Raw genomic sequence first — 1,070,000 nt, forward strand, 5'->3', positions numbered from 1 at the left:
AGGAAATGCGTGTGACGACGTTAGGGAAACAATGCAGCCAGCCAGGTCCAAAAGGGAATGCCCAGGCTTCTCTTATTCTAAAAAGTTTTTTAACTGGGACCATTTGTCTGAGACTAGAAATTTTTCCCTGTTTGAGAACTAATGTAGCAAACATTTTTTTTTCAGATATGGGTTTTATAAACCTGACTGTTTTCTGGCTTTTAATGCTGCTTAAACCCTAGTGAGAACAAACAGGCTCTGTGTGCCTTCTCTGTACTCTCCTTGCCCTAGGCTGGCAAGCTGCTTGGCAGCCAATTCTGTGGCAATCTGCAAGTCTTAGCACTGGAGGACAGAATATGGCTCAGCCTCACAACCCTCCAGTAACCAGAGACTGAGCAGACGTTTGTCATTAATTAGCTGTGTCTGAAGTTAATTCTGAACTATTCCTTTAGTTTTGTCTCTCTCTGTGACAAGTGTCCGGGCTTGAATCTCAAATCAGCTCTAGCAGCACAAGCTTCAAAACCTGCTGTACATTAATTGTTTCACCTTATGGTGAGGAAACAAAACTATCCAGGAACTTGCAAGGCAAACCACATGGAAGCAATGCCTAGAAGTCAGCCCTCTGTTTGAAGCAGTAGTTGCTGAATGCCAGCACAAGTTTGCACCCCAGAAGTCATTTAGAGTTGTCACCACTCCTGGATGCTAGTGAAACCAGTAGGTAGAACCCAACATTTCCCTGTGCTGTTGAATATCCTGCTATGCCAACAAGGTCCCCCACCCCATCCGCCATGATAGCAAAAACTATGGTCCAAAGCATCCGTAGGGCTTTGGCTGGAAGGCCTTGCTCAGAGGATGCTCAGTCTGGGTCACATCTGCTTCCCTTCTTGAATGAAAACTGAGACAAAGGAAGGAGAATTCATGCAGGTAGACCTTCAGTCTGCAATCATGAAGTTTGTTTCTGTATTTGGGGGTTTTGTTTGTGTTTGCTTGTTTTGTTTTAAGCTGCAGTTTGTCAGACCCTGGTTGGAATGACAGAAGAATCAAAAGTAGGAGGGCACCAAATTCTAATGCCAATGGGGTCTAGAGAGCAATATAAGTAAAGCATTTCAGGGGGCAAAAAATGGGGGTGCGGATACTGGACAAAGACATCAGAAATCTTCTATTTGTTATAGAAGAAAATAGCGCGGGCAGTGGTGGTGCATGCTTTTAATCCCAGCACTCGGGAGCAGAGCCAGGCGGATCTCTGTGAGTTCGAGGCCAGACTGGGCTACAGAGTGAGTTCCAGGACAGGCTCCAAAGCTACACAGAGAAACCCTGTCTTGAAAAACCAAAAAAAGAAAAAAAGAAAATAGCAGCACACCCACAACCAAAAGTAGCATGTTGACCCAGTTCAGTCTTCCCGGTCAAGGAAGCCCAAGGTCATTAGCACATGTGCGCATGTCCCCTCCAGGCAGAACCACTGGCCTCTCCACTTGACCATCAACACAGGACTGGGGTTAAATTAGCACACATGCACACATCCCCTCCAGGCAGAACCACCTGCCTCTCCACTTGACCATCAACTGGGGCTATGGAAAACCCAAACAAAGATATTCCTCATTTTTCTTTTATTGGAGAAATAGCTATTTCTCACATCTTTTGTTGATCTTGTTGCTCTGAGAAATTGAGAAACAGAAGCCAGGGCCAGATCTGGAAAATTATAAATTGATTGCTTATTTATTTATTTATTTATTTATTTATTTATTTATTTATTTTGGCACAGCTTGCTAGCAAAGAATTTTAAATTTTTTTTACAGTTTTTTAAAAGCTGTAAACACAAAGATGGTGCTACAATAAAATGCTATGTGGCCCATGAAGCCTAAAATATTATTTGCTACTTACAAAAAAAGTTTTTTTTTAACTCTCATCCAGTGACTGATGGAAGCAGATGCAGAGATCCACAGCCAAGCCCAAGGCGGAGCTCCAGGAGTCCAATGATTGAGAGAGAGAGGAGGGATTATATGAGCAAGAGATACTGAGACCATGATTGGAAAAAGCACAGGGACAACTAGCCAAACTAGTTGAAACACATGAATGTGAACCAATAGCTAAGGAGCCCCATGGAACTGGACCAGGCCTTCTGGATAAGTGAGATAGTTGATTAGCTTGAACTGTTTAGGAGGCCCCTAGGCAATGGAACCGGGACCTGTCCTAGGTGCATGGCTGGCTTTTTGGAACCTAGGGCCTATGCTGAGACACTTTGCTCAGTCTTGGTGTAGGGAGGAGGAGACTGGACCTGCCTCAAGTGAATCTACCAGGTGGGCTGACTCCCCAGGGTAGACTTGCCTTGGAGGAGGTAGGAATGGGGGATGGGGGGTGGGGGGAAGGCTGGGGGTGGGAGGAGGGAGGACAGGGGAATCCGTGCTGATACGGAAATTAAATTAATTATAAAATAAAAATTTTTTTAAAAAAAGTTTGCCAACTTCCGATAGTGTGAAAGTGAAGTTTCTTTATAGTCTAAGTGATTTAGAACAAAACAGCAAAGTTTTGGAATCTGTGAGTCATGAAATGAATTTACAGGAAGCTTATTATAGGATTAAAGTGTTAGTACTTTTCTACACAGCACAGTTTTTTTTTATTATTATTCTTTGTGGATTTCACATTATGCACCTCAATCCCACTCATCTCTTTGTCCCTTTGTATCTGCCTTCTGCCCTTGCAACCTCCTCCTGAAAAGTAAAATAAAAATTTATTAAAAAAGACAACAAAAATTTCATCGTGGACGCTGTAGTGTTACACTGAGCCTCCATACATCTTTACTTGCAAATGTTCATTAAGTTGAGTCATTAGTCCGGTAAGCGGCCTCTGGCTTCTGCTACACTATTGGTCTGGATCCTCACTGGGACTCCTCTTGAATATCCTGCTGTTGCTCTGTGTGTGGAGATCCTGCAGCTTTGGTCTGCAGGACCGGCCCCTTCACATGCTCCAGCAGTTCATTGATGGGGTGGATGTTGGGGTGGGCCAACTCATAGTTGTGGATCTGGGCCTGGGTGACAGCTGAGTTGGTCAGCCCACCAGCTCACCTGCATCCTCATCACCAGGGCAAGCTCTCCAGCACTTCCCTGGCTAGCTTAACTCTTGCCACAGGCAATAAAGGGCAGCGCCAGCTCTCCCACTCTCACACCTTTGGGCCAGCTCATCCACACTGATACCACCAGGGCCAGCTCTACTGCACTGCCCAGTCAAGGTACAGGCCCTCTCTCCCCAATGCTGCAGCTAGTGAGGGACAGGGACAGCTCTCCTAGTGCCACAGGTGACAAGGGCAGGGATGGGCATCTTTTCCTCCACCACACCACTGCATGGCAGATGAGACACAGCACAGTTTCTTCATAATTTCTTCATGAACTCAGCGCAGTTTCTATGTTTTCTGCTGAGGTGGGAGAGGTCAGAGAAGAAAGAAATGTGTAGAAATCAATGACCAAAGGATAAGATCAAGAGGAGAGAAACTGACGATTGGCTTCTGAATCCAAAGCCTTGGTTTTCAGGGTCTTGGCTTGCCAACTAGTTGCCTAGTCACAGCCTAAAGGTGAAACTAGGTCAAAGTCTGCCAAAAAGTTCCAGGTTCTGAGATGACCCATTCAATGATGTCACAGAAAAGCTACCTTTATATTCTACCCAGAATGCCACAGATGATAGGACAGCTACAGTGGTCCACCTGAACCAACAGGAGAGGATTATCAGCGAGTCCCAGATGTTAATCATGGTGCAGATGATTAATGACATGTAAGTATTTCATTGGCTTCATGAGATAGTTCAAGATCCTTCAAAAGCAATATTCAATGAGACTTGTTAAACACTTGGAATTATTTCCTCAATCCAGGATCCCGCCATCACGCTCTGTCAAGGGAGATCTTTCCACTCTTTTGTTTGTTTTATGTCTTTTGTCTTGGGGTCTCACTGAAAGAAGAGCCCATGTAACTCTGGCTGACTTGGAGCTCACTATGTAACCTGAAAAGCGTAGGAGAAGCCAGGTTGGTGGTGATGTAGGCTGGTACTTCCAGCTAGTCGGGAGACAGTGGTGGGAGAATTGCAAGTTAGAGGCTAGCCTAGGTTATATAGCGAATACAAGGTCCAGCCTAGGCAAGACAGTAAAATTCTATCTCAAAATAAAAAGTAACAAGAAGGCTAAAGGCAGACTTCGCCTAGCTCATGCTGTGCCCTGGGTTTAATCGCTAATACCACAGGAAACAGAGATGAAACTGGAAAATGGATGCCTGTCTGGGCTGCCTGAGAACCCAGTCACCCATCCTGCAGAAATACAGGCCCGGGAAGTGGGAGCACCTTCTTTGAATCATCAGTCTCACCTGATGGGAACTTAATTATCAAGTTCTCCTTGCTGAAGGGCAAGCATGCCATCTCTAGGGAATTAACTCCACCCCTAATGGGGATAGCTCTGCTCTGCTTAATCCAATTATGAACTAACCTGATTAACACCTAGTCCAGGGGTGCTTAAGGTGATGCTGTTCACCACAGTGAAAAGAGTGCAGTTCGTCACTGGGAGAAACCAGTATTGGTTGAAGAAATACGCTCTGTAATCAGGCTGCCAACGTGAACAATCCCAGCCGCACCACCACCCGCTGGCTGGCCACAGGGAAGTTGGGGAACGTCTGTGCCCTTGGGTGTGAAATGGATAGGATGAGAATATACACTGAACACGGTGGGCGTAAAGACTACAGTACAGAACATCAGAGTGGATGAGTTAGTCTCAATTCCAGGGAAAAATGAGAAAACAACTGTGAAGAGCACCTACTTCCTGTAGCTATCCTTCTTCCATCCAGTGGATGTTCCATAAGGGCTTACCTTCCACAAGTGAGAGGCTGGGGAAGAATAGGGGTGAACCAGAGTAACTCCAGTAGGAAAAACCAGGCCCCAAAGAGCTAGTTTAGGACATTCAGAAGCAAATAGAAATACAGTGACCTGAGGTCCCAAGATGGAAGACTTTAATAAGTGATAACAATAAGTATTGGAAATTTAACTTAGGGAGTTTAGGGAAAAAAAGTCAAATCATTAAATGAATGGTATTAATACTTTAAGAGTGATCACTCCCATGAAGCAAGACATGCCACCACTGATGCATTTCATCTGTCTTTAAAATTATTAAATACAGAGATCCAGCTTGCACAGTACCTCCCTTCTCACCTTAATACTTTCTTCATTTCTCCCTGGCTGACCCCCTTCCACCCAAAGGCAGCTGCTGCCGCTGTACCATTTGGTAAGCAGACTTCTAACTTGTCTGCCAATATATCACCACTCACGTGTCCTCACCAAACAAAAAGCTATGTCTAGTCTCAGGCTCACTAAGAAAAGGTTGGACCAGCTGGAGGACAGAAAGGTAGGGTGCCTGGATTTGAAGACTTCCCCAATTCTTATACCTTTCGCAAGATTTTCATGTTATTTTTTGCAAGACTTTGTGAGAGTCTGGGACCATGTACATTTATTTCCCCATGTGTTCTGGTTTCAGGATGAATTGAAAGAGTTGTTAAGGGTTGCTGGGAGCAAGCTGGTGGTGGTGGAGTTCTCAGCAGCGTGGTGTGGCCCCTGTAAAAGGGTTGGCCCTATTTTCCAGGTAAGTATTTCCAGCATCTATCTCATAGTTGCCAAAGGAATTTTGGTCCCCCAAAGTTTTTCTACTTCTGAACTATTCCTAGGGTGTAGTTCTGTTGTTTTGTTTGTTTGTTTAATTTTAAGCATCCCAGTGAACCGGAAGCTAATATCCTGGAATCTCATTAGGAGATACCCAAAGACTGGGATTATTTGTCTGTGGGTAGTTCACCAAGGAACACCAGGATATGCTGAAGAATTACAATGTACAAATGAATGGGAATTCATATCATTACATCCTACCCAAGTCGGAGCTCAGAACTTACAACTATTGAAAGAGACCACTGATAGACAACACTATTTATGTTTAGCCGTATTCTATGTCTGTGTACCACTTGCATGCCTGGTGTCCATGAAGGCCACAAAAGGGCATCAGTTCCCCTGGAACTCGAGTCACAGACAGTTGTGAGCTGACATGGGTTTGCCCAGGACTGGACCCCGCTCCTCTGGAAGAAGAACCAGTGCTCTTAACCAGCCCCCACATCAGGGATTTTAGTTTCCTTTCTCCTAGTTGTACAAATGTCTCCCGGCTATTTTGGGTCACCTTTGTGACATATATTCCTTCCTTCAAACATGATGAAGTTTTAATTCCATGATGACTGTCTTAGTTAGGGTTTCTATTGTTGTGAGGAGACACCATGATCACAGCAACTCTTATAAAGAAAGAATTTAATTGGGGTGGCTCACTTACAGTTCCAGAGGAACAGTCCATTATCGTCATGACAGGGAGCATGGCAGTGTGCAGACAGACATGATACTGGTTACATCTTGACCAGAAGACAGCAGGATGTCAACTGAGACACAGTGGTATCCTGAGCATAGGAATTCTCAAAGCCCGCCCCAACAGTGACACACTTCCTCCAATAAGGCCATACCCACTCCCAGAAAGCCACACCTCCTAATAGTGCCACTCCCTACAAGATTATGGGGGCCAATTACATTCAAACGACCACTATGAGACAACTAAAAACCTTCTAGTCTGTTTTCAGTGAGGTTTTTAAACATCTTGGATTTCCTCACTTGGCCTCTTGAATCTGCCAAAACTAATTCTAACAACAGTCACAACCATCAATATTTAGGTGTGAATGAACTTGTAGCAGATAAAGAAAAGAACTACATGACATTTCTTTTTTTTTTTTTTAGCATTTGTATATGTGTAGTGTACAGGCATGTATGCATGTTCACATGTGCAGGTCCAAAGTTGATATAAGATGTTTTCTTCAATGGCTCTCCATATCACATATTGAAGCAGAGTTTCTTGTAGAACTCAGAGCTCATCGATCAAGCTAATCTGGCTAGCCAGATTGCTCTGGAGATCCACTGTCTCTACCTCCTGCATTCTAAGCATATAGGCAGACACCATACCCAAAGGCTTTTATATGGGTTCTAGATATCTCAGGCTTTACACTTTCATGGCAAAGGCTTTACCCATTGGATGCCCCACCTCCCCACATCTTCTATATGACTGACACTTCAGCATACCTATTATGCCTGAAATTCTTGAACTATCCAGAAGGAACATTTTAGTGTTTGACAGACCACTCTGTCACTCAAAACTAAGAGAGAAGACTCCCTAACTATTCCACAGAAATAGCCAGTGCTCAGATACAAAAGTGTGAATCCACTCAGGTGACATACAGTTAAAGCTGTTGCCAGTGCCAATAAAAGGTACATAATAAGCCACCTAAGTATGTGTGTGGTGTGGTGGTGTGTGTGTGTGTGTGTGTGTGTGTGTGTGTGTGGTGCATATGTGCAGGCGGAGGCCTAAAGACAACCTCAGCGACCGTCATTCTCAAACACCATCTACCCTCTATGTTGATATTTTGGTTTGGTTTGGATTTTTGAGGCACGGTCTCCAACTGGGCTGAAATTCACTCAAAGGATAACCTGGCTCGTGGCTAATGAGCCAGAGATTCATCTGTCTCTAGCTCCCCAGAGCTGGGATTACAAGTGAAGCACCACCACACCTAACTATTTTTCACATGGGTTCTGTGGATCAGGTCTTCATGACTGAACATCAAATACTTTACTAACGAACATTTCTCCAGCCCTAAAATCCAAGTCTTTTTTTTTAAACTGGTGATTGATGGATTGATGTGGAGAAACTGTATGTTACATTTTTGTTGGTAGAAAGGTAAAACTAGCCGGGCGGTGATGGTGCACGCCTTTAATCCCAGCACTCAGGAGGCAGAGGCAGGTGGATCTCTGTGAGTTCGTGGCCAGTCTGGGCTACAGAGTGATTTCTAGGACAAGCTCCAAGCTACACAGAGAAACCCTGTCTCAAAAAAAAAAAAAAAAAAAACAACCAAACAAACAAAAAAAGGCAAAACTATATAGTTACTCTGAAAATAATTTAGTAATTACTTATAAGGTATAACATACATACATACATATATATATTAGAATGTTAGAAGAAAAATAAAGGTCTATAAATAACTTACTATGGCATGTTAAGTCATTAATTAACCTGTGACCTAAAAATTAACATTCAGTTCATCTATGGCCTAACAGTTGTGCTCTTGATCAAATAAAATGAACCTACTCATGAATATTCATAGTATATATCTTCAATATTTAAAAGCTAAAAGAAAAGCTCATGTCTTTCAATAGACAATTATTATACAAGAAAGAAAAGGAATTATGTAGCCCTCATTTATTATATATGCAGATAAAACAGAGCAGAAGGACATCTGTCAAAGACCTGGCCTAGAACTCCATATATTACCCAGCAGGCCTCAGTTTTGTGAGTCTCCTACCTCAGCCTTCCAAGTGCTGGGATTAGAGTAGCACCATCATACCCAGCTCAGAATCATCGTTTTAATCTGAGAAATAGTCTCAAGCCTCAAAGGTCTTTGTGTATATTATACAGGAATTTTCTCCCATATCACCATTTTGAGGGACCACAGGAGAAAGAACCCCCACATAAATCACAATCCACACACAAAACTGCAGGGAGGATTGCCAGCGGCAGGGTTTCTCCCACATCCACCAGAGCCCTCCCACGCCTTGCAGCTTCCAGCTTCTCCCTCCCCGGGGAGAGCTCCAGCTGGTATTGACTCCACTTGGCCAAGCTTTGGACACCTTGTATGTCACCTTCCAGGAGTAGTCCCATTCGAGAGGGGTGACTGCAAATGCTTCTGACATGATTTTTAAACAAATCAAGAGACTATCAAGTGCCTATGGAGTGTGCACACAGCTGTCTGAACGTAAATCTGGGCTGACGTGAGACACCACCGTCCCTCATCCTCACCCCAGAGCCAGGACCTTGCTGTCACCACTTCCATCGAAGGCATTTCCAGAACAGAGTGGAAGCAGGAGCTAACCCCTTCCTCCTTCCTACCACCTTTAGTGGCTTCTCATTGGCTAGCTGGAAGTCAGCGGAGTCTGGAAAATCCAGTTTCCATACATGGTAGATTGCAGGGAGTGGGGGTGGCTGGGAGAACACTAGGCTGGTGATGGTCATCAAGAACCTTCTCCTGCCTCCAGCATCACACCTCCCAAACCCCATCAAGATGAGAAGGTCAAAGCACCAAGTACACATCAGGTTCAGAGAATTGCATCTTCTGCCCAGATGCCAGGACCACGGCCCAGTTGCTAACGCTGATCTAAGCCCACCCCCATCACCCCAGATAGATTTTTGAAAAGCATTACATGTAGTCCCTTGACACCTTCAGGAAAATCCTGCTTTGCCTCCCCACTGCTGACAGGGTAGGTCTGGCCCCCTGTACACAGCTCAATTGCTCTGCTTTTGGTCCTCAAATCTTGAAAGTCCAGTCTTCAGTTTTGTTCTTTGACTCTGCAATGGATCCTCGCTTGACCTTGAGGGGCTTCAAGTTCTAGGCTGTAATGAACCTTCAGAAGGATGCTTAGGTCTCTTTAACAACCAGGTCATACATTTCTTCTTTCCAAAGTGACATTTCTGGTGCAAACGTTAATATTTATGTTATTTTATTCTTTTGTCTTAAAGGCGATGTCTTTAAAATACCAAAACGTCATGTTTGCTAATGTGGACGTGGACTCCTCTAAGGTAGGACTCTGGAATCGTCTGTGTGGACCATCAAAACCCAAATGCAATGCCACTGAGTCAGTCACTCTGTGAAATTGATGACACTACCTGGTTAAAAACAAGTGGAATTCCACATCTTCGTTTTCATGATGAATGTAGCAAACTGTTTTACATAATTTTCTTTAAATATTAGCAACTATATGGTACTCCCTCCTGCTGTGCAGACATCACCAGTCAATTCCAACAGTCTTCATCACTTGCTCCCCAGCCTGCCAGTGTAGGCCAGGGGTTCTCAACCTGTGGGTCACGCCCCCTTTGGAATCATATACCAGATATTTACATTATGGTTCATAACAGTAGCAAAATTATAGTTTTGAAGTAGCAACTAAATAATTTTATGGTTGAGGGGTCACCACAACATGAGGCACTGTATTAAAGGGTCTCAGCATTAGGAAGGCTGAGAACTGCTAAGCTAGGCAGACATTACAATGAAGCCAAGGTGAAAATCTATTTTTAGGTTGTGGTAAGTTAATAATTTTCTAAAACCTAACTCAATAATTACAGACATTTTGACATATCTCATTTTGGTAACCCGTGTTTGTTTGTTTGTTTGTTTGTTTGTTTGTTTTGGGGGGGATACTTATATAGCATAAAAAATTTCTAGGAAATCCTTCCCTCCTGTCCCTAAGATCCATCCTCCCCTTCTGTCCCTCCCCCAAAATAATCAGCCTCCTAATCTCAAGCCAAATATGTCTTACTAATATTTATCTCCTAGGGATTATTCTCCCTAGGATTTGTTAGTTTATAATAAGGAAATGTAAGTGTATTAATTAGCTTTCTGACACTATAGAAAAATGCCTAAAAGAAAGAGAAAGGTTTATTTTGCCTCGCCATTTTGGAAATTTGAGTCCTTGGTCAAAGCCTAGTTGCTTTTGGACCTGTGGAAGCAGCAATCTGACTGTGGAAGGCACATCTGGACCTGTGGAAGGCAGCACTTTTGGACCTGTGGAAGGCAGCACATTTGGACCTGTGGAAGGCAGCACATTTGGACCTGTGGAAGGCAGCACATTTGGACAGGAGTGCATGGCAGAACCAAATGATCCCACCATCAGCAGGAAGAAAAAGAGAAGAAGAAGGGGCCGATGTCCCACAGTCCCCTTTAAGGACATGGTCCAAAAGGAATAACCGCCTCCCAGGAGGTCCCACCTCTTAAAGGTTCTGCTACCTCCCAATAGCTCCATGCTGGAGACCGGACTAACCCAGGAGAGGTATTCTGCATTCAAACTAAAGCAGAAAAGACAGCAAGTGACCTACCCAAGCATCGGATTGAAGCTGAGCTTTAAAACCATCAGAAAACCAAAAATTCATTATCTTCTGTGTCATAATTAGTCATAATTTTGTCAATGACACAAACTTGGCATACTTGGGAAGATTTGAGCTATTGTGATAGTATTTGTATAAATTTTACTCACTGCTACAGTAGAGAGTTCTGAGACCCCACATTCTTGCCAACACAAGTTACTCTCAGCTTTCCGATTGTAGCTTTCTGTCTTTTAAGGCGAAGCAAAAGACACACTTCTCTAGTAATAACTTTTGGATTAGCTGTTGCTGTGGCAATTATAATTAAAAATACAACTTAGTGTGTGTGCAATGCTTCTTTGTGTTTGTGTGCATTGTGGGTGGAAAAGAGTTAAAGTCAATCAAATGGTATATCAATGAGAGAGTTCAGTTCCGTTGTCAGCAAACTGTACTCAACTTCTAAACAAGGGGAATAAGAAATGCCATTTGGAAGCCATTTGGTCTGGATTAAAATTATGGCATTCTGTCCATTTCTCTTGTCCTTGGGCTCCAAATGTTTCAGAAGTAAAGATGAGTAGTGAGGGAGAAAGGATAACAGGGCTTAAAGGGAAAATTGTGCTAACCTTGAGTGTGTCCTGCCTGTCTTCAGTGTGACTGATGAAGACATGCCTGATCCTTCCTCTTTTTGCAATATGCTATTTCCATAGAGGCTTCCTGGGGCTCCTCTGCCATCACTCAGCGTTTTTAAATACCCTCATTTAGTCACTCCTCATCCATTCCATTTGACCTTCATCTCATCCCTCACCTAGAGCTCTGGGTAAGAAACCCAAGAGTGCCAGAATGGTCCTCTTTACACAGGGTTGTCCTGGAGGCTTTGAGGGTATGTTAGGAAAATCCCATGAAGTGTCAGGTGCCCTTGGGATTTAAGACATTGCTTCTTAGAAGTCATCAAGTAGAATACTTGGTACAGAGAAAGTCACCAAAACTGTGATTTCACAAAGACAGTGCTTCTTAGAAGTCATCAAGTAGCACACTTGGTACAGAGAAAAGTCATCAAAACTGTCTTTTCTTTCCCAGGAATTGACTCAACTCTGTCACATCAAAGCAGTACCCACATTTCAGATGTTCAAGCACACCCAAAAGGTATGTTTCCATGGAAACCAGCAGGAATGGATTAGATGATACAACCATCAGAGCTAAAATAAAAACCCCGGTGTTCCTTGGTTAGATGAAAATACTTGGGTTTTTTAAATATAATTCTTCATTTCAAACACAATACACAATAGTGAAAGAAAAGAAAATACATGACTTACAGTAAATCGCTCACCATGTGAGGCATTCAAATCATAAAAATCCCACGATTGCCTCTACTCTGGGGCAGAATTATCAAGAACCTGCCAGAGAAGGGCATGATGAAATTCTAATAACTAGAGTATATAGTCATTAACAGGATTGTGGAAACATCTACCAAAACTTATCATAAAGCAATACAGCCTCATGATTGAGTGTGCCTAGCCTGGGGTCAATCCCCATGGTCCAAACACCAATTCTCCCATTCTTGGCTATGGAGCCCTCAGTGGCCTACGTAGTCTTTTCATGTCTTTATTTCCCTATTCATAAAATAGAGATCACTGTAAAATTTCCCTCATTTATTGTGAACATTAAATATGTTATCATGATTGAAGTGTAAGATCCCTCCTGACATTAGTGGTTTAATGTGTTCTATTAATTGTTCTCTTGTAGATATGAATGGGATAAAATGGCTAAAATATCAGCACATGATAAAGCTAGTATTTTCAGATACGACTGGAGGCATTAATAGTCACTCACACATGCATCATGAACTATTATTTTGTAGCAAACTCAGGAGGCACAAAATATACATTGTCTTTCATACTAATATCTTGTTCCTGGGAATATACACTGTAGAAACACCTCAAGGGAAAAAAAACATTAACTGAATATAATTGTAACATGATTTTTAACGTTGACAATAGAAGCGATTACAATGCCTTTTTCAGCAGAATGTCTAAATGACTTATGAGCCATCTATTCTATGGAATAGTTTGCAACTAAAATGTTATGAAGAATTTTGTGACATTCAAAAGTCATGCTTAGGTTTTATAGATTATGTCTAAATTAAGGGAAATGAAAGCATTTATTTGATCTACCAGCTGTACAATTTTATTTTTTGTCTCTATTTGTTGGTAAGTATTTGCTGTAATATAATTGGTGCAATAGATTTAAGATATTTTTTAAACACTACATATTTCTTCCTGTGGCTTTTAGTTGAAAATAAAACTATTTAACATGTGTTTCCTCAACTTGCCCCACCTACATGTCTATTGCCTGTGTCTGTCATCCTTGCTACCATCTCAAACATGAGAACATGTTCTTGTAAAATCAGTCGCATCTGTACCCCTTGCTCGTATCCCCTCCATCTGTTACCTTCTTCTGGCTTGGTGTTTTCCCACCCAGCATCCACACTCCCTTGTCTATCAGGAGCCCTATTTCCTTCCATCTTTAGTCTCAAGGCTCCTTCTCTAGGTTCCAAACTATCAATTAACTCTATCCCCATCAGGTATGGACTCCTTCGCTTAATCAAGCCAATTCATATCACACCAAAACTAATGCCAGAATTTGGTTGAAGGGGCTATGTCAAAGTATTTTCTTTTGCTGCTGCTGGATTTACATTCGAGAAGTGCAGGACAGAAGCTACAGCATAGTTCATCTCCACATGGGGCCTGATAAAGAAGCCACCACGCAGAGGAAAGCAGATTCCAGCCAAGATATTAGTGCTTTAAACTCAGTTTGTTGGAGGTGTGAGGAGGGCTCAGCGGTTATGAGCACTCGCTGCTCCTGCACAGGGCCTAGGATTAGTTCCCACTGCCCACATGGTGGCTTACACCTATCTCCAACTCTCGTTCTAGAGAGTCTCTTCTGGCCTTCTCAGGGACCAAGCATGCACAAGGTGCCCAAACACACATGCAGGTAAACACTCATGTGCACGCACACACACAAATAAATAAATAAATAAATAAATAAATAAATAAATAATAAACTCTGAATTTATCCACAACTTAAGCCTAAATCATTCCCATAGAGTGTTTATAAACTGGATTATTTTAGCATCAACTACAAAAAATATCTAATTTAAGAAGAGGAAGAGAAAGAGGTTGGGATCCTATAATTAATTCCCCTCTAGAGTTTGCCTTCAATGCATACTACTGCTAGTCCCCACCTCCTCACGAACAGTGTCCTGGGGAGCAAGAGTTACCATGTGGACTTCTTGTGGACACTTGACATCTGAAAATAGCACTAAAAGACTCAGATTTAAATTTGCTGATAGGCAACTATCAGAAAATAAAATTAACTGAATTGATATTACCAGCAGCTACTGTAACTCCCTAACTTCTCTTCCGGGACCACCCAATAAGCCTCTGATTATAATGTACATAGACATGTTCCAAAAATTTCCTCTAAGAATTGACGTTTTCATTGAATACTATTAGCATAGCATCCTGATTATGGAGTTTAAAACCTAACCAGTTGGGCTGGAGAGATGGCTCAGTGCTTAAGAGTCCAGTTCCTAGCACTCATGTCCTGTGGCTCACAGCCACCTGCAACTCCATCTCCAAGGGATCCCATGCCCTCTTCTGGCCTCTGTGGACACCAGCATGTACATGCAAATATCCATAGACACACTGAGAGACACATAAAAGTCTCTTTTTTAAAACTAAACAATTTGAAACGATTTCTACAATGTATGAATACATCTATTTCTAACCACATATGAAACCTTGCTCAAAAAATAGCAACAAAGCAACTTTCTACACCAAGGCAAGAGCCAAGAAAAAGATGTGGAAATCTCAAGGGGGATAATACTCTAAATCTTTTACTTCTTTCGACTCAAACCTCAAAATAGGGTCTGAGCAGGTCTTTAGGGTTCCATGGGGCCCTGCTTTTCTCACTGTGTCAAGAGTTAGAGTTAAACCATGGCATGTGTGGATCCTTCTCCCCCAGTTTCTGTCTCACAGTGGTCTGCAAAGAGTCACTGCAAAGGAGGGGCATAGGATGGCCAAGCCAAAAGATGCGTTTGATTGAATGTCTTTCTGTTAGGAGAACAGAGCAAGAAAGCTTTCATTGGCACCAACTGTCTTCTAGAGAGTAGAGAAAAATGGAATTCATATCTTTGAAACTACTTCCAGAAATGGGCTCCACCCCTTCATCTGGGTCATGCAACTGGAAACAGACTTACTGAAGCAATTAAGTACCGTTGATCCATTTTTAAAAGCTAGAGTCCAGTTTCTATTGAGGGTAGTTTCAAGAAATGTCTTTATGATTCCAGTAAGACATCTGGCAAACAGCCACTGTGCACTGTGCCTATTAAAGGTTCACAGTTAAAAAAAAAAAAAGTCATAAATCACCCTAGAACACAGGAGACTCTCTTCCTCCTTTGGGAACACAATGTGTGTCCTTGTGTCAGATAGGAAGAGCTAGGGTTCCCCTTTTGTTCTGTAGATGCCAAGAATCTCAGGCTTGCTTTGCTCCGATCCCACGACCCCCACCTGCTGTGTCTCCAGCCTTTCCAAGTAGACATTTCCCACACTACGCCTTCCTTGGGCTTTCAGTCTTGTCTTTGGCCGTCATTCTTGCCCATGTCCTTTGTAGTGTATATACATCATGAGTAAAGTAGAACGTAAAAAAAACTGAAAACACACAAAGCCATGTATCATGACTGGGGCTGTGGTACTTAGTGGTCCTTCCCTGGCCGCTGGAAGTTTTCACGGAAGAAGTTGTTTGGTGGGGATGCAATATAAGAAATGACCGTGGTGGGTAAGGAGATGGCTCAGTCAGTACACTTGCCACAGAAACACATAGACCTGATTTTGAAGCCCAAAACTCATATATGAAAAGCCAAGTGTGGTAGTGTGCATTTTAAATCCCAGTGCTGGAAAGACAGAGGCAGGAGGATGACTAATGACTGCCGTCAACCAGGACAGTCAAATTGGTGGGTTCCATACCATGTGAGAGATGCTGTCTCAAAAAACAAGGTGGATAGTGTATGAGGAGTGATATCTGAGGTTGACCTCTCACCTCTACATACACCTGTACAAACATACATGCACACACACACACACACACACACACACACAGAGAGAGAGAGAGAGAGAGAGAGAGAGAGAGAGAGAGAGAGAGAGAGAGAGAGAGAGCAAATTCCACATTCCAGTAATAAATCAGGTTGCTGTTCCTTTCTGTTATATTCCTTAGTGTTTTCATCTAAGGCATTATATCATGTTCCAGGAAGATTCACTGTGGTAAATACTGACTGTAGTGTTCTACTGTACATGCACTAGTCTCCCTTTATCAAAAAAGAATTCATTCCAAGACCACCAGTGGATGCTCGAAACCACAGAATCTACTGAATGATCCTATCTATAACATGGAGAGCTTGCCCTATTCCTCTTTACTGTAGATCTTAGAAATGTATATAATTCTTTTAATTCCTTAGTAAGTAAAGAATGTTTTACATTTCCATGTAAAATAAGTATTTTATAGCTTCTCTTCGGCCACCAATCATTGCTCTTAACGGTTTGGGGTTATTACTAAGAAAAGCCAGGATAACTTGAACATAAGCGCATAGGTCTGATGATGAGATGACTGAATTCCTAATGGGCAGGTAGAAGGAACCATTCACTCCTCAAGCTTGAAAGTTCATCATGTTTCTCAAAGTGGCATCTAATTTTAGGCTTTTTGTTTACTTCAGGAATTTTCTATGTAATAATTCAGATCATGGTTACCTAGGTAAGAAAATCATAGAAAGTAAAACTACATACAAGGTGGATCATATATTTTTATTTTATATATATAGATGATAAATTTTATGGGCCATTCTAAAAATCCACTAAAGGCTACAAACTCTCTTCAGAAAAAAGATGAACAGACATACACGTAATGATATTTGCAGATGATACTAAGGGATTCTGTGCCTCTGAGACTGAACAATGGCTCCACTATACCAATAACTTTGGTGTCATGCTCAGCAGATGTCTGCAGAGCATAGGAAAGGAAGCAAAACAAAGAATTAGCAAGTCTTGGCCAACTGCTTATTGCTGAGCCAACTATCAAAAGTTAATTTGCAACTTTTATCTCTTGCGTTAGAGTAAAACTGTTTCCCAAAGTGCTTAGATTGGCCCACTAGTAAGAGCAATGGAAAATGGGCATGTATATGCTAATAAACAAATTGTTCACAAGTGAATAACTTATAACACAAGAAATCATTTGCTGGACCCTCACATTAAGTAGGAGGAAGCTCTTACCCAGATGTCTGCAAACTCTAGGGCTCCTGTTTCACAGAAGTCATTTCCAACAAGCATCTGCTGTAAAATAAAGCAGGTGTAGAGGCAAAAAGCATCCTACATCATTTGCTAGAAAGAGAACGGGACTGAAACAGAGCTCACACGCAGTGGCCTAAAGGCCAGGAAAAGATAACAGATGAAGCAATGAGGAAGGAGTCTGTCTGAAAAATCCTTCCCAAATGCTTGTGTTCAACTACTTCAAAAACACATTATGCTTGGCCTTCTTCCCAGACAGTACTTGCAACTGGATCTCACTATCCCAGGAATTGGACCACTGTTGTTTGGGTCCTCTCTCTTCCTATTACTGAGCGACTTAGGAATGTAATAAGCCATCCTAAGGTTCATTTCCCTTCTTTGTGAGATGAATACTACATCACTCATCTTAGAAAATTTGTCTTGAAATTCTTCAAAAAACTGCATAGAAAATGCCAAGCACTGGACTTGATGCATACCTTACAATATGATCCTTATAGTTGATTTGAAGGTTATGGGTAACAATATGGCTGATATCAGAACCTCAGGATCCAGCTATGTCCAGCTCCCTACAGTTTCATAAAAAAATAGAAATTTAGAAATAAAGTTTGAGAGACCATTTCAACTTTTCAAATATGTACAACGTCTGCTTACATCGAGTCAGCATCACTGGCTTACTCAGTAAAATCCATCCTGCTACAGACAATAGCAGACAAAGTTCTTTTTAGGGGACTAAAAAAAAAAATTTCACCTGGTCCTCAGGTTCTGGTTAGCTGTCAGTCAGTCTCAAGAGCAGCTGATACTCCAGACAGAGAACTGCGGAGTTCAAAGACTAAGCAGGATGGAAGGAAAGTTAACGAAGTGAGGTAGCTTTCAGCTCAGTTTAGTAATCCTTAGTACCACTGCAAAGGATACTGCTGTTGCCTTAGCAACTGAGAGGCTCCTATGTGTGTCTTCTCTGGGATTAGCCAACACAAATCACCCTCCACTGTTGTGAACCATGCTTTTTTTAATGCTCTACATTCTGTCCATTGAGGAGTTTTGTATTAATTTTTTAATAGTTAAATTTCTATCAAAATGTCATTTATCTTGATTACTGAGGGTTTCCCACCCTTTACATTTTTTACCCAGCCCTGTTGTTCATCTCGTCTGAATTTTCAATTGGTGAGATATAGCAATGTTCCATTTGGTGATTTGTGAGAAATAAGAAGACTCAGGAACAAGTTATACTCAGAGTTAAGATTTATTGCATCAAAGAATATAGAATAAAAGCAACAGGAGAAGTACTCATTAGTGGGATCCAGAAAGATCTTTTGATGCCCTCTCTCATCAGTGGACACAGATTGCCCCAGAGCCATGCAAGGCATAAGCAACCAGACGTTACCTCTTTTCTCATAATGAGTCATGCAGATAACCAAAATATGACCTTTATCATGAGTACTTGTAGTGCTAGCCGGTGCTCATAAAAGTTCATGGCTGGGACCCACGTGCACAGTGGTTCTCTTGAAGTCTAGACCTTGAGATGGCCCGCCTGTGAAAGGATCTAGGGTTGCACAGATGAAACTTACTTGCCCAGATGAAGAAGGCCCTGCTGCTTTGAGTGACTCTTAAGCCCTAAAAGGGAGCAAAGAGTGGTTGGTGGCTTCTCACCTGTCTGAAGATGACAAACCTGGGCCCACGTTCCCCAGAATGTCTATAAAGACTGAGGGGAAAGCATGTCTGTGCCCTTAATCAGAGCACCCCAAAAAGAGAGAAGCTAGACATGAGCTTATTCATTCTGGGAATGGAGATAAGCCAAGGGTTGTTGAAACTCAACACTGAAATTCTGAGCAGATTTTCCCAGTGGAAACATGAGGATGGATATGTGCTGTTGAAGAGAATGACTCTGAAAGCTGTGTTTACCCCAAAGAACAAAATCCCATTCCACACCCCCAGTGACAGGCAGGAGATCATCTCCGGTAGCCACAGTCCAAAATGGCCTTTCCTATTCTCAAAGTGGCTGGAGATGAGCTTCGACATCACACCACATCCCCTTCAGTGGTAAGTCACACTGTATTGAGGACATAGCCCTGCAGCAGCGTCTCATGTCTGGTCAACAGAACCAGCCGGTGGCACAGGATAAGAATTCACATACTCCAGCCAAAGCTGACCCTCCACCTGTTCATAAACGCGCACACAGAAGCACAGCCATGCCACTTTGTTTCCTTAATGCTGTCTGCTTTTGCATTTCCACAGCACATTTGAATAACACCTACCAGGCCCCAAATGAGTATTCTATGAACAAAAAAGTTGGTTACTACCACAGAAAAAGAAACGTATTTCAGTCATCATTTGTGTGGCTGATGCTCAAAGAGCAGGGCATGCAAGCAGCTTCAAGCAAAGAAAGTCAATTAGGGTTTTGCTGTTGTCTCGCAGTCAGAGCAAGTTCAAAAGGTGCCGTCCGGGAGAGATAAGTGGTGGGAACGGGAGCCTGACTCCAGCTATTTGCCCTTATCTTGAATTTGAGTGCACCTCTTCCAGGTACCTCCTGGGTATATTTTAGCTCAACTCCAAAGGCTTTAATTGAACTACTTACCTTATCAAGGTCCACTTGAGGCATAGGGAAGGCAACGAGGCTCAAATACCTGCTCATGATGTAAGTGGTCCTGGAGAGATAAGTGGAAGGAATCAAGAGAGCATCCACAGCAGTCGCCGCTGTCCCCTCCTCTTCCGCGAGGCCGCTTTAAAAGCTTCTATCATTAAACTTATTTTTTCCATCTTGTCCATACCGTCTAATCCCTCAGCAAATCCATCTATTCGAAGGAGAATGTATTCTCCTTTTCTTTGTGTTATAATAAATTATAAGCTGTATTACAAACATCTCTACAGTCATCCCCCAAGGAGGGCTTGTGTCGCTTGGTTGGTGAGACTGCGCTGTTGTTTATTGTCCTATTGTTGCTGGTGCATTGGGGGTTGCGATTGTTCGTGTTGTTGTTAACTAACTCCAAATGTCTGGAAATTGATGAGCTCAATCTGGACCATGCAGCTGGTCCAAATATAACTTCAATATTCACTCAACCAAAATGGTACAACAGCTGGCCCATGCATTTTATTATAATTATCCTATGTATGCATCATTAGTCTAATTTTGTCTCTCAGATATCTATTTGTTAGGAAGGGACCACTGTCTCCAAGCCCTTTGCGTTTTCCTGATAACAGCAATAGACTGCCTGTAAAAGCTAGAATGTCTTTGGCATTTGAGAAATATTGCCTCTGGTTAGACCTAAGTGACAGGTAAATCAGGAAAGAGTCACTTTATTACTCTATTTTGTTCATTTGTTTGTTCGCTCCTTTCTGTTCTCACTTTTTGAGACAAGGTTTCTCTGTGTAGCCCTGGCTGTCCTGGAACTATCTGTAAACCAGGCTGATCTCGCAATGAACCGCTGGTCTCCGTCTGCCTCCTGATATCACCACAAAAGAAGCATTACTCTATTTTTGTGTGTGTGTTTGGAAATGTCCATAATGAAAGCTGTTTTAAAACATGTTGGGGTTTGGTATTTCTGTAGTACTGAATAGCCTCCCTCCTCCCAGTGGCCTTAGAAAAACAGGATCTTATTTTTGTCGCAATTATTTCCAGCATGCAGCAGCATCCAATGCAGAATGGCCCAGCTAGGTGTGGTGGCACACCTATAATTCTATCTCTTGGTTGACTGAGGCAGGAGAATTGCAAGTTCAAGACCAGCCTGGGATGCATAATGAGACCCTATCTCAAAGTGGGGTGGAGGGGGTGCATAGTGAGACTGTATCTCAAAGCGGGAAGAGGGGCAGGCAGAAATATTTTAAAATAAAGGAGATGTTAAGAGACCTGTAAACTCACTTCCTGATGGTTCTGGTCAAAGCCTTTGAGAGCCACAAGACAGTACCAGATTGAAAGGGAGAAACACTTTGGTCAGAATTCACAAGCCATTTATAGTCAAATTCACATATCCATGGATTCTACATTCTTGCATTCAATCCATAGATCAAATATATTTGAAAAAAATTTATACTGAAAATGTACAAGCTTCTCTTTCTTGTTATTTCTAAAACAATAGAGGGTAACAACTATTTACACAACATTTATACTGTTATAAATAATCTAGAGAGGATTTAACAATTATGAGAAAACAGGCCTGGGTTCTAGGCATGCACTCTGGAGCATCTGTGGACTTTGGTGTTCCCCTAATCCCCGGTGATATCCTGGGACAATTGCAGAACCGGTTATCAAGGTCATTGGTGGAATAAGCTCTGCTCAGCAGCTTTTCCAGGTTTATTCAGTCTGCTTATTAAGGTGCCAGATACAAAGCCCAGCTCTAGACAGGGAGATGCAATGTAACATTTGTCTCTGGTCAACTGGAAAAGAAAGAAAACAGTGCTGAGGCTGTAGCTTGGTGACAGAGCTCCTGGCTAGCATGTGGGAAGGCCCTGGGTTCAGTTCTCCAGCATAACAAAGGAAAGTAGAAGGAAGGAAGGAGGAAAAAGGAAGGCTGGCAAGAAAGCAGGAAGGAAGAAAGGCAGGAAGGAAGGAAGGAAAAAGAAAGGCTGGCAAGAAAGCAGAAAGGAAGGTGTCTTAGTTACTGTCGTGACACTGTGATAAAAATACTGAGAAAATCAACTTAAGAGAAAAAGGATTCCTGTGCCCTTACAATTCAAGGTACAGCCCATCATGGCAGGGGAGCCAAGGCGGGAAGAGCTTCAGCAGCTGGCCACACTACAACTGTGGTCAGAAAAAGAGTACACTGAGTGGATGCATGCCGCTCATGTGCCTTACTTATAGTCCAGGATCCCAGCAAATGGTGCTATCTACAGCAAATGGGTCTTCCTACCTCAATTAATGAAATCAAAGTAATCCTCATGGGCATGCCCATCTCCAGGTGATTCTAAACTGTCAAGTTGACAGTTAACACTAATCATGGGTGCAGGAGGGGGACAGACACAACACTTAATTCCTGAAATGTAATACAACCCAGAGTCTTGAACTCACTGTAGCAGAACTCATTCTAATAGAAGCTAATTTGTGTGAGAGTTCCAAACTGGACACTGAAAATATGCTGGAAAAAAAACCTGTAGTCTCCCTCCTTGAGCTAATGTGCAGACCGATGACAAAATCAATTATGTCACAGTGGAAAGTGCAGAGTGCTATGGGACAGCGAAGAAAATGATTCAGAAGGCTTCATCAGGGAAGGATGGGACTGGATAGGGAGAAGCAGAGAGGGGTGGAGTAGCATGGGTGAGTATCTGGAATAATTTCCATGCTTATAAAACAACAGCATGGAATTATTAGCATATGAACTCCTAAGAGGTTTTATCTGTTTTGTTCACAATGCCCTAGCTCACTATAGGTACTCATTAAGTGCAGGTTCTAAAAGAAAACCATGTGACCATAACCAAAACATCCAAAGTCAAAAATGTTCCAAAATCTGATACTTCATACCAGCATGATGCTGAAAGACTGATGTTTCAAAGTTCACAATAGACTTAGTTTTGTGAATAAAAATTAGAAAAAGCATTGTACAAGCTTACTGCCTTGGTAAGCCTTCATCGTCAGCTTGGCACAGGCTGGAGTCATCTTAGAAAAGCAGCAGCAACTGAGGAACTGCCCAAGTCAGGTTGGCCTGTGAGCATGCCTGTGAGGGACTCTCTTGATTATTGGCTGATGTAGGAGTACCCAGCCCACCATGGGTGGCACCATTCCTCAGTCAGTGGTCCTGGGCTGGCTAAAGCTAGCTAAGCATGAACCAGGAAGTGATTGAGCCAACAAGCATCATTCCTCCATGGTTCCTGATTCCAGGTTCCTGCCTGCCTTCTCAGTGACAGACTGTGACCTGGGAGTTGTGAGATAAAATAAACCCTACCCTCCTCCAAGTTCCTTTTGGTAGGAGTGTTTCATCATAGCGACATAAAGGAAACCAGAGCAGACTCCAGGTTGTGAGACATGTGAAACATAAGCAAATTTCAAGTTAGACTTGAGTCTCATTCCAAGATATCTCATTATTTATTTTCAAACATTCCAAGATCTGAAATGCTTGCAGCCAAGCACATCAGACGAGAGGTCCTCAATCTGTATTTTATAAATAAGTAAGCGAATCCTCTGTAAAGTGTTGCTAGAGTTCAGGGTTCATGTGAGGAATGGTGTTGAGGTGGAGGAGACAAAATTAAGACATCATTAGAAGACTGGATTTTATGGAAGAAAACACAGAAAAGGCTTGGATGTCACAAGCACATCTGTGGTTTTGAGATTCATGGGAGGGGGGACATAAAAGGCACAAACTGAATACAGAGAAAGTTATGTGGTTATCGCTAGTGTCCATCTTAAAGGTGGCTAGTTAGGAATCAAAGGTAATGTCACTTAAAGCCACCAAAAACTGGTGATTCCAAATGTTATCAAGGATGTGGAACAACTAGAACCATCATCCTTTGCTGGGACAGTTAGTTCCTGGGACTGTGCTTGTAATTCAGTTGGTAGGATGCTTGCCTAGTTTGCCTTGGATTAGTTTCCAGAACAGCATAAACTGAGTGTGGTTGTGCATACAGCAATTCATGGTTATCCTTGGGTATGTTGTATGGTGAAGAGCAGTCTGCTTACATGAAATATTTTCTGAGAGAGGAGGGGTTAGAAGAGAGAGTGAAACAGAGAGAGAGAGAGAGAGAGAGAGAGAGAGAGAGAGAGAGAGAGAGAGAGAGAGAACTTCTATTCAAGTTTAATCCCATAATTCCATTCTTTAGGTATACAGCAGAAATGAATTCTTTTTGTTGTTGTTTTGTTTTTGTTTGTTTGTTTGTTTGTTTTTCAAGACAGGGTTTCTCTGTGTAGCTTTGCACCTTTCCTGGAACTCGCTTTGGAGACCAGGATGGCCTCAAACTCAGAGAGATCCGCCTGCCCCTGCCTCCCGAGTGCTGGGATTAAAGGCGTGTGCCACCACCGCCCGGCTCAGAAATGAATTCTTACATGCCCCCCAAAAGTACATAGACAAGAATGTTCACAGAAGCATTGTTCCCCAAAGCCCAAGTGGATAAATTATGTTATACTCATGCTAAGAAATACTGAAACACTTACAGACTGCTGCTAAACAGATAAATACCATGAGCTTGATACTGAGTAAAAAGAGTTGGACATGGAATGCAGTCTGTAGGGCTGGAGAGATGCCTCAGTGGTTAAGAGCACTGGCTGCTCTTCTAGAGGACTCAGGCTCATTTCCCAACACCCACGTGGCAGCTCATAACTGCCTGGAACTCCTGTTCCAGGAGATCCAACATCCTCATACAGACATACATGCAGGCAAAACACCAATGTACATAAAATACAAAAAATTAGGTTTTTTTTTAAAGAATACAGTCTGTAGAATTCTACTTGTAAATTTCAAAAATATGCAAAAGCACCTCATTGTGAAGTACTCCAAAGTAAGGTTGCTTTTGAGTGTAATGGTGTGAGAGGGTGAGCATGGTGTCTGAGTATGGTTATACAATATGATTGCCTCATAATAATCCTCTAAGATTTTACGTAGAAGTTATGGAATGTCGTGCAATTCTGGCTCATGTAATTGGGTGGATGACAGTCCCCAGTGGTCGATCCGATGTATCTCTGGAGAGACATCAGACTCTACAGCAGCCACGGTTCTTATTGCTCCTGGCTGCTCTGGGTGGCTGTAGAGTAGGACTCTCACGACCCCATAGTCATGGAAACCACCCTTCCCCAGAGCTGTGACCTTTGCACTCCATAGCTTGTGCCATGCCACTGTGAGACACAGCTTTTGCCAGTTAGAGAAGTCTCTCTAGAGGGGCCCCTAACCTCTTTTTTTTTTTTTTTTTTTTTTTTTTTTTTTTTTTTTTTTTTTGTTCACACTGTCCTTTGAAGTAGGAAGTAGGCTGAAATTAAGCAGACAAAATATGATCTACTGAGTGCATCTCTAAAGAGATGAGGGCAATATCTTCTAATGGAGCCTTGGGAGTCCGGAGAGCCATCTAGAATTACACAGTGGCGGTCGAGGGAACAGATCTTTTCTCTGTGGATGCTGATTCCCTCAGATGGTCTCACTTGTCCCTCCAATTGCATCGGACTCCCCAGTAGCAGAAGAAAAAGATAAAGATTTAGGAGGATCCTTGGACATAAAGTTCAAAAGATTATTAGGTGGGACCACTGCTCTTGGATAGCGATTCCCACCCTTCCAGCTCCCGTGGGAAAAACAGACTGAAGTGGAATCCCAAACCTCCCACACCCTGCATCCCACTGCAGCTCTGGCTTGAGACAAGGGACAGTCCCTTTAAGACCCGACAGTGAAACTCCCTTTGTGGCCCAGAGCTACTCTCCAGTTCCATAACATTAGGAAGAATCACCCCCCTCTCCCCTAAAACAAGGTCTAATGTAGCCTAGGCTGACCCCAAACTCACTATGAAGCTCCAGATGACCTTGAACTTTGGATTCTCCTGCCTTTACCTCCTGAATGCTGAGGTTACAGGTGTATACCTGTATACAGTTACCACAGTCAGCTTATGAGGTGCTGGGGACCAAAGCCAGGACTTCGTGTGTGCTAGGCAAACGTTTTGCAGACTGAGCTCTCCCCAGCCCTGAAAAGGAGACCCACTGGCAAATCCCTTCTGATACCTTCTTCCCCTGGCCAAAAGCCAGGAGAACTATTTATAGGGAGATGACTACAGACAGGCACCTCAGATAAACCATGAAATTCTGCACCCACACATAGGTCACTCTATTCTCAAGACTCAAAAGAACATTGTGCTGTCTCAGAAGTGGAATGGAGGATGGGAAGGTAAGTGAAATGAAGCCAAGATGGAAAGAACCCACACCTGGGGTTGGCATTCAAGGCGTGAATAAAACGGCAGCCCCGGAGAGGATGCTGCTGAGTGGGGGATAGAGACGAGAGGTGCGGGGCCAGTTACTTTTGTGCAGCACACTGAGCACAGTTTGTTCTGGAGTTTTCCAGCCCCTACTCCAAAGTCCTCACACATCCCTGGCTTCAAAACCTTCTTATCAGAGGCCTCAAGTCTTCACCCGATCCTCATCTCAGTTTACTTACGTTCTTCCCTACATCCAAATAACCAACCCACCTAGTATTGACGTGGCAGTGGGCCTAAAGGGCAGGTTGACGTCCTGGTTTCATGGAATGTAATGTCTTTATTTTGTGTGTTCATGTGAGTGTATGTGAATGCCTCTGGAAGCCAGAGGACAAGCTCAGCAAGGTTCCTCAGGAGCCATCTATCTTGGTGGTTTGGGGTCTCTCACGGGAGATCACCAATTATCAAAGCCCAGAGATCCATCTGTCTCTACCTCCCCAGCTCTGGGGTTATCATCACACACACTCCACCACACCTCACTTTTCAGTTGAGTTCCAGGGAGCCAAACTCAATACCTCATGCTTGTGTATGAACCACTTCCCCAACTGAGCTGTCTGCCCAAACCAAACGTGAGAGAGCTATTTAAAAGATGTCCCAGCAGGACATATTCACTATATGCATGTAATCCTAGTACTTCATGAGTGGAGGCAGGAGGATCAGGACTGGACTTCACGGCCAGTCTTGGCTACCTAAGACCTGTCTCAAAAAGAGAAAATGAGAGAGTTTATTATTTTTATTATTTTATATGCTACTAAAAAAAAATGTTGCGATTCAAATTTTACTAAAAAGTGGACCCTGAGTTAGGGTCGGGGGACAAGTGCAAAACATGCACTTGTTAAGAGTCAATTATACAACCATGAGCTGGGCTGGAGTCACAGAAGGACTTTTAGTTTTGGAAAAGTGTGACTCTAAATGAACAAGCCCTTGATGCCAATATATAAAAAGCTCTAATTCCAAGGATTGGGCTTCTTCATCTCCAGCATGGTCATACATTTTAGGTCACATGTTAAGAATTATAGAGACCTGGAGAAATATTCGTATCACCCATTTTGAAAGAGTAGCACATTGTCTATGGCCATATCACTTGAATGCACCCAATCTCGTGACAAATAATAAGAGGTCATGAATTTAATCTATGTAATGCGTATTTGTACTTGAAGTGCCTTAAAGATTATGGAAATGAGCAGCAACCTTACAGTCAAACACACAACTCCTTGACATGTTGATGGCTTTGCAGCGCTTGAATCAATAAACGTTTTTGTGCCTTTGTGTATTTGAAACAGATTTTTGAACTTCATGGAGCGGATGTTAAAAAACTGGAAGAGAAGATTCAAGAGCTGATGTGAGCCGCCACCCAAAACCAAATATACCTGGGACATTTTCTAAAGTGTCAGCAAGTGTTGGGTGTCCTGATTTCCAGCATGCCCTGTCTCTTACTTTCTATCCGTCTCTCTCCTGATGTTTTGAGGGAAGAACTTGGCATTACAGTCCTCCCAAGACCTTGATTGAAATCATTACTGTAGCAGAATTGTGTTACTTCCCGGGGCATGTTCCTTGGGTGATGTTTTTGTGACCTTCGCAGCAAAGCCCATATGAAGCTAAGTAATAGCAGGTCACCAGGATTTCCCAGAGATAGCCAAAGGGCAGTTGTTCCCATGATCAAAGAACTTTTAGGTATGCCATTGTTGGGGTGAGAGGGGTGCTTCGTTTTGTCCTGTTTTGTTTTGTGTGAGGACCAAGAATCAAGTTCAAGGCCTCACCATGCTAAACAAGACCTCTTACCATAGAACTGCACCCACAGCCTGGGGGATACTACTTGTCCCAGATTGCCTTCTATTCTGTGGTAAAACATCAAAACAACTTTGGAGTGCACAGTCCTAAATGGGATGTCCTCACCAAGCCCCTCCCCTCAAGGCTCAGGGATGTATGTAGAAGATGGATGGCTCTAAGCAAACAGTGTCTTTCAGACACAACAGGACTGACGGACGCACATAGAGACTCCCAGACACGGTAGCCACACACACAAGACCTGCACATGGTCAAGCCAGACAAGGTTCCAGCATTAAGGGGGAAGTGGGCACAGGCTCCCACCCCTAACTGAGAAGGTATCTGCAATTGACAGCCACCAGCAAGGGGAAAGCCAGTTTTCACCCAGGGAGTCTCACAGGAATATCAACCACACTTCAGGGCAGGCCCCATGGCCAGGAGTAGTTGCCCAACAAGAAATTAGCTCAGTGGCATTTGTGTAGACTTTTTGTATTATTTTGATTTGTTTGGGCTTGTTTTGCCTTATTGGTCTTTTGATTGTTATTTTGATTTCCCTTTTTGTATGTTTTGGGGGGAGTAGGGAGAAGGTGTTGTATGTGTTTCTTGTGAGGTTTTGGGGTTTTGTTGTTGTTTGTTTGTTTTAAAGAGAGAAAGAAACTGTTGAGAACAAAAAGGAAGATGGGATGATCTGGGAGGAATTGGGGGAGGGAAGAACATGATCAAGATATATTGTATGAAAAACACTTTTTTTTAAAACATTAAAAAACATTGAAGATAAAAAATAAAACACCATGACCAAAAGCAACTTAGGAAGCAAAGGGTTTATTTGGCCGAATGAACCACAGTCCATCACTGAGGAAAGTCCAGACAGGACCTCAAGGCCAAGCAGGAAGCTGAAGGCAAGAAAAGAGCAGCCACCACGGAGGAATCTGCTTACCAGCCTGCATCCCATGGCTTGCTCACCACAACAAATGAAGAGGGGATGGAGAGGTGGGAAAGATGGAGGGTGAAGTGGGCTTTTTGTTGTTGTTTTTGTTTTTTTTTTAATTAATATTTTTAGTTTCTTTTGGTGGGGGGATGGTGCAAGGCAAAAGGGCAGATATGGAGGGATGGAAATGAGTGGAAATGGGGTGCATGATGTGAAATTCTCAAAGAATCAATTGAAAAATATGCTAAAAAATGATAAGAGAAAAAAATCAGCATAAGCACATTAATACCTGTTATCCCTAAAGCATGAGAATAGAATTTATAGAAAACTGAATGGGTCCCTCCTCACATTGTACAACAAAAGCCAATTTCTGAAATCTCCACATTCTATACTGATGCAAATAAATCAGGGAAAGCAGAATACAAATCAGGAGACTTAAATAAAGTGGTTCAAAGTCCATACAACTCTGTACAAAAAGCAGAACTATATGCTATTCTTATGGTACTGATGGACTTCACAGAACCCCTCAATACAGTCACTGACTCTCAATAAGCAGAGAGAGTTGTTTTACATATTGAAACTGCTGAATTTATTCCTGATAATAAAAAATTAATTTCACTATTCATACAATTACAGGAAATCATCAGAAATAGGGAACATCATGTGTGTGTGTGTGTGTGTGTGTGTGTGTGTGTGTGTGTGTGTGTATAATCACATTTCAGATCCCATAAGGGTCTGCCAGGACCTCTAGCACAAGGTAATGATGAGACTGATCAGTTACTAATAGGTAACATGCTAGAAGCTTCAGAATTTCATAAGAAACACCATGTAAATAGCAAAAGTTTGAAGAAGGATTTCTCCATCACTTGGCAACAAGCCAAGGAAATTGTAAGAAAATGTCCTACCTGTTCCTTTTATAACCAAACTTCATTACCTGCAGGGAGCAATCCAAAAAGTATACAAAGAAATGAAATTTGGCAGAGGATGTTTCACTTAGCAGAATTTGAAAGATTAAAATATGTGCACCATACCATTGACACTTATTCAGGATTTCAATGGACAACTCCTATGAGTTCTGAAAAGGCTGATTCTGTGATTACATACCTATCAGACGTTATGGCCATCATGGGAATACCTGTACAAATTAAGACAGACAATGCCCCAGCATATGTCTCAAATAAAATGAGACAGTTTTTTGCTTATTACAATATAAAGCATGTTACAAGTATACCACACAATCCCACAGGCCAAGCAGTCATAGAAAGATCCAATCAAACTTTAAAGGATATGCTAAATAAACAGCAACAGGTAACAATGACTCTTAGAAAAAGATTTAAGAAAGAAATAACAGCTGTGGAGAGATATTGGACAACAGAAAAAAACTGAGCTAAACCAACTGGTTTATTTCAAAGATGTGTTGATCTCAGAATGGAAACCAGGATACATCCTACATTGGGGAAAGGGTTTTGCTTTTGTTTCTGCAGGAGAAGAAAAGCTATGGATACCAACAAAATTAATAAAAATTTGATTTGAACAAGAGAAGCCCCTTGATGAGGAGAAGTAAAAGCTCATCCACCAATATGATGTCTCTACAAGTTGTAAGAAAAACTTAACAAACAGGGGTTGGGGCAGGGTTCTGTTTTCTGTCTTTACAGGATAATAGAAACACACATCTTCCAGAAATCATAAGGCCTTGGATATCCAGACATATACAACAGAAGGAAAGAATCTATTGGTACCAATCTCTACTGGGTGATACCTCATTGCCTAACGCCAATATCTCTTTAACTCTAGAATAGTTGTAGTCCCAATTATAAATCAAGCTGGCTTTGGAGTTGGAATTTAGCTCTCTCCTTCTCTAAACCCAAGCATATTAAAAATTAGGAGATTCTGTCTCATATCTGAAGAGCCAACTGGTGTGAGACAGAAGAAAACCAATAATTTAGGGACCATTGTCATCTAGACTCTGTCTTTCTATGCTTTTCCTTGCCTTTGAAGAATTCAGTCTCTATCCAGTATAAATCCAAAACTTTCCATCTTGATATTGAAAATGTCCACATTTTCCACAGTAAAAAAAAAAATAAGTCTTTTCCAATAGCAATCTCTGAAGTCTCCAGAAGGAAGATGGGGCCCCATAACAATGACTCTACCCAGTCCAGAATGATGCCATGATATTCATGAACATTACTCAATGATCAACCTTGGACTGAAAACTCTCCAAGATAGTTCCATGATAAGATGGTCCATCATACTATACTTCTAGCCAGAATCTCAGACAACCTTACCCATTACTCTGAGACTGGCTGCAGAATCTACAGTTAGTCCAACTGAGACCTATTATCTGAGCTTTCTTATAGGACCCCACAGAGATACCATTGCCCCCTAAACAGCAGGAAGCAATTCTAAGAAAACTACGCCCTTTTTCTCAAAGGTTTCATGTTTCTCAGGGTTATGGATAATGGTTATAGGGTTGGAGATGGAAGAAAATATTGGATTTGGTGTTCTCCTTAAGAAAAGAAAAAGGGGAATAGATAAGTATAGGATATTAAGGTGGATTATTGCATATACTAGTAAACTAATTTAGCAAATATCAGCCTTAGATAAATTGCACTGTTATGGATTCTTGTATATTGATACAAATGTAAACTATTTTTATATTTCTATTTGATAATTTGTATATTGATACAAATACAGAACTATATTTATTGTAATGTACATATATTTCTACTCTTATTTGAAATGTTTGTATATTGGTACAAATGTAAAATTATATTTGTCATACTGTGTGTATGTTCTACCTCTTTTTAGGATATTTTGTTTATTGATACATATCTAGGATTATTGTCATATTGCATATTGCACTATACATTCCTACTTCTGCTTAAGCTATTTTGTGTATTGTCACAATTTTGAGGTCATTGTCCTTCTACTGTACATTTGCTTACAGACTGTTTACCTTGTTTATGTGAAGCCTTAGTCTTTAGGTTATTTAGGTAGATAAGACTTACTGATTTATAGTCACCTATGCTTGTCATCTCTATAGTTATGTTAGTCAGGTTATCCAGATTTACAGATACATAGGTCGGATGGACAGATAATTTTCAAATACTTCATAGAACTAGAGAATATAACATTTAAATAACTTAGAATTCTGTTGATGTGAGACATGATTGCTCCTGGCAGCAACAATTTGATCTGGAGAGAATGTTGGGCTTCTAAGACATTTCCCTTTGGAAGTTTTCTTCTTCTTGGCAACAAAAACTGGACAAAGAACTGCCCTGGCCTTGACTGCTGAGAGTACAAATGCTGTCCCTTCTGGATGAGTAGGACACAAGGAAAAGTGACTACTGAGCTCAGCTAAGACAGGGTAAGATGGTCTTTCAAAATTCCTGCTTCTGAAATGGTCTATCAGATACTCTAGGACTACAGCCAATTTGAATGCACCAAGGATGCTGAGCAAATTTACATGACTGTCCAAGCTGCCAGTTGTCTCTATCTACTCTCGCAAGACTCCCAAAAGTTGCTTGCATCCATCTCCCATTTCTCAGGTATTATTATATTCCTTCTCAGGTCTTTGATGGGATTGAAGACTAACAGTTACAGTTACAATCTTCTTGTATCCTAGCTAGAACATATTAAATATTAGATTCAAGTTCTTCAGGATAGGACACCTTTTGGAATGATCTCAGTAATGTGCCATTTACCTATGCTCCAGACTTCTCTGGATTTTAGTATGTGTCTTGTTTGATGTTGCTCTTGTTGGTTGTAGTTCCATTTGTTTACATCATTACCCTTTATTTCTTCTTGATAATTATTCCTATTGCATATAGTTTTATGTTAGGTTAGAACTTTCTTCCTTAGACAAAAGGGGGTTCCCCCTCCTGGATCCTGCAACCAACTCCCTTATGCTTGTTCTGGGTTAACCCAAAATAAATCCCTTTGATTATTAGACAGACTATGTGGAATTACCACATTAACCTGCAGTTTGAGTTATGCAAGGTCCAGTAGATTAAGTATATTGAGTAAAGTGAAGTAATTTGGAATAAAATTTTGTCTTAAAAAAATTTCAGATTTTGTCTGCTGTGCTCATCTTCATGAGTCAAATATAGAGTTGGAGGTGTGGTTTGGGGGTAGAACACTTGCTTAGGATGATGAAGGCCTTGGATTCAGTCCTTAACTCTTCACCAAAAATGAAGCAACAGAGAAGGAAGAAGGCAAGGGGAGGAGAGGAGAAAGGAGGAGGATTGAGTATGGATGCAAACTGCAGCTGTCAAATCAGACAGATTAAAAGTGGATATTAGTTCCCAAAGCGCTTTTTGCCCCTTTCTGTTTTTAAATACAAATCATATTTTTCTTGTTTTGCACTTTTTAGTCTATATCCTTGACCCTGGAGTGCAGACAGCAGCCTTTGTAGAGTAAAGAGACTGAACATGGCTTCTGAGACTACAACTACTTGTCTCAAGCCGGGAACTCCCTTCCCACAGTTTGGCCTTATCATAGGACAGCCAGGGCTACATAGTGAGATCCTACCTCCAATAATGACATTAATCCATTAATCACCTCCTAAACATCCCACATCTAACACTGGTGCATTGGGGGTTATGTTTCCAGCATATTAACTCCTGGGGAACATAAACTATTAGCCAGCACTGTTTGCAAGGCAGGCAGACCCAAGTCAAGACTAGTGTTTCAAAGTCAAATCTCAAAAGCCACTGGTCCCCTGGAAAGAACAACCTTGAAAATGTCTTTGAAGAGACAGAGCAAGGTGGAGAATGAACCCTGCCTGCATGTGACATATGAATTCTCCTGGTCCCTTAGGCATCTCATACATACAGGAGCAGGCAGGTGCCTAATTAAACAGTACTCACCTCAGAACCCAAGAGACAGTATTGCTGTCCACAAAGGGCTGCCCCATCTCACCCTGAGCAGCTAAGATTTAAGTGTGACTTTGCTTGCTTAAAAGCAGGAGGTAGTGTGCCTTCCTATTGCAACAGAAAAAAAAAAAAATAAAAGAAATGTAACTTGGCTTTTGCCTTACTATCCAATGCCAAGTTGTGGGTTTACTCATTTTTAAATTAATTTTTACTTACCAACACTATCATCTTCCAATAATATAAGTCAATCTACCTGTGGGCCAGCCTTTTCTTACAAAGAAAAGAATTAAGGCATGTATACTGTTGTGCTGGTAGGTATTTCAGGAAGCTTGCTTAGTCACCTGTAATAGGCTCATACCATCAAATCTTTCTTATTGTGAAGTCACATCTGAAAGCCAGTGGGAGGGAGCCTCATCTGGGTAAGGCATGATGGCCAGGTAATCTCAAAGAGAAGTTATGGAACCACAAGCCTCAGCATGGCTTGCAAGCTTCTTGGAAAGGCACACTCAGCCCCTTCCAGGTGCCTCAAGTTAGAAGGAGACTTAGGGGAAATCTGGTGGTTCTGTTGTAAACACTGTACAGCTGAACATTGGGGGGGGGGGCTGGAAACGGCTCAGCAGTTAGGAGTGAGTACCTACTGCCCTTTGCTTGTAATGCCCTGAGTTCCATTACCAGAACCCACGTCAGCTTACAACAATTCCAGTTCCAGGGAATCTGGTGTCCTCTGACCTCCTCAAGGAGCTACATGCAAATGGTGCACATAAATACACACACACACACACACACACACACACACACACACACACACACACACATCTTAAGAAAAGAAAAAGCCAACATGGGAACGAGAGGTCAAAGAGCAACAGACAGGGACCAAAATTGAAGCTGTGCTTTTCCACTTGTGTGTGCCCGATACCCAAGACTTGGTCATATACTCAGTAGAGCCTTGTAAATGCTGGTCATGTCAAAGGCTCCATACATGATTTCCCATAGGACATCGTGGATGATCAAGCGTCCATGTCTACTTCTACCTAGGAGGCAGCCAGAAATGGAGAGGGAAAAAATAATGTGCTCAAATTTAATGTATTCCATACTCTATACCTGGCCCCGTGGGAAGGCTCAATATTGTCTGCACTATTCTCTAGTTCAGTGGCCCTCAACCTTCCTAACTCTGCGACCCTTTAATATGGTTCCTCATGTTGTGGTGACCCCCAAACATAAGACTATTTTCATTGCTACTTCATAATTGTAATTGTGCTACTCTTATGAATCACAATGTAAATATCTGATATGCAGGATATCTGATATGTAGCCCCTGTGAAAGGGTAGTTCAACCCCCTGAAGGGGTCACGACCCATAGGCTGAGAACCACTGATCTAGTTCCTCTGTGACAATGTAGTAGCAAATCACACACTGCATGGTTTCTAGACACTTTCCATGCTTCCACACAGACCACATTATGAGCATGAGAATTATACAGCACTCACAGTCAAGCACAATAAACAGCAGCAGCACTCCTGATGGAGTCTACTCCCTGCTGTGACAGATTCTGTCTCTATTAATTTAGCTGCCAATTAGTCACTGTGTTCAGCTTTGAATCTTCACCATGAGGGCAATGAGCAACCACGGAAGGACCATGTGCTCTGACATTGGGTAGACCTCAGCAAGCAGCCATGACTCCACCACTGCCGAGCTGGGGGCCACCATGGAGATCAGTCTTCTCATCTGTAAGCTGGGCTCCAATGGATACCTCCAAAAAGTCATTGAGAGTATTAAATGGAGAGAGTATTAAATGGATACATGAATAGTTTGGGGTGGCACTCACCCAAAACAGGTGTTCATGAGCCATGTGAGAAGAGGGTGATGAAGACAGGCATATTTTCATCTCTTTCTAGTCTTTGAGCATATTAATTTTCTTTTTCTTAATTTTTCTCCCTCCCTCCTTCCTCCCCATTCCTTTCCTCCCTCCCTCCCTTCTTCCACCCCTCCATTCTTTTGTATTCTTCAACAGCCTCTACTGTAAAGCGCAATGAAGAATATTCATCCTGTAGACACCCAGGGAAGTTGAAGCTTAAAAAAATACCCAGTAGTTCAGTTAGTGCTTTTCATAAAATTTACAATGTTTAACCACAGAAGGGTAAGATATGAGAAAAAAAAAAAAACAGCGTTTGTAAATGACTGTGTATTGTCCCTTATGGGTCATTAACAGATAAAGTTTGGGCAGATAAGAAATTCTAGAGAAATGCCAGCTACACCACTCCCAATAAACACCTGAAGGACTCAGGTCAGGACACCACCAAGAGAACTCCATAGTTGTGGTGTTTCTCTCTCTCTCTCTCTCTCTCTCTCTCTCTCTCTCCTCTCCCTCCCTCCCCTCCCTCCCTCCCTCCCTCCCCTCCCTCCCTCCCTCTCTTCCCTCCCTCCCTCCTCTCTCCCTCTGCCTCATGGTCACTGTCTTACCACACAAGCTTTCAGCTGCTGCTCCAGCACCACGCCTGCATATCTGCTGCCATGCTGCCTGCCCTCGGGGTCACAGACTCTAACCCTCTAAAATGGTAAGTTCCAAATAAACTTATAAGTTGCCTTGGTCACAGTGGTAGAAAAGTAACTAAGACAACCTACCATGAAATGAATGGAGAAAGAGAATATGGTATGTGTGCACAGTGACATTTTATTCAGTCATAAAAAAAAAAATGATGTCATTTGCAGGGAAATGGATGCAACTGGAGATTATCCTATTAAATGGAATGACTCAGACTCAGAAAGGCAAACATCACATGTTTTTCCTTATTTGTGGACCCTGGATTTCATGGAGATACATGATTCATAAATGGGTGGATACGGGACAAAAAGGTGGAAGAGAGGCTTTCTGAGGGAATAAATGAGAATGATGGGGATAGGAATGGGAAGGTAAATATAGTAAATACAGTCAGCTATATGACATATATAAAAATGTCTATGAAACCCATCACTATGTACTGTGATTATACACCAGTATGAATTGCCTACTGTTGGGAATCTCCAGTTGGGGAGGGCATTCCAAACCCCACCCAGATGTTCCCTTGGGAACTTGGTCCAACTCCTCCCATCCAGACCCCGCCCCAGAAAACCCACCAAGCAGTGCCCCTCCTCCAGAGCTCCAGACCACACCCACAGGGTATTTAAGGTTTGGACCACAGACCCTCTGTGTAATTTCTCTCCTGCTTCCTCCATCCCCCCACCTCCACCCTCAAGAGTCACCCGAGAGCAGCCCTGCCTGATCTGACTTATTGCATCGGTGGACTTACCCACTACCAGGGGATTTTCAAAATACTTATCTATTAAGAGAGAAATTCTGGAGAAATTAAGTAGTCACTCAGATAGTGAAGAATAGTTTGGGTGTAAAAACAGCTCTTGACGCATTGCTCAGGAGATAGTCTGTTGAGTATGAGCCCTCATCACAGGCACTGACCTGAGCAGCTCTAGAGAGCTGCCCGGGAGAAGAGTTCCACGAGACCATCCCGCGTGAGAATGGGCTCACTCTCAGCTGATGCACACTCACCATGACAAAGACCTGTTTGTCCCTGGTCTAACTCGGCCGCAGATGTCGTCCAACTTTTCTTCCCATAGAAAATCACTTGAATCGAAACTCTCCAAGTCCTCACTGGTGCTCACTTTTCTGACCCCACTGCCTCTACCCCAAAGCCTTGCCTTGTGACTCTGTAGCTCTGGACAATTACCTGTGGCAGACTTACACTGAGCCAAGGTCTCCTTAACACTGAGTGTCACTCTGTGAAGGTGTAATTTGGTCAACTTGTATCTTTAACCATGTTAGCATTTATTCTTGGTCAATTCAAATATGAAGTCAAGCTCATCTAGGTAAGAAGAATACAAAGATTGAGATTTCTCTTGTTAACCAGGAAGGCTGCTCCATCTCCTGCTTACAAGGCTTAGAGACTAAACGGGGCAGGACAGGCTTTGGGGGTTGTTGGTTGTATCCACTGTTATTAGTGCAATGGGGAAAATAAATACACTACAATTACTGTGTCCTGGTCTACATCATTGGCAGAGCCTGATAGGGCTGGTGAGATGGCTCGGCAGGTAAAGGCGCTCGCCACCACGCCTGCCCACCTGAGTCCAACCCAAACTCATTTGGTAGGAGAGAACAGACTCTTACATGTCATCCTGTGACACCACACACACACACACACACACACACACACACACACACACACACCACAAACAAATGAATGTGAATTAAGTTCTAAAATCAGGACGGGGAGGATAAAGAATTACACTAGAGTCTGGCACAGGCCAGCAGTGGGAGCAAGGTTAAACCTCCCCAACACGGTTCTGTTGTTTCCTTATTTGACCACTGGTTCACACAGTTTTTATGAGAAGCTTATCCACATGACACGATTTGAACAAATGTTTTCAAATGCCCCAAGAGCATGAGCATCCATTTCCTTATGGTCAGCACTGCTCTCCCAGCGATCTGTCAAAAGCCAACCTGTGTGCCATAGCAAATCTCTGATTTCTCTTTAAAGTTAAGTTCCTTTGGGGGGTGGGGGGTGGGGGGAGTTACTTGAAATCAGATAAAGGAAGGGTGGATTCCAGAAATGCCAGGCAGGAGATAAAGGTTATGCCTCTGAGCTGTGTCTGAGGTTGAATCTAGAATTGTGGATTCTTCTAGAAGCCAGATCTGCCACATTGCTATCCGAATCGCTCCTTACCCTGGGTAGATGAGGCTTCTCACAGGTTCTGGTTGCCCTGCGCCAGTGGCGGCCTGTGAACACTCGGCTGGAAAATCAGACCCCATCAGGATACATCCATTCCTTTGAGCGCCACCAGGAGCAATGATGCTGTTTCTTCCAAGCAGCTGTATTTTGTGGACACTGTGACCATGAAGCAGAGCAGCCCATCCCCCCAAAAACTGGTTTCTATCTTACTGTGGGAGCTCTCCTTCCTACACGTGATCTTGCCATTGTGAGGCTATTCACCATGAAGCCTTCACCAGAACCCGGCAGAAGCTGCTCAACTGTGAGCTAAGTAAATGTCCTTCTTAATACGGCACTTAGCCTGGGGTATCTCATTATTGTCATAGACATGAACGAATATAACCCCCGCAATGTATCTTAGGCTCTGCTTCTAGGAATTTGACTCTTGTTTACTCCATCACTGTATCTAAAACACTACCAGCTCTACAGCTGTCGTTACATATCAACAAGAAAGGAAGATGTTGCCGAGGGAAGGCTGCCAGGCCTTTCTACAGGGAAATCCTCATTTTAGGAGAGGAAGATGTGGGAAAATGAGCATCCTCGAACTAATTAAATATGATATGTAAATACAGAGACGGCCTTGCTACTCTGCAGGCATCCTAAAAGATTCTGACTAGCCTCGCTGCATAGCATGCTGACATATAGGCAAGTAATCCTGCCTTTATGCACAGTGATTTACAAACCTGAGACTCAGGTCTAAATAGAGTTTTAAAGGTATTTTACCTGTGGGTAAGTTTTGTCATATTTCAAGACCTAAAAGGTAGCCGTATGGGGAAGGAACTGTACCTTATAAATAGACAGATTTCTGTCAGAGTCTTTCAGCAAAATGATTGCTGCCATAAAGTGAGATTTAGCCTTTGGGGATAGTTTCCGACAGGGGCAATAGTAAGGACAATTAATCTTCAGGGAAGCAACGTTCTTTCAGGGTGAAGACAACAGTTTTTAGCATGACCACAGGGCTATACATGATTGTACTCCCAGCTGCCTCTCCTCTCCTCTCTCTCTCTCCCTCTCTCTCTCTCTCTCTCATGCCACTGGCACTCCATTTTGCAAAATGATCTTAGCAGCAGACATCAACAGACACGAACCAGGAAAACATCATAATCAATAAACAAACCAGTAAATGCAGTATCAACACTGTTGAGAATTCAACTGAAATGTGAGCAGGGGCTGGAAGGTAACTCAGAGGTACAGCACTTGCTTTAACATATGTGAGGGCCTTGGGTTCCTCCAGCACTGGGAGCAATGGAGGGGTATACACAAACAGCTGTGATTTAGTGCAACATCATCGGGCAGCCACGCTATCACAAACACTTCCTGGCTGACAACAATTATAAGAGAACACTGTTTACAAGACACATCACAACTTCAGAGAAGTTAGGATCAGATAATTAGGTCATCATTAACTTGCTGAAATATAATGTACCATACTTTGCTGTGAGGATAAGTACTTGAGCGTATATGGAGTGAATAGGTTGTTCCTATGAATCTGGGACACATAACAGCTCTTCATTATGGTCTCCAAGAAGGTATTGTCACCTTGGGCAGGCAATTTTTGGTCACAGTGTCCTGTCTTTGGGGACTGACTATGGACACCAGGCCAACTAACATCTCCCCCGGAGAGTCAGCACAGTTCACAAATGCATTCTCTGCAGTGATGGAAGCAATCGGGAGCCTAGAGAGATGCAGACTTTTTCAACTGTGCAGAGGTGACATAAGATGTGATGACCTCCTTCAGCCAGCCACATCTACAGAGAGAGAGTACAATGACTGGGTGCACAGAGTCTGGAACCGTGCAAGTCAGGAGTGAGGCTTGGCTATTTCCGGCTGTGGGATTTGGAGCAAGTTATTTCATATTGTTGTGCCTCAGTTTCCTTATCTATAAAATGGAGGTGCCATATCTGTATTTCATAGAATTGATGATGTTCTTGATTATAACAAATATCATATACTATAAAATAATAGCCACCCGATCAAACTAAAGCATGAGTGCCCCAGAAAAATATCAGCACCGTGAAGGCAAAGGGTCTTATCTGCCTGTACACTGGCACGTCCCCTGAGCCCAGAACACCGCTTGACACTTGGTAGGAGCTCAGCACCTGGAGTTGAACGACACAGTGCCTGATTCCACATGTGTTTAATAGAGTCGATAATAATGGGCTGAGAGAATTCCACTGTGGAGCAGAGCAACTATAAATAAAACTATAATTGCCTACTTGCTCCTTTTCCCGCTCAGCCTTTTAAACACCCCCAACACGATGAGGCAGTTTTAATGGAAATAAATGCTAGAAGCTGAAATTATACAATTAACTATGCTCAGCACAGACTTCAATAATTTATTGTTCCAAGGATGCTCATAGATCACCTAGCAACAGCAAAAGGAAAACACAGGTGTTTGGGCTCAGTTCACACTTGTTAACTAAGAAGATGAGCATTTTCCCCTTGGAAATTCTAAGTTTTCAATGTACTCAAAAATGGAGAGCTGGAGCCCAGGGGCTTTCGGCAACGCCTGTTCAGTCCCTTGCTCCTGGCCTTCAGCTCCTTTTGCACCTACATCATTTTATTCAGAGAGTAACAGTCTGAACCAAGGCTCCGTAATTTACCAGCTTTGTAACTGAGAACTGGAGAGATGGCTCAGTGGTTAGGAGCACGGGCTCTTGCAGAGAACCACATGGCAGCTTACAACCAACCATAACCCCAGTCTCAAAGAATCTGCCTCCTCTTCTGACCTCCACAGGCACCAGACACACAGGAGGCGCGCACACACATGCAGGCAAAACATACACATAAAATAAAAATAAATAAGCCTAAAACAAAAGCAAAGGAAGGACACACCGGTGGACACAGGAGGGACACACAGTGGACAAAGGAGGGACACACAGTGGACAAAGGAGGGACACACAGTGGACAAAGGAGGGACACACGTGGACAAAGGAGGGACACACGTGGACAAAGGAGGGACACACAGTGGACAAAGGAGGGACACACCGGTGAATGACAAGGGGGACACACCGGTGAATGACAAGGGGGAGTAAACAAAGAAGCAGTGCCCTGTAAGCAGTATATGCTCTGTATGTGTTAGACATATTAGCAAAATCCGCTTTCATTCCCAATAAACTTTTTCTAATTGACTATATGATAGCTTAGGGCTATCACCACATTTATATCAGGCGTATCGTCACACATGCCTCCTCCCAACACTACACACAGAACCAAGCTTCCACCCCCACCCCCACCCAGCTCACCTAAACCATAATCGCCAAAACACAGCACTGCCCTAAGTGAAGCCACTGGGGAGCCCCTAGATCCAGGCTTCTGAAAGGCAATCTCTGGGTCCCTCACGTGACCCATGGAGGGCCCTTTAGGACTGACTCCAAGGAGCGTTTCCCTCTCGCGTCATTCCCCTAGAGATCTGAGTTCTCGGGAGGGTGGGAGTGGCCTGAAGACACAGTCCCACCTCTGGGGGTTAGTGTCTGCGATGGGATCAGGTGTGGCTGGTTCCCACGAGATGACAGGGCACAAGCAGAGGAGAGGGACACACAGAAGTGGGGCGCTAGCTCCCCGCTCATCCATGCCCCCCAGAAAAACCAAGATGGCTTCCAGGCCGGCCAGAGCAGCAGCTGTCCACCGCACGAAGAAAGAAGGCGGTATTTTTAAAAATATTGTTTATGTTCACGCTGTGAGCCTGCCCAGAAATCTAAATATCCGTCTCTCCTCAGAAAATACTTCCTTCCTCAGTGGCTGTTTCACGCCCCTGGCATCCACGCCAAAGTGACAAACATCTGGCAGTAATTAGAAACTGCCTCTCCCCCGGGCCGAATGAAACAGCTCTCCAGTCGTTTGTGTCGCATTAATTTCAATAGTCATCTCTGCCTCGCAATTTCATAACAGCAATGACTGCTAATTCCACTGAGACGCTTTATGCTAAACTTTCTGATTTCACTAAATGATGAGTTATATAAAGGTGCCTCACAGATTCAGGAGGCCTTTGCTCAGTTGGGTTGTGTTTGGCTGTATCAGAACACCCAACTTGAAACCGTAGGAGCCAAACAAAAGCCCAGAGTCCAGGCATAGGAATAAGGCAGGCTTCTGAGAACTTCATCGTGATCCAGCTCCATCCTCAGTGATGTCCAAGATGCCTTCTGCCCTTTTTACACATCTTTCATCTGAGGCTAGAAGCAAAATGTCTGAAGGATTTCTTGGATTCACCAGTACATACAAAGTTACCTGGAAGATGATTAAAATGAGATTATTTATTTCTCCTTTCCAGGTGTTTGTGTTTCCCTGTGTGTGTCTGTGTGTGTGTGTGTGTGTGTGTGTGTGTGTGTGTGTGTGTGTGTGTGTGTATGTGTGAGTATCTGCTAGGTATCAAACCCAGAGTCTTAAGAATGCTAAGAAAGTCCTCTACCTCCATGCTACACTCCAACTCCAAGGTCATTTCTTTTTTTTTTTTTTTTTTTTTTCTCCAGAGCTGAGGACCGAACCCAGGGCCTTGTGCTTGCCTAGCAAGTGCTCTACCACTGAGCTAAATCCCCAAACCCCAAGGTCATTTCTTAAAAAATATTAATTTATTTTAAATTTGTTTTTATTTATGTGTGTGTGCGTGCCATATGTATGAAGGTACCTGTGAAGGCCTGAAGAGGGTGTTGGATCCCCTGGAGCTAGAGTTACAGGCAGTTGTGAGCCAAGTAATGTGGGTGCTTGGACCCCAACTTAGGTCTTCTGGAAGAACAGGAAGTGCTTGCTCTTAGCTGCTAAGTCACCTTTCCAGGCCCTATTATTCATTTCGGGTGTGTGTGTGTGTGTGTGTGTGTGTGTGTGTGCACAGTCATATCAGAGTGTAAGTGCGGAGGCCACAGGACAGCTTGCAGGAATTGGTTCTCTCTTTCCACCATGTGGTTTCCCAGAGATCCAACTCAGTAATCGGGATTGATAGCTCTGTGCCCTTACCTGCTGGGCCATCTCACTGCCCCCCAAGGTCATTGCTTTATGTCGGTCTCATGAATAAAGAAAATTCTTCCAAGATCCTTCAAGCAAACTTTACTTTTATCTCATTGACCCAGATGGAGTCACATGCTTAATCCTGAAATAACCTCGCTTGAATCTGGGTTTGTATAGTCACCTGCAAAGAGATTAAGTAAACCACACCCAGCTTATCAGCCTCCACACACTAGCAAACACGAGGAGCACAGGATGAAGCGACGACAGCGAAAGAGGCCTTGGTTCTCTGCTGCCACGGGTATCTGAACCTCATGATTACTCCGAGCAATGAGTAACTGCTTCTCAAACTCCATGTTTGAGAAACTTAAGACTTAGCAGAAGACAGAAGCCATTGTCCTCTACCTATGCTGAAGACACCACCGGGAACTTCTTGCCTCCACCATGGCTAGGGCAAGAAGGGCTTTGGACAGAGGCCTCTCTCGCCACGTGGACCTGTGTTAGTTGTCGATATTTCAGAATCTGTGATCTAGAGAACCAGGAACCATTGGGAAAACCACTGGAGTGGCAAGTCTGGCTAGTCTCCAGGAGGGGCAGTACCAGCAGCAACAGGATACCCAGGTGTAAAGTTCACAGGTATAACACAAAGGTACAGGAAGCTCGGGTTATTTTGGATTTCAGATAAATAATAAATGACTTCAATATACTTTTGCCCCCAAACTACGACAGTTTCCAAGCCTACTTCTAAACCACTGCCGGGAATCCTGTGAGAACACAGCATGCAATATAAGCTGCTATCACTCACACTTACGACCTTTGGTCGTACCCATCTCAGCACCCACTACAAAGAGGTGAGCACATCCTCCAGCAATTGTCATAAAATATGAGCAAGCCCAGAAGAGTGGGTGGGACCACCGTCTAAAGTCTAGGTCTGAGAAGAATGGGGCTTCTGAAAGTGTCTGTCTGGTCCCCAGTGGAAGGAAAATCATGCAATCTTTCCGGCCTCATCTGAACTACATTTAAAATGAAGACAGAATGCTGTGAGACTTCAGTACTAGGATTACAGGGCTGACAAGACAGCTCAGAAGGAAGACGGCACAGCCCTAGGACCTGAGTCGGGAGCACAAACCAATGGCGGAAGGACAAAGCCATCTCCCCAAAGTTGTCCTTGGGCCTCTATGTGCATGCTTACATTCACACACATACACATACGTGTGTGCAGGCAGACACACACAATAATAGTAACAAATAAAATTATAACATTAAATATTACACAATTCTGGCATAGACAAGGCATAGACAAAAAAAATTGTAGGATTTTTCCTGTCCTTTGGTTTATTCTGACGAATAAAACTAAATTCTTCTCATATGAAATAACTTCACTATTGTTACACCGATACATTGAAAAGCCATATTAACATTATTAATATTGTCCACCTCTAAATTACACTGTATTGTTATTAACTGTCTTATTTCCCAAGAATAATGTATCTTCCTGTTGAATTCTTGATGAATGGAAGGCCAGCACTAATTCACCAGTTGCCATGGTAATGTGATTGGAAATACTCTCCTCTGTTCTCCCTAGATAACGAAGGAGGCAGATAGCATCACAAAATTCCTGCCTTAGTACAGATGCCAGAGACTGGTGGGGACTGGTACTGTCACTTTTTTTCAGCTTTTTGGGCTGGGAGTTCTCGCCAGTATGACTTTGCACTCAACATCCTCCTGCCTCTGCCTCAAAATGTTAGAAGCACAGGCATCTAACTATGCCTAGCACCTAGAGGCTTCTCAGCTGATGTTATAGGTAGTTTGGACTTGAATGTGGTGCTGATAAAGGAGGCGGGCCTCTACAGATCTTCCAGCTCTCTCTTCACAGCCAGGGCTTCTCCCGTTGCTCTGGGATATAGTATCAAGCAGGGACTCCTCTAGCAACTAAAAACTCCAAACACAAGAACGCAGGAGGTTGCTGAACTGGTGAAGTGCTTGCTGCACAAACGCGAGGATCTGAACTGGATCCTCAGGACCCAAGTGGAAAAGCCTGGCATGGTGCTGTGTGCTTGTGATCTCAGGACTAGGGAGGCCGGGACAGGCAGATCCCTGAGGCTTGCCAGCCAGGGAGTGTAACCAGCAGCAAGGTCAAGGCCAGTGAGAGACCCTGTCTCAACAAACATGGACACCACCTGAGGAACATGTGAGGTTGCCCTCTGGCCTCCACATAAGTGTGCACAGAGGCACACACACACCAAAAAAAAAAAAAAATAAAAAAAAAAAAAAAAAAAAAAATTAAAACAAACAAAAAAGAAAAAACGCTCTTAATATGATGCTAATTGCTAATTCTTTTAAATTTAAAAAAAAATCAGGACTAAACCTGGAAAGTTGTTGCTAGTATTTTTTTACATTACTTTAAATACTTTATCTTTAGAGTGTTTGTGCCTGTTATCTATAGTTTGACTATAGCCAGTTTTTTATTAAACGTTTTTGTTTTTTTGAGATTATAATATAATTACATCATTTTTCTTCTTCCCTTTTCTCCCAAGTACCCCCTTGCACTCTTAAATTGATGCCCTCCTTTTCTTTAGTTGCTATTTGTGTGTGTGTGTGTGTGTGTGTGTGTGTGTGTGTGTATTTCTAAACACATAAATACAACCTGCTCAGTCTGTATAATGTTACTTGTATGTTTCAGAGCTCCCCTTTGGTATTGGATAGCCAACTGTGACACCAGGTGTGAAGAAGTTAGGGGAGGCGGCCATGCCCCTCCCCTTTCTGCTTCCGGTGCACTTTGCAGTGAGCAGCTTTGCTCTTTCACGTGCTCCCTACCATGTCTTTATCACATGCCGAAAATCAAGAGGCAGCCCTGGGCTCAAGCTTCTAAACGCCAGGAGCCAAATAAAGCTTCCTTTTTTTTTTTTCTATTGTCTATTTCTGTTATTTGTCACAGGACAAGAGCTAACTAACACATCTTGGGTCTCTGTGACCCTGGATTTGGGGTAAGCATAACAGAGCATTTACTTAGATTGTATACATTTAACATCGTTATCTTCCTGAAAGCTACAGTCATAGCTATTCAAAGTTTATCTGCTCTAAAATGTGTTCTTCCAATTAGCCATGTTGGACTCTTGTGTGTCCCAAATTAACAGCACTGCCTACATGTTTAAATTGATCTCATCTTTGTTGTGTGTCAGTGTATTTTCCTGGCCTTAAAGATGGTTCCTGTGCCTTAAAAAGGATTAATCAAAGACGATATTTTTCACATTCTTCTTAATTACTGGGGGGTATAAGTTGTACTTGTAATAAAATGTGTCCACTTTAATGCATCTTTTAATCCATAAGCTGTAGAAAGTACATAGACCTGTATCCCCAGCAGCTTCCCTATCCCTCTCCACAGTTCCCAGCCCCAGCAGAGACTTGCTTTGTCACTACAGACTGACCTATTTTACAACTTCCTATGAATAGGAGGCTCTTAAAATCTTCAATGTCTGGCTTCTTCCACTCAACATACATGAATACTCATCTCTGTACATGACTGTATACATAATAAGCAGCTTACTCCTTCTTGTTACATAGTCTACCCTGTGGATATATCACCTTTATTACTATTTCATCTACTGATGGACATTTGGGTTGTTTGGGACTCTGGTGAACAATCTCTTAGGAATACTCACAGGCAGCTCTTTGTGAGATTGCATTCCGAGTTCTTTTAGGTAAAACCTAGACATAGGATTACAAGGCTATATGGCAAATGTGTATTTCACTTCATTTGAAAACAAAAACAAATGTACTTACAAAACTGCTTTCCAAAGTGACTACACCATTTCACATTCCTATCAGTAATGTCTGATTTCCAGTTGATGCACAATTGGTGGGTTTTTCTCTCTCTCTCTTTTAAATTTAACCTAGTCTACAGGATGCATGTGGAATCTCAACTGATTTTAATTTGAAATAGCCTGATAACTAATGATGTTGAACAGCTCTCTGATCTTATGCACATTAGCCATGCACATACCCATGAGTGTGTGTGTGCGCGCACACACACACACATACATGAAATGTGTTTCAAGTTTTTACTGGATGCTTGTCTTATTGAGTTATAAGAGGTCTTTATATATTTTGGATTAAAGTCTTGTTAGATGTATGTATTGAGCAGTTCTTTTCTACTCTGTAACTTGCCTTTTCACTTGTTTTTAGACATTCCTTTACAAAGTGTTAGAATTCCTACCACTCCCGCAGCTACACGACTGCGCATGTCATCCCAGGGCCTTATGTCCTAAGTAATCCGTGCACTGAGTGATTACGTAATTTGCGAGCAGCGTGATCATGTAATTTGTGAGCAGCGTGATCACGTAATCTATGTGCATGTGTGGTGTGGCTATGTAAGCCCATATGCACATGTGTGGGGGAGACTCTATAAAAGAGGGTTCCACCTATCCCTCCACCCTTTTTCCTACATGATCATTCCATAGGCCTAAGCACATCCCTTCTGTTCCCTTCCCCTCATAAACTCTCATAGTGGGTTTTGTTATACCTCGTGGCTTTTCTCGAATGGCAAGCAGCACCGCTTAATGAATTACACAAAGATCAATGGTTTTTAGTTTAAATATTAGTTTTATTTTCTGGCTATGACAAATTTCCACTGGAATACATATCCTTCCACAGACTTTTCACAGCTCTGTTAGAGTAATAGCTCCGTGTGTGTGTGTGTGTGTGTGTGTGTGTGTGTGTGTGTGTGTGTGTATCTGTGTATAGGTGTATATACATGTTTTTTTTTAACCTTAAAATAATTAGCATTGCTGGGCATAGTGGCACACACCTTTAATCCCAGCACTCAGAAGGCAGAGGTAGGCAGATGTCTATAAATGTGAGGCTAGCCTGGTCTACATAGCTAAGTCCAGGCCAGCCAGGGCTGCATAGTAAGACCCTATCTCCAAAAGAAAAGAAAGAAAAAGAGGAAAAAGAAAATGCTTAGCCCTGAAAGTATGCTATCTTATGTATAAATTGGTTTTTAATATCTAAATAGTTAACATTCAAAGTACCGTAAATGGAGTTTATAAACTAGCATATTACGTATTTTTTCATTGGTGAACTGAGGAGTACTAAAGACTTATGAATGACCTTGACTACGGTGCTGGCCTCCTGCTCTTCCCGAACAGAGCCTGAGAATCACCTCCCTGAACCTTCACCCCCCCACCCCCGTCCCTACCCTGTTAAGCAGGAAGAATAGTATCTGCCGCCTCTGGGTCACTAAAACTAACAGCAGGACACACCCAGCTCCTCCTGGCAGCGGCGACAGGTCTCAACACAGTTGTCTGTTCCTTTTCCTTCTACCCGGTTCCGTATCACTTTCTGACTCTGTGTATGTCACTACACACACACACCGTCATCTCAACTAGCCTGCTGGACACTTTTTAAAATTTAACTAATGCTGCCCTCTCTTCCTAAAGACCTTAAGGTCAAGGCTGATGATCCAGCTGTATGGACCTGATGAGCTATCCTGTCAAATGCAGATTCCAAGGCTCTGTCTTAAAAGGCCATGCTTCTCCAAGTCTGCCTCAGAGTGGCCAATGACTCTACAGTGCCACAGAGCTCCCTTGCTACACTGTTAAACCCGAGAATCACATGAGAAAGGACCAGTTCCGCAGTTTTTTGAGCCACATTTGAAGCAAACTTTAAATACGAGCCAGGATGATGGACTCTGGCCAGGACCATTCAGGGGTTCCCAGAATATGGCAATGAGTCATATTTTGCAGAGGCTTATTGGGGGGGGGGACAAAACCATTTGACCACACAGTTGCCATGACAGACTTAGACGCCCAGACACAGCTTCTGTGATGGGCTTACTGGCAGGCAACACCCAGACCCAGGAAAAGCCATAAGCTGACCCCACCGAGGGAGGGCCTACACCCAAAGGAAAGTACCTGATATCTCAAACAGTCTAATCATTAGATAAGGTTAGACAAGATGGCCAGATGTTCCTGAGTCTAGCACACACACACACCTATTTCTGTTTTACAGATACCCCTAGACAAATGTCAGCCAATCAGGGTCCTGAACCCTGGAAACCCTCTCACCCCAACCTCTGCTATGGTTAAAAAAAAAAAAAAAGAAAGAAAGAAAGAAAGAAAGAAAGAAAGAAAGAAAGAAAGAAAGAAAGAAAGAAAGAAAGAAAGAAAGAAAGAAAGAAAGAAAGAAAGAAAGAAAAGAAGACAAACAAAAAAAAAAAAAACCCTCTACCTTGCCTGAGCTCAGGGCTCCCTGCTCTCACCCGCTGAATCAGACAGACAGACCAAGCTCAGGGCTTGAAAATAAAGGCTCTTTGCTTTTACATATGGGAGTCGGTCTCCATGGTGGTCTTTGATCTGGGCATAACACTTATAAAGGCAAATCCAACCCATAAGGCCACAGTATTTCCAAACAGGTCCAATCAGGGGCAAGTATATATCCTGACATACTTCCTTCCTGCATATCTCCCACCTACATACAATCAGTGACAAAACATACATCTTGATGTATTTCCTACCCACATACCTCCCACCTACATGTGACCAAGCACGTCCAGTGCAGATAGGTCAAGCAAACTTGTTTATGGGAGTGAGAACATGTGGTTTGTTATCTCCCATAAACAACAGCCTCCAGCACCTCAGGAACTGTCTGTCCTTGGGCAAGGGGCTTACAGGTTAGAGGCATTTTTTGTTTCATGGGTATCTTAGGCACAGTAATTAACTTAAAACATAACTTTGGCTAATGCCTCATGAGATGATCAGAGAAATAAATCTGTAGTCTGAGAAAAACCTGCTCCAGAAGTGCTGCAGCTCCATTTTCTTTAAAGCAGAGTCAAGATCCAGACAAAGCCGACCGAGCTCTCCATCCCCACATGGTTCCCAGGCTGAGTGCCACAGAAACCCGAGGCAAGCTTGTCATCCATGTCCCGCTTCTGTTCTTCCTGATCCCATGAAAGATCCTTTTGATTCATCTAGCTGTCATGTCCCCTGCCTCTGGTACCCCCTGGATTCCCTCTACTGGTGACCTGATGATTCAAGCAAAGCTAACCCCTCCTCTCCCAGTCAAGCAAGGCCAGCTCCTTGGACATTTGCAGGAACCAGGGAGAGTCGGGGTTCTCTTCCTGCAGAGACACTGGGTTAGAGGAATCCAAGCATGGGCTACCTTTAGTGGACAGACATCCCACCAGAGAAGGACAAACACTGAGATGCTGCCCCTGAGACCGGCAGCTTTAGGACCCTGGCAATGAGCTCCTACTCCTCTGGGGTTTAAGTCAGTTTGAGCTGGAGTTACTTGCAAATGGGAGTACTGGTCAGTACTCAGAGTCAGTTCCTCAAATGAAGATCTTTATATCCTCTCTCCTCTTGCCCCATACTGCTCTACACAAATGGACCTTCCATTTCTGGGCTCCCATGACATTCCTCTGCACACCACTCTCCACATAGAATATCACTTCCTTACAACTGAAATTCGAAGGACCGTTTCCCACGCACCTGTACACAGAGATCTTACTTAAGGCCAGGTCCAGCTCACTTTTCTTGCACCCTTTGGGAGGAAAGCAGCCCTTTGCTTCTGAGATTCATGTTACAGCATCAGTGGTTTTTCATTTGTTTTGTTTGTTTTGACGAACTTCCTGATTACTTAAGACTAACACCTGTTTTCTAGTCTCCCTATCCACCCCAGCTCTGCCCTCATCTCAGACAGACGTCTTTCAGTCTAACAAGCCTGCAGTCAGTTCATGTGGTGCTAAGCAGTAAGCACAAATCTCAGTACTTTACACATACAGTATTGTAGCTCAAACCTTCAGCATGAGGTGGTATTATCTCCATTTCACGGGGGGAACTGGGGCATGGGAAAGCTAAGTAAACTGGCCTAGAGTAACCCAGCTGCTAAGTGGGGATGCAGACAGGAGAGATGGCAGAGGTGGGACTCTTAACATATTGTCTAACCTCCCAGTTCCTCATTCTCTGTATTTGCAACATCCTCCACATTTACCCCATGTGGGTTGGTACTGTACAGGTGCCAGGGAGTCGGGACTTCCTGAAACAGAGGCAGTGGGCTTCTGAGGGTCTGTGGAGAGGTGTCAGTTAAGGGAGGGACCCTTCCAGGTCCTACAGGTCAGTGATTTCGTGTCCTTGCTAGACAGATTCACCAACTACTAAATAGCCAGGAAGCTGGAATGTAGCTGGACTGAAAAGACCAGGTGAAAAGCATGTTATAGATTCTGCTCATCCAGTCAGGGTTCTTCTCTGCCTCAATTGTCCTCACAGGGAAGGCTACTGCCTTCAGGGCGGCATCCACCCTCAGTCCAGTGCCATGCTCAGAATGCTTCTTGTCCACACCTTCACTCATTACTTGCATTCCTCAGCCCTCTAAAAACTTCGCACAATTCGGGTTAAAAAATTCTGGTTTTCTTCTAGTTTTAAACAAGGGGGCGGGGGAGTTCATCACCTCCAGTGCTTCACATCTGGATGCAGATTTATCTAGATCTGCTCAGCTCTGAAAATGCAGGCTTTGCTACTTCCTCCCAGCATGCTAGCTAGCTCTCTGTCCAGTCTCCACCTCAGCTTCGAAACCTACACATACAGACGCACTCGAGCCTTCCGGCTGCACAAAGCCACCTTAACAATGTCTTAGCTACCGTCGCACCCCGTCCTCCTGCACATCGCCCCAGTTATCATTGACACTCTTCTGGCGTCTCCCAAGGCAGAAATATCTCCGAAATGCATGTATACTGTCATTGTAAATACAAGGCAGCCAAACTCAGCAAGGCCCGCATGGCACCACGCAAGCTTAATTAGTGCTCACGATGGCTATAATTAGAATCGTTTATTGAGTGCTTCCTAGGTGCCAAGCGCTGTCTTCGTCAGTTTTCAAGCCCTTAAATCCTTCAAGACAACGCTGTGAGCTGGACAACCCGATCTCCATTATGCCTGCGTGCGCATGGGGCACAAAACAAGGGCACTAAACGACTCTGTCCCTCTCCAACAGCAGGTTCACTTTCGAACGTTAAAGAATAAGGAAGGAGGGAAGAGAGAAGTGTCAGGGAAATCTTCAGAAAGGAGGGGAGGGCGCGCACTCAGACACTTCCTAGTCATCGTTACTCAGCACTTTGAGGTGAACCGCAGCATGGCCGTCCTGATCGAAGGATACACCTCTGCCTGGGCAGTCCTAAAGTTGTCCCCAGCCCCAGTCTGGAAGTATCTGACTTACATCTGTTTGGGGCATGGCCAATGTGATCCTAGAGGGGCTCTAGAGTGTGAGAGGGGACTGCGACCAACCCCACCCAGCCGTGCACAGTGCACAGCGAAGGACGTACAGTTCCTTCCCACCGCGTAAGTTCAGGGCGGTGTCTAGGATCCCGGAGATCCCCGAGGCTGCTCCGGGCGCCTGCGCTAGCTCCTCCCCTTGGACGCCAAGGTCCCCGTTGGACCGCGCGGAACGCAGGACCAGCACTATGGCAGTCCCGGAGCTACTCAAGTAGCCGGCTACGGCTCCGCCCTCTGGAAGCCTGGCTTCCGCTCCACCTCTTGGAGGCGTGGCTTGGGCGTGGCCTGCCGAGGCGCCTTGGCGGGAGCGGGAGGCTAGGGAGCGCGTCTCCGCCGCGCGCCCCCGTCCGCCCCGCCCCGCCGTGCTCCTCCCTGTCGCTATAAAGAGAAGGCGGGCGCCGCGCTCAGCTGCAAGCTCCGTCCGGCGCCTCGGATCCGTTTCCATCGGCTTCTACAGAAACTCGTGTGGTTCCTCCCCGCGACAGCCAAAATGGTGAAGGTGATCGACAGCAAGGTACGCGTGCCCGGGCGCCGCGCGTACCCCGCGGTGCTGTGGAGGCCGCCCTCTGTACCCCCGCCGGCTGAGCGGCCCGAGGCCCGGGCGCGCCCGGGGGGGGGGGGCTGTAGAGCACGCCCTGGGGGAGGGGACCGGGAGACCCTGGAACGCCGGGTACAGGAGGTGCACGCACTGGCAGCACCTGGGTTCCCCGAGCTGCAGTCTCCCGCACTCTCCTTACCGCCAGCTCGAATCTGGCGGAGGTGAAACCATGGGACGGGGGTGTGGGAGTCCTCCGGTGAACCCGGGTCTGAATCCGGATTCGGAATCTCAGGGAGGAAATGGAGACCCGCCACTCCTCGCGTGTAAGGTGCCATACGCAGCGCGGGGTGTGCTGTGCCGCAGGGCTAGGCCGGAGTTTGCCTCCATCAGTGGCCCGCCACCTAGAGGACCACTGGTGCCCGGTCGGTGCACGGGGGCGGGTCCCTGTTGGGGACCCTGGGATGGGTGCCCCTCCAGGTGACTGCTAAGGAGAAAGGTCCAGGCCGAGCCCGCGGGACTCCTCCTCCTCCTGCGGCTCAGGGCGTGTTTCCGGCAGCGCTAGCTTTGGAATGACTCAGTCCCCAGTGTCTGGGCCCAGGGGCCTCGCTACCCTAAGGTTTCATTGACTGACCCACAGTAGGTGGGCTTTGCTGCAATCAGGGAGTAGTCCACTACAAAGTCCTGGTTTTGCCCTTTGGGAAAAGAGAAAAATACCCTGGGGAAAAACTGTTGCCATATTCGAAGGTTACTGGGAACCAAAATATCCTCCAGATTGGGAAGCCCAGTGCCTGTTACACTGTAACTACTCGGGGAATATTTGTAAAGTGGAACGTGAAAGGGGCGGTGGTGGGAATTGATGTATGGAAGACTGTCTTACAGGGTAACCTAGTTAACTTGTTAACCCAGCTAACTAAGTGAGCCTCCAGTTTTGAGCAACTGTTTGGGCCTGGTTGCGTCTCAGTACAAATGAGTTTGCTCAGAATCTACCCATCTAACCAGTGGTTTAGACTCGGCGCCCATTTGGGTCCTTACCAGTCTAAACTGCCTTCCTTACGGGACCTTTGCCATTCCAGTAGGAAAGGAGTACATGGGTGACAGGAAACCAGTTATTCATAAAAGGCTTGGGCCCCAAAGGTTAATCTAATGAGCTTAAGTTGGCTGGTTGAACCATGCGGAACAGCTGTTTCTGAGGACTGTATGGAGTGGAGTGATGGGCTGTGGTGTCCTGAAGAAACCAACAGTTGGTTTGCTTTGTTTATTTTTAAGACCAAAACTGCTGTTTATTGAACTTCACACAAGGCACTTTGCTCAGTGCTTTACAGACCGCTGTGTTAGACCAGGGTGTTGGCTCATGCCTCTAATCACTAGCACTCAGGAGGCTGAGGCAGGAGGATCACCACCGTCCTGGGCTACAGGTGAGAACCTGTCTTAAGAAGCAAAGAACACTTTGTATTATTTCCTCTGGGCTGGGTATGGGTTTGTGTTTGGGGCTTTCTGTTTTGTTTTAAAGTTATGTGTAGGGGTGGGGCATTCACTTGTGGGGATCTCCGGGCTCCTAGACACCGCCCTGAACTTACACGGTGGGAAGGAACCGTACGTCCTTCACTGTGCACTGTGCACTTGTGGTTCACGCCTACCTTGTGGGTCCTGGGTATTGAACTCGGTTCCTCAGTCTTGGTGGCAAGCACCTTAATCTGCTGAGTCACCTTGGCAGCCTCGGTGTGTGTGTGTGTGTGTGTGTGTGTGTGTGTGTGTGTGTGTGTGTGTGTGCGCGCACGCGCGCGCACGATCGAGAAGATGAATGGTAGTGACTGCTCCTAACTACTGCATCTGTGCAGTTTTGTCTCCAGATCATTGTGTCAGTGATGCAACCACTTACTAATTGTGATTATTAGTTTCTGGAGCTCAGGTTTGGGATTTGCTTCTTAGTAGATAATTCTGAATACTCTTCAAGCCTCTTTTTCAGAGTCCTCGGTAGTTTGACCTAGATTTGATTCAGAGCTGCTTGGGGGAAACCTTGAGAGTGTTTGAAAATGCAGTTCATCCTGCTTTTCATGCAGTCTCGTCAAATTTTTATTGGGAGTCAGCCATGTTCCAGACGTGGGTGTCGTCAGACCAGCCTGCCATACCGTCTTGACCTTTGTCTTATGGTAAAGAATGGGTGGTGTGGCCTGTCGGAAAATCACACAAGGGGAGGTTTTATATGAGATTTATCTGGATCAACCAGTGGTGGTTTGGAAGAGTGGTTTCCATTACTCTGCACTGCTTTTCTGCCTCCTGACCCTAACACTTAGCTCTCTCTTCATACCCAGAACATGGGGTTGATGGACCTGGATAACTGGGCTCATCTCTGGAAGTTGTCATGGCTGTTCTGTACTATTCTCAGAAATGACACATGATTATTTTTCTTGAAAAAAATATTAGCTAGAAGTTAAAAACCTAAAAAAGTAATTCATTTTAGTTGGGGCTGAAGAGATGGCTCAGAGGATAAGAGCACTGGCTGTTTTTCCGAGGATGGCTGTTCAGTTCCCAGCACTCACGTGGTGGTTTGTAATCATCTGTAACTCCAGTTCCAGTGCATCTTCTGGCCTCTGAAGGCACCCGGCACCAAGTGATGTACATAAATACATGGAGACAGAAACATGGGTACACATAAAATTAAAATAAATAAAATAACTATACTCCGTGAAAACTCATTAGGTTTTTTTGTTTTGGGTGTGTACATATGTTTTAACTTTATAGTGGTGTATATATTTATTTTCCTTTATGGCCAGATCTAATATGATTCTTAATTTGTCTTTGTTGTTTTGTTTGTTTTTCCAGACAGGGTTTCTCTATAAACTAGGCTGGCCTTGAACTCATGGAGAGCCACTTGCCTCTGCCTCCAGAGTGCTGGAATTAAAGGCGTGTGCCACCACGCTGGCCTGCCTTGGTTTTGACCCACATTTTTCCCCTGAAGGCAGTGTTGACTGCAGATATAGCTGTTTGTGTTTTGGGACTCATTTTGTTGGCCCAGTCTGAGGTTTGGTCAGCACCAAGTGACAGATGCGGTTTAAACGAGTCCCTGGTAACTAGAATGTTAGGTTCCCAGGGTTACAGTATCAAGGCTTTGGGTAAATAATTCAGGGAGGCTGGTGGTGAGGGTTTGTTTTTTAATCATTTTTTTGCTGGGACTTTCATGTGATAGGTGTTACTTAAGCAAAACAGCCGAAGAAGAATTTCTTCTTGAGGAACTAAAACTTGGATTCATCTAAAAAAAAAAAACTGAGTTTTGGTCACAGGGCAAAAGCCAAAGGTTGAGAAGCATTGTGATCCCAACTCTAGAGGCCCTGTGTGAAGCACACCGAAGGGGCTGGAGAGCTGGCAGAGCCGTTCAGAGTGCTCCGAGTGCTCCCTACTCTTCCAGAGGACCCTCCTTCAGTACCCACTACCCATGGCTCCCGCTCAAGGGGATCTCATGCCCTCTTCGGGCCTCTGTGCACCAGCAGACACACACACACACACACACACACATACACACACACACACACACACACACACACACACACACAATCTTAAAACAAAGCACACAAAATCTGTTTGTGCTAATGGTGACCTGAGTAGAAGGTCTGTCTCCTGGACTCTGCCATGGGGGCTGGGATCTTTCCCATGTTTCACCCTAGACAAGTTCTTTTATTTCCCCATTGGTTAAGTAACTTGTGACTTTTCCATTGCTTAACCGTGTCTTGGGGCTTCTTCATTCAGTCTTGGAGGCTCCTTTTGTCAGCCCCTAAGAATCCAGTGTCTTACCATAGGAAGTAGTCAGGTGCTGGAGATGGACCGCAAGGGCAGAGCACTTGCCTAGCATGTGCAGGGCCCTGGGTCCACAGCGCCATCACTATGCTCAGATTAGTCAGTTCACAATAGTTTATAAGGTGTTCCTGGAGACGTGAAGACTTTCTCATTTCATCTTGTCAAGTATAACACTACCAACTGTGTGCAAGATTCCTTTCAAGCCACTTTATTTGGTTGCTTTGGATAAAAGGTAGGCCCTGAGAGCAGAAACTCCTAGGTTGTACTTAATATCTCTTTACTGTTTGTTTGTGTGTTTGCTTAGGTCTTTTCCTTTTGGCGGGGAGAAGGGTGGTCTCACTGCCTGGCCCGGAACTGGTCAGTGTAGAACAGGTTGGCCACCACCCGGAGATGATCGCCTACCTCTGCCTCCTGAGAGGGCACTGGGTTTGAAGGCATGTGTCACACCTGGCCGTGTCTTCTGGAAAGTGAAAGTATGTAACACAGGTGTTTTTCTCTCTCCTCAGGAAGCTTTTCTAGAGGCCCTGGCGTCTGCGGGAGACAAGCTTGTAGTTGTGGACTTCTCTGCCGCGTGGTGCGGACCTTGCAAAATGATCAAGCCCTTCTTTCATGTGAGTCTAGGAGCTCTGGGCTTCAAGGCTGACTAGTGGTCACAAGCTGGGGTGAAAGGATCGGTAATGAGTGGGTGGGTGTAAGGGCTGTGCTTGGTTTTCCTGTGTCATTGGCCCAAACGGAGTAGCATTAACAACTTACATAATAAAGTTTGCTGGGGACAACTTTCGGGAGTTAGCTTTGTTTAAGTAATTTTTTTTCTCTCTCTCTCTGGCTCACTCCTATTTGAAACCTGGGCCTAGTGTGAAATTCGGGCCTCAGTTACAGTGCCAAATTAGTTTACACTTGAGAAACTTTGGCTCAGAGACAGCTCTGTCCCTGATGCTTACCTAGTCTCTAAGCTGGACTTTTAGACCTGACTGGTGAGATTGCTCAGCAGAAAAGGGCCCTTATGGCTTGCTGGCCTGGTTTGGGTCCTAGAAACCCACACTGAAGAGAACCAGCTCCCAAAAGTTGCCCTATGACTTCCACGTGCGTGTTATGGCATGTGTACATACATACAGTAATACTAATACAGTAATAAATAAAAACTTAAAAAATTTTAGTATATGGAACTGGAGAGGTACCTCTGGTTAAGAGCTGCTCTTCCAGGGGACCTAGGTTTGGTTCCCAGCACCCAAATGGAGGGTCACAACCTTCTATGACTCTAGTTCCGGGACAGTCAGCACGCTTTTCTGGCCTCTGCAGGCACCAGGCACACATGGTATACAGACGTGCATGCAGGCAAAACACTCATATGCATAAAATAAAAGTAAATAAGTCCTTAATCTCTACATTTCTCTTGAAGCTTAACTATGTTGACTGCCATTATCTAGTTCTAACACTTTTTGGTTAATTTTTAATTTTCCAGTCCCTCTCTGAAAAGTATTCCAATGTGGTGTTCCTTGAAGTAGATGTGGATGACTGCCAGGTACGTAGTAAGAAATTGGATGCTGCCAAGCATCTCAGAGTGGCTTGTCCTCTTAAGACTACCCTGTTCTTTAAAGTAAAGGTGTGAAGTAATACCCAAAGTAGGGGGCTGGAGAGATGGCTCAGAAGTTAAGAGCACTGGCTGCTCTTCCAGAGTTTCTGAGTTCAATTCCAAGAAACCACATGGTGGCTCACAATCATCGATAATGAGATCTGGTGCCCTCTTCTGGCGTGCAGGCATATATGCAGGCAGAACACTGTATACATAATAAATAAATCTTATTATTATTATTATTATTTTTTTTTAAAAAAAAAGTCCCCAAAGTAGGACTCTGAAAAGCTCTCTTTTGGAAGAGCAGGACATCTTCCAGTTATGGTTTTAACCCTAGATACTAGGAGCTGTGTGTGGTGCGTCCTAAGAGGCCTGTGTTCTTCCACCATTCTGAGATGATCTGGAGATGCAGTGAACTTTAGCTCTGGTAGATAGTGGATTGGGTGGCATCCTGAAATTGTGAGATCACTTTTGAGATACTCTGAACTTCCTATGGCATGGGAGCTGTGGTCACAGGCTTATTCTAATGGTGCTTGCTTTGAATCAGTGAGAAAGCCCAAATGTTCCAATTAGAACCCTGGTGCCTTGGCGAGCCGGGAGAACGTAAGGGGAAAGTCCAGGCCTGGCTTTATTTAGCAAGTTCTTGTTACACACTCAGTTTTGTTCTGTGCATTTTCCACATACCGATATCTATACCACCACCAACCCCCAGTACTGGTATCGGCCGCGTTTTAGCGATGGGAAAGCTGAGACGGAGAAGTTGTGTTTGGAGTTGCATGGAGCCGGTGTTTATTAAGTGAGGCAGCAGGGCTCCTCTGCCCTTGCTCCTACCCTCTCCCTCCCTCCCTGCTCCACACACACACCCTTTAGGGGTGCAGATCGGGTTCTTAGCACATGGCCTTTCCTCTCACAGGCCTCTGGGCTGGAAAGGCCCACTTGGGATGGAGCACCGGGGTTCCTGAGGGATGCATGAGCACTTGACTTGCCCCGTGGGGCAGGAAGAGGTAGAGAAAAACGCATTGGCCTGGACTCCGGTACTGACTCGCTGGCTCCTGGTTTCTGCTAATCTCCCATCTTCACCTCTTGTTCTCTGTCGACAGTCAGCTCTCCACCCCCAGCCATCAGCCTGGCAAAGGTTCTAGAGGGTCACATAAGGCGCACAGCTGTCTTCTTGAAACACCCAGCCTCCGCCATGCCCAGCGTGTTTTTTTCTCGGCACGCTTTGGGACCTGTCTTCACTTGTGCTGTCCCTTTCCCTGACTGTCCTTTCCTGTCTGATGGAGCCCCGGTCAGGAGCCTTGCTCCTTTTCCATGTCCCCATCTCGGTTCACCTCTTCCGTGGCACACTCTGGGTTTCTTTTCCTGCCTTGGGATCATCTTCACTTGTCCCCCTTCCCAGCTTACGGTGGTAAGAAGCGGTGGGTCCTGTCCCGTGCCGCGCTGCCTGTCGGTATTAACAATGGGGGCTTGCTCGAGTTACTTGCCTGTGCCTCCTCTCATCCTCTAAACGTTCCCGCATCACACATCAGGCCCTTATACAGATTGAACAAGACTGTAATTACGAAGCCTTTGGAGTGCCTGGCTCCTAAGTACTGGGTGAAACCTGCCTGCTTTTATAGGTAGGGGACATCCAACGTGCTCTGTTTTAATGCTGGCATCATCCAGGGGAAGTTTTCAGATTTCATTTTTTTTTAATGGACCAAAACAGTAAAGTCTGTGTAAATATTGCAAGATCTAAAAACCCTGGAACCTACCTGGTCCCAAGCATTTTGACTAAGGGATTCTCAAGTGTAACAACATCTCTTTGTCATTCATTAGTCTTTGTAAAATGACTAAGGGGCATTATTCTTCTTATTAGAAGTATCCAGAGTTAGGGAGGGAGATGAGAATATAACTTGCTTGTGGAAGCAAGAACATTCTCGTTTCTTGTTTTCGCAAACCATTTTGCCCCCGCCCCCACCCCCTTCCTGTATGGTTACTGACCCAGGAAACATTTAGCTCAGTTGACCCATCAGATAATTACACAATTTCTTCTAAGTAATGGTGTAGAGTCTAGTGGCCTCTGCATGTGTTATCTTGAACTGCCCACAGTAACTGAGAGAGGGTATTGACACTTGCCCCGGGTGGGGTGTGGAAGCAGGCTGCAACACAGCCGTGATGGAGCCATAGGAAGGCCCTGCAGAACTGAGGGCAGGCACTCCTTCTGCCTCGGTCTCCACCCTCTGTAAAGATATGTAAAGCCGCTGGGGACATGGAATGACAGCTCCTTTGTGTCTGTTTGGAACTCTACAGCCAGCACCCTAAATGCCTCTCAGAACTTGAAGTGACCCTGTGACAAACAAGAGCCTTTAACTTTGCTTCTCCATACTCCAAGGACGGTATCAGAGAAAAACTAATAGAAAGTCCCCTAAACCATGAGAGTAGGAAGAAGTCCTGCAACCAATTCGAATGGACAATTTCACCTGCACCTGCAATGTATAAGAAAATGATTTTATGGTCACAGAAAAATATACATATAGGCCCTTTTAAGAATGATACTGCAGTGGTGGCCAAGGGGGTGTGATGCATATTTTCTAAATTAAACCAAAAAAACAAGATAGTCTGTAAGCTTTCAAACACCATGTATTTCAGCTTTGCTCAGAAAGCTAGACATGGATTAATAGGAGTGAAGTGACTAAGGATGGTTAACGTTACTGTGATTCTGTAGAAGACTATCCTAGCACCAAGGTTCAGTGTAGCTCCGTTATACACTCAAAAAGTCTGAGATTGGGCATTAAGGAGGGAAAACAGGTCAGCAGCTACCAGGAATGGGGTGTGGGTAGTGATTTATTTTAACAAGGGCATCTTGGAAAGTGAGGGGCTGGTCTACACCCTGCTGCTGGTCACATGACCCTGCCTTGGTCACAACTCAGAACTTGTGAACTCTGGCAAAATGTGAGTTTTCCTGCATATATATATATAAGTTTTTAGTTGTTTTTAAAAAGCAGGAAGTAGGGATGTGACCCCAGGTTAAAGGGAGGGATGATGAAAAGCACTCAGGATCAAGAATGGTGTGTGTGAGAATGTGGTGGCTCACGCCTGAAATCCCTAATCTGAACAGACTGCAGCGTGAGATTCTAAAAGCAAAAGACCAGTCTGCGGGTCCCTCGGTCACTCAGAGAGTAGTCTCAGGGCCCATGGAGCATTGACTGGGAGAGTGAAGAAAGACCTAGAATGACGACAGAGCTTTACGACAGGCTTCACTGAAGTCCATAAAAGCTTTATAGATGGCAGCGCTGCTGTGTTTGTGGATATCGACTTGGCATCATTACAGTGTGTGTCAAGACTCCAGAATTTCAGTTTAACCCCGTCTGGAGCTGGTGTATTTGGCGAATTTATTTATGGTAATGCTCTGAAATAATACAGACAGGAAAATCATGAACAGTGTTTTTATTTAAAAAGAATGGAGAAAAAAAGGTAGGGGGGGCATTAGTAAAGCTGTATGCAAATGTATATTAAAACATTGTTTTAAACCCACACTACTTAACCATTGTTAATAATTAACCATTTAGAGTTAAGCTGTTGCTGGTCTATCTTGATCTCTACTGCTATGTAAATCTAGAAAGTAAAACATGTAGGAAGTACTGGACATACAGGAATGATAGGCACTGTAAAACACCTTTCTCTTTTGCTGCTAAACAGAGACTGCAAGAGCTGAGGCCTTAGTAGAGGGGTGTATGAAGTCTGCCCTGGGTGGGCAGGGCTGGTGGGTTTGCTGGCATAGAAGTCATGAGACAGAAGTACAGTCAGGAGTTCTGCCTCGGGTTGATGAGTGGGAGGAGCGGATCACACAAGTATACAGGAACACATATGAGGATCGAAAGCGCATTAGGCAAAAACATCATTTCCCTGTCAAATTGAATTGCTGCAGAGATGACTGCGGGTAAGAGCACTTACACAGAGGACCCACCCACGTTGTGTTCCCAGCACCCACAGCAGGTAGCTCACTGTAACTCCAGTTCTAGGAGTCTGAGTCCCGCTGTAGGTATTTATACATTGCCTTAATTTGGGTGTCTTTATCCATGATGAAACACCATGACCAAAAGCAACTTGAAGAGGAAGGGTTTGTTTTGCTGATGCTTCACACAGTCCATCACAGGCAAATCAGGGCTGAAGGCTGGAGCCGATACAGAGGCCATGGAGGAGAGCTGCTTCCTGGCTTACACAGCCTGCTTTCTTATAGCATAGATCTTTAACAGAAGTATTGTTATTCATACAGTGGCCACTGTGGGGTGGTAAAAAGTGGGGTGCATTAGTGTATTTAATATGGGAATGTCTGTATCTGTGCATGTACATGTGCCTCTGTGTGTGTGAGAGAGACGGCCTACGGCGTGCATTTTGAAAAGAAGGGTGTGCGTTTAGGTGCATTCGTGATAAGATTAGTAAGTAATGGATAGCTTCCAGTTTTTCTTCATGAGTCAAACTAGAATTTTCTGGAACCCAGCAGTTCCATTTTATATTTTAAAACTAAGGCTATATGTATTTATTCACATATATATATATATATATATATGTTGGAAATGATCTAAAAGTTCATTAAGAGGAGTTAAAATGTGAGATAAAATACTGTATCATCTTTAAAAAATCACTTTGACACACAGCAAAATGAGAAAGTTCTTGGTTTTATTCCTGTTTCTTTTTTAGATCTTTTGTATAAGCATTTTGCTTAAATGCGTGCATGAACACTCACGCATGTGCTTGGTGCCTGGGGGGGGCAGAAGGGGGCATTGGGTCCCTGGAACTGGAGTTAACAGATGGTTTGAACCACCTGGTGGGTGCTGAGCTCAAACCCGGGCCTCCGCAAGAGCAGCCAGCCCTCTTAGCTGCTGGGCCGCATCTGCAGACCCCCTGAGAAAATTCTTAATGCTTTAACTAAAAATGTGTATGAAGATACAGTTGCACACACAGACACTTAAGAATATCTCATTAAGACCCCCTTTTTCAGGGTTTGTGATTTATTTGTTTGGGGGTTGGTTTGTACACAAGGTCTTTTAGTCTCATCTGACCTTGAAGTGGCTGTGTGGCTGAAGATAGCCTTCTCATGCCCCTGCCTCCACTTCCCAAGTGCTGAGATTTCAGGTGTGTACCGTCACGCTTGGTTAAGGGTAACTTGGGTTGTAATTGAATATCTGGCCCTTAGCCCAGCAGCATGTGTGCACGCCTGTTATCCCAGCACTCGGGAAGCTGAGGCAGGAGGATCTTGAATTCAGGCCAACTTTGGCAATGGGGCAAGATCCTACCCAGAGGGTTAGGATTATTTGCCTAGATGTGTGCAGAGCCTTAGCTTCCAACCCCAGAAAAACAAATAATAGTTACCCAGCCATCGTCTGTATGTACCCCACTCCCTTAGTAAAATTGGAAAAACTTAGCAAAAACCCGGAGCTGCTAACTCAGGAGCAGAAGAATATGTCATTTCCTCTCGATACTGAAATGTTGAGAACTTCATTGATTAAACTGAATAGTGAGTGGCTGTGGCACTAGCTGATCCCAGGAGCCTCCTTGTCGTTAGTGCCTGTGCTTGGACGTAGATGTTAGGAAGAGTTTCTCATTGAGAATGCAGCCCGTTGGCCTTTCAAAGTGTTGCCACTGTTTTGGTTGTATTGATGCTCATATGTTCAGAAGGTTCTGAGGCTGAGGTTTGGGGTACATAATGGAAAAGAGATCTGGGTTTTTGGAATTTTCCATCTAAGTCTAACGTTCACATTCTTGTTTTCATCCTCTCTCCCTGACCACTTTCCCTGACACCCCAGGATATTGCTGCGGACTGTGAAGTCAAATGCATGCCGACCTTCCAGTTTTATAAAAAGGGTCAAAAGGTATGTCTCTCTGACTTTAAGAACACGGGCTGGGTATAGTGGTACACACCTTTAATCTCAGCACTCGGGAGGCAGAGGCAGACACGGATGGATCTTTGAGGACAACCAGGTCTACACAGAGAAACTGTCCTCAAACACACACACACACACACACACACACACACACACACACACACACACACGAGAGAGAGAGAGAGAGAGAGAGAGAGAGAGAGAGAGAGAGAGAGAGAGAGAGAGAGAGAGAGAGAGAGAGAGAACGGCTGGGGCTGGGTGTTGTGGCACACTTGTAATCCCAGCACTGAGAGTGACCTGGAAGATGGCTGGAAGTTCAGGTCAGCGTCGCCATGGAGTACGACCCTGTTTCCAAAAACAGGAAGGAAAAAATGTCCAAGTGGGCAAAAGAATGTGTGTGTCAACACAAGTGACTGGAGTGACTCACCTGGGAGATGTGTGTGTCACCATTGTATATTTCGTGACTGTAGGGCCTTGGCCTGATGTTGCACGATTTATTCCAGCACCTAGGAGGCCAAGGCAGGAGGATTGCTGCAAGTTTGAGGTTAGCCTCGGATACATAGTGAGTTGCAGGCTAACCTGGGTTACAAAGGGAGACCACATCTCAACCAAAACTATGTGCAGAAAGCGCTGAAGTGACTTAAACATGAGAAGTGTGTCACCACTTTCAACACTCAAGATGCCATGGCTGGGTGTGGTGCTGTGATCTCAGCACTTGGGAGCCTGAAGCACAAGAAACACCTTGGGTCCAAGGCCAGCCTGGGGATCAGAAAAGACCTTGTCTCTTTTAAGAAAAAGAAAAAAAAAAAAGGCATTGTCTTGCTTCCTGGACCTTTATGCATAATGCAGTGCCTAATTGAAAATTCTTCTGTTAAAGACCAGTCACTACTCCATAGCTGGTTCATTATTCATGTCAGAACGCAGACTTTCCTAGACCGTGGCAGGTCACTCATCCTTATTAAGAGCTGTTTCTTGGGGGGGAAATTGCACTGGAGCCCTTTGGTTTTTCTCCAAAGTGGTTTATTTTGGCTGTTAGTTTTGTCTTTCGTTTTGGTTTGTGTTTTTTGAAAACTGTTATTCAAGAGTCTAAGTAAACTCCCACACTTTTGTCCTTTTGTGACTGCATCTCTGCAGAACAATGGCTCTGCTCACCAATGTCCTTTCGTCTCTTACCAGGTGGGTGAATTCTCTGGCGCTAACAAGGAAAAGCTTGAAACTTCTATTGCTGAATTTATCTGATCACCCTGAAAAACAGAACCAGCCACCAGCTGTTTAAACCTGTAACTTTTTTAATTTTCAAACAAATATGAAGTGTGAGGAGAGTCTATGCCCAACTGCCATCTGATTATAAATGACAATAAAATATTAATTCTACCCTTTTTAAAACTGTCTGTTGTCTTTTACTATAAATGAGAAATGGCCTGATCTAATCCCCTTATTTTTAGTAACATTTAGCTTTGGTTTTTGTTGTTGTTGTTGATTGTTCGTTTGTTTTATGATTTAAAAGATAGGAGTCTGGAGAGGTGGCTCCATAGTTAAGAAGAGCATTGGCTGTTCTTGCAGCAGACCTGGGTGGGTTTGCTTCCCAGTACCCATATGACAGCTAACCACCTGTTACTTCAGTTCCAAGGAATCCGATGTCCTACTGGCCTCCCTGGGCACCAGGCATGCATGCAGTACATGTGTATACATACATGCAAGTAAAACATTAAAAAACTTTTAAATCTTAAAAAAAAAATTAGAAGAAATACTAGCTTAATATAGTTTTAGAAAAATCTCATTATGCAGTTACGTTAAAGTCTTTAGGGATTTTTGTTTTACTTTAATAAACAGAAAATTAGCAGATAAACAGACCCACTGTGTGGTCCTGATGATGAGCATGACTGAAGGTTCACTTGTGATGAAACATTACCATGGTCACTGATTTTTAAAAAGCCTGGTTTTAGTGGTGATACAGGCCTGTGGGCCTCATGAAACTGTGTGTGTATACATACATGGAGATTCCAAACTGAGTAGGAAAGTGGAAATGATTCAGAAAACCTTGTAAACAGCAAGGGGATGGGGACTGCCTGATGGAAGTTTTCAGGTTGATAATGAAAGCCATAGAATGCTCAGTCTTAGGCTAGACATCCCATGAATCTTTACAATAGTCATTGTTGGTATAGACGCTATAGTTCCCAGTCACCAACGAAGACAGGCATACCAGGATTAAGTAGTGTTCCCAACATCCCAGCTAGTCAGTGGATCAGCTGGCATTTGAACTTAGACAGTTGTGACCCCAGAATACATCACTCTTAGTAGCAATCCAAGGAGGGTGTGTGGTAGTGATTGGGTCTAGGTTTCTTGCCCCTAATAAAATTAGGGTAATAAACTTGGAATCAGTGACTGACTGGAGGAATGTCATATGTGCAACCCTGTGGGCTTGGCATTTAGCTATAAATAAGACTGAGGATACAGCTTACACAGAAGAGAAGAAGGGGCAGTGTGGGATGCATTTCATGAGGCACCAGGAGACTGGCCACAGTAACGGAGGAACAGTGAAACCTGCTCCGGATCAGGTGGTTGGGCAGGGTGCTATGAGACGTCGGGGCTGAAACGTGAGAGACGAAAATGACTCCGACTGCCAAATGCCAGGGACTCGGATGAGTTTCCGGATGAGAACACCAGGCACAAAGGGTCCAAGGTGAAGAGGGTGGTACAGGAACCATCAAAGCATGGAAGAAAGATGGAGCAGCAGAGCCCAGTCATCCCAGGCTTCACTTGTGTAGGCGATGGGAGGAAGCCGCCGGAGGACAGATAACTGGCTGTGACGGTAGAGACCATTTCAGCGTGAGGCATGGAGATTAAAGATGAAGCCAGATGGACCTCTGTAGGTACCTAGGGCAGGTAAAATGACAGTAGTGAGAGATGTGGAGAGGTTGGTGGGATGGAGCGAGCAGTCTGAGGACTTGGGAGAGTTGGACCCAAGGAGGTATCCTCACTTTCTGAACTAAACACCTATGGGGAGGAGGGTCTGAGCAAGCAGGTGAAGGTAATGAAGTCTCTAGGAATTTCAGGTGCTTTCAGGTTGCTCATTCAAATGAGAAGCCTGTGGAGGGCAGTTGGGTACTTATTTTATATTTACTCTGCAGCGCAGCACTGGGCACAGAGCTCAATCCCAGCCCCAACACGATGCTAGCATAAAGCTCCACAAGGCTAGACAGGAACAGGAGTTGGAAGACATTATCATGCAGATGCTCTTTAGGAACATTTGGGGAAATCAAGGAAGAGAATCCAGAGTGAAGATGGAGCCTAAAGAACTAACATTTGGAGATGGGGGTACAGACTAGGAACAGGGAAGACTTCAGGTGGTCAGAGCAGAAGCAGAGACCAAGTGGTCCTGAGATTTGGGAAGATGGGGAGGAGGAGTAATCTTAATGGGCGTGGGCTGGGGTGGGAGGAGCAGGGAGGAAAGACAGACTCTTCAGTGCCGCTCATACAAAAGGCAAATTGAATCTCGCTCTCATCCTGTACAAAAATCAACTCAACATGAATCAACGACTTCACTGTCAGACCAGAAACGCCATCCTTGGTGGTGACACCTGTTAGCCCAGAACTGGGAAGGTGGAGGCAGGAGTCAAGTAGCCTGGACAACCTAAGATCCTGCCTCAAAAATAAGTAAATAGGGATCACTTACAACAACTTAAGTAAAACATAGCTCTCTGAACAGATGAGAATAGCTCCCTTCTGTATCGCAGAATCTAATCAATATTTATATGTATAATTCATCTATCATTTGGCTTAAAAGGGCTTATTGGGAAATGTTATCATTTATACTATTTTGTACAGAGAAAATATTTTACTGTTTAAAATAACCCTGAACTTTTAAATTATAACCTGTTTTAATGTTCAGACTATCTGAGTATTATTTCTCCTGCAGTTGTACATAAAATGTTTTTACATTCAAAAAGAGGACAAATACTATAGAATTGTATTACATGAAATATATAGAATATAAAAATTCATAGAGACAGAAAGATTAAACGTTATCTCAAGACAGAAAAGAAAGGAATATAGAGCAATAATTTCCTAAGTACAGAATCTCTGTTTCGTGTGATGGGAAAACCCCACAAATGGACAGTAGTATCAGGACATAATATCATAAATGTAATAAATCAATACAATTAATGCAATTAATGAATATCATAAATATAATTATTGAATGAATACTGTGAATGTAATCAGTGAATACCACGAATGTAATTAATATGAGTGTAATGAATATCATGAGTGTAATTAAAAAAATTTTAAAAGAAACTAAAAAAAAAGTAAAATAAATAAATAAATGGATGGATAACCAAAAAAAGTGGAAGCTGGTGATGCAGTAGAAACTCCCATAGTGTGATGGGGATGGAAGCCAGATTCGTGAGAACAGAAATCATTTCTTGTCATAATCCTATAGGAAGTCTCCCCTCTTTATAAAGAAACATGTCTCAGGGTAATTTTTGCATCTTTATTCAGAGCAGCACACATGGTAAACATGAACAAAGGCATGCATTCACTAGTCCATTGGGCTGTGCTCTTGACCGGATGTGATGTGACCAGTTCCTCCAAGCTGTCACCTTGACTGCCAGCAGTGATGGGTTGTGACCTGGAATTGTGAGCTGAACAAACCCATTCTCCCCTAAGTTGCTTTTGTCAGGGTGTATAAAGTAAATGCTGTTCATACTAAGATAGGAAAAAAGTCTATGAGACAAATTGCAGAATGATACTAAAAACCAAAACAGTATGGTCGTGTGTGTGTGTGTGTGTGTGTGTGTGTGTGTGTGTGTGTGTGTGTGTGTGTAGAACACAAGGCGTGCTAGCTATCCCTACAAGCAAGCCTGCATGTAGATGAACAGGAAAAGCTCTTTGAGGACACATTCCAGCTATGGACAGAGGTGACCAGGGAAGGAGTAGTATAAGGATAAAGCCTAGTTTTATCTGTAAGTATTTGGGTGTTTTATAACATTAACAAACAATTCCAGGTCACAGTTTGTCACTGCCAGAGGTCAAAGTGACAGGAGCTTGAAGCAAATGGTCACATCACATCCACAGTCAAGAGCAGAGCACAGTGGATTATGAATGCATACCTTTTCCCAGCTCACTTGTTTTCTCCACCCTTACACATTTCAGGATTCCCTGTTTAAGGAATGGTGCCACCCCCAGTGGGTAGGTCTTTCCCACCTCAATTGATGTAATCAAGATCATCCCCCACAGATGTGCCCACAGGCCAGTTTGATCTTGCTGGGACTCCCTTCCGAGATGATTCTAGATTGTGTTAAACTGACAAATAAGACTCACCATCCTGTGCAATCATTCTTTGTCTAACTACCTAAAGAACAATGGAAAGTGGCATAAATGATTTTGAAACTTGGTGCTAAAGGGACCAAACAGGTCAAACAGTAAGATAAGTGACTATTATCCAGGATGAAGAACTTCTAGTTTTATGGGTGGTTAGGTAAATATATATATGCATATACGCACCCATGTGCTACTGACATCTTTTCTGATGTTCCTTTGAAGTCTTTGGTTATTTCTGGATTGTTGTCTTTTTCTTATTGATTTGTAGGAGTTCTTTATATATGCTAGTGTGAAACCACTGACTAATATTTTTATATAAATGGTGTACCTTGCCTTTTCAGTCCAGTGGTATTTTTTATAAAATACAAGGATTTCAGGCCTGGAGAGATGGCTCAGCAGTTAAGAGCACTGGCTGGTCTTCCAGAGGACCCAGGTTCTATCCTCAGCACCCACATGGTAACAGCTCACAACTGTCTGTTGATTCTAGTGCCAGGGAATCTGATAGCCTCTTCTGGCCTCCAAGGGCACCAGGCATGCAGGTGATGCACAGACATACATATAGACAAAATATCCACATATATAAAATAAATAAATAAAAACAGAAGAACACAAGGATTTCAAGTCAGGCATAATGGCACATGCCTATAATCCTGACACTTGAGAAGTGAAGGCAGGGGATCAGGAGTTCAAAGCTAGCTAGGGCTACATGAGGTCCTGTCTCAAAAAAAAAAAACAAAAAGTGGGAGAGGGAGTGAAATATAAAGATGTCTTAGTTTTAATGTAAACTACTTTATCCGTCATACTCTTCATCATTAGTAGCTTTTATGACTCACGGAAGCAATCTGCCTCATTTGATAAAACCAAATAGTCTATGGTTCTTCTTGAAGTTGTACTCTAGTTTTACATATGGATCTACAGTTCATCCTGAACTGCAGTTTGTGTATGGCTGGAGATAAAGTCAAGATTTATTATTCAGTAGGAATATTCATTGGACTTAACAGTGTCTACTGGGAAAATCATCTCCTCCCTGGTGCTCCATAGTACAATATTGTCAAACACATTATGCTGTTTATTTCAAAGGAGTTTCCCACTCACAAATGCACCTGCAGTATGGACTTCAAGAAGCATGTCCTTTATGGAAATAAAATGTGGCAGTTCCTCAAGAGCTGGGAATTATCTACCCCAAGATCCAGCTATCCGGTTCTTGGGCATATACCAAAGGACTCTACATCCTACGACAGAGATAGTTGCTCATTCGTGTTCATTACTGCTGTATTCATAATAGCCAGAAATTGGAAACAGTCTAGATATCCATCAACAGATGAATGGATAGTAAAAATCTGATGCATATATAAAATGGATATTTAACCATTGAGAAAAAATGAAATTATAAAATATGCAGGTGAATGTGGTTGGGTTTTTTTTCTCTTTGCTTTTTGGGGGGCTCACTATAAAGCTCCCAAATAATCACATGGATTATTCTTATGAATGCCCAGCCTTAGTTTGGCTTATTTTTAGCCAGCTTTCCTTTCCTTAAATTAAATTATTTGCCTCTGGGCTTTTACCTTTCTATATTTCTGTTCATCTTTTCTTTCCTTCTTATTCCATATCTGGCTGGGTGGCTGGGTGGCTGGCCTCCAGCATCCTCCTTTCCTTGCTCCTTCCTCTTCTCTTTTTCTCCTTCTGTTTATTCTCTCTGCCTGCCAGACTCACCCATTCCCTCCTGCCTTGCTATTGGCCATTCAGCTCTTTATTAGACCAATCAGGCAAAGTAACACAGCTTCACAGAGTTAAATAAATGCAACATAAAAGAATGCAACACATCTTTGCATCATTAAACAAATGTTCCACAGCATAAACAAATATAACACATCTCCAACTAATATTCCACAACAGGTAAATGGATGGAGCTAGAGAAAAATTATCCTGAGTAAGGTAACCCAAACCCAAAAAGGCAACTATTGTTATGTTTTCTCTTATATGTGAGTGTTAGCTTTTAAGCTTTTGGTATATATGCTATAATCAGAAAAAACTACAGAGGTTAGGTACCTAGTAAGGAACAGAGGAAGGGAGGGATCTTCCAAGGAAATGAAAATTGAATGTAGTATTATGGAGAAAAGAAGAAGAAACTAGAATAGGAGGATTAAATGGAGGGAGGGAGGTGGAAGAGAAGGGTAAAGGAGGGACTATGGGAAGAGACAACTAGCCCCAAATGCCATTGTAAAACCATATGGAAACCTACTACTGTAGAAGCTTCCTAAAATATATACATATATGAAAAGAATCTAAACAGAGTCACCAAATAATAGGGGAGACAATTCCCCAATTAGACATTTTATGCCACCAAGCAAAACCTCCAGTGCCAGAAATGGGTTACACCTCATTGGGTCATTGGCCAAAGGGTTCCCATGGAAACTCCCAAACATCAGAGGCTATTGCCAAGGCTATTGGTTATTCTCCACAACCTGACGGTAAGGTCCTGTTGCTGAAGACCACACCTACTTATTGCTGGTGGCCATGTCAAAGGTGCAGCAGGTGGCAATTGAAGTTCAAGATATCAGCCCACCATGAGGAAACTCTCTGATGGGTGAATCTCATTTAGGTAAGGCCATGGGACTACAGACCCTGGAATGTCTTTTGCTTCTGCTGTGCCTTTACATATTTGCTGCAGCTATCTTTCTCTGGTATGTGGCATAGTATAAATGTGTGTGGGGAGATCCCCACTGCCTATAATATAGTGTATTTATCTTATGAAAACATCCCAATCTACTGGGCATTTTTATCTGTAGGTTGTCAAGATGATTCCTCCCTAAGCTGCACTGTCTAATTGATAATAATGTTACCCTATACAGAGTTTGCATGAATAAATATAAATACAAGGAAATGTTTCATAGCTGAGGCCTATGAGTTCCACATAGGAGTTGCTTTAGATCACAGCTCAGGTTGGCAATTAAGGAAAATAATTGAATTCCCCAGGAGCCAGGCTGGCTCGAATTCTCTTAATACTGAAAATATGTAGTCACAGGTTTCAGTGTGCACCATTAGCTGAAACAAAGCTTCAAAATAACTTCAGATTAGACCAGATGCCTTGCTAAAATTTTTTTAAGATAAATAACCTCAGGAAAACAATCTAAAGTTCACAAGGACACATATCTGAGTTGTCTGATTGATTAAGCTAGGGTCATAAATACAAAAGAGCCCAATTATTAATTTCTTGCACCCATTCCTGGCCTCAATTTTCTGAAATGGGTATGCACCCTGAAGATTTAAAGTTCAGCTGGCTGACTGTTTTTTTATGTATGAAAGTTTAGGTCTGTGACTCCTTTAACATTCCTCATAAGATTACTCCTCAAGATAGATAATAAAGTGATTGATTCTTTGTAACCACAATTTGCAGCCTGTCAACAAAAAGGTTGGCTGAGAAAATATACTCCTTGCTTGCTCATGACCTATTAATCCGTGGCAAGTTACCTAGATATATTGTATGTGAGTTGTCAGGATAACTCTGTTTTTAATCATATAAGGGAGATTTTAAAAAAAACATATTTTTACCTATAATCATTCACTTAAAAATGGAATGTAACCTCTTTGTGACTCCTGTATTGCCTGAAAGAGTTTGTTGGGATATATAAGCTGTAGAAAGACATGAACAAATGGAGAATAAAGAAGGAAACCATCAAGGGAGTGTGTGTCTTTGTCTCCAGTCTCCTCAGATAAAAAAGTCTAGTTCACACTGATGCTGTGGCTTCCCTGTGCTACCCTGTGCTGCCGCCCCCCCTCCAGGCAGTGATGACTTATGTCATTGAACGTGAAGAAGTCAAGTTGGTACCCAACCAGATGTTTCACCCCTACTAGCTACTGTTCAGAGTGCTGCAAGGTACTCTGAATGCTACCGGGGGGAAGAAGGTCAAATTCAGAGATCCACCTGCCTCTGCCTCCTGAGTGCTGGGGTTAAAGGCATGCGCCACCACCCCCTAGCCTTTAGGGTTAGGGATTTTCAGTACATTCTCCTGGAGTTTAGTGCACACATGTAGTTCTGTGCACAAGTTCATATGCCTACAGTGCAAGTGTACAACAGAGCAGAGGCCTGGGACTTGGAATGCTGATGCTCTCAGCCTGAACAACAAGACAGAGCACACTGGCAGGCAGGTCAGAGGGAGTGAATAAAGCTCAAGTCTGTGTAGTTGGGTGTGCTTTGCTTCCCCGAATCTGTATGAGACCTTCAGAGTTCAGGAATCTGTGTACAGAATGCAGGTCCTATGTGAAGATGGAGCCGAGGACTCTTGGCAGAGAACTGAGGAAGACGCAGACCCGAAGCGACCCCTTCCCTCTCTGCTGCCCCTTCATGGAAATGACTGCACCAAACAGCCAGGAACGCAAACAGACAAAGCGTCATCGCTCTGAAAGAAGGAAGCAGCGTGACAAGGAGCCAGTTGGATACTGCAGCGGCTTTTGATTTGGGCTGCACACTAGCAAGTTTCAAAAGTACTCATGACAGGACCACACCACCCTCCCCTGTGATCTGAAATGAAATGAAGTGATGCCACCTGAACCCAGCACACATAATTTTTAAAGTCACTCAGATGGTTGTTTTAAGTGGGTTTTTGTTTTGTTTTTGAGATGGGTCTGTTGTAGTTTGGATGTGAAATGTTCCCCATGGGTTCACATGTTTGAGCATATGATCCCCAGCTGCTGGGCTGTTCAAGAAGGTTGTGAAACCTTTAGAACATGGAGCCTTGCTGGAGGAAGTACATCAGTGAGGACCGGCTTCCTGTAACCCCTTTTTACTACTGCAGGGTGACAGATTGGCCTCACGTTCCTGTCATCCTGCCCTCTCAACCAGGACAGACTCGTCCCCTTCAGAACTATCAATCAAAACAAAGCATTTCTCTCTGATGTGGCTTTTGTTAGGTTATTTTCTCATCACAACAGAAATGTAACTAAGGCAGGTCTCTCCGGCCTACAGCTTAATATGTTACTCAGGTTGGCTTCAAACTCACAGCAATTCTCCTGACTCAGCCTCCTCAGGGCTGGGATCCTGGGCATGAGCCACCTTCATAACTCTTCTTTCTTTGTTTGTTTTGGCTTTGGAGTAAACAGAAATTTATTCCTCACTTTGCTCATGGCTCTGGGTATTCTGTATGGCATCTTCTCAAGGAATTCCTTGTTTATTTGTTGTTGGTGGTTTGTTTGTACTTTATACAATGTACAAAGTCTCATACATTGCAGGCTTGCTTCAAATTCACTTTGTAGCTGAGGTTGATTCTGAACTCCTGATCTTCCCATTTCTACCTCTCAAGTGCAGGGGTTACAGGTGTGAGCCAGCAGACCTACCTCAAGTGGCTCTTCACATTCAGTCCAGATCGAGAATCCTGCATCTATGGAAGACCCTTAAACTAAAGCCATAGTTGTCCACCTATAATTAAGACAGAGACTAGACCTCAAGAATGTGGGCCTGAACTTGTGGAAACGACTCTTTAATCAATGATCAGATTCAGAATGGGTTGACTGGAAGAAGAAGACAAGGGATTATAAAGCAAGGACTCAAGCTGTGCCCATCTGTTAACTGATTTTTTATTTTATTTAAGATTTACTTATATCATTTCATGTGTAGGGGTATTTTGCCAGCATATATGTCTGTGTACCACATGTATGCAATGTCCCTGGAGGCCAGAAGAGGGCATCGGATTGCCTGATACTGAGGTTACAGATGGTTGTGAGCTACCATGTAGGTTCTGGGATGTAAACCTGGGTCCTTTGGAAGAGCAGCCTAACCAGTGCTCTTAACCACTGAGCCACCTCTCCAGCCCCGTGCTAACTGATTTTTAAAGCTTCACAAAACATTACATGATGATAGCCTGACTAAATTAATTGTTTAACCTATTATTTCTGCTTATTTTTTTCACTGTGTGTGTGTGTGTGTGTGTGTGTGTGTGTGTGTGTGTGTGTAAGAATGTCACTGAGGGGTTATGTAGGTCAACGGACAACTTTTAGGAGTCAGGTCAGTTCTCTCTTCTGATGGGGGTTGAACACAGGTCGTCAGGCTTGGCAGCGAGTGCGTTTACCGGCTGAGCCGTCCTGCCAGCCCTAGCCCATCAATTCTTTAAAGAGGGTTTTACCCTAGCAAAAGTGGAATGAGCACCTAATCTCGTAACTCGTAGGCATTGGTTCAGATACTGTGTTGTGTGGCTTATGGGTTTAGTGGAGAGAGCAGGAGCATCAGTGTAGTCAGTCATTAGTGACGAGATCTTGGGTGGGTCTCACTTAGCTTCTGGGAGACTTGAGTACCTCCTCTGTAGGACAATATCTGTCTCTCTGGGGACCTGAAAAGATGAAATGAGATTGCATACTCAAAGCACTTTTATTGGTTAGATTTTATGTTGGAAACTACCTGGGTTAATTCTGAATTTAAAACACTTAGGAAAGGTGAGGGGCAGACAGCAGTCATGAGCCGCACCAGCACTTCTGTGGTGGATTGAATAAGAATGACCCCTATAGGCTCATATGTTTGAGTGCTTAGTCCCCAGGGGATAGACCTGTTTGGGAAGGATTAGGGGGTGTGGCCTTGTTGGAGGAGGTGTGCCACTGGAGGTGGGCTTTGAGGTTTCAAAAGCTCCCACGATTCCTAGTTAGCTCCCTCATGGTGGTGGATCAACGTGGGAGCTCTCAGCTGCTGCTCCAGTGCCTCCTGCCTTCCTGCCCTCCGTGATGGTCATGAACTCACCTTCTGAACTGGTAAGCTCTAAAGAAGCTCTTCTACAAGTTCTGTTGCTCATGTTGCCTAATCACAGGCATAGAGACGTAGCTAAGACAACTTTCCTGGGCTGCCTGCCAGCCGCCTCACTAGGACAGAAGACTGCCCCGGCCACCTCCAACATCTGATATTTTCAAATCCCTCATGGTTCAAATTCTTCTTACGCTTGTTCCTTGGCTATGGATGAAGAGGCTTTTTCTTGCTCCACTTTGGAAATCTTATTTAGCTGGGGCCCCCACCTTCCTGTGTGAGGGCCCTCACCTGGTAGACCTTCCAGGCCAGACCATTTGGCAGGCAGGCTGGTGACTATACATCCACGGCGGCCCAGGAAGAGTAAAGCCACATGATGCTTGCACCCAGATCAAGAAGGGGCGCCTGCAGCAGGCAGGTGTCTCCATGCCTCTGAGGTACCACCGTGGGACTCCCAACCATGAGGAACCATAGCTGTTCAAAGAGCATTAATCCTCTCAGCTCTTTGTGTGGCCATGACTGAAAGTGTCCACTAGAGGGCAGGAGACTAACATTTAAGTTGCACTTTTCCTTTCACAGGCCAAAGAAGACATGGATACAATCACCAGAATAATAAATAGTAATTATGACAGCTCACAGCCATCTGTAATTCCAGTTCCAGGGGACCCAGCACCCTCTTCTGGCCTCTGTGGGCACCAAACACACAAGTAATGCACAGACATACATGCAGGCAGAATGCCCACACATATAAAATATTTAGTTTATAAAATGAACTATACAGAGAGAGAGAGAGAGAGAGAGAGAGAGAGAGAGAGAGAGAGAGAGAGAGAGAACATGTACCTATTGGATGATATGAACCCCTTGGCACAGCTTGATCATCACAGTGCTTAAGAGGTTAAGGCAGAAAGATCACAGCTGTTCTGAGTCCAGCCTGGGCTACAGAGAGAATCCTTTCTCAAAAAAAGAAAGTGTGGTATCTGTACCATGAAATGCTGCTCAACAGGAGGAAGCAGTGAAATGGAGGAACATGCAGTGACCCACGTGGTCCTCACCACCACTGCGCTAAGTGAGAGAACGACACAAAAGGCCACAGATTACTTGGCGGTGTTTATGTGCTACATCCAGAATAGACAAACCCACAAAGACTGAAACCAGATTGGTGATTGCCAGAGATGAGGAGCGGAGAAAGGAGGGACAAGGACTTCCTAACGGGCTCTGTGTGGGTGATAAAGAGGTTTTGGAAGGCAGAAGCCATAGTCGAACAACATCAGGAATGAACTAGATGCTCACAACCTTGAAAACTATACATAGTTGTGTCTCTACATAAATGATTGATATAAAATAAATTTAAAATAAAATTCACCTGCTGTGGGATGGTCTTTCTGTATGCTGTGAATATGTGTTGCTACCGCTGGTTAATAAAGAAGCTGCTATGGCCTATGGCAAGACAGAATAGAGCCAGGTGGGGAATCCAAGCAAAGAGACAGGCAGAAGGAAAGCGGAGTCACGGGTGATGCTGAGCACTGTCACGGGGAGCAAGATGTAATGAAACACAGGTAATGCCTATGAAGTCACGTGGCAAAGCATAGATTAGTAGAAACAGGTTGAATTAAGTTGTAAGACCTAGTTAATGATAAGCCTGAGCCATAGGCCAAACAGTTCGTAATTAATATAAACCTCTGTGTGTTTACTTGGGACTGGGTGGCTGTAGGACACAAGAAAACTTCTGCCTACATTTACCTTCATTTTAAGACTTGAAATTGTCCTATTTTCATAAATAATGAGTCCAACTTAGAAAGACTTCTTTCATCACTTTGATTATGAAATAACTAGTCATCAAAGTATTATTATTTGCTCTTTCTATTTGCTGAAAAGATCATGAGGATCAAAACCATGAACAGATATGGATATTCATCTAAGCACTGACAAGATCTCTTTGAACATTATAATAATTTCCTGTGATAAAATGTGTCCCTAAAGACCTATAATGCTATGAAGGCAAAAAACATTTTGGGTGCAGAAGCTGAATTATGTACCACAGTTTTTTGTTTGTTTTGTTTGGGTTCTGGTTTTTTTTTTTTTTTTTTTTTTTTTTTTTTTTTTTTTTTTCAAGGCAGGGATTCTTTGTGTAGCCTTGGCTGTCCTAGAACCCACTCTGCAGACCAGGCTGGCCTCGATCTCATCCAACTGCTTCTGCCTCCCAAGTGCTGGGATTAAAAGCATATACCATCACTACACCAGCTTCTGTGAAACTTTTGAAAAACACATTTCCCAGACTTCCTTGCAACTAAGGACACCTACTTTGACCAATAAAACACACGTTGATAAAATTTTGTGGGCCCAGAGACAGGATGCAGGGACCTGCTTTATGGGTGTGGCTCATGGCAGAGGTTACATATGGTTAATGGGCCAGGAGTTGCCCTGGAAGTTTCTTAATTTAACAATGGTTTCTCTGTTTAGTGCTCTGCTCAGCAATAACAGTATCTTTATTGGAATCTTCTAGGTGTCCTAGAACCTCAATGCTCAATGAAATCTACCCTGCTTACTTGCTCAACTCCAGCTGCTCCCTGTCTTTGGGGACTGCTTTTCCTCAGGCACAGAGCAGTGAGGCAGCCCCCTCCCCCCCCCTGAGGCACATTACTGAAGCAGGGCAGGTGAACTACAAGCCCACCTCAAATGGTTAAGCCGCAGTCTTAACCCTGACATTCTATCTCATCTAGAAGCTGAGAAGTGAAGCTAGCAAGGAGGGAGGTGTGTGTGCTGCAGAGTCCGTGGTAAGGAATGTTCTGGAATACAGAGAATGGCACATACCAAAGTTCTCAGGAGAAGAAGAGACACCAGGGCCATTCAGATCATCATTCACAATACCCAAATGATGATAACAAGCCAGTGTCCACCACTTCATGAATGGATAAATGAAATGCAGTGTGCCCACACAATAGACTATTATTTCATTTTTTAAAGGTATGATGCTGTGAATATGCTTAACACTTTTGAAATATACATGTCCTAGCTAGGTTTATGTCAACTTGACACAAGCTAAAGTCATCTGAGGGGAGGGAATCTTAATTAGGGAAATGCCTCCATATGATCCAATTGTAGGGCATTTTCTTAATTAGTGATTGATGGCGGAGGGTCCAGCCCTTTGTGGGTGGTGCCATCCCTGGGCTGGTGGTCCTGGTTCTGCAAGAAAGCAGACTGAGCAAGCCATGGAGAAGAAAACACTGAGTAGCATTTTCCACGGCCTCTGCATCAGCTCCTGCCTCCAGATTCCAGCCCTGCTTTATAGTTCCTGTCCCGGCTTCCTTCAGTGTTAGACTATGATGTCAAAGTGAAAGCTAAATAACCCCTTTTCTCCCCAACTTGCTTTTGTTCACAGTGTTTCATCGCAGTGATGGGAATTCTAAGACAACATACTATAAAACAATTAATATTATTCGTACATCGCAGGTGCAATAGAGTTTAAACACACAGTACATACACATGTTCTATAGAGTTTAAACACACAGGAAAAGAAGATGAAAGAACGGACCATGCAATCCTGATGACCTGAGTTCCATCCCCACAACCCATGTTAAAAAGCCAGAGTCAGCAGCGTGCATCTGTAATCCTAGCATGCCTGTGTTGAGATGTGCAAGTGTTACATCTCTGGAGGGAAAGGTATCCTGACTTGTCAGGAAGTCAGGCTATACCTACAGCTGTGAGGAGAAAGGTATCCTGACTTGTCAGGAAGCCAGGCTATACCTACAGCTGTGAGGAGAAAGGTATCCTGACTTGACAGGAAGCCAGGCTATACCTGTGGCTGGGGTCCAGTGGAGGATGGTCTCCCCACAGGATGTGGCAATGCTGCTCCTCTCCAAGAGAGAGCCGTTATAGCTGAGTTCTGCTCAGTTCCCGAGGGAGTTGCCCAGCAGAGAGTCTGCTCCATGCTGGTGAAAGAAGATCTTCACTCAAAACTCTTTTAAGAGATGTGTTTGAGAAGGATGAATCCAGGAGAGTGGCTGCCTCTGCCATGGTGGAGGAGGGCAGCTGCCAACTGGACAGGTACAGGGGCTTATACAGGGCTTCTTAGGGGTGGAGTTGTTCCAGGGAGAAGATTTTCAAGGAGAGAATTGGGCAGATTTCGATACCTTAAAGCCAAGACAAGCTCAGAATGGCTGGATTTCGTGCTCAGGGATGGGTTGGTTCTCTTCTCAGGGATTGGTTGTTTTCATGTTCAGTTGGTCAGGGGCAGATTTGGCTCTGGTTTTAGGGCCAAAGTATATTTCTTTCACTGGCCCTTTTCAGCCTTTTGGCTCTAGTTTCAGAGCTCTAGTTTCTTTCACAGGCTCTAGTTTCAGAGCCAGGGTGGGTTTCTTTGGCTGCCCCTTTTACCCTACAAGATGGGAATCAGAGACAGGAGAACTACCTGGCTGGGAGCTTGGCCAGCTAGCCTAGAGTACAGCAAGATGGCAGAAACAGCCAGAGCGGCCCTCAGGAAAACACAAGGCAGAAGAGAACCAATTCTGGAGAACCTGTCATCTGGCCTCCACATGTGTACTCTGTCATACACACACACACACACACACACACACACACACACACACACACACACTTAAATCTTTTGATGAAAATAGTAAAACTTTTGCACATTTCCCCACACCTGTTTGCTTGTGAACGCAGAGTGACTGACGCATACCTGATCCACTAGTCTGAGCTCAGGTACGCAGCCCTTGTCTTCACACAGCTGCTCAGCCCTCTCCTCACGGCAGAGGCAGGTGTCTTATTCTGGGAGGCTGAGAACTAGTCGTTTATGAGGTTGTCGGCTGTGACACACTTCTTGACACCCGAGTCTTTCCATATCACCGCGGCACTCCTGAGGACACTGCCTCTTACCACAGAGACGCACAAATCACAGCCCATCAGAGGAGAGGCCACCTCCTCACTGGAACCGGGAGCCAGGGAGACCTCCCTTCCCTCGTGATCCAGCCCCTTGTGATTCTCTATGGCTACCGCACTGTACTGTAGGGATGGGATCATACCAGATAAAAATTGCTGTAGGGAGAGGAAAAGCTATGACCAGAGTACTGAGTTTCCCTGAAGTCTCTATCGGAAGGAGAACATCGGAGCTGAAGTCCTTCTGTGGGGCAAGGTCCATCCCCCACGCCCACAGAACACCTGGATGTCCATCACATCAGCTGCCCTAAGGGCTTCCTCTTCATGTCTTCAGACCTCCACCCACTAAGGCTGACCTTTCTGTGACAGACAGCCATGACAATCAATCTCTCCAGAGCAGGACCCCAGCAGTAAGTGACATCAGTGCCAGGGACACCTCAGTGAACAGCTGTAGCTGAATTCCTTTCCGCCGTGTGGTCCTGAGTCCTGGGAGTAGGGGGGGACTGTGCCTAATTCCCTTCACTATAGACACCAATGAGGGCTATGGAAGTGGGGAGGGGTGGCCCTCTCAGAAGCAGCCTGGCTAACCTGACTTCACAGTCATCTTGGACAAGCAGTCCATCACAGGTGCGGTGGTGTTAAACACACAGAGGAAACGATGTTTACTCAAATAGCCTATCACCTCATTCCTCCGCCCGGCCTGACACCCCAGCTGGGACCGTGATTTCCTGATCTGTTGGGGGGGCTGCTGGGACAAGGATGGGCCCCCTGCTGCGACAGCAGTCCTGCCATTTCTCTGCCTCATCCCAGCCTGTCATTTATTTCTAAAGACTCCCTGAGATGGCATATGGTTGCCCTTTGTTTCATACACACAACAGGGAAAAGGAAGTTTATTCAGTGAGGGGTAGTGTGACAATTACAAAATTATCTACGGGGAAGAATAGCTACATTCTTGCCTTATATCTAATGCTTTAATACTACAATAAATTGCAGGTAAGGTAAAGATGTGGATGGTAAGAGAAAGACAGGGCGAAGCTGGGACCAGTGGCCAACGACTGCTACCCCAGCACTAGGAAGGTGGAGGCCAGAGGACCAGGGCTTCAAGCCAGCCTTGGCTGCCTACCAAGTTTGAGGCTAGCCTGGGCTACGAGAAATCATACTATGAAAAAACGAAAACAGAATAAATGAAGCTCTCTCTCCTACCACGTGTCCTCTAACGAGAGGCTCGGGCAGCCGGAACACAGGGCAGCTGCCTCTCCAGGGCAGCAGGTGGGATGGGGAGAGACAGTGCAGGGGCTCCTCCATCCTGTCTTCTTGCTATGGCCATTTCAGGTTTGACCAGACTCTTATCTCCCATAAGCAGAATCCCGGGGAGAATTACCTCACTCTCTTCTAGGAACCAAAGGTCGGGATGTCCTAGCTCATTTTCTTAGTTTCTGTCACAAGTGCTTGCTCCAAACTGCTTACTTCTACGGGGCTCCCCTACAGCTGCTGCCTGAGCGAGATGCCACGATGTGGTTTCTGCTTAAAAAAAAGACCCATGTTCTGGACACTGGAGGCTACACCCAGACACTTGAATGTGGTCCCAGCAGCTGGAATAAAGACTTTTAATCGGCTATGGTAGACATCTCTGTTGAGCACCCTGTAACACTGTAGAAGTGTAGACGTGTACAAGTGTCCTGCTGCTCCTCTAGACTGATGGACTCAGAATGCTCAAGGGAAGCACTCAGCAGTGGGGCTTTAACTGTGTCACCAGGAAGATAACCATTATCCACGAGGGAGGCTCGGACATTCTGTCCTCCCCATCTTACGTCACTTGTTACAGACTGAATGCTTTAATGCATGGCCTCCAGCTTAGGACCCTGTCTTAAGGGGTTATGAAGTCTTCGGGCGTTGGCCATTAGTAGGGTTGGAGATGGTTATTGGAGACTATACCTATTGTCTTAATTAGGGTTTCTATTGCCGTGAAGAGGTACCAAAACTTTATAAGGAAAAAATTAATGGGGTGGCTTACATTTTCAGAGGTTCAATCCATTATTATCGTGGTGGGACACATGGCAGGCATGGTGCTGGAGAGGGAGCTGAGAGTTCTCCATCTTGCACAGGCAACAGGAAATGGTCTGAGACATTGGGCATGGCTTGAGCCTATGTGAGACTGCAAAGCCCGCCTCCACAGTGACAAACTTCCTCCAACAAGACCACACCTACTCCAACAAGGCCACACCTCTTAATACTGCCACTCCCTTTCAGGGGCATTTTCTTTCACCCACCTTTGGTTCCCATCACTCTCTGCTTCCTAATGGGCCTTAATATGAACAATGTTTACCACGAGCTTCCCACCACAGAAGAGAAAGAAGACCCAGGATAGGAGAGGAGGAGGAGGAAGAAAATAGGACTTCTCCATGTGCCAAATCTGAACACGGACATGCTAATGGGAAACCAACAAGAAAACGAGCCAAGCGTGGCCATGTGCCTATAACCCTAGCACTCAGGGTGAAGATGGGGTCTGAAGCAGGGGGATGGCCATGAATTCAGGGCCAGTCTGGGCTACAAAGTGAAACTGTCTCAAAAATTGAAAAACAAGACAAAAAAGGAAGGAAAGGAAGAGATGAAGGGAAAGAGGAAGGGAGGAAAGGAAGAAGGGAGAGGGAGGGAGGGAGAGAGGGAGGGAGGAGGGAGGGAGGGAGGGAGAGAGGGGAAGAGGCAAGCTGAGGAGATGGCTCAGGCGGTTCAGTGCTTGATTATTCAGCATGAGGACTTGAACACAGATCCCCAGCCTCACATAAAGGGAAGGCTGGGAGACATGAGTCTGTGAGCCCACTGCTGTGAGCACAGAAACCTGCAGATCCCGGGAGCTCAGTGGCCAGCCAGCCTAGAAAAATGGATGCACTCCAAGGTCATCAGGAATCTCTGTCTCAAAAACAGTGTGGAGAGTGATAGAGGGCAGCTGCCATCAACCTCGGACTCCCATGCACACATGCACACACATGTGCATCCATACACATGTGCACATGTAACTCATGAACGGAAGAAAGGGAGGGAGGGAGAAGTCACTTCAGGGTCAGTTCTTGATTCTGTATATTCCTAACAATGGAGCTTTTCCAGGAATAAACTATCGTTTTCACAAACAATGGCATTTTCAGGTGAGATTTCCCCAACAAGCATCTGATTCCCTCCTGCTGCCAGAAAGGGTCAGAGACACCCCAACTATAACACCTAATACAAATCCCCCAGCCCCCACCCTCACTGTCATCTCCTCTCTCCTTTCTGAATGGAACTGTCACAGTCTATCTGGCATGTGCTAAATCGTATCCCCTCAACTCCAGTTCACTTGCTGAAATCCTAAATCCGGAGCCTACAATGTGCCCTACTTGGAAGCACGTTTATTGCCAATTTAATTTAGTTGACTTAAGATAAGGTTATTAGGCTAAGCACTACTCCAATGACAGGCGTCCTTTTAGAAGTGGGAAATGTCAACAGAGACATACATGAGAACATCACAAGGAGACAAAGGTGAAGCGATTCCTTCATAAAATATAGATCACCGAGTAGCGAGAGCAAGCCACAGATGCTAGGCAAGGTGTGTAGAGCAGACGGTCCGACACAGTCCCCAGAAGTACCGTCTCGGCTCACACTTGATCTTGGACTCCTGGTCGCTGTGAAACAACCAGAACAATGTCTGTTGTGTAAGCCAGCCAGTTTGCGGGCTTTCGTAAGAGCAGCCCCAGCGAACTAATTACACTACCCAGTGAAGGAAGGTTTATGCCCCCTCCCCCCCGCCCCCCGCCCCGTCTCCTCACCCATTGCTCTGCCAGAGTGCTGGGCAGGTGGCCAGTAGTAAGTGTTGTGTTAGAAGAAAGAAAAGGACTTACTTGAGCAAGCAGAGCCAGGGCAGGGCAAGGCTAGCCTTAGAAGAGGCAGTGTCTGCCATCCAAAGACATGGCAGGGCCGGCCAACAGGGGGTGAGGGTACCCATGGCTGGAGGCAAGATAAACACCCACTTATTGTTTAGTTGGAAAAGGCCGAGACCACAGAGGCCGCTCAAATGTCAAAGAGGTGGGGCTGGCGGGAAGCCATCGATCGCCTGGACTCTGTCCCCATGGCAGACTTGGTGGCTGAGTTTTTTACCCGGGAGGTGTGTCGGGGGAGGGGGCGGGCTGCATGGAGGCCTCGGGGTGATTCTGGACACGCCGGGAGTCCCAGCTTTTAAGGCTGCTGAAGGTGTTTCTCTTTGTGAAGGTTGCTCATTAAACCAGCGGGGTTCTGATGACCTGCTAAGTCAAGTTCAAAACATGTGTGCTGAGCGGGCGCCTGGCACTCCTCAGCCCAGCTCGGCTCTGCCAGGAAACTGGAATCTCGCTGTAGCTCTTGGAACTGCATTCTAAACTTGACCATCACCAGGCGAAGCAGCCGGAGTAAAAGCTGCTTGGGCTGCCGGAAAGATCCCAGGAGCTCTGCTAGCCTTTCCCTTCAGCGCCCGCTCCTACCCTCTACTCCTTCCTCACCTCCTCCTACCCTCTACTCCTTCCTCACCTCCTCCCACCCTCTACTCCTTCCTCACCTCCTCCCACCCTCTACTCCTTCCTCACCTCCTCCTACCCTCTACTCCTTCCTCACCTCCTCCTACCCACCCCACTTCCTCACTCCCTACCCTCACCTCTCTTTCCTCTTAGCTCCTGTTACTTCACTCTCTTCCTTCTCCCTCTGCTCCCCCTTTCTTGGCCCCTCCCCACATCTCCCTCTTTAGTTAAGAACTAACCTTTGCTGCTTCTCATTCCTCCTATTCCCACCTCCCCGTTCCGGTCCCTTCAATTTCTCCCTCCCGCTCCCCTCATCTTTCCAGCTTCTCTCCTCCCCCCCCTGCCCCCCACCCTCTCCCCTTCTTCCCCCTCCCCTCCCTCTGCCTCAGCCCTCAGTGTTTGCTTTTCTCCCGGATGCGGATGAAAGGGCTGGCCTGCCCGTGCCCTGCCCTACCCAACTTCTTGGAGCTGGGGGCCTGCTTAATGGCTGAGGGTTCCGGGACTCAGGCGTCAGGTCAAGGGCCTCCTATCAACATCCAGTTCCTTCGCGCCCAGTATGAAGGTCTGAGGAGACAGCAGAGGACCCAGGCCCACCTGATGGTGTTTCCTAAAGGTAGGGCTGGGCAGGTTCTGGAGAGAGGGCCCTTCTGTGGGTGGAACAGATGACCGAAAGTCCAAGGAGAGCAGGGCCATGGCTGGGCCAGTCTCCCAAAGAGGAAGAGAAGGGCTGCTGTTGACCCAGTCAGAACTGAGCCGTGGAGGCTAGATCAGGGTGCCTCTGCCCAGTCTGTCCCTTGGCCAAGAAATAGAGGCCTCTGCCAGGTATTTGGCCAGTGGCCACTGTTCCTGGTCTCTGTGCCTATTTCTCCTTGGTCTGATCTGGCCAGACCGGTTAGGTGAGTGGGCTTGGCCCCCTGCTAGGCTATGTGGGGGGTGGATTCACATGCAAAACTGAGAGAATGGCCTTGGAGAAGATGCTACTTCCATTATCTGGAAACTGACAGGGCCTGAACTCGGGGCTCAGGGAGACAGAGTTCTACATACTGCAGTGATAGGTACCACATCATAGAATGGAGTGATTACATACATAGCCTTGGAACAAAGCCTGGGTTTACGGTCCCCATCCCCCTAGAGACCCAATCAAATCAAAACAGATGTAAAGCTGAAACGCGGGGAAGGAGAGAAGGCTCAGTGGTTAAGAGCACGTGTTGCTCTTGCAGAAGACTGGGATCCATTACAGCACCCACACGGTGGCTCAAGACCATCTGTCACTCCAGTTCCAGGGGATGTAACCTCCTTTTCTGATCTCCACAGGCACCGGGCATGCGTGTGGTTCAGCATAGGTACATGCAGGCAAAACACTTATACACATAAAATAAAATTAATCTGTAAAAGCTTTTTTAAAAGAAAGGAAAAACATAGTATGAAACTTCTGTGTTCTTGAATATTCTCTTTTGCATATTGAAGATCAAAGGCAGACCCTAGTCTAAACTATTTGTGGGGAGGGGCTGCAGCAGAAGATGTCATTATATGGTTTGGGGCCACGGGCATCTCCCCTCTCCCTCCCTCTGGACCCTTTTCTTCCTTTGTGTGTATGTGCTCGTGTGTGTGTGTGTGTGTGTGTGTGTGTGTGTGTGTGTGTGTGTGTGTGTGTGTTATGAGTATGTGTGTGTAATGTGTGTGTGTATGGTGTGTCTATCTGTGTGTGTGTCTCTTTCTCTTTGTCCTGTACGGACCACACACTGGAACTGAAAGTTAAGAGGTCCTGCTATGAAGACCTGACTGTCTGTCTCTGTGGCCACCCCCCACCTCCAGGACCCCCTCTTGGTAGATGAGAGAGGATTCTGGTTTCCTGTGTTTCCCAGTCCCTCCCCATCTTTCCTCATCCTCTAGTTCCTGCAGAGCATCTGAGTACCATGAAGGCTGGTGTGCCTGCCATGCTGAAAGCTAGTACAGTTCTAAGTGTGAGCAGCTCACCCTCGTCTCTGGGGTCACGTGTGAGACTGCACCTGTGTGCGGAATGACTGCATCTGCTCTTCTAGTTCTTCTGGTAGTTTTGGATTTATCAAACTGGGGCTCAGAGGGGCTTCCCAATGACATCATTCCCCCAGGACCATCCACCCACTGTGCATTGTTAGCAATGGGGCCTGTTCGGAGAAGAAACAGGCGCTTCCAGGTGCTTCTCAGAAGTGTCCGTGGACTCTCTCCTGCTTTGGTTGACAAAACCATTTCTAGAAGTGTAGGACACAGACCCCATAAGCTAAGAAAAGTATTCTTCTGTGAGGTGTGTGTACGAATTCAAATGGGAGTATGTTAATCAGCTGTCCGTCGTGTGACAGAACATCAGACGGAATAAACTAGCAGGTCTGTTTTGGCTCGTGGTTCCAGAGGTTCCATCCCAGGGCCACTTGGTCATATCGTTTTAGATCTTTGTCACATCGCAGTAGAACCATGTGGCGGTGGACAGTGCTCTCCTCATGGTAGCCAGGAGGCAGAAAGGAGGGAAGATACTCGTGTCTGGTACCCCTGGAAGGCATGTCCCTGTGAGCCAGCCTCCACTGAGCAGGCACCTGGCAAAGCTTCCACAATCTCTGGATGACGTCGAAGCTGGGACCAAGCCTACAAAGTGGACTCTTGGGATACTTAAGATCTAAATCACAGCAGAGTGTGTGTGTGTGTGTGTGTGTGTGTGTGTGTGTGTGTGTGTGTGTTATGTGTATATGTGGTATTTTATCCTTGTCATTTTTAAATACTAATTCTCACTTCTTCCTGGAGTTCACACACTCGCATTGAAATTTTTACTTCATTTATGCTTGAGTTTTTCCATAAAATTGGTTAGCAAATGAATTATTTTCATTGAAAAAAATATTTTCGTACTGTATGTTCTGATCATGCTTTTCTTCTCCCTCAGCTCCTCCCGGGTGCTCCCCACCTCTCTCCCCACCTAACTTCAAGCCTCCACCTCTCTCTTTCTTTCTCTCTCTCTTTAAACAACAAACAAGAAAACACACATACAAAAAATAAATCAACAAAAACACAAAACTGGAAACCAAAATCCATAAACAAAAGACCAGTAAGACATAAAAAAAAAATGCCCAAACAAAGTAATATGAGACAAAAAGTCTACGTGATTACCATGGAGTTTGTTTACTCCTGGGCCTGCCCTAAAGTGTGGTTAATATACCCAGTAAGACTCGACTGGAGAAGACTAATTTTGCTATGTAGGTGGGGTACCACTTGTAGAGAGCTTCTTGGTTGGGCGTGGGAGCCTGTATCCACTTTCCTCCCTCAGTGCTGGGACCCTGTCTGGCTTGAACCTGTGCAGACCTGTGCATGCCACCACAGTCTCTGTGAGTGCGTATGTGCATCAGTCCTATTGATCTGGAGGATGCTGTGTCCTTGGAGTTAGCCATCTCCTCTGGCTCTTACAGCTCCCTGAGCCTTGAAAGGGCCCTGATGAAGACATCCCATTTAAGAACAGGTGCCAGCATCTGTCACTCTGCACATTTTCCAGGGAGCACCTGGACTTTTAACACACGTCTTTGCTTGTTGCCTTTCCTCGATATTAGAACCCATCTATAAGGTTGTGAGTATTCTCACTGCTATATTTGTGGAACCTCAAATAAAAAAAGGTCGTGGCTATAGCAAGTGCTTGATAAATATTTGTTGAGTTATGAATAATTATAATTATATGTTGGGGAAGAGTACATGTATGTGAAAAAGAGTACACACATGCCAGGTCATGTGTGTTTGCATGTGTGGGTACACATGTGCAATGTTCTGGTATCTGGCCCCTTTGGCATTCAGGATCCCCCTTCCTTTAATCTGAAACCTATGGGTTTCCCTCAAAGGGAGCTACCCAGAGACCTCCCAATGATGACCCTGCTGTGCCTTCTCTTCTCAGAAGGGGCCCTGCTTACTCCAGCTGAATCGATGACCAGTGCCGTTTGGATTAACAAGGAGAGAAAGAGCTCACTGTCCCCGGATGAGACTGACTCTGAGGTTGAGGGGACGTTGGAGGAAGTGGACAGAAGCTGCCATCAGGCTCCTGAGACTCCCTGGCACACATACCTAGAGATGCACCGCTTGGCTCAAACTCTCCCTCTGGAAGCCAGCCACCAAGGGAACCGCAAGGGCTCCCTTGCAGAGTCAGAACCGAGGCGCTCTCCAGAAGGAGATCCTGACGTGTTGGAAAACAATCACAAGACTCAGCAAGAAACCAAAATCCCAGAGGTGGCCCAGTGTCAAGGTCAGGAGGGCAGTATCCCACTACAGGCAGCAGGCTCCAGTTTACAAGCCAGCGTCCAGCATCTTCCTTCTACAAAGAACCGGCACAGGTCTGGAAAACCAGCTCACTATCCATTTCCCCAGAGGAAACATCCCAGGATCTCCCAAGCTGCCCGGAACCTGGGCTTATATGGCCCACCCTGAAGCTTTCTGCCCAGCCAGATGTCTCATCCTTGTGACCATCCATCAACTCAATCAAGGAAGGACACAGAGCTGCAACCAGACAGAGCCTTGAACAATGAGCAACAGTTGGACCACCCCGACTGCAGGAATCACGGGAAATAAACTTCTTAATGGGAAATAGTCTTTTCCTTCACAATCCAGGAGAACACCCATCAGACTGCTGACCGTTAAGATGAACGTGCTCTCTTTTCCACGCAGCCCGATTTTAGTCGTGTAGGGGAACGCTGCCAACAGTCCTAGATGCTTTTCCGTAGCTGGGACCAGTAGAACATTTGGTGGTCCCAGAAGTAAAGCAGGAACCTTGGCCAGAGGGATATTTTTTACAATGTCTGGAACGTTGTGCTTATAGGAGCTTTTTTTTTTTTCTTTCAATATTTTCTGATTCTTTCTATATTCTGGGAAGGTCTCTAAGAATTTAGAACATTTTTTTTCTAGTTGCTCTGTCTGGGGATTTAGATGATTCAGTTATTAGTAGTGATCACATCATTTCATCTTAAGCCTCCCAGACCGTGGTCATCCCTGGTGAAGAGGGTCAGATCCATTGCCCCTACCATCTCGTGTGTTCAAGGAGTCCTTGGGAAAGAATGCTTTCTCTCAGCTGTCACAGAGATGGTACATCCATGCTTCACTACAAATCTGTTTCCTGTCAGCCTTCCCTTCTATCATCTTTTTCCCATTCCTCCTACGCTTGTGTTCCCTTCCGTCAATTAACTTCATATTAAAATCCATCAACCACCAGCCAGGTGTGGTGGCAAATGCGTGCAATCCCAGCAACCGGGAGGAGGAGGCAAGACCGTCAAGAGTTCAAGCCTGTGTTATATGAGATCCTCCAACCAAACAAACAACAAACAAACAAAATAGCTGCCATGGTTGAAAAACATAGGCATCAGAGCTGAAGGGAGGGGGAGGGACCCCCCTGCTTGGAAAACAGGCATCTCCACAAACTACCTCCTTTGCAGCCTCACTCAGGTCCCTCCGGAAAGGTCTAGCATGCTTTGGAGTAAGAAGTCTATTAGAAGAGCTATTAGCGTGAACACCATGGACAGACAGACAGACAGGCAGTAACCGGTGGGGCTCTGAAGGGAGTGCAGGGCTGATATCTTGCAGGTCTCAGAGGAAGGGGCAGGTTTTACACAGGTCAGTCTTTCTCTGAGATTTGTGTGTTGCAGGGTGGGGGCAGGTATTCTGGAGTAGGAATGTGGGACTCTGAGGCTTTGGCGGGTTGGGAGGGAAGGACACATCTAGTTGAGATGTCCCCGTTATACAGATGTGGGATGTGTCACCATGGGTAGCCGTCTGGTATTCCAGTCTGGTGGGAGGATGTGCCACTACAGGTAGTCCTCTGGGGCCCCAGAAACTGACAGCCCAGTCAGTTGTTGAAGTGAGAACGGCACCTGTCATCCTCCTGAAATTTAGGCACCTGGGGAGTTTGACTACGGACTCATGGGCTCTGGGAGGGGCGTCGGTCTCCCTGCAGCAACAGGAATCCCAGAACCAACTGTGGAGACAAAGGGGGCTGTAGATGAGCATGCACAGCCAGGGCAGTGTTTGGTCCAAGAATCCGTGTTTCTTTCCTGGAGTCTCTACAGATTCACGATCCAGCTCAGTTTGAAAGGGGCTTCTCGGGGCCTGTGAGACTAGAGAAAGGAGAGGCTGCTGTGAGCAAGTGAGGCCGGATTAGCCCCAACCCAGAGTCCTGCTCCCTGGTATCCAATATGTGTTTTTTAAACAAAGCGAATCCTGCGTCCTGGAGTGTGTGTGAGGGTGGGATCACTCTTTCCTGGTCAATGTTTAGTGTTGGCACCTACGGCAGTTCCTCCCATACCAGATTCTCTCTCCATCCACATGCTTCCAGGCCCCCTGAAATCCACTGCATTTTAGGGAGTCACTGTTCTTCCTTTGGTGAACAATAAATAAGATATGGTTGCGTTTTTAATACTCTAATAAAAATCAAGGACACTTTCTGGAAAAAAAACAACATTCTTTTGCTTTTTAGTTTTTGTTTTGTTTTGTTTTGTTGCTTCCCAATTCACACGTAATTGTTCTCTGATGCTGATATTGTGTGTGTTCATGTACAAGTGTATGCACATGTGTGTGGAAACCCGAGGTCAACTTCAGATATTATTTGTCAAGAGTGGTCCCCTTTGGGGTTTTGGTAGCTTTTGTTGTTGTTTTGTGTGTACTTAAGTGTGTGTTGGTGTCAGCACGGCAGGTGTGCACCTGTGCACGTGCACTGTGACGAGAGGTGTGCCAGGTACCCTCACCTGTGTGAGGCACCCGCTGAGGAGGGTGCCAGGTGTCCTTTTCTAGCACTCTGCCTTACCCCCAGGGGACAGTGTCTCTTCCTGAACCTGGAGCTAGGCTGGCACCAGCAAGCACCAGCAATCTTTGTCTCCATCTCCCACAGTGCTGGAGTTACAGGTGTGAATGGCCATGACCAGCTTTTGACATGGGTGCCGAGGATTCAAACTTAGGCCCTCGTGTTTATACAGCAAGCTCTCTTAACCACTCAGCCATATCCCTAGCCCCTACCTTGTTTTTTGAGACAAGGTCTCTCCCTGAGGCCAATTTGATTAGATTGGCTGAAATCCCAGAGATCCTCCTCTCCCTGCCTCCCCATCACTGGGATTATAAGCAAGTGCTACGCTGCTCAGCTTCTTGTGTGAGTGCTAGAGATCTGAACTCCGGTCCTCATTGCTTGCACAGTGTTGGGAGCCAGGCTAATCCGAGGCTTTCTCAGAGGCCCAGATGGAAAGGACCAAGGGAATGCTAGTTCTGTATCCTTGCCCAGAGACTGTCTTGGCAAGGTCTGGTCTGGGGCTGGGACTGGGGCCTGAGCCTTGAAGGAGTGAAAGTTTCTGTTCCTGGGGAAGCTTGCTTTCTCCTCTGAAGGGCTGTGGTTATCAGTGCCAAGGCAGCTGTGTCTAAGGGGTCCTGTGTTCTCTTTGCTACACTGTCTCTGTTGATGTTGGCCCATTCTCCTCCTACAAATAGTGTATAAGATTCTGTGTGTGTGTGTGTGTGTGTGTGTGTGTGTGTGTGTGTGTGTGTGTGTGTGTTTCAAGACAAGATTTTTCTGCACAGCCCTGGCTGTTCCAGAACTCACTCAGTAGACCACACTGGCCTCAAACTCAGAGATCCACCTGTCTCTGCCTCCTGAGTGCTTGAATTAAAGGTGGACTTCTTTGTTTTTCGAGACAGGGTTTCTCTGTGTAGCTTTGCGCCTTTCCTGGAACTCGCTTTGTAGACCAGGCTGGCCTTGAACTCACAGAGATTCACCTGCCTCTGCCTCCTGAGTGCTGGGATTAAAGGCGTGCGCCACCACCGCTGGGCAAAGGCGAACTTAATAAACTTGCTTGGCATCAATCATCAGCTTATGCAAGACCTCCCAGTCCCAGTTATTGCTTTTTTTCTTCTCATCCCTGGTCCTCCCACTCAACACCTCACCATCCAGACCCCTATTCCCATGGGTCCAGCTCAGCACAGTAAGACTTTTGCCGACTGAGCTGTCTCCCCAGGCATTTTGTTTTTGTTTTAAATAAGTAACTACCCTCTGTATAGCTTTTAAATCTCCCTCATATTCCAAAGCACATCTAGCAACCAGTGCCCTGCTTACGAGGCAACGAAGAGCGTGCAGTATGTAGAGTTAGCAGTCTGGGTTTTAATCCAGCTGTTCTTGATGTAAGATTTGGGACCAGTCACTTCATCCTTCTTTTTGGCTTTCATCATCTGTGAAGTGAGGGAGACAATCCTGCCTTTGGAAGAACTGGGAATAGTGTATAGCGTTCCTAACATTCTCAATAAGAGAGATGGTTTCTATGTTTTACAGCTCCTTACATCTCTCCCCTATATCTCCCTCTCAGCATCCTCCTCCAATAAGCTTACCTCTGCTCTGATGATTGACGGTCTCTAGCCACACCTCCTAACCAGATTCAATCCGTTCTTCTAAATGTTGCTGTTCTTTTCCCCTGCAGCATTCATGGTGATGTCCTTGACCTCTTGTGCTTCCTTCCTCCTCCTCCTCCTCCTGTAGTTTGGGGGTCTCCCCATGGTCTACAAGCTCCTTCATATCTGAATCATCCTACTGTTCAAGCCCATAGAATATCTGTAGAGAGTACTCAGTAAAGGTCTTGTGACCTGTGAGCCTGGTGAATGAGTGAGAAAATGTGTGCCACACTCCCTTAATCCCTCCCACTTAGCCACCCCACCCTCCAATTCAAAGACTCTTCCAGACTTTGACTGTCTACTTTTTCTTATGTGTCCCCTGCCAGGGCAGCAGTAAGGTCCCAGTGGACATAAGGGCAACAGATGGTGACGTGTTTAGGAGCTGAAAAAATGGTGTGATCCAAACCAAAGGAGGGGCAGGCTCGAAGGCCACGCACCAGGGTTTGCTGAGGTAGCAAGCAACCCCAGATCTCAAAACAAAGGCTAGCTTTCACCACTGTGCACTGGGACTCTCCTCCATGGACAGTGTTATCCCCAGTCACAGGCCACCACCAACTCACTACTGGCTTCCCCAACCTGTGTAGCAGAAGGTGGTGAATTCAGTGATGTACGGGTTCATTAATCACTTTTGCTCACATTTCATTGTCCAAAGTCAGCCACACAGTTACCCCTACGTGCAGTAAGATAGTCATCCCACGTTTGGAGGGCATGAAGAATTGGAAATGTGACAGGAGATGTCAGGGCCAAAGTCTGGGCCCTACAAACAAACTCTGCCATGGGTCTTCAATAGGCCAATCAGGGGGAACAGTGGTGGCAGAAAGCGGGAAAAGGGGGGGGGGAGATTTATTGAATGTGGCCACATTAGGAGGAAGAACAGTGACTCCTCAGGTCCATCTTCAGGGGTCATAACACGTGGTTTACATTTAGAGGCAGGAGTTATGCATAGCTAAGCGGTTTCCATCTTTAACAAAGTATGGTCTGCCCATCGCTTTCTGGGCTCATGTGCCACCAAGACCTGCACAAGTTTGTTTTTGCCTGTAGCTGCCCAGACTGAGTCATCCCTGTGTATAAGTGAGCTGAGAATTGAGTGTTGGGAGACCGGTGGGGCTAGGCTGATCTTGGTGTTAGTCCCCTTCTTTCCCACAATGCTGCTTCAGCTAAGAACATTAGACCAGAAACGCATCATTCACACACTTGGGCTGTCAAACCTGCTCCAGGCAAAAGGCTCAGATTACCGCCTAGGCACTCTCTCTCTGTGTCTGTCTCTGTCTGTCTGTCTGTCTGTCTCTGTCTCTCTGTCTGTCTGTCTCTCTCTGTGTGTATGTCTCTGTCTCTGTCTCTCTGTCTCTGTCTCTCTGTCTCTCTGTCTCTCTCTCTCTCTCTCTCTTTCACACACACACACACACACACACACACACACACACACACACACACCACCCCCTTCGCTCATTCTGAGTTCTGAGTTTCTTTCCTGAGCAGGTCACGCTGGTCCCATAGTCTCCACTCAGCAGAAAGCTTTCCCGAGGTAGGAAACCACCAACTCTCATTGTAGACACTGCGTGAGGTGGGCAGTCTGCACTCAGGGGGATCCTTGCCTGCATGTCGTACTAACCACAGGCTTCCACCTTCTTGGGGTGCAGAGCAACGAGTTGGAGTTCCAATTCCCTGCTGCTGGAACCCCAATGACCCACGCTGATTCACACTTGCAAGCTGTAATTGGAGGTGATAATACTTCTGGGACGGCTGGAGAGTTTTCCCTAAGCTAGGAACAAACATCTATAACAAAAAAGGTCTTTAAGAGTTGCCTGTAGCCGGGCGGTGGTGGCGCACGCCTTTAATCCCAGCACTCGGGAGGCAGAGCCAGGCGGATCTCTGTGAGTTCGAGGCCAGCCTGGGCTACCAAGTGAGTTCCAGGAAAGCGCAAAGCTACACAGAGAAACCTGTCTCAAAAAAAAAAAAAAAAAAAAAAAAAAAAAAAAAAAAAAAAAAAAAAAAGAGTTGCCTGTACAGCGGGATCCAACTTCTCCACTAGGGGGCGGGCTCTCTGCGCTGTCTGCCAGATTGCCCAACTTCAGGCTTTCTGATAGTAAAGCTGTGCAGTCTAACTTGTTTTTGTTTTGAGACGGGGTCTCTTTACAAAGCCCTGGCTGTCCTGGAACTCACTATGTAGACCATGCTGGCATCGAACCCACAAAGATCACCCTGTCTTTGCCTCGGATTAAAGACAATCACCATCATACCCAGCATCCGACTCTTAAAGACTTGAATTTAAAACTTCATTTCAAAGCAGCTGATTTGGCACATGCCTGTACTTTCAGGTGATGCCCTCAGTAAACTCCAGCATTTGGCATGCCCAGGAACCACCTGAAACGCTTCTTAACAGATCGCATGTCTTTGCCATCAGAGCTGCCAAAATGCAATCCGGGGATGGGGGTGGGGTGATTTACATTGGTAGCAAGCCCCCAGGGGACCTTGATGGTGTTGACCTGGGAACCACTCTGAGTGCTACTGTTCTTGGGAATGTGGCCAAAACTGGCGGTTTTTAGAATGCAGGGGTTTTTTTTTTTGTTTTTTTTTGTTTTTGTTTTTTATTTTTTAGACTTTTGTTTGTAGTAGCGAATTATAGGGATTGTTTTGAGGAAAAAGAGGTAAACACCAATAACCCCATTGGCACCAGAACTATCCGGTTACAGTTGCTTTTCATTGGTGTAAGCCACCCGATCCAGCCTCACTCAGGCTGAGAGATGGAGAGAGAGCTGTGTGCAGGAATGGAAGGCTGTGACAGTATCCTGGCTGTGCCTCCTATGGCTCGGTGAGAGGCTCAGCCCCGACTCTTTAGTAGGAATTCAGTTCTGCCGTGGACTCCCAGGTGAAAGGGAGAATTTCCTCCTAGAAGCTGAATGAGCTGTTGATTGATGCAAGAAAATAACAAAAATCCAGTCAGGCCGGGTAGAGCGTAACTATAAGCCCAGAATTCCAGAGGTGGAAGAAAATCAGTAGTTCAAGCCTAGCCCAGGCTACCTTGTGAATTTGAGGCCAACCTAGTCTACAGGAGACCCTGTCTCAAAAAACAAACAGGGCTGGAGATATGTCTCAGTAAAGAGCTTGCTGGGCAAGCCTGAGGACCAGAGCTCAGTCTCTCAGAACTCGTAAGGGAAAAGCAACAAGAAACGGCATGACAGCATGTAGCTATGTAGCCGAGACTGATCCAGAACTAACTGTATAGACCAGGCTGGCTTCAAGCTTAGAACAATGCTCCTGCCTCGGCCTCTCCAGTGCTGGGATCGCAAGATACCTGGCTAAACTCTGCGTTGTTGCTAAACTATTTCTTTCTGATTCTTTCCATCTACTTAGTCCTATATCGTCATTGCTGGAAAATCTCATAATTTATTTATTTATTTTGAGAAAGAGTCTCACTGTGTAACCCTGGCTAGCCTCAAACTCACAGAGATTTTCCCGACTCTGTCCTGCTAGGATTAAAGGCATGCACCACCACAAGTGACACTTTCGTATATTTTTTAACTACAACAGACAATAGTGAAATTCATGCTGCTAACTAGAGGCCAAAGAAAACCACAGAGTGTTTTGCAAATGCCCTTTCCTTCAGTCCAGCCTTCGAAACATTGGTTCACCCTCTCTGACCTCCCCAAATATCCCTTTACCCATCTCACTTACTTTCAGTGTTCTATTTCTCCCCATAAGTTCCTGGAAATTTCTCAACAGCTATGAAGGTGTTTTCCCACAGCTAACGAGCAGAATTCCTTGATAACATTCAAGGAACTGAACCAGTCATTTTAGTACTTGGTATTAGGGTATAATCATCACATGGAGTTTCCTCTAGAACTTCCGTCCAGGAAGATGATTCGTCCACTGGGTACTTATTCATCCTTTCATCTCTCCTTTATCTGTGTCCTGATGACTCTGTCACCTGGCTATGTTTGAATTCACCCCCTGAATTCCCTAAACCCAGGTTCATAATCAAGGCCTGGTAGCTTGCCAAGTCCCTCAGCCCCAGCTGAGAAATTAGAGGAGAAAAATGCCAGTCATGGGAAAAGCTGTGGCTTCTGCCACCCCAACCTCTAGATTAGATAACATTTCTAATCCTTTTTCTTTTTGTTTAAAGACCCCTGCCTACCTGGATATGCTTGACTTGATCATGGTTGTATTTTGTGTTGTTCTTGTTTTTTGAAAAAAGATCTCATGTAACCTGGGCTGACCTTGAACTTGCTATAAAGCTAAGGATGACCTTGAACTCCTGATCTTCCTGTCTCTACCTTCTGGGTGCTGGGATGACAGGCATGTGACACCACACTTGGTTTATTCAGTGCTGGAGATGGAACCAGGGATCCAAGGTTGATGACATCTCAATGAGACCAAGCATAGCCCTTGTCAGGGCCTTCAGGGACCCTCTGCTTTGGGTCTCACTGTCATTCTACTTGACTTTCTGGGGCGTGGTCCTTTACTGAAGACAACCTCAGTCTTCTTTCATCACACCAGCTCTGTAGTTAGATGATCAGGAAGTGGTCCACGTGAGACTCACAGCTGTTACAGAATGTTTGTGCACTGTGAAGATGTGTCTTTACCAAGATGCCTCCTGTTTGGTTTAATAAAGAGCTGAATGACCAGTAGCTAGGCAGGAGGTATAGGTGGGATTTCCAGGCAGAGAAAGGAAAAAAGGAAGAATCTAAGCATGCAGGAAGTGAGGAAACACAGAGGGGAAACAAGAGGTACAAGATGAAAGAGAGGTAATGCCAATGATAGAACATAGATTAATATAAATGGGTTAATTTAAGTTATAAGAGCTAGTTAGGAACAAGCCTAAGCTAAGGTTGAGCTTTTATAATTAATAAGAAGTCTCTATGTTGTTATTTGGGAGCTGGCTGGTGGGACAGAGAAAGACTAGTTACACATGGCACCCAATGTGGGGATTGAACATCCAAACATAGGGCCTGATAAAGCTAAGAAAAATTCTGGACAAGAATCCACTAGGGGGCTGGAGAGATGGCTCAGAGGTTAAGAGCACTGGCTACTCTTCCAGAGGTCCTGAGTTCAATTCCCAGAAACCACATGGTGGCTCACAACCATCTAAAATGAGATCTGGTGCCCTCTTCTGGCCTGCAGCACACATGAAGACAGAACATTGTATAATCAATCAATCAATCAATCAATCAATCAATCAATCTTAAAAAAGAAGAAGAAGAATCCACTAGGATGTGGATTCCTAGTCCTGCAGTCTCTCAGACAGTCTGATTCTCAGTATCACACAAAGATGCATCTCCTGGCTGCTGCCTGCAGGCTGGAGCCAGCTGCCAGAGCCATGCACTAGTGCCATGTGCTAAGCTGAGCCATGCAGTGGCTGACATGCAGTTTAAGATTTGTCTCACATGGTCAGAGAACAATACAGGCACTTAGTAAAGCCAGATCCAGACACAGAAAACTTCTAAAAGAGCTACAGTATGTTTAAAAATGTGTTTAGATGTCTGTGAAGAGACACCATGACCACATCCACTTTTATAACAGGAAAACATTTACTTGGGGTGACTCACGTTTTCAGAGGTTTAGTCCATTATCTTCATGGTGGGAAGCAAGGCAGCGTGCAGGCAGACATGGTGCTAGAGGAGGAGATGAGAGTTCTTATATTTTGACTCACAGGCAACAGGAAGCAGTCTGAGTATCTTAAGCATATATGAGACTTCAAAGCCTGCCTCCACAGGAACACACTTCCTCCAATAAGAACACACCTACTCCAACAAGGCCACACCTCCTAAGAGTGCTACTCCCTTCGGGGGACCATTTTCTTTCAAACTACCACACAGAGTCTAGTACAGAGAGTACATGCCTGCCTGTTCTAGGTCCCAACCTTCTCCAGCATGCCCAACTGCCTGAGATAAAGGGAACAGACTCAGAGGAAGTCATACACCATGTTCACGAGTAGGTTAAGTTTTTTTTTTTTTTTTATTTCTTTTTTTTATTTTATTTTATTTTTTTTTTTTTTTTGGTTTCTCGAGACAGGGTTTCTCTGTATAGCTTTGCGCCTTTCCTGGGACTCACTTGGTAGCCCAGGCTGGCCTCGAACTCACAGAGATCCGCCTGGCTCTGCCTCCCGAGTGCTGGGATTAAAGGTGTGCGCCACCACGGCCCGGCTAGGTTAAGTTTTAAACGTATCAGAAGCTGAGCATGGTGCTTTGGGCCTGTAATCCCAGCATTTGGGAAGCTGCGGCAAGAGGACGGATGCAAGTTCAAGTCTTTTGTGGGCTCCCTAATGAATTCCAGGCTATCCAGCTACAGAGTTGGCCCTTGGAGATGATACTGTCTGCATGCCACACATATCCCTGTGCCTCAAGGTATACAGCCTGCCTTCTTTTTTCAGTAGCAGTCCACCTGTTTGCGACTGTCTCATGCTGAAGACAGGTTTCTCTGCTCTCAGAGAAAGCAGAGCCTACCTGACAAGAGCTTAGCTAGCTATTGAACTGAGATGAGGAGAAAATTGTGGGAGGAAGGGCTTTGGTGCAGACTGCCTAGCTTGGAATCCTCTCAGTCGCTGTCCGCTGAGCATGTTATTCAGATTCTGAACACATGTCTCTTCACTTGTAATGTGGAGACCATGCTAAAAGTGGTATAAAAAGTGGCTGAAGTGGTCCATGTGATGCCCTCACCACAGAGTCTCCTACAGAGCCAGCAGGTAAGGACTGTGGGCTGTTGCTACTGGGAGAGGCATGCGGGTGTTTCCTGTCATCTGCCCACAATGGTCGCTGCCACATTTGACCCAAAGGTAGAATTTAAAAGTACTAGTTATACTTCTTTATTATAAATAATTTGCTTTTTTTTCTTTTTATTGTTGTTACTGCTTTTTTGAGACAGCTTCTCACTATGTAGCCTTGGCTGGCCTAGAGCTGGCAATGGAGACTAGCTGGGCCTCAAACTGATACCCCCTCTGTTCCAGAGCGCTAGGATCAAAGGGGTAACATGAATTGCTAAAAGGTCTTATTAATAGAAAAAAAAAACCCGGAGCCAGATATTGGGGTAAAAGCTGAAAGCTCAGAGAAACAGAACAAGCAGCCATGTTCTTCTTACCTCTATGAAATCCTCAGCCTCAAGACAGTGAGTTCCTGTTTCCTCACACCTTATATACCTTTCTCTGCCCTGCCATCTTACTTCCTGGGATTAAAGGCATGTGTGCTTCCCAAGCAAAGGCATGAGCTCTCAAGTGCTGGGATTAAAGGTGTGTGCCACCATGCCTGACTCTGTTCCCAGTGTGGCCTTGAACTCACAGAGCTCTAGATGGATCTCTGTCTCCTGAGTGACAGGGTTAAGGGTGTGTGCCATCACTGCCTGACCTCTATGTCTAATCTAGTGGCTGGCTCTGTCCTCTGATCCCCAGATAAGTTTTATTAAGATGCACAATATATCACCACACAAAGATGTACACCAGCAACCCAGCTTTGTTTCATTTTGAAGATTTATTTTTATTTTGTGTGTGTATGCCACAGATGTGTGTGTGTCTTTCTCTGTGCATGCCACAGATGTGTTTGTCTCTCTGTGTGTATATGCACAGATGTGTGTCTCTATGTTTGTGCCACAGAAGTGTGTCTATCTCTGTGTGTGTGCCACAGATGTATGTGTCTTTCTGTATGTATGCCACAGATGTCTGTCTCCTTGTGTGTATGCACAGATGTGTGTCTATCTCTGTGTGTGTGTGCCACAGATGTGTGTCTGTCTCTTTGTGTGCACAGATGTGTGTCTGTCTCTCTGTGTGCACAGATGTGTGTCTGTCTCTGTGTGTATGCACAGATGTCTGTGTGTGTGTACAGATGTCTGTGTGTGTGCACAGATGTGTGTCTGTCTCTGTGTGTATGCACAGATGTCTGTGTGTGTGCACGGATGTTTGACTTTGTGTGTATGTATGCCACAGATGTGTCTGTCTCTCTCTCTGTGTGTGTGTGTGTGCACAGATATCTGCTTCTCTGTGTGTGCACACAGATGTGTGTGTTTGTCTCTGTGTGTGCACAGATGTATGTCTGTCTCTCTCTGTGTGTATGCCACAGATGTGTCTGTCTCTGTGTGGGGGGGTGTGCACAGATATCTGCCTCTCTGTGTGTGCATACTGATGTATGTGTCTGTCTCTATGTGTGCACAGATGTGGTGGATCCACAGAAGCTAGATGTCAGGTTCCCCAGAGCTGGAGTTCCAGGCAGCTGTGAACTACCTGACATGCGTGCTGAGAACCGAAATCAGACTCCTTGTAAGAACAATAAGAGCTTTCAACTGCTGAGCCATCTCTCCAGCTCCTTGTTTTGTTTTTGAGACAATATCTATGTAGCCCAGGCTGGCCTAAAACTCACTGTGTAGACCAGGCTGGCCTGAAACTCACTATGTAGACCAGGCTGGTTTTGAACTTATAGCCATCTTCCCGTTTCTGCCACTCAAGTAAGTCCTGGGATTGCTGGTGTGAGTCACCACACCTGGTCGCACAGTGGTCTCTCATTGAAGTGTTTGTTAAATTCCTATCTATTCTGAAGGGTGGGAGCCCCCAAGGAAGGCACTTGGCTAGGGACTGCTTTTCCTTTAGGAACCACTGCCATCGTGTGGCCACTAGCGGCAAAGATGAGCATCAGCTGACTGGAAACAGCAGAGCTCCGCCCTTCCCATTGTCAGCCGAGGCAGCCGACCTCAGCCTTCCCAATCTGTGACCCTTTAATACAGCTCCTCATGTTGTGGAGACCCCCAACCATACAATTACTTTCATTGCTACTTCATAACTGTAATTTTGCTAGTGTTATGAATTGTAATGCAAATATTTGTGCTTTCTGATGGTCTTAAGTGACACAGAGAAACACCACCAATTCTGTTTACTTTGTGAGACAGGGTCTCACGAAGTTGCCTAGGCTAGCCTTGTATCTGTGATCCTCCTGTCTCAGCCTCCCAAGTAGCTGGAGACACAGGTCTGCACACTAGGTCAGGCTGGCCCATTTGGTTTGAATAGCCCAAGATGCTTTTCAGTCTTGTGACTCTCAAGTACGAATATCATTATTTGCCTGAGCTGTTATTGTCGGTGATCTATTTGCCCGACTATTTATTGCTCAATAGCTGGGCTCTCTTCCTAAGATGCCAAACTCACAGTAATGCCAAACAATAAAATAGTCTTCATCTGGTGACAAGACCTTAAAGAAGTCAGGCTGGAGTTTGGTCTAAATGCTCAGCATCAAAACCAAAGGTCTTGGTAGAAAAAAACAAACATATGTCTGACTTTTTAAAAGAAACTTTTAAGTTTGAAAATTACATGTACGTGTGTGTATCTGCATACAGGTATGTGCACATGTGTGCAGGTACTCACACAGGCAGAAGAGGACATCCCCTGTAGCTGAAGTTACTGGCAGTTGTGAGCTGACTGACCTTGGTTTGGGGAACCAAACTTGGGTCCTCTGTAAGAGCAGTCCACATTCCTAACCACTGAGCCAGCTCTTCAGCCCACTGTTGAATTTTTACATTAAGCCAGCTCAACATTGCTACTACACACAATAAAAATTTCTTCTGATTTGAACAAATTCCTTTATCTTGCCCTGAAATTAAAATCTGAGCATATATGGATACAGTTATCTTCCTCTTTTTTCCTCCTGGAAACAGAGTTTCTCTGTATAATAGCTCTGGCTGTCCTGGAACTCAACTTACAGCCCAGACTGGCCTCAAACTCAGAGATATGCTTGTCTTTGCCTCCTGAGCACTGGGATTAAAGGCATGCTCCACCAATGACTTTTTTTTTTCTTTCTTAATTTGCTGTCTTCGGTTAGAGGTACTTCATTTGAGAATCTAGGAGGCATCTCAAAGCTGCTTCACCAAGACCCACAGATGGTGAACTGCCGTGCTGGGGGGATGCACAAAAGCTCCCCAGAGCCACTGTATCTGCAGCGCACACACCACAAGTCAGCACCCCAGGGGGTCTGTTCTAAAAACTGTATTCTGCATGTATTGTTTTGAGATACAATCTCATGTAGCTCAGTCTGATCTCAGTTACTGTGTAGGCAGGGCTAGCCTTGGACTCCTGATCCTCCTGTCTCCATGTAAGTATGTGTTATCACCCCTGGCTTGTAGGGGTTTTGTTATTTTGGTGCACTTTTTGGAAATAAGTCGAATATAACCCTGTCTGGCTTGGAACTTGTTGACCAGGCTGCCTTGAACTTGTAGCAATCCGCCTACCTGTGTCTCCTGGGTGCTGGGATTATGGATGTGTGACACCAGGCCCAGCCTCAGGAGGCTTGTTTTTTTGTTTTTGTTTTTTCGGTGCTGAGGACTGAACCAGGGACTTTACATGTGTGAAGCAAGGACTGTACCACTCAGCCACATTGCCGGCCAAAGTCAGAACTCTCAACAAATAAAGTTGAGAAGATGCTGTCCATGACAGGGTGCCACAGGAGACCCCTCCCAGATGTTCCGAGGAAGAGGATCTGGCTGGAAATCCTGGGTACAAAAAGACTGAAGAGTCCCAAGTGGGGACAGAAGGCAGAGGCTGCTGGAAAGCATAAGAAAGAGGCAGGGCTGGGAGACACAGGAAACTGGGGGACAGGTTTCAGGAAGTGCAGCGGCTGGGTGAGGGGATGGAGTACCTGGAGACTGATGGGAAGGGAGGAGGGACAGGCAGATGTGGAAGAGAAAGGGAGTTTCCTGAGGAACTCCTGCTCTTCTGTGCTTCTTCAAGCCTGTAATTCAACAGTCCTTCATAAAGGAGAGCCAAATACAGGTGCATGCTGGGAATGTGATAAGGATTAGCACTAAGGGCAGAGGAATCTGCTTGGTTGGTAAAGTGCTTGTTGGGCAAATACAGGACTTGGGTTCGATTCCGAGAACCCATAGGAAAAAGCCTGACCACGGTGGCACACACATGATCCCAGTGATAGCGAGGTGGAAACAGGTAGATCCCCAGGGCCAGCCTGGACTACTTAACCAGTTTCAGCCCCGGAGAGACCCTGCCTCATAAAACAGCTCTTGAGGTTCAACAGCTAAAGTTGACCTCTGACCTTCACATACACAGTGTGCACCCACACGAATGAGCTGCAAGCCTATACCTGAGGCACAGCTTGCAGGTTCGTTTTGTTGCGTGGACTCTGAAGTCCAACTGCTTCATCAAGGGACACCTGCGTCATTTCTGGGGTCCTGACACGGGCTGTGTCACAGGGATGTTTTATTAGCTGGCATTGCTTCTTTGGTCCCATACATGGGAAGCTAAGGCAGAGACCCAGGACATTGGCAGGCCCCTCAAAGCTTGGCCACCCAATCTCCCAACCTCCTTCCACAGTCAAACAAATAGCCATCCAAAAAAAAAAAAAAAAAGAAAAGAAAAGAAAAAACACCACACACATGTTGAGTTTTAATGAGAAAATAATTGTATAGTTGCATCGAATGCCTCACAGTCACTATAAAACCGAAGCAGAATAAAAACATTTAAGTGGTTAACATAACACAGGAAAGCCAGGTACAGAGTATAATTTTTCAAACACAGTATTGCTGCTTGCCCCACCCATCCCGCCCCACCCTTCCTCCAATTTTAAAAAAAAAAAAAGGAAAAGTCATTTGGATAAAGAGCAACACAGAATAAAAATTGGCAGCTCACTGAATGCTTAAAATCCAGGATTGGTTTTATAACTGAAACTGGGTACATTCACCATCTCTAACACTTAAGCTATTGTTTTTCAATACATAGTTTAAGTCCATTCTTCAGGTGAAAAAAATATTTTTGAAGACAACAATCAACACTGTTTTGGTGTTCCTTATTGTAGTGTGTGTATGTGTGTGTGTGGTGTGTGTGGTGTGTGTGTGTGTGTGTGTGTGTGTGTGTGTGGACACTGATCTATATACTGTTTCTACGCCATTGCCTAGGGTGGCAGCATGCATGGATAAGAGGAAAGGACATGCACTGTGCCCTGCTTCCGTCATTCCTAGATAAGAAAGCCAAGGCCGTCAGTCATTGGCTCTGGAGGAAAGTGAGTGTATCCACACTGCGGTGTGGAGTTCTCTCAGGAAGGTTTTTAACATCTACAGAAGCTAAACATTTCTACGGCTCAGACTAACAAGCGTGTGTGTTGATGCAGGGGAGAGCCAAGTGGCTGAGGCAAAACCAGGGAGGAGCCTCTCACCTCAGGCTTCTGGGGCAGGACAGATTTCCCTCCAGGGACCTGCTGGTTTGTGTTGGAAAGGTGACAGGGGCCCACGTGGGATCCTAGAGCCTAGCACAGAGATGTGTCCAAAGCAATGGCTCAAATGTGTCTTGAATAAGGAAAACAATTCAACAACACCCTCCCGCCCCCAAACAAAAACATCTCCCAAGAACACTGAGAGAAGCTGGCTCTCCCATGGAGCTGCGATTTCCATTTTAATAGCATACACCTGTCAGCAAGGAGAGCGAGGAAACAGACGGCAGTCATTAGAATTCAGGGAAATGGGTAACACTGGGAAATGGAGGGGCCAGTGAAAAAAAGCTGTGTGACCAGGAAAGAGTCGCAGAAATTGGGTGTCTCCTTATCTACAAAAGGCGGATGGCACAGGGAGCCCAGCTGTATAATCCCCGATCCTAGAATTTCTTGCTCAATCTACTGCAGTCAAAAGAGCACTTCATCTCCCACTGAAGTAACTCCATGGATTGTGTGGCCCCCGGCTGGCTGCCAATTCTCTCCTCAATGTGACCTCTGTGTGGGTCCAAGTTTCCCTTCCAAACAGGACAGGAAATTTAAGGAAATCATGAGGCCTGTTTCCTCTTTGAGAACTGAGGAAGTTGCTTTTTACACTGCCTCCAGTCTCCAGCAGATCCAGAAACCATGAAGCAGGTCTTTCCTCGTATGACCCAGCACTATCCTACTCTCCAGGCGTTCTAACTACCACTGTGTGGGGCTATGGGACTCTGCAGCTACCCTTTCCCCATGTGTCCTTGTCCCTGTATTTCCCAAGGGAAGGAACACCCACATCACTGTGTACTCAAGCCTGGCATTTGGGGCCTCCAGCTGGAAATCCTTAGACAAAGATGTGCCCACCAGTGTGGCCATCCACCTAGCAGGACTTCTAACCTGACATGGATGTCATTTTCCAGGACATTAGCTTCTGGACGAGCCTCCCTTATTAGAAAGCAAATTCCCTGCAGCAGCTTCTCATTTGTCTTCTGTCCCCAATGTCTAGCATTTTAAAAACATCGTGTCTAAAAGAATGAACTATCTAAAGACAGTGTGCGCTTCCCTCGTACAATTTGGCTACCATCTGCAGAATTTGGCTTCGAGTTACAGGGTCCCTTGGCAGTTTTTAAAGATCCTGATAAGTCACTCGACAATTCCTTTTTACCTTGTGCCCACTACTTATCCATGAATAAGCTTTTCCCTAAAGTCAACACTAGTCTAATAAAAAAGAGCAAAGATAACATGTGGAAAGGTACATATAAATATGGTGGAGTCGCTACTTATTAGAATAACATATTAAATCTTATGACATAATAACATAAAAACAAAAATGAATTTTAGCAAGGTCTGATTTAATTATTGCTTTTAAGAAATAGTTTTTAAGATAAAGGAAAAATAATGAAGACCGGTTAGTTCTTTTTTTTTCTCCTTCCCCTCCCCCTTCCCCACCCCCTCCCTGCCAGGAATGAAACATTTCCTCATCCAGAAATTCAGGGCACCTGATGAGTGAACCCCTTATTCATATTGCTTTAAATGAGAGAAAGAGTAAAGCTGAGTCCTCTACAGCTCATGAGGCATGAATACAAAGCATGAGAATAAATAGGCTGTGTTCTAAATGTCAAATCATCAATACAAAACTGCGCAAAACCTCACAATCATGACTCATGCAAATACCATGTTAGGTCAGTTCAATATTAGAAATACTGCGTCAGCCCTGTGCCTTTATATCCCTTTTCATAAAAAAAAAAAAGAAAATTGTCACTCACACCTGATGCTGGCAGACAGCTATGGAGGAAACACTGTCCACCCAAGTGTCACAGTCAACACACACACACACACACACACACACACACACACACACACACACGCCATACCTTACTCATGAACATACACCCTTTATACAGGCACACAAAGGCATACACACCATCTTTAGGATTTGTAGCTGATTCCACGTCTGTACTTAAATTTCTATTCTATAGTTTTCTCTTTGTCATCCTGAAAAACACTGGTTGTTCAGCAAAAATAATTTCTCTTCTTTCCTTTCCCGCTCTTTCTCCCTCCCACCCCATTTCTCTCTCTACCTCCAAGACTTTAATGTTGCCTTTCTCAGATCCAGAACAGACCATCCTATGCCCCAACCACCTCTAAGGCCCATTTTAAAATACAAAAGAGTTATAAACACCGTGTTCCTGATCATCTACCCTTCTAAGGCAGAGTCTGCCCCCTTTTGTTTCCAATTATTGCCATTCTAAAAATACCCCTACCATCTTGAACCAAGCTGTTCAACGTGTACAGATTTTATCCATGTTCCTATTCCCCCATCCCATCATAAAAATAATCATTGCCCACTAAATATAGTTTTCATATGAAGAAACGTAACTGTGAAAGTGTGTGTCCCTAAACAGATCAGTCACCAGGATAAGCAGAGAAGGTCCTAAAGCTAATAACCCATTTGGTTTGGCTCTCCCCCCCCCACCGTTCTCATCCTCCTACTGTAGAATAGATTGCATCTGCAACATGGAAAGATATTGTCTTTAAAATGCAGATTTTATATATTGTGACCATTAAGTGTTCCCAATTAAAAATGATTGATTACACATGACAGCGATTGAATCCTCATCGCCCTTTTTGGGCAACCGTGGAAAGAAACACCATTTGTTTTACAGCTGCTGGAGAAAAATGGAGTCAACCCAACACGTCTGATGCCTCAAGAGAGAAAGCGGCGGGAAGCTGGTGTGGAGGAACAACCCGGTCCCTGTTTGTTGCCTTGGAATGACTGTGTACCCGTTGGCTCCTCCTCCTCCAGCCCAGGCTGGCTTCAGTTCTGCCTGCAGCAACGACATTGACGATTTTGTCATGCCTGTGTCCCTTTGGACTGGTTGTGGAATGGTCCAAAGCCAGGGCTTCTTTGAACCACAAAGAAATCCTTCCTCTTCTGACTCTCGGGTCTCAGAGTTTGATGGGTGGACTTCCTCTTCACTTTGCTTTTTGTTTTGTTTTTTGTTTGTTTGTTTGTTTGTTGTTTTTTAAATCATTGTGTATTGCAGCTTCTGGTCTACATGAGGATTGTTGAGTTTGTATGCACTTTAATAAATAGTCAGTTAAAATGCTTCTGAATTGATAATCTCTTGGTTTCTTTGCAGAAACTCCTTCAGCAAAGGAGTTTCCTGGGCTGAAGGAAGTTTATTCGTCACCCCCCTCCTCCTGGTTGGCATAAATCCCTGCCTCCCAGCGCAAGGCCAGAGCGCTCTTTCTTCGATTAACCCGTGTGGCCTCCAGGACCTGAAAAGAGAGGGAGAGAAATTAACAGAGTTCACAAAAACCAACTTCCTCTTTTTCTTCCCTCCATCCTGTTTCCTCACTCAATGGCATGTTCACGAGACGAAGGTGATGCAGAATCTGGAACCGCTGAGCAGAGACTGAACAAAGGGAGCTGGGGTGGGAGGAGCTGGGTAAGACTTCATTTCAAAGCGAAATCCACTAAGTATCTGACACATGGCTTCCACCGTCTTTTTTTAAATTTATTTATTTATTTTTTTGGTCACATATTTACTAGTTTCTTTAAACTAGACTCGACTCTGCCTCAGGTTTTTTTTTGGGGGGGGGGCTGTTTTTGTGGTGCTGGAGACTGAACCTGGAGCATTGACCACACTGGGCAAACACTCTTAAGGCTGAGCCCCACCTGTCTCCTAGAGCTGAACAATCTAAAGCAGCTCTCTACAAGTTGTCCAGTCCTGGTGTGCACAGACCTTTATGACATACTGAAACTGTTCATCTGTGCCATCCAAAGTGGCAGTCACTATCCACATGTGGCCACTAAGCCCTTGAAATACAGACAGCTGAGAAATGAAATGTTTTGGTGAATTGTAATTTAAATTTAAATAAGCCCCAGGGGCTAGCAATCACCATTTTGAACAGCACAACTACAAACCCTCTTAATCGACTCATAAAAGTCATCAGCATTCTGGTGTGTGTGCCATCCAAGTCATATGCACTAATAATAAAAGAAATTAAAAGTGACAACATCAAGGCCTAGTAGGCTCGCCCCCATGGAGGTGGGACCTCCTCCCTCCTGTTCATTAGAATCATTTGTGGTCTCCCGAGAGAAGACATCAGGCCACCTGCTCCAGTGTTTAGTTTGGATAGGACGGAATCCACACGAAAGGCATGTGAGGGCCAAAACAGGTCAGGCCACAGTAACAAAAGCAGGCTCATAGACACCGCAGTGTTCACGTAGGCTGCAGAGTATCTGACTTCAAAAGTCCTGCTTGGTGTTCCGAGTTGTGACAAACACTGCTTCTTCTACAAACGATCGTTCAGGCAAGGGACAGTGACGTTGGCAACTCCAGAGAGGTAAGAAAATGCCACGTGGAAGCAAATGCTGGGTAGGCTAAAAAACCGAGGTCCACCCCAGCACGCTACTTTGCACCTGTGTCAAATGCAAGGGCTACCCAGAGCTTCTGGATGCTTCCATCTGGGAGGTCTTCCCCATGTCTCCCAACATGGGGCAGCTGGACTTGGCAGGTGGGATGCAGCAGTCACGACCTTGGCTGTGTGAAAGCCGCACCGTTAAGAACCACAGCCGTGTCATGACCAGTCCTGTGCCTATGCACACACCGGAAGAAAGCACGCGGCCCAGCCTGGTAGCTACACAGGACTTTTCTGGCCACTGTGTGATAGCATGGGAATGAGTGATAACACCAGATGAATTGTAATTCCCGAGCCCCACACTTCAGATTTGTCTCTTGTTCACCTTGCATTTCAAGTTTCTTCGTCGGCTCATTAGAGACTGCCCTTGCCCTAACAGCACGGCTTTCTCAGAAGGCAGTATGGCCTCTGAATCTCGATGAGGTCCAGGTTTTCAATTGTAGCGACAGTGTGACCTTGCGTGAAGTCACAAACTCCAGTGCCTCAGTATCCCCATGTCAAATGAGTATAATAAAAGCCACAGTGTGGAGTCTGCCTGAGGGACAACAGTTTCAGGAGCACAGGGCAGTCCTCAAATAATTCTTCCCACATCTGAAAGGGCTACAGACCCCGGAGTGGAATATGAGCACAGATTTTATAAGGAAGGCTGTGCTGTGTAAATTGCTCATGTTTACCTTCCAGACGTAAACTGAGACATTCCCAGGAATAGGAAAATAAAGCCAAGGTTCTGAAAAAAAGCTTTCCTTAAAAAATAAAAATAACAAAAAGGGTTTTTGCCTTGCGAGTTAAACCCATTTCCACCTCCACCCCAAGATATATTTATTTTTATGTGTATGAGTGTTTCACCTACATGGATGTATGTGTACCACTTGTGTGCTTGGGGCCTACAGAGGCCAGAAGAGGGCATCAGATGCCCCAGGAACTGGAGTTGCAGACAGATGTGAGCCCCCATGTGGGTGCTGGGACTGAAGCCAGATCCTCTGGAAGAGCAGCCAGTGCCCTTAACCATTGAGTCGTCTCTCCAGTGACCTCTTTTCTTTTTCTTTTGAGACAAGTTCCTATCATGTAGCCCAGGCTATCCAAGAGCTCACGATCTATGTATCTCAGCCCCCAGAGTACTAAGATTAATGGCATATGGGTACCACACCTGGCTGTAAGTCTCGTTTTAATGGTTAGTAAATCTCAGTCAAATTTCCCTACTTCAGAAACCCATGTTAACATTCATCTATCCCATCATTTCACCAGTATTGACTGGGTTCCCAACATGTCACAGGAACAGTGTAGCATGTGGGGGTGTGAGAGTTCCTGTCCTCACAGAATTCAGCCACAAAAGGTGCAGCAGGCAGGAAAATTCTATTTATAACTGTAGAAACATTTAGCAAAGCTTGAATTTGAACATCTATTGGTCAAGAACTCAAATAGCTCATGTACACAATAATGAGCACTTAATTCATCCCCGCTAATTTAGATGCCCTTTTCATGCGATCCCCAATTTCTGATAAGATCTAAATCTCCCAGTAAGGACACAGAAAAAGGCTGAGAACCTCAGTGTAAAGCTGCCCTTGGGCTCTGGAAGCTTAGAACTGGGGGCTATCTTGGAGTAGAGTCCCGCAATAGGCCTTGGGAAGATCCAAAAGCCAAGCTCTTGTTCTACAGGTCATTCAGATGTGGGGGAGGGCGTGTGTCTAAATTGCTAGTAAACTCTGAACTCTCAATACTTCTATTACTGCACCTTAACTTTCCTTCCTAAAGCCTTTTCTGGGCCCAAAGTGAACGTCTCTGGGGCTCTAGTCATAGCACACTTTCAATCCCAAGTACTCGGGGCCAGTTACTACGGTAATGCTCAGGACTGTCCTGGAAGCTTCACGCCATTACCGCTCACGTTTACTTCCTAGGAGGCTGACACCTGGGGAGGGTAAGGAACTTGGCCCTGCATTTCTCAGTCAGCGGAAGGAAAGGCCAGGATTTAAACTCAGCTCTTCAGGTGTGGCGTCAGTCCTCGAGGCCATCAGGCCATCAAGCTCCTCAACAGCTATGAGACTCGGAGAGCAGCAAGCACCAGCAAGCACCCTTTACAAGCCAACTTAAGGCTTTCTTACCGTTTTCACCAATTAATTCCATCTCGGGTCTGGTGGAAGAAAAACGACCACTTCTTGTTGAACAGCCTCTAAAAGACTGTTCTTTCTAATGCTTGGGCATTTCAAGACAGTTGTGCAACTTTTAGGTGGCAGTCTAGTGAGGCTTTGCTATGAAGCAAAGGACTCCATCAATATTCCAGCTAACGTGGGATCCTCCTACTTCAGCTGAAGACCGACTGGCCCCAAATCTATCTTCCTCACACATCCTTGGCCAGAGTCTCTGTTCTAAACCATACTGACTCAATGAGGATGGGAGAGCAGGGCCTGGTTCTCCAAGGGCTGCAAAATATAGTGACTTTGCTAATAATGAGCCATAATCAAAATACATGTACTGCTGGAGGCTGATACAACCAACTTGAAGAACATCTGCAAGAGCTGGTAAATGAAAGTATGTCTGGTTGAAGGTAGAGACATTGTTCCATATGTGTGGTAATGTTCATCGGTGCTTGCAAGAGGAGCTGGCTTCAATCCCCAGCACAATATAACAAAGAAACAAACAAAAGTCCCAAAAGTTCACCAGAAAGAACTTAATCTACAGTTCCATCAACATGGAATTGATAGGGAAGGATGTACTCATTCAACAGAACGCTGTTCAGCAGTTCTAACGAATACACCAGAACCACCAGTTAAACAGGGACATATCAAAGAACAGTGGACCAGGAGCTGCAGACATGGTTCAGTGGTTCAGAGAACTGGCTGCTTTTGTGGAGGACCCAGGTTCGAGTCCCAGAACCCACATGGCAGCTCATAACCATCTGTAACTCCAGTTCCAGGGGATCCAATGCCGCCTTCTGGTCTTCAAGGGCACTGCATGCACATGGTGCACAGACATACATGCAGCCCAAACATCACACACATGAGATAAAAGATAAAACTAAATTTGAAGATAAACACATAAAATAAAGGCAGTTGAATAAGTAAGTAGAGGATACCATCATGTGACTTAGCATTTATAGAAAGTGTGTAAAGCATGCAAAAAAAAAAAAAAAAAAACCAAAAAACCCTAAGGTGTTCCTTCTGTGCGCACACACAGGTGTAGTTAAAACCATGCACAAGAACGATCCCCACCCACGAATGGTGATCCCTCAGAGGAGAGAACAGGTGACAGAAACAGGAAAACGGGAACTGGGAGAAGCAACGAGAGGGCTTGAACTGGATTTGCCACAGCGAATCCTCTGGAAAACATCTAGCCAATGCTCCAGAATTACAGGAACGGGACAGGGACAGAGGTAGATGGCTCCATGATGTCAGGAGCAGCTGCCTGCTGCTGCCTTCTTGGGCTCTGCTATAGTGTCCAACTCATAGTCAACCCTCCATAAATTGTGCACTGGGTGGATGAATGATTCTCTCTACAGTTCTGAACATTTGAAACAATTCTTCTGAAATAAAAATGCAATACTATAGAAGTGAAAAATTACAGGAAAAATGTAATGTGGGGGGAAAAAGAAAAACCTTTTTTAAAAAGAAAATAAAAGGACTAGAACTATAACTTAAAGTAGAGAGTGCTTGTCTGACATGTGTCAAGCCCTGGATTCAATCCCAAGCATGCATGCGTATGTATGTGTGTGTGTGTGTGTGTGTGTGTGTGTGTGTGTGTGTGTGTATGTATGTATGTGTATATGTACATACAACATTTAAAAAATTTTAATTTGGGGGGCCAGGGGGGAGACAGAGTTCCTCTGTGCAGTCTTTGCTGCCCTAAAACTCTCTATGTAGACCAGGCTGGCCTCAAACTCACAGAGATGCTCCTGCCTCTGTGTCCCAAGTGCTGGGATTGAAGTCATGTGCCACTATGCTGGGCTTTAAATTTTTTTAATTTTTTTAATGTGTATGTGTCCTGGATTCAATCCCTATCGTGTGTGTGTGTGTGTGTGTGTGTGTGTGTGTGTGTGTGTGTGTGTGTAATGCTGCATTTTAAAATTGTTTAAAATTTTAAGCTCATGTGTGCATGTATGTGAGCATATATGTGTGTATGTGTATGTATGTATGTACACATTCATCAGGTGCCTGAGGAGGCCAGAAGAGGGCTCCGATCCTCTGGAGCTGGAGTCATGGGAGATTGTGACCCACCAGATGTGGATGCTAGACGACAGACTCCCTCTGATCCTCGCAGGAACAGCCAGCCTTCTTAACTACTGAGCCACCTCTCCAGCCCCAATAGCACTGCGCATTCTTACAGCACACGTAGTTGTGAAATCTGTGTAAAAGGAAGTTGTCTGGGGAAGGAGATGGCTTGGACCACGGCTCGGCTGAGCTTCCAAAACAAAAATACAGGTCCCAAGATTGGGGAGAGGAGGGGGAGCCCGGGATGGTTTGCCTTTGAAATAAGTCACCTACATTCATAGAGCCGGGCTCTCTGGGAATCGTGTTACGGTTAATAGAGGACTAGTCAGAATAACGGGCTCAGCCTGCAGCGGTGGCACTGTGTGCTAACCAGACCAGAATATATTTGCTACGTGTGCCTGAAGAAAAAAAAGGAGTCTACACAGCCTGCCAACAGTTGCCCTCTAGTTCAACATCTTCCAGATCCGTGGGTGACAAAGGTTTTCTCCAACCCCTGCTCCTTCCCAGCACAGCACAGCACAGCAGTGTTCACTGTTGTGTGGACTCCAAGCATTTGAGTCAGAAAGGCCAGGCAGAAAACACACGTGGAGAGAAGGCATTTTTCTTGCCATTCTTATTGAACATGACAGGAGACAGCAGACCATGACAGTGTGCACCAGGATCAAGCATGCATCAGAACCCAGACAGACAAGTTGAAAAGTACCTCGGAAGTCACCTTGCAAGACAGTAACTTAGAGGTGTACTGGCAGAGAGGGAAAAAAACCAGGGTTAGTACACGGCAGAGACACATTCACAGACTCCCCTCCCTGGCGGCTGGGCACTGGCATCACGCCAGAAGTGAGGAGGAGGAGGGATGAGGCTTGCGGGTAGGTGCCATTACATAACCTCTGCAAGAGTTGCTTCATCTGATATTTGTTTATTTAAAAGAAGCCTGTATCTCTTGAGGCAAGTAGATACTCTATTACTCATTAATAAAAATATCAGATAAGCCAGGCTTTGTTAATTCAAGATGTTGTTGTTTTCATTTTCTGCACACTGAATTAACAAGATTTCGTCTCCCCCATTGTCCAACCAGCTGCCCACCAGCAAGGACCTAGGCGGCCATTCTGGATTTGATGGATTCTGTAACCCAATAGCCCTTGCTTTTCCTGTGGGCTTCTCTGAACCTGTAACAGTCTTGTACCCCACTGTGTCATTACAGTAAGACCCCATTAATCGAATGAAGAGAGAAGGACATGGAGGGAAAAGGGAAGAAATGGGGGGGGGCAGGTTTGTGGAGGCAGGTTCTCTAAACCTGCCCTGAGGACAGTACTATCTCACTAAGGAGACCACAGCTCCCTCATCAGAACCTCGTGGGTCTGGTTAAGAGCCCAAGCTTGGGATGGTCCTTGGAGATTCATTTGAGATGATTATATTTAGGATTGGTGTGGAAATGGAATAGTCTCTTAGTTCCTGGAGATAACACAGAACAAGGTCGCCAGTCCAGGTGGGTGAAGACTGCTAGGAGTCGTCCGCCCGAGTTCTGAGTGGGAGAAACCTTTGAACAGTGAGTTGTCATGTTCTCTACTGAGCTTTTTTCCCCTTAAACAAAGGAGGTCATCCACAGATACTAACTTCCTGTCACTGACTTGGAGCCTCCCAGACATTCCCAAAAGGCTCAGTGTTTCAGTATCTACCTGTCATCAACTGAGCCCTCAAACAACCCCCTTGTTCCTATCAGGAGAGGATAGTTCAGAAACATGACAAACGCCACCAAAGGCAGTGTGGCTCCCACATCCCTCTCTGGCCAAGGATTCTACCATTCAGGACCCAGTCAACTTATCTTGTATACGATTTTTTTTAATTTATTTATATTTTGAGTTAGGGTCTCTAGCCCGGGTTGTTCTCAAACTCCCCATGTAGCAGAAGACGACCTTGAACTTTTGATCTTCTTGCCTCTGCCTCTTGAGAGCTAGGATTACAGGTTAAGTGCTACCACGCTCAGCTTATGAGGTGCTGGGGATGAAACACAGGGTTCCATCATGCTAGGCAGGCACACTATGAAATAAGGTAAAGTTCTTAGCCTTGATTTTTTATCAAGTGCGGAGACCGAGGAAGCAGGTCCTTGAACCATGGCTAGGGTTCTAGAGACCACCACTGCTCTGACATGGCTTCTAGTCTTCAAAGGAGCATACAGAAAGGCTATCAAGGGTGATGCCACAACTGAAAACACCAGCACGAGTTATGGGAGGCTCATGGAGGGTAGAAAATCCAAGAAGCCACGGGTCACCCTGTGAACGATGTGTGTGAATGGGGCCAGGGGCTGCATGGCTTTGACCAGAATCACCATTAGCTTCCTAGAGACGGGAGAGCCAGCTATATAACGGTTGCCAAGCAACCCATTTCCTCCTTATTATCATCCCAGTACCTGAGACAAGGAGAAATGGAGATGGGGTTAGGGACCAACTGTGGGGAGGGGGTGACACTTGTTCTTTTCTACACAGGACAGTGCAAAGGTGCCCTGCATTAGAAGGGTTAGTGGGTGCTTTGGAAATCAATTTTGGATGATGCCTGTATAATTTCTCAAGAAGCAATTTGAGCATGGGTTTTTGAGATTTGGGTCTCTTTTAAAAGGGGCGAGGAGGGGTACAAGGATAGGATAGATTTTTTTTTTTTGTCCTATCTCTAAATATTTTCCAACAATTGACAGATTTTGCTCTATTGTAATACCAGGAAAAGCTCAAGACACCCCACCTTTAAATAATAATAAAAATAAACTGATTCACTAGTAGGTTTCTTCCTTAGCTGACATGTTGGATTGCTTTCTTAAGTGGAATAGAGACAGGAGGTCATTAGTACTTTAGAATGCTGACTCCAGGCAGCCTCATTCATTCAAAGAGGAAACTCTGGCTGGCATTCCCTAGGTGGGTGCCTGAATGTCAGCGTGCCTGAAGGAAGGGTCTAGATTTCTGCCTATGACACAAGTATCACCTTCCACTGTCCCAGGCAGACCTTGATTGTGTTATTTCCCTACGTCAGCTTCCCAGTGTCCTGTGCCACTAGGCACGGTCATGTGCTGCCCTCACGTAACATCTGCACCCCAGTGCAAAAAGCACACACAAGAAACATAGACTGCGCTTAGGAAGCATTTGTGTGGGTCACTACTGAATGGTCCATGTCTCTTGGGCTAGCTTCCAGCAAAGCCGCCGATGTACACTTTTGAATCACGGGGAGAGAAGGAACCGTGTGCTGCTAAGACTGCACTTCAGACTGTGACCAACAACACCGAAAGAGGGACTGCCCAAATAGGGCTGCTCCCATGACTTAGTAAACGCAAGCTGCTGCTGGCAGCTGCCCGGTGAAACCCAGTACAACCGGCTGCAGCAGCTACCCAGGGCAGGCCTCCATCCAAAGAGGGCCCTTGGCCTCTCAGGGCAGCTAAGCAAGAGCTCCTTCATGATTAGGCAGAGGGATGCGTGTGCTTTCATCTTCTCTTTATCTCTCGGATTGGAAAGAAGCCTTCAGCATTTGGCATTCATTCCAGAAACCCTTGAACTTGGGATTATCCAGCCAGGACATGAAAGGCATTGAGTTGGCAGGGACTTCCTATTGTGAATCACAGAGCATTCGAGTTGAGGGTGATTGCACAGCTTATCCAAACTGGGACGCTCTGAAGAGTGAGAGGGGATGCTGTACATATAAACACACCGGGACAACAGGCAGAAACTAGGCAGTTATCAATCCAAGCTATTTGTGACCTCAATGTAATGGCGTGTGTGTGTGTGTGTGTGTGTGTGTGTGTGTGTGTGTGTGTATACTTTGATGAGATAAATACTGATGCCAGAGACTCTCAAGTGTTTGTATGAACCCCAGGGCTGCCCCCAGACTTGTGGGGGATATTTCAGCATCCCTCATAAGTCTTTTACTGGACAAGGACACCACAGAGCAGAGCAGATGACTTCCTTCATAGAGCACATGACCAGCACGTGCACAGTTCTGGGGGTTGAAGGTAGATGGGGAGTTGTGTGGTTTTTAGCTGTCATTTAAAATGGCTCTTTCCTCTATGACTGTGCTCACAAAGAGCCCCGAACACGGTTAGTATCTTGAGCAGTGTGCAACACATAAGGATTGATCACAGCACAGATTCTGAAACCTGGGGGTGCTTCCAGAGAGTGTGCACTTTTCTTTACTGCAGGGCACAGACACACTATCTCCCTCCACACCCACCATCTCAGGTACCAGACTTGCCCACGACCGCAAGCTTGACTTAGCCACCAAAAGACCAGCTCTTGATGATAGACATTTTTGAGATACGAAACAAGACCCTCCCCCCAAGGTACGTTAAACCACTCGTTTAAAAATAAGTTTCAGATCCACGATGCAAGACAACCAGACACATGCACACACATCCAGGTCTGAACTAGGACGCAAGCATAGCACGCTGACAGCCACCCTCAGAAAAGCGAAAGGAAAGGAGGAAAAACTTACACTACTATCATCCATTCGCTCGCGCCTTTTAGATTTGTGTGTCTCATAGTCTTCCATGAGGGTCTGCATCAGGTTCTTGGGCCGCTGGGTTCCGGCGGCCTCTTCAGGGGCTAAGTCAGGCTGCAAGCTGGGACCTTCAGTTGTGGGGGATGGAGGAGGTTTGACTTTCTCTATTTTCCCTGAAACAACATGAAGAGAACAAACACCCTTTCTAAGCTTGTCTGCTCAGCACTGCTTTTAGAAAGAAAGAAACTGGTTCACACACACACTTGCAAAATCAAGAGCAGAACAGAGTCATGGTTAAGCGGAAGGGTTTCATTACAAGATCAAACATTCAACACACATCTCAGAGCCACCAGATCTAAAGAGTCAGTTAACTCAAATAGGCCCAGCAGGCATTTTGCAACATGTCAGACAGATGGACAGACGGACAGATAGGACATTAGCTCCAAGGCTGTGACGACATGAATTCTCTGAGATCATATCATAAGAGGTGGCAGCGCCATAGAGATCAGCTTTTTACAGGTGAGGAAGCTGAGATTCTATGAAGGCCACCCAAGGCCACTCATGATCCTGACATCCTCTGCCCTCTTCATCAGAGGTAACCAATTATCAGCTGACCTGTCCTGCGACAACAAAGTCTTTGACTGAGAAGGAGTCTCCAGATTCCCAGGAGACACCAGTCTTAATTGGGCAGCTTTTTGCATTTATCTTACCTGCTAAAGGCCCAAAGACGCCCCTAGACTTTTTGGAATGGATGACAACAGAGTCGGAAAGGTCAGAAAGGGCTTTTGGGATTGCCCCTTGGGAGTTGTCAGACGGGGAGATTAGAGTAGTGGTTAATTAAACAGTAGCATGGGGCCTCTAGGCACATTCTCTAAAACTGTCAGCATCCTTCGAAAACATATGTCAGACAGACAGACAGACGAGGGCTCCAAATGTCCAAGGGACATGCATTCTGTCACAGACCACGACAGCGGGATGTGAGAAGGGTTGGCATTTTGGAAACGAACTTTGTTTAAGACAGTATCTCATGTTGTCAAGGATGGCCTTGAACTCATAATAGCCCAGACTGGCTTCAAAACTCACTTCTCCTGCCTCTACCTTCCGGGGGCTAGGAGTCCACGCTTAGCCACAATGCCTGGTTTCTGCAATGCTGGAGACTGAACCCAAGCAAACACTCTACCATCTGAGTACCTCGGCCCCCAGAGAAGCACTTCTTGCAGGTGGGAAAGACCTGGCCTTTGCTTCTGGATCAAAGACATGCATGGGTTTTAGTGCCACAAGACGCGTCTCGGAGAGGGGGCAATAGGGGGCTGTTCTCTTATGACGGCCTCTGTGGATGACATGGTTGGGGTCTGTGACAAGAAATATACAGCAAACACACTGAATAAAGGGGTCCACTCATATCCAAAAGTTGGGGTGAAGTCCCAATTCCTTCACCTTTTCTTCACTTCGCATCCCAGATGTCTAATGTGACACCCGTCATGTAGAAAGGCTTGCCGGGAGGCTGAGAGCGAGGTTCTGGGAGGTGGGAGGCAGGCAGGGGGCTGCAGCTTTTAACCCCCACACTCTCCTTTTGAGGGGAGCTGGGATGTATGGAGCCAGAAAGCCCAAGGTTTGTTTGTTTGTTTGTTTGTTTGTTGTTTGTTTTGCTTTCAAGACAGGGTTTCTCTGTGTAGCCCTGGTTGTCCTGGAACTCGCTCTGTAGACCAGGCTGGCCTCGAACTGGGAGATCAGCCTGCCTCTGCCTCCCGAGTGCACCACCATTGGTAAAAGCCTGGGTTTTTAACTCTTACTCTTCCTTGAACCCTCCAGGCGTTTGGAAACAGGCCTCCTTTAAAAGCTCCACTTCAACCCTGAGCTAATCATTCAAATTCTCTCTGCTTTCATTTCCATGTTTGTGAAAATGAGCATTTTGGAAGGAGTGGTTTCTGTGTCCTCTTCTAACTCATTGTATTGATTTTAAGGAGTGAGGGCAGACATGGGACCGGGAATCACACTGAGGATTAGGTGAAAAGTAGCTATTAGCATAGAGAAGAGAGCTCTCTCCTCTACACAGCCACAATTAAATAATAAGTTATTGAAACTCATTACTTTTATCTGCATAAGTGAGATAAAGAGTCTTTATATGCTAACAGTAAAATAATATTTCAAAGTCTTCAAATTCATTAGCTATATCTTTTGCTCTTTAATTATGGAAATAAGGTAAGATGGTAAAGACCACATGCATGTCACAAACATCATCTAGACAAACATATACCAAGATTTTACCACCATCTCTCCATCTGAAGACTTGATGAATTTTAAAAATTAATTCTAGACTTAAGGTCATTTCAGCCCTGAGTACTGAGGATATAGCTCTAAAATTTACTACTGAGTTTTTAGGTAAAAAACGATTTTTGAAGCTGGGTGGTGGCAGCACACTTTAAAATATATATATTATGTATCAGTGTTCTGCCTGCATATATGCCTGCTGGCCAGAAGAGGACACCAGATCCCATTGTAGATGATTGTGAGCCACCATGTGGGTGCTAGAACTTGAACTCAGGACCTCTGGAAGAGCAGCCAGTGCTCTTAACCTCTGAGCCATCTCTCCAGTCATTGGTGGCACACATTTGTAATCCCAGCACTTGGGAGGCAGAAGCAGACAGATCTCTGTGAGTTTGAGGCCAGCCAGGGCTACAGAGGGAGTTTCAGGACAGCCAGGGCTACACAGAGAAACCCTGTCGGGAGGAGGCGCAAGTGGGGCTTGGGGGAGATGGGACACCGACACCACACACAGGGATTGAAACAGCATCTCCTGTAGCCTAGGCTGACCTTGAACGCTGTATGTAGCTAAGGATAATCTTGAACTTATACTCCTCCCGAGTGCTGGAATTATAGGGATAGACCACCACATCTAGCTTTAGATAGCACTAGAGATCCAACTCTGAGCTTCATATATGCCAGACAAGTACTCTACCACCTGGACCACAGTCCCAGACTCATGACTGTCTTTTTAACTGAAGCCTTGATAAACAGTACAGAGGAGAGGTAAATATGCATGCTCTAGATTCTAGACTTTAGAGTCAGTATGCTGGAGTCTGGACCCACTACTTACCAGCCAAATAGCTCTGGGCCAGTTACTTACTCTTAGTAAAGCATTTAGTGGCTGCAGCTGCTATTTGGCCAGAATCTGAAGGAATAATGCAACTGTGAGGTGAGAAGGTGTAATTCCTTGGGTGTTCTACATACCATTTGTGCAAATCCATAAAACCAGAACTAGGTACCACATTGCCAGGTTGGTGACTATTGTTTTTCAGCTGACTTCTCAAGTGTCCAGATCATCTCCCATTAGCCCCTCTTCCAGCAGTAAATGTCTAGGAAGCAGAGGAAACAGTCTACATCTAGCTTCTGTTTCTCACACTGACATCTTCGCCAGACAAGATTTTATTTACAGGTCTGTGAAAGCCATTTTCTTACAGTGCCCTGTATCATCTCCAGCTGCTGAAGTGCCTGCCATCTCGAATAAGCTGTAAAATCACAGGAAGACACAGATCATTGCAATCGTCTATGAATCCTTTTGATTTACCCTGGAGCTTCTTCTGTCCTGACCGCTGGATCCCAGGAGAATAAGGCCCAAGGTAAGATTCAATGTGTACTTAATAAGCCCATAATTCTATTGTAAAATGTGCATAATCACCTTAGAAAACAGTTGTATGCTAGGATCAAGCCCCCCTCCCCATCCCAAGAAAATCCCAGGAAAAAGGTCAAATGCCTTCTCCAAAGCACGTAAAATTAAACAGTCTAGGATGTGAGTGTGGTGGCTCATACCTGTAATCTCAGTACTTGGGAGCCAGAGTCAGGAGAATCTTTATGAGTTCGAAGCAGCCATGCTACACCGTTAAGTTCCAGGACAGCCTGGTCATTCCATAGTCTAGCGGAACAAAACCCATTCCTGGAGCAGGAAGTAATACCAGCAACAGTCACTAGAGGGCGTGTGAGAAGCAAGGCTGGCTTAGCAGCATGGGAGGAACAATTACCCCAAAGAGGGGTAATTGACAGAAGAGGCTTCAAATATTCAAGCCCGAGGAAGGACTGTCACAGGCCCCAGAGACAAAGGAGAAACTGTGTCTCGTCCTCAGGCTTCTGGTCATCAGCCTTGGCATTTTTCACAAGACAATCCCTTGGTCAGCCTTCTCTGCTGGATCTTAAGACTGCCAAGCATCCTCCCTACAGAACGGTTCAAGCCATGCCTTAGAATCCAACCTTAGGAGTCACACAGGCCACTGAAAAGCTGGAGAGGGACTGCCCCACAGCTGACTTGTTCCTCAGTTCAGTGTCAAAGACTTCTCACAAAGGATGATGGGAAATTTCTGGTACTTCTCCTTCCGGCACCACACGGTTCATGGGGTCATTACAAGCCTGTAATGCATATGGTCTGTGCACATGTCTGGGCAGTCAGTCACATTAATCTATGGCCTCTCTCAGAAGGGTCCTCCCAGTTCTGTGACCTAGGAGATACACCCCAATAGAATCCCCAAACTGTTGACTATCCTTGGTGTTGTGGTATACATCTCACTGCTCCAGTATCCCCCACTTTCATCCCAGGTTGGCCCATCAAACCTGGGATGAGCTCTTGAATTTGTCTATTCACTTGGTGAATGATCAAGTACCTGATGACACCCGATCATGGCCTCCCTAGTCTATGATTAGCATTCTGCCATCCAGACTGTCTCTGGAATGGGCCTTCTCACAAAATGGCCCTCTTGAAGGATCAGTCTGGATCCCTGGGAAACAAGAGCAGACCATGCCAGGCAGAACTCAGGGTGGGCCTGTGTTGGTTTAGGCTGAAGGCTGGGACTGACATTTACAAAGCATGGAACAGGTTCAGTGTGACCTCTGCAGCTGTCACAAAGAAACCAACAGGACAAAATCAGCCTGGGGTCCTGAGTGGAGGAAAGGAAACATTTCCAACTTATTTCATAAACATAACCTTGCCTAAAATAATGGAGTAAATTTGTACCTCACACTTTGAAGGTAATTGAGGGCAGGTAGCTTCCCATGGCTGGATTGATTCCTACTATCTTGGCTAGATGAAATAATCCTCAGTGTTACAAACAAATCGACAGCATTGCACAAGCAAACTTGTCAAACACTGGGTTAAAAAAGGAGTCAGCAAGACGACTCAGCAGGTGAAGGCATTTGCTGTCAAGCCTAAGGACCTGAGTTCAACGTCTGGGATCCATATAGTATGAGGAGATAACTGACTCCTGCATCCTGTTCCCTGACCCCACCTGTGCATCATGGCATGCTCACACCCACATGAATGTAACTGGCCCCCATAAGCTCATAGGCAGTGGCACTATTAGGAGGTGTGGACTCACTGAAGTAGGTGTGGCCTTGTTGGTTGGAAGTGTGTCACTGTAGAGGCAGGCTTTGAGGTCTCCTATGTTCAAGTTATACCTAGTTCAGCTAACTTCCTGTTGCCTGCAGGATCAAGATGTAACTCCTTCTCCATTCTCAGCTCCTTCTCCAGCACCATGTCTGCCTGCATGTTGCCATGTCCCACCACGATGATAATGGACTAAACTTCTGAAACTGTAAGCCACCCAGTTAAATGTTTTCCTTTATACGTGTTGCTGTGGCCATGGTGTCTCTTCACAGCAATAAAAACCTTAACTAAGACATCCACCCATACCAACACACAATAAATATGTGTCTATGTGGTGGTCTGAGTAAGAATTGTTCCCATAGGCTCAGATATTTGCTCACTCAACAGGGAGGGGCACTATTTGAAAGAATTAGAAAGATTAAGAGGTGTGGCCTTGTTGGAGGTGAACTTTGAGGTTTCAAAAGCCCACTGCCAAGCCCATGGTCTTTCTCTAGGCCTGTTAATCAGGTTGTGGCTCTCAGCTACTGCTCCAGCGTCTGCCTGCCTGCAGCCATGCTTCCTGCCATGATAATGGATTAAACATCTGAAAGTGTAAGCAAGCCACCAATTAAATTTTTTCATAAGAGTTGCCTTAGTCCTGGTGTCTCTTCACAGCAATAGAATCCCTAACTAAGACAGTATATAGACATATATGCAAATAAATAAATGCAATAAATAAATGAAATAAATAATTTAAAAGGTGTGTTGGTGTGTGGGAGAGCCTTTATGGGAAGACTTCTAGTTTCTGTGTTGATATGGCTGTGAACCTCTAATCCATGAGTGGGAGTACAGATCACTCAAATTCATTTCACAGGAGAACCCTGCTTCACGGAATTCCTATTAATATCAGAAGGAAAACCTTATAATATCTCATGAAATACAATTCTCTAATGTATACTAGCTGACCAACTCCAAGACAAGACTTGGCACAGGTCCAGCTAATATCTAAGCAAAGGCATAAAGCTGTATACCAGAATTTCCTCTTTTGTTTTTTACTTTTTTATGTTTAAACCAATTTATTTACCTGTGGAAGAACAATTATACTGGTCTCATGGAGTCATGGAGTATTATTTAGTCACTACCAATCATGTTTTTGCCATGAATTTAGAGGAACAGCTAAGGGGAAATAAGAAAAAGCAGCCCACAAAATCGGACTTACTGAGAGTAAACTGGTGTGGTGGTAAATTCTTGTAATCCTATCCTTAGGGAAGGAGAGGCAGGAAGCTCTCAAGTTCAAGGACAGCCCGGACTAATATAGTGAGAATTTATCCCCCCCCAAAAAAGAGGGAGGGGCTGGGTATATAGCTTCAGTGGTAGAGTGCTTGCTTAGCATGTGAGAGACCCTGGGCTCCATCCCCAGACTGCCTAGACTCAAGTACTACTTCCCCAGTCATGAGCTGTGGCAAACATGAAAGACGTGGGGCTCAAAATCAGTCAGCACCAGATGGACAGCACTGCCTGGGTCAGCAGCAGAATAGCCTCCCTAGGGAGGGCCAAGCCCTGACCTCTGAAACCTGTGATTATATTGACATTGTTAGGTCAAGAAACCTGGGACAAGTCTCACTCGGTACCTGTGGCTCCACCCAGCACTTCTCACCCCGCCCCCTTCCCTAAACCTCCCCTCCAAGGGGCGGGGCTTTCGCTTCTGGTCCCTCAGCTTCTGATCCCTATATAACTCAACCATTTTGGACGAAGGCTTGCTTGCTCCCTTGGTTCTTGGCTGGCTCTGCTCTGGATCTCTCTTGCTCTTGTCTCTCTCTGTCTTTCTGTCTGTCTCTCTCTTTCCCCATGGCCCACTCCAGTCAAATGACCATGTTCAATCTAGACTCTTCCAGATGCCTCTCCCTCATATCTACAATTAAAAATCCTCTCCTCAGCCATACCTTGAAGTAGCCATGTCCTCATTTTTCAGCCATATATGGTGATCCTCCTGCCTCAGCCTCCCCAAATGCATCTGCCTCAGCACAGATGAATTTAAAATGTAAAATAAACCAGATTTCTTTCTTTCTTTCTTTTGAAAGTTTCATACAACCTAAAATTCCTGATTCTCTTGTTTCTACCTTTCAAGTGCTGGAATTACAAAGATGTTCCATCCCACTCAGCTTGGAAATACTTGTTTTAAATATAATTAGTTCATGCAGCAATAGATGGATCAACCTGCACACTTTAACCTTCACACAAGCAACGAGCTTACAAAAGTCAGAACTCACAGCTGCAGTATAGAGAGGCAGGCTGAGAAGGGAAGGGCGCTAGAATTTCCCTTTGAACTAGCCAATGCTGTCTCTCAAGACAGAGAGAGGCAAAGACAACCAGGAAGTCTGAATGTGTTTCCTATCTAAGTACCAGAAATAGTTAAAGCATTTTCTGGTCCAGAGAAGATCTCTGTGCTTGGTTGTGCTTTGGGGTTTCCCTTGGGTAGGCTGCACTGACCGGGGGCAGAGAAAAGAATCTGTAATTCCTCCCACTCACATGCAGAATGCAGGGAAGGCTGTGTCTACTGGGACACAGCATGTCATCCTTGACCAACTCAAGTCTTCCTAGGACCATCCCTCACTTCTAGAAAGCCTGGGAGGCAGACTCCAGGAGTTTAGATAGTGCTGTCTGAATATGTAAACCAAGTTTGAATCTGGGTGATTATCCCACCCTATCTGGGGAGTCTGTGGTCATAACTCAAAGATCCTTTGTTTCTAACATTTCCCAAGAGAAAAAGCTATCACCCACTCAAAATTTAAAAAACCAAACCAAACTGAACAAAAACACCCACCAGATGACGTGCCTTGGCCTGCGCCTGTCAATGGCGTCTTTTCTTCACACAGCTTGGGGGTGAGTCGGCAAGCTTCTAAGGCCACTCACGAGTCCCCCAGAGAACCCAGAGCTGCAGTTTCCACTTCCTTTCTTCTCAGTGAATGAGTGACCTGCTCATCAGCAGCCCCCCAAATACATGGGCTTGTGTGGCTCCCGCTGTGACCCCTCACACCATGAGCATCTCTTCCTTCTTTCATCTCTTCCTTTGAAGGTCCCCGTGGAGAATGGGTTGACAGGAACTTTAGATCATAAGCAGAGTCAGAAATAAGAAACACCCTGGAAGGTGGAATAAGTCTGAAGAACTGTCAACTATGGTTGCTTCAAAGTAAGTTGGGGTGGGGGGCGGGTAAGGAACTGCTGACTCTGTGAGCTACTCTGAGCCTTGCTGGAAGGGAGGTGGAACCCTAGGAGGGAGGAGCTCTGTCCCTCTGAAGAAGATGATTGGTTTAAGATGCCATTAGGAAACAGAAAGGTAGCTGGGGTGGTGGCGGTACACGCTTTTACTCCTAGCATAGGCTTTCTCTGTGTAGCCTTGGCTGCCCTTGGTAGACTTGCCTTGGTCGCCCGGGCAAGCCTCTGAGACCTGCCTCAAGAGTGCTGGGATTAAAGGTATTGTGCGTTCTGAGAGTCTCTCTTAAAGAGGTAGGGAATGCTTTTATGCTATCATGGGTAGATTTACTGTCACCGAGGACATTTTAGCATGGACTGCCATCCTTTGGTTTTTGACATAGTTATGGAAAACTCCTTCCTTTAATTCTAAGGAAGTTCTCAACTAGAAAAGGAAGTGATTTCATAAAGCACGTTCAAGTATTTAACTCAAGGTCATGGCCACTGCAAAAGAACAGCTCACCGGTGACTCTGTTGGCGTCTCTAGGCCTTTTCTTAAAGCCTGGCAGCAATCATAAATCAACAGTAATAAGCCTTAAAAAAATAATTCTAAAGATTTATTTATCTTATGTGTATGAGAGCTGTGGCTGCATATATTTATGCACAGCACGTACATGCCTGGTACCTGCAGAGATCAGAAATGGGTTTTTGATCCCCTTGAACTGGAGCTGAGTGGCTGTGATCCAACATGTGAGTGAGTGCTGGGAGCCAAACCAGGGTCATGCAAAAGAGCAACAAGTGTTCTCCACCACCAAGCCACCTCTCCAGTCCAGTCATCCCCATTCTTGGGAACCTTTTATGTAGAAGACACTGTCTTACGTTTTTGGTAAGGCTGGTACTATCTTGTTACCATTTTTATTGATGAGGAAACAGGTTGTGGAGGTGAAATAAAGTATTCACACGGCTAATGAGGAATTGAACTTCAGATGTGACTCCAGAGAAGGAGCTAACTCCTTAAAGCACCTGTCTTCCTTGACTGGTTCTTGTGTATAATATATAACTTTATGTTTAATAATGGGAAACAAGAAAGAGACTGGTGCTGTCCAGGAGACCTGATGCCAGAGGCATGCAAATTCTGGGAAATGTCCACCTTTACCTTCAAGGTCAAAAGAAGCCAAAGAGCATTACGTAGAGTGCAGATGGGTTCTTTGGGTTTCTCTGGCACTTTTTCCTCCTGCCTCCCTCCCTCCCCCAGTCTCCTTGGTAGAGGCTTATTCACAAAGATCAAATGCGTCTAAAATGCCAATCTCCTTGGGAAGCACACAAGACTAGTAAGAGTCGCAGTCATATCCTGTCCAGGCTCCAGCAGTCACGGGTCGGGACATCCTGCTCCCAAGCTGGCTTTGATTAGCTCACATTTCTCAACAGGGATCTTGCAAGAAATAGGCCTTTTGATTCACTTCCTCTTTGTAAGATACAGACTGTAGACTTTTCCTTGTTATGTGGCTGAGTCCGATCCCTGGGAAAAAGTTGCCTTAATTCCCAGAGCACTGAGTAGCCATGCACATGTTAGTAATGAGGACTCCATGTGGTGCCTCCCACCAGATAGATACCCAGGATCAGTCAGCAAAAGAGCTAAGACAACTTGAAAATGGAAGAACTGGCTTCCACAAGAAGGAATTAAACTGAGGTGGAGGGTTTGCTTTCTCCAAAATGGTGTTATCTGAAAGCCATGACGACGCACAGGCTTGCCACAGAGGATAGCCTGGAATCTAATCCTTCTCAGAATTGAGAATGACAGGTTTGAGCATGATAGTTACCCTTTTCAAAACCTTTGAGAGTGATGTCCAAAAATAACACTGCACTCATGTGGGCCTTGCTTATCGATTTCTTTTGAAATGGTGGGTACTTTACAAAAAGGAAGACATTTGCTGGCTTCAGATCAGTGAAATACAGGGCAGTTCAAAGGGACAGAGAACAGAGAAGGCAGACGTGATGCTCCAGGACTATCAGTGACCAAATGTCACTTACTCCAATTTCATGACACCAAATATGTTCAGTCAAAAGAATGAAGATGAATCCCAGCTCATATTCAGATTAATCCAGTTCTTTTGTAGATTAGGGGTATGCACCCAACTCTGGCTAAGCGTCTTCCTTATGAAGGAAGTGGCAGAGAAAACTTACAAGGCAACCAGTCTAGACAGCTAACATGCCCCCATCTGCCCAAATCTCTGGATAGTGCCAGCAATTTAGCCTATTTGTAACTAAGGCATTGACATTCAGTTCTGAAAACACCGACGAGCCATCCAAGTCACCAGGGTAGCTTTGCTTCACCTCTGCCGGCAAACCACACACACATAGGCCATTGATAGCCTAGAACTACATAGATAGATGAATGGATGAATGTATTTAGACAGAGATAGATAGATAGATAGATAGATAGATAGATAGATAGATAGATAGATAGATAGATAGATAGACAGATAGAGTTCCAGGGCAGCCTGAACTAAGAGTAAGACTTTGTCTCAAAAAAAAAATATGTTTATGTGTATGTGTGTGTGCACACATCCATATTACACATCTGTGCACAGAGCCTCATGTTTTCATATCATTGGTATCATAAAGGACTGCTGGGAGGAGTAAGTGACACGAGAAAATATGAATGAAGTAACTAATATTGCATACTGCTTTAAGATCTTGTTAAGTTGCAGCTAGCATGATTAGATTTACTCGGCAAAGAATGTTCAGGAAACAGAGCAATGGACGCCAAGCACCTGTTGACCATTCCACATCAAGCTTCTGCTGCTTCTCACAGCCAGCTGGACGTCTCTGAGCCGTCTAAACTGGGCTTGCCCTATTTCCTGGATGAGAGCCGCCTTCCACTTACGGTCTAGAAGAATCCCCCCAGCAGCTGCCAGTGGGGCAATGAAGCTTGCTTGGCCTCCTCTGGCTCCACTGCATAGACGAATTCTAACATTCATCAGTACTTTTTTTCTGTCCACAGTTTTCCTTTATATTTGAAGATAATAAAGAGGAAGGGGTAACAACCCAGTTAATACTTTCTATATTAAGGTAATGATCAATTCATGCAGAACTATAATCCAAACTGACAACAATGTTCCCTCTAAATTTTTCTTTGGGTAGGGGTACACGCTGAGACAAGTTCTTATTATGTTGTTCAGCCTGACCCGGTAATATTCCCATCTCAGCCTCCTGAGCATTAGAATTTCAGACATATGTCACTAAGCCTGTCTACATCTCATTTTATGCAAGGTGTATAATGATCCTGTCATCCTACTATTAAGAGTAATCCAAGCAGTAGGGCTCAAGGGTCACATCTACTTTTTTTTTTTTAACCACTTCCCATAATGTATCACTTCACCTTGAAAACCATCCAGCTTGCTGTATCAAGTCAATATCTGGTGTGAAAACTGAACTATAAGAAAACAAAGTTGCTCATCACCTCCCTGAATTTCCCCTGCATTCTTAGAACCTAGAAGTGAAACCCAGACACCTAATAATAGATACAGGCGCTGAGAACTGTCTGTTGGCATCCACAATATGCAAAGACTTTGAGGGGCCCTTAATTATCACTTGAGTTTTTAAAGATGTTTGGGTACGCACACCCCATTCTCTCCTCAAGGGTATTCTACCCTAACGGATGGGTTTCCCCTTTAAATGTGGCTCATACACCTTTCAAGGGGCTTCTTTTTTCTTCTCCTTTCTTTCTCTCCTTTTTGAGGTATGGGGATTGAACCTATGGCCGCGTGCATGCTAGGCAAGTGCTCTACCACTGAACTCCCCCAGTCCTTTCCTTATTTATTTTGAGAAAAGATCTTGTCAAGCTGCCTAAACCAGCCTCCAGCTCACTCTAGCACAGACAGACTTTGAACATGATGATATCCCCTGCCTCAGCCTCCCAGGCAGATGGAATTATAGGCCTTGACCACTCTGTTATGAAGGAGAGTAGGACTGGAAAACACCTTCCAAACATCTTTTCAATACTTAGCAGATGGAGGGTTTTTTTTTTTTTTTTTTTTTTTTTTTTTTTTTTTTTTTTTTTTTTTTTTTTTTAGCTAACAGTGGGAAGAACTTGTACATCTTTTCCTCTAGCACACCCGTTCTCAGTGCGGTCTTAGGATTCAGCATGTGGCCAGCATGATTTCTACCAGATAAGGAGTAAGTCATTATTTTTTCATCACCTAATATCATTAATCTGATCTGAATCACACAGAAAACCAACTGAGTCACTTCTGGCAGGAAACATGAAGCGGTGCAGAAGAACCTAGCAATCTTTCATTCATAAAAGCCATGTTAGAGCCAGAAGTTCTAACCCACAAATTGCCAGAGTAATGTGTCAGCTTCCTTCTGGTCAAGCAATACTCCAGAGGTTTCCAGGCACGGAAAGAAAGAAAAGTGAATTTTTATTCACTTACATTTTGGTTCCTCTCTCCATGCTGTAATTCTAGGAAGCAGAAGTGTCTTTCCTGCATATTCTGGCTATAAATATGAAGGAACGGGGTCTCTGCACATCATACAATAACAAGACCAGGGTAGAACACACACTCAGATAAACCACTGTATTTTTTGTTTGTTTGTTTGTTTGTTTTTTTGAGACGAGGTTTCTTTGTGTAACAGCCCTGGCTGTAGACCAGGCTGGCCTTGAACTCACAGAGATCTGCCTGCCTCTGCCTCCTGAATACTGGGATTAAAGGCATGTGCCACCACTGCCTGGCACTTTTTTGTTTGTTTGTTTTTTGAGATGGGGTCTTTCTACATAGCATAGCTCTGACTATCCCAGAACTCACTCTGTAGATCAGGCTGATCTCGAACTCATAGAGATCCTCCTGCTACTGCCTCCTGAGTATCGAGATTAAAGGTGGGTATCATACCTCACAATTACTGTCTTCTTAAAGGGACTAAAATGAATACTGTGTGGATAAGACATGGAGAAGGAGATCAGCATCCACACAGAAGAAGGTTCTAGAGAAACTGGGACCAGGTTGCTGTGGGTCAAGGGGCAAACATACTGGGACCTTGGCTTCTTGTAGGGAAGCCCAATCTTAGCAGGGAAGCCTGACAAGCACATCAGGTAGGGGATCCAGACAAATAGCAGCGTGTTGTGTCCTCACGTAGAACAACTGTTCATGCAGCAGAAGGAAAGTTGAGGTCAATATGGTGGGAGATTCCAATACCCCCTGCCATGGTCTGCTATGTGGGAACCCCATGCCTCCATTGAAATGTAGGTACCAATGTTTGCTTTTAGGAGGGAGCCTTGGGGAGGTGATGGACTGAGTCAACATGTATAGGATTAATGTCCTTATGAAAGAGGCCACAGGGACCTAGCTGTCTTCCTCTTTCCCACCACATGAGGTCATCAAGAGGGGGTTCCATCTATAAACCAGGATATGGGTCCTTGCTAGCACTTTAATCTTGGACATCCCAGTCTATAAAGTTGTAAGAAACAAATTTCTATTGTTTATAAGTTACTCAGCCCGAGGTGTTTTGTCATAGTGGACCGAATAGTCCAAATTGTCCATCGACCATATGGACTTTAGAAAAGGTTTTATAATGAAATAATGCAATAGGGAGGTGTGTGTGTTAGGCAGAGTAGGTTGTAACTGGTGGTTGTGAGGGAGCCATGGTCTCTGCCTTCCATGTAAGCAGAAGGAACCAAGACGCTCACAGATTGTCCCTCCGTCAGCGAGGCTGCCAACTCCTGAGTATCACCATCACTTGCTTGTGCCATAGCTCCCAAGCTGGGGCTGAAGTCAAGTGGTACAAAGGCTTTTCTCCAGGACAGGATGCTCAGTTGCCATCCATGTCAAGCCTGCTCCCAGGCCAAAACAATTTCAAGTGAACTTGACAACTGAGAATTGTCAGGAAAAGCCACGTTCTTGTGGCTAACCACCGACAAAAACTTTCCCTGACAGTTTTCTTGCCTTAAGCACTCAGCTGGCCCTGGCCTGGGACCAGAAGGAATTAAAAACCCATCAAGGAAATCTCTGTCCTCTTCCTCCCCCACCTCCCTTCCCTTTCCTTCCTGAACAACTCAGTCCAAGAGTCATAAGGTAGTGCTAAAAAAAATATATGATGCCTGCAGAAGCTGGGAGGAGCCACCGTGAGTCAGACCAAGGTGGACAAGAGACAGCAGTAACACAGATAGGGTCTCTTTACCAAGAAAGGTAAACAGAGTTGGGGGGGGGCGGACAATGGTGATCCCTAGAAATTAATACTAGTACATAATTTAATGAAGAAAACAGGAGTGTGGTTCCACAGTGTAGCTAGAGAGCTCACACAAATAACATCGATGACAACAAGAAGTTGAAAATATGGAAGCTGTAACTCTGGAAAGGGAAGAAGTTTTGTAGAACGTGGTCCTCTAAACAAAACACCCGCCACCTGCATCAGACAAGCTGGACCTGCTTGCAGAAGACCATCACCAGTGGGTATGTTGACTGTTTGCTCAGAGAAAGAGGGGGTGGGGAGGGGCACTGAACCCTCACCTGAGCTTCTCCCTACTCCCTCTTGCCCCCCCAGGCATTTGTATGCAGTTCTGCACACAGCCTCCAGGCCTCAGGAGTCTCTAGAATATATAGGCTGGGAAAGGTTAACCAAAGGAGGCGCTCCATTTACGCAGCTATGGGGAAGCTATCATCCAAGCAAGGCAAGGACTTCATTCAGTGTGGCAGCTTTGGGGTCAATATGCTCCTGTAAGCGACCCCGCACCCATACTCTGTAAATAAGCTCAACAAACTCATGGGTGACCTTGGGAGCTTATAAAGAGGGAGTGGAAATTGTTTGTCTCCCCAGGGAAGAAATCCTTATGACAAATGTGAATAACTCTGTTAAATCAGAATTAAAAGATCCCTGGGTGAGTAACTTTACTTATCATGCACCCCTGACAATCCGAGTTTGGATCCCAAGAACCTGAGTGAAAAGCTAGATGCAGTATTGCACACTTGTATTCCCATGTCCCTACAGTGAGAGTCTGAAGGCAGAGATGGGAGGGTCACAGGGAAGACTGCAGACTGGCTAGCCTGGGGTACACAGCCCAGGTGCAGGAACAAGGGAGGGCCTGCTCAACAAGCTGGAAGATGAGAATTGATTTCTGAAAGTATCTACTAATCTCCAAATGCACACCATGACATAAGCACACTCAGTCTCTCTCTCTCTCCTCTCTCTCTCTCTCTCTCTCTCTCTCTCTCTCTCTCTCTCTCTCTTCAGACACACACACACACTCTCTCTCTCTCTCACCAATTTTTTAAAAAAGATCTCTACATTAACCCATGGTTTCCTAGATAGACAGACAGACAGATGATAGATAGATAGATAGATAGATAGATAGATAGATAGATAGATAGATGATAGATAGATAGGTAAATAGATGATAGATAGATAGATGATAGATAGATAGATAATAAATGACAGATGAATAAATAAGATAGACATACAGATAGATGTTTAATCTCCAATTCTGTCCATTGAGGCTGCCCGTGAGCACTAATAATCCAACATTAATGCGCATGCCGATCTTGAAGTGTACATCCTGGTCCTCAGTAAGAGAAGAAACCTTCTTTGCTCTAAGACTGATTTCAAGTCTGGGCAAGTACAGGACAAAGTGGAGCATTGTGCGATCACTAAAAGAAAGGCGGTGCTCGAAGAACAACCGCTTCTCAAAAAGACGAGAAAGTGACCTGGAGGGGATTCCCACAGCCATAACTAAACAAAATGAGGATAAAAATAACAAGATGAATGATACCAAATTATTGAATGTAATGGGATTCCATGACACCATACTGATGTACATAAATCCTAGACTTCAAGTCTGATAAGAAGTAGGATAAAAAATCCAGAGTCAAATGTGTCTAAACAAAATACGTATTAATTACAAAAGGAAAGCCTAATTTCTCTGTGAGAAGCCTTACAAACGCTCCTTAATCAAGTGATCAAAAGTAGTATTGAATGGTCAAAGCTAAGATCTGCCCATCCTGGAACGAGTTAATACCATGTGCAACTTGCTTAGACACTGTGAGGCTGCAGCATCAGTCTGGTGGTCCTTCCCCTACTAAAGGTGAAATGCAATCATATGGAAGCATCGAAGAAACCCAATGTGAGGGGTGTGCTACAAAACTCAGGCATTAGGGCATTGTGGTGCCAAGTGACTCTCAGACAGCCCAGAATACTTTTCTTGAGAACTCTCCTTTAGGTTTGAGGTTACCTCAGAATTTAAAAGTTAGTGATAAAGAGTGATCCTGTGCCACTGTAGATGGGATGGAGGTCAAGTGTCAATAAGAGGGAACTAAGATCTCAATGATCCAAGTTAAACAGTAATTATACTTTAAGGTTGTGCTTCTTAAACTGTCTTTGATGGGGGATCAGTTTCCCCATAAGTCCACTGTACAATACGCAATCCCACACTTGGGTTTCAGGATGCTTTCTTCTAAGGTCTGCACTTATCTCAGCATGAACCATAACAATGCATGGACTAGCTTTGACCACACCCAGAGAAGCACATCTCTAAGGTAAGATGAGCAGACCCCCAACTGCTATCATATCCACATGGGAAACAAAAGCTTCTGGTCACATTGTTAGCCACAGTGGCATCCACAGCATTGCCCTAATTGATACCAGCCATCTATACCAACAATTCAAGAAAGGGGCTGCCCAGACAAGGAGATTGAATGTGGCCCTTTTGCTTGTGGTAACTTCACCTTTCTAAACGGACAAGAATGGGTGGAAACACCCTAATTTCAGAGTATGCACGTGTATAGTCCAGCTTGGGAGTCTGGGGAACCATTCTGAGAAAATGTCCGAGGAAGACACTGTTAGATCATCTCACCATGTGAGCATCACAGAGAAAACTTAGAAACCAAGATGGTTATACTGTCACACTGGGTGGTATCTTATGGGATCACTACTTTATATGCGGTCTATCATTGCACGGTTGTAACTGGCTGTGATCACATAAAGAAAGCCAAACCCAACTGCAAGAAGATGGACAGAATATCTGCAGTCTGCAACCCCGAGTCATGACCATCACTGCCGGGAGAAAGCCAGCATCCCAAAAGGGGTTGGTGGAATACATCCCCTAAATTAGCTTTTGAAGGTCCTATTACTGACTTGAAGACACAGACGGCCCATGGGCCCATTCTACCACACTTGGCCAAGAAGAGGTGGGGGGAAATAAAAGAATCTATACAATAAATCAACACAAGGCAGACTGAGAGGCAAGGAGCCCCTGGTATCCACTGAGAAACAGCAACCACCACCTCAGCTTGGCATCCTTGCAGGGGACTCCCTAACACCTCGGTTGCTGAAATCCCCCGCCACAGGCCCAGTGGAGGCTCCCCACAGAACTGTGCAAGCAGCAGGTGCTCTGTGTGACACCTGGGCACAGGATGTGGTTGTCACTCACCTGGAGCAGTCTTGTAGCAGGCGGTTCTGGAAGGCAGAGATGGGGCGTTCTTGGCCCTGGGGCTCGGGATGCTCTGCGCCACTTGCCTCTGCCGCTTCAGCTCCTCTTCCCTTTCCTGGGCGGCTCGGATCTCTTCCTCGATCATGGACAAAGTCCGCTGCTTCCTCGACCTCAGTTTGAAGGGCCCGACCATGACATCAGACTCTTGAGTAGCCAGGAGGGAGGCTGTGCTTCTCAGCTCGGCTGCCTCGGAGTACTTGCTGAAATAGCCTCCTTCGGGCCTGCTCTCCTCCATGTTGACTGGCCCACTGGGCGGCACAGCTGTCGACAGCTGGGAGGAGGGCCCCTTTTCCCTGAGTGCCCTGTCCTCCACGGGGAGGATCTTTGGTAATACATCCCTTTTCTCTTGAACGGGAGAGGACACCTGAGGTGGTGCAAACATGCTCTGGGGTTTCTCGGAGGCGGAAGCCTGGCTCTCGGCTGCGGGTCCCTGCTGTTCCGAGCCCTCCTTACTGGAGTGTGGCTCAGCCTTATCCACCTGCTCAGCTATGGCTTGTTGAATGGCATTCTGCACCAGGAGCCCAGCCTGATATTCCAAGGGGTCATCAACTGATGGGGAGTCTCCCAGGGTGGAGGAGGGAGAATAGAAACCATGGTCGCTGAATGACTTGGAGACCCCTTCGCGACCCTCTGCGGGGTTGTCTGTTTGGGGAGTCTGAGGCAGAGAGAAATCAGCCAGCGAGTTTTCCTGGAGGGCATTGGGTGTCTCGTTGGAAGCTCCGCTGTCGCTGATGTTGTCCATGCTGAAGTCATTGGACAGAGTCTCCAGGACAGTGGTGTCCTGAGACCTCACGGACAACTCATCCAAACCTGAGTCTAGCTCCTCTTGGGTCAAAGATACATTGACGGATCTGGAAAACTGGTCCAAAATCCCGTGATCTTCATCCTTGACTACAGTAAGAACGGCCCGGGCACTCGTGAACTCTCCATCCTCTGCCCATAGTTTAGACAAGGGCCCACGTTTGGAAGGCTCACTGTATGGCCCTTCCTTTCCCTGAGTGGCAGTGCTCCCCGGGCCTGCTCCTGCAGACTGGCTCTCAGATACACAGGACACCTTCTGCCCCTTGACTGCCTGTGTGCTGCTGTCTTCCGAAGGTCCCCCGACGATGGTAGGTGGCCGCAGGATAGTTGGTGGCTTGTCTGAGTTGATGGACCCAAGGGGTTTGTAGAAAGGCTTGATGGAGAACAGCCTTGGTGTGCTCTGGCCCTTGGCCAGCGTTTGCCTGGTATTCTCCATCAGCTGGAACTGCTTGCGTGCAGCAGAGAAGTCAATCTGCTCAGTGACGACATCCTCCTTGGTGTGTTCAATGCCATCTAGATGTTCGTGAGAAGCTGGCGCTGTGCAGAGCTGGGGCAGGGGCAGTTGCTGCTGCTGCTGCAGCTGCTGTTGCTGCTGCTGCTGCAGCTGCTGCTGCTGCTGCAACTGCAGCTGTTCCTGCTGTGCCCTTCTCTCTTTACGCTCCTTGTACTTCCTGTGGGACTCCAGGTGTTCCTCATCCAGCTGTTCCTCAAGAGTTTTCTCCTGGGGGGGATTCCACCACTTGGCAGCGATGCCGGGATTCTTCTTCACAGCCTGGCTCCGAATGAGCTCCCTCCGCTCCTTCTCCAGCTCCAGCATCTCTTCGGAGGGCCTCACTTTCCGCACGCAGAACTGCTCCTTCTCGCGCTCGTCCTCCTCAAAGAGTTTGGAGGGTTTCTTGTCCTCGTGGAAGGCACGCAGCTCAAACTTGGCCTCCTTCTTCAGCGTGGTGAGCGTGAACTCCCCATCTCGGGAGGAGCAGTGGGAGCCTGTGGAGGAGCTGGGGCTGGCAGGTGCCTGCAGGCCATCCCCCAGCATGCCTTGGGGCTGGTCAGTGGCGTGTCCATTGGCTCTTTCTCCTTCAGCCATGGTGTCAGAAGGGCTTCTACTGAGCTCGATGTGAGGAGGCACCTGCCTGCCAGATGCTTCCTCCGTGGGTTCTGCCTCGGTAGCTGAGTGGGCGGGTGTATAGGCAGGTGAGCCCAGGCTGCTCACCAGTATGGCTGCACCAGGCTCTGGGGAGGAGATTCCGTTGTAAGTTCCATCCACAGAGGAATCACAGCAGTTGGCCTCCAGCACCTCGTCTAGATATTGGATCTCTCGGGCGACATCATTATCTAAGGACTGATGGTGATCAGTGAGGAGGCCATTGTGTGAGGGCGAATAAAAAGGGGAGGAGTGGTCCTTGGAATGGGGGGTAGAGGTGATTCCAGGTACACTTTTACATTCTGTCACAGCCACCTCAATTTCCATGTTTTTGTGATCTGGGGAGAGAGAGGTGGCAGCAGGCTCCAGGCGGATGTCACCACAGCTGTCTCGCTTGCTTCTCAGCTGGTTGGCATCCTCAGAAAGCTGGGGAGGCTTCTAGAATAAGAAAACACAAGTAAGGGTTAAACACACATTTTTGGTGCAAAGAATGCAAAGAAACTCACTCATAAATAACACAAAGGAAACGGGAAAGAAAAGCAGCACCCACTTTTTTCTTTTGAATAGAGATCTCTCTTCTAATAATCCTCTGAATAGAGATCTCTCTTCTAATAATCCTCTAAATATCCATTCTGTGTGTTGACACGTGCCTAACTCTCCTGGTTAGCTTTAACTGTCAACTTGATATAGCCTAGAATCTTCTGAGTGGAGAGCCACAATAAAAGAGTTGGCCTGTGGGCATGCCTATGGGGGATTGTCCTGCTGGTTAATTGATGTAGGAGGCGCATCCCACTGTGGACGGTGCTATCCCTATGCAGACGGGCTGAACTATATACGAAAGCTAACTGACTATAGCCAGGCTCTGAACCAGCCAATGAGCAGTGTCCTCCACGGCTTCTGCTGTCGTTCTTGACAGTGAAGTGAGTTCCTTGGCCACAGGAAATGTCGTGTGGACTAGCAAGCAGGCCCAGGTTTGAGTTCCTGCCTTGACTTCCCTCAGGGATGGACTAGCATCTAGTATTGAAAGCCCAGCAGACCCTTTCCTCCCCTGAGTTGATTTTGGTCAGGGTGTTTTGCCACAGCAATGCAAAAGAAACCTGACCACTAGACTCTCTCACATTTACAGATTCCATTTTGTGCACTCGGGGCTTAATCCATACAAGCTTCATTTGGAAGCTTTATCTTCCAAAGGAGAAGAGGGGGTCAGCAGGATAGTTTATCGGGTAAAGCACCTGCCATCCAGCCTGAGGACCTGAATTGTCCATGGGATCCACAAGGTGGAAGGAGAGAACCAACTCTCACTAGTTGTCCTCAGACCTCCACATGTACACTGAGGTGTGCATGTATGTGCATTCACGTGCGCGCGCGCGTGCGCGCGTGCGCACATACACACACACACACACACACACAAATAAATAGAAATGTACAATGAAATAAAAACTAAAGTAGAAGACATTGCATGGTTAATGTACAGCCATCACAGTCTATCCCAGGCTTCTGACGAGACTATTCCCAGGCAACCCCAAGTATGTAAAGATGGTCTTTCTGTGGAACTACTTTTCTTCTCAAAGATATGTGATTCTTGGTCAGATATAATGCAGCTATTCTGAAGATAAGAAACTTTAGGGACTCTTTCCATAATATACACTAGAAAGCAGTAGATTGCTGGCTTCTCACAAGCTACAGTTCCCCATTGCCATGGCTACAATCGACTGTATACATTACAAACACTATAGCCAAGGCCACTGACTGCACAGTTCTGTTCTCCAGAACTGCATAACACAACCCTCCTCCGCTACCTGGGGCTTTAAAGAGCTAGTGGTCAGTGGCCGTTTCTAAAATGTTTTCTATAAGATATCATAATCTGTGATTAATAAGAAAATGGGCCAGGCGATGGTGGCACATGCCTTTAATCCCAGCACTCAGGAGGCAGGGACAGGTGATCGCTGTCAGTTCCAGGCGAGCCTGGTCTACAGAGTGTGTTCCATGACAGCCAGAGCTGTTACACAGAGAAGCCTTGTCTCAAAAACAAACAAACAACAAAAGAAAGGAAGGAAGGAAGGAAGGAAGGGAGGGGGGAGGGAGGGAGGGAGGAAGGAAGGAAGGAAGGAAGGAAGGAAGGAAGGAAGGAAGGAAGGAAGGAAGGAAAGAAAATTGGATTTTATGCTTCTTAATGCATCCCATTTTCTTCCCAGTTGTGTGTCTGTGTAGTCTTGTTATCTGGCTGCTGGCCTGTTACTTTGAGGTTTTTTTTTTAATTATCTATTATATATACCCCCACCCAGTCGTAGTGGTACACACCTTTATTCACAGTGCTTGAGAGGCACAGACAGGCTGATCTCTGTGGGTTTGAGTCCAGCCTGGTCTATAGAGAGAGGTTCCATAGCACCCATGGGACCCTCTAGGCTCACTCTCCAGCACTGGGCGGCGGGAGTTTAAAAAAAAAAAATTACAGAATTTTTCAATGCAGAAACTTCCTGGCCGACATGCAACTCCAGCCCACGTGGGCTAAAGCTGACTCACTTCGTGGAAAGTGATTACAGAGTAAGCAGACCAAGCCGGGAAGGGGATGGAGGGGGCAGTCACACCAGCTTCGGCTAGCCAGTGATTAACTACAGGAACAGCAGAATGTCCCTTCTCTCTTTCACTTTAGGAAGGAAAAGTGGGAAATGAGAAGAAGCTAGGGGGAACACAATAAAGTTTAAAAATAAAAAAAAGTCACGGCTTTCTGAAACCCCTCAGAACAACTGAGAAAGAAGACACTGTGATACAAAGGAAGAGAAACCGAAAGGTATTTATTCACTGATGCGCTCATCAAACAGGCAGGAAGTGTATTTTAAGAGTCTGGTGTCCAGCTCTGTCCTGAAGGAAAATTGGATTTCCCATGCTGCCCGTGGAGCACAAGTTTAGTCCAGAGTTTACGTAGAGTGAGGCCAAATGAAGCCCTTGACTGTACTGGGGCCCCGTTAGTCCCTAAAACAGGAGCGAGGGCCCGGCGGCCTGTCTTCCACAGCACTTCACAGCTCAAGGGTGCCACGCTCCTCCATTGACAGCTCTTTCCCGAATTCAGACATTCTATCTAGATCACAAAGGAATACTTCATGAACTGGAAGCAGCTGGATATGATATGTTGAAAATCTGAAAAGAGCATGTGGCAGTATATTTTGGTTGTGTCAAAAAAAAAATATGGGCTTTGAGTTAGAAATGACAACACAAATACTATGTCTTCTGTCAGCTGTTAAACTGAGATTAAAAAAAAAAAAATGGGTTTGAAATGGCTCAGTCAGTATGGAGCATGCCTAAGGACCTGAGTTTGAGCCCCAGAACCCGTGTGAACAAGTCGGCTGTGGTAGGTAGCACATGATAATCCCTGTGCTGGGGATGCAAAGACAGGATTCCTGGGCTTGCTAGCCAGCCAGCCTGGCCTAATTTGAGAACCCTAAATCCCAGTGAGCAACTCAAAAATCAAAGGACACAGGAATTTGACCTCAGGCCTTCACAAACATTCTCACCCATACACATACCAACATATACCCAAATGATAACCGGGCACAGTGGCTCACCCGGAGAATCCCAGAACTCGAGGCTGAAGCAGGAAGACCGCCAAGAGCTTAAGGACAGTCTATGTTACAGAGCAAGACCTCACCTCAGAGCAACACAAGTGACTTAAAAAGCATGGTAGAATGGGCAGGCAAGATAAAAATACCTCAATCCCTGGGACCTGCTTGGTGGAAGGAGAATGCCAACTCTGGCAAACTGTTCTCTCCTCTCTACACAACACAAACGATGGCAGATGGCATGAATGTGCACCCCCACCTCACAAAGTGATAAAACATAACTTTAAAAAATTGATTAAAAATCAAAATTTAGAGGCCAGGTGTGGTGACGCACGCCTTTAATCCCAGCACTCAGGAAGCAGAGGCAGGTGGATCTCTGTGAGCATGAGGCTGACCTTATCTACATAGTGAGTTCCAGGACAGCCAGGGCTACACAGAGAGATCCTGCCTAGAAAAACAACAAGTAATCTAAGTTTGGGCCCATGGTATAGCTTGACGAGATTGCTCTCCAATACTTTTTTTATTTTTAAAGCTTCACACTAGAAATCATAAACAGGAAAGAAAGAAAGAAAGCATAAACTGTAAGCTACAGACAGCTCAGTCTTTTTCTTTCCTCATTCATGCTCCATTCTATCCCCTTCAGGGAACAGCTGCTTCCCGGGCTATGGGGGGTAGGGGGAGGAAGCTCAGAGAGGCACTGCATTAACTATTCACACCTAGCTCCAGAAGTTAGGCAACAACAATGACAAAGGAACAAATGCCCCAGGCCTGATACAATCAAAGCCACCAACAACCTCACCAGGTGAAGGGGAACCGGCTAGCTACAGAATCCGGACGGCAGCAGTCGGACGGCAGCAGTCGGGGCTTGACATCACTAATGATGTCTTGTTTCAACCAGCCAACGCTTACTGCTCCCTTTGAAGATAAGGGAAGAACCAGAGTTTTCTCCAGGCCCAGTTTCAGATAAAACGCACAACCCTGACATTGACTAGAAAATCCTTTCAGAGGTGATCTCCTCTAATGTAATAAAGAGACGTGAAAAACCACCAAGTGGGGTTTTCTGAGGACAAAGGAAAAGTAGGGTGCTAAGGGCTGGTGGGTGATCTTTTGCCTGCCCCAGACAACCCTCCAGGTAGAGTCTTAATACCATGGTACATAATACCTGCCCTCCAACTGGCTTCCCGGACTAGCCAGCAGCTGGTGAGGATGTCTGCAATTTACTCTGGAATTCTTGGGCAAAGGCAATATAATATAATGCAGCTGTGTGCTTCTGAAATGCATTTAAATTGCATTCCAGGGGCAGACAGCCATCCTGGCTGAGGACAGAAACTTAAGGAGTGGTCTTCCGGATCATTCAGGAATCCCACACTACAAAGGTGGTGGCTTCCTCCAGCACTTCCGGCTTCCTTTAACCCTGCAGACTCCAGAGGATTTGCTAATTGGCATAATTAAAATGAGAAATGGGTTACCATTAGAGAAATCAGTGGTTTGTCTATTAGTATAATCAATGCTAGAAATGGGTGAAGTGGGGGACCTCTGTCTGGGGATGAAGCCACCGTCTGTGGACTGGAGACTTCCCTGATCCTTGTATGAAGAACGTAAGCCCCAGGTTGGTCCTGGCTTGCAGAGCCTCAGGGTTGCTGGTTTTTGAGGTCTGAGGACTAAAAGTCTGGTTTCCAACCTTGGTTTCAGAGGACATGGGGTGTTTAATGTGGTAACAAAATCCATCCTGTGCAAAACTACGACATCCCCCTTAAGAGAACTGGAGTGTGAGCTTCTTGGGGCCTAGAAAGCTGAGGCTTCTGTGAGAGTCCCAGATTAGGATTTTATAGCTATTTTATATTGTTTGCTTAATAAATGTCAGTGTGAGTGCTAGAATTTGGCTCCAAACCTGCTTTTAATATAACCATGTAATCCCTTTGCATCTAAAGCTGCCATTGTTTATCAAAAAAGAAAAAAAAAGTTCAACAGTCAAGCAAATCAATTTAATAGATTTACAACTCCAAGGTTTAGGCCCTGGAGTCAGTCTTGGGTCTTCCAATAAGGATTCTGTCAGGCATTTTATGCAAGCCAATTTTGAGCTCTCCTGCAGATGCAACTCCTTGGTAAGCTCTCGAATATTTTGAGAAGTTAAACTTAGAAAAAAGGTATCTAAACTGCATTATCAAAATGGTACAATGGTTAATGTAAATGTTAAAAAAATGTTTACTTTTAAGCAATTTTACATCAAAGTGCAAATGACCAATATTAACTTCTTTCTTGGAGGAGACTGACTTTCTTGAGAAGAGAATTGCATTGGATTATGATTTTCAGAACAAAAAGTGGTAACATGAAGAAATTAAAGGAATCAATACAGAATGTCAGACCCAAAGTACTTCTATTCTCCCAAGCCCTCCCCACATCGGACCCTTAAATGTTTATTTTACTTCAAAGCTAAACACATTTGGGAAATGCTACTTGTTGCTAAAGCCAGCAGAAATTTTTCATGAAATGTCCTTAACAGTCAAATCTTGGGAGCTGGAGAGATGGCTCAGCAGTTAGGGGCAGTTACCATTCTTGCAGAGGATCCTAATTCAGTTCCCAGCACGCAGGTGAGATGTTCACAATGCTCTAGCTCCAGGGGACCTGATACCCTCTTCTGGCCTATGTGGGCACCTACACGCCCATACACATATCCACACACAAACATACTTAAATAATCAATTAAAAACAAAATTAATACCCAGCCATTGGGAGGCAGAGGCAGTCTACATTTCGAATTCTAGGACAGCCAGAGCTACACAGTGAGAGAGACTAACGTAATTATTATATTTTTTTTTAAAGCAGAATCAAATCCTGAGGATGCACTGGATGCGCTGGGGGTGACAGAATGTGGTACAGAGAAAGCCCTGGGTTGGATCCCTCTCAGGTATGTAGAAAACACCAGTACAAGGATCACTTGTATGAAATGGAACCTGTCCACCCTCAGTGCTTAAGTAGCCATGGAAATGTTGCCACAAGTAAGGTCGCACAGTAAGCCTGTCCTGTGGGCACACTGAGTGCCATATAATTAACATCAGTCTTAGGTCTTAGCAAGCCACAGTATACACCCATATGTGTTATTAGCTGATACACAGAAGACCAGGCCTCTCTGTTTTAAGTTGGAATTAAGTGGTTTAGAGAAATAGAGAAGACATTTCCCTTAGATTACATCTGGCCAGTAAATGTCACAGCTCTTCTTAATTTTACCCCAATGTGTCAAAAGGTTTTCTTCCAATATGACAGGAGGCTTCCAGAATGACGGGGGAAAGGTCATGAAGAATGGTTGCGGGGGAAGAGGGTCTGTTTGCTTTTGTCTTCGATCCTTGCTACCTTGACTCTCCTTAGGTGAAGTTAAACTCAGACTTCGGGCTTAAAAGTCACCCCTTCGGGGCTGGAGAGATGGCTCAGAGGTTAAGAACACTGGCTGCTCTCCCAGAAGACCCAGGTTCAATTCCCAGCACCCACATGGCAGCTCACAACTCTCTGTAACTCCAGTTTCCAGGGGATCTGACACCTTCACACCAATGCACATAAAATAAAGTTAAATAAATTTTTTTAAAAGTCACTACTTCTTTCTTTATCCAGATGAAGGCAGACTCCCTGGAGATGTAACTTCTGCTTTTCTCCTGGAGTTCTATGTGGGAGATGGGGGGGCGGGGGAGAGACTCCAGATAGAGATGTAACATGGCAGTCGATCCCCTGGAAACAAGTTACATACAGTTGTGAGCTGCCCTGTGGGTGCTGGGAATTGAACCTGGGTCCTCTGGGAGAGCAGCCTGCCTTGGCCCTTTGGGCTAGTTCTGCTTCTGCTGACAACTTCTCAGGGGTGAGATGAACATGACTCCTACCCCATACCACAGTCAATGGCACATGTGAGAACCTAGAAGCCTATCCAGTTTGCACAGAAAACACAACACTGGTGGCTGACCCCAGCCCAGCCGGGCAATGGACAGCAGCATGCTTTTTCTACCTGGACCTGCAGCTGAGCACACCATTCTCAGGAAGAACTAGGAGGAAGCACTTACGTTAAAAAGACAAAAAGCCAGGTAGGCATCCACATTCCTCCCCCCCACCTCTCTCTCTCTCTCTCTCTCTCTCTCTCTCTCTCTCTCTCTCTCTCTCTCTCTCTGTGTGTGTGTGTGTGTGTGTGTGTGTGTGTGTGTTCTGCTTCTAGGAAGAGGAAGATTTATTTATTTTATGTGTATGAGTCTTTGCCTCCAGTATATATGTGCACCGTATGCATGAAGTTCCTGAAAAGTTCAGAAAAGAGCCTTGGATCCCTGAGACCCAGAGTCAGGGGTAGCTGTTAGTTACCGTATAGGTGCTGGGAACCAAACCCTGGTCCTCTGCAAGAGCAACAAGTGCCCTTAACTGTTGTGCCATCCCTCCAGCCCTTTACTCTGCTTAATATGCCCAGAAGTGATTGGGCAGCCTCAGACTCCAGATGTTGTAAACCACAAGTCCATCCTGCCATCATGTCAAAGCATGAACCAAAGCAAACCTCTCCAAAGGAGCAGGAGGAGTTGGAAAGATGGCTCATTCATAAGAGTATATACTGCTCTTTCACTGCATCTACACCCAGAGGCTCAGAATAACCTGTAAATCCAGCTCCAAAGAAACCAATGCCATCTTCTGGACTCCTCTGGCATCTGCACTCACATGCACATACCCTTCCCCACATACACATGATTAAACTATAAATATTAAAAAAGGGGGTTAGAGAAATGGCTTAGCAGTTAAGAACATTTGTTGCTCTTGCAGAGGACCTAGTTGGGTTTCCAGCTCCCAATGGTGGCTCACAACCATCTGAAACTCTAGTTCCAGGGGATCCAGCGCCCTCTTCTGGCCTCAAGGGCTACTACACACATGATAACTTACATATACATGAGATGAAAAGAGTAAGTCATCCTATTTTTTTTAAGGAGTAGTTGTTGAAGTTCCAACACTTCAAACGTCTGCTCTGTTCACAGTGACTCCATTTCCTCACTAACCACAGGGTATGTCTCCTCTTGATGGCGTCTGGCCTACCACCACTTCCCAGGCTCCTAGCCTAAATCACAGTGTGACCCAAATTGCTCCAACACCAGGTGCCTGATGCATGGCCAGGTTTCTCAGTTCTGAATAACCCAGATTACTTCCTGCTACAGCCACTATAGTTAAATTAGAAATGCTTTTCCCCAGGTAATAGGTGACCTGATCCTTTAATCCAGTTATTTTTAAGTTCCATCAAAAATATGCACTCATTGCTGGCCTAGGAACAGAGGCATGGTTATAGAATAAAACTTCCTCATAGCTGGGAAATCAAAGGACATCTCTGTCCCCCTTCTTACCCTCCCTGGCTTGCATAAGTCACATGTTTGGTAAGCAGGGCACAGTTGCTACATAGCAAAGGACTGGGTCTTCGGGCCACGCGTGCCTGCCTCGAGAATGGCTGTTTCCAGACTCTTAACTTTCTGGACTCAGATGCCTCCTTCACAAGTACCAATTTGAGGTGATACAACCTGGCTGCTGCCTAGGACCCCTTCCCAGCTGAATGTCATCCTCCCTGGAGGCAGCAGAGAGAGCTCCAAGTAGGGGAGTCTATACAGAGGAAAGCAATGGGGTCTGAAGGAGGAGATACAGGCTGAAGAAGGGTAAGCACTGTCCGCTAAGACTCCTGTCATTCTAGAGGCCCAGCCTGAGATTCCCTCATGGTGACATATTTGCTTGAAGCTAAGGAGTGTCCCCAGAGCTATGAAGGGATGGCCCACTCCCAAGAAAGGATCTGGTAGCCTCAGGGAGATGGAGTCCCCATTCATATAAAAAGAACAAGAGGCCCAACATGATGGTATTGAGAGGCTCAGCCACCATGGGAAGCTTTGGACCTTCTTGCATGGATGCAATTGATGCTGGCTGCCAAGAGTTTACAAAGAGAGCTGAGCCCAGGGAAGGTCTTGAGCGGGTGGCTCACAGCTCCTGTGATCCTGTATGCTGCAGACGGTGGAACACAGCTCAGGCTGGGACTGAGCAGCCAGTCCGCACCCCCTGGAAAGGCACAGAACAGGAGGACTAGCCTCTGTTAATTCTACTTCAGGGAAGTCCAGCAGAGGGGCCACATTCCACGCCTCAAAGCCCTGTCCTTTTCCACCTCCCAGCAAAGACGGCTTCCGGCCCGTGGAGTTACCGGTTTGTGTTGACGGTGGGAAACAAGACTGCAAACCACTCCTGACAGAGATCAGCTCCCCCAGCTCCCAGCTGAAGGCAGGCAGGCAGGCAGACTGCAGACCCCAAACCTTCCCGAGGCAGCTGCAGGCTAAATTTAGACCAGGAAAGCTCAGGTCATTGCTATGACCCCTGAAAGGGGCTATTACTAACAATGCCTGGGCCTCTTTCCCTCCCTAAGACATCTTGCCAGAAAACCATCACAGTTTATTGTGACCAAGGTGGGGGGGGCGCAGTTCTTGTAATGAAACACCAATCCTTGGTGGTTCGAAGTTCCAATCCCATTGAATAAATAGACCCAGCCTCCCCCCGCCCCCCCAGAGCGTTTCAGTGGGCTTGGTCTGAACAGCAATCACCAGGCGGCCCTTTTCCCTGTCGTTCTCAGGTGGAGCTCCAAGTGGATAAAAACACTTCTAGAAACCATGCACAGGGAGCAAAGTCACCTGTGTCTTGGCTCACGTTCCCACGGAGAACTTTTACGGTAAGGGAGTTTCTGGACCACAGCCTGCCCCGTGAATAACGACCCTCCCACTTCCAGCCAGGCTGGAAAACCAGACTCGTCAGGCTACATACACACATCTAACATCTGGAGAATGTTAAGATGCTGTTTGATTAGCACATTTACAGCTTGGGCTTTCTGTGAGAGAAACTGGAGACGTGTGTGGTGGGCTGAGGAGTGGGCGGGGACGAAAAAGGAAGGAAGTTGTTGCGTTTGCCGAGGCCACTACTAAAGGAGCTGTTACTTCTTTTTCCTTTCCTTTGAGACAGGGTCTCACTTTGTAGCCCGGGCTAGCCTCAAACCTGCTATCTGTCCTCTGGTCTAGCCTTCAAGAGTTAGGATGACGGGCGTGCACCACCTTGCTGGCCCTAAGGGTGCCTTCTTTCTCTCCCTTGGAGACTCCTTACAGGAGCCATTGAGACCGGCTCCCAGCTCCAGGTTCCCATGAATGAAAAGAGCGATAAGGTTCTCTCAAGACTTCTCACTAGGGCTACTGTGAAGGAAGTCCCCACCCCTGGAATAAAGCAAGGCTACATAAGGAACTCTTGGCCCTTGCAGCCTGAACTTTTTAAGTAACAAATTCAGCAGGCACAAACACACCTAGTTTAGTTCTTCCTAACTTAGCTACAGGTCTCTTGCCTTTTTCTTTTCTTTTCTTTTTTCTTTCTTCTCTGTGTAGCGCTCCCTGTCCTGGACCTCACTCTGTAGACCAAGCTGGCCTTGAACTCACAGAGATCCACCTGCCTTCGACTCCCAAGTGCTGAGACTAAAGGCATGTGCCACCACCCAGGGCTCTCTTGCTTTTAGGTAGTTCTGAGTCTTGGGTTCCTGCCTAGCCAACTGGCGGATGACAGGAAGGAAAGCTGAGTACCACAATGGACCCAGTAGAACCCACTCTGATGAGGCGAGTGCAGAGAAAAGGAAACTGTGCTGGGGTGGGGGAGTCTAGCCGCCTGTGCACACAGAGATGAGTCCGAGTATAGGAGCAGGGCCTGGGGAGGGTATCCTGGAGTGTCATAGAACCTCCAGGAACAAAGTCCCAAGTCCCCCTTTGAATATGGTTAGCCCCATACCATGGAAACGGAAGTGCAGCTGTAGAATTCAGCATTGGGTTCCCCGAACAGATACAAGACAACTAGAGAACTAGTTACTAGAGTCATGGGGTCCCGAGGCGGAGGCAGCTTTCTCTTGTGGAAAGGAAAAGCACACAAATTCTCATAGACTCGCTCGCTCACACGGGGTCGTTAAAGCATTTTCTGTCACACATGCAGCTTTGGTCTACATATGCAGCATTTTCTCTGCCTCTTAGCACCCAGGCTGGGAGCACGACAAGATTCGCAGGAAGAAAAAGAGACGCAGTAAGTGCTCAGCTGCCCACCAGGCATCGGGCGAGGCCTCCACCACACAGCAATACAATCCAGACCCTGACTCCCTCCTCCGAGAAGACTCTGGCCTCAAGAGAACTTTCTCCTTCCAGATCAGAAAGCAGAGGACCATGAGATCGGTCAGCAGATGTATCTTACCCAGCCCAGAGAAGCAGTCCGGGGCGCGCGCCTCCAAGCCCGCAGTCAGAACCGCCTCTTTCTCCAGACGGATTCCAGCGCTCACACTGGCTCAGCCGGGACAAATTCCTTTGGAGTCTCCGGACTGGAGACTGTGATGTCACCGCGGGCCCTCCCTCTGTTCCCTAAAAGGCCATTCACACCAAGAAGGACTTTAGTCCCCTTCAGAGAAGCCTGGCCCCTCCCTAGTCGGCCCGGCGGGGAGGGCAGCGGCTTTCCTTCCAGAGGCAATGAATGCTAGCGGCCTCTGTCCGGCTCCAAGGCTGCGTGAGCAGAAGAGCTCTTGCCTGGAGGTGCTGATGGGATCTGTTATTGCTGCTTCTTTGAAACTCAGAGATAGACCAGCGCTACGGAATGCAAAAATTTGAAGGATTCCGGACGAAACTACAGCCTTTTTCATTCTTTTCTACAGGGTCTCACTGTGCAATCCTGGCTGGCCTGAAGCTCATTATGTAGACAGAGCTGGCCTCCAGCTCTTCCTGCCTCTCCTCCCTCAAAGCTGAGGTTAAAGGTCTGTGCCACCACCGCACCAGGCCAAACACTACAAACACTTCGGGACCACTTGTGTGTACAGCGACAGTCAAAGAAAAATGAGTACCAGAAGTGAGTGTTTAATACAACTGAGACCAGGCAGTACATGCAACGAATGGGTCTTGGTTAGGGTTTCTGTTGCTGTGATGAAACACCATGACCAGAAACAACCTGGGGAGGAAAAACTTTATTACAACTTAAAAGTCTCAGGTCACACTCCGCTGAGAAAGTCGGGGCAGGAACCCCAGGCGGGAACCTTAGTGTTAACAAGGAGGGTGCTGCTTACTGGCCTCCTCTCCGTGGCTTGCTCAGTCTGACTTCTTACATGCCCTAGGACCATCTGCCCAGGGATGGCGCTGCCTCGAGTGAGCTGGGCCCTCCAGCATCAATCATTAAACAAGAAAACGCTCCACTGACTTGCTCCACGGACAGGCCAGTGTGACGGCATTTTCTCAGTTAAAATCCCCTCTTCCCAGACACCTCTAGGTTTGTGTCAAGTTGACGAAAAAAAACAACCAGCATACAATGTGATAGTCAATTTCTTACTTTCCACATTATCGGACAAGCACTTTCTAGGTTATTTAATGGCATCTATTCAATTACTTAGGAATTCATTCGCTGTTGTGGGTGCTAAGAACACAACCCAGGGCCTTGCTTGCGTATAGTTGGCCAGTGGTCTACCAGTGAGTTACACCCTCAACCCTTCTGTTGTTCCTGTTGTTTTTAAATTCGAGACAGGGCCTCACTGAATTACCCAGGCTGACTCTGAGCTCGCTTTACAGCCTAAGCCAGACCTTGAACTCGTGATTCTCCTCAGCCTCCCAAGCAGCAGGTATGAGTACAATGCAATTTTAAATGACTGGATGATTAGTTCATAGAATGCTGGCTGCCGTGGCTTCATCACTGAATGGAAAAAAAAAAAGAAAGAGGAGGACGTGACCATTGCTAAGGGCTGAGGATGTTATAGGCAGAGAGAGAGAGAGAGATACCTCTGGGAGAGTCCAGACTGGACCTTGCCTGCAGGCTGAGCCAGCAGGCCATGAGAGGAGAGGAGAAAGAGGGGAGCAGAGCGCAGGAAGGCCAAGAAGCTAGGAGACCAGAAGAAGAGCCAGGGACCAAGAGTTACGTAGCGAAAATAGCTGAGCTGTATAGGGGCCAGAAGAGCTGGGAGAAGGGCTGCCCAGCCTCTGGGCTGAAGAGTTCTGGGTAGGGGGCGGGGTATGCCAACCAGGAGGACTGACTACCTAACCCTTAGGGTCTGAGGGATGCTGGAAGAACTGGACAGCCAGCATCAGCTTTGGTATGTTAATAGGCACCTCCATGAGCCATTTGTCCCCAAGTTTGAGCCCTAACAACCGCCTCATAGCTAACCAAGAAAAGAGCAGTGTTTGCTTTGGGGAGAGGTGCCTGAGCCAAAGGCAGCTGGTTCCCTGGCTTGTTCTACTAGAATCAGACTTCACAGTGTCCTGGAGCAGTGTCTGAGGAGACCCACCGGCTCCAAACCCTGCCTCCAGGTCCTACCCATCTCCTTCCCTGGAACTGCAGATGGACCTGGAAAACTTCAGGGCCTAGCTGAGTCTCTGGCTGCTTGGAAAGTGAGTCAGAATCCCAAGTCAATTCAACACCGTGATGAACTCATTTTCTTTAATGAGAAAGACAAATGCCAGGTTTACAGTAAACCGGGCGGGAAAAGAACATCAAGGCTTCACGGTTGTGAGAGGCCAGCTGGTCTGGGGTCAGTCTGAGAGCAATTTGTTCTGATGATGGAGTAAACAGCCCCCAGATTGCAGGCAGGATCCCCTGTGGCCTGCACATCAGCCAGCAACACAGACCTCTAGGGCCCCTCCTGTGCACTAAGGTCAAGGAAGACACAGCCGGAGGGGATGGAGCTGGTGCGTAGAAGCTTCCTCTGACAGGAAAGTCAAAGTCTTCCCTACAAATATTTATAACATCTAAATCACATTTTTTTAAATGTGCTTAACATTTGGATATACCGGGAAATTTCCTGAAGCCTGATACTAGAGTTCTTGGGGACTCTTGGGCCCTTTGGAATAATTGGAATGTTCTGCTGTGTAGCTGAAGGCATTTCAAGACACCACTTAGCAATCTTATGTAAGATGAGGTGGGAAAATCACACACTGAGGAACGCCACTGGTCTACTTAGGCACGAGGGGTCAGTACTGGTTACCATGTTCCAGATACTCCGAGGCTGAAGCAGGGAGATCCCTTGAGCCCAGTGGCCTGGGCAGTCTGTATAAGAACAACACCCCCAAAAGAAAACAAAGACTGAGGAACCAGAGGAGCACTTCCAGCTCACCATGAAGCAAGGGTGACATCTGGCACCCACTAGATAATCACACCCATCCTACTGTACCAGTGGGAGATTTGTGAGAAAAACGATTGTATATCTTCTCTATGCACACAAGAGAAAACAGCCCTATCTTTAAAATTCTCCAAGTAGTAAAATGCTTATGACGTGAAGTCCATTGGATGCAACAGCCCACTGAATGCACACTTGTTCACGCACGAGCATTACCAATGTGCACACTTACGGGCTTCCGTTGTGTCCTTCCCACGGACGCATAGGCCTATGCCAAAGCCCTAGTACCCAGAAGCCTGGCTTATGATTTGAGCCATTACAAATAACAATAGTAATAGTAACAATAGCAGTAGGAGGCTTTGCAGTTCAAGTGAGGTCATAAGGGCGGGGCCCAATCCAGGGAGACCAGAGGAAATTCAGACACAGAGAGGTGAGTCAGATACAGAGAAATAACCATTCATCAACCAGGAGGATAGGCCTGAAAAAGAGGCTCCCCTGAACCCTCAGAATGAGCCGACTAGGAGGACACCCACACCCTGACTGTGCTTCTGACTTCTACAACTATGAATGTTTGCTGCTTAGCTATTGAGGGTGGTACCTCAGCAGTGTAGTTCCATCAAAGCAATACACACACACACACACACACACACACACACACACAAAAAACATTATTACACACACACACACACACACACACACACACACACACACACACACCAGTCTATGCAGTTGTTCATACCATGCACACACACTGCCCAGTCACAAAAAGAGGGCAGAGCTTAGAAAAACAAAACAAACCCCAGTTGAAAAGTCACTGTTAGGAAATGGTTTAGCCTCAGAGGTGAGGTGAGAAGTGAAAAGAGCTAGCCAGGTGTGGGTTTGAGAAGGATGAACTGAGACAACCCACGGATGACCGTTGAGTCCCCACACAGAAATGTTCGCAAGTCCACCAGGGACCCACGCACCACTGCTTGTCCTCTGGTCAGCCTCAGCACAGGCTGGGGATGGATATCTGAATTTATTTTTTAAAATGTATACTGCCACTTTAAGCGTTAAAAACCCAATCTTGGGAGGGCCCGCACTGGGAAAATGGAAGCCATTTTAAATCTTGGTCCCGTTTGACTGGTGTATTTGCTACTTTCTTTGAAAAGAAGCTAAAGGAATGGAGGGTTTATTCTGCCTACAGTCGTAGGGTACAGCCCTTCACAGCGGAAAAGTCAGGGTTGCACGAGCAGAAGGCAGCTGGCCACTCTGTGTCCACAGCGAAAGCAGAGGGCTGGTGTTCAGTCTGCTTTCTCCTTGTCATCCAGTCTAGGGCCCCAGCCTTGGGAGGGTGCCACCCACACTGAGGGTAAGTTTTCTCACCTCACAGATGTCCGGAGAGGTTTGTCTCCAGGGTGATTGTAGGCCAAGGTGACAGACAATGTCAACCACTAGAGTTGAGAAGCCACGTGCAAATGACCCAGCAGGTAAGGTTGAAGACACTTGACCCAGCAACCATCTATTTGCATAACAGTGGGTGCCAGGTGGGTGCTCTATTTCCTTACTCACCTTCCAGCCCATCTTTCATTAGATCCCTCTAAAAAAGGAACCCCCCAGCTCAGGGTGGCCACCACATACTCTGGTGTATGTCCTCAGAGACAAACAGCTAGGCAAGAACAGAGCTTTGGCTAGAGCCTACAACCCAACCCATCAGGCAGAGCACTACCTCTGCAGGCTACAGGTGGAGAGGGAGGTGGACTCAGGAAGTGTGCTACCACAGAAGAGGCAAGAGGACCATCTTCAAAGCATGAGCAACACCAGCAACAAGCTGCCTTGGAACCCTAGGGATTGTGGTTGCCCTTCCTCTCTGGGATTCAACGTTTTCTGGCCTGTAAAATAAGGGAAGTGAGGTAAACCCACAAAATTCACTCTACAATTCTCCAATATCAGCACGAGCAGAGAGCAAAGGTGAGGTCATTTGGTGTAGGCTGTAAGGATGTGTGTGTGACAGAGACAGAGACAGAGAGAGACACAGGAAGAGACAGACAGAGAGAGAGAGAGGCAGAGGGAAGGCGGGAGGGAGAGACAGAGACAGACAGTCAACAGAGTCAGAGGCAAAATGGGTTAGGGATACTTTTACCGAGAGAGAAGTTGAGTCCCTGGAAGAAAGATGAGCTTCATTTAGACACACCCCTTGGTGGAACTTCATCACTTTGGTGGAAGGATTTTATTTTGCTCCCTGAAAAACGCTCTATTTACAATGGCTACAAGTCACCAGTGCCTTACTATATAAATTTTTATTTTTATATATGCATATACGCAGGCATGTATATGCATACACAATTACTGGTAACAATAATTTTCTTTGGAATAGAGACCCAAGTGACCCTCTTTTCTCTGTCCCTCACTGGACCTTCTGATCTTCACATGTGCATATATTTATTACTTTCTGAAAGAAGGATTAAGTACCTAAAAACATAGACAGAGCCAGATGCTGTGGCACACATCTGTAACACTGACACTTGGGAGGTGGAGGGGTGAAGGTCGGAAGGAGCTCACAGTGAGTTTGAATTCATGATTCTCATGCCTCCACCTCTCAAGTGCTGGTAATACAGGCACACACTACACACCTGGCTTTAATTACCAGTGTGTGTGTGTGTGTGTGTGTGTGTGTGTGTGTGTGTGTGCAGGTACAAGCTTCTGTGGAGTGTATCTGATATATGTGTGCCAAAAAGTGGAGGGGATGCCAAAGCATGTGTAGAGAGAGGCCAGGAGGGACTTGTGTGTCCTGCTTTATCCCATTCCACCATGCCGTATTTTCACGAAACAGGGTCTCTAAATGTCCAGCAAACCTGGAGATTGTCTGGTCTCTGACCCCCACCCAGCACTGGGGTTACAGGTCTGAGTAACCACACTAGCTTCTCCCTGGATGCTATGGATTTGAACTCAGGTCCTCATGCTTGCACAACAGATTTCTTGCTTAACGAGCCATTTCTCTCTCCCCTTGATCTCTGTTTTATGATTCACTCATCCAACAGTGAGACCTTGACTCAGGATTAACCGATGTTATCCAGCTTGGCCTTCTATCCAGTAAATTCTTGAGTATGTCCCACGTAGGAGCAGACTCTGCCCTCTCCACAGCTGCATGACAATACAATCCCCCTTCTTATGGAGGACAAGCAGCTGGGGCTGTCCATAGACATTTCCCTTTCATGAGCTGCCCTTTCCCAGAAAAAGTTGTGCAATGCTCTGAGTAACTAAATTCTTCCCCGGAGTCAAATGTCACAGAATTTAATTTCATGAACTATGTCACCGACTGTCTCAGGAAACCCCCATTGATAAGTTTCCCAAGATCCAAACAGCCAAATAAAGATTTGGAGGCAGAATTGATTATTCTAAATAACAACCTCTAGCTGGTACAACGGCACACACATGTGATCCCAGCACCTGGAGGCTGAAGCAAGAGGATCATGAATTCAAGGCCAGCCTAGGCTCCATAGTGAGATTATTTCTCAAAATAAAATGGCTTTTCCCCTTCTCTATTTAAAAGCACTAGTAAATCAATCTAGTAACTTTCTTGCTCACCTAAAACACACACACACACACACACACACACACACACACACACACACAAAACCCCATCCAAGTTCATTGATTTGAAGTCAACTCTCTGTTTTTCATAAAATATGTCAAAGTTTTGAGTGAACTTTCAAAAAGAATATTTTGGACTTCCTAAATCTAGTCTTCCTGTAAGCAAAGGCTACATCCTTCTATTAGTGTAATGAGTGTTTAAAGTGAAGCCAGGAACTGAGACAGACTGACACTGTACTTAGGCAATCCCAAACCCAGCACCAAGTGAGTGCCAGTCCATGCCTATGTCGTTCAGTTCCTCCCTCAGTAGGGCCCGAGGGTCCCAGATCCGTTGGAGAACTCAGCGAGGAGGAAAGATGGGAAACAGACCAGGCAGTAGGTATTGAATGGGTTTAACCTTCTCCTCCTTTAGTTAGGTAGTGCTCACAATTCCAGAGAAGAGAATCAAATATAGCAGTGCCTTTGAAATGACGGAACTGATACATTCGAAAAACACTCAACAGAAAAGACCTACTGCTTTCCAATAGGAAAGGTAGCCTCTGAGGGAGCAACTGTTTACTGAATACAAGGAAATCGGTAGAAGGCTCTAGAAGGTTTAGATTTCCATGCACTGTTCTGCCACTGGGGACATGAACATTTGCCGGAACTGCTGCCCGCTCAGAATCCCTAAGTTCCTTCCAAGCACAAAGTATGGGGAGTGAAGCCGGACTGCAGCCAGCGATCTCAGGTCAAAGTCATCTACAGGGAAAAAAATCTCCAGGAAAGTCCAGCTGTGCCTCTGAGCTTCTCTGCCAGGAGGAAGTCAGGGGAGGTGGTAACTCAGGATCAGGGTAGTGCTGGGAACACCCGCCCAAATAAGGACACAGTATGGCAGTGGCCAAAAAGCTATAAAGACTCAAGGCAGGGACTGGGAGACTGGTTCATGTCTGTAATTCTCACAGTGGAGGCTGAGGCAGGAGGATTGCCCTGAGTTTGAGGCCAGCCTGAACTACATAGTGAGTTTAGGTCCGAACCAGACCCCCTCAAGTTTTCTGACACCCATTTTCATGATGTAAACCAATGTTATCGTCTACACAGATCTCTAAGCCTGGTTACCAGGGTACATTTATAGTTTAAGATAAGTGATCTTGACCTTGAGAGCGTGACTCTGGTTATGGTTCCAATTCCAAGTTAGAGGGAACACTTGGACTCCTGCCTCTTATCCACAGCTCTGCCCTTCTCCAGAGTACTCATGGAGCAGCTCTGACCGACCACACTCTGTGAAGTTCAGGCAGCCAACTCTGGGGGCAGCTAAGGGAGAGCCACCTTCTTCCACCTGTGCCCTCATGGCTCCCAATGCCAGGAAGGGAACCTCTGCAGCAGGAAGGCAGGGCCTGCATAATAACCAGAGACAGAGAGGCGGGCTCAACAAGGAGTCATGGAGACGGTCATGTAAAGAATGGTGGTCCTTCCCATTTGCTTTCTTGACCCAGCAGAACCTAAGCCTGTCTGCTCTGTTTCTGTTGTTTGTTTGTTTGGTTGGTTGGTTGTTTTGTTTTAGGATTTATTTTTATTTTGATATGCATTGGTGTTCTGTCTGCATGAATGGCTGTGTGAGGGGGTCAGATCCCCTGGAACTGTATGGAGTTACAGACACTTGTGAGCTGCCACATGGGTGCTGGGGGGAAGCCGGGTCCCCTGGAAAAGCAGCCAGTGCTCTTAACCGCTGAGCCAGCTCTCCAGCCTCCCTGCTCGGCTTGACAGGCCATCTCACTGCCATGCCTGGCCATGGGATCATCCGAGCACAGCACTGTGGTTAAGAAGTCAAATGGTGTGTCGGGCGGTAGTGGCGCACGCCTTTAATCCCAGCACTCGGGAGGCAGAGGCAGGTGGATCTCTGTGAGTTCAAGGCCAGCCTGGTCTCCAAAGCGAGTTCCAGGAAAGGCGCAAAGCTACACAGAGAAACCCTGTCTCGAAAAACCAAAAAAAAAAAAAAAAAAAAAGAAGTCAAATGGTGAAACTGACCATGGAAACAGGGTAATACCTGAAACCCAGAAGCAAGGCAAGGGTCACTGTGCTGGCCAATTCAGCATCTGCTTCACCTTGTTCACCCACTCAAGTCCCTTTGACCTGGGGCCACTTGCTGCTGACCCCCGTGCTATGGTCTGGTATGTACTCAGGGTGAGATGATGCAGTGGGAAGTCTGGAGGAGAGAAGGACATTGTTTGAACCTCTGGTACCCGCTGATGGTTTGAAACCTGTGCAAAGGACATGCTCCTTGGCATCTGGATTTCCTTCTCTGCTAAGTGGGCTTAAGACTGCGTTGTGTGGGGGCACTGAGGTGGCTTGTCTCGCTAGCCTAACAATCTGAGCCTGATCCCCAGAACCGAGGGCAAAAGAAGAGAACCAGCTCCTGACCTCTGAGTACTCACCATGCAATGGGCTCTCTCGCTCTCATAAATGAATACACTGTTTTAAAGTTTCAGAAGAATTACAGTTGAAAGTTGAATCATGTTTCCCCAAATTCATATCCAACTAGAATTTCAGATCATCACCTTAGATGGAAACAGGGTCTCTGCAGATGTAATACGCTACTGTGAGGTCATACTGGGTGAAGGTGGCTCTCATCACAAAGAGTCACCTTTGTAAGAAGAGATGTCATAGAGATACAGAGGAAGGAGCTGTGAAAATGGAGGTCAACTCCCAAGTCACGCATCTACAAACCAACGGTATTCAGCCACAGGAGTCAACAGTTGAGGCACAGGGTACAGATTCTTTCTCAGAGCCCGCAGGAGCTCCTGTCATGCTTCATTTCCTCCTGGGCCAGCAGCACATCCCCTGGCATTGCTGTACGTCACCACGATGTGGTGGTTTGTTAGAGAAGGGATGGGAGGCGAACGTGCTGACCTCACCAGGCCATCACGAAGGATGACTCGGAAATGCCAGGCCCTCAACATGAGGTCCTCCAGCATGAGTTGCCGACTGGTCTTCACGCAGGGTTTTAAAGCCAGAAAGAACAAGGGAATACGTGAGAAATAGGACTTCCTCGGGGAGTGGCCACTGCAGACTTCCCAACTACCCAGCTAGAGCAGAAGCCTGCATGATACAGCTGAATGAAGAGGCCAGTGTACAAGACAGCTGGTCTGGAACTGGTGATGGGGGTGTCCCTGTCAAACTGGAGAGGCCCTGTAAGAGCCCAGAGTCCCCAGAGGTGTTGGCCAAGGCTGCTGAGTGGGTGAGCAGAACCTTTATTATCTGTGATACACCAGGTATCAAACGTGATTTTCACACACAATCACATTGGTTCCTTAAAATAAACCCGAGAAAACAGTATATTTTTTAATGTACTTTTTGTTTTGTTTTGTTTTGTTTATGGAGACAGGTTTCTCCGTGCAGCTCTGGCTGTCCTGGAACTCACTCTGTAGACCAGCCTGGTCTTGAACTCGGAAATCCACATGTCTCTGCCTCCTGAGTGCTGGGATTAAAGGCATGGACCACCACTACCCAGTTTAAAATGTATTATTTTATTTAAGACAGGATCACATTGTGGAGCCCAAGCTGGCCTGGAATCCTCTATGTCAGTGGTTCTTAACCTTCCTAACACTGGGACCCTTTAATATAGTTCCTCATGTTGTGCTGACCCCCAACCATTATTTTGTTATTGCTTCACAACTGTAATCTGCTACTGCTATGAATCGTAATGTGAATATCTGATATGCCATATTTTGATATGCAATGCTCCCCCCTCCCCAGGTCTGGACCCACAGGTTGAGAACCATTGCTCTATGCAGACCTGCTTGGCCTTGAACTCACAGGCAATGGCCTGCCTCTGCCTTCCAAATCCCAAGATTAAAGATGTATGCCACCATTCCAGGCTGATATTTTTGCAACTATTTTATGGCTTAAGAAAGTGAAGTTCAGAGAATTGTTGTATTTGTATTTCTATCTATCTATCTGTCTGTCTGTCTGTCTGTCTATCTATCTTTCTTTCTTTTTCCTCAATCATCTCTCTATCATTTGGTAGTACTAGGAACTGAATCTAAGGCCTCATGAACAGTAGACATGTATTCTACTATTGAACCATACACTCAAGCTCACTTTACTTTTTTATTTTGAGACAAGGTCTCACTAAGTTAAGTTGCCAGGCTGGCCTGGAATCTATGAGCCTCCTTCAGCCACTTGAGTAGCCGGGATTACAGGCTTGTGCCACCCAGCCCAGTTAGGTTCAGAGAATTCCCTTGTCTAAGGGCCTCAGCTGAATGAATGGCGAAGCTGGAGGCAAGGCATCCTGGCTCAGGGCTTTCAGCCACTAACTCTTTTACATGTAAAAGTAGAAACTGGGGCAGCCTGAACTTGAACCTCATCTAACAAGCAGGACTGGCGACTGGATCATTTTTCTCCCTCACCAGCTGCAGTCAGCCCTACACAGTTCTAGGTTCCTGGTGGATGGATTCTACCAAGCATGACTGGAAAAATACCAGAACGTTGTGTTGCTACCAAACAGGTACAGACTCTTCCCACATGTTATTCCTTAAAACAACACATCAGACCAACTCGTTACACAGCATTTACATCATCTTGGGTATTAGAAGTATTCTAGAAGAGATTTAATATGGTAGGCAAATCCTATGTGGTAGTTCAGAAATCAGTGCTCCATGGACACAGAACTGTACACCAAATGGTTTCTAGAATTAATAACACCACACACTATGCGCGTGTGTGTGTGTGTGTGTGTGTGTGTGTGTGTGTGTGTGTGCGCGCGCGTGTGCATGTGTGTTGGCATTACAGAAAAAAAAATGGCACAGATAAGAATAATGGAGCAATTATTAGCCTAAACCCTGCACTGTGTGGGCATTCTGCTAGCCTTTGACATGCGCTGTCTTCTATTCTTCCAGCAGCTCGGTAAGGAATGCTACTCTCCAGTTCACAGATAAAGACACTGGCGCTCAGAACTCAAGTAATTTGCCCAAAGACACAAAGCAAGTTCAGGCAGAACACAGAGAGCTAAGCCCTGCTCTGTCTGGTCTCCAAAGTCTGCTGGGGAGAAATGCATCTTGGCACCGCTCTGTCTGCTGCCCTACAACACATGGTATACCGTGGCTTGATAAGGAATGAACTGGAGGGGGCAGCAGAAATCGGTTAAGAGGGGTCAAGAGCACTTGTTGCTCTTGCAGAGGACCAGGGTTCAGTTCCCAGCACTCACATGGGGGCTCACAACTGTAAAGATACTGCGGCACGCCGGGACCTTTGGGCCAAGGTGCCCCACAGCGGGTGGGAGACAGAGAAGCCATGCAGGCAGCGCTCAGTGAAGAAGGTGGGAAGAGGAGAGGGGGAGAGGGAAAGAGAGAGATAGGGAGGGGGAAGAGAGGAGGGTGCACATCTCGTGGGAATAGAAAGGGGGAGAGGAGTTTTCTCTTAAAGCAGGCTTTATGTCAGGACGCAGGGCGGGTCCCCAAGGGGCGGGTCAGAACGCCAACAACAACTATTTGAAACTCCAGTTGCTGGGGACCCAATACTGTGGACACAGGGCCTCTACATGGTGCACATTCATACACAGAGGCAAAATACTCATAAAAATAAACCTAAAAAAAGAGGCTTTCATTTCAGCACTAGGGAGGCAGAGACAGGCAGATCTCTGTGAGTTCCAGGCCAGCCTAGTCTCCACAGTGAGTTCCAGGCCAGCCAAGGCTACATCGTGAAATGCTGTCTCAAAAAACAAAAACAAAAACAAAGAGTAAAGAACAAAATAGAAGGCCAACAAAATGGCTCAGCAGATAAAGGTTCTTGGAGCCAAACATGACGACCGCAGGTCCATCCTAGGAACCCCATGGTAGAAGGAGAAAACTGATCTCTCAGGCTGTGAGATCACATACACACCCACACAAACAAACATACAGGAGACCCTTTACTGCACCTCAGCTAGGAGAAAACGCCAGGCTTGGCCACCCAACCCTCGGGATGCCTGGCATTCTCAGTCTCCCTAACACTCAAGTGAGTTTTCTTCAGCTGAGTGGTTGGAATTCTCCAGATAGTGTAGGAGCCCCTCCCAAGAATGTCTGTTTGTCTTGTACACAGGTTCCAGCACAATAGCTAAGGATCTTGGAACAGCCAGGCCATTCCGGATATGGACCTCTCCCCAAACAGGCAGGACAGAGAAGGTGGGGGGTTGGGGGGATCTAAGAGCAGGAAATTGCCGTGCAGCGGTAGTGGGGGCCTGGTGTCTCAGGAACACAACCTACAAACAGCTCAAGCTGTGAGATGCTGCGTGGTTGTAGGGACCGGAGGGTGACTGCTGCCAATGTGTTGCTTTGATGTATAGACTTCCTGCCTCACACTGGCTCAGCTTGGGATGTTTTTACTCCTGTGCGTGCGTGCGTGCGTGCGTGCGTGCGTGTGCGTGTGCGTGTGCGTGTGTGTGTGTGTGTGTGTGTCCATGTAGACCAAACCTAGAGTTTCTGAGCTACATCCACAGCCTTTTTGTTGTTTTTGAGAGAGGGTTTCTCTGTACATCCCTGACTGTCCTGGAACTCACTCTGTAGACCAGACTGGCCTTGAACTCACAGAAAACCACCTGCCTCTGCCTGCCAAGTGCTGGCATTAAAAGCATGTGCCACCACCACCCCACCTATAGCCCATTTTAAATTTTTTATCTGAAGACAGAGTCTTGCTAAATGACCCAGACTACATAGCCCACGTATGTCTTGAATTCACCATCTCCTGCTCAGCCTCCCTCCCAAACAGCTGACATGACAGGTCTGCAGCGCCAGGCCTGGCTGAACCTTTTACTTTTCAGGGGTATAGAAGTGACCGGCATTCAGCAGAAAGCCCACGTCACATTCTGAACTCCCCACCCTGGACCCCTCGGGACTCTGCAGTAACTGCCGCTTTCCTCTGCTTCGTTCAGTGTTTTTAATACTCACCCGTGAGTGAGAGCGCGCAATACCTGACACCACATTCCTCTAGTCACCGGCAAATGGACACTTAGGGGGACTCTGGTTTGCTATCGTGGATAATGTTGCTGTCAACATTGACTACAGACATCTCTTCAGCAGATGCCTTTCATACTTTAGCCGTATATCCAGAAATGGAATTTCTAGATCATAGAGTATTTTTCCCCTCTTTGAACCTAGACTTAAACCAAGCCAAAATAAAACACCACCACCTGCCCCTCCTAACAGGAAATTATGGCTCGGCCACCCTTTTCAAACCTTACCTCCTTTCCAGAGCCATTCTCCCTCTGGCCCTTCCCCTTGCTGTGGGAGTCTCTCCCTTCTACAAAGTCATTAGGTTTTGCACAGGGAGATCAGTCAAACCTGCTCCCCTAAGACATACAGCATCTGCTTCATCACAGCCTGCAGGTCTTTCTAGAGAGCCTGCCAGGTTCGGGCAGATGGTCTCTGAGAACAGAGTTATCTTTTGTAAATGTTTTTATCAGTAATAGTCAGGAGCTGTCACGGTCACCCACTGTCTTCCAGGGCTAAGGAGGCCTCTTCCAGACTTTGGTTTCCTAGAAGGCTTGAAATCCCCCAGCCTGACCATAACCTTTAACCTCTAGAGGTTTCTGAAGTCTTAGTAACATTCTGCAATCTTTCAAATTACAGGTCAAAATTACTACAATTACTAATTAGTACTTAAAGCATTTTTTAAGCCCCCATGAAAAATGCACTCTATGTTAGACTTTTCTCCTAGTACCACACACTTAAGTCTGCCAGTAATTGTTGAGGGAAAAAAATGGGGTGGGAGTATAATTTTCATATACTTTAAAAAACAAAAACTGAGGTGCAGGGCTGGAGAGATGGCTCAGTGGTTAAGCACACTGGCTGTTCTTCCAGGGGACCCGAGTTCAATTCCCAGCAACCACATGGCTACTCACAGCTGTTGGTAACTCCAGCTCCAGGGAATCTGGCAACCCTCACACTGAGAGCAGGCAACAACACCAATGCCCAGAAGATAAAAAATAAATCATTCTAAAAATAAAAAACTGAGGTGCAATCATATAGGGCATACTAGTTGCTATTGTAAGCATGTAAAATATACAACCCGATGGTGTCAGATGTATTCACAACACTGTGTGGTAACTGGCACTGTCTCCAAAACACATGCTCACCACACAAAGCTAGAACTCTGCGTTCATGAAGCAAGATGGATCACGGCTTCAATGAGGTTAATTGGGACATAGAACCTAGGCGGTCAGATTTATGTCGTCACAAACATATGGGGAAAGACTGACAGTAAATGATTAGAATGCATTATTGTGGTGGAGTCCGGGCTCAACAAGCCACTTCCTGGACACCAGCATTTAATACCTGCCATTGTTTTAAGGCATCTAAAAAACAAAAAACAAACCCAAACAAAAGCCATTCACTTATTTAACTTGTAGATCTTAAGCACACACACGTGCCTCATTTGCACTGTGTTTAGGAATTAGTATTATTTCAAAACACCATCACAAAATAGACAGCTCTCTTCTTTAAAAAAAAAAAATCTTTTAAACCTAACAATTTAATAGAACTATAATAATTTTAAGGGAAATTAAATGGCTGTTAATTTTGAAAGGAAACTACGGTCTTTGCCCCAGCCTCCAAGGATCAAGATCCTTTCTAAACCCACTTTTAAGCCAAGTAACTAGAATGCTTTCACATCTTTGTTACCATCCGGCTTCAGTGGAGATTAAGTCCCCACAGAAGAATATGTCCCCAGATAATGTCAATCAGCGCTCACAATTTAGAGATAATCCCTTCCTTGAGAAGTCTATTTTCAGTTTGCCCTAGCCTTGGGTTAATTGATGATTTACCTTCCATTAGGAAACCCCATGCACTTCAAAACACTAGGACAGACACTAGGGAAGGAGGTTCCTTCACCCTGAGGGCTAATTGCTGGAGCTAAATGTTTCCTTTTGGAGACAGCAGGTCTCCTTTTAACAAACAAGCCATTTCTTTACTTCAGAACTGGAGTGGAGACCCGACTCCTGGGGAGTGGGTGGATGCATGTGCACACACTCGGCCTCTGCGTGCTTGCACACACTGGGAGCAACACGAGTCTTTGTCCTCCAGACCTCCCAGATCTTCACTGTAGGCACTCTCTACCCACTTTGCCTAGGTCTACATTGCTGTTCCTGGGACAGGCATGGGTTCTCTCAACATGTGTGAAATGTAGGACTTACCCTGGATCAGAACCAACACTAAGCATCCATTTTCACTCTCTTCCCAATGGCACCCTGCTCTGTATACAGTTAACAGGGGACTCTTCCCTTTGTCTCATTCTTTGCAGCCTTCCACATGCCCTAACAATAGTGATGTCAGCCCTAAAGTGGTTAGAGGTTCAGTCCTTCCCACTTAGACCAGCACCTTTCCCCCACCCCAAAAGCTACTTTTCCCAGGATAAAAGCTCTCTCTCTCTCTCTCTCTCCACTTCTGGCCTCAGGCTCTGATCTCCCAGACTTACAGTCTTATACGTGGGGCTGAGGATACAACTTTAAAGACACCGGATCATCCCAACAAGGTCTCCATTGCAGAAGCAGCCAGGGTGCTAGACCCGTTTTCCTCTTCCAAACCAGACTACATTATGTTTGCCAGAAAAGCTAACACTCGTCAATGCTGAAGTATGCAGAGGCAACCAACCACTTGACAGTTGCTCAAACAATTAAGGTTGTTGGGTCATGTCATGGTTTCTATAATCATAGAGTGCAGAACAAGGTTGGGGTAGGGGTTTGGAATTATGTGCCTGGATTGCGTGCTTCATCAACAGATGCTTCTTCCTATAGCATATTTCATTCTAAAAAGATTCTGAAAGGGTGGGATATAGCTCAGTTGTTAGAATGCTTGCCTAGTGTATACCAAGGCCTGGATTCCAGCTAGCCCCAGCACAGATAAACCAAGTATAGTGGCTCATATCTGGAGGTAGAGGCAGGACCTAGCTCAGAAGTTTAAAGCCATCTTCAGCTACATGGTGAGTTTGATTGAGCCTGGGATACATTAGACGCTGTCTCAAAATCATTCATTCATTCATTCAGTCAATCAGTCAATCAATAGGACAGCAAATATAAGATGACTCTAAAACGGTGATGAGGCCAAGTGTGGCGGCTCTTGCCTTTAGTCCCAGCACTCAGGAGGCAGAGGCAGGAGGATCTCTGTGAGTTCCAGGCCAGCCTGGTCTACATAACAAGTTCCAGGCCAGCCAGAGTTACATAATAATTAAAAAATAATAATAAAACAGTGATGGAAATAAAGAAGGGGGAGAAAGAGGAGAGAAGAGAGAGAGACATCTCCTTCAGTAAGGCTCAGTGAGACACAGCCATACTTAGATGTCTCATTAGCTCTGTGGGTTAGCAGAATGAATGAGCAGCAGGACATGATAAAGAGGCCTAAGTATTCCGGGTCTCAGACTTACTAACTTGTAGCCTCCGCCCCCAAGTAAATGGACTTTGTTGAAAATTAACTGTTAACTCTTCTTTCCTTCTTCCTTCCTTCTCCTCCTCTTCCTCCTCACTTCTCCTCCAACAGGGGTCTCTTGTAGCCCAGATTGACCTCTAGCTCTCCATACAGCTGACAATGACCTTGAACTCCAGGTCTTCCTGCTTCCGCTCCCACCTCCCAAGTGTGTGCCACCACACTCAGCTAATGATTTCCTTAAAGACATACACACAGTATGTGGGCACATGTAGATACGTGACCGGAGTTCCTGAAATCGGCCACCATCTGGTGTTTTGCTTCATTTGTTTTGATTTTAAAAACAGGTCTCAATGCCCAGTGCGTGGGACACATCTGTAATTCCAGCACTCACTCTGGAAACAGAGGCAAGCAGGATATCTGTGAATTGCAGGGCAGCTTGGTCTACATAATGAGTTCTAGGACAGCCAGGGCTACAAAATGAGACCCTGTTTCAACAACAACAAAAAGACAAGGTCTCATTATGTTGCCTTAGCCTTGGCTGGTCTCAACTCACAGAGCTCCTCCTGCAGCTGCCTCCCCAGTTTTGGAATTAAGATGTGTACCATCATGCCCAGCTCTCACATGATGTTAATATTAAAACCTGACCGGTACTTAAAAAAAAAAAAAAAAAAAAAAAAAAGGCCTAATGGCCTGAGTTCAGTTCCTGGAACCCATCTAGAGGAAGGGCAGAACCAACTCCCAATACACACATCTCACACGGGTATACAAACAAAGATAATAAAATTTTTGAAAAGTTAAAAAAATAGGTAGCTTCCACTAAGTACGCTGAAGTTAATTCACATTTCAAGCGGGGTCAACAAAGCAACCCAATTAGAGTGCTGTGGGGAGCAGAGGTTGGAGGGCCAGGGCTGGCCTCCAGCTTCCGCCTCCACCTGCAAGTGCTGGAATTACAGACATGCATTACCCAGCCTGAAAGCAACCCCATTTTAAGTGGTAATACAGCAAGCATTCTGCAGCTCTAATTGGATGCTATGCTGTATTGCAGAGAGGCCCAGGGCATAACTCTGCCACAAATCTGTTCTATGTGCTCTTTCCTGGTATCATTAACCCAATGACTTTCTCCCAAGAGGATCTGAAAGAAGACACAAGCTGCTTAGGTATTTAAGCCTCTAATTTATTAGTCCCCAAGACAAATTCTTCTAAAAACCAACCGACTGCCAGGTATCCAGAGCCGGCCTGAATATATAGTCTGGAAGTTATCAAAACCTGGCTCCTTCTACCAGCTTCTCTTATAAAACAGGCTGTGCTCGGCTGGGTGACATAGTATATAAACTAAGGGCAATGATATCAGGAGCATGGAAGAATTTCCCCAGACTATGAAAGACAGCCTCAATATATAGTCTCAGGCACACAAGACAAACTTAAATTTCTCTGGTACTTTGAAGACTGCAAAGTCTATTGCCCTTACAGTCCAAAGAGATACACAAAGAAGCAAAATTTAAGGACAACACACATTTGCCAGGTACACCTGTCTCCAGTGAGTCAGGCTGGAAGCGCATTCCAGCCAAGCAGAAGAGCTGGGTTTTGAAATTCGTTCCATTCCACATCTGTGAGCTTTGCCAGTTTCCTATCTTGACTCTGCCTTCTTGGAATTCCTAAGCTGTCTCTGCTCATCCCAAATATTTGGGTCTAAGGGGTTTCCAGGCCATTGGAGCTGATAAACCAAGGGCTTACACCAGCCATTGAAACCATCCTTCAGGACTTGATAAGGTGAGGCCCCCATGGGGCTAAATAAAGATCATTGTTGAGTCGCCTGAATTGTTTTCACCAGGAATGTTTACCCGGAACGCAGCTACAAGAGCTGAGCCGTAGAGACTCGACAATTTGTGTGCTCTGGGAGAAATCTGAACATACCAAACCTGGAACAGTTTCAACTCAGATCTCAGAATGTTTGGCAGTAAATACCAAAATCCCCGACAACAACAAAAACCAGACAGATTGTAATTCGAGATTGGACTGAACTCAAAATATAATGATTTGCCAAAAAAAAAAAAAAGTCAGAGCTGTTAAAAGTTTCCTGGGCTGCATTTAGATTTTAGACAAGGAAGAGTTGAAACGTGTGGCCAGGTGACAAACTATAGTTTGGGAAGGATTCTGGGAGGGATTCAGTAGGCTCCACTGCTTTGGGGTCACAACTGGGTGCTCTGGCTGGAGTTCAATCCCCACTATAGTGACAGTGGAGCTGATGAAGCCCTTAGGTGGTGATTAGGTCCCAAGAGTTCCATTCTGGGTTATCACGGAGGGGAGGGAGACTCAGAATCAAAAAGCCCACTTCCGCTTACACACTTGCTCTGCCTCACTACGGGATGGTACCACCCTTCATCCAGAAGCAGGAGGGCCTCAATAGATGCTCATGATCTTGCATTTCCTAGACTCAAGAACCCACCAGGAACAGGAATCTAGGGCCCTGCTTTGATTGTCCTGGACGGTGGAAGAAGCCAGTGTTGCCTCGGGCCTTTAAGAGATAGTGGTCCAAGGCTTTAAGACTGCAATTCCACAACCCCATTCAACTACTGGAGGGCTGAGGGCTGCTGCACAGGTCTCTGCCACTGTCCAAAGAGGACAGTAGCAAGATGAGTCCATCTTTTGATTGGTCTACTGACACCCATCCTGCCCTTTCAAACCTTAGTGAGAGCTGAGGTCCAAGTTCTAGCCACCGGGTGATGGATCAGTCAGTTAATGCCTTGTGAGTACAAAAACCTGTGTTAAATCTGCAGAATTCACACACACACACACACACACAAGCTGGGCTTGATGGTGTATGAGGGGGCTGAGGCACGTAGATCACGGGGATTTGCTGGCCAGCCAGCCTCTTACTTGTCGATCTTCAGGCAATGAGAGACTGTCCAAACATAAAAAAAATGACAGTGATGAGATTGTCCTCTGTGCCCTCAGGTCTCCACACAGACACACACACACACACACACACACACACACACACACACACACACATGGACAAACAGAAGGCCCGAGGTTGTTTGCTAAATAAAATCTATTACTCAGTTCTTAGTATCTTTAAAAAAAATTTTTTTTATTATAGCTGGAAGGTAGTGGTGCATGCCTTTAATCCCTGTACTCCGGAAGCAGAGGAAGGCAGATCTCTGAGTTCAAGGCCAGCCTGGTCTACATAGTGAGTTCTAGGACAGCCAGGGCTACACAGAGAAACTCTGTCTCTTAAAATGAAAAAAATTATTTTATATGTATGGGTGTTTTTGCCTACAAAAATTAAATCTGAGCATCAAATGCATGCCTGCTGCCAATGGGAACCGGAAGAGGACATTGGATCCCCTAGGACTGGAGGTGTACATGGATGTGAGCCACCATGTAGATGCTGAGACTCGAACCCAGGTACTCTAGAAGAGTACCCATTGCTCTAAACTGCCAGGCCGTCTCCTCACCCCCCTTTCAGTATCTTTCCAAATGAAGTACATAAGACTAATATATATATATGTGTGTGTGTGTGTGTGTGTGTGTGTGTGTGTAGATGATGATAGATAGTAGATAGATAGATAGATAGATAGATAGATAGATAGATAGATAGATAGATGTAGATAGATAGATATGGCTGGGCATCACACAGTGCTAAAGTGCTTGCCTAGCTTGCACAGGCCCTGAGTCTGACCACCAACACCAGTGTATAAACACACACATGTTCTACATGTCCTCTGTATGTATATACACATATATACAAGTGGGATTTAAATTATCCTCTCAGCCCTCACTCCTCCTTCCCTCCCTCAGCAACCCTCCACGCTTCTGCTTTCAGAACTCAATTGCACAGCTCAGCAGTAGGAAGAGACGGGAAAGGAGGAAATCAAAAGCTATTCACAACTGACTTTGCTCCTATTCACAAGAAATGGGCATGAGTTAAAAGTCCTCTCCGTCACCACAGTGCAAAACTGCTATGGTTCCTATCAGTCCGGTCAGAGCAGCTTGACAGCACACCGGCTTTATTTAGACAGGATATCCTGAGTTCTGGTCCTATTTGACCATCTCTCATTTTTCAGACCTTATTTTCGGGAGACTTCTGAACCCACTGATGCATGGCAAATGAGAGTCCGTTATACCTTGTGCTCCCACACCAGCCCCCAGGGACAGAACTGTTCATTAAACATCGATGATGTAATGCCAGCCGATGAGGTAATGCCAGCCAGCTGCTAGAAGAAGCCCTGGTGTCCTGTCTGGGCACCTGGAAGGAGGAAGACCTGCTCAGGTTCATCTTAGGGAAAGAAGGATGATAGTGCCTATCACCTTACTGTTCTGTCCCGGGAGCCCAGGATGCTCAGAAGAACATCTCATTCACAGCCGCCCTCGAAACCTGAGTACTTTTTCCTGACAGCAATTTCACTGGTCCAGGGGAAGTAGCTTTTCCCTTCTGGGTACCAGATGTCAGTGAAAGGAAACCCTGGAGGAAAGCCAACAGCAGAGGCTCGTGGAAGCAGAGGCTAAGGCTAACTGTGCCTCCAATATGGTAGAAGTAAATGGAAAACATCAGTCTTGTGCTCCTACAGCATTAACTGATGCGTTCATGATTTTCAGACTTAGCCAGACATTCAAGCTGGGACAGGATTCTCCTTTACCATCGGAACAAAACTGGGCACTAATCTTTGGTGGTGGTAACGGGTGGGTGACTTTTTTTAACTCGATCTCTAGGTTGCAATAGGAAGCTGTGATTTTTTTTTTTTTTTTTTTGGTTTTTCGAGACAGGTTTCTCTTGTAGCTTTGTGCTTTCTGAACTCGCTTTGGAGACAGGCTGGCCTCGAACTCACAGAGATTCGCCTGCCTCTGCTTCCCGAGTGCTGGGATTAAAGGTGTGCACCACCACCGCCCAGCTGGAAGCTATGATTTTTAACCATCGAAAATTAAGAAAATGGGCTAAAGCAAAGACTCAGTGGTTAAGAACACCAGCTGTTCCTTCTGAGGACCTGCACTCAATGCCATTACGCCCATGGCAGCTCACAACTGTCTCTAAGGGATCTGATATCCCACTCTAGAACTCAGAAATGACCCCTGTAAGCTGTCTTTTGACCTCCACGTGTGTGATGTGGCACTTGCCACACTCCTGCTGAATGAATAAATAAGTGTGTGTGTGTGGGGGGGGCTTTTAAAATATTATTTTTAAAAGAAAGTTAAAAAATAATTTGTATATAGTAATACAGTTTGCATATAAAATAACACCATAGTAGAAGGATTTGGTGTAGTTTTTAAAAGAGAAGGAGGAATTATTTTAGGTTAGGACTTAAGATTTTTTTGTAACAAAAAAAAATCAGTACATTAAAAAAAAACTATAGCTGAGCATGGTGGCACAAGCCATTAATTCCAGTACTCAGAAGGCAGGCAGGTAGATCTCTATGAGTTCGAGGCCAGTCTGGTCTACAGAATGAGTTCCAGAATAGCCAAGACTATACAGAGAGATCCTGTCTCAAACAAACAAACAAAAACAAAACAAATAAACCAACAACAAATAAGGGGGCAGGAGAGGTGGCTCAGTGGTTAAGAGCACTGACTGCTCTTCCATAGGACCTGGGTTCAATTTCCAGCACCCACATTGCAGCTCACAACTGTCTGTAACTCCAGTTCCAGGGGATCCAAACCCTCACACAGACATACATGCAGGCAAAACACCAATGCACATAAAACATAAATAAGTTGTTTTTTTTTTTCTAAAAAAAAAACCCAAATAGAATAAAATAATAAATAAGAAATTTATTATTATGTGTGTGCACAGGCGTGCATGCTCTAGAGTGGATGTAGAGGTCAGAGGACAACTTTGTAGAGTCGGTTCTTTCCTTCCACTTTGACGTGGGTTCCAGGGATTGAACTCAGGTCTAAAGGCTTACGTGGAGGTCTAAAAGCTTTACCTGCTGGCCATTGTGTCTGCTCAGTTAATGCACTTTTTCTAACAGCATCAGGAGATATAATCCACATGCCATAAAATTTACCCTCTTAAAGGGTGAACACATGGGTTTTTAGTAGATCCATAGATTTGTGCAGCTATTACCACTGCTAAGTTTTTATTCAGCAAATGAATAATTAAAAAGTTTAAAAAGTGGCCCAGCTTTGTGAGTCAGACTGCAGTCAGACACTTCTTTGTTTTGTTTTGTTTCGTTTTGAGACAGGGTTTCTCTATGTAGCTCTGGCTGTTCTGGATTTCACTCTGTAGACCAGGCTGGCCTCGAACTCAGAGATCTGCCTGCCTCTGCCTCCTGAGTGCTGGGATTAAAGGTGTGTACCACCACCACCTGGCTGTCAGAACTCTTTTCAAAGAAACTAATGCATACCTCCAAACCACAACCACCATCCATCCATGACATCAGTAATCTTATCCTACTTTTCAGAAGAACCAACCAAGGTCTGGGTTGGTGTAGAGCCAGCATCCTTAACCAGTCTGAAAATTCTCAAGTTCTATTAAAAGACGCTGACACAGTGAAGTTCCTTCTTCATTACATCATTCCTGCTATGAATAAGAAGAAAATATCAATCGCCTTCCTGTTCATGTTTATGATGAAACTGCTGTCCTGATCCAAAAAGTCTTTTTCTCCAGTGAGTGGGAAGGTCTACCCTTAAGGGTGGGAATGCATCTGACTAACTTTGGGTCCCCAGCAGCTGACATATAGAATCTCAACAAATAACTGAAGTTACAAAACAAACAAAACCACTGCTGCCATGCATTAGCCATGGGCCGGCAAGTATTTGTCTCCATCAAGGTCACTGCTAAATAGAAAAGAGATCAGCTGATGGAACAGAATGGAGCTAAGTCCTACCAGCAAAATCAGAGGCATCCCTGCGGGAAGGGAGACTTGGAAGCTGCTTCCCCACAGGCCTTCACTCCTCGGATGACAGATGGCTGAAAACAGTGAGTTGGGCATGCCTGCCTTCATACTGCATCTGCCCTCTTCTGTGCAGATTCCTGTTTAACTCTGCACACAGACACCTTAACCATTTAAGGGGTGTCTGTGGAAAAGCTGGCAATGCAATCCACCTCTTCTCTCTTGTCCTGCTTCAAAGCTAAGGACACTAAGAGCAAGATAGGTATTCCAAGGACAGGGAGCCTTTACAGCAACCAAGGCTGCTCTCCAAATGGAAGCAATTAACCCATGGTGGGAATCAGGATTGGTATGATTCTATCCTGACAGGAACTGGAGTGCCCCCCCCTCAGGTAATAGTGATTTTCCCAGAGTACAGATTCTGTTTTCATTTATTTGTTTTTCGAGACAGGGTCATGGTAACACATCCCTATAATCCAGCACTTGGTAAGTGGAAGAGAATCATCAAGGTCACCCTTGATTAGGTAGCAGGCTCAAGGTCAGCCTGGCCTACATAAGAATCAACATCATTAAAAAAAAAAAAGAGCAAACTATAACGACATATATGTACACTAATGAAAAAAAACTACTTAAAAGTTTAATTGGTCAAGATAAACTAAAAGCGAACACACGCCTTGTACACACAGAATCGTGCAGCTCATTGCTCGATGACCGGAAGCCACGTGCCTCACCATGCACGTGCTGAGGGCGGCAGAGGCTCCCTGCTTCAGAGGCCTGACTGAAGACTGAGGAAGGTGAAGACTGGGAGATGGGCCCCCTTCAACAGTGTGCTGTGCCCACTCTGCTACGGTTTCTATGTGAACTTCCCTCCTAAAGGCTTTTGTCCTGTTATAGGCTTGGTCCTGTGATGGCCCACCATGTCAACCTGACTACATTTGGAGTCTCTTAGGAGACACAGCTCTGGGCCATATGTCGTAAGGAAGGGAAGAGCCACAGTGAATGTAGGTGGTATCACCCCATGAACTAGGATCCCAGACTGAATAAAACAAGGAACAAAAGATAATGAGCAGAGCAGCAGCGTTCATGTCCCCCTCCCTCCTGACCACAGATGTGACGTCACTACCCAGCAATCCCCCTGTTCCTTCATGAACTGTATTCCTTCTCAAATGCTGACTAGCAATAAAGCCATCTTCCCTTAAATTGCTTCTCTTGGGTATTTTGTCACAGCAAAGAGAAAAAAGTAAGCAATGCAGTCCCTGAGAAAAGCAGCCTCCCGAGGTGGGGCTTTGGAGAAGGGCTTGGACAATGAGGGCTCTGCCTTCATCCATGGTTCCAAGTCTGAACGGACTACTGAGTGAAAGGTAGGCTCTAACTGGAGGAAGGTTCTAGAGCGTGCTCTAGCAGTCGTGAAGTTTGCTCTACCACACACCCCTGCTGTCATGATACTCAGGCTCACCACAGGCCCACGGCAATGGAACAAACAAGTTGACCACAGACGAAAACCATCAGCCGAACATATCTTTGGTCTCTTTGAGTTGGGTATTTGTCACGGCAATGAATATGGCGAACATAGAGCCCTCACACCTCAACACGGGATAAGAAGTGGCCTCATAACTGGATGTCAATATGTAAAAGGTTACAAATAGATCCATATCTGTCACCATGCACAAAACTCAAGTCCAAGTGGATCAAAGACCTGAACATAAATCCAGTTACACTAAACTTAATAGAAAATAAAGTAGGAAGCACTCTTGAACGCATTGGCACCGGAGACCATTTCCTAAATAAAACACCAACAGCACAGACCCTGAGTACAACAATTAATAAATGGAACCTCTCAAAATTGAGAAGCTTTTGCAGGGCAAAAGACACAGTCAATAAGACAAAAAGACAGCCAACAGAATGGGAAAAGATCTTCACCAACCCCACATCTGACAGAGGATTGATCTCCACAGTATATAAAGAACTCAAGAAACTAGACATCAAAATACTGAACAGTCCAATTAAAAAATGGGCTAAAGAGCTAAACAGAGAATTCACAAAACAAGAACTACAAATGGCTGAAAGACATTTAAAGAAATGCTCAACAACCTTAATCATCAGAGAAATGCAAATCAAAACGACTCTGAGATACCACCTTACACCTGTCAGAATGGCTACGATCAAAAACACCAATGACAGTCAATGTTGGAGAGGATGTGGAGCAAAGGGAACACTCCTCCACTGTTGGTGGGAATGTAAACTTGTACAACCACTGTGGAAATCAGTATAGCGGTTCCTCAGAAAATTAGGAATCGAACTACCTCAAGACCCAGCCATCCCACTCTTGGGCATATACCCAAGGAATGCTGATTCATACCAAAAAGATACATGCTCAGCTATGTTTATAGCAGCACTATTTGTAATAGCCAGAACCTGGAAACAATGTAGATGTCCATCAACGGAAGAATGGATGAAAAAAATGTGGTACATATACACAATGGAGTACTACTCAGCAGAGAAAAACAATGAAAGCATGAAATTTGCAGGCAAATGGATGGAACTAGAAAAAATCATCCTGAGTGAGGTAACCCAAACCCAGAAAGACAGTCATGGTACGTACTCACTCATAAGTGGATTCTAGATATAAAATAAAGAACAATCAGACCACAACCCATAGAACCATGGAGGCTATATATATAGCATGGAGGTCCCTAGGATGACTGTGACTTATAATAAATTTCGGTTTTACTCAATTATTGAAAAAAAAAATAACCAAATGAATGGAAACACATGAACTATGAACCAAAGGCTGAGGGCCCCAGCTGGATCAGGCCCTCTGAATAGGTGAGACAGTTGATTGGCTTGATCAGTTTGGGAGGCAACTAGGCAGTGGGACCAAGTTCTGTGCTCATTGCATGAGTTGGCTGTTTGAAACCTGGAGCTTATGCAGGGACACTTGGCTCAGTCTTGGAGGAGGGACTGGACCTGCCTGGACTGAGTCTACCAGGTTGATCTCGGTCCTTGGGGAGGCTTGTCCTGGAGGAGGCGGGAATGGGGGTGGGCTGGGGGAAGGGGAGGGGTGGGAGGGGGGAGAATAGGGGAACCCGTGGCTGATATGTAGAACTGAATGGTATTGTAAAATAAAAAAAAAAAGAAGTGGCCTCTGCAAGGGAACTGTACTCAAGTGCTTCAATACTCCTTCTTCCAAGGCTTCGTGAGAGCTGGAGATGGAACACAGACCCTATGAATGCCAGCCAATTGCTCTACAACTGAGCTACACTCCTGGTCTCTTCTAAGCCTCTTAATAGTCATTACTTTTTCCACTGCAAAGGCTGAACATTGTACATTGACCTAGAAAAAAAAATGTCTGATGCCCCAAAATAGTACAAGATGTGGTGGGGGCAGGGAAAGAATTATAGCCATTCGTTTTCAGGCTTAGAAAAAAAGGCCACCTTCCCCACCTTCCCCACCTTCCCACTTCCTTTGTGGACTGAGGACAAAAGGACAATTTTCATGCTTGACAGCAGGCCAGATGGGGTCTCCTTTCAGAGCTTTGGGTGTGTAGGAAATCTCTCAGGATTACAAGGAAACCCAGATACTTGGGTGGCTGAAGGGAGGGCCGGCCCGTCTCTGTTTCAAGGCCCATCACTAGTGACTGTCCAGCATGGAGCTCACAGCTAGCAAGAGTCTGCAAAGTCAGTCAGTCAGTGTCTTCTTGGGCTGAAATCCTGAAATGAATGGAGTCCCATCCTGGGTCATGGTATTAAGAATGGTCTCCTCACAGTGTCCCCCGGTGACATGGTTTTCAGAGAGAGGTCTCCATGGGGATTTTCTTAGCTCTGGGGGCATCCTTCTGCTCTTAGGCCAAAGTCCCTGGCAAAGGGGAGCCATGGTCTTGCACTGATGTTTCGCATATGATGGAAACAGGAAACAGAGCAGTGGCCAAATGACTGGAGATCGTGATTTCAAATTTGTTACTCTCTGATTTTGTCTGCTCCATCTTTTTTTTCTTTTTCTCATCTGACCAACCAGACAAACGCCCACACACCGGGAGGGGAAACAGGATGATCAGTGGTGAGAATAAATATTCACAGCAAGTAGCAGAAGAGCGTCTAAGGGATGGGGCATGCATCACCCTACAAAATGTAAATGGCATCGTAGCTTAGGTGTGGACCAGTGGAGACTGAAAGCAAGAACTACACAAATGCTTTGCTGCCTGTGTTCCCGGGAACACTATTCACAACAGCCAAAAAACTAAAACAAAACCATGTCTGTTGACTGGTTGGCGGCTGGAAAACTAAATGTGCTCTTTATAAGCGATGGAGTAGTATTTGATTATAAAATGGAACAAAACCCCGACACACACTACAACTCAGATGAGTCTTGAATCAGTATGATGCATGAAAAGAATGAATATTTCCTGATTTGCTTTATCTCTTTTTTGCCTGACCCTCTCTCCTCTCTCCCTCTCTGTGTGCAACAGATATGAAGGGCAGAAGCTTATGTAGGACGTCTTCCTTGATCATTCTCCATCTTCTTTCAAGGTCCTCATCAAACCTGAAGCTCAGCAATTTGTCTAGACCAACTGGCCAGCAAGCTCCAAGGATAAATTCCCCTTCTCTACCCCCACCCCGGTACTAGGACAACTGGTATACGCTACTTTGTGGGTACTGGGGATTCAAACTCAGGTCTTCCTGCCTTCGTTGCAAGTATTTTACCAACTAAGTCATCTCTTCTCAGATGCCGGGTCCTCTTGTCATAGACAAGCACAGAACTGGCTTTTCTTATGTCCCATCAGCCTAATGCAGGGAGTCCACGGTCACTTGATTTCTATTCTTCTCTAAGATATCGACATATCTGGTGCTTGTCCTTTGTGGTCATGCCTCTGGCACCCACCAGGCCTCTACTCCCCTAAGAGAACTATTCTTTGAGAACTACCTTCTGCCCTGTGCCTGAGGAAGCTCACGTCCCTTTCATCTCTAGGAGGGACCGTGTGACTCAACCCTGGTCAATGAAAACACTCATCTCCACCCCATGTCCCATCCACCCTGGGCAAAGAGGTGCACCAGAACCGATCAGAGCCAGTGCCGGTCTCTGAGACGTGTTGGAACTGTAAGCAGTTGAGAAAACAGGCAAAGGGCTGGTGCTGAAGTGGGTCATCTTGATGCCACCAGCAGAGGAGAGTTCAAGAGAGCAACAAAGGCCGAATACAGAAAAAGGACAGCAGTGACGTCCTGGGAAGCCCTGGACCTTGCAGTTCCTGAAGTCAGTTGCTGTGCCTTCCAATAGAGCCATTAAGACCCAGCCCCATGCTCTACCTTTAAAACAGGGTCTTACGTAGCCCACTGCCCTGAGACTCTCTATGCAGCTGAAGCTAGCCTTGATTCTCCTGCCTCTGAGTGCTGGGGGTACCAGCCTGTACCACCACACCTGGATAAACTCCCCTTCTTAAACCAGTTTGCGCTCCAAAGCCTTGCTTCTAAGGGTATTTCAGAGCTTTTACCACCACACAGATCTTACATTGGAAGTTCACATTTAAGCTTTGAGGAAAAGCTATTAAACATTTCTTCAGATTTAAAAAAAAAAATATTGCATGATCTTTATCACTTTACATCCATGAATTAAAGCAGAAAGAAACAATCATACCATTTCCCCATCTATAACTCACTGAGGAGGGGTCCAGCAAATCAGATCTTGCTTCTGACATCTCAAACAACGTATGAGCCACCGGGCAGTGACTAATCTTTGTGACTGGAAAAAGCTCATGTGAACAGATGCATACTCCCTTCCCTTCTTTACAAGACTACCTCTACACAGGCAGGTTAGAGTTCTGACTCTGACCCACCCAGGCTGAGACACACAGATGTGAAAAATGACCCCCAAACCTCCACATGGTAGAGTACCTGGCCAGAAGGGGTCTGCAAGGGATGCAAGAAATGGTTTTCAAGCAATAAAGGCAAGCTCTCCCTCGCCTTTCCTCATGCCTGCCCTCACTGCCAGCACAGTCAGGGTCAGGCTACACAACTGGAGCAGATTTTACAGCCCAACATGCACGCCATGAGCCTGGCTTCCCAGCAATGCACCTGAGATCTTTACACGCTGGTTTAGAAATCATTATGCACTAAATCATCTGCTTAAGAAACCCCAGAGAACAGCCTCCCCGAAAAGAAAGTGCTGTGTAGGTAAAGGAGGAAGGGGCAGGGGCAATGAGCAGGGAGGACAAAAACATTGGCAGTCCTACAGCTTCTCACTTTAGCTTTCTTAAAGAAACAGTGTCCACAGCAGCACAACACTGGCTTACAGCGGGAAGGGCCAGGGATGTGCTTTCTCTTCCTGGGTGACTCCAGGCCTTGAGTTCCTAAATGACACGTCCTTAAAGAAGAGGGGGATGCTGGGGATAGTAGTACACAGCTGGAATCCCAGGCCTCGGCTAGGAGCTCACGTTCAAGGCTACCCTTGGACACATAGTGAGTTAGAGACCAGCCTAGGTGACTTGAGACCCCATCTCAAAGAGAGAGAGAGTGGGGAGTGGGGGGAATATAAAGGAAACAACTAACTGAAACAAACAACTAAATAAAGAACAGAGAGAGGAGGGCTGGGAATGTAATTCAGTTGGTGGAGTGCTTGCCCAGCTGCACAAAGCCCTGCATTTAAACCCCAGCCCTGCATACATAAGCCAGGCTCATTAGAGCATGTCTTCAGTCTTAACACTTGTGAGGTGGAGGCTACAGGATCAGTAAATTCAAGGTCATCCTGGGCTACACAGTGAGTTCAAAGTCAGCCTGGGCTACATGAAACACTGTCACTAACTAACTAACTAACTAACTTAACTAACTAGAATAAAGGAGAAATGTGGGTCTGAAGACAGCTCAGTTCAGTGGGTAAAAGCACTTGCTGCCACAGCTGGTGGCCTGAGTTGGATCCCAGGGCCTCCATGGTAGAGGTAAAGAATTAGCTCCCTACAAGCTGTCCCCTAAACCCCACACCCGCGTCCTGGCATTTGAGGACACTCCAACACATACACACAAAAATAAATAAACAAACGTAATTAAAAGTAGAAATCAGCCTCCCAGTTTGAGGCACGCCAGACATACAGTCTCAGTGGCAACTCCGTGCCCCAGGCGACCTACCGTGAAGAGGGAGAACAGCATCCAGGTAGCAATCATGACCTGCCGCCCCTCTGTGACACCTAACCTTGAGAACCAGCTGCTCAGAAAGCTTCACCGGGGTTTCTCTTCCTCCGCTCACTCATCAGATGTGAGGACACAGCCACCACCAGGTCACAGTGCTCAGGTGAACGGGACGGGCTTGTAGCTCACACCTGCGAGCTCGCATTGGATGGACACTGCCCAAGAAACACGGAGTGCAACGTGAACCCGCCCAGCTTCTCCGATTCGAAGGTACAGCTTGGAACCATGCTGGAACTTTCAAGGGCGAGTGAAATGGGAGTCGATCGTATTTGCTCTTACACACCTACTCACGATCGTCTTACACTTATCGGCCTGACTATGATTCAACACGTGTGGGCTATCCGTTGAATTTAAAAAGATTGTAAAGTCCTGGATGAGCAGGGCTTCTCTTTGCGGTTTTCATGAAGTGACCCACGGCTTGTGGCTTGTTTTATGATGTCAATGGCAGAAAGTGACCTTTAAGACTGCTTTTGCTTCTCGTAAAAGCTGCTGGCTCTCCACAATAAGGAAGGGACACTGGACACTGTGTTTACAGTAAAGAGAAGTAACTCAGTTGGTTCCAACAAAGGCACCTTTACAAAGACTGGGAGAAAACCTGTTCTGCTGAGGTGAGGCCGGGGCACAGAAAAGGCAGGGCGACTGGCGGAAATTGATAGCAAACGAAGGGCAGACGCTCTGGTCAAGGAGAGGAGACGGGCTCTAGCCTCCTGGGCGGGGCTAGGTCCCAGTTCTGCTGAGAACTGGATTTGAAGGGATTTTTAGTTTACATTGCCCTCTTTCTTTCATTTTTAAAAGAGAACTAGTGGTTAAAAGTGTGTGTGTGTGTGTGTGTGTGTGTGTGTGTGTGTGTGTGTGTGTGTGTGTGTGTTTTCTTAGCTTCAGTTAAGTGGCTGCTTCCCTCCTCCTAAGGCTAAGAAGGGTCACTCCCTGACCTCATCTACTGGCCCCTTGAGTCTAGGATTTTCCTTCTGTTACAATGCCATAGCTTGAAGCCTTTCCCCGACCCCCCCCTTTTTTTTGAGACAAGATCTCACTCTACAGTCAGGTTGGCCTTCTACAATCCTGCCTGGGCCTACTGAGTGGAGGGATTACAGGCATGCACCACCATGTCCTTAGCTTGGAACTGAAGGTCCCCCAAAGCACACTTGTTGCAAGCTTGGCTCTCAGCCCACAGTGCTGTGGGAATTGGGACCTTAGGAAAGCCCCTGTTATGGTAGAAGACATTACGAGAGACATGCACTTGAAAGGGGATTGGGACCCTGACCCCAGCTGTCTCATTTTGTTTTCTGCTGCTGTGAGACGAACTGGCCTCATCCGCCACATGCTCCTACCATGATGTGCTTCACCTCCACCATCCCAAGGAAACAGGGCCAGAAGTCTAGAACTTCTGAAACTGATGTGAGGAAGCCTTTCAGTCTTTTAATTTGATGAGCTTGGGTACTTTGTCACAGTAATGAGAGCTGACTAACATCAGTCTTGTGGCTGATTATATTCATGCCATCTGCTTGAAGCAGTCATCTTCCTTCAGCTGGTTTTACTTACGTGTGTTGTATCATCTCTAAAAATCATTCCCACTCCACTTTTAAAAATCCTGCCAGGAAGCCGGGCCGGTGATGGCATATGCCTTTAATCCCAGCACTCGGGAGGCACAGACAGGCAGATCTCCATGAGTTCAAGGCCAGCCTGGTCTACAGAGTGAGTCCCAGGATAGGCTCCAAAGCTACACAGAGAAAACCTGTCTCAAAACAAAACAAAATCCTGCCAGGAATTTTCTTTGTATGTGTAAGTTAGTATGTAACTATTTCCCAAAAGCTGAAGACAAATATTCCAGCCCAGAGACCATCTGGTTTCTGTGTATTAAGAACAACTGAGTTGATTTGTTCTGTGTACAAATTCTTAGCTGTAAATAAACCTGGGGACCAAGGGTGATTGAATAGGAAGGTGTGGGGGTTATAATAAATGGTTGTGTCCATAGGAATGAGTAACAAAGTCGGAGAAAGATGAATAAAGGTATGGTTACATAAATGAAAAAAAAAAATCCTGCCAGGCACATCTCATCTTGGCCCTGGCATCAATTTCAACAGGTGAAATAGAAGACAGTAGTTATTTGACGTATACCCACATGGTCCTCAACAAGTAATCTATTTTTCCTTTATTCTTTTCTTTTTCTTGGCATAGGGGGTAGATGGATGAGTTTCAAGACAGAGTTTTGAGCTAAGTATGATGATGTTCACCTTTAATCCCAGCACTCTGGAGGCAGGGCCAGACAGATCTGTGAATTCAAGACCAGCCTGGTCTACACAGTGAGTTCCAAGACAGCCAGGGCTACATAGAAACCTTGTCTCAAAAAAAAAAAAAAAAAAAAAGAAAAGAAAAAGAAAAAAAAAAAAAAAAAGAAAAAAAAAAGAAAAAAAAAAGAAAAAGAAGAAAGAAGGAAAAAGGAAAAGAAAAAAAAGACAGGGTTCAGGGTTTAGAGACACAGCCCAACTGTCCTTGAACTTCCCCACCCCAACCCTGTGTGGTGCTGGGAATCGAACCCAGGACCTCATACACGCTAGGCACCTGGGAGCAATGACCTCTGCACTCTTTATATACGAAACTGGAGAACATGAGCAGTCCTCTCTTGTACTGTTCTGAAGGAAATAGCATGTGAAGATTGCACATCTCTTCTGAATCCACGATCTGTGACACACCAGTGACCAGACATTAGCTATCGTAAGAGCATTTACACCATAGAGATTGATGGCAACATGGTCCTCCAACTCTTGGGAAGTCACTAGTTCCAGGGAGAGGCAGACTCCGAAACATCAGGCTGGGGCTTTGGTTCTGAGACTCTCTAACAGGGGGCTTGTGCAGTCGCCCTGAGAGCCCCAAAGCTGAGGGTGGCCAAGGAAGGCTTCCTTCAGGGAAGCTGAATAAACTGTCCTATGAGGGAAGGGCAGAGTTAGCTATGCTAGAAAGGATGACTGGAGTGGCAGCCGTGAGGGACCTGGGTGGAGAGTGACAAGATTTCCATGTAGGAAGAGTCACAAGAGCAAGCACATTGGGGTCGAAATTGCCCATTTACAGACAGCTGTTGGTGCTTTGGCTACACTCGAGTGATATCTGGGATGCCAGAAATAAGGCCAGAGCAATGAGTGGTATGTGTGTGTGTGCTCGAGTGTGTGCACACGTAAAATCCTAGCATCCTAGCTCCCGCACGCCTTGAATGCCAAGGATTTGGTGTTTTGTTCTTAGGGCCTAACACCTGAGACCACTAAATACACTATGTAGGACAGGGGTGGAAAATGCCGCCTGTGTCCAGATGCCAAATGGTGTCACAAGGAGGTTCAAACTGATGTGGCTGCCCAAGGCAGGCTGATACAGCTGTATCATTTAAAACAACTTTATAGGCTAATGATTGTATACACGCACATGTACAGGCAGGCACATGCTGTGGGGTCAAGAGCATGTGCTCATAGGCATAAAAGTCATCATCAGTAGAACCAGAACAAGGAATGCCATGTTGGAAAATTAGATGGTCCCGGAGTCATTCTCTACGTCTTTGCAAGAAACTGTCTACGTGCACTGGGTCAAACACACCTTAGATTCTCAGCAAGAAAGCATTTAGCAATTGTTCTGTGCCAGACTCTCTCACAGACTTATCTCTTCCGAGAATAATAAAAAGGCTTTTTAAAAAGGTTTAAGGCTTAAACTCTGGGACACTTATCACATACCCTCTCACTTCCTGGTCTCACACAACTTTAACTCTTTGTAATTTTCTCTTAAGGCATTACTACTTTTTTTTTAATTGATTTTATTTCTCTATTTTATTATTATTCTTTTCCTTTGTATTGAAAAAAGGGAGAGTTTCTCTATGTAGTCCTAGCTGTCCTGGAACTCACTATATAGACCAGATTGGCCTCCTGCCTCTGCTTCCTGAGTGCTGGGATTAAAGGTGTGCTCCTGGGGTTGGAGATTTAGCTCAGTGGTAGAGCGCTTGCCTAGCAAGCGCAAAGCCCTGGGTTCGGTCCTCAGCTCCGGAAAAGGTGTGCTCCTCCTTGTCCAGCTTATTTTTAATATTTTTATATATTTTTAATATTTCATCTTGCGTGCGTGCGTGCGTGCGTGCGTGCGTGCGTGCGTGTGTGTGTGTGTGTGTGTGTGTGTGTGTGTGTGCACATGAGTGCAGGTGCCTGCAGAAACCATAAGAGAGCATCAGACCTCTGGAGCCGCAGTAGAGGCAGCTACCGGGCATGGGTGCTGAGAACCAAACCCAGGTCCTCTGGAAGGGTGGTGAGTGCTCTTAAAAGCTGATCCATGTCTCCAGCCCCTTCTCTTTTCTAAATATGATGTTTGGGTTCTATTACTTTTTCTTTTATGAGTTTAGACACTATCCATTGACTTCCCCCTTGCCCTCTCAATATTTATATTTGCTTAAGAACTTTTGATTCATTATTCTTACATGTATCTATGGTCACAATTGTGCAAATTTTGTACTGCTTGCCTTAGCAGCACAGTATAATTCATTTTTCTGTTTGTTTTGTCTCTCAAATTAACACTTATCTCGAAGTCCTCAAACACTGAGTTTTCTAGGTTCTTATTAACTGTCCCAGAACTCCAGATCTGTGCAACTTCCCAGAGAGATGTTTTTGTTGTCTGGTTGGTTGGTTGGTTGGTTGGTTATTTGGTTGGCTTCTTCAAGACAGGATTTCTCTGTGTATCCCTGCCTATCATGGAACTCACTCAGTAGACCAGGCTAACCTTGAACTCAGAGATCCACCTGCCTCTGCCTCCCTAGTGCTGGGATTAAAGGCGTGCGCCACCAGACTTTTTGGATCGTTAGTGCATCAGAAAATGTGTCTTCTCTGCTTTGTCCCAAAGATGCGGGCCATGTCGTTTCACTCTCTCCCGAGAAGGAACCCTGGTTTTCTACATGCCTGCTGTCTTCTGCTTCCTTCACTCACACACTCATGGCGCTACAGCACATCCTCCAGCACCTCTCTCTTGACCTTTCTCACGTTCTATTAATTTTATATAAAGTTATATAGGCGCAGACTTAATAATTCTATGGATTTATCAAAAGCAGCCAATTCTTCAAGTCCAGCCCTTCAGCCTGCTTCTCTGAAATTCTTCCCAGCACCAATGTCTTTCAGATTGTTTTTGGTAACAATTGTATATATTTTGTGATTACTCAGTTGTTGACATCGTTTACTGACTTTATTGAGGACTTAGTCATGTTTTTCCTATGTGTGCCTTTACGGAATGAGAATAACCTTCCCAATATAACTTCATAGAAACTTAGAACAGACGCCGCAGTGAGGTGTCATTACCTCCAGCTGAGTCACGTGGTAAATTCTGAATCTCTTTTCCCTTTCCTGATCCTCCTATTTTCACCGGAGTGAGTCACAGTGTTTCCTCGGCTTTTGTTTTGTTTCGTGTTCTCTGCTGTGGAGATCTCACCCAGGCCTCACCCATGCTGTTCCAAGTGCTCCACCACTGAGCTGTATGTTCGCCCAGGCTTTGAGCAGTATTTTGTATAGCTTGCACTAGCTATTCTAACTTCTACTGCTGTGATAAACACCCTGACAGAAAATAACGTAAGAGAGGAAAGAGTTTTCTTGGCTCACAATCCAGGTGGTAGGCCATCCTTGCAGGGAAATTGGGCAGGAACTCAAGCAGCCAGTCACATGACACCCACAGTGAGGAAGAGAGACACGAATGGACCCTTCCTTGTCTGCTACTCAAAGGGCTTTCTCTACTCTTAGACAGTCCAGGGCTCTAGTGTAGTGGGTAGCCATTCCAGCTTGGATCTGGAAGTTCCAACCCCCATTGAGACTCTGGCAACTGTCACGCCTACGAGGCGGGGCGAGGGAGGCGGGGGACCGAGAGCTGGATGGGCCAGCGCTCGCTCTGGCGCTCGCTCGGTGCCGGGACGCTGACCAGTGCAGATTGACTGTGTAGAGCTCCGGAGAACACCGCTGGACTGCATTACACCTTCCCCAGACCCTGCGACCTACCCATTACTTAATTTGTGAGTTTCGACATTAAATAAATATCCTTTTAACTACGTGGAGTGGCCAAAATAATTTCTCCAATACTCTAGCCATAAAATATGCCACCCACATTCAGGGTCTTCGCACGTCAATTAACAGTCAAGACAAACTCTCACGGTCAGTCCCACAGGCCAACCTAGTCTAGAAAAGTCTTCATAAAACTCTCCAAGCCAGGCATGGGTGCCCACCTTTAATCCCAGCACGAGGCGGAAGTAGGTGTGAATTCAAGGCCAGCTTGGTCTACACAGTGAGGCCCAGGCCAGCCAGGGCTACACACTGAGACCCTGTCTCCAAAACAGAAGACCCTTCACAGGTGATTCTAGGCATTGACAGTGACAATCAACCATGACACTAACTTACCTTCGACTTTTTGTCATTCCTCCAAATCTCTTCTCATGGCACTGAACTGTCGGGGGTATTCTGTCAATCCATTGAATGAACAAAACGGCCTCGCAAACCCGTGACACATTTAGGAAGCCCAACAGTCACACTGGGATTCCCCACCAGCAGCACCTGGACGTTTCCGGTCTCTTTCAGGCTGCGTCTGCCGCTTCCTGTACCCCTTGCTAGTGTGCTTCCTCACCAGCAGTAGCTGCTTCCTGAAAACTCACACCATTCTACCCTCGCCTTTGATCAAGAGTTTGGGTAAAAAATTGTAGCTTTAAAATAAAATTCAGGGGGCAAAAGGCGGACAGAGAGGTTAAAAAAACCAAATATGAAAACCTTGGGGTTGGGGAGATGGCTCAGGGGTTAAGAGCACTGGCTGCTTTTCCAGAGGACCCGGGTTCAATTCCCAGCACCCACAGGGCAGCTCACAATGGTCTGTAACTCCAGTTCCAGGGTATCTGACGTCTTCACATAAAGGCACATAAAATGAAGTTAAATAAATTATTTGAAAAAAAGAAAAAGAAAATCTTCACAGTGCCCGTCCAAAGCCATCAGTTGGGAAGGCAGGGAGCCATCCAGTGTATCACAAACAGTGTAAACCCCTCAGGAAGGGTTTGGCTTTCTCTATCCTGACTGATTCTCCACATACCTCTTCAGCCTCTTGCCTCACATTTTGGACATCCCCTCCCTTCCTGTTCTGCCTATAGTTGTAAATTTAGCTCCCTTCCCCTCCCCCCAGAAAGGTGTAGAGAGCTCACTGTAAAGACCAGAGGATCAGCGGGTGTGGCAATAACTAAAGAAAAGCCCGGGTGCTAAACTGGACGGGAACTAACTAAGTGACGGGAAACAGCGAGCCTTCCTGTCTCTTGGGCTGGGTTACCACCATCCAAAGGCCTTGTCTGTGCACAGGAAGAGCAGCGCTTGGAAAGAGGCTGTTGGCACTAGGGACTGCCAGCCCTTTGGCCTGGGTCTTCTCCGGAAGGGTCACATTCATAGAATATTGCCTCAAGTAGCCATCGGAACCCTGGCCTGCCACCGCAGACACTGGAGGCCGCGAGCTCTATTTTAGGAATGTCGTCGTCTACTAAGGAAAACATACTCCAAAAACAGAAATACATGATTATAGGTGACAGGCAAGCCAACCTAGCCTTTCCAAAAGTTCTCCTGACACTGTGAGTTCCAAAACATAAACGCTCTGCCCTGAGGTGTGAATTTTTCCTTTGTAAGAAAACTACCTTCGGATTCACCACTTTCACAGTGGAAGACCTTGGATTAATATGATTGTAGTGAATTAATATAATTCTAGAAAATGAAAGCACGGAAGCATCCGAAGAACCACTTCCTCCTATTTATTACAAAGCACAGTATCCTTTCTGTAACTCCTCCAAAGCCATACCCACGCACGGGCAGGTGGTAACAGCAGCTGTGCCCACTCACGGCTTTTAGTCCAAGGAGTCCAACTTCAGCTTACCCAGAAATTAAGACTGGGCAGGACTTTCAGAGGAAGAATCAGAACCTGCCCAGAACAGCTGCGATGGTGACTCCCCAGTCAACTGGATGAGATTTAGCATCACCGTGGAAACAAACGGACAGGCACATCTGTACGGAAGCTTTTGGAGAGCGTTAACTGAGGAGGGAACCCCACTGTAAATGCGGGCAGCACCAAGCATGAACTCTGGTCCTGAACTCAACACAAAGAGAGAAGCGGGGCCGAACACCAGCATTCACCTGTCTACTTCCTGATCTAGGAGGGGAGAGAAAGTGCCTGCAGTATTTGATGCTGCAATCCCCACTGGAGGTCCCCATTGGGTCACTCCCCTGTCGTTCTGATTATCCCCAATAGTGAGAAGTGCATCGGCGTTTTCTGCAGAATCTGTCCCACAAGGAAAACAGATGAACATTTATGGGATGGATAGATTTTTGTCTCCTCTGTCCTTATTTCCCACACCCTTAGGACAGACAGAACACACTGACGTCCTGAAAGCAACTTTTTTTTTTTTTGCCTGTTCACATCATTCACATTAATCTCCTTATGAGGTGTGGCCTTCAAATAGCAAGTGGGTTAAGAGTGGTGATGGCTGACGCATGGGTCCCCAGAGTAGCCTCATTCAAAACCCAGCGTGTATGATTGCTGGATAGGATGATCATAAAACTGAATGATGGTAAGCTGAGAACAAAGTCAGTTATGTGCTAGGGAACCCCAACACACACACACACACACACACACACACACACACACACACACACACACACACACACCTACTTCTCAGCAACAGGGACAGACAGAGGCAGATGCACAGTGTAATAACACTCTCAGAAAATGACAGTGATAGCTGGGTATGTGTTCCAAGGGTAGAGAGCCTGCTTAAACATGCTTGAAGCCTATAATTCCAGAACTCAGGAGGTACTACATGCAGGAGGATCAGAGTTCAAAGGGAGTTTGAGGCTAGCCTGGGCTAGAAGAAAAACCCAGAAGTTAAGATTATCTAATACCGGGGCTGGAGAGATGGCTCAGAGGTTAAGAGCACTGACTGCTCTTCCAGAGGTCCTGAGTTCAATTCCCAGCACCTACATGGTGGCTCACAGTCATCTATAATGAGATCTGGTGCCCTCTTCTGGCATGCAAGGATACATGGAGGCAGAATGTTATATACATAATAAATAAATAAATCTTTTTTTAAAAAAGATTATCTAATACCTTACGTTTTTTTTCTTTTAGGTTTTCAGTTTGCACCTCTGTGTGTGTGTGTGTGTGTGTGTGTGTGTGTGTGTGTGTGTGTGTGCCACTGGATTTCACGTCTACTAGGCAAGCATTCCAGTCCTGGGCCACCTCCTCATTCCCCAACATTCTAGTCTGAAGATTCGACATCAGAAAGTGGCATTTGCTCCCTTCCAGCTGATTGTTGAGCACATTACTGAGACTTTGAAGGCACTTTATCAGGATTTGCAAATGAGAACTATTTCTTGGCAGGCTACTGCAGAATAGTTATTGAAGGTGACAGAGTACTGGTTTTGAAAACAGGTGTCTTTATCAGCTGGGGTCAAACTGTCTATGGCAATATTTCAAAATAACTACTCAAGTTTTCGAAAACCAGTGGTCATGTGCACTCGTTATTGTTGGACAGTTTGGTAGAAAAAATACAGCTAATTGTATTTTGGCCCTGGGGTTAGGAGGCCACCACTGCCCAGAGGAATGTTCTTGAAGTAAACACTCCATGAACACTCACATGTTGATTCTTGTCTACATTGCACAGGGCAGCAGCTGACCTTTGAAAGTATAAATGTGTCTCTAGCCATTATTTTTAATGATCCGAGTCAACATTGGTACAAGGGTGAAAGTGAGATGCATTTGAGATGTCTTCCTAATTAAAACAAAAACCGTCCAAATCTGCCAGAAAGAGTTTAATTGAAAATTACCCTCTGCATGAGAACCAAAATAAAATAACAAATGGATAGATAAAACAAACGCTTAGAATACATGAAAATAATTTTTCATCTACATTTGAGGATAAGAAACTCTTTCCCAATCTGTTTTCAATGCATAATAACATGAAAGAATTTTTTTTTAATTTAAATTCCTGACTGGGTGTGGTGGTGCACGCCTTTAATCCCAGCAACCTCCCGTGCTCCAAAATTTAAATTCCTAAGAACTGACTAGCACAGTGTTGGATGCCTGTAATCCCAGCACTTGGGAGGCAGAGGCAGATGGATTTCTGTGAGTTTGAGGGCAGCCTGGTCTACAGATGAGTTCCAGAACAGTCAAGGCTACACAGAGAGACCCTCCCCATTCAAAAAAAAATAATAAATAATAAACAAACAAGAACTAGAAAGATGGTTCAGCAGAAAGTGCTTCCAGCTCTTGCAAATGACATGGATTCAGTTCCCAGCACCCACATCGGGTTGCTCACAACCACCTGTAACTCCAGTTCCAGTGAACCCAACACCCTTTGACCTCCATGGGCACCTGCATGCACACACATGTAATACATAAACGAAGGTAGGCACATACACATGCATACAAATAAAAATAATAAATAATTTTTTAAAAATTAATTACTGGGGCTGGAGAAATGGCTAAGCGTTAAGGGCACTGGCTGCTCTTCCGGAGGACCTGGGTTCAATTCCCAGCACCCATATGGCAGCTCCCAACAGTCTGTAACTCCAGTTCCAGGGGATCCAACACCTTCACACAGACACACATGCAGGCAAAACACCAACACACATAAACTAAATATATCTTAAAAGAATTCCTTTTCATTAAATACAACATAATCATTTTTTAAATGGAAGCATATATAACTTTAGGATGATTATTCTTAGGAAAAAAGAGACATTTAGAAGCTCTCATGTATTAAGTGCACAGTACCCAAGTGTCGGCCACATACCTGGCCCAAGCTGTTCCCTGCTCTGTGTACCAGGGTTGGTAACCACAGCCCAGTGCATGGGCCCAGCCACTCACTGCTGGCTCCAGTAAATACAGTTCTACCAAGATACAGCTAAGCCTGCTCATTTACGCTGTCTGAGGGTAAGGCTGCGTTCAACAGCAAAGCTTAGTTATTGCCAGAGACCACATTGCCAGCAGAACCCAATAAACGCACAGCCTGGCCCTCTGCAGAAGACCAGCCCGAAGGCTGTCTGAATCCAGCCTTAACTGGAAAACAGGGCAGGGCTGGCTCAACACTTGCCCAAGAAGCTCTGGACTCCCGGTACCAGGAGTTATGAAACAGGAAGCCAGTCTCGCAAAAGGAAGAGCCCCACCCCAAGGGTCAGAGACCCGAGGCTCCTGCCCAGCCTCTCCAGTCACGTGACATACAGTGCAGGTTGGCAGGCAGTTTGCTGCCTCTCTGGGGATTCCTACCTGTCAATGGAGAGTATTGACCCGTGTGACACGCCTTCCTCAGCAGAGAGGAAAGCACCGTGAGAAAACACAGCCTGCCGGAGAATGCAGACCGCTCAGATGCTGTCACAGAGTGTACAGTCTCCAAGTGCCAAGTGCTGGGTGCTTTTGTGTGTCCCTTCATGGCGTCTGCACACCTACTCTGTTAGAGAGGTGCCACGGTGACCCTCTTTCACAGATAAAGGAAGGAAGGTTCAGAGAGGGTAAGGGCTTTACCTACTGTCACACAGTAGTGATAGCTTAAGCTGAGCGAGCCTCAAACCGGAGACTGTCAGACTCTTCTGCCATTAAGCAGCAAGAGTCCAGAGTCTCCGAGTTCTCAGTCACTGTATGGTAGCTACCAGCTCGGCCCATTTCTCTGAAAATGACGACTGGAATTATCCTGAGACAAATGCTAGGCCTGAGCTTGGGACAGAGGTGTTAGTTAGCCTGTGGGACAACATCCTCACTCATCTACTGCAGGTTATGAATGACCCATAAAATACAACGAAAGTCTATGCAGAAAGGTGGCCGAGCCCTGAATCAACAACACAGCCCTTGCACCTTGAGAGATTCTAGGATCAATTTCACACGAATAAATAAACCACCAAGTGTGGCTTGAAGCAGGCATGGTGGCACACACTTCCAATCCCAACAGTTAAGAGGCTGAGTAGGAGGATTGCTGTGAGTTCGAGGCTAGTTTGAGATAGATAACAAAACTCTTTCTCGATAAAATAAATCGTTGGGTCTGGAGAGATGGCTCAGTGGCTAAGAGTACCTTCTGCACTCCAGCTGCAGGGTCTTAACTCCTCTCCGGCTCCTCCAGGACCGTGAACTCATCGCACATACCAACAGACAGGATATACACTCATATTACTATTAAGAACAAAACTAAGAGGCTGGAGAGATGCACAGCAGTTAAGAGTACTGGCTGCTCTTCCAGAGGACCAGAGTTCAATTCCCAGCACCCACATGGCAGCTCACAACTGTCTATGGTTGTTTCAGGGGATCCAATGTCCTCTTCTGGCCTCCTTGAGCACTGGACATGCAGGTGCATATATTCAGGCAAAACACCATACACATAAAATGAAATAAAAATTCAACACTTTAATAAAATTATTTAATTAAATTTTATTTTGAGAGCTGGGCGGTGGTGGTGCACGCCTTTAATCTCAGCTCTCGGGAGGCAGAGGCAGGCAGATCTCTGTGAGTTCGAGGCCAGTCTGGTCTACAGAATGCAATCCAGGAAAGGCACCAAAACTACAGAGAAACCTTGTCTCAAAAAAAAAAAAAAAAAAAAAAAAAAAAGTTTTATTTTGAAAAGTGGTTTCTGATATGTATGCAGAATTCAGGACCATTCATGGCTACTTAGCAGAGTATACCTAACAAAGATGTTATTAGATCTAGGTTTTTAGTTTATACTCCAGGTTTCAAAGTGGAGTGTTGTTGGACAATTTGTGAGGTTACTGTTAGCTTTACCCTTCTGAGAAGTGATTTGGGCAGGCATGTCTTAGGAGTGTATAGCACCTGTGCTAATTTTTATTTAACCAAGGATGCTCATAAAAAAAAAAAAAAAAAACTAAGTATGAGCACCCACCTTCTAAGTTCACTAGGACTCTGCCACCCCTGGAGGGCCTTGTTTTTTTCTTTCTTAATGAATTGTTTCTGTTTCTAAATAACAACAACAACAATGATAAATATCACAGTGATATTTATAGAGGCAAATGCTAGAAGCCCCTAGATGAGAGAGCTGCAGACACAGCTCGGAGGGGAGAGCGCTTTCCTCGAAAGCGTGGGATCTGAGTTTGAACCTCCAAACCCACAGAAAAGTGGAGAGAACTGATTCCCAAACATTGTCCTCTGACCTCCACCCATGTAGGGCTGCTGCACGGGTGTGCATCTACTACAGTAATTAAATAAATAAAAACTTAAAAGAAAAAAAACAAGCAAGCTCCTAGATTACCCCTAACATGAACTCTAACTAAAACCCAATGGAATATTACATAACCATTAAAGAACACACACACACACACACACACACACACACACACACACACACACTAAATAACTAAACAAACAGTTTTCATTTTTAAAAAGAGCACATACCCAGCATGGCAAACAGGAACTCAGGAATGAGAGCCATCTTTAGAAGTCTAAGTCTGCAGTCTCAACAACAGGCTGAGACTGAATTTTCTTTTCATTATTTTTGCACTGTTTTTGTTGCTGTTTCTTTTATTTGGTTTTTGATCCAGAGTTTTTGCTATGCAGCCTAGGCTGACTTCAGACTTAGGATCCTCCTGCCTCAGCTCCTCGAGTGCTGGACTGCAGGTCTATGATACCATGCCTAGCATTTTTACAGTTTCTTTTTTTTTTTTTTCTTAATCTACCTTTGATAATGGGCAAGTGGTGTTTTCCTAGCTGGGAAGGAATGAATCACATAAACATCTGAGTCAGGCTTCAGATACTTCTAGGTTCCAGCCTGACGCTTCCCATCCATGGAATGTGCAGAGAAGACGCCTAACCTAAGCACGCTGAATTCTGTTTGCGGCAGCAATACTGTATTAGTTAGTTTCACAGCACTTTGGAATGGCCAGTCCCCTCAGAAGAGCAGGGCTGGATTAGCATGTGACAGGGCTGACCCCCTAAGCTTATGCCAGTGTCTTCCCAGGATGATCAGCCAACAGCATAGCTTTGCTGGTACTCAGGAGAATGCTGCATTTCTTTTTTCTTTACTTATTTACAATTCTAAAAATCAGAACATTACCAGGGAGTAGCTCCATTGAAGGAGTCTTTGCCTAGCTTGAAGCCCTGGGTTCGATGCCCAGCTAAACCAAGACAGGTTGATCATACACACCTGTCATTCCAGAACTGAGGAAGTGGAGGCAGGAGGATCATAAATTCAAGGTCACCCTTAGTTACATAGTAAGTTAGAGGTCAGCTTGGGATATATGAGACCCTCAATAGATTAATTTTAAAATTAGAATCAATATAGACCAAGCATATAATATTTTTCTGAGTCCATTGTAGACTCCATTGTTTTGACTCAGTGACTATTTCCTTAAAAAAAAAAAAAAAAAGTCAGCCTCCACCTTTATCAGTTCTAGTTCTTGAATTCCAGACGACCCACACAAAATGGCCAATTCAGAGTCCAAGTTCCATTTAGGTCTCATATATCATTAATCTCTTCCTATGTGGAACACTTTATTGATACACTCTTACTGTTCATGACTTTTGAACATCAAGAAAAGCTATTTCATTGAATGCCCCCTAGTTTAAGATAATATAAAAGGCAGAAAACTTTCCAAGTAGGGTTAGAAAGATGACTCAGTGAATAAGAAAACTTATTGATCTTCCAGAGGACCCAAGTTTATTTCCTGGCACCTACATTGGAAAGTTCATAACTGCCTATAACTGCAGTTCTAGAAGATTCAATGCCTTCTTCTGGCTTTTGAGTGCAATGTATTCATGTGTATGCATGCACACACATACTCACACTTAAAAATAAAAAAAATAAGGTTGGAGAGATGGCTCAGTGGTTATAAGTGCTCTTCCAGAGGACTGGAGGACCCAGATTCAATTCCCATCACTCACATGGCAGTTCACAATGGTCTATAACTCTAGTCCCAGGAGATTGCCACCCTCAGACACGCAGGCAAAACACCCATACAAATAAAAATAAATAAAAAATTAAAACATTATAAAATAAAATATAAAACATCCTTTTTTAAAAATTTATAAGTAGTAATCAACAGGGCCAAACCAGCAGATCCTCAGAATGTATTTACTCATGCCCTTTCAAGAAGCACATCACCACCTGGGTGGTGGGGGTGTCTTTAATCCGAGCATCAGGAGACAGAGGTAGTCAGATCTCTGAGTTTGAAGGCCAGCCTGGTTTACAGAGAGTTCCAGGACAGTGAGGATTACACAGAGAAACCCTGTCTCTAAAAAAAGCAAAAGCAAAAACAAAAAACAAAACAAAAAAAAAAAAAAAAAAGAAGGAGGAGGAGAAGAAGAGGTAGAAGAGGAAGAAGAAGAGTACCCTTCAAACAGGTTTTCAGAACTTATACATGGAAAACTTAGGGAGAGAGTCCTATAATGAAGACATAAAAGATAACTCTTTTATCTGCATATGTTACAGACGAGGTGACATTCAGATGTCTATCCTTTTGTCCCTGAGGAACTGTGAAAACACATATGATTTGTCCTCTAGTGCTATCCTTGGAGCAGGCAGCTAAAATCTATTCTTGAATGTTCTTTGTTCATTTAATCAAACATTTTTAATTGAGATAAAACAATTTAGGCTCTGGGCAGGCGTGTCCATGTCGGGTAAGGTGATCTGCTGACGTCCCATGCAACCCAAGTCAGAAGCTCATTTTTTAATAAAAGGGGTACTTGCAGGGCCCTGGCCCCCGTTTTGGGTAACTGTTGCCTTGCTTGTGGACCTTGACCTTGATATCCTACCAAAGCTAATTCCCTGCCGGAGTCCACCCTCCTGAATGCTTAAGGGAAGTTCCTTGTCTGTGTATCCTGAATAATGAGCGTTAACAGCTTAGATGCAAGATTGTAAAACATCAGTAGCAAACTTCTGCCCTCTGGGGGTCCTCCCATTGTGCTGTAAGCCTGTATTTAAGACCTCCTACCCCCCTTCAAGAAATGACATTTGACATTTAAAATTAAATATATATAAAATTGAATGAATACTGTGAACTTAATCTATGAATACCACAAATGTGATTAATATCATGAGTGTAATTTAAAAAATAAATAAATTTTTAAAAAAATTAGGCTCACCCCACGCAACAATTGGATATCTACAGTATCTATAGAGTGATCTAAAAAGTGTTACAGGCCCACATGGGACTTCCATGTCAAAGTCATATCAGCCCCAACAGTGCTCAGTTCAGGCCAGGAGCCACACAGCACAGGTCTCAGTTCAGAGGCCTTCCCCATGGGAGAAGAGCCTGCTGTCTTTTTATCTAATCATCGTCTTTCCTGAAGGCTGCACTTCATGGGAGACAAAGCCAGCGATGACGCACCCTTGCTCAGAGCATTGTTGGTTAAGATGGACTCACAGATAGAGGCCTCGGGCCTGAGTCCTGAAGTCTCCCTGTGCTTTGGAATGTATGATGAGGTCATTATGAGAGAGAGACAGAGCCCATTGTAATTTTCCTTTCTTGTACCAGGCAAGCCCAAGAGTAGACACCTCTCCTTAGGCAACACTCTACAGTGGGGGCTGGATGCTGGGCGAAATGTCTAGAAATAAGTAGCGTTTCTCTCCTTTCAGTCCTTGCCTCAGATTTCTATTTTCTCATAAAATGATTCACCTCAGAGAATCAAAATGGAGTTAGCATTGCAGAGTTAAACAAGGATCGTGGGAAATGTCATCTGAGATGCCACATTAGGGAAGACCTAGGGTAGAACTTAGGAGGGGAGCCAGCCTGGGGGTTGATAGCTGGGAGGTAAGCAGAGGTCACAAGGAAGTGGAATTAACTAACCCAAGGGCAGTTGGAGAATGGGGCTCTCTGGAGTCACTTGAAGGTTGGCAGCATTGGAAGGCCTTAACTCGCAGGGACAGATTATGCCTCCAAGTAGCTCACACACACTGATAGAGCATTTTTGCCCCTGAACAGGACACTCTCATTCTAGGATCAGCTCCAAATCCCACTCAAACCAATGTCTCCTCCAGCACCAGCTCTGTCCTCTCACAAAGCCTTAGCTCAAGTCTTCAAGACGCCAGAAGAAAAGACAAGCTGTTCCTCTTAGTTCCATCTTCAATTTCTTTTCCTATTATCCACTGGATTCGAGAAAGATCTAAATTTAATAGCAGTCCTCTACTGGAGACCTCTGAGATCAGTGACTTGGCCCTTGAGTTTTGCTTACTTCTTGCATGGTTTGGAGCAAGCTCATCAGAGTGAACAGACCTACTTCCCAGCCAGGGGTCGTGTGACCCTCTTCCACACACGGGGGAGGGGTAGGCTGCAATGAGCCCCTCTTTGATGCTGTCAACCCTCAGAGACCATCCCATTGTTCCTCTTTGGTGCTACCCTGGTTGTGAGTTGCTGTTTACGAGAAGCCAGAGTTGACTTGGTAAATTCCCAGAGCATAATGTAAATGCCAGATCTTAAAAGGCTGCTCTGGAGTCCTGCCCTGGCAGTGCAGAAAGAAAAAAAAAAAAAAAAAAAAAAAAAGGAAATGGGAAGGGAGCCAGGAGGGGGTCAAACACAAGGTTAGAGGAAAGGGAATCATTTTATTTGTTGGCCTTGCTGGACTCCGTCACTGCAAGTGACTCCGAATCCATCCTCTAGTTCTCTGAGAAACTAAAGGAGACTGGTCAGAAACCCTGCGATCTGTCTACGTTAGGTTGCGTTTCTTAATATGGCATCTGTGCTGGTTAGTTTTTTGTTAACTTGGTACAAGCTAGAGTCAGCTGGGAAGAGGGAACAGATGAGGAACTGCCTCTATCAGATTGGCCCAGAGGCACGTTTGTTGGGGACTTTTCTTGATGAGTGATTGCTGTGACAGGGCCCAGCTCTGTTTGAGGTGCCATCCCTGGGCTGGTGGTCCTGGGTTCTATAAGAAAGCAGTCTGAGCAAGCCATGAGGGACAAGCCAGTAAGCTGCTCTCCCCCATGGCCTCTGCATCAGCTCCTGCCTCCAGGTCCGTCCTTGACTTCCCGCACTGATGGACTGTGACTGGGTCATGGTCTTCATCACAGCAACAGAAAGTTAACAAGGACAGCATCTGGATGCCCTGCCTTACCCTGCCCTTTCCAGGTTACGACATTACTAAGAGTTACCACGGCCTTACCGTACAGAGGTAGAGGAATTTATTCTCTCAGTTTTTCCATTTCTTCAATTTCCTGCCTTTGTCTCGATTTCAATACCAATAAGATGCCTAGTGCTAAAACTATGCAGGCAAGTAAAACAGATAACACACACACCTTTAGCTTTCCTGATCCAAGACTAATCTTGAAAATGTAGATGGAGAGATGGGTATTATGACTTACTATATGAAGCTGAGTGAGTCAGGTTTTACTTAAATGTTTGTTTCCCTTGTCTCCTTTCAAAACACAACAAAAGGCTTAGCCAGGGTCGGGCTGGCAGCACAGAGTTAAAGTTCCAGTACCAGGAGGGTGGAACCCGAAGGACCAGAAATTCAAGGTCACAGCAAGTTCAAGGCCAGTTTAGGACTCAAAGAGACACTATTTAAAAAAAAAAAAAAAAAAAGGAAGGAAGGAAAGAGCCAGTGATATGGTTCTTAGGTAAAGGTACTCGCATTTGCTGCTAAGCCTGATGACCTAGTACAACCCCTGGGACCCACATGGTGGAAAGAGAATGGATGCTTGTAAATTGTCCTCTGACTTCTACACATACTCTGTGTTGTTACATACACACACACACACACACACACACACACACACACAGAGAGAGAGAGAGGGGGGGTGATGAAAATATTTTAAAGAAAGAATGAGAGATGAAAACTGCAATAAAGGCATGCCCAGGATTCAAGGACACAGCGTAGGCATATCGAGAAGTGTCACATTATGACCAGGCTCTCCCACTCTCTCTAAGATCAGGAATTATTGAGTCGAGACCAGGGCGAAAATCAACCCATTTACTTTATTAAGCTTTGAAACAGATTGGCCACCACCGGGCTAATCGCAATGACCCAGTTGTGTGTGTCCTGGTCTTCTCATCTGTGAAAAACTAACGGATTTGACCAAAGAATTGATTAGAACTGCTTTTCATTTTCTAAAATTTAAATGACGATTACTCTAACATCGGTCCTTGTTCCTTGAGGACTGTCCAAACTGCCGCTGCCTACTGGATAGTGAGGTCTAGGATGGAGAGACTCCCCTGACTTTGTCGGTCTGGATCCTTCTGGAATTTTAACAGAGTGTATGTGGCCTTGAACACTCACTTACATCTTTTGTTTCTTCATTTGTTTTTTGCTTTTTTTTTTTTTTGAGACAGCCCTTCAGGCTGGCCTTGAACTCCCTATGTAGCCAAGGCTAGCCTTAAACTCCTTAGCCTCCCATCTCTGCATCTTAAGAGCTGGGATGACAGGAGTGAGTGACTATACTCAGCTGTTTCTTTGTGTGTGGTGTGGCATGGGCAAGTCACCATCAGTCCAGCCCCTTTCAGGAAGATGAACACACTAAGGTGAAATGGAAGTGTTCCCACAATGGCTCCATGCTGGGCTGTCCCATCACTCTGCTGAGCCACAGTCACATGCTTCTCTCTGTGCAGTGTGCCAGGATGCCCGTCGGGCGGGAACGCTGCCAACCTCTTCCTCTCAAGGCACACAGTTACTTAGCAAGCAGCCACTCACAATGACTCAGGGCAATAAAGGGACGACAACCCTGATCTAATCAAATGACAATTAAAAAAAGAGAGAGAAATAACCACTTGATTATGACTTATCCAAAGTAAAATGCTCATAAAACCTCTAAATCATGCTTGTTTCCTCCTGATAAATCAGACCACATGGAAACTGAAGCGTGTGAGCGAGCCACTACCAGGACTCAGTTGGTGGCAGCTTTATCTCTGGCACGTTATTTGTGTCTGCAAGGTTCTGCAACCAGGTGGACCCTGGGAGAGCATCCTTTTCTCCACACCTCATCCACATCTCAGCATTAGCGTGAGAAAGCCAAAATGAAAACACTTGTGTCATTTAATCACAGGGTGAACAGGAGTTTGTAGGATCAACGAGAGCTTACACTTCAGAAGCCCATCTGATGGTGAAGACAGCTAAAGGTTCTGCTCCATCGAAAACAAAGAGGGAGACATGGACAAGATGGCTGTCAGTAATGGCACTGGCCACCAAGCCTGATGACCCCTGGAACCCACATGAGGGAGGAAACAACTCCCCGAAAGTTGTCCTCTGGCCTTCACATGCCAAGGCGTTCATGCCTGCATACACACAAACAGACACAGATACATACTCATGCACTAAATAAATAGATGTAAAATATGGAAGGGTCGAACCATGTTAATAAGCTACAAGAATGACTTGCAGTGGACGCCACATACTAAAACACATTTGTCTGGAGAACAAACTGCATCCCTCTGCTGTCACTGGAATAAACGTATGTTTTAAAATAAATGTTAGCCAGGCATATTGGCTCATACCTGTAATCCCAGCATCTGAGAAGCTGGAGCAGGAGGGGCTGCTGAGAGCAGGAAGTCAGCCTAAGCTACAGAGTGAGACCCTGCCTCAGAAAGAAACAAAAACAACAATAACAACAACAAAAATACAAGTCAATGCGTTTGATACTGAATTTGGAGAAAGGTACTTGACTTGTTAGCATTTCTGTTGCTGTGATGAAACACCATGACCAAAGCAACCCAGGGAGGAAAGGGTTTACTCAGCTTACACTTCAATATGACAGTTCATTACCAAAGGAAGTCAGGACAGGAACTCAAACAGGGCAGGAACCTGGAGGCAGGAGCTGATGCAGAGGCCGTGGAGGGGTGCTGCTTACATGACTTGTTCAGCCTGCTTTCTTGTAGAACCCAGGACCAACAGCCCAGGATTGCACCACCAAAATGACCTGGGCCCTCCCACATCAATCACTAATTAAGAAATGCCTTACAGCCAGATCTTATGGAGGCATTTCCTCAATTGAGGTTCCCTCCTTTCAGATAACTGTAGCTTGTGTCAAGTTGACATAAAACTATCCAGCACAGTAATTTATGTTTATTGAAAACTAAGTATGTGCCAGCCACTTGGTATGTTATTATGCTTTATTATATATTATTATTATTATTACTACTACTACTACTACTGCTGCTGCTACTTGAAATAGTGTCTTGCCATGTTGCCCATACTGAACTAAACTCAAACTCAAGATCCTCCTGGTGCTAGGATTATAAACAAGCATTACCTCTCCTGGAATTGGAGTTATAGATAAATGTGGGTGCAGGGAACAGGACCCGGGACCTCTAAAATAGCAACAAGTGCTCTTAACCACTGAGCCATCTCTCTATTCCCTTGAATTATGTTTTGTTTTGGTTTATTTTTAAGGAATTGATTTTGTGTTGTAGTGTGTGTGTGTGTGTGTGTGTGTGTGTGTGTGTGTGTGTGTGCACATAGAGGCTGAAGAATGATGTTAGGTTGTCTTCCTCTATGAATCAATCCCCACTTTATTTTTTGAGACAGGGTCTCTCCCCGAACCCATTGTTCACTGATTGGCTAAACTGGCTGGCCAGTGATCTCTGGGGATCTACTTGTCCCCAGCCTCTCAGTACTAGGGTTACAGATGTGTGTCATGCACTGCCACACGGGGATTTTTGCGGCAGTGCTGAGGACCCGAACTCTGTTTCTTATGCAGGCTGGCACTCTACTGACTAGAGCCATCTCCCCAGCCTCAAGGAAGCCCCAGTTGTGACCAGTCATAGTGGCTCATGCCATTATCCTAGTAGTGAGGAGGCAAAGACAAGCTGATCTCTGTGAGTTCAAGGCCAGCCTGGTCTACATAGTGAGTTCCAGGACAACCAAAGCTACATAGTGAGAGACCCTGTTTCTAAACAAAGCAAAATCCCCCAAAACAAAAGAAAGCTCCAATCTTAAGAACACCTCAGCTCCACCTCCAGAGTAGCAGGAACAGGGGAGCCCATATGACCTCATAACTAGTGTGAAGTGTTACCAATCCCACTGACATTCCATTTAGCAACCACATCACTATTAGGGGATATTTTGGTCACATTCTGATACTCCTGAGACTGTCAATAAAGTTTACTCTGAATCAGGGGGTGGAGCTAGCTACTAGCTGGCCAAAATTATCCGTAGAGGTTTGGAGGACCCAGAATATTTAGAGAGACACAGGAAGTAGTGGGAGGGGCTTAGAAAGATGCTCGGCCCTTTTGGATTGAGGAAGGAGAGAGAGAGAGGACAGTGGTCACTTCTCCACCAATTCTCTGATCAATCAGATTCTTACCCCGATGTCTGACTCGAGTTTTTATTGATAAAGAATAATTAAATAACGCTTCATCCAAGGCACCAAATGTACCGAGCTTTCTTGTTGGACTATCTTTGGATCACCAGCCCCCAAATAATGACATGGAGACTTTTTATTAATTATGAATGTTTGGCCTACAGCTTAGGTTTGTCCCTTCCTAACTAGGTCTTATAAGTTAAATTAACACATTCTACGTTCTATTACTTGTTGTTACCTCTCTTCCATCTTGCACCTCCTGTTTCCTCTCCATATCTCCTGAAGTCTCCTGTGCATCTAGATTCCTCCTCCTCTTCCTTTCTCCCTGGAAATCCTGCTAGCCTCTCCCACCTACCTATTGGCCATTCAGCTTTTTATTACACCAATCACAGCAATACATCTTCACACAGTGTACAAATATCCCACAACACACCACCACCCACACTCCAGTGATGCTCAGCCACCCTTTAAATGCATAATGAGGAAAAACCATAAAAAGAATAAAACACAAAACCGGTCCAGTGAAATCTGCTGGAGACCTCATCCTTTTTAACTAATTCATTGTGGAAGTTTATTTGAACAAAGTATAAAACCCCAGAAAATTATGGAACCCTAATGCAAGTCAGACCCAATCTGGGAAATGCTCATTTGCTAAATTCAGGCTTAACCATGGCAGCCACATCATTGTCAAGAGATTTTGGCAAAAAGAAATGCTTCAAGGTTTAGATAAACAATCTATAAGCTTCATTTTCACTTTAAAAAAGACTCATTCTTTTTATTTTAATTATGGGGCAGAGGGAGGGGCGTCATGGGTATGTGCCCATGAGTGCACGTGCTCACAGAAGGCAGGAACCTCCTGTGTCCCCCTAGAGCTGGAGAGACAGGACTCGGTGAGCCACGGGGCTTGGGGATCCAAACTCCAGTCCTCTGCAAGAACAATCAATAAACACCCCTTGAGACCACTAAGCCATCTCCCCAACATCTTCATTTTCACTTTTAATAACAACTAGAAAAAGTACATTTTATGTTAGTACAAAACAACATACCTTATCAACATTTGGAGGGAAGTCTTCATTAATCCTAGTAACCAAAACCTCGAAGTGATACCCTCAGGGAAAGAGGAGCCCAGCATATTTCTCCTCTCTCACAGTATTAGCTTACAGCTTTGCAACAGTGGGGGTGGAGGAGGAAATTCCTGGTTCACATCCACCCCCCTCAGGTGCCTTTTTAAAGAGGACTGTGTACAAAGCATTTTAAAAGTCTATTGTTGGGGCTGGGGACACTCAGATGCTCTGTTGTTTCTTCTCACAACTGATAACGGATTCAATCGCCTTGAAGTGGGAAACACCCACCCAACAGACAAACAGGAAAAGAGTAAGGAATGTTCTAGAGCAGCAGTTCCCAATCTGTGGGTCACAACCTCTTTGTCAAATTCTATCTCCAGAAAAACAAAAACAAAAACAAAAAAAATGACATTACAATTTGTAACAGTAGAAAGATTACAGTTATGAAGTAGCAATGAAAATAATTTTATGGTTGGGAGTCAGCACAACAAAAGGAACTGTATTAAAGGGTTGAAGCATTAGGAAGGCTGAGAAACACTGTTCTAGAGGATGCTGCGCCCCAAATGTACATTCTAGAACACCTTGGGGAGCTCCTTATTCGAAAAATGTTTTACCCATCAGTTCTACTCATTTCACTTTGTTTGTAGTTTTTAAAGCCTTCCTTGTGACCCAGGGTGTAGCTGTTTGTAGCTGTTAAGGGTGTTTAGTTCAGGGGTGGAGCACGTGTGTTGCCAGTTTTAATCCCCAGCACACATTAAAATGACTATCAGTGTTATTATTACTAAAACAACAAGAGCATTTTGTTATCTTGGATTAAAATAACCCACACGTGAAGTCCTTAACTGCCCCGAATCACTGACACTCCAAAAAGACTGAGCCCGCATCCAGTCTCCCTGCTCTGCCTGGAGCTGACTCTTCCGGTCCAGGCGCTGGACTAACAACAGACTGAGAGATGGTCGTTTTCCTTCCTCCTTCTGTATCTCCCCAATGATAAGAGAGTCCGGGCTCTGCGTGCCTTCATCATCAATTATCTGATAAATGAAAGCTACTATCTTGTCTCTGGACATGATAACGAGGCTCACAAACAGGATGCTGAGCAGAAACTACTGACACAGAGGGATAGAAACCAACACTTAAAAAATGGCAGCAAAAGCAAGCGTGGCAGAACACACTTTTAATCCCAGCACTGAGGAGGCAGAGGTAGATGGATCTCTGTGAGTCTGAGGCCAGCCTGGTCTACAGCATGAATTCCAGGACAGCCAAGACCCAGTCTCAAAGAAACAAAAAAAGAAAAAGGAAAAAAAGAATGAAAAATTGCAGAGACTACAGATGCTCACATTTCCGGTCATGTTAACTAAGAACAAATTTTACAGACAGCCAGATGGACTGATGTGTAGACAGTATTTTGCTTCCTGATTCTCAGTACTACATGCCAGGTTGTCTATTAAACTCCACGCCTGTGTTTCCCAGCTTAATCCTCCTAACCGTGAGCTAAGTACCATTCTCCGAGCTGTACAGGTGAGGACACCGAGCCTACCAAGGCTCAGTGGGCTTGAGCGGACAAAGAGAACGACAAAGCCAGGATTTGAAACTGGCTCTGGAGTCTCTGTTTAAATCTATCCTCTCATGGAACAGCCCTTCATCTGCCCCGTGAACCACAAGGCAGCCTGCCACCTTGTCAATCCACATCTCTCCTTCTTCTATGGCGCCTTGAGTGGATGGCTCACATCATACACATTTTCACTCTGGGTCTTTCCTGAAGGTTAAACTCCTTCAGGGTAAGGACAGAGAATTCTTCTGATCTCCTGGGGGCCTTAGGAATACAACATGCCTCTCCGAAGCAAGAACAACAAGATGGACCCACATGACCACGGAAGGATGGAGTGGACTTTAAAAGCATACCATGAACTATTACTTCATTATTTTTCTAGTGCTGGGATTACAACCCACACTTTCAAAACCCACAGTTTTGAAAGGAATAAAGGAGCTTGGGTGTGATGGCACACAACTGAAATCCCAGAACTTGGGATGCTGAGGAAGAGGGAGCACCTCGAGTTCAAGGCCAGCCTGGACTGTATAGCAAGTTTCAAGTCAACCCAGACTACATACCAAGACTCTGTTTCAAAAAAGGGGTTGGGTGGGGCAGTGAGATGACTCAGTTGGTAAAGGATAGCACTAAGACTAGCCACTAAGACTAGCCACTAAGCCTGCCAATCTGAACGAGTTCAATCCCCAGCAACCATGTTAGAGAGAACTGATTCCAGAAAGTTGTCTTCTAACCTTCACACGCAAACTGTAGCATGCTCACGTGCACGCACACACACACACACACACACACACACACACACACACACACACTAAATGTGATTTTCTTTTCTTTTTTTTTTTTTTTTTTTTTTTTTTTTTCGGAGCTGAGGACTGAACCCAGGGCCTTGTGCTTGCTAGGCAAGCGCTCTACACTGAGCTAAATCCCCAACCTCGTGATTTTCTTAATGAAAGACAGCTGAGTGTAGAGGCACATGACTGTAGTCTCAGATATGCCAGAGACTGGGGAAGGGAGGAGCTATGACGTAAATTCAAGAATTTGAGACCAGCCTAAGCAACAGAGCGTAGGGCTCAGCCTCATAGCCCCCCCACCCCCCAAACCTTAGGTGACTGTGCCGGAGGACAAATACCAGGCCTGCTGGGGCTATGGTATGAGATTGTCTCAACAACCATCTTCCTCTCACAACCAAAGAGGAATGGCTTGACTGTAATCCCAGCACTTGGGAGGCTGAGCAGGACCCCTGAAGTCCAAGGCCAGCATGGGCGACACAGGCACTCTCGAAGCAATCAGTTAATTCAGGACATAAAATCCTGCCACTTGCCACAATCTGGATAAACCCTGAGTGAAATAAGCCAGTCTCAAAAATCAAATACTCTGTGATTTGACTCATTTGAGGTGTCTAGAATAAACAAGTTCAGAGAGACTCAAAGTAGAGTTAGGTGTGATGGTGTGCACCTATCGTTCTAGCACTTGAGAAGTGGAAGCAGGAGGATCAAGGGCTGTATAAGCAGATAATAAATAAATAAATAAATAAATAAATAAATAAATAAATAAATAAATAGAGAAAGAATGCTTTTCCGTACCATGCATTCACAGGCTTTCAGGCAGAAGCCACACTGCTGTCATGGATATCTGAAAGCTGGCTCTCTGACAGAAAGTCATTTCCTGATGTGACACCAAAAGCATTCTAACAGGGACAAGCCTTTCAAGGCTGCTTGCTAGTGCTGTGTGCCACGTGCAGAAACTCACAAGTCCGAACACTCCCTTACCAACTGAGAAAACAAAGTCCAAGAAAGTATGTCTTCAAGATTCTGACGGGCTCCCCTTCCAGCTTCAGAAAGTGTGGAAGTGAGGGTGCTGTCCCAATCCCTGCACAGCAATTCAACTCATATCCTCATGTCAGTCCAGAAGCTGAACACACAGCTCTGATGACCCCGTCTGTGGAGGCCAGAGGTTGGATCCCTCTGGAGCTGGAGTTACAGGCAACTGTGAGCTGCTCAAGATGAGCACTGGGAATGGAACTCAGTCCTCTGCAAGAGCAGTAAAACCTCTCGGCTACCAAGTCATCTCTCCCACTGGGTATTTCTTAACTGAATGGAGCGTTTGGACCTGCAAGCACTCTGAGAATTTCCGGCTCACTGCGGTGTCCTCCCTCTGGGGAGGACAGGCATGTCACCATCCTGGGGGGGGGGGGCAGTTGGTTTTTCTCCTCTAGCTTTCATAAATCACTTTTTCATGAGCCCTTGTTCAACAACATCAACACCTTCCCATCTTCCTTCATTTTCTCTTCCTGACTCCTTCTGTGGTCAGCTGTGGTTCTCAATGCTTGCTTCTGGATTGGGTGTTTGATACTAAAGCTCTTCCTGGCTTTTGTTAAAGTAAGGATCAAAGCCATTAACACGAAGATATTGGGTGTTCTAGAACGAGCCCTTGCTGCCTTCACCCGAGTGTTTTGAACAGTTCCTTAAAAGCTGAACAGACTTCAGGGACTCTCTCTGCTCCAGGTCCCACAGAGACGAGGTGTAGGCAGCCATAGTAAACTGGAAGGACGGGCACCTGAAACTACAGACAAATCCAAGGAGAACACCGGGTGTGGTGGCGCACGTCTTTGGTCCCAGCCCTCAGGAGGCAGAGGCAGGTGGATCTCTGTGGCTTCAAGGCCAGCCCAGTCTGCAGAGCGAGTTCCAGACCAGCCAAGCTACCTAGGAGACACAGGTCTTAAAATAAAAAGTAAATGGTAATAATAAAGTGTTGGGCAGAGTGTGCTGATGCTTGCCTTTAATCCTAGCACTTGGGAGGCAGAATTAGAAGGATTTCTGTGAGGTCGAGGCCAGGGTGAGTTCCAGGACAGCCAGAACTACATGAGTTTTTTTCCCTGTCTCAAAGGGAAAAAAAATGTACATAGTCTATAGCAACCATTAAATTACTGATTACAGTAGCAAAACACACAGGCTGCGCATGTTCTGACACTATAGTCCCAACTACTTGAGAGGCTGAGGCAGGAGGATCACTGGAGCCCAGAAGCTCAGGGCTATCCTGGGGAACACAGGGAAAGCATCTCAGGGAAAAACAAACATGTGCACAGGGGCACTCTGACCTTTGGTTCTCTCCTCTTGTTCATGTACCTTTTAGACTGGTGTATGTTTAAATGGGGGCTAGGGTGTAAAAGCTCTGTGGTAGTGTACACACTGAGCACAGACAAGACACCCAGCAGCCCAGGGATGACTTTATTGAGCTCTGGGGGCTGAGGATGTAGATTAGTTCATTAACAGTGTTTGCCTGGCATCCACGAAGCCCTGGGTTCAGTCTCCAGCACTACATAAAACAGGTGTGGTGGTGCATACCCTATATGCACGTGGGGACAGATGGGAAAATCAGAAATTCAAGACCATCTTTGGTTTCATAGTGAGTTCAAGGCCAGCCTATGAACAAACAACTACGCTCCAAATTATTTTCTCAAGACAGTTGCTAAGAATCAGTTGGAGGTGCAAGCCTTCCCTTTGATGACCTAGCTGGCAGTCCTGCATAGCATCCTCTCATGGTCCACTCACTCTCCTTTTACTACTGCAGTGGCTTCTGGTTTTCTTCACTGGGACCCTTCGGAGCAGATCAACTGGAAAAACCCAGGCTTTGCTGCCGTGAGAAGCCACATTGCACTCTGATCTGAGGCCCAGAGCTCTGGCTCCCGAGTCCAAAGGCTGGAGCTGAACGTTCCGCAGCCAGCTGGGTGCTGCCCGTGGCCTCTTCTCCAGCCAATGGCCCCGCCTCTCATTTGCAAGGGGGATGAGCATTATGAAAAAGAAACCGCACAGAATTCACAAAGGGCTTTCTTTTCCTTGGGATGACCCCATGATAAATCTGGTTTGCTTTCAAAACCCAATTAAAAAGTAACAGAAAGTGATTCTTTTACTAGGAAAGGCAGGAAGACATGAGACGGGAGGGGGTGGGGAATGGAGTAAAACAAGAAAGGAGGTGAAGGCCGCTGTAGCAGACCTCCAGAGGACTCCCAGCTGGGGATAACTAAGGAAGATGTAAAGCAGAGGGAGAGCGCTTGTCTAGCACGTTGGAGGCCCTGTAGATTAACAACGGTTCTTTAATGGATATAATACTACTTCAAAACACTGGAGGGAAGGCCTCAAGACTGTGTGGGTTCCATCCAGGTCTTGACTCAGGTTCAAAAGAAGGAAGGACGGAAGCGAAGGGGACAGAGGGACCTGGGCACAGTGGGAGTACAGGCAGTGGTACCCAGGAGATCAAAAGCGCTGGAGAAAAGCAGCAGCAGCAGGGGTCCTGGGGCGGCAAGTCCACTTCTGCCCCCACTCCCCAGCCTGGCATTTCTCCGCCCAGCCTCCAGGTGGCACGGGTGGCCTGGCACAACCTGCTTGGGTACTACTGAAAGCTACGGCAGCCCTGGGCAAGTCTCAGGAGTGAAATAAAGAAATATAGCTCAAGTATTGACGGGGTGGTGGCAGACAGGACTGGGTCCCCTGTTTAGACACCCATTCCGTATCTCCTGTGTACTAAGGCCAGTGACATCTTGAGGTGCTAGGAGCATCACAGGTGTTTCTGATCCGTGGCTTTCTCGCTCAAGTCCCAAGAAGAGTTTCCCAGCTGCGTTCGGCACAGCAGTCTGCAGCATCTAAGACATGCTGGCTAGGGATAAGGTGATCAGCAAGCAGACTAGGGTTCCTTTCTTGTTTTCTTCTTCTTTTTTTTTTTAATGATTTATTTATTTTTATTTTCACGTGCATTTGTGTTTTGCCTGCATGCATGTTTGTGTGAGGGTGTTGGGTCCCCTGGAGCAGGAGTTGCAGACCGTGGTGAGCTGTCATGTGGGTGCTGGGGATTGAACCTGGCTAGATCCTCTGGAAGAGCAGCCAGTGCTCTAACCACTGAGCCATCTCTCCAATCCCCTTTCTTCTTTTTTTAAAGAAAATGATGATTTGCTTTTTTTCAAATTTTATTTATTTAGTTGTTTGTGTTTGTTTGTTTTGAGGCAGGCTTTCTCTATAAATCTCCAGCTGCCTTGGAACTAGAGATCCACTGGCCTGTGTCTCCGGCATACTGGTTATTTTATTCTTAAATAGTCTTAGGTAGCCCAAGCTGGCTCATATTTCACTATGCTGCCAAGGATGACCTTAAACTTCTGATCTTCCTGCTTCCACTTCCAGAGTTCTGGGATTACAGACCTATACAACCAAATTCTCTGTAAGGAATCAAACCAAGGTTTCATGAATGCTAGGCAAGTACTCTACTGACTGAGTCACATCTCAGTTCCAAGACCCTTTTGGTGATTTTTCTTTCTTTCTTTCTTTCTTTTTTTTTTTTTCTTTCTTTTTTTTTTTTTTTTTTTTTTTTTTTTGAGATAGGGTCATAATATATGACCCTAGATGGTCTGAAATTTGCTGTGTAGACCAAGCTGGTTTGAATTCACAGAAATCCACTGTTGCATGAATCTTAATTGGTCTTAATAAAAACCCCGGAGCCAGATATCAGGGTGAAAGCTGAAAGATCAGAAGCAGAGTTAGCCACTTCTCACCTCGCCAACTCCTCAGCCTGCAAGAGCCTGAAAGACCCGAGTTCCTGTCTCCTCCCGCCTTATATTCCTTTCTCTGCCCAGCCATATCACTTCCTGCCTCAACCTTCCTAGTGCTGGGATTAAGGGTGTGTGATCCCAAGTGCTGGAGTTAAAGGTGTGTGCCACGACTGCCTGGCTGTTTTTCTTTTAGACTGGGTTAATTTGTGTAGACTAGCATGGCTTGAACTCACAGAAATCCAGACAGATCTCTGCCTCTGCCTCCTGAGTGCTAGGAATGAAGGCATATGCCACCACTACCTGACCTTTATGGCTCACTCTGTGGCTAGCTCTGTCCTCTGATCTTCAGGAAAGCTTTTATTTCTTAGATTGCAAGCAATAATCCACCTGTCTCTATCTCTATTTTTAATATTATATTTATTTTAATTATGTATATATTTGTGTGCCTGTGTATGGGTATGTACATGTGAATGAAGTACCCTCAGAGGCCAGAAAAGGGCCTTGAACCCCTGGAGCTGGAGTTCCAGACAGTTGTGAGCTGCCTACCATGGGCGCTAAGAATCGATCTGGGTCCTCTGCAACAGCAATATGTGTTCTCAATCAGCCCCAAGGTCAAAGTTTCTTAACATAGTCATTATTGACAGGTAGAGCAGGGTAGTTCTCTGTTGGGGTGAGGAGGCTGTCTGGTACACTGCAGGATGTTTAGATGCACCATGGTGTGTATCCACTTTCTCAGCCTCACTAAGGTAGACTCCTCTTTCAGGTCCAGTCTGCTAACTCGGGTCCTAAGGTTTAGACAGTTTTTATGCCCAGTCTACTTCCAAATCAGAAGGAGCAGAACTTCCCTGCATATAAATCCTTGGGAATTTTGTCAAAATGCAGACTGTGACTCAATAGATCTGGGATGGGGCTCTGTCCTCCCTCCCCTCCTTGGTTCCTCCCACCACCAAGTGCTGGGTCTCTACACTAGGCTCACACCCTATGGCAGAAGGGTCTCAAGCTTCTTGGCCTTACCAGGAGAGGCAGTTTGAAAGACAGTACCCAGGCTCCTAACTGTGTGGTTCCCAAAGACCATACGTGGATGGAGGGACTCCTACACCCATGAGACCAATGTGGAAAGATTCCTGCAAGTTCATAGCCAGCCTGAGCTCCAATGTGAAAATTCCATCTCAAAAATAAATAAATAAATAAATAAATAAATAAATAAATAAATAAATAAATAAATAAAATGGAAAAGAAAAAGAAAAGAATCAAACAAAAACCAGTGTGTGACCCTAATCCTAACATCTCTGCTAGGGCTCTGGGTTCCCAGAATCTCTCACATCTGTCATTCTGGGAATGACAGAGCTATATGCCCAAGTCAATAAGGTACATTCCTAGGAAAATCTAGTTAGTGCAGAGCTAGGATCATCCATAAGGAATCCCAAGGAAGGATGCTAGATCATCACTGGACCTGAACTGGACAGTCTCCCTCGATGGACATCTGGGGGGAGGGGTTCCCTGCAGCAGTCATTAACTGAAAGGAAGACTTTCTAGAAACTGTCAGGAATAGCATGTTCTGCTTCTGATCATGTTGTGTGTGAATCCCTGGTTACTATTTCAAAGCAGCACACTTCGTGGAATGTTTGGTCCATCTTAGCCTAGGAGAGCTGGCTACTCTCATTTGGTAGAGAGATTTGGCCTAAGAGTAGAGAACATTTCTTACCTGTCTGCTTTTCAAAATGGGCTGACAGGATGGCTCATTGAGTAGAGAGCTTGCCACAAAAACCTGACAGCTGGGGTCCCATCCCCAGAATCGACCCCACAAAGTTGTCCTCTGACCTCTGTCCATATGTGCATACATGCCCCTACACACATCATACATATGAACAGTAATAAATAAAACTTTAGGGTCAGTAGACAATAAGTAAAGCACATGCTACCAAGCCTGAGGACCTGAGTTTGATCCCCAGAACCCACACGGTGGAAGGAGAAAACCTACTTCCGTAGGCTGTCCTCTGCAGTGGCACGCAACAAGTGTCCATAAACACACAGACACAGACATAGACACACACACACACACACACACACACACACACACACTTAAAAATATATTCTATGTTGGACAGTGGTGGTGCGTGCCTTAATCCCACTACTCGGGAGGCAGAGGCAGGCAGATCTCTGTGAGTTCGAGGCTAGCCTGATCTACAGAGCTTGTTCCAGGACAGTCAGAGCTGTTACACAGAGAAACCCCATCTCAAAAAATAATAATAATAATAATAATAATTAATAATAACATATTCTAAAAACCTGTTTTATACTGTGTAAGAATTAACTCAGAGTTAATGCTTCCACTACATTCACCTCATTAAGGTGCCGCAAAACAATCCATAAAGACATCAGTTAACTGACAGAGTGGACTGCATTATCCGGGCTTCTCAGGTTTTTTTCTAAAACATTTCTTATTCCAACTTTCATTGAATGTTATCACTTCTCTGCCTTAGCCATCCATCCATATTAGTTCCTTAAGTCTCCTGTAGCTCTTTGGGAAGGAGATTCCCAGCAGCACCCATCACACTGTGGGTCAATGAGTGAACTTAAAGCCAAGATTTGGGTTCTGAAAAAAGGTCCATCCTTCTCATGTTTGGCCTATGACTTCTCAAGTGAAAGTGAAGGAAGGCCAGTGGAGCCGGGCAGTGGTGGCGCACGCCTTTAATCCCAGCACTCAGGAGGCAGAGGCAAGTGGATCTCTGTGAGTTCAAGTCCAGCCTGGTCTATAGAGCAAGTTCTAGGATAGCCAGGGCTACACAGAGAAAAGTCTTGAAGAAAAAAAAAAAAGTCCAATGTGGAACCAAAAACAGTACAAGGACTTGTAGAAGAAGTGGGAGAGAATGCCAGGCAAAGCAAATGAAAAGGGGAAGATTTGAGGCAGGCATCAGGCTCAGAAAATCTCCACAGTTCAAACTCCTACATCAGTGTAAAGGATGAATGATGGGCCTCCTACAGTTACTGGCATTTAAAAAAATAGCTTTAAAAAACCCATTTACCGCCAGATGTGGTGGCATACACCTGTAATTCCAGGACTCCAATGACCCAGGCAGGAAGAAGAATTCCAGGCCAGTCTGGGCTACATAATGAGACTCTGCCTCAAAATTATAAACCACACAATGTCAGTCTTAAAGTATAAACGACAGTTCAGTTGTTAATCTTTAACCCGGTGGTTGGTTTTCATTCATCCATTCATTTTTATAAAATATAATCAGATCGAACAAAAAGTATCACAATGAAGTTTGACACGATAAACCAACAGAAGGAAAAGAGCCCAAGAGAAGACTCAGAAATCAGAGATCCACTTGTTCACACACTCAGGAATCCCGTGAAAACACTAAACTGTGAGCCATCACATAAAACATAGAGGACCTGGTGCAGATCTGTGCAGGCCCTGTGCATGCTGCCTCAGTCTTTGTGAGTTCAGATGAGCTTTGCTCATGTTAATTTAGGGAGCCCTGCTTTCTTGGTGACCTTTATTCCCCCCTGGCTTTTACACTATTTCTGCCTCCTCTTCTACAGGGTTCCCTGAGATCTGAGAGAAAGAATTTGATGGAGACATCCCATTTAGGGCTCAGTGTTCCAAAGTCTTTCACTCTTTTTGAGTACTGCCTGCCTGTGGTCTCTATATTTGTTCCCGTCTGCTGCAGGAGGGAGCTTCTCTGATGATGGCTGAGCAAGGCACTAATCTATGAGTATAGCAGAATGTCATTAGGTATCATTACATATTTTTTTTCTTTTTAGTCCAGTATTATTTGGTTTTACCATAGGTTCCTGGGCTATCTAGTTTCAGGTTTTTGGTCACCCAAGCAGTATCTGGGTATGTGTTCTACATCTAGGACCTAGGACCTTTTTTTTTTTTTTTTTTTTTTTTTTTTTTTTTTTTTTTTTTTTTTTTTTTTTTTGGTTTTTCGAGACAGGATTTCTCTGTGTAGTTTTGCGCCTTTTCCTGGAACTCACTTGGTAGCCCAGGCTGGACCTCAAATCACAGAGATCCACCTGGCTCTGCCTCCCGAGTACTAGGATTAAAGCATGCATCACCACCACCACCACACCACCACCACCCCACCACACCACCAGCACCACCACCACCACCACACCCAGCCTACACCTAGGGCCTTAAGTCAAATCAGCTATTGGTTGCCTATTCCCACAAGTTTTATGCTACCATTGCCCTAGCATATCTCGCAGGCAGTATACCACTGTGGATAAAGAATCTGTGATTGGGTTGATGTTTATGTTTTTCTTTTGGTAGCAGGCAGAGTACCTTCCTGTACCAAAGACATTGGACCGCAGGGTTGAAGGCTCTCTGTAGGCACCAGCTCAACATCTCCATGCTCAATGAGCTGTGTAGGTGGGGCCTTGCTGTCCATTTGTGGATATCAGTCTTCTGTGTTCTTGGAGAAAATTGTCTTATAACAAGGAAATTCCTCTTGCTCCTGCCTCTTTGTCTTTTTAGTTTTTGTTTTTCCAGTGCAAGGATGGAACTCGGGGCCTCGGGCATGCATGCTAGGTGAGCACTCTACCGAAGAGCTACATCCTCTGGCCTTGAGAGAGGAATACATAAGGAAGGGGTTATCTCATCCTCCACTATGGGGATTTTGAACTATGCTTTCAACACCCACAGTGCTGGTGGCTGGAGGACACCTGATGTTTAAGGAGTTCAGTGGTCTTCTTTTTTTCCTTTTCTATTTCTTTCTTTTTCTCTCTCTTACTGCTTTTAGCTTCATAGAAAATCTGCCTCTGGGTGTTGGGTTTGTAAGTATAAACAAAACATACCATTTCCTATCAAAACCTACTGAAATTGTTGAACTTCATGCATATATTAAGCAGTCTTTTCTAACTGCCAGTGGCTGGCACAGACTCTACCCAGTTATCTCAGCACACTGGTGACTCCTGTTCTTCAGCCACTCGAGGAACTGACTGGAGTCACAGCATCATTTCTACGGTGTTGGAATAGGTGTCCGTTAAAGCATGGAACCTTCGGTCTGGAGGAGTTAATTTTCAGCAGTGCTCCTGTTTTGACTTAAAAATCTCTTAGCCTGACCTCCATCCAAACTCAGTTTCATCTTTATCTAAACTTCTCATTACCCTAGTAAGCAGAGTCACTAATAACAACTGTGATAGAAATCTGGGCCACGGGTATTTTAAGAGCCCACTAATTTTTTCATTTAAAAATGAGTGAGTTAGTTACTTTTTTTTTTTTTTTTTTTTTGAGACAGGGTCTCACTGTGTCACCCTGGCTGACCTGGTGGTCAGGCTGGCAGCCTCGGACTCATAGAAATCTACCTACATCTGAGAGCTGACATTAAAGGCATGCCCCCTCCCTTTAAGACAGAGTCCATTCTGTAGGTCAGGCTGACCTGGATCTCAAAGTCCTCTGGCAATCCTCCTCCTCCTCCTCCTCCTTCTGCTATACTAAGAGTATATATAGGCCTGAGCCGTGTGCCCTCAAGGAGGCCCCCGGAACTACGAGGACAACATCAACAGTAACTAGAAAGCCCACAGTGCTAGTGGGTTAGCCCCATATTGAATGTTTGAGAACTAGAGCACGCAGCGCGGTCATGTTCCCCTCATTTGATCAGAAAGTTAAGACAGCCTGCTTCACCTTACTCGCCGAGAGCCTCTGGCTACCGGGTCAGAACAAGCCACTTATGGAAGTTAAATGAATTCTGACAACACTACGCCACACTCTGCAGGCTGAAAGCAACACCAACTGTCATGCCAGAGCTATGAGATAATGGGGATTTCAAGATGTTTGTCCTCACTCAAAGTCCAGCCAAGCCTTTCACGACTGCATCCCAGAAAGAAACCGAACAGAACTCCACGGTGTGTTCTGATGGGCCGGGGATGGAGAACTGGGCAGGGTTACTTTTGATGCTCATGGCTCAGAGCTAATTTTGTTGCCTCAGTAAAACTAACGGGGGGGTGGGGCACATGACTTTTGAGGTTCCTCTGTCCAAGGGAGAGTATTCTGAAAGAAAGAAGGAAAGAAAGAAAGAAAGGAAGGAAGGAAGGAAGAAAGAAAGAAAGGAAGGAAGGAAGGAAGGAAGGAAGGAAGGAAGGAAGGAAGGAAGGAAGAAAGAAAGAAAGAAAGAGAGAGAGAGAAAGGAGACAAAAACTAAAGAGGAGAGAGCAAGCAGTAGCCAGTTGATCAGAACACGCACATCTACGTCATAAAATGATAAAACAAATTCCTTCCCATAATATTACAAAATCTAGTTGGTCAAAATTGGGAGTGACGCCAGACTGGAAGAGAGGATGTTTGGTTAAAATGGAAACTCTGCCAGAGAAGCAAATGTGATGCTTAAGTGAACTCATCAGAACAAAGACAAGCCGGTCCCCAGGGATGGAGAGCGCAGGTGCGGCGTACCTCCTCACCCTCCAGGCGCCTGTGAACATGTGCTGAGACAAAAAGCGCTCCCAGGGAGAAGCCAAACTTGTTCACAGATTCAAAGACATAATATGCCAGCCGTGTAGACGTGTAGGCAGATAAGATCATTTTTCAAAGACAAATGCCAGTAGTAAATTTGCCGGGTGGTTGCCACTGGGCTTGGAACCGACACAGGGAAAGGCGCTAATTTGTCAAAGTCCTCAGTATGCAGTCTTTGGGGACAAATCACTGCCGGGCCTGGGAAGAGTGAGTACACAGTGTCATCTCTTTCACAGACACCCCCTTTATATGGCTTGGGATGATGGATCCCTAGGGCTGGTGCGTGTCCTGCATCTGTGCTGCGGAGCTCGGCGACCCGGCAGCTGGCCCAGCCCTTTTGGCTCATCACTGGCTGCTCGGACACTTGCCACCGGCTCTCATCCGGTCACCTGCACCACTGCTCTCAAGTGCGGGTTCCAGTTCTCACGGGCTTCCTTTCAGTCCCTTCTAATCCACTGGCTTTCTCTAGAATCTCCCGGGCCGCCAGAGTCTCCCTGCTCTTATCCCCGCCTGTGTGCCGCCTCCACAGACTTTACCCGTGGCGCTTTCCTCGGCGATCTGCTCCTAGCATTTCCCTCCAAGTGTTTCCAGAGACTCGCACTGGGGCTTCATCCCGGATGAAACACCAGATCTGAACTCCTGAAGGCCGAGCCCAGGACAGACGAACCTGCTCAGCTCGAACCCCAACTGCCCCGTGGCCCAGAACTATTGCTTCCTCCGTCAGCTAAATTCAGTACCCTGGATTCCAGACCAAAATTACTCCAGCTGACCAGGAACCAGACTACCCTAGGCCTAAGTTTCTCCGCAAAGCTCTGGACTTCCAAAGATGCCGCCCGCGCCTCCACCCGAGCTGGCATGACCTGCGCCCTTTTGGCTAGCTGACTTCGGCGGCTCCATCCTTCCCGGCTCTGGTGCACAGCCACATTTAATCTCACCGTTTTCCCTGCATATCTCGGTGGAAGGCGGGCTGTTTTTTTTTAAGTATATGTAAATATCGAATAAGGCAGTCCGAAGCCCGGCTCTGCCCCAAACCTAAGAAATTCAAAGACGCATGGACTCTTCCAGCCCGACCAGATACGATCCACTAGGCAGAGACTTTGCATACTCTGAGCCCCTCACTAGCCACCCTTCCCCCATGCCGGAGTGCATGCAAACCCCAGAATTCTGAACCGCCGAGCCCCAACTTAAGCACCCACCTTCGAGGACGCAGTCCTCCGCTCCGCTCCAGCGTGGCGCGGTCGCTGTCTGCTGCTCCCGGCGTCCCGGGAAAGACGCGCCACAGCCCCAAGCAGGGGCGAGCGCATCTGCCGAGAGCAGGAGCTCCTGGGCTGGCCTGGGACCCGGGAGCCCCGCCCACCCGTCCGGGCCCGCCCCATTCCAGGCCGGTGGTCGCCCCTCCTTCTTCACTGCTCCTCCCCATTCATCCACACCTCCTCTTGGCAGATAGGGCAGAACCTAAGTCCCCCCAAAAAATGAATGAATGCATGCATCCATGCCTGCATGAGTGAATAGAGAAACCGAAGGGATGGAGAAAAGTGTCGAGAGAACGTGTTTCCGAACTGGGGAGGGCGCTGTGTGTCTGGAGTGTGTTAGTGCATGGGTGGGTGTGCCTGTGAGGGCGTTGCTGTATGTATATGTGTGTATGAGTGTGTGTGGAAGTGTGTGAATGCCTGTGAGCTCTCACAGAGCCTGGATGGCGAGCTCCTACCTCAGCGGGGAGAAAGCCATGGCCCCTGGGTAAGAGCCACCGCACAGGGGTTGGTTGGAAATTGTATCTGGGTTGTAATAAGGATTTAATGTGGTCCAGAGGCTGAGATGCAGGCTGAGAGCCTGGGACATCATTGGTTCACCCACCCTTCAGGCTGCGGTGCCTGCGCAGCAATCCGTAGCTTTGTGGTGTCAAAGCGCGCCTGTTAGTGCCCGCGGTGGGAAGGAAGCAGCCGACACAGAGCATTGGGCTCCATCAGGCAGGTGGCCAGCCACCCCTCATCTCAGAGAGGTCTGAAATTTCAGTCTGCCGTCCCCTCCCCCTACATGAATATTTAAATAATGTTAATGACCCTTTGAGAACCGACCTGTCCTTAGAGAGGACACCAACATTCCCATAAATGTCCAACACAGAAAACAGCATTTTCAAAAAAGCAGGCTATGGTGTGTCTTACTCGGCTTTAGGGAATGTTCTCTGCAGAGGATAAAAATCACAGAGTGCAGTCATTTTCAACTTTTCCCCAGTGATCCTCTACATTCCCTGGGGCTTTCCCAATTCTCCCCAGCCACCCCACCCCCACTCACAATCTCAGGCCCCCGGGGCTCAGCTTCTGAAAGTCAGTTTGAATGACAAATACAGCCCGGGAAAGTCACTGTCCCGGCCTGATTTCACTTCCCTAACCTCCCGAGGTCCCAGATTTCCAATACAAAGAAGAGCTGCGGTGGGGAGTTTCCCTGAAAGCGGCCTTCTCTTGAGGACCTGGGAACCAGGCCTTCTCCAAGAAGGGCTTTCTCTTGCCTGAACCTAACCTCAACAAGGACCCAGGAAACCCAGTCGGCAGGCTTCTTTTCCCTAGCAGTTAGAGGACTGCCTAGTAGCCGGTTTTGATTTGGTTTGTTTGTTTGGGGGTCTTTGGTCTTGATTCTCCATAGCTCTAGCTGGTCTGAAGAGGCCACCATACCTACCTTTCACCATTGGTTTTTCGTAGTTTTTAGACACGACTGATTTTCAGTATATTTATTGACTAGCATCAACTTAACCTTCCTCCCTCCTTCCCGCCTCCTTTTCCTCTTTCTTCCTCCCCCTTCTTTCTCCTTCCCCCCTCCCTGGCCTGTAATCTCAGCACTTGAGAGACTAAGGAAAAGGACTGCTATCACTTTGACGCCAACCTGGGTAGTTCCGGGCTAGCCTGGGCTACAATCTGGTGAATTCTGAGCTACAGTGTGAGATCTTGTCGCACAAAGAAAAAGAAAGAAAGAAAGAAAGAAAAATATTCGGGTGCCCTACATTCTGAACTATATTGAACACATCAGTATCACAGGAGAATGCTCCCTGCAATAAATGTGCTTGGGTATCACAAGTACCTGTCTTTACGGACCACAGACTGGACAAGAAAGGCCTCGGAGGTCACAGCAAAGGTGAGGCTTTATACAAACCCTCCCCGATTTTCTCATATATGCCTAAATTAGAGTGAGAATAAAAGCTATTAACGTAATTTGCTTCATCATTAGAATGAGTAAATGTTGGACTATTTCATTTCCAAAGCAATGTCAATGTTCTATTTAAAGTTAACTCTAGCTGGGTGGGGGTGGCACACACTCTTAATCCCAGCAGAGTGGCAGCACAAAACAAACAAACAAACAAACAAACAAAAACCTGCCTCAAAAACAAAAACAAAGAAAGTTACTTGAAAATTTATATTATGAAGGGAATACAGACTCCATCTTAGGATGGGGCCACCATCTTAGACCACCTGCTGGACTCAGTTCCAGGAAGGACCTTAGGAATGTGCCATGACAACTCCAACAGATACAGGGCAGTATCCTCCTGCAGACATTCTGTCTGCAGTTTATGGCCCTTGAAGATATCTAGATAATCCAGCTGAGCAGCCCAGATAATCCTGCTCAGCAAGTTGTGATTCCCCGCCAAAAAGTCCAATCCAATAGTTTCAAATGTGGTTTCATGCCAAAAGTCTAGACCAATAATTTCAAAAAAAATCACCTTGCCCCTATCCCTTCTACCCAATCCCAAGTTGCTAAAGTATGTAATTCCCAGCTTGCGGTTTTTCCCTATAAAAACTCAACCCCTGGGCCACCACTGCCGAATTTCCCTCTGAATTTCCCTCCTGGAGTGGCTCAGGTTTGAACCTGACAATAAAAGGACCCTTATGTACATGCATCAGAAACCAGCTCTTTGGTGGTCTCTGGGGGTTTCACGAAATGGATACAATATCATTGTATAGAAAAACACTCGTGGGAAAAAAAGCTCATTCAACACATGTTCATTTTATATTGGAAAACTTTTCTGTTACTTTTCAAAATATTGAAGAAGTAGTCACGTTTAAACTTCTTTTTGGTGTTTTTTTCTGTGTGTGTGTGTGTGTGTGTGTGTGTGTGTGTGTGTGTGTATGTATGTATGTATACCAGGTCATCAGGCTTGGCAGCAAGGGCTTTTACCCACAAAGCTATCCTGCATACTTCCTTTAAAAAATAAAAATGAAAGCAGGGTCTCCTGTATCCAGAGCTGGTATTTTTTTTTTTTTTTTTTTTTTTTTTTTTGGTTAGTTTAGGCTCTCAGGTGTGTTAAGTTTTTTGTTTTGGTTTTTTTTTTTTTTTAAGATTTATTTATTTATTTATTTTATGTGCACTACTGTTTTGCCTGCATGTGTGTCTATGTAAGGGTATCAGATCCCCTGAAACTGGAGTTACAAACAGTTATGGGTGCTGGGAAATGAACCTGGGTCCTCTGGGAGAGCAGCCAGGGCTCTTAACTGCTGAGCCATCTCTCCAGTCCCTGTGTGTGTGAGTTTTTTAAGACAAGGTCTTTCTATGTATCTGTCACTGCCCTGAAACTCACTACGTAGACCAGGCTGGTTTCAGACTTACAGAATTCCACCTACATTTGCCTCCTGAGTCCTTCAGTTAAAGGTTTGTGCCACCATGACCAGCTCAGGCTGGTCTTAAATTCTCTATGTAATGGAAAAACCTTTAACCTTTTTAAATTGTGTTTTATTTTTACTGTGTGTGTGTATGTGTGTGTGTGTGTGTGTGTGTGTGTGTGTGTGTGTGTGTGTGTATACATGTTTGGGTGCCTGTAGAAGCCAAATGAGATTGTCAGATTCCCTAGAGCAGGAGTTATCAACTGCTGTTGACTGTAGCCCACACCTTGAACTGAATGCTGGGATTCCAAGCCTGCACCATCATACTTGGTTTGTGTATGCTGAAGACTGACATCAGGTCTTTGTACATTCTAGGCAATCACATTACCAACCTGAGCTATGTCCCCAGCTTAAACATATACCAGAAGCTCAGAAATGTTTCATTTGTTCAGTAAAATCAGTGTAAGTCTATGGATAGCTGCATATGAAAGTTAAAAAAGAAACAGGAGCGCCTTCTACCTTCTAAATCGATTTTCTTCAGCCAGGTGGTGGTGGCAGCGGCAGCGGCCCGCACGCCTTTAATTCCAGTACTCCAGAGGCAGAGGCGGGTGGATCTCTGAGTTTGAGGCCAGCCTAGTCTACAGAGTGAGTTCCAGGACACACAGAGAAACCTTATCTCAAAAAAAAAAAAAAAAAAAACTTTGCTTTTCCTCTAGCAGTTAGTTTCTCCTGAGCACATAGTTGGTTCTCTGCATTGTGACTGTTCCCTTAGAGATGTTTGTTCACCTAACAACAAGGAATTATTGAACTCCAAATGTCCATAGTACCAAGGCTGCCATCTGACCCCAGACTAAGACAGTAATTGTCCTAGCCAGTTGTAAGAAGCACAGACATCAGATATACTTCTGCACTGGTTAAAGACATGGACGCTGGGTCTTACCTTCAGCTGCTAAATCAGAAAACCTGTGACCAGGAAACTGGTCCAGCTCCTGCATGATGCTGGACAACATGAGAGCTTGAAAAGCAGGAGAGGTGGGAAGGATGGTTGTATCTCCAGCATGAGCTTGTGGGGTGATGATGCCATTTTTCTTACACAATAATTAGTGTGTGTGTGTGTGTGTGTGTGTGTGTGTGTGTGTGTGTGTTCCATGTGTGTCCAGCAGCTAGAGGTCAGTCTTGAGCGTCATTCCCCAGTTGTTATCCATCCACATTGTTACTTTGAGACAGGTTCTGTCATTATCCTGGAGCTCACCAAGTAGGCTATCCTGGCTGGCCAGAGGGTCCCCAGGGACCTTCCTGTCCATTGCTCCCCAATATTGAGATTATAAGTATGTGCCTCCATGCCTAGCTTTTGTCCGTGGGTTATGGGAATCGAACCTAGGTCCTCATGTTTGCATGGCAAGTACTTTACTGGCAGAGCTATCTCCCCAGCTCCAGAATAACAGTTAGTAAAGCTGAGAGTACTTTACAAACAAGCACGTCTACTCTCCTTTCCTGTATGTGCGTTAAAAGAAAATAAATGGCTACTACTTCTGTGGAAGAAACATGACCTGAGGAAGTAAATGTTACCTGTGAAAACCTGTACTATCCAGGACCGACAGCTCTCCACAGCGAGATCCTTCCATGGAGATGAGGATTTCTTTCACTACCAACTAGGTGAACATTTTTCTCTTGTGATGCCTCTCCTCGGCTGTTGGTCCACTTTAAACAATGCCTTGGGCGGGAGGCGGCCATTCGGGGACTCAAGAAGTAAGACAGAGGACGAAAGCGACACAGAGCAATCAGAGGAGACACAGACCGATAGAACCCGCTCTCCTCTCCCCTCCAAACTGAGCAGAATGAACAAAGTCCATAATGGCCTAGCAGAGGACACGTGCCCCAAGCTCAGAGAAGAGAAGCTTAAAGAGACAGGAGATTGTCCCCAAGAGCTGATCTGAAAACCCAGAGGCCAAGACTGTCCGCCGTGAAAGGGAATTTACCACCTCATCCTTCTAACAAGGAACAAAACAAAAAGCATGAGCTGGGGGTTTCGTGCCTCAGTGCTGAGTGTGTTCCCAGTAAATCGGAGGCCAGCCTGGGTGCTATATAGTGAAACCCTATCTCGTTTCTCCCTCCTGGGTCCATGAGTTTCCCCCACTTGAAGCCTCACCCTTAGTTGATGTACCCTTCCCTGACAGAGAGGGACCGTTCTTCACTCAAGAGTGTTGAAGCAGCTGTCGGCCCCACCACCTCCTCACCCTGTTAGAACCTCCAAAAGAACACACAAACAACTACAAAATAAAGAATAAGATCACCATTCTAAAGCCAGGCCTGGTGACAGGACCCAGCAATTTTTAACACAGGAGGATCGCAAGTTCAAGGTCAGCCCAGGCTAAGTGCCAGGACCTTCTCTCAAAACGAGCAAACAAGTAAACAAGAAAATATTTGGGTGTGGTTTCTCGGGACTAGAATCCTAGAATTTGGGAAGTTGAGGCTAGAGGATTGTCATGAATCTGAGACCAACCAGGGCAACGTTAATAAACTCTGTGAGCGACAGAGTGAGACCATGTCAGAAAACAAACAGACAAAACCTCACCTTTCTAAAGAACAAAAACCTTGCCCTTCTAGAAAGAGAAAAACAACTAACTCTTCTAAAAGGTTAGGACATAACAATAAGTGGGGACCCATGAATAAGATGCCATAAATCAATAGTTCCTGTGTATGTATGTGTGCATGTGTATGACTGTGTTTGAGTATGTTTGTATGTGTGTAAGAATGTGTGTGTGAGTGCAGGTATGTGAGTGTGTGAGAATGCACCTGTGTGAGTGTGCGTGTGTGACTGTGTGTGTGTGAGAGTGTGTTATGTGTGAGTGTGTATACATGTATGAGAGTGTGTTATATGTGAGTGTGTATTTGTCTTGAGCTCTTTCCCATGTGTGCTCTGGATCCAGAAATCTGTATTTGTCTGTTTGCGTTTGTTTCTGCCCCACAGGCTGGTTTGGGGAGCACACAGTCGCCCCAGGTGAGGAAGGAGGGTGTAAGCAAAGGGGACAGGGATAGTGTCCTCTGAGAACACTTGGCTCGGGGACTGTGTTTACTTCAGCTTCTGGCTCCTGCTGAAGGCTGCCAGCTGCCAAGCCTGCCTTTCCTTTGCTTCCTCTCTGGGGTCTCCCACTTCCTATGCCCAGAGAATTTTCTTTCCTGCCTATTCCATGTTTATTTCCTTTTCCCACATCCTCACCCTTGGCCTCTCCTCTGCCAAACTCTCCGACATAAGGAAGTGGTGACCTGATTCCATTCCCCCAGCTGTTTCAGCCTTTAAAAACAGCTCTTTTAAAAATGTGCCCATGCTGGCCAGTGGTGGCACTCACTTTAAATCCCAGCACTAGGGAGGCAGAGAGGAGGATCTCGGTGAGTTCTAGGCCAGCCTGGTCTACAAAGTGAGTTCCAGGACAGCCAGGACTACACTGAGAAACTCTGTCTCACAAACAAACATTGCCCAGGAAAGCCACATGAGGTGGCCTATGCTTGTAATCACAACACTCTTGGACTGAGGATGGCTCACTCACACAAGTTCAAGGACAACCTGGCCAGTTCCAGGTCAGGCAGAGCATGGTGTGAACTATCTTAAAAAAAAAAAAAAAAAAAAAAAAGACTCAGGCTATCATCCCCATGGTAAGGAAAGAAAAATTAAACTAGTAATAATAGCATATGTATATAATCCTATCCTTTAGGAAGCTGAGGCAGGAGGTTCTCAAATTTGAAGCCCACATGGGCTGCATAGTGAATTCCAGGCCAATCTAGGTTACCGAAGGAGACTTTATCTCAAAAACTAAAAATCCACTGGGCATGGTAGTGTACCCCTAAAATCCTAGCACTCAGGAAGTCAGAAGTTCAAGCTCATCCTTGAATTCACATAGTAAGTAAGGTAAAGGCCAGACTGGACTACATGAGACTATCCAAAACAGGACTGTGGAGGAGAGGGGAGCCTAACAGGGTTATACTTGATGCTGGTGGGCCTTGAATATCTTGGCTGCAGAGGCCTGTGCACTCATCTGCTGTTAATAAGAGTACCCTCATGGGAGCTGGAGGGATGACGCAGTGGTTAAAAGCACTGGCTGCTCTTCAAGAGGACCTAGGTTCAATTCCTAGCACCCACATGGCAGCTCACAACTGTCTGTAACTTCAGTTCCAGGGAATCTGATACCCTTACACAGATATGCCTGCAAGCAAAATGCTGATACACGTGAAATAAATAAATAAATAAATAAATAAATAAATAAATAAATTTAAAAAGCAAAAGAATACACTCATGTATTAGTTTGGTCATTAACAATGAAATCTTAGGAGGTCCAAGCTCTTTGTGTTCTGGCTGAGAATTTTATCATTGTTTAACTAATGAAGCATTTATAAACTCTAGTAAACACTCCAGAGGTGATGCCCCCACTGGAGAAACAACACAGAACAAAGTGTTCTTTAAGCATGGTGCTACAAACCCAGAAGATGTTTAATATACTTGGAATGCATGCCGCCTGCTCATACTCTGGGCTAAGCCAGAGCCAACAGCAAGGAACTCTAAATTTTCATCCAGACTTCTCACCAGTGACCTGGGGTCCATGCAAATCTATCTTTTGATTCCAACGATGCTTAACTCTTCTCAATGTTAAGTAAAATGGAGAATTTTGCTAGCTTGTGTCTGGTTTTGGATTTGATGCTGGGAATCAAACCTAGGACCTCACGAAGCAAACACTGTACCACTGAGCTACAGACCAAGTCTAGAACGCTATGTTTAAGTTTATTAGTGTCTTGTGTCTTGGGTTTGGCGTTTTGTTTGTTCTTTTGTGACCCAAGGTAGTTTTGAACTCCTGGGGATCCTGCCTCAGCTGCCCCCCCCTCAAACTCTGGGATTACATGTGCCATCATGTCTGGGGTTTTTGTTGTTGTTATTTTGTTTTGTTTTTGCTTTTGTTTGTTTGTTGTTTTGGCTTTTTGAGACAGTGTTTCTCTGTGTAGCCCTGGCCAGCCTGAAACTTGTTCTGTAAATCAGGCTGGCCTCAAACTCAAGAGACCCACCTGCTTCTGCCTCCCAAGTGCTGGGATTAAAGGTGTGCACCACCCCGCCACCGGCTCAGCTTTGTTTTGTAAAGGCAACAGGTTAGGAGTTTGACTAGTATAAACAAAGACTTCAGTTTGATGGCCAGAAAAATAAAACGAAATAAGAGACTATAGAGTTTTCTTAGTAATTTCCAAGCTTTTTCCTCCCTCTGAACTTTTAAATACAGACTGTTAATTATAGAAAGAACTGCGAAGATTTTTAGTTATATCAGGGGACTAAAACAAAGGCAAAACCAAAAAGACTAGATTGGCATTTAAATTTGTAATAATCCTGGTTATTGAAGAGGTGGCATTTGCAGCGATCTTTGATTTACTCATCAAAGGTTTAAAAAACATTTTTTTAAAAATGTTGCTGACTTAGTTGCTAAGAGCACCTGTTGCTCTTGTAGGGGACCTGGGATTAGTTCCCCGAATCCACATCAGGCCACAACCACCTGTAAGTCCAGGCCCAGAGGACCTAATGCCCTCTTTTGGCCTCAGAAGACATGTGCACAGACATGCAAGCAGACAAAACACACCCACCCCAACACAGACTACTAAGAGTGTTGTGTTAAGCCCTGGCAGATTGGGACCATGGCCAAGACAAAAGTCACTTTAGAGACCATAGTAGCTGGGCTGGCACTAAGTCACCAAACACGATTACTAGTATTTGATCCTAGGGACCCACAAAATGGAAGGAGAAAACTGACTCCCACAAGTTATCATCATCCTCTGACCTCCACATGTATATTCATAGCATGTTCACACACACACACACACACACACACACACACACACACACACAAATAAATACAGCTAACTTTTAAAAATTAAAAAGAAAAAGAAACTCCAGTTGACACCTGTGGACTTGCGGGTTTATAACCCCAGCAACCAGAAGATTGAAGCAGGAGCTGAAGACAAAGGCGATCAGAACACTCAAGCAGAGCTTCCTTATAAGAGAAAGAAACCACAACAACTTATAATAAAATAAACTTAGGACATACACAACATGGGTTTTTATCTTAACACATCTTCCTAGAGGCCCGTCCACTGCTCCGGCACTGGCTCCTGGCTACTAAGTAATTCATAGGCAGGCTGAGATAAAACTGCGCACAGAGGAGGGGGAGCAGGGTCCTCACATGCTAGGAGGTGGGCGCTGCTGCTCCCGTGCTCCTATGCCAACTTTGGCTTTTTGGTTTTTGTTTTTTTTCCTCCCTTATATGGCCGAGGACAAATCAGAACGTTAGTGATATGACAGCTAGAGCTGAGATAAAAGTCCTAGCACATTAAAGTCATTCATCTTATTTTTCAATACGGCAGAATGTCAATTAAAAAAATAAATAAATAAACAGAGCCAGGAGCACAGAGCTGTGTTAAAGTCTTGCTCCATCACTGTGTGAGTTTGGGAAAACTGCTCAGCCTTTCTGTCCCTCCAAATCCTTCCCTGTCTTTTCTAAGACTGATGCCAGGCAATTATTACACCCCCTCTCCCCCTACAATAGAACTAGTCTGGCTGCCTGGGTGTGGTAGTGCAAGCTTTGAACTGTTTCTTGTCCCCAGTATTCTGTCAGATAGCTGAAGCAGGAGGATGGAGAGAGAGAGAGAGAGAGAGAGAGAGAGAGAGAGAAAGAGAGAGAGAGAGAGAGAGAGAAGCTGTTAGTGCTTGGCAGCAGTGAACCGGTCATCTTGTCTGAGTATATGCGTTCTCTTTTCTTTGTTCTTTTGGTATTTTGAGACAGAGGCTTACTGTGTAGCCCTGGCTAGCATAGACCGACCAGTCTAGCCTTGAATTCACAGAGGTCCTCTTGCCTCTACCTCCAGAGTACTAGAATTAAAGGCACCACTCCTGGCTTTTTCCCTTTATTTTTAATTACAAAGTATGTATTTATTTTATGTGTGTTAGTGTTTGGTCTGCATGTATTTTTGTGTGAGGGTGTTTGAGCCCCTGGAACTGGAGTTTTAAATAGTCATGAACTGCCATATGGGTCCTGGGAACTGAACCTCGATCCTCTAGAAGAGCAGCCAGTGCTCTAAATTTCTGAACCTTCTCTCCAGCCCCTGTTTTTAGTTTTTGAAAGATCTCTCTCTCTCTCTCTTTTTTTTTTCTCAAGACAGGGTTTCTCTGTGTAGCTTTGCGCCTTTCCTGGGACTCACTTGGTAGCCCAGGCTGGCCTCGAACTCACAGAGATCCACCTGGCTCTGCCTCCCGAGTGCTGGGATTAAAGGCGTGCACCACCACTGCCCGGCTTAAAAGATCTTTTTATGTGTGATTGTTTTGCCACCATACGGCCATTAGGAACAGAACCCAGTTCCTCTGCAAGATCCACAGATGCTTCTAACTGTTGTGCCTCTACGTACTGCAGCTGGATATGATGGCATACACATGCGATCCCAGCACTTGGGAGGGAGGTAGAAGCAGTAAGATCATGAGTTCAAGTCCAGCCCCGGTTACATAGTTAGCCTGGGGCCAGCTTGGGCTACAAGAAACACTGAAAAAACAAAACAAAACACAAATAATTTACACAAATGTCTTAATTGTCATTGCAAATTTTGTTTTCTTTTGTTCCAGGTCAGTCCTCGTGTGCCAGGCAAGTGTTCTACTACTGAGCTACATTCTTGGCCCCATAGTGTGCATGCTTAACCATAGGTTTTTACTACAACAGACATTAGCATTGGAGAAAGCACTGGAGAATGGGGAGAAGAGATGGGGAAGGCAAGGTAGAAGCACTAGTTGCTCGTTTAAACAACCTTCAGTGTCTATGAAGCAAGGTGGTTCCTCCTGTGAATCCAGCAGTTGTTTCTGGGGCCTGGGCTGGAGAGTGAGGCCTTTGTGTCCTCTAACTATTTCAGCAACATGGAGTCTAGGGTGAATGACCTCATGAATACTACTCAGACTTTTGGAATCTTTTCTGATCATTTGGAGCGATAACTGAGGCCCACAGGTGCTGGATAGACAACCCAGATCCCTACCTAAGTGGGATCCGGGTTGGCCACCTTTCCATAGCGCTTCAGGCCGGTGGTTTCCGTGGTTGCTGTCTGTGGGTTCTGAGTGTGGCTTGACTTGGTTCTTTCTGTTTGAAACCACAAGCTATGGCTCTTCCACGTGAACCTTGTTTCCAAACCAGCTGGAGCAAATCACTGTTAAGATAACGTAGGTGTCTCCCCCAGGCTGACACAGAAGATGCAGATAACACCAAGTGAGGGCTTCTAGAGCCTTCTTGTCACCAGACACTCCCATTGCAGGAATGCTCACAATGTACTTAGAGGAAATACACGGATGTACTTAGGAAATATCTGTGAATGTTTCGGAACTTTTACGAGAAATATCCCTGCCAGCACCATCTATTTTAGGAGGTAATCACTCACTAAGAAGTTTTCTTTCTTTTGTTTTGTTTTATTTTATTTTTAAAATTTAGCATCTTGCTATATAACTGAGGTTGGCTTTGAACTCAAAGATTCTCTTGCCTCCTGAGTACTTACTGGGGATGCCCAGTATGCTTCACCGTGGCTGGCTTTTGAGAAAGAGGGCATCTTAGCAAGGAACAAAGTTTGTAAAAGTGCAGGAATATTTCGCCAGGGGCTGGCGTGATGGCTTGGCAGGTAAAGGTACTTGCCACCAAGCCTGATGACCTGAGTTTGATCCCTGGAACCCGCACAGCAGGAGAGAATTGAGTGTGGAAAGTTGTCCTCTGACCTCCACACCCACAGGCTCATGCACACCCACGGACACCTACCTACACCCACTCAATAAGTAAATCAATGGAATAAAAAAGAATATTTGTCAACATTTTAAAAGCTGGAATGATGGCTTGACCTGCAGTTCCAGCTACGGAGAAGGCTGAAGCAAGAGGATGAAAAATTCAGGCTCTCAAAGTGAACTCAAGTCTGGATTAGGGAACAGAGTGAGCCTGTCTCAAAATTTAAAAAGGGCTGAAAGTATTCTTAGTGGGAAAGCACTTTCCTAGCCAGCACAAGATCCTAGGTTCAATCCCTGTCACCACCTAAAACAAACAACACACACACACACACACACACACACACACACACACACACACACGGCTGGCATGGTGGCATGGTGACGTACACACAAGGGTGGTGTGATGGCACATATATGTAGGGCTGGCGTAGGCACACACTTATAATTCTAGTACTTGGGAGGTAGCAGGATGATCAGGAGTTCCAGGTCATATTCAGCTACATGACAGGTTCAAGTCCAGCCTGGGCTACATGAGACTGTGTCTCAAAGGGGTTGGAAGCTAATGGGTTCTGGGCAGAGTTTTCTATGATTTTACTTTGTAGAGAAATTGGGTCCAGTTGAGGATCTTAATTCCTAAGGAAATGTGCATAGAGAGACATTTACTAATAGGTCGCCAGGGCTTCTCTATGTGGCTTAGACTGACTTCAAACTTCAGGGCAGGCATTACAGGTACGGGCCGCCATCACACTTAATAGTTACCGGTATATTGTGCACACTGAAACTACACCTCTGTCTGGTTTAAAGTTTCATAAAATATATGTCTTAAATAATTACGACTGGAGTCCATAGTTTGGGAGTAGGCTTTCTCACCAGGCCTCAACAGACCAAATATGCTGGATAGTTTCAAGTCAACTTGACACAAGCTACAGTTAACTGAAAGGAGGGAACTTCAATAGAGAAAATGCCTCCATAAGATCTGACTGTACCGTTATCATCATGTCGGAAAGCATGGCGGCATGCAGGCAGACCTGATGCTGGAGAGGTAACTGAGATTTCTACATCTGGATCCACAGGCAGTAGGAAGAGAAAGTGAGCCACGAGGCCTGACTTGAGCTTCTGAAACCTCAAAGCCCACCCAGTAGTGACACACTTTCTCCAACAAAGCCCCATCTACTCCAACAAGGCTACACCTCTTAATAGTGCCATTCCTTAAGGACCAAGCATTCGAACACATGAGTCTATGGGGGCCATTGCTACTCAAGCTTCCACGGTCAGGTATGCATCCTTGCTGGACCCAGGGACCCTGAGGGAGAGACAGAGCCTCGAAGGTATAGAAATCATTTGCTACATAGAATTTGCAGGAGTTGTGGAGTTTGCTGTACAGATACGCTCTTCTTGCGGTACGACCCAACTCATCGTGTTCAAACACCAGTGTCACAGCTACTTAGCTGCCCAACCATGGCCACACTGTGGCTCAGTTTCCTCATCTGTGACAGGAAGAAGCAGAAGCATCCACCCCTTCAGTTTCTCTGTGACTACTAAATAAGTATTAGTGCCACACAAAATGGCTGGTACCTAGTAAGCACTCAATAAATAATAACTGAGATTGAGAAGTGGCTGTAAATCTCAACAGATAAGTGCAAATGCTATGTAAATGCTAGATAGTAAAACACCAAGTTAACAAGAATAAAGCTTCAGGTGGATCTTTAAAAAAAAAAAAAGATCTGGCTGTAAGGCATTTTCTTGATCAGTAATTGCTATGAGGCCCAGCCCATTGTGGGTGGTGCATCGCTCAGCTGGTGGTCCTGGGTTTTATAAGAAAGCAGGATGAAGCAAGCCAGTAAGCAGCATCCCTCCATGGCCTCTGCATCAGCCCCTGCCTCCAGGTTCCTGCCCTGTTTGAGTTCTTGCCCTAACTTCCCTCAATTAGGGACACTGATGTGGAAGTATAAGCCAAATAAACCCTTTCCTCCCCAGCTTGCTTTCGGTTGTGGTATTTTATCATAGCACTAGAAACCCTAACTGGAACTCCAGAGCAAAATCAAAATGGAGCCATGCACATGGAAGTTATTTGTCATCAGACTGAAAGCAAGTAAGACGTTATACAAGCCTTTAAGAAATCAGGCCAGTGAGAGACAGCCAAGTTTTCCAAGCAGAGCATTACAAAGGGCTTCTGCTTCAGTGCTTATGCCCTTTCATCCTTTGGCTCACAAAGGAACCTGAAGTGGATCTGCAGCTAACCCATCACTTCTATTGTTCTGTCTTCCAGACCCCTCCTCTACAAAGGAAGCAGCCCCGAGACAACCAATACACTTTTGCCGCTTGTTTTTGTCCTTTTTATCTCCTTTCAGACTGCAAAACCATCTGTCCAGCCAACGGTAGCGTTTCTCATATCTTACAGAAGTACTGCCTGATTCTAGAATCAAAAACAAGGCCACGTAAGATCATCAAACCAAAGCCAGGCATGGTGGCTCACGGCTGTGATCCCAGCACTTGAGAGATTCAGATAGAAGCGTTGCCACAAGTTTGAGGCTAGCCTGGGCTACATAGCAAGACCTTGTCTCCAAAAGCCCAATAAAATTTCAAGAAACAGATGTTTGAGCTAAACTGTAGGTTTTTTTTTTTCCACGGTTGTCAGTTTTGAAATTAAAAAAGAAAAAAATTCAAACCCATAACTAAATAAATAAATATCAAAGCACAGCAATCACCATGATTGCAGCACTCTCCTGCCTCAGACTTCTAGACTCAACAAATAAAAACACAGACTATCCCGTGAAATTGAACTTTAAGTCAACAACAAGCGAATTCACACTGTAACCCAGGCTGGCCTGGAATTCACTATGTAGCCAAGGCTGACCTCAAACTCCTGACAATCCTCTTGCCTTAGCCTTCTCAGTCTTAGGATGAATCATGAGTCATCTCTCTTGGCTACTAAGTATCTTTCTGTCTGGTTCAAAACTCAGCTTCTGGAGCTTTGGTATGTGAGCTAATATCACCTACCGCAGTCTCGACCACATCTGTGAAAAGGATTAGGAATAGTTTTCCTTTGTAGCGTTGTTTTGAGGATTATATGGGACAGACAGAAGAGAATAAGAACAAAAATAAAGGAGATGGTGTGTGTAAGGGTTTGGCACAGTTCCTAGCTCAGAACAAACAATCCATTCTGACTGTTACTATTAGGGAGAGAATACAGTGAGAAAACGAAACGGCTCAGAAGGTACCTGGGGCCTTTGATTTGTCACCCATGACCCTCACTCAACTACACGTACCTGAGGAAGTGTGGCTTCATTTAGTGGACACTCATTTGAGTTGACACTAAGAAGCAGCACCCAGGAATGAAAGCTACAGTGTCGATGGAATATAGTCGCTTATGACAAGTCCTTTCATATGTATTTCACCTAAAAAATTTTTTTTTGGTTTTCTTTTTTAAAGATTTATCCATTTTTATTTTATGGGAAGGGGTGTTTGCATGTATGTGCACCACATGCCCGCAGTGCTGACAGAGGCAATTGAATCCCCTGGAACTGGAATTATAAGTAACTGTGAGCTGCCACATGGGCACTGGGGAACCAAATCTGGGTCTTCTGGAAGAGCAGCCTGTGCTTTTAACCACTGAGCCATCTCTCCAGCACCTTAGCCTTGAACTCTTTATCCTCCTGTCTCTACTTTCCAAGTGTTAGAATCACAGACATTTCCATTCCGGGCTAGATTTTGTCCGTTTGTTTTGTTTTGGGTTTTGTGTGATTTTAAATGTAATATCTTTAATTTATTCTTTGAAATTTTCATATATGTATCTTGATCATATCTACCCCTTGCTTTCCCCCTTTCGCTCCCCCCAACACCCCGTCCTCCCAGCTCCATAACTTATTTTTTTAAGAATAATTTCCTGACTCACATTAGCACTGCCCGTATCACACGGATGTGAGCCATACCCTGGAGTCTAGGCAGCCTGCTGGAGACCATATCCCTTTAGAAAAATAGCTCCCGTCTCCAGCAGCCAATAGCTCAGTTTATAAAGTCACTATGTAGATCGGGCTGGCCTCAAACTCATAGGAATCTGCCTGCCTCTGCGCCCAGATGCTAGGACTAAGGGGGTGCACCACAATATCCACATTTTTTTTTTTTTATAAAAAAAGCTTTTCAACTTTTATTTTCATTTTGTGTATGAGGTGTTCTGCTTACATGAATATCTGTACACCATATGCCTGCAGCGCACCCAGAGACCAGAAGAGGGCACTAAATGCCATGGAACTGGAGTTACAGATGGTTGTAGGCTGTCATGTAGATGCTGGGAATCTGTTTTGGGTCCTCTGGAAGAGTAGCCAGCGCTCTTAACTACTGAAGGAAGTGTCACTCCAGGCCCGGTACTGGACTTTCAACTGGGTTGTGTGGGTAACCACAACAACCATATCACATTGAGAACACAGTATTTCTTGTATTCTTCCTATACCCTGTATATTCTTCCTGCCCTCTTCCTCTTCAGTGAGGTTTCCTGAGCCTTTCAGAGGTAGAGTGGGGTCTGACTTCTTTGAGATGGGCTTTTCTTGTGTGGCCTAGCCTGGCTTCACACTCAACATTCGGAGATTATACGATACGCTGGGGTTATAGGCATACACCATCCCATACAGCTACAAATGTGTGTATTATGTAAAAAATGAAGGACAGAGTCTTTCACACAGCTCATGATAGACTTGAACTCACAGTAATTCTCCTGTCTCAGCCTCCTAAGTGCTGGGATTGCACTTAGGCATTCACACTCAGATAAAAATATGTTTGGACTTGGGTTTTTCTTTCTTTCTTTCTTTCTTTCTTTCTTTCTTTCTTTCTTTCTTTCTTTCTTTTTCTTTTTTTTTCTTTTTGAGACAGAATCTTGACATGCAGCCCTGGTTGACCTGGAACTTGCTAAGTAGACCAGGCTGCCCTTGAATTCACAGAGATCCTCCTGCCTGTCTTTCAAATGTCAGGAATAAAGGCGTACACTACGATACCCCCTTGAAAAGATGTATTTTGAAGAAAACTTAAGACCGTTACTCTCAAAGAGGAAGTACTGTGAAAATTGTGCCATCTGAGCCCGGGCTGCCTCCTCCCCACCAAAGCCAACCCCCACAGCCAATCCACTACCTTAAATAGACTGACTCAGAGACCTAAAAAAAGGAAGGCATGGTGAAAATGTCCTTTAGCCAGGGAACAAATTTAGAGCAACCTCTCTGTGAGTGCACAGCGTAGACCGACTTCTGGTCCCAGATGTGTCTTTTTGTCCTGGGCCCCCAACACAAAACAACGCCCCACAAGGTTGCCATCATCAAGAACAAAGGGCGAGTGAGTCTCCACCACGAGCAACAAAAGGCTCTCCAGAGTGTCTTTTTATACCCAAAGCCAAAGAAAGCTATAACCTGTGACCTCTATTCACCACAGGAAGAGTCAAAAAACGCTTTCCCTGCTTTTGTAACAGAGAACATCTGCCTGTCTCAGGGGACAGTGTCTTTCCCAGTGACACGTTTCACACGGAGAGAAGCATTCTCTTTGCATGCGGCTGTCTACCCAGAACCTTCCTTGACTTGGAAATGTGTCCTCAGCTGTTCTGCCCACAACCTCTAACTTGCCTACTGGGTACCAGTCTTGTTTATGGCTTAAGCAAGGAAAAGAAATACTGCAGATATAATGAGAATACAAGGCTTTTTTTTCTAAACGAGTTTTTACTCTCTCTCTCTCTCTCTCTCTCTCTCTCTCTCTCTCTCTCTTCCTTTTTTAAAGATCAGTTTTCATTATGCAGCCCAGGCTGGTCTCAGACTCACAGAAATCTGCCTGCACCACCACACCAGGCTAGTTTTTAGTCTTAATATGCATAGAACAAGAGAACATAGTAGAACCCACCCCGTTAGCATTGAAGAAGCCATGTGTTGTTATTGATAGAAAATGGAGTATTTGATGATCAGGTTTCTAGGAGAGAAGTGGCTTTGAGGGTACAATACAAGCTACTAACAGCAGAAAGGCGGAGCCGGAAGCAGCTTTGAAGTGGGTCTTCCCAAACCTGCCCTGCCCTGGCCTCTCCCAGCCACACCGAGTTCTTCCCTGGGCAGGGTTTTTAAAGGACAGTTTCAAGCAGGAGGGCTGGAAGTGCCGTCTGTTCCCTCTCACCTGACCCAAGTGGGCTTGTAATAACAGATTACATCCCAGGGTTGAGGAGGTCAGCGAAGGTATTTTCTTTTCATTATAAGTAATTAGACGACAGGAAAAGAGCTTAGTCAGTAAAGTGCTCGCAAGCTTGAAGATTGGAGTTTGACCCACAGAAGCCAAGTTAACAAGCCAGGCATGGTGGCGCATGTGTTCATACTCCCAATGCTGGGGAGGTGGGAAGGGTCCCTGGGACTCCCAGGGCAGCCAGCTTAGCCTGCTTGGTGAGCTCCAGGGTCGGTGAGCAATCCTGTCTCAAAACCAAAGGTAAATGGTATCTGAGGAGCCATGCCAAATGTACACACACACACACACACACACACACACCTGGATTACTCCAGAATTACTAGAGAAGTAACATTATATCATGGACCAGATGAGAGCAACTCCACAAAACAAACACGTTTCAATAAAAACAATCCAAGACCTTCTAGCTTGTTCGCTGTCCAGATTGAACCCGTTTTCCATACAACAGGTCATACTGCTACTCACATCTTTTAAGATTGAATTGTTTCCAGGAACACCTAACCTCTTCCTTGGAGGAGTTCCGGCATCTTCAAAGGACATATCATCACAGAGCACCCATACATGGATGGCCCAACTGTCTCCAGATGGAAGTGCCTGGTAGCCTGGTTACTCTGCCCACAGGCCTTCCAGAGTTAGCTTGTTGAAGACTGTGATCTATTGTCCATGTGGGTTCAGAGTATGAGAGCCCATTTAGTGTCTATAAACTCTGTTGTGACTTTTCCTGGTAAAGAGAAGAGCTCTTTAGTACAGTTGTTGCTGGCAGAGGTGAACTTCTGAGACCTCTTCTTACCCTCTTGCATTCTTCTTTTTCTAATATTTTTTAAAAAATTTTATTTATTTATTTATTTATTTATTTATTTATTTATTTATTTATTTAAAATCCAGGTTTTCACACCCAGCCTGGCTGACTAGACTAAATGCTGCTCATTCCAACAGGTTGAAATTCCCAAAGAGCAACTGTGTAGCCATACCTCTGGAACACATTTTCCGAGGGGTTAAGCACGGCCTCCTCTCTTCCGCTTCCTCCCTGGAAACTTGTGTGTATCGTAGTGTTACTGACAGCAAGCAGGAACAACCCCTAAGTCCATCAACTTGTGAAAGTACAAAACCAAAACGAAACAGGGCTGGGGAAGTAGCTCACAGCAGAACACTTGCTTAGCATGTGCCAGGCCCTGGGTTCCTGCCCCCGTACCCCAAAACAAAACCCCAAACAGTGACATACTGGCACACTCGTAAACCAAATGGTATTCAGCTATAATAGGGATGGGAATAATAGGAATGAAAAGGGTGCTGCCTGTGTTTTTTAAAAAGCTAAAGGGAACTAAGTGGGTGTGGTAGCAGAGGCCGAGGCTGAAATAGGAAAGTTAGAATTCAAAGTTGCCCTTAGCTACATAGAAAGTTTTAGGTCAGAGTGAGCTACATAAGACCTTTTTTTGTTGTTGTTGTTAGTTTGTTTTCCAAGACAGAGTTTCTTTGTGTAGTTCTGGCTGTCCTGCAACTCGCTCTGTAGACCAGGCTGGCCTAGAACTCAGAGAGATCTGCCTGTCTCTGCCTCCCCAGTGCTGGGATTAAAGGTGTGCACCATCACTGCCTGGCTTTTTGTTTTGTTTTGTTGTTTTGTTTTGTTTTTTGAGGCAGGTTTCTCTGTGTAGCTTTGCGTCTTTCCTGGAACTCACTCTGTAGACCAGGCTGGCCTCGCACTCACAGAGATCCACCTGCCTCTGCCTCCTGAGTGCTGGGATTAAAGGAGTGCGCCACCACCGCCCGGCTGCCTGGGCTTATTTTAAGGGAAGAAAAAAAGAAAGAAAAGAAGGAAGGAAAGAAGGAGGGAAGGGAGGAGATTGATTTTTTTTTTAAAGGAACTGAAGTTTCAGAGCCTCTAGAAGGTGAAAAAAGTAACTGTGTGCTACAAGAGAATCACGCTGTGTAGCCCTGGCTGGCCTAGAACTCACTTTGGAGAAGCAGCCTGACCTGGAACTCACAGAGATCCACCTGCCGCAGAATTCTTCCTGCTTCTCCCTCTTGAGTGTGAGTACTGGAATGAAAGGCATGCACCACCACATCTGGTGAGATTTTCTTCTCTTTCTTTCTTTCTTTCTCTCTTTCTTTCTTTCTTTCTTTCTTTCTTTCTTTCTTTCTTTCTTTCTTTCTTTCTCTCTTTCTTTCTTTTTTGTATTTTTCAATTTTCTTGTATTTTTGAGACAGGAACCTGTTAAGTAGCTTAGACTTGCCTCAAACTGCCATGTAGCCAAGCTGTTCATAAACTCTCAGCGATCCTCCTGCCTCTGCCTCAATCCTCCTGACTTCCTGCACCACCACAAAGGGACTGAACCTAGGACCACACGTGCTAGGCAAGGTTTCTACTCCTTCCTCCTCCCTTCCTTCCTTCCTTCCTTCCTTCCTTCCTTCCTTCCTTCCTTCCTTCCTTCCTTCCTCCCTTTCTTTCTTTCTTTCTTTCTTTCTTTCTTTCTTTCTTTCTTTCATTTTTTAAATTTATTGCATCTAGTTATGATGGAGATGTACTAGGTCTTGTGAGAACATCCAGCAAGAATACTGGACCGAAAATGCCATGGGAGGAGGGGACATCTGAGCGCTCAACGTGAAGAATGAACCAGGCTGGGAAGGGGCGGAGGGGAGGAGCTAGCTAGCCAGGAAACTGTGAGTAAAAGCCAAATTGGTTTGTTTTTTGTTTTTAAGTAGGAACACTTCCCCAATTTGTGTGTCATCCTTCAGCAGGGGACATGCTAATCTTTGCCTCATTCCAATTTTAGTACATGTAATGCCAAAGAAAGCAGAGCCATGGGGCTTTAAAAAACGAGGCACCTGCCCTTGAGTTTGGTCTGTTCTAAGGAGTGAGGAGGCCAGAAGGGCCTCAGACAGAGGGACTCATGGGATTGAAAGGTGACTGGCTAAAGACTGGATGGAGAGGGCAGGGACGGATGCAGAGATGTAGTGGAAGATATGGCGAGAAGTGCCCTGGAGTCAGAGTGAAGAAGTCTGAGCCTCATTCCCTGTGCAGAGGGAGCTGATCAGCCATGTCGGCATTGCAGGCCTCTAATCACAGTTACTTAAGAGACAGAGGCAGGAGGATGGCAAATTCAAGGCCTGCTTGAACAATCATAGTGTGACCTTGTTTCAAAAGGATATAGCTCAGTGGTAGATTGTCTAGAATATTCTAACATGTTCAAAGTCTTGGGTTCAATGCCCAGGACTACAAAAACAAAAAGAAATAGCCAAGAAATGACGAGACAGACAAGTCCCTGACCTCTGTCTTGATGACTTAGGCCCAGTGGTGCAGAACCTACTTGGAAGGTTGGCCAAACAGAGCAGCAAGGTCGAGCCCAGTCTGTCTCTTTCTCTGCTTTTGTTTGTTTGTTTGTAAGGAGCTGTGATTATAGCTCAGCAATAAAGTATTTGCCTAGCATGTGTTCAATCCCAAGTACTTTACAATGGGGGGGGGAGCACTCATTTTTAATTTCAGATCTTCTGACATCTGAACTTTAAAAGCAGCAGCCTGGAAAGTTCCTGTTTCTGCCGCAAAGGGGATTCCCATAGCCAGGCAAGTTTTAGCAAACAATAATCCATGCCATGGACACACTCATTCATTCAGTGTCCGAAGAAACATTAACACAGAAAAAGACAACTCGAAGCACTCCTGAAGTCTGATTGCCCTTTTCTTGTGGTAAACAGTGATGACACAAGCTGAAATAAAGTCAACATTTCTCCCCAAAGGACGAACACAGCAAAGTGAGCTGCTGGGATGGATCTGTACAGTACTGGTTTTTAGGCTCTGTAGTGTTGGTAGTGAGCACTGTTCTCAGTAGAAACACAGGATCTCACTGTATAGCTCTGGCTGGCCTGGAGCTCACTATGTAGACTAGGCTGCCTTGAACTCACAGAGATCTGCCTGATTCTACCACCATACCAGACCATATGGTAGAACCTTTAGTGTATTAGTCTCCTGGGGTGGCTGTAACAAATTGCCGCAGACAGAGTACTTTCAAAACCACAGCAATTCATTTTCTCACATCTCTGGAACGCCACCATCTGAAATCTTCATCGTTATTGCTGCATTCCTCACCAGGCTCTGAGGAAGCTCCTTCTAGCACCTTCCAGCTTTTGGAGCTTCGTCAGTTTGGAGTTTAGTCTTTTCGGTGTGCTAGGGCTTACACAGAGCCCTCACACATGGGCTGCCCCCGAGCTACCCTTTGCCTCCCCATTCGGTTTTAGCTCGAGGCTGCAGAACTCCTATTCCGGCCGGCCTCTGTCTCTTCATATGGCCTCCATGCATGCCTGCTTCTTTCTTCTATCTCTTAGAAAGACACATGTCATTCACTTTAGCACCATCTGGTAAAAGTGGAGTGATCTCATCTCAAGATTCTTAATTATATCTACAAAGATACTTTCTCTAAGTTAAAATCACGTTCACAGATGCCTGAAGTTAGGACAGATGTTTCTTAGGGGGGGGGAGGAGGGCAATGGTCTTTATTTTAATTAGCTAACAAAGTAGTAGGTTTCTCTAAGGAATCTTTATATTTAGTTTTGGCTCATTACCCCCCCTCCCCAATCTTTTCATATCACATGTGTTTTATTACCCGCTCTCCCCGAAAGTCTTTTTTTTTTTTTTTTTTTTTTTTTTTTGCCTCCTCATGGTTCCCTTTCTAGTTCCTGACCTCTATACCCATCTCTTCCCATTCATCAACTTTTTTCCTCGGCTTCCCAAGTGCTGGGCTTACAGGAAGGATCACCAGGAATGATCCCCTCTCTATGTAGCCCTGGGTGGCCTGGAATTCACAGAGATCTTTCTGACTGTCTCCAGAGTGCTGGGATTAAAGGTGTGTACCTCCATACCTAGCTGATTTTTAAAATAATGTTCTTAATCATGTATGTTGTTTAGATCTGTGCATGGGAGTATACATGTATGTATGGGTATGCACATGTATGTACAGATGCCCAAGGAGGTCAGAGGTATCAGTTCTTCCTGGATCTGTATTGTGCATCACCTCACCTGAATGCTTAGAATTGAACTCTAGTCTTCTGGAAGAACAGTGCATGCTCCTAACTGAAGAACCATCTCTCCATCCCCCTGAAGTTTTTTAGTAGTATACATTAATTGTTCAAAATGACAGGCTTCATTCTGGCATACCTGGATCATATTAATCCCTTTATTACCCTCTCTTGTCTCCCTTTTCTTCTCAAATAATCCTTTAGCTATACAGTGTTTTGTTTTGTTTTGATTTTGTTTTTGAGACAGGGTTTCTCTGTGTATCCCTGGCTGTCCTAGAACTGTAGATCAGGCTGGTCTCAAACTCACAAAGATCTGCCTGCCTCTGCCTCCCAAGTGCTGGGATTAAGGGTGTGTGCCACCACTGTCCAGTAAGATGCAATGTTTTATGATTCACAATTCAACCCACTACACTGAGCAATTTTGAACTATCAAACAGGTTCATATGATGCTCCTGTCTACATTGATATATTTAGAAAGTATTTTCAATATAAAAGTTGGGGTCTGGGGCTTAGTTGATAGAGTGCTTGCCTGGCAAAAACAAGGCCTTGGGTTCAACCCCCAGTATGACAAATAAATAAATACATAACAAAATGGAAATAAGCTCTTCATTCAATGCACATCATGTGGGTTGATCAAATCTTCTCCCACTCCCTTCCCCTCCTTCTAATTCCTCCTTTGTCCCTCCTACCACCTTTCCATGTCTCAAAACAACAACACAAAACAAAAGGAAGGCTTTTGTGGTTTTATGTTTCCAGAAGAAAACATTCAGAAATGGCACGTACTGAAAATTCAAGTCATCCAAGGCGAGACAGGAGGAAGTCCTCCGCATCCAGGCTTTGTTAACTAGAACACAACAGAAGAGAGGAGGTAGCTTCCTGCGTACCCAACCCAGTACGGCGGGGCCGCTGGTCCTGTTCATTAAAGCGCCCTTAATCCATGTGATGATTTTCATGCATTTCATTTGCACGGTGCTTATTTCATTAACTTCAGATGACTCATTTTGTAAACCTCTGGCCATCACTATTCCTGCCTGAGTGGGCCATGTGCTGCCTTCCTGCTGACATCACTGGAAATCTTGAGTCTGAACCAAAGCTGCCCTGTGCCTCCATGACCTTTCTGCACAATGCACAGTGGGGCCGGACTTCTCAAAGCTCGGAATAGTCATGGCTGCTGCTCTGACCCCACGGAGGCTACCGTTTGAACTTAGCCTATTCTTAGACGTTCATGAATACCCTACAGCAGGCCCACTGGAGATCAAGACATCGATTTTTGGCTTTCAAAAACTTTCTGAGGGCCAGTGAGATGGCTCAGCAGGTAAAGGTGCTTGCAGCCAAACTTGACATTTTAATTCACTCCTCAGAACGCAGACGGTAGAAGGAGAGAACTGACTCCTCCAAGTTGTCCTCTGACCTCCACACTTGTGTCCTGACACCTTACAGGACCACTCACGCACACCCACAGTTACACAAAATAAATAAAAATGCAACAAGATTTTAAAAAGCTTTCCTTGTCTGCTCCCAGATTTCAGGAAACCCTGTGTCTGTTTGCCTCAGTAGAGAGCAGGTCAGCGGGGCAAAGGAAACAAGCCACTGCCTCACTCTGACGTACAGATGACCTTGGAGAAGTCACCCGAGAAAGGTCTTACCTCAATGGCCATGTCTGCGTCGGTTCCTATGGGATCTACAGTTGCCTCATTCCCCTGTAGCAGCGCACCGGACCACCCAGATGCTGGAAAAAAAAAAAGGGGGGGGCATTTGAGCAAATGGATTTGTCCCAACTGATGGAAAGCTGCAACAGCTGTTATTTTGCAGATTAAACCCCACATGACTTGTAAGGGTTTACAATGAGTGGGAACTAGCATGTGGCTCCAGATCTACCTGTTGGCTGCTGGTTACCAACAAAGTTTCCTTTCCAAGGTACAGTCAGTTGGCACATCCTTTGTTTTTACCTAATTTCCAACTTCGGAGTCCTGTTCAAGCCCTGTATCTTTTTGTTACTCCTTGAAATATGGTCTTTGGTAGCTCAGGCTTGCCTGGAACTTGCTGCGTAGCAGAGGCTGGCCTCGAGTCCCCTCTTTCCACCCCCCTCCCCAGGGTTGGTATTACAAGCTTGTACCACCAAGCCTCAACTGTATTGTAATCCTAGAATCTGGAAGGGACTAGAATGATTTCCATAGGCATACAAGCCTCACACTGAGGCCCCACTTGGGGCTTAGAGTGAACCCCAAGCACAGAAATACACACACCTACTTCAGTACCCAACAGATGTGACTCCAGTGCCGGGCATGGTGGGCCACACCTGTAATCCCGGCACTCAGCAGGGAATTACGAGTCTCATAACAGCCTGGAATAACAGCAAGGTCAAAGCTAGCCTAGATAATTTACTGAGATTCTGTCTCCAAATATTAAAAAAAAAAAAAAAAAATCCACAAAGCAACAACTAAATGACTCTACATTAGTTCCTATTTTCAGTTCCACATACACACCAGAAATAACCAGTCATTTACTGTCATGTTTTTTGTTTTTTTAATTTTATTATTATTATTATTATTATTATTTCTATCATCAGCTTGATACAGTGCAAATTCTTATCCTAATAGAGAAATGTTTCACTGATGCTTGCCCAATGATTGAGTAAAATCAAAACTTAATTATAAGCCACAGTCATCCTAGGGTCCCCCCTGCTATATAGCCTCCCTGGTTCCGTGGGTTGCAGCCTGATTATCCTTTGCTTTATATCTAGTATCCACTTATGAGTGAGTACATACCATGTTTTTATTTATTTATTTTAGCTTCATTGTTTGGAGACAGAGTCTTGCTATGTCACCCAGACTAGCCTGGAATTCTTGACGTAGCCCAGTTGGCCTCGAACTCCCAGCTCTCCTCCTGTTGGTGCTGGGGTTAGAGATGTGCACCCCCATGATGGGCTTGGCTCCTTTCTTATGTTGTCAGGCTATCAGCAAATGCAGATATTTGGCAAGAGATGGTTTTATTACTGAGGTAGATATGGCAAAGCATGTCCCTAATACTAGCACTCCATAGGCAGCAGTGAAAAGATTGTCCAAACTTCAAAGCCTACTTCAAAGGTTTACATAGCATTTCTACAAAGTGAGTTCCAGGCCAGTCAGGGCCACAGAGTGACCCTGTCTCATGCGTCTCCCCTAAAAAGAGCGAGAGAAAATGGATGTGGCATTCTAGTTTTTAAAATGTTCATAGTGATATGAGGATAGAAATACTGATGCTCACAGACCACAGAGATCAGAAGAGGGCATTGGCCTCCGCTGGGAGTAAAACTGCAGATGGTTGTGAACCACCATGTGGGTGCTGGGAACCGAACCCAGGTCTTCTGCAAGAGCAACAAGCACTCTTAATCACTGAGTCATCTCTCCAGCCCTAGGAATACTGTTTTAAAAGCTGGATGTGAAATTCTTTCTTGTAGAAAACTGTGTTTGGGGGCGGTGGTGGCACACGCCTTTAATCCCAGCACTCGGGAGATAGAGGCAGGTGGATCTTTGTGAGTTTGAGGCCAGCCTGGTCTCCAAAGTGAGTTCCAGGAAAGACGCAAAGCTACACAGAGAAACCCTGTCTCGAAAAAAACAAAACAAATCCTCCCCCCCAAAAAAAACAAACAAAAAACAAAAAAAAAAACTGTGTTTGGAAAACAAAGCAACTTTATGGATCTTCTAGTTATAAAAAACGTGAGTCCACACTGGTGCAGTAGTGGCATGACCCTTAGGGGTAACCAACCACTTCCTGGTTAGATTTGAGGCCTTGCTGCACAGGAAGGAATTCACATCTGATATTGTAAATCTTGTCAAAAGCTCCTGGCTAGGAAGGTCCTGAGCTCTAGCTGGGAAGCTATTGCTGTTGTTGGACATGTTACGTCGGCCATGTTGCCCCTTCTGTATATTCGTATCTGTGCCCATAGATCAGCTTTGGTCAGAAAAGCTTCTTACGTGCAGTGGGTCACAGCTGCTGCAGAGCTTCATGACTGGTCAAAAGACTGAGAACAAGTAATTGCTGAATGTTCATCCCTAAATGGGACATCTCTATCACTCCTTCCAAGGCTCAGGAAATATCAGGGACGAGGAGGAGGAAAGAATGTACAAATTGAAGGAAGGGCCCTAGGATGTTGTGGAATGCTGACTCCCGCGAAGGAGATGGCCATGGCACTCACAGCAGCTGTGATTGTTTCAGGAGACCTGTACAAGACTGGGATGGCCAACATTTCACCATGGAAGAGGCTGGATCTCATGAGGCTCCCCTCCTTCCTGAGGAGCCACAGGCAGCTGATGGTTGCAGAGACATTTTCTTCAGTGATGCAGCCACTGGTAAAGTGCCTGTGATGCTGTAAATAACCCCTTACTCATGCTTCTGTGAGTATCATCAGTTAAACTCACTGCTTCACATACAGGTGCATGCATGTGTGTACGTACACGCACATACAAAGTAAAGAAAATGTGGGTCCCATACAACAGGAGGAAAGAAAGGAAGAAATACGGCTAGAAGAGGGAATGAGCTTGAAAGAAGGTGGAACAAGAAGCGGAGAAGATCCCTGGGGATACTAAAAAGGACTTCTGAGAAAACCAATGTCCACAAACCAATGTTAAGTTCTCCTGAGGTGTCATGATGTATTTGTCTCTTCCTCTCAAAACTGCAGTGGTGACCTGCTCTACCTGCTCTCTTGTGTGGTGTCATCTGGTGTAAAATGAATGAAGTCCCACGTGTCGAGTCAGAACGGAGAGAAGAGCGCTGTGCAGACATAGGAATGCCCCAAGTATATGTGGACTCCTAGCAAGACCTTGTAACAACGTCAGAGAAGGTACTTAGCCGCACCTTGCATACAATAGGGTTACAGGCCAACTTTATTTGGACAGTAGAGGGAAGGGGACCCCGTCATGATGAGGACTCAAAGATGCAAGACGACAGACAGTTTTTAATGAGACGATGTGATGCTTATCCATCTCAACATGCCATTTCCATTTTCAAAATGGTGATTGCCACCCTGTCAGCGTGTAAACGTATCATGACACCACCAGGAGAAGGAGAACTTATCTGTGAACTCTTCAGCTCCAGCACGCTGCCAGTGACTTGCAACATCTGCTTGCATGTCAAGTTCCAGAGAAGACTTTCCATCCCACCAAGATCCATGACTTATTACTATTGAACAAATGCTCAAAAAGCTCAGATGTGGAATGTTAAAAGACATTACACACACACACACACACACACACACACACACACACACACACTGCAATTATTAGTTACAAAGTACAATCTCCTTTTATATGAAGAAGATATTGGAATAATTTGACCTAAGTCTTGAATTCTATTATACATGCATGCATACACAAACACTGTATTTTGATATAAAGTGACCTTCACTTTAGCTTTTTGAGATAGGGCCTCATTATAACTTATGTTCTTCTAAAATTCACTCTGTAGATTAAACTGGTCTCAACTGAGGTCAAAGCAATGCTCCTGCCTCAGTCTTCAAGTATTAGCATGAGCCAATAGGCCCATCTCCATAAACTACTTTTTGTTTTGTTTTGTTTTAAAAATTATTTTATTGATTTACAAGTGTGTGTATGGCAGGGATGGGGTGTCCAAAGAGGCCAGAAGAGGGCATTGGATCCCCTGGAGCTAGAGGTTCAGATGGTTTGGAGATACCTGACAGGGGTACTAAGATTTGAACTCTTGTCTTTTGTCAGAGCAGCGAATACTCTTAATTACTGAACTCTCTCTTCAGCCCTTGTTTGTTGGGTTTTTAAGATGGGCTCTCATGTAACTCACATTGGCCTTGAACTCATACATAGGTAGGGTGGTCTTGGATGTCTGATCCTCTGATATCACCTGAATGCTGGGATTACCACCACCTCTGGCATCCATGAGGGGCTTTTAAACAATCACTTTCCTCTCATGCTGCCTTTTTACAGTTCAGCCCACCCCACCCTCACCCCCCAGTGCTGGAGGGTGAACCCAGGCCAGGGCCCTATGCTAGCCAAACTCGCTTAACATGTCATTGCTCCAATTTTTATTTATAACTTCTCTGAGAAGAGAAACAATATTTGATATTATTCCTACAATCTAAAAATACCTTTGTATTTTTTTATTCCATGTTTGAAAGAACAGATCAAACCTTCAGGGGGGGAAAAAACCCATCTCCCTCCCAGCAACAGTAAGTTTTCATTTCCTTGTTGTTAGAGATACAGAGAGCCGTCATCCTGTGGCTCACTGTACTTATACATACTCCATCGGGGACCGTTTTAGAAAGGTGTCTCAGGCACAAAGGAATCCATGGCTGTGACCGATTCCTTATGGCTTTGTCGCATCTTCTCACCTGGCTGGAGTCGGATGAATGAGAGCTCCTTCCCGGCCACTGACCTTGCCCCATCTGCAGGCACTGACCGGGCTCTGCTCTCTCACATGGCTCTTCCGCTGCTGCTGACTACACTGTTGAACGTGTGTGTGAGAGAGCTGACAGGGCAGAGCAACTGAAATGAAATGACCAAGTCTGGGAGAAGCCAGGGACTCGGGATGATCTATTGGGAGAGGGACCTGGGCCGGGAGCAGGCAGCAGGCAGAGGACTGGAGTCCAGCAGCCTGTAGACAACACAGCTTTGTGTGTTTGAACACGTGGAGACATTGTAACACTGACCGATGATGATAACATGGCAGCAGTGAAGAGGTCTTGGGGGTGCAGCCACTTAGGGCACTCTGAGGATAAGTATGGGGTAACTTCATTTGGGTCATTGTTAGTACAAACAGGGGAAGAGGGGGGTGGGAGATGGCTCAGACATATAGGAGCTGAGATCGACTGCGGAAACAACAAAGTGATGTCTCCGTTGTTACCCTCAGTGGGAATGTCATTCAAGGTGTTTGAGGATGCAGGCGATAGGTTAGTAAGTGGAGGATTTAAAAATAGAAGACAGAGCTATTAAAGACATGCTTTTAATCCTAGCTCTCAGAGGGAGGAGGCAAGTGGATCTCCGTGAGTCTGAGGTCAACGTGGTCTACATAGTGAGTTTTAGATCAGCCAGGGATACATAGTAAGACCCTGTCTCAAAACAAAACACCCACAAACAAACAAAAAAAACCAGAAGACACATTGGTTGGTGTAACATAAAGTCTCAAGCTAGGATGGCATTAGAGGTGGCCGAATCACTAGCCCTATCACACTAGTCAAGCTCTGTAATTCTTTTGACCTTCCTCTGTTCCTGAGAGGGTCACAGAAGCACCACGAGTCATGAAAATGTCCAGAACTCAGAAAGGGGAAGAATTTCCCTCCTTACTTAAATTCATGTTTTTGTTGTTGTTGTTGTTCCTCTGGGTAGCCCAGGTAGGCCTTGAACTTCTGATCCTCCTGCCTCAGCGTCCTGCGTGTTGGAATTACAGTCCTGCACCACCATGCCCAACTTCCCTTCACCATTGAGAGAAGCCTTCTCTTAAAGCAATCCGCACCCCAGCTGATTCTCAAAGTTTCACTGGCCAAAATGCAATGTGAACCTAGTCCTAAACCAGTCACGGGAAAGAGATTAAGCATATCAAAACTTCCCAGATCCACCTCCGGGGGTGGGGAGGGTCTCAGCACATGGCCATCAAGAAGAGGAACAAATGTGCAAAATGGGTTCTTGGCCAGCGAGAAAGAAAGGTGATGACCAGGAGATGAGTAGCCAGTGTAGTCAGTCCGTCAGGAGATGACAAGCGCGTAGATCGCTAGTGAGAAATGCAGATTTGAACGCAGGAATAACTCAGGCCCTTTTGGGACTCAGCCCTCCAGGCCCAAGCCTTCTATGGCAGTATCTAACCTCAGCCCTACAATGGTGTCTCTATCCTCACTGGGGGTTGGGGACCGAGGTCCTGACACTTTCGCTGACGATTCTGCAGACTAATAATGTCTGATCAGAGCTGATTGTAGTAAGTCAGAGTGTTGCAAATCCAAGAACCAAAATTATCATAGTCTATCTTTAATCTTAATAGCCATTTATCACCCACCTCTGTGCCTGACTTAATATTCTTTGACTATGAGGTAAAACTTTTGGATGTAGTAACTAAAAACAAAAACAACAACCACAAAAACCCCATCAGTTTCCCATACCCCTAACGCTGAGCACTCAACAGATAACACCTCAGATCTACAGCAGAGATTTGCTACTGTGACCTGCCTACTCCTTGTCCTCACCAGTGTGGTGTTAAATGCACTGGTTTGTGCCTGTCCCTTACCTTATGGCCCTAGAAGTTCATATAGCTGCTTCCATGGTGAGTCATGTCATTCAGGGCAAGCCGAATCTGTGTTCTCAGTCCACGGCCACTCATTTGGCTCAGAATACACTATCTTTTATTCTTTTTGGAGCAAGACTTGTATTTTGCATTGGCAGAGCTCACAGTTCTGACCTTCAGCCTCATTTCTGGGGACACGAGTCGGGAGAGCCCTGTGTGTGTCTCCATTCTTTGCTGTCAAGGCTGCCTCACTGGCCCCATAGCCATTAGCTTATAAGCACCCGTGGCAGGTCCTGGGCCTGATATAGACTTGGTTTTTATTCCAATGAGAAGGGTTAACTTAGGATGGTCAGTTTGGGGAGCGGGAGCTTGGCAGTACTCAAAAGAGACAAGAGGGATGAAGCTAACGGGAGAGGGCAAAGTCCCATGTCTTAGCCGATGCATTCAAGGCCAAAGTAATGACAGCCCATGGTTGGCCTCATGCTCCAGGGCTGGGAAAAGACCTTCAGGTAGGGACCACATGGGGATGCTATCTATCAACAGATAGATATAAATCACCAGGGGTGTGTGTGTGCGTGACCTAGAGTGCTTTGAGGATAGAGTCTGCCACTCACCAGCCCCATCCCTGAGTGGGCCCAGTGAGTCCAGTACCCCATGGAAGCTCATTAGCCCACACTGAATGAGAGCGGAAGAGGCTTCAAGGCTGCAGACTTTGTTGTTGTTTCTCTGCAAGGAACCCGATGAGTTCTCCGCTCCTGCAGCCCCTTCCCATGGTCACAGTCCCACCACTGCACAAGGTCAAGCTCATAGGACAGCTGCTGTGAACTGAGGGCCAGCTGAGCCACAAACAGGATGGAGAATTAAGGCTCCCAGTGATGACTTACATAATTAGGGGTATGGTAAGCGTAGAGGAAGGAGACTGTAGAAGGCCCTCGAGCACTACAGCGACTCTCTTGTTCACTGAGACTTTCTGGATCCCTTCTCCACGGCTTTAGATGATCCATCACAGTTATTGATTCAGATCTTAATTCATTGCAGTTTTTCTCCTCTTCATCAACCCAATGACCTTGGCAGCCAAAGAGCCATGGGAAGTGTAGAGTCAGACCTTTGAACTCTGTGCTTCTGAGGAGGAAAGAGCCTGTCCAGGTCCCACAAGCAGTGCTTTGAGGCTGTCCCTTGACAGAGAAGAGTTGTCGCTCTCCCATCCCAGGCTTCTTCCTGGGGCACAAAGTCTACCAACCCAAGGAGAAGATGAGCTCACTGGGAAATGGGAAATCACTGTGCTCTGTCAGAGAAGACTGGTCTTAGGGGCCATGTTCCACCATCTTCATTCTCACCCTCATCTGAGCCTCTGTGTGGACAGCCTCAGAATTCATCTTCCTCTTAATTGCCTTTGGCTCCTAGGATTTTAAAAACATCTCATTCTGTTCTTGGAGGAGTTCTCAGCTGGGTGGTTACAAAAAAAAAATTAGCGGAACTTCAGAACAATGATTTGCCTTTAAACACTGGCTCTCGGAAGCCTCACCCGAGGATAAGCTGATGGGGCCTGCTTCCTCTGGGTGGGAAGCCCTGCCCAGGGTTTGGGGGAGTAGAGCAGGATGTCACCCACCCAGCCTGACCTATTCCAGGTAGTGTCTCATCCTTCCTGAGGCCCAGCTTTCTCCTGCTTGGGGCGGATGGTGATGCCAGGCCCCGAGAGAGCCTGTAGAAGCAATGTGGAAGGAGCCTCCTCCTCCAGGACGCCTCTTAACCTGGAGGCTTCACTGGGGTGGAGAAGGAAGCTTCACCTCTTAAATGACAAAGGGTTTTCCTCCAAATGGCCTAGCGGTTGTTGGACCTCACTTTCTACCTCTACCTTTCTACCCTACCTGAGAGGGGAAGCCTCCCTAGGTGCCTCTGAGGAGGCTGTGGTGGCTCACATCTGTAATGCCAGCATGAGGGGTCTGAACTAGGAAGGAAGGTTGTGAGTTCTAGGCCATCCTGAGCTACAGAGTGTTTAAAAACAACTTCAAAAACACTTCCTCCACAAACCAAAAACCTAAAACAAGCAAAATAAACCACCAAAGAAAAGTCTATAGCTTGCCAGCTTGTTGTTAGGTCTCAAACCTGGGGCAGACAACTGAGGTGCCTATTTAACATGTCAGAGAGGACCTGGCAGCCAGGTTTTCCCAGCATCCCTCAGTCCCTACCTGTTAGAGGGTGTGACTGACAATCTGTGCCCTCTACCCTGAACTTCTCTGGCCAGGGGCTGGTCTGCCCTTCCCTACATAATACAGCATTTGGTTACCCAGCCCTTTCGTCCACCCTTTACCCTCCTGACTCTCCCCTTTCCTCACATGCCTGGCTCAGGGGCGTGGTCACTCTGGACTCTTCCAGATGTCTCTGGCTGTGCTCCCCTCATCGACAGAAGAGACGCAGGAGCAGTCATGTCCTTCCTTTTTATCTTTTCTCATTCCGTTGCCCTGTGCCTTTTTGAGACCATAGATTTTATTCACCAACATGGCAGCCAAACTCTACCCAAGAGATACATGGGACAAGGATTTGCCTATGTGTGTGTTTCACTTACGTCTCCTATAACCCCATTAGCCAGATACAACATTATCCCCACTTTGCAGATGAGAAAACTGAGTCTGAAAATTATTGAGCTAGCAAGTGGTAAAAGTATCCATGTGTTTAAAGATGTATTTAGTTTTTTTGTTTGTTTGTTTGTTTTTGTTTTTGTTTTTGTTTTTGTTTTTTTGAGACACAGCCTCTCTACATAGCCCTGGCTGTTTTGGAACTCACTATGCTGACCAGGCTGTCCTTGAACTCATGGAAATCTGCCTGTCTCTGCTTCCCTTGTGCTGGGATTAAAGGCGCGTGCCATTATACTCGGCAAGATTTATTTTTATTTGGCGTGGCTGAGTGTTTTGCCTTCATACGTGTATGTGTACCACTCATGTATGTGTACTAGTGCCCATGGAGGGCAGAGAAAGCATCAGAGCTTCTGGAACGGAATTACAGATGGTTGTAGAGCACCATGTGTGTGTGGATGCTGGCAACCAAACTCAGGGCCTCTGCAAGAGCAGTAAGTGCCCTTAACTCCTGAGCCATTGCTCCAGCCCTGTTTTTGTTGTGAGACAAGGTCTCACTCTACAGCCCAGGGCTGGTCCCCAAATAAACGGAGATCCTCCTGCCTAGCTTCTAACGGAATCAATGTTTCTGAGCACATAGGCTGTTTGTCTATGCTGTAAACTTTGCTAAAACCCCAGGATGAGTGTTTTGCTTGTCTTTAGAGATGGGAACAGGATTCTTGAGGACACGGTGGAAAAGAAGATCCAAAGAGAGGGGATTCCCTGGGGCTTCATGTCAGGCTGGTGTCTGAGTTCTCAAAGCTCAACTGGAAGGAAATTTGTTATCACTGCTTTAATTACATCCTCATTTACTAAGTAACTGTTCCTTGCAGACAGTTTAGTAACCCATCCAGCAAACACAAAAGGCCCCCTGCTGTGGCTTCCAGTCTAGCAGGGAAACAGAAGAATCAATATGCAATCAGTTTCTTAGTTGTTAAAGCACACCGACCCCTCAGCAGGGCCTCACTCCAGGGTTAACTGTAACACAGAAGACTGCTAATCAAGTCTAGTTTGGAGACCAAAATGTAGGAAATAAATATACAGAGTTCCCAGTTGAGATTGCTACTATGAATAGAAAAGATTTCAGCCGTGGGGTCCCTGGAGCACACACAGCCAGGCGGGCCCCAGGGTCAGGCCCATGTGACTCAACAAATGTTCACATAGGACTTAGGGGATGCTCTGTGGCAACCAGGATTCAAACAGTGAGAGAGAGAGAGAGAGAGAGAGAGAGAGAGAGAGAGAGAGGGAGGGAGGGAGGGAGGGAGGGAGGGAGGGAGGGAGGGAGGGAGGGAGGGAGGGAGAGAACTTGCTTCAGAACACATTAGGCATGGTGGTGGCATGCCTATAGTCCTAGCTTACAGTGACAGGCAGATCCCTGGGCTGGCTATTGAGCCAGTCTAGTCTAGTCTACTAGAGAGTTGGAGGCCAATGAGATATGGTTTCAAAATACAAGATGGAGGGTGCCTGAGAAATGATATGTGAAGTTGTTCTTTGACCTACACACACACACACACAACACACACACACACACATACACACACACACACTCACTCACTAATGTGTCACTGTATACATACTCACATGCACACACACAAATATGCATACACTCACATACATATACACACATATGCACACATTAAAACACACACATGAACATAGACATGCACACATATGCATGCATATACTTACATACACCCATACTAAAATGCACACATATGCACACATACATGCAAACACTGACATACACACATGCATACACACACTAAAATACACACACATACACCAACACACACACAGAGCTCCAGGACACAGTGCTCCAGGAATCTAGGACAATCTAGTTTGCAGAGAAAAGCAGAAGAGCAGAGCTCTAGGAAGACAGAAAGGATGAAGCATATGAAAGCATCCTGGGCCTCTGAGCTTCAGCTTGGCATTAGAAACCCAACAGAGAGCCCAGGGCACGCTCTCCACATGGTACCTGGGATGAGAAGGCAGTTTGCCGTTTCTGCCTGACCCTCTTCCTCTAAGCATGAGGTGAGGAGGAATGACGCTGTCCATAAAAATAGCTATTGCTTCATCAGTGTCTGTCATGTGTCTTCATTGTTCTGTACTTCATACATACCATTTCATTAATAATATTTTTTAAAAAGTAAGTTCCAGGAAAGGTGCAAAGCTACATAGAGAAACCCTGTCTCGAAAAACCAAAAAAAAACCACAAAAAAACCCCAAACAACATAGGAGCTGTTGGGCTGGGGATGCAGTACTTGCCTTGTATCCACAGAGCTCGGGTTCCATTACCGGCACCACATAAACCCAGCATTTGGTAGGCAGAGATAGGAGAATCAGGAGTTCAGTCGCATCCTAGGCTACACTGAGACCTTGAAGAGAGCCCGGGATGCACAAGACTCTGTCTCAAAGAAAGGCAGGGGCCTGGGGATGGCTCAGTAGTTGAGAACTCTTGCTGCTGTTGGCAAGGACCCGAGACTTGAGTTCAGTTCTCAGTGCCCACTCAGGCTCAAGGTGATAGGATGCCCCCATCTGGCCTCCTCAGACACACACATATGTGGCATACATACGCCATACATATAAATAAAATTATTAGTAAGTAAATCTTAAAACAACAACAGAACCCAAGTTAAAGAAAAAAGTAGGCACCATTACTGTTTAATTTTTATGAAATAAGCAGACAGCAAAAATGAGACTTCAAGCAGGTATGGTGGCTTGTGCCTATAATCCCAGAATGAGACCTTGTCTCAAAAACAAGAAAAGGAAAGGCAGAGGGGAATGCAGTAGTTTGTCTAAGAACATATGCACATAGGCACCTTTGAACTTGTGCATATAGACTACACACTCACAGCCCATGTACATATTCATACATGTGTGCACATGCATACGTGTATGTGTGCACAAGCCTGCGTATATGTGGACACGAAGCTAGCTCCCTCTGCCCAGAGGACTTATGCCTCTTCTGAAGGGGAAAAGCTGTCTTCCCTACAGCATCAAAAGACTGGATCAGAACACTGGGTGTTTCATCTCCTGCTCTATTTTCAAAGGTCTTCTCAGCATCCTTCTGTTTAGGAGGGGGAGACAGACTCCAGCCACAGGAAGGCAAAAGCAGAAAAGCTGCCTGGTGCAATTTTAAATGAGTTTTAGAAGACCCTTGTGGTCTAAACTCATTCTGAAACCAGTTGTTTCTGAGGCCTGTGCCTGTGCTTAGAAATCAAGACCCTTCCAGGCAACTGTGTGACCCACAGGCGTCTCAAGGACTGTTCCCCCAAAGAGTTCCCATTGGGGCAAGAGACTAACAGCTTGGTTTACTCTTTTATTCTTTTGTAAGGTTTTCTACTTCAGTAGGGTTTCTCCGCAGGTCCAATAAAAAATTCTGCTACTCTCTCCACGCACCTGAGCAGACAGACAGGTTGGACGGCCTCGTTTGCTTAGGTGGAAAGATAATTGATATTTACACACACACACACACACACACACACACACACACACACACACACACACACTATGAAATCAAATCCAAATCCAAACCCAAGCCACCGTCTTGGATCCAGTCTCCATTCAGAGAAAATGCCTTAGCTAATAAATAAAACTCCAGGACTGGAGAAATGGTTCAGCAGGTGAGAGCATTTGTCGCTTTTACAGAGGATGAGTGTTCAGTTCCTAGCGCCCAAACAGCAATTCACAACTGACTCTAAATCCAGTTCCATGGGATCTCATGCCCTCTTTTGGACTCCTTAAATCTCCGTACATATGCAGCAAACATTCACACACATAAACATTTTTTTTAATGTTAAATAAACCTCTAGGGCAGTCGATGATGGGTGTCACATTTGGCCTTTGGTTTTTGGGAAAGTCAGCCAGGTGAGTTGTGTGCCTTCATTTTCCCACAACCGTGGCAGACAGAATCCTGGGGGATGCTTCCTTCTCACCTCCCAGAGCCACCCTCTCCACCCCTACTCCAGAGCACAAACCTCTCAAGTTCCTGTCTCAGGTCTGTGTCCTCTCTCATGTCCATCAAAAACTTTCCAAAATGTAGCCCTGGTCATGTTGTCCCCTACTTGTATTTCTGTTGTGTGCCAGACTGGGGCTAGGACACTCTGATGTAAAGATCCAGCCCTGTTCTCGGGGATCGGCAGGCAATATGGGAGGTGGGTTTCTCCTAGGCAAACGGATTTCCATCACTGCCCCATCTTCTGGCCTTTCTTATCACACAAATCTTCCCTAGATAAGTGGGCATGTCCACTCAAAGCTCTAGATATCTTTCCAGACTTCCTTTTCTGCTCTGGCTTTGGAGGGACATAGTATAGTGAGCTCATTCAGGCATTCAGAAAACCCACTTGGAACAGATAGAAAAGAATTAAAAATGCCTCTGTGGCCAGGCGGCAGTAGTGCACGTCTTTAATCCCAGCACTCGGGAGGCAGAGCCAGGTGGATCTCTGTGATTTCGAGGCCAACCTGGCCTACAGAGAGAGATCCAGGACAGGCACCAAAACTACATAGAGAAATCCTGTCTTGAAAAAAAAAAAAAAAAGCCTCTGTGTAAAGTTCATGAAAGGTCTGAAGGTAATCCTTAGACCCCTTGACCAAATGGTGACCCTTCTAGCTTGTGGCCATGTTATGGTAGGTTGTCATGGCAACTTTAGCACGTGAATACATATGGGTACCACTAGGCAAAGGCATGAAAGGAGAAAGCCCTGACCCACACTGGTGTGAGCAGAGGCAGTTCACAGAACCAGGTCAGTGGTAAGGTTGTATGTCAGAGCTTCCTATCAGGGTCAGGCCCAAGGAAGGGATACCACGGGGAGGGGATAGATGTCTTGGGCAGGAGCTTAAAAAGGCTGTGTGTAGGAGCAGCAGCAGGAGCCAGACTGCAGAGAAAATAAGAATGAGAAATGGAGGCTGGGAAGGCAGGAGGTGGTCAGAATGAATTCCAAGACTTGGCTGGGTTGCTGAATGCTATCAGCAGTCAGTCTGTGATATGTGTGGGGCGGAGGAGGGGTGGTTTGTTAAAAGAATTTGAGTCTGAGCAGCTCTGGGCTGGATATCCTGAAGACAGTAGATTAGTTTATGATACAGTTTTTTTCTTTTCTTTTCTTTTTTTTTAAATTCTAGCATGCTTGTATGATTGGAAACAGACAAGGCCAATAGTTATCAAAGTTAAAACCTCCACTGGGAGTCTGGTTTGATCTACTGCAGAAGTCAGGAGCTGGACCCCAGACACTGCCAAAGTTGATTTGGGATGTATCCACAAGGCAACACAAGAGCATTTGTGACCCGAAGACGTCTTTCCTCAGCTTGTGAACACAGACGCGAATTCTTGGAGCACACACGACTCACAAGGACCCAGGCTCCCTCGGTGATGTGCTAGACAGCGGGGAGAAAAGTCTGAATGTCACTTCTTCCCCTCCTTCCCTCCAGCGGTTAAAAAGAATTCCACTTTGGCTAGCTCCATGTCTGTCCCTTCCTTGCCTTTTAAAGAGAGTTCAGCACTTGCCAGCCCAGTAGCCAGGCCTTTATAATAGAAATTGGGGACACTGATTAGGAAGAAGCAATCTTAGCAGCAGGAGGAAGGCTGAATGGGGGAGACAGATGCAAAGCTGCCTGGTTTGAGACACGGAAGCAGAGGAAGAACCGGGGAGAGAGATGGAGAGGAAGGGAGGGCGAGCGGATGGACGGAGAGAAGGGAGCGCAGTAGATGGTGTCGGCCTTGGACTCCTGCCTGTTAGCAACACTCCCAACCCCCCTTTCCCAGTTACAGCTTCATGCACAAGAGGCAAGTGCTCCACCACTGAGCTAAGTCCCCAGCCCCCTCCCTTTATTTCCATTTTTATTCATGTGTGTGTCTCCAAGTGTGTGTGCCATGGCACATGTGTAGAGATCAGGAGTAGGTTCTCTCCATCATGGGTTCTGGGAACGCGAACTCGGGTCGTTAAACTTGTGCTTTTACCCACTGAGTCATCTCACTGGCCCTCACATGAAATAAATTCTTTTGAGTACTCTGCCTCCCCCACCTCCCCTTGGTCAGGGATGCAGGGCCGCTCCTCTTAGAGCAGCATCCTGGGCGGGCGCTTCTGTCAGAATCAGAGGGGAGGAGTAGATGTCCCTAGGAAGCCCTGAACCTTCACAGAGATCGCCCCTACTGGCCTGAGAGTAAGTCCTACACTAGGTGAAAACAAATTGCCCAGTGCTGTGGGGGAAATGTGGAAGATGCCGAGAAAGCGTGCGGATGTCATCCTTTTCTTCTCCCGTGAGTAAATCCGTTACCAAAGAACTACAGGGTTCTGAGCTGGTTGGTGTTCATCCCACAGTGGGCCAAAGACAAAGAGTTTCGACAAATGCATCAATCCCTGCCCATGTCACCGTCCCGTCCGCACCTCTCCACTCAAGCGACGTGCAGCAGCGGGCAGATTCTGCCTGAGGGGAGACAGAGCTGGCTGTGTTCTGTGTAGTCAGTACTATGGACCTTTGCTTAATAGACAGCCGAGTTTGAGAGCCATTTTACTTGTTTGTTTGTTTGTTTGAGACAGGGTCTTGTTATGTAGCCCTGGCTGGCCTGGAGCTCACTATCTAGTCCAGGTTGGAGTTGAATTTGCAGCCATTCTCCTGCCTCTGCCTTCCAAGTGCCGCGATTGCAGACATGTACCATCACCACATCCACTTGGAGCCATTTTCTTACAACAGTAGCTCCTATAGCAACAACCAAGAATCCGAATAGTTGGCTCTAGAACATCTCCAGGTCTGTGTTTAGACCGGGCTAACATGGGGTACCCTTATGTAACCTCACATACGGGCAGTGTTTATGTGGCTCCCACTCAAGGGGGCCCTTATCTGCATAAGGCCTTCTAGCAAATCTGTAAAGGAATCCCACATTAAAGAGTGGTGAAAGTCAGGAGTTTTCTTCCCCCAAATTCTTTCTATCCTGGAATAGTACAGAACTCTGGAAGGAGACCGCCATATTTCTCCCCTTTGGTAGATGTTGAAAGCGGCAATTAGCAATGGAGAGGAAGATCTAGTGCTTCATCGTCCATTCGTCTGGATTCAAAGCCTCAGGAGAGAACATCTCTCTCTGCCCATGTCTGTGAGGGATCCCAGAGGGGTGTAACTGAGGGATCCCAGAGGGGTGTAACTGGAGAGGGGAAGCCCCACCCTAGATGTGGGCAGCACTGTCCAGGGATCTGGGCTCTCAGCCTGAATAAAAAGGGGAAGCCAACAAAAGGCGCCGAGCACAGACGTCTCCTGGGTTCAGACTGTGGACTCAACGTGGCCAACCAACCGGTATTCCATACCTTTGCTTTCCCTGCCATGCTGGACTAGACCCTCTCAGCCCCAAACAAGTCCTCCCTTCTGTAAGTAAGCTGCTTTTGTCGGGTGGTTTGCTGCAGCATGGAGAACAGTGAGTGAGTGATACAGGATCTTTGGAGACACTGAGATAGAGTCTATGTGCCCACACGGCCAGTGTCGAAGGGGCAGCTGCCCACATCAGTTTGCCATGTCATTAAGAGGCTGGACCGAATGGAGCTGACAGCAGATTTGCAGGGTTCCTCTGGTGCACAGGCACACGGTCAGCTGAGGTTGGAAAAGACAAACCTCTCTACATCTTCGTGTTGTTCCTGAGATCAGCCAAAGGCCCTGTGAAGGGTCTCTTACCTGAACAATGTCCTGAAGGTGACCCATTGGAGTGAAAAACACTAGACAACAAAGCTTATTATTGTTAAGATAAGTTCCATTCCCCTGACAAATGTGAGGACTCAAGGTGCATGGAATTTGGAGGCGTGATTATAAGGGGTGACAGAGTGAAAGGAGAAAGCAGAGGAGAATGGGGGCCCTGTCCACAGCATCCTCTGAAGTTGGAGAATATTAGTCATGAGCTCTGAGCATGTGATCCACAAACACTTGCCTCCTTTGGTTACCATGAGAACAGATGGCAGAAGGGAACAGCCTATTTTTTTCTTTCTCCTTCCTTCCTTCCTTCCTTCCTTCCTTCCTTCCTTCCTTCCTTCCTTCCTTCCTTCCTTCTTTCCTCCCTCCCTCCCTCCCTCCCTCCTTCCTCCCTTCCTTCCCTCTCTCTCTCTTTCTTTCCAAAACAGGGTTTCTCTGTATAACACCTCTGGCTGGCCTGGAACTCCCTTTGTAGACCAGATTGACCATGAACTCAGAGATCTACCTGCCTCTGCTTCCCCGGTGCTGGGATTAGAGGCGTGCGCCACCACGGCCTGGCCAGTATAGCCCATTTTCAAAAAAGGTGGGGAGTAGGAGATCTGCTGAGAGAAGTACTGGCCAGTAACTAAAGAAGTATCCTTTCCCTGAATACTCAGCTGGCCGGGGTATGGTGCTTCATTCTTGGAGTCCTGGTATTTAGGAGGCAGGGGAAAGATATTCAGGAGTTTAAGATCATTTTTGGTACATAGTGAGTTTAAGATCAGCCTGGGCTGCAGGAGACCCTGTAGCAGGCTTTCTTGTCAGACTATCTTTGGATCACCATCCCCCAAATAACGACATGGAGACTTACTCTTAATTATGGAACCTTGGCCTTTAGCTTAGGCTTGCCCCCAGCTATCTCTTATAACTCAAATTAACCTGCTTCTGTTTATCTACATTCTGCCACATGGCTTTTATCTTTCCTCAGGTAGGGCACGTCCAACTTTCTCCAAGTCTGCTGGTGAAATCCACAAGTCTAGATTCCTCCTCCTCTTCCTCTCCCTCCCCAGAAATGCTGTCTATCCTCTCCTTCCTTGCTATTGGCCATTCGGCTCTTTATTAAGCCAGTCAGAAGGTGCCTTGGCAAAGACACAACTTTACAGTGTAACCAAATATTCTTCAACAAGACCCTGCCTCAAACAAAGACGGACGAAATAGTACAACCACATCAAAAGATCCATTCTCTCCTTGGGTTCCAAAGCATCTAGAGTTCTTTACCTATCAAACATCTTTCCCTTCTTTGATTTTTCTTTCTTTCCTTCCTTCACTTCTTCCCACCCTCCAGGCCTTTCTTTCTATCCCTTCCCTCTCTTCCTCCCTCTTCTCCTTCCTTCCACCCTCCCCTCTTCCTCCACGCTCCCCTCTTCCTCCGTCCCTCTTTTCTTTTACCCCTACCTTAAAATTTTAACACTTATAAGGAAGTTTATTTTTGTTGTTGTTGTTGTTTGTTTTTGTTTTTCAAGACAGGGTTTCTCCTCATAGCCCTGGCTGTCCTGGAACTCACTCTGTAGACCACGCTGGCCTTGAACTCATAGAGATCTGCCTGCCTCCACCACTGCTGGGAATAAAGAGATCTGCCTGCTACCACCACCACCATCTTGGAAGATTTTTGTTTTTGTAATTTGGGCTTACATAATAGATGGAAAAATGTTAGATATGGTCTGTCATTCAAAAATCCTGTAGATTGATGGGGGATGGCAAACGAGAATAGCATATAATTTCAGGAACAATGAGTTGCAGCAAATGCCTCATGTGATTGCTATATAAAATCAGTCAAAATGGTTTTTTCAAAGTCAAAGCAGCGATTAATTGCACAAATCAACGTATCTGGAATTAATAAGTTCCTATTCAAACTGAGGTGTTTATTGTTTCTGAGAGAGGCTGGGAGTGTGACGCGGTGGTACATCATTGTCTCACCCATATCGGGCCTTGGGTTCAACCTCTGGCACCCCCAAAAGAAGTTTCCATGAAAAGAGACAGCACTTGGGGCTGTGGTAAACTGCTTAGATCCCCAGGACTTAGGCAAAAAGCCAAGCATGGTGATGTGCATCTGGAACCCCAGACTGGGTACCAGGGAGAAAGGTGGATCCCGGGGACTGCTGGTCAACCAGTCTTGTCGAAACCGGCAAGTTCTAGATTCGGTGAGAGATCCTGTCTCAAAAAGTCCGGTGGAGAATGTGGTGGAGAGACACCAGATGTCAAGCTCTGTGTTTCCCCTGACAATAACCAAAATATCAGAGAGAGCTTCCCAAATGATGCCAAGCCCATGGAGTACAAAGAAGAGGAAGAGGAGAGCAGGAAAGTGAGAAGAGGAGATGAAGGTCCTGCCTCAGAGAGTGTCAACATTTTGAAACGTATTTTCAAAATTATGTCATAGGCCCAGCCCAAGGCTTGCTTTAATTGGCACAGACAAGGGGATTAGAGAATCTAAGTCAGGGAGGTTGTTGCCCTGAGAAGCTGTGCCTGGATGTCCCAGAGGATGCTGGGAAAGAATCCTGGGGAATTCCTGTCAGGAAGTCGGCAGGACCCCTCTGTGGGAGGCACTTAGAGCCTTTTATTTTCAGAATTCCTCTGTTAAAGGCCACCAGCAAAACCGAGTTCTGTTCACAGTCTTGACTGGGAAAGTAAGACAGATCAGAATGTCAAGGCCAAGAAAATGACGGAGAAATTGGGAGGTTCACTATGAACTGTAGCAGAATAATTCAGGAAAACACATCTAATAACATCTAATCAAACCCACTTCTCCCCCTAAGCTTTTCCACGGCTTTTATGCCCTTCAATTTCTCCAGCACTGATTCAAAGAACACATTATTCCAAGGCTTTATTAGACATCAGCTCTCTTTGTATTTTGAAGCACAGCCCCAGGTTAAGTGTTTTCAGATCTGGGTCTTGGTGGCGGTGGTGTTCATATTTCTTTTGAATTTGATGAAGAATTACCAGTTGGAGCCCGTTTAATGAGGTGAGAGAGATGTCAGTTTAACTGGGAGGTCTGTGGCAGGATAAAAGACAACTCAGTAGAGTTTTATAAGGCAATTAAAAATATTCCACATGGGGGTAAAAAGCCTAAATGCATGTTACCTCATTGCAGGTAGCAAATGCATCATTTAGGGCTATAATGCAGATACGCCCTGTTTTCTGAAGTCTGAACATACAACCTTCCTAGAGTCATGAAGCATAAATTCCTTAACGTAAGAAGGCGCTGCCTTGTATTATTTGTGATTTGGGGGGTGTTAGATGTTGGACCTGGGGTCTCATGCAAGCTAAGCAGGGAGATCTATCTACCTTTGAGCTACACTCCCAGCCTTTCAGGGGTAAGTTGTTGGGTGCATGCTACCTCTAATCAATGAATCAGCTAATTGGCTATTTCTCTTTTCTTTCTTCCTTTTAATGTTTCAGCTTTTATTTCCTCTATGTGTGTATCTGTGTGCATATATGCACATGTGTGTGGGTGTCCCAAAGAGGGCAGAAGGTGGTGTCAAATCCTCTGGAACTAGAGTTACAGGCAGTTGTGAGTCCCCTGAAGTGGGTGTTAGGAACCGAACTTGGGTCCTCTGGAAGAGCTGCATGGACACCTAACTCCTGAGCCATCTCTCTAACCACAAATTAGTTTACTTACTTTTAAATGCTGGGATGGATCCAGAGCCTGGGTGCATGCTAGGCAAGTGCTCTATTACTTGGTCACACCCTGAGCCCTGTATCACTTTTAATACATCGATCTCACCTGACTCACAAAGATTCCACATACAAGGAGATGTTCAGGATTGTAATTTTTACTTAGAGATCCATCCAAGAGACTAGCACTATGCATCCCAACACTAATTGATTTTTACCTACCCCAATAGTATCATTACAGCCAGATGGAATCAAGGCTTTCAAAGGCAATGGAGGAGTTATCTTAAAAAAAAAAAAAAAAAAGGCCAAGAACAAAAGGTGAAGCCATACACACCCTAGGAGGATTTCAGTATCCAGGCTTCTAGGCTTTAGAATAATTTTTTACCTCTTGATGCTGAGAAAAGAAAAGGTGGTGATTTATTCAATAAATTCACATCTCAATCATTGTGGGTTTGTAGAAATTATTTCCTTGGTGCTAATGGGCACCTTTATTCATGATTTTATGTAAAATGTCTTAGGAGGAATATTCACACCCAGAGAGATCCTGGGGCCCAGCCTCAGACCAAATTTTGAGTCATCTCGCCACAAGGAGAGCCTTCTGATTTAAGCACTGACCTCTTTATTCTAGTTGGCCCTTAGGGAGATGAGTGCCCACAATGTGCTATTAGTGATTAGGGCAGAAATAGAAGTATACCCACATCCACATGATGGAATGTTATGCCACCACGCAATAATGCCAACAGCATACTCCACTAGGTGGATACACACACATACACACACACACACACACACACACACACACACACACACACACATTAGTATAGGAACCTTTCTAGACTGTGTCAATAATTAAAGAAAAGTACATGGTGGTCTACATAATATCACTTTTGTTAATATATCCAGAATAAGTTTTAATCCTCCTGCCTCCACTTCTCAAGTGTTGAGATTGCCGGTGTGTGCCATCATGCCCTGTTCATGTGGCATGATTCACTATCCTTTCTGTAGACCGGTCTTTCCTTCTTACAGCTCTAGGGGACAGGATGCCAAGCAGGACATCCTGGTTCTGCAGAAAAGGAAACAGAGGCACAGATCATGGAACTAGCCAGCACCTGCTTGGGAATCATCTCCAGGCACTGTATACAGCACCAGGAAGTGAACCCCTAACCACAGTGAGATTCTTCCTCTCAAATGGGGTAATGTTTGGGAAAGCACCTTGTGCACTGAGATGACAGAGCTGGAAATAACCAGCTAGAACAGGTTGCTCTGTACAGGCAGCACCAGTGCCCTGTAATCAGCCAGCCAGAGCTCCCGCCTGGTGAGTGGCACTTTCCTTTTTTAAATGATGCTGGGGATTATAGTCAGGTGCCCAGCAAGTGCTCCAGCCCAGGGCTTTAGCCCCACACCTGAGAGTCTACGTTTTGACAAGTGGCCCAGGCAGTCAGTCATAGGATCCATGTTTGGAAGCCCTGTGTTAGTGAGAAAGAGGGGCTTTTGAAGGCCAAGTCCATGCAGGTCTGAACTCACCACGTGCAATGTAAAGTTGGTGGAGTGCGAGCATCAGCTGAGCTCTTCAGCCCTCCTGAGCCTTGGGTGCAAAAGAAATGTGAAGATCGTGTTTGCTTTCCTTCCTTCCTTCCTTCCTCCCTCCCTCCCTCCTTCCCTCCCTCCCTCCTCCCTCCTTCCTTCCTTCCTTTCTTCCTTCTTGGCAGAGTCTCAATATGTAGCTCAGGTTAGCCTCAAATTCAGGATCCTCCTGCCTCAGCCTTCAACTGGCTAGGATTTGGGGTATGTTCCACCTCTACCATGTCAGATTAATATGGAGACTTTTCAGCATATTTAGACCTTCCAGTTACCTTGAGAAAGAGGAACTCTGCACAAAACAACCTGGACAGCTTAGTAAGCTTTTGTTTTGTTTTCAAAGATTTATTTTCTCCCTGTGTGTGTGTGTATGGGGGGCGGGGGGTGCGTGCGCGTGCACTCATTTGTGGGTAAATACATGTGTGTTTGGATGTCTGTGGAGGCCAGAAGAGGGTGTCAGGACCAGAAGTTGTGAGTCTCCATGTGGGTACTAGGAAACAAATTCCAGTCCTCTGCAAGAGCAGCAAGTGCTCTAACCACTGAACCATCTTTCCAGTCCGTAAATTGGTCTTCCTTTCTTCATCTTTACCTCTCTTTCTTATTTATTTATTTATTTATTTATTTATTTATTTATTTATTTATTTTGTTTTGTTTTGTTTTTCTTGAGACAAGGTCCCACAGTGTAGCCCTGGCTGCCCTAGAGCTCACTCTGTAGAGCAGGTTGGCCTTGACCTTACAAAGATCATCCTGCTTCTGCCTCTTGAGCTCTGGGATAAAAGACTGTGTGCCATCCTGAGTTCTTATATATATATATGTACATGTCACTTCATCAAGATGTTTGATTCATTGAAAAATAAAATAAAATAAAACACTAGAAGTCATACCTTAAAATGGACAAGGAATCCCAAGGAGAATTCCATGAGAAACAAAGATGACTTAAAGATATGAGAAATGCATCTTTACTCAAAGATTCAGGATGACGAAATAGAAGGCCACAGGGGAGACCAAAAACCTCAAGATTCTTCTTTAAGGATGGTGGAATGCCTCAGACTCTGAAAGGCTGAGCTGAGGAGGAAAAGAGCCTCGGGTAGCAGCATCAGTAACATGGGGGTGGTAGCTAGCCGAGACATAGACACTACTTTCCAAAGAGCATCTATGTCCATATCTTTGGAAGCAGCTGGTGAACTGGGGACAAGGTTTGCCATAACACAAGGGCTGTCCATTCCAATAAGTTTACTGAGTCTGGGCAGGACACTGAGCAAGGCGCTGGTGGTGTGTGGAAGTTGGTTGAATAGATGAGCCTGGCCTTTCAAGATATTTGATATCCCGGTCATTTCTTCTGAGCACAACTGACCTCTACAGCCTGTCTCATCCTGATACATAGACTGTGGGCACTGGGAAGGACGGGGCTTTCCTTCTTCTCCCTCTGTCTACTCCATCCATTACTGAAAGGCAAACATCCATTTATTCACTCACCCACTCACCTCTAGGGTTTTCTGGTAAACGCTCCTTCACTCTTTCCAGTGTTACGGTTTGGGGAAAAGTCACCATCCACCACCCTCCCTATCACATTCCAGGCCCGGCTATCTGAAGTGTCTCTGGGCCCTGGTCCAGAACAGACTGGGCCATTACTCAGGATGACCACTCAAGAGCTCCTCTCCTAAACCCAGCAACTGTGCCTCTTTGCCTTACTGTGAACTGAAAATGAAGAAGTGAAAGACAGCCACGTCTCCAGCGGCGGAGAGAGGCTGCTTGAATGCATGCTGACCAAAGAGAGAGGCAGGGGTCAGCAACACAGCTCGGGTGGAATCTGGAATCCCTGGTTAGTCACACTCAAGCCCTGGTTAGTCACAGTGCCCAGCTGGCTCACTGCCCTTCCTGTCATCAGACTGTGTGAGTTAATAAACACCCATTTTTTTTTCCAGACCAGTTCAGATTTGGCTTTGTGTCCTGCAACCCAAAGACTCCTGACTAACATATGCTTGGGCCGCCCTGGAGCCAGAGCATCACGAGGAAGCACGTGATCACTCTGTACCTCCCTTGTACCCATGTTTGAAGTCTGAGCGATCTGGAAGGCGCATGTAGCCTACAAGAGAGGTGGTGGAACAAGGGCACAGGGCTGCCCGATTCTGCAGGAGCACAGCATGGGGCCGACTGTTCAAGTCCACAGGAATGGAAAGCAGAAGAGTCCCGATCAGCCTAGCTCCAATACCAGTTGGAGTCGACACTAGATCAACTTCATTCCAATAAATAAATCTTGAAGTGGAGTGGTTCCCATAAAAACTGTGTGTGTGTGTGTGTGTGTGTGTGTGTGTGTGTGTTATGTGTGAGTGTGTGTATGTGGTATGTGTGTATGTGTGTGCATGTGTGGTATGTGTGCACATGTTTTTATGTATGCATGTGTGTGTGCCCATGTTTATTTAATTTGCCCATGTTGGGTGTTCTGTTCTCTCACTCTCTATTTTACTTCCCTGAAGTAGAGTCTTCCACTGAACCTGAAGCTGACCATTTGTATTAGTTCCTTTTTTCTATTGCTGTGCTAAAACACCATGACCAAGGCAACTTAAAAAAGAAAGCACTTGATTCAGCTTAAAGTTTCAGAGGTTAGAGTCCATAATGTTAGAGCAAAGGCATGGTGGCAGGAACAATGTGGAGCTCACATCTCAAAACTACGAGCAGGATTCAGAGAGTGGGCACTGGAAATGGCAAGAGTCAAAGCCTGTCCCCAGTGACACACCTCCTCCAACCAGGCTACACCTCCTAATCCTTCCCAAACAGTTCCACCAACTGGGGACCAAGCATGCAAACATATGAGCCAGTGAAGCCATTCTCCTTCAGCCCATCATACCATTTCAGTCAGGCTGACTGACCAGTGAATCCCTGGGATCTGCTTGTCTCCACTTCCCAACACTGGGGTTATAGGCACAGGCAGCCATTTCCCTCAGAATCTGTTGGTAGTTGTCCTAGTTTACTTTCATGTAGCTCAGGCTGGTCTCAAACTCATGTAGTTAAAGGTGACCTCAGACCTCAGTCCTCCTGAGTGTTGGGATTGTAGGCATGTGCCACCATGCTCTGTTGATTCAGTGTTAGAGACTACATCCATGGTATTATGCATGCTAGGCAAACACTCTTACCAACTAAGCTATATTCACCTTTCCTCCAAAACAGCTGTAAAAAATATTAATTTATGTGCATGTGTGCAGGTGCATGCATGTGTGGTACCTGTGGAGGTCAGAGGAGAGCATCAGATCTCCTTGAGCTGGGGTTACAGGTGGTTGTGAGCTCCCTGACCTGGGTTCTGGAACTGAATTTGGCTCCTCTGCAAGAGCAGCAAACCCTCCTGGCTGCTTGCTAAAAAAAAGTCAAAATGTGGTTTGTTTTGTTTTGTTTTTGTTTTTCTGGTTTTCTCTGGGTAGCCCTGGCTGTCCTGGAACTCAGTCTGTAGCCCAGGCTGGCCTCGAATTCACAGAGATCCACCTGCCTCTACCTCCCAAGTGCTGGGGTTAAAGGCGTGCACCAACACTGTATTTTTGTTGTTGTTGTTGTTTTTGTTTTTAATTTTTTTCTTTTATGTGAGCTGTTGCTCTGCCTGAATGTCTGTCTGTGTGAGGGTATCAGATCCCCTGGAACTGAAGTTACAGACAGTTGTGAGTTGTCATGTGGGTGCTGGGGATTGAACCCGGGTCCTCTGGAGGAGCAGTCAATGTTCCCACTGAGCCATCTCTCCAGCTACCCCCTTCCCCAAATGTGTTTTTAAAAAATTATTATGGTTCACTCTTCAAACCATGCTGGTGGATCTCCACCCCTCCCCCCATTTTAAATCATTCTAACATTAAAATTAAAAGGATTCAGGGAAATGAGAGTGGCATGCTCCAGCCATCTAAACAGTATGTGTCACCATGCTGACTCATCTCTCCAGCTCCAACAGAACTTTCAAGAGTGTAAATTTAAAGCACATTGGTGTCTCTAGTTTTCAGAGCCAATCTCAGGTATTTGTACCCATGAACAGCATTTGTACACATACATACTTTGTGTATACATGCATGTTATGGCTAACTCTATATGTTAAGTTGACTGGGATAAGAGAAACCCAGATAGGTGGGAAACAAACAAACAAAAACAAACAAACAAACATTGTTTCTGGACATATCTGAGAGGCTGGTTCCCAAAGAGTTAGTGTATACTGGAGGATTGGGTAAAGATCTGCCCTCACTGATGTGGTGGGCGGGCATCATCCCATCTACTGCGTGCTGGATGAAGCAAACAGGTGGAGGAAGGACCAGTTTGCTGTCTGATTCGGCTGAGACACCCAGCTCTGGTCGTTCCTGCTTCTTAGACCACTGGACTTAGGCTGGGACTTCTACCTTAGGCTCCCCTGGCTTCTGGATTTAATATGCCGCTGACTTTCCTGGGCCTCTATCTTGAAGACAGTTGGTCTTGGGGTATCTTCGCCTACCTAATCAAGTGTGAGACAGCCCCTCATTATCCATTTCTTCACATGCACCTACATTTATCATATTTTTTTTTACCCTTAGGGGATGAGTCTGTACAACGACAAACATGCATGCTACATAGATGTTTGGGTGCATGAATATACACTAAGTATATACGGCTTTGCAAAATTATCTAAAATGTCAGTAGATCACAACTAAGCTGAGAGTCACCTCTTAGAAAAACATTTCTCTGCAGATGTGGGATTTGGCCAGAGACAGCTGTGGGACACATGTCTCACTTTCTAAGTGGCTTGTTTCCCAGCCCAAAGCTATCTCTTTTGATGAGCAATGACTTACTATGTCATCGGCTTTGCTTGTAGAGTCAGGCTAATGCTCAGGCCCATGCTTTGGTACTGAAGTTTTATGACCAAAAATATATTTATTATTATTATTATTATTATTATTATTATTATTATTATCACTTTGAAAACCACCTAGGGGGTTTTCTTCCCTTCTCCTTTTTATCACTCTGCCATTAAAAAGGACAGGGATCAAGGAAGCCAGAGTAGCTTACTCTGGCAGTCTAAACAATCTGTGTCACCATACTGATTCAACAGAAGACTAAATCTGGCTTCCCTTTCTCTCTTAGACTGACACTGGGGCCTCTGGGTCTTTGTTTTGGTGGCGTGCATGGTTCTGACTGCATATAAGGCAGAGGTAAAGCCATGAGGGATGTCTATGGGCACATGCCCATAGAAACCGACTTCCTGAGAGTGCCCTTTAGAACTCTGAACTGGGTACTGTTCTCAACCCTGGCTCTTCCTCCAGGCAGGGCTTTGACAAGAGCCTCATGCTACAGTCTTTTGGCTTTTGGTCTCTATGTTGTCAGCAGAGTCAGGTCCAAATCTTGGGCCAGTGCATGATGGGCTCTTGCTCTGCCCTGGACCCCATTTGTGCTTCACATCTTTGGTTTGATTTTGGGCTCTGGGCGTTAGGAAGAGTCTCTCTTTGCACATCACCATGTTTCCAATGTCAGGCACAGTGCCTAGCACACAGTAATTGCTTTATAAATGTTTGTTCAATGACAGCATCTATATACAATGAGAATCTGTGGCCCAGCCCAAAGTGGTTAAATGCCACTAAATCCAGCTTCAAGCCAGACACTTGTGCCAATTACTGGCTACATCTTGGGCACATTAGTTAGTCATGCCAAGCCTAAATTTTCTATATCATAAAGCGGGGGTAATGATGCCTGTGTCACAGGGTTATTAGGAGATTCATGTTAGACAGTACTCATGACAGCATGTGGGCACCGTGTTATCCTTTCCATTATTTTCTGTCTCCCTTGTGAGAAGATTATATATGCTCATTCAGTGCCAAGAAGCTTGGAGAGCTACTTCTTAAGAAGGGTGTATTGCTCTATCCCTCCCATGCCCGGCCCAGGGGAACATAAACTACAGGTACCGTAGCTAAGTGTGAGCTGTCTGAGTCAAGGGGAGTTCTGCAGGCGCTGTTCACTCCTCTGTCAGAGACCATGGGTCGCCACACAGGGGGATGCCGCCATCATCCTGAGGCCTAGAATAAAGCCATCTAGAACAGAGCTATAACTCCACCCATGAAATATAAAATATGAGCAAGCTAGGTGTGGTGAACCACGCCTATAATCTCAGCACTTGGGAGGTGGAGGCTCCCTTTGGCTGCACAGCAAGTTCAAGGTTAGCCTCAGCTGCATAAAAATCAAAACCAGCACCCAAACAGAAATAATGAAAGAATTATGAGCAATCACACCCCACAGCCGGAGCTACACAGCGACACGGCCTAGAGAGAAAGCAGACTTACACAAAGTGCGTGCCACAAAACAGGGATTAGGTAAACCCTTCAGGACGGATGGGCAAGTCCTGGAGCGTCTCTCACACCCCCTGTTCCCACACTTTTGCGTTGGCAGTGTGACATTCAGTCAATTTAATCACTGCAGTAAACTCAGGTTGCTTTTTATGGCATAAAAGGGAAACAGAATTATTATTTCAAATATTTTTATTGATTTACTCGTGTGTGTGTGTGTGTGTGTGTGTGTGTGTGTGTGTGTGTGTGTGTGTGCTATGTGCTGTCAGTGTGTGTAGACTAGAGGGCAACTTTCAGGAGTCGGTTCTCTCCTTCCACCACTTGGGACCCAGGAATCAAACTCAGGTCCTCAGGTTTGGCGGCAAGTGCCTTTACCCACTAGCCATCTCGCTACCCCCAGAATTATTTTTACTGGAGGTGAAGCCGAATCATCACTCTACCAGGGTTGACCAGTAGTAGCACTTAGAACTCCACTCAGCATTCCTTTCCTGGCTTATTCACTCCCACTGCTGAGCCCGTATTTACTGGGTCCTTTTGTCTCTGTTTACAGAGCTATCACCAGAGAGCAGTGTGCGATGCGTCCTGTCCTTACCACTGTGCAGTGACGGAAGAACACACCGGACCCAGGACAACGGCACGTTAGTCACCCTGCCGTCCTGTGCCAGAACGGGTGAGGACCGTCACCTTGGTGTCCCTCCCTGTAGATGGCGGTGGGTCATGTGCTGTGGCTTCCCATTCCCCACGCAGACGCCTGGTCGAAGGGGCAGGGAAGGGGCCAGCATTGCTCTTCTTAAACAGGGAAAGCAGCAGGGAGGGGTTTTGAGAAGCGAAAAGGCTCCCCATGGGCCACCGCTCATCCAGCTCCCAGTGACACCTGGACTGGAAGCAGAGGCCCCAGCCTCCGGGACAGTGACCTCTCCTCCATGTTAGGGTGTCCCCATGCTCAGGCGTAGCCACAGTCCCTTCTGCTTATCCTAGGCTGAGTCATGTTCAGCCTATGCTGGGCGCAACCCCTCAGACTGGGGTCTCTGTTTCTCTTACATCAGCAGGCTGCCCAAGGACTGCCCTAGGCTAAGGAGTGAGAAGAGGCAGGAGGCACTGGGAGAAGCCGGCATGGGCTTATTTTTCTTCACCAACTTCTCCCCAGTGAGCATTTTATATGTGTGCATGTGAGGCCCTGCAGTAAGCACAGATGGGTATTCGTCAACATTCACAGGGTAGCCCCCTTGTCCTAAAGCAATTCAACCTTAGCCAGAGGACAGACCTGTAAACAGTGTGAGCTGCATGCATGGAAGGCTTTTCTTAGGGGACTAGAAAAGAGAGAGTTAGTAGATATGAACTCTGGTGAGTGTGAGAGCAGGCAGCAGTAAGCCTGGCCTAGAGCGATGAGTAATTTTTCTGTAGGCAGGCATGGCAGAGAACATTTTAGAGGAACAGGACGTTCAGGACAGGGAGATGGTCCATGATGGAGCAGGGGTTACGCAGTGAGTCAGATGCCTGGAAGCCTGGGTTGAAATCCAAATTTACAGCATGTAAATCCCAGCCTAAGATGGTCTTTTTTACCCTTATAAGGTCTCAATCTCTTTCTTTCTCTCTCTCTCTCTCTCTCTCTCTCTCTCTCTCTCTCTCTCTCTCTCTCTCTCTCTCTCTTACACACACACACACACACACACACACACACACTCAGACACACACACACTCAGGGTTGATTAGTTTGTTTTTATACAGGGTATCATATAGCCCAGGCTAGACTCAACTTACTATGTAGCGAAAAATAACCTCAACCCCCTAATGTTTCTACCTGTACAGTGCTGGGATTACAGGTGTGTGCCTACAGACTGGCTTCTATAATCTTTTTTTAAAAAAAGATTTATTTATTTATTATGTATACAGAAGAGGGTGCCAGATCTCATTACAGGTGGCTGTGAGCCACCATGTGGTTGCTGGGAATTGAACTCAGGACCTCTTGAAGAGCAGTCAGTTCTCTTAACCTCTGAGCCATCTCTCTAGCCCTTAATCTTAATCCAGCACTTGGGAGGCTGAGTTCTGCACCAGCCCGTGCACTGAGAGACCCTTTCTGACAGCAGTAACAGCAGCAACCACAAACTCTTCAGTTCACTCTTAGTCCAGAAAAGCTGAGATCTGGGAGACAGTTCAGCTCTTTCTTGGATGTGTGAAGGCGAGAGACAAAAACTCCAAGTAGCCTGAGGATTGGAAAATAGCTTCCAGGGATGAGCAGGCCATTAGTCCAGACAACAGGGAGATTTCCTCTTTTTTGTAAAGAAGGGTTAAGAATAAACACAAACCAAGCATAGAAGAGGAGACAAAGCTGAATTTTGAAATTCAAGTGCAAATAAAGAAACAGAGACGTTCACTGGTTAAGCTGTTTAAGAACCATCCTCTGTGGTCCACATGGTTCTGGGCATTTAAGCAAGATCATTGAATGAAAACCCCTGCCCTTCTCAAGTTTTATGTGTTTGCTTCTTTGTTTTGAGCTACATGTAGTCCAGGCTAGCCTGAAACTTTTTAGATAGCCCAGGCTGGCCTGGAGCTTACTGCAACCCTCCTGATTGAGCCCTCCAGAAAGCTGGAATTACAAGCCTGTGCCTCCATGTCTGACTATTGAAACTTCCCTTTGAAGGGAACTCACAGCATCAGATCGTGTTTTCTATCTGCCTAGGGCATGATTCTATGTGAGTAAACACTTGCTGACTCAGAGTCTCTGCACACACCCAGACTTCAGTCTTGAAGGGTCTGTGAAGGCCATGACCATGGCATTGCAGAGGACCAGCGGAGGTAGGCCTTCAAGATAAGCATGACATCTTCCTATGCAGATCCTGAATTGGAGGAAACCTCAAGAATGACTAAGACTAAACTGTTTGCAAGACCAGAAAACTTGGTGTTTCTTGCCCATGGATGTGTGGACGAAGATGGGTACCTGTTACCCACTGTGGCTGATATTTTGGAGTTAAGTGCCTGAGAAAGGCACAGGAAGGTGAGACAGAGGAAGAAGGTGTTCAGGAGGCTTGCAGTCCCACAGGCAAGACACCAGACATACACGGACCCCTTAGCCTGGACTACCAGATGTGGAGCTGTAGAGCCTTTGCCCTGGCCGCTCCTTTAGTCTGAAATATTCTTGGCCTGGTAGCCTTCCTCCTCTCTGGATGTCAGCTGGAATGTCTCATCTTCAGTAAGGCCTTCTCAGGAGGCATGAGCATGCCTTTTTTTGTCAGTACACATGCGCATAGATGTGTTAGGTCTCACAGGCTGTCTAGAAACGAGCTCAACCTGGACTGTAGAAGGATTTCTGGTGGGTAGATAAACTCCAGCACTCCTCAGGAACTCATGAAGCCAGTTCCTCTCTGCCAAGAAAGGAGACATTTCCCTCACCCTTGGAAAAAGGGAGATCTATCAGCATATCAAAGTCCATGCTGGCCTCCAGGCTCTCTCAGTATCACAAGTCCCTATGATACATTTCCAAGTCCATGCTAGTTCTTCCCTCCCCGCAGTCCCTCCTTCTTTCAATCCACATGATTTATCCACCAGCTCCTCTTTTGCTATCCTCTCCTGCTCAGTACTCTCTTGCTCTCATCTTCTGCTCAGTACTCTCCTGCTCTTGGCTTCTGCTCAGTACTCTCCTGCTCTCATCTTCTGCTCGGTACTCTCCTGCTCTCACCTTCTGCTCAGTACTCTCCTGCTCTTGTCTTCTGCTCGGCATTCTCCTGCTTTGTCTACTTCTCAGTATTCTCTTACTATCCTGCTATCTCCACTGCTCTTTCCTGCTCTTCCCCTTTCCTATCCCTGGCCACATCCAGTCTGTTTCTCTTTCTCTCCGATCTGCCTCTCCCAGATGCCTCTGGATATTTTCTCTCTCTTATTCACAATAAAAACTTGGCCCTAATAATGGAGTGTTGATTTCAGCAGTTTCTCTACTGTACTGCCTCTCATATGATACACACGTGTGCATATCTGTCTGTGCACAGGTATATTGTGTTTGTGCATGCTCGCAGTGCCCAAGAGTGTGCAGGGAAGAACCACCAGGCCAGAGTCCTTGCATTTGACAATCCTTCAGAGGCTTTCTGGCACTGTCTCCTCTGAGCTTATGTCTCATTGCTGATACCAAGCTCCTTAGTATTGGAGCCAAGACACGAGCTAGGACACTCCATGAAAAGTGGGGGATGGTGTGATGCTGCTGAAAGAGACCCTGAGATAGACAATCTGATGGCTAGCTAGCCTATGCTATGCCTGACAAGACAGCCTTTCTGGTTACCAACAGACTATCGGGTACTGAAAAGCCAGGGAAGGCTTTGATCAGCTCTGACCATCACATGAGACTCCTGAGGGCTCCCTCCCTAATTTCTTTGTGCTGACTGTGGGGCTGGGAGCCAGTTCTAAGTGGTAGATGCTGAGTGGGTGCAGTGTAGAAATTCTCACACCCCATGGAAGGTGCAATCAGACCTCCCAATTAGCCAGAAAAGTGGGACTTTTGCCTTGGGAAAGTCCTGCCTCCTTCCTGCTGCTGCTATAGTTTGAAGTCCCCAGGGAAAACCCCTGACAGCAGTGGTTGCTTCAGTGTAGGCTGTAAACAGGAAATGGAGGGATCTGCATCAAATGGCACATCGTTATAATACACAGGTCACTGTCCATTTTCATTTTCTCTTCAACCCCTGGTTTCAGTTTCTATTTACTGCAGGTCGAGAGGTTTCCCCTGCCTATCGGTCCTCCTATAGCCACTGATCCTGCAAGGGACTGAGGCTGCAGGACAGGACAGGTCCCTACTGCTCTGGTGACCTCCAAACGAGCCTGAAGCCAATGCCTTGCAGATTCTAAGGGCTGCCAATGCCTTGATTTAACTGCTATTTCTTATTATCCTTTTTTTTTTTTTTTTTTCCCTGGGAGAAATGCCAAGGAGGCTAGTTCTGGGCAGGTTTACAGAATTCCAAGTTTCTTTTGCAGACCCCAGACTCTCAGTCCTAAAACCATTATCATCCATCAGTCCATCCATACATATATACAACCATCAGTTCATCCACCCCCCCATCCATCCATCCACCCACCAACCCACCCATCCATCCACCCATCAATCCATCTATCCATCCATCCACCCACCCATCCATCTATCCATCCACCTCCACCCACCCATCCATCCATCCATCCATCCATCCATCCATCTACCCATCCATCTAACAAATATTTATTGGGTCCCTTTTGTGTTCCAAGCACTGTTAGACACAGGACCTCCTGAAGAGAAAGAGGTTACATTCTGTAGTCACAAAGTCTATCATCTAGTAGAGACCGTCAATACTCAGATATTCATAGGCCTACCCAGCCTGTTGAAGCAGAGACCCACTTGGCTTCCATGACATCTCGAGCCACACATTTAAATATAACTCCAGTAGAAGAGTCCACAGCTTTCTGTTCCTGTTACAGCTTTCTTAAACAAGCCCTTCCTAGTGGCTCGAAGACTCAACCAGTTGTTGTTTTTTAATACTTCTACCTTCAGTAAAGCGCCCAGTTGGGTTACCCTTGCCCGTGGGTGGCCTTAGTGACTTTCTGATAGCATTCAGAAGAGACAAAAGTGGTGTAATGAGACTGTGGAAGCTAGGTGAAGTGATAGTGCTTCAAGCTTGGCTTTCTCCCTACACAGCTACTCTTGGAACCCAGCTGCTGAACTACAAATGGCTCCTTACCATGTGAGGATGCTGTGGGTAGAGTAGGTAGGTGCTATAACTGACAGCCCCAGATGAGATTCTACGGGACAGCTGGCATCATGCATTAGACCTGAGAACAATAAAGCCCTTGAGGTGTCTACAGTCCCAGCTACTGTCTGTCCATATTGGGAGAGACCCTGAGCAAGAACTGCATACAGAACTCTGAGTGATGTCGATGACAACAATTATAAATATAATCAGTCCTCAGAACCCACAGAGGATTGATCCTAGGACCTTCAGAGGGTATCAAATCCACTGAAGCTCAAATCCTTCATGTATACAGCATGGCATTTGCATATAATGCACACATCTTCCTGTGTACCTTATACAGTACAAGCATCACACCATGCTCTGTGCACAGCTATGCTTTAGGGAGTGATGAGGAAAGAACATTATCACACATTCAGCAGAGATGCATTTCCTTCCCCAAATTTCAGTCCAACTTGGGTGGTTGCATTCCTGGCTGTAGAACTTGGATATGGAGGGCAGATTGCAACTATTTGGGCTTTAAATCACTATGTACTGGCAATCTGCTCTTTAGCCTAATGTAACAGAACAGCACTCAGTCCCAATGACTCTGCTGCTGGAGGATGGGCTAGTGGCCTAACAGTGTTAGACCTCCTGGAAGTCTGGGAGAGATGCAGACCTTGGATCTACCTGAGCCTAGCCCTGCCAGACCCTGCATTTGAACAAGCGTCCCAAGTACTTTCCATGCTGATCGAAGCTTGAAAAGTACTAACTGCTTAGTGATATATACATTTTTTTTCAGGTACCTTTATTTTCATGTTGTTAAAAAAAAAAAAGGCCCAGCGGTTGAGAGCACCGTCTGCTTCGCCATTCCCAACACCCACCTGGTAGCTCAATTCTGTCCTGGAAGATTGAACTCCCTCTCCTGGCCTCTGAAGGCACGCACAGGGAGCACCAACACACATGCAGACAAAGCACATCCACACACATAAAATGAAAAAGTAAATCACAGATGGGCAGCGGTGACACACGCCTCTAATCCCGGCACTCAGGAGGCAGAGGCAGGCAGATCTCTGTGAGTTCGAGGCCAGCCTGGTCTACAGAGCGAGATCCAGGACAGGCACCAAAGCTACACAGAGAAACTCTGTCTCAAAAAACAAACAAGCAAACAAACAAAACAAAACAAAAAAGTAAATAAATAAAAATTTAAAGATAAAAATAATCCAAACATACAAAATAAGGCAATGCATATCAACATACGAACCTTACTCCCCACCTCCCAGGTTTGACAGATTAAAAACAGCAAGCATAAACTCTGTGTTCCTTTCCATGGCTGAATAATATTTCACGGCATGGACATATCATATTTTGTTATAGCTATCTGTTAATGGATAATGAGGGGTTTCCCCATCTTTTGACTATTTGGAAGAATATTGCAATGAACAATATACAAGTAATCTATTCAAATTCTTGTTTTCAATTATTTTTATTATTGTTGTTGTTTTGAGAGAAGGAGTCCTGTAGCCTAGCTAGCAATCAAGAAATTCCTGCCTCCTAGACATGTGGGTCCCATCTGGTTAGATCTGACTTTTCAAGAGAAGATAAAAATATGGGAATGGTTGGTTCCTGCACAAAGGAAAGCCAAAACAAACCAAGACCCTTGTGTGAGCCAACTCAGTATGTCCGTGGCCTGTAGTATGTCCGTGGTCTGTCCTTGAACTTGCAGGTTATTACTTATTCCTAGAGGAACAATCTGATCATCCACAGCCTGGCCTCCAGCCACTTCTTCAGTCCCTTCAGAGTCCTGGGTCCTACCCTATCAGACTACCCTCCTGTCTGGAAGGTTCTTCCATGAATGTAGTACCACCACACCCCACTTAAAATATACTACATATTTTAGTATATGTATACTACATATACATATAAAAAATACTAAGCTCTGCAATGTAGATGTTGTTTTCATTTTTCAGATGAGAAACAGGCTTGAAATTGACTATCTGAGGGTGCCCCACTAGCTAACGCCGTGCTTTGGATTTTACTTCATTCCCAAATCCCAAGCCCACACTTTTGTGCAAGAGCTAAGAGGGTCCGAACTGGACTGTTTCTGCCTACCCCAGGCACTTCTGGGTGTTGTGCCCAGGACCAGATATACAGCAGACTTACCTTAATAAGCTTAATAAATTATCATAACAGTAAGTAGTATAATACATAGTAAACGCCTCAGGTTGGCCCACACACCAATTAAATTGGGAACTATGGGAGGGGGCCCTCATCATTATTGTTTTTTAAAACTTTCCCCAATTCTATTACATCAAAAGCAAGAAAACAAAAATAGAACTCCAGGGCATGGTGCTTCCTGAGAATTGTCCAACTCTCTAAAGTATTCACCATACCCTGCAGATGATGCTGTGCTCTGAGTGTGGCTTGTCTCCTCTAAGATGCTCACCTAGAGCGGAGGCCACTGTAGTGGATTTGGAGGCGGGGTCGTTAGGATGTGATTGGTTAGGCAGTAAAGAGGAATCAAGTCTTTTCTCAAAGCAGTGAGTTCTTGCTCTCCAGGGACTGTGTTAGTTACAGAGACAGTGGGTTGTTATCCAGGGAGAGGGCGCTCATCCAATTTGTCCCTCTGAAGTCACCTGCTTGTCTTTTCACCTTCCCCCATCTTATGACACAGCTAGTCCTGGCAGCTATGGACTCTCCAGCTTCCAGACTGGAAGCTAAGTAAATTTCTGTACTTCGCAAACTATCTAGTCTTGGGTGTTTTGTTATAGCCACAGAAAATGTACTAAGATAGGAGAGACTAGGTCTCAGGCAGAAGCCGGGCTCATCTGATAGGAAAGAGAGAGGTGAAGGGGAGGGAAGGAAAAGGAGGGGAGTAAGAAGTAAGAAGCACCATGGGTACTGCCTTTTCCCTCAGCTCCCCTTATCCTCTGGTGATCAGCCGGGTCATAGTTCACACTATGTCCTGGCTCTTCAAGAATTCTCTGAGCCAGCATCAGGGAGAAGACATCTTGAGGCTGAAAGTGAGCATGCTTTACCATGGAACCATGAGTTCACCAGAGACCCCACAGGCTTGCGTTCTGCCGCCCCCCCCCCCCCCCCCCCCCCCCCCCCCCCCCCCCCCCCGGCTCTCTGCAAACTCACATCTGCCATCCATTTTATGCAAGTAACACAGCAGGAGCCAATCAGATCAGACTCTGGGGGCAGAAACGCGGCTTGTGCCCAAGCCAGCTCTGGTAGAGCAGATGTTACTGCTGTGTGGTGAAGCAGCCCGGATCTTGCCGCAGAGCCTGAGTGTGCTGCTGACGTGCGTGACTTGCTTGTTCAGTCGGGACCAGTGTGACTGACAGGCACCTGGCTCAGCAGAGAGAACATGAAGTCACTCTAAGCTGTGCTGGAATTTCAGCTGTCCCTGTTCTTCCTGTCGCTTTGAGCAAGTCATTTCAGATTTCTCACTCTGATCTTGGAAAGGAGAAACTGGGATCTTTTTTAAAAATCCAAACAGGGGTGTTTCCTTGGCTTTTAGGGTGGTTGACAGTATGGGACACTGAGGCCCATGTCAAGAGAATGATTATCATTCTGATTCTCTTTCCTTTTGTCTGATCATGGTAGACACAGAGTAATAATCATGACCGTATTATCTACCGTAGTTTTCCTTTTTCTGAACACACGAGAGCTGTTCTCAGGTGACTTCATTGACTAGTAGTCATCTGGGAATCAACAATGTTCATTTATTTTGAGGTACTTTCACGGCATGTGATAACTATTTAAGGCAGTGCACTAAAGTTAACTCTTGAGTAAGTTTATGTGGGCCAAAATATTAAACAATACCACACACTCTGGTATGTGCACAAGGTAAAAGTAACTGCCATGATCCTCTAAAGTCCTGAGTTGTGGGGCACTGAGTATGGGTGTGTCAGCTCCCTGAGATGGTAGGACTTAGCATTTCAGGAAATGCTATGTTAATGTGACATTAACATAGTCAGTTCATGTAGACTGCAGAATTGTCCTCACCTTGAGGTTGTCCTCAGCCTGACTGAAGGACCCTGGTCTGAAAAGAATAGGTCAGTGGGGCTGACGAAATGGTTCAGTAGGTAAAAGGTGCCTGCCGCCAAGTCTAAGGACCAGAGTTCAATCCCCAAGACCCAAGTGGGAGGAGAGAACTGACTCCGCAAGTCGTCCTCTGACCTCCACCCCCAAGTAAACAAATAAAATAAAAACGTCCAAAAAGAGGCAGGCGTCTGTGGCTCACGTTTTTAGTACTCTGTGAGACCATCATGAAAAAGAGAGCTGGAAATATTATTATTACTTTTACATTTGATTAGCCTTTTGTTAAAAATGAAACAAACCCTGGGTCATCTCGCTTCCTGACACCAAGCCTTGGAGGGAAAGGTCCCAGTCCTCCAAGCTGCCCGTCTTTGATGCTCATTCTTATTGTCGGTAAGACAAGAAAGTGAGCACAAATACCAGACCTAAGAAACACAGTAAAGGAGTACTAATCAAAGCAGAGGAATGGTTACATTTAAACTTTAATGCAGATGAACTTTGAACCGGCCTTCTTTTTGTTTGTTTGTTTGTTTTTGTTTGTTTGTTTTCGAGCTAGGATTTCTCTGTGTAGCTTTGGAGCCTGTCCTGGATCTCACTCTGTGGACCAGGCTGGCCTCGAACTCACAGAGATCCTCCTGGCTCTGCCTCCCAAGTGCTGGGATTAAAGGCGAGCACCACCGGACTTCTAATGAATAGATGTTGACATCACCTTGTTTCTCTTCAGGAAGTGTTGCAGAGACACCCCCAGCCTACAGAGGGCGCTGTTATCCCCTGACTATCTCCTCAAGTGTTTAAAGGTTCAAATAACTGGTGCCATTTTATCTTTTCTTGAAAAAATGACCCCTGCTTTCCCAATCTTTCTACATCCAATTTCATGGTCATTCTTACACCACTTTCATGACAGAGAGCCTTCTGTTGTGGTGTGAGTTGGAAGGCTGAATGCAGAACTTGTCACCTGGAACTCCCGATAAATGTTTTGCTCTGCTATGTGCGTAGAGTAATTACTATGCCCTTAATATCGATGATGTCAGCCTCACAGGGTTGGTGGATTAAAGAACGTCATACTCCCTCAAGGGGAATGCCCCACCCCCAACATACACATCAACCTTGAGGGTGCTGAACTTAATTCCTTACCAAAGTTCTGGTATTTTCCTCCATGGGAATGCCCTAGAGTCATGGGTTATGTATTGTAATGTACTGTCATGGCTGTGGCCTAAGCCTACACGTTCCACATTATAATTTTGTTTGTTTGTTTTGAGACAAGTTTTCTCTGTGTAGATATGGCTGCCCTGAAATACACTTTGTAAACCAGGTTGGCCTTGAACTCACAGAAATCTGCCTGCCTCTGCCTCCCAAATGATGGGATTAAAACTGTGTGCCACCACTGCCCAACTGACATTATAAATTCTCTTCATCAAAGAAATAATGTAAAGAAAGCCTTGCCATGGACTGGAGTGATGGCTCAGCAGTTGTAAGCACTGGTTATTCTTCCAGAGGACCCAGGTTCAATTCCCAGCACCCACATGACAGCTCACCACTGTCTGTAACTACAGTTCCAGGGGATCTGACACCCTCACACAGACATACTTCCAGGCAAAACACCAATGCACATAAAATAAGATTAAATAAATAAATAAAAAGAAAGCTCTGCCACCCACAGCACAGGATGGATCAGAGGAAACACGGGCCTACAAACACTTGGGCTGAATGCTTAGATGCATAGGAGCCATGTAGTTGCGGCATCCCTAGCACTTATGATTTGCATTTCTTCCACTTTGTATTGGTTCAAATTCTTATCTGCTCCAATCCAGCAATTGGATAGTCTACAAGGCACCATTTATGTTTCTGTCTTTCCTTAAATTCCAAACATAAAGACATCCCCCCAAGTCTACCTTGAAATCCAATTGGAAAGGCACCCTCAACTCATTTAATCTACTGTATGTCCTCCAAGGACACAATTTTCTGTGACACTTCCATAAGTGGTATCACATGCATTTTTTTTTTTAAATTCTTTCATGCCACAATTTTTTTTTTTTTTTTTTTTTGAGTACCCACTGTGTGACAGGTCCTATCCTACCTAGGCCAAAAGATGACAATTTATAGTCAACAGGCCAGATGGGGCCTAAAACCTGCTTTGTGAATCAGATCATTAAAACCCACTCCCAGTCTCTCATTTGTATGTTGTGTAGAGCTGAGGTAAGTAATTATGACAAGGACCACTTGGCTCACAAAACTAAAAAGATAGTTCCTATCTGCTATTGTATAGAGCAAGTTCATCAGTCCTGGTCTAGGTCAAGTAGATACGGTGATGAACAAGAGAGACAAGCAGCTGTGTTTCTTTGGGAGTGTCTGGAGAGTGAGCGTACTGAACAAAGACTACTAACTTAACCCTAAGGGGAATCCCAAGTTTACCCAGGAGATAACACTCTGAGCCACTGCTGGGACTTGCAAGAAAAATAAAAAAAACAAAACCCCACAAGACAGGTATGGAAAGAGATACACAAAAGAGCCAGAGAGAGTCATGCTGAGAGCTTGGATCAGTTAGTGTGGAAACCAGCTGGGACAGGCAGGCTACCAGGAGCACCCGAACGTGTGGGCCAGACAGCACCTGGATCAGAATCGCCTAAAACATTCCTCTGGGAATCTAGGTTCCATAGGTAGGACTGAGCTTTCCTCTCATCCCCAGGCACACCCAGGTGATTCTGGAACAATCCACAGTATGGGAGCTATTGGATTCCTCTTAGGTTGTAGGGGGTGACAGGAGGCGCCGCCAACGTGGTCAAGCCCGAAGTCCATTTAGAGCAAGTGAGAAGCGGAAAGAATTAGGGCCCAGACACACAGAGGTGGATGCAGTGAAAAGGCAGTTTATTGTCTATTAATACTGTACAGAGGAACAGAGAGAAGCCACGCGGACAGCATCAGATGGCGCTGGCAGTGATTTTTTTTTTTTTTTCTGAAGTTGGTTTTTGTTTTGTTTTGTTTTCATCTGAAGGAAACAGAACAGTCAAAGTACACTTCAGGTTACAAAGGACAGCAGCTAAGCCCAGCAAGTCTAATTCCGAGTAAGCCCAACAGGCTCCCAGCCCCCCACCCCACTGACCAACCACACAATGGATGTATATACAGCGGGGCCACTCACCCCGACTGAGCAGCTAAAGCTGAAAATCCCATCAACAACCTACATTCAACTGAAAAGCTGCATCAGACACAACATTTTCTGGAACCCTAGTTAAGATTTTTGTTTCTCCTAAGCCAGGAGTTTGAATGGAAGAAAGAATGTTCCAGAACCCTGAAAAGACAGAACTCTTCTTCCCACTTGTCAGAACAGGATATCATGGAATTCAGTGGAGCTACATGCAGAACAGTTGAGATCAGACAGTGCCTGGTGACCTCTGACCTCTTTAGATAGAGACTTGGCACTGCAAACCTTAGTGATATTGCCCTGCCCACCCAATCTGGAAGCCAGGAGGTTTCCTTGGTAACCTGGCTTTCCCTCAGCACCAGACAGCACCTTCAGGCAATTGCATAGTTCTTTTTGCTTTTTGCAGCTGTCTCCATGGCAGTGAGGTTCACACATGGGCTTGAGCTGGGCTTGTTTTGGGGGATGGAGGTGGGGTGGGGATTCTGGTGATGAAGATTTGAAAATTATTTGCCCGGAACCACAGGGGTTATTTTTATTGAAATAGAAAGAAATGTTTATGGCCTTGCCTTACTAAGAAAGGATCTTGGTCTCTTGGGGCAGGGAGGGATGCTGTTTGGGAAGCGAGTCAAACAGGTATGGCGGGAAGGCTCTGAGGTTTGACCCGCTCTGTCAACTGGATACAGGAACAGGCCTGGGTGAAGAGTTGCAGCAAAAAGAGAGTGTGGCCAATGGGGACTCATAAATTTGTCATAAGATTGGGCAACAGACTCAAGAACTGTACAAATTCACAATCCCATCTATGGGCAAGAGAGATAAAATTCTTTCCGGCTTTTACGGATCTCAGCAAGCACAATGCAACCTCAGCAATGGATACGAGGCCAATGAGGTGAGTTTGATGCTGTCTCTATTTCTGTATAGACTATAGATCAGGCATAGTCAACTTGCAGCTCATACACATGTAAGCATCCCTGATAGTGAATACCCAAAATGTTTTATGTGACATCATCATGTGACAGTGTCAAAAGGTTGGACACCTCTGCCAGTGTAGATGGTTATATACTTCCAATCATCATCTCATATATCTTATTCCATATATGTATAAATGTACCATAGGGAATGCTCCCTTAATCATACATGTGAAAGAACTGGACTTGGATCACTGCTAGGTTTCTCTTGCATAGAAAAAATGCATCTCCTTCCCAAAGGCAGTTATATATTGTTAAAGGTGTGGTCCAAAGGGCCACCAAGCTAACACAATCTAATGGGCCATGCACAGAAAGCTCAGTCTTACAGCATCCATCTGTTGGAAACCTTGGATTTCATGCAAAGGCAGTATAAGGCTGAGTCACAAGATCTGGGTTAGTGCTGTAGAACTCACCAGAAAGAAACCATAAGGGAATGGAGAAATAACTCAATCAAGGGTGTTTTCAAACACAAGCTCCATAATGCATATAGATTTCACTATAAAAATATTATTCTTTAAAAAAATACATAAATGTAAATCGTCCATTTCTATAGTGGCTCCTTACCCCACCCAGATCATGCTACTCATTTTAGACCGCAGTAAATACATGCCCTGAAGGGTGGCCCCGTAGAAGTCTAGGTCTGCTGCTTTTCCGAGCTAGTCCTTACAGCTTACAGCTGTGCTCCTGGACCGGGGTAGGGGGCCTAACAAGGTCTCTCACAGCAGGTGGTGCAGTGAGGAAGTCTCTGTAAGAAGGCATATACTCCCCATGACCTGCCTCTGGAATGTCAGAGCGGTTCTGCAGGCTCGGATGGAACTGAACACTCAGTTGGCGGAAGGGGAGAAATAAGGCCCAGGCTCTGTCTACGTTAACCCCTCCGGGTCACACCTTCAGGTTCTGCCTGAAGCTCCTGTGATTCGATCACAGTTCTGGGTTGGAGTGGGGAAGAGAATGTTGTGTTAACACAGCTTTGGAGTACAACCTTTGACCTGTTTGTTTGTTTGTTTGTTTGTTTGTTTTTCAACAGGACAGAAAAGGAGAACATAAACAGCACTGCTAAGGCAAAATATCCACTGGCACATCAGAATTTTTTTTTTTGTCATTCATTGTGTTGACATCACAAGGCAAATACATTCTGTAAACATATATGCTATACAGTACATTAACCATCTAAGGAAAGGAAAAGAAAGTCACCCTGTATGTCTTTTTTTTTTCTTTTTTTTTGGGGTGGGGGGGGATTCTGTTCTTTCAAGTCAGAAGGAGTTGCCGGGAATCTAAGGGAGAATTTTATGGATGGTAAGAGAAATGCTTTTCTTTAGATTTTTCTTTATGAAAAAAAAAAAAAAATGCAGTGACTTGAAAAAAAACCCAAGCGCCCCAGGTGACCATTCAGAGGCAGTAGGGGAAGAAATGACCATTCACACCTCAGCCTGTAGAAACTTAGAAATAGTCACAGAATATAAAAAAGTCATTGACATCAGGAAATATTTTGTTTTCCTGCTTAGTAAGAGAAACAGTGAAAAATTATTGTCATCATCATCATCATCATCATTATTACAAAAGTTAAGGCTGTCCAGATCTTGGATGCAGAAAGTCTGTGGTCCCTTGATTATGTATTTTCACATTGACAGCTAGGTTTTTGTGCGGCAGTTCTGACCCTCTGGTGTTAGACTGGCATGGGGAAGGGACTCCGAGGCCTCTTAAACTGTGTTCGAATGAAGTTGGGGGAGTTGGCCCGAGGACCACCAGTGCAAATTTCTTTCAAACATTTCAGGGTGTAATCTTTATACCGCGCTGCATCCAAACAGGCAGCAGTTGGGGTTTCGTGATGTGGGATTTGAGAAGTTTGCTGAAGCCATAAAAATCCACACTTTTCTAAGGAGGGGCTTTAGTTTTCCCTACAAGGTGCAGGTAGGTTTTCCTGGTAAGTCCTAAGGAAGGATAGGCTATGAAGGTGAGCTGCCAGCAGGAACCTAAGATCCGATTTTTCTCGTTATTTTGAGCTGTTTTCTGCGCACCAATAGCGCCAAAGCCCCTGCAGTGTTTACTAGCCCAGGAGAACAAAGGATGCGTTCGCAGTCTGTCCTAATCAATACACCTTGATTAAGAGACCATGGAGTTTTCAAATAATTAATTGCATATTTATAAAGTTTTTGAAACCTATCTCTTTAAAATGCTGGGAATTTATGGATTCCGTTATAAATGTAGGTGTTACAAAAATACAATAGGAAACTATTCACCTTGGAATGGTTTGAACTGTAAACGGACTCCACGGAGATGAGGTGCCTCTTCCAGGGAAGGGCGCACTAGTGAGTTAAACTCTCCAGGCAGACAGCCGCAAAGAGAGAGAACCCAGGGTCTAGGTTTTAAGTAAGAACACCACTAACAAAATATGTCCTCAGTGTGCATTCTGTCTACTTCCTTCTATGCTTTAAACGGACAGGGTCGGGGTTTATTAAGAAGGAAGGGCCAGAACAAGTACTTTGGCAGTTTGCCTTGATCACCTCACTTTGCCCTCTGCTTTTCTGATACCCATATTTTTTCCCCCTGGCATTAAGTAATTTACAGTTTTCATGAATGTTCTGTGGTTCCTGCAAAGAAACTTCTTAATGAAGTGAAGGAGTTTGGCTTCAGAGTTTTGTCCCAAAGATGACACTGTATCCCTTGGAAGCTCTCTCTCTCTTTATGCATTTCCCTTTTTATAAACTTTCAATATAGCAGGGAATTTTTTGGACCTTTCCTGGACACCGCCAATGATAAGTGGAATCACTGGATACTAGCCAACCATCTGAGAAGCAATTTGGGTTTTGTTGTTTGTTACATAAGGAAAATAATATAATTATGGGTAAAAGATTAAAAAAGAATTCCCTAAGGAAAAAAAATGACAAGAATATTCAAGCCATAAAGATTCTTTAGCTATGTAGGGCTAGACTTGGCCATTGTTACTGTCAAACAATCTAATTAAATACTATTGAAATAAAAATAAATATCTCTTTCCTCCTTTTTTGACTCTTATTTAAAAGGGAACTGATTGTATAGTATAAATATGTATATGTATATATTAGACACACATATATATGTGTATATCTGTACATTTTTGTCTTGCTTTTTTGTTGCTTCATTTCTTGTTTTTGAGGCAGAGTCTCGCTATGTAATTTACTATATAGATGAGGCTGGCCTCAGACGCACAGGGATCTGCCTGCCTCTGCCTCTCTGATGCTGGGATGAAAGATGTGTTCCATGATGTTGGGTGGAACGCATTCTATTTTAAAGAACAGCCTAACTAACATTAGCTCAAAACAAGATTGTGGCTTTTGCAACTTCATCACAAGGGTTCTTTACTCTGGTTACGCAACCACACAACCACATACCTTACTATAGAAGGGGTAATATCACAGACAATAATGAGAGAGAGAGAGACAGACAGAGAAACACACAGAGAGAGACAGAGACAAAGGGACAGAGACACAGAGAGAGAGACTGTCAGTAGTCATGGGAAAGGCAGAGTCACAATTACAAGTCTGCTTAAATTTTCATCATCAAGGCCATGACTTGATGCTGTAGGTGGGGCTGATTGAGGATTTGCTGAGCCTGAATCCCCCGCAGAGACTGAAATAGTATGCAAACATCAGCTATATTCAAATATACTTTCTTTTACTGTAGCCACAAATAATTTTAATAAGGGCAATATGTCTTACTTCGATTAAATGATATTCTTTAATAGCAAAACTTTAGAGCAAATCCTAACTTGGAGTTTGCCAGTCACTTGCTCATAATAATAATGACCCACAGATGCCGGCAGGTTATCCTTGGTCCTTGAGATCTTATGAAGAGTAGGAGGTACAGACTGTGGTCTTCATAGATAAGCAGTTCTCTTAAGAAGAGCAGGGGGGATGTGCCCTAGAAGCTCCAAACGTCAAGCCCAGGGGGTCTGAGCCATCCTCTCCCTCACTGTGCTTTTGAAACCTCACATTGAGCAGTCAGAATCCCCAAGAGAGCAAAGGAGGCAGGTGAAGTAAACTTTTAGATTGTGTATTTCCCAAAGGAATTCTTAAAACGATAGATTGTCTAAAGCCTTGGGGACTAGTTTCTCCTTTTGTGGAAATGCGTTTATCCACAAGGCGTTTTACTCAAGGCTCGTGTGCTATCTAACCACCCGTGGGGAAAAGTGAAGCTGAGGGCAGCGAGGGCTGTTGGCACTGACCCAGGGTTCCAGATAACAGAGTCCCTGCACTCTGACCCAGGGTTCCAGATAACAGAGTCCCTGCACTCTGACCCAAGGTTCCAGATAACAGAGTCCCTGCACTCTGACCCAGGGTTCCAGATAACAGAGTCCCTGCACTCTGACCCAGGGTTCCAGATAACAGAGTCACTGCACTCTGCTGCAGCAGCTTTCCCGGAAGCTCAGACCTAGGGTAATGCTCCAGTTCTCTCAGGAAAACCATTGGAGGGGACATCTGAGAAATTAGTTCACTTCCTTTCTTTAATTTTTCTTGTTTACATATTAAAGATTAAAAATGACTCATGTGCTCAATAAAAATGAAACTACTTGAGAAAAAAAAGTCATTTTCCTCTCATCGTAATAAATATAATTTTAAGCCAAGAAATGAGCAAAACAACAGATTTATCCTCCAACAAGCTAAATGGGACAAATTCAGTTGCCTCTGCAATTCTTCAAGCTCCCTCACTATTATTTTTTTTTTTTCTGAGCTACTTTTTAGATATGTTGAGACTTGATGTGGGAGGTCGAGTATACGGTTCTTGAAGCTATATTCTGTGGGAACATACATGATTCTATTATTGATTTATACATAATTTATGCATATTATGAATGTCTGGGTAAATAAAGTCACCTCTCATTAAACAGTTAACAACATCACCACCTCATCTTATTCCTGTATTAGAGTTTTCTTTTCTTTTCTAAATTCCTTCCCTTTGGTTTCACTAAATGCATGGCTGTCCAGATTGGGGCAATGCTAACAATGTATTTCAAGGTCTGTTCATCATGTTTTAGGTTAAAAAAAAAATTCCTCAATATTCTAGAATTTCCAGAAATTGAAACGAAGCTTTAAGAAGCCCAGGAATGTGCCACTCAGTCAGACCATGTGGAAGAATTTAAGATCTTTCTTCATCTTTCAACATTTCTCACAATGAAAAACCTTTGTTTGTTTTTTTGTTGAGATAGAGTTTCTCTGCGTAGCCTTGGCTGTCCTGGAACTCACTCTGTAGACCAGGCTGGCCTCGAACTCACAGAGAACCATCTCATGTGCCACTACTCGTAGCCAGGATTTTTTTTTTTTAAGAGTGGAGAAACCTACACCTTGAGGTTACCTGAAACACTCTCTTACCCATGGGGACATTAAAAAACAAAAGAAAGCACAGATGTGAGACTTATCAACCGGGCACAGGAGATGGACAGCTAATGCGTACAGCACCATCCTGGATACAGTGGGGGGTGTAAGAGAGCCCCCATAGGTCAGAGAGACTGCTTTAAGAAATATGGTCACTGCAGAGAGACTTCTCAAAATGATCCCCTCTTTGAAAATAGATGAGTTCAATCAGAAAATATCCATGAAAAAGGAAACAATATAAAACTTTACATTTCGGGGGAGCATGGAGACAAGGCTTATGGGTTGGTGAGCACTACACACACTGAAAACGGTGGTGGCCTGAGGTCCTTAGAAAATCCCGTGTAAAGGGTTCATTGGGTAAGCCAGAGGAAGAGAGAGCTGCGGACTGGCGGGTGATAATCCGTCCCCACACTTCAGCTGGGACAGGCGCTGGGTTCTTTGCTTTCCAGTCAACTTCATCTCGGTTTTAACAGAAGGAAAACACAATACTGTAATCTGGAAGCTTATGTAAGGCAGCAAAGAAAACGTGTCATCCTAGAACAGCCAGATTAGGCAGGGTAGGTCCGCTTTTGGCTACGCTAGCAACCGGCTAGAGCCCACAGCATTTTGCTACACAAGATATAAAAAAAAATAAACAAAACAAAGATCCACACAGCAAAAGAGGCAGGTGAGAAGCCAGGGGCATGGCAGTGTGTGTGTGTGTGTGTGTGTGTGTGTGTGTGTGTGTGTGTGTGTGTCTATGTGAGAGGAACACACGCCAAAATGAAAACCCCCCGGTGCCAACGGGTTTGAGTCCAGTCAAGTCAATTAAGGCTACTAGATAACCAGTTGCTATGAAGAGTCCTCTCCCATCGAGCAGTAGGGCACTGATTCACTCTTGAAGACACAAGGAAAGGTTTAGAGGAAAAAGTAAGTTCTCGGGGAGAAAAAAAATGGAGCACACACATGCACGTTGTTTCCCAAGTGAGAAGGAAAGATGTGAGTGAGAGATCAAAGCAAATCCAACTGCGAGGCAAGGCAGGCGTCTGCTTCCAGTTCACAGTATCGCAGTTAGTGGTACAGTGAGGTCTACTTAAGAGGTGGAGAGTGGAGAGGCTGCCCGGAAGAAAGGGGAGGAGAAAGAAGAGGTCACATGACAACACAGCATTGACACCGCTTTTTCTTTTGGGTACCTGGGGCCGGCTCTGTGGCCAGGCTCTCTTCCTTGCCTTCTGGGGATGAGGGTTCTGTGGTATCTGACACGGGCCTCCCGGACACCAGCTCAGCTGCGTTCCCGTCGATCGTGGACACATCCGTCACCGTCTTCTCTCTTAGAGACTTCTCATCGTCTTCATCGATCAGGACTAATTCGGCCTTGATGGTTTCGTCGTAGCCTAGCACCTTTTTAGTCTCCTCTTCATCTTCGATGTTTTGGTAGCCCATAAAAATCATGGTGACGGGTTGATCCAGGTTCGCCTCTGGCCCTTCCGTGCCGGAGGGCTGGGCTTGCTGCGCGGGGTTTCCCGAAGCGTGATCTTTCCTGGATTTTTGCACCATCTCTAACTTGGCTTCTTTGCAGAGCATGTGTTCCTTGGGATGGCCCAGGCTCCCATCTGCAACAACAGTCCTTTCCGACATGTGCCCCCTGAAGCTCGATTGTCCAGCCTTCTGAATTAGTTCTTCCACATCCCTTGCGCTTAGTTTGTGGACTCCGTTTTCTACCACGGTGCCTCCTGAGTGCACCTCATACACTACTTTGGTACCATCATCATAGACTTTGACTCCTCTCTGATGGACCCCCTCTGGGCCAATGGTGGATGCAGAGAGAATCTTGGTCTCTCCTGTTTGTTTGTCTTTCTCCACATTAATTTCCATGGCGTATACAGCTTGAATGAAAACAAGAGAAAGGAAGTGCATGTTACAACAAAAAAAGCCAGTGAATGGTTAATTGCCAAACAGACAGAAAAAAAAAAAAAAGTGGTTTGTGCCCTTCCTATCGTAACCACTGAGCATCCTGAGTGTTAGCAGGAGGTGTGCAGTGTAGACAGAGATGGTGTGTGTATTCTTCACACAGCAGCTTCATGCACTGGGAAGACAGATGCAGACAGTGACCACATCTCAATGAACTCGGACTTTTTAGGAGACCAGCTAAAATAAGAACCTTCAGATCTAACAGGACAGAATCTAACAGGGAAGGCCAGCGGCATGCAAGCGATTCTGACTGAGATCTGCTTAGGTTTATAGACAATTCCAAGATGTGCCTACATTCCAGAACCTTACAGTTGTTTTTCCAGCTCTTTCACCAAATATGCGCCTATTTTTTCCTCCACATTTCGTTGGACCTGTTAATGGAGAAGATGCCAAGTGTTCTGCAGGTGGGACATGATTGTCCTCCCCTACGCTACAACCAGCTACTCTGTAGACACTGAAAGGATAGGAAAGCATGGTACTGTGTGCCCTGAGAATCATCCAGTCATTAGCTGACCTCCAGCTGAAGTGGGAACTTACCATATACAACCCTAGGATGAATTCTTTGTATGACAGAAAGCACCCTTCAAATGGCTCTGTGACCACAGCACCGTATGGAAGTCATAGAGTCATTTTAAAGGGTTATTTTCAAACCACGTGTGATGGAGCACATCTGTGTCACTTAGCAAAACTTCTAAAAAAGAACCAGTGAACAGACAGATTGTCACGGCACCTATAACATAGGAACTGAGGGTGATGCCCAGAAGGTCCTCTGTCCTCTCTCTCTCTCCCTCTCTTCTCTCTCTCTCTCTCTCTCTCTTTCTTCCCTCTCTCCCACCCCAAACTCCCAAATCGCTCTCTTTCAGCTTTTTGAGACAGGGTTTCTCTGTGTAACAGCTCTGGCTGTCCTGGAACTCACTCTGTAGACCAGGCTGGCCTTGAACTCACAGAGATCTGTCTGCCTCTGCCTCCCCAGTGCTGGGATTAAAGGCGTGCGACACCACTGCCCAGCACTCTGTCCTCTCTTTTCTGCACAGTGCTAAGGCTCATGACTCTGTCCCATTATATTTTCCCTTCTGTTATCTTTTCTTCTGTTCCACTCCATATTGTTCCTGATGCTCCCCACCATGAGACTCTCCGCTCCTTTTGTCTAGGCTGAGGAAGAGTGTCATCCAAGGGACCTGATGCTGGTTTGGTACTCCTAAGTATCAGCTCTCCCCTGTCCTATAGCCTCTTGGGACACCCAACATTTGTGTCCATTCCCTCAGAGGCTCCTGTGAGACACATGTTGTGGATGGAACGGTGGCCCACGGAGCCACCTGGCTGCAGGCACCCTCACCTGGATGCCACTCGGACCCACTGGGCTCAGCAGCTCCAAAACCCTTACATCTTTTTCTCTTAACTCCTCCCTCATTTGGTGTGGGGTGACACTAGTCCCACAGTTTAGGTGCTTAGTTGTTAAGCCAGAAGCCTTGAATCACGTCTGTCCCTTCTTTCTCATCTCTCACGTGCAGTCACCGAGAGGATCTGCTTCTGGGATTGCCATCCACTTCCTCAGGACTAGCTCTTTCCCCCAGACCAGCCCCACTCTGCTGAGCATCACGGCCAGATTCCACATTTCAGTGACTCTTCTGTTTCCACACTCAAGGACTACACCTACGGACAGAGGGCCCAAGGCCGACTGGGGCCTGCTTTTGTATGGCCGGGAGGAAGAATGGTTTTCTATACTTTTTAAAAGGTTGTATAAAAAGAAGGAAGTCATTTGGGAAGTGGAGACAGGAGGATTAGAAATTCAGGGTCACTCTCCACTGCATAGTGAGTTTAAGGCCCGCATGGGCTACCTGAGACTCTGTCTCAAAAAGAGAAAGGAAAGAAGGAAGGAAAGAGACAGAAGGAAGGGCAAAGATAAGAGGAAGGGAGAGAAGACTCAGGAGGAAAGAGGGATAGAAGGGGAAGAGGAAGGAAATGGAGAGAGGAGGAGGGAAAAGGGAGAGAACGGAGGGAGAGAAGGAGGGGAAGTGGAGAGGGAGGGAGGGAGGGAGGGTAGGAGAGAGAGAAGAAAGATGGCGGTGAGGTTGCCAACAGAGACTGTGGTTCACAGAGTCTGAAATCGTTCCGAGTGGCCATTTACTGGGGAAGCCTGTGAGCCTGTAGCCTATCTGACTCACCCTTCTCAGAAACCTGCTCTTGTCTGTGCGGGTGAAGCACCAACTCCCTGGCTCAGCACACAGTTCCTGTCAGAATCTGTCCCCATCCCTCCTTCCTACTCACCTCATAGTCTGCCTTGCTTTCCATACACACTGACCGCCATAAACCTCAGGTTATGTTCAGGACACTGCCCAGACTATCCTGGGCCTGTGGTCCTTCTGCCTAACCTGCTTTTCACAGTTCTGTGGTAGTATTCTAATTGTACTGAAATGTGATCTTAGCTTCCCGAAAGAGAGCTATTTCCCTGTGTGTAAGTCGTTTCATAGTCATCCTGCCTTCTCATTGGTTGTAAACCCAAACACGTGACTGCCTCATCACTGCCTGTATGTACAGCCCCCCAGGTCTTAAAGGCATATGTCTCCAATGCCGGCTGTATCCCTGAACACTCAGAGATCTATGGGGTTAAAGGCGTGCGCCACCACCGCCACACTCTGTCTATGGCTCTAATAGCTCTGACCCCGGGCAACTTTATTTATTAACATACAATCAAAATCACATTACAGTACAGTTAGAATACCACCACACAGTTCTCCTCCAATAATCCTCTAGTATCTCACCTACTCGCTTGTCAACGCCTGAACCCCTGCCCTTTTCTGAATATCTGCAACTTGTGAAGAAGATCCTCCTTGCTTTTTCAGCTGTCAAATCCTCTCTCTCTCTTTTCTCCTCACATAGAACAAATCACTCCATCCCATACCGAAATAGTTCCCGATTTAACAATTCTTCCCTGCAAAATCCTTTGCACTTTCTACACATCCAAATACAACACAGTCACCAAGGTCAAGATCAACTGCCCTTCTCCTGGATTCGGATGCTTTCTTCGAACCTCCCATCTCCGAGTCACCACTCTCTTATTGAGACTCCATGGACACTTTCTAAACTTCTCTGAGGACACTGAACAGTTTCTACCCAGCTGTGTGTGTGTATAGTCCAGCGTGGCTCTGAACTCCAAATCTTCCCACGTGCTGAGACAATAGTGTGCACCACCACTAGTGTTTGTAGGGGTGATTTATCAGATTCCTGTATATATATTGGTTCCTTGCCTACCATCCTTGTGTGATCCTCCATTGCCAGCATCTACCTAGAACCTTTTCTATAGAAGGTACCTGATAGACACATTTGCCAAACAAATGTAACTAAATGGTCTCCACCAGTCACAAATACCAAAGAAAGGTTCACAATTAATGCTTGTAACAGTTTAAGAAATCAACAATAACATTGTTCCAGTTGCTTGTATGATAAGATACAATTTGTTCAAGGTGGACATTGAGCTAAAATGATTCAGAAGAAAAAAATCCAGTGCCTAGTTTGCACAATATCCATTTTGAATGTTTTAGTTGTTTGGCATAAAGATAATGATTTTTTTTTTTTTATCAAGTGACACTATGGGAAGCCAGCCATTATTTGTCACAGAGGTACATGAGTTCACACACAAAGACTGTGATATAAAAATTGTATTTATCTCAGTGATTTCCTGATTTTCCATACAGCATGTGGTCAGGGAAACAAAATGTGTATTTACAATTTTACATGGACTCCAAAGCTTGTTTTTAAAATATTACAATTGAATTAAAATTCAGATTTGGATTAAAATATAGTTCATCACTATTAACATAATGACTGACGGTGGTAGGTAGAATAGTGAATTCTCTCCCAAACTTCCAATGACACATGAACAAAATGATATATTAACCCGTCATCAGTACACAGTATGGAACAAAATATTTCTATGCTGGTGTGCCAGGACGCAAATGATTAAGAGGGGGATGTTTAGAGACGCCCCCTCTCTGCCCAGAACACCCTTATAGTTGGTCCATTATCGCTCCTTCCCCATCATTGCACCCAGCCTCCAGGATGTTTAGAGATGCCCCCTCTCTGCCCAGAACACCCTTATAGTTGGTCCATTATCGCTCCTTCCCCATCACTCTGCACCCAGCCTCCTTTCCCCTTTGCCTGGAACTAGAGGGTGGGGATGTGAGTAGTCCTTCTCTGGAAAGGTGATGTAGGTCCACGGTGAGAAGAGGACAGAGTTTAGTGGGAGAGAAGGTAAGAGCTGGGGTGGGGGAGTGTGCGTGCAGAAAGGTGGTGAATGAAGCTGGAGTAGTGGCGAGAAAGGAAAGCAGATGATGGAATCCGAGAACTACTGCTGAGTGGAAATGGGAATTAGACATCAGGTAGGAAATCTAATCTCAAATTCCTTCTTAAGAATCCATAGGATGCTCAAGCTGGCTTCAGGTTTGCTTTCCAGCCTCACCCTCTGCGATACTGGATTACAAGCATGGACCACCACACTGGCCTCTGGATTCCTTTTGATTATTTGTGTGTCATTTTAAGTGTTATTAAATGTGACACGACACTGGGACAGAACCACATGTGGACACAGTTTCATGAGGGGTGTATATGCATATTTATAAAGTACATATTGTACATGACCAGTTCAATGTTTCTGGAATTGAGCACAGAAAATTTTAAGCATGTTATGACTTAGCTTTATGTTATAAAATACAATATACACAAGTACCTTGTCTTTCTAGACAAAAAATAAGGCTTCACAAGGAAGCATAGATTTTTTTCCTTTCTTTCTTTTTTTTTTTTTAGCGGTTCATCAGGGATGTGGTCCCAATTTCTCTCCGCCTTTGCTCTTCTTTAGTAAAGGTACTGAGGAGGACTCACTGAGAATCTCTGACTTAATCAAAGGCAGGTGCTTGGTCCTCCTGGATGGGAACATGGGAATGTCAGCTAAACTTCTGGAAAGCTACGCAGGAGGAAGAAAGCTTGCCTTGGTGTTTTTAATGAGATTCACATTTTGCTTTTGTTCTCAAACAGTAACAGCAAATTGAACGAGGGTGGAGATGGATCAGTAGGATACAATCACTTCAGTTCTAACTTCATTTCCCCTGTTTCTGTCGGGGTTAAGACTGAACCCAGGGCCTTATGCACGCTATGTGTGTGCTCTGACACTGGGCTACAGCTCCAGTCCAAACTTTTTTTTTTTGAGACAGGGTCTTGCTACGTAGGCCATTTTGCCTCAAACTTGCTATCTTCCTCTTCTGTCTCTTGAGTCATAGGGCGGCAAGTGGGCTCCACCACAGTGGGCAACTTTTGGGGAGTTTTGTTGTTGTTGTTGTTTGTTTTGGTTTGGTTGGTTTCTTTGCTAAAAGAGTAACTGTTCTGGAGCATCCAGTATTGAACTACATCCCTTTGCACTCTAGACAAATGTTCTACCAAATGTTCTACCATTCAGCTACATCTGCAGTCATCGTTTTATTTTTTAAGACATAGTCTCATATAGTCTAGGTTGTCCTCAAACTCACTATATAGTACAGAACGACCTTGAACTCCTGAACCTCCTCCCTGTACCTCCCAAGTGCTGGGATGATGGATGGGTACCACCATACTTGGCTCCCTGACCCATTTTACTTTTATTTTGAGACATGGTCATATTCAGTTGCTCAGGCTAGCCTTGAACTCTCAATCTTTTTGCCTCAACCTCTCCAGCTGTGGGATTACAGGCTTGTGCCATCAGGCCTGAGAGCATTTTGTTTTCAATGTATACAGTTTTAAAACATTGTGTACAAAGAAATTTATATCCAAAGCCTCTCCCTTCTGGCATGCCTTCATCTCTAGCCACAGGAAGGCCCTCCAGTTGGCCTGACAGTCCTTAAGTCTCCCCACAAGGAAGGTTTCTGTAGTCTGTGCTGAGGTGAGACTCATGGGGGAAAATGAGGAAAGTGCTTTCTTGGCCAGGAGCCCCTCCAGAACTGTGCAAGAGCCCTGTGGATGTGAGAGGATCTAAAAAAGGCTTCTATGGTTTCTAGAAAAATGACCTGGGGGTGAGGGACATGAAACTCAAGGCAATTTAATGGGAGTCTCACTGAGAGGCTGCTTAGCGTCGGGAAGTACGCTGCTAGTGACGAGAGATTCAGTTGTTGGGTTCCAAACCTTGTACATTGACATCAGAAGGAGCGGCCCACGTGAAACCGCTTAGTGTCTTCCACTAATTCAGCAAGACAGCCAGGCAGTGTGTCTACTTCCCTGATAAATATCAAGGGCCAGTGTGACTCGATTCTCTAAAGGAACACAAACGAGCAGCTACTTTGGTGATTTGATTGGAAGCCTTAGTTCTCCTCCCCGACACCCAAATGACAGAAACCTCTGTGATGACAGAGGGCTTTGGGCAGCCTGGAGAGATGGGTCTGAGCAGTGGTTAATACTTAGTTCCAGTTCAGACTTATCCCCAGGCTTCCCCTTAGCTCTGGCAAACAGTAAGGGTGGCTGCTGTCTATAACAGAGAACAAGAGTACCTGACATAGGAAAGAGCAGGAGCAACCAGCAGGATCATGCTTCAGAATCAGTCCAAGCACACAAATTCAACAGGATGGAAAATTCCATCATGGTACAATCCCCTGATTCAGGCTTGGACTCCTAGCTTACTTCCTTTGCCTCTCAGAGGTCATGGAAGATGGGGTCGTGGGGAGATGACCGAGGTCCATGTGTAAGTAGAAACAATACATACCTCACTGCCGTTTGTCAGTGTGATGGAAGGTGTCCAAAAAGGCAGCAAGACAGTGGACCTGAACATGTACCCAGGTCATACCCATCTTTGGGCCCCATCATTCCTCATTTACACCATGTTGGTGCAGCCTGGGTGGTTCATGAGCCAGTGACATGTAGAGTGCACAGGAGAGCAGTAGCAGACAGATCATTATAGTCACTCACAATGGAGGATGCTGAGCTGGGGACATTTTGCCTGAAAGATACCTAGCAGCCAGCATTGTAGTCTCTCACAGGCAAGTTATGCATATGCCTGGCTTATTAAGCAGACATACCTACAAGTGGTCCTACCCCGCTGAGCATATGGTTATATTCACACCTCCTCTTGAGGTTGGAGTGTAAGATCGGCCATTGTGATATCAACAATGAAAACAAGGGAATCAATTCAGAGTGACTTTCCCCTCTCATCTCACAGGTCAATCTCGTACTCCAAAACCAGGCTGAAAAATGTTTCTTGACCCAGTTGTTTTCCCAAGAGACCTTCGTATTCTACAGCACAATAGGGTGTCTATAACACGTATAGCTGCATGTAAACAGTTAAATCAGTAACTAGCATGCACATAGAGTAAATGATAATTTACAACAATTTATCATAGTTTATGAAGAAGAAGAAGAAGAAGAAGAAGAAGAAGAAGAAGAAGAAGAAGAAGAAGAAGAAGAAGAGAGAAATTAAAAGGTTTCCAACATGAAAAAATGGCCATGCTTATACAAGGATGAAAATATTGATATTCCTGATTTTGATTACTACGTATTTCATATCTGTCCTGAATTATCACCTTTTATTCCATAGACACATGTAATTATTCTATATCAATTAAAATAACCCAAACACCTAAAAATAAATAAATAAATAGATACTAATAGATGTGTGATATTGATGGATAACAAGGCAAATCAAGTTTCTTATCTCTGGCTTCACCCCTTTTTGGTTAAGAAAAGCAAGCCAAGCTGAACAGTTCCAAGAAGCACATTGTAGAGGAGACACAGAACCCCAGTGAATCAAGCCTTGAAAGTCATCTAGCATCCTGGGCTACGGCTGCTCTGGGCTTTGGGCACTGGGTCTCAGTGCCCTTCCCCAACAGCTTTATCTCAAGAATCCTACGCTTCATAGAAGACACTGGAGGTTGGCACTCAGAATTCTGATTTTTAAAAAGGAGACATGCTAGATTCCATTGGAGTGTGATAGTCAGGATAACAACCCTAGAGAGAGTTTTCAAAGAGCAGAGGCCACCATGTGCTAGTATGGACCTATCACACTGAAACTACACAGGGGAATCTCATTTTGTTTTAATTCAAAGTCCCTAGAAAGATTAATTAATGTTGGAGATAAGTACATGTTGATTACAAAGATGTTGTGTTTCTGTGGACAAGATGCAAACATGCTCTGGATATTGGGACAGTCATCAAATCTTGATGACAGTTGTGATATTCACTAATCTGATTACCAGAGTAGGCCAGTTCAGGCACCCACTTGACTATTGCTAGTAGTCTAAGGTAGGGTCATCCTTGTGGATTTCTGAGAACTTCCCTAGCACCCTGTTTCTCCCTGTTCCCATAATGTCTTTATTTATTATGGTATCTTTTTCCTTGCTCTCCTACTCTGTTCCTGTTCCAGCTTGAACCTCCCATTCCCTTATGTTATCATCCCCCATCCCTTGCCCCACAATATGGTGGTATTTTATTTGTACTGAAATGTGATTTTCATTGTATGTTAATAAATAAAGTTGCCTGGGGGTCAGAGCTATTAGAGCCATAGCAAGAGTGTGGTGGTGGTGGTGGTGGCGGTGGCGGCGCATGCCTTTAATCCCAGCACTTGGTAGAAGAGCTAGGTAGATCTCTGTGTGTTCAGGGATGCAGCCAGCATTGGAGACATACGCCTTTAAGACCTGGAGGGCTGGACTTACAGGCAGTGACGAGGCAGTCATGTGTTTGGGTTTACAACCAATGAGAAGGCAAAACAGAAAGACTATTTATAGACAGACACACAGGAAGTAGGTCTCTTTTCAGGGAGGTAGGAGCACTGCAGGAGGTAAGATTTTAGCTCTGAGCTCTGACCTCTTGGCTTTCTCTTTTACATTGGTTCTGTGTTTTTTATTTTAATAAGACGGTTGGTTACATCTATACCACCCCCACCCCCTGTTTTCATCATAAAGCCTTCATCCAGTAACTGATGGAAGCAGATGCAGAGATCCATAGCCTGGCACCAAGGCCAAGCTTCAGGAGTCCAACCGATAGAGAGAGGAGGGATTCTATGAGCAAGGGACATTGAGATCATGATGGGAAAATGTACAGAGACAACTAGCCAAACTAGTGGAAATTCATAAACTATGGACCAATATCTGCGGAGCCCCCATTGTACTGGACTAGGACCTCTGGATAGGCAAGACAGTTTAGCTTGAACTGTTTAGGGGACTCCAGGCAATGGGATCAGGATCTGTCCCTGGTGTATGAGCAGGCAGGCTTTTTGGAGCCCAGTACCTATGGTGGAACACCTTGTACAGCCTTGGTGCAGGGAGGAGGGGATTGGCCCACCTCAATAGAGTGTACCAGGCCCTGCTGACTCCCCATGGGAGGCCTTGCCTTGGAGGAGGTGGGAATGGGGGGGGGCTTGGGGGCAGGAGGAGGGAGGAGAGTGGGATCTGTGGTTGGTATGTAAAATAAATAGAAAAAAAAATTTTAATCATAAAAAAAAAACCCTTCATGACTGATTACGCCGATGGGTGTTAATTTAAAGTTACCAAGAACCAAGAGATCTTTAATGGTACATGTAACCTCAGTGCCCTGACTTTGTTTTTTATCAGTAAAACAATGAAGACTAACGTCTTCTTTTCATAGTTGAGGTGGAAATCAACCATGAAGAAAAGTGAGGTTCTGAGGTACCATAATCAAGAAGTATAAAGCCCCTAACAGTGGAGAAAGTTTTCTGCTTTCAAAACTGTTAAATCCTTGATTCAAATCTGATGCAGAAACACAATATGCAAACACCAGTGCTTCTGGGCTGGGAATGAGAAAGGATGCTAGAGGTCTAGCTGTCAAAACATGACACTATTCCCTTCCCTCCTTCCTGCTGAAGCTCTGGAAAACTCCCAACACTCAAGAGAGACGACTTACAAGAGGTTCATGGTCACGTCCGATTGACAAAAGGCAGCAGGACGCACAGCTCCTCCTCGTGTTTCTCTTTGGAGAGTAAGAAATAAAAGCATTGAGTGGGGGCTGGGGAGACGGCTCAGTGGGTAAGGTGAAAGCAGGGGGACCTGAGCTCGGGTCCCCAGGATTAACAAAAACGTAGAGGGTGGCACTGTGTGCCACTAAGCCTAGTGCTGGGGACACTGAGGCAGGAGGATCTCTGGGGTTTGCTGGTCAGCCAGTCTAGCCAAATCAATGACCAGCAAGCAGGTTTTGCAAGAAACTGTGTCAACAAACAAACAAACAAACAAACAAAACAAAACAAAACAAAACAAAAAAACAGAGAGCGATTGAAGAAGACACATGACTTCGATTTCCGGCCACTATACACATCTGCACACATGTGTATCCACCCAAGCAAAAACATTCTGAAGACTCTTATGTGAAAGGCATGGAAGCAACCGAGGGGAACAGACTACATGTTTCAGTTGAAAGCATTCAGAGACACTGCCTGTCATGGAATTGACAGTGATGCTAAGTGGGGTCCCCCATGAAAACAACACCGAGGCTTCGCTTTGGACAGGGAAGCGGAAAGGCAGTGGCGACCGACACCATGGGTACCACAGCCTGTGGCATCGTGCTTTGAGAGAGAATCTTGGTCTACCCCAGAGCATCCTGGAGGGCTCTGAGTATTGCTCTGAGTTTAGAAGACTGGACACAAAGTGAGGTGTGTTTGTGGGAGGGAGATGGACGTTTTGTCAAAACAACCAAGAGACTGTGCGGTGTCATTGAGGCGTATCAGGTACAGAACAAGGACCAAACGGCGGAAGAGGAAGTAGAAAATGGCAGTCCTGTCAGGGGAAGTATTCTAATAGAACCAAGTGGAGATGGAATGGGCCACTTGGATGGAGGTTAATCTCTGGTCACATAGAACTGTGGCTTGAGGGCTCCAGGGTGTCTGCCTAGATAGGGACTGAAATAGGGCCTCATAATTCTGAAAAATCAATGATTCTAAACACATTTCATTTAGACAGAATCCCAAGCTTTCCAAACTCCAAACAATCAGAATGTGAGCAATAACACTCAATAGAGATGTTCAAAGGGCCTGAGGTTGTATGAATTTCCGAGAGGACATTCCTAAAGCAAAATGGGATGTACCTAGGAGAATTCAAGCAACAAACGTTCCTGGTAAGTCTGATGCATACCCTGTGCACTCACTGTGAACCATAACTGACAATGAATATGAATAGCCCAGCCTGCAAACCAGCGACCACAAGACATTTGATTCCTTCCGGAGCTGCACTTATACACAAATACATTCTTAGCTTAATAAATGTGGATATAAATTTACTTTCTAAAAGGCTCTGATGATATTGTACTTCTGAAAATATATTCTCCACCTGGGTCATTGTGCATTCATGGTCTCCTCAAATTGGAAAGGTGTCAGGTTGTAAGGGAAGGTATAGTCTTACCTGTGGCTTCAATTGCATGGGTGCATTACAGCTGAACTTTACACTTTATACTGCTTGGCTATCAATGCTGCCCCAATCCCTTCCTCCCTCCTCCTCCTCCCTCTTCTCTCTCTCTTTCTCTTTAAGACAGGATCTCTCTATATAGTCCTGACTGTCCTGAAACCCACTGTGTAGACCAGGCTGGCCTCAACCCCACAGGAATCCTTCTGCCTCCAGAGTATTGAGATTAAGGGTGGGTGCCACCACACCCAGCTTCCATTCCTACCTCTTGACATGAATTCGCATATACCCTCTCTGTGGGTTGACTGGCCTTTTATCGGGGTCATACATGTCCTTTGAGGAAAACCCGAAAAGCTTCTTGCCACCAGTTGCCAGGATCCACCAGCACCAAGCTTGTATAACGGGAAGACGTGATTTTTCAGCATTTATTACCCCAGTTGACCTTAGACATCCACCCTGGGGCACTCCAGAGTCCCCAGCATGACTGCTAGTGAGTCTTTCCTAGAACTTGGAGCTTCAGTTCTAGATCACCCCGACTCTAGATCCCCAGCGTTGGGGACCTGTCCTGGGTGTGGCCAAATGTCACTTACAGCCCCACCAGGCTCCAGAATTCTTGAAAAAGCAATGTGTAAGGAAGTGTTGAAAGACGTCTGTTAGTCACTGAAATTTAGTTAGTGGACATGCCACCGTGCCAATGATTAGCTTTCTATGTTGCCTTAAAATAAGGAGGGATTTCTTGCTTCAAAAAAAAATTCAGGTTAACCTGTATAAGGTTTATTCTGGTTTAAAAGCCCATGATTATTTTGTTTTAGTAACTATGTCATTGTAAGACTTATTTTAAATAAGAATTTACCGAGATCAGATAAACCAAAACTCAGTGTTCATATCTGAATCGGCCTGCACTCCCACTAAGTACAACTCAGGACAACTCATTCCTTCATTCACCCTCACCCATCTTTCTGAGCAGAGCAAATGGGTCAGTGGAGAGAGTTATTGTTTATGTCTCTGTGTTCTCATCTCTGGGCATTTATGAGTGTGGCTCTTCATGTTCTACATTCACAAATACGGAGTCTGTACAGTTCCCTATGGTTAGCAACATTAGCAAGAAGCACACATTCCTTAAATTTCTGCTTTCCTCCCCAAATATCCCCCAATAACTAAGAACTCCAGAAAAGTGAAGAGTGAGTGGAACATACTCATATTACGGGAAAAGCTCGATTCTCAGTAGATTCATATGCTTTGAAAATCCTTCCCACCCAGCCTCAATCACAGCCCCTTTCCGGATGTACAGCATCATTGAGGGGAAAAAAAAACTGGAAACGCAATATCGAGCAGAGCTAGGTACAATGACCACAGATACTAGAAAAACATGTCCCCTTCCCACCAAAGCTGGAGGGACAGTGCCCTACGATTTCTTTATAACTCCCTCCTACTAGTCCTCAGCTGCCTATGGGGCCACGGCCGGCCCTGTGTGGCCACTGTCCGTCTGAGACTGGGCTAAGGAGGAGCCTCCCTGTGTGAGGACACCAGGACCCCATCTCATAAACCATGCTCAGAAGAGCACAAGCCCCCTGGACAGTCCTGGACTTGAAGCTAAAAAGGGTCGCAGGACTTACCAGCCGCTCTGCAGGTCCCTGCCTGCCCTGGTGATGGATCTGCTGTGGGTGAACAGATTGGCAGGTCAGGAGCTGAGAGGAAATAGAACTTACTGCATCTGGGAGCAGAAAACAGGGAATACAACAGATGCAGTGTTGGGAGGCCCAGTGGGTTCACTGCCCAGACAGCAACTTGCTTGCCCTACATAATGGACAAGAGGATCAGAATCAACAAAGCCAAGCGTTAGCCCAGTGGCTGGAAGTCAACAGAGTCACTGAGGCAGGAGGGATGCTGGCCAGACAGCTCAAGCCCCAAGAGTGTCTGTCTATGGGAAGAGTCATCAGAAAGATCCAGAGCCCAGGACGAGTCCAGACGGTGGAAAGGAGCAAAGGCAGCCCAGCTCCTAGAGGCATTGCCAACTTGGTACAATCGAGCAAGCACAGGACGCCCACTGAAATGTGCACGGAATAGTGCGTTCCTCTTCTCTTCTCTCCATCCTGAGCTACCCTTGTTCCCCCTGCAATGCTGGGGCTGAATCCAGGGCCTTGGACATGCTAGACGAGTCTGATACACTGACACCCTCTGGTAGAGAAAAGTAACAGTGGCTACTGCTGAGTTCCCTGCCCCACTGGGTGCTTTCATCCATCTGAAACTCCCCAAAAGAATCCCTATCCTTGAAAGACCAACTACATCCCCTACTGCCAAAACACCCCCCCCAAAAAAAACAAAAAAACCCAAAACCTATTTTTCAGAAAAATTGAAATAATCTCTGAACACACACACACACACACACACACACACACACACACACACACACACACACTATATATATATATATATAAAATCTCTCTCTCTCTCTCTCTCTCTCTCTCTCTCTCTCTCTCTCTTTATTTTTGAGACAGGGTTTCTCTGTGTAGTCTTGGTTGTCCTGGAACTCGTTCTGTAGATTAAGCTAGCCCTGAACTCAGAGATCCACCTGCCTCTGCCTTCTGAGTGCTGGGATTAAAGGTGTCTGCCACCGCCTAGTTCTTTTTTTCTTTCTATGAAAGTGAAGTTTTTAAAAGAATCAGTTACTGTGCTCCTGTACAATAACAGAACCGGACTCGTTTGCAGCCCCTAAATACTAACTAGAAAATCTATTTTTCAAAGTGAGTCTAATGGCTCGCATATTGCTCTGTAGTTTTCTTCTGGCAAAAGATATTTCAACACATAAATGACTTTTGAAAATTATAAAAACAGTTTCACCTACATGGCTGTTTACACTCTTGGTCAAGATCATTTCTTTATAATTCACTGCCTGATGATTCCCAGACGAAAGGTAAACGCATGGAAGGGTTTGCTCTGACTTGCCCCTGTGCTTTCCTTTCCAAATTGTTAGCACTATCATTTGTTTTCTCTGTCTCTAACACTTTATGCCCTCCCCGCCATCATCATCACTTTTCTGAAACACAAAAGCATCTACGCCAGGCTCAGCCCTGTGCAATCCACTCTGCACGCGGCATCCTACGCATCCTAGCCCCCCTCCCCCGCCCCCCCTCACTCCCAGGATAAAGCCATGTCTTCCAGGTTAAGGACATCTGTGTTTGCACTGCAGCGCGGTACTTCGGTCGGTACTCTAGTCTAAGTACATTTCCTATGATTCTTAGCTGTCTTTCCTGTCCTATTAGACTAGAAAACAGAGACTGCTCTCTGCTCATCATGACTTCCTGGGGACCTAGGCCAGCACCAAGTGTGTACTCAACGTATATTGTTAATAAGTTAAATCAGCTCTTCTGTAGTATAGATACAAAGACAACTCATGACAAGATCCAGAACTAAAGCCAAGCAGAAAGCAAGGTCACAGTGGAAGGCAGTTTCTGAGTGAGTGGGAAAGCAATCCACTCTGAAGATTTTTAAATGCTGTTACTTCCAAAATATAATTTCTTCATGTCTAAGAAAGAGTGACAAATGTTTTTAGTGTTTCTTTAGCTCAGTCAATCCACTGTGTATCGATACATAGAGACTATAGAGCACATCAATCTATGTTGAATCAACACAAAATTTTAGAAACAGAGATTTGTGGCTTGCCCACCAACTGTATTATCTGGTTTATGTAGTCCCTGATTGTATCAATAAAACATAAATGCAGGGAAAGTGGAGGAAAGTCAAGCATGTTCTCTGAACTGGAAACAGAGCTTTCTGAGATATATTCACCCAGAGGACCACGTTTTAAACACACTAGAGAAAACTCCAGACTTTATCCCATGCTTTTGCTACTTGAGGCTGAGGTTCCAAATAACACTGTCAAGTGAACTCACTGTTGGCTCAGCAGAGGATGTGTTACCGGACTAAGGAGGAGACCCTCAGCTGCACTTGGATAAACACCTTGACAACCCCACTTAGGAGGGAAGACTTGGGGCGGGGGAATGAACACTGACTGGCATGCCAAAGTATCAGAAGAGATAAAGAAAGCCCTGGAACCAGACAAAAAGACCTGGGCATCTCCCAGAGAGAAGCAGGGAAGCAAAGAAGGAAGATGCCAGAAAGCTGGGCTCTGTACGATGCTATGCCTTCCAGTGCATCATGGTTAAGTCCGAGGGTCTTGGAACGACAATCACTCATTAGTAGTTGAATGGAACTACTCTATGTCCCTGACATACCCGCACCAGAATCTGTGCTGCTCCTCATCTGCAGCTTCTCTTGTATTCTGTCTTATGGCTTCCTGCCTACAGTTCATTCAGGATCCTGGATGGTAGCCTTAACTCCTCCCACTTCAGGTCTCCATCAGTTCTTTGCCTGTTTCCCATTCATACCTACCTTAACTAAAAAAAAAAAAAAAAAAAAAAAAAAAAAAAAAAAAAAAAAAAAAAAAAAAAAAAAAGTATGTGTGTATCTTGAGTGTACACACGAGTGTGTATACATGCATGCATCCACAGAGGCCAGAAGAGGTTGTCAGGTGGCCCCCTCTGTCTATCACTCTCCATTTATTCCTTTTAGGCAAGGTCTCTCCATGAACCTGAGGGCATGTATATTCTTGGTTAAGTTGGAAGCTAGCAAACCCCGGCAATCTTTCCATCAACCCTTGGAGACGGGATTACAGGGATGCCCAGCTCATTATGTTGGGGCTGGGATCTGAAATTTGGTCCTCATGATTGCAGAGTCCGTGCTCTTGGATGCTGGGTCATCGCTGCGGCTCCTTACCCTCTTTAACCTATTCTGTTGCTTTAGCACTGGCAGATCTTTTTTTACTCCCCCCTCCTGTTTTTTTAGCCTTCACACTGGAAAGACCTATAAACAGACTCTGGACTAGGATCAGTTTCACTCTATGGCAACCAGGCCATGCACTGACTCACATATGAGTCTGAACAGTGCAGGATGTATTGATACTGAACCATCATGTTCTTAGGACAAAGGTGCAATTTCTCTAAGACAATGGATTCTTTCCATATCAACCATGTGGGATTAAAAAAAAAAAAAACAGGACACAATGCAGTTAAGGTGTCTTTTTATGCCTGTAATTCCAACATCTGGGAGGCTAAGCAGGAGGATAGCCAGAGTTAAAGCCAGCCTGGGTAACACACCAAGTTCCAGGACAGCCCAGGCTACAGAGTAATGCCCTGACTTAAAACAAGAAGAGCAACAACACCTGGACAGATGTGGTAGTGCATGCCTGTAATCTCAGTACTCAGGACGCAGAGACAGGAGGATTGCCACAAGTTTGAGGCCAGCCTACTGTGTGTAGAATTCCAGCCCAGCCAGGGCTGCAGTCTAAGACTGTCTCAAACAATCCCCCAAAGCAAAGTAAACAAGGAAAGCGGGAAGACATTGGACTGGAGTAAGGTTCATATTCCTTCTCTCCTTCCCCAGCTGCACAGGCACTGGAGTTCGGATCCCAGGCAAGAAAGCCAGATTTGAATATCCTTTTACTTCAGGGAGGAAGTCAGGCTGGGCGGCGGTTGCTATAAAGATGCCTGAAGGGGAATCTGTGAAGATGAGTCTGGATTGGAGCCAGGGGTTGAGTAGCCATACAAACACTGGATATTTTTCTCTAACCTTGAGTGCAGATGTCTCCCTCTCTCACGCTCTCACTGTGGGGAGGTATGCATGTCCCAGATAAGCACAAGGCAGGGCCAGCAGCAGCAGCTTGACATGAGCCAGTCTGGAGGGGTTAGAAGTATTTTGCTAGCAATGGTTGATGAAAAGAAGACGAAGCTATGAGGGACTAGAGCAGCTGAGGAGAGGGAAGATGAACAGATCAGATGTGCAGACCTTCTAGTGTCACTAAAGACTTCCAGACATCTCTGGAATGGGACCTCAGCAAGTGTGACTTTCTGTATTCAAATGAAATAGAGGTTCAAGCCATCAAGACCAAGTAAGACATCAGAGATGGGTCACACATGTGCCTAGTACATTCTATGTTAAACATAGTGCTGCTAGGGTGAACATTTTAGCAGATAGAAGCAAAAGTCACTTACAGACACAAGACTGCTTCTGAAAGAGCCTGTAGCTCAAGGGCTTATATTCAGTTCTACTCCAGGAGGCTGCTTCTGGCCAGAAGTGAATGAATAATGAAGGTACCCTTGTCTGATGTCCACAGCTACAAGCCCAATGACCACGACTCTTGGGGGATTGGGAGCTATGTGACTTCTGCTAGGAGACAAAGGATGGAGAGTGAGACATCAGAGGGAGATCAGAGTAGCCTCCTCAACGACATCAAGTGCACACCTTTCATTCCAGCACTCAGGAGGCAGAGGCAGGTAGGTCTCTGTGAGTTTGAAGCCAGCCTGGTCTACAGAGCGAGCTCTAGTCAGGACTATATGGAGAGAGACCCTGTCTTAAAACAAAAAAACAAAATAAAACAACCCCCCAAAAAAAACAGGAGGAGGAGGAGAAGAAGAAAAAGAAGAGGAGGAGGAGGAGGAGGAGGAGGAGGAGGAGGAGGAGGAGGAGGAGGAGAAGAAGAAGAAGAAGAAGAAGAAGAAGAAGAAGAAGAAGAAGAAGAAGAAGAAGAAGAAGAAGAAGAAGAAAGGCCTAAACCTTATTTGTCAAATAGCCAGGAAGTCTGTGAAAGCTCAGCACACAGAATAGCAAATGGTCTTTAGCTGGCCTTAGTCACTAAGGTGCCCTTTTTCTGTCAACACCAGGGGTCTCTCAGCATTGTCTCTGCTGTCAGAGAAGATGGAGCACAGCACATATGGGGCAGATATTCAGAGCGCATCTTTGTTCCAGCATAGCTGAAACACTGCAGTACTTATGAAGATCACATACAGCGAGAGCTGGAGGCGCAGCCTTGATGAGAACTCTTCTTGACACATGACTGAGAGATAGACAACCAAATATTGAGATTTCCCAGTCAAGGTGTGGAGGTTTCGATGTGGCTCCAGGACACCATCGACTGGGACAGGACAGGAATCTAAGCTCAGCAGCCAACAGCAAGACTGGAATAGGTTCAGGATGCACGCACATGCTCCTCTGCTTGTTTTGGCCAAGGCTTCACTTAAGATACATACTGTAGGTATATACTGTGCTGACTACCTTAGCTGTCCACCTGACATAATCTAGAATCAGCTGGGAAAACGGTCTCAAGGAGGGGTTTTTCTAGATCAGGTTGGCCTACAGGCATATGTGTGGGGAATTGCCTTACATTTTTTTAAGATTTATTTTATGTATATGAGTGTTTTGCCTGCATGTACTATGTGTCCCACATCCATGTCTGATGCCCTCAGAATTCAGAAGATGATAGTGGGTCCCTTGGAATTGGAGGGCACATTGTGGGCATTGGGAACCGAACCTGGGTCCTTTGCAAGAGCAACAAGTACTCTTAAATGCTGAACAGTCAATTTCTACAGCCCCTTGGGAAATTATGTTAATCGATGTGGGAAGACTCGCCCACTATGGGTGGCACCATCTCCTAGGTAGGGGATCCTACATGAAGAGAGGTGGTTGAGTTTGAATATGCAGGTAGGCATTCACTTCTCTCTGCTCTTGACTGTGGCTGTGATGTGACTAGCTGATGTTCCTGCTGCTTTGACTTCCCTACTATGATGGACTGTAACCTGAGATTGTGAGTTAACATAAACTCTCTTCCTCCAAGTTGATTTTTTTGGTCCTGGTATTTATCACAGCAACAGAGACGAAACTCAAACACATACCATATGCAATTTATACTCACATAAAACACTCAAGGTTCTGGTAGGTAACCATGTTGTTTAAAGAGCAGAGGGACACATCATAGCTTGTTCAGGAAATTGTAACCAAGAGTAGAATGAACTGTTCTTCCAAGCAGGGCTTCCATAACATCAAAAACCATGAAAGACTCAATAATATTACCACTTCCTCTAATATATGTGGGATCATATACAGGGGGGTATCCAAAGAAGACCCGTTGTGTGTGTGTATCTGCACACACACACACACACACACACACACACACACACCACACACACGCACACAGGCATGTACCCACCCTCCTCCTCAGCACTCATAGATAGTGGACATTGGAATTGACTCTTTGCAGCATCTACACAGTTCATACAGTTCAAGCTAGAACTAGATTCTGTAGCTAGCATGTCTATGTCTCTGAAACTGAGGTTTTTCCTTTCAGTATCATCATTCTAGAATAATTTCCTATTAAGCCTTAGTAACAAGTTGGTTGATTCTAAGAGGGTCTCATCAACTTAGAATCTTTGAAACAAAGAATTTGAAAATAGACCTCTCAATGACCCCCAAGTGGGATGCGTTTGGGGGTTTTATTCTCAGATCATAAAATGACCTTGACATGGATTATGTTCTTATTAGTATGTGTGCTGTGTGCCCTTCTTCAGACATCTTCCTTTGCTACTAGGTGCGACTGATGGAGGTCACGAAGGCTTAGAACCACAGGGGTCAGGAATCACAATGTAGGGTGACAGGTAAGACCACAGAAATAGCTCTTGAGGATCCCTGAAAATCATATCCTCCTAAGTCTGAGGTCACCCATCTCTGAGCTTCCAAAGTATTTTGTCAGGATGCCTTCTTACTCTGAATGCTTGCAGGGTCCAGAGAAAACACTGGGAAGGCCTCAGGAAGAAATGAACAGGGCTTTTGGAATGTAAATGAAGGAGACAGCGGTAACAAATTACAACTTGACTCCATTTTGGTTATTAAGTTGTAGACTACTCAGACATCCATGCCAGACACAGCCAGCTCAGGGGCAGGATATACAGATTCCTTCCCTACCCTGACAACCAGAGAAAGGTCCAAGGATGGTCCTGGTTAGAGGATGGAGTAGCAGGAGGCAGGAAAGGATACTGCATGAAAGGACAACATGACTTCTGCAGACGCAAGTGTCTGTGGGTCCATGCTCCAGCCCCAGCATGGCCTGGCCACGATTCCATGTCCCTGATACCATAACCTCTGCCGCTGTCTGTGCAGAGCTCCCAGGTCCCTGTGGCCACCCCCTTCATCTGTGTCCCAGTTGAGTCACAACCTAGAGGGGCTGGGCTTCTCTCCTAGAAAATGTGATTGGTCCTTTTCTGCCAGAGTTCCCGCTGGTGGGTCCCTGCCTCGGGTTCTGAGAACAGAAGGTTTCATTTATGTCCTTCTCAAAGATCACCTACAAGGGAGCTCAAATCCAGGGCTTTCACTTGCTGGGGAGGAGGGGGTGGAGTTCATGATACCTTCTCTGTTGCTTTATTTTGCCTGTCTTTTGCACCCGTCAGAACTGCCCTACATGCAAATATCTGGTCTATGGTCGATCCAGAAGAAATGTATTACACATCATCACATTTTTAAGAACTGTCCTCCATTTTTTTCCCCTCAATGACAATGGGAAATGTTCTGATGCCAACTCCTCTGACCCCCATCATCTTCCTGAGCTAGAGGTTGACGGTGTGAGAGCCACAGGAGAGGCAGGTAGCAGCTGATGCTCCCATGTGTCCTTGCATTTCAAAGCCCATCTAGTGAGGGCCACAATGAAAACAGCAACTTGGAGTTTATAGCTGAGGTCAGGGGATGCAGTGAGACACAGAGGCATAGTCCCATGTTCATCCCCACATCCCAGGAAGGCAGAGGAGGGGAAAGGAGAAGGACCTGCCCCTTCTGTCTGGCTGGGAATAGGGCTACTAGAGTCCTAATCCCACTTGCCAGGGCTCCGGGTCAGATATCATGGAAGGAAGGGAAACTACGCCTCGCCCAGTTTCCCTGGAAGGCTAGAGAGGCTATAGTGGCCTAGGATGATGGAGGGAATGAGGCCCTCCATCCTTTCAAAAGAAAGCTCCAGAGGCCTTAGAAGGGTTTCCTGAACACCAGATCACCTCTGATGTGACCTGGAGACTTAGTGACTGGCGAGGATGGGCTGGTTCCTGCAAGGGACTTAGCTGACTCGAGCACATTCTTTTGCCGCCGTTTCAAGAAAAGTCCGGACGGACAGCAAGTCTTTAGGGGAGGCTTGAGCTGGGGGAAAAAGCTGGCCCGTGTGCTAATAGAAGCATCAAGTCAAAAAAGCAGAGGCAGTAAAGATGGCAACGTGGACCCCTTGGGGCCCTTGCCAGCTAGGCTGCTGCCCCTTGCCTGGGATGATGCCCTTAGGAAGTGCCAGTTCACATCTCTCTCCTGGTGAGTCTGTATGAATGAGAAGCACTCAGCAGACCGGGAGGAAAGCATCCGTGTATAGCCAGGGCAGAGTGCACTTACCTCCATCAGCAGTGGAGAGACTCTGTGGAGACAAGAGCAGGACAGAGTGTCACTGTGTGTGCCTGTGGTGTGTCCTAACCCCAACCCCCAGACACAGAGCCAGAACCTGGCAGGCAGCAGACAAGACCCAAGCTTGCTTTTCTTCTGGGATCAGTTAAGGATCTACCATTCTCAACTTCCACCGGATGTCAATCAATTTATCATCATCCAGCAACAATTCTGAGTTGTGCTGGAGATGCTATGTTAGAAAATTCCCATCTTGAACTTAATTTTATATAGCTTTTTTTTTCCTATCACAAAGACAGGAGGCAGAAAGTGCGGTCATGAGAAATTAGGGCCTCTCTGGTGTTACCGCTAAGAGCCATTTGCTTTTAAATTGGGGGAATTCCATGCATTTACAGGGTTTGTATTGGGAGTCCCGCCCATTTGCTACAAAGTTGCCTCTAGTCCTTCCATAAAGGAAAGGCTCCAAAGGCGAATTCTAACTAAAGCTACCCAAGGTTGTCTAATCTGCTTAAAAGGAACTGGGTTTACAATCCTGGCACCTAATTTGCAGACTTTTCAGACATTTGGGAGATGTGGGGTGTAGACAGTAGCAAATACATAGGATTCCCCTAACAGACTCGTCTCCATGCCTCCCAATGAAGACAGGCCTCTCTGCTGCTGGTATGGAACCTGTTCCTGGCACTTCTGCCCTCTTCAGTGTACCGTTCAGATTTCTCGACTACAGTCTAGCCCAGCGGTTCTCGACCTGTGGGTCATGACCCCTTTGGGGGTCCCATATCAGCTATCTTGCATGTCAGATATTTACATCACAATTCCTAGCAGTAGCAAAAATACAGTTATGAAGGAGTAATGAAATAATTTTGAAGAACTGTATTAAAAGGAAGGCTGAGAACCACGGCTCTGCCTGCTTCTCCCGGGGGCTGCCTCCCATTCCCGGCCGTTAGAGAAATCCGGCGTTTTTTCCTTCACCTTCTGCAGGTCCTTGAAGGATTTCTCTGTCTCCTTCAGTTTCTCGAGGATGAGCTGCTCTTTGGCAGATATCTGGGACTCTTCACTTTCGAGCGCTTGTATTTCCTGCTCCAGCCTGGAAGACACACAAACAGAGGACAAGACGCTTTATTGTCCTGCCATCCATTGGCAAGGAAGCAGCCACCTTCCTGCGGAGCAACCAGTACCTTCCATTGTTCACTACATTGAGAAACCAGGCCAAGGTTTTTCCATTACGGAGTATCCTGTGCATCCAACTTGGTTGCCAGGAAGACACCGATCAAAGGAAAACCACCCAGGACTGCCTCCATTGCCTCATGGCCACTGCTCTGCAACATGTTTGGTGTCTGTCCATTGCCCCGGCACCCCAGCAACCCTGATGATGTGCATATTTCTTATTCAGGGGTAGATTGTGTTCACACAGCTCAGGACATACGACCGGAAGGAAACAGCTTCAGATTCTCCTAGCTATCTGAGAAGAACGTCTCTTTTCTTTGGATGGCCAAAGGGCAAAGGGCAAAGGGGAAAAGGCCAGTGTTCCTCAAAGGAAATATACTGCTTAGAAGTGGCTGGTGGCCAGACCCCTGGAGCTGCTGTCTCTTCCTCAGGGACCTCTACTGCCAAAAACAGACACAATGGATGGGACAGAGGCAACTGCTCTTTCTGGATAGTTCCTTAGTTGCTTCAACTATTCCATATTGTTTCAAGAAGGGAACTTTTTTGCACTGCCAAGAGACTCTGAGAATATTCCAGCTATGGTTGTGCTTGGGGCAAAGCCCAGCATTTGTACTCTCCTAGTATAATAATGACAGGAATAATCATTAGCTGTTGAGTACTTGCTCACTGTTCCAAGAACTAATCCACACGGTGTGATGGCTACTCTTGGTTGTCAATTTGACTACATCTGGAATGGACTACAGACCAGAAATGGAGGGCACACCTGTGAGAGATTCTCTGCTCGGTTTGAAGTGGGTGAATCCACTTCTAGTCCGGACCTTTGAGTCAGGAAGACCTACGTCTTTGATCTGAATGTTGGGGTGGGAAGACACACCTTTAGTCTCAGCCACACCGTCTTCTGGAAGTCTATATAAAAACACAGAAGAAGGAAGCTTTTGCTCTTTGCCTGCTTGCCGTAGCCTTACTAGCACATTCATTCCTTCACTGGTATTGGAGCCTTCTTCTTCGGGACGCCAGCATAGACTGAAGACCAGCTAAGACATCTGCTTTGTGGACTGAGCAACTACTGGATTCTTGGACTTTCCGTTCACGGCCAGTCATTGTTGGATTAGCTGGACTACAGACTGTAAGTCATTCCAATAAATCCCATATACATATGTATTCACTCTATAAGTTGTTGCTCTAAAGAACCCTTACTAATACATATGGGTTATTTCATTTAACCTTCCCAAGGACTTTATGAGTAGGGAACCCCATTTTAGAGATGAGATCACCAAGGATTTGTATGGTTTAGTAGCTATTTCAGAGCACAAGAATGCAAGCAAGCTAGGAGGTCTAACACCAGCCCCCCCCACTGCACCCCCAGTCACTTTCCTAGCTCTTACTGCATTGGTTCCACAATGTCTCACATATTCCTTGTTCAAACACATTGCATGTATTGGGATAGTGGCCAGTGTTGTATTGCAACCAGGTCATGGTGTATCATGCAGAGATAGATGTCTTCTGTCTAAAAGACTACACTTCCGGTCCTCTTGAATTCTTTGGTCTGAACTTCTAGTTCATTCATTCATTCATTCATTCACCCACTGGTCAATCACTCATCCATTTTTGCTGGTCGCCATTGCCCATGGCCATCATGGAAGCTTTGCTGTAGTTGACACCTGACTAGGTAGATCTCCCTTGTTCTCCTCCTCTCCATCATCTCAGCTCTCCTGGGAACTGGCTACCCAGTATGTTAGATTCATACTTGAAACGAAGAGTTCGGAGTGAGAGTTCTGAGAGGCAAGGGGCATCAGGCACAGGCATGGACTGATCAGGGTGAGGCTGTGCTGAAACCTTGGCTTTTTATGTCCCTGGATGTGAGAAATGTATCTTCCTCAAATGACCACACTGTCAGACACACTCATTAGACTGCTCAGGAAGAGTGGGAGCCATGCAACTTACAGCACCCCAAAGTATCCCGCCTCTCAGTGCCACCTGACCCCCTCCGTCTCTGTCACGCTTCCCTTTGGGCTTAACTCGCACAGCGGCTCTCTTTGCTCTGACATGCTACACTTCTCTCTCCTCTGGGAACTCATCGCACACCTAGAACCATCCTTAACTCAAGTGCCCCCACCCCCCCTCAGTTTCCAGAGAGTTACCTGTAGGGGTGACTTCCCTTTTTCTGTACCCCCTTTCTGCTGTTTTATTTGCTCTAAGACAGGACCTCAGGGATCCCAGTCTAGCCTCACACTTCTTCTGACTCTGTCTACTGAGAGTTCAGGTTACAGGCATGTACCACCATGCTTGGTTTATTGTCCGTGGAACCCAAGGTTTTACATATGCTAGGTATCCTTAGTCTCACCCCTGCATCTGTCTTAACCCATTACTCTTATTTATCAGCATTTTATCAAATCTACTGTAGGTTACAGTACCCATTTTCTTTTTTTCTTCTTTTCTTTCTTTTTGTTTTTGTTTTGCTGTTTTTCAAGACAGGGCTTCTTTGTGTAGTTTTGGTGCCTGCCGTGGAACTTGCTTTGTAGACTACTGACTTTGAACTCATAGAGATCTACCTGCCTCTACCTGCCGAGTGCTGGGATTAAAGGCATGCTCCACTACCACCCAGTTTAGCAGCAGTTTTCTGTAGAGGTGACTTTCCTCTTGGAAGAAGGCCACAGCATCTCTACTCTGGTTGTTTATAACTCAAGGAAACAAGTACTAGTGTTATTGACATCAAGCAAATGGAGACTGGAGATGCTAATAAACATCTTACGATGCACAAACAGTCTCTGTAGAGAAGAATGACCTGGCCCCCAAATAGCAGCAGGCATTACTAATTTCTCCACCTGGATTAAAAATTTATCAAGGTGGGGAGGGACACACATTCTCAATATCCAAACACTCGATGAATTAATACAAAAGTTGAACCAGCTTGCACAAAGGCTATGAGATGAGGCATTCAGAATTCCTGAAACCAGAGAACATTCTCCAGCAAGCGTTGACCAGGGAGGCTGAGTGTGGGTTGAATACACATACAATCCAAATGAGAGGGGCTGAATGCTATAGGGGTATGAATGCAGATGTAGAAATCTTTGACTGTCCCAAATGTTCAGCAAAATCTTCTGCATACATCTCTGTGAATTATTCTAGGGAGAAATTGATGCAAGGTGTGAGAGCAGAACAGGAGCAACACACACAGGACAGCTGAGGTGACCTATAAAGCACAGCAATGCAAGTTCTGGGCCAGAAATCTCTTAGACAGGATGCATGAAACTAGTGACGAGGTGAGTTCCAACATTTCACCTAAATCTCAAAAGAGTATCTCAGCAGATGCCTCAGATATTATCCTTTAACATAGTCCGTCCCTTGAGGACTGCAGAGGTAGCTCAGTGGTTAAGAGCATTTGCTGCTCTTTCAGAAGACCTGAGTTTGAGTACCAGTACCCATGTCAGGTGGTTCACAACTGCCTGTAACTCTAGCTTCAGGGGATCTGGTGCCCTCTTCTCGACTCCATGGACATTGCACTTACACATACCCACACACGAGCACACACCACACACAAATGTGGTGGTGGTGGTGGTGGTGGTGGTGGTGGTGGTGGTGGTGATGTGTGTCCATCCCTCTCACCTTTGCCTCCCCAGGAAGAACAACTTCTTCCCTGGACCACTAATGGTGATCTTAGCCACTGACTTGCTTTCCTTTCCCTCAACTTTGGATTTAGCCATGTGATGTGTGTTGGCCAATGAAATTAGAGCAAACAAGACAGAAGCACAAACAGAGGCTTGTGTAGGTTTGCATTGTGCTTGTCTCCGTGACCTCTTGGCCAGAGCCAAGGACGATGAGGTAACCTTGGCCTCAGAAAGAACGGATCTGAGTTTTGCCCATGGTTAGAAGGCATGCCCAGTCAATGCCATGCTGTAACCCAGAGCCACTTAGCAGAGCCCAGCTTGCAAAAGAGTCAGAAAGAATAAACAACTTTAAACTTCAGACAATGAGTGTATGGGAGGTTGTGTTTATATGAGACAGTTTCCTTATGCAGCCCTTGCTGGAACTCTGTATGTAGAGCAGGCTGGCCTCGAACTTACAGAGATCTGCCTGCCTCTGCCTTTCCATCTGCCTCTGCTTCTACCTCTCAAGTACTAGGATTAAAGGCTTGCACCACCCTACCTTGTCCTTTGTTTTGTTTTGAAAGGGTCTTGCTACTGTAGCCCTGGCTGCTCTTGAATTGATAATTCTCCTCTGAGTGCCAGCTTTACAGGTGGATAGAATTGTTACATAGTACTATTGTGGTAACAATTGAGACTGGCCAATATGTGTGTGCATGAAATTATAGATATTTATATTTTAATATATCCCTATAATGTATATCTCAATTATAGTTGATATATATGATATATACATACATATGTATATATGTATGTATTCATACACGAGGGACATTTTTATTTATCTAATACTGCCTAAGGTTGAAAGATTACGAAGAACTTAAGTTAGCCTGCTGCTCCCTCCAAATCTGAATTGTAAGTAGGTCACCCTTTAAAAAAGATTAAGACTGAGAAAATAGGAAAGTATGTCATTAGGTGGTAGGGTTATAGACTACTTTGGTTTTGTTCTTATAAGTTTCAGTAGCTGCTCAATTTAAAATATGGTGTGGTTGAGCGTATAGCTCAGTGTTAGGGTGCTTACCTAGCATATTTGAAATCCTGGCTTTGATCCCCAGCCAGACGGCTCCGTGTGTAAAGGTATTTGCCTCTAAGTTTGGCAACCTGAGTTCAATCCTTGGGATCCTCACAGTGGGGGAGAGAATCCACTTCTGCAAGTTGTCCTCTGACTTCTGTGTATCCATTGTGACACACATGTTCCCACTCCCCAGAACATACACACACAGGAATTAAATAAAAACATAATAAAATCACATGTTATTTATCTAACTTTGTGTCCTGATTTAAAGACAATTAATTGCCTTTAAAACACCCCCTGAGAACTCATGCTTGGAAGGCAGTGTCTTACAGGAGGTGGGATAAACCAGGACCAGGACCTCAGCTTCTTGGCGTGAAGTCAACAGGTTAAAATAGTGCTCTCGAACAGCTATGTAAATACAAACCCAACATTTACTGAGCTTGTTTGGTTGAAAGTGGAAGCAGATACTTCAAGGGATTATAAAACAAATCAAAATTGTGTTAAATATGGCTGACTTAAAAAAACAAAAGTACGGGGCAGGGGGGATGTCCCTAGGGAGCTTCCTTCTGGGGCAGCAGCCCCAGGTAGTTGAGAACTGTGACCTGATGACCACAGGCTGGCTTACATCTGCACAGCCTGCCCCTGTTCTTCCGGTTTCAGGGAGCTCAGCTGTATGGTTCAGATGCTAAAGATTTGGGTCGTGATACTGCTCTGTGTAACTGAGAAGGAAGGGAGAGAGAGGAGGAAAACAGCGAAACCAAACCGTTGCGATACCAACCGAGTTTTACCCCAAATGTCATGACGAGAGGGAACGTGGGTCTATGGAAGCCTAAGCAAGCCGGGTCTAAGAAGCTGAGTTTCCTTACAAAATACCTGTGGCTTTGGGCCAGGTGCTAAGGGCACCGGGTGGCCCAGGCCACCACTTGGCTCATACAAATCTGAGTCTCAGAACTGGGGAACATCGTAGGGAACATCGTAAGAAACAGCATCTCGGGGTTAAATGTGCTGCCACTGTGTAGTTTCATGACTGAAACCCAACTCGGTCTCTGGGTGCCAAGTAGATATTGCTGTGCTAAAAATAACGAATGGGCAGAAAGTGTAATTTATACAGAAGGTTAATCGAGGATCTACAGGCTGTGACAGGTACACACCAGCCTCTGGCCAGCCTGCTCGGTTCCTTCTGATCACAGAGCAGACTGTAAAAGGCTGTAAGAACTCAGTGCAGCTGCAGAACACAGGAGATGGTTTGGATCATGGCTAAAAGGTCTTGTAAAATGCTCCCTGTCCCCCAGCATCCTCATGGAAGAACACAAAGGACCCCTAGCTCTATAAAGCACATCCATCATCCCCTGTTTAAAATTCACTCATGCGTTCATCTATCTAGCTTTACACAAATACTTTCTCTGGACCAGGCAATGTGCTGAGCCCCGGGGACAGGAAGATAAATCAAGCACCGAGTCTGCTTGTGAACGCCCTCAGTTGAGCAATGGAATCTACCCACATAACCAGACACACTAAAGACAGAAGGGGCAACAGCAGGGTAAGGAACAGTGTGTTGTGGCTGTGTGTGTGCTAAAACCCCAAGTTGTCTGCCCAGCGTCATTCCTTCTTCCTTAACGAAAGCCTGTTTTGTTGGGGAGAGCGATGAGCTTAGCGGAAACGTACATACCACAGCTCTCACTGTAGCCAAAGGCACCCATGAGGCAGTTTGGGTGGACAGCATGTGCATAAAAGTGTGTGTGTATGTGTGTGTGTGTGTGTGTGTGTGTGTGTGTGTGTGTGTGTGTGTGTGTTGGGGGCAGGGACTTTCAGAAAAGCTCTGTAAGTGTAGAAGGAGTGTTGCTGTTAGTGGCACACACCTTGGCTTCCCTCTTGTTCTTCCAGGTTCCCTCATGGAAGAGTGTCACAGCAGCTTCCAGTCACTGCCCTGGCACCGCTTCCAAGCTCAGTGGCTTTCAATATGCACTAGCTTGCATATCCATGGGTCAACCACCCAACATGTGGGGTTGGGGATGGGGCGCATCAGGCCAACGTCAAAGTGTTCGTCAGAGTTCTGTTCCCTTCCAGAGGCTCTAGGGGAGCATGCATTTCCTCCTCTTTCCCCCTCTCTCAGGACATCTGCATTTCTTGACTCATGGACCTCTGCCTCCATCTTTGAAGTACATGCCTCCTCTCTCTGACTGTTTTCCTGCAGTCAGCCCGCCCCATTATTCTACTCGGCCTCTTGGTCTACTTGATCTAGTTTGGACAGTGTGCTCCCCACCAGCACTGAATGTTCCTGGCCCTAGCTGTGGCAACACTAAGGTAGTGAAATTTCTAAAAGATGGGTCCTTCTTACAGGTGTTCGGTCACGGAGGGAGCTACCCTTCAAAGGGGTTGATGTAGTTCTCAAGGGGTCCTGTTTAGTTCCTGCAGCATGTTGTAGTAGACAAAGCTAGCCTGACTCATGAATCCTTCTTATTTCTCCTTCCACCACGTCGTTCCTTCCCATTCGCACCCACTCCCATCATCATGGCGAGAAGTAGCCAAGGGGTCCTCACCAGAAGCCGGAATAATGGGTCCTATTCTTTGACTTTCAACTTCTGAAACTGCGTTACATTCACTTTTTTTCTTCCTAAAATGCCTGTGGTATTTTCTAATAGCCACAGAGACAGACAAACATAAGCCTTATTTCTCCTCTGCTATGTAACTTACCACAGTCACAGATTTAGAGGTTAGGATATGAACATCTTTGGGGGTTCACGATTCTGTTGGGGACATGGTGCTAGAGGAGCAGTCATATAATGCCCACAGAGGCAAGAATGTGATAAGGACAGCTAAATGCAGAAAGCCAGGAACAGCGTGGCGCCAAGAAGCCATAATGGAACACCCACCCCACCTCCGGATCATCTGTTTCGAGGTTCCTTTTTATGAATTGAAACCACAGTTGTGACCACAGCCTAATGCAATTTCCAGCCTCTACAAGATGGAAAGAAAACTCGGTTGGGTAGACCACACATTAGCTAGGCTTTTAAGGATGCAAAAGAGAAATAAACATGCTAGAGAGAGGATACATCTCAGAACATCAATCTTCCTATTTGCTCAGTGGCCTGTGGTCTTGCATGGCCTTTTCAGCCAGGCCAGGCTCCCTCCAATTGCATGCCTTCAGAGAGGCATCAACATTCCTGTCCACGTCCCAACAATTCACCGTGCTGTTCAGTTTCTTTTTCCTCACCCCAAAATGCCTAGACTTCAAGGCTCTGTTGAAAGTCAACTTTATTTCAAGATGTAAACAAAGAGAGGAGATGGGAAAGGCTGGCCAATATGGACACTCAGTGCTTCTTCCCACGATCCTCTTGCTCTTGCTTCCCATGGTCTTCTGCTACATCTTTGCCCTCTGACCTACAGAAGCCAATGCATGTTTTCTTTTTCTGAGTGTCTTTCAGTTGAATCTAAAAGAGAACAATCTTACTAAAAATTTGGTTTCTGGGGCTGGAAGATGGCTCAGTGCTTAAGAATCCACACTACTCTTCCAGAGGATTTGAATTTGGTTCCCGACCATAGCAGGTGGATAACAACCTCCAAGAGCCTGACACCCTCTTCTGACCTCTGCACACAAATACATTCATGTGCATACACACACACACACACACACACACACACACACACAAATAATTAATTAAATAAAATCTAAAAATGACTCAATAATCTTACACAATTACATATAAAACAATATGAGTACATCTGCAGCAGAACTATTATATCATTGTTGATAAAGAAAGAAAATGAAGTCCATCTAAATTGACAAGGAACCCTTCCAAACACTGAACTCCTTGGAAACCAAGGTCTAGGGAACTGATCATGTGCGGCGGAACACAGATGTGGGTGGAGGACTAGCGGTAGGGTATGTGGTCGTGGGGAGAGCGCAAGAGGAAAGTGGAAAGAGCCAGGGGCAAGGAGATGTCCAGGCTCCTTCATGAAGAGAACTCTGTACCAACTGTGAGTGAAGGCAAGACAAATATCAGAGGAATGTTCGTGAAGACCCGGAGTATATCCTGGAGCAAGCAAGCACTCTACCATTGGGCTGTTTCTCAGAACAACGTTGACAGTGGATGGAGCCTTTCCAACCTTTCTCACTACTGAGGGACACACAGGAGTGTTCCACACGGCTGCTCCGTTGACATGAGTGTGAATCTCAACAAGCGCTCTCAGAATGAAAGCCAATGTTGCCGGGCTAGCCAAGGGTGCTGAATTCACCTGAACCCTTCTCTTGAACAGCAGTTTCACAGCTGAGCAGCCAAGTGAGGTACCTGTCTGCCCAGGCTGCCAAAATGAGAGTCACAGGAAGAGCTGTTCAGAGAAGCAGGCTGCCCCCCACCGCCCTCCCCTGTTGCTCAGTTCCCACAATTCCCTGCTTCATGGCAACTCAATCCCTCCAGCAGAGCAGGGCATACAGCCACACGGGAAAAGCCCACAATGCTGACTAGTCTTATGTCAACTTGACACACAAACTAGAGTTATCTGAAAGGTTAGAAACTTCATCGAGAAAAGGCCTCCATAAGACACAGCTGTAAGACATTTTCTTAATCAGTTATTCATGGCGGAGGGCCCAACCCATGGTGGGTGGTGGTTCTGGGTTCTATAAGAAAGCAGGCTGAGCAAGCCATTAGGAAGCAAGCCAGTAAGCAGCACCCTCCATGGCCTCTGCATCAGCTCCTGCCTTCAGGTTCCTGCCCTGTTTGAGTTCCTGTCCTGACTTCCTTCACTGATGAACAGCAATATGGAAGTGTAAGCCAAATAAAACCTTTTCTCCCCAACTTGCTTTCCAGGCACAGTGTTTCACTGTAGCAACAGAAACCCTAACTAAGACACCTACATTTCTCAGCATTTTTTTTTTTTGTGGCCACATGTAGCCTGTTCTGACCAAAGGCAAGTAAGTAAAAGTATTGTAAGGTAGCTTCTAGAACCTTCCTTAGTCCTTGCTTCTTTCAGCCTTCCTTTACCCTTCTGCCTGAAATGCATCTGTGGAGGTAAAGCTTTATATACCATTTTGAACACACAGGACAAGGGCCATCTTTACAGTTAGGAGAGGTGACATTCTAGAAGACCGGGTCCCCGACTCACTCCCAGAGGACACCACCAGATGGCTCATGGCTATGTGTCTGCTGGAGGGAGAAATAAACCTCATGTTTAAGCCACTGTCACTGGAGCTGTCTGTCACACAAATCTACATCTTATCCCAGTCAATACAAGACACGTGTATTGTTGAATTTTGAGTGAATGCTTAGAAATTTTCCAAGATTCAGGGCTGAAGATTGTGACAACTCAGAGCCATAACAGTGACTCAGCAGAAGGGTTAAAAAAAAAAGGGGGGGGGACTTAATTCATTACTGCTAATCAACCTTTGTAACTAAGGCTTGGCTGGAACTGTGCCCCGAACTTGCAGTGAAAGTCTCAGCAGGGGATCTCAACTGACCAGAACCAGAAGCATCTTTCACGTCATTGACTATGAGCTGAGCTTTATCAGGATGAACCTTAAACACTGGCCTCACAGTGTGGCGTCTTAATCACCACATACAAAAGTCACTGGTGACTTCGAGGCTCCAGTTCTACCCTGGAAGCTAAACACAGATATGTGTCTCAGAAGGGACTGTAGAAACGGAAACAAAGGTAGAGGGCAACCGTGAATTTTGCCGTGGATTTTCCATTTTCCTCAATCCCTTTCTCCTTAAACAATTAATTTCTAGTTCATCTAGTGAGAAAAAATATTTCTCTGGGTTTCCCTGTGGATCTGGTAAAACTACTGATCAGAAGGTCCACCTCCCTGGCCAAAGAGTAGAGGCTGCCTAACCAAAACCAGTGTGGTGGCCCTGTCATTCCAGGATTCAGCAGGGGAGGTGGATCAAGAGTTCAGGGCCACCCTCAGCTATACCATGAATCTGAGGCCAGCCTGAGCTATGTAAGACTATGTCTCAAAACAAATAAACCAACCAACCTAACTTACCTAGGCCAAGTATGCTCTTAGCCAGAAATCTGTTTTTGAAAAGAATGACCAAGAATAGAGAAAACGGCGCGTCCGATTGATCCCACTGTAGGGTCCTGTTAATTTCTGCTGTCTAGAGCCCCAGACTTTCTGAGACCCCATTCACTGATGCCGGCCTTTGCTCTAAGAGTATTTACTGTGCAGATCCACCTCTCTCACTCTGACTTAATATTTCTCCGTTTCTCTATTAGAGGTAGAACATCAGGGAGAACATTGTTTTTATCAAGTAGGTAGCTAGCACATCCATTGTCCACATTCCAGGAAGATGTGTATCTGTTTCTATGGCACTCCCCAAATATTTGTCATTTGTGACTCCCATTCACAAGGAGACCACTTCCTTTTATTGGGAAGAGTGTCTCTGGAGTCACCGTAGGTCGTGCGGCACTTCACAATGAATAATGTTCGGGGCCCTTAAATAAACAGGATTTCCATTAGTCCTTCTGAGAGAACAGGTCCTCCCCGACTGCAAGGTGGCCGTGGAAACTTGGGCCCATTTCACTTCTCCCACGTGACCCCTCGGATGGGACTGTGACCGAGAAGAGAAAGGCCCTTCTGAGAATTCCAAATGTCCATGTCACATCCTCTCCAAAGGAAACGCTCTGGCCACTCAACGCCTCCTTCTCAAATCCAATCTGACTTCCCAGGCTGGAAGTCCACGCCTTCCAGGCTCTGCTCCGACCTCTTCCCAGCCTGCGATCCCGCCCCCCACCCTCTGTGCCCCTGTGGTCCGGACTGCAGTGGGGAAGCCGGGGCTCATTACCACATCTCCTTCCCTTTCCTCTCTGCCTTCCGTTCATTCCCACGGAACCCGCTCTCAATAATGTCCACGCCATCCCACTGCCAAGTCTAATGGATCTTTGTGGCCTTTTTACTTGGTTTGTTTGTTTATTGATTTCATAATGTGTGGGGTCAAATCCAGGACTGCATGCATGCTAGGCAGGTACTCTACCACTGAACTGCATGCCATGCCATGCTGTGGATTTCTTGGCTTAATAGCCAAGACTGGCTTGCAATTTGCTATGTTTACAGTAGGCTCTAATTAACAATCATCCTGCCTCAGTTTCCCAAGTATTCAGATTACAGGTTTGCCCTAGTAGTCCAAACCATTTTTTTTAATTCTTTTTTTTTTTTTTTTTTTTTTTTTTTTTTTTTTTTTTTTTTTGAGCCAGGGTCTCATTATATATCCTTGCCTGGCTTGGAATTCTCTATGTGGAACAGGGTGGCCTCAAACTCATAGAGATCCTCCTGCATCTACCTCTTGAGGGTTGAGATTAGAGGCTCCCAATCTTTATTTACTGTTGATGACCCTTCTTCTCTTTTTTGGGGGGAGGGGAGAGGTCAGAGTATTATAGTCTCAATGTGTGCCCCCCTTCTCTCCTTTTTCTCCTGTGTGTATGTACATGTTTGTGTATAGAGGGGTGCACATGTGTATGGAGGCCTTAAGTTAGTGCCAAGTGTCTTCTATCACCCTTTACCTTATTCTTTGAGACAGGCTCTCTCACTGAATCTGGAGCACCCTGATTTGGCTAGATTGGCTGACCAACAAGTCCCAGGGGTCCTCCTGTCCAGCCTCCCCAGTGCTTTGATAGGTTACTGGTGTGTGTTACCATGCCTGGCTTTCCCAGACTAGGGCATCAAACTCAGGACCTCATGCTTTCCCAGCAAGGCCTCTACCAACCGAGCCTCTTCTCAGCACCCACCTTCACCTGCTTCTCTTCATCGTTTGTTTGGCCCACTGTTCTTGCTCAGCATTTCTAACTGGCTAATCATGTCCGGCCTCATGTTGGATCATTCCTGCCTACAAGCTGATGCCCTGTTTCATCTGGATTCTCAGCACCACTCCTGACCCCAACCTCCATGTACAACTGCCTTTTAAGTCCTCTAGATGCTCCATCCACAGGTACCTCCAACTCAACCCAAGAAAGACCAGCCTCACCTCCTTCAAGCTTTCCCCTCTCTGGCATCCTGGTTTTAGCTCAGTTCGCAGCACCAGGATCAATCCACTCAGCCTAAGATACCCTGGATGTTCTCTTGACCTCTGACCTGCTGTTCTTTGGCAATCACCACACAGATACAGAGGATCCTTAACTGATGATAGAGTTACCCAAGAAATCCACCATAACACACGGAACCTCCCAAACAGAACAACTCATCAGTTCAGTCTGCGGCACAGTATCAGTTGTGCCCACCCCCTGAACTCCATGGTTACTAGGAGCTGTATCTGTCACCACTGCCCAGCATCTAAGAGAGACCTTACCATGTGTGACTAGCCTGGGAAAAATGAAAACTTAAAATCCAAAGCATAGTTTTTACTGATGTGAATCCCTTCAGTGCCACCATGAAGTTGAAAAACTGTGGACAGAATCATTGTACATCAGGGCTCATATAAATGTGAGTATATATATATATATATAGTTATATATATACATATATATATAAGTCCATTTGCTCCACAACTCTTGCACCCCATTTTCTCTTTAACCCTAACGCAGACTGCCTCCCTAAATGCCTGCAACAGCCGGCACCCTCAAATCCAGAACAGGCTTGGACCATACCACAATGTCCATCCCCGCTGGAAGCCACACTCAGGCCTCTGGTACGATCTGTTAACTCCAGGGAAGACCATTTCTTAGTGGATCGATTCCTGCGCACACTGCTTCCTGTGCTGTGCTCAGTGACTTTCCCGTGCTCCTCTGTCTGGATTGCCTTGGCTCTCTCCTTTCCCCTGGGCTCACTCTCTCAGAATCCACTCAGGGTTCGCTCCCTTCTGCAAGCCCTGCTTGTACACGGCCTCTTTGCTGCTTTACCTCAGACATACTTCTAGCCACTGCATTTTCATCACCTGCTGATGGATCTGCGGCTCCCTCCCCAGCAGGAGTTAGCAATGATGCTGAGGATAATTGCTACCCCTTCTGCTTCTTTGACTGTGGCTGCTAGCATTTAGCTAGCCTTGCAGATGGCATGGAGCTGATTCATCCATTAAAGTTCTCTGTGAATGTCGATTCTGTGTATGTATGATTTCCATGAATGCATAAATGGTTCTCAAGCAGACACAGCCTCTAGACTCAACCTGTGCATCATTTTCTTCAGTAGAAAATGGCTCTGAAAAGAACAAATTCAAAATAGTGACACTTCTGGGTTACGCAAAACAGCTGCTTAAGGAAAAAAAACCTGTCTGCTTGTGGGATAATACAAAAAGGAATTGCAACATTTTCTGTGATTTTCATTTCTTTTAAGAAGATTTTTAAAAAATAAATTATATGTATGCCTGTGTGACTCTGTGGGTTTGTGCATGTAAGTACAGGTGCCTGTGGAGGTCAGGGGCATCAGATCCCCTGGAGCTGGAGTTAAGGGCAGGTGTGAGCCATTGGATGAGATGGGTTCTGAGGACTGAACTCAGGTCCTCTGTAAGAGCAGTGAGTGCTCTTAACTGCTGAACCATACCTCTAGCCCCTGCTTTCTCTTTCAGATACCTTCAATATATAATTTCATCGGACTGCAGGTATGTGTGTCTTTATATGTGTAATCAATTTTTCTTTATCCTCTCAGGGTCACCTAAATAAAAGCATACGTGCAGATACCCTGGTAAGCAGGCATGGGGCCAGAGTGATGGAAGTGTTGGCATTGACTTCATTTGTCCTGTGTTCCCTTTCATTCACGCCCCACGGAGGAAGCATCTGGCCTCCTATACCAGATTGTGAAAGCTGTTTACGTGGTACATTCCTGTCTTCCAAATCCCTGTTTACTCATTGTTTGTATCTAAATTCAGCACTCCATGTTAGCTCTCGAGCTGACTCAGGGTTTCCCATTAGAGCGTGGTGTGTGTGTGTGTGTGTGTGTGTGTGTGTGTGTGTGTGTGTGTGCGTGCGCACGTTTTCATCCAGATAGCTTCATCAAGACATCATCACTTGCTGTCTGTATTAGAAGTCGTTCTTGGGGAGACAAGCAGTGCTTCCAAGATTTGGAAGTTAGAATCTTAAAGACTGACTCAGTGCTGGAGAGATGACTCAGTGGCCGAGAGCACTGGTCGCTCTTCCAGAGGACCCGAGTTCAATCCCCAGTAACCATAAGGTGGTTCACAATCATCTCTAACTCCAGTCCTCAGGGATCCAACACCCTTGTCTGGACTCTGTGGGCACATACACGTGGCATACATTCACACACGTTTAAATGAAAATAATTAAAACATAAGGATCAAACAAGATTCACCAAAAGAAATGATTATTTAGTATCCATCACAAGCGGTGGTAAAAATAGCTCGCATTCTCTGAATATTTCCCGAGCTGGACAGCAGAGGGATGATGGGCGCGGTTCCGTTTCTTACCATTAGAACCGCACCCAGCAGAGGGAGAGCTGGAGGCTGGGGGAGGCTGAACAGCGACGAGCTGCCTGCCAGCCATCAGATGCAGAGCTGGGTTTGCTGGAGCCTTGAAAATCAACTGCCACTCAGCACAGCCCTGTTTCCTAAGAAGAAATGCAGCGTTCCTGTCCTCATGGTCTTCAGTTCTTCCTCACTTTGGGATAGAATCGGCTCCTCCCAATACTTTAAACACAGAGAGCTGGGCTGGTTGAGGAGGGAGCTGATTGAAACCTCTGCCCACACCATCTCTCGCCTCAGATAGACTGTTCACTGGAACAGAAATAGAAGCTGGGTACCACCCCCCCCCCCGAAAACATAAACATCATCTCATGTGTTACGGGCTGCCTTCACAATGCCTGGAAGAGTGTTCATCCACATCCAGAGCTCATATTCTACTGCAGAAAGAAGATTCGAGAAAGGAGCCCTTTCCTCCCGTGGCCGTCTTCACCATGGGCATCCATGGGCTGCCTAACCAGCTCCCAAAGAACAAACAGGGCCTCTGCTATTTGAGCCCTAGAAGGGAGGATGTCAGCCCTCCTATACCCTTCAGAAGGTATAGATGACAAGTTTATTGAGCCTGAGCCCAAGGCTCAGAAAATGGTCAGAGTGGGGGGGTGGGCAGGAGGAGGAGATAGGAGCCTAGGTAAATACAAGCAGACCTTCCTGAAGGAAACTTCGTCAGAGCTTCTGGGTGTTCCTCGCCATGTTTTCCGTGCTTGACATTACCAGGTGACAGCCCCTTTTCAGTGGAGAAGTTTGTCTCTCGGCTGGGACAATTCCAAAGTTATTCTAAGAGTTCCTGCACTGAGCAGATCAAGCCCATCAGGAAGCTCCCCCGAATGGGCTCAGCTCAGCGGGTTGTTTCCCACTTGGACACTTCCTGGCATTGTTCTCTGGCTTGTTCTCAGAGTCACAGAGCAGGGGGCCCTGCCCCTTCCTCTCAGAAGCTGGGGACTGTGGTCAGGCTGTGGCCCAGCTATGGGTTGCCCTACACAAGGCTGGGGTCCCGACATCTGGCAAGGGGGGAGGCCTGAAATGAAAAGAGCTCTTAGCCCAGGTGAGCAAAGCAGAATTTACAGCACAATGGAATGCTCGTGAAGCAGGGGGTCCTGGGATTTTGAGAGACAAGTCCAAAATGGCCAGTGTCATTTATCAATGTTTACCAAGTGAGTGCCGAGCTTGAGGCAGGGATTGCTGCTGGGTTTCTACATGAGGGGATGTATCCTCTGATGGGGAAGGTGTGTTAACAGTTGCGGCATAGCCCTTAGCAGAGCTGACATCCCAGTTATGAAGTGCTGTGGGACCGTGTCTCCGTCAGGGTTTCTATGGCTGCAATGAAACACTGTGACCCACAAGCAAGTTGGGGAGAAAGGGTTTATTTGGCTTACACTTCCACATTGCTGTTCATCATTGAAGGAAGACAGGGCAGGAACTCAAACAGGGCAGGAATCAGAGGCAGGAGCTGATGCAGAGGCCATGGAGGGATGCTGCTTACTGGCTTGCTCCTTATGGCTTGCTCAGCTTGTCTTGTTATAAAACCCAGATTGGTCAATCCAGGATGCATGATCCACATTGATCTGACCCCTCCTACATCATTCATCTCAAGAAAATGTCCCATGGGCTTACCCACAGGCCACTCTAGTTGGGGCATCTTTTCAGTTGAGGTTCCTTCTTCCAAAATGACTCTAGCTTGTGTCAGGTTGACATGAAACTAGCCAGCACAGACTACAACCAAGGAAGACATTCGTCAACTGCCTAGGGAAGGGAAGGGCAGAATTTCACAACCTTGGCACATATCAAGCGAGATCTTACAGGATGAGAAAAATTGCTGAGGCACAGAAGTGTTCAGAGGGCATGCCAGCCAAGGTGGCAGCGTGGACAAAGGAAGTAGAAATGCACAGGGAGGGGGCAAGTGTGTGAATGCGACTCTCTGAAGAGATGGACTACAACAGTGTGTACTCATGACAGGAAGCGGTGGGAGGGCCAGTGTGGTGGCTTCTGAATGACACACTCAGGAGATTAATCCTGAAAGGCAACAGGAAATCCAAGTTTCTTTTTTGTCTTTTAAAGAAGTAATGGGGGTTGGGGGCTAGAGAGCTAGCTCAGCAGTTACGAGTACTTGATGCTCAACCATGAAGATTTGAGTTCAGATCCCAGCACTCAAGTTAGGTGGCTCACAAACACCTGTAACTCCAGCTCCGAGGAATCCAGCGCCCTCTTCTGGCCTATGTGGGCACTGCACACACATCTGATACATACATAAATAAAATAAAAAGAAAAATTTAAGTGATTGGATCAACTATGTTCTAGAAAGCCCGTGCTGAATTGTGTTTATCACGAACCATAGCTTCATTTACTGACTGTTATAATCACATTAATGACTTCTAACCAAACTTTGTGTATTAGTGGGGCCCCACAGGCTGGGCCGAGAAAAAAAAAAGCAGTATTAAACAATGAAACTGTGTCTAAAAATAAATGGGGTTGCACAGTGTCTAGAATTTGTGTGTGTTCAGCAAGACCTGGGGTTCCTCCTTCTCAGCCCCACCTCCCTGTCAGCCACGTTCCTACAGCAGCAGAGCTGTCCAAGGCCCACAGGGGCCTCTTCCTGAGAAAGCAGAGGAAACTGGACTGCAGGTGGCGGAGTCTCCACTCTGGAGATCTCAGGTTGAGTGTCAGTCAAGGAATGGATTTGAACTTCAAGCCCCTAACTTAAAGTCTCCCAAGGATGGAAATGGTCTCAACTTCACAAGTTTGCACTAGAAGGACAATATGCCCCACTTTAGATGCTGATCGACGCCCTTACCAAGCCACAGCAGGAAATTTTGGAGCCATAGTCTGAGGATGATTATGGGAATGGGGAGGGGGGTCTAAGCAAACTCAAGCTTCTCTTCATGGCTGAGTCAGTGGCTCCTAACAGTGCCTCCTGCTAGGGCTGTAGACACATCACAGCCCAGCACTGCTGACCCCCTTGGAGCCTCGCGGACAGCTCTGTCATTTTTCTCTCTCACAGACAGGACAGAAATATTCTATCTTTAAATCACCAGGGAGAGTACCTATGGGGCTCTTTCTTGTGCCTTGGGATTTTGAGGTAGAAGCAGCTACAGCCTGGCTCAGGCTCACATGTGCCCCCTAGTGGCTAGAAAGTACAAAGGCCCAGGATGGACCGGCTTTGGAGGAGTCCCGCTGGTCTGAGCCCTAGGTGGTCTCTGCTTAAGTGAGCTGAGATGGCCAGCGTCTTACCATATTTATTATGATGTTTTCAACCAACAACAACAACAACAACAAAACTTTAGAAAATAGTCATAAAACTTGAATTCTAGTGACCTTTGTCCCTGTAGATATCACTCCTGCTTTGTGACAGCTATTATGATGAGAATGTGATGCTGAGAAAGATGTAGATGTCTGGGTTTTCCAATTCACATGCTCTGAAGGGTAGAGTTTCCCTCACACCAGGAACTCCCTAATGGAAAGTTCCAGATGCAAAATGATTCACGCATAGGGATCAAAGCCAAAGTGAATGGGATGCCTTAAGCCAAGTTAGAGTTTTTGTAATACTTAAGTTCAGGTCCAAAGGAAAACAATGCCCCTTAAGATTTCTCTTGTGCTGTGCCAGACATGTAACCCAGTGGCAGAAATATTTGCCCAGCATTTGTGAGAACCTAACTTCCATTCCAGAACTGGGAAAACCAAAACAACACAATTTACCTATAGACTTAAGCTTTTAATGAATGCCTTGGGTCAGAAAGACAACCTGATAGGCCATTTGAACTGTAAGTCCTAGGAGCAGGGACATGGACTCAACATTCTTTTTCAGAATGCTTGATGAATTTTGAATTTCAGCTTCTGCAGAGTCTCACCTAGCCTGGGGTGGCCTTGGATTCACAACGGTCTAAGGGTGACCTTGAACTTTTGACCCTGTTGTCTCCACAGACCAAGTGCTGGGATTACAGGCTTCAGTTTCAGATTTTGGGATACCTATACACGGGTAATGAGATTTCTAGAAGATGGAATGAAAATCTTAGTTATATTTTTCATGTGCTTTATTCACATAGCCTGATGGTAATTTTATATGTTCAATGTTTTAAATCATTTTGTGCATGAAACAAAGGTTCTTGCTATGAAAATTTCCAATTGTGGTATCATGATGGCACCCCAAGGAGTTTCCAACTTTGGAGCATTTCAAATTTGGGATTTGGGGATTAAGGATGCTAAACCTGCAGGACATAGTGTGCTAAAATTATGTAATATGTTATATGTGTATAGACATGCGCACACACACACAGACACAATGTTTGGTGAGACCTTCCCTCTGCCTTCCCTGTACTAGGGTTACAGGTGTTCACTAGCACAACCAGATGTAGAGCAATAGATATTCTTACACAGCCCACTCCTTCCTGTTGGCTGATATGCCCCAACACTGGTCATCTCCGTATTTGTCAGCTCCACTCTAGAGGTCATCTCCCTGTCTCTGTCTTTCCTGGCTCCTGAAACTGTTCAATTACCCCCTGAAAGCACAGGGAAGCCTCAGTACAACCCCAACCACAACCGAGTCCAGGGCAGACTAAACGTGACCTGTAAATAAGACAGGTGCCTGGGTGTGGGAGGTCTCTGGCAGAGGCCATGACCCAGGACTGGCATCACATGGTTTTGTGTGAGCAAACAGGTGTGCGATCACACAGGTCACACTTGAGAATGCTTGCAATTCCATGAAGCCCAAACTATACCCAACAGTGGTAATGATGGCAGCAGAGAACACTTTTGAGAGTATGATGCACTTTTCACAGTAGTTGGGATTATTTTATTCCAGCATTAAAGAGGAGGGAGGGAAGGAGGGAGGGAGGGAGGGAGGGAGGGAGAGAGATCCAAACACTTGCCATGTCAGTGAGCATTCATGCAGCCTCCTTGCTTATTTCAGGCAGAAGAGCGAGTAGGGTATCCTGTAAATAGGCTGGGTTAGGAGTCTCACTAATCTGAGATATTTTTTTTTTTTTTTGAGATTTACTTTTTAAATTTGATGTGTACGAGTATTTTGCCCGCATGTATGTCCGTGTACCGCTTTCAAGGGGTATCCTCAGCGGCCAAATGAGGGTATAGGATCCCCTAGAACTGGAGTTATAGATATAAACCATCATGTGGGTTCTGGGAATCCAACTCAGGTCCTTTGGAAAAGCAGCCAGTGTTCTTAGCTGCTAAGCCGCCGCTCCAGCCCCTAATCTGACTTTTATAAACAGTTCTCTGCCCTTTCCTGGCTGAAACACTGGGTACACTATACATCCCTCAGTTTCCCCACTTGTGAAATACTGGCAGCTATGGATCTGAAACAAAAATTATGAAGATTAAATGAATTTGAGTTTGAAACACTAAGGATACTGCCCACTATGGTAAAAGCACTGTTTAAAGCTTTGTTCTTCTTGTCGATTTCATATAAATATAAAAATGTTTAAAGACTAGTCTGTTAAATGCAGCTTACACTGCTTTACAGGGCAAACTAGAACATACTGGTTAGTAAATTCATATTCACCTTCTCAGTGCTGTTCTTTAAGTTTGTGGCCTAAAAGATCCAGTAACATCTGCAGATTCTCGGGTCAAACTGAATTTTCAGAGAGCATGAGTGTTTATCAATTCAATACTTACAGGAAGACTAAAGAATGGATATTGGCTTTGAGAACGGTGAATGGCGACTGGATACACGGGTGAATATCTACATTTAAAATAATTGAGCTGGGCTGAGGATGGATCTTGGTGGTAGAACACTTTGTCTAGTATGTGAGAGGCCCTGGGCTCGCTTTTCAGTACTTCAAAGATCAAAATAAAGTAAGTTTAAAAATTCCAGAAAATCATATTCCCCACGCAGGGCAGGCTTGCATGCTTGGGACGCCATCTAGTGGTGGGCAACGTCACCCCGCAAACTGAGCCGGTCTGGAAACTGTCCCTTGCGTGTTTGGTCATGGATAATGACTTGGGAAGACAAAGTTCATTTTATCGAATCAAAATGTCCTCAACCTGAATTGGTTGGGAGGCTTGAAGCTCGCCTTCTCCACGGCTCTAGGCTGCTGCTCCTGATGCCGCCTCTGACTCGGACACGGTGACCTCAGGTTTGTGAAGTGACTTGTTTTATTTGTGTTCTGGTGTCCTGGCACACTCATGGTTAGTACACTGTCTTCCTTAATCCTGCCAAATTCAACCCAATGTAGCTCACTGCCCAGTTGGTTCCCAGGCTGCTCTTGAATTATTTCCCTGACCTTTGCTCTAATGGCAGCATGGAAGCAGATTCCTAGCTTCACCAGTGGATTTATTATAACTCTCAAACTTTTTTTTTTCTCCAGACAGGACTTCTCTGTGTAGCTTTAGTTGTCCTGGAACTCCCTCTGTAGCCCAGGCTGGCCTCAAACTCAAAGAGATCCGCCTGCCTCTGCCCCCCAAGTGCTGTGATTAAAGGCATGCACCACCACCACCTGGCATATAACTCTGATAACTCTTTTTTTTGGTTTGTTTTTGTTTTTGTTTTTTGTTTTTCAAGAGAGGGTCTCTGTGTAGTTTTGCACCTTTCCTGGAACTCACTTTGTAGCGTAAGCATTTAATTAACATTTACTAGGTGAATGAATCAATCTTACTAAGATTAAACTCATCCAACCTCCGAGGAGATAAAAGCCTAGATCTTAAGACTCTAAATTTCTGCCCCAAGGACAGATACAGCATCTCTCAGCACCTACTGAGCGCATATTCTATCTGCTGGGTGCCTAGGCTGAGGGAAAAAGCTTCACCTTTCTCGCAGCACCTAGCCACTGGTTCCCACGATGCTCAGTGGGTCCTTATGTAATAATTCTAATCCAAACAAATGTTACATCAACCACTTCTGAGCGATGTGGATGTTTTTGTCCCTGCTTCCAGATAAATTAAAATCATGCCAATACAAACATCTCCTTCCTCCATTAGTTCCCGTCATGACTAGACATCAATCAGAGTAATAGAGGCAGGTATAGAAATCCCAGCTCTCAGGAGGCTGACACGGGCCTCAACAAAGTATGAGACAAGGGCCCAATTTCCAGCTGGAAATATCTGCAAAGAGAGATCTGCGCAGCATTTACACCCAAAGCACCTAAAACCATGTCCCTTGAACTTCCTTTTCTTCCTCCCCTCCATAAATACACAGGAAATCTCTGAGCCAGAAAGTGTACTAGGATCTGAGAGTACAAAGATAAGTGTTACATTCTCAGTATCTCCAGAGGACCTAGGCTAGCAGAGGAAAGAAACATGGCTTCTCATATGCTGATGTAGTAAGTTCTGAGCTAAAAATGCCTTTGGGAACATTAAACCAGGCTTAAGCCATGAAACCACCAGGGCTTACAGAGAGAAGCATCTGTTTTTCCCCCTTTTCTTTGATTTTTTTTTTTTTTTTTTGAGACACGGTCTCTCTATGTAGCCCTGGCTATCCTGGAACTTGCTATGTAGGCCAGACTGGCCTCAAAATCACAGAGATGCCTGCCTCTGCCTCACAAGTGCTGGAAGTAAAGACGTGCGCCACCACCCTGGCAAAAAGCAGCAGCTTGAAGAATGAGCATTGGTTAACCAAGAGGGCTGCAGCTAATGAAAGTCCCTGGATCTAGAGGCAGTCTGTCCAAAGAACAGGACGCACAAGGAGTTGGATACCTTCAGGGAACTGCCGACGGTGCCTGGGTGGTCAGTGATGGGAGGACCCCAGGAGGACAGACCAAAGAAGCCCGCAGAGGTCCCATCTTAAATGGTTTTCTTAGCCACATCAGGGAGTTCAAACTTCATTTTATGGCCCAAGGGGAATAGAGGGAGGGTTCTAAGGGGGACAGTGACATCATGAGGCATAAACATCCTTCTGGAGTTAGGCAAGAGGTTATTGCAGTAATCACAAATGATGATGGTGGACTGAACTCAGGCTATGGCAGTATGAAGGGGCAAGAGCCAAGAGTTAAAGAACTCAGCATGGCATAAAGTAATGGATTAGATGTGTGTGTGGGGGGATGAGGGTAAGGGTCAAGGACAGTGCTCCAATTTTTGTCTCAAACAAATATGTGGATAGTTATACCTTTTCAATGTAAATTAGCACCAGCAAGAAAGAACCAATTAGCGATCAACGAACTTGACTCTTGCTTTGTGGTACTTAACAATCAAACCAGGGACTTGCATGTATGAGGCAAACTACCATCGAGCTATGCCCCAGTCCTTAGGTTTTTCTTTTGCTTATTTGAGGCAAGGGCTCACTTAACTAGTTCGGACTGATCTGGAACTCATCCTCTTTAGCCTACCACGTGCCAGGATTGCAGGCTGGTGCCACCATATCCACCTAAACTCAGGGTTTAATATGTGGACTTACCATGCGGGCACACATACATACATATATATATATATATATATATATATATATACATATATATATACACACATATATATATACATGTATAAGTTTTTTATAATCTTAAAAAATAAATCTGATCTAGTGGCACGTTCGAAAGGAAAATGTGTCGAGTTATAAGTGTTTGGGGATCATCCAAAAGGCAAAGACAGGAGGCAAAGCTGACATATGAGGGACTGAAGATGAAAACTGAGATGAAAGACTGTTCCCACTGCCAAAGCCACGGCAGCCAATGACTTCACTCGGAGATAACGAGGCCATTATGAAGCAGACAGTGCCGAGATAGGAGCATCAAAGGACCAATGAACATTTCAGGGCTGGAGAGAGGAGAAGGCACAGCAAGTCAAGGGTGCTGTGATTCTGAACACCAAGAAGAGTGTGTCCTGCATGAAGAAATAAGAAGTGACCGACAGTTTCGATCTCAGTCAACCAAGATTCAGATTCGAAAATCTCCATTGTACTTAGCCACTAACCTGTCACTGGTGACTTGGCAAGGACAGGTCATTGACAGGTAGAGATGTGAGTGGGAGGTGGAGACACTACTCCGGAAGTCAGGTACAAGGAGGACACATGCTGACCGGTAAAGACGGGACAGAGCCCGTGGAATCTGAAGGCAGACAAGTTGTCATTGCAGACAGGACCTTAACAAAGTGCAGTTTTGTGTTTCTGGTTTTGTTTTCTAATCAGATTTGAGATTTTTTTTTGAAGGTTAAGCAATTAAACAAGCAGTGGTATGTCCTGACAAAAAGACACTCATCTCCTATGACTATGAAGATAAAGTAGTCCTGGCAAGAAATATTTCCAACATCCATAAAGACACAATTATGAGTTCAGCACTCAAAAGATCTGTTTCCTCATCAGTACTGATGGCCTGGATAGAAAATGTGTGAGAGCAATAGGGTGTACTCAGTGTGAATGCGCAGGTCAAGTTGTCCTTGGAGTTGAAAAGTTGGGAGCTTGGCCTGGGTGCTGCTCTGACCTGGGGCAGATGGGAGGGGGCACCTGCTGCAAGGGAAGGTAGACACCACTGCTTCTCTGTGGCCTTTCTGTTCATCTTGATTTCTGTTTGTTTTCTAAGTGCATCTTTATATTCTTGTTGAGAACAGAGAGAGACCCACAGAAGATTTCCCTAGTAAACCATCCCTTTTGGGTTTGTGATGCCCTCAGAGTTGTGTCTGCATCCATTGGCCACAGGATACACATGGAACACGACTGCCACATTCCTGAGATAGGAGAATTCTCCTGGTGACTCAGCAGCTAAAGGAGTGTGCTTTGAAGAAGCCAGGCTTAATATCGTCATTGTAGACTCTTTTGTCTCTATTTATCTACTTACTTATTCATGCAAGGGTGGGGACTGGACCCAGAACATTATGCATTCTTGACTGTAGACATCAAGCACTGTGCTGCTGAGTTACATCACCAACACCACCCCTTTTATGCCTTAAGAGAAAAGTATGAAACCCTGAAAACGTGGGTGTAGTCTCACCTGAAAGCAGAGGGTAGAAGGAGCCCCCACATGAACTTTTAAGCATCAGAATCTCACACAATGAAGAACTAAATTCATTCTTCTTTCCCAGACCAACTTCTCTTTCCAGGCTCCCTCCTACAGCCTGACAAAAATTCTTGGGATGTCCCCAGGGAAGAGAAATCTTGTTTGTTTACATTTATAGACTCATTTGGGACATTCACCCATTTTCTCAGGATCACAAACTAAGATATCTACAGGGCCAATGTTAAAACATCAGCATCTGAGGTTTCCTCACACTGCCTAACTGCTCTGAGTTCCTGGGATGGGAGGCTGAGATGGTCCATGTCCCGGTTCTAGAACAGCTCCTCAGACCATTCATAGGATGCCAAGGTGGATTGTGGGGATCTGTGCCAAGGGCTGCGGTTCTACTGTGGCATTGACTCAAGGCAAAGAATGGAGGCTTTGAAAGAACACAGAGGACTTGAGTTTAGTTTGTAGGGAATGCCTGGCCAGCTGGGCTGTCCGGAGAGCCCTGTGACCTCAGCCATGCTCAGCTTCTCCACCTTTAAGTTGAGAGGTAGGGGAGGGGACTAGTTTTTTAGATAAACAAAAGAAGTATAAAATAATGACAATGGCAATATTGCAACATTTAGGAAAGGAAAAGTGATTTGGGGCGTATGGTCACCTTTCTGACATTCAGTTTGCAGCAGGCACACTTTTTAAAACTTTATGTGGTCAGTAGAGTTTATCACACTCTGTCACAGTTGATGCTAACACTTGGCTCGTGGTACAAGCATCTCACTGTGTGATTGCGACAAAAGCCCATTTGACTCTTCCCTCTTCTGTTAGATGGGACCATGGGAGCTGGAGGGGTAGCCTAGTGGTACAGCCTTTACTTATAGCAAGGATTCAGTCTTCAGCACAGGGGAGACAGACCACCCACCTCAGTGTCACAGTCACATCCAATTTGCATAAAGAAAGTTTTCAGACGCCTTGTTCATGATTCCCATCCCTTGATTATCACAGACTGATACAGACTTGCCTAACCAGGAAAGAACCCATGAGTCATACATATAAAAAAAAATAACTAAGCTTTAAAATTCTTTGACAATTTCATTCACGTATACAGTGCATTTTGGCAATTTCCAACTTTTTAAAAGAGCTACTTGCTGAAGAAATGTGCATCTCTCCCTTATCCAGTCCGGTCTGTGCGCAGCAGTCTGCTTTCCCTTCAAATCCGTCTACTCCCTTGTCCCATTTCTTCTGCGCTCAGAGTTGTTCTTTTCAGCTTCTATCCTACCTGGCAGGCTTCTCCTGGGAGAAACAGCCCTGGAACTCCTGCTGAGGAGTGTGTGCGTGTGTGCGTGCGTGCGTGCGTGCGTGCGTGCGTGCGTGCGTGCGTGTGTGTGTGTGTGTGTGTGTGTGTGTGTGTGTGTATGTGTGTGTGTAAAAGACAAGAGCCTTCCCAGGGTCCCTTGGCAGGAGGGAAGCTGAGAGCTGGGTGGTGCTCTGGAGCCTGGAGCTGCTTCTCATCTTTTCTCACAGGGCACTGCCACGGCCACCTTTCCTTGAGCCGTTTTTCCTCTTCTGAGAGGAGTTATCCCACCACTTCACACTTGACGGCAGACTCGTCTGAGCTCCTTGGTGCCCTTCTCCATCACCTCAGGCCTCTCGTGAGGTGGTTCACGAATGAGGTAGAGTGAGAATCTTCATGATCAGCAAGGATAAAAGCAGCCACGGATGCTTGTACATAGTGCTGCTGTCCCAGGACGTGGCCGGGGAACCAAAGAGACAGAAGTCTTTTCAAGGAGTGGCATCTCCCTGCCTCATGTGGTGCTGCATCTCCTAATGTCACAAAGACGCCACGTGGTTCATCTAGAATAACTCAATGCCAGTGACATTTAGAGTGGTCTGGCCCTGGCACGTAGACTCTGGCTAAGGTAGCATCATAGTTAGTTTCAGCTGTCAACTTGACACACCTAGGAAGAAGGAACCTCAGCTGAGGAACTGCCTCCATCAGACTGGCCTTCGAGCATGTCTGTGGGGGCATTTTTTAAAATTACTAATAGGTGCAGGAGGGCACAGCCCACTGTGAGCAGTGCCATCCCTAGACTTGGGCTTCCTAAGAAAAATAACTGGCATGGAGGGGGGCAGAGACAGGCAGGTCTCTACTGGTGAAATTATTAAGGCCACTCCACGTAGTTAAAAGGGAGGTTTGGCTACCCACTACAGGTCTCTATGAGTTTAATGCCAGCTTGGTCTATATATTGAGTTCCAGGCCAGTCAAGGCTACATTGTGAGCCCCTGTTTTAAGTCAAAACCAGAACCCAAACCCAAACCAACCAACCAAACAAACAAACAAACAAAAAACAGGAGAATGAGCCTGGGAGAGAGGCAGTAAGCAGTGCGCCTCCATGGCCTCTGCTTCAGTTCCCGCCTCTAGGCTCCTACCTGAGTTCCTGCCCCGACTTCCCTCAGTGATGGACTGTGATGTCAAAGTGTAAGCCAACTAAACCCTTTCTTCCCCCAGGTTGGTTTGGTCAGTGTTGTACCACAGCGACAGAAAGCACCAATGGCAGCTCTCGTGCCACACAGCACAGCAAAAGCGACATTCCGATTGAAGTGTCCCCGGAACCCTCTGGGCACCCCTTCAGACATCGCCCCCTTCCCCTTTGTCTTTCTCCACTTGAGGAGAACAAGACGAGGATGCCCAGAGTAGGTTTTATTCTAGTAGAGATTCTGTTTCCAAGGAGACAAAGTGGCCTGGCAGTAAGACAGGAGACGTTCTGGTCAGCAGGAAGCAAGTGGTCCCATGAATCCTGTGGTTTTAGAAAGGTCACATGCAGGCCTCCATTCCTTAATACTCTGTTATGCAAATAAAACTGAACATGTGCTCAGTATGTTTAAGAAAAAAAAAATCTCCAAAAGGGAATGAGAACTACAAGTGTGGGAAACGCGCTGCTAATTCACCTGCCCCTACTCAGCTTTGCCGGGACTGCCTGTCCCTCTGCGGTCACTCGCTCGCACTCACTGCCAAGGTTTACAGTTTCAGCTTTTGGTGAGGGAGCCTGGATGTCTGAGGCTGCTCGGGGCGGGAGAAGGAAGAGCAGTGCATGAATGTGCTAAGGAATTGGATCCTGCAGATGAAGGGGGTTCTTAGCTTCTGTATCCCCTCTGCTGCCGGGAAGGGTCCAAGCCTGGCCCTGAGGGCAAAGAGAAGCTGGCTCTGGGCCTTAGTGATGGAGACACCAAGTCTGCCTGTTTATGCTGCTGGTGCCGTCCCTTTCAAAGCTTGTCTTAGACCCCTGTGGGCACTGGACGGCCATCACCAGACCCGACTGTAAGACTGTCATGTTGTCACTGGGAAGGACTGATACCATGTGCTATGGGGTGGATATGGTCCATCCACAAAGGCACCTGTCTGGGGAGTCTGATCTCTGTATGACAACACTGACAGGGGGTAGGACCTTTAAAGGGCTAGGCTCGGATACATTTGTTTAGGTCCCTGGCAGTCCTGCTCTGTAAAGAGATTCAGGTATTTTTGTGTGAGGATTCTGAGTTAGCTCCTGTAAAAGCCGGATGTTATAAGAGCGCAGTCCTGGTTCCAGGATCACTCTCCGATTCATGTCTTAACATGGCGTCTCTTCGTGCACACACTCCTGCTGTGCCGTCATCGAACATGGTGATTAAGTCATAAGAACTAGTTAGGAACAAGCCTAAGCTAAGGCCGAGGTTTCATAATGAATAATAAGTCTCCGGGTTTTTTTTTTTTTGTTTTTTTTTTTGTTTTTTTTTTGCGATCAGGTAGTCCAAAGAAAAATTCATTTTCAGCCGGTTTTGAATTTTGAGACAGGCTCTCAATATGTAGCTCAGGATGATGGCCTTAAACCCATGATCCTCCTGCCTCAGTCTTCCCAGGTGCTAAGATTATATTAAGATGCCTTAAGCGTCTCCTAGAGATAGTTTCATAGACTTTTCCTCTAGTGTGCAGCTGTGTTCAGGGGCAGGGCCTCGGGCTATGACTTAGCAAGTGGGATATGAACCCACGGCAGCTGTGTTTAGGGGCAGGTCCTCAAGGCTATGACTTAGCAAGTGGGATATGAACCCATGGCAGCTGTGTTTAGGGGCAGGGCCTCAAGGCTATGACTTAGCAAGTGGGATATGAACCCATGGCAGCTGTGTTCAGCATCAAGGCCTCGGGCTCTTTCTTAATGAACAGATAATGAATCCACGTACAGAGTCCCAGCCTCACAGGGCTTGGGGGAAGGGCTTTACAACACAAGGGAGCTCACTCTCTGCTTCCTGGCTGCCTCAAGGCAAGCACCTTTGCTCTGCTACCACACACCCAACCATGATGTTCTACACTACAGGTCCAGGAACAATGGAGCCATGTGGTCATTGACGCAAATCTCTGAAACCATATCCCAAATATGTTTCTCACCTTAATTTGACTTTCTCAAGTATTTTGTCACAGTGATGGAAAACAACCAATAACAGATAACTCCAGGCTTTATATGTGGTTCCCTATTTGGAGATTTGGAGTGATTTTGTTACTAATATGGTCTGAGTCTTTTTTTTTTTTTAATTTTTTTACTAACTAGGGTTGGGGCATTGTACAACTGGAAACTATCCTTAGGTTGAGCCAGACATACTATTAAATTTCATGCAGGGTATAAGGTAGCCTCCAATAACAAATAATTATGGGCCCTAAAATGTCAATCGTGTTGTTGAGAAACCCTGCTCCAGAGAGATGGAAGAGACAGTAACAGTGCCGTGCTTATGGACAGCTTGCTATACCTGGCTCTTCACAGGTACACAGGATCTTTACACACTACACCCACCCTGAAAGGCTCGGACCATTTTTTCACCAATGCTCAGTGAACAATGCAACAAATCACATGGGCAGTCAAGATCAAACTGCTCATACATGCAGAACCAGGACTCCAAGTTTGGTCAAATTTGGTTGTGCAGGCTCACCACCACCGTGCTACGCTGGGAGACTTTTACATATGGTACACCATCTCTAGCAGAGAGTCAGGCTGTATTCAGGTAAGAAGATTCACTCAGGAGTAAAGAGCTCTAGAAAGAGACCAAAGGGAGCCTCATCTGAAGTGGAGGCTGCATTTCCTGCATGAACCTGAAAGAGGCAGTCTCTCCAGTCATGAAAACTGGTATGGGAAGTTGGAGCATCCCTCTCCCAAGTCATGGGAAAACAATGTATTGCTCAGTAAGAGGCTTTTATGGCGCTGAGGAGGAGCATGTTGCCTGTTCATCTTCCTACAGTATGAAGTAAATGTTAGCATGAGTGTTAATATCATAGGTCTCCAAATATTTTGTCATAAAATAATAGTTGTCAGAAAACTGACACTACAAGATCAATCGCTGCATCTAGTACATTTGCATGCAGTACATAGTATTGTTTTGGCTTGGGAAAATGGCACCTTTAAATAGGTTGTATCTGGGAGTGTGCTACATGTGGGTAGGCACCCAGGCTGGGACCTCAGTGACAGAGCATGCCAATGTGGATTATCCAAAGAACAGCACATCACAGAGCTCAAAATAGCAAGCACAGAGGACACAGTGAATCCCAAGTAAGCATCCTTTGTAATTTCAAAGAACATTTCTGTGGGTGCTGGTTCCAGAATAGCTGTGAGTGAGGGCTGTCTCAGTGGTTGCCAAGTCCCATAGCACAATGCACACATACTTAAGCCTCAAGTGTCTACCTCTGTTTTGAGACCCTTAATAATGTAGAGAATTAAAGGGATTGTGATAAGCACCAGAGACAACCAGAGAAAAAGTGGACTAGCCCACTTGTATCTTGATTTTTTTTTAAAGCTTCATGGCCCTCTCCTGGTTAGCAACCAAGACACAATATTTTATACAATGAATATTTGATGTGTCATATTTCCGAACTGATAGCTGTTCGGATGAGTTAGTCATCTCCGAGGTGAATCAGTTACTTACAAATGGGTCTTCTGTTTCATGAGAACTTAAACACCTCCCCATATTCTGACCTGTATCCAAAGCCACTTCCTGCCACAACAGAGACATTTCTTTGCACAGGTGTGTTTGTTTAAAGAAAAGCTCCCTAGCCAATTCCTCAAATAAAAGAACCTCATGGCTGGAAGATCCCAAGAGACCTCTCACCAAAGAGATGAGGAAAGAGACCAGAGACAGTGAGAGATTGCCCAGTCACACAGAGAATTGCTTGCTGAGAGTTCATTCCGTTTTCATTTACTATTCCGGGAGGTTTCCCACCTTCATTGGGGTAATTCCCCGGAGGGAGATAGAGGAACAGATTTTGTCTATAGTTATCATGAATCAAGGAGATTTAAGAGCACACTGCATCTTTGAATAAGACCTACTTTATGATGGGTAAGCTCCACCGTCAACTGGACTAGATTTCGAGCTGCCTAGGCAGTTGGTGAGCCAGGGCGCCTCCTCCTTCTCTCTCCATCCTTTCTTCCTCCGTTTTCCTCTTTTTCTCCCTCCGTCTATCCTTCCTGAGTGTATCTGTGAGGCTGTTCCCAGATGAGATTCACCCTGAATGTGTGCAGCCCCGATTCTAGGGCCTGGGTGGAATAAAAGAAGAAAGCCAGCTGACGGCCAACATTCTACCCTTCTGGCTGCTTTTCTGTCGTGAAGACAGCCGCTCCCATGTATGCCGACTGCTCCGAGATTTCACCCGCGTGCACGGAGCCCGACAACCACAGATCCACCCCTCCGGAACCAGGACCCGAACCACCCCTCCCTCCCTCTCTCACATGTGTGTCAAACATTCTGTCACAGTAAAGAGAAAAGTAGTGAATGCGTGACTGAATTAGAAAGATACACAAGTGGAAAAAAAAACCCACAGGCAAGCAACAAGCCCTGTTGACGGGAACAGATAGGAAATAGACCAAGCTAGCGTGGGTCTAGCTGCCGGAAATCTCCAGAGCACCAGGGTGAGGTTCTGTGTGACCCCAGGGGCACACGGAGACACTGATAGTAGTTGACCATGGGATTCCTCAGTATAGCATCCCAACAGGACACCATGCATTGAGATTGTTTTTTTAAAACACAGGAATGTGTATAGAGTCTGATCTCAAAAGTCTTCGTCATTTTCTTAGCCTCATTGATCGCCACATTCAGCAAGTCAAGAATATAATCAGACCACAACCCAGGCAAGAGCAGAAAACAGTGACAAGCAAGCGCTCTGCTACAGTGGTGAGGCTCTCGCCCTCCTTTTCAGCCACTCCGATGGCGTGACTTGAGGCCATACTGCTTATAACTTCAGCCATCAATCTTTGAAAACTAATAGAAATTTCTGGGCTTTGAGGAGGTAGCCAACTTCCTTGACCTGCATCTTTATTAGCCTAGGAGGCCGAGGTTGTTTCTGCTGAAGTTCAAGGGGTCGGACCTCTGCCAAGTGGCCTCTGGAGAAGAACTCAGCTGTGTGGTGAGCGGCTCCCACTCACAGCAGTCCCCAAAGGTGGTTTCAAATGTCCTCGAGTCAAAGCCAGAATCAGTCTGAACTCAAGGGTCACGGCTGCTCTCCTTCAGTTTTGTGTGTTATATTGATTTTCCTGGCTTTAGTGCTGAGACTGAATCTTGCACTCTATTTTTCCCCTGTGTCCAGCAATCCTTCTTGTACAATATAATCGTATGGAATATGCTTAACATTTTTTTTTTTTTTGGTTTTTCGAGACAGGGTTTCTCTGTGTAGCTTTGCGCCTTTCCTGGAACTCACTTGGTAGCCCAGGCTGGCCTCGAACTCACAGAGATCCGCCTGGCTCTGCCTCCCGAGTGCTGGGATTAAAGGCGTGCGCCACCACCGCCCGGCAGCTTAACATTTTTAAAAACAGTTATACAATGTGTGTTGGAGTGGGTGGGTGAGGGTGGCCGGGTATGGATATGCCACAGTGCTCATGTGGAGGTTAGGAGACAATCTTTGGGGGTCAGTTCCTTTCTTCTATCATATGGACACCAGGAACTGAGCTCAGGTTATCAGGTCTGGGGACAAGGGCCTTTACCCCCTGAGCCACGGACTCCTTACTTGAGTCATGGAATGCAAACTTCTGGAATGAGACCTGTGAATTATTTTTTAAAACCTCCCCAAGGTAATTATATTGCCCAACATTTAATATTCTAGATTTATTTTCCCCACCTTCCCTCTCTCCTTTCTTCCCTCTGTCCACCCCTCCTTCCTTCTGTGCGTCCTCTTTCCCCATAGGCTCACTTGAAAAATCTAACCACCAACGACAATAGTTCTGAAAGGCAAATGTTTCACACCAAGGCACTGCCAATGTATAACTAACATTTTAGAAGAAAATTCACCCAAAGGCCTGAGATTTCCCACACTGATCTAGGCTGTGAAGAATTAAAAAGTGTATTCTTGTCCTTTCTTGATGTTTAGGGAGATAGTCACGTCAAACTGTAAGTCTTCGTGTTGTATTTAATCATATTAACCATATTCAGATTGACCCAATCATAAAGAGGACATTACCTGAATTCTAGACACACTTAAGGTTCTGGAGGGCCATCACCACCACCCGTTTTTTCTAAATGAAATGACCCAAGTTTACCCTCATTTTCCCATGCAGAAAGTGCCTGTGTTCTTTGATTACAATGCTCTTTCCTTCCTGCAGACTTTTTTGGTTTCATTTCATTTTGAGAAAGGGTCTCATATAGCCCAGGCTGGCCTCAAACTCTCTAGGTAGCAGAGGATGACCTTCAGAGTATAACCCTCCTGATTCCACTTCCCAAGTGTTGAGAGTACAGGTGTGCACCACCATAACAGGTGTCTATGGTGCTTGGGGTCAAACCCAGGGCCTTGTGCATGCCAGGCAAGTGCTCTACCGACTGAGCTACATCCCAGTCTATACGAGAGTGGGTCTCAGGTAGCCAGTGCTGGCCTAGGATGACCTTGAACTGCCAGATTCTTCTGTTTCCACTTCCCGGGTACAGAGACTACAAAACCACATCACTATGCCTGGCTTACTCAGTATTCGAAAACAGAACCACGTGTCCCTTTGAGGTGAACCTAACGCATTGCAAAGGAAGTGCCCCAGCGCAGCGGGCAGGGCGCTAAAGAGCTCAAAGCGAGCTCCAAGCCATGTTTGGTGGCACAGATTCCTTTATTCTGAGGTTCCGTGCCATCCTGTCTGTAAGTCACTTCTGGGCTTCCTGTTCGGTGAAGGTCCGGTTCTGGACAGGACCCCCAAACCTCTCCTTTTCTCTCGGTTCTCTTCTTCCATCGCCTCTGCCCTATTGTGTTGTTAAGGGTTTTTACTCTTTCTCAACCGCTGGCTCTTCTGCAGTTTCCTTTTTCAGTTCAATAATCATGATTGTGGAAGAGGACTTATTCACCCCCACCCTTTACCCTTCTCTTATCTGTCTGTCCCCTCTCCTTAACTGGGCGCGGCTACCAGCATGCTTTAGCGGCTAGCTTATGGGCAGTTCTAAGGGTAGGCCTTGTGTCCGCTCGGCTCTCTGGCTCCTTTGTTATTGCCGTAGAAAGACAATCAGAGCAGCCTGCTAGCCTGTTGGTGTGCAGAAATAAAAGCAGATGCATCCCACCTACAGCTTAGAGCCAGTTAGCTGAGCTCAGCCAAAGCCAGCAGGGTCCTGTGGCCAAGCCTTAGACTTTGTCACACAGCAGGACGCTAGCTTATGTGTCCCCTGAGCCTGACAGCTGTTCCGACAGCCCTCTGGGAGACAGAACTCGACTGAGCCCAAGCACACCGGAGTATCTCAGGGGAGTGAGGGATGGCAGTCCCTTGTCCTCCCTTGGGGCTGGGATGTGAAGACAGGAAAGCCTATATAGGTTGAGCATACTTAATCCGAAGGCTTGAAATTGGAAATGCTTCCACCTCTGAATCTTCATGACCACTGACAAGCAGACTTATCCATACCTGCCCTCCACTGGGTCAATGTATAAAGTTTGTTTTAAACGAAAAATCATTAAAAGATATTGTACAAAGCTACCTACAGACTATGTATAGGTATGTGTATAAAACAAACACATTTTGTGATTCCATCTCCAAGGTATCTCATTGTCTATAGGCAAGGATTCTGAAATTAAAAAATATTAAAATCTCATGTGTAAACATCTCTGATCCCAAGTGTGTTCCACAATGGTGACTCAGTCTACAGAGGAGAGAATACAAGAGGCAGGGAAGCAGAAATCAAAATCCAGAGTAGGAAGGACCGTCAGGAGGCCTGGAGGAGGAGAAGGTGCCCACAACAGCCTTGCTCATACACAGGAGCCCTGAGAACACAGATTCTCTGGTACACATCCAGGGCCCATGAGGTCCATGCCTGGCAGACCATGACAGGAACAGGCAAAGCATCCCCTGACTCAGAGCTCAGCCACTCGCTCTGACAGGCCACCATGGTTCCTTTTCTCTGTCTGGGCCATTTCACTCTTCAAGGGGCCCCAAGAAGGTCCTGCACACCTATGTGTGAGCTCTTCATCCTCTTGATTCAAAGGTGGAAAGATCTGCTCAATTTTTCTGTAGCTGGCCATGCCCATCTGAACCCCTAGCTCTTATAACACACCCCATGGGTTGACTTTGCCCAACCCCTCCCCCCCCACACACTTTTTCTTGACCATGTCTCCCACAAGCAACAGTCAGCCAAGCTGTTCTGAAAGGTCTTTAGGAGACACGAGGGCTTGGGCAAATCAGGAGGACAGGCTGAAGTATGCGTTGGGGGTCTTCAGCCAGCTTGATTATCCATGTAGGGATACAGCTGGCACCCCTGAGATGCCTCCAGTCTTCAGCTTGGAGTGTCCACAGCGAGTAGCAGCTCAGCTGGTATACTCTGCTGTGTTTGTGTGAGAGCTAATCTTGTCTGTCAACTTGACTGCAACTGGGATCTACCCAAAGGCAAGCCTGGGCCACTCCTGTGAGGGACTGTCTTGACCAAGGTACTTGAAGTGGGAAGAGCCACACTACACAGAGGCAGCACCTTCTGGTGACATCTCAGATCATATGGCATGGAAGAAGGAACACTTTGCTGTCTGTTTGCTCGTCTTTGCTTTTGTGGACAACTTCATCTAACCTATGGCTGTGACTGTTGCATTCCTTAGTATATTAGTACCACCAGCTTCTCTGGTCCTCTGAATGTAGACTGAAGACCAGCATCTCTCCCAGAATCCTTCAGGCCTACAGTGCCAGATTGGAAATGTGGACTGAGTAGCTACCAGATTCTTGGTATTTCCCTTGGGAATCAGCCATTGTTGGTCTACCTAGACCTTATCATGTAAATCAATCTAATAAACCTCTCTTTCATACATATTCATTCTCTCAGTTCTCTTCATGTAAAGCAGTGGTTCTCAACCTTCCTAATAGTTCCTCATGTTGTGGTGACCCCAACCATGAAACTATTTTTGTTGCTACTTCAAAACTGCAAATTATTTCCTGTTATGAATCATAATGTAAATATCTGATATGTAAGGTATCTAATATATGACCCAAAGGGGTTGCAACTCACAGGTTGAGAACCACTGTTCTAGAGACCTGACACACTTGTTAGTTGGAGACAGGATATGACTATGTATCCTAAATTGGCCTCGAGCTGGAGTTTCTCCTGCCTCCTGGTGCACCTGCCAAGTCTTTGCTTCAACCTCAGGAAGAGATGGAGGGCCAGAGAGAAGGTCTCAGGCAGAATTTGGTGGAATGGGTTGGCTGGAAAGACTTGGTTCCAAGGCCTGTATGCACACCACCTTCCATCCTCAGTTCCTACATCTGTCTCGGTATCCTGAGACCTGGGAAGGCTGGAATTGCCAAAGAGAAAACTCTGGTTTTGCTCCTGACTGGATTTGACTAGTTTCCTGGCCACAGACAGGTCACCTATCTTCTATACTGAAATAGTTAGAACCTGGTTGAGGGCAGTCAGGGAAGCAAGGCACTTCCTGAGCTGCTGTGGGATGGTCTGTATGTTAAATTGCTCTGATTGGTCAATAAATAAAACACTGATTGGCCAGTGCCTAGGCAGGAAGTATAGGCAGGACTAACAGAGAGGAGAAAAAAAAAAAAAACAGGAAGGCAGAAGGAGTCACTGCCAGCCGCCGCCATGACAAGCAGCATGTGAAGATGCTGGTAAGCCACGAGCCATGTGACAAGGTATAGATTTATAGAAATGGACTAATTTAAGATATAACAACAGTTAGCAAGAAGCCTGCCATGGCCATACAGTTTGTAAGCAATATAAGTCTCTGTTTACTTGGTTGGGTCTGAGCGGCTGTGGGACTGGCGGGTGACAGAGATTTGTCCTGACTGTGAGCAAAGGCAGGAAAACTCTAGCTACATTGAGCAGTTCAAGGAGGCCAAGCAAAGTTGATCTACCAAGCTCAGGCACACAGCCCTTTCTTTCCTATGCTCTCTTCATCTCAGTTCCAAGAGCCTTGGCTACAAGTCTCCCATCTCAATTGACCACATGTGTTAAATCTATGCAGAAACCTGTCACAGTGGCCACAGCAGTCAACAGCTGGGCCCACAAAGAAAAAAGAAGCTGATGAGAGATCTCCAAAGAGGGTATTTGGAGAAGGGCAACTGCTTATGATACCTCATTGGTGGGGGAAGGCATCTCCGTACTGTATTACAGACCAATACAGTATTAGTATTGTGAGAAATAACACTGATTCACACGGAAAAGTCAGACAACACCAGTATCCATTTAGGAAGGCAATTCTACAGCCCCAGGGAAAGGTCAAAGCATGGAGAAAGCGCCCCCTACAGGATGGCCGGCAGTGGTTACTGTAGTCTAGGAATCACCTACCTCTGAATGTTATCTTCAAGCTGCTTGACTTTGAACTCATCCTCTTCAGACTGCCGTCTCCTGGCTTCCTCCTCCTCTGCTGTTCCTGCAGGTACACCCTGCAGCAGCCATTTTTCCCGAAGGACTTTGGACTGTGGGAAGGAGGGAAGACAACAGATAAATGGCATCTTTTGGCCCACATTATTCTCTGGACTAGCAGGGCTTCTGCATCAGATCTGCTCCTCAACAGTTCAGGCCTGACCACCGCCTTCACCCTCCCAGACATGGCTGTCTACTTCTGCCAGGCCAAGCCAGGATTCCTGGGATGTTTCTTTTCTACAACTTTTTTGTTTGTTTTGTTTTTAAATTCAGCTGTGTATTTATTGAGAACTTACCCAACACTACTTGGCTGCCATAAACAAACAAACAAACAAACCCGAAACCAATTCCTTCCACACCTTTTATTCCAATAAGGAGAAAATGGAGACACAGTTTCTGCACACATACACAGATAGGTGCATATGTGTGTATTTCCCCATACATGTGGTTATATATGTATGCTCACACACATGCACAAACATATAGATGCACCCCCACATAATGATTCTGGGAATTCAGAAATTAGGGAGAGGGATAAAGAAAGTGTTGCTATATTTATGAGATGGGTCTAAAGGGCTTCATTGATGAGGTGAGAGTTCAATAGAGAATTGCAAGAAGTCAGACACCAGCTTTACTGATGTGGTGATCTGGAGAAACGATGACCTTGAGAGAGCTGGTGGTGGTGTCTGTGCCTCCTATTATTAACCATTCTTTAAGAAAAAAACCTCAAAATAGAGTAAAGATAACAAATCTATCTAGATTTATAATCAGGACTATTTAGACATATTTCCACATTATCAAGACTTTTAAAAGATTTATTTAAAAAAATTTTTTGTGTCTATGTGTTTGTATATGCATGCACATATGTGATTGCAGGTGCCCTAAGAGTCCAGAAGAGGGTGTTGGATTCCCTGAAGCTAGAGTTACAGGCAGTTGTGATGAGCTGCTGGTTGTGAGTGCTGAGATCCGAACTCAGGTCCTCTATAAAATCAGTATGTACTCTTAACCATGGAACCATCCATCTAGCCCTGGCACCAAAGCATTTTAAAGCAAATTTCAAACACCATGCTATCTCATGATATTTGAATGAGTCTCCAAGAAGACAAGAACATTTTTCTATGCAACTCTAGTCCCATTGTAAAATTTTCTAAGACCCTGTGATATCCAGTTCCATATTGAAATGTTCTTTTAAAAAAGCCCAATGTCGTTGTCTCCTCTTAAGTAGTGGGTGTGGTGGTGCATGCCTTTAATTCCAGCACTCGGGAGGCAGAGACAGATGGATCTCTGTGAGTTCTAGGCCACCCTGGTCTACACAGCAAGTTCCAGGACAACCAAAGCTACATAGAGAAACCTTGTCTTGAAAAACCAAAACCAAAACCCAAAAACAAAAACAAACAAAACAAAACAACAACAACAAAACCTTTAGGGACTCAATACACTGCCAGCAGTGTCTCTAATGTGGGTAAAATCATATACCCCTCATGTGCCAGTGTATGAATGTACTACAGAGGGAGCCAAAACATTTTCATTTCAGTTCCATGGAAATGAATAATTACTGCTTTGGGAAATGAGATTAAAAACAACACATGACAAGTCCTGAAAATGAAGAGCAGGAACGTAGGCAGGGAAGGAGCTCTCACTTTGGGGCCCCTACATGGAAAGTAGCCATTACTAGATGTCTGTAGAGACTGGTCTTGTGCATCATGTTTGAGGACCAGAGAGTACCCGAGAGTGGATCAGTGGCCATGGGAATGAACCAGTGTGAGGACTCAAAGGACCAATTCTTTCAAGTAACAGAAAGTAATAGGAAAACAAGAAAAATGGTCAATAATGCTGGATTGAGGTATTAGTAAATAGTTTCATTATTAATCATTATAGAGATTTGCTTGATTACTCTCACAGTATGCTAAGAGGCAAATTTAGGGGCTGGAGAAATGACTCAGCAGTTAAAAGCACTGATTTAGAGGACCTGGGTTCAATTTTCAGCACCCACATGGTGGTTAGCAATCACCTGTAACTCAAGTTCTAGGGGATCTGACTCCCTCTTCTGACCTCCTCAGACACTAGGTGTGCGTGTGGTACACAGATACACATGCAGGCAAAACACTATGCAAATAAAATAAAATAAAAGTGAACTTACATTGACTCAACTTGCAGTTTTCTAATACAAGCTTAAACATGTGAATTTTCTCACATCTAAGTGATTGTTGTATAGGTAAAGTGACTAGAGATAGTTTCTCACATCTAAGTGATTGTTGTATAGCTAAAGTGACTGAAGATAGTTTCTCACATCTAAGTGGTTAGTGTATAGCTAAAGTGACTGGAGATAGTTTCTCACATCTAAGTGATTACTGTATAGCTGAAGTGACTGGAGACAGGATTTGCTCCCTCTCTGTTCTGGTCAGCTCTGTCAACTGGACACAGCCTAGCATCATCTAAGAAGAGAGTCTCACTTGAGGAATTGTCCAGGTCACATTGGCCTGTGGACAGGTCTGTAAGGGACTATCTGGTTGTTAATTGATGTAGGAGGACCCAGCCCACTGTGAGTGACTGATACCATTTCATGGGCAGGTGGTCCTGGGCTGTATAAAGAGGATAGCCAACCACGATCCTGAGAGCAAGCCAGCAAGTGATTTCCTCCATGATTTCTGCTTCAAGTTCCTGCTTGAGTTCCTGCCCTGACTACTCAGTGTTGGGCTGTGCTCTGGAAAGGTAATCAAAATAAATCTTATGCTGCTTTGGGTGAGAGTGTTTTTATCAGAAATAGGAAGCATGCTAGAACACTAACTCAGTTCAAGATTACCCAAGAGTCACTTTGGGGGAGGCTGAATGTATAGACAATGGTAAAGCATGTGCTTGATATGTATGAGGCTCTGGGTTCTGTCTCTATCACCTAAAAACACCAAGTAAGATTTACAAACACATTAGGCAACTGAACTGCTCCCTCACATGGATAACTATTCTCCATCATCCCCAGCAATGGGTTCCACGCTGATGTCACCCCACCCTCATGCCCCAGTCCCTCACAGTCAGGTGGTGTACCATGTGTCCATCTACAAGGTTAACAGAGGAACCTTGTTGTTGGTCATAACAAGTAACTGCTGAAAGAATAGATGACCAAAAAAGCAAAGCTCACGCACACTGCATGTTAGCAAATGCCTAATTGTAGGCTAGCAAAACAAAGAAAGACTTGAAGACGGTCTGCCCAAATCTTCCTCCTTTACAGCTAAGGTCACTGACAGGAAGCAACTTTTTGGGTTGATCTAGGTACACACTAAGAGGGGTCTGGAGCAGGATGGAATGTGAGAGATGGATCAGGATGAGCAAAGCATATCTCTCTCTGTCTCCTCTCTGTCTGTCGGTCTGTCTTCTTTCTCCTCTCTCTTCCCCCTCCTCTCTCTCTCTCCTAATCAGATATTTGTCATGTTTATAAAGTCATATTTAGCAATCTTTTCACTTTGCAAGTCTAGCATTGATGTTGGATTTAGATAAAACTCCCTTGTCTTCAGGCTATGCAAATATTCTCCTGTGACTTATTCCTGTGGTTTCATGAGTTTATCCTTTACTCCTGATGATCCATTCATCTGCAATCTGACTGAAGTTATCATTGACTGCATTTATGGGTGATAGTTAGACTGTGGATAACTTCGTATTTCTAAAAGAAAGTGGCTTAAGACTCAGGGTGAGGCAATAGCTACTTTTCTCCCTTTTTTGGTGTATATGTGGTATGCATGTGTGTGGGCATGCATGCACGTGTGTGTGTGTGTGTGTGTGTGTGTGTGTGTGTGTGTACACATACATACATACATACACACATACATACATACATACACACACACACACACACACACACACACACACACACACGTCGAGGCCTGAGGCTGATGTCAAGAACCAAGCCTAATTGCTTTTTCCACCTTATTCACAGAGGCAGGAACTAAGCAGCCAAACCCAGAGCTTGCCAACATAGCTAGTCTTGCTAGCCAGCTTTCTCTGGCGAATCCCGTCTTGGCCTTTCAAGGCTGGAACTGCAGGCAGGTCATCATGCCCGGCTGGCATTTGCATGGGTCTCTGGGGGTCCAAACTCAGGTATGATGCTTGCACAGAAATCACTCTTCCCACTGAGCCGTCTTCCCAGCATGGCGTCTGTTTTGACTCACTCACTCTCTTATATCCACCACCCCCCTCCGCCCTCCTAACCCTTGAGTCTTTTCCTCCTTTTTATGCCTAATGAGATATTGTTTGGGTTTGGAGGTTTTGTTTGGATTTGTTTTTCATAATTTAGAGAGAAGCCAAGCCAAAACTTCTAAGGAAAGAGATGGAGCTTCACCCTTCACTCCAATTCTGATCACAGTGCAGAGACATGAGAGGGAAAGCTAGGTGGCATGAAGCTCCCCCACTGAATCATCCTACTGGTCCAGAATGTTTAAAGTTTTGACATTGGAGTTCTATACATACAAATAACAAAGAAAAATCTGAGTTAGTGTCAAAATAATAAAAGATACCTTAATACCTTTGCGGCAAGGCTCCTCCTGATGCCTTTGGGCTATTCGGCAAATGACCTTAATGGGTTGACAACAAATATTTTTCTCAGTGATAATTTAGTGTTCTCTCTCTCTCTCTCTCTCTCTCTCTCTCTCTCTCTCTCTCTCTCTCTCTCTCTCTCTCTCTCTCATTCTGTTGTCCCTAAAGGAAAGGTTGTGGTCTTCAGAATGTAATGACAACTTTTACAGCCCAGGACAGGGGGAAACTCTAGTCCGAATTGCCTGCCCATGAATAAGTATTGAAGATGTGATACATGTTGAAGATATGATATTAGCAATTTGTTCCTGACAGTCCTGATAAACACTTCATAAATGTGGCAGTCCCAAAGGAATGCATGTTGTGACACACATGGAACACACACTCTACCCTGGGACTTTGAAAAGACTAATAAAATAGACAAATCTTTGGCCATTTAACCAAAAGGCAAAAGAATAATATTAAGTTCAGTCTGTGCTGGTGTAAGACATTAGATGATTTATTTTTTTTAATTCACATTATCACAAGTCATAGTTTATAAAAAATAAAAATAAATCATTGTTTCCATAGATTAAAAACCAAAACCATTTTTCAAAAGAATAATAATGATGGCTCTTGTCTCATGAAATATTACATTGTATTAGCACAACTCTAGGGATTAAAGGAGAATGGTACCAGCTCAGGAGCGAGCAGATAAATGGAATAAAAATAATCACAAGGTGTGGACTTGGGTCTAAGGATGAAATATGCATGTGATACAGATGACATTTAAATCAATGAGAAAGGATGAATTAATAAATCATGCCAATAGTTCACTGTGAGTAAAAACAGAAAGCTTTATTCTCATCTCCTGCCTTATTGGAAAATAAATTCTCGATGAATTAAAACTGCTAAAGTAGAGGCAAGCTTGTGGGCAAACATTTAAGATGAGAATCTTCCTAAGTATGATTTTTTAAAAAAACATGATATTATATAAGATTTCATTAAAAAATTAAAATTTTGGCTTGAGAATTTAAAAGAGCCTTCATATAAAATTTTTAAAAGATAATTTAGACTCAAATGTCAGTATAAATTAATTTCATTCCAAGGCTGAAGCCTGTGACAAGGACTATACACCTTAATCTATAGAAATATATCAGGGGTGATGTAAATCATATACTCTGTGGGAGAAATCTGGATGGTAAGTTGTTTGGTTGATTTTTTTATGATGTCCTTATTCTTTGTTTTTGAAATGATGATACAATTCTTTATTGTATTGAAGCTAATGGAGCTAATGGAGCTATCAAAACTGCTTACTGGTCTGATTTCTGATATTTTCTGGGAATTCTTACATAAAAACATTAGTTATCAACTAAAGATGAACATCTCAAACACAGCATCTCAAGGTTTCCTGTCATGGGCATAGCAGGTAGGGTCTTAGCATTTCATACACTGGTCATCTGTCTCATTAAAGAATTTGCTCACAGTTGTCACATAAAGTCACAGTATCCTATTCTATGGCATTACCATGCGCTCCTAAATGAGCAAGACTATTCAGCAAAAACACACATGCCCAAATCACTACCTTGCTTTCTACTTATTTGTTTTGACAGGAGACCAGTAGCTCTGTCTAAATAATTCATATCTTAGTGCATGACAATAACCATCCATAATCTACTTGATAGGTGAATATACTTGAATACAGATACGAGAGGGGTCCAAAGAACATCAAATTGTATCTTAACAGATATGAAATCCAGCTTTAACGCTTTTCTAATTTGCCTGTGCGCAGAGAATATTTATTTTCTCTAAGAGTGTCTGGGATTTTGTGAATTAGTGAAATAAATGTCGATTACTGACATCTTTCCTACCACTCACTACTTTAAAGAACCTATAATAATCATGTTGACATGTCTCCACACAGTCTAAATCTTCCGTAGCCTGTGAAAATATACTGAGAGCCGGAGAGGCAGTGGTGACGGCAATTGGCACCCGTCTAGACAAATCACCTAAAAGGGACCATCCCTTCAAAGAGAACAGTGTCCTGGGAAGAGCCCTGTCCACAGAAACAGACCCCACCCTAGATTTCAACTTAGGCTTCCTCGCTTAGCAGACTGTGTGCTCCTGAGCAAATTCCTTGCCTCCTGAGTTTGTTTGCAGAGTGTGAGATGGGGAGAGTGACACCTACCTCGTGATGATTATTGAGAGTTGATATTTAAAGTCCCAGGCACATGCTAGGTACTTAAAAGCAACAGTGAGTATTACTGAGTGGACGGGAGGGTGTGGAGGCTCCTGGGATGTGGGAGGAAGCTAGCTGCTCTCCTCTGAACGGTTCACACAGGAAGAAGTGCAACCTCAGCACATGATCCTCCACCTAGGGGTTGACCACCAAGCTGGCAACTGATGGATGGTCGGAAAGATGACTCTCTACTCAGTTCAGTCAACGGTCAGTTCACTTAAAGTGGAACTCACTCTCTTCTGGTGACTGAAGTGATCTGTCCCTGTGTCAGGTACCCTCTTCCTTCTATGGAAATCAGATAGCTACTTTAGGAAGGCTGAGCTTAGAACAAAGGGAGATGGAGTCATAGCTGCTTTACATGGGCACAGCAAGGCCTCTCCTTGCTTTATCAATATCCCTGCTTCCCCAGTGTATAGAAACGGGATACTCCTCTGGGTGGTACCTGATGCACACTGCCACCTTTGGAGCTTTGGGTCTTTCTTTTTAGTTTTCAAGGCTAGCAATCCATCCTCATTCTACACAAGCTTTCCTCCAAGAGAGGAAAAGGCAATGCACTGGTTTCCGCTTACTAAACTAGCAATCACCTTCAGCCCTTCCCATCCTGTTTCAAGATCACCATGACGCAAGTGTTGCATGTACCTTTCATAGCCAGACTCCAAAACTGCCTGATGCTCATGTTGCCAAGTCCCTTAGGGAACCCCTGTACTTCCTCACATAAAATGAAGTTCTATTGTTTTTTTAAACTGGATGGGAAGATGAGAAATGGATAGATGCCATATGAACAAAACAGTGTAAGACTATGCTGGACACCAGCAATAAATGAGTCCCTGGCATCTTATCTGGCACTCAGAATAACGACAAGGGGGAAGAAGGAAACATGGTCCACCCTCTGACTTCGAATTAAGGAACACAGAGGCATTGTGCTGTGCTGAGGCTGGGAGGAGAGAGACTGCTGGCCGAAGAAGCATCCACTCTTATCAGGAAGTTCTCCTTTTAGCCCATAATTCACTGAGTTCTTAGTGTACATCTTTCTTACACAGGGGGTGAATTGCCTCCCTCTGGGCCAGAGACTCTGCTCTCTCCAGATTGGCCTTGTGCAATCTTGTTAGTGTTTGTAAGCCCCGCCTCCATAGGAAGATGATCCTAATTTTAGCCCCAGTCCTCCCCCGGGAGGGAATGTTGTCAGGAGACAGGGACAGCATCTGAATACAGTGTGAGCTACTACCAGAACAGGCTGGAGATGGAGGGACAAGACAGATAGAAATGGACAATCAGCACCATGCTGCCTTTTCTTCCGCTAGAACACATGTCTCTGGTTAAAGTTCATGGTGAACTCACAAGTATGCTGAGCAGATATAGGTCAGACTGCTCTTTGAAATTATGAGCCAGCTTGCTCATGATTCTCACTCTGAGGATTCTTTTAGCACAACCTGGTTTTCCAGAGAACGAGACATGCAAGGGCACAGGCCCACTCTGTTTCAAAGAGTCCTGATAATGCACACATGGCAGCGCCCCATGAGCGGCCCCCTCCCACCCAGTCCTCCGAGAAAAGCAATTCTGCACACACAAATCATGGCAACTTGAGGCCATCGGGAGACTTTCCTTAAAAAACAAACAAACAAACAAAAAAAAAGCTCAGGAACAGTCAAAGGCAAGCAACAACTCCCGGCTGGTCCATGGACATGGCCACATTATTATCCGAACACACAGAAAGCAACATTCAGGCACTGGTGGGGCGTCCGTGACAGTGACGGAGCTGTCTCCGCTACTGTAATCAATTACAGTGCTTAAGTGCATTGTTTTAAAGGGGAAAAATATCACAACAATCCCCTTTCCCTCTCTCTTTTTAATAAGGTACATCAGACACCGAACCAAGTCAAATCATTTGAAAGCCATGTTTGACCAATCACACGTTCTAGCAGGACATTGCTAACGTTGTAAAGTCAAAATAAAAATAGATGAACCATCTGAAACATGCAGTGTCGTCCTTTTATCAGATCACACGGTCTCATTTCTCCCCCTACCCCCACTTCCCAGCAAGAAAGATTTTTTTTTTTCATTTCCAAAAAGTCCATTATGTGAAGTGCAGCTTTTGGAGCCTCCAAACGAAACACACAGGAGAAACAACGTGGGACCGTGGGGAGTATTCACATCCAGTTTCTATATATAATCTACCGTGCTGCACAGGAACAGTGGAATCTCATGCCTGCAGAAATCAGAATGCTCCAAGGATGCCTGAATCTGAGAAAGATTACAAGGAAAGCCAAGAGACACTCCTGGTTGCTCGGAACAGGCTGGTTCAGGCAGCGCTGCGCCTCCACGCCTCCACGGCAGGGCAGACTCTGCCCGCCTCTGGGAAGTGTGGTCTGCAGGGCTAATAACGAACGAATGCCCAGGTTCCTGGGCTGCTTACCTTGGAATGCTGCAGCAGCAGGACTTGCTCGTCAAGCTGTCGTCTCTTTCCTTCTATTTCTGTCTGCCTCTTTCTTTTCTCCTTGAAAATGAAGAGAGAGAGAGAGAGAGAAAGAGATGCTGTCAGAGTGGGTGGGTGTTGGCTCCAGGAATCTGAAGGCAGGCAGAGGGAGTGGAAACGGTACACATCTGTGCAGACACTTCCAGAGAGGCTGGGCACACGCAGCGTCACCTGCTCCACCGTTGCCGGGTGGATTGCAGGCAGCAGCCTTCTCTGAATATGTCTGCGGTGGGCTCCATGAGAAACAATTTCATTCAGAAGGAAAGAACACACACACACACACACACACACACACACACAAACACACACGTACTGTTCTCTGTGTTGTGCAGGGCTAATTTGGAGACAAAGAATAAAAATGTCTTCAGTGTTGCTACAAACTGCAGATAGGATGAAATGGTGGTAGGGGGGCTTCTAGGGTCGAATTCTTTTCATCCAAATCACATGCAGATATAATACAGTGCCATTTTAAACTTGGAAGACTAAATCATCAAGCTGGACACACCAAACAATGCAAATGAGAGGGGTGGTCCCTGCTTAAATAAGCCTTGTGGCAAAGCATTTCATGTGGTGGGTGGGGCTTGCTTGAGCTTAGGGTAAATAAAACATGGAGGATCTGCCTGGGTTCAAGTGTTGGCCCTGCCCATTACTAGTTCTGTGCCTTTTAAGTAAGTTTTTACCCTCCCCTGGGTCTCCTGAACGGAGACTGCCCAAACCACAGGGCTGAGATGTGTCTTCTAAGTGAGATGATACATACGGAAAGGCCGGAACAATGCTTGGTACGCAGCAAGCATTCATTCACCACTGTCTGCTATTATTTGCTTTGCCACACATTCATTTCTAGGAAATGCCTAGAAACCTGGCTGAAAGGGATGTATTTCTACCATAACTGTTCCACTGGAATGCACACTTCACATTTTTTTTTTTTTCTCAATACTTCTCCAGTGCAGACAATAAACGGCGCAGGAATGTGACTCATCGGAACAGAGCGGCCTGCCCTTCCCACAGCAGACTTGTCTTGTTTTGTTGCTGAAGCAGACAGGGGTGTTTTATTGAGACATGCTCAGCGGTGGATCACTTTCCTTTACTCACAGACTTGTTAGGGGAAACTTGTTAGGCAGGACATGTTGGCATTTCACAACACAACAGCCAAACCCTGGGGGACACAGGGATGCTGAAGTCTGACTGCTACGCTAGGTGTTAATGGAAGCTTTGCTTTTACGTAGTGCCATGTTTCTGGGGATGTCATCCTATCACCACTGTTCAAATCAATGCCATACATGCAACACATAAACTTGAAGAAATAGCAGCTCGTAATCTTGAGCCACTAGAATGCAATATCTAAGTAGGGACAGAATCTCACAGCCAAACCAGACCAGTGGGTGTTTTAGGAACCATTTTCCAAAGGACTCCAATCAGTAGCATGTACCCAATGCTACAGAATCCCAGAGTATGACCCAATGCGTGACGTTTCTGACTGTGGAAAGGAAAAGCAGGACTCAGTGGGAAAAGCCTACTTCCCCCTCCCAGCATCCCTGAGGAACTTCGCCGTAACGTAAGACCTCCACCCAGGCCCTGGGAATTCTAAAGAGTAAATTTACTAGAAGTTATCATTCATTGTCATTGACTACCAAGACACGCAGGTTTCCTGCATTTAAATCCAGAACAAGATACAGTGTGTTATGTATACAAGACATCCATGATTCAACACACGTTCTATGTGTATAGTCTTCCCCCAAACTTCCCTCTGCTTTCCCACCCCTGTGCCTTCATTTGTATGGAAAATTCTCACTCCTAAGATGCCCTCATGTTGACAAACCATCCCTGAAGAGGAGAATTAGTACCAATTAAACTGACAAGCGAGATGGGCCACCACAGTATGCCGCCGTCACAGTCTGCCATCCACCTCTCTTCGGAACAAGACATGAGTCAAATCACAGGAACTTGAGCAGGGCGCTGTAGAGGAACACATTTTTTGTTCCTGACACCTGCTTACATGGGCCACCGAGGACTCAGCCCTCCTGTCTCTCGCTTGACTAGCTTTTGTATGCAGATTTCTTCTTCCCTAAACCAAAAGCAAACCAGGAACTCTGAGACCAACCCCATAATCCCATAATCCTGCCACTCCTCTGAGCTCCACATTCCCATACTGAACATCCCAAAATATCTATGGATGGCAAGTCCAGTGTTCTGTTACCATGAATACATGCAACTGGCATCTCACTCATCCTCCTCATCCTCTTTTCACATTCAGTCTTTCTGTATTCATCTCAGCAAGTGACATTACTCCCATGAATCATCCTATACTCATTTTCTTGAAAGATCCTTTGGATCCCACCACCTGTTTTGTGTGTTTTTCTTAATGCTACCAATGTAGACATTCTACATTAAGACTTTAGCATACAAGATACTTAAATGCTCATACTTCAGCTCCATCTAGATTACTGTAGTGACTTCCTCACTGGTCCCCATAAACCAAGTCTCCATCTATAATTGTTACCAGAAGGTTATTCTTTCTTCTTTTTATTGACTGATTGATTTTTTTTTTTTTCGAGACAGGATTTCTCTGTGTAGTTTTGGTGCCTGTCCTGGATCTTGCTCTGTAGACCAGGCTGGCCTCAAACTCACAGAGATCCACCTGGCTCTGCCTCCCGAGTGCTGGGATTAAAGGCGTGCGCCACCACAAGGTCAGGGTGGCCTTGAACTCATCATTTTCCTGCCTCAGCCTCCTGAGTGCTAGGATTACAGGCATGTGTCTTCATACAAGGCCACAGCAATATTCTACTATGAAAATGCAGCCGTCCTTAGCCTTTACCTAAAACCCAGGCTGTCTTTACTATAAAGACCAGATTCCTCAGCATGGCCAAAGGCTGTCCTGTATCCCACAGCTTCACCATAAGGAGCAACCCCCAGCCTATATTCTTGCACCCCAACAACCCCCTGTAGCTTCCTGACCTGCTGAGCCAGCATGTGTCTTCCTGGTTTCACTCCTATTGCTTTCTCTTAGCAATGATGGAGGCCTCTTACTGCTTCACTTGACAAAAACTATTCACCTCTGAAAGCACGGCTTAACTATCCACCACGCTGCAATGACAGCCTGCTCTTGAGTTTCTCTTCCTGGTCATCCTTCCTCGGAGGAACGCAGGTGTACAAGTCACCCGAGGGACACCAGTCAGTGCTAGTCACACCCCTGCTCAGCTTGACTGCCAGACTTAAACAAGAGTCAGCCGAACCAATCACACACCTTCACCTTGTTGCAGTGTGTGATTGATGTAAGGGGTGGCAAAGTGACCCAAGCAGAATGGATAAGAGATGTTGCCCAAGTATTGGGGCAAGAGAATGAAGCCCTCCTTTCCTCTAGAGCACTGAGGTGACATTTGTCCCCGTGGCTCTTCTGCCAAGTGACATGGAAGTAGTGCATATATGTTGGAGAAAATGAGGTCAACGCAGAGAGAAGCAGGACGAAAGACAGAAAACAGGATCCTAAAACATTGTTGGGGCCCCAGGTCTACTCAGGCATAGAGCCAGAGCCATCCTTGGAGTCCCTAAACAACCAATACTGAACTACTCTACCTGTTGCTGGAGCTAGTTTGAGTGACTCGTATGTCACATCTGAAAGCAGGCTGTGATTACAGAAGCCTTGTCTGCTCCCTCCCAAGACCTCATCACACCCTCCTTTCTCCTTTCTCTTCCTTCTCCAGAGGTGGAGAGTTTTTTCTTTCTTTATGGACAAGGTCTTTTTATATAACCCAGGCTGACTTTGACCTTGCCATCCTTTCACCTCTAGGGATGTGGGTCTTTTTACATTAGTACTTCAAAGACTTCATTCATTTACAAACTTAGACATCTTCACCCTCTATCAAAGTATGGACTGCTAGAGGGCAGGGACATTGGCCAAAGCTAAGGACACTACAGGATGAACACATGTAATGGACACCTGCTGAGCAGCTCTAAGTGAATGGGCAGGCTTCTTTGCAGTCCTCTGCTTGGGTTCCCACTTAGCCACATCTCTCACTCAGATGCATTATGAATTTGCACTTGTGATCAATGGCAACAAATATATTATTGAATACACATTAGCTATTAGTCAGTAGAACTGAGTGTCATAATGATGGAGGTATTGATCCATATGGATCACTATTGCTGTGCATATGAGAAAAGGGTTGAAAAAGCAAATCTGGGGAAGGATCAGGGAAAGCAGAAGTAGTGATTGCACAGGAAAGCCTAATGGGCAATGGTAACAACCACTGGGAGGGTCAGTTCTCCCCAGGAGATATCTGGAATGAAGTGAACTCAATCCATTAGGAAGATCTCTGGGTGCCCCTGCCATCTGGGAGGCCTCACAAGCCATGCCCATTGTCTTTCTGTAAATACTATGCTTTCTTGGCAGATGTTTTCTGGAAGCATTGCAACCTTATAAACGCTGCAGACACTTAGTGTAGCAGGGCCAGAGTGCAGCACACAGTGTTCAAAGGTGCTAGCGAGTTCGGCCGGAAGCGGCCATGGAGGGAGTTAGGGAAGACTCTCTGTCTTGCTGCAACTTAAGGCTCCCGTCCACTCTGCTGCATGCCATGCTGTCTGGGCACTGGGAAGTGTAAGGTGGTAGCTGGGGGCTCCGGAGGTCTGTTATCACTTCACTTAACAAAAGCTCTTCGACAGCATTGCTTAAAATATCCATGAAGCCATAGTGGCAGCCTGTGGATTGACCCAAGGATTGGCTAAGCTGCCCTCACGAGGAGCCGGGCGAGGCAGGAAGAGTCTGAGTTGGGAGGGTTGCAAGAAGCAGATACATCATTTCCTCTTCTGAAGGCCTATCCCGACTAGCCTAACACTCAGCGTCCCAGGGCCTAGTAATGGGAAGACCTACTCAAAATACTGTTCCTGTCCAGAAATATCAAAAGAAGAAAAACATGTGAAAAGACAAAATGGCAAGACACAAAAAAAAGTATAAAAGGTAAATATAATATGTCTTCCTCTGATCCCTCAAGAAAATCCTGCTTTAGCTCCACCCATGGTGAACTAAAGGGAATGTTGTGTCCCTCGCCCCTCCCCAGAGCCAGTAGCCCTGACTTTCTGCCAGCTGCTTCCCAGGCTTTTTGCAACCCAGAACAGAGAAAGAGGTACAGTACTGAAGACTGCAAGGAACAGTTTTAAATAGCTTCCCTTTGGAAAGGGAATGGGGGAGGAAGAGATGCCACACAGGAGAGAAAAGGAGCGAAGGTATGAAAAAGCAAAGGACAGGCAGGGCTTGAAGACAGATTGGTGTTTATGAGACGGAGGTGGGCTGGGGAGGGAGCCAGAGGCAGCCTGCTTGCCTGGCATGGCTGAGGCCCTAGGTTCAATCCTGGCACTGCAAACAAACGCGTATAAAAACGAAGGGGCTGAGATGGAAGGTTTGGGGAAGATAGCCTCAAGTTCCTGTCTTGTGGCTGATGATAAGCATCTCTGTGGCTGTTCCCCTAAAAGAATCCAGTGGGGTGCTGAGATGACCCCGCCAATTAGACTGTATTTCTTTGCGACTTTGAAATCTAACTGGATCACCAGGGTGCCCAGGTTTTATATAGGTTACACTAAGACATAAAATGTCACTTGAAAATTAAATTCTGGAAAATCAAATGCAAATGGGGGTTGGAGGAACTTCATCTATTAAGGAATCAGAATGTCATTCCAGGCATGGCTGCATTATAATTACCTGTTTAGCGCTCCTGCGGAGTTGATGCTATTTACGTAGCTGAGGACAGAGAAGGAGGATGAAGCAGGGTGGCAAAGCACAAAATAATCCAGGCGGTGCCCACTCAGCTTTGCCCAGCCGCCTGTCCAGTTCACAATAGATGTTGGGCTTGCTTAGCAGACCTATCACCGTTCAAGATCAGTTATCTCATCTCACTTGCCATTGGACATTAAAATTCTCGCTCTCCTGGCTGGAATGTCAAGGTCACCGATCAAGACCTTTACTACGTTCAGGCTTCCAAAGTAGTTAGCCGAACACAGAGATCGCTCCTGTTTGTTAGGCCACTGTGACGTCTATTTGCTGTGAGATGAGTGAACCTGTTTCTTAGTTACCGTTCTCTCATAAAATGAAGCAGTTAATTGAAGGCTTGCTTACAGTTTCAGAGGGTTAGTCCATGATCATCACGGCAGGAAGCAGACAGGCATGGCGCTGAAGCAGGAGCTGAGAGCTTTACATTCTGACCACTCCCACTGACACACCTTCTCCAACAGGGCCACACCTTTCAATCCTTCCCAAACAGTGACACTAACTGAGGACCAAGCATGCAAACATATGAGCCTATGGGGGCCATTCTCATTCAAACTACTACATCAGTAGTTAAGTCTATAGATGGGTACACTGAAAACTAAGGAAGCATATTGTGTGTGTGTGTGTGTGTGTGTGTGTGTGTGTGTGTGTGTGTGTGTGTGTTTGGATCTCACAAAAAATAAGGAATAGAAAGAAACTGGAATGTGTTTAAATGGTAACCTTAAAAAGTATTAGCCAGGGCTATAGAGAGCTCAGTCAGTAAAGTGCTTGCCTTATAAGTACAAGGACCCCAGTTTAATCTCCAAGCCCCTAGAGCTTGCATTAAAAAGCAAATTCCACCTAGCAGCGGTGGCGCATGCCTTCAATCTCTCAGGAGACAGAGGCAGGTGGATCTCTGGGAGTTCGAGGCCAGCCTGGTCTACAAAGTGAATTCCAGAATAGCCAGGACTATTACACAAAGAAACTCTGTCTCAAAAAGCAAAATACAAAACAACAACAACAAAACCCTAACAAATTCCAGCACTGAGGAGGCAGAAACAGGCAGATACCTGGGGCTCACCGGCCAGGCAGCAGAGCTGAGTCTACTAGGCAAGTTCCAAGTTAGTGTGAGGCCCTACTCCCCACTGCTCCCCAAAAGAAGGTGGACAGATTTTGAAAAACAACAGCAAAGCCTGTTCCCTGGCCCCGCCATGCACAGCCACACATCTGCATGCACACATGTACCCACGCTTAGACATGTCCACCCCCCACAGAGGGAGGTGCTTAGCCAAAAGAACAATTTAGATCTCCTGTCATCTAAATTGCTGCTCAGCAGGCACCCATTCCACTTGCAACATCTTCACACGGCATGGAAAATTCTACAACTCTACCCATTTCCCGTGGCTTAGTTTTGACTGGCATTTTCATTTATATAACTTTTCTTTTATGCAACCAGTTCTGACCTCTAGTTGCTATCTGTGGTAAATGAGGGAAATGCCTGTGTTGTTTTTTTGTTTTGTTTTTGTTTGTTTGCTTGCTTGCTTGTGACAGAAATTGTAAGGCCAAGAGAAGACTTTTAAAGAGACAAAAAAAAAAATACTAATTGGTTCAAATTTTAAAACTAGCTTTTGAGAGGGAACTCAAGAAACATCATGAGGTGTTAGATGAAATACTGTGACACTGAACTATTAACATATGTAGCTTATTAATATAAAGCCAAATGCAAACCACAGCAGTTTGCTTCAGATCTTTTATGGGCACTTCATTACACACACACACACACACACACACACACACACACACACTGAAATAAATGTTTAAATAAATATAAAGTTAAAGTATCCAAGGGAGAATATGTGTAGACTTATGCAAAAACTGCCTCCTTCTATGTAAGTGACTGAGCATGTGTGAATTTTGATATTGAGGAATACCAAGGGGCAAGCTAATAACAATAGCAATAGGATTTATCAAGAGTCAGGAATTTTTGCAAGGACTGTACTTCATTGAGTACTCAGAATAGTCTCAGACATGTATCTTGAGTTGCTTCAATTTTGTTAATGAACACAACCAAGCTAGGTGGACGTGTAAAGTGCCCAAGGTCATGAGAGACAAGCAGTGGCCAAATGAATTTGAAGTGGAGTAATTCTGATCCTAGAACACTGCCTGAGAGTGACCACCACTCCACAAGTACATATACATATACATATACATACACATATACATGTACATACACATACACATACACATATATACATGCTGCCTGGACATCTCCACATATGGATGCAAACACCTTCCAGAGCAAATGAGATACTGAAGATGCCACACATTTTTGATGTAGAATCCACCCACCCCTGAAAAAGGAGGCTTTTAATAAAATTGTAAGCCTTCCCGGGTGTTAACACAAACGGTCAAAGCTGTGTTTGAATCACCAACAATATCTGGTGAATTACCAAATGTCCATTTCCTCCTTGAATCCTTGTGGCAGACACTTTCAAGGGACTGAATGGCCTAATAAATAGAGTCAATGTAAAATGTTCCTATTCTATTTGGATGTTTCTTTGTCAGGGGAGGGTCATGGGTTCAGTAAGAGTGGAGGGGAGACTCCGAGACCACTGAATATTAGAAGATGTCTCCCTAAAATCAGGTGTCTGGAAGAAGGGACGGAGTGTTCCACCATGCTGGCTGTCTTGTCTCATGAAGATAGGCAAGGCCCAGAGGAAAACCCGGAAGACAAGAAGTACTTGGGCACTCCATGGATCTCTTAACAAGCAGTGTTGCCATGGGCTCCTATCCAATCTCAAAGCTGCAGACCACGGGACAGCTCAGGGGTTAGGGCACACCTAAAGTGTGTCACAGTAGGATAAGAAACATAAAATAGGGTGCATAAAAAATAGAGAGAGATCATCATACATCCAAACCAAGAAATGTGAACACTCAGAAACTAGCATGAATCCAGAGACACTGGTGCCTTTTCTTCAGTTGATCTTAGCCCAAAGGCAGGGATCATTGTTTTTTGATCTGGGTCAACTGTCTTCTGTTTGTTTATTGTTGATATCTGGTTAATCTTTATGATTTATAAATATTTTTAATACAGAAAAGCATAAAGTAAGTCACTCAGAATATCTCCACCCAGATAAGTACTTGTTAGCATTGGAAAATATAAATACTATCGATACGTGCACTAATGCACAATGACAAATTCCTACAATTCATACAAATAAAATTAACCCAACTGTTGCTTCCCTCCCAACATGCCCTCCCCATTCATCTGTTCCTTCAGGCAATAATTCCTATCAGTTTGCTGTGGTTTCTACTAGGAAAGGAAAATGAGTACTCCAACATGCTAGAGTACCCCAACATGCTAGGGTACCCCAACATGCTAGGGTACCCCAACAAGTGCTACAGTTGGTGGGTCCTTTACAGATAGCATCCATAACCTGCTCTCCACAGCATGCTGTCTTCATTGTGGTTCGTTTACAGGTTTCTGTCTGTCAGCACATAGAGTGCACCTTATTCTTTGAACTCTGACATGGCAGCTCGAAGATGGATCTTAATTGATCCCACCAGCTAACTGCTGATTCATTACCTAGGAGCTCTCTGTATTTCATTTGTCATCATGAACCTCTGGACTTCCCTCTACGCACATCTGAGATGCACTTCTGTGACGGCGTCCACAGGGTACAATTCAAGCAGCCAGACTTACTAAGTTGAGACATATGAACATTTAAAACTTTAATAGGGACAAACTGCCCTCCCTCAAAACCCATTTGCTGTGTTTCAAATGATATAATTCTAATAGGAGTTAAAACTCATTCAACTAACACATTTTGTCAGTTTTTGCCATTTTTAGTCATCTTTGGGGGACCCCAAGGGACTTTAAATGAAAAAAAAAAAAACTACCTACCACTTCATTAATTACTGCTATAGTCTCAAAACATATGCTGGTAATTAGTTCTTCTTCTGGACCTGTGTCTCTTCTTGTTAAGAAGACACTTAGTTTTAAAACAGGACTAGAGCTTGGTGTGGTGACACACGTGCTCACTTGTACTTAGAGCTCTGGGGAGACAGGCAGGGGAACCGCCCACTGGAGGCCAGCCTGGGCTACACAGTGAGAGCGCATCTCAACAACAACAAAAAACAAGAACAAAAACAAAAACAAACAAACAAACAAAAAAAGGCTGCTACTTTGTGCACAGATGTCTAGGATGACCCCACTGAGTTTCCCAGAGAACTCAGATTGACTTCTAGGCCTTGAACCATTAATATCAGAATGGTCTGGTAAGAGACTGATCCCTTCTGTCATTTCTGAACTCCGTAGTGCAAAAGAACATTTTCCAAGCACCAAAATCCTTTCTAGATAGGCTCGGGCTATGTAAAAAGTGAAAACACAAGAAATGCCACAAGTACATGATTTTAGGACAGGAAAAGACTGTTTTAAAGGCCGAATGAGGAAACCCACAAAATATAAAATTGGTGATGTTTATTATGAAAAAATTATAAACTAGTTTTTGGAGTGCCAATGAATCATAGTAACTCAAAGGCAAGTGTTAACTAAGGACAACACTTGCGATGTATGCCACATGGTTAAGAGTTTAGTAAACAAAGAATTTATTATAACTCAATATGATTTATAAGGAAAATAAAAAACATATTAGCATAGGAAAAATAAAGTATAGGGAAATGTTCAACATTTTAGATAACCACATAAATGAAAAACAACTACTAAAATGTCATTTTTCATTCATAAAATGGATACTCTCCTTGGGGCTAGTGTGGGAAAAAATGACACTCCTCCTCTCACATTTTTAAAGATGCTTATTTTATTTTATGTGTATGATTGTTCTGCCTACATGTGTGTATGGATACCATATGAGTGCCTCTTACTCTTGGGGGTCAGAAGAAGGCATTGGATTTCTTGGAACTGGGGTTCCAGATGGTCCTAAGCCACCAGGTGGGTGCTGGAACCTGAACCCAGGTCCTCTGCAAGAGCAACAAATGCTCTTGACGGCTGAGCTATTTTTCCAGCCCCTCTTCTCCCGATTTATAAAATGTATTTATGTATCTTGTGGTTTTTTATGTGTGCTTGTGGGTGGGTGGGGCACACTAGTGCCGTGGTGCGAGTGGGGAGGTCAGAGGATAAGTTGTGGGAGTCTTCTACAGTCAGGTGGGTTCTGGGGAGCAAACTCAAGTTGTCAGGTCTGGTGGGAAAAGCTCTTACCTACCTCACCACCTCGCCAGCAGCTCTTACCCTTTCTGTAATCTCTGACAGACAGATAAATGACAGCTACCTCCACAGAGCTCATCCCCTGCAGCATTTTCCTAATTTGTTAGGTCCCGGTCAATAAGTCAACAGATGCATGCTCCATCAAGAGCATGCCTGTCTGTCTGTCTGTCTGTCTGTCTGTCTGTCTCATCTATGGCTTAACTCTCCTGCCTGGAACCAAGCCAAACATAACGTATGCCTAAGTAAGGATTTCTTGATAGATTAATTAATAATAAATAGATAGATAGATAGATAGATAGATAGATAAATAAATAAATAAATAAAAATCCAGCCACTAAAATCTATTTTAAAAAGCTGGTAAGGAGTAGCATTTTCAGTATCAAAATATCACTCTTTTGGGGGACTGGAGACAAACCCATGGCCTTATGCACAGTGAGTGAGTGTTCTATCACTGAACTGTCCCCCAGACCCACAGAGAGGAGAGAGGAGGGAGGAGAGGGGAGGACGAAGAGGGAGAGAAGGGAGGGCGGAGGGAGAGGAAGGAGGGGAAAGGTGAGGGGGAAGACTGATTCTCACAAGTCAGGTTTAAAAAGTAGCAGGACCTCCAGGTTTGTTGTTTGTTTGTTTGTTTGTTTGTTTGTTTTTCTCACTATGCAGTCAGGGCTGGCTCACACTCCTGCCTCAGCTTTTGTTACTGGAACCTGAAGCATACATGGGGGGTGGGGTTCTCTCCCACTTACATCTTCTGTCCTTCACACAGTAGCAGTGGGGCTCAGGTTTGGGCTTGTCCAGGAACGGAGTCAGCTCCACCTGAGCCCAGGAAGCTAGAGCTCTGTCCTGGGGGAGCTATGGAGGGAGGAAGGTGGGAATCCACATCAAGGCCAGCTCAGAATAAGGTGAAACGTTCTTTCTGCCGCCATTTTTCCCCAGATGTCTGTCTCCCTCAGGATGGGGGGTCCTCTAGAGTTGTGGCTGCAGTTCGGGGCAAGATTCAAGAATGCAGACTACGAGAGCTGTGGAGGTGGTGCCCCGACCCCATCACTAACATCTGTCTTCCAGCTTCAGATAGGTTGTAACCTGCGTGAGCCAGCTTGAGGTCTGCCACCTCAGTTTGACCGTAATTCCGCCCACAATATGTAATCCTAAGAAATCGTTAAGGTCACCTGAGGAACATTAAACATTCCAGGCCCCAGCTTCAGAGATTTGGATCTTACTGGTCTAGTACTGGAGGCTGTAAATGCTCCCAGGGAGTTTCAATGTCAGCCAAGGTGGAAAGTCCTTGCTGGGCGTGGTGTCTTGGCTTGGGCTGTAAGGAACGGCTTCGGCTTCTGTGAATCTGGGATCTTTCAGTCGACTGAACTATCAATGTTGTTAGAAGGCGTGGCAGGTCAGCCACATTTCTATATTCATGACTAAGTCCTGGCTTTCTTTGCCCATCAAAGTGTAGGTCCCTGGCAGAGGCTGGTGGGGTCTGAGGCACAGGGACAGGAAGAGCCTGTCTTTGGCACTCGGGACCATCAGTGCTGCCTCCTTGTGGCAATATTTCTCATCCTCACACACACATGCCTGATTGCCCTTCCATGAGGCCTCTTTTACCTTTATTTTATATTACTTTTCCTTCCTACCTTCCTTCCTTCCTCCTTCCTTCCTTCCTCCCTCCCTTCCTTCCTTCTGTCCCTTGAGACAGTGTCTCAAGTGGCCCAGGCTGACCTTGAACTCCTGATCCTCCTGCCTCTCCTTCCTGACAGCCGGCATTATACTCCGGTACCAGCACCCCCAGTTTGTGAGGTGCAGGGACCTGAGCCTTAGGCATGCCAAGCAGGCACTTTACCAGCTCAGCTCCTCAGTACCCCGATGACCATTTTCTACCTGGGCCAGGGATGATAAACCAGGCCAGAAGGCCAAGGTAAGAGGTAGTTACAGAGCAGTGGTGGACACCACCAAGACGGTCCAATCGAATCTGGCTTTGAGCTAAAATAAAAGACTTTTGTGCTCCAAACATTCCCTTAATCACCCTAGTGCTACACTGCATTTCAAAATTCAAGAAGGCAGCATGGAAGAAATTCTCCGTCTTTCAGATCAGGTACCTGTCATGTGGCCTCCATGAATGGACAACAAATTGGGTCATCTGCAGAGCTGAGGGGTTGTGACAGAGCCTGTAAGGCCATCCTGGTGGGGGCTGAGGATACATTTGACCTGGGCAGATGACAATCTGAGGCCAGGGAGAACATCCGTTACACCAAGAACCTGTGAGATCGGGTGCTCTCGGGGTTGGCACGGCCTCCTGGGAGGAGGCTACACCAGCAAAGCAGGCAAGGGCCCCTGCACCACCCTCCTTGTTCTTACTCTGTCAGTCACCTTGACCAGAATCTAATTTCCGGTGCCCAGCCAGTGTGAAGACTAGAAAACAAACATTAATATGGAGTGTTTGAGACAGGTCTGGTGCAATGAAAAACTTTAAAAAAATAGTATAAAAGAGAAAACTCATAAGCATGGAAGGTAACAGGCTTCCCACCACTACAATAGGTTTCTACTTCGTGTGTGTGTGTGTGTGTGTGTGTGTGTGTGTGTGTGTGTGTGTGTTTTCCAGAAAAGGTATTTTTGAGGCTTTTTATAGAGTGTGATTTTGTATTTTGACACAAGAAAGCCATCTAGCTGGCAGGAGAAAATGATTACCACAAAACAAACAAGGTTAATGAAGGGATACCAAATCACAAGGAGGAAGACAACGCCTTTCAGCTTCCCAGCTGGGTGCTGAGGCTGCATGCTTAGGTGTGGTTTGAGAGGTCTGCCTGCTGCAAACGTAAGTGACTGAAGCCTGGGATCCAGGGGTCCAGGGGCTCCGGGTCCTGCATTTAATCTTCCCAAGATTCCTGCCTCCAAGCAGAGAGCTCAAAGTGTCACAGGTAAACCCTAGAGACTGGGCGTTGCATTTTCAGGAAGTAAAATATTTCCGTGAAAACTGCCCTTCATCTCTTCTGCAAGGATTCTGCACGGTTAACCTCTGCTCTCTAGTTGTAGACGGGCTGGCAAACTTGGTCTGCAAAAATTCACACAGTGAATACTTCTGGCCTTACCGTCTCTATCACAACCCCTCAGCTCAGCAGACAGTCCAACTGGTTGTTCTATCTGCAGCTATGGCACAGAATCAGCAAGAGACAATGGATAACCCAGCAGGCACAACCCCATGGGAGCAGCATGCCCCATTATAACAAGGCTTCAAACCCTTGGAACCTGTGACAGGGACCTTACTTGAAAGAAAGGTCTTATGCAAATGTAACTAAGCCAGGGATCTCGAGATGCAGAGAACATTATGCAGCCGCCTCCTCAGGGGCCATATTTCTGGTGGAGCTGAGTGCCATATGCCTGTTACATCACCAGCCACAGAACACTCGTGCAAAAATAGAAACTGTCCAACCAATGGAAAGTTGCCTTGGCCAACATTCAAACAGGAACAGTCAAGCGAGGCAAAGAAGGAGGGGTATTTGATGTGTGGTACACTGTCGGCCCAATCATGATGCTGTCCAGAAGAAAGCAAGGGGCCAGCCTTAGTCTGCTATTATCCTTAATCCTAGCAGGAAGCGAGGAGGATGTGTAAGGAAGGCTCTGAGTGTTGGATGCGCCTGGGATTGTCAGATGCTACTGTGCCTGTGTCTCATGTGGCCATGAGGAAGCTTTACCATCCAGCTTTGCAGATGAAAGAACGAAAGCTCAGGAATGCTGACCTCACAGAGGCAAAAGGGAGGAGGACTATTCTTATTTGCCACAGCTTTATCAGGCCCCTGCAGTCACACTGTGTGTTCCCTAAAGTCAAGGTTTCAGTGGCAGAGGATGACCAGTCCTTGGCCAATCAAGGGGACCTGTGCAAGATCCGCAGTAGCCAGAGCCACCTTGTAAGCTAGCGGCCCCACCCTTGGGCACCATCTAGAATTTGCCTGGGGAGCAACCGTAATGCCAACCTGTTGCCTACTCCTTTCCCCTAGAGCAGCAGTTATCAACCTGTGGGTCACAACCCCTTCAGGGGTCAAAAACTCTTTCGCAGGGGTCCCATATCAGATCCTTACATTACAATTCATAACAGTAGCAACATTATGGTTGTGAAGTAGCAACAAAAGTAATTTTATGGGGGCTGGAGAAATGGCTCAGTGGTTAAGAGCACTGGCTGCTCTTCCAGAGGACCCAGGTTCAATTCCCAGCATCCACATGGCAGCTCACAACTGTCTGTAACTCCAGTTCCAGGGGCTCTGATATCCTCACACAGACATACACACAGACAACACATAAAATGAAATTATTAAAAAAAATAATTCTATGGTTGGGGGTCACCATAAAATGAGAAATTGTACTAAAGGGTCAAAACATTAGGAAGGTTGAGAACCATTGCTCTTAGAGTCAAGGCCCTATTACCATACTCCTTGATCTCTTTTTATTCATTTTCCTATGTGTATGTAGAGTGTATATGTGTGTGTTTATGTGTGTTTTGCATGTGTGTGGGTACACATGTGTGGGTGCAAGTATGTGTACATGTGGAGGCCCATGGTTGATGTCAGGAATCATCCTCAACGGCCGTTCTACTTTATTTACTGAGGCAGAGTCTCTCAGTCAAACCCAGAGACCACCGACACAGCTAGTCTTGCTAGCAGCTTGCTCTGAGGACCCCCTGTCTCCCCATGTTGATGCTGGAATTACAGGCAGCCACTACGCCCACCTGACATTCAGTGGGTTCTGGGGGTCTACACTCCAGTGCCCATGCTTGTGGGGCAAACACCATAACCACCAAACCATCTCCCCAGCCCCAGGCCTCAGTCTTGACGCTGTGATGCTGTGATGCTCTCCCAGCCAGAGTCTGGTCTTCATCCCAGAACTTTCTCCGCTGTTATTTGGCAACGCCAGCTCCTGCACAGGACCTCAGGGAAATGAGGATGGAGAGGATGAGCCTGCTCTCCTCTCAGTTGCCACTTTCGCGTGCGTCTCCCTTTCATTCTTCAGTTCTCAATCCCAAGGCCACACCTTCCCCCACTCCATCTAAAGCCCCTATCCCTCCATGCTTATTTCCCACCTTGGTGTTTCTCACGTCTAAAACAATCTCCGTTGACTCATTTGCTGCTTTTCAAATCCATCGTCTCTCATTAGAGTTAGCTTCCCTGAGTCAGGATTTCTGAGACAGCCATGCCCTAGACTCATGAAGGGGGTCTGATGCATGGTAACCACTCACTTCACAAATTAGTTGATTCTGTTTGCGGCAAGGATGCTGAGCTGGGGAGAGCTCTTCCTGGGGTTATGGACGGGGTCAGGGAGCAGGCACTCTGACCCCGGAACACCCTTCTTCTGCATTGTTCTAGAAAGCAGGCAGCCTGGCAGCATGGCTTCTCCTTCTCCCGGCACTGCGTAGTAAGAAACGTCCAGTACGGGCTGAAGCATGCTGCCTCTCTCTGCCGCTGGAGGCCCTGGCAATTACAGCGAGAAGCACTCCCAGCCCGTACATCCCGAGAATCTCTGAGTCTAGTTAATAGAGCCATTTTTAGCAAGTCGAGCACTTCTGTAGCCGCCTCACAGCAACCCAGGGAAGCTGATCTCTCCTAAATTATGAAGAATCTTTACTTAGCTTTCTGCCACCTCCCAGGACACCGTCATTAACTCCCTGGCAAAACAGCCTCTCTGTGGTCACCCTCAGTATGAAGGAAAACAAAGGGGAAATCAGTGGACACAATCTCTAGGCTGGATTTCCCCACCAGTAACCCACAGAACCCCTTTGTGTTCCTCGGGAAAGACGAGAAGACAAAGCTGAGCCTTCACTAATGTGCCTGAATTTGCGGCTGTAAATATCCAGACAAGAGGGGGATATGTAGGATGTACTTGGGTTAGTCTGTTCCAGTAGATGCTATGCTCACTTTTATCACTGACTTGAAACACACACACACACACACACACACACACACACACACACACACACACACACACGGCTTTCCAGTACTTGATCATGGGGGACAAGATTCTCATTCATGAAGCAGCACAAGCGAGGCCTCAGAACAGCTACAGGGCATGTCACATTTGAGATGTGTGAGTTTTCCTCCCTCTCATACCTGTATACATTTGTGGTGGTTTGAATGGTATGTCCCCCACAGTCTCAGGCATATGACTACTTGTTGGTGGTATTGCTTGGGGAGACTTAGGAGGTGTGGCCTTGTTGGAGGAATGTGTCCATGGAGGTGAGCTCTGAAAGTTTAAAGACTTGAGCCATTCCGAGTGTACTCTCTCTGCTTATTGATCGGTGTTCAAGACGTGAGCTCTCAGCTGTTCCTATTGCCACGCCTGCCTGCTATGGTGGTGATGGACTCTGATCCCTGGCATCATAAGCCCAAATAAATCTTGCCTTCTGTAAGTTGCCTCGGTTATGGTGTTTTAATTACAGCAATAGAGAAGTAACTAATACAACATCCCAGGTGGGTGTGCAATGGGGAGTTTGACACATGCACCAATGTGCAAGCACCCATGCCCAGGAACACAGATAAGACGGGCATTTCCATTTCTGAAATATCTTTTAACTGCGAGTCATTTTAGATACGTAACAACATGAGAAAAACAGTGTAGGAAGTTGCTATTGTGGTTTCCTTTCTGTTGCTGTGACAAAACACTCAGACCAGGAGCAACTTAGGGGGTGGTATTTATTCTACCTCACACTTCCAAGTCACAGTCGGGCACGGAGAGATGTCAGGGAAGAACGCGAGCAGGAACTGTGGAGGAACACTGCTGCCTGGCTCGTTCTTGCTCACGCTTAGCTAGCTTTCATGTACAGCCCAGGACCAGCTCCCAGGGAATGGTGCCGCCCGTGGTGGGCTTGGCCCTCATACATCAATTAACAGTCAAGACAATGCCCCACATGTTCACATGATGATCTGATCTGGAAAGGCCTCATTGGGGACTCTCTCCTCAGGTGATGCTCGGCTGTGTCAAGTTAACTGAGCACTAACTAGGACACTTGCGATACGTCCTTTAACCAGTTTCCAGCAATGCTACGTTTTGCACAACCGTGCTGCATCTGCCAAAATCAAGACATAGGTGGTGTTGTGGTTCTATTGGCTTAATTATGGGCTCTGGAGTTTACCTGTTCTCAGTGGTGATATTTTATTTGTGCCGAAATGTAGTGATATTTTATTTGTATGTTAATAAATAAAGTTTGCCTGGAGATCAGAGGACACAGCCAGTGATAAACAAAAGTCAGGCAGTGGTAGCACACGCCCTTAATCTTCTCACACGGCAAGCAGAGTCTCTGTGTGTTCAAGGACACACTAGGGAACAACCAAGCGTGGTGACACATGCCTTTAATCTCAGTACCAACCACAGAGACCTGGAGGTCTGTACAGGCAGGCAGTGACGAGGAAGTGAGGTAGCTGGGCTAAGAGCCAATGAGAGGGCAGAACAGCAAGGCAATAAAGGTGCAGGTTAGACAGGAAGAGGTTCTCTCTTGGGGAGCTACAGTGGTGTGGTGAGCTAAGGTTAGCTGGTGGCTCTCACTATTTCTCTGATCTCTACAGCTTTCGCTCCTGTATTTGGCTCTGTGTTTCTTATTTAATAAGACTGTTTAGAAATTCGTCTACAATTCTCCCCTCACAAACACCTCCTCCCACCCCCACACATACACACACACACCTCTGCCTGCCCCTGTTCCAGAGTCCAATCCAGGGCATTTCTATTTTGAAGATCTAGGTTGGCACACCCCCTCATTTCCTGAGATTTGGAAATAGAGGAAGTGGCTCTCGGAGCAAGAAGATGCTGTGATTTCTCACGTCCATCTTGCCTTCACTTTCATGACAGCACAACTTGTGCCTCAGTCTGCTTATCTGTAAAATGGAGCTTGGCTGAACTTGCCGCCACCCTGGGCACTTTCCTGGGATACAGGAAACCAGTGGCCACCATATTAGTGGTACTCTTGCTGATTATGAATTTTATGGATCAGAAATCTGCATTTTGTGAGTCTTTTAAGATGTCTGGGTTTCAGATTGAGGCATGGCGATCATATTTAAAATGTAATTTCTAGGTTCACTTTCCCTGACTTTAAAAGGACATCCCTGGAGTCTCTAGAGATGGCAGCATGCTTGTGGCTCAAATATGAGGACCCGGCCTGGGACCCTTCCCCCCAGTAAATGGACTCCTGTGATGCCATTGCTTAAAGGTGCAGACAGGAGGGTCCCTGGAGCTCGCTGGCCACTTGGTCTTGACAAATCAGTAAGCCAGGTTCAGTGAAAGACATTGCCTCCAAAATCAAGGTGAAGATTAGTTCAGGAAGATATCCAATGCGCACTTCTGGCCTCTACCCACATGGACTTAACCGCTGAGCCGTCCCTCCAGCCTCCAATCCCCATGTCAGAGTGAAACTGAGGCTTACAAACATTTTAACTTGGCTGTTTCCACAATGTATGAAGTGAATGAGCTGGGATTTGAACTCAAGTATGGAAACTTGCCAAATCTTAAATCTGAAACATTCTGGCATTTCCGGGGTAGTAAAAACTACAGCATGGTACATGATGTCTTTGACTCCTCAAGAGAATCAGGACCTTGCTGTTTCATGCAGAGTCCTTTCTACCTGACTTAGTCTTGCCAATTAGTGAGGCTTCCCCTTGTCTCTCACACAGGTGGGTCACTGGAATTAGAATGAAAGAGAATCTGTCAGAATTCTCCCCAAAAGAAAATATTTATATTCTGGCATCTGGTCTGGATTTTAGAGTTTGTAAGGCTCTGCTGCTTCAAAATAATTGGCTTTCTAAATTTAAGTGACAGCTCACGTTCTCCAAAGGAGAAACTTTTTTTCTTTCTTTCTTCCTTTCTTTCTTTCTTTCTTTCTTTCTTTCTTTCTTTCTTTCTTTCTTTCTTTCTTTCTTTCTTTCTTTCTTCTTCCTTCCTTCCTTCCTTCCTTCCTTCCTTCCTTCCTTCCTTTCTCTCTCTCTCCCTCCTTTCTTCCTTCCTTCCTTCCTTCCTTCCTTCCTTCCTTCCTTCCTCCCTCCTTTTCTTTCTTTCCTAGTCTCACAAAAAGATGGCATTAGCAGTCAGAATGAGAGTCATATATTGACTTAAAGAGTTTTCTCATCACAGAAATAGATTGTTTTAAATTCAGTACCTTCCAATGACTACCCAGGAATGCTGGGCATGTCAGTTATAAACAGCCAAGAAGGCTCGGGCGAGACTTTCAATATCATTATTCTAATTGATGCTGTGACCAGTTTTCAGCCTCATGGGATCATTGGTAAGATGACAAGTTCTTTCCTGCATGGAAGATGGTCCTGAGTTAATAGAACACGCAGCATGTGGTGGACTCTAGAACCCAGCCCCTTCCCTTCCTCATCCCCAGTGCTCTTCTCCCCAACTAGGTTTTAGAGCTATTGGCTCAGCCTTTGGAGTTCAGATCAAATGAACACACTTCACTGTGCTCAGAACCATTGCTTAGGCTGATGTTATTCCTCCCTTTTCCTCACAGCTCTGTCTCCCCCAGCTAACTAAAGCAGGAAAGGCAGGGATGAAAAGGCTCTACTCAGCCTTGCTTGGCAGTTGGACCAAGATCAGAGTTTTAAGCATAAGTGTATGATATACAAGGCTTACCAATCTGAGAGTCTTTCTAGTCAATGAAGTCTGTGTCTCCAAAAAAAAGTCACATTCAGTTTCTAGCAAACACATAAAGTGAAAGCTGGTTACTCTCAAATTCACCCTTGAAAGACACTTAGAACATTCATGAATGCCAACACTGTCTCACAAGGAATCCATGCAATCACCTTTTCCTCCTAACCATGGACCAGGTCATCATTTCTCTGATGACCACATAAAGCTGGTTTGTGTTTAGGGCCTATGAAACATGAGAAACATCTGTTTATTTAAACACTAAAATAATTAACAGGGACCAAGAGAGATTTCTGCAAATTCAAGAATGTGTTAGCAAATACCTGGCATGAAGCAACCTCAGAGAGGAAGGACTTTTTCTGGTTCATGGTTTGAGAGATAGCCCATCATGGCAAGGAAAGCATGGTTGGTAACAGCAGCTCCTAGCTGTCAGGGTGGACCTCCTTCACATCTGGGCATATCAGGAGGCAGAGAAAGTGGGTACAAGTAATTGCTTGTCTCTTTCCGTCCTTTGTATTAGGTCTGAGAACTGGTACATGAAATATGCTACTCATACTTGGGCTTCCACTCCTTAGTTAATTCTCTCTAGAAACACCCTTAAGGTCATGCTCAGAAATGTGTCTCCTAGGTGACTCCAAAGGGACATCCACTGGCATCTAATAAGAACTGACATGAAGGTTAACTATCACACATGAGTCTCCTATCTCACACTCACTCAGGTATATGCCCATAGAGAAACAGTCCTTTATCTAAATAGGTTGGTTTTTTTTTCTTCCTTTCAGTCTTTTGCCTATCTTTTTTTTCTTTTTTTGCCTAAATGGATTCACTTATGTTACATGCCTACATGATCAAATTCTATATCAAGGATTATTTTGTATTAGTTATTTTCATAAAAATAATGGACAGGCTAGGTAGATTGCTCAGTGCTTGTTGTACTAGTGTGAGGGCCAGAACTCTTATCTTGAGGCCCAGAATTCTGCATCCTGGAATCCACAAAAAAGAACCAGGCACAGTGGCATGTGCTGGTTATAGCAATGTTAAGGAAGTAGGGAAAAGCTTGCTGGTCAGTCAATCTAGATTAATTGGTAAGCTCTAGGCCAGTGATAAACTATCTCAAAAACCAAGGTGGGTGATGTCTGAGGAATGGCAGCTGAAATTACGCTCTACACCCCTCCACACACACAGTTAATGACAGGTCAACTGATGCTCTGCACCCCTCCACACACACAGTTAATGACAGGTCAATTAATGCTCTACACCACTCCACACACACACAGTTAGTGACAGGTCAACTGACACTCTGCACCCCTCCACACACACAGTTAATGACAGGTCAACTGATGCTCTACACCCCTCCACACAGACAGTTAATGTGCTCTGCACCCTCCACACACACAGTTAATGACTGGTCAACTGATGCTCTGCACCCCTCCACACACACAGTTAATGACAGGTCAACTGATGCTCTACACCCCTCCACACACACAGTTAATGACAGGTCAACTGATGCTCTACACCCCTCCACACACACAGTTAATGACAGGTCAACTGATGCTCTACACCCCTCCACACACACAGTTAATGGCAGGTCAACTGAAGCGTTGGCAAGTGAATGAGATTACTAAACACAACTTGGTCTCTCAGTCCTGAGACCTGAAATGGAGACATTAAAAAAATCACATAGACACACCTCAAACAACGCTCTAGCCTGGAGAGAGGTTGTGTAGTCCTAATAAAGAAAAGAGAAAACAACAGACTAAATGAAAAAGTGCAACACGGAAGATTCCTTTGTATGCAGAAATACTTCATGCTTTGCTCCCCACAACCCCAGAGCTTTACAGCAAATGGGGGAACTTAGGAACCACAGTTAGCCACAAGTCCCAACAAAGCAGGACATTCCCTTAAATTCCCTTAACTAAATTTGCCACAAGCTGTGATCTTTGCTCAACAGTGCTGGAGAAACCAGGATACATAGGTAGCATTTATCTATGTCTTAAAGCCTTCACAAGCTACAGGGAAGCAGGTGTCTTAGTTAGGGTTTGCACCATGACCAAAAAGCAAGTTTGAGAGGAAAAGGTTTATTTGGCTTATATTTTCATACTGCTGCTCATCATTGAAGGAAGTCACAACAGGAACTCAAACTGGGCAGGAACCGGGAGGCAGCAGCTGATGCAGAGGCCATGGAGGAGTGCTGCTTACTGGCTTGTTCATCATAACTTGCTCAGCCTGCTTCCTTATAGAACCATCAGCCAGAATCACCAGCATAGAGATGGCACTATCTATAAATCACTAGTTAAGAAAATGCTCTACAGGCTTGTCTGAATCCCAATCTTATGGAGGCATTTTCTTAATTGAGGTTCCCTCTTCTCAAATGACTTTAACTTCAGTCAACTTGACATAAAACTAGCCAGGACAGTAGGTAAGGTAATAACTCACTGAATTCTATGAGTCTAACAAGACAATCTTGGAAGAAAAGCAAGATTCCTGGTAGAGAATGACCAGAGGGCCTTATGGGGAGTGTGTGAGACAACAGAGTATGAGATGGGGATCTCAGGGAGAGGCAGCCTTGACCAATGTCCAAGTTTAATTTAACCAACAGTAGGGAATTTTCCTTATTCTAAAAAATTTATAGGAGTAAATATTTCTTCTATATGCTAATCAATAGCTGTGAACAAGAGCTTATGCAGAAAATGAACTCCTATGAAATCAATAACTACAGATTCACCAACTGCATCATATTTCTTCCACCTCTCTTGATCACTTGTGATAAAAGAATCCATTCACAGAAAAAATCTCAACACCCTAGCACCACAGCACTACCTCTGGCAAGGCCATTTCAAGATTCATTTTCTAATTACAGCTTAATTGACCTTATTTTAGGTCTGTTTCTACAGTTTCTTTATTCTCTCCTGCTACTAGATTCATATGCTGATCTTCTTTACTTTCCATAGAATCAGAAGATACAATCCCATTCATTCATCTCAATGTCAAAACTCTCATCCTCTTTCAAGAAAGCCAAAAGGCAGCAAGCCTGCATGAACAGTTCTTCTTTATGAATGAATCTCGATCTTGTGAAATAATGCTGAGAGTTGAGCAAATACTTCTGGCTAGGAGTGCAGCTGCACCTTAACCGACAGAGTGCCACACACCTGCCATTCCCGTGTTATACAGTACTCTAGATGGACCATTAGCTGGGTAGGGGAGCAAGTATCATGAACAAATCAAGTGAATGGACCACTTATCTGTGCTGCCAATCAGTCACTGCCTGATACCTTGATGGATAAAATAGAGATGAGATGTGCAATACTGTGCTAGCTGAGAGAGTCTTATGCATGAATAAGCCCTAACAAGACACACATGCCCACTCTGCATCTGGCATAAAAAATGGAAGGGTTATGACTAGATTCAGTTTCAGTCAAGTCCCTGTACCCACAGCTCAGGAAACATCACAGAAGAGGAGGCAGAAAGATTGTAAGAGCCAGAGGACCAGGACATGTGAGAAAGAGGATGTCCTGATGAAGATGGTATCTTCTACATATGACAGGGAAGCTGCATCCCAGAAATCTCAACAACAGTCACCCAAACAAGGCCTAAAACATGACAGAACAAATTGACATGCTAATGTAGATGAGAGAATTCTCACAAGCTCCCACCCATAGAAGAAGAGCCCTTGGGAGAAGGACAAGCCTCTTGACAGGTTAGCCAATCCCAAGAGGTCAGCCCTAAACACAGAAGCAACCGTCTATGATCTCTGTGGGTTGTGGTTATAAGCTTTATAAGATCCAACATGTGGGTCCCAGGTATTGAACTCAGGTCATCCGGCCTGGCACTAAGTGCCTCTACCCACTGAGTCCTCTCGCTAGCCCTTCAACTTCTTCTAACATTACCCACTTGAGCCGCTCAATATTCCACCCATGTTTTTCCTTTTTGTAAATTTGAAGACTTTGCATGCAGGTGTTATTGAATGGCTGATAGATTTTTTTTTAAATAAAATATTAAAATTAAATGTATTTATTTATTAGTACGTGTGTTGCATGCATGCATGTGCACACATACACCCTTGCAAAAACATGAACATGGAGGTCAGAGACAACTTTGGGATCCAACCCTGGTCATCAGGCTTGATGGAAAGCACTTTTACCTTCTGAGCCATCTTACCAGCCCAGCAACTAGACTTTTAAAAACATTGTAATTCTTCTTTATTATTGAGAATTTCATATAGCTATCATAAAAAAATATGACCATATCTACACCCCCCATTTTCTCCCTCCAACTTCTCTCATATAGGCCAGCACAGTCAATCCCTTCCAACTTCATTTTCTTAAAAAAAAAATAATAACCCACTGTGTCTAGCTAGTACTGCCTATATGTGTACGGAATGGGTTCATCCAACAGAACATGGGAAACCTACCAGCGAGATTACCTCAGGACAGACAGAGTCCTTCCCATGGCAGCTATCACTCACTCCCCAGTAGCTCCTCAGTAAGGGGTAGGGCCTATTCCCATCTGTGTGGAATTTTCGCTGGCTTGACCTTGTGCATGTCTTGTGCAGGTCACCACACCAGTAGCTGGACTTTCTAACAGAGCAATTTGAGTCTTTGAACTAATTTAAATCTACAGTAGAATTCCAACTGGAGTTGAGAAAGACTCTGTCTCATCACCACTACCATAAGCACCAGCATCAATAAGTGAAGAACCGTAAGGACTCTATAGTACGGAACCCCAAAGCAGAGCTTAATAGTTACTAGTCTAGCAACCCTTGCTAGCAAGCTACGGGGTGTTCACCACTCATTGAAGCAAGGACTCAAGTTTTTATCTCCACTTGGCTAAGTAAACCATGTTCTTGAGAAGACCATATTTTGATAATCAGGGCACTGACAAGTAATCTGGCTCGTTTGAATCAATTATGTCCACTCACAGGAGATGTGAAAGGCTACCCTGTCTCAGTGATGATCACCAATAGAAATACCAGGTAGTACAGCCTGGTTCACCCACACTCCATTTCTACCCTGTTTATACTCCAAGGCAATTCTTGTCACAACTACCCCACTCTTTAGCTTCTCTTCTTCTTCTTCTTCTTCTTCTTCTTCTTCTTCTTCTTCTTCTTCTTCTTCTTCTTCTTCTTCTTCTTCTTCTCCTCCTCCTCCTCCTCCTCCTCCTCCTCCTCCTCCTCCTCCTCCTCTTCTTCTTCTTCTTCTTCTTTTTGTTTCGTTTTTTGAGACAGGGTTTTTCTGTGTAGTTTTGCGCCTTTCCTGGAACTCACTTTGTAGACCAGGCTGGCCTCAAACTCACAGAGATCCGCCTGCCTCTTCCTCCCAAGTGCTGGGATTAAAGGCATGCGCCACCACCACCCACTGTTTAGCTTCTCTTAATTCTCCATTTTCTCCCAATTCTTCCAGAGAAACTTAATTCTCTAGCTCCTTTTTGCAAGTGAAGAACAAACCAAATGATAAAGTAAAATGAAGTAATTATCACAGCATCAAAATGTGTTTTCCAGCATAATCATACATAATAAAGTAGCATTGCCATTATCCTCTAGCATCCTTGAAGAGTCCAAGAATCCCTCTGGGAGGCTCCATGAAACACTTCAGTAGCTCCTTATTGCCCGACTAAACATGCCATGCCTCAAGAACTGACAATCACAACTGAAAAACAGAACAACACTGTATTCTGAATTCAGTTTTAGAATTTTGTATTATTTCCTTACTAGGTTTCCAAGGCATCTTTTTCTAAGTTCTTTGGCCATGTATACTAATTCATCATGTATTTTAAAAGATAATTGTGGGTTGGCCTGTGAAGGTGAACTCTTTTAGATTTAAGTTCTTAGTCATAAACTATCTTGGAGCAGGTCTTGAACGTACCTTCTAGGAATATCAAAGCCATCACCCCTTATTTAAATATGACATCATTCATGGCAATCACAATTGCCATGTCTGCCCTAATGATCCAATCTTAAACTTTATATTCTCTTGATATGTAAAATCTATGTGTGTCTAGACCTGTGTCATGGCTGCTGTGTGTATATCTGCCTGTACTTGGATGACTCAGTGTCAACAATTATTGGCACCATAACCGCCATAGATTGAGAAAAGCTGCAAGTCATGTTACTGTCAAAGCAGCATAATGACTTTGACCAAAGGATTCTTCTGGAGCCATTTGGTTCTAGAGATGGAAAGGGACAAATGTGCCCATTAGGAACTTAGTTAACACGCTCTGCCAATCAAACCCAGCCTCTTGTCTCAACTCCAGAGAAGACTTTGGAAAGCCAAAGTGATGATATCAGAGGTCATGGTGATGAAGGTGTTCGGTTGGATCCTCCAGCTTGCCCCTGCACAGTCCAGGAAGACCCATCCTCTCTCTCTCTCTCTGCAAATCCTGCCCACTCAAGAGTCTCCAAACAAAGGAAAGGTGCCAAAAGCCTAGTTCTGCATCCTTGGCAAGTATTGCAACTTCCTCCTCTGCGGCCGCCAGCTGCCCAAGTCCCCACCTAAGTGTTCAGTTTTTGACCCTACTTGGGCATAAATCCAGCTTGTGGCCAACACATCATCACCCCTGCCTACAATCTATAAAACCTCCTTACTTTAGTCCAATTTCTCTGGCCTTGATCTCTGAGACTGGTGAACTCGCCAGGGAGTTGCTTTGCTCAATAAATCTGTTGCTATACATTTTCAATTCGGTTTGATTTGGCTTACTGTGTCCGCAGAGAAATTTATTATTGGGGGCAGAAAACCTATTATCTTGGTGCTGAAACCCAGGGGAAGTAGAGTTCCCAGCTGTGGGCCAGGTCGTCTGGCCCAGTGGGGTGCTGCTCCTCTCCCTCTATCTTTCTCTCTGCCAAAGCAGATTGACTTTTGACTCGGGGAAAGTCCATTTCCCAGCCACCACCTAAAGAGGTACCAGGTACCTCTTCTGGGTCCAGGACCCCTAGGATCCCATGCCAAACCTTGGCTGCACCAGGGCAAACCCATTCTGGAGCAGAGATGGTCTCTGCTCCTTCCCAAGGCTACCTCCACCTCCATTGCTCAACCCCAGACTATCACTTGGGATACCTTGTCCCAGTCTTTGGAAAAGGACAGTGCCAAGTCTAAGTGTCTGCTGTGAAATTTATCCAAATTGGGACTGTCTTGAACTATATGCCCCAAATGTCCGATTTTTCTTTGTTCTATGGCCTGGCCTCAGTACACTCTAGATAACCAGTCAAGATGGCCACCAGAGGCCACTCTTGACTTTAACATCGTCCATGATCTTGAGAATTTCTGCCGGCGTATGGACAAATGGTCTGAGCTTCCTTATGTCCAGGGTTTTTGAGCTCTGTACTCCTGCCCCTCCCACTATAGCCAGAGCTCCATGGCCCAGGTCTTTTGGGCCTGGGTCGTGGTACCTCCAGATGCCTTTTCCTCTGGGGACATGGACCCTGAGCCCCCTGCCCTGACTAAGTCACCCAAGTCACTGGCACCCCTACCCCTTCCCCAGTCCTGCCTACCCTTTTCCCTTCCTCATTGGCCACATACTCTACCTAGTGGCCAGCCTTTTCCCTTTTACCCAAGCCTTCCTCCTTCTCCCCCTCCATGACAAAGGTCAAAGGCTAGCCTTCCCCCCTTACCCACCTTCCTCTCTCCCTCCTCCTATGGCCCTATTTCTTCTCTATCACCGCAGGCTCCACCTAATGGTCAACCCCATCTCCTAGATCCAGGCCCTCTCCATCTTCCTCCCCTCTCCTTGCCTTTCTCAGATAGGAAAGCCAGCAGCCAGTCCCACGGTAACACCACTGTGCCTGCAAAATTTAAGTTCAATGCTACACAGCCTGGTGGTGGTGGTGCACACCTTTAATCTCAGCACTTGGGAGGCAGAGGCAGGCGGATCCCTGTGAGTTCGGGACCAGCCTGGTCTACAGAGGGAGTTCTAGGACAGCCAGGGCTCTATAGAGAAACTCAGTCTCAAAAAACAAAAAACAAAAAATAAAAAAATAAAAATAAAAATAATTCAATGATTCACAAGGTACTCTTCCCTTAAAATCCCAACACTAAGCCGGGCAGTGGTGGCGCACACCTTTAATCCCAGCACTTGGGAGGCAGAGCCAGGCGGATCTCTGTGAGTTCGAGGCCAGCCTGGGCTACCAAGTGAGATCCAGGAAAGGCGCAAAGCTACACAAGAGAAACCCTGTCTTGGAAAACCAAAAAAAAAAAAAAAAAAATCCCAACACTAGAGAAAATAGGAAAAGTTGTATCAATTTGTGTAAATGGATGGATCTGAGCCTGTAAGTTTTGTTGCGGACATGGAGCCACACAAAACCGTGTCAGGCTCAGTTAAATGTATAAATATCTGTGACCACTCCCCTGCATGCATGTTTCTGACTGCTCTTCAGTGTGTGAGCTTACTGTGTTCCATGTGTCTTGGTTGTAGCTCAGCTGTTACTGCTGCTACTAGCTGCCTGGGCTCAGAATTAACCTCTGGGATTTCTGGCCACTGAATATGATGTAATAACAGAGATCCATACATCATTTGGGTATAAATAATATTAAAATGTTTTATGCAAGTTTTGAGGGTCTAAGAAAATATTTTAAGATATATAAAGGTCTGAAGATGCGAGGTTTAAGTAAGTTCTGAGGGTCTCAAAATGATTTAAGATGTAAGTACAAGTTATAAACATGTAAGGTATATGAAAATGGAAAATGTTTCAGATTTCTTTCCCCTTGTGCTCTCACTACACTAAGATTTCAAAAGTTCAAAGTTTAAGCATTGATAAATGGAGTTCTGATAAACTGATAGAGCACTGACTACTTACTATTCAGTCACAAGCTCAAGATTTTAAATTTCCTTTGGTCTTCTAACAATAGACTTAAAGGTGCGTTTCATCAGGCTAAAACATTTATCAGGCACTCTAGACACAGGAAAAATGTGTATGCGTTTTAACCCGAAGCCATAGCCTTTGCTATGATACCAAGGTGTAAATCTGTTCCAGCTGTTTTACAGACACCTGCATGTCCCTGGGGAAAGAGTGCCTCTACTCCATCAACGATTCTGGTTGCTGGAGACCCGGGTTGTGTCACTCCAGAGACTGGGGAAGACCTAGGTGTACCCGACCCACTTCCTCTCCCTCACTCTGGTGGCAGCCCTCCTTTCTTGCCTGGCTCCCCCCTATTACGGGAGTCATTCTCATTTGTCATTTTTGTTTCTAGTCCCTTGCCTTCTCTGCTTTCCAGGAACAAATTGTCAGGGTTTCCCAGGTAATGGTTAACTGAATGCTTCTTCACCCATACCTCCCACTGAGCACGAGCCCACCGACTCCTGACTCCCTCTCCCCACTTCCTCCCATGCCAACAGGAAGTAGCCAGATTTGAACCGGCACCCATATACCCAAAAAGGTCAGGATGTTAGGTTGGAGCTTCTGGCTCACCCCTGCAGGGTCCTGGAAACCCCATTCTTCATCCCCACCCTCTCTATCTCTCTCCAAACCCCACCCACTCAGAGAGTCTCCAAACAAAGGGAAGGCACCAGAAAACCTAGTTCTGCATTCGTGGCAATAGTCCAACTTCCTCCCCTGAGGCTGCCAGGTGCCAAGCCCCCGGCTAAGTGCTCAACTTTTGACCATACTTGGGCACAAACCCAGCTTGTGTTAGGGATGTCACCATCGGGCACAAACCCAGCTTGTGTTGGGGATGTCACCATCCCTACCTGCAATCTATAAAACCTCCCTGCTTTAGTAGGGGTGCATGACTTCTCTGGCCTCTATCTCTGAGACCAGAGAACCTGCCTGGGAGTTGCTTTGCTCAATAAACCTGCTGTTATACTTCAAATCAGCCTGATCTGGTGTCGGCAGAGGAACTTTTTATGGAGGCGGGGCTGGGGGGGCGGAGAAAACCTATTAAAAGGCAATGATAACCACACGTCGCTGGAGGACCACAGTGGGCCCCCAGAACCACACCCCTAAACAGGCTCCAGAGCTTGACCATAGATTAAAAAAACATCTGCTCCCCTGACATCTGTCCAACCTCTGGTAATCTACCAGGGAGACAAAGGGCAAAGAAGAAAAGGAGAGGAAGAATTCCACAACTCCTGTCGAGGGAGAAGAACTGGTGGTGTTTCCATAAGAGAGGCCACATTAACCTTCTCCAGGCTGGTGACCTTGAGAATTCTTACAACCCAAAAACTGTAGCAGCTCAAAGGCTGTGAAAAGTACAAATCAGAGCAAAACATTTCTTTTCTCTTTGTTAAAACAATTCAGAGAGTATTCTCCGTAAAGAGCATTCAAAATTCCTATTACTCACCCACACACATACACATGAATAATCAGGGTAAGAAATGGGCTAGTATATCTGTGTTCTGTGAATCTTTTGTGAGCCTCCTCCAGATTTCCTACAGTGCCAAGGAAGGCCACCTTTCTATCAGGCGGCCAGCTCCAAGAGCGAGCAGCCTGCCTTCCAGAAGTTTCCTAGGGATCTTAAGTCTCGTGTTACTTCTCTTTTCTTTTTTTTCTTTTTTTCTTTGTTTTTTTTTTTCTTTTTTTTTTTTTTTTTTAGTTTCTCAAGACAGGGTTTCTCTATGTATCCGCCGTGGCCATCCTGGATCTCGCTCTGTAGCCCAGGACAGCCTCGAACTCACAGAGATCCGCCTGCCTCTGCCTCCCGAGAGCTGGGATTACAAGCACACACCACCACCGCCCGGCTCGTGTTACTTCTCAATGGTTTCCATCATGGTGACCATACTACGAACACACTTGTCCCTTCTCCTGTCCTATGGCTTTTCAAAGAACTCAAAGTTGCCTCAAGGCCTTCTAATTTACATATAAAATGAAGGCGAAGCCAGGGCGAGGACAGCCCCAAATTCTAGTGTTATTTGTAGGAGTTATAACTAGAACCTAATTATTCTGTTGAGGTCCAAGTCTGGAGCTGGTTGGAACCACGTGTCCTCACATGGGTTCAGGGCAAGGCCCACCTGACCAGCTCCCACCAGAGGTGTGGCACAGAAGGAATTTAAGAAATGGATTCTAGATGCTGCTCTGGGGGGGTGGGGGGGCACATTCAATCCTTTTGGCCCTATCTGTCCTGCTCAGAACACGTCCCTTCTTCAGGGGCTGCCCAGCATCTCGAAAAGCAGCCTCCACGAGTGATGTGAGAATGAGCCTATGAATTCAGGCCAAAGCCGACTGAAGGGAATTGCTGATGTGTCTGGGCTTGTGACACAGAAAATTAGAAAGTTGAAGACAGCAAGGTTTGAGCAATCCATGCACCAGAAGAAAGAGGCAGCCAAACAGAGAGAGAAGGGAAAGAGAAAGAAAGCGGAGGGGAAGAGGAAAGAGAGGAAGAAAGATGGGCAGAGATAGAAAAGGCAGAAAATTTTCTAGTGGCTTTTTGGAGTTTCTATCCGGCACAGCTACATTTGTTTCTGGTTCTGGGAACTAGCCCTGTACCTTTATAATGACCCCCCTCTTCTTCGTTGGGCTAGCCCATGCTGGGCTCCGTTTCTTAGAACCTCTGGCTCCCCACTAATACATTTCTCATGTAACATGCAGCCGTGGGTCTGGTATTACTTTACCCTTCAAATCTAATTAGGTGAACGAGCAGATAATGAATAAGGAAAAGGCACTCGGGTCTCAAAGGAAAAACATTAACTTGGGAAAAAACTATTTTTTCATTGAAAAAAAAAATCAAATGCCTTTGGTTCCAAAGTGCCACGGCAAGCAATGGAATCTGGGACATTTTACGTTTTTGACACACAAAAAAGATCATCTTACAAAGCCCCTCCAAGACTGCTGGAGTCATGTCCAGGGAGGCAATGGAAACAGCTGGACAGCAGGCCTGGCGAGGCACAGGACAGCTCCCCATTTTATGAGTTCCCCAGACCTTTCCTAGTCAGAGAACACAGAAAGAGCGTCACTGTGATCTGTGACCCACAGTCCCCCCAGCCCCCAATCTATAGCAGGGTGCCTTTTCCTCAGTGTTGTGAAATGAAGTCTGCAATGGTGAGGCCATGCCCTTCCCATAGTCACATTCTCATCATTAGCACATTATCTAACGAAAGTAAGTTTTTGATCATTGTTGAGTGAATGCGTAGAAGACTAAACACACAGCAGTCTATGAGCGAGCCTAAGTGGGGTGAACCCCAGGAGCTCAACTATGTAGGGTCTGTGGTGAAGGAGGCAGCCCGTTCACTGGATCAGGCTAGACCACCGTTAATTCAGCCACTGAAGGAAAATGATGCCACTCCTCCTCTCCAGGTTGGGTGATCAGGAGGCTCCTGCTGTGGGCTGTACCTGGTGCCACCTGACAGCTCTCCAGGCTTCCATTTTCCTGGACGGTGATGATACTGGAGGTGGAGCCTGGCATGGAGAGAGGGGAGCACTTCTAAAATGATCTGAAACTCAGGGGTCTGAAATAGACTCGCACACATGAGTGAGATCTGGGTGTTGCTGTGGTTAGGAGATTCTGTGGTGGTCAAAAACCAAGGAAGACAAGCTTTAGTAAGCAACTCTGGAAGTTTCAGTCGCCACTGTCAACTTGGCTGGGTCATCTAAAAGGGGGTGTGGTGGTCTGAAAGAAAATGGCCCCCATAGACCCATAGGAAGTGGCACTATTAGGAGGTGTGGCCTTGTTGGAGTGGGCGTGGCTTTGTTGGAGGAGGTGTGTCACTAGGGGGTAGGCTTTGAGGTCTCAGAAGCCCAAGCCTGGCCAGGATGTCACTGTCACTCTCGCTGCCTGTGGATCCAGGTGTAGACCTCTCAGTTATCTCTCCAGCACCATGTCTGCCTGCACGCCGCCATGCTTCCAGCCATGATTATAATGGACTTAATCTCGGAAACTGTAAGCCAGCCGCCAATGAAATGTTTCCTTTATAAGAGTTGCCACGGTCATGGTGTTCTTCACAGCAATAAAACTCTAACTAAGCCAGTGGGTGAGGCACACCTCTCTGTTTGTCTGTGAGAATATTTCATGGCTGTCTTAATTAGGGTTTCTATTGCTGTACTGAAACACCATGACCATAAAGCAAGTTGGGGAGGAAAGGATTTATTCAGCTTGCACATTGCTATTCACCACTGAAGGAAGTCAGGACAGGAACTCAAACAGGGAAGGATCCTGGAGGCAGAAGCTGATGCAGAGGCCATGGTGGGGTGCTGCTTACTGGTTTGCTTCCCCTGGCTTGCTCAGCCTGCTTTCTTACAGAACCCAGGACCACCAGTCCAGGGGTGACACCACCCATCATGAGCTGGGCCCTCCCCCATTGATCACTGAATGAGAAAATGCCTTACAGCTGGATCTCATGGAGACATTTCCTCAGCTGAGGCTCCTTCCTCTCTGATGACTCTAGTTTACCAAGCTGACACACAAAACCAGCCAGTGCAATGGCCCACCATGGATGTGAGGGGTACAATCCTATGGGCTGGAGGCTGCTGGGTAGAATAAAAAGGAAGGAAGAGGAGGAAGTCAGCACTCCTCTGCTTCCTGGCCCACTGTGATGACCTGAGCTTCTGGGCTACACCTCCCAACCATGGTGGATAGGCATTGAAACCAGAACCCAAAGAGCCCCCTCTGTCTGTAAGCTGTTAATTTTGTTCTAAATATGACTCTAAACATTCCAGAGCTGGAGTGTCCAACTCCAGGTCTGAAGGCTGTTTGAGGCCTGGGACAGCTTATTGTGTGGATGTGTCAACAAAATTAACCTTTATATGCAACCTGTGAGCTGTTGTATACCTTTGGTTTAATGTGCAGTTGAGACAATTCTTTGTCCAAAGTGGCCTAGGGAGGCCCAGAGGAACGTGACTGTTTTATATTCTTGCAACCCAACACAGGCCTTCTGTAAGGTATGCATGTGTTCTGACTTTGCCATGTCACCGATCTGCTTTGCCATTTGCAACAGTTATGTAATATTCCACACATATCAATCACATTGAACACTTTTCCTAATGAACCAACCCCCAGTTTTTATTTTATACACAATTCCAAACTAAATTTTCTTAAAATTTTTTTTATCATAGTGGGTTACAAAAGACCATTTTCATGAAAGTATATATAAACTAAATTTTCTAATCCCTCTTTTTTCTTTTGTTCTTTTTGAGACACAGCCTCATTATGCAGCCTTGGCTAGCCTGAAACGTGCTATGTACACCAGGGTGCCTCAAACTCATAGTGACTCACCTGCCTCTGGCTCCCCAGTGCTGAGGTTAAAGGTGTGTACAGCACTGGGCCAAACCCTCTTTCTTGCTGCATGAGGCTCTCACTTTTACTTTTCATTTAAAAGAGCTAAGCTTTTGGTGGTTTGTGGTCTCACAACACCAGAGAACTCAAGATCCATCTATTCTAATTCATAACGACTGATCTCTACATAAACAGTGTCATGGAGAAAGAAAAGAGGCCCCCATAGCTGAGCACACATAATGCACTTGTATGACCCAGTTGTTGGGAGAGAGGAAGACGGGGCCAGAAGGGAGGATCGAGGACCTCTCGGAACCAGCAGAGTTCACTAAGGTGTGTGGAGAAGTGGCCACTGAAAGCCATGTCCCTCTGGCTGTGCAGGTCTATCTGCAATAACGAGAAACACAGGGTGGAGGTACAGGGGCAGGTTGTCAGGACCCTGTCACCTAACCCTGGAGCCTGGGGGAGAGTCTTTTCTCCTCCCCAGTTTTCCCAATAGCTAACAGTATATTACAGAAACCTAGCAGGTACTGCTGGAGTCAATTTGAGTCTTTGAAGTTTACTGCTAAAAAACAAACCAAACACACAAAACTGAAAACTTATTTCTCATCTGGATTGTAGGAATGCAGAAGCTTCTGTGAAATTGTCTTTAAGGGGAATTTTAAGTGCATTATATGTCTTGAATAATTGAGTTTGAGTGAATAACTTGGAATTGTAGGATTGACTGTAACTGTTCGCAATCAACTAGCATTGATTGCTCCTCCCTCCAGGGCTTTTATGTGATGTGTCACAGCAGAAAATGCTCTGCAGGAATTGTCATCATCGTTGGAGAAGCCAGATAATTCAGTGTTACTAACACACGTTTGCCTCTCGATTCTAAAACAGAATGTGATTTGTTTTCGGACTTTAGGACTCACGATGGGATGCCTTCCTTGTCAATCTTGCTTTCTCACTCTGTGTATGTGTGCACGCATGTATGGCTGCGTGCACCACACGAGTCATAGTGCGTATATGGAGGTCACGGGACAACCTCAAGTATCCGCCCCTGCCTTCTGTGTTGTTTGGAGACAGGGTCTCTTGCTCTCCCTGTGTGTATTGCTAGGCTAGCTGGCCAGCAAGCTGATAGATGTCCCTGCTTCTGCCTTCCTTCCCGACACAGACACACCACACCTGGCTTTATGTGTGTCCACGTCCTCACGTATGTGCATCCGGTGCTGCTTCACCCACCGAGCTCTCTTCCCAGCCCAAACTCAAACTCTGATGACGATGCCAACCCTGTCAATATGAACCCAGCCATAGCTGTTCTTATTCTGAGAGCATGGAAGTGTGGGATCTATACATGCCTTAGCACCTTTAAGTTTTCCCATTATGGGCTGTAAGTTTAGAAAGGAATGTAGATAATTAAAGATTTTCATTAAAACACGTTTTTAAATTAAACACAGGTCTAGTAAAAGAAAGTCAACATTTAGATAAAGGAGTTCTTGAGTATCCACCATCCAGTTTAAAAAAAAAAAAAAAGGACCGTGCCAGCATTACCAGAAGCCTCTTGGGGCTGGTCAGCAGATCTCCCTCCACTTGCCTGGAACCCGACTGCAGCTTTTTGTGTTATGACTCTCCATAGCCCTCAGGTTACAGGATGCTGTGGCTCACAGCCATTGCTTGTACCATTAAAAGTCTGGGTAGTAAATAGTCTCTGAAAGCCTTATTTATACCTCTCCTGTTTCACTGCTGCCCACAGTTGAGAAGCACTCATTAGCGTATGTATTAATATGCCTTCTCATTCCTGAGAAATATGAGAGAATGTGGTTAAGAAATTTCCTCCACGAGGGGGCGCCACAATCACTTTATGTTCTCAGCAGGCGAAGTCAATCCTTATCTAGCCCAGTGAGGCTAGAGGACATATGGGAATTCCACTGAATGATTTCTTTACCTTACTGCGTTTCGTGAAATGGCTGGTTGGCTTAAATTCAATCCCCAAAGGTTGCCAAAAGTCCTGAGGAGCAGCTGCTTCCAAGAGCGAACCTGTGTGTCAACGACTTCTCCACTAAGAACCAAAGTCCGTGAAATTGAGGGATGGGGGTGCCGAGAACATTTGGAATGGACAAAGGGCCCTGTTTCCAGGCCTAAATGAAACACAGCTGGCTTACAGCTGTGCTACTTCTTCACCGCACACGGAGTCAAGTCACAAAACAGAGCGAAGCTTTCTGTGATCGCCTCTGGGACGTTAGGGAAATCTGTGCCTCCCCGGCAGGCCACCAGCTACGAGCTTCCTGTATTCCCTTTGACCCATGCCCTGGATATACTCGGGTGCAGCTCCTCAGAGAGGTGCATTTCTACAAGTTCATATGCTACACCTTTTTATTTTACTTCTTAGTCTCCGTGTGTGTGTGTGTGTGTGTGTGTGTGTGTGTGTTGGTCAGAGGACGGCCTCAGGTGTCAGCAGACACTTCCCACCTTGACAGGGGGTCTCTTGTTCACCACTGCACACGCCAGGCTCATTGGCCCATCATTCTCCTGCCCCGTCTCTCATCTCACCATGGGAACACTGAGATTCCAGACACGTGCTGCTGTGTTTGGTCTCACGTGGGTTCAGGGCCTCACACCTGCTCCGGTAAAGTCCTTTGGCCACTGAGCCCTCTCCCCAGGCCATCATTTACCTTAACGCTTTTGTTTCTGCTTTTCGGTTTGGGTTTGTTTGTTTGTTTGTTTGTTTGTTTTTCCAGATCTTTAAAGCTATAACGACATCTGAACTCTTTAATCACAGCAGGTTAGGCTTTTAAAATGACACTTGCCCCTCTGTGGTTCATAGCTATTTACGTGTCCCTGGCCTGACAGTTCTCTGCATTGGAGCAAGCTTGGATGCCAAGTGTGCATTAGAGCAAGACATTATGGTGATGCATGGGGCATTCCTACTTCAATACCAGCCTCACATCATGCCAAAAGGCCAGCGACTGTGCCCAAGCATCAAACAAACAGCCACAGAAGTGCCAAGGGGACTATTTTCACATTTTAAATGCTTACTGAAATTCAAATTTTAACCATGGATCTATAAGCATAACTTACATTGATTACGGGAGCCTTGTGTTGCATGTCACTTTATTCAAATCATTTTATGTTCTTCAGATTGGTTCTTAACGTTCTGGTTTACTGATTTGGACACCTCAATGGGGGTGAATACGTTTAGCTGAATGAGGCTGAGACAAGACCATATACCCTGTAGTTTGGTTTTATGTGGTCTTTAGAAGAGTGTGGTTTACTCCCCCCAGTCAAACTGGTATAGTTGCAGACTCGGTGAAACATACTGAGGATATGGGCTTCCGAGTCAAACAGCACCAAGATCAGGAAGTGGCTTTGGGAATGTCCTTATTCTCTAATGAGACTTCCAGGTGACAGCCCTCTGACCTCATGAGAAAAGTCTCATTCCCTTGTCTTTTCAGTTCTGTCACTGACGCTCTGGTCATTTACCCTTATCAAGTGATGACTTCATCTTCTGGTTCACAGAATCCACATGAAATCCCACTATCACCCTGGGTGACTCATCCAATTCCTGTTCCCACGACTCCATTTCTAATGACTTTCATCCCCAGGCTCCTCATCCACCCACATTCAAGGCCAGACTCTGGCCTCTTCACAAAATGAAATGTCTAGATGCAACAGCCCAGACTCCAACTGCAGCATCTCATCCTTCCGTGTCTCTCACTAGCTTATTCTCATCACATCTACTCTTGGACCTCACCTCCAACTTCTTCCTTTTTCTCCTAATCCATCACAGCTCTTCCAACTTCCCTTCATCTCTTTTCAGCTAAGATAATGTGGGTCACTAGTTTCAACAAGTGTTATCTTATACCCCTAAGGAACTTTTGGCTTCCTCTTGGCTGTGGTCATCTGGCAAAATCCAAAATCAGGGTTAAGCCATCCTTCATTCCAAAGATCAAATACCTTCATGGAAATATCAACTACATGCATATCTCAGGCAAGCTCTCAACACAGTCCAAGAATCTTTGTGTTATTGTGAGTCAGTGAAAGACACATCCATTCCAACTCAATCTTACACCTTACATAGAAACTCAGCATAGATGTTGTTGGCTGTAAATAAAGGCTAATAACTATCCCTTTGAGTTCCATTGCTTCGTGACTTCCGAGGGACTGACCTTTATCCTTCTACCCATCTACAGCTGTCACTTCTTTCTCTTTCTCCTTATTCTTTCATTTAAGAATTTAGACTTTTTCTATGTAAACCCTCTGTCCTCTCTAATGAGAGTCTTGACTTTCTTCTTTCGCACTGCCACACTGCTTGCAGAGACAAAGACTGCATTCACCTTGTCCACTTCCTCTCGGCTGCACACCAACCTGTCTACTGGATCTGCTTCTCCATTCTTCTCATGGCTGCTAGTGACCTTCGGATCGGCATGTTCAATGGACAATGGACACTTTCCAGACTTGTTTAGTTACTATCAACAGTGTTTGACATCGTGCATAGTCCCCTAGTCCTGAAAATTTCTTTCTTGTCTCCAACCATCCTTCTTTGGCTTCCTGATGGCCCTCCTCACCCTCTGACTGCCTTATAACTTAAACGTGGGTCATCAGACTGATTTTATGTTCTTTCCCTGGATAACATCATTCAGTTAGTTCCATGGCTGTGGTCCCCAAACCAGACCACATTCATGAGTTACATACTTCGATAGCCATTTGCCACACCAGGCATCTCACCTATGTGTTTTAAATATGATATCGATATATCCATACTGTTTATTGTTCTCCCCACAAGTGTTCAATATTGATCATCTCTTCATCTGCGTATGAAACACGGATATCAACTTTACTTCTGCATACCTCTCATTCCTTATTCAATCAGTCCCAAGATCCATCAGTCAATTCAATGCCGTATCCACCACATCTATCCCTTCTTCCCCATCTCCACAGCCACTTTCTGCCTTTTACATGGTCCTTAAATTTTTCTTTGATCAAAATTGGTATGGATGCCTCTGAGTGATGTTCCTGACAGTCTTTTATCTCTCCCAATTAAAACCACATTGTATACTACAGCAGAATACTCTCTCACAATGCATATCCAGCTAGACTACTTCCTGAGAGAGAGTCCCGTTATCCACGGATTGAAATTCCCATTCTTTATCTGCCATGACATACAAGGCCATGGCCTACCACTCTATCGCCCTTGCTCCCATTTCTTATTTTGACCTTCAATCCAGTTACAGTAGCTTATGTAGAAAGTATATTGCCCAATGTAGTGACCACAAGGAAATAATGTCTTCTGGACACAGCAGGGCAGCTGTCCATATGAGCTCACAGCAGTTGTGACAATATATATGAGACCTGTGCAAGCCCAAGCCAGAACAAATTCCACATAGGAGGTGGGCATGAACCTCATCCCTGGCAGTGGCATTATTGGCAAGTGTCAGCTGCTGAGAAAGGAAGAAACAGTTTTCTTTTAAGAGTATAAACAGCCCCTGGTAAGTTGACCAAAGTCTAGTGGAAAATCACACATCCAAGAATACTTGAGCAACACCAGTTGGTCTTGGTGTTTGGTTGTTTTGTTTTGTTTTGTTTTGACATAAAGTTGGGTGGGTAGGAAAGCAGTTTGTCTGAGACATACTGGGGTGGGAATGAATATGATCAAAACATGTATAAAACTCTCAAAGAGCTAATGAAAATTTTTAAAGAAAATACATTGCCCGACACATGATAGGTAAGTCTTGGTGTCAGATAGACTTGTTCAAACTTGAGTGGCCCTTTACTAACTTGTGACCATGGATAAGTTGGCCAGTCTCTGAGAGCACCACTTGCTTCTCTCTTGGAGTACATATTGCCCTTGTAAATCCTCTTTACCAGTCATTTTTCCACTGGACCATCTGTACACTCTCAGCACACACAGACCCTCAGTATTCATTCTGCATTTAAGTGGCTGAGTAGAACAGGTGATTTCCCCCATGCTAGGAAGCCCATCTTCCCCTATGACTAAATACTGCACCATTGCATCTATTTGTTAGGAAAGTAAAGGGCATACAGAGTGTTAGAGTCTTCCAACAATCATGTTCAGACTTAGTATATCCAGGCTTGTACTTGGATGTTTCTAGATTTTCTTTTCTTTTCTTTCTTTCTTTCTTTCTTTCTTTCTTTCTTTCTTTCTTTCTTTCTTTCTTTCTTTCTTTCTTTCTTTCTTTCTTTCTTTTCTTTTCTTTTCTCCCTTCCTTCCTTCCTTCCTTCCTTCCTCCCTTTCTTTCTTTCTTTCTTTCCTTTTAAAAGATTTATTTATTATATATACAGTGTTCTGCCTACTTGTATGCCTGCATGCCAGAAGAGGGCACCAGATCTTGTTGTAGATGGTTGTAAGCCACCATCTGGTTGCTGGGAATTGAACTTAGGACCTCTCAAAGAGCAGTGCTCTTAACCTCTGAGTCATCTGTCAAGCCCTCTAGATTTTCTTTACTTGAAATTTCATCGATACTTGGACATCAAGTGTACATTTAAGTCCATGGGACATTACACTTACATGATGAACTAATGGAGCACTAAAGACAGCAATGTGGTAGAGCAAAGCTTCATTGTGTTGGCACAAGAGAGCAACAAGTGCCTTCTTTTATGTGGGATAAGCTTCCCATCTGTGTCTTAATGTGAATCTGGGAGATTTGTGATGCAATCATTCAGGGCACTCCTGGTGCACAGGCGTGTTTAAGCGTGGGTCAATGAAGCTCAGTTATAGCATTCATACAGATCTGAATGCAGCCGAAAGTCAACTGCTGGGCCAAGAGTTCAAAACAGAGAGCAAAATAATGGTACAGTCATAGGCTGGGTGCTGAAGATGTAACTCAGTTGGTAGCATGCTTGGCTGGCATGCACAAAGTCTTGGATTTTAGTCCAAATTTTGCATAAACTGGCAGTGCATACTTGTCATCCCTGCATTTGGGTGCTGAAGGCAGGAGCATCAGAAGTCTAAGGCCAGCTTTGGGGCTAGCCTGGGATGCACAAAGCCTTGTTTTTTGTTTGTTTTTTTTTTTTTTTTTTGTTGTTTTTAAAGAATAATAAAGTAAATAAAAAGAACAGTTTGAGTACATATGACCAAAGAGCATCACAGGGGACAACTATGAACCATCTTGTAGTGACCATAGCTAACTTTATCAATTGGGGTACAGAGCATGCTCCTGGACCTGCCATAAAAAAGATGAGGTGAGGTTAGAGCCTCTTGACAAGTCCAGAATGGCCTGGAAGAGCTCCCAAAGAGCTGGGTGATTCTGAATGGGTGCCAGCTCTGTAGCACAAACTGAGCACAGGCATCCAGATCAGGTCTCAGGGCACCCCCTCTTCCAACCTTTCCTCATCTCCAGCTATGTTTTAAAGGGAGGGCATAAAATAGGGGAAATCCTGACCTCGGGAAGTTAGGCATTAAAAAGCAGTAGCTTCAGCAATGAGCCAGGAATTTTTAACTAAGAAAGGAATAATGCAAGAGAGGCAGGCCACTGTGCGCCGTTGGCAGCTGGAGTGGAAATATGACCATTTAGTCTAAACATGTGATTCACACATCTCACTGGCTTCTCAATTACAGGAATCCCAATTCATTACATCGAGCTGAGTGATGGGCAATCTTGTAATGTTGGTGGATATCTCTTGGCTCTTGACAAATCAAACTACAGTAGCCACACAGTGGTTTTCTTCTTTCACTCCCTGTGGGAAAACTTCTGGGGGAAATCTAGGTCACTGATAGTCTGCCGCTTGATTTACAGCAATGACCGATTTCAAACTTGGCTTTATCTGATCGTCTCAGGGAAAATATTTCCAGGCGCTATGAGCAGTCTTGTTAAATTGTGCAGACCTGCAACCATTTTTCAAAAATCACTCGACCATCAAAGATTTGATTTGGCCCACTTAATCTGCGCTGACCTCAGTTCGTTGTGCAAGGCCAAGGCCTCTGCAGTCCAACCTACCAATGAAGCCTCCCAGCTGTGCTTTGAACTGCATTTCTCTGAAGCACTTCCATAGTTTTTATCTAAATGTTATCGAGAGAACAGGTATTGCTATTTCTACACCAAGGATGTGAAGATTCCAGCACAGGAAGATCACGTGACAAGGCAGGGATGTCATTGCGTTGGAGTGTGGATTCATGGGCTGGTAGTCTCATGCCAACTTCCAGATGTTAATGTGGCATGCACACCTACTGTAGGGAAGCATGAAGATGCCAACAGGAGGGCCCTGTGGCTTCCCTTCTGCCTGTCCTGATTCTTGTGAATACTGAGCAACATGGCTACAGACGAAATAAACCTGGATTTTGCCAAGGACGAAGCGAATGGTGTAGGGGTATTTAGGCCTTCCATCTGCTCAGTGGGACGACAACAGCTGTTTCTCATCAGTCCCTCTTCATATCCTCTGCCCCTGCCTTTCCCAGATCCTACAGCTGGATCTGTGAGTGCCCCAACCACAGGCCTCAGTCCTAGCCAATGGCTGAGCCAGCCCAAACTGTGGGAAGTGTGTCCTGTCCCCAGGAAAAGAGGAACTCAAGACCTTCCCTTTCACTGGTTATTTCCTCAACCTCTTGGGCTCTGCAAACAACCCTGGTCCCCAGATGTAAACCTGGTGACTCAGCAAGAAAGATCAGGATTCCACAACACCTTTCCTAGGCGTTTCTGTCCTGTGCATGACTCATTATCCATTCCCCAGTTGTAAGATGCACTCAACTCCCACCAACCCCACTCCTGCCTTTCACAGACCTTGGATCCAGCTGCCCAGTCCTGCCTCTCTGTTAGCAATCACTACCCTCTGATTGGACACCCCACTGGTCATCGGCCATACCATCATCCTTAAGACTGTTGCTCCTTTTTGGCCAGCAGACTCCAGTCACATGCTCAAGTCCAGCCTTGGAGGTTTGGTCAGAGACCCTTTCCTTCACATGTGGTCTCCCCCTCATTCTGCCAACTGCCCTAGGATTTATCCGAAAGACCTCATGTTTAGTTTCTCCTAGATACTCCATAATTCCATGATAAGCCTTTAAAAATACAATATAAACAGCAATATCAGTAACAAAGATGATGATTGCTATTATACAGGGGGTTCCATCTATAAATATTTACTGTATTTTAGCACAGTAACTTTCTAGCATGCATTGGAAGCATGACTTAATTTATAAAAAGGAATACAGTTTATAGAAATGAATAAAGCCTAATACTGCTTTTATACTGCTACAAGCCATTCCAGTGTCCGTTGTGGATCTGGTGCACTCAGTCCCCTTTCTGGTCAGCTTTTCAACTCCATAAACAATAACCAGAGCCATGTGGTACACTCATCTTCACCTGATCTTGGTCTAGCAAACCTAACCAGATGAAATGCAATAAATTTGCCAAGATGGCCTTGCTTCAACTTAATTGAGGAAGCAGAAGCAGACAGAAGGGCCTACCCACAGTGCCCTGCTCACCCCAACTCTGCTGCTCTGGTACAAAACAAGCCCTGTAGGGAAACATGTGGTGTCCTCCTCACTCATCAGCAGGGGACCATCCCATTCTCCACTCCACTGGTCCCCCTTTCTTGCCTCCTCCTTGTTTACCATTCTCAAAGATGCTCACACCATATTGTCTTTATTGATCATGACTGTTTTCTTTTTTCATTGACATCAAGACATAGTGAAGAATCGACTCCCCTCTTGGCTCCTGGTCCCCTTATTTCATTCTCCCTTAAATTCTACCCATTTTGTAGCTTAGAGTTTTCCTACCTTGCCCACAGTCAGGACAAATCTTTGTCACCCGCCAGTCCCACAGCTGCTCAGACCCAACCAAGTAAACACAGAGACTTATTTTGTTTACAAACTGTATGGCCATGGCAGGCTTCTTGCTAACTGTTCTTATATCTTAAATTAATCCATTTCCACAAATCTATACCCTGCCATGCGGCTTGTGGCTTACCAGCATCTTTTCAGGCTGCTTGTCTGGGTGGCGGCTGGCAGTGACTCCTTCTGCCTTCCTGTTCTTTTATTTCTCTTCTCTGTTAGTCCCGCCTATACTTCCTGCCTAGCCACAGGCCAATCAGTGTTTTATTTATTGACCAATCAGAGCAACTTGACATACAGACCATCCCACAGCACAGCCAAGTGCAGACCATCTCAGACACCTGCACTCAGGCCCATGGTCCTAATAATCCTCTATGCAGACCTGCTGGGTAAAACCACGAGGAACCCGAGAACGGGCTCCCACAGGACATACAGAACATCCCACAGCACATCTAGGGTTCCCCCAACTCGCTACCACAGGCGCTCCCAGCGAGGAGCCTCCATTGCTAAATCCAGTGTACAATCCATAGGTAAATTTCTTAGCCTCAGTCAGCACTTGATAAACATGACTCACTCACTCTCTCTCTCTCTCTCTCTCTCTCTCTCTCTCTCTCTCTCTCTCTCTCTCTCTCTCTCAACAGTTCTTTAACCCAGGGCCCAAGCTTGGTTCTCACCTACCTCACTGATTATCCCTTCTTCATTTCGTTTGCTGATTCTCTGTCATCCCTCCTAACAATCCAGAGCTCTAACTTCTGACATCTTCTCTATCAACTGTGAACAACGAGGTGCGCTTCCAACCCCTGAACTTAAAACACCATCCTAATTAACAATGCCTGCTAACACACTTGTCTTTTGAACACACACACACACACACACACACACACACACACACACACACACACACGCACACGCACACGTCTATCTGAAGTCTATGTGTTCCTGAAATTCATATGTGAAAAACCTGATCACCGATGAGGTGATATTAGATGAGGCTTTGGAGTGTTCAGATCACAGAAGCAGTGAATGTATGAATGGGACCAATTCCTTTATGAAATAACTGTTCTGTGCTGGTTTCCCTCGTCTGCATTGCGGCTAGTGTTTAAGCAATCCACCCTTTCACCAATGAACTGACCTGCTATTTTTGTCTTTATTAAATTCTTGCACACATTGGGGTTCTCCTTATGTATAGAAAAAGGAAAGAAGGACAGCTGGAGCAATGGCCCAGGAGGTAAAGTGTGTGTCACCCAAGCATGGAGACCTGAGTTAGGAGTCCCAGAAGCCATGTAAAAGAGCCGGGTGAAGGAAAGCTTGCCTGCATCACTGAAAACAACGGGGTAAGAAAGCAGGGATTTCCCTGTAGCCAGTCTAGCAGATTCAGTTTGCCTCAGCTTCAGTGACAGACTTGTCTCCAAAAACAAAGATGGAGGCCAGGTGTGGTGGCACACGCCTTTAATCTCAGCACTCGGGAGGCAGAGGCAGGAGGACACTCTGTGAGTTCTAGACCAGCCTGGTCAACACAGTGAGTTCCAGGACAGCCTGGGCTACATAGCAAAATCCTGTTTCAAACAAACAATGAAAGATGACTGTTCCTCCACATATATGCACGTACCCACACGCAAGCACGTACGCACGCGCGCACGCGCGCGCGCACAGACACACAGACACACACACACACACACACACACACACACACACACACACACACACAGGAGAGGAAATGGAAGGGAGGAAGAAACAGAATAAGGTTTCAGAGACTTGCAATGTTCCCTTCCATCGTGCAAGAACACAGAGATGTCATACGAACCTGGAAAGAGAACACCAAATGCAGTGTCATCTCAAGCTTGACTTCCCAGCCTCTAACACCATCACCCACAGATTTCCTTTCTTCTGAGGCATCCAGCTCGTGGCACTGGGTTGCAGTGGTCCAGACAAAGACACTGCACACTTTACACTTCCACTTGAGCATCAAGTGAGCAGCTCTTACTCAACATTTCCAAACTGGGCTCCAATTTCCCTGCCCACCAGGCCCCACCCAGAGGTGTGTCCGGTTTATTATACTGAAACTCCATCCTACTTCTTGCTTGAGCTGAAACCTCTGGGGCTTCATTAACTTTTTCCTTTCTCTCACATCCTGCTTCTCCTGGATGAGAGACTCTCCAGAGCTTGCTTTATCCGGAACTCACTACCTCCTGGGAGACTTCGGGCTCTCAGGGGTCTCCTCTCCCCACACATTACCGCAGCGTCCTTCTAACTGGTCCCCTGCTTCTGCCCCCTTCCTTACTAAGTAGTTCCATCACACACCACAGTCATCCTTTGTAAAAATAACTCAGGCTGTGCGAGTCCTGTGCTTTAAACCTTCCACAAGTCATCACCCCTGCAGACAGACGTGCATCATCCAGCCGGGCTCCCACATCTTTGGTCTCGTCTGTCAGTCCCCTTGCCCCTACTCCACTCCTGCCCCTCTAGCCTCCCCACCGATTCTCGAATACTCTGTCTGCTCAGGGCCAGTGCCTCTGCTGTGCCTTCCCCCAGCTGCGCCTCCTGCAGGTGCCCACATGGCCCCCTCTTTGCTCTGACATGCAAATGTCTCCTCCTAGAAAGACCTTCCCAGGACAGACTATAAAGTGATCTCTCTCCTCAGCACTCCCCAACGCCAGGACTGCAAGGGACATAGTAGGTATCTACTTGATCTGTAAATATTTACGGATTTAGGTCTTGCTAAATACAGTCCTGGCTAACCTGATACAATAAGGAACCCCAGGCTGGGAACCCCGGGCTGGGAACCCCGGGCTGGGAACCCCGGGCTGGCTTTGAATTAACGGCAGTTCCTATCTTAGCCTTTTGAGTGCTGGGATTACCCAGATGGACCAGCAGGTCCAGTTCACACTTACTTATTCATTTGACAGTTATTCTACCTCATCTATTTGGGACTGCAAGCCCCGGGAAGGCAGAGACTACACTGTACTCAGCATCCACAAAGGTATCAGCAACACAGACATTAAAAAAACACTTGCAGACTGAATTACACAGACTCAGACTCACACATTCATTAACCATGTACGACCTCAGAGTATAAAGTTCACTTCAATAGGATTTCTTTTGCAAATAAATTTAAAAGACATTTTTTTTAAAGGTTTATTCTAATTTTATAGTTGGGTCAAGTCAAAGGTGGAGCCTATATTGATCCTCACATTTTGTCGGAACAAAAGGGGAATCAAGGCATCAGGAAAAGCAATAAAGTCTTGATAACGGGCAGTGAGAAAAAAGATGTTTCACCCTGGACAGGTTTGGTGTTTGGTCCAGACTCAAGATGCAATGGCCCCAAATCCCACAGGTACGAGGAGTCTCGGAGGTAAATCACTCCACACAGGTGCCTTTCAGGTCAATAAACTGGTTCAAAGGCAACAGTGGAGAACGGTTCCACCATGCAACAGGTGTCATGGGAACTGGTAAAGTGTTTAGAAAATATTCCCTAGTTTAAAACCGGAGACATGCAGATACCAAAGGTCAACTGGTCCCCTTCATCAGATGAGCAAGGCTGCTCCCACGCCATCCCAGGCATCTGTTCAGTCCTTGCCTCAAGAGACACAGACCCACCACCCGCCAAGTTGTTAATTCCAAATTAGAGCAGATCTAAAGATGGACGAGCCCTCTTCTCTCTGCACCTTGTGTTCATAACCACCTCCCTCCCTGAAGCTGATGTCTGTTGGTTCGGGTTTTGATCCTATTTTGTGGCTATTAGTGAAGTTCAAGTCTGATGGGACTAAATACAAGCCAGGTTTTCAGTCCTGCCACTTACCTGGGAAACGATCACACTGGAGTTCAAAAAAAAAAAAAAAAAAAAAAAAAATTAAAGATCAACTGCCTTTCAACATGGCAATTCCAATTCGTGTCTCTTTATCCTTGGAAACGTTTCTATGGAAATTAGAAAGCATCTTCCTCATCGCCCTGGTGTGCGGCAAGAGGGCAGGGTTGGTGCCCTCTCTTCTAATTTTGAGAAAATATCTCATTAAACTACCCAAGGTGACCTTGCATTCACTCTGTAGCCCTGGCAAGCCTTGAACTAATCCCCCCCCCCCCTCAGCCTCTTTAGTAGCTGGAATCATGAAGCTAGGCCAACAGTCCCAGCTTCTAGAGTCATTTTGAGCCAGGGAGGTCATGTGATGCAGCCCCACACAGCACATCCTCCCGCTTTCTCTAGCAAGGCTCAGGCCTGACTTATGGCAGTCATCACAGAAAGCGGTGTAGCTTTAGGAGCTGGTTCCCTAGCATACTCCGCAGGCAGAGCCCGTGTCCCAAGAGCTCCCACTCTTGACTCGACTCCTTTTCCATAAATCTAAAAACTCCCTGTGGACTGCTGGTTCTCAGATTCTCTGATACTTACAGCCAAATGGACTCCTAACAAACTATTATGTAGTCAATTAAAAATTACATTCATGAGAAGCTTGCAACAAACAAGAAAATGTTTATGAAAATGGTAAGTAAGCCAGGTGGTGATGGTGCATGCCTTTAATCCCAGCACTTGGGAGGCAGAGGCAGGCAGATCTCTGTGAGTTCAAAGCCAGCCTGGTCTACAGAGTGAGTTCCAGAACAGCCAGGACTGTTTCACAGAGAAACCCTGTCTTGCAGGAAAAAAAAAAAAAAAAAAGGTTAGTGAAAAGCTTAATGCAAAATTTACATAGAATGTAATTATAACTCTACAAAATCTACGCAAAGAAAATCCCCCACCATTTGTCACAAGATGAGACTTTGTTTTCTTTCTCTCCATTTGTTTGTTTGTGGTGTGTAGGGGAGATATGTGGTGTGGGGTGTGTATTCGTGGGGTATGTGTGTGTGCATATGTGTGTGTGTTTGTGGTGTGTGTGTATAGTGTATGTGTGTGTGTATGTGTGTGTATGATGTATGTGTGTTGTATGTGTATGTGTGTGTATATGTGTGTGTATGGTGTATGAGTGTGTGTATATGAGTGTGTGTGTGTGTGCATGTGTGTGTGTGTATGGTGTATGTGTGTGTGCAGGCACTTTTGTGCCATGGTGCACACACGGAGGTCAAAAGACAACTTTGGGAATTAAGTCATCTCCTTCCATGTGAGTTCCAGGGATCGAACTCAGGCCAGCGAGCTTATGCAGCAAGCACCTTACCTGCTGAGCCAGCTCATAGGCTCTGTTTCTCTTTAAAACGTTAAAATATTGACTAGGCTTGACATCTTCTGCCAATAATCTTTAAAAATATTTTTTCTACTTCTGGGGAGTACATTATACATTTTATTTAAAGATTTGTTTATTTCTAACTTTCATGTGTATGGATGTTTTGCCAGCATGTAAGTCTGTGTACCACATGCATGCCTGGTGCCCACAGGATAAAAAGATGGCTTTGGGTCCCTTGGAAATGGAGTTACAGACAGTTGTGAGTCACCATGTGGATGCTGGGAATCAAACCCAGATCCTCTGCAGGAGTGCTGATAACCACTGAGCCATTTCTCGGCCCCCATGTGCTTTATTTAAAAAGAAAGGGGCAGGGAGAAAAAGAAAAATACTATTAAAATTTTAGGTTCCTTTGCCCTGGAAAGCTGAAAGAAAAGCATCAGCCAGCTACGATCTGGGTAAATGTACAGAAAGACACTTGGCTGGCTCTCTCTGATCCGCCTTCGGTATTTCGATTTGTCGGCTAACCAGAGAAAATACTGTAGACAATGGGAGTTGTATCAGTCTACTTTCCACCATCACCAAAGATACCTGAGAAGAAACAGTGGTTAAGAACGAAATGCTTTTGGCACTGGAGACCATTTCCTAAATAAAACACCGACAGCACAGACCCTGAGCACAACCATTAATAAATGGGACCTCTCAAAACTGAGAAGCTTTTGCAGGGCAAAAGACACAGTCAATAAGACAAAAAGACAGCCAACAGATTGGGAAAAGATCTTCACCAATCCCACATCTGACAGAGGATTGATCTCCACAATATATAAAGAACTCAAGAAACTAGACATCAAAGCACTGAACAGTCCAATTAAAAAATGGGCTAAAGAGCTAAACAGAGAATTCACAAAACAAGAACTACAAATGGCTGAAAGACATTTAAAGAAATGCTCAACATCCTTAATCATCAGAGAAATGCAAATCAAAAACGACTCTGAGATACCACCTTACACCTGTTAGAATGGCTAAGATCAAAAACACCAATGACAACCAATGTTGGAGAGGATGTGGAGCAAAGGGAACACTCCTCCACTGTTGGTGGGAATGTAAACTTGTACAACCACTGTGGAAATCAGTATGGCGGTTTCTCAGAAAATTAGGAATCGAACTACCTCAAGACCCAGCCATACCACTCTTGGGCATATACCCAAAGAATGCTGATACATACCATAAAGATACATGCTCATCTATGTTCATAGCAGCACTATTTGTAATAGCCAGAACCTGGAAACAGCCTAGATGCCCATCAATGGAAGAATGGATGAAAAAAATGTGGTACATATACACAATGGAGTACTACTCAGCAGAGAAAAACAATGAAAGCATGAAATTTGCAGGCAAATGGATGGAACTAGAAAAAATCATCCTGAGTGAGGTAACCCAAACCCAGAAAGACAGTTATGGTATGTACTCACTCATTGGTGGATTCTAGATATAAAATGAACAATCAGACCACAACCCATAGAAACATAAAGGCTATATATATATATATATATATATATATATATATATATATAGCATGGAGGTCCCTAGGACGACTGTGGCTTATAATAAATTTCAGTTTTACTCAATTATTGAAAAAAAAATAGCCAAATGAATAGAAACACATGAACTATGAACCAAAGGCTGAGGGGCTCCCAGCTGGATCAGGCCCTCTGAATAGGTGAGACAGTTGATTGGCTTGATCAGTTTGGGAGGCATCTAGGCATGGACAAGTCCTTGCCATGCATGAATTGGCTGTTTGAAACCAGGAACTTATGCAGGGACACTTGCTTAGTCTGGGAGGAGACTGACCTCCTGACTGAGTCTACAGTGATCACAGTCTGGGGGGATTGTCTGGGGGGGGGGGAGGGGGGGGGGGTAAGGGGGGGCGTGGGGGGGGGAGAATAGGGGACCATGGCTGATATGTAGAAGAATGGTATGTAAAAAAAAAAATATATATCACAAAAAAAAAAAGAATTAAAAAAAAAAAAAAAAAAAAAAAAGAACGAAATGCTTGCTTGGGTTTCAGTCTTTGGTCATTAAGCTCCTTTACTTTGTGGTGAGATAGAAATCTTGGGAGGGGGGGCATGTGGTAGAGGAAGCCATTCACCTCATGGTAACCAAGAAGCAGAGAGAGAAGAGAGAGAGAGAGAGAGAGAGAGAGAGAGAGAGAGAGAAACAGGAAGGGATTGGGTGTCGTGGATAGCTGTTTGAGCCATGCCCTGAAGCACCGCCCCTAGTGAGGCAGCTGGAGCTGCCACACCTGCCTATGACCTTGAAGTACCTACCCTTGGGGCGTGGCCACCGGGGACCCTTAAGACCTGGAATGCACTACATCCTCTTTCTTGGCCACCTCGTGGTTTTGGATGCTGAGATCTTGGACCAAGCTGTTCATAGTGGGACATAGCTCAGCTTTCCCGGACCCATGATAAATCTCCCATGGTTGTGAGTTTATCCCCAAATAAATTCCTTTGATCATTAAATAGACTCCATAGACTAATCCCATTAGTCGGGGGCACAATCCCTGTGTCCTAACTCCCTTCTCCTAGGCCCTACTTCCTCAAGGTTCTGCCATCTGCTGTAGCCTCAAGGCTGGAGACCAATCCTAACAACACGTGGGTTTGGGGAAGATGCATTCAGTCAGGGCAAAAGTCCAGCAGGGAACTAATAAACTCTCCTCAGCTCCCCAGGCACCAAAGACAACCTCTTGACTTCAGTCCTGGGTCTTCGTAAATCATCAAGATTGTTGACCAATGAAGGAGGACCAGACAAGTCTAGTGCTTCTGCAGTGGAATGATGGGCTTTTCTTGGTCACAGAAATGCTGTCTTGGAGGAAGAAGCAATTAAAGTCAGACTCCCTGAAATCCAGACTGGTATTTTGACTTGCAGTTAATTAACTGCACGCCGATTGTGTGCAAATGGAATTTTAAGATGTAATCAAAACACATGGATGATCCCGTTCCTGCCCTGCTGTGACATCATGCTGGCCATGTCATTTCCTCGATGCTGTGCTCTGTTCCTTGAAGGAAGCCACAGGAGGTCAGAACCTATTTTCCTCAACGGTGACAGGACACAGACAGAACAATATCTAGGCAGCTGGAATTTTCCCTCAACTCAAGGAGTAGCTGGAAACTGGGCTGCATCCAGAAGCCCTTTGGGAAAACAATGTAAGTGGTTTTGGCAATGGCTGTCTGCACAACTCAGACACTCACATCAGCTGTCAGAGCCTGCTTTGAGTTATTTCTCTCTAGAGCTGCCTGGGAGAAGGTGAGGCCTCCAGGGTGGCCAGAAAAACTGATACTTGTCAGGGCCTTTGCTGTTCTTTGTCTCTATGAGCCTGGCCTGGGACATGGCTATGGAATAGAGTTCCTATCGGTTAGTCTCATTATCTCCTTAACTCCCAAAGAACATATGTGCACACCACATACAAGCACTAGGAATTCCAAGGCAAGGCCTTCACCTTCTACAGTGTCTATGAAGGATGTGGAGACGCAGGGTGAAAGGGAAGACAGAGATGGGTGTCTGCTCCCTCCTGTTGATACCCGCTTGCTTTCTGGCCCTTCCCATCCCAGCCATGCAGCTCACAGGCGCATCCACAGTTCCCTCAGCATCCACACCCGATTTGGGAGCTGAGGATAGGATTGGATTGGATGCACCCAGTGCAGCTTTGTGACGCTTTCCAGGACTCTCAGCTCTGCTTCCCAAGTCCCTGGCATTTCAGGAAGGAAGGAGAACGTGTCTCCAGTGTAGTCCTCTTACTTCCTGGGATCCAAATGATCCTGAGGGCCTCTGAACTAGTGTAACACACACACACAAACAGGCTCAGTGACAAATTTAAGAAGCAGGGGATGCTATTCTGGGCAGTTGGGGGGGGGAAGTGTCTGTACTGAGTGCCAGTATTTTGATTCAGATGATCAGAAAGAACTGAGACGATCTAAGTATCAAAACATAGCCATCCGCAGGCTGGGGAAATGGTTCCGTCAGTAAAGTGCTTGACACCAGACACAAGGAGCTTGAGTTCGATGCTTAGCGCGCACATAAAAAGCCAGCACAGTGGTATGCACCGATGCTCCCGGCACTTGGGAGGCAGAGACCGAGGGGCCCACTGGGCTGGCTGGCCTGCTAGTCTAACTGAGCTGGTGAGCTTCAGGCTCTGTGAGAGACCCAGTCATCTCAAAAACTAAGGTGGATAGAAGCTGAAGGAGGCCCCTGGCATCAGTCTGTGGCTTATACACACACACACACACACACACACACACACACACACACACACACACACACACACCTCAACCATCCACTTATGAGCGCTATTACCATGGGATACTCTCAAAAGAGTTTATTGCAAATGACTAAGCCAATAATCTATGGTGATAATTACCGCTTTTAAAAAATTCTGAGATGGTTCTGTATTTTCCCCCAAAGTACCTTATCGAAAAGACAATGCACCTTAAAGTTCATATATAGATTTAGTGTGATAATGTTTTGTGTTTATTTTCCTAAAATCGCAGTATTGGAAGCAGATAAGCAAGTAGGCCGCACAGGCTCCTCATTTTCCAGTTTCTCTCTAGTATGAAGTACACACTCATCCTTAATGACAATTCTTTACTCAGGAGGCTTCCAAGACTGTTCTTTATGTTAAAAAGAGCCAGGCTCAGCGCTGGAGAGATGGCTCAGCAGTTAAGAACACTGGCTGCTCTTCCAGAAGACCAGGTTTGACGCCAGCACTCACACATCACATACTGACCACATGCTATGTGACTTCTCACCACAGCAGCCATTTTGGGACCCTTCCTGCAGGCCAAATACCTCTCCAGGTCAACTGGCCAAGCCTAACACCTCACAGGGAGGATGGAAGTGGCTTCCATCTCCTGTTCTGCATCCCCCACCCACCACTGTTTCACCCACCACCGCCACCACCGCCCCATCTCTCTCTCTCTCTCTCTCTCTCTCTCTCTCTCTCTCTCTCTCTCTCTCTCTCTCTCACACACACACACACACACACACACACACACACACACACACACCATGTAACCACTCAGGAAACTGGTCTGATCTCTGTCCTCCATTTATTTTATTTTATTTTTTTTGTTTTGTTTTTCGAGACAGGGTTTCTCTGTGTAGCTTTGCGCCTTTCCTGGAACTCACTTGGTAGCCCAGGCTGGCCTTGAACTCACAGAGATCCGCCTGGCTCTGCCTCCTGAGTGCTGGGATTAAAGGCGTGCGCCGCCGCCGCCGCCACCACCACCCGGCTTGTCCTCCATTTAAAAGCTGGACATCAGGGATCCCTACCCTACTCTTACCATCCACTTTTGAAGCCTTGGGTCCTGTTCCAAAGTCCCAGGTCTATGGCTGAGATCCTGCTCCCTGCTAACAGGCCTGAAGAGGCTATTGGTCTAAAATCGTCAGGTTTTTTGTTGTTGTTTGTTTGTTTTGTTTTGTTTTATTTTATTTTAAAGTAAAGCAAAAGGTTTTTATTTGCATTGACTGTGCTTGGGATGGGTGGCCCCTATGTGCTGCCTCCCACCCACTTCATCTGTCCAACTCAGCTTCAGCTCACAAACAGTTTCCACAGCCCTGTCTGGATTCTTAAGGAAAGTTCTGTGGCTATAGATGCTCCAGGTTTAGATGTATTTCACCGGCTTCCTTCTGAACCAACTAATGTCATATCCTACTGCTTAGGTGGACTCTCTCTCTCTCTCTCTCTCTCTCTCTCTCTCTCTCTCTCTCTGTGTGTGTGTGTGTGTGTGTGTGTGTGTGTGTGTGTGTGTGTGTGTGTATGTGTGTGTGTGTTGAAGCTGGAATTACCACTGGTTGTGAGCCACCTGATGTGGGTCTAGGAACCAAACCCAGGTCCCCTGGAAGAGCAGCAAGCAGTCTTAATCCTGACCATCTCTCCGTCTTCTCCACTCTCTTACCCGAGTTTCCTTTTAAAGATATGCCTTCTCCCCGTTGGGTCCAGGCCCCCTTGAGCTCTCCCCTGGAGAAGCTGTGTGTCTGCTGCGCTGACATGTCTCACAACAATGGGAGCTGTGTGTGTGCCTTTACAGTCTGTCCCATCATCATCTCATGTCCTAACCTTCCCATCATCCCATGACGTCACCTCAACATCCTGAACCACTGGAACGCTTTGCCTGCTTTAAATGGCATGAGGCTTTACAGCTCATTCCCCACCTAAGCTGACTGTCCCTGTCAAGGCTTTGGGTCCCCAGATGACATTTGTCCCACCAAGGTGCTTAGGATCCATAGCAAAAAAACAAAACAAAACCAGAATTGGGCTGTCTGTCAAACTGGGTCAGCATTAGTCACATAGCCTGGTGACCCAAGTTCCATCCCCAGAAGCCTCATAAAGGTGGAAGGAGAGGACTCTCTCCACAAAGTTGTCTCTGACCCCGACATGGGCCCTGCAGCATGCATACCTTTCCCATCATGCACAGACACAGTAACAGCAAATAAATAAAAACAGACTCTCCACTGGCTGCAGAAAACTGTACTGAGTTCTCGACTTCCTACAAATGTTTAATAAAAAACAAAAGATTATAAGCAGCTCTTCAGAAATGAGCAACAGGGGCAGAAAGCCACTGCAGATTAGACTATTTTTGATTCAGTACAAAGGAAAATAAAGTCAAAATGAGGAAGGGGTTTTCTTTCCGGTCCTACCAGGGTTCAGCTGGGAGTACCAGCTGCCTGGAGGGCTGTGTTGAGAAGGATCCTAAGGCCAAGTCTGAGGTAAGCAGGAAATACTTCCACGATCAATTAATGACCTAAGGGCACAACCACGGGGTGGCAGCAGGTGAGACACTTGTTAGCCAAACCTGTTGGGGTCACAGGCACAGGCTTCAGAGTTCAAATTTGGACTCATACCTTGGGTCTGAGTTTGACGCTCTGAGGTTAACACGCATCGCTCGTGAAAAGAGGAAAGGCACCACCTCTAACCGAGTACCCATGCTTCCATCAAATGAGGTGACTTTTGCAAAGACCCTGCAGTGTGCCACTCATTGTATGTGCCCAGTGACAGGATAGCAGAAGCCTTTGTGATACCAGTTCATGAGCTCTGAAAATACTCCTCGGACTTAAAGGTGTGTTCTCGTCAATTTTACATCCTCTGTACACATTCATTAACCTGGTCCCGGCGGCGGAGGAGCTAGGTAGCTGTCACAGATGAGCAATACAGTATTTCTGCCTGCTGATCTCTGACCCCAAAGCACACCACGGGCAGGCAGTGGGGAGGCTAAGTGGCCCCAGATTAAATTCTTAGCTTTTTCTAAAATAAGTGCAGGCTGAGTCACCCCCTTTATTCCCAGGCTCTTCTGAAAGTTGAGGATGTCATTGTCCAGAAATAGCCTTCACATTCCAACGTTAAACTGGCTCTCCAAAGGATACAAGGTCTCCAGCAGAAGAGGGTGAAGATAACTGCTGTGGGTACCAGTCCACTGGAAATGTCTCAAAATCGATGGACGCTTATGTGGACCAATGCTCAGGATGCATGGGAGCCAAGCCACCAGAGAAGTCTTCCGGGGTGTTAACAGCATTGGCAGTGATGGGACTAGGAAGGCTCACACCTCATCCTGTCTCACAGCAGCCCCTGAGAAACCACACGTCTCCAGGTTCTACCACATATGGGACCAATATGAATTCCTGCCTTGAACACTACTTTACCCTACTGGCCTTGTTTCCCAGCAGGCTCTAGCCACAGTAGACTCCAGGACACTTCCAGACGTTCTTCTCTTCCATCTCACACCTATTGACTTAGGCCTGCGAGGAAATCTGTGAATCTCTGCGGCTCTGTGGCTCTGTGGCACGGACATGTGTCTGGGACCCAGAAGAGAAATGCGGGCATCCGGGAGGTGCGTTGGAACAGCGGGCAGCTGGCACAGAGCAGGAAGGGTGTGGGCTCTGCATGGAACCCTGCCAATCTGTGACAAACCTCCTCTCAACTGAGTCTGAGCCCCTGTGGGAATTAATACCTGCCTTGCTCATGATACCCCAGCATGATGAAAGAGAGAGAGAATTATGCCATCGAGGGACAACTGTGACCCTCTGGGGAACATTTTATTCACTATTTATGGTAAGCTAGGAACATCCCAAGTTCAGGAAGAAAACACAGACGGTAGGGGTATAAGTGACTAAATTCTTGTTCTGAATTCTAGTGAGGTCACCACGTGTCTCAATGCTTTCAACCAGCTTGCGGTGACATCTAATGTTGGTCACAGGGTGGTCTGACATACTGTACTGCTTCTCCTATCAGACAAAAGACAGAGGGGCCAGGAATGCTGAAGATCTGGGACTACGGAAGGCCCCTGTGAAAGCAGGACGGAGGCCTGGAGCAAATGGCTCTTTCTGCACATGCTCCTGGAGTCGCTTCCCTTGGAGCCCAATCCCACAGCTAGAAACTGAGCAGGGTGCAGACACAGAGTGCCTGTGAATGGCAGGGACCCAGAGACGGGGTGTGTCTTATGCCCCCGAGTCTTCTCTTCCAGCTCCTCAGAAGGCAACCCACTCAGTCTTTACAGAAGAATCAAGTCAAAATTACGTCACCAGGGCAGGCTCTGAAAACCACCCGTGTCCCGATATACGGGGGAACCCTGGACACAGAGAAGGAGGATGATGTCACGATGACATCCAAGGAGAGAGCCGGGGTAAAAATCCTTCCTCACAGTCCTCGGAAGAAACCACTCCACTGCACTCATTGATCTGACTTCTGGTCTCCAGAACTCACTGAATAAAAGCAGGCAAGGGAAAGCGACAGGAAACTAACTAGTTTGCTTTTTTTTTTTCTTTCTTTGCCTCTTTTTAAATGCTCTCCCTGACCCGTCCCCATCAGTGGACTACAGCACCTTCACTAGAACATGCAGCATGCAGTCATTTAGAAAAGCTGTTCTTCTGGAAAACTCTAACCCGCATGCAACTGTACCGACCTTGTATAACCGGGGCTCCAGCCGCAGCTCAGCTAACACTGCCGAGACCCCTGTCAGAAGACTGTTCACACCCGTCCAGCTGCAGCTCAGCTAACACTGCAGAGACCCTCTGTCAGAAGACTGTTCACACCCAGCAACACCACATAGTTTGTGACCAAGGACAACTCTAATCCAGTTCACGTGCTTTGTGCAACACCAAGCAACAGCTTCAAAATTCTTCTCAGATAACATAACAGGTAGTTACTGTCTGAGTTTCACATACAACATGAGAAGTCTTTGCCACTCCAGGCTCTAGGCATCACCCTTTTTGAGAAATCTGTACTTTTGTAGGCAATTCTGGAAATTAAAAAAAAAAAAAAAACAAACAAACAAAAAAAAAAAAAAAAAAAAAAAAATAGGGCTGGAGAGATGGCTCAGTGGTTAAGAGACCCAGGTTCAATTCCCAGCACCCACAGGTCAGCTCACAACTGTCTGTAACTCTAGTTTCAGGGGACCTGACGCCCATGGCAAGACACCAATGCACATAAAATAATAAATTAATTTAAAAAAAACTTTAAAAAACCAATGTGACAAATTCAAAAAGATTTAATTTTTAAAATATTTGATCGTGTATATGTGTTGGGGATACGTATATGTGAGTGCAGGTGCCCACAGAGACCACAGCCATCTGGTTCCCCTGGAGCTAGGTGGTTGTGAGCCGCCTGACATGGATGCTAGGATTTGAATTCAGGTCATCTGCAAGAGCTGTAAGAGCTCTTACCCGCTGAGCCGTCTTTCCAGTATCCCCCATCTCTACCAAGGTTAAAGGAACAAATCACTAAGTCTGAGAATTAACACTTCAAGGAATGAATCCCTGATAATATAAAATTGGAAATACAGTTTGTCTGTAGCCCTTACTTTAGACATCCTTCTCCAAAGAGCTTATTTATGATGTTTGTTTGTTTGTTTGTTTGTTTGTTTGAGACAGGTCCTATGTATCCCAGGCTGGTCTCTAACTTACTACGTAGTTGTCTTAGTTAGGGTTTCTACTGCTGTGAAGAGACACCATGACCACAGCAACTCTTATAAAGGAAAACATTTAATTGGGGTGACTCACAGTTCAGAGGTCCAGTCCATTATCACCATGGTAGGACATGGCAGCGTGCAGGCAGACATGGAGAAGGAGCTGAGAGTTCTACATCTTGCAGGCAACAGGAAGTGGACTGACTGTTACACTCAGTGAAGCATGAGCAAAAGAGACCTCAAAGCCCGCCTCCACAGTGAGACAGTGACCCTTCTTCCAGCAGTCCGCACCTCCTAATAGTGCTACATCCCTATGAGATTATGGGGGCCAGTTACATTCAAACTTCCACAGTAGCCAGAGATGACCTTGAACTTCTGGTTCTTTTGCCTCTGTCTCCCAAGAGCTGGGATTACAGACATTGACCACCATGCCTGGTTTATGTAGTACTAGGGATTAATCACAAGGCTTTGTGCATGCCAGCTAAAGTACCAGCTGAACCATATCTCTAGCACATCAAAGGGGGTTATTTTATCATCCAGGGGGCACTCGGCAATGACAAAGATTATTACAATGAGGAGAAGGGGAGACCACGGATGCTACTAGTTGTCATGTGAGCAGGGGGCAGCCCCACAGCAGAGAACGATGTGGTCTGAAATGTTAGTGGTACCTAAAGTTCAGAGGAGAAATCCTGAACTTCATTGTAGGCTTCTCTTTCTCTGTGTAGCTGCTAAGAAGCAGCCCAAACAGAGTGTTGGGGTCAGGACCTGGAAGCAGAACCCGCCCATCTACAGAGCAAACAATTTGAGTGTCCACATTGCTCTCTCCAGCATGGTCACATGTCTAGCCCAAGGCCTGTAGTTATTATGTTTTTTTGAACTTGATTTCACAACATGGCTGTCTCTCCAAACCTTGGGCAATGTGAAAATATTACAGAGACACCAAAGGCCCTGGGGAAATTTCCAGGCTGAACAATTCCAAATTGCAGCTGACCTTTCTGAATAAGGCATGGAAGGAAAGGACAAAGGAAGTGCCTGATGATTCACAGGAGCCTAAGGTGGATCAACTACCACTGGCCATCAGTAGCTTTCACTTGATCCCACTTTATTGGCAAATCAAGGCAGTGGCCTGATGGGTTCCAGGAGGTGACAGATCCTAAGAAAAACGTTTGGTTGGCTGGAAACCACCTCTGCTTGGCTCCTTCCTCAGACACAGAAAACATAGTTGGTGTGTTCTTTGACCTCTACTCTGACACTTCTTCACCTTTAAAGTTCTCCAGAGAAGAAAAGTAAGCATTCTAGTAAGTTCTATGGAATATCAGTAGAAAAAAAGTTTTGAAGTATATTGACATTTTAGATGAGCCGAACTACTACCCAAAGGACCCTGTTATCAGGCTTCCTAAAGACAAGAGGCAGTTGGCTTAGGTGACAAGGACTTCAGGGGAAATTCGCATACCAGCTCTTCAGTAAGTATTAAGTCTATTCTCACGGTGCCCCAAACTGGTCTCCATACTTTACAACAAGCACTTGATAGCCTCAGCCATCTCCACGGCCCCCTTAGGTTCTTTAACTAAAAGCTTTTCACAACCTTTACTGTAATTACAGTCACAGAAGATGAGCTGCACAGAGACCAGACATCAGCAAGTATTTTAGGCCTTAGAGGTCCTTTGGATGCATGGGGCTGCGATGACCCCACTCTGCTGTCCTCCCACAACGCAGCCACATGCAACACAAAAGTGAACATGTAGGATGGTGGTCACAAAGCTTCACTGGTAGGTAATAAAATTTGAATTCCATGACACTTTCATGTGCCATGAAATATCCCTAACATTTTTTTCAGTAATTTAAAACCGTGTAAACCAGACTTCTGAAGGGAGGCTGCTGAGCGTCTCTAATACATGGGGTATAGGTTATAGAGATGGGTCAGCAGTTAAGAGCACTCTTTGCTCTTCCAGAAGACCTGGGTTCAGTTCCCAGCGTCCACATGGCAGCTTACAACTATCTGTAACTCCAGTCCCAGGAATCTAATGCCCTCTTCTGTGTTGTGGAGTAATCTTTTTGTACACTGTGAGTCTGTGTCACTCTGATTGGTTTAATAAAAAGCCAAACAGCCAATAGCTAGGCAGGATTTTCAGGGCAGAAAGGATGCTGGAAAGAAGAAAGGAGAAGCCAGCCAAATGGTAATGAGTAGAGCATACAAAATGGGATAGAGGTAAAAGCCACATGGTAGAACATAGATTAATAAAAAAAAATGGATTAATTTAAGTTATAAGAGCTAGTTAGAAATAAGCCTAAACTATTGGCCAAACAAATTTCATAATTAATAAGAAATCTCCATGTGATTATTTTTTGTGAGCTGGCAGCCCAAAGAAAAATCTATCTACACTTCTGGCCTTCACAGGCACCAGGTAAGCAAGTGGTTCACAGACACACAGGCAGAAAAAACACCTATATATTTTTATTATACTTAATATAAAATAAAATAATTCTGCATATTCAAAGAACGGTGAGTGCCTCTGTTGTTGCTGTTTTCAATTACTACAACGTATTCTCCTTTTCAGATTTGCTACTTAGAATACACTATCTCTCGTCTCCTTACCATTCAGAAATCACCATAGTGAAGGAGATGAGCGAAAGAGCAAGATAAATAAATCAACTACATCGGTTGCTTGTCCCATCATGGAAGCAGAAAAAAAAAATCTTCAGAAAGGAAGAGTTTATTTGGGCTTCCAGGGCACACAGTCCACAAGACTGGGTGGGGATGGAGGCAGGAGGGGCAGGTGGGCGTGGCTTGAGGCTGGTGGGCGTGGTTTGAGGCTGGTGGTCACATAGCACTCACAGTCAGGGAGTAGAGAAGAATAAATGCTGGTGCTCGGCTCGCTTCCCTCTCTTATTCAGTCCAGGACCCCTGCCCACGGAATGGTGCCACAAACAACTAGGGTGTGGCTTTCCACTTAACCAAGTCTAGACACTGCCTCACAGACATTCCTAGAGACGTATCTCCTAGAGTCTGTCGAGTTGACAATCAATGAATCATCACACCCGCTATCACAGCATCATCAGCGTATGCAGACTAGCAACAGGGTGACTGTGACTGTGGTGTGAGTCATTTACTGCTCACTAGGAGGCGCCGTACTGTTCCACGAAGTGTCAGATCTGTGGATTGCTGAAGGCTGATTGTCAATGCTGTTTTTATGGACTGCTGAAGGCTAATGTTTCTTCTTTTTACTTTAAGTGTATTTTATTTCATATAGATGAGGGTTTTGCCTGCATATATGTATCTGCACCACGTGCAGGCCTGGTGCCTGCAGAGGCCAGAGGACATTGGATCGTCTAGAACTGAAGTTAGAGACAGCTATGAGTCACCGTGTGGGTGCTGGGACCTGAACCCAGATCTTTCTGCAAAAGCAGCTCGTGTTCTTAACTGCTGAGCCGTCTTTCCAGCCCTGAAGGCTAACATTTCAGGGCTGTTTTATAACTCAGTATAACCAGTTTTCTCATTTAGCCTTTACAGTTTTCTGGTATTCATGTGTTGAGTCAGAAAAGAGGTATGGAGGAGAGCAAGGAAATGCACTGATTTCTCCATCCACTTGTACTCCTGCCCAAATAATACCAGGCCATTTCTTGTTCCTTTCTGAAAGGACATGACTGGTTTCTCATGGAATATAGATGCCTGGCCGGTAGGGTGGTTTTGTTTTTGTTTTGTTTTTGTTTTGCAGTGCCAAGAACTGCACCATGAGCATTTTGCATACTGGATGGCTGCTCTAGCACTGAGCTATGACCCCATCCCCTGTTATTTTATTTTTGTTTCTTTTATTTTTCAAGATAAGAGTTCATTATTATATATGTAGTTCAGGCTGGCCTTGAACTCTCGATCTTACATCTGCCTTTCAAGAGCTGGGATTAAAGTTTGTGACACCATGCACAACTTCACAAAACATTTCTTGAAAGTACACATTAATACACCAGGGAGACACACATATATTCTTTCAGCACATGTCCATGTCCTGTGACCTTCCAAATGAGCTTTTTAAAATCAAAGGCATAGTCCAGGGAGAGGGCTCAGTGGGTAAAGGCACCTGCCACCAAACCTGATGACCTTTGTCTCATCCCCAGAACCCGTAAGAAGGAAAGAGAGAACTGATTCCCACCTGTTGTCCTCTGACAGACAGACAGACACACACACACACACACACACACACACACTCACACACTCACACACTCACACATCACACACACACACACACACACACCACAATGTAATTAAACAAATAAAGTGTCACATTCTTTTTTGCTTTTCTGACAGACACCCAGATGAGGATGAGGTGGATTTTAAACCTGTCTGTGAAGATGACACTGTGTGAAGCAGTTGGGCTTGCCAAAAGACAAACAAAAGCAGTCCAGTTAATTGTGAATTTCAGATAAACAATAAATACCTGGTACTATAGGTACACCCATGCAACAACTCGACACCCTACATCTTAAAGTGCTAAAAGCAGGGGTGGTATGGTGGAGGAGCCAGGCGGAAGGGGGAGGTGTTGACAAGGGAGATGCAAACATTCGTCACGTGAGTCTGAGGACTGGAGTTCAAGACAACCTCACCACGACAGAAAGCTCCAGCTCTCCATTTCAGCCCACACTCTAAGTCTTAACCTACTGGAACTCTGCACATGCAGAAGGTAGGATCAAGCCAACTGCCTAGATTGTGGTTTAAACAACAATGCCTCCTGGGAGAGCTTTGGGGGAGGTCAAATTATCCTACTCTGTTCTGGCAGCTACACAGATCTACAACATATTAAATTCAGACATCAAAAAGCTGATGTCAGTTTTGCTCTCTGTTCATTAAATTCTCTTTTTTAGAGGGATTACAGTTGGGATTTCTTGCAGAGAACTCCTGATTGCCCCGGCATGCTGGAAAAGGGGCTGATTCCATCAGCAGCCTTGACTCTGAGCCCAGCCTGTGTGTTGTTTGTTTGCTTGTTTGTTTTTTAGTAGTGGAAAGATCCCAAAGGGCCCTTGAGTGTATGACAAATAGGCTCTTGTGGGTGCATCTCACCATTCTGTCAAACAGACATACATGTCTTTATATCTCACTTAGATCTAAGCAGTAATAGCCCTCCACACCCATCCTATACACTATTGTTGTAGGATTAAATAACATGTACTCTGAAGGGCATTCATGGAAAAGTGATGGCCAGGATGGAGCTGAGGTGTCTTGGGGAATGGAGCTGATTAGGTCCCTTTTAAAATCTTGTTAGGTTTAATGTAAACCATTTAGACAGCAGTAGAGATTTTGCAAAAGTCAAACTCCGGGGTTCTCTTGTAAAGGTAGAGGACTCTAGGCTTGAATCCTATAAATCAGTCACCTGGGATTAGGTGTCCCCAAGAGCCTGGTCTCTCTCCTTTACCATGCTCTCGAGGACTTGGTCACACCAGTCTAGCTCCTGCGAATATCTAGGGTTTATCCTAATGAAAAATACTCCATACAGTGCTTACTACCCAGATAATCTGAAAATCTGGGACACTCACCTTATCTCCTCCCAAAGTAGCCAAAGGATGGAGTGACCATCTTTTGCTCAATTTTTGGGCCTCCTGAACACCTGTGTCTAAAAGGGAAGGTGACCAATTAAGTGAGAATGTCCCCCATAGGATCATTTATTTGAATACTTGGTCCCCAGGTAATAGAACTGTTTTGGAAGGATTAGGAGGTGTGCCTTGTTAGAGGAGGTGTGTCACCAGGGATGGGTTTGAGATTTCAAAAGCCCATAGTATTCCCAGTTAGTGCATGCCCCTGCCTCTCTCTCTCTCTCTCTCTCTCTCTCTCTCTCTCTCTCTCTCTCTCTCTCTCACACACACACACACACACACACACACACATCACACTTTCTGACTCATCGATGTTGTCATGCTTGCTTGCTGCCATGCTCCCTATCATGGTGGTCAACAGTCATGGACTCAGCCACTGAACTGTCAGCCCCTGATAAACTGTTCCTTCTATAACTTGTCTTAGTTCGGGTTTTTATTGCTGTGAGGAGACACCATGACCATGGCAACTCTCATAAAGAAAACATTTAATTGGGATGGCTTGCTTACAGTTTCAGAGGTTCAGTCCATTACCATCTTGACAGGAGCTTGGCAGTGTGCAGGTAGACATGGTGCTGGCTACATCTTGACCAGAAGGCAGCAGGAAGTCAACTGACACACTGGGCTGTATCCTGAGCATAGGAAACCTCAAGACCCGCCTCCACAGTGACACACTTCCTCCAACAAGGCCACGCCTACTCAAACAAAGCCACACCTCCTCATAGTGCCACTCCCTATGAGCTTATGCGGGCCAAATACATTCAAACTACCACAGTATTTTAGCACAGTAACTTAGAAAAGTAACTAAGACACCCACTCCACTTAAAAAGACTCCTTCACTAGTTCAGGCTGCTTCCAGCTTTGGCTTAGGGAAGAGTAGAAAGCTGCGAGACTAGCCAGGGGTAACTAGAAACGTGTTAAGCAGGAAAGGCAGTAACTGAGGGATGGAACTCACTTTCACCTTGGCCTCCTCTTCTGTTTTCAGAGGCAATGCTTTCTCTTCTTCTCCCTCCTCAGATCCAGTGCAGGTCTGATGTCCTTCCTTCTCACTGCTGATAAGGCTGGGGGAGGGGTGTTTCTATAGTTGGGGGGATTCAAGAGTGTGTTCTACGCCCAGTCTTCAGGATGTTCTCATGACTCTGTACCACACTCACCCATCTATTGTTAGTATGATGGAGTTTTGAAGTTTTACTTGATTCTAGCACTGGGTTTTGAACACACATGTGTAGACTTCTATGTCTATGAATAGGTTTCACCCCGTTAAAGATGGCAGATGTTATCAAGTCAGGGGCCAGAAACTCAGGGAAGCTGCATGCCTGACTCCATGCCACTCAGTCAAGAGCCACCTTTAAGTCCCAGCCTCACTCTCTTGTCACGTGTGGAACCCACACGTTATCACAACTGCCCAAAGCCTGAATACCTGACTGGTAGTTATCAGCTTCAACATCCACTTCAGCACTCAAATCCACAAAAAGGAAGGGAAGAAAGAAAAAGAACCCCCGCTGCCCCTGCCTTTGCCCACTGGGTTAAACTTTCAAGCATACGTTTTTCTCTTAAGAATAACATTTTTTTGGTAACCCTCAAAGTTTTACATTTCAGCCCTGGACTTAAAAATAAAAGGAATACTTATGTGACTGGTTATAATTTAGCAGGAGGTGGGTGGGGGGAAGAGGGTTCCCGCCACCACCTAGAATAGTAAATAAACCAGTAAAAAGGCTATTCAATTTTTCCAGCAAAATAGTGGGGAGGAGGCAGGCATTACAGATGCCTTGAAGACATTTAGCCAAACACAGAATGTCAGGCTGGAGGGCCCTCAGGGTAATGAGACCATCTGCAGTGGGGGAAGTGAGGAACAGAAAGATGGACTCCATGGAGGACTGGCCCCAGGCCTTTCAGACAGATCTGGGGCTTTAATCTGGAGACTCAAATGGCTTTTCTTCTTGCTTCCATGTTGCCCCTCACCCTATGTCTTTCTTCTAGCTTATGAGATGCTACAGGCACCGAAACTCAAGTGCTATGCAAACAGGCTATTCCCTGTCCTCCATGTCCTTCATTCTGTGCATATATGTGCGTGCATGCTCACATGTGTATGCGTGTTCACAAGTGTGTGAGTGTGTGTGTGTGTGTGTGTGTGTGTCTGTGTGTGTCTGTGTGTCTGTGTAGGTGATTGTCAAAGGATAACGTTGGCTGTCGTTCTCCAGGTGCTATCTATCACCTATTTATTTATTATTATTTATTTATTTATTTATTTATTTTTTGAGACAAGGTCCCTCATTGGTCTGGAGCTCATTAACTAGGTAAGGCTTTCTGTCCAGAGAGCCTTGGGGATCTGCCTGTCTCTGCCTCTCCAGTTCTGGGATTCCAAGTCTCACCACATCTAGCTTTTCCCCATCAGTTCTGAGGATCGAATCCAGGTCCTTGTGTGTGTAAGAGAGGTGCTTTACGGACTGACCCATGTCTCCGGCGCCTGCCATTCTGCGTGTGTCTCTGTTTAGTAATCCTTATGAACACGGGGCCGCTGGAAAACACAGAGGCAATGATTAACCCTGGACACACACAGCTGGGCCATGTGCCTCCTCACATCAACCTCTGCTCCACTGGCCTTTCTGGCTGAAATCAGACTCATGTGTGTGGTATTCCCAAGCTCAGAGCATGCCTGAGACCGTTTCTCCAGCCAGCGCCCTGGGCTCGGTGGCCTGTCACCCACAGTCTGCCCTTGTCCTCTCCGGCTCCATGCAGCACAGGGCAGCTTCTGTACTTTGCATTATGTGACAAATAGAGACTGGGTAAGTGAATTCTCCCAGAAATGAAGAGCTGGCTCAGACAATGGATGTCCCTACAAATAGGGACACCTGGATGGCATCCTTGGGAGAATAAACTCCTTTTGGATACACCAACGACAAGCCATACTTGTGTGCACGCACGCATGCGCGCGCACACACTCACGCAGGCTGGAGAGAATCCTTAACTAGCAGGAAGTCATCACACATCGGCTGCTGCTCATCCTGACTTCCTACTGGAGTCACCACAGGTGAAGCAGCTCCTCTGAACCCACTGAAGGAGGCCCGGTGAGACGTGATTGGCTGGTTCGCAGTCAGCCATCTGCACCTATAGATAACATCACCTCATCGTGGACTTCTCTCCAAGCGCCTCCCAGGGCTGCTGGCTGTAGAGCTAGTTATTAGGTGGTGTGTGTGTGTGTGTGTGTGTGTGTGTGTGTGTGTGTGTGTGTGACAGGGTGCTGGCTTATTCCAGAGGTTGACTTCTGATATTTTATGTCACTCACCACTTTAGTTCCCGAGGCAGAGTCTCTTCACTAAACCTGAAGCTCCCCACTTCAATTAGACTGCCTTGCCAGCCCCGGAAGAGCACCTCCGCCCACCCCACCCCACCCTTGCACTGGGGTTACAGTCCACTCCACCATGCCGGGTTTTGATGTGGGGGCTCAGGGATCTGATGACAGGTCCTGGTGTTTGCGCCACAGACACTACCCACTGAGCTACCATCTCCCTAGCCCTCGAAATCTCCTTTACTGAATCTCTTGTCTTCGCCGAGCCGCCCTGAGAAAGCTTCCTCGAGGGAATTTTATAGGGCGTAGTTTGGGTCGGCCCAATCCTGTGCAAACCTCAGCATGAGTAAAGACACCAATGCTCTCAGCCCATCCCAGTTCCTTGCAGACCCCTACAGCCTGCCCAGACAATCCAAGCACCATCCCTCACCTCAGCCAAGTCACTCAGCTAACACCAAGAAATTCTCCTAAAAGTTGTCTTCAAGTGATGAACGGAATTTTCACTTCACTTAAGTAGAACTAAGCAAGGACTCAAGGTAGACAATGACTTCTCCCCACAAACCCTTAAGCTCTAAAGGTCAACCGCAGACACTATCGAATTAACCGCTATGTCCCATCCCCAGAATCGGCCTTCTCTTGGTCAGGTACCTAATGGGCGATCGCCATCTTCACTTGGGGCTGTTTTAGGTTCTTGCTCAAAGAGACTGAATTTGTGTTTGGGGTTTTTAACTCTCAAGCATGCCATGATGAGCACATGCCATGTATCAAGACTCAGACCGTCATCTGTCTTTACTATTGATCTTCTTCAACTAGAGTGATGGTTTTCAAAGTGTCTTCCCCAGAACAGCAGCCACAGCTGGAAACAGCTGGGAACTTGCTAGAAAAGCAAATTCTTCTGTCTCCTTCCCATGTCCACCCATTCAGACTCTGTGGGAGTGGGGAGCATCAGCCTGTGCTTTAAGGACAACTCCGGTTGATCCTAAAAGGAATGTACATCGCTGTTCTATACTACACAGGGAGCATGCATGTGTGTCGCACACACACACACACACACACACACACACACACAGACTATCAAAATCTGTCACTGCTATTCTAAGTGCTTTGGCCAGCCATGGCTCCCTGTACCATTCATTACCTGAAGCCGATAATAACTTAGGATCATCTCGAACATCTGAAAGTAAAGCAGACTCAGATTCGCACAGCTGACTTAACATGTCAGATTTGCATGTCTTGAGTAAATGTTCTTCAAGATTCTTCTATAATAACGGGGTTTTTGAGGTTGTTAAGTTAGAAAGCAGTCGTCTACCCACATGTAAACACTCTGACTTACAATCCTATCCACAATTTCAAGGGGCTCAACCTGGTATCAAAACTACAGCAAAAGGGTATTTTTTTTTTTTATTCCAAACATCAAGATATGAAAGCCATCAATCCTTAAGGAAAATACAATCTGATTCTGCAACCTTATGAACGACCTGGGAGAATATCCAGAGGACTTACTTTACAGCCTCCATATGTATGAAATTCAGCTAAACCAGTGCATATAGAAAGCAAACTGTAAAGTTCAAAGCCCTCCCCATTTAAAGGTCACAAAATGCCAACCTGTTGACCAAAAGGAATGGCACGTGACCACAAATCTTTTCAGTCCTTAAATTCATTCATATTCTTTGTTTAGACTGGAGGTCCTAGGCTTAAACATCAGTTTTCTGGCTTCTTTTGGAAACGAGTTGCAAAAAGCCAGGTGTGGTTTTACACAGGCCTAGAACCCTGGTGCTGTGGCAGCAGAGACAGGAGGGTTACCAGGGCTCGCTGGCCTCAGGCCTAACTCCAGGTTCTGAAAGAGACCCTGTCTCAAAGGCATAAGGTGGGGGGTATAGAGCAGGACAGCCAGTGCCCCCCGCCCCCAGACATTACTGTTGTCAGTCTACACTGAAAACTCTAGGCAGATAGCACGTTCACCCGCAATTTCCTAATTTGGCAAAAATGTTGAAGTTGACAGAACTGTCCCTTTGTGACTCTTTTCTATTTCGAGATACACGAGTTGTTTATTTACTGTAAATAGAAACCTTCTGGGCATGCTCACTGGATGTCTGCTCTGAGCGCATCTGAAGAAATGTCCCAAATCACCCCGACAGTACTCCACGATGAGGAGTCTATCCTTACCCCTATCTCACAGATGAGGAAACCAAGGGACAAGGACATTGTGCAGATACTAATGAGAAAGCTCGAACCTGAGCCCAGAGCCCATGCTCCTAACTACCCGACCAGACTATGCAAGGCCCTGGCAGCCTTCGAGAGCCCATGAGTCATCTCAGCCCAAGTCACGTCACATGAGGTCACTGTAGTGAGTACTTGTTCCACCTATGACCTTGAGGTACCAGCCCCTAGAGCGTGGCCTTGGGGGTAGCTTAAGCGTACGCCTCATTCTTCTCTCCCTCATGGGCTTGAGTGACAGAAGCAGCATGGGACAGATCAGCCTGCCAGGACTCTGCAATGGAATTGCCATATCCTGTTGAGTGGGTTGTTTTCCCCAATATAATTTCTAAATAAATAGTTCCAATACCAGTATCTATGGATTAGCTGCAATAGGTCATGACTACCACACTGCTCCCAATACCCCCCTCCCCCAAAGAATCAGTGATGATATGGGAGTAGTTCAAAGGACCAACAGGATTGGTCCTCCAAAGTACCGGATAGCTCCTGTAGAAAGGTGGGTGCGCCTGCACTGTTAGATATGGCCATTCACAACCCATCACTCCCATTGCTTGACTTTTTAGAAAGTGCTGCCAGGCAGTGGTGGTGCACGCCTTTAATCCCAGCACTCGGGAGGCAGAGCCAGGCAGATCTCTGTGAGTTCGAGGCCAGCCTGGACTACAGAGTGAGATCCAGGACAGGCACCAAAACTACACAGAGAAACCCTGTCTCAAAAAAAAAAAAAAAAAAAAAAAAAAAAAAAGAAAAAAGAAAAAGAAAAAGAAAGTGCTAAGTATTCTGCTTTTCACAGCACTTTAAAGTTTGGAGAACAGCTGCTCCTTGTCCTAAGAGGCTCAAGTCCTCAAATACCCAGATACAAATAACTGTCCAGAGAATTCTGTGACCCTTACACATGCTTGTGTAAGGCTCCCTCAGCACACCCAGGGGCTGTAATGACCCTGAGAGGTCCCAAAGTGACACCTATTCACCAGGCAGCCTTGCCAACTCAAGCCAAGGCAAACTCTTCCTCTCCCTGATAACCTTACTAAATGATTTCTTAGGCCCTGACAGGGAGTTTCAAAGGCAGGGTGCAGTGTCATCTCTTGTCTCCAAGATGGAAGGAGATAACAGATAAATGCCCAAGATTCTTAATTCTCCAGTTCTTTGTCAATTCACCAGTGACACAGGTCCACAAGGGATGTGTATGCTAGAATCAGTGTTGGTTACTAAACGGTTGAACTTTGGGTCTCTAACACCTCCGGATCCCTGACTTGGGATGCCAGGGTGAGTCATACGTAAACCCAAGCAAGGACTTTTCTGCAGCTTAGGCAGAGCAACCTCAGCGGCACGACTCAACTGGAGGCTGGTGGCCTCCTGGGACCTTAGGCTCCCATTGAACTTAAACCTCAGAGACGTAGCACTTGAAGGAAAGCAAGGGCATGAAAGGTTGAATCTAAGGGAAAACCAACCAATATTTCCTCTAGGCCTACTCAGGACAAAGAGCAGGTGGAAGCCATCGACACACTAACTGAACCTGTGGAAAGATAGAAAGGAAGACTAGGTGGTGGAGGATGGAGGAGGGGGGGAGAGACAGAGGCAACTCAGAGAGAGATACAGAGAAAGAAACAGTGCATGGAAAGCCAGAAAGAGGCAGAGCAGGGAAGGAGGGAGGGAGAGAGGGAAGAAGGCAGGGAGATTCAAAGAAAGGAAGGACCTAGAGAAAGGAATGCAAAGATAGAATGAGAGAGAGAGAGAGAGAGAGAGAGAGAGAGAGAGAGAGAGAGAGAGAGAGAGAGAGAGATTAAGCAAGATCTCAAGATCTCAAAGGGTCCTGATTCGATAAAGGCATAGCCAAGCCGGTGTGCCTCCAAGCTCACCACCCTCCTCCCAGCCCGGGAGGATCCAGGCTGGATATGCCATTGACACCCGATATTAAGCAACAGGAGAGACCAAAACTTTTCCGAACGCTTCCGCATGGCACTGTGTGGGTCTGGATGCTCCACTGTGCGGTGGCTAGAGTGAGACTCCACAGGCCAGACTGAATGCAGCATAGAGACCTTTGGTGTGAGTTGTGAGCTTGTGTGCCAGTGCAAAGGGAGATTTTTGTCATTCCACAGAGTGGGTTTCTAATACAGGACAAAACTCCACAAAGACAAGTGTAGGTTAGATTAGCATTCCATATTTCAGCACACATTGATACGGTTATGTTTCAGGCCTTTTCCATGGGACACTTGGGGTTTTTACCCAAGACAGCCTCTATAACGTTTAGTCATGTTGACTCATGCCCAAGGAAAGCTATCTCCCCCTTGGATATGGAAACAGAACAACACCCTCCCCCCAAGTCAGTTTCCATTGAGATCGAGCAGCTTCTTCCCCAAGAGAATGTTACTGGGTTAGAGTTTATATTGGGATTTTCCACTCTCTGGACCTGGCTTGGAAGAGTTTTCGAAGGATACAGGTCTCCTGGTTTACTCAAGTTTTTCCAATGCTACACCTGCTGCTGCTGTGTCAGGGGCTCACCCTGAGGCTGTAGACCACCTGCACAGTGCCCCCGTGAGAAAAGATGAGGTACTGCAGCCATCTTCCACGGCAGTTCCTGGCCTGTGGGCTGAAACCCTGATTTGACACTGTCTGTTTAAAGTTCCACCAGTTTTCTGACTGGCCATCTCTAAAACGGTTTAGGGAGTAATGTCTACTTTGTAAACTTCTTGCTAGAATTAAGTGAGATCATGTATATTAACAGGATTCCACGAGGAGCTGGAGAGACGGATCAGCAGTTAAGAGTCCTTTCTGTTGTTGCCGGGGACCCAGGTTCAGTGCCCGGCATCCACATCAGGCAGGACTCAACCACTTGTAACTCCACTTCCAAGAGACCCAACTACCTCTGGACGCCTCAGGCCCCTACAGTCACATGTTGCACATAAACCTACACATATACACATAAGTAAAACATTTATAAAATCATGTCGTGGCAGCTGGGAAGACGGCTCAGTGGGTAAGGCACTGACTGCGCGTGGAGCCCTGAGTTCAGAGTCCTAGCATCCATGTAAAAAGCCAAGCATGGGGCACATGTCTACACTTCAGTGCCGGGGCCAGAGACAGGCAGATCGTGGGGCTGGCTGGCCAGTCTAGAAAAGCTGGAGCGCTCTAGGTTCGGTGAGAAACTCTGTCTCAGAAAAACACAGAAAACAAGAGGAAGATGATACCCAACATCTGCCTCTGACCTCTACACACAATGGCAAAGGCTACTGCGTCTGTACACACACACACACACACACACACACACCACCACACATACACATACCACATACACATACCACACACACCACACATACACCACACATACACATACCACACACACACCACACATACACCACACATACACACACCACAAATACACATACCACACACACCCACCACACATACACCACACACACACACACACACACAACAACACACACACACACACACCACACACACACACACACACACCACACACACACCACACACCACACACACATACACCACACACACACACACCACACACACACACACACCACACACACACACACACACACACACCACACACACACACACACACCACACACACACACACACACCACACACACACACACACACCACACACACACACACATACACCACACACACACACACACACACACACACACCACACACACACACACACACACACCACACACACACACACACACACACACACACACACACACACACACCACACACACACACACACACACACACACACACACCACACACACACACACACCACACACACACACACACACACACACCACACACACACACACACACACACACACACACACACACACACACACACCACACACACACACACACACACACACACCACACACACACACACCACACACACACACACACACCACACACACACACACCACACACACACACACACACCACACACACCACACACACACACATACACCACACACACACACACACCACACACACACACACCACACACACACACACACACACACCACACACACACACACACACGTCTTTCACCATGTTCTTACTGCTAGCTACTTACTTAACTTCTCGCTTTTGCCTTTCTCTTCCCCACACTAACTGTTCCAAAGAAATAGTAAGCAAACAAAAATAAATAATTGTCCATGGCCATCGGGAAGGTTATGATGTTAGTAGCATCTATGTTATTTTATCCAACCTCTAAGCCTTGCTCGAGTGGGTTTGGGGCCCAGGAGTGGGGGGGGGGCGCACTCACATGCCTTGAGACTGTTTTCCATGTCCTACACTTGAGATCGTGGACACTGTCCTACTTGTAATTCACAGTAATTGTTCACATGCTCTCCCAATTCTTGACTATGAGCAGCTTTGTGCTAAATCGAAGCCAGCACTTAACCCAAGGCCTTGCTGAATGTACAATGTTTAATAAATGGGAATCCTTGTATCATTTCTCCTCACTTACTATGTTGCCTGGAGCATTTTGTTGGTTCTAAAGGTATAGTTATGGGAGTATCTTCAGAGAGGAAAACGCCCAAGGAGGAGGAAAGATGCTTTCGAAAGATGGAGTTGATCTTTTGAAAAGATCTGAGAGCCGTCTTTTCTCATTGATTGGGCTCTGGGCTGACTTAGCAGACACAGTAGAGGCACTGTAGCCACTTAGTAATTCACACTGGGTGATTCCCACCCACAATCCTGCAACAGATATCCCAGGTCACCGGACACCTGACCTTTCAAACATTAAGCTTGAGGCCGGGAGTGGAGGCACACACCTTTAATCCCAGCACTCAGGAGGCTCTGACAGGTGGGTGTCTGTGAATTCAAGGTCAATCTGGTCTACACAGTGTGTTTCAGGCCAGTCAGGGCTACATAGTGAGACACACACCCCCTTTTCAAATCAAGCATGCAAGGGCACTTGGAAATGGTAGTTGTCAGCATTGGCGATGCCTAGGAGAGAGACACTCCACAGAAACCTGTGGAGTAAGCAGATGAATGGACCCTCAGGTCCCAATCCCTGCTGCGGAGAAGTGACCCTGGTCAGAACCTGACCTCCCTCAGAGTGGAAAAGGAAAACAGCTGTCCCCTTCTCCCAGCTGTGTAGACGAGCTGAGGGCTCTTCTTGAACATCATTCCATGGCAACTGTGGGCCAAAGTGCCTCACCTCCCTAGTCTTCAAAGGTAGGCCACGAGATAATCTCCTGGGCCCAACTTATAAAGGAAAACATTGAGGCTCAGACTCAAGACTGAGCAAGACCCAGGAACCCAAGTAGGTGAAGATGTGAAGGATCTTCTCTTCCCTTTTTATCTCCAGAGGGACTTCAGGCATGACAGGGTCTAGGGAAGAAATGTAAGCATCTCAGAGCCCCCTGAGAATTCTGGGAAAGTGGCCAAGAGAGGCAAGGTTTGCTGAATCTGGGAAGTGTGGACTAAGCCAAAATGTGGCGTAAAATTATATACTGATTGTAGCCACAAAGTCCACCCTCACTGTTCTCTTCTATTTCTTAACACCTCCCCCACTCTCTCTCACACACATACATACAAAGTGATAACACTTAGACAAATTTCCCCAACACAGATTTTTGCTGACGTTAACTCCCCTCCATTCCCAAACTCCTCAACAATCCCTCAGGTCCACAGGATGAACTCAGTTCCACAACTGAACGGGCGTGGGTGGTTATTATCCTCTTATCTGCTCAAGAGAACCTTGAGGGTACCCCTAGATCTTTCTTGAAAATCACCTTGGCCATGGCTGAGATTACTCCAGCCTCCTTGGAAGGGGGGACCCTGGTGTTCGCTACTATTGGCACTGTGCTCAGAAAGCAAGTCCTTTCATGGAGTCAGCTGTCCCCCAGGCATCCGGGGACACTGGTCATACAGAGGCAAGAAAATGCGACAACTGTTGCAAAGAGCCAGCAGCAGCCCATGGGAGCGGCTGAGTCTGAGTTCTCCAGAGCAGACACTTGTCCACAGTTGAAGCAGCCCATTATCCAGTTACACAAAACACCCTCCAGCTCCATGGCACCATTTGTAGCAAATTCAAGACAGACTGCCACATTGGCTTGACACCGACTTCAGAATCCATGAGCAACTTCATTAACCACCCAAACGCCCATGCACTGCATGGAAAAGGGAAGAAAAGAGCAAACAGCCCCCCTAAGTTCAAGGACCAACTCCAAAGACAGCCTCAGAGGCCAATCATAATATTTCACCGTGACCCATGCACAGCGCTCTGCTTCTGGGCATAGCCTTTCAGATTAGAATAGTTTGAGAAACGGGGTCTCTGAGCTACTGAGTCTACATTAGGCCTGCCTGCATTTTCCCTATGAAGACTCCATCCAAAGGCGTTTGAAAACACTTTCATCCATACGTCGCTTCCAAACCATTACACAGTATTTCTCCAACAAATTTATGTGTTTCCAGGGAACTCCTGGAGTACAGGGGAAAAAGTACTTAGGTGAAAGAATGTCTGGAGGTTCTTTCATGCCAGCATTCTAGCAGACCTCCTTTAATTTGCTATTATTTCATAGAGCGCCAGGAACCATTCCCTCATCTGCAAAGGAAATATGTAATCCAGCTGTGGTGGCTCCAGTGAAAACCACATCTGTGGAACACTGGCAGAGCTGGCGAGGCCTCTCCAATCCAGGCAGTGGGAGACAGCTCTTGTCTGAACCCGGGATGCACATGGTATGGTGCTCTGAAAGTGCAGAACTTTGCCAAAGCCGGATGCTCCTTTGTATGCTGAACCAATGGTTTTCAGATAATCCACACCCATGAGAATGAGACACTCCTGAAATATCACTCCCAAGCCCCAGCTGTAAGAAGCCCCTGCCCTCTCAAGGGTGGTGGCCAGTGCCAGAGTCCTTGCTAATGTCAAACAGGGGAAGGAAACCCTTCATTCCTGGTTTCTGGGGGAGGTTGTACCAGGCAGTTGGCTGGCTGGGTAGCTGGCAAGGCAGAGGAAGATAGCCACTGTGGAGTCATCATTCTCTCCCTTCTCCAGCCAATGTACTTCTGGGCACTGGGTGATAATATTCCAGGAGTCCCCCACAACACACACACACACACACACACACACACACACACACACACACACACACACACACACACACTCCCCCCTCTCTGTTTAGTCTATCCCTGAAGCGCGGCAGCAAGCATCTTATTTCTAAGCCAATTTTCCATGTTCAAATCTTCCTAGTCTCAAGTGCGCCCCAGGGGTTTAGTCTACAGACATATAAAGGCAAAAGGCAGCGTCGCCAAACCTGGACAGACTTTCACCCCAGCACAGGGCCTGCGGCTACCAGGCTGGCATGTTGCTGGCCTTGAGCCCACTGGTCCCCGTCCACCCGAGACAATAGAGCAAGAAAATGAAATGAAAAGTGGACTTACTGCTATGGCTTGCAGCCTCTCCTTGTGCAATTCCGCCTCTGCCATCCTGGAGAAGGGCACACGGGCAGGGGAAGAAGGAAGAAAAACAAAACACACGCTGTAGTCACTCAAGGAGATGGAAGGGCACTCGTGAGGGGCTCAACGACCCCGGGGACAGCCGAGGGGCGTGTGGGGTCCGCTCCTGGGGGGCGGGCAAAGCTGTGCGCAAGGCTGGCTCAGAGCTCAGCCCGGGTCTCCGCCGGCACCGCCGCCTGGCTGCGCCCCAGCGCGCCGCCGCGAACTGCAAGATCCCGGGCTCGACCGCCACCGCTACCACCGGCCGCGCCAGCCGGGGACGTGGGCCGCCGGCAGCCTCCCGGAGAGCGCGCTCGGCCGCGCTAGGTCCCCGCCCTGACGTCTCCGCGCCTCGCTCCGCCCCTGGGGTGTGGGGGACTCGTGGCCGCCGCTGTCGCTCGCGAGTGGGGCACCTGGAGCGCCGGTGATAAGCGAGCTGGGGGGCTGGGGGTGGGGGGCGCACAGCTGGTGCGCCCCGGTGGCCAAGCGCGTTGCGCTCGGGGTCTAGACAAGACCAGGCGGCGCCTCTCCTCTGAGCAGAGATGCCAGCAGAAGGGGCCTTTGGCAGAATGCGGGCCCCAGCACGTGTCCTTACACGCCGACTGCGGCCACCCAGTATCGCCAGCGCCTTCTAGCTGGCTCCAGATGCTTGGGCTCCACGTGGGGACATTTCCAACAAATAAATGCTGTCTTGTTCATGGGCTTCGGACGGCGGGGCCCTCGAGGGCACGGTTTATCACCAGATAGGCCACCCTTCTAGTGACACACCAACTCTAGACAGCTCTGAGTTTGAAGCCCTGGGTGCCTGCCTTCCTGGACAACTAAGTCACTCGGAACCTCCGTTTCCTTATCTTAAAAAAAGTGAAGGATTGCGAATGACTTCACAGAGACATCCTTAAAAATGAATGTGATAGGGGCCTGAGGAGATGGCTCAGTGGGCAGAGCACTTAAGGGTGAGGACCTGAGTTCATATTCCCAGCACCCACGTAAAGGTCACGTGGTCATGGGCACACCTGCAGCACGAGGGAAGCCTAAGAGCAGCAGCTCCGGCACTGAACACTGACTTCTCTGATGACAGGGAGGCGATGACAGTCTGATGCGCAGGCGCCAATGATAAGCACGCTAAGAAGAAATGGCTCTTTTCCATTTAGCCATGTATTGTAAAAGATGCCCAAAAGGAGTGATTGGTGACGGCGGCTAAGGATATAGCTCAATTGTAGAGGTTTGCCTAGCCTGTACTGAGATAGTTCTCGGCTGGATTCTTGGGAATGAGGGCGAGGAACGATGGCGCCAAAGAAGGCAAATGCACTTAAAGTCACCAAAATGTATGTGTAAAAATGGTTAAAACAGCAGATTCTATTCTGTGTACATAAACAGCAATTAATTTTCATAAAAGGGGGAGGGAAGGGAGATGAGGGAGGAACAGGGCCTAGGCAACCCTTCAGAAGTCATCATGTGTAAAAAGTCAAACTTTAAAGCGGAAAAATTAGGGTTGGGCCACAGTGCTCAGCAAACTGACTGACCATGCTAGTCACAGCCGACCAGCTGAGAGGGCCAGGATGGGAAATCTAACTAGGCAGAAAGTAAGGACATAGATGAAGTAGAAGATCTGAAGAGAAGAAGGGGGAAAAAATGGAAGATTTACACCAAAAGCCACCACAGGAGGACAGGAAGTTGCATCAGGGTCACGTGCTTCTGTGAGGTTCAGGAGAAAGTAGGCTAAAGAGAAGCTGTAGGCTTTAGGAGTGAGGAGCTCTGGGTGACTCCGGAGAGCAGTTATGCAGAGGGCAAGGCAGGAATTGCCTAGGAGGGGGACAAGAGACTGTAAGAGGTGGAAAACATCCTGAGTACAACGACGTTTTCCAGGTCTTAGGAAGTGCAGAAGGAACAGGAAGGGAGTCAATGGAGAGCAGGGCTTTTAGATCAAAAAGATTTGAGGACTTGGCGATCAAAGGGAATATTAGACAGGAGAGACGCCTGAGCCCAGGGAAATTCATATTAGGCAGAGTGGCCTCAGGTTGGACCAGAGGGAGTTTTTGTTAGCAGCCCTCACCAGTTCCCCCCTGGAAAGAAGGAGGAGGAATGCAGCAGGGGATGAGCAGGGGAATGGGGAAAGACAGGAAGGAAGTTTGAGTTAGAAAAAAGTTGGGGAAGTTCACCTTAGTTGGCCTGACTTTCCCTGCAGAAGGAAGTGGTTGAGACTCATGGGATTGGAGGGAAAACTTGCAATGCTTTATAAAGGAGCCTTGGGAATTGGGGGACACTAAAACATGGATCCTGGGACTGGATGGATCGGTGGTTAGGAGCCCTGGTAGCTTTACCAGAGGGTCCAGGTCCAATTCCCAGGACCTACAAGGCAGCTCACAGTTGTCCATGAGTCCAGTCACAGTGAATCTGATGCCCTCTTCTGGCCTCTGTGAGCACTGCACACATGTGGTGCCCAGACATACATAAACTAATTTTTAAAAATTGGATCCTAGGCAGACATCTGCATTAGAATTTTATGAACACATGCACAGAATTAAATCTCTATATGGTAAGATGGGAATTACAGATGGACTTAGGATCATTTTATTAATGGGATTCACAGGACCAAAGACTTAATTGTGCGGATTTCCTCCGTGGTTTTTAAGCACCCAAGGCCCCCTCAGCCATGATTATGCTTGCCCAGAACTGAGGACTGTCAAAGCAGGTATGGCAAAATGTCAAAGGAGAGAGGGAATTTAGGATGCCTGACATTGGGTTTAGCCCAGTTAGGAAGTGTAGGAGACACAGATTATTTTTAGTTGCCCAACTGGTGAACCCTTTTCCATCTTTGGGGGGCTCCCACATTTAAACCATATGAGAAGCAGAGCCATATACCATCACGGGAGTGGGGAAATGCCAGACACCTGCTTCCCCAGATCTCCCGGAAGCTATGCATGGCTTGCAATCTGGGTTTAGCCAAACACGTGCACCTGCCAAGAAGTTTGAAGACAGCATTTTTGAGAATTTTTTTCAGGCTGGTAGCTCATCTTAGGTCTTGCCCATGAGCCAAGCCTCTTCTATAGAGTTCTTAACTGTTCTGCAAGCTACCAAAGGCAACACAAGCACCTTCCCTCTTCTCCCTTTGTCAACCAGAATTCATTTCAGTTGTTTGTAACTAAGGACCCCTAGTGAAACAGGAAGACGTATGAGATGGATGGCTGAGGTTCGGCCAGGCAGCAGACGGAGACTATTTTCTCTTCCAACACTGTTCCCTTCCAATCTAAAGTCTAGCATTTAGAAACCATTGGACCTCTCATAAACACAGACATTTACAACCCAAATTGTGTCTATTTTTTTTTTTTAAGACAGGGTCTCATGTGGCCCAGTCTAGCCTCACACTCACTATGTAGCTATGGATGGCCTTGAATCACTTATCCTTCTGCTTCTGTCTCTCTGCTGCTAGGATTACAGGCATACACCACCATGACTGGTTTATGGGCTGTTAGGGATCCAACATAGGGCCATGTGCAGGCTACACTCTACAAATTAAACTGTATCCCAATAATACATTTACTTTGTAGCTATTTGATTCTAGCTATCAAGTGATGGCCTGATATTACAAAGGTTTGACAGTCCAGTGCCACAGCTATATTGGCTACTATTTTCCTTCCAGACATTTAAAAGTTGGTATGACACCTTATAGTGGTGCATAATCTGTGTCACAAATCACTGGCTCTTGTTGGGACATTAAATTGTGCTGTGCAAGTACCATCCAGGTGGTGGGATGATTTCTTTATAGATGCGACACTGTAAAGCACCACACAAACTGAATACAGAATGGTTGATGTGCAAAATAAATGTTTTGATGATAAAAATTTCTGGAATCTATTTTAGGACAGGAGTCCCTTGGGAACTGCAAATGAGCACAGACTATTTTCCCTGTGGGGAAGCAGGAGCTCAGTAAGCCAAAAGAGAAACGACTTTCCAAAGGCCATCCTTTAAGGAAAGTCAAAGTCTTGTTGAGGAGTCGGTATGAGTGTGAAATTTATAAGCAACCTGAAGCTTTCCTTACACAAAAGTGGCTTGGAAGGCATGCCAGCCTCTCCTGAAACATGGCTCTCTTTTGCATGAGATCATTGAAGAATATATGGTCATTTAAAGCATGTGTGATAAGTGGGATTTAGAGGGAGAAAAAAGGACAAGAAAGTAGAAGGGGGACTACAAGGGATATGGAAGGGGAGGGGAAATGAGAACAGAAGGGATATGGCTTATGTGTGATCAAAGTACGTTATGGAAATGCATGGACATGTCATTATTGAGTGTCTTTGTATAGTTAGTATATATTACTTTTTAAAAGTACATGATTGTTACATAGAATCCAAAGGAGGAAACAGTGCTTGGTGTCCCCTTGGCTCCTGTGGTTATCAGCACTTTGGAAAAGTTAATGGGCCTTCAAGAACATGCTGTTTTTCTCTGTGGATAAAAATGATAGAAACACATAGGGAGTCCCTATGGAGCAAGAAGATAGAGAAAGGTTAAGGTGCAGAATGCCAGAGTGAGATAAAGTAGGTCATAGCTACTTAAGTACAACTAGAGACCAAGACTTCTACACAGCAGATTCGGTGGGAAATCTGGTTCGGCATGAACATTGGTATCCAGTACGATGGCTTCCTTTTCTCTTGGTTGGCTTTGACAATAGCACTTTCACTTGACTGATGTGAGTCGCTGGAGAGAAAAGGGTGGCATAAAGACAGTGGACAGGAATTCATGTTGGGTGTTTAAGAGTCATTTCATACATACCTCACTACAATGTGTTTGGGGACAATATTGTACAATTTATTTATAAGTTGGCTCAGAATAGTCTTGAAAATAAAAGCTTTGGAAAGTGGAATTAGGAAGCAGGAGGTGGGCATGACATAGAATAAACATGAGTTGTAAAGACAAGTTGGAATCCTAAGGGTACTGTGAGAAATGGCGATAACAGATCAAAGGTTTGGATGAGCCTCAGTGAGTGCTCCAGATGTGGTAGGTCTTAAGGACTCGGCCTAATCATTGCTAGATTCAAAGTTCCACAGACAGGCTGATTGAATGACTTGGTTTTATCCAAACATTATTTTAATGCATCCTTTTTTAAAAAAATAAAAATAAAAAGGAGATGGCCTATCAATATTTTTGTTTCATTTTATGTATATGAGTTTTGGTATACATGCATGCCTGTGTACCACTGCTGTGGGATAATCCTTCTGTATACTGTGACTACGTATTGCTCTCATTGGTTAATAAAAAGCTGACAGGCTGGTAGCCAGGTAGGAAGTATAAATGGGACAGCCAGACACAGAGGACTCTGAGAGAGACACCAGCCAGCTGCCAAGGGAGCAGGATATATAGAAAATGAGATAATAAGCCATGAGCCATGTGGCAGAGGGTAAATAAGAAATATGGAACAATTTGAGTGTAAGAGTTAGCTAGTAAAAGCCTGAGCTATCAGCCGATCATTTATAAGTAATGTTAAGCCTCTGAGTGGTAATTTGGGAACTGATGGGTGGGAGAGAAACACCTGACTACACATCACATTGATGTAGTACCTTCAGAGGTAGAAAAAGACATCAGAATCTCTGGAACTACATGGTTGAGAGCCATCATGTGAATGTTGAGAACCAAACCTGGGTCCTCTGAAAGAATTGGAAGTGCTCTTAACCAATAAGCCTTCTTTTCAGCCCCAGAAATTTCATGACTAGATTCTCCTTCTAATGATTAATATGCACCTATAGTCATCATTTGGAGTGAGTTAATTTAATAAATCTAAATAAAAAGATGCTTTAAAAAAATTTTTTCTGCCTCTACCTCCTGAATGGGGTACAGCTGTGTGACACCATCTCTGGTTTACACAGAGCTAGTGACTGAACCCAAGGCTTCCTGCATGCTAGGTGAGCATTCTACCAGCTGAGCTACATCCCCAGCCCCAGGAGAGAATTGTTAAGTGGTGATAGACTAAATCCCAGGAGAAGATGGGAAAATAATTATTTCTGAATATTTGGGGAAGGATCTCATGCCTACATATTAAAAGTGCTCAGCTGTAGAGCTGATTTCAGGTTTGGAGGTGAATAAGTTACAAACTAGAACAGTCTCTGGGAAGGTCAGATCCACCCTAGCCTGGTGATCTGATGCCACTAGACACAGTTGGGTCACTGGTTTCATAGAGAGCTTAGAAGCCCGTCCAGTTTGTCCTAGCACAATGACCATGGTGTGCCCTGTCAGCATGGAATCCCATTTTGTAGTGTGGTCATCAACACTTTCATTATTATCCATGATTCCATAATGCCCTGTGCATTCTACAAGTCAGCACTGCTGACCAGAAGAGAGATTTCCTGCAGGCTTGGCAGTGGACAGATGATGGCCTGCCACTGCAATCCTGTCCAACCCGATGGCTGGGGGATGCAGAGTGAGACTGGAAATGGCCTAGCCTCTGAGCCCACCACAACCAGACCCTGAGCACAGGTCCTGGTGCCCATTTCATTCAGAGGACTCAGGCAGACAGTTTCAAAAGTCACTCCTGGCTGATGTACAACCCCCTCGAGGTGCGCCCTGGTCATATTGCTTTTCCCTGGAGCAGTCTGGGGTAGAAAGAATACGAGACAGAGGCTGCAATCCAGGCCCTCACCCCAATTCTGCCACTGAGTATGACTGCATACGAGCCACTTGAGGGCTGTAGACTGAATTCTCCTATATGTACATCGGGGCTAGTTTTTCTGTTTGTCAACTGGGAATAGGATTAGCCAACTACCGACCTGCTTCCTGCTAGAACAGTAGGGTAAAGGGCCAGAATGAAAGATAAGACTCCAAAGTCAGTGCCACAGTTAGCTTTCTATGCAGTGATAAAGGACTACAAACAAAAGGAACTTGGGGGACAAAGGGGTTTGTTTCATTGCAAACTCCCAGGTCATGGTCATGGGCTATCATCACAAAGGGAAGTCAGGGCAGGAACTCAAGCAGGCCAGGACTGGAAGAACTGAAGTAGACATTGGATGAATGCTTGCCACTGGCTGGCTCCCATGGCTTGCTCAGTTTCTTATACGACCCAGGACCATCTGTCCCTGAGGAGAACTGCCCCAGCAGGCTAGGCTGTCCCATCTCAACCACCACTCAAAAATGCCCCCACAGACTTGCTTACAGGCAATCTGATAGAGATTTTTTTCTTTCAATGGAAGTTCCCTTTTCCCAGAGGACTCTAGCTTGTGTTAAGTTGACCCAAAACTAACGAGCGCAGTTAGCGACATAGGGATATGGTGAATATTGGAGGGCGAATGAGAGCAATTGCATAGGCTCAACACAGTAGGATAAAAGCCTGTGCCTTTTCATAAGACAAAGATAAAAGATGCTTTGAGTTCTGGATGGGTCTCTAAGAGAACTGAACCAATAAAGGGAATTACCATGGGTATCTGGGGCTTTCTTTGACTCCCAGATGACCCACCCTAAGTCGTAAGTAACTGAAGCCGAACAGCCCCACATCTTGGCCTCCACACTCAGTCAGCTTACGGAAATGCAGAAAAGGCAATAGTGGTCTGAGGATGCAACGGCAGAAACAGAGAAAGGCAGCGGGGAGGAAACAGAAAGTCTTGGATCTGTTTTGGGCCCGTTGTGTGTGTGCCAAGCCTATATTTGAATGCTATTTGGCATGCATTTGCTTCCACGGGTTCTTCTTTCTGCATTCATTCAAGGGCTAAATTTATCCCACTAGAGGGGAAGGCATACTTGAGGAGGTGGGGAGAAAAAGTTGTAGACACAAAGGCGGCTGCCTGTTGGGGAGCCAGAGGCACCAGGGAGCTCCCGCAGAAAGGCAGGGAGCCAGCACTCCCAGGGAACCTTCCCAAGACCCTGAGCACAGGTCCTGAGCTGACCTAACCATGGAAGGCATCCATGCCTTTCCCTTCTAGGAAAGGTACAAGCAAGAACCAGACTTCAAATCTTGTGCTTTTGGAGAAAGTAATTCCCTGACTCCCATGAGTCCACAAGTCTGACCCAGCCCTTCAGGAAATGGAGATGCTGTAGCTCTCCAGACCCCTTCCTGGGACAGCAGCATCTGCCCCCAAGGTTCTGATGAAGAACTGATCTTGCTGTCTGTCTGGACAACCACTGCAGCTGTTTGGGGAGCTGCTTGCCAAGGGTGGGTGTACAGAGGAAGAACTCTGTATTCACCATCTGGGGAGACTGGGTGCCGTGCAGCCGTCACTGGAGAGAAGACGGCTGACCCTGGCTGGAACTGGGGAGCCCCCTGTTGCTGCTCTGTGTTTTCTCCTCTTGACACTCAGTTTTCCACTTTGCTTTCTAATTTCTTACCTCTCAGTCACCCCCAAAGCCAACTCTTATTATAGCGTCTTTGCAAACGGACAAGTCATTACACCAGGTAGCTTTTCCTGTGACCATAGTTCCCATAGACAAGCAGTGGCTTTCTGTCTGAACACTGCCTCCATATTTTATGAGATATTATTCTCTTTGTTAAGATAGGTGAGGGAAGGTCCCCAAGACTCTGGGATGGCTCCCCTCTGTTTTAGCCTCAACTAAGCCACCAAAGCATCTTGCCGGAGTTTCCTCCCATATTTGGCATCCTGTACCCTCTCCTCCTCCCCAGAGAACTTGATACCTTCTTCATCTGTTTGTACCACTCCAAATTTGGTGCTTTCTCATACCATGAGCTATGCCTGGAATGCGGCCTCCCCCTCCCTCTTCGAACTTCCCAAGTCTCCTCTTGTTAACTTCACAGAGCTCCCCAAATCCCACCCACTCAGGGTATGCCTGTCTGTCCCTTGGGGAAGAAGTGGTTATCCCGCCTAATTCCTGTCATAATGTGCCACAGGCAAATTGACGGCTCCACTTGTCCTTCTTTCTAAACTCTAAAAATCGTAGTCACAGCCTTGAGGGAGATCTTGCCAGGGTCTTGTCCCACAAGCCGCCATTATGGTTGTTTGTAAGGAAGGAAGCTATTTAAGCTAGGAGGAGCCATGGACGAGACAAACATGGCTGAGAGAGAGAGAGACAGAGAGAGACAGAGAGAGACAGAGACACAGAGAGAGAGATCAGTGTGGATGGGTTTGCATGCCACAAAACCTATGTGGAGATCAGAGGACGGTTTTGTGGAGATGGTCCTTTCCTCCCACCTTACAAGGGTTCCAGGACTGACTGAACTCAGGTTGTAAGCCTTACATTATCCAGAGTCAAGTGTCCTACCTACTGAGCCATTTTACCAGTCTGTCTGTCTCTATCTCTCTGTCTCTCTGTCTCTCTCTGTTTCTTTCTGTGTGTGTCTCTCCTTTATTTTTTTTTGATTAATTTTATTTACTTATCTACTTATTTATTTATACCTCCATCCAAAAGAGTGCCTCTAAGCTTTAAGGCGGCAACAGGTAGGACTGGAATCTCATTGAGACCGTTAGGAATGGCAAGCTCTTTTTCCACAACAAATGTCTATCCATGCAGGCAGCACTCCATGCATAAGTTCTAGAGTTCCAGAAACTCTCTGAGTCCTTCCAAGCACATTTCTAGAAGACCCATGGGTTTCTGGCTTAATAAGCTAACAAGCAAACAACAACAACAACGATGTCAGCTCCAGAACTTAGGATATCAGAGGGCAAGGACAGTGGTGTGATGGCTAAGAACCTGGAATCTCACCTTGGTCACTCATGCCAGCACATCAAGACACTGAGAAACTCCTGCTCAGCACCGGAGCCCCGGATCCAGCCAATGGCTACCAGGCTGCCCATTGTCTGTGCTCTAAGAGCTGTGGTCCACACTTCCGCTAATGGTCACTGGCAGAAAAAGACAAGACAGGGGGGAAAAAAGCCAGCAAATTCCCTCCCTAGGAAGGCTGCTCACTGACTTCCTCCCAACCAAAGCTTCCTATCACTCCCTGTCCACCCAGCCTTGGGTCCCCCAGGCTGGCCTTTTCTCTTCAGCTCCTCACAGCAGGGAACACCTTACCTCCCAAGATTAGCTTGGAACTGTTTTCTGTTCTAGGGGGAAACAAAAGCAGAATAGAAAGAGAGCTTATTTCAATAAAACCCGGGGCAGCCTTGACACGGTAATCATATGATTTCCCCATATCTCTCTCAACCAGTGTCCGGTTCCGCTTCATTAAGCACCATTATGAAGAGCCTCCAACACTGGAAATCTCCTTTGCAAAGGCTTGCCCAGCCTTCCCCTGAAACCACTGTTGGGTGAAGTCATTTGACTTCCAGTTGGGAATTTCCAGCCAAAATCCAAAGCTTGATTCAAAACCAGGGGGCTCTCTGCTTCCAAGGAAAACAGTCTGTCACCGAATTGAAGGTGCTGTTAGCTTGGTTCCAGCCAACACAAACGCAACAGGCTTTTCATTAATAAGGGGACAGCAGCCTTCCAAGGTGGCGCCCTAAAGAGGCAAGTGACAAAAGGGTGTCTGGTTTCAAAACCCCAGCCCTCACCAACCTCAGAGCAACCTCCTCGGGATTTCACACTTGCCCTCTGAGCAAAGAAAACCCAACACTTGGTAATCTCATTATTTATAGAACATTGCAGCAGTCCAAGCCTACAAAAGCCAGTTACTTGATAAGAATATGACCATGGGCGTGGGCTAGGCAAAGACATGTACAAGAGTCAAACTAGTGTTTTTCATGAGTTGTAACAAGACAGAGACAAATTGGCTCAAATAAAAAATCTGAGTTTGCAAACATTTTTCTAAATGAAGTAAAAGCTTGAAGATTGGATAAAATATTTTGCATTGAAGTAAAAACATTTTTTTAAATTTAATATGCGCATGGTGCCATGTCCCTGAATCCACTCTAAGTGCTCGGACAAATGTTAACTAATATAATCTCCATAACATCCCGAAGAAGACAACACGGCTCTTGTCCCTATTTTCTCAAAGAGGAGGTTGAGGCACAGAGAGCTTCCTGCCTGGCTTCTAAGTGGCTTTCGCTATCATACCAGATGCTGAGCTTGCTGGAGGGTGTGCCTTTGTGAGACCTTTTGAAATACTTCATCATTTCTGAGCAATAAGATCTCAAACAACAGTCAACTGAGTCAACTTCTCCCTTCATTTTATTCTGTTCTCTCTCTCCTTCCCTTCCACCAGCCCGCCTCCCGTCTTGGCATACACACCGGGCCCATACTTTATATGAGGTATTGTCTCTTTTGCTGGAAATTAGTGGCTTTTTTTTTTTTTTTTTTTTTTTTTTGCACTTACAGACAGGGAAAGGAGACAGTGGCCTAAAGCATAGAGATCCGTGATATCGTTCGAGATTTTCTGACTATAACTCAGCACAGGAAAGGGAGAGAGAGTTACATGGGCTGGTTTAGGTGTGGGAGGAGATTTGGCTTGAAGGAGCAGTGGAGCCATGCAAACATTAAGGGGGAGGTGTTTAGGTTGAGGGACCGGACAGCCTTTGTGATGCAACTGTGCTCTGGATACTGCAGCAAGGGGACCACGATGGCAGGACGGAGGAAGCAGGGGAGGAGTGTGGGACAGGAAGCCACTGAATGGCTCAGCCAAACCCAGGCCCTCCAAGTTGGTACCAGTAAGGGAATGAAGCATGCCTGGCTGCCAGAGGTGAGGAAGGGATGCAGGAATGGGTAGGGAGATGTGACAGGGGGTCTTGAAGAGATCCCTAGCGCTGTGATCCCAGCGGGCAGAACAATGGCAGCCTGCAGAGACGCTGTCATCCACAGAAACAGGGACTCCTAGGACGTGTGTGGCGTTAGGGTGCTAAGGGCCACATGTGCCCTGATAGAAGTAGGGCCCAGGCATTCCAGGAAGCCTCACCCTTGCTTAGAGGGGGAAAGGCACAGCAGGGCATGAGAACCCAAAGTCCCCCAGGAAGTTACAGGAGACATGGGGGAAACAACGGGAACCCCAGGAGTTCAAACTACAGCTTGGATGCTTACAAAGTGCGGTATACGGCCCAGAAATTTGCATCACGTCTCTTAGGTGTATTCCTTCATTTAGAAAATGAAGTAAAATGGTGTTTAACTTGTATTTGTATTTTCAGGGTAAAACAGACGATCTGCGTTGACATGATGTTTTAGATTTCCAGCGCTGTGGCGATAAAACACAAGGACCAACAGCAACCTGGGGAGGAAAGGGTTTATTTCATCTTCCAGTGGTAGTCCAGTCTGAAGGGAAGCCATGGCAGGAACTGAAGCAGAGGCCACAGAGGAATGCTGCTGCTTGCTGGCTTGCTTCCCCTGTGAGCTTTTCTATACCACCTGCTAGGGGTGGCTCTGCCCCGGACGCTTTGGGCCCTCCCTCACCAATCATTAAGCAAGAGAATGTCCCCACAGACTTGCCTACAGGCCAATGTAATGGAGGCGTTTTCTTAATTGCCCCCCCTCCCAGATGACCGAAAGCTTGTGTTAAACTGACAAAAAACCTAGGCTGTAGATTATAAGCCTGTGTTACAAGCCTGTGCCTGGCATGTCCTAACACCCTCATAAAAGCTTGTAAAGCTTGTTAGCAGCGTGCATACAAAAGGTGTCATGTGGGACCAGAGAGATTGCTCAGCCGGTCCAAAGTTTATCCTTTGACTTCCACATGTGAACTGCATAAACACCACACATATCACACACACACATACACACACACACACACACACACACACACACACACACACCACTACCACCCCCACACCTGTAGAGAGAGGAAGAGAGAGACTAAAAATAAATAAATAAGTGTAATTTCAAAAAAGGTGTGGCTTAGGCCACTGGTGCCAGAAAACTCAGGGTTCAAGACCAGCAGCACATTTGTAGAGCAGGTAACTCGCCTCTCTGTTCCCAGTGCCATCCTTGGCAAACTGACAGTAGCAGTAATTTCCATCCTATGGGGTCCATGAGAAGGTCTATATTGTTCTTTATTTTTCTAATGATGAGGAGAAATGATGGGTTGAAACACTGTAAAGTGGGAACCCAAGGCATAGGATCTCACACAGAGAGCAGGTAGCTGCAATCCACTATGCAAATGAGCAGCAAGGAAGATCCCACCAGCTTTGCCTTAGCAGTGTTTTCATGATGCTGCTCATTCCACACCCTCCACACCCCCACACACCACACCATACCCCTACACCTCCATACTATATCCCCCACACACACTACACCATACCCCTACACCTCCACACCATATCCCCCACACACCACACCATACCCCTACACCTCCACACCATACCCCACACACCACACCATATCCCCACACACCACACCATACCCCTACACCTCCACACCCCCACACACCACACCATACCCCCACACCTCCACACCATACCCCCACACACCACACCACACCATACCCCTACACCTCCACACCATATCCCCCCCACCCCACACACCATACCCCTACACCTCCACACCATACCCCTCCACCCCACACGCCATACTCCTAAACATACCATACCCCACATACCTACACACCATACCCCCAACCCCACCCCATACACCATATCCCTAAACATACCATACCCCACATACCTACACACCATACCCCCACCCCCACCCCACATGCCATACCCCTAAACATACCATACCCCACATACCTACACACCATACCCCCACCCCCACCCCACACACCATACCCTTAAACGCATCATACACCCATACAGACACCACACTATACCCCCCACATCATACCCCTCTACCATACCCCATATGCCTCCACCACACCCCCCACACTCCCACACACCATACCCCCAAACACACCATACATCCATACAAGCATCACATCTTCCCTCACCATACTCCTGCACCCCACAAACCATATACCCCACACCGTACCATACCCCACATATCCCCCATACCATACACCCATCCAGACACCATACCATATCCCCCACACCCACATATATACCATACCTTACCCCCAACACCACCACCCATACACACATACACACCACACACACACATCATACCCCCACACCACACACACACACACATCACACACCACCCACACACACACACACACACACACATCATACCCCCACAACACACACACAACACACATACCACACACACAACACACATACATACCATACCCCCCACACACACCACACACACACACCACACACACACACATCACACACACACACACACACAACCACACACACACACACACACACACACACACACACACACCACACACACACACACACCACACACACACACACCACACACACACACACACACACCCACCCCCACACCACACACACACACACACACACACACACACACACCCCGCCAGACAGCAGACACAGGAGAACACCTCTGCTCTCAGCTTGAGCCTGGGGCAGGCAGGCTGCAGAGAAGGACTGCAGTGAGTTAACAAGATGCAGAGCTGGCTGGAGTCTGCTGACCGCTCGCTCCTCTCCTGTCTGGTTTGGCTGGGGGCCTCTGAGTCATTACACCTGCACCAAATCAAGGGCCGGGAACCTTGGCATCTCGTGGTGTTTGGAAAACATTCAAGTCATTCGTGCCAAACGCAGGGACAACACTACTATTCTCACTCGGGAGTCATTGGCTCAGCAGCTTGATGCACAAATGGCCCTTTTATGGGCAAAACTGGTGACCCAGAGCCCACAGTCTGCAGAGCTAAGTATGTGAGTTTTTCTTAACCGCTTTCTGAGAAGACCCCAGGGGGTGGCCATGAGTGTACGATCAACGGATCTGATTAGAGAAGTCAGAGACTCTGCCTGCATCTTCCTGGGATCTAGCTACAGAGACATGGGCTGAGACAGCTTTCTGTGAAGAGTTATGCCAGGCATGTTGCAGGTCTGGGGATGATCAAGAGCCACATGGCCTCCATCACAATCCATAGCTGTCTTGACACCAACTCCTGGCCTTGTAGGCTGTGTCTCTTAGGCCCCGGGGTTTCTCTCCCACCAGAGTTCTCATGCTGAGATGCCCAAAGTGGTGCCTGTGCCCAACAAAATCACGGCAGGGCTTGATTGCAATGCAGATTCACAACAATCCAAGACCCACTGAACACAGAATCAGCTCTTAAAAAGTCCTTACGTGATTCATGAAAGGAAAAGTGTCAGCTCAGGATCCCAAGACCAAGTCCTCAGCACAAAGGAGATTTATTTGCCCCAGAGAGACAGAGGGCAGGGATAAGGGGCAAAGACCAAAGTAGAGGAAGAGAGAGCAGGCGAAAGGGATATTTGTCCCAGAGGAACAAAGGACTGCCTCTGGATAGAGAGGACACAGACGTGGTGCATAGGAAAACGGCAGTTTATAAAAATACAAGGGGAAATCCCTGGTTAGAATGAGGTGTTTGCTTTTAATTAAGCATGTTAGTTAGGTGAGTCAAACGGGCTTTTTCTTGCTGGATTTTAATCCTTTGATACCTGGACCTTGGTAGTCAGCCTCAGGAGGAGAGAGTGGCCAAATGAGGGGCCAGCTTCAGGACTGTATTCTAACAGTTTTTAGCAAGGCAGAGGGGATGGGGGAGAAGGGCAAGGCCTGCCAGAGCCACATGCTCGAGGGGGCTGGTGTCCCTTCATTTTATGTGCACATCTGCCCTACAGCCGACACACTGCCACTGTCTTCACGAGGTCAGGGGTGCCGACTGTTTTTACCAGTCTGTCACGATTGGGTAGCTGGATTGTTGACATCTCCTCTGAGATGGAGGGAGTGAGGAGGGTGTCCAGATGCTCCCCCCAGCCACACATAGTCAATTTCATCCTAATCGCACATCACCTGGGGCCTGGGGGCGGTGCTAGAGTCGATAGGCTGAGGAGGGCCAGAGAAAGAGGCTTCATCTGTGTGGCTGTCTCGAAGCCATCATCCATGTTGGCTAAAGAACTTCTAATGTGGCTCTCTGGAAGTCATGCTCCTGTGAGCAGCCGCTCACCCACGCTCTGGAAGTAAGCGGGGTGAACTGGGGAGGGGTCATTCTTTGTTTTGTTGTCAGGACCTGGGGAGATGGGTGGATGGTGGTCACTGTTCCCCCAGGGGAGGACTCCGAGCAACAACGTTCAAGGTGAGAAATACCACTGGCAATACACACCAGTCTTCAACTGTGGATACTTCGGAATTATACCCATGCCCAGGACCCTCTCCAGACTGTACAAGTATCTGTTCTTAAATTTCCCAGGTGATTTTTTATTTTTATCATTCAGTCAGGATTCAGAACAGCTCATGTCTTTCATGATGGGGGTGTTGGTGATTATAGGTAACATTGAACAAAGTGCTTATCAGTCTAAACTCCTGTATCACTATAGTAACACACTGGAGTCCTGCGGAGAGAAATAACCTTTACTTCCCTTCAGAGAAAGGAATTAATACACTGCCTATGGTTATAAAGTCCCATGGCAGGGTCAGAATCTATATTTGTGTGTATGTGTGTGTGCTTGTGGAGGCCAAAGACGGATAACAGGGTACTGCCTTCTACCTTGTGTTTTGAGACAAGGTTTCTGGCTGAGCTCATAACTCACCCATTCAGCTAGACTGGCTGGCTGGCAAGCAATCCCCAGGACCCCTCCTGTCTGCCTCTTCAACAGTGGGGTTGCAGGGGTACACCGTCAGAGTTTTTTGTTTGTTTGTTTGTTTTGTGAGTTCTTAGAACACCAACCCACATCCTCAGTAGTGTGTAGCAAGCATTATACCAACTGAGCAATCTCTCAGCCTCAGAATTTCCATTTTAAAAAACTATCCCCTAGTTACTGATCCTGCCCAAGACTGATTTTATGAGAATCTCTCAAGTTGAAGCTTAGGTACCCACAGGTTCTACTTAGCGAGTGAGTCCCCTTCATACTGAAGTGTAAGACATGAGGATCATGGGTTATCTACTTCTAAGGGGGCTTCTTTAACGTTGATCATTGGAAAACAAGAGGAAACAGAAATCTTTGGGCAGCTAGCATGAGCTTACAGCTGCGACTTTGGATACCCCATTCGGTACCGTTCAGAAGCACAGCTGGTCATAATTTACACAGCACAGCTGTAGACCCTGAAGCAGCCACCTCTCTCCTCACTTCTAACTGGTCAGAACACCTAAGCACACATGGTTCAGTTTTAGTTCAGGATTCACTTTGGGGCTCCACGTGGTCCCTGACTCAGTTTTCTTTTTCCTACGTATTATCCATCCTTCCATCCACTCGCCTACCCTCTCCATTCCATTCATCCAACGGTTCTCTACCCACCTATCCATCTCATCCTATCCCAACCATCCATCCATTCATTCATATGTGCTATCCCAGGCTCCCATCTAGCCACCCCCTCACCCATCCCTTTCTACATCACTCAACATCTTTATTGCTGCTCTGACATCTGGGTTGCAGAACTGAGCAAGGTATTGGCCTCGGTGAGCAACACTGACAGGCCTTTAAGGAACAATGGATACACTGTGTGACCAGGCTCAGCTCAAAATGTGGTAGGAGGGAGGAAGAAGCCAATCCGTGGGGCCTGGAGGAGCTGCTGCAGCTCAGTACAGAAAGGTTTCTCCAAGAAGATGCAGTGAGAATGGAAATGGAGGCTGCATGGGCGTACACATCAGAGGGTACAGTGTGTGCGAAGGCCAGCATGCTTGTGTTTGGGCCACTGGAAGTCACACTGTCCTGCAGTGAAATGTAGAGGAAATGGACTCCCAGGAAAGGGCACAGCAGCCATGACGTGAGCTCCATTCCCAGCCTCCTTTAGCAGGCTAGCTCTTCCAGAGGCAATGGGAGACACTGAAGGGCGAAAGCAAAGGACTATTTCAGGATCACAGACTACTTTGCTGAGAATGAATTGCTGTGTGGAGACTGAGGGCAGGAAACAATTTTAATTGCATGCACAAGAAGTCAGAGTCCTGGGTGGGTGGGGTCTTGCTATGCAGACCAGACTGGCCTAGAATTTGATCCTCCTACCTCTTCCACTCAAGTGCTGGAATCACCATAGTGTGCCACCATACCCAGCCTGACAATAAGACCTTGGAACATAATAAGTATGACCATTGTAATGAGTTGGCTAGTAGCTCCCCAAAAGATGATCCAGTTCCCAACTCCCAGGACCTGTGAATGGGACCTAATTTGGAAAATAGGATCTGAAGATCTCATTAAGTTAAAGATACTGACTTTATGGATATCCTAAATCCAAGGATGGATAGATTTATAAGAGAGAGAAGGGACTGATTGGAGACAACACGGCTCCATGAACAGGGATGGAGATTGGAGCAATGTGTCTATGAGCCAAGGTAATCAGGGGTCCCAGCAATAGCAGAGTGGCCTCTTCCATGAATACTACTGTAGTCTATTGACTGTAGTACTATTCTCTATTGGCTCCTCTCTCCTCTTGGGCATATGCCTGTCTGACACCATGAGATGTTTTTCCATCTCTGAACTCTCCCCTGGCCCTAAAATTTTAATGCTTGCTCTGGTATTATCTCTAAGCATCCATGTCTTCTTCATGGTCCTGTTCCCTTACAAGCCTACCCCCTAGGAAAATGCCTGCTAGGAACACTGTCTCTCCCAAGACAAAAGATCACATACTCCATGTGGCTCTTCCATTTCCCCCTTTAAAAGGAGCTCTTTCTCATCGGGGGATGTAGCTCAGGGAGGTAGCATTTGCCAAACATGCATAGAATCTGGGTTCCTTCTCTAGCACAGCAAGAAAACAATGCATGCATGAATCCTCTTTGCTCCTCTGTCTTAGAATCCTCTAAGGTAGAATGTTTTCCTGGCCAAGTGTGAATAAGCTCCACCCACCTGGCTTGGAGTGATGAAATTCAGACTCTGACACATTGCTGCCATACAGACATGTATATGACTTTTTGCCAGCTGCTGAAATGCCCTCCATAGCTCTGTATGACAAATATCCTACTGAGCACCAAATGATCAATTAATTTAAATGTAAGTATTAGTATGTATAGTACTAGAATGGACTTTTCTTATCATTTAAGATGAAATATCACTAGGAAGTTCCTAGCTGTTACACAGACATTAGGAAAAAAATTACTTTGACTCTCTGTGTATGAGTGTTTGCTCACATTCATTACTGGTGTTTGCGGAGGCCGGAAGAGGGCACCCGATCCCCTGGTACTGAAGTTACAGGTGCTAGTGAGCTGCCATGTGGGAGCTGGGAACTGAACCTGAGTCTTCTGCAAGAGCAGCAAGCATTGTTTAACCACTGTGCCATCTCTCTAGCACCAATGCATATGTCTTTAATCGTTTTTAATGGGAACTTAGGCCTCCAGTCTAGACTCCCTTCGACAACAGTCACAGGCAGAGCAAAGAACAGGGGCAGGGAGGGTGGGGTACCACAAATGCGGAAGCAGAACAGAGGCCGCCTTCTTCTGTGGACCGAGACTCGTTGCCAAAAGAAAAACGATTAAGAAACATAATTGTGTAAGCAAGAATGGGAAATACAAAGTCTGGACAGTTCCTAGAGGCAGGGATCCTCTTTTGGAAGTATCTGAGTTTATATGACAAAATGCCATTTTTACATTGTTTTCTCTTGGTCCTTAGACATCATTTCAGAGTATCCTGCAAAGTGACACATACTGTTCTCATTCCCAACATAACTGTCTGCTCATGTATTCCAAACATTACAGGCTGCATTTCCAACAATACAAGTTGCTTTTTAAACAGCAATAATGTTATTTGAGGAGAAATTTGCCATCTAACCCTATTGTGTTGTGAATTACCATAAATATAAGAGTTGTCATTTATCTCAGCACTCTTTTACACATAATCTAATTATATTCAAATAGATCTAAGACATAAAATATTTATTACCGTTATTCCTAGGCATTCACATTTAGTTATCTGACTTAATGCTGATTCTTACTCCTGTGGTCTAGAGAAAGAACACAATAAGAAGTGATTTACTGAATCTGACGTCTGGCATGGTCTTTAATGAGTGTAATCCATATTCTTCATTCAAATGATAGTTCAATAGGGGAAGGTGGAGCACACTCACACTTTTCCATGCAATGTGTTGAAACAATTTGTACACACACACACACACACACATACACACACCACAGAGAATTCAAAGATGATTTGAATTTGTGTCTTCAGTAAAAACAAGAAAAATACAGTAGTTAAAAAAAAAAAAAAAATGACCCGGATGAGATTGGGAAATAAGTGCATATGCCTTGGAAGGGTAGAAAGTTGGGTCGATGTGTCCTGATTGGTTCACTTAACAATATTTAATGAGCACTTACTATACAGGGCACAGCGCTGATTTGGGGATCAATGTGCTGAGTGGAAGGGAACCCCTTTTTTATATAGCTTTATAGCTGTGTGCCATATATCACTTTCACTAGACTCAAGGGAAGAAGGAGCCTGCACCGGCCCACGGAACAAAGTCCTTCGGAGTGTAGTTCATTCTCTTCACTGGCAAAGCCTCAGGACAACAGGAACCCAGCATCCTCGTCTCCAGAGAAGGAAGAGCAGCAAATCCTAAGGTTGGCATGGGGATTCTAGAAAATTCTCTGTGCAAAGTGAAGACTCTCATAATGAGCACTAACCTTGGCTTCTGTTCCGCTCCCACATCTGTGGCGCCCCACCCTCCCCGCCCCTGCTCTTTGCTCCGCCCTGTGACAGCTGTCTAAACCACGGGCATGACTTCTGTGAGCTCGGCCACTCAGCCTAAATTCCATAGAGCCAGTGGGGGAATTGTTTCCCCGGGGCTTAATTGGAAAGTACTGTGGCCGAGAATAAAAATAGACACACGAAGCTCCAGAATTCATGACTTATAAGACATTCTGAAAAATGTCTTATGTGGCAAAGCCACTGGGCAGAAATCAGACTAGTGACTGAGGGGGCCTGCGGGTAGGGGTAGGTCTTGACAACACGGCCCAAGGGAACACTCTGGAAAGGTAGAACTGTTCTGCCTCTTGTTTGGGAGGTGAGTGCACCTCCAGATACTACTCCCAACTCAGTGAACCAGATGCTTCATAAGGGCAAATCTTACTATATGTAAATAATTCTAACTTTTAAAAAAATTATATTTGGGGACTTTTGAAACTTCTAGAAAAAAAAATCTGTGATTGAAGTAGGAAATGAGCCGTACTTTTGAGAATAGTCTTACATGTAACTGGCTACAGGAAAAGACAGACTTCTATAGTCCTCTTAAAGGGCCAGAGTTCTCTACCAATCAGAGGCAAGGGAAATATCCATCCAGGGAACTCAGGAGGCATTTCGGAGAGAAGGGGACATTGGCCTAGACCTAATGGACCTCAGTTCATTGTTTACTCTTCTTTCCTAACTACAAGACTATATGAAACCCAACATATCTTTACACACGACATGCAAAATATGTTACAGCTTGATCATTTTTCTGTTTGTTTGTTTGGGGCTATTGAGATGGAATCCCATGAAGCTCAGGCTGGCCTCAAACTCTCTCTGTGTAGCAGAGGCTGTCCCTGACTTTGAGCCCTTGCTTCTCAATGTCAGGATACAGATGTGTGTCACCAGGTCTGGCTCATTTTTCTAGTTCTAAAAGCTGTAATATAGTGACATATTTGCCAGAAATGGAAAGATTCATGTTTCTTTTCTTTTTTTTTTTTTTTCCAGACAGGGTTTCTCTGTGTAGCTTTGCTCCTTTCCTGGAACTCACTCTGTAGCCCAGGCTGGCCACGAACTCACAGAAATCTACCTGCTTCTGCCTCCCAAGTGCCGGGATTAAAGGCGTGCGCCACCACCGGCCGGCAAGATTCATGTTTCACACTATCTTGCCCTGCAGACAGATGATCAATGTTAAAACTGTGGTTTTCAGTTTGTGCTACTCAGGGAACTGATTGGCTTCACATGATCTTTATAAACTGTCCTCTCATTCTATGAAATGGAAAAAGGAGCAATGCCATTAGAGGTCATTCAAGTGTATGGGAGCAGGGGATACAAGAATCTAGGTTCTATAAATTGTTGGTAATTTCACAAATTAGGAAAGAAAAAAAAAAAGATCAAGCCAGGCCTGGTGGTGCAGGTGTGTGACCCCAGCTACTCTGGGGGCCAAGGAAGAAGAATTGAAAGTTCAAGGCTCACCTGGGCTAAAGGAGAGTTCATGTCCACCAAGGGCAACTCAGTGAGACCTTGTCTAAAAATAAAGAGGGGTTCAGCAATAGAGTGCCTGCTTAGCATGCAGGGGAATCCTAGGTTCTGTTTCCAGTCCCACAGAAAAATACAGTTGCTCTTAGATCTATAATAAGATTTCAACTTTACTATAATGATTGAGTTATTTTCCTTTCTGTGAATCAGTAGACAATCAACCATCTAGGAGAAAAAAAAGCAAGCAAGGACAAGGAACAGGTAGAATGCAGAGCAGAAGCTACAAACAGAACCATGAGAAGATGGTTGTACCGCCCATGCTAGAAGAAGGGCAGATGAAAACAGCACCATCGTGCACAGATTGGGCCAGCCAAGCATACCACGTTTGCTAGTATGGTGTTAATGAGGGTATAGGGAACCCAGCTACCTCTGGGATAACTACTAAAAGTTAACTACACCTTAAGTAATATGAAATTATTTTAAAAAGACATGTTTTTGAGTCATATGATAAAAGTTGAAATTCTGATCGGTGGCAAATATTTAACTTTGTTAGAATCCATATTCCATGAAGAAGGTCTCAGGGAAATTCCATATCTAAGGAAAATAGGAATATAGAACGTGAGGGTGGGAAGAGATTTTGTGGGTCTCCAGAGGACGGCAGATACCCTGAAGTAACTAACAGGTAAAGCCGACACACTGCTTTTGCAGGATATATTTTTTTGTCTCTACTTGTGAGAGCAGAAGTTGAATGTTTCAGGAACCACATAGCAACCAGTCACCACAGGATCCTACAGCCCCAAGGTCCCCCTCAGGCCTTGGTTCTAAGCAGTAGAGTCTCCATGGGTCTGTTCAGGTGGGCACAGCCTAATTTCTGTCCTTGAAGAAGTGACAAGTTCTGCCACAATGAACACACACTATGAGTCTAAGAGTCAGGGCCACAAATTTCGGCTCCAGTGTTTTGTCTTGGAAATCCCAAGTGACATCTTGGGCAACAGTCAAGATGTGGACTATGAGACCTGTTTTCTGGATTACCATGGAAGATAGACGAACTTCAGCCTCAGCCAGAAAACAAGCGGGTTTTGAACCTGCCTTCCTGGGCCAATTACTTTTCTTGTCACTTGGACAAACACCCACAGAAAGTTTGCAAGAGGAAGAGTCTGTCTGGGCTCCTGGTTTCAGAGGGCAGAGGTCTATCCTCAGGGAAGCCGGTGGGGCAAGCATGGCAGAAGGAATGTGGTAGGGGCTCCTCACGTCCTGACCAACCAGGGAAGCAGGAAGAGGAGCTGTACTCGAACCAGGGGCACGTACAAGCACCAAAGGCCCAGCATCATGACTCACATCTTAAAACTAGGCCCTGCCTCCTAAAGGCACCTAACTTTGGAGGATTGATATGGAATTGGAATCATGCATGCGAGATGATCAAGACATGTGTGTACATGTCTTTACGAATGTGTGTAACGCTTTTCAGATCCATATCACATACTTGTCTGTGTATCATGGGGAATTTGACCCACGCATTCCAGACTCATTTACAGTTAAGTCATCAAGTCTTGTAGATATGGAATCTGTGGTTTCCTTAGTGATGGGAAGGATTAACAGATGTGGAAAGACTTCCAGCTCCAGCTCCATAACCTTCTGAAGTCGGCTGTTTACTTTCCCCACTATTTGGGTTCTTCTCTCGAGTAGATCCACACAGTTGTCCCACAATTCCTGCCGCTAAAGTGGCACTGTCCTCAGTCCATCTGTCACATTGCAGTCAGGGTGGCATTTCTAAAATGAAGTGGTTCTGGACATCATTTTGCTTTAAACTCTTTAGAGGACTCCTCTTGCCCTCAGAATAAAAAATCCCCAAGTCCTTAATACTGTGATCAAGCTACTTGATGACCTGATTGCAGTGTCCATGGTCAAACTCAGCTCTGCACTTTTGTTACTATGCAGGGCGCTCCTCCATCTCCGCCCCCATGGTGATATTTTATTTGTACTGAAATGTGATTTTATTTGTATGTTAATAAATAAAGTTGCCTGGGGGTCAGAGCTAATAGCAAGCCATAGCAGAGCTGGGTGTTCGTGGTGCACGCCTTTAATCCCAGCACTTGGTAGGCAGAGCTAGGTAGATCTCTGTGTGTTCAAGGATACAGCCAACATTGGACACGCCTTTAATCTCAATACCATAGAAGACCTGGAGGTCTGTACATGCAGGCAGTGATGAGGCAGTCATGTGGTTGGTTTTACAACCAATGAGAAGGCAGAACAGAAAGTCTATATAAAGACAAACAGACAGGAAGTAGGTCTTTTTCGGAGAGGTCTCTTGGCTGAAGAGGCTAGCTGCAGCAGACGGGTAAGGCTCTTAGCTCTGATCTCTTGGCTTTCTTCTTTGCATTGGTTCTGTGTTTCTTATTTAATAAGATGGTTGGTTACATCTATAACTCCCCCCTTTTTTTTGACAGTGCATTCCTCTGGTTGGGGTATTTGTGTCGTCTCCTTTCCCCTCTTCCCATATCAGGTCATCATTTAGCTTCTTCCTCCTTACTCTAGTTACCTTTCTGTTGCTGTGATAAAACACTCTGACCAAAAGCAAATTAGTGGAGGAAAGGGTTTATTCGGCTTACATTTTCATGTTATAGTGCATCACTGGGGGAAGCGAGGGCAGAAACTCAAGCAGGCGCATAAAGCAGAAACTGGAGAAATTCTGCTCAATCACTAGCTTGCTCAGGCTCATCCTCAACTAGTTCCTTGTGCAGCCCAGGACCAGCTGCCCAGGGAACTGTACACCCACAGTAGGCTAGGCTCTCTTACATCAATTAATAATCAAGGACACCCCTCACAGATACGCCCACAAAACAGCCCAATAAAAATTCAGTTATTGAAACCCTTTACAGGTGATTCTAGGCAGTGTCAAGTTGACAGTCAGTGCTAACTAGGACACTACTCAAAGTCACATTATAATTGCACAGAAGCGCGTGAGAAAGCAGAAGCCCCTGTTCCATCCCAGTCCCCTTAGATTAAACTCATCAATATCAATAAAACAAGACTGATTCCTGTGTGACTGTTAAGCACATGATGAAAGTCTGAGAGGTTATGGTCTAGGTATTGTCTACCCATGCTTATTTTAGAGGCTACCTCCATCCCAAGGCCTCTCTTTGGACCAGCACTCTACCTGGTCTAGGCCCAATGCCTTTCTATGACTTCCTATCATCATATAGTGCTTCTCTCCACATTATTTGACACAGTATTCTATTGTGGGTTCTTCTATTCCTAGTATACAGTCTGGTTAGTATGTATTAGGTCTTCAAAAAAATCTCTCCTGAGTGAGTACAAAGAACCATCAGATCAAATAAAAGTTCGAGTAGACAGGGTTCCTTAGGAAAACTCTCTGCTGCTGTTTAACTTCCCTTAGACTTTCTCCCGTTCTGGCTCTTCCTACATGTTCAACTGTCAACAGCTCAGATCAAGGACACCCCGTTCTCAACACACTCCCTCGGCCCAGTTGCCATAGACCTTTGAACAAATGAGTCTTCCAGTTCTTTACCTGGCTGTGGGTTCAGCTCAGCCTAGAAATCAAAGCTCTGGATCCCGACAACCTTTTGGAAGGGTCCCAAACCCCTTCGAAGTCCTAGTTTCGTCTTGCTGGGCTTCCTGCCGGAAGCCAGCTTCTCTGTTGGCGAGCCTTTAGCTCAGTGCTGCTCAGAGCACTGCGAAATCTCAAGCACATGGTGGAGGAGGAAAGCAGTTGGAGAGGCCCAGGCGCGTGGCCACTCCGAACCTTGGACCATTGTGTGTGGGTGTGACTTCCAGAAGCAAACCCAAAGGGCCACCAGCCAAATGGCAGCCTGGCCAGGGGTTCCCTCCAGAGACTGGCCAGCCCTGAGGGCAAAGACAAACAAAAGACACATTCTCTGGGCTCTTGAGTGAAACAAAGACCCTACTGAGAAAACTCAAGAAGTAGTAAAAGCTGTAAAAGCCGCAGAAACGGGGGCCCCTGTCTGCGGAGCCCGCATCTGGTCTCAATGTAAACATCCTTAAAATGTTTCCAGAAGGAATACACATTTGAATAACTGAGTACTAAAGTGGCCCCCTCGCCCGTGAATATGGGAGGAAAATGCAGAACCAGGGATATTCTTGCTCACACCTAATTCCATGCGTCCCCGACACCGTTTAGACCCTTTTTTTGGGGTACACTATGCATAGAAAAACATTTAAAGGCAAATGAATCAGAACTGACTGCCTGCAAAATTCAGGGCTTCCCCACTGGTACAGCGTGAAACATGCCCATGAGCTTTACACCTTACATGGATGGTATAATAGGGTAAGCAAGCGGCAGAAGTGAGGATGTGCTGGAGACAGATGCATCCCTGGCTGCGGTGCTGGCTTCCTTTTTAGATTGCTTGTTGTTTGAAATCCTCAATATAAACCTTGTAGCTCAGAGACTGAAAAGCAGTAGCCACGCTACAGTTTTTCCTTGAGAGTGGGAGAGCAAACTAAGTCTTTCAAAGGAAGAACATAAGCTAGGTATGATGGCATATGCTTTTCATCCTGGCGCTTAGAAGTTGGGACAGGAGGATCATCATAAATTTGAGGCCAGTTTGGGCTCTAGAGGAAGATGCTGCCTCCAACAAACAAACAAACACAATAAGGTTTTAACACAAAATTGGTTGTTGACATTTAAAAAATGTCTACGTGTCTGTTGCTCCAGTATCAACTGCCCTAATGCATGGAACCCAGGTGGTTCATCGAGGCTAGCTTCCTGGTGCTGATGTAAATACACAGCCTAGAGTAGAGCCCTGGGGGGTGAGAAGACAATGAATTTTATCTCTCCTGGTTGGCCACCTTGGTCTTGAATGATTTTTTTTTTCCTAACATAATGAAATTTATTTACATTGCCTTTGCAAAATTATATAAATTGTATGTATGTATATATATGCACATTCCATTTCCAGAGCATAAATAGGCAACTTTCAACATTACAACAAAATGACATGCACACACCACGATCCTGCTTCTACTACAACAGCGTCAACACCAATCATTTGATCAAGGTAGGAAAGGCAAACACGTGGGTCGAGGAGATGGCTCCATCAGGAGAGTGCTTGCACGAAGGACTTACATTCAGATTGCCAGCATCCAGGGAAGAAGCCAGGTGTGGTGGTGCGCACTGTGATCCCTGGACACACCATTGGCTGGGGTTTTGCTAAACGCTGCTTGCATGAGCAGAGGTCAGCAAATTCTAATCAAAGAGTAAAGTTCCCTGGGGCTCCACCGGATAGCCGTTCAAGCCAAATCAGTGAGCTCAGGGTCCAGCGAGAGATCCTATCTCAGAAAATCATGACAGTGATTAAGAATATGCTTAATATCGGCCCCTGGCCTCCACACACACCTATGCATACACATGAACACATATACATAAAAGAAAAGAGGGAAGGAAGGAGAAGGAAAGAGAGCAAGAGAACAAAGGTAAACAGGGCTTGGCATTTTGTAGCCTTCCCCTTATCCCCTTTTTTTCTTCTCCCTTAGCGCATCGCGACCTGAAGACCCTGTCCTGAGTGAGAGTAAGAAGCTGGGCTGGTGCCGTTCACCCTGCAGAGGACAGCTCAATTCCCAGCCCAGATGGGAAGATCACAGAGCTGAGCACATGCCCCTCACCGAATGCTATCTCCCTCCTTCCTCTGGTCATTCAGTTAAAGTAAAAAGACACAAGTCTACTTCACCTAATGACTCATCAAACGAGAGTGCTGGGGGAAATTAAACACGTAAATACCAAGATGGCCACCAGCTTCCGCGGCATGACAATGACTTTCAGCTGGTAAATATTTTGGTAAAATGGGTCAAGGGAACAACTTGGCAGCTGGTGTCCTTCTAAATGATGGAGCCACAGTATTTCAGCAAGGAGAACATTACTCTTTGAGTGGAATTTGCTCACCCCCTGCTCACACAAGCAGCATTGAGCAAAACCGTGGCTGATGATGCATCCCACTCACAGATGCCGTTTACCACATGCAAATGACCAGCAGGAAAGACAGATTTTTGTGTTCATCTTTGAGTCCACACAGTTGGGTAAGATTTTAGGTCAGTTCTTCATGATCACTGAGGTGAAGCTGCCAGTCATTTTGAGAAATAGAATACATATTGGATAACATTTCTAGAGTAAAAGACCCACTTTAGAAGTATTGGCAATAAGGGAGCCATTAGCAGAGGTTTAGTCACTGAGAATTCTACTGGTGCTGTGGTTTGCTGTCAACCACTCATAAGACAAGGGCGCCTGCCCAAGAAGGACACAATGAGGAAGGGAAAAATTTACAATGTCTTGGCTTTTCCCTGTTAATGGACCAAGATCCTGAGCCTTGGGAGGTCAAAGGCCTGAGGGAGAACCTACTGCTCTTATTCTGAAAAAAAAAAAAAAAATGGACATGGCATTAAAGCCAAATACTTATACCTATAGGTAAGCACATCTCTCAGTCCTCAACAGAGAGGTGGTTTTCTTTCCTCCTAGTAGATGGTGATTAACACAGAGACTCACAATTAGTCACTGTGCAAAGCATAAGAGATCATAGAGTGTCCATCTCTAAACAGAACATCTATAACACACACACACACACACACACACACACACACACACACACACACACACGGGTCATTGAAAAAAAGGAGGTGAAAAGATTGTAAGAGAGAGGTCTTGATGGCTGCAGCAAACAGTGTTTTTCAGAAACAGAGGGTCATGTTCGCGGCAGCTGTGACAGCATGCACAAAACCTGAGCAAGACCAAGCCAGACCAAACCCCAGCATGGAGGGGTGAGGTGGTCAGGAAGCCCCTCCCCCAGCTGAGAGGCTATTGATGGCGCCTAGGAGAGGGGAACTCAGCTGTCCTCAAGGATTCAGAGCCTGGGAGGCTGCCCAGGCCCCCGAGACAGCCCTGGATCCACGCACGTGCTGGCCCCACTAAGTGGACTCCGTAGGTTTAAAGAAAAAAAGAACAGAACAGATGAACTTGGGAGGAAATAGAAGTGATGGAGACAGAAGTTGAATTGAAAGGGAGAGAACAGGGGGTGGACTAGATCGAAACATAGTGTATGTCTATGTGAAATTCTCAATCGATAAAAAAACGAATATTCTCAGCAGGAAAGGAGCCCTGGCTCTTACTGGCAGTAGCAGTAGTAACTGTGCATCCATTCCTGAGGTCAAGCCTCTTCGCTCCTCAACAGGAGCTTGGATTTCCAGTGTGATCTGTCACTGTCCCCCAGGGTTTGCTTTACCGTGTGCCTTCTACCATCTCTGCCTCGCTGTGGCCCCTCCCCCTCCGTACCATCGACACATCCACTAGAAGACTGGGATGGTGGCCCCTCCCCCTCTGTACCATCGACAGATCCACTAGAAGACTGGGATGGTGCCCCCCCACCCCCAAACCCACACCCCCCACCCCCGTACCATCGACAGATCTACTAGAAGACTGGGATGGTGGCCCCTCCCCCTCCATTCCATTGACAGATCCACTAGAAGACTGGGATGGTGGCCCCTCCCCCTCTGTTCCATTGACAGATCCACTAGAAGACTGGGATGATGGTGCACACCTTCAATCCCGGCACTCCGGAGGCAGAGGCAGGCAGATCTCTGTGAGTTCCAAGCCAGTCAGAGCTACAGAGAGAGACACTACCTCAAAACCAACCAAACAAAATGTCCTCCTGGACCCAGACTGCTTAGGGTTGAGTTCTAAGCGACCACCAACTAACTGTGCCATGTTGGCGTGAGTATTAATCTCTCCATGCCTTTTTTTTCCATTATCTACAAAATGCAAATTAAAAAGTAGTATTATCAAATAAGATTGACATGGGAAGTGAGACTGTATTCCTAAAACACCAGAGTATCCAACCTGAGGCCCAGAGGCCAAATGTGGTGGAAGGCAGTTGTGAATTCAGCCCAACACAAAACTGTAACTGCACTTAAAATCTTTTGCATTTTTTTTTTGTAACTTTGTAAAGGCCATTATGTCACAATGTTAATAAAAGGCTGGGCACCCCTTCCTCAGGTAGATTTTTTGAGTGTGGGGGACACTTCAGGAGGGTACTCATAATTATTCATCAATAATAACTAATATTTATATCTGTTAACTCTGACTTTAAAATTGAATGGAATTAAATGATTAAATATGAACATATTATTTGGTAGCTTATATATTGCTCCATTTTTTTTCTACTTCTTATACACTGTTCTGAATAACTGACTCGCTGGAGTAGGGGACACATTTCTTTCTCACATGGAGCTATCTGGCCAGTGTCTCTAAGTGGCACCAATACCCTCTCAGCCTGTCGGCCTCCCAAATCCATTATCAGGGAGCAGGTCCTGGAGCAAGAGGTCAAGCAGATAGGACTTCCTGGGACTGAGATCCCAGGGGATTCGACATTGTCATCTGTTCCCTGATGGCGACACTGTAAGTGGCTGTCACTCCCTTTTACCTAAGGGAGAACTCCATATAAGGGAAGGCCAAGCAGGTCTGTGAAGCTGCCTGAAGTGTTTCCTCAGGCTGTGAAGCCTCCGGGGAGGGCGCAGCACCCCTTGGCAAGGATTCCAGCGCACTCCGTCTAACTCCAGCCGGAACAAAGCACGACTGTTACCTCAGAGCCTAGCTTCCTGGGATGGTAAAAACCCACACTCTACCTTTTCACTAGCAGGGGGCAGCCGGCTTTCCTGCGCTGCTTTGGATGGAGTCACAGAACACAAATAAACTGTGTTCTGGCCTTTGAATGTATGAAACCCAGAGCTAGGGTACCGTGCGGTCACTGATGGGACAGTGTAGACAGTCACGTAAATCAAGTGCAGAAGCCAGGGGGCCTGACAGCTGCCCCTGCAAGGCTCCTGAGAGGAAGAACATTCGGGAGTCATTACTGCTGGCCACTACCCATCTCAATGTGTTTGCTGCTCATGATTGGAAGATTTTTGCCTGTTTTTTATTGCAGCTAAAAATCTAGTAACTGAGGGTGAGGAGATGGTTTGGCGGTAAAATCCTCCCACATAAACGTGAAGAGCTGAGTTCCACCCAACATAGAAAGTCAAGTGAGCAGAGCAAGCCTGTAATCCCAGGGGAGGCCGAGACGGGAGGATTCCTAGTGCTCACTGGCCAAATTGCCTAGCCAAACTGGTGAGCTCCAGGCCTGCAAGAAACCCTGTCTCAAAAAATAAGGTGGGGAAACTGTTGAGCCAGACACCTGCCATGGATCTCAGGCCTCTACACACATGTGCACAAACATGAACACATGTACATTCTAAAATGATCTGACAGCTGAATAATGTGTTGGATACCTATGTGGGTCTGAGGCTGGGGAGGGTATGAGAGCAGTGTGTACTCGGCCATTCACCTCTGGCCTCATTGGGGTTGAGTGTACAGGCTTGCATGCACACACACACACACACACACACACACACACACACACACACACCACTAGAGGTGACGTCAGAGGTCCAGGAAGAAGGGAATTGAGGCATTATCCCCTCAGCCAAGAAACAATCGCCAAGAAGAAGAAGCCTGGGCTACAGGCTCTATCACTGGTCATGTGATGTGCACATGATATGGACCTTCTAGGTTCTTGAACCCCAAACTTAAACCTTTCGGTGAGGACCAGAGTGGGTAGCATCCCAGAGACTGAGGTCCCGATGTTACTGTGAAAACACCGGCCATGCTCAGAACATTCCTGGAGTCCATTACTACATTGCAGCAAGTGGTATAAAGAGTTTGGGGAAGAGGGAGACTCCAACCATCGTTTCCTCTATCTATCTCTGATGAGAGGTAACACAGTCAATGGCGAACTTAGCTCCTCTAACCTTCAAAGTGTTTATGAACTCATAAACGATGAGATCTAGCAGAGACCTACCAACCTGCTGACAAACCTCTGCTTCAAAGACACTGGAAACTGAGGCAGATGTGACCAGGCTGAGTAGCTACACAGTGATTTTTATCCTAGTGTTTGTCTTTATCCTGGTGATTGCCTGGGCTGTGAGAAACATGTTCTGTGTTTGGGAACAGCCTCATGATTCCCATTCCAATTATTCTTAGCAACTTGAAATGTCTATGATATTTAGGTAGGAATTTCAGTCACTGCTGAAACTCTTTAAAGCCAACAATATCACCCTGTTATCCATGTATGCTTTCCCTTTCTCCTTATGTTCAGAGGGAGATTTTTAGTTTATTTTTTCCAATAATGATTAAATCTCTGTGTTCAGCTCTGCTGTTATTTACTGTCTAATCAGAATTTGACTTCTGCTCCTGGGTTTCTGGCTTTCAGGCTTATGAATCCACTCTGTGGTTCTATTGTACCTTCACCATGCTTCTTTCCCATTACTCTGTCCTTGTAGTTTTCTATTTCTGCTTTTCTAAAGGTCCTCCAGGACTGAAGAGCACACTCACAGATCAAGGGCAGCAAAGAATACATTTTGTCATTTGCTGGGAAGATTCAGTAATCACTGCTGAGTCCTTATGACAAGCAGTATGCGAAGTCTCAAGGTTGGAAACAGAAATGCATACAGGATCTTTCCCTTATTATCAAAGTGCATGTGTGAATGTGTGTGCAGATATGTACTGGGAAGGACATTTCGTTCCGGGGCTGGGGAGATAGATCAGCTGGGGAAGTGCTTGCTCTGAAAGTGTGAGGACCTGAGTTCAGATCCCCAAGTACCACATTAAAAAAAAAAAAAAAAAAAAAACAAAAAACGAACAAAGCAGCACACATTTGTAATCAAAGCCCTGGGGAGGTGGAGACAGGGGGATCCCTGAGACCTACTGACTGGCCAGCCTAGCCTAGTTCCAGGCTAACTCCAAGTCAAGTGAGAGCCCTGTCTCAAAAACAAACAAACAAACAAATCCTAGGTGGCATTCTGGGGAACAACCTACAAGGTTGTCCTCTGGCCTCCGCAGGCGTGTACACAAACACATGCATGCATGTGCACACAGGAACACACACATAGAAGAATTACATGTTAGGTGTAGGGCATGTAGCTCAATGGTAGAGCATTTGGCTGATAAACCTGAGTCCCCCCGAGTTCAATTCTCAATCCTGGGGAAGATCTCTACCATTAATAATCATAATCGTGTTCAATTCTCAATCCTGGGGAAGATCTCTACCATTAATAATCATAATCGTGATGCTAGATAGAAAGTGTCAACTTCCATTAAAAAGGTTTAAATCTCAAAAGATACTGAGACTTCTGTGCATTTCAGGTTTTTTTTTCTTCCTTGCGTCTACAATAGATGTTTGCAGCACATTTTCTACTAATTCTAAGAACAGTGCTCATTTGCACAGTTTTGTTTTTCAATGTAATTTTTAAATAAAGTAAGCTCTCCTTAATCTATATGTCAGCAGCCACACTCAGGATGGGGTTGGCAATTTTGATATGAATCTTTCACTTGTGTGATGACCTCACGGCTCCAGCTGGAGGACAGGTGAGGCACAGTTTTAGATTTAGTGCAGCTTGGATTCTGTGAGCCTCTTGACTCAACCTATGTGAGAAACAACTACAGGGGTGCAGACACTTCTGCCCCAGGTCTGACTTCTTAGACCCCTCTATCTGCTGTGTGGAGGGAACCACACTTCCCAAAATGCATTGACGGGAGAGAAGAAAAGAGCCCTCTTTCCTTTGCTCTTGTTTGGGGGAATTTCCGAGACTGGTGGTTAGGAAAATGAGGGTGGAAGAGAGACAGCATCTTGGCTGTCTTATAAGGAAGTATCTACATAGATACAGGAGATAAGGAGGCACTCTCCATTCTTTTCTATCTTTGCCCCGCCCCCACCCCAATGCCACTGTTCCTTCCAGGAGACCATGGGCTGTATGACGTGTTTTTCATTCAGTTCCGGGCTGCATATTGCCTCTTGTTCTAAATCTTTCTGGGGATTTGGACGAGCTACAGCAGGGCTGTGCTCCAGACACTCTTCCTCTGCTGTCCGCAGATGCTTTCTTAATCCTCCCTATCCCAAATATTGCAAGCATAAATCAAAAATAGAAGCACAGTTAACCATACAAGGGCTCAGCATATGGTTATGTGGTCTGGGTCAAAGGAATATATAATCCTGCGTGCATATTATAAACTCCCTGTTAATCTGCGACTTATGAGCCCAAGTGGGAACAGTCAAGGTCTGTGTGAGATCCCTATAGGACAAAGACAGATGAGCACATCACGTGCTAAGAAAGAAGAGCAGAGTTAGTTGTTAGGATTCAGATGTTTGCTCTTTCATGGAGTATCGAAAATATGCTAAGCCTTGTGCTGAAGGTGAGGATAAAAATACAAGCAGGACATGATTCTTGTTCTCAAACTGAAAGTGTGTATGTGGTATGTATGTGCTGTAAAAGTAAACACCAAGGGGCTGAAAAGATGCATGAGCTGCTTGCTGCCTAAGAACGAGGGCCTGAGTTTGGATTCCCTAGCACCCATGTAAGGAGCCAGCTGTGATAGTGAGTCCCTCTAACCAGCCACCAGATAGCAGAGACAGGTGGATCTCCAAGACTTGCTGGCCAGCCAGCCAAGCCAATTGGTGAGCTCCAGGTAAACCTATGAGGCACCCTGTCTCAAAAAGAGAAAAAGAATGGAGAGCAATCAAGGATAACCTGTGACTTTAACCTTAACCTTCTACAGGCTATTGCACAGGTGAGCACACCCTCCCATACACATGTACACACACCCACTCTTACCATACACACATGCATGCACACACTCACACAAGTGCACACTAACAACTACAATGTAAGGCAAAAAGTGCTTATTGCCTTAAGAAAGTCTTACAACTCTCCAGCGGCTCACTGGAGCTTAAAGAAAGGTGTGTTTTCGTTGTTACCATCATTTGGCTGTGATGGATGTCCCTCTGCCAACGTAATTCAGTGGAAAATACAATGTTTGGAGTAACAGATAAGGGATTTAACATCTCCATCTTTCCCCTACATTCCTGCATCCACAAATATCGATGCAAGTTGGGCTTAGAACTAAACCTAAATGGTAAGACTGTAACAGTCATAGAAGAAAATACCTTTATGATTATGGAGTAAATAAATAACTCTCCACAGGATATAAAATAGTGCTACTCAGGCCTGGGGAGATGGCTCAGTCTGTAGAGTTCCTGCTGTGCAAGTACAGGGATCTGGATTTGAGTCCCCAGAACCCACTTAAAGCGCCAGGAGTGATTATATGTTCCATCACTGGGGGGGGGGGAGCAGAGTCAGGCACGGCCATGACCTCATTGGCCAGCCAGTCTAGCTGAATCAATGAGCTTTAAGTTCAGGGAGAGACTCTGTCTCAAAAAATATAGGTGGGCAGTGTTACAGAAAACACACTCACTGCCTCCATATGCATCGTACTCATATGCACCTACTTACACACCCACACTAACAAGTGTACACGCATCACAAGACAAAAAGCAGTAATCATAAAAAAAATGAGAAATCAGATTTCATTTCAAGTAAAATTTCTGCCCTTCAAAAAGTAACACTATAATAGTAAGTATATACATGGCAGGAGAAAATATATATTATGTACATTATATATAAGTACATATTGCATACCTATTCATATCATTTATGTAACATTATATATATAACTATAACACATATATAGAAAAGTGTCTTTGTGTGTCTTCCTGTTGTTTTGATAAAATAGCCTGACGAGAGTAACTCAGAAGAGAAGGATTTATTCGGGATCAAGAATACATTCCATCGTGGTGAGGGCTTACGGTGGCAGGAGCTTGAAGCAGCTGGTCACGTCACACTCACAGTCAGGAAGCAGAGAGCAACAGGCGCTTGTACTTAGCTCACGTTCTCCTTGCTATTAAATCCAGAACACAACCCTAGGGAATGGCTCTGCCCACTTTCAGGGCAGCCCTTCCCACCTTAGTTAACCTACTCAATGCAATCTCTCACCGGCATGCACAGAGGCTAACTAGTGCCTCACAGGTGTGCCTGGAGACTTGGGATTCCAAATCCTGTCAGGTTGACAACTAATAAGAACCATCGTAAACCAATGGGGGAAATAGACGTAGACTTGTTAAAGGACTCATATCTAAGACATCTTTGAAAAAGCCCTACCATCAAGAGACAGCCCAGTTTTAAAAGGCAGGACAGAACACACTGCCCTGAAGAAGTACATGTGGGGGCAGGCAAGATGGCTCAGCAGATAAAGGTACTTGCCACCAACCCAACCCAAGGATCCAAGTTCAAACCCTAGACTCATGTGACGGAAGAAGAGGGCACTGTCCTCTGACTTCCGGGCAAATGCTGTGGCATGTGTGCTGCACACACACAAAACACGTGTTTAGAAGAATGTGCAGATGCTGAAAAAGCTGATGACACGCTGGTCAACATTAGAAGTCAGCAGTGAAACGCAAGGTTAAAATACAACGAGGGCTAGGGAGGTAGCACAGTAACGGAGCTCTCGTCCGGCATGCCCAAGGCCCTGGGTTCAATCTTTGGCATGGGATGTGGAGGGCTCAGAGGAGCGAGATGTGTTCATGTTCTCCAGAATGATTAGAACAGAAACAAACCCATTAAGCAAAACCAAATGTCCACCAACTTGTGGAACGAAAGTACTATCCCATTATGAGGATGGGAGTATACTACAGTACCGCCACTTGGGACAAGACAGGGCACTCTCTTAGGTAGCACATTATTGCAAAGCATGTACCCAGGAGTGATGGAGACAATATTCACTAAAAAACAAATGTGCTAGGGAATATTCATAGCAGCTCTATTTAGAATGATTCCAAGCAGGAAGAAACCCAAAGATGAAAAAGATGAATCAAATGAAGTACGATGGAGTCGCACACTGGAGAGGACTCAGCCATGTACTAGTGAGACATGGGTGTGTCTCTATGGCGTCATGCTGAGCGAAAGCACTCAGATTCAAAAACATTGTACTACCTGATTCTAGAACAATGATGGACTCAGAATGCTGGCAAGTGACCTACAGGGACTTACTGAGGTGAGACAAGTTCTGGTTTTACACAGTGTTGGCTACCAAAGTCCTGCCGAATGAGCGCTTAAAATTCGAGTGAATGATCTCAGTCCAACTTCAAACTCCTAATTAAATAAAACAAAAGTCCATGCTGTCACATAAGGCGTTATCTTCTGTTATCCTCTATTTACTCATTCCACAGGGGCCATGCTGGTCCTTTGTGTCTTGAGTATACCCAGCAGTCTCCTGACTCAGGGACAAGTCCTTGATGTTGTGTCTCCATCTAGAACATTCTTCCCCATATAGCTACACAACTTGTTTCCCTACCTCTATTGGATTTGCACACATGCCACCCTAACCGAAGAGTCCCTCCTCAACGGTAGTTTCTCCCCTACTTCCTGTCCCAACTCACCCATGTTGGCCACAGCACTCATGAACACCTAATAAATAAAAATGTCCCTTATACCAGTATTTACTGTTTGTGTGTCTCTTCCAGAGTGAGTATCTTAGCAGCAGTGACTTCATTTTGTTTGCTGCTGTTTCCTGAGCGGCTAGAACTATTTCGGGCCCAGAGGAGGGATCCGTGAAGTCGTCACCGAATGAATAAAAGAGCAAATGAGTCGAAGGTGACAGTCGAACAGATGAAAACCATCATCTGAGGCTTTTTAAAACTGAGACTTCTCTTTCACATGACAGGCCAAAACACTGCATTTTAAGATCCAAATAAAATGAATAGCAGATGTGTTGAAGGAAAAATAAACAACCTACTTCAAAGAACCCTGTGATACTTTCCAGGACCTGTACAGCCAGCTCAGACAAACCTTTTAAGATGAGAAATGGAGCAGGATGGTGTATGAGACTGCCTTTTGTGTGCGGCGGGGAAGCTCCGCGGGGCTGAGATGCCCTGGGGTGACTGGGTTCTGTAGTCCTTTCTTGGGCCACAGCTAAGGCTGGCCATAGAGCTGTCATTAGCCTCCACAGTCAGAACAGGATGCCTGAAAGTTATTGAAATTGTCTAACGTGAACTAAGGGGGATGCGGGGGTCCTTAAGCTTCACTGTGGTCTCACAGTGTGGCAGGGCTCTGGATCCCAAGACTGATTCTGCCACCCGTTAGTGACCTCAAGTGATGAGCTGAAGTCTCAAAGACCCTTGTGGACACCACACACACACACACACACACACACACACACACACATATACACAAAATACCCATATTCATAAAAAATTAAGGTAGAAATGCTTATTATATATACATGCTGCTATCTTTTTCACAATTGGTAGCATTCTCTAAAATGCTCCACGCCCCCTTTCCCTTCCTTTCTGACCAGTGGTTAAGTGATTGGATATGAACACTCGTATTTCCTTAAACACACTCCAGTGCTCTCCCAAAGTCAACAATTGAACCTGTACTTGAACGGATGAAAGTTCATCTTTATCAGCTAAGCCTGGCGCTTATGTGAATTGTTACATGTTTGCAAAGCAGATTGTCCTTCCACTATTTGTACCTCTGTCACTTAGAAGTGCAGGAACTAAATGATCTTTTAGCAATAAAATGAGCTAACAACTTCGGTCCTTCGTCAGTCACAATGTATCATGAACATCAAATGGATACAAACTGAAAATAGCAAAATTGAACGTGCAACAGAACGTGGTTTATCTTGACATTGGGCCCTGAATGCTGACCGTATTAAACAGAGACACTGGGGCTCAGAACAGGGGTAGAGAAGACCTCAGATGTCGCCATCCACAGGACACAGGACTCAGGAAACTGGCAGACATGCAATGAAGAAAAACAGCTAGCTGAGTTATAGGGACAGCATTCAAGCCTCGGGTCTGGAGCTGAGCCTCTGTGTCTCGGGTGTGTTTTTCAGCACTTCTGGGCTTGTGTAAAAGTCTAATGCGAAAAAGAGCTCAGTTCTCTGGAAACAAAATGTCCAGTAGTTGCTGTGTTCTTAGTAACTATTCTCTGTTGACCCTGTTTTCTTTTGGAGACTACACTCCTTTAAAAATAAATCAACAAGATTGTCAGGGATTATGTTTTCCCAAGTAAAACATTAAAAGATGCTGCCTTCCAATTGTTTATCACTGCGATATAGAAATGTGTCAGGTGTTTGCATGTAAACTGACCTATGACCCTGAGGCCTTGCTCTGGCCACTCTTTAGTCCTGACTAGTTTTGTCAATTTTCTAATATTCTATATAAACAATCTCTGAATAAAGGTTAATTTATTCTCTTTATTTCTGTCCATTTCTCAAGAAGAAGGGAGTAATCCCAAAGTCCTGCCTGTACCTCTGACTTCAAGTTCTCAGCAGTAGGTGTGGGCAACCGTAAGAAAACAGAAAAGGAAGACTTGATGCATCCCAGAGCTGTGTCTTTATCTTTAAAGGGGAAGTAGGGATCCTGTCTCCCAGGCAAAGGCAAGGTCTCACAGGGAAGTAGACAGCGCAGCCAGCAAGATGGTTCAGTGGGTCAAGGTGCTTGCCGAACAACCATGATGGCCTAAGTTCCCTCACTGGAGCCCATGGTGGAAAGAGAGAAGAGACTTCAAAGTTGTCCTTTGACTTCCATGTGCAGGTGCTACACTGCATGTGTCCACACTCAAACACACACATCACATACAAACACACATCATGATAATAATAATAAACTAGTAATAATAAATTTAAAAATAACAATAAAATAAGCACACAGAAAATATAACATATCGCCTTCAATTGGTGCTCAGTTAATGAGTATTATGTTTTATTAACAATTCTGGTATCAAGGACCCTTTCCATTTAGAAGCCAAAATATAATGATGGTCTGTGCCTCTTACTGTCTAGATGACTCAGTCAAGAATTTTATACTTGATAAACTGTTGCTACCTGGTCTCAGACTTTGGGGATGGGGCTGCATCACCTAAGTGTAACCGCTTGGGGAATACACAGTTAGAATGAAACTTCCAGTTAGATTGAGGCTGCCCGTTTGAACAGAAATGACCTGGATGAACAGGTCCCTCTGTTGGTTCCTCAGGAAGAGCAAGCTTTGGAATCCAGTAGATGAACTATAAATAGGTTTCCAAAGCAATGCAGTGTCAAGATTCACTATAATCATGTTCTGTGATAGACAGGCAGGATTCCGGTTGGGCTGTCAATCACTTCAGTAAACGGATCCGGCTTAGATTTGCACAGCCCCAAACCTGGGTGTAATCCACTGATGTAACCCCACTCTGTCTCCACCTTCCACTCTGTCTGGCACACGCTCTCCCTGCATGCTTCGTTTCAGTGTACAATGGCAGTGGCTCTGTTTCATTTGTGTCTCTTTTCAAACACACCCTGGTGGTAGCAGTGACACTTCTCTGCATGATCCAGCCAGACCTTCCACTTGGCCACATGTCTGTGGAGTCAGCGTGTCCACTAATTAGTTCCCTCAAGATTTGAAAGGACATAGTCCCAGCTGTGATAGAATCCACTGGCCACTTTTTCTGATTACCACTCAGGGAACCTGGGGACCAGTCCTACATGTTGTTCATCCTGACCACTAGTCCTGACATCTTTTGTGCCTCTCTGGAAGCCACTTGAATCAGATGGCTCCCAGGGGCCCTTGAGTTTTTCCTGATCCAGAATAGCCACCACTATTCTTTCTCCTGTATGCCTTGAGTTTGTAATGACAAAAGATGGATGCATCTTGGCCTTTCCTGGACGACAAGACTAAAGGATGTGGCACACTGTCCTCCTGATTGATCATTTTTCAAATGCTCCCAAGTTCATAAAGATGTTGAAGATCAGGATGACTAAGGTTAAGCAGAGGATGCACATACACTGCTCAGTGACTCGGGTTACTAAGGCTGTTTAACCCTTTCTTGTACACTGCTCACACGCAATGCACAAACAGCAACATGGTCAAGGGGAATAAGGCTTTCTGCAGCCTTCTGAAATGGAAGGGACTAATCTTTTCAAAGGACTGTGTCCTCACCTCCTAGCAAAACAAAGGTCTTTCCTTTCCTTTGTTTGGCTTTTATTTATTTTTGTTTTTAGAGGCAGGGTTTCATGCAGTCCAGGCTTGCTTTCACTTTGCTGTATAGCTAAGGTGAAAGACCTTGGAATACTGATCATCCAATCATCTAGCTTCTACCTCTCAAGTGCAGGGATTACAGATGTACACTACTCATGTCCACACTGAAGGGTGCCTCATCTTGCTTGGATTATCCTCTGGCCAGGGTGACTAAATGGAGATTTGATGTTTGTTTGTTTGTTTAAGAAGACTAACCACTCTCCCAGCATCCACACCATCTAGTAAACATGTCTTCCAATAAGTTAGCACTTCATTCGATTTAAATGTAAGTGATCAATGGCTCCCATGTTTGCTGTCCTTAAAGAAAGAAAAAAGAAAACAAAGGTTTGTTCTAGGCCATGAATTTACTCTCATGCCCATTCACCAAGGTTTATATTTATGGTCATTCATTTTCTTTTACACGAGACTGGCCCCAGAGTCTATTTCCCGTATAGATGAACAAAGGACAAGGCAAAAAACACTGGGGACTTGAACCCTGCTTGTGCCTGTGAAGAGTCTGAGCCTGAGTGGTTGGTGATTTTCCCGATTCTCAGAACCAGTGCGGATTTGGCCCAGAGCCCAAGAGCAGGCAATGACCTCTGCACAAACTAAAGATAACCACCGTGGGAGAAATAGTGACTCGGCTTTCCTTACGTTTGGCCCCAGTCCCTAACACTTGAAAACCAGAGGGATGCCCCCATCTTCCCAAGCCTATTGCATACAAATAGAAAGTGAACTCAGATTCTCACGCGAAAAATCAAAGAAACAGTGGCTCCTTTTTCTGCTTCTGGTCTTCATCAGCACGGTGGGAAAGAGCATCACAGAGATGCACTTCAGCTAAGCCCTTGAACAGTCCCAATGGACACCCCAGGAAAATTACTGTGTCTAAGTCAACTTTGATATCATTTTCCCTTTCCTCCCTCACCACCAAAGCACACTTATAAAGAGTGCATTGTAAAGTAGATATAAAGTGTGTATGTGTAAACATATATGTAACATATGAGTAATATATGTAGGATATGCTATTTTGAAATCTTTTTTGTTTTGTTTAGAAATACACTGTGAGCATCCTTTCCTGCCCCACTACCCATAAAAGAGCAGAATAGCTTAAGGAGGAGCAACTTTTTTCCTTTCTTTCTTACTTTTTCCTTTCTTTTTTTTCTTTTTGCCTTTCCACACCAGAATTTACTGAATGACAATAAATTCATAGGGTATATCAGTTTTGAGAAGCAACTTTTTAATTGTGCATCAAGAAGTCCCATTAGGAGATGACTGCTTCACTCAGTGATTGACATGCTGTGCAGCTGTGGTCATTTCATTCATCTCTACTGTATCCAGCTCTGCAGCTCTGCAATGGAAATGGTTCTACTCTAGCCTAAGGTGGGCGGTAGACATGGTTTTGCCTGAGACTTTCATTTTAGCCCATAAAGCTGCCTTTAATACAGAGTCTCTAGATGTAGGGAGTTTCTGGAATATGGCTTCTCATACTTCTCAGAGAACACACTGGCTAAGTATACAAATGTGTGTGCGCGCGCGCGCACACACACACACACACACACACACACACACACAAAACACATACACACAGCCCAGGTTCTACTTAAATTCAAGTTGCTATACAGTAGAGTCATCTGGACACACTTGTGGATCTGTGTACATGGCAATATATAGACCCGGAAGAGGACTTTAGCCACAAAACCAAGAGAAGAAACCAGGTAGCCGGAAAGAACAGACCACTTCAACCTCAGAGAATGGGCTTGTTGTGTATCTAGTCTTGCCCAAGGTAACAGCTGAAAAGCCAAGTATTCTCATCCACCCTCTTGGAAAACAGCATGACCTACCAAAAAGGCTCATGCTTGGGAAGACATTTTCTCGCCAGGTCACTTGAGCAATGTAATTGTGTTTGACAAGATGGAAATGGAGATGCTTCTGTCTACTTCTCTGGGATAAAGATGGCTGAGTTCATTGCTACAGGGCCTGGTGATGACTCGGTGGAAGGCCCTGTTCTCCACAGCGACAAATACCTTTGTCCATACGGCCCAACAATTCAGGCACGGAGCAATATTAACAAACTGGAAATAGTAAGAAAATTTGTTTTTAATCTCCTCTGCTGCAACCAGTTGACATCCGTATATGGGTAAGCTGCCGAAAATATCAGTGATTAAAGCATATGAAACTAAAATATTGTAGAAACTACTTGACTAGCTCTTCCTGTCTCTTCATACATCCAAAGAACTATTGACTCTTGACTAGGAACTATTAAAATTCCTAGATTGGATAAAATTATCTTTGAAGAGAGGAACATAGTATATCTAGCCTATAATGTGGTGGATAGTCATATGTAGTCACTTTAAACACCTGAAATTTGTTAGTTAGCTAGCACAACTAAGGAAATACACTTTAATATCATTGAATTTGTAATGAACTTGAATTTAAATGGACACATGCCAAAAAGCTACATGTTAGCACAGTTCTATTTAAGTTTCAGTGTTCAGTTGTAATCTATTCTTTTCTTACTGTCTCCAGAACGCCCTTTCTGATGTATTACTTGTTCCTAAGTGGTCAACTGGATTGACTCTTCAAGATCAAGCTGAAGGGGAAAATGACTACGCAATTTTCACAAAACCATCTAGAGCCACTGCAGGGTGACAGGGGTGGTTATCTAAAAATGGATATAATCAAGTCATAGTGTATCTTAAATGAGATGAATACAAAATGACCTCTAGACTCTGCCAAGAGAAAGGGAAGTTAGCTATAATTGTGGTCTCCCTGTTGAGTTGACTTTAAGTCAAGGTTAAATCATCTAGAATCTCTTCTAGGTGTTCCTATGAAATTATTCAAATGTGCTGCATCTCCCCTTTGCAATGGCGTGTCCATTACTGAGTATATGGTTGGACTACCCAGAGCCATGTCCCAGTCTCCTATAAGCCCTTCCTTTGTGGTCGGAAAGAAACTGTGATTGTGACCGAGCAGCTGACAGCAGCAACTTTCTGTTTCCCGACGAGTAAACACCAAAACCCAAACATCTTTCCACAGTCCTGTTGCACAACCACCATCCCTGGTAGCAGAAAGAAAAAAAAAGATGGTTTCCAGATTGATCCTCCAAATGACTATTAAATGCTCTGATTAACATTGAGGGAATGTGCAGCGATAGTGAGTTCCTTTCTCTGAGAGGTAGAAGCTACAGGGTTATAAACCATGAGTCGGAAGGGATTGACTGTGGTTCAGTGTTACTTCACAGATTAGGAACTAGCCCAACACACTAACTGCAAACAGAGAGGAGCACTGAAAAGGTGGAAACAATGGCCACTCTGTGAGTCTCTGCTCTGTGGAAGGCAGAGACTGTATTCCTCTCTCTTCATTCATTTTGTGCAGCCATTAAGAGAGATCCAGCCTTCCTTCCCATTCACTTCTCAAGATCTTTCACCCCAGTGTATTACTGGTCATTGCAGAGCTTCCTGAAGATTCTGGAGGAGAGATGGAGGTGAGTGGTCCAGTCACACACTGCACTTTGAAATATCTAATATATATTCTATCTCTTCAGTGGTCCTAGTTAGCCAAACCAGTGGGAAGGGAAGAGAGGTCGTCAATCCACTTCCAAGAAGCATAGAAACCACCTTTTCCCATTTCTGCCTCTCTAGCCCTCCATTCCAACCCTCTAGATCCTCCCCTTTCTTATATATACTAACAGAACACCCTTTTCAAAACTCTCTTATAGCATACATTCCATTTGGATAAAAACTCCTTACTCAGACCTGTCTACATGGACGAGAACTCCCTGCCTCCCAGACCTCACCTCCTACCACATATCCTTCACTTCACTGTTATTGTGGATGTCTCCCTGGAGAATTCATCATCTCATCCTGCTCAGTTCTACAGTGGGTCTTTGAATATGCATGTCTTCTGCTAGAGACATTCTTTCAGCCCTGCCTTTTGAATGACCTGCCCTCCCAACAGAGAAAAGAGGCTTCTCTAAAAACTCCAAGACAAATGCCTTCCCCTAACAACCCTTTTACTCCAGTGATCATTCCAACCCTCCACTGGCTTTCTTTTGCTTCTAGAATTCACCATTATTTCAATTTCACTGTTTTCCTACTTCACTATGTGGCTATTTTCTTTCTGCCCTGAGTAAAAGGTAAATTTTGGATGAGCAGGTTCTCTTTCTGCCTTGGTAACCCTTATCCCAAATGTCCATGTGCTAGATAAGCAGGTTCACTTTCTGTCTTGATGACCCTTATCCCAAGAATCCATGTGCTGGATGAGCACGTGGATGAAATTTAACTCTTTATTAACCCTTCTAGATCTATACACTGAATGTCCATCCACACAAGCAAACAGTATTACCATCCACCTTCCAGAGATAAGAGAAATCTGTGCTAACAGGGAAAACTTGTAAGGATGGTTGAGGATACTGTGGGGCTGAGCTGCTTAGGGCCACACGCTAAGATTACAGATGTTTTAACTCCAATGCTGTTCTCATCAGTCCACTTGACCCACTCATCTCCTGTGGCAATGTTCCCAAGAGTTCTGGGGAAACGATGGAACAGGACATGTGTGAAAGGACTGTTAGGATTTTATTTTTCCTTTTCTTTTTCTATTTGGGACAAGTTAATTTTAATTAATTAATTCATTAATTATTGTTTTTACATTTTAACCAAAGTTTCCCCTCCCTCCTCGCCTCTCAGTTCCTCCCCACTCACACCCACTCCTCCTCCTCCTCTGTTTCTTTTCAGAAAAGGAAGGACAGGCCTCCCGTGGATATCAGCCAGCCATGGTATTTTAAGTTGCAGAGAGACTGGGCACTTCCTCTCCTATTAAGGCTGGGTGAGGTAACCCAGGAGGAAGGGTCCCAAAAGCAGGCCACAGAGTCAGAGGTAGCCCCTACTCCCACTGTTAGGAGTCCCACGAGAAAGACCAAGCTACACATATAACACATATGTGGAGTGCCTAGGTCAGTCCAATGCAGGCTCCTTGGTTGTCACTTTAGTCTCTGTGAGCCCCTATGAGCCCAGGCTAGTTAATTGTGTAGGTTCTCATATAGTGAAGGACTGTTATTCTATTCCCAGGTCTCAGGTTGATGTGAATGAACACTGCTCTTTGCACAATTTCTTGTCCAGCTTTGTGAATAGAGATAGAACCAATGCTAACGTTGCCCCATGCCTTGTTCAGCATCTCAAACAAAATAAGACAGTAACTTCGCCCTCTGTCCCCTCTGACACTAACTGTTAGCTTGCACCATGGCCAGCAATGGTCCCTCTCCTCACTTGAGAACACGTTGAAGGTGTACTATGTTTAATCTGCTATGATTTATATAATAAAAAATTTTCACAATCTTTAGTATGTAATTACCACTAGTAATAAATTAGATTCAATATAACTACATCTGAGGTCCAGTGGGACAAAGGGCAGTTAGGCAATCAGGTTTTGCAAAGAAAGACATATTCTAACTTAGAATTTCACTTTAATTTAAATGTGACAGAAGAGCAGAAGAGGGACATTTGGAGGGAAGGAAAGGGATCAGCTAAAGGTGGGGGGAGGGACAGGGGAGGATGAAGGAGGGGTCGAACATGAGCCAAGTACAATGGCATGTGACAATGCCATAATGAAACCTGCTATTTTGTATACTAACAAAAAATAATAAAATTAAGCATTATAGTTCATCACTCCTTCTATAAAATCTAAAAGAGTGATCATGTTTGGGAATTGGAGTCATGAACAACTTTTCTCCTAAATTTTTTGGTTTTGGAAGAATGAAATGATGAGAATGATAGAAAAGGATGAATTTGCTAAAAACTAAGCTGTCAAAAATGTTTGAGACTGTTGTCCAGCACAGAAGAGGGAGGGGCATGTCCAGTATGAGTTGGTTCCTTCATGTAGTGTCTGAGGCCATTACTAAGAACAGTCAAGGAAGAGATGGGACCATTAGGGAAAAAAATTAAAAGCAAACCAGTTCCTTCTGCCAGCATTTCAAACTAATTCTTCAACATCGAGCTTGTGTGCCTGAGGAAACTGGTGCACACACTAGGCGGTAAGTCAACATCTACGGGACCTAGGAGTAAGTCCAATGTAAGCATGCTTGGTTAGCATTGGATGGTGACTAACTAGGAAGAAGAAAAAGCTCTTCAAGAATCACTATCTAACTCTGTACCAAATGATTTGTTCATTGTACAGGATGAACAGACGTATAGGAACCTTGCATTACACTCTTCTTTTTCATTGGTAATTGAGTGTTATTTGAAATGATGTCATTGGCTAGAGAAAGCCACCTCCACATTGGCAAAAGAGAAGGATTCATAACTCGGTGAGCCCATTTAGCCTAACGCCTTTAGAAGGGACTGTGGCCTCATTCCTTTTAGCAAAGCATTCCACTGGACAGGGAAAAGATATCTCTCCTGAATCTATAAAAGGAGGCAAGTGTGGGTTTTTAAGAATAATATAATATTTTCATTAGTTCTTTGAGAATTTCATACAGTATATTTTAAAATTATTTTGGGGATCATTTTATTTTTATTTTATGTGTGTGGGTGCTTTACCTGCATGTATGTCTGTGTACCATGTGCATGCAGTGCCCATAGGGACCAGATAAGGGTGTTGGATTCCCTGGGACTGAAGTTACCGACAGTTGTTAGCTACCATGTTGGTGCTGAGACCAAATGTGGGTCTTCTGGAAAAGTAGCTAGTGCTCTTAACCACTGAACCAGCACCCCACATGGTATATTTTGATAAATATACTTAAATATTTCTAAAACCAAGGGATACCTAGAAATAATCCTAGATATGTGATGCCAACTCCAAATGCTCAGGAGCACACTAATGGCCAAAGGACAGCAGTTAACCTGTTGTAGAAATGTTTCATGACCTGTCCTGGGTTGTTCATTCTCCTAGTAGTTCATCCCAGGCAACATTCTAGAATAAGCCCACATGCTGCAGTATCCCTATAAAAACAGCAAGGAAGAACACAACACCTTCCAGAAATGGCTCATTGCCTCACAAAAACAATTGGCCTCGTATTTTAGCCTAGGTCCAACTTCTGGCCAGTGTTTCTTTGTAGGACATTTAAGAACTGGGATTTTGTTTGCATTTTATTATGAAGATTCGCAATTGATTACGAATCCTGGTGCTGGGCTGTCCACCTGGATTTCTGCTGAAAGGGCTAGATGCTCAGGATCCACATTGCCATTCCTTTACTTTTTATTTCCTTGACTATAATTCCTCTCCTCCTTCCTCTCCTCCTTCCTTTCACCAAGAGCTCCTACTCACCAGCAATACCCCACTTCCAATGGTCTCCTATGCAAGGGGGCTTTTCAGTCTCCTCAAGGAACCTGATTATCACTTTAGTTTATTCAATAAGTATTTATTGGATGCCTACTTCCTAAGTCACTAAAACAGTCTGGAAACTCAGTGATATACAGGATAGAAACTGTGTGTTCTTTTGTGAATATGGTGGGGTAGGGGATCAAACTTCATATTGTTTAGGACCAACTCCCGCACCAATTGCTCAATACAAAATTCCTCGTCTTTAGAAAACAATAGCCTCTGGGACAGAGATGCATTCAACAGTAGACTGTTGTTCTCTGAGGATGAAAAACCCTAACCTTGGAGCTAGCTGGCACTCTGGGGGCATCGGTCTCCCTGATTTGGGCACAGTGATGAAAATGTGTGTGGTTTTTAACTGATGCTCACTTTGAGTTGTGGTCTATCATACCGCACTGGCAGAAGAATTCCTCCTGGCCTTGTTGGCTAAAGAGCTGGCAGAGGTCAGATTTATTCATTGATCAGAAGCTACCTGTGGAAGAGACCCAGCCCTCATGGTGCCTTTGTTCCAAAAGACCTAGTCCTCATGATGTATTTGATCTACTGGCCTGTCAGTCTTACTGGTATCGCCAAAGGATCAGGAGATTTTAAATGTTGGAAATGTGCATTGGTTCGTCCCCATTGCTATGAGCTAACATAAGAAGTGACAAGGGAAGAGAAGTTTGCTTGGGCTGTGGTTTAAGAAGCAGGGCCATCAATCATGCAGGGGACGAAGGGAGATGGTCACATCTGCAGTCAGAAAGCTGAGAGAGAGGTGGGCTGGCACCCGCTTGCTTTCTCACCTTCACACGGGCTGGGATCCAGCCAGGGAATAAGTCTACCCATATGTAGGGTGGGACTTTCCACCTCAGTCAACCAATTCTAGACCCTCCCTGGAAGACACACCCAGAGATTTGTCTCCTCGGTGGTTCTTGTTCCTGTCAAACTGACAATTGATATTACTCATCACAGCACACATCCATATCAAGAACAAGAAGCCAGATTGGAATATGTCAGTGGTGCCTCTGAAAGGCCCAGAGGGCCTCAGCAGCTCCAGCAGTAATTCACACTGCCCACTGACAGAGGAAAGGCCTTAACAGGAGATAAGAGAACTTATCAACTGACTGGCTGTCGCCTTTGATAAAGGGGTCACTAAATAGCATGAAATACACTGCAGTAAAAATATCTTAACAGTTCCCTCAGAGACAGTAAAAATCCCAGGGGCTTTTGAAATAAAGTTGCAGCCAACAGGGACCAAAATAAACCCCTTCAGGGCTATCTCAGCTTAACATGTTAAAATATCCCAAGACCTTTCTCAGCACATATATTATTCAAAGGTCAAAAATTTCCCCGAGCAAATACCTAAAATATCTAGAGGACGTTTCAGCAAAATGCCACATCAAACTATTCCTCCTGTACAATGCAGGGCTTATTTCTCAGAATGAGGGAATCAATGGGTCTAATGTACCACTCCCCTAGGTCCAACCAGCTCTGGGAAGGCTGATTCTTCATCTACTAGGGGAGATGAGACTTTGAAGGGCCTTAACCAGGAGAAAAAAATTGTTCTACAGATGCCTTCATTAATATTTATCCCTGGGATAAGATTATGTGTCTTTCCACTGATAATGGGAATTCTAACGAGTCTGTAGGGTTCCTAAAAACTCATGAGTGAAAAACTGACCCTTAACACTTAGAGGGATCTAGAAAGATCCCCACAGAGTTTCAAAACTTCAAAGTGCTGGGGTAGATGGCTTCAAGCGCAGCTGACAGCAGGGATCAATTGCTGTCATCAGAATGAGGTTCCGATTAACTCACTTCTTCAACTGCTGCCTTCTGCACCTGTGAGCATTCTCCATCTACACGTGGTGGCAAGATGCGTCTGGTGACTCCCACTCCCAATGCCTCGCAACTCTACTCTGCTGATCAACTTTGAGGTGTGAATAAAGCAAGGCAAGCTGCTATCTCCTAGAGACCCTGCTTTCCCATCTCCGGAAAGGGGGAGATAGTGGCCCCAAACCATAAGCATAGGGAATGCTTAATGCAGAGAAAAAACTCACTACACGGGATTGTGGTTGCCACACCCCACAGACAATAAGGCACGTACAGATCGGTGGTAGGAAATTCTAAAAGAGGCTAGAGAGATGGCTCAGTGGGCAAGGTGCTCGCAGTGTGGGCAGGAGGACCTAAGAAGATCCTGACACCCATGTAAAAAGCCGAGCGTGACTGCACTTGCCCATGATCCCAACACTGTCGTGGGTGGAGACAGGAGGATCACAGGGACTTGCTGGCTGAAGTTCCAGGATCAATGAAAGACCTGTCCCTAAGGAGTAAGGTGAGAGCAACAAAGCAGGACGTTGGTCTTCCTCTGGGCTCCATGTGTGCATGGGCATGGGCATCAGCACATACACATGCACATAACACACACACACGTACACGCACATCGCCACTGCACGCATGCACAAATGCACAGCCATAATGGTAAATGTTTTTTAAAGACTCAAAGCTATAAAATCTGCACAGGCTTCATGGCATTTCCTAGAATACTCTTGCTTCTCCAGAAGCTTAGGACTATCGTTCAGTCTGATAATAGAAGTGGAGAGACTCAAGAGAGGAGTCGGCCCTGAGGTATGATGGGGAGTTCCGATGGTAGAAAGAAAGCCCTCTGCAGGGCCCCTGCATTCTTCCTCCGAGATGCCCCAGGTGGCTGATCTCACACAGAAACTTTGAAATGTGAGTTCGAATTTGTTTTTTAGGAGAACACACAGCTAGTTATTTTGGAACAATTTTATCTTTTTTGGTAGACTGTGTTCCCGTAGCAGGCAATGAATTGCCAAGCATGAAGCTGGGCCACCCAAAAAGAGAGTGCAGATTTAAAACTTAATTATTTGCAAGTCACTCACAAACATTTAAACATCAACCATCATAATCATAAAAAATTGGCCATGGAGTTAGTTGGGGGGTGTGGCGGTACATTCTCACCTTGTTATTTTTTTTTTTTCACTTTACATTACAAGCTTTGCCACCAGTAAAATGGGACAGTGTCCATCCGATTGAATAAAGGTTCCTTTCTGCAAGTAATATAACGGAATGGAATGCCTGCCTCCCAACTGCCTGTGCCCATCAGCTTCAGCTCTCATGAAGAAGTCTAACTAATCCTTGGGGTCCATGTGAGATCATGGAACTTTGGAATGTTGATAACATAAGCATACTTAGAGACCAGCCCATTGAACTGCTTCAGTTGACCGGTGAGGGAACTGGAATCCAGAAAGTGGAGTGGTTTGCTCAAAGTTAGGTGGCTGGAGTTATAGACTCGCCTCCTCTCCAGGCTCCTTCCAGATCAATCACCAACATGACACCAATCACCAACAGGAATCCCCTCATGCTCACGGGAACCCCATTAAGTCGGCATGACTTTGAGAAGAGCTGTGGTCTATGCCCAAATAACTTGAATCAGTTCACTGCCATAGTCTCAGCAAAGAAAAGGGGAGGTTAGAAAAGGAGGCAGAGGGTGAGAAGCAAGGATGATCTAAACAGCGAGGTAAAACATGCTGTGATCTATTTGTAAAATCAGTGGGTTTTTTTTTTCTATTATAATATGGTCACATAGGGCTGCTCATATATGAAGTAATCTTTTTCTCTCTGGTTGCTTGGTGAGATGGGATGATGAGCATTCAAGATCCTTCTGGACTATGCTGTCCAACAGAACTCTCTGGATCATGGAAGTGTTTCAAACATCACTGTTAAGTACCCCATCCCCCAGCCACATGTAGCTACTGAGTAGTCACATGGTGGCTGAAGGTTTCATTTACTCTTAATTAATTTAAGTTTAAATAGCCATCTGTGCCCAATAGCTACTCTGTTGGATTCCAGAGCTCTAAATAAACGAAGCTGCCAAAACATATCAACTTGACCTAAAAGCTTGTTCTAATTTAAGAAATGTGCAATAATGGATGTTGAAATCAGATTTCTCCACAAAATATGGCAGTGCCAAAAATAACTAACAATCAGGGTTGTTCAGCTGTAAGTAGTGGAAAGCAAACTCAACTAATGTAACAAAAGAGGTGTTTGGGATATTAGGGGTCCCGGCACATCTCTGGAAGTCCAGCAAGCTGGGCTCAGATGGCTGTATGGCCAGAGACAAGTTAGCGTTGCCCTGCAAAGCGGGGCTCCAGGCCATCAGCGCACAGCTTGCTCTGCTGACCCCACAGACTCTGGGCTCTGGGAAGACCCCTGTCACTGCTACTCCTAGAAACTCCTGAGCCTGTGGTCACAGAGCTGTCACAGTTGGCTCTTGTGGTGCCCGCTGCTTTAAGCCACTGTCTTGGGACTTCAAACCCGGGGCAGGGACACTGATAGACCAAGTCCAGCCTGTGTCTTTCTGTGCCATTGGTGAAGGGGAGGCTGGAATAACAGGAAGCTGGCCTCTGCTCTGGATGGCAAACTCCTGAGCTGAGTTCCTGCAAACGAACCAAACATCTACGTTATGGTGTCTTCTTTCTAGGAACAAGGTCAGTGTGTGAAGGCATGAGGTCTGATGGTTAGAGCTACAGATAAAAAACATGGGACCTGGGAGGGGAATAAGCAGATGTGTGTGTGTGTGTGTGTGTGTGTGTGTGTGTGTGTGTGTGTGTGCATTTGTGTCTGTGAGGTTTTGTGTATGTGTATATATGTGCTTGAGCTTATGTGTATTTTGTGTTTTTGTGGGGAGGCTGTGCTTGTCTTATGTGTATATGTGTCTGTGTATATGTATTTGTGTGTTTGTCTATTCATATATGTGCTTGTGTGTATGTGGTTATGTATGTGTGTTTGTTTGTATGGGTATTTACATGTTTGTGTATGGGATACGCATGTGTATCCGTGTATGTTTATATATGTCCATGTATGTATGTTTGTGGGTATATGTGTATATATATGTTTTTATGTATATGTTCGCATGTATCTATGTATCTATGTGCTTTTCTGTGTATATGTGTGTATTTGTATTTGTGTTCTTCTGTGTATGTGCGTGTATATGTTTTTGTATTTTTCTGTGCATGTGTATTTGTGTGTCTATGTTCTTCTGTGCATGTGTATGTACGTGCTGTGTATTTGCATTCATGTGTGTATGTGTGTTTCTGTGCATGTGTGTGCATGCGTGTGTGGTCTTTGGGATCATTGTGAAACACAATTCCAGGCACTCTAGCATTTTAATATATTCTTTAGGGCATTTTGTATACTTTTTCTCTTCCCTCCTCCCCTCCTACCCTGTTGTTGTTGTGGTGGTGTTTTATTTTTAGACAAGTGTCCCTATGTAGCCTGCCCATTTTGGCCTTAATCTAATGAGCCTCCTGCCTCAGCTTCCCAAGCCTGGATATTAACCTCATCCTTTAACCGTGCATAATTCTCTGTCATATTTTTGATATCTGTGTGGTATTCCATCGTACTATTATTGCAGGGTGCCATCCTCTGGGCATCATAGCTGTTCATATTTTAATCAGAACCATGTGACTACCTGCAGAGCCCCTCAGGATTGAGCCTGTTGACATTCCCCCACAGAAGAGCATGGGGAGGGCATTAGAGCTCACTTGGGATTCTAGTCACTCTTTCTACCTCTCCCTCCCAGCTCTGTGTAATTCTGTACGAGATGCATGTGATCCCAGGATCCTTGGATGTTAACCAAGGGGTTGGGGATAATTCTGTCTATGAAGCCTTAGGGAATACCCATGCTGGAGTGAGGCTTCCCAAGGGTTTGGTAGTTTTGGGGTCACCCATCCTTCTGTAAGTAGCCCCTTTAACTGTAAGTAAGCTCAATAAATTCATTGGTTCAGCAAGCTGAGCTTGAGTGAAATCGTGCTCTGGCCTGTTGACAGTCCCCTATCGGGATGTTTGTGACTCCGCGGAAATGTCGACACAGCATTTGCACATTGCACCTGACTTTACAGAACCAGTCCCCGAAGCGGGTCAGTTAGGTTGTTTGCACTTTTTCTTTTGCGTTTTGCTGCAAGAAGTGTGCCTGTGCACAGATCCCCACGCACTCATATGTTATTCCTTTAGTCAAGAGGGCAGCAGTTGTGCAGACCTGAAACCCAGAGTGCACATGCTCAGAACTCACACAAGAGCCAGGTGGGTGTGGCAGCCTGCCTATAATTCCAGAATAGAAGAGTCCCAGAGAGGAATCCCCGGAGCAAGCTGGCTAGCCAGACTAGACCAGATTCAGCGAGAGCCCTTGCCTCAGTATGCAATTTGGACGGCAATCGAGAAGATACCTACCATCAACGTCATGTCCCCACATGCACACATGTACAGCAGCGTACGCATGTGGGCCTACACACTTGCAAACATGCATACACACGCACACACATCACCACATGAGCCTATGCAAACTATCCTAGAATTGTAGTCATGGCTAAGCATAGCTAGCATTTTAATTTACATTTGCCGACTACCCTCAAAGGTGGTAGCAACCGTGACTTACTTTTCTACACTGATCTGGGACCGGATGAAGTAAATTGAGGTATCTTGATTTGGACACAAAAATTCTAAAATTTTACAGGGCCAGCAAAAGATTTAATAATCAGCCAGGCCTGGTCACACAGGTCTGTAATCAGTGAGCTGAAGGAGGAGGACTATGTATTCAAGGCTTGCTTGGGCTATAGAGTGAGTTTAAGAGCAGCCTACTTAGTGAGACCCTGTCTCGTAATAAAATGAAAAGGTGGTAGAGACCAATGACACAGCTCGGGAGAAGAGCCCTGCCCGACCCACTTTGCTTCTTTATTGCTGTGATAGAACACTGACCAAAACCAGATCTGGAGAAGAAAGGGTTTATTTGGCTTACACATCCAGGTTGCAGTCCATCACCTGGGGAAGTCAGGGCAGGAACCTGGAGGAACCGAGACAGAGGACATGGCAGAGCACTGTTTACTGCCTTGCTCTTCAGGCTTGGAGTCAGCTTGCTCTCTTACACAGTCCAGTACCGCTTGCCTAGGGATGGTGCCCCTCACAGTGGGCTGGGCCCTCCTACATCGATCATTAGTCAAGAAAGTATGTCATGACCACAGGACAACCTAATGGAGGCAACCGAGGTTCCTTTTTTCCCAGGTAACTCTAATTTGTGTCAATTTGACCAAAACTAATGGTCACAAGTCCCACCTTGTATATGCAAAGCCCTGCTTCAAGCACCAAAAGAAAAATAAAGTATAATAAAAGAAGAGAGGGAGGAAAGAACTCGGTAATCATACAGGCAAAATACCTATGAATATAAAATAAAAATAAAATCTCAAAAAGTGCTTTTTTTTTGTTTTTTTAACGTTTGAAGGGTGAAAGGAAAGAACATGCCTATATAACCCAGGCTTGTTTCATACTCACTGGGTACCCAAGGATGACCTTGACTTCCGGGTCCTTCTGGCCTCACCTCCCAGAAGGTGGAATCACAGACATGCGCCACCATGCCCCACTGAAAACCCCACACTTTGCAGCCGTGGGCATGTGTCCTCACCTGCACGCATTTTGGGATGACTTGCAGGAATCTTGTGAGAACTAGACGAGTCACACAACACACTTAGCGCAACGCCGGGCGCGTGCTAAGGACTCCATAACGTCAGCCATCAACATGCTATGCACACAAGGCGTAGCATGCTCTGGTCTGTTCCAGTTTGCATTCCTTCTGCGGTAACCACACTGTTTTAATTACCGTAGATTTATACATTGTCTTTTGATCTGGCGAGGCAAAACCACCCATCTCATTTTCCTTGGTTTTTCATATTTCTCTTGGCTCTCCTCACCCATTTATACACACAAATGAACTTTAAGCTCTGTTTGTGAAGTACCACAAAATTACACTGGGATTGTAACTGAAGCTGTATTAATTCTGTATATTATTTTAGAAAAGTGTGGCATCTTTGCAATATGAATTTCCCATCCAAGAACACAGAGTTACTCTTTGTTCTATATTTAAATCCTCTTTTTATCTTTTACCATGTTTATATCATATTTATGTATATATATCTTAATTTTCATCTTGTATGCTATTATTTTACTTGGCATTCCTAATATTTATTAATATTTTTATTACTAGGATTATATATATATATTTATTTATAAGTAGATGATATTAACATGTTTTATTTCAGTCTTCATTTTGAACCCCCTTTACTACTTCTGTTTTGAATTTAATTATATATTTATTCAAAATATCTGACCCATGCACCAGAAGTTCCTCAACCCTCAGGACAAAGTCCAAACTCTAGAACCATCATACATTCATTAACATATCTCAAATATTTAAAATTTAATTTAATTGTGTGTGTATGTAAGTGTGTTGTGTGTGTGTGTGTGTGTGCGCGCGCGCGCGCGCGCGCATGTGCACTGGTTTATGTGCAAATGTGTGCACATGGAGGCCAGAGGTTAGGTATCTTCCCCAGTTTTCTTCTACCTTATTATTTGAGACAGGGTTTTTCCAGATTGACTAGATAGATGGATCCAAAGTCATGATCCAAACCAGCACAAATCCCTCCTGGAAGGAGCCTGTACTAGTCACGCTTGCTCTGTTTATTGATGTTTCTCTGCAGTTCTACACTGCCGGACACAGAGGAGATGCTAAGTACATATTTGTTTATAGGGAAAAGTGTTGGAGGACTGGGGAGATTGCCCACTATGCAGAGTGCTTGCCATTCAAGCATGACGGCTGGACTTTGATCCTTAGAACCCACATAAAAACTGGGCACACATCTGCAATCCCAGTGCTGGAGAGGTAGAGGAGTGGAGATCTCTGGGGCTTGATGGCTTGAAGTTTCAAAAGACCATTTCACACCATTTCAAGTCTCATTCTCTTTCTGCCTTGTGCTTGTGGATCAAGATGTGAGAGCTCTTAATTTTTTTTTTTTGAGGTAAAGTGCAAAGGTGAATTTAACAAGAAGTTGTAGATTTTCAACACTGTACACAAACTCCTTTGTTACAAATAAATATTTATGCTTCTAAAAAAAAATGTGAGATCTCAGCTACCGCTCCAGTGCCATGTCTGCATGCCTGCTTCCATGCTACTGACCATCATGGTCATGGACTCTAACCCTCTCAAACCATGAGCCCCAAATTAAATACTTTCTTTTATAAGTTACCTTGGTCATGGCGTTTTGTCATGACAATAGGAAAACAACTAAGAAGTTGATGTTATGGTTCACACCCTAGCTTCCCTCAGTAGTTTTGTGACCTTGGGCAAAGGACTTGGCCTCTATGAGTCTCAAACTGTCTATCTTTAAATAAAGTAGAGCTTCAAAGATTTAACTGCCTCACAGGGTTTGTTATGAGGATTCAAGCCATCCATGAGTGGTGGATGGCACGGGACACTTCAGTATTTGGAAGGTATTTAGTCTCACCACCCAACACCAGCTGGTATCTGATAAGGCTTATGGTGAACCAAGTCAGCATGTAGAATTTTGCTCTCTTAGGGGAAAAGTCCAATGAGGCAATCTTAAGATTTCTGTATTGAGAAAGTTCTGAGAACCAGACCTTATAAAATTAATGCCACAGCAGAACAAATGAGCAATGTCTCAGTAAGTCACATAATATGACATGAACTCAGACAAGTCAACTTACGGGTCAAAAAACATCAAATTATTAGTATACGTGCAGTCCTTCAGGCCTGCTGAACAACATCCCATCAAGACAGAAATTTCTTTGTGGTACCAAGGAGCCTCCCCTAAGTACAGGGGAAGTCACTCCTTACTTGCATGTCATTCCAGAGGGAAAGACAAAAGTGGCATTGGCCTCTCCTCAGGTGCCATCTTGTGGCTGGCATCTGTTTCCGGTAGGTAAGCTCTCCCCCAGGAAGGCGGTGATGCAGTGAGCAGATGTCTGCATTCAGGGACCAGTCCTCACAGCATCCATTTTGTTCTCTACCTCATTTGTCCTCCTGGCAGCAGGTCCTGCCAGGAGTAGGTGGGGTAGGATGTTGTCCTAACAAACATCACACAGCCTGGAAGATTCCAAGTCTGTGGAAGGGCTGAGTTAGGAGAAGAGTGTGTGGCTGGAGGCAACCACTACTCACCCGAGATCCTTAAGGTGGAATGGGATGAGAGCCTGGAGGTTTGACTCTGAAGGGATTGGATGGAATGCTACACGGGATAGGAAGTGTTGTGGCTGGAAGACCTACTAGGCAAGAAGAGAAGGCTTGTATAGAGGAAGATGTAGAGCTTAGAGAGAGTGACTTAACCTGTCGTCAAAGATCAGATTGGGAAGGGTCGGCAGAAGAGTTTAATGTTGAATTTTAGGGTGTTTCTTTATGTATTTCTTTATAGTAACTCACATAGCTCAAAAAGCAAGAGACTCCACAGTCCAGGAGTGTGCTCCACTCCCACTCCCAGCCCCCAGTCACTCACATCCCAACTCCAGAAGCACCTGATATTTCTTCTATACACTTCTAGGGACATTATATGCATATACAAGAAAATAAGAAAATTTTTTGGTTTTTCAAGACAGGGTTTCTCTGTAGTCCTGGTTGTGCTGGAACTCACTCTGTAGACCAGGCTGGCCTCAAACTCAAAGATCCGCCTGCCTCTGCCTCTCAAGTGCTAGGATTAAAGGTGTGCGCCACCACTACCCAGCTAGCTTTCCATATCTTACAATATAGGTTAGAGATCATTATCATCAGTATGTAGAGCTTGCTTTATAATGGATGCATAATAATCCATCATATGGATACATTTTATCAGTTACTAATTAGGAAAAAAATGAATAAAAATTTTAAGTCATTTCCCATGTTTTGCTACTATATACAACGCTACAAAGAATAATTTTACAAATAAGTCATTGTACACGTGTGACCATAGTTATAAAACAGACTCCTTATAAAGTTCAATGCTAGGTCAAAGGGGAGACTATAAGTTTAGATTCCAATCTGTGCTAGAGATGCATTGGAGACTATCTAGCTATAGAGCATATACATACACCATATTGGGGAAAATGTCATATACATAACCAATTAGATATGGTAGATGACAAGAGGAAAGTACCTAAGGGTACTCTGAGTTTATTAATAAAAATTGGACAGTAGCAGGCATAATTATTTTTTCTGCTTTCCATTTCTTCTACTATGCAGGCCTTCACCATGGTCTCAACCAAACTGGTATGAAATGGCTGGGTATGACTTTAAAGAACCAGAGAGATTGTGGTGGTTAGCTTTTGTCAACTTGGTACAAACTAGAATCACCTGTAAAGAGGGAACCCCAGTTGAGGAGTTGCCTCCAACAGATTGGCCTGTGGACATGAATGTGAGGCATTTTTTTTAAAAAAAATATGAATTGATACAGAAGGGCTCAGGCCACTGTGGGCGGTGCCATCCCTACACAGGCAGCCCAGGCTCTATAGAAAAAGAAACCGAGGGCCGGGCCGTGGTGCACGCCTTTAATCCCAGCACTCGGGAGGCAGAGGCAGGCAGATCTCTGTGAGTTTAAGGCCAGCCTGGTCTCCAAAGAGAGTTCCAGGAAAGGCCCAAAGCTACACAGAGAAACCCTGTTTTGAAAAAACCAAAAAAAAAAAAAAAAAAAAAAAAAAAAAAAAAAAAAGAAAGAAAGACAAGAGAAGAGAAAAGAAAAAGAAGCCGAGCAAGCCAGTGGAAGTGAGCAAGTGAGCAGCATTTCTCTGTGCTCTCTGCCTTAGTCCTGCCTCCAGACCCCTGCCTTGTCTCCTCTCAATGATGGACTGTAACTTGTAAGGCAAATAAACCATTTCCTCTTCCCACACCGCCTTTGGTCAGGGCAACAGAAACCAAAGTAAGCCAGAGATTAAGAGACATCATTGGGTAGATAATGATAGAAAGTTTTAAGGGTAGGGCTAACTAAAAAGCTAATTAAAAAAAAAAAAAAAAAAAAAAAAAAACAGACAGACAACATACTCCCAAGTGAAGAAAATCTCTGTTCTTCTAACTGTCTAAGAAAAGTATAATAGGGATGTTAATCTGGGGGAAAACAAAATTGTGGGAAGATTCACCTTCATTTTGTTTGGAGCCAGAAGCCTGGAGCTAGAAGACCCTGATGAGGGGTAAAAAAGAAAGATAAATAATAACATAAAACCAATCCGTGCAGCTTTGTCCTCAGAACCTGCCGTGTCCATCGGTGATCTCGGCTGTTCCCTGTCATCTAGTAGGGACTGTGGGAAGGAGATGAAGTGCCTGCTGAGGCCTCTGCAGAGTGAGCCCGCCTGCCAAGGCCGGACCCCTGAGTAATGCCGGGCAGATGCCAGCCCGGCTCAGCTTCGTGACTAGCTGGGAATTTCTTTATGAGGAATAGGCCTTGGCTGCAATCCCACAGTCAACCATCCAGATAATTTTTTAAGTGAGAGAGAGCTACAACAAGGGAGTCAAAGCCGATGACTATGCAGCAGAATGCAAGTGAGCCCTCGGCTTGAAAAATCCAGAACATCTTCACTGCTGCATGGCCTCTCAGGGAGCAGGCTCTAAAGTATTTAGGGTGTGTGCGTGTGTGTAGGTGTAGAAGAAACCTGTCTTTCTCATTGCTGGATCACTAATGGTTAGAATAATGCCAAGAACATAGTAGGCATTCAGTGAATATTGAATGGATGAAAATAATGAGTTTCTAGACCATGAATGAGTGAATGAATGAATAAATCTTATATGTGCATACCTGTGCCCATGTTTGTAGACGCTATTACATAGCAATTTGTCTAATTTTTTAAGATCTATTTGTTATCTTATGTGCACATGCTTGAGTGTATGTATGTAAACCAATAATCCACTTACCATCTCTGTTTGTACATCCTACTTTGGAAGTACCTCAGAACTAAGGTATTGTGAACTGAATTTAACCTTCCATTCTTTCCAAACCTATTTGTTATCATTCACCTGCTTATTTTAATAAGCACTAAATAGTAAAAACATGAAGGAGTGCTATCTTCACTAGCCACCCATGGAGTTTACCATGTAAAATGTGGCTCTCCACTCTAGAATGAGTTGTTTTCTAGTTCAGGATTTTGGTTATGGTGTTGGTCTACACTATGACTCATCCTCTAGGACAACAGGGGAGCGTGTAAGGGGGAATCCAAGTGCCATCCTCATCTGTTTTCTGGAATTTTCCATCATCAATAGGGTTCAGAAGCATCAGTCTTGTCTTCAAACACCAAGTCTTTATGACCCCTCACCAATACAGTGCAACAACATTCTTTTTTTTTTTTTTTTTTTTTTTTTGGTTTTTTCGAGACAGGGTTTTCTCTGCGTAGTTTTGCGCCTTTCCTGGAGCTCACTTGGTAGCCCAGGCTGGCCTCGAACTCACAGCGATCTGCCTGGCTCTGCCTCCCGAGTGCTGGGATTAAAGGCGTGCGCCACCACCGCCCGGCTCAACAACATTCTTATGGTGACTCCCATCCACAAGAAGATCCTTATTATTTTTTTATTAGTCTTCAAATAGCAGGCGATTTTAGCCTTCTGGGAATTTGATTGCAGAGTTAGAAGCCAGGCAAAGCTTCAATCACCTCTTCGTTTGTAACTATCTTTTACAGTGACGACATCAGGGCCAAAGATTAAGTCACGAGCCTTTGAAGACAACCGGCCCAGGGTTCACGAGCTCCTGGCATCACTTCTTCCTGGTGTTACTGGAGCAAACTTTATTGAGTGCAAACACACAGTGATTGTCAATCAGATGTTGAGATGGACAGACAGGCTTTCCATCTTGCCCTGACTCACAAAACTTCTTGTGTTTGTGTCTTGCAGTCCCATTTCCACACCGAATCAGGGCTGAAGTGAGTCATTTTCAAAAACAGGAATTATTTGTATGTGAGATAATTAAGTTCCAGAGTTTGACCATGGATTTTGAACATGTTTTGATTTTACCTGTGAGCACATTTTTTTTTCCTCACTAGAATAATGTGTTTTTTATTTTTGCTTCAGTTTCAACTTGAGGAGTGTGAAAATCATTTTTAAATAGTTTATTTTACAGGTGAAAATGTAAGCGGAGACACAGTAAACACTGAAATCCAATAAGCAAAAGGAAAACAGCATTGAACAGGGACCACACATCGACACCAAGGCCAAGGGTAAGGTCAGACTCCCCGAGCTGGGAAAACACCGATGCCTGCCAAGGATTTTTAACCTGTGAAGACTCCAGCAGAAGTTCATTGAAAAGTTAGAGCAAGGGCCTGTGGAGATGGTGAGCCATTAAAGGGCCCTGCTGAAAAAGCATGAGTGAGGACTGGAGTTCAGAGTTCCCAGGAGCCCACATAAAGGCTAGGTGCATGAGACAGCCGGCCTGCGGCTCCAGCAAAGGAAGGAATGTGGACACAGGGGATTCCCAGAGCAAGCTGGCTGGCAAGGCCGGCCGCGTTGGCAAGCTCTGGTTTGACTGTGAGATCCTGCCTCAGGAGTAAGTGAAGAGTGACGAAGGATGATTCCTAACGTCAACTTTGTGCCTCCACGCGCATGAGTGTGCAAAACCACGAGTACACACACACACACACACACACACACACACACACACACACACACACACGAAAGGGGGCAGGGGAAGAAAACTTCGACCAAGAAGCATTTCCACAGCCATAGGTGAACCTTCCATGATTTTAATATCAATGTACTTTGAAGAAAGTAACTGGGGCAAGAAATACCTTGGGAGTTAATTGCATTACACACATCTTCATGGGAAAAAAATTTACTTAAAAACTGAAAAAGTAAAGTAGCTGAAGAGCTAACAGTGGTCTTCAGTAAAGTCCCCGAGCTGTGGAACTAAGGCAAAACCAAGGCACAAAAAAGAATAAAAAGTCATGCCCTGGAGTTAAAGGCAGCACCACCACAGTGGTTTATGTGGCACTGGGGTTCGAACCCAGGGCTTGGTGCACACTTCTGTGGTCTCCTTCTCTCTGTCCGCATCTTTCCTGCACTTTCACATTCTCCAAACTTCCTTCTTTGTTATTGGTGGCGCCTGCAGCACACCTGGATATCTCTCTACACCTTGGCACGAGGCACACCACATTAAACACCTCAGACAGAGACTCCAGACCTCGTGGAAACACTTTTCTGTGGATGGGGCAGACGGCTCAATCTGGAAGCCCACTCCTAGGCCTGGCTTTTTTTTTTTTTTTTTTTTTTTAAGTTTTTTTTTGTTTGTTTGGTTGGTTTTTTTTTTGTTGTTGTTGTTTTTGTTTTTGCTTTTCATTTTACATACCAACCACAGTTCCACCTCCCTCCTCTCCTCCTGCTCACCTCCCACCTCCCCCCCTCCCCTACTCTGTCCACTCCTCAGAGAGGGTAAAGCCTCCCATGGGGAGTCAACAAAGTCTGGCATATCAAGCTGAAGCAGGACCAAGCTTGTCCCCCTGTATCGAGGCTGAGCAAGGTATCCCCCCATATGGAATGGGCTCCAAAAAGCCAGTTCATGCACTAGGGATAAATCCTGGTCCGTCCGTGTCCCCCCCCCCCCCCCCGCCAGAGGCCCCACAAACTGCCCAAACCACACAACTGTCACCCACTTTCAGAGGGCCTAGTTCAGTCCCAGGCAGGTTCCCCAGCTGTCAGTCCAGAGTCAGTGAGCTCCAACTAGCTCAGGTCAGCTGTCTCTGTGGGTTTCCCCATCATGATCATGACCCCTTTGCTCATATGATCCCTCCTCCCTCTCTTCGACTGGACTCCTGGAGCTCCACCCAGTGCCTGGCTGTGGATCTCTGCATCTGCTTCCATCAGTCACTGGAGGAAGGTTCTATGATGACAATTAGGGTAGTCATCGATCTGATTGCAGGGGAAGGCCAGTTCAGGCACCCTCTCCACTATTGCCTGGAGACTTAGCTGGGGTCGTCCTTGTGGATTCCTGGGAATTTCCCTAGCACCAGGTTTTTCCCTAACCCCATAATGGCTCCCTCTATCAAGATATCTCTTTCCTTGCTCTCCCTCTCTGTCTCCCCCAACTCGACCATCCCATTCCCTCATATTCTCTTGCCCCGTCCCCTTACCACCCCCCAACCCCAGGGCTCCCAAATTACTCAGGAGATTTTATCTATTTCTCCTTCCTAGGGGGATCCATGTATGCCTCTCTTAGGGTCCTTCTTGTTACCCAACTTCTTTGGGCTTGTGAATTGTAGCCTGGTTATCCTTTGTTTATGTCTAATACCCACTTATAAGTAAGTACATAACATGTTTGTCTTTCTATGACTGGGTTACCTCACTCAGGATGGTTTAAATTGGGAATCAATCCACCTCATGATCCAGCAATACTACTCTTGGGCATATACCCAAAGGATGCACATTCATACCACAAGGACATTTGCTCAACTATGTTCATAGCAGCATCATTCAGAATAGCCAGAACTTGAAAACAACCTAGATGCCCCTCAACTGAAGAATGAATAAAGAAAATGTGGTACACAATGGAGTACTACTCAGCTGTTAAAAAAAATGACATCATGAAATTTTGCAGGCAAGTGGATGGAACTAGGCCTGGCCTTTTTAGAACAGGCTCCTGCTGGGCTTATGATTCCAAGCAGAAATCACGGGCCACCCACAGAAGCCGATGACCACATTTTTCTCATTGTCTCTGCTTTCCAGAGGAAGACAACCTTCTGCATCATCCAGTGCTGTCTTTCTCGAGTGACTCACCAGCCTTTTAGACCTGTACTTTGCTGTTTGAGTCAGACATGCTCCTTCAACTGTTTCTGCTGCCTTTTCCTGGGGCATCTGGGACACAGTATGCTCTCTACCTCAACTTCTTCCTGGCACCAGTGAAGGCAATTTGGGGGCTGCTACTCCATAATTTAGGCCACTCATATTGACCTCATGAGTGACTACCACTCTGGACCCACATTTAGCCAGGACAAAGAAGACAAGCTGCCTCAACTCTACCACTGAGCTACATTCTTACCTAAAAAGCTACCCTGCCAGAGTCTCCTGTGTTGAGAAGCCATAGAGTCTAATGGCCTCAGTTGTCTCTGGCTCTCCACAGCTTTCACCATTACCAACCAAGGCATACTGGGCTGAGGGTCAACTCTAATCCAAGCTCTTACTGACTTCTCTCCAGTAACCAAGTCGTTCTGTCATGCTGGGCTGCTGCTCTGACCTCACTGGCTTTCTTTTCTTTTCTTTTCTTTTTTTTTAGACAGGGTCTCATATATCCCAGGCTACCCTGGAATTCACTATGTAGCCAAGGATAACCATAAGCTTCTGATCCTGTCTCCACTTCTCAAATACTGGGATTATAGGTATACATAACTACACTCAGTTTATGCAGTGCTGGGGATCGAACCCACAGCTCCCCGCATGCTAGGCAAGAACTCGGCCAACCGAGCTGCATCCCAGCCCCTCTCACTGGATTTCAATGCCACCCAAAGCAAGGCCAAGTTTGCCCGGTCATTTTAAACACTGGATAGTAGGTGACCAAGCATTCTATAGGGAGCCAGACCTTCACTGAAGACAGCTCTACTATCCCTGTTCCCCGTGACTTTGTCTTCTTTCCCTTGCCCCATTGCATTGCTAGGATGCCAGTACACCTGATGGCCATGGAGACGCTGACTTTCTTGGGGTGCATCTGGGGCTGCCTGTGTTTTCTTTCCCCTCTTGCAGACTGTGGACTCTGCAGACCTTCCTGGAGTCACTTCTGTTTTCAAAGGGAGAAGAGCTTTCGATCGATAGCATGCACTATGACCTTCTTGTGAATTACTAAATGTGCGATAGTCCCTACTTTCTAGGATGAAAACTCTCACACAAAAATTGATTTTTCCCCTTGCAAGAGGCAGGTCTTTCTTGGTTCTTGACAACTGTCATTTGTCAGGTTTAGAAAATAAAACTATAGAAAATCCACTCGTACTTGAATTTAGGGGAACAGTAGCTATTTTTTTTAATCTATAATTCAGCTGTACCTAGGCATTCTATATTTTATTTGGCTCTAGCCAAATGTGACTGGAGTCCATATGCACTAACCAACTTAGCTTCCTTGGTACTGGACATAGACATCTGTCCAGTGGACATGATGCCACATGCTTGGAATACTAGCATTTGGGAGATGAATGTGGGTGGATCAGGAATTTGGGGCAGCAGCATCTACATAGCAAGATACATAGATACATACATGCAATCTGTATACATGATCAACAGACAAGCCATCCTAGGTTATATGAGACCCTGTCTCAACAGACTAACAAATAAAAAAAAAAACCCTGTTCATCTGTCCACAGGTTTGGAGTGGCTAACAGATGTGGCACAGCAATGTCTCGCCTAGTAGTGTTATAGACTAAGGAAGACAAATTAGGACTTTTCTTGGGGATAACATGTTATAAAGAAGAGTGAGTTCTGCCAAGCCAAGTTATCACAAGAACAAAAAACTTTCCCACATTTTTACTTAATTATCATTCCTAGAATCACATCATGGAACTGTTCTGGCTTATTTAAGCTTTTATATCCACCATGGCTGACTGCAATGGCTTTTCTTGTTGTTAACCTCACTACATCTGGAGTTAACTAAAATCCAAGTGGTTGGGTACACCTGGGAGGGGTTTTCCTTAATGAAATCATTGGTTTGAAGTGGGAAGATCCACTTTCAATCTCGATCTGTTGAGGTGGGAGGATCCACCTTTCATCTGGGCCACACCTCCTGGTGACAGGCTATAGAAGGAACACAGAAGAAGGGAGCGTGCTCATTGCCTGCTCGATCTCACTGGCAACTCCATTCCTTTAGGAGCATTCGTGCTACTCCTTCAGGATTCCAGCATGTACTGAAGACCAGCTGAGATGGCCAGCCTCTTGTATTGACCAACGATTGGATTCTCAGACCTTCTGTTAGTAGACAGCCATTGTTGGACTAGCTGGGCCACAGCCTGTAAGCCATTCTGATAAATCGTGTGTGTGTGTGTGTGTGTGTGTGTGTGTGTGTGTGTGCGCGCGCGTGCGCGCGTGTTCTGTTCCACTAGAGAACCCTGGCTGACACACTGACATAGCAATCACTCACACAGAAAAGATTCAAACACTTCTCACATGATGTCAGAGCTGAGAAAATGCTCTAGCCATTCCCATCCACCTGGCAGGACAATCCTGGCCTAGCAGCATCAAAAACATGTGGACACCCAAAAGGGGTAAGAAACAGTGGGGAAGATATTTGCTTACAGATGTGGTCAAAACCTGTATTCTGGGGTCCACTGTTCTAATGTATATTACATTGCATAAAAATGAAGCAATGATATCATTCTTTTAAAAAATATATATTGTTCCTGAGACTGAAAAGATGACTCAGCAGTTAAGGGCGTTTGCTGCTCTTCCAGAGGACCCAGGTTTGGTTCCCAGCACCTACATCCAGCAGCTCATAAGCACCTATAACTCCAGTTCCAGGGGTTTGACCCCTTCTGTGCTCTGTGGGCACCTGCACACATGTGGCACACAATAATTCATGAAGGCATACATATACTCATAAAATAAAATGAAAGTCTTTTTAATTGACAGTATCATATGTAAATAGTAAATTTCAGTCATGTTCTTCCCACCTCCCTTTCTCAACTCTCTTCCTTTTCCACTGGAATCCTTCTTCTCAACAAGACCCCCCATGCACTACACACACACACACACACACTACACTACACATACACACACAACACACACACTACACTCACACACCCTACACCACACACACACACACACACACACACACACACACACACACACACACTACACTACACATACACACACAACACACACACACACATTATACACACACTACACTCATACACCCTACACACCACACACACACACACACACACACATACTTTCATGTCTTCTTTTTGTGTGTGGCCCACTGAGTCTGAGTTTCTTGCCTGAGATGGGAGGGAGGTAATTTACTGGAGCATGAACAACCTATCAATGTCTACACCACCAATGAAAACACCACCAACAGTAACTCAAGTCAATAGTGCCTCAAGGAAGGGCAGGCCTCACAGACACCTCCCCGACTCATGATGAACATTCTTGAGATGCTTCCAACCTTCTGAGCTGAGTGACAGATAAAAGCTCTGAAGTGGAGAGTGAGACAAGCTGGCCACCAGAAGGATACATTTTCATCTGTGCATCAGAACCCACAGCTACTCAGAAGAGGGGTGGGGGAGTCATTCACCTCTTTCATCTTTCCTCCGGAGGAGTCAGCCTCGCTCTCTCATCAGACTGAAGGGGTCTTTGAGCCTCCCATGCCCTGGGCTGTGTCTTCTTCTCTCCTGCCTGGTCAATCGGAACTGGCCTCACCTCTTGTCCTCTTTTAGAGTTGTCAAACTCAAACAGGGTCAGGGCTCTTGCTCTTTTCCTGCCCCCAAAGATAGCTGTACCTGTGTCATGTACCAGAGTGCGGACTTGCAGGAAACACGAAGGGACCAGAGCCACTGCCTTCAGGCCTTCTAGGAACTCTGAGTTTTCGTCTCTCAACTGATTCAAAATGAATATGAGGCTGGGTGTGGTGGTGCACACCTTTAATCCCAGTTCTCAAGAGGGAGAGGCAGATGGATCATTGTGAGCTCCAGGCCAGCCTGGCCTACATAGTGAGTCCAGGCCAGCTAGGACTCTCTCTCCAGTTTGCCTTTCCAGCATTCTCTACCATTGGTAACTTTTTTGGTAGGACTTGCTAATGAGATCCTGAAATTGGATTTGATTTTCTTGGAAATTCATTTGATTTTAAACAGGGCACTAGTAAGAGCTTCTCTTCTTTGTGCTTTATTTGCCAATATTCTTAAATAAGTTTATTTTTAAAGTGGACTTTATATTACTCTTATTTATAGAAAAATAATAGGACATATTATTTTCCCACCATAATCAGACAGCCATGAGACATATCCTTTAGATAGATTTAAACATAATTGTAAAATGACCAGCCAAGTACTGTCTAAAAACGCTCTTTCTCACCACCTGTTGATGCCCACACTGGAGGACACACTGACTTAGAAATTCCCTAGCCTCTCTTTTTGCCTCCATTCCTTTGATCCATAGTACAGCAGCCAAGAAAAGAAAACACCAAAGCAAAGAGATGTGCGTGTCTTAGAGTATTTGAAGAGCTTCCAAGGGAAAGGAGGAGGGGAATATTCAATAAATGCCTACCATGTGCCAAGCATCATGATGGATGGCTAAAATACATTATTTGGGCCAAACACCACAATAGACCAGGCAGCAGAGTTCCAGCCTTCACCTTAAAGATTGAGAAAGGGTTCTAAATTGCCCAGCAACTTAAGTGAAGTCAAATCCAATATTTCTATTCACTTGTCTAAACTGTGCAGCCCATTAGAGAAAGATTTATTCTTCATTGTTTTAGAAAGCATTTCGAAGACGAAATGTTACGTTAGGTGTATTTCAGCTCAACAGAACTGTCCGTGGAAGCAGGCTGCCTTGGGAAGCAGGAAGCTTCTTCTCTTCTGGTGGTGCAGAGACCGCATCTGGAGACCACCTAGACTGGAAGCCACAGAGGCAGTCTCCCCAATTGGGAGGTGGGTAAGGGGCCCACAAGACCTTCTGCATCCAACACTCCATGACTCCAGCCTCCATGGCTCCTTTTGCTAATACCTTCTTTCCAAAGAAGAAGTCAGTCGCTGACTTGTTTGAATGTCAGCGGGGTATTAAACACTACTTTGGGACACCCCAGTCTTTCTGCAGCCTTTAAAAGAGGGGGGTTCACATGAAAGACAGACAGGAGGCATCAAAACAATGATTTCCAGATGGCCCTGACTAGTTGAATTATTTGAAAAAACATGTCACTGGACTGCTGACAAGCTTCTGGAGACCAGGAAAATTCATTCCATAAGTCTATCCTCACCACCTTGGATAGGGATGAAACAGCCTCCCAGCTAAGAAATATGTTGAAACGTGATTTGAGTATTAGCAAAAGACTCAAAAATTATTCTTCTCCTTTGTCAATAGATACTACCACTGACTGCAGGACAGCGCGTGGATGATGCTTTACCAAGTCCTTCAGCATCTTTTTTACCTCTTTAGCAATGGACTTTGGCCAGAGAAATCCTGGTAGGTAATACAGAAAGGGGACACAAAGATAGGAAAGACTCTCATATTGCTTCTGTTTCATGAGGTGATCAAGTGTGCCCTTTCAAAGCACACTTGCCCATTCAAAATTACAACTTAGTCCTTTAAAGCCTACTTTTTAAAAAATGCATTTTTAATGTGTACAGATATTTTTGCCTGCATGTATGTCTGCATACCACATGCAGGCCTAGTGCCTGCAGAGGCCAGAAGAGCACGTCAGATCCCCTGGAGCTGGAGTTACAGGTAGTTGTGAGCCACCACGGAGGTGCTAGGAATCAAACCAGGTCCTCTGGAAGAGCGGCAAGTACTCATAACTGCTGAGCCATCTCTCCAGTCACTGAAGCTGACTGTTTATGTGATCTGCTTACACACATGCATGAACATCCAAGCTGGCCCCCAGGACAGGCACATGCCATGGGGGTGATTCTGTAAATCACCACTCCTTTGGAGTAAGTCTTCATTAACAATTACATAAATTACATAATTCATTAATAATTGCATAAATAATCATCCAGAGAGACCTGGAAGGCCTCAATTTCACTCTCTGCTGCTCTGAAAGCCAAACCACTTGAGATCCTCCCACCATCTCACTGAGGGCCCCGATGACTGCAATAAAAAACAGGCTCAGAATTCTCTAGAAAAAGCCAATGCATACTCAGCCCTCTCCTCTGCATCTCTTGTCTCTTAGACGAAGCACAAGCTTTCAGAAGGCAGCTTTGATGAGAGGGCAGGATATGACCTTCCTTCTCTTCTCATAGTCTCTGGGCACCCTCCCCCATCACGTGTCTAATTTAGAGATTCAAGCTGTGGGCCTCCAGCATTACACTGGAGTGTGCTTGGAAATACAGACTTAATGCCATCCGTTAGCTATCTGTCACACAACAACAAAACATGATCAAATTAACAGTTTACAAGTATAGATCCATATCATTTCAGAACACTATGCAATTTCAGGTCCAGAACGCAGAGATGCCCCAAGCTCCAGGGTGGCCGGTCAGATGCCATTTGGATAAATGTGAATTCGTTTTCCTTTAACTCAAGGTGACCAACACCCCCACACACATGCACACCGTTTTTTTTTTTTTTTTTTTTTTAATGAAAATAGTCATTGACTTTGCTTGCCAAAGATAATGACACCCAAATATGAACATGCTAAAGTTAAGGGCCCTTTCCCCCATGAATTCCTGCTGAGGCTGGCATGACAATCACAGAACTGTGTTCCTCATGAAATAGTCTTAAAGATCTGTACATACTAGATGCTATGTACAAAGTCAAGATTCAAAGAAGGTTTCAAACTGTGGCCATGTGAGGAGGTGTTTGAAGGAGATGTGTCCCCACAGGCTTGAGGATTAGAACTCTTGGTCCAGCTGGTGCTGTTTGAGAAGCTTATTGGGTGTAGAGCCTTGCTGGAGGAAGTACATCAAATCTGATGTTGCATAGCCTCACCCTGTTTCTTATTTTCTCTCTCTGCTTCCTGTGTGGATAAAATGAGATAAGTGTCCTTCTAGACTGCCAGGCCAGCCTCAGCATCCTGCCTGCATGTCTTCCCCACCAGGGCGGACTGATTGCCCCTGGAACTGTAAGTCGAAATAAGCCTTTCTTCCCTGCTTTTCATCAGGGTGTTCTATCACAGCAACAGAAACCCAACAAATACAGGAAGCAGCGGCTATAAACTGTACTTCTGCTGAGCTTTTGCTTCTCTTTTCAAGGAAGTATAGGCTTCATCCTTGAGCAAGGCCCAGTGAGCCAATGGTAGATGCTACTGGCTGCTGTCCCAAGAGGCATGAAACTTTCCTGGGCTGAAACGGGTTTTCAACACAGGCCCAAGCAGATTTTATGCTCTTTGCAATGCTTATACTGATTATCCAGAGTAAGGAGGAAAAGGAAGGAAATATATATATCTAAGGAAGACAAAAGGGACATGAAACACCAAACATTGTTATATGAGTCTGTCAGTGAGCCAGCAAAGTTACCAGAACAGAAATTCTCATCAGACTGATTGATAGAAGTCATCTCCCTCCACTCAGCTTCCATTTGAGAGAATACTTACTCCTACCAAATCTGGGGCTTCATCTGTCTCCAAAATCCATTCACTTTAACTGTTCTACACTGACTCTCCAATTCTTTGCACTGATTCATGCCCTAGTTCTTAGGTCTCCATCAAAGCCTTGGTGAGTGATAGCAGAACCAGCCCATGAGGTCGGATGCTGCTCAAGCTAGTCTTCACACTGCCCAGGAAGTCATGTCTACTTGCTGGTTGTGAATTAGTTTCCTAGATCTCTTGTACCCTGTTGCCGAAAGCTGACTTAAGGCAGCAAGACATCTGTCCCAACAGTTCTGGAGCCTTCACATCCAAAACTTCAAGGTCTACCAGGCTGCTTCCTTCGGAGGTTCTGAGGGAGAACCTGCTGGAAGCCTTCCTCCTTCCTTTTGAGAGCTAATAGAAAGTCATGGCATCCACTGGCATCCTAGTCTGTTTCCACCCTGTCTTCTCTGCATCTCTCTCCTTTTTATAAGGATGGCTGTTGCTGAATTAGGGAAATCTAGAATGATCTCAGTTTAAGATCCTTAACTGCATCTACAAAGGTCCATTTTTCCAAGTAAGATCACATTTACATGTACTGACTGTGAGGACCAGCATATGTCTTTTGGAGGGCCACCTCTCAGATCAATACACTTTGTGGATGAAGAGTTTACCTTTTAACTGTCCCATCCTAGAGAGATGTGTTTTTCTCTTTGGCACTAGGCACCTCTGGGCAAACAGAGCCCCAGTCTCCTTGCTGTATTTGCTGACTCCTGCCCTCCATCATTTTGGGCCTTTTGGCTCATTCCTTCTGTTCACGCCTTTGCCCAGGATCATGTCTGACATCTCTTGAACAGAGGACAAGAGGTTCTACTTGACAAGAGGTAGAAATGGACGATACTGATGGAGAAACATTCCCTAGTCACCAGCAGAAGCTCTGGTGATCAATCAGATGATCAAGTCACCCAGTGGGCACAAAGGCCAAAGCAGCAAGAATGGGGTGGTGGCACTCTTGTGGAAGTCACATGGGAGGCAGTAGGAAACCTGAGAGGTGAAGCACATGTCAGCCCTGGGCTGGGTCTCACAGGGGACTTAGCAAGATCCTCACGAGAATCATGCTCAGTGCCAAAAATCAGGACCAGAAATTAGGACAACAAAACAGACATGTAGCACCCTGGGATGGACTGTTTCCTCACCTTGGTCAGGATCTTTGTGCCACAGTAATCCTGCTGGAGGGAGAAGAGAATTGCAAGGCAGAAGCCAGTCAAGGCCTCTCAGCTCAGCCCCTCCACAGGCTCAAGTACCCACCATGGGTGACCTTGTTCCCCCTAACCTACCCTGCATCATTACCCTTGCCTTCTAGATCTGTCTTTGGCAGGTACAGTTCAGTCTTTTCTGCCTTCTCCTGCTCACCCTCCTGGCTTTGTCTTGCGTCACACCGTCCCTGACTTTGCCCTAAGCATGGGATTCAAATGATGCACACTGGCAACCAGAGAGGAAGGCTTCCTGCACCACTGAAGTAGGAAGCGGGCAGAACCCTCGGCGACTTTATTTTTGGCCCTGGCATCACCAGTTGAAATGCATAAGAATAGATGTTCAGAGGCTTTCTAAGAATGCTCATGTGCACAAAGGCTGGTCTGGACTGGCTTCAGAAAGCCAACCTAAATTCCATTCCGGGAACTGAATGGTCTCACAAAGTCTTCAGCTGTTAAATAAAAAAATCCCAGTGACTGATAATAAAGGCTCGATGGCGCACATGTCTTTACAGTGTTTATACTTAGCGAAGATTTTCCACTCTGAGATGAGTTCCTGCCAAGAATATCACATTCCAATAAGTTTTGCCATACGATGCTTGATGCTTGTTTTATTGTTCCCCCAATCATCGTGGCCATAGAATGTGGAGTTTATGATGGAAACATGAGGAATGAATTCAATATTTTGTCTTCAGTCTGTCTCCAGATTAAGGATATTTATTGAAGGCCTACTGTCTGTAGTAAATTCAGTCAGACTAACAGAAAACAGACCATAACCTTATGGCATGAGATGGAGGTTTTTTTGAATGGGAAAGAGACATAGGCAGAGAGGAGAGCAGGGTTAGATTCCGGCAGCTGGTCCCTTCCTGAAGTCCGGTCACCTAGACAACAGGAAGTGGCTGGAGGCTCTTGTCCAGGGAAGCTGGTGATGCTTTATGGAGAAGCCTGGCAGCGAAGCTCACAACAGTTTAAAGGAGGAAGACAACGTTGTCAGGAGAGGGTGGGGCCTTCCTATCGGCAGCTAACAGACAATTAGATGGGACAGCAAGGCAGATGGAGATGAACCACAGAGATCCAACCAGAAGGACACAGGGCTTGCCTTGGGTTGGAGTCCTCACTCCCATGAGGCTATTTCCTCCGCATCTAAGTCCCTAAGTTATTCTGAGGGATAAATGAGATCATGGATGGCACAAGGCAATCACTGAGCAGATGGCTTGTAGTATCTGAAGAGCTGGAGACTAGGATGCAGGTCACCCTGATGTACCAACTGCATCGAACAGGATTCTTTATCGCAAACAGAGAAACTTATGGAAGAAGGGGGATTGAGTGGAAGGATATTAGTTGGCTCACACAACCACCAGGAAAGCTGAAGGACCACATTGGGAAGACAGTCAGGAGCTGCTAGGCGCCTAAGCAGCCTTTGATCACAACCCAAAGAGTGTTCAGAGTGAGTTCTCCTGCTTCTGGGCACAGAGGGCCAGGCCTTGTGTCATACCCATTGTCTGACCACAGACACAGATGCTGTCCCTGAAAACACTGCCCAGGGCCACAGCTCATCTGCCATTAGAATGCTGTCCATACTTCTTTGCCCATAGCACCTGCCTCTAGATCTGGGGTAGGTTGTCCAAGCCTAGAGAGAGATCCGCATCTCCAATCAAGCTGTAAGCAGATAGCCAGTGTTTTCAATTTTCCAAATGAAAAACTCTCTAGCCAGTTTATGCTATAACAAGATATCCAAGTCTGGGTAGTTTATAAGCAACAGAATATCTCATAGTTCTGGAGGGTGAAGTCCAATATCAATGCTCTGGTACTTTGTGGGTGGTAGGCCTTCTTTTCTGTTTTGCTTTTGGTTTTCGAGACAGGTTATTATGTAATCCAGGCTTGCCTTGAGCTTGATATATAGTAAAGGTTGCTGGATATTTGATCACACTGTGTGAAAATATCTCTGTTTTACCTCACTTGCCTAAGGCATCTTGTGATTGGTTTAATAAAGAGCTGAGTGGCCAATAGCTAGGCAGAAGAGGATAGGAGGGATTTCCAGGGAGAGAGAGGAAGTGGGGTGGGGGGAATCTGAGAGGTGGGAGATTTGCCAGCTAGATGTGGAGGAAGTCAGATATAAGGTACTGAGGAGAGGCAAAGAACCACAGGGCAGAATGGAGATTAATATAAATGTGTCCATTTAAGTTTTAAGAACTAGTTAGGAATAAGCCTAAGCTAAGGCCAAGCTTTCATAATTAATAATAAGTCTCCATGTCATTATTCAGGAGCTGGAAGTCCAAAGAAAATTCAACCAGAGCCATGAACTCCCGATTCTCCTGCCTCCACCTCCCAAATGCTGGGATTACACATACACATCAACATGCCTGGTGAGTCTTCCTGTAAAATCCTTACGTGGCAAACAGGCAAGAAGAAGCCCAAGTACTACTACCCATCCCCCACAGGAGCACTAACCTTAATAATTTTACCACTGTCCACCTTCTCAGCACGATCACATTGACAGATCACAGGATTCACGGGGTCATGTTCAGCCCATGGCAGAGGTCAAAGCTGTATTCCACCAAGATTAATGGGGAGTTTTCCCAGTTTGGAAATGGATTCAAAGGTCAGCCAGAAACACGACAAAACTCCAATCGTGTTACTGACTAGTAAGGGAGGCCATGTGGTGAGAAAGGGGAGAAATGGATATTTAAATGCTGGACACTGTAGCACACACCTGTAAGACAGTCTGGAGAAGCTGAGGCAGGAGGATCATGAGTTTGAGGCCAGCCTAGATGACATATCAAGATCCTGACTGGAAAAATAAAAAGAAAGGAAAAAAAGAAAGGAGAAGACTAGGAATGATGAAACAGAAAGTCCAAGGTCACAGTTCGGCTTTCAAAACCTCAAGAAAACAAACTGATTTCTAACAGCCTTATTAAGACAAAATTACACACCCCAAAGTTCACCTATGTAGGTTTTACTATTCAATAGTTTTTAGCATAGTTATGAAGAAACCTGGCAGCGACCGCCATCCACTGATAGACACTTGTACTGGATCTGCTTCTTACTGTTATAGATAAGGTTGTTGTAAATGTCCATAGACTGTTTGGGGGTGCAGACATTTTCATTTCTCTTGAAAAGAGATGTAGTAATAGACTCACTAGGCTCTTAGGCCACTCTGGTTTGCTATTTGTTGAGCAACTGCCAAATGGTTTTTCAAAGTGTCTGTACCATTTTACATTTTCAGTAAGGTAAGACTCTGCTCCAGTTATCCACATCCTTACCAATATCTGTTCTTGTCTGTAGTTTTGAGCTAGCCATTTTAATCTGCAAGAGTAATATATTGGTTTTTGGGTTTTTTTCTTTTGTTTATTTTTTTAATTACACTCATGATATTCATTAATTACACTCATGATATTAACTACATTTGTGGTATTCATTGATTACATTCACAGTATTCATTCAATAACTATATTTATGATATTCATTAATTACATTCATGATATTATGTCCCAATACTACTGTCCATTTGTGGGGCTTTTCCATCACACAAAACAGAAACTCTGTACTTAGGAAATCATTGCTCTATATTCCTTTCTTCTCCATCTTGAGATAATATCTAATCTTTCTGTCTCTATGAATTTGTATATTCTATATATTTCATGTAATACAATTCTATATTATTTGTCCTTTTTTAAATGTAAAAACATTTTAGGTACAACTGCAGGAGAAATAATACACAGATAGCTTGAACATAAAAACAGGTTATAATTCAAGAGTCCAGGGTTATTTGAAACTAAAAAATATTTTCTCTGTAGAAAATAGTAAAAATGATAACATTTCCCAATAAGCCCTTTAAGCCAAATAATAACTGAATTATACATATAAATATTGATTAGATTCTGGGATACAGAAGAAACTTATCTTCATCTGTTCAGAGAGCTATGTTGTACTTAAGTTGTGTAAGTGAGATTCCTATTCATCTTCCCCTTCACTGTTTGATTTACGACAGACATTTTTCTGTAGGCCAATTCATAATCTAAAAAGATTTTAGCCTCCCCTCCTGAAAGTACAGCCAGCATTTTCTTTCATCAGCTTGATATCATACAAATTCTATCTGAATAGTGAAATATTTCACTAAAGTTTGCCAGTGATTGGACAAAACCAAAACTTATTATAAGCCATGGTCACCCTAGGGTCCCCCCTGCTAAGTAGCCGCCCTGGATCTGTGAGTTGCAGTTTGATTGTCCTTTGCTTTATATCTAGTATCCACTTATGATGAGTACATACTATGTTTGTTCTTCTGAGTCTGGGTTACCTCACTGAGGATGATATTTTCTAGTTCCATCCATTTGCCTGCAAATTTCATGATGTCATTGAATAAGCTGGTTTTTAAGTTTGACTGTGAGTATCCAAGAAAACCCAAGCTAAATACAACATTGTCATCACCACCATCACTTTATCATCAAGCATTACCGTCATCATCATCACCACCATCACTTTATTATCACAATCATTACCATCATCATCACCACCATCACATTTATCATCAAATTAATCACCACCATCCTCAGCACCATCCCTTTATCATCACCATCATTACCATCATCATCACCACCATCACTTTATCATCACAATCATCACCATCATCGTCACCGCCATCACATTATCATCAATCATTACCATCATCAGCACCATCACATTATCATCACAATCATCACCATCATCGTCAGCACAATCACATTATCATCACCATCATTACCATCATCATCACTACCACCATCATTATCACTCTCATAGAATCAAGTCATAAAAACCAAAACATAAAATGGTTTCTGTTTTACTTAGAAATTAAAAAGGAGCCTTTTAAAAAGAAATTATTAATTTCATCTTGGACAGAACTAAGGCCATCTTTTGGGAGAACATCAACCTTCCAAGCCTTTTAAGCATCTCCATCTCGAGTGTGACTTAAATCTCTCCCTACAAGTCCCACCACCTGCCCTTTGCCCAGGTTCACCCTCCTGATGGAGGTTGGCTTATTCCTTCATTCCTTTCCTCCTGAAGCGGGACTCTGGGGCCAAGCAGAAAGACTGGAGATTTAGAATGGTTCTGTCACTATTCTTATGGACAATTCATTTGGTTCAGTCGCATTATGCAGCAGGGACTGCTATCATGTTCATTTGAAGAAGCCAGAGGGACTGAGAGTTTAAATAATTCAACTGAGAACAGGCAAAAGGCAAGTCCAAGCTTAAGTAGTTTGTTTTCCTTTAAAAAAATAATCTGTGCTCTTCCCTGGCACTCTATATTCAGAAAGGGACAAATATCACCTTACTAAACTGGGCAGTTTTCCCACAGAGAGGTATTTGGCTTCAATTGTTGGTTCCTTTTAGAATGTGTGACACATAGCAATATTCTATCCCACTCAACATCCTCTGAAAGCCCTCAGCATGAGTCATTGCAGAAACAGAGAGAAAACTGTTACAAACGGGACCATGGATGGTGGTACAGCAAGATGTGGGTGACACTGTGATGCCTCATGCTGAGTTGGGCAAGGTAATCCATGGAAGGAGAGCATGTTGAGATTTTGCACCTAAGAAGAACGTCTACCTGAAAGTCAAGCTAGGTTCCAGAAAGTGTGGGGGATGGTGGAAGCTGGGATAGAAGCAATTGTATCCAAGATCATAGGTTTGCAGGTAGAAATAGAAAGTAGTGTGGGGGAACTAATATCAACTGAAGGAGAATATGTGGGAGGCACTTCGTATTCTCAATGACGAAGGAGATTGCCCACTCATTTGATGGCCTACACAGTCACATATAACAGTCACAGGGTTAAGTTCTTTACAAACACATGACCTCATTAGGCTCCGGAAGTCCTTGAAGATTCAGTTCCATGTGTTAGCACTGTAATTCTCCAGATGTGGTTCGAGAACTGGGCCAAGGGCCTGCAGATGCCTAGTGTCGAGCATGATCTGATAATCACAGCCATGCTCTCACACAGTTAACTCTCCTGGCTCTCAACAGGTGGGACTGGGCTCAGGGAAACAGGCTTGGCTTAAAGCAGGCCACTGGAGACCTGCCACGCAGGAATGGAGACAGAGCAAGTGAGAGCTGAGTCCAGGTGAATGGAAGCTCAGGGGACTGTGGGTTTTTGTGGTTATATGTTGCCCTTGGGTCCTCTCAGGACAGAGGGACAGCGAGGGAAAACCCCAACAGTGACCCAGCTGGAGCTGGAGAGTGTCACAGGTGTGGAATGAGACAATCTTCCCACATTCAACCAGATGTATGTCAATACTGCAAACCTTTTTAAGAGAGAGTTCACAATCCAAGGGCATCTGATTTTAATCAGATATAGGAGGTAGCTCAGAAGCAGGGCTTCATTTAGCTGTGGCTTTAGACACATTATAATAACCAAGAGAGTTTGAAAGAAGCATCATCATGGATGAGAACCTGCTGCATCATGTACCAGTCCCCCGGCTGGCCAAGCCCCTGCTTCAGGCTCTTCCCAGGAAGATCTCTTCTTCCTTTCCACCCTGGACACACCCATCTTCTACCCTAAGCTCTATCCCAAGTTAGGAAGTCATCATTTTCTTCTTAGAGAAAGGTCCCTATCCCACTGTCCCGAAGCTGAAAGGCTGCAGTGTGAGGCCTAAGACATATGTGCCCAGCCAAGATACTTTCTGAACCAGAGACACATGAGTCCTTCCCCACTGTTCTCGATGGCTGAGAACCTCTGAACTTGCCATGACACTCAGGAGAATAGAACTGATAACTAAGTAAACTAACTGATAACTAAGTAAACTAAGACTGAATCTCACACCCCCAGACAGACATAGAGACCCAGAAAAATTCTTATGTAAGAAATATATCCAAGGATGATGTAATTCAACTATCTTATGTAGATTAATTGAAGTATTTTCAATCTATCACTCAGATGAAGACTATTTTTTTCTTACCTCTGTAATTGCTATGAATGACCTTTGCCACCATCAACCCGAATCATTTACAAATATTAAATTTATAGACTTAAGTATATCTGTACATGTAGAGTCCTTCCCATTTACATCATTCCCTTTCTTTAATGTTCTAATTTTTGATATGAATAAATAATCACAGTTATTCCCAGCAATTCTAAATTAGTCCCTAGAGTTGACAATTTGTCCATTTCTTAGTTTTTTGGCATAGAAAAAAGATGTTATTTTGCCCAAAATTTTGTCATTAGTCAACATCATTTTGAAACATTTTAAGATACAATGAATGAAAATATCATAAAAGCATGTTTCATGAAATAGGCAATAAACATCCTAGACTTAATAAGACCCACCCTATGATCCTATAAATTGAAAACAAATAAGAACAATCCTTGAGTCATAAAAAAGAAACAGACCAAGCTGAAACTGTTTACACCAAATAAAACAAAATAAATTATCTGATGCTGAATGCATTTTCTTGGGAGTGTTGACCTGAATGCTCTCAGCTCCATAAAGAGAACTGTAAGTTATTTTTTATATACATTTGAACTCCTAAGTTTAACCAGATGGGAAATACTTTAACAAGATGATTTTTAAAAAAAGAAAACCACTCCATTATGTTGAAGGATTTATTTACTAACCATAAAAATACTATAGATTTGTTTTATTATGTCCAAATATCATTTTTATATCCCAACCTTACATTATCTCTTAAAAATTAATACTTAGTTCAAAATCTTCTTTTGAACATTTCCCCACCTATAAAAAGTTGCATTTAGTGTCAATTTCCAAGTGTGCCGCACACATGATCCCGTTCTCTTTTCCTGTCATGATTCCAGCTGTGCTATTGACCTAATGCATTTTTGCCAGCTATATTCACGTTTTGATTTTTTTCAATGAAAAGACCATTTTATTTGCTATTAAATGCAATCTCTAAAAGCATAAGATGGGAAATGGAGGGAAAGAAAACCAAGAAATGATTCATCTGCTTTCCTACATTGAAGAGTACTCCAACTCAAAGACCCCCAGACCAAACAAAGCAGCCAGAAAAACATCTTCAAATAAATACAAGGGGAGGATGCCAAGAACTTTCTAGAGTGAACATTGAGAAACAGCCTGGTATCCCAGGGAGGTACTGGGTATGTAAGAGTAAGCATGGAGTCAGATCCTGGAGAACTTTGAGACGTGGAACAGCACATTCAGAAAGACACTGGGAATCATTAAGGACTTTGACAAAAAGTCATTTGAATCCTTTTGCGTGTATATCTAAAGTAAAGTGGGTGTGGTGTTATTTTGATCTCTTATCATTTGTTATGATATTTTAATATGTTATCAAAGGGATGTCCGTCTGTTCACAGTTGAGGCATGAAGATAGAAGGCAATGAAAAACAGGGGAAAAATCCCTCCTTCTCCCATCATGTGTGAGCAGCCTTCCCTAGTATCTCGGCCCCTCCCTCCTGCCCATGGGGACATTTCTGACAATTGACTTTCTACTGTGCTTTTAATCTGTCTTCATGGAATAATATGTCTTAAGTGGTTTCCCATAATCACACTCCTGGAAAATATGGATATTCATGATAGAATAATGTTCATCACAAAATTTTGTTTAACCACTCAATTTTGTAGTCAATCATTTGACTACAATTTTCCATGATTATAAATCATGTTACAATAAACAATTTCATACAAAAATTCTTTTATTTATACCTCTGATGATTGCCTCCAGGTAAAACTCTGAAAGTGGAATTGCACAGCAATAACTGGGTTCCATTTTTCATTTACACTGTCTAATTGTGCACTGGCTGGTACCAGAGAGAGGCACCAATGTACACCGCTAACCATTGTGCCAGCTTTTCAATCACATTCCACCCTCATGACATTCTACAATCCCAGCATGTTGCCACTTTCGTGGATAAAGGTGATCTGTCTTTGCTGATTTAATGCTGTCATTCTGGTGACTTATCTGTCTTTTGTTCATGCTTCTCCTGAGTGTCATTAATTCTGAACAGTGGCCCACCTTTTAATATTCTACATACCACAACCAAAGTGTCATCTTTTCCACATGTGTATTACACTTATATACCTATGTGTATAAGTATACTACAGGTGCAGATGTGTACACGTGTGTGCACATGAGCATGCCAAGTACACATACTGAGGTCAGTCAGATAACAACTTGCAGGAGTTGGTCTCCTTCTACCAGTGGGCCCTGGGGATCGAACTGAGGTGGACAGGCTTGGTAGCAAGCACCTATACCCACTCAGCCGTCTCAGTGGCCTTACCTTATCTTTCAAGACAGGGTCTTTTCCTGAAGTTGGCGCTCACCAATTAGCTGGACTGGCTGGCCAGCAAGCCCTCCAGGACCTCCTGTCTCTACTCCCTACACTGGGGTTATAGACCACACTCGGCTTTTTTACATGGATGCAGGGGATCCACACTCAGGTCCTACGCAGCAGGCACTTTAGCCATAGGGCCATCTCCCTAAACCCTCAAAGTATCATCCCGAGCCTTTCAGTTTCCTCTGTGGTAATGTATAGAATTTTACATTCTTATGTAGCAAAATTATATATGTAAATATTATATACCCACATGGTGTTCAATTTCATAGTGTTTTTCTTTTCTATTTTGTGTGAAAAAAAATGACAGTTACTTCCTGCCTGGTTCTCAGAAGGAAGTATCAGTTTCTCAGGGCTCTATTTACCAACGTTTGCTCAGACTTCTAATACAGGACAAGGCACATCATGAAGCCCTACTCAATACTAGTGAAGAAGAGCCAATAAGCAAATGCCCACAGCCCACAAGATGCAGTTTTATCAGACTCCTTAACCTGTGTGCCCTGGGCTGTGTCTCCGTAGATTCATTGATTTATCAGGGTGAGCTAGGAGGTAGAGGGGATATATGGCCAAGTGAAGCATTTTGCTGTAATTCTTTGTCTGCCTCAAACAGAAACTCCCATGATGGTGAAGCTGGAAAGAAAACAAAGTCATTTAATGGGTCTCTACACTGGTCACAGGGAATGGACAGAGAGAAACATCTGAAATATCTTCAATTGTGTTTCAGCTCCACAAAGTCTGTGACCTCCGCTCTGTGATGCAGAAACTATTTGTAGTCTCAAGTCTCAGTGCTGTGTGCTGACATCATTTGGCACACAAGTCCAGATGTTGTGTGGAGCCCTGAGACTGACCCTAGGTATCTTCCTCAATCACTTCTCCACCTTACTGTTTGAGACAGGGTCTTCCCCCGAACCTAGAGCTCATCGATTCAGTTATTACTGTCTAGCAAGCAAGTCCCAGGAATCCTCCTGTCTCAGCTTCCCTTACCATGTGTTCTGTTTTGTACATGGGTTCTGGAGATCTGAACTCAGGTCTTCATGGTTACACAGCAACACTTTGCCATCTGCGCTGTCTCCCCAGCTCACAACATGCTATCGTATATATGAATACAATGTACAATCCACCACAGGTCTGCATGCATAATTTGGAAGCAGAGGCCAATGCTAACTAATAATGGTACAATGTCTATGTGGTGGCAGATATAAATAAGGAAGGAAATCAATCACCATTGATGTATTAAAATGAATGGTAATTGAATGAAGTTCAGAAAAGGCTCATTCACTTGAATGATTTGGCATTTTGGAGTCATTTAAGAAGGCTCCCATTGGAAGTTTCCATAATGTTCACTATAAAGGAAGTATTTAGTAAGTAAGTTAAGCAAATTCACAAGGAGAATCCTTAGATTTTTAAACAGTGAAAAACAACGTTGTATCCTTCAAGGTCTTTAAAAAGCATGTATCTCCATTAAGAGTACTGACAGCTAACTTACTAAGATCTGACCTGTTCCTGAAGGCAAGAGCAAATGTTCCTGAAAAGTAACATTCTCCAGGCCCTAAGTTACTTTTTAGCACTAATGACTCTTTTTTGCCTTAGTGAAGTTGAAATAATATAATTTGACAGGTGATTTATTCACACAGTGGAATAAAAGACAGAAAAAAAGAATAAAGCCCATAGCACACTGTGTCTCCTTCCCTCCTGTCTTGTGGATCCAGGTCAGGCCTCACAGCATCAAGCAGGCAGTGTTAACATCTTAACCACACTTACAGAGATGCTGAGCACATCCAGTCACACCTGTAAAGACCTTCACTGTTGGGAGCACAGAGGTCCTTGCACTCATTGACGAGCATTAGGGAAACCAGGAATATTAAACATGCAGGGTTGTCTTTTCAAAGCAAGAAATACATAACCTGTTTCCCAGAAGGCTGGGAATGGAGGTGGCTAATAGCCTAGGTGACCCCTGCACCATATCTGGCTCCCCCAGGCTCCCACAAGCAGGACTGGAAGTTGCCAATTGTCCATATGCACTCTCCGCTGTCTGTATGGCCAGGGGCTTCCCCAGACTCCCACAAACAGGACTGGAGGTGACTGGTAGCCTAGGTGACCTCTGTGCTATCTGTATGACCAAGACCCCACCAAATCCTTCCCTAGTACCTTCAGATAGCATGTGTAGCCTATCTATAGAACCCATCTTCATGGAAGAAGTGACATGTCCTTTGAGAAGAGTTTTGATGTAATCATATCTCCTTGTGCACAAAGGACTGTGTTATACCAAGAAACTTTTTCTCCAAATTGTATTACACTTACAAATGCGTAAAATAAACTGTCAGACTCAAAGTTTGAACCAATGCCATCTACTGAATTGTGTTGAACCAGGTTGCCTTCTTGCCTCACACACATTGCTACTCTGCTGGCCCTGGTGTTTGCAGAGGACCACCCCTTACCAACACACACACACACACACACACACACACACACACACACACACACACACGATCCTCACATATTAATCTATAACCTATTTTTTCCATTGCAGTTTTGAAATGACTCTAACAGGACATAGAAAACTCTGACTTCTCTCTACCTCATGACTCCATCATATCAAATACTATAATGAACCACCTTCTATTAGTAAGTATCTTCCAGCATATCTTATAGAAGCAAAACCTGGCGGAGAGACTCTTAGGAGGCGATTTATTGAGAAAGGCTTTTAAGAGAAAAGAAATTTCTGCCTGATCTCACATGGAGCCCTGGAGCATGCAAGTGCTGCCATACCCAAATTTGACATGGGTGCCGGGGATCCCAAATCAGGTCCTGATGCTTGTGCAGGACTGATTCACCCACTGAGCCATCTCCACAGTCCTCAAAATGTTCTTAAAGTCATAGGTGCTGTTCGCTTTAACGACATCCATATTTTAGGTCGTATTTCCCCAGTCTCCAAAACAGCAAAAATTCATTGATGGCTTGTTGTAGTTGTTTTGATTTTTAGGGTTTTTTTTTTTACACCCAAATCTTTAATTCAAATAGAATTTGTTGTGTATAAAGAACAAATTAGTAAAATTGCCTTTTCTCCCTCCTGCCTAAAGAGCTCTTATGGAGCGCTGCAGCGATGCGCAAAAGAAAGGCTTAAGGTGAGAGGAGTCAGGAGTCAAAGAGATCCATCAGCCAGACTGCCCACCACGCCTGCCCCTGCGCACCTGAGTGGAAGCCTGAAAGAGCATCAACTTCGAGGGAAACGAAGCCCGGAAATGTTGCGCAAACAAACAAACACCAAAGATACAAGTGCCAAAGCAGTTCCTGAAACCAAGCCAGAAGATCTTAAGGAAGACTGCAACATGGAAAATGCTAGAAACAGAGAAGGCAACATTACTGAGGAGCCCATCCCTAAGAAAGACGCTGAGGAAATAAAAGAGCAGCTGGATGAAGACGCCAAAGAAGATGGAAGAGAAAGGAAAAGAGCAGTGAGAGCAGAAGAAGATGATGAAAGAGGTCAGAAAGAAGGGAGAAGTCTATAGAGGAAGAAGACGACAAAAAAGAGGACAGAGCTAAAACAAGGCAAAGACGGAAAGAACGAGGAAGTGAAAGACAGAGGTGGTGAAGAGGGAGAAAAGAGGGTGGAGATGAAAAGCGGAAGAAGACAAAGATGAACCAGAAAAAGATGAAAGGGAAGAGGAAAATGAAAAAAGGCAAACAAGGAAAATAGAGAAACAGGAAGGAGGACGATGATGAAAAGGAAATGGGGAAAAAAGGAGAAGCTGGAGAGATGGCTCAGCCGGAAGAGCGCTGACTGCCCTTCCGGTGGTCCTCAGTTCAATTCCCTGCACCCAGCTGTCCACAACTCTAGTCCCGTGGGATCTGATGGCCTCTTCTGGGTTCCAGATGTACATGCAGACAAAACATCCACATGCATAAAATGCATTGATGATAAATAGTGAAAGTAAAAAGGAGAGGAGGTGATGGGCGAAGGAAAAGAAAGCTGGAAACAAGGAGCGGTCTGGAGAAGAAGCTGAAAACAGAGAGAAAAAGAGGCATCTCTGGGTACTGTCAAAACTGCTCTGTGTGACATCACAGCTAGGTAACATGTACCTTCCTGTATAATGTTATTAGAGACAAATATTTTATCAGCTATTTTATAAACAGTGCTTTTCTTTAGCATTATTCAACCTCAGAACATCATCATATGCATTGTTAGATGCAAAATACAAGATAGCATGCTTTTACACATTTTTGTGACTGGAATAGTGTAAAACATAAAAAATGTATACTTGAGAGTTTGGCATTGCATTTTGTGTAAGTTATAGATTAAGTCTTTGAGTTTTAGTTTTATTCTTAGACATGATAATTTTGCAAAGCAGAAAGATTTCAAAAGAAAGAGTTAGGTTCTCTAGGTTATTCACAAAGGTCAGCCATTTTCATGTCAGGCTGAGTTAGAATTGCCAGTACCAAACACAACAACTGTATTAGTAGCTTGGAAAGAATATAAAGCTTCAATTTATTTATTTATTTATTCATTCATTCATTCATTCATTCATTCATTCATTCAGTCAGTTAGTTATTGAGACAGGGTTTCCCTGTGTAACCTTGGCTGTCCTGGTACTCACTCTGTAGACCAGGCTGGCCTTGAACTCACAGAGATCTGCCTGCCTCTGCCTCCCAAGTGCTGGGATTAAAGCAGTGCAACTACTACCCAGCTTCAGTTTCATTTTTCAAAGATATATGATTTTTTTTTTTCAGGAAGGCAGTTTTGGTTATGAGTTTTGTTGCAAGTATAATGAAATGGTTTCACAAAGTTTTTTTTTTTTTAAAGAACAAACTATGGATCAAAGTTTCAAACTGTTTTTACACTGTCCCTAATACTATGCATTCATTAAATCGGTAGTTGTTCATTAAATGAAATTGAGCCCACATGACTGGATGGATTTCTGCAGGTACTGGGGCACAATTCTAGAATCTCTTCCTTCATAACGACCTGGTTGTTCGTCTAACTTGGCCTCAGTGCTGGGCAGTTTTCATTGCAGTTGGTCCAGGTTTTAATGTTAATGGGACAGCAATCCTTGACATATCTTCCTTCCACAATTCTTCTCACCTGCTCTGGAAGACAGCTTTATTTAGACAGTAGAGAAACCTCATTTCTTTAAGCATAACTTTCCATTTACAGACTAATTTAGGGAAAACATATCCTGATAATACTGAGAATCCTCTCCAAGAACAGACATCCATTCAGCTTAACTTTTGTGTTTCCAACAGTGCTCTGGAGTTATGTCTGAAACACTTTTGTCACATTTCTTACTGGATATTAGATCTTTTATGCTGCTGATATAAACAGGATCATTCATTATAATTTAAAGGTCATTTTCAATCTCTCCGAATTCTAGAAATAAATTTCTGTGAGTAACCTGGATTGGCATTTTGTTGAATCCTAATTTTAAGAGCAATTGTGAAAATGACTCACATGAATATGTAGTTTAGGAAGCAATTGTGTGTGGTGTGTAAAAAAACAATTTCAGATGCTGACATCTTCTCAGTGAGACATGGACATGACAGGAGTCCTCACGGTTCTCATCCTAGCCAGGAGAAGTTGTTGCTCTGGGTATGTGGTCCAGGCCATTCTTGACTCCAAGCTTAAGTGTACAGATCTATTTAGTATTTTAAAGAAAGGTATGTAAACTTATGATCAGACTATAAACCCACTGGTTGGAAACACTAGATCCTAAGCAAAATAAACATAGAGCTAGGACAAAGCACATAATATAAAATTTCTAAAAGCCAGTAATAAAGAGAAAATCTTAAAATAACCTATTAAAAAAGGACATATTATGCACCAAGGATCAAATGACTAATATTTCGTTATGAGCAACAAAACATTATGTTTCAGTCTTTAAAGTACCAAAGGAACATTCTCAAATTTTTAAATGTAGAAGGCATCTTTCAAAAATGAAGATAAAATAATTATTTTTCTGATAAACCAAAGGTAAGAATATATTACTATCAGATTACATAACAATAAGGCCTAAAGAGAGTTCTTTTTTTTTCTTTTTCTTCTCTTTTTTTATTTTATTTTACAAATACATTATTCTACATATCAGAAGTTATTCCCCCTCCCACCCCCTCTTCCCCCATTCCCCCTCCACATCCCCCCAGACTCATCACCTAACTTAGTCCAGCAGTATCTTTAGACTAAATGTCCTGAAAGAAGTTTTTAGAAATAAAACATATTTGATGAAAATTTAGATTACATGGGGAGAAACCAGGTGCTAGGGAAGTTCCCAGGAATCCACAAGGGTGACCCCAGCAATAGTGGAGAGGGTTCCTGGACTGGCTTACCCCAATAATCAGATTGGTGAATACCCTAACTGTCATCATAGAGCCTTCATCCAGTAATGGAAGCAGATGCAGAGACCCACAGCCAAGCACCATGCCGAGCTCCAGGAGTCCAGTCAAAGAGAGAGAAGAGGGATTCTATGAGCAAGGGGCATCAAGATCATGATAGGGAAACCTACAGAGACAACCAAACCAAACTAGTGGGAACTCATGAACTTTAGACCAACACCTGTGGAGCCTCCATGGGACTGAACTAGGCCCTCTGCATAAGCGAGACAGTTATACAGCTTGATCCTCTTAAGGATCCCCTTGGCAGTAGGATCAAGATACATCCCTGGTGCATGAGCTGACTTCTTGGAGCCCACTACCTATAGTGGGACACCTTTCACAGCCTTGATGCAGAGAGAGGAGCTTGGACCTGCCTCAACTGAATGTACCAGACTCTGCTGACTCCCCATGGGAGGCCTTACCTTCTCAGAGGAGGGACTAGGGGGTGGGTTGGGAAGGAAGGCTGGTGGGTGGAAGGAGGGAAGAAATGGACATCTGTGGTTGGTATGTAAAATGAATAAAAACTTTCTTAATAAAAAACAATCACTCAAAAAAAGAAAATTTAGATTACACAGAAGAATGAAGGATAGTAGAAATGGTAAACATAAATGTATCTTTTTTTTCAATGATAACTTTAAACATAATTGACTGCTTAGCCAAAAGTCACAATGCACTATGGGGTTTGTAGCCTATATTAGATAGATAGCAATAACAACCCAGAGGCAAGGAGGAGGTAGAAGAGGCATATGTATATAAATTGTCACATTATGTTTAGAGTGGCATGTTATTTGAAGAATGCATATTCTTAGTTGAAGGTAAATGTAATGGGTTTTAAAAATGTATGTTACAAATGCTAATTAGCAACCACAAATATATTAGCAGAATGTGTAGCAAACACAGAGGATGGAATCATTAAAAGTCAGATAATATAAAAGAAAAAAAGGAAAACTTAGATTTCAAACAGAAACAAAGATAATAGATTTACACCACCAAACTGATAATCAAAATAAACACTGACCATCTAAATATCATAATGAAGAGACAGGATGCTCTATTGGGTTACAAAAAGCCAGAATTATGAAATCACTCAGTGCTGTTCACATACACACAAAAAATAATACAATAAATATAAAAATATAGATACCAAAAAAAGGACTTGAGTTTGTAGGAGGACTGCTAGGGTGGATCCAGGAGGAGCTGGAGGGGACTTGGGGAAGAAGAAGATTGAAATAAATTTTGTGTGTGTGTGAAATTCTCAAAAAATAAATTTAAATACTATATTAGAAAAACTACAGAGGCATTAATGGAAAATAAAATGAAATAATGGAAATTTTTGTCAACTGAAAACATCACAGGAGGCTAAAACAGTTTGACACCCAGGATCCATGAGCCACGGAGTTAATGGACAGTTAAAAATTCAAGGTGACGGGGAAGTGGTGGTGGCGTACACCTTTAATCCCAGCACTTGGGAGGCAGAGCAGACAGATCTCTGTGAGTTTGAGACCAGACTGCTCTACAGAGCTAGTTCCAGAACAGCAAAGATTGTTGCATAAAGGGACCCTGTCTCGAAAAACAAACAAACACAAATTCGAGGTGAGTTGAAAATCACAAGAGATGAGAGTTTCTGCTTCCTACCCAGTCACACAGTGATTCACGCTCTCTCTCACTGGCTCTGCCCATGCTGACAGATTAGGGTTACTGCAGAACATAGAAGTACTGTAAGTATGTTTACATGTGTGTATAAATCAGATGTGTAACACACACCTGAGACTGGAGTGCTTGGGCACAATTTATATACTGTATATTGTTGTGTTTATGCTTTGATACCTGTCAATTGCAAGCCAGTTGCAATTTTTTCCACTATCCCTTCAATTTTTCCACTCTCGGCATCTACAGGATTCACCAGGCCTCTCCTGGAGGCCCTTCAGAACCATTTTCATAGCCTTTGTTCTGAGGCATACACATCCATTCTTCATGATGAGAAAGGGCTAGTGTTCATATGTACAGAGGGGCATATTTACTGTCTCAGAGCATATAACAATATAAAACTGGAGTCTTGCTTCACTTCATAATGGTACAGAATGAGGCCATAACTCATAGCCAATCCCATGAGTGCTGTGTGCTGGAAGACAGCTCTTAAGATTTGCATCACCATAAGCTATGCATATTTACTTATTTGGAGCATTTAATTGCAGGCACCCATACATCTTAGGTTGGCTTATTTTTTAAAATAGTTTTAGATTTATTTTACTTTACATGTATGACTGTTTTCCCTGCATGAATACATATGTACCATGTGGGTGCCTATTGCCTGTGGAGATCAGAGGAGGATGCTGGGTCCCCTGGATATTGTGAACAACCACATGGATGCAGGGAACTGAACCTGGATCCTCTGAAAGAGTAGTAAGCACTCAACCTCTCTGAGCCATTACTCCAGCCCCTTGGGTTAGTTTAAAAGGAAAAAACTCAACATGTGCATATGAGATAAATTACTGTTGGGTATTTGTTACAGATTATGAGCCTTGAGTATTCTTCCTGGTTATGTAATATTAAGCTACACAAACTAAGAGAATGTAAAATGTCATTTCCAAACTGTAAACTGTTTGAACGCTAACTAGATCTTTTGAGATTGAGAGGTACAAATCTGAAATAGTTCAGATAAGCCCTTGGAAAATCCAAGTGGAGTTGCAACCATTTTTAGTCAACATCCATGAGCAAAAAGTCTTTTTGTTCTAACTTCAGAATTACATGAAGATACATTTTAATATTTTCAAGTTATGTTTGCCTGTATCTGATCTCTTTTAGGGTGCTTTACTATTAGAGATTTTGAAAGCATACATGTCTAAGTTGTGAGACTTTTAAAAACATCACCTTGGTCATAATCCAAGGCCAGGTGATACACCAGTTAGCAGTAGCAGGCAAGGACAGCTTCCTGAGAGTGAGGACAGGTAGTGCTGCTGACATGGGGATGACCTGGAGCATCCACACGATGGAAGGTCCCAGGCTGAAGCATCAGGCTTGCTGGGGTAAGACTGAAAGTTCCCACTCCTGCTGATCATTACTCACAGAGGAAGCTTTATTTCCAGGACAGGCCTGGCCTCCTCCCAGCCCTCCGTTATTCTTCTTGTGAACTCGGGGAAGGAAGTGGGACTGAACCTGCACTAATGTTCTCAAAGTGGAGAATCCCCAGAGAACACATGACTAATCCACTCTTCCAGGGACAGGCTCAGTCCCCACAGAGGATCCAGGAGGCTCGAAACCCACAGGGCAAAGCCTTCCTGTACTGGGATTTAACAGCTCATGTGAATCTCACACTAAACTATGGATCTTAGCCTTTCATGTCCCTAAAGGTGAAATTTCTGTTCTCTCACCTATTAATGCTTATATGTCTTGTTTTCATGATTTTGAGAACTCTGGCAAGTCACGGGAGTACTGTTTACTGTGCCCTCCTCAGGACCCTGTATACTGTGCTGTGCCCTCCTTAGGACCCTGGTATACTGTGCCCTCCTCAGGACCCTGGTATACTGTTTGACTGTACCCTCCTTAGGACAGTGGTGTACTGTGCCCTCAACAAGGCTTTCTAGAAGGTCTTACTTTCCTTCTGAGCAGATAGAAATTTGAGGAGCACTGTAGTGAACTCCTGTGCTGTTCACCATCTTTAGTCCTCTCTTGTAAATGTGATTCTGCAGTGTCCACATCCTCCCTCAGGGTGGGGGGACATTACGCCCCTTACTACTGGTGGTAGATGTACAGAAAACTACAGTATCATAGTCAGTGTTATATCACTTGCTGTGAAGAGACACTATGACCACAGCAACTCATATAAAAGAAAGCATTTAACTGGGGCTTGCTCACAGTTTCAGAGGTTTAGTCCATTATCGTCACAGTGGGGAGTGTGAGGGCACACAGGCAGACAAGGTTTTAGAGAAGTGGCTGAGATTCTACATCTGAATCCACAGGCAGCAGGAAGAGAGAGACACTGGGCCTGGCTTGGGCTCTTGAAACCTCCAGACCCACCTCCAATGACACACTTCCTCCAACAAGGCCACACCCACTGCAACAAGACCACACCTGCTCCAACATGACTACCCCTACTCCAACAAGACCACACCTGCTCCAACAAGACCACACCTGCTCCAACATGACTACCCCTACTCCAACAAGACCACACCTGCTCCAACAAGGCCACACCTCCTAACCCTTTCAAATAGTGCCTCTCCTTGTGACCCAGCATTCAAATCTCTGAGCCACAGAGGTCATTCTCATTCAAGCCACCACATACGGGATCCTCAAAGATGACCACATGGACAGGAGTCTCAAGAGCTCATGAGCAATGATTACAGCCAAATACACTTGCACAAAGGATCATAAAGGCTATAACACAGTGTACCTTTCCTCTGAGCTTCATCTTTTTCTTATCTTTCTTTGGTACCAAATTTCTTGGCAGCTTAATAAATCAAAGCATGTATTTCCCTTTCACCCATACCATAAATATTTATTAGCATCTACACTCCAGAAAGTATATCTTGGCCCCTATTTTAGGATTAATATTGCTGCCCAATTTCAATGGAGTCACAATTATACTATCTCAAACTGGGGGTGCAAGAGAACACTCATAACTCCAGTGGAGCTATTACAGGATCATGTTCCAGCCACATGGATGACTAGTGTGGTCTTTTCACAGATACATCTAAGAAGCTCTTTCCAACTTTTTGAAGAACTATTTTGAAGGACCAGATCATTGTCTGTTTCTGATTCTAACCTTGTAAGACCTTGGACTCTGAGCTGCAGCAAGGCTCTGTGTGCCAGCCTATGAAGCCTGCAACTCCCAGGTCAACACTCTTCAAAGTTTGGCCTGGGGACCAGCACCAGACTATTGTTCATCAACTACAAGATCTGGACAGAAGTGAAGAATCCATGTTCATCAAGTTTTGTAGCAAGTTAAACAGAACCTCGAGTGTAATTTATTTAAAATAACACTCACCTGCTTTAAGAGTATAGTTCAATTAATTTTGACAAGTATATGTAAATAGCAAATGTATAGAACCACAGGGTTTCCATTGCAGTCAAAACAGAGACCACCTCCATCCTGATGTAACTCCCTCCTCCTTTGCAGGCTGGGAACAACCTTGAACTCAGGTAATCACTGGTCCTCTTCCTACCCATGTACTCCTCCCTTTCTAGGAATATAGACAGGTAGATCATGTAGACCAGAGTCTTTAGGGCTCAGCTTCTCCACTTTAAGATTACTCCAGGATTTATGTGTATCAGTAAGGTGGTTTTTTTTATTTGTTTGTTTGTTTGTTTTTTTTCTTTAGTTCATTGTTGGGGATTGTGCCCAAGGCCTCACATGTGCTAGGTAAGTGCTCTATCACTAAACCATAACCCTGGGCCTTCTTTTTATTACTAAGTATTATCCTGGGTAGACCATCATTCACTTATTTACTCACTTGCCCCTGGGTGTTTGGATTGTTAACAGTTCAGGGCTTTTGAGAATTAAGCTGCTTCAAGCACATACATACAATCCTTTGAATGTTTATAGATTCCATTTCTCAGATAAGGTATTGTTAGATCCAATGTTATATGCACATTTATACCCTTTTTTATTAATCTGGCAAAATAAGCCATGTCTATTTAATAGTAAAAGCTTATGCATTTATTTTTGTGTAGCTTTAAAATATTAAAGCAATTCATTTGTGAAGAATATTGGTCAGATAGTCTGTTAAATTTGTATAATTTATTTTTATTGTATTTTACTCAAACATTGGCTATCACAAATGGGACAACTTTGTCAAACACACACACACACACACACACACACACACACACACACACATACACTGAAACTCAGGAACCGTTATGGAAGAGGAGGCAGAAAGATTCTAAGAACCGAGGTCAAGCAGGACTGGAGGGAATCGGTGTCTTTTGGACATGACAGGGCCACTACACTCATGGTCTTATAGCAACTGTGGTTGCCTGGAGAAGACTTCCACAAGATCAAGCCAGTCAGCACTCTAACATGGAAGGAGAAGGGAGTTCATGAGCCTCCACCCCTAACTGGGAGCTATTGATGGCTGATGGCTTCTGGAGGAGAGAGGGTCCATTTTCTTTAAGGGTGTAGCCCATTGGACTGGCCATACTCTAGTAGATGGCCACACACCCATGAGTATATAAGTTGTATCAAGTGGATTCAATGGGTCACTAATTAATAAAAGTTGTGAGGGGTGGAAAGATCTGGGAAGAGTTAGGATGAGGAGTTGGAGTGAACATTATCGAAACACATTGTACAAAGTTATTAAATTAGTAAGCGATATTGTATATGTATGTGTATATAAAACAGTGGCTGTGAGATTCAGTGTTTCATGAACTGATTACTCACCCCAGATAGTTTGAAACCCTTTGCTGTGGCTGAAAACTCTCTCTTGCCTTTGTACCTGCTAAGTCTCAGATTAGAGATGACAATGAGTCTTATACCTAAAAATAGAGCCAAAGCCTCCTTGCTTCAAATATTGAGCCATTCCTACAGACCAACATATATTCAGGGTTTCAGAAGCAAGACCTAAACACTGGCACCTCAAAACTCTGCAGTGTACAATCGGAGCAGAGAGCCAACACCCCAAATACTTCAGGGAAAGATGTTCTTGAAGGTCTTTCAGCTCTGAGGTGATCTGGGCCTACAAAAAAATTATTGGTTCAGAAGAGAGAAGAGCCTGGTGTAAGAAAAGATTCCTCTCTATAAAGAGCTTGGCAGCAAACAGCATCTTGGCTTGCCTTCAATTCATTGGGCTAGGAGATGCTAATGAGTCTCCTTTGCGCAAGTCAAGATGCCAGTGAGAAAGTTTAGGCCACTCTAATATCTGCTCACATTACCAAGTATTTGTGTGCTTTGGGCCCTAAGATAAGCACTTTACATGCAGTATAATACTCCTCTTTGTCTGTGAGTTTACTTTCTCTGGTCTCAGTTATGCTAGGTCAACCATAGTCCAAAAATATTATTACAGTTCAATGATGAATTAAGCTACTTTGAGGAAGACAGACCACATGCACGCAACTTTCACCTCAATACATTGCTATACTAATTCAACTCTGCATTGTTGTTTATTTCATGCAACACATAATTTATAAGTTCAACTTTATTACCAATATGTATATGTTGAAGAAAACAGATAGATACCCTGGGTTCTGTGGTATCTACAGTTTCAGGGATCCACAGGGCGGGGGTGTTAGAATGTGTCACTATCTTATCACAACTGACACCATGCCCATTTACATTTACAGACATTGACTTGGGGAGCAGTAAGTCACCGACCCAGAACCACACTCCTCACCGTGGGAGGAAGAACATGAACGCCAGTGGGCCTGGTGCTGCTGTAACAGGCTCAACACACAGCTACCTAACCCCAACCTCTACCCCTATCTTCCTGTGACCTTATCTTCCAGGTCTCTGTGTCTCAAATCTCTTTCTCTCTCTGCTGTCTTCTAATAAAGGACAGCTGACATGAATTTAGAGTTCCCCTTAAGTGACACATTATCTCAAATTCATATCTTTGCTGTTCAACCCACTACAGGAAGGAAACTCGGAGACAAAGACAAAAAGTCAGAGATGAGGGAGGGACATCGCATGGTGATAATACGTCTCCACTTAGTACAGAATACAAAATGGTGCTGGGCCATTGGGTCCAGAATATACGACACAGAATTTAAAAAAAAAAAAAAAAATGATCAATTGCCCTAAAAAAAATCCCTACATGTGAGGTGCTGTGCTAGCTGAATCCAATCTCAGGTCTGTAACTAAGAAGTCATTTGACAATGGGCAAGACTTTCTCTGGGCCTGCATCATTATCATTATGTATGAGAAAGAAAAGCAGAAATTTAGTTAAAATATGAGTAAGCCCCTTCCTGCTGTAATATTTCATGATTCTATTCATCTAAAGGCCAAACATGCTACAGATAAATGGTTCTGTAGGAAGCATACTTTCAGCAGAAGACAGCATGACTAGGTTATCTAGAGAACTGTGTACAAGGCTATTTTTTTTCCAAGAATGAGCAAGGCAAAGTGATCCAGAAACATCAACACAGCAAATATTGTGAGAAATGTCGCCACTGACACCATTATCATGGTTAACATGCCAGTCACTAGAGTTTACAGACTGTGTTGAGTGACATTAAGCTACCAGGCTGTATTATCCATCAATGTCCTCTTTGAGATGTTCTCAGCCCGGGCACATGGCACAGACAATGGCCCCTGATTGCCTTGGATAGTATGAGACAATGAAATCAGGTCAGATTATTTTGTGTTATTGACCATAATGTTTTTCCTTTTTAAAATTAAACTTTTTCCCACATAATATCTTTCAATCTTATTTTCCCTCCTCTCCAAACTCCTCTCAGATCCTCCCTACTTCCCTACCCACCCCATTTATGTGTACTCTTTCTCTTTCTCTATTTCTCTTTCAAAAAAAACCTACAAAACAAATTTAAAAAATCTAGTAAGATTAAAAAAAACCACCAAAACAAAAATTACACATACACACACAAAATGGAGTTCGTATTGACCAACAACTCCTTGGCATTGAGGCCTGCCCTGCGATGTCATTGATATAGCCAGTGACACTCCATTGGAAAAAAGTGACTTTCGGTATCAATCACAAATAACTTCTGGGTTAGCAGTGGGAGCTTGTGTCTGCTTCCCTCTCTCAGTGCTGGGACACCACCCAGCTTGAACCTGTGAAGGTCTTGTGTGTGCTGGACAGACCCTGTGAGTTCATAAGTGTCAGTCCGGTGGTGTCTGGAGGACACCGGTTCTTTGTAGTCATTCATCACCTCTGACTCTCGCAATCTCTCTGCCTCCTTTTCTGCATAGGTCCCTAAGGGAGGGGTTTGATGAGGACATCCCATTAGGACTGAATGCTCAAAGGTGTCTCATTCTCTGCACATTGTCCAATTGTGGGTCTCTGTCTTCTACTACAAGAATCTTCTCTGGTGAGGGCTGGGAGAAGCATTGATCTGTGCAGAAAGCAATATGTCATTAGAAGTCTCCTTATTTCTATGTTCCTTTAACAGAATAATAATAGTAGACTTTCCCCTAGGCCTATGACCTACCTAACCTCAGATTCTTGGTCTCACTAACAGTTTGGGGAAGGGGTTCCATCCTATGGAGTGGGCTTAAATCCAATATAAAAAAAGAAAAATGTCCGGTTACTCTCCTAACATTTGTGACACTAGTACACCAGTTTATCTTGCAGGCAGGTCACTCTTGTAGGTCTCACAATTTGTAGTTGAATGGCATCACCTTTCCCCTCTGGTAGCACACAGAGTTCCTTCCAGTGCCATGAACACTAATCAGCAGAGGTGAAGCTTCTAGTTGGGCCTGAGTTCAGTTTCTCCGTGTCTGATGACATAAGTAAGTGTTGTCTTCAGCAAAGGGCCAGACCATCAGGTTACAGAGAACAATCAACAGCCATAGCAACAGCCTGTGATGTTTGGGGGTTCCTCGGGGCCCTTTTGGCCAATGATTAAACCTGAATTCAACATGATTCCAAGTATTTCTAGCACAGGAACTTTTACTTGGTGTCTTAGAGTTTCTGTTACTCTGAAGAGACACTTAGGACAACAGCAACTCTTATAAAGGAAAACAGTTCATTGGGGGTTGGCCTACAATTCAGAGGTTTAGTTCAACGTCATCATAGCTGGAAGCATGGTGGTATGCAGGCAGACATGGTGCTGGGGGTAGCTGAGAGTTCTACATCTGGATCTGCAGGCAGCTGGAAGAGTGAGTGACACTGGGCCTGGCTTGAGCATCTGAAACGTCAAAGCCCACCCCCAGTGACATGCTTCCTCCAATATGGCCACACCTCCTAAGAGTGCCATTCCTTAAGTCTACGGGGGCCATTTTCATTCAAACTACCATGCTTGGTGTTATAAGAGTCTAGCTGAAGCATTGTCTTCCCAATTATTCATTGATCCTATTTAGGTTCCTTTCATATATATATATATATATTTTGGGGGGGGGCTTCTGTAGTAGTAGGTTTCCACATGGTTTTTCGGAAGGCCTCTAATGTTAATTTTTTATTATACTTAATTGGTGTGTGTGTGTGTGTGTGTGTGTGTGTGTGTGTGTGTGTGTACATATAAGGGAGGGATGTGTATATGCCACAACTCTCATGTGGAGGTCAGAGGACAATTTGCAAGTGCTGATTCTCTCCTTTCACAGTGTGGGTCCCAGGGATCAGACTGAGGCCATAGCTCACTGGCCCATCATCTTAAATTTTTTCAAATTTGGAAAATGACCATGAAATATTCCTGTGATGCTTTGTCACTCAGCCCAATGGCTTTAAATAACATATAAGTGACAAAGCAGGGTACTATCTCTTCCTGGTAAAAATCCAGAAATCTGGATTCTCTAAACAGAATCCTTTGGGATGGAGAGAAGGGTGTTGAATAACTTAACTTGGACACCTCCAGACTCAACGGTCTTCTGAGCGTTCCCCGCAAAGTCAGCACCATCTGATGCACAATGATTTGGAATGAGGCATAGAACTGAGATGTAGTATAGTTAGTGGTGTTTTTCAACCATCGTCTATTACACGTGAAAATTCTCAGCTCCACAATTCAAGTCTCAACCCCTAGCTCATCTACATTTTCTGTGAAAAATTAAGAGTGTTACAGAAAACAACAACAACAACTACTCTGCTCTAGCCAAATGCCTTTTGTCATATTTATCCCTAGGTTCACCCTTGTTCACCTTGTCCTTTCAATTAGGCTTTCCTACTGGACCTGTGCCATCTGCCAGCAGGAGCTCTCATCTACACATCCCCTTGTGCTACCAGGCTTAGTGCAGTGCCTGTCATGGCTTACAGCCTGTGAACGCTCACGGCCATCTGAATTGCATTGCTAAGTGAGGCTAACACTAGCTTATCGTAAGTATTCAATGGTATAAAAAATACTCAGTAAGGGCTGGTGAGATGGCTCAGTGGGTAAAGCCCCTGCTGTGCAAGCTTTGAGTTTGACCCCTGAAACCCACAGAAAGGTGCAGAGAGAGAGACGCAACACCATACAATTTTACTCCGACTCCCACTGTGGCATGTGCCCCTTCCTCATACGTGCATAAGATGCACACACTTACACACACAATAAATTAAATTAAATTAATGAGTGAATGAACAAAGACTACATAAATACAGATAATAAGTGAGAACTATTGAACACAACTCTGTTAGAAATTAGTGAAATTCTTCTATCTGATGAAATATCACGAAGCTATGAAGATAACATTTTGAAAATGTTCAGATGTAATACAGTTGGTATATTATATATTATACTTTATCCATTTTGTACTCAGCACTAACGGAACTCCTCTATCATGTGGCCATTTGCTGTGCCCTCAAAGAGCTCATGGCCCAATAGAAGAGAAGCAATGGATGAATTACAACAGGAAGCAATGTTTTTAATAGTTTCTTCAGCACGTACATCTTGAAAGATGACAATCTGCAAAAGTTAAGATAATAACTAAACTGACATAGTTACTGTTTTTTAATTATGGTAATATATATATACAGTTATTAATATTGATTTGAAACATAATTAACATTATCTATGAACAACACTGAAAAATAAAGGTCTCTATTTTTCTTATATCTTTTCTTTTGCTTCTTTTATTATCTCAGCATAGGTATCTGAACCTGACATAGATCTAGGGACCCAAACTGGACTTGGGCAGTTTACAAAGAAAGAGAGAGAGAGAGAGAGAGAGAGAGAGAGAGAGAGAGAGAGAGAGAGGAAGAAAAGAAGGAAAGAAAGAAAGAAGGAGGAAAGAATTTGTGAGGGGATGAGGGTTAGAGGTGATCAGGGAAGGGTAGGATGAATATGATCAAAATACAGTGCATGCATGTATTAAACACTCAACTAATTAATAAAATATTGCCGTTTAAAATTAATTTTTAAAAAAGAATCTGGGGAACCTATGAGCTAGGGTAATAAAAGGAGAAACCCATTTACTCTTACTAAACTCGAACTGAAATCCAGCATTTCTTTGAATGTAGACAACAAACCACAGTGAGATCGGCAGCAGCCGTGACTTTGTCACCAACAGAATTCACGGGGAATTTCACACTATTACCTTGTTTGCCGCTGTATTGAAACAATTGTGACGAACATCACAGCTTTCAAATGGGTGTTTAAGCCATTGTTGTATTTGAGTTTAGTTCAGAAATAAAAAGTACATCATTTGCAAGACCACAAATTGATGCTTAGAATATTTCAATGTAATTAATGTGTGTGTGTGTGTGTGTGTGTGTGTGTGTGTGTGTGTGTGTGTGCAAGCACACTTGCCTATGTAGTCAGAGGACAACTTTGAAGTCCTAGGGTTTGGATTCATGTCATCAGCCTTAGTGACAAGCATCTTTACCCACTGAGCCGTCTCCCCAGTCCAGAACTATATAATTTATGGAACATTTTTAAGGAGTCTATAGGCCTTGACAGGTTACGGGAGAGAGTCACAGCCAAGAAAGTCTGACTCTTGCTCTGTGTCCTGATAGTAGTTGTTTTCAACTGTGTGGTTGAGGTCTTTCTCTGAGGTGACATTCAAAGACAGGAGCATTGGGACTCAGTTATACGTGGAGCAGCCACCTGAGTCCTGAGCAGGACCACACCTGCTGTGCAGCCACGTGTGGGGAGTACAGAAGATGCTGCATGTGTCTGCATCCCTTGTGGCCACCCTGCTCTGTGCTCTTGAATCTGGGCATGTCTCTGCATGTGCCTGGGTGTCACCACTGGGGAATGCAGTTCAAATCTAATCTGCATGATTTGAATCAAAACCAAACCATACACATTCTGATGGGAGGAAACAACTAGGCAAAGCCAGGTGTAAGAGCAGCACTGGAGAATCTTGGTGGACTGCAAAGCAAATGTGAATCACTCATAACTGACTAGCTCCCAGAATAAATGTCAATGAAGGATAAAATAGCATTAGCATGTAGGGGAGTTGAAAATGGTTCCTCTTCTTGCATGAATTTGCATAGATTAGATTATTATTCCTGGTGAAGGGCAAAGCCTGTATCTAGAGCATGGAAGAGAACACAGTCGTCCGGCTAATTCAGGAACGAAACCCTTCATAGGGTTTCTTGCTGAACACACAGGCAGACCCTGTCATTCCAGCTGTCCATTAAGGTCTTTTCTTTGCTCCTTTCAATTATGAAGCAGCTATCTTTTTTTAATTGAAAAAACTTTTTTAAAATATAATATATTCTAATCTTGATTTCCCTTTCCTGGACCCCTCCCAGATCCTTCCTACCTCCCACCCACCCAGCTCCATGCCCCTTCTTTCTTTAGAAAGCAAACAAAGAGATAAACAAACTAAAATAACAAATCAGGGAAAAAAGAACACAAGAAACACACACACAATCAGAAACTATAGCATACAAGAAAAAGACCAGCAAGACCAAAAATGCCCAATTAAAGCAATATTAATAAAAAAAAAAGTCTGCAAAAATACCATTGAGTTTGTTTTGTGTTGGCCATCTACTGCTGGGCATGGAGCCTACCATTAAGTGTTGCTATTACACTCCATTGGAGAAAGCTAATTTTTCCTCTGCCGGTGGGTGTCAATTACAGACAGCTTCTTGGTTAGGGTGGGAACCTGTGTGCCCTTCCCCTTCCCAGTGCTGGGACTCCATCTGGCCTGTAACTTACACAGGCCCTGTGTGTGCTGCCACAGTCTCTGTGAGTTCATCAGTCCTGTTATGTCTGAAAGGCGTTTCCTTAAGTCATCCATCCCCTTCTTCCTACAATCTTTCTGCCCCCTCTTCTGCGTAGTTCCCTGAGCCCGGGGAGGGGGAATCTGAGGAAGACATCTCACTTAGGATTGAGTGTTGCAAATCTCTGACTCTGCGTAGTGCTCAGCTGTGTGTCTCTGTGTTAGTTCCCGTCTACTGCGAGAGGAAGTGAACAACCATCTTTCATGCTTTCTTCTCTCACACAGGTTATGGCTCCAAAATCAACACTCAGGACAAAGCCCTTCCCAGCCACAGTTTGGCAACATCTGAGTTGGAATGCTTATGAGATGAAGCACCAAGAGGAAACCTAATACAGCTCCTGACAGAGACCCGGTCCCCAGAGACACACCACTTGGAGAGACTTCGGGCACACAGAGACTTATTCTTTTAAAACACACGTTTAATTTTAATTAATGCATAACTATTGTGTGTATCCAAGGGATAATTAGATGACATTGAAATACATATCTGCAGAATGTAATGTTCAGAATAGGGTGGAGCATGGAGATTTCTAGCAGGATCTTACAAAGGTGAGGATCTACTTGGGCAGACACAAGTCTTCCATTGTCATATTGTATTTCTTGGAGAACTTCCCCCAAAGATGGGTTGAAAGCTTTCCATGTTGAACCTTACCCTGAGATAAACTAAATTTCCAAGCACACATGCTATTACTTACTGTGTTTTTTTTTTAAGTATTGATTTCCAGCCATCTATGGCTCACCATCCATTAAACTTATCAAGCCAAAAACATCAGCAATGTAATTAAATTTTGGCTTACCTCTGTAACAGTTGGATGAACGATGATTTCCTCTTCCTAGGGCTTTAATTTCCTCTCTCTGTACCTTGTCTTTGCTGGACACCAGCAAAGGCCCATGGATTGCCTCTCCTAGATAAGTTATATGTCCGGAGAAATGGCATCTATTTGAAAATCTTAGTGATTATAAATGAGACTTAATGTTCTTATCAGCTCCTTGTCCTTGAGGGCAATGCATGATGAACAATGGGGATGGCAACTGAGTGATGATAATCTCAATCCGTTCTGAAATGAAATAGGAATGGTCTTCATGTTGGAAGGGGAATGAACACTAAGCGTGGGATACTGTCTGGACATTGTTTGGGGAATGAGGTTTGCTATAAGCACTAAGCCCAATGACCTACCTCTTGTGTACAAAGCCCTCCAGTGACCTTGCCAAGACTTCATTTGCTCTACAGTCATTTCACATTCTACTTTCAGTGGGGGACATAGTAAAGAAATTGCTATAAAGCCTGCATGTGTACTGATTGTGAGAATCAGTACACACACAAGAGAGAATTGTCTCACGAGTTTTAGTGCTAAGAAAATCTGTTTTCTCCTTAGTGACCGGCTTGGTTTTGTCATGAGACATGGTAAACCACGTCACCAGTGGTTTTTCCTTCCCTGTTTAGTCCCTAATAACCTTGGAGCAAAATCTACAGCCTGTCTTTATCTGCTGAGAACAATGTCATACCAGTTTACTGTATACTAATCTTGCTTGGCTTTAATTTATATTCCAAACCCAATTTCCCCTCTGCCTTGATGTTATCATTCTTTTCTTTTGATCCGGCATATTGCTTATTTTAATCATCCCAACCCCTGTGCAAAACAGAACAATTTCTACTGAGTTTTTCTGTTAGCATTATAAATACTGAGGGTGTGTGCTAAAGTTATGGGGCTTAAGATATGAAAGACCTCTTTTTGAAAACATGGGACAAGGTTAATCCCATTCTTGGCGTGGCAGAAAGTCAATTGTATGTTAAATCTCTCCATGATGCTGGTGCTAGCACAATGTCATCTAAGAGCTCAACAATCCAGAGATCTCTAAATCAGTCCTGTAAAGCTGCAGAGTAAGGAGTCTCTTGACAATAAATGTACCTGTTCCTGTCTATCCACTGGGAACTTGTTCATCATTCTGTCTCCTTCATCCACCGCATCACTTCCTTTCATAAGAAATCATTGTATTCAAGTCTTTGTCAAGAACAAGAGAAATCTCCGTTCATCTTACATAGCCTTCCTTCTGCTGCTCATTACCTTCACTTTCAAAATCAGATTTCTAGAAAAGCCTCTGTGGTCTTCATTTTGCCCATCTCCTCCTCCTGTTCTCCCGTTGCCCCTCTGAAAAGTTTTTGTTAGAGACATCCAGCCTGTAATACCATTGTTACCCGTCAGCACTCACCCTTCCTTACCACTCACACATTACACATGCGCACTACACATGTACCTCTTTAACTCCTCCCTCTGAAGGGCTCACCTCTGTACACTCTTCTCCATTTCTAAATACTCCCTCCCTTTGTACTCTGAGACATCACTCTGTCTTGACACCTTTCCACCTCTTTCTCTGTCACCCTAACTTTACATGTCCATCATCCTTTGCCTGTACTTAAACTGTTGGTTCTTTGAGGGGATTTTTTTTTTCAGGTGCCTCTTCTCTATTTACACAATCCGTACCTGTTCTGTCTTAAATGCCAATCAAACAGCCAAGTACCCACCGCTTCTCCTGAGTCTATTTGAAATGTCTTATGATTATAAATGAATGTGAAGTACCGCAGATCTTAACAATTATAACAAAACACCATAGGGGTCTCTGGCTCAGCAGGTGCAAAGCTGAGTTCCTTGTCTTCCATGTCAATGTGTTCTTCCTTCAGTCCTTCTTAATGAAGGACCCTCCCGTTACCATCTCTCACCATCACCCCAATGGTCTTTTCCTTGCCCCAGCTGGCTTCTATCACCAGCTGTGCATGCTGATAAAGCAGACAAACAGTAATTGCATTGGCTTTTCTTTGTTTTCTTGGCACAGCATGCTCTTAAATAGATGTCTTGAAGTGAATCGAGATAAAGCTACCTGATTGCTTAAGTGGTATCAATGATAAAGCAGAGACAGCAGAGAAGGAGGTATCTCTTTACCTCTCTTAGGGACACGAGACTAATTATTCCTAAAGCAAAGCATGGTGGGACACTGGTGGTATTCCCCAGTTCAACTCCATTGACTGAAATTCATGGAAATTCCTTCTAAAGGTTACAAAGAAGGTCACGTGTCTCGATGTTGGGTATTGAAAATGTTCACCTCTGTCGCTTCTGGATACTTCTTTAAGAAACGTAGAGTGCTGGCCTGCTCTAAGAGCTGTTAGGATAGCACTTACTGAGATTCTTTCACCATGCTTTTAGAACTTTCTTCAGATGCAGTAAAAATGTAGAGAGTCCTCCTAGGGAGGCAAGACACACAGAAGAGCTTAAGAGTCTAAGTGGAAAACTGGCATGAAGGATTCTCACTGTGTCTGAGAATCTAAGAGATTCTAAGATTCTAAGAGAGAGCCTGGCTGAGCAAAGCCTGGTAGCGAGATGTGGTCAAACGGCCAAAAGGCACTAAAAACAATGAGCACAATGTCAATGATGGCCAAGCAGAGAACGGGGACCACTTTCCTAATTTAGAAATTTTCTCATTTTTGGAGTGCCCGATTAGCATCTAGCTACTGATATAAAGGCATTCAATTGGTAACTGACTTAATGTCTACTGATAGAAAGACCTACACATATCTTTCAAAAGAAAATTCAAGCACCTTGGTGTCTTTTAACTACAAGTAACACACAAGGTGTTTAAAAAGCTCTGAGCTCACATTAGTCCATTAAATTTAAACAGTAATTCTATTTGGAGTAGAAAATAGATTTCCCCCCAGTTTCTCTCATTCAAATATTTTAGTCATATTTTCATAAATATTTATTTAAATATATACAGCATACCGAGCATGACTACAGTTTAGTGGTAAAATACTTCTCTAGCATGTGTAAGGCCCTGGGCTCAATCTCCATAACTGTAAAATATATATGACTATATATGAACAAGGCAGGCACAGAGCAAAGCCGACATGGAATAGGAAGTAGACAAGGTTTTCCTATGAGATATTGCACATCTATTTAAATACATTCTTACCACCCCCTTACACGAAGGGAATACATTCTTACCACCCCCTTACATGAAGGGAATACATTCTTACCTCCTTCTTACATGAAGGGACTTTTTAAGCACCTTGGACTTCCCATTAGAGTCCTGGGCGAGGGGCAGCATACTTATTTCAGAGTAAGTACACATGCCCTAAATTAAAGGACCGTGGTACTGTCCCACCCTTTGGCGTGTGTGTTTATTGGTTCACAGGAGCTTTTCTCATTTTTGCTACAGATCAACAAAATGCCTCACTGACTGAACATTACAATAAATAACTGAACACTGAGTCAAAGAAAAGGTAATTAACACTGCTATGGTTGGTACAGGAAGTGTCCCCCCAAAGGCTCCTGGGTTGAAGTCTGGGTTCCCTGCTGACAGGTCTAGGGGAAGCGAAGAGATCATGAACCTTCAAAAGCTGATGTCCTGGGAAAATGAATGACAACATTAATTAATTAATGTTTAATTATTAATTAATTAATAACCTAAAGCTAATAAAAAAGAAAACACTAGCATATGAAGAGTAAAACATGGGCTGTCCCTGTAGATCCGCAATACATTAAAAAGATAAAGGCCTATCATAAGAAACCTTGTCAATTAATTTATTAACCTAAGTTATATGGAAATATTCCTCAGAAAATGTGACTTTCTCACCCTAGCACAAAAAGAAAATTTAAAATCTGAGTATCTAATGTTGAAAATCTTTTAAGACAATCAATTTAGACAATCTGAGCCATTTTACTAGTGAACTCTGCTGAGATTTTTAACAGAAACCATGATGCCCTCACTTAAACCCTCCTGGAAAACAGAGACACACGCTTCCCTGTGAGCACCGAGGCCATCACGGCTCTCCACCAAACCCTGACGAGAGTATTACAAAGGAGGTACATCACAGGCCACATCTCCCCTGAACATAAATGCAAAAGAGCTCCACAAAACTCAACCATATCATCAGATCTCGAAAAATGGATTGAACAAATGTAACACTTACTTTCAAAATTATAAAAACAGACAGAAGTCGGAAGAACAGGATGCAGGCCACACCAATCAGAGGAGCAAGTGAGTGACCCGCCTGCCAGCTGGATTTCCCCACTCCCTGGATCCTGTTCCCCCAGGATCCAGTCCACAGCCCAAGGCCTCTCACCTCATCATCCTACCCAAGGCCAGCCCTTCCCCACAACTCCAGCAGATGTCATTGGCTCAGGTACAGTCCACACCAGTCTGAAGAACAGATGAGTGTCCTTACCAGCCGAGCTACACCACTTCCCAGATTCTGCTCCCCCAAGACCCATTCTGCTGCCCAAGCCCTCCCACCTCGCCACCAGCACCACTGCTAGGCCTTATCCTCAACTCCAGCAGAATTCCACTGCTGGGGTGCAGGCCACACCAGTCAACAGAGCCGGTGAGAAACCTCCCTGCCAGCTGGACTACCCCATTCCCTGGATTCAGTTCCCCCAAAACCCATTGTGCTGCCCAAGCCCTCCTACCTCATCATCCTCCCCATGGCCAACTCTTCCTCCCAACTCCTGGACTGACCATACCAGTTGGAAGAACAGGTGCAGACCCCAGCAGTCAGGAAAACATACCTCTCCATTCAGAAGAACAGAGACCCCCTGCTGTACCAAAGGCCAAGCTAACCTCCAGAAGGCCAACTCCAAACTTAGACAGAGACTCCCTACTAGATCAGAGTTCACACCAGCCACTGTAAATCCAGGCCACAAAAAATAGAAGTCAAAAATAAATAAATAAATAAATAAATAAATAAATAAATAAATAAAAGGAACAGAAACTAAGGAACAAAACACCCATCCAACAAAGACAAACTCAGAAATCAAGATCTAGTCCTAATCATCCCAAAACCAGATGCCTAAATACCAGTGTAAGAACACAGTCAACAATAGCCAGAGCAAAATGGCACCACCAGACAGACCCCAGCTAACCTACGACAGCAAGATCTGAATATTCCAAGGCAGCTGACACACAAGAAAATGACCTCAAAAACACTTTTAGGAAGATAATAGAGGTCCTTAAAGAGGAAATGAAAAAAATGCCTTAAAGAAATTGAGGAAAAGACAACCAAAAAAATTGAAAATAATCAATAAATTCCTTAAAGAATGCCAAGAAGAAAAAAAAAACCAACAAACGGGAATGAAACTATTTAAGGCCTAAAAATCAAAACAGAAGCAATAAAGAAAACACAAAATGAGGGAAGTTTGGAAATGGAAAGTCTGAGTAAGCAAACAAGAACTACAGACACAAGCATCATGAACAGAAGACAAGAGGTGGGAGAGAGAATCTCAGACGTTAAAGATATGATAGAAAAAATAGATTCATCAGTCAAAGAAAATGTTAAATATAAAAAATCTCCTAACATAAAACATCCAGGAAATCTGGGACACTATGAAAAGACCAAACCTAAGAATAATAGGAATAGAAGAAGGAGAAGAATCTCACCTCAAAAACCCAGATAATATATTTAACAAAATCATAGAAGAAAATTTTCCTAACCTAAAGAAGGACATGCCTATAAAGGTACAAAAAGCTTACAGAACACTAGACTGGATCAGAAAAGAAAGTCCTCATGTCACATAACAATCAAAACACAAGACATACAGGGCAAAGAAAGAATATTAAAACCTGCAAGGGAAAAAGGCCAAGTAACATATAAAGGCAGACTTATGAGAATCATACCCGACTTCTTCATAGATACCCTAAAAGTCAGAAGAGTTTGGACAAATGTCTTGCAGACTCTAAGAGACCATGGATGCCAGCACAGACTACTATACTCAGCAAAACTTTCAAATACATACATAGAGAAAACAAGATATTTCATAACAAAGTCAAATTTAAACAATATTTATCCACAAATTCAGCTCTATAGAAGGTACTAGAAAAAAATCTCCAACCCAAGGAAGTTAACTACATGCATAAAAACATAGGTAATAGATAATCTCATACCAGCAAAACTCAAAGAAGGGAAACACACAGACACACAGACACATAGACACAAGACACAGACACAAACACACACGCTATTAACAACAACAACAACAAAAATAACAGGAATTAACAAGCACTAGTCATTAATATCCTTCAATATCAATGGACTCAATTTTCCAATGAAAGGACACAGGATAACAGAATGGTTTAAAAACAAAACAAAACGGGATCCATCCTTCTGCTGCATATGAGAAACACAACTCAACACTAAAGATAGGCATTACTTCGGAGTAAAGGATTGAAAAAAGATTTTTAGGCAAATGGACCTAAAAAACAAGCTGGTGTAGCTATCCTAGTATCTAACAAAATAGACTTCAAACCAAAATTAATCAAAAGAAATGGAGAAGGACATTTCATAGTCTTTAAGGAAAAACCTACTACAATGACATTCCAACTCTGAACATCTATGCCTCAATGCAAGGGCACCCACATTTGTTTTCTAAAAAAATTGCTGAAGCTTAAAGTCACACATTAGTAGTGGGAGACTTCAACACCCCACTCTCATCAATGGACAGGTTGTCTAGACAGAAACTAAACAGAAGCAAGGGAACAGACATTATGACTCAAATGAACCTAACAGATATCTACAGAACATTTCACCCAAGCACGAAAGAATATACCTTCTTCTCAGTACCTCATGGAACCTTCTCCAAAATTGACTATATATTCAACCACAAAGCCAGTCTCAACAGATTTTTAAAAATGGAAATATTCTGTATTTTATCATACCACCGTGGATTAAAGGTAGATTTCAACAACAAAAGAAATTACAGAAAGTCTACAAACCCATGGAAACTGAACAACTCTCTACTGAATTACCACTGGGTGAAAGAAGAAATGAAGAAAGAAATTAAAACTTTCTAGAATTCAATGGAAATAAATGCACAACATGCCCAAACTTATAGGACACTATGAAAGCAATGCTAAGAGGAAGATTAATAGCACTAAGTGCCTGCATAAAGACTTTGGAGAAATGTGGTGTTATTGTGTTCCCCAAAATATCGTGTACCTTAATAAACTTATCTGGGTCAGAGAACAAAAAGCCATTAGTTAGCATGATAGCACACCTTAATCTAGCATTCCAGAGACAGAAATCCTCTGGATCTCTGTGAGTTCAAGCACATTGGAAGCAGCCAAGCATGGTGACACATGCTTAATCCAGAAAGCCAGCCTTAATCCAGAGAGTGGTGTAGAAAGCAGAAAGATATATAAGCATGAGGACAGAAACTAGCAGCATTTGGCTGGTTAAGCATGTGGCTGGTTAAGCTTCAGGCTTTCGAGCAGCGGTTCAGCTGAGAGTCATTCTGGATGAGGACACAGAAGCTTCCAGTCTGAGGAAACAGGACCAGCTGAGAAGTTGGCCAGGTGAGGTTAGCTGTGGCTTGTTCTATCTATCTGATCTACCAGCATTGACCCCAATAACTGGCCTCGGGTTTGATTTAATTAATAAGGACTTTTAAGATTCCTGCTACAGAGAAATCTCACACTAGCGACTTCACATCACACCTGAAAGCTCTAGAAAAAAAAGAAGCAAACTCACCCAAAAGAGTAGATTACAAGAAATAATCTAACTGAGGGCTGAAATCAATAAAATAGAAACAAACAGAACAATACAAGGAATCAATGAAACAAAGGGTTGGTTCTTTGAGAAAATCAACAGGATAGACAAACCCTTATCCAAACTCACTAAAAGGCAGAGAGAGAACATCCAAATCAACAAAATCAGAAACAAAAAGGTCATAAACAACAGACACTGAGGAAATCAGAGAATCATTAGGTCATACTTCAAAAACCTGTACTCCACGAAATTGGAAACTCTAAAAGAAATAAAAAAAATTCTACAAAGATACCACTTACCATAATTAAATCAAGATCAGATAAATAATCTAAATAGACCTGTAACCCCTAAGGAAATAGAAACAGTCATTAAGTCTCCAACCAAATAAAGTCCAGGGCCAGACTGTTTTAGCACAGAATTCTACCAGACTTTCAAAAAGAGCTAATACCAATACTCTTCAAATTATTCCACAAAATAGAAACAGAGGGAATAGCCAAATTCTTTCTGTGAGGCCACAGTCACCCTGATACCCAAACCACACAAAGACTCAGCAAAAAATAGAGCTACAGACCAATTTCCCTCATGAATATTGATGCAAAAATATTCAATATAATACTGGCAAACCAAATCCAAGAACATATCAAAAAGATCATCCACCATGATCAAGTAGGCTTCATCCCAGAGATACAGGGATGGTTCAACGTACAAAAATATGTCAGTACAATACACTATATAAACAAACTGAAAGAAAAAAAACCACATGATCATCTCATTAGATGCCAAAAAGCCTTCAACTTTCAAAAAGAACTAATATCAACACTCCTCAAATTAGTTTATAAAATAGAAAGAGAAGGAACATTGCCAAATTCTTTCCAATACTGCTTCAAGATAAAAGTCTTAGAGAGACTAGGTATACAAGGGGTATAACTAAACATAATAAAAGCAATATACAGCAAGCCAATAATCAACATCAAATTAAATGGAGAGAAACTCAAAACAATTCCACTAAAATCAGGAATGAGACAAGGCTTTCCACTCTCTCCATAACTTTGAACATAGTACTTGAAGTTTTAGCTAGAGTAATAAGACAACTAAAGGAGATCAAGGAGATACAAATTGGAAAGGAAGAAGTCAAAGTATCATTATTTGCAGATGATAAGATAGCATACATAAGTGACCCCAAAAATTCTACTTACAGCTGATGAACACCTCTAGTGAAGTGGCTGGATACAAGGTTAACTCAAAAAAATCAGTAGCCCCCTATATACAAATGATATATGGGCTGAGAAAGAAATCAGGGAAACAACACCCTTCATAATGGCTATGAATAAAATATCTTAGGTAACTCTAACCAAGCAAGTGAAAGACCTGGATGGCAAGTACTTCAAGTCTTTAAAGAAGGAAATTGGAGAAGATATCAGAAGATGGAAAGATCTCCCATGCTCATGGGTTGGTACAATTAACATAGTAAAAATGGCCATCTTATCAAAAACAATCTACAGATGCAGTCCCCAACAAAATCCCAACAAAAGCCAGGTTATGGTGGCACACGCCTTTAATCCCAGCACTTGGGAGGCACAGCCAGGTGGATCTCTGTGATTTCAAGGCCAGCCTGGTCTACAGAGCAAGATGCAGGACAGGCACCAAAACTACACAGAGAAACACTGTCTCGAAAAAAATAAACAAAGGTCCCAACACAATTTTTTATAGGCCTTGAAAGAACAATACTCAACTTCATATGGAAAAAAAACAAGATAGCTAAAACAATACTGTACAATAAAAGAACTTCTAGACATATCACCATCCCTGATTTCAAGCTCTACTACAGAGCTATAGTAATAAAAAATACATGGTATTGGCATAAAAACAGACAGATGAATCAATGGAATCAATGAAGACCCAGAGATAAATCCACACACCTATGAACACCAAATTTTCAACAAAGAAGTCAAAATTATACAATGGGGAAAAAAAAGAAAGCATCTTCAACAAATGGTGTGGTATAACTGGATGTTGGTATGTAGAAGAATGCAAATAGATCCATATCTATTACCCTGTACAAAACTCAAGTCCAAGTGGATCAAAGACCAGATACACTGAACCTGATAGAAGGGAAAGTGGGAAATAGCCTTGAACACACAGCGCAGAAGACAACTTCCTAAATATAACACCAGTAGCATAGACACTGAGAGCAACAATCAATAATTGGGACCTCCTGAAACTGAAAAGCTTCTGTAAGGCAAAGGACACTGTCAATAGGACAAAACAGCAGACTATAGAGTGGGAAAAGATCTTCACCAACCCCAAATCTGACAGAGGGCTGATTTCCAAAATTTATAGAGAACTCAAAAAACTGGACATCAAAAAAAACCCATATAATCCAGTTTAAAAATGGGGTACAGGTCTAAACAGAATTCTCAACAGAAGAATTTTAAATTCCCAAGAAACACGTAAAGAAAATGTTCCAACATCCTTAGTCATTAGGGAAGTGCAAATCAAAACGACTCTAAGATTCCATCTTACACCTGTCAGAATAGCTAAGATCAAAAGCACAAATGACAGCTCATGCTGGAGGAACACTCCTCCATTGCTGGTGGAGTGCAAACTTGTACAGCCACTTTGGAAATCAATATGACAGTTTCTCAGAAAGTTGGGAATCAATTTACCTCAAGACCCAGCTATACCAGTCTTGGGCATATACCCAAAGGACACTCAATCATACCCCAAGGACACTTGCTCATCTATGCTCATAGCAGCATTATTCATAATAACCAGAACCTGGAAACATCCTAGATGTCCCTCAACCGAAGAATGGACTAAGAAAATATGGCACATATGCACAATGGAATATTACTCAGCTGTTAAAAACAGTGACATCATGAAATTTGAAGGCAAATGGATGGAACTAGAAAAAAATCATCCTGAGTGAAGTAATCCAGACCCAGAAAGATAAACATGGTATATACTCACTCATAAAAGGATATTAACTATAAAGTAAAGGATAACCAGGCTACAATCCACAGACCCAGAGAGGCTAGGTAACAAGGAGGGTTCGAGGGGGGACACACACATCTCCCAGGAAGGAGAAATAGAAGAGATTTCATCGGTGGACTGAGGGCGGGTGGGGATGGGAACATGAGGAATCAGGTTGGGGAGGGGGGTGGAGGTGGAGTATACTGAAAGAAACTACTGGAAAGGGGGCACATTTGGGGGCCAAATAAAAACCTGGTACAAGTGAAAACCCCCAGGAATCTACAAAGGATGACCCCAGGCAAGATGTCCAGGGAGGGATTGGGGCACCAACCCAGCCACATAACCTTCAACCTACCATCTGTCCTGCCTATGAGATGTGCTGGGGTAAGAGTGGTGCAGAGATTGAGGGAGTGGCCAACCAATGACTGGTCCAGCCTGAGACCCATCCATAAGACTAAGCCCACCCCTGACACTGCCTGGAGGGCCAGGACACAGAGGCTGGATGTACCAGAGACCTAGGATAGAACCAAACACAACTGGAGAAAAAAGTCAACATAATGATACCTAACAATATAACAATATTCTGCTATACTTAGATTGGAGCCTAGCCCAATTGTCATCAGAGAGGCTTCATCCAGCAACTGATGGAAACAGATGCAGAGACCCACAGCCAAACAACAGGCCGAAATGAGGGAATCCTGCTGAAGAGAGGGAGCAAGGACTGTAGGAGCCAGAGGGGTCAAGGACATCACAAGAAAACCTACATAATCAACTAACCTGGGCTCATAGGAGTTCACAAAATCTGAACTGAGAACCAGGGAGCCTGCATGGGACTGACCTAGGCCCTCTACATATACAGGACAGTTACATAGCTTGATCTTCTTATGGGACTCCTAACAGTGGGAGCAGGGACTGTCTGTAACTCTTTTGCTGGCTTTTGGGACCCTATTCCTTATACGGGGGTGCCTTGCCCAGCCTTAATACAAGGGGAGGTGCTTAGTCTTACTACAATTTGATATGCCATGTTTTGTTGACATCCATGGGAGGCCTGCCCTCTTCTGAACAGAAACAGAGGAGGAGTGAATTAGGTGGGCAAAAAGGAGGTGAGGGGGAGGGTCTGAGAGGAGAGAGTGGAAACTTCAGTTGGGATGTAAAATATATAAATAAATTTAAAATAAAAATACATAAAAACAAAAATCCTTGTTAACAAACAAAGAAACTAAGAAAACATCTTGAATTTCATTTTTTAAGGCATCTGTGAGGGCTGGCAAGATGGCTGAGCTCTTGAGAGAGTACATACTGCTCTGGCATAGGATCGGAGTCAGCTCCCAACACCCCATATGATGACCTGTAACTGCCTAACTCCAGCTCCAGGGGTTCTGATGCCTTCTGGCCCCCTTGGACACCTGCACTCATGCATGCACATAGCTGCACGCAAACACATATGCATACATACAATTAAAAATTAAGATAAATCTTTGGGTTTTTTTAAATCTATTACAATATCTACAACTCATGGTACAAAGCAAAAATCTTTTATCCACAAATATATATCTATGTGTACGCTTATCCTGCAGCTGGATTTTTCCCTCAGTGACGAAAGGGTTTCCACCCAGGACCAGGCAACACCTGGCATATGCTATTCTACCCGACAGACCCTTAAATCTGGGAATGAAAACCAAAGCTCACAAAGTGCCAAGATGGCTGGGTTCCCCAGCTGTTACCTGCAAAGTCAAGGTACGTAGCGCAAGCTCTAATGGGAATGGTACAGTAGTGAGATTCGGTCTGACCACTGTGAAGACAGAGGCGTCGAGTGACCATTACACATTGTCCCCTCCACCTGAAATCACAGCATTCCCAGGAAGCCTTCAGATCCTAAAACTACAATCCCACACAACACACCTCTTTGAAAATGTTGACTAAGCCATTCTCCCACAGACCAAATTAAAAAGACGGGAGATAGCAGAGACGTGTCTCTGCTGCAAGGTGCCAGCCGAGCATGCTCAAGGTCCCAGGCTGGAGCCTCACAGATCTCTCTTTCATAGACCCTGCCTTTGCCCAGAACCACTGTCCCTACCTCACTAATCTCAGGCATACACAGTTCATCTTCTGGTGTGGTCTGCCTGAAAGTCTGGGTTACGTTTTGACAGATTTCTTAACAGACAACATCATATTCCAATGGGGTAAAACAAGGATGTTCCCTTTTGAATGAGGCTGTTGTGAACCCTCCTACTAGAAAAAAATAACAAGCCAAATTGTGCTCTATAAACCAACGCCAGCTTTATAAACAGATTAGCAGTGAGTTTCCGGCTTTTCTCCCTAGATGTTGTCAAACAGATACATGTTTCAGTTACTTAAAACTAAAGCCATCCTTTTTTTTAAAAAGCTGTCCCTAATGACTCCATGCATGTTGCTTGTTCCTTTATATCTTGCAGCTAACCTATCCTAAGCAGTAACTGCCTTATTTCATGTGTTTTCAATGTTTTAGGTGGTTAGTTGGTTGGTTACTTGGTCAGTTGGGCGATTGTTTAGTTGGGTGGTTTTCTTGGGACAAAAAGTCATTTAACTAAACTCTGTGAGTTGGAACTTTGGGCCTGGATCATCCCTGTCTTTGTGTATTAGACCAAATCCTAAAGTATCCTTGAGGAACATTTATTCAATCCTCCAGTCACCTCTGATGGCAGGAGAGTGGTACCTCCATAACTTCAGTTCCAGAGGATCTCATGCCCTCTTCTGACTTTTGAGGTGCACTGCATGGACATGATATACAGACATACATGCAGCAAAACACCCACAAACATAAAGTAAAAATAAATAAATCCTAAAAATAAAAACTGAGGATAGGAGAAAAGTGAAGTGAAAGTGACTGTAATCATCTACTGTGGAAGAAGCGTTTGTGTGTGAGAGTGTGTATGTGTGTAAGTATGTGTGTGTGTGTGTGGTGATGTGTGTGTGTGGTGTGTGTGAGAAAGGTGGAGAGAGAGAGACCTCATCTCTGAATTCAATGTAAAACAAGAACATAAGAATATTTCATTCTGTTCTGTGGAAAATACAGAAAATATTTGAATGTTACTTTTTCAAGCTGAGATCCATGAAAAAGAGTACTTCTAAACAACAATCTATAAACATGTTCTTATGCCCACAAATTAGTATAGTCTTCTCCCCTCATCAAAGAAGCTTCTCTTTGCAACAGATGGAGACCACTACAGAAAACCACAACCAATCAAAATTTAGCACTATAGAGCCCAGTCCCCAAGGATGCAATTTTGCTTAAAGATGATTCACATCTTTGCAAAGTGTTAAATATTTAAAATCCTGTTGCTTGTATAATGGAGTATTATTCACCAATGAAAGATAAAGTACCAGGACACTCTTCAGTGCAGTTAAACCTCCAAATCATTGTGATGAAGTAAAAGCAGCCAGTCACATGAGATCATCTAGTTTCATTATTTCATATGAAATATCCTAAGCAGGGAAAGCTATGGAGACAAAAACAGATTTAGTGGCTGCTGTGGTCTGGGAAATTGGGGCACTAGGGGTGACAGATAAGAAGAATGGGAGCTTTGGACTAATTAAAGTGTCCTAAAATTGGCAGTGATGGCTGCGTAGCTTCGAACATCCTCAAAGCCATTGAACTGCATATGTTATGTGGATTTACTGTGCAGTGTTTGAATGACATCTCAACAAATGTATTTTAAAATTCTGCTTATGGGGCAGGAGAGATGCTCAGTGGTTAAGAGTACTCACTGCTCTTGCAGAGGAGCCAGGTTTGGTTCTCAGCACCCACACAGTAGTTCACATCTGCCTGCCACTCCAATATCAGAGGATCTGACATCCTCTTATGGCCTCAGTGGACACCAGATACATTCACATGGTACATATATATGTACACATGGAGGCAAACACTTGTACACATAATATAAAATAAACAAATCTTTGGAACAAAAACAGAAAAAAAATATTCTTTTTTTTTAAAAATTCTGCTTTCCACAAAAATACAAACACTGCATATTCTCACTCATATATTGAAACTGGAAACGCTTGATCGGATGGAAGAAAACAAGTTGGAAGGGGTCAGTAAGAAAGGGAGACTGGGGAAGCCAGTGAACTATTCTAAACTTCCAGTCAGAGACAAGAAACAAGCTCTCTGGTGCTCAGCACAGGAAGATGACTATACTTTAAACAACTTCTTAGGCTGAGTGGGCATAATGGTGCATGCTTGTAATTCCAGCAGCACTTAGGAGGCTGAAACAGGAGGATTGGAAACTCAGAGCTAGTTTGGGCTATCCAGTAAGCTCCCGGGCAACCTGAACCACATAGTAAACCATGTCTCAAGAATATTATTGTGTATTTCATAGTATCTAGAAGAAAGGACTTTGATTGTCCCTACCACAAAGAAATGACAAATGTCTGAGGTATTCAATAAGCTAATTACTGATCCTGATTTGGTCACTACGTCCCTCAAAGTATCACAGTCCCCCAGGAATGTATACACTTGTTATAGGCTGATTGAATGTAAATAATAACTCCACTTACTCTGGTTTGACCTAGTCTCTGAAGCGATCCTTCTCATGTCAAAGCCCCCATTCCATGTGTTTTTACCATATGTAGGCCATGAAACACGTATTTGGAGGTGGACAGAGGGCTGAGTCAGATCAAACATCAACACCATTTTGATTAGTGCTTCTGTTCACCAAGAAGACATTTCTCTTGTCTGTCTCATAGGCAGTTTTCTGCACAGATATAGAGTTAAGCATGGGATTTTAAAATGTACTAAATTATTTTCCCTACTTACACATTTGTCTATAAGTATGTCTGCTTTGGTTGCTGTTGAAATTGTGTTTTCATATTACACAGTAGATTTTCCATTGTGTATACTGTGGGAACATTTGAATTGAATCATTTTTTTATATTTATAATGTACCTAGAAAGCTAAATACTTAGACACTTGGTTTCTTCAGCCAGTAATGACACTCTTGTTTCTTCCTACGGAATTCACAAAGGGCTTACCTTGTCTTCTTGTTTTACTGTTTAGGTGAAATTTTAATTTCTGTGTTGAAAAGAAGTCATGTAGAAGATATTATTGTAGTCTTGACTCTGCAGAGACTGCCTGCCCTTTTATATTACAGTTGCTACATTGTTTTGTACATAATTTCTTCTATTTCTGATGTCCTGAGCGTTCCTTATGGACACTGAATGTGCTAACTCCGTTTTTCTTAATTCTCTTGAGATAGAAACGTATTATTGATATATATGCTAAATACATTTAAAAGAAGACATTTAGGGAAGCCTCTTTTATGGAAATGGACATGTGGGTAAAGATCAAAGTTATTAAATAGAAGAGATTAGAAAATTTTAGTAATCAGTTTGAATCTTATCTCTGTCTCTACATCATCTACAGTGAATACCAAAATGATGTCATCGATTGCCATGGACTATAGACTCCCTAATTTAATTCCTTCATCTCCTTGAACCTCACTCATACAACTAATCCCCTCCCAGACATTTGCATTTGGCTGTCCATTAAGTGACTCCAACTTTCATATTCTAAGCCCTACCTGTTTCTCCACCCCTAAGCATAGCTCCCTCTCTTAGCAAATGGCATTTCATTTACCTATAAATTAAGCCAAAATGCCTTGGCTGATTCATGAGCTCTCTCCTGCTGCCACACGGAATCTGCCACCACCACCCCAAAATCACTCTATGAACTTGTCTTAGTCAGGGTTACTACTGCTGTGATGAACCCTAACTCGCCATCTCTGGGCTCCTCCCAGGGGCTTGGGTCACTTCTCCAGCTCTGCCCCCTGCAGCACACACACAACTTGTCCCAGGCTCTGGCTGGCTCCACGACTGCTGCTGTTCTTGGTGGTCATCCCATGGCACCGGCATCTCCAAAATGCTGCTGCAACTGGGCTGCACTTTCACCAATAGCCTCCTCTCCTGGGCTCTCCCCATGGTGTCAAGCCTCAGCTCCTCTCCATGATGGCCCCTTCATGCCTTCAAAATCGGTACCACCTAGGAGACTCTTACACATCACCAAGTCCAGCTGCCAGCAAGCACGAAGTCCAACCTTGGCTGCCGCTGGAACACAGCCTACGTGCTGACCTGGAACACTTCCCAGAAGATTTCATCTCAATGATGCTGGTCTCTTTTTCATCACAGCTGATTCTTCAGGCCCAGCTAATCAGGATTCATTGTCCCAGCAAAGTAAAGGTTTTTCCTCTAGTGGTTCTGGTCTCTTGTTAATCACAGCCAGTTCTTCAGCTCCAGCTGACCAGACACCACAGATTTTTCACACAAACAGTCTGGTAAAGTCTTTGCTTCCCTCTGAAATTTCACAAGCCAGACCCCATCACCCACACTGCCCCGAACGTTCTTATTTCCCAAGCTCCTACAGCACAGCCCACTGAGCTCTCAACCCTCATTGGCTTTTCTAGCCCAAAGTTCCAAAGTCCTTCCACAATCTCCCCCCCCCAAAAAAAAAAAAACATAGTCACGTCTGTCATAGCAACACTTCATTATCCCGGTACCAATTTCTGTCTTAGTTTGGGGAGGAAAGAGTTTATTTGGCTTACACTTCCACATCTTAGTCCATCATTGAAGGAAGTCAGGGTAGGAACTCAAGCAGGTCAGGGACCTAGAGGCAGGAGCTGATTCAGAGGCCATGGAGGGGTGGCTGATTACTGGCTTGTCCCCTAGGTTTGCTCAGTCTGCTTTCTTATAGAACCAAGACCACCAGCTCAGAGGTGGTGCCACCCACAATGGGCTGGGCCCTCACCCGTCAATCACTAATTAAGAAAATGCTCTACAGGCCTGTTGACAACCCGATCTTACGAAGGTGTTTTCTCAATTGAAAGTTCCCTTCTCTCAGATGACTTGAGGTGGTGTCAAGATGACAGAAGACTAGCTGGCACCTTAGTCTTCTGTAGTCCAAGTCTGACCCTTTTCTGTGACCTCCGCTGCCACCTCCTGGTTATCAGATAGAGAGAGACCCACAGAAAACTGGGGGTGAGCAGGCTGAGCTCTGCACCTAAGAATCAGTGACTAGTCCTGCTCATCAGCAAATCCTGACTGTCAGTCCTCTCCTCACTCCCTGGCTTCTCTGAAGACCCGGTCCTCTAAAACCTAATTGTTATACTAACTCCTCTAACAAGCTAACATCCCTCTCCCTCCATCCATCTCTCTCTCTCTCTCTCTCTCTCTCTCTCTCTCTCTCTCTCTCTCTCTCTCTCCTCTCTGCCTATTCCTTCCTCCTTCGTCTCCCTGACTCTTCCCTAGACCCTCAGTTGATCACATACACACACACACACACACACACACACACACACACACACACCACACCACCACCACCACACCACACCATGCTCAGTTCCTGGCTAATTGCTCACAGGCAATGAACCCTTTCTTCTCAGTCCCCAGATGAGATGGTTTAGAAAATATGAGCATTCTCCCTCCGCAAAAAGAAGCGGGGAGGGATCTTTCATAATATTTCACAGCCCAGATGAAAGGCCTCAGCCAGTGGGTAAAGCAGGGAAGTCATGAATTGCAAATGACAAATGCCTGGTATTTCTCCTGGTGCTGAAGCAATCTCAAGATGCTAAAAGAATGTAGTAGAGGGCCACAGAGACGCTGGCCTGGAGGCCTCTGAGCTTTCCTTTTCACTCACTGACATCTATTTTATAGAGAATTCACTTTTCAATAAGTACCTGAGCTTCCAGCCACAAGACAGTGAAATCTGAATTGAGACCCGAGGATTCATTGACTCTGTTCTAGGTGGGCATCATATAAGCTTGAAGACATTGGAAGGGGCCAGTTAGCTCCTAACGTCAATTGTTTGGCAATAAGGCTATGAGATTTATGTCTGGGTCTATGGTCCCACCGTAGTCAGGGTCTGTGTTGATGTCCACGGCCTCTGTTGCCACCAAAGGCCACAAAGACGCCCAGGTTCTGGGCCTCCATCTATGGCCATGTTGATATCTGAGGGCCATGGTACTGCTGGGGCCATACAGATCTGAGTGCCCTGCACTGAGTACCCCTTGTACTATGGTAACATTCAGTCCCAAGCTGCTGCTGAGTCTGTGGCCTGGGCCTGGGTCTGTGGCCCTACCACAACCAGGGTCTTTGTTGATGTCCATGGCTCCTGTTACCACTGAAGGCTGAGCAGAAGCCTGAGGTCTGGGCCAACACCCGAGGCCATGTTGGTACCCAAAACTCATGCTACCGAGAGAGCCATACAGATAGGGGTGGTCTGTGCTGCCACCCAGGCCTGAACTGTGGCCAGGAGCCATGTCTGGGTCTGTGGCTCTACCACAGCCAGACTCTGTGTTGATGTCTGTAGTTCCTGTTACCAAGGAAGGCCATGCAACTGCCTGGGGTCTGGGCAGACACCTGGGGCCATGTTGGAGTCTTGGGACCTCACTGCTGCTGGGCCCATGAGGATCTACAAGGTCTGCCCGGCTGCTCAGGCCCATGGTGACATCAGGCCTAAGCTGTTGCTGCTGACCATGTCTGGGTCTGTGGTCCTGCTGCAGCGGAAGCCGGTGTTGATATCCTTTGCCCATGTTACCACAGGGGCCTATGCGAACCATGTTGAACCATGTACGAGGGCTGAGCCCAGCTGGCCCTGGCCCTCACCGGCCTGTGAGAGCCACCCCACACATAGCAGAGAGCTGGCCCCTTCCCGTGATGGCCCTGGGATAGTGGACGATGACCTGGGCACAGGAGAGCTAGTCCCACCTCTCAGAGGAGAGCTGCCCCTCCACAAACAATTGGGAAGGTTGGCCCCACCCCTCACCTAAGGGGGGTGGTCCCTGAAGCCAAGTTTGACTACCACCCAGGCACACCTTCAGGACTTTGAGTTAGCATTCCCCAACATCTACCCCATCTATGACCTGCTGGGGTGTGTGAAGAGACTGGTCCTGCAGAAGCATAGCCACAGGATCTCCATGACTCAGGGCCACAGCAGGATACCTGAGAGGATTATCAGTGGGGAGGGTCCAGTAGTGATGGTGTACCAGAAGCCAGAGGCCTTGAACCTGACCAACAACTCATCACACAATGAACATTTGCAGGTGAAGCTGTGTGGACAGAAGGATATACTGCATGATACACAGCAGCTCCCAATGCCACCGAGAGGAGTGAAGAGGTGGTGGAGGGAAAGATGAGGAGCAAGGTGGTGTTGTTATTTGCTTTTTTGTTTGTTTTTCTTTTCTTTGTTTTTAATTAATATTCTTATCGGTATTTTTATTTTTAGTTTTCCTTTGGGGGGACCCTACATTAGTGAAGGGTGGATATGGAGGGACTGGGAAATGAGTGGGATTGGGGGTGCATGATGTGAAATTCCAATCATGAAAAATGTATGTTTCAAAAAGACTAGAGATTTGTGAGAGTGAGCTGAGGAGACGAGATGAAATAAGGACCCAACTTTCCATCATCAGGGGTGTGTAGCAAAGTCACCCTGTCATTGTGGGACCAGTTTTGAGTTCTCTCCTCATAGACCACAGCACATCTGACTACTTCCTGCCATCCCCACTGCCATAGCCTCGACCTGTCACCAAACCTCACTTCAGGATGGAGAAGCCAACTAGCCAGGCCAGGCATCCTCCTTTGTCCACAGCATGGGTTGTGTGGCTTGCCCAAAATTTTTCTTTTACCAAAGCTGCTTGGGGTGGGGGAGTGACTGGGGAGATTGCTGGCCCCATAAGCATGGGAACTGAGATCAAATCACTGGCACACACGTAAAATATCAGATGTGGAGGTGTGATCCCAGAGCAAGAGAAGTGGAGACAGGAGGATCCTTGAGGCTTGGACCAGACCCCTGTGCCAATCAGTGAACTTCAAGTCCAATGAGAGGCTGTGTCTCAAAAATAAGATAGAGAAAGGATTGAGAAAGATGGTGGATGTCACATCTGGTCTCACATTCACACACACACACACACACACACACACACACACACACACACACCACAACACACCACAACACAGCACACCACACCACACCACACATAAATGCAGAGATGAAAATACTACTCAAAGCTGTACCATGCTTGATTTCCCTCTAGGAGAGATTCTGCTTCCTTTGCGTTTGATCCAAGGGTCCTCAAATGTGTCCATCTGAGTAGAAGAGCAGCCTGCCAGAGCCAACAGGTCCTAACACAACCCAGTCACTCGAGCAGCACATTCATGTGACCATAGCTTGACATGTGCACCAGGACACTAATGACTTTTAAGAACATGAGATTACAGATGATCAGATTCACCTATTATTTTTTTTAAATATCAAAGAACTGGCCAAAGGAAAAAGAAGGTCTAGATTTTTTTAAGCTAAATTTTTCATATTCATATTTTGAAAGGTAAGATGAGCTTTATCTACCTTGAAAACAGTTTGAACACACATCCCGGACTGCTGACTTTCAAAACAAACTTCTGTGTATTTGACCCACTCGTGTGGAACTGATCGGTTACATAAACAAAAGGAAGAACCAGGGTTTGCTTGTGTGTTTGCTTGTTCCGCATGCAAATCGCTGAACTCCAGCTCATCAGGGAAAACTCCTGCCTGGAACCATATTTAGGGAAGTATAGAAGGATGATGAGACCCTCCACTTCCTGCATTAGTAATAGCCCTCCACTGGGCAGATGGCTCGGGTGTAGCATGCTTGCCTAGTATGCATGAAGCTCAGGGTTCAATACCCAGTACTTGGGCATGGGGAGAGTCTATCATGGGGATGGCTGTAGCTCTGAGGCAGATTGCTCACATGAAAAGCCATACATTGTGACTCTACACTGTGAGCAGCACTAAGCCAAGACAGCATCACCACCTTGTAAGGTGTATGTTGGGAATATGAGATCTCAAGCCCAATCCCAGACCCACATAACCACAGTCTCCTTTCTGATGTGGTCGATGGTGGCTGTGTGCACCTTATACTGATAAGGGTACTGTCTTATGGATTGAGATCATATCCTTCTTGTCATTAATTTTTGTTACTTTGTTTTAGAGAAAAAATTTAATATAAATTCATAGCTAGGAACTTAAGAGAGAGAAAGAAAGGCTATGCCATTTGAGTTAGGCATGGAGGTCAGCCACATGACAGGGAGAGGAGCTTTAGGGGGAAAGAGAAAAACTCCAAAGTACTAGAGAAAGCTTGCTTGGGCTCTGGCCAGCATCTGAAAAGAAAGATAACAGAAAGATAAAGGAAAACTGGGGCCTTTCTGAGTCAAGACCCAAGCAGAGTCTCCCAGGAGCCACAGGGACTGCCAAGGCCATTGATTTGAAATGCTCTGCACCCCCTTCTGGAAAGAAGTAAGATCTGCATTGGAACATGGAGATTTTAAAATTGTTCCCAGACCAAGGTCAGAGTGACGTATGTGAAGGGATCATAGCAACAGTCCTACAGTTTTGATGCCTTTCAAACCTTCAGAGGTTTAGTGGCCAGGTGGGGCAGCTTGGTCAATAAAGTCCTTGTTTTGCGAGCACAAGGACCTAAGTCTGATCTCCAGAGTCCATGGAAAGGATGCCAGGCATGATGGTCTGTGTCTGTATTAACACTGGGAGCAAGAGGAGGGAATGTGGGGCTTGCTGGCCAGTCTAGTCTAGTTGGCATGTTCTAGGCCAACGAGAGATCCTGTATCAGAGGAAGTGGACAGCCTTCCAAGGATGGCACCTGAGGCTGAGCACTGGCCTCCATGTGTGTAGACGTGTGTATAATACACACACACACACACACACACACACACACACACACACACACACACACACCAAGGTTCAGGGGCTTTAAATGTGGTCTCAAAAACTAATTACATACCTTCCAGGCTCCTTGTGTGCCCAGAAAATCCCTACCTCTATTTTTCTGCTTTATTATATTTTATTCCATTTGCCTTTATTTCCTTTGTTTTTAATGATTCCAGTTTGTACTGTCATCTGAAAAACCAAGTTCCTGGTTCCTCAAGGGGCAGACATTCTCTAGCTCCCACAGTGAGAAGAATCACAGAGGAAGTCTCAGTATAGGAAAAATAGTTGACTGTTAAATTCATTTTTCAAATCCTGTTTAATGTTGTCTGAAATACTTCTTTAGGAACTAGGATTAAGCTGTTATAGGACAACTCACATAGATACTAAGCACAGAGGTTTTATGGGAAATTCATCTCAGGGGCTAAGCAAGAGCTTGACTTTAAACATCTCAGTCTCTCAGCATCCCTAGACTTCCCAAACTCATCTTGGCTCCTGCACCCCATGCCTTCTGACAGTATCCCATCACTTGTTCTCTCTCAGCAGAACACAAAGTATTCTTACTATGACCACTTAGCCATTTGTGTTTGTTCCTCCTTGGAATGTGGAGGCAGGGATGGTATGGTCCTTATGTTTGTACCATGGGTACCAGCACAGTGCTCAGCACACACTAGGTCTTAATGGGGATGGGTTGAAGGAATGATAAACACAACCGAGAAATGGAAGTTCTGAAAGTAGGACAGGCAGTCTGAATAACTTATTTTCCAAGTAGAAAATACTATACAAAACAGATGGAAAAATAATACTCCTAATTTATAGCCCCTTTATTCATAACTTATGAAAATACCTCTCGGTTAGATTATATTTTATGTTTTAGGATTTGAAAGAAAATGGCCCCCAAAGGGAGTGGCACTAATGGGAGGCGTGGCCTTGTTGGAGGAAGCATGTCACTGTGGGGGCAGGCTTTGAGGTCTCCTATGCTCAAGGTACATCCAATGAAACAGACTACTTCCTGTTGCCTGCAGGTCAAGGTGAAAGAACTCCCAGCTCTCTCTCCAGCGCCATGACTGCCTTGCTTCCCACCATGACAATAATGGACTAAACTTCTGAACTATAATCGAGCCACCCAATGAAATGTTTCCTTTGTAAGAGTTGCTGTGGGCATGGTGTCTCTTCACAGCAATAGAAACTCTAAGAAAAGACTATCTTTGAAAAAGAGGATTAAGCAACATAAATCTAGGCATAGTCGCACACAATCTTACCACTCAGGAGACAGAGGTAGGAAAGTGTCAAGTTTGAGACTAACATAGACTATATAGCAAGAGCTTGTCTAAAAACTAATAATAATTTAAAAGGAGAAGATTGAAGAAGATAACTAACTTGGCACCAAATTATAGAGCATTCATTTACATACCATGCCTAGGTAATTTATCTTTCTGTTTAAACAGTAGGTCAAACACTATGAAGGTGCATTTGTGCAAACAGAATTTTAACTACGAAGGTCCCTTCCTATAAAGAAATGAAGTATCTCTTTAAATAAAATAAGAGTCTAAGCCCTGTCATGACTGAAAGTAGTTTTTCCTCTGAGGAATTGAACAGGGTGAACTTTTTATCTTAAGTCATAAGAAAAATGCTCATTTCAACAGGAAGCAAAGAGCATTTTGGAATCTTCTGGAACTGGAGTTTCTTCACGGCTGTGGGTGCTCACAACAGTGCTCAAGATATCTGTCCTGTTTTGTAGCCTGGAGATTCAACAATCAGAATGCATTCATAAACAACCTTGGCCAAGTTCCATCCCGTGTTGTGAACTGTATTTCTGGAAGGCATCAAACTTTCTGTGTTTCACACATTTTTGTTGAGGATCCCAACTAGAACTAGAGGGTATCCTCACACTGGGAGGTTGAGGCAAGCTTCAGGAAGAGGCTGTTTCCAAGAGAAAGGGCAGGGAAACCTCTGGGAACAGGGAGACAGCCAGGAGATAGCCAAATGGTGAGGTAGCTATGGCCACACCCACTTCCAGAGGGGTACAGGAAAGAGATAGACGTCAAAAGCTGCTGGAGAGGCTGGAGCATGGGCCTGCCCATCACCCTGCAGGAAGGGAGACTCCCACCTCACTCTTCTTCTACTGTGACTCCCCAGCTAGTGTCGTCCACTGATAGACCCAAAGGCAATATGGCTGAAAATACAGAAGTCAGACTCATAGGGTATCATGCCGTAATGTGTGGGGCAGAGCATGGACTTGAAGTGTGAGGTGGAGAGTGCCTACCATGCACACTCTTTCCAGATTCTCCTATTGCAAAGAATTTGCCATTTCACTTGTGAACTATTTTGTCATAAAAATGTATAATAACAGTGAATTTACCAGTAAAAACAGTACTTGATAGCTCTGAATATTATTTCATAAGAATGCAAGATTCATGACAAATTTTCTCAAAAGTATTGCAAAGGCTATTTTTGTTTATATATCCCGAGAACTTGTAGAAATGAACGAAGGAGTGGAAAATTTAAAAAGTTACATCTCCCATGAAATAAGAGTTGAGATTTGAAATTACAGACTATGAAATTATCTGCCAAAAGAATGTCTGTTTACCCAACAGACAAATCTAAAGGATAATACTTTTTTCTAAAGACCCCAAAGAGTGTTCAAACTTCTTTACCAGTAAAGAGAGAATTCAGGGAAGCATGCAGTTGGGATGGTGAGGAGGGACATGGCAAAGCATGGGAGCGATCTGTGTGGAGTGGCTGGTTCACAGTGATGCCTAGCATGGCTGCCGGAGGGACTATGAGAGCCCACCGTCTTTGTAACTTAAAGCTTAACACAAATGAAACATCCAGAGCAAGGGATGCCGAAAACAAAGGAATCCCCATGGCCCTGGTTGACGACTTTCACTACCTCACTTCACAGATGCTGTGATAGTTGCTCTCCATGCCAACTGAGTAGGACTTAAAGTCCCTACAGAAGCACACCTCTTGTATGTCTATGAGGGTGTGTCCAAAAAAGTTTAACTAAGAATGGAAGATCCACACTGAATATGGCTGGGGTCCTGTGGTGCTTTGAATGAAAATGGCCTCCCATAGACTCATAAGGAGTGGTATTATTGGAGGCAAGGCCTTGTTGGAGAAAGTGTGTCACTGGGGATGGGCTTTGAGGTTTCAGATGCTCAAGCCAGGCCTAGTGGCTCACTGTCTCTTCCTGCTGTCTGTGGATCCAGATTCATGCTTCCTGCCATGATGATAATGGGCCAAACCTCTGAACCTGTAAGCCAGCCCTAGTGAAATGTTTTGCTTTATAGGAGCTATGGTGGTCATGGTATCTCTTCACAGCAATAGAAACCCTAAGAGACAGATCCCAAATTGAATAAAGAGGAAAAAGTGAGCTGAGCACCAACATTCACCCATCTCTGCTTCCTAGTGGTGAATGCAATGTGACCAGCTGCCTCACAACCCTGAGCCCATGCCACTCCTGCCATAGTAGTGAGTGCCTTCAAGCTATGAGTCAAACTAAGCTTTACCATCCTTAAGCTGCCTCTATCAGGCATGTTATCAGAGCAAAGAGAAAAACAACCACTGCAGGTGCTGGCTGGAAGCAACTAAGTGGTGATAAGCAGGGACTCAACACCTACCTTCCTTGCACGCGAGCACATTTACAGAGCCAGCCAGGATATGCGGTCCAAGTCATCTGCTCACTCATTATGAGGCTTCCTTTTGTTTGTCTTTTAACAAAAAGACTTGGTAGAATTACAGGAAATATTCATGAGACAAAATATTGGACCTAGTTCCTGTCCTCCCAAACTGGCTGTCTCCATTTCTTCCTAGGAAAACTGTTCCATCTCTAAGTAATAAGTACAAAGCACTCAGCATGCATAAGTGCATTATGCACACTTATTCATTCTTAAAGGAAAAGATTTGCAAGTAAGAAGCAGATGAGGGGATTTCAGAACATAGCATAAGAAATACGTGAAATAAATAAACTGTTCTCCAAGCATGCAAAACACTTTTTAAAATTATAGGTCTTTAAAAAAATGTGCCTGGGACATAAAGATACAGTTCAGCAATCAAGAATTGTCACTCCACAATCATGAGGACTAGAATTGCGACCCAAGCATCCATGTAACAAGCCAAGGGTCCCCACAAATGCCTTTGATGCTCACTCTGTGGAGGGTTAAGATAGAAGGACTTCTGGGGCTTGGTAGCTTTTGGTCTAGCTTAGAAAATACAAACCCAAGTTTCAGGAGAGACCCTGCCTCAAAGGAATAGATGGAGAGCAGGATAGAGAAGGACATTCTGGCCTCTGCACATACGCTCAAGAGTACACTCACACATCATATGTGCATACATTCACACACACACACACACACACACACACACACACACACAAATTCCAAATAAATACATAAATAAATCTTTAAACAAGAATCAAAAAGAAGTGCCAAGTGAGCTATCAGAGTCAGAAAAAGAGCTGAAGATTATAATAAAACCACTACAAATATGAAAACTACATCAGAATAGCAATGAACAAATGATGTCTTACCGAGTGAAAGTACCCGTTATCCATAGACTTCTCAGTGTAATAAAGCCTTAGGGACAAATCAGGCAAAGAACTAGTTATGGTGGTGTAACAGTGAGGTGCCCCTACAGAAGGAAGCAGAGCAAGCAGATCTTTGTACGTTGAAGGCATGAAGAAACTATTCCACAAACAGAAACCATCAAGGATAATGCCACACACCTACAATTAGAACTCAGGAGGCTAAGGTGAGAGGATCATGAATTTGAGGCCAGTTTGAGCAAAGCCACAAGTTCAAGGCAAGCCTGGGTTACATAGTGAGACTCTGACTCCAAAAACCAAAACAAGCAAAAAATAGTATTGAATACATAATGGAAACATGATTCTTCAGATTAAAGGAATCACATATTGAACGTAGCAGTAGAATGGTAAATCAATCTAGATAAAGTACAGATGTTTACAGGAAGACGTAAAATTAACATAGAAGCATGAGAAAGCACGCAGGAGAAGTAGTGAAGCGTCAGGATGTTATAGAAAGCTTAATTCTATCAAAAGAAAGTATCAGAGCTAGAACTGTAAGGATTTACAAGCATTAACAAAATAAATAAATAGAGGTTCTGACACAGATCTATGTCAGAACACCAGAGAATAGCACAAGAATTTCAAGAGGAAAGACATGATATTAATTGTTTTAGACAGGGTCTCATGTAGCCCAGGTTAGCCTTGAAATCTCTGTGTAGCCAAAAATGGCTTAACTGTCCTGCCCAAGTCTCAAGTGCTAGGATGACAGATGCATGTGCCATGCCACTCTGGACATCCAACACAGTTCCTTGCATGCTAGGCAAGGACTCTACCAACTGAGCCATATCCCCAGCTCTGTGATCCAAAAACTCTGGGCACATTTGGTGTATTTATTCATCGAAGGAATGGGAATAGGTTAGAAAGATTCACTGCCTTTGAGTCTTGCTTGAAAATGAATCTTTCAACCAAATATTAAACCCACAGAAGCAGTTCAGGAAGGATCATCACCCTTGACAACAGTGCTCCTGGGGAGCTGAGGCCACAAACATCCATGCCAACATACAAAGGGCTCGCTAATGTCCCTGCAGCAATGTGAGGCTGTGCTGGTGGTACAGCCTTTCTGGAGACTTTGAGAGTAGTTGACGAAATTTATAATATGCACATTCACTCACTCACTCCACATTTCCAGAAAACGACTTTCAGTTTCATTTTTGAAGCATCCAAGATGTTCACTGTAGCATTGAATATAATGAGAAGAAATGGAAGCCAAGCGCATGTCCAGTAAAGGCTGGCTAGCTACACTTTCAAAGTAAAAACAAACTTGTTAGTAAAATGCTAATGAAGCGGATGTGGGTATATTGCTATGTCAAAGCATGCACAGAACAGCATGGACAAAATGCAAGCTATAGAATAACACGAACAGAATGCAAGCTACAAGCAGCGTATAGGGGTGTTATGGGTGGAAAGGAGTATTAACCCACAAAAACACAAGTTTCTGACTCTGCTGTGGGCATCCAAGTTACCCAGGAAGATATCTCCCAACAGTTAATGGTAACAGCCTCTCAGGGCTGAGATTTGAAGGAAAAAACAGAAAACTGGAGATGTGTATACCACAAATTCTGTGACACTACAATTGTTTAAAATCATACATTATCATAAAATTAACATATTTACACATTTGTCTTTTGGTGGTGGGCATCAAACCTGGGGTTTTGTGCATGCGAAGCATGGGCACTATACCGTTGAGCTCCCACACATTATGAAACATGATTAATGTTCATAATGGACTGAGCCCAGGACATTGCACAGAAGGCAGGATTAACAACTCAAAACCTCCCAACATTATACGGCATCTGTGGTCACACAGCCTATCCCAGGAACTCCTTGAAGACAGGGCCAAGGATGTCTAGTCACCATTTATACCACTTTACCTCTCCCAGCACTGACCCAGAGAAAACATTAAGCGACAGCTTGTGAAGTAGATGAATTGGTTGCACGAATGAACGAAGGCATGGGTGCTGGTCCTGAGCTTGGGATTCCATGCCCCCACCATACTTACACCTTGGTGGGCCTGGATCTGTTCATTTGCAAAACCTAACTTTGAGCCAAGTGTGGTGGTGCCCATTTGTGATTACAGAACTCAAGAGGTGGGAGCAGGAAAACTGTGGGTCTGAGGCCAGGCTGCGCTGTACAGTGAGTTCTTGGTCAGCCTGGGCAAAATAGTAAGATGGTGTCTCATCTCATAACCACCACCACCACCAGGTCCAGCTCCTTTATGATCTCCTCTGAGTGGTTTGAACTTGCCTCACAGGCCGTGTGAAAATCAGGCCTCTGTCTGGGTGAATGGAAACGTCATTTGGGCTCCGAGGCTGCCACAGGCTTCACGGGAGCCCCAGTGTTTGCAGAGATGGCAACAGTTTGACGAATTCCCACGTTGTATGTCTTCATGCCTTTCTGATCCCACACTGTTTTGTAGACTGCTCCAGAGAAGTGTGAGGCAAAGCTTCCGGAGTGGCATCAAATTAGTAAGTGGGAGAACCAAAGTGTGTCCTCCCAGCCACATCCATCTCACCCTCAAGCCACTGAGAACCACAGCCAAGGAGCTGCAGTTCTGACACATTGTACTGCACCAGAGCGCAGGCACTGCACAGACCACACCATCCCTGTCTCCGCTCTTCCACAGTCGAGCTTCTCAGATCTACACATCCTGAAGAGAGTATCCCAGCAAGGCATATTCTAAACTCAGTGATTGGCTACCCTCTTTGCTCAGTTACTGAGGAGGCTTTCCTTATCCAAATGAAGAAGCTCTTATTTGATCGAAACCAGTAACGCTCACAAATAAATGAGTACCTTTTTTTGGTTACGTATAGTTTCATTTTGTTTGACAACCTTGGCTGGTTCAAGACTGTCAGACTCTGGCACACAGTCAGCCATATTTTTAAATTGATTGCCCTTCCCTTAGGGCAGACACAGCTTTCAGAGACTTGGCTAGGACAGTTTCTAAGTCACCTGCTTCAAGTAACTTTAGAAGAAAAAGCGGGGGAAACAGTTTAGGGGTTTTTATAGAATGTTTAGACTTGATGTTTTATCATCATTTACGGAGACCCCTGAAACACTCACGGTGAAATCCGAAGTCCTCATGAAGTATCTACTACTTTGTGACCTTCCATGATGTGGTTTGAATGTGAAATGCCCCTTACCGGCTCATGTGTTTGAACACTTGGTCACCAGGGGGTGGCACTGTTTGGGAAGGTTATGGAACCTTTAGGAGGTGGAACCTTAGAGGAATTCCATCACTAGGGCAGGCTTTGAGGGTGTATAGCCTGGCCCAAACTGCTCTTCTCAACTCTGCTTCTAGGTACAGACGCAATGTGACAGGCTGATCTCATGCCTCCCCTGCCACAATAGTTAGCCCCTGGCTGAAACTACCTGCAAAATAAGCCCTTTCTCATGTAAGTCATTTTGGTCAGCATATTTTTAATCACAACAGAAGAGAAACACACACACATGTATTCACACACTCTCAAACAAATGCTCACACAAACTCACACACATACACCCTAACACACATGCTCACACTCTCACACACTCATACACACACTCACTCATATACACTCACTCTCACACATGCTCACACACATGCTCACACACACACACACACACACACATGCACACACACACACTCCAGCCTCATCCCTGGAACATCTTCCGCTCATTCTTTAAAGCTCCAGGCACACCCCCTTTCTTTCAGTTCTCCCAACTTGACAAGATGACTCCTGCCTCCGGACCTTAGCACATGCCGCTTCCACAGCTCCAGGTGCTTCTTCCCTTCATGTCTAACTCAGCAACTGCTACTCATCGTTTAGACTGATAGTTAAGTATCAGTTTCCCAAGGGGGCTTCACTGACGAGCTGATCCAACCCCCATGCCCTTCCTATCACTTCTTCTGTGTCCTGTGCTGTGGGATGGTCTGTATGTCAAATTGTTCTGATTAGTCAATAAATAAAACACTGACTGGCCAGTGGCCAGGCAGGAAGTAGGTGGGACAAGGAGAGAGGAGAATTCTGGGAAGCGGAAGGCGGAGGGGGAGAGACACTGCACCCCACCGCCAGGACAAGCAGCATGTAAAGACTCTGGTAAGCCACCAGCCACGTGGCAAGGTATAGATTTATAGAAATGGGTTAATTTAAGATATAAGAACAGTTAGCAAGAAGCCTGCCACGGCCATACAGTTTATGAGTAATATAAGTCTATGTGTTTACTTGGTTGTGTCTGAGCGACTGTGGGACTGATGGGGTGACAAAGATTTGTCCTGACTGTGGGCAAGGCAGGAAAACTCTAGCAACAGTCCTATCTCATGGTGTGTGTCACACTTTGTATAACATGGCTCCTGTGCTTACTGGGTTAGCATCTGCCCTTATTAGATTTTGAACTCTGTGCCATGAGAAACATGACTGTTTTATCAACCGCTGCTAATCTCAACAAATACCCATTGATTAAATGAAAAAGCCAATTCAAATTCATTCCCTCTTTTAATTAATTTTTCATAAATACAAGTTGGACACAATAAGTAAAGGGAACCAAAACTATATCTCACTCATATTCAAAGCAACCTGGCTACGTAGAATGAGATGAAGGGGTGGGATTCCATTGGCACAAGTGCAAGGCTTGATATTTGAGAAATTTTGTTAGACCCGTGGACGGACAGAAAATGTAGTATTGTGAAGGAAAGAAAAAAGTGGGAAACTAATTGCATTAAGGAAGTGGATGAAGTGTGGCAGACAGACAGTGGGAAATTAGACAGGTTCACCGGAAGGTACAGAGCACTTGCAAATGTCACAGGGGGTGAAAAGGCCAAGGTCATGCTGACCAGAGTAGAAGGACATGTATATACTGGAAAGGAGAGAGAGGGGGGCATAGGTAGGCACACCTGGCACCAACCACAGCTAAGACCAGGAGGAAACAGGGGGTGACCTAGAGGCTCTGTGCCACAGTTATGGAGTCCGGATGCCACATCTAGGGGAGATACATTAGTGTGGGGATGAAAATCATCATTCCTCATGCGCAAAACAAAACCAGGCTGCCGTTGACCCTACACAAGAGACAGCTGGGCCAGCATTCAATCACTGGTAAAGGGCAGTCTCCATAGTGAAAAATGTGGCCAATGGGGATGAAGAACTCCAGAGGCCAAGGGGCCCGGTGACTGTACTGAGTCCCAGGAGCTTGCCCAAATCCTCACTCCTACAATGTCGTCATGGGGACTGCGGTAGGCTCTGTTGCCCTCAGGACACTGTGTTTCTTTACAAATTATCTGTGGTCTGGAGAGCTACCTAGCTGGTAAAGGCACTTGCTACCAAGCCTGATGACCCAGGATCCACACAGTTCGAGAGAGAGTGAACTCTCACAAGCTGCCCTCTGACCTCCACGCCCATGTTGGGGCACGTACACACACAAAATAAGTAAATAAATATTTTAAATTATGAAAACTGCCCCCAAAACCGGCTTTCTACCAACCTAATACCCCATAAACTGTCAACAGAGAAGGCTGCAGACTATGACAATGATAATAAATGACAGATACTAATTATAAACATTAGGTGATACTTATTAAGCATACTTTGTTCCAGGCCTGTTCTAAGATGTGTGTGTGTGTGTGTGTGTGTGTGTGTGTGTGTATTAACACATATGTATTTATATATGTATATCAATTGCTTAATTTTTACTAAAAAAAACTCAAAATAGCTACTATTATCATTCCATTTTCTAGAAGGGGAAAATGAAACCCAGAGAGATTGACATTATTCAGCAATGTGTCAAAGGACTAAGTCCCAGAAATCCTGACTCTGAAGACCAGCTGTTAATGTCTAATTCCCCTATCTGTTTCTACAATTAATAAGGAGCTTCAGAAGAGAAGCAAATATTATCTGATCCTCTCAGTAACACTAAGTAATAAGGACTATCTTTTCCCCATGTGCAACTGGGGAAACCGAGGCTCACAGGCATTCAGACACTGTCGTGGGAAATCAACACTGCTGCTGCCAGCCAAAGAATTCTACAGTCCCTCACTCCTGCCGGCCACATCATCTCTCGCTCCTCCTTTCCACTGGGTGAGGAGTAAATTGCATCTACACAATTGGCTATGCAGAAGCATAAAGGCTGAATCTAGAGTTTTGGGGTTTGGCATGGAGGTCCTGGTATCTGAAAACATAACATTATCTCCAACCTGAAATATGATTTCATACGACCTCAAAGTCAGTGAGTATCCGTGGGAAGGGAGCGAGAGGGAGAAGCGAACCAAGTGAGCAGAGATGTAATTGCTGGCTTTCATGGAGCGGCAGGCTGACGCCTGTCACAGGGACCTTGCTGCAGTATCAGCCCGGGAGAGTGACCAGGAACGTGGAGAGAGACAGCGACCCTAGGCTGGGTCCACACCCGGAGCCCTCACTGTGTCTTTTTCTGGTTACCGCCTCTCTTGTCTTCAAGCCGTCTTTTCCCCACCCTCCCATGCAATGCGGGTGATGCCCAACATTGTCATTCGAACCTCAGACTGCTGCTAGGACATTTCTGTCTCATTTCTCCGATTACCCCAGGAGCTAATTAATTATTTTGGGGTCCTCCAGTAGCTTCTAGTAGCCAGCTCTGGCTCATATCTCTCACAACTCATCATCCTTCCATCACACCCTTCCTATGGAATCACATTTGCATCGGATCCGCAGTGACACCCCCCTACACGCACACGCACACACACCTCTTAACTGCAGTCCAATAATGCTGACATGGTTAGGAATCGGAAGTAATGGCTATTGCGGCCAACTCCCCAAGACGGACAAGGTCGGGGCCAGGGACCCAGAGAAGCTTAAAAAAGATCTGGCTCCTTAGCAACATGACCCCTCATGTATCCCCAAGACAGTGGCATAAATCCCCGCAGCTCAGGGTTGTCGATACCCACTCCGCAGCGGCTGCTATAGAAACAGCAAGAGGAACACAGTGGACTGAAATTAAACACCCAGGCTGGACGGAGATGAGCGGGGATCGGTCACCATGGCAACATGCCCAGGGAGGCACGGAGCGGCGCACGGCGCGGGGATACTCACTCCATCGCGGGGATCCGGGCGGCCCGGCGCACTGCTGCGGGGCTCCAGGCGCTGCTGGCCTCTGCCGGGGCCGGGGCGCTCTGGCCTCTTGCAAGGTGGAGCAGCCAAGCCGTCCCCTGGTCCCCGCCCGCCTCCCTCCTCCCCTGGAGCACTGGCGAGGGAACGCTCTGGCTCTCGCAGCTCCCAGCCTGTGAATAAAACGGGAAGCAATTGGATAACGTTATTCGCTGGGCGCTAGACCGAGCCTCTTTACTTAAGGGGATCCGGGAGGGAGCGCACCACCAGCTGTGCACCGGGTGAGGCGGCCACCTCACGCCCTAGTCCCCAGGGCGCCCGAGGCTCCAGGTGCGCTCGCGACTCCCCTGGGACCCACGGCGGCGCCACGCAGAGCTCCGGGAGAAGCGTGGGAGGGGGCAAGGGGCGGTGGCGGCGGGTGGCACGGCCTAGGGAGCGTAGGGAAACGATGGAGTCCTTGGCAAGGTAGGCGCTGTCGCCACCTAGAAGTTGCAGGCGGTTCCTGGCCCCTGCAAAATAGCAAGCGTTGCCCTCGGCCGGTTTGTCTGGGACTGCGAAACGCCATTATGCCAGCACAGCCCGCATCTGCCGGGAGTACCAGGAAAACTCCAGCTGCGCTGCGCAAGTTCATGCGGTGTTTCCACTTGGGCGACCCCACGCCCTTCTTGGTGTCACACCATAGTCTCCGATTTCCTGCCTGCCAGGTAGATATTCTTCAGATGTCCCAGATCTGTTTTCTTGAAGAGTTACAATTGAATATGATTTCCCAAATGACCTCAGCCCCACCCTGTGGTAATAAGCTCCCTGAAGTCAAGAATTCTCTGCTTACGCCCACTGGAAGAGTTCTCTACCAGCAGTCTCCTCACCCACTGCGACGAACAGGTGGGGCAGGCTTCAGGGTCTCCATGTATTGCCTGGTCCACCTCTGAGCGGGGCTGCTGAGTACTGCCCAGGCAAAGGCTTCAGTCCCTGCCCTAGCCCAGCTCCAGACTGAAGGAGAAAGACAGTGCACAGAAAGAAAAAACATGGCTGAAAATGTTACTATTAAATAAATAAATAAGGCCAGAGAGATTGTTCAGCGGGTAGAGGTGCTTGTCATGGCAAACCGGGAGACCTGAGTTTGATCGAGGTGCAAGGAGAGAAGCAGTTCTGTCAAGTTGTCCTCTGACTTGCACGTCCTGCCGTGCCCATTTACCCACGGATACATACACAAGACATGTGCACATGTGCATCATAATTTTTGGTCAGAACATGCTGTGTCTGATCATCTCAAGTTAATTTGTGATGTTTGCAGAACTCTGTGAGTAATCCAAAAATCACTGATTTTTTTTTTTTCTTCGAAGTGATTTTCTTGGTAACTTACTACATGTTTTTAAAGGTCTAGCTGGGTGTAGTTAGGCACCCCTGTAATCTCACCCCTTGACTGGGTAGGCAGAGAAGGAAGAAGGGCAGGTTCTCAAGGTTAACCTGGGCTACAGAGTGAGATAAGGGTCTGCCCCAAAAACAAACAAACAAACAAACAAAAGGTTGAGTGACCTGCTTGGCCAGGCACTAAGGAAAGTCTCTGCCAGACTGGAAAGGACAGAGGACACAGACAGGCGGTCAGCAGGAGCCAGATCAAGTGAGGGCTGTGGGTTGCCAAGAGCCCCACCCATCATAAGGACAAGAGAGCCAGGATTGAGCTGTAACTGCAAGGGAGGCTCCTGCTTTTCCTCTAGAGAATGAGCCCGGGAGTCAGAGTCAGTGACTGTTCATGGAGCTTCTTTCCAGGTAAGCTCTCTGTCCCCTTGAAGCCGTGGAGACTCTGGTGTCAGTTTGGAACTTATCAAAGCCTTTTGTCACTCGAATGCCTCCCCACCTGTCATCCTACCTTGACACTTCCCTTTTATTGTTCTCCATATTCGCCAGCTGGACACCCACCATTTCCTGTCTCCTCTCTGTCACAGAATTGGTAGATTTGAGCCTCATCAAGAGGCTTAGACAGAAGAACTATTGGTCTCCTGCTCCCTGTGGGTGTGTGTACACTCGCATGCCTACACGTTTGTAGAGGCCAGAAGTTGACACTAGGCATTTTCCTCAGTTACTCTCCACTTAACTTTTTTGAGGCAACATCTCCCTGAACCCGAAGCTCACTGATTGGTGAGGCCAGGTGGCCAGAAGTCTCCAAAAATTGGCCCCTCTGCTTTCCCACCACCGGGGTTGGAAATCAGGGCTGCTCCATCATCCTCCTTTACATGACCGCCGGGGACCCAAACTCTAGTCCTCCTTTTGCCTTGAAGTACTTGACCAACTGTGCCATCTCCTCTCCCCACTGTCTTCTACTTTTAAAAATGCAGAGATAAGCAGTTCTGGGATAACTTACCAAGTGTTTTCAAAAGGCTAAAAGGTCCAGGATCCTTCAAAAATTTGCCGTTCCATGTGGACTTCCTTCCTGAAATCATTTCATAGTCCGACTTGGCCTCACCAACTCCAGTCTTGATGTCTGCATTTCAGCCCTCACAGAGGCCAAGGACTTGCGCCAGCTACCTCCCAGGAAGGCTCTCAGAATTCTTCCACTCATACCTCTTTGTCACAGTTCAGTCACATGGTGTCACAACTAAGTCTCCAGAGAGACTGGGCAAAGCAGACCTCGTTCAGCACAGCCAAGAACACAGCCAAAATTAGGGATTGTGTACTCCCAGGAAAGGAGAAAACCAGATATTGAAAGGCAACCACCAATCATTGGTTGACCCATGTCTCGAGCCTTACCATTCTGGCTTCTGCCTCTCCAGGCCCATGGCCACTGCTCACCATAAAGTCTCCAAGGTCATATCCAATGGAAACATCTCAGTCTTCTTGTGTGGTTTCTAAGGAATGTTTGTCATTTTGATCACTCATTTCTCCTCCTCCCCCTTTTTCTTGAAGTCAGTTTTACTCAGTGTAACTTACAGATAGCAAAACTGGTTCTTTTATGAGTACAGACTCATGAGTTTGGATGCATTGCTCATCTGTGTATTCTCAAGGAGACAAGAATGTTAGCATGGATTATGCATTTATTTACTCAATTAAGAATATAATGACAGACGGGGAAAGACGGCTCAGAGGTTAAGGTATTCGACACACAGCCTGACAACCTGAGGTTCCCAGATCCCACATAAAGGTGGACAGAGAGAAGAAACCCCACAGTTACCCTCAGACTTCCACATGCATCCATTGCATCTTGCCCACACCATGTATACATGCACAACAACCAGAAATTTTAAAAGATATCACCATACCTATAAATATAGCAAAGCTACAAAATAGAAGACTAGGACCATTCTCTAATAATTAATTGTGAACTAACAGTTAACTAGTTAACTAATAGTTCATAAGCTGAGCTTACTGAGGACTATTTACATTAAAACTTAGGTAATTCTCCAGTTCAAAGTCTGTAATTTAACAGCTCCAAGCTTTACACTAAAACTGGGAAGTTAAGAAAAGAGCATCACAGGTCTCTGAGATAACACACTTAGTTTGGGATGAGCACAGAGTTCTCATTTCTAAAATGCTTCTTCTTTGAGAATGTCACACATGTCTACAGTGTATCTTAACCATTCAAACTCTTTACTCTCCAATTCCTTCCGGATCTCCCCACCACCGCCCGCCCCATCACACCCTCTGCCCAATGTCATGTGCCCTTTCCTTAGCCGCTAATTAGTGCTTTTCTAAGTGCACAGGTATGGGACCAGCACAGCAGCGTGGACAACCTAACGAGGGACACTTCCCTAAGGGAAAATGACGCTCTTTCCCCCAGCTGTGAAACTGTGAAAACTGTCAACTGTGGAAGCTCCTCAACTAGAGAAGGGACTTCATGAGTCCCCTCCCCGTCTATGCCACATTTAACTGCCTTTTTTAATATAAGCAAGTTTTCTTTTAATGTAACATTTTTATTAATGCTCCAAAAATCTCCACATAATGTATTGTAATATAATATAATATATTTTGATCATATTCACCCCCTAACTCTTCTCAGATTCCTCCAGCTCCCCAATCAAGCACAACTTCCCGTCCCTTTTCTTTTTTTTTAAAATAATCCAGAGTCCAGTTGGTGCTGCCCTTACACTCATGAGTATGGAGTCATTCACTGGTGCACAAAGTTCTTAAGTGATTCACAAAAACTGTGAGACATTTTTTTTTGCTCAGGGTCAGAGGAGGAGCATTTATTTTGCTTCAATCAGACACTTCACTGACTCCTGAAGGCTGCCCCATGCGTAAGGATCCCAGACTCTTCCACCTGCCTGGAGGGTGCAGCCTGCTTGCCATTCTGTTGTTTTATTCTTATCATCTTCTATAGATGAAAAGACAAGTTTGGAGTACTTAAATGCCTGGCCACATCCAGTGTTAGCAAGAGTAAAATCCATCACCGGATCCAACGTCTTCAGCCTGGTAGTCTAGAAGAGAAGCCATCTGAGAGAGAACATGGAGGGCGTTTTCTGAAATTGTGTTGCTTAAGTTTTTGAACAAGAAGTCTTACATTGAGAACCATGTGAGCTTCTGGAAGCTGCCTGGAATTCTGGGGAGCATTATGGCTTGGGAGGATGAGGAAGTTGAAGGGTGAGGTCTACTGCTCTTAGCACGATCTCAGTGTTCACAGTGAACAAACTGTACATGTGACTAGCGATAGCATTTAGCTTGTTTGCTTCATGTTTTCTAGGTCACTAGGAATAGAAGCATGTAATTAAAAGGAGCTGGAGAGAAATGGGCAGAGTGTTACTTCAAACCAATAGCGCCAAGTGCGGAAAAAAAAGTGTGGTAGCCGCACAAAACAACACAGCGACTTCAGCTTGGGATCACTGGGCAGAGGAATACAGTGAGGGTCTGGTCACCATCGTCCCTGAGCACATCAGGGCAGCAGTGCTCGGCATCTGTGGTTAAGAATACACATGTTTTTGAGCTTCCTGCTCTCATTGTTCCTCATGTTGATATTTTGTTGAGGCCAACATTTACTTATTTAGAAATTGTGCTCAATGTGTGTGTGGCACTCTCAGGCCTTGTCAGCTGTGGATAAGTGAAGCCATCACTGGAATTTGACAGCTCTAGCCGAACAAGGAGGAAATGAAAACAAGCTTCCCTGTGCTGTACAAGCCAAAAGCAAATCACTGGGTGGATCACTAGTCTACGAAAACAGACTCAGCCTCCTCACCTACTCAGCTTTCCTGGGTTTCAGTTGTGCTCTTTCAACAAGAAGCATCACCCACGAAGCTTCTTGCAATGTTTGTGTTTGATGATGCTCTCTACTGGACCTTTTTTAGACTTCTACGCAAGTAATGTTACAGTCAGCTACACACAGGAAAGAAACATTTCTCATAGAAGAGATGTTTGTCTGTCTAGAACTGTGCATGCAGGATGTGTAATTTTGTTGATCTGCTGGTCTCTGTTCTATTTATGGAGTCACAATGAGGTTTTGTATCTGTCTGCTCGCACTAATAATTTCTCTCTGAGACACGTCACCTCAAACACTCGCTTGTGTTCCTACTGACTCTATGGGAAAGTTACCCATAGACTGAAACAGGAAGGATGAAACCAAAATGTTTCTTTTCCTTCATTAAATATGGACAAAAGGATCTCCATTCTGCATAGTGTTCCTGTGGTTTATGTGGCTTTATGGGTGGACTGAGGCAAGGCACTTAGAGCATCGAGTCTTGACTCTTGGATGGTTCTTGTAATGACAGTCTATTGACAATAAGAGAGACCCTGGGGATCAGTGACACAAAGGTCTATGCTTGACCTAGGATCATCTTCCTTGTTATAGCCTGTTTATTGTTTCCTTCTGCTCAAAGGACTGAAAGGACCTATTTGTTTTTTGTTTATAGCATCCTCTCCCCCACCCACAACATGACGTATGTGTTCAGAACAGCCCATAATTATGTGTGTACTGACAGAGCCAGAACATTTATTCCACCACTGCCAAGTCTGACCTACAATGGGAGAAAAACAATGAACTCTCAGAGATAATCCGGTGACACCATGGACTCATCCAGGGATCTTTGCCAAGAACAATGGCTGCCCCTTAACCACCAAAGAGAAACCAACCTGATGTCACCCTGGGTTTCTACACACTGGCCAAACCATGAGACAGAGATCGTGGTGCTATGCACTCACTAGAAGGCTAGTCATCTTGTTCAGCATCATCCCATCAGCTCCACCATACTGAGTGAGGCTTGGGAGCTACTTTGTTGATTTATGTTATGTTTAATGGGTGTGTGCTGGCTAGCTTCTTGTCCACTTAACACAAGCTAGGGTTATCTGAAAAGAGGGAATCTCAGCTGAGAAAATACTTCCGTCAAACAAGCCTGTAGGGCATTCTCTTGATTAATGATTGATGTGGCACCATCCGTGTGCATGTGGTCCATTGTGGTTTAAGAAAACAGGCTGAGCAAGCCACGTAGAGCAAGCCAGTAAGCACTGTTCATCATGGTCTCTGCTTCGGTTCCTGCCTCTAGGTTCTGCCCCGAGTTCCTGCCTTGGCTTTCCTGGCAATGGACTATAACTTATAAGCCAAATGAGCCCTTTCCTTCCATGCTTTTGGCCATGGTGTTTATCACAATAGAAACCTAACTAATAGAGGAGGTTTATATAAATTATCATTAACTATTTCTATCTCCTGATACAATGTTAAATGACAATATTAAAAACAACCCTGGCTGAGATGGACCTGGGGATTTTTTTCTTTTGAAACATTTTTTTTTTGAGGCAAATCACATGAAAAGTTAAAAATCTTATTTTTTTTCCTATAGGTTTATCTCCAAGAAAGAGTGTTAATTTTTTCCTAGGAAAAATATGAATAGAATATAGTCAATCACCCACTAGAATATGAGACAAATGGGGACAAAGACTTACATTTATAACTTTATTCTTTTATATGTCCATATGTGCAAGCACACAGTAGGTGCTCAATAAATGTTTATTAAATAATTTTTAAAAAGCTCCTCTTGAGGAAGTGGTTCTTTCTTACATGTATCTTTAATCGGATCAAAGTCTTTACAGCTGATGGTTTCCATGGCAACATTTCTCTTGGCACAGCAGCTGCCTTATGCCTAGACAGGATTGTTTGTACCTAAAAGATCCAGAATGTCACACATGCCCATGCATACATATACAACAGGCAGGAAAGTCGACAAAACTGTCTTCTTTCTCTTTAATGCTGGAGAAATTTTCAAAAATAAATACATCTGGTGCTTGAAGCAACACAGCTTTGATGGCTCACGTTCTGACTTTGGTGTTCATAGTCAGGAAACTGGACTTTGGGCATGTGTTTAAGACCAAATACTTTATTTACTATCTTTCAAAGGTCTGTAGGATATGATCATATCCTTCTAGGTAAGGGAAGGTTTCCAGGAATAGTCTCACCCACATCATCTTTGGAATGGAAAATATGGACTACAAAGAACAGATAACATCAACACCATGATGGGAACATAAGACCACCTAAAGATTTCAGGGTCTAGTGAGAGAAAGATGTACATATGATTGATACTAAAACACAATGTTGTAAGTGTTGACAAAGATGAAGATGAAAAGGGAAATAGGAAGTTTGCCAGGAGGAGTTGATACCTAGGCTATGTCTTTAAAGATGAATAGCCTTTAGCCAGAAGCCAAGTGAATGTGTGTGTGTGTGTGTGTGTGTGTGTGTGTGTGTGTGTGTGTGTGTGTAGCTCTACGAACCAGTATATCTACTAATGGGATGGGGTGAGCAGTTGTAAGAATGATTTTTAGGAAGAGAGACCAGCAAAGTTGAAGACAAAGAAACAAGAACCAGCAGGGCAAGGTCTCTATATTTACAGTATTGTCTTAGTGTTGAACAAGGAGAAAGACCACGGTATTAGTCAATTCCAGTCATACACAGTTCCATTTACATACAATGTGGTGTGGCATCACTTGGTTTTGGGCAGTGCAGTGGTCCTGCAGTGACTAAAGATGAAACAGGAAGAGGAAACAATGGGACCTTGAATGCAGAAGCCTTAGATGAAGGGTGGGGAGCGCTAGCAAATGCCACATGTAGTTGGCTGTTTGAAACCTGGAGCTTATGCAGGGACACTTGGCTCAGTCTGGGAGGAAGGGACTGGATCAGGTTGATCACAGTCCTCGGGGGAGGACTTGTCCTGGAAGAGGTGGGAATGGAGGGTAAGCTGGGGTTAAGGGGAGGGGGTGGGAGGGGGAGAATAGGGGAACCCATGGCTGATATGTAGAACAGAATGGTATTGTAAAATAAAAAAATATATATATATTAAAAAATGCCACATGTGCCCTCTTCACGCCCTCAAATCATGTATAGGTCATCATGATTGCAGACAAGTGTCTTGGCTTATAATTTCAACTTAAAATTGCAGAAACATATAAAGAACAAAGAAAAGCAGCTTTCATGATTGACTTCAGAGATTTTATCTGGAACCATATTTACATCACATTACATTTTGTATGTTAGTGTTTTCCTCCCTCTAGGAAATTGAGAGAGTGTCTGGTGGCATGAGAGGAGGAACTACTTGCACGGTAGGCAGGGTTGTGGCTCCCACCCAGGCTCCAGTCAAAGCTCCATGTCATATTGCCGGGTTCTAGAATATAGTAGATGTTGGATTTTAGGATGTGCGAGACTGGAAGGCTGCCCCCATGGTGTATAAACAATAATAAGGTCCTCAACTAGGGCAGGAGGAACTGGCATGGAATGGAAAGAGTGTGGAGAAGTATGCCACAACTCAGAACGCATGGGCAAGAGAAAGGCGTCCAGCCTGGTTCTCACGGCTCGAATGACTCAGGGTAAAGTGATAGCGCTAGTTCAGCAGAGAGGTAAAGAGGAGCTGCCAGGCGCGACTGGAGGAGTCTGACTTCAACACAGGAAGGCATACTGTCAATTGATGAATGAATGAATGACCAGACTGATGGATGAATGGACGGGCGGGTGGGTGGATGGATGGATGGATGGATGGATGAATAAAAATAAATAAGTGTATCATCATTTCCCTCTGGACTGGAACCACTTTGTGCCCTGTGTACAGCCTGGGAAAGATACGGATCTGCTTTTAATACAACTGAGCAGTGGCCAGGAGATGCAAATTAGCAGGAATGAAAGGAACTTGAGTTTCTAGAATATGCTCATCTGAAAATTACAATGTCAGAAAGTCCCAGCGTGGAGGAGTAAGTGAAGCAATCGCTCGTTTGGAGGCTGACCTTCCAGCTCTTTCTAAATCTAAGGAACCAGGTAAGTCACAAGTCACTCTCAGTAAAAATCGTTTTGTCTTCTTACTACAAACTTTCTATCATTAGAAAAATCAATAAACTAGAATGAATAGTTCCACAACCACCAATTACCACTTCTCCCCATTATAGTATTAAATGTGTGTGTGTGTATTGTGTGTGTATTATGTGTTGCATGCACACCACAATGTGACAAGTGTGTGTAAAGATGTCAGAAGACACCTTGAAGGAGTCAGCCCGCTCCTTCCACTATGTAGGCCCCAAACATTGAGCATGAAAGGCTTGGTAGCAAGCGCCTTTACCTGCCAAGCCATCTTTTTGTTTTTCCTTTATTTTTATTTTATGTGTATGAGTATTCTGCCTGCGTGTGTGTCTATGCACCATGTGCATTGAAGTAACCACAGAGTCCAAAAGAGGGTGTCAGGTATCCTAGAGTCACAGACAGTTGTAAGTCATCACGTGGGGGCTAGGAATCAAACTTCTGGAAGAGGAGCCGGTGCCCTTTACTGGTGAACCACCTCTGAAGTTCCATGCTGTCTTTCCAGACCCTCAGATGTTGTCCTTGGAACTAGCAAACCATAGAAACCTTTCTATCCCATCACTCACCCACATTCCCTAAGACACCATGAAGTCCTCTTCCTGCTGAGCCCACCAGCAGGTCACAGATGTAAATGCAGATGCCTTGTGCAAACCCTTCACAGTCTCCTTGACCCCCAACCCCAGCAACTTTACTTTCATCCCACTCAAGGCACCAGCTCCCATCAGCTTCCACACCCACGTGCCTAATTTTAAGCTGGGATAAATGCACAATGACCTCACTTTACTTTCTCAGCGTTTGAGAAGCCATGTTTATCCACATCTTTTGTTTCAGTCCCCACAAACTAAGTTTACCATGATATTGATGGATGCAGTCCTAGCCTGTACCACAGCTTAGGAAAGAGATGGTACCATGCCACCTCCACATTCTTCTTGATTTCTCCTCCACAGCCATGCTTGAGAGGTGGGCAGTCCCTGAGGACACACATTCAAGGTACAGAAGTGAGGGAAAGTTCCACTGAGGACAATTGTTCTTCCTGTTTCTCAGACACGGTACTCTTGCTCTAGAAAGCCCCAGACTCTTCCAGGGAAGGGAGATACTCCACATCCTCACCATTTGTCTAGTGTAGCTAATGCATGGTGAAAAGGTCCAAGACAGTATCAGAGGAGGGGTCTGTAATGGTCTGCAAGGAAAAGCATCCTCACAAAACATTTTAAAATGCCATAACTTTGTTTTCATAGCCCTCCCAACTCCTTCTCTATCCTCTTTGTCGTCTTCTGGGATCTTGCTCTCACATGGGCTAGATGTCAGCTTGGAGGAGTTTAGGCGAGCTTTGCAAGCTCAGCAAACTGAGACCACAGTATGTTTTTATTGCTGCTGTGAGGACCAGCTCTCCAAAGCTCAGGGACTAAGGTAGATCCATGGAGTTGGTGAACTAATCACTCAGTTTGACTTTTCTATCTGAGGAAGTAAAACTTAATTCTCTGGGGCCAGCAAGGGAGGTAAAACTTAACTCTCGGGGACTGGAGAAAAAGGGAAACACACGTGCGCGCGCGCACACACACACACACACACACACACACACGCACGCACGCACGCACGCACGCACGCACGCACACACGCACACATGCACAGACGTCTTCAACAGATCAGAGACACTGAAGAGGAGATGCAGAGCAGATGAACTACAGGACAGACAAACAGACACATGAGAATTTTTCTGAAGGTCAAAGCTTAGTTCTTCATTTTATTACATTTTCTGTTTCTTGTTCTGCTCTATTCTATTCTGTTCTTCTATCCAGATGTTTCCATTCTGTCTATTCTTATTTTTTTCCTTACAGCTTATACACTCCAGCAAAATCTCTCAAGCAATATAAAAATTACAATGTGGTTACATTCTATTTTTAAGTGAATGAGTACAATGAATACAAGTAAAAAAAAAAAACATGCTTTCCATATCTCTTACACGATTAAACATTTTACACATTACAGATGAACGACAAGTTGTCCCAAGAACCCATATACATTCATACCCAAGCAACTTATTATAGATTAACAGAGTGTAAGCAGGAAAGTATTTTTCTCAGCCAGTTCTTTTGCTGGCAGGCTGCATTTTGCAGCTACAAAAAAAGGATCAATCATTTTACTATTTTCTCAAAAGGCAGTCTTATAAGAAATTTTAAAAGAATCATGATTCTAATTTTTATAGATGAAAATCAACTAGTCAGCTGTATTTTAAATCCTCAGGGTGCGCTGGGCGGTGGTGGCGCACGCCTTTAATCCCAGCACTCAGGAGGCAGAGGCAGGCGGATCTCTGAGAGTTTGAGGCCAGCCTGGGCTACAGAGTGAGTTCCAGGAAAAGCACAAAGCTACACAGAGAAACCCTGTCTCGAAAAACAAAAACAAAACAAAAAAATCCTCAGGGTGCACACCCACTCATCAACAGTTTTTATATCAGGAAGCTGAGGGCAGAAATGGGTACAAGGAATTAGTCATCACCCTTGATCACAAACCCATCCTAGCAAGAAAGGTACATCAGCCAGCAATAGTTAGGCTACCATTGTTCCTGCTCCATGACCTCAATGAGTCCCTTGTTCAACTGTTAAAAGTGTGTCTTTATAGACTTTAACTTGTTCCCCAAGATTTTCTACCTGATAGCTATTAACTAAAACACCTTAACCTAACCTTACTAACAAGTCTAAATGTCTAAATTCTTTCTAAGGGTGGTGGTTGAATCATTCATCTACTGTAGCAGCAATGCTTGGAAAATGTCAATCACTATTATTGTAAGTACCAGTAACACTGCCCAGTGAGGGACTAGAAACCCCCTGAGAGTTTTCATATAACCCACAGATTATGAAGGATGTGGTGGCCGAGAAGGCAGCAATCAAAATTATGCTCAGTAACAGCATGAGGTCCTCAAGACACGTAGTCCTCGGGGGTTTGCCTCTCCAAGGAACACTCAGGCGTGGCTTTGCCAACCACCCAGCCGTGTTCCGTAAGTTCCAATGTTGCCTGTTGGTCCCCTCACATGGCCCTGACATGTTTCAAATGAGTAAAAGAACTATGTAGAGAAGCTACAAGGGATGATGGGGACTGTAACAATCAGGAACCTATATCCGATCTGGACTCTACTTAGCTATGGCCAGCTACCACCATGTAGGAATATAGGTAGATATGAGGCATCCAGATCTGAATTTTCTCTGGAAAACAATCTTCACTTTTAGATAAAATCTCTTCCCCAAGAAGATGATGAGTGACAATAAAGTAGATAAATAAATAAATAAAATGAAATCTTAATAGTCCTGAGAATCAGTGGGCTGCCATTTGGTCTAACAATCTCTGGTTTAAGGCATGGGCTGTGACGACTTTGAATTTCACATCAATGTTTCATCTTTCCTTTTGGTTACACAGCTTACTGATACACTGGCTATTTAATGGTAGGTTTGGTTCTATCAGGGAAGGGGAGTTCCTGTCATTTATGGGGGTGTCTGGGGCTGGAGTGATGGCTCAGTGAATGAAGGGCTTGTCCTGAAAACATGAGGACCTGTGTCTGGACCTGTAGCATCCACATAAAAGCCAGGCTTAGCAGCGCACCTGTGTGATCTTAGTGCTGGGCAAACAGACAGGCGGCCCTCTAAAGCTCACTGGGGAAGTACTCCCATCAAACCAGCGAACTCCAGCTTCAGTGAGAAGCCTTGTCTCAAAAAATAAGGTGGAGAGAGATTGAAGAAGACACTGATTATCAACCTCAGATCTCTACATGCATGCACACACATGCACACACGCCTACACGCACATGTGCACACACATATACACATTCAAGTTAACCTTAAAAATTGCAAACCAAGGCAACATATTGGTCAGATCATTGTAAACTGATCCATGCAAATTGGGCAGACCTTATGCAAGTCAGAAGATACTCCCATCCAAATAAGATGCTGCCATCCTTCCTGGACTAGTCCTGGGATTTGGTTCCCTATGCCATAAGGCAAAAAATGCCCTAGAATATGTTCTGCTTCTGTGATTCATACCTCCAGTTCCCCTGTGAAGAAGAAAGTGACCCCTTGCCCTAATCAGTACCCAAAGCCCGGGCTGGCTGCCAAGTCTCCGCCAGGGTGAGGAAAGGACACCAGGTCTAACAATAAGCTAAGGTCAAAACCAGCAAACTCAAGGAGGCACAAGAGGGGAATTTCAAGAAACTCACGAAAACTATGTAATCTCATGAGTGGCAAGATAGGAATAAGACGAGGTGAAGAAAATCTCTCGGGTTCCTTCTGATACTGGGCAGGCAGGAGTTAGATACAAGGTAACTAAGAAAAACTGCAGCTCTGTCTTGGTCACTGAGTCAGATTCCCACTAGTCAAATATCCTTGAAACTGTAGTTAGGTTGTTGCTGCTATATCAGAAACTAAGGCACCAGTACACTGTCATAGTTGCTACACCTAATGAAAAGTCTGCATCCTCAAAAGATGTAGACTTCATTATATCATCAATCGCACGGTGGTTTTTATCCCCCGCCCCCACCACCTACGGAAGGAATACGCTAAAAGGGAGGTGGACCTCGTCCACCATTGTGTGAGAAGGAATAGAATTACCTTACTTCATAAGTATGCCACCTAACTCACAAATAGTCATTACACACTTCTTGAAACTCCACAGTGCAGGGGGAGAATCCGTGAGTCTGCCTGGCACCATGAGGACTGAGTAGGCAGGGACAGACACATAGGCCCACCCAGAGCCATTTGCCCTCAGCAGAGAGAAGAATCCATGATCCTGCTCCATACCATGAGGACCAGGCAGTCAGGTGCCATTATGGTGAGCAAATATATTGGTGGGGTATGAAAGAGAGAGGCAGAATGGTTCATGTCCTATGTAGAGAGGCAGATCTGAAGAGGGGAAGGAAGTGGGGAGCAGGCTGATGTAGGACGCCCGCTTGCCATCCAGGACCATGGTGACATCCGGTCCTGGGCTGCTGTCAAGGGCCATGTCTGGGTCTGTGGCCCTGCTGAAGCCTCGGTCTATGTTGATGTCCATGGCTCCTGTTGCCACCAGAGGCAGTGAGGATGCCCTGGGTCTGGGCCACCACATAGGCCACATTTGTGCCCAAGGAACATGCTACCCCAGCAACCATCCTGATCTGAGTAGCCTGAACTATCACCCGGAGCCATGGAAACGTCTGGGCTTAAACTGCAGCCTAGGGTCATGTCTGGGTCCATGACCCTACCACAGCCAAGGTCTGTGTTGATATGCATGGTTCCTGTTACCATCAAAGGTTGTGGGATCTGGGCCCCCACCTAGGTGTTGGTGTCCGAGGACCGCCCTGCAGCCAGAGTGATGCTGATCTGAGTGGTCTGCACTGCCACCCGGAGCTGTGGTGACATCTGGGCCCCGGCTGCTGCCAAGGACCATGTCTGGTCCTACCACAGCCAGGGTCTATGTTAACATCCACAGCCCATGTTGCCACCAAAGGTCACAAGGATGCCCGACTTCTAGGACACCACATGTGGCCATGTTGGGGTCCGCAGGATGTGCTACTGCAGTGCCCATGCCAACCTGAGTGGCCTGCCAGGCTACCCATGGCCATGATGTCGTCCAGGCTCAAGCTGCTGCCAGAGGGCCATGTCTGAGTCCGTGGCCCTATGGCAGCCAGGGCCTGTGTCAATGTCTGTGGCTCTGGAAACCACCAAAGGCAGTGCAGATACCCAGGGTCTGGGCCAACACCGGAGGCCATGTTGGTGGCCGAGGGTCACGCTAACACAAGGGCCATACAGATCAGGGTGGCCTGTACTGCCACCTGGGGTCATGTTGATGTTCAGGCCCAAGCAGTGGACAGGGAACTCATCTGAGTCCATAGCCCTACTGAAGCCAGGGTCTGTGTTGAGGTCCGTGGCTCCTGTTACCATGGAAAGCTATGGGACTGTCCAGGGTCTGGGCCACCACTTGGGGCTATGTTGGAGTCCAGGAACCATACTGCTGCTGGGCCCATGCCGATCTGAGAGGCCTGCCTGCTGCTACCGTGGTGACATCCTGGCTCAAGCTGCTGATGCTGGCTGTATCTGGGTCCTGGGATCTGTGAGTCTATTTCCTGTGTTACCACAGGGGCCCATGTGATCCATGTGTTGAAACATGGATTGAAGCTGGCCCTGCCCCTCACTGGCCTGACGAGAGCCGTCCCCTCCCCACACCAGAGAGCTAGCTGACCCTGCCTTTCTCAGGCCCTGGGATAACAGACCCCAATGATCCCAGGTAGGGAAAGCTAACCCTACCCCCTAATAGAAGAGCTGTGCTCCACCTCCACCCTCCCACCCCACACTTGGGAAAGCTGGCCCTACTCCTGACCGCTGGCATGGGAGAGTCTGCCCCTCACCTGAGGAAGGTTCTAGTGACCCAGTCAGAACCGCCCAGGGCTTTGAGTTGGTACTCTCCAACATCTACCCCATCTGTAACCTGCTGGAGTGCATGCAGGGATTGGTCCTGCAGAATCATAGCCGCAGGGATCTCCATGGCTCAAGGCAACAGCATAATATCCAAGGGGAGATTTGGTGAGGATCCAGTATTGATGGTATACCGGAAGCCAGAGGCCTTGAACCTGACCAGCAACCCATTAAACAAAGAATATTTGCAAGTAACGCCATGTAGACAAAGGGTATACTGCATGATACACAGCAGCTTCCAGTGCCACCAAGAGCAGTGAAGAGGTGATGGAGAGGTGGGAAAGGCGGAGGAGCAAAGTGTTCTTTTCCCTGTTAGCTTTTTTGGTTTTGTTTTTGTTTTGTTTGTTTGTTAATTAATATTCTTATTTGTGTTTTTACTTTTTATTTTTATCTTATTTTTATTATTTCTTTTTTAGTTTTCCTTTGGGGGGACACTACAAGAGTGAAGGGCAGATAGAGAGGAACCAGGAAATGAGTGGGGTTGGGGTGCACAATGTAAAATTCCCAAAGAATCAATAAAAAATTATGTTAATAAAAATTCCACAGTGCAGAATCTGCTTCAGGATGGCCGCTCGCTTCTCTCTTTGGAGAGCTTTGTTTGGCTAAATAAACTCCTACTTAAAAGTACTGTGTCTCTGGACTGAGTTCTTTCCTTTGCCAAAAAGACCCCTCCCCAGCATTTCTGGAAGCATTTCACAGGTGAGGCATTCGAGAGAGTTCTCCAGTGTGGATTGTGTTATTACTGGAGCAAATGATAACACAAGCTTGTCTATAAAGGGGCTGGGGTGATGATTTAACATACCTGTGACACACCTTACATCAACCAAACCGTAGAGTCTCCACAGAGAATGGTGTCAGTGTGTCAATCATTCGAGACATTAACATCAGGCTTCAACCTTGATAACCAGATGCAGAGACACCTTCAACCAATTATTGCCTTTTTATTCCCATCATACCATATCAAAACCACAGCCAACTCTGGAGACATAGACACTGTGAGAATTTTTTTTAACTGTAGTAAGGATGGCCTTGAACTGCTGATCCTCCTGACTCCACCTTCTGAGGACTGGGATGACAGATATGGGCCACCATTCCAGATTTATGTAATGCTGGGGACTGAACCCAGGGCTTTGTGCATACTACCGACTGATCTATATTCCCAGCCTTGGTTTTTGTTTTTAATTTAACAGGGTTTCACACAATGAAGGTCTGACTCAAACTCGATATATAACTGAGGATGACCTTGAACTTCTGATCTCCTGCCACCACCTCCTGGGGATGGCCACTCTGGTCCACCATGGTCAGCCCGTTCCACTTACTTAAAAGATAGTAACTTTTAAGCCTGTAGTGAAGTTGTCTGAATAGCATAATATGGGTAACAGAATGTGGACAATAACATATTATTTTGAAATCATATCAAAACAAAGCATATAGTTTAGTGAAGCCTTAGCAAAGAATATCATATTAGGACTACCATCAGAACTGAACGTCAGTTAAATCCAAATGATTATGATAGTAAAGGCAGGCTGTTGGTTACCTTCAGAAAGGGAGGACAAATGAGAAAGTCCATTTAAAGATGTGAGCCAGCTCCCTCAGAGAAGGAGCAACTCACACTGAGAGAAAGGAAACCAGAAAGAAAATTGTGCTGTTGGACTGAAATAGATGTTCGTGTTGGCGTACGGTGAGATAGATGATAGATAAATATACATACATACACATACATAAATGTGCAAACACAACATGTTTCCTCTAACTCTGCCTAAAGAGAGATGGCCTAGGACCACCAACCCAATAAAAATTAGGATACCCATCCCCAAGATCCGGGTTTTTACACATTATTTTATACTGAAGGGGGCTGTCCTAATTTGCTCTTTGTTGCTGTGATAAAACACTGACCAAAACCAACTTGCAGAGGAAAGGGTGTATTTGGCTCACAGAGAAATCAGAACAGGAGCCAGACAGGAACATGGAGGCAGAAACTGAAGCAGAGACCGCGGGAGAGGGCTGGTTTGTTTCCTGGCTTATGTGAAGCCACCTTTTCTTAACCAGCCCAGGCCCACCTTCCTAGGGATGGCTCCGCCCATAGCAGGCTGGACTCTTTTGCATCAATTAACAATCAAGCAAATGGTCCACAGATATGCCCACAGGCCAATCTGTTGGAGTCAGGTCCTCAAGTGAGATTCTTTCCCCCCAGGTTGACAGCCAAGATCATCCACCACAGGAACCAAATTTCCTTGGAGAAATTACTTAGGCCTGAAACAATGTGTGTCAGAAATGTTAAGAAGTTCTCTAAGAGTGGTGAAACACTTCAAAAGGGTCTTTAAAAAAAAAAAAAGAAAAGACTCAATGTGAACTGATCTGGTGTCAGGAGTGAGGGATGATGACAGAAATACATTATAACTCATTATTAAAAGAGGGATGTGTGACTCAAGGGAGGATAGGAAGGAGAGAGAGAGAGACAAGAATGGAAAGGGCACAAAGAATGAGAGAGAGAGAGGAGAGAGAGAGAGAGAGAGAGAGAGAGAGAGAGAGAGAGAGAGAGACAGAGAATTAGCTGGATGACAAATGAGCCAGGAAAAGGTTAATCATGGCAGGCATCACCTTCGCCCAGTGACCAAAGTGAATATCACTAGCAATGGGGCAAACTGACATGAGGGACCACTTGATGGGATGCAGAGAGAACAGAGCATCTCCTCTCTGACATTCTTGACAACGACGCAGACCCTGTGCGAGTCCCAACAAAACATCATACACTTCCTTGGTCCCAGGACTTGCCTGGTCATTCTTCAGAAATAAACAGCCAAGCACTTCCACTAGTCTAGCCGATGTCCAATCGTAGTCCAGCTGTGTTATCACTCATTTGGGAGCTGCTTTGGGGTCATGTGCTGATGTCTGTGGGGACTCTTGGTGACAGTGGTACCCCATGAAGCAAGAACATGCTGAGGGAAGTAGATGGTAGATGGTCAGTTATCTCACATCATGAGCATCTCTAATCCAAGAAGACTTTGAACAAAGACACTGGACAGGAAGCTCACACAGTACAACTACCTTCAGCTTAAGCTAATTTTCTGTTAACACTGTGTGTGAGAGTGTGTGCATGCATGCTTGTGTATGTCCTCAGCACACCTGCGCTTAATGTTTGGTTTGGTTTGGATTGTTGAGAGAGGGTCTAGCTACGTATCCCAGGCTGGCTTCAAACTCAGGATCCTCCTGCCTCCACCTCCCAAATGCTAGGACTACAGGTGCGCACCACCACACCTGGCTCTTCTTTAACTTTGACACACTTAGAACCTATAGCCTGAAAGCTAAACTTCCCGTAGTTACTATACATGATATTATTCTATTTAAAAATGAGACCAAACGACAAAGGTTCATTGTGAACAGTAGAATATTAAAAAGACATAAGAAGTAGCAGTTCCAGCCCCAATTCCTCAAAAAACAGAAAGATATTATGAATAGCCATGGTTCATGTCTTCTGCCTCTTTTTCTCATAAATCTATTATAACATTTTATACAAATCATAAAAGCCTTCATATTGCAAAAGTAATACAAAACACACTGTCTGCTTATTTTATGATAGTATTTCACACAATTGCATTATGTTATATTCGTCATATAGATCTTGACTTTCCCACTCTGAGTCTTTGTAAATCCAGAACCTTCGTTTGTTGTCCCCCCCGGCCCGAAAGAGAACAAAAGCAGTGGGCACCCTGGGTGTGGTTTAGCAGCTCAGATGTAGAGGAGACATTGTCTGGTTGTCCAAAGGCAGTATATGTGTGGGGTATGAAAGGCTCTGACTCTCATTCATGACGTATAGGTGGCTACATTCTTGAATGCGGGAAAAGAGAAAAAGTGAATGAGTACTCCTGAGGTGGAATGGCTGAATGGCTGAATGAAGCAGCCAGTCGGTTTAATTTCAGCTTTCAGAATTCTCTCACATAATGAGCATTGCAATTATTCTACCTCTGGTGAAAATAAGTAGACTGTATTGTGTTGATGATTGTATAAGTGAAATAAGTGAAGGGAAAAACAAATTGGAAATTCGTCCCTTGAATCTGTTTCTTGTTATTTACACATAATGTTTCTATTTTGCCGAGTCCCACTGTTTATAAATGGTGTTTGTAGTCCCCCAGTGTGATGGCTATTCTTGATTGTCAGCTTGACTATATCTGGAATGAACTACAATCCAAAAAGGGAGAGCACATTTGTGATCCAGATCTTGAGGCAGGATGACAACATGCCTTTGATCTAGATCTTGAGGCCAGAAGGCACACCTTTAATTTGGATCACATTTTCTGCTGGGAGCTTATATTAGGACAATGGAAGAAGGAAGGGGCTGTTCATTCTTTGTCTGCTTGCCTTCATCCATTCCTTCATTGGCATTGGAGCCTACTTCTTTAGGATTCCAGCATCCACAGAAGACCAGCCTCATGGGACTGAGCAACTACTGGATTCTTGGACTTTCCATTCACAGCTAGCCATGTTGGACTATAGCCTACAGTCATTCCAGTAAATTCTCAGACAGACAGACAGATAGATAGATAGATAGATAGTGAGTTGGACTATAGCCTACAGTCATTCCAGTAAATTCTCAGACAGACAGACAGATACATAGATAGATAGATAGATAGATAAGATAGATAGATAGATAGATAGATAGATAGATAGATTCAGTCCCTAAGTTCTATGGCTCTAGAGAACCCTAACTAATATACCCAGAATTTAGGTTGTGAGGTATTCTGCATGAAAATACAGGTTCCTAGATCTTACTTAGACATCTGAGTTAAAATATTTGTGAGTAGAGAAAGATAAAAAGAATGTTTGGGAGACAGGGTGGGTGTTCCTGTGTAGCCCAGACTAGACTCAAACTCATGAAACTTCTGCTTCAACCTCTCAAGTACCTACATTTCATTTTTAAAACTTGCTCTTGAGAGCCAAGGATGAAGCTCAGTAATAGCACATTTAACTACCATGCAAAAGGCTCTGGGTTCCATCCCCAACACTGTAAAAACAAGCAACAACTGACCTGTTGCTCGTTTGAGAACCCCCTAGTCCACATGAGGTCAGGACTTTCTTTCAAAGAGTCTAACTGTCTTTCTAACCTTCCTGCTTTGTCCCCACACCTCCTCCCCTTGCTACCCACTAACCCCAACCAGACTATAGAAAGGAGAATCTTGTGTACTCTTGGGTTCCTCCAGCACCTGATGCCCCAGAACAGGCAGGGCGGCTGCTGTCTCTGTTGGGCTTGAGAATTGCTCTTAACTCCCTGTGTTCAGGAGCAGTAACTATTCCACAGCAGATGTCACAGATAAATATGCTCTATGTGTGTGTGTGGGGGGGGAGACAGAGCTGATGCAAAGAAACACAAGGAAGGATGAGAGGACAATGTGGTGATATTTTATTTGTATGTTAATAAATAAAGCATGCCTGGAGATCAAAGTAGATGGCTAGCTATTTTTAAGGAAACATAGAAGTCAGGCAGTGGTAGCACACACCCTTAATTTGCTCATGTGGCAGGCAGGGTCTCTGTGTGTTCAAGGACACACTAGGGAACAGAGCCAAGCATGGTGACACACACCTTTAATCCCAGTACCAACCATAGAGACCTGGAGGTCTGTATAGACAGGCAGTGACAAGGAAGTGAGGTAGCTGGGCTAAGAGCTAATGAGAGGGCAGAAGAGCAAGGCAATAAAGGTGTAGGTAAGACAGGAAGTAGCCCCTTTTGGTAGATGCAGAGCTGGTGAGGTAAGGTTGGTTGGTGGGTCTCACTATTTCCCTGATCTCTAAGGCTTTCACCCTGATATTTGGCTCTGTGTTTCTTATTTAATAAGACTGTTTAGAAATTCATCTACAGGACAAGGACCACTGTCAGGAGCAGCATCACCTCCTCCCTTCCATCTTGTCACTTTGTACCACAGTGACCAGCAGTTACTCTTTCATTTTAAAAAAAATCCTTAATGTGGTGACCTGACAGAGTTTGGAATCATCATGAGAACCAATCTCTGGGCATGTCTGAAGGGATTATCTAGTTTAGGTTGGTTAAGGTGGGAAGACTCACTGTAAATGTGAGTGGCACTAATCAGCAGGTCGGGTACTGAACTAACTAGAACAGAGAGAGAGCTGAGCACCAGACATCTGCGGCACTCTGCTCCTAAGTGTAAACTCACTATAACCAGCCCCTGCCTCCATGCCTTCCCTGTCACGTGGATTGTATCCCCCTAAGCCAAAATAAACCCTTCCTTCCTAAGATACTTATGTTAGGTGCTCTGTCCTAGCCAGGAGACAAGAAACCACTACAATAGCCAGCCCATCATGATCTATTCCAGTGTATCCATTTCACTGCTAAAATTTCCACTAAAAGGGGTGGGGCTGGAGAGGTGGCTCTGTGATTAAAAGCATTTGCTGCTCTTGTAGAGGACCTGGGTTCAGTTCCCAGCACACGCATGCCAACTCACATATCTGTAATTCCAGTTCCAGAGGATCCAACACCCTCTTCTAGCTTTTGCAGACACCAGACACAAGCCTAGTGCACACACATGCAGGCAAAGCACATAAAATAAAAATAATTAAATCTTAAAAAGTAAATAATAAAAAAACCATTGCAATTCTCAGAATATAATAAAAATAATAATGTTTATAATTTGTATTATAAGCCTTAGGTTAAGAGAAGTTAATTAGGTGGATATTGCAGGAAATTTAAATCATCAAAGAAAAATTGCATATGCCGTCCATATTTTATAACTATTTTTGAAGAAGTAAAAGGTAAGTGTATGGATGAATGTCTGAATGATTTTGTTTAGTATTTGATTGTCATGGTACCAAAACCCATAAGAATAATTTTCTAACCCCCAAGATAACTGCCCATTAGAAAGATGTATATAAGTGTTTTTATCAGAATGCCATCTGAAACTCTTAATGATGTCCACAAAGAAAACTAGTGAGAACAGTCCATTTTAAAACTCCAGAGGAAAGAGCACAGAATGCCCTGGAAATAATTTGTTGTGAAGACCAGTAGAAACCAGTGATGGAGTTGACTAGGTGTGAGTCAAGGCTTTTGAAGTAGAGAGAGAAACAGGGCCATGTATGATCAGGCACGCCTTTAATTCTAGCACTTGGGAAGCAGAAGCAGACAGCTCTCTGTAAGTTTAAGACTAGCCTGATCTACCTAGTGAGTTCCAAGCCAGTCAGGGCTACAAAGTAAGAAACACACACACACACACACACACACACACACACCACACACACACACACACAGAGGAAAGGGAGGGAGGCATAAGAGCCAAGGTCAAAGGACATCCATGTACAAATACTGCACCTCCAAATCTAATCTACCCTAGCCAATCTCAAGGGATCTGAGCATTTCTGAGGCACCACTTTTAACTAGACATTTTCCTCTTTAGATTAGTGACAGAAAGGGAATAAAAAGAAAATAACATTTCATGGGACGGAAAATGAAATAAGCATAAATTTTCCAGCTGGAATCTCATAATTCCTTTAAGAATACAATTTACCTACTGCAAGAGTCCAAAAATGGTTTTGAACATCCAAATTGTGCTGTGTATTACTTAATGGGGGAAATTACTGTGGCTCTCTCAAATGTGGCCACTATCTTTCTGACAGGTTAACCCTCACATGGTCCCAATTGACCTGCTTCCTGCAGCTCACCCCTTGTCCAGTCTCCTCCCAGTGTGCATGAGCTGGCCACAAACACAGCAGAGGTCATGGGATGTGGCTAGGCAGGCTGCAATGTCTGCCTTTGAGTTTGAGCAGCCTCCATCACCGGTGTCCTTGGATACAACAAGCAGCCCACTGGAAAGGCCCTCAGAGCAGAACTGAGGGCAACATCCAATCATGAGCCAGCACAGTTCTGCAACCCTCCACTCGACACTTCTCCGGGCACTGAGTTCTACCAACATGAGTGGTCTCAGAAGTGGACCCTTCTACACCTGAGCTTTCAGATGAGGCTGCAGCCCTGGGCGACAACTTGAATGCAGTTTTGTAAGAAATCCTAAAGCAGAAAATTCAACTAACTCTACCAGGCTTCTTTCTTATTTATTTATTATCCATTCATTCATTTATTCATGTATTGATTTTTTTAACTTTTTATCCATTCTTTGTGGCTTTCACATCATGCATCTTGATCCCATTCATCTTCTGTTCCTTCATATACATCCTCTGCCCTTGCAACTTCTCCCCAATAAAATTCAAGAGAAAAGAGAAAAGAAAGAAAAATCTCATCAAAGAAGCTGAAGAGTGACCCAGTGAGTCACACAGCATACACTTTAGTCCATATAATTTTACTTGCAAGCGTTCATTGCAAAGAGTCATTGGTCTGGTTTGAGGCCTCTGGTTTCTGCTACATTGTTGGTACTGGGTCCTCTCTGGGATGCCTCTTGGATATCCTGCGTTGCTCTGTGTCATGGAGATTCTGTAGCTTTGGATGTGGAGGACCAACCTGTTCATGTGCTCCAGCAGATCATAGATGGGGTGGATATTGAAGTGGGCCAGCTCATAGCCCTGGTTCTGGTTGCAGGGTTATTCAGCCCACCAGCTCTCCCCCATCCTCACCACCAGGGTGAGCTCTCCAGCATTGCCCTGGCTAGTTCACCCTACCCAGCAAGGAACGAGGCGAGGCGCGGGGCCGGTTCTCCTGTTCTCATTCCCTTGGGGCCGGCTTACCCACACCTACACCATCAGCGCCAGCTCTGCTGTGGTGCCCAAGGGAGGTACAAGGGCCACTCTCCCAAGTGCTGCAGCTGGTAAGGGCCAGGGACAGCTCTCCTGCTCTCATGACCTCAGGGCCAGCCCTCCCAACTGCCACAGGCAGTGATGGGAGGGGCACCTCTCCCTCCTCCATGCCACTGAATGGCAGATGAGGGGCAGGACCAGATCTCCCAGGCTCATGCCCTCCAAGTGGCTCGCCTGTTCTCTCCATCAACAGGGTCAGCTCTACTGTGCTGCCCAGGTGAGGTACAGGGCCCACTTTTCTGAGTGCTGCAGCTGGTTAGGAAGAGGGTCAGCTCCCTTACCTGCTGCAGGTGACGACAGGCAAGGGGCAAGGGGGTGCATCTCTCCCTCACCCACACCACCAGATGGCAGATGAGGGAGATAGGACCAGCACTCCTTCTCACATGGTCCCTCTGGAGACCAGCTCGCCCAGCCCCTGCAAACAGGGTCAGCTCTATTGTGCTGCCCGGGTGAGGTGAGGTCCTGCTCTAGCTAGTGCTGCAGCTGGTGAGGGGCTGGGTCAGCTCTTCCGCTTGCCACATGAAGGGATAAGAAGAGGGATGCCCTCCCCCATGCCACCACATGGCAGACGAGGACAGCAACTGGCCACCTTCATGCCCTCAGGGCCAGCTTGCCCATGCATTGCAGCCAGTGAGAAGCAGGACCAGCTCTGTACAGTCCTGTCCTCTTGACCTTCAGTGGTTTCAAGAACCGCAGACATCAACCCAGACTGCAGCTGCAGCCCGGCATGGCCCTTGGTAGCAGCCCAGGCCCCGGGTAGCAAGCAAGCCACCCACCTCAGCCTGCTCCTCACTGCCTTCCCCTCTTCAGATCTGCCTCTCTCCACAGGACGTGAACCATTCTGTATCTCTCTCCCATACCCCACCGTATATTTGTCCACCATAATAGTGCCCAACTACCAGGTGCCGCAAGGACAGGCCTGTGTTTTCTCCTCCTTGACTGAGGCAGGCTGCCCTGGGCAGGCATGTGGGTCTCCTTCTCCAGCTCAGTCACAATGGTGCTGGGCCCAATGGCACTTTTTTGATTTTTTTTTTTTTTTTTACAATACAATTCAGTTCTACATATCAGCCATGGATTCCCTTGTTCTCCCCACTCCTGCCCCCCTCCCCTTCCCCTCAGCCCACCTCCTCCAGGGCAAAGCCTCCCCTGAGAACTGAGATTAACCTAGTAGACTCAATCCAGGCAGGTCCAGTCCCCTTCTCCCAAACTGAGCCAAGTGTCCCTGCATAAGCCCCAGGTTTCAAACAGCCAACTCATGCAATGAGCACAGGACTTGGTCCCACTGCCTGGATGCCTCCCAAACAGATCAAGCCAATCAACTGTCTCACCCATTTAGAGGGCCTGATCTAGTTGGGGGCCCCTCAGCCATTGGTTCATAGTTCATGTGTTTCCATTCATTTGGCTATTTGTCCCTGTGCTTTATCCAACCTTGGTTTCAACAATTCTCGCACATATAAACCCTCCTCTTTCTCAGCTAGGCCCCGGGTGGAGCTCCGGGAGTCTAATCAGCAAGAAAGAGGAGGGTTTATATGAGCGAGAATTGTTGAAACCAAGATTTTTTTAAAAAAAAAAAACAAGGTATCTCTATGTAGCCTTGTCTGCCCTGGAACTCACTATGTAGACCAAGCTGGTCTCAGACTCATGGAGATCCACCTACTGGGTGCTGAGATTAAAGGCATGCACCACTACACCTAGCTATACCAGACTTTTTTTTTTTTAATTTTAACCTTTATTTTTATATTATGTATATGGGGTGTTTTGTCTGTATGTGTGTCTGTACATCATATGCATTCAGTACCCTCAGAGGTCAGAAAAAGCCACTAGATCTCCTGGGACTGGAATTAACAAATTGTGGGCCGTCAGTGGGAGCTGGGAATTGAATCTAGATCCTCTGAAAAAAACCAGTGTTCTTAACCACTCAGCCATCTCTCCAACCCCTGTGACAGACTTTAGACCCACAGAAACCCTAAGACAATAAGTAATAAATGTGTATACTTTTTAAGTCACAACTTCTTTTTAAGATTTATTTTATTTCTGTTTACAGGTATGTGTATGCCACATGCTGCTGGTGCTGCTGGTGTGCATGCGTACATGTGTGTGTGTGTGTGTGTGTGTGTGTGTGTGTGTGTGTGTGTGTGTGTAGCTGGAGAGCTTATCTCCAGGTCCCACCAAGCCCCGCAGTCCCACAACCCACATATAAAATAATCACTCAGACACTTATATTACTTATAAACTGTATGGCCGTGGCAGGCTTTTTGTTATCTACTTTTTCTATCTTGAATTAACCCATTTCTATTAATCTATAAATTGCCACGTGGCTCGTGGCTTACCGGTACCTTACATCTTGTTTGTCATGGTGGTGGCTGGCAGGTCTCTCTCACTCTGCCTTCCACTTCCCAGAATTCTCCTCTCTCCTTGTCCCACCTATACTTCCTGCCTGGCCACTCACCAATCAGTGTTTTATTTATATAGAGCGATATCCATAGCAGTGTGTGTGTCTGTGTGGTGTGTGGCGTGTGGTGTGGTGTGGTGTGTGTGTGTGTGTGTGTGTGTGTGTGTGTGTGTGTGTGTGTGTGTGTGTGTGTGTGTGTGTGTGTGAATGCCTGTGGAGGCTAAAAGAGGGCATTGGACACCCTGGATGTGAAGCTACAGGTGCATACTGCTGTTCAACATGAGTGCTGGTCCTCTGCAAGAGCAACAGGTGCTCTTAACCACTGAGCCATCTCTCCAGCCCCTAGCCACAGACTCTTAAACTATGGGTCATGACTCCACGTGCATTCTTGTTACTGTATTGAGGACTGAGAAAATTTTGGCAATAGTAAAAGATTACTAAATTTGCAATGACCAAAACTTAATTCAAAATTTAAATCAAACACGTAGTGAATCAGAGGTATTTCTAGCTGTGGTCACTCTGTGTTCCATCATGCGAATTCACAGTGGTCTTGGCTGTGAATACATTATCTAACATCAACAAACACCACTGAAATACCTCAAGTCACGTTAGAGACATCCTGTTACGAATTGCAGTGCTTCTACTGTGCACACACAATTTTCTGCTCTTGTGGGAACACAACAGTTTAAAGAAAACAAAGAGTATTTTCCCACTGCCCTCCCTCAGCATGTAAGTATCAAAGTAGTATATCACTGAGTTGTATTATCTTAGAATATTTGGTTTTTTACATTGCTGGTTGAATTATTAACTTGAGTTTTATTTTTAAAACATTTAAAACTATTCAATAAAGCTGCAGATAGCTCAGTTGTTAATGTGCTGAGAACTAAATGTAATGCCCCAACCCTAAGGAAAGGTGCCAGCATGGTGGCACTGTAATACCAGCACTGGGGAGGCAGAGCTAGGTGGGTACCTGGGGTTCCCTGGCCAGTCAATCTGGCCTGACTGGTGAGCTCCAGGCCAATAAGAAGCTGTGTCTCAAAGGTTGACAGTATTCCCAAGATGGCCTCTAACCCCCATACCTGCACACCTGCACAAATACACACACCTGTACACACACATACACACACCTGCACATGCACACACACACACATACACACACACCTGCACCCACACAAACACACACATACACACACCTGCACACACATACACACACTTGCACACACACACGCTACACACTTCAAAAAGAAGCTATTCAATTCATTTTGGCATAAGAGTAGAACAGAATTTCCAACAATTTCTGAAATGACCCTAAAAATACTTCTGACATTTTGCTCTACATATTTATGCAAAGCAGCATCCCCAGCATTGACACTTTTAAAATCAAAATTTCAGTCTTCTCTGACAAACACTGAATATGCTTTACATCCTGCAAAATCAAATTTTAAGCCAAGATTTAATTCTTTATGCAAAATTTAAAAGCACATCCACATTGTTACTGTGCAAATTTGCTTTCATCTTTAATAAATGCTAGAATTGTATGTACATTAAAGAACTTTTCTTTTTTAGATCATTGCTATCATGTGTGTTGTGCATGCCACAGTGTGAGTGTAGAGGGCAGAGAACGGCTCTGGGAATGTAGTTCTCTCTTTCCACCTTTACATGGCTTCTGGGGGTAAAACTCAAGCCAATAGGTTCACTGGCTCAAAACTTGTTTTAAAATAAATTTCTTAGCCAGTCATGGTGCACATGCCTTTAATCCCAGCACTTGGGAGGCAGGTAGATTATTGAGTTTGAGGCCAGCCTGATCTACAGAGGGAGTTACAGGACAGCCGGGACTACACAAAAAAACTCTGTCTCAAAAAATAAATAAAATTCTTTATGATCCCTTAGTAGTAAATATTTCATTCATACACACCTATTTCCTATATCTGTATGTCTAGGGTCATGTGAAAATGTCTCAGGCAAGAAAAGACAATGAGTGGAAAAGCTTCCAGAGTCCAATTAAGCAGTGAGGTGAGTCCTCATCTGTGACGTCATAAACAACTAATACAAGGCTGATCTGCGCTGAGACATCCTGGAGAGAGCGTGCCTGCGTTCAAAGTACCGGAACTCTGCTTTTGTCCTCAGTGGTGTCTTTGGGACAAGACACAAGTCTTCCAAGTTGCCTGTATTCAGCATACTGTGGCAACAGCCCAAAGAGCCACAGGGGTATCTGAGGTGCCCAGTGGGGAGGCTCTCATTATCCTCAGACCAAAATATTTACTGATCTTGGCTTGTGTTCTGAAGAGCTCTTTAAAACTCAGAGAAGAGCATGATAAATTAAGTGTTACCCCCTCATTTTTAGCCAAGGGCTTCAAGTTTAAACAGTCCCACATGCCACCATCACCAGCTACACATAAAGAGGCCACCACATGGAGTAAGTCTTCAATTGTCTGAAGCTGGGATTCATGTTTTTTCTTTAGGGTGTGGTTTGTGTATGCACATACACATACACCACACATACACACATACATATATGCACACACATACACACACATACACACACACACACACACACACACACACACACACACACACACACCTGGCTCTTTGTAGGAAGGTGGATTCATCAGACTTCATTTGTGGCTGATCCTTTTTTTTGATGCAGTGATGAGTAGATTCAATCAGGTGGAAATCCTAGTTGGGTTCCCTGGGTGTCACAGTGTGCAAGACAGAGGTTAGGACCTTTCTTTGCTGTCTCTCCAGACTACAGTCCTATGAAGCTCTCAGGCTAGAAGACTTGATCGGCATTGAAGCTCTCTGGCCACATTAGATGCAGAATTGTTTGGGACCACATATCAGACCAGGGTGTCCAACCCCCAGCCAAATGATGAAAACATATGTATGTTTATTTTGCATAACATTGTGACATGAGCTGGCCCATCAATGAGAAACCTCTACATCAGCAGTTTTCAACCTGTGGAGTCTCAACCATCAGAAAACATATTTCCAATGGTCGTAGGAACTGAGACACCACTCACTAGCAAAATTACAGTTATGAAGTAGCAACAAAAAACAGTTTTATGGTTGGGGTCACCACACCATGAGGAACTGGATTAAAGGGTGACGGCATTAGGAAGGCTGAGAACCACTGCTCCACATCATTCTCAATGAAAACTGGTATAAAGGAGAACAGGAGTCTGCTGAGGCACTTGGCCAAAGAACAATAGGACTCTTCAGTCTCTTCTTACTCCTCCAGGTTCCCAAGGCTCAACTAACTAACACTAAGTAAGACCTGGGTCACCCGGGACTCCTCTTAGTCAAATGTATACACTTGCATTGGGAAGTATAGTGGTCTGTAAGAACGCTCTCACTGATGAGAGTAATTTCAAGTTCAAGGGTCCCTCGACAATTCAAGACAGGGATTCAAGAAACCCACTGAATGCCATAGCACTCAGCTATAGCCTATCACAACAAAAGAAACAGATTAAGAGCAGCTTGGCGCAGAGCAGCTCACAAGGGTGAGGGGCACTTCCATCATGAAGCCTCCAGCTGTCCCCTCCCAGCAGGGATGTGGACTGCACCCCAATACCTTGGCTGACAATATGCAGAATGTCATCAACTAGGCTGTCCCACCAGACATTGGTGGTGTCCTAAAAGTTTTCCTTGGAGCTCAGCTACATAGACCTGATTGACTGCCCTGATCAATCTTAATCCCAGGCTGATACAGCACCCTCTGTAAATGACATATTACCTAGCATGACCCAAGGCCCTAAGGAATCATGGGATGCACCAAGGTCTAGGATTACTTCCCAGAGAGGAAAAAGGTCAACTATTGGTGAAATTATTAAGGCCACTCCACGTAGTTAAAAGGGAGATTTATTTAGTGGTGTAATTTATAAATGAAGGGATAGGTAGGTTGCGGGGTCTGGGAAAGACGCAGCACATTCCGACAGTGTTCTCTGGAGCATTCTCCTCGGTCTACCTCTAGCATCCAGGATCCCAGAAACAAAAGAGGGTGGCACATCCAGATCTCGGGTCTTCAGGGCCCTCTCTTAGCCCCACCTTGTAGGCGTGATAGTTACCGAAGCCTCATTGGGGGTTGGAACTTCCAGACCAAAGATGGAATGGCTACCCACTACAGTCAACCCTCAACTGCAAGCCCAGCATGTCTTAACCCATCAAGACTTCCTGTTCTACTTGGCAGAACTTCCCTGTAACACCCCCTCATCTCAGATCTCCCCTGATCTCCATTCCCAAGAACATCTCCAACAAACACATCACTGCTACTCCAGGCCAGGCCAGCATCAATTCTCGCCTGTATTATTTCATCCTTTTCTTTAATCTTGTCACCTGGCAGGCCAATCCCTCCGTAGGACAGAATTCAAATCATTTCTCTGCTTAAACCCAACTTTCCAGCCCACTGAGAAGTGCCTTCACACTTAGGAAAGAAGTCACAATTACTTTTCCAGTTCTGACATGCAGAGCCCTTAATGATCACTAGTCTTCCTCGCTCAGCTCATACTGAGTCCTATACCTGCTTTGCTGTAGCTACTCTATTTCTGAGATAAGTACATCCCACACTGGGGTGCTAACATGGTGTGTTGTCCCTACAGTAGGGCCTCTGCCCTCAGCCTTCCCGAACTTCTCCTTGAAGGTCAGTTCTCATGATGATGATGATCACGATGATGATGATTATTCGTGTTTTATTTATGTGTATATGTGTAGCCTGATTTCTGTATGTGTACCATATGCGTGCAGTGTCTCTGGAGGCCAGAAAAGGGCCTCCATTTCTTTCTTAAAACTGTATAATATTCTTATTTAGATTAAAAAGTCATAGTTTTCTCTATAGTTCTTCCACTTATGCACTCTTAGTTTGATTTCAGTTTCAACTATTGTGAATAATGCTATAGTAAACACTGGGGTGCCTGTACCTCCGCAAAACACTGAATTTGCACCCTTGGGATATATGATATAATAATGGGAGTTGATGACTGATAGATCACAAGTTCTCTTTTTAATTACAGGGCAAGTTCCATGGTGGTTTTCTCTAATGGTTGTACTAGGGTTCCTTTCCACACCTTTTTCTATATTTGTTACGTCTTCTCGTTTTGATGGTGGCCATCCTAACAAGTACCAGGTGCTATCCCATTGCGGTTTCTTTCTTGAAAGTCAACTAGTAATTGCGTATTCAGTCCTTTGTTGACTGGGAAGGATTTATTGAACATCCACTACATGGAGGCCAGACAAAGGAGAGCGTAGGCAAGAAGCTTAAAGGATCATGGAACTGAAAGGGCACCCTTTGTCTCCGTGTCTCCCAAAGCCTTGCCCAGGCAGAGAGCTGCACTGAGGAATGAATGAACAAAGACAGAACTCTGGTAAGATGCCAGTAGCAACTCAAACGGAGACAGTAACTCTTGGAGATTAAAAAGATAGATCTGGGTTTTGTTGAGAGAAGGAGGAGGCTCAACATCCTGAGTTATGGGGCTAGCTCAGGCAAAACAAAGAAAGGAAAGGCACCTCTGGGGAGGACCAAGTAGCCCAGTCTATTATACAAATGAAGAATATAAAGGGCAGTTCAATGGAGAAAAGGGAGGGATCTTGGTATCAGAATTTATAAGATCCTAAAATTTGAACTCTAGGCTGTGGGTAGTTATTGAAGTTCTAGAGTAAGAGATGACCATGACCATGACCATGACTGTGCTTTGCAAGGACTAAACTCAGGTAGGGATGGCTTCATGGGTAAGCTACTTGTGTGGTTCTCAGACTCCACGCAGAAGGGCCCTGCATTGGGTTTCATGCAACTATGCTATGCTACGTCGAATTATTTGGAATGACAGTCCTCTGCTTTACCGCTCCATGCATGTCTCTGTAATGTGGTCAGTCCTTGGGATGGCTAATCTTGTTTGTTAGCTTGACTGAATATGGAGTCTACTAAAATGCAAGGCACTGGGCATGTCTGTGAGAGACTTTCTTGATCAGATCATTTGAAGCAGGAAGAACCACCCTAAACATGGGCGGACCTCTTCTGGTGATGTCCCAGATACAAGGACAAGGAAGAAGGAAAGTTGGCTTGTTGCCTGCCTCCCCTCTTGTTCGCTTGCAAGTCCATCTATCCTGTTGCTGCAGCCAGGCTTAAATCCAGCTCCTTCAAGGTTCTAACATAGACCGGAAGCCAGCAGTTCTCCAAAAATCCTCCAGCCTTCACTGCCAGATTGGGGCTTCTGAGACAGCCAGTCCTCACAAATCGAGGACCTATTAGATTCTCAGCCTCCTGGGATTGAGAAAGCCATTGTTGGACTACAAGGACCATATTGTATAAACCAGGCTAATACATCTCCTTTTAATAGACATGTTCATCCTACCAGCTGTGTTCCTTTAGAGGACCCTGACTAATGCTGTCCTTGATTCAGGAGATAAGGTTCTGAGGAGTTATGGTGAGGGAAAATAAAGAGCAAGGAAACCAGACCAGAGACCATTGCAACGATGAAGCGGAGTCGCTTTCACAGTCTTATTGGACTCTGTAAGTATTTAAAAAGGGAGGCGTTTTGTCACAGACCTAAGACAGTCATTTGCCTTCACAATCCCTGAACAACACAGAATAGTTCATAACTAGATGCGTCAGTCAGGAGGAAGTTTAAACGTCAGGGAAGCCACATGCAAGTCATTCAATAAGCACCCACTGGGCATCTGTTACTCATGAGGTCTGGCAGTGGAACCGGAAACCTACAGTATCCAGGGACTCGTGGATCCGGGCACAAACGCTGCCCTAGTGGGCAGAATTTGGAACCAGGTGTTTAGTTACAATAGATACATCATTTGATCGGTTAAGAGCACTCATTTGGGAACTTCCAGAGGAGCCAAGTTCGCAAGCACCCATGTCGGGTGACTCACAACTGTCTGTAACTCCAACTCCAGGGGATTCAACCCCTCTGACCTCCACAGGCACTGCGTGTACAGATACATACCCACACGCACACACACACACACACACACACACACACACACACACACACACACACACACATATTCACAATTAAAAATAATAGAGATAAATCTTGAAGAAGAGATTGGTAAAGAAGAAAAAGAAGCAAACTGAAAGAGAATGTGATGGTCTATGCGGTGGGGGTGGAGGAGAATAACACCCTGCTCTTTAGTCCTCCTCAGGGGGCAGTCAGCAAGCACTTGGGGTGACAGGTGAAAACTCTGCACCCGAATGAATTAATGCCCCAGTCAAGTTACACACCCTTCCAAAACCCAGGGCTAGTTGTGAGCACATTCAGTTAGATCAACCCACCTCTAAGAATACAGTAACCTCTGCATTCTAGGGGAGCTGCGCTTTTTCTTCCTTCTCAGCAACTAAAGCTGATGGAAAGTGGGCATCTGGGACCTGCCTGAAAATACAGAGGCTCACCGCATATCGCGGAGACTGCTGGGCTGAAGCTAAGCAAAAGAAAAGCACTGCACAGGTGATAACTCATCCTGTGACCTCTCCAGATTTAAAACGACTAAAGGTTGTTTTATTAAAGCTCCTATGCCCTGCCACAGAGACCATCTTACTGGTTTGTCTTTGGTTTATTCTGCCTATCTCCAGAATTCAAGGCAATTGGTTTATATAGCCTGGAGGAATCTAACAGAAAAACTTAGGCCATCTTTGGAGGTAGCTATCTATGGATGCTCTTGAGCTTGTGGTACCCTGTTCTCGGGGCTCTTTTATCTAACCGTGAAGCATCGGGGGAGAGGGAGCTAGCAGACAAGGAAACAGATCTAGGTCAAAGCTGTAAGCTGCTCTCTGATATCCTCAGCTCCCCCAGATTGCTCTATACCTTCCTATCCTCTTCCCTGTGTGAAGATAATCTTTTATCATGATAATATATGACAGTTACAGTTAGGGGGCTGTAGGTATTAGCAAGAGGGAGATTAATGTGTCCAGAAAGCACCTCGCTCTGAAAAGTGCATCCTGTCGCTATTATCTGTCCAAGATTCAGCATCCTCCAACCAAAAGGGCCAAGAGGCTTGTCTGTAAGGCAAAGAGGCTCCATGGAAGTAGAGCCCCAAGGAGGGGGAGAAGGATGGAGAGGTGCAGACAAGGAGGAAAACAGGCATGCTAGAGGCATGTGTCATCACTGTGATAAAATACCCCACAAAAACAAAGTAAGAGCACCAGAGCTTGTCTTGGCTGATGGCCTGACGGTACATTCCACTGTGACCGGCAAGGCAGAGCTGCAGGGGCATGGGACAGCTAGCTGGTCACAAAGCATCCACAGCTAGGGAGCAGAGAGTGATGGATGCTGGTGCTCAGTCCCCTTCTCCCTTTTATTCAGTCTGAGATAGCAGCCTGTGAAATGGTGTAACCCACATTTAGGGTGGGTCTTCCCACCTCAGTGAGGCAAATCTAGAAACTCCCTCACAGAGTTTTCTCTCTGTGATGACTCTAAATGCCACCACGCTGACAATCAAGATTAACCGTCCAGAGAGGGCAGCTTGGGAGGAGCCTTCTGGCCTCCCGTCATCATCAGGAGTATTGCACCTGAGATCTAAGTGACATGGGGATGGGGTCATTCGTCTATCTGAAGAGACACGTGCTGACGTACATACCTTGCATCTTTAGTTAACCCTCTATGCTGATATAAATCGATTTGGGTGAGATGCCAGCCATCCTGCAGTGCCCTCCCGACTCTGCTTGGGCACCATGACCTCGACTTTTATCAATTTCATACGATAACATTGTCCATTGTTACCTCAGCATGGGCCATGATTGAGACTCTCCATTAAAAGATCCCACTGAAATGACCAAAGGCTACCAAGATAGAGAGAAACTGTGCATTCTGGAAGTTGGGAAACAGTGCCCTGCAAGGAAACTGTACAAAATAAAAGGATCACCACGGAAAAACTAAGGGGAGTTTATTCAATGCCCCGTCAGTAAATTAACACCCTGGAAATCTCTATTCTTCCAAGCTGAATAAGAACATGGTGAGGACGTACTTCCACACATCAACAACCAAATAACAATAATTTATACTCGTGTCAGAGGAGGAAGTGACTTCACAGCTGCTGCGGGAGCAGGCTGTAATAAACACATGCTTTGTTCCACAATATGAGGCTTTGCCGTCCCTAAGACGTCTCACAATCTACACACATGTGAAAAGCCAACAAGAGCTCACCTCCCAGGGGACATGGGGAGTTTGTGGTGGTCGTACGTCACAGGATGCTGAATGCCTGGCACACTGACTCACCCACTCTCCAATAAGCATTCACATTGTTCCTCTGTGTAAGACTAACTCCCAAAGCAAACCTTGGATCATGAAAGAAGAAACACATTTGGCACATCACTGCTGGCTTTTAAATAACAGAGAACACAAATAGGAATGACACCACTAGCCAGAGAGATGACTCAGCAGGTAAAGGTGTTTGCTACCAAGCTTGAAGCTCTGAGTTCAAATCCTGGACCCACAAGATAGAAGGTGAGAACTGACCCCTGCGAGTTGTCTTCTGACCGCCACACATATATGTCTCACACACACACACACACATACACACACACATACACACACTCTAAAAACAAACAAACAAATAAATAAATAGAATTTAACATTTTTTAAAAAGAAACGACACTGTGAAGTGTTATCCACATTCTTGTAAAAAGCTTGTCAAACTGTAGAGTTTGCCCATCATATTGGGGGCAGAGGAGAGGACAGGCGGTAGGCAATGCCTGTGTGGAAAGGATATGTGAAGATTTGGAAACCAGAAGAGCAGGAGGCCATTTGGGAGGCGAATTGTCATGGCTAAGATTCTTGTTAAAACTCATCTTCTTGATCCATGAAGAAAACAACATAAAGTTTCCGTTCAGCGTCACTGTAAAGGCAAACCAAGGTGTCAGGGAGAGTTGCAAGAGTCATTAGCAAAGGGCTTGGGTCGAGCTCCTCAGACAAGAAACGCATTCTCTTTTCCAAAAACTGCATTTAGATGATGAGCTGTAGATTCCCAACAGAGATGATATTCCCCCATAAGGCAAAAACCGGTTCTTGGCCTGGTAGTATATTTCAGTGGTAGAGTGTTTAACCAGCATTCATGAGACCCTGGGTTCAATTCTCAGAACTACAAAAAAGTGGAAAAGCTGGAGAGATAGATCAGTCAGTCAAATGCTTGACACACAAGCATGAGGACCGGGGTTTGATCCCCCAGAACCCATGTATATCGCACATGTCTGTAATCCCAGTGTGGGAGGCCGAGATATGTTGACCAGTCAGTCAATCAAGTCAAATCAGTAAACTTCAAGTTGAATGAGAGACTCTGCCTCAAAGAATAAATCGAGAGTGATTGAGAAAGACACTCAATTTTAATCTCTATCCTCCACATGTATACATGTGCACATGCAAGTAAGTACACAAACATGTACACACACACACACACACACACACACACACACACACACGCACACACACACAACTGATTCTTGGGGTTTGTCTCAAGTTGAACAGAATCCTCCAAAATTAATGTCCATCTCAGATCTCAAAACATGTCTTCATTTGGAAACATGATCAGAACCCATGTCTGCTCACAACCCTTTGTAACTTCAGTTCCGGGGTATCTGATGCATCCTCTAACCTCCACTGGTCCCTGTATGTACACAGTACACATACTTACATGCAGGCACACACACATACACAAAATAAAATTATTTTTAAAGGTGAAATTGTATGACTGATAATGGGCTAGAAATCCAATGAGAGTGTCCTAAGAGACAGAATAAGACTCAGACAGAGGAAAGGAGGCAGGATGATGGAGGCAGAGAAGGTAGGCACAGCCATGAGCCAAGAAATTGCTGGAGTCAACAAAACTGCAAGAGGCAAGGCAGGATTCTCCCTGAGAACATCCAGAGGGTACCTGGCCCTGCTCATACCACAAACCTAGCCCCGCAACCCAGGTCCATAATAAACTGAATTCATGGTCTTCAGTCACTGTCAGTCTGTTTAACATAACATATGGAACTGGGTAATTATGAAAAACAGAGATTTGCTCATTGAAGTTTTAAAGACTGGGAATTGGGTGTGTTTCTGGGTTAAGACTTCCTTGCTACATGAGTTCATAAGCCCTTTGTCATTATGATCAAACATGATACAAACACCTTTAAAAGGGGAAAATTTATTTGAGCTCAGGATTTCAGTGTGTGGCTGACTGCATTCACCACTTTGGACCTGAAGCAAGACAGGATCATCGTGACAGATGGTGAATGGCAAAGCAGAGCTTCTCACTTCACATGGTCAGGAAGGAGAGGCAGAGAGAGAAAGGGATGGATATGCTCCCAGTGACCCACTTCCTCCACTTTGTGAACCTCACCTATTGAAGTTTCTACCACCTCCCCAAATAGTTCCACCAGCTGGAGACCAAGCCTTCAATGCATGAGCTGCAGAAATATTATTTCCTGTTCAAAACATAAACTACATCACAACACAGTGATTGGTAACACAGCAGAACAGTAACTAGCTATTCCGTAGCTGTGACACGTAGCTTAACCAACGTAAATCTTATAAAAGAAAGCATTTAACTGTGGAGCTTGCTTATTGTTTCAGAGTGTTAATCCATGATCATCATGGTGGGAAGCAGACAGGCATTTTGCTGGAGCAGTATCTGAGAACTTTACATCCCAGTCTGCAGGCAGCAGGCAGCAAGAAACATACTGCATGGCCTGGACTTTTGAAATCTCAAAGCTCACTCCCCAATGACACACTTCCTCCAACAAGACCACATCTTCTAATCTTTCCCAAATAGTTCCACTAACTGGGAATCAAGCATTCAAACCTATGAGCCTATGGGGGCCACTGTAGTTGGAGTCTCCTCCAGTCCTCTCCAGCCCCACGGACCCTGCAACCGCTTATAAAATAATCACTCAGAAGCTTATATTAATTAAACTGCTTGGCCATTAGCTCAGGCCTACCACTGATTAACTCTTACACTTAAACTCAGCCCATTTCTGTTCATCTACATGTCGCCACATGTTCCATTGTGGCTTTACCTGTTGCCTTTACAAGCTGCTTCCTGGACAGCAGGCTGGCATCTCCTCCTCAGCCTTCTTGTTCCCAGAATTCTCTTCTCTGCTTGTTCCGCCTATACTTCCTGCCTGGCTACTGGCCAATCAGCATTTTATTTATACAGAGCTATATCCACAGCAGGTCACACACAACAAGACATAGTAAATGTGCTAGATTTCATCTTTCTTTCTCCTTCTCTAAAGCCATTAACCCCATCACCAGGGGCCATGTCCTCATCCCTTGACCTAAATTCCAATTGCCTCTTGTATTAGTCAGTCTAGAGTAACAGAATTTATAGAATGAATCTCTCTCTCTCTCTCTCTCTCTCTCTCTCTCTCTCTCTCTCTCTCTCTCTCTAATTTGAATGGATTTATTAGAATGACTTACAGGCTGTGGTCCAGCTAATCTGACAATGACTGCATATGAACAGAAAATCCAAGAATCCAGAAAATGCTCAGTACACAAGACTGGATGTCTCAGCTGATCTTCAGTGGATGCTGAAATCCTGAAGAAGTAAGCTGTAATATCAGTGAAGGAACTAATGTGCTAGCACAGTGACAGCAAGCAGGTAAAGAACAAAAGCTTCCTTCTTCCATGTCTTTACATGGTGGTTCTCAACCTCCCTAATGTTGTGATCCTTCAATACAGTTCCCCATGTTGTGGTGACCCCAACCATAAAATTATTTGCATTGCTACTTTATAACTTAAATTTTGCTACTGTTGTGAATCACAATGTAAATATCTGTGTTTTCCAATGGTCTTAGGCAATCCCTATGAAAGGATCATTCAACCCCCATGAGAACCACGGTTACATAGGCTTCCAGCAGAAGGTATGGCCCAAATTAGATCTGGATTAAAGATCTGGATTAAAGATGTGTCTTCCTACCTCAAAGATCTGGATTAGAAGTTGATCTTCCCACTTCAAACTAAGTAGAAATCCCTCACAGGTTTGCCCTTCATCTTTGGGTCTTAGTTAATTCCAGATATAGTCAAGTTGACAACCAAGAATAGCCATTACATTTTCAAACAAAGATCTCTAGAAAACAACAACATTTGACTTTGGAGAGTAAATTTCCAATATGTGGGCTATGGAGAGGACACATCTGAAGGGCAGCATTTGTCATACAAAATTAACTAAGCAGTTTTACAAGGGAGAAGAAATCCCACCCTTATTTTTAAGGCATCCAAAGCTCATACTGTACATAAACAGATTTATCTAGGGCATTAAATCTTCATGGGAAGAGGAGACTAAGAAACAAATGTCTGAGTAAATTCTTTTATTGAGTTCTGAAAGGTTAAGCAGGGCACTGGGCTGTGAGGGTCTTGAGGGAGGCTGGAGACAGAGAGTGTTTTAGTTGAAGGTTACTTTCTCCAGTTATGAGGACCACTTATTTTTTGTTCTTGGCATATAAAATAAATGTCTCCAATTATTTCTTTTTTCATTCTGGCCCAGACAATTACCACGAGTTCCCGAAATTGTTCTTCTGTCCATGTGGAATCGAATTCATCCCCAAATGAAGCAGAATAATCACCTGCAGTGTGCCAGTTTTCGGGCTTGTGTCTCCACATCATCTGTTTTCCTGCTTCCTGGGAGTTGTAAGGAAGGCAGTGCCAGCACTTCTGGCGTCTGCATTTTCTCTCATTTTGCTGGCTTTATGTTACAGCTGTAATATCTGCAGCAAGGTTAATTTGAGGTAGTTGGCCATTTCACCATTAAGTTGCATTGCTTCCTCTGGCATTTTAAATATAACTAAAAGGAAACTGTGTGTGGCGGAGGTCCATAGTGGGTCGAAATACTCCTTTGAAGTTCATGTCTATCTGAAACCTTAGAGTGTATCTCTGTTTGGAAATAGATATTGCTAAAGGAAAGATCAAGACACGATCATGCAGAGAGTGGGCTGTGAGTCCAATGAAAATGACCTTCTGAGAGACACACCAAGATATAGAGACAGAACAAAGAAAGCGGGTGACAATGGGACAGAGATGGGCTTGTGGCTGCCATCAGCCAGGGAATTCCTGGAACCAGGAGAGCTGTGGAGTCAGGTTCTAGGCCTACAAAGCACATTCAGTGTGTGCCCGGTCTGTCCTGCTGTGAGTCTCAGATAGGTAGCTGGAACAGCTCTGCTTTGGTTTAGGACATTAACAGAGACTCTTTGGAACTCAGTGCAACAAGGAGGTCTCTGGAGAGTCCAAACACAACGTGGAAACCAGAGCCCGAATGTGTTTAAGTCCCTGAACTCTTCGCAGTGAATCACAGCAAATGTGATGATACTCGCCTCGTAGATGTTGACAGGCATCACCGCCCACTTCCTTTGTAGTAGAATGTTAATCATCCTGCCTTCTCTGGAATGTTCTGTTTTGAATAGCACTGTCTCCACATACGTGGTAGGGTTAGAGTTATGGGGTATCAACTGTGCAAGTCCCTTCACTAAAGAGCAATAATAGGGCCACCTAGGTAACACAGGAAGCCTTCGCCTGGCACCTGAGGACAGGCTGAGGATTTGTCACAGAGACTGGGAGGTGAGGTGGGGTTCTTTTGAAAAGCTTCAATGTGTCATGGCCTTGTCCTGCATGTGACGTTAAGGGATGGGAAAGAAGTGGGAAGTCATTCTTGTTTTAAGCCAAACGTGTGAGTCTGGGTTTTAGGTCCTTGGAAGCTTACCAGGTCCTAACCCTGGAGACTGAACAACAGAAGCTGGAGTTGCCCCGTGGGAGATGTGGCCTGGCTAGCCAGAGGAGCCGCGGACAGAGAGGGAAGGACTGCCTTGAAAATAGTGGGCACCTGATGAGTGTGCAGGGCAAAGATGCTTATGCAGGGCCGGAGGTGGAGCTCAGTGGTGGACCGCTTTCTCAGCACGCACAAGGCCTTAGGTTCAGTGCACATTTCCAGATATTAGAAACAGATCTTTCTACAGAGAAGAATGTTAGTAACACTCAAGGATGAAGCAATCCCACCAGAGAGAACGGAGGAAGCCACTGAGGCCAGAGACCAGCCTAGGGACATGTTACATCAAGGTACTGCACCCTGCAGCCCCAGCAAGAGATCTTTGAGGAGCCAAGGAAGAGCCCTGGGAGGGAGAAATTAAGCCTTTGTTCTGACACCATCAGAGCTCACCAATGTAATCACAACCATAGCACTAGGGAGATATCACACACACACACACACACACACACACACACACACACACTCCCTTACCCTCCTTTGTTTATAGCCTAACCCTAGAGAAGCCAGATCAATGGAGCGGGGAACTGGAAAAGTCAGGAAGGAGTGAGGAATTCGATGCCAGCTCTCTTCCTCATCGCTAGTCTCCTGCCTGACACAGTTTCACAGAGTGTTAGCAGAATCTTAAACGGCAGAAAGGCTGACACTTTCTTCTCAACCAGACCAGACTTCATTCCTGGAACATCAGACTATGCATTGATATCTGAGAGTGGCTGCAAAAGCTTTGGGAGCATCCAAGGCATGAGAGGACTTGCCAACAGGGACATGTAGAGGGACAATGGGGAGGACAAGTCCAGTTATGCTTGTTTAATAAGCTGCTCACATGACGGTCTTTTAGGTAGAAATGTGTCCAAAAGATGGACCAGGATAAAGTGGCCCATAAGATGGGTTTTCAAATATAGACTGCATTGTTCAGCTACCTTGGTAGCTTCAGGGAAAAAATTGACAGAATTTGAGTAAAAAGATTATGTGAGTATGAGTTCATTGTCTCTGCTTATTATAAGGACTGAGAGACAACAGACAACACTGAGAAATCCCAGGCCAGCTTGTCCTGCAACTTCCTTCGGCCTTTCCTGTTACTGATACCCTCTTCCTCTATCTCAGCAAGCACTGAGGCCTCCGTGGGGTGAGTTTTAACCCCAACTGCCAATTTTATTAGATCTGGAATCAAGTAAAAGACATGCCCCGCCCCCCCCCCCCGTGAGTCTCTACAGGCTTTTCCAGGAAGGACTAACTGAGGTGAAAAATCCCTCTCTCAAGTGGAGGGCAGTCTCCTGTAGAGGGGCTAACACCAACGGGAAAGCAGCACTGTTTGCCTGCCTGCTGTGGGATGTTCTGTATGGCAAATGTGTTGCTCTGATTGGTCAATAAATAAAACACTGATTGGCCTGTGGCTAGGGAGGAAGTATAGGCGGGACTAACAGAGAGGAGAAAAGAAAGAACAGGAAGGCAGAAGGAGACACTGCCAGCCACCGCCAGGACAAGCAGCATGTGAAGACACCAGTAAACCACAAGCCACATGGCAAGGTATAGATTTATGAAAATGGATTAATTTAAGCTATAAGAACAGTTAGCAAGAAGCCTGCCATGGCCATACAGTTTGTAAGCAATATAAGTCTCTGTGTTTACTTGGTTGGGTCTGAATGGCTGTGGGACTGGCGGGTGACAGAGATTTGTCCTGACTGTGGGCCAGGCAGGAAAACTCTAGCTACACCTGCCTTCCTTTGTTTCGTGCTGGTGAGTGTGTCTGCTCTGTTGTTGCTGCTGCTATCCAAGCCGACACTGGAACCCAGCTTCTTGGCCTTCCAACATGAACCAAAGACCAACAGCTCTTGAGGAATCTCTCTGACCTTCAGATCTAGATTGAGATTGATGAGGCATCCAATTTTGTGATTGAGTAGCTACAGGTTTCACAGATTCTCCAGTGCACCTTGGCCATTGTCACCCACAGCCTTCCAAATAGGGCCACAAGCTGGGGCTTGTGAGCAGTCAAAGCATGAGCCTGTGGGGCAAATTTCAAACTCAAACCATAATACATCTATTACAGAAGTGAGTTTTAGCCATGAAAACCCATTCCTGACAGCCATCAGATTCATTATTAGGGTCTCTGCTGGTGGAATGGGGATGTGCCTTGGTGGTATAGTACTTGACTAGCATGCACAAAGCCATGGGTTCAGTCCCCAACACCACAAAAAAAAATGTCTCTTGAGGTGACAGATGCAGGGTACTCAATGGTTGTGCTCATTGCCTGTGGCCCTTCTGACTAAATGCTAGTCTGACTAAAGCTACTGAGAACCCCTAAGAAGTTCTGACAAGTATATATACTCGTATATTCACATTCACACCCTTGTCTGTGCTCAAACAATTTAAAGTAAATTACAGACTCCATAGCAATATACAAATAGAAAACCACATCTGCCCAAAGTAACTATTTTGGTAGTCCCATAATTGACATCCATGACACTCAGTAGAAAACTGATTTAAACACTGTAAAAATAATAGAATGTGCTGATTCTGTTTTTATAAAACTCAATATTTTTATCCTTTAATTTGGAAAACATAAAAAGCATGAATTAAGTTAAACTCAGCCACAATCCTATAGAGAGCTGTCAATGTCTAGCATTTTCCTTTCTTACCATTCAAAGACATGTGCATATTCTACAAAATTGAATAACCACAATCAAATTGGATAAGCTTTATAACATAGAATTAAACTATGAATATTGGCCTTTAAATGCTTATCATTAAATGGTCTTTCAAATTTTAAATTTATGTTATTGTATATTTAGCTGCACCATAATTTACAAACTAATTCTTGATGAGATTCTGTTAGGTTGTTCCTATTTGTTTTTCTTTTTTGAATACAAGGTCTTACTGTATAGTGCTGGCTGGCCTGAAGCTTGCTATGTAGACCGGGTTGGCCTTGAACTCACAGAGATCCACCTGCCTCAGCCCTGAGTGTGCACCGCACCCCCGCCCCAGTTTGTTTCTGATCTTTTATTAACATAAACAAGTTCATACTTAGTACTCAGAAAAACAGAGGATACACATACACCGCAAAGCAGAGTTTAATAAAGGGCTGCTTATGGCCCATGTGGCCACCAAAGACCATGAGGATGGCTGTGGTCTGCGCTGCTGCAGGGGGGCACGTGGATGTTCGTGGTCTGTACTGCCACTGGAGAGCTTGCTGAGGTCCGTGGCACGTGCTGAGGACAGAGACCATGTGGAAGTTCTCATGCTGACTGTAAAGAGCAAAGAAGCGACTTTTGCAGCAGCATTGATGACTGCAGTCTCGCAGTTAAGAAAGAAAAACATAGAAGGCTTTGGTGACAACCCCGATCCCTCCCCCCCCCCCCACACCCCACGCCCAGAAAACAGCGTCTAGACAGGAAACCATGAAAGAGAACTTCTAAAAATCGTGATAAGGCTGCTGAAGTGCAGCTCTCCGCACTGACGACGGCTTCTGGCGGGGGGGGGGGGGGGGGGGGGGGGGGGGGGGTGGGGCGGGTGGTGAGGTGGGGAAGGACTCGGTTTTCCTTGAGGCTCTGGCCACTGGGAGTTTGAGCATGCTCCAGTGAGTGTATGGACAACACAAATTGGACTTGTGGGTTTCTTCTTTTTTTGAGGGGGGTGGGGATCACAAGAGCGGGGGTGGACCTGGGAGGACTGGGAAGTGAGTGTGATCGGGGTACATGATGTAAAATTCCCAACAATCAATAACAATATTATGAAAATAAATATGTAAATAAAGGGCTGCTTACAAAGTGAGAAGGGATCCCATGGTTTGGATCTGAAAAGCTCCCCAAAGGCCTTACGCCTTGTGCACAGCCCTATGCTCCTACAGGGAAGTAGCGCAACCTTTAGGAGGCGGGGCCTAGTAGGAGGAGGGGGGATGTCCTCGATGGGGATGCTGTTACCTCACCTCTCCTCTCCTTCGTCGCCATCATATGGTCAGTGGCTTTGCTCTACCATATTCCTCCGTGAACTTCGGCCTCACCCCAGTCCCAAAGTTGTGAGGCCAAGTGGCCATGGCCTGACACCTCAGAAAGCATGAATGAGCCAAAATAATTCTTTACTTCTTGTAAGCTGATTATCTCCAGCATTTTGCCACAGCACCAGGGGGCTGACACACACAGGAAAGGTTTAGGGAAAACAACCTCAGACAGAACACATGCCGGTGGCTGAAATCATGGAGGAGCTGTTACCTACCCCAGACTTGGATAGGGAAAGTAAAGAGAGGGCATGGATGGTGGCAGTGAGTAAGAACAGCACATGGCCTGCAGTGGAGACCTGCCTGATGGACAGGGATGGCTGAACCCATCCAGAAAACCCGCCAGAGGAGGCCCATGGACATTGTCAAAGGTTTCATTATTCTGACAGGAGCAGAGCAAAGAACAGAAATCAAGTTAGGGAAATACTGTTCGTCTTCAGGCACAAAATCCACCCAGACTTACAAGGTTAAAGGCGTGCGTCCAATAAATCACTTCAGCGCTACAAAATGTTATCAGTTATCACAGGAAGAGGAAAGGGAGTTCTGTTTAGCAAATTCAGAGGGTCCCGCTGATGAATAATGCTACAGCTGAATTCTGGTCCAGGACTGAGCAAACTACCCAAGACCCACATGACTTATAGAAAGTATTTAGCGTGGATTTCTGTGCCTGGGTAGATGGATGGGGTGAGTCTGCAGCAATGTTTTTGTAGTAACAATCCTCAGCCTTCTGACACTTACTACCCAGCATGCTCTTGCTGAATATCTTAGCAATGATCTCATTGAACCCTCCCAGTAGCCCCCAAAGTGAATATGATTATAACATGTCTTACAGAGGAGGAAGTGAAGATCCAAGACAGTCAATGATGTGGTCAAGTTCACACATTTATTGAGTGGTAAAGCCAGGATCTAGGCATCAATAGACCAGAGTTGAAGGCCTGTGGATAGTGTCTATGTGAGCTGTCCAACACAGAATTACTTTACAAAAGTTACGGTAAGTAAAAATTAAGCCATTACATGGAATGTCTATCAAAATTTAAAGATAGGAGCCTGTAGAGATAGCTCAGGGTTAAGAGCACTGACTGCTCTTCCAGAAGATCAGTGTTCAATTTCCAGCATCCACGTGGCTGTCCACAACCATCAGTAACTCCAGTTCTAGGGAATCCAACGCCCTTTTCTGGCCTCTGTAGGCACAAGGCATGTGTGGTACACAGACATACAAGCTGTCAGAACACCCATACACATAAAAATAGAACAAAGTATAGAAAATAAATTTTAAAAGTTAAGAAAGTGATAAAATTGAGAGTATTACTCAGTTTCACTAATGAGGCTGAAGGGATGGCTCTGGGGGTAAGGGTGTTTGTTGTTCAACCGTGAGGATCTAGGTTCAAGTGCCCAGAACCAACAGAAACAGTCAGGTGTGGTCACATGCACACCTGTAACCCCAGATCTGTGGGAGGGGAAGACATGAGGATTGCTGGGACTTCCTGGATGCCAGTGTAGCTCCAGGTTTAATGAGAAACTTCTCTTAAGACTAAGTGAAAAGTGACAGGAAAGGACACCAAGGTCCTCTATAGTGGGATTTCAGTTCACCAGTCAGCTTTGAGGATAAGCCTTAGGGTGTGGTTTCTGATCCATGTATGTGATGCCTAAAAGGAAGGAGAGGGGGGTCTCAGCCTCTGCTGCTTCTGCTTCTTCTGCTGCTTCTTTCTTCTTCTCCTTCTCCTTCTCCTTCTCCTTCTTCTTCTTTGTCTTCTTCTTCATCTTCTTCATCTTTTTTTTTTTTTCTTCTTTCTTTTCTCCTCTCCTTTCTCTTCCTTCTCCTTCTTCTTCTTCTTGGGGTGGATTCAGACAACTAGATCCATTCACTCCCAGGCAAAAGAGACAGCGAGTGTTCACCTGGTTCTGTGTTGGTGAGTGAATCTTCCCCTTTATTACTTTAATAAATCCTTGTTACTTCCTTAAACAGACTCATGTGGATTTCACGTAATAGTCCTCCTTGTCCTCTGCATGCATGTGGACAAATGTACTCACATACGTGTACACATACATCACCCCCACACACACATACACCACTCACATACATGCATAAAAAATAATATGCATTAATCATTTCTTGGAGTTTTCTAGAACACCAATTCATTATTCAAAAAATTAGCAACAGATTAAGAACCTTTAATTAGCAAAAATTAAGAACCTATTGTGTTTTTCCATTTTGAACTGTATTTCATGGTAACTAAACAGCTAATGGGTATGTGTTTGAGGGCAGAAAATCCCAGATATTACATGCAGAAAGAATGACAGAAATACCATTTTCCATCTTTTCTCCTTTCTCTGTATGTGTATGTATGTATGCATGTATGTATGTGTGCATTATGTATGTATTATATATGTATGCATGCATGCATGCCATGGCGTATGTGTGGAGGTCAGAGGAAAACTTCAGGTGTTAATCCTCACCTTCTCCCTTATTTGGTCTCTTTCTTGTTTTTCCACAGCATATACCGGGCTAGCAAGATTCTGGTGATCCTCCTGTCTCTGCTTCCCATCTCCCTGGAGGAGAGCTAAGATTACAGATGTGTATGCCACTACATCTGGCTTTATATGAGAGATTCAAACTCAGGTCCTCATGCTGGCACTTTATTTACGGAGCCATTTTCCCCCAAGTCTTAGCGAAGTGTTTTATCTATGCAATCATTGGTATATGTTAAAATCATCTCATATAGGATTGGTAGGAATACCAGGCTGACAGCTCCCTATCCATTGATCGTCTCATAGTCAGCAGGAAATCAGGCCCCATGTTTTCCTGTGGTACATCCATGTATACAACCATGTGGTATGTAGGGGCTCAGAAGCAAAATCCACGAGCATCTTTCCAAAGTGATGGAACCATAATCTAATCAAATCTCCAAATAGAATCAGCAAAATGGAAAATGAAGGAGATAAGGAAGTAAGAAAAGCTGATGAGATGTCAAAGACAGCTTGCCTGAGCCAGAGTATGGGAATTTCTGCAGAGGAAATGACTGTGTTTATTTCTCAAATAATGACGTGATGGGGGAGGGAGGGACTGTGACAGATGTAGAGGCTTAAGAAAGTAGCTACTGAACGGGGCTTCCTTCGGGCATGATGAAAATGTCCTAGGATTCAAGGTAGAAGTTGTACAACACTGTAAAAATATTCACTACTGGTGAGCAGTTCACATTAAAATGACTGACTTCTGTGATGAGAATTTTACTTCAATAAAAAAAGATTTTTAAAATTCAGTCAAGGGGCCAGGAATGCAGCTCAGTGCAAGAGTGCTTACCCTGATGTGTGAAATCCTAGATTCAATGCACAGCACAAACCTGAGAGAGAACAGAAAAGAAATAGAGCCATTGCACGCCAAGTCTAGATTTTTGTCTGGCATGCCTAAATGAAAATCAATCAATGAGAATGGCCATGGGGTCAGTCAAATTACAACCACAATTTATAGTCACCTCAAATTAGAATAACCAACGTCCTAGCAATGTTCTATTGCTGTGAAGAGATGCCATGACCACCACAACTCTTCTAAAGGAAAGCATTTGATTGGGGCTGGCTTATAGTTCAGAGGTTTAGTCTGTTATCATCGTGGCAGGAAGCATGGCATCATGCAGGCAGACATCATGGTGCTAGAGAAGTTGAGAGTCCTACATCTGGATCCACAGGCAGAGGGAAGGAGAGAGAGCCACTGGGCCTGGCTTGGGCCTCTGAAACCTTAAAGTCCAAAGACACATTTCCTCCAATGAGGCCACACCTACCCAACAAGGCCACACCTCCTAATAGTGCCACTCCCTGGTGACCAAGCATTCAAATCTATGAGCCTATGGGGCCCATTTTGATTCAAACCACAACCAGTTCCAACTGGTTGTGTATGGTTGTATGTGGTTGTGTATGGTTGTTTTGTCTGTGTGTATACTCTTGCGCCGCATCTGTAGTGCAAATGGAGAGAGGGTCAGATCCTCTGAAAATGGAATTAGAGATAACTGTGAGCCACCATGAAGGTGTTCAGAATCACACCCAGGTCCTCTTGACCACTGTGCTTAGCCACAAATAGGTGCTCCTAACCACTGAGCCATCTCTCCACTCTCCAACTTTTTAAAACTGGGAATGAATGTTAAGGATTTAAATTACAGTACATTCCTTTCTGAGTCTGAATACTTCTTTTTTTTTCTCCTGAAAAGAAATTATTTATCCTGACTGTACCCCTCAGCAGCTCACAACCTTTCAAAGCCATCCTTTCCCCCCACAGAACAACTCTGACCGCTGTGGCTTCTGTTCACCAAGTTGCAGCCAGGAATGTGTAGATGTAACCAACCATCTTATTAAAATAAGAAACACAGAACCAATGTAAAAAAGAGAAAGCCGAGAGGTCAGAGCTCAGAGCTAAAATCTTACCTCCTGCAGTGCTCCTAGCTTCCCTGAAAGAGAGCTACTTCCTGTGTGTCTGTCTTTAAATAGTCTTTCTGTTCTGCATTCTCATTGGTTGTAAACCCAAACACATGACTGCCTCGTCACTGCCTGTAAGTACCACCCTCCAGGTCTTAAAGGTGTATGTCTCCAATGCTGGCTGTATCCCTGAACACACAGAGATCTACCTAGCTCTTCTACCAAGTGCTGGGATTAAAGGCATGTGCCACCACCGCCAGCTCTTGCTATGGCTCTAATAGCTCTGACCCCCGGACAACTTTATTTATTAACATACAATGAAAATCATATTTCAGTACAAATAAAATACCACCATAGGAATGCCTTCCACCAAGCAAGGCACACAATGCAAAGACCATGAAGGATTTTGTGATGCTGCCCTGCTAGCCCCAGTGTGGCCCAGCCTTTCTCCTCCCTGGCATTCCTGTCAGCTGACCACTCTTTAGTCTCCAGCCTTCTTCTCAAATTCTAGAATGCCAAAGACCATTCATTAATCCAGGAACTACCTGGCTTTCTGAAGTGTGCTCAACCATGAAAATTCAGTGGAAATGTCATGTCAGAAGTCCTGTTTCATTGTCGTTTTCTATGCCACACACTAACTCTCCAACTCCTTAGACTGCAGCTGCACAACTTAAGTTCAGTGTCTCCCCATTTCCTACACATTAGAAAATAGTTTAGTTAGAGCTGTCTTGAAATATAGAAGCAACCAAATGTAAATACATCCTCTAAATGGCTAAAGTAGAGTAGGCTCTAGCCTGTATCATTCTAATAATTTTTTATTTTATTTTTTATGTTATGTCAATGAGTGATTCGCCTACATGTCAGTGTACCATGTGCATGCAGTGTTCTTGGGAGGCCAGAAGAGGGCACTGGAAAAGCTAGAGTTACAGATGACTGTGAGCAGCGGTATAGGTGCTAGGAATTGAACCCAGGTCCTCTGGAAGAACAGGCAGTGCTCATAGCTGCCAACTCATTTCTCCTGCCTGTTCTAATAGTCTTATTTCTGTCGGCACAGTTGAGACCCAAAAAACTTTTGTAAGTATCCCTCTTCACCATTTATTAATATTGAGACCCCCAATGATGGAAATTCTTCTTTCCAAGCCTTCTAAATCAAATATTCTATTGTCCCATGTTTGGTGTGTTATTTTTAGACTCAAGAATCAATAGCAACAAATTACTCTATTAAATGTGGTTTGAATGGGTGTATCTATCACTGTCAACATCTATACATCCCAGTTCTGCTCCCTGGGATCTTTATATTCCTACACCCTCCTAACATGATATGTGAGAAGTTAAGGCAAAGCTCATCCAGAAATCCATATAGGGCAGAACTGAGCACAGAACACTCTTGTGTGCCCTAGAAATCTCTCTCTAAATAAACTTTTCTTCATTAGTAAAGACTCTTGATAAATTCTTATGAACAAGTTATTTCCTGCACATCTCCATGTATGTTGGGAGTTGGTTGAGTGTTTAATCTTTTCTGAGGATCAATACCATACCCCTGGTCTATCGTTCTGTAATCAACTCTTGTCCTGTCCTGAAAGTCCAAGGCACCTCAAGAGGGCTCTGAGCAGTGCTTGGCTTCTGGGCACTCAAATATCAAGAAGGGCCATGTGAGTGGCTGATATTTGTAGAATCAAGTTCTGCATATTGTAAACTATTCTAGCCAATGACCATGCTGTATCCTACTCTTTAAAAACCAATATAATTTTTCAGCAGATGGAAGCAAAGTATCTTGGGGAAACGTGTAACACAGTCAGAGTCTCCACATGATGTTGGCTTGGGCTGTTGACTCCTTCAGTCTACTGGATAGCACCAACCTCCAAATCATCTCACAGACCATCCACAGCAGCTTCACCGAGCTCTGGTTCTTTTAGCCTCCAGTTCTAACTCCTCTGAACCTGGTTCTTGCTCTCTCCTTAACTTTATTGGCTACAGTTATGCTCCTGTGAACACTGCTCTACCCCTCCTTTCTTTGAACAGATTAGGCCAGGACCAAACTGTGGACCCTTCACTCTGACTTCTTGCATAATTCTGGAGTCCCTTCCTGTAGTCTTCATGCCCCTGCCCTATTTCAGTTGAATTGGATATTTTTTAGTATTGCTTTGACCAAAATACATGTGAGAAGAAACAACTTAAGAAGGGAAGGGCTTGTTTTGGCTTACAGTTCAAAAGAATACAGTCCATCATTGGCAGAGAAGGTATGGGCAATAGGACCCTGAAGGCAGCTAATCACATTGTTTCCCTAGTCAAGAACCAAAGCACAGTCAATGCTGGTACTCAGCTACCTTCCCCAAGGCCATGGGATGGCCCCACCCACGTTCAGGGTATGTTCCCCTCCTCAGGTAGACATCTCTGCAACACTCTCATCAGTACACACCCAGAGCTGTGTTTCCATGGTGATTCTGAAGCCACCCCAGCTGACAGCGAAGGTTCACCACCACACCAGGACGCGGTGAGCTTATCACCTGTCCTCATCAGTGCCACACGACCACCAGGCTTTTCATCTTTCTTCATCCAAGGACCTCTTTTTCTTTCTGAGTCATCTTTCCTTTCAGTCTATCAGGACAGCTCCCCACAGGCCTGCAGCTTCCCTGGTGAGTAAAGCTGCCTTCCCTGTCACAATTGAAAACATCCCCTGAGGCAAGCCTGTCACTACACCTGGGAGGCAGTGCAGGTGGGGAAGCCAGGAATTCCTCTCCTTTCACTCTAAAATTTTCATTGATATTTTTTCCTCCACTGTGATAGTGAATGATTTGTACCATAAGGCATTCAATGCCTTTTATTTACTTCAATTTGTCATTTCCTTAGAAAAATGCTTTCTCTCCAAGCTCCCTGAAGTGTTGTACATCTCTTATACGCCCCCTCAAGTTTACCTGGACTGCCAGTTTATTCCCAAGTTAACGCGGCCTGTCCTCAAGTCATCAGAACTCTCAAACCATTATAGCTTTAACTGTCAACTTGACGCAACCTACAATCATCTCAGAAGAAACCCTGTTTTTGTTTGTTTGTTTTTCAAGACAAGGTTTCTCTGTAGCCCTGGCTGTCCTGGAACTCACTCTGTAGACCAGGCTAGCCTTAAGCTCAGAGATCTGTCTGCCTGTGCCCCTGAGTGCTGGAATTAAAGGCAGGCACCATCACTGCCCGGCTGGAAGAAACTCTTAATGAGGAATTATTTAGATCAGGTTGGTCTATGGGTGATGAAGGGTTGTCTTGATTGTTAATGGGTGGAGGGATACCCAGCCCACTGTGGGCAGCACCATTCCCTAATAATATGAGAGGTGAGAGCTAGCTAACAGCAAGCAGAGACACAGGTGCATTCATTTCTCTTTGCTCTTGACTGTGGGTGTGATGTGACCAGCTGCCTCATTCTCCTGCCTCTGTGACTGCCCTACAATGGACCTGTAACCTGGAATTGTGAGCCAGACAAACCCTTTCCTCCCCTACGTTGCTTTTTGTCAGGATGTTTCATGACAACAGCAGACATGAAACTAGATAGGAAGCTTTAACTGTGGAGGTTTTGCCCTGACAGACCCTTCACTCATGCATGCGTGTGTTTGTTTGTCATGCATTTGTTTCACAGCTACATACAGAAGCACAACTATAGGACAAGTTCTCACCTGAATAGCTCGTGGCTTCCATCATCAGAAACCCAAAGTCATATGTCAAATATACCTGGTGCTCTGTGTGACATTCTATGTGAAATTGTATTAAAATAAACAAAGTGAGTAAAAACAATTCAAACTGTTCTCCATGGAAGGCAGAAAGACCACATTTTCAGCACCAACAAAACATCTCCACATTTCCTTCTGTACCTCTCTCAGTCTCTCCCAGGGCTGCAGTAGTAGGTTAGATGGCAGAGTACTTGCCTAGAATGCATGAAGCCCTAGGTTCAACCCAACTACAACCTAAACCAAACAGGGTGGTGCATACTTATAATCCCGGCATTCAAGGGACAGAGGCAGGGGAACCAATGGCTCAAGGTCATTTTTGGCTGCACAGTGAGTTCAAGACTAGCCTAGGACAAATGAAACTCTGCCAAAATAACTTTTTTTAAAAAATGTCTTTTCTAGGGTACTTTGGTTCACCATGACAAATATACCTAACCTGTCATGGAAGAAACTCTCACTCCCACCTCAGCAGCAAGCATGCAAAAATCCAGTGCATAGTCCTCTCCCTAAAATAAGGTGTTTAAAGTACACAGATGAATTAGAAACCAAACCCAGGTGTGCTGGCAACGCATTAGAACAGACAGGACCTGACCCTGGCCCTGGGAGCTTGGAGGCTTGGAAACAAATAGCAAAGCCTCACATTCTTTGAGGAGAAGGAGAGAAGGAGAGAGGGAGAAGGGAGGGAGGAAGGGAGGGAGGGAGGGAGGGAGGGAGGGAGGGAGGGAGAGGAGGAGGGAAGAGAAGAGAAAGAAAGAGCCCTATACGCCATGCCATGAACTGTGACAAATTTCCAGGGCCACTGGATGGAGTCCAGAAAAATGCTACACACTGAAATGGATAAGGGGGGGGATCTCGATTTTATTTGCCAAGTAAAGGAAAGAAGGATGGACTGAGGAATCTAGAGGGTAACAACACAAAAAAATAAGAAGGAAAAAAGACTCAATGCAACCTAATCTTTAATGTATTTATACAAAAGTATGGAACAGGGGCAGGGTGGAGAGATGACTCAGTGGTTAAAAGCATTGGCTGCTCTTCCAGAGGACCAAGGTTCGATTCCCAGCACCCACATGGAGGCTCACAACTCTTCATTACTCCGGAGCCAGGGGATCTGATGCCCTCTTCTGGCCTCCCTGGGAACTGCATGCACATGTTCCCTAGACATACATGCAGGCAAAACCCCCATACACATAAAACAAATAATAATTCAAAAGTACATAGGCATTGTTATTAAAAGAACTAGATTAGTTATTATTATAACACGTTATATTATATGGATGATAACTATATTTTATATATGTCTACAGAGTGTTTATGTGCAGAGAAAGTAACTAGAACAGTATTTCTCAACCCCGGGGTCATGACCCTCTAAAGGGTCGCATATCAGATACTTACATTACAATTCATCACAGTAGCAAAATTACAGTTATGAAGTAGCAATGAAATAATTTTATGCTGTGGGGGTCACCACAGCATAAGGAACTGTGCTGTGGATATCGCTCTGTATAAATAAACACTGATTGGCCAGTAGCCAGGCAGGAAGTATAGGCGGGACTAACAGAGAGGAAAATTGAGGGAACAGGAAGGCAGAGGGAGAGACTGCCTGGAGCCGCTGCCAGGACAAGGAAGATGTAAGGTACAGTAAGCCACGAGCCATGTGGCAAAGTATAGATTAATAGAAATGGGCTAAATATAAGAGTAAGAGCTAGATAATGATAGGCCTGAGCTAATGGCCAAGCAGTTTAAATAATGTAAGCGTCTGTGTGTTTATTTTATAAGTGGGCTCCGGGACTGTCGGGATTTGGTGGGACCCGGAGAGAAAAGCTCTCCAGCTACAGAACTGTATTGCAGGGTTGCTGCATTTAGAAGGCTGAGAACCACTGAACTAGAAGAATACATAAAGTTTTTAAATGAAGAACTAGGGGCCAGAGCTAAGAAAGGTTTCTTTTTATTGTTTATCTTCTGGTACATGTGATTCAATTATCTAGTTTTTCAGACACATGTGAAACACCCTCAAATCATTCTATATCTACACAATTACATGTAGAAATAATGTTCTGTCAACCTGGCCCTATCACTGTGATGATTTTGAATGAGACAAAAAACAACATGGAGTGCTCGCTACACAGTGAGTTCCACACAAACAGATTGTTAATATAATAATTCCTCTGTGACCGTAACAAATGTGGGTCCTGTCTCCTCATCGCATCTTGACTGACAGGTGCTGGCAACACAGTGATAATCCCGAGCCAGAAGCATTCCCTTTGGGGGAGATCCAACTAGCGGTTTGGAGGGCCAGGCAAGGTGAATGGAGACTGGGTCCTCTATTTCATGCAGGCTCGATTTCCTCTTAAGACTTAGAAATCTACAGGACCCGGACAAGCCCCACATTCCTGAGGGACCTCTTTTGGTAACTGAAACATGATAATTAGCTAAGCCAGAACCAGAAATTTTTTTCTGACAAAAGAGAAAATCTCATTTGGAGTCCCTCTCCAGCTCCTCCCAAAAGTGCATGACCTGCTGCTGCTCAGTAGATTCTTTTCACACTATTCCAGCTTGTCCAGTCTGAACCACTATTTCTGCGAGGCTCACCTGTAGATACACCTCCTGTTCCAGAATCTTCTTCCCAGTTAACAGGAAAAATACAGGGGAGGTCTCTGTTCTGAGAACACGAGTGACCAGTCCAATTTGGTCCGGCAGGGTTTTTGTTTGTTTGTTTTTGTGGAGGGTGGGAGGAATAAATATTTACTCAGCTGATGCCAGGTGACTGGCACCATTAAGTCAGTGTGCCAGAGGGCATGAGTAATGATTTCCGCTTTGCGCCAGGAAAAGCAAATCACCTTGTGTATTATCTCTTTTGTGATGAGAGGAGCAGGCACTCTGATGGAGACAGCTCCACAAAGGAGCCATCAATCTGTCATCTCAGCCTTTTCCCATTGTCACAGGATTCCATGGCCAGAGCTTCGGGCCCTAACTTGAACACATTATACTGTCTGTTGACTGTGGCTGAGCCATCCCAGACCATATTTGCTCGGTAAGTTAAGACTAACCTAGAAATCTGCGCAGAGACGAAGTCTGACAGAGGCTAGGAAGGGAGCTTCTCCCCAGGCCTGCCCAGAACTCTGCCTATGCAGCAGTGACATCAGGACAGCAGGCATCTTACCAGCTGGCAACTGTAGTAGCCATGGGAGACACCGACACCTTTCCACCAAGCTCAGCATCCTGCCATGGTGGGCCCAGTAGCAGATGGGTAGAGGCGTTGCCTTATGGGGTCCCTGAGGCAAAGAGAGCAAGGGATCTGTCCCAAGCCTGGATGTGAGCTTCCAGCCAGAAGATTAGAGATGGCAGAAAGGACTGGTGATGCCCGAGGTCCCCTAGAGTTCCCAGGGGTGCTTCTACGCATCCCCAGCTGAATGCTAAGGTGTTAGGTCTGACAGTGTGCATCATAGGACCGGGTTTGCTTTCTTCTGTTTCTATGGTTACCTCATGCCAGGTCCCAGGGATGGAGTGGCATCTCTCGTCTCTCAGCTTAGAGAGAGGGATGCTCAGGGAATGAAACATTGAGGAGAAACACCCCTCCTGAGTGTCAAGTGCACAAAAGCAAGCCTGGAAGACGAGGGACAGACTTCTCTGCCCCTGCTCTGCTGGGCTGTGCTTCCTCCCCATCATTCAACTGTGCGCCTTCGCTTGAGCTGCTACAGGAGAGCCTCTGCTCAGGCCTTCCCACCAGAGTCCGGGGTGTACCCCGTCTGAGGGATACAGCCAGCACTCAAGCATCTGATAGGCATCAACTACATCAACAGGCAGAGAGAACTGGCCGACAGACAACAGCTAGGCTAGAAGGACTCGACAGACTGACTCTGCGTGCTCACCACCCACCCACCTACTCTGTCACCCCCAGCATCTGAGAGAACAGCCCCTTCCCAAAGCAGACAGCGACCCCGCCCATGGTTCACTCTCCCTCCAATCTTCCTGGGTTTTCTTGTGTATTCATGTTCTTGCTTTTAACATTGAACCAACCCAAGTTTCACAAAAGTACCATTTAAAATTAATCTATAGGTTTTTTTTTCCCTAGTGTTTGCTGTGGGAAGAGCCCAGATCTCACAACAACCTAAGCCGCCCTTGCCTGGCACGAGAAGAAGCCAGCCCTATTTGGAAACCTTCCTAATAACTATGGGAACCTGTCAGATGCCCCGAGGCCGGGAAGAGGGTTTAATTAAGTGCAGTGTCTGATGACTCTGATTAGGGAACCAAGGACACAGGCACTGGGTGCCATTCAAGCCAGGATCCGCCCCTTTTGTGAAGACACAGTGAGGGTCTCTTTTCACCTACAACAAACTGAAGGCTGTAATTACACAATGTCAGACTGCTGCTAGGCATGCTATTTTGGACTTCATATTTTTTTCCTGGAGAGTTCTCTACAGCCTAGAAGACGAAGAGCCTCCCCACTTGAGTCGTGGCTGTGTGTTTGAAGTACTTGAGTCCCTGTAACACTCTATAATCCTAATTATACTCTTCATGGCAAACAGAGAGTCACCCACCAAAATCTGGTGGTGTGTGCTTCACACAGCTGTGGGAGCCCTGTGACGTCTCCTAGCACGGACTTTGTGGTTTAAAGAACAGAAATGTATTCTCTCCCAGTTCAGGGGAGCTGGAAGTTCAGTATAAGGTTGTGGCAATATTGGTTCCTTCTGAGCCCTGTGAGGGAAATCTGTTCCATGCCCCTCTCCCAGCTCCTGGTGGTTGCTCTTGGCTTATAGATACATCACCCTATCTCTGTCTTCACCTTTATTTCCATATGTACTCATCTAAATGCCCCCTTCTCGAGGGCATGATTATCTTGGATGAAGGCATAATTTAACGACCTCATCTTGACTTTATGATCTATGAAGATTGTGTTTCTAAGTTCATAGTCCCAGGGACTGAGAGTTAAGATGTCAATGTGTTTTAAAGTAACTCAGTTCAATCCATATTGTATTGGTTCTAATTACATCTTAGGTGGATACTTCCTGTTGGGAAAAAAGGAAAGAAAGAAAGAAAGAAAGAAAGAAAGAAAGAAAGAAAGAAAGAAAGAAAGAAAGAAAGAAAAGAAAGAAGGAAGGGAAGGAAAGAGAAGAGAGAAAGGAAGGAAGGAAGGAAAAAAGAAAGGAAGGAAGAAAGAAGAGAAGAGAAAAGGAAAGGAAAAAAGCAGGTGAGGCAGGCACTTCTGTGATTGGCGTGGGAATGCAGAGTACATGGTGAGCTAAATTCCACTGTCAGTCCACCCCTCGTTCCCATCTCAGAGAGCCTGCACAGCGATGCCCAACTTCCTCTGGTTTTGAAATGAACTAAACTGAGAGAAAACTAACCATAATTCACACACCCCCATGAGCGTGTGTCAGAGATTTATTTAACTTGTTAATTAATAAGAGAAGTAGCAAGGTGTTACTACCAGATCAAAAGAGCAGACCGTGAACATGCCTGTCAGGATAATCTGGAATGCTGCGATGAAGTCGCAAATAAATGCAGAACAGTCGTATCCACAATACAATAACCAACCATATCTCCACTGGGAAAAAGCCATTTGCATTTCTACAGGCCAGGGTCATTTGCATTACTATCAGTTTCCAACAAATTACTAGGGGGAAAGCCATAGGCAAGATAAGCCAGAAGGGAGCCCAGCAAGGGCTTCCCAGGTGCTTGGACTGCTTGTTCAAACTGGACTGCTGGACAGAGAGGTTCTGTCTTCTCTCAAGTTTCAGAAACTATCAAGATGGTACCTGTGGGGCCAGTGAGAGAGCTCAGTGCATGAAAGTACTTGTCACTTAGCCTGACATCCTGAGTTCGATCCCCAGGACCTACACTGTAGAGAGAGAGAGACTGACTCCTGCAAGTTGTCCTTTAGCCTCCACACATCCACCACAGTGCCTCTGTGTGTGTGTGTGTGTGTGTGTGTGTGTGTGTGTGTGTGTATGTCACACTAAATAAATAATAAGTAAACAAATGTTTAGAAACTAGCCCCCTGAGGAGCTGGGTATGCTGGTAGTTGCCAATAATCAAATTCTTGAAAGGCTGAGGCAGGAGGATCTCATGTCTAAGACCAGTGTGGGCCAATAAAGCAAGTTTCTGTCTCAAACAATAATAGCAACACCAGGGTGGTCCCTTCCGCGCCCTGCCCCTCGGGGAGACAGCACTTCCTTCCTCAGGAGCTCTGGGGCTTTCCTAGCATCCCTGCAGGCCAGGCTTTCCCGGACATGCATCCTTTGCCCTGCTGCTCTGCTGTTTATTCTCTCCCTCCCTCTCCCTCCCTTCCTCCCCTCCCTCTCACCCCCCCCCCCCCCCCCTCCCTCTTCCTCCCCCCCTCCCTCCCTCCCTCCCCCCCTCCCTCTCACCCCCTCCCCCTCCCTCTTCCTCCCTCTTCCTCTCTCTCTCTCCTCAAACTCTAGACTCCACTTCCCTTCTTCTATCCTTCAGGACATGTTCAGGACTTGGCTCAGTCCTGGCTGGGCATATTTCTAGGGCCTCGACAGTGACCTTTTTCTGTCCTCTCTGGTATGGCCGAAATTCACTTTGTCCCCTAACCTAGAGACCGAGACTGCGATCCTGAATTGTTCTCTTGGCTCCACTCCAGTCCCCCTGACCTCCAACCTCAGTGTGACTGTGAGGATAAAGGGGCATGATGGTAACAGGATCTTCCGCCCACGATGTCACTCTCGTCCCCACCCCCAGCCCTTCCTTGGAAACTGCCTGCACCCAGTAGGCAACGTCTAGTCTGTGTGAAGACAAAAAGTTCATGTCTCTTTCATTTAGAACATGTCGGAGGGCTATGCAGCCTCAGAGATCCTGTGGGGCCAGCAGAAGTGTCTGTGGCAGCCAGCGAAGCGAAGCTTCTCCTGCCCGGTCCTGTCTCTGGCTCCATGACAGGTGTGTCACGTAAAATTCTTGCATACCAGCCTTAGTGTCTCCATGTCTCCTCCCTCCAGGAACTCAATCCTGCAGTGATAAGAAAATCAGAGAAGGTAATAAGGGCTCAAATGCACTCCGACAAATTACGCGGCCTCCATCTCTCATGTCTCCCTGGCCTTGATTTTTCTAAACCCTACGAGGAGTGTGGCTGCCCCAAATAGTCACCGGCTTTCTTTTAAGCAACAACGTTGTCACAGTTTCTGAACAAGGAGCAGAAGGATGGGTACACGGAGGAGCAGAAACCAGTCTGTCACTGACCCCACCACTGTCCAGGCTTCTTTCACAAACGTGTCCTCACTCGGGTACATTACAAAAGCAAAGTGAGCCAGCCTTGGCTACGAAGAGCAGGAGAGGGCCAGAGAGGGTGGCTCTTGCTCTGCTGGGCTCTAGCCAAGTTCCAGTGACAAGGTGGGCGGGGAAGTGCCCAGAGTGACCCGAGATTCTTTTCCCTCCCGGTGCTGCCAGACTCCCGACACTGATAGCCCTGGGAAAGGCTGACAGCCCGGATACGTTCTCTCCCAGGTCAGCCTCAGCCTGGGCTATCCCTCCACATCTGGGATCTTATTTGTCAGCCACACAACAGCACCTAGCCCAGATAAGGCACCACGGACACTGCTCAGGCCACTCGCCACTCAGCAAGGCACAGACACAGTCTTCCATCTCTTGACTAGAGTACAATGTAGACCCTGCTTAAAGTACGGAGCCTATCAGGGTCCATAGAGCCCAGAAATACTGGTGGAATAGCAATACATGTGCGTGCACACACACACATACACACACATCTCACTTCCTACTGACACTCTTGCCCTTGCAAGCCCAAGAAAACACAAACAATTATGTAGAACTTAGTCACTGTGAGACTTTGGGTAAATTAATACTCCTTAGGGGTGGGCGGGAGGAGGGGAGAGAGGGGGATCTGTGGTTGGTATGTAAAATGAATAAAAAATTTCTTAATAAAGAAAAAATTAATACTCCTAGACTCAACTTTTTCACCTGTAGAATGGGAATGAATGTCAGTGTGGGTACCACAGTTGTTCTAAAAGGTAAACCCCAAATATCTCAGTGCCTTACCACCAGAGGAGCTTGTGTGACACTCCCACTGAGTGGAAGCTGTCCCCTAAGTTTACAGCTTCTGCTACTCCATGCCTGTCTGCCCAGATGGAGGAGGAGAAAAGAACAGAGAGGGTCTCACGTGGAAGGGTTGATTTAGCCAGCACTGCACAATTGTAGCCAAAATAATAACAACATCATCCCACTGTGCTTAACTGCGAAGTCACCTGGTAAATAGAGTATTGCCGTGTGCCCAGAATGAGGAACAAGTTTGTAAGACATAGCCAGGCCCTCCCCAGGATGAAAACCTTATAGCATTGTTGGATTGAGTAGGATGGTACATGTTCTTCAGCTACCGGTTCTTGGAGGGCGGGAAGTGGGCTTTGGTTCCAAGTAAGGAGGAGGAGGGAGGCGGGGGTGGGGGTGGGGTGGAGGTCTTCAGCAACTCTTCAAGACCTTCTCTTCCTGCTGCTCTTGGACAACTGCAGCGAGTCTCGGGATTCCCACGGGAACGCAATGTCCAGATTCTTTGTTTCATGGACAGTTGAACAAAAAAACAATAACGAAAATATAGATTTGCTCAAAAGTGAGAGGAAGAGCATAGAGTACACTCCACAGAATGGAGAAGGCTCCGGTAAGCACACGGCTGGCATAGCATCTTCTTGTGAGTCTGGACAGAGGAGAGGGCCTAATCCCCAAGGGCAAGAATGGGATGGGTCCTTACCATGATTGACAGATAGACTCTTCTATAACTGTATAAGCTGTGTGTGGGTGAGCTGGACATCCCATAGTCTTAAACATGCATGCCCTCCATTATGTGTGATATGAAAATAGGGGTTTTGGCCCCATGACAAGTCAGTTCAAGGACAGATTGGCATATACTCACTCAGCTCACACCCAATACAGGCATATTAGTTACCTTCTGCTGTGATAAAATACCATGACAAAAAGCAATTTATGAAAGAAAGAGTTTAGAGCTCATGGCTCCAGGGGGACAAGAGTCCATCCTGGTGGGAAAGCATGGCCACAAGCAGCAGATGTGACAGCAGAGGCAGGAAGCTGAGCACACAAGCACAGGGAGTGAGCACACTCGAAGCCCACCCCAGTGATGTACTTCCGCCAGCAGAGCCCCTCCTCCTAACCCTTCCCAAACAGCGCCACCAAGTGGTGAACAAGTGTTCAAACACCCAAACGTGTAGGGGACGTAGTCATTCCAACCACCGCCACAGGTCTAACCTGGCCTTTTATATCTCTTTCTACCAGTTTGTGCCTAACTACAAATTACTCACAGGAGCAGAGCCTCTGGGGGTTGCCTTACCAGGAAGGGGGAAAATGATTTTTTTCAATGAGAGCTCCCTCTAACCACCCAGCTGTTTCAGTTTTCTTCCTATTTGTACAATAAAACACTGACCAAAATCAATTTAGAGAAAAGGGTTCGTTTCTTCTAACAGCCTCAGTCCATCACTGATGGGAGTCAGGGCAGGCACTGACTGAGGCAGGGACCATGGAAACAATGCTTACTGGCTCCCTTCCCCATGACTTGCTCAGCTTGCTTTAGTATACAACCCAGGAAATGCCCAGAGATGGTACCACTCACAGTGATCTGGACCTTTCCACATCATTCATCAAGAAAATGCCCCTCAGGCCAGGCTTGGTGCCCTATGCCTTTAATCCCAGCATGTGGGAGGCAGAGGTGGATCTCTGTTAAATTCATCCAGTCTGGGTCTACTTAAGGAGTTCCTGGACAGCCACAGCTTCATAGTGAAACATTGTCTCAAAAACAGAAAGAAAGAATGGGGGAGGACTTGAGACACGGCTCAGTGGTTAAGAGCACTGACTGCTCTTCCAGAGGACCGGGGTTCAATTTGGAACACCCACAGGGCAGCTCACAACTGTCTATAACACCAAGATCTGACACCCTGATACAGACATACATGCAGGCAAAACACCAACGCAAACAAAATAAAAATAAATAAACTATCATTATAAAAAAAAAAGAAATAATGAATGAACAAAAGACAGAAGAGTCCCACAGGCTTTCCTACATACCGATCTGATGGAGGCATTTTCTCAGTTGAGATCCCCTCTTCCGAGATGACTCTATCTGTGTCTAGGTGACAGCACACTGGCCTTAATCACCCCCTGAAAAGACAGATTTCCAAATACAGTCACGTGCTGAAATATTGTAGTTTAGTACTTCCACGTGTGGCTCTGAAAGGATCCACAGCCCAGTCCTTAACAGTAACCTTGTATCAAATAAAAATAAAAAAAAAACAACTGGAGTTGGAAATGCAGAAAAAGAAAAGGACTAGAGTGATGCTGTAGCAAGATGGGTAGATCGTGTGGATAATTCTGGTCCTCCAGTTCTGCAGCTCCTCCAAATGTTGTGCCATTTGATTGATTACACAGCATTTGTTCATCAAATCCCATTTGTTCATCCCTCGACCACACTCAATGGAAGAGTCTGCAAGGATTTCGGCGTTATCCTTGTCAAGCTTGTGGTGGGTGACAGGAACAACTTTTCCAAACTTCTCGCTCATGCTTGAAAACATGGATTCGATCATTGGTAACAAATACTGTTGGCTGTTTTTCTTGAAATAGCCAGCTCGCTTTGTTCATTTTAAGAAAAATATTTGCCAATTCCCCTCATCCCAGCAACCACAGTTGGCCCGACAGCCACTCTTTCAAACAGAGTGGGTTCCACAAGAACAGCTCTCAGCGTGTGACAGTAACTGCCCCGGGGTACAGCAGAGGCACTGTTACTAAGTGTGTTTTTTAATTAAGTGTACAAGAGCCAGATTTAGTTTCTGCCATTCTTCTTCCAGCTCCTTTTTTTTTAAAAAAAAAAAAAAAAAGATTTTGTTTTGTTTTATTTTGTTTTTTTTGTAGCCCTGTCTGTTCTGGAACTCTCCCTGTAGATCAGGCTGGCCTTGAACTCACAGAGTTCACCTGCCTCTGCCTCCTGAGTGTTGGTTTTAAAGGTGCACACCACCACTGCCCAGAAAGATTTATTTTTATAGTGTGTGTGTGTAAGTGTGTGTGTGTATGTGTGTGTGTGTGTGTGTGTGTGTGTGTGTGTGTGTGTGTGTGAGTTCAGGTGTCTGTAGGGTCCAGAAGAGGGTGTCAGAACTCTTGGAGCTGGAGTTCCAGGCAGTGGTGAGCTGTCCAGTGTGGGTGCTAGGAATGGATCTTGGGTCCTTTGCAAGAACAGTGTGTATTCTTTTTTTTTTTTTTTTTTTTTCGAGACAGGGTTTCTCTGTGTAGCTTTGTGCCTTTCCTGGAGCTCACTTGGTAGCCCAGGCTGGCCTCGAACTCACAGAGATCCGCCTGCCTCTGCCTCCCGAGTGCTGGGATTAAAGGCGTGCGCCACCACTGCCCAGCCTAACAGTGTGTATTCTTAATGACCAATCCAGCCCCCTTAAGGTAATCCTTGAGAGAAGCCACTTAGTTTCCTTTCCATGGTGACCTGTGGTAGCTCGGGATGCATGAGTGATGAGCACAGTGTGGTGCCATGGCCGTGATCTGTTCTAGACTTCTACAGGTTTACACGACACTGGCTTTGTGCCATCTGTGCACATGTGGGTTCAGTTAAAAAAAAAAAAAAAAAACAAGCAACACCCTAGTGTTCGCTGCGGACTAAATATTTGTGTCCCCTCACAATTCAGATGTTGCAAACTGAATCTCCGATGTCATGATGTTCAGAGTTAACAGCTTGGCACGGACATCTGATTATGAGGGTGGCGACTTCAAAAATGGAATTAGTGCATTCATTAAAAAGGCAAGAAAAGAGGCCTCAGAAAACTGCCTCACCCTCCCACTGCATGAAGATACTCCACCGAGAAGATGCCATCTGCAAACCAGGAAACAGGGCTTCTCCAGACTTCCAGCATCTAGAATTGTCAGAAGTCAGTGTACATGGTGAGAAGCACCCCCCCAGACTAGAGCAGCCTCAACACACAAAATAGTTTTCAGTTGGAACATCCTCTAAAGAAGGCTGTGGAAACTCCCCAGAACCTTACAAGCAGACTCTAAAGAACTGGCACAGGCCTTGCTGAAGTTCCACTCCACTGGTCCCGATTTCTCCAGGACCACCACCTCCCAGCACTTCTGTAACCACAGTGCCAACACTGGCATCCATCCTACCATACACATACACCTGGGACTTTTCCCACGGAAAATCTTGTCCGTTCAGGAGCTTTTCTGCCTATCCATGCTGCTTTGCAATGTGCCGTTCCCACAGCCCTTTTATTTATCTTTTGAGAGATGGGGTTTGCCTAGTCTGGACTGGCCTCCACCTTAGTCAGTATAGGATCACAGGTGTGCCTCCAGGCCACTCAGCTAAAACATTTCTCTCTCCTTTGGGATCTACAAGTTAATGAAAACAAATGAAATTATTTAAATTTTTTTCCTCCATTTTTATTTTATGCATATGGGTGTTTTGCCTGCATGTAAGTCTGCACCATGTACATGTGGTGTTCAAGGAGGCCAGAAGCAGCCGTCAGGTCCTTAGAGTCAGATGGATGTGAGCCACCATGAGGGTGCCGGGAATCTAACTCTTGTCCTCTGGAAGAGCAGCCGGCTCTCTTAACCACTGGACCACCTCTCCAGCCCTGTGAAGTTACTTTTTAAACTTCCTAGTAATCCATAGGATGCATTACCTTATCCATTCTCCCACCCAAGAAAAGTTCCTTCATTTCTTTTGAAGTTCCGGCTTTACTATTTGAGGTGCACCTTTAAGGAGTGCCCTTTTGAGCTGCACAGTGATGTGCTCCGTAGATAAGACATCACCTGTAATGTGCAGGTGAAACACAAATAACACAATCCACGGCATCTCAAGGACAAGGTGACATGCACCAGAGTGAGCCTCACAGTCGCCAGGGACGGCATAGGCTGCCCAGGGTCTCTGGTGTCCGGTTTCCCTCTCACGAGTCTTGGCAAGGCTTCAGGGCCCCGTGGAGGCATGAAAAGACATCATTCTTGAAGTTTCAGATGAAACATGCTCTTTATTTTGCTCCAGACAAGGCCCTCCCCTTTTCTGGAGCCGAACGGCACACAGAGTGTCCTTGTTCCCCTCCAGTGAGGCTCAGGTGAAATTTCTTTTTCCATCCCATGCCCACAGCACAGTGAAGCGGTCAGCCTTCAGCACTTCTGACGTGGTGCCGGGCTGTGCCCGACAAACAAGCCTTCTTTGGTAATCACCTCACCCGCCAGCATTTTGGTCACAATGGGCACATGTAGTAGAGTTATTGCATGTCTTTCTTAGATACTTGTTAACTCGGATGTGGTCTAGGGAGGCCTCTCTGCTGTTGGCAGAGTGCTTCTTTTGCAAGTGCAAGGACTTGAGTCCAATCACTGGACTCCACATTAAAAAAAAATGGCAAGCACACTGACAGGACTTTGTAATCTCACCACTGGCAACGTGCAGAGAGAGAGCACAGCTTTCCTGGGGAGTTCCAAGCTAGCAAGAGACCCTGTCCCCCCCTCCAAAAAAATAAAACAAAAAACCAAGTGGATAAACCAAGGGAAACAACACCCGAATTTGTCCTCTGGCCTACACGTGCCCACATGTACACATGCACACACCCTTTCGTGCTCTGTGCACAGGCACGTACACAAACATGCACACATACATACGTACACACACGAGAACAACAGGAGGGTGGTCTCAGGTTGTCACTGAAGTTCAGAGACAGGCCATGAGCTCTGGAGGGGCTCTGAGATAAATGGGACACTGTACTGCCGCTCCTGCCACTCACTAGTGGTATGACACCGAGCAGGTCCATTAGGGTCTGCACACATTCATTTGTGTAGATTTTCTGCCAGTTTCTGATGCGGAGCTGTGAGCACCACCCGAGACCGTCTGTGCAAAGTGGCGGTCATTAGTGTGAGTGAAAGGATGAGCGGCGCTGGTGGGTCAGCGGGCGGAAAAGTTAGGAGCCACGGCGACGACTCCCAGAGTTAGAAAGAGCTTTATCAGAAAGAAACCAGGCCTGGAGAGACAGGAAGATGGCGGGAGCAGAGCAGAGAGGAAACAAAAAAGACAGAGGTCCATGTGCAGCTTTTTAAGGCAGAGATTGCGTGGCCATGCAGTCGCCTCACACACAAACCCCCCCCCACACACACACACACACACACATGATGTAAGACATTAGATCCCGAAGAGTGAGAGCAGGGATCCTAGCAGTGAGCACACTAAACAACAGCTGTGGGTACTTGTGTGTCCACCACAAAAGCTATGCCACAAAGTCCCAGTGGATTATTTTATCAGAATTCTGGATTTGGCTCTACACTATTCTAAGGAAGTTTGTACTCCTTAGCTCCTTGTTTCCCCTCGGCTTGCATACAACTGAACTGTTCACAGCCTGCCTCCACTCCACACGGCACACAACCAATCTTTCTGAAGTAGCCACAGCAAGCATCGAGGCCACGGGCTTGATTCCGTTTAAATGCAATACCAAGAGTGGAAAAGCCTGAGGAGACAGAAAGTGGATTTGTGGTTCTGGGGGCCGGGAGAGAGGAGAAGGAACAGTGACTGTTAATGGACATGTAGGATTGTTTGTTTGTCTGTTTGTTTGTGGGAGTGGGAGATGGGAGCGGGAATGCTGGAACACCCTGGATTTGGTTCATTAAACAGCCTAGTGATTAAACAACGTAGGTGCTAAATGCTCCTCCGCGGTGCTCTCTGAAGGTGAATTTTCTAGCATGTAACTTACATCTCAATTTTAAGAGTGTTAAAGGCTGGAGGAGAGCTCAGCTGTTAAAGGCAAAGGCTCATAACCAAACGTTAAAAGTTCAGTACCCAGCACCCACATCAAAGTCTATCCCTCAGCTTCCCTTTGGGGGCTGGAGAGACGGCTCAGGAGTTAAGAGAAATGGCTGCTCTTGTGGAGAACCTGGGTTCGGTTCCCAGGGCCCACATCGACAGACAACCTTCTATAACTCCAACTCCAGGGCTCCAATGATGCTTACTTCTGACTTCTGTGAGCACCAGGCATGCACACGGCGCACAGACATACTGGCAGGCACAACACCCATACACATAAAGTAACATAAATAAATCTTCTTCTAAAACAAATTTTAAGAGTATGACACACTAGTCAGCATGGTGGCACACATCTTTAATCCCAGCACTTGGGAAGCAGAGGCAGACAGATGTCTTCGAGTTCGAGGCCAGCCTGGTCTACAGAGTGAGTTCTAGGACAGCCAGGGCTACACAGAGAAACCCTTTCTCAAAAGACGACAACAACAAAACAAACGAAGTATGACAAACTGAGAGCCACAGGTGGCCATTTTCAAACCCGGTGGAAACTTCCAGCACGCTATAACCACACCAAAGAGTGTGTACTTGGGAAAATGTGAAACATATTCAAATCATGCTTTCCCACCTATGACTTTCAGAATGTGAACATCTTATATTAATGTCTCTAAAAATTGTCTTCCTTTCCTGTAACATGAGAGCATTGTCTAAGTTGTGGGGCTGTTCAGGGATTAAATGAGACCCTAAGAGCAAACTAGTGTGCTGGCATGGTCCCACCCTTTTAATGGGTCCCATTGGCTAACTGATATTACCATTTATTATTATTGTTGTTGCTATTATTTTCCTGTCCATTCATTTCAATAGGTTTCTTATTTGACATTTATAGTACAGAGATATTAAGTGTCTCCTGTTTTTGTGAAGATATCCTTAGAGAATTCTCTAGAATATATGGCTCGAAGGAAATCTGCTTTTAGAATACTGAGATGTCTGCTGTGCCTCGTCTGTGGAACAGGTAAGCAGCAGTCAAGCTTGTGCTAGGAATTTCTTCGAACTGATCCAGTCGCTGCAGAACTGTTTGCTCAGGGCACCCTCTTGTGGTAGCTTGAAGCAACTGCTTCTGCTCGGCCAGTACCTGACATTACAGTTCAAGGTGCCAGCCTCAGAGTCCAGCACAATATGCTTCACTAGAAACTGAGACATGGAATTCCACACCCTAATCAGAATCCGCAGAACCTGCTCCCCTGTGACTTGTCTGTGTGCTAAGTTTGAGAAATTCTGGATGAGAGATGGGGAGCATGCCATCTGTGATGCAGAATTTCTTGGGTGTCTGAACTGGAAACACTGCTATAAGTATCATCCTTTCTGTAAAAGTTGTTTACTTAAAGCTTTATAATAGACGAATCTCTCACTTTTAAGAGATTTATTTTATGCCCCTTACACTGTGGCTTTGCAAAGATGGATGTTTCTGCTGTGGTCCTGGTATGAGTTTGCTCTTCGATGGACAGAAAGACGTCGTAGCGATCGAGAGACAACAATCTCAGGCTCATTTTTCACTGGTAATGGGAGATGTCAAGAATCGAGCTCACCTCCAGTATCCTAGAACCACTGTCTGCACGATTGTATTTGGATGTTTTTAGCATTAATTTTGTTCCAACACTGGAAATTGAAACCATTTTCCTATATTTCATTGTATTCACTTTTTATGTCCTTCCAAAAACACGCACAAACCGTGCTTTCATTGTTAGCCTCCAAGGTTTTTAATAAAAATGTTTTTTGTACTGACTTTAAAAATAAACAAAAGATTGATTTTATGGTAAGCGAATTATATCTCAATGTTTAAAAACCAAAGAGGGAGCATAACAAGTTAAGAATCATAAGCCACTGCTCTAAATCAAACAGAAAAATTCCATGGACTGTCTGTAATCCCAGCAGTCGGGAGACTGAAGGAGGAGAATCTGAAGTTCAAGGCCAAGCTGAGTTACACAGTAAGCCCCTCCCTAAAGAAGAGAGGAGGTGTGGTCAGGGAGGGGAGTGGCAAAGGAGGACCAACTCCACAAAACTGTCCTCTGGCCTTCACGTGTGTGCCCTGGCATACACACACACACACACACACACACACGCGCACACACACACACACACACACACGCACGCACACACACACGCACGCACGCACGCACGCACACGCACACACACATGCATGCACGCAACAATAAATAAATTTTAAAGACAGGATAAATAGATGAATATACATGAATTTCAAAATTCTTCTTTCAGTAATTGTTAGAATATGTAAACAAAATCAGTGAGGGTATAGAAGACTGGATAATATCATCAACCAACTTTTGTAGGCCAGATGGGTCAGTGGGTAAAGGCACCAAGCCAAAGAATGTGAATTCAATTCCTGGGGTCACATGTTAGAAAGAGAAAGCCAACGCCCACAAGTTGTCCTCTGCCCTACACGTGAGCATGCTCACGTGCACAAACACACACACACACACACACACACGCACACACACGCGCACACACACACACTAAATAAACTGTAAAAATAAAGATTCAACCAATTTGACCTTGTATTTCTAGAACACTTAGTACAGCAACAGCAAATGTACGTTTTTTTTTCAAGTTCACGTGGTATGTTCAACAACATACAACATGCTTAATGTCCCCCAATGGCTTGTGCCCAAACACTTGATCCCCGGCCCATTCTGCTACTAAGAAGTTGTGGAACCTTTAGGAGACAGGGCCTAACAGGAGAACATCAGGCCATTGGGAGATGTCTGGGTCCTCACCCCTCGTCACTCTTCCAATTTCAACAGGCTGTGTTTTGATTTTCATTCAGTTAAAAAAAAAAAAAAAAAAAAAAACCTATTTTATACTTTTCCTTGTTCTCCTTGGACTCGTGATTGGGTTTAAAATATGTTGTGTCATTTCCAAGTACTTAGAGATTTCTCATTTTGTTTATTATTATTGATTTCTAATTTAACCCCACCATTGTCAGACATAATGCTCTGCAGCATTTAGATATTTTGATTAAGTCTTTTGACATCTGAGATTAGCTCAGTTTGAGTCGGCTTTCCCATTGCTGTGACAAAAAAAACAAACAATAACAACAAAACCACCTGCAGTAAAGCACTCAGCAGGAGTGCCATGATGTGGCAGGGGAGGCCCATTCACTACATCACACCCAGGGGGTGAAAAGAGGCTAGGGGTGGCTGGTGAGGGGCTCAGCCAGCAAAGGCACTTGTTGCTGAGTATGATGATCCAAATTGGATCCCCAGAGCCACACGGTGCAAAGAAAGAACTGATTCCTGCAGATTGTCTTCTGACACCGACACACACACACACACACACACACAATTGACGTAATTAAAAAAAAAAATATGGTCTTCTGGGAAAAAAAAAAGAGGACAAGCTTGTCGCTCTATTTTTATAAAAGTCTAACAAGAGGAGTCCAGCCCCTACATGTTGCTGGAGGGCTTCTCTCCAGGTCCCACCAAGCCCCGCAGTCACAGAATCCACATATAAAATAATCACTCAGACACTTATATCACTTATAAACTGTATGGCCGTGGCAGGCTTCTTGCTAACTGTTCTTATATCTTAAATTAACCCATTTTTATAAATCTATACCTTGCCACGTGGCTCGTGGCTTACTGGCGTCTTTACATGTTGCTTGTCCTGGTGGTGGCTACAGTGTCTCTCCCCTTCTTCCTGTTTCCCCAATTCTCCTCTCTCCTTGTCCCACCTATACTTCCTGTCTGGTCACTGGCCATCAGTGTTTTATTCATATAGAGCGATATCCACAGCACCGATATTGGTGAAATTATTAAGGCCACTCCACTTAGTTAAAAGGAAGATTTATTTAGTGGGCAACTTACAAAAAGGGATAGGTAAGTCGCGGGGGTCTGGGGAAGGTGTATCACAATCCAGTGGTGTTCTCTGGAGCTCTGCTTGGTCAACCTCTACTGTTCAGGGTCCCGGCACAGAGAGAGCCTGGCCCATCCCGCTCTCGGGTCTCCAGGCGTCTCCCCTGGCCCCGCCTAGGTGTGACAGTTGCCAGAGTCTCAATGGGGGTTGGAACTTCCAGATCCAAGCTGGAATGACTACCCACTACACCTACAACACCCCAAATATACAGAAATAAACCTAGTATCTACTATTGACACCCCAGCTGCTCCCACGCAGCTGCTATGGCCCAAACCGGAGCCCAGAGTAACTTTCTTCCTGCCGGTCTATGACCAGTGGCAGTGTCTGGAGGCAATCCAGCTGTGCCACAGCTGTCATTTCTCCAGGGACAGACAGAGGGCTTTGTTAAAGCTGACATGCCCCACAGGCTAGCAGGAAATGGCAGGGGCTTGTACACAGGGCTCCTCAGAGCGGGGCTTCTGAGCAGGAAGGGGTCTAGCAACCCCAAGAACCAGGTAGAAAGAAGCAGCTGGGAGCCTGCGGGGATCCCCCAGTGACTCGTGGAACAGATCCCACAATGCTTTTAGTCACTATGCTGAACACCAAAAGCACGAGGCAAGAGACCAGCCAGATCTTTATGCTTCTGGGGACTAGACAGGAGGAATGAGGAATAGTAAGATTATTCATGCTAATTTTGATCCCCCTTTAAAAGTGTGTGTGTGTGTGTGTGTGTGTGTGTGTGTGTGTGTGTGTGTGTGTGTGTGTTTGTATGTGTGTATTCATGTATGTATGTATCAGAAAGCACTTGTGTGGATCCCTAAGACTAAGAGTGGGTAGAAAAGTGATTAAGGACACAGAGAATATTTTAGGATGCTAAAAACAGTCCTTAAATTGATCATATAGATTACATAAAGATAGAGGAAAACATTAAGTGTGTCAAAAAACACCAAATGCTTGTGCAAATTTATGGGCTTTCGTGTATGTTATACTTCAATTATTTATTTATCACAAAAGTGTATCCTTAGGGGTTTTTAATGAAAACATTTCCCTTGGAGGGTCCTACAGTTGCTGTCAGTTGGCACCGGCCCATGGAATGTTCTGGGGTCACCTGTGATGTCAGAGAAGCCTGTTGGTTGAGCTCTGGTGACAGTTTAACTCCTGAACGGTCATACTGGTGGCAGAGGCACAGGGCAGTGCCTCTAGGTTGCTGCTTCAGGGGATGTGTCCCTGAGCATCTGGGGAGAGGAGAGGCTGTAGCTGACTGCTTTGTTTGGGGGCTCTTCCCGGCCCCTAGAAAAGCTAGATGTGCCTACCTGAAAGGAGGACGAAGTAGAGGACACTCTTCCAGAAGCTGCCTGGTGCAGACAGAGGTGAGAGGAGCCTTGGGTAAGAATGTAGCCTCTCAGGGGAAGATGGTCTGTGCTGCTAGCTAGAGCCAGCTAGGAGTAAGAACCCAGGCCTCACAGGGAGAAAAAGGCCCGGGGCGCAGGAGAGGTTTATGGGTTTAGTGTCCTTCCTGTGGGAACCAAGCGCCTGGAGAAGATAGGCCCTTCCATAGCCATCTCTGTTTAGAGCCACCCTCTGGTGGCCCTTCTCACTCCTGCCCATTTTCCTATGGCCACAGGAGATTGGGAAACTGGCCTCAGCATCAACTTCACTCCCCCAAACCCCTTTTTCTAAGAAGGAAAGGAGGTCCTGGGAATTGAAATCCAGCTGCTGAAGAATTTCCAAAGAAACCTGGAGTTCAAATTTCTCTCTCTCATTTATTAACCAGATGGGTGTCAACAAGGGCCTTAAGCTTGCTAGGCCTCCATTTCTTTCTCTGTTAATAGGTTCAACAGCCCTGAGGGTGCAGAAGATGGTCCTACAACCTTACGGATGTTCTCTGAGTGCGCGCTGTACCGTCAGACCTAATTTTGGTCTTTGATTTTGAGAAAGCACATTTCAGTGTGCATTCTGGCCTCTCGTTTTTTTATTTCCTCTACCTTAAGGTACGCAAAAGAGTCAACAGATTTTCTAGCTCCACGGTTGGAGGTAGGAGTGGGGTAATAATGACACTTGGTGTGCTTATGTGCTGTGTGTGTGTGTGTGTGGTTTTAACGCAGGCTCTGGGGATTGAACTCTGGTCCTTGTGTTTGCACAGCAAGCCCTTTACCAGCTGAGCCGTTTCCCTGGTCTCTGCACCACCCTCTTCAGAAGTCCCAAATAGCAGGAGTACAGGGCAGCAGACTGCAGCTCTCTCCACAACCCACACCCACTAGGAGACACAGAAGCGGCAGCCACCACGTCCCAGCCCAGAGCCTCCCTATGTAGAGCACGGCCAGCAGGAAAGATGAAGGGCTGGAGATTATTTCCCCAGGTCCCCGCCAGACCTAGAGGACAGAGTACAGGTGGCGCAGGGTCGCAGGCAGGATCCACTCTGAGCCAGAGGCTTTATCACAGATGTTCACTCTTCCCCACATGACCTCACTACCTGGCCCTTACACACACACACACACACACACACACACACACACACACACACACACACACACACCGTTCCAACTCCTCTCCCCAGGGTGGTGTTCATGAGCCAGACGGAGCGAAGTCTGATTGCAGTGTACTTCTACATTTGGCTTTGAACTAAAAAGCAGCTTGAGGGAGCTGGAGGGGTGACTTGTTGCTTAAAGAGCACTGGCCAGTCTTGCAGAAGTTCAACTCCTAGAGCCCACATGATGGGAGTGTAAACCTCTGAATTCCAACTCCAGGGAATCCATTGCTCTCTTCTGGGCTCCTCGGGCACGGCACACACTTGCCGTACTTACACACAGGCAGGCGAAAACACTCATATACATAAAATAAAAAAGCAGCTGGGAAAGGCATCTCAAAACTCAGGTAGCCAGAGGGACACTGGAGGCATCTTCTGCAAAAGCCTTTAGATCCTGCTGTGTCGCTGGCTACCTCCGCCGCTAAAGTCCCAGGGGAGCTGGGACTTGACAAAAGCCTCTCAAGTCCATTTCGTGTGTGTCCTTACTGCTCAACCCTTCTGGTTCAGGACTGGGCTCTGGACACCCTGACCCTGGCCGGGCAGCACCACCAGGGAAAAGAGGGAGGAGTCCGGGTGAAACCACAGCCGTCACTCAAATCTCTGCCTCTGCTCTTGTGATGTAGGACACCGCGCTGCCTGCCTGACTTCACAGTGGGCTGGACTCGATCCTCCTGGAGTCACATGGACTTGCTGCTCTGGAGACACACTTGTAACCCCTGCAGGTATTCCGATTCCCTGCTCCGTGGAATGGTTGGTGGGGTCTCGCTGGGCAGTTTATATGAGCACGTGAGAGAGACCTTCAAGCCTGAGAAGAGTCTCCCAGCACGCCCTGGTCAGGGTGGAGTCAGTGGGGGTGGGGGACAATTTTAGGACAGTAGGATTGACAGATGGGTATTTCTTGCTTGGAAGGAAGTGCCCTTGTGAGGGCATGCAGGGTCAAACCGCAGGCAGAGAGGGCGGTGGGAAAGACCACAAAGACAAAGTGTTAATGCGTCAGAGTGTGGAGACCCCGCCCCCTTAGCTGGTGGAAAATGCTGTGTGATTAGGACCAAAGAGGAGAGGCTGAGGTATGAGGGAGTCCAGGTCCTCACAGGGCACACGAGTCAAAACAGCGGACAGGGAAGGAGAGAGAAAAAGAGCAGGTAGCCAGGCAGGGTGGCCAGGGAAGCGGCTCCCAGGGAACACGGTACAGAGCAGCTGGCACGGGGACATCCCTGAGGCCCAACCCAGGTCCCAAACAGCTGCCAGCCACTGGGGGCCATGTGGGCAGATACAGGCAGGCAGTGGGCTGGAGTTGAGGAGTTTCAGAAAACACGGCTGAGCAGTCTTATCCCCACACCAGCAAGACTTCTCCAGTTCATCTGAAGAGGCAGGACAGTGCACTCAACCTTGGCCTGTGGTTTCTGGGTCTATGCGCTCGCCAGAGGGGCACAGGCCTCTCACCTGAGCACTCACTAGGCAAGTTAGGCACTTTTCCTGAGAAGCAGAGACACACACCCCACACCCAACACCCCTGCTCCCCTGCCCCCACCCCCTCCACCCTCCCACATTCCCCCACCCCCCACCGAGTGTGCGGTAGCATGCCCATGTCTTTAGAAAGACGCAAGGGTGTGGACTGCAACTTCCCAGTTCCCCAAGGCTTATATGCAGTCCGTCCTTGACCTTAGAGACACCCAAGAACTGAGCAGGAACCTGAGCTTCTCTTCCCACACCACAGATTCACACCCCCTTTCACTTAGCTCATTCCCAGCAGCAGCCGCTTCTCTGACATCACCTCTGCCCCACCCATCTTGAGCTCCAGGGGCTTCCTAGATAAGCTAGAATCATCCCGGCATCTCCACTGGTCTACAGCTGCAGACTCCTGGGGTTACACCAGAATCATGCTGTTGTAACAATTTGCTTGGTGTCTCCACACTTGGATGAGCCTCTGGGAATAAGAGCTGGTCTTCTCATCGACATGGCCACCTGCAGGGTGAAAACCAACAGGTTGATGTCACCTTCTCAGTTTAGATGAGAAAAGACTAAAGCACAGAGGCAGCGTGGTTGCTTAAGTGAGCACACAGGGACAGAGCCCCTTGCTGCCTATTGGACAGCCACTGGCCACTTAGGTTAGCTGGGTTTGGTTCCCAGAATTCATATCACCTCAGAACTGCCTATGACTCTAATTCTGCAGAATCTAACATCTGTTGGCCTCTGAAATCACCTCTATATGTGGTGCATATAAACTCCAGGCACACACACACACACACACTTTAAAAATAAGTAAATTTTTAATTAAAAAAAAAATTACAACTTCAAGTCTACAATTTAAACTTTACTTCCCAATTGCAATGGTCCTATTTTAAAGACTCAGGAGTTAATATGCAGCTAGCAGATACCCCATCAGGGATCTCAAATAGTGACCTCCAGCAACACCTCCCAAAGAGCCTCAAAGCCTGCCAATTGTCACCCATGGTATCTAGGTAAGGAGCCAAACCACCATCTTGCCCATAGGTCGCTCTGACCCTGACTTGTCTTTCATTTTCTGCCACCAGCTTGTTCCAGTCCCCAGAGTGCCTGGAACCCTTGCCTCTGAGATGCAAGTAAAGATAAGTACTAAGAATGTCCCCCCACAAACACGTACTGGATACCCAGCAGGAGACATTACTGACTGGAACCAGAGTGTCCCCCCACCTCGCCTCCAAGCCATGTCCTCACCAGCTTATCACCAGACACAGGTCTCTAGCAGCTTCTGGCATTTCAGAGACCAGGGAAAGTCAAGTTTACTCAAAGTCCTGGATTCCTCTGGCTTCTCTACGCTCAGAACTTATATTAGGAGAACGCTCGTTCTCTCAGGAGCTCCCACGCAGCTCCTCCCTCTGGTTACACTCTGCTGATGCAGTCTGCCCGGCATGGGCACTGGTCTTCCATGGAGGCACCAAGGCTGGGCCACCTTGACCTTCAGAGCCATACCCCACAAGGCTGTCCAGATGTGTCCTCCATCCGCCTTGTCAATCTCCTGCCTTTGATCCTCGGCCCTGAGGCTGCCTATACCCCCTTGCCTTGGTCTCTGTCTCCCTGCTTAGCAACTGGCTCATTTGCCATCTACAAACAGCTTCCAGACACCCTGTTCTTTCTTCTGGCTGTGGGTAGGTCCTGCTCAACTGCTGCTTCTGGGACCCACAACCCAAGGGGGTGGAGATCCGGCTTGTTCTCCTTTTTTGGGCTGCCTCTGCCACATCTGACTCCCCTTCCTATTGAGTGTGCATTCCGAGTGCCAGGCTGCAGAAACCGGCCACCTGAGAGTCAAGTATCTTCTCTTTTCCTTGCATGGAGTACCCACAAGGGAAAAGAGGTCCCTTTCTGTAGGTAATGCCTCCTCCACGTCAGACAGGATGTTTCTAATGGGCGCATCCTTCCTTGAGTAAAGCCCTCAAAGGAGCCTGACTCCCTGCGCTGCCGGAGGCCCTTTCCCATCCATTGGGAAGGTGCTGCGATCTTTCCCATGGATCCGCAAAGAGCGGGTACCAAGGATCTTCTTGCTGTTTGGTAGCAGAAAACAGACTAAGACCTTGTGGGAAGAACAGAATGAAAAAAAGAATGTGAAAGAAAACTAGTTAGGGAGAAAGAGACTTTGCAAGGCTCTTCCTAAATGTCCCTCCACGCTGGTCTATTTTCAGACCTATCCTGTTACTGTTTTGTTTACTCAAGAGCCTGTGTGAATTGGTAAAAAGCAGGCATGAAAGGAAATGCTCACAGAAAGACAAGTCAATGGAAGTGTCTAAAACGGACTTGTGTTCAATTTCACAGACAGCCAAGGCAGTGAAGTCTGCCACCCGGGGAGGCCAACTCACGCCTGTCACATGCTCAAGAACCTGGAAGGAGGGTCACTTCCAGTAGTGGAAGTCTGCTCTGTCAAGCGATTGGAGCCTTTGGGAGTTTTCCCTCCCCTTGCACAGTTTGACACATTTTATATGTATTAATGGATAAAGAATGTGAGGGGCTGGGGTTATGGATGAGGGTTTCTCAGAGATAAAAAACAGATGCAGGAACACAGCGTGTACCTGCTTCCTCCCTTCGAGTCCCACAGGCCACAGGCAGCAGTGACTACACAGCCATGACAGAGAAAACAGCCCCCCTATACCCTCTACACCCCCCACCCCATGGTGGAAAAGCCTTCATCCTTTTGGGGAGGATCTGGATTCTCCTCCCAGCCTTTTGGAATATAAGACGCCTCTCTTCAAGAGCCCTAATTTGTCTCAGGCTTTTAGAACCAGAGAGAGGTCTCCAAGGTGTGGAATGTAATACCCGGGATGGTGGGGATGTGCCGTCCCTTGGTCCCCACATCTTAAGAACTTCACCTGAGGTAACAATATGGATTTTAACTACTTAATGGTCTTAGGACGTTAACTGAAAAGTTTTATTATCCTTATGGATCAAAGAAATTTAAAACACTGAATAGGGTGGAAAAAAAACGATCTGAGCTCTAGGGAAAGTCAAAGCAAACAGCCATCTGCTGGCCGTGCAGTGTCTGTGTCCTGGGACTACTAAGACACTCCAAGAGTCTTCTTTTTGTTGTTGTTTTTTTTCCTTTAACAGAATATAAAACAAAAACCATCACATTGAAGTTGGAGAGGACAAACAGAAGGAAAAGTGCTCAGGAGAAGGCACTAGAATCAGAGGCCCACGGGTTCCCACACTCGGGAGTCCCATAAAAAATACTAAAGTGAAAGCTCTAATGTATACGCAGAGGACCTGGCTCAGACCCACGGCCTCTGCTAAGTTGCAGAGTCTGTATTTTGGGTTTCGCGGATGGAAATGCACGTTCTTACGATTTTTCTCGGGGAGGAAGAGACCCGGGAAAGTCAGCTCTGGCCACACAACTTTGACTCCAGAAATTCCACTTTGTGAAGTCAAAAGGAGTTGTCACAAGGCTTGCCGTGACAGGTTGGCTGAGACTGACAGAGCCGAAAGCACAACGCAAAGGAAGCGATGCAGCGGACGTCGCAGAGCCAGAGTGACAGGGAGATGAGGAGGGAGATGCCCCACCCCACCCCGCGAAGACGACACCCTTTTTTTTTTTTTTCTCTGTGAGTTGTAAAGCTGGAAACAGAGGAAACGGCAACTTTGCTGACTTGTGTCAATGTTTGGTCAATGTTTGCAACTTTTCCTTTGAGAATGTGTCTGATCGTGGACCTGAGAGACCAGCTGTGACTGCAGACCTGAGCTCTTGGCTTACTACATGAAGTATGGTGCTAGTTGTTTTTAGATGATCCTTCTATATCCTGATCGGGAATACTTTTCATTGTCTACTTAAGTGAAAACTGGAAAACACAGCTCTTGCTCCAAAAGGAAGAAGAGAATTTGTTTTGAGCCAAATATGAACGGCCAAGGCCCAGAAACTCACATAGAGGTTATCTTAAATGTGCTTGTACTCTCCTCCATGGAAGAGGCTATATGAATGTTCATAATATAGAACAAAATGTCAAATATTAATGCATTTAGTCACTCAAGAGAAAGGAAATCTCTTCAAAAGGACCCGGGTTTGGGTTTGGGGCTGATGGAGTTGGTCATTAATGGCTTTTAAGTGGGACTGAAGTTAGCCGGAGATCTGTCTGGCACCTGATCTATAACACTTCCGTCTCCCGGCCTGGGCTTCTGATTGGTCAATTGCTACAGAATCTTCTATGTGGATGTTCAGGGAACTGCAATTCCCAGCATGGGGAAACATATGGCAACATTGTCTTTGGCAGAATATGGACCAGAAGAGTATGCATGCCTAGCTCAGTATCAATGGAAATAGAAAATTCCGTGAGTCTGTGCTAAGGAACAGACTGCATCCGCTCGTGGATGAGGGCTGGGCTGTGATAAGAACAAATGGAAGTATTTTCTTAGGGGCTCAGATTTATTCACTCAGCAAATATATTGTCTACTCTGCGCCAGGCACTGAATTCTTCTCGAAGACTCGGTGCCGGACAGCAGCCTCCACCCCGTAGAAACTGCCCTCCAGTAGTAGGGCTGAGGCAGACAGAGATTACAGTCAGACAGAAACCGGTCCCAAAACGTCAGGGGGCAGAAACGCCTTGATGAAAAATTAAATCAGGTGTCCCAGAGACGGGGCTGCTATTTTGAATGGGGTGATGAGGGAAGGTTTCTCTCTAGGAGGTAATAACTGGGCTGAGACCTGAAGAAAGAGGGGTGCCAGGCAAGCGCTTTCGTGTCAAGCAGCATGTTGTGGTTCGTTTCCAGTCTGTCTCCAGGGACTCCGGTTCAGAGCACCCCAAGCCCAACCCTAGCGCATTCTGGGTGATCTTCTAGTGTCAGAAGACACCTGGGTCCATAGCCTGCCCCTCCGGTCTCTCTGCATTCCAAAAATGTGTGTGTGTGTGTGTGTGTGTGTGTGTGTGTGTGTGTGTGTGTGTGTGTGTGTGTGTCGGGAAACAGATTGGTAAAGAAAAATGGATTTATTTACAGTTTGGAGAAAACAGAGGCAAAGGCTTTGCTTTTTCTCCTGCAGTGTCCTGTAGTGTTGTGTTGCCTTTCATGTGTGCATAAAGACATACATGTACAAGAAGTGTGCCACTCAGAGGACCCTACCAGGTGCAAGGTTCTGGTGCCCGGCTCTCTCTTTCCAGGGACATCCCAGAGAAGTCCCAATTCCTGTTTGTTTCCTCGGGACTTGGGGGTACCGCGTTCTACCAGCACAGAGCAGAGGTGTGGCTATCATCTGCCCTCTCTCCCCTGGAAACACACCAGGTGCTGTTTATTACACGAACCAGCACTGTTCCGGAGAGAGTAAGATGTGAGAGCGGAGAGTACGCCCTCTGGAGAGGCATATTCCAGGCTCAGCTCCTGCTTTCCTATTAGGTAACCTTGACCCTGACTCCTCGGTAACGTTTATCTCTAAAACAAGGAGTAATTTCAACTGCCCCCACAGAAACAATGCTTTTAAAGACTTCATCAGTGTCTGGTGTAGGGGAAGTGTAAATCTATAGCTTACTGTTGTTACTGCTACTAACTTGAGAGAGTCAGCTCTTGTGGAACTTGGAGAATTCTTGTCCTCCAACTGGATTGAGTACAGTTGACAAATAAAGCTTTCCTGTATTTAAGAGTGTGATGTTTTGAGATATGCACTGTGAGGTGATTACTGAAATTAAGCCCATTCGTATCAGAAGAACCACAGCTTACCTTGTGTGTGGTGTGGGGGGGGGGAATAACATCTAAGATTATCATCTTAGTATGTTTCTAGTGTCCAGTAATTGTCACTGGCTGTAGTCACTCTTGTTATGCTATCAAGAATCCAAAATTAATTCCTCTTGTGGCTGATACTTGTTCCCTGCGACCAAGATCTCTCCATTTCTCACACACCCTGATTGCTGGACGGTCTGTAACCTTCTTCTGTGTGTTTCTATGAGCTGAGACAGACCAACTAATCTTTTTTTTTTTTTTTAAGATGTTCTATTGTGCAGTGTTCACCAGAGAAGACTGCTCAGAGATGGATTTAAGCCAATAGAAAGTCTTTATTAGCCAGCCAGCAACTACATTGAGTATTTGGGACCCCAGTGTAGACCCAAGACTTTCTCAGGATGAGCTTTTAAGCACAAAAACCATGTTCTGGGTTGACATACTTCAGTTAACAGGAACTGTTAGCCAGAAGCAGAACTACAGAAGACAAAAAGAAAGGTTATTACATTTAGAGACTTTCTCAGAACTATTCACTTTGATGGATCGGGTCTTTGTTTTCGTTTTGGCTGGTGATGCTGTCTACATGCTGTGTTTTACAGCCTGAATGGCACTTCCATCCCGGAGTCAGTTGTGCCAAGGCCTGGGGCCCTGTTACAGTTCATTCCAGATCATGATTCTGGACGTCCAAGGTTGAGGGCCTGTGCCTTCTCACTAGCAGAGTCCCTAGACAGTGGGGAGGCCACATGACAAGCAGAGGGCATGGTTTCACTTAATAAAGAACCAGATTCCATCATGGGATTTCATCCTTAGGAATTTAAACCACCCTTACCATTCTCAAAGGCCCTGCCCTCAGACACTGTACTTGGGTTGAGTTTTGACCCTCTCAACACCTCACAGTGGTAGCTTAGTTTCAACACACAAAGCCTCCAGAGATGCCCAAACTATATGAAAGCCATATCCCCATCCAATTAATTGTGAATGTTACTGTGCTTGAGCAAGGTCAAGAGTTTCCAGATTCTTGGGCTCCTGTTGGAACTGAAATAAAAGCTCACACAGATCTACAAAAGTAGCCTGGAATTTTTATTTAAAGCAATAGAAATGAGTGCACTACAAGGGCATAATAGACCACACTTGTGAAGATGCTTAGGGGCTCAGATTATTGTTTGGGGCTCCTTTTATGGGATTCAGGAGGCTTAGGGGTGTAACATGAGTGGGTTATCTTTCTATTGATGGAGGTCATATAATTTATGGCACATGTCCCTTCCCACAATGCATCTGAATGTCCTTGGTCAGGTTGGTTTGGTATAGATTGAGATTTAGGCTGGGGTTTTGTTTGTGACAGTGTCTCACTGTGTAACCTTGGCTGGCCTGGAACTTAGTATGTAGACCAGGGTGGCCTCAAACATGAAGTGATTCTCCTGCCTCCACATGCCCAGTTACTCATGGGCATGAGATGGTAAATAGAGACTTCTCCCTAAAAGCTTACTTGAAGACACGGTTTTTCCTTACTGCACATGCATTCAAAATCAGTCCAGGCTAGACTGACCTTTCTACTCTCCATACCCAGATACATTGGGAATATATTTGAATGTAAGTTTGGCAGTGGTGAGAAAAGGAGAAATATCCCATTGTCTAGATAAAGGAGCACTACAGGTATAGCCCAATGCAGGGAGGGGTCCAGTGTCGTCTGCTGTACTGGGGTGAGATGCACTTACATTCAGGTAAAGGGACTGGAATGCCAAGTGCATTAAGAACAGGGAAGGGGGATAGCCCAAGCCAAATGGAGTCCCAGGATACAAAGACATTCCCTATGCTTGCCTGCCTCATTTGGATTTGTGCTTCCCCGGTGATTAGTGATGCTGAATGAGCACCAGATCATCTTCCTTAGAAAAAACACGTCTAGTCAGCTCTTTTAATTCATTTTTATCGGGCTACTTAGGGACTTCATTTACATTTTTTTATTCTTGAGGTAGTGTCTCCTGTAGTCTAGTTTGGACTCATATGCTCTGTGCAGTCAGGGATGATCTTGAACTCTTGATCCTCCTGCCTCTGCTTCCCAAGTATTGGGGTTCCAGGTGTACAGGATACTTACTAAGCAAACCATATGCAAATGTTCCTCCCATTCCACAGTGCGTTTCTGTTTCCTTTCTTGGGCAAATTTTTCCCCCTTAGACCTATCATTTCTTTGTTGCTTGTCATGTTGGTGTCAAATCCAAACCCCTTGAAAGGCCAATGTCCCAGCCCTTTCCCTGTCTTCTTCAGCAGTACACTTCTGGATTCAAGTTTTATGTTCACTTAATTCATTCTGAGTATCGGTTGTTGATGCCAGCGTGTGTGCATGCACGAGTGTGGTGTGGATGTGTGTGTGTGTGTGTGTGTGTGTGTGTGTGTGTGTGTGTGTGCGCGCGCGTGCACGCCTATGTAGTTAGCATGAGACAGGGTCTGTATGCATGCTGATAATTTTTCCCTTGTCATTTAACAATTTTTTTCCCTATTTGTGTATTTATGACTCATTAGTTAATTAGTTGACCCATATCTGTGTAGATTTATTTCTGAACTTTCTGTTCTATTTGACTGGCCTCTGTTATCTGCTTTTGTGTTTTTACTATTTTAAAAGTTTAAAATAATAAAATATTTGAAGACAAAAAATTCATAAGGAATGTATGCTATGCAGCTTTTTTCTCATTTTAGTATATTTCTATTTTTTTTTTCATACAGCATATATTTATTATATTCTTCCCCCAACATCTCCCAGATCATCTCCACTTCTCTACCCATCTATCTTAGTTACTGTTCTAATGCTGTGAAGGAAAAAATAACTAAGACAACTCTCACGAAAGAAACCATTTAACTGAGGGGCTTGCTTACAGTTTCAGAGGCTTGGTCCATGATCACCACTGTGGGAGGCAGATAGGCATGGTGCTGGAGTAGTGGCTGAGAGCTTTATATACCCGATGGCAACAGCAGGCAGAGAGACATGGGACATGGCATGGGCTTTTGAAACCTCAAAGCCTCTCCCACCCAGTGACACCTCCAACAAGGCCACTTCCTAACCCTTCCCAAAAAGTTTCGCTAACGGGAGACCAAGCATCCAAACATATGAATCTATGGGGCTATATTGGTGAAACTATTAAGGCCACTCCACGTAGTTAAAAGGGAGGTTTATATTTGGGGTAACAAGTGAAGGGAGAGGCTACAGTGTAACTAGAGTTTTCCTGCCTGGCCCACAGTCAGGACAAATCTTTGTCACCCGCCAGTCCCACAGCCGCTCAGACCCAACCAAGTAAACACAGAGACTTATATTGCATACAAACTGTATGGCCGTGGCAGGCTTCTTGCTAATTGTTCTTATAGCTTAAATTAATCCATTTCCATAAATCTATACCTTGCCACGTGGCTTGTGGCTTACCGGCATCTTCACATGCTGCTTGTCATGGCGGCGGCTGGCAGTGTCTCCCTCTGCCTTCCTGTTCTTTCTTTTCTCCTCTGTTAGTCCCACCTATACTTCCTGCCTAGCCACTGGCCAATCAGTGTTTTATTTATTGACCAATCAGAACAATTTGACATACAGACCATCCCACAGCACTACAGGGTCTGGGAAAGGTGTGGCGCAGTCCGGCGGTGTTCTCGGGAGAACTTTGCTTGGTCTACCTCCAGCATCCAGGGTCCAGGAACCAAGAGAGCCCACACATTCGGATCTCGGGTCTTCAGCGTCCTCTCTCAGCCCCGCCTTGTAGGCGTAACAGTTACCAAAGCCTCAATGGGGGTTGGAACTTCCAGGTCAAAGCTGGAAAGGCTACCCACTACAGGGCCATTCTCATTCAAACTACCACACCACCCAACTTCATGTTTCAAAAGAAAGGAAGAACGAAAAAAAGACTGGCATTGAACTCATAGGGAGCTGCCTACTTCTGCTTCCCACATGTTGTGGAAATTACTTTAACTATGTAAAGGTGTGTTACATTTGTTTATGCTGTGGAATATTCTTTTTTTTTTTTTTTTTTTTTTTTTTTTGGTTTTTCAAGACAGGGTTTCTCTGTGTAGCTTTGAAGCCTTTCCTGGAATTCATTCTGTAGCCCAGGCTGGCCTCAAACTCACAGAGATCTGCCTGCCTCTGCCTCCCATGTGCTGGGATTAAAGGTGTGCGCCACCACCACACGGCATGAATATTACTTTAACTGTGTAAAAGTGGGTTACATTTGTTTATGCTGCCTTTGTTAATGAGGTAAAGATGTGTTGGTGGCTCACTTTGCCTGCCTAAGGCACCTGATTGGTCCAATAAAGAGCTGAACGGCCAATAGCTAGGCAGAGAAAGGATAGGCAGAGCTGGCAGGTGGAGAGAATGAGGAGAAATCTAGGCTTGAGAGAGGAAAGAGAAAAGAACGAGGGAGAAAGAGAGAGACACACCCAGGGCCAGACGCCAGGCAGCTGCTGGCCAGCCAGACACAAGAAGCAGCAAAGTAGGACAGACAAACAGGTAAAAAGCCACAAGGCAAAACATAGATGAAGAGAAACAAGTTAAGTTATAAGAGCTAGCAAGAAACAACCCTAAGCTAAGGCCAAGCATTCATAACTAGTCAGTGTCCATGTCATGATTTGGGAGCTGGTTGGTGGTCTGAAAGAAAAAGCCTGGTACATTTGGTGTTCCAACGTTGGGCCCATATTTCCACATAGGGCCTGAGATAGCTGGGGGGTGGAGGGGAGAGCCTGATGCTGAGTTAGAAACAAGAAGCTAAGTACAAATGCCTACCATAGGGAAGGGTACCAGCTTCCCAGAGCTGGGGCGCTTGAATGCAGTTCCCAGTCACACAGCTGGGGATGGTGGGCTTAGGCTTGGCTTTCACAGATCCAAGAAGGGGGGCAGGGACAGCCACCAGAGCCGCCAGCAGAGGGCCGAGCCACCACCACCACTTAGCAGTTTGAAAGAAAAAAGAAAAAGGGTATAGACAGTCATAGAAAAAAATAGCTTAAAAATAATATCTTTAAAGAAAGAGTAAAGCAATATAGGAAGGATAAGCCACATAAAGATGGAAAATACACAGAGTCTGGATCAGCCTTGCTGATTTTGAATTTTTTGAATGCTGAAAGCTACAGCTGCTGGATTGTAAGAGGCACTGTTGAATTAAACCAGTATAGATACTTTACGGATGTCTTAACTTTAAAATGGAAGTCAGAAAATGTTGTGCATTGGGGAAGAGGTTATACTTTTGTTTCCACAGGAAATGAAAAGCTGTGGATTTGTTCAAGGTTAATACAGATCAGGTTTGATCAGGGGAGACCTCCTGAAAATCTTGACTGCAGATATAAAGAAGTAAACCTAGAAAAACTGTAAGACAGGTGACATATATTTTACCTGCTCAAACATTTAAAAAAAAATCCTCTTTGGCTGGCTTGTATACAATGCGCAGTTCTGCAGGGCTGGTGGGCAGAAGGAATATGGAGGAGGAGGAGGAATCTAGGCTCGAGGGAGAAGTGCGGAGAAAGAGAGGAACACACCTGGAGCCAGAAGCCTGACAGACAGACAGACAAACAGACATGAGAAGCAGTGAAAGATACACAGGGTCTGCTGAGACGGCTCAGCAGTTAGGAACACTGACTGTTCTTCCAGAGGACCCAAGTTCAATTCCCAGCACCCACATAGCAGCTCACGTCTGTAACTCCAATTTCAGAGGACATGACACCCATGACAAAAACACATGCACATGCATGTGCACACAAAATAAATGTCATTTTTAAAAAAGATATACAGAAGGAAAGAAAGGTAAAAAGCCCAGAGACAAAACACAAACAAAGAGAAACTGGTTATAAGAGCTAGCAAGAAACAAGCATAAGGTAAGGCCGAGCATTCATAACTCATAATAAGTCTCTGTGTCATGATTTGGGAGCTGGCTGGTGGCCCAAAAGAAAAAGCCTGGTACACTCACATATGTAGATTAAAGGTGTGCACCACCACACCTGGCTGGCTCCGATTCTGTTTTTCTTCTTTTCTTCTTTTGTTGTTGTTGCTGTTGTTTTTTTGGGGGGGTGGGGGGAGTTGTTGTAGACCAGGAACTCACAGAGACCCACCTGCCTCTGCCTCCCAAGTGCTGGGATTAAAGGGGTGCGCCACCACCGCCCAGCTTCTGATTTCTTTTTTTTTTACAGTCCTTTATCAAGCATTTGCCATTTAAAAAAGATATCAGTCTAGCCTTTTGAGTCGGTCCTCTGCTACCACCAAAGTCACAGGCAATGGAAGGGTATGTTTGGGTTTTGCAAATATCTTCACTTTCCTATGCTGTTGCCTTTGCAGAAGTGGGAGGAAGAGTTCAGTCCAAATGAACTCCAAGATCCAAAAAGAACAGCCCTCTCTGGATGCAGTCCTGCCAGGAACATCTGGTGAGGTTACAGCCTCTGGCATCCGCTGTGTCCCTCCAGCTGATCACACCATTTCCGTTGTATCTGATTGGCTGTCTTGTGTGTTCTGAAGGAACTGTTTAGGCAGGATACATTTGGGAATTTCATTTTCCTTTCACTATTTATTGAGCATCTATTATGGGCCTACTGCTGTGATGGATATGTTGAAAACAGGATAAGTGAGAAGTCTGCATTCTGAACAAATGAGACTATTTGAACAGCAGAGTCAGGAGGTAGAGGGTCACATTATGAATGGGATATTGGCAGGCTCAGAAACTAGGATAATAGAGCCTCAACCTATTGCCACATTTTAGAAAACGTACATTTTAGAAAACGTAGTACCAAGGTAAGTGGAGTTGAGGCTGCTTTGTGGAGTTTGATCCTGCTACCCAGGATCCTTTGCCTGCCTATTCTTCCACTGGAGCAGGGGACACACGCTCGTTCCCCTTCCTTGGGATTCTGGCAGGGCTTTCAATTGCAGTACTCAGCACCGAAGCCCCAAGAGCAGCAGACACATCACTGGAACCAGACAAATCAGAGCCCTTCTCTAGGACTTGTGTCTTCTTTGGGCTGTAGACAAAAGGACATTTTGTAGAGGACTTGCACCCCAGCCATTGGGAAGCAATGGAAACAGTAGAACAAACACATGAACCGATGGTTTCCTGAGAGGAGCGGTGTATGGATCCATCAAAGTGAAGATAACTCCATCCTCGTGTGCTACAGCCGGTAAGGGGACAATGTGGGGTTTTGTTGGCTTTTTATCTTTTTTTAATCTGGTTTGGACGGAGTTTTCTGTTGCTTGCAGCAGAGTCATGAGTAATACAATATGAATCCACCCTTTGAAAGAAGGGTTGTCATCTATATTGGTTCAAACAACCTAAACCTGACATAAGTGTTAGAACTTCAGATGGAGTTCAGCATAAGGAGTTCTAACTATTGAGATGTTACTATAATCCAAGGATGCTGTGACAGGCCCTTTGGCTGCTGTAAGGTAGACAGCTGATATTAGCAACTATAATGGTGAACTCTTCCAAGCGAAAGAAGTGTTGCTCTTCTTGTGTTCTATTGAAGAAATTTATTTTGTCATTGGAGAAAACAGAAGAGGAAGAAACACATTCTTACCGATCAAAGACCTAGGTTTGAAATGACTACTTAAAGTTCACTGTTCCATCAGCAGCCCATCCATTCATCCACCTATTCATTCATCCATCCATATAAAGCAGGGATTTAACAAGGCAACTCCACATAGTTTATCTGGTAGTTAAAAGGAGGTTTATTTCAGGGTAACACAACCAGTAAAGGGGTCAGTTACAGGATCTGGAAGAGGTGAGGTGCAGTGCAGTGTGGTTCTCTGGAGAACTCTGACTTGGTTTGCCATCCAGCATCCAGGACCATGAGGAGCCAAGAGGACTGGAATGTACAGATTTTGGGTCTTCAGGGCCCCTGTCTTGGCCACACCCCAGGGGTAGGTCACAGGCTTTCGTGGCAGTTACTGGCTGCCTCACTAGGGGCAGTGCTTCAAGGTCAAAGCTGGAACAGCTACCCACTACATAAACCCATCCATCTATCCATTCTCATCCATCCATTAATCCATTTGACTAGTCAGCCACCCAACATAGCACATGTCCATCCATTATGCATGTATCCTAACTATTCAACAGTCCGTCCATTCAACAAACATTTACTACCTTTTGTGCTAAGGAATGTGCTTCTAAAGATGGAAGAACTTGGGCCTTGTTTTTAACCTCAATGAATAGAGGTTTAAAAAGAGATAAACAGATAATCAAAACAATACCATAAAGTGTTAGAAGTGTCGAGACAAATTCGTGACTCACTCACTGATCCCATAAACAGTGGTAGAGTGAGGGTGAGGCTCATTAAAAAAAAAAAAAAAAAAAAAAACCTCCAAAGGAGCCACCTGCACTATGTAGAAAGTGCTGATAAGACAGGGTGTTGGTGGGGAGTTAGATCAAGGAGTATGGAGACATGAAGACAAGGCACCGTCTTTTAGAGAAAGGTTAGGTCTTAGATATTGCTAAAGGGAATGATAAGATTAAGTTGTCTGGAGTCGTCAAAACTCCAGACAACTCTGGTCAGGACAAGTGTTCCAAGAGGATTGTAAACCAAAGAAATTGGAACTAGCCAAGTGTGATGGTGCACACCTTTGATCTCACCACTTGGGAGGCAGAAGAAGGCAGACCTCTAAGTTCAAGGCCAGCCTGGTGCCCAAGGTGACACAAGAAATAGGCAACTACAGGTCCAAGTTGAAAACATAGGACAGACCTCCAAAGATAGGAAACCTAGCGAGAATCTGAGAGCTGGGAATAAAGAGCCCTCCAAAGGTCTGCTCCTTCAACAAACACACGTTTGCCACATGAGTGCCAGGTTTATTTGAGACCTAGCAATCCCAACCTGAGGAAGATAAACCAGTGAAGACAAGAAAACACAGTAACTTTAATATAGTGTAATAAGAGCAAGAGCAGAGGGAAAACTCGGAGTTCCTGAAATGCACAGGAGAGCAGCTAACCAGGCCACATAAATCCGAGGCAATTCCAGTGAAGGTGACAACTGGAATCTTAAAGGCTGAGTCACAGTCAGCTAGGCAAGCTAAAGGCTCTAAAGCGTGCCAGCATGTGCCAGGCAGCCGGCTCATCACCACCAACGGCAAGGAAGCAAGCAGCCGGAAGCACCAGCAGTTCCGTATTTCTGGGCTGCCAATCAGGGATGAGGGAGAAGACTGGCTGCAGCTGACGGGAGAGGAGAGTGGAGAGGTGTAGAAGAGAGCCACCGGGAAGCCTAGGAAAGCAAGGACTTCATCCTGAAGGCCGAAGAGAGCCCCTGAGGTGTTTCACAGAGGAGCGACAGACCAGGAAGTGCATTTAACTCAGAAGTTTTCTATGACTAGGGAGACAAGGGACTGGGCACCAAGGAAGTGGTGGGTCAGAGTGAGGAAGAGTCACTAAGCAGGAACCTGGACCTTAGAACAGACAAAACAGGAGGAAGATTCAGCCTGGAGAGAGACTAGGAAGGAAGTAGGAGTGTAGACGAATTTCTAAATGGTCTTATTAAATTAAAAAACACAGAGCCAAATATAGGTTAAAGCCTTGGAGAGATCAGGGAAATACAGAAAGCCATAGCTAACCTTACCTCACCAACTCAGCAGCTTCCAAATGCAAGTTACTTCCTGTCTACCCACGCCTTTATTGCCTTGCTGTTCTGCCCTCTCATTGGCTATCTTATCCCAGCTACCTCACTTCCTTGTCACTATCTGTCTGTACAGACCTCCAGGTCTCTATGGTTGATACTAGGATTAAAGGCTGTGTCACCATGCTTGGGTCTGTTGTGGCCTTGAACACGCAGAGATCCTGCCTGCTAAGTGATAGGATTAAGGGCCTGTGCTGCCTGACTTGTTTACTTAAAATGGCTTGCTATTTCCTCTGATCTCCAGGCAAGCTTTATTAAAGCACAAATAAAATGTCACCACATTTCAGCACAAATAAAATGTCACCACGAGGGACAGAGCAACAGTGCTTTTAGAAATCATGATTAAGGCTAGAGAAATGGGTCATCAGTCAAAAGCACTTGCAGCTCTTAAGGAGTACCTGGGTTCAGATCCCAGCACCCACATGGTACCTCAGAACCACACTTAACTCCAATTTCCAAGGATCCAGTGCCCTCTTCTGTCTTTGTGGGCACCAGGCACACATGTGGTGCCCATACATACATGCAGGCAAAACACTCATACACAGAAGTTTAAAAATCATGACAAGAGTATAAACCCATATTTGTGAGTGGGAAAATGTTCTCCATGGGCTAGAGAGATGGCTCTGTGGTTAAGAGCACATACTGCTATTACAGAGGACCTGGGTTCAGTTCTCAGCACCCACATGGCACCTCACAACCATCAGTAACTCCAGTGCCAGGGGATCTTATGCCTTCTTCTTACCTCCTTGGGAACTGCACACACATAGTGCATATACATACATGAAGACAAAACATTCATACACATAGAAATATTTCTACAAAACTGTCAAGTGTGGCAGTGGTGGCACATGCCTTTAATCCCAGCACTCAGAAGACAGAGGCAGGAGGATCTCAATGAACCTAAGACCATCCTGTGCTGTGGATATCACTCTATATAAATAAAACACTGATGGCCAGTGACCAGGCAGGAAGTATAGGCGGGACAAAGAGAGAGGAGAATTGGGGAAACAGAAAGAAGGGGGGAGAGACACTGCAGCCACCGCCAGGATAAGCAGTATGTAAAGATGCCGGTAAGCCAACAGCCATGTGGCAAGGTATAGATTTATAGGAATGGGTTAATTTAAAATATTAGAACAGTTAGCAAGAAGCCTGCCATGGCCATACAGTTTATAAGTGATATAAGTGTCTGAGTGATTATTTTATATGTGGATTGTGGGACTGCAGGGTTTGGTGGAACCTGGAGAAAAGCCCTCCAGCAACAATCCTGGCCTATATCATGAGTTCCAGGACAGCCTGGACCTACAGCCAGAGCCACATAGACATTAAAAAAATTTGTCAAGAGAAAAAGGATTGAGAGGCACTATTTCGCAGTAAGTGTGAAATAACATTTTAAAATGAGCTGTGTGTTCATGTGCACAGCTGTCCATGTACTTAGAGAAGTCTAGAAAGAAAGTGAAGATAAGCTCAAGGTAAAGTTTCCCCTGTATTGGGATCCCAGGTAACTTTCTGAATTATCTTTCTGTTCTTCAGCTGACATGCCCAATCTTCACAATCAGAAAAATCTGTAAAGCTATTTTCATTCTGAAAAAAAAAAAAAATCCAAGCAAGAGGTGACAAGATGGCTCAGCTGGGAAAATGCTTACCTTGCAAGAACCAGGACCTGAGTTCAATCCCCAGAACCAGAGTAAACAAGTCATGTATGGAGGCACACGGTTATAAACCCAGTGCTGGTGAAGCAGAGACAGGAGAATCCCTGGAGCTTGCTGATCAGACAGCCCAGCCTGCTCTGCAAGTTCCAGACCTGTGAGACGGTCTTCCTCAATGAAAAAAAGTGAACGGACATATGAGATGCCACCCAAGGTTACACACACACACACACACACACACACACACACACACACACACACACACCTACACCTAAATGCAAACCCTACAAAGTCACCTCCTGCTTCCTTTCTGGTTGTACCTGGACAGTCACTCATGCAGAACCAGTGAACTCCCAGTTGAATGAGAGAACCTGTCTCCAAAAATAACAGTGGAGAGCAATTGAGGAAGACACTGAGCATCAATCTCTGGCTTTCCTGCATACATCTGTACATGCATACTACATATACATATGCACACACATAAACACAAAGAAATGGAAGATGTTGATGATACTTTAATCCACAGCAGTACACCAAATCCTCTTTTTCTCAGGCCATTTTGTCTTCTTATCCCTTTATCTATAATCTCTCATTTCTTTCTAAAATGTGTTTCTCAATTTTGGATGCATGGATGAATTACTAGGGAACTCTGTTTACTACATATTCTCAGGACCCATTCACAGCTCTCATTTCTTGGGTCAAGAGTGGGTTGCAAGAGTTTGTATCACAAGAGTACTGGGTGATGTTCATCCCACCTTGAAAATCATTGTCTTAGAAGATGTGTTTTTTCATCAACACTGATGTGAGCAGAGGGAGATGTGAATGGTGTTGTAGCCAACATTCTCTACCTCCCAAAGTTCTTGATCCTAAAAACTCAAAACAGCCTTGTCAGTTCTGACCTCAGACACATTCTGGGATACAGATGTGTCTGTGTATAAGGTGTAGACTATGGCTGAGTGACAGCTTCCCAAGCCTTCCGCATGTGACTCACAAATGTGGTGACTTAGTCCCATTCTATATCATAACAATAATTATCACTATCACCACGTCGGGAACTGACATGTGTAAAGCCCTACTAAGTTTCAAACCCTATGCAAAATCTTTTATTAGCATTGTCTTCCTTCATACAGTAATCCAATTCTCTGTGGCAAATACTATCATTATCTTACTGTCCCAGTAAGGAAACAGATGACATTCAGGGTCATGACCTTATAAACAGTGAAGCCACTTAAACTGAACTATGAATCCCATGTTTTTTCCCATTAATATTCCCGATGTATTCTCCTTCCAAATGTTCCCTGTATCAATAACAACAACAGTAATAAGTTATGAAAATATCAAAGATCTAAAATGAAAAGGTGGAGTCAGCAAGAAGACTGAGCAGGTAAAGTCACCTGCTGCCAAGCCTGATAACCTGGGTTCAACTCCTGGAACCCATGTGGTGGGCGGAGAGAGCCGATTCCCACAAAGCTCAATGCAAATCCTCCTTTGACCTCCGACTGTTGGAAGCAAAACCATTTAGTGTTGTCTGGTGGGATTTTGCAGCTAAATGGATGTAATAAACTCAACCTTGCTATAGAGGGGAGGAAATATATTGTTTTAAGGTTTCTACATTTTATCTGATTTTGTAAAATATTAACTCTAAGCAGACTATAAAATTTGAGGTGTGGAGCTGAGGGTGTAGCTCAGTGGTAAAACACTTGCCTCAAGTATATGACATTCTGTATTTGGGCCCCAGCTCTGAAAAAAAAAAAAGTAAAACAAAATGTTAGGTATGTATACTGTACTGAGTAAGAAATAAAAAGTGCATGTACAAAAATTGCAGTCATAGACAAAGGCTGATTAAAACAGGATATTGTTTATCTAGTCTGAAGAAGACAGGAAAGGACGAACAAGATCAACAGAAATGACACACAGTGGAATTAATCCAAATATATCAATAATTGCATTAAATATAAGCAGTCGAAAGGTCTGAGAGGGCTCAGAGGAAAAAGTGCTTGCCATTCAAACCTGACGATCTGAGTTCAGTCCCTGAAACATATATGAAAAGTAGGATGCAGTGGTGTGCATCTGGAATTCCAGCACTCCTCTGGTGAGGTGGGAAGCAGAATCAGGAGAGACGCCCAGAAGCCTGCAGGCCAGCTGGCCTGGAACATACTGCTTAGCAGAAATGGAAAAAGAGATACTGCCCCCAAAAAGGTGTAAAGTGAGAATCAAGTCCCAAAAGTTGTCCTTGGCCTGCCATAAGTACCATGGTGTACGTGCACATGTATATACTTATCTAAGCATACAAAGAAAGTGTTTTCAAGTTATATGATCAAAAATATTGAAATACTTAGGTTGTCATAATGTATTTGGGGTTCCCCCTCCTCCCTGCCACATATTTTGGGTTTTGTTTTTGTTTTTTTTTAAGACCCTACTACTTGTCTACAAGAACCACACTTTGAGTCTGGGAATTGGCTCATTGGATAGAGGTGCTTGCTGGGGTGTAGTAGTTACTTTTCTGTTATTATAAAATAACATCAAACAATAGCAATTTTCAGAAGAGTTTATTTTGGCTTATGGTTCCAGAGAGAGAGAGTCCATATGGCAGTAGAGGCATGGCAACAGGCAGCCAAAGCAGGAAGTTGGTTGAACACATTTTTTTATTTATTGTATTTGTTATGTATACATTGCAGTGTCCTGCCTGCATGTATGCCTGCAGGCCAGAGAGGGCACCAGATCCCATTATAGATGGTTGTAAGCCACTGTGTGGTTGTTGAGAACTGAACCCAGGACCTCTGGAAGAATAGCCAGTGCTCTTCACCTCTGAGCCATCTCTCCAGTCCTTAAACACATTTTTTTAATGTGTATGTGAAGGTTTTGCCTGTGTGAATGTGTGTGCACCTGTGTGTCTGGTGCCCTTGGAGGTTAGAAGAAGGCATCTGATCCCCTACAACAGGAGTCACAGAGGGTTGTGAGCTGCCAAGTGGGTGCTGGGAATTGAGCCTGAGTACTCTCCAAGAGCAGCCAGTGAGCTAAGCCGTTTCACCGGGCCCTGGCTGATCACATTTTATCCACACAGAAAGAGGGAGCGTAAGAACAGGAAGTGAGCAAGGCTATAAGCCTTCAAAGCTGGCTCCCACTGACATACTTCCTCTAGCCAGGCTGCAGTTCTTAAAGGCTCCACAAGCAAACACTGGGGACCGAGTGTTTGAATACATGAGTCTGTAGGGGACATTTCTCATTCAAACCACCACCCTGTGCAAGCCTAGTGCCCTGAGGCAGATCGCCAGAACCCAGATAAAAGCCAGAAACAATATTGCAACTTGTGTAGTCCCAGCACCCCCTCTGGAGACATGAGAGGCAGAGATGGAATTGATGGGAGCTTGAAGGCCAGCAAGTCTGGCTTAGAAAGCAGCAAAGAGACTGTCTCAGGAGAGGTTAGGACCAACATCCAAAAGTTGTCTTCTGAGCTCTATACAAGCACTGGGCTGGATAGCTTTATGTCAACTTGACACAAGCTAAAGTCATCTGAAAGGAGGGACCCTCCATTAAGAAAATGCCTCCCTAAGATGGGGCTGTAAGCAAGCCTATAGAGCATTTTCTTAATTAGTCATTGGTTGGGGAGGGCCCAGCCCATTGTGGGTGGTGCAGTGCCTGGGCTAGTGGTCCTGGGTTCTATAAGAAAGCAGACTGAGCAAGCCATGAGGAACAAGGCAGTAAGCAGCATCCCTCCATGGCCTCCGCATCAGCTCCTGACTGCAGGTACTTGGCCTGTTTGAGTTCCTGTCCTGATGGACTACCGATGTGGAAGTGTAAGCCAAATAAAACCCTTCCCTCTCCAACTTGCTTTCAGTCATGATGTTTCATCAGAGCCATAGAAACCCTAAATAAGACAAGCACCATGACACACACATGCCTATATCTACACACAAGAACATGCACACACATATGCACACACATGTATGCACAAAATCCTTACTTTAAATAGATACAATAAAACTAAAATAGAGAAAGGCATACTACAAAAACCACTAATTAAAAGTAAACAAGGAAGACACCATGACAAGGAATATTTATTACTAGGTATAAAGACATGTATTATATAGCAACAAAATGTTCATTTCTATCCCTACCCCAAGAAGATGCTGTGGTTATAAAAGTATGTGTACTTCAAAACAAACCTTTAAAGTATATGCAACAAAAAGAGAGAGAGAAACACACTGTTGTAATTGGAGAATTCAGTCTTCTTGGCAATTGGTAGAGGAAGTACACAGAAAATGGAAAAAGATATAATAAACCTTGTGCTGTGGAGGAAGCTGTCAGGAAAGTGTTTGCCATGAAAGCATTAGGTCTGCCCCCAGAACCCTCATAAAAAGCCAGTCACGCTGGCATGCCCTTAACCCTGGCACTGGGGGCACAGGAGACAACAGATCCCTGGGTCTGACTGGCTGAGCGCTGCAGGCTCATTAGTGAGCCCCTGGGTCTCAGGGAAGAGACTCTGCCTCAAGACCCAAGGCAGGGGATTAGAGAGATGGCTCAGCAGTTGACAGCATCCACTGCCCTGGCAGGCTGGAGCGTGGTGACACAGCCTTTAGTCTCAGCTCTCGGGAGGCAGAGGCAGACCGATCTCTGTTTGAGGCCAGCCTGGTCTACAGAGTGAGTTTCAAGACAGCCAGGGCTCCCAGGGCTATAGAGAAAGACCCTGTATCAAAATAAATAAATAAACAAACGCACGCAGGACTCATGTCACAAAAGCAGACTTAAGACATAGTTCTATCACTAGCTGTGTGACCTCAGGAAGTCTCGGTTTCCCTCATTTGTAAAATGGTTTGACAAGGGACAAAAAACATGAATGATAAGTCTTTACCTTCTTCTTCAGCAAGAAAAATGCTGTCTGTGTCTCTGGCTCTCCCTTTTCTTACCCACCACTCGTTACCAGTACCCCAGCACTGCTGATCCTGTCTTCAGTCACTACCCCAGCACTGTGGACAGCTCTGTCTTCAGTCTACCCCAGCACTGCTGATCCTGTCTTCAGTCACTACCCCAGCACTGCTGATCCTGTCTTCAGTCACTACCCCAGCACTGCTGATCCTGTCTTCAGTCACTACCCCAGCACTGCTGATCCTGTCTTCAGTCACTACCCCAGCACTGCTGATCCTGTCTCAGTCACTACCCAGCACTGCTGATCCTGCTCCAGTCTACCCCAGCACTGCTGATCCTGTCTTCAGTCTACCCCAGCACTGCTGATCCTGTCTTCAGTCTACCCCAGCACTGCTGACCCTGTCTTCAGTCTACCCCAGCACTGCTGATCCTGTCTCCAGTCTACCCCAGCACTGCTGATCCTGTCTCCAGTCTACCCCAGCACTGACGCTCTTCTTCACTACCCAGCACTGCTGACCCTGTCTTCAGTCACTACCCCAGCACTGTGGACAGCTCTGTCTTCAGTCTACCCCAGCACTGCTGATCCTGTCTTCAGTCACTACCCCAGCACTGTGGACAGGTCTGTCTTCAGTCTACCCCAGCACTGCTGACCCTGTCTTCAGTCACTACCCCAGCACTGCTGATCCTGTCTTCAGTCACTACCCCAGCACTACTGATCCTGTCTTCAGTCACTACCCCAGCACTACTGATCCTGTCTTCAGTCACTACCCCAGCACTGCTGATCCTGTCTTCAGTCTACCCCAGCACTGCTGATCCTGTCTTCAGTCTACCCCAGCACTGTGGACAGCTCTGTCTTCAGTCACTACCCCAGCACTACTGATCCTGTCTTCAGTCTACCCCAGCACTGCTGACCCTGTCTTCAGTCTACCCCAGCACTGCTGACCCTGTCTTCAGTCTACCCCAGCACTGCTGACCCTGTCTTCAGTCTACCCCAGCACTGCTGATCCTGTCTTCAGTCACTACCCCAGCACTGCTGATCCTGTCTTCAGTCACTACCCCAGCACTGCTGATCCTGTCTTCAGTCTACCCCAGCACTGCTGATCCTGTCTTCAGTCACTACCCCAGCACTACTGATCCTGTCTTCAGTCTACCCCAGCACTGCTGATCCTGTCTTCAGTCACTACCCCAGCACTGCTGATCCTGTCTTCAGTCACTACCCCAGCACTGCTGACCCTGTCTTCAGTCTACCCCAGCACTATAGACAGCTCTGTCTTCAGCTCATTCTTTCCCCAGCTGTGCTATGCAGATCAAGGAATATCTACTCATGTTGAAGTGGAAAGAGTGTCACTAGGCTCGAAAATGTCTCAAGAAGCCAGGCGGTGGTGGTGGTGCACGTCTTTAATCCTAGCACTTGGGAGGCTAAGGCAGGTGGATCTCTGTGAGTTCAAGGCCAGCCTGGTCTCCAAAGTGAGTTCCAGGAAAGGTGCAAAGCTACACAGAGAAACCCTGTCTCAAAAAAAGAAAAGAAAAGAAAATGTCTGAAGAGAAGGAATAGGAAGGAAGAAGAGGAGGAAGGGAGACAAACAGGAAAAAAAGAGAAAGAAAATATGAAATGGGAAAATCTGAGAATTTTTTCTAAACATTATACTATCTCAGTTTGAGAGATTTAGGATTTGAGTTTGACTGAGGAAAGAAGACTGATGTGAGGCAGGCAGGTGAGTGAATGAGTGAGATAATTATGTGACAGATAGAGGGGTAAACAGATAAGAGTGGATGGTAGCTAGATAGATGATAGATGGTAGATAGATGATAGATAGATGAGATAGGTAGATGATAGATAAATAGATGGATAGATTGATAGATAGATAGAAAATAGATGGAAGAAAAAAAAAAAAAAAAAAAAAAAAAAGAAAGAAAGAAAGAAAGAGAAGAAAGAAAGAGAGAGAGAGAAAGAAAGAAAGATAGACAGAACATACAGGAAGGGAAGGGGGAAAGGACATGACAGCAGATGGTTCTACTCTGTCACAGGCATGCTTTCTTCAGGACTTTTTGAATGATAGGAATAAAAATTCAGATTATTTTGCATTGCCCAGCACACATAATGTCTAGGCAAGGCCATGAGTTAGGCTGATTTTATAGGCCACATGGGGAGAACCCACAGAGGTAGAGAAGGTCCAGTGAGATCCTAGGTACAAAATTGCAATTGTTTTAGTATGAAAACATACTACAAAGCATACTTCAGCTGTCCATTTTAAAGTTAGTTCACGTCACTAACTCAACATTCCAAAGGACTCCCAGCTCAATTCCCAGTACCAACCTGGTGATTCACATCTATCTGTAACTCCACTCCCAGGGGAACCTGATGCCCTCTTCTGGCCTCCTAGGGGTACTACACACATGTGGTGCATGAACCCAAGACAAAACACATAAACACATAAAAATTTTAAAGTCTTTAAAATTTATGAAACATGAGAAATAGACAAATGTGCAATCAATGTTTCTTCCTCGGCGATTGGTAGAGGAAGTATACAGGAAAGTTATAACAGACCTTCAACTGTGGAGAAAGCAAGTAAAGGGACCACAATTCTTATCCTTAGCACCCATGTAAAGCCAGGAGCTGCCTCATGGCATGATCTTGGCTACTCGCCAAGGAAGATGATAATTACTGAACAGAACATCTGCTATTTAACCATACTTGGCCACTTACTACCTGGGTTTCCTTGAACAGGGCACAAGCCTGTTTGGGCCTCAGTATTCTTACTTCTAAAATGGACATAATGGTGGCCATCCTGCCCTCTGTAAAATGTTATCAGGAAGAGGAAACGAGAGCAAAAATGAAGGTGCTTTATGTTGGATCCCTCCCGTCTGGTGGCCTAGATCCGTGGCACCGCTCTCTTCTTTCTTCGGGACTGGTAAGAAGCAGTGCTTACGTGGCCCCCAGAGTCACGTGAGCACTGACTGGAGACTACACGGGTTGCCCTCAGCCTCAGCACAGTGCTCTTCCTCAAGCACAATCATCAGGGCACAAAACAAATTTATTTGCATTGTGAAACAGTCCGTCTGCTATGAGACAACAAATTAAGCTCGGGTGACTATTCCTGTAAAACATGTCCTGCGCACAGCACTACTATTATGGGGTGGATAGAGCTGGTGAAGAATCAATTAAAAACTCTGACACACGAACTGGAGTCCGAAGACCTGTTTCACAGGTTTACCCAGAAGAAAATAATCCTGTAACATTAGCGCTTGGAAGCCGATGGAGGCGAGACTTCGGAGACAGATCCCCGGGTTTGCAAGACAAACCTGAGCCCTTCTGGAGTGCTAGTTAAAGGATTACAGCTCTCCTGTCACCATCGGGCAGCGGCAGCATGGTGGAGCAAGAGGGGTTACCGCCACGTGGGCCACAGGAGGACAACCGTGAGTTCCTTTGAGAAGTGGAGGGAATCGGGTGGTGTGCGTTCTTACATTTGCTCCCAATTTGAAGCGAAAGCCGTCGCCGAGGAGATAAAAATCCAAGGGATATTAAGCCTGAAATGTCTTTTCTGTTTTTATCATTGGGGGTCTCCTGTGAAAAAGTAGATTTGGAGCTCAAGAACTGTCTTTCAAAACCAAAGTTGCAGGACTCCATCCAGGACGAGCCCCCACAAAAATAGAGAGCGGGTTAACAGTGAACTAGGAATCGTGGACATTCTGTAACAGCAAGTGCGATGTTCGTGGTGGTTCAGACATCTGCGTAAGCCATCTTCCCAGCTCACTGTCTCTCAAGCTGAACAAACAGAAGAGAGTCTGAAGTTCAGGCAGGATGCTCCAGAAGTGGCACTTACCCATGAGCATCAGTGGGTGTCAAGAAGGCAGGCAAGCCGGGGAGGGGGGAGCCGTGGTCCCTGCTGAGGGACAGGTAGTACCGGGGAGACCCTGCTAAGCCCTGATTCAGAAGCAAAGAGAGAAAAAAGTCAGTACTAGGGCACAGTGTTAATTCATGCTCTCAAGACGTTTTGTTAGAAGAGAGAGGCCGAGAAAGCTAAAGAAACAGGCGCAGGACAAGACAAGGCCTGCCCACTCCCGTGCTGAGCCTCCGTGCAGAGTCGGGCATTTTCACAGGAAATGTTCTCATAGGGCAGGAATCCATTCAGGGCATAGGGAAAACTGTTGGACAGTTCTGGTCATGAAATCTACTCTCAACGTCTTTCCATTTTTAATATAAAAAGTGTATATATATATGTATATATATATATAATTTTAAAAGTTTGATATTAAAAAAAAACCGCCCTTCTTAGCCAAGAGCATTACTCATTATATTTCAAAAAGAGTTTCTGGCTCTTTTCTAGCCTAAATTACTTACTTCTCAGTGTTGGGGTGGAACTCAGGGCCCCATGCATGCAAGGCTAACACTACATGTACCACTGAGCCACACTCCCAGCCCTTTAGTTGCTAATTTAAATTTTGAATTTATTTATTTTATTTGTATGAGTGCTTTGCCTGTATGTATGTGTGTGAATCTGTGTGCCTGGTGCTTGAAGAGGCCAGAAGAGGGTGACAGATGCCCTGGAAGTGGAGTTACAGATGGTTGTGAGCCACCATGTGGGTGCTGGGAACTGAACTCGGGTCCTCTGGAAGAGCAGCCAGTGCTCTTAACCACTGAACCCTCTCTCCATCCCTGCTTTTTAAAGCTTAAGTCTCCTCTACTGCTTGAAAAATGTATTTTTGAAGGTCATTATAAACCTATGTCTATTAGCTTTCTTTGTCTTTGAGAGGCTCAGAATAAGCAGGGAACTCGGAGTCTTGGAGGTTTGCTAAGGTTCTTTGGATGCAAAGAGTCAGGCCATGCTCGTGCCCTGCTCCACTCTACACCCCCCCTCCCCGCCTCCACTCTACCCCCTCCCCGCCTCCACTCTCCCCCGCCTCCACTCTACCCCCTCCACTCTCCCCGCCTCCACTCTACCCCCCCCCCGCCTCCACTCTACCCCGCCTCCACTCTACCCCGCCTCCACTCTACCCCACCTCCACTCTACCCCCCTCCACTCTACCCCGCCTCCACTCTACCCCCCTCCCCGCCTCCACTCTACCCCCCCTCCACTCTACCCCCCCTCCACTCTACTCCCCCTTCACTCTACCCCCCCTCCACTCTACACCCCCTCCACTCTACACCCCTCCACTCTACACCCCCACTTCTACTCTACCCCCCTCCACTCTACCCCCTCCACTCTACCCCCCTCCACTCTACCCCACCTCCACTCTACCCCCCCTCCACTCTACCCCCCTCCACTCTACCCCCCCACCTCCACTCTACCCCCCCTCCACTCTACCCCCCTCCACTCTACCCCCTCCACTCTACCCCCCCACCTCCACTCTACCCCTGCCTCCACTCTCCTCATCAAGTGCACTTTCCAACCCCACAAGGTTTTCACCTATGAGTTCAAATTTTCTTTACATTTGTAGTTTATTTTATGTGTATGCGTGCTTTGCCTGCACATGTGCATATGCACCACATATGTGCCTGGTGTCCTCAGAGGTCAGAAGAGGGTGTCAGCCCCCTGGAACCAGAGCTCTGGATGGCTGTGAACCAGACCCAGACCTCTCTGCAGGAGCAACAGTGCTCCTGTCTCTGAGTCATCTCTCCAGCCTCAGTTCATATTTTTTAAATCATGTTTCTGCTGTCTAAAGCAACAAAAAGAACTTTGTATCACGAAATAGTTGATCTTTTCATTGGATGGAAGAAGTATGAGTTAAAGGCAAAAAGATAATAAAAGCCCAAGCACATGTAAACTAATTCTCCCACCATGGACTGCCTTTCTCTTTGTTCAACAAAGTGGGGAAGGATGTCCTGGCCCCACCTCTTCCCTCTTCCCCGCCAGGTTATCTCCCAAATTCCAAAGCCTCACCACAGATATACCAGTTCCTCCCTCAAGATGAAACTGGGGGCTGGGGAGGCAGCTCCATCACTGAAGAGCTTGCCATGCCCCAGTGACCAACAGACTTAGATCTCCAGAACACACATTAATAATAAGAAGTTGTCATGGTAATTCCCAGGCTGGCAAGGCTGAGATGGGCAGATTTTTGGGCTCAAAGGGCAGTCAACGTAGCTTAATTCCTGGCCAGTGAAAGACCCTGTCTCCTGAGGGTGACCTATGGCTTAAACACACACACACACACAGTGAGAGAGAGAGAGAGAGAGAGAGAGAGAGAGAGAGAGAGAGAGAGAGAGAGAGAGAACAACCCTTCTAGAGACACTCCAATCCCACAAGCATTAATTGAACATCTTTTCTGTGTAGCCCCTATGGCAGGTACTAGAGGTTGACACATGAATTCAGACACAATCCCTGCCCCCCAAATATTTATATAATCTGTTATTACTAAAGATATCTCATAATTTTACTATGACATATGTTCTCTTGAATATATATGTTATGGGAACAGAGAAGAGAAGCAAACAGTTTGGTAGGTCTTCCATATATTGGCTATAGAATTACGCTGTGGAGTTGGAGAGATGGCTCAGCAGTTAAGAGCACTGACTGCTCTTCCAGAGGACCCAGGTTCAATTCCCAGCACCCACATGGCAGCTCATAACGTTTGAAACTCCAGTTCTAGGGGACCCGACACCTTCACATAGACATACATGAAGGCAAAACATCAATGCACATAAAAAATAATTTTTAAAAAAATAATTACCCTGTGAGCCAGCAAGGTTATGGGTAGATATACATTATGTCTCAAAGAATATAAAACAGTTGCTCAAACACATATGTGGACATACATGCACTATTCACACTAGCCGAAAGATAGGAGTCACCCAAATGCTTGTTAGTGGGTCAATGGATAAATCAAATGTGAAGTGTCTACACAGAGGAGTATCACTCAGCCATTAAAGAGAACAAGACTCTGCGTGCAACCATGTGGATAATCTTTGGAAACATTAAGCTCAGCAAAAGAAGCCACACTCAAAATTCCAGAACTGTATGATTCTGTCTATATGCAGTATCTAGAACAGGCAAATCCACAGACAGAAAGTAGATTAGTTACTGCTGAAGGCCAGACTGAGGGGTTTCTTAGAACAGGATTTCTTTTTGGGGTGATGAAAATCTCCAGGAACTAGATTGCACTTATATTAACATTTCTTTTTGCTATGAGAAAATAGCCATGGAGAGAAAAAGGGTTTACTTTGGTGCACAGCTCTAGGGTCAAGTGCATCATGGCTTGAAGGACATGGCAGCAGGCAGGTGAGGCAGTAGCATCTGCAGCAGGGAAGCAGAGAACATGAATTCTGATGAACAGCTCCACGTCTCCTTTTCATTTGGTCCCAGGCCCTCACCCACATTCAGGAGGGGTCTTCACACCTCAATGAACCCTAACTTAAAATTCCTCACAAACATACCCAGAGGCTTTGTTCCCTGAGTCATTCTAGAGCCTGTCAGAAAGATGGTCTAGTTCTTGCAGAGCACTGAAAGTGAACTAAATGCCAGAGAATCAATTTACTTATTTGTTTAACATGGTGCTGGCTATGACAACTTGACACAAACTAGAGTCATTGGAGAGGAGAGCCTCGATTAAGAAAATGCCTCCATAAGATCAGATTGTAACCAAGCCTATGAGGCATTTTCTTAATTAGTGATATGGGTGGGGATGCCCCTGGGCTGGTGGTCCTGGGTTCTATAAAAAAGCAGCAAGCCAGTAAGCAGCACCCCTCCATGGCCTCTGCATCAGCTCCTGCCTCTAGGTTCCTGCCATTTGAATTCTTGTCCTGACTTTCCTTTGATGATGAACAGTGATGTAGAAGTATAAGCCAAATAAACCCTTGTCTTCCCCACGGTGTTTTTTGGTCATGGTGTTTCATAACAGCAAGAAGAACCCTAAGAACGTGGTTAGTTCTAAGATATGTGGGTTCCACCCAATTATGAAGAGAGGGGGGGAAAAGATAGGCAAGGTCAGGGGAGGGCATCTAAAGAAGTTGTGGGAGAACGGACACTAGCTGGTAGCATCAGAAGAGATGACTTTGGATTTGGTCCTGAGAGAAGTGGAACAGTCAATAGAAGCCTTCAAGTAGGAAGAGGATGTGATCAGATCTGATGTTTGCACTGGGCATTTGAGTAGAGGGCTGATTTGCAAGAAGATGGAAGCCATATGTGAAGACTGCTGGCCCAGTGAGATCATGCAGAACGTCCCAGGTATAAAACATCTGCCAGATCATGTTTCAGCTAAGTCACTGAGAAATACTCTCTGCCAAATCCAAATTCAGAAATACTAGCTAGGGTGAGGGGGGAGGAGTACCTTTCAAACTTATTTTTAAAACAACATAAGCCCATGGTTTTGCACATCCTACCAGCTTTGGCATCCAAGTTAACCTACTTCCTCTTCCTGTGGGGATTACTCACACAAACTTGCCCCAGCGCAAACACCTCACCAAAGCAGCAAGCCTATTTCTGATGAGAACAAACTGTAGTCAGAAAGCAGGCTTGAAGGGGGGCTGAGATGGAGAGTTGACCTCAGGATGGGTCAAGGTCGAGTCACATTCTGAAAACAGTGCACACTGACTCCCTTACAATTGCCAGCTACATTCCTTGTTTACACAGAGTCACACCTGAACAAGGACTGCAGAGATGGCTCAGCTGCTCCGAGCCCTTGCTCCTCTTTCAGAGGACTGGGTTCCTGGCACCCACATGGAGCAACTCACAATTGCCTGTAGTTCCAGCCGTAAGGAACCCGACGCCCTCTTCTGGCCTCCATGGGTGCCTGCGCACACATGTGCACATACACAGAATGAGAGACACATATACATAACTCTTTTTACAATTTTTTGAATGAAGACAGAATAGAACTTTGATCCACCCCACACTCATGTAAGCCCTAACGACAATACATCCTAACAGGGCCAACCGAGTCAAACTGCAGGTGAGATTCAGACCTTAGTCCTGTAGTGAGTGATTTTTGTCTGCCAGCTTCTCCCTGTTCTTCTAGAGACATTAACCACTTGGGAAAAAAACCAAGGGGTTTTCTGAAATCTCAGTGAGAAACCTCCTCCTCAGATACGGGGTTGGTTTCATTTAAAAGTGACAAAGTGACAGAGCCATGAAGAGAAGAGAACATCTGTCATCCATACTGCAGAGCAAACACAGCCCCTCCACATCCAAAGCTCACTGGCCACAGGTTTCCCATCAGCAGGATCCTAAGGCTCCATCCACGTCTGCAGATTCAAGGATCAGTCAAAAACCTTTAGGAAAAATATGCAGCTGTACTGACCACTAACAGACTCTTCCCTTGTGTTAGTCTTAAAGCAACACCATGGGGTACTCATCAGCACTGATCTTATGTTAGGTGTTCTACATATGTGTTTGGAGTACCCAAGAACATTGCACAAGTTATATGCACGCTGTAAAGCATTTCATGTGAGGGGCTTGAGCACCCAGGAGTTGTATGTCTGGAAGGATCCTGGAACCAATCCCCTATCAATACAGAAGGCTGCCTGTGTGTTTAAAGAGCAAGAATTCAAGTGAGTTCTCAGATTCCTGGCTACAAATGTGTGTCCTAACCATGTTGTGGTTTCTAAGCACTCTGCAGGAGAGTTTTTTTTCCTTTCCTTTTCCAAACCATTCAGTAAACAAATTCAGTAAACAAATCCTGCTGGAGTCCTCCACCTGCTAGGCTAGGATTTGGATGCAGAAAGGAAGATGGTCCAGGTTGGTCTCTAGAGATGTTCACAAGCTCCAGGCTGAGCAGAGGATGAAGTGAGAGATAACCTGTCTCACACACTGGAACTAATAATTACAGGTCCCAACTTCCAGGAGTGAGAGGCTTGCATACATTATCTCTCATTCTTACAAGAAAAACCTCAAGGACATTATTATTAAGCCCATTTTCAAGATAAGGAAAAGTAAAACCTAAGCATAAGGAAGCAATGGAATTTAACCAAGGCCACCCAGCTAGTACTAGCAGAACAAAATGCCAACCAAGGCTTTGATAAGGTCACTCGGCTCCAGTGGCTCTGCCCTTCTCTCGGTCCTAGGCCCCTTTCAGCATGGCCAGAGTTAAGACCATGGTCATTTCTTTCTTTTTTTTTTTTAAGGTTTAGTTTACTTTTAATTATGTATATGAGGAGTATGCACACATGAGTGTAAGTGCCTTCAGTCCAGAAGAGGGTGTTGGATCCCTCAGATCTGAAGTTATGGGTGTTGGTGAGCCCCTGGACATGTGCGCTGGAACTAGAGTCCTCTGAAAAGGAAGCGTCTGCTCTTAAGCACCAAGCTGTCACTCAAGCCTGTCACGGTCACTTTTCTGACCTTTCTCCAGTGTGTCTTTTATCAGACGGCAGTATCTATACCCCGGATTCACAACAAAATGACCAGGTTTTAAACATCCATGCTAAATGGCAGGGTAGGGAACTGGGATAGTTAGATACAGAGTAGAAGTTACCAGGAAGTTTCATGAGTTTGACTTTGGCAATGCTTTCTTTTTTTAAGATTCATTTATTTTTATGCACATTGGTGTTTTGCCTGCATGCATATCTGTATGGAGGTGCCAGGTCCCCTGGACCTGGGGTTACAGACAGTTGTAAGCTGCCACGTGGGTGCTGGGAATTGAACCAGGTCCTCTGGAAGAGCAGTCAGTGCTCTTAACCACTGAGTCATCTCTCCATGCCCTGGCAACACTTTCTGAAGTAAGACACCAAAGGTATAAGAAACGAAAGGGAGAAGAACACGCACTGAACTTCATCAAAATGAAAAGCCTTTATGTATGCATGGACAAATGCTAGTAAAGAGTGAATCCCCACAGCCAAGAGCACAGCGCTTCCCTCACTGTAACGGCTACAGGAGGGGAATGGCTCCGTTGCTGAGGTATTTGCTATCCAAGCATGCGGTGCTGAGTTCAGATTCCCTGAACCCATATAGAAAGCTAGTTATGCTATATAGTACATCTGCGATCCCAGCATTGGGGGGACAGACCGAATGCTGGGAGTTTGCTAGCCAGCCCATCTAGCTGAAAAGGCAAGCTCCAGATTCACTGAGAGGCCCATTGTTGAAAAAAGTAAGTGGAGGGATTGAAGTGGTGACCGAGCAGTTAGAAGCTCCTGCCGCTCTTCCAGAAGACACAAATTCCATTCCTAGTCCCCACCTTGGGAGGCTCACAAATGCCTGTAGCTCTAGCTCCAGGGGATCTGACACCCTCTTCTGTCCTCCATGGGTACCCATACTCACATAGCATATACACAGAGAGAGCCAGGCACTTAAAAAAAGTAGAAGTAAATGTTTAAAAAAAAGAAGATGGAGCCCAGTTAAGAAAGACTTAATGTCAACCTCTATCCTCCAGGGCTCTCTCACCACAAAGAAGTACAACACACACACACACACACAGAGAGAGAGAGAGAGAGAGAGAGAGAGAGAGAGAGAGAGAGAGAGAGAGAGACAGGGTGACTGTTTATTTAAAACAAACAAAACAGAAAATAACAACTGGTACCAAAAGCCATAAAGAAATTGGAAGGCTTGCACACCACCGTTGGGAATGTAAAATGACGAGGCTTCAATGAAACACAGCACAGTCATTCCTGAAAAAGTCAAAACTGGGTAGCCAGACAGATTGATGCACACCTTTAATCCCAGAACTCAGGAGGCAGAGGCAGGGGGATCTCTGAGTTTGAGGCTAGCCTGGGCTACAGAGTGAGTTCCAGGACAGCCGGGGCTACAGAGAGAAACCCTGTCTCCAACAGCCAAAAACAAAAACAAAATCCTAAAACAGGAATCACCATATGACCTAGTGACTCTGCTTCTGTCCCAAAAGAATCGCAAGTAGAGACGTGAAAGCACGTTTGCACACCCACGTTCTTACTGTTCTGACTGTGCTCACAACAGCCAAAACACACCAGCAACCCGAGTGTTCGTTGTCAGCTGACCCAAGAAAGTGTGCTGGGTACACACAACTGTTAGGGAGGTCCAAAGGAAACACCAACTCCCCAGACTCCAAAAGGCAGTCCACATATCCAGGAAAGAGTTCAACCTGGACTACAGGAGGATTTCTGGGGGTTGGAAAAACTCCAGCATTCCTCAGGAAGTTGTGAAGCCAGGTCCCCTCCACCAAAAGGAGCCATTTCCCTTACCTCTGACGGAATGAGCCTTTGGTGCAGGGTTCATTCACTATCACAAGGACCTGTTGCACTTTTCAAAGTCCATACTAGCATCCTATCCCTTCTCACCTTGTCCCCCTCCTCCCGCTTTCCCCAGCTATTCATTCTCCTAATAACCCCGTTCTTATTCCTCGCCTCTCTTTCCTGTTTCTCTCTCTCACCATGTTTTCTCTACTCTCTATCTCTTCTCCCATCTCTCACAGATAGCCCTAGCCATGTCTAGTCTACTTCTTTCTCTCCTGTTCTGAACTCTTCCAGAGAGATGCCTTTGTTGGTTCTCTCTCTCAAAGCTACAGCCAAAAACCTTCCCATACCATACATAGCATACCATTCCATACCATTCCATACCATACCATGGAGCTGTCACGTCATCAGTTTATACAATGGAATAATCTTCAGACTTTCAAACGAGGGGGATCCCAACACACACACACACACACACACACACACACACACACACACACACACACACTGTAACCCTGATGAACTTCGAAAGCACTACACCCAGTGAAACCAACCAGTCACACAGAGACAGAGCTGTATGTATCCACAAGTCAAGTTCACAGAGACAGGGAGGAGAAAGGTGACCGAGAATCTGGAGTAGGGGTGGGGGATGTATTGGATGAGCACAGAATCTCAGAATTCAGTCTGAGGAGGAGAGAGGCATTCTGGGTATGAAGGGTGGCTTGTGTTGACAGCAGCACAGCCCCTGGAGTACACATAACTGTGCCTACAAATGCTCGGAACTGCGCATTTCCTGTATTTTATGTTATGTTTCATAGACTCTATCACAATGAAGTAAAAATAAAAAATGCCGTACAAACACATGCATCTACTGATCTCAAATTCCCCCAAATTGTATTTGGTAAGCCAAAAATGTGCTTTTAAAAATCCATTAAAGGGCCAGGCAGTGGTGGCGCATGCCTTTAATCCCAGCACTCAGGAGGCAGAGGCAAGTGAAACTCTGTGAGTTCAAGGCCAGCCTGGTCTACAAGGCAAGTTCCAGGACAGCCAAAGCTGTTATGCAAAGAAACCCTGTCATGAAAAGCCATTTTAAAAAAAAAGAAGAAGAATAAAAATCCATTAAAGGGCTGGTGAGATGGCTCTGTAAATTACCTACTGAGCTGTTTACCCCACAAGTCTGGCGACCTGAGTTCAAGCCTGGCGACCTGAGTTCAATGCCCAAAACCTGTTAAAAGGTGGAAAGAAGCAACTCCTCACAGTTGCCCTTTGACCTCCACGTGCACACCTATGCACACACACACAATGATTAACTAAACAAAAATATCCATTAAAACCAGGTATGGTGGTACACGCCTGTAATCCTACACTCCAGGGGCTGAGGTGGACTCGGACACTACTGACCTGTACACTCATGAATGGTTAAGGCGGCAAACTCCATGTTGTGCGGTTTACAATGAAAACTTGTAGGAGTATCCATGACAAGGCTGGGCATGGTGCCTATAAATCCCAACACTTGACTGAGGCAACTGAGGATCCTGAGTTCCAAACCAGACTGGACTATTTTTTTTTTTTTTTTTTTTTAAATGTACTACCAGCCTCCCTGAAACAGGGAACATGCAGAGTGACAGCCTACAGGGATGAAGAAATCTGTGGTTGTTCAGGAACTTAACTGGGACATTCTCTGATACAGTCACTGTCAGTCTCCAGCCACCAATCAACCAGAAGATGGGTGAAAGCAGACTTCTGGCCTGGCCTGATTTTGATGACCTGGGTGGAGTGAGGACTTTGAATTTGTAATAAGTGCAAGTTTAGGAACCGGGTGATACCCAGCCGCACCTGTCTGCCTGCCCTCCCTCCTCCTTCATTTGCCCAGAGATACAGCATCCATCCCAGGTAGAGAGTGCAGGGCACAGGCACAAGAGCACTCAAGAGACTAGGAGACTCCACACTAGTAGACATCTGCCAGCACCTATGAGCATGTCCTCCCCATAATGAAAAGCAGCAGCTCCTGAAATCATGTCACCAATCTTTGTAAGCTTAACAGACTTCTAAAGTCCTAAAGAGCCAGAGGCAAGAATGACTAAGAATTGATACATGAGGAAGTAGGAGCAATCAAATCAACATGGTCAAAAAATTATATATCTTATATTCTCATACTCTAGAAACACACAGAGAGGAGAAAGAGACTGGAAGAAAACCATGAAGCCTAATATACACAAAATGCACCAGTATTGAACTCAGTTACAACTGGAATTCATTCTAACACATGAAGATCATTTTTAGACTGTAGGCACTCTTGAAACCACCACCTAGATCCAAATGAAGACCACATCCAGGGCCAGACATGGTAGCCCATACCTGTCAGGCCAGCACGCTAGACACTAAGGCAAGAGGGTCATGAGTTTGAGTCTTCTCCCTACACAGAGAGACCCTGTCTCTGAAACAAAACAGAAATAAAAAGAAATTTAGAATAGATTAATAGATCAGATCCTTTCCTGCAGAGGGTTCCTTTCCCAGCCTACGATCCCATAATTCCTGCTCCATCCCCAGATGCCTAGCTTGAAGCCTCATACATATGGAACCAAAGACTATGTGCTCTTCATGTCTGATCTCTCACGCAGGCTTTTGTCTGGGACATGCACCTCCTTGCTTTGGATAGCAGTGGTTTGTCTTTTGTCGTTGGTAGTAGTATCCCACAGATGAGCGTCACACTCGTACACTGCTGTTGATGGACATCCAGGGTGTTTCCACTTAGCTCTTGTAAGCGATGGAAAGACTACTCATATACATACATGCTGAAGACTATCTGTCTCGTATCTATGCTGACTGGCATTGCTTGAACATAAAGATTTACTTGACTTTAATTAATTCCATCCATTGTCTGAAAATTCTAGCTGTTCTATATACTTGCCAACACCACATAGTATCCATTGTTTGAATTACTGTAAATGATGAGGGAGGAGGCATGTGTAGTTTTAATTTGCATAATCCTAATGAGTAATAATAAGTACTTTTTTATACACTGATTATTTGAATATCTCTCTTCAGTCTTCAGCCTATTTTGTTATGGGATTGATTTTTTTATTGATTTGTAAAAGGTCTTTACATATGATGTATTCAAGTCCTTTAACAAAGCTACATGTATTTTTAGTTATTCTCTATCACTCTGTTTTCCCTTCTTGATCTTATGATGTCTTTTGGTTATTAGAAGGTATTTGCTTTAATGAAGTTGCTTATCAAGCTTTTTGTTAGTTTGTAATTCTGTGTATCTATTTGTACCTTTGTATTCTATTGTGAAAATTGATGTTTACCCTCAAGTACATGAAGATATTCTGCTATGTTTTCTTTTAGAATCTCTTTTAAAGACTTATCTTTAATTGTGGGGGGTGGACACACACAACTGCACTTGAGTGCTGGTACTCTCAAAGGTCAGAAGAAATCATCTGACCCCTGGAGTTGGAATTACAGGTGTTTTGTGGCCCAACTGATGTGGGTGCTGGGAATGGAGCTCAGACTCTCTACAAGAGCAGCAAGCACTCTTAACTGGCAAGCTAACACTCCAGGCCCTGCTTTTAGAATCTGTATTATAACAATTGCTTTTGTGTTTATACCTATAATCCAACGAGTAATCTGTGCATGTTGTGAAGGGTCCAATTATTTCCTGCCTTTCTTCCTCCTTCCCACCTCTTTCCTTTCCTAGAACCCCAACGGACTCGACTTCATTTAATGACGTTTTACTGATCAGCACTTCCACTGACTTGCTATTGGAACATTTGTCCTAAACCACGCACTCTCAGGAGTGAGCCTGTGGCTGGACCCTCCAATCTATCTCGGTGGTCTATCTGCTTTCATTACTTTAGGGTTTTTTGTGGAGGGGACAGGTTTTTTCTGGTGGTGGTAGTGGTAGTGGTGGTTCTTTAGGCAAGGTTTCAGTTTGTAGCTCTGGCTGTCCTAGAACTCACCATGTAGACAAGACTGTCTCCAAACTCAGAGTCCACCTGCCTCTGCCTCCCAAGTGCTGGAATTAAAGGCAGGCACCACACCCATAAGTTAGCTTGCTTTGTTGCTTTGTTTTGTTGTGTTGTGTTGTGTTTGAGATCGGGTTTTACTGTGTAGCCCTGGATGTCCTGGAACTCTCTTTGTAGACCAGACTGGCCACCAACTCACAGAGATCTGCCTGCTGGGATTGAAGACATGCGCCATCACACCCATATTTAGTTAGTTTGTTTCTATACAAGTTTATTACTGGTGCCCTCTGAACTCTCCCCACCTTCAGCCTTTGCTGCCCTAGGTCTTTTACAGTCATACAAATTTTGGACTGAATTCCCCAGTGTTCACTAAAACTAAACTGGAATTTTGGAGTCACAGGTAGTTGTGAGCTGCCTGATGTGGGTACTGGGAATCCAACTCAGGTCCTCTGAAAGATCAGTACAAGTTCATAACCACTGAGCCATCTTTCCAGCAGAGGGTAATTTTTTTAGAACTAGTATGGTGGGACCCATGCAACAACCATGACCAGAGGTGACTACTTAAGACTAAACTCTGTAGTGTTCTCCCTTTGCACAGCAAATAATCTCAAGGTTTTGTCACCTGTAGACATCATCTTTCTCAAGGATTCTCACCATGGCAACGCAAGCTTGCTTTTGACTTTGTAGTCACCGTTCAGTGTAAGCATTTTGCTTGTATCCCGCCCTGGGAAGGCAAGTGAGAGCCCCAATCCCAAGTGTGGTCTTGGAGATGGACAAACCTGGTTAAAATGACAGCTTGTTCTGATGCATGGGAGACATGCCACAAACAGACACCCTAACATATGACTTTCACAGGCTCCAGCTCCAATAGGAACAGTGGTGCCCACCTCAAAGGTCCGTCGTAAGAACTGCTTGGAAAGCTAGTGAAAGGCCTGGCAAGCATCAGGCCTTTAAGGAATCCGTCTGTTATCACTGGAACAGTAGGGTCGTTCGTCTACTGAAAGAACTCTATAAGGCAGGAAATTCGGAGTGGAGAGGGACAAAGGGAACTCTCTGGTACCCAGACACCGTGAAAGAGTGACTCGCTGAAGGCCGCCGGGCGTGTGTGCCTCTGTGTGTGCATTTGTGTGTGTACTACATGCTGTCAGTACAGGCTACGGATGATAAAGTTACCATAAAAGAGCAAAAGTTAATGATGATCGGGAGGATTCAAAAGTGACTCTGGGGACTCACGAGATGGCTGAGCAGGTAAAGGTGCTTGCTGCCAAGTCTGACAGCCTGAGTTCAGTCCTCAGAACATCATATGATGGAAGGGAAGACCGGACTCCGGTGTTCTCCACGTGAGCACTGTAACCATGCACACCCTCACCCCCAACCCCCCCACACACACACACATGCACACACAGAGTAAAAATTAAAAAAAAAAAAAAAGAAAGAAACCAAGTCCCTGGATCGCCTGTCTCAATAACAACAGAACAACAAGCGTAAGAGGCACACTGAATGGACTGCGTGAGCTAGTTGAGCACACTCACGTGTCCTCTCTCCTTAAGCCTGGAAAGAAAAGAAAAAAATCCCTAGACCGAAAACAAATAGGGCTAGGGAAATGTCCTAAGGGTCTTGGATTTATCTCAGGATATCAAGCCCTGAGGTGGGAAGAAAGCCGGCCTTGCATCTGATGAGGTGGGAGTAGCAGACCATTCTATTTGCATATGAAAAATAGTGATGTAAATCTGTGGAGAGGCACTATTACAAGCCCTTTAATGAATGTAATTAAGTCATTTGATCTTCCCAGCAGCCCCACGAAGTAGATACTGTTATCACCCCCATTCTCCAGATGAGGAAATGGAGGCATACAGCAGTTAAGTCAGCTTTCCCAGAGTCATGCCGCCTATTACAGAGAGACCATGTTCTTAACCCCCTGGACCCCAAGCAGGTGAACTAGGGCACATGAGTGTTGGACAGTCTTCATAAAGACACGGGTCATCATTTCTACTCAGCGCCCTCAGTATCTTCCACTTTCTGCTGTAATAGACACTTCTGTGCATGCAACTTTTCCCTTCTGGTAAATCACCTCTCAGATTGCCTCCCGTAAGTGACATGACTTTGTCCCAGGTGATAAAACACTCGACAGCCATTGCTACACGCTGTGTTTGCCAAATAGGCAGCACCAGTTTCCAACAGAGAGTGATTTCCCCGCTTTCACCGCCACCATAAGGAGCAAGTGAAGAAGCATCTGTAGAACTAAACACCCAATTCTACGGTCTTTAAATTTAATAGACACACAGCTGCTTGGCCATTCGCAGCATCTGACATGGTAAACAGCCTTTCAGCTAGGGTTCTAGAAGTCTCTTTTCTCGAGGCCTTTTTGTTCACCACATCCATTTAGCTGGAGTTGAACTTTCATCCTCCATCATTCTAGGCCGTGGGCTTCCAGTCTAACACCAGAAGGGAGGGGCCCACGCTTTTGACTTTCTCCACAGTGTACACTAAATGCACAAGATGTTGGCTACGGGTGCTGTTTTGTTTTCTTTTTCTGTTTTCATAAAATCAGAGAGATTTTAGAGCCAGGCTAGCTATCCTCTTGTGCACTGAGACTGTCATATCTTTATTTTGTCTATAAAGTCCCTGGAAATCTCATTAGAATGAAAAGTCTAAATCAGCTACTTCAGAGGGGTCAAGGGAAGGACCCAAGAACCTGATAACTCCCTCAGAGAGCTGCGGAAGGCAAAGCATCCTCTAGTCTTAGATGAGCCACACAGCAAACAACGCCCCCAGGATCCCCACTAGAACCCTCTGTTTCCGGCTCTGCCACAGATGACCTCCAGGTCTGCAGTCTCCACCCTCTCGGTGCCTCAGTTTCTCCATCTGAGTTACTCGATTTTCACTTCCATCTTGAATGAGCTAACCCATTCACATCATTTCCACAGAACACTCATTCAACAGTAGTTCTTGAGTTCAGAGAATGACCCCGGCCCCCCTTCAACCACATAACCAGCTAGACATCACCCCTCCTTTTGTGGAAGTCTGTTGGGAAAGACAAGCAGGCTAAAGGTGAGGATGAGTCTGATCAATGTTTTGATAGGAAAGCCAAGGTTACTGCGCAAGCGAGTGAACTATGAACGTCACCCAGACCATTGGGAGCGATCGGGCACTTCCTCCAGGGAACTGCTTGCAGGTTGACACCCGAGAGATGGGAGAGAGGTGACACTGGCCAAGGCAAGTGACGAGAAAAAGACACGGCAGAGAACTTGAACAAGAAAGAGCACAGAGATCAGAAAGGACCAAGGCTGGCTCGAGAACCCAGAAGAGCAGCGGTGAGAAAAATCACAGAGATCTAGAGCTTTCCAAAGCACCGAGGGCCTCGTGTGCCACAAGTGTGGGGTGTTGCTCTAAGAGTGATGACAAGCCCTTGTGGCTGGGACGGGACTGGAGTTTAGGAACATCACTTCTCCTGGCACGCAGATCAGACTGGAGAGCACAAGACTGAACACGAGGACATCAGGAAAAAGCCTTGCAAGAGTCTGACGGTAAAAAGCCTGGTCAATGGCAGCAGTGATGGGAAAGGAGATAACTGGAAGAATCGGGACAGATGTGGGAGGCGAAATGAGCAGGCTGGATGAGGCAAGTGAGCGACAAAAGCGAACAGAAGTCCTAGTGGCTTGCATCATGTGCGCTTACGTCCTATTTGTTGGGGGGGGGGGTCCACTAGGCTCAAGCTCGCTCAGCCAGACTTTGTTCTGGACAAGTTCAGGTCTTCTCTAAGCATTGCTCATCCAGGGATCCAGGTGGAAGGCTAACGGCCACCTGTAGTGTCTCCATCTTGTTCTTCTCACCACGGATGGCAGGAGTGTAAGGGGAGACACAGTGAGAGCCCAGCACTGTACCACGAGAGCCTGTTAGAAACTGTCACATGGCCATTCCCTTGTTCAAAGCAAGACCCACAGAGGAGCCAAGTCCAAGTGACACAGACAGACATATAATCTGTGAATTGACATGGGGAGGGGCCTGTGGGTACTAAATCACAATAGTATATTCTAGAAATGGGAAGCCAGGCCAGCTCCACTGAAGTAAAGAACACAAAGGAGAAAAGAAGGTGGGTAATAAAGAGAACCTTCTAGGGCATGTTGAGTATATCACCCATGAGAGCCTCTGTAGAGATATAAAAAAAGGCATCTGGAGAGATGGTCTGCAGGGCTCAGTAATGATGGGCTGAGAGAGTCTTGATGAGTCATCAGCATGCGGTTGGTCAGGAGAAGGGATGAGGTCATCCCGGGAGAATCTGCAGAGTTAGAAAGGAAGCAGGCCTAGCAGAGCACAGTCAGAATTTCAAAGTAAGGTTCCTGGGGGGAAATACCTGCAAAAGAGACTAGGAATATTGTTCCTAGGAACTAAAGATGGAGTGTTTCACGAGAGAGGAGTCAAGAGATTCGAGCACTAAAACAAAGTACAATGGTCCTGACAACCAGAGATCAATTTCAGAGGCTTGGGGCAGTCCAAGACTGGCTTCTTGCCCGGGGGGTGCATGTAGCTCAGTGGTGGAGTGCTGTGCCCAGCATGCGTGACAAAGCTGGACTGTAAGACAACAAATAATGGGGGCTGGAGACATGGCTCAGCAGTTAAGAGCACTTAATGCTCTTCTTCCCAGATCCGGCATCTCATAACCACCTGCAACTCCAGCTGTAAGGAGAGCCCGCAGGACATCTGTGACCGTGCTAAAGATGTGCATGCGTATGAGCGTGCACACGCGCGCACACACACACACACACACACACACACACACACACACATGAATCTTTTTTATGATAGCAAATGTGGAAAACACCTTCAAAGGAGTTCCTGCCCTACTTTTATAACTAGGCTTCACGGGTAGAGGATGGATCTGGAATTCAGGAAGAACACTTCTGGCACAGTGCAGATTAGCCTAGATAGAATTGGAGGACACCAGGAAAAACACTTGACCGAGCTAGAGATGGCTAAGTCCCTCTCCAGCGACATTCAAGTACATAATGTTCACTGGCGAGTAACACGCGAACCCTAAGTGCACTTCTGAGAGCAGCGTCTTCACAAGGGGAGGGCTGGGATACAAACAGTAACATCCTCAGAGCCCTCTGTCTGCCCCAGCCCCACCTACTGATGCCCTGAACCCCAAAAGCTTGGAACCAGAGAACCTTCTATATAGGAAGTTTCCAAACTCAGAAACACACTCTACCCATCACCCACACCTCTCACTGCTCCTCCTCATCCCCAACACTCTTCCTCAGCTCACTACGTCTTCTTCGGGTCATCTGTCATCATCCTTTGGTTTAACTTGCGTGGAGGGCTCATGTATCCTATGCTGTACAAGGGGACAGGGAGGGAATATGAAGGCAAGTGACATCAGACTTTGAGGTAAAAAGACAGGCATGTCCACAGGCAGTTGGCATCCAGTGTGGTGACCATAATGATGGAGTGGCGCTGGGTCAGGTGGAGAGGGTGTGTGCTTGCACAGTCAGGAGGCAGCACTTAGGGAAATAATTGAAATTGTGTGGGCGAGATCAACAGGACTTCCAGGTCTGGTGGGATAGAAGGGAACTGGCTTTCTCTTTGTTACATTATGGACTTCGGTGAATGAACTCGGTAGCTCACAGCTTATTTTAAGTGTAAAGCATTGCTTACAAGAAAACAACTTAACAAATCAGACCAACAGAGCTGCAGCTGAACAGTAGAGGGCACCAAAGACTTGTGCTTGATGTTAAAATTATATACACCACACACACACACACACACACACACACACACCATCCATCCATCCATCACCCACTCCCCAATAAAAACATTACATGAAAGTTTTCTGAAAAGTGATAAGGAAGCATATGAAGCCCAAAGAGTACAGTCAGAGTCACATCTCCTCAATAGCAGAGGGAGCCTGGTCTACCAGGCTCACTCAAGTTACCCTGTACTGCTCTTAATTTTCCCAAAATTCCCATTTTTAGAATCCAGATGCATCATGCATCTCTTTTAGTTTTATTTTCCTTTTCTCTTTTTCTTTAAGAGGTGGTAAAGAGACAATGAGCCATGGGTAGAGGCATATTTTAGTATAAATGTCTTACAAATAAAATATGACTGGCCTGGGTCTTCCCTTTCTTCCTGCCTCTGAATGAAGTTGGAGACTCAAAGCACGGATGTCTTGGCTTGAGTGGAAGCCTTTCCTCTTCTTAGTATGGTCCGAGATGCATTTCTTCAAACCTTTGGACCCCTGACTGCAAAGCCAGGAGCTGTTCACATATATACCTCCAAGACTGTCGGCAGAGTTGAGAAAATGGGTGTAAATTTGTCTCACACAGTCCCTGGCAAGGAGCAGGTGCTCCATCAAGCAGTATTCCTATTAGGAGTCTCAACCCCCGCGGTCCTCTGTACCAAGTCCCACTCTGTCATAAATGACACAGGTCCCTTCTCATTGGCAAGCCATAGTCATCTCATTCTTCAAACAAGGATCATAGGATCGCTGGTTTTTCTTGTTGTTGTTGTTGTTGTTGACTAGTTGGTTGGTTGGTTGGTTGGTTGGTTGGTTGGTTGGTTGGTTTTTCAAGACAGGATTTCTGTGTGTAATAGCTCTCATAGCATCACTGTTATTCCTACTGCTACTGCTAAAACTATTTATTTTAGTTCAGCAAAACAGATATATTTCCACTGTTTTACTATGATTTGGGCACAGTGCTGGGTCTTAGAAAGAAATGGACAAGTGGATCACAGACAAATGCCCAAGAGTCTAGCAACCAAGGGTGCTGTATAAATTCATGGCTTAGTGAAAACTTATTTCAAACCAGGGGTGGGGGGATGGAGAGGGGAGTATTGTTTGGTGATAGAGTACTTACCTAGCATGCTCAGAACTCTGGATTCAATCCCCAGGTTAATAAGACAGAAGAAGAAAGCACTAGAAAGAATACAAGCCAAAGGGCCCCAAGACCACTGCTCTTTCTAGTGATTTCTTTCTCACTGGAGGAGGCGAAATCTCATTGTCTTTTAAGGGATAAAGAGTTTGCTGGTGATGGTGAGGGAGCTGGATAAATGGCTCAGCAGTTAAGACCACTCACTAGCTGCTCTTCCAAAGGACACAGGTTCGATTCCCAGCACCCACAGAGCAGTTCACAACTGTCTGTAACTCCTGTAACAGGGGATCTGACACCCTCACACCAGCATGCATGTGGGCAAAACACCAATGTGCATAAAATACAAATAAACAAACTATTTTTTAAAAAGAATTTGCTAGGTTTACCCTCCCTGACAGTCTGCAGAGGTAGCTCATAGCCTCAGGAATCCCAGTGGACCATCTAGGGCACATATCAGACAGAACTGTTGTTATCTTCACCTCAGAGCTCCCGGGCCCTCGATGCCAAGCCTCCTTGTTTTCTCTCAGATGCCCTTCTACTGGGAGCCAGTGGGGACCACCTAGGTAGCCAGTAGATTTGGGGCTCCTTGAAAAGAGAGGAAGCCAAAATTACAACAACTGGAAGATAGTGGGGTTACCCAACCCACACAGGTGACCTAGAGGTGGGCGCGCCTCCCAGCTGAGACGCAGTTGAACCCTCCCTGGTGCAGTATGTGGTAGGTACCCTAACACTTCCATTCTTCAGCTGGGTGCCCCTCCCCCGTATCCTCACTGCATCCTGCCTCCCAGGAAACTGGCCGGGTCCCTGTCTGTAGGTTCTGTGTCTGTGTTTTCTCTGTCCCCAGCTCCTGGCACAGAGCCTGATGGAAAGGACCTCACTCAGTCAATGTTTGCTAAATTGAATTGAACTGAGCTGCACTGAGGCCAGAATTATTGACCTTTCCAGGCAATGTTTTTGTTTTCCTGTCTTTGCAGGAAGCACAGGGCACACTCAAAAAGGTAATTGGAGAATGTGTCGTGGAGAGATTCCTGAGAGAGGGCTGAACAGGTTCAAGGAAATAGAGATGAGAAAGTGTGCGGACATCTGCAGGCAGGGAAGCAGTTACCTCTCCCAGACTTAAACAGGCAAAAGAAGGGAGCTTGAGAAGAACTTGGCAGGCTGCAGACTTCGAGAGGAACTGAGGACAGGGTGCAGCCACCTGCCAAAAGGCAGCCAGTGGGCAGGGTGAGGTCAAAGATCCGTTCCACATTCTCCCTTCTCCACTGATGCTGTCTCTCCGTGGCTGGACCCAAACAGAAGCCAAAGCAAGCTGGGGTACAAGCCTACAGGGCAACTTCTCTTGGCTCAAAGCAAAAGGGATGAAAATCAAGAGCACATCTGGCCAGATGTATGAGGAATGCCCAGCACCAGTAAGTTCTTTCCCCCAAACCCCCTCCACTTTGCACTGACATCAGAACTGCTTCAGAAGCTAATTTCTCTTTTTTCTTTTCTTGTTTGGTTGGTTGGTTTTGAGACAGGGTCTATCTATGTAGCCCTGGCTGTCCTTGAACTTGCTCTGTAGACCAGGCTGACCTCCAGCTCACAGGGATCTGTCTGCCTCTGCCCCGAGTGCTGGGATTAAATGTGTGCACCACCATGTCCTGTCAGCTTAGAATAGTCTGTGGTCCTATGATAGTTGGAGCTGTCAACTCAATAGAATCTAGACTTCACCTAGGAGATGGGCCTCTGGACATGCCTCTGGGGAATTATCTTGACTGTGTTAGTTAATTGAGATAGGAAGATCTGCCCACTATGGGTGGCACAGTTCCCGGGCTGGGACCCTGGACTGTATAAGTGGGAAAAGGAGCCGAGCAGCAGCTCCTGATCGCAGGTATGACCAGACGAGCTGCTTCAGGCCCCTGCTGCCTTGACCTCTTTACCTTGATGCACTACACCCTGGAACTATGAACCAAAAATAACCCTTATTTCCTTAAGCTGGTTTTGCCAGGGTATTCTATCACAGCAACAAAGAGCTAAGGCACACTCCTTCCGTTAGTCTCTGATATCTCTAAGAACAGACCATTCATGTCACGTTCGCCTCTACATCCTGATGCACAGAGTATCTTCTAGCCACCATGGAGGAGTGAGTGGATAAGAGGACAGATAAACCAAATTAATAGTGGTAGCTTTGTGTATGGGAAGGGGTCATCCGGGAGAAGATGTGGGGCAGACTGTCTCATTAGATTAACTGATTTAACAGGAGTTAAGTCAGGTTTTACCACTAGGACAGTACACTGGATAGTCCTCACAGTCTGTGTCCATCTAACAATTAAGAACAATGTCAGGCTGGAGAGAGGGGTCAATGGTTGAATAAGTACTCTTATTCAACTCTGGTCTTGCAGAGGACCAGAGTTCGGTTCCCATCCATCCATGGAGCAACCAGTCCAGCTGCAGGAACTCTAACACCAATGGCCTCTGAGGACACCTGCACTCATGTGTATATACCTTCACATAAACATACACACATAATTAAAAATAATAAAAATTGGTCTTTAGAAAAACAGAAGGCTTGCTGCTCATGGCCTCCAGACGATACCCAGAGATAGTATTTAATCAAATGGTTCTTTCAGGCTATAGAGAAAAGAGCTTCTGTTTCTTTGTGCTGGTAAAACAGCTACATGAAGTGCTTTTTCTATGGAATTTTTTCTCATCTAGAAGAACGATGAGAACTCATCCTAGTGCAGGCCAGTCCCTCTAGACCAGTACTTCCAATTCAGGCATGTAGCAGGCTTTTTTCTTTTAGGCCATCAACCAGCTCCATGACACAGAGACTTATTACTAGTTTTGAATGCTCAGCCTAGCTTAGGCTCGTTTCTAGCTAGCTCTTTTAACTTAACCTATTTATCTACCTTTTGCCTTAGGGCTTTTTACCTTCCTTCTGTGTATCTTACTCTGTGTCTGCTGGCTGACGGCTCCCTGGCTTCTGGCCTCAGGCTTCCTCCTCATTCTCTCCTCCTCCTTCTCTCATTCTTCCTTCTGAGCCTAGATTTCTCCTATTTATTCACTCTGCCTGCCAGCCTCACAGATCCTTCTCCTCCCTAGCTACTGGCCGTTCAGCTCTTTACTAGACCAATCAGGTGCCTTAGGCAGGCAAGATGAAACAGATGCAACACATCTTTACACCATTAAACACACATCCTTACATCATTAAACACATGCAGCATAAACAAATATAACACACCTTCACACAGTTAAAGTAATATTCTGCAGCATGAACAAATGTAACACATCTCTACATAGTTAAGAGTAATTTCCACAACACAGGGCTTTCATGTAGCTCTCTCAGAAGAGAGAATTAATATCCTTTGTATCAGTCACCTCTGTGTCACTGCTGAATAAGAAGCCACTCCCAAAATTCAACATCATGAAATAACCATAAGTTTGCACTTTGAATTTTTCTCCTTCCTCTGGGACCTAGAGTCACCTGGGACAATCTTTCTGCAGCAGAAGCGAAGTACACAGGGTGAGCACAACCACAGAAGCCCATCTCAAGCCCCTATCACACCCTATCTTCTAACATGCCCGCACAAGACTCAAGGCCAACTCCAAAGTCTAGCAGAGGGAAGTCCTTCTACTTTCCATGGAAGAAACTCCAAAGCCACACAGTAAAAAGCATGGTTATAAAGGAGCCAAGGACATACACAACTGATCGCGTCCCTCATTTCTCAGGGAGGAGCTCGAGTGACCTGGTCCTCTTAGGAGCACATATTAACGACTTCATCCTTCTCCTCTTCTCATATATAAACTCCAAGAGACCAAGGTCTTCCGTGGATCCCTGGGACCTAGAACAGCACATGGCATATTGTTATTGTTAATCAGTACTTATTGAATGAATAAATGGATAAATAGCCTTTGCTGCCTCTTCCTCAAATGTTCACTTATCAAAGATGACATCTGAAATTAGGTGGTTCTGTGACTGTGAAATATGACAGTTTTGGCTCCGTCCAATGGAGAAGCCACTGTACAGTATCATGCAGAAGTATAACCATTTCAAAAGAGCACTTTAACATGTTGCCTTGAAGAGGAGTGGAGTGGGTAGAGACCAGCAGATGAATGAATTGGAAGTTTGTTTTCAAGAGGACAAGAAAGAGATACGTAGTCTAGGAGCAGAAAGTAGGGCTTAGGAAGGAGTGAAAAGGATTGTGTGAGCTGAACGAAGAGAACATGTCATTGTCTGGAGTGGAGAGGGGACAGTATTAGCATGTGAGGCTTGGAGTCTGGGCAACTGGGAAAATAGCCAACAGATAAGGAATAATTTTTATTGGATAGAACTTATCTGTCAGTTTGAGACTTGTTGAGTTTGAGGTGTTCATAGGACATTCAGCCAAAGGGTCTAGTAGACATCAAAACTTTGGAAGTGCCCTTCAGAAGCAATGCTTCGGGCTGGAGAGAGGGCTCAGGGGTTAAGAGCATTGGCTGCTCTTCCAGAGGTCCTGAGTTCAATTCCCAGCACCCACATGGTGACTCATGACCATCTATAATAGGATCTGATGCCCTCTTCTGGCATACAGATATACATGCAGAGCACTCATACATAAAATATAAATAAATTTTTAAAAAAGCAATTCTTCATTAATATGTCAATTCAGCCATCATATCCACAACACTCACATATAATACTACATATAATACATAGGCAAACTCTCCTAAACTTGATAGATGGCCCCACTAGCCAACTATCAGGCAAACAGCTTATGGGTTCTAGAAGCACAAAAGTGGGATTGGAGAGATGGCTCAGTGGTTAAGAGCACTGACTGCTCTTCATGAGGACCCTGGTTCAATTCCCAGCACCACATGGCAGCTCACAACTGTCTGTAACTCCAGCTCCAGGGAATCCAACAGACACAGACATGTAGGCAAAATACCAATGCACATAACATTTTAAATAAATAAATAAAATAAAAAATAAAGAAAGAAAGAAGCACACACACATCAGAATAATGGCCACTTCTGCGGCAGGAGAGTGCCTCTGTCTCTAGACATCCGCACTGGCCAAAGGCAGCCCCTGGCTTCCACACACTCAACCAACAAATGTGTATAAAATCCCCATACTGAGTGATAGTGTGCTCAGGGTTAGAAACTTGTAGAGAACAAGAAAAGGGTCTTTCCCTCAAGAAGCTGTGTCTCAGTGGGGACGGGAGTGAAATTTAAGAATTTCTCCAAGAACAACCTGGGTAAACGTCTAGTGTGGGGTCAAAACAAGGTCAGTCAATTGCCTCTGGACAAAGTGTGCTGACACGAACAGGTGTTAAAAGTTCAAAACCCAAGAGCATGTGGAGGGGCAATAAAGGCCATTCTGGATATAGTGCCCGGCTTGAGGCAGGACTAAGGAAAGAGGTGAATGCACATACGCTGGCACGTGGGAAGGACTGGCCCAAGAAGACACGAAGAAGGGGCACAAATGTTGAAGGAAAGGAGATACCAAGTTGCATTCACCAAGGGAAGGATCCAGACATGTCCGGAGCCAGATGTAGTCTCAAGCACCTTTAATCTCAGCACTTGGCAGGCAGAGGCAGGTGGATCTCTGAGTTCAAGGCCAGCCTGGTCTACAGAGTGAGTTCCAGGACAGCTAGGGCTACACAGAGAAACCCTGTCTCAAAAAAGCAAAACAAAAATGAAACAAACCAAAATAGACATGTGTCTAGGGATACCCTTCCTTGAAGCATTTTTCAGCAGGAATCTCAAAGGTTTGCCTCTTGTAATGATTCCTAATTGGTTTTCTTAAATTGGGTAAAATGGGGCTGGGGAGACAGCTCAATAGGTTAGGAGGACCTGTGTTCAGTTCCCAGCACCCACTTCGGATAGCTCATAACCTCCTGTAGCTCAGTTCCCGTAGATCTGCCACCCTCTGAGAGCAATTGCACTCACATGCATATATATATGCCACATAGACCCATATGCATATACATAATTAAAAATAAACTATTTAGATCAACTGTTTTAACCCTCTCCATGATAAGCATTCCGAATTCTGTAGATGGTGTTTGTAGTTCTAACGCAGGATCATGTGCCTTAGTTATTCCATCCTCACAGCATAGAATGAGGCAGATGCTATGCACATCTGTTAGACAGATGAGCCATTAAGACGCACAAAGAGCTTTTTCCCTAAGGCCGAGGGATTGGTGTGGTGGTGTTTAACTAAGCAGGTATGCACTCTGCTCTCAGGAGTGAGATGAGCAGGGTTGACTGCCACATGCCTTTCAGAGGTTTGTGGTGGCTGGGCCCATGGCTTCCTGATGTCCTCATTGATGGACCAGTTTCACCCAGGAGCTCCTTAATAATCTAGGCCGTGACTCTGCCCTGAGTGCAGACCACGGGCTGCCAGGGTGAAGCGGTTTTCTGGGCGCTCAAAAGCACAGTTACTGGAAACTTGGCTTGGTGTGGTCCTTCCACTGTTCGTCTCGGTATCACTCGGCTGTCTTCATGCCGATGCAGTTACCGGGGACCCCTCAGACCTTCCAAAGCAGTCTCCAGAGGCACTCTGTGGTCCATATTTTAAACCAACCTCCAAGGCCCATTTGCTCATTTATTCACAGACATTTCTTTGGGTCTGGCTACATGATGGATACCATTCCAGGCTTGGGATGTACTAGTGAATAAGACCAATCATGGAGCTCCCTTAAAGAAACATGCTTTGTCTCTGCCCTTTTAGATGGGGTTGGAAAATGATTGCCTTAAAGTAATAAGGGGAGGCACCAGAGTGGGAGAAGGGTGGCAGGGATGGGGGAGCTGATGGAAAAGAGAACCACAAAACCCAACTTGTTTGAAAAATTTACAATGGTATCCAAGACACTGTATGCCTATTTTAAAAACTGAAATAATAACAAGGGGCTGTTGTAGGGCTATAGGAGGCAATGTTGAGCTGGGGCTAGGTGAGCAGCTGGTATATGAAGAACTCGAGGGATCAGGGAAAGCCACAGGGGGCCCGGTCTCTGACCGCCTTAGCTATGTTGCCTGTAACAAAGCCCCTTGGAAATACACTGCCTGGAAGCGGCACTGGTTTCTCTTTCACTTCTTAGGATTCAGTGTGTAGGCGGGCAGCTCTAGTAATCTGCTTTTTGTCACTGAAACAAACCTTGCATGGCCAGGCCTCTCCCCACAGAGAGAAGTTAACCTTGGTGTTGGGGATGCAGCCCAGGGCCTCGGACATGCTAAGCACACGCTCTGCCAAGCAGGCCCTGTCGGCCCCATTCTGGGCTTCCTCTCTGGTTAACGGTCTCAGGGTTCTGCCAGGGCCAGCACAAACAAACAGAGGTCCGTCTGGTCCCTGCGCGCCGCATCCACTGATGTCCCGCCGGTCAAACCAAGATGGAGCCATGCTGAGCCCAACACGGGAAGGAAGTCACGGTGGTGTGGCCCCCAGAGGGTGACTTCTTTGCATGTCACTGCAGTGGGCCAGTTACTCTGGCGGGCTCCTGATCCAGGGATTCTCGTATGTGCCCACTCTCTTTCCTTTTGGGGTCCAGTATAAACTCCCACATGGAAGAATCCAGTTGATATGTTAAACCTTCCCCTAGAGACCTGGGGACTCTTACTCACGGGGATGTGAGGATCGTCACTGGGCTGTTGTCAAGGAGCCACTGGCACTCCCACAGGACCATCAGCAAGTCCTGGCCAGTGCTACTGTCGCCCTCAGTTAAAGGCATCCTCCTGTAGCTTTTGTGTGTTTATTTCTGGGGACAAAGTTGAAGTCTCATTCTGAGGGGGGGGGGTTCTTTTAAAATTTGTTGTTTGTTTTCTTGAGGTGGGGAGGGAGAGGTAACATGCTGGTGCCCTTTTGGAGATCTCTTTGTGCTCTGGGTTCTGGGACCGGAACTCAGGTCTCGGGCTCTCGGCAGAAAGCACCTTTAGCTGCTGAACCACCTTGCTGGTCCTCTTCTAGACGTTTCTACGTGCACAGGTATCTTGGTTTACTATGCAATGTTGTGACTACAGCCTTGTTGTGTTATGATGTTCTCCTAAACTGTATGACTAGAAATGCTCCCAAGCCATTACAACCCCCGCCGAATAACCGAGTTACAGGAGAGGCGATGAGACGTGCTATTTTAATCTTCCTTTAGTCACTGGGTTCGTATCTCCAGCTATTATCAGCCACGCTCTCATGACTCATTTCAGAGCAGAAGTCTTGATCTGCACTTGGATTTTTTCCCCCCTTCAATGGATAGAGTCCATGTTTTCCCCATTACATACTGAGGTGTTCAAGATTGCTTCAGTGTTCTCACACGAGAGATGTATGCCTGCCTCTGTTCCATGAGCAAAAGCTGGCCCGGCAGAGCCAGGACTTTTAGAATGGGACTGTTTCCTCTTGTTTGGTTTCCTCTCTGTTGACAGTCCTCATCTGTCCCCGGTTCCCACGTGGGTACACAGGACAGCCAGGCTGGGTTGGCTTTTCCCTGATTTTACCCCAACCGCAGAAAGCTGTGCATGTTCCCACGGCCGCCCCTTTGTCCAAACTATGGAAAACTGGCCTTTTCTTTTCTTATAACTGGCATGAGCTGTGTTTGGGTCAGGAGCCCAACACAAACTACAAAGAGTGACCTCAACCCAGGGAACTTGAGAAACATCTAGATAACACTGTTAGGAAATTGTTCCCTCACAGGAACTGGCATTTGAAATATGCACTGGTTTTATGTATATTTTTATAGCACCCGAACTAGTGTAATGGGGAGAAAACTGCATTAGCTTTCACCAGCCAACAGATTTAGCCTAGGGCTGGGCTGCAGCTCGCTTGGTGGAGTACTGTCCTAGCTTACACAGGTCCTGGGTTTGCTCCCTAACACTGCGTAAACCAAGCCTGGTGTTTCATACCTGTGATCTCAGAACGTGGGAAGTGGAGGCAGGAGGATCGGAAGTCCAAGGTCATCATTGGCTATGTCATGTGTTTGAGGGCAGACTGAAAGATATGAGACTCTATCTCAAAAACACACAAACATGTTTTGACTTGAGTATTTCAATAAGATACTCCAGAGCTGTGGACATAGTTCATTGGCTGTGGGCATAGTTCATTGGCTGTGGGCATAGTTCAGTGGCTGTGGGGCATAGTTCAGTGGCTGTGGAGCATAGTTCAGTGGCTGTGGAGCATAGTTCAGTGGCTGTGGGCATAGTTCAGTGGCTGTGGGCATAGTTCAGTGGCTGTGGACATAGTTCATGGCTGTGGCATAGTTCAGTGGCTGTGGACATAGTTCAGTGGCTGTGGGGCATAGTTCAGTGGCTGTGGACATAGTTCATTGGCTATGGGCATAGTTCAGTGGCTGTGGGGCATAGTTCAGTGGCTGTGGGGCATAGTTCAGTGGCTGTGGGCATAGTTCAGTGGCTGTGGGCATAGTTCAGTGGCTGTGGGCATAGTTCAGTGGCTGTGGACATAGTTCAGTGGCTGTGGGCATAGTTCAGTGGCTGTGGGCATAGTTCAGTGGCTGTGGGCATAGTTCAGTGGCTGTGGGCATAGTTCAGTGGCTGTGGACATAGTTAGTTTCAGTGGCTGTGGACATAGTTCAGTGGCTGTGGACATAGTTCAGTGGCTGTGGACATAGTTCAGTGGCTGTGGACATAGTTCAGTGGCTGTGGACATAGTTCAGTGGCTGTGGGCATAGTTCAGTGGCTGTGGGCATAGTTCAGTGGCTGTGGGCATAGTTCAGTGGCTGTGGGCATAGTTCAGTGGCTGTGGACATAGTTCAGTGGTAGAGAACTTGTTTAGCATGCTGAGGTCGAGGGTTCAATCTCTATCACCTAACAAAATAAGTAAATAAAAATAAGGTAACTGAGGGTTGAAGAGATGGCTCAGTGGTTAAGAGCAAAGACTGCTCTTCTAGAGACCCCGAATTTGGTTTCTAACACCCATGTCAGGTAGCTCACAACTACCAATAACTCTAACTCTTCTGGCCTTCCAGTGTGCCTGCGCTCACGTACATGTACACGTGTACACACACACACACACACACACACACACACACACACACACACACACACACACTTAAAATAAATCTCTATAAAAACAGGGCAGACCGATTTCAGCCCATTCATTCACTTGCCACTCTCAGTAACAGGGCTCCAAGCGTAAAAAGAAAAGAAGTGAGAGAGTTCACAGTTGGGATGGCAGATTTGCACAAATGTACGTAATGTGATAATGAGTGATTCGGAGGGAATACAAATGCAGGAGGAGGGGTCCTCTTCTGCCTATGAAAAGAAAGCTGGTTACTACAAACTGTACACCACCCAGACCTAAAGGCCATCCAGGTGTTTATCCAGTTGTCTGAACACTGTTCCAGCGGCTGGCAGAGCTGGGCAGCTTCCTGCGGTTGAGACTGGAGTTGATTCTAGATTGCAATGATGCTGAAACCACGAGACACAAGAGGATTTTCACCCTCTCATTATTGCCTGGTAATTTCGAGGAGGGATTTTTCTGGCTGTGTTATCGTCTGTCCTTCTACCTAAATGCGGAGGTTACAGCCCCAGAGCTGGTTTGGAAACAGCTCACTCAGCAATGCAGGGAGAGCCGAAAGGGTGTGGCCTTCACCTGCAGGTGACTCTTGGTTGTGAAGAAGGAGGGAGGAGGGCAGGTAGGTGACTCTGATGTGGAGAAGGGGGTGGAGGACAGGAAAGCCTCATCTCCTTTTACTGATTCACATAGGCAAGGCATTGAAAGTGCATCAGGACACCCAATCCCAGATTTACTCTACCATTCAGAGGACACTACCATCCATATCTCAACGTATCTCTCTACATCACTTCAATCTAGCTAATGATTGATCAGTTATCTAGCTAACAAGCCAACTTCCAGAAGGATTTTTGAGCAAGGACTATTTGACACAATAGAACTCTTTGTTCACAGGGGACAGGGAAACTTTTTTTTTCTTTTCAGAAAGGACTCATATTTTTTTGTGATGAGTAATCTTGATTGTGTAGAATCATCGAGAGAACAAACCGTGGGTCTGTCTGTAGGAGAAGTTCTAGACTGGATTAATTGAGTAGGAAGACCCGCCCTGAATGTGGGCATCACAATCCAATGGACTGGGGTTTCAGACCGAAAGAAGCAAGTTGAGCATCAGCATTCATAACTCTCTGCTTCCTGGCTGCGGACGCAACATGATCAGGGGCTCCATATTCCTGCTGCTGTGATGGACTGTATCAAGTAAACCCTCCCTTCCTGGGGCCTGGAGAGATGGAGTCATGGTTAAGAGCACTTGCTGCCTCTGCAGAGGCTTAGTTCCCAGCACCCACATGGCAGCGCACTAGCAGCAACGAGAAAAGTGACTAATGCACTCTTCCCAGGGCTTTGCTTAGGAAAAACAGCCACAGTCCACGGCAGTGGGAAGAACTTTTAGGGGATTTCCAGAAGTCTTCCAAAGGGACAAATGCACATTAATAGGAAAGTGAAAAATCAAATTGTGATGTGAAGCAGGAAAGGGCAGTCCAAGCACCCTATGGGGCAGGGGGTTAGCGGATTCCTGGCAAGTGGAGACCATCTGGAAGGGAGGCAGCCAGAAGACAAGCTTTAAACGCAGTGTGGACTTCAGCAGGCAGACTTGGTGGCCGGAGTCCTTTCAGGAGGATGATGCAGGCGACTCATTCTCAAGGGGAGCAAGTGAGACATTTGTGACGATGCTTGGGTTGGGACGGCCAAGGCTGTGGTGGCATCAGGGACCTGAGAGAAGCTCAAGGAGGTGGCTACTGTCTGAGTTTGGTTTGTTTCCTCCAAAACTGGTGATGCTGAGAAGGGATGGGAGCTAAAGACTGACACCTTTCTCACAGGACTGGATTAGTCCCCTCCCCCAACCAAGGACAGATGACACAGTAGGACTGTAAGCCTGTAACCTGCATGGCACACAGAAAGCTGAGGTAGGAGTTCAAGATCAGCCCAGGCGGCAAAGCCAGCAGCAGGCCAGTTTGAGACTTCACTGCAAAACAAAAGGAAACAACATCAACAAAAAAGCAGCAGACAGCGATGAAGTGAGACAGCCGCTCTCAGTTTGTCACTTCCTCCTGAAGTGCCCACTTCTCACCCTCACCCCATCACAGAGCAAGATGACGCCTTCCACGTCCCACGATGACCCCAAGACCCCACGATGACCGGATGGGGGCCGCGCCATCTAGGCTTTCCCAGCCTCTAGAACCACGAGCCCAAAGAAATCTCTCTATAAATTATTCAGATTCAAGTATTCTGTCACAGCAACAGAAGACAGAGACAAAGAGGAAGAAAGGGGAAAGGTGACATTTCTTGACGGGACTGCTGGAGAACTGCATCATGGGAGGCAAAATTAGGAATGAAGAAAAGCAGTGTGTGTGTGTGTGTGTGTGTGTGTGTGTGTGTGTGTGTGCAGGCCTCTGTGACGTCTGCCTTAGAGCAGTGCTTGGGCATCTTGGCAGGATTCTGGGACCTTCGTCCAGCCACATCCCTCCCATGAAGATGATGTGCCTTGGGGACTCTGCCGTCCCCCACTGAACATGAAGCCCTTTAACTTCACATGTGACTCATGTTTGCAGAGGCATGGCTGGACAGCCTGTTTGTGCCGTGATGCAATGGACGTGTGTCCCATGGAAAAAATGAAAAAGTCATCCCAGCAGGGCGCCAGGGCGCAGTTGAGGAAATCCTGGGATGTGTCATCTGTGCAGTGCTAGAAGGTCACCAGAGCACTGGGCGGCCCAGCAGCAACTCTGTTCTTGAAATGTCACCAGGAGGTGGGGCGTCGTGTTCCGGGCACAGATCAAGTGTCTGGTGTCTCAGGGACGAAGCAGAGAGCCAAGCGAGCTGAGCCCTAAGGTGATGGCTTCGCCTGGAAATGTGTTCCCACAGAGCCCTGGGCATCACGGTTCTCCCACCACAGCGCTGAATCAGCTGTGTCAGGAAAGCATCATGCCTGACCCCAAGGTGACTGTGGCTATTTCTCTTTCATCCTCATCCAAAGTTCTGTTTCCTGCTCCACCCTTCAGCCATGTGAATTTCCAATGGGAGTTAGGAGTGCTCGGGGTGGGTAGGGCACCCTTCCAGCACCCTCTCCATGACTGTGTCCTGATGTAGCAGAGCCGTGACGTGACCAACAACCAGGACTTTGCTCTTGGGCAGCAGGAACAAAAAAGCAAAATATTTTAGCAAAAATATATTACGCGCTCTTGATTGTTTCCCCTCGAGATACAAGGCCTTTATTGTTAAACTGGCTGGATATCACATGCTACAAAATTCAGAAGACATCAAAATGTTCAGGGTGAAAGGTAAATGTACATCCCTCCTCCCACCGACTCATTCAGTTAGTTCCTCCTGGGGCTGTAATGACCTCTCTGGGTTCGGTTTTCGGCGTCTCCTACATACAACTCTCATATGTTAAGGTCCACTCCCCTTAGCAAACATCGGCATTGTGAGTACTGCCCTCATCACTCCCTGCTCTCTTGTCACGTGATTAGCTGCTACTGGCCTCAGGAGGGGGCGCCAAGGTCAAGGGCAGAGAGCCTGACATCTGGAAGGCACGCCCTCTCTCCCGCTGCTCTTCATTTGCCTTCTGCTCTTTTGTTTGGTGAGGCTGGGAACCTTAGAGCGTGGCTGGGACACCTGAGAAACCATTCTCTCTGGGTTCTGGAAAGGGATAGTACCCATTTCATTAGAGGTCATTGCTTAAAAATGCCAGCCGTAGCTCAGGATGACAGCTTCCTAAGTCTCCTAATTTCTCCTTGTCTGTCTGTTTCTAAAGCCTCAGTGCATTGGGTTTCCAGAGCAGGACCCCACAAGTCCTTCGACTTACATGTGTGTTTTCCCAAATAACAGCTAATTCATAGGGTCTATTGTGGTCTGGTTCTGTCAGTTCTAAGATGCAGGCCTGAGGGCCTGCACAGGGGTCCTGGGAGGTCCAAGCATCCTGAGAAAAAAGGTTGATGCTGTCTTTCCCTGTATGAACAGTCTGCATGTCTGGCTGGCCTCATCCGGGACAGCTGCTGCATGACTTTCAACCCCTGATTTGAATCTGTGCACACAAGTAGACAGGGCAGCCTTTACCTTGGGATGTGTTGGCAGGTGCTTGAGCTCCCACGCAGCCGGCTAGCTCTGGAGGGCTGAGCCCTGCCCAGTGCTGGTGGGGAAGGCTCCTTGTTCTCCGCCACTTTCCTCAAGGCCTCAGGCTTCCTTCCTGTACATCTGCTCCCTCAAGGGTATTAGAAGTGGCTGCTTCTGCTGTGGGAAGGTTTCTCAAACCCTGTGAATAACTCCCTCCTCTCCTTCAGGCCTTTTTTGGTTTTTCGAGACAGGGTTTCTCTGTGTAGCTTTGCGCCTTTCCTGGAACTCACTTGGTAGCCCAGGCTGGCCTTGAACTCACAGAGATCCGCCTGGCTCTGCCTCCCGAGTGCTGGGATTAAAGGCGTGCGCCACCACCGCCTGGCGTCTTTGTTAAACAACAAAGTTTCTTGGTTTTATATAAGATTGCTGTCTCCCATAGCCTGTGAGAGCCTTAAACTCACTATGCAGCTGAGGATGACCTTGGTGGGGTTTGTTTGTTTATTTTGTGGCGGTTTTTTGTCGTTGTTGTTATTGTTCATTTTGGGGTTTTTTTGTTGTTGTTGTTTTGTTTTTGAGACAGAGTCTCACTATGTATATTCCTGGTTGGCCTAGAACTCACTCTGTAGACCAGGATGAGCTCACACAGATTCACCTACTTTTGCCTTCTGAGTGTGGGGCTTAAAGGGACCTACTACTGTGCCAGGCGACCTTGACTTTTGAACCTCTGACCTCTGTTTTCAAGGGCTGGGATCACAGGCATGTGTCAGGTGTCACCCCGCCTAGCCTACTTTTTTGCAGTGCTGGGAACAGAGTCTCGTGCGCGCTAAGCAAGACCTCTGTCGGCCCGGCCACACCCCCAGGACCTGCTTAGTATTCCTCCTAACTCCCTGCATTCGAATTCATTGAGCGCCAGCTGTTTGTTTTGTCCACAGCTGCAGCTGTTACCCAAGCATGTAGAGTAGTGCCCGGCACACAGTAGGTGCCTAATAAATAGAATGCTCCAGGTTTGAGGGGTCCTGGACTGACCACTTCCTCCTCTCTCTTACTCTTGGGCCAGGAAACTGCTACCCACTGCCACCACAAGGGAAAGACCTGCTTGGTCCTCCATGAAAACAGTGTCTTCCTACTTTTTGTAATCTCCAAGTAACCCCTTTTCCTCTCTTTCCGGAATTTTTTTCTCTTGCCAGCTTTAACATTTGTTTCATCCGCACCCCCCCTCCCCAATAAAAAGAAACCAGGCTTGTTGTAAAATGAGAGCCTGTGACTCTAAGGACATTTCCATTCACGTACGATACCTTCTGTGGCTGCTTCTCTGCCCCAAAAGGTGATAGTAAGACCCAGCCACCATTCAGAGGTTTGTGCAACTCACTGAGTTGAAACACACGGAGCTGGCCGTGTTCAGTCATTCTGACCCACACAATGGCAACCTTCTACGGTTCAAGCCCGGCGATTTTAGTCTCCGAGGAGGCCATCCTATGCACAACACTTGCCGGCTTATTCTTTTTCACGAGCTCCATCAGTACCACTTACCCGTCCTCCTCTGTTCTGGAACCCCTCTTGAGCTCGCATTAACAGCACAAATAATTCATAAGCATTAGCAAGCCAGCGGGGATCCCTGCCACTCAATCACTGTCCAGATTTCCTGAGTCTTGATGGGAATGACTGATGGTCTGTGGTGATTTTTCCAGGAAACTCTTCCCACTGATTCCCCCAACCAATGGCTGCTTTGCAGTGTTGGGCACTGGATACTCGGCACACACGGTGTCTTGGGGCCGCTGCTCACCGTGCTTGCTGCTCACACCGCACTCCTCCTCTCACCAGCGGTGAACAACATTTAGCCTGCTGTGTATCTTCCTCTGCCATGAAATCATCCCCCCCCCTCCCCGGTTTGCTGTTTGGGGTTTTGGATTTCTGTGCCAGCACCATTAAGACAAAGAGCAAATGAACTTTTGGAGCTAAACTGTCGAAGGGCCGTTCCAGCAAACAGCAGCAGCACGGAGTCCTGAGGGGGGTCTGTGGACAGTGTGTCTCCACTAAGCTGTGACCCCGCCCCCCAAATGACTGTCCAGGGACACCATCTATCTACACGGATCTCTTGGGCCTGGCCTCATTCTCTGGGGCTCAGAACAGCCCTATTCACAACTGTGCCTCATTTGCTTTTAGAGCTGGCTAAATTCAACTGTGAAGATTACATGTCCACCCAAAAGCCCCATTCACATAAGATGGGGCATGCAGACGACTATAAGATCACCTGTCATTGAGGCTAATAACATCATGCCAATCCAGCTGCACCAGATTAAAAAGGCTGGACTTGAATATTTTGGCCCCAAGAACAAAACAGTAACAGGAGACCAGGACGTTAAAAGTAATCCACAGCCTACAGAATACATCAAACCAGGGCGGGCGGCGGGCGGGGTGGGAGGAGTGGGGGGGATGGGGAGGCACACAAAAGACAGACCGAAATGACAGTCTCCGCTACTCATCCATCAACGGCTATCTCCTTTACACAGGGTGACAGACCATAAAACCTGACACTCCACTATGAGGTCAATGGGCTTGCCTTCAAATCCTCCCCAGTGTGTCACCAATATGAACCACCACCACCCCTCACACACACACACACATACCCCCCTCACCCCCCACCCCCACCCCATCACCAGCTGTGAACCCACCCCAATTGTTTTCAGTGACACTGAGCTGAAAGCCAACAGCAAAACCTCCTATTATAAGGATTGAAGAAAGAATTCATGGAAAACATTGGCCACATTTGAACTTAATCACAGCAGTTAAGATATACACAAGACAAAAAATTAATCTTTCGTGTATTTATTTGGGGGAGGATTTTTGAGACAGGGTCTCTCTATAAAGCCCTGGCTGTCCTGGAACTCGCTCTGTAGACCAAGCTGGCCTAGAACTCACAGAGACCTGCCTGCCTCTGCCTCCAGTGCTGGGATTAAAGATGTGCACCACCATGCCTAGGTTTTTCATGTGTTTCCTATCACAAGCACAGATACAAGACTTTAATCAACTTTAAAAACCAAACAAGCATGGAAACAGGGCACACCACCACTCCTGGTTTCAAAACTTTATGGTTTGCACTTTTGGTGAGTGTGTCCACGCAGCGTTTCCACAATTTATTGTTTTCAGTATTCTCGTTCATCATTGTTTTCCTGTTGCAGCATACTTGTAAACACATTTGAAATTACAGTTTTATTTATTTCTATGTATGCATGTGCAAACACGCAGAGGTCAGAGGATAACTTACTTACAGGAGTCAGACTTCCACATCATGTAAGGCTTGGTGACTGACTGAACTCAGGTCACAAAGCTTGGCTGCAAGTGCCTTTACCACTGAACTGTATCAAGGACCCAGAGAGATCTAGTTGTGATCATTATTTCCATGAATGTATCGGAACACAACCACTACCCTCCCTCTGAGCATCTGCTTTGTTTCCAGTTGGAGAAAAGGATTCTTTTATTATGTTCCTGATTCTGTTATGAAATATTCATTGAAAAAAAAAATCTTACTGGGTGGTGGTGCTGCTTTAATCCCAGCACCTGGGAGGGGTTGATCTCTGAGTTCGAGGCCAGCCTGGGCTACAGAGCGAGTTCCAGAACAACCAAGGCTACACAGAGAAACCCTGTCTCAAAAAGCAAAACAAAAATAATCTTTAAGGCTTTAAGATTCACAGCTATTTTCTAGCTCAAATCCGAGAGCATTGCTTAAGCAATGATGAGCAGAGAAAAGGTAACAGTTTTACTTCAGCCGACTTCAACTGGACAGCTCTAAGAATTCCCGGATGCCTCACCTTAGTAGTCCGTGTTATGAGAGGATGACAGATAATTAAGATAGGCACTTCAGAAATAACTCTTGGGGCGGGGCTTCTAGTTCAGCAGCAGAGTTTCGTGCTTACTGTGCGCAAAGCCCTGGATTCAAGCCTCAGCAAGGGGGAAAATATTTAAAGTGGACTGAATAAATTCACGTTCTTTTTTTTTTTTTTTCAGTCCCCACACGCCCCCGGATCCAAGCGTAGGCATTTGCATTATTTAGGGCACAGAGAGCGCAAGGCTCTGGTAGCAGATCACACAGCAGCTGGTAGAGGACAGAGTGTGCCGTCAGCTGACTCTGAATTCCAGGTCTTCCCACCATGCTTGGGGGAGGAGGGTTACCCAGCACTGCCTGCCTGGAGGCAGAAAGCTAAGTATGGGATGGCCAGGTGGGACTCAGTGGGCAGCCTCACCAACCCCTCCAGGGGGCTTTTCCTTCCGGATTCTGGGCTCCCCAGGCTCCGAGCATGCCCAGTGCTTTCCAAGCCGGTCCGAATAGTGCTGCCACGGCGTCGTGGCTCCAGGTTTTGCTTACGATCCTAGGCGGGGCCAGGACAGTGCAGCCCCTGGAACTCCGGGCTCTGTCGGAATTCCCCGGACGCGGCGCTCCATCGGCGTCCCTAGCTGTGCGCTACCTTGGGACCCGGATCAGGATCTAAGCCAGGAAATCAGGCTCGGTCGAGGGCCCCATGGTGGCATGGGCACAAAAGGTTCTCGGGACATCTGGCACCCAGGTCCGACCATAGGGTCCTACCCATCTCTCCATCCTTTTGTTAACATCTTCATTCAACAAAACGTTCTTAGTTCGTGCCCAGTTGTTTGGAGGCTAGGTCTCTTGAGAGGCGGAGCTACCGAACTGACACTGAAGCTAGGGACTCCTTAAGGGGGGATCTAAGTCAAGAGAAACAGCCAGTAACCGACGCCATCTGCCCCTCTGCCCTCTTTCCCGTGTCATAGGCACAAAACGTGCGCTCCTTGTTTTGGGACTGGCTTTTCCGTCCTAGGAAAGCTTCCTCATTTAGTTGCATGACTGAATGGTATTTGTCACCTGATCCGGCTGTTCCACCAGCTCTCACCGGGCCACCCCCTAGCCTTCTTGCCCGGCTCTTTTTCCCTGTTCTTAAGAATTTATCACCTCACACACTGCGTTGCTTGCGGACCTGTTGTTTGTTGCGAGAGACTCCCTTCCAAACTCCCAGCAAGGGAACAGAATTTTTGTCTAAATATTAAGTGTGAAGAACGTAAGTAACTGTTAAATGGATAAGTGATACAAGCTTAGAAGGCGATAACGGACGTGGAGTGTGGACAAGAGGCCAGGTCTAGTTTAGAAAGGTAGCCAGAAAGGCCTCTCCTACGAAAGGTACCTGTGCGGTGAGAGGGCGCCGGGCAGCAGCAAAGCTGGGGAAAAGACGTCCCACCCCGAGGGAAAGGCAGTGCAAACGCCCCGAGGCGAGTCAAGTTCAGAGGGTTTGATGGAGAGGAAAGTGCACTCAGAGCGCAGGAAGGCAGGTGTGGGAGGAGGCGGAAGAGGCCGGCAGGAACGCCCGCCAGCTAGAGGCCCTGCAGGCCTCGGGACCAGCTAACCAGCTTAGCGTCCTAGGACCCGCCAAGGAGCGCTGCGCTGGAGTCAGCGCGACCCCCAACTCAGCCACGGAGCCCCGTGCAAGCTTGCTGTCATTTCAAAGATCCATTGAGCGCCAAGCCCTTGCCATTCCTAGGCATGCAATCCCGGAGAGCCAGGCACACAGTAGGTGGTCAATAAATGCTTAAGGTATGAATGGCGGCGTGCGTGAGCCGGGGTCGCGGAGGTCTGCGGGAGTTCGGCAGGTGGCCCGCGGGGGCGCGTGGCAGTGTCTCCCGAGCCTGCCCCGGGCCCGCCCCTGTCCCGGGTCCCCCCGCCCCGCGCGCGGGCCCGTCGCGGCCACAGCCGGGCCGGCGGGAGCCGCCCGCGGGCTGCACTGGGCATGCTCAGACGGCGGCCAGGTCGCGGCGCGAGCGAGCTTCCGCGCCGCCCGCCCGCGCGACCTACCTGGGCGCCCGGCGCCCCCGGATGCTGCAGGTATGGGCGGCTGAGACCTCCGCGGGGCGGGCTGGGGCGCAGGCTGAGGCGATCGGGGACACTCGGGGCGCCACCCACCCCCACCCCGCCCGGGGCGCGGCGGACACGCGGAGGACTAGCGGGAAGGCTGGCAGCCCCGGGTCTCCGCGCCACGTCGGGCATCCGGGGGGAGGGGGGGTGCAGGCCCGGATCACCTGGCGGGGCTGGGGCGGGGCTGGGGCGGGGGCGGCGCAGGACTGGGCGTTCAGGACTCGGCGGCGCGGGCGTGGGCGTGCGCTCCAGACTAGCTGAGCTCTGGGCCCCGCGCCGCTGTATCCGCAGCCCAGCCGAGGGGGCGCACGGCCGCGGCGATCCAGCCCTCCGCGGCCCCCCGAGGCTCGCACCCACCCGGCGGGGGGGGACGACACAGATTCGCTTCCCGAAAGATGGCATTTCCTGGGCCTGGCACGAACTCCAGCGCCAAACCAATCCGCCCGTTCCGCGGGCGACCGGGTGGCTTCTCTGTTAACTTGCGGTGGTACTGCTGTGTTGTGCGGAGAGAGAACGCTCCCCGGAAGCCCTCGCCCCCGGTTGCTGCCACCCAAACTTATTACGGAACTTGCGGGTTGCCTTTAAAAAATTCATGAGAAGTTAAGACAACTTGGCACCTGGGTGTTCCGTGAAGGTGCAGGGAGCTTCTGATTGGGAAATGAGAGACCCAGCTAGGTTCAAGTTGGGCTGAACCCTTGGCCAGCTGGTGACCTTGGACGAGTCGTTTAACCTCTCTGATCCTCCATTTCCTCCCTTGCATGCAGGCGGTAATAATGCCCACCTCGCCTGGTTGGTGGTGGATTAAGTAGGATAAATGATGTGGAGGTGTTTGGCTCCGTGCCCAGCACAGAGCAAGCGAGCAGTTGGCATGATGTGATTTTAATTCAGTTAGAGACCCTCGTGGCTCCCATTTCGTCAGGAAATTAGAATTAGGCAAGCATTTTCGGAGCCTGTGTTTGTGCCCAGGAGAATGTCTGCCGAGGCTTTGGAAAAGCAACCCAACAGAGCAGTGGTGAGCAGAGAGCCTCTTATTTAAAGGCAGTGTGGAGTTCAGAAACTCCAGAAGTTGACACTTGGGTCCCACTTACAGAAGAACTATTTTTTGCGAGATGATCCGTCTTGCAAGTGTGGAAGCCCATGAACTGGAAAGCCTGGTTGGGAAGCTGCCTACGCTGCAAAGCTCCCAGGCCCAACCTTAAGTACTTGGATGGGGGTCAGTCAGCTTTGCGCCTTCTTTGCGGTGGGTGCCCCTTGTGCATGATGGGGGGTGCAGAGCAGCCTCCCTGGTCTTTGCGCAGTTGGTTCTAGCAGCAGCCCCCTTCCTGTGCTAACCAGGAATGCCTCCATGTATTATTGTCTGGGTTGAAGTGATTCCCCCCCCCCCTTTAGTAGACTCATTCGTGATAACCTCTGCTTTCTGTCTAGCCTGGGTTATCTGAGAATTTCATCTGGGGCCTTTCATGATAATATCGAACCTTTGCAGTTAGAGTCGTCTGGTGTCTATGGATCGTCTCATTTCGGTTTTACAGTTCTCCTGCGGAGGTTGGTGTCACTCCCATTTTAGAGAGGAGGAAAATGAGGCTAAGGGCGGGCACCTGTACCGTCCTGAGCATGACTGGGATGGAGGAACCCAAGGCTTCTTGGTTCTAGGGGCAGGGCTTTTTCTTCCGGAGAAGACGGCCGTGTGTGGTGTGGGAAGACCTCACATAAGATGTCTCTCCTGGTGATTAAATCAAGATCTAGACTGTATTGGGAACTGGGAGCCTTGCTGAGGTTGACTAGTTGAAAATTAACATCGGTAAGCTATTCTCTGACAGGGAATAGGCCGTTCTAGTTAAATATTCTAGTATATGAGCACTCCCATAAATCCCCACATACAGTTAATGGAATCCCAATCTGTCGAGAATTAGAATAGAAGAAGTCGTGCCTAATACTCTGTATTGATCTGGGTTGTCTCTGGTGATGTATCTTCTCCTCGGAAGACTAGTGTATGCAAATGAGACATGAATGGCGGACTGGAGGTCAGGTTACTGAGGGCTTTGGGAAGAGCTGAGGCGTGCTTTTGAGCAGATGTTTCTGTTTGACCACAGCGGGGCTGTTGGTAGGGAAGCATGGTGAATAGGCCAAGGGACCCCCAGCCTGGAATCCAGATTGCATTTCCCTCCAGCTCAAACTAGATCCTAGTGTGGTCCTGGGCTCCCAGCTTACCTAGGAGCCAAATCTAAGATCTCAGGTTGAAGCCCTCATTTTACCTGATCGCATAGCAAAGGTATGATAGCTTTTAATATGCTTGCTGAAGTCTCAACTCCCTGCTGCTGAGACAAGGTTGTAGGCTAGTCATATCCCAGGAAGAAGTTTGAGTTCTAGGTTGGTGTTCGGTCTCAGTCCTAGGATGGTAACTGCTCTCTGTTTTCGTTGGCTGTGACTTGAAAGTTTAATTACAGTGTTGTGCCCCACTCCCCAAAACACACACACACACACACACACACACACACACACACACACATATGTGAGCTAGCAAAGATTGAGACCAGAAGCAAGAGGACTTATTGTGGCCTTCCGAGCTACATTCAGATCCGTGAACGCAAGAGGCACTGTTTTCTAGAATGTGTATAACCTGCTGGAGGGACCGGAAGACATGAACACCCTCTTTCCTTCCAGTTCCAAGGGACTGGCATGTTGGGAAAGGACTGGTGATTTGCGGTCCCCTCTCTTGACCATAATCGCAGGGCTTACCTTCCTGCCCCAGTGGGTCCGTTCCTGGAAAGCAAAGGCTGGCCCTCTTTCTCTCCGCAGGCTCTGGCAGGGCTGGAATGCTGATGGTATTCTGCATACCCTAGCCTGGCTGAGCTGGTGGGCGTAGGGGCCCACCCTCTTCTCCCTTTCCCCTATCCTGCAGCCGAGAACGGACTGGATCACGTGCATACTGCTCATGTCGGGGTCCAGTGACGTCAGCTCCGATTTTACAGAGGTCTCCTGTCTTTTGACTGAGGAGACCCAGGGAAGCTTATCATAGGCCCCTGGCTGAAATCGGATCTGCCCATGACTTCTGGGACCCAGAAGTCTTGGCATCTCTAGAGTTTCTGCTAGAGTCAGCACCTGCAGTCACCTCTACCTCCAAGTGATCTGTCACCCCACGGCCCTCATAGGTGCAGGTCCAACAGCAAATGAGGATTTTGTTGTTGTCGTCGTTAAGTCTATACTGTGTGTGTCAGGCCCTCATGCCGCCAGAGCTGGAAGCTGAACTGGGCGGCGAAAGTGTGCACAGTGGGCTTGTCTGTCTCCACCGGCCCACCTTTCTCATAAGGGACACGAGGGGTGGCAGCCAGACGTCCACGCTGTGTTCGGTTTTTCTCCTCGCTGGGACCTGACAAATGCAGCTTACGTGGGGACAGTTCATTTGGGCTCCCACAGCATAGTTTGTTATGGCAGGGAAGTCAGGCCGGCCAGAGCTTCCGCTCTCTGGTCACCCTGGATCCACCACAGTCGGAAAGCAGAGAGGGATGACCGACCCCCGATGCTTGGCCCACTTCCTCCTTTTTGTGTCCTCTGGGACCCTGGGTCACGGGATGGTGCCAGCCACAATGTGAGTGGTCTTCCCACTTTAATTAAACTGATCTAGACAATGCCTGGCAGTCAGGCTGGCCCCCCTGTGTGATTTGAGATCCTGTCAAGTTGAAGGTCATTATTAAGTGCCAGGGGTGGTTGCCAGGAAGTACACGGGGATGGGTAATAAGTTACTTGCGTTGCGCCTCCAAGGTAGTTCGCCTTCAGAGTAATTGGGGTGCTCCCTGGTTGCTGAGTAAAGCAGGCCTGGCCATGTGCAAGGCTAAGTGCTGATTTTTCTTTTTTCCCTCTGCATTGGAGTGCCTTGTACCAGAGATGCCTCTGGGTGTCTCTTATTCCAAATTAATATGGCCACCAGGTGCTGCTTGAGTGCCTAGGCCTCACTCGCCGCTCTCTAGCCATGTTGCCTCCCCAGGAAGGCCGCATGGCAGGGAGGTGAGGGCTGAGCCCATCTCCCCTCCAGGTGTCTGTCCCTCAGCAGGTGATGCTTTCAGTGGCGGAGCCATCTTGGTAGCCAACAGAAGTGCCTGCTGGGCAGCTACCAAACCGGAGATCACAGGGAGTCCTGATGGCCATGGGTTGTTCTCCCTGACGCCGGGGTCAGCAGGACTCTGCTGACAACATTTTCTGAACCAAAGACTGGGCTCTCTCCTGTGAAAAAGAATGTTGGAGCAGGCGCTCTGAAAGAGGCGGCCCAGGAGGTGTTTGGATATTGAGAGAGTGGAATTTTTGAGGCAATGTGATGGTTTATGTGGAAAGTTAGGACACAGCTTTGGAACTGGGATAGTTCTGGAAACTGCAAGCCCCTAATAAACTGTCAGTATACATGTGCTATTTTTTCCCCCTTGGTTTTTTGAGACAGGGTTTCTCTGTGTAGCTTTGCGCCTTTCCTGGATCTCCCTCTGTATACAGCCCAGGCTGGCTTCGAATTCACAGAGATCCACCTGCCTCTGCCTCCGGAGTGCTGGGATTAAAGGTGTGCACCACCACCGGCTGGCTGTATACACGTGCTTTAACCAACGTGCAAGTGATGGGTTTTCAGGGCTGCATCTCTGGTTCTGAAGCACGGGGTCCCCCTCTGCCTCTAAGACTTAGTACCTCCCATTTCACAGATGCATTGAACAAACGAGGCCGAGAGATGGCAGTGACTTCCCAGAAGGCCCCACAGCCGCATGGTGGGGACTGGAACCCGCATCCGTCCCCTAGAGTGAATATTCACCTGTAAAGCAAAAATCATCACAGAACTTGACTTCTCTTAAACAGGCTTTCTTAAACGAGCTAAGGAGCCACTGAAGTCTGAGACAGTGAGAGTGATTCCCTCCCGCCCCGCTTTGGGATGGGGCTCTTGCAGTCTCTGCTCAGTTGCTGGGTGCTGGGTGAAGGCCCACTCCCGAGTCAAGCCCCGGGTTCCCTTCCTCAGGACTCAGGTCCTGGAGGGCTTTGCTGGCTGCAGTGCTGTGTTTATGAGCTGAGATAGGCGTGGGCGTGGGGTGGAGCCCTGGCTTCTGTACCCTCCTCCTTTAGATGAGTCAGCTTTGAGGGCCAGACCAGCCAGCAGCAGCTCCCTGGCAGCCGTCCCCTGCCCACTCTGGGCACACAGCTTGACCCCTCTTACCCCCCCACCCCACCCCCGGCACCCCCTCCCTGTGTCTGGCTGGCAAATGAATGCATGTGGTTGTAGAACATTGCATTGTCTGGGGGCAGGAGAAACAGGCAGATGGTGCTTCTTCAAGAAGCAGCTGTCACCACCACCACGGTGGCCTCCACATGTCCTGTCACCCATCCAGTCTTTTCCCTGCAGCCAAAGGTCCCAGTGCTCCTCGAGGAAGGCCAGGTCCAGTCTCAGTTCTTCCCTCGGCCCCCATGCACCTACTCTGGCCTTGAGCTTGCAGCTCTGCCTCACTCAGTCCTGCAGCCTGGGACTGACAGGGCTGGCCAATGCCTTCCTTCCACCCGGGTCAGCTCGGCCCTGGGCTTTAGCTTGGAACGTTCAGTCCACCACAGCCTTGCCTTGACGGGCCTTTTCACACTGGTGATTCTGTGGTTATTTAGTGTAGTTTGTTTTAGTACCTGTGTCTCCCATGTGGGCTGGGAGCCCCGCTGCCAAGTCAGGCTAGATCTCAGTCCCTCCCTCTTTCTCACCCTCCCTCCCTCCTTCTCATCCGCCCTCCCTCCCCTCCCTGCCCTCCCTCCCTCCCTCTTTTCTCTGAGCTTTGGTTTTAACTTTATTCTGACCTAAGGGAAAGTTTCAGGAACACCACGAAGAACTCCCGTGTCCTCTCACCCACATCCCCCAGCCCCCATTACCACTTTATCCCATTTATCATAGCCTCCTGTGTGTATTCTTTTTCCTCAGACCATTTGAGGACCACTGATAGGCTCTTTCCCTAATATATGTATTTCCTGAAAGCAGTCACATCCTTTGACATAACCACAGTACACGTTTTATTTCACGTTTTAGTCAGCATACAAAAGTCACAGGTTCTTGACCTTCCCGTACACTTGCGTTTTGCTCGTATTAGCCCGACCACCCTCCCTTCGCCCCTCCCTTCTGCCGTAGTCCCTCTTCTGCTTTCGTGTTTTCATGTGTGTGCGCACATGTTCATGCTCGTGCGTGGGTGTGTGTGTGTGTGTAGAGAAAGATTTATATATGAGAAAAAGGGTATTTCATTGTATACATTTTCCTTTTTTGATTCTGAGATGGGGTCTTAATGGAGGCCCAGCTAATGTCAATCTTTTTTTTGTTTGTTTGTTTGTTTGTTCGTTTGTTGAGACAGGGTTTCTCTGTGTGTGGTTCTGGATGTACCGGAACTCCCTCTATAGACCAGGCTGGCCTCGAACTCACAGAGATCCGCCTGCCTCTGCCTCCCGAGTGCTGGGATTAAAGGCGTGCACCACACTGCCCCGCCAACTTCAATCTTTCTATGCAGTTGAGGATCTCAGGTGGGAGCCAGCACATGCAGTTTTTGTACGGTTAGAAGCCAGAGCTTTATGCTTGCTAGACAAGCGTACTACCAAGGGAGTCTCATCCCCATTCCTCTCCTCCGCCCCTATAACTCTTAGACTCACAAAACTAATAGTTACAGTACTGCTGCCTAGTCTGTAAAGCTTATTTTTTTGTCCCTTGCCTCGCTTGTGTCCTTTGTGGAGCAAGCAGAGTGTGGCATGCTCAGTGTGGAATGCTTGCCATCATGTCTCTGTTAGAGCCATTTCAAGTAGACCGGTTCGCCAGCTTGCCTGTGACCTTGGCATTTTTTGCTGTGCCCAGGTCAGTCACTTTGTCACAGGTCCTTCACCTTGGGCCTTTCCATTTGGACTCACTGTTGCATGCCTGAGTCAGGCACAGGGCATGGACAGTCCAGGGTTCTCAGTAAACACTTGATGAGTTTGGAGGGGAGTTACTCAGTGGTGGAAAGTGAAGCAAGTGTCCTGGCTTTCTGCATCCCTAACTCTTGCCTTGCTGAAGAATGATATTTGCTGTAATCTTATACATAGGTTTCAATACTGCTCTTTTTTATCATATCTTTACACCCCAAAAGGGTGGGATAGTTGATAGAAATTCCCAACATGCCCCCACGGCCGGGCATGCCCGGTGGGACACTTAGTCATTTCCGGGTCACTCGTCCTGCGTGACCCAGGATCCCGTGGCCATGTGGTTGTGTAAAGCGTGCGTAAAGCACACAGCACAACCATGTGATCTACGAGCATGCGTGGAATAGCCACGTGGGCCTGTGTGCACAGGCACAGCTCAGCCTTTATAAGCCAGCACCATGATTCCCCGGCCCCCTTCACACAGGTGTCTTTCCACAGGCCTGTGCTCATCTGTCCCTCTCTCCTCATCTTAATGAAACTCTTGTTAGTGGATTCTGTCGTGTTTCGTGACTTTTCCTCGCAGGGTAAGAGCGCCGATAAAAACCAACAATAGTGAGCCTACTGTTGGCCCAAGCATCCTCAGTAATGGGTTGGCAGGTATATTGGAGAGGCCAGAGGCATACTTGATGGGAAAGGAGATCACTCTGGAGGTTCCTCTGCCTCAAAAATAGCATCCTCCAACTGCACCTTTGACTTCTCTGAATTTGGGGCTCAAGCATATCATCCAAACAAGAACCTCTTGAGAGCGAAAGGGCGTGTTGTAAATAACTGCACCTGATGGGCAGACCTCGGCTGGGCCTGCTCTAGGTACATAAGTGTAATGTGTTCAGTTTAACCAATTGTGAGGTTGAGGTTGAGATCAGACCAGCCTAGTAAACCTCCCGGCATAGAAATCATCCATCTGCCGTCGGTGGTGGCGCACGCCTTTAATCCCAGCACTCGGGAGGCAGAGACAGGCGGATCTTTGTGAGTTCGAGGCCAGCCTGGTCTACAGAGTGAGATCCAGGGAAGGCACAAAGCTACACAGAGAAACCCTGTCTCAAAAAACAAAACAAAACAAAAAAAATCATCCGTCTGGATGAAGACAAAAACCCATCGATGTTCTTGGCATTGCCTCGGGGCTCTGTGTGTTCCCTGCTTGGGTCCTACACCTCTGTGGTCACTCTGTTCCTGGATGTGCCCTTCCCAAGCTCTTCCTGTCACGGCCTCTTTATAGCCCCCACTTTACTTTGCTCTTTTCTTGCCTGAAACCTCACTGCAAACTCAGACTGGATGGAGGAGCAGGGCAGGTGTATGATACAAGGCCTCCAGGAGAAGTGTGCCAGGCCTGCTGCCTCCCTCCCCCCTGCCCCTTCTGAGCAAATTCCAGTAGAATTCGAAGGGCAGATGTGTACGCAAGGCCTCCCGTCTCCCTCAAGGAGGGTTCCTTTCTCCAACCGCGCACAGTTCACATCCCCTTCAGCTTCAGTTCTGTGACCAGATAGATCCATTGGCAGAGGCGTGCAAGCAGTGGCATTGGGGACCTAGTCACCAGCGACTGGGTATTCGATGCCCAGTCGGTACAGACAGGTTTGAATGCAGAACAACCAGGCAGGAAGCCAGCCTAGAAAGGGCCTAGTGGCAGTGTGGTCCAGGGCCGTTTATCAGGAAGTCTGGGCTCCCAGTGTTACATGCACACAGGGCAGGGGCAGGCTCTGGAGCCCATGCAGTCAGGTCCGTTGTGTATTTGCACCCCCTAAGAGAACACTACCCAGAATTCCTGGGGTCAAAAGGACTGTCGGGCGGAAATGTGAAGTTCCACAGCTGTTTTCTGGAAAGCTGGCTAGGTGGTCTTCAAGAATCGTTTAGGGAAGCATGATTTGATCTCAAAATGAAAAAGTACAAAAAGAAGGCTGGGCCTGTGACTCAGTGCAGAATGATTGCCGGGCGTGTGCAAGGCCCTGTGTTCAACACCTTAGGACTACAGAAAACCGAAACAAAACTTCTATATATTAAAAAATAAAAATAATAATTAAAAAATGTCCTTTTCCCAAGCTCAGAGAGGCAAAAACATTTAGCTTTGAGTCTCCTTTTACAGGACAAAATGTCACAGTGTCAAAACTTAAGGGGACCTTCAGGCAACCTTACCTTGCTCCCTTCTCTTGTAGATGGAGGTCCTAATGGGATTTGGCTTTCTCAAGGGCATTCAGACACAAAGCAGAGCCTGGGACCCACACTCCGAGTTCCCAGCCCCCAGGTCTTGGGTGTGTTCTTAGGTCTGCTCTAACAGTGCATATCAGACAGGCTGTATAGTTTTATTATTTGTTAATAGCCTCTGGCATTTCTCTGACCACACAAATAAGTTTGCTGTTGCCTTTGGAGCAGTTAGACATTTCTTGTTCTTTTATATAGAAGCTGTTAGGCTGGTGGGATTTTTTTTTTTCCCATTTCCACATATATTTTTAAAGGCTATATAAACTTTCCATTGACTCTCTCTAGTCTGTGGTTGGGTTTCTCAGATTCAGAACATCGGAATCCCCTGGAGGACTTGTAAGACTCAGGCTGCTGGACCACATTCTCTGAGCTCTGTTGCTCTGACTCAGATCCTCGGTGGGCCAGAGCATCTTCATTGCTGCTGGCTCTCTGGACGCCACTGATCGTCCTTTGAGGAGCCGTGCTAAGGAGGAGATGGGTGAAGGTGATAGCGCAGACTGTGCAGGCCGCTGGCTCTCCCGTGTGGTCCTTCTTCGCTCAGATTGGTTCGCCCCCCCAGCCTTGACCTCTGCATTCTCCCCAAGACTCCCCCACTTCTCCAGGTCACCCCAGCACCTCTGCCTCTTGCCCTGTAAGGCAGGAGGCATTGGAAGGAACATCCTCACCTTCCCTGCTTGTCTTCATCTTTCTGCTCCCCTTGCTTTCTGTCTGTCCTTCAGTCTGAGAAGAATAAATGTGTCCGCTGTGGACTTTGGCCTTTTTTTAACAGATCACCACCTGAAGGAGAAAAGGCCTCTACCCACTTCCTGCCAGGTCTCTGCCCAGCTTCTGTCTACCACCCAGCATCTTTGGGTGGGGGCAGCCAGCAGAAACTGGGAAAGAGTGGTTCTCTTTCCACATTCCACAGACTTGCCATTCAATTCCAGTTCCGATTTGTTTCTTTGTTTATTTGTCTCTGTAATGAGGGAAAGGCCTCATTTAAAAAAAAAAAAAAAAAAAAAAAAAAACGGTGGTAAAATATAGTAGAGGTTAGGCTTTTCCATTTGGCCATTTTTAAGTGTCCAGGTTAGGGGCATTAAATGATTAAATGCATTTGCACTATTGTAGAGTGGTCACCGCTATCCACAGAACTCCACATCTCACCCTTGGGAGTAGACACCCATTAATGACAGCTTCCTGTGTACCTCTCTCTCAAGCTCCCACGACTGCTACCCCAGCTTCTGTCTACGAAGCTGACTGTTCTGAAATACTTCAGCTCTGTTCCTTACTCTCTGACTGATGTCACTTAGCGTACGTGAAATCAAGCCAGGCATGGTGACACACATCTTTAATCCCAGCACTTGGGCTGCAGAGGCAGGCGTATCTCTGTGAGTTCGAGGCCAGCCTGGTCTACAGAGCCTGCTCCAGGCCAGCTAATGCTGCAGATTGAGGTCTCAAAAACAAAACAAGAAAGTGAAATCAAGCTTCCTCCATTGTTGTAGTGTATGTCGGTATCTCCTTTACGATACTGAATACTGTTCTGTTGTGTGTTTTGTTTATTGACTATCCACGGATGGACAAGTGGGTCAGTTCTGCCTTTTGGCTGTTGCAATGCTTCTGGAAGCACGGGAGTGCAACACCATTCTGATTAACTTGCCTTCTCAGGTGCATAGTGAGGCATTTATATGGCAGCCACACCCTGCCGTTGCCGGACGGCCATGTTCTGTCTCTTGTTAAAACCAGGGCCTACTTCTCATATGTGAGCCCGTTTCCTCTGTGGGTGGCCATGTGGAAGGCACTCTATGGTAGAGCCTCTGCAATGCTGTTCTTCTCTACCCCAGCCTGCTTGGCTTCTCCCCCCAGCCCCCTGCCGTGGGTTCCTCTGTCCCCTTTTCTCCTTGTCCTGGAGGCCTTCCTGTGTCAGCAACCTAGTCCTTCGGTGCTCTCAGCTGTGAGCCTTTGGCTTGGCCAGCACTGGGCGTTTCTGGTCTTGGAGATGTCACTGCTGAGCATCTCCCCATGTGGGTCCCTGTTGCTGGGGGGCTTCTCTCCAGGTTCCCCAAGCCCCACAGTCCCACAATCCACTTATAAAATAACCACTCAGACGCTTATATCACTTATAAACTGTATGGCCGTGGCAGGCTTCTTGCTAACTGTTCTTTTATCTTAAATTAACCCATTTTTATAAATCTATACCTTGCCACGTGGCTGGTGGCTTACCAGAGTCTTTACATGCTCTTGTCCTGGCGGTGGCTGCAGTGTCTCCCTCCTCAGCCTTCCGCTTCCCAGAATTCTCCTCTCTCCTTGTCCCACCTACTTCCTGCCTGGCAACCTACTTCCTGCCTGGTCACTGGCCATCAGTGTTTTATTTATATAGAGCAATATCCACAGCAGGTCCTCAAGTCCTTCTCCAGCATGTCCAAAGCAGCTCACAACCTTCTTTCTTCAAAAATGTCCTGTTGCCCGGTGTGGTGACAGACACCTTTAGTTCCAGCGTTCCAGAGACAGAGGCAGGTGGATTGATGCTAGCTAGTTCAAAGCCAGCCTGGTCTATATAGTGAGTTCCAGGCCAGGAAGGGCTACATAGTGAAAGCATGTCTAAAAAAAAAAAGTCTGCCAGCGTCTAAGAACTTTGAAGTCACCTGTCTCTGGTCCTGACACCTGTCCTGGACAGATCTTTCTCCACCCCACCCCTTTCTCAAACCAGCTTTCCCCCAACACTTCCCCCCTTTTTTTTACCTTTGCTGACAGACAGTCCCCCCTTACTATTGTCCCCCAGAAAATGTTCCCCCCAAAAAGCATATGGGCCAGTCTCCTCCTCTACAGGCTGTGTGTGAGCTGGTGACATCTGTCCTTGCCTTCTGTGGTCTTTCCCCAGCACCTCAAACCGTGACTCCAAGCCAGGCTTCCCCAGCTTCCATGTCTTAATGGGCTTAGTTGAGTTCTACATTCTTTGTTTCCAGAAAGTTCCCAGAAGATGCTGAGATGTGGCCTGCTTACCACCAGCAGTTGGCACAGATGGACCCTAGGGCTCGCCTGTTTCATAAGGCGCTGCAGACCTATTTTCAGGCTATTAGTTTGCAAGAATTCTTGTGTGTGTGTGTGTGTGTGTGTGTGTGTGTGTGTGTGTGTGTGTGTTGTGCACGCATGTATGCTTGTGTAGGGCTTTGTGCATGTGTGTTTGAATATGCATGCATGTGGAGGCCTGAAGTTGATGTCAAGTGTCTTCTTCAATCACTGAACACTTTATTTCTTGAGATACGGTCTCACTGAGGTTACCACTTAGGGCTAGTCTGGTGTGATGATTTGAATGAAAATGGATCCCATAGGTTCATATATTTGAATGCGTGGTTCCCAGTTGGTGGGACTGTTTGGGAAGAATTAAGAGGTGCAGCTTTGTTAGAGAGGTGTGTCATTAGGGAAGATTTTGAGGCCCCCAAAGACTCCTATGATTTCCAGTGTTCTCTCTCGCTGTCTACCTGTAGCTGTGGATCAAGATGTGAACTCTTAGCTGTTACTTTGTTCCCGCATCATGGACTCCAGCCCTCTGAAATCATAAGCCAAATTAAATGCTTTCTTTTATAAGTGGCCCTGGTGTGGTATTTTATCACAGCAATAGAAGCCAGATGGTGCTGAGAATCCCTGTCTGTGCTTCCCGAGTGCTGGGGTTACAAGTGGCCGCTATGTCTGTGAACGTTTTGTATGGGTGTAGGGATCCAAACTCCAGTCCTCACACTCACAGGACAAAGGCGTTAACCTCTGAGCCACCCCCACCCCCCCAGCCCCTGCAAGGATCCTCAAGTTTTGTGTTGTAGTTCTAACCTTTCCATCTTATATAAAGTTGATCTTTCATGGCTGCAGTCAGGGAGGCAGATTCCTCGCCATGGGTGATACTAAATTCTCAAAGACGTTATTTTCTTAGCCACAGGCCTCAGGCGTGGAAGGTCTGTGGGTTGAGCCTCTTTGAAAGGGGCACCCTCTTACTCAGCTCTGCCCCCAGGGCCCGGCATGTCAGGGAGATGGGCTTCTAAGGCTATTGGTGGGAGGAGGGGGCAGGAGTGCCCCAGGGCCTCCTGGGAAGAGGCGAATGTAGGAACAAGATTCCAGGTGGGAAGAGTGCTTGGCAGGGGAGCTGTTCTGGGAAAGATGCTGCAATCATGCCAGAGAGAGAGAGAGCCTGACACTGGCTCCTTTGAGCTTCATTCTAATTGAGAAGCCAGCTGCAGGGAGCCAGATGTTCTGGCCGTTTCTGGAGTGGGGGTTCCGGAGGGCTGTGGATTGTGGGAGGTTGAGCAGGCAGCAGACGGGGCCCTGTACACCTGGGAGCTGGGGGGCGGGGAGTGTTAAGTTCCAGGTAGGGACCTTGGAGTTGTTGGTTGAGGAAATGAGGTGGATGGCAGAGAGAGGGGCTCCCCAAACTTCATTACCTTCCAGACCCCCTCCCTCCTGTCCTTGAAGGGTTTTGGCGTCTGGCCTCCTCCGCTTGCTGAACAACCCTCTCCTCTTCTAAGTCCAGCCAGGCGACTGTCCCCACTGAAATTCATATGTCTTTTCTCAGTGCCGAGCTGTCCCTTAGCAGAGTAGGCCGTGCTCAGTTGGGATGTTCAGAGTTGTGTGAGCATCAGTTGTGAGCCTGAGCAGGCAGACTCTACGCGCACCCTCTATGACCCCAGCTGAGCCCCTAACCGCTGTTTACTGTTCGGCACTTGAGGCATGACAGTGACACCCTGACTTCATGAGGTCACATGAGGGTCCCTGGCGGCACAGTGGTACACGCTGATTACTCCGACATTGCCGGTTGTCAGTGCCCGCTTGTTGTGTGGTATTTGTCTCTGGTTTGAGCCAGCAGCCTTACGGATGGAGAAGGCTGTAGTTGGTGCTTGCTGCCTGACCTGTGGAGGCTAGCCTTAGCTCCTTGCATAGACAGTGACAGCTCCCAAAGATGGCAGCTAGCCCCAGAGAGGAGGAAGCTGAAGATCCAGGGAGCTGGCATCGAGGTCATAGCAGAGCCTCCTCAGCTTTGCTGAGAATATGGCCTGCGTGGATTTGCCAGGCCTGGAGTGGGACTCAGAAGTCTTCATTTCCAAACTGTTGGTTAGAGATCACCCTTAGTGGTTTGGAACTTGCTTTATGGAAGTGGGAACTGTAGAGCATACAGTACTAAATGCTAGTATACTATGGATTTTCCTGACTGTCCATATCTAGGTTACTAACCTATAAATCAAGCACAGTAAGAGATTAAGAACTAAAAATAAAATAGAAACTGTAACAGTGCACATTGTAATAAAAGGATATTTAGCTAGGTATGCTGGCACACGCTTTTAATCCTAGGATTTGGGAGGCAGAGGCAAGTGGATCTCTGTGAATTCAAGGCCAGCCTGGGCTATGTAGTGAGACACTGTCTCAAAATAAATATGTAAGTTAAAAAATGTGTAAGGGTTAGGGAGTGGGTAGTTCAGTTGGTAGAGTGAGCTAGCGTGTCCAAAGCCCTGGATTGCGTTACTAAGAATCCAGCATAAACCAAGGATGGTGGCACACGCCTCTAATCCCAATGCTCCAAAGGGGGCAGCAGAGAGACCAGAAGTTCAAGGTCACCATCAGCTACATAGCCAGCTGGAGGCTAGCCTGGGCTACATGAGACCCTGTCTAAAAACAAAACTGAAGAGTTATATAAAACTTATGAATTGAAAGCTTAAAGTATATAACTTGGTAGCAGCCCTGGGGTGCTGGGTTCCTATGATCGCCTACCAAAGCATCCTACCAAAACAACCCTTGTGAATTGTTTACTTCTAGAACTTTCCGTTTTATGTTTTCAGAGCTCCTTAATTCTAGGTACCTGAAACTATAGAAAGCCATATTCATCCCTGCTGAACACTCATCCTTACACTCTGCTCCTTAGTGGGACAGGAGGACTTGGTTGGATCTGGGGTCTGGCAGGTTCATTGGAGTGAGATTGTAAGTGATAATGTGTCAGTTCAGTAAGAGCCCCAGAGAGCTTTTGAGATTGCATGGGGTGACTTGATTGTGGTGACATGCATTCCTCAGGGTCACCTCACAGTTCGGTCTCCCTTAGGTGTTGTTTTGGGTCCCACTGAACTGCGGTCATCTCCGGAGGACACCCCAGAAGCCAGTGGCACTCTCTTTCAGCACTCACCACACCAAAGGTGATTGATTATTCCTGTCTTTGATTAGCAGGGCCTGAGATAGCCCAGTACTCAGTTCCCTAAGCACCTGCCCTGTGGCATCTTTGGCAGAGGAGGGCCTCATTAATGCCTCAGGCATTGTAGAGCAGGACCCAAGCAGAGTTCAGAAGGGGAGATGTCTCTGTCCAGTGCTGAGATCAGCAGGCTACCTGAGAACCCAGGGCTGAGCCGGGGAGAAACTGGGGTATGGAGTCAGCAGGCCCTCCAGTGAAAGCACCAGGGATACCATATACTAGAGGTCTCCCAGGGGCCAGGGCCAGGCTGTGAGTTCCCTGAGCGGGTGGAGGGTCCACAGAAGGAATGGGAACTTAGGGGGCGAAGCCAGCAGTGTATGTGGGAGCCCAGAGCACATTTCTGCTGTTTAGAAGATAGGCCCTAGGCCTAGGATCAGGTCTTTTACGCATGGGCCTTAGGGTGCTGGGCTCAGCGGCTCTCCCCCAGGCTCTTGGAGCAGCATTTGGTATCAGCACCACCCAGGGAATGAGGGCAGAGCACTCCGGTTCCTAAGGAGGACTGGAATCTCTGCTAGGTTCCAGCATTTGCTGCAGGCATAGAGCCGGGATGCAGGAGGGGTTCTGGCTTCCCAGGAGGAGCCAGCTCTGGTGAGAGTGTCTGCAGGAGGTCTGGAACCCAGCTGAGCACTGCCTGCCCTGCAGGACTGTGGGGGCGGGACCTCGGGCCAGAGCCACCCCTGGAAGAGGAAGCCAGTCAGGCCGGTTGTAAAATGGAAGAAGGTGGGAGGTACCAGGCAAGGGTGAGAGGATTAAGGTCTTAATCCCTGGGCACCCATAAAGCCTCAGGTGACAGCATTTCTTTCAAAGTTCTACCTGCTCGATTTTCTTTAAATTCATCATAGCTCCTTATAGAAAATCACACCGTAGGAAATCACACCTGTAGCCCAGGATAGCTCTAAATTCCCTGTGTAGTCAAGGGTGACCTTGAACTCCTGACCCATGTGCCTCTAGCTCCTGAGGGCTGGGATTACAGGCAGGCACCCTAGCCACCACCACCACCACCATGCCTGGTTCATTTTGTGAAAATCTCATGGCTCCCTGGTAGCTATCTAAGTTTGGGGCCACACTTAAGTGGTCCCCAAAGTTGGCAGTTAGCCTTTTCATTTCTAATTTTCAGTGTGGTAGATGTGGCCGGGAGGAAGAATTTTGCAGCTACAACCTTTCCCACGCCGGAGCGTTTCCTGGCAGTAGGTTCCTGGGAATCATTTCCTGTAACCACCTTCTGGCTTCATTGCAATGTGTTAAGGCTGACAGCCCTGCTCTCACAGTGTGGGCACAAGCCTCGTGTGGGTGAGATGGCCACTTAGTCACTCACACATGCATCTCACAAACATCTATTACGGGTAGAGATTTCATCTCCTGTGGCTAAGTCAATTGCCACCAACATCTTGAGCTTAACTGACAGATGTAGGAATGTTGGATTCCGCGTCATGTTCTGCCCTCCTTGTCATGGTCACAACTCAGGGGTCCCAGACAGCCTGCAGGTCCAGAAGTAAGTGTGGGTGCCTGTGTGGCCACACCTGTGCATATGGAACTGTCTAGAACCTCTCCTGTTTGGTGGACTCTCATAGACTTGAGTATGATGTCCTCTCTTCCATCCAGTTACTCATGTGCTAAGGGAGAAAAGTCAAGTAGGGTTCTGGGCACAAGGAAAGACATAGAAGACCATATTGATGAGGTGAAATTTGAGCAGACACATGAGGGGAGGGAGAGAGAGACGGGTGACTGTAAAGAAGGGTGTCACAGGAGAGGCAACAGCAAGCACGAACCCCCGAGGTCTATAAGCTTGGTGCAGGCTGGGAACAGTCAGGGCAGCTGTGTCTAGGCAGAGTGAGCATGGTGAAGGTGGACAGAAGTGGCCACAGCCAGATCATGCAAAGCCCTTGGATAGCCAAGGGAGATCTGGAAGCTGGGGTTCCCACCCTCAGCCCTTGGAAGCAACTATGGCATGGATCTTTCTTGCAAATCTATGTGGGTGAACACCTGGGCCCAGACTATGTTTGCTCCTGGGTAAGGCCCTGGGAGTTGAAGCCTGTTTGGCTGCCCTTCAGTTCCTCATCCATGTGGTGAGGGCCCAAGACAGGAAGCTGGTAAGAAGATGCTGAGCTTCCCAAGGCTGGGACAACCCCCCATCTGTCATGACTTAGGGGTGTTTATTCGATATTGTGTCATTTTAGGCTAGCCAGTGGGTGGGTGTAAACACCATGGCTTGATATTTAGTCTTTAATCTGTTTAGTTGATCAGATTTAACTTCCTTGCCAGGAAGCAGCCGGCTAGCCCTCTGCCTGCTGTGGGTGGTCATGTAGCAGTCAGGAACGTGAGGTGGAGGAAAGGGGAACACATGCTCTGGGATGGTTTTTCTACTCACAGTGGCTTACCCACAGTGCACTATTGATTGCATACTGAGGACTGGAGCCTGGGCTGGTTGCCTGAGCCATGGGACTGATCTTCACAAGCCCAGATCAGCCTTCATGTGTTAACTCTACTTCATCCCCTATCTAAAAAAAATTAACTCAAAATATGTTTGATGACCTATGTATAAAAGCTAAGGCCCCAAACCTCTCAGAGAAAGCCATAGAGATCAATCTTTATTGTTTTGGATTTAGCAGTGGGTTCTTGGCATATGATACCAAAAGCCCAAACCACAAAGGAAAAACTAGTACATTGAGTTCCATCAAAACCAAAGCTTTGTGGCATCGCATGAATGATGGTAGCCTATAGACCAGGAGAAAGTGTTTTAGAACATAAGCCCATAAAAGTTTAATATTAGGAACGTATTCCTAAAATTAGGGCTAGAGAGATGGCTCAGTGGTCAAGAGCACATGCTGCTCTTCCAGGGGACCAGAGTTCTGTTCCCAGCACCCACATTATGTGAAGCTCATAACAGCTTAGACTACAGCTCCAGGGGCTTCCATACCCTCTTTGGTTTCTGTGGGCACTGCAATCATAAGCATAAACTTGTACACAGACACATATGTTTAAAAATAAATCCTTCAAAAGTGTCCTAAAATTCACCAGCTCTAATCTTGACAAGTTCATTGCAATAAAGGGCAGAGGACTCGAACAGACATTTCTCTTAAAGATGGATGGCCAGTAAGCATGCATGAAAGGGCACACTCACTGTTGTTAGTCATTATGGCTGGGAAAATCCAAGCCATGAAATACTTCTGTATACCTAGGAGAATGGTCACAACTAAAAGAAAGGAGAGGGGAGACCCCCAGGTGTTAGCAGGGATGTGGGGAGGTAGGAAACTCATTGCTGGTGAAGATGTGAAGTGAGTTAACCTCTGGAGGAAAGCTCACAAGGTCTTGTGTCTTGGTTAGGCTTATCATTGTAGCAGGAATCTTAAAAGGTCTTATTAATAAAAACAAACCCAGATCCAGGTATTGGGATGAATGCTGGAAGAAGCAGAACAAGCCACAGCTTCCTCACCTTGCTGGTTCCTCAGCTGATCCTGTTTCCTCAGACTGGAAGCCTCTGAGTTCTCATATCCAAATGAATCTCAGCTGAACTGCTCCTAGAAGCCTAAAAGCTTAACCAGCCAAATGCTGCTAGTTTCTGGTCTTCACACCTTATATATCTTTCTGCTTTGTGCCATCACTCCTGGATTAGTATACATGCTTGCTTATTTGAATATGATTCTGCTCTGTATCTAGATTAAGCGTGTTTAGTTATTTAGCTGCCTTGTGTTCTAACCCTGCAAGGAAACGTCACGAAACACGACAGAATCGCTATAAGAGTTATTAGAGAAAAGGATGAGGTGCAGGCTGTGGAGAGACGTGCGTGGAGAAGAGGAATGGAGCATGGCGCTCCACTTTAAAACCGCTGGCGTGCCAGTCACGTCACTACGCGTGTGTAGATCACATGTCAGTGCGCTTACGTGACCATGTAACTCACGGACCTGATCACGCAGACTTGGAACTAGCAGATATCCGGTGCCGTTCTGCTACGAGAGACGCCTGACGGAATGGCTAGCGAAGTGTCGCTGGTAAATGGACATGGAGCGTGTTGTACCTCAGCGTGTGCTACATGCTATCCTCTATGTTTAATATTGTGGCTGTTCTGTCTCTGACCCCAAATAAGTTTATTAGGGTGCACAATATTTCGGGGAACACAATACCACCACATATCATTGCTAGGATTAAACATCATGACCAAAAGCAAGTTGGGGAGGAAAGGGTTTATTTGGCTTACATTTCCCATCAGTGGAGGAAGCTGGGACAGGAACTCAAACAGATCGGGAACCTGGATGCAGGAGCGGATGCAGAGGCCATGGAGGGGTGCTGCTTACTGGCTTACTCATCGTGGCTTGCTCAACCTGCTTTATTATAGAATCTAGGACCACCAGCCTAGGGATGGCACCATCCACAATGGGCTGGGCCCTCCCCCATTAATTACTAATTAAGAAATGCCCTATAGGCTTGCCTACAGCCCAATCTTATGGTGGCATATTCTCAGTTGAGGTTCCCTCTTTTCTGATGACTCTAGTTTGTGTCAAGTTGACATAAAACTAGCCAGCACACTTTGAGAAAGGTAGATATGGAATTCCCATATGACCTGGCAATCTGCCCTTAGGCATCGAACAGAACACAAGCATCCAAACAAACGCTTCTATTGTTGTTTTGAGACAGGGTTTCTCTGTGTAGCCCTGGCTGTCCTGGAACTCACTCTGTAGAGCAGGTTAGCCTTAATCTCAGAGATCCACCTGCCTTTGCCTACCTAGTGCTGGGATTAAAGGCGTTGCACCACCATGCCCAGTTCCAAATTGATTCTTTCACACTGAAGTTGATCGCATCACTCGGCGAAACTGGCAGAAGGTGAAAACAACTTGAATGAATGAATGCCTGTGGGAAAAAGGCATTGAGCTCAAGAAACTGAATGTCAGATAGTCATGAAAAGGAAAAAAAGTTGTGACACACGCTAAAACAGAGAACTTAGAGAATATGCTGACGAGCAGTGAGGCGGACTCAGAAGGAGATGCTTCATGATTCTACTTCGTCCTGATTAGTTTGTTTGTTTTTGTTTTGTCAGCTTGACACAAGCTAAAGTCAAGCGGAAGAAGCTCCTGGGTTGAGAAAATGCCTCCATCCGATTGGCCTGTTAGCAAGTCAGTGGGGGCCTAGCTGCTTTGGGAGATACCGCCCCAGGGTGGGTGTTCCTGGGGTGTGTAAAAGTGGGCTGAGCAAGGCATGAAGAATAAGCCAGTAAGCAGGACATTCCTCCACGGTCTCTGCTGCATCCCACCTTGGCTCCTCTTGGATCGCCTGTAACCCATAACCTAATACACCCTTTCCTCCCCAGGTTAACTTTGGTCGTGGTGTTTTATCCCAGCAGTAAATAGAAAGCTAACTAGGACACACTTATATGAAAGAGCAGAAATAGGTAGAGCCTCAGAGGCAGAAGGTAGAGAGGTTGCTTGGAGTTGGGCAGAGGCCTATTGCTTAATGGGTACAGAGTTTCTGTTTGGAGTGTTGGAATTTTCTGGAAATAGACAGTAGCGATGGTTGCACAACGTTGTGTATGAATATAATTAATGTCACAGAATTGTGCTTAAAAGCAGTTGAAATAGCACTTCTAGACCCTACATAGTTTTAAGAGCATGATTAAAAATAAGGTCGATGTTAACACCCTGTGTCTGAGGAAAGCTTGGTTCTGTCAGGAGCCCCTGGGATGTACTGTGACATGAGGGTACCTCAGAGACACACAGGCTCACCTCAGGGGCTGAGCCCAGTTCCTGTCTCTGAGAGGCACTCAGGATGTCCCCCACCTCCCTGTGTCCATCTAGTTCCGTGTAAAGATTGCTCTGCCTGGTAAAAAAAAAACCACAGAAAACAGCAAACTTGGGTGATTTTCCCCAAATTGTCCTCAATAACCTGTGTCCTGCTGGTTTGTTTTTTTTTCTGCCTGAGCATTGGTGTGTAACCTCTTCTGGAAGCTCAGCCCGCTCAGCTTTCACAGTTTTACCCGAAAACACACCTCTTCTGAGCCCTGCAGCCATAAAATCAGTGCCTCTCTCCTGGTCGCCTGCCCCTTCTTTCTCCTCTGTGTTTCCCGTGTGTCCTTTTGAGATCCGAGCTCCACTAATGAAGAGTCGGTTGAAGGTCCAGCTGCGGTCCTGTGCACCCACTTGGTATACTGGTATACAGAAGACAGGAGGTCCGTGATGTGTTCGAAGCCAGCAGTCATGGGGACTGGCCTGATGGAAAACGCAGATGTTACGACTTCCTGAAGCCGATGAATACAGTTCCAGCAAACTCACACTGCAGATTGGCTTGTTGCTCTGCTCCCCAGAGCGTGTTCTTGGATATCACCTGTGTCTTCTCTCCTCCGGGGGCAGCTCTCACCCTATGCTCAGAGCCACCTTGCTTTGTCACATCCAGGTAGATTCCTCTGCCCCACCCCCCAGCGCCTCCCACTTGTGTTTTAGATTCTGAGGCTGCATTATAGCCTGTGTCCCTACCACACCCAGGGTGCCCCCTAGCTTATAGGTCCACAATGACTGTCTTTCTTAGCTCCTCCAGGAGTTCAGAATCCTTAGGTGTACCTGCAAATGTCAAAGCGTTAGCTCTGGCTGAGTTCTAGTTTGTGGAGTCCAGGCTGCTGTGAGGACCTCCCTAGTGTCGTAGACTAGGAGGAGCCCAAGGTCAAATCCAGGGTCTGGCCTCAGGCACTAGGTGGCTCACTCCTGCTACTAGGAAGCTAATAATTAACCCTGGGGTGGCTTCTGATCTGCTGGAAGGGCCTTGATTGGCACATGATACTTCCCAACCCACACCTTTTTACAAAACTGAGGGAATCAATTGCTGTGTTTCTCAATTCCGAAAGGGGCCGAAAGGGCCATGACCTTCACAGAAAAGGACTGTCCTTTGGAGGTTGTTTCTTTAAGTTTTCTGGGACACCTGTTAAAAGCTCTGTGTCACCTTACAGTAGAGGAACACAGGTAATAAACAGCCATATCATTACCCAGTTTCTAATGGTGCAGAGTTAATGGGGAGAAAGGCGGCTTTTCTGGACCATTTCCTTCATAACAGGAAATTCACCTCCATGTGAGCCTTGGGGAGTGCTTGTGAAGATTATCTCACCTGGCTAAGAATGGACCTGTAGTCAGTAAATTACAGAGGCTGAGTGATTAAGTGTGGGGCCCTGTCTTTCCTGCAGTGAATCACCTGTAATTCACCTCCCGCCCAGTGGCATGGGTCAGGAGACTTGGAGCTGGCAAGTGTGTGATGTTAGAACTGAGTGGGGCTCCATCTTCCTGGTGGAGTTGACTGGGCATGCTTCTCTGAGCTTAATCTACTGATCTGTACAGTGGATCAGTGGGAACAGAAGTCATGATGCCAGGAGAGACAATGAATGGAAAGGCACTTAGAAACCTCTGATGCCCGCCTCTTGTTCCCCCTACAGCAATCCCAGCTGGGGGCTAGCCCAGGGATGTGGGAACGAGGTGAGGGGGTGTTGACTATGGGCGTGGGAGGCCAGGTCCTCTGCTGTACCTCTGGGTTTTAAACACGCTGCTCCTAGGGAGTGTTTCCAGGGAGGCAGCTGAGACCTGGTAAGTTGGTTTGTCCAGGGTCAAAGTTCGTCTGCCCGTGGCAGAGCAGAGGCCTGCTGAGATACTCCCCCTAAAATGGGCTTTACTTAAGTCACCAAGCACTCTTGGCCTTCGACACATCTTGGGGCTCAGTCTAAATAAATAAATGCAACAATGCCAGCTATATAAATACACTTAGCAGTTTAAACATATGCTTTTATTAGTACTAGGGACAAGTATACATTTCTGCATTTGTGCATGTTTGGTTTCTAGAACACGGTGTTTTGAATGTTCACATACATTTCTTTCAATTAGTCCCCAAATACCGGCATTCCTCACACTAACGTTTTTTAAGTCTTTTAAAAAAGAGTTGTATTCGTCTTCTGCTCTCAGTTTATCAAGAAACAAACCCCCAGGAAGCTGAATAGGCATCATGAGAGTCCATCTTTATCTCTGTTTCTAGAGGCACTGGCTGCTGGCATGGTTACAGTGCCTAGTCCAAGCGAGCTGGCCTGTGGGATTGAAGCCTTCCAGGGCTTTAGGGCTGGAACGAGCCTCTCAGAGGCTCTTGCCTAGGAAAGCCATGAAAGAAAAGGTAGCTGAAGAAAAGCCTCCTCAGCTTGATAGTCACAAATGGAAGGATGGGAAGTGGGCTTGGGCGTGGGGGCAAGGATAAGGGTGGGGGCATTTTTCTGTGTTTCCGTGAGATAAAAGCATGGGGAAGGCTGCTCGATGCTAGTGAGTATTGGTTTTTTTTTTTTCTGGCCTGGCCGTCCCTGGCTTCAGACTTCTTGGCAGGGGTGGAGGCTGGCAGGACAGTCGCCTGTGAGATTCCAGCCTCTTGGCTGGGATGTACCATGATTAGCACATCTCAAACCTTTCAAAGTGACTTTAGCTGTTTTCTTTAGTGAAGGCTTCTGCTGCTTTTGGCTGTAAAGGGGTGGGGGCTGGAGCCCAAGACAGAAATATCAGAGGCTGACACCCAAGTGGGTGTGGCCACGGCCGAGGGCAAATATTAACACAGTATTTTTGTAGAGTTTATGCAACTTGATTCATGTTCCCGTAGAGTAAATTTATTCCATCCTGTTTTTTCCAGTCTGTCCCGAGCTGGGTGGAACTATCCACGGGCAAGATGGGGAGAGGTTGGTCGCTTAATTTTAGGTAGAAAGTGCTAAGCATTGAACACACGTCACTGTCAGTTTTTAAGCCTTACGTAATGCCCTGCTGTGTCTTCCTACTACTTCGCCCTCTAACTCATGATCTGATGGACCATTTAAAACTTCCAAGAACGAGGCATCCATTTAGAGTGACTTCTGTGGAAATCCATGCAAGGACAGAGAGTCTGAAAAGTGGCACGGTTGAGTATGGCTTTCTGTAAACAGAAATATACCCTGGGCACTTCAAAACAGAAGTCAGGATGGAGTTTTGGTCCCCAAAGCCTAACGCTCATTTATGGTACTCTCCAGTCGTAGCCTTCCACTTGATCCCCTCTAGTGATGGGCGTTGGTCAACTAAGAACCGCCCACATTCCAGAACCGGGTTCCCCGGAGCTCCCCCACCCTTCCAGTGGGTAGCTCAGTATCTCCCATGTGTATGCAGCCTCTTCCTTAAGCTTTTTCTTCTCTCTGTTTCCTTTTCTTTCTTTTGTTACTGTAAGTGTGCTGTGTGTGTGTGTGTGTGTGTGTGTGTGTGTGTGTGTGTACACGTACATGCACGCGCGCCCGTGTGCATGTGTGTGCCCGTGTGTGTGCCCGTGTGTGTGTGTGTGTGTGTGTGTGTGTGTGTGTGCCGTGTGTGCGCGGCGTGTGTTGTGGGCGCCGAGGGCCATAGCATGTTTGTGGACATCAGAGGATAAACATGGGTGTTGATACTTGCATTCTCCCATGTTTGAGATCAGAGTCTTCTGTATTTCACATCTGTGAACCATATTCCAGGTTAACTGGCCTGTAAATCTCTGGGGATTCTGTCTCTGCCTCCCATTTTGCAGAAGGAGCTCTGGGGGCACACACAGAAGGGCCCAGCTTTTACACAGCATTTGAACCCAGGTTCTCACACTTGCATGGCAAGTGGTTTACCCACTAGCCGTCTTCCAGGCCTTGAAATCTGTTTATTTCACCTCTTTAACCATTGGGTGAAAAAGAATCAGCCCAGCCAGACTGTGGTGGCGCAAGTCTTTAATCTGCACATGCAGAGGCAGGCCGAGTTTGAGGCCAGCCTGGTCTACAAAGTGAGTTCCAGGACTGTGGCATAGAGGAACCCTGTCTCCAAAGACAACAACAAAAGAAAGTCGATAATTTGCATACATATTCTCTGAAAGGCTCAAAACAGCCCGGGGAAGGAAGGAAATCTGTCTTTTTCTGGATAAGGAAAGTGAGTCTTAGAGAAAAAAAAAAAAAAGTAAGCAATTGCTGAGGTTCCACTAGGAAGTGATTAAGCTGGAGTTCACACCTTCCTACTGCCTTATGCTAAACCTCTCACCGTATCCTGATTCTTCCTTTTGTGTGAAAGCCTCTGAAAGACCCTGACCTAATCTTCCCTGAACTTTCACTAAGCTATCAGTTACCCTCAGGCTCCTCTCTTGTCCCGGAACTCCGAAAACCTCCCTGAGCTTCCCCTGCCGACCTTCCCTGCCAGTGGGGAGCCTTCCCCAGGCCTGGAAGCCTCCCGAGCTGGCCCCATCACCCATGTCACCCAGAAGGTCCCCAGCTCTGGAGCTTGTCCCCTGTCCCCCAGGGCTTCCTATCTTATGGAAGCCAGGCTCCCAGCACCTCTGCCTTCCCCACCCCCTTGCCACTTCCTGGCTTGGCCTGGGGCCGAGTAAATGAATTTTGAGTGAGTAAATGGTCCGGAACTCCTTTGCCAAAGTAGTAACCAAGGAAGCCAAGAGTAATTATAAACAAGATCTACAGGCCCTGGGGGTTGCGGGGGGGGGGGCACACAAAATATCCGAGTGTAAGCCTGGAATTTGGGGACTACTTGGAGGCTGTTGGGAGACACCCTGGCCCACACTTAAGTAAGTTCTAGAAGAGTCTTTCCATGGCTGTGACCTGGTCAGAACGGTTGGTCTCTGGATCTTGCTTTTGTCCTCTTTGTCCCAGCAGGCAGGTTGGTGGCAGAGAACAGGGCAAGTTCACCAGTGCCAGGGTTGGGTGAGTGCATGGGCAAGGCCCAGCACAGCCTACACCGCCGTGTGCCTCCCGGAAACAATCCTGAGAGGAGAGGTGGGTCCTGTGGACTGTGAGGGTGTGGTTTCAGCATGAGAAGGTCTTCCCAAACATCGAACCAATAAAAAAATCTCATTTCCGACAGCCTTTCCAACAAGTATTGTCAGCCGGGGAGAAGAGACCTGAGGGAGGCCTGGACTTTGCCCTGTGTGGTACCCCAGGATCTCATACCCTCCCAGAGTGGCCACCCTCTCCTGCTGGGCCTGATTTCCTCTTGCCCCAGGCTGACCTGTGTGAAGGTGGCTGAGGCCTCCAGGGCTGGGAACCTGTTTCCCTTTATACCACTATAAAGTTCACAGACATCCTCCCCAGCGCCGGCGGCTCCAGGAGCCTGTTTTTATCCTGCGCTTGGAGGAGCTTAAGCTGCTTTTCAACCTCCCAGTGTCCAGGCTAACTTTTTTGTTTTGTTAGTTTTGAAAGTGTCATGGTGTCCAGCCTATAAATAAAACCTATAAATAAGCCCTGGGCCCTGGAATGAGAAAACTGACATTTTGAAGTCGTCTGGGAAAGAGGGTGCTAATTCATTAATTCTGGATTTGAATGGAACTGACGGGACCAGTCATTCCAGCCCAGCTTTGGTAGTGGTGGTGGGGACTTCTTTGGGAGGTCCCCCCTCTCTGAACAAAAGGGTCCAGGGAACAAGTCGGGTGGTTGATTCTACAGTTGTATGGAGGGAGCATGTGGATTGGTGGTGCCAAGTTAGCTGAGTGTGGAGCTGTGTGAAAGTCAGGTGTAATTGCTGGCTCATCAGTGTGCTTCCCGTGACCCAAACCGTTAAGTACTTCTGTGAACGCATACCCAGTTTGTTGTTGTTGTTGCTTTTTAAGTTTTTGTTTTCACACCATTTGTAATTATCATATTGGTTAGCAGGCTTTAAGCTTTAAAAATACTATTTTAAGCCGGGCGTGGTGGCGCACGCCTTTAATCCCAGCACTTGGGAGGCAGAGGCAGGCGGATCTTTGTGAGTTCGAGGCCAGCCTGGGCTACCAAGTGAGCTCCAGGAAAGGCGCAAAGCTACACAGAGAAACCCTGTCTCCAAAAAACCAAAAAAAAAAAAAAAAATACTATTTTAAAAGTTAACTTTTTTGGTATATAAGCTTTAAGAGAAGTTGTTTACTGACTTTAACATTAATTTAGCAATAAAATTAATGTTATGAAAATGCCTTGTTTGTTTTTGTTTGGGGGGTTTGTTTGTTTTTTCCCTCAAGACAGGGTTTCTCTGTGTAACTTCTCTAGCTGGCCTGGAACTCGATCTGTAGATCAGGCTGGCCTTGAACTCAGAGATCCATCTGCTTCTGCCTCCCAAGTGCTAGGACTAAAGATGTGCTCTACTACACCTGGCAAAAATGCTTTTTTCAATAAAGAGACTTGTTTTCCTTACTTAGTAGGGGTGTGTGTGTGTGTGTGTGTGTGTGTGTGTGTGTGTGTGTACGTGTGTGTACATAGGTGGTGTGGGTATGTGTGCCTGTGGGTATGTGGGATGCTGGGAGCCTTCCTCAATCACTCTCCCCACCTTATTCTTTGAGGCAGAGGAAGACAGCTTCCTCTTGTGGTCTCCCATCTCTGCCTCCTGAGTGCGGGGGTTATCCACAGACTGCCATGCCTGCCTGCTGAGTGCGGGGGTGATCCACAGACTGCTGTGCCTGCCCAGCATATACATGGATGCTTGGGAACCAAATTCTCATCCTCATGCTTAGGTTGTAAGCAGTTTAGAAACAGAGCCATCTCCCCGCCCCTAGTTCAGTATTGACTGTGTACATTGAAAAACTAAAGTTAATAGTAAATCAGTATATTAACCTTTGCATTGTTAGGCTTTGCATTTAAGAAATTAAGAAAGCCAGAAAACTGAAAGGACAGTGGATAATATTGATCTGTTGACAAAAATCACAGCCATGAGAAAAAAAAAAAAAAAAAAGGTTAGATTCCATGTGCCACTCTATAATTTGGTTACCAGCACATAATTAAAATTAATCAAACAAAACCATGTTGATGGATGTGTTTTCCTACGGATGTGGGCATGTCACAAGCAAAAACTAAAACCACTGATTTTTAATTCACTTGGCTGAATTGAACTTCAAAACATTTGGCAAGCCTAATAAATCACGCTGAATGTCGGCACCTCTCTCTCTCTCTCTGCTCCTTTTTAGGAAAATGCGAGCAGTCTCTTGCACGCGCTTCTGAGAGGGATGCACTTTGTGTGGGTGTCCTGATCTTTATTCTCAGAGGCTACAGATGGATAAAAACTTGGGGTCAGGATGATGCCAGCTACTTTGAGGGAACAAGTCAAGACATCTGGTTACATAATAGCAGGTGACAGACAGAGCGCTTTTTGAACTTCCCTTCTTACTTGTTCTGACATCTGTGCTAATACCAGCACTGACATATAGACTGGCAGAATCTGCCACTTCATCAACATTGACTTAGGAAGCCTTCTCCCACCCTGAGGGACGGGACAGCTGCGAAGCTACGGACATGCTTTTTATGTAGCTCTGGGAAGTCACTAACACAGGCTTGGACACTGACCTAGCAGTCTGGCCCCCAAGACCCTGGTTATCGTTGGCACAGATGGGCAGAACGCAAAGAAATCCTGGAGATTATAGTGTGTGGCTCTCAGGTTGCCCCTATCATTGTCTTAGGGTGGAAGGTTATTAAAAGTATGTCTTCTCTGTGGCAGTAAAACAAGTCTTGGTTTCAGATTGCGTCCTGGGGCAGGAGGAAAGAAAGACTCAGAATAATTTGTAAAATTTTCATATGAGCTATAAGATAAATGCTTGTTTGATGTTTGTTTTCTTGAGTGCAGTAGCTTCACTGTGGTGATGAAATAAGTATCCTTGGTCTTTGGGAGATGCGTGCTAAAACCTTTAGAAGTAACATGATAATCTGACCTGTTGCATGTGCTTGAGAGCAAACCCTGCGTTCTGTACACATGTACGTGTGTGCACGTGCACGAGTGTGTGTGTGTGTGTGTGTGTGTGTCTCACATGCATGTGAGTGTAATCCACCTGCCTCTGCTTTAGGAATGCTGAGATTAAGGGATACACCATCACACCTGTTTTCTCTTATTTTTCTTAGTTGTGTGTTTGTATGTGTGTCTGTATACATGTGAGCACAGGTGCCCAAGGAGACCAGAGTTTAATGGTCTCCGCCAGCAAGCTCCATTTTATTTACTGATAGCTTCTCTCACTCAACTAGGAGCTTGTGGATTCTGCTAGTCCAGATAGCCAGCTTGCCCCGGGGATTTCCCGTGTCCTCCGTCTCCTGATTTTTATTTGGGTGCCTGGATCCAAACTCCCCAACTCCAGTCCTCACATTAGATGGCAGGTACCTTATCCACAGAATCATCTCCTCACCCCTGTAAAGTTTTGTTTGTAAGAAGAAATACCCACTTCCTTTAGAATTTAAGGGACACCTTAGCCTGGTCCCAAAACAAAGGGCTTGGAGGCAGTGGTGGGAGAACTGGTTTGTTTTCTTCTGAAAAATATAAAGCATGTGTCATGTGATTGCTAGGGGCCTGGTTGACACCCCTTCCTACACCCACTCCACCCCACCACCAGGACTAAATTAATACAAAATGCAGCCCAACTTCTGTGTGTTCCCAACAGAAAGAAAAGGCAATACTGATACTCTCTCAGCAGCCGACTAAGGCAGCTATGTTCCATCCATTAAATATTGAGAATTGCTGTTGATTTGGTGGGTCACTGCCTCACGTGGCTGATGGCACATTGTGTTATTTCCTGTGCTAGAAATCTCCCTCTCCAGCGCATCGGTCATCTGTTGATACTCAAAATTAGAAAAGAAAAAAAATGAGAGAGGAATAAAGCTTTCCTCAGCCCAGTAGGGAAGAAGGATTAGGAAAAAGAAGCTGAGTTGCAGAGAAATTCTTACACTCTCAGAGAGCGATTGCCAGGTGAACAAGAAGAGAACCAACCTGTGTCGCCCCTAAGTCGTAGGGCTGGAGGCGAGTGCTTTCTCCTGGTGGCCACTAGGTGGTGGTATTGGCAAGGTCAGCCTGAACGTACTTGCCTGGGTTGGTTCTAGGAGCAAGGCTCACCCATGCATAGTTCACTTACACAGAACACTCACACATTTCTTTATAAACCCCGACTGTTTTCTTTAAAAAGATCTGGGTGCAGTGCGGCACACCTAGTCCTGGCATCTGGCAGGTGGACATAGGAACATCAGGATTCTAAGGCTATCCTGCACCACGTAGCAGCTTCTAGGCCAGCCTAAGCTACATAAGACACTGTCTCAATTCAATTCAGTTAAGTTGAATCAATATTTACTTACTTGTTTATTTTTTTTCTGAAAGTCTCTTCCCCTTAAGCTTTTGATTTCCCTGCTTCCCCCTCTGCCTGAGGTTTTGGGATTTCCTGTGGGTGTGGCCTGGCTTATGCAGTACTGTAAATCAAACCCAGGGCCCCACGCATGTTACCTAAGCACTATACCAACTGAGGTACATCCTTAGGCCTTGAAACATGCATTCTCAGTTAAAGGTCTAATTTTCATCTCCCCCTTCCCCCCGCCCCCCGTGCACCTGGAGGTATCTAACATCTGTAGTAGTGACTAGCTTTGAACACCCAGTGAATTGATTTAAAAGGAGTAACATTATAGAAAAGACACATTTATATGTCTGTAAGCTATTTGACATCAAGACAGCCCTACAAAATCTGGACTCTGTAGTTAGCACCTGTGCACATCAGAAACTTAGCCTTGTATCCTGGCATGGTGGCACATACCTGTCATCCTAGCACTTGGGAGGTGGAGGCAGGAGGATCACACCCACCCTCAGTGATGTAGTAAATTGGAGGCCAGCCTTGGCTACATGAGACCCCATCTCAACAGTAATAAATAGGCAGTGCCTTTTATTGACTATCTGGTATGTGTCCCCTACGGGATGCTAGACACCTTATGTATTCCGTCTCGAACTTCGCAGTATTTACTGAGCCCCAGCTGTGTGCATCATGAGATCATGCTTTTTCTATAAATGTTTTCCGAATCTCATCTTTGATTAAGATCTGAATCACCGTAGAACCCACAAAGTGTTCCAGCTATCCCAAAGCTATAGCTCGTTGATTTGAAACACTGTGCAAATAGGCTTGGCTCCCGTGGTATCAATGGTATCACCTGCAGCTGTGATGGTCTGTGGTTACTGAGGCCAGTGTGTTCCTGTTTGGGTTTTGGCTTTGTTTAGAATTAAGAGGCTTATAAAGGAAGCCATAGAAACCCCGAGTTCCCCAATTGCTGCGGTACAGGAAACAGGGCAATTAGTCAGCATCTATTGTCCAACCAGATTGTTTAAGAAACAATTTCAAGACAATCTGGAACCACCTCCTGGCTTGATAATGTGTAGTTTAGCTTCGGGCAAGCTCTTATCAAGGTTCGCTGCTTTAGGGACAATCACAGGAAGAACATTCTGCAGTTTTCATAAAATACCTTTCAATGACACCATCCTTAGGCTCCAAGGCCTTCGGTGTGACAATCAGGGTGCAGGGAAAAGTCTCTCTGAGTATAATCTATGACCATGCTGGGGAACATCATCAACCATGGTTCAGTGTCCCAGGGACATCGATTTGAACCCTGCCTGTGGGTGGTTTGTGTTGCTCTCATTCCCAGGTTCCTCCTTGAAGCCCCTCTGCTGGTTTTATGTCCAGGGTCTGTGTGAGGATATCTGCTCTGCAGACCTGGCTGTGTTCTAAGGCCAGCCATGTGAAAAGCTGCTGTCTGAACCTCAACTCCAAGTCTGCCCTTTGAGGGGCTCCCAAAGGCCCAGGGCGCCAAATCCCCATGGGCGGTAGGACCAATGAAAGCATCACTTTCAAAAGTTGCCCCAGGAAGCGCTGAGGGGTACTGCCCATTAATACTATACTTCATAATGATGCTGCAGTATCTTCCGAAAAGTACAATTCACCTGAGATTCTTCAAACAAGGAGCAAGCAACAGAATTGACATTTCCAGTTGCATGTGGGATAAAGCATTCAGGAACGCATTTGTTGTCTTTTGGTAACTTTTTGTATTACTCAGAAAATGCATCCCTGATTCCAGTGACATTTGTATTGAAAAGGGCATGGTGGAGGTGGTGGGTGGGTGGGTGGAATCTTCTGTGATTGAGTGTGTGTGTGGTTTTTTTTTTTTTTGAACTGCCAGTCCCAGGAATTTTTTTTTAATTAATATTTGAGATTTCCTGTCCTAGCTAGCTAATTTTTTTTTTTTTTTTTTTTTAGACAGGGTTTCTCTGTGTAGCTTTGTACCTTTCCTGGAACTCACCCAGGCTGGCCATGAACTCACAGAGATTCCCCCTGCCTCTGCCTCCCAAGTGTATAGCATGAATCTTAAAAGTTCTTATTAATAAAATCAAAGCCAGGGCCAGTTATTGGGGTGAACACTGGAAGATCTGAGAGACAGAACAAGCCACAGCCACCTTGCCAATTCCTCAGCTGATCCTGTTCCTCAGACTGGAAGCTTCTGAGTCCCCATCCAGAATGAATCTCAGCTGAACTGTGCTGCTCAAAGCCTAAAAGCTTAACCAGCTCTAGTCCCTGGTTTTCACGCCTTATATACCTTTCTGCTTTCTACCATCACTTCCTGGGATTAAAGGCTCATTAAAGGCGTGAGTCACCATGCCGGCTGTTTCCAGTGTGGCTTTAAACTCACAGAGATCCAGATGGATCTCTGCCTCCCAAGTGATAGGATTAAAGGTGTGTGTGCCACCATTTTCTAGCCTCTATTTAGTGGCTGTTCTGTTCTCTGACCCCAGATAAGTTTATTAGGGTGCACAATATTTGGGGGAACACAATACCATCACACTAGTGCTGGGATTAAAGGCGTGTGCCACCACTGCCTGGCCTAGCTAGCTACTTGTAAAAACTAGAACCTTCTCCTAGAAGACCTTACATGTATTGACAGGGACTCAGTGCACTGCTCTTGCCTTCTTCCTGTAGCCATTCTGTGGTCCCTGCTGTCCCAGAGACTTGACTTTCAGTCTCTGGTCCTCTCTGCCCTCCTTTCCACGGTGGAGGAACACACGTCTGTCTTTTCTGCCGTGACGTTTAGTGCTGTCTTCCTGGGTGTCTATGCTTTGCTTCCTGAGAGCAGACAGACCCCGATGGCTAACTTGAGCATCACTTGGAAGACTGAGACGTTCAGACTGACACTCAGACCACACGCAGAGCTACTGCATCTTGGTCCAGTCGTGCTCTGTCTCCTCACCTTGCAGTGTGAGAAGCATTGCACTGAAGGGCATCTCCATTCCATCCACCCTCGCACCGTCTTTCTGTCTTGCCTGCTCTGCTCCAGTCAGCCTGAGTTTGCCTGTGGCACGCTAACATTGTTTTTCCCAGACTTTGATTGCTTGGCCTTCTGTTTTGTGCTCCCGTGCATTTATTTATTGGTTTACTCAAGTACTTAATGGGTCACCCTTTGGAGCTGGGTGTCACAGGTACAGTGAACAAAAACAGGCCTTATTCCTACCCCCCCTGGAGCTTGGTGTGTAGTGGAAAACACAGCTAGAAACACACACTGAGTTGTAAGGGTAGAATTACAGTGAGCACAATTGGGAGTCTATAACGCCCTATATGACTGGCTGGGAGACACTCGAAGGTGTCCCTGAAGGGGCGGGACTTGTTCTAGCACCAGGAGTGAGTACCACAATCTGAGTGAGGGGAAGCAGGAAGCAGGGAGGGGCAGTGTGCTCTTAAAAAGCTGCATCTGCATTTGCTCTTCCACTTAACCAGTTAATCACATTTTCTTCCTTCCATGCAGAATTAGGCTTCCTGTATCCTCTGTCGAGGTCCAGGCCCTCAGCACACCCACAGGGATGTTATGACTGTATGCTCAGTTGCAAATCTCGTCAGTCTTTTTATTCTACCAATTCCACTACTGAGCTGTTGGCAAAACCAGTTTGCTTACTCTTCCAAAACACAGTGGTGAGATTTGAAATTGCCCTCTGATGCCCTCACCTCCTCTTTCTCCTCCTTTTAGTTTTTTTTTTTTTTTGTTGTTGTTGTTGTTGTTGTTTTGTTTTGTTTGGTTTGGTTTTGGTTTTTGTTTGGTTTTGTTTTGTTTTTTTTATTGTTTTTTGTTTGTACATTTTGAGAAAAAGTCTCTATTCTAGTAGTTCTGGTTGCCCTGGAACTCACTTTGTGAATCAGGCTGACTTCAAACTCATAAAGATCCACCTGCCTTTGCCTCCCGAGTGCTGGGATTAAAGGTGTGCACCACCAAGTCCAGCCTGAGGCTTCCTTCTTAAAAGCATCTCAAGGGCCTGGGAAGTCACTCAGCTAGGAAACACTTGCCATACAAGTGTGAGGGCCAGAGTCCGGATCCCCTGCACTTATATGGAAAGCCAAGTGCAGCAGCGCACATCTGTAATCTCAGTAGTAGGGAGACAGACAGGAAGACGATGGGCTGCCGGGGAGCTGGCCTGGGCAAATCAGTGACCTCTGGCTTCAGTGAGAGACCTGTCTCTAATTAATTAATTAATTAAAAGATAGAATCAAGATAGGGGGTTGGTGTTGGTGAGAGAGCAGAGCAGGTAAAGGTGTCTGCCCTCAAGCCTGAGTTCAGTCCCGGGGGGATGACATGGTAGAAGGAGAGAACTGTCCTCTGCAAGTTGCCCTCTGGTCTCCACATGCTCACTGTGGCACATGCATGCACAGGTGTGCGCACAAGCGCGCACAAGCGCGCGCGCGCACGCATACATATGAACATACAGAAGCATTCTGGACACCAGAGATGGCCACTAGTTTGTCTTTGACCAGCACTGATTAATTTTGCCCATTTTTAACTGTCTATACATGGTATTGTGCTGTGGGTAAAATGTGTCTGGCTTCTTTTACTCAAGGTAACATTAAAGAGAAACCTGTGTTGCACTGAGCAGGAATTCATTCCTGCCTTTGCTGCATACAGGTGCATGGCCGAACACGCTACAATGTATCCATCGTACAGCTGACGGCAATTTAGGTCTCTTCCCATTTGTTATATTATAAAGAGTTTTGTTTATGGTTTTTTTTTGTGTGAATATGATGTAGTTTTGTTGTTATTTTCAATTAGGCACATACCTAGGAATGAGATTGCTGTGTCACGGACATGTGTGTGTCCATCTTGGTGGAGATATTTCCCAACAATTTCCCGAAGTAGTTGTGTTAATTTATGTTCTGTGCAGCAGCTAGCGAAAGCTGGAAAAGCTGGGCACCTTCCACAGTGTTGTCCGTCTTAACGCACAGTCCTGCAGTGGACACGTTGGGGGACTTTGTTTTGTGGCTTTACTTTGCATTTATTTGACAAGCAACTGTCTAAGTACTTCCTTTCATTTCTCCCTGCTTTTTTAAAAAAGAAAGGCTTTTCTTTGTATTTCTTAAATTACAGATATGCATGTGAGTATAGGTGTGTGCAGTTCCTTCAGAGGCCTGAAGAGGGCAGGGCAGTAGATCTGCTGGAGCTGGAGTTAACAAGCAATTGTAAGCTGCCTGATGCGGGTGCTGGGAAAAGAACTTTGGTCCTCTACCACAGCTGTCCCTGCTCCTAACTGCTTAGGTGTCTCTCCAGCTTCTCTCCATTTTCTACTGCATTGTTTTACTCTCTTGGAGCTAAAGGAATGCTTAAGTCTTTGTAGATTTGTTGCAGATTTACTCCACCACTGTGGGACTTTTTGGCCTTCTGAATAAATGTTCTCTTCTTAAGAAGTAGAAGAAGTTTTGGGGCTGGAGAGCTGAATCAGTGGTTTAGAGCACTTGTTGCTCTTGCTGAGGACCCAGGTTTGACTCCCAGCACCCACATGATGGCTCACAACCATAACTCCAGATCCAAAGGATCTAGTGCCCCCTTTTGACCTCTGAGGGCACCAAGCATGCATGTGGTGCACATGCGTATAGACATGCAAAATATTCATCAACGTAAAATAAATATTTTTTCAACTGTACTGATTTTTAAAAAATATTTTATTTATGTTTATTTTATGTATATGAGTGTTTTGCCTGCATGCCTATAAGTGCACCATGTGTATGCAGCACCTGTGGAGGCCAGGAGAGAGCACTGGATCCCCTGGGACTGGAGTTATAGACAGTTGTGAGCCGCTATGTGGGTGCTGGGAATCTAACTCGGGTCCTTTGGAAGAGCAGCCAGTGCTCCTAACTGCTGAGCCATCTTACCCGCCAGCCAAAATAAAATAAATCCTTTAAAATGTTTCTTTTACAAAGTAGAAGTTCTTAATTTTAATATAATTTATTAACCAGCGTTTTCATGTTTCATATCATATTTATTTCATGCTTAGTTTTATAAAACATACAAATGCCTAAGGTATGAATTACGCTCTGGAAAATGAAAAGGTACAGACCTTGGAGATAATAGGACAGACAAATAAATAAGCCGTGTATTTCCTTGACTAACATCATCAAGAACAGGTTTTGCCTAGCAGTGGTTCTCAACCTTCCTAATACAGTTCCTCATGTCATGGTGACCATGAGCTCAGCCATAAAATTATTTTCATTGCTACTTGATAACTGCAATTTTGCTACTGTTATGAATCCATAGTGTAAATATCCGTTTTCCCATGGTCTTAGGTGACCCTGTGAAGGGGTCACTTGACCCCCAGGTTGAGAACCACTGCCTCAGAAGTGGCCGGTGAAATGCAAAGATGGTTTGTTACCCTGTTCTCCTAGCCGCAGTTTCTGCAGCTGATGCTGTGAGGAGCCACGCTGACCCACGTGAGGAACTGTGTGGGACTTGATCGTTTGCATTTGAAAGCACTGACAGGTGTCTTATATTACAGGTTACTCAGCGGTCGTTATGACCTCCCGGTTACGTGCGTTGGGTGGAAGAATTAATAATATACGAACCTCCGAATTACCCAAAGAGAAAACTCGATCCGAGGTCATCTGCAGCATACGGTTTTTAGATGGCTTGGTACAGACCTTCAAAGTTAACGTAAGTTCTCCACTTTTTTTTTTTTTTTTTTTTCATAAATCCTCTTAAACAGTTTTAAGTTCTTGGCTTACAAAATGAAGAAGAGATTGACTGAAAAAATGAAAGCTTGAGCTTTCAGATCTCATATGGTGAGACTGGGCTGGGCATAGCCTTGCAACCTTTGCCCCATCTTACCTTCTCGATTCTTCTGAGGGAGGTGAATCTCTTGGTGTCTCCCAACACTGATGTGTCTGATGTCCCCACCCACTCCCTCTACGCAGAGCTGGCCCTTGGGTGACTACGCTCTGTACGTGCTGTGTCGAGCCCACGTGACTCTGCAATTTTAAAAATAGTAAGAATTACTAGGTTATAAGTCTCCTACTAAACAGTGAACCCCTTGAGGACAGGACGGGTGTCCTGGCACAGGACTGGGCACGCAGCTGTGCTCAGTGAGATGGTCAGCCTCATGGCTGGCAGGACTCCTAAAGGTCCTGGCTCGTGCTCGGAGCCCTTGATCCCGGGTCTTCACGTAAGCAGCTGTGAGAGGCAAGGACAGCAGCTGCTTCAGCTGGCTGCACACCCGGGCGCCACACACCACCTATGCCCAGGACGGACGTCTCTGTGTCTTTCAGGCTTGATAGCATCAAGTCCAGCCCCAACCACTTGTGCCCCGGTTTTTAAAGTGTGTGCGGAGAAAGGGGGTAGAGGAGACAGACTGGATATGGTGATAAATGCCTGGGATTCAGCCCTTGGGAGGTGGACTCTGGAGGAGCTGGTTTGAGGCCAGCCTGGGCTATATGACACCCTGTCTTAAAACAAACACACACAATGGGGGGGGGGGCATTGACCAGAAAAGGCCATAGCACTTAAACCTTAATGAAAATGTCAGACCCCTGCTGTGGCTGCAACCGCTCCACCATCCTGCCTTCTTCTCTTTTGACAGGGACTCACTATGGATCTCTCTCTCTCTCTGTCATCTTTACCATTACTGATCTTGGTGCAGGCAGAAGGCAATTTTCAGTTCTTCCAAACCAGGGCCGGGACAGCTGCCCCATGCCGTGGATATGAGAATGTCCTCAGCAGCACCCAGGCCTCAGGTGCCAGCAAACAGAAGCAGTGGTTAGTGGAGACCGGTTTCCCAGCCTTCCCTGCTCAGCTCTTCAGCTGTCTCTAAGGCCATGCGTTATTCCTCTGAGGATAGGACATGTTATTTCTTGTAGCCAGAAATCTCTAGAAAGAGAAGAGGGAGAGAGCTCAGTGAGTGAAGGTGCTTGCCGTCAAGCCGGGGACCCACACGGTGGAAGGCCTGTACATCTGCAGCGGCCTGAGCCCCAAGGGAAGAGAACCAGAGAAAAGTGAGGTCAGAGGTCCCAAGCAGGCTTGGGGATGGGAGGCCAGCTGGAACCTGGGCACACTGGCTTCTCCACTGGGCAATGTTGAGCACAGTGGATAGAGACCTGACGTGACCTGACTTAAGGGTCCCTCAGTCCCCAGCAGTCAGGGAGGGAGGGCACTGAGAGACTACAGTAGCAGTCCCTGAGATGGTCTTGTGGACTTGGCTGGAAGGAGGCCCTGGAAGATGGAGCCAATAGGACCTGCTGGCAGGGCTCTCTGATGTGTTCAGTTGCTCTGGTTTGTCCCCGCTCTTTTTCCTGAGATAAAGTCTCACTGTATATCTATCCCCTGATGGTCTGGTCAATATCTAGACCAGACTGGCCTCAAACTCACAGAGATCCACCTGCCTCTACCTGTCAGGTGCTGGATTAAAGGTGTGTGCCACCACACCTGGCTTTGATTCTATTTGAGTTCTTTTGGGAAGGAGGAGAATTGAGCTGAATTGATACCTGAATGTTTGGATTCTGTAGTCCAGAGGTGAGAGACTCAATCCAGCAAGAATGTGGGGCTTTGGTGTTGCACAGATGTGAGTCAGATGGCCAGATAGCTGCCGGGTGACCGTGTGGGAATGCCAGGCATGATGCCTCTCAGTGCCTGGTTCTCAGTGGCAAGGCAGATGTTGATGGCTACTTTGCAGAGTTGAAGCAAAGTGAATGTGGTATCATATCTTTGCAGATGTTCAATAAATTACAGTTGCTAATGACATAGTAAATCAAAGTTACATCAATTATATCCCCAAAGCAGTAATTACAATAAGGTGAGAAGATAGCTCTGCTACATTAGGAGAATGTTTGCCAGGCTGGGGACATGGCTCAGTAGGTAAGGTGCTTGCTTGCAAGCATAAGGACTTCTGATCCCCAGCAAACACAGAGAAACTGGCTGCTGCTCCTCCGTGTGGCTGTCACCCTGCACTGGGATTGGGCGTGGGAGGTGGAGACAGGAGCACCCCTGTGGCTCCCTGCCCAGCCAGTCTGGCTGAAGCTGTAGGCTTAAGATTCAGTGAGAAATTCTGTCACAGAAAATGACGTGAGAATGATTGACGATATCCCAGCATCAACCTTTGACCTACGCACGCACGCACGCACGCGCGCGCGCACACACACACACATGCTTTGGTAACTTGGGGGAATGGGTGGCCTGTATTGTTTACACCCATGGAGACTTTGTGATGGATGCTGGCAGGCCCTGGAGCCTTCAGGATACAGGTGATGCCTTTTGGAAATAGGCAAGTGTCCTTCTCTCACACAACAGACCAAATCCCATGAAGTCACCCCGAAGACATTGCCGCAGGAATGTCCTCAAGTTACCTACCTCTCCCCACCTTGGTCATTGCGACCCACTTTCCACACATTACCTGCTTTCAGAAGCTCCCAGAGAGAGAGCCTCTTCTATACCTGTCTATTTCTGACTTGCATTGTCCTGAGTTAAATGGTTGGGTTCAAAGCATTCCCGGGAGATCGACCTCTTGAAATAGCATCTGAACTCTCCCAAAATGCTCCATGCTGGTTTTGTGTGCGTGTCTCATCCCACCCGCTGCCCCAAGCCATCTTTTGTGTGTGCCATCAGATTCAAACCGGGTGGGCCACTAGATAGATGGGGGGGTGACACTCCACTCTGTTGTCCCCCGGAACACAGAGGGGTTCCTTATCCCTGTCCCCAGGTGGACCCCACTGTTCATGCTGCCCTCTAAGGAATCTGTCTACCGTGTCTTGACTGGTTCAAAGCACTCGACAGCGTTTGACACTCCCTGTTAGTCACCACCTCTACAGCCGCGCAGGGAGAGAGGAGCTTCCTGTGGCTCTGTCCCAGTGCCCACGCCAGGCTGCCCCATAAACACTGGAGCAGGCCGCTGGTCCCACTCTGGAGTGAAGTGTGGCCGAATGTCCCCACCGGCTTCTCACTTCAGATGACCGAGAAGCAACAGGGCAGATAATCCCACAGGGGGACACAGGCCAAGTCACTTTGAGGGTATTTTGGATGGCATTCGAGTATTTTTAGCTGTTAGTGGAGAGTTTTCCTCCCTGCACACTCTCTGGGTTCCTCCAGGGGAAGGAGCTGCAGCTGGGCCCCAAGCAGCCAACAGGAGCTGACCCGGGATTAGCGTTTGCTGTGGGTAATCCGCAGCAGGTCATGGCGTGTTTGCTGCGTAATGTGTGAGTTTTCCAACTTAGAAGTCACTGGAGAACCTCAGCTAAGGATGGAAGCAACTTAGAAAGCTAAGTTAAGCTCACAGTGTCTCGTGTGTGTGTGTGTGCGTGTGTGCGTGTGTGTGCGTGCGTGCGTGTGTGTGTGTGTGTGTGTGTGCGTGTGCGCGTGCGTGCGTGCGTGTGCGTGCGTGCGTGCGTGCGTGCGTGTGTGTGTGTGTGTGTGTGTTCATGTATGTAGAGGCCAAAAGCCAGCCTGTGATGTTACTTCTCAGAAGCCGTCAGAGGCATTCATTGACCTGGAGTTTGATAAGTCAGCCAGGTTGGCTGACAGGTGGAGCCAGAGGCCAATATTGACTTCTTTCATTGCCCCCCACCTTATTTTTATTTTCTTAAACATTTTATCTGTCTTTCTATTTATTTGAGACAGGGTCTCACTATGTGGATAAGACTGGCTTCAAATTCGCTGCTGAGAACAGGGATTGAAAATGTGCACCCACTAAGGTTGTTTTTTTTTCTTTATGTGTCTCTATGTTAATAGTGCACATGCAATCAGAGGCCAGAAGAGGGCGTTAGGTCCTCTGTAGCTGGTGTTATAGGTGTTGTGTGTTGCTGGTTTTTCTTTTACTCTAGCCCCACGTTGGACACCAAAATGTTGTAGGTTGCTTTTTTATTCTTTACTCTTTTGGGAACCCACCACCCAGCTCCCAAATAAATTACATACATACATACACACACACACACAGAATCTTATTCTTACTTATAAATGCCTGACCTTAGCTTGGCTTGTTTCTTGCCAGCTTTCCTTAACTTTAAATTATCTGGTCTATCTTTTGCCTCTGGGCTTTTACCTTTTCTCTTACTTGTGTTTATCTTACTTTCACTCTTACCCCACAGCTGGCTGGGTGGCTGAGTGGCTGGTCTCTAATGTCCTCCTCTCCTTGTTCTCTTGCTCTTTCTTCTCTCTTTCCCAGATTTCTCCTCCTATTTATCCTCTCTGCCTGCCTGCCAGTTCTGTCTGTCCTCTCTCCTGCCTCGCTATTGGCTGTTCAGGTCTTTTAGATAGGCACAGTAACACAGCTTCACAGAGTTAATCAAATGCAACATAAAAGAATGCAACAAAGCCAGGTGGCAGTGGTGTACACCTTTAATCCCAGCACTTGGGAAGCAGAGCCAAGCAGATCTCTGTGAGTTCGAGGCCAGCCTATTCTACAGAGTAAGATCCAGGACAGGCATCAAAAACGACATAGAGAAACCGTGTCTTGAAAAACAAAACAAAAATGCAGCACATCTTTGCATCATTAAACAAATGTTCCACAGCATAAACAAATGTAATGCATCTTAAAATAATATTCTACGACAGTTGTGTGTGGTGATATTGTGTTCCCCAAAATATTGTGCACCCTAATAAACTTATCTGGGGTCAGAGAACAGAACAGCCACTAGATACAAAGGCTAGAAAATGGTGGCACACACACCTTTAATCCTAACCTTCTGGAGGCATGGATCTCTGTGAGTTCAAGGCCACACTGGAAATAGCCAGGCATGGTGACTCATGCCTTTAATCCCAGGAAGTGATGTCAGAAAGCAAAAAGGTATATAATGTGTGAAGACCCAGAAACTAGAAGTCTTTGGCTGGTTAAGCTTTTAGGCTTTTGAGCAGCAGTTCAGTTGAGAGGCATCCAGTCTGAGGAAACAGAATCAGCTGAGGAATTGGTGAGAACTTTTAAGATTCGTGTTACAGTTGTGAGGTGCCCAGCTTGCATGCTAGAAACAGAACTTCAGTCTTCTGCAAGTGTAGGAAGTACTCAACTACTCCAGCCCCCTGCCTCAGTCTTTTGAGACATGATCTCCCTGGGGAGTCGGACTCAGGTCCTCACTCTTGCAAGGAAAGTACTCTGTTGACTTATTTTTCTCCCCAGTCTCCTAAATTCAGTGTTGGAAATCATATTTATGTTGTTTGTCTTAACCCTACTTTGTATCCCTCTTCACCCTTGTAACCTGAAATGTATTAAGGCGTCTGTTACTCTGGGAAGTATATATTCAGAAACTCTGAAGATTTTAGTTTCCCTTTGCCTACAGTAAAACAAAACAAAACAAAACAAAAACAATGTTGCTTCTAGTTCTTAGTTCATTTCTCCACTTGATGTTTTCTGATCTAGAAACAAGATTTGGGCCAGTCGCTTCTGGATATGGCCTACGGCCACCTGGGCGTGACAGAGAAGGAGTACTTTGGCTTGCAACATGGCGATGACCCAGTGGACTCCCCTGTAAGTGTCCACACATAAGAAGTGCTGCTTGCCTGCTTGGGCTGGTCTCATAGCTTGTGTTTTCTCACTCAACAGAGATGGCTTGAGGCAAGCAAACCCCTCAGGAAGCAGCTGAAAGGTGGGTATGATCTCACTTGGGTTAGTCATGGGGTGTGTGGCCATCTGTCTCCTCGGGGGACCTAAGGGGGCGGGGCCAGGAGAGATCCTTCAGCTGTGCTTCAGAGCAGCCTTGAGGATCCCAGCTGTGCAGAAGGGTGAGGGGAGAGGAAGCAGGCAGCCCACAAGGGAGCCTTCACTTATTTGTATGAGGGAGCAAGTGATGAAGGATGGGGCTTCTCGGCCCAGTGTGAAAAAGAGAGACATAAAAGGGTGATGTCTTAGTTGCTAAAAGTGCTGGCTGTACAAGCTTAAGCAACCGAGTTCAGATCCCCAGCACCAATGTTTTAAAAAGCTGGGTACTGTGATGTATGCCTATAATCCCAGTGCTGGGAGGCTGAGACAGGGGGATTCCTGGACTTTGATGGCCAGACCCTCTAGCCAAATGATGAGCTCCAGGTTTAGTAAGAGACCTTGTCTCAAAAAATTAGATGGAGACCAGTGGAGGAAGGTACCTGATGTCAGCCTGTGGTTTCCACGTACATATGCAGACAGCTACACACGCGCGCGCATGCACACACACACACACACACATACACACACACACACACACACACACACACACACGAAGGGAGACAGACATAAACCCTCCTACTTTCCAACAGCACAGATGCTGGCTCATGCATCCTGAGGGGGCCCCTGTGTTACCCCCAGTGAGACAGTTACACCGGTCACGCCCAGCCTACCCTCTGGCCACCCCTTCTCAGCCCCTTCCCCCATGGCTCTCATTGGCCCTGACAGGTCCCTGCTGTCCCAGACTAACTTGGCCAGTCTACAGGACTTCCTCGGAACAGCCCTTCAGTCTCCTCCCTCTGTAGTGAATGCTTCTCCTCTTGACGCAGAGTCCATCCATTCATATCCTGCCATTCCTCAGGGTTCCGTGGCTATCTCCTGTTACCTGAAGGGAAGCGCTACCTCTCCCCTTCCCTCTCATTTCTTTGACTCTTCCTGTTACCTCACAGTGAGGTATTTTCAACTGCCTCTCGGGACTTCATTCTTACTGCATTCTTCTCTGTCCCCTTCACGATTCTTGACACACAGGAGATGGCCAATCACATGAGGCCTAGGTAGCTGTGGTCTGCCATTCTCTCTCTGACACACCCCGAGTGCTCAAACCAAGGCAAAGCACTGTGCTAAGCCTGGGAAATACAGTCCAAACTAGATCTGCTCTCATGGTCAAGTGTGGAAATCAAAGAGGAGTTCTATGATAGATAGTACTATGTATACTCACATGTGCATGTGCACACAAACTCACACACACATGATCTGAGTCCACAGAAGAACCAAGAAAGACAAAGAGACCACGCCTGAAACACCAAAGTAACCAATGATGGAAGGGGGAGACTGGAGATGTAAGAGACAGACAGTGAATGGAAAAACTTTGCTATAGAGTTAGCACCACCCACTGGTAGCTAGGTGTATATACAAAGGCACACCCACCCACCCTTAAAGAGTCTTTTAGCACCAGCCCAGAGGTGAGGAAGGAAGGAACTCAGGGATGATGGCAGAGGACGAGATGAGCAGAAGGATTAGCCAGCTGGGCAGATCACAGAAGGACTTGGATTTCAGAAAGCACTGAAGTGCTATGTGAGCCGGTAGACAGGACCTGGGCACATTTACCAAGTGCCAGAGACAGGGTGAAGTCATCAAAGTCGGGTCTCCCCATGTCTTGGCAACAGTCAGATCTTCTGTCAGACACGTGACTACTAGTTTTATTCCATAAGCAAACTGGCCCTCGGGGCTGATGCCTGAGTCATATCTGAGTGACTTGTGGGATGGCACTCAGGGTCACAGTGAGTGTCGTGATCTGCACTGAAATTGTAACACAGGCTCTGCATTGGAATGGTAAAAATATTTTTCCAGTTTAAAGAACATCAAGTCAGAACTTGATTCAGTGTTACAGAATGTTCTCTGGTCTAGTCAGGAGAGCCATTTACCTCCCTGTCTGTAAAACAGATACTACTGAGCCCACAGGTAGCCAGGGTGGTGTTTGATTTCTAGGTGCTACATGGAAATGTTGGAAGAGCATAAGTCAGGTTGCTGTGTAAATGCAAGCTGGTTTTAAGACTTTTATACATTCTTAATACGGACATCATTGTTTGAACAGGGCGCTACGGCAGACATACAGCCGGATGTAGGTGATACCACAGTGGGGCAGGCATTATATAAGTACTTTTGGTGTACATGGGGACTTCTGAACAGTGAACTTACGTGTTCCGGACTTGAAATCGGGGCTTTTACGATGGAAAGTGTTGGGGCTGAGTGAAAAATCCTCCCTTTATGGGAGAGTAGCAACTGTGTACAATGACTTTTTTTTTTATTAAGGGAAAACCTAATTTGTTTTTGAAAAATGTTATAGGAGGTTTCCCCTGTACCCTGCATTTTCGAGTAAGATATTTTATACCTGATCCCAACACACTGCAGCAGGAACAAACCAGGTAATAACCCTTTCTCTTGAAGTTCTCTATCTAGTATATACAAATCAGTAGCCACCAAAAATGTGCACTTTGTTTTCTAGCTGTGGACACATAACTTGATTTGGGTATGACCTCCCCAACTATCATGATCCAAGAAAAAATTGGGGGTAGAAAGATTGAAATTTAACCGGCAGGTTTATTTTCAGTTTGTGGCCCACATCTCTCGGCCCCAAGCTGGCATCATTCCCAGCATGTGGGCACCCTCTCTCTTCCCTCCTCCTATCTGGTAAACGCGGTGAATATTGAGGATGTTAAGTCAGTTCTTCTCATGCAGGCATGGAGTAGAGCAGTCACCCACGGGACACGTAGTATGGACTCTGAGGGGCTGGAGTGAAGGCCTTTGAGGATGACAAGGCTTAGCTGTAACCAGAACTTTCCATCAGGTCCCCTTCCTTTTGCAGGGGTGAGGAAGGAGAGCTGGGTTCTGGCTGGACCCAGCCTGTCCGCTGTGTGAATCAGCAGGTGCGGGAAGTTGGGGAGACAGATAAGGGAGAGGGTGGTGATAGGAGCTGTTTACCCCCCGGGGCTTGCAGGCTGTGCCGCTCTGGTTGGTCCTGGCAAAAGGGTTTTCTGGGTGGGGAAACTGGGAGTGCAGGATGGGGAGGGTACAGTAAGAAAACTGTTATTGGGCTGGAGAGACGGCTCAGGGGTTAAGAACACTGGCTGCCCCTCCAGAGGACCTGAGTTCGGTTCCCAGCAACCACATGGTGGCTCACAACCATCTATAATGAGATCCAGTTCCCTCTTCCGGCATGTAGGCGGAACACTATATACATAATCAATAAATAAATATTAAAAAAAAAAAGAAAAGGAAAGGAAACTGTTGTTGCCTTGGGATGGAGGACTGTGCCAGCCGCTTCCCCTGCCTTATGGCCAAGCTGCACCCCTCTGTTATGTGTCCCTTTGTTGTTCTTAAGCAGGGAAACTGTCTCCCTGGGAAGAAGCGAAGCTGTTCTGGATTATTGAATCCCATTTTATGGAGGAAAATCCCACCAGGAGATGATGCTCCATTAACTCAGACATAGACCGCTCCCTCGTTTTTTTCTTTCTTCTTTTTAAATGGCAAAGACACCATCATATTTTAGCTTTTAGTATATTTAAAGGCCGGTTGTTCGTCTATTACTGTTTTTCTCTCTGGTGTATGTGCTTCTTTCCTCCACAGAGGCAGGCCTTGGGACTGGACCGTGTTTATCGTTATGGTAAATGTGAAGTCTGTATAAGGGAGGCCTGGGTGGCTCCTTAGGAAACCACAGTGAAGTGCATGCTGCTTTGAATCATTTTGGCACACCATCATCACCACCACCACCACCATCATCACCACCACCACCACATACCACACTATCACCACCACCACACCATCATCACCACCACACTATCACCACCACCACCACACTACCACACCACCACCACCACCACCACACCATCACTATCCTCACCACCACCACACCACACCACACCATCACCACCACCACCACCACCACCACCACGACCATACCACACCACCACTACTACCACCACCACACCATCACCACCACACTACCACACTATCACCACCACAACACCATCACCATCCACCACACCACCACCACCACCACCACCCCCGCCAATACCACATAACTCTTTACTTTGGTGAACTAGGGACAGTGCTGAGACACTCAACCTAGCATGTCCTGTCATAAGCTAACTGACACAAAACTGTTTTAAACTGCCTTAGCAAGGTTTCCTCAGAACCAGGTGAAATAGCAGATTCTGGTTGAGGGATGCTTTACGATTACACGAAGAGCCAGACACAATGGTGCACACCTGTAATTGGGGAAGCAGAGGCAGGAGAATCCTTGGAGCACAGGACTTTAAGACCAGCCTAGGCATCACAGCAATACCCTATCTCAAAAACAAACAAACAAAAAACCTTGAAGAGTTACATGCATACACGTGCTATTTTTTTTTTAAGTGACCATTGTGGCTCACCAAATTGATTTTACTCAGTTAAAAAGTTCCAGCTCATGTATAGTGACCGTCACCGTCCAGCTTATCTCATTCCTGGGATGCTGGAGCCTCAGGTGTGTGACACCCTGTCTGCATGCACAAGCTCTGAGTAGAAGGGCCTGAGGGAGATGCTTCCAGGGTCAGCCTTACCTCATGGTCCCTTCCCGTGCCCTTCATGGACGGCCCTCAGCTTCTATACCCCACAGGAAAGAAGCCGAGGCCTTGTAGAGGGACAGCTAGGGAAATGTAGGGTAGAGAGAAGGCCTGTGGAGAAGTGAGGCCACCTTCAGGTGTTCAGAGCAGCTGCAGGGATGGGGACCAAGCGGGGCCACAGTGGGAGCAGATTTTAGCTGGAGATGAGTGATAGACTAGTTCTAGTCCTTACCTGAGTTACAGGTTAGTCACTCTTCAAAGTCACTGGTTCTGATCCCTCTCCCACTCCCACCCCCACCTTAAGGTGCACGGTGTACGGCCCACTCTAGCTGTTTCCTCCTGAGCAGTGGGGACGGGTGTCTCACTCAGCAGGAGCGAGGGCAGCGTCGTGTGCCTAGAGCCGGTGGGCAGCTGGGACTGTGTTATCTTATTCTTAGCACTGGGCTTAGATTCCTCCATCGATTGACACACTGGGTTGATTTTTATTCTTTAATTTATAGGAAAGGTTTTACCTATATTCCTGGCACATGCAGTCTTATGCTCTAGGTTCACAGCCTGTCCAAAGAGGAGTTTCCTTTTAAGGAAATTTGGCTCCCAAGAATCAAAGAAGGGCTGGGTGTGGGGTTACACGCCTTTAATTCCAGCACTTGGGAGGCAGAGGCAGGTGGATCTCTGTGAGTTTGAGAAGAGCCAGGGCTGTTATATAGAGAAATTCTGTCTTGAAAAACCAAACACAGACACCACCACCACCCACTCCCACCCCACCTCACCCCCCCCCGCCACCCTCCCCCCCCAAAAAAAAAATCAAAGAAGGAATATAGTGATGATGGCATTGGTGGTTTTGTTTCTTATCTAGGAAGGGAGACATGCCATTGTTCGTGTTTGTTTTTGTTTGTTTTTTTCTCTGAAGTTAAGGTCTATTCCATTTTAAATTCTGTTACTGTGATAAAGTACCCTAGGCAAAAAGCGGCACAGGGGAGAAAGGGTGTGTTTCCACTCACGGTTCCAGGTTACCGCCCATCGCCGCAGGAACGTGACAGGAGGAATGAGATAGCTGGTCGTCTCACGTCCACAGTCAAGAGCATGCATGCTTGCTTGCTTCTGTTCAGCTCAATTTCTTACACAGTTTAGGAACCCCTTCCTAGGGAATGTGCTGCCCACAATGGTCTGCATCTTCCCAAATTAATTCACTTAATTAAGGCCGTCCCCATAGACATGCCTACAGGCCAAGATGATGTGGACACTACCTCATGGAGACTTCCTTTGACAGTTAGCCATCACAGGATCTGGATGGAGTACACTCTCAAAGGGGGGGGGGGGTCAAACATTTCTAAAGTTAGACATGCCAGGTTTCTCCCATTGATAGCTTCCCTTTATTCTCGTGGACACTTACATGTCTGTTTATTGGGAGTCTCCACCACTGCTGTCACTGATAAATTTAGATCATTGTAAGCAGCATCCCACTTACTGACAATCTCTAATTACAATTTGAACCCCTTGGGGAACAGGATAAAGCCTCCCGAGTTTGAGGTACATTCCATGATTCTCACTTCTTTGCGTGTGATTCCGAGGGGTTGACTCGGGTTTGCTCTGAAAAGGACCAGGTGGCATTTGGTGAAGGATCTCTGAATGTCCATGGCCTCATTTACGTCCATCAGTGAAAGCCCAGGTTTTATCAGTGGATCAACTAGAACTCTGCCTCTCTCTTCTTTCTCTCAGTATCCTTCCAGGAAGAGAGAACACTTAATTCTGGTTGAATGTTAGCTTGGATAAACATAGAAACGGACTAGAAAGAACTGGTTATATTCTCCTAGGCAGAAAAGATGATCCCATTACTGAGTGGGCATGAATTAGCACAAGTATTTTATTACTTTCCTTATTGCTGTGACCAAATCCTTAAGTAGAAGAAGCTGCTTAAGGGAAGAGGGTTGTTTCGGCTCACAGTTCTGGATGATCAAGTCCGTCACGGTAGAAGGCATGGAGGTGGGAGTGTGAGGCAGCTGATCACATTGAGCCCACAGTCAGGAAGCGCAGATGGACACTAGTGTTCAGCTCACTTCCTCATTTTATTTACCTCAGTCCATGAGTTATTCATCAGATTATTCACCTGTTATTCATCGCCAGATTCAGGGTGGGTCTTCCATCTTCAGTTCAACCTTCTGGAGACGCCATCAGATACACCCAAAGGTGTGTTTCCATGGCAACTCTAAATCCAGTCAAGTTGACAGAAAGGTTAACCACTCACATGCCTGTGTGACTAATACCATCTATCAGTACCCAACATTCAACACAATACAGAGTGTCGATAATAGATCCTAAGCTTAAAAAATGACTTCTCTGCAGCACACAGAGATTGTTCTCACAGCATGTAGGTCCAGGTTAAAGGAAAGCCACCCATTTCCCCAGACTGGCAATTCTGACTGTAGACAGTTCATTGACATGTATAGTCTTTAGGTCTGTTTAATTTTGTGGTGTGATACTTTTTTATTTACAAGTTCTTTATCATAAAGCTTTAATGAGTTACAACAGAGATGGTGTTACATCCTCACGGGTTCACTGGGAGGCTGAAATGAGGAAGAAAGTCTCAGAGCACCAGGCGCCCAGCCCCAGGCTGCAGATAGGAGGTTGCAATACTGTTTGAAGCATCCAGGTCTCAAAACAGCCAGCTCCCTGACCTTTCTCAACCCCAAGGAATATGAGACTGGTTTGTTTCGATTGCCAGAGTGAGCTCTCTCCTGCCCCCAGCACTTCTGTGCTTGGCTGTATTAGCTTTCAAGAGGGTTCCCTTTTGTCATCTTTGGCCAGACCCTGGAATGTCAATCCTGCTTGAATCTGGGTTTTAAAAAAGAGTGGGGGACAGGCGCCAAGCGTCACATGTATGCCGCGTCCCTAAATATAAATGCCTCCACGGTACTTCCTGGCCCTGCCAGGGCTGTTGATGTTGGCCTCCCTTTTCCCTCTCTGCCACAGGGCAGAGATGCAGCCTGCCAGGCTGAGGGTCCTGGAACAGTTTGCCCCCAGAAGAGCGCTGGGCTTTCAAAGCTGACTCTGCAGCTTCCAGGTCCTGGCAACTAGGCTACCAATATTTTTGCTCCAGCACCCATAGTTCTTAGGGGACAGGAAAAAACCCAGCCGGATGTTGCACCCCAGCCAAGACGGAGGTGGGGAGTGGTATACAAAAGCCCATTCGGTGTTTAGAACAGTGGCCTGTGAGTGTGTGGGGGCAGCTTGTACAGAATGCTGTGGGGCCCCATGCCTAGTTAAGAAGGCCCATGCAGTAGGTGGGGCACCCTTGACTTCTACCCTATCCATCCCCTCAGCCCTCCTAGCACAGGGCACCTAGGCAGTTTTCAAGTAGGTAAAATGGTATTTGCATATATCCTGTTTTTCAAATGTTCGTTTTTGTTGTTGTTGCTCGCTTATTGCATTTTGAACATTCGTTAATGACCGCCCGTTGTTTCCTAGGCATTTGTATTTCTTACAATTGAAGATGGATGTTTGTGAAGGAAGGTAATGAGAATTTTGTGTTCTTCTTTTCCTGTCAGACTAGCCAGATTCCTGGTTTTAATCTAATGAGCACTCATTCCTGGCAACAGTATTCAATTTAAACAAAGCCTGTGTGTTGGGCTGTTTTCAACTCCATCTTGGCTTACAACGATCGAGAAACTTTGTTCCATACTGCGATTTTATTGCAAAAGATACAGCGGTCTTTCTGGTGAAGACTTGGGGATTTTTAAAAGGAAAGGAAATTAAAATAGGCCTCAGTTCAGGTGGCAGAAAGGTGTAAGTTAGAGGCTCTTCTGAGCCCATGTACTTATGGGTGATTCATCTTCTCTCTGGAAGGGATTGTGTTCAGATGTGAGCATCTGCTTGTGAGTCAGGACTCTGGGTGTATCCAGGCCATCCCAGTGCTTGGGAGGCAGCTAAGAGAGGCTAGAAAGGGAATTAAAATCCCAAGCCCACGGAACCCCATCTTCCAAATCCTTTTCTTTCTTTTAAAAAATATTTTTTATTTATTATTAGAGATAGAATGAACTGTGCGTGTGTGTGTGTGTGTGTGTGTGTGCATGTGTGTGTGTGTGTGTGTGTGTGTGTGCTTGTGCATTCATATGCCTTCGTGTGCATGTGTGTACCATAGGACTCACATGGAGTTGGTTCTTTCTTTCCACCCCTACTTGGGTTCAAAGGAACTTGGGTCACCAGGCAAGCCCAAGCATATGCAGCAAGCGCCCTTACCCACTGTGCCCTCTCACCTGCCAGCCCCTAGCATTTTCTTGCCTTATGAAAAAATCCACAGCAAGAAAAGAGCCCCATCTACTTCCATTCTCCTCACCCCCACTTCTTCCTGTGACGTCAGTTCTACTGCAGGGGGCCATCAGAGGCCATGGGCCTGCTGCACCCCAAGGAGGTTGGCAGTTGTGACTGGTGACATGAGACAGGAGCCCATGAAGCAAGTCAGACCATCTGGGCAGCTGGGATCACAGTTGGCCTAGAATTTCAGGAGCCCTGCTGCTACTGTGGCCTAGAAAAGTCTCTGTGGGTTGCTGGGGGTGAAGCCAAATTTAGGGTTGGTGGAGAAAATAAAAATTGGATTTCCCTGGACAGCAAGAAAGCCCTCCCATCCCCCATTCCAGCTGGAAGCCATATGTGGTTGACTTTGGAGGAAAACAGAGAGAGGGCTTTTCATACCCAGTGGAGGCGTGTACCTCACATCCACCAGACGGAAGAGAGCGGCTGCAGGGTCTTAGAGCAGACAGCGGGCTGTGGTCAGAGACACGTCCGCAGAGATGGTGTCTGTGTGTGCAAGGAGAGAGGAAAGAGACCAGGGCTTCCCTCGTTACCGTCCTGCAGGCCAGAGTCTGGATCCTCCTTGAGGGGCTAGCAGAACTGTTGACTCGTGACCACAGAGTACAGGATCTTCATGAATTCTATATATCCTTTCCCAAAGCACATCCCTTCTCCAGCACAAGCTGTAGACCGGTGCTGGGCACTCACTCCTCTTTTGCATTTCAAGGCAGCCTCATTACACTTGGAGAACCCCATGTTGAAATACCCAACTCCCCTCTTGGGTTCTTTGCAGTCATAGAAACCTGTTCCATGGCTCCCTTATGTGCAGACACTTTGTTTTTCCATAAATACTGGTCTAGCGCCTGTTTTATGAGGCAGGTTCCAGCCTGTGCTGGCCACCAGGCCAGGACCTCCCCTTTAGACTTCACGTACTCCAAACTCTGGGACTACACGGTCCTCCTTTTTGCTTTCCCAAACAAGATGCCCCTCTGACTCCCAGATGAGTTAGTAGGCGTCTACACCCTGGAGTAGATCCCCATAGCGCCCTGTCAGGTCTCCAGGTGGCCCTCACCACCTGCTCCCAGGCTCAGCTCAGGTGTGTATCAAGCCACCCGTGGCTAAGGATATTGTGGTGCCACTAGCATTTTCCTTGAGATATCAAATCTTCTGACTTGTTTGAACGGTCACTAGTAGCCAGGACTGTGAGACCATCTCTTCTCTGCAGAGATGGGTCATCCAGGACAGTCCCTTAACTTGACACGTGGAGGCCTGAACCACAGAGAAAAGGAAATCTGCATAGGAACACATGGAATCCTGACAGGAGAATACAGGCTGTCATTGTTCTATACTTTGTATTTAAAAACCAACCAACCACGTTCTTTGGAATTTTTTTTCTCCTTCAGTCTTCAGAGGATCTTCCCATCTAGTCGGAGCCTCCATGGCTTGTTTCTTGGCTGTCCCCCAAATCCATTCAGCTGTCCATTTTCTAGCAAAGACACTAGCTAGATGTTGAGTGAAGCTCGTCTTAGTAGGAGAGTGACTTGTGCCCATCACATAGCTCCCTGCTCGCCTGAAGATGCTGTGGCTCAAAATGGATAGGTCATGAGCAGCCCTAGGATACATCCATAGACTCAGAGAGACCCAAGTTTCTGCAGGGACACACAGAGGGGGCCTTCAGAAAGGGGGCGCTCCCTTCATATGCACCCTGAGAACCAGCAGGAGTGCAGTGGACAGAAAGGGAAACTGTGGGGGGCCAACCAGATTAGACAAAGTGAGGTGACTCACACGTGGGGACTTTCATAGGCTGCCATGGAAACTACATGTTCTCCCAACTTGCCACAGGGCTGGAAGATGCTTTTAAAATCTCATTGTCCCCCAGTGTTGCTGGTAAGGATGCCTCCCTTCCCCAGTCGCTGCCCCTGGCTTCCCCAGCCCATTCCTCCACTCAGCAGTGGCCCTAGCTCCAGGTCTGCCAGCAGAGCTCTTGAGAGTCAGATTTGAATGGAGAAAAAAAGAACAAGAAAGACAGGTAGTGTCACCGAGAACAGGCGTTTGAGAGGACAGTGAGGTTAGCTGGATTTCTAGTAGGTGGCTGGAGACAGAGAGACAGCAGGCAGATGGTTGAATCCTGTAAACCTTAGCAAGGTCGTCAGTAGGTCGAGAAATAGTCAGTAGTTAGTGAATTAAGTAATTTAATTTCAGAATTGCAAATGTTAAAATATAGAATACCTTTTCAACCCACACCCCCTCTTTTATTTTCTCATTTTAGAAGGTATCACCATCCCAGGAAGGAGATACCCAAGAGTCCTAAAGGAGGTAGTCAGAGCCCAGCAAGTCTCAGGTCTTTATTAGAAAGACTGGAAGGCTGCTCACGTCTCAGATTCCATTTTCTCGCTTCCCCTCTTGCGATATGAATGTACCATCCAACCTCAGACCATCAGCTTCCTGGTCTTCATGATGGTTATAATTTTAAACCAAAAGTTACGTTTTTGTTTTTTTTTTTTTTTAATCTTCAAAAACCTCTTTAATGTATTCCCTGTGCTATTTGAAATCGATTTGTATTATAATTGCCTTTAAGATTCACGTTGCTCATTAACAGTCAATAGAGAAAAGAAAGCCAGGGGCTGTCGGTGATCTATGAGTATCTGTGGCTCATCTGACTTAACTCGTCCTTATTTCTCCTGACAGGTTAACGTGCCCTCTCAACTCAGCCGTGGTTCTAGCCTCCTATGCAGTGCAATGTAAGTCCGCAGGGAGACTGATTAGGTCGTGGCCAGCTTGTTCCAGCTCGCACACTGAGAAAGGCCCCAGCTGCTCTCTTTGAGGGGGTCTCTTCCCCAGGATTCCGGGGGTGGAGCACCTCTTGTCCTGATAGTAAAACTTTGAACCTGAGCTACACGCTCCTCTTACTTGGGGATATCAGATGGACAGTGGTGCTGGGGGAAGGAGTGGTGTGGCATTTTCCTCCCCAGGGAGCTATGAAACAGCAGACAGCTACACCCAGCTTTTTCCAGAGCCTCTGCCCAGGTATTTGGATCTGGTCTCCATACAAACCCCTGTGGAACAATATTTATATCCCTCGCCTCCTCTGAACATGGAAACTGAGACCCAGCTAGGTTAAGGAATTTGCTGGAAGGCACCCCTGCTGCTTGCCTGATGCCCGTCTAAAATGGTACTGAGATCTTATGAATTTATATTCAGAGCTTCAGTGTAGCTAGTGGATTATGTACTGGTCTATGACCGTTCAGAAGCAAGAAGATCACAAGTTCAAAGTCATCCTTGGCTCCATGGTGAGTTCAAGGCCAGTCTGGACTACATGAGGCCCTCCTTAAAATAAAAAATATATGTATGTATATATGTATATGTATATATGTATATATGTGTGTGTATATATAAAGAAAATTTGAATGTTTTGTTTAGACCACTTAAATAGTATTTTAATATATAATCAGCATAAAAGAATGAGTTATTTTTGTGTGTGTGGGGGTTCTTTTTCTTCTCTTTTTTTTTTTCTCTTTTTAATTAAATCTTTGAAATCCCATCTTAGTATTGCAATTTCCATACTTTTCCAATTGAACAAGCCACACATAATTACGGGTACCGCTGTGAATAGAAAGTCCATATTAAGAGTTTTCCACCAAGCCTGGTTTAAACTACAGAAGAAATTTTTTCATTCTGTCAGCAAAACTTAATCATATTTGGTGTCAGATCCCATGAAAGGTGAAATACCACTTGGCCGTTCGTTAGCTGTGCAGTGCCAGCACAGAACACCCCGTCCCTAGTATTGAGTTGTGTAGTAGCGTAAGACTGAAGTGGCTGTCCCCTCTGCCTTTCCAGAAGTCTCAGCCTACATGGCAGGTGGCTAAGAAAGCAAGATGATCAGATCTCAGAGCAGGTGCAAACCAAATTACCCATCTTACGGTGGCCTCAGAAACATAATGGCAAAAATAAATAAATAAATAAATAAATAAATAAATAAATAAATAAATAAACAAACAAACAAACAAACAAACAAACAAAACAATAAATAAAGGGGCTGCTGAGGAGGCCCCAGGTGCGCTTCCTCCCTTAGCAACAAGGACAGAAACCAGAGGTGAAGAACAAGGCTGGCAAATCCAGCTTACCTGCCTACTGCATGAAAGCCAGAGAGAGGGAGAAGGGATCTTGGGGTTGACCCCATGACGGTGAGCATACAGGTAACCTCCACGATGGAAGGGCACCCAGCATCAGCTCCATCTCACCTGCTTCCTCTACTCAGGATGGGATACTCAAAAGAGGTTGCTCTCTTCCCGCATTACCTCTGGGACAGACCAGCTTGTGGTACCCATGTGGGGCATGGCACACTAGTGTGTGACCTCCTGGAAAGACGTGACCCAACAGATGGGGCACCAACAACAGACCAAAGAAGCGATTCCATCCAAGCCCGGCTTAGTGACCCACTGGGTGTCTACTTAAAGGAGCGTGGCTGACTTAAAAAGAGCTGCTTCACCAAAGTTCCACCCAACGTGGATGATGACCGCCCCAAAGCTGCGTGAATGAAGCTTCCCTGACAATTAACATCCACCTACTGTGTACTTTAGTACCTTTTGAGACCAGGAAGAGCTGGGGCAGGGTTGCAGGTAGCTGGTAGTAGGCAGGAGAGAATGAGTGGCTGGAATCTCAAGTGAGGGTCTAATGGCCCTCTTCTGACTCCTTCTAGGAGGGAAAGTTAACAGGCACCGTCTTGTGAGGCTCTGGATGATAGTGACGGCTGCTATGGTTAAGATGGTGCCGACCATGTCGTGCCCAGAGGACAGTGTTCCATAACACATGGCCAGAGCCAGCATGGTCTCATCAATCTCGAGATTTGTGGCTCCCGTTTCTTCTGGGCTGATCAGAGACAGAGACAGGGACTTTCTCTCGTTGAAGACAAGGTCGATGTTCACCGCTGGAGCATCAGGACTGAGGGGCAAGAACTTGAGGAAGGAGAGAATTGTGCTCAGTTTGGCCTCACCCTTGTCATTTGTCACTGTGTGATACCACCTCACTGACCCTGCGGCTTCCCACCTGTGAAGGGAGGTGACTGGAACTGGTGCCAATATGGCGGTATGGCTGCTTCCAGGTGGCCGATAGTCAGAAATTCCTTATAGTCGAACCAACACTGACTGAGTCAGTGAGGACAGGGATGGAAGGAAGCCGTATTGCCTGAGTCTTGACTTTTATCTGCATGACCTGACCTTCTTAAATATGCCTTGTCTTAAAAAAAAACAAAAAGCAAAAAACTCTGCATTAAATAAATAATTTTTTAAAAAGTCATTAGAGCCTAAAAGGTATAAGCTGTCTGAGGTGGGAAACTTTCCATTCCTGTCATTTACTGCCCTACTAAAAAATCATGGGTTGTCAGACAGGTGGTTTGAAGTTTAAGCTCTTTATATTCCTATAGCCTTGATAAATAAATATATACAGATTTGCATACTCTGCATACTTTTTTTTCTTTTTGTTTTTGTTTTTTGAGACAGGGTTTCACTGTATAGCCCTGGCTATCCTGGAACTCATTTTGTAGACCAGGCTGGCCTTGAATCTGCCTGCCTCTGCCTCCCTAGTGCTGGGATTAAGGGCACCACCACATGGCATGCATACATTTTTTTTTTTTTGGCACAGAATCTTTTTTCTTAATGATTTATTTATTTATTTATTTAATGTGCTTTGGTGTTTTGCCTGTGTGTATGTCTGTGTGAGGATATTTGATCCCCTGGAACTGGAGTTACAGACAGTTGTGAGCTGCCATGTGGGTGCTGGAAATTGAACCCGGGTCCTCTGAAAGAGCAGCCAGTGCTCTTAACCACTGAGCCATTTCTACAGCCCCAAAGATTGATTGATTGATTGATTGATTGATTGATTGATTTATATATTTACTTATTTACTTACTTACTTATTTGTTATGTATACATCGTTCTGCCTGCATGCCAGAAGAGGGCACTAGATTGGATTATAGATGGTTGTGAGCCACTATGTGGTTGCTGAGAATTGAACTCAGGACCTCTGGGAGAGCAGGCAGTGCTCTTAACCTCTGAGCCATCTCTCCAGCATGCATACATTTCTTATAGAACTGATTCTTAGATTTAAAAATTAGCAGCTCAGAAGGTATACTGACTTAAGTCCTGTCTGTGATCTACTAACCAAAGCACAGTATTTATTAGATTAGTATTCAAGAGATAAAATACTTTGAGCACAGTGGCTGAAGATTGCTGCTGGGTAGTCAAGGGCTTATGAGGCACAAGAAAAGGCTTGGGAAGAATGTAGTTTCTCCATAATGTTTTCCGAGCCTTTGCCTTGAGCTGGCTCTGGACCAGCCTCAGGATGAAGGAAGCTTTCTGCTCTCCCTAGGGGCTCTGCATCCTGCTGGGGATGCTGACCCTGAGGAAGAACACAGAGTGTGAGCCCTACCCTGCTTGGGGAGGGGAAGGGAGTCTAGGAAAGTGTCAGAGGAATGAACCTCAAGAAGAGGCCTGAAAATCAAGTTAGAGTTGGAAGAACAGCAGGTGGAGGACTTGCCCGTTGGGCCAGATTGATCCTTTGAAACATGGGTACCTGGGATCTCAAGTTTGGGGCATGTGTTGAGCAAATAAATAAGACAGGCCCCTGTGGTGGGAGTCTAGGGATGCAAATCCTGCCTTTTGTTCTGTTTTCTTATCTGTTTAATAGGAGTAAAAGCATTACCCATGTTTTTTTGTGCTGTGTGGGACATTTGCTCAAGCCCTCCAGTGAGATGATGTCATTCATACCCTTTGCAGCGCCCCCCCCCCTCAGGCTTTTGCAAATGTGTATGATGTAGCTGTTAACATTTCCCCCTAGTGGTGATCCCAGAGCGCTGCTCAGGAAGGCTCCCTGGTCTTCTGTGAGATCCAAATGTTTGTCAATGACTTTGCTCACTGACAAGAAACATATGGCTTCTTCCTATCGAATGGAAGTTGGGTTGGGACAACTGGTTAAGAGGACGGATGGGCAGATAAATGATTCCAAAGGCTACCCATGAGCTAATGAATCCAATAGGAAAATTGGAGAGGTTTCTGCCTTTGGGTTTGGGAAAAGCTCTTACAGCACTTGTTGACTTTTCAAGGCTTCAAGAGAAGACTCAGAAGCTCACTGGACAGACAGGCGGGGGAATTAGGGTGCTAACATAGACTACTATCATCTAGGTCTTGACTCTGCTCAAAATAGCCTGTATCCGGGCTGGGTCCCTTTCCCTGGGTCTCAGTTTCTTTCTCTTTAATGTGAACTCCAATGACGATATAGTAAGGCTGTCTCACTGGGTACCCTGTAAGAGCATCCTGGTGGTATCTTTTTAAGCACACTGTTGTGAGCTTAACCACCTCTGCCCCTCACCCTTGCACTTACATGGAACTTAGCCCTAAGCAGAGGTTCAGATTAGAAAGCATGGAATTGGAAACTAATGAGGCACTGGTTCGTGTGGCTCAGGGCTTATCAGAACTGTTCCCATGGAAGGTATTTCTTGCGATGTTATCAGTGCTTGTTGATGCAGACCATAACGAGGAGGCAAGGCTAATTATGATTTTCCCACATTGTATCTTAATAGCTCATTTTGGAGACTTTAATTCTTCCATACATCATCCAGGCTATCTTGCCGACAGCCAGTTCATACCAGATCAAAATGATGACTTTTTAAGCAAGGTGGAGTCGCTCCATGAACAGCACAGGTGCGGGGATGGGCTGGGGGCGGGGGATGTTGGGGCTCAGGCTGGGTACTTACAGATAGTCCATCACTTTATGTTTGATGCCCCTTGGCTTCCTATGGTTTTTTTGTTTGTTTGTTTTAATTTAGCATCACTTGCATTTTGTGAAGCATAAAAATGCACTAAGAATTGAGGGTGATAGGTGGCACATTCCTCCTTCAAGATGTCATAGACATTGGCTAATGCCTCAAGGAAATGCTCATTTTCAGTCTGATTGATTGACCTACAAGCTGATTGAACCACACGTACCTTTTAGCCATTTACCTCGTTTAATAAATCAGGCCATTTCCTCAGGTGTTGTTCAGTAGACAGACAGGTGAACTGGAGAGCTGCCTGGGTGGGTGGTCCTGGATTCAGACCACTTTTCCTCCACACAGGAAGTCGCCTAGGGACAAGCTTTGCCTCTGACAAATACTTCCACTTCCAGTCTCCTCTTCCCACTCCTCACGTGACTCCAAGTTACTGTGGCAGATGCCCTGTTCCCATTAAATGAGGACCACGCTGACCCAGGTCGGCTCCCCAGAGACATCTCATTTCTTGGGAAGGCCATAAAAACAAAGGGCAAGCTACCAGCGTACCTTCTTAGAGGGCGCTGCCAGCCCTCTCTCCCGGAATTGCTCCTGGGACAGAAGTCAGCGTCCTAAAATAGCAGAGGGCCGCTGGCGTTTGAAGCGTGAGGCCACTGTTGAGAGAACAGACAGGCAAAAAGATGAAAGATTACCTATTAATTGAGCACCTTGGCACAGTGAAGGCAGGCATTCTGAGAGGCGACAGATAGTTTTCACTGTCTGAAGACCTCTCTGAGAGCCCATTAAGTGGGGAGTGTTTCTTAGTGAAAACCGAGGGGTCCAGAGGAGGTCAGGTTCCATGGACAAGAAGAAAAACCTGCTTCAGTAGAGTTAAGTTAGAGTGTCTAGGGGGACTAGCCCAAGGCATTAAGTAACCTTTAATAACTATTACCGAAGACTACTGCAAGGTTTTCCAGATACTTTTAATTTTTAAGAGCTCAAGTTAATGTTCTCCATCTACTGAGTGAGTGAGTTTTGCAATTTCTTTTCTCTTCTGCAGTGGGCTAAAACAGTCAGAAGCGGAATCTTGCTACATCAACATAGCTCGGACCCTTGACTTCTATGGAGTGGAGCTTCACGGAGGCAGAGTATGTATCTTTTAGCCCAGAAACTGTTGTTGATTTTTAATTATGCAGGTTCACAAACTTCCTTGGGGAATTGTTTCTCTCCCCTTGTAACAAATAAGACCTTTTGAAAGGTGGCTGGGGGCTGGAGAGTTGGCTCAGTGGTTAAAAGCGCTTGGTCTTGCAGAGGACCCGGATTTGATTCCCAGAACCCACGTGGAGGCTCACAACCTCCTGGGAATCATGCATGCATGTGGTGTACAGACATACATGCAGGCAAAACACTCATGCACACGAAATAAGAAATAAAACAAATCTAAAAAAAATTTTTTTTAAAAAAAGAGAGATACTTGGAAAGCTTATTGAATACTTATTGGTTTATCTGAGTCTTATAGGTCATTCAATCAATTGCTTTTTTCACGCTCCTGATGGATCAAGGGCACAGGAAACTTAAAAGCTTTCAAGGATTATTCTATATTATGGCTAAATGAGCAAAATCCATTTTTTCTGTATTCTAAATTTTTTTAATAAGCATACAAAATGATGGGTTTAGGAGCTGAGGATCTCTTGGCTGGCAGAGTGTTTCTCAGCGTTCATGACACCCTGGGTTCAATTCCCAGCACCATATAAGCTGGGCGCGCTGGTGTACACCGGTGATCCCAGCACTCAGGAGGAAGAGGTTGAGGATCAGAAGTTTAAGGTCATCCTCAACACACAGTGAGACTGAGGCCAGCCGGGGCCTCCATCTCAAAAAGTGGGGGAGGGTGTTAATGATATGTCCCTGCATACATATTATTGTATTTTGTTCATACTTGACCCATCATCACCCTCCCTTGTCTCTCCTCCTCCTGACCCACTTCTTCCCCACAAATGGCCTCCCTTCTACATTCACGTGATTTTATAAATCCATTTTTAAGTGGTAATTTAATGAGCCAAGGTTTCCACTACATCTTAAAAGCACTACTCAGAGCTGGTTACTCAAATACAGTATGTGTGTATGTCTCTGTATGATTATGTAATATATGTGTATGCATGCTTGTGCATGTGCATATGTATATGTAGGTATAGCTGGATGCAAAGTGTGTGCATGCCTGTGGAGGCCAGAGGTTGATATCCAGGGTCTTCTTAGTCCTCTCCACCTTCATCTTTTAAAACAGCATCTACCATTGAACCTGATATTCGCTGCTTGGCAGCCCAGTGAGCTCCAGGGATCCACACCTGTCTCTACTTCTCAGGACTGGGATTACGATCATGTACAACCATGCCTGGGTGCTGGGGATTAGAACTCGGCTCCTCATGCTAACACAGCAGCCACTTTGCTGACTGAACCACGGAACACGAATCTTAGAAGGTCTTATAATAAAAAACCCAGAGCCAGATATCAGGGTGAAAGCTGAAAGATCAGAGAAGCAGAACAGCCAGCCACTAGTTCTTACCTCTACGAAATCTAAAGAGAGTGAGTTCCTGTTTCCTCATACCTTATATACCTTTCTCTGCCCAGACACCACTTCCTGGGATGAAAGGCGTGTGTGCTTCCCAGTACTGGGATTAAAGGTGTGTGCCACCACTGCCTGGCTCTGTTTCCAGTGTGGCCTTGAACTCACAGAGATCCAGATTGATCTCTGCCTCCTGAGTGATGGGATTAAGGGTGTGTGCCGCCTCTGCCTGACCTCTATGTCTAATCTAGTGGCCGGCTCTGTCCTCTGATCCTCAGGCAAGTTTATTAGGGTACATAATATATCACCACAGAACCATCTCCCCAGCCCTATTCAAGCCTAATAGTTTTACAGAAGAAATTACAGCGGGCCAGAGAGATGGCTCAGTGGTTAAGAACACTGGCTGCACTTCCAGAGGACCCTGGTTCAATTCCCAGCACCCACATGCAGCTCACAGCTGTCTGTAACTTCAGTTCCAGGGGATCTGACACCTTCATATCAACACACATAAAATAAAGTTAAATAAATTTTAAAAAAAGAAAAGAAATTACAGTGGCATGATTCTGAGACAGGTAAATAGTTTCCATTGGGATTAGTTTAATAAAATTGACTAATATATGTCATCTACTGAGCAAATTTCTGTGTCCAGGTAGACAATTTCTTCTAATAATTGTATCACTTTCCCCACTTTGTTCAACCAGCTGGGCACCAGGCATTTAAATATATAAACCTGGTTTGGGCATGGTGATGCATGCCCTTAATCCCAGCACTAGGGATACAGAGGCTCTCTATGAGTTCGAGGACAACCTGGTCTAAATAGTGAGTTCCAGGACAACCAGGGCTACTACATAGACCTTGTCTTAAAAAAAAAAACTTCCCCCCAAACACAGGAGGCCCATTCTAATTCAAACACCCACACTGACTAATCATGCCAACATTTTAGCACTGACGCGCTGACACTTCTGCCTGTCATTGGCCTACATCATGCCCACAATGAAACAGTTACTGGGATGGGAGATAGCTCACTCCATAAAGTTCTTGTTGCAAAAGCACAAGGCCAATGTAAAAGCCAGACTTGGAATCCTGGCGCTGGAGAGGCAGAGATGGGAGGACCCCTGGGCCACGATGGCCAGCTAGACTAGCTTCCCGATGAGCTCCAGGCCTGTCTCCACGACCAAGGTTCATAGCTCCCAAGGAATGACAACCCAGGGTTGTCTTCTGGCTTCCATATTCATAAATACACATGTGCACACACATGTACACACACACACACACACACACACACACACACACACACACACACAGTGTTAAGTAAGCACCAGCTGCAGGCTAGTCTTTGTTCCAGGTGCTTTCATAGGGGACCTTTTTGGGTCTCATTTCTGCAGAAACCTTGCCAAATTGGTGTTCTTAGCATCTCCATGTACAGATGAGAGAGCTGAAGCCTGTGCAGATGAGTAAATGATCCCGCTTCTTTGGCCTGTTTAAAAATCCACACATTGTGTTTCAAAAACACTTGAACTCCTTTGTCTCACTCTGTCCTGTGATTCTCCACTAGACAGGGTCTGACATGGCTCATAAGTGGGGGAACTATATTGGCTTTTATACAGCAACAGCTTTGGGATGTAGCTGGTAAGTTTTATTCCCTTTTGCAACTCGATTGAATGTTTTGGAGAACCTTATTCAGCGGCAGCATAGTAATGCCTGTTTCCTGCCTGATTCAGTCTTCGTCTTCTCTACCCTCACCTATCAGTGGAATGGACCCTTCAGGCTGATGGGGTGTGTCCATACCAATACTTGTGAGGTTGAGGCAAGAGGAATGTTAACTTTGAGGCCAGCCTGGGCTGCATAGTGAGTTCTAGGCTAGCCTGGTATACATATGGAGAGCCTATCTCAAAAGGGGAAAAAATCCACTTAGTGGTTAAAAGTTCTTGTTGCTCTTGTAGAGGACCAGGGTTTGATTCCCAGCACCCGCATGGTGGTTCACAACCATCCATAACTCCAGTTCCAGAGGATCCAGTGCCCTTGGCTGACCTCTGAGGGCACCAGGCACAAACAGGGTGCACATACATGCATGCAGGTGAAACACTTGACTATAAAATAAAGCGAATAAATCTAATAAGAATGAGGGGGGAGGGGAGAGAGAGAGAGAGAGAGAGAGAGAAGAAAGCACGAGACCAGCTGAGCTCCAACCTCAGTCCCTCCAGGTGTTGGAGGCGCTTACACCAGGCGGTACTGAATGGACACCCCCACATCTGAGTAACTTGGCTCCACAGAGTCGTTTTCAGTAGCCTTCTACTGTCATTGGCCCACACTTCTCTTCAGGCAGCTCCTGCCACCCAGAAACTCCCCGGTCTAGGCTTCTCCACAGCTTTGCTGTCTTCCCGTGTGGCTTCCTTGTTAGAAGCTGGGGCGGGCGGGCGGGCGGGCAGGGGGTGGGGTTGGCACACAGCTTTTCAGTGCTTCCTTTCCACTTGTACTCAGAGCTTGGTGGCCAGAACTGGTCACATCCTTCTGCAAAGGAAGCTGGGATGCGGGGCTGGTGTGGGAATTTAAAAAAAAAAAAAAAAAAAAAAAGCTAACTGGAGTTAACTGGAGTTAGCTGGGTAAAGGAGCACACTGAAGGGCAGTTGAATGCCTGAGGAGGTTCAGCCTCATCCACGAAGCCATTCATTCAATGTCATTTGCTGGGTCGCCCCTCTTCCTGTACTGTGGTAGGTGTCACGCTTACGGCAGCCTTGTTCCTCACCGCGCCATTCTGGCTTTGCTTACACGTGTGGTTTTAGCCTGGTGCCTAGTGTGAACACTCAGGACTCCCTCTGCCCAGTTTCTGTACCCACCTTTGTTTCTCATAAGTGACGGCCCCACCCCAACAGAAAATGAGCATTTGTTACACCGGCCCTGTGCCAATTCTCAATCTAGAGCGTCACATGCACAGTCCTGTTCCCGGTTCTCATTTTCTCTACTTTCAGCCTGGTAGAAAACTTTGAGGTGGATTCCATAATTTTTATAATGCTAACAGAAAAATGGAGGTTCTCCTGAACTCCAAACAACACAGGCTACAAGTGGCGGGCCAAAGGCTCACACTCACATGTAACTGGCTCCGCCCCATGTTTATAGTAACGGTATCTGATTGGAAGCAGAAATAAACATGTGTGACTCAAGGAAGGAGCTCTTGTCCTTTTGAATGTTACTTGCTTACACTCAAGTGGATTTAAAAACAGCTTTAATTCTCTGTATTTTCCTCCTGTTTCTGTATGATACATGGCTTTGCCAAACACACGCGCCCATAGCCAACATAGTTACACTGGATTCACAAGCAACATTTATTTCTTAATTGGATTTAGAGTCATGTCTACATGTGTAATTTTTCTTTATTATTTCACAATAGTCAAAACCTTTTCAGTAATTGAAGTTGAGATTTGTACAGAGAAGAGAAGTCTGTTTGAGTCTCATGTGGCTCCTGAACACTGATGGTTGAAAATTCAAGAGTGGTTTTGTATTTGATTCTGTGGAGTGAATAATCGTATCTGGTAACTTCCTAAACCAGATATCATGACATGCTCTGTGTGTGTGTGTGTGTGTGTGTGTGTGTATGTGTGTGTGTACATGTGTGTTCACTTTAGAAGAATAGGGTGCCAGGTACTTGGCTCTTAAGTAGCTGCTAAGTGGGGCTTTTTCCTGTGTTTGGTGGCATTTCCCCCCTCGAGCGGATACATCCTGCTATTTTTAAAAGCGTGGGTGCTTTCAAGTTAGCAAGGATGAGCGTGGCTGTAACACCCTGTGAACCTGGACTCTTCTTTCCCCCGCCAGGATCTGCACAATTTAGATCTAATGATCGGAATCGCTTCTGCGGGCATTGCAGTGTACCGAAAATACATTTGCACAAGTTTCTACCCTTGGTGAGTGCAAACACTTCGAATTGTCTGAATCACGCTTTAAAAATATGCCGAGCAAAAGTAAAGCTAGCTCTAATTTTAAACTCTCATGTCTGAAGAAGGGCTGGAGCTCTCCCACCAAGCTCTAAGCTCTGAACTCTGAATTTGGTCCAGATGTAGCACTTGGGGACATAAACTCTGATTTTGATTGACTTCCCCCTGCCAGTCGTCTTGTGGTTGGGGTAGCTGGTGGGTAAATGGCACAAGGCAGGTCCTGAGCTGAGCAACCCTTCCATCCTTTATGTGTGTGGAATCAGTCCTAGATTCTGGTAACCATGAGCCTGCAGATAATTCAAGCCTTATTTATGTCTGGGGGTCTTCGCCCCTCTGCATACATATCTGTAGCAAAGTTTAATCTATGAATTAAGTCCACTGAGAGATTTCAACAATACATAATAAAAACAAACAGTTATCATAGTATACTGTAATGAAAATTATGTGGATATGGCTTCTCTCTCTTGAAAGAGTCAAGTATTTTCTTTTCTTTTCTTTTTTTTTTTTTTTTGGTTTTTCGAGACAGGGTTTCTTTGTGTAGCTTTGTGCCTTTCCTGGAACTCACTTGGTAGCCCAGGCTGGCCTCGAACTCACAGAGATCCGCCTGGCTCTGCCTCCCGAGTGCTGGGATTAAAGGCGTGTGCCACCACCGCCCGGCTTAAGAGTCAAATATTTTCAAATTGTGGTGGACCCCAGGCAATTGAAACCAGAGAAAACCAGAGCAGAGATGGGAAAGGGGAGAGTGAAATTGATTTTTCAAGATGAGTTTGAGTTTACTGTACCGGGCAAGGGAGCTTTCTTCAGGGAAATACTATACCTCCCGAGTAATGCATCTTTATAAACGAGAGCATGAGCGTGTGCAGGGCAAAGGTGGGGCGGGTTGAGGAGAGCACGTGCTGCAGGCTGTGGGAGATATGAACATACAGCATGCATGGAAAAGCAGCCACACGGAAACTTCCAGAAAGGGGAAAGGAGACTTGGATGGCAGAGTTGTGGTACGCAGGATTTGACATTGAGGTTTACACCCGTTTCTCAGCTCATACTGGTGCACTTGAAACTCATGTCCAGTTTGTCGATGCAGGATATGTATTTCATTCTGCCACTAAAATATGTACTGGTGGGGAAATGCCTAGATAAGACACACACTTAGAGACATTGGGGTTGCCATTCATTTTGAGTACATTTAATTTTCAACAAAACACACCACAACCTTCTTAGTTTTGCCATAGGATCAGTGTGACAAATGATAAGATCTTGAGCCCCTCGCTGGCAACAGGAAACCCCTGTTGGCTAGCTGGGGTGTGGCCTGCGGAGTTCTCTGGCCTGCTCAGGACAAAGGGCCAGGCAGTGGGCACGGACTTGAATCTCCCTTGAAGTGCCTGCCGTCCCCCAGTATCATAGGCCAGAAGCCACCTGAGTCTGGCTTCATCTGTGGCTGGATCTTTGAGAGTTCCATAAACTGGGTCTGGACATCACATTTAAAGGTAGATGTGGATGCCATAAGGATTCTTTAGTTAGGAAGCTGAAAGCTTCGTAAAGCAAGTTTATAAACAGAAGCTTTGGGGCAGGACGGGCAGGGTCTCTTGATGCCCCTCCAGTCCCTCAGGCTCTCCTTCGGATAATGTTGGCGACTCTCCAGCCTCAAACTGGCTCCTGGTAAAGCCTGTCTCTCATGCCGGTGCCGTATTGGTTACTTTTCTGAACACTGACAGAATAGCCGATAGAAGCGACTTAAGGGAAGCAGAGTTGGCTCACAGTTCAGAGGACCCAGTGTGCTATGCAGGTAGGGCGTGGGCACTTGGATGGCTCAGGGATTGGCAGTAAGAGTTTGCAACATGGCCTTCCCGAAGGCCTGATCTTAGTAGATCAGGAAACAGAGAGCTCCGGTTGGAACCTTCAGGGTCCACTCCCACTGATCCACTTCTGATAGCTAAGGCCTAGTTCCCAAAGGTTCCACAACTTCCCCCAAACAGTACTACGAGCTGGGGACCAAGTGTTCAAACCCATGAGCACTTCACACTCAAACTATAACAAGTGAAAACCTCAGAGACCAGTAGGAAGGTCAGCACTAGAGAGTAAACTCAAGGTAGGTCAGGTCACAGGGCAGGGTGCAGAAGCCCCCCCCCCCCCGCCTGTAGGACTGACTCTAAAGAGGGTAGACTTTGGTACAGGAATGCATTCTAGAAGGAAGGTACAGAGTGAGTGTATCTCCAGGAACAAGGGAGAACATCATGGTCAGTACAAGGTAGATGGTTGATTAGGCCTGAGCATGATGTGCCACGGCCAGTCGCTAGAGAATGACCTGGCCACCAAGAGCCTCACAGGACACCGGAGTGGAGACTTAATCCTCGGTGCTCTAATGAGAACTAGATACTCTCACTTGCAGTGGTCACGGGGATATGGCTGTGTGCGTCTCCTTCGTTAGATTATAAATGTCGAGATTGCGGTACCCACTGTCTTGTTCTTTCTGTCCCTGGGACCTGGCACAGGACTTCGTCCATCTAGACACTCAGTACACTCCATCTTTCCTGGTCACTGAAGGGCTGTAGGGAGCCCACTGGAGGGCCTTCAGCCTGGAAATCACATATGCATTCTTCAGATTTGCTCCAGTGGAGAACAGCCAATGAGGCAGTTGCAAGCATTGAGGCAGAACACTCTGAACAGGGGTGGGGGCTAGCAGGGGACCCCCATAAGAAGCCATGGGCACACGAGCAGTCTATGCCCAGCAAGACAAGGCTAGGAACCCCAAAACAAATGAATTTGTTCTCCAGACCCCTGTGAAATAGAAAGCTCTGTGTGTGCCCTTCAGCACAAACTGTATGGAGGAGACCTGCCCACCTCAGGGTGTAACATGCTCCATGATGGATGCCTCAGAAGAACTGGATCCAAGAGCCTTCTGGTCCTTACATGACTATCTTGCAGTCACTCCCAAAATTCATGTGTCCAATAAGTGTATCTGCTGGCAGATGACTTCAACCAGCTGTTCGTTTTTAATATATAATGCAAGTGTGCTGTATGTATATGCGTTGCTGATCCACTGGAGGAAATGCCACATGAATAAACTTTCACTTTACTTACTCAGCCTGTCTGTTCTAGAATGTTCTTATCAAGGTCTTGATATGATCCTAGTGAATAATAGAGTTCCTTTCTTCCCCCAAATGTTGTATGGCTTGTAGGGGACCCACCCCTACTCCTCCCCCCCACCCCCCAAGTACTCTTGAGCAGGGAGAAGTGAGAAATATTTAGATATAAAGGGGAGAGAGACTAGAATACAGGATAGCCTCAGGAGGGCCTGGATCATTATCCACCAGCCCCTTCTATCTCTTCTAAAGGGCTTTTTAATAGGAATGCCAAGGGGTGGGGCAAAAGACCTCCCCCTAACACAGCCAAGTGCAGATCCTTCCAAACACCTGGTAACCATACCTGTGGTCAATCCATCCCCTTATGCAGCCCTGCTGTGTAAAGCAAGCTCAGATCTCACTAGGAAACCTCTGTGGACCCCAACAGTAGCTTATAGTAGCTTGTCATAGTGAATACAGTCTGTTTAAGAGGTGAACTTATACTGAGCATGGTAGTCCACATTTGTAATCCCAACACAGAGGGGTCAGAGAGAGTGATCTCTGAGGTCGCTGGCCAGCCAGCCTAGTCTCATGTAGTTGATGAGTTCTGGGTCAAATGAGATGCCCTGTCTCAAAGAACAATGTGGACAGCACCTGAGGAAGGATACCCAAGGTAGACCTCTGGCCTCTACATATGCACCCACATGAACACACACGCACGCACGCACGCACACACGCACACACGCAAGCATGCATGCTGATCTCATTCAACAGTTTTAATGAAAAGTACCAACACTGAGAGCCTGTGGTGCATTAAGAATCATGTAAAAACTTAGCATGCTTCCTACCTCTCAATTGTCATAGGACCACGGTAAGAAAAGCTGTGATGGGCCACCACCCAGCGGGTATCACAGGGTCCAAGACCATACAGTCTCTGGAGGCTGAGCCCCAAGCTCAGAGCATGGCTCCCAGCCATGACATCACTGCACCTCAATTTCCTCTTCTGCATAAATACTGTTCAGGACTGTTGGAAGACCCAGTGGAGGCAGTGTTTATAAAGCCTGCAGAGTGGTCTAGTGCGTGGAAATATGCTCTATGACTGGTAGCTTTCCTTCTGTGTTATGCACACGGGAAAGAGATTCTGTCACACGTGGCTGTTAAGTAATCGAGCTGGGGGACAACCCAGGTCTGTCCTCCCTCTGCTCCACACTGCCCTCAGCTGTCGTCCCCTACACAGGCACCAGCAGCTCCTGCAGGACTGCAGGAGTCACAAAGAAGCTCACAGCAAAGAGTGCGCATGGCCCACGCTCCTGGTGATTTAAAAGCCGCCTCACAGTCCAGAGGCCCCACGGAGATCTAGCTCGAGCAGCTCCTTGAGTTCGGCCGAGGCACACTCCCAGCAGCCTGTGGTCATCGGTCATGAAATAGAGGACCCATGCCGAAGAGGGTCAGCTAGAGCCCGGCTGAGCCCTGATGTCTTTGCTTGATTTGCATTTCGCTCTATTTTTTGTGTTATGTGTGGTTTTGTTTTGCTTTGCTTTTTACAGGGTGAACATACTCAAAATTTCTTTCAAAAGGAAAAAGTTCTTCATACACCAGCGGCAAAAGCAGGTGAGTTCTGCCCACACTTGCTGCGTGGGGTTCTGTCCGCTCTTGCTGTGTGGGGTTCTGTCCACGCTTGCTGTGTTTGCTGTGTTGTCGGGGCTTCCTCTAGACCCTCAGGGGTGGCTTTCTGTGCCTTAGGAAGGAAAGACTGTAGCCGTCAGGTCTTCAGACCCTGTGGTCCTCTCCATGAGTCAGTCGGCCTCTGGTTGGAGAAGGAACTTGCTTTAGAGTCGGAGACTCTAGGTCTAGATCCTGGTTCCTCCCCTGGCACCGCCTCTAGCCCGTGTTACCTTCTTTCTAGGAGTTCAAGTAGTGCCCGCTTCTCGGGGTGCTGTTTGAATTAGACAAAGGGGCCCAGCCCGAGCACCCCGCAGAGCCCACACGGCCGATTCCTTCCTTTCCCATGTTCCAAGGGTGATGGCTTATGACCATGCCTTACAAGAGGAGTCGGCAGGATCCTAGACAACTCTGTTTGTTTGCTTAGCCACGGCAGAAGTACGCTCCGCTCCGCAGGAAAGCCAAGGCTCCCACAGCCTCCGAGCGAAGGAGCTGGAATTTGAACCGAGGCGCCTGCCCTTTCCACACCACACCCTGTCTCGTTATGCCACATAGCTGTCCCTGGCTGTCACTGTGTCCATTTCCCAACTTTTCAAAGATGATGTGCCCTTAGACTGACCCCGCACAGTGAATGGGCCCTTAGAAACGGGATCACTAGAGCTCAGAGTACCAAGTTCCTCGGTTGCCTGACTGTCCCCCGACTCCCACCCCACTCCTAGGGCAAGGAGGGTCAGGGTAGCACCACAATGCATATGGACTTGGAAAAACTAGGTGCAGGTAAACTGAAGGCAAGGCCAGGGGTGAAATTGCTTATTATATATGAGCACCGGAATTCACCCCAGGGCGAGAAATGGAGACTCCCCAGGGTTCTAATGTCCCTACTGCCTGCTTGATGGAAGAGTGTTTCTTCAGAAACGAGGTGTGCCTGAGGCTGAGTTCCCAAGTTTATCAAATGGTAGTTCCAAGTAAGCTCCCTCTTGAACTATAAGCAGGTTTGAGACAAGAGTGTTTGTGAAGGATCCCACATGGTGAGGAGACATGGATTCAAGTTATTTTTATTATTACACTCACAGAGACAATCCTGCTCCCAAATATTCCTGGGACACCGGGTGTCTGAGGTGTCTGGATGCCTGCTCCCTCCCTTTGTTACACCTTCCCTGGTTATTCTGTGTGGGTTGCAAGCTTGACACATTTTAATCATCCTGTACCTTTACGTGAAGTCCCTGCTGTTCTTCCCCCCAGGCTGAATCCAGGGAACATATCGTGGCCTTCAACATGCTCAATTACCGATCTTGCAAAAACTTGTGGAAATCCTGTGTCGAGCATCATTCATTCTTTCAGGCAAAGAAGTTACTACCTCAGGAAAAGAATGTTCTGTCTCAGTACTGGACTCTAGGCTCCAGGAACCCCAAAAAGTGAGTATGCTTTAGGGGGACCATCCATGCTAACCTGAGATGTTAATATGTGCTGGTTGCCCCTGGGTCATGGACATCCTTGGGCAGAGCGGCAACTCTGAGGCTGGACCCCAGATTTTAGAACCCTGAATGGCGGCTGAGTGTCTCCAGGGGAAGCTGTGCCCTTTATATACCTACTCAGGTACATCTCAGATCGCCAGCATTAGCTTTTGCTCCCTCAAGCCTGTTGTCATCTGAGTTCCCAGACAGCTGGAATTGGAATCACAGCTGCCACCACACCCTGTCCAACGAAGGACACTGAGTGTCATTCTGGTGCCAGCATGCTAGGCTTTTCACAGCCTGAAGCCACTAAGCCAGCCCCCCTACACCACGTTAGTTCATAGGCACCCCATCAAAATGAACAAAGGTTTCCAGAGTCTGGTGACTTTGGAATATATTACCAAAAATAGCTACCAAATAATAGTTATAATTGACAATTACCTGGTATTTATAAGAGGAACATAATTATATTTAATTCTTGTAATGAACCTGAGATAAATGCTACCTACAGAAGTGATATTCCAAATATTTAATGATAAGAATAGTAAAATAAATTTACATATATATGTCATGTACATTATAATTTTTAAAAATAGTTATATATTGGGTCATTAAGTAAAGTAACTGTGGGGCTCATGATTTTGTTTCTTCTAAGACAGCTTTGTATAAGAGGCAGCAGGAATTGTTTATCACGTTGTTAGAATTTCTAAGCCATTTGCTGGTTTTTCCGAATTGTGATTGATTGTGGTAAATGTGGCTTTTTCTAAATGAGGCTCAAGTATGAGCTATTATTTGATGTGAAATTTGATAAGAATGTTCCAGTGGCTTTCCTATTACATGTTAGTCTTTAGGTAACATAATGATTTTGTAAGTGGCAAATTGCCTCTGGTAGGGGAGGTATTATGTCGTGTGAACCAAGAGCAAACATCGTTTTAGAGCGTTTAGCTCTTACCGTTCTGTCTAGTATTTGTCTGCATTCAATATTCTCCTACAGAGGAGGCCGTGAGAATAATGTTGTTGAGGCACCTGTGGAGCTGCCCTGTACCCAGGACGCTACACAGAAACCCAATCCTCTTCCTGCATGGTGGTCCCTCCAGCCAGCCAGAGGCATTGGATGAGAGATAGACCCAAGCGTGGTGAGCTCAGCCACCAGCAATAGCCCCACTGTCTACAAAGAGCTCACCTGCTCCTGGGTCCCAGCGCCAGCATTGACAGCCCAGATAGCCACAGCTGGTGGGGCCGGGCCTCTTTGTTAGGCACTCACTGGGTCACTCCATCCTGGGGATTTCCCTGGTGGAAGTAATGCCGAACACTCCAGGCCTGGCATCCCTCACCGTGAGCCTCAGGAACCTAGCCTGTGCAGCGGCAGGAGCAGCGGCAGCAGCAGCAATGGCAGATCAGCGGCCCCCTTCTCTGAGAGTCTGCCAGTGTGCTCAGAGCGGCGGAATCAGACTCAGGTGCTGCAGCAGGTCAGATTGGCAGTCAAAAGTCAGGTTAATGAAACAAAAAAATCGGTTTTTTTTTTGTGACCTCTTCAGCATAAAAATATAATTGAGCTAAAGCACAAGGCATAGATACACCAGTGAATGCTACTGGATACGGCTTCCTTGCCTCAGTGGCCGTGTAAGTAGTGATCTCACAACAGACGTGCAGTGAGATGGCGTGGAGTTTGCAGGGGCCTCCTTGTTGTCAGTGCATTGTTTGTGTGGCCCCACTCAGATGATATATTACTGTTTATGTGGTCATTAAAAGGAAGCATCGTTCTTCCAAATAAGAATTGGCTAGACCTCGCCAGGCAGTGGTGGCCCATGCCTTTTTAATCCCAGCACTCAGGAGGCAGAGGAAGGTGGATCTCTGAGCTCAAGGCCAGCCTGGTCTATAGAGCGAGTTCCAGGACAGCCAGGGCTACACAGAGAAACCTTGTCTCGAAAAACAAAAACAAACCAACAAAATTGGCAAGAACTAATTCTCCAGGCAGGTGAGAGGTGGCCCATGAGGGACTGAAAGGGTACATTCCAACACAGAGTTCAAATCCTCCATCTCTCACCTGAGTTTTAGTCTGCTGCCTGTTTCCTTCTGCAAACTTCTCCATCTACATCCAGTATTGGGTGCTGGGTTCTGGTCATCTTCTGTGACATAAGGACAGCAACAGTCGTCTGTTGTATCTCCAGATGTGTGGGTTAGGACTTCAGGAAGGGCTTACCAGTGACTCCTGTGCTCCAGTATACATGCTCTGACAGGCAGGGATCTTGTGGCAATCAGGTGCCGGCAGCCATCTTTAATCCTCTACAGAGGGTCACTTGAGGCATGGAAGGCAGTTTGGGGTCCAAGTCATCAGCTTCTTATTGGTACCATCTTTCAGTATACTGTTAATTTTGACTCTTAAATTGTCTTTTGTTTTTACATTTCCTTACTTATGTGTAGGGGTGGGGTGGGGGAAAATACATGCAGGCCATGGTACCCATGTGGAGGTCCAAGGACAACTTCTGGGAGCCAGTTCTCTTCTCTCCTGTGGGTCTCGGGGGTGGAACTGAAGTCATTACCCGCGGAGCCGTCTAACCAGCCCTTATCACTTTCATTCACTTCACAAATGAGGAAACCAAGGTCCAGTCCAGCCCCAGGGTGCATCTGTACATCTGTGTGTTGGGCCCTGTGATAGGTTCCATGAAAGAAGAATTTGATCATTATTTTCCAGAGACAATGGCACAGTTTCAAGTTTCTATTAATAACCCGTGACATGTGCTTTAGGGATCTGCCACATTAAACCTTGGAGTCATGCTGCCTGATGGCCTTATTTTAATTTTGCATCCTTAATCAGTGGTCCTGTGGCTTCTAATATGTGACCTCAGGGGAAGGGGTCTCCTAGCGATATTGCAGTTAGCACTTTGATTGGAGTGACGGTGACATTCGTTGTGATAAACTGGTGCCTAGATTTTGTTGTATTTCTTTGTTCTGTTGTTTTTGTCTGTCAGTTGGTTTTAGGCTATAAGGAAATCTACAGAATACTTAAGGCATTAGAGCATGGTATAAAATTGGAAATGCCAGCACTGTTACCGCTGACCAGACTTCAAACGATTTACTGAGGCAATCTCTTCCTCAGGATTTCAGTTTTCTAGCTATAAGTATAAAATTCAGAAATATCCTTCACCTAAGACAAAGACTATGACCTGAAACTGTTCTAAGTACATCCGCAGCTTCTCTGTCAAAGATTCCCCAGTGATTTATGGTCGCCACATCTGCTGGCTGGCCAGGGGGACGGGGAGCATCTGGAAGGATGATGGTGCCTTCGTTCATGCCAGTGGGAGGTCAGTGAGATAGATCACTGAAGTGATGGAGTCTGCGCTGGTCTGGCATTCCTTCTAATCTGGGCGCTTTGGTGATCAACCAGAAGCAGCTTGACTGTTTAAAGTTGTAGAGACACAGAAGCATTTCCACCAAAAGACAAGATGTAACCTAAAGAAAAGCCAGCACAAGAAAAGTCTGAGGCTAGCAGGATAGTTCAACAGGTAAAGGCAAGGCACCTGCTGCCAAGCCTGGCGACCTGAGTTCCAGCCCCAGCCCCACATGGTGGAAAGACAAAACTGACTCCTGCAAGTTGTTTACTGACCTCCGTGTGTACACCACACCACACCCACACACGTGTGTACACACACCCAGGGCTGGTGTCCGTGGGGTGCTAAGTAAGTGCCTTCAGAGAGGGTTCTGGGGAGACTGTATTTCACAGATGCTGCGCTTGCTTTCTTGTTGGACAGGTCAGTGTGGAAAGTGACCCTGCATCTGCTTTTTCAGGTCTGTAAATAACCAGTATTGCAAAAAGGTGATTGGAGGGATGGTGTGGAACCCAGCCATGAGGAGATCCTTATCGGTGGAACGGCTAGAAACCAAGAGCCTGCCTTCACGGTCCCCGCCCATCACCCCCAACTGGTATGTCCTCTGCTGTGCAGCAGCAGCAGCAGCAGATACCCGCTCTTTTTTAAACACAGAGTCAGCTTTAAATGCCTCAACAGGGACTGCCGAAAGTCAGAATTCCATGTGTATTCCACATGTTGTAGAAGGAGCATCCATGTCAAGGCATACAGACCCTTTCCATACTGGATAATGCTAATGGATAAGGCCTTAAAATAATAATAATAAATCCACCTATTCATGGGATGCGCTGTGATATTCCAGTACATGTGTAGTATTCAAGTCAACTGTCATATCCATCAGACAAATAACATTTTTTAAACCTAAAGTTTTGTAATAGATTTTTTTTTAAAAATAGATTTTCAGGTAGCTAGACATGGTGGTGAATATTTGTAAGCTTAGCATTCAGAAGCCTGAGGCAAGAGAATCAAGAGTTCAAGGCCAGCTTGGGCTACATGGACCCAATATCACATAGATAGATAGATAGATAGATAGATAGATAGATAGATAGATAGATAGATAGATATAGATACATCCTTTCTACTAGCTGTTTTGAAATATTCAATTGATAATTGATTATTATACACCACAGTTCCCTTGCTGTGTTAGAATATCATACATAATCCATCCTATCTAACTACACTCCTGAAGTGCTTCTGTAAAAAATTAATAAATTGCTGAATGGTGGTGACGTGCACCTTTAATCCTAGTACTCCAGAGGCAGAGGCAGGTGGATCTCTGAGTTCGAGGTCAGTCTGATCTACAGAGCGAGTTCCAGGACAGACAGGGCTATACAGAGAAACCCTGTCTTGAAAAACAATAATAATAATAATAATAATAATAATAATAATAATAAAAATTGGGGAAGGGTCCAAGAACATAGCTCAGTGATAAAGTACTTCTACAGCATGGGCAGACCCTGGTTTCATTTTACAACCCTGTAAAATAAATAAAAAATAATATTTAGAACCTGAGGCCTGCTGTAATGTCTGCCTTAGAATCATAGCATATGGTAGCATCTTAAACACTTTAAGCCTTAGAAGTTCATGGTAAAGAATTTAAAAGCATAAAGGATGAAAAGAGAAAAGAAACCCTCAGGGTTCTAAGTTTACCTCAAATAGAATAATGTATGAATGCTTCTTCTTAAGCTTATTTCAGAAAAGGGTCAAATGGAATCTTCTAGTAGTTATTTTAATGGTCCACAAAGATCAAGCATTTTTCGTGAATGTCTCCTAAAAGGCCAAGCATCAGCTACAGGAGATGTGAAGCAGGGAAAGATTGGACCCTGGCTCCATAGGATTAGCAGTGTGAACCTGGACTTTCCCTAGTGAGGATCTAGATCTGTAGCTTAAGGGATATGGGGAGAGAGGCCTGCTAGGAAGGGACCCTCCACAGCACAGGGGCCATGTGTCCTGGGCAGTGGTGGTGATGATGAGAACAAGTGTGCTGTAAAGCACCAGCTCTATTTATGTGGAAATTTGTCAAGGAGCCAGAGAGAGCCCCAGGAGAGATCCAGGAGAATAGCAAGGTCGGATGCTACTACATCACTGGCTTGGACCCCTTGCTGCTCATTAAAGATCCTTTCCCAGAAGTCACAAGAGCCATCTTGCTTCCACAATGGACACACATTATTGATTGTGAAGGAGCAGGGAGGATTGCAAGTCCCTGAGAGTCCCAGAGAGAAAGAGCCGACCAAGGGGAGCTGGGAACGCTGCAGGAGAAAAGTGCACTAACTGTCATGTGACACCCGGCCTGGCCCAGGTGCAGTCCCAAGTGTTCCACGAACACCGCCTCATTTGGCTCATTCTCAGGAGCTGTAAGTACAGCTGAGGCCAGAGGTGAGGGCACTTACCTAAAGTCAGCTGACTACTGCTGGTAATGGAAAGCGGGACAGTGTTCTGATGCCCATCACATTACAGGTGTTGGGTAAGGAGAGCATTAAAAAAAAAAAAAAAAAAAAAAAACAGGAGTCTCTGGTCTGCAGAGATGACTGTGTGTTAAGCACTTGCTGTACAAACAGGAGGACTGAGCTCCAATGCTAGCACTCACATTAAAAAGCAAGGCACGGACATAGATGCCTGTAATCCCAGGGCTGGGAGGCAGGAGATGGGAGGACCCCAGGATAGCTGGGTTAATTTATATGGAATTATTATTATGAGCTCCAAGTTCAGCGAGAGACCGTGTCTTAAAAAATAAGGTAGAAAGTGACAGAAGAAGACACTCAACACCAGCCTCTGACTATGCATGCACATGCATGGACACACATGTACACATACACAATTACACATACACCACACATACACACCATGTTTAAAGTCAGCTTTCCTTCTTGGATCAAGGGAGATTCAGTGAGAAGTAACACACGTTGCCTTCTAAACCTGTCAATGTGCATTGTTGGATTGGTGAGAAAACTTCAAGATGGCTTACGCCTTCTCGAAGAGTAGCTCACCCTTAATCAATACTCACGGGCCAGAAGGTTTATTTCTGCCTATTTCTAAGCTGAGACTATGGTTCTGGGTGCCAGACTCCTTACCCGAACGTGTCAGAGACCAGTGTCGCCCTGGCTGGATTCTGCTGGAGTAAGAATGACCTCACTGGCTCATATTTATTTTGGTTATTTTTGAGACAAGTTCTCATTAATTCCCCTGACTGCCCCTTAACATTTGATCCTCACGAGTGCTGGAGTTACGGGTGTGTACCACCACACCCAGCTCCGGATCTGACTTTCTAAGCACCAGTCAGGGCATCATCCACGGCGAGGCCGGGTCACAAGGTCACTCAGCTGCCATCGGGCCAAACCTCTGTGTGGGAATTGCTCTCAGCCCTTTGCACCGCACTTCTCCCCTCCGCAGGCGAAGTCCTCGGCTCCGGCACGAAATCCGAAAGCCCCGCCATTCCTCTGCGGACAACCTCGCCAATGAGATGACCTACATCACGGAAACCGAAGATGTCTTCTACACCTACAAGGGATCCCTGTCCCCCAAAGACAGTGATTCCGAAGTTTCCCAGAACCACAGCCCACACCGAGAGTAAGAGTCACGTATTTTCTGTATCTTTGTTTCTGCTTTGGGCTGCTGAGGAGTTTGCTGCTCAGGCCTGGGGGCCCGTGGAGAAGAGGCAGGCAGGCGCGCTCCTGAGATGGGAACATAAACCCATGTGCCTGCCTGAGCAGGAGACAGACAACCTGTGTGCCCGGAGCTCAGAGAAGAACAGGTCCTGCCCTCCAAGGACCTGTCGTACCTGTAGCAGCAGCGTCTTGTTTAAGACATTTCTGTACTGCACAAGTCAAGGGCCATGTTTGCCCTGACTCCTCTGTGTCTTGGAAGCTTTGCCCCGTGGCATCATCGGTGCCGTCCTGACATCCGGGAGCCTTCTTAGAACGACAGTATGCCCTCGGGTTTTGTTTCCTTTCCACTTTAGATTAATAGTGTAAAGAGAAAAAAAAAAAAAAAAAAAACGAGACAAAACCAGGCTACCAAAATGGCAAGGCGGGTCAAGGCAACTTATTGGCAAGTTTGTTGACCTGAGTCTGATACCCACGTAGTGGAAGGAGAGACCCAACTTCCTCCACCACATGTCCTCAGACCTCCACATGTACATGCGCACACCTTTAATCCCAGCACTCGGGAGGCAGAGCCAGGCGGATCTCTGTGAGTTCGAGGCCAGCCTGGGCTACAGAGTGAATTCCAGGACAGGCACCAAAACTACACAGAGAAAAAAAAAAACCTGTCTCAAAAAACCAAAAAAAAAATGCTTCAAGTAGCCTTTTGATTGTGAAGTGTCCGTCAAGGACGGCTTCTTCTTCTTCTCCTCAAGCCTCCTGTGTCCTCTTTTATTGTTTGCAGCAGAGGGCAGTGCACTTTGATTGGCCCCTCCACGGTGGCGTGCAGTGTGGGGCCACTGAACATCTGGTCTTCCACTGTCCTGTTCGGTATTCACTTGCCACAGGCTTCATGGAGTCCAGGCTCGCCTCTGACTTGCTGCGCGTAGCTGAAGATGATCCTGAACTCTTGATCCTCCTGTCTTGACCTCCTAAATGCTGGGATGACAGTCATGTGCCACATACACAGTTTACATCCACTCCTCCTAAAGTCACTTTCCCGGCCCCCCCCCCCCCCCCGTCCCTTACTCCCCCATTGATGAAGGCCAGGAAAAAGCGTGTCTGTTCTGAAAGGCGGCTTTGGGCCTTTTGTTTAGCTATTCGGTGACAGCTAGTGCGTCTGTCTGCTCCCTCTTTGCCTTGATTCCCAGAGAGAGCTCAGAGCTGCTCAGCTGTTAGACTCGACTGTTTGCTTCCCCTGACCCAGGTGTCTGGTACAGCCTCTTCTGCATTCCTCACCTTTAATATACAGTTCTCTCATGTCTGTGTGCTTGGGAGAGGCTATCTCATATTTTGAAGCAGATAAAACGGAGGTCATAAATAATATCTTTAAGTTAAATCATGATAGGAAAGGGTTAGGCATTCGGAAGCCATCTTAGCCACTGAGTATTTGAACCATGAAGTGCCACATAATTGCCCAAACCAAGAAGGGTAATGTCTCCCCTGTTGGAACAGCTGGCCCTTTGGTCAAGAAGTAAATGTTTACCATGGAAGCTGCTAAAGCTTCAGGCATTAAGTATGTCCTGCATGTGCATTAGGCATTTACAGGTGAATTGCAGATCTCCCCACTTCCACTGGGGGTGTGGGGGGGAGGGGCTTGTTTCTCTGTCCCTGAACAGAGACCCAAACATGGTCTTCAGATGATCTGCATTTTTTTTTTTTTTTTTTTTTTTTTTTTTTTTTTTTTGGTTTTTCGAGACAGGGTTTCTCCGTGTAGCTTTGCGCCTTTCCTGGAACTCACTTGGTAGCCCAGGCTGGCCTCGAACTCACAGAGATCCGACTGGCTCTGCTTCCCGAGTGCTGGGATTAAAGGCATGCGCCACCACTGCCCTGTGGTCGATATTTCCTGTGACCCGAACCTCAGGATTCTCTTGTTGAAGTGATCGCTGTCTGTCACTGCGGTTTGCGCCCTGCTGCACTGTCCCGGAAGCTGCTGAGGGGTGTGAGCTTCGTGGCATGAACCTGTGGCTTTGGGAACTATGAGCAGATATCTAGAAATGCAAAGCAGGGGTATAGAAGGTGGCTGTTAGAACCAACCTGAGTCCTCCTTGGCCTCCGGACTCTGTGACTTTATCCCCCAGCAAGAGATACAGGCTGGTCTGAACTTAATTGAAAAGAAACTCTACCGGTAACGCTGTATTTACAAAACGTTTAAGAAGCGTCTGACATGTTTTCTACAGCAGATTTGTGTTAAGAGTCTAAAAGAAGCGTTCTGTCAAAGAAATCAGAGGAGCGAGCTCACAGACAGCGAGGAGGGCCCTTTGGAGGCAGAGTTAAGTGTAATGTTCTGTCCTCATTCAGAAAAGAAAAGAAAAAGAGAGAAAAGTGTGCTCGGTCCCATCACCCGCACCCCGCCCACCCCACCCCCAGCCGCACAGGGAAGGAACATCGTCCCAGCAGATGAGTCACTGGTCTGTTCCATATTTATAGCAGCGCCGCAGAGTTTATGATTATAGTTTTGAAGCCTTGGCAGCGTGCTTTGTGCCCGGGCCGGCTGTGCGCTTTTGTTATTCCCGGCTCTGCTCTCTACTCCTCCTTGCTTCCACAGGAAGTTCAGATTCTGGCAGAGGAGCAGATTTTCTTCAGGGCAGAAACAAAAACCAAAATCCCCCATCTCCTCACACCAGGGAGGGGGTGTGTGCTGAGGAAGAGCCCACCCTTGGAGCTGCCACTCGGGGAAAACAAGGGTACCGGCGGCTCAGGCTTGCGTCCCAAAGACTTGGTGGGTGCTTCTTGGTCATGGTTGTTTCGGTGGGTCACCAATATGGCGCCCCGTGTGAGTCTCACTTCCTGACATAGTAGCCTGTTGGCTGTTGGCTCCTTTCCAGAAGGCCTGTCCTCTTCCATAAGACGTAAGATAACTCTTATCTTCATTTTAAAATGTGTGTGATTTGGGCGGGACCTTATGGCAGCCTTCTTCTCCATCTTACAGCCACAGAGGAAGAGTTTGTGTGGCCCCATCTTCTGAGCCCCCGGGGTCTGCGCACCCTACCAGTGACAGGGTTCCCTGCACTATGACGGTCTTTTGTCCTGTTAGACACTCAGGTTGTTGGTACAGTTGACCCTCCCTGCCCACATGCTCTGCAGCCACAGACTAAATCATGTCCAGTGTCATGAGGCCTGCCCTGATCGTAGAGCTAAACACGCACAGATTTTATTTTTTCCTGTCAGGACAGCGAGTGCTTATGCAACATTTACACTGGATTGGTATTGTGAGTGATCTAGAGATGATTTAAAAAACACAGGAGGGTATATATAGATCAATGAAAACATTAGAGCATTTTAGATAAGATACTTAAGCATGGACAATGGAGGGTGCCCTGGAACGGCTCCTCAGGGGATACTGAAGGACAGCTGTGCTTTTCTCAGACTGTGCTTGTCTTAGTTAGGGTTTCTATTGCTGTGAAGAGACACCATGACCACGGCAGCTCTTATAAAGGAAAACATTTAATTTGGGGTGCCTCACTTACAATTTCAGAGGTTCAGTCCATTATTACCATGGCAGGAAGCATGGTGGTGTGCAGGCAGACATGGTGCTGGAGCTCAGACTCCTTACATCTTAATCCAAAGGCAACAGGAAGTGAACTGACTCACCAGGCATGGCTTGAGCATAGATGAGACCTCAAAGCCTGCCTCTAAGTGACACAGTTCTTCCAACAAGACTACACCCATTCCAACAAGGCCACACCACCTAACAGTACCGCTCCCTTTTGGGGGGGGGGCATTTTCTTTCAAACCACCATAGTAATCTACATTTTGATGCTGGCCTAGCATGCAGGCTCCTGCCTCTGGCTCCTGGAACGCACACTATATTGCTTTCCAGTGCTTTTGGCAGCCCTGCCTTGAAGAACAGTAGTTCTTGGGCTGGAGAGATGGCTCAGGGGTTAAGAGCACTGGCTGTTCTTCCAGAGGTCCTGAGTTCAATTCCCAGCAACCACATGGTGGCTCATAACCATCTGTAATGAGATCTGATGCCCTCTTCTGACCTGCAGGCATACATGCAGACAGAACACTGTATACATAATAAATAAATGAATCTTTAAAAAAAAAAAAAAACAGTAGTTCTTTAAGTTAGCGTCTAGTTCTTCTTGACACTGTCCACCTTTTCCTTCCCTGCCACTACTCTCTGGGAACACTCGATCCCCATACCAGAGGACAGTGCAACACCAAATGTGGGAGGGGATCCGCTACCATCCAAGGGTCTCTTCAGGGAGCCAGGGACAGGGTTTCATTGGGTGTAGGTAAGAGGGACAGAGTTTCATTAGGTGTGGATAAGGTAGAGGTGACGGCCATTATCCCTGAGCCAGACCAGGTCTCAACCCAGTCTCTGCTCTTGACCTTCGTATTGGTGGTATGACTCCCGTGTGTCTTGGGGAGGGACCATCGTCTCAGAGACACCCAGTTTGCACCTGCTGAGACCTCAGCCTTCCTCTATCCTCTTTGCCTTCTGCCGTCCTCATTCATGTGGCTGGTCCTGATCTGCATCGCCACCACCATCCCCCGACATCTTTTGAATCAGAGAAAACATCCTACACACGTATTCCATGAGAAGTGGTGCTGTTTCTCATCTCTCCAACATTGCAGCTCTTCAGACACTATGGTTCTCTCATGACTTTTGTTTCTGATGCTTGTTACATCTATAGTCCCAGTGTCGGACAGTTTATCTCTCTGCCCCTTTCTGCCCAGGGAGTGTGACTCTCTCCCTCTGCCTGCTCTGTTTCCCAAAGCATGGAGACAGGTCTCTCGCTGTTGCCTACCTCCTGTCTGGAGGTGACTTCTTGCTTCCTTCACCCTACCTCTTTCTCCTTTTCAGTAACTTCTGTGAATTCCCTCATTCCATGGGGCAGTGTCTCCTCCCTCCGACTCGGATCCCCTTCAGCTCCACGGGGAACACCAACCAAACTGAAGAGAAAGCCATGCCATCCTGCATCTTCTCTCTCTGCATTCCATCATCTGCCTGCCCAGCTTCTCATCATCCCATATCCTCTTGAGTCTCTGTCCATCCATCCTGAACACCGAGCAGAATGTCATTGTGCTCGGCAGGAACAAACCTTCTATGTGTAGTTGATCCATCCAAAAACTAGCTGCTTGTTTATTAAGCCACTACCTGTTGGTAGAAAAACCTCGCCAACCCCAGCCCTACTGAGAAGATAGGTTGGGGTGTGGGATATCTTAGAATATGTCAATGGTTGTAGTGACTACTGTTCACTGTTTTAAAATAGGATTAAATGTTTTTAGGTTTACTGTATTTTATGTGTATGTGTGTTGTGCTTGCATGTATGTATGTGTACCATGTATGTGCCTGATGCTCCTGGAGTTCAGGAGAGAGCACGGAGTCCCCCGAAACTGAAGTGGTAGAAGGTTGTGAGCCACCATGTGGGTGCTGGCAGCCAAGCCCAGGTCCTCTGTAAGAACAAATGTTCTCATCTGCTGAGCTGTGTTCCCTGTTTTAGGTAGATCAAAGGATGTTTTGTTTTTTGAGACAGGATTGGTCTACATAGCCCTGGCTGTCCTGGAACTCACTGTGAAGACTAGGGTTTTGTATTAGGAAGAGAAAAACACTTTGAAACCCTGTGAAATAAAACTCACAAACTTGTAGCTGGAGAGCTTTTCTCTCCGGGTCCCACCGGGTCCCACCAAGTCCCGCCAGTCCCGGAGCCCACTTACAAAATAAACACACAGACGCTTACATTATTTAAACTGCATGGCCATTAGCTCAGGCCTATCATTGTCTAGCTCTTACTCTTATATTTAGCCCATTTCTATTAATCTATATTTTGTCACATGGCTCGTGGCTTACTGGTACCTTACATCTTGCTTGTCCTGGTGGCGGCTCCAGGCAGTCTCTCTCTCTGCCTTCCTGTTCCCTCAATTCTCCTCTCTGTTAGTCCCGCCTATACTTCCTGTCTGGCTACCGGCCAATCAGTGTTTATACAGAGTGATATCCACAGCACTAACTAAAATTTTAAAACATAACTAAATAGGATGTTCGTTGGTACCATTTTATTGAAAGTAGTTTTTTTTCCACAGGCTAGGGAGATGGCAACCAGTAAACTCCAGGCCAGATTCTTGTCTTACACACCGCTGTTTCCACATGGGTCTGCCACTGAATATTTTGTTCAAATAAATTAAGACTGTGAATCATTGTGTGTGAATAGGGTGCAGATTTTATATTTAGAGTAGGCTAATTTAGGCTGGGGGTGCAGCTCAGTTCTTGCTTACCATGTGAAAGGCCCTGGGTTCTCGGCACTGAAAAAAGAAGGAAGGAAGGAAGGAAGGAAGGAAGGAAGGAAGGAAGGAAGGAAGGAAGGAAAGAAGGAAAGGAAAGAAGGAAGGAAGGAAAGGAAAGAAGGAAGGAAACAAACCAACCCCTCCTACCCCTGTCCCCCAATTTTAACTTGCTAGGAAAACAGAAGCAACATTTAAAGAAAAATATACAGGCAAGGGCCTGGAACAGAGGATTAGTGGAAGGTGGAAGCAGAGGTGGGAATGTGAGGAATGGATGGAGAAGCCGCCGCACTCGGGGGCTTTTGCAGGCTCCTATACTAGTCACGGCACTTACACAGTATATACCCCACCCACCTAAAGATTATTCTTTAAATGATGCTCCTGTTCCCTGGCAAATTCTTTTTTTTTTTTTTTTTTTTAAGCTTTATTTATTTATGTATACAGTGTCTGTCTCCATGTGTGCTTACATGACAGAAGAGGGCATCAGATCTCATTACAGATAGTTGTGAGCCACCATGTGGTTGCTGGGAATTGAACTCAGGACCTCTGGAAGAACAGCCAGTGCTCTTAACCTCTGAGTCATCTCTCCAGCCCTCCTGGCAAGTTCTTATTGGTGGGTCCATGGCCAGAGTCCCAGCCACTTAGGAGGCTGAGGCAAAAGAATCTCTTGAGCCAGAAGTTCAAAACTAGCCTAGACAACACCTCTCATGTTAAAAGTAAGGTGTTAAAACCAGAGTAGCTCCCCTGCATTTCTCCACCAGCTTTCAAAGCAGCTGGGAGAGGAGCTGTTGTCCATGGTCAGAGTTCTTCCCTGCTCTCCTGCCCTTTGCCCCTAAGTTAGATGTGATTGTATTTAGCCTAGGTGAGAACATGGGTAGCCTGAGGACTTTTGCAGAAATGCTCATGTTCCAGGGTCCCACAGCAATCTCAAGATGCCAGTCCCATACACACACAGAGTGATATATACTCTGATAATATTAATCAATTTATTAAAAACATCTCCTTCTTCCCCACAATGAAGGAGTTTGTCTGAGAACAACCCAACACAAAGCTGCCTGACCCAGAAGTCCTCCAGTTCTGTGTCTCCATCTTCAAATGCTCCAGGCTCTTGCTCCCCAGATGGAGTTGACCAGCAGTTCTTAGAAGACTATCACAAGATGATCAAAGGGGGCTCCATTGAGGATGCCAGCCAGTACTACTGTGACAAGGTGAGGGGGGTCCAGGCGCTGCCACACTTGCCTGGGTGGCTCGGTGACCCTCTCTGTCTCGTGGGCAGGCAAATGAGTGGTTCTGACCGACAGAAAATATCTTGTCACCAACTGCTGCAGAGGGATGTAAATGACACTCTCGAATGTCTTTTAGAATGACGAAGGCGATGGCTACCTAGTCCTGATCCGTATCACGCCAGATGAAGATGGAAGATTTGGATTTAATCTTAAGGTATGCTGCGGGTACGGGTAGCCCTCAGGTTATATGCAATGGAACAGTCTTCAGGTGGATTTTGAATTTTAGTCAGAAATCTGCTACATACCTACACTGCATTAACAAAAGCAAAACCTCACTTGGGGCTCTAGAGGTAGCTCGGTCGATAAGGTTCTGGCCGTGCAAACATGAGGACCTGATTTCAGACCCCAGAAACTACCTAACAGAGGTGGGGTGTGGTAGTGTCCTTCTGTAATCCCAATACTGAGGTGGCAGAAGCAGGGGAATCCCTGGGACTTATGGCCTGTCCAGCATAATCAGCAAGCTCTGGGCAAGCAAAAGATACTGTGTCAAGAAACAAGTTAGGTAGCACCAGAGGAATGAGACCCCAAAGATGACCTCTGGCCTCCACCCATGTGCACACACTCATTCACAACTACACAGGCCTAAGAACTGGGCCTTGTATATGGTTGTACAACTACCTTATATTAAGTGTTTGCAGTGTGCCTGACATTTGCGACATTATACTAGATTTTCTGTCACCTTATTGAGCTCTTAGAATAAGTGGTTGAAACAGAGCATGTGGGGACTAATGCCTGTAACTCCAACATTTCAGAGGCTAACACAGGAAGATTATGAGTTTGAAGCTGGCCTAGACTGCATAACAAGTTCATGGCCAGCCAGAGCTGTGGAGACCTTATCTCTAAAGAAATGAAATCAATAAAGCCTAAGACGGCTGTTAAACAGATCTTACAAATGAAACTGAGGCTCAGAAAGTAGAGTGTGTGATTGGTGATCAAACTCAGCCCACAGCCCACCCAGGAGGGATTATTTAGAGAACGCTACAGCCCTGCTAGACTGATAAGGGAAGCCAGCTCTTCGAGTTGCTGGGCCTCCTTATCTAATGGGTCCCTCTAGGCAACGTCTACAAACTGCAACCATGGGCCAGCACCCATCTGCTTGTGTACATAGCATTATTGAAACAGGTGCCGCACCCATTCGCTTCGGGGATTCATTGGTGGAGTTAAATGACTACCTCAGGGCCCTCTCTCCCACTCAGCTTAAGTAGCTATTGAGGAAGCCTCACCTAACTTCCATCACACTGACTCCCACCTCCCCACTCCCTCACCCACCCCATCCCTGTTCTAGAGTGAAGCGGAGGCAGACTGCCCTTGCTGGCTGCCAGCCTCTGGCATATCATACACACCCCCTCCTGCCCAGCGGCCCTCCAGGGCCCTGCTCACAGGGGGAGCACTCACAGTACCCATGGCCCTTCCTGAGGCCTTGTGCCTCCTCTTTCGGAAAAGTTAACATAGCCCTTTTCTAGGAAATGTTGTTGGGTCCTCCAAGGGCATCTTCAGTTCCGGTGATGGGGATGTCAGGATAGACTTCTGAGCAGAGCTCTGGCTAACCTGCTGGGTAAAGAGGGGTCATCAGTGTGTTCTGTAATTCTGCAAGGGGGTCCCCAGCCCTGTGATTGATCCTCCTGTAAAACCGTCCTGAACTATAAGGCTCACAGTAAATGTGAGCCTTATATCTATATTACATCTACATATCTTTGTTGGCAAAACTACTCAAGTTTTTCATTTTATTTCCGGTTTTGTTTGCTTTAAAATATTTACAGGGAGGAGTGGATCAAAAGATGCCTCTTGTGGTCTCAAGGATAAACCCAGAGTCACCTGTAAGTAAACATATCCCATGTTAGTTACTTCCTGTGTTTGCTTTCCCCTAAGTCAAACAAGTTTCTATTTCTATGTCCCATTCCTAGGTTTGGTTGGGGTTTCGTTTTTATTTGATTGATTGGATGGCTAAGTGATCAGCTCCTCGCTTGGTTTGATCAGTAGCAACGTGTATCTGGTAATACAGACACACACAGATGGAGACACAGAGTGGGACTCCCATTAACTACAACCGTGTTGGGCAGTATGGTCCCTGAGACTGCAGCACCGTGTCACCTGGGGCCTTATTAAATGTGCGGACCCTCATGTTAGATGCAGGCCCAGCCTATAGCCCTGCTTACCCTGGATCTCTGTCTCTAATAAGATCGACCCTTGGGCAATTTGTATGCACATCTAACTTTGGGAAGTGCTACTGAGTGAAGGCAACAGAGAGCTTTCTACTTTGCCTGTTTTTTTCTTGCTTGTGTACATATTTAAGGTGTAGCATGATGTGTTGGCTAAGCCTGTATGAAGTGGACACATGGGACCTGCTCTCTTCCCTGATTTTTGTGTGATGGTTTGCTTTCAATAAAATATTGCAACGTGAGCAAGTCCCTATGCTCTCTGAGGGACCACTTGTCATAGGGGTCACTCTTCAGTCCTCATGCTGACCACTGGGGCCTGGGAAGATGGCTCAGTGGATGATGCTTATGCCGCTCAAGCATGAGGACCGTGTTTGCATCCCCAGTACCCACATAAAAGTCAGGCGCAGGTGCAATGGCCACCTGTAATCCTATTGTGTAGGAGACAGACAGGGGAACCCAGAGCAAGCTGGATAGCAGGACTAGGTGAATTGACAAGCTCCAAGATGAGTGAGAAACCCTGCCTTGGGAACACAGTGGAAAACAATCAAGGAAGATACCAATTGTCCATGTCTTTTTTTTTTTTTTTTTTTTGGTTTTTCAAGACAAGAGTTTCTCTGATTAAGAGCCGCTGCCTCGCTGTCCTGGAACTTGCTTTGTAGACCAGGCTGGCCTCGAACTCACAGAGATCCACCTGCGTATGCCTCCCAAGTGCTGGGATTAAAGGCGTGTGCCACCACACCCGGGCCATCCATGTCTTTATGCATGTATGCATGTGAAAATACACACACATTCACATACACACACACACACACACACACACACACACACACACACACACGCAGGATTTTTTTGTTTGTTTGTTTTTCTAAACTTGTCTTGCTGTTTACCAGTTGCTTTTTGTTTGTTTCTAGGGAAGAAGGTTTGCCTTCCCACACCATTCTGTTCATCATTTTGCTGTGCAGTGGTTTCTGCCCCTGCTATAGGGTGACGACAATATATTTCTCCCTTGTAAGACAGATAAATGCTCATTCATAGCTGGCTAGGCATGTTCAAACAGTCCGTCCAACCAACAGAAGTTTGGAGGCATCCTTGAGTTGTTCTAATCAGCAAGGTGGGCTCCCGTGGATAAGTGCTCAGTAAACCCGGCTTCCCTGCTCAGAAGTGTCCATAGCTCACATTCTGATCCCTTTAAAGTCCCACCAACCTTGCAGCAGCTACACAAACGATGACAGTCATACCCAGGGGAGAGGGGGTGAACTTGATCGCAGTCTCAGGTGTCTGGCATCGGAGAGAGGCGGCCTTCTTCTTCCCCCTGAGGCCAATGCTATGGTAACAGAGACACTCACTTCCCTCCACCAGGCCGACACTTGCATGCCTAAGCTGAATGAAGGGGATCAGATCGTGTTGATCAATGGCCGGGACATCTCAGAGCACACTCATGACCAGGTGGTGATGTTCATCAAAGCAAGCCGGGAGTCCCACTCCAGAGAACTGGCCCTGGTGATCAGGAGGAAAGGTAACACACAGGCCCCGGGGGGCGGAGCCGCAGGACGCCGCCTTAGAGGAGCCTCGGCTTACTGCCTAGTTTCTTTGTTTTTTTGGTTTTCTGAGACAGCTCCCACACTGTAGTCCAGGCTATACTCCAGCGTGCAGCAATTCTTCTGCTTCAGTTTCCCGGATGTTTCCATGATAAGCCTGAGACTTCATTCCCGGGATGCATGCTATATTTTCTACAGTAGTAGTCAGCATTTGCAAAATGAAAATTTTAACAACTGGCTGCTATCTGGCTTGTCACCACCACAAACCAAAAAATAGGAAGATCTGTCTGCAGGGGCCCTAAGTGCTCCTGGCCAGGCCTCTGGAGAGAGGTAACCTCAGTACCCCTTTACCTGGGCCTAGAGCCCTGTAATTCTAGCAGCCCCAGCCCAGCTGGCTCACATCCCTCTCTGAGCTTGCCTGGCTCTGAAGGAGACTTACTAGGTCCTATCTTATTCTGGAGTGTTTCTCTTTGTCAGGGAGGCGGTTAGGATCAGAGGGCAGGGACCTGACCCCACCTCCTACACGGGAAAACCTCCAAGTTAACCAGTCTTCCTTATGTTCCTCAGATGTGACATGAACATAGGTAGCCTAGACTCTTCCTCAGGGCTCCTGTGCAGATGAAATGACAATACTCGGAGCGCTGGGGAGATGGGGCGTGCTATAGATATGTGAAGAAAGGCCTCTTGACTATTGTTGCTATTACTGTTGTTGTTTTAATATACTGAGCCAAATAGCCCCAACTAGGGACAGTGAGAGAATGAAGAAAAATGGACACACAGACAGGAAAGCTGGGGTCTTATGATGGTGCATGTAAGAACAAAAATAAAAAAGGGTCATATGGGCTGTGTGCACTCTGGTAGATGACACAGACACACATAGACAGGAAAGCCGGGGTCTTATGGGCTGTGTGCACTCCGATAGATGGCACAACCTAGAACCAAACTGTGTTGACTGTGTACATTGCAGGGAGAGGAGTTTGCTAGACTCTGTAGGCGGAGTCTGGGGCCAGCAGTCTCAGGCTGTAAACATCTGGGAGGAGGAAGCTGCAGTTGCTAGTGTTCGCACACACTGGCCAGTCATTCACAAACACTCGTACTTGGACTACAGAGTGACTGTGCCATTCTGAGCCTGGCCTGAGGAAGGCTTTGTTAATTTCCCATGGTTCCAAGGCATTGGTCCTTAACATGGCTGTGCCTGTAACAACAATACACATTCATTCAGGACTTGTATGCTCTTTATAAATTCACTCAAAGCTTCCTCAGCTCCCCACATGTCTGTATTACCTTTATTATTATTATTATGGTTTTGTTTTGGTTTTGAGACAGGGTTTCTCTGTGTAACAGCCATCTTGGAACTTGTTCTGGAGCCCAGGCTGACTTCGAACTCAATAAGATCCGCCTGCCTCTGCCTCCCAAGTGCTGGGATTAAAGGCGTGTGCCACTACCGCCTGGCTATTATTCTTATTGTTATTACATTTATCCATTTTATCTTTGTATGCATGTGTGTGAGTACAGTGTGTACATGCACTTGGAGTTCAAAGGACAACCAAGGAGTCAGTTTCCTCTTCCACCATGTGGAAATCAAACTCAGGTGGTCAGGCTTGCTGGCAGGCGCCCCTGCTCACTGAGCCATCCGGCTGGCCCTTACATAACTTTAAATACTAACCTGAATGGAGGCTGGATCTTAGTTGGCCTCAGTGTAGTCACACCCCAATGCCCCACACCCTGTTCCCACTAGGACCCTATCCTGAGCCAGCTAGAGCCATGCTCACCCCACCTCTTCTGGGAGGCCATGACAGCTCTCCAGCACCCACCCCATGACACCACACCACAGATCCCAGCAGCCTGCTAGAACTCGGATGCTCAATGGGAGTCGAGCGGTAACAGGACACACCAGGGAAGGTGTGCCTTGTGCTGGCTGCTGTATGGTGGCATGCCCTTTAACCCTCATGGGTCTCCTGAGCGCTGGGATCCTCATCCCCACGTAGACAAATCAGGAAACAAAGCCACAGAGTAGGGAAAACAGTTGCCTCACTGCCATGCGGCTATGGCCACAGGTTGATAGGCGGCCAAAGGGGCCGGTCCACTATCTGTGACTTCCTGGGTGTCCAGGCCCACAGGAAAGGCCACTTCTGTTGGCCACAAGGGACCCGTGCCTGCTGGAGGTAAGGAAAACCTAGCATGTACTATGAGGGACCATCTGTTTTCAAGCAGCTAGGATAATAATTTTATTTATTGCATAAATCTCTTAAGTGAGAAATGTGAATTGATTTAAAGAAAAGGAAGTCAATGAAGTTAACGCACAGGGTTGCAAATGTAACAGAAACCGCAAGAAGAATTGATTTGCTGTGGCCAGTGAACGTGGCCTTTGAAGTCAGGTAAAGATATGGACTGCATTCCCATGGCCTGCCCAGACAGCCTGGGTGACTTTGGAAGAACTCTCCGGAGTGGAAAGCTCAACAGCTGACTCTGAGGATTCCGTTTTAACTACATGGGGAAATTCAGAGTTCTTTAGTTACTTTCTCCTTTCTGCTTGTCTTGAAAGTCGGGAGCCGTTGAAAGCTCAGTGAGGGAACAGTAAAGGGAAAATTCAGAAATGATCCTAAAGGGAAGAGAAAGTCCGGGTTGATGATGGCATCTGAGGTGAAGTGTTGTAGAAGGCAGAGAAGGGGAGGAGACAGGCCTCCGCAGACAGTGAGAACTGGAATTCGGATCTCTAGCGCCCATGTCAAAAATGAGGTGCTTTATCCCAGCACATGAGAGGCAGACGGCACCCCTAGAATAGGCAGCTAACTTGACTGCCCAGTTCATTGAGTTCTAGGTCCAAGTGACAGGCCCTGTCTCAGAATATAAGATGGAGAGTGATGGAGGAAGACACGTGATATCAACCTTTGACCTCCCGAAGCACACAGATACATATCACACACACACACACACACACATACACACACACACACACACACACACACACACACACACACACTGGGAGCTTGGGCCTGTATTTTTCTTGAACTGGAAGAGGTGGGGCTGGTGGGCAGAGACGTTGGCACCTGTGCTAATCACTTGACAAATTGATCTCAGATTAAAAGAAGGCTGGGGGGTGGGGGAAGAGGAACTACACAATGGGACAGTGAGATACAGCTCAGTGGGTAAAGGTACCCGCCACCAAGCCTGATGGTCAGGTAGGAGAGAACCAACCCTAAGGTTATCCCTGATGTCCACACATGCACTCACACGCGTACACACATGCACACAAAATGATAAATAGAAACCTAATTTAAAATTTTTGTAAAAAGAAAAACTAGACTGTGGGAAATAGTAATGTCACAGGGAGAGCTTGGGGCCTCCCCATGTGTCTCGAAGAGTGCCCATGTTAAGGATGCTGTGAGAGAACCAGAGAGCAAACGGCTTCTTTCTTTCTTTGAGGCTCTGGGAACTGAACCTAGAGCCTCGCGCATGCTAAGCAACCTCTCTACCACTAAGCTGTATTCCCAGCCCATGAGTTCTTTCTTCAACAGCGTTCATCCCCATGCCTCCCTCACCTTTGGCCCACAGCCTGCCAGGGTCGCTCACCTAGAACTGGTATTGGGTACAAATGATGCCCGTGTACTTGGTCATCTAATGAGGCAAGTGGAGCACCACACCTGGTGTCCTGGGCCGATGAGGAGAGTGACCAGCCCATTGTCCTTCCTGTCTGTCTGTTCCAGCTGTGCGCTCACTGGCGGAGATCAGAGCGGAAGATGAGCTGAGCCAGCTTTTCCCAGAAGCCATGTTTCCTGTATGTCCTGAGGGTGGGGACAGTCTGGAGGGATCCATGGAACTGCTGAAGAAAGGTCTGGAGAGTGGTACAGTGCTGATCCAGTTTGAGGTAAGGGGATCCCAGGGCCTAGTCTCCACCCACTTACTCTCGTGTGCCTCTGCTGCAGCTGGTGGCAGAGCTGGAGCGTGGTCCCGTCTCCTCGGCCAGGGTGACTCTGGTTCACAGGCCTCAGCCACCAGAATCTCAGTGAGGACCTCAGCAAGGCTTATCCTCCCCAAGGCCTGATAGAGGCCACTCAATCCTCAGGCTCAGAGTGATGAAGCATCAGGTGAAGAAGGCCCAGAACCTCTTCCAGGTGTTCAACTCGCCCACTGTCTTCCAGCAACAATCTGTAGGCAGGGCTGGCCTGTCAGAAACTGAGGATGAGGGGCTCTGAACCTGCCGGGCTGCCAGCAATAGCTCTAAACTCCACAGGAGAGAAAATGGTGGCATCCATGGGATGGAAACATGTCAGCGCCCTACCCCCAACTACACTTGGAATTTAGAGAGTTGGTATCATCCCACAAGGGCACAGTGTCTGGCCTTCCAAGGCCACCAGACCACAGAAACATAGTCTGTCCTGTCTTCTTGGGAAGGGTGGATCTGTGGTACACCGGGTAATGCCTCTGTCTGCAGCAGCTCTCACCGAGGCCTTTCACACAACCCCCAAAAGCAAAACTGCTTTCTAGGGAGTTTTATCTACCACTAACCAAATGAAAAAAAGAATCTGTTCATCTGCCATGTGTGTTTTAAGGTAAAAGAAAACTTGTTCATGCAATGAACAGGTAAATGCATGGTGCCTCGGTATGCTGGAGGCTGAGGCAGGAGGATCACAAGTTTGAGCCCAGCCTGGACCACATAGTAAGATCCTGTCTCAGAAAGGGGGCTGCGGTAGGGAGAGGAGAAGGAGAAATACAGAAGAATCTAGTTAATATTGTTAACACAGTTAACGGTGCCGTACACGGTTGGTCTCAGCTCACAGAGTAAGGATAAGAGGAGCTGATGGGATTCAGGAACAGATCCACAACACATCATTGATTAGAAAAACCCTGGAAAATGACAAGGAAAGGTGGGCAGTTTGTCAGATGTGTCGGACTTCAGAGTGACTCGGGAAGGAAGTGTAGAACAGCTGCCGGGCGCAAAGGAATGCCAAGCACAAAGCTTTCAGCAACAGGCTTACCTTATGGTAGCCTCGGGCCCAGAATGTAAATTCCGCTAGAGCAGTGTGCGTTCAACAGCAGTGAAAAGAATTCCATGGGAGAAAAAGCAAAGGTGATTGGTTGACGCCTCCCCTTCCACCACCACCACACCAATAGAGGAGTCTCAATTTTTTAATTAACTGGGTGTCTGGACAAGTAGCATAAAAGCTCGCATCTTGTGGCAGTGATATTTGGATGAGAAACTGTGACATCAACACTCCAGAATAATTGAGACAAAGACTCCAGTCCAGGCTTAGACTCCATGAGGTTTCTCTTTCTGGGGCTGGGGCTGCTGTGACCTGGGAGGGATTGATGGATTATTTGTTGATTCAGCCAGTATGTCTGAGGTACTTTGGGAACATGATGAGGGATGAAGAAGGATGCTTCTAGCCATAAGCAGCTTGTCGTCTAATTTTGGTATATTTAGGGGACTGTATGTGAGACCAAGCAAGACAGGGTAAGATTTTATAATCATGAGTGTATGTTCCCTGGCAACTGGTAATTCCAGTTGATCAGAAACCCCACAAGGAGGCACTGTGGGCTCTCCTTGGGAACCTGAAGCCATGCTCTTTCCCTAACAAAATCCTTCACTTGCTCTTGGCTGAACTTTGGTGAGCTTTGGAAGCCCCATAAGGTTCTCCTTGCAATGATTTCATCAGCTTCTAAAAGTTTGTTAAAAGCATTTCTTTTTCGGCACTAGAGGTACAATGCCCTATCTATTGTGCCACGGAGCCACCTTTAAGAATATTTCCTAAAGAGTGAGCCTGTAGCCACTTATATGGAAATCATGTGGGGAGCTGTGGCCCACAGCTACCAGACATTGGTGTTTTAACAAAGTCACCTGAGAGTTTGTGTGTGTTTAGGGGCACTAATTTAGTATTATTAGCTCGTGATGTGGAAGTGGGCTTGTGTGGCATGCAACGTGCATATAGAGATCAGAGGACAGCCTTGTGACGTCAGGATTTCTCTCTGTAGCCCTGGCCATCCTGGAACTTGTAGATCTGCCTGCCTCTGCCTCCCAAGTGCTAGGACTAAAGACGTGCGTCACCACTGCCTGGCTCGTTTATTTTCTTCTGTGTGGGTTTTAGAGATTGAACTCAGGTTGCCAGACTTTAGCATCCAGCACCTCTAGCCAATGAGCTGCCTCTCCTGTCCTCCCTTGAGGTCTTGATGCATCAATTGATCCCAGGGAAGAAGGTAGAAATGGTCTCAGGCTCATTGCCTGCTACTGCCTCTCCCTGCCCTCCGGAGGATGCCGTAACAACATGCACAGCTGGGCGGTGGTGGTGCACATCTTTAATCCAGCACTCAAGAGGCAGAGGCAGGTGGATCTCCGTGAGTTTGAGGCCAGCCTGATCTATAAAGCGAGTTCCAGGACAGCTAAGGGCTGTTACAGAGAAACCTTGTCTCAAAAAGCAAAACCAACAAGAACATGCACATTTGGGGTTTACCCTTCAGTCTGCTGCACTTATTTCATGTTCTAGGAAGCTCCCCTTTTAAATAATGTCTATTGAAGTCTAAGATACTGACTGATCTGCAATGGGGCTGCTGAAATCTAAGAGCCCTCTGGGTGTCCCTCACTGCCCCTCAAGGGGCCCTAGGCTCCTGGGAGCATCACATGACACCAGCATCTTGGGGTGGAGGGTGTGTTCCAACACTAAGTGGAAGGACCCAAGGAAACCAGACCAAACAGGAAACTCCCAGGAAAGGCAGTCTTTATGAGCCCTTGCTGTATCCAGGGCATCAGCATCTGTAATTCTTTTAGGCGGTTTCATCCCATAGCACACAGGAGGGAGGAGAACCTCAGATTGATCTCATGCTCAAAGGCTCATAGTAGAAGTCAGAGAGCCTGACTGGGCCCAGGCCGGGTACCAATACCTCGAGCTTGTTCTTTTAACCACCATGTACACAGGCTTAGGAAACTGAGATGTTCTTGGCCTGTGAAGTTGTTATTAGAGGCATACGCGTCAACACTATCTGGGAGGCTGTCTAGCCACATGGAGCCAGACAGACTTTAAATTCTGGCTCTACCTCTTACCCCTTTAACCTCTGTGGCCCTTGTCTCCCCATGTGTAAATTGGGTGTCTCCTGAATTGATTGTAAGGAGTGGATGAGATAAATGCTTAATGAATTGTCTGGCCTGTGATAAGAACACGATAAAAATTAATAGCTGTTATTATTTATAAACCAAGAGAGGCTTCAAGAGCAGACCCAGCCTGAATAAGGTATTATCACTTGGCACTGAGCTTGGAGCCCTGGGCTGTCAATTCCAGAGTCACAGAATCCTTCCTCCCATCCCCCATCTCCAGGTCTGTGTCCTCCCATCCTCTAGTACCTTGACCAGTGGGCTGCTCAGCTGGTGGTAGCTGTGCTCTGTGGACAAGTGCTGGGGGGGGGGGGGGGATATCCTGGTCCCCAGCAGGCATCCGCACTGCCTCTTCCACGACACAGAGTGCCTGCCTGAGGGTTGTGGTCTGAAGACAGATCTCCCCATCTCACTCTTGTAAAGCTTATTATAAACATTTTTTCTCATTAAGGGAATCCCTTCATCCTTTTCTGTGCCTTCCAGTAAACAGAATTGGTCCCCACCGTACCAGAAAAGCAACAATAATTAGCATTTCTAAAGCACTTTGCAGTCTACTGAGTGTGTTTCACATGTTACCTGCATGAACTCTCACATCATCTGGGAAACGGATGTGGCAGGAATTATTAGAATCAGTCTTGTAAAGTCTTTTGGAGCTGAAGATTGAAGCCAGGACTTCTGCCACCCTAAGCATGCACTCTGCCACTGTGCCCCAAACACAGCCCAGACAGAAATGGAGAAAAGGAGGTTCAGAGGTGTTCCGGAACTCATCCAGTGCATACACCTCGTCGAGGACAGACCTAAAATTAGATCCATGTTGACAATGAAAATCTGGGGCTAGAGATAGCTCAGCCGTTAAGAGCAAACACTGCTCTTCCAGAGGACCCAAATGTAGTTCCCAGCACCTATGTTGGGTGGTTCATAATTTCCTGTAACTGTAGCTCCAAGGGATCTGACTCTTCATCATCTAGCCTCCTCATGTCCTTATACCCATGTATGCAAATCAACACATGGACACACACATAAACATAACTAAAAATAAAATAGATCTAAAGACAAAACCCTAAAATCTAAAATATACCTGGGTGGGTATTGGATACCTATAGTCTGAGCTACTCGTAATGTTGAAGCAAGAGGATCATTAAACCCAGGAGATATGAGACCACCCTAGGCAGCATAGCAAGACCTTGACTCAGATACACACAAAAATTCAATCACAACTGGGTGGTGGTGGCGCATGACTTTAATCCCAACATTCTGGAGGCAGAGCCAGGCGAATCTCTATGAGTTTGAGGCCAGCCTAGTCTACAAAACGAGTTCTAGGACAGTCAGGGCAGTTACACAGAGTAACTCTGTCTCCAAAGAACCATAAAACATAAAACAAAAAAACAAAATAACCTTCAGTCATCGTCTGGAGCTCACACTTACTGAGTATGACTCAACTCTTTCCCATTCTGCTTCTTTCTGGCCTACTGTTAGTGCCTGCCTCCTTGGAGACTTGTGGAGTTCAGTTGATATAAAATGAGCCTTGCAAGGCAGTAGCCTCTTCCTGGATAAATGGATGGTAGATGGGTGGGTGGATGGGCAAGTGAGTTGATGGATTGACAGATGGGCTGATAAATGGATGGATGAATAGATGAATTGTTGGCCGGATGGATCTTTAGATGGGTGGGTGGATGGATAGTTAGATGGGTGAATGGATGGATGGATAGGTGGATAGATAGAGAACAGTATCTACAAGAGACCTCTGAGGGTCTTTTCCACCCCACCTAACTTTGCCCATTACCTTACATCAGCCCATCTTTACCAACACAAAAAAATCATCTGTGTCTGACCTGTGTTTCTTAGTTGACGTCTACATTGTCACTCAGGGAACTACCATTAGGGTCAAAACAAGTGACTCCCTGGCTCCTGTGATAATTACAGAATTTGTATCTGGAAGGGTGGAGGTAGCTCAGCAACACTCCTCAGAGATTGAGATCAGTACATGTCGCAATTAGCAAGGACAATTGCACCTTCCAGATTAGATCGGACCCCTGGAAAGAGTGCATTGAAAAGAATTCCTTTCTGTCAGATGAGGTGGCACACACCTATATCAGGAGGATGAGGAAGTCTAGGCCAACCTAAGTTACATACCTCATTACCTATAATCTCAGGCCTCAGCAACCTGAGGCCAGGGGATTGCCATGAGTTCAGAGTCAACCTTAGGCTACGGAGTAGACCCTACCTCAAAAAAGAAAACAACAAAAAAAATTCTTTTAAAACATGTATTATTGTTGTGCATGTGAGTGCAAACACACATACATGCCACAATGCACCTGTGGTGGCCAAGGGACCAGGGGACAGTTTTGTGGAATAGTATTTGGGGGGATTGAACTCAGGTCACCAGATTCTATGGCAAGCATCTTTATGCACTGAGCCATCTCACTGGCCCAGTTTTTGCCTTTCTTTAAGAAAGGAAAAAAGTGAGCTGGGTGGTGGTGGTGGTGGTGGTGGTGGTGGTGGTGGTGATACAATGCCTTTAATCCCAGCATCGGGAGGCAGAGGCAGATGGATCTCTGAGTTTGAGGCCAGCCTGGTCTGCAGAGCTAGTTCCAGAAGAGCCAGAGCTACGTAGAAACTCTATCTCGCCCCCCCCCTCCAAAAAAAAAAAAAAAAAAAGAAAGGAAAAGTAAAGGGCATGGTGGCACACATTTAATTCCATCACTCAGGAGGTAGAGACAGGTGGATCTCCATGAGTTCCAGGCCAGCCAGGGCTTCATGGTAAGGCTGTTGGTTAAGTGGCGGCGCTCGTGGGGTGGCCATGCTGACTACTGGATGCTGCAGTGGCAGAAGAATCTTGAGCCATGGTTACCTTTCTAGAGTTTCATTGGGAAAAAGGGGGGGGGAGAGAAAGGGAGAGAGAGAGAGAGAGAGAGAGAGAGAGAGAGAGAGAGAGAGAGAGAGAGAGAGAGAGAGAGCATGCAGAGGAGGGAGAGTCCAGAAGGAGAGCGTACAGAAAAGAGAGGGCATGCCTGTTTTTTAGGCTGGGATGCTGTCACAGGCTGGTGATGTAATTAAGGACATAATCCTTACAGAGACCCTGTCTCAAAAAGGAAGAAAGGGAGGGAGGGAGGGAGGGAGGGAGGGAGGGAGGGAGGGAGGGAGGGAGGGAGAGGATGGAAGAAAGAGAAAGAGAGAGAGAGAGAGAGAGAGAGAGAGAGAGAGAGAAGAGAGAGAAGAGAAGAAAGAAAGAAAAGAAAGGAAGGAAGGAAGGAAGGAAGGAAGGAAGGAAGGAAGGAAGGAAGGAAGGAAGGAAGGAAGGAATAAAGCCTGCAAAGATGAGTGTGCAATACATTTATAGAGGAAAAGGGACGTCTTCAGTGTCTCCCGGGAAGGGTAAACTGCTAATGCTTCCACCAGATAGTGCCAGGAGAGCCACGTCTTGGCGCCATTCTGAGACTAGGCTCTCCTTGGCTTAATTATATGGCGCCATGTCTAAGAAAGCCTGACTTGTCATGGTTCAGTCATGTGGCTTCCACCTTTTGTTTCTGTTTTTGTTTCTGTCCTAAGGATTAAACCCGGGGCTCCATGAGAGCCAGACACGTGCTCTGCTGCTCAGCTGCGCCCCCAGCCCATTTGTTTGTTTGTTCATTCTTTCAGAGTTACTGTGTTTTTGAGTGTTTTGTCTGTATGCGTGTCTGCACCACATACATGCCTGGTGCTTGTGGAGGTCCGAAGCGGGGAGTCAGGTTCCCTGGAACCAGAGTTACAAACGGCGGTGAGCTAGGAATGGACCGCAGGTCCTCTGCAAGAGCAGCAAGCACTCTTAACCACTGAGCCATCTCTCCAGCCCCTGTTTATTTGTTCTTGGAGAAAGGATCTCATTGAGTTTTCCAGTCCATCCTTGAGCTCACTGTGTAGCCCAGGCCTTAGCCTTCCAGGTAACAAGGATTGTGGCCCAGGACCCCAAGCTGGGCACTGGCTTCCGCTCTTTTGTAAAGTAGCCGCTCCCAACACTGCAGTGTTTTTACTGAGCACCTACTGTGTGACAGGCACAGTGCTGGCCTTCAGCTCTGTCTGGCCAATGAAACATGATCCCTGCATTCAGTGGAGGGGACAGTTGAGTGGTGACTGTGGGGTGTAGACAGCAGGTATCTTTGAAGTCACCTCTGACTCAGATGCTAGCTGCACTTTGCCCTCTCCTTAGCCAGGGTCGCCTCGCCTCCTCTCCCCACCTTACCTTTCCCTGTCCCTTGTCACCTGCCCTTCCCCATCCTGAGGTTCAAAGCGTTCTCTGCTCCTGCTGGTGGTGGCTCTCATTTGCTATGCTGGCTCTGGCCATGGCCTCTAACTGGAGCCCATTGCATGACTGAAGGCCTCATTGGAAGGGCAGTGATCCAGTCATAACGCCCTGGCTGAATGACAAGAGTAAGTTGTCTAGGGTGATCAGAGCACCCTGAAGCCAGGAAGCTGGTGCAAAGCCCTGTCTCTGTCCAGCTGCCTGTATGTGCTAGAGAAGGTCAGCTCTTCAGCTCAAGAGACAGCTCAAGTGGACATGTGATCGTCACTTAGATCCCTCTGCTCCTTAGCATCTTCTTTCAGCCAACATCCCCATCATTTCTTCTCACCTCCAGAGCTTGGACCACACTCTGGTATGATGAGGGTGGTGCACTGTAGGACCTAAATATTCATAGTTTATCGTAACAGTATGCAGTTTTATTCCCCTTCCCTAGGGACCCTGCCTCTCAGGCCCCCAGATTCTAGGACAGAAGTCAGGGACTGTGCCCTAGAATAATCAAAGCAAAGTGTTTTTTTCCTAGTACATTGTTCTTTTAAATGCCTCGTCTCTAATTGCGACCACCACCACCACGGAGACCTAACTCACTCCCCTGTGTCTCTGACCTGGCTCACAGCAGGGTCTTCACAGTCACCCTAGGGTCCTGAGAAAAGTGGGAAAGTGAGTGCTTAACACCTGCTCCTGTCCCTGCTGAGACTGTGTTGGAATTCCATTCCCAGTGAACTGCTTCCATCCTAGCCAGCATCAGCCTTTGCAAAATGCATGCAGACTTGAGAGTATTGCCAGGCCTCCCAAAGGCCAAACCAGACTCCATTTGTATTCATTCGCAGTCCTTCTCAGGAGGTTTTGTGATTTTTTTTTTTTAATCATATAAATAGGTTTTCTGCTCTTCTCCTTTTCTGTGTGTGTTTTGATTTTAGAGGTTTATTATAGATTCATAGTGGGAGCTTAGGAGAGAGAACCAGCAAGAGCTTACAGAGCTGTGTAGTGGGAGGGATCCTAGGTCTTCTTTATTTGGGGCTAACAGTTTAAGAGGGTTAGAGTTCATGATCACCGTGGTTGGGGGCATGACAGCAGGCAGGCGTGGCTCTGGAGCAGTAGCTGAGAGCTCACATTTTGAAACACAACCTCAAGACAGAGAGGCACTGGGAATGTCTTTTGAAACCTTAAAGCCTATCTCCAGTGACACACCTTCTCCAAAAAGACCACACCTCCTAATCCCTCCCAAATAGTTCCACTGACTGGGGACCACATATTCAAATATATGAACTTATGGGGACCATTCTTACTCAAACCACCACGGCTGCATTCAGGTAATTTTTAAAAAGTTACTTTGTGCCTTATAATGCTCTCAACAAGTCATTCCCACTGAGACATGTGTAAAATCTTATGATAAATAACACCTTAAGCTGGGTCTATGCTTGTCTGCCAGAACGCAGGTTGATTGCATTTACATTTCTGTTACTTGAAAATATATCTGTCTTCTTGCCTATAGGCTAGAGGTGCTGGTTCATATTCAATTAATTGGATTTTACCTCCACATAGTTAATCGGTTAGAAGAAAAATGCTATTTAGATAAATGTGACTGGTTTCTGTACTCTCCTTCTGTCAGCATCTGGCCAGAACCTCCAATAAATCACAAGTTCATTCCTGGAATGCACTCACAGTCTGTAAAAGCCTATTTTAGAGTGGGTTCAGCAGCTACCTTTAGACTGTTAGGTGCTGAAACTGTCAAGGTCATAGGTAGTTGAGTTCTTGGAGAGTTGGTGAATTCAAAATGTCAGTAGATGTATAAGATACAGATACAGTACCATTCTTATGACCCCTTATCTCCATGTTAACTCTCTTCTGGTAGGTTCTATGCAGTTTGTCTAATGAGAGAAACAGACCTAACAGATGCCAGTTTATAAAACAATACAATGCACAGAAATAGGGCTGGGAGTGGGTGTTCAGCCTCCCCATTCAAAAATGCAAAGCAATCTTGATTAAGGATGTTGGCTACAGCTTGATAAACTGACCAATCTCCATTCCTGCAGGGCAATACATTTCAGAGTCCTGGAAAATATGCTCAGAAGCTGTGATTCTGTTCTCAGATACTTATCAGAGTAAGAAGAATGCAAAATGAGCTAACAACAAAGTAGACTAAAAATTAAGATAAATTATAATAATTAGATTATCGAGCCATTAAAAAATCATTGGAGTAGAGAATGTCTTGCAATATAGGAAACAGATACGGCGTAACAACAAGATCAGTGTTTCCTAGAGCGCTCGCTGGCTAGGAGATGCTGAGATCTTTTGGTTTAAATTAGCTTGAGAAATATTTGGCTGGTCATAATTAAAGAAGTGTGTGCATCATAGGACTTGTCTTGTCAGAGATTTGTAAAACATGGGGTTAACGAAAATTGTCATTGAAGCTTTTTCTGAGGAATATTGTGTTAGCTTTTTGCTGTTGTGTCTAATGTCCAAGAGAAATAGCTGAAAGGGAGGAAGGAATTGTTTGGGCTCATGGTTTTGAAAGTCATGGCCATGGTTGCCTAGCTCCTTGGACCTGTTTTTGAAACAGAGCATCACTGTGCAGGGCATGTGAAGCAGAGCATCACTGTGCAGGGCATGTGGAGCAGAGCATCACTGTGCAGGGCATGTGGAGCAGAGCATCACTGTGCAGGGTATGTGAAGCAGAGCATCACTGTGCAGGGCATGTGAAGCAGAGCATCACTGTGCAGGGCATGTGGAGCAGAGCATCACTGTGCAGGGCATGTGGAGCAGAGCATCACTGTGCAGGGCATGTGAAACAGAGCATCACTGTGCAGGGCATGTGAAGCAGAGCTGCTTGCCTCCCAGCAACCAGAAGGCAGAGAGGCGATGTCTGTCACAGGCAACCTCCTTCTTGCATTCTATTCCATCCTGGTCCTAGGGATGGTGCCACCCACACTCGCTGTTGCTCTGTCCCTGAGTTTTCCTTGTCTAAATTAGGTGTCTCTCAATCCAATTGACAATCAAGATTAACTATCACAACTGGGCAGTGGTGGTACTCACCTTTGATCCCAGCACTCAGGAGGCAGAGGCAGGCGGATCTCTGTGAGTTCAAGGCCAGCCTGGTGTACAGAGCAAGTTCCAGGACAGCCAGAGCTACACAGAGAAATCCTGTCTTGAAAAACAGAACAATACAAAACAAAACAAAACAAAAAACCAAAAAACTATCTTTAGGATACTTTATTTCCATTGACTGTAACATGAAAAATACCAGCATGTACTTCATTCTCATTTTTTAATGTTAAGAAGGTAATATTAATGTTAAGAAGCTAGAGAGATAGCTGGGTGGTTAAGAGCACTTGCTGCTCTTCCAGAAGACCCAGCTTCATATCTAACACACATATTGAGGCTCAAAATTGTCTGTAACTCCAGTTCCAGGGAATCTTAGGCACTCCTCTAGTTTTGGGGGGTTTTTTGTTTGTTTTTGTTTTGTTTTGAGATAGTTTCTCTGTGTAGCCCTGGCACTCACTTTGTAGACCAGGCTAACCTTGAACTCACAGAGATCTGCCTGCCTCTGCCTCCCAACAGCTGGGACTAAAGGCGTGCACCATCCCTACTGGCTCCTCCTCTAGTGTTTTTGTTTTGTTTTGGTTTGGTTTGGTTTGGTTTGGTTTTTCGAGACAGGGTTTCTCTGTGTAGCTTTGCGCCTCTCCTGGAACTCACTTGGTAGCCCAGGCTGGCCTTGAACTCACAGAGATCCGCCTGGCTCTGCCTCCCAAGTGCTGGGATTAAAGGCGTGCGCCACCACCGCCCGGCTCCTCCTCTAGTTTATATGGACACCAGACACATGGTGCACAAATACACATGCAGGCAAAACACTCAAACATAAAAAATATTATAAGGGGACAGTATATACATGCATTGTGTTTGTTTACATACAGACTTATGTATGTTTGCATACATGTATATACAGAAAATAATAAGCTTGAGAAAATGTATGAAAAGACCACCTCAGAGTTGTAACATTACAAGTAGTTTGGTTTTTTTGTTTGTTTGTTTGTTTTTATGTTTATTTTAACTTAGTACCAGTCTGAATTTCCCAAATTTGCAGTAAGAAAAAAAAAAATACCCTTTCCATCACCATTGAGAAGGGGGAAAATGGCCTAAGTTCCTGGAGAGCGACTAAGAAGCACTTGTGGGAAGGTCTTGGTGACAGTTGTGGAAACAGCTGTATAGAAATGATAAGGGAAGCAGGGCCCGCTTCCTTCAGACCTGAGTCTGTCCTCTTACGTAGGATCTTGTGCTGAGTAGTTACCTCTGACTGCCACGTACAAAAGTCCTAATACTTCCACGTTGGCGGTGAGAATCATGTCAGGACCATATTACCTGTCCGTCCAGTCTGCACAGAGAATGCTTTATTTTCATTTCTAGTGGCAATTGTATGCATGAAGAACTGTCTCTTTAAATGAAGTTACTGGATCAGGATCACTGTTCTGCTGTGGAGATGTAGTCCCGAAATGGTGAATGAAGTAGTCTTGCTCTTAAGCAAAGAATATGTTTCATTTCATTGAACTGGAGGAAAATGTGGTTTTAGACTAACTTAGATGAGTCAGAATTCCTCCTCTCCATCCCCCACACCTGCCAAGCAATTGCCGTTAAATAAGGTTTTACCTGGATCCATTGTCTGTGACTCAACCCCTGCCTACCTTCTTTCCCCTACACACCCTCAAATCTCGATATATATATATAAGGCTTTAGTTGGTTTGTTCTACCAAGACAGGATTTCTTACTGAGGTCTTGAAATGTTAAGATTGGGAGGTCTCACCAGGCAGTGGTGGCGCACACCTTTAATCCCAGCACTCAGGTGGCAGAGCCAGGCGGATCTCTGAATTCGAGACCAGCTTGGTCTACAGAGGGAGTTCCAGGACAGCCAAGAATACACAGAGAAACCCTGTCTTGAAAACAAAACAAAACACACACACACACACACAAAAAAAAAAAAAAAAAAAAAAAAAAAAAAAAATTGGGGTCTTAAGTGAAGACCTTTGCCATTAGGATATCCTTTCAGATTTTTTTCATAGCAATGAGGTTTTGTGGGACTTGATATTGTTGTTTTTTAATTTCTTTATTTGTCTGATAGCAACTCTACAGAAAGAAGCCAGGCTTAGCCGTCACATTTGCAAAGATGCCTCAGAATTTGGATAAAAACCGATACAAAGATGTGTTGCCTTGTGAGTATCCGGCCCGATGCCTCCTCCCCCCACATGAGATAATGCTTCCCTTTTAAAACAGATTGTCTGGGATTCTGGACGGGCTTTCAGTGTGTCTGTAGACACCACCAGCTTTATTGCAGCCATCTCAGACTGAGAACAGTTGGGGAATAGTGTCTATGCTAATGAGGCGAGAGCTGCAGGTGGGCCTGGGAGCTGAACCCTTGTTTACTTGGGATGATAAAGATAACACTCAGAATAATGGGTAAATTTTTCTCTCTCCGGCAGATGACACCACCCGGGTATTATTGCAGGGAAATGAAGATTATATTAACGCGAGTTATGTGAACGTAAGCTGGGAATCTGGGCGATTAAAAAAAAAGAGCACATTGATCTAGTAAGGAGAGTGGGGACAGCATGGGGGACTTTGCCCATGACAAAACACACTCCTGTTCACTCCACCGTTCTAGTGCAGTGGCTCTGTGAGAAAATGAGTGGTCTCACTTTACAAGGGAGCAAAGTCAGGTTCGCGGAGTAACTTAAAAAGCCACGAAACTTTGAGAGATGCATCCAAACACATTCTAATTCCATCACCCACCTGCCCGTGTACTGGGCTATTGCCGTTTCTGTGTTTATTTCTACCAGTGATATTGTTTGTAACTTTATGTGTTTTGCCCACCAGTTATTAGTGTCAACCTGCCTACAAGTAAAAGTCTTCGTGTGTGTGTGTGTGTGTGTGTGTGTGTGTGTGTTGTGTGTGTGTGTGTGTGTGTCCCAAAAGAGAAAAAAGGAAGAAGTTTTCCTATCATGGGGACCTACTCATCATGGGCAACTTACCTGAACATAAATTTCTCCCTTATCCGCCAGAGTCTGCAAACTTTTTCTGTTGTGGACCACATTGAAAACCACTGTTAGGTAGCCAGATGGCAGACTTGGCCCCTGAGGCCACTGGGGGCTAATTCATGACCTCGCGGGACTGCCCCTGTGAGAACTGCTTGAATCAGGCTTTCCACTACTCCGTTCTTGTTACTGTCAGAACTGGAGAGGGCTTTGTGCCCCAGCTGTTGTTCTTTCTCCTGCTGGGCGTGGATAAGCCCCTTTTCTGGTGTGATTCAGCCAGCTATTAGAAAAATGTACAGTGGAGAACCCTGCCCAGCTTGTGCAGCTGACCGTCGATGATGCCTCACCTTCCTCCCCATAGATGGAGATGCCTGCTGCTAACCTTGTAAACAAGTACATTGCCACTCAGGGACCCCTGCCACACACCTGTGCACAGTTCTGGCAAGTTGTCTGGGATCAGAAGCTGTCTCTTGTCGTCATGCTGACCACTCTCACAGAGCGAGGGCGGGTAAGTGACACGACTTCCAGTTCAAATGTGTGGAGATTGTGCTGTGTGGAGCCTGAGTCTCAGGGCTGGGAAGGGTCTCCTAGTGAGTGACCTATTCATCTCCAAATGGACACCTGCAGGGATGAGAAGGAACTCAGCCTCCTCTTGCCCACTCCCTCAGGTGGATCCATTAAAACAAGTTAGAAGGGCTGGGGAGATGGCTCCATGGTTAAGAGCACAGGGTACTCCTCCAGAGTACCTGGGTTCAATTCCCAGCATTCACATGGCAGCTCACAACTACCTGTAACTCCATTTCCAGGGGCTCTAATACCCTCTTCTGATCTCCACAGACACTAGCACCTACTACATGGTGCATAGACCATTTTCAGGGAGGCCAAACACTCATACACATAAGATAGTAAATCTACAAATAGTTTTTAGAAAGACAGGCTAGGAAGTGGTATTTCTCTCCTCACCCTGCCTGCCCCAGAACCACTGTGCCGCCCGCCCGTGCCTCTGCCCACACAGTGAGATTGTAGTCTGCAAAGGCAACGTCTCTTCCCTCTGATATGCATGTCCTTGACTCTTGGCATCTCTATCCCGCACTAGGCCAGACTGGGCTGAAAACAGTTCCTCCTGATTGAGTCATTCGCCTGTCTGACCTTGGCTTTCCTCGATGTGTCCTGGAGACAGTCACAGTGCCCCCACCTCGGGGGAATGGGGAAGACTGGACAGTATATATAAAGAGCTCGGAGGACTGTGTGTTTCCAGTGTCCAGCAGACGTCGTCATCATCCTTTGGATTTAGCTCGTTTAGCTACCTTACTTCTCTGTCTTACCCTTGACTCCGACCTTTGAGTCACTCTCGAATTGATTAGAATCTCTCTCATCCCATATATCAGAATAAAAACATGGGACGTCCCCCTGGAGATAGGAACTTCTCCCTGAACGCTGTTCCTCAGAGGCACTAAGGACGCACGGTTGGAGCAGCCGCTAATCCTGCTCACTCTGCTGTTACCTGTTTTCCCGTTACTGTGAGAGGCTGCAGCCCAGCTGAAATCACCTTGCTCTGTGGTTCATCTCATTTCTCTGTCCGAGAGCCTCATTCTTGTCTGTTTTGTTTTAATAAGAGATGGAATAACTTGGCCCTTTTTTGAACTTAAGAGACTCCCAGCTCCTTAAGCTAGCTGAAGTGCGGCCCCTGTGTTTTCCCGAAGTGCCTGCATCTGTCTGGTTATGTGGCATAAGAAAGCCGACCCCCAGGCCAGACAGGGTCAGTTCCTGTTCTCACTTCCTGCCTGTGTCATTAAGGAATCATGCAAAGCAGCATCCATTTTGTGGGGCTGGAGGGGAACTAAGCTAGTTACTGTAGGAAGCCTCTTCAAAGAGTGCTTGAGACATGGTCATTTTGTTGTTGTTGTTATTTTGTGGCTTTTGTTTTATTTGGGGGGAATAGATTTTACTCTCTATATAGCAAGCTGGTGGTATTCCTCCTGTCTCAGCCCTCCCATGTGCTATGATCACAGTTAATGCTATAGACATGTTAGCCAGCAGTATCAATATTTGTTTGAATTTACCTTGATGACTATTACCAGAATTGCACTGTATTTGTTTGTGGTTTTACTTTCTTTAAACAAACTTATTTTTGTTTTGCCTTAATAACCTTTCAAATATGTTTCTTAAATATAAATCCTGTATCATTAGCCAAGTAAAAGTCTGTGTAAAAATTTCAAAAAGTGTTAAACAGAGCCAAGCATGGTAGCAAACGCCTGGAATCCAGCAATCAAGAGGCAGAAGTACAAGGATCAGGAGTTCAAGGCCACCCCCCTACTACATAAGCTCAAGGCCAACCTTGGCTACATTGAGACCTTGTCTCAAAACAAACAAGAGAAACAAATCTAAAAAAACACTGATATTAAAGTCCAAGTGCTCTTCTCTCCCAAGCCCTCTATCTAAAGCAAGCAACACTCAGCTCATTTTCTATGTATTGTGAAAATAGGGCTAGTGTTAGGGACAGAATGTCCAAGGGGCCCTAGACCCAGGTTAAGGCTTTCTTGGAGGCACAGTGAGTCACTTGACTCCTATGAACAAGAATCTGCCTCCATAGCCAGGCAGTGGCAGTTCACGCCTTTAATCCCAGCACTTGGGAGGCAGAGGCAGGCGGATCTCTGTGAGTTCGAGGCCAGCCTGGTCTACAGAGTGAATTCCAGGACAGCTAGGACACAGAGAAACCCTGTCTCGGAGGAAAAATAAAAATAAAAGAAGAATCTGCCTGCATTCCTGGCAGCCTCCAATTCTGGTGTGTTATCAATAGCAGGTATTTTGTGCTCTGCCTGCCTTTATTTGGCCTTGTATTCTGGAACTTTGCGTGCCCAGACTCCACGATTCCTCAGGAGCGATTTGTGGAGCTGACACTCCACTGTTCCCTGAGGTCTTTGAATTCATGATGTAGTTCCTCAGAGCTGACACCTGAGTCGGCCCAGTGACTCAGCACTGGCTCGCTGGGGTCAGGCTTCTTGCTGTTTGAAAGTCCACTCTCGCTTTTCCAGCTAGAAGTCATTCTTCTCCTCAGAACAGGGAGCCCCTGAAGGAATGGCAGGTGACAGATGACCAGCTCAGGTGGCAGCCCCTCCTTCCCCCCATCTGCTTGTTCCAGCTCAGGGTGGGAAAAAAGGTCCTTTCTGTGATCTGAGAAACCTCACCCTCATCCACCCGCTCTTCCAGGGCCTGCCCCTCCAGCTCCAGGCTGCAGCCAGCCTTTCCTGTCCTCTGAGGTCCTTTCTGTGATCCTCGAAACCTCACCCTCATCCATCCGCTCGCTCTTCCAGGGCCTGCCCCTCCAGCTCCAGGCTGCAGCCAGCCTTTCCTGTCCTCTGAGGTCCTCTCATGACCCAGTGTCTTTCTTTGTTTCCCAGCCTTTCCGTAGTGTAACTCGCCACCCTGCTTCCATGGGTTAGAGAGTCCCAGGAGGCCTGCCCATCCCTTCAGCATCTCTGGCCCTGGCAGCTTACTTTGTTGTTCATCAATAGTTAGAAACCTGTTCTTTCAAAATCCGAAGTGTCTGCTTCCTTCTCCTGTTACAGACTCTCGGGTGACCTGCACCCTTTGTCCTCCAGGCCCAGGCGACCGCCGTTTCTTCCCATACAGTCATTCCCGGTGAATGGATGGCTTGCCCCTCTTCTGCTGGAAGATGAACTTTCTCCCGGTGTCGCGCCTGTGGGAAAGTGGGTCTCCCAGCAGGTGTGGACTAGAGTCCATGCCCTTCCTGTGCTCCACTGCGTCTGTCAATCTCTGTGTTCAGGGAGCCACCTGCAGCGTCTCTCATCACCTGTGCTCAGAGAGCTTGCAACCTGCAGGGTCACTGACCTCTCTGTCCTTCTTCACGTCTCCCGAGAGTGGTTTTGGATAGGTTCTCTGTCGAGGCTTGGGGGAACCAATCTCCCTTGCCTTCCATCAGATGGTTTCCTCTTGGGGGTTGGTGGTGGCTGTATTTTATATCTACCTAAGAATCATGTGGCTCATCTCCTTTCCTGTCCCACTAGTCACTTAAAGCACAGACTTTGAATAGGACTGTAAGGTTCCCCTTTCCACATCACCACAAAGGACAATGCCTGTCTCTCGAGTGGTTCTGTGTATTGAGAATGAATTTCTAGGGAGCTAAGCCGCAGTCTCCCACTGTCTCCCTGGACCAGAGACAGTGGGTTTGCCCCGAGTAGAGCGAAGCCCATGACTGTCGTGAGGTTGACAGGAAGAGGTTTGGGGTGACCCAGACCTCCCTTGCAACTCCCTTGTCCCCTGTCTGTGCTTGATAAAGTACATGTAGAAGTTGGATGGCTCCCTCCCCGTGGAACTGATTTCTGAGTCTGGTTATTCTCTGGATGCCCTCGGGTGGTCTCACAAACCTTCCATCTCGTGAACCCCCAGGCCAACTGCTTACTCTCTGCTTGGACACATCTCCCACCTAGTGCTGTTATGTAAGATGATCCCAAAGCCACCAACCAGCCCCCCACATGGACACATATGGGGCCCATCCCCCTGAGTGTACCATCTGAGCCAGAGGCACAGTCTACTTGGCCACCCACACGAGCCATCTGAAGCAGGTCTCAGCTCCCCCACCTCTTCTCTTCGTCCACTCACCGTTGTTTAATGGCATTGGCACCTATGTGATTCCCACTTTGTCCGTCCACTTTCCCTTCAGCTGGGCCTTGCCTGTGGGTCTGGGCCAGCATCCCCTGTAGTGGTTCCTAAATGCACAGAGCGAAATGTTGCCTGTCTCCAGACCAGCTGGCCCTTGGTGCCGCTCTCCTGAGTGGTCTACTGCCCCCTAGGTGCCCAGGTGACCCTTTGCATTCTGTTTCTTCTTCCTCTGGCCTAAATGATCCTCCTCTTCCTCTGGCCTAAATGACCCGTCCTTGCCTCATCCATTGTAGACTTTTTAGTCCTGAGCTCCCTGACCGCTCTGTCCAGGACATCTGTCACTCCTGCCTGTCCTGCCCCAACCTGTACCTGTCCTTTCTACCTGCGTTAACTCTGACTGGATTGGCGAGCACCCAGAGCATAATGCCATAGCATCGCTGATTCATCACGCCCTCCCCCAAGGATGCTTGTTGACCGACTAAGTTAGCAAGAAATCAAGAGCTGATGATACAGCCTTCTTAATTGGACCCACGGCTCTCCCACAAACCCCATCTGGCCCATCTTCCTGAGACATTCTTCCTCTGCCAGGAACCCAAGCTTCAGCATGTTCCTCTGGTCCCCTAAAGCACTTCCTTTCCCAAGCCATTTCACGGTCACCTTTCCTTCCCAAATCCTCTTCTCAGAGTTACTGGATGGCTAGGACCAGAAGATGAGAGCAGTCTCATCAGCCTTCAGCGCCTCGTGGAGACAGTACGAAGTCCTTCTGGCAATATCTGCCAGTAGCTGTGGCCTCCCAACCACATTGGCCATTGTCCTCCCACAGCCTGCTTCTCTGTGGTGGCAGGCCCCTTTTTCCTCTTGTCCTCACAGCCTTGTTGATGTGTACTTACTTGTCCCTCCAGAAGGCATCAGCCTGGAATGAAATTCAGGCTCTCTCCCACAGTTCTTGTGACCTGACACGGGGTGAATCTTCTGAGCCCCAGTTAATCCATTCAGAGTCACCGTCCCTACCTCAGGGAGTGGTCTTGAGGCCAATATAAGCAATGTCCATAAAAGCACCCCCATGGGGCTTAGCAGATACTATTCAGAAGATGTGGGCCTTCTGTACCTCTCCCCCAGCAGGCATGAGAGACAGGCTTGCAAGATACACACTGCATCCTAGAACATATTAACAGGATGGAGAGCAAGACCCTCCATAGACTTCTGATTCTTGTACTGCACCCCCAGTGCGTCCAGATCCAGCTAGACCTAAAATGAGTCCAGTTCCCTGCACATTCCCTGTGGATCAAGATCCTAGGGAATGCAGGTCTGTGTAACTCGGCCTGACACAGGGGCGTTTCGCTTTGGAGGGGATCTTACCCTGGCTGTCCTAGGGCAGGACCCTGGGGAGCCCATGGAGCAGTTTTCTTCTCCTGTCTGTACACGTGAGATAGACACAGGTTCAGATGGACAGACAGGCAGGCAAGCGTTCAGTCTTTGTCTGGCAGCCCTGCCCCTGGGCCTGCTGACAGACAGCAAGTGCTCTGAACCTTGGAGAGGCAGAGGGTGACTCCCCACCAGGATAGATTTCCCATCCAGCCCCCACAGCACACTTTCATTTCAGATATTCACTGTGACATTTGAGAGGAAGGCGAGGAGAGCTGTTTTCCAACAAGTCCCATGTGTCTGTTGGCTATACCACCTTTTCTGCTATAAACAAATGTCATTTTTACTTCCATGGGGACCAGTCTAGATTTGAGGAAGAATTTTCGTTTTTCTCTTTAAGCTGTGCATGATGGTACATGCCTATAGTGTGAGCTCTCAAGAGGGCGAGGCAAGAAGGTGGCTTGAGCTAGCTGGGCCAACCAGACATCTATAATAGTAATAATATATAATTATTATTGTTAAATGAGTCAATATTTGGCAGAGTAACTATGAACAAGCTAAACTTGCACTGGATGTGGAAGCCAGGGATGGGAGCTACGGTGGCCTATGGAAGAGGCTGCAGGCTTTGGAAGGGGAAATAGAACGTGGGACGGTCGTCACATTAATTAGAAAGCCACAGCTGCCGTATTGGGAGACACTGGGACGAAGCACAGGATGAATGCTAGACTGTGTCACAGCAGCTTTGTGGCCATGGTAGGTCACTGAGGGCACAGTGCACTGGATTCCTCCTTTACTCTACGGGAAGTCTTGGCTCCATTTGGAATTTTCTTTCTTATTTGTTTTTAATTGTTTTAATTTTATTTTATGTATATGAATGTTTAGCCTGTATGTATGCCTGTCTACCAGTGGGTGCCTGGTGCCCATAGAGGCCAGAAGAAGGGTTCAGATCCCCTGGGACTGGAGTTACAGATGGTTGTGGGCTGCCATTGTGGGTAGTGGGAATTGAACCCTGGTCGTCTGGAGAAACAGTCAGTTCTCTTAACCTCTGGCCCATCTCCCCAACCCACCTTTAAAAAAAAATAGTTTACAACTTTTCTTTATTATGATTGTGTGTGTGTGTATGTGTGTGTGTGTGTGTGTGTAGAGACGTGATGTTATAGTAGTGTTTTGTGAGGATGTGCCATCATCAGCTTACACAGCCATCAACCCTCAGAGGGGCAGATTCAAAGTCTGTACCCTCAGTGGTCCCAGACCCTATTTCCTGTGAAAGCATTTGAGGTTGTGGGGGCACAGTTCACATGAAAAAGGATAGTTGTCTCAGCTTGGAAGTTTTTTTTTTTTAAATGGGGACTTTGGAGGAGCCTGACCAACCTGATTCAGTTAGTGTAGCTCCCATAACAATGGTATTGATGGCCACCGTTGACCTCACCCACCAGCGACTCCACACTGCCACCTCCCCAGCCCCTGTCAGTGTGTGAACACCTGAGACTCAAGGGGGTCAAGTGGCCAATAAGTGGAGAGGAAATTCTTCCAGTAGGGCCCTGTCTGACACCCGGTGAGCTCGTTGTAAATGCCGTGTCCCAAGGCTTCTGTGAGGTGGGGTGGAAGAGGAGGAGCACTCAGGTGGGAGAGGCTGCTAAGAGCAGAAGAGAGGCCTGAGGAGCCTGGGTCAGCCTGGGCAGCGTGTAGGTGGCCCCTAAACCCAGACCTACTGCTGTCCCAGTGAACAAACCACAGAGGGGAAGTTGGCTCCCTCCAGGCTGCAGACGGGGCTGACTGGCCTCGGGTAGGCTGACCCACCCTATAAACCCAGGCCCTATTGCTCTCCCAGTGAACAAACCTAGAGGGTAAACTGACTCCCTCCTTCAGGCCCTGGGCACAAGTGGGTCTCACCTGAGTTTCTCCTCCCGTCACGTCTCCTTGGACAGATGTGACGGGATGCCATGCAGTTGACTGCCCCTGGCGATGCCCTGCAGAAAAGCCTGACTTGTATTCTCTGGTTTCTCACAGACCAAATGTCACCAGTACTGGCCGGATCCCCCTGACGTCATGGACCACGGCATCTTTCACATCCAGTGTCAGGCGGAGGACTGCACCATTGCTTATGTGTCCCGAGAGATGCTAGTCACAAACACTGAGGTAGGTAGGCAAAGCTCTGAGGGGCCCGGTGGCGGGGAGGCCCAGTCGGTGCCCTGTGGGGTTTCGGGTAACGGCTACGGAGTGTATAGACTGGGTGATAAAAATGAATTTCTGGAAGGAGGTTGCAGTGATGGTGGCCCAGCATTCTAACTGTGCTTAATGCCAGTAAACCTTACCTCTAAAATTAGCTAAAATGGTAAACTTCATTTAATGTGTGTGTGTGTATTGAGGGTAGAGGTCAGCAATAGAAGGTGTGCTGAGCTGCGTGATAGTAGGGGCCCCTGACTGTTGTGAGCAAGAAGGCCTCCACACCAGGCAGAAGTGTGTGTATGCATGTATGCATGTATGCAGAGGCAGCGTGGGTGACCTGACCGCAGGATGCAAGGTACAGATGAAAGAAACGGTTGGAGGCAAAGGTGCTCAAGAAAGCCGTGTCTTTGGGGGCAAGGGAGATGTTTTGGGAGAGTGGGAGCTCGCTGGAAATTGACTGAGACCATAGCTGAGCTGGGCACAGAGGGGCAGGAGGACACTGAGGAAGGAGAAGGCCACCCTGGCTGGTGTCCCAAGGCGGGCTCATTGCTTTGCTGACTCCCTGACACCACCTCTCCCACAGACCGGGGAAGAGCACACGGTGACCCATCTCCAGTATGTCGCGTGGCCTGACCACGGCGTGCCTGATGACTCCTCAGACTTCTTGGAGTTTGTGAAGTACATGAGGTCCCTGAGGGTGGACGGTGAGCCTGCCCTGGTTCACTGCAGGTACTGAGCCTGACGGCGTTCTGTGTGAAATGGTTCTGCCCCTTGGGAAAGACCAGGAGAAATAGGGAGACACCAAACCCACCATTACCCCACCAAGTAACATGAGCCTGTAAAACTATGCTTATTTCCTAACAATTTCTAAACACTTGAAACGTAACGAATTCATAAACATGTAAGTGCAGCTGGATGCTGAAAAGGAAAATCCCAACCACACCTCCTTGTTTTGAAGTTTCTGACCTTGACAGCAGGCATGACTCAGAGAAGGAGTGGATTTTGTACTTCATGGATGGGTCTTAAGTCCGAGCCTTAGAACCTGTGGGGATGGGCTTTTTCTTAAGATCACACCTGAACATGTGCTTTCTGTTCTTGAAACCAACATCAGGGCTCGCCCTGGGGCAGGCCTCAATGAGGGGGTTCAGCTCGGCCTTGCACAAATGGTTTCTCTCTCCTCCTCAGTGCTGGGATAGGTCGAACGGGTGTGTTGGTCACTATGGAAACAGCCATGTGCTTAATTGAGAGGAACCTGCCTGTTTACCCACTGGATATCATCCGGAAAATGAGAGACCAGCGCGCCATGATGGTGCAGACATCAGTAAGTAGAAACTCAATAATAAAAAGTGGTAGTAATGAAAGAAAATGGTAGAAGTTGGCTAGGTATAGTGGCACATGCCTTTACTCCCAACACAGAAGACAGAGGCAGGTGGGTCTCTGAGTCTGAGGCCAGCTTTGTCTATATAAAGCATTCCAGGCCAGTCAGGGCTGCTTACTGAGACCCTGTCGACACAACAAAAACAAAAAGGCAGAGATGGACATCCCCTGAGCTCACACAGGAGTGGCCATGGCCATAGCCAGGGGCACTGTGAATGGAACGAAGTTCAAGGGAACTGAGTCAGTGCCTAGACTCACACAGCTTGTCAGAGGCACGGTGACTACAAAGCCCGGGCCCATCTACATGCATTCTGTTTACCTCTGGCATATCCTATTTGCCACTCAGCCAGAGAGCAGCCCTGCTTGCATCCCATCATCACCCATCAGAAGAAACAAAGTCACTCAGGTTCCCTCACCATGGACTGTCTCCTACCTTGTCAAGCCAGGGTGCCTGATATGACAGGTGTCCTTAGGAGGAAATGATCTGCTTGTCATTTTGAGCTACAAGAAGAGCAGGCTATGGTTGATGTAGAAAGAGCATGATTCAGGCTTGAGAGATGGCTCAGAGGGTAAGAACAGTGACCACTCTTGCAGAGGTCCTGAGTTCCATTCCCAGCAGCCACATGGTGACTCACAACCACTTAATGAGAGCTGGTACCTTCTTCTGGCATGCAGGCATACATGCAGATAGAATACTGTATATATAATAAATCAATCTTTTTTTAAAAAAAAGGAAGAGCATGATTCAGGAGGCCTCCTCCTTACACACTGACAACCTCTGGGTAACCCCTGAACCCCTTTGTAGGTCTCAGTTTCCCCATTTGGCAGATGGGAGCTATCCTGCCTTTGATCATTCATTCACCAGACAGAGTTGTCCAAATAGAAGACACCCAAGCTTGGGTTGAGTAGAACTGGCTAGGTTTGTAATCTCAGTCATGATGGGCAAAGCTCCAGGGGAATCTAAGAATGTTCTAGAATAATTTTTAAGAATGAGTTGTCAAAGACAGGGAAGCAGCCTCCTGACAATACCCCCAGGATGGGTGAGAGGGTTTAGTTAGTGAAGCAAGGAACGGGAACTCCATGTTCTCACCAGCTCGGAGCAGTCACAGGCAGCTGGACGGAGGCTGTAAGATTTCCCTAATAGATTGTGGGTCCTTAGTTTGTACCTGGGAACTACAGTTGAGAAAAACCCAGCTCAGGCCAGAGAGATAACTTAGTAGGTATGGATGCTTGTTGTCTGAGTGGGACCTCCTGAAAGGCAAGCTGCCCTCCCATTGCCCCATGAATAACTAAGGAAAAGGAAAAAAACTATCTACTTAAGGTCATTGTCTGCCCTGTTTTGAAGTTTGGAAGACTAAATAAATGCTAATTTAAAATCACAAAGCACCCCCAGCCAGGCCTGGTGGTACAAGACTCTAATCCCAGCTAGTCTAGATGTTGAGCAGGAGGATTACAATCTTAAAGCCTACCTGGACAATTTAGCAAGGCTTTGTCAACCTTCTTTATCTGTGGCTCTACATCCATAGATTCAAGTGGTCACAGATCAAAAGATAGGGGAAAAAATGTTCCGGGTGGTGGTGGCGCATGCCTTTAGTTCCAGCACTCAGGAGGCAGAGGCAGGCAGATCTCTGTGAGTTCAAGGTCAGCCTGGTCTACAAAGTGAGTTCCAGGACAAGCTCCAAAGCTACACAGAGAAACCCTGTCTTGGGAAAAAAAAAAATTATTTTTATTCCCCACAAAATACAGTATAACTATTCACACTGTATTAGACATTAGAAATATCAAGAGGTAATTTTTGTTTTGCTTTAGGGTTTTGGTAGTATTTGCAATGGGGGTTGTTTTAGACTCACTGTGTATACCGTTGGCCTAGAACTCAGAGATCCACCTGCCTCTACCTCCCAATGGATGTATCACCATGTTCTGCCAAAAGGGTGATTTTTAAAGTATACAGGCTGTTACGTTGAGGGTGCTCAGAGGCTATAAGCAAGTACTGTATCATTTTATATAAAAGACTGGAACATTGAGGATTTGGGTGTCCATAGGGAGTTCTAAAATCAACCCCCCATGGATGCTGAAGGACCTAATAGTCAGCATCTTTCCCTAACTCTCTTAAGAAAAAAAGAATCTAGATTCCTGGTCCCACACGCAAATCCCAGCCTGCCTGTGTCCCTGTCCTTCATCACCCAGTCCCAGCCCTTGCACATGCCCCCAGTATTCAAGGCCAGGACAGTGAGGTCCGCACATACACTGCTCAGAACAGACCTTCCTTGTCCGGGCTTCCACGTCAGTGCCGTCCTTCCATTAGTGACTTTTCTCATGACTGTGGCCAAGGGCCTAACAACCGCATGAGAGGAAGGCTTTAGTTGTGCTCATAACTTGAGAACAGTCTGTCATGCTAAGGAAGGCGTGACAAGAGGAACCACAGCAGCTGTGTTTAGTAATCAGAGAGAGAGAGATGAACGCTGGTCCTTAACTCGCATACCACACTGCTTTCCTCCGCCCACACCTCTCTGAGGGCAGCCTGTCCCCAGCCTGTGAAGACATGAGCTCACCTCACTCTTCCCCAGCACGAGGCCCAGAGCTGGCACACAGGGAGAAAATATAATACGAATGCCCCAGAGACGCTCTCAAGCATGGTGGTGAGGCAACACTCTTGGGGCTCTGGACGTGACGGCTGTCTCTTCTCTTCCAGAGCCAATACAAGTTTGTGTGTGAAGCGATTCTTCGAGTGTATGAAGAAGGCTTAGTCCGGAGGCTGGATCCCAGTTAGGACAACTGTGAAGCGTTCATTCCTCCTTCCCTGGGGCGACTTCCTGAAGAGGGGGACGCACGTTCCCCTGGAGGCCCCCAGAGATGCTGGTCACTGTGGGAAGGAATGAGCTTATCTGAACCCAGGCACTTTAAATTTCAATTTCTGTGGAAAAGGTATCGTGTACATAGGAACTGACGATGTAGATATGCATGCCGCTATGATTTCTTTGGGCCCAGAGAAGGAAGCAACAGAGGATCTCCAGCTGAGACCTGTGTTTCTCCCTCAGCGTCACCGTCCCCTGCCGGCCATCCTCCAGCAATGAGAGGGGGACGCCAGCAATACTGTTGACTCTTCTCCCGCCAGAAGCCAGACCACGTGGCTACTTGTGGTTGCTCAGGTGTTTTGTGTGTTGATCTGTGTGGGACTGACTCCAAGGGCTGAACTTCCCTGGCAGTTGGCGTCCATTACTCCTGACACAGGGGGGGAAACTCAGATGAATGTACCACAGGCAGGGTCCAAGGGACTTCAGGCCGGAGGATGAACAGGGTCTATGCTGCCCGCCCTCCCTCCCTCCCTTCTCGGCCTCATCTCCACCCCCTCCTGCGCTCGTGTTCCAAAGCACCCCATCCTCCCTACCCCCCGAATTCCTTTCTTCAGGATCACACCCAGTGCCTGAACCAGTTTCATAAATGTATGTTCAGGTGACTTCTCAGCCGAGACTGGGAACCGGACTCCATGTTCACGCAGAGTCTTAGCTTTAGGAGCGGGCGAGCCTCTGCTCACCCCTTCCTGTGCACTCAGACGCCATGACTGGAATCGCCGATTACTGAATATGTGGATTGCTGCTACTTCAAGCTCTCACACTTGAAACAAGATGGTTTCCCTGGGGATGGGGTGGGTGGGGGGAGGGGGGAGGATGGCAGCATCCAAATGCCATCCAGAATTTTGAACCCTTCTGAGGAAAGACCTTCTAGTAAGTGACCATAAGAAACACTGCTTCTCGAAGGTGTCATGTGTGTATGTGATGGGTGACTTTCTCAGGATTCCTAACTTGATTCAAATTACTGTTGAGTTTATGTAAAGAATGAGTCTCTGTACAAAAGAACAAATGTGTGCATTCACCCTTAGTTACAATGGTCTCCATTTCATTTCAGAGGAGAGAATCAGACTATCTGAATATAAACACAATTTGATGTTAATTTATTCTAAGTACTCTGGGATTTTGATTGTCCTCAAGAATTCTGCTCTGTGAATACCATGGTAAAGATTTTTTAATTTGTGGCAGGACTGTAGCGAATTATTATTTAAGGAAAAATAAATTACATGAATGCTTTAAGGTGGTATTTTTAAATAGCGGTTTTTGTGTATCCAGAAGAATGTCAGCAGGTTCCTTAGTGGTACTTATGGGAAAAGGACACTTCCATGTTATCATGTAAGTAGATTAAGCTACATTGATACTTAGCAGGCACTGAACCAATTAATACATTTCCTAGTTGCAAGATGGGTAAGGACCTGTGCAGAGGAGCCCAGGTTTCTGAACGTTCTTTATCTGCAGGTTCAGCATATCCATCTACTTCCCGCCTGCCTGCCTTTTACCCACGCATATCTTACTACTCAATGATGTGAGTGGGGTTGTGCAATGTCCAGTGCCCTGTGTAATGAGAAACTGGAATGGTTCTCCATACCACTCAATACCAAGCAGCCCTTAGCCTAGGAACCTGGGGTCTGTGCCTGTTATTTCCTTCTGCATAAAGTAAAGAGAAACAACACTTGGAACTTGAAGACAGAATGAGATTATACTATGGAAATTAATTTCCAGCCTGGAATATATAAACCAATGCTGCTGAAGACCTAGGAAAGCTGACTTCTCTGTGCCTGACCCAAAAATGCATCAGAAATGTGGAGCCCACTGAGTTTTCACAGAACAGTGTTCCAGAGGGGGAAAAACCCTGAAGACAGAGGACTGATTCAGCCTGGATTTTGAGAACGCCCTCAGCAAAGCACCAAACGGAGGAGGAGCAGAGAATGCTGGGTACTTCTCAGGGATATCAGGCTGCTTAGCAAACCACCGTTGTTTGATAGAAATGTTTATCACCACCCTGTGTGCAAAACACTTGCAAATTCTAAATGTCCTTGGAGATTGTTTTATTATTTTCTAGAATCAAGTTGTTGAAGGCGGTCATGAAAATGCTGCTGTTACACTTACATAATATTCTGTGAAGCTTGAAAAGGCTGCAGCTCACCTCTCTGCCATTGTGGGGGGGCCCACAGCTCAGACACAGCAGACGAGCAGACATTGCCAGAAACAAAGTCCACGGAATCCTGAGAAGGGCAAGACAAGAAAATGACCCCAACAGCAGAACACCCAAGTAAACGGGGTCGATATTATATTACCAATTAAAAGCCAAAGCTCTGAGCTCCCCATTTCCCTGCATCCCACAGTTGCTCTTAAGAAACCATGTTTTATCCTAAGAACTGCATCAGGCTAAATATTTTGCCTGGAAAATTTGGCTGGATGTGAATGGAGAAGATATTTATAACCTACATTCTAGCACCTTCCAGAAGGTCAGATTGGACACCCCAATGTGCTGGCTTTATCCAGATGGGACCCCTGCTGGCATCACTCTCTAGAACCCGTACGTGGTGAGAACTATTAAGTGAAGTTTTTTTAGGGGTAGGGAGACAGAGTGGATGGATCTCAGCCTTGTGGCAGTATTTTTAGTTTCCTCCCATGGTCATTGTTACCTAAAGATGCTTTGAGACTAGTGTAGAGTCTCTCACATCTGTGTTCCTGCTTGATCTCTCTTCCCTCCCCAGCCCCCATCCTTAAATTTTTTTTCCTTTCAGGGCAGTGAGTAGCTTCTTCATCCTCTCAAGGCAACAAAGAGGCAGTATCAGCAGGGAAACAATGTAAGCGGCAGGACATAGTCCAGACCTAAGGCTTACGGAGATTTTTTACCCTCAGTCCTCAGTTAATTGTTGGTTTGTGTGTTTTTGTTGAAAGGGGCTGATGATGGGGTGGACTAGATGAGCTCACAAGTGATTCAGGGAGACAGTTTAACCTTAACCAGATCCGAAGAGCTGACCTAGAGAACCGTACCCCGTTTCTGTGACTTGTCCCTAAGAGGTTGTCTCAGCCCTTGTCATTGTGAAATTATTTAGAGAAAGATTGCCACCCTCCTGGTTCTTGCCTGTCATCCTAGAGCAGACCTAGTAAGAGGGCAGAGCCCTTGCGACCTCAGCCTGGGGAAATCAAACCTCCGAGACTGATACTAACTGTGTCACTCACTTGATAGCTATCGCGCCACCGGAGCAACCAAAGGATTGTGCTAAGCCATGTTTTGTAAAGTATCTTAGTCGATCAGCAATACGTTCTTCTGTAAATGTGGAATGTTTTTCATTCTGACTTATTGTCGGGTACTCTACTGAAAAAGAGTTTGATTAATATAAAAGCATTCAAGCTATGCAACACAATTACTGTCTGTCAACATTTTTGTTTGTATGTCTGATTTCTGCCCCTGCCCCTATCAACTCAAATGCTGTCTATCCATCTTACCCCCCTTTGTGGTTATGATTTCTCATGCAGTATTTGGCCATAGCATTCACATTGGGTGGCCAATTTTTAATACAGAATTGTGTCTACTACTGTGAAAGCAATAGCTTGCTCAAAGCCCGACCCTTCATTCGCAGGGATGCTGAATGGTTCTGTGATACAGATACAGGGTCCCAGGCTCCCCTAACTTGCTCTCCCATCTACTCTCCCATCCTCAGAATGCAGCTTCTACCTTGATGTCCAGGCACATTCAGGAGCTAGACAGCATAACAGGAAGGGGAAGAGAAAAGCAAGACCTATGTCCCTAATCCTAGGGACATATCCCCTTCAAGGGGGTAGTTTTAATGCCAAGAAACCACATGCTGGAGCTAGGGATGTAGCTCAGTTGATAGAGTTCTATGCAAGTTGATAGATTGCTTGCATAGCATGCACAAAGCCCTGGGTTCAATCCAGGAAACAGAAGCAGGAAGACCAGGAGTTCAAGGTCCCTTCATTACATAGCAAGTTCTAGATCACCTTGGACTACAATACATGACCCTAGTGAGATGGCTTAGTGAGTAAAGGCGCTTACTATTAAACCTGATGACCTGAGTTCAATCCCTAGGTCCTACTGTAGTGGAAGGAGAGAACTCTGCAAGTTTTCCTGACCCCCTACCCCCCACCCCTTCCCCAATACTCACACACAAAGTAAATAAATGTTAGGAAAATGTTTGAAAGGCTGGGCAGTGGTGGCACACGCCTTTATCCCCAGCACTCAGGAGGCAGAGGTAAGCAGATCTCTATGAATCCAATACCAACCTGGTCTACATAATGAGTCCCAGGCCAGCCAGAGATGGGTGAGACCCTGTCAAAAAGAAAAAACAGTGTGCCTAACTAAAATTCAGGTGGTCTCTTTTTGAGAAAGAATTTGAAGGACAGTGAACCCTTCAGTCCCATGTGGTCACTCTTTGTCTCCCCATGATAACAACAGACTGAATGTCATCATGTCATATGACTAAAAGAAAATTACTTAGGAGTGATTTTCAGGCTTCTCGGTTTACTTTTGATGTGTGTGGATTTTTGTTTGTTTTTTAAGCCCCGATGACTTGAAAACCCACGGTAAGTTCTTCTCACATTTGTACAGAGCAGTGATGTAGACACGGGAAGCAGCCATTGAAGCTATGGGTGAGCAGGTGGCCTGGAGTCACTGTCCTACATTGTGAGCAAGCCCCACCACCACACGGGAGGAGCAGGGCTGTCTGGCAGTGGCCAGTCCCTTGGACAGAACCTGACAGTCCAGTACTGCCCTCTGGAAGGATTCCTGTCCTTCCAAAGTCACATTCAGATTGAGACTCCCAAATGGTGGCCTTGGGTCCAACACAGATTTTCTAACTTGCCCACTTTTGAGGAAGACTTGGAGGTCCATCCAACTGCTCTCAGCATTCTGGAAAACAAGGCTTTCAGATTTTTTCACAGCCAAAGATCTGGTCTTGATTTCATCCCAGATCCTCTAGTCCCAGCACCCATGTTGGGTGGCTTACAACCTGTAACTCCAGATCCATTTGAAGTCGGTGGCCTCCTGGAAGCTCAGGTTGACAGGCTGCCCCAGATGTGGCTTTGGAGCCGCAAGGCTCACGCATTTTGACTGGAAAACCTTGCTTACTGCCCTTGTCTGGTGTCTTCCCACTTCAAGGCCGTTGCTATTGATGGCTGCACTGGGGAGGACAGAAGAATTGGCACTTTCCAGTGTTTGGAGAAGTTAATCAGCTCCAAGTGCAGGCAGGCTACCAACGGCCAGCTCCAGAGCAAAGCGCGACTCCTTCCTGTCTCTGACTGGCTTTAGTTCCTCTCACTTTCCTGGGACCTTGTGAAAAGCGAAAAGGCTCGACACCCACGCTTCCGCATCCCGCCCCCATTGTCTCTGTTGCTGTGGTCTTAATATGTAGCCTACCTTCAGGGTGGCACAGAAACTGATTTCATCGTATGTATTTCGGCATTGCTGACCTGCCAAGCCCATGAAGCCCCTGGCACGTTGTAGATGTGATTTATAATGTGTTTTTGGTTTTGTTTTTTACATATCCAAAAACCAAAGCAAAGGTGGCTGGAGCTAAGTAGTTGACTTCTTACAAACTCGGGTTCCTGGGATTAGAAGGGGTTGTGAGCCACCCAATATGGTATTGGGAACCAAACTCGGGACCTCTGAGAGCAGCAAGTGCTCTTAACTGCTGAGCCATCCAAACGGCTGAGCCAGCCCTAAAATTTGGTTCCGTTGAATAGGGGGATGGTTATGGAGGCACAATTGGCAGCCTCCCCTGGAAACGCCAGTCTCTTTCCATCCTCTACGCCAACTTACAAGAGTCAGTCTACATTTCTGACCACAGCCAAACCCTGGCTGGCCCAGGCCTTCCAAACCAGAGACGAGCATAGGACGGGCCTGTGGGGGAATTGGCAGCAAAGGTCCCCAGAGAGATAGATAGTAGCAGAAGGGATGGAGGTAAGCTGGCATCACTTATACCTGTTTCTAAGGAAGGAGTGATGGCCAGTCTGCCCCATGGCTGGCAGGTGCTCAGAGGGAGAAGCTAACGATAGGACTATTTCTGGATGGCAGCTGGATGGATATGGATGCCATAGACAAGAACTAGACATTGGGAGGAGATGCATTGTCCTTTGGATCTGAATCTAAACTAAGGATGTGTAGCTCATCTCTGGAGCCTCAGTCAGCTATCTTTACATGAAACTCTGGCTATAAACACTTCTGGGTGGTGTTCACCCCAGTTGGCCCCAGTTGGCCCCAGAGGTGATTTTTGCACCATTCTTACTTACATATTAATCTATTCAAATGATGTTGATAGCCAAATCTAGTTATTAAAATGCCCCTCTCATAGGGGTGGAGAGATGGCTCGGTGGTTAAGGACACTTGCTGCCCTTCCAGAAGACCCTGTTCAGTTCCCAGCACACACATCAGGCGGTTCACAACCTCCTTTAACTCATCTCCAGAGGTTCTGATGTCCTCTTCTCGCACACACGCTGCTCTTGGCCCAAGTTCTAGTCCCAGCACCCATGTTGGGTGGCTTACAACCTGTAACTCCAGATCCAGGGGATCTGACCATTCTGGCCTCCCAAAGGCACTTGCATTTAGATGCACATGCACAAAAATAAATAAAAACATTTTAAAATTTAACGTAGCCTCTTTAGTGGATATATAGTTGTCTTACTTGAAGAAGGCTGCTGTAACAAAAGTACCGAAGCTGGGTGCCTTGAACAATAGACACTGATTTCTCATCTTTCTGGAGGTTAGGAAGAGCAAAATGAAGGTGCTGGCTGGTTGTTCCCTGGCCGGCAGAATGCAGCCTTCACATAGCATCCTTAAATATCAGTGAGACCCCATCTTGGTCTTTTCCTTTTCTTTTAAGGCTGCTCAGACTATCGTGAAGGCCCTACCCTACAACCTCATCTGACCTGTCACTTCCCAGAGGCTCCATCCCAGAGCCAGTCTGTCTTAGTTACTCTACTGTTGCTATGATGAAAATAGCCTGACGAAAGCATCATAAGGGGCAAAGTGTATTTAGTTCACAGCTTCAGGTTGTTGCTGGGAAGTCAGGGCAACAGGCACTGGTCATATTACATCTGCAGTCAGGGGGAAAAAAGCAATAAATGCATGTATGCTATACTCGGCACTCTCCTTTTCATTTAATACAGGAGCCTCAGCCCAGTTAAGAAAACCAACAGGTCAAACTAATCAGACTAGACAATTCCTCACACTGAGACTCCCATCTAAGTGGGAGATAGCTTCAATGTATGAGTTGATCAGTCTTCTAGCTTTTCTTCGTTATCCTAGTTATCTCTGGGCGAGACCCAGATTCTCTCTGACCTTCCTCTCCCCACCTCACCTCTGTCCCACGTGCTCGGGAGTAGGACTCACAAGTGGACAGCAGGTTGGGTTCTTAGCCTGGGTCCTGATGGCCTCTGTTGGCTGACCGTCTTGGCACATGCACTCTGAAGTTTTCTCTGAGAATGCTCAGTTTCCAGTGTAGATGACCCTATTTCCTTCCCCTGTGGGGGTGTAGATGCATGCTCCCCCACCCCACCCCTGCCCAGTCTAAGTTACAGTCTCTATCCCAGACAAGTGGCCCCATGGCCAGCCTCACATTCTCACCATCTCTGTTCTTCGTAGACAACACTGTGAATGTTGTCCCCCAGAGCAATGCAAGGTGACAGCTTCCTCACAGAGACCTTAAGAGGTACTAGGTCATAACCTGAGCTGTCCTGGAACCCACAGATGACTCAAGAGAGCTGGAGGGCTCTCCGGCCTAAAGAACTGAGACCTTTTTGCCCCAGCTGGAAGGCTATTCATTTTGTTAATGAAAGGGTACTTCCCCCACCCCCTGCATGCACGAGGTTTGTTTTTGTTTGTTTGATTGTCTTTATGTGTATTTGTGTGATATGCGTGCTTGTATACATGTTCACACGTATGTGGGCACACCCATGTGAGCAGATGCACAAGTTTGTGTATGTCAACATATGGAGGCCTGAGTTTGAACTTGGTAGCAGAAGTCTTGCTCAATCACTCTCCACCTTATTCACTGAGACAGGACCTCTCAACGGAACCCAGAGCTCACTGAGAGCTAGTCTAGCAAGCCAGCTTGTTCAGGAGCTCCCTTGTCTCTTGCCTTCGCAGCACTGGAATTAGAGGCAGACCATCATGTCAGCCTGACATGATGTGGGTTCTGAAGAGCCAAACTCCAGTCACTTGCATGGCCAATGCTTTCTCCAGAGTGGTCTCCCTAGCCCCTCAACTGTGTGTTTGTTTGTTTGTTTGTTTGTTTTAAAGATTTATCTTTGTAGTATGTGTGAATGTTTGACGTATGTGTGTCTATGTAGCACACGAATGCCTGGTACCCAAAGAGGCTAGAAGAGAGCATTAGATCTCTTGAATCTGGAATTAGAGATGATGGTGAGCTGCCGTGTGGGCGCCAGGAATCAAACCCAGGTTCTCTGCGAGAACAGCCAGTGCTCTTCTTACCCGCTGAGCCGTCTCTCCAGCCCTGCCCTCCATTATTTTTCATGTAGCCCATTCTGCCCTTGAACGGGTGGCAATTCTCCTGCCATTACTTCCCAAGTGCCATTGTGCCACCCTGCCCCGCCTTGATGGAAGGGGCTTTGAGGACTTGATTGGTACTCGCCAATCTTTCAGAACTGGCAGTTGACCACAGCAGGTCCACAGTCCCAGCAGGCGTCTGCAGGATATTAGATCATTCCTGGCAACTTTAGTGTGCATTCCCCATTCTGTGCCAGGCAGACAAATGCCAATAACATGAGGCACTTGTCTCCCCTGCCCTCTTCCATCTCAACAAACTAACTGGGCATGCCTAGGAAGGGACTTGTAGAGTGGTGTAGCCAGGAACAGTGCCAGACCTGTTCCTAAGCCAGGAGCCCATGCCACTACCCTTAGCCACAGAGTACGGTGTGGACCACAGACACCTCCAGGCTGACCCCGCTGCAGACATGGCGAACTGTCCCAACATCTGCCCTCTTACTGTAAACAGCTGCCACAGCTCCTTGTCACCCCTGAGTTCTGGTCAGAATTTGGGGGCAGGCATTTGTCTTCAGCACACACTTACCTGCAATGGATACTGAAAATGCAGGCACTCCCATTTCAGCATCTGTGGTGGGAGCTAAGGGAGGTGAGCTCCACCCGTAGAGCGGAAGCATCTCCAGATGCAGAAGCTAGGTCACCAAAACCCAATGTCCCTAGAGTCCCCCCTTTTTCTTCGTCCAGTAGGCTATTGGTTCTGAAGTGTAGGAATGACTCTGACATAGAACCTTATACGAAATGGAAATCCATTTCCCCAAAGACCCAATGAAACCTCACCAATGACAATGTCTGTCAGCCCCAGAGCTCTGTTCTTCTATGTGTTCATAATACTGTCTCATTTTCTTGTGCTTCATAAACTGAATCGCACCGCTGATAAAACAGTGAAAAGGAAAGGAAACCCAAGAAACAATACGCCTGACGTTGCCAGGAGAAAACAAGGAGATGAGCCCAGTGGGAAGGGCACTGGCTGGAGCAGGGCAGCTGCCGGGCTGTGTCCCCAGGATGACATCACTCTGGCCTAGGACACTGGCACTCTGGGAAGGAACTCTGGTCTTAGATTTCACTGAGACTGTAGAGAGAGGCCTGCCTGGCGAGCTTTGGGCGTGTGGAAATGAGAAGGAGCTTGATAGAGATCAAGGCCAGAAGTCAGGTTTCTAAACAAAACCCACACTACTTATGAGCCACCATTAAACCCTCTGTAACATGAACAGGAGAGTCTAGAGAAACACTTCCTTTTGTTTGTTTGTTTGTTTGTTTGGTCTTTCTCTGGTCCAGGATTTCCTCATTATGCTTGCTTCCCTATGTTTTGGAATGGGAATATATATCCTGTGCCATTATATATTAGAACTATGTGGGGTTTTTTTTATTTTGATTTTATAGGGATTACTGTTATGCCCAGATCTCAGGGGCCCCCAAAAGTTCACCATGTAGACTGAATCCCATGTATAAAAGCAAAGAGACTTTATTTCAAGCTTGAGCTTGAACTCTCTGTCTGTCTGACACAGCAATGAGAGTAGAGTTGAGAAACACTTTTTTTTCCCCCGGAGGTGAGGACGGAACCCAGGGCCTAGCAAGCGCTTGCTAGGCAAGCGCTCTACCACTGAGCTAAATCCCCAACCCTGAGAAACACTTTCTTAAAAGTACTGAATCCCTAGGCCTTCCACAGTCTGTTGCTTGCACCCAGTTTATGTTGGGCTTAATTACAGCTAGCTTGTAGGAATTCTGCCTTTGACTTGGGTCAACATTATCTGGAAGCATGGGAGTTCAGAGGCCTAAGAGCTGGCTTTTCCTTTGTAAGCACCACCCCCTACCCCAACCTCTTATGTTTCTCCTAACTTCCTTAAGCACATCATCCTCAGGTAAGTCCTCCCAGGGGTGTGTGTGTGTGTGTGTGTGTGTGTGTGTGTGTGTGTGCGCGCGCGCCCATCTGTCTGTCTGTCTGTCCTACTGTGTGTACTTTTAACCCTTTCTCATCCAGGAGAAAGCTCTCCCCTCTACTTTCTTCACACTAGTTAAGAACAAAGGAAGATGTTCATAGCAAGATGCTTTGTTGTGGTGATATTTTATTTGTGCTGAAATGTGGTGATATTTTATTTGTGCTTTAATAAATAAAGCTTGCCTGGAGATCAGAGTTAAAAAAAAATCAAGCATTATAAGTAAACAAAGAAGTCAGGCAATGATAAAACATGCCCTTAATCCTATCACTTGGCTGACAGGGATCTGTCTGGATCTATGTGAATTCAAAGCCACACTAGAGAGAGAGCCAGGTGTGGTGGCACACGCCTTAAATTCCACCACTAGTTAACCATGGAGGTCTGGAGGTCTATACAGACAGACAGGAAGTGACAGAGTTGGGCAGGAAGAGGAAGTGATGTAGCTAGACAGAAACAAATCAGATGGCAGAACAGCAAGGCATATAGGCATGGGTAGACAGGAAGTATCTCGCATTTAGAAGCTGCCAAGTTGGTGAGGGGAGGTTAGCTGTGGCTTTCCTAATTCCCTGATCTCTCTCAGGCTTTCACCCCTATATCTGGCTCCATGTTTTCTATTTAATAAGATCATTTAGAAATTCATCTACATTTTGTAATGGCCCCCAAAATGGAAACAACCTACCCATCCTCCAGTTGGTGAATTAGTAAATATGATGCAGTGAGTCTACTCAGTGGGGTGTCATTACCTGGTCATTAAGAGCAATAGAATGTTGATCCGTGTCACATGGACTGACCTTAAAAACATTATCAAGGGCTGGGAAGATGACTTAGTGCGTAAGAGTGCTTGCTACCCAAACATCTGGACCTGAGTTCTAGTCCCCAGCACCCATGTAAAAACCTAGGTGTGGTCACATGTGCTTCTAACCCCAGCTCTGTGTGGGTGCAGAGACAGGAGGATTATTGGACTTTCTGGCTGCCAACCTAGCTCCAGGTTCAGTAAAAGACCTTGTCTCAAGGGACTATGACAGAGACTAAACCCTTGACGTCCTCCTCCTGGCCTCCATTCATGCATACAAATGAAACTCAAAATTAATTAATTATTTTTAAAAACATATTAAGTGAAAGAAGCCAGTCACAAAAGGTCACATACTTTCATTTATAATAAGTTGTCCAGAATAAAAAAATTCAAGAGCTGCAGTGATATCTCAGTGATTAAGAGCGTTTGCTGATCTTCCGGAAGACCTGAGTTCGGGTTCCAACATCCATGACAGGTGGTTCACACCACCTATAATCTCTAGGGGAATCTAATGCCCTCTCCTGGCCTCTGAGGACGGACACACACACACACACACACACACACACACACACACGGCATACACACAAACAGGCATATACATATAACTAAAATTTTGTGATGTTAAAAATGTAAGAATAGCCGGGCGGTGGTAGCGCACGCCTTTAATCCCAGCACTCGGGAGGCAGAGCCAGGCGGATCTCTGTGAGTTCAAGGCCAGCCTGGGCTACCAAGTGAGTTCCAGGAAAGGTGAAAAGCTACACAGAGAAACCCTGTCTCGAAAAATCAAAAAAAAAAAAAAAATGTAAGAATAATTTTAAAAATATTAAGAAAAATCAAACCCATGGGGACAGAGAGTGGCACATTGGTTGCAAAGGACACTAAAGAGCAAACTCATAACCAATAATCCCACATGTAAGGGTCTGACCCAAAGGAACTATGGTGATGTTTTATTTGTGCTGAAATGTGATTTTATTTGTATGTTAATAAAGTTGCTATAGCCATTAAGCAGAAGTCTGGTAGTGGTAGCACATGCCCTTAATCCTATCACATGGCAGGCAGAGTCTGTGTGTTCAAGGACACAGCCAGCTTGGTGACTCACGCCTTTAATCCCAGTGCCAACCATAGGGACCTGGAGGTCTGTATAGACAGGCAGTGATGAGGAAATCATGTGGTTGGGTTTAGAGCCAATGAGAACGCAGAACAGAAAGGCAGTAAAAAGACAGGACACAGGAAGAAGTTCTCTCACTCAGGGGAAGGACGGCAGCGAGGGGTAAGAAGGTGGTCTTAGCTCTTGACTACTGCTCGATCTCTGGGCTTTTAACTCTGCATTTGGTTCTGTGTTTCTTATTTAATAAGACCGTTTATAATTACATTACAGGAACAACTATAGTGTTTGCCTTATGACATAAGGACAGTGTTTATTTTTAACTGTGTGTTTGTGTGAGTGCACATGTGTGTGGGTTCCACAGGGGCCAGAAGGGGGCATCGGCTCCCAGGCAGTTGTGAGCTTCCAGATTCACCTCCATAGAACATGACTGGAAGATGAACACAGAGAAGCTGGTGCTCAGAAGGAGGGAGGGCTCTTGTAGCTGGACTAGGTCCTAAGGGCCCTGACATTTTGCTCTGTCCTTCTGTGAGCCCAACACTGGCCAAAGCACCTTGGCACCCTCTCTCATTGCATAAGACCCTGGAGAGTACCCAGAAGCTGCTCCTCCAGCTGTAAGAGTTACCCTGGTCCTGGCTGTACTATTTGCATGCAGATTCTATTACCCCAAGGACAAGTCTTCAAAAGGGACAGATTTTTTTTTTATTCTGTGTCCCCCTTTGATTTACATTCCTATTGCAAATGTGATTATGAATTAAATGAATACTTCAATTTGGAGAGTGGAGGTCAAACCTTCAAATGGCCTCTTTTACCCCAGCTCTCTTTGCAAGGTGGAGAAAGCTTACATCTGCCAATACTTTAAGTATTCTGGCCAGTACCCCACAGTGTCTCCTTGCCCCTGTCCTACAAAGAATGTGACAGTGAATATCCTCAGGATGCCCTCTGCTGTGTCTTCTTTCCTCATATTCGCATGTCCCATGCCAGCCTGGCCACCCAGGTCCAACTCAGGTGCCTCCTCCTCTAGGAAGACTTCCTTGCCTGCACTTTCTTCAGCTGAAGATCTCTGGGTATCTACACCAGCTCATGTTCAACTTCTCTCCCTCCTAGTAAGAGAACCATCTGTACCTACCCCCTGTCACACACACACACACACACACACACACACACACACACACACACACACCGGAGTTAATGTCTACCAGATGCATGTAGGTTGCTATGTAGCAGAGGGTGACCTTGAACTTCTGACCCTGTTGCCTCCACCATGTCTGGTTTGTGCAGTATTGGGGATTGAAGCCAAGGTTTTCAAGCATGCCGAGCTCTGTCAACTCTATTAACTAATGTCAGCTCCAAGGCCATGATCTTTGTTTTCAATGTTATTTAACACTCGGTTCCATTGGGAGACATTTTTAAGAGCCATGATAAGATGAAAGAACATGGTTTCTAAATCTTACCTCATCAGCATTCAGAATACCACAAATACACAAAAAAGTCATCAAGAGACTGAGAAAAATATTTGCAGCCAATATGACAAATTAAAATGAGATTTTTTTTTTTTTTTTTAGCTTAGACTTGGCAAAAACTGAAACTTGCATTTTTGAAGCATAGTCAATGACAACTTCATGGAAAATATTTGGATTTTAAAAAGCTGCAAAGCAGCAATATTAAACCCAAACTGTGTGATGAGGGGCGTTTACTCTCCGTTTTTGCTTTGCCGGTGAGATCAGGTCTCTTTGCATAGCCCAGGCTAGCCTTAACTCATGATCCCTTTGCTTCATCCCCCCGGGTGCAAGGATTTGGGTCATGCCCTACCTGAGGATTTACACTTTGTTCAAAGTTTTTTTATTTTACAATTGACTTTCAGAACAAACACGCATTATGCATGTAACCAGAAGCAGAACTTGACATAGCCAGGCTTGGTGGTGTATACCTATGGTCTGGGCTACTCGGGAGGCTGAGGCAGGAGGATCACTTGTGATTAGAGTTCAAGACCATCTTAGGCAAGATAGACTCCATCTAAAAATCAAACAAATCACTTTTACTGATAAAACTCAGTATTGGTTAAGAAGTGAGAGGGTGGGCTGATTGGAACATAAATTGGCACAACCTTCTGGGAGGGCAATCTGTTTGTTTGTTTGTTTGTTTGTTTATGGTTTTTTTTTTAAAGATTTATTTATTTATTATGTATACAGCATGTATGACTGCAGGCCAGAAGAGGGCACCAGATCTCATTACAGATGGTTGTGAGCCACCATGTGGTTGCTGGGAATTGAACTCAGGACCTCTGGAGGAGCAGTCAGTGCTCTTAACCTCTGAGCCATCTCTCCAGCCCCTGTTTATGGTTTTTTAAGACAGGGTTTTTCTGTGTAGCCTGGGCTGTCCTGGAACTCACTCTTTAGACCAGGCTGGCCTTCAACTCAAACTCTCAGAGATCTGCCTGCCTCTGCCTCCTGCATGCTGGGATTAAAGGCGTGCATCATTATGCCTGTCTGTATTTTATTTTTTAGTTGTTTGTTTTTAAGAGAGAATCTCACTATGCAAACCAAGCTGGCCTCAGACTTGAGGCCATCCTTCTAGTTCTGCCTTCTTGGTGGTGAAATTACAGGAGTGTACAACTGTTTCCAGTTTAGGAGGGCAAATTAACAGTACTTTTTAAGATATTTACATTGCCTAATCCAACTTGTAGTCATTGATCCTAATAGCCCGATTAGAATATGGATAAGAACATTGTCCAGTGACTTATTCTAATTATTAGAACAACAATGACTAAGGAATAAAGCAAATTTGAATAGCAATGTGCACACAGACACTCAAGGCAGAGGCTTCTAAAGTATTGAAAAACAATGTAAGTGATTGATTAGTTAACTGAGAATTGTTATTTATTTCTTACTAGTAAGGATGTAGGTTGATAAATTATGATGTGGCCAAGTAGTAAAAGATTATTGAAATCCTGAAACTACTTCATAGGTAGAATATTTAAGGAAAAAAGGAAAGTGGGGCAATGATGTAAAATTTAGAGTAACAATCTAGATTTCTAAAAGCAGGAAACGAGTGGGAGGCCCTAGGTGTGTACATGTGTGTGTACATGGACTCAGAGGCTTATAGCGATTTGTAACGGTGAATACAGCTACATTCATTCATAGCTCTAGAGGGAGATGCGGGTCTTTGTACACAATTGCCGGGTGTTTGTGAGTGCATGCATGTTCATGTAGGGGGATATACATGTGTATGTAGAGCAAAGGACAATCTTGAGTGTTACTCCTCAGTCATCACTTTTTATTTATTTTATCTTGTTTTTTTGGAGGCAGAATCTGTGGTGGTTTGAATGAAAATGGCCCCCATAGGCTCACAAGGAGTGGCACTATCAGGAGACGTGACTTTGTAGGAGTAGGTGTGGCCGTGTTAGAAGTGCATCACTGGGGGGTGGCTTTGAGGTTTCAGAAGCTCAAGCCAGGCCCTTAGGCTCACTTGCTCTGCCTGCTGCCTGCTGATCCTGATGTGGAACTCTCAGCTACCTCTCCAGCACCATGTCTGCCTGCATGTCACTGTGTTCCCTGCCCTGATGACAATGGACTAACCCTTGAGCTGTAAGCCAGCCCCAAATAATGTTTTCCTTATAAGAGTTGCTGTGGTCATGGGGTCTCTTCTCAGCAGCAGAAACCCTAACACAGGGTATCTCGTTGGCCTATAATTCATCAAGTAGGCTAGACTGGCTAGCCAGGCATTTGCCTGTCTCCATCTCTGCAGCATGGGGGTACTGGGGACCACTACACTGGGTTCCGGGAATCTAACTCAGGTCTTTGAACTTGCAAGGCAAATGCTTTACCACCCGAGCCATCTCCCTAGTTCTTTGCCAAGGTTTTGGTTTGTTTGATCACCAAGGGCCAGATCCCTTTTTACAAGTGCCTTTTAAATAGTGACAGAGTCAGCTGACATCACTAACACACTAGACTTTGACCCCGCAACCCAACCACCAGGAACCTTGTGAGGTGGACCCAGCTGTTCACTTCGGCCCTGGGCTGGCAGCAGATTGGAAGCAACCCGATGCTCATCACCCAGATCTAAAAATAATTTTTTATGGTTGTGTTGTGAGAGTTTGAATCCAGGACCTTGAATAGGCTGAGGACTCACCCTACCACTGAGTCAAATCAGTCAGGACTCAGACCTATACTAGAACACTCTGTCCTCACAAACAAGCCTGAGGAAACTTTTTCAGATTTTATCATGATTATTCTAAACTAAGTATTGACTAATAATCATAACTATCCTATGAGGGTTAGTCACAGCTACCAAATGTTCTTCAAGAGAGTAACAAATGAAACACCAAAACATAACACAAAGGGTAGAGGAAGTTTGTAAGTGTGTTGAGAAAATATCATCTGTGTAGGCAGATGTCCGTAGCTCCAGCTGTGGACACTCTCTTCTGTAGGCATAATTAACTGGAAGGTCACAGGAGGCGGAATAGGCGAGGGACTGTTTTGACTCAGTCCATGACTATTTCCAGTGACCCGTAACGCTGGACACTAGAGTCACAATGGGCAACCACAGGCTCTTGAGCATCCTTCTGAAAAGCTTGGACAATGTTTCCAACCTGCATTGACTACTCAAACCCTAAGGTGCTTGACAACTTTCTTTCTTTTTTTTTTTTTTTTTTTGGATGGGGGGGGGTTCGAGACAGGGTTTCTCTGTGTAGCTTTGCACCTTTCCTGGAGCTCTCTTTGTAGACCAGGCTGGCCTCTGCCTCCCAAGTGCTGGGATTAAAGGCGTGCAGCGCCACCACCGCCCGGCAGCTTGACAGCTTTCTAGACAGTAGAGAAATGTTGGCTGTAAGCTCAGTACCCTCATCCACAGGATGGAGATGATGTGACAGCGCCATAGAGTACCTGTGGAGTGAGCCACATAAAATACCTTAGTTTCTATGTAACAATGCTAACAGTATTATTAGTCCATGACTGTCCTGAAGATGGCCACTCCTCGGGTCCATCAGAAAGGCCCTGCCTGGGCATTCCAGGCTAGCCTGAGCTCTACAGGAAGAAACCCTGTCTCAAAAAAAAAAAAAAAAAAAAAAAAAAAAAAAAAAGAAGAAGAAGAAGAAGAAGTAAATAAATACCTAAGTTTAAAAGAATACAGGACTTCAAAGAGCCGCTATTGAAGATCTAGTGTTCATAGATTTGCAAAGTATGCATAGCCCTAGGGCTTGCAGAAGGCTCACAAATGTCATGAACAGAACACTTGAAGAAGGCCAAGTTCATTTTTCTCTCCCTTTTCTGATTTATGGGCTCCTTTTATTTTGATAATTGTTTATATCTTTCCTAGAATTTCTATGTAAATTGATTTTTTGTTTTTTTGGAGTTATTTTCAAGCTTGTCTGTTTTCATACTGTTCGGCTCTTGCCTTAAGGCTTGAGGGACTGTTTATCTCTTCAAAGATTTCAAACATGCTGGTTTCTAGTTCTCAGGATTCAAGATCTAATTGTCCCTGCTGCCAAATGTGTGTGCTTTATTTCTTCACACGGTTGTGTAAATGTATTGCACACTCATCTTTGCAGGCTTTATTCTTTCCTTCTCTCTTTCTTTCTGCCTTCCTTCCTTCTTTTTCTTCCTTTCTTCCTTCCTTTCTTGCTTTCTTTCTCTTTTATTTATTTATTTCTTTGGGAAGGAAGAAGATGTGCCATAATAAACTTGTGGCAGTCAGAGGACAACTTTGAGGTGTCACTTTTCTTCCACTATATGAGTTCTGGGGATGGAACTCAGGTTGTCAGGCTTAGTGGCAAGCTGCTTGAATCATCTTGACGGCCCTTTTTTCTCAGATTTCTGTGAGTACCGATAAGCCCTGACACCCAGGGAGTGACTTGGCTCAGTGAGTCTCTGAGCCAAGCAAACACCATCTTGGTGGGGAGGCGTGGGGTTCAGCTGCAAAGGATCATCCCAGATGGGCTTGTCATGAGCCCTCCCCTGAGGAGCCAACCACTCCCCACCTGTAACCTGTGGTAGGCAACTCTGCCTTAATTGTATATGGCCTCAGGGAGGGGCTCATGACAAGGGCCAGGGGCAGAGGTGGACCTCTATCTCTGTAGCTATGGGGAAGCCCTCATCCTTGCTGGGTAAAGGTTTTCCAGGTTGGGCCTGCGGTTGGGGGAGCACCCACACCCCTCCAAGTGACCCCTTACCTAGGCTGTGTCAGGAAGTCCAGTGAAGTCATTCTTTCTCCAAAATGAACTTTGGCAGAATTGTGTCTCCGTTTGTTGTTGGGACCTAAGGAGATAGGGTAGATGTTGCTTACATCTCGCCCTGGGAAAGAATTTTAACAACCATCCTTATCTAGTGGCTTCATCGACCCTCAGGTCCTCTCAGTTTTATCTGCTCTGATCAAGTTGTTACATTATTTTGTTTTTTCACTTAGAATCCCTATGCCACACAGCAAATATGACTTCAGACCCCACATCTGTACATGGTCTGGAATAAATATATGGAGTTTTTTTTTTTTCTTGTCCTTCCTTTTTTTCCCCTCACTAGACAACTCCCAATTCCCATCTTCCTAGGCAAACACAGAGCCCAAGGCTGGATTTCTCTTACACAGAGATAGAAAATAGTTGCAACCGCTCAGCTTTCATAGCCCATGCCCCCCTGGTTCAACATTGATGCCTTCTTTTTTTAAAAAAGTTTTATTGATTCTTTGTGATTTCACATCATGCATCCCACACCTACATTTTCCCCCTGTATTTTCCTAGCGGGAAGGAGGAATTTGAGTCTTCTCAGCTCTAATCCTGTTGATGTTGGCCCCACCCTCCTGACCAAATCCCCCCCAAAGCCCCACTTCCTAATACTGTGATGGTGTAGGACACAGGGATGTGCGGAGCACACACACAACCTCCAGACACTTCATCCAAACGTTTGATGGGTGGGGAAAATGTCCCTGAACTCCAGACTGCCCTGACATTTGTAGAGAGAAATGGACCCTAAGGCTTTCAGATAAGACTAGGGAAAGAAAACAGAAAGCTTTGGGCCTAAGTCGCTTCCTGGAAAATCAGTCTTCAAAAACGAATTTCACAACCCTTCAGAAAAAGAGAAACTCTGTATCGAAAGCCGTGGAAGGGAAAAGCCAAGAGGGGCCGTGCTGGCTTTCGTGTTGAGGAATGCTTTTTTCTTTTCCCCTTTCAACAATTTTTATTCCTTTTATCTTGAGGGGAAAATTCATAAGCCATTTTAATGTGGTTTTCCAATCAGCTGGAAGATGACAAATAGGGACTCTTTCTTTCTGTCAGAGGTTGGGGACGAAGAGTGACAGCCGCAGGAAGTGCCTGGGTATGGTCTGTGTTTGGAATTCCTGGAATTTGTTGGCATGCCCACGGAAGTAACTTACTCTAAGGACTCCCTTCTCCTCTTCTCCTGACGGAGATGTGAGTGTCCGTCACTCTTCTCCTGTTTCTTGAACACGTGATCATGCCCTGCACCACTACAGCTCCCGTGGCTGAACAGAACTTTATCAAGATGGGTGGACATGTCCCATAGCTGTTCTTTCTAAGGTGGTAGCTTCAAGCCGTGCCTGCTCACTGAGCACTTGAAATATAGCATGATTGGCCGACAGATTTTTTTTTTTAATTTAAATGTTATTAAAAGACCAGCGGCTTCCACGTTGGGCAGCATCACAAACAGCAGATAGCATCTCTGCCCCTGTCTCATAGAGTGAGAATTCTTGTCAGAACACTGAGGCAGTGTAGAAACAGGACTGTGGGGTATGTGGCGGTTTCATGCCATCTGAGCAAAACCAATCATGAGACAACACTCAGCCAGAAGGATCTGGAAGGTCTGTGGCTGTAATGAGTGGACATGGAGAGGTGATGGAAACACCCATCGGCTGAAGTTATGGAAACTAAGTCCTGGCCCATGATCTGGAGCACCTGCTTTAGGAGCAACCTGAGGGCTCCCCATGAAGTACACCTTGCAGGGGAGGGAAAAGCAGGATTGGCCCAGGGACACCTGGCTGAGGGCACGCTCCTTCTCTCCTGAAGTCTGCCCATGGCCTTCTGCTGCTTCCCTCCCATGCTCCTCAGGCATCTGGAGTTCAAGTTCCCTTGAAACTGGGCAGGGCCAACACAGAGCTTCATTTTGAACATGCTCCCTTCTCTGCCTCTGTGAAACTTGCCTTCCGAATCAAACTGGATTTTTCCCTAACCGAGAACAGAAGGGCAGAGCCCTGACTCCTCACTAGGCCTGATGCAGCATCCCGATGCCTTCTTTTTCTTTCCACACGGTTTTTTTAGTGACTTCGCTCACTCTGAAACCATCCTTTAGAATATACGGAGCGGCTTCCTCACAACATTTCCCCTCCTGCAATTGTCCACAACCACAGCTGACTGCCCTACAGGTAAGTCCCTGAATAAGATACCAGCTTCAGTCTAACGCTCTCCCAACTGAGCTATTTCGGCAGCTGTTAAACCCTGCTGGGTTCCACCCCCTGAATGCTTAAGGGAAGTTCCTTGTCTGTGTATCCTGCATATTGGGCGTTAACAGCCTAGATGCGAGATTGTAAAACATCGGTAGCCCTCTGGGGTTCTCCCATTGTGCTGTAAGCCTGTATTTAAGACCTCCTTGCTCCTTCAACAAACGGCATTTGGCATTCAAAATAAAATAAAATAAAAAATAAATTAATTAATTAAAAAAAAAAAGATACCAGCTTCTGGCCTGGCGGTGGTGGCGCACGCCTTTAATCCCAGCACTCGGGAGGCAGAGGCAGGTGGATCTTTGTGAGTTCGAGGCCAGCCTGGTCTACAGAGCGAGATCCAGGAAAGGCGCAAAGATACACAGAGAAATCCTGTCTTGAAAAACAAAACAAAACAAAACAAAACAAAAGATACCAGCTTCTAAGATGGCAGACAGCGGATTGACTTGCTAAGCCTGTCTTGCTCTCTTGCAAAAAACCCAAAGAAGAGAGTCTTGAGAGACAAAATTGCAAAGTGGTTTAAAGGCGGCATCGGCACTACCAGAGGTCGTGAAAGCTGGACGTGACAGGAAGCAGTCATACAGAGGTGAAACAGGGAAGTATTGAGAGAGGGGGAACAATTCACTCAGTGGTGCTCTAGCCCTGGCTCCAGCTGTAGTGACTGAAGACACGGAGAAACCACTTGGAAGGCCCCGGGCTAGAAACCAAAGTACCAAGTGGAGGGAAGTACTTGATGCCCAGTACTAAATAGAGGGCCTATCATACATCTTAATACCGAGTCCTCTCTCTGCTTCCCCCCTCCATCCCTTCTACCCTTTCTCTCTTCTCATAAAAGCACACAAGTCAATCATGGGGGTGCCACCCTAATGACCTAGGCTGACATCACTTTCCAAAGTCCCCAGCTCTAAGCAGCATAGTTGGAATAGGTTGCCAACTTCGATACTTCACAAGGGGATTAGATTTCTGTACGAGAAGCTTTGGAGGACCCTCATCCAGACCAGTAACAAAGGGACAGATAAGTAGCCTTAGAGATAGATCATAATTATATAATGTAGAGAGAAAAGTTAAACAAGTAAACTAACAGCCACCAGAAGATCAAGTGCCTGTTAAATGCTATCAATATATGTCTATACATACATGTAACTGTCATGTCAACATATCTGGTTGATGAGTTTGAAACTGAAGTCCCAGACATGGAAGAAAGAAAGAAAATGGAAGAGAAAATAAATTTTTTTTTAAGAGAATTTCAAAAATGTCTAAATTCAAGTTGCTGGATGGAGATAAAGCAAGATGAGCCTGAGTGCGGCCTGTTGCTCCATGAACAAGGTGCAGAGCTTGATGTGAAAGACAAGCACATCCCGGAAGGAGAAAGGGCTGCCCGGATTCCACTCTGGGACTTATGACTGGGGAAATGGCAGGCTTCACAGGCAGAGCTACGGTGGTCGGCACAGTGGAAAACACCTTCACAGCGGCTGCAGGACAAACACACACACACACACACACACACCCCTCCTGAGGCTCAGGCAGGAGCATTGAGCCTACGATACTTAGAAGATCCTGTTCCAAAGAAAACAAAGTACTATTCTTACGTTTCAAAAGATGGCTTCCTCTAGGCAAGACTGTACTGTAGGGAATGCTAAGAGAAAGTCAGACCTAAATGAAAGATGAAATCTCAAATCCTAGGAGGGAAAAAAAAAAAAAAAAAAAAAAAAAAAAACAACTTTCTGGGGTGGGGGAAAGTGGAAGCAGGAGCAGAGTTGGAAACTGAAAGAAAGGATGAAAACTCTAGAAGGAACACTTTCTTCCCTCGTACTGGGGATCAAACCCAGGGCCTTGAGACTCAAGCAGAGTAGGCAAACACTCTACCACTGAGCCACATCCCCAGCCATAAAACAAAGATATACAAAGCTCATCTGGAATGGCTGTGGTGTGTGTGTGTGTGTGTGTGTGCGTTCTTTTAAATGTGTGTGCTTGAGTAATATGTATGTGTGCCATGTGTGTCTCGGAGCCCAAAGAGGTCAGAAAAGACATTGGATCCCCTGGAAGTGGAGGTACAGACAGCTGTGAGCTGCCAGTGGGAAATGAACTTGACTCCTTTGCAAGAGCAGCGACTGCTCTTAACCACGGAGCCATCTCTCTAGCTCTGGTCTTGGTCTTTTTATTCATTTAACAAACTCCCATTTTAACATTCAAACCCAGAGCCATGCTGGCTGCTAATATACATCTTTAAAAAGATAAATACATATCTAAAGAAAAAACTCCAAGACAGGCATTTACGATGTGTTCCCTCTTTCCTTAATATAAAGCAAATCCCCTCAGCTCTATAAAGAATATCTCTGAAAAGCCGGTCACCTCCTTTTATCCTCAGAGTGCCTCAGGGCCGGAGACAATGTTTTCTGGCTTTCCATTTCCTGATTCTAAGCCCTTCCCTAAGCTCAGTTGTATTTCTAGAAATTGATTAGCAATGATACCCTCAAACAAGCTATTAACACGGCTCAGCAGGTGAAGTCCCACGTGGTGAAAGGAGAGAACTGACTCTGGCAGATGTCCACTGACCTCCACACAGACAGTGGCAAGCATGTGCCTCCCCCACCGAAGAAAGAAATTCTATAGGACAACCCCCAAACCCTTGAAATCTCTATGATTTCTTGTTCTATGTATCGTAACTCAAACGGGTTACTTCCATCCAGAGTCGTAATGGACATACTGGCCTTGCTTACTGAGGCCACAGCTTTACCGGCAGGGCCCCAAATAGTCAATGATCTCGAGTGCCTGTGAGCTTCCCTCCATTGCCCAGCCTCGATCAAAGTCAGTTCAGGGCTGGCCACGTGATCATCCCTAGTCAGTGGAACGTGAATGGAAGTGATATGTTTTACTCCGGGGGCCGGTTAAGAGCCAACGCATCTCCCCTACCTCTCTCTACCTATCGCAACAATGATGCAATCATGCCTACATGGTCTGGCTGGAAGAAGAAAAAGAGTTCCTAACCTACACTGGGCTTGGCATGAACAAAAACACACAAATAAGCCTTTTGTGTGTGTGTGTGAGAAGCCTCTGAGACTGGGGGGGAGGGGCTGCTTGCTGCAGCGCCTACTATTAATCACACTAACTATTATACACATTAAATTATAGGTAAGTTACTAATCCCTTTCATTAGGATCTGTTTAAGGTCAGGAGCAGGCGTGTGCCTCATAACTCTACCACTCAGCTGCTACAGGGCCTGGAATATGAAGTAGGCTCATTAAATACGTGTTGATTGAATTATGAGTCAATGAATCATTCCACTTGATGTTTCTGTACCTACAGCAAACACGCACTAAAACTCAAGAAGGAATCTAGAAACTTCTAGAGCTGGAACTTGAACCCAGAATCTTCTAATTCCAAGCCAAAGGGGTTTTGCATATCACTGTGGTGAGTGAATGGTGGGAACTGTGAACGAACCCCAGTATGTGGCCGCTCGGTAGACAGACGGCCTGTGTGTAGCTTTCTATGACAATTATTCTGGAAAGGCATTTCTGGGAAACCGCCCAAGAACTTACATACAGCAGAGAAAAAGACTTCTTTAGACAACGACTGTCATCATTGCCCTGGTCATGAAAGGCTGAAAATAACACAAGTCAGAAGCATCCTTGGGGACAGGGAGCATCTGTCTGTTCACAAATGTCAACATTCCTACTAAACAATTCCTCAGGAATTAGCAAAAAGGGAAGCTGAGCGGGGGAAATGCTTAGAATCCCACAATGGGGCTCAAAAAGTCAGTGCAAGTTCAGGGTGGGGAAGACATTTTGTCACAGCTTGTGTGACTGTCTGAGTTACCTGCAGGCTCAGAAATAGTAAAAATCTGTCTGTTTTGTGCTTGTCAGAGGGCGCAGAATTGAACTTCTCAGTCTTGAACTGAAGTGAGGAGGTGTTACTGCCATCCACATTTTATAAATAGAGAAACGGGGTTCATAGTAATTAGACTGCTTACACAAAGCCACCTAGTTAGAACGTGGTTGGTTCAAAATTCAAACCCCAGATGCTCTCCGTTTTCCAATGCGGTCAATGGGATTCTCTCATTTAGGAGTCTCAGAAACCCATTGAGAAACTGGTTTAGATAAAGAGACTTAATTGACTCCCAGATTCCAGGAAGGATTGAATGACGGTCCCCTGGAAGGGCACTGACGGCACGAGGCTTCCACAGCACCGGCAACCAGACACCTGAACTCTACCCTCAGTCCTCTCCACTTTCTGCTCCTCTCTATCACCGCCATTCACCTTCCTGTCCACGTCTTTCTGCACACAGGAGAAAGCAAGTCTGCCAATATCTCCCCTTTCTCAGAGCACTCAGCTCCTGCCAGGGCTGAAGAGCATCTGACGTGCTGCAAGGCACCAGCCTGGTGGTCCACCTTTGTGGTCCAGCGTTGTGGTGATACAGCCTCGCCATGGGGATGGCTCATCTCAGAACAAGTCAGACCCTGGTTTGAAAGGGAGGAGGGCACCTTAACAAACAGAAATGGTCAAAGGAAGAATAAACACTTTGCATGGAACAGAAAACATATGGGGGCAGGATTTGCATTCTCTTCAAACCACCATGAGGTAGAGTATTCTGGAAAAGATGGAGGGTGTGCGCTGGCTCGTTATGGGACCACTACATAGAAGCTTCGAGAAAAGCCAGCTGTGGTGGCTTGGGTCTAAAATCCCAGTACCTGGTAGGCTAAGGCAGGAGGATTGCTAGTTTAAGACTAGCCTGGGGTGCTAAGTGGAACCCTGTCTTGAGAAAAAAAAGAAAAAAAGATCTTTTAAGCCTCTGGGAGCTAAGTTCAGGTTCAATGGCATCACCGAGTGCCTCCTGTGCCGACTACTTTCAAGTTTCTTCCCCTCTACCATGTCTCCTAAATGACCAAACAAATCTGTCATGAGAGAAATTTCCATGTGAGAAATGGACCAAAATTAAAAAAAAAAAAAATCCTGTTAGAATTATTTTATTTTAGATGTATAAATGTTCCATCTGCATGTATGTATGTGTACCATATGTGTGCCTAGGTGCCTATGGAGACCAGAAGGGGGTGTCAGGCCCCTAAAACTGGAGTTACAGATGGCTGTGAAGCACCGTGTGGGTACTGGGAACTGAACCAGGGTCCTCTGTAAGCGCAGCCAGTGCTCTAACCACTGAGCCATCTCTCCAGTTCTATTAATAATCATTTCTAAGTGAAGAGTTGGACATTTCCAGGAGCAGGGAGCTGCCCATACCTAAAAGGGCCCCACAGTAGTCAAATGGCCATTCTCCCAGGATTTAACAATGGTGTAGTCAAACTTTTATTTATTTTATTACAACCTATGTATTTATTTTTATTTTTTTGAGACAGGGCCTCTCTATGTCAGTCTGGCTGTCCTAGAACTCAGTATGTAGACCGGACTGGCCTTGAACTCACAAGGCCTTACCTGTGTCCTTGCCTCCAGAGTGCTGGAATTAAAGGCATGTACCACCATATCCAGTACAACCTACTTTTTAAACGAGTAAATTTTTATTTAGAACTTTTTTTATTTAAAAATAGGTGCACTTATACCTCGAAATATGTTTCTGTTTTGATGATATATGGATTCAAATTTCTGATCATAGTCATTGTTCTGGCACAGTTTGCTTATGTATCATTATTAATTAGTAGTAGTAGTATTTTTGTGTGTATGGTCTGTGTATATGGGTGTGTGTGTGTGTGTGCACCGAGGTGAGTGCGTAGAGGAGTTAGTTCTCTCCTGCTTTGTGAGTGTTCTGGAGACGGAACTCAGGTTGTCACGTTCACACCTTTCCACTAAGTCACCTCCGCAGCCCAATGACACACTTCAAAATGGGACATGGGGCGGACTAGAACTCCCTCAAGACCCATTCCAATGTGGACTTAATAATTCCCCAAGCATTCGCAAATTCTTTTTTAAAAAACTCCTTTAATGGGCCGGGGAGATGGCTTGGTGCATAAAATCACTTGCTGCACAAAGCACAAGGACCTGAGTTTAGATTCTCAGAACCCACATTTATAAAACAGACAGAGTGGTACAAGGGCCCGTGACGTCAGCACTGTGTCAACGGCAGAGGGAGGCAGAGACAGGAGGATCTCTGGGGCTTGCTCGAGGCTTAGTGTGAGACCTTGTCTCAGGGAAATAAAGCAGAGCACGACATCTGAGTTCCTTTTGTGGTCTTCAGGCTTGGGCACTGCCCTGAGAACCTGCACGTATACATGTGTATTACACGTGCCCTGGCGCGCGCGCACACACACACACACACACACACACACACTCAACTTTGGACATCCTCTGTATATCACTCTCTCCCCTCATTTGCCTTTTGTACTCGGCTCTGGATCGCACAGAGCAGACCCGTAGGCACTACACACAGTCTCCTGTCTGCGGGCTTCGAGGAGAGAGTCCCAGTGAGAGCAGAGTTGGGAGGCCAGTGACTTGTGAGATCACCTGTGACTGACTGGTTCCCTAACTGAAGGTCACTTACTATGACTAGGTTTATACAATTCTTGCTCTTCCTAGGTTTAGCTAACGCTTTCCTTGCCTCTCCTGTTCAGTCTTCAGATACTAGCTCTGGCGCCGCTGTAGCAACGGTCACAGCATCCCTGCGGCTCTACCACACACCCATCTTGTTATTTACTCATCCCTTTATCACAAGCCTTCTGAAGACCTTTCTGGTTTGACGATACCGTTGTTTCCTAGGAGACCCTGAGTGATATGACTTTTTCTTGATTTTAAAGTTGTACCCTAGTTCCATTTTCTACATGTTCAGCATAGATTTTTCAGATATAGACTAAAAATTAAAACCATCTATACCCTATGTGTAGAAAGAGCTAACATTTTGGAACATTTCTTTTCAATGTTTCCTCAGGCACACCCTGACATAGATTTTTATTTTATTGTATACATACAAGTTCAACAACACAATGTTATAGGCATTCTGTCATGTCACTAAAGAGACTGGAGTATCATCATGTTTCATACCTGAATATTATAATGCAATGTGATTATTATTCCATGTCCATACTTAGGTATGTGTCAAATACCACTGCTATGATGACCATAATTCCGAAATCTTAATCCAAATCTCTAATTCTCTCCATTGGTCTTTTAAATTTTTGATGCCCGAGTGACGCCCAATATATTGTCTACACTAGGGGGCGCTTTTGGGTTCTCTGGAACAATGGTTTTCTGTGGCCTGGTGAAGAATGAAAAGAACCTGCCGGGACTGGCAGAAATATTAAAGGCATTTAAGGGTTTCCCTCTGCCGCTGGGAAAGCTAAGCTTGAGCTCATAGTAAAACAATGTGGGCATTCTCCTCCCAGGTCTGGATCCATCTTGGGTCAGGAACAGAGTTTGTTATTGTGGCTGACACAAGTGTGGTCAGGAATCTTTAGATCTGCAGATGACCAGTGGGACTGCCAAGCCTGCACTGGCTGACTGAAGAATGTCCCTGTGAGGAGGCCCTTGAAAGGAGCCCCACCCTAGCCCTAGGCAGTCACAGTCCCCAGCCCAGAGTGAATTCTCCGAGCTCAAGGCCAGACCTTGTTGTGGAACTCGCTGTACAAGTTCTTGGGAGCCGCTTGAGGGACTGTATGGGTAATTGTCCTTAGCCAAGGCACAGGGTCACCAGCAAACAAGTGGGTGGCAAGTAGTGACCAGGACAGTACTGAGGAGGAGGCCGGGGGAGAGGCCCCAGCTCCTGAGGTTGAGTTCCCCTCCCACTTGCTTTGTGATGACTCTTACAGAAGGTTCTGGTAAAGAGAGTGTCTACCACAGCCCATGGTCACTTGAAGACACAGTGGCAGGGTAAGTGCAGAAAAGAGTCGGGTGGGGGGAGGGGGGCCCTCATCAAGTGACCTAGGGCGGGGGCTCCTGGTGTGTCATCATGTATCTCCCGAGGATGAAGATGGCCTTATCTGTGACCCTTGGACTAAGCATTTTTGCCCTCTCCCCTGGATCCATTTTCCCCCGGCAGGAGCCCTTCCTGTTCTCAGCATATTTCATTTGCTCATTTGTGTGGAAGACACACTAAAAGTGTTTCCTTTGAAACTAGAGTCATAGGAAGGGTCTGGGTTGTGTGCCAGATTATTTAAGTGGCCAAGGAAAGCAGTGTGGTTTTCATGGCTGGCAAAATGGTCAGTAGTTAATGCAGAGACTCACACGTGGTCCAAGTGCGGAGAATAGGCCACTATTGAATACTCTGCCCTGATGGGGATGTCTATATTAACCCCTGCCCCAAGGCTCAGAGAACAAGGAAGAGGGGTCGAAAAGAGCGGAAGGACCAGAGGATTGGGAGGAGTGCTGTGGCATGCTGTCCTCTGGCCATGACATGGCCATCGCACTCAGGAACGGATGCATGGCAACTATGGTGACCTGCACAACATCAGGCAGCACTGACTGGACTCGGTGGGTTGCCAAGAAAAAGGGAGGGGCCGTGAGGCAGGGGAGGGGCTGTGAGGCAGGGGAGGGGCCGTGAGGCAGGGGAGGGGCCGCGAGGCAGGGGAGGGGCGCGAGGCAGGGGAGGGGCCGCGAGGCAGGGGAGGGGCCGCGAGGCAGGGGAGGGGCCGTGAGGCAGGGGAGGGGCCGCGAGGCAGGGGAGGGGCTGGGTCGCAGAGCTCAGATGGAGGACTAGGAAGTAGGGAGCTGGGAGTGAATATGATCAAGGTAATTGTTTACATGTGTGAAACTCTAAGAATTAATTTAAACAATTCTAATGTTTTAAAAAGGTAAGATTTGGAAACAGTGGGTAGACAAATTCAAGGGCCTGTATTGGTCCGTTTTCCATCAATATAACAGATATCAGCTGGGCGGTGGTGGCACACGCCTTTAATCCCAGCACTCGGGAGGCAGAGGCAGGCGGATCTCTGTGAGTTCGAGGCCAGCCTGGGCTACCAAGTGAGTCCCAGGAAAGGCGCAAAGCTACACAGAGAAACCCTGTCTCGAAAAACCAAAAAAAAAAAAAAAAAATTAAAAAAAAAAAAATAACAGATATCTGAGGTAACTTATAAGAAGGTCTGTTTTAACTCACAGTTTTGGGGGGTTCAGACCCTGACTAGCTAGTCTTGTCGCTTTGGGTCTATGGTGGCCCATTATGGCCAGAACATGTGACCAAACAAAGCATTTCACCGTCTGATTCGAGGGGCTAGAGGCCTGCTATGTCCCTTTAAGGTTGTGCCCACAATTCCTGGCAGACCTCCTACTAAGGCACCTTCTTGAAATTTCCACTACTTCCTAGTAATTCTAAACTGGGGACTAAGCCTTTAACATACAGTTCTCTGAGGGACATTTAGATTCAAACTGAGGAGCCATGTGTGTGTGTGTGTGTGTGTGTGTGTGTGTGTGTGTGGTGGCACAGGTCTGTAATCTCACTACTCTGAAAGCTGAAAAAGGATTTCTTTCTTTCTTTCTTTTTTTTTTTTTAGACCGGGTTTCTCTGTGTAACAGTCCTAGCTGTTCTGGAACTTGCTTTTGGAGACCAGGCTGGCTTCAAACTCACAGAGATCTGCCTGCCTCTGCGTCCTGAGTGCTGGGATCAAAGGCGTGCACCACTGCAGCCTGGCTAAGAAGAAGGATTTCCTTCCTTCTTTTTTTAGATAGGGTCTCATGTATCCCAGACTGGCCTTACACTTACTATGTAGTCAAAGGTGACCTTGAACTCCTAATCTTCCCGCTCCCACCCTTCTCCCCTGTGCTAAGATCATGTGTGGCCTGTCCCTCCAGGTTCCTGCAGCGCTGGGACTGAACCCAGGACTTTGTCTGCTAGGCAAGCGCTCCAATGACTGAGCTACATCTCCAGCGTGGTTCTCAATCTCAGTTGTGCATAAAATCACTTTTTAAAAAAAATCACATGATTAGAAAGCAACTGTGTCAAAATCTTGGGAGATGGGACTCAGGCTTCAGCATCTTTTAGAATACCAGGTGATTTCCAAAATGTAGCCAAAGTGGAGAGCCACTGGCCTTAAAATGATAGTGAAAGACAGCCAAGGCTTTAATGCATCAGTAGTCCTATAAATTTAATGGCCATATGTCCTGTCTGTACTTGGGTGTTTTATTTCTTTAAATCTTAAAATGCATTCTGGCCACCATTTAGTAAGCCATTTAGAGGTCTATAAATAAGTTATCATTTCAGCACTTAAGTTTAATGAGGAAAAAAAATCCTGTTACTTGTGCTCGGTGAGCTTCATCGGCTAGAGGAACATTTCACTGGCTGACAAACCCAAGGCTCCTCTTTTTTTTTTTTTTCTTTTTTATTGCAACTGACCATATGGATGGCCTGAAAGAATGAGAAGGTCAGAGTTCATCCAAGCGAAAACTCAAAGACAACGTGTAAAAGCCGAAGGATGTTTAGAGAAGCAGTAAGCACTAAATTCCACATTTTGTTTATAGGCAGCACCATAGCCTACAGGAAGGAGCTGGGAGTATGAAAGGGTCGGAGGTCACCCGGATGCTGCCCCGACACTGAGCAGCTCCTTGGAGTGGCCTTTCGTGGTAGGCAGGAAAGTCAAGGGTCATCCAGTCCCAGAACCTCCATTCAGCCCTCTATATTCTGTCTTCAGCAGCCACAGCCCCCCTCTCTGGCTTTAAGAGGGAGGCATGTGAGGAACGGAAGGAGCAAGGAGCTCAGAGCCGAGCAGATGTTAGCCCACAGCTTGGCTCCATCCCTCGCTGGCTGTTGGGGGGTCATAGCATCTCGAGCTCTTATCGCTTCATTTCGCATGTGAGCTCATCAAGTGTCATTAAGAGCATGCCGTGCCTCTGTGTTGACTCTGCCTTGTCTGTGGATTAGGATGGCACCAGCTCTTCTCCTCAGACCAAGGGTTTTGTCTCTCCACCTGGTTTCATCTTCCCAGGGTTTGACCTCTCCCGGCAACCATATTTGACTAGTTTATTTATGCAACAGACCAAGTCAAATAAACACTTGGGCCGAGGCAAGAGGGACCCATCTCCCTGCTCCTACCCCCTACTCCCACCTGGTTCCTTTGACTACTGAGTAGAGCATTGTTGGTAAAGAACCTGCCTCCTGGAACTACTACTTCCTTTCCCAGACCACAATATATGAGCCAAGATCCCTAATTCCCTGTCTAATTCAGACTGAGCTGTGGTGGGTAGCCATTCCAGCCTTGATCTGGAAGTTCCAACCCTCATTGAGGCTTCGGTAACTGTCACACCTACAAGGCGGGGCCGAGAGAGGACCCTGAAGACACGAGATCTGGATGGGTGGGCTCTCTTGGTTCCTGGACCCTGGACGCTGGAGGCAGACCGAGCAGAGTTCTCCAAAGAATACCTCCCAACTGCGCTACACCTTTCCCAGACCCTGTTACCTATCCCTTCACTTGTAAGTTACCCCACAAAATAAGCCTCCCTTTTAACTACGTGGAGTGGCCTTAATAATTTCACCAGTACTGAGGCACTGGGATCCGTGAGGACTGGTCCCACATTCATCATCTTAAGGCTGGATGACATTGCCTGCCCTGGACTCAAGAGTGGGGCAGTGACTGGAGAGGTCACCACGATGGAGGTGGGCAGAGCAAGGGCATCCTACATCAGCACACTTGTCCTGTGTTGGTTCGAGGTGGACTCGGGACCAAGAAGAGAAGCAGGCAGCTCTCACTGCCTAGACCCAGCCAGCACGGAACTGGATGAAATCAACTGGATTGGAAGCTCGGTGGGGTGGTGCACACTTACAGTACCACCACTCAGGAGGCTGAGGCAGGAGAGTCACCGTAAGTTTGAGGCCAGCCTGGGCTTCAGAGTAGGATCCTGTCTGACAAAGTGTATGAATGAACACACAAGGAGGTGTTCAGTAAGGATTAGTTTTACCTTCCTGGTTCATCAATACCATTTCTTAAAACTTGAAGTTGTGAAAGAATTTCTTTCTCAGAGGGCCCCACCTCCTCTGCTCCGTCCAGAGAGTCGCTTCCCACTGTGTAGACTCACTGGGGCTAGCTGATGAGGCTGCCAGGCCTTTCCACTGAGATGCTGATTAGTCAGTTGACTGGCCAAACAAAGCTCCCGTGCCAACCAGGAAGGCCAAGGCCCCTTCTGAAGTGCCTCTCGGGGAGGTAACCTTCGTGTGGGTGGGGCTTCCAGGCCTTCCAGCAAGACCTGGGGAGAGAAAATTGTGGGTATTGGGGGCTGGGATGATCTAGCAGCCTCTTTTTTTTTGGACACTGAAACCTGTCTGCTGAGGTACAGTGACCCGAACCTCAGAACGGTAATTGGAAAACCTGCCATGCTTCCTCAAGGGCGAGGGGAGGAGGGAGAGGGCCCACTCACCTCAGTGGTCTAGTCCCCAGAGAGGCCCTGCTTCTCTGATAAAGTTAGAACCAGCCAAACTGGATCACTGTGTGGAGCAGTACCTCAGACTTGTTGCCAGGCATCGAAGAGAGCTTTGAAAGTGCCCATCTACTTTCTGCATTTTAAACAGCACTTTGAGAACAGGGCTGGGTGAGGGAAGGTGGAGGGGACAGAATTTGCAAAGCACCACGGGCCCAGAAGAGGTCCTGCACGTCGAAAGACAGTGAGCGGCGAACCCCCAAATGTGCAGAGGGTGGCAGGAAAGGCCTGGGGGCCGTGCAGGAATGACCTCTGGCACACGGATGTCACTTCATGGGTGACAGATGAGAATGCTCTTCAAATGACTTCTTCATTAGAAAAGCCATCTATAAACTTGGGGGAATTTCAAAACTGTGGTTTCTGCATGTTGACTATTTAATGTGTGTGTGTGTGTGTGTGTGTGTGTGTGTGTGTGTGTAAAAATCTCTTGATTAAAATTTGAGTGTATCTGCTAGCTATATGTTAAATACCTATTTATTTACTTTTATTTTATGTACATTGGTGTTTTCCTGAATGTTATATCTGTGTTATATCTGTAAGAGCAGGTAGTTCTGTTAACAGATACTTTATTACACTTATTTATGTTATGTATGTTGGACCTCTTGATTAAAAATTGAATTTATCTATTATCCATATTTTTAATCTGCCAAAGACACAAATTTCAAAATAAAGAAAAAAATTTTCATTAATTACAGTTATCTATGTTGGTGTGTGTGTGTGTGTGTGTGTGTGTGTGTGTGTGTGTGTGCATACTAACACATAATTTTGTGTATGTGAGTACAGGTGCCCACAGAAACCAGAAGAGGGTGTCAGATCCCCTGGAACTAGTGTTACAGGTGGTTATAAGCCTCCTGACATGGTGCTGGGAGCAAAATGTGGGTGCTCTTAACCACTGAATCATCTCCCCAGCCCCTCTCCCAACCCTGGGCAAATGCTTTGAAGGCAGAAATTCATTTGTGGAGTTTGGTAAGCCACCTAGTCCTAAAATAGAGCTTGTTGAGAAAAATCACCACTCAATGAAATACAGTGGAAACCTCAGCAAATTGAGTAAATAAATCAATACTATTGCAAACACTTTCACGCCATTGACAGGCCAATGAGATCTGTAATTCTCAGGAAGGTGACACCGGTAGGTAGTTCTGAGCCCAGCCCTGTAGGGTGACTTCTTAAAGATCAGTCACACCCACAGTGCAGGGACATGTTCCCATCTGTTCTCTGACAAATTTTACCCAACGGGCCTGAGGATTAGCCACGCAGTGAATTCACCTCCAAGCCCATCCTCACCTCCCACCGGCACGCTTGATTTTGACGCTTGATTTTGACTCTGGCTTGCCCCTTGTGAATGTCACGTTGGCTCATTTCAGTGAAGAAACACTGGTCCTTTTATGCTTCAGGTCTGTACAAATGCAACATTGTTTATTTGCCAAATCCCCGAGAGACTCGAAGAACTAATTAATCTATTAAAGCTTCTCTTGGAAAAAAATCAAGCCTTTCGGATGGGAAACCTGGGTGGGTACCATCAGGGTGTTTTGCAATGGGGCTGGCCAGATCGCTGCAAACGATTCAGATGGTGCTGTTCCTCGCATCTGGAGGCTCATGGCGATGGGGGCAGAGGCTAGGAATGCAAATGAGAAAGCAGCTGTTCTGAGCATCCCACAAGGGAGAGGAGAGGAGCTGGCAGTCTTCACCCGGCCGGTGACCATTGTCCTCTGCTTTGTGGGACAGTAGGCCAAGGCCTGTAGAACTCCACTAGAATAGAGGGGGGTGGGTAGCAGCAGGTGGGACCTCGGAACCCCAGGGCCTGTCCCTGTAACCTTCCAAACAACACAGTTGAAGGTGGAGCTTCGCTTAGGTCAGAGAAGCTCCTATGGGTGGCTTTTGCTGGAGGCCACTGCTGATCTTGGTAGGAGGCTCACATGGTCCTGACAGAAAGTCTCCCAGGGATGATAAATCTACTGTCAGGAACTGACAGTTGGCCTAGTGAGGTAGGCTCAGTTTTGCTTATTTGTTTATTATTTTTCTGGGAGTTTTGTTTTTGTTTCTTTTGAGACAGAGTTTCATTTGTAGCCCTGACTGGCCTGGAACTTGTTATATAGACCAGGTGGGGCTGAAACTCACAGAGACCTCCTCGCCAAATGTTGACATTAAAGGTAGGTATGTGAGCCATTCCGGGGCTTATTATTTTTGAGAACAAGGTTTTTAGCCCAGGCTGGCTTGAACTTGCTATTCAGCCAAGAATGACCTTGAGCTTCCGATCCTTCTACCTCTACCTCTTGAGCATATGCAGTTTATGCAGTGCTGAGGATCAAATCCATGCCTCTACATGCTAGGCAAACACCCTACCAGTTTTTTTTGAAGCTACAGTCTTCCTTGTTTTCTCCAAACCTTAAAGGCATGAGAATCCTGGAAAGTTTCTCCCTTTCAAGGCTTGACAGGGGCAAAGAAACAACCAGCCAGCTCAGCCATCTAGGTTGAAAGGATGATGACGACCAGGTGCTGGCAGCGACAGAAATCAGGGGACCACTGTACATCCTTGTCTCTGCAGAGGAAGAAAGCATCATAAGAGCTACCCTCCAGGGAACCTCCTGGTGGCACCTTCATGGAAAGGTGCAATGCTCTTCAGAGGACTAGATTATGTACTTTGGGTCTCTTATGGCTGTAGTTGGTTTTTTTGTTTGTTTTGTTTTCTCTTTTGGCTCTTTGCGGGGGCCTGACACCCAGCTCCCAAATAATCACACAGAGACTTATTCATAAGAGAATAAGTAACATAAAAGAATGCAGCACATCTTTGCGTCATTAAACAAATATTCCACAGCATAAATAAATGTAACACATCTTAAAATAATATTCCACAACATATGGCATCCAAGTTCAAATCTAAATTGCTCAGTGATCTCTAGATGGGCTGTTTTTGTCTGTAAGATGGACACAGCGCATAACACGTTAGGGAGACTACTGCTCATGAGTTCTGCCCAGAGGCTCTCTCTGCAGCAATGAACTGACTGCTCCCACCTGCGTTGTCTCACACAGCATCCCCCAGACAGGAGTGATGACTGCACACAGGATGCTGTCTTGGGGGACAGAGGAATAGAAGTTTACAGTTTTGTTCCATTTAAGAGAAGGCAATGAGTCTGGAAAGATGGCTCAGTGGTTAAGAGTAACTTCTAGAGGCCTCAGCTTTGACTACCAGCATGCACACGGCGGCTCAGAACGGTCTGTAACTCCAGTTCCAGGGAATCTGACACCCTTTCCTGGCATCTAAGGGCTCCAGGCATGCAAGTGGTGCACAGACATACATGCAGGCAAAACACCAATGCACATACGATTAAAAAATAAATAAATAACTACAATAAATAAATAGATTAGTTACAATGGCATGGCCTCTTTTTTTTTTTATTGTTTATTTCAATTACATAAATAGCTAGTTGTGGAGGTGGCATGTAGCATGTAACTCCAGCACTCCCGAGAGACAGAGGCAAGAGGGTTGCTGCAAGATGAGGCCCGTTTTGTGAGTTCCAGGCCAGCCAGGACTAGCGACACCTTGTCTCACAAAACGGGCCTGCACCCCAAGTGCTTCCTTCTACCTTCCTTGATGGTCACAGGGGGTAAGTGAATGTCACATTCGCACTGTAGAAGTCTGCTTGCTTTGTGATGCTTCAGAAGGGCTCAACAGCATTTTTGTTTCTTCTTGGATTCTCCTTTTCCTTGCGTCTTGGTCATTCCAGCTTCTTTGTGCCCAGCAGCTCCACTGCAGAAGGCCTCTCCTCAGTTAACCAGACGACGTTGGCCAGACTTCAGCAGGAAGACACATCGCACTATCTGCATCCAAAAGACTGCCTCTGAGCAGGATGAGGTTGGCGTGGATCGCTGAAGTGGAGTGTGAGATTGCAAACTGCTAATTTGCTAAAATAATTTGGGAAAGTGCTACTTAAAAACCTGACAGGAGGAGAGGCAGCATTTCTGAGATTTGTGGGAGGCCAAAGTCCAGGTCCCTGGAGGTCATGTTTGCTAATTGCCTCAGTGGCTGTTGGCCACAGAATATTTATTTCTCTCTTGGCCCAGGAAGCCAGCCTTATTCGCTGAGAGTTTTCTACCATCACTTAAGCTAAACTTTGGGTTTGATTTCTTATCAACTAGAAACTTGGGGATCATAATCTTCCCCCTCACCAAGGATTCACGGGAGATTTTCATGATTGTCCTTGTAACCCAGGCTGACTTTCTGGCTCACAGACCCATAGGAGAAGAGAGGCAGGGAAGCAATGGAGACCGTATTCTGGACTACTGCCCAGGCACCTACAGCTGGTAAGATCAGGGCTGAGCACTGACCCCAGATCAGCCAATTCCATCAGCTGACCAGTGACCTATGACTTGGCACAAAAGAATGTCTCTTATTTTTGTCACAGTCATCCTCTCTAGACCTTAAGTGGGGAGAATCTGACAGAACAGTTGAGGACAAGAGCGGGGAAATCCAAATATAACAATTTAGGGAGTTCTGGGCCTGTGGGGCTTGTTTTTATGTCAACTTGACCCAAGACAGGGTCATCTGGGAGGAAGGAATCTTAATCGAAAAAATGCTTCTATGGGACTGGCCTGTAGGCAACTCTGCAGAGCATTTTTTTGATGCCATCCCAGGCACGTGGTCCTGTGGTGTCTCAGAAAGCAAAGAGAGCGAGCCATGAAAGCATGTGGGAAGCAGCACTCTTCCAGAGGCCTTAGCTTCAGACACTGCCTCCAAGGTTCCTGCCTTGAGTTCCTGCCCTGACTTCTCTCGGTGATGGAGTGTGGCCTGAGAGTTTTAATCTGAAATGAACCCTTTCCTCCCCAAGCTGTTGATGGTCACAGTGTTTCATTTCATACAACAATAGAAACCCTCCCTAAGACAGGGCCAGAGGCTGATTTTTATATAAATTGGATAGAGCCTGAGACGTTGTAATTTTTAGATACCTCAAGTAACTCAAAGATATGACTATCCACCCGATTTAATTTAATATATACTTGATCACTTTGGACCGGGCACTTCTACCTCACCTCATACCTCCCACTTGAAACTTTATCCTCTGCTGTGTCCTGGGCTATGCTATTGATGGGTGGTATTTGGGACACCAGAGTCAGCTTCCTATTCAATATTTTCTTAGGTAGATTGCTAGCACAGGGATTACCAGACCAAAGAGGTAATTATCTTTCTGTTTATTACCTCCTGTTGCCTTCTCTTGGGTTAGATGAACCTAGTACCGTTGATTAACTGGGGATGTCAGTTTCACCCCAGCACTGTCAGCACTGGAAGTACTATTTGGGGGCTGGGGAGATGGCCCGGTGGAAAAGCCTTTGCCCAGAATACATGAGGCCGTGGGTTTGATCCCTAGTACTAATTCAAAAAGAAGGAAAAAAGGAGGCAAGCTTGGTGGCATAGCACATAGCACATTACACACATAATAGTAGCATTCTGGAGGCAGAGGCAGAATCATGAGTTCAAGGCCAGCCTGGGCTATATAGCAACACCCCAACTCAATAACAAAACAAAACAAAAAGTCAGGCCTGGTGCAAGCCTGTCATCTCAGCTACTCCAGAAATGGAAACATGACTATCTCAAGTTCAAGGCCAGTTTGGACAACTTAATGAGACTTTGATGGAAAATAAAAAGCTTAAAAAGGACTGGGCTATAGCTTAATGGTGGGCCTTGCCTAGCACATCCCAGACCCTGTGCTCAGTCTTAATACTAAAAAAACAAGCAAAGCCACCATAGGGCATGTCAGAAACAACCTCATTTGTATTTAGTTTTTTAAAAAAAAGAACACACACAAGCCAGGCCATGGTGGCGCACGCCTTTAATTCCAACACTTAGGAGGCAGAGTCAGGTGGATCTCTGTGAGTTCGAGACCAGGCTGGTCTACAGAGCAAGATCCAAGACAGGTACCAAAACTACACAGAGAAACCCTGTCTCGAACCCCCCCCCCACAAAATACCTTATTATTATTTATTTCTTTTTAACCCCCACTACCAACAGAATATAAGTGTCCAAGGGCAGGAATGTCAATCCACACAGGTTGTTTTTCATTGGCTTAAAGTTATAGAATATGGACTAGAGAGATGGCTCAATGGTTAAGAGCACTGGCTGCACTTCCGGAGGACCTGGGTTGGATTCCCAGCACCCACATGGCAGCTCACAACCATCCGAAACTCCATTTCCAAAGCCTCTTCTGACCTCTGAGGGCATTGGACCCCTCAGTACACAGACACACATGCAGTCAAAACATCCACATCCGTAAAATAACAAAGCTTTTTATAGGGTAGAGATTATGCAGATATAATAGACTACCCTTTGGTCTGCACTGTCGGGTTTTCTGTTTCCAAATGTGTGTTTAAAATGTTCACAGCACACTTTTTGTTTTGTTTTTACTTATCAAATGCTATTTTCTTAAAACTATGTATGAATGAAATATTTGAAAAGAGTTATAGTTGGCCCCCATAGCCACAGATTTCATATCCAAAGATGTAACCAGTTTGGAATAAAAAAAAATTCAGAGAGGCACGGCAGAGTGCGTGCTCAGTACAGACAAGGCCCTGGGTTCTACCTCAGTGCCCAAAAAGTTGTTTTTTTTTTTTATTTTCAGGGGAAAAATGTGTCTTACTTACAGACATAATGTATAGACATTATTTTTGGTCATTATTGACTAGACAATTCAGTATAGTAACTATTTATATGGTACCTATATTTTACTAGGTTCTATGTACCATCCAAGGATGACACTGTAGGAGAGGGTGTGCGGGCTATATGCAGTGCTGTACTGTTTTGAGTTTTAGGTGTTCTTTCTATATATTCCTTTTTTTTTTTTTTTCAAAGCATCTGTGGGTGGTTTGCCTACACGTGTATGCATCACCTGCATACGCTTCCTTGGGAGCCAGAAGAGGGCATCAGATCCCCTGGGACAGAGTTATAGACAGTTCTGAGCTGCTATGCAGGTGCTGGGAGTCACACTCTGGTCCTCTGTAAGCAGTTTAATGTTCTTAACTGCTGAGCCCTTTCTCTAACCCCTATATACGCTCTTCATACACACTTATAGGTTCTGGGCGTTCATTTCCTTTGAAGTGTGTATTTGCAAATATTTCTCGTCTTCTCTGGGCTGTCTTTTCACTTTTCACTTGGTGTACAAAGGTTTATCATTTTAACGTGGTTACTTTCTTTTTCTGTTCTTGTTGCTGTTTTTCCACACATACTTCTGGTGCCATATCCAAGAAATCACTGCCAAATCTGGTGTCAAGAACATCTTCTGCTGACCGGCTTTCTCCTAAGGCTTAGTGTTTACGTGTAGACCACTGACTCATTTAGAGTCAGTTTTTGCATATGGGATTAGGTGAGGATATGACAGTGTTCCACACACAGTTTGCTCAAGAGACTGCCCCTTTCCTATTGAGTGATCCTGGCACCTGTAGCTGGAAGTTTTCCTGTGCCCTGCAGCCACTCAGTCCCAAATAAACACACAGAGGCTTATATTAATTACAAACTGTTTGGTCTATGGCTCAGGCTTATTGCTAACTAACTCTTTTATCTTAAATTAACCCATTTTTATTAATCTATGTATTGCCATGTGTCAGGTGGCTTTACCTGTGTTCTATTCCGTTTTGTTCCCTCCCCGTGGGGGTGGGGGTGAGGTGGGGGTGGAGGCTGCAGTGGCTCCCTTGACTCCGCCTCCCTTCTCCCTGTATCTTTGTTCGGATTTCCCGCCTGGCTCTAACCTGTCTTGCCATAGGCCAAAGCAGCTTCTTTATTAACCAATGGTAGCAACACATATTCACAGCCTACAGAAAGACCATCCCACAGCAGGCACCCTTGCTGGAAAAGGGCTTCAACCATGCCTCTCAGGGACTTAGGTGAGAAAGTAAATCTGCAACTGAGTGTGGGCCGCAGTTGTCTCTAAAGCATTCATTGTCTCCTTCCCGGAGCCAGAAGGGTGGGGTGGGACCCCTGACAGCACCTCCCAGGTAGAAGAGGCCTCCGGCAGCACCCAAGGGCTCTGAGCTGGGCCAGGCTGCTCCCTCTGGATGCCAGCCCAAACAGCCTGGCTTGGGACTGCCCAGACCGGTTTGCAGGCTTCTGTTCCTTGGCGCTGGCTCCCTTAGCCACAGCCTACCACCAGCACCACCCCCTTCTCTCTCTTTCTCTCTGCTTCTCCCCTCCTCTCACTTCTTCCTTTTCTCAATTCTTTTCTCTTAGCCCCAGTGTAGCTGGTTCTCACCACACACCCCAGACCCAAGGTCCTGAGACGCTGACCTTTGTGCTATCCTGCCTATCTGTGTGCCCTTTTTCCCCTGGGCCCCTTGCCAGGCCAGTCAGGTTCCAACCAGAAGGTTCCTGTGTTTTTAATGGATATAAAATTATCGATAATAACACAACCAGTAGCACTAACAATAACAATTGCCATTTATTGGGTACTTACCAAACATAGTTTACATGCTTCACATCGTTAGCTACCCACAGCAGACCTGTGAGGTCAATATTATTATCATATTCCTGTAACAGATGAGAAACTAAGTCGCCAGGGCTCACATTCTGTGCCCAAGGTCACACAGCCAGTGCGTGGCACAGCTAGGATTCATATATTGCCTGCCACTAATGTTTCTGGCCTAGACTCTGATGCCCACCCTCATTGCCTGACTTTGTCAGTCTGTGTGTGTGTGTGTGTGTGTGTGTGTGTGTGTGTGTGTGTGTAAGAGAGCTGGGAGGGAGCTCCACCAGAGATAAGTGCCTAGACTTTCTAGTCCCCCCTAGACACTGACAGTCTCTTGAGGGGGCCATGAAAGGTTAGGGAGCAGACAGTTAGGCAGCCAACAACTGAAATTTCTGTGTTAACACAGCACCCCACCACTCACAGGCTGGGCTTGATTCTCTGCCCCTCCTGGCTAGACTCACTGATACTGCCTTCCCTGGCAGGTTCGAGCCTGCCCGTTCTAAAGGAATTCCCTCCACTAGGCCTGTGCACAGAAGGGAATAAAGACATAAATGAGAGAAGCTTCCCCTTCAAAGCCCTGGTTCTACTTTGCTTTCTATTGCAGTGATAAACACCATGACCAAAAGCCACTTCGAGAGAAAAGGGTTTATTTTTCTCTTAGAGTCCATCGTGAAGTAAAGTTAGGGTGGGAACTCAAGGCAGGAATCTGGAGACAGGAACTAAAACAGACGCCCTGGAGGAACGCTGTTTACTGGCTTGCTTTTTTCTTTTTCCCATTTTTTTGAGACAGAATCTTTCTGCATAGTCCTGGCTGTCCCAGAACTCAATCTGTAAACCAGGCTGGCCTGGAACTCATTGAAATCCACCTGCTTCTGCCTCCAGAGTGTTGGGATCAAAGGTGTGCACCACCACACTCAGTATTGGCTTGCTCTCTTATACAGGACCTCCTGCCCAGGAGTGGCACCACCTGAAATGGTTTGGGCCCTCCCATATCAACCAGGAATCAAGAAAATGCCCACAGACTTGTCTGCAGGATAGTCTAATGGTTGTATCTTCTCAAAGGAAGTTCCTTCTTCGCAGATGACCCTAGCTTGCGTCATGTTGACAGAAAACCAATTACCAAAGTCCTCTTGATCTGAGTAGAAACAGTGTAGGCAGCTATTGAGGAGGAGAGCATGGAGCCATTTTACACCTCCCTGACCCCCTGCAGACCACCCATTGCCATGTGATGTGTGTGTGGGGGAACGCGTTCTTCCTTCTCTGCAGTAGTTCAAGACTCACCTTCTGTGACGGCTGAACACTGCCACCTCTTAGAACAGAATAGCAGCCTGATGGACACAGGGGATGCCTGTGTACACGGTACTGACCATACCACATACTGACCCGGAGAGGGCTTTCCTTGGGTCCAAAAGGTGAATAAGAATTTACTGTGGGAAGAAGAGAAACTGTATTTGAGAGGGCCCAGATTCACATGGAATGGCTGGGAAGGCATCTTAGTGTGACTGAAGAACAACAATTTAGAGTTTAGGATGGAGTAAATGGCAGAGCCAAGTCCATAGCAACAACGCTAGACTAAGAAGGCCTTTTCCCCAAAGGTAGGTTAAGGGAGTGTCATCTAAACACAGGCCTCCAAGAGTGGGATGAGCCCTATCTTAAACTGTGTTCCATCTCCCAGGGAAATGCAGGCCAGCTAAAATTCTCATGTGGCTTTTGTCCAGTCAGCAACAGACAGTCCAGGTCCCCCTTCCAGACTACTACAACTCTGTCATCTTCATTGTGTCCCTGTACCTGTCCCCATTGAATGACTGTGAGTAGGAGACTAGATTAGTCCATTTCCCTGGGGGGAAGGAAGAGATGATGGGCCATGGATAAGTTAGAAGGAAGAGAAGACAGGGAGGAGGGGGTACAGTGGTCCAGGAGACCAAGCAAAGGTGTTGAAAATGCTAGGGGTGGGTATAAAGAGGCTGGAGAATGAGGGAGAAGGAGAGAGAGATGTTTCTAGCTTAGCTTCAACTGTTGACAGAAAGGCCATGTCCAACTCCCCACAGCAGCAAGGCCTCCTGCCCACCTCTCAGCTCTTCTTAAGAGGAGAGAACGTTAATCTGATGGGTTGGATGCCAGCACCAGGGTGAGGCCAAGTTTACCTGTGAGCTGGGTCACTAAGCGTAAAGGAAAAAATGGCATTCAAAAATGTGGCCCTCTGTTCCTCACACCCACACCTGAGTACACCCGCCTCTGCTCTCTGCTCTCCTAGCAGCTACTGACTGGAGGAGGAACCAGCCCCAAAGCGAAGGAAAGGTCGGAGACTGGGGAAGGGCACGGGGCAGACGCAGATCAACAGCACGGGTGTATCTGGTTGCTGCAGCCCACAGTGGCTTCGTCCCTTGGGAATCCCAAGGGCCGAGCAGGGAGTGCCCGGAGGGGGAGGGGGGGCAAGGCTGTCCCGCAGAGGCTCCCATTTAGTCTCAGCAGAACGCCTGCCTTTATTTCTAACAGCTCAGACAGACAAAGAGAAAACAAGGCTGGAGAGATGAAGGGCCCTGTTTTCAGGGCAGGAGAGAGTGGTGCCTTCCAGGCCAGAAACTGGCTCTGGGGAGCAAAGAACCGGCCCCCATCCCCTCCCAATGAGTCAGTGCGGGAGGAGCTGGGTGTGGCCCCTGAAAGAGCCTGGTTTCAGTTTAGAGAGGCCACAGGCAGGGAAGGAGGCCCAGACACATGGCTGTGGGACTGAAGGACTCCCAAACCAGCCTGCTGCTGCTTGGTAGCTGTGTGACCTGGGGCACCCACTGCGGCTCTGAGCACTGGTTTTCTCGGTAGACGCCTCCCTGCTGGGATGGGGGGATGGGGCGGGAAGAGTAATTAAGCCTGGCAATAAGTATCTGTGACAGCCCTTAATGAGCCATAAATCTCTGCAGGAATACAGAAGTGTTATCCTTTTTGTTCGTCCCTTGGGAATGAAAAAAACAAAACACCTCTGATAGGCATTTGTCGGGGTCCAGCACCACCCATCTTCTCTGGTCTGTCTTCCCTTGAGAACTTCCAGCTTCGGGAAACAACATTCCTGTTCCCTAAGGCCCAGCCCCATGTTTGTTTGTTAGAAAACCATCTCTTCCACTTTTAGAAGGATCTTTGATACCTTCTAAAATGTATCGGCCTTGTACATGCTAAAATTAAAACCATGCCCAAAACTGCCAGTCTCTGAGGCCCATCTAGGTGCGTGTACCCATTTCTCCTGGGCTTACATTTTTATAGAGCATTCAGGCATCTTTACTGGCCTGCCCTTAGGGTCCCGACAGCCACTAAGAGCATCCCCTATGCACATTGGCTACCTTTCCTTATAAAAGGCAGGCCTGGCCCACCTCCTGTCTCTTTCTCTTCCACTGCTCTTATCCCTGGGACCGGTCTCTGCCCCTTCTCTCTCCTCTTCCAATAAACCTCCCATGTGAGCCCTGTTGTATGGCGTGACTCCTTCCCGCCGTTTTAAAATTATAACACATGGAACACTCACTTATTTGGGGCCTTTGTTATGTTTGGCCATATAGTGACATCATAAAGACACGATAAACTTGGTGGAATTATTTGACCATTTAATGTCTGACTAGAACCGGCAGGAAGTTCCTGTTCTCTTTTTCAGGCCCTTCAGGCCTCGAACCTCAGCGATGCCTCCCTCTGATGCCAAGATGTTTGAGTGGTCTGGCTCTACCGTCTACACTGCCCGTCTCTAGTATATCCTGAGTCACACCGTGCAGCAGGCCAAGCACAGGGTGCCTAGCATGACTACTTCCGGGCTCTTTGTAGACCTGGTGCCCGTCAGTGCTTCCATGGACCGCATCTGACTCTCCCGGCCGCCTCCTCTTCCTCCAGCTTCTTTCTCTCCTTGACGTGAAGAACTGGAGGTCTCCAGTGGAGTCGGTTGGGGAAGGTTGCATCCGGATCTGTGTCGCCTACTCAGATACAGCATGGCTGTGTCACCTCGGCTCGGCCCCTGGAGATGGCATGCTGCTGCTTCCATTGGGAGCTCTGACGGTGACAACAGTTCAAGCATCTCCCAGCAGCAGCAGCAGCAGCAGCAGCAGCAGCAGCAGCAGCAGCTGCAGCTGAGATGTCGAGGGCCTCCCAGAACAAGGGTCACCAACAACTAGGTGTGTGATTAAATATATATATATATATATATATATGTATATATATATATATATATATATAAATAAAAGTTATGGGTTTTGTTGTTGTTGTTGTTTTTTGTTTTCCAGTACTGGGTGTGCATATTCGAAGTAAGTGCTTTATTAAGTGTATCTTCCCTAGCCTTTTTTTCTTTTGACGTTAAAGTCTAAGTTACCCGGACTGGACTCAAACTTACAATTTTGTTGCCCCAGTGCCCACATAGCTGAGGTTAGAGGCCTGAACCACTGTGGCCGAGTAATTTGACAGCAGGATTTTTTTGTCTTATGACTTGGCCAGGCATCTGAAGGCTAGTGTCAGCCACCAAGGATCCCGTAAAAGGGATAACTACCTGGATCTAGACCCTTCCAACTGGAGCGGATCAAAGGCAAGGGGAATTATTTCAGCTAAAGGTGATAGGGTGAGGTGCTGTGTAAGCCTGCTTTGACCAATAAGATGACCAAGTTATTTGTGACTATTTAAGTTTAAATGAGATCAGATTAATATTTAGTACCTTAGTCATATTAGCAACTTCCCAGTGCTCAATGGTCATTTACAAATGGCTTGTAGGAGCTGGCAAGGTGGCTCAGTGGGAAAGGGAGCTTGCTACCCATCTTGATGACCTGAGTGCAGTCCCTGGAACCTACAAGGTGAAAGGAGAGAATCAGCTCTCCCTAAAGTTGTGCTCTGAGTTCCACATGCATGTTGTGACACATATGTTGACATCGCGCGCGTGTGCGCGCGCGCGCGCGCGCGCACGCACACACACACACACACACACACTAAATAAATAAGTAAATGTAAAAAAAAAAAAAGGAGTGATTTTTTGTTTAGCTGGAGCTGAGGAGTTGACTCTGTGGGTTGGAATACTTGCTACACAGGCATGAAATACCCAAGTTTGGATCTTAAGCACCCACATAAAAAGCCAGGGCTTGGCAGCACACATCTATAACTCCACCTTTGGGGATGGGGTGGGGCAGGAGGCAGCTAGATCCTTGGGGCTTGCTGGTCAGCCAGTCTAGCTGAAAAACTCCGAGCTTTAGGATCAACGAGAGATCCTGACTCAAGGGAATAAGATGGCATGAGAAAGAAGGATATCTGATGTCCCTCTCTGGCTTTTACACATATGTGCATGGTGTTTGTACTATCCACAACATGTGCTCCCCCCACGTACTCCCCCCCCACACACACACCAGCTCTACTGCTGCAGAGAATTCTATTGGACAACGCTGATTTCAGTCCAATGCATGGAAAAGAAGCAAAGGCAGAAAGTATTCTAAGAAAGAGTAAAGGTTGTGTAGCTATTTTCTCCAGACTAAACCATTCCCTCCTGGAGGGAGAAGGGCACCTGAGAAGACTCAGAAAGCTAAGCCAACTTTAGAAGGCTTTTGTGCTCAGAGAAAACAGTTGCTGGAGGCTGGGGATGGGCGTGGAGCTCCAGGGACGCAGCTTTCATGAGTTGTGACCTGTGCTGAGCTAGCTCTTCAGTGAGGCAGCTGTCTTTGAATCCCACGGAAGCAACCCCAATAAACTCACTGGTCTACCAAGCCCGACTTGGGTGGGATCATTTTCCTTAGTCTGCCCTCAGTATCTTTTCCAGGGTGAAAGACATTTGTTCACGTCTCCCCAGCCAGAGCCACACATCAGTAAGGGACAGGAGAGTTCACGAGAGTTGTCTAGCAGGAGTGAGCCTAGCTTGGGCGACCCAAGGGCAGGGTGTATGGGAGAGGGAGGCGGGGAGGCAGCAGGGTGAGCAGGCACTAGAATAATGTCTTCTTTGACTCTCTGAGAACCTTGCGTTTTGCCTAGAGGAGCCATCCTATCAGAGCCATGGGTGTTTCCCCAAAGCAGTATGCGTAACCTTCAGGGAAGAAATGGCTCCTTGGTTGGGAAACCCATGCTCAGGCTGCCAGCAGGCAAAGAAGAGGCACCATTGCCTTCCAGATGTGATCTCTCATGTCTAGACCCAGGGCTAGATAATAGGTGTTTGTAGTGGAGATCTAGGGCTTAGATGCTGAGGCAGAAATCCCAAATGTGATGTGGAGCAGGAGGAAAAGATGGGCCCAAAGCATGGATCTGAGACTCCGTTGCAGACACCTGAGTCCTTCTGTCACGTCTACTTCTGGATTAAAAGCTTAAGTGACTTATAACTACTCATTCAGTTCTTCACGAGTCAGTGACGGGAGTTGCCGATTATTTGCCTGCAGTCAGGTTCTTCAAAGTCTGAACAAACTGAATACATCTTTGAATTAATGATTATGACATCTGGGGCAGAAGATGGAGTCAGAGTCATCTGGACCAGTGGGTCTCAACTTGTGGGTCACAAACCCCCCACTGAGGTCATCTATCCAATATTGTGCATATCAGATACTTACATTACAATTCATAACAGTAGCAAAATTACAGTTATAACGTAGCAACAAAATAACTCTATGGTGGGGTCACCACAACATGAGGAACTGTATTAAAGGGTTGCAGAATTAGGAAGGTTGAGAACCAGGGCTCTAGATCTTTAAGCCTTTGAGTCAGGACAGAATGGTTCTGCATGGCAACCAACTCAAGGAAGAAAAATGGACATTAGCTTGGTAGAAAGCATAGCTGTCCATTACTTGCTCCCACATGAAAGATTTTGTGGGAGCTGGGGAGAGAGCTCAGTTGGTAAAGTTCTCGCTTCTCCTGCAAGCACAAGGACCTGAATTTGATTTCCAGACCCACATTAAAGAAAATGTAAAAAGCCAGCAGTGGTAGCAAGCACTAGTAACTCCAGTATTGGGGAAGTGGATCCCTTGGCCTCATTGGCCAGCCATCCTAGCCTAATCAGCAAGTTGCAGGACAGTGAGACAGTGTTTCAAGTGGACAACGTCTGAGGAGTGGCATGCAGTTGATCTCTGGCATAACTACCCCTCAAAGGTCCCTCCCCTGCCTCATGAGTTTTGAAAGGACACAGGCATCGGGGTCCTGAAGACTAGTTTAAGGATGAAAACATCATTCAAGAGACATGTGTTGGGGAGCAGAGGAAATGGCTCAGGGTAAAGTGCTTGCCACATAAGCATGAGGACCTGACTTTAATCCCCAGAGGCTGTACAGAAAAGCCATGCATGGCAGTACCTGCCTGTAACCTTGTTGCGAAGACAGGATCCCTGGGACTTCCTGGCTACTCAGTCTATCTCGGTCAGTGAGCTTCAGGTCTGGTCAGACAGCATCTCAAATTAGGAAGAGAGTGACTAAGGAAAACCCGACCTCTGGCTTCTGCATGCATACACATGTGTACACATACAAATACGTACACACAAATAGATAAAAAAAAAAAAAGGTGCACTCATATGCAGGCAGCTCGGGCTGACTCATATTACTCATAAAGGGCAGGGGTCCAAGAAAAGACTATTAAAATCTTTGAGGGGCTGCTTACAGACTTTAGAAAAAATAGTTAGGGACTTGAGGGTCTGAAGGCAACCACTGAGAAAGGGCAGCTGTTAGAACACACAGTCCTGTAACCGAGAAATGCAAGTTTGCCCACTGAACGTTGAAATTCTGAGGTTGAAACGTCAGTGACAAGAACTGCTGTTAAAGTAATGCCTGGATATCTTATTTCTCCACCATGTAAGAGCTAAATGGAACGAGATCCCTTAGGGGCAGGCCCTGATATACAGGAATCCCCATGCAATTCAGGATGACACTCTCATAGCCATTAGATCTGAACGGAGTCACCAGTGTGGGAATCTAGGCTCTCCTCACCTTCATCTTCCTCATCTCTAAGAGGAAATCACATAGTGTACCCTACAGAAGCACTAGGAAGAGTAAGTGGTGTCCTGTGGCCATTCAACAAGCATTTGATGAGTGCTTACTACTTATCAGCCTGGGCTAGGTGCTGGGTGGGGATATACAGATAATAAGAAAAAGTTTTGTTTTAATGGAGCTTGGAGTCCAACAGGAGAGAGGCTCTGAAAGCCCACACACCCAGGCAATGCTCACGAGATGGGTGGCTTTGAAAGTTCTGATGCTCCAAACTGACATCATATAGTGTACCTGATTCTGTTCCTACTTGGCTGACATAAAGATATGTACAGATACAGTGGTTTAAGACAACGTGAACATGTTATTTTACCATTCTGGAGCCTGAGATGGATCTTACAGGCTGAAACCAACATTGCATTCCTTCTAGACTCTAGGGCGTAACTCATTCCCTTTTTAATCTTCTAGAGGAATGGTTCTCAACCTTCCTAATGCTGTAACCCTTTAATAGGTTCCTCACGTTGTGGTGACCCCCCAACCATAAAATTATTTTCATTGCTACTTCATAACTGTAATTTTGCTACTGTTATGAATTATTATGTAGACATCTAATATGTGACCCAAGGGGTCATGACCCACAGGCTGAGAAACACTATTCTAGATGGTGCCTGCATCCCTTAACATCCGGACCCCTTATTTGGACAACTGTTGCCTCTGTCAGGGTCCTTCTCTCACTCTGACTTTCCTGTCTCCTAATAAAACCCCCTTTGATTCTGCTGGTTATAATAGTGAGCTAGCCGGGCAGTGGTGGCGCACGCCTTTATTCCCAGCACTCAGGAGGCAGAGCCAGGCAGATCTCTGTGAGTTCGAGGCCAGCCTGGGCTACCAAGTGAGTTCCAGGAAAGGGGTAAAAGGGGCAAAGCTACACAGAGAAACCCTGTCTCGAAAAACCAAAAAAAAAAAAAAAAAAAAAAAGTGAGCTAATCCTCCCCCCCCCTTAGCCTTTTTAACTCAATCATAGACTAAAGCCCCCTTGTGCCACGTCTGGTGAAACCTAACAATGCAAATGTAAAATGCAAAGGTGGACATCTCTGCGTGGCTATTACTCATTCTACCGCAGCATTCCCGGAGACGTCCTCAGAAACCATTCAGCTGACCCAGGCTACATCAGCTTGTGAATAATCTCTGTTAAATCTGTCATGGAGGGGAGAGCAGAGTGGATATCTAATGGCTCATTGTAGATGCCTCTCAGAGTAGATTGTCACATGGCTGGTCCCCATAATAGCATAGAATGAATGCCAGGCAGCTCTCAGAGCCTGAGCAAGCATCTTACATACCTAAGCTCCAAAATCCATCTACGTGAATGGCGGCGATACATGGAACTGTCTGGGAGAGCTGGAATGAGGATTAGTGAAGAAGACGCGAATGATGAAGTCACCTAGACAATGCCTGGTTTTCAATCAACGTCTGTGCTGGAATGACTCCTACATTCGGCCCTTGTCTTCTCTGTTTTGCCGAGGCCACTGCTTCCCCAACTGTCTCTCCAAAACTGTCACTTGCTTGCCAGTCATGTTACATGTCGCGCTGATAGCTCTGAAGCCCAGTCAATGAGTCTGTATACCAGTCTCTTCAGCTCTCTAAACCTCAGTTTCCACCTTTGTACAACCGGGATTATAACCTACATGCAAGCAAGCTAAATTAAGATGTATGGGAAGGGCTTAGTGTCGTGTCTGGCACAAAATGAGGGCCTGATAAACAGTAGCGTTATTCTCCCCAGAGGCCTGGCCTCCTTTCAGCCTCATTTCCCACATTCCTCATTCAGCAGCACGGGACAACCCACTTGTCTGCGGGCAAACACTGAACCTGTGTAGATATCATAGAATGAATGCCAGGCAGCTCTCAGAGCCTGAGCAAGCATCTTACCTACCTAAGCTCCAAAATCCATCTATGTGAATGGCGATACATGGAACTGTCTGGGAGAGTTGGAATGAGGATTAATGAAGAAGAATGGCTGGTCCCCATGTGACAATCTACTTCTTGCTCCTTAGCAATTCACTCTGTCTCCAGTTTCCTCCACTCGCCCTATGCAATTCATTCTCATAGCCCCAGTTCTACCTCGCTTCCCAGAAGTCTATCCAACCTTGACCAACCTTCTCAGTAGCAATTGTTTATGCAGGCCCTTGCCTCAATTCTGGGCATGAGCGAGCGCCTTGAAGCAGGGTGTCTCCTAAGGAGTACGGAAAAGTACTTCCCTTCCTCGGAGGCCTCAGTTTTCTCTTTTGGAGCGAGTCCATTGGAGTGGAAGGTTAAAACCGCAGCCATGGCTGAGATTTTTAAACGGATAGACTTTAATTAAGGAGCAGGGGACCTTCTAGGTCGCCTACTCCACCTCTTCTGCAGAAGGGGAAACTGAGTGCTGTTGTGTTTTGACTTTTCCTTTTCACAAAGAGACGTGTTGTTCTCTGCCCCAGGAACAAGTTTTCCCAGGAAGGAGGCAGCCTTGTTTTCTTTATCCGTTCGAGGAGGGGGAAAACTCTGGGACTTCTCAGGGGGTCCCGTGCGCCCGGAAACACGTGTGTGCTCACCTACGTGTACACACGTGAGCGCACCTACAGCAGCAGGGGGCACTCGGGCCGGCAGGGGGCAGCACAGGCCCGGCGCAGCCCCGGGGGAGGAGGGCGTGCTGCAGTGCCGGCGGCGGCGGCGGTGGCGGCTGGAGGTGCAGCCCTCCCAGGTGGGAGGCGGGGGCTGCGGGCGCAGGAAAAGGCGCCCCGGGAGCGGGCGCTCGGCGGGGCCTCCTCGGCCGGGCGCGGCGCGAGTGGGAGCGAGCGCGCCGGGAGCACGCAGGCGCTCTGCTCCAGCTGGCCCTCGGCCGGCGCGCGGCGCGGGAGCAGCCCGCAGCCGGGTCCCCTGCAGGGCTCTTCGGGGGGGACAGCGGCTACGCAGTAGCCGGCACCGACCGCCCGCCCCTTCAAGCGCGCAGCGGCGACCGCAGCGGGACGGTCCCCCGTGCGCCCGCGCGCGCTCTCTCCCGCGCAGCTCCTCGCGGCGGGCGCTGGCTGGGCCGACGCGCCCCGCGGGCGGCCGGAGCGCGGCCTCGGCCTCGGCTGGGGCGGGAGCGAGCCCCGGGCCGCAGCCCGCGGGAGGCGGCGCAGCGCGGCGGGGACTGACGGCGGCGCCGGGCGCTCCCGGGCGGCGGCGCGGCGGCAGCGCAGGGGGCGGAGGCAGGGGGCGCCCCCGGCCAGGATGCTGCGGTTCCTGCGCCGGACCTTTGGCCGCCGCTCCATGCAGCGCTACGCGCGGGGCGCGGCGGGGCGCGGGGCCGCCGGGCTGGGGGACGAGCGCGACGGGGGGCCGCGAGGGGGCCCGGCCGCCGCCGTCAGCTCCTCGGTGCTGCCCGCCGCGCCCGGGGGCAGCGTGTTCCCGGCCGGCGGCGGGCCCCTGCTCACGGGCGGCGCGGCTGTGCACATCTCCGCCTCTGGAGCGGCCAAGGCCACCCTCTACTGCCGGGTCTTCCTGCTCGACGGAACCGAAGTGAGCGTGGACCTGCCGGTGAGTGACGCGGCGGGGCACTGGTAGCCTGCGCCCCTTGGGGCAGAGCCCCCTGTCCCAGTGTTTCCCTCTGGGAAGCTTCCCGGGCCGCTCTTGGGGGACCCCTCCCCCATCTTCTGTCAGCACTCCCGGGTCTGAACCCTCCCGGACCACCAAGCCCGCGGATGTTGTGGGTCCCAGTGTTTGGCACCTTGCACCGCAGGGTTGCGTCTTCTTTGTCGCCCACCTAGGTTTTTGGGCCTCACCCCGACCCCATTGCACACTGTCCCCACGTCCCGCGTCCCCTCCCCTTGGCGCAGGTGGCTGGCATTCCCTGCCAATATTGGCCTCCGATGCTGGCTGGGTTAAGTAGAATTTTTTTTTAAGCGATGCAGGGCTGCTCGGGGTATCTCGCTTTTGGTGTCAGGCCTTGATGAGACACTGGAAAAGAAATCTTTGCCTGCTGCCCAGCAGGTGCCCCAAGTTTGGAAAGAGGGTTAGGGAACAGTTTTGCCTCTCTGTCCCCTGCCGATCCCTGACCGGATGGCCTCCACTCCTATCCCCAAAGAGCCCCCTGCCTCACAACCTCGCAGGGGGTGGAGCGACTTGGGAGACAACTCTCAGGCCAGGTCAACTTTGAACCCGCAGAGGCCTTGGGGGTGCTGGGAGTTGGCCCCAGCCCCCTCTGGATTGGCCTCCCAACTCACTCCCACAGCCGGCAACGTGCGTGGGACGTGCAGGACATCCCGGGGTGGCAGCGCCGGGGCCTGTGTCCGGGCCACACACCCACAGGTGGTTGCACCGGGGCCCAGTTCCAGTGGCAAGCTAGGCCAGCGCCAGTATCTCCGGCAGGGAGTCCAGCCACCAAAAGAGTCTTTCTGGCCAGAGGGGCCAGTCAGATCCAATCAAACCGATGTACTAACGGGGCGCCCACTGTGCACTCGGCTGCGGCAGACAGTGCCTTCGGGAATCTTAGGCATGACAGAAGACACCGCAGTAATTGAGCCTTAGATGAGTTACAGATTGTCCGGAGCGTTTAGGCCTTCCTGGGTGGCAGGAATTTTTTAGATTTAAAGAGAGAACTCTTTAACCTGTAAGGGTTTCAGATGGGAAAAATCAGCCTACCTGGCCTGGGCTCTAATGCTTCTTCGTGTGGGTTTAATTTGGAGACAGTTTCAATTTATGGTAGTTTAATTTTGTGGTTCTTGTGCTCCGTAGGAGAGCATTTTGTCATAAAAATATCCTTGCGGGGCCTTTTCATAGAAAAGGTGCCAACATTCCCCAGCCCAGAGCTGTTGTCTTTTCCAAAGCGTTCTTGCCACTGCTGCCCAAGAATGAGGCTCTCCAGCTCTGATGCAGCTGGGGAGAGGCAGCCTGAGATCGGGGAGCAGAGGCGAGGTGAGTGGGCAGCTTGGGCTGGGAGAGGATGTGGCGCAGTTTGCATCTGGCACAGGAATGCTATCCTTGGGAACTTTGCCGGTGCTCCTTGCCGGGTGGTTTTCTTGTCTGGTCCCCAGGGATAATTGGCTTATAAAATGTATTGCGACTGTCAGGTTTGTGCGACAGGCTTAAGTGGTGTTTCTGAGATGAAAAATGGCACACGGAGTAAAGTGCCTGTGTGCTAAATAGATCCAAACAGGTACACAAATGAACAGGTTGGGATGCTGGCTCACCGCAGCTGGTGGGGCCGTGGGGGATGGGAACACAGGCGGCCCAAAAGGTTCCTTCCCTTTTTATAAAAGGGCACAGAAGAATCCCTCCATCCCGGGTTTCCTTTTGATGGCAGCTATTTTTGATGCGTTTTTAAAAGATGTGTGGTTTAGTGAGCTCCAGGTTTTATTTATACATACAGACGTGAAAACCATGCACCGGGTCCATAGGCAGATGAAAAGCAAATGCTGGCGCTGTTGTGTGAGCTTTCAGGGAGGAAAGATGAAGAAGAATTACCAGTAAACATGGCTCACTGATTTAAAGATTTATTAGATATTAGAATTGCATCACTCAGTCTCCTCCACCAATCTTCCCAGAGCTGAGTGTAAGTTCCTGTAATTAATTCTCCCAGTTCGGAGGTTTAGAGCCAGGCAGCCGGCTCCCTTGTGGATTTTTAGTGTTTGTGCTGTTCCTTAGACCCACTTTCCCAGATTCCCTTTCTGTGCCTCCTTCTAGGCATCTGACCCCACTTGGGCTTGCTCTGCTGTTTCTGGATTTTCACTACTTCCTGGGCTCTGGCCTTGCCTGGCTGCTTGTCCCACAGACAGGATTTACCTTTGACCTGATACCCCTAAGCTTCCTTCTGTATTGGATCACTTCCATAGAGACCCGGCTGGGGACCTGGCCAGTCTGACTAAGACTCCTTTGTAATTAAAACCCTCCGGTGGCTTTAGCTTCAAGAATTCCTTTGCTCACCATACAAAAGTGGTGATGTGCTGTCATAAAGCTCTTTATTAGCCCCTCTCAGGACAGACACGTGTGTTCTAAAATGGCCTCAGACACAGTAACACCCTCAATATGACCAGGCTGTGGCACCTCAGTGCAGTTACTCATCATTTATGGGGTGTCTCGAATGGGCTAAACTACTTGTTGTGAACACAAAGGTCAGTGAAGTATGGCCTGGAGGCTCTTGGAAGACACATTTGGAAAGATGGTTTTGTGTTCTGGGTGATGCTACTAGGAGAAACACTCCCTAGTGGGATGCTCCAGAAGGTTGAAATGGGGGGTGTGGGGTGTGGGCTCAGAAGGACTTCCTGAAGTTTTTGACGCTTGGAATGATAGGATCTTAAATCCACTGTCACTTGGCAAAGCCATGTCCAGTTGTCTTAGTTAATAAAGGAAATACCACAGTCATTTTCCTGGTGAGTCCCCTCCAACAGACTTGGAGTTGGGTTGGTCTGGTTGGTTGAATCTGCTGGCATTTCTGGTTGTTCTGAGCCCTTCCTGTAGATAGTCAGTACGTTCTCAGTTGTGGCTAAAACATTAACAAGAAGGTCTTTGGGGATTTAGCTCAGCGGTAGAGCACTTGCCTAGCAAGCGCAAGGCCCTGGGTTCGGTCCTCAGCTCCAGAAAATAAAATACAAAAACCAAAACAAATAACAACAACAACAAAAACCCCACCTATAACATGCCATCCAGAGTGGGCTTGGGGTACAAGCCCAGCCTCCAGGCGACACTCAGAGGGCCTCCCTGAGCCATTTCTTGTTAGAAACCTGGCTCTGCCTGCCATGGAGGGCACCTCCCTCCTGTTCGTCCAGCCGTGCAGCAGCCGTCCGGTGTGGTCTGGTCTGAGGGAGCCAGGCACGTTCCTTCTATGAATGTGGCTGCAGATGCCACTGGTTGGTGTGCTTGGCAGCGGCACCCGCTGTTGACTCGTATTAGCTCTCTGTTGACTAAACCCCAGGCATCGCTGGTGCCCAGGCCGCTTGTGCTCAGCCCCGCCTCTGTTGCCTCGTGTGTGTGTGTGTGTGTGTGTGTGTGTGTGTGTGTGTGTTTGTGTGTGTGTGTGTGCCTCCGCCTCTGTTCGATCTTTCAGCAGCCCTGTGTGCAAAGCTGTTGGGGCAGTGGCCTGCCAGCTAGCACTCCCGCCATGCCTCGCAGGGAAGGCTGGTTGGCCAGTGTAGCGCTTGGCACGGTCGCTCGTTCTCACTGTATCTGGAACTTGGCATTGACTCGTTAGGGTACCGTGTAAACGTGGAGAATTTCAGTGTTACCTTAGAGCGTCACCTTGCCACCTCGGGCAGCTTCCGCTCTGGAGTGTTGGTTTCCCTGTTTTTTTTTTTTTAAATGGGAAGGTGAAATGATTAAAAACAAATTACAGTGCCTCACTAAACAGCGAGACACTGGAGGATTGCTAGAAAGTGATCATTTTATAAACTTCTCATCTTTTTCTTTGGGGCGTGGAGAAGTCTTTTTAAAAATTGTAATATGGACTTTAGAAAAACACAGGTGAGCTATACCAGGCAGGCTTCCCATTGTTCAGTGGAATTGGAAGCTGGATGCTATATGAGGGATGCTTTAAAAAAAAAATAAACTTCACTCTGGAAGAGAAGCCTCTGCACAGGCTCTTAGGGGCCTGGTTGAACACACGTGGTACAGCATAACGGTCATACGCCTTATTTGGGATTTGAAAGTACACACCCATCCAGTGTGTGATGGGCGACCGAATTCAGAGGGCATAAAGTGACCTCCCTTCAGTCGCTCCCTGAAGAGCTGCAATGGGCTGCTCTGGGAAGGCGCAGAGCAAGCTAGGTTGTGGGATGCAGGCATTGGTGGCGCCTCCTCACCCATGCAGGAAGGGGTGAGATGTGTTTTCTGACCGTTAGAAGTAAGACATGTTTTCTCACTCCCTGTAAAATTCTAGCAAAATGACTCTGTGAAGTTCATCAGGTCCCAGTGATTCTCCTGCCTCAGCCTTCCTTGATGCTGGGATTGCAGCCATGTCTTAACTGTTCTCAGTTCATCTGAAGGGAGTGGAGAGAGTGCCTCCCTCCCTCCCTCCCTCCCTCCTCCCTCTCTCCCTCCCTCCCTCTCTCCTTCCTTCCTCCCTCCCTTCCTTCTTTCCTTCCTTCCCTTCTGTTTTCTTTCTCAAGTAAAATTTTCAGAGCCCTTGGAGCTGGAGATGCTTCAGCAGAGGACCCAGGTTTGATTCCCAGCATCTACCTGGCAGCTCACAACTCTGTAACTCTGGTTCCAGGGGACCCACAGCACTCACTCAGGACACAAATGATGCAGAGACATACGTGCAGGCAAAACACCTGTGCTAATAAAATTAAAATTTAAGAATAAAATCCACAGAGTTCACCGCTAGCATTTGTGGTTCAGTATTTCAGGGAACAGAGCTCCTGGCTGTTCACGGTCCTCCACTGCAGGTGAGGCTGATCACTGCTGTCCTTCACACCTTCCAGTAGACTCTGACTCTGGTGACAGACAAAGGCAACCGCACTGTGCATTAAACCCACTGTGGGCATTCATGCATGCATGCCTGCGTGCGTGCGTGCGTGCGTGCATGCATGCGTGTGTGCGTGCATACATGCATGCGTGCATGTGGTGGAGGTGGGGCAGTCTTGGACCTGGGTATTGGCCTGTGCTGCAGAGAGCCTGCTTTGGCTGGAGTGGAGTGGAGGCTGGCTGGAGGACGGGCTGGATACCAGCTATGCTGTGGCAGTACTCCAGGTGAAGGGTGAGGAGGGCGTGGCTGGGAGAGGGGGCAGAGGGCCCCGGGGCAGGTCACAGGTGGAATCAGGTGAGTATGTGGGGAAAGGGCCAGGTGCCAATGTGGAGCATACGTGGAGGACAGGTCTCCCTTAGCACAAAGGAACTGCTCAGGTGCCTTGCCTGGGCCAGGTCTTTTCCTGTAAATAGATGTTGTGAGTGGTGGCCCTGTGACATTTGTCCCCTGTCCTTTGCCACACCTTCAGTGGGACTCTGGGGAGCCTTGGGTGTCTGTCCACATGGGTCATTGAGTTTGTGTTGTTTCTGTCAAGGATGCCTCTGTTGGGAATGAGAGAAGTGAGTAGTAGGCATCTTTCCCTAGTAGTATGTGGTAGAGACTAGATCCTAGAAGCTGGTGCCATACTGGTCAGTGTGAGGAAGTGCAGGGGGGTGGCTGTTGAGTCAGGGCTCCCCTGGTCTCTTCCAGGGCCAGTAACATGACTCTCCAGAGGTACAAAGCTCTGAACAAACATTAACTTGCTAAGTACTTCCATGTGCGTACACTCACTGAATGTCCCTGGTTTTGAAATAGCAGAAGGCCATGGGGGTGAGCTTTCCCTTTACATTCTTGTGTGGAAACTTAGAAAATTTCTAGCCTGGTAACCACAGAGATCCTCCTCCTCCTCCTCCAATATGTGTTCTTCCCACTCCTGGACCTCTTTGGCTGGCTGGCTACAGATGGCTTCTTCTGCTACGCTGCTCTACCCAGAGAAAACCCCTCCTCAGAAGGGGTCTACACCCTCTGCCCATCACTCCCCTGGACAGCGTTCTGCTGCCAGGGTCACCTGCTGATTCATCAGGGTATCTCCTCGGGCTGGTGTGTAGTCCCACCCCCTCCTTCATCTCATATTTAGAGCAGGTTGCCAGCAGAAGGATTAGAAAACATGGAGAAGCCAAAGATGGTACAACAGATTCTCAGATTTCATGAGAGGTTGGAACCACTGGGAACATTGTCCCGGGTCTCCGTCTTTGCTTTGTAATCTTTATATTCATAGGGAAATGTGTGGTTGGGATGATGAACTTCAATGGGCCAGTTGGAAAGCGTCCTTTGACCCTGGTCTTGCAGTGAAGGTGTGCATCTCCTCTTGTCCCAGTCCAGGAATGGTACCGCAGTGTGGTCGGTCCTTGGAGCTCACCCCCTGGGTGAGCAGCAAGCTTGGAGCCTTCCCGATCTCCCACTCCTCCTCCTGTTGGCTGCTGGAAGGTTTTAGTGATACAGTCTCCCGTTCCTGGCCTCTGCGATCAGCAGGGAGAGGGTGATGGTTACTTTTTTAATTGTTAACTGACACAGTGTTGAACAACCTGGGAGGAGCTCTCAGTGAGAGATTGTCTAGATTAGCTTGACCTGGGGCCTGATGAGGGGAGGGGGATGAGGGGGAGAGGGGAGGAAGGGGGGGAATTGTCTTGCTTACTTTAATTTGATGCAGGAAGACCAGCCTAAATGTGGACAGCACTGTTCCCTGGCTTTGGATCCTGAACTGTGATAGAGGAAGTGGCGGAAGCAGTAAGCACGCTCCGGACTGTGCATGGGACTAGTTGCTTCAAGTTCCTGTAACCTGGAATTGTGAATGAAATAAACCCTTTCTCTCCTAAGCTGTTTTTTGTTCCTTAACCTGCCAGCTAAGCCCTGACACTCCTCTGGAAAACTCAGGGATAACGACAGGCAGCCTTTGTGAGCATTCTGAAGGATAATCCCAGGACCCCTGAGCACGGAAGGAGCCAGGGAACTGAAGTTCCACTAGGCTAGGGAGGGCACAGTCTTCACCTGTCAGCAATGCCCGGAAGAGCTCCAGCTAGAGCTGCTCTGTTGCGTGTGCCCCTGCACCCCAGTGTCTCGAATCTTGAATCTTCTGCAGCCTCAGTGGTTCCTCTCCAGCTAACTGTATCATCTCACCTGGCTACTTGATTTTAATGTGCATTTATGAAAATTGTTTTCCTGCGTGTTTTTGCTCGCGTAAGGCACATTTTCTAGAGTCAACACAGGCCTATGGAGCTCTTCCAGTGTGTTGGGGGAGGGGTGTTTCTTGGGTTCCCAGTCTGTGGTAGACTTGTAACCCCCTAGGAAGCAGTACAAGGGAGGAGCCACTGAACCGTGTGGTAGACGTGGAAAAGCTTTGATGCCCACAGTGACTGGGGCTGTCCCCAAGGAGGCACAGGTGTAGAGCTGGTGTCCTTTGCTGGAAGGTGTCTGGGCAGCAGGTGCAAATGCGTGGAGAATGGGAGGGAAGAAGGGGGAACTCACTCCTTGGGGCCCGGTATGGAAGGCTGTGGACTCGGACTGTGTCCCTGGGTCTTAAAGGAGTGTGTGAGAGACGATTGAAGTACGTGAGAGCCTGGATCTGTGCTCAGGGCTTCCGGGATTATCCTTCTGGAAGCTCATAAAGACTGACTGTTTCCCCCAGAGGTTTACAGGAGACCCAGGCTTAGCTGGCAAGTTAAGAAACCTGGCTGAAGCCACGCAGCTAGCAAGGTCCAGGTTGAGGCACAGACTGGAGGAAATGTTGATCTGAGAACTCGGGCAGCTCACCTGGACACGGAATGAGTGAATGGCTCTGAGCCTGATCCAGGGGTCCACAGGTGCCTGGGGACCCCAGAGTCTCAGGAAGATTTCTGCCTTTGAAGGCTGCTTTGGCACCTCCAGAACTTGGGCTCACATCTGAGGTACACTGATGGAGTACAGTTTCTTAAAGATGCATTCTGACTTGAACGCCATCCTTCAACACCTGGGTCAAAAAGCAGTCTCTTCATGAAGAAGAGCCTAGTAGAGCAACATTAACAGTGTCTTCCAGAAAACCATCTCCATTTCCCATCCTGCTGCTGCGTAGCAACTGTTGGGTGCCCTCTGCTCGCTTTGGTCTTTGTGCTTTTGTATACACGTTGATAAGCACGGCAGCTTTTGTTTTGATTTGTTTTGTAGCCTGGGCATTGAACCCAGGCCCCGTGCATGGCTAGGCAAGTAGCCTCCATTGCCAAACCTGCCCTTTTCTTAGCAAAATATTTTCCAGCTGTGCAGGTTTCCGAGCTTCTCACCCTCTTGGTGCTGCTCTGGCTGACTTAAATCCACCCTGCCTCTCTGTGTGTGGCAAGTGAGTAATACCTGCCTCTGCCTTCTCCGGGGGTTGGAGGGTGATGTGTGGAGCATCTGCTCTCCTGCCTATTAGGCACCCTGCCTCCCAGGCTCACGGAATTTGTGTCATTTCTTTATCGGCCTTGTCTGGCAAGTCATTACCTTCTCCTTCCAGGGGGTCTCCAGAGAGCAGATGGCCACAGGCCATGTGCCTGGTAAATGTGGTCCATTCAGATTCGGCCTAGGTTTCCGGGCTCCTTTTCCGTTGTTCCCCCAGCTCAGGTGCACAAGTGTGGCTCTTGTTTCCTCAGTGTTTCTGGGTAGTGACCGCCCCTGGCCTGCTGCCTTGCCGCTCTGTCTCTCTTGCTCTGGAGTTTGAGTTCAGTGTGCTGCTGCTGAGCAGTTTTTTTTTCTGGATCTTTCCCCCAGTCCTAGCTGGCGGTGTGTGCAGCTTTTTTCTTCTGATAGTTAAGAACTGGAAGAGTCCTGGGGACGGACGCCCCAGTGATTCCTTGGCACCCAGAGTTGAGCTTGGTCCTAGTGTGGGGTCATCCACCATGCTGTCCTCTCTGAGCATACCGTCCACTAGTGCCTGCAGAGATGACATCCCTCGGCGCGGTGATGCTCTTCCAGGCCCAGAGCCTCGTCTGAATGTTGTCATCCGCGTCAAGGCCTTAGCGTTAGAAAGGCCTGGAAGTGCCTATTCCCTGTCTGCTTCCTTGTTCGGCTGCACCCACCGTGACTGGAACTTTTCAGAACTCATAAAGCAACAGAGAGCTAACCGTTTGAACAGTTTTTAAGTGTGTAGCCATTATATCATCCATCTCTAGAGCTTTTTAAAAATCTTCTTAAACGGAAACTCCAGCCCCATTTGAATACTAATTCTCCATTTCCCCCTCTCTCCTCTTTCCCCGCTCCCTCCCCCTCTTCCTGCTTATAGGTGCTGCTGAGATGCTGGAAAACAACTTGGCATAGTATTTAAAAGGCCAGGCTTACCCTTCCTAGCTTCCAGGCCCATATCCCAAGTCCTTTCTACTTTTTGTCCTTTCGAAGTTGACTGCTCTCCTGCCCTTAAGTAGACCCCTACAGCATTTGCCCTTCTGTGTAAGGCTTGAATCCTTCATCAGTGACCTTCCCAGTTGTAGCCTGTACACGGCATACTGCTTATCCTTTTATTTATCCAACTCAGAGAACTGTATGGGTTTTGAACCTCTCAGTCCTCCCATTCAATAGTGCCACTGTCTTTGGAGCTGTGGATGCCTCAGCCCTTAGCTCCTGTCTTTATTTGATTTGAATTAACTAATGATTTTGTATGTGTTTGGGCATGAGAGGGTAGGCACACGCCATGGTGCGTGTGTGGCAGGCGGAAGACTTCCTGCAGGAATTGGTTCTCTGCTTCTACCTTGGGGGTCCTGGGGATCAAAATCAGATCATCAGGCTTGGCATCGGGCACCTCCACCTGCTGTGCCCTTCCCTCCTGGTGGGTGGACTTCAGGCATCTGTCTCCCTGGGCACCTGCTCTGTTCTCATTCTTTTCTAACACTGTCTCAGTCTAGTCGTGGCGGGAGGTGACAGAGCCAGGTCCCTTACACTTTTGTCAGGGTTGCCCGGGATCGGCAAGTCTTCTCTCGAGCACATTCAAGAATGAAATATAACTCCAAGGGGCTTTTCCTTTTGGTTTTTTGAGACAGGGTCTCACTCTAGCCCAGGTTGACATGGAGCTCACCGTGTAGCCCATTCTGGTCTCAAACTCACATCAGTCCTCCTATAACCTTATCCTCCCCGATGCTAGGATTGTAGGTGTGGGGCACCATGCCTGGTCAGACATCCCATAACAGGAAGGATCTGAATAAAAACAGTGCAGTGAAGATCTTTCTGCTGCCACCCAGCTGAAGCACAGACTGGTCCCCAGTGCACATGGCTCTGCAACGCTTTGCCGACCGACTACATTCCTTCTCTCCCTCCCGAAGCTCGCCTTTCATCCTTCTTTTTGTTAAAGGACTTTCCCTAAGCAGTACATTGTTAGTTTCTTGTGCTGTGAGCTGAGGTGGTTTTTTATGTAGCCTGTGCGCATGAGACCCATCCATGATGATGAGGTACCTGGGGTGCTAACTGCTCTACAGTTACTCTATTGCATAACTGTAATGGAATCCGTGTATCCTTTGGAGATATTTGGAATGTTTTCAGTTTAGAGCTATATGGGAAAAAAACAAAACAGCACACACTTGGTCAGAGTTACCTTGGTCCCCAGGTAAGCATGTGCAGGTGTTTCCTCCAGGAGGCATGGCTAGCAGGGAGGGTGGGCTGGGCCCAATTGTTTCCCAGCATCCCAAGAGCATCTAAAGGCATCCGTGATCCCCCTTCTCTACCGTCAGGCGTTCTGTAGCTTTTTGTCTGCAGTCTAGGGGGAGTGACAGCATTGTTTGGGGTCTTTCTTCTGTGGTGCTGGGGACTGAACCAGGTCCTCATGAATGCTGGGCAGGTATCCTGCTGCTGGTCCAGGCTCCCCGCCTTCCCCTCCCTCCCTTCACTTTCCCCCAGTGATTGGTGGGATTAAGCTTCCAACCGGTTGTTAGTCACGTGGACTCCTGCCGGAAGGCGCCCGATTTCTGCCCGCCTTTGGTATCCCTGTGCTTTCCCATTGTGTTGTGATCTTTCACCTTCACGCCAACTCCTCAGGGAGATTGTCTGCTAATCCCTTCCCTGGGAGAACACACCATGGACAAGCTTCCTTGGCGGCTTCTCCTCACGGAGGAGTTGTCACTGTTTGACTCTGCTGTCACTCAGAATGAGCTGCTTAGCAGCTGCTGGGGGCTTCGGGGGGGGCAGTGGTGACACATAGAGTCTTGGCTTCATTCTGCACTGAGTGTGTGTGTGTGTGCGTGTGTGCATGTGTGTACATGAGTGCACCTGTATGTAGAGGAGACCAGAGGACAATTTAAGGTGCTATTTCTCAGGTGCCATCCATCTTGTTCTTTTTAAAAAAATATTCTGTCTCTCTCCCCCTCTCTACCTCCCCCCATTCCCGTGTGTGTGTGTGTGTGTGTGTGTGTGTGTGTGTGTGTGTGTGATGTGTGAGCGCATGTGACTCAGCAAGTGTGTGGAGTGTGGAGGTCAGAGGACAACTCTGTGGACTCAGTTCTCCCTTTTACCTTTATGTGGGTTCTGGGATCAAACCTTCAAGCAGGTCCCCGGCTTGCATAGTAAGCATCTTTACCCAGTGAGCCAGCTCTGAGGCCACCGTCTCTTATTGGCCTATATTCTGTTAATCTGGCTGGACAAGGAGCCCCCAGGAGCCATACTTAGCTATTTATACGTGGGTCTGGACATTGAATCTTAGATCCTCATGCTTTTAAGGTATGCGCCGTACTGACTGACCTGTCACCCCACAACTGTATAATGGACTCTAAGTGTGTATCATGCGAATTCGGTGTTTACCTAGGTGTACTGTTACCCGTTTGTACCTATAGCTCTAGCCCTCCCCAGCGACTCTACAATAAGTTTCACATATGCCATTTCAAGCATATACTTCATTAGGTGTCTCTAGAAGAGAGGGCTATACTTTAAAAGGTATCCTCAAGTCTGCTAAAGCATCTCAATGTAACAACTGCATTTTAGTATCACGTATTTAGCTAATGTCAAGATTTTCCTTGGGTTTTTAGCTAGGTCTGTTTTTTGCATTTTGTTGACAGTCTCTGTGAGGCAGTTGTTTAGATCTTTCTCCTCTTTCAGTTTTCATATTTTAGCATGAATCTGTTGAAGAAGCTGAGACATCTGTCCTGTGTATGTCCCTTGTTTTTTAGATTTTGCTATATTCGGTCACCCTGGCAACGGGTTGCGTTTGAAGCACCTGAGCCAGGACATGTACATCATTAGGATAAGTTTCTGATGCTCAGAAAGGGTGAGTGGAGATCAGTAACTACACCTGATGTAGATGCTCACGGGGAAGGCCTAGGGTGGGCCTGCAGGATGAGAGAAGACTCCCGGATGAATGGAAAACACCACCGAGAAGCTTGGGGCCCTGAAGGCAAGCAGGGGATCAGCTCTCTTGGTGGCTGGAACAGCATGTGCAAAGGCATTGAGGCTGGAAAGGACATGTCCAAGGTTCTGCTCCTTGCTGGGTGTCTGCCAGTCCGCTTAACCATCTCCCACTGATCTTGCCTCGTGGAAGAGGTCCAAATTCCTCTCGGTAGATGTGAGGAAGGAATGTTTTCTTTTCTTCTGTCTACTTTCGGTTTCATCACCAACTCCTGGACACAAGGCACTCCTTTATCCTGTTCTCTCCTGTCTGGGTACCCTTTACCCTCCCAGGAGGCCCTCTGCAAGCCCTTTCTGTCTCTCCAAGCTGGATACGCCAGCATGTTTCCGGGGACACCGAGCAAAAGAACACTTGAGGGAGAATGAAACCAGCTAACTATAGGACAGTTGGAATAACCCAGTGGTAGGCTTCATGGAGCCAGTGGAGACCACTTGGTCCAAAGCCTGGTTCTAGGTTGGATTCACTTTTCCAGCCACCTAGGAATGCTCACTGCTCTCTCCAGCCCATGATGAGAGTGTAAACAGAGTAGCTTCTGGCAGGTGGGTCTCTCAAGATTTTCTTGGCGACACTCACTCACTTAGCCTCTCCTAGGTTCCACTGTCTGCCTCTTCTAAAGCAGGCAGGATTCTTCCCAGCCACAGAAGGGTTCTCCGGCCTATGATATGGACACAGGCTTCCTCCAGGCACCTGATATTTGGTAAAGGCTCAGGAGGGTTAGTTGTTAACCTGCCGTGAACCCTCAGCTGCCCATCCCAGGTGTTTCATCAGCCGCTAGCCTTTTATTGCTCCTGGCCTGAGCAACCCAGTCTGTATCTGTCAGCATCAGTACCTCTTTGATGGTCAGAGTTCAAGGAGGGGCCCAGGCTGGCTTGGAACTGGGGTCCAGGTCAGGCCATCAGTGGCAGATCCAGTAGGATGAGAAGACTATGGGATCAAGACTGTCTTAATGGGAACAGGAGGAATCTAAGGTTGGAAATGTTTTCCCAGGATACACTACTATTCGAGAGCTAGGGATTTGTTTAGCTTTGAATTTAGAAAACCTCAGCAGTGTGGGGAGTGGAGAGACTCATTGCTCCCCCTTATTTTGTGGTTGAGCAAAATGATCTGTAGTCTCAGCCAAGTGTGGAGGTGCATGTCTGTGATCTCAGTCCTGAGGAGGCTGAGGCAGGAGGACCATTCATTACACATTCTGGGGTAGCCTTAATGACATCGGGAGACCCAGTCTCTAAAAGTAGGGACATCTAAAGTAAAATCTATAGTTTATTCATTAAAGAGACTGCTATAGGAAAGCAGAAAGCTTGTGTGCTGTGTGTGTGTGTGCTGTGTGTGTGTGTGTGTGTGTGCTGTGTGTTGTATGTGTGTGCTGTGTGAGCTGTGTGTATGTGTGCTGTGTGCTGTGTGTGTGTGTGGTGTGTGTGTGTGTGTGTGTGTGTGTGAGAGAGAGAGAGAGAGAGAGAGAGAGAGAGAGAGAGAGAGAGAGAGAGAGAGAGAGACAGGTGCCTGTGGAGGTCAGAGGACAACCTGGGGTACTGGTCCTTGCCCTTCATCTTGTTTGAGGCAGAAACTCTTTACTGTTTGCTGTGTGTCTGTCAGGCTAGCTGGCCTGTGAGCTTCCTGGGGCCCTGTCTCTGCCTCCCCTCTCTCTGTGGGAGTGTTGGAAGTGCAGATATGTGCTCTTCTGCCTCTGCTTTTTCATGTGGGTTCTGAGCATTTGAACCCAGGTCCTGACACTGGCACAGTAAGAACATTACCTTCTGAGCCCTTTCCCTGCCCCGTGTTCTCTTTAAAAGGAAAAGGATTGGATGTGCTAGAATTACTGCAATGTGCCACTTAGTTTCTTCACTCACGGAGAGATGCGCCTTCCCCATTCAGGAGTTGCCCAGATGGCCAGTGTATTCCATTTACCAAAGAGACCTGTTCTATTTTAGCTATCTCATTTATCAAAAGAAACAAGCCTCAGAGCCCCTCGCTTATGGAAGACCCTCTGCGGGGATGGCAGATGCTCAGAAACAGGGCTCTCCTCTCCACGAGCTCACGTAGGGCAGGGTCCAGGTTGTCCTTGACATGCTTTGTACATTCTCTGCCCCTCCTAAAGAGGAGACCGGATGACTTGCCTTGATGTCCTAGGTGAGTCTGTCCCAGACTCCAGGACTCTAGGTCTTCACTGAAAGGACAGCGCTCAGTGGTGGGTCTCCCCTTGCCAGTTGTCCCAGACTTCAAATGGTCTGGGCTCTCGGGTCATCTCCGTACAGTGTGCCAGCCTTCAGAGCAGCATGGTCTCAGTCCTTGCTTTTTCTGGAGCTAATGAGTTATGATGATATTGCTTACAATTTTATTTATTTATTTTATGTGTATGGGTATTTTGCCTACATGTATGTCTGTGCATCATGGGCATGCCTGGTGCCTGTGAAGGCCAGAAGGTGTGGAATCCCCTGGTACTGGAGTTACAGATAGTTGTGAGCTGCCATGCGGGGCTGGGAACCAAACCTGAGTCCTTTGGAAGAGCAGCCAGTGGCCTTAACCACTGAGATACCCCTCCAGCCTCTGTGATTTTTTTTTTAAAGTTTCTTGCATCCTAGACTCTCCTGGGAAGCTTTTCAAAGTCCACCTTCTGGAACACACCCCAGGTTCTTGGTAACCCCCAGGATGACAGGGGCAGGATGCTGTCCTCAGAATGTTTCAGGGCGATTTCTTGCACATCATTAAAATGGAGAACTAGTGTTTGACAGGTCCACATCCCTTGCAGTTCTGTGTGTGTGTGAGTGCGTGCATGCGTGCGTGTGCGTGTGTATCAGGTTCTCACCTTTCCTAGTTTTATTTTGTACTCATGGTATCTCTTTGGCAGAATTGTCGACGTTCCAATTTTAGGGAACACTCCACAGTAAGAATTTGGCCCCATATCTCACAGCTAGAACCAGCAGAACCAGACTTGAAGCATTTTCAGGTGCACAATCAGCAGCCCCATGGTCTCTGCCCGTCACCCCAAAGCCCCTGAGCAAGTTCCCGCTTCTCACCCAGCCTTGTGGTTGGTCTCCCTTTTGTTGCCTGCCTTTCTCTTCTTCCTCCTTTTGGGAAAAAGTTTTGCTGTGTAGCTTAAGGCTGGCCCGGAATTCACTGTGTTATCTCAGGCTGGCTCTAAAGTCATGGAAATCCCCCTGCCTCAGCCTCCTGGGTGCTGGGATTCAGATATCTGTCACTGCAACTGGTGTTGACTTCTTTTTAGTTGCTCCTTCATGGCCCAGGCATGTCTCCAGGCTCATCTCAGATGCTGCCACGTTGATGGAACTTGCCACTTGCCACCCCCCCCCCCCCCCCCCCACCCCCCGCTTGCTGCTTCCCTTGCCTTCCTGGGAGCTTGCGGGACACTTTGGCCACGGGCAGACCTCACACTTTCCATACGCTAGTTGTTCTTTATGTAGTGATTAGAATAGTATATAGCATTACTGGCCTTTTATTTTTGCAAATGATTTCTCATTGTGGCCAAACTGGTATGACATAAAACTTGCCGTGAATGACATCTATTATAGTCAATGTTGTGCACCTTGTACCCATTAAGCGGGCACTCCCTGGTGCTCCTTTGCTCTAGGCAACCTAATCTTTTGTCTTTGTAGATTTGCTGATGTGGGGCATTTAAGTAGAATCCTACAATGGGTAGCAGTTTCTGCCTGCCTGCCTGGACTTAGCACAATGGCTTTAAGGGGCACCAGCCGTTTTCCTTGTTCAGCCTCCCCCGCTTTTCTTCTGGCTTAGCGTAGTCCTCTGCCTCAGCTAGTCCCACTGGCACCCTCACTGTACACACGAGGAGATGGAAGCATGGGGGAGTTAAGCCGCTCCTAGAACGCACGGAGTGAGCACACAGAGTAGTGAGGGTCCTTGGCTCCTGCACTGACCTGCTAGTGTCTCCTCCTAATCTTGACCTTTTGAGCCTGGGCCAGCTTGGGCGCTGTAAGCTCAGCATTTAAAGTTGAAAGGTAGGAATGAAACTCTGAAGAGAGACTCTGTAGCCTACACATAGCATATGATACAGCTCTGGGAGGAGAAATCACCCGCCATGTCCTGCAGGGAGCTGCTGAGAGAACTGTCCGTTCAAGTTCGTGGACGGGGTCACTTTTGTTGTAAGTGTTCCCCCAAATGTTCGTTGTGGAACATGGAGCTCTGTGCGTCGTGTGGTGAGCCAGCTGGTTTGGAAGGCACCGAGTGTTGAAAATGAGGAGGGAGAGGTTACCCCGGATAAAGGGTGTCTCCTGAAAGCCGTGTTTGCTCTGTATCAGCAGAGCTCCAAGCAGTGTGCACATCCACCCTAGAGCCACTCCATAGCCTTCCAGTGCTTTCCAAGGCAGCAGCGCATCCTTGTTTTATGGACGAGGCACCCGAGGTGTCCAACACTGAAGAGTCTTACCTTCAGTATATAGCATTGCCGGCCTTTTATTTTTGCAAATGATTTCTCACTGTGGCAAAACTGGGATGACATAAAACTTGCTGCCTCTAGAATGGGATTGGGCCCAGGAAGCCTGGCTCCAGCCTTTTGTGCTTCATCTTTAACTATTTTCTTTAAAAATTCTGGGAGGAGTTTGGTGATGCAGCTCAGGCCATAAAGCAGTGGTTCTCAACCTGTGGGTCGTGACCCCAACAGGGGTCACATATCAGATATCCTGCATTTCAGATATTTACATTATGATTCGTCACAGTAGCAAAATTACAGTTATGAAGTAGCAAATAATTTTGTGGCTGGGGGGGGGGTCTTCACAACATGAGAAACTGTATTAAAGGGTCGAAGTATTAGGAAGGTCGAGGACCACTGCAGGTGTTTGCTAAGCGAGTGTGAGAACCTGGATTTGGATCCATGGTGCTGTGTAAAAGCACAGGAGTGTCGGGCAGTGGTGGCGCACGCCTTTAATCCCAGCACTGGGAGGCAGAGCCAGGCAGATCTCTGTGAGTTCGAGGCCAGCCTGGGCTACAGAGTGAGTTCCAGGACAGGCTCCAAAGCTACCCAGAGAAACACTGTCTTGAAAAAACAAAAAAAAAAAAAACAACAAAACAAACAAACAAACAAAAAAAAAGCACAGGAGCGCCTGCCTGCAATCTCAGTGCTGGGAAGCCAGAGACAGCCATCCCTGGAGCTCTCTGGCCACCAGCCTAGATGACTCGTTTAGTGAGAGAGACTGTCAAAAAATAAGCTGGTTATGTTCATAGCAGCACTATTTGTAATAGCCAGAACCTGGAAACAACCTAGATGCCCATCAACGGAAGAATGGATGAAAAAAATGTGGTACATATACACAATGGAGTACTACTCAGCAGAGAAAAACAAAGACAGCATGAAATTTGCAGGCAAATGGATGGAACTAGAAAAAAATCATCCTGAGTGAGGTAACCCAAACCCAGAAAGACAGTCATGGTATGTACTCACTCGTAAGTGGATTCTAGATATAAAATAAAGAACAATCAGATCACAACCCATAGAACCATGGAGGCTATATATATATAGCATGGAGTCCCTAGGACGACTGTGGCTTATAATTTACTCAATTATAAAAAAAAAAATAGCAATAAAAAAAAGCTGGTAACACTCAGGAGAGCAGGCCCTGCACCTCCAGTGGGCAGCACAATAGAGCCAGCCCCATTGGCAGAGGTGTGGGTGAGCCAGTCCTGATATTGTGAGCATGAGAGAGCTGTCCCCATTACTCGCCTGTCATGTGGTGGCATGGGCAGGAGAGAGATGTCATCCCTCTCTCCTTGCCCATCAGTGCCCGAAGCCAGTGGGAGATCTGCCTCTGAGGTCATAAGAGTGGGAAAACTAGTCCTGCCTCTCATCAGGAGCACTCGGGAGAGCGGCCCCTGTGCCATGCCTGGGCAACACAGTACAGCTGGCCCTGAAGGTGTAGCTGTGGGAGATCCGACCCTGAGGACATGAGAGCAGGAGAACCAGCCCCACCCTTACTCATCTCTGCAGAAGGTGAACTCACCAAGGCAATGCAAGAGAGTTCATTCTGGTGGTGAGAACAAGGGAGAGCTGGTGGGCTGATCAACCCTGCAACTACTCAGACCCAGAACCAGGGTTAGGGCTTGGCCCATCCCAGTATCCCTCCCCCCCACCTGTGATGGGCTGGAGCAGGTGAAGGGACCAGTCCTGCAGACCCAGAGCTGCAGGATTTCCACAACACAGGGCAACAGCAAGATAACCAAGAGGAGTCCCAGTGAGGGCCCAGTATAGTGTAGCAGAAACCAGAGGCCTCGAACCAGACCAAGGACTCTTTGTAATGAACACCTGCAGGTAAAGAGATATATGGACAAAAGGGTTTACTGTGTGACTCACTGTGTCACACTGCAGCTTCCATGATGAGATCCCTCCTTTTTTCTTTTCTTTTTTCTCTTAAATTTTATTTGGGAGGGGGTGGAGCTGCAAGGGCAGAAGGCAGATACACAGGGAGGGGAAATGAATGGGACAGAGATGCATGATGTGAAGGATACAAAGAATAAATAAAAAGGAAGTTTTTAAAAGGCACAGGTTGAGAAATAAAGCAGGTAATGAGGAAGGGTGGGGTGGAGGGTGGGTGTGGCTATAGGACGGGCAGAGGACATAGAGGAGATGAAAGAGGAGGCGAGACTGAGGGCCTATGAAGGGAGAGCAGGGATAGCAAGGCGTGGCTGAGGAGAGATGAAAGGGGAAGATGACCTACCAAAACATATTTGTTAAAAAATGTGTAAAGATGGGGCTGGAGAGACCGCTCAGCAGTCCCCCCTCCCCCAGAGGACTCAGGTTCTTCTCCCAGCACCCCTATGGTGGGCTCACAACCATCTGTAACTCTAGCACCACTGACTGATGTCAGTGGGTGCCAGGCATGCACATGGTGCACATGCATGCAGGCAGGCAGAATGATCATGCGCATCATAAGTAATTCTAAAATGTTAAAGCAAATGCCCTAATTATATCTAATACTTGGTATGATAATTTAAAAATAATGAAGCAGAGTTTAAGAAGCGATTGAGGAAGAGACCTGATGTCATAGTCTGACCTCCACACCCACATCCACCCCCAGTCCCCACATTTTTTCACACACCTACACATACATGACCATCCTCCAGCCCCCTTTGGGCAATAACATACATTCCTAAGACTGTAAGAATAGCAGTCTGGTTGCTTACTAGAAAAAGGAGGAAAAATACTGCTTCCTATTAAAAGATGTTTATCCCATCATGACAGTTCTGTGCTTTTAAATCAAGAGGAAGAACATTTTCCCTCAGGATCACAAAACATGCAACCAGCCCTCCTCTTTATACCTTTAAGACGTTAACTCATGGCAGCGCACGCTGGCTGTCTTCATACTGCACTGCCTCTTGTAGTTTTGGAAAAGCTGAGGGAGTCTGGTCCTTGTCATGGGGAAGTGGACCTTTGACTTGTCTCTAGTGATGCAGGAATCCAAAGGGGCCCTGGTAGAAAGGACACTTACTGGGTGCATATGGCGCACAGTAGGGCAGAGAGTTGGCCTGCAGCCTTTACGTTTCTGTGGATCTTCCTGAGTGCTTGCAGCCTCCTCCTGAGAAACCCATGAGGCACAGAGCACTCACTGTTCCTGCCAGTTGGCTGAGGAAGTCGCTGCCATGAGCTGAATCAAGCCCCTTCTTCTCTCTCACGTTCAGACATTGACATCCAAGTCCCCGTTCCTCAGCGGATAAGGTCTTTAAAGAGGCCATGCTGTTAAAATGAGGGTGTGGAGACAGTCCTCAGTCCATGACTGTTGTCCTCATTCGAAGAGGGGATCAGGACACAGACACTCGGGACCACTGTGTGAGCATTCAGGAAGAGGGTGGGCTTCTTTAAGCCAAGGAAAGAAGCCCCCAAACAAGCCCTGTCTCCACCTTGAATAGGCAAGAAATACATTTCTGCTGTTTCAACCACAAGTCTGTGTTAGTTAGTTCTAACAGCTTGAGCAAGCTTGAGCAAGCGAGTGCAGAGGCGGAGACCTGTATTCTCTTACTCCTCTGCCTTGTGGGCTAGCTCTATGGCCTGTCACCGTGCTTTCCCAATGACAGCAGCCTGAAGCAGAATGACAAGTGCTGTCCCAGGTGGACACATGAAGCTTTGTGGAATTCAGCGGAAGAAAAAGGGGCTTTGGTTGAGGATAGTTCTTAGGGGCAGGTGACGGAGCCGATGGTCCGGGCAGGAATAGCCTCTCCGAGGAGAGCATGCAGCGGTGCCTCCTGGAATCCCGAGGCTGGCGAGACGGGAAGGCAGGCGGTGGCCACGCGCTGTTGTAGAGCCGCGGAGTTTAGGAGTCGCAGGGTGCTAGGAAGCAGGCAGTCATGGTTGAGCTGATTGCAGTGGTCAGTTAGTCTGGTGCTGGGAGAGTGGGTGCTTGGGGGTTATGGACTTGGAAGCCAGTGCATTTGGTGACAGCAGTTCGTGGGGGAACTTACAGCAAAGGGCAGACGTCACCCTATGTTTTGTGCATGGTAAGTTGCTGAGATTGAGAGCCCAGAGAAGGAACACCCTAAAGAAGGGTCCACTGGATCTTAGTTTTTATAGTTTGATGTGTGTGTATAATATACACACATACATTTATTTAAGGTGTCACAAACCCTGGGCTCCCCCCCAGACAGGGTTTCTCTGTGTAGCTTTGCGCCTTTCCTGGAACTCACTTGGCAGCCCAGGCTGGCCTCGAACTCACAGAGATCCGCCTGGCTCTGCCTCCCGAGTGCTGGGATTAAAGGCGTGCGCCACCAGCGCCCGGCCAAACCCTGGGTTTATTCCTGGTTGGTTTGCATGAGGCCAGCACAAGGGAGCAGTGGGTCAGACCCCCCAGGGAGAGATCTCGGTCGGTGTGAATGGAACCTGTGGCCAGGACAGTGGAGGAAATGGAACGGGCACAGCCATAGCCGATGTTGTGAGACACTCGCTCCCTGTCGGGCCCAGGTAGCTGCCTCCTGTGACCTCTGAGCCCGGGGACCTGAGCACAGGTGTCATGTCACTGTCACCAGCTGGTGCAGGTGACCAAAGGGAGGCCGTTTCTATTCTCCGCTCTGTTGCCTTCAACCTGGAAGCTGTCGACACTTTCCAGAGAGAGAGAGAAAACCAGACAGATATTTACTGAGTGGTGCTGTGTACGCAGAGTCAAGCCAGGTACCAAACTGAGTCAAGGCTGTCTGTAAGGTTCATCTTTTCCCCTAAGTTACTGCCAATTTGTGAGAAACAGTGCCTTCTGCCATTGTAGAGAGCACTTTGGGTTTTATATGGTTTTACCCGTGAATTGCTGAGACAGAACACCAGAGGGAAAGAGACCATTAACAGTCAACTTCGCTTTTTGGAGGATGGCAGAATCAGCTCTGTCAGAGGACCGGGACAGATGCTCACGGGCGCCGCAGGTGCAGAAGCTGGAGTCTGTGACAGACACAGAGAAGGCGTCTAGCTCTCGCGGTTCATTAAGAACCGTGCCTCTGAGTCCCAGCGGGGATTCTTCCTATCTGAACTGTGGATTTCAAGGCCTTAGAGGTATTTATAGCGTAAGCACAGGAAGGTGGTAGAGATGAGCTGATGCTAGCTTGGCTTAAACGCAATCTTGTCTTCCTTCCTTTCTTTTTTTAAAAATAAGACATATGCCGGGCGGTGGTGGCAGCATGCCTTTAATCCTAGCACTCAGGAGGCAGAGGCAGGCGGATCTCTGAGTTCCCAGCCAGCCTGGCCAACAGAGTGAGTTCCAGGACAGCCAGGACTGTTATATAGAGACATCTTGTCTCAGAGAACAAACAAACAAAAACAAAAACAAAACAAACAAACGAAAAAGATGTATGTTTCATTGTGTTGCCCAGGCTGGGTCCACGTGGTCATCCTGCCTCAGCCTCTATGGCTGGTGTGCACTACTGTGCCTAGGCCAGAGTGAATTTGAAAACTCATTTAGGTATTCATGCCATGGTACTGAGTGAAAGTGACCTTACTGGAAGGGTTAGCCTATGATTCCATTTCTGTGCGGTTCTGAAGAGACAGAACTCATCTGGGGAGGAAGCTAATCAGAATAGCTTTGCCTCTGGGTGGATTGGAGAGCGAGGGTCACACAGATGTTTGCATTTGTCAGACAACTCAGATGTGTGCATTGCTATAGAAACGTGACTTAGTGCCCAGCCCAAAAAAGAAATGTTTAAAAAAAAAAAAAAAAAACCCTCAATGGAGAGCCAGGGGAGGAAACGATGGCATGGAATGGTGGCCATGGCTAAAAGCCGAGGGACAGGTGTTTACTCTTCCATTGACCTTTTGTCTGAAATTGTCCATGAGGTAAATTTTTTTAGTGGTGTAAACAGAGGCAGTTTATTAGGAAAGGAGAAATTCGGCCTCCCTGAGGGTGGGAATGGGCCAGTGAGCAGGGGAGACAAACCCAGAAAAGCCACTGGGAAGCTTTCGTGAGAAATAAGCAGTCCTCTGCGGACTCCTCCCTGGAAACCTGCCTGCTGTCCCCAGAGGAGGGCACAGGGGACCATGCCAGTCTCCCTGGCTGTGGTCTGGGTTTGCTTGCTTTCTGCTTTCCTGGGCACTGTGAACTTTGCCCTCTTCCCACTGTCATCTGCCACTGCCTGGGCCTTTTTCTGTCCCTTTGATCAGGCACCAGACTCTCCCTTCCGTTGACTTTGACCGCTGCACCACCCATCATCATCTAGTCTCCTTATCTCCTCCCTGCTCGTGGTTCCAGGTCTTTCTCGTCAGCAGCGGCTGAGCACACAAAGGGCGGATTCACTGGATCTCATGTCTCTTCCTTTTAGAATTGTGAAGTGCCACCTGTCCCTTTGGTCACGGATGCAGGCTGGGCTGGGGATCCGAGGGTGTACTCCTTGCACTCTGGGGAAAGATAAAGGCCCTGTGATTTCGTGGATACTGACTTCAAAACAGATACAATGCCTCTCTGGTGCTGAGAGAAGGCAGGGAGGGATAGGACCCGGGACGAGGCACATGGAAGCCTCCAGCATGTTGAAGTTAAGCTGGGGAAGGTTTTGGCTCCTGTCCTAGAAGGTGGCTTACCTAGGGTGTTCACATTGGGGAAGGTCTTGAATGCACCTATACATTTTCTATGTATATCGCACTTCAGCTTTTTAGAAAAGTCAACTAGAGGTCTAAGCAAAGTTTTTTTTTTTTAAACTATCCATTTTATATAAAAATTTGTATTTCTAGATTTTCTTCAAACACTGGGATATGTGATATGTCTGATGCATTGCCTCAGAGTGGCAGTTGACTAGGTAGGTCTGTACGGCGACCTCCTCCTCTCCCTTCAGATTGGTTTTCTTTCTCTGCACCGTCCACTAGAAGTTGCTCAGAATGTGTGACAACTGTATTATTGATTGTCTCCTGTCGCTGGAATTCTCTCCGGGTCCCACCAAGCCCAGGCAGTCCCGCAGCCCACTTATAAAATAAACACACAGACACTTACATTATTTAAACTGTTTGGCCTAATGGCTCAGGCTTCTTGCTATCTAGTTCCTATATCTCAAATTAACCCATTTCGATAAATCTATACCTTGCCACATGGCTTGTGGCTTACCAGTATCTTACATGTTGGTACTCATGGCAGCATCTGGCAGCCTCTCCTGACTCAGCCTTTCTGTTCCCAGAATTCTCTTCTCTGCTTGTCCCGCCTATACTTCCTGCCTGGCTACTGGCCAATCAGCATTTTATTTATACAGAGCAATATCCACAGCAGTCCCCCACTTCTCTAGGTTTCTTTTTGTTTTGTTTTGTTTTGGTTTGGTTTTTCAAGACAGGATTTCTCTGTGTAGTTTTGGAGCCTTTCCTGGATCTTGCCCTGTAGACCAGGCTGGCCTCGAACTCACAGAGATCCTCCTGGCTCTGCCTCCCGAGTGCTGAGATTAAAGGTGTATGCCACCACCGCCTGGCTTCTCTAGGTTTCTTAGAAGGCATGGGTGTGGGGGTGGTTCAAGTCTGGTTTGGTGCCAGGGCCTTGGGGACTCATGCCATTCCAGGTATGTTCTGCCTAAACTGGTGGAAGTTGAGGTTAGTTTATGACCAACCCGGTCAGTTACTATATTTGTTCTTAGGTGTTTAGTTCTGTCAATAATTTCCTACATGTGCATTCTATTTTAAAGTCACATTTTACAAATAGTCCTAGTTTAAGCTCGTGCCCAGCTTGGCATTCCATTGTCCCTTACAAAAATGCATATATAATTGGGATGTGTTTTGTCCTACTTAATGGCTGGACAAGGCTGACTTTGTATGGTGAGCTTGCAGCCAAAATTTTAATCACAGCAGCTCACATTAATTGCGAACCACATGCCCCAGGAAGACATTTTGATGCTCTCCGTGCAGACCCAAACCTGAGGGGAGACTCGGAGTCTCACACCTTCCTTTTCTCCATTTGGACGTGTGATTCTCTGCTCTACCACTGAGCTACACTCCTGGTTCCTCTCTGCCTTTTGTTAGATGGATAGTAACTTTTGCTTTTTTTATTTGTTTGTTTTTATTGAAACAAGCTGTCCCCATGTAGCTCTGGCTGGCCTGGAACTTGCTAAATAGACCAGGTGGGCCTTGAACTCCCAAGAGATCTATCTGCTTCTGCCTCCCAAGTGCTGGGATTAAAGGCGTGTGCCACCACCATCTGAATACTTGTTCAGTTTTTAAAGATTTATTTATTCTTATTTTATGTGTATACATGTTTGGTTGCTTGTATGTAAGTATATCACATGCATGACTGGTGACTTTGGAGGCCTGGAGAGGGTAGAGGGTCCTCTGGAACTGGAGTTACAGGTAGTTGTGAGCTGCCAGGTGTGTGCTGGGAACTAAATTTGGGTCCTCTGCAAGAGTACCAGGTTCTCTTAACAGCAGTCACCTCCAGCCCCTGCATTAAATAAACAAACAACAAAAACAACAACAACAACAACCAAAACCAAAACAAAAACACTACAGATTCACCACTACCCATCCAAGAAAGAAAGAAAGAAAGATCAAACGTTAAAGCCCATCTATACAAACAGCTTTATGTGTGTGTGCCTCTATCAGATGAATGGATAGAGATGCCTCTGGTAGTTTAAGTCTGTTTTAATAGCCAAGCTCACCACAGACGGTATTAAAGGGAGAAATTCATGGGCTTCCCCACTCATTAACCTTTTTGAAACTTTTACTCACATGCACAGTGCTGAGTAAACCACTCTTAAGTGGTTTATGTTCTGTGCATAACAATTGCCGTGATCCTGAGAGGACTAACTACAGACTAACTTGACCACTGTGTTTATTACTCTCTTATATGGTGTCAGAGAGCCAAGGAGCATCGTGTTTGTCATAGTCCTTCCTCCCCCTCTGCTCCAGGATTTCCCGAGGTCCTCCTGATGTTTGGCTGTGGGTCTCTGCATCTGTTTCCATCGGTTGCGGGGTGAAGCCTCTTGATGACAGTTGGGCTAGGCACCGATCTATGAGTATAGCAGGATATCGTTAGGAATCCTTTCATTGACTTTTTTTTTTTTCTTTTCTCCAGTCACATTTGGTTCTATCCTAGGTCTCCGGGCTGTCCAGCCTCCGGGTCCTGACCCTCCAGGCTACATCAGGGGTGGGTTCCATCCCATGGTATGGGTCTCAAGCTGGATCAGTCATTGGTTGGCCACTCCCATAGTTCCTGCGCCACCTTTGTCCCAGCATATCTTGTTGGCAGGACAAATGGTAGATCAAATGTTATGTGGCTGGGGTGGTGTCCCAATCCCTCCACTGGAAGTCTTGCTTGGTTACAGGAGATGGCCACGTCAACTACATATCCGCTAGATGGCTAGGGCAGTCATAGCGATGCGCCGCCTGCTGGGAACCTTACACCATAGAAGTCCGCTCTCTTCCAATTCTGGGGCCCGGAGTTAAGACCCAGTGTTGAGAGCAGGGTTTCCTTCCGCTCCTCTCCTTCTTAGGAATGGCTACTCCTGCTGCCTTTTCCTGTCTTCCCAGGCGCTTTCCTCAGCTCATGTCCATCCCTGTGTCTCCCTGTATGTGTCCTGTCCTGTCTTGGCCTCCCCTCTCTTCTCTCCCTTTCTTCACACGTACTTACTAATTTAATTTAGGTGGTGTGTGTGTGTGCACAAATGCACCACAGCATACGTGCAGAGGTTAGAGAACAGCTCTGGGGGAAAAGTTCTTTCCATCCATCATGTGGGTTCAGAGAACGGAAATCCGGTCGCCAGGCTTCACAGCAAGACCTCTGTCGGTTGAGCCATCTTACCAGCCTGTCTCCTCTTTCCATAGACACACCAGTCAGGTGGAGTAGGGCTCATCGTGATAGCCTATTCTAACCTAACTACTACTTTAAACGCTCTGTTGCCAAATGCTGTGACCTTCTGAGGCCCAGGCTTCAGTGTAAGAATTGGAAGGGGTCAAAGTGCACTTTGGTCCACAACACTGCTCAGTCACATAACCTTAAGAAGCATATCCCCACCCTCTGCTGATAGACATGCTACCTGAGGTGTGTCCTGTGGGTAAACTCTGGGCAAGGCCCTGTTAAATTCATCACCTAGCTTCATAGAGTTGTTAGAACATCTTTACTGGCTATCAGACTCCACCCAAGCTGAACAGGAGTCAGTACTCAGAACCTATGCCCATGTCCTCATTGCCCTGTGTTACTAGGCATTCAGTCAGATCCGAAAATCTTCCTTCACAGTTGAGAAGCGTGGTTGGACTCAGGGGTGGGGTTCCTGTGAGGCTGGGTTTAGGGAGTGCCGGGTATGAGGTGGCATTAACATGCCTCCGTGTGTGTGTGTGTGTGTGTGTGTGTGCGCGCGTGTGTGCGTGTGCGTGTGCGTGCGTGCGTGCGTGCGTGCTTGTGTGTGTGTGTGTGTGTGTGTGTAGCCAGTAGTTGATGTCTGGTACCTTTCCTATAATGGTTCTCCAACTTCTTATTAATTTTAACTTTTTAGACAGGGTCTCCCACTGAACCTTAAACTCAACAATTTCATGAGGCTGCCTGATGAGCTTTGGGGATCCACCTGTCCCTGATCCACATCCCACACCCCGACCCCAGTGCTAGGGTGGCGTGGATGTACCACCATGCCTGGCTTCTTTTTTCCTTGTGCCTGCAGGACAGGCGCTTCACTGGCCAAGTCATCTCCCTAGCCCTCACAGCACATTTCACTAGGCCGGAGTTGCAGGTCCGTTTGAGGAGACATCTACATCCACCACAACTTTGTTCTTTCCGCTCACGTTTCTTGGCTGGCTTCTGTGGGGGATATGCTATATATTTATTGATGTGGAGTTATTTGCTTGCAGAATTGCAGGGGGAGGGAAGTGTCTGCAATCTGGCAGTCGGGGCTGACCCTCTCCTAGCGGCTTGTTCCTCAAGCCCCCCCCCCCCCCAGCCGTAAAAAGACATCCATCATTTTAATTGCATGTTACTCTTCCATTTGGCACCAATTTATTTCATTTTATTTTTGCTTTTTCCTGTAGTGGTAGGTTGGCCGCCTCCCCTTGCCCCGCCTGCTGCTTGGCCAAAGAGAGGGTGGGGTAGGGGGGAGGAGAGGAGAGGAGAGGAGGAGAGCAGAGAAGGGGGTAAGTAGTTCCTCAAATCAAGCACTTCTTATAGTGATAGAGTTTTTAGCACCGAGTATCTGGTTTTTCAGTGTCCCATGTTTGGTTCTTAACCTTTTGGGAGCAGAAGGCAAAGAACACCTATTGCCTGGCTGACCTAGGTAGCACAGTGCAGACTGTTGAAGACAGTCTTAAGAAAGGCTGATGCCGGGTGGTGGCGGCGGCGGCGGCGGCGGCGGCGGCGGTGGCGGCGGCGCACGCCTTTAATCCCAGCACTCGGGAGGCAGAGCCAGGCGGATCTCTGTGAGTTCGAGGCTAGCCTGGGCTACCAAGTGAGCTCCAGGAAAGGCGCAAAGCTACGCAGAGAAACCCTGTCTCGAAAAAAAAAAAAAAAAAAAAAAAAAAAAAAAAAAGAAAGGCTGTTGGTATCCTCAGAAGGCTTGCTTTCTATTCTTGGCTCCAAAGTGGCTACCTGGAAACTGTGGCCTAGCTGCCTCCTAGGCTTTGTCTGTCCCATCTGTCAAATGCAAGTTTCTAGATCACTCCTGGGTTCTTAACCTGGTAACTTGGTTGCTGGACCCAGGCCCAGATACTGTGGCCCTCCAAAGCTGCCCTCATGGGACCTTGTCCTGTTACACTCCATGATGCCTTACTCTATTTCACGAAGGATGATTATACTTTAGTTCAAGGTCAGAAGTCAGTCTTACATCCTTCAGAACTGTTCTGAGGGAGAAAGACATTGATTCCATGATAGGAGGGATAAGGAAAGGTAAACCCCATTGTGTCCAGAGCTAAACATTTATTGCTCTGCATACTTCCTGTAACAGGACCTCATTTTGTGTTTGTGTAATTAAGCACCAAGTGTACAATGGATCACTTGAATAGGCTGTACAAGGCGGTGGGCAGTGGATGGAATGTGACTTGAGGTACATTCTTGGGTGTCCATTCTTGGGTGCTAAGTTAAGTCCTCATGGAAGTCTTTGTACTATATTTTGTTATGATGATATGGAGTCAGATTAATTGTTCGCAGCCTGGAGTAATTTTTCCTATCTGCATCCTACAACCTGCTGATCTTCACAGTGGTTATGAGAATCTCTTTTCCCAACCAGTGGCCCTGATGCTCCAAGACAGGGCTCAGCCTCTGGTTGCGGCCACAATCCAATCTCTAGCTCTGTTGTACCTGGTGAGATTTTGTTTAAATTCTTGCTCTGGGAAAATCTGAATATAAATAGAGACTACAGGGAAGTAACTATAATCTGCAGAATCCCATTTCTTAGTTCCTGACTTGATTGATTGATTCTGCAGCACTAGGAATCAAAACCACCCTACACAAGCCCCTCTACCTCTGTATCCACACCCCTGGCCCAGTTTCGGGGCTGTTTTAAAGCAAATCTCATAATGTGCTTAGCCTTTTATTTCTTAACTGGTCACTTTTAACAAATATATATATGCATGCATGCAATAGATGCATCCATATGGCATTATCATGTTCAATACAAAATAGTGATTTCTTTTTTGGGGAGGAGGGTTTGAGACAGGTTTTCTCTGTGTAGCCCTGACTGTCCTGGAACTCACTCTGTAGACCAGGCTGGCCTTGAACTCATAGTGATCAGCCTGTCTCTGCCTTCCAAATGCTGGGATTAAAGGCATGCGCCACTACCACCCAGCCAAAATAGTGATTTTTTTAAATGTCACACAGCAAATAAAAACTTAAGCAGTCTTCTACATAAACCTTCTTACTGTTTTGGTTTTTTTCCCCCCTACTTGATTTAGAAGCCACTGTAGGTCACACGTTGTATTTGGTAGATCTGTCTCTGTTAGCTGGTGCAGCATTCCAATTTATCAAGCTCTTTCCCTGGAGCTGGCTCATTGTGTGTCTAAGGCAGCCGCAGATAGTTCAGCAGTTTTCTCCTAACCAGAGTTAGTGGCCTTCAAAAAGGTTCCTAGTTTCTCTTTTCTCTTTTTTTAAGTGTAAGTTTGTTTATCTACTCTCCTTTGTTTCCAAGCAGGTGATACTCGAGTTAGCCTCACCGTATGGTGTTTCTTGAGAAACTTGGCTTTAAATTTGAAAAAGAGTTGATAGGTATGAAATCTTTCCTATACACACATATGCCACACACACATGCTGCGTCTGTGTCTGGTTTTTGCTCCACTTATCATCTGTTATATAATAAACTTGGCAGAGTGCTTTCAGCCTTAAATGGCCATTTCTTACGGGTCTTTTTTTGTGGATTATGGTGGTCAAGAACTGAAGCAGAACTCAGCTGGCAGCACCTCCTGCTCCTTGAGGAATCTGCTAAGGCCCCTTCAAGATGTTCAGTTGAATGTTAGACCAGGATGGGGTGGGACCCTCATGTATTTGCATGACTGGAAGGCCAGCCTGTAGTCGGAAGGTTTCTCCAGTCCTGCCAAGCCCCACAGTCCTGTGGCCTGCTTATAAAATAATCACTCAGAAGCTTATATTAGTTATAACTGCTCGGCCATTAGCTCAGGCTTATTACTGATTAGCTCTTACATTTAAATTAACCCATAAGTCTTATTTATGTTTAGCTACACGACTTGGTACCTTTTCTCAATTCTGCCTTGTTGTCTTGATTCCTCGGTGTCTGGCTGGTGACACCTGACTCTGCCCTTCCTCTTCCCAGCATTCTTCTCATCTGCCTGCCCTGCCTATACTTCCTGTCTGGCTACAGGCCAATCAGTGTTTTTTTTATCAGCCAATCAGAGCAACACATATTCACAGCGTACAGAAAGACATCCCACAGCACTGGCCCAGCTGGGATAGTTGACTGGAACATCTAGATGTGGCCTGCTGAGCATGGCAGCCTCAGGGTAGGTAGACTTTTTACATGCTAGATGCATCTTCCTCCAGAGTAAGCATCCCAGAGGGGCTGTTACTTCACTTTGGAAAATACAAAACATCCATAATACCATGTTCATTTTGTTTGAAGCCATGCCAGGTTTTTCCAGATTTAAGGGAAACATTCAAAGGCCCTTTCTTTTCTCCCCCCCCCCTTTTTTTTTTTTTTTTGGACAGGGTTTCTCTGTGTAACAGCTCTGACTGACCTGGAACTCACTTTGTAAACCAGGCTGGCCTCGAATTCACAGAGATTTGCCCACCTCTGTCTCCCAAGTGCTGGCATTAAAGGCATGCACCACCTCCGCTCAGCTTCAAGGGCCCCTTCTTGATAGGAGTGGTATGAGAGAATTTGCAGCCAGGTTGTAAGTACTACCATTTGGAAGGAGAACATAAAAACTGATACCGAAGTCCTTGCCACTTGATACTTTTCAAGTCCCCATGTACTTTGCTCATCTTATTGTAGCTGTTGTTGATGTTTTGAGACAGGATCTCCCTGTGTAGCCCAGGCTGGTCTCAAACCCCAGCTCTCAGGTCTCCAGCATCTGGAGCGTTGGATCTACAAACACTGTCATGCCTGCTTCTTGCTTGTGTTTTTTTGTGAATAGCATCGTGGCCTAAAACTAGGGACAGTCTTCCTGCTTCATCCTTTTGTGTCCTGGCTTTTACCTGTCTTTTGGCAGAAGACAGAAACCCCTGGGTGGGAGGCATGGGCCTTAAGATTACTCAAAGCATCTCCTGTCCCTATCCCATTTGCTAGGGGCCTGAGAGAAGCACTGTGGCAGTGACATGCTATCAGGCAAATGGAATGCCCCCAGGCCATGGTGTTAGGGAGGTCTCTGTCAGTGGGGTAGAGTATTAGGTAGTGAGGAGTCCATGGGCAGTATGACCATCCTTCTGGAGAGTAGAAAGCATATTTGAAGTGTTTCAGGGCATTCCAAAAAAAAAAAAAAAATGAGCTTTGGGAATCCTTTACCTTTTTCCAGCATTTTGAGGAATAAGTGGGAGGCCTGTTCCTCAGACTAACTCAGGATTTATGCACAGCATCTCTGGGTAGAAGTATAGCCAGACAGACGTGGAGCTCACCAAAAGACATTATATGTTCTCATGGATTGACAGAAGGCTCAGTGGGTTGGAGGTGTGGCTCAGTGAAGAACATTTGCTTTGAATATATGAGACCCTTGGTTTGATCCCTGACCCCCCCACTCCCACCTCCCATCCAAGAAAATATTCATAGGGTCCAGGCCAGTAGAATACTGTGGTCCTCACCACATCCTGTGAGGGAGATGCAGAGGGAAGAGCCTAGAGCTTTGAATCTCTGCCCAGATCTAAACACAGCTTGGCCCAAAGACAGCTTATCAGCTGGGAACAGGCTGGTCAATAGTTGATCGATAATACAACACAAAGCCTCCGTGTTCTCTATTGATCTCTCCATTAGTTGATGCTAGCATGGCTGAGGGTCTGTGGTAGGACAGCTCCCAGTCCCTGTCCAGACTCCCTAGCTCATCGAGGGCCTCACCGTGGCCCAAGAGGGTCACGTGGACCTGGCACCAACCCCCTTCCACTGACTGGCTGGCCAAGATGAAAGCTTTTTTAAAAGGATTCTTACTTCCTTGTTGTTCAAAATTAAGAGCAGTTGGTAATGCTGTTTCCTCTGATTTCTAAGAGATTGGTAGCCAGGCAAATCAGGAAATTAATAACATGTGCTCTGCTTTACCAGAATTCAATTTCTAGGAGCCACCCAGACGGTTGATGCTCAGTTCCCTGCAGTGCCTCGGCTTCTGTGTCTGTGTGTGAGCAGATAATGTACTTTCTACACTGCTGTGACTTTCCAGCTGTCCAGAGGGGAGTTTCCTTTCCTACCCTGAGAATCCGTCTTTGTCCCAACAGAGCCAGACTCCTGTTTGCTGGTAGCATTTGATATTCTTGTATTGAATTGGACTCAAGAAAAATTATCTGGTTTACTTCTTTTTCTTTACTTTAAAAAAAAAAAATCGGGCTGGAGAGATAGCTCAGCAGTTAAGAGCACTGACTGCTCTTCCAGAGGTCCTGAGTTCAATTCCCAGCAACCATATGGTGGCTTACAACCATCTGTTATGAGATCTAGTGCCCTCTGCTGGCCTGCAGGCATACATGCAGACAGAACATTATACATAATCAATCAATCAACCAATCAATCAACCAATTAATCAATCAACCAATTAATCAATCACTCAATTTCCTTTTCTTTTTAAGGCAGTCTTACTGTGTAGTCCAGATTGGCCTCAAACATGTGATCCTTCTGTGTAGCCCTTTGAGTACTGGTATTAAAAGCATGCACTACCATGCTCGTTAATAAATATTTCTTGTTTGCAGGACACTTAGCATGAATTCAGAGCCAAGGTGGTGAATCAGATGGCCCAGGAAGCTGTGGATTAAGATAAAAGAACTCTGCACTTAAAGCCAGGAAGCCTTGGGGTTCCAAGGCTTGTTTTGCCAGTTGGAAGCTGTATAAGCTGGCCATGTGACTTGTATGAGGCCCAGTCTCCTTTTTGTGGGGACGCATTATTTTGAGAGAGAGTGGCCTGGAATTTGGGAACTTCCTGCCTTTTAAGTGCAATGATTGCAGGTGTACAGCTTTCACTGGCTTAAAATCCAGTTTTTAGTCACCAGATCTTGCTAATGGCTGAAATAGTAGTTTTCTCCTTTTTTTAAATAACGATTTTGTTTTTTTATTTTATGTGTTTGCTTGTGTACACGCACACACGCACACACGCACACACACACACACACACCATGTGCATGTTTGGTGCTTTCAGAGGCCAGAAAAGGGCATTGTATTTCCTGGAACTAGAGTTTATAAACAGTTGTGAACCACCATGTGGATGCTAGGAACCGAACCCGGGTCCTCTCTGCAAGAGCAGCCCGTGCTCTTCATCTCTGAGCCATCTCTCTAGTTGCTGAAGTGGTATTTCTTCCTCCAGGGTGATTTATTTGGTCATTTTAGTTGTTTGTGTGTATGACATCCTTATCTTCTTTGTTTATGACAGCGTAGCTATATTGACAACTGGGACTTTTCTAGTTGTTATTACCACAAAATACTCAAAGTAATTACTTGCAGAAGAAAAAGTTCCAGTTTGGCCTGTGTTTGTGCATGTTACAGTCCCAGAGCAGCTGGTCCCCTTGCTTTGGGCCTGTAGTTAGCAGGTGCACGTCGTGAGGATCAGGTGGCAGAGAAAGCACCCTTTATATCATGAGACGGAAAGCAAGAACAATGGGAGTGGGTGAGGTGGGGTTCCATAAACTCCTTCAAGGGCAGGTCCCCAATGACCCGAGGACTCCTGGCTGGGCATCAAACTGATCCCCCTACTCCCCCCACAAAGCCCTAAAGGTAAGCTGCTTCTAACAGTGTCACTCTGGGAGCCAAGTCCTTAACACATGAGAGAACATGTGTTTAGGGGACATGCCTAGGCCACTCGGGATGTGTGTGTCTCTAACAGAGAGCTAGTTTCTTACAAAGGCTCATAGAAAACTAGCATTGGGACCCAGTGGTGCTAGAACATCTGTGTAGCAGGTACTAGACCCTGGGTCAAGGCGTCACACTGAAAAGGAAAGTGGTAGGGGGTGGGGGAGAGTGTAACTGTCTTGGCAGGAATGGAGATTCCTGAAGAGACATTCTGGCCTCTCTTTGGCCACCAGACTATTAAAATAATGATCCCTAGGAGTTAGAATTTGCCCAGGAACCTCAGGCTGGAAGAAGGAAAATGTTGAAGCCAGTGCCAGCCAGGGGAGGAGCTTGTGTCTACTCAGAAGACATTTCATGCCTTTCGGACAATGCTTGGCGGGAAAGACTGGAACCCAGGGTGGGTAGATGGTGGATGGGACCACATTTGACCAAGTCTGCTTGGCTGTGGATAATTCTTGCCTCCCTACCCTATTTAAACCTAAACCTTGTGTCAGGATCCTGAAGATGGATTTGGGGTGGAGGTAGGCAGTGTCACTGGTGCGCTCTGTTCTGATTAGCAGTGTGGCTATAATGAAGAAATCTCCTTTTTTAGGTGAGCTTGTTAGGGCCACTTGGGATCTGTGTGTCTGACAGAGAGCTAGTTTCTTACCCTAACAGCTCTGCTAACAGAAGGCAGGCAGGAAAGACAAGCAGACGAAGAAAGAAAACGGACAAGTATGGCAGAAGTTGGGAGAGCCCGTGACTAACCATGAAAAGAGTACTTCCCAGAAACTGTGGCCTCGAGCCTTGAGGCAGGGGCCTTCTGGGAACTACTAGCTCTGAAGCCAACTATGGTCTCAGGTAGGGCTCTGAGACAGGTTTAGACTGGGGGTATTAATGTGTTAGGAAAGGAAACTGATCTTTAGAGATCAAGGTAGGTTTACAAACATCCCAAACCAGACTAACCTCAATCTTTCTTTGAATGGGATTGTTAGACCTCAGGTACCTCGGGTTGTAGTGTTTAACTAAACGCACACAGTGTTAGGCCTGTGTCCTGGCAGGGGACGGAGGTTTGGATGAAAGTACTCCTGCTCTGTAGGGGGGTGGGGCAGCACATGACATGCATGCCCACTTGCTTTCTTGTTGATACAGCCATTGAGCAAGGTTGACAGAGCAGGTGAGAACATTGCCATCTTCTCCAGCATGGCACGGGTCTTGTTCGGTGTGCTGGAGGGGGTCACAGAACTGGGATTCTGATCCAGTGTGTGACCCCACAGAGGCACAAGGCAGAGGCCTGTGTAGAACAACTGTGCATATTTATAACCAAGCTGGAAGCCCCTCACCACACAGGTGCCTTGATGAGGCACTGTGGGCCCAGTACTCCAGCACTCCCACCCAGGCCTCCCTGGGTCACTTCCATGATACAAGAGTGAAATAGATAACCGAGAGATGGAGGAACGGGCCCGAACTCTTAATGTACTTAACATATAACAGGTCTCAGGCCAGTTTCAGGATGATGATGATGATGAAACTTAATGGGAGCAAATTTGAAAACAAACCAACCAGCTGTCCATAGGTTCAGAAACCATAGCATAGGGGCTGGGATGCAGCTCAGTAGAACGCTTGCCTAGTTTGTTCAGGGGCCTGGGTTTGAGCTCCAGCATTGCAAAATTATATTTTAAAGGCTTTGTTTTGTTGTTTTGTTTGTTTTAACCCTTGCATGGGAGCCCAAAATTTATTTCTATTTTGTATTTAAAAGAACAAGGTGGCACATGCCCGTAATCTTGGCACTTGGTGAGAGGAGGCAGGAGCACCATAGTTTCCTCCTGGACTACATAGTAACACGTATCTAAATGAAAGAAAAGAAGGCATTTCCTAGCATGTGTAAGGCCCTGGATTTGATCCCCAGTTCAGTTCCACTCCCAGAACCACCCCCAAACAGATAAATAGACAGGAGATATGTAAATATTAGGAGCGGTCACATGGGATATGATTTTTGTTTGTTTGTTTTTAAGACAGTGTTTCTGTGTGTAGCCCTGGCTATCCTGGAACTTGCTGTGTAGACCAGGCTGGCCTCAAACTCAGAGATCCATCTGCCTCTGCCTCCAAGTGCTGGGATTAAAGGTGTGCGCCACCACTGCCCAGTGGGATATGATTTATAAAACACCAGTGTCATAATGTGTGTTAGAGATGATTGGGGTGCTGTGGTGGGGGGTGACGGCTGTACAAGAGTTTTACTCTCAGGTCCCAGCCAGCTATAGAAAATGCATAAGAGAATTGGAGATGGGGAGATCAGCCTTGTGAAACAGTGGGTCATTTGAAAGCTTTTATGGGGACTGGGGATTCTCCTTAATCTATAGCTAATGCTTGTGTCCACCTCCGCACACCAGAGGGCAGTGGATCGAATGATGACCAGGGAAGGGTGCTGGCCCCAGGGTTTGACTTGCTGTAGGTGAGGGTGGGAATGGGGTAGGAGAGCACCTGAGGTCATGGAGAGGCACAAGTCTGGCTGTTCAGGTAGGGACTGCTGTGGAAGGTGGCGTGGATATTGTGTTTGGAGGGCATCAGACTTCAGAACTTGGCTGGAATTCAGGGTACTTGTAGGGCCCTAGGGAGAGGCAGAACTTGTTAGAATGTAAGCCCCTGATCAGGCTGGAGGGCACCCACACTTGCTTCCGTGGTGGGTACTTTGGAGCAGAGAAGGATGTCTTGAATAATGGCTTCTCTCAGAGACTCGGAGAAAAAGGGCCGTAGTGGGCAGACTCAACACTAGAGGTGTCGGGACCACTCGGGACCATTATTGTCTGGGTATGAAGTGATGCGCTCCCGCCTGGGGTGGAGATGGAGGGGAGGAAGGGCACACAGGGACGTACCATGTGATGGATGTGGGGCAGGTGCATTGAGAGGGCCCCTGCAGTCGCTTTTGTCTTTTAGACCCTGTGCTCTTCCCATTTGGCTCGCCACTAGAACGTACACACTTAACTGAGCATGTGCAGCTTAGCTTACCCCTTCCTTTCAAGTCTGCCTGGGAAGCCTGGCTTTTTTCTGTTTGGGAGATGAATGAGATTCGGATGGTTGGCTCCTACCATCTTTGTTCTACAACTGGGTTTGGCCCGTTTGCATTGCAGCTGGGCCAGGATGCAGTAAGACATTGCCAGTGGTATCTTATCTCAGGTCACGCAGTTCCTCTATTTAGGGCGTGCGGTGAAGACATCGGCCGTCCAGCAGTCTCCCTTATCAGAAACAGGGCTGGGAACCAATGAGTCAGCACAGTAGCCTCCCGACTGGCTAGCAGAGACAGCACAGAGTCCCTGCCCTTCCCTAGTAGCTGTCTGTGTGCCTGCCCACCCCAACTTTGGCTGGCAACTGTGGACTCTCAGCTTTTAACCAGCTTGTTATTTTCAGCTCCTGTCAGACCCAGAGAGAGCTGCTACAAAGAGGCATACTGATCAAAGTGGCTGGTCCTTGGGAAAAATGATACATTGAGATGGGAGGCATAAGAATTAGGGCTGCAAGAACTCAAGGCAGAGCTTGCTAGAGCCTGCTGTGTTGGGGGGCAGCTTGGCATGGAAGCCTGGTGATAGGCACAGCAGCATCACTGTATTCTAGAACCGCAGGCCTGGCGATGGCCTCCCTTTCTGGACGCAGCCTCAGAGGGCAGGAGGTGCCTGCTGTGGGAATCCTAAGCTGCTTTGCACAACTTAGCTTCTCAGCAGGTGCTCATCACCGAGGACTTCCTGCAGGGAGCAGGGAACAGCTATCCCCAGTTCAGACTATTTATTTAGGCTTTGAAAAAAAGTTACACTTAAAAAAAAAATCTTATTATTTGTATATATGTGTGCCAGAGTGTAGGTTTGTGCATGTGAGTGCATTACCCAGGGAGGCCAGAAGAGGGTATTGGACCACCGGGAGCTGGAGTTGAAGGCACTTGGAAGCTCCCCAACATAGGTGCTGGGAACAAACTCATGTCTTCTGGAAGCAGCAAATACTCTTAAATTCGCTGAGCCATCTATCTAGCTCGGAGTTTTAAGTTTTTTTTTTTTTTTTTTTTTTTTAAATTTTGTGATAGGGTCTTACTGTGTAGTCCTTGCTGGTGTGGAACTTGGTCTGTAGACCAGGCTGGTCCACCAATCCACCAGCCTCTGCCACCCAGATACTGGGAATAAGAGCATTCACCACTGTGGTGGGCCTTTTGTTTTGTTTTGTTTTTTGAGACATGATCTTCTGTAGCTCTGTCTGGCCTAGAACTCATAGCAGAGCATGGCCTTGAGCTTTTGATTCCCCTGCCTCCACCACCCAGGTTAGATTACAGATGTGCACCATCACATTCTCAACTTTCTAAACACCCCCACGCCCCCCCCCCTCCCGCTGTATCTCCAGGACTTGGAAGGGTGGCTGGAAGTTGATGAACGACCAGCAGATGCTTGTTAAATGAGTGAATGACTGAATCTGGCCCAGATGGGGAGACTTCGTTTACTTTAAAGCATCGAGGATGACTTCCTCAGTAACTCATCTCCTGTGGTAACCATTAGACAGCAGCACTTCACATAATTGCAACAAAATTGTGTTTAGGTAAATGGCCTTGCAAGTGCAGTTGCTTCCCTAGGTGCTGGTTGGCGGAGTGCAGAATTTGAAAATATTGCAGTGAGTACATTCTCGTGTTTAGACGTGCCGCTTGTGATGCCCCATTGGTCTGTGGCTGGTGCTGTAGCACAGCCCATCCGCTGCATTTCCTTTTTGATCCCAGACCCCACCATACACCTCCCTGGTTATCCACCTATGCATCATCACCTGTGTAGGTTATGATGAGTGACAGCTAGGCTCTATGCTTTGGAGGGCTAGGGATGTGGTTACTCAGGTGAGCATGACTAGACCCTGTCCTCAGGGAGTGCTCACTTGGAAGGAGGAGTGCGATGTGGGGGCGGGAAGCATAGACAGCTGCTGCACCCCGAAGGTGATCCTGTGTTAAGTTACAGGCATGCACCTACCTGTGGGGTTGAGAGGAAGGAGCGTATACCTTGCTCCGTGTGATGAGATGTTTGACAGTACAGAGAAACTGAGTTATCTGGAGCCTCTTTGAGGTTTGAGGGCTGAATTTGCAGGGTAGGAGGGCTGAGAGGTAGTGCGCTCTAGTACAGTGGCCTCAACCCTCCCATCTTGGTCCTTCTAGTGACCCTGTGAGCATCTGCTGTGAGGACCCCTCCAACCTCACCTTCATTTTGCCTCTCTCTGTGAAGCTGACAAGGCCTGCTGGGAGTTCATTATTCCAGAAGAAGATGTAGTAAGGAGCACAGTTGATTGTTTGTAGATACACAGGAGGCAGCCATGAGTCCACCAAGGGAGGGTCTGGTATGATAAAGGACCGCTTTCCTGTGGAAAGGTTCCTTCCCTGCCTCTACCCAGAGGCGCAAGGAGGAATAGTGTTCGGAACGAAGTAGAGTGGGGGTGTGCACTGACCCTCTTCACTGTGCACATCAGTTCATAATCTGTGACTGATGAAGTCATATATTGGAGGGTAAGTCTTGATCCCAAGTAGAGAGGCACAGGTCGGGGTGCAGACTGGATTTGGGGCTGCTTTAGTTCTGTGGCCATGCAGATACGTACTGGGCAAGTTTGGGTTGGGGGTAGGGGCTTGGGGGGGCAGATTATGAACTGCTTCATGTCGCTGTGGGTAGTCCATCTGGGCTCCAAGCACAGTCTCTTGCTTCCTCCCAGCCTAGGTTTTCTGCCACGTCCTGCTGCTAAAGCCTTTCTTAACTAGTCCTGTCCCACTAGGACACTCCTTAATGAAGCATCGGCTCCACAATAGCAGGTGTTGCTTGGGGCTGGCTGCACTGGAGAGCAACAGGGAACATAGCCCGAGGATTGGTTGTTATAGGCAAGAAGGCAGAGTGCCAGAGTTGGGGCTCCCCCCCCCCTCCAATCATGTCTCACAATTGTCCAAAGGTCTGTTTTCAAGAGAAGTTCAAAATGAAAATATCCCCAGTTTCCCATTGGAATATGTCTGGTTTTGTTTCATATACCCGGTTTTTATAAAGCAGTTCATAGTGATACAGTGCATATGTTTTAACATGTTGTTTATGATTGTATGTGCCTGCTGCATGTGCGGAAGCCAGAGGGCAGTTCTGTGGAGACGAGTCTCTCCTTCCACTTCCACTTGGGTTCCAGAGCTCTAACGCAGGTTGTCGGACTCGTGTGTGGCAAGTGCCTTGACCCACTGAGCCATCTTGCCAGTCTATGGCACGTATGCTTTTCTGTAGTTGGAATCAAAGCCCATTTACTTCTTCCCACTGATCTCGCTCTTTGTAATCGTCCTCTCTACTGGTAGGGCCGTGTCTGGAGTGGCGGCATGCCACCGTTCTTTGTCCTTGTGCTGGGGGCGTTAGCTGGCTTGTTCTCTCGGGTGGGATAGGCTGTAGAGCCCTTCAATGTACATCGAGCTTCGGCTTCTGTTGTCGTCCTCAGAGGCGCTGATCCAGCAAGGAGTGTGCAGTCTGTAGTCTTGCGGTAGATGCTGAGGATTGGAACCCAGGACCGTGTGCTAGTGTTCTTTCCCTCGACAATGAAACTTCATCCCCGCCCCTGAGTTTTTACTTTGGACATGCCCTGTAGATGGAGATGTGCAGATAAAACTGGGGTGTAGTTTGATGAGTTATCAGACCCCAAACACCCTGTCTCCTGAGATAGAGTAATGCTTGCTGGTCAGACATGTCCTCCCGACCCCCCAACCCCAACCCTTCGTACCCTGCCCTTCACGAGCAACAGCTACCCTGACTTTATTGTGGTCACTTCCTGATTCACTGCAAGTTTCCTCAGCCAAGTGTGTATCCTAGGCAGTGGGTGTCCATGTGTCTGTCGTAGGCATTGTGGTTTGACCTTGTCTTTTGGGAGACTGTCTTTTAGATCTTTGAACCTCAGGCTGCCTCTCCACACCTTGTCTCTTCTTCCTATACTAGAGATGGGATAGTGTGCATTATGGGGTTTCTAGAGTTTTTTTTCCCCCCTTCTAGGCTGGATCTTGTGGAGAGACTGTGAAGCAATTTGTTGACTCAGGAGGTGGGATGTTCTGTCATAGGGCCACAGTGACTGGTTACCTGATGGGATGGGAGTTGCCATTCTGCTGTTATTCAGGCTGTGAGATGTTGATGTTGCAACTTTCCCATTCTTAATTATTTTACATGTTGGTATTCTTTAATAAAGAAAACATACATTTAGTATGTATAATAGCTTTGCTGGGGTTCACATGCTGTACATCACCTTCTAATTGTCCAGTCCAGAGGCTTTTAATATATGCAGAATTCTGCATCTGTCAACACAGTCAGTTGTAGGACATTTCATTGGTAAAATACCAGCCTAGCTGTCGACTCTCAGCTCCCTCAGTCCTAAGCAATCGCTGGCCTAGTTTCTGTCTCTGTGGTTTGTCCACTATGACATTTCTTAGGATAAGGTCATACAAGTTTGGTGCTTTGTGATCTCCTGGGACTGAAGCGGAGGGTTTTCTGAGTCCCACCCTATGGTAGCATACATCAGTATTCCAGTCCTTTTCATGGTGAAGTAATAGTCTACCAAATGAATTTTCTGTATTTTGATCATCAATTGATGGCCATTTCAGTTGTTTCTGCCTTTTCGGTATAATGAATGAAGTTGCGAACATCCCTGTACAATGTTTTCATGAGCATGCATTTTTATTTTTCTTGGATCTAGACCTCGAGGTTAGAATTCCAGTGTGGCTGCAATCCGTTACTCCATCAGCAGTATGTGCGGAGTCCAGTGTGCCCACCACTTGTTGTTAGGTCTTTTCCCTCCCGGCCATCTGAGTGGGCATGGAGTGGGTCGGGTTATTGCTGTGGTTTCCTGGGCTCCGTGGCTGCTCATGATGCTCACCTTCCCAGGTGCTTACTGAACCCTTGCATGTCTTCAGAGGACTGTATGCGCCCTTCTGCTGGTTCTTAATTGGATACTTGTCTTTTCATTATTGAATTGTAATAGTTCTTTTATTTATTCTGGATAAAAGTCTCTATCAGGCATGGTTGGCCCTTTACATCAACTGACTGGAGCGAAACTACTGAAAAAAAAATTTATCAGTACTGAACCTGTATAGACACTTCTATACATTAGGTCATTCCCTAGACAGCACAGTGAAGTCAAAACAGCTCTTCACATAACATCTGTGGTGTCTCAGGTATCATGAGTCCTCTAGAAGATTTAAATCATGTGAGAGGATATGCATAACTTATTTGCCATGTGTGTGAGGGATTTGAGCATCTGTGCATTTCGGTCTTCTTGAGTGGTGCTGGAACATTTCCCCACAGGCTGGAGTGACGACTATATGTGATTTACAAACTTCCCCCATGTTCTGGATTGCCTTTGAAGCACCGACGCTTCATACGTGAATGTACAGTTCATTGTTCTCTGGTTACTTGGTTCATACTATTAATGCCATCTCATCAACCGCCGCCTAACCCAGGCTCACGAAGTGCCTACATATCATCGGAAGTTTCATAGTTCTCCCTCTTCCCCTGAGGCCTGGTCCATCTTGAGTTAATTTGTGTGTTCACTACTACCTACTCTTCCCCACAGGGAAGGGTCAGGCGACGCCAGCCGCTTCCCAGTTGACTGCCAGTGTTTGTAATAAGGAGTGAGTTCTCCAGTCACTGGATGGAGTTGCTGTTTGTTTTCTTTGACACCTAGTTTAAATGTATTTGCTGTGGTGTAGATTTTATCCGAGACACATGCCTGCATTCTGCTCCAATGAGTACTAATAAGCCTCTTTGTTAGTTAGTTGGAGGTCTGAGTCTTCTTGCAGTAGCTTTCCGGTGGAGAGCCCCTCTGTCTTCCTGAAGAGGCGGGGAAAGCATCTGCCGCCAGCCTGTTTTGTGAGGCAGAAGGAGAAGCAAGTTGCAGCTTTCCAAGGTCATGCCTGCTTCGAAGTAGCAGGTGTGGCTGCTGCCTCTGACTCCTCTTGTGTTCATGCTCCATCCGTGAACCACACAGAGCGCTGGTGGGAGTGGACCCGGGGTTTGGGTTTGAGTCCTAGCTGGATGGCTGTGCACTTTGGGCAGATCTTCTGTCTTTCCTGGGCTTTGGTGGATTGCCCTGTAAAACCAGAAGGCTGGCCAGGCCATTTGACAAGAACTAGCAGAGTGGCTAGGGTGGCCTGCCTTGACATCCAGCCTAGGGGTGGCTGTGCTGGAGCAGAGCCCATCACACCTCTTTGCAGGGTGCCTGGCCTGGGCAAAGCTTGCTATCACATCAGGTCATTCATCCAGAAGGCCTCCTCTTGTAAGGAGAGAAGGGAGAGGGTGGACAGTGTTCAGCTGGGTCTTAAACTCATAGGATTGCCTGGTATTTTAGAGTATCTTTAATTACACATTCTTACTTCACTTAAAACAAATTTGTATGCATGTATGCAATTGATGGAGAGAAAAGGACTTTTAAAAATATTTTTGTTTCTTAACCATCTATTGTACCTTTAATTTCCACGTCCCCGTTTGTCTTCCAGAAACATGCCAAAGGCCAGGATTTGTTTGACCAGATTGTGTACCACTTGGACCTGGTGGAAACAGATTATTTTGGTCTGCAGTTCCTCGACTCCGCCCAGGTCACGGTACGTCTCGCTGTGATTCATTTCAAGAACGATTGGTTCTTCGCGCTAATTGCAGTGCCACAGCCGCTCACTATACACTGATAGAGAAAAGAGTGAAATTGAGATATTGTGCCAGTGATGAGCTTGGCAGGCAGTGCTGGTGCCTGAATGAAATGCATGCAGGATGCTCGTCAGCTCCTCCCACCCTTGAGGTAGCCACTGACCAGGAGGCTCTGCACAGAATGCCTTCTGGAAACACGGCTGAACACAGGGGGACATGATAGGCACATGGCTAACGTAGCGGTGGAAGAAGAAATCACTTCGACATCTTTTCAGCGGTGGGTCTCGAGGATCCATCACCTTCTTGCAGAACCTGGGAGGGAAGATGGCAGGTGCTGTCAGCACAGCTGAACAGGAGGAGGGCTGGAGGGGATGATCAGAGCAGGCCTTCACTCTGGGAGGAGGTATTGGGAAGTCAGAACAGACTCACCTCACTCTCTGGAGACCGATGCTAGAGTGAATGACCTCCACAAAGCTCAGTGCAGCTCTTTCTTTTTAAATTAATTGTTTATTTAAAAACTATTTTATGTCGTGTGGATGTTTTGGCTATGTACCAGGTGCATACAGTGCCCAAGGCTAGAGAGGGCATTGGATTTCCTGGGACTGGAGTTACAGACTGTCGTGAGCAGCCATGTAGGTGCTGGGACTGGAACCCAGGTCCTCTGAAAGAGCAGCTAGTGCTCCTGACCACTGAATCCTCTGTCCAGCCCTTGTACTTCTCTTTCTAAGGGCAGGAATGACTTTGTAGTGCTTCTTCCCAACAAGATACACCTCTGGATTTCAAAGATAATGTATTCGGCACTCTAGACGTGTTTGCTAAGGGACTGTTACACACCGAGCTCTATTCTAAGCATTGAACGAAGCTGGTGAATACAGTTGATGTAACGAACATGGCAGGTGGTGGAGAGTTAAGACTAATTAAGGATCCAGGGAAATAGTTCAGCAGTGCAAATGTGAGGACCTGAGTTTGGATCTCCTCACCCATGTTGAGCAGTGTGACAGCGCATGTCTATAACCCAGCAATGCTACATCCCGGGGGAGGTGGAGAGAGGTGCACCCTGGAGCTTGCTAGTCATCTAGCCTAGTTAATCTGTGAGCTCCAGGCCCAGTGATAAAACCCCTCTCCAACAACAAGGTGAAGAATGACCGAGGAATAAACCCATCAGCTTCTACCCAGCACGTGTGTGCTGCATGCACAGGTGTACATGTGCATGGACACATACCTACCACACACGGACTAAAACTAGAAGCGTGGGGCAGGAGGACTAGGCTGTTAGGTGAGACAGTGTCGTAGAAGCTGGTTTTTCTGGGAACAGGTTTGAGCTGGAGAGCTGAAGCTCTTTGTTCGTGGTGGACACTTAGCAGATGTTTCCTGGGGATAGCTATAAGCTGGAGCTGCTCAAAACTGGTGCCTGGTAAATGGGTTTGCTGGGGACTCTCAGGGTGATGCTGAGCCCCGAGGAGATGGACTCTGGCTGTTGGTGCTCCTGGCTCCATCCTCCTGAGGGGCCATCTCTTGGGTGTCTGTGTACATCACCACCACTTCCTTTGTACCTTGGGACTTCTGTCGGCTCTCAGTAGAGTCCTTACCTTGCCACAGCTGTTGCCTCCTTGACTGTCTGATTCCTGCTTTGTTTCTCCACTGGAGACTCCCTTAACCGCCAGGTTCCAGGGAGGCATCCCACCTTCTCCCTTTCTGCTCCCTAGCTCAGTCTACTTCCTTAAATTGAAGTCTGCCCTCATCGCTGGCCTTCACATCCATCAAGGCCTCTCTATTTTTTTTTTCTTCACCTGCATGCACTCAGGACTCAGTTGCTGGCTCTGACCACATTCTAGATACTGTTTTCCTCTCCTTAAACCTCATTTCAGCAAACCTCACGGCTTCCCTTGTTCCTGTCCTTCTGACCATCTCCCATCCCCCAGTCTCCTCTTTTTCCTGCCTTCTTCCCTGCCCTGGAGGAACCAGGCATCGGTCCCCACTCAGTCTTTGGTCCTCCTGCCCCTGTGGGTGTTCCCTGGCCTCCCCTTGGCAACCAGGCCCATCTGTTTGCTCTGGGACTCTTCCCAGGCTGCCAAGCACTGCTGGAGATGAGCGCCTGTGTCTTTTGTCTGCAGCGGAGATGACAGGTTCAGCCAAGTCCAAGCCTCCACGCTGTGCCCCAGGAGGGTGAGCGTCTCACCGATGCCTCGGTGCCCCTTGGTTCCTTTTCTGGTTCCTACCACAGAACTCTAGTCATATCCTCACCACTTACGTCTAGCAGCTGTTCACCTGCAGAGAAGACGGAGGCCATCTGCCCCAAACTCCTGTGCTTTTTGCCTTGCATCTCCAAGCCTTTCTCTCTCCTGTCTATTCTTACTCCATCTTTGGGTAAAGGGGTTGGCCTGCCCCTGCGTCGTCTTCCTGCTGCAGCGGCACCCCCAGTTCCTTTCAGTGGCTTCCACTGTCTTAGTTTAGGGTTACTGTTGCTGTGATGAAACACCATGGCCAACAGCAAGTTGGGAAGGAAAGGGTTTATTTTGCTTACATTTCCACATGAACAGTTCATCATCAAAAGCGGTGAGGGCGGGAACTCAAGCAGGGCAGGGACCTGGAGGCAGGAGCTGATGCAGAGGCCATGGAGGGTGCTATAGTAGGTGGCTGTGTGTGCCATGCCCTGAAGCACTGTCCCTAGTGAGGCAGCAGGTAGCTGCTAGGTACCTGCCCCTTGGGCATAGCTGCCAGGGACCCTGAAGACCTGGGATGCACGTATGCGCTCTCTCTACCTTGTGGATTTTGGATGCTGAGATGGACCAGGGCAGAGCTCGCCAGAGAACAGCTTGGATCTTGCCTCACCCTTGCAGGGTCCTGCTACAATCCATTCTGTCTTGTGAATTAACCCTCAAATAAATTCCTTTGGTCTTTAAGCTGATTCTGTGGATTGATAGCGATTTAATTGTATTAGGATGCTGCTTACTGGGCTTGCCCAGCCTGCTTTCTTATAGAACCCAGGACCACCAGCCCAGGGATGGCCTGGCCCACTCACAGTGGACTGGGCCCTCCCCGACCAGTCACTAATTAAGAAAAGGCCTTAGAGCCAGATCTTACAGAGGCATTTTCCCAACTGAGGCTTCCTCCTCTCTGATGACTCTGGCTTTTGTCAAGTTGACTAGCCAGCCCAACCACGTTCAGTTTCTCTGTGCTCAGCATCCTCTGACCACCCTAGCCTCTGACACTCTCGAGCCCTTCATGTCACCCAAACTCATCTCTATCCTGCCTTAGGCGGGTGGTGCTTCTCGTTAGGAGATCTACAGCCCAGGAGCTGGAGTCAGTTCTGGACCCTGTTCCTGGTTCTGACCCGTCTGGTCACGTAAAGTTTGTGTCTCCAAACCTGAGAGCTCTCCGTCTTTATGGTCAGTGACTAGTCTGTAGATCTGTCTGCCCCAGGGTCTCCTTCAGCTAGAAAGCCATCATTTTTGTCTTTAGAACTAAGGGCTTCTTGTCTGGCCATCATTTCCTCATCCCCGGGTGACCCCTCTACAGCCCTTTAGCTTCCTGGAAAGCTTTGGATGGAACTCCCTTGTGAAAGACTTTGCCATAAAGCCCTGCTGGCTTGGCTGGCAGGCAGGCCCATCCTTGTGCCCTTTGGCCATGGAGCAGGAGGGATGTTCACAGCAGGACCCAGGTGTCCTGCCCAGACTAGACACCCGCAGATGCCTTGGCTCTGCTGGTCCTGAAGACTCTCCAGCATCCTGCTCTGCAGACGTGAGGGACTTCCTGTAAGGCAGCTGTGGGATCCCCATCTGCGTTTCAAGTCCAAGGATGTAAGAGGTGTGCTGCCGCCTCCAGGGCCAGCCCTTTTGCCCGTGCATTTGGTTTTTCAGAGGATGCTGTCACAGACTGGTCCTGATGGTGCCAGCCCACATCTGTGCCATCCCACCGGACCCTTCCCCCCACTGATACGTCTCACCACTTAAACTTCTGGATGGCCGTCTAGATTATCTCCACAGACCAGCTCATGGCTCGTGAAGTGCGTCCTTAGCTCGCTGAATTTTTTTCCTCTATGTAAACCTTGGAGCTCATTTGCCTTCGCTGAAGCCTCATTACATGTCCTTGGGCTTGGTATTTGTAGATATAAACAAATGGGGCCGGGGACGTGGTTCAGCAGTTAAGAACACTTCCTGCTCTTTCAGAGGACCAGCTCCCACATGCGGTGGTTCCCAACTACTTATAACTCCAGTTCTAGAGGCTCCTCTTCAGGTCTGTGGTACGCCATGGGTACACATAAATGTGTACACATATCATGTGCTACACATAATATATGCAAGCACTCACCATACACATAAAAGAAAACTAAAGAGATCTTTCTGATTAACTCCTGAGACTTCATGACTTCCTCTTTTTTATTTGGGAGCAAGGCACATACCCACTAGTGTTCATCATAGGAGAGGCATTTGTAGTTTTTTTCCTGTGGTGGAAAGCCTTTAACAAAATACTTGATTCAGGATACTTTATAAAGGCAACAGGTTTATTTATTGCATGGTCTCAGACACTGAAAGTCCAATATGGACTTTTTCTGAGAGGGAAACGGTTGCATGCAGAAAAGGCCATGGGTATGGGGTGGTCTTGCTTTAGTTATAATGACACAAAATTGATTCAGTCCCCAGGAACTTAACCCAGAGAAGGTGGGACTCTGTAACCTAATTTCTTCCCACCAGGCTCTACCCCTTAAAGGTTCCGGTACCTCAAATCCACCACACTGAAGACCAGGCCTCCAGCACATAAGCCTTGGGAGCAAACTTTATCCAGACCACAGTAGCCTCTTTGCTCTGGCTGGGTAGGGTTAGAGTGGGGCACTGGGAAGGAATGATTCATTGGAGAGGACATCCTGCCCTCCATTCAAGGGTCCGTCAAATACTCCCACCCAGCCCCTGACATAAGCATCTGAGGGCTGGCAGTGGCGGGGCTTCGGGTACAGTTCTGTATATACCAAGCTGACATCCCTAGCTCCTTGAAAAGAGCCAAGCCTGGTTTCCATGGTACCCTGCCCAGCCCTGAAGCAACTGTCAGATCCTGTTGGCATTGCCTATTTTTAGCAGTTGGAGCTGGGACCTCCTGTTTCCCTTTTCTGTGTCATATAGGAAGGCCACCCAGGGACCCACTCTGCAGATCGACACTTGGGATCAGCTTAGAGCAGATTGGGAGTGTGAGTTTATGTAGCAAAGCTTTCTGTAGAGAGCCAGGGCCTCTGGCCTGTGCTCCAGCCTTTCTGCTAACTGGTCATGGTAGCTGCTATTGACCGAGTTCCCACTCTGATCTAACATTAATGACTTCTGCTCAGCACTCATAATCCATCTATGAAGCTGACCACAGAGCAGACTCATTTTACAGGGGGATAAATCTAAGGCTCAGATAAATTGGAAACTTTGAAAACAATAAAGTGACGATAAAGCCAGCATCCAAAATTTGTTCTTACTCCAAAGTCAAGTACTTTCCACTGGACTATAGAGTTATTTGTTCTTTACACAGTAAATACACAAATGTGCTCGTGTGTGTGTGTGTGTGTGTGTGTGTGTGTGTGTGTGTGCGCGCACACACACACACATATTCACACAGGCACACATGGAAAGAGAACATTTGCTAACCTTGACTTAGGGCATTTCAGGGCCAAGCTCTTTGGTTGCAGACATAGCTGGACATTGTACCTGCCTGGTGCATCTGGTCATGGAGACAGATGAAGTTTCCCGTGGAGTACAGTGTGGTCATTCCTCCAGCAGGAGGTGTCCAGGCTCACAGAGGAGAGAGTACCCGAGCATCAGATAGCATAAGAGGAGGAGTGGGCATTCATGTGTCAACAGAATAGGAGAGGCATTTCTAAGCAGAGGGTAAACAGGGATTTAGGACAGGGCTTGTAACAACGGTGTAGTTGGAAGTTTTCTCTGACTCCCGTCAAGCCCCCATAGTCCTGCGGCCCCGCTTATAAAATAATCACTCAGAAGCTTATATTAATTAAAACTGCTTGGCCATTAGCTCAGGCTAACTTCTGACCAGCTCTTACACTTACACTCAGCCCATTTCTGTTGATCTATATATCGTCACATGTTCCATGGCTTTATCTATGTGCCATTACATGCTGCTCCCTGGATGGTGGGCTGGCATCTCCTGACTCAGCCTTCCATTTCCCATAATTCTCACTATCTGTTTATCCCGCCTATACTTCCTGCCTGACTACTGGCCAATCAGCATTTTATTTACAACCAATCAGAGCAACACATTCACAGCATACAAAAAGATGTTCCCTATCACAATGGTCTTCACAGGAGCTTCCTCCCTTCCTATCCAAAGGGCAAGTGCTGTATAGGACATGTGTAGCCCTGGAGTCTCCTTCACTGGCCCCTTCCCAACATGAATAGGGCCTTTTTAATGGCAGTACGTTCTGCAGTATGAGAGCCAGGAAAGACAGTTTTGGCCTTTCTTTCCAGACAGTCCATGTGTTGTTTTTCTGTTCTTCCCGGCTTTGAATCTGGCAGGTGAGAGGCAGGTTTGTGCAGCAGAGTTAACACACAGTTGTGCTGGCTGCTGGAGATGCTGCAGGGCCCCTGGCTTCATGCTGCCCGTGTCTCAGAAGGTCATTACAAGTACCTGTGCCAACACTACTACACCTCAGGACACTTTGGAGCAGGGCTGGGGCTGTAGCCCAGGGGTAAAGAAAAAAGAAGGAGGAGGAGGAGGAGGAGGAGGAGGAGGAGGAGGAGGAAGAAGAAGAAGAAGAAGAAGAAGAAGAAGAAGAAGAAGAAGAAGAAGAAGAAGAAGAAGAAGAAGAAGAAAAGAAGAAAGAAGAAGACGACGACGACATGGTTGTGTTTAAATGTGATCTGCGGGAACCTGTCCTTCTTACTGTTGAATTGGGTTGATCCCATAGACATATTGGGGAGCAGCACATGTTGAGAAAGATGAAAGAAGGGGTAAGGGAGAGACTGACTTGTGACCACATACCAGAAAGTTGCAAAGCAGGAAAGGAGCTCTGACCTTCCGCCTCCATCTGTGGTAGAGCAGAGAAGTGTCCTATGGACTGAGGAAGTGCAGCAGGCTTCCAGGAGCCCAGCCCTGAGTATCAGCAGTGAGGAGCGGGTGCACATGTGCAGAGGGCAGTGCCTAATGGAAAGCCATTGCGGGGAGACTTCAGCTCATCCCCAGGGAAACCTCAAGTCACCACTGTGAGTCCGAGGGGCTCCACTCTGGATGAAGAGGAAGGGTGACCCCTCCTGCGTGTAGGCAGAGATGGTGCTTAGCACCCATTTGGAATGTGATGGGCCTTGAGTTGGGGACACTGACACAACAGTGAGTTTGAATCTCATCATAGCCTCTTTATTCCCTTATCCCCACCCTATCCCCAGCCCTGAATCCCTAGTGTTCTTTCCCTCCCTTCTGTCTTCATCCTGGATATGATTTCCTCTTCAGATCCCTCTGGTTCCAGTATCAAGGCAAACTAGATACTCCTTATAAGCCAGGGAAATTTCTAGCTACTAGACCATTGCTCAGCCTGCATGGCAGGATACTAACTAGACCATGAGTCCTGTCGCTCAGCCTTCATGGCAGGGTAGTAGATTATGAGTCCCATTGCTCAGCCTTCATAGTGGGGTGCTAGATTATGGGTCCCATCGACCAGCCTTCATGGCATGGTACTAGACCATGAGTCCCATCACTCAGCCTTCATGGCAAAGGTGCCATGAACAGAGATTTTAGACTCTCTTTAACCTCTGAGCTTGAGTGCTTCCCATGAGGACTCGGAGCATTAAATTCTACGGCCAGCCTATGCTGGTCGTATTTTCAGATCGATGCTGTAGTAGAACAGATGGGCTCTGCCTGGATCACTTCCCACATCTTGATTTATGGACAGGACTTTGCCAGATGGACTAGCATGACAGATTCAGACAAGAAATCACCTTGCTAACACCCGCTTGAGAGTTGAGTTCAGTGTCTTGCCATTTGAACTCGGAAATGCATCAGTCTGCCTGTGGTGACTGGTTTAATGGTCTGTGGAGGCGCTCAGAGGCTGTCTGCCTTCACCTTCACTGATGGTGGTCTGCTTTATTTAGCTAAGATGCAGGTGAATACACCTGACAGGTCTTACTGCTTCTGGATACAGCTCTCAAGCTGACATGGGATATAATTCTAAATGCTAGGTCTGGCTTTTGTGGCCTTGGTATTCAAGTCACAGGGTGTGGGATTCTTGGGGACACAGTGATCAGCAGCTGGTAAGCCTCTGCAGCGGTTGGACACAAGATAAGCTTTGTCATCTCTGTTTCAGAATCATGACAGGTTTCTTGTTGCCTCTAATGGAGCTACCAGCTCCTCCTGTTCTGAAAATCCCCATGGGTCTGGGAACTTCAGAATAATGATAATCACTTTTGATTCTTTTCTTGGCTTCAAAAGCCCCAAATATTTCGTGGCCTCTGTCTTGGCAAGAGTTGCTTTAGATACAAAGGACGAAGCCCCATAAAGATAGATAAAGGGACCCCCATTAGCAGTGTAGCCCCAGGGCAGAGCTGCCTGCTGCCCTTAAGAGCATCTGGCATCCATCTGCCCTTATGCTAGCTCCGGCTAGGGACATTTGGCCATTTCACCTCTTGGGCTGGCCCATAAACCCTGGGATTGTTTGAGATTTTATAGACTTCACATAGAGCTGTGGACATTTTAAGATCCATAGGGCATCTTCCTGTAGAGGAGGCTATGGAAGACTGAGTAGTAAACATTGAACAGGCCCACTAGGTCCATCTGTGAAATGGATGCTTTGCAAGCGTGGCTGATGGGTCTTGGGTGACTCCTGGGTACCAACGTCCTTATTTTAGTTCTTCCATCATTATATTGTGGAATCAGTTTCCTTCAGGCCGAGGAAACCACACAAATTGGACTTGGATGGAGAGGACAGTGGAAGGAGAGGGGAGGTGGTTTTGAACTTGGTCTACTCAGAATGATGGTAAGGAGACCTGAGAGAGGAAGGAAGAGTGGGTTCCTTTAAGCTGTGAGTGTCTAGAGCTGCCTAGACCAGAAGGCTGGCCGCAGGAGAACTCTCTGTGCCTGGGAATGGTGAATTCATTTAAGCACAGGTTTGGTCAGACATTAGCATGGTACTTGGCAGGAGCATAAATATGCTTCTGTCCTCTCTGTGTCTGTCCTTCCCAGAATGAGATTAGGGGTTTTCAGCATGCTTAAGGGCAGTGGTGAGGTCTGATTCTTGTCCTGCAAATTCCTAATCAGAATTGCCTAGCACAGAGCCGAGGATACAGCATCGTTGTTAGCGTGCTTACCCTGGATGCAGGAAGCTCTGGGTCAGATGCTCCTCACCATGCAGTCTGGGTGTGGTGGTGCATACCTGCATTTCCAGAACTCAGGAGGTAGAAGAAAGGTGATCAGAAGTTCATGGTCATCCTTGGCTACATAGAGAGCTTGAGGCCAGCCTGGGATACATGAGATTCTGTCTCAGGAAACAGAACAAGTGTGCCTAGTAGGCAAACAATGAATAAATACAAAATGGACAACCAGCCCCTCCAATTAACAATCTCATTAAAATAAAGGGCTGTTCAGAAAAACAAAAGAAAACGGCATTCATATTATTGTCATCCCTCCCCACCCCACCCCCAAATGCCCAACAAATCTTTCTGGACATATCTTGAGAGAAAATAATAATTCTCTATAAACAGGATCCTACCTGATTTATTTTTCTACCTTAACATTGTGCTGTGGCTCTCTTGTCACATCAGTAAACATCGGCCTACATCCTTTTAAAATAGTATTGCATTATACAGATGAGCCATTTTTGAATCCGTCTTTGTTGATGGACATTTAGGTCATTGCCAATTCAAAGCTATTAACAATGAGATGTAGCATCCCAGCCATGTGCCTTGGAGATAGGCCTCCTGCTGTGGTGATCCGGTTTTATTACCCAGCCTAGGCAGTGTGGAGATGACAAAGGGCGACATCCTCCTCTCCTTAGCACTGCCCGCACGCTAATTGTATTCTAATTCATCTGTTATGTGCTTTTTTGTGTTTCCACCTCCCCCTCCTCCTACACAGTCCTCTCAGGCTTTGTGGTTAGGTGTGGAATACACTGTGCTCATTCAGCCCTGCCCTTTCTCATTAGTAACATGTGCATGGTGTAGATTGCTTCTGCAAGTCCCTGGCAGTCAGCAGAATTAGCCTCGGGTTCAGAACAGCTGGAGAGAAACCTACTTTGCCTGTTTCATTCCAGTTCTTTTTATAACAGTGAAGTTCCGGTGTGCGTTGAGTTTACTTAACAGTGATGGTGAACATGTCTAACGCCCCCCCCCCCTTTTTAAAAAACAATTTACACTTTGGGCTTGGGAAGTTGGCTTAGCAGTTAAGAGCGCTGGCTGACATTCCAGAGGATTCAATTCCCCACACCCACATGGCAACTCACAGCCATCTGTAACCTCAGTTCTGGGGGGCCCAATGCCTGCGTCTAGCCTCATGGCGCACACATGGCACAGACTTGTGTGCACCGTGCGAGCAGAATGCCCATACATATAAAATAAAAATTCTTTTGAAAGTCACACTTAATATTTCTCAGTCCAATAAGAACATGCCGAGTACCACACCTGGAACCTCTTACAGGAAACACAGAAGCCATCAGCCACATGGTCCCTCGCCATTGGGGTTTGAGCTGAGAGACTCAGAGTACAGCCAGCCAGCTCCTGACTCGTGATAGTTCAACTTTATGATGGTACGAGAATGATAAGCAGTCAGTGGAGACCAGACCTCAGGTTTTGATTTGTGACCTTTCCTAGGTTGTTGATTGGTAGTACTGTTCTCTCTTGAGATCCCAGGCACAACCAGGCAGTCATAGTTACTGCATAAATGAGTAACACTCCATGGTCTGCTGTGTAGCCAAGCAGGATGCATGGGCCAGAGGGATAAAACGCATTTTTAATTCACAATGTTCTCTCTTTAGGATGGGTTTATCTGGATGTTATACCTCTATGGTATTCTCTTATGTAGCTTTCTGGAGAAGTTAGGCTGCTGAGCAGATGTCAGCAATCTTGACATAAATGTTTATGAGAGAAGTGGCTTTGTAAACTCCTTAGGTAGATAAAGCTGAAGTGGGTTTTATGGTAAATGTGAGGAGCAGTTGAAATGCCCTCACTGGCCACAGTGGAACCATCTGCCTCTCTTTCTCTCAGTGGTGGAGGCCAGGGGTGTAAAAGAGTAAAGGGTCCTGATCTCAGAGCTGAGGGAGTCGGAACCCAAGGCTGATGTATAGTCAGAGCTTAGCATGGGAGTTTGTACTCTCTGCTAGATTAGTGGAGACCAGAGTTACCAGGCACGATCAGCAGCATAATGTATCATCAGTAGCGTCCGCAACCCAGAATTTTTAGAAGGGACTTTACAGATCAAATTTTTAGGGGTTTTAGAACTTCCTGAACTCTGTTTAAAAGCTTAGGGCAAGTTTGGCTGTAAGAAAAATGCACTTACATGGACAAGCAAATTACTCGTTTTTCTGTTTACATATGTGGTTCCTGTGTGTGTGTGTGTGTGTGTGTGTGTGTGTGTGTGTGTATGCATGTTTGCATGTGTGTGGGCACATATGGAGGGTTGATATTGCTTTGCCACCTCATTCATTGAGGCAGGGTCTCCCAATCAAACCCAGAGCTCACTGATACTGCTAATCTCATCAGCTAGCTTACTCTGGGAATCCTCTCTCTGCCTTCCTAAACTGGAATTACAGGCAACCACTACACACCTGCTTGGCTTTTAGGTAGGTTCTGGGGATCCAAACTCCTACCCCTAGAGCAAGTACTTCAAATGTTTGTTTATTTTTATTTTATGTATATGGGTATTTTGCTTGAGTATGTATGTCATGCACCATATGAGTACAGTGCTCACAGAGGTCAGAAGAGGGTATTGAATCCCCTGGAATTGGATTTACAGATGGTTGTGAGCCATCATGTGGGTGCTAGGAAATGTAGCCAGTGTTCTTAACTACGGAGCCACTTCTCCGGGGTGAGCAAAGAATTTTTAATACCATACCTAGCGGTTTGCGGATCTCCAGTTAGGAATCCAAGATCTGACTCAGTCTCAGGTCTTTGTGAGGGGAGTCACCCAGGTTTGTAGAGGAGGGGAAGTTGAGGGGCACATGCTTAGTTCCTAAAGAAACCTCTTCTTTCTTTCAGCACTGGCTGGATCATTCGAAACCCATAAAGAAACAGATGAAAGGTAAGGCATAGACTCCCATCCACTCATGTCATCTCCTTTCTTTCTTTTCTTTTTTTTTTTTTTTTTAGAAACATGTCAGAGAACTCTTTTGTCAAGATTTTTGAGATCTTTTGATTTGTAAATAGAGCCGATGTTAAATGGATGATTTTTATTCCTTTAAACTGGCCAGAGAGTAGAGCTTTAAGACTGAATGAGTGTTTTGGGTAGATCTTGAACCCCCCCACCCCCACCCCCACCCCCGTGCTCCCTTTTCACACCAGACACCCCTGCCAATGAAAACTGACTAATGTATTATTCAGAAACCTCACACCCACTTTTACTCACTTCCAAGTAAGTTTCAAAGCAGATTCAGAACGGAGAGTAGGAAGCAGGAAGGCTCCAGCTCATTCCTCACAGGTGTAGTAACTCTATTTTTCTAATGCTGCTTATGCTTAGGTCACTTGGAAATTACATTCCCTTAAAAATACCTTAAGATATTTTTACTGTGTTTTGACTCGGCAGAACACTTCGCCTCCAGCCCACTTTGTACTTTGTAAAACATGGGTGCCAGTTTGGAGTAATCCCATCAGAGGATTACAAAATGCCAGCTCTTTTAACCACCCGGACCCTCAGGGGTTTCTGCCGGAGTGAAGTTCCCAGCTAAGCCATCCCCGTCAGCCTAAAAGTCTGGTTCCATTTTTCAAGCTCCAGATGGAGCAGTGGGTCTGCTGTCTTTGTGATGTGTTTCCTTTTGTCTGATGGGAGACAAACACCTTTACCTTTCTGTCTCCAAATGTTTAGTTGGACCTGCCTATGCTTTGCACTTTCGAGTCAAATACTATTCTTCAGAACCAAACAACCTTCGAGAGGAATTTACAAGGTAGGACCTCACACAGGCGATTCTGTCCAGTAGATTTGCCTCAGCCAGATTTTTTGGGGGGGGGGGAGGGGAGTTTTTCAGTCGAAGACTCGATTCCTTTTTAGTTCTCTGTGTTTCTAAGCAAAAGTTAATAGCACTTTCCTCAGGCTTCTCTACCCTGGTGAAAACCCACCAGTGTGCTTAATTTGATAATTTTCATAGGAATCTAATTAGATGGATTTTTCTTGGATCTTGGGAAAATGAAGGGTTCATCTATGGCATTTTGCCTTTGTCTCCATTACAAAAAAACAAAAGGAGATATTGGGAGAAGGTTTCTTAGTCAAGAATAGCTTTTTTTTTTTTTTTTTTTTTTTTTTTTTTTTTTTTTTGTGTGTTGCAAAACAATTCTGATTGTTCAGTGGAAGGAACCCTTTACTTCATACCACAGATTTTGTTAGGACCCTCTTATAGCTCTCAGCCCCACTAGATATTTTTATGTTGTAAGTGCCTATGTTTATCCCTTGAATTTACGAAGCAATATAGAAGAAAAAAAGAATATAAATAGGGATTGAAGTTTGGCGCTTCCTTTCCGTTCATGGAATGCTTTGTCGAGTTCTTGATATCACCAGAGTGTCCTTGTCACTGGCTTTGTGTGATGCAGTGTAGTAGTGACTTGTACATTGATGAATGGTCTACAACTTGGAGAGGACCACCTAAATGACACTTGAAAAGCTGTCACTAGTGCCCATGACAAGGGCCTTAGGGGCTTCTTCCGTTGGGTTTCCCTATGAGAATCAGAACTTTTGGCCACATGGCCACCATGTGCAAATAATGCATGTCTGTGTCCTAAATGTCAGAGGTGGAAGTTCAGTTCTAGTTCAGGACCTATGGGGAAGTGGAAACCTTCTGGAATGAGGTAGAACCTTTAGCCTCCCTGCCCACTTTGATTTCTGGGTCATCCAAAGTATATGGCCGTTCTACAAGAAAGGACTGCCCACATGGCTTCCAAGGGTCAACTCATTAAGGAGCTTCAGTGTTTCTCTTTGGAGGTCCTTATCAAATGTGTTGTCCCTAGCTGTCACGAAAGCTAGTCATGTTTAAGCCAGGTGTGTGAATCAAAAACACTAGGAAGTTTTTGGACAAATGGGGTTCCTGGGGACCACTCTGGAGTGTAGGATTCTAACTCTGTAGGCCTGGAGTAGAGTGTGGGAGGCTTTGGTTGGTACAGAGTGGTTCTGGTGCCCACATCTTCCTGGAAAGAAAAGACTTTTTACTTAAGACTAAGACATTTATTTTTTAGCGTGGTAAGTAAGCCCTGCTTATTTATTTATTTATTTATTTATTTATTTATTTATTTATTTATTTATTTATTGCTACTTTCCTTCTTGTTTCTTATTATCCCTGTAATTATCTGTAGTGTAATTCTAGGATTTTTCGTGTGTGTGTGTGTGTGTGTGTGTGTGTGTGTGTGTGTGTGTGTGTGTTTTGCATGGTTTGCATGTGTGTTTGGTTTGTTTGTTTTAAAGACCGAGTAGGCAGTTTAACTGCCCCAGGAAGAAAAGCCTCAAGTGGTTTCCAGCAGACGCTGCAGTCAGCTGCAGACTCTTTGAGAGAGTCCTGGAATCTGCTAGGTGTAGCAGGCCAAGTGCCGGCTCAGTGGTCCCATCCTGCCCATTTTCTTGATGCACTGCTTGCCCATGTGTGAGTTCTGTGTGCCCGTTGGGCTGGTTTCTCCTGCACCAAAGCCATCCTGCAAGTCACATCAGACCTCCTGGTGTTGCATCCCTGCTCCAGCCTACAAGTATCTTGCAAACTCCCCATATACATTTTCCTGCCAAGTGAGACCTTGGTTGCTTTTCCACAGGCTCAGAAGGAGGCTCCCACCTCCTCATTTGTTGGGACTCCCTTTTGACAGTGCAGGACGCCAGGGCATGTGCAGGGGGATTTGCGATGGGAGGCTGGGGATTGGAGGTGGCTGGGAAAGGCAAGGGTTCCCCTCTGATGACTTTTGTATATGTTTGTCAGGTACCTGTTTGTTTTACAACTCAGGCATGACATTCTTTCTGGAAAGTAAGTATGTTTTCGTTCTCTTAACCCAGCATAGAGCATAGTATTGCCTCAGTAACTCCCTGTTTGAACTCTTTTATGCTTTGTCCTCTTTACCAAATTCAAAAGAAGGGCACCAGGTCTTGTCATGTGAGTCAGATACTTGCACTGCTGTCATTTTTGTCCTGGTGTAAAATGACTTCTATATGGCTTGGAGCCTTTCCAAGAGCATTGACCTTCTTGAATGATGTGTATCTGGGAACCACTTTCTCGCTGTCACATCACTGCCCCATTCATACTGGCTTCTTTTGTATTTGCAAGCAGCACACATTGTTAACATGTATACATGTACAAGCGTTTGTGCAGTTTAAAAAGTCTCACCCATCACCATCACACTGAAGCATGTAAAGAGGTCTTTATCTGACTGCTAAGAAGAGCGGTAGACTCCTCCTCTCATTTCCTGTCCCATCTTAAAAGTGTTATTTAAACTCAAGGTATTGGGCTTATAGTGATCATTAACCAAACACATGATTATGTTTTCACAACATTGTGTGGTTGGTTTTGAGGGCGCGTTAATAGAGAAAGAAGGCTGACAAACTGACTTGGCAGGTAAAGGCTCTTGCACCAAAGCCAAATGACCTGAGTTCGATCCCCAGGACCTGAAAGTTATCCTCTGAACTCCATACACATGCTGTGGCATGTACAGTCCCCCTTAATATCTGATCAAGTGTACACACACACACACACACACACACACCCACACACACAATCTTAGCTACCTATATGAATAAATAAGTAAATATAATTATAAAATTAGCTTTCATCACTTTCCATTAAGAGTTACTGAATATTTTCTGTTACATTAAAAAAACCCGAGGTTGTGTTATGACTAAGAAGCAGTAACTGATGTTACCAATAGGAATATGTTCTGATTTTGAATGTAATCTGAAGGAAGTTTAATGGGTGATTTCTGACATTTGTGGTGGTCCGCACATCTAATCACAGAGCTGGGGAGACAGAGGCAGGTGGATCCCAGTGAGTTTGAGGCCAGCCTGGTCTACCTAGTGAGTTCCAGAACAGGCCAGAGCTACATAATAAGAGCCTGTCTCAAACAACAAAACCAAGTATAAATCAGTTCTATAAATAAAAATGTAAATGGAATATATAAATGAAATGTAATTTCCGTGTTTGCAAATTCTTAATAGAAAATGCTCTCTAAACATTTCAGGGTCAGGTAGGCCATAGAATGAGGAGACTATACAGTGTATACATTGGTCTTACTCAGCCATGCAGTACGGGATTTGGTTGGTGTGTGTGCTGAGCATGTGTGTATTTTTATCTCTGTCGATTCTGTGCTCCTCACTAAAGGCCATATAACTGTAGCATTTGTCTCCAGTTTGGCAAACGTTGATTGATGGCAGTACTTCATATATGTCTGGTGCTGTGCATTTTGTCTCCACTCCCACCCGGCTTACCTCCTAACAAAAACAGTGCTCTGAGGCCAGCGTTGCCTCCTGTCAGCTGGAAGACCTGGGCCGAGATGCTGAAGACTCCCTTTCTCATCTGGAAAATGAGAAGTCGGGTGGGGGGCACTGGCTACACCCATCCTTAGAGTTTACAGACTATACTTTGACTCAATGTGTAATACGTGAGAAGACCTTAAGAACTATGAAGTTCTGTGCCAATGTCCATCATTGCTATTTTCCCAACTCACTTTGGAATTTGAATTATGAGTGAAATCACTGTATTTGCAAGAGTACTTTCCTGTGGTCCTGCCTCAGTTGGGCCTGTTAGAATACTGAGCACATATAGTGGTCCTGGAAGTAGTATATACAGTGTTGGTGTGTTTATTTTTACTATCCTGACTGTTTCAAGGAAGATTGAAGGCAGCTTATAAAGTCTAATGGACTGTATCAAGAGAAAATAAGTTTAGGATAACTAAACATTCTGAGTTCTTTTCAAATTCAGTAGAAGTGTCTGCATGGTTGGTAGAACATATACTTGGATAGTTTCGTCATATGTGGAGAACTGCCCTGGGAAATTTGTAGAGTATGTTAGTTTGTGTTCTCTAACATAGACACCAGAAATATAAACCACTAGCATCAGAACCCTTATGTAGACATGGTTGCCTTTTAAATGATGTTTTTTTTTCCTAATGTTTGTTACATGGTTCCAAATGTAGAGCTTCCTATTAGTGTTAATTTCTTTCTTTCTTTCTTTTCTTTCCCCAAGACTGAAGTGCCCCTATGAAACGGCTGTGGAGCTAGCTGCTCTCTGTCTGCAAGGTACATTCCTCTTTAAAAATCTTAAAGTTACTGCTTTCATTTCAGTAAGAGAGACTCCCTGTATACCAGGCCCGGTGTCCTGTTTTCTTCCAGGATGTAAAGTAGTAATATGATGTGACCTCAGTCCCCAGGAGCTTGTGGTCTGGTGGGGAAAACGCACAGAGCTTATGGCCACCGTTTTCCAGCAGCAGAGATACAGAGGAGGCTTGGGAGAGGGGGGCATCGGGGGACCGTGGCGAGGAAGGTGACTGGAAGAACCAAGGATTCTGAAAGTGTGAGGAGGAGGGGAGATGCAGCTCTTGCTTGGTGTGCACACAACCCTGGGCTCCATCCCTAGTACTTCAAGTGTGGGATAGGGGTTTGTGTGATGAGGGGCTGAAACTGACATAAGTCGGCCGAGTTGTGTGCACCACATAAAACCAAATGCGATAGTGCACACCAGTAATCCCAGCACTTAAGAGGTGGTGGTAGGAGAATCAGAAGTTCAAGGTCATCCTTAACTAGATACAAGTTTGAGGCCAGCCAAGGCTACATGAGGCCTTGTCTCAGAAAAAAAAAAACCAAAAACAAACAACAACAACAACAAAAAGCAAACAAACAACAATAAAGTCACAGAGATAGTAATCACAGTGTGAAGTTCAAGAAACTGGATTGCCTTTGGCCCCACTTAAAGAATATGAACTTGGTAAGGTCAGCAGCAGTTCTTTGCATGTTCTTATGGAGGAAGGCCTGGGTGGTGGGGATTTGGGAAAGAAGGGATTCGAAGAGTGAGGGCCGTTACTGTAACAGAGATAGTAAGGAGCTGAGCAGGGCGGGTGGGTGTGCACACAGTCACTGCAGCCATGGTGGTGCCGGAGCAGGAGTCCCTGATGAGCCCTAATGTGAGAAGGGAGTTGGGCATGACTCAGGCTGCTGCTGGGGGTAGGTGGTGGCATCCATGAGTGAGCAGATTAAAAGAGGTTCCCAGGGAGTGAGTGGCCGGTGTGGACCTCGGCCAAGAGGTGCTGAAGTCACCAGCTTGCACGTGGGAACTGGGTGGCAGGAGGCCTGCCTGTAGGACCCGCCATCCGGATTGACTGTTCATCTGTGGGAGGTGCTGGTGGATCTTCATTTTAAATGCATGAGAAACGCTTGCTTAATTCTCCAGCACTAATTAAGAGAATGGGGTTTCATTAGCATGTGCTTAGCAGAGTGCATTCGCTGGGTTATGATGTGTGACATACCCACTCATAGTATTTGTGAATGCCCTAAGATTTTGCTTTGACAATTTTTAATATTTATTTATTTATTTATTTAACATGTGTGTGTGTGTGTGTGTGTGTGTGTGTGTGTGTGTGTGAGTGTGACAGTGTAAGTGTGGTAGGTTGTTGGACAGCTTTGGAGAGTGGTTCTTTCCTTTCATGTGTGGGTTCTGGACATCCAGCTCAGCATGTCAGGCTTAGTAGCAAGTGTCTAGATCTGCTGAGCCATCTCACCAGCTTATATTTTACTAATTTAAGAAAAGCTGATCTGAGAAGTGTCACAAGGTCGATCACATGATTACAGACTCTGGGTAGGACAGCACAGCAGTCAGGCAGGTCACAGAAAGCACGTGACGTCCCATCTGCCACCCACCAGCACCTACATCCTCTGTTAATGAGTTTAGATTGATATTTTGTTGTTGTTGTTTTGTTTTGTTTTATTTTTCAAGACAGGGATTCTATGTGTAGCCCAGGTTGTCCTGGAACTCACTTTGTAGACCAGGCTGGCCTCAAACTCAGAGATCAACCTGCCTCTGCCTCCTAAATGCTGGGATTAAAGGCGTGTGCCACCACCACCTGGCTTAGATTTTTTTTTAAAGAAATGTAGTTCAGATTATCAGAAATTTTTGTGTGTAGTTTCCTAGTATTTTTGTTACATTTTAATTTAGTGTGTATGCATGCACGCACAAGTACAAGTGTGCATGCTCTCGAAGAGATCAGAGAAGAACTTGCAGAAGTTGGTTCTCTTCTTCCACCGTGTGGGTCATGGGGCTCGAACTCAGGTCATCAGTTATCTGCTGAGGCATCCCACCGGCCCTGATGGCTGTTTTTAGTCACTGTATGTTGTCACATTGATACCTGTAAAGATGTTTTGTTGATAGTGGGTATAGTCCCGTTCCTGGATACTTCTGGTCCGTCGTCACCTCCTCACAGATGCTCAGTTAGTGCAGAAGGAGGAGAGGGGTGAGCTTGGAGCTGACTGTGGCATACAGGGCCGCATGCTTCCTCTCCCTGTGTAGTCTGATGCAGCAGGTCTCCTGGTGAGTGCCATGGTGTAGACAGAATTGGAGACATGGTAGAGGCTCCTGGCTCCCTGTGTGGGCCAGATGCAGATTTTACCAGCATAGACAGTAGCCTTCATCTGCACTGGTTCCTGAGCTTTTCAAGAGGCCTAGTCAGGCTTGGCAGCCCCGGAGGATCTGTCGGGGTAGTGTTAATGAAAGGAAAGCACCCGAGCACCCGTGTCAGGCCTGGGGCCATTAATCACTGCAGAAGCTTCCTCCTGAGGCTATTGGCATAGTGTTGCAAGCCTGTCCTGCTGTCCTGAGTGACTAGAGGAGGAGGCATGCCCCAGCCCTCGCTGGTCCCACTGTAGGGAGACTGTGAAAGCAGCCTGGAGAAGAGTACAACCGCCCATAGCTGTAGGAAGATTTAAGGCGCAGTCCTTACGTCGGGTACAGATAAATCCTGGGAAGACTGAGGGACACACACGGGGAAAGCCTCATCACATTGTCATTCCGTTCCCGTGGTCTCACCTGCTTTCCTCAGAAGCCCAGCCTGCAGCCCTGCACTGTGATAACTAGCTCCGCTGTCGGTGTGAACAAAGTGAAGGGCAGAGATTCCTCTGGTGGTTGAGCCTTTAAGGCCTAGCATACTGTTGCTCTTGAATTAATAGTGCCCCCTGAGTTGAGCGACTGTGGCCTTCCACGGAGGATGTGCTCTTTGGGGAATACATTTGTGGTGCATTTGAAAATCAATCCAAGTCAAAGGGTAAAAGGGATTTGAGATCGTCTGTGGCATGGTATGCTCCAGTTTGGTCCATGTAATAACTCCCCTGTCTCAGGTAGAGATCATAGACCTGGAACCACTCAGTGATTTGCCCAGGGACCCACAGATAGCTACGTCAGGGTTGGGGCTTAGTCGGTCTTACAGCTGAGCCGTTTCCCTTACACAGTCTCCACAGAGCCAGAGCCTGGCTGCAGAACTGGGAGATTCTTGGAGTGCCAAGTTCTTTCAGCATGTTCTTGGAAGACACTGGTGTCCCAGGTGCTGCTCAGGCCTGCTTCAGGCCAGCAAAGGCTGGAAGGGACACTGCCCTCTTCCTCAGTGGTGTCTCTGGCATTCTTAATCTTGACAGTTTAGGACACCACTAAACTCAGGGTCCCATTGAGTCGTATTTGCCTGTGGGTACATGAAACACCATAGGAATCTCTTTTCAGACTGTACAAAGCTTAGTTAGCGCTTGCCAGGCGCTCACTCCACAGTGACCTCTAGGACTGAGGTCAGTGGTGGTCTCTGGCTTGGGGAACCCAATCCCACTCTCTTTCTGGCTATAGATTGTTTCTAGAAGAGAATTTCATGTGTGTGCCCCTGCCCAGGGTCAAAGGCTGCTGCATGCCCTGACCCAGACCCTTCCACATCTTTGTCTAAGGGATGTGAAGGATGGCATTCAAGTGGAAAGGTATTTGCCAGGTCACTTCTCTCTGTCAGACATTGTCTTGTAAAGGCAGAGACTCCTTGAATTTGGTTTTATTGCTTCCTCTGCATGAACACGAACTGTTTGGTTTAGTGTGTTAAGACTCGGTCTCACTTTGTCTAGCCCAGACCTTGACCAAGACAACCTCCTACCATAGCTTATCTCATTGACACACCACACTTGGCCACAAGGACGTGTATCCATTCTGCAAATCAAATGAAGTCCCTCTTCCTGAAAGTTGGGCCATGAGATTTTTGGTCCTCAGAAGCCACATGCTGGCCATGCGTGGCCTAATGGGGTGGTAAGGTGGTCGTATATAGTGAGCTGCTGCTGTCCCTGCAGGTTCCTGAGCATGTGTGGCTCCATCCACTGGTAGATTCGATGTCTGAGGCATCAGGTTCCAGGCTTTCTCCCATTAGCAGGCCAGCTATGTCAACGCCACATGGGAATTTGTTAGAATACAAATCGGATGGAGTAGGAATGTAGCCCAGTTTGGTAGCGAGTGCTTGCCTAGCATGTTGAAGTCCTGAGTTTCAACCCCCCCCCACATACAATCAGCCTTAGTGGTGCACTCAAGAGGTGAAGGTAGGTGCATCAGAGGTTGGAGGTCACCCACAGTTACCCTCAGTTCTGGGCCCGGCTCCACATCAAGATCAGCAAATCTGGGCGTGGGGCCCAGTGATGTTCTGTTTTCATGAGCCCACCAAATGATGTTTTTGCACTCTTAAGTTCAAAAACAACTGCTGTGGATCCCTGCCTTTCCAAGGAAAGTGCCCCAATCCCCAAGGGTCTTGTGAAATGGCAGGCAGTGATGGCTGGGCTGTTCCTGGATGGGCATGCAAGTCTGCATGGTGATCCAGCCCCTAGGTGGCATCTCCACGTGCTAACCTGAAGCCCATACTTACCGTAACCAGGTTGTAAGAGGAAACTGGGGGATTCCTTCTTACTCTGAAGTCTGGAGGGGTCAAGTGGATTTTCTCGTTCATGCCTCAGAGGGATAGGGCCACCGTGTCCTTGGGCCCTCTTGTTTTGCGGCTTGGCAAGAGCGAGAACCATGCAGTGTGCATTGGGCTCTTAGCCGGGAAGGGTCCTGTTGCTCTCCATCCCTCTTTCGCACAGCCGTCTCCCTTCACCCCTTCTCTGTTCTGCCTGGCTCGCTGCCGTCTCCGCGGTCACTCCCACAGCCTGCTCACCACCCCTCCCTGCGTCTTCATCCCTCACTCAGATTCTGCATGCACCAAATTCATGACCCATCCTTCCCAGCCCTGCACACGCTAAAACGCTGCTCTGACCCATGCTTAACGAGAGCCTTGTGCAGAAGAGGCTCTCAATGGGCAGATCCCCATGGCCTGCAAACACCTTTTATTGCAAGTTTCCACTTCCCGGGGAGAGGTGAGCCAGGCCTCCTTCCTGGGAGAAGCAGTGAGGGGAAAGCCAGTAATGACTAAGGTGATGGTGTACTTCTCTATTGGGGGTGTTAGAATGACTCCCAGGGATGCTGAGGGAAGCCGATAACAAGAGGGCTCTGCCTCAGGGGCGCCCACCCGTACTTTCTGATCGGAAAGAATGCCTGTGGGCTCAGTCGCAGCCATAACCCGAAGTGCTCAGTGTCTTCTGTTTTCCTCCCTTTTATAAACCACACAGCGGAGCTGGGGGAGTGTGAGCTCCCGGAACACACACCGGAGCTTGTGTCTGAGTTTCGCTTCATCCCAAATCAGACAGAAGCCATGGAATTCGATATCTTCCAGAGATGGAAAGAGTACAGGTACCTCCATGCGCCTCTTTCGTGGTCTGAACTGCTTGTTTATTTGTCCCGTGTGCCCGTTAGACCCTTCTGAAAAACAGTTGCATGACCTTGTGCAGCACAGCATGCCCTTTGCCTCACAGAGAGGTAGGTGCTCAGTTAATGATGGGTTGTAGCCTCTCCCCTGAGCTTTACACCTGTTTCCAAAAGGCCCACATGTCACCTCTCTTCTGAGAAATGTGCAAAGGTCAAGCCATGCTATTTTCTCTCACTGAAACACATAGCTTCTGTCTGATTGGATTGTTTCTTACCAGCGACACCCCAGGTGTGGATAAAACACTGCGCTTACAAGGTCCTGTCCATCCCGGGCAGTAGTTCTCAACCTTCCTAATACAGTTCCTCATGTTGAGGTGACCCCTAACCATAAAATTATTTTGTTGCTACATCATAACTGTAATTTTGCTATTGTTATGAATTGTAATGTAAATATCTGATATGCAGGGTATATGCTATGTGACCCCCAAAGGGGTCTCGACCCGCAGATTGAGAACCGCTGTTCTAGAGCAAACTTTTTAAAAAATATAGGTGGAGCATCCCTAACTCTCAAATACTGAATCTAAAATGTAAAACTTTTGAGCGCTAACCTGGTGATACATTTGAAAAGTGCACACCAGGCCTTAGGGGCAGGCTGATCATAGGGACAGTTTTTAAGTACGTAAGACATCAGCTCCAGGACCTTCAGTTTTATGTATCAGATGAATGTGACATACGTGACTCACGTTCAGAGCTGGGCCTTATCCTTCATAGCATCTCACTGTCCTCACGCTAGTATTTGAAAATCTGGAAAAGGAAAAATAAGGGGGGGGGGACCACAGATACTTTTGGTCTCACACATTCTGGGTCAGGAGGACTTAGCCTGTCACCCTACGGTGAAATGGTAAGACCATGTGACATGCAGTATTCTTGTATGTCCAAAAGTGTGGTGTTTACGTCTTCCCTAATCTAACATACTTGTTTTTGTTTTGCCTGGACTAGTAAGGCAGTTTGCCAGTGATGTACACACATGCATGCGTGCGCGCGCGCGCACGCACGCGCGCGCACACACACACACACACACACACACACACACACACACACACATTTGCACTCGAGCAAACACACATCACAAAGCACCTGTTCCTAGTTACTCTTGGACTTAACTTAGTGTGACCTTCTATTGTCCCTCAGTCCTCCGATGACTTAAATAAAAGATGGTATGAATGTTGTTATCAAATGATAGGGAAGTTTGCAGATGTGTAGGCAACGTGTCCCACCTACTCTCACACGCAGCCTCCTTTCTCCCAGAGGAAGGCCAAGAGGAACAATCTTTCCTTCTGCCTTAGGGCACACTCTTGTTTTCTTTTTCTTGTTTCGTTTTTTGAGACAGGGTTTCTCTGTGTAGCCCAGGCTGTCCTGGGACCCACTCTGTAGCCCAGGCTGGCCTTGAACTCACAGAGATCTGCCTGCCTCTGCCTCCCAAATGCTGGAGTTAAAGGTGTGCCACTGCCCAGTATACACTCTGGTTTTCTTAGGTTTTCCTAGGAAACACCATCCTGTGGTCTTCCTGTTCAGCTGCCATGGGGTTCTTAGAGGTCGTTTCTGTCCTTATAAACTTGTGTCCTCCATTGCTATAACTGTTGCATGACCTTCGGCAGCCCAGTGGTCTCCTCAGATCCCGCGGGTGTGTGGGACCCAGTTTACATGTGTCTCCATTGGTTTGTTTTTTTTCCAAGGGGAAAGAGCCCTGCCCAGGCAGAACTCTCCTATCTCAACAAAGCAAAGTGGCTGGAAATGTATGGGGTGGACATGCATGTCGTCAGGGTAAGAACTCTGTGTGTTTTCGTCATTTTATCTGGCTGTTTCTGAGAAATGCATAGTGTGCCAACGAAGTAAATTGTGGCGAGGAAATTGTGTTTGCATTCTTCTCTGTGACGACCTGTTAGAACCCTCTACCGACTGTCCCTTCGTTTGTTTGTAGGGAAGAGATGGCTGTGAATATTCTCTTGGACTGACCCCGACAGGCATATTAATCTTTGAAGGAGCTAACAAAATAGGCTTATTCTTTTGGTAATTTTAGTTTTGTCTAATATTAAAAATGTCTTTTCCTATTTTGTGTTGGAAAGTCTATATGTGATGGATGATTCTGAGGGGTATTTGCAACACCCAGATTCGCTTTAAAAAAAAAAAAAATCACACCATCCCAGTGTCATTGTGGGTGTGTGGCCGATGCACTGAACCTCTAGATAATCATATTTAAATGAATGAATGATGATTTCCTTTTCTTAGCCAATCTAAACTGTCATAAGTAGAAAGGAAACTGTTTGATGTGTAGACTACAGTTTGGCTGTAGACTGCCCTTTTTTAAAATGCTTTCTCTCTGACCAGGCCTAAGATTACCAAAATGGACTTTAAAAAGAGCAAACTGACCCTCGTAGTCGTGGAGGATGACGACCAGGTAGGCCGTGCTCCCCCCCCGCCCCCGTGTCCTCCCTGTGGCCACTCACCCACGTCCCTGTGACACGGGCCCCCACGAGGACCTTGGCTTCCTCCCCCAGGGGCGCGAGCAGGAGCACACGTTCGTGTTCAGGCTGGACAGCGCACGCACCTGCAAGCACCTGTGGAAGTGTGCCGTGGAGCACCACGCCTTCTTCCGTCTGCGCACGCCCAGCAACAGCAAGTCCACCAGATCAGACTTCATCCGGCTGGGTTCCCGCTTCCGGTTCAGGTTGGCAGTTGCTTTATGGCGTGGGCCAGCTGTTTCAGAGAGTATCAGCTCCTCTTTCCTGTGTGTGAATGTAGCAGCGGATTTGTGTCCATCCGTCCGTTCCGTCCGCGTGGGTTGTTTGCCCCACCCCCACTTCCTTGTCAAGGTCCTGTCCTTTAGGTCTGTCCAGTCACAGCCTCTTTTTGGCTTCCGTCACTTTACCGATCACATGGAACTGATGTGGGGTGAAATCCTTGGTGCCGGGAACGTTTTGATGTTGACATTTTTCTCAGCTTGGAACTGTTTGCCAGTATTTGAGCTTAGGGCCCTGAATGTTTTGGATTGGGGGTGAAGTGTGCTCAACCTGTAATAACAAAATTTCCGGGCCTGTACCTACAGCTAGAGCAGTGCTGTCTGGCGCAGTGGCCACTAGCTACGTGGCAGCTACTGGAGGTGAAAACTAGAGTGCGTTGGTCTCAACCAGCCTCATCTCCGGTGTGCAGTGGCCACATGAGGTGGCTGCCTGTGAGTCGGGCAGACGCAGTGCTTAGAGTCATTGGAGGAGGTTCTGTTGGATTCTGCCTCACTAGAACTCCTCACGACCCACTCTTAACCCTAGAGGCAGCCTGGTTAGGCAGATCGAGTGTCCCTGTTTTACGGACTACAATGGGCTCAAACTCTCTGCCTGCCAAATGGATTACAAGTGTGCCCCGCACACCTGGCCTTGGTGCTTCTATTTGTTTGTGTGCACGCATATGTGCGGTATTGTGTGCGCGTCCTTCACGTGCAAGTTTTCCTGGAGACCTGAGAGTGGCTTAAGTGTCTTCGTCCACTCATCTCCATCTTATTTTCTGAGACGGGGTCTCACTGAGAGCTGGGCTGCTGCTGACCTCCAAAGATCTGCTTATTTTCACCTTCCCAGTGCTAGGATTACAGATTGCAAAACAGCACCCTGCTGTTGAGACGGGGATCTGAACTCGGATCTTCATGCATGTGTCAGTACGTCACTGACATCATCTTCCCAGCCCTGGCTCTTAAATTTCTCACTCAGTACTTCACTGCCTAAACATCTTCCCGGCGTGCGTCCTTTCTTCCTTTCTTCCTTTCTTCCTTTCTTCCTTTCTTCCTTTCTTCCTTCCTTCCTTCCTTCCTTCCTCCCTCCTCTCCTCCCTCCCTCCCTCCCTCCCTCCTCCCTCCCTCCCTCTCTCTCTCTCTCTCTCTGTTTCTCGAGACAGGATTTCTCTGTGTCGTTCTGGTGCCTGTCCTAGATCTAGATCTCGCTCTGTAGACCAGGCTGACCTCGAACTCACAGAGATCTATGCTGGGATTTAAGGCGTATGCCGCCGCCGCCGCCACCACCCCCCGGCCCAGCCCTGGTTCTTAAATTTCTCACCATTGCTAAGAGATTTGGTATTGATTAAGGATGAGAGCTGTGTGTGTGTGTGTGTGTATTTGAATCTGAAAAGAGCCTGAATAAATAGCTTATTCTCACATATTTTCACTTTTGAGTTTAAGACTAGCGCATGAGAACTCCTGGGGCATCTTTAAAAATGAAGATACATGGCCTTTTAACCAGAGTCTGTGAATGTGTGCATGTGGGTGTCAGCCCTTGGAATGTGAATTTTCTTTTTTTAAATTTTATTTGTTTATGTGTATGGGTGTTTTGTCTACATGTATGTTTGTGCACCGTGAAGAGGCCAGAGAAGGTGTCAGATGTCCTAAAACTAGAGTGACAGACGATTGTGAGCTGCTATGTGGGTGCTAGAAATTGAACCTGGGTCCCCTGGAAGAGCAGCCCACGGAGCCATCTCTCCAGCCTGGAATGCACATTTTAAAGACACTCCTGAGTCTGAGAATCTCAGTTACATGGTAGAGAATTTCACTTGGTTTCGTAACCTCTGCCCACACGTGGCATGTCCCTGAACTCTGTTGGAAATGCCAGCAGTGTTGCTCACTTCAGATTTATCTACCGTGCAAGGAAGCGGCTGTGCGTTCCTGTTTAAAGAATAGTTTTTGTTTGAGTGTATTTTTTAAAATGCTCTAAGGAAGGGAAAAAGAAGAGCAAGTCCTTGAGGAAAAAGAATCGTATCTCCAGGTCCCGGGAGGATGGACATGTCGGTGTGGCAGAGGTTGGCAGAACCGCCGCAGTCTGCCCGTACCCATGTGGATTTGGAGTTGGGTGGAGAGGGCAGTTGAGGAGATTGCCAAAAGAAGTAGGCTTCTCCCTCCTGAGGAGATGCTCCCGGGATTGGCTCAGACCTAGTGACCTTTGTTCCTCAAGGAGAAATGAAGAAGGAGGGGCAGTTTGGAGGTGAGGCTGCCCCGGGAGGCATCTGGAGCAGGTAGCATTTGGATCCTTCCATCTGAAAAACCAGCCAAAAGCCACTGGACTGGAGCACTGATGGGTGGATCAGCAAAACACAGCGACCCTCCTGGAGCTGCAGCTGGCTTCACAGTGGTTGGGTCTGGAAAGCCAAGAAATTGGAGACATTTCCTTTGGCGCCTTGCAAGCGAAGCCAGGGTTTAGTTTAGGGGGCCAGCTACAACAGCCTCGGAGGCGATGTGAAATGCTGAGTGTCTCTATGGTGTTCCTTGAGAGGTTATTTCGTGTCTAATCAATAATCTTCATCGAGAGATCTAAGTACTCGGACCTATTTGGTTTGAGCAACCAAGTGGTTGGTACTTAAATTGTAGGTTTTACCCTTTGGTAGAAAGAGATTTTTGCCCCTGTGCCTGGCTTGGCAAAGGAAACTGTATTTCCAAATAGAAGCTTTAAACTTAGCATGTCTTTACCAGGTGAGTTCATGCTAAGTTGAAATGCATGCTGGAGCTCTTGGAAAAAAAAAAAAGAAAATATTCACTTGCACTAGCTGTGGTATGCTGAGAGCTGGTATTGGTGCTAACGTGCAAATCAAATATTTCCTTCCCAGCGGGCGGACGGAATACCAGGCGACACACGGCTCCAGATTGCGAAGAACCAGCACCTTTGAGAGGAAGCCTAGCAAACGTTACCCGTCCCGGCGACATTCCACATTCAAAGGTTATACGGTGTTCCTTCCTTGCAGACGGAAGTGTTGCAGTGGGTCGGTGGGTCGGGTTGGCTAGGGGAGGAGTTACGGCCGGTACCTTCTGGTGTTGGAAAGCTGTTGGAAAAGAATGTCCCGAGTCTTGGTGGACCTCGCCCTCCAGCTGTAACCTTTCCCCCACCCAGTGTGCTCCTCTGCCTCTCCTTGTCTGTCTTCCTTCGACTGTGCCTCTCCACCTCTTTTAGGCCTGGATCCTCAACAGTCTCACCCTTGCCCATAGGAGGCACTGCGTCCATTGTCTCCACTACCTTGCCATTCCTGGTGGGGACATTGGGCAGCATGCTCACCAGAAAACTGTGTGGCCACAGAAGAATGGATGTGGAACTTGCAGAGACGTAGTTCAGGTCCCCCGGGGTCAGTCCCCTGTCCCTGAATATTGCTGCACCCCGCGGCGCGGCTCCCCTGCTCAGAGTTCCCCGACCCTGGTGTCTATTCCGGCTCCCACCTGTGTGAGGCCTGAGACAGGGTGTGTCAGGCAGTACCTGGGCACTCAATGCTACTTAGGCTGGGTTTCGTAATCGTAGCTTGAAGTCCTGTGTAGCTCACTTCTCTACACGGATTGCTCCTCCTTCGGGCACACTCCAGTTAGCACTGAATTGTTTGTCCTTTTCCACAGCAGGGCCACTGTACCCAGCCCCCGCCACCCTCCTAAACTTGTTATTCTGTACATTTTTCTTGCATAGTCTGGGATTTAATGGGCCTCTGTGGAAACCTGCTTATATTACCTGTGCCTTCTAGAATCTTCATCCTTTGTCTCTCTCTACCCTGTTTCCTAATATTATGAGTCAGTAGCACAGTATGATGACCGACAACAGGTCTTAAGTCATCCTCAGCTGCTTTAGTGGGGAAAAAAAAGCCAAGAGCCCCCAAAATATGGCCTTAACTTTAAGAGAGGCCAGGGAGCCAGGCAGTCGTGGCGCACACCTTTTTTAACCCCGACACTTGGGAGGCAGAAGCAGTCAGAGCTTTATGCATTGGAGGCCAGTTGGTCTACAGAGTGAGTTCCAGAGCAGCCAGGGGTCCACAGAGAAACCCTGTCTTGAAAAAAACCAAACCAAACTAACAAACAAAAATCACAAACAAGGGAGGTGGGCGGAGGGCAGGAGAGGAGACAGAGAGGGGAGGCTGCAGTCGGGATGTAAAATAAATGAAAAATTTTCATTAATAAAAAAGAAAACAATTCACAAGCAAAAAGAAAGGCCGGGGGCAGGGGACACATTCCAAGAGAAGGTGATACCTGATGAAGGGTGACTATGGGGAGCATCGGGCAGGTCTAAGGGAGCAGCAGGGGGTGAGAACTCAAGTGGATCATTGTCTCCATTAGCAGAACCACACTTGGGTGATCAGAAGTTCAATGTGATCCTCAGCTACATAGCATTTGAGGCCAGCCGGCTAGAGCAATGTAAAACTCTGTCCCCCTCAAAAGAAGAGAAGTGTGTAGGGCAAGTTAGGGATATAGTTCAGTGGAAGCAAGGCTATGGGTTCAATTCCCAGCATCACACAAAAAGAAAAGAAGTGTAGTTGAATAAATGTCTTTTTTATGCAGGCTCTGCCTCTGACCCATCAAAAGTGCCTGCTCCAAGTTCTTCCCTAGATGCTGCTGGTATTTCATCCTTCATCGTTGTTATATTGCTTTTCCGTCTCTACCCAGGACCCCCAGCTCCTCGGGTCCAAGGACCGCCCCGTGGTTGCCTCCTGGTGCTTGCTTTGTGGGCATCCCGGCACACCCAGCCTTGGGAGCCTGCTTCTAGAGTTGCCTCGAGAACGAGGGAGGGACAGCATGTATTAGCGGGAGGGCTCAAGCCCTCAGGAAAGACTAGCCGAGTCCGGAGTCCAGGGCTGCCTGGCTTGAGATGAGGGCTGTGCTCTGATAGAGTGGTCTCTGCCCAGTCATTCTCCCGGTGTTATTGCGTAGTGAATGTTTTCACGTTCTGCATAACCTCCCATCCTTTCTTTACAGCAAGCAACCCCGTGATTGCTGCTCAGCTCTGGTAAGTACCCCCCGGACTCCCCAGCACACCTCTCCCTCTAATCACCACGGGTGTTAGCAGTTGTTGACTTTCTCCTCAATACAATTAAATCCAAGTGACTCACCTGATAACTTTTTTTTTTTCTTCTTCCTTTTTCTGCTGCCTGGCTACCCCATCCTCCCAGCTTTCAAAAAGCATACAACAGAATGTTCCGAGGCTTTCTTGTTGCAAAACAGCTGTTTTGTTTGAGTAGCACAGTGCTTTGTTTGTTGTCACCGTGGTAAGGTGGCAGCCAGGCATGCATGCGGCACGTGCAGTGATCGTGCGGCAGGTGGGGGGGGACGGACCGAAGGCCCCGCTGCTGGGCAAAGGTTCGCAGCAACAGGTGCTGCCGTGTCCAGTGACCTGCAGGTGCTAGGAGACATGAAACACCCGCGAGAGCTGGAGAGATGGCCCCGTGGGTGAAGGCGCTTGCTGTGCAAAGCCGTGAGACCCGCGTAAACGTGGAAAGAGAACTGGCTCCACAGAGCTGCCCTCCGACCTGACCTCCACACGCGCCCCGTGGCATACACACACACCACTGCACACAGACATACAACGATAACAAAAACAAGCCAACAAGTAAATAAGCCACCTCTAGGAGTTCCTGCAGGATAATAACTGTGTCACAAGACTGAAAACCTCCCGTATGGGACTTTGTCAGCTTCTCGTCGCGGGGCAGATCGGAAATATTTTTGAATTCTGGGCTGTGACAAGTCTTTCAGAACTATTCAGTGCTGCTGTAGCAACACTGAAGCAGCTGTAGACAATATGCAAACGGATGAGCATGGCTGTGATTCAATAAAACTTTATTCATAAGTACCAGTCGGCCACATTTGGCCCTTGGGTCAAATTAGCTGCCTCTTCCCTAGCGTGACCCTGCCCCCGTGTCTGGAATTCCCTGATAAGCTATGAAACATCCCCCTTGGGCGGGACAGCCTTGGGCCATATGAATACTTATACACTGTGGGGACCTGGGCATTTGTCCTTCAAAGCTTCCCTGGTAAGGTTAGCGCGGCCCCTAGGGGAGAGCCACTGCTGTACCTATTACCTGCCTTCTGTCCCCTCTCGGGAACCAGTCCTCTTCCTCTGTAAGCGTGACATGCCAGGAGCAGCTGCCCTGTGAGAGAACAGTTGGTAGATCATTGGTTCTGAACTGCAGGCTGAGGCCTCAAGTCTGACAGGGCAAAGGTGGCGGCGGCTGTTGAGATGGGTGCAGACGGCCTGTGCTCTGTACTCTCATCCTGGCAGACAGGGCATGAGCTCAGGGTCATCACTGCCCTGGCCAGCATCCAGAGCTCCACCCGAGGCCTCAGGAGCCCTCTCCATAACAGCTTTTTCCAATGCATGCCGGGGCCTTTGGCCTCTACCTGCTTTGCTTCCATTTTTCTCATATGCAGGCAAGGAGCTTGGACTAGGTCTGTGTTCTCCCCAGATTTTTTTTTAGCTTGTGATTTTTACACTCTACCACCATCCCCAAGAAGCCTGACTTAAAAGCAAACAAAACAGACTGGAGCAGAGAGCTACTTGTGGGTAGGGAAGGACTAAGGCCCACCTGTTCATTGGCTTCCTCCCCACTTTAGGAAGCAGTGAGATCCCTTTCAAGGAACCTCAGGTTCTGGAGAGCAGAGTTAGCAAAGGTACTAGTATGTTCCAGGGTGTGTTTGCAGACAGGCTGGCCTGGCCGTGCTGTCTGCCTTCTGCATCTGATGAAGGGGTGGGAGAATCCTCCTGAATGCAGCCCATAGCCCCCTGGGGTGGGCGGTCTGGGGTGTGATACAGTGTTCTCAGGTCTGCAGGTGTGCCCTCTGCCTCGGGGTCTCTGGCAGTTATGGTCTGAACAGGCAGCATGCTGAAAACTGCTGACGATTTTCAGCCTGACAGGTCCTGTTTTTTAATTCTCAGGAGATTGTAAGCTACAGTATGTCTTGCTTTCTTAGGAGGTGATTATTTTGTTTGTTTGTATTTCCCTGATAAAGTGACATTTCCCTCTTAGAATCTAGGGGAGATTATACATGGGGAATGAAAACAAACATAACAAACAATCGCCACACACACACTAAAGTGTCAGTAAATATACCCTGTAGGAACAAATGAGTTAATAACCGCTGTTTGCAGCTGTTCAATTGCTCTTCCCAGCCTGTGGGATCCTGGGTGAGTAGAATTGCTGTGGGGACCGTGGATGAAGTTGTGCTGGGAACCTCAAAGGTACTGCTGGAAAAAGAGCACCTTGTGGAGCACTTCACCCACCTGCTGAGCCAGCCTAAGCTCTGGCACAGAGCCTGGCTTCACTGCCAGTCCTCTCTGAAAACTGACTGCAGATCCAGTGTAAGGCTCAGAACAAAGATGCCCCCCTCCTCTGTTAGAGATGCAGTAAACCTTCATTCCAGGCACCCTAGCAACAGTGACTGCCCAGTGATTGTTCTGGGCCTGTGAGGTTTTGAGTAGGTACTGAGCTTGCATCTTATGCAACAAATGTTCTCTCTTTCTCTCCCTCTCTCTCTCCCTCCCTCTCTCCTCCTCTCTCTGTTTGTATACACACACACACACACACACACACACACACACTACATATATATGCATATATTTCACACACATATTTATGCATACATATGTGCTTATATATTTACCAAACCAGTTCTAACTAAGATTCTAGTCAAATTAGACCCCACTTGAGCTCTGAACTTTCCCACAGACCCTCCAAGAGCCCGCTAGATTTGATGGAAAGAAAATAGGGTTTGGGTCTGAGCAGATGTTGAATCAACCCTGGCTCAGGCATTGACTGGCCAGTGATTCTCAGTAGGTTTCCTAACTCTCTGTGAATCCACTGGTCCTTTGACTGTGGATTGAGGTGGTAGGAAACGCCACGGACTTCGTCACCCCGTTAAGTAGGTGAGTGACAGGGCAGAGGCTTGACGTGAATGAACATTCCCCACCAGTGCCCAGATCAGCTCCAGTGTCGTTGTGGGCCGGGGGCTCGTGTGGGATTCCTCACAGTGGCTGTGGTAGGTGTCTCGGAGAAGCTGGTACCTCTCTCCTCAGCTGCCAGAGGCTCTGTGCCATCCCTAGATTGCTAGCCTCCGGGGCAATGCCAGGAGGGCCTGCGGTGGGAATGAACCTGCTTGGTTTGTGCTGCTGGCAGGAAACCCACAATGTCACAGCTGCTCTTTGGCCCATTCCTGGGGTGTTTATGCTGGTGAGCCTTAAGCTGGTGAGCGGAAGTCGCTGTTTGTGGCTTCCTCGATTGTCTTATGTTCGTGTAAGTTCTAGGAACCAGCAAAGAAGTGGTGTGCAGCTGTTCCTAATGGAGTAGGGAGTCCGTGGCATTAGTTACGGCTGTTAAATAGATCTATCATAATGCCTCCTTACAACTGGTAAAATGATGTTTTTCTTTTTCTTTTTAGCTCCAAAACAAATCCTGAAGTCCATAATTACCAGGTGAGATGCTGTGTTTGAGATGTTTCTTAAAGTTTCTGAATTCTGTGCGGCGAGCAGTTTGTAGTAACAACATATGCTTGTTAGGTTTTGGTTCACTCTTCTTGTTTCCCAGAAAACTCAGAGACAGATCCTCCTGCCCTGACTCCTGTTCCCTCCTAGTCATCCGAAGTGCCTGGTTTAACCTTGTTAACTTTCAAGTGCCAGGGACATGTAGTTATGTTTCTGGTTGGTCAGGCCCAGCCTCTCAGCAGCATTCGAGTGCATGCCTTTGTGAAAACATTCTGTGGGCCTAGCAAAGGCAAGCCCTTGAGACAGGCTTCCAGAAGGGAAGATTCTGCCTCTTCTTCATGTGTCTTCCTGGGCCTGACTGTGCCTGCTGGGGTGCCAAAAGACTGAGGAAACTTGCAGGAAGGACGTTTGGCTTCTTGTTGTTGTTGTTGTTTTGAGACAGTCTGGCTCTGGCTGTCCTGGAACTCACTTGTGTAGAGCAGTGAGTTCTAGTCTTGAACTCACAGAGATCCTCCTGCCTCTGCCTCTCATGGGCTGGGATCAAGGGCCTGCACCACCACCGCCAGCAGGTGGTTTTTTGTTTTGCTTTGTTATGATTGGTCCTTCCCCCCCACCCCTCTTCATGGTAGACCCACTCAGACCAATGGAGGCTTCGTTTATTTCTAGAACCCGTGTGTCACACAGCAAACCTGTCGCATTCGGGTTCCATGTCCAGTGGTATGTCATTTCACAGCAGGGCCGAACCGGAGCCCATGCCTCCTGCCTGCCCACCTGCTGCAGCCAGAGCCCTCTCGGTAGCCAGCCCCGCCTGTAGTGAGCCAGCCCCCCCACGGCTGCTGTGGGCGCCCTCTCTAGGCTCCCAGAGCCTGTCCTGACTTCTTACGTCCCTTCCCACGGTTCCTGTCACCAGCCTGTGCTGAGCCTGTCTTGACTTCTTACGTCCCTTCCCACGGTTCCTGTCACGAGCCTGTGCTGAGCCTGTCCTGACTTCTTACGTCCCTTCCCACGGTTCCTGTCACGAGCCTGTGCTGAGCCTGTCTTGACTTCTTACGTCCCTTCCCACGGTTCCTGTCACGAGCCTGTGCTGAGCCTGTCCTGACTTCTTACGTCCCTTCCACGGTTCCTGACACGAGCCTGTGCTGAGCCTGTCCTGACTTCTTACGTCCCTTCCCACGGTTCCTGTCACGAGCCTGTGCTGAGCTGGCTCCCAGCAGCTGCAGAATGCTTGCCTTTAGGTTCTTGCTGGTGCTGCCTTGCCCATGCTCACCTGCCTGGGGTCCCTTGCAGACTCTTACCTGCTTGCTACAGTAGCCTTCACATTCGTACTCAGCAGTCCCCGCCTCCTATTTTCTTGTTAGTCGGAAGCTCCCAGCTCCAGTAGGGTTCAGCCCTGCACCTTAAAACCATGTGGCCAGCATTAAAAGAATAGGCAGCAGTCTCATCCCTTAAGAGTTGAGCAGAGACTTGAGGAGGAGGAGGAGGAGGAACTTGGCATCTATCCATAGACTTCAGAGATCCTAAGGTGGCGCTAATGAACACATGGGGACTCTGGGAGGATGGTACGGGCCTTGCTTCCCAGGTGGTCCTTTGTTTCTGCTTAAAGGCGGAGAGAGACCCATGTCTGATGACTTCTAACTTGGAGCCCTATATTAGTCTTTTTTCTTTTTTTTCATCTGTTGCTATGACAAAATACCCAGCACTGTGTACTTTATAAAGTAAAATAAGTTCATTTAACTCATGGCTTTGAAGGTTCAAAAGTACAGTCCTGGCTTCCGCTCAGCTCTGGTGAGGGATTTGTGGCAGAAGAATGTGCATGGAGGGAGAGGATGCAGGGTGAGACTGGGCCAGGGCAAGGGGGCGGGGCTGTACTGCTCCTCTCAGGAGAGCTAGCCAGGGGCCCTCTCTGAAGACCCCCCAAAGACCTCCTCACCTCCCACGGCGTCATATTGTTGACCAACCTTGTCCTGGGCAAGTGCCGAAGCATGTGGTCCTCCCTGTGTCTGCCCTGGTGGGTGGCTGTGAATGTCACAAGTGACATTGCTGTTCCATGGACAATTTCAATGTGAACCTTGTCCTCTTCCCTGGTCTTTCACTGTTGTAGATACTATTTCTGCAGATGACCAAGATGCCCGTGTTTGTTGTCCTTAGGAGGTTCCCAGATGGTTTCTGAAGAACTTCTGTGCAGGAAGTCACACTCCTAGCGGGCGGAGTGAGGAACCGGGGCTTTTGGGTAGAAGGGACTCTGAACCCGGTAGAAGGAAAATCATTTCCCCCGTCATCTTCCTTAGGGTCCTGGGCTTCTTATTCACACACTGCTTTTTGTTTAGGGATGTCAGGTGCAACTGGAGTGTTGTAGGGAAGGAAAAGAGCTGGTGCTGGGCAGCCAGTGCTCCGAGGAGAGAGAATGAGAGCACAGGATGTCAGGCATCCCGCCTGCGGGGACCCCTGTCCACTCCTGCCTGCCGGGACCCCTGCCCTGCCCTCTCCCGCCTGCGGGAACCCCCGTCCACTCCTGCCTGCGGACCCCTGCCCTGCCCTCTCCTGCCTGCCGGACCCCTGTCCTCTCCTGCCCTCCATGACTCCTGCCCTCTCCTGCCTGCTGGGCCCCCTGCCCTGCCCTCTCCTGCCTGCTGGGACCCCTGCCCTCTTCTGCTTTCTGGGTGCCTTCTGCTTACAGTGAACCAGGGCTGTGCTTGTTCACAGCAGATCTGCTGGCACTCTGGGCATGGATCTCTCCACTCTGCCGCCAGGAGCCCCTTGTGCTCGGCCAGTCTGAGCGGCCCTGTGTTGCCCCCTCCAAGTTTGGATGTAAGTGGACTGGAAGCGGGTGGCCCGATGAGTGGCCTGATCACACCGTGGTGCTGTGAAGGATTGTCGGGAAGGTGATAGGGCACCATTAGCTCATTCTGCAGCATCAGCCAGCTGCAGAGGATGGATGGCCGTGTGCTCCATGAGGACACTTGTCATTTGAGGTGGGGCAGTTCTTCATTGTCCCTGGATGCCGGTAAATTTGGCTCCCCTTTTCCTTGTTATTGTGACAAGCAAAGAGATCCATATATATTCCTCATTGTTGACAGAGAACCCGAGTTAACATTAAAGTACTTGGGAGTGTAGAATACGAATGAGTTACCAGAGAAAATAAACCAAGGAAGGTTCTGGGATTTTTCGAGTCTGTGGATGAGGTTTCTACCTTTTTGGTGAATCTGGGCGTATTTAAAAACAAAAGACTACAGGGCCCAGTTGTAGGGGAGCCGTTCTCTTTCGTGGAGACTGCACCATGTCAGCGCGCATACCCTCCCGCATACCGACCCCTGCAGGTTCTGCCACACACACTGTGTCCCCTGGGGGTGCAGCCTCGGCTTGCTGATAGGCGCTTTGAAGGAGAAAAGAAAGGCTACTGGAATACAGAATAGGCTGCGTGAGGGCATCTCGGGGCCATGAAAATTGGATGAACAGAATCGCCGAGAGTTTCTGTAACAGAAAGCAGGCCACTGCTTAGTAACCACAGCAGCGGGGGTCAGGAGGAGGAAGGGAAGAAATAATTAGAAGATTAATAGTGGTGCGATCGCAGTGACTTTCGGGGGCGGGGTGCACATCGGCCCCATAGCTAGTTTAGCCTTGAGAAGCCCCATGGCTTCTGGCAGTGTCCAGGGCTGCTGCCCTCTGCAGGTGAGAAGTGGAATGGCAGCTGGCTACCCTGCCAGGCCCATCCGGGCTTCACACTGGTCTACTTTCTTATCTTCTTACGCTTCCCACCTACCTTCCTTCAGTCCATCTGTGCGTCTCTCCAGTCTCTCCGGAACAATAGGTCTTCCTGATGATATTACCGCTTATACACCCACAATGCCGTTGCTTTCATTTACCCTGTTCTTCCGGCCCTTGTCTGCATGCCAGTGTAACTCAGCTGTTACGCACGCCTGCCGTCATTTCAGAGCCAACAAAAGTGGCTTCTGAAGAGAAGCCACTCACCCCATCTTCCTGGCACTTGCTTCCTTGAGAGAGAGGTGTTGTCTGGCCAGGGCATGTTGGGTAGCCTCCTTTGAGTCAGATGTGGCACCTTGCCTCCCAGCCCCTGCCCTGGAGATGGTATTTGGTGAGCCAGACACCAGGTTCCAACCCCCCAATCCCCAGCCTTTGTTAGTGGGAGAAACAAGATCATCTGGGAAAGATCCAGCCGCCCCTGCCCCCCAGGGCTTGGTTACAGCTTCCCCATTCACGGCCCCCTGGACTCCCGAGGTGGGTGCCATCGCAAGAGAAAGCAGATGGCATGGCAGCCATTGAAATCCAAAGGTCACTGAGTAATCCAGTTTGGTGTTTCCTTTCCAGCCTCAGTACCATCCTAACGTCCACCCCAGCCAGCCCCGGTGGCGGCCTCACTCTCCAAATGTCAGGTGAGTTGGTGAGCTTCTGGAGCCCTGCTTTGGGGAGTTCTCCTGCCCCCTCAAGTCCCCACTCCAGGCTGCAGGAAAAACCGTGCAGTGGGGCATGACCAGGGCAGAAACCTACGCTTTTCAAAGCAAAGGAAGCGAGTGACCAATCTTTGCGAAATAACAGATTTAAAAAAAAATATATATTCTAACCACAAATATTTTGGTTTGGTTTTTATATCAGAGATGTTGGTTAAGGTTTCCAAGTTAATATTTTCTTATTCTGAGAATTTATTTTTATTTTCTTGGCTTGGAGATTAGGATTCCTTTTTTTTTTTTTTTTTTTTTTTTTTTTTTTTTTTTTTTTTTTTTTTTTTTTTTTTAATAAAGGGTTTTTACCCCTTGGGAATGAGGGCACTGTTTGCTTTGGTGGCTGGGGGCCTTTTTTCTCCTACTTGGGGGTTATTAGACTTTTTCAGCCAAGGAAAGTCTCCATTTCCAGCTTTGTGGTCATTGTCTGAAGACAGCAAACAGTGAGGACTTGCATAAGAATACATGGCCATATTCCATTGAAACTTAACTGACAAAATAAGTGGTGTTTGTCCCTGCGGCTGTCAGTTTATCCTGCCACTGCCCTTGAGTGACCTGGCACCTGCTATTTGGAGTCAGGGCGACCCCTGGGAAGCAGCCATGTCCTTAAGACTTGCATTTTTGACGAGTCTTAATTGGCATTTTTGTGTCCGGCTATTTCAGAAGCATAGTTGGTGAATTCAGGTTGACCAAGGTGGAGCTGGGGGCCTTGCTCCTTGAGGGAGCACGGAGAATCGGGTGTGGAAGGAAATGTGCCTTGAGCAAGTTAGGTAAACGTTTCTGGTGCCCTTGTAACACAGCAGTGCATCTGACATTATTAACACTTTGAAACTCATGTGGCATTTTAGGGCAAGTCAGGTCAGTGCGGTGATAATTCGAAAGCTTCGCAACATCCAAATTAGTTTATTTTTCAGACATGACAAGTAGGTGAGACTTAGACGGACTATCATCCTGTTAACAGTGCTTTAAGCAGACGTCGTAACTAACATTGCCTGTTTTGTCAGAGTGTTTTCCCTCTGTAGCGTGCCCTAGCCGCCTCTTCACCCAGAGGCAACACTTTCCCTCAGAGGTGGCCCTGCTGATGCTTCCGTGTCCCCCGAGAACCACTGCTCAGCCCCATCCCAGAGCTGTACCTGAACCCAGGTGGCACCCAGCACACTGTGTGTTCTAGAGCTCTCTAGAGGTGCATCCCGAGGAAAGTTGATCGCTCCACTCTTGTGGCAGATGCAATCCAAAACCATCGCCATGCACATCTGGTTTATGGAAGCTGTGCCCTTGGCTAGCTTTCCTCGGGCTGCCCTGACCACCACACACACCTTGCAAAACCCTGACCTGTCCAGAAACAGAGCTTTTCTCTGCTTTGAAGTTGGGCGATGATCACATGGGAGTTTTTAAAGTCCTGAAGTCACCAGGCCACTCAGGTGCCAGGCACCCCACTCGCTCTCCCCCCCCCCCGCCCCCCATTTCCTTTGGTGTGTGTGGTTGGCCTCACTCCGTTCTGAATTGTCTTCCATTCTCCCAGTAACCATTCCGTCTGCAAACAAAACAGGCCATCTTATCTGGATGACAGGCCACACTGGAAAGCCTCAGCCAGTGGAGATGACGGCCACTTTGACTATGTCCACGACCAGAACCAGAGGAACTTAGGAGGGACCTACAGTGTCACATACCGGGACAAACTCATGACTGCCCTTTGAGAAACTGAAGTGCCTAACTTCCTGTCACCACCATGGTGTCTTTGCCTTCCATGAGAAGCATCCTGACGTCACACGGGCGTCCTTGCACGAGTGTCGTTAAGTAGTGCGTTTAGTGTCCGAGTCAACATTTGAAGGGAACTGCCCTAGGTAGCCGTGATTTGCTGTGGACTGCATTCTCAATCACATGAAGGTAGCTAAAGGCTCAGGAATCATTTTGATATTCTGATTTTAAAACTGAAGTGAAAGTTCCTATCATCATGCGGTGTACCTGATAATCTTGTGATTTAACCAGGGGGACCACATACAGCAAACCAACAAACCAAGAGCTTGGGGGAATAGCTGGACCCATGGTACTGTTGTAGGTTTGGAGATTGCCAGGGCCCAGCCTCCGTTGCTGTGTGACCTTGGCTAGGTCATTCCCCTTTCAGTGGTTTCATTTCCTCCCTGAAAATAATGGGCTGGACTCAGTGATCTCCAGGGTCCTTTCTGTTCTGTGATTTATAAAGATTTCATTTCTTATCTGGGCTGAAAACATGCATTCAGACCAACTCCCCATAAAGACAACTGTAATACCCCTTCTGTAACAGAAACTCCATGAAGATTATAAAACTCATTAGATATGACATCAGTACAGGGAGACTTGGAATTTTGCATCTTTAAGTGGGTTAGAGAGTATGGATTTAGGCCTCAAAGCTAATCACCAGCTGCATAGCATGTTTTACTAGAATTTACTTCTCAAATATAAGAATGACTTGCAATTGCCTTAGTGATTGGTGCTGCTAACCCATGTGCTTTCCGAAGACATCACTGTGAGTGCTGTCAGGGTTGAGGCTGGATTTCACTTAAGATGGAACGACTTTGAAAAGCAGCATGCAGTCGAGATGAAGTGAGGGAGCGCACAGGAGAGCCTTCCAGCTTTCTGGAGGTTGTGCCAAAGCAGTCTGTCGCACAGAGGGATGCATGTGGCCCCTTCTTTCTGTAGAACCCCAGAGCAACATGCTGTCTTTTAGGGTGAAGCTTGTACCAAAATATTTATTGGCCCCATTTCAAGTGGTGCACCAAACCTCTTTTTCTCTTACTAGGCAGTCCCAGGATGTGTTTTCATTTGTGGTTTTGTGCAATCAGTTGATTTCATGTCACTTTGATGTATGTGATTATAATTTGGGCCCCTTTAAACCCTTGGACATGTGTTAACATCCTTCCTTGCTCAAACCTGGCCTTTTTGGTTCTACAAAAGTCTCTTGAGGAGGGAATCCTCTGCACACTTGCACAGGGGAGTAGACCGCCTACTTATCAACTCCCCTCCAAGATGCTTGTTTACGGGTGTGTTCTGATCCCCAGGGTATGTACTGCATCTGAATAAACGTGTTCTGGTCTCTTCATCTTAACTGCTAACATTTTTACAATGTGTCTCCACGTAAAGAATAAAGATTATTCTTACTTTTTCCTTTTTTGGACTCCATCTTCATTTCATTGATTCTTCTGCACAGAAGCCTCCCTTGGATCTCATTCATGGTACAGTTGACTCCCAGTGTCTGATGGTGAACTTTCATGCTCAGTGGGATGGGACAGGACCATCCTACACTGAGGCTCTTCTTGGCACAGTGGCTGTGGTGTTTCTTCATCTGGGGCGACTGGCAGAGGTCGTAACACCTGGCCCCAGGTGGAAGCAGGGTGTTCCCTCATAACAGTCCCATAGCGAAGGGCACATGCCCTTATGGTCACTTACCTCTTCCTGGCTGTGTCTGTGGCCTCTTAAAAATGATTCAGGACCCCCAGTAAAAAGCCTTTCTGCTTAAACTAATGAGTAGATGAAGGTAGCTGCTTCCATAAGGCAGTCTGCCTATGAAGTGAAGTGGACCTTTACCCTGTGTGGTGACTCCGTTCTTGCAACCTCATCTTCCTGGTCCCACCGGACATTGGGGTCTCTCGGGGGGTCTCTTCTCTGCTCGCTCCTCTCACTTAGCCAGTCTGGAATCGCTGCCCCGTTCTGTCCCGTTTTATAATGCTGTTGACTCTAAAAGCCATTATGTTCAACTCAGACTCTTTGTATGAGTTTCTGTATTGTCAATTCAGCGTGGATGTCTGTCCCGTGTGGAGTCCAGGCTCCATGCGACAGAAATCAAATTTATCGTTGACCGTCTCTCCCGGAATGCACAGCTTTCTTTCCCCCTCAAGTTCTCTTGGGCTGAGCGAGAATGCCACAGCTCTTCTCTCTCTTGCCGCCCGTGTCCAGGCAGTCCACAGTTCTACTGAATTCTGCCTCCTTCACGGTTCTCCCCAGCACTGTCTTGCAGGAACGTCTTCCCCCTTGCCAGGGGTGCCCGCTTTGATTTCCACAAGCCTCGCCAAGCTTACCCTGGTCTCTCCGCGGCCATACCTGACTGTGTCATTCCAGTGCTGGCCACTCTGCCTCTGTCTCTCTGCTCTGGCGTCTTCCATCCGGACCCCTCACCTTTCGGAGCAAACAGTGACACCAGCCTTCACGCGCCATGCCTCATGACTGTGCCTTCGCAAATGCTGTTCCTTCCGCCTAGATTTCTGTCACTCCCAACTCCTGCTTAGCCTCTAAGCCTCCGCTCAGACGTCATCTTCTCCAGGGACTCTCTTGACGGCCCCCACCTCTGCAAATTGGGTTAATTTCTGTGTTCTGTGTTCTACTACTGCCTCCCCCTTCCACCCCCAGATACGGGAACACTGTACTCACAACTTTCTATTAACACGGCTTCTTTTGTTCGTCTCCTCTCGGAGCCTTAGACTCCTCAATACGAGCTCTGCCTTTGTTCCCTGGTGCCTGACAGATAGCAAATGCTCACTGGATGTCTGCTCAGAGAATGGATTCATCCCAAAGGGAATTTCTATCCAGGTAACAGGCAATGATACGTCATCCCTGTTCTGGTCTGAAGGGTTCTGATGTACACCATCCAGTCTGGAGCATCCCATTTTGAGGAGGACGTGGACCAGCGTATCGTTTGTAGACTCAGCTTCATCATGTGCACACTATTCAGTGTGTCTCATTTGAAGCATTGGTATGATGTTGACCAGGGCAGAGGACCCACTGGACATCTGACATTGAAAACCCCATTAGGTGGGGAATGATTGATCTACAGTCATACAGAGGGGTTAATGACCAATTTCATGCTCCGCATGTGTCATGTCATTTTATCATCCGGGCCACTCTGCAAGGTGGGTAATATCTCACTCATAGGGAAGCTCAGAACTGGGATTCTGTCAAGCAGTGCCAACATGTCATACAGCAGGTAAGTGGCAGCCTCCCCCCCCCACCTCCATCATCACCCTGTTGATCCACATCCCAGCGAGACTATTAGACCATAGAGCAGTTCACTACATTGAAGTCGGAACTGCTGACTAGAGAGCCGCCCTCCTCCGCCAACAACCTAGGAACACTGTCTGCCTTCTCCCCCATCCCCACCGTCAGTGGGCTAGCAACTGCCTGCACCTACCAGAGACTAGGAACTCCATTCATAACCAGGACCATCATAACAGCATGCACCCCTGCTTGTCTAGTAACCCTCTCCATGCCTCATCCCACTGGGGTCCAGCAGCCCACACTACCACTGCACTCAGCTCATCTGTTCTCCGTTTTCAAAGGAGCAGAGATGGAGTGCTCTTTCTAATGAGGCATCGCTGTGTGAGATGTTCCACATGTTTCTTCCCAATAATTGGTGGGTTTTTTGTTTTTTGGTTTTTTTTTTTTTTTGGACCATCAGGTGCCAGCAATATCAAGCCCACTTTTCCACAACTAATTAATGTTTTCTGGTTTTGGAATTCACAAGCTTAACCTTACACCTCTGTTGTCCTTTCGGGTTTGGTATCAGTGTATGATGTGGCTCGTGGTAGTTACCCATCTTAGAAGTCTGCTGGGGGTTACATGCTGCATTCAGAACCATCTTGCTTCATTGCTTGCTCAGCCATTCCCACAGAATTGGGCTCTCTTTAGCAGCAAAGACGGAATCAGGACAGTGCTGGGGTCCCTTCTGACTCTCTTGCCTGTTAAAACCGTCCACCATCCTTCCAGGTCGGTGACTCCAGGCTCCTGGGTCCAGCTTGGGGCACAGCAAATAACAGCCTTTTTGGTGCACTTGACTTTGCGGCTTTTACCTAGTCCTTTAAAATCCGAGTTCATCAAAGAACTCTCTGGACAGCCATATTGATCTTTTTTAGATCAATATTTCTCAAACCAGGCTCTAAGTCAATTCTCTGACTGGCCAACTTTCTCAAGTGCTCCAGGTAAATACCGCAAATTGGCCCAGGGTGACTGATTTCTGCCTCTCCCACCAGGAGGCCATGGGCAAACAGGAGCGGGGGGGGGGGGGGGGGGGGGGGGTGCGGGTTGGAGAAAAGCCAATTGCTGTAAAGGAAAACTGGCACATTTTAAGAAGCCTCTGGGGCACCTAAAAGGCAAAAAAGTCGAAACTGGTGCCCAGCTGAGCCTAGGCAAAAGAAATCAATAATTCTGGAAATAGGTCCACTTCTCTCCAAATTAGAAACCAAATGATAGCTCAGACAACTTATTTAAAAATGTTGAGCTTTGGGCCTGGAGAGATGGCTCAGCAGTTGAGAGTTCTTGCTGCTTTTTCAGAGGACCCAGATTTGGTTCCCAGCACCCACATGGAGCAGCTCACAACCGCCCCTAACACCAGCTGCAAAGGGTCCAGCACCCCCCTTCTGTCTTTCATGGGCATCTGCATACACATGGCGCACAATAAAACGAAAGCAAGCTCACTTCTTTTAAAATGATGGTTGCTGTTGAGACTGTAGGACTTTTTAAAATTTAAGCCAGTCCTTCTACATAGCCTGGCTGTCCTGGAACTCTATGTAGACCAGGCTGGCCTCAGACTTAGAGAGATCCGCCTGCCTCTGCCTCCTGTGTGCTGGGATTAAAGTCACGTGCCACTACACCAGGCTTAGGACTTACATTTTAACCATCCATGGATGGGGGTGAGCAGGGGTGAGAGCTTCTCTTGGTGAATGACATTTCTTGGTTTAATGATTTGATTTTAACTTTCACTGGTGGCAGAGGAAGTGTGTATAATTTAAGCAGACAGGAGGCTAAAATGTAAATGGATGGACCCCCGAGATTTGTGTCGGTAGTAGAGACCTTGTCTAGTATGGTCTGGCTTGAATCCTTAGCACTGAACCCTCTATCTGCCTAGTTAATGCTCATTTCTGCTTCTGAACACATGGGGAGGCAAGAAGAATTTGGATTCTCATTGCTTCTTGAGTGGCCCTAATTTCACCGTCCCCTCTCTTGGTCTATCAGGCCACTTGCTGACCGTTGTTCTGCTCTTTCCCAGAGACAGTGCTAGTGAGGTCCAACCGTGAGACAAGGTGAGCCACGTGACCACACCTATCTGAGGACCTGCCTCAGAGTGAGAGCCCCTGCATGGGAACAGGTGCGAGATTGCAGAAACTTGATGACAGACATTCTGAGCCAGATGAGGGACAGGCTAGAGGCCCACAATGTGGCCTTCTTGTGGTTCTGGGGGAAGAGGCTCACCGGTCTCAGGTGAGATTAAATGTGGGAACTTTGAGGCTCACATACTTTGAACCACTCAGCTTTGACACTGACCATGTGACCCTTGCCAGTTTTCCCAGCTTGTTTCATTTTCTTCATTCCAAAAAGAAACGAAACAGTGTCTTACTATTAAAGGCGCTCAGGGCTGGGGAGACGGCTCAGTCAGTCAGGTGCTTGTTGCATGAACAAGAAGACCTGAGTTGGGATCCCTGGCACTCCCACAGGTTCATGGTCTAGAGAATGATCTATGATAGCTATACTTTTGGTTTCCCACGAGTGAGTTTATTAAGCATGTAGCAAGCAAAAAGTAAAAGAATAAATTAACAAGTGACAGATAGGTAGGAACAGCAGATAGAGGGCAAAATAGGAACTCTGATGCTAAAAAACAACCAGCAGAAACTGATCAGAGAAGCCTCATTGAGGCAGCCAGCTGTAGTTCCCAATAGAGAGTCTCCTCCAGTGAGGCTTCCAGGGAGGAGGACAAATAACAGCAGAAAAATAACCTCATCACATCAAGGGCTTGCAAACATCCCGTACACACCAACTGGGGAAGCCCCCTGAGGCAGCCAGCTGGAGGTCCCAGTCGAGAGAGACCGTCCCTGGCAAGTGTCACCTCCAGATTGAGGTAACATCAAATAGATGCTTGGGGAAGTTGGGGTGACTGCTGGAGCTTTCCCTGGGTGAGCTTGCTACTGCAGAACTCCTGGCTTTTCTTTTTCCACTGCAGGCATCTTTTAGATCATGGGACCAAGAATAGTAACATCTTTTGGAAGTGATTTGCCTTCTAGCATTTCTCAAGGACACCGTGTTTTTACTCTTGGGATGTTTTGCGGTTCTCTTTCTTCCCTATTATAGAGTCAGGAGAGGTACAGCCCATTCCCGGACAAGGTGCCTGAGAGGACCCTTTAAGACAAGCATACTTGGGTCTGGAATGGTGGGGGGCAACCCTGTTTCCAGAACCAGCTTCTCCATGAACTCAAATGACACATGACAATTTATCAATATAATGTACATTATACCATGTGAACAGCTGGATGTGGTGGCACACATCTGTAACTCTAGTGCTGGGGTTGGGGGCCGGGCAGAGACAGACATATCTCTGGGACTCATTGGCCAGTCAGCCAGCTAAACTGGTGAGCTCAAGTTCAGTGAGAGACCCTGTCTTCAAAAGATTGAAAAAAGAATGATGGAGGACTTTAGTCCTTGACCTCCGACCTCAACACACATGTACAACACCTATGATATTTATGCCCCCCCCACACAAAGAACCAAATAACATTATGTTGTTAAGGTGTTGTGTACAGTGTTTAAGGCTACCTGGTAGCTATTTTCAGTGGGTTTTTGAACAGTAACATGTTGGCAGTCCATATAGACCGAAAAAGAACAAAGATAGTGTCTAGCTCAAGAAATGGTGTTGTCTCCTGGGCCAATAGGAGAGCTGTATATTCTAAGTTTAGCAACAGAGAGGGATGCCTGGTTCCAGGGAAAAGATAAAATGGAAGAGGGTTCACAGTGAAGAAAGACACCGCTCTTTGAAACAGCCTAAGAGCAGAAATGCCATGGGGATCTTTTGAGAAGGGATAAAAGGAGAAATAGAGATGGTATTTCTGTCTGAGACTCCGAGGAGCTAACTGCCCAGGCGCGGCATGTGACAACAATACTGGTCCTCTTGTAAATGGCAAAGCTGATCTAGGGTGAAGGGTAGGTGAGAGCCGAGAATGCATTCTGCTGGTCCAGTAGGTCTTGAAAGTTTGGAGAGCTGAAAATGTCTGTCTGCTTCCCAAGTTATCTAATTTGGGGTTTCATCTCTGACAAAGCCAGGAGAGCGTTGCCCTTCTAGTACACTGAACAGTGTCACCAGGGAGCTGAGGAGACGGCTCCGTTGGTAAAGTGCCTGCCATGCAAATGTGACAAGCTGTCTTAGGATCCCAAGTACCCATGTAAACAGGACTCACTGAGGCCTGTCTGTAACCCCAGTGCAGGGTGGGAGGGGCAGGAGAATCTCTGGAGCAGAGCCACCGTCCAGCCAGCCTGGCTGTTTCAGTGAGCTCCAGGTTCAGTGAAAGACTGTCCCCAAAAGAAGGCGGAGAGCAGCTGAGGCAGACACCCAACATTGACATGCAGGCACACCCACATATGTGCATACATCAATTTAGTAATAAAGGGAACCATTGTGCTCTTTTTTAAACAGGCAGTGGGTGCACAGGGCGCACTGGTAAAACAGCGGTACAGACTCAAACGATGGCTGGGGAGATGCTTCCGGGGTAAAGTGCTCGCCTGTAATCCTAAGGACTTCCGTTTTGATCCCCAGAAACTGGAAAGTCAAATACCATAGCACACATATATAGTCCCTGTGCTCCTACGACAGGATAGGAGGCAGCCAGGAGACTCCCCAACTCACAGGCTAACCTGCCGTATGCCAGAAGCAAATGAGACCCTGTCGAAAAGTGGAAGGTGTAGCCTGACACCTGAGGTTGTCCCCTAACCTCTGCACACGTGACGCGCTACATTCATGCTTGCACTCAGACACACACAAAGCCTCAAAAAATGTCGGTTACTGCTTTGTATTCCCCAGTTCTGAGCTGCAAATACCATTATCATTTCTTGTCCATCTCAAGCTGGTCTACATATAAAGAGGCACGTGTATTTACTTAACCAGTCAATACTGATAGACACACACACTTCACCCACTGTCCACGAGAACTGTCTGCCGTGCTTGGCATTCTGTTTGTGCACTTGAACAAATGAACTCTAGAGGATAAATCCCCAGGGAGTACCCTTGCTGAGCCCAAAGGCGAGTGCACTATAAGTCAAGCATTTTTATGTTGCTCCAATGCTCAGCATTTTGTATTCCCCCTGAGGAGATGTCATATGTTTGTTCCCTCTGCACATAGGTGTGAGGACGGACAGAAGCAAGCTCACAGCCTTTGCTAACTTAGCCATTTTTGTTAGTCTGATGGATAAAAGCCAGGGTTTCTGTCTTTATTGTATTTCTCAGTGGGCAAGGTTGTGCCCCTTTCACGGTTTATTTATTTTATTGAGGTTTAGTCTTACTACACAGCCCATGATAACCTCAGACTCACTACGTAGCTTAGGCTGGCCTTGAACTTGTGAAGATGATTTTCTGTGATCCTTTGGATCTTCTGTTGTTCATTCATGCTCTTTAATCAAAATCAGTTGGTAAAGTGATTGCTAGGCAAGCATGAGGACCTGAGTTTGGCTCCCCAGAATGCGTATAGAAGAGCCAAGCATGGTGGCACATGCTTGTAATCCCAGTAATGGGGAGGTGAAAACAAGCAGATCCCTGAGGCTTGCTGGCCGGCTAGCACATGCACACACATGCGTCTGCAGGCATGCACACACTGCACAAATGCATGCATGCACGCACAAGTTCAGGCTGCTAAAGCAACATGAAGTGTTCCCGCTTAGCATTTATGATAATGAGAAAGCTGGGAGTTGTTGATCATCCCTAGACCTTTCTTGAAATTGATTTCCAGACATTCAGGTGACCATCAGCATGCTGCCTCCCTGAAGAACTGAACGGGGAACATAGACAACATGAAAGTAGCTGAGATGAGGGAATTGATTTCAAGTATCCGTGTTTCCTTTCCTGCTGCGGGTTCTGTTGAGAGCTTTCCACACAGACTACTCACTCAGATGTGGTGACCTAACTGTGCATTTGACCAAGGAAGGACCTGCTTATAGTTATGATTACATGTCTGATAAATGCAATTCAAAATTGCAGGTGCATCCCAGGGCTGTGAGTGGTTTTAATGGAAGGAAGACTGCAGCTCTTAAAAAAAATACCACAATTGTCGTCTAGGCAACCCACTAAAAGGGGTTAGAATAATTAGAAGGACACCGCCACACAGAAACCCACCTAATCACTCCCCGCCTAAAGGGATAGTTCGAACATCCTTTTTGGTGGCTAAGACCTCATCAACAAGAGTTGCTGTGCTAATGACCCAGCCAGCCTTCCTGGCTGCATGATGAACATTGTGCCTGTAATACAGGCAATTAAGCCCGAAGCTCTGAAACCCAGCCAGTGTCTGGTCTCAGAGGCTAAGGATGCTGAAGATAGACACTTCGAAAGATCCTATGAGAACTGGGGAAGGGATAGCGACTCATCTGAGATTTTTGTGTGCTAATGAATACCAAAACAGACCTCCTTTCTGTCAGCGCAAACACATACCCCCAGGTTTCAGCTCCAGTTCCAGCTCACACCGCTCCATCCGGTAATTACACTGTCTAAACCCTGCCCTCCACACATTATATATTTTATTCATCTAACCGGAACTTTAATTCAGAATGAATCATGTTTTAATTTCATTCATTTGGTGAATTGGATGGTGTCCAAGGATTGGAAGAATATCACTCCCAGCTCATGGCCCAGTCTCCTATGGCTCAGGTAGCCAGGATAGTGAGAAATGGGCTGTTTAGAGGATTTTTTTTTACACTCTAGTGACTCAGACAATGATTAGTTGTATTAGGGCACCTCGAGAGTTGCTGTGTAATGGGGGCTTTTAAAGCAGCCACTGGGGACAAGTGTATTCACGCTGCTGCCCGTGCCCCCCCCCCAAAAAAAAGGATTTCACTTCAAGCAAAGAGCAGAGGCAGTGGGATTTAGAATGGGAAAGAGGTGGAAAGATTAGAGAAGCCAGGGAGGGAAAACACAGTTAAGTGCATTAGAAGTGATGCTGTAGGCAGAACAAGCCCACGGCAGCCTTTGTTTTCAGGACAAAAACGACCGAATCAACTCTGAGTCAGGGGCCCCTGAGTGAAAATGAACTCATGAAATGGTCATTCTCTGGATCAGACTCGGGAATGCATCTGGAATTGCCAGTACCTCGAGATGTCCCCGCAGAGTCATATGCAGCCCTTCCTGGAAGCCTTGTGGCACCGTAGTGGCCTGTGTGCTTGCACAGGCACACATCCACATGCAAACACACACGCACACGCACGCACGCACGCACGCACGCACCCATGAAGACACACAGACAATAAAGAAGACATTAGGAAGGATAATGCCGAGACCAAATGTGTTTTCTGAGAGAAAAAATGTCCAGGGCCCAGTGTTTACACTATTCATTGAAATCAGTTGAAATAATTGATTTCATCCATTGAAAGATGAATGTGCCTATCCTATGCCCCCTCATGTAGAACCATGGAATCTTCTAGACTGTCCCTAAGATGAGCAGTGTTTTACTCTACAATTTGCAGGTGTAAATTAATGGTGTTACAAGCAACTAGGGAACACGTAAGCAAAGTGAGACCTTTGCGAATAGACACTTGAAAACTACCTAAAGAAAATTAAAATCTAATGCCTTGGAACAAGTTCATTGAGCAAGCATTTACTAGACATCTACCCTCTCCCACTACTACTGTGTTGAAAAAGACACTGTCTTTAACTCCAGATTGCTAAGATACTGATTGAATTAAGAGTCCCTACCCCCCATCTAATTTGGAACCACACATCACCTATGCTAATAGAATTAATTTGGAAAGTGAATTATTTGGAAATTTTCTTGAAAGAATCACAATTTGGGGAAATTCCCCTCTGCCAGTGAGGGGTCTGTGTAAAGGAATTGAAGGCACATTTTAAAAGGTAATAGGGAACTGGGTGTGGTGGCTTACCCCTTTAATCTGAGAAATTTGGAAGGCAGAGGTAAGTGGATCTCTGCAGCAAGTTCCAGGCAGCCTGGTCTACATAATGAGACTCTTGTCAAAAATCAAAACAAACAAAACAAAAGACATAATGATGGGAGTGGAGAGATGGCTCAGTTGTTAGTGCTGGCTGCTCTTGCAGAGGTTCTGAGTTCAGTTCCCAACACCCACATCATGGCTCGCTGTAACTACAGTTCCAAAGGGATCCAGTGCCCTTCTAGACTCAGCAGACACTTGCACACACGCACATGCACACACACACATACACGTGTACGTACAGACAAGCAGTCATACATACTCACAAATACAAATAAAAAATGTAATAAGTGGGAGAGAGGCACCAGGAATAGAACCCAGGGTTTTATGCACAGTAAGCACACACACACACACACACACACACACACACACACACACACACACACACACAGCAGAGAGAGAGAGAGAGAGAGAGAGAGAGAGGTGACCTTTCTCTCTAGTCTTTTTTTTCCTTTAACAAATGAAACTAAGTTTCTGTAAGAAATCACCGTAATGAACGCTCCTAACATTTGTAATGTGTCTCTGTAAGACGCTGAGAGTTTCTCTTCAAGCCCATTATGCACAGACTACAGTATTGCAAATATGCACTCTACCACAACCCAAGTACACTTACTCTGACTTCAGTGAGAACTTTGTCACCCTGTGTTGCTCAGCTTAGTCTCTGCCCAATTAAAACTGAAATGAGTGACAGGTGTCTTGGATCCAAGGTGATCATGTGCAGCTTCTGCCATCTCTGGTGGACACAGCAGTGAGCACACGAGTGCCCAGGAAAAAAAAAAACAAATGAGCCCCCTTGAGTGACATGAGTTCCATGAACTCTTAGCACACAGCAAGCCCCCAGTGAGGTGCCAGGCTGCTTGCCTTTGTTCCCCTTAGGCCTGCCCTGTAATCCACAGGGCCAGGCAGTGACACTTATGCCTATAGAGGGTACAGCATTCAAGAGTCAAGTTTTCTCTGTTCAAATTCCAGCTCTAATATTCTGTAGCTGTGTTACCATGGCAAAGTTACATAGTCTTTCTGTTCCTGCTTCCATATTTGGAAAATAAGGGTTAATAGTCTTTTTTTAAAGATTTGTGTATTTACTATATATACAGTGTTTTGCCTGCATGTATGCTTGCATGCCAGAAGAGGGTACCAGATCTCATTATAAATGGTTGTGAGCCACCATGTGGTTGCTGGGAATTGAACTCAGGACCTCTGGAAGAGCAGCCAGTGCTCTTAACCTCTGAGGCATCTCTCCACCAGATTAATAGTCTTTAAATGATTGTTGGAGATTAAATAAATTGACAAATGGTACAGTGTTGGGCATTCAAAAAATATTAATTTGGAGGGATCCCTTTGTATTTAAAGAGCATGATCAATGTCCTAGATTACTTGAGATGTACTTCTGGCTGACATCTGACCCCAAGCAACACCATGCTTGAGTGAGACACAGTTCTGGGTGAGGACACTGAACATGGGCACTGAACACGGGGTAGGAATAGCTTTTCCTGGCATCTGTTCTACCGCACATGTAGAAAACGACACAGTACACACGGGACGTGGTAGATGAGGCTGCTGGAGGCCTGAGACCCTGGGGGCCTATCCACTTAGCCCAGGGATTCGGAGGATGAATGGTTCCGCTCACTTGCAGCCCCTCTGAGGCCCATCCACTGACGGCTCTCCTGAGATTTCCATCCGCAGCATCCCACCCCCACCCCCACCCCGTGTTGTTAGTTCTGATGTGGCGTTTGCAGTTGTGCCCGCATCAGCTCAGAACTAAAACGGGAACCAGTTTGCCCCAGCCAGGCTTCTCCAGACAGGGTAGAGAGAATTGGTTGCCGCATGGGCGCCGCCATGAGAATTGTGTGGACACGGACTCTCCACAGCACCATTGCCGACGGAGGCAGAGCAGCGCAACCCAGATCAGATCGGATGCACTGTGGGGAAGGGGCATGAATGGAGCATGCTCTTTGTGTTGGTCTGAGAGAGATGTCAGGCTGGCACAACACTTGTGTGGGGAGACTTCTTAGCCACCCAGGCGTTGGCATCTGTTAAAAGACGAGCATCTGCTGATTTCCCAGCCTACCTGCTTGATGGGAGGGTGTTTGGAAGGCGGAAAGGCCACAGGGATTGCTGTTAATTCTGTCAGCAGGGGAGACGGGTTAGAATGTGGGACAAGGTCCTTGGAATAAGACAATCCTAAAGTCTGAATGATTTGCATAAGAGAATAGGATGCGGGGGGGGGGGGCGAGGGTAGTCCTCTGTGTATTCTATGCTTTCCCTAAGAAATGTCAGCGAATAGTCTAAGAAGGGGCACTGTTCACACAGGCTGTGAATGTAGCACAGAGAACCTGACGGGGAGGGTGCCAGTGGCCTCTCAGGGAAACTCACAATTAAGACAAGATTTGAAAGAGGAGGAAAGTGGGGCACGGCTTCAAACAAAAGAGCACAGATTTGGGATTGTTTTTGATGGTTGTCCTTTTCATTTGTTTTGTTTTAAAACTGGATCTCTGACCAGCTTGGAGCTAGCTAGACCAGGCTACCCTGGATTTCACTGCATGCCTCTGACCAGCCTGGAGCTAGTTAGACCAGGCTAGCTTGGATTTCACTGCATGCCTCTGACCAGCCTGGAGCTAGCTAGCTAGACCAGGCTACCCTGGATTTCACTGCATGCCTCTGACCAGCCAGGAGCTAGCTAGCTAGACCAGGCTACCCTGGATTTCACTGCATGCCTCTGACCAGCCAGGAGCTAGCTAGACCAGGCTACCCTGGATTTCACTGCATGCCTCTGACCAGCCTGGAGCTAGCTAGCTAGACCAGGCTAGCTTGGATTTCACTGCATGCCTCTGACCAGCCTGGAGCTAGCTAGCTAGACACCAGTGCCTACAGCCTCTGGAGATTTCACTGCATGCCTCTGACCAGCCTGGAGCTAGCTAGCTAGACCAGGCTAGCTTGGATTTCACTGCATGCCTCTGACCAGCCTGGAACTTGCTAGATAGACCAGGCTAGCCTTAGACTTACAATGATCCTCCTGCCTCAGTCTCTCTAGAGCATGCCCCACCATCAGACTGTTAAGGATCTTCATGATTTCATAGATCATTACTTTGGAGCGAAGAGATGAAGGTTTTCACAGCTGTTCTTGAGTGGGCCCTGTAGGATGAAAGGGGCAGAGCTACCCGATGTCTGTCCCCGCCCCCCCTTTTTTTCACTCAGAATGTACAGACTGTAGAAGGTAGGAGAACAAAGAGAAGGAAATGAAAATGCAAGCTAAAGAGAGAGAATGGTCAGGAAATAGTTGACTGCTTCGTGATTAGTCTGAATCTTCAAGCTAAAAATATAAAATGTGCCCCCTCCAAAACACTGGGGAAATCTCCTTTGCCACTGCTGAGTCATTGTCCAGCACCCTCTGAAAAGCCACAGAGCTGTGGAGAGACGCCAGAAGAAAAGGGCACCATAGTGTGGCTCCTTGGAAAATCAATTCCCAAATGATAGGCTGGCTGGTGACGCAGTGGGGGAGTTTGAATACCATCTTTTTAAAGCACCTAGCTGAGGGAGCAGTGCTGATCTCCTCCGGGCAGGCAGCAGGCAAGGCTCAAGGGTTTTAGCAACCTTGAAGTGGGAGGGCTGGGTCTGACCTGGTGAGCAAGGTTTGCAGGAGCTGCACTTAGAAGATGTTGAAACATTAGCCTGGGAACTCCAGAACAGAGGCAAGAGTGACAGATGGCCCGCAGCGTCCCTGATATGTACTATTGACCAGTGCAATAAGCCAAGAAAACAAAATATGGCATACTAGAAAGGATGAGCACAATTCCCCTGACTATCTTGAACTCCAAGTGAGTTTCAGCTAATAAGAAAGGCAGGCAAAGAGGCCAGAAGCAGAAATATTCTGAACTCAGTAGCTCTGTGTGTGTGTGTGTGGGGGGTGCATATGGAGAGAGATGGGGAGATGATTCAGTGGGTAAGGGAACCCACTCTGCAAGTGTGAGGACTTGAATTCAGATCCCCAGAACCAATGTAAAAAGCATGGCTGTGTATGCCTGTAACCCCAGCCTTTGAAATGGCCAGCCAGCCTAGCTGAAACAGCAAGCAGAATTCCAGTTCAGTGAGAGACCCTGCTTCCAGGGAGTAAGGAAAACGATGGAGGAGGACACTCAGTGTCCCAGCCTGAGCCCCACAAGTGTATGTATGGGTGCATGCACCTGCACACTCATGTGCAAGCATCATAGGCACGCGCGCGTGTGTGTGCACACACACACAGAGCAGTAGGAAAAATGGAAGGGAAGGGAGGGATAGATATTAGGAGATATAATGACAAATGTTACTTTAAATTGGGATGAAACTGAAAAATACCGGGGATCGTGGTTAATAGTGTTTGTTCTATACCATTACGAAAAGAAAAGAAACAAAACTCTGACCTAAGACCATTTTAAACCATCTTAATAAGTGGAGAGAAGTATGTGCTGTATACATATGCTCTTCTAAACCACAGTAGTTAATGCTCCAACTTGGGAGGCCAATGGGACTTTTGGGCAGCCACCTTGAACTCTGGAGCAATACACAGAAGCGAAGTACAGAAGCTCCCCGACTTCTGGTTGGTTTGTTTTTCTTTCCTTTTCAACCAGAAGAGACCGACTTAGGGCGGTGAGGAGAACAAAGAGACAGACATGGAAATCCAAGCTAAAGAAAGGGAGTGCGCAGGACATACTTGACTGCTAAGAAAAAGAATGATGTGAGAAAGGAAATCAGATTTGGGCTATCCTGCAAAATAACGTTAAAAGTAACTGTCCAATTCACTGCTAGTTCAGAGGGAAAGCTTGAGGAATGCAGAGCGGGCAGGTTAACACTGTCTATCGGGCATGAGCAATCAGGGAAATAGAAACTAACCTCGGTATTTCCTACAGAGGGAATTTAGTGCAGGGACATGATTATACAAAGGATGGGGGAACGAAGGACCCAAATCATCACTGAAGCAACCCCCAAAATGAGAATGATTGGAAAGTGCTTACCACCCCAGAACAAAAGGGATAAGGGCAAAGGGAGGTGACACCGTAGGCATCAGTGGGGCACAGGAGGCAAGCCTGGATGGAGAGCCCTGAAGAGCACTGAACCTCTTGGAGTGTGTGAGGGAAAGCGGGCAGCGAGCCTGCAATCACTCAGCACGGTGGGCAGTGGAGCAGAGAGGGCGCCTCAAGGTCCCGAGCTGGGAATGGATTGTTCCTTTTGGGAGACTGGAGCCGTTCTTCATTTCAGAGAAGAATGTTGATTTCTCATTAATCACCATGAGTTTGTAACCCAAATGGGAGGCGTGAAGAGAAACACCAGGGCACTCACTCTTAAGCACGCATGGAAGTTAGGCAGCCCCCCCCCCCCACCCCAACACCTAGTGTCAGCTCCAGGTCTTAGCAGTTGGAGAATCCTCCACCTGGAATGTCTAGTGTCCCTGTCCCTCGGGCTCCTCCATAACCTTCAGGACTCTCTTGCTTCAATCATCTCTACCCCCAGGAAGTCTCCTCTGACAATGCCGAGGCGGAACTGAGGTCCCTTCCCTGCCAACCTTCATGCCTAGCACACACAGAAGCTGGCCCTGGACTGCTTATTGAGCACACCGAGGCTTCTCTGGCCTTGCGGGCACCAGCCCTTCTTCTGGCACAGCGGGGACACTATTACACATGGTGGTTTCTGTTTCTGGGGAGCTTAGTGGATGGTTGAGAACGTGAGTGAGTTCAGCCAGCGGCTTCTGAGAGGACTTGGATTTTCCTGATAACAACGCATGCTGCCTTAAGTAGAAGCTGAGCAGATGGCGAGGCACAGCAGATGGGCTGCCCTTTGGGCTCCAGGGCAAGAGGTGGGAGGCCTGGCTTGTGTCCCGGACTCAGCTGCTGGTCTCCGGCTGTGTGACCTGCTCACCCCCCTTCCCGTGGTGAGCCCATATGCAGAATGAGCTACCTGCAGGTTGGAGAAAGGTGGTGCCTCCTGGGCCAGTTTCAGGGTCTAGAGATAGGTGACTGCGTCTAGAGGAGGGCTAACATCAACATTTCTCAAGATCTCTAGCTTTGCTGGGATCTGTCTCACATAGTGTACGGTCCAGCAAAGTGTACAGTTGGTTACTTTTATAAAATTGTGTAGCGTGGACTTTACTGTTTTAAAAATATTTCATTCCTCCCCATTGTTATTGTAACTCAGTAACAATAGTCTTTGACTCCCGATTGCTCCCACCCTTCCCACTCCTAATAACCTCCAGCCTCCTCCCTATTTGTTTGTTCTGAGCATGGAATCACATGTGTGATTCTTGGTATCTGTCCTCTTTCAGACAGCATGTTTCCAAGGTTCCTTTACATTGTAATATGGGGTTGTAATTCACTTCTTTTTCGTGGCTTAGTAATTTTCCATTGTATCAATATACCACATTTTGATTATTTGTTAATCAATCAATGGACTTGGTTATTTCTACCTTTAGGTGATTATAAATAATGCTGTTCATGAGCATTCAGGTGCAAGTTTTTCATGGATCTTCCCTTTCCTTGGATGCTGATCTTGGTGTGAATTTCTGGATCATACAGTAACTATGTCTTTAACTCTATTGAGGATCCAGCAGGCAGTTTTTTCAAACTGAATGACCCATCATCTTATATTCCCTCCAGTAGAATGTAAGGGTTTTCCTAATGGTCTTAACATCCAGATAGAGTTTAAAAGCCACAGAACCAGAGGATAGCTGAGGAGCTCCATTATAAAATCTGTACTTTCTTGTCCCAGCTTAGGTCCCCAGGGACCATATCACCCAGAGCTTGCCTATACTGCAAGGGTTATGAATGACTTCTCAAGAACACCCTCACTTGGCCTTGCTTTTAAGAGAAAGCCCTGAATGCAGCTTCTCCTTTTCCTTGTTCTGCCCTGGTAGCAAGTCTGGTGGTGGATTCTAAAAGGACTTGTGACCTCCTTTCCAGAATCCTAAACACCCCATGAGCCTTAGCTTCCTAATAGCAGTGAACATGGAGTTGGCCTCTTATCCTGAGCCTTGGCCAGCATCCCTAAGCCTGGTGTGTTGCTGCATGTTCTTGGGCTCTATGCTGTGAGTTTGATTTACTGAGGTCACAAGGCAGACGCACATCCTTGTGGATACTATTTACCTCAAAGTCTGTATTAATGTTGACTTCAGGAATCCTGCAAGGACAATTCGTGAGCACAGGGCCTTGAGAAATCCCCTTAACAGATCTATAACCCAACAAAACCTATGTTTGGGTCTTTAGGGTGGTCCCTGTGTGTGAGCAGAGAATGTTCCCAAGACATTCCACTGTGACACTGTCCTGGAGAGATGTGAGCAAATGTCTCCTCACCCAGATAGAGACCTAACAACAGACCAAAGTGACAATGCCACCGAACTCCAGCTTGGTGAACCAACGAATTCATTGGTGTCACTCACAGGAACATGGTGACTCAAAGGCAGCCACATCACCAAAAGCTTACCCCAGCAAGGGTGACAACTCACAAAAGCTGGAACCCTGGGGCTCTCTGCATGACTTCCAGGAAGCTCATCAGGTTGGAGTGTCTCCTCTCCTCAGCAGTCCTTACTGCTTATATAACCCTGGGGAGAGAGGAACTTGTGAACCAGTTATGTTTCAGGAACTTCCTGAGACTTGGGAGTAGTTTTCTTCCTGAGTCTTAATATCAGAGGGAATTGTCCCACGATAAGAATAGTTGTTCTTCCTGCGATGCTCAGCTGCACCAGATTTCTTGCTCTAGCTCAAGCAGTTTCTCCCACTCTTGTCTAATCTCTTCCCATTTGTCTTCTTTTTACCCCAACCCAACCACTTAGGTAAGAGGAAAATCAAGAGTGCATATTTTACTTGACATGTTATTATGTGATTTCTCATTTCTGGCATATAGGTGGGTTCTCTGGTTTGTTGTTTGTTTGTTTTTACTGCTTCACTCTTCATTATGAGTTTCCTTGAAATAAAAAAAAAATGTGCACCATTTCCACATGTAGAGACAAGTTCATGATAGCGCCATGGCTTTCCAAGCCTGTGACAGGCATCACTCACCAATCCCAGCTCTTTTTCCTTGAGTGGGGCCCCATCTCAGAATCCTTCTCACAGTCTGGGCAGAGGTAAAGACGGATCTGGCATCTGAGGTGGTATCTATTTGCCATCTTTCAGGAACTCTTCCTCAAAGCTCTCCATCTCTTCCAGGCCTGATTGCATGCCAGCTCTTCGCTCTTGGCCATGTTTCCCTGCGGGTGCTCTTTCCCACACTCGCTGTGAGCATTTGAAGCTCGTCAGAGCCTCCCTCCCTCCCCACCTCCCTCTTTTACGGATACTGTGCCATTTGCCTGCCATTTCCTCCCCCTCCCTCCCTGTCTCCACGATCCCTTCTTGTATCCAGCCAATGGCTCTTTCTTGTCTCTCTGTCCCTCATGACTGGACAGTCCTAATGCCACTCAGACTCTGAGCAGGCCAGAAATGGTGAGGATGAGGGAAGAAGATGGCCAGCCATACACTGGGAAGCCCTCTCCAGCCCCACAAAGGACGTCTGCTCTTCTGAAGGCCCCATTGCACCCTCTCTGCGTAGAGGGCTAATATCTCCCATATATTTGAAGGATGGCAAAATAATGTCGGTAGGCTTTGCAGTCCACAGCGTTGTTATCAAATCATAGCTATACAGCTTCTCAGCTATGGAATTCCAGCGATCACTACCCTGTAGAACAGCGGTCAAGGGTCTCCTGCAGGGCCTCGGCAGGGCAGAGGAGAGAAGGACTTTCAGCTAACATGGTGTGCTTTTTTTACTGCCCCCAATAGGAAGGTGGGTACCCAGAACTATTTCTAAGGGGAAGAGGTGAGGGTGGAGCCCTCCAGGCTCAAAACCATGCCACCTTCCACTTCCCCCAGGTACACACCCTGTAAGAGTGCCCATGAGCGAGTCTCCACAAGGCAGCTGGGGTGGCTGAAGAATCCGGCAGCTGTACCAGTGGTGACAAGCACACTTTTTCCTCTGGACTCTGCCCTGCCTCTGCTAATGAGTCCACTCCCACCTCCTTCCTCAGTGTCCCCAAGCCCTGCTCACACTATCAGGAATATCCCAGAGGGCAGCTCAGACCCTTCCCATGGTTCCTTGCTGCTCAGATGATAACACTGTACACATCGCCCTTCACACTAGTCCAGCTTGTCGTTTGAACTACACTTCCTTCTGGCTTCCTCCCCATGCCCTTCTCTCCATATACTCTGCCCTTCCGGCTCATAGGATCTTTGCCCATGGTGTTTCTTAGGCCTGTAATGGCTCCCTCTACCCTTCTTAAATCCCACAGCCATCTACCCTTTCCCACAAAAACAATAAATGGGTCCTGGTTTAGATCATAGATGAGAGAAACCCAGCTACCTTAGTCAGCCAACCATTCAATGCATTTTGTGAACCTTCTAGAAAGAGTTGGCGGGAGTACCAGCTTCAGGAAGAGCTGGGTCTAGGTGCCCAAATTCTACCATTAGAGTCTTTCCCCACCCCACCTACATTTAACTTCTGACCATCTTCTCTCCCTTCACGCTTTAGCCTCTTTTCAGGGATATAGCTACTTTATGTCTGGGAAAGATGGCCACAAGAAGCTTCAATTTGCATCCTGATGGCCATAACTGACTTACTTATTATACACTTTGAACATGGTACCCTGGCATGACAGTACTCTATGAACACATAAAAATGCCTTAATTTTTTTTATAGTCAGGAAAAAATATTTAGTTGAAGAAAGTATGTTAAGGTGTTATATCAATATACTTGCTTTAATATAAGCACTGCCAAGAAATGTAATTTTTAAAAGGCTTTATTATTTTTGGCTTTTTTTTTTTTTTTTTTTTTTGAGACAGGGTTCCTCTGTGTAGCTTTGGAGCCTGTCCTGGAACTTACTCTGTAGACCAGACTGGCCCTCAAACTCACAGAGATCCACCTGCCTCTGCCTCCCAAGTGCTGGGATTAAAGGCATGAGCCACCACCACCCGGAAAAAGGCTTTATTTTTTAATTATGTGGATATGTGTGTGGGTTTGTACCCATGAGGGCAGTGCCCGAGGAGTTTGGAAGAAGGCAGCGGGTCCTCTGAGCCCAAGTTAGAGATGATTGTGAGCCACCCCGAAGAGAGTCCCTATCTTTTTGCTTTCAGCTGTTAAAAATTAGGAACAAGTGAGTGCATCTGGATAAAATCCCTCTAAACAGAATTGTGGGAGGTTCCGGCTGGCCATGCTTGAATTACAGGCCACCCCTGAGAAGAAATGTAAGGGTGGGAACATAAGAAGGACTTTCTGAATGTGGGGTGGATAGAGAAGAGACTCTGGCTTATAACATAGGATCATTTAAGCATTATTTACTGTTTTTCTTTGTTTCATCTTGCATTTAGAAGATGCCTTTTTCAAAAGAAAAAATACATTTATGTATATGAGCCCTTTGCCTCCTATGTCCCTCACATGCATGCAGTGCCTGTAGAGGTCAGAAGAGGGCATCAGATCCTGTAGAACTGGAGTTACAGATGCTTGTGAGCTGCCACATGGGTGCTAGGAACTGAATCCAGGTCCTCTGCAAGACTAGCCAATGCTCTTAACCCCTGTACCATCTCTCCAGCCCTGAGGATAGCTTTTTTAAAATGCAAGCTATTTTATTCCATTTCAAAGTGAAGACATTTTTAAGGTTGAAGATGTCAGATTGCTAATGTATACAAAGGCCCACTTGGGTCATCTTTGGACACAGTTTGGCCCGATGCCCTGTCTAAGTAGGGGTCTGTTTGTTGAGCCTCATGGTCTTGGGGTTTAAGGTGTTAGCAAAAGGCTGTGTTGTTCTAAATCCTGACTTTGTCGCCTGCCCCCAGCTACCCGCTCTCCTCCCCAGCGCTCAGCCCGACAGAAAGACTGCCTTTCGGCCTCGAGGAGAATGGGGGCACACCGTTCGCCCCCAAAGCTTCGGGGAGGCACCACCACCAGCTCCAACACCACTCTAACTATGGCCTTTCGCTGACCCTGGAGAAGAAGGAGGGGCCACTGAGGTCCCCAAACTCCAGCAAGGCCCTCACCAGTGAGTGCGTGGAGGGAAGCAGGGTGGGGTGGGGAGGGTTAGTGGGCGACAGAAATGGGTGGTGTTGCCATGGCTACCGGGTTTGGGCAGCTTGGATTATAGAGCCTGATGCCTGGAAGCAGAGCCATCTAGAGCGGTCCGTTTCCTGCTTGCACCTTGTTCCAGATTCCTCCCTGCTCCCAAGTTTAGACTCGTGCCTGTGCCGTGCTCAGCCCTGGCCCCAGCTCGCTCTAGCAGCGGAAAAGAGAAAAGGCGGGAAGCGGCTGGGGTTCCTACTGTCCTGATCACAGTAAAATCTCCTCTGCCCTTGGTGACCCCTGCCTCCAGCAGCAAAGTGGTGTCAGGCATCCAGCGGGCCTGGGGTGCAGTCTATCCTGTAGATGTTAATAACAGTAAACAATTAGGCATGTGGTTGACAATATGACTCATTTGGCCACTGCTAACTCTAATAAGAAGCTTGCATTTTTGCGCATTATATCATTTTCTAGAAACTCACTTTTACTCTCCTTTATCTGGGAATTTGTCTCTGATGAACTGAGGCAAAGAAATAGCTTTTCCCTTTTCTTTCTTTTCTTTTTCTCACTCTATAGACCAGGCTGGCCTTAAGCTCACAAGAGATCCAGCTGCCTCTGCCTCCCCAGTGCTGGGATTAAAAGCGTGCGCCACCACCATACATGGCCCTTACTTTTAATTTTTATTATTTTGTTGCTTGTCTAAATCTTTTTTTAAAAAACTAGCATTCAGTGCTGGGTTTCAGTGTGGCTCTTTTCAAATCTCATTTTATTCGTTGATCTTCCCCCTCCCTGTCCCCTCCTGCCCCCGGGAGCCCTTCTCCCTGTTCATGCCCCACAGCCCCCATACCTGCCCCTTCAGCACCGAGGCAAGGCCCGTTAGAGGCGGGGACGCTGCCTCTTGCTGCACAGCTCTCTGGGTTTGGGCCCCTCTGAGCAGGAGACGGGGTGTGCAGTGAGTGCCAAGGAGCCTTCTAGCCTGACATGGCAGGCAACCCTGAGCCCATGAGACAGGTTCAGCTCCTCAGCCCTCATCGTCAGACCACAAGAGTCACGTGAGGTTAGCCGAACGGAAGATGGGCACTCCTGGCCCACTGGGGGTGAAGAATGCAAACCCTGGCCAGGCTCGCCTGCGTGCACCTCATCCTTTTGCATGGAGGCAGCTGTCACGGCCTCTAACAGGACCCCTCCTCCAAAGCAGCCCCCACCTAGGAGCTGCCGACGTCAGCATTAAGACCTTCTGTTCCTCCCTGCCCCGGGATAAGTCCGCACTTTGGGCGTGGTCTCATACAGATCTCCAAAGCCCCACCCTGCGGTCCCAGCCTCCCCGACTCTTCCACACTCCAGCTGCACGGAACTTCTGTCCTTTAACCAAGTACCGTGCCATCTCAGCCCTGTCCTCTGCGATGGCTCTTCCCTCTGCCTGCAGCGATTTTCTCTCTGCCCTAGTAAGCCTCTATGCCTCTCAGGAGGGCGCACATGTGAGCACGGCCTCCCCTGCACCCTCCCGCCATCGGAGCGTGGTGGTGGTGGTGTCTTCTCTCGTGCCTATAGCAATGATGAAAGCCTTCGTGCTCTTATGTGGAATATCTCCCCCCCACACACACACACTTACACTAGAATCATGTCATATTTGTTTATTTCAACTCCCCAGATGCCAGTTGCTAACAAGCAATAAAGCACAAGCTTTATTGTATAATGAATATTTGATGTTTAGTGAATGTTTAATGCATTAATGAATAAATCCAAGCTAGAGGGAGGTGGGGTGGCAAACAAATGTAACACAATACAAAGAGCCATTGGCTTTGACTTTAGAAACATGATTCTCCAAGGTGCCTTGCTGTGCCCATCAGCCTGGACACCCATCTTTTCAGCATGTAGAGGGCCTTTCCACACGTAAGGCTTTTTATGAGAATAACCTCACGTAAAAAAAAAATACTACAACAACCCTGCAAGATAAGTGATTTCTATTTTCACTTATAAATGGCCCAGAGGCTCAGAGAGGTCAAACAACATGCCCAGGGCCCCCAGCTCCTATCTGAGGGAGTAAGGTGTGAAACCTCGGTGTCAGATGCTCTTGCTCAGCAGCGTCAAGCAGGAGGAACAGAAAAGGACCTGGGAGCCAGGCTCCTGCCAGCATCTCTGGCCCCTGTATCTGGCTGCCATCTCAACCTCCACTGTCTCCCTTCCTGCGGCTTATGTTGCAGAACTGAGTCCCGGAGCACCTGCCCTGTACAGCGAAGCCGCTGCTCATCTGAAGAAGCTGGAGCTGGAGACCGTGAAGACGGCAGGACCCTGGCCTGCCCTGCATATCAACATAAACAAGGTGTCAGGCTGGTTCCGCTTGGAGTGCACTAACCCGGCACCCCACCCCACTCCGTGCCTGAACCTCAGGTGTTTCCATTCCAGCTTTGTGTGTGTGTATGTGTGTGTGTGTGTGTGTGTGTGTGTGTGTGTGTGTGTGTGTGTGCGCGCATGCTCATGCTTGAGCTGGTGTATCTGTGTGTATACATACACATACTCATGTATGTGCATACTCGTGAGTGCAGATGCATATATATGTATGTGTGTGCATGTGCATGTGTAGAGGTCACTCATGTGTAGAGGTCAGAGCACAATCTCAGGTTTTGCTCCTCAGGTACTATCCACCTTTATTTTGCAGGCAAGACCTCTTACTGGCCTCAGACTCACCAAGTAAACTAAGCTGGACTCACAAACCCTGGCCCCTGGGGCACCTGCCTGTCTCTGCTGCCATCAGGCACTACCATGCCCAGCTTTTTTTTTTTTTCTTCAGATTTTTAATTTATGTATATGTGTGTATGCCTATGTTGGTATGCACGCATGTGTGTGCTTGTGGAGGCTGGAAGAAGGTGTTGGGTCCCTTAGAGCTGGCGGTCCATACTGAATGTGGGAACCCAGTCGATTCTCTGTGAGAGTAGCACGCTAACTTCTGAGCCGTCTGTCCAGCTCTATGCCTGGCCTCGAACTCAGGTCCTCCTGTGTGCACAAGTGCTTTACTTACTGTGCCAGCTCCCCGGCTTCTCCCCTGCAGCCTTCTTGCCCTTTCTGATTAGTCTGCCCCAGAAACAGAGCCCCACTTTCCTTCTTGATGGGTGAGCTGTGGGGAGCACCAGCCTGTGTACCGCTGTCGGGTCTCCGGGAACTGGAGCTACAGACAGTTGTGAGCCACCATGTGGGAACTGAACCCGGGTCCTCTGGAAGAGCAGTCAGTGCTCTCAACCGCTGAACCATCTCTCCAGCCCCAACTTCCTATTCTTAATTTAATTACTTTCTCTACCTATTTCCAAGTGGTAGCCCAAATGACAGCAGGAATTTCAATCTTATCAGATTTCCCATGTGTTAATTATCTGTACCAACAGTTTAAATACACATCTGATTGTTTCCTTGTCTCTGGTGACACCCCTAAACAGATGGCTGGTTCCCAGCTATGACACCAATACCCCATTGTCATTTATTTATATGTTTTGAAATCTTTAATGCCATATTGGACAATATGGTTTCTTTCTACAGTTCAAAATTGAACATAAAATATAGTGATTCAAAAAAAAAAAAACCACACAAAGTGTTGGAGCCATGCTCTGAGCTGCAACTGTGGTCTTGTCATCTCCTGTGGAGCCACTTTTGTGTGTGTGCAGGCACATGCATGCATTCATGAGAGTGTGGGGTGCATGTGTGGCCGTGGGTGGATGTGTGAGTGTGTGGAGGTCAGAGGACAACTTACATGTTGGTCCGCAGGCAGCTTCCACCTTTACTGGAGACTGGCTCTCAAAAAGGCCTGGAACTTCACTACACAGGCCAGACTAGCTGGCCCTGTGGGCACCCAAGGACCTGCTGTCATCAGTGAGGTGACAGAATGGCCCACTCTACCCAGCTTTTTATGCAGCTCCTGGGGATTCAAATTCAGGTCCTCACACTTGTGAGGCCAGTCCTTCACAGATGGAGCAAACCAACCCAGCACTAGAGATGCCTTTTAAGCAAAACAATTTCCACACAAAGATGCACTAATTTTGCAAATTTCCTGTTGGTCTTCAACAGGGGTGATTCACATAAGCGAGCAGAACTGCTTTCGGCTTTGTTCAGCTGGGACAGAAGCAAGTTAGCTTGACTTGTATGTCCCAAACAACGGTTTAGGTTGGCTAAATTTAAGGGGGAAAAAAATCAGTGCTGAATCCTTTTCTTATTTTAGCAGCATTCCATTATTTTAAGTAGGTCTTCATTACTCTCAGTATATTCCCCTTAAGCCTTTGTCAAAACCCTCCAATGGGCTCCTAACTAATTAAATTCCTGTTTGCCAACATGCCACCCCCCCCAAATTAAAATCAACTACAAATACATCTATGAAAAAATCCATTCAAGTATGAGATAAATATCTTAATGTAACTGGATATACAAACACAAAATAAATTACCCTAAACCCACACTGTAAACCTTCAAGATAGTAAGTTATATGTGAGTTACTTATTTCCCTAAAGGAAGACGCTCCATCCCTTGGGATAATGAATCCAGTGTCATGTGCCGTTTCCCCAAGCCCACCATGATAGTTTAGTATTATTACTGCCCTCACATCTCAGGCATGCCTTGCTGTATTTTCTTTTCTAACTACAGAGTCTAGCATAAGAAAAGCCATTTTCTTTTTTTTCCCCCATGTTAAAAATTTTCTCATGTTAAAGCACCACTTTGTATGATCCTGAGCAAGTGGCTTCCCATGGCCCTGCATCGTTTTTTTTCTCTTCTACAAACTGGGGGAAATGTCACTCTACTTTCTCTTCTGATCATATAAATCTTTCCCCTTTTATGGAGGAGAGCTTGGAAGTGAACCTTGTGCCCTCCCAAACTGTAGAACCAGCCCAAAGTCATCTGCCTTCTGCTAAGTGGAGATGATGAAGGTACCAGCAAGAGAAGCCAATAAATCAATATCTGGGTCCTACATGGTGGAAGGAAAGACCTGACTCTCCAAAGTTGTCTCTGACTCCCCCTCACCCCCCCCACTAAATGAATAAATAAAGCCTTTAAGAAAAAAATGTAAAAGTGCCTGCCTCCCATAGGATGGACAAATGAGACTCCAGTGAGTCATGCACATGCACTATGTGGCCGATGGCTGGCTCATGATATGTTTAGTACACATCAGCTACTGGCACTTTTCTTTGCCATCCCCATTATTACTATCATCACCACCATTATCATCATTGTGGTCATCATTATCACCACCACCACGGTCCCCATCACTGTGATCATCATCACCATCGTGGTTGTCACCATCATCGTCATGGTCTTTGCCATCATGGTCATCTGTCATCTATTTTTGATGGGACCCTACAGAGAAACCACTGAGATTTTATTTCAGAACACCTGCCTTTGTCTCTTTGGCACTACATGGCATTGCTGAAGTCTCTTCTCTCGCAAGTACTCCTCTTATTGGGAGGTTCCTTCAGTCCCTTCCTGGATTCCACGCCCTATCTCCTTATTACATACGTTGGCTAGCCGCTTGCCCTGCGCTTCCTCTGTGGCTTTCATAATATTTCTACAATGGAGACCAAGACGATCAATGAGACTTTTGGTTTTTCTGAAGCAGGGTCTCAGCATATGGCCCAGGCTCATTTTGAATTCATCGTCTTCCTTGTGTACCCTGAGTGCTGGGGTTGTAGATGAGTGCCACTGTGCCTAACCTCAGTGGGACTTTTGATTTAAAGACTAACAATTTCAGGACTTGAGGAAGTTGAGGATTTTAGAATGTTTCCTTCTTGCCTCGGTGCATGGTGTCTGGCCTGCCACAGTACCTCCTGAGACAACTGAGTTGGTGTTAGCAATCATGAGGTCTTGTGCATTTCTTATTAAGCACATATCTCTTTTGATAATAAGTGGGTGTCACCATAATTGTCTGTAGAAGGTATTTATTGGACACTGAGTCTGGCTCAAGTACCATATTATGCTGAGACGTGCAATGACCATGACCTACAATATGGTAAACAATTAGACATTATTTCCCCAAAGTGACACGTATACCATCCAAGATAGTTCAGGGCTACATGCAGGGATGAATTAATTTTATTTTAAGCACTGTGTAAATACCATGTCTACTACAACAATAGTTATAAAACCTTTGATTTCAAAGATATTATTCTTTGAACATGATTCAAGTATAAACACGTAGTCCCCGGTAATCCACCTTAATTGAGTCACATGAACTTTTAGGGACATATTTACTTAACACTTGGGAGATGGCAGAACTTGTGAAATTAGTAACAAACTCCTGAAGTCCAATAATGTGATACAGGGGCTGGGAGTGTGGCTCCATGATAGAGCATGAGGCCCTTCTCATACCTGCTGTATATAAAAGGACTTAACTAATAATGTAACAGAGATGCAGATTCCTTATTGAGAGTCATGGTTTCCAGCAAGATTTATCGAACAAATATCAGCAAATATCTTTCCTTGATGCTGCAAACTACAGACCTGTGTCTTGCTCTCTCAGAGGTAGCAGTCTGGGAGGAATAGATCTAGGCTGGGCTGGGGGAAGCTGCTGTGGCCTTTGTCTGCCACTGGTTCTTGCTGATACTGAAAGGTCCCTTCCTGTCTTGAACCTTTACTGTGATGCCTGGTATATCCATGCCCTCCCTCACTAGAGAGTTGGGTGATATGGAGAAGGCTCTGCATTGGAAAGCTACAGCACAATGGAAGTGTATCAGGACACACACACACACACACACACACACACACACACACACACACACACACACACACACACACACAGACACTCAGATCCCTGTGTTGTTTGCGGTTGTGGTTGTTGAGGAGAGAGTCAGCCTGTGTCTTTTCTGTTTGTTCACGATCTGTCACCTGCTTTATCCCTCAGGCCGAGGAAAAGAAGGTTTCTGAGAAGACTCTTCAGGCCCCGCTGCTGCCCTCTCCCGTGGCTGATCACGTGAAGTGTAACATTTTGAAAGCACAGCTGGAGAACGCCTCTCGTGTGAATGCCCAGGTACGTGGGGTGAATGCTCCCTCAATATCATGTTTCAGGAGTTCCTCCATGCCACACAGGAGGTCCAGCACCAGTCAAGGGCCAGTATGGAAACAGGAGCCACCTCCTGGTATGGGAGCCTGGATTTTATTTTATTTTTTAATTACATCTTGTTTCTTTGTGGGGAGAGGTGCAGGGGCCATGCTGGTGGAAGTCAGAGGACCACCTGCGGGAGTCGGCTCTCGCCTTCTACCGTGTGGGTCCCAAGGCTTGAACTCGGGTTGTCGGCTTCACAGCAGGCACTCCGACCTGCTGAGCTGTCTCACTGGCTCTGGGAAGCCTGGGTTTTCCTGCGGAGAATTCCTGACCAGTGTGGTTATTATTTATGCAAGCAAGTGGAAGACCGAGAAATGGGAGACAGCGGGTCTTACAGGCTCGTTGCATGAGGGCCCTCAGCAGAGCTGCATCCCATCCCGAGGGTTCAGTTAGTCAGTGTGGGGGCTGGCGATCTGCATGTCTAACCAGCTCTCTGAACGGCACTTTGAGTCACACTACTCCAAGGGACTAGAGGGGGCGACTCCAGGAAGCACTTTCCATCCCAACAGTGTGGGGAACAAATATTCTGCAAATATGGACATTTGAGTCCTATGAGGTGAAACTTAAGACTCCTGAGCTCAGGTCCCGTGGCCTGCTCTGGTATCTAACTTTATGATGTATATGTAGCTTGGTCCCACAATCCTGGGCCGGGGGGGGGGGGGGGGGGCGAGAAGGGGCCTTCTGCCGACTCTGTGATGGACAGGATAACTGCTGCAATACTGTAACCTGACTTAGATGTTCCTGTGGAGGAGTGGGACTCCAGAGCTAAGAAGCCAGGTTGGGGTAATCCAGAACAGGAAGCCGTGAATTCCTCCTCTCTAGCGCCCCCTGTTGGCAAAGGAAAATTTGTTTGCTGGTTCTCAGCCCAGGTCCAAGAAGGAGGGGTGAATTTGGAGATGAGAGAGGATGGTGTCATAATTGCCCATAGCACGGATCACTGGCTCCACAATGACCACTAATTACACTCCCTAAATTAGGGGTCTAAGGCAGCGACACCAGTCACAGCTGATAGGCAAGGAGAAACCCATTGGCTATCCCTGCCCCGAAAACAGAATATAAAAATCTGTGGTTGGGCTGACAGGATGGCTCAGTGGCTAAAGGTTCTTGCCACCACCCCCTGAAGGTCTGCGTTCAATCCCTGGGACCCATATGGTTGAGTAAGAGAGCCTACTCCTTAAAGTTGTCCTCTGACCTCCGCACGTGAACCATGACAAGCATGTCCCTGCATATGCACACACATACACACACACACTCACACACACACACTCAACACTCATACACATTCTCACACACACACACACTCATCACTCATATACATTCTCACACACACACACTCACACACACACTCAACACTCATACACATTTTCACACACACACACACACACACACACACTCAACACTCATACACATTCACACACACACACACACACACACACACACACACACACACACACACACAAAGTAAAAAGAGAATTTTTTTAAAAAAAGCTAAGTTGTCCAAGAGCTCGTTAGAACAGTATGTAAGAATAGACGACAGGCCTTATGAACCTACTGTCTCTACTTAGATTGCCAAGAGTAAATACTCAGCGATGTCTTCGTTCTCTATTAACATTCTATATGATTTCAATCCTCCCAGAAGATGCCATGGGAAACAAGGGCATGCTTATAAGGTTTCTTCCACTTGGAGGCTGTGATGTAAACAGGAAGCAGGATGGCACAGATTACCTGTTGGAAAGCCAGAAGGTCTGATTCAGTGGCTTTCAATCTTCCTAATGCTGGGACCCTTTAATACAGTTCCTCATGTAGTGGGACCCCAACCATAAAATTATTTCATTGCTACTTCATCACTGTAATTTTGCTACTCTTATGAATCATAATGTAAATATTTGTGTTTTCTGATGGTCTTAGGCGACCCCTATGAAAGGGTCATTCGACCCCTAGGGGGTCACAACCCACGGGTTGAGAACTGCCAGCTCTGGTTTGAGTCCTGATCTGTTTCTTAGTAATGTTACCTTCAACTTGTTTCCTAACTTCTCTGAGCCTCAGTAGTTTTGTAGGGAAAATGGGGACTAGCTGGTCCTAGTAGTATATACCTGTAGTTTGTAGTCCCAGGTGCTTGGGAGGCAGAGACCCCCAGGAAGGTCTCAAAGCCCAGGAGCTAGAGACCAACTTGGGACAACATAGTAAGATTTCTTCTCATAGAACTGAAGAGACAGCTCAAGGTTAAGAGCATTTTCTTTGCAAGCTTGAGGACTGGAAGTTGGATCCCAGCTTGCATACACATGCCAGGTGTGATCCCATCCACGCCTGTAAACCCAGCATTGATCGGGGTGGAGACAGGGGGATTGCTGGGGCTTGCTTGGTGCCAGCCTGGTTGTAAAGCCGCTGGCTCCAGTTTCAGCAAGAGACCCTCAAAGGTGGACAGCAATTTAGGACTCCTTTCTCCAGCCCCTGCACACCTGTACGCACTCACGCAATACACCAGTACACTTCTCGCACTCACAAGGTAAAGAAACCCAACAAAACAAAACAAAACCAGATTAAAAGTCACCGCCTTCGGTAACTGTGGCGATGAAAGGATACCACACAGCTTCTGACACAGTGTCCTACATTAGCTCATGGAGGTGCCAGTCAGAACAACCACAGGCTAAGGTTAGGGAGGTGCTGGGGACACTGACCGCTGTCGGTGATGTCAGTGACACTTTTTAAAGGACAGTCAGGTTGGCTTCTCACCTCCAGCGATTTCAGGGCTGTCAGGGTGGCTCACGTGATAAAGGTTATTTCGTGCCAGCCCTGATGACACTGTTTATCTATGGGGTGGAAGAAGAGGATTAGCTCCCCCAAGTTGTCCTTTGGTCTCCATGTGCATCCTGGGCAAGTACACACATGAGCGCGCGCGCACACACACACACACACACACACACATACGTGTAATACAAACATTTTTAAAAACTCAGCTATTTCAAGTTACGGTCACAACGGATGACCTTAGCGGCCATTCCTGGTGACATTAATGGCCTTTCCTGGTGTTGTTTTCACGTATGCCATTTTGTACTGCCACCAAACAAATAAACCTGGTGTGTGCTCCACAGCTCACGAAGTGGATGTTGTGCCTATTAGGAAGCTCTGCCACGTTCGGGGGGGGGGGGGGGGGGCTCCTGCTGCAGGAATCCTCCATGGAGGATCCAGGTTTCTGCTCTAGTGAAGACGTACGATGCGTCAACAATAATTCATGTCAGAAAGGGTGGGAAAGGAGGGGAAATAGACGCAAAGAAAAGAAAAATATCCTGCCTAGACAGGTAGGGGAAGGGCCCGAGAGCGGTGGAGGGCAGAGAGGCAGGTGTGGGATCAGCGATTCCAGGAACACTGGCCCTGCAGGGTTCTTACTGATCACTCTAGAAATGACGCACAGCCACCCCACGGCACCCTTCCAAGAGGTCCTGCAGGAAAGGAATCTGCTTTATTTTCTGACACCCTAATGGCATGGACCCCTTTGTAAATGGCTCCCACTGACCTCCACACCAGTGTTCTCAGGAACCCAAGACCCTGCCATAGGAATCCCTGGGTTATCGCGGTTTGAGAGTTTGTGGTACAGAGAAGCTGGTATGCAGCCCAGCATCCTGCCAAGGGCTAAGCACCAGTTCCCTATGGAGTCAGCGCAGAGCACAGGTATATGGAAAGGAAGCCAGTGGTACTGACTTACGCTGACTCTGGAAAACCCGGACAGGAGACAGGGCTGCATCCATGTGTGGACAGCTGTGACAGGCCAAGAAGGCAGTGCCCTCCAAGCCAGTGTCCTTGGCATCTTGGCTCAATACCTATTCAGAGCGAGGCTGAGCATGAGGGCTGTGGGCTGGGCATCTCCCCCACTGACTGCCAGGGTACATACTATTCAGCTGGCTGTGCGGGTGTCCCCTCCTCCCTCGTCATTCCAGAGACTCACCAGAGGGAGGAAGATAAGACTTGTATCAAAATCAAATGACATCTTCCCTTCCAGGTTTGTTCCTCGGATGTACAGGATTCCAAGTTCCTTTTAAAGCTGTAACTGTAAATGCTACGCAAGCCTGTAGCCCATTCTTGTTCTTGATAGATGGAATGATGTAAGGGACTGAACTGCGGGGTAGCTTTCCCCACAACATCCCTTTCTCATTCAGGCGGGAACTGACACATAGCAAGTGCTCAATACAAGTATGACTGCAAGGACTGGTTGCATTGGAATGATCACATCTTAATCCTCAGCATGAATGACTCCAGAAAACTTCTCTGTTTTCCTTGTTGTTTACTATGTAAATAGAGTAAGTTTGTGATTGGCAGGACACTTGGTGAGTTACATCCGTGGTCCTTCCCAGCTCTACAATACTTTGAATGCGAAGGACCTGAGAGCATTTTTACATGGCAAGCTAAGTTACGTTTGACTCATTTGTTTTCTTTAACAGATTGTAAAGGAGGAGCCCACATTTGTAAATATCAATAAGAAATCGAGTCTTCAGGACACTAATGTAAGGTCTGTTGCTTCTTGTTTGAATGGGGAAATGATACTGTGTCCTCCCACTGTGCTGGAAGGATCACGCCTGGGGAGACGGGGTGACAAGAGCGGAGAGAACATGGGCCCAAGGAAACCAGATTCGAGACTCCCTGTAAGCCTCCAGAAGGTTGCTTAGTCCCAGACTGACACCACTGCCTGCTGTGCTAGTACAGAACTCAACCTCCTTGCGTGGTTCCTGGAGCGTGCAGAGCTGACCTTACAGTTCTCCAGTAAGATGCTCAAAAGCTCTGCTCTCAGAGTGGAGTTCAACCTTGCCAACACAGGAAAGAGGACCCTTCCCAGTGGTGTCTGCTCACTGCTCTTCCCTGGGCCTGTCATTTCTGTGCTCTGTCGGAACTGGAACCACATGGGTTCACTGATGCTCTCAGCCACTATCACCCCACCCCATACCCTGGAGGAAATCCCTCTCTCAGCCCTAAGTGACTGACATCCTGTCATCATGGCAATCCTTTTGGCATCTTGGTGGTCTATCATCACCTGCTCCTCACGGGGCATCCTTGGGTACCCCTCAAATGTACAACAGAGTCTCATACTGAAAAGCCTAGGTTCTGGCTGGGGAGGTTAACGCAGTAGTAGAGAGCATGCCTAGCATGCTTAAGGCCCTGGCTTCTATCCTCAACAACACAAAACAGATAAATAAACCAAACACTAGACTCCTGAGTCCCACCCCAGTTCTTGAGCTCCTGTGTATTGGGTGGATGGGAGTAGGAGAGGTGGTGAGGACCCAAAAAGGCATTTTAGTGAATGCCTGAGTGTCATATGGAATTGCTACACCCAAGGCTCAAAGCAAAAGCTAAAGTTTCTCTCTGTTGTCTTATGACTGTCAGTCTGTATTCTTGTCCAAGTTTGTCCATGTTTGTCATCTTCCAGGGATACATTCCTGCCTGGACTTCTCAGGGACTTAATTCAGGCTGGGGGGTAGGGGGTGGGGTGGGCAGCTGAGTTGGAGAGTACTTTTCTATCACGTGCAAGGGCCTGAGTTCCATCCCCAGCACTGGAAAAAGCAAACCAACCAAACAAAAGCCTTTTCCCGCCCTGTCCATCATCCTTCCTTCACCTGTCTCCAGGCTTGGAGAACAGCATTATTATCTACTTCCTACCCAAGCTTGAAACTCAAGAGTCCTTGTCCCCACCCACCCACCTCATCCCCTTGTCTAATTGGTCATCACCATGCATCAATTTGACTTTTGTATTATCTCCAAAGATATGTTCAGGAACATAATCCCTGCCCTTCCCTATAGCAAGCTTTCATCGGACTATCTTTGGATCACTAGCCCCCAAATAATGACTCAGAGACTTATTATTAATTATGAAAGCTTGGCCTTAGCTTAGGCTTTTTCCCACTAGCTCTTATAAGTGAAATTAACTCATTTTTTTTAAAATAAATCTACATCCTACCACATTACCTCTTTCCCATTCTGTGTGTCCAGCTTGTTCCACATCTTGATGGTGTCCCCTCTTCCTCTCTCTGCCAGGAAGTCCTGCCCATCTCTCCTGCCTAGCTACTGGCTGTTTGGCTTTTTATTACACCAGTCACAGCAACGCATCTCACACAGCGTACAAATGTCCCACAACACCTCCCTACCCTTCATTGTCTCTAATTCTAGATCATTAATACCCTGGCTCTCCCACCGGTACACTCTTGGCTCTGAGGGCACTTTTGCAATGCAAACCTGATAATGCCACTCCTCAGACTAAAACCTTTTGTGACTGTCGTTGCCTCCAGAGTATACTCAGCCTGAGGTTCCTTCTGACAGGTCTCTCCCTGTTTTCCTTCTGGTTCCTCCCCCTTGCCCTGCTGCTGGGACCTCTTCTATGTCGGGGTGGTGAGGATGGTACCCTGCATTCAGCCAGGCCTTCACTCGGTCTTCCCAACTTACATTGATGGTCTTCCCTGCATCAGGCTGAGAACCCTAGGAGATAGGGTCATTTCAGGGACCATGTGCAGCTACCTTGCAGTTCCAACCTAGGGAACCATGAATGCAGCACATTGACTCCGATTCCTTGTTCATCCTTTCCTGTGTTTCTTCAGCAAGCGTTTACTAGGCACTAGCTGCATACTTCCCACGTAAGCAGGTCATAGAAGAGAAAACGGAAGTGGGGAAGTGCCCATTGCTTTGTCAGGAGGCCCTTGCTCAGGGCCTCAGCTTGCCTCCGTGCCTCTTTGGTGTTAGGAGATAATTACTGTTTTTTAAAAAATATGAAATCAGTTATGACTGTAAGAATGCATTAAAGACTTCTTAAAATCACTGTTTTGGGGCCAGGGAGATGGCTTAAATGACTGAAAGGTCTTGCTGTCGAGCTTTAAGACCTCAGTTTATCCTCAGACCCACATGATAGAAGGACTGTGTGTTCTCCAACCTCTGTACACAGGCGTGCACATACACAGAGAATAAGTCAATAAAATCTGATAAAGAGCAGTCTTAAAAAGATCCACTGGGTTGTCATAAATGACTGAGGCAAAATAACAGGGAAATTGATATATTTTTACTTTTATTTATGTGTTTGAGGGTATACACCTGTATATAGGTGCCCTGAGAGGCTAGAAGAGAGCATCATATCTTCTGGAGGCATTATGGGTAGTCATGAGTGCTGGAAATTGAACTCAGGTCCTTTGGAAGAGCAGTAAGCATTCTTAACCACTGAGCCGTCTCTTTTTGAAAACATTTTCTCAAATACATAGTATTAAAATATTTTGGAAACAGTCCTAAAGTTCTTCTGATTATACTTTTTCAGTTAAAATACTAGACTGTGGACACAGTATTTACTGTTCACTGTAGCTTCATTGTAGACTACAGTGTTATAGCCTTTGTGGGCTACTGGGCTAAGTATCATGGCTACCGGATATTGGGAGCTGAGTCTGGGTTAGCCATGGGGTTTTCTTCATTCGTTTCACAGCAAAGACCTGTCTGTGAACCAAACCCTCAGACTGGGGTTGGAGCTTTTGAGCAAGGCAGTTTTATCTGGTCCCCCACCCAGTTATATTTAGTTCCTCACTTGCTACAGTCTCATCTCTCTAATTTTTGCTTGTTTTTGTGATTTTTGAACCTTTTTGGTTTTGTAATATCATATCAATTATTAATTGTCAAGAGCAATTGGATATCTGGGCCATCAGAATCGGTAAGCTGTATATTAGCTGAGAATCAGTCCAGAAGGATAATACAAGAACACTAACCCTTTTTTCTTTTCCTGTGTCTCCAGAAGCCCCATTCCTATACGCGTGGAAACAGCCCAGCCAGCTGTGGAGAAGCCAGAAATCAAGCCTCCCCGAGTGAGGAAGTTAACAAGACAATACAGTTTGTGAGTTCTGCACCTGTCTACCCCCCAATTATGCATGAATATTTAGTGATAGCCCTTCCCAGGCACCTTCTCAGATGGCCATCCCCCAGACTCCATCTAATTCGCATTCAGGTTGTAATGGCCCCAGAATTTTCTCCATGAAAACGTCACACAGAGGCCACACTTGTCATCACTGACTGGTGTAGTAAACTGTTCCCAGCATTCCATGCTTACCACCTCACAGGGGATTGGGAGTCTGGCACAGCCTCTCTGTGCTTCTCTGTTGGGGTCTCCTGCAAGGCTACAAATGGTCCCCTAGGGCCTTGGTCACCTCTGAAGGCTCCTTTATGTGGTTGCTATCAGAATCCGTGGTCAGGGAGGCTGTTGGACCCAGGTTAGCCTATGCTTACAGTCTTGTAAGGTTTCTCTGTCCGAGAGCATGTGAGAGGAGGCAGGGAGAAGGCTAGCAAGATGAAGGTTAGTCTTGTATAGCTTCATCACAGAAAAGACATTCTAGCAGCTGTGGCGATACCTTTAATCCAGCACTTAGAGCAGAGGCAGTGATCTCTGTGATTCGAGGCAGCTGGTCTACCAAGTAAGTTCCAGAAGGCGCGAAGCTACACAGAGAAACCCTGTCTCGAAAAAACCAAAAAAAAAAAAAAAAAAAAAAAAAAAAAAAGATATTCTATTGTTTTCCACGTGTTCTGTTTATTGGAAACACGTTGCTAGGCCCAGCTCACACTCTAGAAGAGGATTACATGGGTGAATGATTACTAAGACAGGAACCCCCAGAGGCCATAGGAGAAGCTGCCTCCACACCCCATGTCTTGATAGTAAAGTGCTTAGCATAATCAGTCAGCAGAGAGAAGCAAGGAGCTACCTAAGATGTCAGGACCCGCCCAGTTTTCTTCCACTTAATCCAACAAAAATCTCTTGGCTGCTGTTCCAGGCATTGTCAGGTATTAGCAAAACGGCGGTGACAGTCCCCACTGCCACCTCACTTTGTAGTCTCATAGCGTCCTGGAGGCAGAGACAGACTTGTAGATAACTGCCCAAACAAGACAGGTGAGCGCTGTAAGAAGGGCAGGTGGGCTCAGCCGCAGGTGGGAGAACCGACTGCAGTGGCGTCCTCATTTTTGGCCCTGATTGTGACTCAGGCACTGCCCCTGGGTGTGACATTTGTGAGAGAGCTGCAGAGGAATCTCCAGGCACAGTGGGAAATGTGGGCAGTCTCGGCCTCCAAAGATTTCAGATAATGTTCAGGCCCCTTTGTAGCTCTGAGATCCTGAGAAATGATCTCAGGATTCCTTCCATTTTCTCGTGTGTGTGTGTGTGTGTGTGTGTGTGTGTGTGTGTATGTGTGTGTGTGTGTGTGTGTGTGTGTGTGTGTGTGTGTGTTCAGTTGGAAGCTCTGCTTCGGCCCCCCATTCCAAACCCTGCCCCTCTTAGAAAGCCCTCCAAGTGGCCACTCCTCCCCCGGAGCTGCCCAAGACCTCATCTACAGGGTATTTAAGCTCTGGTCCCTAGACCTGCCATGTGATTTCTCCCCCCCCCACCATCTCAATTCTGGGGAGCGGGGGCTTGAGAGTCACCCGAGAGTGCTTGGCTCATTAAACCTGGACTTTTAATTTGGCTTGGTCTGGCTTATTGTGTTGGCTGAGAAACCCACTCCCGGGGATTCAAAACTACCTATCATGCATGTTTGCACGTGTATGGGCACACATGTGTACGTGTGCACCTGTGTGTGCATGCATTTAAAGGACAGAGGTTGATATACGGAATCTACCTTATTCACTGAGGCAGAGTCTCTCAGTCAAACCCAAAGCTCACTGACATGGTTAGTCACTAACCAGCGTGCTCTGGGGCCCCCTGGCTATGCATTTGGAGGCTGGAGTTCCAGGCAGGCCACCAGACCCGCCAAACATTTATGTGGGTTTTCAGGGATCCAAACTGTGGTCCTCAGGCTTGGACTGCAAACGCTTTAACACTGAGCCGTCTCTTCCGTCCCCCTTTCTGTCCGTCTCTATTCTTTAGTTCCTTTCTTTCACAGTATTGGAGACCCGGCCAATGCAAAGCAGGTGCTTACCACTGAGCTACATCTCTAGTCTGTTTTACACATTTTATTTTGAGAGAGGTTTCCCTGCATTGCCCAGGCCGACTTGGAACTTCTGACCTCCCTGCCTCAGCCTCCTGAGTAGCTGGGATTACAGGTCTGTGACACCAGGCCGGCTCCCAATGTTTTTCCTTCATCTGTCTGTAAAGTGAGCTAATAGCCATCTCTAAGGGATTTTGGGAGGGGTCTGGCCAAAGGCTGTGCTTCTGAGAAAGACTGTAGGGATCCGGGATGCTAAGGGAAGTTGGGGTGCAGTCCCAGAGGCAGCCCCCAAACAGCCAGCAGAGATGTGCCATTAGCTCCCTGTGGGAAGGTAAAGGGGTGCACTCAGGGGGTCTTAAGAGCAGCCACGTGCCGCCTCACCAGCCCTGATGGGAACTTAGGGGCATATAGCAGCAGTGTTTCTGGGCGAGCCTGAGTGGCTAGAACTCAGGTAATTAACAGCTCTAATGATCTCTGGGGAACAAATGAAACCATGAGAATCTTCCCCCAGGACAAGGCTGGCAGGGCTTGCCTTCTCTTTCACATTTCAGAATTCAAAATGTTTTCACCACCCATTTGGGATAGGTAATCATTAAATAATGCCTAACTATAGGTAACCTGGAAGGAAAGAAAATTTCACTTAATCACCAAATTGGCTGTTGTTTAAAAAAAAAAAAAAGAAAGAAAGAAAGAAAAAGAAAAGGAGAAACCTTTTTATCTTTGCATTACTGCACTTCGGGGGGGGGGGGGGAGAGGAGTTTCAAGGCAAAAATCAAAAATCTTCTCCCAAAAACTTGTTAAACTGTTTTGAAAGCCAGGTGTGGTGGCACATGACTGTACCCTCAGTGCTGTGGAGGCAGCAGTGGGAGGGTCAGGAGTTTGAGCTAGCCTGGGCTGCATTGATAAAACAACAATATTTTATGAATTTATCACGAATTACCTCAGAAACTGAAGTTGGAGATTTACTGGATCTTAAATATGTTTCTTTGGTATAAGGTCTAAGACAAAAGACTTTTTTTTTAAATATGGGGGGGGGCTGGAGAGATAGGTCAGTGGTTGAAAAAACTTGCTACTTTCTCAGAGGACCCCCATTCTTCAGGTGACTCACAACTGCCTGTCATTCCAGCTCCAGGGCGATCTGATGCCCTCTTCTGGACACTGAGGGTACCTGCACATATATGGTGCACATACATACACAGAGAGAAATAAAAAATAAAAATAATAAACCTTCTTTTAGAAAGAAGAATTTGGAGCTTTTCCTATTTTAGGCACTCTGGGTTGACTTCCTACTATAAGAAATGAGCTGTTTTTTTTTTTTTTTAATGTAAAACAAATAGTGATTCTGCTTTTAGGGTTAAAGTGCTTTTATATAAGGTTAAAAAATATTCACCCCACTCTTCTGTATCACTGTATGATTAACTTTTTTTTAAAAAAAAATTGGTGAAAACCTGGCTAGGCTGACAGCTCAGTGATTTAGAGTACAACTGTTCTTGCTGAGGCTTGAGTACCAGTGTCCAGATCATGTAGGTCACCACTGCCTGTGGATCCAGCTGTAGGGGGAATCTGATACTTCTGGCCTCCATAGGCACATGCACATATCCACGCGCATACACATAAATTTAAAATAAATCTTACAAATGAAAAGGGTTAGAGAGATGGTTCATGAGCTTGATTCCTGCTGCTTCGCCAAAGTGGAGTCTATAGTACACAGCCTCTGCGTCTATTTGGACTTACTGTGACATGAATGTCCAGCCAAGTGTCTACTAGCAAATACACAGCTAAGAAAATAGGATATGGCCATGCAATGGAGCATTTCTCAACATAAAAGGGAAAGGCATTTTGTTATATACCACAGTGTCGTTGGATTTTGAAAGCATCACTTGCTTCCGTGAGGGCTCAGGAATAGGTAAGCTCATGGAGAGAGGGACATGGCTGGGGACTGTATAGTGGGGTGGCTACATAACTGTGAATGTAGGTCACACCACAGAAGGGTCTGTATATAAGTGGTTAAAATGATAAATATCATGTTATGTGTGGTTTGCCGCAATCTCACACACACACACACACACACACACACACACACACACACACACACACTGGCTTTTGGTCTTGGATCTTGTAAACTTGATGTTGAGTGGGCATCGATTTGGAGAGCCGTGTCCTCCCATTTTGGCCTCTTCTCCCCTCCCCGAACCCCTCACGGGCTGTGTATTATTGTAATGAGCAGAGCTTCATGTGCTTTTAGTAACCGCAGTGATGAAGATGACCTCCCTCCAGACCTGGCTGAGGCAGTGGGAGCCACCACAGCCACAACCACAAACACCACGATGTCTGCCACTCAAGTCACAGTGCCGCTGGCGTCCCCCAAAGTCCAGAAAGTCAGCTCGCCTCAGAAGTCAGAAGTCAAGAGCCCACTGTCCCCAGGGGCCAAGGTATGGGAAAAAGCCTGAGGCATAATACACACTTGGTAAATGGCACTCAGATTGAGCACTTAAATTTTGCGTAATCAGTTGCATGCATGCATGCATGCATTAAAAAACAGTAAAACCAGACTGGTAATTTAACTCAGTTGGTAGAGTTAAAGCTACGAATTTGATCGCTAGCACAGGTAGGCCAGGCACAGGGGCACACACCCATAATCCCAAATCAGGGGGTGAAGGCGGGATCAGAAGTTTCAGGTCATACTCCACTATATAGTGAGTTCGAGGCTAATGTGAGACCTGTCTTTAAAAAAGCAAAGCCAGTTTAAAATGATGAGATTAAGTTTGGTTCCATGGCAAAAGAGTTGATAATTAAAATTAAAAGGAGCAGCTGGGCAGTGATGGTGAATGCCTTTAATCCCAGCACTGGGGAGGCAGAGGCAGTTGGATCTCTGTGAGTTCGAGGCCAGCCTGATCTATAAGCGAGTTCCAGGACAGCCAGAGCTGTTATACAAAGAACCCTGTCTTTAAAAAAACCCAACAAATTAATTAATTAATTAATTAATTATTTTTGAGACAGGGTTTCTCTGTAGCTTTGGTGCCTGTCCTGGAACTCACTCTGTAGACCAGGCTGGCCTCAAACTCACAGCGATCCGCCTGCCTCTGCGTTCCGAGTGCTGGGATTAAAGGCATGCGCCACCACCGCCCGGCCCTAATTAATTAATTTTTAAAAGGAACAGAGTGTCTGACAAGCATTTATGAGAGACATTTTATGATGTAAAACTCAACAGCATGCACTGTATTTTAGGGCATGTTTAGGAGATTCTTGGGGGTAATGTTTTATATCACTCTGTGGCCCTGGGTGTATGGAGGCATACGTCTTTAGTCTCAGCACTTAGAAAGCAGAAGCAGGTGGGTCTCTATGAGTTCAAGGCCAGCCTGGTCTCCTGAGTGAGTTCCAGGACAGCCATCCAGGGCTACATAGTGAGACCCTGTCCTGAAAACAGACAAACAAACAACAAACAAGTAAAATTCCCTCTTACAGGCTGGTAAGAGAGCTCAGGAGTTAAAGGTGCTTGACTCCAAGTCTGGTGATCTGAACTGGGTCCCCAAGACCTACATGGTGTAAGGAGAGAGCTGACTCCCCAAAGTTGTCCCCTGACCTCCACACCCACACTGTGCATATGTGCACATGTATGCATGCACACATACAACAAGTCAATGTAACTTCAAAAGATGAAAAGTGTTTTAAACCATCTTGAAATATCATAAAAGTAAAGGGAAGAGTAGTGCCCACACCCCCCCCCAGCCCCACTCCATAATGGACAATTTGGAGAAATAGAAAACATAGATGTGTTCCCATCCCATGCCTTATATTGGATAAGGTGTGTTGATTGTTTGAAAATGAGAAATACCACTCAGTTTGAAATTTCAGGAAGCTGCAAGTGTGAATGCTGGTGACAGGCCTTCCGTGAAATACTCTCTTGCTTTTCTCTGGCTGGCTCTGTCACCAGCCACTCTTCCGCCGTTGGTTCAAATACAATTGACCCCGTTACTGTCCCTGCTGAGCCAAAGATGGCTGTGGTCCATGCAACTCCTGAGGGGAGATATATACAGGGAGCAGATACCCTGACCGCAAGATGGAAGCTCCAGTGGGTTCTAGCTCCCCCATTCACACGCCAGTAATAGCTCCCCAAAGGGCAATCTTTTTCAAAGCCCATATTCCTTCAGCCTTCGCTCCCCCGACTCTTGAAAATGAGAAGCTCAGCACCAAAGCTCACATCAGCACGGAAACCTCGCTGGGCCTCGTGAGAGCCACTGGATCCCTGAGGCTTGTGCAGCTTCCAGGGTCACGATTCCTGGCAAGATCTAAACAGCGGTGTTCCAGGCCCGTAGACTGTATGGCGAGGTCCACCTTTCCCAAGGTCCTTTCTTCATGTGTCTAAAATAGACACAAGAGTGTGACTGTGTTGACTGGTGCAGACTGGGGCTCTCTGGCGATCTAGAGGATGAATCCTGGCATCTCTTTTTGAATTTCGTTTTGCTTGAGGTAGAGTTTTGCTACATAGCTGGATGGTCTGGTACTTAATCTGTGGCTCAGGATGGCCTTGAACCCATGGGAAGTTGTCTGCCCTAGCCTCCCAAGTGCCGGGATTATAGATGTGTGCCACCATACTGGCTTCACTGCCTGTAACCGGGACTCTTCTTACAGTTTGTCAAGTGGGAGACAGGTTCCTTTCATGTATACCACAGCTGGTTAAAAAACCAGGCTGCAGCGTTCCCAGTGTGTGGAATGGAGAGCAACCACATCCTCCCAAAAGCTCCAGGGCTCCCTCTGCTGGCCATCTCTCTTTTTAGGCCCCTTATGTCAAATTGATGGGCCTGTGAGTTGTGTTTTGTGCTTCCTCAAAGGGCCTGGGATCTGCCTGTGCAGCTAGGACCCCAGAGCACGACAGAGCATTTTCTTGAACACTCTTCAGAGGTTCCAGCGACCCTCCTCATGGTCCTCTCTATTATTCCCTGACTCTCCGTGAGGGATGGCTTCTTGTTCTATTTATGTGTTCTGCAGACTCTTTGAAGCGGTTCCCCCAAAAACCAGTAAAATAAAACAGACTCAAAGCACTGAAGGAACTGGTTTGTAGCTTTAAAAAGGCCAGATCCCACACCTTACTTTATTTCTATCCATCCAGATTTCAGGGCAAAGTTGGGGTTCGTCCTGGCTATTTTGCACACTGCTGGGGAGGGGCATGTTGCGGGGAGAAGTTGCACTCTGAGCAGCTCATTGTTAGGGAAGTGCAGCCTCCCTCCCCCCTTTTTGAGCCCTGTCATCTGCTCTGGGTATCACTAACCAGGGACATTTCTGCCTGCCTTTGCAGAGCCCCTCTGACCATGGAGGCACCTTCACCTTGGGGCCAGGCGACCTGCTGATGGACTTCACAGAAGCCACTCCTCTGGTAAACTTATTTTTCTAAAAGCAGAAAAGCCATAGACCATAGACGCATCTGGCAGTGGGAGGCTGGAGAGGTGGGCACTGCTGTTGGAGGGCTTCCACGTATTCTGGAAGCTCTCGGGAAGGGTCAGACACCAGGACCCCAGCAACTTTGGGGGCTCTTGATGGAGGGGTGCTCCTTCTCCTCAGAGGGTGGCTGTAGGGGTCCTGCCGTGCCTGTCTGCTGCTCCTCAAGTATAATGGAGCTCCTCCATGCTTGGGTCTCAGCTTCCTGGCTTCCCAGGCTGTGCCCTGCATGCCCACCCATCTCTTGCTCTTGCTTTTGGCAATCCATCTGGTCTGAAACACTGGCTCAAGGCTCTTCTCTGGCTTTCCAGACCTGTTATGCCCCCTACCATCATCTCTCCTGTATACAGGTCTCCCATTAGGGATAGTGGCCCTCGTGGGACTCCTGCAGCCGAGAAGCCTTTTTTATAGGACAGAGCAGTAAAGGAGACAGGCAGGCAAGTTCTTACTCTAGTGTCTGGCCACTCTCCACACATGCAATCATTTTGTGCTTTGTTTTTTTTTGAGATAAGGTCTCACGTAGCCCAGGCTGGCTTTGAACTTGCTATGTAGCCAGGGATGCCCTTGAACTTCTGATCCTCCTACCTCTAATTCCTGAGTTCTGGGATACCAGGTGTCTTAGAGTTTCTACTGCTGTGAAGAGACACCATGACCATGGCAACTCTTATAAAGGAAAACGTTTAATTGGGGTGGCTTGCTTACAGTTCAGAGGTTCAATCCATTATCATCCTGGTGGGAAGCAAGGCAGCATGCAGGCAGACATGGTACTAGAAAAGGAGCTGAGAGTCTTACATCTTGGCTCACAGGCAACAGGAAGTGGCCTGAGACACTGGGTGTGGCTTGAGCATATATGAGACCTCCACAGTAGCACACTTCCTCCACAGTAGCACACTTCCTCGAACAGGACTACACCTACTCCAATGAAACTGTACCTCCTAAAAGTGCCGTTCCCTTTGGGGGCCGTTTTCTTTCAAACCACCACACCAGGTGTGCATCACCGTACCTGTTTGTGCAGTGCTGAGACTTGAACCCAGGGTTTCCTGAACACTGTGCAAGCATCTGCAGCTTTCTGCTCCCCGTTTAAGAATCTTGCCATTGGATAGTATCCTGTCTTCCCTAAAGCGGGGATATCAGGATATCTTTGTCTCAGAAGAGAAAGAGGAGAAGGAGGGAGGGGGGAATGCACACACACACACACACACACACACACACACACACACACATACACACACACACACAGAGAGAGAGAGAGAGAGAGAGAGAGAGAGAGAGAGAGAGAGAGAGAGAGAGAGAGAGAGCCATATTGAGACTAGAGTGCAACACAAATATATTATTAGATAATACAGGCAAACTTGGAAATAGCTTTTGGCTAGGCTCAGCCTGATATCTCAATAAAGTTGAGCATAAATCGTGGTCCACTTTGGGCTGGACATAAATCACCATTTGGGCTGTGAGGTAAAATATGAATTAAGCCGGAACCTATTTCCTGAGAGCTTTGTTCTTAGTTATAGGATAGTTCCAGGTTGGAGGGCAGCTCAAGGGTGTCCAGGTTGATAAATGGCCAAGCACCATGGAAGAGCTGTGTAGAAGATGCCCAGGGAGAGGCCAGGAGGAAGAGTCATTGGGCATCAACTTGCAAAGAAAAGACTCTTCAGGAGGCTTTCAGGAGAGTCTGGGTAGACACAGTGCTTGTCATTCTATAGCCATCTTTTTTTGCCTAGCAAGTTGGACCAGGCTAAGAGCAGCTGAGAGCTGCCAGGGAGACCCTGCTCTGGGGACCATCACAATTGAGCGTATGTCATGGTTACTCATGGTCTTCTTGTTAGACAAGTTGTCAAGACCACAGTACCCTTTTCCCCTTCCCTTCCAGCAGAGTTATCACAACTCATGACCTTTCAGCATGACCTCATCAGCCTTTTGCACAGATGCAGAGACTGAGTCCCGGAATAGGCAAATCACACAGAACCACGTGGGATTTGGAACCTTGGTATCTGGCTCCTCCTCCTCCTCTGCTCTATGCATTGGCTTGTAAACAATCTGGCCTCCTCTTCGGGGAATTTGCCACTTTGCAAAGAAGTGATTTCCAGGATGAGGAAGAGAAGAGGGGTCATGGAGGAAAGTCAGAAAGCAACATGCCTTGGTCAGGAGCTGCCAGATACATGCCAGCTGAAGCCTCTTGTCCAGCAGGGCCTTGTGGGAGATGGAATCCCTGGCAGCCACCTGAGAACACCCAGCCAGCTGGAGGGTAGCTAGTCAGAGAGATCTGGGAACTCTTAGGGTGCATCCTGAGAACCTATGAAGGAGAGTGGAGGAGACAGCCAAGTTCTGAGGACCATGTGAAAGGAACTATGCATAGCAGGAATTAGGAGCTAGGGAAAGCTATTCCTCTGAGTTGGACTGACGGGCAACTTCCAAGCTGTTCAGTTATGCTGCAGTAGACACCATATGCGTTGGTATAAGCTGCTGTCCCCTGTCTGGGGCCACGGGATTTACAGTATGAAGAGGAGTTTGTTTGAGAACTAAAATAGTCTCACCCAAGCATAGTAACACACATCTGTAATCAGTGTGAAACCCTGTCTTAAAAAAAGGCCTTTTCTATTCTATATCAAAAGCCAGCATGAAGAAAGTATTAATTTACTAAAGGGCCTGGTGGATCTAAGAACTGTGGTCAATTTATTGACCATAACTAAGAACTGTGGTTAAAATACACCATGACTTCTTCCAAGAGTAATAGGATTCCTCTCGAACACTTGTGTTCGGTCATATAGATTTAATTACTTGTAGAATCAAAAGATCTTGGCTTGGATATTGCAGGCTGGGGTTAGGAAGGAAACAGCATATGGTAGGGCCTCCTAGAGATGCGCCAAGTGACTGTCCCCCTTCAGGGACGGTCACCCATCCTCTTTGGGGATGATTCTCTCCATCTCTGGACAGCTCTGACTCAGCTGTGAAACGGGGTCCAGGACGCTGCACTGTATCTGCAGCTGAGGTCCCTGGGCTGCACTGAGGCTGCCCCCCCCCGCTATGAGGTCCACAGTGACTGTGTTCTCAGGATGCTTTGAGGTCCACGTTCTGCATACATGCATAGGTTCTGCAGAGGATGCGTCTGGGAGCATTCCTCGGCACCATAGGCTCTGACCTTTCCTCGTTCCAAATGAGTCCTGTGTCCGTGAGTGCCAAAGAGTGAGAGGGAAGGAAGGCATGGCAGTCTGCTTCTTCCGTCGTCTGGTCCCTTTCCTGTCTCCTGTAGAGCAGCATCTCTCTCACTTTGCCGTTGGACAGCTCAGCAAAGAGTGGACTCAGCACTTTGGGACTGGGAAACCTGCTCCCAGGGACCACCGTATCAGTAATTGTGTTCCCCTTCGGTGTCCTAGACTTGAGGTTGGGGTGCAGCCGTGAAAGCAAAGCTCCATGCCTGGCTTGTATCCAGCCTGTCAGTGCGCATGGAGCTTTGGGGACACTTCATCTTGTTTTTCCCCTACAGATGTAGAAACCAAGGCTCAGACAGGGATGTGCACTTGTTCAACTCACACAACAGGTTGGCATCAGGCCTAAGACTAGAACCCAAGCCCTATGGCAGGTGACTTGAGTCGGGATGTGTCTCTTTTGTCCCCCTAAACGGTCCTTGAAGCTTGCCAGGTCCATGGGCCTCAACTTTACCTCCAGAGCCTAGGCTTGGAGGAAGCTCTGGGATGCTCGAAGCCTCAACTCAAGTTGGGTCCTGCAGTGCCCTTTTGAGGCATGAGAACGGAGGAGGTTGTGTCTGCGGTCTCAGAGACTCAGCCTGGATGAGGTGTGGTTTATTGGCCGCCAGATCTGTACTCTTGGCCCCTGGCCACTCTCTGGATCTTCCCTTCAAAAGAAGAAGGTTGCATTCAGACAAGAACATTAAAATTCTCTGCTGACATCACACAGCAGGTGACCTCTCTCCTATAATCACCTCCGGGCTCACAGCCTCTGTCCAGTTTCCTCTCTTCTCCTGATTGAGATGTCTTCAGTACCCTGTAATCCTTGGGCCAGCACTAGAAGGAAACTGGAGAGTGAAGAATAGGACCAGATGTTGTGGCATTCATTCAGGAATGTTCCACTGAGACTCTATGAGAACTAATATTGTGTTATCACTCTCCATCTTGGCCCAGTATCTGTGAGGTGGAGCATTTCAAAGTATCCAGGTCCAGAAAAAGAAAGAAAGAAGAGAGAGAGAGAGAGAGAGAGAGAGAGAGAGAGAGAGGAGAGAGAGAGGAAGGAAGGAAGGAAGGAGAAAAGAAAAGAAAAGAAAAGGAAAGGAAAGGAAAGGAAAGGAAAGGAAGGAAAGAAAGGAAAGGAAAGGAAAGAAGGAAAGGAAAGGAAAGAAAGAAAGGAAAAGAAAGGAAAGGAATAAGAAGAGTCAAAAGGGGACGCTAGGCACACAGAGCCCTGCCTCATATTGGGTCAGCTAGTCAGCCTCCCTCCTGCTGGTAACAGACATAAACATCTGTCTCTCTCTGTTCTTGACTCCCCCCTACCCTGTGGAGCTCACCCCTCCCTGAGCTCTGTGTTTTCTAAACTACTCAGCCACAAGGCTACAGAGAGCCAGTTTGTCCTGAGACAGTAGTAGTGAAGTGTGTACATGACTGGGAGACATGGGTCTGGACTGAGGAAGGCCACATGAGACATGGGATCAGGCCCTGGTAGGGCGTCAGGACTGGGTTTCCAGTTGGGTCAATCACTTAGTATTTGTTTTGAACTCCATTCTTCCAGGTGGGTTGACACTAAATCTGAAGTCTAGGTGTCCTCTATTTCCCCATGGCTTCTTCATTGTCCCCCAAGGTTCAGGAGGGGTGTAGAAAAGTCTGGTCAATGCACTATGTTATCATTCATAGATACATCTGAGATACTCTCTGCATCTCTAGTGGGGCTTCTGGGGGATCACTGTTTTCACTTCCTGGCCATCATTCTGTCCTGGGGGCATTCTGTCCTGGGATTTACTGCCTCCTCGCTCTACCTGACCAGGGACTGTGCTCTTCCTTGCTCTTAATTCCTGTTCCCAGGGCTTAGGCCCTAAGAGAGGGGGCTAGCTCACTGTGGCCTCATTACTCAGTATTCTCGCTTGTCTTCCCGTCTCTGTCGGAACGACTTTCTCTTCTCTACTCAGACCAGCAATGTCCTTTCCTCAGCCTATGAAAAAGAATCCCTCCCCCCACCAACAACAACATTATTATTTATTGATGCCAAGAATCATTTCATTCTCCCAAAGGGTCACATTTTAAAATTCAAAAGCTAATTATCTATACAAAAAAAGTGGTGTAATAAATGCAGAAATGTCCCAAACAAGAAGGGAAGAGCCAGAGAAAAAGCAAATTGGCATCCTAAGCATCCTGTTAGATGTGTTGTTGATACTTTGTTTCCTGCCCATTGACTAAGAGTCAAGGTTGTGGGTTTACTAGGAGATCAGGAACGTTCATTCATTTACATCTACTCAGGTAACTATTTAGGAAGGTCAAAAGTATTGGAGCAATTACCATAAAAGTCCAGCACTGGACAAAGTCTTAAATCATTCCTAATTATCAGTCCAAATTCTGACCATTAGGTGATAGGATGTTTTTTGGTTATTTGTGGCAGATTTTATTTCCTTCACTAAACGTATGTTAAGTTCCTGTTGCTATCGGCAGGAGTAGGGGCCCAGGGGCTTATGTGTGGAGGTGTACGTGGAGAGTCCCTGGTGTGGCTGGTTCTAAATGGAGCATGGACACCCTGGGGTATTGACACCAGCCAGGCTCCTACAAGCATCATCTTGTAATTTCTTAAGCAGGCAGGATCTCTCCTGAGGACCCAAGAGAACAGGAGGAGGATTTTAAGTAGGCTGGTAAACTTTAACTGCAGGTGACTAATTTGGATTCACTTAGCTCTGAAGAAAGGCCTTAGAAACAATCAACAAAGAAGGGGTGGAACCTGGGATTCCGACTTTGACTGAAACAGTCTCTGCATCTCCCAGATGTGAATGGGAAGCAGGTCTGTTGAAGTGGTTATGGCTGTGAAAGCCCCTGGCAGCTTCTCAGCTCTGCGGTTGTCAGAGGACAGAATCGGACGGATTTAGAGAAGGAAGGCGGCCTGTAATTTCCTTGATCATTCTTTTTAGTGAAAGCTACCCAGAGGCTGTATTTTAATCCTCACTGTGGGATGCTGCCAAGTTTCCTGAGCTAAACGATGCATGTATTTGTTCTCTGGAGCGAGTGGTCCCTCCCTGAAGCCCACACTAACCCTTCAGCAGTCCTATCTTCCTGACACTGAACATCTTCTGTTTGCCATCCTCATCCTCACTCAAACAAGCTTTGTACCTTTGCAGGGCACATGGCACTCCTCAGAGACCTCCCCTGCGGGTGTGTGTGTGGGGGGGGGGGAGACTGGCATCTCAAAAGTGTGGCACTTTCTCCACAATGCTTGGTATGTCTTCCAGTTAAGCAGCAGGATGTCCCCACTTCCAGTAAGGAGATGCCTTAAACTTGGACTCACGGATGAGGAAAGTGGGAGGCTCTGTCTGAGTTCTGAACCCAGATGGCAGAGAGCCAGGAGCATGAGATCCTGAACTCTGTGCTTCTTAGGGGTGCAGCTCTCTCTTGGCATCCTCTGCTGGACACTCACTCCCCTGCACACCTTAGGCAGTACCCTTCCTTGGCTGAGGGTGGGCCAGCACCGGGTGTAGCAGGCAAATGCTCTCAAGTGTGTGGCCAGCCCGCATATTGCTCCCATGCCTGCCATTGCTAACTCATGGCGCTGTTCGTGACTCGGCCTGGGCAATGCTTCGGAACCCTGGCGATGCTGGGGGTGGGGGTGGGAGGAGGGGCTGCTCCCAGTCTTGTGCTCCCGGCACAAGGAGATAGTTTGGCTCTGCCATCCCTGGGAAGGGGTTTGGTTTGTCCTTCTGCTCATGGATTGGAGAAGAGAGGAGAAGGCCAGAGAGAAGAGAGGCAGAGAGGCGGGCAGTGGGCGGGACCGGCGGTGAGCACTCCAGAGGCTAAGGGTGTCTAGAGAGCAGCCATGGGGAGGCTGGCTGGAGAGGAGTGCGAGTTGCCGGATCTGTCTTGCACTGTGCTGTCTTTCTCTCCTTTCCCTCCCTTGTCTCCTCTCTCTCCTCCCGTCTCACCGCCTCTTCCTCCCTGTCTCTCCTCCTCTCCTGTGAGCAGGCAGAGCCCGCCAGCAGCCCTCTCTGTGCCCACTCTCGCGGCTCTCCTCCACTCTCTCTCCCCATGAAGGAAGAGACCACTGGAGTTTGCATGTACCCTCCAATCAAAACGAGGCTGGTAGGTACCCTGACAGGGTGGGGGCCTGCTGGGACACGTGAGGTGGCAGGAGCCCCAGGTGAGGCGGTAGCTGGAATGATGGAGGTGCAGAGGCGCCAGACCTCCAGAGAGCCCTACTGTGGGGTACTCTCATCCCTGTATGGATGGGGGAATTTGGGGTCCAGCTGGGGTTGGCCAAGCCAAGACATACACCCTGCTCCTACCCCTTCCTCCATAGCTCTCAAGAACCAAGAGCCATTTGCTTTCTGAGAACTTGGATGAGAAAAGATACTTTCCCAGAGAGAATATACACTGGCAGTCACCTTCTGGAGTCTTAAGTGTCTGTCCTGTGGCAAATACAGTTTTACACTCACCTCCCTCTTCTATTTACTGACATCATGACATGCCAGGAGTGCTACATGATGACTTAAAAGGAACCATCTTAATCATCACTGAGCATATGTTTTTATCTTCGCATGTTTCCCTCTGTTTATTCATGTTCATTCATAACTTTACCTGTTAAGTCATAGTAGCCATGTTGTCTCCAATTTCCCCCCTTTTTTGTAGCACTGCGGTGTTTCTGTCTTGTTCTCATTGCCACATCCTACATGGCCATTTATATCCCATCAAGCAAAAGGGGTATCACGAACCCTCATGTTAGGAAGTGTGCTGTTTGCAATCTGTCACCGTTTCAAGGAACATGCATCATTTTTGTGTCTGGGGTTTCAGCTCCTTAGTCTAGACCCTTCTGAGTGATGTAGGATGACTTTGGCTTTTGCCTCCTTCTGAAATGGCTCTGGAGTTGGAAAGTGCCACCAGAATGCAGTGAGTGTGCTCCGCTGTCCCAGGGAGCATTGGGATATCCTGAGAGTGCAGCTTCTTAGACAGCAGGGTAAGGCCGTGGTTTGCAGCTGCGAAGTTCCACGTTTCGTTAATAGCCGTAAGGAAGCACTTCCTTTCTATTCTGGTTGGCCTGAGAACTTATCTGCAGATTTCTTATCGCTATGACATTTATTTCAGAATGCCAAGGCAAGGCAGAGAGAATGGGAGAGTGTACTGTGTAAGTTTTGGCTCAAGAGTCTTTGGGAGCTTGTGACTCATTCTGGGAATTTGGGGACATTTGTTTGAACAGATCTGACTGAAGGAAAAGTTGGGTTGGGGTGAACATTACCGCATATAGCATTGTAAGGATATTGTTATCCCCATATTGACTGACACCTGTTCTGCCTATTCAGAAAAGAGCTTATGATTTGGGTCTAGTCTTCAGTGCCCTGTGTCTCCCTTCCCTTTAGAACAGTGTGAAAGTACCGAGGGACTGTCCCAGAGTCCATAGACAAGATCCCATAGGACACAAAGGGGCTGCCCTCCCTGGGCAGGGATGGCCTCTGTGCCTTGTCAACAGTCCTTGCCTGCACAGGTATACAGGTGGTTTCTGGGCCTGAGGGCCAAGACAAAGCGAGTGCCACAGTCACCGGGCCTCTGCTCTCCTGGTGTATACTGGCTCAGAGAAATAAGCCCTCTCATCTTTCACGGGCTCCAAGAAGCCAAAGGCAAAATGAGCAGAAGGAGAGAGAGGCTGCCCTCACCTGCTGACTGGAGCATCAGCCTCACTGAAACTAACTTTCTGGATTGAATCATTGGTCACTTCCAAGTACATTACCTTCTATTCCCAAAGGCCATAGTGGCAAGGTATTTCGTGCTTCCATGTGCTCTTCTCAGGAGTTCTGCTCAGATTGTACAGGAGTTGCACAATGCAAGTCATCTGACAGAGACTGCCTTCTGGTTTAACTGGCCCCACCAGCTGAGATATACTCTCCCCAACAGACCATCCAGAAGCCTCTTGCCATATCCCTCAGCTGTGGCAAAGCCCTCAGAGGTCACCTCAGGTCCATTGGGATTGCCTCCTCATCTGCCTTGAGTGTAGCCTTTTCTGGAGCAGGCTTGGGACACTGTCCTGAAAGTCCCCATAAAGGGAGTTCTAGGCAAGACAAACATGTCATACATACCATGTGACCCAGGCAGACAGGCCTGCCTCCTCCACTGCAGAGAGATGAAGGCGCCTAAACTTCCTGGGATCCTTCCTCTCAGTTCTAAAGGTGTACTGGTAAAGACTTCAAAATGTTTTCTGACATGAAGGTAAACCCTTGTCTTTATTTTATTTTATTTTTTAAGATAAAAACATTCCCGGCAGAACCGATGATGAACCCGTTTCCTGATCCCTTCACCACAGGGCCACAGTTCACTGTGAGTAGACCCAGATGGAAGGGCTGCATTGTGAGCCATCACTCCCCATGGGGAAGGCCGTGGGGGCAAGAGGCCCTGGGATTGGAGTCTGTTTTACTTCATTGAGAAGAGATTCACAAAAAAATTAACCGTATTAAGTCTAGTCAGTAGCATTTACTGTGTTTATTGAACAATGACCGCCTCCCTCTCCTTTCAACGGCACTTTCTGAGAGAGAAAAAGCAAGTATTTTCAATCTTTCCTTTCCACCGAGTTCCCCAGTGCATTCAGTACTCACGGAATTCACTAAATGTCTGGGTAGTTTTCAAGATTATATAAGGCTTAGGCCTACTTTTTTCAGTATGGGGGTATATGTGGTGTGTGGATACATATTTGTGTGCAGGTGCACATGTGTGGAGGCCATAGCTTGATGGTGGGGGTCTTTTTATTTTTTATTTTTTTGGATAGCTATCCACACTACTTACTGAGGCAGACTTGCCAAAGCCAGAACTCACCAGTGGCTGCTCTAGCTAGCCAACTTGCCCCAGGGATCCCTTTAGTGCTAGAACTACAAGCCGGCCACCATGCTAGTCCAGCTCTTTGGTGGGTGCTGGGGCTCGGAGCTCCAGTCCCCACATTTACATGGCAAATACTTATCCACTTCACCATTTCCCAGATCACTCAGGCTTTTTAAAATTTACATTCTAGTTTGAAAAAGGTTCATGCAAGTGTGTGTTGTACATCAAGTACACGCCGCTTGCCATGCCCCTCCCCATCCCTACTAGTTCTCTGTGTTCCCTTAGTTTCATGTCTACTTTTAGGGTCCTAGTTTGTGGTCCAGGCTGGCCTCAGCCTCCCCAGTGCTAGGATTAAAGGCATGTGCCACCATGGCCCAGTGACATATTTCACTTAGTATCATGTTTTCAGATCCATCTGCTATGGAGCGTGAATCTACACCTCCTTTCTTTTTATGGTAGAATAACATTCTGCAGTATGGTTTTACTGCGGTCTGTTTATCCATTGACTTATTCATGGGGAGTTGGGTGGTGTCCACTTTTGACAACTGGAAATAGTGCTGTCATGTGTGCAAGATACTTGTTTTAACACCTGTTTTCAATTGTTCTGGGTTGGATCTGCGTCTTGATAATGGTGTGTGGTCTTAGGTAAGTCACTTTACCACACAGACCATCTGCCTTCATGCGTGTGTTTGTGTGCATGTGTGTAGTAAGTGTGTGTGTGTGTGTGTGTGTGTGTGTGTGTGTGTGTGTATGAATGTGCATATAAGAGAGAAACAGAGAGACAAAGAAAGAGAAAACACTTTAGATATCATTTCTTTGGAGCCATCCACCTTGTTCTGGACATGGTCTCTCATAGACCTGGAGCTCACTGACTTACCTAGGCTGGCTGGCCACCAAGCCCAAGGGGTCCTCCTGTCTCCGCCTCCCTGGTGCTGGGATCCAAGTGTGCCCAGTCACACACACTTTATTTATCATAGGTTCTGGAGGTAGAGCGTAGGTCCTCATCTGCAGCAAGCGTTTTACCTTCTGAGCTACCTCCCTAGGAATAATAAGAAGAAATAGCCCAGTTGACAGCTGAATCAAAAGGGACTGGGATCCAAATGCACTTGCCCCGTACGGAGAGCTCCTAAATGTCTGTGATGACTGCTGACCCTCCAGGCTGCAGAGATGGTGGTACCAGGACCATGTCCAAGTCCTGGCCATGGGCTCCTCATGGCCACCTCTTTCCCTATCTTCATTAGAACTTAGAAAGTAGATTAAATGTGTTGAAACATTTTTTGAGATTTATTTATTCTATTTTATGTGTATGAGCATTGTATCTGCATGTATAGACGTGTGCCACATGCATGCCTGGTGCCCACAGAAGTCAGAAGCAGGCATTGGGTCCCCTGGAACTGGAGTCACAGATGGTTGTGAGCCACCGTGTGGGTGCTGCGAACTAAACCCAGGTGCTCCTACCTGCTGACCATCTCTCCAGCCCCCTTTCAAACATTGTGAATGTCATATTTTCTTCCTCTCCAGAACAACAGCAGTGATTATTTCCATACTTATTTTTAGATGCCCAACCCATTCTTGCCTGGGATTTTCTGCAGAATCCCACTTGATAGTGAGCTGCTACAGAAAGCAGAAGTGAGAGGCCACAGGCTGTCCCTACTTCCTCCCCCTCCCCGCTGCCAGGGGTCACTGTGATCTCTGAACTCATATGATCCATGAGACCCTCAAGGGTTTCTGACTTCCCTGAAGGGTCTCCAAGGGGCCTGAGGTCCAGCCCTGAGTACAATAGGGATCTAGCTGATGGTCACTACCTACGGAGGCATGGAAGGAGGGAGCACTGTTTCCCTTAGACGTTAAAAGATGAGCAGAGGTAAGACAGTTGTTGGCCACCTCTCTGTGGAGGGAAACTCCGTGCCTAGAAGATTTCTTTCTAGGGTCAAGAGCTTGCTTTAATGAGAGGACAGAGCTACCTGGGCTATGCCAAGAGGCTTAGTACTGTTGCCCTGACGCTTGTACAGCCAACCCACCCTGCAGTTTGCTGGACACAGATCCTCAGCTGAAAGCTCTGCTCCGCCTCCCTCAGTTGGCCATGATGGGGGCCACGCTGGTCTCCTTCCCAGTCTTGGCAGTGATGAGACACGCTCAGGGAAGCCCTTCTGGAAAGCTAGGGGCACAGATGGAGCTGGAAGCCAATGTCAGCAATCACACTGGGACTTTTAAGCCCTGGGCAAGAGTAGCTCAAAGGCATCTGGAGCAGACAGAGGGAACAGCATGAACCGGAGTCCTGGGGTAGGGGTGGGGGACAGGCCATCCCACATTCAAAGCACTGAAAAGGACAGGGAACTGGAATACAGAAGAGCGGGAGCCTAGGGAGTGAGAGGAGAAAGAGGCGCAAACGCTGTAGGAGCAAAGCATGCCTGGCCCTTTCCCAACAGCGATGGGAAGCCTTTGGAAGATGTTAGAACAGGGCAGTGACAGCGTGGATGTTTTTAGAAAGCAGCTTTGTGATCACAGTGGGAGAACACTTGGGTCCAGACAGAACAGGTTTAGAACAATAGTCTAGAAATAAATCTAGGGCAGTAGCTTAGAGAGTGTGCGGAGAGCTTGTCCCTGAGTGATTTTGATGGCGGAGGTGGGGAGAAGTATACAGTTGGGGGAGATATTTCGGAGGCTGGTAAGATACTAGATTGGTGAGGGGGAGGGACAAATAGTTGCCCGATTCCTGCAGTCCAGAACATAGAGAGACAGGGAGTCCATGCGCTGAGATTCCTATCACTGTGATAAAGTCCCTGAGAGAAACAACTTGGAAAGGGAAAGAGTCACCGGGGTCACTGCTTCAGAGGGCTCCACAGACAAATGGCCAGCTGGCTCCATTGCCTTTAGCCTGATACCGAGCAGAGATGGCGTAGGGCACGGGTATGGCACAGCAGAGCTGCCCCTGAGGCAGCCAGAAGCAGGAAGTGGCCAAGGAAGGGCCCAGGAACACCCCCAGTGGCCCACTTCCTCCAGCTAGCCCCCACTTCCCATAGCCCACTCAGCTATGAGATTATTAACAAATTAGTCCTTCTCACATGCTCCACTCACCTCTTTCTATCTAAGGGGACCAAGCCTTCAACACATGAGCCATAAGAGTAAGTGACTGAAGAAGCCTGGACTGTGGGAAAGGACAAACGGCATGATGTGCTGGCCTTTGAAAGACTTGGCTGGAGACAAGGACTAGGCTGTTAGGGAATAACTCAGGGGTGGGGAGTAGAAGAACGTGAAGACAGGTGGTATTGGCAGCTGGTTGGCAGCAGAAGCCAAACCCGTGGCCTCAGGCTTCTAGTTTTCTCACCCCTGCATAAGGTCACTTCTTCTATTCAAGGGCATGACACTTAGACACTCTCCAAGCCTCCGGGTCTGTCCTGATGGCAGCCACAGGGCCTTTAACAGCTCGGGACGACTCTGCACAGAGCTGAACTAGCAATTGGCCCAGGCCCTGTTTGACCCTGATGGAGAATGTTGGTCCCTATCAACCAAGTGAACTCTCTCAAGCCGTGGTGTTAGATTTCCACACTCAGAGCCTAAGGTCACTCCGTCTAGACCCACATGTTCTCCCAGCGAGATCACTGTCTGCGTCTGGCCCAAGTTCCTCTTCCTAACGGCCGTGTTCTTCTGTTGCCTGCTTCATTCCACTGAAAGTAATACATTTGCCCATTCCATCATTTAAGAGGTATTTTACAAAGACAAGGGCTAGGTATTAATAAGAACATGTACTGCTTCTTTAAGATCATTCTTAAGTGCGGCTGGTGTTGTCCCCTCACCAAAAATGGGTGCACACCCATAATGAGTGTCCTGACGGCTGACGCAGATAGTGTTTGTCCTGGGACCTCAGCACTTTTACTGACAGTGTGAATGTCCCTCAGAAGTGGCCCCAGAAGCCCACCCGTCACCCACTCACTGAAGCAACAAAACCGCCATATTAGCCAGCTGCCACAGCATGCAGGCCAGGCTTTTAGACACACAGAAGGACTTTCCTGCTGGTGCCGCCCAGCTCTCAGAGGCATCCCGAAGGCTCTGCTCTGCGCTGCCCAGGTTATGGACCTGCAGCTGCTGTGTGGGGCATCCCCAGGCACGGTGGCCGAAAGGAAAAGAGAAGCAAGCCACATACTTGGTCCCTAAATTTTTCGGTGGAAGGACACACAGCACCAGCCCTTATTTCACTGAGCAAAGCACACGGTCACCCGTGACGCAAAGAAGGCAGTCAGGTTTCATCCTGCCGTGTGCCTGGAAAGTGGTGAGCCAGGGGGACCTGATGAACAGTGCAAGGGAATGTCACACGCACACAGGTCTCCATAGCAAGCCTCACACGCTAGACAAGCATGTGCACAGCCGTACATGTGACATACTGCCATGTAGAGCTGTTCTCCAAAGTGACGCTTCGACAGAGACCCAACAGCAGCCATTCCTTGGTGCATCTCTGTGTCAAATAAGTTCGTCTCTTTTTTAGGAGGGGACATGAGACACAAACAGGGCTTTGTGCTTCTTTGCGGCAGACTTTTCAAGACAGTTCATCTTCTGTGCCATCACCAGGAAGGTCGTTATGCACTCAGAGATCAAAGCCTCTGTAGAAAGCTGGGTGGTAAATTTCTCCCAAATTCAGAGCCATGAACAGCATTACATATATATATATATATATATATATATATATATATATATATGTATGTATATATATCAAGTATACACACACAAACACATACACACACAGAATCAATTTTACTTACTGGGTGACCTCATTTGGAAGACTTAAACTCTCTAAGGTTCACTTTTCTTTTCCATAAAAGCGGTGCTAGGATGTACTATTTTCTTCATCTTTTAATGCCATGAAATTGGATGTTTGTTTGTTCATTTATTTTCATGTTCATGTGAGTGTTGTGTGAGCTCATGCGCACCATGTGCCTGCGGTAACCACTGAGGCCAGAAGAAGACATCAGATCCCCTGGAAACTGGAGTTGCTGGCCATTGTGAGTCACCATATGGGTGCTGGGAGTTGAGCCCAGGTCCTCTGCAGGAGTCGCAAGTGCTCTTAACCACTGCACCCTCTCTCTGGCCCTGAAATCACAATGCTTGCTACAAAATACAACACAGTAATCTCTGAGTACCACGTTTGGCTTTTCCTGCGGCACACGCAAAAATGATGCATCTCCCAAAGAATGGTCTCTAAGATGCGGGGATAGATGAGCTCTGCCTTGTAGGTTGTCAAGAGATAATGTATGGGAGGTGCTTAGCCTGGTGTCTGGCACGGAGTCAGATCATTTAAGATAATTTGAAAGCGCGTGGTGACTTTAGCTATTATTAAAACAACAAGAGCAGCACAGTGAGGCCTGGGGAGCACTTGACAGGATGAGGATGGGCCTGGCGATTGATCTTCCTTGTCTGTTTCCTCTCCAGGCAGACTTCAGAGAGAACCAATTGCAGTACTGTCCTGGCCAGTCTTCCCCGTTGATTCCAACAGCGACCCTGCGGCCACTGACCGAGACCGTGTCCACAGTACAGACCATCTACACCTCCCGGAAGCCTGTCTCTCTGGCAGCCAGGTGAGTCACATGAGGAAGCATCTACAGATATTCTGGTGACAGGGAGCCAGACCTAGATGCTAGCTCACCTTGTCTATGACCTATAATCTCTCATTCATTCTTTTTTCTAGTGTGCGTGAAGATGTGTGGTATATGTACATGTTCATGTGAGTGTGTGCACACCTATGTGAGAGTGCACATGCATATGTATGTATGTATATATGGAGGCCAGAGGTCAACATTGGGTGGTATCATGACCAATTATTTTCTGTTATTTTTTGAGACATAATCTCTCATTAAAACTAGGGTTCCTGAATTCAGTGAGACTGGGTGGCCAATGAGGTCGAAGGATCTGCTTGTCTCTACTTACCCAGCTCTGGGATTGCAGATACACACACATCACCAAGCCAGGCTTTCCTTGGGCACTGGAGACCTGAACTCAGGTCCTCATCCTTCCAAGACAAGCACTTCACTGACTGAGCCCCTCCCATTCATTCTTCCATTCATTTAGCCTGTAAGGAAAGGTCTCCAAGGAATACACCGTGTTCTGGATGCTAGGGTTGGACAGTGAACCAACAGATAAAGTCCCACCCTTCTGGAGTTTGCACTTTCGTACATGAAGGTGAGAGAAGCAGACAAACAACTGTGTGTGTGTGTGTGTGTGTGTGTGTGTGTGAATGTGACAGGCAATAGGACAGGTTGGGATGACTTCATCGAATTGATACCTGAAGGTGGTGGGGAGCAGGTTGCACATAGTTGGGGAAGAATAGGCTTGGCAGAGGGACTTACCCGTCCTGTGCTCCTGGACTTGGGCACACCTGGCATGATTAAGAAAGATTAAGGAGCTGGGCGTGGTGGCGCACGCCTTTAATCCCAGCACTCGGGAGGCAGAGCCAGGCGGATCTCTGTGAGTTCGAGGCCATCCTGGGCTACCAAGTGAGCTCCAGGAAAGGCGCAAAGCTACACAGAAAAACCCTGTCTCGAAAAACCAAAACCAAAAAAAAAAAAAAAAAAAAAAAAAAAAAAAAAGAAAGATTAAGGGGACAGTGTGTGGTCATGAGAAAAGCTTAGATTCTGCTGTCACTGGAGGAGACCAGGGACTCAGGAGAGAGTGACAGGAGGAATAAGGAATTGCCACAGAGTGGCCTCTTGGCTCTGGAGAACTGCGGGGTGAAAGGCACAGGGCAGGAGTGAGGACGGAGTCCTGTAGATAAAGGGAGAGACACTCATGTCTTTTCTGGGAACAGGCAGGGAGTTCCGAATATTTGTGCTCCTTTTGTGATCTGTAGTTCCAGCCATGGGGGCAAGCAGGTATTTTTAGCCTTAAAGTCAGGGGGAGACTAGGCAAATCTAGGTCAAGTCAGCCCTCTATTATAGTTCTGGACAAAACACTTCTTAAATGATCAGTGTGCAGAGCAGAGCAGATGCTGGCCCCAAAGATAAGGCAGCAAAGGAGACAGAGAGCAAGCCTTCCTACCTGCACCAGGCCTCATCTGATATCCTCAGGCCCAAGTGAAGTCAGTGTTTCTACCAAAAGAGACGTGTGTGTGTGTGTGTGTGTGTGTGTTTGCTTGTGCGCGCGCACAGGCACACACACGTATGCATGGAGGCCAGTGGACAACTTTAGGTGTTATCCTCAGGACCACCCTTCACCTCTTTAAGACAAGGCCTCTCACTGACCTGGCACTCTCTCTAATAGACCAGGCTGGCTGGCTGGCGAGCTTCAGGGGTCCTTCTGCCCCTACCTCCCCAGTGCTGTGTGCCACATCTGACATTTTTACTTCGGGATGGAACTCAGGTCATTGTGCTTACAAGATGGACACTTTACACACACCCAGCCCAAGACAGGTTCTCTTGTCCTTGAAAGGTGGTAATCTGGACGACCACCATCCCCACAGCTCACTTGTCAGACATGTTATCCACAGCCAAGGTAGCGAGACAGGTAAATGAGGCTCAGCGGTGGGACCTCCGAAAGGAAACCTCTAAACAGCTAAGAGCTAGCGAAGCTAGAAGGTTGATGTCAGGTTTTCCTCAGTAAGGCAGGGTGGATGACAGCAGCAAGTCACAACAACTGTCCATCAGGGCCAGGTTATGTGGGGCCTTGTTGGCCGTGGCAGAGGGAAATTATTAAAGTTACTCTTTGCCTTTAAAAATACACTTTTAGTGGCTGGCTGGCTTAGCAGTTAAGAGTGCCTGCTGTTCTCCCAGAGAACCCAAGTTCTGTTCTCAGCACTCACCTTGGGGACTCACAACCGCCTTTAACTCCAGCTCCAGGGGATCTGGTGTCCTCTTCTGGCCTCCTTGGACACCTGTACACATGTGGCATGCACACACAAAATAAAAATAAGAATCTTTAAAAAGTGTATACCTTGAAAGTCTTACGTAGTGGGATACACCTGTAGTTCCAGGCTACTTGGGAGTCAGAGCTGGGAGAATTGTCTGAGGCTACAAGTTTGAGACTAGCCTAGGCAACCTTGTCTTTTTTTTTGTTGTTGTTGTTTCTTTGTTCAAGGTTTCTTTGTGCAGCCCTGGCTGTCCTGGAACTAGCTCTGTAGACAAGGCTTGTCTCGAACTCATAGAGATCTACCTGCTTCTGCCTCTTGAGTGCTGGAATTAAAGGCAGGCCTGTCTTAAAAGGGAGAGCAAGAGAGATGGGGAGAGGGAGAGATATCCATCATTTTGAAGAGGAAGATGAATAGACTACACACCAGGGCTAGGAAGTCGTTCAGTGCCAGAACGTTTGTCTAAGAGGCATGAGACCCTGGGTTCCAACCAAGCAACACACATACACACACACACACACACACACACACACACACACACACACACACACCACCCTTACACAGCTGCCTCTATATGTGTATTTCTTTAAGCAGTAGAAACAAGGTCCATAGGTGTCTTAGTTACTTTTCTGTGGCTGTGAAAAAACATCGTGACTAAAGGCAACTTACGGAAGAAAGAGTTTATTTTGGCTTACGATTCGAGAGGGATAAGAGTCCATCAGAGCAGGGCAGAGACACGGCAGCAGACAACCAGCGTGGCCGCAGAAGCAGGAAGCTGAGAGCTCACATCTTTGCCTTTAACGTGAGCACAAAGCAGAGAGGGTGACTTGGCAGTAGGGTGAGACTATGTCTCTCAAAGCTTGTCCTGGTAATGGTGACACACTTCCTCCAGGAAGGCAGCATTTCCATAACCTCCCGAACAGCACCACCGACTGGGTACCAAATGTTCAAACATGTGAGCCTGTGGGGGACGTTCTGGACTGAGGACCAAGCTGTCAAAAGCAGTCCTTCCAAGCAGCCAGTTTTTAATGTTCCCGACCTCCCTTCCCCTTTCTTTCCCTTTTTCCTTCGATCTTTCCTCTTCCCTTTATTTTACTCATTAAACAAAAGACACTCTTGGTTAAAACATCACTTTGGACATTAGCCAACTTATATTCTAGGAGAAAAATCATATAAAATGTACTTAAAGCATAGTTGAAAGGAAGCCAACCCTCCCACCATTACTGCCCAGGCACCAGATGACTCAGGGACGGAAACACTTGCCCAGAAAGCCTGATGACTGGAGTCCAGTGCTTCAGAGAAAGGAGACCTTTGACCTTCATAGGTGCACAATGGCAGACAGGCATCTGTGTGCATGGGTATGCTCACAATTGCACACACACACACAACAATAACAACAACAATAATAGTTTATATATGTATGTGTGTGTGTGTTTGTTTGTTTGTTTATTTATTTATTTATATACATAGCCCTGGCTGCCCTGGAACTCACTACATAGGGCAAACTGACATCCAACTCAGAGACCCATCTGTCTGTGCTTCTCATGTGCTAGGATTAAAGGTGTGCACTACCATGCCCAACTAAGTTAAAATTTTTTAAAGGAAAAAAATCTAGCCCCGGGATACCTTCTCATTCATTCATTGAGCAGATCCCCACACTCAGCTGTGAGATGGTAAAGATGAATGACATAAAACAAGTCCCCCAAGGATGCCCCCAGCCCCGGGGGTGAGGAAACCCCTCAGTAGCCAAACAATTTCAGCTCACTGTAGTGCTGGCCAATGCAAGGGCGTCCCAGCAGAGCCAAGAAGGCAACTCCAAATGTCCTCACACGCGAGGACATTTAGGTTCTGCCCACAGCGGCAGACGTTGAGTCTTTGTCTTACCCCTTGGCCCCTTGCTGTTTCTCAGTGCAGAGACGCTCCGGCAAGAACTGGAAAGAGAGAAGATGATGAAAAGATTGCTGATGACCGAACTGTGAGACTCTGCCCTTGCTGCCTGGAGATGGCATGGTGCCTTCGTCCGCTTCCTTTCCTCGGGCTCGGTGTGCTCACTGCGGCACGACGTCCAGAAGTGTGCTCTGTCCGCCCAGGTCTCCAGGGTTAGCGGAAGCCAGCTTCCGGCTTGACTTCGCTGGGAAAGTTATTTTTATGTCTCCTGAGCATGAGAGGTTTTTCTACTGCTCAACGCAGTGGAGACAGGGTTTGGTAGGAAGTTTCTAGCAGAAAGGGGATTTCTGTTCAGCGGTTCCTGTGTGTATCTGTTAGTAACCCCAGGGGCTAACGCGGCACAGAATCCTCCGCTCATACTCTAAACTATGTGACTTTTTTATGATCGAAACTTGCACCAAGCTTTGGCTGTTTGTTAAAATGGATCATTTTTAATGACAGAATAATTCTTTACTGCTGGTTTTTCCATTTACACTGGTAAATACACAGATCTTATAAAATCATTTATTTTTATTCAGACATGAACAGATGAATGGAAAAAAGGTTACATATTACTACAACTGAAAATACTTCAGCTTAACCTGAAATACAATTGAATGTGTGAACTCGTTGGATACCACATAACCTGGGATAAAAGGAATTTATCTTGGAGCCCCATGTAGGAAATTCTAACTTACATCATTTAAAAATCTTGGCAAGGTCAAGATGATTCAGTATCAGAAAGACTCATTTGGCTTTTACATAAAGATAAATTATTTCTAAATTCTATCCACTCTAATCATGTTGACAGAATCCTGCCCAGAAGAAACTTAACTCCCTTTTATATAGTTTCAAAAAATGCATTTTTAAATTTTTATTATTCACTTGAATACCTTTGCAGGAATTAAGGAGCCCCTCCCTACAGCTAGCTCTCTGAAGTTCTTTCCAATTCTCCTTAATATGCTCCGTTTTTACATAGCTGAGCTCAGCGAGAACATTCCTTTTGTTATATTTCCACCTAACACATCTCCTTATTAGACAGGTCCTACTCTCACTAATTTAAAAAAGTCTTTATAACCACATGACATAGTTAACCTCACTTCTCCCCATTATTAGATATTTGAGTTATATGCAAATTTTCACTCTTATAAATAGTGCTGCTATGAATGTCTTTGTAAAAAAAATATAAATAAATAAATATATATATCTATAAAATCCTTCTCTTGGATTATTCCCTTTGGAATATCTCCAAAGAGGGATTACAAGGTCAGAGAGCATGAAGTATTTTATAGCTCTTGTTTTATATTGCCAGATCGCTTTATAGAAAGATCCAATCTTTGGATTGGAAGGACCTTAAAGGTCATCTCATTTAAACTTCCCCTCCTCTGAATGCTTGAATCCCCTCGACAATTTATGATGCCACCAGCAGTGTGTAAGCATTTCTATTTATCAATAGCTCTGCCAACACTGGGTTTTGCCATTCTAATTTATTTTTTGCTAGTTTAATAGATGTGTATAGTTATTATTGAAAAGCTGTCTTGTTTGAACTGCTAGCAAAGCTGGACACTTCTGTGTGATGAGTTACCAGCTGTGTTTCCTTGTGTGTAAACTGTCCACATCCATTTCTTATGACGGCTTGTTCAACGGAACTGACCTTGTATCTTTGTATCAGAACTGTATTTTTATGTTGTATTGTAGCGTTTGCTCTCTCCCTATCCCTACAACTGAATGGTGCCAATAATTTGATACTAATGACTATAAAAATTGCCTCATTGACTAGCTTTGATGCAAACGAGGTATGTAAACAGATGTTCAGATAACCAAGGAGTAACTCTTTAAGTGCTGACTCTTTACAATTTTAATATTTTTGGAGGGAACTCTTTCTAAGATGTATGGCACATTTCCCTGCCTTAGTGCACAGAGTATCCTGGAGGGTCTTCGGCCCTTTCCTCATGAGTCCTGGTTGTCAGTACACACATCAGCCCCTCCCGTACCTTGATATGGTACAAAAGATGTCACCAGGAGCTATCAACACGTGTAGGGCTTGGTGTGGCCTTCTATAGGCCACGACCCTCTTCTCATTGATGGCTCTTTCTTGTCTGCTCTATCAGAGGAGCTGTCTGGGACAAGTGTAGTTTGGGGTGGGTACTTTTCACCCACACGGCTCCCAGATGTCCTAGTAAAATAGGCTTTGGCTGTTCTCTCTCACGTGCACGTGACACAAACCCTGTTCCTGTCGAACCCGGGGTTGTCACCTCCTGCCAGTCCAGCAGCCTCGTCCTCTTCTGAGCTGCTTCCTGAGGCGTGCGCTGCTCCCCACCTTGCTTTCTGATGGAAACCTCCAGAACACAGTACAAGGTTCCTGGAGAGGTTCCTGCGTCTGTGGTTTTCTTTGTTTATAAGGAGGGGTGCATGGAGGTTTTGCCTGTTGTTTTCAGGAGACACACTGGCTTCTGCGTTGTCTCCACCTTCTCCCTAGGTTCACAGGTGTCTCAATGGGTTGACATCACTGCAAGTCTGAGCACAAATGTATTGGTTGTTACTGTATATGAAAACCCAGTACCATTGGCGGTCCACCCTAACCAGTAAAATCCATTAATGCAGTGGTCATTATCTTTTGCTACTTAAATGTATGGTGGGTGCTTGGCATTGGGACCTGAGACTGTGAAGTTGCCCTGAGTGAACTCACAATGACTATAAGGAGTTGTGCAATTGTTTTTACCTTTTCTGCCTACTTAAGACCCAAACAACAGCACTAGAAGGTCACATGACAATCACATGTGGGTTCAAGAGGGGATGGGAGAATCTGCTAACATAATCATTCCAGAGCTGGGGCTCCAAACTGTGGCCTCAGACTCCAAGCTGGGAAAATATTGTGAATTACTGCAGAGGACTGGCAGCCCTCAACCCATAGAGTTGATGGATTGTGGACAGCACAGATTGTCAAGTGTGAAAAAGGAAGTCTTTTAGCATTCAGAAATTCCCACCAGTATGTATCAGAGTTTGATTTCCCAAAGAGCACAGGAAGATTCTGATGTCATTGTCATCCTTCACCATTTCAAAGATCACAGACCTTTAAAGTCCTTGAATAAAATCCACCATTTTAATGATTTTACAGTGTACAGCTCAGTGTCTTTCAGCATATCCACGATGCTGGGCAGACATCATAATCTGACTCCTCTGACTCTGCCCCTCCCCTGGCAACCACTAACCACCCCCTGCCCTGGTCTGTGGGTTTCTGCTTATGAATTTGCTTATTTTGGACACTTCATATATCTAGAATTATACAGTATGTGGGCTTCTGTGGTCAGCTTCTTTTATTTGAACAATGTTTTTAAGGTTCATCTATGTTATACCATGTATCAGAACTTCATTCTGTCTTTGTGAGTGAATAATCGAGTATATGGAGGTACCATTCTTTGTTTATCTGATTATTCAGTTGATAGATGTTTGGGTTGCTCTTGATTTGGGGCTATTATGAATGATAATTTTATGAACATTCATGCACAAGTTTTTGTCTGAACATATGTTTTGGGTTCTCTTGGAATTGCCAAATCATATGGCAACTCTATGTTTAACTTTCTGAGGGACTTCCAAGATCACAGCTTTTATATCTTATGAAATCCAAAGTGAAAAATGACATACACCGGCAGTCAGAGACAGGCCACATCTGTTCCTGGTTGGAGACTGAGTGGTAGCACTAATTTGGGGATGTTTTTATAAGAGGGGGAGGGGGGAAGGTCCTTTTGAGAAATTATTTTGATGAGAAGAGAAATAAAGGTTCTGTCTGTCTTTTTAAAATGAAAATGAAATGAAACGCTTATCCATTTAAAAGTGACTAACGGGCTGGGAGATGGGTTAGTGGGTGATATATTTGCTGCATGAACATGGAGTTTGGACCCTGGGCACCTACATAAAAGCCTGGCACAGCTGCATTTGTCTTTAATCCCAGTGTTGGGGTGGGAAGCAGAGAAAGGTGGATCCCAGGGGCTCCCTGGCCAGGCAGTTCCAGCAAGCCACAGACTCAGGAAATTGCTCAGTTGGTAAAGCGGTAGCTGTGAAAGCATGAGGTCCTGAGTTCAAATCTCTGGTACCCACATAAAAAGCAATACTTGGCAGCATGTGTCTATAATACCAGTGCTGGGAAGCCAGGAGGATCCCAAGCTCACTGGCCAGCCCCCACAGCTGAGCTGAACTTCAGAGTCAGTGAAAGAGCCTGGCAGGATTCACATATTTAAATTCCAATTGGACAAGCTGATCTGTCAGCTATATCCGGTAGTCAACAGCTGGCCTTTGGAGTTCCCAAGGTCTCTTTCCTCCAATAGCAGCTCCCATGTCTTCCAGCCACGGGGCGAAAAAAGGTTGAAATGACCGATTTCTCAATAGTTCATAATTTTGTGCTATGTCATGACATTGGTGACATTGAACCCTACAAACGTTCCCTGCATGGTCTTATTTAATATGCACTGCATCGTGGGAGTTATTGATCAGTGGTCGTTACCCAGGCAGTCCGACTTCTAGGTCTATATTTGAAATCTGTTTTTCTGCCTCAGTAGCAATTTCCTTCCTTTATATATATATATTAAAGAACCTGAAGAATCAGGTTCCCATGCAGGTTCTGAAGTAGCGGCATGGAAGGGAGAGTGTCCATATTTCTCGCAGAAAACAACTTGTTAATTGTCATCACCCCAACAAGGGTCACCGGAAGACAAACCTGGGATCTATGTAGATTAAGTGAGTAAATGAATTGGCCAGGTAAATAACCCCAAGTGTAAGCGGTGCGAACGGATGTGAAGACGAGGAGAATTCAGCGTACTTATCAGACACGGCTGAGTTGCTTGAGGTCTGAGCACTTTGCTCCTGGGGAAAAAGGGTAAACCAGTTGCCTAGTTTGAAAAGCTCAGATTATGCTCCAATGCTTGTGGCTTTTGCCAAGGCTTAGTTACACTTTCCTCGCTGTCTCTGACCTCTTTTTGGCTAGCTGTATTGTGGTATTTTGTGATTCCATCTTCCTTCCGGGATGGTCTCCAGAAATTTATGAGTCTAGTGTTTTCTTTGAACGAAAAGTGCAGGTGTTGGAAACAGTCGTTCTAATTAGGCGTGAAAACTGGATTTCTAGGGGCTTGAGTAGAAGAGCAAATCGCGCTTTGTGTGTCTGGAGTGAGACCTAAAGAGATACTAGCAAGCTCCCAGGTGGTGCTGATGCTGTAGGTCGGCGGGCCACACTGAGAACCTAAGGACCAGGAGGTCAAATCTGTAGGGGGACTGGGCGGTGGGGAGAATGGGAGGAAGGACGCGAGGAGGGAAGCTAGGAAGGAGCGTCAGACGAGGAGGGGGTGATGCTGAGAGGACTGGGGCAGGCTGCGGGGCTGGAGCGAGGATGCGCAGAGCGAGGCAGGGAGGCGGCGGGTGCGGGCGCTCCGCGGCTGCGCGGCGCGTGCTGGCGGCGGCTCGGTCCCGGCCCGCGCCCGCGGCGCCCCGCTGCGGCCGGAGCGGCCTGGCTGCGGGATCGGTGCGCAGCGATGGCGGGGCAGCCCCGGCAGCGCCCGGCCTGGGCGCCGCTGCTCCTGCGGCTGCTGCTGGCGGGGATCGCTGCCTGCGACGCCAGCCCCGCGGACGACGGCGCTGGCCCCGGGGGCCGGGGACCCCGGGGACGCGCGCGAGGGGACGCGGGCGCCGACGAGGCAGTGCCGCGCCACGACTCCTCCTACGGCACCTTCGCAGGGGAGTTCTACGACCTGCGCTACCTGTCGGAGGAGGGTGAGGCTACCGGAGGGTGAGGGGCGACCTGGGGGACGGAGGAGTACAGGAGTGGGGTCCGCAAGGATGTCAGTGGAGGCAGATGTGCACAGCTGAGGCTAGGCTGGGGAGCCCGGTGCTCAGACTCCGCCTTCAAGAGGGAAGTCTAGAGGAGCTAGCTGTCAGAGCCTGCTCCCCGTTTTACACGTGGGGAGACTAGGACAGGGAGACTCTGACTCAAGTCCTGCGAAGCTGTGGACAGGAGGTGCTAAGCCTATGCTCTCCCAGTTCTCAGCGTCTGGCCTCCTCCATCCTCCCTGCCATGGAGGAGGCGCCATCTGGCCTGGGGTACCGGAGCCCAGCGCAGCAGGCAAGAAGCAGAAAACCCAACTTAAAGAGCCCGGTTGCCCAGTAACCTCCCAGGCAGTCGGTCTGTATTGACCTAAATTTGCAGGTACTGGTGCCCCATCTTTCTGTTGGTCTCATTGCCCAGGCACCAAAGCTGGGTCACAGCTCTCTCTCCAGTCTAACCCACATCTGCTCCCACCACACTTGTAGTCTCCTGGTGTGAGACACCATTGTTGAGACCATCTGGGCCCAGAGACTGGAGTTTCTTAGCCAGCTTCCCTGAAGAGCTGTTTCAAAGAGTACAAAAGGCAAATCTATTCTGATAAAAGGATTGGAAACTGGTCTCTTCCGCAGCTTTGGGGAGAGTTATTTTCCTTTACTTATGCAAAGAGGAGCCAAGAATCAAGCTGGGGGTTGAAATGAGGATATCTGTTCGTGGGTGTATCTCTTAATTAGGATGAGGTTCAGCTATATGCAGCATGCAAATGTTAATATCTTCGATAAGATAGAATTCTCTTAGTCATATAAGGAAATCTGGAAACCCACAATCCAGAACTGGCATGAAAAGTCTCTGATGTTCCGGGACCCTGGGGCTGGATCTTCTACTTGGAAGTAACTCTTAGCTTGTGACCTAATGATCCCAAGTTGATGCTTGAACCCTACTCATTACCTTCTCATTCCAGATGGTGAGAAAGACAACATGGGTTGAAAATGCTGACTGCCTACTTACTAAGGACTCTATTCAGAGAGAAGTGCCCTCTACCAATCTTAGTTCCTTAGTCCATGTGGTCACACGTAGCTGTAAAGGAGTCTGGGAAGGGTAACCTTTTTAGCTAAAAAAGACATACTATATCTACTTCAAAAATATAATTATTATACTAAAGAAGGTGGAGAGAATGGATTGGGGGAGAATATTTATTAGATAGAGACTGTTGAAACCGCCCTCCCTCCCCCACACACATTTAGTGGCCTAGAGTCTGGCTGTTCAGGGGTTGGTGAGGCAGCTCTATTCCAAGCAGTCACTCAGGGACCTGTGTTTCTTCCATCTTGTTGCTCCACTATTTTAAGACCTTGTCCTCATCTATGAAATAGAAGATTGGTAGTTTTTTTTTTTTTTTTTTTTTTTTTTTTTTGTCTTTGTTCAAGATTGAGGGAGGAGTGCTGGAGAGATGGCTGGGTGGGTAAAGCACTTGCGGCACAAATGTGTGTGGTGCCTGAGTTCAGAGCATCAGGACCCATGTGACGCCAGGTGCAGTAGCTCATGGGTCCGTCATCCCAGTGCTCCTGAGGAGAGATGGGAGATGGAGTCAACCAAATCCTTGCAAGCTTGTGGGCCAACTGATACGCAGCAGCAGACAAGAGACCCAGTCTCAAGGTGGAAGTAGAGGACTGGCATCTGAGGTTGTCTCCTGACCTCCACCTGCACAGTGTGGCATATGCCCATCCATATACACATGCACACATGCATGCACACACACACACACACACACTTGTCTACACACACACAGAAATAAAATTGAGGTAAAGAAACAGAAAAGTTTAGGATAAGTAATTATCTTTTTGGCTGCTTGTGTAAATCGCTGCTTCTCATAGTCTTTGGCAATTACAAGCGTAATTAAGTAGTGACCTAGCTGCAAGGGAGGCCAGGCAGCCCTGGACCCGGGAAGAAGGGCAAATGGTGGAGAAACAACAAGCAAAACAGAATCTGCCACTCAGGGAAAGGATAAATATTCCTAAGCATATTTTTCTGAAAACATGTAGTGTATATTTATTCTGTACATAACCAGCCTATACCTCTAAATGACTTAAAGGTGGCATGTGAGCACCTATTGTCTCATTTAACTAATGAAGAACAAGCCAGATTCTCTGTGTCCATTTGCATACATGGAGAGAATGAACTGCCAGTTGTATAACCTGGTCTTATGAAGGCCAACATCAGGTGGACAGTAGCTACCAAGGAAAACTTTGCAGTCACTCTGAGAAGTAGGTTCCCAGTCCAGAATATACATGTTGCCAACAACAGGAATAAACCATTGGGTTACGGATAACTACTCTCTTCTGGGGCTCCTTTGAGGGAGAAGAGCAACAAGAACAGAGTGTTGCTTCAGTGTTAGATCTTCAGTGCAGCCCTGTGTTCCCCTCTGCTGTCAGCTGCCCAGGGCCAAGGATCCTGCATCTGAGGATGAAGGAGCTGCCTTCCCTTTGACCAATAAGGAAGAGAGCCGCTCTTGGCCGCTTATCTTTAAAGCACAATGATGTTATCATTGGCAAACATGTGAATGGGCAGCTCACCACTGAGTTGGAGACCAGATTTTCCTGTTGTGGGAAGAGCTGGGTTGGAGGCAGAGAGAAGGATGGAAGGAAGCATGGGTAGGCCATCTTTCCTCAGCCTGTGTCCTTCTCGGGTCATTCAGGTGCTGTGTGTAAATGTGTAGTTTCTCTCTTTGTGAGTCTGTAAGTTCTTTAAAACTACCAAAACATGTCTAATTCTCCTTTGTGTCCTTGGTGAATGAACTCTGCCAAGAACAATTGCTGGAGCTCCCTTTCAACTGCTTATTTATATATTTGTGTGTGTGTGTTTTCATATTCATGTTCATGTGTGCAGAGACCCTAGAACAACCGTGCGTGTTGTTCCTCAGACATCCTCCTCCTTTTTATTTATTTATTTATTATTTATTTTTTATTTTTGAGACAGGGTCTTTCACTGGCCTGGAGCTCATCCATCCCTGAAGTTCAAGGATCTGCCTGCCCCTGCCTCCTCAGCACGGGGTTATAAACACATATTGCCAGTAAGCTCTGATTTTTCATGTGAGTTCTGGGGATCCAACTCAAGTCCTCAGGCTTATGTGGCAAGCACTTCACCGATGGCATTCTCTCTCCAGCCCTTGCTGTCTTTTATAAGTCCCCACTGTGTGTCAAACAGTTGTCTAGGATACTTTTACCTGCATTCATTTTCACTTGTGCAGTGTCCTGCGAGTTAGATGCTACGTTTCCCACATTCGAAGAGTTAAGGGAAATGACTCTTTTTTTTTTTTTTTTTTTGGCTAAACTCACATAGCTAGAAAGGAGCAGGGAACTGTTGGCTCTGTGGGTGGACTCTGTGGTGTAGGTGATGCAAGGTGTCCAGCCTGCCTGAGTGAAGGTCCCTGTTTGCAAGCTCTAGGAACGGACTTGGACAGGAAGGAATGAAGATTTCTGTGAAGTCGCTTGAGATGAGGAATTCAAAGTTAGTTAGAAGCTGCAGGTTCTGAAGGGACAACATGCTACTGTGAAATCTCCTTTTGCCTTGGTGTAGGACTTGACAATCTGCTCTTCTCTCTCTCACCATCTCTCCATTATATGACTGATCAGTAGAAGGGACAGCTGAGGTAGCCTCAGAAAGAGGTCGATGCTGTGGTTCTCAGAGGTGAAGCTGAATGGGATGAGCAGCCAGTCTGTGGTTTAAACTTCATGGAATCAAGGGCCGAATGAATACCTGAAGTGCTCTGAGCCAACCAGTTAATTAGAAGCAGTTAATAAACAGCAAAGCAAAAGCTCTTAACCACTCAGGACAGTGTTGCAAAATGGGCTCACGGGAGTGCAGAAGGACCCACAGTCCACAGATTAGATGAGAATGGAAGCCACAGAACCTCAAACAACAACCGGAGTGGCCGGAGGAAAAGCCCTGTGATAGGGAGCTTGCTCAGCATGGGTGTGACAGAGGGTTCAGCCTCCAACACTGCAAAAACAAACAAACAAATAAACAAACAAACAAAAATGAGAAAACCAACTCCATATAGGAATGTCTTGACAGATAGAAATGATAAAATAGAAATTAAGAGAAGAAAAAAGTTACTGTAATTAGTCTCTAAAACAAAGTTACTAGAAAGATTGATTCCATGTGAGAAGGAAGGAGGAGAATTTTTGCAATTTTTTTTAAAACTCCAATGTAATGTTTAATGTTATTCATTTAGGTTTTTTTTGTGTGTGTATATGTGTGTGTGTGTGTGTGTGTGTGTGTATGGATTTATGTATGTGTATATGCATGCCCATGCCATGACCAGCAAGAGGTCAGCCTTGGGTGTTGTTCCTCAGGTGGCATCCACCTTATATTTTAATTTTGCTTTGTGTGTGGGTGTCTGGGGGTGGTTTACTTATGCAGAGGCCACAAGCAGACAGTAGGTGTTAGTCCTTGTCATTCTCTGCCTTGTTCCCTGAGGAATAGTCTCTAACTGGATGGAGAGCTAGGCTGGTAGCCAGTAAACTCCAGTGAGCCTCCTGTACCCTGTCCCAAGCCACGTTGCTGGGTCACAAGCATGTACAGCCATACCTGACTTTTCACATGGGTGCTGGGGATTTGAACTCAGGTCCTCACACATGCACAGAGATTGCATTTACTTGCTGAGCCATCTTTCCAGCCTCACCACGGTTTTTTAAGACAAACTTTCTCACGGGGATGTGGGACCATCCAATTAGGCTAGTCTGGGTAGCCAGCAAGCTACAGGATCTACCTGTCTGCATCTTCCTGATGCTGGGATTACAAGCATGCACCACCACACCTAGCTTTATAACATGGCTGCTGGGGATCAAACTCAGGTCCTCACACCCGGGTGGCGAGCACTTTTACTGACTGGGACCTTTCCCCAGCACCTGATTTAGGTTTTTGTTTTGGAGAAAAATTGCATCGAACGTGGGAGAAAGGAAATAAGGCAAGCAAGCAAACTGATGTCAGTGAGGAAATGGACATAGCTAATCCAAAGAGACAAGTGAGCCATGTCTGGGTGGTTCAGTGTATATATCTCAAGATTGAGGAAGACAGGTCAGTATACACAGGGAGATAGAATGCAGGGAAGGCGAAGAGGTACATTGTAGCATGAATTCTAGTTGGTATTAATAATATAAACCCAGAGCCAGATATTGGGGTAAATGCTGAATGATCAGAGAAGCAGAGCAGCCAGCCACTAGAGAGTTCTTACCTCTACTGAATCCTCAGCCTGAAAGGGACTGAGTTCCTGTCTCCTCCCACCTTGTATTCCCTCCTCTGTCCAGCCATATCATTTCATATATATATATATATATATATATATATATATATATATATGAAAATAGCAAGCGGAGAAGTTAATGTTGTGCATTGTTAATGAGGATGTAAAATGTTACAGCTCTTTGGAAAATGACTTGGCAGCTCCTCAAAAAGTAAAATGTAGAGTTACCATATAATGTAGCAATTGTGTTCTAAGAGAGTTGAAAACACATCCACACAAAACCTTCTACACAGCTGCATGGTTCATAATAGTCCCAAAGTGGGAACAACCCCAAAGCCTACCAGCTGATGAACAGATAAACAATATGGTCTGGCCATACAGTGGGGATGGTATTCTGTCATCAAAAGGAATAAAGCTTTAATGCATGCTGCATGGTGGACGACCCTTGAAAACATTATGCTAAACGAAAGAAACCAGACACCAAAGGCCACCTGATTCCCTTGACAGGAAAAATACAGACCAGGCAAACCACAGGAGCAGAACCTAAAGGATGCCATGGGCTAAAGGAAGTGACACACACATGCACAACACACACCACGTAAGAAAAAAAAAAAGAAAGAAAGAAAAAAGAAATCAAGTCAACTGAAAACAAATCTTCCCACTAAGAAGCTCCAGGCTCAGTGAGAGGCAGTGCTCACTCTAAAAATACACACATTTAAAATATGTGGGGCTGGAGAGATGGCTCAGCAATTAAGAGCGTTGGCTGCTCCTTTCAGCGAGCCTGCGTTCAATTCCCAGCACCCACAGGGTGGCTCACAACTCACTGTAACTCCAGACCCAGGGGATCAAACACCCTCGTCTGGCTTCCTCGGGCTCAGCATGCACATGATATACAGACATACAAGGGGACAGAATACCGTTACTTCATATTTGCAGAAGGTTAATTTTTAAAATGGATCATGATAGTGTTTGCATGTGTGCATGACTGGGGTGTGTTTGTGAATATGAGCGCCATGGTGCGTGTGTAGAGGTTAGGAGACAATCTGTGGAGTCAATTTCCTCTCCCCACCTTTATATGGGTTACAAAGATCAAACTCAGGTTATACAAAAAAAAAAAAAAAAAAAAAAAAAAACACCTTTACGCACTGAACCATCTTACCAGTGCCCTGAGCATAATTCAGGGGACAGGAAAAGAGGAAATAATGCCTGCTCATTTGATGTGACAGTGTAACTTTATTAGTGTGCCAGACAGACAAGAGAGAAAGAGGTATTACAGCTGAATTTCAATCATGTGCGTAAATATATATTGACTATACCAATATATTGGAAGAAATAAAAAATATATTGTTTTAGGCAAAGATGAATTTTAAGAAAATTGAGGTAATAACAAAATCTGACAGAATATAATTGAAGATGGAATGTGAAGGACAAATATTGTCATACACTGATAAAAGAAACAATAAATCAGCAACCCAACAAGTAAGTTTCTGGGGCTGAGGATGTGGCTCAGTAGATTGCTTACTCAGTGTGAATGGTGCTCTGGGTTCATTACTCAGTACTTCAAAAATAACTATTGATACACACATATGTGTATTATATATATAATGTATACACATATATCTATAATAAACACATGCATGGTGCTTCCAAATACATGAAACAGTAATCTATTCTATGTTAATAATCAATAAATCAAATATGTAGATAAATGTCAAAACAAAATCTTTTAAAATCAGCACACTACCCTTAACATTTAAAATCAAATTTTAACAATAAAAGATAAATATTGTTTGACTTGTAGAAATGGTATTAGAAAAATGAGCATATAAACACAGAACCATACTCTTTTTGAACAGCCAGCAAGATCTCTAAAACTTGCTATGAATTAGATTATAGCATGCTGTTGAATTACAAAGGATCTCTATCATATGCAGGGATGTCTTCTGACTATGGTGAGATGAAATTTGAAGTTAGCAAAAGCATAGAAAGGCGTTACTGGGAATATCAATCAGTGTCAAAGTGTTCACCTGCCACTCAAAGCTCTCCATGTGATCCCCAGCCCTTAAAAAAAAAAGAAAGAAAGAAAGGAAGGAAGGAAGGAAGGAAGGAAGGAAGGAAGGAAGGAAGGAAGGAAGAAAGAAAGAAAGAAAGAAAGAAAGAAAGAAAGAAAGAAAGAAAGAAAGAAAGAAAAGGATCATAGGTGATAATACCAATTAAAAAGAATATTGACCAAAGAGATAAAGAAGAAACCATAAGCCTTCAATTGAACCATCAAAACATTGTATGTCAAAATACTGGCATTAGGGCTGGTGAGATGTCGCACCAGGTAAAGGCACTTGCCACTGAGTTGACAACCCAAGAACTGACTCCCAGAAGTTGTCCTCTGACCTCCATAGGTGCATGGTGGCATGTGTTTGTTCATGCACGTATTTAAGGCATGCTAAGACATAGTTCTAAAGTATGTCCACAGGGCTTATGCAGCTCTACCACAGTCATATTTGGGACACTTTGATCACCCTGAAAAGAAGTCATGTTTTCCCAGAGCCAACACCATGCAGATGTTTCATGTTTCCCTTGTCTCAGCTCTTGGCAACCGTGAAGCCTTCTGTCTCAATATTTGTCTGTTGTGGGCATTTCATGTACAGAGGATGATGGTACATTACATGGCCCTTATCATTTTGTTGCTTATTTTGACTTTTTAGGAAATCTTTTAGAAGATAGCATAGGAACCCAAAGCCCTTCCTCACCAGCAACAGTGAGCTAGAGAAAGCAAAAGAAAACAGGGTAACAGTTCAAAGTACACAGAGCTCTGCAATGTCTGATTTTATCTATAGAGAGAAACAATTTGAACTGTTAAGGGATATAAGAATGTGAATAAACAGATAAACCATGGTCTTGGAAAGAATAACCTGATATTATGAGTATTCCAGTTCTCCATCCACTCACAATTCATCTCAAATGCAAGACAATTCCAGACAGAAGTCTGGTACAATTCTGAAAGGGAACTTCACACATGACTTCTATACTTTGTATGGAAGAATCAAGTCCCACGAACTGGTGAGACAGTTTTTCCTTGCTAGGTAATCAAGATACATTACAAAGTGAAATAATTAAAACAACATGGTCGTAGCTTGCAACAACCAAAAAACAAAACAGAAAATCTAGAATGGATGCAGTTTCATGAAAGAACTGATGGTTTGGAAAGGAGTTACCATAAATTACTAGAGAAAGCATGAGTTGTTTCACAAATTATGTTGAGAAAAAAAAAATGGACTCAACTTCAGTAGAGCTGGACATGATAGCACACGCCTTTGATCTCAGCACTCTGAAGGTAGAAGCAGATGGATCTCTCTGAGTTAGTTTCAAACCAGATGGGTCTGCGTAGGGAGTTTCAGGTCAGCTAGGGACACATAGTGAGACTCTGTCTTAGAAAATAAAGCAAAAAGAAACCCAAACAAATCAATATGAGTAGAAAAATATAATTGATTTCTTGCCTCACATTAGATAATGAGTAAATTCCCAGTGGGTCAAAGCTCTCACTGTGCTATTGATAGGGAAATACAGCATTTGTAAGTGAAAATGAGAGAAATGTCTCATGCTGATGTGATAGAAAATAATCCCTTAAGACCCTGAAAAGCACAAGCCTTTAATCTCAGCAGGTAGAGGCAGGTGGATCTCTGTGAGTTCAAGGCCAGCCTGGTCTACAGAGTGAGTTCCAGGACAGCCCTGGCTACATGGAGAAACCCTGTCTCAAGAAACAAAAACAAAAACAAAACGAAGATTGGGGAGAGGTGGAGAGAGAAAAAAGAAAAAAAACCAAAAAGAAGAGAAATACTTACTTTAACTTCAACAAAATTAAATATTGGGTCTAAAAAAAGAGCATCACAGGAAACAAACAAACACATAGAAAAACAAAATTGGTGGAAGGGTGGCAGGAAAAAATAGCAACATAGGGAACCAATAATTTCATGAAATGTATACAACCTTCTGTGAAAAATTTGGATTCCAAATAATAAAGGAAGCAAAGGTTACAGAAATAGACATCACAGAGGCAGGTCCCAAGTACAGATATGAAGAGACATTTGTGTCTATCAGTGCTTAGGGAAATCCAAATGAAAATAACAATGATATCACGTCGAGCTGGGATGTGGAGAAACTGGGGCAGGCAATCATGTGGTGCCCAGGGGACTGCAAACTGTCATTGTTCAGAATAGTAATCTGCTCAAACTTTGCATAGTTAGAGAGGCAGTCTGGCCATGCTTCTCCTGGGTTACACAATAAAAATGTCCTAGATAAAAACTCTCAGGAAACATGGGTAAAGACGTTTATGTTTTCACAGTAGGAGAAAGCAAGCATGTAGAGGTGTGCCATTTACTTTTCTGTGACCATTATATCTACCAGAAACCGCTTAAGGGTGGGAAGATGTATTAACCCTATGGTTTCAACCTGTCATGAGGGAGTAGGCCAGCTCAACTCAGGGCATCAGAAGTGACTGCCAGAGGCGGTTCATATCACGGTGAACCCAGAAAGAGAGGATGGATGATTCTTCAAAGGCCTGTTCCTGGTGACCTCCTTCTGCCAGCTAGGCCTCGCTTCCTTAAAGGTTCCACAGCCTCCAAAAGCAGTACCACCAGCAGGGACCAACTGTTCAACAACAACAACTAAAAGAGCCTGTGGGGACATCAAATTCAAGGCACATCAGGAGACAGTTTACGTGTCCCAGTCTGGGAGGGTTTTATTTAAGCAAATGTATTTATGTGCATCTTATCTCTTAGCACAAACTCATGTTCTCTAAGGGGCTCCTGCTGAGCAAAGACACACCTACTACAATAAGTCAAGATTCTAGAGCAGTGGTTCTCAGCCTTCCTAATGCTGGGACACCTTAATACAGTTTGTCATGGTGTGGTGACTCCAACCATAACATTATTTTCATTGCTACTTCATAACTGTAATTTTGCTACTGTTATGAATCATAGTGTAAAGATGTGTGTTTTCTGATGGTCTTAGGCGACCTCTGTGAAAGGGTCATTTGACCCCCAAAGGGGCTGTGACCTGCAGGTTGAGAATTGCTGCTCTAGGGTGTCTTTTCCAGGAATCAGGGACAAAGCCCAGATTGTCTGGGTTTTTTTGGACAGCTTACAAAGTAATAGATAGATAGATAGATAGATAGATAGATAGATAGATAGATAGATAAATAAATAAATAAATAGTGCCTACAGTCTAGTGGTGTAACTCAGTGGTAAAATGTATGCCAAAACCGTTAATTCAAGCCACAAAACTGGGTGTGGGGGGGTGTTAACTGGATGTGTAAGCACAGCTCACAGAACACAAGTTCTTATTTGGTTTTATTTTAGAACATACAAAATGATAGAAAAATCAATGTTAGTGAGGTGTTTGCCAACCATTAATGAACTTGCTCAGAACATTTGTACAAGCTCTGTTCTAAAACTTGCTTTTATTTGCTGTCTAGAAATCCATTTTTCCTTTTAAAAAAATGCTGCCCAATGCTTATTAGTTCTCAGTTAAGTTTATAACATTTTAGTAGCCATAACAACCCAGGGATGATAATGACAGCTGGTGTTTATTGAACTGGAAATCTATCATAAACCAATATTTCTCCTGATGCTGGAAATGACTAAGGACTCTGTGATTGAAAAGTGGGAGAGGTAGTCTGGGGGTGATGCTCAGTGATAGTGTTTCCCAGCTTTTGTGAAGTCCTGAGTTTAATTTTACACACACACACACACACACACACACACACACACACACACACACACATTTGTGCATATACACACATGCATGTACATACATACACATACACAGAGAGATACACATGCATGTACATACATACACATACACAGAGAGATATCGAAGGAAGAAGATGCAGAACTTGAGTCAGAAGTAACATTGTCACCTCTAGAATCTTTTTTTTTTTGGTCTTTCAAGACAGGGTTTCTCTGTGTAGCTTTGCGCCTTTCCTGGAACTCACTCTGTAGCCCAGGCTGGCCTCGAACTCACAGAGATCTCCTGGCTCTGCCTCCTGAGTGCTGGGATTAAAGGCGTGCGCCACCACTGCCCAGCTGCCTCTAGAATCTTAATGACATATAAGGAAATAGTCATTGCATTCCTGGATGAATATTCTGGGGGAAAAATAGCCTTGGAACTTCCATGACAAGTAATAGTAAGGGCACAAGTGAAGACACTTATTATAATCTGTAGCACTGATAAGCTGCTCAATAAATACAGAGAAAAACAAGCCTGTCCAAGGCAGGATGCTGTCAATAGTAGTGAAAATAGTGTAGGTTTTAGCACAAAATCGGATAAAACTAGAACCAAAGCGTTTGACCCAGTTACTTAGGTGACAAAAGAGGGCTGTTGTTTGATCCAGTTCTCCAACTCTGTGTATTAGAGCCGGACAGATTTGTGCCAGGAGAGCATAGCCTGGAGACCTTTGTGAAAAGTATAATGCTGACATAATTAAATAAAACCTCACTGAACAAAAGCACTACAAATAAAAAAGACATGGTTTACATGACCTAGGCATATCTGTGGAAGCTTGCACTTCGTCACTGATTGTCATTTACTCATTATCCAGGGCCAAACATCATGCAGGGCAGAGAACACAGGATGAGGCACGTATGGTCCCCACATACATGGAGTAATCAGCCTAGGTGAAAATGGTTTCCCCTGTAAGCTGGAGGTCTCCATGGCATTTCTCTCTAGGGTTCCCTAAATGCATTGTGATATAAGTAATCTCAGATGGACGATGCTAGAAGCTTTGTGTGGGAAGGACTTAGCACATGGGTAAGTGGCAGTCCACAGAGATGAAATGGTAACGTCCATTCTATATGTGAGTGGAATCGCCTTAGAGCCGAGTTAAAAGCTGGGCCCTTGTCAACCCTCTTCCTTCCAGAGCGTGTGCACTGTGCTAAAGCTAAGATTTTCTAACTCCTAGGGGGACAGTGACGAGCCAGTGGTTATGTAGAATGAGGTTCCACTCAAGTTCCCTGGTTGCTTGCTTGAGAATGAAATAAGAACACACTCATTTCCAGATCCCACCTAAGGTGTGGACTCCCTCAGGAAGGGCATCTTCTGACCTCATCAGAGACCTTTGTCAAGTCCCTAAACATTGCTAATGATGATGATAGAAAATAGTCAATGCATTTTTGGGAATTCTCACTGTAAAAATTGTTACTGGATTTTTACCACTCCTATTTATTTTTACTGCCCAGGCTACCCTTTCCCCACTGCTCCTCCTGTGGACCCATTTGCCAAAATCAAAGTGGAAGACTGTGGAAGAACTAAAGGATGCTTTAGGTAGGTACGGCTTCAAGCTGGATAATTAAGGCTCAGAAATGTACTGACTTCTCATGGTGGTATTTAAACCTACATGCATTGCTATGTGGGCACCTGGGTCTGTCCCCCTTTGGAACCTCCGCAAGGTTATGGAGAACTCAGACAAAAAAAAAATCAGTGTTCGGGGGTTTGTTTGTTTGTTGATACAGGGTCTTGCTAGCTGTGAATTTTGGATCATCTTCTCCCAATTCCTCCATAATGCTGGCATTACAAGTGTGTACAACCATGCTTGGCTAGTGTTCAGTTTGGGCATTTCCTTCTTATCGCTGTGATAAAGACATAACCAAAAAGGTTTATATCACAGTCCACCATTGAGAGAAGCCAGGGCAGGAACTCAAGCAGGGCAGGAACCTGGAGGCAGGAACTGAAGCAGAGACCATGGAGGAATGCTGTTCCCTGGCTTGCTCTCATGGCTTGCAAGGCCTGCTTTCTTATACCACCCGGGACACCTGCCCAGGGCTGGTACCACCCAGAGTGAGCTGCACCCTACTTACTTGCCTAGCCAATCTGATGGAGGCATTGTCTCAGTTGAGGTTTTCTCTTCCCAGATCACTCTAGCTTGTGTCAAAGTGACAAAATACAACCAAGACAAGCAGGTTCTCCTATAGCCCTAACTGGCCTTAAATTTATGTAAACAAGGTTCACCTTGAATTTCTGACTCTCCAGCATTCACATCCCAAGCTCTTGGATCACAGATGTGTGCCTAGTTTCTGTGGTGCTGAGAACTGAACCCGGGGCTTTGTGCATACTGGGTAAGCATGCTACCAACTGACCTACAGTCCCAGCCCCAACAATTCCTTTTCAAATAAATAGTCATGACTTGTGGATTCTGCCTGATGCTAACATTGGTTATTCTAGCTTCTTAGTTTGAGTAAGTCTCCATATGATTATTGGTAGCATTTCATCAAGAGGTGATGGGTTCCAGACTAACATGATGGCAGATGTCTGTAATCTCCCACTCAGATGGCTGTGGCAAGAGGCTCACAAGTTTCACGCCAACCTGGAGTACTTAGTGAAAAAGCCTTGTGTCAAAGAAAAGACAGATGGAGGGAGAGTCGGAGACAGAGTGAGGGAGAAAATGAGAAGGAATGAATGCGAATTGGCTTGGTAGAAAGCGCTAGTGTAGAAACTTCCCACATTTTTGTGGGAAGTTTTGATGAACCTGGCACTAAAGGTGCTGATTCTGGTGATTGTTCAGGGCTCAAAGTTTAAGGAGCCAAGCATCGACTACAGGAGCCTCAAGCCTGATTGGCTTACAAGTCTTTTTCAAAGACTTTTTCAAAATTCCGATACTGTTATCATTGAGCAAAATGGTCAGCACTGTTTAATTCTGGTGGAGATGAGATATATTGAGAAAAGAAAGGATTTTGATAGCCTGCTGGCTCAAGTGACCTATCTTTCACACTTCTCTGCTCTTTTTACCCTCCCCCAGCCCTTCATTTGTTCCATCCCAGTCCAGGTTGCCTTCACCATATAGCTCTTCCCTGCTAACCGGGGTATCCCTGCTAATGCATTAGCATGACCTTGTCTCCTTCCTCATCACACTTCAGCACCCTGGGGCTCGTTCTTACAGACACCTGCCGTCTATACTTTTATCCTCTCACCCACTGATAGAGTTTCCTTCTCGTGCCTTTCTTGTTCTTCCCCTTCCTCCTCCTCCCCTTCCTTTCCCACTCTCTCTCTCTCATGCCTAGGGTCGTGTGCATCACAAACACATGCTTTACCAGGAGATACACCCTACTGCAACACTGTGCACCATCCCGACTCTGGTGGAATAACGGGTTCCTTCCCTAGGGGTTTCTGATTACTAAAGGATCCAATAAGTCATTTGTAAGGGTTTTTGTTACGTTTTTCTTTATTTTGTGTGCAGGCCTGTATGTGTATGCATATGCACAGGTAAGTGTACACACTTAGGCCATGCACTCATGTGGAGGTTGAAAGACAACTTGCTGGAGTCTTTTCTCTTTTAGCATGTGAGTTCCAGGGGGCAAACTCAGGTCACCATGCTGGGTGGCGGGTGTTCTTATCTACTGAGCTATCTCACTTGCTCCTCTGTAAGAGATTTGAAATTTCTGTTTTCTTCTTGGAGGTTCTCTCTAAAAAGATGAAGGTGTGCATAATCTTCCCATCTAGACAAAGACCTTATACTGTTATGTTTTTGTGTCTGCCTTTGTGATTGTATTAACACCAAGTAAACTTTATAAATAAATCACATACTTGTGTTCAGCAGATACTGGATGAGGTTTTCACCTGGTGCATTTGTACAAGTGTGACTTTTGCAGAAGACCAAGAGATTAAATTTCAGGAGTTGGGCCATCACTCTGTGTCAATCATAAGGATACACTCAACTCAAAAGACCCTATTGGTTTAATCAGACACACCACTGCACCACTACGGAAAAATGCTTCCAGGAACATTGCACCATTTATCATCACACAAATGCTGTGACTTTCAAGATTTCTGTTTTTATTTCTAAACCTATGATATTTTAACTATAAAAACTTGTAAGGAAAAATAGTTGGTATACATTTTAATTAAGAAAAACTGGGCAAATTTCTAACTTGAAGAAGAGACCCTGTTGAAGGCCTGTTGCAGGCACTGACTTCATTATCAATCTTGTTGATATCAACCTTCCCTTCTCTGGACTCCAGTTTACATGTAAAGTGGAGCAGTTCCTATCCATGGTCCCTCCCAAGGAACCCGTGTTTCTCAGGTCCTGAAGAGCAACAATTGAATGTAATTAATAGCATTGCTCAGCACCTTGGGTTGCACAGTAGATGTTCTCTTTCCTTATTTGAACCACATAGAAGCAGTAATGTCTCTTTTGGCCTATCCTCCAGATACGGCAAGCCAGGCTGTAATGCGGAGACCTGTGACTACTTCCTTAGCTACCGGATGATAGGGGCTGATGTGGAGTTTGAGCTGAGTGCAGACACGGACGGTTGGGTAGCAGTTGGATTCTCTTCAGACAAGAAGATGGTAAGACACAAATCATGATAGAAGCTGCTTTTTCTCTTTGCTTTGTTGGCTGTCTTTAGATTTTGGAAGAAATGAATTAATCAAAGAAGCAGAAGCACTGTGTTAGCTACAGCTTTCTAATTGCACGTTTAAAAAAAATTCAGAGGCTGGAAAGATGATTCAGTAGCTAAGAGCACACACTGCTCTTGCAGAGGATGGGGTTCGGTTCCCAGCACCCACATCAAACAGCTTACAACCGCTTGTCACTCTAGTTCCAGGAGATTGGATACCCTCTGACCTCTGTGGGCACCTGCGCACAATGCACATAGTGCATATGCCATATAAACTTATGCGGGCACACACATATAAATGTACATGTAAATAAAAGTAAGTAAATATTTTTTTTTAATTCAAGCAAGCTTTAGTGGAAAGATTTGTTATTAGAATACAGGGTGTTTTGTGCTACATGTAGTGATCAGCTCTGTCCACATTATTTTGCACACTACATAACCTGTGCCAACTGTTATATATCTCCTGCTCATATGTGTGTGGATTGACTGGGGTTCAGCTTGCTTCCTGTGGGCTCAGCTGGGCTTGGCTATAGTCCATGGGTTGAGTTTGATTTCCTGTGTGTGCTTTAGTCTGGAAGGGGCAGCTACCAAGGCCTGTTCTCTTCATAGCAGAGGCAGCAGTGAAGGACCACTGTAAGAGAGTCGGCATGCTTTTCCTTTATACTCACAGACTCGATACAGAACACTTCTATGACCAGATATTTCTCTCTCCTCTACCCCATCACGCACGCACGCACGCACGCACGCACGCACGCACGCAACAGGCAAGTCTCCAATGAACACAAGCCAGGTGTCCTCTACCTCAATTGGTTCTGACACAATTTATGTGGAGACAAATGTCACAAAGTAAAGGTTTAGTTCAAGACTACTCCATTGTAGATGCCAATTTGTGATCTGACGAACTGACTATACATCCGTGTCCCTGTGACTTTCTCTCAAGTTTCATTAATTTGCCAGATCTCAGGGGGAACACTTCCCTTGCGTTTGCCTATTGTGTTCATCAGCCTTACATTACTATTAACTCATTTTCAAAAGGCTTTAAAGGCAGAGGATGTCGCTCAGCGTTGGAGAACTTGCTTAGCTTAGCATGCACATGGCTCTGGATTCCATCACCCAACACTGCCACCAAGTGAATAAATAAGCAAAACAAACAAACAAAAACAAAACCAGGAAAACAGACAGATATTCAACAGCAAGGTTCTTTTCTGGCTCCGATTTCTGAAGTTTCCATCCATGGTTGCATGACCCTGTCACTTTGGATCCGTACTAAGATAGTAGATTGTGATAGGAAGTCTTTGGGAGAGGAAACCTTCTCACCTTGTGTGTGTGGTGGTTGAGGGGGCAGACCAGAATCCCAATATCTGCACCAGAAGCACACCACCAACCGTCTAACTTCCTTCCAAGGCCCCTCACACTTCCCACTCCTCTCCAATAGTGCCATAGACTGGGAGCAACCTTTAACACAAAGGCCTTTGGGAGACATTTGAGATCCAAATTCCAGCAACTGTTTATAGTACAGGATGTTCAAACAAAGCAAATGAACGGCCAAATGCAAGAGATATGTGGAGAAGGTGTGGGGGAGTGAGGGAGGAGCTTCCATGCCTACTCAGGGTGTATCACACGCCAAGCTCCTCCTGGTAATTAGCAATCAGGAAGATCATACAAATTCTCTCTCTGTGTCTCTGTGTCTCTCTATCTCTGTGTGTCTCTGTCTCTCTGTATGTAGTTGTACATGTATGAGTGAATGTGGGCATGCCTGTGTGTTCACTTGAGTGTGGCGGTCAAGGACAGCCTTGGGTGTCTTTGCTCAGACACCTTCCACCTTTTTTATCTGAGCTGGTCTCTCACTGGCCTGGAGCTTCAGCAAGTAGACTAGGCCGGCTGGCCAGTGAGCTTCAAGGATCCACCTGTCTCTGTATCTGTCTCATCACTGCTGGGATTGCAGACATGCTCAGCCACACCTGGCTTTTTACATGGGTTACGGAAATCCAAACTCAGGTTGTCATGATCGCAAGGCAAGCAGTTGACCAACTGTGTCATGTCCCCGACCCTTCTTTCGGATTTTTAAAAAATTGTGTGCGTGCGTGTGTGTGTGTGTGTGTGTGTGTGTGTGTGTGTGTTTGTGTGTGTGTGAGTTGTCCAGTGTGGGAACCAAACCCAGGACCTCTGCAACAACAGCAAGTTCTCTTAACCTCTGAGCCACTCTCCAGCACCCTCTTTGGAGGGTTTATAAAGACTTCATTATGTTGATATATTGTTTAATCATTGCTCAGGAGTGATAATTCAACCTGGATACTGGAGGGGTGGAGGTGGACCTGAAATTCTCAATCCTCTAATAACATTTGGTCCTCCTTCTGGAGACGAACTCCAGTCTGAAGCTATCTAGGGTCCCCTAGCCACTAGTTAGAAGCATACAAAAAAAAAAAAAAAAAATACAGTCTTCACACTATCAGACGCCTATGAGTTTCAGGAAATGGGGCAGAGATCAAACATGATTTCTTATTATATCACGGTACTGCAGCCAGAGATATAGTCCAAACCTCTGTTCAGGTCACATCTCCCAACATCCTATTGCCCCAAATACATCACACAGCCAGTCCCAGAATGAAGTGGCTAGGAAGCGTACCCTCCCTACTGGGAGGTCCTGTGATGGTGTGTGTGTGTGTATCTGACTAGAATACCACCACCACTACCGTTACCAGGGAGTGACGGATCAATCCAACGAGCTTCATTTTCCACAGTATCCATTGCCAGAAAATAGCTGTAGCTCAGAAAGAACAGGAGCAAGAAGAGGGATGGGCACCAGTAGGCCAGGCTGGGGTCGTATTGTCACCTCCGTCCCTCTTGTCACCTCGGCTGTATTCTATGTGGGGCCTTCCCCAAGCTGCCAGCCTTTCTTAAGCCAGGGCCTTTGCATGTGCTGCCTTGATTCTTTAGAACAGTGGTTCTCCACCTTCCTAATGCTGTGACCCTTCAATACAGTTCCTCATGTTGTGGGGACCCCAACCATAAGATTATTTCATTGCTACTTCATAACTGTAATTTTGCTACTGCTATGAATCGTAATGTAAATATCTGATATGTGATCTCTTGGGGGTCACGACCTGTTGGTTGAGAACCACTCCTCTAGAGTCTCAAACCATTTCTCTTCATCTGGCTGACTTTGAGGCATGAGCAGGGAGTGATAAAGGGAAGAGAAGAGGGAGGGAGACCCAGACCAAGGCACCTGTAGTAGCCAGAGTAAGGAGGGCTCATTCTGTGGTGTTTTGAAAGTATCACTTGGGGATGGAGAGATTGCTCGGTAATTCAGACTGCTTGCTGCTCTTCCAGAGGACATGCATTTGGTTCCCAGCACCCATGTCAGGTGGCTGATGACCTCCTTTAACTCTAACTCCAAGGGATCTGATGCCCCTTCTGGCCTCCATAAGTATCTGCATGCATGTGGCATAACACACACACACACACACACACACACACACACACACACAATGATAATAGTCTGGCCTCCATAAGAATCTGCATGCATGTGGCTAACACACACACACACACACACACACACACACACACACACACACACACACACACACACACACTGATAATAGTCAGACTAACTCCCAGAAACTAAGCCAAGGACCAGCATCCCTGATATACAAGCTGCCCGCACTTTACAGGACAGAGGACTACTTTTCTGTGGATGCCTGGGAAGCAAAGCCTGAAGTCCCTAACTGTTTCCACCTCAGGATGTGAAGTGACGGCACAGGAGCCCCTGGGGTTTCTCTTACTCTCCCTGTCACGGATTCACTTTGGTTTTTCTCTTCATGTGGTGAGGAGCAGCTGTGGAGTCGGAAAGAGCAGCTCCTGAGATCAGCCTGTCATTCTTCTGGTGGCCAGTGGGTGGGGCTGTGCTGAGGGATGTTGCAGGCTGATCTCAGGCCCTGGCCTGTGAATCAACCCATTCAAAGAGTGTCCCAATAAAGGAGGAAACAGGAAAAGGAAGAAGAAAGAGAACACGAGTTCAAGACCATAGTGAGACTGCATAGTGAGACCCTGTCTGAAAATAAGGAAGGAAGGGAGGGACAGGAGGGAGGGAGGAAGAAAAAAAATGGGTTATTTTAGGGCTCAGATAACAGAGGCAGACTAGGGAGCCTTTCAAATGTAATATCTATAAAGTGGAGGCCTCTCCTTTCCTCTCTCCTCTCTCCACTGAAGCATGGACTAAATTAAAAAGCAAAAACTCAGCGATGTATACTAAGAGCAATGTGGATTCCCTTTTTAATAACCTTGAATTTTTATGGAATGGTTTTCAAATTAGATGTAATATTTTTTTAACAGCAATTTTGGTTTCCTATCTAAATGGCATGCCTCACAGGCTCCAGACGCTGCCTCCTCCATCACCCATAGCCTCCACGAAGCAGTACAATCAACCAATCTTTAATGTTTTTAACTTGTTCAAAAAAAAAACACAAAATGAAACCTCCAGATAAGCTACAGAGATAGTTCCTCAAACTCAGCTCCCTTACCCTATCTCTCTGTCTCCATATCTTGTGCCAGATACACCAACTGATAGCCTTTTTATTATGGTATCACTTTTGACCATTTTCCTGTGTATAATTCAGCAGCATCAATCACAATCGCTGCTGTGAAGTCACCACCATTTCCTAGTTCCAGAACATTTTCTCAAATAACATTTTCGCTTCTGAGCCTTTTCAATTAATGAATGGATTAGCTAATGACTTTGGAACATTTTTCATAACTGAAGTTCTGTTTTGTTTTGTTAGAATGAGCTTCAAGATGGATTTGCCTGGCTCTGCTCATCAGGCTACTTTATGTGGTTTTGTGCAGGAATGCATCCTCCAACTCATCCCAGCAGGAAGGCCCCAGATGTCAGTCATAGTGAAACTGACTTTGCTCACTTGCTTAAGACGTTTTTTAAAAAAGGATTTAAAAAATTTCATGTATTTATTTGTTTGTGAGGGAGGTGTGCATGCCATGGTGCACTTGTGGAGGTCAGAGGACAACTTGCAGGAGTTGGTTCTCTCCTTCTACCAGGTGGGTCCCAGAGATCGAACTCAGGTCATCCTGCTTGGTGGCAAGTACCTTGCTCTTGCTGGCTGAGCCATCTCACTGGCCCGGTTTAAGGGTTTTTAACGGTATTTAAAATAATTTCGTGATATTTCTAATTACAGATGCTATGGAATATATATGTATATTTCTAAGTGAAAAGTTTTTACCTCCTCTCTTCTCAACCTTTTTCTCTGCTAGGGTGGTGATGACGTCATGGCCTGCGTCCATGACGACAATGGCAGGGTCCGCATACAGCACTTCTACAATGTGGGACAGTGGGCAAAGGAGGTTCAGAGAAACCCTGCCAGAGATGAAGAAGGAGTCTTTGAGAACAATCGTGTCACCTGCAGGTTTAAGCGCCCTGTGAACGTTCCCAGAGATGAAACGATTGTGGATCTGCACTTGAGTTGGTATTACCTGTTTGCTTGGGGTCCGGCCATCCAGGGTAAGCCTGCATTTCAGCCTCTGCATTGAACACCGGTCACCATCGTGCTCGTGCTCACTGTTAAGTGGGGTCACACTGTGTATTCTACAAGGGAGAGGAAATACGAGTCCTTCCTTCAGAAGGTTCTAAGGAGCTTACAGGGCAGGGGGACACTGGGCACAGTGCACACATGCACAGCTGGAGCGTGTGA

General features: G+C 46.1%; 7 protein-coding genes, 2 long non-coding RNA genes and 1 other non-coding gene across 27 annotated transcripts in view; 7 read left to right on the forward strand and 3 right to left on the reverse strand.

The window, feature by feature from the left end:
• The first annotated feature begins 4,211 nt into the window (after positions 1-4,211).
• LOC114702529 (thioredoxin domain-containing protein 8-like) lies at positions 4,212-27,517 on the forward strand. Its single transcript, XM_037203325.1, has 7 exons — positions 4,212-4,289; positions 4,558-4,693; positions 5,424-5,584; positions 9,587-9,646; positions 12,002-12,067; positions 25,974-26,039; positions 27,408-27,517. Exons 1-7 carry the CDS (start codon positions 4,212-4,214, stop codon positions 27,468-27,470), a joined length of 630 nt encoding a protein of 209 aa, XP_037059220.1. The 3' UTR covers positions 27,471-27,517.
• Positions 27,518-52,947: 25,430 nt separating this feature from the next.
• Txn (thioredoxin) lies at positions 52,948-65,807 on the forward strand. Of its 2 annotated transcripts, XM_028883012.1 has the most exons (5): positions 52,948-53,165; positions 57,488-57,592; positions 58,444-58,503; positions 64,344-64,409; positions 65,598-65,807. In XM_028883012.1, the coding sequence occupies exons 1-5, from the start codon at positions 53,142-53,144 to the stop codon at positions 65,658-65,660; spliced, it is 318 nt and encodes a 105-aa protein (XP_028738845.1). In that variant the 5' UTR covers positions 52,948-53,141; the 3' UTR covers positions 65,661-65,807. The 2 variants fall into 2 exon arrangements, with proteins under 2 accessions (XP_028738845.1, XP_028738846.1); XM_028883013.2 differs by lacking the exon at positions 58,444-58,503 and having other exon boundaries at positions 53,080-53,165.
• Positions 65,808-84,705: 18,898 nt separating this feature from the next.
• Positions 84,706-85,880, reverse strand: LOC114702545. The gene is made up of 2 exons (XR_003736006.2): positions 85,215-85,880; positions 84,706-84,998 (listed from the first exon to the last, which is right to left on the reverse strand). It is a non-coding gene; the product is annotated as an uncharacterized LOC114702545 (long non-coding RNA).
• A 90-nt stretch (positions 85,881-85,970) lies between these two features.
• C2H9orf152 (chromosome 2 C9orf152 homolog) lies at positions 85,971-91,070 on the forward strand. The gene is made up of 2 exons (XM_028883011.2): positions 85,971-86,475; positions 89,767-91,070. The coding sequence occupies exons 1-2, from the start codon at positions 86,277-86,279 to the stop codon at positions 90,291-90,293; spliced, it is 726 nt and encodes a 241-aa protein (XP_028738844.1). The 5' UTR covers positions 85,971-86,276; the 3' UTR covers positions 90,294-91,070.
• A 14,556-nt stretch (positions 91,071-105,626) lies between these two features.
• Palm2akap2 (PALM2 and AKAP2 fusion) lies at positions 105,627-580,509 on the reverse strand. Of its 8 annotated transcripts, XM_037202633.1 has the most exons (12): positions 580,170-580,508; positions 442,452-442,497; positions 364,334-364,414; positions 355,104-355,234; positions 317,252-317,366; positions 316,277-316,298; positions 293,894-294,586; positions 245,184-245,266; positions 137,496-139,938; positions 119,530-119,708; positions 115,766-115,804; positions 105,627-109,714 (listed from the first exon to the last, which is right to left on the reverse strand). In XM_037202633.1, the coding sequence occupies exons 1-12, from the start codon at positions 580,172-580,174 to the stop codon at positions 109,616-109,618; spliced, it is 3,936 nt and encodes a 1,311-aa protein (XP_037058528.1). In that variant the 5' UTR covers positions 580,175-580,508; the 3' UTR covers positions 105,627-109,615. The 8 variants fall into 8 exon arrangements, with proteins under 8 accessions (XP_037058528.1, XP_037058529.1, XP_028738837.1 ...); XM_037202634.1 differs by lacking the exon at positions 115,766-115,804 and having other exon boundaries at positions 580,170-580,507; XM_028883004.2 differs by lacking the exon at positions 293,894-294,586 and having other exon boundaries at positions 580,170-580,490.
• Positions 241,222-241,323, reverse strand: LOC114702548. Its single transcript, XR_003736007.1, has one exon. It is a non-coding gene; the product is annotated as a U6 spliceosomal RNA (small nuclear RNA).
• A 75,107-nt stretch (positions 580,510-655,616) lies between the features above and the next one.
• On the forward strand, positions 655,617-660,915 carry LOC119087407. Its single transcript, XR_005090842.1, has 2 exons — positions 655,617-655,756; positions 657,569-660,915. It is a non-coding gene; the product is annotated as an uncharacterized LOC119087407 (long non-coding RNA).
• Positions 660,916-681,529: 20,614 nt separating this feature from the next.
• On the forward strand, positions 681,530-844,767 carry Ptpn3 (protein tyrosine phosphatase non-receptor type 3). Of its 5 annotated transcripts, none has more exons than XM_037202637.1 (26): positions 681,530-681,724; positions 758,001-758,155; positions 763,836-763,943; positions 764,019-764,061; positions 766,459-766,537; positions 772,181-772,225; positions 775,691-775,743; positions 780,579-780,699; positions 781,804-781,891; positions 787,114-787,202; positions 791,839-791,902; positions 793,196-793,368; positions 797,197-797,331; positions 800,166-800,342; positions 807,663-807,849; positions 808,004-808,081; positions 809,688-809,744; positions 811,446-811,602; positions 815,332-815,492; positions 828,098-828,188; positions 828,456-828,517; positions 829,369-829,515; positions 837,006-837,134; positions 837,748-837,893; positions 838,350-838,485; positions 841,234-844,767. In XM_037202637.1, exons 1-26 carry the CDS (start codon positions 681,676-681,678, stop codon positions 841,309-841,311), a joined length of 2,808 nt encoding a protein of 935 aa, XP_037058532.1. In that variant the 5' UTR covers positions 681,530-681,675; the 3' UTR covers positions 841,312-844,767. The 5 variants fall into 5 exon arrangements, with proteins under 5 accessions (XP_037058532.1, XP_028738834.1, XP_028738835.1 ...); XM_028883001.2 differs by lacking the exon at positions 681,530-681,724 and adding an exon at positions 720,600-720,833; XM_028883002.2 differs by lacking the exon at positions 681,530-681,724 and adding an exon at positions 720,600-720,809.
• Positions 844,768-893,631: 48,864 nt separating this feature from the next.
• Positions 893,632-1,046,677, forward strand: Epb41l4b (erythrocyte membrane protein band 4.1 like 4B). Of its 6 annotated transcripts, none has more exons than XM_028882992.2 (26): positions 893,632-894,419; positions 937,983-938,087; positions 950,295-950,337; positions 951,118-951,196; positions 953,201-953,245; positions 955,454-955,506; positions 960,868-960,988; positions 962,740-962,827; positions 962,985-963,073; positions 963,392-963,461; positions 963,562-963,731; positions 966,641-966,750; positions 968,757-968,787; positions 972,210-972,243; positions 976,579-976,643; positions 1,000,466-1,000,668; positions 1,002,887-1,003,005; positions 1,007,554-1,007,679; positions 1,012,191-1,012,258; positions 1,015,502-1,015,600; positions 1,019,920-1,020,106; positions 1,022,971-1,023,048; positions 1,030,274-1,030,390; positions 1,032,542-1,032,613; positions 1,038,533-1,038,678; positions 1,042,849-1,045,484. In XM_028882992.2, the coding sequence occupies exons 1-26, from the start codon at positions 894,114-894,116 to the stop codon at positions 1,042,916-1,042,918; spliced, it is 2,694 nt and encodes an 897-aa protein (XP_028738825.1). In that variant the 5' UTR covers positions 893,632-894,113; the 3' UTR covers positions 1,042,919-1,045,484. The 6 variants fall into 6 exon arrangements, with proteins under 6 accessions (XP_028738825.1, XP_028738826.1, XP_028738828.1 ...); XM_028882993.2 differs by having other exon boundaries at positions 1,019,929-1,020,106; XM_028882995.1 differs by lacking the exon at positions 1,030,274-1,030,390 and having other exon boundaries at positions 1,019,929-1,020,106; positions 1,042,849-1,046,677.
• A 1,680-nt stretch (positions 1,046,678-1,048,357) lies between these two features.
• Frrs1l (ferric chelate reductase 1 like) overlaps positions 1,048,358-1,070,000 on the forward strand; it is a 27,749-nt gene continuing 6,106 nt past the window's right edge. Inside the window, exons 1-4 of the mRNA XM_028882991.2 lie at positions 1,048,358-1,048,625; positions 1,061,149-1,061,233; positions 1,064,113-1,064,251; positions 1,069,564-1,069,810. Coding sequence (XP_028738824.2) covers positions 1,048,388-1,048,625; positions 1,061,149-1,061,233; positions 1,064,113-1,064,251; positions 1,069,564-1,069,810 — 709 coding nt within the window. The 5' untranslated portion in view covers positions 1,048,358-1,048,387. The remainder of the gene's footprint in view (positions 1,048,626-1,061,148; positions 1,061,234-1,064,112; positions 1,064,252-1,069,563; positions 1,069,811-1,070,000) is intronic.

Source organism: Peromyscus leucopus, chromosome 2 (genome assembly GCF_004664715.2).
Source record: "Peromyscus leucopus breed LL Stock chromosome 2, UCI_PerLeu_2.1, whole genome shotgun sequence".
Taxonomy (NCBI): Eukaryota; Metazoa; Chordata; class Mammalia; order Rodentia; family Cricetidae; genus Peromyscus; species Peromyscus leucopus.

What these genes read in the sequence shown, in the direction of transcription:
- Txn (XM_028883012.1), top strand. Translation starts at nt 53,142, where the DNA reads ATGGTGAAGGTGATCGACAGCAAG. An exon ending in TGAAGGTGATCGACAGCAAG is followed by an intron (nt 53,166 to 57,487) that starts GTACGCGTGCCC and finishes CTCTCTCCTCAG; the next exon opens with GAAGCTTTTCTAGAGGCCCT. An exon ending in TTTATAAAAAGGGTCAAAAG is followed by an intron (nt 64,410 to 65,597) that starts GTATGTCTCTCT and finishes GTCTCTTACCAG; the next exon opens with GTGGGTGAATTCTCTGGCGC.
- Ptpn3 (XM_037202637.1), top strand. Translation starts at nt 681,676, where the DNA reads ATGGTGGAGCAAGAGGGGTTACCGCCACGTGGGCCACAGGAGGACAAC. An exon ending in CCGCCCATCACCCCCAACTG is followed by an intron (nt 797,332 to 800,165) that starts GTATGTCCTCTG and finishes TCCCCTCCGCAG; the next exon opens with GCGAAGTCCTCGGCTCCGGC. An exon ending in GATTTGGATTTAATCTTAAG is followed by an intron (nt 808,082 to 809,687) that starts GTATGCTGCGGG and finishes AAATATTTACAG; the next exon opens with GGAGGAGTGGATCAAAAGAT.
- Epb41l4b (XM_028882992.2), top strand. Translation starts at nt 894,114, where the DNA reads ATGCTGCGGTTCCTGCGCCGGACCTTTGGCCGCCGCTCCATGCAGCGC. An exon ending in TCGACTCCGCCCAGGTCACG is followed by an intron (nt 938,088 to 950,294) that starts GTACGTCTCGCT and finishes TCTTTCTTTCAG; the next exon opens with CACTGGCTGGATCATTCGAA. An exon ending in GCGACATTCCACATTCAAAG is followed by an intron (nt 966,751 to 968,756) that starts GTTATACGGTGT and finishes CTTTCTTTACAG; the next exon opens with CAAGCAACCCCGTGATTGCT.
- Palm2akap2 (XM_037202633.1), bottom strand. An exon ending in AGAGGCTGCAAGCCATAGCA is followed by an intron (nt 364,415 to 442,451) that starts GTAAGTCCACTT and finishes TTCATTTTCAAG; the next exon opens with GAGAAAAGAAAGAGGCAGAC. An exon ending in TCTCTCCACTGCTGATGGAG is followed by an intron (nt 294,587 to 316,276) that starts GTAAGTGCACTC and finishes TTTTCATTCAAG; the next exon opens with CTGTATACGCCATGGAAATT.
- LOC114702529 (XM_037203325.1), top strand. Translation starts at nt 4,212, where the DNA reads ATGAAACTGGAAAATGGATGCCTGTCTGGGCTGCCTGAGAACCCAGTC. An exon ending in CAGAAATACAGGCCCGGGAA is followed by an intron (nt 4,290 to 4,557) that starts GTGGGAGCACCT and finishes CTCTGTAATCAG; the next exon opens with GCTGCCAACGTGAACAATCC. An exon ending in CGGTGGGCGTAAAGACTACA is followed by an intron (nt 4,694 to 5,423) that starts GTACAGAACATC and finishes ATTTTTTGCAAG; the next exon opens with ACTTTGTGAGAGTCTGGGAC.
- C2H9orf152 (XM_028883011.2), top strand. Translation starts at nt 86,277, where the DNA reads ATGCGGATGAAAGGGCTGGCCTGCCCGTGCCCTGCCCTACCCAACTTC. An exon ending in CCTGATGGTGTTTCCTAAAG is followed by an intron (nt 86,476 to 89,766) that starts GTAGGGCTGGGC and finishes TTCTCTTCTCAG; the next exon opens with AAGGGGCCCTGCTTACTCCA.